This window comes from Ursus arctos, unplaced genomic scaffold (genome assembly GCF_023065955.2).
Source record: "Ursus arctos isolate Adak ecotype North America unplaced genomic scaffold, UrsArc2.0 scaffold_24, whole genome shotgun sequence".
Classification (NCBI taxonomy): domain Eukaryota; kingdom Metazoa; phylum Chordata; class Mammalia; order Carnivora; family Ursidae; genus Ursus; species Ursus arctos.
The window spans coordinates 33,442,080-34,568,159 of record NW_026622919.1 but is presented as its reverse complement, the minus strand read 5'-3'; the positions used below and the strand labels follow the sequence as shown (position 1 = coordinate 34,568,159).

The window sequence follows — 1,126,080 nt, the reverse complement described above, 5'->3', positions numbered from 1 at the left end:
CAGCCCAGAAAAGGCTGAGTGTCTCAGCTATCACCGCCCAGTTACCTTGAGAGACTCTCAACCCTACCTGATCCCTCGGCGTTACCAGAATGAGAACTCAGTTAAAAATGGAAATATCCCCAAATACACGTTTATTGACCTGTCTCCAACCGTCCTAGACCCTCCCACCCCCGATGAAACAAATCACTATGTATACCAAAGATTAAAGCAAGAAGCTAGTATTTATTGAGCGCTGTATAATGGGCACTTTTAAGCCCTTTAAGTATATTAACAAATATGCACGGCAGCCCTATAAGATACTACTTATTAGTCTTCATTTTATAAATGACTATACGGAGACAGAAAGGGGTGAAACATGGTCTGGACTTCAAACTGTCCAGTCTTAGGTCAGGGGATATGCTCCTAAACTGCCTTCACTTCATTCTTCCCTTTGTCTCTTCTTCGGTTTTGCTCAGAATTCACTTTGCTCTCTGACCACCCAGGATGTTCCATCAAAGCTCTGGAAACTGCCTTCCTTACCTCTGCATTTTTAATATAGTCATCCTTCCAAAGAAAAAACACCTCTAAGGAATCCCTTCACTGCAAGCAATGGTATAAGCAGTAAATGCAGCTTCATTCACCAAGTACTCATGTGTTTGGCCCAAGGATAAAGATTAAAATAAAATAAAACCAGCCCTTGCTTTTAGGGATCTCAAGAGAAAACTTAACTGCAAAGGCAGTGAAGAGAGGTTTGGGCTCAGAGCCCATGGCTGTGGGGGTTCGTGATCATTTTTTTCTGGATTCCAGGATGAAAGTGAACAAAGGTCAGACTCATTTTACTTCTGCCCCATCCCTATATAACACTTAGATTTGAAAAGACAACTGAAGGGGCGCCTGGGTGGCACAGTCGTTAAGCGTCTGCCTTTGGCTCAGGGCGTGATCCCGGTGTTCTGGGATTGAGTTCCACATCAGGCTCCTCTGCTAGGAGCCTGCTTCTTCCTCTCCCACTCCCCTTGCTTGTGTTCCCTCTCTCGCTGGCTGTCTCCCTCTCTGTCAAATAAATAAATAAAATCTTAAAAAAAAAAAAAAAAGACAACTGAGGGGTGTATCAAAGAAATGCCACCATCTATAAAAATTAAATCTAAGCTTCTGCTGTTGCCCACCCGAAATCTGATTAAATAGCCCATAAAATTCATTCCATCCCCACTGCACAGAGGTACTGTCCCACTCTTTGCCGCCTGCTGCCCACCGAGTATTATCAACATGCAGACACAAAGCTCTAAGCACATGTGTTTACTGAACTACTACTGGCTCAACCTTTTAAATGGCAGCCAAATGCTAGTCTTGGGAGACTCTCTCTCCTTCAGTATTCACACACAGCTTATGGAAGCAGTAAACAGTAATGCCACAGTGACTTTATTGTTGGAAACCAGATAAGGAGCATGCACTTACGGACTGCAATGTAGTTAGTCCTGGGTGCAGCCTTCTAGTTCCAGGTCTACATGCTAGAGTAATTCCTTCTCAGGCAACCCCTGGTGGAAATTCTGCCAAGTTCTGTTTTCATTCTTCTAGTTCAATACGAATCTCTGAATTTAAGATGCTTTATGTTATCAGGGAATTTTTAATAATAGCAATTAACAATGTCATGAGAAAGATGCTAGCTAGCCAGTATTTAAAGGTATTGCAGCAAATTTATTCTTTCAGAACAGAAGACTGGAAACTGCTTTTCTTGGCTGTCAACTCTGGTCAAGGGTAGAACTTTGTTCTCAACAATCTGAATCTCTAACCTTATTTGCACTTCATCTGACATCAATACTGGCCAACTACCAAGTTCAAAAGTGGCAAATATTAAAATACTGCCACACATTAAGTAGAAACATGTACACCAATTTTTACTATGCGTATTAATAAATATTCTTTATTTTAAATTTTGCACATTGCGCTTTAACATTACATCCAAACATTTCGCAAGTGGATGTCTACTTTGTAAAACCATATATTCAGCTCATTGTCATTTCTGTACAGAAGTATAAGTACAACATTACTTTTTGCCACTAAGTTGCTTTAGTAAGTCTCACAGGAAGAGAAACATTTAATGAAGAGAGATGGCTTAAATCATATGGCAGGCCTGCGCAGCCACGCAACTAAAGACACAAGCCTGAAGAAAGAACAAACTAATGAGGTTACCTCCACCGTCTCCCAAAACAAGAAAGAATCACATTGATTTAAGATAAAATTTTGCCATAAGTCACTAAATTAAGAGTTTTTTGAAAGAGAAGGCGCAGTAGTCATCTTGAGTGTTTCATTGAAAGACAGAGCTATTTTATTTATTTAATTTGCTCCAGCCGTTGTCAACCAGCCACTACAAATGGGCCTCTTGTGATCATTTAAGCGGCAGTATTTATTAAATTTCTCCTTCAGATGCTGTCGGTATTGTTCTCTATTGCTGTAGAAAGACTGGTTATTAGCCATAAATGACTGTATTTCATCTTGTGAGATAAAGATTTCCTCATCTGAAGTACATTCAGATTCATCCTGCAAATTAAAGCAGTAGTTAAGATTACGACTTATATTAAGAATGCAAAATACTATGCTGATGGAGGACAGCTAAAAATTAAGGCAGTCTAGCCTTTTAATTTCAATTTAGTCACATCAAGTCTTTGATTGATTGAACTGTTTACAGAACAAACATCATGTCATTTTGTCTTAGAAAGTAGTAAGAATAAAATCCAACTCAACTTGGTTTGAAACTGAATCTGTAATTTGTCCTAGAAGAACCATGAGCCTGACAGACTACCAACATGTCTCTGCCTTAAAAAATGACTAGAGATGGTTACAACTAGTTACCAAATTTTAAATAACCAGACTGATCTGGTTTTTAACCGGCTGGTCCTATGTTGAAACTTTTATCTCTACAAATGAAGTAAAATACAACCTTCTTAAAACTTTTGAAACTTAACGACCACGTAAAAAAGAAAACACTATTCTAAAGGATTTGGTTCCATTAGGAGCTGAACTACTATAGAGAAGATATACCACCCTTCTTTTTTCTCCCCCTCCTCCAAGCTCCACACAAACTAGGTACTGGGGTGCTTGGAATCAGGCATAATTCATCTGAAGTATCAAGACTTAGAGTCAATATAAAAGATTTTCCAAGTTCAGTGATGCTTTTATCCTACATGAACTGAAAGGCAGTAACTCAGAAGAGTGGGTGGGCTCTAGTTCAGCTTCTACGCATTCTCCTGGTCTGGAAGACTGGCCACCATAAATGGCCACTCAGGCAGTTTGCTTACAAATAACCCTCTTCAAGGAGGCAGACTTCCTGGACAATAACGCTAACTCTATCCCCTCTCCTAACTATTCTCTCCTACCTTTGAGACAAAGGAGGACAAGGAAATGTGCTCTAAAGCAGTTGCATAAACCAGGAGGGGAAGAACAGAAATGAAGTCACCAAAAATAATGAAAGACTGCACGTAATTTCTTAAAAGCCTCCCAGTCCCAACTTAAAATTCTCAAATAATCCCTTCCCTCCTCTACCCCGTGAGCAATCAGTTATTCACAATAAGATATCCTTACTTACAAGGAGTTCAACTAAGCTCTTGGCACCTTTTCCGGAATCAGGACCAAATGACGGTTCTGTAGATTCTGCAAACTGTGGTATGTTTTTCCTATGCTCAAACCAAGGCAGTGGCTGCCCACCCTTTTCAGAACTGCAACAGCTTTCAGGATGTGCATCTTTGGTCTTGTCACGGTGAAACACTGTGTGCACGGTATTTCCTGAGGTCTCACGATTACCTGGATCTGTAATACAGCTTCCAAGCTTTTGGATCTGAAACCACAGCAAAGGATGTCTCAGGTAAAAAGGCAGGAAATAATAGCAATTACTCTTTAAAGAAATGGAAAAAAAAGGTGGGTTAACTAACAGTGTGTTAATTTTTTTGAAGGAATGCTGAGTAACAGCAGCAGCTGGCATTTAGTAGGCACTTACGTACATACCAGATGCTATGCTAACCCATCAGTGTAATCTCATTTCATCTTCGCAGAACTTAACCTGATAGGGACTATTCTCTCCTTACAGATGGGACAACTAACATCAAGCAACCTGCTCAAAATTACATTGCTAATTCATTTTAAAGTATTACAAAAAATGGGGCACCTGGGTGGCTCTTTCGGTTAAGAGTCTGCCTTCGGCTCAGGTCATTGTCCCAGGGTCCTGGGATCAGGCCCTACATCAAGCTCCCTGCTTGGCGGGGAGCCTGCTTCTCCCTCTGCCCCTCACTTGTCGTGCTCTTGCTCTCTCTCAAATCAATAAATAAAATCTTAAAAAAAAAAGTATTATGAAAAGAATGAATTGGACTTATGACTCACACGGACTGCTGGTCATCAGACACACACGCATACAAAACTCACAAGATGAGCAACCAAAGGGAACTGCATTCTAAAGGTACTCATTCTCCAATAATAAATACTAGCAACTAAGCTGCAGACTTGCCACTCCAAGGAAAATCAGTTGCTCTCCCCTCAACAGCAAAGGTTTAAGAATTATAACACTTACATGTTCATCACATTTCAACATCTTGCTTTTCTTTTTCTTCTTTTTATTTTTTCCTTTGGTGTTGTTCTCTTCAGAATTCGCCCAACATTCAACACAACTATCACCATCATCCTCTTTGTCTTCACAGTGATGAACACAGGAGTCGTCACCTGCAAAAATCAATAATCTCTTATTTATGTGCTTAAATCAGCCATGCAGTAGAAATATTTGGGAAGCTTAATCTGAACCTACCGTGTTCATCATGATTACAGATGCCTTCAGTGCAGGCAACATCCGAACCCTCCCGAGAACCTGTTTCACTCCCTTCCATGCTAGATGAATATCCACAATCACTACCATTACAGTGTGGTGATAAGCCTGAGAATAAATCAGTTGAGAGTTACAATTAAGATACCAATAAATACATTACACAAAGACTGAACCAACTGAAGAGTATAGAAAGATTTCAAAATTGATGGCTTACTGAAAATAGTAAATTAAATAATGAAAACATGATTAGGGGCTTACAGTTTTTTGTCTTCATCAAATAATAACTGACTGAGCTACCCAGGCGCCCCAAGAAAAAGCAAATATTAAGTGTCTAAGTTACAAGATCTCTAAAACCTCTTTTATCTATTTTATTTTTTAATTTTTTCATGTTTTAAGTAATATCTATCCCCAACGTGGGGCTGGAACTCACGACCCTGAGACCAAGAGTTGCACGCTCTACCAACTAGGCCAGCCAGGTGCCCCAAAAAACCTCTTACACCTTAAAAAAAAAAAAAAAAGAAAAGGGAATATGGGCGGTGGGGTGCCTGGGTGGCTCAATTGGTTAAGCATCTGCCTTCGGCTCAGGTCATGATCCCAGGTCCCTGGGATCGAGCCTCACATCAGGACAGTCTGCTTCTCCTCTCTCTCTCTGTCTCTCTCTGTCAAATAGATCTTTAAAAAAAAAAAAAGAAAGAAACTGTAGAGGTGACTGAGTGGCTCAGTTGGTTGAGCATCTGACTCTTGATCTCAGCTCAGGTCTCAATCTCAGGGTCGTGAGTTCGAGCTCCACACTGGGCATGGAGCCTACATAAAAAAGAAAAAAGAGGGGCGCCAGGGTGGCACAGTCAGTTAAGCATCAGACTCTTGGTTTTAGCTGGGGTCATGATCTCAGAGTCGTGGGATCCGTCTGCTGGATATTCTCTCTTTCTCTCTCTGCCCCTCACTCATGCTCTCCCTAAAATAAATAAATTAATTAAAAAAAAAAACAAAACAAAACTGTATTTGGTTACCTTTCTTTATTTTAGGGGACCCCAAGAGATTGCCGCTGCTAGGACAGGTACAGGATGTATTTTCGTTGGTAACAATGACTTCTACACAACCATTACCATCTTCAGTGCTGCCACAGGCTTTGCAGCTGTTTTCTATGAAGTCTGTTTCCTTTAAGGATCAATATTAAGAGATAGTAAAAAGTCTTACCTTCATAATGGGTACATTTTAATTTCCTTAACATCAACCAGTTAGATAGGAGCTAAGTGATTAACAACTGAAAAACTATTCTCACAGGGGCGCCTGGGTGGCACAGCGCTTAAGCGTCTGCCTTCAGCTCAGGGCATGATCCCGGCGTTATGGGATCGAGCCCCACATCAGGCTCCTCCGCTATGAGCCTGCTTCTTCCTCTCCCACTCCCCCTGCTTGTGTTCCCTCTCTCGCTGGCTGTCTCAAGAAAGGAAGGAAGGAAGGAAGGAAGGAAGGAAGGAAGGAAGGAAGGAAGGAAGAAAGAAAAACTATTCTCACAAAAAAATCACTAACCCACTGATCAAGACTATGAAGCAACTAAAAGCAAGTTAAGACTTAATGTTATCAGGAAAGTGTAGGAGAGTAGTTCTCAAAGTGTAGTCTGCTGACTCCCTAGGTCAAAACTATTTTCATCAGAATACTAAGATGTGACTCTCCTTTTTCACTGTATTTACACGTACACTGATGATACAAAAGCAATGGTGGGGAAAAGCTACTGGTACTTAGCACAAATCAAAGCAGTGGCAATGAAAGTGTACTAACAGTCACTATATTCTTTACTTGTCAAGCACTCTTAGAAAATCAGTAAGTAGACACTTCACTTATGAATGTCTTTGATGAAGACAGTAAAAATATTTTTATTAAGTATCAACTCACAGGTAGATGCCTTTTAATAGTCTATGTGACAAACGGGAAGTACGCTTAAAGCACTTTTGCTGCATACCAAAGTACAATGGTCGTCTCAAGGAAGAGCACTTAAGCAACTGTTTGAGTTATAAACTGAACTAGGTGTTTTTTTATCCTGGAACATCAATTTTGCTTGAAAGAATGAGAGACAAACCGTGGTTATTCGGACTAAGACACTTAAGAGACATTTTCCCAAATTTGAAGTCAGCCCATCACCTCAAGAAAAACAATGGACAGTATTTTTTGTTAGTGATACAATTCAAACTTTCAAATCACAATTAGAATTTTGAAAACTTGTATACACAAGCACAATGAGCTTGAAGCTTCCCAATACCTTTCTCATGAGATCAGTAGTGGTTTTAACGTGATTATGTGATATTACGGAATGGAATGTCAGTATCTGGCAAGATTTGCATAACTCAGTAAACCAGTATCTTTCAAATGACCAATGCATGATGTTACAAAATCATGCATGAGGAAAAGATCTATTCAAAGTGCAAGACTGACTAATGGATTTAACTGAGTTATGAGAAGGTCATTAGATGCCAGGTTCCACATCATAAGTAATCTTTAAGAAACTACCACTTGTGGAGTTGTAATGTTAAAGAATAACAGCCACAACTATCTGAAAAAGTTTATATTAAAATATTCCTCCCTTTTCTGTGTGAGGCCAGACCTCCTTCATATGCTTCAACCACGCAACAAATGGAAACAGACCAAATGCAGCAGCAGATATGAGAATCCATCTAATTCCTTTTAAACCAAATATTAAAAAGATCTGCAAAAATATAAAATAATGCCACTCTTCTCACTTCCTTTTTTTTTTTCAAATAACATTTTTCAGAAAATGCTATTCACGTTAACATATAATAGGGCTTACTGTATAAAAAGAATTAGTAATTTTAAATTTCTCCATTTTAATTTCTAATACAGTAAATTTTGATAAGTATAATCTATATAAACAAAAAGCACACTGGGCACTGTAATTTTTAAGAATGCGAAAGGGTCCTGAGACAAAAAAGAACTGCTCTGGGTCATGCATGGAGTTAACTTTCCACATTTGATGTAACAACATACTAAGATCAAGTAAAAAGATAACTATTGAACATTATAAAATGAATACATGACATTAAAAATGTTGGCTTTTACTAATTACAGTAGGAAGAAAGCCAATATACAAGCTGCAGCTCTTCACGTTCTGGAAAAGCATAGTAAAAATGCCAAAATCTAGCAAAAAGCAATACTACATAATTATGAGTCAAAATTAAGGAATATTACCTTCTCTTGGCTTACTTCCTTTTCATCTGCTGCTTGTAAGGGAGTAGAAATATCACATACACATTTATTTTTTCGTCTGTTCTTCCGTTTTTGGCGTTTCTTTTCTTGCTTGAGTTCTCTTACTCGTTCCTCCTCTGAAAATTCTTCACAAAGTTGTTCTAATCGGCTAATACCCTGTACTTTTTCCACAGTCATCTATTATAAAAACAAAGTTGAGAATGAATATTGGTCAACACTTCCTTTTTTCCATGGAAATTCTCCTTTGCTAATTTTACTTTTTTTTTTTTTTAAGTGGGCTCCAATGCACAGCCTGGAGCCCAACTCAGGGCTTGAACTCAAAACCCTGACTGAGAGCAAGACCTGAGCTGAAATCAAGGGTCAGACCTTTAACCAACTGAGCCACCCACGTGTCCCTCACTTGCTAATTTTAAATGACACCACACACGGACAGGTAATTCATGTTGCAATTTTACCGGGCATCCCCGCAAAGAATCTTCAATTTTAATACTTTAAAAGATGACATCTTAAAATCCACAGCAAGTGAATATACCACTAATCCCTACAGCAAAGGTAGACTTATACACACCCCTAATCCAAACCAGCAATATTCTAGTTTCAAATTTCAAAAATTTTTCATGCAGCAGAGTAAACATTTCTTCACACAATGAGAAGACTATTTAACCTGATTAGATGATCTAGTTTCTGAAGTCACAAACATAAGAGAAAGAAAAGGAAACAAAAATGTGTTCAGCAAGAACTAGTACAAATCTCCTCAGACTCCCCAGAACAATGTTTAAAGCTCATGGATGGGTTTCTGAAAAAAAAAAAAAAAGGTTTATAGCTTTCATACTATTCTCAAAAGGGATCTGCGACCCAGTTAAAGGGTTACAACCATGCCCTAGAATGTAATAAAATGTTCACTAGCCAAAATTTTATGTGTTGAGAGAACCCCCCCCTCAAAAAAAGTTACCAAATCACAAGCACTAAACCCAATACCAGCAATATAAAAAGGCTACGGGCCATCAGCAGGCAAGCTGAGACTCATTAAAAGTTTCTAATTTTGTTGCTATTTTGGGGTTGTTTTAACTTTTCATTAGATATATTTGATAGCAACATCTTGCTAAATAATCACCGACTTCAGTTTTCTACTCTGAAAAAGTCTAAAAACCAAAGCCGGCAGAAGAAGAGGATTTAAAAAAAGAAAGAAAAATCCACAAACTTCTTCTAAATTCCAATTCCCCTCCTCGAACCCCTCCAAATCAATGACACTATCAGTGGACCACAGGCCTCTGAAGCAAAATCAGACTGGTGGCTAATATATTAACATTCAGTCTAATAATGTGACTAAGCAATCCTAGGTACTGAAGCAGCCCACTGTTCTTACCTCAAAACTCTTGCGTAAAGCATCAACACCAAGATAGAAAAGCATCTGCCATGTTTGCTCCTCTGCTCGTAGTTTTTGCCAGATTCGATGCAGTCTTTCATAAAGATGAATTCCCAAGCAGGTCAGAACTTCCTCTTGAGCTATATCTATTGTCTTAGCATGCCTTTCTCTTCGCCTGTAAAGGAGAATAAATCACATAGAATTCCTAATACCCTTTACTGAAACAGTAAAAGACAGGAAAGACTTCTGCAAGTTCAGGTTTTAAACACAATTTGCATATCTAATAACAAGCCAGTTATACATTCAAGTTCAATATACATATAAACATACAAGCACACACGTATAAAAAACCAGTAAGAAATACACATGCAGGCAGAACTCAGTCCTAATACTGCTAAAAATAAGATAATTCAGGAACTGGCCCTGAAGAAATGGTTTTCTGGGCACAGAGAAGTCATGTATGTGTCCAGCTCATAGGTAGGCATGACAGCTCCTTTCACCTTCCAATTATAACAAATGCCTACTTGCTGCTTTTTTTTTTTTTTGAGGGGGAATGGAGAAATGCCAATGTGATTCAATCGTGGACAAAAGCCCTCCAGGCTAGTCTTCTGTATAAGTGTTCAGAATTTCAGTGGTCAGTCTTCGTGTTCTAAATGCCTAGCAGAAAGTAGGCACTCAAATGAGAGCTGATACACAAAACACAAAGGAAAATGGGTTCAATTTATTCTAGAACAACTTTCTCTGATTTTATTTTCACAACAAAGCCAGAGATAAAATTTTAGGTTCTTATACAATTCAATAATAATATACACAGTTCATGAATTACATTCAATAAAGTATTTAACCCCCTGCTGCAAAGACCTTTCTTCCTATGCAAAAATCATCATTATGAACAAAATTAAACATGGAAATGCATGGATGGAGGGGGGGGGAAATCCATTCTAATCATTTTCAAATGAAAATGATAATCTATAATAATGAAAACAAAACAACAAAAAACAAAAAGCCCGTCTACTTCAAGCAACAAGGAGCAGACGACTGAAATGAACACCACACAACACTTTCTCCCTATTTTTACTCAAGCAATTAAGAAATGCATACTTTAAAGAAAGCAAAATCTTTACAGGCACATTTTAATTTATACATATATCATATGTACTGAGGCAAAAAGGTGATGGAAATAAACTTTCAGTAATAAAATGAAGCAAAGCGCTAGATAGCCCATTCTAGCAAATTACATACTCATACCCTCCTGCGAACTCTGGCTCAGCACGACCCAAGAGATGTGCAATGAAGTCTGTTTCGCAGCAAACGTGTATGTGCCGTTCGTGTGGACAGCACCGCAAACCTTCATAAAGTGCAGCACAGTAGCCCTTCTCTTTGCTGCAATCAAGTTCGCCAATAAGGATATTGTATGCTCGGAGGACTTTATTTTTGCAATCAGTGCAAAACCTATTGAAAAGAAAAACCTCAAAATTAAGAACTAGCTGCGTAATTATTTCATGAAACATAGAACAGTGTACTAGACAATGACACTCCCCTACCATATGGAACATTAAAAAAAAATCCTCCAAACACACATTTAAAACATACACATGTAAGAGAAATACAAAGTTAGGGATTAGAGTATAGGTAGATCTCCAATTGCAAATGATTCTTAAACGAGAGAGACACAGGGACCTAAAAGAATGAGATGGATATATACCAGTTCATTCATAAAATACATGTCCAGAAAATAGTTGCCAAGGACTAGCATATCTTCACCTCAAGAGCTATCTGTAAAGGTCAGAAATAAAACAAGAGGCCACAAACCAGTGACTCAAAGAATCCCTCTCCTTTCAGCCTCTGAAAATAGTTGCTATCTTCAATCAGTAAACCTTGAGTCCAAATTTTGCTACATTTTAACACCTCACTAGTTAAACATTGGGAGATGGTGGGGGCAAGAACAGGAAAGTGGCACATTTAATTTTATTTTACTAGTAATTTCCAAAAGTCAAATTTCTTCTAAGAAAATGCGTGTTTCTCAATATACAATCATAATATTGACAACATATACATAGAAATGTAGTCTATAAATTTCAGTGGAAAAAGTGTAGAAGAGAAAAAAAAAGTGTAGAAGAGAGTGTGAATGTAGAGGATGATGACATTTTCTTTTAGAAACCAAACATTATTCAAACAGAAAGAAAAAATAGAGCCTTGTTTCTTTAGCTCTGATTTCCTGAAACAAGAAAGAACTTGGTCTGATAAAAAAGCCAGGCTCATAAAATTAGTAACTGCATTTCTGAGATCAGCTGTGGTGGATGGATGAGGAAATTTCGATCTCTTTAATTTAAATTCATCTCCCTAGGTGACCTCTTCTATTCCAATGGCTTCAGCCAACACGTGTACCTCTTATCTCTACAGCTCTTGTTCAAGTCTTCTGCCCTTGCCTGAGGGCTAAACCCATACTGAATAATGGGGGACATCACAGATGTACAATAGGGAACATGTTGAAATTCCTCTCTAAAACCAAGGGCAACATGAATGTTCCCATACAAACCTGTTAAGAACATCACCATTCGTACAGTCACCTGGGAAGAAAACATCAGTGGAGCCAACTGGGATCAATTATTTATTACATCTCTTACAGGTCTTCTTTCCAATCCCCCCTGCCCTGTTTTAAACTGCCTAGACAATTTACCCTGCTCCTGTACACACACCATACAGATAACGGACTACTGTGAACATAGCAAATGTGTCCCTACTTCAAAGTCTTGTTTCTTCTGCTTTCTCCCCACCCCTTTCCACATCCTTCTCCACTTGCCTAACTCAGGTCCATCTTTAAAGACGCCTCCTGCAGTTCCCATAACTAGAATTCAACCTTACTCTGTGTTCCTATATTTGCAATTTACACTTCTTAATGTATTTAACCTTATATTCCACACATCAGTCTGATGCACACATCTAAAGTATGTTTCTTGAAATGAATATATGTTAAAATAGAGTCCCTAAGCCCAATTAGTAAACACAGGCAATAGTGTTGACAAGTAAAGTTAAATCACTGTTTCACTAATGCTTCAAAAAACACAGAAATATACAAAAATTAACACAAAATGGACTAAAGACCTAAACATTAAGACCTGAAACTACAAAACTCCTAGAAGAAAACACAGGAAGAAAAATTTCATGACACTGAACAGGCGATGATTTTTTGGATAGGATGTCAAAAGCACAGGGAACAAAAGCAAACAGACAAATGAGTTACAACAAACTCAAAAACTTCTGTGTAGCAAAGGAAACAAGAGAGTGAAAGACAACCACAGAGAGAAAATATCTGCAAACCACATACTGGATAAGCAGTTAATATCCAGAATTTATAAAGAATTCCTACAACTCAATAATAACAAAAAAAATTAAAAATTGGGCAAAAGACACTTCTCCAAAGAAGATACACAAATGGCTAACAAGCATATGAAAAGTTGCTGAACATCACTAATCATCAGGGAAATGCAAATCAAAACCACATGATACTACCTCATACCCGTTAGCACAGCCACTAATAAAAAAATAGAAAACATGTGTTGGCAAAGATGTGGAAAAACTGGAACCCTTGACACTACTGTTGCTGAAATTGTAAAATAGTGCTGCCAATAATGGCAAAGAGTATGGCATGTCCTAAAAAAATTAAAAACAGAACTATCATATGATCCAGCAATCCCATTTTTGACTATATATCCAAAAGAACTGAAAACAGGCTCTCAAAGAGGTATCTGCACACTCACGTTCATTGTAGCATTATTAGAAATAGCTAAGATATAGGGGCAACAACCTAAATGTCCAGGTGAATGATAGGTGAATTGGTACATACATAAATGGACTATTATGCAGCTTTAAAAAAAGAAAACTCTGCATCATATGCTACAGCATAGATGAACCCTTGAGGATGTTATGCTAAGTGAAATAAGCCAATCACAGAAAGACCAATACCAAATGATTCCATATATGTGAGTTACCTAAAATAATCAAATTCATAACAACAGAAAACAGAACCCTGGTTGCCAGAGCTTGGGTTAATGGGAAATTGTTGTGCAATGGGTGTAGTACCAATCATGCAAGACGAAAAATTCTAGAGATCTACTGCACAACGATGTGCATATAGTTAACAATACTGTAATGTTCACTTAAAAACTGTTTAAGAAGTAAACTTACGTTGTTTTTATTTTATACCACAATAAAAAAAAAAGTCTTCCCCTTCAGGGGGAAAATAGAGACTTGGATGCAAAAATAACAAATACTTCTGTGTTTTCAGTTATAAAAGTTTACATTTTCAGGTAAATGGTTAGATGTCTGTCATACAGTGGCAATAATAAAACTTGAAATATTTTCCCCTTATTTTACGACTTTAAATCGTCATAGTAATTTAATGTATCTTCATACATAATCATAAGTAACATAAGCATAAGTAAACAGCAAGTTAAAAATACTATATGGAGGGGCCCCTGGGTGGCTCAGCTGTGAAGTGTCTGCCTTCGGCGCAGGTCATGATCCCAGTGTCCTGGGATCGAGCCCCGCAGAGGGCTTCCTGCTCGGCAGGAAGCCTGCTTCTCCCTCTCACACTCCCTTTGCTTGTGTTCCCTGTCTTTGTCAAATAAATAAATAAAATCTTTAAAAAAAAAAAAAAAACTACATGGAAGCTGCAAGAATGAAAGTGATTTTTTTCTGTCTTCAAAAGTAACCTTGCACATAAATGTAAAAATTTTTTAAGGCAAAGGTTTCACAGTTTCTTAACACTTTATTTCTAATAATGTACTACCATAATACTTAACTGGCTAGTGTTATCAAATCTTTATTATAAGTAGGATCCAGGGGCGCCTAGGTGCCTCAGTCGTTAAGCATCTGCCTTCAGCCAGGGCGTGACCCCAGGACCCCGGGATTGAGCCCCGCGGGGAGCCTGCTTCTTTCTCTCCCACTCCCCTTGCTTGTGTTCCCTCTCTTGCTGGCTGTCTGTCACATAAATAAATTAAAAAAAAAAAAAATCTTAAAAAAATAAATAAATAAGTAGGCTCCACACCCAGCATGGAGCCCAACACAAGGCCTGGACTCACACAACTGAGATCAAGACCTGGGCTGAGATCAAGAGTCGGACATTTAACAGACTGAGCCACCCCAGTTCCCCATCAAATCTTTATTATAGGGGCGCCTGGGTGGCACAGCGGTTAAGCGTCTGCCTTCGGCTCAGGGCGTGATCCCGGCGTTCTGGGATCGAGCCCCACGTCAGGCTCCTCCGCTATGAGCCTGCTTCTTCCTCTCCCACTCCCCCTGCTTGTGTTCCCTCTCTCGTTGGCTGTCTCTATCTCTAATAAATAAATAAAATCTTTAAAAAAAAAATCTTTATTATAAAGTACTCAAAAAAGTCCAAATAAAACAGAACTGCTAAAAAGGTACACTATTCAGCCATTCAGGAATTATTTTCAATTGATTATACATACATCAAAAATTCAAACTGGACCTAAAACAAGAACTAGATACATAGGAATAACAAGAACTTGCAAATCTGGCATGCAAACATTCACTAATGTGCTTACTATGCCAGATACTGTTGTGTTTTTTAATTTTATATCATATATATAATATATATTTTATATTGTAAATATTTATATATATTTTTTAAATTAACATATAACGTATTATTTGTTTCAGTGGTAAAGGTCATTCATCACTCTCACACAACACCCAGTGCTCACAACACATACCCTCCCAATCTCCATCACCCAGCCACCTCATCTCCCCCACTCCCCTTCCCTTCCAGCAACCCTCAGTTTGTTTCTTAAGAATCTCTTACGGTTTGTCTCCCTCTCTGGTTTCACTCTGTTTCATTTTTTCTTCTCTTCCCCTATGATCCTCTGCCTTGTTTCTTAAATTCCACGTATCAGTGAGATTATATGATAATTGTCTTTCTGAGTGACTTATTTCGCTTAGCATAATACCCTCTAGGTCCATCTATGTTGTTGCAAATGGCAAGATTTCATTTTTTGATGGCTGCATAATATTCCATTTTGTGTATATGTGTGTGTGTGTATGTATGTATATATATATATATATACATATATAAAAAATACATATATATATATTTGTATAGACACCCCCCCCATCTTCTTTATCCATTCATCTGTCAATGGACACCTGGGTTCTTTCCATAGTTGGCTATGGCGGACACTGCTGCCATAAACATGGGTGTGCAGGTGCCCCTTCAGATCAGTACATTTGTATCTTTGGGTAGATACCCAGTAGTGCAAATGCTGGGTCGTAGGGTAGCTCTATTTTCAACTTTTTGAGGAACCTCCATACTGTTTTCCAGGGCGGCTGCACCAGCTTGCATTGCCAGCCAGATACTGTTCTAAGTAAGCCTGACTGCGTATCGTCTATCCCCATGACAAATTTAATCCTACAATTAATCAGTACTATCATTATTTTTGCCTCCAGAAAAAAATGGAGGCACAGAAAAGTAACTTGTACAAAGTTATAATCAGTAGAACCCAGATTCAAAGCAATCTCTCTCAATCGTTTCTCCCCACCCTTCAGATATCTAACAAATAGATTCCACCTTCTTACAGGCATAAAATATTGCCATCCAAATACAGGATATCTACAACCATTACAGGAAAATCCGAAACATTAGCTCTTGTACCTACTAATTTATCACCCCAAAAAGCTATCTTTCGGATGGATCAATTAATATTGAGTATAGGGATCAATTCATATTGAAAGAGGGAGGAATCTATAATGGACCTACATATTTAAATGTTTTGTGTCTGTATAATCCCTCTCCAACAAAACTGCAAATATTTGACATATTCTTCTCTACTCTCTCGGGTATAATCAACCAAAAAGGCAAATAAACAAGAAAGTTTGTAACCAAAAAAAGAATAACAGTGAATAAACTTTGTATGCAGATTAAGTCATTAGTTCACTGCCATATCAACACCAATCTTGATAATGCTAGTTTTTATCATTCATGTATGTTTCTAGAAGTATCCCCAAAGTATTTATGTTCCAGGTCAAAGAACACACAACCACACACTAAACACATGACGAATTTTATATTAAAAGAGTACAGCTCCCCCCAAGAATACCATCTCTAGATGGCTCCCTTACCAGTTTCCTTTCCTACTGCATGCACTCTCGCTCCCTACAAATTTCCAAATGTTAATGACACTTAGAAAATTCCTTTTTAGGGCCCCTGGGTGGCTCGTCTGCCTCCAGCTTAGGTTATGTTCCCAGGGTCCTGGGATCCAGCCCGGCGATGGGCTCCTTGCTCAGCAGGGAGCCTGCTTCTCCCTCTCCCGCTGTCCCTCTCCCTGCTTGTGCACTTTCTCTCTCTTTCAAATAAATGAATGAAAGAAAGAAAGAAAGAAAGAAAGAAAGAAAGAAAGAGAGAAAGAAAGAAAGAAAGGAAGAAAGAGTTCCTTTGTAAAGTAGTATTCTAAAAAGAAAAACCTGAAGTTACTTTTTTAGTACATGAACCACATAACACAAATTACAACTCTATTTTTAGGTCTTGACAAATAATTATAGAAGAAATCACTCAAAATATTGCTAAATGAAAACTAATTTAAACTTTAATTCTGAAAATGACAACATGAAATGCTTCTATCACAAAAACAAGGAATACTAGAGTTTCCAAAGTGATCAAGTACACTTTACTCAATTAAGTACACTTTATTGGCCAGAACCAACAGGTAGAAATTACAGAAAGAGGAGATGCTGGCCCAACACAAGAAGGCTGACACTGAGAGTCGTCCAATAAAGGAACTGCTTGCCCTAACATTAAGCTCTGCCTAGCACCAGGTATTAATGGAAGACTGGAGTACTATTATATGAAGGAGGTGACAGGTCACTCTAGATGACTAAGGCACCTTCCAACTATACTATGATGACCTTTAGACTTACCTGTGTTTTCGCAGATATGTTTCTAGTGTTTCTAAAAGACAACTAGAGTCAATTAAAACTACTTCATCCCTGCATTCTTGGGACATTAGTTCCCATACGTCCATCCAACAACCTCTGCAGAAAGAAACAAATATTAGTGAAAGGAGGAACAGATAAGGGTAAAACATTAAAAAAGGCAGAGTAAAGGATTGCTTGATTTTACCTGGCTGTTCCCTGGAAAGGTCCATAATGGAAAATGATCCTACACTTGCTGTCCTTCCTGTGGTCTTCACTACTTCTCTTATCTGTACTTAACTTCTCTGAACTGACACTGCTACTGCTCCCTTCACTGTAGTACAGTATAGCACAAAGCTTAGTGACACTGAGATAATCTGAAGGAATAATTTCTATAGTCTAAATTAAAATCATGAACTCTTTAATACATTTATATTAGAATAAGTTTACAAATTTGTATATAATTACATATTCATTTTAACCATATTAAAATATTATTTAAACATATGCTCATACCTTTACATAAAAATTTCTGTTCAACTATTAAGTTTATCTGACACAGTTTAACAACATTTACATTTATCAAGATACCAATTTATTAAGATACTAAGCATTTTATGAGCAAATCTACTAGGAATGCTTTAAAGTCAACAGGACTAAAAAAAAAATTTATTTTCACCTATAAACATAGATCAATCTTCCACAAATTGAAAATTCTAATAAGTTTTGATCTACTTAATGTGGTTTTATATCTACCCATGGCAACAAAACTCTTATCTACCTTCACATTTATAAGTAGCTGAGGAAAAAAAATTCAGATTAATCTAATTATAGTGAACAGATTTTTACATTTACTAAAATAAAGAGAGCACACTAAGACGAACACTTTACACAGCCTGTATCAATTACAAGTACTATATAAATAATTTATTAAAAACTTACTAAACACTTCCCAGACTCTCCCTCCCCCACAGGTTTCAATGTGGCGCTGGTCATGCATTTTCCTTTGTTGTCTGCAGATGTGCATTCCAAGAGAAATGTGTGTCTATATTCCACTCATTGATAGTCTTCTTGATATTTCATGATTCTGAACAACTGGTTCCTGCCTGTTCTTCTCCAGGTCTCACTACAGTCCTAGAAATTCGTTACCTTGGACGCTTGAGATGAAAAAACCTCTGAACCTTTACTTAAGCTACTCTATACAGCTGAACAGGTATTTCTCAACTCCCTGCCCACCATTTAAGTTCATCCGTACAAGTCACCTATTTCCTGTCACAAGGGCTCAAGCAAGGTTTAGCACTCCAATTTGAAACAAAGACCTCAACTACCGCTCTGTCTTCCATGTTCTATCCTTCTACTCAATGCCCATATTTCCCCCTTTTCTGATTATGTGTGAGTGATCCATAATTTCCTAAAACTGTTTAATTCTCAAACTCAAGTTCTCACAATTGAGGAAAAGGTTCATGAAATTAGAGCTGGACAATGATTACTATATCATCAGAACATGACAGCGTTAATCTAAAAAATACTTTAAAAAAATGCTACAGTTCAAATCAAGATTTTATCCATAACCTCTCTAGACTGACTGTCTTTGTATCTTCCTTTCAAGACCAAGCTTTCTGAAAAAGAAATCTTTCCACTCCTGTACTTTCCTCTCATAGCTTAATCCACTACAACCTTAGACTGTAATCACTTTTCTACCCATTCTGATCTGGATTGTTTCCACTCAACCACAGATTTAGTCCTCAAGATCACCAATTATCACAGTGTTGCTATATCCAATGGACACTTCTGGGTTCTTGACTCAGCAGCATTCCACACAGCTGACCAGACCCCCCTGAAACACTCTTTTCCCTTGGCTTCCTCCTACCTCTCTGGCCACTCTTTCTCAAGTTTCTTTATTAGCTTCTTTTCTACCAATATACTTAATTCCTCAGAATTCTTCTCTCTTACTCTCTCTCTGGGTAGACCTTATATACTATTCTCTTTGATAATCATCAGTCATCAGCTAGAGGCCAACAACTGTAGCCTATACTTTTCTTCTGGATCTCAACCTTACTCCCAGGAAGCCAATAACTTGGGTTTACTTGCATCATATAAGAACAGTCTCAGGAAGGCTGAGCTGGATTATTGCCACTGATTAGGTTGAAACCTTAATCAATTGTTAACACTTCCCTGGAGAAGTCTGAACAGAAAGAAAGGGGAGTAAATAACAGTGGAAATACGTAAAATGGAGAGTCACAGTATCATACAATGGCAGTGGCCATCCAAAGTGGAGGAGAGGGAGTCTTGGCTAAGCACACTGTACTCCCTGGCCTGCTATTCATATGGCGTGTGGGAATAACTGAGGCTACCTTAGGAGACAGTGCTCAAGATCAACTCATACTGATTTCACAATTCAGTAAACAACCTTCTAAAATGTTTGGCTTCCCATGTGGTGGGGCTGTAGCTGAAGGGGAATGTGAAGTCTGTGGAAGTCTGTTTTTGTCTTTAAATTGAAAGATAGGAAAACGTAACTGTATGCCAATTTAACAAAAGTAGGTAACTGATAAAGCAAAGTCACTGAGAATAAGAAGAAATGGAACCCAGAGCAAAAGTAGAAGAACTGGTCTTTGAAGGAAGGTACCAATGAGCAGATGTGTAAGATGTTGAGATATCTGTTGCTTTTTGGTTCCGCAATGAAGAATATTCTTAACAAAAAAACCAGAAGGCAGGTTTTTAATAATACAATACTACTCTGTGGCTTTAGCCAACAGGTCATTCAGGTAAAGGTTTTGTCTAATGAGGAAACCAGACTGAATTTTACATTTAGAAAGACAAGAATTCTCTACAGATATTGGTAAATCAGGTATGTAAAATAACAATTTTCTTTCGATAACCACTTTAGGTTGTGTAGAGCTTTACTGAAGGTTCAGAGTACTCTCACATTTAGATATCATATACTTTGTGGTTCAGTCTGGATCCTGATTCTAACAAACCCATTTTGTAAAAAGACACTTTTAGAGAAAGCTGTGGAAATCTAAACTGGGTATTAGCTTATTATAGTTAATTGTGATGAGTGTTAATAATGGACTGTCGTTATGAAAGAAAATGTCCATGTATTTAGAGATGGATGGTGGAAATACGTAGGAGTAAAAAAGCGTGTTTTCTGGGACTTGTTTTAAAATACTTCAGCAAAGAAAATGACGGATAAATAAAAAAAATGTGACAAATCTTGATAAGACTACTGAATCTGGGTTAAGATATTTGGTAGGAAGGAAGGTTCCTGAATAGTCTCTGTACTTTCCTATGTGTTTGGCAGTTTTCCTAATAAAGTTTTTTAAAAAATTTTGTTCGTGAGTATAGGAAAACAAACAAACAAACTTGTTAATAGATAATTAACATACCATCACCTAATCATCCATGTCTTTCATCAGGAAAGAAAAGGTCTATACAACAATGGTGTCAACACTACTAATGAGATATTCAAAAACTAATTTTTTAAAGCAATCCAGTATTGTTTTAAATCATCCCATTCTCCTCAAAACACAAGTTACTTCTTAGAACCCTCCCTTCAAATTCCATGGCTTTTCCTTACCACCCCCAACCTCAAGCAATTTTGTAGGGGGCAATGTAACAATGTGCTGGGAGATGGGGACAAAAGCAGCCTTGGGCATTGTATCACCTAACCAGAACAAAACTGCAAATTAAGTTACATGAATACACATTGCTACAACTGATCCAAGACTTTTTTTTAATCCTTGACAAATTATTAGGGAGACCTAGAGATAAGAAAAGACAAGAAAAATAATTTATACATTGTGACTATTATATAGATCAACGAATGTTATCACTACTACTTTGAAAAACTTATTATTGGCTAAATAAATTTCCATAAAGATCTCAACTTCCTTCCTCTGAAACATATTTAATAAAAGAAAAAGAAAAAAACTCCAAAAGAAAAATCAAATCTATATTGAGCCCCTACACTATATTTTGTCTATAAGGCAAAAAGGCCTTATAGAATCAGGAGACAGATTTATTTTTACCTTTATTGATTAGTTACAGTGTAACTAATTAATAAAACTAGCAGTGTTTTTTTTTCTTTTTACTAAATACAATCAACATTTATAATCTTAACAATTACAAAGCTTCTTGATAATCGATTCTACTTACCCCAAAGGTTTTGGTTTGTGCGTATCTAAGGAGTGCAACTGACATCTCTTGTTCTTTTTACTTTTTGGAATAGCATCTATCATGTCATTTAGTTTGGACCTAATCAAAAATAAATCATTAAAAGTTTGATTAATATTCATTTTTCTTTAGAATTTTCAAAATCTCTATTTACTACCCTTTAGTGTGATGTTTAAAGTATTACAGACACATCACTTACCTTGAAAATTCCTCATCAAATTCTAACCGAGAAGAAGGTGTATACTTATCTTCTCCATTCCATTCCCAGTCAGTCAGTATGTTGAAAGAGATCTGTTCTATTCAATGTACTCATTCCCCTAGCTGCATCTGTCTCATTCATCCCTGTTATCTGCACTGTATCTAGCAGTGTGCCTGACACTCAAATATTTTGACTGATTGCTACCTCTCAGCCATCTTCCCCTGTTCAAACAATATCTAAATAAACACTATCCTTGATGAGGAACTACCAACAGAAATTTTATGCAAATATATGAATGCATACAGCTAATATCCACACCCTACATCCAACCAATCAGCAAAGGCTGTCATCTCTAACTTTTGAATATATCCAGAATTATGTCATTTATCACCTCCACCATTACTATCCATATTCAACTTGCCTCTCTAGCTTAGCCAAGTAAAATAGCTGACCTCCCAAATGGTCTCCCTGCTTCCCACCCTTTGCCTTTACATTCTAGGTTTCACTCAACAGCTGAAGTGATCTTTTCAGAACAAAAATCACATTATGTTCTCTGTTCAAAAACCCTCCAAGCCTTTTCTCAGGCAGAGTGAAAATCCTAACTCTCTACCACCACCTCTAAACAGAAAAGCCCAGGGCTTTGGTCTTCAGACCCCTTCACATTTCCTACTTATATTCAATCTTTGGTGACTACCTCATCTCACAGATTTAAATTATGTCCGTGTGTGTGTGTGTGTGTGTGTGTGTGTGTGTGTAGTTTATATACAGTTCAAATACTATACATATGCTGATGACACCAATTTTTATCTCTAGAGCAGACCTCTCTGAACTCTAGCCAGATGTCCAATCGGTATCTCAAACTTAACACGTCCAAAAGCTAGCTCTGCAAAATTGCTCCTCCCATTCTTACCCATCTCAGTAAATGGAAAACCATTGGTCCTGTTCTTTAGATCCCAAATCTGAGAATCACCCTTGATGTCCTCCTCCATATCCAATCTATCCAAAAATCCTACCGGCTCATTCCTCAAAATATACCCAGGATGCAACCATTTCTTACTACCATACTGGTCTGTGTGACTACCATACTGGTCACCATTACTCTTGCATGGATTATTAAATAGCCTTTGTTTCTCTCCCCTTCCACCACCCTTCCACTTATTGTCAACACAGAGGTCAAAGTAAGCAAACTTCAAGTCAGACCATGTCACTCCTCTGCTCAAAACACCCCAAATATGAGCCTGGATGGCTCAGTCGTTAAGCGTCTGCCTTCGGCTCAGGTCATGATCCCAGTGTTCTGGGATGGAGCCCCACATCAGGCTCCCTGCTCGACGGGAAGCCTGCTTCTCCCTCTCGCACTCCCCCTGCTTGTGTTCCCTCTCTCGCTGCCTCTCTAATAAATAAATAAAAATCTTTAAAAAAACAAAAAACAAAAAACACACCCCAAATCTTCCGGTCTTACTCCGGGTAAAAAAAAAAAACCAACAATAACAAAAAACTCAGGATGGTACTACATAAGTAGGCCTTTTATTACTCCTCTGATCTCATCTTTTATTACTGTTCCCTTCAATCACCTGGCTCCAGCCACAATGGCTTTCTTACTGTTCTTCGGACATGTCAGGAAAACTCCAACCTTTGAACCTTTACATTTGCTCCACCTACTGTGCCTTCCCCCAGATATCTACATGGTTTACTTACTCACTTCATTCAAGTCTACACACTCAATGTCATTTTATCACAGAAGCCTTCCCGACCATCCTCCTTATTAATTCCACCCTACCATTCTCATCTCCCTTATGTATAACTTAGCTGACAAATCATGTTGTTTGCCTACTGCCTGCCTCTCTCCATATGAGAATATGTATAGTCACTGGTACCCAGAAGATATTCAATAAAATTACTGATTTTGAACTCAAGCTTTGCCCCTACCAAATTCAGTAAAAGAGCTACCACTGTCCTGAAGTTTAAAAATGTTTAACAAGGTCATCTACCTCCATTGATTATACTTACCCATGTACATAAAATAAGGTATAAAGCTTCTTTGCATCAGTCATGCAGCTTCGAGTTACAGATAGGACTCCCTTGGGCCCTACTGTCAGGGGTTCAAGTGCGGGGTTTCCAGACTCCACAAGCTGGGAAAAGAGGCGCTCCACACTGCGACGACAACCAACACATGGGACAAGCTGAGAAAGTGCACTCAATACTTCACGTGATGTCACCACCATGGCAATACTTAGATCTTGCTGCTTAAGCATGCTATGTCGCTGAAAAAGAGGAAAAGAAAAATGAAGAACAGTCCTTAAGAAAGACATAAAATTTCTCTTCATTACTACTTCTTGTTCCTGTCTTTGTATATTACGTACAATACGGGCAGGGCTTGCCATCTCTACCTGCAACTGAGTCAGAAAAACAAGTCGGCCTTGCCCATGCTGTACTGAGTTTACTCCACAAAGCCCTCTGTTCTAGAATCTAAGGTCTAAAACTCTGCTTAGGATGTCAAGGCTAAGCAGTATGTGCCTCAGCATAGCAAAAAGAAGCCCTGCCTCTGGAAGTTTAGTTTGTTCAGTGACTATTAAGCTTACTACACTCACTTGAAATAAAAAAATTTTTAGGGCTCCTAGGCGGCTCAGTTGGTTAAGCACCTGCCTTCAGCTCAGGTCATGATCCCAGGGTCCTGGGATAAAGTCCCTCATCGGGCTTCCTGCTCAGCGGGGAGCCTGCTTCTCCCTCTCCTCCCCACTCAGGCTCTCTCTCGCTATCTCTGTTGCTATCTCTGCTCTCTCTCTCAAATAAATAAAATTTTTTTAAAACAAAGAAAAAAATAAAGATGGAATGCAGCTTTGCCATGTCTTCCTCTTAATTTTTAACAACACAGTATGTTTAGCTACTGGAATCAAGTTAGGATGGTGATCATGTAAAGCTGCAATTCTCAGCCTGGAGGTATGGACAGGATTAGTAGGCGAGAACAAGGCCTATCTTACCTATGTAGAAACCTGCAGTGATTAACTAATATGGTGGTGCATATGAATGTTATCTGTTGGTTATGACAAGGTAGAAAAATAAGAACCACAGCTCTAGAGAAGTGGGCAAAACTCTAGTAAATAACTTCTATCTGAATGAGTTACAGTTACACTACAAATAATGTTTCTAGCTTTACCAAAAAAGATGGGTAAGATACTCCCAAGAATTTTCTCACATTTACTGTTAACCTTTCATTCAAAGTTTTCTCCAAAAGTAGAAATAGAATTTTGAAGTAAAGTAACAATTTACCTTCCATTATTTTCATTACACACAGGGTTTTATAAGGTATCATATTGCTTAAAAATTAAATGAAAATCATTAAGTTCACATATAGGATTTTTTTTTCCACTTGAACAAAACTATCACTACAGAAGAAAACCAAGTTCTCAATGAAAAGCTGTATACCCTATCTTTCAAAAACAGGGAAAGATGGCTTGGTGAAATTAAAGCCATAGGGACATGTACAATGATAACATAACACCACCAAATCTCTTTCACACAACAGGTACATAAATATATTCACTGTAGCCATAGTGAAAGAAAGCAATTTCAGAGCAATCTTAAGACCTAGAGAGGCCCAGGTAAAATGAAATTAATATTTAAAGCTAGTATTTTAAATGACTCTTCAAAACACACACACACACACACACACACACACACACCCCATTTAAAACATTAATTTTAAAATATTTTTTTAAAAATATTACCTGAATAAACTGCTTTAATTGTGCACCATTATTTTGATGCCCATCGAGATTTAACACATTGTCAGGGAATTCCATCACCATCTTAATATGCAAAAGAATGAAAATCAATTATTTTATCTTCTTTGAACATGTGCTGCAAACTATTTTATAAACTTCTAGGACAGAAATAGATCCCTAAAGCAGGATTTGCCTGCTTTTGCCCTGTCAAAAGAAGACAACAACAACCACCACCCAAGTTATACAAGTTTCTAAAGCCAGGAATGGTATAGTCATTAGAAGCAAAGACACCGAAGTCAGGCAAACAAGAGTTCAAATCCAAGCTCCACCACTTACGAGTATGTCTTAACTCTGGGGAAGTTACTTAACCTGTTTGATTTATAGCTTCCTCATTTGTTAAATGAGATTAAGTAATAATTTTTAATATCTTTCATTGTAAAGATTAAATTATGTTTAAAAATGTTTGCTGCGGTGGCCAATAGTAAGTAAAACAATCTGATATTTTACATTAAATATACATGCTTCCAGTTATTCCTCTTAATTATGGAATATAGTAAATTTTATAATGCAAATGGCCATATACATATGGACCATATATAATGAAATACTCCGAACAATACTAAATGTTTGCTCCAATTAGGACAAAAAGGATACAGAGATATTTACTCAATTATCAAAATTCCCTACCAAAGGAAGAGGAATATAAAGCTTACAAAGATGTTTCTGCGTATCAGATAATGGGGAATTACTAATTAGCACATGTCACTGAGCTGTGACACCACTCATTTTAGAAAGTAACAGGGTTACATACCACTAGGAAAGAGCCTTTATAACTGTTAGATATCACCAAATAAAAGAAACGTCCCAATTTAAAAGATGGTAAAATGTGGGGGCAAAAAGAGTATGCCTTTGAACAATGAACAAAACAATGAAATAAAGTAACACATTTATATCTTAACTAAAACATTGTTAAGGTATTAAACATACTGTGCTAGGACAAACTTCTATTTCCAGATGACAAGGACCAAAGACTCCTACATACCCAAAGAGTGAAGTCATGATAAAGACCCATTTGAGGCAAAAACAAAACACTAAAAATACCCCCAACCAGTTGAACATGATCTTAAAAAGATTCCTTCTTCACCAACCAGCACCACGAAGACCTGCTTTTTTAATAGACTTGATCATTCTTTTTCCTCCACATTAGAAATAACAGCCCTAAAACCTGCTTGTTCTAACCATAAACTAAGGACTGAACAATAAAGACAAGTACAAGCAATAGATAGATCTTTTCTTGATTTGATAAGAGGGGAATATAGGATATGTGAAGTAGTGACAAGGGGATACCAAGAATGGACAACTCAACAACCTGGGACACCACTGTATTTCACAGAACCAAAAACTGCACATATAAAATGATTCAAATGTTTGTATGTGGGTACTTTCCTACAGAAAAAGAAAATACATGATATGTTACATGTGGCCTATTTCTAGGCAGTGAAAAGGTAAGAGGACTTTTTCCTTTGTGTTCCTACCTTTCCCAAATTTATTATAATGCACATATACTGTTTATTACCAAGGGGAAAAGTTAGTGTTCCTTGCTTCCAATTTTACGTTCATTATATCATATTCAGAGACATGATCCCATCTCAAGAGCTTTTATTGTTCTGGAAGTTTCTTCTTCCACACACATAGACTATTATGTCCAAATCTCATAGGATCAAGGATCAATTATCCAATTTTCAGGTTTACTGACTTCTCTCTAGTCTACCCTCTTATAGTCTTATTAATATCTCCAAAGACTGGTATAGTAATAATAAAGACATTTAGGGTACCTTCATATATACTGAGTGTTGTTCTAACCACTTTCACATGTTAACTTTACCAATAGCACCAAGTAAAACCAGTCACTGGTCTGCTTTAACAAGGTGGTTCTAAATGGTGGCTTTAACTGGTGAGGATAACAGAAATAAATGGGCAAAAAATCTAATGATCCGGGGTGCCTGGGTGGCACAGCGGTTAAGCGTCTGCCTTCGGCTCAGGGCGTGATCCCGGCGTTATGGGATCGAGCCCCGCATCAGTCTCCTCCGCTATAAGCCTGCTTCTTCCTCTCCCACTCCCCCTGCTTGTGTTCCCTCTCTCGCTAGCTGTCTCTATCTCTGTCAAATAAATAAATAAAATCTTTTAAAAAAAAAATCTAATGATCCATACCGTCCACTGTACTTATATTTAACAGAGTCTACTCAAATTTTTTTTTAAAAATTAATAATCCCAATATTACAAATCCTGGTCCACGAAAACTGATAAAAGATAAAAACAGTTAATAGTACTGTACAGTTAACTCACATGTTTTTTGTCATCACTACATGGTTTAAACACAAAGAAACTGAACTGTCAAGTCAGAAAAAAGGTTTAGGATAAACTTTTAAAGCCATGTAACTCAATAGAACACTGCAGGTCACTCCAAATCTACCATTTAAGCAACTAACACTCTGATTTGCATTTTCACTTGTTTGATACAAATGTACACCATTTCAGTACATATCAATTACCACTATTAAAAAAAAAATAATTACCTATACTATTTTAAAATCAAAGCTACTAATTTAAGGAACAATCAAAGAATGCTTCTTATTTAACCAAATCAAGGTCTCTCCAGTCTGGTTCATAGGTGAAATCCTAAATTCTGACTCTGTATAAATGAATTTTTATTCTTATCAACTATGTTTTATTGTTTTAATAATTAAAGCAGAGGTCAAAGAACAAATCTAACATTTTGAGATCTAACAGGTGATGTTCAAATATATATAATTTAATGGATAATACCTGCTTTAGGAATCATTTCTAAAAGGTACAACAAAGGACAGGGTTAAAAAAAAGTTTTTTTAAATCCTCATTTCAGATCATTTGATTTCCGCCTAACTAGTAGAGATAAATGTCAAGATTAGGTCTATTACTGTGTCTTTCCTGGGTTTCACTGGCTTGGATAATACTAAATTTTCTCTTGTACTTACTCTATACCACCCTGGTTACAAATTGCACTCACACTGAATCATTCTGTCCTTGCCTTTCAAACACTCAGGACTTTCTACCTTGTTGTTTTCTGGTCAATCACTATATGCTCTTTAATGTTGAAAGAGGACAATAAGAAAAAAGGAAAAAGGGAAGGCAAAGAGCAAAGTAGGTCTATTTTTTTCCCCATTCTTTAAAATCATTTCCTTGACTTAATCTTCAGATTCTAGGTTACCTAAAGTAAGACGGTCATGTAAAGTATTTCAGGTGTGGTTTCACAGAGGAATCATTAGTGTTCTGCTTCATGATGAGGTTGCCTTTCCCTAGCTGACCAAAAATAGAACCAGTCATTGTCCTGCAATTACTGCTTTATAAAGTTTATTGAATCCATTACCCACTTTCACTCTTAAATATCTGTCCTGGTTTCTCCTGACCACAAATAATCTGTTTTTAGCACATTCTCACAAGCTCTAACCAACGATATTAAATTTGTATTTATTGAAAGTCATTGTCACTTTAGCTTTACTTTTTTACTTCATCCTCACAGCTATTTGTAACATCTATCACCTTTGGTAAAATCAGTTAAATACTTAAGAGTTAAAAGAAAACATTAAATACTAAATTTAAAAATGCTAAACACCTAATCCCCAAGTGGATATGCTACCATTTGCTATCTTTTAATGTCTCTGTTAAAATCCATTATCAGAGTCTCTAGTCCATTTAGATTATTTGAATTATTTGGAGGGTAAACTGCTTCCCAGCAATATTATAGCAATGTGACACTATGTACCAAGAACTTTACAAACGGCTCTTCTCCTTTGATCCAGTAACTGTACTTCCAAAGCCTGAGAAAAAAATTTTAATGCATAGATTTATGCATTATTTGTATTCACACAGTATTATTCATAGTCAAAAGCAGAATCACCCCTATATCCACAAAGGTAGAGTAATTAAATTACGGAATGTCACACAACAAATTATTACATGGCTAACAAAGCTGCTTAAGAATGACAAGAACAAATGTTCTCAGTATTACATTTAGTGGAAAAAAAACAGATATAAAATATTACAGAAGACAATACATCTCAACTCTGCATCTAAGTGTGCGTCTATGACTAGAATTATAGCAAATGCTGCTATCTCCTTAGTTATCTCTGGGAAGTAGGATTAAGGATAATTTTTTTCTTTGTTATACTGTTATTTTTCAAGATTATTTTATAAAGGGTATAAATTTTGACTCTATCAACTTTTTTAAAAAAACTACTCACTTAAAAACTGTACTACTCCAAAAATATCTCTAAAATAAAATCCGTATTCTAACCATTTGCTATTTTACAACTCCTTAACACCAAAAAGCATTTTGGCCACCTAGCATACCACTTTCCTAAATATTCCGCCAACTTACTTCTTTGGGATTTTCTCAAATACACCTATACGGGCTGTACTCAAGTTTTCAAACCCACTAAATTACCAAATGAGTCTTAAACGGATTTAACATACCACATAAAAGAGGAGACTACTTCCTCACAAAACAAGCTTCTCAATTTCATTTTACAAATCCAACCTAAAATCACCAACAGAATTAACGCTAGAGGTTTCAACTTCTGTTACTAAAACGATACAACAATTGTAACTGAACTGTGAAAGATGTAACCAGACTTAACATGTAGGCCCTAAAAAGATTCTAAGACTACTTGAAAAAAAGATCACACAATGTTTTTTCAATGCATTACCTATGGACCCTAAGAACAAAGACCAGATCAAATGTTAACTTCAGGGATACACTGCCATCAAACTATCAGTGGACCAGTGCAGAACATAAACTTCTGCTACAGGCATCATCCCTCCCTCTTCCCCAACAGGTGTTTGCTCTGCATTCTTCTTTTGAGTAGTATATGACAGAAAGTTCTGAGAGAAAGTTGTTTCCCTAAATATAATGGATTCTTAACAAGAATTTTCACTAACCAGCATTCAATGATTATACACAATTTCCAAGACAAAGCAATAAACAGTCCCACTCATTCTTAGCGATAAAAACCCTTCTAAAGATTAAAAATAAATAAATTTTTAAAAACCACGCACCTTTTCCTAAATAAAATGTTATTTTAAGATATTTAAATTAAATAACCCTAAATTTTATTTGCCTTGGTCACAAGTCCACAGTACAATAAAAGCAAAACTCAACTACCAGGTTCAGTCAAATCCCAACTTCTCTAGAGAAATAAGTCCAAATAATGTATCACAGTGCAAGGTTACACCTTTTTCTATGGAAAATTTTAGAATATTAGTATTATTAAAGTGCTATATGACAGATATATCAATGGTGCACTCAAACGAAAGGTGGTTATGTGACCATAAGGAAGTGTCAGGAAGTGTCTTTAAAACACTGTAAATATTCAAATTTATGTTGATTTCCCCTATGTTTTGATATTATACACTCAAACATAATCTTATGTCTAAACCCATTGATTTTTTTAAACTTCAAAGGCATTCTGGGACAATAATCACAGAAAGCTTATACCAAATTATATGCTCTAGAAAAGTGTTTGTGTGAGAAGAGAAAGTAACAAATGAACTCATATTAGGAGTTTTTGAATAGAGAAATGCATCATTTAATTTGATCAAAGTGCTAGATTTTTTTAAACTTAAAATACAATTCCATTATACTTTTAATACAGAAATCATAACCAAGGCATACAAGCACTTTCTAATGCATCAACACAAACTCTATTCACCTTATGTCAGGCCAAATCATTCTTTTTCCATGAAAAAAAAATGCACTTTCTTTCCATGAAAAAAAAGATGCTTTCACATAAAAAGTTCTAATTAAGTCACCAAATAGCTCCTCTAATCCTTTTAAAAGTACTGCAGCTAAATCAAGTCTTAATTGAGACTGGCAAACAGAAAGGCATAGAGTGGCAGCTCTACAATGACTTGCATTTTACATAAAATTTGAAAAAACTTCAATAGGTATTTGCAAAAAAAAATTCAAGAACAAAATAGAACTGTCTCTGAAAAGCAAAAAGGCAAAGGTAATCCGATTAAGAGACTGAGTTACACCTATCAAAATAAGCAAATGTATAATCCATCCAAAGCTTCAGCATCATCAAAATGCAGATTTCAAGAGATATTCAGAAAAGGTTCATTTCATTTCTTAAGAAATAGTGGCAAGCAACTGCACTCATTTCCTGTTCAGATTCAATTCAAATTTCTGCCATTTCCTTTCAAAGGAAATAGTACAGCAACACAGGGCAGAGGGTCAGCAATGCTGTACTACCATCAACTCTAAAAAAGAAAACTACCCAGAACTGGGTTTTGACACTCGAGATGAGCAATTTATAATTTTATAACGCTCTTACACATTCAATAATTTTGCTTTATTTAAAAAAAAAAAGAAAGAAAAGGTTACCTGTACACTAAAAAATAACTATTGCCAAGAAAACCCATTTTGAAGAGTCATGGCCTAGCAATACAATCATTTCAAAGAGTTTTAGTGTACTAGGCAATATGACACTATTTGCAAAGAAACCAAATCATTTTAGTGGAATTTTACCGTGCGAGAGCATGTCACTCTGCCCTAAGTAATTAAGCTTCTGTAGTGAGCTATAGTATTGAGAGAAAAAATACACAGGTAGCAGTGCAGCTGCGACATTTCCAGATAATTAAGCTTCCCCGAGGGTAGGTGGATTCTGTAAAGGATAGGCCCTAAACGCCCGAGATCCTTCAACCCCTCTCCGAGGCGCATGCTTTGGCAAAAAGCAGCGTCTCGTTGAGAGACAGGGGTAAAGGAAGAGGGTTCAAAAAGGAATGAAAATCTGGCAAGAGAGGCTCGAAATGCTTACGGAGCGCTGGGCTAGGGGCCCGCAGAGGTTACCGTGCGACACACTGCAAAGGCGAGTTTGTGGGGCCTGCCGGAGAGAAGGCCTCGCCTAGGAGTTGCAACACACTCTTTCTCCAGTGCGCAGCGCTCGGCCTGGGGGAGGGGGAGGAGGGAAACAGCTGCCAGGGGAGCGGCGAGCCCGGCCCGGCCCGCTCACCGTGAGGGTGTCGTCTATGTAGAGGGGAATCTGCCTCCTCTCGAAGGGGAACTCCTCCTCCCCGTCCCTGCACACTGCCACCAGTCGCGCCATCGTCCCCGACGCTGCCGTTGCCACCGTCACCACCTCCTCCCAGCTGCCGCCGCCGCCGCTGCTGCTCCTGCCGCTGCCGCCTCCTCCCAGCTCCTGCCTGCAACAGCCAAACCCCGCGAGCGTAAGCACCCGCCGCCGCGCAGCACATTCGCCACGGGGGGGAGGGAGAGGAGCAGGAGGGCACGGGAGAGCCGGGCTGCGTTTCCCATCACCCGATTCCACACGCGCTCAGCCAATCAGCGCCGAGCAGGACCGGGACCCGCCCCCTCGCGCCGCTCGCCCTCCCCAGCCCCCACCCCCGCCGGCCTCCAGTCAGGGTCCAAAGGAGAGGCGGAAAGGGACCCGGTGGCCCCGGGGCTTCCCCAGCCCGTCACCGGAGTCCCAGCTCCAGGACCCCACCCACGGCCGCAGCTCCACTGCCCACCTCCTGCTTCCCGCCGCCGGGGAGCCCTCAACCCCCAGCTGACCCCTTCCTCCCCTTTCTTGGCGCGCCCCGCCCATTCAGTCCCCAGGGCTGCAGTTGCCCAGCGCGACCCCGCCCCTGGGAGGGGTCGACCCCGCCTCAGCTCTGCGGAGTCTGTAAAGGGAGGCTCAGACCCTGTCCTCACCCTTCTCGGAGGAGGCCTGTCGGTTCTGACCTTCACCGTTTTCGTGGTCGCCTCCCTGACCCCCACCTCTGCTCCCCGTTACCGGCTGACGAGGCCCGCGTCAGGGCCGGCCTGGGCGGGAGCGCGGCTCCGAATGCCGTTTCCTCTCCAGGCTCAGTCAGCCGCTCGCGCCACGGGGAGTGGGGGAGGGAGGGCGGGGGACGTGGGGAGGGTGGGGCAGGGAGGGGCCGAGAACTCCGGGCGGGGCCCCGCCTCCTCTCGCGAGACTGTAGACCGCCGTTCCCGGGTCTCCTCTTTCGAAACCCTGTTGGCGGGGGTGGGGGGGGTGCTCCCTCGGGTATCTCGAACGCGTTATCGACCCCCTCCCCCGAATCTAGCTACCCAAATAAATCCGAAGTGGGGCTGCCAGGAGGAGTGAATAGGCCCGAACCTCTGTCCCCTGCCGCGTGGGCCTGGGAACCGCTCTCCCGATGGCCGAAGGGTGCCGAGCCAAGCTGACTCAGGGCCCACCCGAGGGTCGAGGCCCTGGGAGGACTTCGGTAAGTGGGGAGGAGCTGAGGCTTCCCAAGTCAGTGGGAGCGGAAAGCAGGAGTGAGGGAAGGGGAGACGAGCGTCTGGAGGGCGAGCGAGAAACTCCGGGCTTGGTTTCCAGGTACTGGACGCCGCTTTCCCTGAACACCCTGATTCACCAGGAGCCTGCCGCATCACTGCTTCCTTGACTGCGATTGCGTCAAGATCCCGCCGAGGGAAACTATTGAAGTGCTGACGGTTTTGCGTTGTAGTTGCTACACTAGAGGCATATGGAAGACTATGGGAAGAGGAGGCTCGTAAACCCCCTAGCCAGAGAAACTTCTTGGGCCGGGTTAATATTAACTTAGGGACTTGGGACACGGATTCCCCTGGGCAAAGTACTGGGACGGGCCAAAGGCCCTTCCCTCTGACCCTCTCCTGAGAAGCAGAGCCGATGTAAAGGCAGTTCATCTACGCTCTGCGTGCTGCCATGTACCCATTTCTTACCTTGAAGGCTTTGGAGGCCTGTTGTAAACTCAAAACAGTTGTTGGGAAGTACTTGGCCTATGAAAGTCTTGATGATTTTAAGGATAAGTCCATTTGCTGCTCTTAGAATTAACTAATCCTGATGACAGATCGGTATTTCCTGGTAGAATGGGCTAGAGCAATGATATTGGTCTTTAAAAAATATTTTCGTCATCACCTAAATCTTAGACTCGCAACACCTGAAATCTTAGAGACTCGCAACAACAAAAAACCCCGCAGCGCATCTTTAGCCATGTTGACTTATGACATTGTGTTGTCACTGTTAGGTTAGCTGACATAATAAACTGGAAGAACCATTGTTCAGTCCCAAAGGTGTGATCATCCAGTAAGTATTATTTGTGTCTTTTGGTCATGTTTGGAGAGCCGAACAACGTGATCGTTATCTTAGATCCAATAGGCATATAGGACGAGCATTGCAGCTTCTGGCAAGTTAGACTACATAGCCAGACTTTGGATTTTTGAGAGAATCTTGTGTTTTATGTAAAAATATTCCTCTAAGGAAAAAAAGAGTAGTGTGGCTTTTAATACCTAAAGGTGCTCTTATAAAGACTATATTAATTAACGTACCTACCTTATACCTTCTAAATGTCTTCTGGGTTGTGGTTGGTAAAGGACATTGAAAATGACAAGCTCAATATATAGGTGCTAATTTAAATAACCTTGATTATTGAGTACGCACTGGGTACTAGCAAAGAATAGAGTTTTCACCGTGGGGGATTTAAATCTTAAGTTAGAAAAAGCATTAAAGCCCAGATTTAAACATAATGATACCACAACGGTCTCTTTCCATCTGAGGTTACTCTCCCTGATCCGAATTTGTCTTTTATCTGTAGGTAATCTCTACACCCTGTGTGGGGCTCAAACTCACAACCCTGAGATCAAGAGCTGTATATGCTTTACCAGCTGAGCCAAGCAGGCACTTCTGGATTTGTCTTTTATTTTATTTTATTTTTTTTTTTTTAAGATTTTATTTATTTATTCATTCGACAGAGATAGAGACAGCCAGCGAGAGAGGGAACACAAGCAGGGAGAGTGGGAGAGGAAGAAGCAGGCTCATAGCAGAGGAGCCTGATGTGGGGCTCGATCCCACAACGCCGGGATCACGCCCTGAGCCGAAGGCAGACGTTTAACCGCTGTGCCACCCAGGTGCCCCTGGATTTGTCTTTTAAATCCACTGAGTACGCTGCTTCGTATCTTTGGACTTCGTATCATAGGTATTCAACGAATATTCACTGTAAGGTTAAAAAGGTGGATAATTTTCTATGTAAGTTCTTGAGGAGGTAAGGCAATAGCCTGAGTGCTCCAAATATGATAAAAAATATTCGAGGAGAAATGCTTGGAAAATTATTTCACTGGAAAACAGCTTTTAGAAGTTTTAACTGCGTATTTTCTTAGTTTTAGAGTAGGCACTCATTTTCACTATTGGTCTAGCTTCTGCTAAAACAAATACTGCTGAAGCAAATATTTCATGACTAAGTATCTGCCTTTAGAGAGGTTAACTAATTGACAAAATAAGTTATTACTACATAAAAAAGCCAGCTGTTGCCGATTTTTACATTTCAATATAGGCATTGTGAAAGGCAAGGTTGAAGGATTTGAAAGGCCAGGAGAACCCAATCAACAGGAGAGGACATTTTGCTGGTACATAGTAACAGTTGGAGTGATGGAGAGATAATAAATTATCGACGAAATACCTTTCTTTTTCTTATTAGATTCCCAGCGTGCAAGAGCCAGCCACAAAACTCAAGCATAAATGAGATAGGACTATTTTCCAAGCAACCTAGGTTTAAAAGAAATGAAGAGTACTGATTTATTCCTTATGTTATTTCCTATATTCATAGACTGTACATAAACTCCTAGGGAGCAAAATAAGATTTTGTATGATTTATACATCATATTGAACACCAATGCTCAATAAAAATAAAACGTCATCTTCTAAACACAAGTTATTGATACGTGTTGGTAGATAACTCCAGTTTAAATTGTGTAAAATTAAAGTGATATGAATGAGTCACTTCCTGGAGGTCATCAATAGGATAAAGTCATAGACCAGATTATATTCTTCCCTTCTCTATCCCCCTCCCTTCTCTGTCCTCAAAAATTGATAGTTGAGGGGTACCTGGCTGGCTTAGTCAGTGGAGCATGTGACTCTTGATCTCAAGATTGTGAGTTCGAGCCCCACTTTGGGTGTAGAGATTGCTTAAAATCTTTTTTAAAAAATTGATAGTTGAGGGGCGCTTGGGTGGCTCAGTTGGTTGAACGTCTGCCTTCGGCTCCAGTTATGATCCCAGGGTCCCGGGATCCAGCCCCCCATCGAGCTCCGCAAGCTCCCTGCTGCGGGGAGCCTGCTTCTACCTCTCCCTCTGCCTGCCGCTCTGCCTGCTTGTACTCCCTCTCTCTCTCTCAAATAAGTAAAATCTTTTTAAAAAAATTGGTAGTTGAAAAGGGAATTAGCCAATTAGAATACCTTTTGTTGGTTTCACTATAATAACCACGTTGTTTTATGTGGTAGTACAGTCAATTGCAGAATGTTATTTAAATTACCATGGTTGTCCAAATCTGAGAATCTGTGAATTTGGTTTTCTTTTTCATGAGCTGACAGTGGGAAGTTTTGTTGTGTCTGTTAAAAATGGAGACATAGTTTCCCCACTGAAAAAAAATTTCTTTCAAGGGAAAATAATGTTCGCAAGTTAAAATACAAGCCCCTTGAAGGCAGGGACTTTGTCTTATTTTCTGTTGTTTCTCTGGCACCTATACCTAGTACATTGGAGCTCAATAAATCTGGGCTGAATGATCTTTTCTGTAAACCAGAGCCTAGTCAGAATGGTGGTTTTTTTTTTTTAACTAATTCTTCTTTTTTTATGAATGCTATTTCATTAGCTTTCTTTTACATGACTTTCATAATTGGAGGTAGAAAAAAACAGTACACTTTGTTCTTTTAAGTTATGATTCAGTATCCATAATTGAGAGACATAAACTTGAGAGAATGTAAATCTCGAAAAGATGGAGCAGTTACCGACAAGCAGCAGACCAGTTAGACAACATGTTCATTCAGTCATCAAATAATTTAAATTACTTTTTTTTTTTTTTTTAAAGTAGAGAGAGGGAACACAAGCAGGGGGAGTGGGAGAGGAAGAAGCAGGCTCCTAGTGGAGGAGCCTGATGTGGGGCTCGATCCCATAATGCCGGGATTACGCCCTGAGCCGAAGGCAGACGCTTAACGACTGCGCTACCCAGGCGCCCCTTAAATTACTTTTTTTTAAATGAGGGAACAGTATGTTTAGCCTCCTCGTCCTTCCTCTGAATGCTTTGAACAGGTAAGTCGTGGGGTATTAGCACTGTGACATTGCAAGAGAACCAATCACCTTTCCTAGTCATGCTTAATTTGTATGCTGTAATCTTAATGGTTAAATTTCAAAAATCTTTTTAATTGAAAATAGAATCTTATTTTTGTTTTTATAGCTGCATAACTGCTCAACATACTGATTTCTTTAGGGAGAAAATTCCTTTCAATAATAGATAAACTCCAAATATCATTGATTATAGTTGGCACAAATGCCACATAAATACTAAATTAGCCATCCTCTATGTAACAAATTGAAGTAAACTAATTAGTGTAATAACATGACTATATTTAACAAGTTCGGGAATAAAATAAGTTTTTAACCAATTTAGAGGCAACTGATTAAAACAGCAAATCCAAAATTTAATGTTAGAGGAGGCTCTACCTACACCACACAAATAACCCAGATTCCTTACCAAGTATAAAATTAACTTGAGCGTTCTGACCCTTGACTGCTTCTGCAAAGATCAGATTTTTCCTTGAAAATAGAACACAACAGAAAGGCAGATTTTAGTTGATTCTTTTTTTTGCCCACTTTTTAATTTATTTTAATTTATTTTTTATTTTTTAAGTAGGCACCATACCCAGCGTGGAGCCCAACACCAGCACAAACTGACAACCCTGATACCAAGATCTGAGCTGAAATCAAGAGTTGAACCCTTAGGGGCGCCTGGGTGGCTCAGTCATTAAACGTCTACCTTCAGCTCAGGGCGTGATCCCAGAGTTCTGGGATCAAGCCCCACATCGGGCTCCTCTGCTGGGAGACTGCTTCTTCCTCTCCTACTCCCCCTTCTTGTGTTCCCTCTCTCGCTGGCTGTCTGTCAAATAAATAAATAAAATCTTCAAAAAAAAAAAAAAAAAGAGTTGGACCCTTAACCAACTGAGCCACCCAGGCACCCCCTTTTTTTGTCCACTTTAAACAATATACAAAGAACATTATAATTGGAAACTAAAGATTTTGTGTTTTTTAAATCTTAGATTTTGAACAGCTGGTTCAAAGGTCTGCTTAGAACTTTTAAATGACTCAAATTCCCAGTAGGATATTAAACAATATAGCCTTCATTGCATTAAATTAGCCTAGTACTTGACTTTCTCACTGGTTTTTCTTTCCCTTTTACATGGTAGATTAAATGAGGTATGCCTGATATGGTCCCTGCCTGCCTCTCTAGCTTATAACCCACGCTCTCCCTTTTTCTGAGCTCCAACCTTGAGTTCCAAGATGTGCAATTTTCCCTCCTAACCCAGGAGCTTTGCTGAAGGATTCATTCTACCTAGAATGCTGTTTACCCCTTCCTTTACCACATTTTAACTCATCCCATCCATCAGCTCTAGCTCAAAAAAATACCATCCAGGGGTGTGTGTACCTGGGTGGCTACGTCGGTTGAGCCTCAGACTTGATCTCAGCTCAGGTCTTGATCTCAAAGTCAGTGAGTTTGAGCCCCACGTTGTGCCCTGTGCTGGGTGTGGAGCCTACCTTAAAAAAAAAAAATCTGGGGGCACGTGGCTGGCTCAGTCTGCAGAGCATGACTCTTGATCTTAGGTTGTGAGTTCAAGCCCCCATGTTGCCAGTAGAGATTACTTTAAAATCTTAAAAATACCATCTGTGGGGAAAACATTGATAATGCTAGATCAGCTCTTAATTTGACACTCTTGGTAACCTATACTTAATGACTTAACAGAGTTTATAATGGTTGTTCAATGTCTTGTTTACCCACAGGTTTACAAGCTCCAAGATACCAGGAAAGTTATCATCCCTAGCAGAGTTGGCTAAAAAAAATTAGTAGTCCCAATTATTGTCTCATAATTACTACTCGTGTAAACTACATTGTACAATTCAGTCCATTCTTTGGCACATTTGTTTTCTGACTTTATAGTATATAAGAATTTGTCAACGCCTGCTTTCTTATTTTTAGGCTTTTTTTAAAAGGTTAAAATTGAGGAGTGCCTGGGTGGCTCAGTAGTTAAGCGTCTGCCTTCAGCTCAGGTCGTGATCCCAGTGTTCTGGGATCGAGCCCCGCATCAGGCTCCCTGCTCAATGGGAACCCTGCTTCCCCCTCTCCCACTCCCCGTGCTTGTGTTCCCTCTCTCGCTGCCTGTCTCTGTCAGATAAACAAATAAAATCTTTAGGAAAAAAAAATAAATACAAGAAAAGGTTAAAATTGAGCAGTAAGGAAGTGTTGACAAGGGTGCCTTGGCTCCTGTCTTGATCCTGGGGTTCTGGGATTGAGCCCTACATGGGGCTCCCTGCTCAGCGAGGGGCCTGCTTCTCCCTCTCCTTCTGCTTGCCATCCCCCGTGCTTATGCTGTCAAATAAATAAAATCTTTAAAAAAAATAAGTGTTGACAATTTCACGATCATGCTGAGATGTTTTAATGTAAATTTTATTATAAAAGTCATAAAATAAAAAAATACAGAATGGTTTGTGATAGAAGATGGAAAGTAAATATCCTCCTTCCCACCATCTAGTCTCAGTGTCACGACTGCAGTTTCTTTAAAATTATATGGTGTTGGGATACATTAAAACAGTAAGCATCACTACTATTTTAGAGGATTGAAACTCAACTCTATAATATAGTTAACACTGGGTTGCCAAAAGCCCATTTTCTTCACATTTAATATTCTTCCTCATTAAAATATTTTTGTTAACACAGGTACTTTGTACCTATACTGATTACCAAAATTTTATAGTCTTATCTCGCAAGTGTAACACGTATATAATTAAACAGTTGGTAAACATATAGAGATTGAGCACAATTAAGGCCCACAAGGTACTGCTATGTAATGTATCTACCAACAGGTTGATCAGACCAGTAGTTATATTTGACAGCAAGAAAAAAGTTAACTGGTTTCTGTTCATAGCTGTGATTAAACAAAGACTGGGTTCCTTTCTTTCAGCTTCAGAGACTAGAGATTCTGAATGCTTTTTATTTGTGGCAGACAACTGGACTGGTTTCCAAGAACATGGTACTACGGCCCCTTTAATTAGAAATTTGGCAAAACTCAAAATTATATCACCCAGTAATAAACTACTAAGAACGATCAGGCTAGAAGCAACTATCCAAATACAAAAGGCTAAATTGGCCATTCTCCGAGATACCACTTCTACATTTACCTGAACTATGTAGAGAGATATGAAGAGGCTAATAGCTGTCAGCAGAATATAGTATGTTCCTTTTATCCAGTCTTTGACATGTGATCTTTTTTTAAGCATATATGACCCTGTTTGCACACCAGCCATATGAATTGCCACATACCCCAGGGTAGAGATTATTCCTTCTCGGTTGGCATTTAATAAGCCAATCCTTGTACCACTACCATCAGTGCCATACAAAATTAACCTTTTCAGTGGGGTAAAGTCAAGGGCTAGCTGGTACAACACAATAATAATGATGGCCACAGTCCAGGATTTATTTAGAGGAAGAATAATCAAAAGCAGCGATGCTAACACTTTCACAACTATTAAAGTAAAGAAAAAGTTCCAGTGAACTCCATACTCAGTTAAATGTTCCTGATAGCCTATGGATTTTATAATGACTAATCGTCCTACTCCTAGGAAGACTAATGGCCAAACAGAGTACAGTGACTTTGTAAAATAATAAAATCTGGACCCTTCCGTGTATTTTCTCCTAACCTCTGGACAAACCATTGCAGTCCCAAAAATAAAACCTCCTACTCCAAAATCCATTGCTCCTGTCCCATAGAGCTCAGTTTTGGCAAATCTTCTGGGAAATAGTGGGAAGTCCACAGCCAAAATGGCAACAGCAGTAAATGCACTGTTAATTACACGGAAACAAGAGATGGCTGGAACGTATTCCGATTCTAGACTGATTTTCAAGAATTTGTCAAGTATTTTCTGGACAGGCATTCTGGCACAGCAAGTTCTCCTGCAGTATATTTGATAAAATAGCCCTGCCCCAAGGATAATTACAGCAAGGTGCTCAAGGAGGACAAATGAAGACAAAATGGTCAAAGTGGCCACCAGGGGAACTATTAGGAAAACAAAGTCAATGAAGAATCTAGTTCTCCAGGTATGTGAAGACCACAAGAGCTGTGAGAGAATGATCAGGAGCCCTCTGCACAGAATACAGAATGCAGGTAAGCACAGGCCCTGGGTGACTTCCAGCACGCTGGTTCCATTGTGGTTGCTGACAAAAGCTTCCTTCATCTGCTTTTGAGACATTTTTTCTTCTTCCTGTGAAAACAAGAGCAAAGGGATGCATTGGGAAAGCAATGTTCTTGTGGAATAGGCATATATATGTACTCGACTTAATTTTACTCTTTTTAAAGATTTATTTATTAGAGAGCAGGGAGGGGCGGAGGGAGGGAGAAACTTTAGCATACTCCTCACTGAGCTCAGAGCCCCATGGGAGACTTGATTTCAAGACCTTGAGATTATGACCTGAGCTGAAACCAAGAGTCTGGCACTCAACCAACTGCTCCACTCAGGGGCCCCAATATTATTCCTAGATTTCAGAGCAGAACTTTAGGTCTAATGATTTCAAATCAGGGCAGGAACTAAAATTTGTGATTTTCCCTCCCAAGGATTGTGGGAAGAAGCCTAACATACATCAGGATAAGAATGTTGGGGCACCTGGGTGGCATACTTGGTTAAGCATCCCACTCTTGGTTTCAGTTCGGATCCTGAGAGATTGTGCCCCACCACCAGCTCTGCGCTCAGCACAGAGTCTGCTTGAAATTCTCCCTCTCTCCCGCTAGTGCTCTCACTGTCTCAAATAAATAAATCTTAAAAAAAAAGGGGGGGGGTGCCTTGGGCTCAGGTCATGATCCCAGTGTCCTGGGATCAAGCCCTGCCTCCCCCTCTCCCTCTGTGCTCTCTCAGGTAAATAAATAAAATCTTAAAAAAGGGTAAAAATGTCATGCTAATTAATAGTATGCAATTATTGGTTAAAAAGCTGTAGCTATTGTCTATAAGGGAGACTCACAAAGTTAATTTGGGATAAGAACCCTGAAAATGGAATCACAGTCGGATAGGAATTCCTATTATAAAGCATAGGATATGCTATTAAAATTTTCTAAGGCAAAATGAATACATTTAACTAATGACTTAAAGTCGAATCAGAGAGGGACAGGGAGAGAGGAGGTAAGTACACCTTGGAGTTGGGAGACCTTGGTTTGTGTGAAGAGCCTCTCTGAACTCGCTGCCTCCAGTATAAAATACTAGTCCTTCGGCGACACCCTGAGCCCTAGGCTGCTCCCTACCTCATTGACAGCCAGGCTTTCATGTTAAGGTGTAAACGGATAGAACCGACGCTAATCCTGGGGAAGGGGAGGGGGGAGGCTTGGGCGTATAGCACACGCTAGTGTTCGTGGTTTCTAAGGTATGTAAAACACCTCTCTCATATTTCAATGTCTATAAAGTGACATACAGAAAGAACACGTTTGTTGGCCAAATCAGAACCATGTAAAACAAATGAATGCATGCATGCCTGACGGCCTGTCTGAGCCAGCAGCAATTCCTCACGATAACAAACCGATCTGAATCGACTGGCTTTTAGGAATAAAGGAGTCCTTTTCCTGACTGACACGCATCACGGCCGCGCCGGCCCTTACACCTCACGTGCCTTCGGTGTCCCGGCGCCCTGGCAGCCGGCCGTCTACGCAGGTTCGGCTGCACCGCTCCCACCGCAGCCGCAGAGCCATGAAGGAGCGACGCGCTTCCGCCTACCGAGCCGCGCTTCCGGCCGACGTGGGGCGGCCTGCGCTTCCGGGCCGGCTGATTCCGCGCGCCCGCGCGCGCCCCACCCAGGACCCGAGCCCGTTTCCCAGCCGCGAGAGTTCCCCACGTCTGTTCTTGCCTGTGGTGGGCTTGCTGCGCCCAGGTCCGTCCGAGGAACCGGAGCAGACGCGTCACGCGCTTCACCGCCGCCCCTCGAACCCCACGACTTGTCTCTCAGAGTGGTGGGGTCAGAGGACCCGGCTCAGTGTTCGACCACGGCGTCCTCTACTGAAGGACCCCAGGCCCTGTGAGGCCCCTGTCCCCCGCGCCTCTGCCGCCGGAATACGGGAGGCCGGCGTCTCAACCCCATCTTACCCCAGGTTCTCCAAATACTTTGTCCCAGCTGGAGAACCTAACTCCGACCCCGGCGTCCAGAGCGGCCCACGTGCGCCCCGCGCCCAGTGCGCGCCCCACCCCGGGGGAGGAGCCGCCTGGCTCCCGGCCACTGGGCCAGAGCGGCAGCCGGGCGGTGCGCTCCGGCGGTCCCGGCTTCCTCTCCTCCCCGGCTCGCTCCCGCCCCCTCCTCTTCCCTCCCCTCCCCGGCCTCTTCCCGCCGTCTCACCCAGCCCGCCCGTCTGCCTTTCCAGTCGGGCCTGGCGGGGGCCGCGCACTCGGCGGCTGAGGCCGTGGGACCGGTGAGTGTCACCCCCAGCCCAGGTCCGAAGCGCTTCGCGACCCCGAAAGGGCAAGGAGGCCGGTTTGCCCCCGTAGAGCGGAGGAACGGGGGGCGTCTTCCTCTCCTTTTTCCAAAGCGCCGTTTGCCTACCCTTTCCCATTTCCTTTTCGACTATCTCGTTTCTCAGCAGGAGGTCGCCCAGCTCTTGGCCCTTGCCTAGACCGAGAACCTTTCATGGTCCCCCCCCCCCCCCACCTCTCCACCTTGCTGGCAGGAGGCGGCTCGGGGTCGGGGAATGGTCTCCCCTGGGAGGCTGAGTCCCGTCTCCTGCCCTTCTTTTCTCACTCCTAGGGACCAGGGAAGGGGCAGCTGGCCCGGGTAAGCGTCAGGGCAGCCGCGCCCTTGGCTGGGGTCACATCCACCTTTCTGGGAAGGGCATGCTCTCTCCGTGCCAGGTGCTTCCGGAGCGGCATCCCAGCCCTAGTCCCACCGGGCACCTCGTCCAGAGAGGGAGTCCTGGTTCCCGCACGAAACCTGGGGGCGGGCCCAGGTGGTTTCCCAGGACCCTGACCCAGCTCTTCCCGCCTCGCGCTGTCCTCCGAGGGGAGGACGAACCCTCGGTTGGAGAGGAGGAGGAGCTAGTGATCAGGTTGCCTCTTGCCTGGACTTGGTGTTTCATCTGTTCATTACCATCTCCCTTCTGCCCACAGTGGTCACACCCTTTCCAGAAATTCTCGGCTGGTAACCGCGAAGCTGGAGGAGAGCAAGAGCTGGGAGAACTGGAGAAAACCGCTCTCATCTGACTTGACTCTGGCTGGGAACCGACGGACGCTGCATCATAATAACCAACATTTGCAAAGCGTTCTCTGAGGTATTAGCCCATTTGATCCTTAACTCAGTATTTTGAGGTGTAGGTATTAGTATTAGTATTCTTTTTTGCAAACAGTATTCCTTTTTGCAAACGAGTAAATGGAATAAAGTTTAGAGAGCTCTTGTGATCTGTCTTGGAGGAATTGTGGGCTTTGATTTCTAATTCCACACAACCTGATCCTCTCTTCAAATGAGCTTCCGGTTGAGGGAGCTTTGTTCTCCTTGACTCTCAGGGTGCGCTCTCCATGGCTGTCCCTTCGACAGCGTATGGTCAGTGTCCAAGGTGAATGTGCCCAACACATTCCTGATGCTCTTCTCTGTCCTTTTTCCAGTCTGCATGAAGTCCCTATCCCTGAATTCTTTCACATGCTAGATGTATTCAGAGCCTCAAACGTGTCCGCCAGGGTCAGTCCATTACAGATACCCCTCATCCTCATCCGTCCTTGCTAGGGAGGTGGTGAGGCCTTGGAAATTGTGAGTCTTAGGGTCACTTACAGGTTTTCAGAGATTGGCCTAGGTATAGCCTCACAACACACCCCTCTCAGATTTTCCTCCTCTGAAATCCTTGCCTTTTTAAAGTTGACACTGGACTGTTCTACCTGATTAGTGTCCCCAAATGGATTATCCGTCCTCAGTAGTCCTTACTAATAATAACAATATTCCCCCTCTGACTAAATATTCAGATTTGTACTCCGTGACATCATTGACCTCCATAGCCACTCCTTGTGAGGTAGATTTTACTACCCCCGTTTTCAAGATGAAGGATAAGGTGGGCCAGGAAGGTGACACGGCTTTCCTGTGAATGAGCTGTGATTTTGCGCCCACACAACAACTCTCCTAGAGCGTCAAGAATTGACTCCAGTCTTCCTGGTCTATCAATTACTGGCAATACAAAAATAGGATATTTCTGTCTCCTGGAGAGGGTAGGGCATGAGACTTCTCTGTCTCCCAGTCTCCATCCTCCACAGCACTCAGAATATATGCAGCCCCACCCCAAACCTCTGTAGTAAAACTGGCCCTGAAGAGCCCAGGCAGCCTCTGGAGGCTCTCATAAAAGTTTCCCCTGTTCCCTAATTGGCAGGGGTAGGACAGACTTTCCCTCTCTGCCCAGGCTCGCCCTGATTCTTATTTTGATTCCTCTTGCTTGGCGGGAGGAACAGGAGTGAGTCACCCTGAGGAAGCCCTTACCCGTGTTCGGCCCTTGTCTTCTCTCTCATGTCATAGGCTCTGAGGTGACTCATCGCAGATTCTTCCAGAACTGAGCCTTTGCTGGATCCATGTTCCAACCTGTGCCCCCATGACCAGGTGGATAGCACTCCTTGTGCCTGTGACCCAGAACCCTGGCTGACCACATTGAAGCAGGATGCTCCAGCAGGTAAAACCTCACCCTTAGGTAACCTAGGCCCTGAAGCATCTAAGGCACTTTCCCATCTGTCACTTCGCTGAAGGAAGATTCCACTTACCCTGACCTGGAAGGAAGGGAAAAATCCCTTAAAGGTCGTCTTTTCTCTCTTCACATTTTCACTCCAGTGCCTTTCACCTGTCACTGAGAAGCTTTTCCTGATACCTAATTTGAATCTCTCCTATTGTGGTCTTAGCTGTTTTTCCTGGAATGAGTAAGATGGGATTGGTAAAATGGGATGGGGAGGGGAATCCTTAAGGCACTTTGGTGACTTCACAAGCCTAAACCAGTGAGGGAGTCCTGAGAGATGTCCCTGCCAGTCTGAACTGTTGAGGTACAGTGGAAGCCTGAGGCTTCCAAGGGAAGATACTCTTTGAAGCTGAACCTTAAAGAATATGTAAGAATTAGCCAGGTGGAGAAGGGAAGTAAGCAGTCCAAGCAGAGAGGTCACTGCAAAATGTGGGTGAAGATGCCTATGTGGAAATAGCGAAGGAGTCTGACGAATGGATCATGAAGTGCTTGGTGGGGGTTTGCTATTGCAACATGAAACCTGCCCTTACCCCAGGCCTCTGCCTCTCTAAAAAGGCTACTATGGCCCCAGGCCTTCAGGATTCCAAATCACCCATCTCCTATCCATGTCATCCTTCTCATTCAGCTCTCAGTCCAAAGAGAATGCCAGTAGATAGATATTTGCTGAATTTTTATTTATAAAATGTGGCCAGGCACTGGGCTGAGGCAGATGTTTAAGGTGATACCTGCTCTCCAAGAGCTCACAGTCTAGTGGAGTCCTAGGCAGGTAAGTGCCTGAGACTTATCAGGATGAGCAAGTGGAAAGCCAGCCAGCCTCAAGGGAGCCCGGGTAGACACTACTGTTTGATCATCTTCCAGACTTTTGTCTTATGAAATGAGCTTGAGACTAGAGAGATGCTGGCGGGACAATTGTCTGCTCTGGGCTTTTGTTTGTTTGGTTTTTTAACTTTTTTTTTTTTCTTATTAGAAAAGCAGTAATGTTCATCATAACCATACTAGCAGCTGCTCTGTATTGAGCCCTACCTAAGTAGTAGGTACTAGTCTAAGCATTTTACATGAATAATTTTGTTTAGTCCGTAAGCAAGCTACAGTGTTGTATGTACAGTGCTACTGTATCCCCATTTTGGAGATAAAGCTCAGAGAGGTTATGTGACTAATTCAGGGTCACATTCACTATAAGCAATGTGGAAAATATAAGCAAAAAGAACATTAAAATTACCCATAATTATACTACCCAGAGATAACATTTTAGAAAATATCTTTTATCTTTTCCCTAAATATATATTTTAAAAATATTTGAAGCTTTCATACTTTTTTGTAACCTGCTTTATTCCATTGTAAGGATATACTATAAATTGTCCACCATTAGGACATGTGGGTTGTGTTCAATTTTCTTACATTTATAAATAGCTCAATATATACTGAATATTCTTATGGCCTTTACATGGGATCGTTTTCTAAAAGAATTGCAGGCTAAAGAGGCTTGTGTGCTTTTTAGGCCTTGATATATCATTGCCTAATTAAAGAAGACCTGTTTTTAATAATAGCTAACTTTGGGTGCATATTCCAGGTGCCTTCTCTAAATACTTGATATACTTTTTAGTGTCTGATGTAGGTGCTACCAGCATTCCCATTTTATAGATGAGGAATATTGAAGGACAGGGAGATTAAGAAATTTACATAACATTGTACAACTAGTAAGTGGTAGAATCAGGATTCAGATCCAGGGAATCTAGCTTTAAGATCTAGGCTCTTGACCATTATACTCAGCTACTTCTCTGCTTGGATCAGAGTTGATCATAAATTATGGCTCAGCTTGTGATTCCCCACCCCATCCCACCCCCAGAGCAGAGGAATTTGCATGGATCCAGCCATGCTCTGACCTCAGCATTTATCCTGGAGGCCAAGAGCCTGCCTTGTGGATTATGGTGAGCCCAAATTCAGAGAACGAGCAACATCTTTGGAAAGAAACTTGTTGCTGGGCCTCTCAGATGACACTTGCCACCTTGGCTTGAGGAGTTTGAACTTTTAGGGTTCATTAATCTCATTGGAAGCCTACATAGTCATATTACAGACTCCTTTCTCCAAAAGCAGATTTCAGCCAGGTACTGCTGTCTTCTACTCCCCACCCCATCTTTCCTGCAATCTCCAGAGAGGTAAGAGGAAAAATGAGACCATGGGAGGAATATGGAAAGAGGAAACACGTGAAAAGTGTTGGCATCAAGGATCGGCAAGGGCGAAGGAGGAATGACCTTTCCCCCTTGGTGCCTATTCTTAACCTCATCCAACTTCCAAGCCAGGCTCCCTCTCAAGCAGACCCAGGCAGAGGAAACTAACGAGCCAGGCTAAATTTAAGCCCCAAGAGCCAGGTGATGAAGGCCTGGGGCTACCTCACAGCTGGTTTTTCATCACAAGCTAAATGGTCTCTTTCAAAAAAAGGCTTGTTTGTTTGTTTGGGGATGGTTGTGATTCCACTATATCAGCCCCCCACCTTGGGTCCCAACCCTGCTAGGCCCAGTAAGGCTGGAAGCTGGAGCTCATTCAGAGGAGAGGGGATAGCATTTTTCCCTTATTGAGTACACACTGTGTGCCAGGCACTAAGTGTTTGTGTAGCTCTTATTTTTCTGTCCAATAGCCCTGCGAGCTGGTTTTATTTTCCTTTATTTACAAATAAAGAAGCTGTGGCTCAGAGAGGTTAAGCAACTTACCCAGGCTCACGGGCTTAGTAAGTGGCAGAACTGAAATTTGAACCCAATCAGACAATGATACTAGAGGACTGTTCTCTTTCTGCTCTTCAGGCCCCCACCCCTACATTGCTGCCAGCTGGTCTCAGTCCCAGCTTTCATGGCCCTCTTCTCATGGCCTCTCAGGTTAATGGCCACAGTTCAGACTCCAGTTCCCAAGGTGGGGAACCCCTCAGAGAAGACCTGCAGGAGTTCCTGAGCGGGGAAGCCCCGCTACACCAGCTGGATGACCTCACCAAGGTGAATCCCGTGACACTGGAGACAGGTATGGGCCTCCCTCTCCTCAAGAATGCTGTCTCCGAAGCACCCGTTGGTGCCTGGCTGGCTCAGTTGGTGGAGCGTGCAACTCTTGATTTCAGGGCTGTGGGTTTGAGCCTCACATTGGGTGTAGAGATTACTTAAAAATAAAATCGGGGGGGGCGCCTGGGTGGCGCAGTCGTTAAGGCGTCTGCCTTCGGCTCAGGGCGTGATCCTGGCGATCCGGGATCAAGTCCCACATCAGGCTCTTCCGCTGTGAGCCTGCTTCTTCCTCTCCCACTCCCCCTGCTGTGTTCCCTCTCTCGCTGGCTGTCTCTCTGTCACATAAATAAATAAAATCTTAAAAAAAAAAAAAATAAATAAAAATAAAATAAAATCGGGGGGGGGGGGAAGGTGCTGGCTCCAAGAGGGTGGGGGTGTGATGTGGTTACAGCTTCCCCTGGCCAGACCAAGGCAGGCAGGACTCCTGACCTCGAGCCAAATAGGCTGCTCTAGACCGCTGCCTGGCAGCTGTACCCAGGCTCCCCAGGGCAGACTTTGCTCCAGATTTGGGGCTCATCTTAATTAGATCTTGTACCTATTCATCAGGGAGCTGCTGGGATCTAAAGGCACTTGGCTAATTGCAGAGGTAGCAGAGTTAAGCCAGCGTTTGTCTGTGTGGGCAATTGTGTCTATATTTGAGCCAGAGTTTGCTAAAGGTGCTTCTGCCTCAGTCCTGAGGTGTTTGCAGGCTCGGTACGCAGTAGACACGTTCTACACCAATGCTGGCTGCACCCTGGTCGCTCTGAACCCCTTCAAGCCCGTCCCTCAGCTCTACTCACCAGCACTGATGAGAGAGTACCACAGTGCTCCTCAGCCCCAGGTAAGGCTCAGCCACTTTCTGGGCCTCACGGCTCCGCCATATCCCTCCAGGCCTCCTTCCAGCTTCCCCGTCATTATCCATCTCTTCACCTGCCATGCAGTCATTCATATCTGCTGGTGCCATGGCCCTGCCCACCATGCGATTGAAGAATTTTGGACACATGACAGTAGGTGCAAAGTGAGAGATAAATAAATGTTTGTTTAACTGAGTTTGGAACCTAAAATAAGGACATGGGATAATGGATTTTTTCCTTGTTTGTGACTTTATTAATAAGGAAGGATTTACAAAGGTGTATTTGTGTATTTAATGAACCATTTTTGGGGGGAGAGAATAACATGACATATAATGAGTGCCCTAGAAAATTCAGCATGTGTTTCTCTCTACTGAGAGGAATAAATTTTGATGGGGTTGGAGGTGGTGCAGGCAGGGAATAGGCCAGCTGGTGTTTAAGTGCATGTCTTCAGAGAGAAGTAAGAGCAAACTTGCTGGCAGGAAGGGTGCTGTCAAGGAGAGAGACCGTAGATGAGATGAGAAGGTGAGATAAGCCAGGGCTGCTGGCGAAGGGTCTGAAGCACGACAGCGGCAGAATGTATCCATAGTGCTGCTCCCCAGGGGTGGAGGAACTGACTAGAGCCCACCATGGGGATAATTACTCTGGAAGTTAGGGGAGTCAAGTTCAGGAAGGTGAAACAAGATATAGGGAGAACAGTTGGAAGCTTTTAACAGTTCAGGGAAGAGGCGGCTGGGGCAGAGGCAGGTGCAGAGAGGGATGGCTCTGATTCCATCCACAACAGTACCTTCTCTCTGGGAACCTGTGGGTAGGTGATGATTGCTGGGTGGGCAGTGCTGGGCTCGCTAGGCATTGTGCAGATGGCCTGGCCCTCCAGAAGCTCATGCATGGTTAAGTGTCCAAGTCTTCCCTGAGAGCCCATATCTCACTGACAGCCTCTTCAAAGGCAAAAACCATGTCATGGTTTCCTGTTCCCCCAGTGCCCAGTTTAATGCCCAGCACATTGAGGATAACTAATATTTGTTGATGGAAAGAAGAACAGTGGCCTTGGAATTCAAATCACATGGTTGCATTTACTTACTGAGTGACCTTGGGAAGGTTATTTAACTCCACCAAACCTCAGATTTCTCCTCTATAAAATAGGATTAGCTATCCAACTAACGGGCAGATTTTTTAGGCAGTAACTTGTAGGGAAGCTCTTTGCATGCTGCAAAGTAAAGTAACATAAAATAATCGGTAGAATAAGACTATTAAGGCAAGATAAAATCATAGACTGGTCAAGGCCAGCGCTGCTTCCACACTAAGAGAAGATGGGTGGATATAGCCATCATAGGGATCCCACAGTTGGGTCTAACACTTACATCCGGGAGATTTTCTAGAGGAACCCTCCTGGCACCACTGTTGGCACTCTCCCCATCTCAGCCATCATTGGATCAACCACTCCTTGGAGACAGGCATTCCCTCATGTGACCTTTCACCCCTTGATGTTTCAGAAACTGAAGCCCCACATCTTCACTGTGGGTGAACAGACCTACAGGAATGTCAAGAGCCTGATGGAACCAGTCAACCAGTCTATCATTGTCAGCGGAGAGAGTGGTGCTGGAAAGGTAGGAGGGCCTCTTTCCCACCCTGTCAACTTTGTGACTGGTGGGGTGGTCAGAGAGGAAGGAGGTCATTCCTTTTGGAGTCGTTTGCTGCCTAGTCATTGCCAGATAGGCTGGCTCAAGCAGGACGTCAGTGTGCAGTGGTGAGCAAGCACTGGGCAGGAAGTCAAGAGATGGGGTTCTAGTCCAGGCTCTTCCATGTAACCCTGGGTGAGATACTTTTTCTCTCCGCCTTCATTTTCTTCTCAGAGGTCTCAGCTCTGACACCACTGGAAACAAAAGTCAGCTATTGGGGATTCCAGAATATAGTTAGGAGCACATCAGAAAGGTGTTTAGGTTCTGCAAACCTCAGTTCTTTCATTTGTAACATGACGGGGACAGGAGGACCAACATGTGAGTCATGGGACTCCTATGAGAGTTAAATGGACCAGTGCACATAGGCACTTGATGGCATGCTTGGCACATGGCAGCACTCCTCTAAAACTAGCTGAGGTTACTTGTGGGAAAGGGTTTATTGGAGTAGCCCACCCGTACCCTCTGGGTCGCCCATGAGGGCAAGGACAGTGCATTGGGCCAGCTGTGGGGAAGGACAGAAGCATTTGATGCAGTCATGTGGCCCCCTGGGTGCCAGAACCACAACAGGAGAGACAGAATGTTGCACAAGGATGGTTAAGGAGTGGCACAGTTGGTCAGAGGAGGCCACCAGGCCAGGCCTCACCACCTTCTTGCCAAGGCTCACCGAGCCACCCCATCCTTTCCACAATGCTTTTACCTTCACAAGGGATTTTTTTTAGACCATACACTGCCTCTGCCTATACTTACATATGGGAGAATTGCCAAGCACTGAGTACCTGACAGCTTCTAGGCTGCGGGCTAGCCACTGAACAGTGGCAGGGGAAGAATAGAGATGTAAAATGCAACATACAGCTTTTAGGGAGCTCTTAGTCCACCGGGAAAGACAGACAAGGAAACAGGTAAAGACGGTAAGCTGCTGCAGGGATGACAGCTTGGACTTGGGTGTGGAGAGGATCTTCAAGAGCTCTTTGAAAGTGGCCAGTGCAGTGGCTCATACCCAGCTCCTAGAGGAGACCCAGTGTCCTCCAGAATTGCTCTGGGTTGCTGAGGCGGGACCTGGCCTGAAACCTACGCCAGTGGAGCTCAGTAACCCTTTATTGAGCAGCCGCTATGGTCTTTTGCTTGGTCTGTATGTTTTTTGTTTTTTGTTTTTAATTAGTAGTAACATAATTACATAGTTCAAAAACCAAGTAATACTGCAAGGCTTACAAAGAAAAACAGCAGCCCTACCCCATATCTATCAAGACTATTCCTTCTCTCCAGAGGCAACTACTTTCACATCTTCTAGCAGTTTATTTGGGTGTTTGCATCCGTATTTCTAAACAACATCCTTATATTGCTATTAATTTTTTAGTTTTTTACCTTACCCGTTCATTTCATACTATGATAAGGATTTAGCCCTATTTCTCTGCCCCCAAATACATATATAATTACATCACGATTTCTAATTAATATGCAGTATTACAGACATGTATGTATTGTTCACAGAAGAGCAGTGTAATATACTATCTTTTCTTGTATAATTTTTACTTTCCCTCTACGTAATAATTGCCCCGTTTTTTCACTTGTTTAGTTTCTGTATACCTATTCAGTCATTACTAAACCTGTCAGCAAAGCTGGATAACACCTGTCCACTGACAAGTACATTGGGTCCTTTTTTTTTCTTGGTGATGTTGTTCCCAGAGCTCCCAGACCTCTGCCCCCCACCCCCCTGACTGGTGGCTGCCAAGGGCTGTTGCCACACAGTTAGTACCTGGGAGCTTCTCTGCCTCACTCTGGGGATCCCCCAGTTGCCCTCTGTCCCATGACAACACCCCCCCCACACACACCCATTGCTGGAGTCCATGGCTTCAACTTCTTAATGGCCCCGTTTTTATGGAGCACTTTCTTTAGTAGCTTCCTGGAAAAGGTACTTGCAGGGCAGATTTCTGAGTTGTTGCACCTCTGAAAATGTTTATTTTGCCTCAAATTTTATATGTTGGCTGGATTTTATAATTCCAGTTTAGAGACTGTTTCTTTTCAAATTTGTAAGTTTTTTTTCTTCTGTATTTTTGGAGTGTTGTGATAGAGTCCCCTCTATAATGGCGATTTGTTCTTTCTTTCCAAAAGCTTTTACAGTCTTCGTTTTTATCCATAGGTATTAAAACTCACAGTGCTGTGTCTTGGTATGGTTGTTTGGTTTTGCTTTGTTTTGTTTTGTTTCATTTGCTGTGCTGGCTATTTTGCGTGGGTCTTTTTAACCTGAAAACTCACGTTCTTTTGTTTGGGGAAATTAGTATTATAGCTAGTAATTTAATAATGGCCTCCCTTCTGTTTCCTCTTTTTGAAACTCCTATTAGAAGGAAGTTTGATTAATTGTCTAATATTCTTATTTTTCCTCACTTATTCTTCCGTCTCAATATTTTGTTTTACCTTCTGGGAGATAATTCTCTACCTTCCAATTTTTTGAATTTTGAATTTTTGTTAAAAAAGGTTAATTCTAAGAGTTCTCTTTGTTCTCTGAATATTATTCCCTGCTTTCCCACCATACTGGTCTTATTTCATAGATTCAGCATTTTATTTTTGAGGATACTTCATTATTTTTACTTGTCTTCTGCTCCTTGCATTGACTCTGTTTCCTTCTAGTTCCTTTTTCTTCATTTGTTGTGATATTTGTCGTTTGTGTAAAAGAGGTTTATCAAATGATCATTAAGTTTCTGTTCATATTTAAGAATAAGGCATTATTCTTAAATGCCTCATTAAGCAACTGACTAGAATCTTTGTGTTTTGGATAGGTTTGTCAACCAGAGCCTCACTGTAGGTAGCTTTTTAAACCTGTGGGACCCTGAATGTCCATAACTTTTCTCATGAGCTTGTCAGTGTCTCCAGAAAACATTCTTTAGCAGAGATATGGAAACTATAAAGAGTTAAATGAAAATGATAAAAATTAAAAATAAAATGAATAATTCCTTCATGCTTATCAGCAGACCAGACGTGCAGACAAATACATCAGTGAATTTGACAGTAAATCAATAGAAATAATTCAGATTGAGAAACAAAGAGAGAAGCACATCTGAGAGCTATGGTACAATATCCCACGGACTACCATAGTTGTTCCTGGTGTGCCAGGAGAAAGAACATGTGTGTCAGTGGCAATATCTTACACAATGAACAAAAGATGGCAAGCACAGGTCCAAGAAGTTCAGAAGACAATAAGCAGATGAATACAAAGAAACATACCTCACATTATAGTCAAATTGCTGAAAACCAAACAGAAAACTTTCATGGGAACCAGAAAAAACAAAGAAATATTACAAAAAGAGGAACAAAGATAAGAGTGACAACGGGCATCTTTCAAAAACTGCAAGCCCAGGGATGCCTGGGTGGCACAGTCAGTTGAGTGTCCGACTCTTGGTTTCAGTATAGGTCATGATGTCAGGGTCATGGGATTGAGCCCTGTGTCGGTCTCCGTGCTTAGCACAGAATCTGCTTCAGAATCTCTCTCCCTCTCCCTCCCCCCCTCTCTCTCAAAAAATAAATAAATCCTTAAAACAAAAACAAAAACAAAACAAAAACTGCAAGCCCAAAGGTAACAGCAACATCTTTAAAGTGCTAAAAGAAAAAAAAAGTGCTGAGAGAAAGTATCTGTTGAGGCGCCTGGCTGGCTCAGTTGGAAGAGCATGCAACTCTTGATCTCAGGGTTGTGAGTTTGAGCCCCACATTGGGCATAGAGATTACTTAATAAAAAAGAAAGTTGGTTTTGTTTTGGGTTTTGGTTTTTTTCTTTTTCTTAAGAAAAAAATATCTGTCAACCTAGAATTCTATTACCAGCAAAAACAGCAAAATATCTAAAAAAATTAAAACAAGGGATGCCTGACTGGCTAGTCAGTGGATCGTACAGCTCTGGATTCCAGGGCTGTGCGTTCAAGCCCCACATTGGGCATGGAGATTATTTTTTTTAATTTTTTAAAACCATCTAAGTGAAAAAAAGATTTTCAAATGAAAGTTGAAGGAATTCATTGCCAATGGACCTGTACTACAAGAAACACTGAAGGACGTTCTTTAGGTCAAAGGAATATGAAACCAGGTGACTATTTGGATTGATACAAGGGAGTAAAGAACACTGGGGATGTGATATCTTATTTTTTATCTCTAAAAGATAATTCACTCTAGGAGAGCCTGGGTGGCTCAGTTGGTTAGGCATCTGACTCTTGGTTTCAGCTCAGGTCATGAGTTCAGGATTGTGAGGTTGAGCCCCGCATCAGGCTCCACACTGTGCATGGAGCCTGCTTAAGATTCTCGCTGCACCTCCCCCCCAATTCTCTCTCCCTATCTTTAAAAAAAAAAAATCTTAAAAGATAATTCATTCTAAGGCAAAAGATAGTAACAACTTACTGTGGAGATACAATGGAATCCCTAAAGTACTAAATTAACCATAAAAGAAGAAAAAAGTAAAGATCCCATGAAACAAATCACAGAGAAATAACAAGATGGTAGATCTAAACCCAGCCATAGTGATTGTTACATTAAATGAATATAGACTAAATACTCCAATTAAAAGACGTCAGATTGGGGTGTTTTGTTTTGTTTTGTTTTGTTTTTAAAGGCAAGACTCAAATTATAGGTCTTCAGGAAGCCCACTATAATTATACAGGTAGGTTCATAGTAAAAGAACAGGAAAAGGTACGTCATTCCAACATTAATCAAAGGAAAGCTGAAGCAGTTATATTAATACAGAACAACATTTTAGGGGCAGCTGTGTGGTTCAGTTGGAAAGAACATGTGACTCTTGATCTTGGGATTGTGAGTTCAAGCCCTGCATTGGGTGTAGAGAATTACTAAAAAAATAAACTTTAAAAAAGAGAAGATAATACTAAATATGTACAGTTTCAAAATACATGAAGCAAAAGTTGATTGGAATTGAAAGAATATGATAAAATCAAAATTATAATTTGAGATTTGAGCATTCTTTTCAAGTACACGATACACTCACCAACAGACCACATTCTGAGGCATTAAAACAAATCTCAATTTGAAAAGATTAAAATCATGCAAACTGTTCTCTGTCCTGAGTAGAAATGAGCTAAAAATAAGTAACAAAGATACTTGAAAAATATCCAAAGCATTTGGAAATTAACAACCTTCTAAATATCTTCTGGGCAAAGATAAAACCACAGAGAATGTTAGAAAAGTACTGTGAACTGAATGAAAAGGAAAACAGGACATATCAAAATCTGCTTTAAAAAAATAGCAGTGCTTGGAGGGAAATTTGTAGCATTAAGTGCTTAATAAGGAAAGAATAGAGAACTCAAATTAGTGATCTAAACTTCCACCTTAAGCAACTAGGAGAAAAAAGAATAAACCCAAAATAAGGAAGAAGGAAATAAAAGAAACCAATATTTCATTGTATGTTAACTACCTAAAGATATAATGGAATATTCAGCTATCAAAAAGAATGAAATCTTACCATTTGCAGTGACATGGATGGAGCTAGAGTGTATTATGCTAAGCAAAATAAGTCAATCAGAGAAAGACAAATACCATGTGATTTCACTCATACGTGGAATTTAAGAAACAATGTATGGGAGGGGGGATAAAAAGAAGGAAACAAACCATAAGAGATTCCTGAAGGTAGAGAACAAACTGAAGTTTGATGGAGGGAGGTGTGGTCGAGGGGATTAAGGAGGGCACTTGTTTTGATGAGCCCTGAATATTGTATTTAAGTAATGAACTACTGAATTCTACCCCTGAAACCAATAGCTGTCACCTAAGTAGAATTTAAATTAAAAATAATAAAAGAAGGAAAGTGAAAAGTCAATATATTAGGAAACAAAAATAAGTCAAAGGCCATTTCTTCAAAAAGATTAATAAAATTGATATCATTGCAGTCAGACTTTAAAAAGTTCACAAGTTACCAGTATCAGAAATAAAATAGACATCACTATAGATCCTACAGATTGATAAGAGATTATTATGAACAACTTTATTCCAATAAATTCTACAATTTAGATGAAATGGAGAAATCTTTTGGAAGACCCAAACTGCTGGAGCTCACACGAGAAGAAATGTAAATGGGCCTTTATCTATGAAAGGTGCTGAAGTCGTAGCAATAAGCCTGGCCGCAAAGACAGCTCCAGGCCCAGGTGGCTTTACTTGTGAATTCTACCAAGTATCGAAGGAGATAATGTTACCAGTTCTACACAAAGTCTTTCGTAAAATAGAAGGGAACATCTCCCACCTCATAGAAAGGCCTAAAAGAATTTAAAGAATTGTACTACAACTAAAAAGTTGTAGTGAGGTGTGTAGAGAGTTGAGCAAAGTAACAGGTTGCAGAGTCAATATATAAAAATCTGTTGTATTTCCGTGCCCTCGCAGCAAACAGTTGGAAGTGAAAATGTGCATTTCAGCTGATTAACAAGTGAGAATTTTTTAATTAGATTGCCTGGGTGTAAATCAGAACTCTGTCATGTACTAGATGTGTGGTCTTCCAATAAAATTAAAAATCTTTCTTTGCCTCAGTTTCATTTTAAAAACAGGTAAATCCTGGTACCTGCATCACAGGTTTAGTAAGAAAGTGCACAGAAAGCGTCCTTACTAGCTCAGTGCCTGCCCCAGAGTAGTCAGTATTAGCTGTGAGCCCTCAGAGACACTGAGTAGCCCGCCCAGCTCAAGGTGAGTTGTCCCTTCTCCATTCCGGCTTCCTTTCTCAAGGGTGTCCTCTGGAACTAGGAGCAGCCGAAGGGAGCAGCCCCCCATTTCATGATGGGGCAAGTGCCTTGCCCAAGGACACAGTTGAATTCAGCGTTCCCCCATTGGGTCAGCCATGTGCCTGGTGGAGAAGAGGGCTCTGGTGGGCACCATATCGCGAGGTGTGGTCGGAGGGAACGTGCACACGGCTCACGGGGCTGTTTCTGCCACAGACGTGGACGTCGCGCTGCCTGATGAAGTTCTACGCTGTGGTGGCCACCTCTCCCACATCCTGGGAGAGCCACAAGATTGCCGAGAGGATTGAGCAGCGAATCTTGAATTCCAACCCTGTCATGGAAGCTTTTGGTGAGCTCAGTGTCCTCTGCACAGTACCTCAATTCTGTTTCCTCTGGGATTTGCCGCCTCCCAGGGAGAGGGGTAGTGCTTTCGGTCCGTCTCTGGGAGTTGGAGGATGAGAGTATCACTCGCTGCCTTGGACCCTCAAACTGCTAGGTACCCTTGGGTTCTTTCCATTAGAGTCATCCCCTCCTCTGGCCTAGGCTGGAGAGGACCTTGTGGCTCACCTAGTTCAAATCCTGTTCTTACATACGGTTTCCCGAGGGTTCAGAGAAGAAGGGGGCTTGTCTAAGAATGTTCATCAGATAGTGTCCATGTCGGGACTGGAGCTTAGATGCGTCCGCGTGGGCCCACAGCTGCCCAGATGCAGGGTGGAGATAGGTCTGTTGTACTTCGATGTTGTCTAACTTAATAGTGACAGCTCGTTGGTTTTGGCCCTTTCCCTTCAAAGAAGACAGTCCCTGACCACCTAGACTTGCTCATTCCAGTTCATTGCCAAGAAGTTCTAACCCTCCTGAAACACGTTTGCTGAAGTCCCGAGTGCGCATTCCCCAGTCCCGTCCCCTGTGACGTGAAAACCCACAAGGGGGCTATTTGGTGACTTGAGGATAGAGACATGCCCCCACGTTGGCCCGCGAGAACCCTGTCAATGTGGTGGAGTGGCGTAAACATAGGTGTGATCTGTAGGGAATGCGTGCACCCTGAGGAATGACAACAGCAGTCGCTTTGGGAAGTTCATCCAGCTCCAGCTGAACAGGTAATGGCTGATGGGAGGATGGGGATGGGGAGTCTGAAAATGCCTGGGGCGGTTTCCAGCCTGGGCTACTCCTGTGGGCAGAACCCTACTCCTCCTGGCATGTAATGTTTGTGGAATAAATGAACCTGGGGATGATCTTTGAACCTGGAGAATTCTAGCTACTCCAGTCTTAGAGACCCTGAGGCAGTGTGCTTGTCATGGCCTGTGAGTTCCTCCTGGCTTCTACCCTGGTTCAAGGGCTTCTAGTTAAACTACCACCTCTCTGGCCTGCACCCCTGAGCTTGAAGCTGAGACTTCTGTTTGCCTTGAGATGGGACAAAATGGTATAAAGCGGGCTTGGCCCTGTCTACCTGAGCTGGTCATGGGAATGTCCAGACCACCCAAGGACCTGCTGAGTGGTCCCTACTCCTGAAGACCTACTTGGAAGAGCTTTGGGGGGAGTGGCTAGGTTGCATTCAGGCATTAAGTTAAGTACTTAATAAATGGCTACCTGCTTGTGCCCAGGGCCCAGCAGATGACTGGAGCCACAGTCCAGACGTACCTCCTGGAGAAAACTCGAGTGGCCTGCCAAGCCTCCAGTGAGAGGAACTTCCACATCTTCTACCAGGTTTGTGTCAAGCTGGGCCCACAGCTGCCTAGATGTAGGATGGAGATGGGTCTGAGCCTCCAAACCCTCCTCTCCGCAGTGCTCCCTCCGTGCTCCAGGCCTGCCCTGCCACTTTCGGTGATGCCACCACTTATTCCTGCAGACTTTATGCAACTCTTCTGCCTCATGCTAGACCTTGGCTCCCAGGATGGTTTTGACATGGAGATGCATTTCCTTTCTCTATCAGACCAAAGGTCCTTGAGACTGGGGCTGGGTCCCCCTCATCAGACCGAGGACTCTTAGAATGGCAGCTGTCTCAAACAGAGTGAAGGCTTCCCTAGAGCTGTCTCATGTGTCTCTCATCAGACTTGGGGTCCCCCAGAGCCTGGATAGTATGTCTCCCTGCTCAGATGGGACCTGGGGCTCCCCAGACAGGAGTCGTGCTTTCCTCATCAGACCACAGGTCTCCTCAGCAGGCTTTTTTTGCAACAGGTTGGAGACATTCAGAACTGTTGCTGTGGCTTTTGCCCCTGGGTCTGCCCTGGGCTCTGTGCAGGGACCTCTCAGCCTTGTGATATCAAAGCATTTCTCCTCTCATAGCAACCCCAGGCTTATGCAGCCCTGGGCTTCCTCACACCCTCACCTTGGCCACCCGCCCACCCCTCCCCACAGATCTGTAAAGGAGCCAGCACGGACGAGAGGCTCCAGTGGCACCTTCCCGAGGGAGCGGCCTTCTCTTGGCTGCCCAACCCAGAGAGGACTTTGGAAGGTATGGGGAGCCTTGTCCAGCACCCTGGGCTGGCCCATCAGTACCCACTTACCCTCTGCACAGGGCCTGCCTTCTTCACCCCTCGATGCCCCTGCTGACCTCTGTTCCTGACCCTGGGCTGTGACTTGGATTCCTTTTCAGAGGATTGTTTCGAGGTGACCAGAGAGGCCATGCTTCATTTGGGCATCGACACCCCCACTCAGAACAACATCTTTCAGGTTAGAAGAAAAGGCACACCTCTTATCTTCAGCAGAAGTGATGGATGGGCAGCCCCTTTCATGGGTCCCTTCTCTGAACTCTGAAGAACTAGGCCTTTAGGCACATGAGCAATCTCTAAGGAGTCAGTTACCCTCTGTGCCTGGACAGGGCATCAGGGCGGACAGGGCACAGAGGACAGTGATAGTGTGCAGTGTGTGGTTAAAACCTATCACGGTGGTTGTGGGCTGGAGGTGGGGGGAAGGGTGAGGTGCCCGGGTCAGTTACTACTGCAGTGATCAGAATAGATAAGTAGTGCTGTCACAGGTTCATCTGGTGTATTCAGACTTAAAAATCATGTTCATACCTTTTAGTCCACTTCGTTTTTTTCAACAGTCCTGCATGTATGGAGGTTTTTCCCATTTTTATGCTTGAGAAAACTAGAGAGGTAAAGTGACCTCCCTAAGTCAGACATCACCAAGTGACAGTTCGTACCAGACGTAGTAATTCCAATTTCCAACTTTTCCCTCCTCTCAGATGGAGTGTTGACCCAAGTGAGCTGGGCCCCTCATCCCACTAGTGGCCTCCCTTCTCCCTTCTGTCCTGCTGACAGGGCTGACTACCTCCCTCCCCTATCACCTCCTGACCCACCAGAGCACTGGGAGAGAGATATCTAGGACAGGCTGGCAGCAGCCACAGGGAAGCCTCTGCCGGGAGATGGCAGTGCAGTGGAAAGTGACCTCTCCCTCGAGATGGGGGCTGCTCAGGCAGGGAGGGGATCGTGGCCAGTATAGGCACCATTAGGCCACAGCTTGGCCAGAGGGACAGCACATGGGGACGAGCCCCGGGCGAGTGGACAACACTGGGGTTCTGGATAGCAGTGTTGGCTTGTCAGTGTCATGACCCTCTGCCCGCTGGGCACGGCAGTCTTCTGCCAAGGTAGGTTGTGGCCTGAACGCGGTAGCATGTGGAGACCCCCTGCCTGGGACCAGACAGGGATGGTAGGAGAGGCCCTGCTCTCCCAATAAGGGTCTCAGGGTTTCCAAGTTGCTGGACCTATAAGTCTCTTCTCTGTAGCCCCTGGGGCCTCAGCCGTGTAGCTCAGTGAGTGCACAGTCCCCTGTGCAGTGTGGACTGGGACAGGAACCCACTGTGCAGAGACCAAACTCCCAGATTCCACTGCAGGGTGAGCTGCCAGAAGCCCCACACTGGGGAAAGGCCAGAGGGAGCCGGGGCCAAACCCCCACTGGCTACACACAAGTGAGCCTGACCCACAGGGACAGATAGTGGGTGACTTAGCAGCCCCACTGGCTGCCCCGGGAGGCCCCTGAAGTCAGACTGCCCGGGTTCTCATCCTGCCTTTGTCTTTTACCAAGTCTGTGGTCTATAGGCTTGTGATTTAAAGATTTTATTTTATTTTTTTAAGTAATCTCTACACCCAATGTGGGACTCGAACTCAAAACCCCAAGGTTGAGAGTTGTATGCTCCACTGAGCCAGCCAGGACCCCTGTAGACTTATGATTGAACTTTTCCCTTTGTCACCTCTGTCATGGGTATCATCACAGCACATTTCTCATTGATTTTTGAAAAGATTAAATGAGGTAATGCATGTAACTCATATAGAATTGTGCCTGGCAGGGTCTCATAGTCCGGGGGCCTCAGTTAGGAGCTTGTCTTACTATTCTGTTACCGGGACTCTGCTCAGGGAGAGGGGCCCTTCCCGGGTGAGGCTCCAGCCCTTGAGAAAGCGCTCACCCCGCGTCCTCTCCTGCCCGCTCAGGTCCTGGCCGGACTGCTGCACCTCGGCAACGTCCGCTTTGCCGACTCTGAGGACGAAGCCCAGCCCTGCCAACTGAGGGGCGACGCCACATGTGAGGACGGGGTAGGGGCCTGGGCTCAGGTTTGGTCACACCACCAGGGAGCAGGGCCCGTCCTGTCTGCAAAAGGGCCAGCATTGCTGGGGCTGGAGGGGGAGGCCCGAGGGTGAAATCTGGAATGCGATGCCCTTGATGAAACCACGGACGTTACTCCTCACCCCATCTCTGGGGAGGCAAACAGCAGCATCCCTGTTTTACAGATGAGAGAAAAGTCAGAGGGTTTATACAGTGATCCGTCCCACGTGGGGCTGTGTGAACTGAGACAGAGAAGGCCTGGGTTCAGGTCCTGCCTCTGCCTTGGGCAAGTCTTACCCACCAGAACCTAGGTTTATTCTGCCAGTTGGTGGGGTAGTGGTTCCACTGTGATGACTTCACATTGTCTTGTGAAGAGGGCTGTTTGGATGGAAGGTGATTTGTCCCTCTCAGGCTCTATCAGGACATCCGCCTTGCTGCTGCAACTTCCAGAAGACCCACTGCTGGAGACACTGCGAATCAGAACCATCAGGGCAGGCAGGCAGCAGCAGGTGTTCCGGAAGCCCTGCTCCCGAGCCGAGTGTGACACCCGCAGAGACTGTCTGGCCAAACTAGTCTACGCACGGTGAGCACTCAAGGCCCTGCCCTCCTTCCAGGTTCTCCCCCTGTCTGAAGCTGGGCCAGACACCATCAGGCAATAGGCCCAGGCCCGTGGTGAAAGCTTCCAAAGAAGCAGACGCATTCTCCTCCCTGCCCAGACCGGACAGCAGGGAGTGGCTCCTGCGTTTTCCCCGAGCGAGGCCTTGGACCTTAATTCCAGAGTCCTCTGCGTGGGGAAGTTGCCACAGTCTGGGCTAGACTCAGCTCATTATTAAAGCATGGGAGGCTGCCTTGCCCTTGGCAGTGGGTGAGGAAAGCCTGCCTGGCTCTCCACCGGCGGAGCAGGCCCCAAAGGCAATCTGGGGCCTCTCGGTTCCAGCTTGAGACCTGTGGGTGGATCGGCTCCCCTGTGTCCATGTGCCCTTGCACTTCGTCTCTTCATGTTAGTCACCTGGGGAGACCGATAGACCGTAGAGCCAGGAGCTTGGCCCGTGGTCTCGCACAGCAGCGTGCAGCAAGTGCAGGCCGCGAACCGGAAGGTGGGCGTCCTGGCCTTTTCCCGGCCGGTTATTTGGGCATCTCCACACTCTGGCCACGTGGTTAAGGGTGACTTCTCACCCTGGGTTCTGAGAATCTTCAGGGTACCAAGTGAGGGTATCAAGGGCCGGGAATCCTCCAAAACTATGGGACAGAACACATGTATGTGTGCGTATGCAGGTGCTTTGGGAACTTGGGTGCTAGGGAGAGAGGCCCCCCTGCTTTCATGAACTTCCTGAAGAGTCAAGAGCCTGGGAGGCACTACTGAGGGAATAAGATCCACTGAGATGAAGATGGCCCAGGGCAGGTGGGCTCAGACTAATCCCAGTTCAGCAAGAGACTTTGTTCCCACTGCCCTGAAGCTGATTGCAGGCCGAAGACTTAAAGCCTTTGTGTCAGGTCACTGCAAGAGGAGCAGATAAGATAAATATGACGGCTACGGACAGTGAGCCTGTCTGTGTGAAATAGAACATTTCACACAGGATACATCTTGGGTCACTGTATCACCAGGTCACTTGTGTTCAGTACCTCAGACGGGTACTTGAAGCTCTGGTGGCAAAAACAGAACCCAGCGACTGGACTGCAGAAAGTTGCAGAGCAGCCGCTCTAAGAAAAACTAAGAAAGAGACTCCTTAATAGCACCATACATAGTGCTGAACGTGTCCCCAGGACAGTGACCGCCTCTTCGTCTCGGGGGGGGATGGTCCAGAGTGCAGGATGCCACTTGGCCTCAGGGGACTCGGGGCCCACTTGTGGGGGACCGAGTGGGGAGATGTGACAGGGCTTAAGCTCTAGGCCCCACAGGTCTAGTTTTGCAGGGGAGTCTAATGAACTTGGTTCTTTGCAAGCCTCACGCAGGCCTGCCCATCAGCACCTTCCCTTCTAAAGTCAAGACACCAGCTAGGTGTCTGGCTAGGTGACTGATGAAGACCCACTCCCTATCCAGCCCCAGGGTGTTCAGCTTACTGGCAGGACAGGCCAGGTGTATGTGTACCTAGGAATAGGCACAACCATAGTCTGCATTCGTGGTAGGGCAAGACAGGATGGGCAGGGACCCGGAGGAGAGGGTTTGACCTTTTGGCCTGTCAGGCTTGGGATACAGGCCCTTCAGAGTGTGGCGCCCTGGCTGGAGGAGCAGTCTTGCCACCCCTCAGGCTCACCTAACCTCTCACCAGAGTCCTCTCTCCCTCCACCCCCACCCCAACAGGCTGTTTGACTGGCTGGTATCCGTGATCAATAGCAGCATCTGTGCAGACCCTGACTCCTGGACCACTTTCATAGGTAGCAGGGGCTCACCCTTCCGGGAGCACTCCTTCAGAAAAAGAACAGTAGAGTCCACTGCGTGACTCCAGACAGCTCTTTTCCCTTCTCTGCACCCCCATCTCATCCCCCAACGTCTGGGCCAGACAGCTCTGTGCTCTCGATGCCCACGTTCGACCCGTCTGTAGCTCTCTCCAGGCAGACTCGGATGGTGCCTTGTCTGTGAGGGCCCCTCCTCTCCCCTGAGACCCAGGTCCAGCCTCAGGAGAGCAGTGTGGGGAGAGCCAAAAGAGCTAGATTAGAGGGGTTTGGGGGGACACACTAACATGGTTGGAACTGGGGTGGGATAGGTAGGGGAGGAAGTCAAGCTCAAAGATACAAAGTTTGCTCAAGGGACAGTGGAATCCTAGATATCAGCTGGGCTGGTGAAATCAAGGCCTTCCAAACTGGATTGGACACAGAAAATGTTCCCTAGGCTGCCGCTCAAACCTTATTCAGCCTTTCTCCGTGCTCTGAATTCTGAGGTGCCATGAAGTGGCGATGGGCCCCACCCCAGGGTGGGGTGTATGCTGTGCCCACTGCTGGTGTCCTGCTCATTCAACTTCATCTCCAGGCTGCCAAGCGTGAGGCGTCGCCCCAGGCTCCTATAGTCCCCCCAAGTCCCCCCCTGCCCCTGCAGTGGCCCCATGGGCTTTCCCCCATCCTCTCAGGCCTGCTGGATGTGTACGGATTTGAGTCCTTTCCCAACAACAGCCTGGAACAGTTGTGCATCAACTACGCCAATGAGAAGCTGCAGCAGCACTTTGTGGCTCACTACCTGAGGGCGCAGCAGGTGAGGGCGGGGTGCTCCTTCCAGCATCTTACCGGGAGCCTTTGGTTCCCTCTTTGATGCCATTCCGGAACATACTGTGGTATCGAGGCCAGCCGTGGATGAGCCATCTGGGCCTCAGATCACAGTTGCCTTCTTCTGCCACCCAACCCCCACCTTTGTCCCCTAGGAGGAATATGCAGTCGAGGGCCTGGAGTGGTCATTTGTCACTTACCAGGACAACCAGACCTGCTTGGATCTCATCGAGGGAAGCCCCATCAGCATCTGCTCCCTCATAAATGAGGTGGGGTCAGCTAGTATGCTCAGCACCAGACTTGGGCCTTTCTGGGGCCTTGAGACTATACTGTATCTCCCCTGTGCCTCTGTCTTCCCATCTGCCAAATAGGCTTGCTCATCCCTGTGTTCCTTGCCTCTCAGGGTCACTGTGATGCCTGTGTGACAATTCTGTCAGGGGGCGGCCACAGGGCATGGGGACCGTCTCGTGTTTGTGGCCGACTGCCCATCCCATCCCACACAGGAATGCCGCCTTAATCGGCCAAGCAGTGCAGCCCAGCTCCAGACACGCATCGAGAGTGCGCTGGCGGGCAGCCCCTGCCTGGGCCACAACAAGCTCAGCCGGGAGCCCAGCTTCATCGTGGTGCATTACGCGGGGCCCGTGCAGTACCACACCGCAGGCCTGGTGGAGAAGAACAAGGTGGGGGCTGGGCCATGGCTTGTGAGGGCCTGCGTGAAATGAGGTGTTGAGTCATTGCTGCACTTAACATGGAAGTTTCCCGTCACGCACTCTCTCCTAAACATCCTCCCAGAATGCAAAGTCGCCTCTTGGGCCTACCTGCCTGAGGTCCCTGATGGTCAAGCATTAGCTGCCCAGAAATGATTCCTGTCACAGAGGTCTCCCGCAGAAGTCTGGGGCTCCCAAAGAAACCATCTTCTGGGGCCCTGGTGAGGAGGGCTGGCACACCTGTGGACAGCCCTGGGTAGCACTCCACCTGCCCTTACCTGCCGTCCTTGTCCTTTTCCAATAGGACCCTGTCCCCCCTGAGCTGACCAGTCTCCTACAGCAATCCCAGGACCCCCTACTCAAGGTGATGTTTCCTGCTGACCCCGAAGAGAAGGCCCAAGAGGAGCCCTCTGGCCAGAGCAGAGCCCCTGTGTTGACTGTGGTGTCCAAGTTCAAGGTGGGTCTGGGGGGTGCCGATATGATGTGCTTGGCTCACTTACCAATCTCAAATATTTACTGAGCACATCCCAGGATTGGTACTGTGTGCCAGGGAAGGTTGACGAATCAAGTAGACGTGGTTCCAGTCCAGCGGAGTTGGTAGTCTCACGGGGAAGACCAAGACAGGAAACTGACAGAGACATACAACTGACATGATTGGAAGCCTGGGGGCTTGTGGGTGGCACAGTGAGGGCCTCTCACCCACTGCTGATAGGGCCGTCGTGGAAGAGCAGTACTTATGTGAACCTCTGTGCCCTAGTCCGTTCCCAGTTCTCCAGCTTCCTGCTCCAGCTCTGTCCTTGCCTAGCAGATTTGTCACCTCCTCCAGCACTTTTGCTTTCTGCCAGCTTTAAGCCCTTGCACATTCTGTTCTACCTCCGATGCCCCTGCCCTTCCCCCCCACTCCCACCCTCCACACCCTTTGGCCTAGTTGATTCCTTCTCCTCCTCCAGACTTCAGCCTCATCATCACCTCCTAGAGCAAGCACCTTGTGGAGCCCAGATTTTGTTGGCACATTCCTGCCTAGCCTCAGACAGACCCCTGAGGGGGCCCACCCCATGTCTGTGTGGCCCGTCAGACCCTGGGCTCTGAGCCGCAGACTGACCTTGTCCTTGCCCCAGCACAGCTCCCCTGGCACACAGGATGGGCTTAATGAGAACAACTGTTGCCTGAATGAGTGGCAGTGGCTCCTGAGATTGTTCTCTTCTAGGAAGGTTGCACCAGTGAGGGTGGGGGAAGGGAGCAGAGACCAACCAGGTGCAGGACTGCAGGTCAGGAAGTTCCCTGGAGACGGGGGGGGGGGGGGGGTGAGGAGCAGTGGGAGGTCAGGCCAAGAGGGTGCTTGGACTCCATGAGCACCTCCCATAATCATCCCAGGGCTCGAGAGGATCCCCGTCTCGGCTGTAAGGACCGTCTGGGCTGTGTGAGGCAGTCACTCACCAGGGCCCGGCTGACGGCCGCAGGCAGCCCCGGTCTGCCTGACCGCACCGTCTCCCTGCAGGCCTCCCTGGAGCAGCTTCTGCAGGTTCTGCACGGCACCACGCCCCACTACATTCGCTGCATCAAGCCCAACAGCCAGGGCCAGGCGCACACCTTTCTCCAGGAGGAGGTGAGTCACGGGGCCGAAGCTGCTTTGCAGCGAGCTCTATCTGGCCAAGGCCCTGAAGGGATGAAAGGCAGAACTTATCCTCCAAGTGGAGTGACCAGAGCGCGTCTCCCGGGCTGAGTCTCACATTAGGGCGTCTTGTGTCCCTGCTTTGGCAGCACGGTCATGTATGGTGTTGCGGTCTGCACACGGCACAGTGAGCTAGCCAGGAAGGCCCCACTGCAGCCTACACTCTGTTAGCCAGTCATGTGCCCTGATGAGACAGAGCTGCCTCGAGGAATGGGTGGGTTTTGTGATTTGCTGAAAGCCTGCGTTGCCTTACAGTCCTGCACAGTGCAGCCATTTCTGACCAGAGGTTGAGTTTTTTCTGATTTGCACAAAAGCAGTCGGTGGCCAACAGCTGCCCTTTGTTCAGGGTACAGGGCTCCGAGATGTGGATGAGGTCTGAGTGCTGCACCATGCTAGAGAGTGTCCCACAGTCAACTGGCCTAGGGTTTTAGGCCAGGATCTCTCCACTCAGGTCCCAAAGAATCTTTACAATATAACCTCTCCCCCCTCTCAGCCATGATTTACTCTGTTGCCCACAAAATACAAAACAGATGGAAAGCAAATTGGGTCGGGCTGCATGGTGAGGCAGAGACTCTGCACCGCCTGGAGGGGTGAGACAAAAGCAGGACCAGCACTTGCCTGAGCTGCATCAGAAGCCAGGCATCGGATGAGGGGACCTGGGGCCACCAGGACCCTTTCTAGCAGGGAGATTTTCTTGAGGTCCCAAGAAGTAGACCCCCATCAGCCACACCTCTGGACAGCCTGCAGGTTCATAACCAAGGCCACGGTGAGGCCTGAGAGGGCAGAAGGACTGTTATTTTTGGCCTGCTGGCCCTGTGCCGCAGGTGCCCACCCTGTCTCCCACCCTTGCAGGTCCTGAGCCAGCTGGAGGCCTGTGGCCTCGTGGAGACCATCCACATCAGTGCTGCTGGCTTCCCCATCCGGTGAGTGCGCCGAGCTCTGCATGGGGCAGGGCCAGTGCTGGGGTGGAGCTTGGCACTCAGGCGCGACAAGAGCTGTCCAGCCTGGAGAAGGAGGTGGAGGTGAAGAGAAAGAAGCAGGTCTGCAGAGGTCAACCTGGAACTTGAGAGGCTTCACTTGTTCATTTATCCGTTTACTTTCTGTGTACTGTTTTGTACCAGGCACTGTTTCTAGCATCAGTGAATAAGGAAGGTTAGCCTCTGCCTCTTGGGACCCATGTTCCTATGGGAACACGTACAAGAAGTATAAAGTAATCAGTGCTAAGAAAGAAACAAAAAATGCTGCTCGGTAGACTAATGGGGGAAGAGGATCTTTGGGCTGGTCAGGGAGGGGATCCTCTAAGCAGCTCAGGCCTCTGGGAAGGGAGGGTTTGGGGAAGGAAACAGCAAGCACAAAACTCCCAGCTTAGGAACTAAGATGCTAAAGTGATGGGGAGCATAGAGACCTGGGGGGAGAGGGACTGCACAGGCCCCACAAGGACCTGGCAGTTTGTCCAGAGGGCTGGGAAGCCGCTGGACGTTGTGAGGAGAGAGTGCTGTGCTCCGATCCATGTTCTGTGGCTGCTGTGTGGCGCCTGAACACAGGCAGGAGAGAAGGGAGATGCATGGGAAGGCTGTTGCCGGTGTACAGGCAAGATGGTGACCCAGATGAGGGGGGCAGCCCTGAAAAATGGAGAGAAATGGGTGAAATTGGAGTATGGCTTGCGACAGAAACAGGACTGTGGGTTGGTTGACCATGGGGTGTGGGCAGTCAGCTTCCAGGTCACACAGGAAACTTCCAGGCTTCCATCTGAGGCTAATGGATGTGTCGGGGGACAGTTCCCTGAGACAGGATGTCTGGGGAAGGCACAGGCTGGAAGTGGGATGGGAGGGGAGTCAGGAACGTGACCTCGTCAGGTTTGCGGCAGCTGGAAGACAGGTTGGGGCCCAGAGCTTTGGGAACTGGAGAGCGTGAGGATCTGTCCTCGGTGGGTTGTAGCGTCATGAGCAAGGCGGAAATCACGGTGGGGAGAGAGGAGTGCTCTCAGGCCGTTCCTTGGGGAACATTCACATTTAGAGAGAGGGTAGGTGATGAGAGTCGTGGGTGAAGGAGGAAGCCAGGCTCATGGGGGTCAAAGGAGCTAGAGAACCTCAGGGGGATGGGGGTCAGCCGGGCACCTCCCAGAGGCCAGTCAGAGCACCAGCCACTGGATTTGGTGGCATGGCATTTGCTGATGGCTGCAACAAGAGCCTCATGGGAAGTGTTGGGGACGGAAGGCAGACTCGGGAGGAGGAGGTGGAGAGATATGAAGTGGCACTAGCTGGCTCAGTGTCTCGGTGAAGGGGAGCAGAGAAATCGGGAGGAAGCAAGGGAGGCTGTGGGGTCAGAAGCCACACATGGGGCTGACCGTGTACGCAGCAAGAGCCATCCAACTGGGGAGAAGCCTGCAAGCCCCTCTGGAAGGAGGCAGGCTGCAAATCCCTACAAAAAGAGCAAGCACTTTGTTTGGGTAGACCAAGGCAGCAGGAAGCAGCAGACCCAGTTTAAAATGGGTTAAACTGGTTTCTGTGAGTGACCGTAGTAACCCCTCCAGAATCACCACCTCATCCGTTCAGTGGGCACCGCCAGGCAGCGCCTGTCTTCGCTGCTGCGTAAATAGAGGAACTCCCGTTGGCCCCAAGCACTGTGCCAGGCTCACAGATGAAGTCACTTCTATTTCTTCCACCTCCCTCGGCTTCCAGGATCCCTCACCGGAACTTCATGGAACGATATGAATTACTGAGAAGGCTCCGTGCTCCCACGTCCTCTGGCCCCCGCAGCCTACCTCCTGCTGAAGGGCGCTCAGGTGAGTGGGGCGCATTTGCTAGTCCTGTGTTCAACCACCGTTGACTGAGCACCTATCCTGGGCCATCTCAGGGCTGGGGCTGGGCATTCAGAGCGGAGTAGAACATAGCCCTGCCCTCATGGTTCTTGGTTCACTAGGGGAAACAGACTAAAGGGAGACAAACAGTGGGGAAAGTGGAAAGGCAGAGCTGGGAACAGAATGCTGTGGGTAATGCTGGAGAGGTGTGAATCAGGGAGAGCTTCCTGGAGGAAGTAGTGTCTGAAGATAGATGGTATTGGCCAGGGGAAGGGCATTCCACCTGACAGGTAATTGAACAGAGAGCTACAGGCAGGAGACAACACTGTGTGTGTGAGGAACTCCAGGCCAGTGTTGCCTGCCATAAGGGTAGAGAACAGTTGGAGGTGAGACTGGGGTGATGGGCAGGCCATGTCACAGAAGCCGAGCATTATTCTCTGGACAGCTGGAGGTACCTCAGAGGAGGAAGGGAGTGATGTCAGCCTTGTGCTTTCTGGAGACCACGGTGGGGCTCCCATGGCAGGCCATGGGAGTGAGGCTATTACGTTGGTCAGAGTCAAGCTAGAGATGTGGGCACAGTGGGCAATGTTGGGAGGAAACTGGTCAGACTGTGCCTGGCCAGTGTGGAAAGGAGGTTTGGGGGAGCTGCTAAGCCCCACAGGGCTGACTTGAGCTCCAGGTGCCTGGAGTCATCCAGTGGAGACGTCTGCAAAGCCCTTGGCAAGCTCTAACAAGGGAAAGGTCTGGCATGTGGCCCTGGTGTGGGTGCTGTCAGCATGTAGGGTAAGCCCCCCGCACGGGTAGAAGAAGAAGAGGCCAAGGACTGAGTGTGAGGCCCCTGCCCAGCAGGATCCCAGCCCAGCAGCAGCGGCTCCCACACAGCCCTACCCTGGGGCCTGGCAGACCTGGGACAGTTCTGCTTTCCCTCCTCTCTCAGGCACTATTTTGTCACTTGCCTTTCATTCTTTTCCCTCACCTCTTTCCTTCCCCTCTTCATGATCTGCTCTCCTGCTCTGTCTCGTGCCCAAAGCCCCCTTCGCCCCCGGTTGATTTTGCGGTTTCTCGTCTGCGGCATCTTCTTTGGCAGCCTCTGTCTCCAGAGAGGCACTGGGCAGCAAAAGGTGGTCAGAGCCCTCAGGTAAATGGTCTACAGGAGCCAGCCGTGCACGCTGAGGGAGGGCAGGCAGGGGCACCTGCTGGGCCTCCCTGGGACCGGGATTTGTTCTCCCTTTTCTCATACATGGCAGGGAGTTAAGGGGTCAGGGGCCATGGGAGCAGCCCAGCTGCCCTGCTTGGCCCTCCGCATGTTTGGGGCCTTGGAACAAATGCTAAGTAGCCTGGGTTTCCAGGTTGGGGTCCAGGTACCAAGTGCCCTTTGCCAGCTTGCCCACGGGACCCATGGGGATGGAGGCTGCAGGCCAGCCCAGGGGACAGCCACAAGTGGGGATTCCCGTATTCCTCAGAACAGTGAGGGCCTGAGGAAGTCTAGAGGGGTCACCTCTGGCCTCCCCCATAAAAGGACGGAGAAGTGGTTAGAGGCAAGAACAGCAGCAAAAAAGCCTGTGGAGTATTGAGGATTTGAGAACCGGTTTCTCAAGTCCACAGAAGTGTGTAGATGACCAAGAGCTGATAGGACCTCCTTCGTCCATCCCACAGAATGGTCTCCATGCACCGAGGCGGCCGCACTGCAACCTCTCCTCCAGGACATCCTCCACACTCTTCCAGCTCTGACTCAGGCAGCAGCCATACTTGGTGACCCAGCAGAGGCCACACCAGCCCCAGTTCACTGTGGCAGGACCAAGGTGTTCATGACGGACTCCATGGTAAGCTGGTTTGGGGATGAGGAGGGGAGTTCACCGAAGTCAGCCGCGTGCTCTCAGCAGGACAGGGTCTGGGACCACTTCAGGGCAGTGGGAGGAGAGGCTGAGGACCTCAGTGGATACGCCTTCTCCCAGCTGGAGCTTCTGGAACACGGACGTGCCCAGGTGCTGGAGCAGTGTGCCCGCCGCATCCAGGGCAGCTGGAGGCGACACTGGCATCGCAAGCAGGAGAGGCAGAGGCGGGCGGCCGTGCTCATCCAGGCAGGTAGGAAGCGCACGGGCTCGGTGCCAGGCCAGCGCACAGGCCTGCATGCAGACCCTGCGTGATCTGGGTTTCCTGCAGACCCCATATGCCAAGGCCGTGTCCCAGCCTCAAGACGTTGATGGCACGACCCTGTGGTGCACTGAGATTCGAATTCCGATCCACCTCACCCAGACTGTCTCCCCAGTTCAGTGGAAATCAGGTCACACCACAAATAAGGGTGCTCTGTAGGCAGCAGAGGCTAAAAATTTGCCTTTAATCCCCCTTTCCCAGACCTAGAGAGTGGTTTATGCAACCTTCCTTTGCCTCTATGACAGATCATTCCCTGTCGGGTCCAGGGCTTGCAATGAGTTTGAGAAGGTAAAACTGACAAGATTTGATTCATCAAAGGAAGAGATATAGGAACCATGTTCACAGCAATGTTATTTTGAAAATACTAGAAACCAGCCACACAGCTGATGGTGGTAGAGTCGTGGCTGTATTATGGACCATCTCTATGATGCAGCCAGGAAGTGTTTTTGAAGAATATTTTTAATTTAATGGAAAACCACTTTCCAATGTTATGTTCAAACCAGGATGCCAAACTGCACGTCGAGGGTGATGCCACCTTCCTCAGGTGTGTTTCTGTGTAGACAGGCCTAAAAAATTGTGTAAGGAAACTATAGAACTGTCTGCGATGGTGAGATAACAGGATTTGGATCTGTCTTTAAACTTTTTAGTTTTCTAGAATCCAAACATTAATATTGAATGGAATAGCCCCTTTTCTGAATATGATTGTACCAAAAAGAACCAGAAAATGCTGAAATTGCAAGAGAAGGAAACGAAAATTGCCACACGATCAGTCCACCATCCAGCAGGGATCCCCTTTCCAACACGTGGGTGCACGGTGGGGTCACCGTTTATGAATCCGTAAAGCCAGTAAGCAAATCCAACGGAGGATTTCCCAGAAGAGACCCGTCTTGTTCCCTGGGCACTGCGCGACGAGGCCGAGCCTGCACCCCGCCGCACCGCCACGCGAGCTCTGTCCCAGGCTGACGGTGTGAGGGGCGTCTTTGAGAGCCAGGTTCGCTTCCGTACGGACTTCGCTCCGTCCCTCACGGCGGCACAGGCCGGCCGTTCACTGGAGAGGCGCCGGGTCCAAATGTCTTCAGCAGCTCGGGCGTGGCTGCAGGGCCAGGCTACACATAGTTCTAACGAACGTTTCATTTACTTTCTCGTTTCTGGACAAACCACGCAGCCACCCGGTCCTGGTTCGCTCGGAGACACGTGCGGAGGCTGCACGCAGCTGCCACGGTCATCAAGCGTGCCTGGCGGAAGTGGAGAGTGAGTATCTGACTCCCGCGGGCCGGACGGCCTCCTGCCCCTCCTGCGCCAGACACCACCTATCCCTCGGGGCGTCTGGGACGCAGAAAGGGTGGCATCAGCAGCTCTGGGCATATACTAAAAACCATGGAATTACACGTGGTGAATTTTATGGTGTCTCAAATCTCAAGGCTATTTTTAAAGTAGCATACACGAGGCCTAAGCACAGGCGCCTTGGGTATAAAGAAGTTCAGCCACATGGCGCCCAGCTCCTTGAAGGCATCCAGCTGTTCAACAGCCTGGTGCCCTTCAGGTCACCTTGTTAAGCTGTTCTATTATAAAAGATAGTTTTGGTTTCCATTAAGAGCTAATGAACTGAAAGCTGTAAAGTGGGGTTTTTTTGTTTGTTTTGTTTTTTTTTTAAGATTGGAATGGCCTTCCTTGCTTCGAAAGAACTGGATGGTGTGGAAGAAAAACACTTGTCTCAAGTTCCCCTTCCCACGGGCTCTTTCCTGCTGCCGCAGACACAGACCAGCCTGCTGGCGGCAATAATCCGCCTCTGGCCCCTGGGACTGGTCCTGGCCAACGCGGCTGCGGGTGTCCGCGGCTTTCAGAGGAAGCTGGTGGTCTGGGCCTGCCTCCAGCTCCGCATGGGGAGCCCCAGTAGCTACACGGTCCAGACGGCACAAGAACACGCTGGTGTCACATCCATCCGAGCGCTGCCTCAGGTAAGCTGTGTGGCGGGACAGCAGTCCTGCCCGCGACGGCTCTGGGCCCCTCACATGTCGCAGAAGACAGGAGCCAAAGCCCATGAGTCCGCAGCGGGAACAGGACTGAGGCTGGGACAAGAGCTGTCCCGACCCTGCTCCCAGAGCTGGAAGCCTGAGCTTCCCACCTGGCTGCAGGTTTGGGTGGTTTCTGTCATTATGACTCAGAATTTTCCAGAGCCCTTTCACTTTATAAAAACTGCCTTTGAGTGTTGTTCTGCCTTCTCCTCTGAATCTCCATTTAATTAGTCCCACTTTTTAAAACTTTGGGTTGTGATGACAGCTTATTCTGTCAAATGGCACTGAAGTTAGCATCCTGTTTTCCTCAAATTGCTCCGGCTGCGCAGATGACAAGCAGGTCAGTCAGTGGTCCAAGAGCTCTGTTTATATCCCAGGCAGCGGGAGGAAAGGGAGTCAGCCAGCACATATAACAGGCTGATGCTCAGCCTGCCACACGGGTCCCAGCTAGGGTTGTGTGGCAGATCCAAAGGAAGGAAACAGTTCCCACACCAGAGGAATCACGATAGGCTGTGATCTGGAGAAGATCTCCCACGACAACACACAGGCCAGCCAGAGTATAAACAGAGGTGGGATTGTTTGCTATTCCAGTTTTAAGAGCCTTAAGACTGTGACAGGTAATATCTTATTAGGGGGGAGCTTCTTCATCCATCACACCGAATGGACGTGAAATGTATTTTAATTTGCCACTGGTTTAGAATGAGCAAAAAGCATGAACCAGTTCCGCTCCCGCTCTGACTCTACCAGTGCTTGTCCACACCTCTGTGCGCTTCTAGCCTTGGCTCTAGGGGGCACCTGGAGGGCTCCCAGGACCTGGGGTTCAACGTCTCTCTCTTTCCCCGTCTAGGGCTCAGTCAAGTTCCACTGCAGAAAGTCTCCACTGCCATACGCGGACATCTGCCCTGAACCCTCACCCTACAGTGTTACTGGCTTTAATCAGATTCTACTGGAAAGAGACAGCCTGGGCCACAGGTGATGTCTTCTCACCTTCTAGCCTCACCTGGCTGGGCAATCCTTTGGTGCCTTTGTGTCTACAAGGCCTGTTGCTGCCAGCTGCCTTGCCAAAGACATTCAATCCACACAACGCTGCCAAACTACTCCCACAGCAACGCCAAGCCCCTGTGACTAAGTGCTGGCTGCCACAGCCCCTGCACTAGCGGCCCCGGGGCTCTCATCGACACCTCAGGCCCTGACACGTGTCAGGGGTTGGTTAGCAAACCAGGGCTAAGAAACCTCAGGGCCACAGAGGACTCCCCCCATCTTACTACCTTCAGAGAGCCGACTCAGCAGTGCAGTCCCTCACTACAGTGGGGCACCCCCGGTGCGCTGCAAACAGAACAGGCCAAGTCAGCTTGAAATTAGCCCCCAAATTTCGACTGGGATATTTGTATTCAGTTCCTTAAAAAGGAACAAAACCTTACTATTTAACATGTTGATTTATTTAATGTAATTTCAAGCAATTATGAACGAAGGGTAAACAATGCAATTTACCATAGAATACCACATCGATTTTATTTAGCAACGGTGAGCAAGTTCTAACTCAAATGGGTATGAGACTTGACAAATCATGTGTGATGTCTACACTGTACCAAAATTAAAGTATTTAAACACCACCATCTGAATGTCAAGTTCTCCCTCCATAAAGGGTTTGTCACCTCGAATATCCTCTTGCCTGAAACCCACGCCTACCGTGCTGTAGAGAAAGCCTTTGTGTGGCCCACCCTACGTCGGCCGGCCTGGAAGTCAGCACCCTTGCTGAGGGCCCCGCGCTAGCCGTTCTCCTGCGGGGAGCGGGCAGGTTCCAGGAGTCACGCACACGGTCCAGCAGCAGCCCAAGAATTCGTCTTAGGAATCCTCGTCCTGGGACGGCTCCACGATCCGCAAACAGCAGTCCGCAAACTCCACAAACAAGGGCTCCTGCATGCAGGCTCTCATGAGCTGCGCCTTGTCGGCGCCCTGGTCGAGGCTGAGCATCAGCTGTCGAAGGTGTGGGTTGAGCAGCAGGCTTCTTAGTGCTGCAGACTCCCCTTACACACGAACAAGAAAGCCAGTGTGAGTCCAAGCGGGACCGGATGGAGGCAGCTGATAGCTACGAGCGCCCAGTGTCGTCAGTACACATCGAGGGCGCTGCATTCCCTTCACCTGCAAACCCAAGAATGGAACCAGTGCTCCACATAAACGAGGTGAGGTCGGTTAAACGCCATGAGTCCTGTTGTTGGCAGCTCTATAAATTAACTTTACACCATTTCAACTAGGAAGCAATAGCACAAATACAGAGAACAGTTCTCTGAAATTGTTGGCATGTTGTTCTCCATGGGCCTGAAGGTTCTCCCTGGTGAAGACGGTGACACCAAATACTCTGAACGCTGCGGAAGCCAGTGCGTGGCCCTCGCACCGCAGCCTCGGCAGCAATGATCGGACACTGCCATCTGTGTGGTGCCTTACAGCTGACCAAGCCCTTCACACCTGCCCTCGGTCTCACTGCCGTGGGCGCAGGCACGCAGCAGGGTGGGCCTGACTATGAGATAGAAACAAAACCTCCCGTGTTTAGGAACTACACTGGCCCGTTCACTATGCACGTCACAGAACTGCCCCAAGGCCCAACCACGCGGGCCTACAGAAACACCGGGTGTTAGAACACCTGTGTCCTTCTAAAACTCCAACTCTTGAGATCACTGTCTGCTTGAATGGCTAGACCATAAACAGAGCGCTGGGGAGGTGGGATAAATGCAGGCCCCTGCCCTACAGACTAGGATGGGAGAGAGAAGGTACCATAAAATATGAGTGGTATATTTCAAGGCCCCATGGGAGGGTGAAAAGTGCTTGCTTCTGAGAAAGACAAAAGGTCAAGAAAAGTTGAGCTGAGGGAGAGTAACCTGAACCAAGCCTTGAGGGAGGAGAATTTTGCCAACCCACAAAACCAGTAGGATTCCAGGCCAGGGAAGTTGTAGGAAGGAGGGGAGGTGTGGAAGCCCTGAATGTTTACAGAGTCACGTGGCTGAAGGCCTCTGCGTGCCACACTCAAGTACAGGGGACCCCTGAACAACACAGGTTTGAACTGCACAGGTCCGCTTATACATGGAGTTTTTCCCCATAAATACAGTGCTATAAGTGTATTTTCTCCTCGTAATTTTCTTAACGCTCTCTTTCATTTATTGTAAAAATACAGCATATGCTATATGTAACATACAGAATGTGTTAATCGACTATGTTATCCGTAAGGTTTCCAGTCAATAGTAGGCTATTAGTTCTCAGGGAGTCGGAAGTTATACACAAATTTTCAACTGCAGGGTGGCCGGAGGGGAGCCCTACCCCTGCGTAGTTCAAGGGTCACCTGTATTTAGTAACTTAAAAAAAAAAATCACATTCTATACATTGGATTAAATGTATCAGTGGTTGATAAAGAAGCAAGTACAGCACACTTACCTAAATTCTTTAAATTCTGCAAAGAAACTCTGTCCTCTTCCTCATCACTATTGAGAAAGTCAGCTACAGAGTCGTCGTCCTCATCATCTGAGGAATACAGAACACAACTAATTAAGACTAGAAACAAAACCTAGGTGCCAGACTTGAACAACTACTCCAACAGATAAAAAATGTGCACACCAGTGACAGTAGCAGGGGTAAGCAGGTATTGACAAAAGAAAAATGACCTTTTCTGGAATTTGCGGCTATACCAACATTCCTCTTTTTGGGGGAGGAGGGTGAAGCCAAGAATTGGGGAGTTTAACAAATGCATCTTAGTGTGTTCACATGATTGTTCTATGTGTTTCTCTTTGGGCCAGGAGCCTGATTTTCCAATTCCTATCACCCCAGCTCCCCTCACTATGGCTCCAGCCCTGTTGGGGGCCAAAATATTAGGTGCTCTGTAAATACCTGCTAACATGAATACCTTGTGCTTTCAACATGGCCAGAAATTTCTGACACTGCCTGAACCCAACAAGGAAGTTTCTCAAAGGGCAGAAATAGGCTATCCCATGCTGGGAATGTTTAGTACCTCTTTGCTGGCACCAGGAGGGTGTCGGACCCAGAAGATACTAGAGTCTGTAGAGATGGACGGGATGCCCGCCCACTCCCACAATAAGCTGTGAGGAGCCCCCGGCAACAGGAAGGTGAGCTAGGCCAAAGGCAGCCTCCCACCCGAGCCTAGCTCAGGTAAGGGACCGTTCGAGCCAGGCCCAGGGATGGAGACCTGAAGCCAAGACTGGAGAAGGCTCCTGCCAGCAGGTCCACCCCTTACTCCCCCACACCACAGCCAGCTGCCTGTTGCCCCCTTATTTCTCGTCCTTAACAACGCCCTCGGGCTGCTCTAAAATACACAACAGGTGCCCCACTCCTGGGGCTCTGGGCTAAGGAAGCCGTCGCTCCTTAATGAAGCCATCGTTCCTGACTCTCTGTCCCAACCCACGTCTCCTCTTTCAGTTTCTTCTGTTTGAAACCCTTTCCGGGGTTGGTTTTTTTGAAGTCAACCAACTCACCTTTGTTTCCTGCAGGCTTTATAGTTTTTGCCGCAACAGCCGACCTTATTTTTTTCTCAGTAGGACGAGTTTCAGGGTTGCACTGCTCTGAAAGAGACACAAATCAGATGCATATCACTCCACTTCAGCGAGGAGGCCGCGCCTCCCCACCGAGCCAGCATCTAGGTGGGAAACATGGACGTGGTAAGGGATACGGGTGGGGACGGAGATGAATGCAGCGAAAGTGAGGGATCCCATCAAAGGGCAGCACCCAGAAAACAAGAAACCCTGAGCCTGGCAGAGGCTGGAGGAAGCAGGCCTCATGCACCCTGAGGACTGTCCCCATCCTCCTTACCCCGCCTAACCTCACAGGGCTCTCCCCAAGATTAAGTGGCACACACAATTAGCGAACTGTTTTCTCAGCAGTTTCAGATACCGAGTTTGCATGTACCACGTGCCACTGGGATGACACAGATGAAAGTCATCAGGCCCACCTCAAGGGGTTGAGCCTTAGGATGGCAGCTAGAGCTCTGGATAAGAAGAGTCTGATAAATGTCACCTGAGAGGACTGGGAGACAAAGGGGAGGCGCTGCCAGGTGGAAAGAGCATCACCGGCAGAGGGAAAGGTCTACAGCTGGACTAGGCCCCTGGAAGAATAGGGTCATATGCAAGGACACAGGGATGCGCAACCAGCAGCTGATAGGGCAGGCCTGGCAGGTGGCTGGGGCACAAGTGGAGGAAGCAGGAGAAGAATGCCACACGGGAGGTTGGCCTTTCTTCCCAAGACCCTGTCTCTCATCAAAGGCACTGTGATGTTCAGGGTGGAAAGGTCTTTAATGGTGTGAGATGGCCTCACACTCCACAGGATGTTTATCTGCATCAATACCAATTGCCAGAAGTGCCCCCGACCCTCCTCAGCTGTCACAAGAGAAACATTGTCACAATGTGTCTGCCTAGGGAGAGCAATACCTAGGCTAAGAACCACCACCTCCCTTTGCTAGAGAGGCTGGAGTTTTCAACAAGGGAGTGAATTCCTCAAATACGCATTTCAGGAGAAACCCTGGCAGCAGCAGGGCCACACACTGAAGAGCTCCAGATTGCCCTGGATTGCCCTAGGGGTTCCCAGAGGGCCACCCAGGGCTGCACAGCAGGAGCAAAGCTAAGAAACCCGGTTCCCCAAACCTATTCCCAGCAAAGCAGTTCTACTTCTTTCCAGTCTATCTTGAACTCAAAAGTTTCCTTTGAAAATGCCCCAGAGGTAGGGTAAAGAACAAAAACAGCAGGGGGAGCGATGCAGCTTGAAACATACCTCTAAGTCAGAGATGGAGGGGATCACACTAGGCGCAAAAAACCCCAACAAGGAACTTGAACCAAAGAGTGAACTCAACATGAGATCGTCGGAAAGGGTCCCTAAGGACGAAGAGGCTCCGGGTTGGAGTTAAAATGTAGACTTAACAGCACTAATCGCTCCTTAAGGTAAACAGATGTACCTTGTTGTTTCTAACCAGGGATTGAAAAGAAAGAAAATGTTGTTGTTAACAACAGCCGGCGCCGCTTCTGAGTCAGAATACTAAGATGAAGAAACTAAGGTTGACTTTGATGACCAAAGCATTCGCCTGTTTTTAAAGAGAAAAAAAAGGGGGGGGGGTATGGTCTGTAGAAGTAAAGGCAGAGCCAAGTTTTGACTGTTCAAAATCTGGGGAGGAATTCACAGGCTGGGGCTCCGACAGGATCTGGCGAGGCAAGGCCGGGAGGGAGCGCGGCGGAACGTGGGGAAGGCTCGCACGAGGGGAGGGGCGGGTCAGGGGGAGACGCCGGGGCCTTACCTTTGTGCTTCCGGAAGCAGGCCACGGAGCAGCTGTAACAACAGAGGCCAGAGCCCGCGTCAGCCCGGAAGGTCCGGCCGAACCTCCCGCGGCCCCCGCCCGGCCCCCCGCCACCCCCGCCCGGTCCCCTTCTCCACGACCCCCGCGCTCACTAAGGCACGCGGCAGGCGGGGCAGCGGTATTTGGGTTTCTCCAAGCAAATCACGCAGACGACGGCACTGCAACTGAGCGACGCCATAGCCCCTCCACTGCCTCGTTCCCTCCGGACGCGCCAGTGTCTGACCCAGGGTCCCACGTGCACGCCCTTTATTCCCGTTTCCTTAACCGGGACCAATCGGCGCGCAGCACTCACTGGCAGTCAAAAGCAATGGATCGATTCTGCTCATTGCTCCAGTCCTGATAAGTAGAAAGTCGATACACTCGATGCGCATCCAGAAGCTGCTTTGGATTAATTCTCGCTGTCGTCCCTAGGGCGAGTGGCAGGCAGAAAGGGGAGGGAGAGGGAGAAGCAGGCTCCCCAGTGAGCAAGGGACCCGATGCGGGCTCCATCCCGGGACCCTGGGATCATGACCTGAGCCGAAGGCAGCCGCTTAACTGAGCCACCCAGGCGCCCCTGACTTGGACTTTCTGAATCTTGCAAGGGCACTGGGTTCTCCCCCTCGACATTCCACTTGTTTATATCTAGCAGATGAGAAGTCCAGACCCTGGCCAAACCAAAATCGGTTAGATTGAGTGACACACACGTGCTCTTCCCTGTGTAAGCCCTTTTTCTCTCAGGAAAGAAAGCTGAGGCTTGACCACAGAGAAATGTTTACTGAGCTCCAAGTGACAGCACTGCACTGCCCAGATGCTGGGCCGGGGACACCCAAGCAGTAGGGGGCACAGTCTCTGCCCTCTAGGAGCTCAAAGCTTAGAGTGAAAGCAGGACAGAGAGAGGGGAGAGAAGACTCTGTCTCAGGGTCCCGCCGGTGCTAGCCTGCACTTACACGGCCCTGAGAGTGAGTGCCTCTTCAAATCTTGCACCCGAGGCTCCTCACTTGACTCACCCTAGTCCCAGCCCTGGGTGGGATAGCTTGGTCAGGGAGCAGATGAGTGAGCTCTGGCCCAAAGGAAGGGATCCTGGCCTAATGAGTCTGGATAGATGAACCATGGTGGGACTTGAGTGGCACCTCAGGCTTTAGGAACAGTCATGTTTCATTAGCAGCCTGTGCCTCCTTGAAGCCCTAAGCACTGCCTAGCCAAACCAGGGCTCCCACCCCACATGCGCAGTGCCCACCTAGGGCCATAAGTCATTCTCACTCCCAAGTCCCTCCTCTCTTGTGTTGAGCCCATCAGCCCTCAGGATCCCACTTTTATAGGGGCTCCACACGATTGTCCTTGTTTTTGTGGATAAATCTGCTAGGAACAAGGCAATTGTTCGAGTCTTGGCTCAAACCCCTCCCTGGGTGACTTCTACCCTCTCTGAGGTCTCTCACCTATTAGTGTGGATGTGCAGGCCTGCTTTCCTGAGCTATTGAGAAGCAGAGAAAAGACCATGTGCAAAAATGTATGTAATTTGAGAGGAGCCAGAGTCTTGATGCTTGTGGGCCAGGGGCCCGCTGGATGGCATGGAGGGGCCGCAGGCTGCCGCGGGCAGGGACGTCTTTCTACACAACTTCCTGGGAGGCTGGGGGAGCAGCTTGTCCACTTCCATGTCATGCAGCTGATGGACTTGCTCTTCCTGTGGGTGGGGGCCACGCCGCACCTGCACAACCTCGCGGTGGCCATGTGCAACTGCTACGATTCCATCCCCGTGTCTATGTCCCTCCTCGAAGACACTTCTGACACAGTCTCCACTGGCCTTGCCTAGCGCTTAGCCAGGAAGACCTACAAACAGGTATTTGTCAGCTATAACCTTCAAAACACAGACAGTAACTTCCCACTACTGGTAGAAAACAGGATCAAGGAAGAAATGGAGGCTTTTCTGGAAAAGTTCTAGCAGAATGGCAGAAGGGAGGACTTGTAACTTATGTAGAATATACATAAATCAATGGATTGAATTTTTTTTAAAAAGTTTGTAATTTGAAGCACTACAGGGGGTTATTTGATACCCAAAGTCTGTAACTCCTGGAGCTCAGGTCCCAGCCCTATGAGTGCAGGTGTCAGGCCCCAAGTCCCTCAAGGCTGGGGTCCCAAATCTCAGGCCCCTCGAAAAGGGTTCTGCCGTCAGCCTCTATGGGCCACACTTGGTGGGTGTAAGCCACCATCCATCCCTGCTTTGGCTTTGCCAAACTGTCCCGAGGAAGCTGTCCAGTCCTTAGTGCTGAAGTGGCATATATCCCGACCTCCCCTGGGTAAACAAGGACCGGCCTGAAATCTAAGACGTGTTCACACTGACCCAATAATCAGCAGCATTCCCTGTATTCTCCGACAGTTGTGACCACCCCAGAACCGTCCCAGAAGGTCCACGCTTACCTGGGAAGGCCAGAGAAGGTCAGTGATTTGTCCAGGCCACACTTGAATCCTGCGCCCTGTCTGGCACCCAGTAGAAATTTTCTGACTGTGAACATCACCACTGCCCACTCCAGAGCAGTTGTGTTTGGAGGCTGAGGTCATGGAGAGTCTCCACAATTTTCAGGGCTCAACCCCACCTCATCCACATCCAAACCATGCTGATTACTCTACCTTTGGGTCCAGAGATGGTGACATCAGTGAAAAGAAGAAGTTTCTGGAATTCCTCCCACGCACATTCCACACAGTAAAAACAGCCTTTCCTCTACTCTGGGAGACACCCAGTGGCCCGAAACAGCTGCACCCCTCCTGCTCCAATGTCCAAGAAAGGAGGTGGCTCAGCGGTGGTGATGAGGTTGGGAAACATCAAAAGGCTAAGTAAGCCAGTAGGGATCTTCTTGGCAGTGGCGAGCTCAGAGAAAAACGACAGGTATGACTCCAGACCCAGCAATGGCATGTCCACACTGATGTAGCCACCCTTAGCAGCACCCTGGTTCTCCTTGGAGAGCCCCCCCCCCCGCCAAAGCCATCCTAGCAGCTGTCTAAGGCTGTGTCGTGCCTCCCTGAGCCGGACCTGGAGAGACGAGAGGCAATAATCAAGGCAGAATGATTTTCAGGAATGATTTTCAGAGCTCCGCCACCGGGCAGGCGCTGTCCAGCGCCTTCCGGGGACCAAGCCCAAAGCCTGGCGCAGCTTGTGGGCGTCCAGGCCCACCGCCCAGCACCGCCAGAGGGCGCTCCAGGTCCAGATTGGCCTGGTGCAGCCGAGCTCAAGCTGGACACGAGTAAACCCCACCCCACTCCGTGTCAGAGCCAAGGCTGTCTCACTGAGCAGGGGAGGATAAACCCAGGCGTTGGCCCGTACCTCGGACATCCGGACATCGCTAAGTGGCAGGAAAGAGCTCGTGGAGGGCGCGGTGCTGAAGCCGGCGACAGGATGGGCAGGAGTGTCTCCTCCACGAAAGCAAGACCCGTATCAGCAGAGGGCTCCAACTGCAACTGGCAGTCCAGGGCCAACTCCCTGATGCTTATCGCCCAACGCTTCCTGGCATTCCCAAGGGGTGGGGATCCAGCAGCAAGCTGGACACCCACATTAGCTGATAAAAAGTTTAACAGTACTTGGGGAGTATGGGGTTACTAACTAGGGCCTGAGCCACTTCCCTGCATCTTCCTCGGTGCCATGATGGGGTAGGCCAAGGGATCTGATCACTCAACTTGAGCCACATGTTCCGGTTATCAGAGGCGGGAGGTTCATAAGGTTGGGCTCTCTACTGCCTTCAAATCTCAGCTTGCTTTTTTTTTTTTTTAAGATTTTATTTATTTAATTGACAAAAAAAGAGCACAAGCAGCAGGAGCAGCAGGCAGAGGGAGAGGGAGAAGTAGGCTCCCTGCTGAGCAAGGAGCCTGATGCGGGGCTTGATCCCAGGACCCTGGGATCATAACCCTACTAACTAGAAGGCAGATGCCTAACCGACTGAGCCACCCAGGTGCCCCTCAAATCTCAGCTTCTTGCTACAGCCCTAACACTTCTATCTCTCCTCTGGTATCTAGGTAGTTCAGATGTTAAAGTGAGTGGGGTTGCTGGCGGGTATCAAATTAAGGAGGCCTGAGGTTCGGGTGGAGTGGAGTAATCGGTTTCTGACTCTGCATGTTATTTTATAGCAGTGAAGTGATATTCTTTCCCAATTTCTAGACAATAACAGTCTCACTTACAATTAGACTTCAAGGAGAACTTCCAAACCGCAAAAGGGATAAAGAATAATTGCACTGTTCCCAGTCCCAGAGCTGTGGGGAAGGCACAGACAAAAGAAGTCACCGTAGTTTCATGAACACACTCACCCTACCACCCAAACCCAACGCTTTTCTTTTTTCACACCCTCTCCCACTTGCAAATCCACAGAGATCCCACCTTTTATTCCCTAGGACAAACAGAGGTCAAAGGAATCAGGACTTCCCAGTCAGATTCTCCAAGAAGGCTCCCAGGGTCCCCTGTGGGACGGGGAGTCTGTCTGGGGCTCTGCACAAACGTCTTAGCCATGTGGCGGAGATGCACAGGAACTCTGCTCAGTGAGGAGCAGGTAGGAGGAACGGAGACCCCAAATTGCCTTCCCCCCTCTCTTAAAACTAAAGACAAAATAAAGACTCCAGACAAACAAAAACCATGAGAATTCTTCACTAGCCGATATGCACCAGAAAGTTACTCAGGCCAAAGGTGAATAATACCAGATAGAAATGATACCACCACACACCACGTAGAATGGCTAAAATTAAAAAGACTGCCAATACCAAGTGCTAGCGAGCAAAGAAACAAAGAGGTTTGTGCCCCCCCCCCCAACCAAATTCATATGCTGAAATCCTACCACTCAATGTGATGGTATCGGGAGGTAGGGCTTTGGGAGGTGATAAGGTCATGAGGATGCAGCCCTCATGAATAGGACTGGGCTTTGTAAAAGAGACCCCAGACAGAGAGCTCTCTTGCCCACCTTCCACCATGTGAGGACACAGTGGCAAGATGGCGGCCTGTGACACAGGAAGCAGGTTCTCACCAGACGCTATATCCTTTTGCGCCTTGATGGCGGACTTCCCAGCCTCCAGAACGGTGAGAGATAAATAAACATTGGTTGTTTAAGCCACCCAGTCTCTGGTATTTTTGTGACAGCAGCCGAAGTGGACTAAGACAGAATTGGTTCAAAGAAGCTGACTGGCTCAGTCAGTTAAGCATCTGCCTTCGGCCCAGTTCATGATCCCAGGGTCCTAGGATCGAGCCGTGCATCAGGCTCCCTGCTCGGTGGGGAGCCTGCTTCTCCCTTTCCCTCTGCCCCTCCGCCCGCTTGTGCTTCCTCTCTCTCTCTCTCAAATAAATACAATCTTTAAAAAAAACAGAATGGAGTAGGGACGCTGGCAGGGAAAGCTCTCAGGCCCTATCACTCACCATCAATTGCAGACCTAACAGGAAGAGATGGACCTTGCGTATGGACGCTATCTCAGCTTTCTGCGGTATCAGCTGAACTGACTTTTTTCTCAATAGGCGAAGGAGATTTAGGGTTGCACTGCTCTGAAAGAAACACAAATCTCAGGCACATATTACCTCCACGTTAGTGACAAGGCCGCGCTTCTCCACCACGCCAGCATCTAGGCGAGAAGCGCATGTATGGGGTAAGATTTGGAAGAATATCGAAGATTAAAATCAGGACCACTGTAAGGGAAAGAGACTGGCAAAGGCCAAAGAAGGCAGAGCTGATGCACTCCCAAAAGGGAAAAATAGGAAAGAAGGAGTAACAGGTCCCAAGAAAGTCCAAAATCTAACAGGGCAAACATTAAACTTTCAGACTGAAGAATATCCCCTTTGGCTGATGCTCTGCCCGAGGCTCTCTGTGGGGTAGGAGGACACCCTGAGGCACTGGCTGGGAGCATCCCGGCCCCCCTGAACTAGGGAGGCAGTCCCACCCTTTGAAAACTGCTCCGTCTACGGGCGTGTACTCTGGGCCCGTGGTGGGCATGGCAGCCTGCTGACCTCTGAATCGCATTTGGGCCCATCCTCCCACTGTCCCATCGTATTTTGAAGAAGAGTGCCTGGCTTCTGTTAATCTCCTGCTCTGATGGTTACTTGGTCAACCCACTACTGTGTCATTTTTTGCAGTATGTGTAGGCTGAGAATCTTTAAGTTCAGCTCTTTTTTGCTTGGCAATTCTACCTTTAAGTCATTTCTTTCTTTTTTATTACTTTTTTATTTTTTTAAAGTTTATTTATTTATTTGGGAAAGAGAGCACAAGCAAGGGAAGCAGCAGAGGGAGAGGGAGAAGCAGGCTCCCCACTGAGCAGGGAGCCTGATGTGGGACTCGATCCCAGGACCTGGAGATCATGACCCGAGCCGAAGGCAGACGCTGAACCAACTGAGCCACCCAGGTGCCCCTCGCCACTGCATTCTAAACAAGGTTTCCTTTTATTAATTTTCACGTTTTCCCCTTTTGATCAAGATCTTTCTTTGAAAGCATCACTGATCGAGAGTAAGGTTCTCCATACTTAGTGGTTTGTCCCTCAGCACCAGGAAGGACCTCTCCTGGTCGTCATGTCCTACATCAGAGGGAAAGTGTCCAGCCACTTAAGGCCACATTTGAGTAACAGGGAAGATCAGGAGGGAGAACTCCCAGGTACTTCCCATCTAAACTCCGTATCTTCTCAAGGTTGGCGGTGTCAGAGGTCATCTTGAAGCACTGAGCCAGCATCCCCTTATTGGGTACATTGTTGGTTTTTTTTACAGTGTGACAGGCAACAAAATACAAAACTTAAAACAATTATGCATAATGGAAGAAGTCACATAACAGTTCCAAATTGTATCAGGGTTCTGTACCAGGACTCTCGGGCTGGAAGCAACGCATGGACACATTCACTGGCACTTATTCAGACTGAGGGGGACAGGTCCGTCCCGGGAGAGCAGACCTGGCGCCCCATATGCCTCCTGCGGTCTCTGCCTAAAGCAGCCCCGACGGCAGTGACCAGTGAATGTGCTGAACTGAAAGAACTAACCAGGTGCGCCTGGGAAGATTCGGGGCAGGTATAAACATGGAGCGACATTTAAGGAACTTCTTGCAAAACAGCAAAACTTCAAGGACGTTTTAAAACACTATTGTTATCTCAAAATAACTGTTTAGAACCAAACATATTTTCAATAAAACAGTCTGTAAAGATGTAAATTCAGAAACCATGAATTTGAATAAGAATCCAGAGTGAGATAATAGTTCAGATGAAAGAAGACGTTCGTGAATTCGGAACTTTCTAACCCTTCAAAAAAAGCAAGTGAAAAATTCCTTTGTCACAGGATCATGATGAGACTGTGTCCAAAAGGCCATAGTCACAGAAGAGGGTGCCCTGTTTCGTGAAAGTTTGGGAAACATGGATGAGGGCATTTTCTTGCCACAGAAGAGGCAGGAGAAGCAACAGTGAGAAAAAGGTATACAGGCCTAGTCTGGACATCTTGGCAAAGCTGTGTCGTCGGCTTCAATTCCTGGAAATCTTTACTGTCAGGTCCTCAGATGGCGTGCGGGTCCAGTCCAAGTTTGGTGCTTTTTTTAGGCGTGTCATGTGAATCCATGAGTCTGTTCCCTGGACTTTGGTGGCACAAAAGTTGGTAAGCAGTTCCTGAAAAGGGCCCTTCCAGCAAGGTGGAAGAGTCTTTCTGGAGGTGGCTTTTCTTTTCTTTTAATTTTTTTAAACAGAATTTTTTTTTTAAGTAATTCCTACACGCAACATGGGGCTCAAACTCACAACCCCGAGATCAAGAGTTGCATGCTCTCCCGACTGTGCCAACCAGGCGGCCCAAAGCATGGTTATTTTTAACAGACGCAATTAAGACTTTACAATGTTGAAATATATCTCCTTGATCAACAGTGGGTCAAAGGAGGCAGGGGTCAAGTGTATGGGACATCCTGTTCCAAGCAGTAGATCTGAGATTTAGAAGGACCAATGGCAAGGCTTTTGGCCAGGGTATTTGGAGGGGCTTTACAAATTTTGCCAATTGAGTCTTAGTAGTGCCTTTAGCGTGTTCAAATAACTGTGAGGATTGAGGATGGTATGCACGATGGAAATGCAGGGGCACCCGGCTGGCTCAGTCAGGAGAGCATGTGACTCTTGAACTCAGGGTCGTGAGTTCAAGCCCCATCCTGGACAAGGAGCCTACTTAAAACAAAACTAAACAAAAATATGTTGTAAAAGTGGCCAAGTAGCACCGACTTGTCAAGGCACCTGACCGATAAAATAGGTTCCCTAATCACCATAAAGTCTGAGAGGGGTTCCCCAGACAGGGATAATCTTTTCCAACGGAAGAAGCGTTGGCCTGTCTACAAGAGGAAGCTTTGGCCCAGTGAGAACACATACAAACCATGACTAAAACATATTTATTCAACATATCATGAAACATAATGGGAAGAGAAGTTGTATGAAATCCATTTGTGCAAACAGGTTTTGCCGGGTTCGACTCTGGACAGGTGGGACAAGTGAAGTGGGAACTTTCTGTGGCCTAACTTTTCCTCATAAATACTGGTTTATGAATTCTATCATTTTGTCAGGAGACCAATGGTTCAATGCACGTACAGTGGCAAGTAGTGGGAATTTTAGAATTTCTGGTAGGCCCAGATTGCTATTTGGTCCAAAGCAGAGTTCTCTTTTAGTGAGCCAATAATTATTGAATTTCCAATTAAATTTTTCCCTCTCTGGGACAATTGTCAGGTATTTCTTGTCAACTTTCCAAATTATCATTTGGGAGAACATCCCTCTGAACCATGACCGAGGTTTGGCTATTGACTTCCTTGACAGCAGCATTTTTGGTGGAAGGTAGATTACCTTGGCCCCCACGGAGTCACATCTGGAATGCCCAGGAACCTTCATAATAGCTGGAGCAGCCAGAAAAAGATGGCATCTAATAAATTCTTTGGACATAGGAGCCATTTTTTAATTCTATTCCCATTGGAGAAAATGATATCTTGTTGTTTCCATAATATTCCAAAGTCATGAGCTACCCCAAAGGCATACCAGTGATCAGTATAAATGGTGGCGGTTTTACCCTTGGCTATGGTACAGGCTTGAGTAAGGGCAGATAATTCGGCCTGTTGGGCGGAAGTAGCGAAAGGTACTCAGTGACTTCAAAAGGAGATGCAACAGCAGACTCAGTACAAAATGCACCATTTTCATCCTTTAAATAAGAACCATCGGTAAACTATGAATACTCTGCATCTGTTAGAGTTTTCTGTAAATTTCTATGGGGAGTCAAAGGTAATGTGCCATTGTTAAGAAGTTGTGAGGGTTTCATCTGGGTCCAAATGTCGTCCTCATTCCCAGATCAGATGCCCTAAGTACTGAACCCGAATTTGAGCAAACTTTGTAGTTTTCTTTGGAGGCTTTATGTCCCTTTAAGGTCAAAAATTTTAACAGGTGGACGCTGTCTTCCTTTTAAAGAGGATCGAGAAGGGGAACAGCGAAGCAAATCATCTACTCACGGTGACCAAGGAGAGGCTGCAGAAATCCTTCTATCAGCCAAATCAGCTTCTAAGATTTGTGAAAAGTAAAAAGGACCCTGTGAAACCCTGGGGCCTTACTCTCCGGGTGTATTTCCGTTCTTCCCAAGTGAAAGCAGAAAGATATTGACTCTCCTTATCAACTGGCATGCTGAAAACGCACTGCATACATCAGTCACCGTGAAAAGTCTGCTTTCCGTGGGAATGGATGTGAGCAGCACGTGGGGTTTGGGAACAACAGGGGGCAAGAGACAGCAACACTATTTATTGCTCGGAGGTTCTGAACAAACCTCCATCCTCAGGCACGGGGTTTTCTCACAGGTGAAATAAGGGTGTTCCAGGGACTAGTGCAGGGGATAATGAGGCCTTGAGGCTTGTCATCTTCTGTTATGGGCTTGATCCCTTAAAGGTGTTTGCTATTTATAGGGTATTGATTAATTCTGGAGAAAGGTTTGGAGGAATCTATTTGAATCTTGATGGGAGGTGCACTGGGAATTCTGTCAATATCAGTTGAGGTTTTTGCCTGTAAAGAGGACGGTAGCTGATCCAACAGGAATAAATGATCGTGTCCCAGACTCAGGTATAGTGCCATCAGAGATGGAGCAAATAAAAGATGGCGAAGGGCCATTTAATTCCCCTGGTTGGCTCTTTTGATCACTACCATCAAATTCTCCCTTTTGGGAGAAATTCTGGTGTGATACTTTCCTAAGAGATATCAGCCCAAGAAATGAATAGGGGTCAGAGGAACTAAGGAGAAAAGCGTGTGTATCTCTCAAAGGGCCTAGAAAAAAAGGGAATCGGTTCTGAGGCAAGAACCTGTTGAAGTTTGCTAGAGACCTGCACTCCTTGAAATGCTTTAGTCACTCAAGCCTTCACCTTCATCTCCACAGACACATGGAGGTGCTCAAATTCCTCGTGGAAAGAAAACTTGACATGACATTCACTAACTGCCAAATAGTTGTATTTAAACATTTGGCTCTTGGCATAATTCAGGTAGACCCCATAAGAGATTATATCGTTTGGCAAAGTTTTCTTTATTAAAGACTAAGGTTTGGTTCCCTTTCCAAAGTAACTATGTGCCAAATCCCTACTTCCTCCCCAGCCAAAATTTCCAGTCACATTTCACTCTGGCCTTCCCTGGGTGATCGCACCGTTCTCTTCCAAAAAGCTCAGGGGGAATCTGTAAAAATACTATCAGAAAATGTCATGGAGGAAATTACCCAACAATTAGAAAAACTTCAAAGAGTACCTAAGTAATGGAATGCTAATCCCCTGTACTAAAAATGCCAATTATCCCCTAACTCATCTAAACATTTGAAGAAATTCTAATTAAAATGACCCCATGAAAAGTCTCTGGCTAGAGTGGATCTCCATTGAACGGACCTGTATTTTCCAAGCAGGATTTGATTTGATAAATCCACTCACACTTTCGGCTTTGAGCTCAGGGATGGTGCGGCTGACGCTCAGGGGACACAGCCTGTAATGGGCGTGGACAGAGGCCAGGAAGAGACGCAGCCTGAGCACAGGTCCTGGGAGCCCTGCGGCCCAAGACAACTCCCAGAGGGAAGGCTGCAAGGCGGGTGTATCCCACATACAGGAGAAACGTGAAGCCCGAGAGCTTCAATGCCTCCCCTGAAGTCACCCAGCTTTTAGTGGCAGAGCCAGCCTTCCAACTCAGGGCCGTCTGGGGCCAAGTCCGCCTCCCTGCCTGGGCTGGGCAGTCAGGTACTCACTGTGCTGTGCGTTGTTGGAGAAAGCAGCAGCCACCTGCAGCCTCCAGATGTGTTTCTGGGTTAGCCAGGAACTAGCTGCTAATAATTTCAGCTTCAAACAGAAAAAGGAAAAAAATTAAAATGTCATTAGAACTGTTAGGTATCTGGGGCACCTGGATGGCTCAGTTGGTTAAGTGTCTGTCTTCAGCTTGGGTCATGGTCCCAGGGTCCTGGGATCGAGCCCCATGTCGGGCTCCCTGCTCAGTGGGGAGTCTTCTTCTCCCTCTCTCTCTGTGCCCCTCGCCCCCACTTGTTCTCTCTCACTCACTCTTTCTCAAATAAATAAAACCCTTAAAAAAAAAAGAATAGTAGAAACTTGGCAAAATATTAACTGAATATGAGTGATGAATATGAGTGATGGGTTTACTGAAGTTCTGTGTACCACCTTCTCCAGTAAGTTTCAAAGTATTTCAAAATAAGAAGCTTAAAAGTTAGCATAGCTTTTAAAAAGTGCCCTCTCCCGCATCAGGGTCTCCTCCGGACCTTTCCTCTCATACAAACAGGCTGGAACCACGCTGCCCATAGGCCTCTACTGATGGCTCAGTACCATCCACCCCCACCTGATTCCTCTGCTACCCCGGGAAGGAACACTTGCAGACAGCTGATATCTGCACTTCTTCCTCCCCATCAGATCCAAACAGCTCCAGTTCTCCTGGTAGCTGGCAAATGACCACTCTCTCAAGTCACATTCTCCACTTATGGGGACTGGAGAGGACAGCTGTGGCCTGAGAACCAGTCTCGCTGCCTCATGGCTGGCTTTCTGGGAACAGGAGACCCCAGAACACTGTCCAAGAAGGTACACAAGGCTTCCAGGACCTTGAGAGCATGTTTGGAGGTTCTGGCTCAGCTGCATGATGCTGTGACAAAGGCAGTTAGTGGAGAGATGACACAGACCAACGGTCCACACTCCCATAGAAGGAGGGCAAATTCGGGGCTGCTTATTTGGTGATTTTTCTCACAGGTTTGAGCTGGAATGAGGTTTTCCCCATGTTTCAGGTCCTACCTAGCGCTGGCCTTCCCCTGCCGCACTGTGTGGCTTGGGGCGATTCTCATGCCCTCTCTGGGCCAGTCGCTGGTCTCAGGGTTTGCTAGAAAGGGTGGCTTCCTAGGCAGGGATCCAGCATCCCCGCGGAGCCGCTTCTTGCATTTGCATAATGCCGTAAATTCAGGCACTGGCTAATGCGCATTGGTGGCGCTGGGTCATGTGACACCTGCCTCGCAGTGCTGGGACAAGGACACCCTGCCCCTCACCCCAACCCCGTGGGCTCAGGGACCACCCCAGAAACTCCGTCCAGTTCCTTCCGTGAGAAGGTCTGGTTAAAGAGGTGAGGACAGTTGTCCCTGCCGGGCGCCAGCCGCTCGCCCTGAAAGGCGCTGTCCATCCCACGGTGCTGAAGTGTGCTGGGCCCTGCCGCCAGAGAACAGAGAATAGTCCCTGACTACAGCCACCGTTCCCAACCCAGCAGAGTCCAGGCCTTATTCACACTGGCCCAATAATCCACAAGGACGCTAGTCTGCCTCGGCAGGTTTAAAGGGAATCCCCTTGGAGGTATGAGCATTCCAGAGGGGCCAAGGGAGGGCCAGTTTTCCAAGGGCCACTCAGCACGGGAAAGTGGACAGTACTCAATTCCCATGCTCCATTCTGGAATGAATAGGCATTCACACATCACGGGCATCTCCACTGCCCTCTCCCCACTTGTCCTATGAGTTGTGCAGGGAGACTGGGCCCAGGGGACGGGAACTCAATTCTTCCCACCTGCATCCAAACCCAGTAGGCCCTGCTACCTGAAGAGGATGAGGCGAGACAGTCCCTGGAATTCCTCCTGTACACATTCCCTGCAGTGAAGATGCTGCTCCCTCCACTCTGGATGACCCCCACCTTTTGTGGATGCCCACAACCCCTCCCCCGACCCACCCAATGTCCAGGCAGGCAGGGGAGACCAGGTGTTCCCACTGAAGGGCTCTGCAACTTAGAGTCTAGAATCTTGTCCTCAGAGGAGTAAATGGCACAGTTGCCCAGCATAATCATGATGGCAGTAAGGTTGGGCAGCATGAAGAAGCTGTGTATAGCTCCTAGGGTAGAAACTAGTCCAGAGAAGAGGCCTGATAGGACACTAGAAGGAGCAGTCAGATGACTGCACCGGTGCTCATGACCAACCCCATATATGCCCTGGCTTGCCCCAGGATCCCATGGGCAACCCTCATGGCAGTCCAGGGCCCAGCCATACCTCCTTAGCATCAGCTGGCTTCAGTTCAGGCTGGAAGAGAGATGAAGTACCAGTTGAGGCAAAAGGGTTTTGAGAGAGCACTCCAGAGGAGCTGAGCATGTGGTCAGCACTCATTTGGCAGAAGTAAATGTCATGTCCTGCTCTTCAGAGATTCATGAAAGGACCCAGGTCCCATGCCTATAAATACCAGGACTCCAGTTTAAGGCTCTCCAGGGTACAGAGAGCATTCTGGCTGGACATAGCTTGCACAGGGAACCATGTACTAGTGCAGGGATGAATTCACACCAGTGGGAAGGAAAGGCAGTGGCCTCACTATTGTTGAACCGACCAAGAATGAGGATTCCTAAAATTAATTACTGTGCTGCATAGTGAATCATGTTGCTTGATTCTTGAAACCTGCCCCTCTCTTATCCAGGGTGCTTGCTAGTACACCCTGGCTGCTCAGCCCACTGAAGACACACACTTGTGTGGGATGAAGTGGAGTCAATCAGGAGATAAGAAGGTCAATCCCCCCCACCAACACATGGGCTCCATATTGTGGCCTTTGGCAACGGATAGTAACTAATGTCAGCCTGGGCATCATAAGGACCCCAAGAGGTAGACAAAGTGGATATTAGCAAGCCCATTAGGCAGATGGGAAGACAGGGGTCAAGAGAAGGCATGGAACAGTCACCATGCCCCAAAGAAAGCCTAAAGACCAACTTCTCGTGTTCAGCTCACCATAACACTCTCCTTCCTGTCCTCTGCTCTTCACTTCATCCATCAAGAAGTTGATGGTAATGGAGGTTCCCCTCCATCAGATCCTAACTGCTCTGGTTACATGGAAATTAACAAACAGCCACTCTAGGCTCTCAACAACATAATCCTAGAGGGACAGGAGGAGGGCCATGTCGCCTGAGGGCCAACATGCCACCCGCTGGCTGGCCCCACAGGCAAGGCAAGGACTCAAATAGCACCCAAAGAAGATGATGCTGGGCAGACCTTGGGGAAGGGTGGGGGGCCTGGAGGAAGCGCAGATGTCTTCCAGATTTGACCGCCTCCCACACATGCTAGTGAACCAGAGCTAGAATTTGAAGCCCCCTCCCAGTACTCCTTCTGTGCCATCCCCCTGCCTTCTTCTCACTGGGACCCCCAACCTCTACCGGACCCTCTCCTCTGCATCCTCTGATAGGCAGTGATACAGGAAGGGTCTGCAAGGACTCTCAGTGCCCCTAGGTATCTGTTGAGATTAAACCCAACACAAAATAAGGCTTAATCAATAGCAATGGAGAGCAAAGACAGGAAAAGCTCTCTTCTTGTCAGGCCTGAAAAAGCTGTTGCTCCCCTCCCTTCCCCTTCACCCCAACCCTACAAGTGCTCCCTGGGCTATTGAAGGAATCCTAGGAGAGGGAACAAAGCAGGGAGATGGCTAGAGGTAGTCACTGGTGTATGACGGGGCCTCCTTGGCAGAGCGAGTGAAGGAACATTTTGCCTTTAAATACTTTGAAATAGCAGCAGACGTAAGAAGTACAAAAAGTCCTTACAACACAGATGGTACACGTTCTCTTCCAGCCTTGTGGCCCCCCTCCCAAGGTCCCACGCACACAAGCCCAAGGTCACACCAGCAGGAGGCTGGGACCAGAGCTTCTGTGGCCCTCCCAAGTGTGTTAACTTGCATTCCCGTGGGTCCCTGAGGCTCCCACCGAGGTTCCCAGTGTCCGCTGACATTCACAACTGATTTGACATTCATGGTTAGACCTCAGCGTTGCCACCAACTGAAAATGACAGCCAAGTCATTTTCTTCTCTTTTTGGACATAAGCCATCAACAACACCCACCTCAGGTAAGGTAACTCTGAGACCATGATAAAATGAGACAAAATAAAGCCACTTCATAATTTTTAAGCATGGACAAAAATAAGGTCACTGAGCTGATACCCACTGAATACCAAACATACCACTCCATTGGCTACAATGAGTGACTGATATATTTTTAGCAGCTTTATTTTTTTTTAAGGTTTTATTTATTTATTTGTCAGAGAGAGAGGGAGAGAGAGAACAGAAGCAGGGGGAGCGGCAGGCAGAGGGAGAAGCAAGCTCCGCACTGAGCAAGGAGCCTGATGCAGGACTTGATCCCAGGACGCTGGGAACATGGCCTGAGCTGAAGGCAGATGCTTAACTGACTTAGCCACCCAGCATCCCTTTTAGCAGCTTTATTGAGATATAATTCACATACTATATAATTCATCCACTTAAAGTGTACAATTCGGGGGTGCCTGGGTGGCACAGCGGTTAAGCATCTGCCTTTGGCTCAGGGCGTGATCCTGGCATTATGGGATCGAGCCCCACATCAGGCTCCTCCGCTATGAGCCTGCTTCTTCCTCTCCCACTCCCCCTGCTTGTGTTCCCTCTTTCGCTGGCTGTCTCTATCTCTGTCAAATAAATAAATAAAATCTTTAAAAATAAATAAATAAATAAAGTGTACAATTCAGAGCACCTGGCTGGCTCAGTTGGTAAAGTATGTAACTCTTGATCTCGGGGTCATGAGTTTAAGCTCCATGCTGGGCAGAGAGCTTACATTAAAAATTAAAAAAAATAAAGTGTACAATTCAGTGGCTTTAATTATATTCACAGAGTTGTGTAACCACCACTGTGGCAAATTTAGAACATTTCTATTACCCCAAAAAGAAACCCTGCACCCCTTAGTCATCACTTTTAAATCCTCCCATCCCCTAGGCAACCACTAATCTTTCTATCTCTATAGATTTGCCTAATCTGGACATCTCATATAAATGGAATCATACAATATGTGGTCCTTTGTGACTGCCCTCTTTCATTTAGCATCATATTTTCAAGTTTTATGCCTGTTGTAACAGTGCATCAGTAATTCACTCCTGCGATGGCTAATTTCATATGTCAGCCTGACCGGGACACACACACACATATGCGTATATGCATGTGTGCATATATACCATCCTGGCTCCACGGCCGTGTGCACCAAGAAGCTTAACCTTCATGCCTTTGCCCCCAATAATTCTACTCCTAAGAATGAACTGATTCCACTCTTAATGAAATAACTAAATCGAAAGGCTTTATTTAGCATCATGCTCATAGCAATATTATTTTAAAAACTAAAAAAGGGGCGCCTGGGTGGCGCAGTCGTTAAGCATCTGCCTTCGGCTCAGGGCGTGATCCCGGCGTTATGGGATCGAGTCCCACATCAGGCTCCTCCACTGGGAGCCTGCTTCTTCCTCTCCCACTCCCCCTGCTTGTGTTCCCTCTCTCACTGGCTGTCTCTCTGTCAAATAAATAAAATCTTTAAAAAAAAAAAAAAACTTTTAAAAAAGCCAGGAACAATCCAAATACCTAAAAGCAGAGGAATGACTCAATCATGATATACCCTTCATTAGGCTTGTGGGTGTTCAGAAAAAATCCTGCAGAAAAATACAGCAAAAGCATGGGGGGGGGGGGCGGTGAGGTTATAGGTGGTTTTTAAGGTCATCTATAAATGCCAACCTACTGAGTCTTCTGTAATCACCAGTAGTATTTTCTCATCTTGACTTAAAAACAAAATGCAGAAAATACAAAAGTACAAGTTATAAATCCTCACACAAGGAGATGGAACCTTCCTATGCTGTTGGTGGGAATGTAAAATGGTACAACCACTCTGGAAAAGAGTCCCACGGTTTCTTAAAATGGAAAACATACACGTACCAGATGATCCAGACACTGAAGTAATACAATATTCTTTTCTATGAAGGCTGTGCTATGCTTCCTCACAAAGTTATATTCTATACTCAGCACAAACAGCAAAAGGTTTTTATTTTTTTATTTTTTTGTCAAGTAGGCTCCGCACCCAGGGTGGAGCCCAACGTGGGGCTTGAACTCATGAACCTGAGATCAAGCCGAATGCTTAACCAACTAAGCCACCCAGGTGCCCCTCGAAAGGTATTTAAAAACAAACAAACACACACCTCCAACTGCCCTTAAGCCTAGAGAAATGCCTTCACTTCAGGAAGTAGCAGGAGGGGAGTCTGGCTGGGGGCCCAACCCCTTCTCCTCCCGCCTCAGGCTCAGCTCTGGAATGGAAGAGAATGAATTGCCTGAACTTTGAAATGACTTCTCTCTGTATGTGTGTGTGCGTCTCTCTCTCTGTCTCTCTCTCTCTCTCTTTTTTTTTTTTTTTTTTTTTTGCTTGCCAATCCTCCGTTGAACTTATCCATGATACGACTCTACCGCGGGAGAGAACGCCCCACCAGAGCTTCCGGCCCCACTCAGCCCCTGTACGGGCCAGGCAGCCCGCAGCGGAAGTGAGACGAAAGCTGGGACGAGCGCCCCCGAACTCCGGCAGAAGCCTGCACTTCGGGGTTGTAGCTTTGGATGATTTGTATCCACACAGCTAGGAATTTTCCAGAGTCCCATTACTTCTTAAAACCTCCCAGAGAAGTGTTCTGGCATCGCCTGTGAATTTTTAATTAATTTCGCTTCCAGAGAATTAACTAGTCCTATTTTTGTTGACAGCTTGTTCTGTCAAATGGCACTGCGTTACGTAACATGGTTTTGGGGTGTTGCGATTTGTTTTTTCAAATCTTATCCCTCTGATCTATCTCCCTTCCCAGCTGAAGAAATGGTGACGGGGGCGGGGGAGTTCGGGGGGAGGGCAGTGAATGTTCCAAGACCGCCATGCGTGCAGACAGGTGCTCAGGAACCTAGACGCCCCCCCCCCCAACCCTGCTTTGGGCACAGAGGGCCGCTTGCTGTGATTTGTTTTGAAAACCAGTGCTTCAAAACGGGGGCCGCAGGAGCGGGTAAGACTAATGAGTTTTCCCTACGGAAACCATTGAGCAGGAGACCACAGGGCCTCTGGGCACGGCCAGGGGCGACGTAAAGTGCGGACTTGACCAGACTTCGAACCAAGGGCAGTGGGGAGGGAGGGGACCCCCGGCCCTCGCGACAAGACCCCGCGTTTGGGTTTCGAGTACCTCCCGCAGACGTCGGTGCTGGGGCTGCGCGAAGCCCGGCATCCTCGTGACCCGCCTCCACCTGCTCTCCCCTCTCCGGGTCTTTTCCGTGTTTCCAAAGCAGAGCCAATCCGCGCTCGGCAACGCCTGGAGGGGAAAACCAATCGATTGTCCTGCTTAGTCTTCGAGACCTAGAAGCAGAGCGTCGCGCATTCGATGGGTGGGAGGTCCTGGGCCCCAAGGAGGGATCCCTGCTAAGTTGGAGGACCTTGCCCTCTGGTTGCCTCCTGGGTCGTTGGGAGGTCGAGATTCCGTGCTGTGGAAGGAAGTTGTTCTCGAACAGTTCAGTTCCTAGAACACCATCCCTGGCCGTGCCCAGAGGCCATTCCCCCCACCTTCCCACCTCACAGTGTGGCTTGGGGCAAGTCATCTACTCTGTCTGGATCTTTTGCTCCACCTGTACAACAAGAATAGTTCAGAGCAGTATGGTCCCTCGTTCATCCTGGCAGTGCAAACTCAAGATCAGAGCAGTCCTCCTCTCGGCTGATGTCAGTAGTCTCACCTTGGCCACGGCCAGCTGAAGCTCTTCGAGCAGTAACACATGCAGCCAGGTTTTCTCCAGCTCAGGACAACATCTCTGGGGAAACTGAGGCATAGAGGGAAAAAATGGGGCTTGCTCATTGGCAAATATTGTGCTCCTGTATCTGGCCCTGGCATGGTGCTGGGTGCCCAGGGAGAAACCGGGGTGGTCCTTGCACTACCAGTGAAGGGCCATACCTCCCCCATCAGACCGTGACCTCCCCAGGGTGGGAGTTGTGCTCTTAATCCAGGCTGCTGTCACCAGGAAGGAGGTTGGAAACCCCAAAGCTCTATATGCTTCTTTCTCTACCGTGTCCACCCTGATTACTCTACAGACACTTCCAGAACGCTCCCCATACATTATCTATACAATTTTAGGCCTTGTGGGCCTGGTCTCCCCTCGGTCTGCCACTGGCTCTCTCCCATCCACAGACCTACAAGGAACCATTGTTGACCAGAGGCTCCCGTGGCACCTTCCCACAGGAACTACCTTCTCCTGGCTGATCAACCCTGAGAGGGAAGTTTGGGGGGAGCCCCACTCAGCCAGAGTCAGCCAGAATGCACCTGACCACCTTCGGTACCTGACCTGCCCACCCAGGCTTGCCACCCTGCTGGGGTTCTTGGTGGAAGTGTGTCTTGAGGTGACCAGGCAGGCCATGTCTTACTGAGCACCAAAGCCCCACCAGGAAGACTAGCTGGAAGGCCAGGAGAGCATCTGAAGTCAGGCTGTCCTAGGTTCAAATCCTAGCTCTTCCTCCTGTGGGGTCTGCGCCGCTGAATGAACTGCCCCCAACCCCTCTGTGCAGCAGGCACTGTCACAGCCCCCGCACCCCCAGCTTGCGAGAGGCTGCTCGCCAGTGATGCATACAAGTTGCTTGCATTGTGCCTGGCAGGGTCTCGTAGTCCAGGGGCCTCAGTTAGGAGCTTGTCTTACTATTCTGTTACCAGGACTCTGCTCAGGGAGAGGGGCCCTTCCCGGGCGAGGCTCCAGCCCTTGAGAAAGCGCTCACCCCGCGTCCTCTCCTGCCCGCTCAGGTCCTGGCCGGACTGCTGCACCTCGGCAACGTCCGCTTTGCCGACTCTGAGGACGAAGCCCAGCCCTGCCAACTGAGGGGCGACGCCACATGTGAGGACGGGGTAGGGGCCTGGGCTCAGGTTTGGTCACACCGCCAGGGAGCAGGGCCCGTCCTGTCTGCAAAAGGGCCAGCATTGCTGGGGCTGGAGGGGGAAGCCCGAGGGTGAAATCTGGAATGCGATGCCCTTGATGAAACCACGGACGTTACTCCTCACCCCATCTCTGGGGAGGCAAACAGCAGTATCCCTGTTTTACAGATGAGAGAAAAGTCAGAGGGTTTATACAGTGATCTGTCCCACGTGGGGCTGTGTGGACTGAGACAGAGAAGGCCTGGGTTCAGGTCCTGCCTCTGCCTTGGGCAAGTCTCACCCACCAGGACCTGAGTTTCCTCTGTCCGTTTGGCACAGCACAGGGGAACGAGTGTCCTGCTGGGTGACATAGTGAGTGACTCCAAAAGGCAAAGTGGGGATTAACAAACCCATGAGGCAGATGGGAAGACAGAGGGGCAAGAGATGGCATGGGGCTGTCACCAAAGCCCCAGAGAAAGCCCAAGGACCAACCTGTGGTGTTCGGCTCCCTGCGACACCCTCCCCGCTGTAGCTCGCTCTCCATCTACTTCATGGAGGAGCAGATCTTATCCCCTCTGTCAGATCCGAACAGCTCTGCTTGTCGGGGTCATTAACAACCACTCCAGGTCGTCAACAACAGAATCCTCCTGGCGGGGGCAGGAGGACTTTTATGCTCCCCCTCTTTGGCTGGCCTGCCAGCCACCGCAAGCACACGCACGACACCCCGTGAGGAAGGGAGACTGCCAGTCAGCCCCCGCAGCGGCTTGAGGGGCCTGGAGGAAGCGCACGTGCCTCGCACACCTGCTGGGCCCTCCGGCTGGGAGCCAAGAACACGTCTTCGGCTTCTCATTGCGGGAGTTGAGCCACAGCTGTGCCAAGTCCTTCTTGGGACAAACGTGAATCCAAACACCTCCAGCAGGCCTGGCAGAATGAGGGCAACTGAGGGACCCCCAGGAAAGGGTTTTCCTGAAGGCCGGGGTCAGAGCTCTCCCGCCAAATCGAATGACTGGCAGCCTAAGCGTCTACATACGACCATCGTGAACCAGAAGAAACCCACGACCTGAGGCCAAGGTTGGGGAACGCGATGCTGGCGGTGGGTGAACAGAGCAATAACCTCGTCTCTGAACACACACCCAGGTGGTACCATGGGCTCCTCTGCCCCCTCTGTGAGCCCAGAGCAGGCAGAAACGCCCAACGGGGTGTAGGGGCAGCCCAGGGCACCAAGGCCCATCCAGACATCCAGACACAGGAAACATGCAAATAGATCATTAGGTGTAAGTGACGTCAGGGGCTGCGGGCGACACACGGTGAGGGCCCCTCGCCTACTGCAGGTGGCGTGGTCATGGTGAGGTACTCATCACAAGAGCCCCTGTGATCTGGCCTGTTCCTACTTCCCAGGTACCTCCCTAATCTCTACCTTGAGCCAGAACTGGTCTGTGGCTTCTTCCAATATCCCACCCTCTCTCCTTTGCCCCGAGCCTTCCCAGGTACATGCTGTTCACCTTCTGGAATGCCTTGTGTGTGTGTGTGTGTGTGTGTGTGTGTGTGTGTGTGGCATGCTTTTCAACCACGCAACTCGATCCTCAGTCCCACCATCCACATCACTTTCTCTGTTTATTCGTTCTCCTTATAACCTCAGCTTTATCATCAGCTGCTACAGAAGGACCTCTCAAGACACCTTGGTTCAGTTAGTGCCCTGTGCATGCCCTGGTGCCAGTCCCAGGCATGGCCACCATGACCCACTAGACTCTGAGCTTTGCGAGGGCAGAGAGAGCTCTGTGGTAGCCCCAACAGAGTGGCTGGCACTTGGGCTCACCCTCTCAAACCATTCACAGGCTCTGTGTCTGACTGGAGTGGGTGAGCCCTCCCACAGAGACCATGACAAAAACAAACAAAAAAACCCTCCAAAAAACCCCATACCCATTAGCAGTCACTTCCATTTCCCCCTAACACGGCCAGCCATAGGCTGTCACTAATCCACTTTCTGTCTCTCCGGATTTGCCAGTTCTGGACATTTTCTATTAATGGAATGATGCAGTGTGTGATCTTTTGTGACCTCTCTTTAGCTAAACATTTTCAAGTTTTATCCATGTTGTAGCAAATATTAGAATTGTCTTTCTATGGCTGAATAATATTCCACTAAATGGATATACCACCTTTTACTTATCCATTCGTCAGTTGATGAACATTGGGTTATTTCCACTTTGTGGCTACTATGAATCATTCTGGTATGAACAGTCATGTACGTACAAGTTTTCGCTTGAACATGTGTTTTACTTCTCTTGGGTAAAGACTTAGGAGTGGAATTGCTGGGTCCCATGGTAACTCCATGATTAAGCTTTTGAGGCCATGCCAGCCATATATGTGTTTCCCCCAGCGCATGCTGATGGTGTGCTTGCTACCCATGCCTGGTCCTCTCCAGCACCCTTTCCGCTGGTGTAAGACTTTCACGTATGGGGCGGAGGGCACAGAACCAGTCTGTGCTCAGCACCCCCCATCCCATGGCCAGCATAGCAATAGAGCAATCCTGATGTTCCTCAAGTCCTTGGGAGTAAAGCATGGTTGCACTTGATCAACACCAGGACCTGCAGACTAGAGCTAAGTTTGGGAACTGTGTTTTCTGGCTGTCTCCTGGGTTGCTAAAGGATCAAATTTTCGGGGGGGGGGGTGTGAAAAGTGATTTTCCCCAATCCATTGGTGTCTTAGAAAAACTCTGACATTGTTTAAAAAAAGAAAAGAAAAGAAAGAGAAGAGAAAAGAAAGAGACAAGAAAAAGAAAAGAAAAAAGAAGAGAAGAGGGGAAGGGAAGGGAAGAGGAGGGGAGGGGAGGGGAGGGGAGGAGAGGAGAGGAGAGGAGAGGAGAGGAGAGGAGAGGAGAGGAAAGGAAAGGAAAGGAAAGGAAAGGAAAGGAAAGGAAAGGAAAGGAAAGGAAAGGAAAGGAAAGGAAAACTCTGACATTGTTAAATTGAAGCTTCTGGAGCTTCCCCAGTGTAATCTGAAATCAGCCCCCCTACGCAGGGGGCAGAGAGAGAGGGAGAAAGAGGCAAAGCATTCCGTGGGTAGGTGGCAGGTTTGATAAGCAAGGGAACTTACATATGAGGCTTGTCTTGGCCGGCAGCAAGGTGAGTCTATCTCCGCACCCATTGACAGAATCTTAAGGGTTTATATAAAGGCCTTAACTGGGTTCAGTCACATACACTATCAAGATGGTCTCAACAACACCTTACTTTCTCAAGGCTGTGTCCTGGGCACCTTCTAGTGTGGGAAAGGCAAGCAGCTGAATGCACATTCCAAGAACAGGGGAGGGGGTGAGGAGCCTCCCTCTGATTGCCTGGGTCTACCTACCTCGCTGTGGGACAGGGCAAATTATAGCCCCCTCTCTGGGCCTGTAGCCCTAGCTGTAAAATACATTCGGAATGCCCTGAGATCTATTTTCATAACATTGCCAATACATCTTGCAACTGGATGAACCTGGATTGGTCCCAGCAGCTGCGTCCTGGCACAGGCATTTCCCAGAAACGCTCCTGGGGCGATCCTGAGCAACTGGCCTATAGGGACCCACTTTTCCTTAGTCAGACCACCCACTACGAGTAAAGCAAGACAAGGCTGGTTCACTGACACATGTTTGCGGAGCTCCTACTATGTAGCTCTGCTGTGGGAGAAGCCATTCTGGTCCCTTACCCGGCTGAGCTCAGGGCCTCGGGTTTGGGAGAGACTGATCAGGGAAAAGACAAGAGGACCACACCCAGTGACATCTGCCACGAGAGTAGGAAGCCTGGGCCAAGGGCCCCAAGCTAGGGAGACACCACCCAACTGGAGGTGTTGGGACACTTCAGGCCTGAGGGGATGTACGAGCTTGATCGGGAAGTGTGTTGTGGGTAGACGGAAATCAGAAATTCCAGGAGACTGAGATGGCTAGGAGGTGGCCCCCGGACTGGCGCTGGCGGACTGCCTGGGGGAGTGGCCATGCGCAGAGATGAGCAGGACAGGTTGGGTGCATGGGAGCTCAGGAGGGGAGGCCTTGGGTATAGATGGGGTTGCGTTTAATGGAAGTCCAGGACCTCATCCTGATCCTGGGGTGGGGATGGGTGACCTGTCCAGGGCACACCAACTGTGCTTGTCCTCCCATGACCATAAATTGCTGCCCTCAAGTGTCTCCCCTCAGCCTTTGTCTGCTCATTTCCCCCTTCTGACCGGGGGTGCCCCATGACCAGCCATGGAGGCTCTGGGGACAGTGTGGCTGCTGGAAGGAGGCCCTGGCTGGGGTGCTGCTCTGCTCCCCTTCCATGAGACACAGAATCTGAACCCTACAAAGGGTCATTTGCCTGTTTCCTCAAAACAGTCCACAACGTCCCTCACTGTCACCGAGTCAGCGCAGCTGGACCTCTCTGCCTCCCTCCCCCGAAACAGCCCTTCTCCACCTCCATTTCTCCTCAGAGGTCTCCTTATCTTTCCTTTTCACTCGGGGTGTGAGGTAGAGGCTGCACACCTGGGCCCGCGGGTTTGTCACAACAAGCCCTGGAACCAGAGTCTATACTAGGATTCCAAGCGAACAGACAAGAGGCCCCAAGGGTGTGACCAGGTCTCTGCCTCCAGCTCAGCCCCCCTAGAACACCAGCCTCGCCAGACTAGCTCAGTTCAAGCTTCTTCCGCTCCCTCCTTCCCCTTCATCCCTGACCTCAAACTCTGGCTGATGCCCTGAGCACAGGCTCTGAGTGCCATCCAGCCTCTGGGGCTTGTGGCTTGGCCCAGTGGGCCCACTCCTCTGCCTCGCTTCCCAGGGTAAAACTCACGGTGGGTGGAGTGGGGCTGTCACCTACTCTATAGGACTTCAGTTAGCATCTCAAGGGTGCTGTCCATCTCACAGTGCTGAAGCTGCTATTCCCATCCCTCCTGGGAGCCACATCCCCCACTGTAGCCTCCATTCAGAATCCGACCCGAACTCTAGGACACATTCACACTGTCCAATAACCTGCATGGATCATCCTCTGCTTCAACAGTTCAAACCATCGCTGGTTTGAATCAGGAGCACGTGGAGTCCAAGCTTCAAGAAAGCAGAATGTGACCCAGCTGAGGGCTCCACAAGGGGCTGCTGGTGCATGGGTTCTCTGAGGCACCACTGCCTGCTTCCTGGCCAGCCCTAGGAGGGTGCAGATCCAGCCAGAAGACTGCATACCACCCTCTATCTACCCCACCCCCACCCCATAACTGCTACAAAATGGAAATGCAGAGCACCCCATTCAAAAACTGTCAAGAATGTCAAGGAGGGGGCGCCTGGGTGGCTCAGTCGGTTAAGTGTCTGCCTTCAGCTCAGGTCATAATCCCAGGGTCCTGGGATCAAGTCCTGCGTCGGGGTTCCCTGCTCGGCGGGGAGTCTGCTTCTCCCTCTACCTTCCGCACCCCCTGCTTGTGCTTGCTTTCTGCCCCCCACTCTCTGTGTCAAATAAATAAATAAATAAAATCTTTTAAAAAGAGAGAGAGAATGTCAAGAGGGCAACGGCGGAATATTCAAACAAGTGCGGCCCCTCCGTGTCTACCCAAGTCCCGCACCCATGAAGCCAGCCCTGCCCATTCCCATCTCACATAGGTCTCATTGAACTTTAACTACATTTCAGAGTTAACTTTGAGGTTACTGACTACAGCAGCCACTTGCCCCCCACCTCCCTTGGCTGCCAGAATAAGGGAGGAGGCAGGGCAGGTTATTCTAACCATTCCATATGTACCCACACGTAGCTCTCACCAGAAGCAGGAGGTGAGCAATCTAAGCAGCCTTGCTAAATCTCAGCTTCTATGTGTGGCTCTGACACCTTCATCATGTCCCTGGGGCACGGGGGAGCCAGGGCCACACCTGAAGGAAGGAGCTAGGGCGGGGCACTTGCTGACACATTCTCAATTACTTGTCTCAGTTTCCCTTCTGATATGTGAGAGTAGTTGAGGTGTGAAATGAGGTTGCTCCTGGTGGTCGTGGTGGGAAGACTCTTGAAGGGAGCTAAAGTTCTGGGAATCAGGTATGGGGTGGCTCTAAAGAGTTGGTTTCCAACTCTCTGCATGCTCTTTCACGGTCAGTAAATGATGCCCCCCGCTGAACTGAAAAAGAAACACCAGGGCGGGACAGACTGATGTAGTTAGACGGTGGGTGGGAAGAACTTCGAACTGTAAAAGGCCCAGATGGGTTGGAAGCAAAGGGACAGCAGAGGGCGCCGTTGCTGTGCAAACACACCCAGGGGCACACTTTTCCTCACAGCCTCTCTTCCCTGCAGATCTACACAGAACACCCCCACCCCATCTTCACACCCTCCTCCCATGTTCCCTATCCTACAGCCACACCAGAAGGCAAAGAGTTAGACTCCAGGCTCAGATTCTCCAGTTGGCCTTTGAGGGTCCCTTGGTGGGGTGGGGGGGGCCTCACAAATCTTTTGCCTTCTCCCTTCTCCCACCTCCAAATTGCTCTCCTGAACAGATGGCAGTTCTGTTCAATGAGGAGCTGGGGGAAGGCACTGGGGCGCCTGGTCTCTTTCCCCAGCCTACGGTTCTGCCCCTCCAGTGGGAAGATGTCCCTGCAAGTGTTATTTACCATGGGAAGTCAGCTGAGGACACGGCCTGGGTACACCGTGGAACCACAAAATGACAGTTGCAAAGGCCTGAGGTAAGGTGGGCTCCTGTTCACACCGAAATGGGAAGGCGAAGAAGCGTGACACTGAGCTGTTCACTATGTCAACAGGGTTCTGCATAGAGATAAAGACCAAAAAAGAAGACAGAAAAATTAAACAGATTAAGGTGGGGAGGTGATTGTTTTACTTTTTTTTTTTTCTTAAAAATATGTCCAATTGTAGAATAGTTGCCTCTGAGAGATAAGGTTTTTGGTGATTTTTTCCCCCTGCTTCTTTCCAAATATTCTATAATGAGTAAGTGTTATCTGGATAATCAGAGAAAAAGAAGTTCTCACACACACACACACACACACACATGCACACCCCTTAAAGAGCCCCTTCTCTTCATGTGGCTGCGTCATGACTTGAGGAGGGAATGTTCCCCCTCCCCCCAAGGCTGCCTTTTTCTCCCTGGTTCCACCCTCGACATCCTCTTCAGAGGATCTTCTGCCACAAAACCAGAAGGTACGTGAGTAACTCCGAAAATCCAAAGCAGCTCTGCTCCCAGCCTCCTGCTGGTGTGAGCCTGGATTCCTGTGGCTGAGACACTGAGAGGAGAGGGGACAGCCTGGGGGAGTTTTCCTGAACTCTCCGCAGGGCAGGAACAGAACATGTGTCATCCCTACTGCTGCATCATTTCCCATGCTTCTTACAGCTCTTATTATTTCAAAATGTTCAGGGGCAGAACTTTCCACGAACCCCTCTACTCAGGAGGCCCCTATCTTGCCCTCATGAGAGCCTCCAACTCTTTCTACCCCCTCTCTCTTCTCCCCCAGGACTCTCCCCATAGACCAGAGAAACAGGGGAGGCGTGAAGACAAGGGAAGAGGGCCCGCAGCTCTCACAGACGCTGGCAGGAAAGGAGCTTTCTTGCCTTTGCTAGAACATGGCAGAGAGCCAGGTCGGGAAGTGGTGGAGAGGAGAATATTGATTAAACCTTGTTCTGCATGTGGGTTTCATCTTAAGGACCAGCAACACAAACCTGGAGTCTCTGCAAACATTTCCTTGAATTATCTGCTAATCTGAGGAGTCCCTGAGGGGGCAGAAAGCAATGGGAGATGGAGGCTCTGGGTCCGGATGGGAGGGAGGTGTGTGTGTTTGGGGGAGGGGGATGAGACGGCATGGAAAGAGTATGGGAAGGGGAGGAGGAGACCAGGGTTCAAATCTCAGCTCTGCTCTCTGCTGGGCAACTTGGATGAATCACTGCTCTCTCTGAGCCTCAGCTTCCTCTTTTGTCACTCAAAGAAGTAATTAAGGATCCCTGTCCCTTTCTAGGGCCAAGCGACCCTCTCTGAAGAGGTTTCCTGACCTAGAAAGTCAGGCTCCTGAGATTTACCCCTCATCAAAGGAAATACCAGTCCAACCTTCTAACCCCAACAAACAGGTCCCATCCATCTGATGCCAAATACCTCCCCACCTCTCAGCACCCTTACCTCTCACTTGGTGAATAGCCACCGCACTCTATGGCTCTTCTCATTCTGTTCCCTCTGGCTGGATTTCCCTTCCCTTTTCAGGTTAACATCTACTTGTCTTCTAATATTCGGCTTGGATCTCATCTCCTCCGGGAAACCTTCTCCAAGGCTGGGTTAGGCACCACTCCTCTGGGCTCCTATACAATCAAGGCCATGTGCCATTTTTGCCCTTAATGGCTAGTAATTACAGCTGAGGCTAAACGAGCACTTACAGAGCGCCTAGACCTCTGTCAGGCCCTTTACCAGCGTCACATAGTTGGAGCCTAACCATGGGAGGGAGGTGCTGTCTTTATCCCCATTTTCCTGATCAGGACATTGAGCCTGAGGGAGGTAAAGGGTGAGTGGTGGGGTTGGGCTGCCAACCCTGAGCAGTGTTGCTCCAAAGCCATTTCTAAGCTTCTGCCTTATACCCTGTCTGCCCACTTGCCGTCTGAACACAGGTGCGATGGTTTTCTGTTTAGGGATACGCGCTCAGCCTTCCTCTGACCTGTGAACACCGGGAACCACCGCACACCAGAGTCCCAGCAAGGGCTGAATCAGAATCTCACATTCTTGTGTCCATGCAGTTGGGGCCCCTCGCCTCGCTCCTCAGCCTTCGTCACTCCTCCCTAGGCCTTGGGAGTCCAGGAAGAGCCTTTCTGGGGCCTAGCCCAGTGTCCCTCCCACCTGAGGCCACATCCACACCTGCCCAGGGTCAGGTTTAATCCAGGTAAAGGGACCTCCATTTGGAGGTCATGGTGACAATGTGCTAATGTGCCAGCCTGGGCCAGCCCACCTCAAGCGTGGGTCACGGAATTCTCACAATAGCCTACGAGGAAGATAGGGGTATGATTTTCATTTTGCAGATGAGGGAAACCGAGGCTCGGCTGCCCTCACAGAGCACGAGGATGGAACCAGAAGTGATCCCAGGGTGGTCTGTCCTCAAAGCCCTTCAGCTTTGCCGCTGCCTCCGTCCCGCTCCAGACAGGGCCATGTGGGTGACTAGCCCCAGAGGATGAGAAGTGTGATTCATCTTTGCGACTGCTGTGGGTCAGTGGCTGCACCCAGGAACCATGAGGCACATTGTGAAAGTCAGGGCTGGGCAGGTGCTGGCTCACAGCTGGTTCCCAGTAACTGTTTATTGGCAGAGGGCAGGGATGGCCGTCGCCACTTTATAGATGAGGAAGTTGCAATCACAGAGGAGTAGGCAAGTTGCCCAAGGGCATCCCTGAGTTAGAGGAAGAGCAGAGACTTGAATGCAGGACATTTGGGGAGCCCGCGCCAGGGCTGGGGCCAGTGGGCCTGGGCTGGCAGCTTTATGGGCCCTGTAAGTCACTGAGACACGACAGGGCCCATCCCTGCTCTAATGATCCCTGTTTGAATGAGGGCTTTGTCCCCTCCAGGGGAGTGGGGCCCCGGGCCTAGACAGTGACAGGGACTAGTTTATGGCAAGCCAGGACAGGTGGGCTAGGCTGGGAGATAAGGCTGGGAATGTTAAGACTAGAAGTGGGGAGCCTCTTGGCCCGTGTAACCTTGGGGAGATGATATACAGAGCAGGAGCCATGCCCTGACCTCCCGCATAGCCCACGTACAGTCTCTGTGGAGCCCCCGAAGAAGGCACATTTGTGAAGACGCGCCCATCCTTAACCTCCTCCCATGCATGCCCCGTGCCTCAGGGGGACACCACACAGAGCTTGGTTCTCCCCCATCTCGCTGGCCCCAGCGTACTAGGGGGCATGCTCACAGGTGTGGAGTGGGATTACCTAGGGGGCAGCTCCATCTCCCACATTCTTCTGCCCTGGGAGGCCCCAAGGGGATGGACTTTGAAGTGGATCCTAAGGTCACCCATCGGTAGCCCCTTAACCCCACCAAAGGTTTTCATTCTCTCCTGCCAGTCAGGGGGCTGGCCTGGGGTCACACGGACCCCTGGAAGTACATTTCATTCCCAGGAATAGGGCTCCTCCCCACTCCACTCCTCAGTCCTGAAAGATATATTTTTATAGCCCTGTGGACATAAATCCACTCCCCAGAAAAACCTGTAGGGTGTGGAATCCCTTCCCTGACTGCCAGTAGTCTCAGTTGCTGATTAAATTCAAAAGCAGTGTAGACAATAGAGCCCTAAGCCCAATGTGGACGCCCCCTCCCCTCTCTGTAGGATCAAAGCTGCTCCTTGAGGCTGTGATCCTGGGCCAGGAGGTGTGTGTGTGGAGGGGGTGATTAGAGCCAGGACTCTCACCAAGGAGGAAGCCCCTTTGCCTGGAGAGTTCTAGGGAAGGCAATCCTTCTTCAGAGGTCCCTAGCCTAGGTTCAAAGGCCAGTGGGAGCAAAGAGGTTGGCAACGGATGGGGAAGCGACTAGACCAGAAAACAGGGGCTTCCTGTTGATGAAGGGGGCCCAGGCCCACTGCCTGGTTCCCTGTCCCTCTTCCCTACCCAAGTCTAAGCTTTCCAACCCCCCACGGAAGCCCCCACCTGATGTGGGACGCAGGTACCTAGAGCCATCATGAAAGAGTCTGGAGGCACGGCAGCAGGGGGGCGGAGTACCCCCATGAGACCAAAGGCAGATTCCTCAGTCCCGTTTTCCCAAATGCTAGGGCTTCCTTCAAGGAAATTTTCCTTTCCCTGGACCCCTCTGAAGATCCCGGCAGATGAGAGAACTAGGGGTCCATTCAGACCCCTGTCTCTTCTCTTCCCATCTCATCTCAGGGGTCTGGGGGACTCAACAGGTGCCAGCCCCCTCCCTCTGACCCCATAAGCTTCTCCTCTCTCACTGAGCCCCTTGGGATCTATTTCTCAGTTCTGCCCCTCACCGCCGCCAGCCCCCCGCCCCCTCCCTGCTCCGGCCATCACAGAAACGCTCGCACAGCAATTTAGAGGAGTCTTCACTCTGTGTTGGAAGAGGGGTCTTCGTTCTGCTTAGAAGTTAAGTTTGGAGCAGCCTGGGAGGAAACAGAAGAGAGACCCAGAGAATCAGCGACCACAACCTGAGCGAGAAAAGCAAGCCCTCGTTCTGGGGATACCGGATTCAAGAAACACCAGCGCACATCCCTGAACTGCACCATCCTCGGGAGGCTCTCTCTCCCGGTCCACCTCCAACCTAAGCCTATTCCAAGGCCCCGGCGGACTGGAGGGAGCGAGAGGGCTGCGCCGGGGGTCCAGGGCAAAATGATCGAAGGCAGGAATCCAGGCACCCACCCTTGTATCGATCAAGTACCTCGCGAGGTCACCACCCCGTTCCCAAACCAGCGACCAGGTGTGAGATGGGGCGGGCGGATCTCGGAGGCAGGGCGCTGCCACCGAGCGGAGAGGAGCGGAGCTGGCGGCGGGGGCGGGGTGGTGGTGGTGCGGGCACGAGGCACAAGGTGGCCCGGCAAGGGGTGGGAGCGCAAGGAGGGGAGCGGAGGATTTCAGCGCAGGGACAGGACGCGGGGAGGGGAGGCTCCGCCAGGGGGAGGAGCCGCTACCCGCGTCCCGCTGTCGGGGCTCCCTCCCGTCGCAGCTCCGCTATAAAACCGGGACCGGCATGATCGCGGCACCCCCGGAGGCCTCCTCGGCACGCGACCCCCGGCCCGGCGGCGTCTTTGCTCTTGTGCGGGATGCGGCTGCTACCTGCGCTCCTGGCCCTCGCCGCCGCCCGGCCCTCGGCCAGCGCAGGTGACAGCGCGGGCTCCCGTCCGGCGCCTCGGCGGGCGGCCCCTCGGCGCCCCCAGCCCCAGTGCGCGCGGGGCTCGGGCTGCTTGGGCACCGCGGCGGCGATGGGGCGGGCGGGCGGACGCGACGGGCGCGAGCCCGTGGGAGCACCCGAACGGCCACGTGCGGCGGCGGAGCGCTGTGTGCGCGGCTGCAGGGCTTGCGGGGCCCCGCGGCGCTCTGCCGGGTGGATGCTTCTCCGACACGCCTCGACGCACGCAGCGGTTCTCGCCCCTTCTTGGCGTTGCGCGCGCCTTTGGTCCTCAGCCTGTCCTGGGGTCGCTGTCCGTCCCGCCGGGGCTCGGTGCTGAGTGGCTGCCCCCTGCCCAGAGCACGGGCAACAGACTGGGGGTGGTGGGGCCCTGGCTTTTCTGCTTCTCACCCTGGGTTCCTTGTCGTCCGAGGCTGCGGGTCCCCTTCCCCTCCCCAGCCCCCAGCGTCCAGTTAGGAGCCTGCGGCCGGGGGGGGGGGGGGGGGAACACTAGGAGACCCAAGGCCCTGGCGGAGCCGGTCTTTCTGGCCAGGTTGATTTTCGTTTAAAGATTAATGATGTGGCCGAGCTCTTAATTATTCGCCTAGGTGGGAAGTGGCAGGAGTTGTGTGTTAATATTTGATAAGGAGTTGAAAGCGCTTCCAACCCCACGGCTTGGCACAGGGATCCGGGGAGACATCTCTTCTGCGACCCCACAGGGGACCATCTACTCTGCAGGAAGCCCCCATCTGCCAGTCCCAGCTCAGCTACCCCTCGGATGGTCCCCCGTTGGGGTCCAGCTGGCCTCACTTCCTCTCCAAAGCTAGATGTTCCATTCTTGGAGTCATGGAGTGAGGGGTGAGGGTGCCCTCAGCAGCAGAGGAGAGAGTATGTGCCCTATGCAGGAAAGATTTAGCTGGGGGTTGTGTGTGGGGGGGGGGTGGTGGTGGAGGGGATGAGGGGAATCTTGCAGAAACTACTGGCTTCTTCCTAGGAGAGGAGGAAAGACGGATATGAAAAAATGTGTATGTAAAGTTGGAATTTGAAACCTACCTAAGGGGATGGGCTCAGTAGGCAGAGGAAAGAGATTACACTTTGCAATTAATTCGGTTGCTTTGTAATGGTGTGGCCCTGGGTAAGGCACTTCACCTGTTTTCTCACAACATAGAGATAGTTATCCTGACTTCAGGTGTTTTGAGGATTCAGGTGAGCTAGTGGGTGTGAGTGCTTAGTGCGGAACCTGAGAGGCGCATGGCAGACACCCCATGTGTGATCCCTGTCACGGCTCTACCAGCCAGCCAGGACTCTATCTCAGCTGCCCCCTCCTAAAAGCTCTGCTCCCGAAAGCACTGGGGCTTTCGGACTAGAAACTGTCTCAGGATCTGTCTTCCTCCACCCGTTTCATCCCTGGGACGCTTGCGGCTGGTGAGTGACCAGCATACACATCAGACGACCCACAGCACCTGCTGCCGTGGAGGGAGGAGGAGGGGAGAGGACCACAGGCCTCTTCGGGGCCCCAGAACCCTGGCCAGGAGTGGTTGAGACTTTGCCAGGGCATACTTGGGTTTTGCTGAGCTGGTTTCCAGGATTCCTTCTTCCCTACAGAGTGGGAGGGTAGAGTGAGCAAGGTCCATCAGAGAACTTCCTGGGTCACTTCCAAAGAAAGGGGGTGGGTGGGGGGCAAGTTGAGGGTGGGGGACAGAGGCTGGGTGATTGGTGATGGTTGTGCGGTCTGTGACTGCATCCCTGGTCAGGGCAGGTCACCTTGGTAGAACCTGGAGCTTGGAGCCCAGATCTGTCTGTGGGGAGCCCCTCTCCTTCCCAGGCTCTCTGGAGATGGCCCAAGGCTGCAGGCTTGTCATTACTTGCAAGGGCAGCCCTCTCACAAATGAATACAGGAACCTGATCTGGTTTGTGACTCTGCCACCTCAGCCCATGGACATAGACCTGACCCCTGGCCTCACCATCATTGTTTTCCTGGTTCTTGCCTCCCGAAGAGGGTAGTTACAAGAGCATTCAGCCACACAGGTCAGAAGTCTCCATGATTAAGACAGTGGATCAGAGGTCACCATTACAAAACCAGGAGCTGTAGCCAGAGTCAGGGAAGAGCACATTCCTGAGAATGGCTCAGCCTGAACCAGATGGGCCCTGGGAGGGTGAGAGGAGGGTCCGCCCTTCAGGACTCTGGATTCAGCAAGGCTTCCCCGGTCAACCTTGGAGGCCCCTTCTGCCTTCAGGACCTTTGAGAGGGAAAGACAGAGGTGAAATATAACAAGAAGGCTTTCACGGTTGCAAATGAGCTCCATCCATCCATTGTCTCCTCAGACACTTACCAAAGTCCCGTTTGGTGGCAGTTCATTCTGCCTGAGGTAGAATGGAGGGCTCAGGAAAGTTAATGAATTCTCCTGTAGAGATTAAGCAAGAGCCAGAGCCGGGACTGGATCAGGTGAGCAGGCTCCAACTTCAGCGCTCTGGCCACCTGCAAAGAGGGGCCTGGGTGGGAAGTGGCCACTGCCCCTTGCAGAGCTGATCCCCATGGGGGGTTCCTTGGATGCAATTCCCCGGGGGAGGGGGGCAGCAAAGCCCTGTCCAGGGCAGGGGATGGACTGCCATGGGGAAGACACTGCAGGAACCAGCAGACTCTGAGAGAGGCCGGACCAGCAGGGCAGGCGGCAGGCTAAGCCTCCGACCCACAGTCAGGAAACGCAAAGCCTTAGCTGGCTCTGAGGGGCCTGAAGTGAGGTGCCCCGTTTTCTGGGGATGCTCACTCTCCTGGCTTGGAGCCCCTCATCCCCTCCCCTACTGAGAACCTGACCTCCTCCTGGCTCCCTTCCCACCCTGGCCTCATTCCAGAGACCCCAGAGAAGGTGGGGTGGATGGAGGCAGCCCCTTGAGAAGGGGGCGGATGTGCTCAGAGGCCTCAGCTCAGGCTGAGTGGGAAGCCGTGCTTTTCTTAGGAATTTTCTCATCCCTGAGTTCTTTCCAGCTCACTTCATTTCTCTCCTTTCTGCCCAGACTGGGCTTTGGCCATCTGCACATTGATCTGAGGCCAGCGGGAGGGAGGCCAGGGAGAGGAAGACCCACTGGGGACTTTACTATGCTCTTGGCTGCCTGGACTACTCTACTGTCTCTCATTTAATCCTCCCACAGCCCAGTGAGGTGGATGCTATTAGCTCCATTTGACAGATGAGAAAACTGAGGTTCAGAGAGATGAAGGTGACTTGCCCCTAAGTGGCCCAGCCAGAATTCCAGCTCTGGATCAAATGTTTTGTCCACCTTACTGCTGCAGCCTTTTTTTTTTTTTTTTTTTAAATCAATAGACTGTAGAGCAGTTTTAGGTTTACAGAAAAACTGAGCAGAAAACACAGAAAGTTCCAAGGTGCCCTGCCCTCCCAGTCTCCCCCATTGGGTAATATCCTGCATTTAGTGTAGTATGTTTGCAGGGCAGCCTCTTTTCAGAGATGCTGGTTCTACTGCCCGGAACCAGAGCTGGGATTAGAACCTGAATCTGGCCCACATACCAGGATTGCGGGGTGGTGGGACAGGGGAAAAGGCCTGACTGCCTTCCCTGGTGGGCTGTAAGAGTTTAGTCCAGAATGGGTCTTACTCACGCAAGAGCGTGTGTTCCAGGGAAGGGTTAGTCTAATCTCCTCCATCATCCCGGATCAAGTCTGGGAAGGCAGCCAAGCTGAACTTGGCTCTCTTGTCCCAGGAGGGGAGACTGGGCCTAATCCTCCTCCTGTCCTCTTGCCAGAACCTCCCTTCCAGGTTTGGGGTGGGAGATACAAGGGAGGAGGAGGAGGAGGCTGATAGCAGCTGGAGGACAGTGTCAAGGCCAGCCCCTGGGGTGGAGGTGAGGGCCTCAGAAGGCCTCCCCAGGCCTCTCAGGAGTGGCTGCTTTGCCTGACGACCAGTGCCCTGGGCACGATGACCAGGTGGTCAGCCATGGGTCAGGACACCTGGCGCCTGGCTGCTTCTACCACTTCTGGCCCCATCCCTATATCATCCTTATATTTTCTCAAGTCTCCTTTTGGGCCTCTGTCCCAGACTCCAGGAATGCTCCATCCCAACCCAAGGGGGTCTCTGACTCCAGGGATATTCCTAGTCTCTGGCCCACTGTATACACACACACACACACACACACACACACACACACACACGAGTGTTGCTTATGTGCACACAGCTCAAGTCTATTCCTAGACACATGTGTGCACAAATACACCAACACAGGTCTCATATCCTTCCTCTCTCTACTCCAGAGTCACACTGGTGCTACGACATTCAAGCCAGGGCCTCCAACTATACCTGCTTGGGTGAGTACAGAAAGTCTTGGGGACAGGCTTTTCTGCATGGTGGGGACTGCCCAAGTCAAAATGAAAACCCAGGGAGGGTGGGAAGGATAAGGGTAATGATGGCCCCCCAGCCAGATAGCAGTTCCTCAAACACACACACACACACACACACACACACACACACACACACACACACACAGTCCTGGTGCTCTGAGGACAGGGAAGGTAGAGTGACCCGAGTCTTCCCTGGCATCTGCTGTCACTGTCACTAAGAGGGGAAGTGTTCTATCAAACAAATCAACGTACCATCAGATATAGAGACACATTTTACTTTTTTTTTTTTTTAAGTAGGCTCCCTGCCCAACATGAGGCTTGAACTCACAACCCTGAGATCGAGAGGCACATGCTCCACCAACTGAGCCAGCCAGGCGCTCCACATTTTGCTCTTATAACAAAATGGAGAGTTGGTTCTATTCCAGTGACACCTCTTCGGGTGGACCTGGGAGCTTGTCCTTTGCATTTATTTTTTTCCACTGTTGATCAGTTTCCCTGCAGTCTGCTGTCCTGCTGCCTGTGCCATGTTTCAGTGACTGAACCGTGCTGTCCCCTCCCCATGCCCCAGCCACCCATGTTCAGGGAATCAGCATCTTCCAAGGGCTCCTTCTCCGCCTCCAAGCCCTCAGATAATGCTGTTAGTCAGGGTGTCTTTTCCTATGTCCCCTTCCAGGGGATGCCACTCACAGCTTCCAAGCACTGTCCCCTTCCCCTCCTTGAACTTGAGGAGGTGCCCTGTGCCCCTGACTCTCAGCTGACCCTTCCTCCCTGCTCAGGACCTAGCCAGTGGGGTGGAGACTGCCAGAAGAACAGCCAATCCCCCATCAACATTGTCACTACAAAGGCACAGGTAGATCCAGACCTGGGACCCTTCTCCTTCTCTGGCTATGACAAGAAGCAAAAGTGGAAAGTCCAAAACAGTGGGCATTCAGGTGGGTGTCGGGCGGGTGGGAGGTGGGGACCTGGGCGGTGGGGGGGGGGGGTCCTCCAGGTTCACCTTTGCTGTGGAGGGGCTGCAAAGCCCAGGGGTGGGAGGGTCGGGGAAACAGGACGGGCTTCGGAAGGGAGGGAACACTTCACAGTATCTTCAGTACTTTCATCGGAGCAGTCTGGGTAACGGAGGGCAGCATGCTAGGAAAAAGGAACAATGTGGCAAAGGCGCAGAGTTATGAAGTGGCTTGGCGTGTTCAGAAAATTGTGTGTGGCACCGTGTGCGGCACCGTGTGCATGGAGGTAGAGGGCAGAACTAGGATGGGCCAGAGTCAAGCCAGGAGCAGCTGAACTGGGCCCGGGGTAAGTCACTGACCCCAGGGCTGAGGAGTTTGGATATTCCCTTGAGAAGGCCTGGGAATGAGGGGAGGGCTTGAAGCAGGGGCGGGACTGGGCTGAGGTACATGTATGGGCTAGCGGGGGTGTGCAGAGGGAGAGGCAGGCTGTGGGGGGCAGCGTGTGGGCAGGGACAGGTCTGGGCTGTACCACCTGTCCGATCCCATCCTGTCCCTGAAGGCCCAGGGCTGTTGCCTGTGAAGGATGGGAGGCAGGAGAGAAGCTTCTGTGTGGGTGGGGCTGGGAGGAGGGGGTGCTGGGAGAGGCTAGGGGAGCAGGTGCGAGGACTCGGCCCCCTCTTGTGCCCTCCAGTGATGGTGCTGCTGGAGGACGAGGCCTCCATTGCTGGAGGAGGACTGGCTGCCCAGTACCGGGCTGTACAGCTGCACCTGCACTGGTCCGAGAAGCTGAATGAGGGCTCAGAGCACGCCCTCGATGGGGGTCGCTTTGCCATGGAGGTGAGGGCCCTTTTCCAGGCTGGTGCGTGGTTGGGCTCTGGGTGGACCTGCCTTGGGCAAGAAGGGTGCTCCAGCCCCCTCACAGGTCCTCTCTCCATTCCTCTTCCCACCACCAGATGCACATAGTACACGAGAAAGAGAAAGGGACATCGAGGAATGCGAAAGAGGCCCAGGATTCCAAAGATGAATTTGCAGTGCTGGCCTTCCTGGTGGAGGTGGGACCCTCATCCCCTAGGGTCTAAGAGCCTGCTTCTTAGGATCCAGAGATCTGGGATTCCAGCAAGGCAGGAGGGGATGGGGGACCCCAACTTCCCCTCGGTTTCTCAGCGACTTGTATACCCCTAGGTGGGGAGCCCAGAGCCTCTTGGGGCCTCAGTCCCAGAAGCTGCCTGCCCTCACTACCCCAGACGAGGAGAATGGACTGGTGGTCACTCCTGGCTCTCCACAAGTCCCTCTCAAGCCCCCTTCCCTTCTGTTCCAGGCTGGATCTGAGGAGAATGATGGCTTCCAGCCCCTGGTGGAGGCACTGTCTTATGTCCCCAGACCTGGTGAGTGGCTGGGAGGAAGGAGAGGGGAGGAGACCTCTTCCTACAGAGGAAGGGCTGGGATGATGTAGTGGCCTGGGCTCTCGGGGATCCCCTGCTTCCCCCACCAACTGACAGTATCCTCTGTACATATCCCCGCCCCAGAGATGACCACAGAGATGAAAGAGAGCATCAGCCTGTTCGACCTGCTGCCCAAGAAGGAGAAACTGAGGCATTACTACCGCTACCTGGGCTCACTTACCACTCCAGACTGCCAGGAGGAGGTCGTCTGGACGGTGTTCCAGGAGCGCATTCAGCTCCACAAGGATCAGGTACATCCGGCCCAGCCAAGGGTGTGGCCTCCAACTGCCCAATGACCTAGAAACCATTCCTCTGGATCCTCATGGAGGCCCCCCAGGCTGGGGTGGGGATGGGGCACCCCAGGGAGCTGAGGTCCTGTTGGTTGAATCCATAGACATTCCGTGGGGCAGATAAACAAGAAAGGTCTTGCTTATTCCCTCCCTGGTTTGAGGGATGGAGGGGTGGCTGTGGCAAGAGCTGTAAGAAAAGGCTTCCACACTGCCCCCTGCAAGCAGGTGGGACTTTTCCAGCTGAGGGCAGGGAGCTGGTGTCCTGGGGGAGGAGGGGTCAGCAAGGGGGAGGGGCTGGAGCTGGCCAATGGCAGCTGAGAGAGGGGCAGTGTAGCCACAGTAGGAAAACAGTCCATTCATTCAACAATGGTACTCAAGGCCTTATAACGCACTAGGCTCCAGGGATATAGCCGTGAACCCAAGGGCCAATATCCCTGCCCCAGTGATACCTGCATTGCAGAACAGTGGCTCTCAAAGTGTGGTCCCTGGTCCAGTGGCATCAACATCATCTGGGAACTTGCTAGACATTTGAATTCTGGGATCTCACCCCAGTCCTACTGAATCAGAAACTGCTCTGGGGGTGGGGCCAGGAAAGTGGGGCCCAACAAGCCTCCCCACCCCCACCCCGCCATGATGCTAATGCACTCAAGTCTGAGAACCACTCTTCTGTAGTAACAGCGGTAATACAGCAGTGATCAGTGATTATGGGCCCTCAAAACTGTGAGCTGTGTGTCCACCTGGCTAAGGGAAGCTAATGGGAACTAAGCCCCCACCAGTGCCAAGCACTCTACATCCCTTATTCTTTTCGTCTGCACAAAAACCTGAGAGCTGGGGGCGGGGGTGACCCAAAAACAAACAGACAAACAAACAAAAATCCAAGAGCTAGGGATTCTGAGCCCCTTTACTAAAGAGGGCTCAGAGAGGCAAGGTGAATGGCCTGGGGTCACACAGCAGGGAGCACAGCTCTGCTTGCTCCTCACTTCCTGCTGAGTCCCATCCCTTCCACAGATCCTCACCTTCTCCCAGAAGCTGTACTATGATAAGGAGCAGAAACTGAGAATGACAGAAAATGTCAGGCCCTTGCAGCAACAGGGGCAGCGCCTCGTGTTCAAGTCTCAGGCCCCAGGACAGCTGCTGCCCTTGCCTCTGCCCGCCCTGCTGGTCCCCACATTCACCTGCTTGACGGCTGGCTTCCTCCGATGATTGCTCCCTTCTGGACACTTGACCTCTGCTCTCGGTGTGTAGAGGCCTGGGGCCTTCATTCCTCAGGCTTCCTAGCATGGATTTGGATGATGATTAAACGGATATATTTTTGGAGAAACCCTTCTCAGGTCTAATTTTAGTTTCCAGGACCATCCTGCCGTTTCCCTCAAACTGCCACCGTTCCGGGGGGGCCTGGAGTTCTGGAGATTTCTTCTTAGCAGGGACCACCAGGCACCCCCTTCCCGCTTTGTGAACTCCCTGTCTACACCCCACTTGGACAGATGCAAAGACAGCTCAAGTTCCAACACAGAGAAAACCAGAGAAGTTCCAATCCAGCCTCTTCACGGTATAACGGGGGAAGCCAAAGTTCAGAAAGGAGAGCAGGCTGGGTGGAGGCCACACAGTGGGGCTCTGGCCGAGGTGGCTCAGACACCAGCCCAGCGCTGTCTCCTCTGTACTCGGGCTGGAGAGTGTGGGTCATGTGTGGGGGCAGCCTAGGCAAGGTAGGCACCAGGGGGTTCATTTATTTGCCCAGTACTTCTTTTTTTTTTTTTTTTTTTTTAAGATTTTATTTATTTATGTGACAGAGAGACAGCCAGCGAGAGAGGGAACACAGCAGGGGGAGTGGGAGAGGAAGAAGCAGGCTCAGAGCGGAGGAGCCTGATGTGGGACTCGATCCCGGAACGCCAGGATCACGCCCTGAGCCGAAGGCAGACGCTTTAACGACTGCGCTACCCAGGCGCCCCTTGCCCAGTACTTCTTGAGCGTCTAGTTCTAGGCACTGGGGATGTGGCAGGGAAGGCAGATGAAAAATGCCAGCCCTCCTGGAGTCCCCAGTCTAGCTGGAGTCACTAAAAATAAAATATACATCGTACACTGTCTCCGAAGGCAGTAAGAGCTATGGAGAAGGAGAAATCGGGAAAGGAAGGTGGTTAGGGAAGGTTAGGGAAGACCTGAAGGAGGCCAGGGAGGGGGACCATCTGGAAGCCATCAGGTGCTCCTGTGTGGAGAGAAGGGCGCCAGTCAGAGGAACAGCAGGGAGGCCAGCAGGACTGGAGTGAGGGAAGGAGAAAGTCCTAGAGAGAGCTGGAGGGCAGGAGAGGGGAGGGGTAACAGGGAAAAGGGAGAGGTCAAGTGGGGGGGGGCAGGGAGGGCTTGTAGTAGGACATTGAAAGGATGCTGGTTTTCAATGTGAGATAGCTGGGACCCCCCAGAGGCTAGAGCAGAGGGGCCTAATGTGCTGCATTGGGGGAAGCGGGGCTGCAGGGGTGAAGTGGGAGGGGAGGTGGCCGCAGTGATCCTGGAGCTAGCTGATGGGTCACAGGTGAATCCAAGGGTCTCTGGACACTTCATGAGACCAGGAGGAGGCAGGTGTGGAGAGGAGGGTCCAGAAAACTGAAGGAGGAGATAAGGGCCCCAAAGACAGGTCCCAAGCCTGGCAAGAAGGGTTGGAGGGGTCCCAGGCTCTGGGATCTCATCATCCAGGGCAGGGCTGGATTGTGGAGCATGAACTGGGGAAGGGGAGGAGAATGGGCCTTGCTGGGTGAAGAGGAGTCCCTGGGGGTCTCTAGCAGGCTTTACCATCTGGAGGTGGTGAACTTCCCCAAAGGAAGATGTGTAAGCTAGTCGGGCACTCAAGGGATCCCATTAAGCCCCTCCATGCCCACCCCCTGCAAGCCATTAGTCTCTGGAAGGGACCTGGTTGGTGGAGGTGACCTCTAGGCCTTCTGCTGCCTTGACACTCTCAGAGCCTCTGACCACCCCTGGGTCTGGGAAGAGGGAGAAGCCTCCCCTCCCCTTTTCCCCTTCGTGACCAAGAATAAGCACCCCCCTCCCTTCGCGGGTGACCTTGTAGCCGTGGGGGGGGGGGGGTGGTATTACCATCACCATGGCAACAGCAGGCAGCCTGTGTCAGCAGGGGGTGTGTGGACACCAAACCTGTTCTTTGGTTCCTGGTGCAGCCTGTGGGGGATCTGAGATTTCAGCAGTACCCTGCCCCTCCCACCCAAGGCTCAGGGCTCTCAGAAATCCCAACTGTGCCCCCCACAACAACCCCACCCCACTCCGTCCCTGCCCTCAAGGCGGCATTCAGTGAATAACAGGGCAGCAGGAGCTGGAACCCCCAGCTCTCCCCAAGGGACTAGAGGAGCCCAGGGGAAGGCACATGACCCTCCCTCGTCCCCCTGACCCCATAATAGTAAACCTGGCCAGTGGGTGCCAGAATGGGTACAGCTTGTTCACGTCCCACAGCTGAAACCTCTTCCCTGAGCTGTGTCCGCCCTCCCTCATGCGTAAGGCCGACAAAGTGCTGTGATTCACAGCAAGGTCATTCCTGGCCAGTCACTGCAGGAGCCATTCCTGGAATTGGCCCCACACCCTGGAGGTCGAGCCTGACAGGCAATCCCTCTTGTGGGGTGTGTGTGCTCTTGAGAGCCTCCTCTTCTGACTCAATCCGGTCGTTCCTTGCTGCCCCACCACCCTGGGCTGACTCCGTTCTAGAGAAGGCGCTTCCTCCCTGGAGACCCCGCCTGGCTCCTGACGCAAGTCTGCCAGAGATGACAGGGGGCTGAGCCTGCCTGATGATGCAGAGAGAGGGCTAGCCTACCCTCCCCACAGCCCTGCTTTCATTTATTTCTAATGCCCCTTGGTCCCTGCACTGGGCATACAGTGTGTACACACACACAGCACTGTGGCTGCCCAGGCCTGGGGAGGGTGCAGTGCCTGACAGTTTTGGTCACCACCTGACTTCTCTGAGATTACTGACTCCCAGCACAGACCATGATACACATTCACCCCCTGAGTACCAGACACGGGCCTCACTACAATCCCGTAGTATTATTTCTCTATTGCACAGACGAGATGCTGAGGCACAGAGAGAGGTTAGGGTGATGTGGGAAACAAAGGCGGAAGAAAAATTCTTCCGTTTCCTTACTATTTACAGCCCACTGACAAATCCTTCAAAGAGGCAGAGTGATATTCCTCTAGGGACTCAATTGTGTCGATGTTGACACTCTGATAAGGGCCAAAGGCCAAAGGCCCTCCAGGATCCTGGGGTCTACTTTAAACATACAGAAATTCCCTTGGAAGCTCCCTTTATCTCTACCCCCAGCCCCAACCAAGATACATGTTAGGAATCCTCTTCTAAGCATATGGCCCGCTGATAGACATTTGAAGGGTCTCCTGAGTTTCAGTAAACAGTAATAAATGACCTTTTTCTAACAATAGTTAGCCCCCTCAAGGTCCTGGAAATCTGTCTCCTAACAACCTTCCAACTTGCAAGTATATAATGGGCCCCTCCTCATGACCCCAGTGCAGCTCTTTCTGCAATGGATCCTGTCCCCTTGCTTTAACAAAACCACCTTTTTGCACCAAAGACATCTCAAGAATTCTTGGCCGTCGGTTTTGAACCCTAACATCTTTCCTACATCAAGGGACCTGTCAGAATTTGGGGTCACTTCTCTGTACCTCCTCAGCTCCCATTTTTGGCTGGTGGCAGTTCCCAGGGAGACGAATCTTCGGACCAGGGGTAGGGTGGGGTCTGTAGCACGCTGCCCCACCCTGTCTCCGCTGGCTGCTCTGTATCCCCAATGGCCTGTCTCTTGGGCCTCCCTCTGGCCCCCTGTTTAGCTTTGGCATCTGGGTGGGAGCCAGGGGCTAAAAATACTCCCCATGTGTTTAGATGAATCTTGGAAAATAAACTTCCCCATCTTGGCTCTCAGTTTGCACACTTGCTGGCCCTGCTTCCTGTGGCTCTGATCTGACAGTGCCGGGGGGTGGGGGGGGGGTTTGGTGGTTGGGAGGGGTGGGATGGAAGGGTGGGGAGAGTAGAAGGGTCTACATGGGCCCAGAGTCATGGGTGGTGGTGAAGTGCGCATGTGCACACAGGTCTGCAGAAAGGCTGCTCAGATACCAAACTCTAGGGGGTCCCTATACAGAGTCCACATTACGAATAGTGCCCCCGTGTGGTATGACCCTGAGGCTCTGTGCTTCTGTGTGGGAAGAGGCAGGGAAGCTGGTGGCATGGGGCAAGGCCTCCCTGCTCTGGGCCTGTTTATCCATCTACAAAATGGGCTAATAAGTTTGACCTTTCCATCTCACTGGCCCTAGCTGTCTTCAGGCTCCTGCCGGTGACCTTGGGAGGAAGGCCTGGCCCATCTCTGTGGGTGGGGCGCTGCTCCTGCACCTCCAATTACACATCTAGCAGCTCTGTTTGTTTATCTGAGTAGGGACAAAGGCATTATCTCCTCTAGGGACTAAGGACACGTCCCTGCGCCCAGGCGGGCCTGGGGAGGGGCTTCCTTTGGAGGACAGCTACAGGACAGACTAAGTCACAAGCCAGTTCCTTCCTCTGAGCCCTAGCCCCAGCTGAGAATGGACACGTGGAAGGCTCTTTACATTCCAAGTGTCGGCTGCTACAAGGCCTGGGAGGGTAGGCAGAGGGCCAGGGGAAAGGGGAGGGATATAAAGGTACATTTTGATCTTTCAACAAGACTTAGTCTTTCAACAAACACTATTATTTCCTCCGTGCCAGGGACTGAGGATTCAGGTAGAAAAAACCCAGTCTGTGCTCGTCCCCCAGGACTCTGGGCCAAAGGGCAGACACAGAGGGCATAATACTCCTAGCTCTACAAAATACAGGGAGCATGGGCCCCAGAGCCACCCAGACCGAGATTTGAGTAGTTTTCTACTGCTGTGAAATGCAAGCAAGGAGCTTTTGATAACTTAATTCACCTTCCTGAGCCTCCGTTTTCCTCATCTGTAAAATGCGGGTGATGATGTTATTTACTTCATAAGGACACTGTCAAGATGAAACAAGATGCCTGGCCGAGAGGATAGATTCCATAATGTGTAATTATCATTATGATATTAAAGAGAGCACTGAAGTTTGGGAAGGACTACAGATGGAGAGAAACTGGCCGCTTCCAGGGATGGGGATAAGAAAGAGTGGGTGCGGGTCTGATTTCTGAGGAGTGATGCCCAGATTTGCCTCTGTGATGGGGAGCAGAGGTGAGGTGGGGTGGCATTCCTGCTCCTATGCAAGGGAGAAGCTGCAACACCCCTTAGGGGCCTGCTTCTCCACTCAGACAACCCCCTAGCACTCCGCCCCACCCATAGGCAGAGCAGGCCCAGCCTGCCTTTGGCCAGAGTTGACCAAGGTCACCCAGAACAACAGGGGGAGTCAAGGGGACCAACTGAGGCCCTGCCTGCACCAGGACAGAGTCGGGCTGAGCCTCCCCAGGGCCCCTGCTGCGTTCCTGCTGTGAGATCCATTTCACTTTCCTCCAGACCTTCCTTGGGGAGCTGCAGGATTACTGGGTGTGTCCTTCGATGAGTCCCTTTCTCTAACACTGGCTCTGTCCTTGGCCATCTGTCCTGTCTGGATTTGCCGCAGGCTCTCCCCAGCTTATGATCTGCACCCACCTAGGATTGCCTGATAAATTTGAATTTTAGAGAAAGAACACTTTTTAAAGTGTATCTCCAAAACTGCATGAGGCAGACTTACACTAAAACATTATCTATTGTTTATCTGCAGCTGAACTTGACCTGGATGTCTTGAATTTGTATTTGCCAGGTCTTGAATTTGTATTTACCCCCATCCCACCTAGGTCGGGGACACTGAGGCCAAGAGGGAAGGGTGGACAAAGGAAGGGGTCAGAGGTTGAGCCACCATCACTTCCTCCTTGACCATCCCCCTCTCCCTCCCACTGGCCCCACCTTCCAGGAACTGATAGCACAGTGGTTGAAGGTTTTCCTCCTGCCTGGTATCAGGTTCCTTGCTGGGAAGGCAACTGGGTACACTTGGGCACTTGGCAGCGGGCCCTTCTGCCAGTGGACTTCCTCCCCAGTTTTCCAAAGACTTGGGAGAGGTCCATGCCAAGGAAACTGATGTGGGAAACAAAGGCAGAAAAAAATTCTTCAGCTTCCTTACTACTTAAAGCCCACTGACAAGTTCTAGAAATAGGCAGAGTGACATTCCTCTAGAGACTCAACTGCCTCCATGTTGACACTTCGATAAGGGCAAAAGGCAATCTTAGGCCACCCTCCAGGATCCTGGGGTCTACTTTAAACACCAGAAATTCCTTTGGAAGCTCCCTTTACCTCTACCCCCACCCCCAACCAAGACACGTTAGGAATTCTCCTCCAAGCTCACATGGCTCACTGATAACACACCTGAGGGGTCTCCTGACTAAGGGTTTACTAAACAATACTAAATGACCTTTCCCAACAATAGCTAGCCCCCTCAGGGTCCTAGAAACCTTGTTTCCAAAATACCTTGGAGGTCTGTCCTGTCCCTAGCCCCCTCCCAACTTGAAAGCATATAATCACCACCCCTTACAACCCCAATGCAGCTCTTTCTGCCCACAGGTCCTGTCCCCGGGCTTCAATAAAACCAACTTTTTGTACCAAAGGTATCTCAAGAATCCTTTCTTGGCCATTGGCTTGGAACCCTAACATTTTTTCTACATCAGAAATCTCATTCCTTCTCCTGGGGTCTTTGCTTGGCGCCCGCCTCCCTGAACTGGAGTGCCAGCAGCTCAGCTCCCCCCAGCAGACCAGCCACCTCTCACGGAAGGGAGTCCTTGGGCAGGATCTGGCCATCTCCAGGTGAGGTCAGAAGGGGCCTGGTGCCAGGGTTTTATTTACAAAGTGAGGAGAGACTCAAGAGGTGCAGAACCCTGTGGGAGTTGGAGTGCTTGTTCGCGTCAGAGCCTGGAGGACAGGAAGAGCAGGACCCAGACACCAGCAGGTGGCCGAGTTCCCTCTGTCCAACTGCCGCCCTTCCTCCTGTTCCTTTCACCTTGTAATCGCCCTGATCTGCTTCACTATCTTCAGCTGTCATTCTTCGCCTGCAGTATTTCACTGAATCCTGACAGTAATCTTTAGAACAAAAGCCTGCACTGGCACAGCCTCTTGGGGACAGCAGGGATTTTCATCTGTTCCCTTGACTACTTGTGGGGGATGCTGTCCTGTGCAGCTTGGAGCACTAGGGATGCCTGCCCCCGTCCCCCGCCCCGGCCAGATGAGTGCTGGCATAGTGTACATGCCCTCAGTCGTTGGCCTCTCTGGGGAAAGGAAGCCCTTCACTCAACTTCACACTCTTTTCTGCAGCAGCCTCCAGCCAATGACTGATCAGGTTGGGGGTAGAGTTAGCGCAGTTTGGGGTGACTTCCGAGCTCTGGGTGGGGCCAGTCAGGGTGACCACTGGGCCTGTGTGGCAGCTCCATCTCTTCCTCTTCCCAGCCCAACCTTGCTTTGGTCTCTTCCACATGTGTGGGTCCTAAAGGCACTTTAGTTTTGTTTGTAAGATTTTTATATATTTATTTGCGAGGGGGTTGTGGAGCACCAGCAGGCAGAGTGGCAGAAGGAGAGGGAGAGGGAGAGGCCAACTCTCCGCTGAGCAGGGAGCCCGATGCGGGGCTCCATCCCAGGAGCCGATCATGACCAGAGCCACAGGCAGATGCTTAACCAACTGAGCCACCTCGGCGCCCCGAGGCACTTCTTAGTAAACATCTTGTGCACTGAACTCTGTCAGTTTCCCGGGGGAGGCAACCTGCAGGACTGTGGCACACCGGTGCCCAGACAGCCTAGAGCTCGCAGTAGGCTTTCGATCAGTATTGGCTTGGAAGAACCCTGGGACAGGCATTGCTAGTCCTGACTCCACACAAATAACACTACACTAACAGCAGCTAATATTTATTCAGGTAAAAGTATGTAGCGTGCTTCAGATCACACTTAGTCCTTAAAACAAGCTTCTGGGATGTGCGTTTCTATTTTCTCCGTTTTCAGAGGAGGGAATGGAATGCAAGCGACCCATGACTGGCCAGCCCGTCAGCGGTAGTGGGACTTGGACCCATACAGGGCGGTACTCAAGCCCACCCTTGGATCATCACTGTGCTCTGCCATTTTTCTGAAGGAAACTGAGGCTGAGAGAAAGGGACTTGCTCCTGCCAGTGAGTGGCTGCCAGATCTACAAACCCTGCAGTCCATGCTGCTCCCCTTGCACTGAGTGCTGCCGGCCTGGAAGTGCTTCCACAGAAGCTTGCATTTAGAAGTCACCTAGCCAGCCAGAGACATGCTGTTCCCTAGATCTGGAACACTCTCCCCTGCCCCTCCCTACCTGTGTTCATCTCATGAGGTTTACACACCAGCCAAAACCCCAGTTTAAAAGTGACTCCTCTTTGAAGCCCTTCTCAATGCGGGCTCCCGTCCATCTCCCCAACCAAGACCCCCTGACCCAACCTGACAGAAGACGAGGAAGACGAGGATCGCCTCTCAGCCATCCGAGTATGGAAGTGCCACGCCTTGGCTGGCCACACAGAGGGGGGGAGCAGATGTTTGCAAGATGAATGAATTTAAAAAAAAGATAGCAAAACACTGAATTAGCAGGCACCATTCCAGGGCTGGAACTAAATATTTACCTTGCCCACGGGGCAATCCTGAGAGATAAGCCAGGTTTTCTAAGCTCCATTTATGCTGACTTTCCTTCTGTGACTGACACAATCAACCTGGTTTTGTTACAGTTTGAACAGCTGTTTCCACATGTAGGGCCTGGGCGTAGGAGATACTTGATCCTGGGCTTTCACTGCTCCCCCACTTCATGTGTCCTCCTCAGGGAATCTGTTTCCCAATCTTGGCTCAAGGTGACTGGGCTCCTCCGTTCCGTGGTCCTGGAGTGGTCACAGTCTCCACAAGGCTGCAGGTCAAACCGGGGCTTCACTCCAGTGTGATCTGTGGGTTCACGTGCAGCCACGGGGTTAACAGCTGTATCAGGAGCTGCTTGGACTATGTAGCACAGACTTGCCTGGGTTTACTGCCTGAGTGGTCTCCTGAGAGATACCTCTTAAGGGAAAGGGATTGGGTGAGACACGCTGGGTCCAAGTAAAGAGTCATGGGGGGAGGATGGACTTGGAGTTCAGTGTGGCATTTATTAGTCAGCCTCTGGGATTCACACTGGGGACTGTTAGAAAGAAAACCTCAGGCCCAAAATGGAGTCACTTATGTTAAAAGCCCAATGTCTGCAAACCAAGACTTAATACCTAACCTAACTGCAGTTTCAGCTCCCCCTGGATTGTAACCTTTAACCAGTCAGCCTGGAATTTCCTGGTCAGCACTAGGAAATGTACTGAGAGACCCTTTCCCTTCCCTTTGGAAGAAGGGTGACCTTGCCTAAAACAATGCATTCTTTGCTAATAATTTCCTTTTTTTTTCTGTTCTCTTTCTGCCTTTGAAAACCTTTTCTTTCCTGCAGCTCAATGGAGCTCTCCTCTACTTGCTAGACAGGATGCTGCCTGATTCACAAATCAGTTAATAAAGCCAATTAGATCCTGAACACTTACTTGGTTGAATTCTTGTTATTCAACAGGTCATAAAAGTAATGGAAGTGGCCCATGAAGATGGAAAGAGCAAACTCAGCTAAACACTAACACCTGCTGGTGGGGGGGGGGCAGGCAGCTCTGATGTGGTGACACTGGTATAAAGGCCCAGTGAACAACGCCCACCCTGGTGTCCTCTCTGTGAGGGGACATTTTGGGGGAGGTGGTGGTGGTGGTGTTGCATGAGGGCATCAGAGACGGGAGGTTCCTGCTCAGTGGACACCACATGACGGCTGAAAGGCTTAGTTTAAGACATATTTGAGATACCCTCGGGAGGCTGCCTTCGATATGTGCAGGGAGAGAGGGACTTCGTGGGGGTAAAAGGAAGAGGCAGTGAAACCTGTGTCATCACAGGGAATGACCGCTCATTCACGGAGCGTGAAGCTGCTGAGGTGAGGCCAGCACAGCAGGCCCACGAGCCAATTCAGGAGATGCTGCTGTGTGGAATCTGCTGAGAGATCAAGTTCAGGGAGTGGGCCTGTGCGAAGGTTTCCGCAACGGACATCAGTGCAAACAGGGTAACAGATGAAATGTTCCATCCAAGCCTCTGCCCGGCCCCGAGCCCATGCCACCCCAAGAAAGGTAGTGCCTGGGCAGCGTGGCAGCCCCCTGACCTCGACATCACTTGTCACATCAGTTTGCACTGATGGTGGTGATTTCCTTGGAGTCCACATTAGGCATGCTTTTCTCTTTCCCTTCCTTTGCTCCTTCTCCATATCTCTCTTCCTCGCTTTCTTTTTTGACATATACAGGTTTCCCTCACTATCCAAAAGTAGAGCCTTCCTGGGGCGCCTGGGTGGCTCAGTGGGTTAAGTGTCGGACTCTTGGTTTTGACTCAGGTCATGATCTCAGGGCCAGGAGATTGAGCCCCACATTGGGGGCTCTCACCCCCCTGAGCCCTCCCCCTGCTGTAAAAAAAAAAAAAAAAAAAAACCCCACCAAAACAAAAGTAGAGCATTCCTATGAAACCTTTCATAAACTTAAGTGGTGTAAAGTGAAGAGTATCCCCCAGCTTCTGAAAGTTCATGTTACACCACTTAGCTTTCATGAAGGACCTACATTAGTATGGTAGTGGCTTTTTTCAGAGAAGTGAAAATCCTCTGGATTTCTTTTGGTTAGCGCAAACAGGTACTAATGCAGGTCTCCTGTAAAAGTGAAGTGACATAACTCCAACTTTTGGAAAGTGGGGGATACCTGTATCAGTTTTGTACTGAGGTCTAGCACTTCTATTATCATTGAAGAGGAGACAAAAATCAAAGTTGGGCTCATAAACCCCAGGGTGGAAGTTTCCCCTGAGGGGAAGACAATGGGCTGCCTCTCTGGGGCTCAGCACAGCCAGGACTGGATGGAAGGCAGCTGAGGAGTCTGCCTGCTGTGTGATGGGCCTGCCACGGTGGCCGCATAGACATGTGGTATTTGCTTTAGAGCCCAGGCTTACAGGCGCAAACACCTGGGTAGAAACGGTTTGGGTCAATTGTTCTCCCTCCCTTCCCGGGAAACGGCCAGGAAGGAAAAGGCCCCAGCTTAGAGGAGGAGGCATTGTCCTCAGTGGGTTAAGTATCGTCAGGTAGCCCGGTCTGGCAGGGGGCCAGTGGGGAGCACAAGAATCTCATGGCTGCTATGGCTGGTGGCTGCCTTCCCAAGAACAGCTCATTCAATCCTTGTCTTTCTTATCCTGCCTCTGGAACCATCGCATCCCTGTTAAATCCTTGATGAGATATTTTCAGACACTTCAAAGTCCAGTTTGGAGCTACAGGCCTTGACCTGACCCAGAGTCCTTTCTCTCCCCCTCTCCGGTCCCTCCTCCCCTCCTACGCCCAGCTCCTAAGATCCCTGGGCCACCAAAAGTGGAGAGAACAAACCTAGGATGTCAGTCTCAGAGGAGAGTCACTTTATGGCTGTTTGCTCCCAAGTGTTTTTATCTTCCAGGAACAAGGGGAGGAGGCTGTTTTCAGGACACCTACTTCCTCTCCTTATGTAACAATAATACTTTCACATTTGCATAAGTGTTATCAGTTGTAAAAGGGTTTCACATCCACGTTTTTAAGTTTACTTAAGTAATCTCTACACCCAACGTGGGGCTCGAACTCACGACCCCAAGATCAAGAGTCAGGTGCTCCTCTGACTGAGCCAGCCAGGTGCCCTATCACTTTCGATTTCTCCTTCAGTGCTTACTACAACACTATAATGGAGTCAGGGTCATGGTAACCCTCATCTCTTGTCAAAGAGGCCCATGGGGGTTGTTCGGAGAGCTGGGTTAGTGGGCATGGGGAGATGTGAGGAGAATGGGGGGCCTGGAGAGGGCACCAATACTCCACACCCTTTCCTGCATACCTTGCCCGAGGCATCTAGCTGTTCCTGAGCTGTGTATTTCCGTAGGAAGTCAGTAATCCAGTGGGGGGAAAAAAAGAAGGCTACAGGGGCTCAGAGTGCTCGACCATCTTGCCAGAGTTGCTAAGTGGTAGATTACAGACTACAGTTGAGGCAGAAGCGAGGTGGTATAGAAGCAGCCAAATTAACCTGGGTAACCAGCTAGAAAATATTCCATCTGTGTGTCACTCTGACAAGAGACTTACTTTTATTGAGTCTCAGTTTCCTCATCCATAAAAGGGGGTGATAATGCATCCTTCATAGAGCTGTGGTGAGCACTTAATAGTGAATGAGATGTACATAGCACGGGATCTGGTAAATGGTAGACGTCCACTCAACGTACCCCTTCCAACTGTTCTTCCAGTTCCAAGTGCAGGCCTAGCCTTTATGCCACATAGTAGGTGCTCAATAAACATTTGATGGATGAGCAATTAACTCCCCTTCCCCAACTCTCCCAAGGTGAGAGGATGTTTATTTACACCTCTAAGCCACAGGGAGCTCTGCAAACAAGGAGTGGCAGCAGTAACTTTCTCCAGCTGGCACAGGGGAAGGTCACATGCCCTGGGGCTGGCTTGCTGTAGATGTCCAGCCACAGGTGCTCCAGCTGCTACCTGCGGCTCCTGCAGGGAGGGAGGTGGGCCTTCACTCTAGTTGTTGGCTGTCTTTTCCTCCCTGCCCAGATGTCCTGAGAGTAACAAAACAGCTTCAGAAAGGTCCACCCCAAGGCCACAGTGATTTCCAGCAGACCCAATGAGAATCTCTCTTGTGGCTTGGGACAGTTCTCTGGGAGTTCCTCAGGCCCTGCATGACAACTTTCTGTATGCTTAGAGCTCAAAAGTGCTTTAATAATGCGCATCTGATCCCTCACAGGTTGTTCAAGCAGCATCCACCCTCACTTCAATCCGAGCAACTCCAACCTCATCTGCTTTAGCCACCAGTCCTTCAGATAAAATGGAGTTGAAGGGTCCAGTCCCAATGCTGTTTGAAACTGAAAGCTGAAGACCACTGACTTAATGCAACCCCTTTATTATTCACAAAGGGGACTGAGGTGCAGAGGAGACAAGTGACCTGCTCAAAGTCATATAATTCTTCAAAGAGTAGAAAAAAACACTACAGACTAGATCTCTAGTCCACTGCTTTCTGTGGTGGCAGCTAAGATGACTGCCTTGAACTTGAGGCTGTAACAGCCTCTGGTGACCACAGGCATCTCCTGATGCATTCCGGGAGGCTCTCTGCTGATCACCAATATGGAAGTCCCCTTCCCTCTACTACTCAACCTACAGTTCCAGTGAGCACCAGGGTTTAGCCATCAGTAGCAGAGGATCCTGCTGTAGAGAATTAAAGAAGCCTGCCCCCATGGCCCCCCAAAGCTCTGGATGCCCCACTAGCTCACTCTGCTTTCTGGGCCTCCTTTCTCCATCTTCCTTTCCAAAGCCCTTCTAGTTTTTCTTCCCCCTCCTGCCTGATTCTTTTTTCTATTTCCTCCACTTACTTTGATTATAATGGAGCCCTTTAAGCCCAGCACCCTTCTGGGTTCCTCTTTGGCTTGTGGTAAGGTTCAAAGGTCATTACCAACAGAAATTTCAGCAAAAGGGGACTGTGTGCATGAAAAAGAGAAAGTGAAATGACAGCAAGCAAAAACTTGTTTACAATAAAATGGTCTAAATGTAGTGTGCACTTACATAAACCATATGAAGGGGCACCTGGGTGGCTTAGTTGGTTAAGCATCTGCCTTCAGTTCAGGTCATGATGTCCTGGGATCGAGCCTTGCATCAGGCTCCCTGCTCAGCGGGGAGCCTGCTTCACCCTCTCCCTCTTGCTCTGCCTGCTTATGCTCTAAAGAAGTTTTTAAAAAAATCTTAAAAAAAAAAAAAAAAAGTATGAAAATGTGTTGCAACCATACCAAAATACTTGGCAATGTGAAACACTTCTTAGAACGGGCCTGACCTTCAAAGACCTTCACAACACAGTTCCTGCCTGCTTGTTATCTTCTACCATATTTCTCATGCACTTTCAGCTCAGTCCAAACAGATCTATACATCTCTGCTGCCTTGCTGTTTAGACGGCCAGACTGTTCTGCACGCTTCTGATAAAGTCCTGATCTTGCTTCATGGCACAGCTCACTTCCCTTTCCCATCTGGTTTTCCCTAAGTACTTTGTCAACAGCCTACTATCTAGTGCCCTCAGTCAGCACCTCATCAAAGACAATTGTATCTAAGGAGCTTTGGTTAATTACTACCACTGCTCCTTGCATGTGTGCATATACATATCATCATTCCCTAATTAGACTGAATAATGACTCATTCCCCAGAGCAGTGGTTTCCATAAATGACCAACCTGAAGACCAGTGCGAACTGGCTGTAAAACATTCTCCCTTGAGGAACTTATTAAAATACAGATTCTTGGACTGCATGGGAGAAGATCTCATAAATCTGAGTGTAGACGTACAGAACACAGGTTTAATATGACAATGATGGGTGGGGAACCCTGGAATCAGCACTTTCAACAAGCTCCTAATTGATTTTGATGGTACTAATGAATTGCTGGGTTGGAAACTGCTGCCCCAGAGAACCTGGCACAGACCTCTGTACCCAGAATGTGCTTACATGTCGTTAGCTATATGCCTCTGGACTGGTAATGAACTGATCATAACATTATGGTTGTATTATACCATGTTCTGTTTCCCTAAATGAGGAAAGAATACTGTTATTTGAGTACTTAGAAGGTATCAGATTCTGTGCCTATTTATATACATTATCTACTCCTTATAATTACCTTTTGAAGTAAAATGGTATTCACCGGGCATGAGAAATCTGAGCATCTAAGGGACTTTCCGGTGCACAGCTATTGGAATAGCTGAGCTACAACCTGACTTTTGATTTAATAGGCTCTAAGTCCATAACCTTTCTACTTGCCAGAGGGCACAGACTGGTGGCTTGTATCTAGCTTGCAGACAGGCTTTATTTGAACAGTACAATGTTTAAAATTTTTAAAAAATAAATCGTCAGCATTTCTAAATTGGGTATTTTGTATTAATATCTGGATTACTGGTTTCTCTTTAGGGGTAAAAAAAAAAAAAAAAAAAAATATGGTAACAAGGGGCCCACCTTCCTGCATGGCAACAATCAAATGGAGCCTTTGGATGGATGTGTGCCCTACAACCCACCATAGTTCCCAGTACTCTTCATTCTCATCCATGGTTGAACCTGTTTCTTTTATACTCTGTTCTGAAAGCGGAGCCCTATAGGCCTCTGAGTTTGCAATTATTGCACTCTTATTTACTGTCTTGCTTTCATTGTTCAGGAAGTTTGGCAAACCTAAAGACATCCTCTTTTTATTCGCAGTGTCTTGTACAAGTCTCTGATCATAGCGGTGGGTGTGTGTACTTCTGACTTTGTGATGTCAATACTAAGGAACCTGCTGGTACATCATCAGGGAAACTAGGATCCTCTGTTCCCTAAGCTACACATTCTGGTTCTGGACCAGTAAAATCAATCCTATACGCAACCCTTAAAATAGTTGGAGGAAATGTGGCAATTCATCAATTTGCTTCAATTCAATTGTGTCTGCATTACGAAAGGAGCCCACAGTAAGCAATGCCACCAAGTGGTAGAGAGATTCATGTAGAAATGCTACCCTCAGCCAGACAGGCTGGGAGGCCAAAAACCTCTCTCAATTTAAAGGGCCACTCAGAAACTAGAAACAAAATGCTTACCCATTTCCATAGGCTGGTTCTTTTCAAGGTTGTCCTCTAGGGCGCCTGGGTGGCTCAGTTGGTTAAGCATCTGCCTTTAGCTCAGGTCCAGATCCCAGGTCCTGGGATTGAGTCCCACATCAGGCTCTCTGCTCAGCCGGGAGTCTGCTTCTCCCTCTCCCTCCGCTTCTCTGTCAAATAAATATATAAAATCTTAAAAAAAAAATGTTGTCCTTTCAAAAGCCAGAGACACAGACTGGCACTTTAGGAGCCGTGCTTTATTTTTTATCTTCTTTTAAAAACACATTTATTTGTTTGAGAGAGAGAGAGAGAGAAAGAGAGAGGGAGAGCACAGAGGGAGAGTGAAAGGGAGAAGCAGACTCCCTGCTGAGCAGAGAGTCTGATGTGGGGCTTGATCCCAGGACCCTGAAATCATGCCCTGAGCCAAAGAAAGTAGACGCTTAACTGCTGAGCCACCCAGGCGCCCTATTTGTTTTATTTTTTAAAAGATTTTATTTATTTATTTGAGAGAGAGAGACAGCGACAGAGGGAACACAAGCAAGGGGAGTGGGAGAGGGAGAAGCGGGCTTCCCGCCAAGCAGGGAGCCTGATGCGGGGCTCGATCCCAGGACCCTGGGATCATGACCTGAGCCGAAGGCAGACGCTTAACGGCTGAGCCACCCAGGCGAAGGCACCCTATTTTTGATGACTTTCTGGGTTCTTTTTTTGCTTGTTTCCTTAAATAAGCTACCACTGCTGCTGATTCAACATGCTTCATTCTATACATTTTTAATGTGCATTCCCGTTGTTGAGAATTTGAGCAAAAAGCTATTAAATTCTTTCAGCATTAGAACAGCAAGAGTAAAAAAAACCTCTTGGCAAAACATGACTGAATCTCATGGGGGTAGGATTCCACATTCATTGAGCATTTACCAAGGAACTGCCAGGCTTTTGTATGCTTCATTTACTTAAGATAAGACTGAGGGGCAGGCATTCTATTTTTAAAGATAAACAGGTACTGAGGGTGAAGGACCTACTGCTAACTGCTTCCTTGGCGATCTCCCAGAGAGACAACCCAGGGATATCTTTGGTTTCTCAGCGCCCCCTAGAAACCCAGATCATTTTGAGGCATTATTCAATAAGTCTTCCTCTTCACCTTATCTCTTAATCTGCAAGAAAACTATCGTTAAGACCTCCTTCATCAAGTCTCCATTCACCACCAGCTCTCAAACACACGCCCTCCCCCTACGCCCCACGCCAATGCCTTCCAAACAATTTCCTAACAGGGATGTGAGCAAAGTTTAAATCAATTTACCTGGCCACTGCAGGGATCCTGCTCTGCCTTCAACAGTTTCCATTCTTTCGGAGATGGAGCACCCACTCCACGTCAGGTAGGTGTTATTCAAGTAGGAGAATTAAACAGGGTCACAGAGAGAAAGGCTGAAAAATTTGACTTTTTGGTGTTTACTTGTATAGAGGAAAAACAGCACATAGATGCATCCACAGTATTTAATTTGTTTGGATAATAGTTACAGATAAACAGGTACACTCCATATACAATTACCAATACTTTTTTATACAGTTCATATTTCAGTACATCAACACTATTTTATTTACACTCTATTTATGTACATTAACATCTTTCTAAAGTCAGTGCATTGTCAACAAGTTTTATACAGTAATTTACAAGGTGAATGTAGTTAATAGTTAATTTAATAAATTTTCTGCTAGTCATGAATTAAAAAATTAATTACAACCAATATAACAAACACAGATCAAACAACATTAGTAGATTGTGCTACCTGCTTAAATAAAATATCTGTAAGGAAATTATTTTAAACCTTCCACTTTTTCACGGGACCTGTCCAGGTAGAAATGGACAGATTTTCATATACTGAAATCATGGAACTATAAAGCCTGCATTTTGTCTGACTTTATCATATTTTACCATTTAGGCCACTCCTTCCTACTTGTGATTACAGTCTTATTCTGAATAGGGTTTCAACTTAGGTATCCATTTAAAACAACCTTTCCAAATGCTCTGAGAAGAACTGGATAATAACTGGCCTCAGATATCAGAACACAAATGCTTAATTACACTGGTACCTACTATCTGTAAGGAAGGAAGGTTAATGAAATCTGACAATTAATGAGAATCATTTCCAGGGTCCAGATGACTAAAAAAAGACTGGGAAAAAAAAAAAGGAAAATATTTACTTCACATAAATTTAAAAACAACACAGGGGGAAAAAATGCTGCCTGAAATAAATAACATTTATACTTTTGTTCCAGTTTTGAATTATCAGAGGAAAAAAATGAAGTGAGCAAAGAAACATAACTTTTGATGACCACTACTGTGAAATTATTTAAAAAAGAAAAGAGACAAACACCAAGATAAAAAAAATGGACATGCAAACAAAATAAAAGCTTACTTCCTAAACCCACCAATTAAATTAAAAATACACACCGTCAGTGTCTGGGATGTGTTTTGTTTTTAAATTTAATATGATGGGGCAAAATACCCCATATTCAAGTTAATTTATAGCCCTTACAGCCATCAAATATGAACATGTTTTAAAAAGTTCATTTGCATGTATTCTCTTTTTTTAAAGTGCAAAACAAAGAAACGAAGAACAACCAACCCGTAGCTGTAAACCACCATCTAGCTTTGATGGCACCTTCCCTCTCAGAAGCTCTTGTGCAACGTGGGCATGCGATGATGGTGCAAATATGGGCAACTGTCCTACTGCACTTCAGCAGAGGTGGGGGATCCATTTCTGAGGACACTTGTATCCTCAAGTAAGATGCCTCTACGGGCAGGGCTACTTGAGCTGGATTTCCCAGGATGCTGTTTTTCCCCCTACAGGGTCTCCGACCGACCAAGGCCCTGGGCAGAAGGCACACAGCTCTTAAGAGATTCTCCCTTTCGAACTGACCACTTCTATACGCCTCTGCCACGAATGACTGGTTGTGTCTCAAACACAAACACAACAACAGAAACGAAAAGCAAGAAAGGCATAGAAAGAGTGGGGGAAATGGTTTAAAAAATAAATAGAAAAATGTGTGTCCATGCCAGAAGAATCCTTTGCACACCTTCTGATCTTGCTTTGTCCATCTTGTCAATATAATGGAATAAAACTTCAGGAAAAAGGAGGTAGCATATCATGTCGTCCCCAGACAACACTACAATTTTTTGTTTGACTTTGACTCCAAGGAAATTCTTAGCATTTTGTTATGGTTATTGGTAAACTCTACACTCACTACATGTTTGTTTATATCTGGACAAGCACAATTTAGCTCCTATTTGGTCCCAGGTGGCTGGTGCCAAACCCTTTTGTTTACAGGCTAATGGTGGGCTCTGCCTGAAAGTTCTCTACCAGAGGGCTTGTGTGAGACACTTCCAAACCAAAGTATTACTACTGTTATGTTAACTGCTATTTTAATTAGGATTTTTATTTTGTGCTTCAGGGTCACAGGATAAAATAACTACATTTAGCTTGCCTTTCAGCGATGCTTCTGCCAAATGTTAGCTACAGGGAGCCATCTCCCTCACCACCAGCCTGTCTAGCAGCCAGAGTGGCAGCTTTACTGTAACACACAGTACTTTTTGTAATCGGATTCAAAGTCTTCATCCATGCTGCTCGTGTCTGCCATCTTTTTGCCATCGATCCTTGGCAGGAATTGTGCATAGTCTATCCCCTGCTGCTCATAGAAAAGAATGTAGGCAGAGTCGGTGTCAATTTCATCAGGGTGAAGTTCCTGCAGGGGCGAGAAAAACTTTTAATAAAAAAGCCGTCCCTATGCTGGCTCTTAATCCTTGCTAGGGAAGAGAGGACCAACCCTCTTTAATTACTAAACCAGACTGCTTCCAATCAATGTAATATTTTGGCTGCCTGATACCTGCCCTAAAATACGCCCTATTATTCTCAATGTTTGTTTTGGGGAAAATATTCTGACGATTGACAAATCAAAAGAATGACAAAAAACAAAGAAAAAAACCCATCAAATCTAACAGCTCAAAAGATAAGAACTTTTTCTCTTTAACCAATACCTTCTTTTTCCTCACTGTTCATGTTTCCATTCTCTAACCTGCTCATCACTTTTGTTCCTTTAATACTAAAGGCACCTATATACCGACTCTAACAGAAATACCTATTTCCTATTCGGGACAAAGTCCATTATTTCAACAAATGTCCCCTAGATCTGCTGACATTTCTGTTTCTTTTATTCAAAGACTGGGGATATTTACCTTACAGCTGCTGTCATTATAACAGTACCACTTGCTGTTTGGGTTTTTGGCATAAGTGACATAATGGCCCCCGCCCAGAATTCCTGAATGGCACTGCAAGAGAAAAGAAGTAGAGGTATGTTAGTGGTTAACCGCAGTCTGGCCAGGACTCGGTACTAGAACCCAATCAGGAAAATACCAATCACTTAAGTGATTAAGAAAAATGTTTTACAACCACCCACCCTTTTCTAAAAACAAAACAAAAAGAAAAGTCAAAATTTAAAAGCTCCAAATCCTGTCATTTTATAGTTGTAACGATTTTTTAAAAAGCAACAATTCCTTAGGTGTACATAATTGTGAATGCCTTGAACCCGTGACTCCAAATTATAATGATTACATGATTATCCCCTGCATTACACTGGGAGCACCTTGGATTCTATCCAGAAGGCCAAGATCCACTGCTAACTTTTGTCTGTCACTAAGTTCGAAGCCCAGCAAATAAGCGGGCCCTGAAAAGATGACTGACGAATGAATGAAGATGAATGAACCACACAGAAGTGCAGATCATTCTGAAAACCATGTAACAAACCACTTACCGAAATTGCATATAGATTATAAATAGGCTTAACATGAATATCTTCTCTTTGGTCATCGGCACTGTCTTCTTCACTGTGGTTTTCAAGCTGACCATTGCTGTAGCCATTGCCACATGCCTCGTGCTCATACAGAAATCCATTGGCCAGAGCTACTTCGTGGTCCTGAGGGGTGACCAGCTCAGTCTGGCTGCCCCCCAGCATGTGCCCTCGGCTCAAGGCATCAGCCAGCTCACAAACTTGTCCAGCCCCATTCTCTTTGCTGGCATCCAAGTTCTCCTTACTACTTGACAGTTTATTTTTGCTGCCGATCTGGGGTAGCCGGAGCCTCCCTTTGCTCCTCCCTAAAGTCCTAGGGCTACTGTTAGGGCTGCTATTTTTGCTGGAGGGACAGCTGGTTCCGCTTTTTCTTGTTGAAGAAGGTGAACCTGTGAAAGGAAGAGAAGGAAAAGATTCACAAATCCAAACACCACAAGTTTAACCAGCCACCAAATGCTAACTCTGAAGCCAACTTCTCAAGTGTACACATAAAGGTAAACAGAGGCGTGTTCTGACCAGCTACTTTTCATTCCTATTATGTAGCCAATAAGTAACATTCTTGTCTTCCTCAGGCCAAGCTCCCACAGGCAGCAATGTCCTGAAAACATAAAGTACTATGTAGGGACTTAAAAACAGCAGAAAGATGAAAATAAGATAAAATAAAAACAGCAGAAAGATGTATATCTGAGACTAATATAACACAGTATATTAACTACACTGGATTTAAAATAAAACAAAAAAAATTTTAAAAAGACAAAAGAAAGGTAGTAACTTAGGTCAGACTCAGTTCAAAACAAACAACTGGACTAAGACGTATTACAAATACATATTCTCCTTTGTTAAATTAAATTAAAAAATACGGGATCGCCAATTATTAAGCACGTACCATTGCTAGGCACAGTACTGGGAACTCTCTCTACTATCTCTCTCTCTCACAACAATCTGGTAAGGTAGTGGGCTCAAACTTTTTGGTTGCAGCCTCCCTCACCTCCTTATATACTCTCAAAAATTGCTGAAGACCCCTAGAACTTTTGTTTATGTGGGTTATATCTATAGTACTCATATTAGAAATTAAAACTGAGGAATTAAAATATTTCACTGACAGTATCATCACTTATCATGGTGGCTCTGACTCCACTGCACATCTGTGAGGATGAAAGTTGAAAAGGTGAATACTGTCTTAGTATTTTTTATGAAAATAGTTCTACTCCTCCAGGCCCCCTGAAATGGTCTCTCAGAGACCCTCTAGGGGTTTCCAGACTATACTCTGGGAACCTCTACTGTAGGAACCAGGATGACAACTATCATTCATGATCACCATTTATGTAGGCAGATATGGTGCTTTGCTCTTGAGGAAGCAAATCCTCAGACTCTGGGAACTTTAATGAATGAGAAAACAGATTTAGGGAGGCTGCATCTCTTGCTAAAAGTCACACAAGTGACTCAAATCTAGATAGGTCTGATTCCAGATAGGTCTCTGCTACCTCACCAAGCTGTTGTTCCAGAGTGGAAGGTAGAGGGAAACATGAAGCCTACAGGGGTTCCAGGAAAGACCCTCTCAGGGTGACATCCAGGCTCCATGAGGCCCTCCAGCCTCCTCACCTTTAGGGCTACTGATGATGTTTGCACTGAGTGAAGATGGGCTCTTGCTCAGGAGCACATCCTCTTCCCCAGCTGAATTCTGAGCATCCACTTTCTTCACGTCTCCTCCCGGAACCCTGGGCTCAGAGAGGTCATCCCCCTGGGGTGTGAGTGGTTTACGCTGACAGAGAGCCGGGTCTCTTGGTACCAAAAAAGCACTAGGGTCAAAACTTTCACGAGGAAATTTAACAATTTTCTGCGATTTTATCCATCGACCATTTACAAATTGAAATCGTTTAAGGTGAATGATCTGGAGAAGAAAAGGCAGAAAACAATTACACGAAAGGGTTCAGAAGATACAAAATTACATTTAAAAACCCCATGTCTAATACATGTGAATGTTCAGGAATATATATTTTTCTCTCAAAAAGAATATATCTTATGTAACAGAGTTATTAGTGGGGCCACTGGCCTTTAGATATATAGCTAACATGGTAATCTCCTTAATTTCATAGCCTGTGCATATCCTAAATTCTTCCCAAATTTCTGCAACATTCTAGGAGCCCATATTTGCGTGCTTTCTCTGCTTCCTGGTCTTGTGACACACACTGACCTTTCCCTTCTTGCAACATCATAAAAGATCCACTCACAAGTATACTTCTGTCATGAAGACAGAAGACTATACTGAATATTTTGAAGAAAAATGGATGAAACTTACCCAATCTCCAATAGGAGGCCTCTCATTTCTTAACTTATCTTTTGGTTGTTACCAGGGAGTTTCACTGTCCTAAAGAGCGTAAGAATCTCCTTTTTCCTTTGTGGCTTCTCTTTTCATTTTTAAGGGCAACAAATTCCTCTAATCTTATACAGTGTTACTATGTAATCTAGTGTGGGCACAGATCTTTGGGTGGCTACCTCTACCCTAAATGCTCACAATTTACTGTGTATATAAAGAGAAACCCTTCCTAAGGGGCATATTGGTATATGGATCTACAGGACCCCATCAAGCTCTCAACATAACATTGATTCTTCATTATTCTTTAAAGACATCAAAAACGTAGCTTTTAAATAAATGCCTTTACTGCATATGTTCTACATGATTATTACACAAGTATATATAATTATAAAAACTCATCAACTAGACATTTAAAATCTATGCATTTAATTTCATGTTAACTATACCTCAATTAAAAATAAACTTTCTCCCTTCCCATCTACCTGTCCCAAGCCTGCCCCTGCCCTTTTCCTCTCTTTCCAGAGTTCCCATCCCTGGAGCTGGCTAATTAATGTTATTAATTTCCTGTGCATCCTTTCCTGGGAAGTTGTTCTGGTCCAAGGAAAGAAAACCTACATTTACAGTGTCATAGAGTAGTAGGAAGAAGACATGAAGAAAAAAATACACACAGGTCTGGTTAAAATACACCAGTGCCTTACAGTTACATTTGATATGATACATCCACCCTTAAGGAAAAATACTTTCTTAAATGAACAGGAAGATCTGGCACTTCAAACTCTCCTGACAAGCAACAGAAGCATCTTCTACTCTATGAAGGAAGAAGGCAGAAGTAGTAAATCACATGTAAAAGAATACACAGGCCCCAGTGCACTTGTGTGATTGTGCTGTGGCCACGTGACCAAGCACAGTGGGACTGGAGACTCAGGTTCAGCTGCTCTTCTACAGAAGAGCCTGAGCTTCTTTCTCTAGAGCCAGAAGTGCTTTCACCTTCTCTGGAAGTTCAAATCCATCAGGATGCACTACTTGTGGCGCTTCTCACACACTGTACTGAACTACAGTTAATGGTCTATCTGACTTCCCTCTCCTTCTAGCCTGTATGCTCCTTCAGAGGAGGAACTGGCAGTAATATGTGTAGAGAAATTAATCTGTGTGCAACACAAAAACCTTGCACAGCACAAGTGTTGTAAACACTGCCACAGGAAGGGTCTTATTCTCAGAAGTAATAAAACTCTTATTTGTTCACGACTTCCTTCCTTTATGCCAGGCTCCTGCTCTCTCAGAGATAGGCTGTAACATACCAGGATGGGGGGAAGCCTCCAGAGATCCAGCTTCTTGGTTGCCAAGCAGTGGGTCTTACACTTGGAACAGTAGTACATCTCATTTTCCCCTAGCTCCTCCTCACTGGTGAAAGCACGGAGACAGCTGTCCAGGTTGATGGGCTCAGCTTGTGCTCGCCGACTCTGTTCCACACTCTCATGCTCATCGACAACCTGCAGATGGAGGGAACAAGAGGAATGGCAGAAGGAGTGGAAGGGAGGGAGGGAGTTTAAAATGGTCGCATGGCTAGGCATCATCCGCTAGGTGACTCACTCTCATTTTATTCTACATGAGGAAAAGAACACACAACTCAAACGAGTCTGAGCAAATGCAGTATTTGTACATTTACTTCCAAAATCACATCAATAACACCCTGGATCAAATTTCTATTTATATGACAGTAATAGCTTTTCTTGAAAATTTTCTGAACTCTTCAAAATGATAAAAACAAGGAATTGCCTGTTTGTTTTACAATTTTTGAATTATAATCATATATTTTATTTAATCCAATATATCCAAAACAGTATTATTTCAACATGTGATCAATATAAGAATTACTGATGACATATTTTAGATTCTTTTTTTACTAAGTCTTTGGAATCTACAATACTCCTTAATTTGAATCAGGCACATTTAAGTGTTCAACATCCACATGTGACTAGTGGCTACGGCACCTCTATTTTATAATTCTGAAATCCTAAAACAGCTTACATGTGAGCTCACCCTCAAGCCAAAGGTGTTGAGGTTAAGCCATTTATTTTCAACCAGAAAGACAACATTATATTATGCTGCAGGCTTTATAAAGGCTAGGAGAAATAATATCACTGGAACACAGATGCCAGATCTGGATGAAATCAGGGTACAGAAAAGCTCGCCATGAGAAGGCAACATATGAGAGCATGAAACCCCACAGGATAAAACTCATTTGCATACTGATGCCATGTAACAGAATTATCAGAATACCATGTGTATCATCTGTCTCCTGCCTCATGGGGCCTTTTTACCTGAGGCGGCAATAAAGAGATGGCAATAAAAGCAACAGCAGGCTCAAAAAATGCCTAACTTTGTTGAGAAGGCCCCTAATATCTGCCAAACCTCTCTGGTTCTGTTAACCAGCATGCTAGCTCTGGAGCCAGAGGACGTATGTATAAGAGAGAGGGCAAGTACAAGGGGTAGATGTGCAAGTATGTGTGTTGGAGGTAGTGTGGGATCAGGAAGGAGAGGGGGAGGTACCTAGAATGCAAAAGAAAAGGAAGAATTTTTCCTCTCCCATTCTTTTGCCACTTAACAGCAATGGAGAACCACAGCGGGTAAGGCATAGCATCAGGCCTATGAACGCTACCGTGAGACTTCACACAGGGATCTTTTCATCCCAGGGTGGGGTCTGGACACCAAGTCCAACAATAACTGTCTCTCTTTCTGGCAAAGGGCACACACATGTCCATTACTGAACTTATTACTCACCCAGTCCAGAGGTGAATTTGTTCTCTTTGCCTGAGGCAACTTCCCTTCTGTTTTCCTTCCTGAACTTATGATGGGAACACTGAGCTGCCTAGCTTACAAACTGGCACGGCTCAGGACATTCGGTTTACGAGAGGATTTTGTGTGTGACTTTTTCCCCACACGAGAGGATAGCTGAGTCACAGGCTGTCAAATGCTGGGGTTGACCATGCAGTTAACCATTTTAGCATTGCATCACCAGCCATTTCTAAAGATCTATAAAAAGAGGAACTTAGAGAAAAGTCTTTTTTTTTTCCCAGAATGAGAAATCTGGCTTGACCGTAGGTCGCTGACTCCTTTTCTGATACTAACTTTCATCATCTTTAGAGCTGGTCATCCAAGGGAAAAACTGACATGCTTCAAAAGAAAATATATTGCATCATGGTTGCTGGAATCAGAGTAGAACAGTAATATTCTTTTCTCATAGCCGGTTAAACATTATCTCTGTCAGGGATGCTTTATGGACAATCACAAATTACAGTAAGCTAGTGAAGAACGTTGGTCTTTATTCACTAGATTTCTTGTGGAAAACACAGGCTACTGGAGACAGGGAGGAAGGTTGATTTAAAAAAAAAAACCTATTTGTGGACTGACAATAATTATTTATCAATAAAATTTCCCTAAATGACAAAGATTTCCTTTTTACCTCTTGGGACCCATTCCCAGATCCTCTACCACTATTCAAATAGTTTAAATCACTCATTGGCACCCTCTTTCTTCTTCTGTTTGAAAGCCCATCCTTAACACAAAACATAAGGAATGAAGTCATGGCTTTCTCAAATGATAAGACTATTAGAAAAAGAGGGAGATGTAAGAAGCTATCTAGTTCAATTATCTATTGAGGAATGTGAAGTCTAAACAGGTGAAAAATAAAAAGACTAAGAGCAATTGTCTTTTTTTCTGTTTACCAAATAAAACATTTACATAGACATTTTGGAAGGCACAGAAAAATATAAAAAGGCAGGGAACCTTTTATATTCTTTTCTTTCTTTCTTTCTTTCTTTCTTTCTTTCTTTCTTTCTTTCTTTCTTTCTTTCTTTCTTTTTTTTTTTTTTAACATGAGCGTGGAGCTCAATGCAGGGCTTGAACTCACAACCCTGAGATCATGATCTAAGCTGAAACCAAGAGTTGGGATGCTTAACCAATTGAACCACTCAAGTGTTTTCTCCCCTTTTATATTCTCTCTCTTTTAAAAAGGTTTATTTATTTATTTGGGGGGGAGGGGCAGAGGGAGAGGGAGAGAAAGAATCAAGTCTCAAGGCACCCTGTCCCCTTTTATATTCTTAATACAAAGACAAACATGGTCAAAATATTGGTAGATTTTCTTCTGTCCTTTTCCTAAATAGTATTCTTTTATATTGAAAAGATTTTTCGGTATATGCAGTTTTATACCTTGCTTTAAAAACAACCCATGACATCATTAAGTATTTTCCCATATATCAGTAAAAAAAACCCTGGTAATGGGGCACCTGGGTGGTGCAATCGGTTAAGCACCCAATTCTTGGTTTTGGCTCCGGTTTGTGATCTCAGGGTCATGAGATCGAGTCCCACGCAGGGCTCTGAGCTTGGTGTGGAGTCTGCTTGAGACTCTCTCTCAAATAAATAAATCTTTAAAAAAAAACCAAAAACAAAAAACCCCCAAAACTCCCTGGTAATCATTATTTTCAACGACTGCATAATATTTTACCCAGCTAATATATTAATGCTTTATTTAACCATTCCTCTAATGTGGGACAAATGTAAGTTGCTTCAAATTTTTCTACTATTCTAAAAAATACTATGATGAAGATTTGTCAGCAAATTACAGAGTATCTCCTTAGAATAAATTCCTAGAAGGTAAATCACTGGGATAAGAAACATAAAATATATGGATAAAAATGTCAATTTTGAACCAAGGGATCTCCTTTGTCTACGTGACTCCCCAAGCACATGCAGAAACCACAGGTAGGAAGAGAAATTATGTAGAACGAAATTAGTCATGTGGCACCAGTCCCTAGCAAGGCAGGACATCTCAATAGCAAGTTGGTTTCCATGGTATCCTAAGAGCATCACTGAAAGTGGAAATGGGGTGAGACTGAACAGGTCACGTAGGCCCTTTCTATAAGCAGGATGTCCTCTAGAGTTTTCCAGATTGTACACTGGAAATTTCCATCAAGAGCCACATAAATACAAAAGCCACTACAATTCTTCAGGTGACTGAAAAAAAATCCTTTGATTCTGTTGCTTTTACTTCTCCATCAGATTCGTCATATCTCTATCCACAAGCTAACCAGCCAAACTACCCTTCAAATAATATTTGGCAGACATTTTTAGGTATGGAGTTAGTATTCTTTCTGAAGTTACGTTTTCAAAATTTAAAAACTGCTCTGGCAGTAGAGGAATGCTAAGTGTAAGAATAGCCTCTGAGATGTACTCTTAGGCACCAGGCTTTTCTCTATTTTTTCTGATCACTATGCCCATTAAGAACCTACAACCCTGGGATGCCTTTGAGCTAAGTAACAGTGGTTACCAAATGCTGCAGCTTCAATAATAATTAATAAACAGGCAGAGAGATATTTATTGCTTGGTATGTGATGGCCAAACAATATAACATCTTAATTATACCCAGAGCTTCAAGATTTACTTAGTATTTCTGAAATATAACGTCTCAATACAATTAACTCTAGAAGTGGGAAAACTGAAATATCCATGTAATCATGCCAATATATTAAGTGCCATAGAGAATACCAATGAATGTTTTTCTGATTGATGATTTAGATCATCCAAAACAGAAATGGCACGATACGGTTAAACTGGGAAATGTTTACAAATAAAAATCACCATCTTATGGTGGCCTCGAGTAACTTACCCTCTCCTGTGATGTCTGATAGCGGAGGTGAAGAGCTGTGGGATCCCAATCCACAGCAATATAGGCATTTCCGATGAAAGCTCTGTCTTCCCCACAATCAATTTTACAGCCTCTGCAAAATCTAAAAGGGGGAAAATGATCTACTGAAGGATGGAATAATTATGAAAGAATCCAAATCTTCTTTATCAGAAATACTCTCCCTTTCTACTTCTCTACTTTCTTTCTTGGGTTCAACAGTCTGTCATGGGCCTCTAAACTTAAGACAGATCAATGCATGAATATATATTAGTAATTATTATTATTTCAGGAAAGCATGCTTATCACTTCTCAAGTCTCTGTTTTTTCAAAGCACTTGACAGCCATTTTTAATCCACATGAGTATGTGGACTTTATGGCAAATAAATGACATGGGAATCGGACATCTGAGATAAAACACCTGTAAGAAAATTCTAAATTTAGTTATTTAATGCTCTGAGGGAGGATAACTCATCTGATACAACAATGTCTATTTCCTTGTTTGTAAAGTGGCACATTAAATAAATGCATATAAAATTTTATGGGAGGGGAGGGACCATGACAAAGCCATGGTTTCAGTGCCTATTTAGATTGTTTGCTAAATCTATTACAGTTCTCTGAAGGCTGACTTCAGTACTCAGGTATTTTCCAAGCTTCAACAGTAACGACCAATCAATCTCCATAATTATTCTAAAAATCAAAAATAGACTTCCAGGAAAGTCTAGTGAGTAGACTCTGTTCTCCTGGGCTCAAAACTGCTAAACTGATTTATATTTAAGGAGCAGAAAGTATAAAATAATTAATGTTGATCATAAACCATACATTTGATGAGGATCATAGAGTTTACAGAACCAGCTAAGGCTCAAGAGCAAAACTAAGCTACAGACCTTGTAATAAGGAAAAGATGAATCAGTAATTCCTAAGTTTATTTTAAGTTTCTCATTATTCCATATTACTTCTAAAAACTGGAAACCTTATGAAAAAGGTATAATATCTGCTATTCTACTAAAATTTTTCTTTTGCAGAAGATCACTTTACCTATACCATGGGCACCAGGCACAGGAGTTCCCATCTTTCTGCACAACTCGTAGAGTGAAGGGATATTGATAGCCCATACTGTCATCACTGAAACAAAACATAAACCAAAGAGTATAAAAAAAAAACAGTTCTGATTTGAGGTCTCAACTCCGTTTCATTTTCTCTTGAAGTAACCCAAGGCAGGGACATCTGTCATAGCAGTATGTTCACGGTGATGGTTCAATGCTGGTGATCTTAACCCATTAGCAGCAGCCCTGCACCAACTACGCTTAGGGCTCCCATGCTGCATCCCTGCATACAGAAGGGTAGACAGACCAGACTGCCAGATGTCTCTGAGAGAGTCCATGTGGTCCACACAAATTTTATAAGATAAGCAAATCATGAAATCAAATACCAATTACCCTTCAGTCCTAATTCTATCATAAGATTTAATTCACATTAAACTAAAATAATTAGACCTTTCCATGACAAGAACGTTGACACAGCACAGAGGCTGAAAGGTCATAATGGTTTTTTAGAAGAGTTGACTAACTTCATGTTTAGCAGCTTTCTTTAATCAGAATCCTGATGCGGTATATGAGAGGCATCCTTTTCCCCTGCTTTAACTACTCAAAGCTAGAAGGCACATAACATTTTTAGAGTAACGTCTTTTTTAACTGCAAGACAGCCTTGAATTCTCCAACTTAAAAAAATATTTATTCATCCTTGCCCCAATAAGAAGCAATGCAGGACAGCACATCTGGCAACTGGTAATGGCTATGTACATGGTTGCCAAAGATAATGAAACCATGATAAGGACTTTACAACCTCCAAAAATCTCAGTTCCAAATATCCTACTTGGCAACAACCATCTCCTATCCTTTAAAATCACTTTTTCACGTATCACTACTTTAATGTTTCTTTAACCAAAGAGAAATTTTATTTATTTATTTATTTTTAAAAAGATTTTATTTATTAGAGCGTGTGTGAGAGCGAAAGAAGTGAGAGCAGGGGCAGAGGAAGAGGGAGAAGCAGATTCCCTGCTGAGCAGAGAGCCTGATGCGGGGCTCTATCCCAGGACCCTGGGATCATGACCTGAGCCGAAGGCAAATGTTTAACCGACTAAGCCACCCAGGATCCCCAAGACCAAAAAGAAATTTCTTTTTTTTTTTTAATGATTTTTTTATTATATTATGCTAGTCACCATACAGTACATCCCCGGTTTCCGATGTAAAGTTCGATGATTCATTAGTTGCGTGTTAACACCCAGTGCTCCATGCTATACGTGCCCTCCTTACTACCCATCACTGGTCTATCCCATTCCCTCACCCCCCGCCCCTCTGAGGCCCTCAGTTTGTTTCTCAGAGTCCATAGTCTCTCATGTTTCATTCCCCCTTCTGATTACCCCCCCTTTCTTTTTTTTTTTAAAGATTTTATTTATTTATGTGACAGAGAGACAGCCAGCGAGAGAGGGAACACAGCAAGCGAGTGAGAGAGGAAGAAGCAGGCTCCCAGCAGAGGAGCCCGATGTGGGACTTGATCCCGGAACGCCGGGATCACGCCCTGAGCCGAAGGCAGATGCTTTAACGACTGCGCTACCCAGGCGCCCCTACCCCCCCTTTCTTTATCCCTTTCTTCCCCTACCGATCATCCTAGTTCTTATGTTTCATAGATGAGAGAAATCGTATAATTGTCTTTCTCTGCTTGACTTATTTCACTTAGCATTATCTCCTCCAGTGCCGTCCACGTTGCAGCAAATGTTGAGAATTTGTTTTTTCTGATAGCTGAGTAATATTCCATTGTATATATGGACCACAACTTCTTAATCCAGTCATCTGTTGAAGGGCATCTTGGCTCCTTCCACGATTTCAAAAAGAAATTTCTAATCACTGTCCTCAAATCCTCACTTTCCTCCTTGTCTGCTGTTCCTCAAAATAATCTTTTATATAGATCCTCAATTCCAGGAATCTGTCCATCTAATGTAAACATTCAAATTTACTGACATTAACACTCACAAAAATGGAAAACTGTATAATGAACCCCCATGTATCTGTCACCCAGCTATAGTAATTATCAACCCTTGGCCACTTTTATTTCATCTATACTCTTACCTAGCTCCGTCAGATTCTTTTATTCCATTAAAAAAAAACTACGCTAAAATATATACAAAATTTACCATTTAACCATTTTTAAGTATACAATTCAGTGGCATTAAGTATATTCACAATGTTGTGCAACCATTACCACCATCCATCTCCAGAAATTTTTAATCGTCCCAAACAGAAACTGTGTACCCATAAAGCAATAGTAATTCCCCTACACCTCTCCTCCCAAACCCTGGTAACCTCTAATCTACTTTCCATCTATGAACTGCCTACTTGAGGTACCTTATAAAAGTGAAATCACACACTATTTGTCCTTTTGTGCCTGGCTTATTTCACTTAGTATAATGTTTTCAAGGTACATCTATGCTGTAGTGTGTATTGGAACTTTATTCCTTTTTATGGTTGACGAATCCTCCATTGTATGGATATACCACATTTTGTTTATCCATTTGTCTGCTGAAGAACATTTGGGTTGTTTCCACCTTTTGGCTATTGTGCCCCACTAATTATTTTGAAGGGAACTGCAGGCATTTTATCGTTTTCATTCATAAGTACTTCAGTGTGTTACCTCTAAAAGATCATTTATTATCTTTTTTCTTGCCTGCAGAAGCACTTTCTCTTTTACCTATTCTAACCTCCATGCCTTCATCTACACCACTCCACTAAAACAGCTTTTGCAAAGGTCACCAAAGACTGCCATTTTATCAAGTCCAGTGGTCAGTTCCCAGTCCTGTTCTTAATTTCTCTGTAGCACTTGAAACTGATCAGTTCTTCCTTTAAACACTTCTTCACTTAACTTCTGGGACACTACTCACTCTTGATTTTCTTCTTACATCACTGGCTGCTCCTTCTCAATCTCTTTTGTTGTCATTTTTCAACCTCTAAATGCTGGAATGGATCAGGAATTAGATTGTGGGTGTCTTCTCTAATTCTTACTCTCTAAATGATATCATCTGGTCTCGGGGCTTTAAATACCAACTATTTGGGGCGCCTCAGTGGCTCAGTTGTTAAGCGTCTGCCTTCGGCTCAGGGCGTGATCCCGGTGTTCTGGGATCGAGCCCCACATCGGGCTCCTCCGCTGGGAGCCTGCTTCTTCCTCTCCCACTCCCCCTGCTTGTGTTCCCTCTCTCACTGGCTGTCTCTCTCTCTCTCTGTCAAATAAATAAATGAAATTTTAATAAACAAACAAACAAATAAATAAATACCAACTATTTGCTAATGACACCTATGTTTCTATCTCCAGCAAAGGACATTTAAGTCTATTTCCCACTTGAAAATACAACCTACATCTTGAATTTAACTTGATTCCTGTCATCTCTTGCCCAAATGTACTCCTTTCTCAGTTTTAGTCATTTTATTAAATGTTAAAACCATTCACAAACAATTGCTCAGGCTGAAAACCAAGCTTGGATTCCTCTTTCCCTCATATTCTATATCCAATTCATTAGCAAGCCCTGGGAAAAGTCCTCATTTGGAAGTCCTTCAGTTCAGTCTTTCGCTTCAAATTTAATCTTGCCCTATTGTCATTGTTACTAAACACAGCATTCCTCAACTAAATTGATTATCTATTATTTGCAGTTTTCCTTTAAGATTTATCCTTAAGCCTTATCCTAGTCATCAAAAAACCCCATACCATAACCCATCAGCAAAGAGAACTTCTGTTCAGTTAACACAGAAGCTGAACTCTCACTTGCACCACGACAATGAGATAATAAACTACAATTCAGTTCAGATATAAATAAGGCATCACAATTCCAACTACTATTAGAAATAAACACATTTACTAATCTGATAGAACACTGATAGGAGGAATGGAAAGAAAACAGAAGATGTTTATTTTCTTTACCTAGACTTACAAAATTATTCTGTGTTAAACTGACATGGTATGGAAATAATTCAACGGAATCATCTGTTACAGCATGGGAATTTTTTAGAGTTCGTGTATAGAAATGCACACTATTGTTTCCATTCTGAATTTCAGAGGGTTGAGAGGATACAAATTTCTTGGTGAATTCATACTCTCTAGTTCTGCAATAATAGAAGTCAAGGATATTACCTGCAGGATTTAAAGCATTAGCAGGAGGAATTTTAGGTAAGAGATTAGAGAATGAAAGGATTATTAGACACTAGAATGTCTAGGCATGAAAGGAAGCTGTATAGTCTCTCCTACTCAAAAGATCAAACCAAATGGTTATATGATCTCTGGATGGTTCCTCAACAAGTGATTAACCTAACATGGAATGTGTCCTAGGTATCACGCAGACTTCATAGAAATTCATCTTCTTCTGGAAATGACAGGTCTAAGCTGATCCCCTAAACTCACCAATCCTGAGCATGGTTACTGGCTTCCTGAGGTGGGAGTGGGCTGGCTAATCGAGACACCTGAATCCAAACCGCATCATACAAGTCCTTCTTCCGGGTATGCACAGTACATGGGACAATCAGTGGCATTCCAAAGAGGCTGGGGCGATTCTTCTGAGATGAAAGGAAATACAGTTCTGTCCTCATCTGTATGTACAAACAAGAGAAGAAAGGGCTGAGAAGACAGGTCTTTGATTCCTCCCTTTTCATTCTTCTAAGACTGCCAATAACAGACATTGTTATCATCTTCAAATTAATCACTACCCACCTCCCTTTATTGATAGAGCCATCTTTTATTAACATGAAGAGAATGGTTATTTAAAGTGGAGTCACTGAAAGGTTGAGGTATTGACAGTTTCAAAGCTGCTATCAAACATAGGTTTTCAGCATTTAATATTTTCAAAGCAGTTTTCTCTGATAAATATTTCTCACACACACCGAATCATACGTAAAAACTAGTAAGTTTCATAGCTCAAGGCTTTTAAAAGCAATTAAAATCCTCTCCCTAGAAAGTATGTCAGTAAACCAAAACTCCCTCAAAATGCAATTTTTTTTTTCTTCCTTCCTTTCCTTCCTTCCTTCCTTCCTTCCTTCCTTCCTTCCTTCCTTCCTCCCTTTCTCTCTCTCTCTTCCTTTATTTTAAAGATTTTATTTATTTATTTGACAGAGAGAGGGAGGCAGCGAGAGAGGGAACACAAGCAGGGGGAGTGGGAGAGGGAGAAGCAGGAGTCCTGCTGAGCGGGAAGCCCGATGTGGGGCTTGATCCCAGGACCCCAGGATCATGACCTGAACCTAAGGCAGATGCTTAACGACTGAGCCACCCAGGCACCCCCAAAATGCAATTTTCTAATCAGGTGTTGATAGCTGCTGTTAGAGCGTAATTCTCAAACTTTTCGAAAAAGGTACAAAATCCAGTCATTTAATGTTGTAAAAACTTACACATCTTCCTAAAAGTAGCTGAGTAACCTTATAGTCTTTTTTTGTTTTTTAATTACATGATAGAATAAAAGTAAGGTGCACTTTAAAAATATTTGGCTTAGTACGTTAAGGAGATTTTTATGATATTCCTTAATAAAGAGATACTGCACAGTAGCTTGGAAATGGCTGCGTAATAAAACAAAAGTTTAATGTAATAGAAACGTTGGATGGAGTTCAGGATTACTCAAAAAAGCTGCCAAGCACTTGGGACATTTAACTCTTTAAGTCTGGTCTCTGTGTAGTAGTTAGAGAAGCTAAATCAACAACTTATAAACTCACTAAGGATTATCTAGTTTCTAAGTGAAAAGACTTTTACTTCAGATTCTCAAGCATTTTATCTTGCCATTATTCATTTTTTCAATTAAAAATTTTTTAAAGATTTTTATTTATTTTTTTAATATTTACTTGTTTATTTGTCAGAGAGAGAGCGAGAGTGTGTGCACAACAAGGGGAACAGCAGGCAGAGGGAGAAGCAGTCTCCCCACTGAGCAAGGAACCCAATGCTGACCTGAGCTGAAGGCAGATGCTTAACCCACTGAGCCACCCAGGCGCCCTAAAAGATTTCAAGTAATCTCTACACCCAACGTGGGGCTCGAACTTACAACCCCGAGATCAAGAGTCGCATGCTCCACCAACTGAGCGAGCCAGGCACCCCTTGCCATTATTTATTTAAGCTTAGTTAAATACATGATTCTAAGACCCCATTTCATGTGTTGATGTTCTTACAAGACTCATAGAAATGTGGGTAGAATTCAGAACAACTTTTTAAAAAAATCTAAAAACGTAGATTAGTTCTTCTCTACTTAAATTTCTACTGTTCTTCCACTCCAACTCTCAGCAGATGACTTATTTTACTAAATTAATGAGATCATCTAAGCAATGATCTCTTTCCTCTACTCTTCTCAGTGTATCTCTTTTCTAAACCCACACAAAATTTTCATCCTCTTGAAGGTAACTTCTCCCAGTACCGTAAGGAGATTCTGCTCAGTTCCACAGGGATAACGCTCCCACTTTCCTACACCAGAAATTCTCCTTTTGCTCTCTCCTAACAACTTTTCCTCTCAGCTGAAAAAACTCATTTGATCTGACTATGCAAAGAACTTGCTCCGTTTCTTTACTAGGTTACACTGTAAAACTGTAGTTTTCACTCTTTGACCTCTCTAGCCCCATGTAAACCACTTCCTTTTTTTTAAGTTTACTTGCCCTTTAGTTGCCGTGTCAATGCCATTTTTTTCTATTTCTCCCTTTATTTTCTGAGTATTGCCTATGTTGCCTTGCCTTATTCTACCTTGTAGAAGGGAAATAGAAAAAAACAAACAAACCTACTTTCAAAGAAATTCAACCATGATACCAAGAAGGTCTGAAAGAAGGTGGCAGAGAAAATGAAGAAATGGTAAATTCAAGTACTTCAAGTACTTTGAAAGAAGAAATTAAAGGGCATATATACGGAATATAGGGTTTTAGGAAAAAAGGGGGAAAAATTCTAAGAACGCTCCCAGCCCTTAGCTTTAGCACGGAAGAACAGTGCTGCCTTTCACAGAAATTATGGGAAAAGGCACCTGACTTGAGACAGACAGATGGTAAAATCAGTTTTAGGCATTCTCAAAGCAGCTGTCTAGATCATGAAGGAAAATGGAAACAGAGAACTAGTTAAAAGGGGTGCCTGGGTGTCTCAGTCGTTAAGCGTCTGCCTTCGGCTCAGGTCATGATCCCAGCGTTCTGGGATCGAGCCTCGCATCGGACTCCCTGCTCAGCAGGAAGCCTGCTTCTCCCTCTCCCACTCCCCCTGCTTGTGTTCCCTCTCTTGCTGCCTCTCTGTCAAATAAATAATTAAAATCTTAAAAAAAAAAAAAGACCTGACAATGTGGCTTTATGGTCCAATAATTATGAAAACCTGTACATAATGCTTTAGCACTTACCAAGTAATTATATAACATATACCTGATAATTGAAGAGAGTTGTTTTCCAAGAAAGACTAAAAAAAGGTACATCAGAGTTCTTAATTTACGATCTGATTAACACTTGGTAAAAAAAGACAGGGAAATGCATGGATCAATTATTTTAGCTGATGGGACCAGCTGGAGCTATGCTTAAAGACAATTCCAAGTCACAAATGGATCCCTTAATTCTCTGTGTACTCATACAATCCTGTCTAGAACACGTCCACAGAATGTTATCCATATGGTCAGAAACTCACTTTAGTCAAGAGTTATTAACACAAAGGGGGAGAAAAGTACATTTTAAAGAATTATCAGAAAGCATATAGCTGTATAATTACCACTCAGGTCAAGGTAGCATTAAAATTAACAGTTTTGGGGCACTTGGGTGGCTCAGTCAGTTAAGTGTCTGACTCTTGATTTTGGCTCAGGTCATGATCTCTGGGTTGTGAGATGGAGCCCACGGTGGGCTCTGCGATGGGTGTGGAGCCTGCTTGGGATTCTCTATCTCCCCTGCCCTGCTTGTGCACTTTAAATAAATAAATAAATATTGGGGGAAAAAGTTAAGTTTTTCTGAATTTTATGGTCACTTCCTTGCTTTTTTAGTTTCATAGCCTATGCATAAAGTCAGTTTCATTTTCCCTGTTTTTAATTTAAAAAAATCATATAATTTATATATTTTTTGTGTCTGGCTTCTTTCCCACAACATTATGTTTATGAGATTCATTTATGCTGAATATAACTCTAAGTCCATTCATTTTCATTGCTGTATAATATTCTGTTATATGAATATGTTTCAACTTGTTATTCCTTCTACTACTAACGGACATTTTTTTTTAACGATTTATTTATTTTAGAGAGAGAGAGAGACAGCAAGAACAAGTGGGGTGAGGGGCAGAGGGAGAGGGAGAGAATCTCAAGCAGACTCTCCGCTGAGCATGGAGCCCGATGTGGGGCTCAATCTCACGACTTGAGCTTAAATCAAGAGTCTGACGCTTAACCGAGATACCCAGGTGCCCAACTAACTGACGTTTAATGTCTTCATTTTTTGTCTTCAGCTTTGGGCTATTACAGATAATGGTGTTATCTGAACAAATATTCTTGTACACATCTCCTGGTACACATATGTGTTTTTTGATGTTTAAAAAGGAGAACTGTTTATCTTTAACTAGAAAACTATTTTCTAAAAGAGCTATATCAATTCATACTTTTTTTTTTTTTTTTTTAAGATTTCATTTATTTATGTGACAGACAGCCAGCGAGAGAGGGAACACAAGCAGGGGGAGTGGGAGAGGAAGAAGCAGGCTCCCAGCGGAGGAGCCTGATGTGGGACTCGATCCCGGAACGCCGGGATCACGCCCTGAGCCGAAGGCAGAGGCTTAACGACTGCGCCACCCAGGCGCCCCTCAATTCATACTCTGTTTAACAGTGTATGAGAGTCCCTGTTGCTCAAATATCCTTACCAACACTGTCAATCTGTTTAATCTTAGCTCTTCCGGTGGGTGTGCAGTGATATGGCAACGTGACTTTAATTTGCCATTTCCTTGGTTAGTAGTGTGGCTGATCACTTTTTCATCTGGTTACTGGCTATTTGGATATCCTTTCTGTGAAGCGCCTGTTTAAGAATGAACCATTTTTTTATGGAACTGTTTTTTTTTCTTAATGATTTATACAAGTTCTTTGTATTTTCTGAGCCCTTTGGCGGTTAGAGGCGTTGCAAACATCTTCTACTCCAAGGCTTGTCTTTTTACTCTCTTAATGGTGTCTTTTGATGGAACTAAAGTTCTTAATTTTAATGATATCCATTTACTAATCTTTTCCTTTATGGTTAAGTGCTTTTTGTGCCCTATTTAAGCAGTCTTCCCCTATGTCAAGGTCATGAATGTATGCACCTTTATTATTTTCTAGGTGTTGTTTTATTGTTTTGCCTTCACATTTAGTTCTATAGTCCACCTGGAACTGAACATTGTGTGATGAAAGAGATAGGTGCCAAGTTTCAAATGGCTATCCAATTATCTCAGCATCATTTACTAAGAAAATGGTCTCTCTCTCACTGATCTGCAATGCCATCTTTGTTATAAATCAAGTGTTCATACATTTGTGAACCTGTTTCTGGGCTCTCTATTCTAATCCACTGCTCTACTTGTCTTTTCTCATGCCAATATCACAATGTCTTAAGTACTATAGTGTTACAAAATTGTAGTATCTGGTAGCTCAATTCCTCATGCTTTGTTCTTCTTCAAGAATGTCTTGATTATTTTGGTGCTTTGTACTTCTTCTTTTTTTTTTTTTTTTTACTTTTTAAGTAAGCTCTATGCCGAACATGCAGCTTGAACTCAAGACCCCGAGATCAAGAGTTGCATGCTCTACCGACTGAGCCAGCCAGACACCCCTGTACTTCCATTTTAGAATCAGCTTATGAAGTTATACACACACAATCATCCATACACAGAGTTAGCATTTTTATTGGGATTGTGCATTGAATCTGTAGATCAGTTTGTGAACTGTTATCTTTGAAATAGTGGGTCTTCTAGTCCATGAACATGGTCTAGTCCTTCAAATATTTGAGTCTTCTTTAATTTTTGTCAATAATATTTTATTGTTTTCCATATAGATGCCTTATGTATCTGTTGTAGTTTATTTCTAAGTAATTAATTTTTTCATACTATGACAAACGGTATCTGTAGTGGACTGAATGGTGGCTCCCCAAAATACAGGTTCACATTCTAACACCCAGAACTTGTGAATATGACCTTATTTGGCAAAATAGTTTTGCAGATGTGATTAAGCTGAGGATCTTGAGGTTGACATATCCTATCCTGGATTATCTGGATGGCCCCTCTGTCCAATGACAAGTGTTCTTATCAGTAAATCTTATTAGTGAAAAGCAAAGGGAGGAGGAGAAGACCATGCAAAGGAGGCAGAGATTGGAGTTATGAGCTAAGAAATGCCTATGGAAGCTGGAAGAAGCAAGGAAGGATTCTCCCCTAAAGCCTCTGGAGGGAGCACGGCCCTGTTGATTTCAGATGTCTTGATTTTAGACTTCTAGCCTTTAGAACTATGTATGAAAGAATAAATTTCTGTTGTTTTAATCCACCAAATTTGTGCTAATTTGTTATAGCAGTCCTAGGAAACAACGTTTTACCCAAGAACATTCTTGTTTTTCTCCAACCAACCAACCAATTCCAAAAGTATCCACACTGACAAGGCAGAGAAGGTGTACATGCTACATGAACATGGGAGACAAACTTTTAAAAGAAAGCAGTATTCAGATGTACTAGCTAATCCTGATGCTGTTTAATACGAGTGAGGAATGTCATTTCATACATAGGCCAGTATGTGTGATACTAAATCCTGCCTCTGCTCACTTAAAATAGCACACATAACACACTGAAAGTGAACACAATGAAGATGCTTCAAAGACAGAAGTGGCTATGTTTCACAAATGACACTGGCAAGACCAGCAGTAACTTGCCTAACATTAAACTAACCATTTTTCGGTGGACTGCAATGATGTAGCCTGTAAAGGAATTGTCAGGAAGAGATGGCATATGACCATTCACCATTCCATTTGTGAAGTTCTTCTCAGTTCCACATGGCACAACAGTGTTTGGCATTCCATTCGGTATGAGTATTGGTCGGGGCAAGTCCCCATTGGTGGTTAGAGTGAACATTCCGTTTGTAGATGGGGAAGAGGAGAAATCTACAAATTCAAAGGTAAGTACAGCATCATAAACTTGTGGTGCCTTCATCTTTGCTCTTTTCTCAAATAATGTGGGGACCCAGACCACTGTAGTAGTCTCTTTTAGCAAAGGAGGAGATATCATAGTTCAAACAATAATTCTAGACTGACTGGAAGATTTTAATTGCAGATTTTACTTCTATAACTCACATTTAAGACTAAATGACAAAGCTAGAGTAACTGCTGGAAAGTTTTCTGAAAAGTAAAAGTAAAATTTTTGCAAGAACCTTTATCAGCACCATATTGTTGCACACAGTTTCTTTTGTTTTCTTTTTCCTTTCTACAAATTCATTTCTCCATTCTCTTAAAAATGTTCAAATACAGGAGTCTTTAGCTAGATGTTGTCTTTTTTTAACTTTTTAAAAAATACTTTATTTTTTAGAGCCATTTTAGGTACACAGCAACTAAAGAGGAAAGGTACACAGATATCCCATTTACCCTTTGTCTCCACAAATGCAAAGCTTTCCCCATTAGCAACAACCCCCCAAACCAAAGTGATACATTTGTTACAAATGATGATGAAAGATACTTCTTAAATTTAAATTAAATTAAAAATGCATTTCCTTCAGTCTCAACACTCCATGTGACTAGTGGATATTCCATTGGATGGAAAAGATTATAGGACAGACAAACAATACTATATGGTCAAAAAGATTCAATGGATAACCATATCAAATCACATGCAGTATTAAACAGATTCTTTTTTTGTTTTTATTTCCCACCCCAACCCTAAACAGATTTTTTTAGTAGTGTTTATTGTTTTGTTTTCTGATAGCATATATCTCTTATACCACCTGTTGCCATATTAGTGTCAGATAAAAAGAATTAAGAGATCTGAACTCCAGTGGCACATTTAGTTAAGCATCTACCCGTCACATTGCCTGAATTTTAGGCTCCTCATCTAAAAAATGAGGCATTTGAGCCAAATGATCACCCAGGTTTCCATCAGCCTACAAAATTCTCTTGCCCAAATATCCTTAGTTCAAACAAATATAAACCCTTAGGCCAATATTTAAAGCTAAAATCATAAGAAAGAGCTCTAGTTCATCTTACCTGTCTGTATTGGACTAGAAGCTGAAATTGGAGATCCAGGAATGGGGATTTCAAATGCACACAAAAATCCACTTACTGAGAGTCGTACTTTTTGGTTGTCTTGAGGGAAATTCTACAGAAAAAGAGGTAACATGAGAAGGGAGAAATATTTCAGATAAAATGGAAAATCATCTCTCTGATACATACAAGCTCATGTCTTAGATGCTCTCACCAATAAAACAAATAAGGTGACTGAATAATTTTTTTCAAACAACTAAAAGATGAAAGCTTGATAAACTGACTGAAAACTAACCTTACTGACAAAACTGTTATCCTTTTCCATAGGAAAGTACGTTGTGTATAACAGGCTCCTTAAGTTTTGTCCTTCATTTTAAGCATCTATATCCCAACCTCAAAGTGTTTTTTCTTTTTTTTTCTTTTTTAAAGATTTTATTTATTTATTCTACAGAGATAGAGACAGCCAGCGAGAGAGGGAACACAAGCAGGGGAGTGGGAGAGGAAGAAGCAGGATCATAGCGGAGGAGCCTGATGTGGGGCTCGATCCCATAACGCCGGGATCACGCCCTGAGCCAAAGGCAGACGCTTAACCACTGTGCCACCCAGGCGCCCTCTTTTTTTTTTTAAAGATTTTATCTATTTATTTGACAGAGAGAGAGAGACAGCCAACGAGAGAGGGAACACAGGCAGGGGGAGTGGGAGAGGAAGAAGCAGGCTCCCAGCAGAGAAGCCTGATGTGGGGCTCGATCCCAGGACTCCGGGATCACGCCCTGAGCTGAAGGCAGACACTGAACGACTGAGCCACCCAGGCGCCCCACCAACCTCAGAGTGTTCTTACCTTTACTTTACATATGAGAAAAACATCAATGAGGTGAGTTTGTTTAGAAACTCCAAAGATAAAATATTAATAATACCAATGGTTGGAGCTCAGTTCAGGGTAGGCAGAATATTTATTATTTTATTAAAAAAATTTTTTTAAACTTATTTTATTTAAATTCAATTAGTTAACATATAGTGTATCATTAGTTTCAGATGCAGAGTTCCGTTATTCATCCGGTGCTCATTACATCACATGCCCTCCTTAATGTCCAACACCCAGTTACTCCATTCCCCCCAACCACCTAAATTTATTTACTTTTTTGTTTCAAGTTTTTAATTAAATTCTAGTTAGTTAACATATGGTGTAATATTAGTTTCAGGCAATATATTTATTAAATTGCTTATTTTTCCAGCTCATATGCTGGAGGAAGTGACTTACATCTTTGTCTTTGCTCTCAAACTTCTTAGTGTATTGAAAGGCCAGGTTTATATATTCATAAAGAAACTGTAAAAGCATACATTTCTAAATATGTATAAAATATACATTTATACATATAAATACGTATAAAATTTTAAACTAGGAAGAATTCTAGTGAGTGTGGTAATACAAAAGAGCTGTAAAGTGTAGAGCAGCAGTCACTGGGGGAATTCTATACTGTAGTGACATAGCTAGATTACTCCATTTGGATAGTACTAGACTTACGTATTTCCCTTCTTTAAAAATGCCACTATTATTATTACTTCTTTATTCTGGTAAACAACCCTTTTTAAGGTTTCTGGGATGGGAAACGTGAGAAATTTTTTTGTTCAGTCTTTGTTGTGTTTTAACATCTCCCTCATTCATTAATTGAGAAAACTGTGATTTTTTTTTTAATGTAAAAGATTTATTTTATTTATCTGAGAGAGAGAGAGAGAGAGAGACAGCAGGGGGAAGGGCAGAGAAAGAGGGGGCAGACTGCCTGCTGACCATGGAGGCAGACGCAGGGCTTGATCCCACAACCCTGAGATCATGACCTGAGCCAAATCAAGAGTTAGCCGCTCAACTGACTGAGCCATCCAGGTGCCCCAAGAAAACTGTGATCTTTGAAGGATGGAATCAAGGGTTTCTCAGAAAGAATAGTTAATATTACCTTTATATTGGAACCATGTACTTCCGCAAGAAGGATTTGTTCTGATTTAAGCCCACAGAGATCGCTCAGCTGTTTTTTTAATCCTGTGTACTTTTCATCCATATTCAGTCGTAGTCCGTATCGTACAGGGGTAGTACCATCCAGCTTAATAACTAGTAAAGAAAAAGCATCTTTTATCAGTAAAATGGAGGTTTCATTGAAAGCTTTCCTGTTGTGTGTGTATGTGAGACTTGGAAATAGCAAACATTTCAGTCTACAATTTTTTTTTAAAGATTTTATTATTTATTTGAGAGAGAGACAGCACGAGCAAGGGGAGGAGCAGAGGGAGAAGGAGAAGCAAACTTACTGCTGAGCAGGGAGCCCAATGTGGGGCTCGATTCCAGGACCCCAGGATCATGACCTGAGCTGAAGGCAGACGCTTAACTGACTAAGCCAGTTGAGGGACCCAGGCGCCCCTTAGTCTAGTTTTTATTTTATATATAAACTATAATAGACGGTACTCGGTGATGATACTGAGTGAAATCATTATTTTTTGATGTTCATCTACTACAGAAGTGTGAATGGCTCTGCAAGATTTTAAAGAGGTTTTGGCATGTTTGCAATTAACAGAGGAATCAATGAGCACAAGACTTGGAGCTATATTCTAGGTCTTTCAAACCTTAAATTACGCCTGAAATTAGATTGCTAGATTATAAAATGCTGGCCAATTTTTATAAGAATGCATTATAAAGAAATGACTATACTTACAAATTCAGGTTACCTGAATAAGGGTAAAAGATATTGAAGTTAAGTAGTTTTTCAGAACTTTCTGACCTACCTGTTATTTCTAAGTGCATGTAACTGTCCATTGGTAGTGGCAAAGACAAAAAATTGAAAGGGTCAAATCGGACACTTATATGCCCACATGTCTTGCATCTGACTTGGGACCTCAGCTGCCCATGGAACAAATCTACAACAATTGATCTATTCCTTCTCAGATGGTTGTCCCAGGCCTAGCAAGGAAAAAGATTAGAGAACTTTTTTTCCAAAATTCAAAGGATAATTATTTCTACACAAATTCAAATAAATTGGCTATATCTATTAGGTTTAAACGTCAAGAATATAATCCTCTGAAACTAATATAACATTGTATGTCAACAACACTCCAGTAAAAAAAAGAACATAATCCTTAATCCTCATCTAAAATATGGAAGCTTTCTGCCTGTAAATTTACAGTGCAGATATGTAACTTAAACTGTACCACGCCTACTGAGATAGTACAGAAAACCAGTTCTTGAATGGAACGTGATTTTTTTCTGTTCAACCTATATGACATTAAAAACAGATGGCAAATCCAATTTTTTTGTTCTTACCATGGTGACAATGATGAGTATTACAGTTCTTTGTCCATTAAAAGGCAGATAAAACATGCCTATTGGTCACACTGTACACATTACTTTAGCAATTATGGGGACTCCAAGTTCTACTGAATTATTATTCCTACATCCCTTTCCAAAAGTTTACAATATAAAAAGGCAATATTTTAAAATTTGCATTAAGGATGGCTTTTTTTGGTATTTACTGAACAGGAATTAAACAGAGAAATATAAACTCCTTCACTTCCACAGTAAAATTCTGATCACAGAACAGTTTAGTTAGTATTTAAGTTGTGCGACACACATTTGTGATCAGAACATTTGATCTATTGCTTACATCAGAAATTCAAAACCGACAAACCTCTGCAGCTACTTCCCAGTCTGGTCGGCCATCGCTGTCCTTCAATTCCACATATGGCTTCTCATGGACTCGGTTGAGATCTTCATGAAGACCATCCAAGAGAAAAGCCAGAAGTTCTTGGGAGTCTTGTTGCTGAAACCCATTAAACCTGGGAGCATATTTTGCTATGGTCCACTATAAATATAACAGGAATCAAACTCATTATTTGCTACCCCATAAAATTTGGAATGAACATGCCCCATTATTCATTCAGAGGCATTATGAGAAGGTATGTTGCCTCGATTTCAGCAAATATATTTTGAATAATCACAAACTCTTTCTAGCCTTAACCTCAAATGACAAGGAAAAAAAGGTATTTTGGCCAATACTGTATCGCAATTCAGTAACATATAAGCAAACAGTTTTTTTAGGTACACAGATATTACTTAAGACAGGTAGGACAGAAATATTAAAGTATTTACTCTCATTGAAAAAGTTCCTGTTACAGTTTTCTTTTACAGTTAACTTCTCTAGTCTTGTATCCTAACTTTTATTATTAGAGGCAGAATAGCCTTGTGCTTAACTATGAGGACTTACTAACTAGTTTATAATCTTGGGCAAGCTATTTAACTGCCTTGAGCCTTACTTTTCTAAGCCATAAAATGAGGACAATAATAATATTGCTTTACAGTCTAGGACTATTTAGAAGATTAAATGAGTTCATACATAAAGTAATTAGAATAGTGCCTGGAAGTGGTTAGGTAGTCAAATTTTTAGCTATTATGAGTATTAATTTTAATCTAAAAAGTTTTATATTATTTTAAAATAAAGATAAAAAATAATCCTAAAAATAATAATCCTAACTTCACTACATATAATATAAAATTTGTATCCATGAATTTCAGTAATTACATTCTTTCTGCCTTTTATTTTTAATTAATTAATTAATTTTTTAATTAGGCTCCATGCCCAGCATGGAGCCCAATGTGAGGCTTAAACTCCACCACCCTGAGATTAAGACCTGAGCTGAGATCAGGAGTTGGATGCTTAACTGACTGAGCCACCCAGGCACCCCTCTGCTGCTTTTTAAAATTCTATAGATATAGGTGCCTGGGTGGCTCAGTCGGTTAAGTGTCTGCCTTTGGCTCAGGTCATGATCTCAGAGTCCTGGGACTGAGCCCCACATTGGGCTCCCCACTCAGCAGGGAGCCTGCTTCTCCTTCCCCTTCTGCTGTTCCCCCTGCCTGTGCTCTCTGGCTCGCTCTCTCTCTGTGTCAAATAAATAAATAAAATCTTAAAAAAAAAAATCTATAGATAGAACTAATTATCTTAGTAACGTTAAAAATGTACTGAGTATTATTTACTAGGCTCAGAGGTACACCTTGCAGTTAGAATACTGCTAACAGTAAAGGACTAATAAAGGAAGATTTACTACATACACAAGGAAGATATTTGATAAATTAGTAAACTGAATGACATCCCACATTTAGAATATGACTTTGACCATTTCCTAACACTACATCTACAGCAGTATCTTGCATACATCTGAACAAGTAAAAGTATTTGACACTTAGTTTATGCCTCATGAAAGATCTAAAACACGTTAGTTAAACTAAAACTAAAAAGCTAAACATAAAAAGCATGCAGAAAAAATCAGTTACTTAAACAACTGCTTAGGACTTTCGTATTATTTTAATCTGCTTACCCGAAGCTTTAATGGGGCAACATTCTTCTGAGTTCCGCTCCAAAGTTCCTGTACTAAATCCCCATAGCATTTAGCCATATGCCCCTTCATACCAATGGGATTTGTCCTAGAAGTTTGAGAGGAAAATTTGTTGCCAAAGGTTCTCATAAATCACAATCACGTGGGCACAGAAATGTCTAGTATCTATTTTCTCACATCAAAATATCTTTTTAAAACAAGAGAAGTATCCCTTGCCCCTTATTTCATACTAAATAGGGCAAATAAGATAAGATTTTTTCCCCCAGGGTGAAAAAAGAGGAGAGTGATAGTGGGTTCATATCAAAGTCATAAAGAGAGGGCAATGAACCAAGAAATATTACCTGTTAAGTTCATAAAGATGTCTCCCTGAGATAAAATATTGTGTCAGTGGCTGTGTGTTACTAACACACTGGATGCTTGAGTTCATGAAGCAAGTGTTTCCCAGGTTACTCAGACCAGTGGCTCCTTTTTCTGTAGGAACTGTAACAAACAATATGAGAATGAAGCCTAACCATAGTAAGATGTAGCAGGCAGGGGGCGCCCGGGTGGCACAGCGGTTAAGCATCTGCCTTCCGCTCGGGGTGTGATCGCGGCGTTATGGGATCGAGCCCCACATCAGGCTCCTTCGCTAGGAGCCTGCTTCTTCCTCTCCCACTCCCCCTGCTTGTGTTCCCTCTCTTGCTGGCTGTCTCTATCTCTGTCGAATAAATACATTAAAAAAAAAATCTTTAAAAAGAAAAAAAAGACGTAGCAGGCAGACCAAACGGTTACTTGTATTCGATGCAATGATTTCTATAATTTTTTTAATCAGCTAAATGGAACTAATACTTCTTTATGTGGTCTTGGAATGCTAAAGTAGAGAAGGTATTTCAGGCAGTGTCACTGGCAATCATGATAATCCATGCTCATTTGTGATCTAAAACTAGCAATGATTCTCTTTAACTGCTACAAAAGTTTTTTAGAATTCAAACAATTCTCCCCTAGTATTATGTCTTTAAAAATATATAAATGATTTAATTTCAAGGTCAGAAAAAAATTTGATGCTCCAGGAAAAAGAAAAGTAATCACTTTTGAACTAGAAAGCCAAAAGTTAAGATTTCAATAGTTGAGAAAAGAAAAAAAGAATAATTTTAAAATAATCTCTTTAAAGATTATTAACCAGAAACTTACCCTTGTGTCTATCTATTTTACTACTGTTTGCTATAAAGGACATTTCCTCAGGCCAACTCATATCTTTATTGCGAACTGGAAAGACAGAGAGAGGAATGTGTTAATTTATAATCCATTCAAATCACACCCACTCACAAGTGCTTCTGTTTAAAAAAAAAAAAAAGAGTTCTTATTTCTAAATCAGAAACAGAAAAAAACTGAGTTAATTTTAGTAATTGATTCTGAAACCATTCCAACTCTTTATATGGGGACTTTATAGTCACTTGATTAGAATTCGTTAGTAAGTTATTCCCTCAATTACCTACCTGAATTAAAATTATACTCAAACATCTATAGAAGTAATTAAAGCTCTTAAACTTAATGCATTAGAATTATCACAATTCCTTCTTAAATTGTGACAACTGTCAGAATAATCCATTTTAATACAAAGGCAGCCTGCAATGTTTCCAAAAATCTTCAAAGGACAAGATACATTTTAAGTTTTCGGTGACATGCCCATGCCTGTGTGTAAATCTATGTGTGAATATACAAGTAAACTCTGTTGGTGAGTGACCAGTGTTGATGACTAATGAAAGCCTCTGCCACTGACTATGCCAGAAAGTTAGTTTTCTTACTCAAACTCAAAAAGGCAGGTTGAAATTTTGTAAACTTATAACCAAATTCACTTGTTTCTACCCAATGTTTCCATTCCTTGCCAACCAATGAATGCAGACTTGTTTTTCTTTTAAAGCAATCTAGAGAGTATGTAGGACTACATAAGAGCTTGATGGTTTTTCTTTACCATAAAGAATATAATGATCAAATAATAGCCAGAAAAATTATAAAACAGATTATTAACTAAATCTTTAAATTCTTTCCCTAAAATCTAATACAGATGCAGCTTCCATCTTGTACCTTCAATTACCAGATGCTGCTCATCTTGGATTTTCAAATATTCCAATCTATGGTCCTCATCATCCAGAAGAGTAAGGTAATTCTGTGTATGGAGGAGGAATGTTTTTGTTAATTTGATTACTAAACTTGAAACAGAAAAGGAAGTAAAAATGATAATTAAAACAATTAAACATGTCCTTGTAGTTCCATAACTCATCTGACAGATATCTGGCATATTACAGTTGTTCAGAAATATTTCTTATTTAGGTGGCAAAATGAAAGAAAAACAATGTCTACTTCATAAACAAATACTTTATGACTCTAAAACAAAATTATAACAGAATTTTGGGGAGATCAGAGGACTCATCACACACCAAACCAAAATTCATTGAGATTTAGATTTTCTGAAGCACTTACACAAAAGGAATTTTCTTTAGTACCTAGTATGAAATTCAGTAAACATGCTTATGATCAAGATAAAACTTACCAGGAACCAAAAATATAAAATCAAAGTCCTACAGTAGAATTACATGTTTTTGTTTGTGCTCACAAAATTCAGTTATTTAATTCTAAGGTAGATACTATTATGTCGGCCGCTTACTCATGAGAAAATTGAGACAGTTAAGTGACTTGCGCTGGGTTATACAACTAAACAAGTGGCAGGGCCAGGATTTAATCCCTGGCAGTGTGGCTCCAGGAACTGTGCTCTTAACTATTATACTATACTGCCTCTCAATGGTGATCACTGGACAATATGAAGAGGGAACAACGGAATAGAGAACTGGTTAAAACGACTTATGATCCAATTTCAGAGTATAATCTGAAAGCATACTGCATATGTTAGGAAGAACAGATACACAATTAATAGCACTACCTCTGAGAAGGATGGAAGATAGGGGTCAGAAGATGAGAATGAAGAATTTTCACTGTATACTTTTGTAATGTTTGGATTTTTTCAACATGTGTACAAGTCACCTTACAACAGTTAATGACTTACCTCACTGTTGTAGAGCCAGAGGCGCATATCTTCCTCTTTGATGCGTAACCTTTGAGACAGATATTCATGAATTTCCTTGATGGTCTGCATTCGACTAAAACAGCCTGTATAGGCTAGGACCCGCTTTAGTGGCGCATTCGGAGAAGGTACATTTCCTATGGTCACAGTAATCATAATAAGGAAAAAGGTAGATGTAAAAAAAAGCACCCCACTCAGCAATGACTGCTTTAGGAAATAATGATGAGAAATGAGAGTTATAGGTTTAATAATTTTATAAATTAAGAAGCTTTAAAATGAAGATAGGAGACCAACTGTGTTAAAGTAAGTTCAAAGCCTTAACTTTGAAAGGAAGAGCAATGAAACCAGAGGCCCAAGTAACAGGCAGTGTGTGGATCCCAAGAAAGAGTGGCAAGTATCAACGACTGACACTGGTATCTTGGCTGCCCTCAGCAGGGTCACACTCAATAGCAAAATCAATATTCAATGTAAGAATGGGGAAGACCATATGGCATTGGATTTGAATTCTACAGAGAACTGGATTTGTTAAAAAGAAAACCACTGGCCCAAAATGGGATCGCTTAGGTTAAAGCCCTAAGTCAGTAAACCAAGACTTAATACCTAACCTAACTGCAGTTTTAAACCCCTAGAAATGAAACCTTTATTTAACCAGTCAACATGGGAATTTCCCGGTCAGTACGAGGAAATTTATTTAAAGACCCCTACATTCCCTTTAAGAGGGTCTGAGACCTTGCCTAAAACAATGGAAACTTTGTGAATAGTTTCCTTTTTTCCACTCCCTCTCTACCTTTAAAAACCTTTTTTTTCCCCCCTGTAGCTCTTGGGAGCACCCCTCTACTTGCTAGAAGGGATGCTGCCAGGTTCATAAATCTATTAATAAAGCCAATTAGATCTTTAAAATTTATTTGGTTGAATTTTTATTATTTAACAACCTGACCCACTTTCTTAAAATAAACTGTCTTTGAATTACTAATCCCATCACTCTCAGTAATTAAGTGCCCCAATCACCTGGCACAGTAGTACAATTACACAAAAAACTTTTACTTAAAATTCTAAATAGGCATAGACTCTACAATGGCCAAACAGAGTTTAAGATGAAACTAAGAACCTTCCCATGACAAAAAAAAATTACCCTGCTGAAAAAGTAGGAGGCGGGAAAACCATATGGCCTGCCTGCAAAGTAAGATGACAGCAGACATGATCTTGAATTCCAAGAAGGCTCAAGAAACAAAAAGAATGGCAATAAGGGGAAAGAGAGAGAAGCAAAGAAAGAATATATCAAGTTTAACTACATGCTTCAAAAGAGAAGGGGGATAAAGTCATAAGAGATTATGGAAGTCAAAAATAGGTTGCTAAAACAATCAACTAAACCCTGGTTAACTATTCAGCCAAAAACCCAGGCTAGAGCTGTAGCTTACAACAGTCCTCTCTAGCTATAGGAGATTATAGTTTACTGACCAACCCAAAACAAAAATAAACTTAGCATATCAGTATAATCCATCCAGGGTACAATTATACATGCCAGGTAATTTTCCACCCATCCGATGGAGACTTAGTTTTTTTTCCTCTTATTAAATGCCTTTGAGTCTTCACCTACTAAACAAAGCAGAGAAAAGTATTGGTATCATCCGCTTTTTTAAGAGCTTCCAAAAAGAATTCACTCACCTAAAATAGGCTGAAAAACCGTATAAGAAACAAAGACCCTGTAGCCTTATCTATCAACAAGGCTACGTTTAAGTCATTGTGAACTGTGTCACAGTTTGTACACGCATCACTTCAAAAGTAACAGAAGAGTCAGTAAACAGTCCTAATACACTGAGTAATGAGAAAGATGAAAAATATGTTATGGCAGAACAAAACCCAACCATGTTCAATTTTTAAACACATAGCCTAGCAAATCTTTTATTATCAGCAAGCAAAGATAATTCCTAAGAGAAAATAAAAGAGCAAATTTTTCCAATTATACATCAGAGGATTAGTTATAAGATTACAGCAAGAAAGCATATTTTCATAAACTTCAAAACGATTAATGATTGATTTCAGAACTAATTAGTAAGGAATAAAATTTCAAATTAAGAATAAATTTGGAGCATAACTACCCAGTTCTAGGATTCAGAAGCATTTGCAAGTGTAGTGTCCAAGTCAATTTCTATTATCTTAAGCCACATAAGAAATTTATTTGAACTCTAGACAGTTTTTATAGCATAGCTCATTAAGCAGGCAGCCACTTATTACACATAATTTTGTGTTTCTGAATAAGCATCAACAAATCTAGTGGAATTTACAGAAGCAGCAAAAATCTAGGATCAGCACAAGAGTTACAAAGAATACTTACTAAAAGCGCAACAACACATCTTGCCTCTCATGTTATCTTTCAAAGAGAATTGAGAAAGATATATGCTATGGGTGCCACGGAAGCAAGGCGAATACTTTTATTAAATGGAAAATTAAATCAAGAATGTTTCATAGTGATTCTATTTCACTGCTCCTCGATTTTGACATTTTCCCCAAAGACAAAGTTTGGTGAGGCAGAAGCCAATGCTTTGCTATAATTCTTACCAAACAATATGTGTAAGAATCTCCATATATTATATGAATATAACCTTTAAGGAAGACATAAAAATCTATTTGATTTCAAAGGACGAATGGCACTTATAGGGTTGGTTTGGGTTCATAGGTAGTTCTTGCATCCTAAGTTATATTAATAACATTCTGGCATTGTTACACAAAGTCTCAGACTTTGTGTAAATGGATAACTCATTATTTCTGCTGAAGAACAATGTCAAATATTTGCACAGCAAAAGCACAGAGCAAGTCTTGCCCATTAATAAAATCTAACCTCACAGAGAAATCAAAATGGGAACTTATATGTCATTTTGATAGGCTTGAAGTTTTTCAAAGCAAATGTGCCATTTTAATTTTCAAAAATATATTTTTCACTTTATATTATCTGCCTCTTAAAAGGCTCCTAGGACCAAGCATGAGAAAAGTATCATGTTTTGCCAAAAGAGTCCCAAAAAACACCAACAAATAAACAAAAATATGATAGTGTGAAAGAAACTACTTTTCAGAAATTTCAGTGGAGCCGAAAAGACCAGTCAAGCATTAACTGGCAGATTCTAACTTCAGGCAAACAAATAATTTATAATGGCTTTTTTTCAAAGAAAAAAACTATGTGAAATGTATTCTATTTATTTTCTTTGTCTGTTTACAAACCAGAAAAGGAAATAATTCTCAGTTTGATGCTGAGACTTTGCCACTACCCCATCTAGTCTTGCGCATGACCATAGATCTAAGCCCCACAGATTTACTGATTCTGTATGAAAGTAGATGGGAATATGTGTTAGTACAGTGGCACCAGACTTTGAGCAACTTGGTTGTTTTTGTTTTTAAAGAAATGCATGGTATTCTTGCTGCATTCTTAAGTTACCTCTCGGTAAATGCTGAGGAAACATTCTCAGGCTCATCATACCCATATTCACCCAGATGTTAGACTGCTGTGTCCGAGTGGCAGGCTGCTGTCTTAGGAAGAGAAGATGTCGAGGAAATAACTCCAGCTCTGGGATTTCTGTTTTGCTATTCTTGATCACCTGTTGTTATAAAAGATATAATGTGATTACTCTAAAAGAAGAAACAAAACATTTTTTATCGAATTTCTGAGATTTATTTTTAAACTAAAATGTTCAATAGGTTCACTACCTATACTTGTTAGATTACAGAGATTCATAGATTTAAATTACATGGGTTTAAATACTCTCAGCCTTCTGGTCCTAAATCCATCTTCCAAGATTAGAACTGGTGAGTATTTTCTCCTCTTTTATTTAAACGCAAGTAACACTGAAATTAAGGGGAAAAATCCGAAATATTACCTATAATTCTATTAACTTCACACTATAATTCTTTTCACTTTTATATACTTCATGTATATAAACGATTGTCTTTTAAGGGACAAATTCTTAGGACTGGAGTTATAAGTCAAAAAGTATGGAAGGCCATATCACTAACTATCTAAGTCACTTTGCCACCCAAAGTGTAGCAATTTACAATATTCTCAGAAATTTATGAACGTACTTTTTTCATAAAACCTTATCAGTGACATCATCTGAAAATACCTTGTTTCCTTAACACATATAAAGAGTATTATATATTTGCTTAAAATCTTATTTCTTATATTAGCAGTAAGGATAAAAGTGTTTTCCTATAAAAATCTGCTATGTTCTACTGTAATTGGTTTATTCAATGTATTTTTGTCTATGATTAAAACAATTACACTGGATGCACAAAACTGAGATTCATGTTGAAACAGGATTTTTCAGTAACCCTCTCCAATAATGTGCTTGCTAACCCAAAGACACAGGAAAATATTTCATTATAAAAATATTGCTCTAAGAGTTTTAAGAGTAGAACATTATCAATTTAGTAATCTAAAAGGATAGCAGGATTAACATACTTTAAAACATAAAACCCTACATAATCTTTAACAGTCTCAAGCGATCAAGTTTTATTTTATTTCCCTCTGCCCCAGGTAACCAATGTCTTCTGCAATAGAGTATTTTTCAATAACAAGAGGGGGCAGTAAGAACCAAATGAAAACAAGGCTACAAACCAAACCTTTAGGACTTTTTCTTAAAAGTAGTTCGCATATTCTGATACGCTATGGTATGGCATTGGAAAGCTCCACTGGGGAGCTTTTTCAAATCTTACTTAAACGATAAGCAGTAAAAGGGCTCTCCCTGGTATTCTCCTCTAAGACTGCTAGAAGAAGTCTGTCCACTTCTAGATGCACTAACCACTACAAAGCCAACCATAGTTTCTTATAATTTTAGTTTAATATGATTTGAGGAAAGATTAATAATACAGTACTGGTAGTTGTCAGGCTACATGAAAACATACCTATGGCAGAATCTGAACTGATAATGAAGTAGTTTTTATAGTATGTATCTTGTTTGCCAAGATAACAAGTGATTTTGTGAAAAATTCAAATTAAATTCTTATGCACAAACATACAAAAACACGTATTTATTTACATATTAGTTATTCTTGTCTTTGAACTTGTTAACCTCAGTGACAACTGGCAAACAATAGATGCAATTCCATGTGCAAGAATTTACCTTAAAGAGATCATCACACATGTTTGTAAAAAACCCTGAGATCAAGACCTGAGCTGAGATCAAGAGTCAGATGCTTAATCAACTGAGCTACCCAGGTGCCCCAAAGATATTTTTAAATAAATAGTATGACTTATGTAAGTATGAAGGTGAAAGATTTATTTTTTACCTTGCCATGGCAATACATTTCGTATTCTCTACCTGAAAACACCATGTTTTAAGTGTTTTTTTGCAGCGTTTTTTCCTGCAATCAGGCAAATGTCTCATATTTAGAGATGAAAAAATTCTATTAAGCCAGCAAATGCAGCTCTGGTCTAGTAAGATTTTATTTTATTTTTTAAAAAGATTTTATTTATTTGACAGAGTGAGACACAGCAAGAGAAGGACACAAGCAGAGGCAGAGGGAGAAGCAGGCTTCCCGCTAAGCAGGGAGCCCAACACGGAGCTTGATCCCAGGACCCTGGGATCATGACCTGAGCCGAAGGCAGACGCCTGATGACTGAGCCACCCAGGCATCCCTGATCTAGTAAAATTATTTTAATATTTGTCTGACGTCAATGTAAAAAACATGACCTTGTGTGAGGCTCTGAAAAAACTCATTTAATAATAATGATGGTATTAGCAACTGTCAACATTTATTGACCACTTACTATAAATCAGATGCTATGCTAATCCTATGTATTATTTATATTATCAAAACAACTCTAATGAAGTAGATACTATTATCACCACTTTACAGAGGAGGGAGATAAGATTTAGAGACTGGAACACTGGTAATCTAAATCCAGCAGGCTCTAATACATCAAACTATATATATGTCAAACACAATTATCACAACATTTTCCCAGATATATTCCCAGATATAGAATATTAACACAGAGCTGGAAAGTCCCAGAAATTAAGTGACTAACTGAAGGACTACCCCACCTCCCAATAAATAAAGTACATACATATATGTATCTATTTATATTCGTATCTATATGTATCTTCTAGGAGTTCAGATGCCAAATACAGTAGGAACCTTTTGGAGCCAACAAATACAAAGCCCAAATTCCTGATTCCAACTTAAACACAATTTTTAATAAACGTAATTATTAATAAGTCAAAATCAACATCAAAATTACAGACTAAGGCTTTAGAACAGACTTTTATTCTATTTGGAAGTGATTTAAGTTACTGTTATATCATTTATGTAAACTTTTCTGGCATAAGAAAGTTCTATCTCGGACATTATGTGAGGGAGAGTGTTTCTTGATCTACAAAAAGAACCTTCTTACAAAGTATTTTACTGCATTGACAATGCAAAGAGTATTCAGGGAATGAGTCCTGTTGTTTACTGTATAAGCTCAACAGTATAAGGTATAGTTAACTTACTAATATTTTGATATTATATACTTCAAGTCTTTTAAATTTTTTTACAGTATTTTGTTTATGCTCTGAATGACTCATCCTAGTAATGGCAACAATCAGAATTCACTTCCCTTGGATTCCTTTTATCATCCTGTTATCATCATTTTTGTGTCCCTCCCTCAAAAACACAAAACACAAAAATCCACCAATAACTATGGGATGAATGAATCCCTAACTGGATGCCTGTGTGGTTAATAAAAATAACAGTCTCAGAAGTAATGACTGCCCTACTTCCCCTATATTCACTGACATTTTTGGCACCGGCTCTCAGACTTCTGCTCCACCTAAGCCCTACCATTCTCCTAAAGTCTGCGTTTATATGGATGACTTATTTAATAGCCTAGCCTCACAATCCCTTCACTTTATTTAGTCCAGTGACTATTCATTCCATGTAAGCCACCCACTCCCACAGGCACATCATTGTAGAGCTGGTACTAATACAGTGCTTGGTAAATGTATGAATAAATGAATGAATAAAGTAAAGGGACCTAAATTTTGTTCAACTAATTTACAGGTACTGAGTACTCTGCTGCCATAAGTAAGAACTAATTTGTGGATCGAGAGATTCATACAGAAAAGTAATGGAAGACGCAAACTAGGACTGTTCCTTATACAAAGCACCACTGGTTATACTTACAGGTCTAGGTAGAGCCAAGTTTGCTCCATACCAGTGATAAAGTGCTCTCCACACAGGTTCTGGGACCATTTCATAATCTCTTCCATGGATCAGCTGTGGGGTTCGTTTTAATCGTCCTCCTTCTAGTGTTAGTGATGTAGCCTTAGAAAAAATGTAATACAAATGTTGATTTTTAATATTTTTAGTATTACAGTCTCTTGTGTTTTAACAAAATCTAGACAAAGGAGAACACACACATATGTCACTACTCAGTTTCATGTTACTGGAAAATAATTTTCTAAAAGAGATTTTTATTTCTAACTTTCAAAATAAATTATTTAAGCAAGAGAACTCAAGGCAAATCATTTGAAAAATCACTGGAACATTTGGAAATATGGCTGGTTTTCACAGATTTCTTTCCAACAACAGAAAATATTATTTTGGAAAAAAAATTTCACATACACATAAAACTACATCTTCACAGTAGCTGTCCTAAGTAAGAATATTTCTAAAGATTATTACACTGCTTCTATTCAATTACTTAATCATAAAATACCCTCACAGAAATATACTATGCAGAGATTTCCATCTACAACAGGTTAATTTAATGAACCATGAATGTACGAATGTCATGCTATAAGTTAAAACCTCTAGAATGAAATTTATTTGCCACTGAAAGAGAAGTATTTTAAGTAGATATCATATCACCTACCTTTACAGGTTCTTGAGTTACTAGTGGCTGGTTATCAATAGCCCCTGGTTTCTGAGGATTGAGATGCAACAAAATATTCCCATTGGCTCCTAGCAAACACTGGTTGTTATTGTCAGAAGTGTTATGTTGTCGAGCAAAGCACATATCTGCCCCTGGTGTGGCAGAATACAGAAAGCCTGTAAGGGAAAAGAGGATGGAATCTCCTTATTTTTAGTTATTATACATAAATAGGTGTGAAGATATGAACTCAATGTCCATGTATTAGATTAATGCTATTTTTTCCGTTGGCATGTCAGTACAGTGTAAGATTCTGATAACTCGGCAGAAGATAGGAAATATACATGTAATCCTTCTGGACAACACCTAGCCTAACACTTTAAAAACCGTTACCAAATGAGGCACCTGACTGGCACAGTCGGTTAAGTGTCCGATTCTTAAGCTCAGGTCATGATCTCAGGGTGGTGAGATCCAGCCCCATGTCTGGCTCCAGGCTCAGTTCAGCATGGAGTCTGCTTGAGATTCTTTCTTTCCCTCTCCCTCTGGCCCCCAGCCCCCTCACCCCCATTCACATGCTCTCTCTCTAAAATAAATAAATACAGGGGCGCCTGGGTGGCACAGCGGTTAAGCGTCTGCCTTCGGCTCAGGGCGTGATCCCGGCGATCTGGGATCGAGCTCCACGTCAGGCTCTTCCGCTATGAGCCTGTTTCTTCCTCTCCCACTCCCCTGCTTGTGTTCCCTCTCTCGCTGGCTGTCTCTATCTCTGTCAAATAAATAAATAAAATCTTAAATAAATAAATAAATAAATAAATACAAATCTTAAAACAAAACAAAACAAAAACCCACCAAACTGTTACCAAATGAACATTTGGCCAGCCTCCTAAAATATCTAATAATTCATAAGAATTATACATCCTCTGACAGAAAAGGAAGAAGTATGGCCAAATAGCTGGGCTCTCATACAGTCGCCCTTAATTCTTCTTTTCCACTTCTAAACACATTCCAAGTGTTCTTATTAAATTGGTCATAAGAAGTCTCTAAACCAAAGGGAAGGAGCTAAAACAAGAACTCAAACAGAAGAGTGCCAGAAAAGAGGGAATTGTTTCTTAATAAATTTATTTCAAAGGAAGGCATGCCAGGTAACAATAGAAAAATACACAGAGAAAAATAATAAGAGTTGTGAATCTCCATAGTATTTTAAGGCATTTCAACTCTGAACTATAGACTAACTGTTCTAGCCATCAATCGGGTAAACATCCTAGTCATCAGTCACTTTAAACCTTTCGTCTGCAGCACTGCTCAGCCTATGGATAGCACAGGTCAGAGTAAGCACATATCAAAAAGGACCTTAAAGAATGTTAAAAATAATCTTGGTGTTAAAGCTCATCAGAGACAGAACTTCTAGGGCTGCTGAATGACTGCTGTAATGTCAGATGGGGAACAAGAAGGAGTAGATTCTACATAGAACTTTGTAGAGAAGATGCTAGCTCTGTCCAATTTGCCGGATCTCAAAGATGAAATAACAGAGTAAGGTAGAGAGTACTGTCACTGTTATCAGCAGAGGGATCAGCTCAACTCAGCTACACCATAAAAACAAAGCATTTTTCCCAAATGTGTAGAAACACTGAGTTTTAGGTAGGTACCAAGGACTGTAGGGGATTATGGGAAGCATTATGACTTTTTCTCAATAATTTCACAAAATAATCCCCCAATTCCAGCCTGAAATGTCTGTAGAATCTGATATTTAACCCAAAGAAGGCAGAGAGAGTCCTGGAGATGGAATTCTAAATTTTCTCAAAAACTGTTTTTCCAAATCTAAATTTATTGACAAAATAATTTAACGGCAATATGGAGAAAAGTAGCTTTAATCAACGAAAAGAGTGAAAATATTTTCTTCCTTCCTTCTTTCCTTTTTTTTTTTTTTTTTAAACAAATGAACTTATTTAAGTAGGTCCACGCCCAGTGTGGGCCTTGAACCACAACTATAAGATCAAAAGTTGCGTGCTCTACTGACTGAGCCAGCCTAATGCCCCAACAGTGAACATATTTTCAAATTGAGAGATTAATGAAGTAAATATAGAAGAGCTTCTCTTTTTAAAGCTACTGATATCTTCAAGAATTTTATAATTGACGATTTCATTCAAAACTTATTTCTGTGAATGGAAGCCTGATTATATCCTACAAAGCACATTCTCTGACAAAGTATACTCCCTTAAGAAGTGACCCTGAATAAACTTTATGGGAAACAAGCCATACTTACCACTGCCAGCAGTTTCTGAGGCTTCAGATGCAGAAGAAATATTGTCTGAAAATTTCTCTTCTGTGGTGTTCACAGAACTGAGGCTGCCTCCTCCGATTCTATCTTCACTCTGCTCTATACAATGTACTGCTGTTCCAAATGAGTATTTTCCTCCATTCAGAACAGATGATGGCTCAATTACAACAGGGCTAGCATCCTAAAAATCATGAAGTCAGAGATTAAAAGGTACAATTTAATAATCCAAGAACTAAGCAGCCTTCAAAAATTAATCCCAAATTATCTATTGCTTCTAATCCTGTAGTTAGCTACCGCCAATTAAGAACATTTTAATGTTTAACTAAATTTTAGTTTTTTCAAGGGGAAGAGTGTGTATAAATACAATTGATAAGGCAGACTAGAAACACATTCTGCAAAGGACTCTGTGACACAAAGTGAGTGAGTGATGTATGTACGTTATGTGTTTATTTATTTAAAATCTTTTTTTTTTAAAAGATTTTATTTATTTATTTGACAGAGAGAGAGAGAGAGAGCACAAGTAGGCAAAGCGGCAGGCAGAGGGGCTGGATCCCAGGACCCTGGGATCATGACCTGAGATGAAGGCAGAGGCTTAACCCACTGAGCTACCCAGGAGCTCCTGTTTATTTTTTTAAAGATTTATTTATTTGTTATTTCAGAGGGGAGCAGGGTGGGGGCGTTGGGGGGAGCAGCAGGAGAGGGAGAGAGAGAATCCCCAGCAGACTACCTGCCAAGTGTGGAGCCTGAGACAGGGCTCAATCTCATAACCCTGAGATCTTGAGCTGAGCCGAAATCAAGAGTTGGATGCTCAACTGACTGAGTCACCCAGGCGCCCCTGTTTATTTATTATTTTTTAACGTAAGCTCTACGTCCAGTGTGGACCCTAAAACCATGACCCTGAGATCAAGAGTTGCATGCTCTACCGACTGAGCCAGCAAGGCGCCCCCATCAGTTTTAAATTAGACTATGTACCAAAAAAGTCAAAATTGTATGGACAACAGAACCAAAAGGACCTATGGCCAAAGAAGTAGAAAGGTATATTAGGCTTGAGTAGTTTATATTACTAATTCTATGTTTGGCCTTCAGTGTGTGGATTTCATGGCAATTTCTTAAAGATAATATTGATCTTATCACAGCTTTTCTGACATTGAGTCCATACCAACAAAAATGGATTCAATTTAAATTAAGTTTAAAAAGAAATTTTCAGTAAACAAGAGGACTTATTTATATTAATTCAATCTTTTTTCAATTATGCTTTTTGATTTATTTGGTCTGGAGTGAAACAGAGGTATTTCTTTTCTTTCTTTTTCGTAAAGGCCTTTATGTGATCCTACTATGTAGTCAAAATTGATAACCACTGCCCTAGTGAGGATTATAGTCTCATACCTTTGTTTTCATAATGTGCTCCAAATGCTGAGAGTATTGTAGTAACTGATTTCTTACTGAATGTACTACTTGCTCTGAACTTGCTTTTTAGAAAGATTCAGATTTTAATGAACTTTTGGGTCATGTGCTTCTTTCTTACAAAGATGGAGTAAAACTAATAAGACAGCCATTTTGAAAGAATAACTTGAGAGATATGGTCTTCTGTCAGGTCACCTCCATTTCCTCCAGAAAAATCACTTTATTTTTGCTACAAGTGTTCTTGAACTTAAATGATGTCCACATAACAATCATGTGGACTTGACAGGCAACTCTTTTTAAAATTTATATTCATTTCTCCATTCATTTTAAGTTTGTTTATGCACTATAAGTTACTTTTAAAAAAGATGTAGTAATATATTTTGCGGAAGATTGGGTCTCCTTTAATTCCACTTGAGTAAAAAAAAATTCCTTCAAGCTGTCCTCTGAGTTTGACATTTAACAGAATTTCAAAGAGAAATATCTGGAATTGTATTTTAAATGTTTTTTAAAAAAGATTTAATTAATTAATTAATTTGAGAAAGTGTGAGAGAGTGAGAGAGAGAGAGAGAGAGTGCTGCACAAGCTGGGGAGGGGGAAAGGGGCAGAGGGAGAGGGAGGAGCAGACTCCCAGCTGAGCAGGGAGCCCAACTCAGGGCTCAATCCCAGGACCCCAGATTACGACCTGAGCTGAGGGCAGACACTTAACCTACTCAGCCACCCAGGCCCCCAGGGTTTGGAAATCTCATATATAGCCTATATTTCTAAAGAAAATTTACATGAAACCATTCTTATTTCTTATTCTGGACAGCTTAGTCCTTAGGATGAAATCTACAGATCTTTGGTAAGGAAACGGGGTGATAATAATATTACCTTGCATTAAATCTGTTAAAGTTTTACAGTAATTCAACAACAGAATAATTGTAATAGCTTATCAGAGACTGCAATCTTTGTCACCAGTGACTGCACACTATACTGTATGCTTTTAACATAGCGCAATGAATGATACCCTTTTTAGAGAATAAAGGCTTTTCTTCACTTATTTTCCAATGTTCCAACTAGAGTGGTCTATCTTCCGTCTGGCTTGTTTTTCTATTCTAGGAATCTACTGCTCTCAGTGTCCGGCACTGTCTGAAACTGTCACCACTACTTAGGTTCTTTCTTCTTTCCCCTTCTCTGCCCTGTTTTTCAGGTCATTGCTTCCACCCTTGGCTTTCAGTGAAATTGTCAACATTTTCGGTAGACTTATCTTATGACTACTTTCCTTCTACATGTTAAACAAACCATGAATGGTCATATGCATAGTCACTGGCTCTGAGTGTTATTTCCAGTTGCTCCTGGAAACTTTTTCCCCTTAAATGTCAAAGGGTCCTGTTTTGTTTTACTGACTTCTGGCTCTGGAACTATTAGCAACTATCCTGTGTTTTCAGAAGATAGGTCTCCAGGTAGGTAAAGTTTCACTGATGGTGAAAAATTTCCTCCTCTGAGTCAATGATTCTTAAAAGGGCTACATGGCACTTTAATATATTTCTATTTTGAGCATGTCATGATTTTTTCTGAGTTGTATCAGTGGCTAATGATGTTCCAAAATAAGTGCCAGGATTCACCTTCTTCTCTATCAGTAATGATGCTACTTTTTTCTATGCATATGTATACTACAAATATTAATGAACTTAAACAACTACTAGTTATGCCAATTTTATATTTCATTAGTCTACAATGTTGGTTTTTGAAAAATGGAAGGTAGTATGGAGCAACGGAGAAAGTTCTAAGGTAGGAATCAAGAGACCTGAACTCTAGAAATCTAGATCAGGTAATAAAGTAATAGCCCAATACAACTCTGTGCAGTTACAAAACCTAAAGGGTCCTCCAGAGGCTTTGTCTGTAAACTTTGAAAAGAGAAGTGCTTAAAGGACTTTCTAATTCCAAAGTCACATAACAACCAATAATACATAATAAACAGCAAAATCTGTACATGAGTACTAAGAGCTGCTCCCTCAGTTCTCAAATAGGGGGAAGACAAGAATATATACTACAATGATGACAAACGGAAAAGATTTCACCATTTCTCCCCATTTACATTTGTGCAAAAGGAGATTTCACATACTTTGGCTCATTAAAGAAGGAACAGATCCCATGAGCAGATCAAATATTCAAACTCAAGTCAATCATTCATATCTGAGGCAAACCACTTCTAAGAAAGGACTGCTTATTTTTCCTGCTCCCTTAGTCTCTACCTAGGCATGCTACTGCCTGAAAGATACAGTCTACCCTCATAGACAATTAGTAATTCACATAAGCAAATACGCCATTTTATGAAGAGACATTAACTAAAGCTAACTGATATCTTACTAGGTGGGCAGACTAAGCCCAGAGGAAATTATCCAACACATTAAAAACATCCATTTATTTTTCTTAAACAAAGCATTTGCCAAAATTGCCATATATACTGGAAAGGCAAATATAAATCACTAATTACTACTGCTACTGCTGCTAAAAACACGGCTAGTATTACTACCATTACTCCCTTTAACTTTACATAGGGTCCTACTTGCCAGGCATGGGGCTACATGCTTCATATATGTTAATTCATTTAATTCTTTGTAACAACCCTATTGAAACAGGTATCATTATTAAACCGGTTGTTTGTATGAGGAAACTGAGGATAAGTAACTTGTCCAAGGTCATACCACAAGTAGCAGGACCAGGACTCTAACACAGGGAGTACAAGCTCACTACTATTATCCTATACTGTTTTCTCAGACTATTAACTAATACTTATTGAGTACTATGTGCCAGACACTGTTCTAAAATGCTTAACATGTATCAACTCCTTTATAACAACCTGTGATGGAGGTAACTGTTCTTAATCTCATTTTACAGACAAAAGGCCAAGGATGTCACTTCTTTAAAAAGTGATTTGCATTTATTTATTTTTTTTAAAAAGATTTTATTTATTTATTTATTTATTTATTTATTTATTTGAGAGCGAGAGAGCATGAGCAGGGCAGAGGGAGGGAAAAGCAGACTCCTTGCTGATCTGGGAGCTCGACACGGTGCTTGATCCGTGGGATCATGACCTGAACTGAAATCAAGAATCAGATGCTTAACTGACTAGCCACCCAGATGCCCCTAACCAGTTTCATTTTAAAGTAAACTTTAAAGTCTGCATTTGACAGACACATACTAGACAATAATACAGAATGCCCAGTGGAAAGAATATGACACTTAAGTGTAGATTTCCCCCTCCACATCTCTCCCTTACCACCCTCCACTAATTCTTTTAATACACAAAAGGGTCAAATCAGGTTTGTGTCCTCAGCAGTGCACTTCTGTCTGTTTATAAGGGATGTGCAGCTAAGAAAAAGACCTCTACTGTGTTCCTACAGGAAACAAATACTTCAAAACACAAAATGAGGTTAACTTTGAGTCTGCAGACAGTAGAACATTAATAACCATTCATTCTAAGGCCAATCTAAGAACATAAAGAACAAAAAGCATTTCAAAATAGACTGTGATGCTTTACCTCAATGTTTTCATTTTCTGCTTACAATCACCATCATTATCTACCTACAAAGTCTGAAGTCATTTGCCTACTTTTCTACTCCTTTAACAACATTGATTAATGTATTTTATATGTGAAAACACAATATTAACTCTGCAAAATAGAAAAAGAACCAGGCAGAATAATGAAGTAGATAATGTAAACAGTCTATATTCTGATAAACAATGACAGAAAAGGACATACAGAAAAAATATATAAATCAAATAATCAGGTTAGTGATCATTTGGTAACTGACAATGAGTCTATATATCAACTGGCTCTCCAAATATGAAGAAATTTGATTCCTGGCATTACTCTGAGTCTTTTCATGCTGAAAAAAAATCCATTCTGTTTTAAGTAAGATGAGAATATTCACTAATGAGAGTTTCTCTTTGAACTCTTTATTTGGAACAATGGCAGATTATCATTTAGAAACTGAGTTCTAATGTTAGTCCTGAAATCAACTTTTTTAAAAAGAAAATCAATACTTCTCACCAAGGGTCTTCAACATTTTGATGAAAAAGGTGAATAAATGAAGGATACTGTAAATGATGTGGTTGAGATACCATTGGCTTAAAAGTCAGTCCTTAGATTTGATCCCGGAACTTCTACCCTGTATTCAGGTTACCTTTAATCTCAGCCTCAGGTTCATTACAGATAAAATGAGCTCATACCACCTTCCTCCCAGGGATACTGTGAGGATTAATTGAGATACGTAAGGCGCATATGCATGCACCCCCATGTCCATTATTACCTTCCTCACAGAGTTGCTGCAAGGGAGGAAATGTATGTGGAAGTGTAAGCACAGAGTTTGGTCCATGGAAGTATCACATAGGTATTCATTTCCTTTCCCTTCGAATCCTTATCTACGTTGAAGCATTTTATTACTGGCCAGAAGTCACACAAAGTCTGATGGGAGTTGAAAATCCTATGAAATATACAGATAAAGGGGAATCATACTCACATATTTGACATATTCTTTCCACTGCTGCCACCACTGCATGGAGATGATAAACCAATTGTGTCCTGGTTGCAGACCATACCTGCTCTCTCGTTCTAACCATCCTCTGTACATACAAAAGAAATTCAGTACATCAAATGGTATATGAAACAGATGACCACACGCACATCCAGCAGTTAACAGTAGAAATTTTTACAAAGGAAAAACCTGACACAGATATACTCAGGAGACTACCATAGTTTCAATTAGTGAAACAATGATAAGTCAATTTCAGGAGTCATAATACCACTATCAAGATTCGTACCCAGTGTTTTAAAAAATAGCTTTATTGAGGAATAATTTACATAACATAAATTTACCTGAATTAAGAATATAACTTAATGACTATGGTAAATTTATTTATTAATTTTTTTAAAGATTTTATTTATTTGACAGAGAGAGAGAGACAGCAAGAGAGGGAACACAAGCAGGGGGAGTGGGAGAGGAAGAAGCAGGCTCCCAGAGGAGCAGGGAACCTGATGCGGGGCTCGGGTTCATGCCCTGGGCCGAAGGCAGACGCTTAACGACTGAGCCACCCAGGCGCCCCTTCTGGTAAATTTATAGATATGTGCAACTATCACCACAATCCAACAATCCAATTCTAGAACATTTCCATTACCTCCAAAGTCAATTCATGTTACCAACCTCAGCCCAGAAACCACTAGTCTATTTTTTGTCTCTTACAAATTTCCCCTTTCTGAACATTTCATATAAATGCAATAATATAACACATGATCTTTTACACCTGGCCTCTTTGACTTACCATGTTTTTGAGGCTCATCTACATGGTAGCAGATATCATTACTTTGTGCTTTGTTATTCCATTCCAAATACTATTTTTTAAAAAGATTTACTTGAGAAAGAGAGAGAGGGAGCACGAGTGGGGGGAGGGGTAGAGGAAGAGGGAGAGAATCTCAAGCAGACTCCCCACTGAGAGCAGAGCCTGATGCAGGGCTCGATCCGATGCAGGGCTCGATCCGATGCAGGGCTCGATCCGATGCAGGGCTCAATCCCAGGACCTTGAGATCATGACCTCAGCCAAAATCAAGAGTCGGCTGCTTAACTGACTGAGCCCCCCAAATACTATTTATCATGTATCCCACAGGTATGTATACACCACATTTTGTTTATCCATCTAACACCTGATAATTTGAAACTGGCAAGCTGTTTTCCAAATTGGCCGCACCATTTAACATTTCCATCAGTAATGTATAATGGTTCTAGTTTTTTCACATTCTTGGCAATGCTTATTATCTATCTTTTCTATCATAAATGTTCAAGTGGGTGTGAAGTGGCATCACATTGTGATTTTAAAAAAATCTGTTTTTACGGAGGAGAAATTCATAACATAAGGCATTGGTTGCATATTTTGAACGTACTAATGCCACTGAATTGTATGCTTTAAAATAGTCACTTCTATGCTATGTGTATTTCTCCAAAACATTCTCATACATCCCAACTGAGCAATTATACATTAGGCAGTTATTTCCTATTACTACCTTCCCCCAGCCTTTGAAAATCACCATTTTGCTTTCTGTATCTATTCATTTACTTATTCTGGATATTTCGTATAAATGGAATCATTCGATATGTAACCTTTTGTATTTGGCTTCATGTTGAGGAACTACCAATTTTTTTGCACAGCAGTTACACCATTTTACATTGCCACCAACGACGTATCAGTGCCCCAATTTCTCCATATCCTTACAAAATTTATTTTCCATTTTTAAAATTATAAACATCCTAGTAAGTGCAAAGTAGAATCACTGTGGTTTTGAGTTGCATTTCCTTAATGACTAATGATTCTGAGCATCTTTTTATGTACTTGATGACCATCTGTATGTAATCTCTGGAGAAATGTGTATTCAAGTCGCTTGCCCAGTTTTTAGTTCAGTTTTCTTTTTGTTGGTAAGCTGCAGGAGTTCTGTACATATTCTGGGTACTTGAGCTCTTGCAGATCTATGATTCACAAATATTATCTCCCATTTTGAAGGTTATTTTTTCACTTTCTTGGCAACCTCCTTTGATAAAAAGAAGTTTTAAATTTTAATGAAGTCAAATTTATCTATTTTTTCTTTGGTTACTTATGCTTTTAGTGTCACATACAAGAATTCAATTTAAAATCCAAATCATTCTTGAAAAAATATTTTTCCCGGATATAGAATAAAAGTGCCATTCTGCTCACTTCTGGATTCCAAGATTTCTGATGAGAAACCTGTTAAATCTTACTGAGGATCCACTGCATGTTTAGCTTTTCTCTTGCTGCTTTTAAAATTTTCTCTGTCCCTAGGCTTCTGACCATCTGATTATAATGTGTCCTGGTGTGAATCACTTAGAATTTTATCCTTCTTGGAGTTCAGTGAGCTTTTTGAACATTTAGGTTCATATCTTTGTCAAATTTGAGGGATTTGGGGCCATTATTTCTTCAAATATTCGTCACTTTCCCTCCTCTCCTTCTGGGACTCCTATCATGTGTATGCCAGTATGGCTGCTGCTATTTCACAGGTCTAGTAAGCTCTGTTCATTTCCCTTCATTCTTTTTTCTTTCTATTCCTCAGTCTCAATAGCTTCAACTGACCTATCTTAAGATTTTAACTTCTCTCAGCTGGGCTTTGTGGTTCTCAGTGTACAAAAACAGTGTACAAAAATATTTTTAGCTTGCAAGCTGTATAAAATCAGGCAATGGACCAAAGTTAGCCAGTGGGCCATAGTATAATAATCCATGGCTTACCATATAGTTGGTCCTACACAATATTCCATGTGTACTTGAATATGCACTCCGCTGTTGCTGGGTGGTGTTCTGCTGTTAGGTGCACATGTAATTACAATTTTTATATCTTCCTGACGAACTGAAACTTTTACCATAAAATGTCTGCCTGTAATAACAATTCTTTGTCTAAAAGCCATTTTCTCCTAATGTTGGTATATCCACTCCAGCTCTCTTATGGTTACTATGTGCCTGGTTATACCTATTTCATCATTTTACTTTCAATCTATTTGTGTCTTTGAATCTCAAGTATTTGGATTAAAAATATCAGCCTATCTTTAGCTTTTGATAATTGTTTAATCCACTTATATTTAAGGTAATTATTGATATCGATTTGTGCCTACATTTTACTTGTTTTTTATTCATCTCAAGTATTTTTGTTTTTCTATTTCTCCTTTACTTCCTTCTTTTGTGTTAAGTAAATTGTTTTTTACCATATCATTTAAATTATTTTTTTGAAGAAACTATATCTGGGATTATTTTCTTACTGGTTGCTCTAGAGGTACAAAATAAAGCTTAAAACATTCTACTTCAGATTGATACTAATTTATTCCGGTAAATTACAGAACCTGCTCAAATATAGCTCCACTTCTTATTCTCTCGGTTGTATTATTATCGTCATGCATATGACATCTTTTTATGCTGTAAGAACAACTTGGCTTTCAAATTGTCATCCTAGGATTTTGTATTTTATTTATTTATTTATTTATTAAAGATTTTATTTATTTATTTGACAGAGAGAGAGACAGCCAGCGAGAGAGGGAACACAGCAAGAGAGGGAACACAGATGAAAGAAGCAGGCTCATAGTGGAGGAGCCTGATGTGGGGCTTGATCCCAGAACGCCGGGATCATGCCCTGAGCCGAAGGCAGACGCTTAACCGCTGTGCCACCCAGGTGCCCCAGGATTTTGTATTTTAAATCATTAAAAGGATGAAATAGAAAAACGTATTTATACTGTCTTATTATTAAGTATGTAATTATGTTTATTGGTGCTCTATATTTCTTTGTGTAGTTCAAGTTATTGTCTGGGGTCACTTTGTTTTAGCATGAAGCTCCTTCAGTATCTTAAATATTTTAATCCTTCAGTATTTAAGTGTTTACTAGCAACCGTGTTTATATGGGAATGTTTTCAAATTACCTTAATTTCTGAAGGATAGTTCTGCCGAATAAAGAATTCTGGGTTGACAGTTTTTCCCCCTTCAGCACTTTGAATGTCATCCCACTGCCTACTGACCTTCATTTCTATAAAAAAAAAAAAAAGGTCAGCCATTAATCTTATTGGGGTTGCCTTCTACAGAAGGAGTCGTATTTCTCTTCCTACTTTTAGGACCTTCTCTCTGTAGCTTTGAACACTTTGTGATATGTTTAGATGTGGATCTGTTTTTAACCTCCTTGCAGTTTGTTGAGCTTCTTGGATTAACAACTTAGAGCAATTTTAGGAGGTGTGGCCATTATTTCATCAAATATTTTTTTTCTGCTCCTTTCTCTCCTCCTTTTGGGACTTCCATTATGTGTGTGTTGATAATAGTTGTCTCTGGTGTTCCACATATCTCAGGTTCTGTTCATTTTTATCTATTTTCTCTGTTCTTCATATTGGAAAAATCTATTTAACTATATTCTATTTTGCTGGTTATTTCTCTGCAGCTCCAATCTGTTGCTGAGTCACTGTGGTGAATTTTTATTATAACTTTTAACTCCAGAATTTCCATTTAGTTCACTTTCAAAAATTCTCTATTGATATTTTATATTTGATTATATTTCCTTTAATTCTTTAAACAAAGTTTCCTTAAGCAGTGAAAACATTTATAATACTGCTTTGAAGTCTTTGTGTCCTAAGTCAAACATCTGGGGCTACCTCAAACATCTGGGGCTACCTCTATTAGCTAGTGTCCTCACCACCACCACGGGTCATGTTTTCCTATTTTGTTGCATGTTTCATCCTCTTCTGTTACTGAGAACTGGACATATTTGATAATATATTTCACCAACTCTGGATTCTGATACTACCTGTGTGTTTTGCCTTGTGACTTCCTGGACTAATTCTATAGAGTTTGTTTCCCCTGTAGTGTGAGGCTGTTTAGTCTTCTTCATTATTATTTCTTACATTTAAGTTTGGCTTCCTTGAGGAGAGCATAACTTACTGGTCAGCCAATGATTGGTGAGGGGCTATGTTGAAATGAAACATCTTGAGCCAGTGACACTTGTACCTTTTTCTTGATGCATCAGTTCAGTTTGGGAAATGATGCAAAGTTCAGGCAGGTTACACTAACCTTCCCTGGTTTTTATTTTCTGCATGCGCAAGGCCTTACGTTCAATCAGGAATTAATAGATTAGCTAAGACCTTCTCTGGTTTCTGCTGAGCTTGTGCATAGCCTTGTATATATGAGCAGCCTTCCAAATCATTTGGGATATGGGGAAGTTTATCAAGATACATGATGGTTGTCTTGTTCCCTGGATCTCTTTGTTAAAATTTTGACTGGTCTCTCAGTTTGCTGCCTTCCTTAACCAGTATCTCAACCCCAAGCTAATGATGTTCCTTGAATATTTGCCATCATGATCACTATTTTTTGTGTGTTACAATTCTCTTAGGCAGGCATTCATCCCTGCTCTATTCCAAATCAGGTCACCCTGTCACCCCTGCCTTGGTAAAACTATCATGTTGGGTAGGAGGGAATGGGACCAGCCCTAGGTAAAATTACTATGGATTCCCATTATTCTTACCAAGGTTTAGTAGTTTTTCTTGAATAAATGCTTCCCAACTTGTTGAATACCTTTGGTCAGTTTCCAGAGTCCTGAAATAGTTGGCTGACAATTTTGTACATGTTATATTTTGTCCAGTTGCTTTTCAGGGAGAGGATTTGCTGAGATCTTCACTCAGCCACTGCAGAAATCATGATACTAATTTTGAAACAAATTACTGACTCTTAAGTTAGAGACAAATATTTCTTTCACCTCATTGCTTATACATCAACCTGATTCATCTTTTAAAAATCATCCTAAAAATTCAAACGAATTTTTAGAAGTGAAAATGGAGGTAAAATAAAACAAAACTCAAAAATGAAATTAACCAACCTGGAATCTAGAATTTAAAATTCAGATTTACTGAAAAATAAGGAATACAGAAAGCAGATCATTTGTGTTTTCAATGAAAAAGGTTCTAGACTTGATTCTGCCACTTCCATGCAATTTTTGGTAAGTTCCTCAACTTTTGTAAATCTCAGTTTCCTCTTTTATGAAATGGGATGGCGACCATAATTTAATGCAGTTATTCTAAGGAACAGATGAAATAATGCAAGTAGAACAAAGTTCTATAAAAACAGGAGATTATACCAACATTATATTTTTAAATAGGGATGCTATAAGCATTTGCAAAATAATTAAGCCAAGAAATATATATACTGTGCTATATAGCATTCCTTTAAAATCTTTTTTCTTTTAAAGATTTTATTTATTTGTCAGAGAGAGAGAGACAGACAGACAGAAAGAGCACAAGAAGGGGAGTGGCAGGCAGAGGGAGAAGCAGGCCCCCCGCCGAGCAAGGAGCCCGATGCGGGACTCGATCCCAGGACCCTGGGATCATGACCTGAGCTGAAGGCAGATGCTTAACCGACTGAGCCACCCAGGCATCTGTCCTTTTTTTTTTCTTTTTCCCTTAACATTTCTTTTGCTTTTTTTTTTAAGTTTTTATTTTAATTCCAGTTAGTTAACATACAGTATAGTATTAGTTTCAGGTGTACAATAGTGATTCAACAATTCCATACATCGCCCAGCTCTTATCTCAATAACATTCTTAGTATCACTGGTAAGTCATGCTGACTTAAGAAGACATTAGTATGTGATAAAATTAGACTGCAATATTATAAGAAAAAAAAAGCTACTGCAGCTACATAAAAGTCTTTCAGTATTTCTTTACAATATCTAATTTGTACACTTAAATGTATTTTAAAATTTTATTTTATGATAGCTAAAAATCAGAAAAAAATCAAGACAACATGTCAACATATGAATACTATAAACAAGAATGAGTCTTCTGAGCATGAAAATTAAAAAGACTATATGAGACTAGCGTTTTTATGAAAACAACATCGTAAAAAATGGATTCTGCTTACCATTCTTTAAAAAATAACCATTTTTAAAAAGAAGCAGTTTTTAAAAGTCAGAAAACATACTTTGCTACTTCAATTAATCTCAACTGGTATTCTTCTTTAAATATTGACTTCATAATTCTGTTCTCAGGTATTCCAAACAACTCTATTTCAGTAAACTCTCTTTTATCAAACAGTCCTACACCAGAAAAAAACTACTGAAAAATCTGTATATGCACTACTTTTAGGAATAAGTGACAAACTCTGTATTGAATTTATTCTAAAAGTGAAGTTTAGTAGAGTCGGTCCTGTCTCTGAAGCTTTCTACACAAATGTATAGTATAATGGTAATACTCAACCAATGAAGGATACTTGATGTATTAAAAATTGAATCACAGCCATAAAAACGTGCAGGCCTATTAACCAAGATATTTCACCTCAAGTAATTTTGCCTAAATACATACCTAACCAAAGGTATACAGACTTTATTAGTAAATTATTGTAAAGAAAAACAGAGATTAAAAATAGGGGCTGAATAGGGCCTACCAGCCAGTTATTTTAATTATAAGAGGGTTTATTGATATGTAAAAGTATCATTTGATATGATCTACAGTGAAAATGGACCCAAAAATAATATTTTGAAGTATTCTCATTTAAAAAAATTACAAATTCCATCAAAGGCATACACATGTGGGTATATGAATATAAAAGTGTCAATAGTGCAACCATCAACAAAATGAAAAGTCAATCTATGGAAGGAAATATTGGCAAACCACAGATCTGATATGGGATTATATCCAAAAAACATATATAAGAAATTCATATCACTTAATAGTAAAATAATAATAATAATCAATTAAAAATAACAAGGAACTTGAACAGACATTTTTCTAAAAAAGACTTACAATTGGCCAACAGCTATATGAAAAGATATTTAACATCACTCATCATCAGGGAAATAGAAATCAAAACCACAATGAGGTACCACCTCACACCTGTCAGGATGGCTACTATCAAAAAGACAAGAGATAATATAAACTGGCAAAGATGTAGAGAAAAAGGAACTCTTGTATACTGTTGATGGGACTGTAAGCTGGAATAGCCACTATAAAAAACAGGTTTCACATGAGACTAAGAAAAGAACTACCAAATAATCCAGCAATCCCACTTCTGGGTATATAACCAAAGGAAACAAAATCATTATCTTGAAGATGATAGCTTTACTTCCATGTTCTTTGCAGCATTATCCACAAAAGTCAAGGTATGGAAACAACCTAAGTGTCCAACAATAAATGAATGGATAAACAAAATGTGGTACATATGGACTATTATCTAGTCATAAGAAGGAAATCCTGTCATTTACAGCAACATGGATGAGGATGGAAGGCATTATACTAAGTGAAATAAGCCAAAGACAGACAAGTATTGCAAGGTATAGCACTTATATGCAGAATCTTAAAAAAAAAAAAAAAAGTCAAATTCAGAACCCGAGAGTAGAAAAGCAGTTGCTGGGGGTTGGGAGAAATAAAGAAAGGGTGATAAAAGGGTACAAACTTTTATGATAAGATGAATGAAGTCTGCAGATGTAATGTATAACATGGTGACTACAGCTGATAACTCTATAGTGTATAACTGAGAGTAGAACTTAAATGTTCTCACACACACAAAAAAGTATGTGAGGGGCTAGTGATGGATGTGTTAACTCAATGGAGGGAATCCTTTCACAATACATACATATATCAAATTACGTTGTACACTTTAAATATCTTACAATTTAAGATGTCAATTATACCTCAGTAAAGCTGAAAAAAATGTCAACAGCAATTACCTGTAAATACAGAAATGACGGGCTTTTTTTCGCTTCTTTTTGTTTAGCTCTACTTTATAATCTTTCTACAATAAACATGAATTGTTTTGTAGTAAGGAAAAATTGCTACCTTTTAGCTTATAAAATGTCTTATTTCAAAAAAATTAAATTCAGTACTCAATGTCATTTTAATGCTAAAGAGAATCTGATTTCTAAATTAATCTAATACCTTGGTTAGGAAATTAACAAAAATATTTCAATATGAAATTAATTTGGAAAAACAAGGTGTCACTAAGACTGTATTAAAATGAGACATGCTGTTACTTATTAACAATATATTTCAGGTGTCAGAAATTTCAACTATATAATGAAAATTACAAAGATTGAAACTACAAGCTTACCTAATAATTTGTCCTTCCTCTTCTGGAGTAGCTGGTCTTAACCCCAGAACTATGTGACACACCTAGAGAAAAAAGTGGTAAATCAAACTTCATTGACTGTTGCCAATGACTGGACTGTATAATATTTCACATTCTCTGCATGAGTTCCACTTTGTAGATGGGAATGTGAATTAGCAACAGCTTTCAACTGATGAATTATCAATGAGTCACTTGAGCAACTTTGAACTTTAAACTTCAGCTGTTTTTGTTGTTTGTTTGTTTTTTTAAACAAACCATTTCAATAGAGGCCAAATTCCAAATCTCTGTGTGAGATAGGAAAGGGAGGGAGGGAGACAGAGACAGACAAAGAAGAAAGAAAATAAACATGCAGAGAATATTATTTTCATTCCTGAAATCTGAAGAGGATATCATGGCACTTTGGGAGGAAGGTGAGGGGAGATGAAGAGGATACAGGACACAAAAGATATGGGTGGCATTTTAGTTTAAACAGTTCAAAGAAAAAAATTATTGCCACTAATGCTAAATATGCTTTTTGAGGTTCATTTCCTGCTCAATTTATTTGCCTTCTCTAAATATCACAAAAGATGTATTTTTTTTCAACATTTTCTCATGAAAAATTTCAAAAATACAGAAAAGTTGAAAGAATTTTACACTGAACACATCGTACCCATTACCTAGACTCTAACATTAACATTTTATTATACTTGCATCTATCTATCCCTTATTCATCCATCAATCCATCCTAACTTTTGGATGCATTTCAAAGTAAATTATAGACATTAGAACAGCTTTTTATAAATACATCAGCATGGCTAACATTAACCAGAGAGTTCAAATATCTGTTTACAGTTTTGTTTACCTTTTGAGGTAACATTTACATAACAACAAAATCCATAAATTGGGTTTTTGAGACTCATCTATGTAGAAGCAGTTCATTTTTACTGCTGAGTAGTATTCCTCTGTTTGAACATAGCACTGTTCGTTTCATCCATTCTCATATTGACAAATACTTGAGGTTTTGACATACTGACAAATATTTGAGCTTCTGAAACCTATTCTTCTTTTTTTAAAGATTTATTTATTTGTTTGAGAGACAGAATGGGGGCAGGGGGAGGCAGAGGAAGAGATTCCTCTAGCAGACTCCCCACTTAGCCTGATGCAGGGCTTTATCTAACTACCCTGAGATCATGACCTAAGCCAAAATCAAGAGTCAGACGCTTAACCGACTGAGCCACGCAGGTGGCTATTTTTCTAAGCGAACTTATAGAGAATAGAAATATAGTATTCATGCTTACAAGCGAACAAATCTTAAGTGTACAGTTCAATGACTTTCCACAAGGTAACATCTATGAAACCTTTACCCAGTCAAGAAATAGAACACTGCTATCTCACGCAAAGTCCTACTTTGGGTTCCTTCCCACACACCCCTTTGATGTATCCATGATCCTGAATTCTGTCACCATAGAATGGTTTTACCTGCTTTTGAATTTTTTGGTCTAGTATTTTCAACTCAAGATTATATGAGATTCATCCATGTTTTTGTGTGTGGCACTATTATACTTATTTTCATGGTGTTTACAATATACAACTCTATGTACATGTCACAACTCACTTATTGTTTATGTATTTATCGTTGATAAGTATTTGGGTCATTTTCTATTTTGGGCTGTAACAAGTTATAAGACCTTACTTGTATGTCTTTTGGTGCTCAGATATACACGTTTCTGTAGGGTTCACATATGGGGTGGACTTTATAAGTTATGGGGTAAGCATATGTCCAACTTTTGTAAATACTGCCAAGCAATTTCCAAAGTGTTTGTGTGTTTGATTTTTTAAAGACTTTATTTATTTATTTGTCAGAGAGGGAGTGAGACAACACAAGCAGGGGGAGTGGCAGGCAAAGGGAGAAGCAGGATCCCCACTGAGCAGGGAGCCCGACATAGGGCTCGATCCCAGGACCCCGGGATCATGATATGAGCTGAAGGCAGACACTTAACTGACTGAGCCACCCAGGTACCTCAATTTCCAAAATATTTGTAATAATTTATATTCCTACTGGCAATATATGAGAGTTTTGGGTTTTTGTTATCCTCACCAATACTTCGTATCACTTAAAAACTAACTACTCTGGGGCATGTCTACTAGTATTTCATGTGTGGTTTTACCAGTATTTCTATAATGACTAAGGAGCCCATTTTCATAACATTAATTAACTATTTGGATATTCTCTTTGGTGAAGCACCTCCAAGTTTTCTTTACACATTTTTATATTGAAGTTTTACTTTTTCTCATTGATTTTTGTTCTCTGTATGCCCTAGACACATGTCTTATTGGATATAAGTATCACAAACAACTTCTTCCACTGAGTAGCTTATCTTTTCATTTTCTTAATGGTATCTCCCAATTAAAATAAAAACCTCTTAATTTTACTGAAGCCCAACTTAAAAACTTTTCCTTGGTGGTTAAGTTTTCTGTGTCCTTTTAATGAAATTTTTGCCACTTCAAAGCCATTACAATATTCTTGCACATTATTTTCTAAATGCTTTATTTTTACCTTCCAAACGTATTAGACTTATAATCCCACTTGGAATTAATTTTCAGCTATGGCATGAGGTAGGAATAATGATGTATTTTCCCCCCAGAGATAAGAACTGACCCAGTACACCACTTATCGACAAGATTACCCCCCTTCCCATTTGCAACGCAATGTCTTCTTGGTTATAAATCAAGTGATCACATATATGCAGGTCTGTTTAAAAACTCAATATTGTTTCACTGGTCTATGTCTATCTTCACATAGATATCTGTTAATACTGTTGTTTTATAAAAAGTCCTAATATTCAGTAACCTCAGTCCTCTAACACTGTTCTTTACATTATGTTGGCTATTTCTAACCCTTTCCACTTCTGTATATACTTAGAATCAGCTTGTCAAGTTGCACAAAAACAATGACAACATTAAACTTTTTGGAATTCTGATTGCTAGCATACTAAATCTACAAACCAATTTAAAGGCATTTGACATCTTTTAAGATGTTGAGCCTTACAATCCATAAATACGGACTATCTTCATCTGCATTGGTTTTGCGTCTGTAATAAATTATCACAAATTCAGCATCTTAAAACAACACAAATTTATTATCTTACAGTTCTGTAAATCAAAAGTCAGACATGGGTCTCACTAGGCTAAAAATCAAGGTGTTGGGGCACCTGGGTGGCTCAGTCGGTTAAGCATCTGCCTTCAGCTCAGGTCATGATCCCAGCCTCCTGGGATCCGCAGGGAGCCTGCTTCTCCCTCTGCCTCTGCCTCTCTCTCTTTCTGTCTCTCATGAATAAATAAATAAAATCTTAAAAAAAAAAAATCAAGGTGTCAGCAGAGCTGCATTCCTTTCTGGAGGTTAAAAAAAAAATACATTTCCTTGCCTTTTCCAGCTTCCAGAGTTCACAGCCCCTTCCTCTGTCTCAAAGTCAGCATCTCTAACTCTTCTTCCAACATCATCTCTCTCCCTCTCCTCCTTCCTCTCCCTCCTTCTCTCTGACCACAGCTAGAAAAGGTGCTCTACTTTTAAGGACTCATGCGATTAGATAGGCCCATCTGCTAGGCTAATCTTCCAATCTCAGAGTCCTTAACCTGATACATCTGCAAAGTCTCTTTTGCCATGTAAGATTATGAATACCCCGGTTCCAGGGATGAGGGCATGGATAACTGGTGATGGAGGTGGTGTGCATTTTTCTGCCTACCACGCTTTTTTTAAAAACTGGACACTTTTTGACAAATGCACAAGAAACAAGACCCTGGTTATGTTTAGCATGCTTCCTCTGCAAAATACTGGGCACTGAGATTACAAAACAGATTGAAAATAAAGGTATTACTACAGGGATGGTTTTCTAATTCTATTGACACTTACGTATGTTACACTTAAATACCCAAAACACTCAGCCAAGAGGAATCTTGGCAAATAAGAGGCGTAATTCAAGCTTTTATCGCTCGACTTACCAACTAACTCTACCAATTTTAACACACGTAGAAAATAAAACGACCTATCCTAACAGTCTCTTACTTGTATGCTAAGTGAACATACAGTTTTAAAAGCATATTGTACATGAAATAAAGTGAGTACAGTAAAATGTAATATTAAAATGTAGGTGGCAGGTATTCAATGGAAACTATCTTTCAGCTCTTCATAATATAATATTAGAAACACACACACACAAGAAAATCTCAAGCATATGCTTATTTACAGTCATAGAAAAAGAGTGCCCCTGCAAGTCCTTGATAAGAATGAGAAAAAAAAGAATGAGAAAATAAAAAAGGCAATACAAAAAAATCAAAACGCTATGCTATGTGAGAACTATAAGATGACACGGACATAAGCCTAAGTGATCTAAATGTTTATGAGATAAAGTAATGAGGATATTATTTTAAATGAGATAAAAATAGTTGATCAATTTTGATATTACCACGGAAGCCATTTGTTTAGAATAGTGATTTATATAATTTTGTACATGTTTATATTTTATAAAGCCATCAACTTAAATACTGTTGAAAATTATAAGTGATAGTGGAGCAACTGATTGATATAAATGGATCTTACAGGCTTAGTAGATTGTATATGTTTTATATCCATAGTAATTAATCATTAGCTATCAGGAAGAGACCAATTTCCATTTATTCCAACATAGCCATGCACAAATGAGTTATTCTTTATTTAAAATGGAAGAGCATATAGATAATAAAAATACCAAACTCTTCTGACCTTCACAGGGGTGTTTTTACAAGGAAAGGAAAATAAAACAAGAAGAATCTAAAATACCACTACTAAATCAACTTAAATATATATGAAGAATTATTTTAAAAAATTGGAAATCATAAATTATTTTTTTAAATTGGACCAAAAGAACTACTCTAACCAGGAAAATAGCTGAAATCTGGAAAACCTTATGACTTAATGTTCATTCCTGGCACTTTGCACTTTTTCTCTCCTCCTCCTTCAATCTTTCTTGGTTCTTCTAAAGAATTTTTTTAAAAATTTAGAAACAGCCTTGCAGCCAAGATAATCTCCTAACTGGAGAAACTGTGTACATTGAAAATTTTACAGCTGCCTACTTATGATCCATCTTTCTGTTCACACTGCCTAACTTGTTAGGAAGGGCCTTAAAAAAAGACAACAGTGAAGAAAAATAAGAAATTATGGTGGCTGTTGCAATCTAAATTATTCCCTATGTATTTAACGTGCTGGTCTACCATGAGTGATAAGATAAATAAACATAATCAGCTCTATTCTACTTCCTTATCTCTTGTCATGATTTTGAGATGGCTCAGGGCTCTCATACTCTATCTTACTATCTCTTCAGGTGTACACAAGATAATGTAGTTCTTTTTATAATATGTAGTTTTGTAGCTGTAATAACTACTACACGATGAAAAAGATGTAGAACTACTACTCTCTGTACCTGCCATTTACCTTAAACATACCTGGAAAAGCAGATTCAAAAATTCATTGGCAAGAACATTTTTCACACTCCAGATCTGATAGTCTTCTAGAGTAAGATGGCCCATCTGAAAGAGAAACAAAATTTTAGAAGATCTCATGTTAAGGATGTCCTCATTTTTAAAGATTTTTTAAAAAAATTTATTTGAGAGAGAGTGCGTGCATGCACATGAGTAGGGAGGAGGGGCAGAGGGAGATGGAGAAGGAGACTCCCTGCTGAGCAGGGAGCCCAACACAGGGCTCCTACTCAGGGTTCCTACATGGGACTCAATCCCAGGGCCCTGGGATCATGACCTGAGCCAAAGACAGACACCCAACCGACTAAGCCACCCAAGTGCCCCAAGAATTTCCTCACTTTTATAGTTTTTGGATAAAATCTGGTTTATTAAACTTGTATCAGTAATTTTTCTGAAAGTAAACCAAAAATTTAAAGTAGATGCTGTGTGTTCATCTGAAAACCAAACCAGCGAGGATAGGTTTAAAAGTAACAAAACTCTGTCTAAGCAGTCAATGGTAATAAGGATAATTTATTGTCAACAATCTTCATTCCTCCAATAAGACCTGGGAAATAACTCACATTATCTTCTGCTTCAAGGTTTATCTATGGAAAACCGCAAAAGGCTCTGAATAGGGAAAATGGAATATTTACCAATTTTGAAAGCAAAAAGCAGACTCTCTGGATTATGCATTCTCATTCTAACAATTTTCTTTTTTTTCTTTTTTAAGATTTTATTTATTCGAGAGAGAGAGAGAGAGAGAGAGAGTGCGAGCCTGAGAGAGCGTGAGCTAGGGGTAAGGGCGGCGGGAAAGGGAGAAGCAGACTCCCTGCTGAGCAGGGAGCCCAATGCCGGGGCCTGATCCCAGGACCCCAGGATCAGGACCTGAGAAAAAGGCAGACGTTCAACTGACTGAGCCACCCAGGCACACCAATTCTTCTAACAATTTTCTAGACCCTCTTAGAAATATCTGACAATATTATCAGACTAATTAGACATTTAAAGGAACTGGATAACAAATTTCTGATATGTCAAAAATGAGTAACTATATTAATTTTTCCCAAAAAACTGAACAAATTACAAGTTGAGTAAAGCAACATTTTTGTGGTGTCAACAGGTACAAAAAATTACATATGCATATAGAGACAATATATATTTTTTCTCATTCAGCAAACTATAACCAAATGTTTTTTATTGCATGTGTTCAATTCTAGATGAATAGCAATGTTTTTTGCTTTTATTACGTAATGATATTGGTATGTCCTCTTTTTACTATATGATAGCCATATATGATATGAAAAGACTTTAAAGTACTGTGATTATAACTATTAGTTTTCATAATACAGCTTCTACTTAGCAGATTAGTACTAAATTAATATTAAAAAAAGTGTAATGTTGACATAATCTGTCTCCAATGACTATAGTTAACAGGTTTGGCTGAAACGTCCAAGTTTCATTCTAAACTGTTACTATTTCATTATCACTGCTACATGAAGATGAAGCAACTAAATTAAATTATCTTGTTTTTTTCTTTTTTTAAAGATTTTATTTATTTGAGAGAGAGAGAGTGAATGAGAGAGAGAGAGGGTATGAGTCGGGGAAGGAAGAGAGAGAAGCAGACGTCCCTGCTGAGTAGGAGCCCAACATGAGGCTCAATGCCAGGACCCCAGAATCGTGACCTGAGAGGAAGGCAGATGCTCAACCAACTTAGCCAGTCAGGTGTCCCTAAATTACCTTCTCATTAATTTTCACAGTAGAGCCAGAAGAAGAAAACTACATCTTACATAAAAATAGACAGTAATAATACCTACATATTTACCACTCAGAAAAAGGGTGTTAGAAATTGAACCTCTACATGAGGCATTTTCTAACAGAAAATTTTCCAGGTTTCTACGCATATCAAATAGAAGTGGATACCTTAGTTTTTTTGGCAGAGAGAAGTAAATGAGGGAGAAGACTGTATTGCCAAACAAAGCTCAAGCTCTGTAAGACTCACTTCTATTATTTGTTTCTATTGAGGATCAGTTAATAAGACTACAATGATTCCTTCTGGAATTGTGACTGAAGAAAGGGAAAAAAAAAAACTGATGTCATTTATTTTTTCTAAACGTCTGTAATACCACTATGCACTATATCCAACCAATCTGGTACTTGGTACATGTCAATGTTTGAATGGAAAGGCTCAAAATAACTAAAATGTGCCTCACATATGTGCGTTATTTTCAATTTCACACAGGGTCACAAAGACATTACAGTAATATAAGCTATAGGAATAAACCTATAATAATATCCTTACTAATAAATGTTGTCGGACTTAAAAACAAAAAAGCAAAACAAAAACAAAAACAAAAAAACCAAGAAACAAGAATTTACTTTGTGAAGTGTATGTTTATTCCTGGTATTACATGATTAATTTGGCTACCACTAAATAACTCAGGAGAGATCTTTACCAATACCATTGAAAAAAATAATTCAGGAATGTATGAATCACCCAGATTGAGATAAAAAATAATTTCCACTGGGGTGCCTGGGTGGCTCAGTTGGTTAAGCGTCTGACTTCGGCTCAAGTCATGATCTCGGGGTCCTGGGATCAAGCCCCACATGGGGCTCCCCATGTTGGGCTCCCTGCTCAGCAGGGAGTTTGCTTGTCCCCCCTGCTGCTCCCCCTGCTTGTGCACTCTCTCTCTCAAATAAACAAACAAAATCTTAAAAAAAAAACAAACATTTCCATCATCCCAGATACGCTATGGTTCTTCCCAATTAACCCGCCCATCCCCCAAATCACTATTCTAATACCTATCACCATTTGTTAGTTTTGCCTCTGTTTTTGAGTTTCATATTGATGGAATCACACAGTAAGTATTCTTTTTTTGTGTGACTTCTTTTGCTCAATGTAAGGTTAGCCCTACCATAAGTTATTAAACTGGGAAAAATAGATATTATAAACCACAGATGACAAGGGCTATGTCTACTTAATTTTTACAAAATACCTAGTTTATAAAATATGAATGTATATATAAACACTTAATGGAATTGTTTAAAGATGGAATGGGCTGGGCACCTGGGTGGCTCAGTCAGTGAAGCATCTGCCTTCGGCCCAGGTCAAGATCTTGGGGTCCTGGGATCAAGCCCCACTGCCCTTCCCCCCATCCCTGCCTGGACTCTTTCTCTTGCACACTCTCTCTTTCAAATAAATAAATAAAATCTTAAAAAAAAAAAAAAGATGGAATGGGCTATCTTTAAAGACAACTTAGAGGTACTATAACTGTAGGTCCAAATAAGCACTTGGTAAAGATGATGCAGAAGAGATTCAAATATGTATATAAGCTATATATCCTAATTCATAGTACACGGTATTTTTAGAAAAGAATATAATTCATTCTAATCCTAGCTAGACTCACCTTTGTGGTGTCATGTGCATTCAATATGCCTTCTACAATGTCAGATAGATCCGTATGTAACTCCTGTAAAAACAGAAATCCAAAGGAATAATTAGAAAAGAGCAGTTATCATTTTTATTATTTAATGGCTAAAGTATACTGTATTTTGGTCAAGTATTTAAAGAATTACAATATAGTGGTTCAATAATTCCATACATCACCCACAAGTGCCCTCCTTAATTCCCATCACCTGTTTAAACCCATCCCCCCACATCGCTCCTCTCTAGTAATTATCAGTCAAGTACTTTTTTGTAATTACCTTAATAAATAGGTTCTTAGATTTGCTTTGAAAAAATTAGGAGAATTCTCCTGCAGTTTCATTCTTACTTTACACAGTAAGTTCAGTTTATTAAATTTTCTAAGGCACATTCTCTTTCCAATTTTGTACCTTCAGCTATGAATATTTTGAGTAGTGGCAAAACATAGCAACTCAAAAGTAATAACAAACCTTTTTCTCTTTCTCTCTCTTTTTAAATTCTCCACTCTATTTTTCTACTGGAAGTTTACATGCAACGATACGTATAAAATCAGAACTTACCGGGATATCATCTGTGCGGTTGTCCTTCCACACCTCTAAAAGTGCAACCACCATGTCCCTCAGTTCAACCCTGGAGAGAACTCCATCACGGTCAACATCAAACACCTTGAAGCAAACTAAAGAAAAGAAACTCTTACGAAGGGAAATTACTTTTCTATTCTGAAGTACAATGCCTTTCACTAGAAGCTGCCCTAGTAAAATCACTTATTTTCTCAAGCAAGTATATTCTAGATTAAGTTCTCATCTGGAGCAGACTATAGTATGGCATTAAAGTCCTCTGCACTCGTAGGACTTCCTGCATACTTCCTGTCTCTCTCTCTGAATCACTACCTGGGTGGCAGAGTCCTATCCTTCACTAGAGCTAAATCTAGAGCTAAATTCCTTGCAAACTAATAAAAAAGGTTTAAGTTACTATACAATAAATATTACAATAGTTCACAGGTTTTGAGGAGGTAATCCAAGCCTTTAAATCAATTTCTAATATTTAAAACTGATCATTGCAGAGTTGATTTTTATAATGCTGAAAATATTCCATTTATATTAAGAATCAATAGTAAGGTGGGGACACCTGGGTGGCTCAGTTGGTTTAGGTGTCTGACTTTGGCTCAGGTTGTGATCTCAGGGTCCTGGTATTCAGCCCTGCTCAGCAAGAAGTTTGCTTCTCCCTCCCCCTTTCCTCCTCTCCCAACTCCTGCACATACACTCTCTCTTCCAAATAAATAAAATCTTAAAAAAGGAAAGAAAAGAAATATCAGCACTTTCCCAATTAACTCCAAACAAATCACAATAGTTTGCTAACTTTTGTTAGTCCATCAGCAAAAAAGAAATTAAAAATAAATATAAGGTGATAATTAACCTTACTTGAGAAGCAAAGATTTCAACCTCCTATTTAATATTAGAACTTTAATGGGAACAAAAAATCTACTATAAAGCCAGACTGTAGTAATGGTATATCATCAAAGAAGAATCCTGAATTTTAAGATTAAATAATTATCTATTTCAACATACCTCCATAATAATTATGCTATTAAATCAACTGAGTGCATTACAGTAAATATTACTAAAGAAGATGAAAATATCAAATAGCACACCAAAATAGGTGACACTTGCGAAGCTCTATTTTAGAAAGACACAGAAATGATGGCCCTAGTAAATACAATAGGATTAGTTTCCAATTAAATGTAAACTGCTGCATTTTCTCAAATATGGTTAAGGTTTAATAATGTAATGTACTTATGCTTATAAATTATGCTATAACAACATTTTAGGTAGGTTAAAAAGACCATTTTAGTATTTAATTAAACTGTTTTGTTCACAGATTTCATCTTACTAATAAAATATTAATGTATACAAGTGACAGAAAATGAGTTGTACTTTAAATTACTCAAGACACAAAATTCTCTATGGATTACCAGAAAATATTTTCTAAACGCTTAACATCATCAAATATATTGTGACTGATGTAGTTCACTTATCATGAACTGCAAATTCATCAACAAAATCAATTCCATTATTAATCACAAAGATCCCAAACTACTCAATAGTAAAAAAGAAGAGAAGATTGAATCCTTAGACTGACCTCAGTAAAACCTCAACATGAGACTGCTATTTGCCAACCTGACAACGTGATAAAAATTCAACCTTAATACACAGATGATTTTACATGGATGAATGCTAATTTTTTCTCTGTATATACAGTTTGCAAATTTTTAATTGTTTAAATTAAATGTTTAACGCACTTACATTTTTGTCTTTCAGCCAGGGGTCCCCTGCAACAGGCTGATAACCCACAAGATATCTCCTTAAAATCTATGTGATTGTCACGATTTTCATCAAAAGCATTAAACAAACCTGTGAAATAGGAAAAGACACCATAAATCACAGCCAACAAGCCTAATGTTAATAATATCATGTTTATGAAAGGAGGCATGACTCCCATAAACTGGCCAAATTAAAAAAAAAAAAGTTTATCAGTAGTTCCCACTGTCTCAGGAAGTATTTTCCTCCTGGTATAACTAAAACGTAAGATCCTCTCAGAAAATACATTATAGTCATTTAATGTTCAGTTATATTTGCCTGTTTGTCTCTATCTTCTATCAGTTGTAACAGCTAAAAATGACAATGGTATGTAAAAAATTAGAATCAATTTAAAAAATTAAATATTATAATTATCCTTACTTAGAAAGATTAAGAAAAAGGAAAAGTGAAGGAGAAAATCTGATGTATACTCAAAGATATAACATGATGTTATGTAAGCTCCCATAAAGCTTTCATTAAGCAAAGAAAAATAACACACCATATTACAAACAAAAGATATTCTGTACTGCAGTCTTCTTTGTCATAATGTTTTATAAATAAATATTTAAAATCAGAAAGAGAATTTATAATCCTGTGGTTTTTAAACTTTTTATAAAATACAAATGGAATTAATTTTGTTTTCAAATAAGATGAGTTCTCAATACCCAATTCTAAAAAGGTAAAATCCCAATTGCACTGCTGAAGTAGGTGGAAAAGCCCAGAGCCCTCCCTGCTCTGACTCCCCTAATAAGTACTTCTGAAGTACCCTAGGAATCTGATGTACACAGACTGTACATCTTAAGAATGTAATTCCTTAAAGCATAGAAAACTAAAGCTCAGGGGGGGTTAAATGATTGGCCAAAAGTAAGAAAAGTTAAAAAAGGTCAGAATCAAAAACAGAACCTAAATATTCAGATTCCAAATATAATTTTTATGATATCACCCACAATTACTCTCTGTATTCCTAATTTAAAAAAAAGTTATTGTAATGAAAAGTTTAGAGCTAGCAAGGGCCTCAGAGATGGTCCAGTCCAATAGTTTCTTAATCTTTTTTTTTTTTTTTTTTTTTTTTTTTTTGGTGAGGGGGTGGGGTGCGGTGGATACAGCAGTGGAACCTTCTTATGTAGAAGAAAAAAAGTGGAGGCGCTCGAGGTGAGGAAGAGTTGGGGTTATGCGTGGAAACCTGGAGCTCTACCCAGGCGGTGGCCACCACCCTAATCCCGGCACCAGTGGCTGAGATACTTCATTGGAATACAGTGACTAGCTTGGTCAAACTCATTTTGTATTTGAGGATATTCAGGTTCAGGGAGTTAACTTGATTTATGCAAGGTTACATAGGTAGAAAAGGAAGCTCAAGACTACAATCTTATTCCCCTTTTAGTTTTTTCCACTATGAAACTTGCAAACTTGTAACATTATGGTCTTTTAGAGTTAAGATACATTGATTAGAAATAAGAGATAGCTTCAGGTATGTTTACCAAAGTACATTTATAGAAAATAGAATGATTCCTACCTTCACTTAGAGATGGACGAATGGGTGGTGAAACCAATGGGCCAAATGTCTCTAAATCAAATCGTCCAGTCCGGGATTGAGCCTTTAGCAACCAATAGCGTTTCTCCAGATCAATGATGTCTGATTCCTCCACTGAGAGTCAAATCAAATAAGATTTAAAACCTCAGATTTCTCTTCCAGGCAGTTAGTTCATCCTGATCATATAACTTCCAAGGATATATTTTAATTTTCCAATCCAATTGCTAAAAATAATAATTACCTAAACAAAACTCTGAAAGACAAATACATTATACCTAAAATGGCATGGAAACTGGGGTGCCTGAGTGGCTTAATTCGTTAAGCATCTGACTTGATTTCAGCTCACGTCATGATCTCAGGGCCATGAGATCTAGCCCAGAGCTGGGTGCCCAACTGGGCGTGCGGCCTGCTTAAGATTCTCTCTTTCTCTCTCTCTATCTCTCTCTCTCTCCATATGCCCCTCCCTTACCCCCACTAGTGCTCTAAAATAAATTTAAAAATTAAAAAATAAAATAAAACGGCATGAAAATTAAATTCAAATTAATATAAAAGTGCTTCAAAATCAGAAAAAATGTTTGCAATTTCCCATTAAGTAAGTTGTTCAAATCCAACATGTAAAAGAACAAACAACTGAGACATTTCTTTTTGGCTTCCTACACAACATTCATGTATACTAATTTTTCACAATTTTCAATCTCTATCTTGGATTTAAAGATTTTTTTTTTTTTTTAATTCATGTTAGTTAACATATAGTGTACTATTAGTTTCAGGGGGAGAATTTAGTGATTCATCAGTTGCATATAACACTCAGTGATCATTACATCAAGTGCTCTCCTTAATGCCCATCACCCAACTACCCCATTCCCCTCACCCACCTCCCCTCTAGCAACCCTCAGTTTGTTCCCTAGAGTTAAGTCTCTTATAGTCTGCCTCTCTCTGATTTTATCTTATTTCATTCCTGGCTGCACTGTAATCATCCTAATAGCAGGATCCATGTCTGATTCACCCTGCTGATAGGATGACTACCTACACAGTCAATACTTATTAAATTAATGAAAAAGAATATGAAAAGGATCTTATAAATAACAAAGGTCAATAAATGACAGATGAGGTAGAATAGGATTTACAATGTGATAAGTAATAGGGGCATAATGAGAACATGAGTATCTTTTTCTCATTCAACAGAAGGTACAATAAAAAATTACAGATAAGCTCCAACCATCGTTACATTTTATATCTGCTTTTCTCCCAAGGAACTAAAGTAATATTTAGAAAGCAAGCAGGTGAGTCCTTCCATTGCCATGGTTTTTGCCTGCAGTCACTTTCCAGACATTGGTAAGGTATGAAGAACCTAAGCAGTGAGATTTCACTAAGTTAAACAGAGAAGCTGTAGTTCTGGGAGACTAAGACAGCTGAAATTTGCAGGGCAGAGTACTGGAGAGGAAAGTTATACAAAGAAAGAGCTCCAAAAATCTGCACAGGACTCTTGTTGAGTTTTGGCAGAATAGCAGAATAGTAAGCTGTGTATGCACACAGAGAAATTCATTGAGGCTGGGCTTGGATATGCCTAAGTTTTGACCAGGCAGAGTGGAGACACCTTACTGAACACTGGGAGTATTCACAGACTCAGAGGGTCACACTTAATTAAAAGGGGAAGAACTAATTCCAGAATAAAGGCTACGCCAGACCTGCCCCAACAAAGCTTTAAAAAAATCCTTCAAAATGCCAAGCTGATCCACAAGTAATTTAGTTGCCTATCAAAAGAAAACAAACTCCTTTTAAAGGGAGAATCCACTTAGCCTTAACAGTCACAATGTCTAGCATCCACAAAAATATGAAACAAGCAAGAAAAAGTGATCCAAAACCAAGATAAAAATTAGTCAATACAGAAAGCTATAGAAGTAACAGATGATGGAATTAGCAAACAAGGCCTTAAAACATTTATTAGAAATATCTCAAGAATTTAAGGGAAACCATGACTACATTGAGGAAAGAAATGGAATCTATTAAAAAGTACCAACTCGAGCTACTAGAGATAAAGAATACAATATTTGAAATAAAAAAATTCACTGGAAAATTTAATAGCAGATTAAAACCTCCTGAGGAAAGATAAGTGAATCTGAACACCAAGCAACAGAAATGCTATCCAAATGGAAGCATAAGGAGAGAAAAGGTGAAAAGTTACTAGAATCTTAGTGAACTATAAGATAATATCAAACAACACAACACACATGGGATCCCACAGAGGGACAGCAGAAAATATTTGAAATAAAAATCCCCTGTTTTTTTTTTTTTTTAAGATTCTACTTATTTATTTGAAAAAGAGAGTGAGAAATAGAGAACAAGATGGGGGAGGGTCAGAGGGAGAAGCAGACTCCCTGATGACCAGGGAGCCCGATGTGGGGACTCAATCCTGGGACTCCAGGATCATGACCTGAGCCAAAGGCAGACGCTTAATCAACGGAGCCACCCAGGTGCCTGAAATATCCCCAAATTTGATGAAAACTGTAATTCCACAAATTCCAAAGATTTCAATAAACTCTGTGCAAGAAAAAGTCAAAGAAAACCAACCGAGGCAAGTCACAAATTGCTAATAGAAAAATTTTAAAGCAGTAACAGAGGGGAGCAAAACACATTACAAACAAGGGAACTAATAAGATAAGCAATGATTTCCCTTCAGAAACAAGGGAGCCAGAAGACAATGGGGGGAAAAAAGTGCTGAAAGAAAAAAAGTACTGTTAATCTCATATTCTATATATCCTTCCAAAAAAAGGCAAAATGAAGGATTTTTTGGATAAACCAATGCTGAGAGAATTCACCAATAGCAGAACTGTACCAAAAGGAATATTAAAGGATGTTCTTCAGACTGCATGAGCAATCAGCACAAAGGAATGATGAAAACAGGAAATGCCCAGTCCCTAACTTCCATGGGACTGATATCACTGATCAGACCAGATGTTGGATAGGAGCTTGTCTGCAGCTTTGGTTAGACAAAGTTTACCTCTGTTTCAAATGCTCTGAAAACTGAGTTCAGATTTCTATTCAGGAAAACCCAGAAACTGCTAGTTTTTGAAATTAGGGGTCCATACACTCCAGCTTCAAGGCTGCATGCATGTTTATATAAATAACACTTTATTAAAACACAGCCATGCCATTTACTTACACATAGTTTGTGGCTGCTCATGTGTTACAATGGCAGAACTGAGTAATTGTGATAAACAGATGTATGGTCCACAAAGTCTGAAATATTTACTATCTGCCTTTTTAAAAAAACGTTTTGCCAACCTGTGTTAGACCTTAAAATTGCATGACTGCAAGACTTCAAAACTATGAGACTTCATGAAATGACAGCACCTAGGGACCACACAGCCTCGAGACTGCAAGCTTTCAACAGTCTAAGATTTCAAAATTGTTAGGCCATGAAACTGCAAATCAAGAGATCTCTTTTCACTTTTCAGCTTGCCCCCAGTCTCAGCAAGGTTTCCACATGAGAGAACCAGGTAGAAACAACTATCTTTGTATTTAGGGTCCCTTCAGATTCAAATCTGAAAACAGGTTTCTCAAAAGTTTGGCTGGTTTCTCCTCATTCCAGTAAAGCTTGTCCTCAGGCAGGCTCACTCCTCTGCCAGACTTGCTCTCAATCTCAACCTCTGGCCTGAGATATGAAAGCATCCTACATCCCTCAATCACCTAGGAAGGGCGTTGTCCCTCTGGAGTTCAGCCTCCCTCCTCTCCCCGACTCCCCTTCTCCCTCCCTCCCTCCCTCCCTCTCTTATTTCCTTCCCTCCCTCCCTCTTAAGATTTCTTTGCATGCGATGGCTTTAAAGAAGAGTATGATTATTTAGTTTATGTGGTGATTTCATATTATTACAGTGGGAGTGAAGGTCTTTCATATCTTTCTACTTCCCAACCTAAAACAGAACCCTTCGATTATTATTTAACATGAATCTGAAAATTCTCACCAATACAGTAAGATATAAATGTGAAGTATAAAATTAGGAAAGAAGCAAGATTATTCTTTGCATATGAGCAGAATGCATATCAAAAAACTCGTTTGTTTTTTTTTTTTTACAAATTATAACTGAGTTTAAAAATCTGTAGATACACAAAATACATATACAAAAATCAATGCTTTTCTATATAACATTAATAACATGTAAGAAAACATTAAGGAGAAAAAACACAAAAAACAGCAAATCCCCATAAGAAACAAATATCTAAAAGTAAACTTTCAGATGTGAGATTTTTATGAAGAAAACTTTATAAAATAATATTAAAGATCTGAATAAATGAAGCATACTATGGCCCTAAATAGGGACTTAATAGAAGCATATCATGGGCTTGAATATGGTGATTACATAAGATCACACTGTGAGGGTGACAGGAGTACAGATCTGAAGGAGGCAAGGGGGCAAATGGTGGAGAAAAAACTTTCTACACAGAGAGAACAAGGAGATAGGCCTCAAGACAAAAGCATGCTTAGCAAGCTCAAGGAAAAGAAAGAAGATCAGAGTGACTGAAGTGGAGTTAGTGAGGGAGACAGTAGTAGGAGATAAAGACTAAGGAAAAATGGGGGTCAGGTTACGTAGGTCACTGTGAGGACTCTGGTTTTAAACTGTGAACCACCCGAGGGCGTGAGGCAGAGGAGTGACATGATCTGACTTAGAGGATTACTCTTCACTAAGTTGAGAATAGCCTGGTGGGGGCAGCAAGAACAGAAGTGAGATGACCAGTCAGATGTTTAATAAAAGATTTAAAATCATCAATACATGGAATTAAAAAACATTAGGACAACAGATCAACAAGCACAGACAGACAATTCATAACAACGGGGGGGGGATTTAATTTCACTAATAATAAAAAAAATCACTGTAGAAGAAAAATTTATACAGAATCATACTACTTCTCTGTTTCAAAACTTTTCAACATTCTTCCCGAAGATATCTGCACGGCTGCTCCAACAACTCCTTCAGCTCTTTACTCAAATGTCACATTCCCAGACCATGTGAACTACGCCCCATCTGATGATACTCCTTCATCCCTTTGCCCTGCTTTACTCTGCATCCTAATATTTGTCAATATCTGGCATAGTTTACTTGTTTTGTTTATTGGATGCCTCCTCCAACTAGAACATATCCTCCTTGAGGTAAGTACGGTCTTATGGTCTATTTTGTTCATTGCCATATTCTAACACTCAGAATAATACCTGGCACATTTTGAACAGTCATTTAATATTTTTTAAATGAACAAATAAGAATTATTCGTTGAACCAAGGATATATATATTCAGAGTAATGTTAACTATATAGGATGTTAACTATATAACTATAATGTTAACTATATAACTATAACTATAAAGGATGAAGCTTGGTATCAGTAGGGAACCTTGGCCTCCAATAACTTACAAGTTACCTAGGAACACAAGAACAATGTTCTCTAAATTTCCACCACTTTCAAAGATTCTTACTCTATTCTTTAGTAGTTTTAGCACAAATTTAGGGGGAAAACTTTTTTACTCATCAACAAGATGATTCAGAGAGAGTCAAATCAATATGCATAACTGTACTGTGTCTGTATAAATGCTATAGTCATAAGAAGGAGAATAAATAAAAACATATATTCTACCAACTTCCACAAAATTTTAAGAAAAATTATATTCCTTTTGCTTGATTTTCAAGGGACTCCCAGGACTTAAACCTAATGTCTCTCTATTTTCCCTTTATACTACCTATTCTGCCCTGATGTTCTCTATACCTGAAACCTAAAAGAGAGGTTTTTACTTAAAAGATCAAAGAATGAAATTCTTTTGAAAGTAAAATATGAAAATAAAAATAGGAATACAGAATTTTGTGCACAGTATTACACATCAGCAGATGGAAGAACTGAGATTTTGAGACAGACAGTGTTCTAATTTACTCTGAAGCAGAAAAGTACATGGAAATCACCATACCTGCCATAGGTGAAAACAAAAAAGGCCTTGACAGTATGTACCTGGGGTCAAGTACACTGATTCCAACTTGTCCCCATTTCAGAAAGAATAATGCTCTCTTGGAAAGTTCTTAACTTGGCTATCCCTAGAATAGTCCTCTTAATGATCCACAAAATCTAGGAACAAGGATTCTAAGTGACAATGAAGTTACCCTACACTTTGGCATTTAAAAAGAACTAATTACATATTAATTATTAAAAGTAACTATAAACAACTGAGTGACAAAGTTATAACATGTTTTAAAAAGTTAAAAACTGAAAATACTAATTAATTTTTAAATTTTTTAAAAAAGATTTTATTTATTTGAGAGAGAAGGAGAGCACAAGTGGGGGAATAGTCAGAGGCAGAGGGAAAAGGAGACTCCCCACCGAGAGGGAGCTGCATGCCTGATCCTAGGACTGAGAGATCATGACCTGAGCTGAAGTCAGACACTTAACCGACTGAGACACCCAAGTGTCCCAATTTTTAAATTTATATTACTTGTTTTTACTAGATTAGTAATACATTTTGTTGCATGAAAAATTATTTAAAATATAGGTAATCAAAAAAAGGAAAAAGAAAAAAACATAATTGCATGTTTTCATATAACTATATTAATTTGAACATATTTATTTAAAGATTTATTTATTTGTTTTAGAGAGAGAGATCGCATGCACGCACAAGACAGAGCTAGAGCATGGGGTAGGGGAGGGACAGAGGAAGAGGAAGAGAGAGAATCCCAAGCAGACACCCTGCTGAGCTCAGAGTCCAAAGAGGAGCTCTGATCCCAGGACCCTGAGATCATGACCCGAGCCAAAATCAAGAGTCGAACGCTTAATCGACTGAACCACCCAGGTACCCCTGAATGTACATGTATTTAAACTGAATGTCACTTAGATGGTTTGGGAAGATTATTTCCAATACTTTCATTGTATCATCTATACCAGTGTGATTTCTCAAATTACAGAAAATCATTGCTCATAGTTTCAAATAATCGACGGGCTGAATTAATTTTTAAAATTTTACATCAAAATCATCAAGAAAGACTGAGATACCAAAAGGATAAAATTTTCATACAAGAGTACACATTTCTCTCTCTTTTTTTTTTTTAAAGATTTTATTTATTTATTTGACGGAGAGAGAGACAGCCAGTGAGAGAGGGAACACAGGCAGGAGGAGCGGGAGAGGAAGAAGCAGGCTCCCAGTGGAGGAGCCTGATGTGGGGCTCGATCCCAGGACCCCGGGATCACGCCCTGAGCCAAAGGCAGACACCCAACGACTGAGCCACCCAGGCGCCCCCACATTTCTCTTTTTTAACCAAATACCAAATACACTACACTATAACCTTCTGATGAATCAACCTTTGCAAAGGTCCAATGATTTTGGAACTGGAACTAATTTTTTAAATATGCAAAACTTCGAATGAGCAGGTAGCTTTCAGTTTTTTAAAACAGAGGTATCTACTTCAAATATCCAGATAACTGAATTTACTAAAAAGGAGTATTTAAAAATTTAACCGTGCTTCCTGCTCAGCAGAGAGTCTGCTTCTCCCTCTGACCCTCCCCTCTCTCTCTCAAAACAAAACAAAAAAAAAACACACAAAAAAAAACACCCCAACACCTAAAAAAAGGGGGGGGACACCTGGGTGGCTCATCTGTTTAAGCGACCGCCTTCGGCTCAGGTCATGATACTGGCATTTCAGGATGGAGTCCTGTGTCGGGCTCCCTGCTCAGTGGGAAGTCTGCTTCTCCCTCTGACCCTCCCCTCTCTCTCTCTCAAAAAAACAAAACAAAACAAAACAAAACCCAACACCTAAAAAAAGGGGGGGGACACCTGGGTGGCTCATCTGTTTAAGCGACTGCCTTCAGCTCAGGTCATGATACTGGCATTTCAGGATGGAGTCCTGTGTCCAGCTCCCTGCTCAGTGGGAAGTCTGCTTCTCCATCTGACCCTCCCCCCTCCAGTACTCTCCCTCCCTCTCTTTCATTCTCTCACTCAAATTTTTAAAAATCTTTAAAAAAAAAATAAAAATTTTACAGTAAGAAATCACAGGAGTCTGATATATAAATTAATATAGCACTACTGTTTTCTCTTCCAAAATAAGGTCATCTGTTCACTCCACTTATAATATATGAGAGAAAGAGAAACCTCTTCTGTTCCTGCAGAGAAACAGCTCAAATTCTAAACTTTCTTCCAAGTAATAGATCTGCACATAAAAAATCTGATCCTGAAATAAAACAAGGAAGACAGCAGCCTTGATAGAAACTGTGTTCTTATTTCTATAATTTTTGGTACTGAGTTCAGTAAGTACTTCTTATTAACTGGTGTTTACAACACACTAAATTAGAAACACATACACATGGTGACTAACATGGCATAATAATAATAAAAAAAGAAACATACACACACACACAAATCACACTGCCTCTCAATTTTTTTTTACTTTTGAGAACTGTTTATTAATCTCCTTAAAAAACACAATTTCGTTGCTTAAGGAGAAATGTGGAAAGACATGTAGAAGATATTTAAAAGAAAAAAATGATCAGACTGTCATGGTCACCAATTAAAACCATGCTTTACAGTTCCCTTTTAAGCTTATGTGATCTGTTCATATTTTGGTTATAGACTGCATGCAATTCGTTACCGAATATTTGCCAAAAGCAAGCTAAAGTAAATTATGTATATCAGTATTATCCAAACATTTTACATGAATTGGCAGCTGAATTCCTGGGAAGAGGGAAGGGAACTTACTTTATTTTCACTTAAAGAAGTTAGAGGTAATGACTGCAGTAATTACTCTACTTGCAATTCATAGGTCAATACCAAAACTTACACTTTACTAGTTAAATATGACTGAATTTATCACCCACCTATAGGTATAATTTTTTCTGGTTCACAACAGCAGCACACCATACTCTCAACATTCTAAATAACGCCTACATTTGGGGACATCCTAATCAAGTCTCACCTTACCAGAGGCTGCAGCTACAGAAACAGGTCTTTAATGCCAGAACTGGATTCTCATTTAAAAAAAAAAAAAAAAAGCAGCAAAATCCAAGTATTTTCAAACAGTAACATAGTTCTTTAACACTGCTGAGGAAGCAACCTGTTCATAAACACAATGACCTTCTGAGACCTACTTAAAATGGCTGTAATCCTTATATCACGTACAGCCAGATAAGAGGATAATGAAGAAGGGGTATGCAGATTTATTAGGGGTTTATGGTCAAAGAATCACTGAAGTACTTTTTTCTTGTTGAAAAAAGGTGCTAGCAATACCAACTAAAATGTGGCAAGGGAATATAATAACACATGACGTTTCAGTTGAGATAATAAATGCTAAAATAGAGATAATATAAATTTAAGTTAGATAGGAAAAGAAAAATTATCAAAATGAAGTCTATGGCCCTAAAATTAGCCCCAAATGCTACATTAATTACCTCAAAATCTGGATTCTTTTTTTTTTTTTAAGATTTTATTTGTTTGACAGAGAGAGACACAGCGAGAGAGGGAACACAAGCAGGGGGAGAGGGAGAGGAAGCAGCAGGCTTCCCGCTGAGCAGGGAGCCCGATGTGGGCTCGATCCCAGGACCCTGGGATCATGACCTGAGCCGAAGGCAGATGCTTAACGACTGAGCCACCCAGGTGCCCCCAAAATCCGATTCTACTATTAAAAAGAAATCACTGAGTTAATAAGCTTATTCATTCTTATGATACATTTTAAGGAAATCCCGAAAACTCTTTCTTAGTTTATTTAGAGACATATTTACAAGAAAGAATAGGCACAGGGCACCTGGTGGCTCAGTAAGTTGTCTCTGACTCCTGATCTCAGCTCAAGTCTTTTTTTTTTTTTTTTTTAAGATTTTCTTTATTTATTCGACAGAGATAGAGACAGCCAGCGAGAGAGGGAACACAAGCAGGGGGAGTGGGAGAGAAAGAAGCAGGCTCATAGCGGAAGAGCCTGATGTGGGGCTCGATCCCAGAATGCCGGGATCACGCCCTGAGCCAAAGGCAGACGCTTTTAACCGCTGTGCCACCCAGGCGCCCCTCAGCTCAAGTCTTGATCTCAAGAATGTGAAGTCAAGCCCCACACTGGGCTCCACGCTGGGCATGGAGCCTACTTAAAAAAACAAAAAAACAAGAAAAAGAAAGAAAGAAAGAAAACAAGAAAGAAAGAAAGAAAGAAAGAAAGAAAGAAAGAAAGAAAGAAAGAAAGAATAGGTACACATATTTTCTGCCAAAAATATAGCTAAATTATGTGAAGATATGATCAACACTAAAGAAAATAACTCAACTTACTTTTAAAACATAGTTCATAAAATCATTGTTCTTCTATTGCCTATTTCACTGTTGGTAAATATACAATCATTCAAGGATCTTGCTTGGATCAAATGAAATTAATTATTGAAGAGATATAATCATTTGTAAGTACCCCAAGGGGGGGGGAAGAAATTGGAAAACTGAATCTGCAAGATTGTCTGAAGTGAGTCTGAAGGAGATGGTGCACCACAACCACAATAACCACATGACCAACTCCTTTTATCTCTAATTACAAGCTACTCAGAAAAGACTGAAGAATAACAAGAGTGTGTGTCAATAAACTGTCTTCATCCCAGTTTTGGTACCGATTAATCATCTGATTTGAGAAAGTTTCTTTAACTTCTCACAGCCTTAGTTTCCTCCTCTTTAGAATATGGATAAAATGAACCTCAGGGAGAGCGTAAGGATTAAACAAGATGATATACCCGGAGTGCGTATAGTACCTCCTCTAGTAAGTGCTCGGTCTGCACTAACAATGAGCTATCAGGAAGAGAAACTAAGAAAACAGTCCCATTTATACACAACTACTAAACAGAATGAAATATCTAGGAATAAATTTAATCAAGCAGAGAGGAGACCTATACTCTGAAAACTGAAGGACCTTCTTTAGTATTATGTTTGGATTCCCTTCTCTTTATTGTGTATCTATTACAGGTTTTTGGTTTGCGGTTACCATGAGATTCATATATAACACCTGAATGTGTATATAGCAGTCTATTTTAAGTTTGTGGTCATGTAAACTCAGATACGTTCTAAAAACACTACATTTTTACCATCTGCCCCCGCATTTTATGTTTTTGATGTCGTATTTCACTTTTTATTCTGAGTATCCCTTAACTAATTATTTAGAAATAGTAGACTTTACTACCTTGTCTTTTAACCTTCATACTAGCACTGTAAGTGGTTGCACTACCTTTACTATATGTTTGCTTTTACCAGTCAGATATTTTTCTTTCATAATTTTCTTACTTCTAGTCATGGCCTTTTCTTTTCCACTTAAAGAAGTCCCTTTGATCTTTCTTATAAGACTGGTTTAATGGTGATAAACTCCTTTAACTTTTGTTTGGAAGTCTGGGAAACTCTTTATTTCTCGTTTTATTCTGAGTGATAACCTTCCCAGGTATTCTTGGCTGTAGGTTTATTTCCTTACAGCACTTTGAATATATCATGCTACTCCTTTTGGCCTGCGAAGTTTCTGCTGAAATATCAGCTCACGGTCTCATGGGACTTCTCTTGTATTTGCTCTTACAGCTTTTAAGTTTCTGATCTTTAATTTTTAACATTTTATTTAGGGGGAGGGGCAGAAGGAGAGAAGCAGGCCCCCCCCCACTGAGCACAGAACTGACTGCAGGACTCGATCTCACGACCTTGAGATCATGACCCGAGCCAACAAGAGTCAGATGCCGGGGTGCCTGGGTGGCTCAGTTGTTGAGCCTCTGCCTTCGGCCCAGGGCCTGATCCCAGGGTCCTGGGATCGGGCCCCACATCAGGCTCCCTGCTCTGCTGGGACCCTGCTTCTTCCTCTCCCACTCCCCCTGCTTGTGTTCCCTCTCTCACTGGCTGTCTCTCTGTCAAATAAATAAATAAAATCTTAAAAGAAAAAAAAAAAAGAGGGAGTCAGACGCTTAATTGACTGAGCCACCCAGGTACCCCTAATTTTTGACATTTTAATTACTATGTTTCTTCCTGTGGATCTCTTTGGGTTTACCTTGTTTGGAACTCTGATTCCTGGACCTGAATGTCCTGTTTCCTTCCCCAGATTTAGGGAAGTTTTCAGCTGTTACTTCTTCAAAAATGCTTTCTGCCCCTTTCTCTCTCTCTCTCTCTTCTCCTTTTGGGACCCCTATAATGCAGCTATTACTCTGCCTGATGTTGTCCCAGAAGTCCCTTAAACCACCCTCATTTTTCCTTTTTGCTGTTCAGCTTAGGTGATGTCCACCACTCTGTCTTCCAGACTGCTGATCCATTTTTCCGCATCATTAATCTGCTATTGATTCCCTCTAGCGTATTTTTCATTTCAGTTACTATATTCTTTACCTCTGATTGGTTCTTTTTTATATTTTCTAGCTTTGTTCATGTTTTCAGTGTGCTTATCCATGTTTCTCCTGAGTTCAGTGAGCATCTTTAGGACTATTACTTTAAAGTCTTTATCAGGTAGATTGCTTATCTCTGTTTCATTAGTTCTTTTTCTGAGGTTCTGCCTTGTTTTTTCATTTGGAACATATTCCTGTGTCTCCTCATTCTACCTGTGTCTGTTTCTATGTATTAGGTAGATCAACCATATCTCCTAGTCTTGAAGGAGTGGCCTTATGTAGAACATGTCCTGTGGGGCCCAGAAGCACAGTCCGCCTGGTCACCAAAACCAGGAGCTCCCATGGTATCCCCTCTGTGGGTTGTGTGTGCCTTCCTATTGTGACTGGGCTGTGATGGCTGCAAGTGCACCAATAAGCAGGACTGTCCCTAGCACGACTGGCCGAAATGACCAAATGCAGCTGCTACAAGCACACTAGGTTAGTTGGGCTGACTCCCTGGGGCTAAAGTCAGTTTGGGGGTTGCTGGTCCAGGCCATACCAACATGCTGGGTGCAGAATGGTGGGAGCTACTTTGGGGGTCCCCAATCTTGGTGCAGGCCACCCAATGGGTGCTATGGGGTGGGAGCCATTTGAGCAGGGGGTACTAGACCGAGCTGAGAAGCTGTTTTGGAGAGTCACTTGCTTGGGAGGGGGGCACAATTTAGGGGTGCAGAAATGTTGGGGCAGGGTGAGTGGTGCTAGCAAAGTAGATGGAGAATGTAAAAAATGGCACCTACTAGCACCAGGACAGCTAGGTAGGAGGGTAAGAAAAATGGCACCTACTTGCATTTCTGTTCCAGGGGCAAGTTCCTACAAATCCCTGCCCCTTCAGTACATGCACTAAAATTGGCAAATAAACCTCCTTCACATATGACCCAGGGACTTTTCAAACTCCTGCCTCTGTGCTCTTGGAATGAGTGCATTTGTGCACAGAGTGCATTTGTGCTCTGCTTTTAAGAGTAGTGTTTCAGGTTTCTTATAGCTCATCGGCTCTCCTGGAGTTAAGCTCTGCTGAGTTTCAAAGCCAGGCCTTTTGGGAGCTCAACTTCCTAGTGCAGGTCCCCAGGGTGTGGATGTCCAATGCGGGGCTTGAAACCCCTTGCTCTTCAGGGAGGACTTCCACATTTGTGATATCCCTTCTGCGTAAGGTTTACCACACTGGCGGTGTTGTTCCTGACTACATCACACCTCTGTGCCCCCTCCTACCTAGATCAATGTGGCTTTTTCTTTGTATCTTTAGTTGTGGATTAGCTGTTCCGCTAGTCTTTAGGTTATTCTGAGAAAGAGTAGTTCCACATGTAGTTGTAATTTTGGTGTGTCTGTCAGAGGAGGTAAGCCCAGAATCTTTCTACTCTACCATCTTGATCCTCTTCAGATCTAATCTTAGGTATTTAAATAGCAAATTATGATAGAAAAATATAACAGCCCTGATAAAAATTTTATTAAGATCTACTCAAACATTAAAAACTTAACTCTGGGATAAAGTTCCAATTCAATTTCTTAAATTAAAAAAAAAAGGTAAGGTAACAATAATTTGGAATTTGCAGTTCTGAAAAATACACTTGCCATGACAAAATCTAAAATATTGTATAAATCAAATCAGTTAATTATTCTAACTCTGTATTGAATACAAATAGCTCCCCAGTTTCCTTTGTGATTTACATAAGAGAGAACAACATTCGATTAAATATGGCAGTGTGTTCAATTTACTGTGACTTCAAATTTTACTTTATAATTGTACATGAAAAAGTAATCAGAGGCATCTACGCTATAACATAAATGTTATTTACAAGTGAAAAATTATAATTCCTTTTTATTTCCTAGATACCTTGGCTCATTACACAAATTTAAATGGAGTCATTGATGCTTTAAAAATAAATATTTTCTGTCTACTTATAAATCATAGACTCTTTATTTTTTATCACAAGTTTCCATATTCAGGACACATTATTTGAAAAGTTTAATGTACCAAATATGCTTTGAGTGGAAGAGCCTGCAAAGAATTCAATTGTGCACTGCTTACCCAGAAACTGAGAATTTAAAGATAATATGACAAATCATAGCCATCAGAATGTAAACCTACCCATGTCAGAATTAATAAATGAAATTTAGCAGTAATTCTGACTTTGTGATAATGCCTTCATGGTAAGCCCCATGAAGAAAGCAGCTATTTGCTGAAGCTTGTAGCCACTGAGTTGTCTGTTTCACTGGTTTATGCTGGTTCTTTGTTTCTACAAATTATGAAATAAAACAAACTAAGAAGAAAAAGATTTTCTTTGCACAGATGTGGACGAGTTAATTTTTGTACTGATCTACAACCCTCCGTTACAAAATTACTTGTTTCTAAAATAATTACTCCCTGAAGATAATGGGGTGAACCTCACTGACATTTGCAAGCCAAGTGTTCAGTGATACAAGGGGATGCATATTCACCATAAAGCACTAATTCCACAAAAGGAACCGAGCTGAGTCCTTTAAAACAGGTATTATCTCATGTACCCCTAAAGGGTAGAACAATATGCTACCCCAAATATGTCACTTTGGCATAAGGATTATATTGAGTTGAAGGTAATTGAGAAGAAGCAAATAAGAGAAAAGCTCTCTGCCCGCCCCCCCCAGTTTCTTAATTTGTAAGTGTCTTCCCTGACCCTCTACCTCTACCAGGAAGGACAGAAGTAATCACCAGAGACTACTCTAGATCCTTATCAACATGGAGATTGCACTAGATTAATGAATCTACGTAACAAACCTTATTAACCAGCCCTATCTACTATTAGTTTCTCCGTACATTTGCCTTCCCCTAATTGCCACCTCTAGAAGCTCAAAGTCCTTTTCCTTTGTCTTGTCCCTTTTCTACAAACTTACTGTTCTTTGCTAAGATGCTATATAAACTCAAGTTCTAACCACCTGTTTCAATTACTCATCAGTGAATACTCCCATGCATAAGCAATGTTAATAAACTTATGTTTTTTGCTTGTTACCTGCCTTTTGATAGTCTAGGGCCCTAGCCAATGAACCCAAGATGGGTAGAGGAAAAAAGTTTTCCTCCCCTACATGCCTTACAACACACCTGTGAGGTAAATTGTATCATTTTCCCTGTTTTCCAGAGGAGGAAAAAGAAGTTCAGAGAGATTAAATAAATTTTCCATGCTTACATGAGTAATAAGTGATAGGTCCACTGACTCAGAGTCTGAAGAACTCCTAAACATCCTAGCAGTATTTCTCAAAATGTAGTTCACGGTCCACCTACGTCAGAATTACGTTAGGTGTCTGTTCAGGTACACCGTCCGAAGGCCCACTGAATAACAATCATGACCACAAAACCAGTAACCTGTACTTTTAATACCCTCTCCAAATAATTCTAATGATCAATAAAGACTGATAACTACCAATATACCATAGTAGCCTTATATTTGATTAATTTTTTATTTTGGTGTATTCCTCTTACAAGAAACAAGGACATGACAAAATTCAACTAAGATGCCAGCAATTTAAAATGTTATAAATAACTGAGAAAATTTAAAGCATAGCATTTCTTCAGGCTTTTACCATACACTACTGACTTATTTCTATGGCCACCAGGGATATCAATGGGGGCCCGATAGGGGTAGATAAAATAATTAGTTCAGATAAATAATTCCCTCCTATTTATAGTAAGCTGATCCTCTATGTGCCTTAATGCTGATCAATTTTCTGTATTTCACATCATTTATCTAACCAAGAGTTTTAGAAGGAAGATCTTTGCAACTTTCAGCAGTTACTTACATTTATAAATATCATAATTCGATTTTCCCCTAAAAATATGGTATGTCTTTATATGAATGTTCACATACTATGAGACTGTTGAAACTTTTTTTTAAAGATTTTTATCCATTTATTTGAGAGAGAGAGCGAGAAGAGAACACGAGCAAAGAAGGGCAGTGTGTGGGGGCAGGAAACAGCAGGCCTCCCTGCTGAACAGGGAGCCTGACACAGGGTTCCATCCCAGAACCCCAGGATCATGACGTGAGCCTTGAAGGCAGCTACTTAACCGACTGAGCCACCCAGGCACCCCGAGACTGTTGAACCTTATTCAAACATGATGTTGGCCTTTCTCCTTGGCATAGGTTTAGTGCTATAATCCTAAAACAACATGTATCTCCTGCTCACTCCTGGGGAAATCAAATGTTTATTTATTTACTTTTTAAAGATTCTACTTATTTAGGGGCGCCTGGGTGGCACAGCGGTTAAGCGTCTGCCTTCGGCTCAGGGCGTGATCCCGGTGTTCTGGGATCGAGCCCCACATCAGGCTCCTCTGCTATGAGCCTGCTTCTTCCTCTCCCACTCCCCCTGCTTGTGTTCCCTCTCTTGCTGGCTGTCTCTATCTCTGTTGAATAAATAAATAAAATCTTTAAAAAAATAAAAAATAAAAAAATAAAGATTCTACTTATTTATTTGACAGGGAGAGAGAGAGACAGTGAGAGAGGGAACACAAGCAGGGGGAGTGGGAGAGGGAGAAGCAGGCTTCCTGCTGAGCAAGGAGCCTGGGATCATGACCTGAGCCGAAGGCAGACACTTAATGACTGAGCTACTCAGTCAAAATCAAATGTTTAAATCAGTACTTAGAAAGTAGACTGCTAGCGGCCGGAAATTTTTTAATACTGCCGCAGTCCAATAACATTGTACTAAGAAGAACTCAAAGATGAAGTGGAGAAGACCTCATCCTCCAGAGACTTGTAACTTCTGAGGGGAATCAAAGCCATTTCCAAATGCCTCTAAGGTAAAGCAAAAAGCATCTTAAATGCTTTAATTGAAACGTAAAATGTGCAAGGATGCAAATGGAAAGTAATTAATTCAAACTGAAGAAAAATGGAGAAAGCAGGACAAAAAAGGGAGCACATGAATTGGGCTGTGATGACAAAGGAGTATTTCAATTGTCAACGGCTGAAAGATGAAATGCAATCTTAAATGAAGGAATATTAGGAGGATGTACACGGTAGCTATAAAAGTTCATTGGGGTGTAGTCATGGAATACTGAGCAATGCTTTGTAGTTGAAGCAGAGAACATATGAAAGGAGAAATGAATATGGAAAGTAAAGAATAGGAAATTCAGACTTCAGAGCCATGCTAACGAGTTTAAACTTTGTTCTACAGAAAATGAAGACTCCTCAAAGATTTTGGAGGAGGGAAAAGAAGAGTTTATATTTTTTTAATGTAAACTAAACAACAACAAACACAACAAATTTGTCCTTCATTCTTTTCTAGCATTAACATATAGTCAGATAAATAAGGATAAATATTGCAATGACAGCAGCAGTAAAGAAAGATGCAAGAAATATGGCTGAGTTAAGGTAGGATCTAACATGAAGCCTGACAAGGAAAAGTCAAAATTAATCTCAAAATGGATGATTGGAATTACAAATACTATTAACCACGATACAACAGATACAAACAAAATATTGTTTGCTTTTTGAACCTTTAGATGGATTGAAAGCAAGGAAACATGAATTTGATTTCACATATGAGATGTTAGAATATACATAGTTTTAAAAAGGAACAGTAAGGGCACCTGGGTGGTTCAGTCGGTTAAGTGTCTGTCTCAATCTGCGCTCTGGTCTTGATCTCAGGGTCTAGAGTTTGAGCTCAGTGTTGTGAAAGAAAGAAGGAAAGGAAGGGAGGAAGAAAAAGAAAAAGAAAAAGAACAACAGGCCCCAAATGGAGTCACGTGTGCTGAACCCCATGCCAGCCAACGAAGACTTACTATCTCATCTAACTGCAATTTCAACCCCTCCCAGAAATTCCTTGGGGAGGATAATAAAACTTTAACCAGTCAATCTGGAATTACCTGGTCAGCACTAATAAAGTAATCTGCCTGACAGACCCCTGCCATTCTCCCAAAGGAAGATGACCATGCCTGAAACAATCTAACAATCTACTCTTTGTTAGAAACTCCATCCCATATCCCTACTCCCGCTCCCTTCTGCCTATAAAAGCCTTCCATTCTGTAAAATTCCTCAGAGCTCCTTTCTATTTGCTAAATGGGATACTGCCGAGTTCATGATTTGAATAAAGCCAATCTGATCTTCAAATTTACTCAGCTGAATTTTGCTTTTCACCAATATCCAGGAGGCGTTTATTAAATGAATATACAGTTTGAGATACCCCAAGACCAGAAAACTTCATCAAGGTATTACCTGCAGAGTTATGATGGATAGGCAAAGCAATGGAAATGACTTATGTAATGAAACAAAAGCCTGCACATCATCTAAGAATAAAATAGGGCCAAAGGCGAACCCATGAGAAATAATTTACATTTAAAAGGTAGACAGAAAAAGGAGAGCAGTAAAGAAACCTCAGATAATAAAAAACTAGGAAACTACAATGTTTCAAAAACCAAGAGAATTTTATGAAAACTGAATGGTCAATAGTGCTAAAATGCTGCAGAGAGATATGAGTTAATACAATGACCCTAAGAAGAAACCACTCAGTTTAGAAATTAGAAGGTCATTATTACAGATGAAACAATGCATCTACATTAATATTTGCTTTAAATAATTCAAGATAAACATTTTTTAACAAGGCAAAGGCATTATAACTTTCAAATACTATTAAAAATTCAAAAAAATCTTCCCAAGTGACAAAAAGCTAAATAGAAAAGATCATTTTCAAATAAAAACGGAACCACATAACGGGATAACATTTTTAACATTTTGAAAACTATTTTGACTGATTGTAAATCTGTAATCTGTAATAATACAGTGCTTTCCAAAACAAGCAAGCAGTAGCATTCGCATTTGCAAAGTATGTCAGACCTAATTTAACTTTAAAAAACTGACAAAAGACTTTCTCCTTGACCACACTTTAGTCCTGCTTCTTAGAGCCCTCTTCTCGACTAGGTCTCCAACTTGGCCCCCATCCAGTCTTTGGTCTGCTCAAATCCAGTCTTAGCAAAGAATCCTGCCAAGTTGTCTGCCTACCCTTGATTTCTGATCAAGTTCCTCATACGCCACCTTTGATGAATAAGTCCTTGGCTTGCTTTTAGCAAGAATTCCCCCTACCCTTGATACCTCCTCTTAGTAATTTTCCCTCCACTGACTACCTCACCTCACTCCCTGGCTACAACTCCTCATTTGTCCTTGTTATACAGTTTTGACCAATCTTTCTCTCCTATTGTAATACACTACTGCAGAAGTCTTGGATTTAAGTCTTCCTTACCATTTAACAAGTGTCAGGATAATTTTTTCTTTAATGTAAGTCATTAAAGGAGATTAGCCAATATTAACAGAAAAATAATTTACAATCAATCACAAATGAAAACAAAAGTTCTGCAAAATACCTGTAAGACTGACAATTAATATAAGTTAGAGCTTACAGTGAGTATAAAAAGATTACCTAATTTTTTATGCAAAACAAATTTTTTTAAAGATTTTATTTATTTGACAGAGAGAGAGAGAGCCAGCAAGAGAAGGAACACAAGCAGGGGGAGTGCGAGAGGAAGAAGCAGGCTCCCAGCGGAGCAGGGTGCCCAATATGGGGCTCAATCCCAGGACCCTGGGATCAGGCCCTGAGCCGAAGCAGACGCTTAACGACTGAGCCACCCAGGCGCCCCAATGCAAAACAATTTTTTTTTAAAGAGGCTTCCTATCAAAAATAAAGACAAGGGCACTGAAAAGTAGTAGAATCAAGTTCATTGCCTATTCATGCAAGAATTTATTGGAACTTCTGGTAAGAATGGAATGAAAATGGGCAGAAAAGTAGCTGCTGTATAATTAGTAGCCAGTAATAAGATCCATAAAGCAACAGATACAAACAGTACTTGACACCCAAGGTACTCTATTCAGTCAACAAATACTTATTTTTAAGGCTTGGCGCAGAGGGAGAAAAAGGAAAGACTCATATAGACTCTATGATTTAGGAGATGACATGTACATAGGCTCCACACTGGGCATGGAGCCTGCTTGGCATTCTCTCTCTCCTTCTCCCTCTGTCCCTCCCCTACCCCTGCTGGCACATTCTCTTTCTCTAAAAGAGAGAGAGAGAGAGAGATGACATGTACATATAAATAGACTGCTATAAATAATTATAATAAAAGGTGGAAAGTGGTAAGCTCATCCAAGAAGTGTACAAAAAAGGTGTTATGAGAGTTCAGAGGAATGAGAGATGATTTCTCACAGGAAAGCAAGAAAAGGTTTCATGGAAACAAAAGGGCATGTGATTTAAGTCTTCAAAGATGACTAGGATCTATAGGGAGAAGGAAAGGGAAAGGCATTCCAGTGTTAAGAAGAAGAATCAGCAAAAGCCCAGTGCAGGTACTTCTCTGTACCCACAGGAAAGAACAGTAGAAATTAACACTTAAGGCCTATATAGTGGTGGGTTCAATGCTATTCCTCAAAAATTTATGATCACCTGGAACCTCAGAATGTGACCTTATTTGGAAACAGGGTCTTTGTAGATGTAATGAATTCAGCATCCTGAATTTAGGCTGGGCCCTAAATCGAATAACTAGTGTCTTTATAAGAAAAGGAAAGGACACAGAGAGATACAGAAGAGGCCACAGGAAGATGGAGGCAGAGAGTGGAGTTAAACTGCCACAAGCAAAGCCTGGGATCGCCAGAAGCTGGGAGAGGCAAAGAAGGATTCTTCCCTAGGGCCTTCAGAGGAATGTGTTGACACCTTGATTTCAGTTTCCAGAACTGTGCTAATTTGTTACAGTAACTTTAGGAAACTAATACCGCTTGGTTAAAAGGACAATTGTGAAAGGCTATTGTGAAATAGTATGAAATTGGTTTCTGCCCCCAGTTCCTCCTAATATTTGGTCTTTGACCAAACTCTTTTAACTTCCTGAGTGATAAGGGTTTCTGACAAAGAAGTCCTAAATCCCTTGTAATTTCCTGGGTGATAGAGGTCTTTTGTTCTAATGCTTGAGGTGACTCTTGGTGGCCTTCTGGATGGAGGCTGGTCACCAGAAAGACCAAGCCATAATTAGAAACTTGGAACTTTCAGCCCTACTAGAGACTGGAAATTGAGTTTATAATTGATCATACCTATATGTGATGAGGTCTCTATAAAAATCCCAAAAGTATGGGGTCTGGAGAGTTTCTGGATTGATGAACACATCCACATGCCAGAAAGACTGGCACATCCTAGCTCCTGTGCTTGGGACCCGTCCAGACTTGCCCTGTGTATCTCTTCATCTGGCTGTTCATCTGTGTTCTTTTAACACATCCTTTATTATACATTAAGTCAGTAAATATAAACTGTTTCCCTGAGTTTTATGACCTCTTCTACCAAATTAACAAACCCAAGGAGGAGGATCATCTAATTTAGAGCTGGTTGATCAGAAGCACTGGCAACAACTGGGATTTGTGATTGGCCTCTGATGTGGGCAGTAGATGGATACTTATGGGACTGAGCCTTAAACCTGTGGGGTCTGTGCTAACCCCCAGATAGACAGTGTGTGAGAACTGAACTGCACTGTAGAATACCCATCTGGTATCTACAGAACATTGGGGAATTGCTTTGTGTGGGGAAAAACTCCACACATGTGAAGTACAAAAGAGGAAAAACGGTTTTCCCATCCAGCTATGTACCAAATGCTACAGTATTTTATTTTATTACACTTTGGAAGAAAAAAACCCACTGACAATAAATTTCTCCTTAATAGGCATATTCGCATATTACCAGGCAATTGTATTAAAAAGTGAATAGAAAACAATGAAATGCCATTACTTACAATGTGTGACTCCAGCGAGAGTTTGGTAGAAAGTGGGAGTATCACTATCATCAGTGAGGGTCACATAAACACCTCCAGATAGTAGCCAACGAGAGAAGGTAAAAGCATCTTTGTTTAGAAGAAGCCAATTTCTAAACTTTTCATAGTTTACCTTTTCACCCTAAAATTAAAAGGGAAAAAAACCATAGGTTTAGTGAAATTTTAAGGTATCTTACTTAGAACTTGCACAACCTGAAATTTGCAATTCGCTGACATTTACCTTTCTACTATCTACAAAGGAAGGACTGTTGTCTAAACAACACTACACAGGCTGTATATTTCAAAATCAAACTGTTTCCAAAAACAACTGTACTTAAGAACTTCCATTTCCATAAAATCTATTGGCTAATTGTAAATTATTTCATCAATTTGTTAAAGCAGTGCATTGTTACTAATAAGCCACATTTTATTTACTAAGGTATATCTGAAATCAGTAAACTACATTTTTTTCTATATTTAAGGCCAATTTTTTACTTGCCTTATCCCTCTTCTTCAGTACCTTAATCTGTTATAATTAGCATATTTTAATTAAATATGTGTGGTATTAAAATGCTCTTTTAAATTTCATTGGCAAATTAAAAACAACTATCCTGGGGCCCTCTTCCAGAAGGCATCACTGAAAACATGTATTCACAAGTCAACCAGAATACAAAAAGAAACAAGTAGATTTCTATTTCTTTGCTTTCCTGTCAAATATTTTGTTTTCTAAATCTCTGGATAAAAAAGTATCCGGGCTCAGAAAGAACATCACATAGCTTGGTACAACTCAATTTCTTTGTCTGGAAGACAAGAGGACCTAGGGTGAATGAGGGCCAGATGTTTCTATGAAAAAAAGAGAGAAGCAACCCACATGGAAATACAATGAAGAATGACATTCAGGAGCCTATCAGGTCTAATCCTGATGGAAATATTAGGGGATACAAACAACTCATAACCTAAAAGAGATATATGGTAGAAATAATTCCTACACTGTTTGGCAGCATCCTATTAAGTACAGCAATATACTTAGCCTAGCAGTTTCAGAAGATTTAACAGTACTATCCAAAACATCAAAATAACATGGTTGTTTTGTCTTGTTTTTCTGAATGGAAGAATATGGCATTCAGAGTTGCTGCAGGGACATGTGAGGACATTGCCAGCATGTGTAGAGATTAGGGATCATACTCATATTCTTTCTGTTTCCCACATTTAGTCTATAAAGAGGATTAGCAGTATATATCTCACAAGCTCACACACATTAACATCTCTGACATTGGGATGAGTTTTAAAATCAATAGAGTCCTTCAATTATAACTGGCAGGTTTTTTTCTTTCTTTGTAATACATACAGGTATATCCTACAATTGATGGGATCTTAGGTACATTGAAACATGTAGCGTCAATGGTTTCAGTGAAGCTAAGATGTTATAAAATGCACCCTCATGTACTAAGAAAGAAGCTGCCAATTAAAATAGGCACTTCTACCACCTTCCCATATAATTAATATTATTTACAATTCCCTAAGCACTGTTCTAAATTTTTTTTTTAAAGATTTTATTTTTAAGTAATCTCTATACCCAACATGGAGCTCAAACTCACAATCCTGGGATCAAGAGTCACAAACTCCCCCAACTGAGCCAGCCAGGCACCCCTAAACATTTTTATATTCATTTAATCTTCAAAGTAACCCTCTATAGGAGATACTATTATCATTTCTATTTCACACAAGAAAAAACTGAGGCATTAAAAAGTTAAATAATCTAAGATTACACAGTGACAGGGTTATGACTAAACCCAGGTAGTCCAAAGTTTCTAAGCCTAAGCTATACACCACACTTGCTGGCTGACTTGGTGAAATATAAAGTAATCTCTGAAATCTGTCTGTCCACTCAGATCACTGCAATACTGGTAACACCAAAATTCCATCTGTTAAACCTGACTTTTTATGTTTTTGAGTCATGGATGTCTTCTAAAAAAGGCAGCAAACAGAAAGCTTCCTTTTATAAACTGTCACAATGGCAGTGTAGGAAAAAAATTCCAATAACATAGGGCAATTAAAAATAAACAGACTCCTGAAACTCATACATCTTTAAAGAACAATATAAAATATGAATTTGCACCTTAAAAATTGACAACTAGGGCGCCTGGGTGGCTCAGCTGGTTAAGCGACTGCCTTTGGCTCAGGTCATGATCCTGGAGTCTCAGGATCAAGCTGCACTGGGCTGCCTACTCAGCAGGGAGTCTGCTTCTCCCTCTGATCCCCCCCACTTGTGTTCTCTCACAAATAAATAAATAAAAATCTTAAAAAAAAAAAACTGACAACCAAAGAAAATATTCAGTAAGAACAGAATAATACAATGCCTAAAAAGGGGATTCCTTTATAACTTCATCAAGGCTAATAAAAGCACAAAATAGAAAAAGCTGAAACCCATATCATGTCACTTAAATCTAGGTGCTAGGTCCACATCTTTTAGTTAAAGTGCTTCTCTTTATCGTTTTGGGTTTTTTTTTCTGGATTGCCCAAAACCACAAAGCTTTGTTACAGGAGGTCCAAATAAGCCTATTCTAATATAAATAGACTCATACCGAAACATGGCTAACTTGAAAAGCAAGGGTTTGGACAAAATCAGACACATTACTCAGAAATTACAATAGGTAAATACATCAAATAGTTGAATCAGATAAAAAATTAGCCCATTTACAGTGTTGGTTTTTTAACAAACACAAGCATCTAGTGATTTAAATAGCTTCTTTGTGAGTATTCCAAAACCAGGGCCTCTCATTTCTTTGATCTTTCCTCTTCCAAAGATCTTGTCCTTCATACAACACTTAACCGCAGCCTTACTAACAGTCTTATGATCTTTTTATTATACTAACTGTTCCCTTTCCATTAAATGCAATTTTAAACATTCCACTTTCCCCCTTACAATTTCCTCTTATGAGCAAACTTCTTTTAGTATCCTAACTCCAGTTATTTATTTGTTTTAAACTCCACAGGACCTACACCAATGACCTTCCTCTACATTGCCAAATCTAATAATCACTTCTCAATGATCACAGGTCAACTCACTTGACCTTTAGTTTATTTGATATAAGTACTCCTTTCTTTTAAAATACTTTCATCACTTGGCTTCCAGGACACCATTCTTTTTTGGTTCTCCTCACAGATTATTCCTTAGACTCCTGTTTTTATTCTTCTTTATCTCATCAATCTCTAAACAGTGGAATACAGGACTCAGTCTTCCAACCTGTTTTCTATCTAAATTCACTCCAAGATGATCTCACCCTCAACTATAATGCAACAAATCCTATCCCATGAACTCTAACTTATATATCAAAAAGGAGAGTTGACATCTCCACTTTAATGTCTAAAATGATTCTCAAATTTAATTATGTCCTAAATCTCCCTTGATATCAAAACCCCAAACTTTCACCTCTAATAGTCTTAGCCATCGTAATTAAAGGAAACTCCATTCACTTACTACACCAAGCCAAACACCTTAGCCATCCTCTTCTCTCTCTGCCACAGCTCATAATCAATACAAGAAAAGTTCCTGTCAATTCTTCTTCAAAATAAATGCAGAATCTGAAAACTTTGCATCACCTCACTGCTATACCATGATCTACATGACTATCACCTCTTACCTGGATTAGTCACAGATATCTCAGTTGGACTCTGTTTAGCCTACACTCTACAAAGAGCCAAACTGATCATGTTTTAAAAAACCTCATGTTGGCGAACCTGGGTGGCTTGGCTGGTTAAGTGTCCGACTCTTGGTTTTGGCTCAGATCATGATCTCTGGGTCATGAGATTGAGCCTGGCAGGCTCTGCACTCAGCGGAGCTTGAGATTCTCTTTCCCCTCTTCCACTGCCCCTCCCCTCTGTGCTCTCTCTCTCTTTTGAATAAATAATCTTAAAAACAAACAAAACAAAAAACCCCTTATGTATTCATTCCTCTGCCCAAAACCCTCCAATGTTTACCTTGCTCAGGGTAAAAGTCAAAGAACTCACACTGTCCTACAGAGCCATATATAATCTCCCTACTTCCCCAACCTCCAACCTCTTCCCCAACCTCTGTAACTTCATATCCTACTACTCTCTTACTCTATTCCAGCCTACTTGTTGCTTGGACATGTCAAGCACACTCCCAACTCAGGGCCTTTGCTATATTCTCTTCCTGAAAAATGCTTTCCCCCGGATATCTGCATGGTTATATCTCTCTTCCTTTAAATTCTTGGTTCAAGTGCCATTTATCTGACAAGCCTTTCCCAACTCTCCTACACGAAATACCTACACTCAGCCACCTCCTCCCTATCACCACCTATCCCCCTTATTTTACTTAAATTTTCCCCATAGCACTAATTATCATCTAATACATGTACCTGCTATTGTGCATAAACTTTAGGGAACTGGGTGACTAACCACATTTAATTCCCATCTATAAAATGGGAATGTGTGCATAAAACTTATTAAAATAAGAAAAATATACATTCTCCCCCAAAATGTACAGAGTATTAATGCATTTGACATCTCTGTGAAAAATCTAATTAATCAGGCCTGCCAAGATTAGATGACTTTTTTTGACCAGAAAATGTTTGTTAGTGGAGAGAAAAACCATAGCTTATTTGTCTTGAAGTACTGAAATACTATCAGAGCCATCTTTCAGTCAGTATGTCAGAAGCAAAAATGCAGGAAGCCAAGCCTTTTGTACCAAACACACAGAAATGCTGAGTAAAATGTAACACCATAACCACTACCAAAAACCATACAGGCAAAAAGCAAGAAAGGGAAATCTCCAGGTGTTATCGACACAGAAGAAACTCTAAGAATAGTGAAAAGCTACAGCTAGAGGGTCCAATGAGACAGATGTTAGAACCAGATATATGCACATGGCTGGAGTATTGACAATCAATGCCTATACAGTTAGGAAGGTGACTAAACTAAACTGAATAAAACTATGAGCATAAGGGACTGTAACATCTGTGAAATGCAAGTGGGTCAAACAGCCACCCGTAAGAAATCATGCAGCACTGAGTGTGCTGCAGGAAAGGATCAGAAAATTCTAAAAGGGTTTTTACTCTACCATCTCTAGGGACTTTTCCCATATTAGCAGACCTATGAAAAGGGAAAAAAAAGAATTTTCTCTGTTAAAGATACGCATTTTTTTTTAAAGATTTTATTTATTTATTTGACAGAGATAGAGACAGCCAGCGAGAGAGGGTACACAAGCAGGGCGAGTGGGAGAGGAAGAAGCAGGCTCATAGCGGAGGAGCCTGATGTGGGGCTCGATCCCATAACGCCGGGATCACGCCCTGAGCCGAACGCAGACGCTTAACGACTGTGCCACCCAGGCGCCCCAAGATATGCATTTTTAACTGTTTAAGTTTTCTACAATGAAAATATATTATTTATGAAAACAGAAAAAAAAATGACAGATTTTTCAGACCCAAATATTTTACTTTGCAAATCAGCTAAGTCAAATAAATCATAAGCCTTGACGGGTCCCAGAGTCACAGAATGGTTAAAGGCCATTTATACAAAGAAAAGCAATGACGAGGCGCCTGGGTGGGGCAGTCGTTAAGCGTCTGCCTTTGGCTCAGGGCGTGATCCCAGTGTACTGGGATCGAGGCCCACATCAGGCTCCTCCGCTGGGAGCCTGCTTCTTCCTCTCCTGCTCCCCCTGCTTGTGTTCCTTCTCTCGCAGGCTGTCTCTGTCAAATAAATAAATAAATAAATAAAATCTTAAAAAAAAGAAAAAAGAAAAGAAAAGAAAAGAAAAAGAAAAGCAATGACATTACAATGCGAGCAATGCTCAGGTTCCTGCAGGATCACCAACGTGTGTTGGTGTAAAAACGTGTGTTTCATAATACCATTAAGTATAGACACTTGCCTTTAAAGTAGAATTGGGAACTTTCAGATTCACAAACACAGCAGTAATAAGTAGTCACGGACCTCTGAGCACAGCACATAAATAGTTGAAACATCAACCATCAAAAACAAAAATGTCAGGAATATGCTGCACATAAACATCTAAGAGTTAATACTTTGTAATAGGTATGGATGAAAGGTAAATCTTTAAATATACCTCTGAGAAACACTTCCTGAGTGTATCTGGGACTTTACCATCCACCACATGGAGCATTCTTTCCATTTCTTCCCGTACAACATAGCTCCCAGATTCACTTGCAAAAAGACTAAAAATGTCTAGGAGAAAGAAAGAATAAATTAAACTTACCATAGATTAAATATACCTTGGTAGAAGTAGGGAAGGAAGAGAGAGGTAAATATTACTGAGTGATTACTAGTGCCAAGCACTTTATAAATATATAATTTAATTTATTCCTAAAAAAAAAAAAGAAAATGAAAACCAGCAATACAAATTAAAACAGCAATGTGATATCTTTTCAAACACATCAAACTTGCAAAAATGTTTAGGTATGACAATACAAACTGTTAGCAATAAATTGGGAGAAACAGGAACTATTATACACTATTAATAAGAGTATGAATCATTGCAACCACTTTGGACAGTAACTTGGCCAAATCTAGCAAAGGTGATATATGCTAGAAATTCAGATTCTAAGCAACTCAACTTACACCCTCGAGAGACTTTCATCCATGTGCATGAGATACAACAATGTTCACTGGAGTATTAGAGTAATGCAAAACTTAGGGGAAAAAAGATAAATGTCTATCAATAAGAAAACAGGTAAACTGAGATGCACACACACAATGAAATACCACATAGCAGTTAGAATAAAGGAACTAAGAGTTTCACGATGGATAAATATAAAAAATATTCAGGGAAAAGCAAACTGCAAAATAATCTGTGTGTCATATACCATTTACTTAAAAAGTTTAAAATCTGCAAAACAGGTGAAGATATGTTTAAGGGTTTATAAAACATCATAAATGTATAAAGACCTACATGAGGAATGAAAAATCATATTCATGAGAGTGGCTACCTCTGTGTAGGGAAGAACAGGGATAGAACCATGGAGAGATACAGACAGGGAGCGCCACACCTTGGCTGTAATATTTTATTTCCTAAAAAATAAGATCTGGAATAAATATGATATAATATTAAGAAATAATAAAGCTAGGTGGATGTACCTATTATATGTATGTTTGAAATACTGCCGTTATGGACTGAAGTGCGTGAATGGGACCTTAATTGGAAAGACAGAAGACAGAAAGATAGAAGAGACATTCATCCCCCTGAAGACCCAGCGGGTTCCCCGGCCTGCCTTAGCATCCCATAGCAGATTCCTCAGAGGGAGTGCTCTGACCACCTGTTATGGGTTGAACTGTGTTCCCCACTAAAGATGGTAAAGTCCTAACCCTGGTACCCACAAACGTGACCTTATTTGGAACAGGGTCTTTGCAGATGTAATCGAATTAAGATGACCTCATCAGGGTGGGCTCTAATGCAATATGACTAATTACAAGAAGAGAAGACAAAACAGAGTCAGAAGGAAGCCATGTGAACAGACAGGCAGAAATTGGAGTGACGCGGCTACAAGCCAAGGAACATCAAGCACACCACCACCAGAAGTTAGGAAGGAGGCATTCTTCTCTATAGGTTTCAGAGGGAGTAGGGCCCTGCCAACATCTTCAATTTGGATTTCTAGTTCCCAGAACTGTAAGATAATAAGTTTCTGTTGTTTTAAGCCACTTACGAAAGTCTGCAGTACTTTGTTAGGGCAGCCCTAGAAAACGAATACAACAGTATAATAAAAATAAAGAGGGGTGCCTGGGTGGGTGGCTCAGTCAGTTAAGTGTCTTCCTTTAGCTCAGGGGATGATCCCAGAGTCCTGGGGGTCAAGCCTGGCACTGGGCTCCCTGCTCAAAGGGGAGTCTACTTCTCCTTCTCCCTCTCCCCCCTGCTTCTGCGCGTGCCCTCTCTTTTTCTCTCTCTCAAATAAATAAAATCTTTAAAAAAGAAAGAAAGAAAAAATTTAAATGTATGTTTATGTTTGTGACCCTCCCAAAATGTTATTTTTAATTACTGACTGCCTGGAGTCACAGTTTTTGTTTGCTGGTAGAGGGACACTAATTTGAAAAACCAGGATCACAGTTAAATTCCAATTGGGTTTAAGGATACGTTCAGTATCTTAACTGTGATAATATGGGTACATATATGTGTTGAAACATATCAAAATCTACACTTTATATATGTGCATTTTAAGTCAATTACACTTCAATAAAACTATAAAAAAGGAAAAAGATTAAAAAGAGCAGTCTAAATTCAGGGGTAAGAAAGAAGACTCTGAGAGATTTAGGGGAAGCAGTCAGAAGGCAGGTTAGAAAAGGAAGAAAGAAGAGAGAAAGACCCAACATCCAGTGGCCAATGATAAAAACCTGGGAATTTTTGGAGCAAATGTTATATATATCTCATGTAACAGAAATACTTGCCTTTACTTCCCCTGGGAATTTTTTTTTCTTTTTTAAAGATTTTACTTATTTATTTGAGAGAGAGAGTGAGCCAGAGAGGAGAGAGCACAAGCCCGGGAAAGGGCAGAGGGAGAAACATGCTCCCTGCTTAGCAGGAAGCCAGATGCGGGACTCCCTCCCAGGACCCCGGGATCATGACCTGCACCGAAGGCAGAAGGTGAACCCACTGAGCCACCCAGGTGCCCCTCCCTTGGGACATTTTCAATAAAACTTTCATCCCGAAAAGAAACCCACCTTCATTAGCAGTTGTTCTCCATTCTTCCTCTCCCCTACCAGCCTCTGGCAATCACTAATCTACTGTGAGTATGGATTTGCTTAATCCAGACATTTCATATAAATGGAATTACATACTATGTGGCCTACTCTGACTGGTATTTATGACTTTAACATAATATTTTCAGGTTCACCCACGTTGCAGCATTTATTTGTACCTTACTCCTTTTTATTGTCGAGCAGTATTTTATTGTATGGACATATGTATTTTGTTTAGATTGAATGCATCAGCTGATGGACACTAGGGTTGTTTCTATCTTGTGACTATTAAGCACAGGGCTTCTATGAATACTCATGCGTATTTTTTAATGCATACATGTTTTCAATTTTCTTGGATATATACATAGCAGTAGAACTGTCAGGTCATATGATAACTCAATGTTTAATAGTTTGAAGTACTCCCTAACAGTTTTCCAAAAGTGAGAGTACTATTTTACACTCCCAGTAGCAATGTGCGAGGGTTGCAACTTTTCCATCCTCACCAATCCTAATCTGTCTTTTATTTCAGCCATTCTGGTAGATACACAGTGGTATCTCACTCTAATTTTAATGTATATTTCCGTAATACCTAATTATGCTGAGCATTTTTTCAAGTGCTCATTGGCCACTTGTTTATTCGGAGAAATATCAACTCAAATGCTTTGACATCAGAATTTTCAGGTAAATTATGCTGCACACAAATGTAGTATCATTTTGAGATAATAAAAGTACTTACATTTTGCTTTCTCTTCATCTCTGCCTCTTGTAAGAAGGACAAGCCCAACTATTAAGTTATTGAAGTGCAGTCCTTTGGATGTTCCACCAAAGGAACAGTAAATCACCTAGGAGAAAATGATAAAGCCAACGTTAGATGTTTCAGTTGTTGAGGAATCTGAGGCTGGTATCACCTTTAACAAATCTTGTCTCCATCTCCAAATAAGGCTTTGGTAAACTTTAGTGAAATTATGTTAAATTTCTCCCTCTTCTTCCTCTTATACATCTTGTTATTACACTCAGCCAAAAACGCACTGTACCTATTCTAAGGTACAGATATCACTACTCACACACTGAATTCTTTCTCTTTGGAGTCCTTATCAAGGCCAAAGAAGATAAAGGTCCTCCCCTTCAAAAGCTCCAATAATGTGATAAGAATTTTGTGTAATTACAGAATTTCCTTCAACCTCTGTAAAACTTAAACACATGTTGATTCGAAAGATGGACATTCTCTAAGTGAAAGTTCAGAAATGGAATGGCAATCATATTACAACATATAAATGTATCAAATTAACATGTTGTACACCTCAAATTTACATAATGTTATATGTCAAATATATTCAATTTTTTAAAAAGTAAAATATATAGAGACCACAAGAGACATTTTTTATACTCTTAGAAATGAGTATTATAGTAATCAAAAATAAAGAACAAAAGCTATGCATAAGAAAGGGAGGGACAGCGACAACAATCACATAAATTCATTCATTCGACAATTCTTTATTTAGTGCCTCGGGTGATATTGTGATATAATAAGAAATACATATTTGGTCTTTCAGGTTCCTGACACAAAAGCTTCTAAAAATCCTTCCAGAGTGATGTAGGTAAAAGGAGCATCTTTTGTTATTCATCCAATAAGCCCCTTTCATTCATATGCTAGTGAGGCATTCAGAACATAAGCTTGCCGGTCACAAGAAAAGTTGTGATTAGAGGGTTGGAATATTCAGCATCACTCCCCAATCTCCAGGAAGGGGAGAGGGTCCAGAAACTGTGTTAATCACCAATAGCCAATCAAGAGCCAATTATTTAACCAACCATGCCTACGCAACTGAACTTCCATTAAAAACCCTTAAACACGGGGTCTGGAGAGATTCTAGGTTGGTGAATACATCAAGGTGCGAGAAGGGTGTTGCACCAGAGACCCCATGGAAGTTCTGCACACCATCTCCCTCCCTGCCCATCCACATCCCTCGCCATTAGCACCTCTTTCCATTTCGCTGTTACTGAGTTGTAGTCTTTAAAATAAACTGGTAATAGTACTTAAAATGTCTTCCTGAGTTCTGTGAGCCATTCTAACAAATTATCGAACCCACAGAGGGGGTCAGAGGAACCCTGGATTTACAGCCAATTGGTCAGAAGTACCAGAAGTCCAGGACCTGTGATTGGCATCTGAAGTAGGAAGCAGATCAGACCTGTGAGGTCTGCACTAATTCCAGGTACTTAGTATCAGAATTGAACTGAATTGTAGGACATCCAATTTGTGTCCAGAGAGTTGAAAAACTGACTGATAAAGGGGAAAAACCCACACAATTGGTGTCAGAAGTGCCATGTCATTTAAAACAAACTGACCTAGTATTTGCCATGCAGAATTTTTGTCAATAAAATGCATGATTAAAGAATAGTTCAAACCCAAAGGAATCTACAGATTCAATGCAACCCCTATTAAAATACCAACATCATTTTTCATAGAACTACAACAAACTATATTAAAATTTGTATGGAACCACAAAGACTTCCCCATCCCCAAATAGTCAAAGCAACCTTGAGAAAGAACAACAAAGCCGAACTCCCAGATTTCAAGATATACTACACAAAGCTACAGTAATCAAAACAGTATAATATTGGCATAAAAACAGACATACAGATCAATAGAACAGAACAAACAGGCCAGAAATAAACACATACTTATATGGTCAATTAATCTATGACAAAAGAGACAAGAATATACAATAAGAAAATGAAAGTCTCTTCAATAAATGGTGCTGGGAAAACTGGACAGGGCTGGGAAACTAGACCACCTTCTTACACAAACCACAAAAATAAAATCAAAATGGATTAAAGATTTATATGTGAGACATCAAACCATAAAACTCCTAGAAGAAAATATCGGCAGTAATTTCTTTGACATCAGCTGTTGTTAACATTTTTCTAGATATGTTTCCTCAAGCAAGGGAAAGAAAAGCAAAAATAAAATTATTGGGACTACACTAAAATAGAAAATCTTTTGCATAGCGATGGAAACTATCAACAAAATGAAAAGGCAATCTACTGAATGTGAAAAGATATTTGAAAAATAATATATCTGATAAGGGATTAACATCTAAAATATATAAAGAACGTATACAATTCAACACCAAAAAAAAAAAATTATCTGATTTAAAAATGGACATGGGACACCTGGGTGGCTCAGTCGGTTAAGCACCCAATTCTTGATCTCAGCTCAGGTCTTTATCTCAGGGTTGTGAGTTCAAGCCCCACAGGCTGGGCTCGGCACTGGGTATGGAGCTACTTTAAAAAAAAAAAAAAATGGGCAAAGGATCTGAGTAGGGATTTTTTCCAAAACAGACATACAGACAGCCAACAGACACATAAAAAGATGATCAATATCAGTAATCATCAGGGAAGTGGAAATCAAAACCACAATGAGGTATCACCTTACAACCTGCCAGACTGGCTAGAATCAAAAACACAAGAAATAACAAGTGTTGGTGAGGACTGGAGAAAAAGGGAACCCTTGTACACTGTTGGTAGGATTATACATTGTGCAGCCCCTGTAGAAAAGTGTATGGAGGTTCCTCAAAATATCAAAAATAGAAATGCCATATGATCCAGTAATTCCACTACTGGCTATTTACCCAAAGAAAATGAAAACACTAATTTGAAAAGATATATGCACCCCTACGCTTACTGCAGCATTATTTATAATGGCCAAGATATGGAAGTAACCCAAGTGTCCACTGATAGATGAATGGATAAAGAAGATGTGGTGTGTGTACATGTGTACACACACACACACACACACACACACACACACACACTCACAGAGAAATATTACTCAGCCATACAAAAGGGATGAGATCTTGACATTTGTGACAACACGGATGGACCTAAAAGGTATTATGCTGAGTGAGATAAGTCAGACAGAGAAAGACAATGATTTCACTTATATGTGGAATCTAAAAAACAAAACAAATGAATAAACAAACAAAAAGAGAAACAAACCCACAGATACAGAAAACAAACTGATGGCTGCCAGAGGGGCAGGGGTGGGAGGACAGGCAAAGTGGGTGAAGGGGAATGAGAGATACATGCTTCCAGTTACAGAATGAATAAGTCATGGGGATAAAAGGTGTAGCATTGGGAATATAGTCAATGGTATTGTAATACTATTGTATGGTGACTGATGGTAGCTACACTTGTGGTGAGCATAGCATTATGTTGTACACCTGAAACTAATTTCACACTGTATATCAGCTATAGTTCAATAAAAAAAGAATTAAAGAAATAAAACTTAGAGTCAATATGAAAAATGAAAATATATTATTAAGTGATGTTTATAAATATATTTAATAACACTCTTGATGCTAAAAACTTTACATCTCTGGTGCCATTGATAGAAAAGCCTAGCAAAAACTAGCCTAGGGAGATGATGGCTTCAGATCAGAACATAAAAAACATTTGTTAAAAATCTTAATAGATATACTTTATGGAATAACTATTTTTAGTTGGCCCCTGCATAAACTGAAGGAAGATAACAGAAAAAACCCTCTATGCCTGAGGCAGGTGTAGAAAACATCATAGCCCTAGACCTTTAGAGATCTTCTACCCCTGGGAGAGAGGTGGAACCACTGAGAAGGTCTCTGGGGATACACTGTCTGCCTAAAACTGAAACAGAAAAACGGAAAACAGACTGTCCCCTGCCCTAGCATCCACACCCATCCCCACCATTGTGTTAGCAAACACTGAGGAATAAATAGTATCAGTCTACTGCCGGGGAGGGAAGAGTAGGGAGAGAGACCCTCTCCTCTCTAATGTACTGTAACAACTAAGAAAATGAGATCCAAAGTTGAAGGTAGAGAAGACATTAGAAAAATCCTCTGGTGGGGCGCTTGGGTGGCTCAGTCAGTTAAGTGTCCAACTCCTGATTTCAGCTTGGGTCATGATCTCAGGGTCCTCGGATGGGTCATAATGTCAGGGTCCTGGAATCGAGCCCTGGGTCAGGCTCAGCTCTCAGCAGGGAGTCCGCTTGGGATTCTCTCTCTCCCTCTGCTTGTGCACATGCGCTCTCTCAAAAAAATAAAAAATAAAAAAAAGGGGAAGAAAGGAAAATCCTCAGGCAAATAAGATTCCACCCTAAAAAAGGTAACCCTAGGCTGGAATTTGAAGTCTATAGTGCACTGTGCGTAAGCATAACAATACGAAATACAGCTCAGCTACAGACAAGACTGACTCAACTACTCATGCTAAAGGTCTAGCCAGGCATAAATACTACTTCCCTCAGTCTCTCCTGTCCAGGATAAAACATCCATCTCTCAACCACAAATTATTAGTTACACAAGGAAGGAAAGGAAAAAAACCACCCTGACAAAGGAAAAACAGGGGAACAGAGAATTCAATAAAGCTGGAATGGCTCAACAGTAAACTCAAAAGAGTCAAGTAAGAGACTGTACAAAATCAAAGAGAGGGGGAAAAATGTGCGGGTAGGAAGAAACGAGACAGAAAATCCAAGAGCTGTAGGACAATCAAGTGATTTAACACACATACAGTTGAAATCTTAGAAGCAAAAGAGAATGGAGCAGAAGAAATATCTTAAGAGATAAATGCTGAGAATTCTCCAAAACTAATAAAAACATAAAACCACAGACAGAAGTTGTTCAGAGAACAGGCAGGATAAATTACACCTCTAACCCCCCAAAACCAGTTAGACAAATCATATTCAAGCTACTCAAAACCAAAGATAAAAAGAAAATCTTTAAGGCAACCAGAGGAAAAAAGACATACTACATTGAGAGAAACATTTCTTATCAAAAACTACGTAAGCCAAAAGATGGTGAAGTGGCATGGTTACAACACTAAGAAGAAAAAACTGAGAATCCTATACTCAGAGGAAATATCTTTCAAAAAGAAAGGTCAAATAGACTTTTTCAGGAAAATGAAAACAAAGAAGTCATTACCAGCAAATCTGCACCACATAAAAGGGGGAGAAAAGTACTTTAGGCTGAAGGAAATACAATACCAAACCAGGTACATGTACCTATACAAAAACAAAAGAAAAGGAAATGGCATAAACGAAGGTACATATAAAATGTACTTTTTTCTTATTTTTAATTGCTTTAAAAGATAACTGGCCGTCTAAAGGAATAAGAGTAAAAATGTAATGTGTTTACACCATGCGTAAAATTAAAACACATGACAGTAGCACAGAAGACGGGAGAAAGGAACTGGACACATACTGTTGCGTACTACACATACAATGGTATATCATGTATCTCCATTTTTATATTGCTAGTCAGCAAGGAACTACTTACTAAATCACAGCATTACAGTGTTTAACCCAACGCTAACTCCATTAATAAATTATTATTTTTATAATAATAAAAACAATAGCCAAATTTAAATCCCTATTATGTGCCACACAACTGTTGTGGTAAGTGCTTTAAGTATTAAGCCTCAAGATGATTCTATAGGGAAGGTATTACTGGTGTCCCCATTTTGTGGTTGAGGAAAACTAGAGCCCAAGGAAATTAAGTAACTTGTCCAAAGTCATATATTAATGAAATGGCAGAGTTAAGATTCAAACCCTAGGCAAGACAGGATCCTGAAACTGAACTCTTAACAACTTCACAGTTCTATATAATACGATTATATACATTCTTTAGTATTACATGAAATGAAAGCCATCACCAGCAAGATGATACCATTTTGGTGAAATCCATTAAAAACTAAACTATAAAATTCCAAATGATCACAAACTCAATGTATAAGCACTATGGTGCTTTGGCATCCCCTTTCCCCCTGCTTTAACTTAATGATGTATCTCCATTTCTAAATACTCTCCATTTCTGACCACTTACCTGACTTTAACACAGAGAGAATAAAGTAGTGAGGGTAAAGTTAATCAAGGAATTCTGGGTAAGATATGATCTTTAGTTTTGCATGCAAGTATTTCTAAAATGTAGAAAATTTGTTCTGAATACGTTTGGTTGGAATGCTGGAACATATTGGTAACCTCACTCCCAAAATATAAGAACAGTAATAACCTTCCAAAGCTACCAAGTTCAAAAGTTCATCTAACAGATGAGGAAAAGAGGCCCAGGAAAATCAACCTATTTTCTGAATTCTAAGGCATGTGTATTTTCCATGTTTTATTAATGTTCCAGAAATCATCATGCATCGAACACATCTAATGTGGAGTATCTTTTTTTATCCCCAAAAAGTTATTTTTAAAGCAATGGTTACGTTACAACTCATAATGCCTCAACATTTATGAAATACTAAGTGCCATGCTCATTACTACTCAGCTTTGTTTTTAGGATTGGTGAGAGTGTGTGTGCACAGGATAGAAAGGATATGACTATTTGTGACCAGAGGGTTAAGGATAGAATGACATATACATATCACTTCTGGGCTAACTACGTTATTGCAGGCAAGAGACCCTCCCTGGAATGACCACCTCTACCTTGGTGATTTATAGACGCTCTTTCTGATATGCAATAAAAACGCCATAAGAACTGACACTCCCTGGAAAGTGGAACCAACACACAAAGGAGTTGTCACAAAGAATCACCTAACTCCATCAACAGAATTTTTATGAGTGAAAAATAACTTTGTGTTATCGCAAGCTACTATTTTGGGAGAAACATCTGTTACAAAAGTGTAACATCATCTATACTGACTCACACAGCATTAATAAAAAAAAAAGTACAAAAGTTAAAAAAGTAAAAAAAAGTAAAAAACAAAACAAAACACCACACACATACTTTCCCAAAGACCCTGATACCCTGATTATACCAACCTATATGCCTAAAAATTGTCTTTACATAATTAATGACAAAAACATAACATGAATACACAAAATGAATCATACTGTACGTTGGTGAGGCTCAAAGAGTAATTCAAGCACATAATAAGACCCACAGTACGTAATCTATGAAAACATGAAGTATTCATTTACATAAAACATACTTGATATCCGTAAAATTTCAAATATTGCTATTCAAATGCAAACTCTGACTCTCTATATATGCGTTGAAAAGTTTTTTCCTTTTGAAGATAAAAAGTATTTCTGTTTACCTTACTGCCTTTGCACAAAAAGTCTATTCCAACTAAACGTTTCTTTACTTCAAATGCATTTCATAATACTAACCAAATTTTCCTTTTCTGTAAATTCTAAACAGAAATATCATAAGACAGAGTCAGACACAGCTTTAGAAAATAACAAAGAACCCCTTGAAATTCCAAATAACAAACAGGTATATAATGTAAATTCCACAAAAAAAAGAACAAATACTAAGGAAAAACTACCAGATATCGGGAAGATGAACAGTACTCAAAGCTCGTATGGAGCTGACCAGTCAGAAGAGAGACCTCCATTAATATCCAGTGCATTTAGAAGAGGCTCCAGAAGAATCAATCCTCACTATTTGAGCTAAACAAGATTTAGAGTAAAGGCTACTTAAAATCCAACATAACAAAAATTTAAAACAAGCCTCAGAAAGATTAGACTAATCTGCAACTAATTTCACTGTGCGCTAGAATAAAAGAGAGCTAGCACTCTTTAAATGAAGACAACAAAATTTAAGTACTCAAGACATAAAGTTTATAATATCCAGTAGAAGGGTGCCTAGGTAGCTCAGTCAGTTAAGCATCTGACTCTTGCTTTCCACTCAGGTCATGATCTCATGGATCATGAGATTGAGCCAGTGTAGGGCTCTGCACTCAGCAGGGAATCTGCTTGAAGATTTTCTCTCCCCTTTGCCCCTCCCCCTGCTTGCACCAACTTGCTCTCTTTTTCTCACTCTCTCAAATAAATAAATCTTTAAAAAAAATTTTAGGGGCACCTGGGTGGCACAGTTGGTTAAGCCTCTGCCTCTTGGTTTCAGCTCAAGTTGTGATTGCAGGGTGGTGGGATCAAACCCAGCTGCAGGCTCCGTGCTCAGCTCGGAGTTGGCTTGGGTTTCTCGCTCCCTCTCCCTGTACCCCCCACCCTATGCTCTCTCTCTCTCTCTCCCTAAAATATATAAGCAAATCCTTTTTTTTTTTTTTTTTTTTAATTTAAAGTATCTGGGGCACCTGTGTGGCTCAGTCGGTTAAGCGTCTCCCTTCAGCTCAGGTCATGATCCTGGGGCCCTGGGATCAAGCCCCGCCTTGCTTCCTGCTCAGCTGAGAGTCTGCTTCACCCTCTCCCTCTGCCTCTCCCCTCTGCTCATGCTCTCTCTCAACTGAATAAATAAAATCTTTTAAAAAAATTTATAATATCCAGCAGATATAAACAATAATAGATGTAAGAAGAAGGAAAATGTAAACAATCACCAGAAATAAAATCAGGCAAAAGAATGACAGAGATGATGAAAAACTGGTATATAAGAAGTTAAAAATAACTATTAAGCAAACTTAAGGATTTAAATGAAGATACGAACATGAAAACTGAAACTATATATATATTTTTAATTTTTAAATGATTTTATTCATTTATTTGAGAGGGGAAGAGAGAGCGAGAGTGCTCACATGCACACACACGACCAGTGGGGAAGGGGTAGAGGGAGAAGCAGGCTCCTCACTGAGCAGGGAGCCTGATGCAGGACTCGATCCCAGGACCCTGGAATCACGACCTGAGCCTAAGGCAGACACTTAACAGATTGAACCACCGAGGTGCCCCTGAAACTATATTATTTTTATTTTTATTTTTTAAGATTTTATTTATTTATTTGACAGAGAGAGACAGCCAGCGAGAGAGGGAACACAAGCAGGGGGAGTGGGAGAGGAAGAAGCAGGCTCCCAGCGGAGGAGCCTGATGTGGGGCTCGATCCCAGAATGCTGGGATCACGCTCTGAGCCGAAGGCAGACGCTTAACGACTGCGCCACCTAGGCGCCCCTGAAACTATATTTTAAAAGAAAAAATGTAATTTTTAGAGTGAAGAAAATAACAATATCTGAAAAAGTTTACTGTAGGGCTTTAACAACATATGTAACACTGGCAAATAAAAGATCAGTGAACCTGAAGACAGAAGAATTGTAACTATCTGAACTGAAGTACAATGAGAAAAAAAGGCTACAAATGGGGGGTGGGGAGGAGATGGAAAGTAAATAAAAAAGAGAAAATCAGAGTCCCAGTCATGTGAAAAATCACCATTTTTGCATGCATGTAATTGGAGGCCAAGAAAAAGGAAGGGGAGACAGAAAACATATTTGAAAGATAGTGGCAAAGTATCTCTCAAGTTCAATCACAGATCCAAGATTCTCAAAGAAACTCATACAAGATAAATACAGAAAACCAAACTAAGGCATATCATAAATTCATGAAAAAACAATGACAAATTTGAAAGCACGGAGGGAAAAAAAACGGACACATTACACAGCAAAACGAAAATAAAAGTTATCACTGACTTCTGATCAGAAAAAATGCAAGCCAGAGACAATAAAAGGAACACATTTAAAGTGCTGAAAGGAAGAAAAAACTTCCCCACACAGCCTAGGATTCTATATTCAGAACAAAAAGACGAACAACCCAATTATGAGCAAATGAAAAAACAAACAAAAACTAGGAGACTTTATAAATCAGAAAACAAATAATGGGCAAATGACTTAAGAGATTTCTCCAATGAAGACATACAAATGACCAATAAGCACATGGGAAGATGCTCAATATGTTAGTCATTATGGAAATGTAAATCAAATGAATAAAGCAATCTTTTAATCATTAAACATGCCAGTTTTTACATTTTTCTACTACTTTGAAAAAGGGCTCAATTCAAACCATTATAAAAGTGAATTTTTAAATAATGTACCTTTCTAAGAGACACATAAGAAATAGACCAACTCCCTCATATACCTAACCCAAAGTTATCCTAGAAGTTACAATAAAAATTAATTAGATTTCAAGTTATAACAAAGATCATATTCCAGAAATTTTAAATGGTAATCAAATTAACCAATAAGAATTAAAGTTAAATGTATGCTTACCTTCTTTAGACAAGTATGTGACAAGATCTCATAATATTATATTTTAGATATTATGGTAAACTGTAGACTTAATATTATGGAAATATAACTAATTATAAACACAAAAAATACTGATTAAAAATTCTATATCTTCCTTGGAAAAAAGGCTCTAAAGAAGTTCTAACTAGACTTTATTTTTACTATAACTATTAAACATTTTTTTGGAAGATTTTATTTATTTATTTGACACAGAGAGAGAGAGCACAAGCAGGGGGAGCCGGAGGAGAAGTAGGCTCACCACTGAGCAGGGAACCCTATGTGGGGCTTGATCCCAGGACCCTGGTATCATGACCTGAGCTGAAGGCAGATGCTTAACTGACTCAGCCACCCAGGAGCCCCGATTAAACATCTTTTTATCAGTGATTTGGATTCGACATAAAAGGCATGTGTATTAATTTTAAAATGACAAAAGTGGGAGGAATAGTTAATAAAATAGGTAACAATATAGAATCAAATTCATCTTAGGCTAAATGTATTTAGAGTTTCTTAAAAACTCAGTGTATATATAAGGACAGAAAAACAAGATTAAGCTTGAAAATTTTAGCTAAGAAAGCTATGACCTTTTTGCTTAAGTTAATACAGTTTTATGCTGCATGGTAGTGATTAAAGAATTAAATATTCTCCTACTGTTCACTAATCTAATTCACCTAGAGAACAGCATGAGATTAACTAGTATGCATATTAACTATGGCTAAGAAGCAGCAGGGGAAAAGGACTTACTCACATGCCTAGAAGGGAAGATTCCACTTTCCCAATTCAAATAGCTGAATTCCATCTCTAAGAGGTAAGAGATTTCCAATGGGGGTTCTAGTAGCACAAACTTTGGGATCATGATACTGTGCCAAAATCCCCAGTGGCTTCTAGCTCCACTGCCAACTCTAAAACTAGAAAATGAGACTGGGACTAGGTCAGGGGCATATACCAAACTATTTCAATGTCCCCAAATTTAAATGGGATGGAACCATCAAAATTTCATTGAATTCAAGACATCCTACATCTTCAAGTTGATTTGTCACATCAATTTAAAACATACAACAATTAGCAAGATAAAAAACTTTAACAATGTGAGAGAAATGGTGAACAGAAGGATATTCTGAGTAAAAAAACTTATCACTTTTAAGTTATTAGTTACAATGAGATATTACTGAGCCATAAAAAGAAACGAAGTTCTAACACATGCTACAACATGGATGGATCTTGAAAACATTACGTAAAGTGAAATGAGCTACACAAAAAGATAAATATTGTATGATTCCATTTATGTGAAATATTTAGAATAAGCAAATTCAGAGGCAGAAAGTGGACTGTGGGGCAAGGGGCTGGGGGGAGGCCTTATTACTGCTTAATGGGTACACAGTTTCTCTTTAGGGTGATAAAAATATTTTAGACAAAGATAGTAGTGATGTGTCCATAACACTGTGATTTCAATTAATGCCACTGAGATGTACTTAAAAATGGTTAAAATGGCAAATGTTATTCTATATATTTTATTCCAAATGCTTCTCTGCCCTCTCTCAGCTCAGTAGGATCCAGCAAAGAAAGCGACTTACTGGAGACCTGACCTATCTCACTCATCCAGTCCAAGTCGTAGTGTCACGGAATTACTTAGAAAATTTAAAGACTGACTAGCAAAATCAAACGAAACCTGACCCAAATGTAGGCCTTAAATAACTCACAAGTAATTCTAGTTATTAAGAAGGAATCATTCCCAACTTACAAATACACTATACACCTACAGTTTGTGAAAATGACTATTTAGAATACAGAATGCATCTTCCCTCATAATTAATGATCAAATTTCCCCAGCTAACCTCCAGAATTCTACCTAAAATTTAATGTGGCTAAAATAACTGAGTAATTAACCACAGTAATTATAAGGACTTTAAAAGCATACTACTGTGAATGTATGTATTTCATCTGTGTTATTATGAACTAAATAAGCTTGGGAGCTAGTACAGGAATGAAGTCATCATTTACAAATATTGTTTCCAGAGAGATATGCCTGCACTATGTGGTAAAAAAGATAATAAAAAGACAACATGAATATGTCTCTGCTCATCTCTCTTCCCTCACCTGATCCTTCCTAGTCTCCACTGCTGAGATTATTAGGCAGACAAAAATAAGCTAAAGAAACAGAGTGAGCAACTGGAGTAGGGACAGGAGACATTATCAGGTCCCTATATCCCCAAAATTATACATCTAGCCAAAATCACATTCACAGAACCTGGACTACCATTCCTCTAAGGATGGGATCAATCAAGATAGGAACATGTTTGACTACCCTTTTTGTTCATTCCTTCCTCTCATTTCTAGGAATCCAGTTCAAGTCAAGAAATAATGAGGCAACTGATCATAGAACACAACTTTCTGCACTATACACATTGGCTACTGGCAATAATAAACCTGCAGGGAAGTCAACAGTACTACGGAATGCTAGTGAGGTGCTGTCACATGCCACTGCTGCCCTAGGTCTTTAAAAAGATAGGGACTCTAAATACTCTTTTGAAGAATAGTGACAATAACTTTGTGCCAAGACATTCTCCTCTTACTCGTTCCTTCAGTAACCAAAGAGACACATATTCATTCTAGGCAACAACAACAAAAACAAGTGGGACTACATCAAACCAAAAAGCTTCTGCACAGCACAAGAAACCAACAACAGAATAAAAAGGCAATCTATGGAATGGGAGAAAATATTTGCAAATCATATATACGGAACATACATATGTTGTATGCTATCATACAGTGCAATAGCACAAATAAAAACCCCGATTCTTAAAATGGCAGAGGAATCAAACAGACATTTTTCCAAAGACATACAAATGACCAATAGGTATATGAAAAGGTGCTCAACAGCACTAATCATCGGAAAAATGAAAATTAAAACCACAATGAGAAATCACCCCATACCTGTTAGAACAGCTATCATTTGGGGGCGCCTGGGTGGTGCAGTTAGTTTAGAGGTTAATATCCAAAATATATAAAGAACTTACACAACTCAATATCAAAACAAACAATCCAATTAAAAAGTGGGAAGAGAAAAAAAAAAAAGTGGGAAAAGGACCTGAATGGACACTATATAACAGAGAACACATACAGATGGCCAACAGGCACATGAAAAAATGCTCAACATCACTAATCATCAGGGAAATGCAAATCAAAACCACAATGAGATACCACCTCACACCTGCCAGAATGGCTATTATCAAAAAGAATTAACAAGTATTGGTGAGGATGTGGAGAAAAGGGAGCACTCATGCAATGTTGGTGGGAATGCAAAATGCTGCAGCCACTATTAAAAGCAGTACGGGATTCCTCAAAAAATTAAAAACAGAAATAACATACAGGCACCTGGGTGGCTCAGTTGGTTGAGCATCCGACTCTCAATTTTGGCTCAGGTCAAGATCTCGGGGTTGTGAGATCAAGCCCCATGTCAGCTACATGCTCCGTGGGGAGTCTGCTTCCCCTCTCCCTCTGCCCCTTCTCCCACACATTCAATCAATCAATAAAATCTTGAAAGAAAGAAAGAAAGAAAGAAAGAAAGAAAGAAAGAAAGAAAGAAAGAAAGAAAGAAACACAAGATCCAGCAATTCCATTTCTGAGTATTTACCCAAAGAAAATGAAAACACTAATTCGAAAATATATAACAATATAACATATATAATTATATAACTATATAATTATATATATTATATATATTATAATAATACATATTATATATTGTAATATATAACCTCTTATGGTTATATCATTTTCAAATATCTTCTATTCAGTAGGTTGCCTTTTCATTTTGCTCATGGTTTCCTTCACTGCAAGAGTTTTTTTAGTTTGATGTAGTTCCATTTCTTTATTTTTGCCTTTGTCACCCTATGTTCATTGCAGTAGTTTACAACAGTCAAGCTATAGAAGCAATGTAAGCATCCATCAATAGGTCAGTGGATAAAGATGCGCTATATATACACAGTGGAATATTACTCAGCCATAAAAAAGAATGAAATCTTGCCATTTAGGACAACATGGATGGATACACACACACACACACACACACAGACACTCTGAAGTACTATTCAGGAGAAAGAAGGAAATCCTGTCATTTGTGACCACATGGATAAGCCCTGAGGGCATTATACCATGTGGAATAAGCCAGAAAGAGAAAGACAAATACTTCCCAATATCACTTATACGTGGAATATTTAAGTAAGAAAAGAGGGGAGGGGTAGGGGGAAGAGAAAAAAGAAAAGAAATTCACACTCTTAGAGAGTAGGAAAGTGGTTGTCAGGGCTAGGGAGTGGGGGAAATAGGGACAGGCTGGTAAAAGTGTACACATTTGCAGCTGTAAGATGAATAAGGTCTCAGGTTTTTTTTTTTGTTTGTTTGTTTGTTTTTAAGATTTTATTTATTTATTTATTTGACAGAGACAGCCAGCGAGAGAGGGAACACAAGCAGGCGGAGTGGGAGAGGAAGAAGCAGGCTCCCAGCAGAGGAGCCCGATGTGGGACTTGATCCCATAACGCCGGGATCACGCCCTGAGCCGAAGGCAGACGCTTAACGACTGAGCCACCCAGGCGCCCCGACAAGATAGTTTTCTAAATAAGACAATGCTATACATTTTATATAAAAGAGTCAACATGACAAATCAATGTATAAGCCCGCAATTTTCAGTGAAACATAGTAGTTAAGAACTCTGGAACCAAACTGACATGGGGTCAAATTGGTCAAATCCTAGCTCTTCTATTCAGGGATTGTGTGTTCTTGGACAAATTATATAACTTCTGCTTATTTGTCTAGAAAACTAGATTAATAATAATAGCACCTACACCTCACAAGATGTGGTGATAAACTGAGATAATTTACATAACATGTTTAGCATAGTGACAAGTACATGGTAAGTAAGTCCATAAATGTTAGTTGTTATCATCATCAGTGGGAGGCAACATAGAAGAGTAGCTAATATGAATTTGGATACTTGGACTTGAATCTTGTATTCACATATTAGCTTTAATCCTTAGGCAAGTACATTAACCTCAAGTCTCGTATCTTTTCCTCATTCATAAAATGGTAATAATATCAATACCTGTACCATGACAAATATCATATAACTTAAACAAGATATCAGATAAAAATTTGTGAATTCACTAGGCAAACACAATCTTAAGAGTTCAAAGTTAACATCCCCAATAAGATAAACCAGTTATATATGGTTGTTCAAAGTACTAAAAGACATATTTACAAAACAGGTAATAACTAGCATGTAATATTAATAAACAACAACCAAAATTCTTCACAGTTAAAGAGTTTCTCTAAGGGAAAGATCTGATTTCAAATAAACAAGTTCCTTTGATTTGTACCTTGTGTAACACCTATGTCACTACATATGAGTATGTTATTGCCAGTTTGGGGTTCAGCTGAAATTATCCACAAGAGGATAAAACAAATACATACATAACCTTGGCATGTATGATACTCTCCAATGATCTAATTATAGCATGATACTCTCCAATGATCTAATAAGAAATAGACTCATGATAATTAAATAGTTCAGGTAGTATCTCTTTGGAGTATTAAATAAATATCCTACAATCTTTCAAAACAAATAGGCTGGTGAGGGCTTACTGTAGTTCCCAGGAATTACTGAAAAAACAATCCTGACCCTAGGAGGAAGGAAAAAAGAGAGAGAGAGACAATGAAAAATCGATAATATGGGCTATTTTTCAGTCCCAAAACTTTTCAATACACATCTCTGATAATATTAGTATAATTAAGCTTCTGATCTTTTTTCAGGGTTGTCTAGACAAATGACAGGGTCTTCAAACAGACCTGAAAAGGGACTCCAATTCTCAGGAAACAAGAGTACCACAAACCAAACCCAATCATTACTAGAAACCAAAGGAACTTTGCTGGGAAAAGGCTAATAAATGGACAGCAGCAAACAATACTGTGCATGGGTTCCATGCTGTGACAACAAAAAGCCTCTAACACCAGAAAATCCAAAGGTCATCGAACTACCAAGCTTTGATGACTTCACCAACTGCTCAGTATCTTGACCATGGTGGTGGTTACACAAGCCCCCACAGTTACAGAATTACACAAAACTGAGGACGTACACACACATACACACACACACACACACACAACTGGGGAAAGCAGTGGCTTGATAACATCGGTGTCAATATCCCAGTTGTGATATGCATTTGCAAAATGCTACCTTCAATGGAAACTAGCAGAGTATAAAAAAGGATCCCCCTGTATTCTTATTAACCGCATGTGAATCTGTATTTATCTTAATAAAAATTTTAATTTAAAAATTTAGGAAGAACATTTTCAGAATATTTGAGTAAATGTACCACAGGAAAAAATCCTTTTTAAATTTTTATATTAAATGTATTCTAAATAATATTTCCTCCCCACTACTAGCTTTAATAGCTAGCTTTTCTCCTATGGGCACAATGACCAAGGGAAAAAATTCCACAAAGATCCACGCATATAAAACTTGAACTTATTTCAAGACAATAAACAACATAACACTTTTCCAGTTCAAGAGAGGAAACACAAACTATTCATAGAGCCAGATAAGCAATTAAAAATTATACCCACATGGTATTTATTGTGCATCTTACCTGCCAGACATCAAATGGAATATGGGAGACAAAGTGGAAGAGAAATAAATGACTTAATTGATCTTTCTTGGCACTAACGTTTTCTATAATGTTAGTTGAAAATAGATGTATACATCTTCCTTTACATGTGCTTAATCTGCTTCCTTCTTCTACATCTTCCTCATCTCATTAATTGTCTGGTTTTGAAGGAAGACTTATTTTCTGAGATTTTTACAAATCCTCTGAAATACACAAAGATTTGATTTAGTAGTATATCATTCCTATTCCTTAAGTGTAAAAGTTGTAGTAAGCAAGGTTCTTCTGAGAACTACCTTCATAGTCAGAAACTGTCTTGCCTGAACAAGGAATGAGCAAACTAGAGTAAAATAGAATTGTTAGCTCGACCTGCTCTTTCAAACTAAAAGCGGAATGCTCAGGGCAAGCTCTTCCCAAACTCATGCCAGTTCATGCCCTTACCTACATCCTTTGGTAGCTTATATTGACCTAAACACTGTACCACTCAACCGTTACATAAATACTATATAACTCTATGAGAAATGGGAAAAACAAAACCTAACCCAATAACTTGTACAAGAATGTGCCCAATACTGTATCAACAACTAGATTTTATTCTATTAATTAATAGGGCAACTGGATTACTCATTACAAAACAAAGGAGGACAGGTTATATTTTCAGAATCATCATTAGAACAATGTCACCCACACAATAAAATTTTAGTCATCTCTGTTGAAAATCTTGAATTGAGACTTAAACAACCAAAAATACGTAATTATATAAGCCTATCTCCAGTAATCAAGAAAGATGTTCTTAATTAAATAAAAATCTTTTCAGAGAGTAATAAGTAATAAACGTGGCATTTTAGAACATGGGCATTTATTACCACAATTCCACAGACACATGCCACATGCAGGTTCCAGGAATTAGGACCTGGAGATTTTGGGGGGCTATTATTCAGCTTATCACACTCTCCAATCAGAACACCTATAATCCCAAGAGGATGGGACAAACTCCCATTTTTTCTCCCTCTCTCTGTTGTCCCAAAGCTTGGCTCCGGACACAAGCAGAGTAGCGGAAAGTGTGTGGCCACAGGAGGGTAACTAAAGTACCAGTCTTCTGAAAGGAGAACTGAAAATGGCAGCTCCAGGGAAAGGGAAAGTACTATGGATACAGAGGAGGAAGGAGCTCAGAAAAGTTGTTTTTGACTCCTGGGTTCACCTCCTAACAGCACATGCATGGATTGAATTTAAACGTCACAACAAAGTCCGAGAATTAAATTCAGGATAGATCACTGTCCAAGTTCCAGACTGGCCACTGGGTGGTGCACACATGAAACAGATCAAATAACAGTGCACAGACTTTGAAAACTCAACTGACGTTGGAACCACAACCAAAAGAAGAGGGATTGGAGCTTGCAGTCTAAAGGATCAATATCAACGATCTAATACAACAATCTAACACAACAAATATATCAACCTCTCCATAGGACTTAAAGAGACTCAGAATCTCATAACATATATTAAAAATGTCTGGAATATAATCCAGAAGTACTTGGCATATAAAGAACTAGGAAAAGTCTCAATTCAATTAGGAAAAGACAATCAACAACTACATGAGACAGATATTAGACCTATCAAAGACACTGGGGAAGCCATTATAAAAATGACCAAACAAATGAGGTCAAACACTCTCTGCTGAATGGAAAGATAGAAAGTCTTAGTACAGAAACAGAAGATACAAAGAAAAACTAAATGCAAATTCTAGAACTGAAAAAATCCAGTAACAACAACAAAATATCCGTATCTACATTCGAAATGTGGGAAAACAAGCTCTTTAAAGAGTGATAACTCCTTATGAAGGCCAACTCTATCAATCATTAACACCACAGTATTAATTATTTTAATCAGATGGCTTTCTTCATAACCCTAGTGGTACTAAGTGAGAAAGATATATTTCAACTTTGTCACAACTTTAGTCATTGCTTTTTGATAAAGTGCCCATCAAGTCTGTCCTCAGTAACTACTGAATAAAGTTAATGAACAGAAATAAATATTATCAAAGTGTAAGTTCTTATCAGATGGAGGAAAAAAATTAAAATGTGACTAACAGGGACGAAACAGGCCTACTGTTTCACAAGATGTGTTCAATAGATCTTGAGAATCAAGATGCTGTTTCTTTAAAGTGAGAAGGGTAGGTCCCTCTGCAGATCTAAATCATATTTATGTGTTAAAAACAATGTTCTTAGAGAGATGAATTTTTAATAAGTATTACAATATACAAACCAAGAAAATGTATGTTGTGACTTAAATCAATGGCATTTCATTTGGTTCTCTGTATTAGTAAATCCTCACAAAATTTATACAAAATTAATAATGAAACAGATATTGTAAAAATTAGATTTTAAAAAGTAGATAAAATTTCAGAAAAGGATTAAGATTGGAAAACATCAGAATTAAATGACTTGGGGTTCAAAGAAGAGGAGATGGTCCCTGGGATTTAGACTTGGAGTTAGAGAACCCTAATATGAAATACAGATTAGATCCTTTACATCAAGTTTAATTAATGCTTATTACTTTAAATTTTAAGAAAATATTGCTAAAATACAGAAAGCCTCAAATTCTTCAGAGCCCTCAAAAAGCTTGAGGCATTTAAGCCAAACACAAACTACCATATACACTCACAACACAGAATGTATAAACCTTTAGTGCACATTTCAGATCCACTAATATATTTAACTAGGATCCCTGAACAGTTAGGAGATTATTTTCACATGCTCTTTTTTATAAATTAAAAACTTAAGGTGCACCTGGGTGGCTCAGTGTGCTAAGTGTCTGCCTTCAGCTCAGGTCATGACCCTGGGATCCTGGGATTGAACTCCAAGTCTGGATTGGAGCAGCTCAGGGAGGGATCTGCTTCTCCCTCTGTCTCTGCCCCTCCCCCCACTTGTGTGTGTGTCTGTGTGTGTGCACGCACGCGCTCTCCCTCTCGAATGAATAAAATCTTTAAAAAAATAAAAAATTAAAATTAAAAACTTTATTTCAGGATACCACTCTTTAGGGAAATGCAAATCAAAAAGACAATGAGATACCACTTCATACCCACAAGGAGGTCTCCGACCAAAACACAGGTAATAACAAGGTTGGCAAGAATGTAGAAAAGTTGCAACCCTCATACACTATTGGTGGTAATGTAAAATGGTACAGCCATTTTGGAAAACAGTCTGGCAGTTCCTTAAAAGGTTAAGCACAGAGTTACCATATGACCCAGAAATTCCATCCAAGGTATATATCCAAGAGAAATGAAAATGTATGTCCACACAAATGCACATGAATGTTCATAGCATCACTATTTATAATAGCCAAAAAGTAGAAATAATCCAAATATCCATCAGTTGATGAACAAATAAACAAAATGTGATATATCCACACAAGGGACTATCATTCACCAATAAGAAGGAATGAAGGACTGATACATGTGGCAACACAGCATAATGTTTTCAAGATTCATCTAAGTCAAAGAAGCCAGTCACAGAAGACTATATATTGTAGATTCCATTTTTACAAAATGCCCAGAAGAGGTAAATCTATAAAGATGGAGTAAATTAGTATATTAGCCTAGGGCTGATGGAGGAGGGAATGGAGAAAATAGGGGTGACAAAGGTATAGGGTTTCTTTTGGGGGTGATGAAACTAACTGTGGTAATGGTTGCAAAACTCTGTGAACAAACGAAAAGTCATTAACCATGTACTTTAAATGAGTGAATTGAGGGGCGCCTGGCTGGCTCAGTTGGTGGAGCATGCGACTCTTGATCTCGGGTTGTGAGTTTGAGCCCCATGCTGGGTACAGAGATTATGAAAAGAAAAGAAAAGAAAAGAAAAGAAAAGAAAAGAAAAGAAAAGAGAAAAGAGAAGAGAGAAGAGAGAAGAGAAAAAAGAAAAGAAAAGAAAAGAAAAGAAAAGAAAAGAAAAGAAAAGAAAAGAAAAAAGAAAAGGGGTGAGTTGAATAGCATGTATTGTATCTCAATAATTAGAAAACTGTTAGGGAAAAAAAGGCTGTTAGGAAACAATACCAGTATTTCATTTAAAGCAAAGATATGGTATACATAGCAAAGTTGGCTTAACACATTTTCATGAAGACTGTTCCTATAAGCCTTTTTACTCCTCATCTAAAATTTTCAAAGTCAAATGTAAAAATAAAAAAGAATAAAGATAGGAAAAATAGTTCAAATGAATCCTCACGTGTGGTATTATATGTCAATATTGTTTTTATATAAATGTCAAAACACCCCTACTGCTTCTATCATTTGGAAATTAATATGAAAATTATTCTTCAGAGCTGGAAAACTAGTAAAGTTGCCATCCACATATAAAATAACTTAAGCGCATCTGGGTGGCTCAGTCAGTTAAGTGTCTGCCTTTGGCTCAGGTCATGATCCCAAGGCCCTGAGATGGAGTCTCAGGCTCCCTGCTCAGCGAGGAGGGGCTTCTCCCTCTGCCCTCCACCCCTCCCCTATCCTTCTTCCCTGCCCGGGCTTGCTTGCATGCTCGCTCGCTCTCTCTCATAAAAATAAATAAAATATTTAAAAAATAAAAAATAAAATAACTTAAGCAAACTATTTTGCCTATTACTAATTCCTATGAGCAGTGCCAACAAAAAACTGGTTTAGGGGCGCCTGGGTGGCGCAGTTGTTAAGCGTCTGCCTTCGGCTCAGGGCGTGATCCTGGCGTTCTGGGATCGAGCCCCACATCAGGCTTCTCTGCTAGGAGCCTGCTTCTTCCTCTCCCACTCCTCCCCCTGCTTGTGTTCCCTCTCTCGCTGGCTGTCTCTCTCTGTTAAATAAATAAAATCCTTAAAAAAAAAACTGGTTTAAAAAATTACAAACTATTTAAAAAGCTAAATTCTAGCCAGAATCCATAAAAAATAAAACATTTTTAGAAATGCTAAATTGATTTTTAAAGAGTAGCTCAGCTTCTTTCATATTAGACAAGGAAAAAAAACTAATTCTTAAGCCTGATTTCTCTTTCCTCTAAGGTCAAGTGCTTCACACAGATGGAATTTTATATCTAGTATTTTCCTATTGTTGTTATTAATGGTAATTTAACAACATGCAAATGATGTGATTAAAATTCACCCTCATTTCACCACCTAAATTTTATCTTGATATCCCACATTACTTCAAAAGCGAATAAAGAAAACTCACTAAGTAAATCTTGCATCAGTTTTTTTCCCCCCACAGTTGGGACACAAAAGGCCAAAAAACATGAAAGTTCATGGAATATAAGAGGACAGAAAGACAGCCTGGTATGTATAGATAGGATGGATGGATAGATAGATAGATAGATAGATAGATAGATAGATAGATAGATAGATAGACAGATAGATAGATGTGACATATTTATGTATGTATCACAACTAAAATACTTAAACTAAAAGTACATTTAGAAGATCGGTATAAAAAATAAGCCTTTGACTCACGAAAAATTACACTAAAAAGCTGCTGGAATGTTTGAGATGATTTAGCCACAGGTATGAAAGCTAAGCAAATGAAAAAATAAAGTAATTCTTAAACCCAGGGAAAAATAAATACATAAAAAAATAAAGAAAACTAAATCGCAGCATACCATGTTGCAAAAAAAAATTTACATAATCATAACACTCAAGACTGAATAGGTGGGGGACTCTTGGTTTTTCACTAGCTCTTTTTTTTTTTTTTTTAAGATTTTATTTATTTATTTGACAGAGCTAGAGACAGCCAGCGAGAGAGGGAACACAAGCAAGTGGAGTGGGAGAGGAAGAAGCAGGCTTCCGGCCTAAGAGCCTGATGTGGGGCTCGATCCCAGAACACCGGGATCACGCCCTGCGCCCAAGACAGATGCCCAACGACTGAGCCACCCAGGCGCCCCTCACTAGCTCTTTCTGATTCTACTCTGACCATGTCCATATATCACTATGATAAAAAAGATAATTTTAAAACTTTACTTGCAAAGCAGGATAACTGGTTGCTGGTGGGGAAGGACTTTAGGTAATGGGGATAAGATGGAGGCTTATTTTATTTGACATTAAAAATACTTCTATGGGGCGCCTGGGTGGCTCAGTTGGTTAAGCAACTGCCATCAGCTCAGGCCATGATCCCGGGGTCCTGGGATCGAGCCCCACATCGGGCTCCCTGCTCAGTGGGGAGCCTGCTTCTCCTTCTTCCTCTGCCACTCCCCCTGCTTTTGTTTGCCTGCTATCAAATAAATGAATTAAAAAAAAAAACAAAACACTTCAGTAAGTTTTTAAATAGTGTGCCATGATCATATGCTGCCTATTTCTTTCAAATCAATTAATAAATAATAGTTCACAAGACTATAAAACATGAAATACAGAGCAACTGAAAACAAGAGCATTATAATTCAATTTAAAGAATGTAACTAAAACATTCATTGCATATATTTTTCAAAAGGCAATTTTTTAAATGTTTTTTAATTTAAAATATTTTATTTGTTTGTCAGAGAGAGCAAGCACAAGCAGGGGGAGCAGCAGGGAGAGGGAGAAGCAGGTTCCCTGCCGTGCAAGGAGCCCAACGTGGGGCTCGATCCCAGGACACTGAGATGATGACCTGAGCTGAAGGCAGACACTTAACCAACGGAGCCACCCAGGTGCTCCAAAAGGCAATTTTATTAAATAAAATTTTCATTTCTATAGGAATGACTAGCCTCCATGATACTGTCTAACCTATTTAAATAAATTCCTGTTGCTACTCACCCTGGATCATAATGTAGCTTGTGTGATATAGCTTGTGGCAGAAACCGTTAGCAGTCTATACAACATCCATTTTTCCTTCCTTCCTTAGAAATAGAACCTCAATTTTTCCAAGATATTACTGATCAATCATAAATCAAAACTTGCATTTCAGATCACCTGCTCTTGTAATTTGATTTGGGGGTCCCTATTGGACACCACGGTTTATCTTCTCATTCTACTGAGACTTAATGCTTGTGGTCACATGGAATTCTTAGACTCTGTATGAGAAACTCTGTCTCTCAGAAACATCGGCCTATCTCTTTGAGGTTCCTCCAGAGAATCAACAAAGGAAAATTCATGCACAATGGATCAAATAATCTATAAATTAAGTCTTATTCCCCCCAAAAACTTACCAAGTGTCATAAAAGTAAGTCTGGTTATTTTCACAGGACATTCTAAGAGACAGAAATTAATTTACTTATGTAGATTACTATCCTCTCAAATTACTTTATTATAAAAGAATCAGTTGTTAAATATGATAAATGGAAAAAATTAAATACTATTTACAGAAGAAATTAAAACATGCCATTTGCTCTAATTTTTTTATAAGATTTTTTTTATTATTTATTTGACAGAGAGAGAGAGAACACAAGCACAGGGAGTGAGAGAGCTCCCTGCTGAGCAGGGAGCCCAACGCAGGACTCGATCCCAGGACCCTGGGATTGCGACCTGAGCCAAAGGCAGATGCTTAACGGACCGAGCCACCCAGCTGCCCTCATTTGCTCTATATTCTTGAGTATATTTTATTATATTTACCCTATAACCCCTATTTTTTTCACATAAGAACTGTCCTAGAGTTTCATAAGCCTTTGTCAGGTATCTACCCCACAGAACCATTGACTATTAGATGCCAAGCATAAGCCATTTCATAAAATGTTTATGTAACACCAGAGTCCAAAAGTAAGTTACTAATACTCTTCTTAAATTTAGAGAATAGAATTCTCCATATTACTTCTCTCCCTTCCTCAAGCCCAAAAGCAAAGGAGCCTTGCCTAAACAAAACAACCCAGGATACCTTTGTATATTACCTATTTATATCTGACAGATTGTCCGACCAATAACTAATCCTAGGATTAACTGGACGAACCAGATTACTAGCTCTGCTTTTCTTAGGTAACTTCCTGCTGCCACTAAACCAAAGAGCAAATTCTGGGATTCGGTTTCTACCTCTTTTCTCATCTCTAAAGATACCTTGTCTATTTAAGTCTATTCAAATACACAACTACATGTCATACTCAGAGCATAAACAACAGTGTCACTAGACATCAGTGAGGTAAATTATTAGTATACCCTCTCAATTAGCGTGGCAGTGGTTTAAAATAATTAAATAAGTTCTCCGAAGTTCTGGGTTGTAACTCCCCTTCCACTTACTAGCTTCCTTTAAAGCAAATATTCGTCCCTGATCTATTCCTATCCCAATAAAGAAGCTGAAGTCTCCTTAGATCCACAGGGGCTTTGAAGAAGATTCAGGTTCAACCACAAAGGTTTTAAAGTCAAAACTGCTCTCCTTGGAGTCAGTGTCTCTGAACTCTACCTATGGAGATTTCCTGGCTTTTTTCTCGATGTTTTCACACCTTAATGCATGATACTAAGATCAGATCCTTGTCCTCACAAGTGGCTCCCCCGTCCTACTTTATTATCCACACTTTTCTTGGAAACTGATTATCCTGGATCTTCTATTTCTAATGATCTCTTTCTGGAATCTCCTTGCTTTAACTTCAATTCTCTACAAATTTAATTTAATCTGTAACTTCAAATCAAGAGGGAAAAGGCAGAGTTCCAAATTTATCACTGAGAATTCCTCCCTTTCACTGCCCCAACTTTCCCAGCCTAACCTAGCCCACACATCCTTTCCCGCTCCATCCCAGGCCAATTTCAAAGACCAGTAAAACACCATAAATTTAACCACATTTCAAATTTAACTGCATTTAAAAATATATTTTATTTATTCATTTGAGACAGAGAGAGAGAGAATGAGCAGGGGGAGTGTCAGAAGGAGAGGGAGAAGCAGGCTCCCGGCTGAGCCAGGAGCCTGATGGGGGGCTCGATCCCAGGACCCTGGGATCATGACCTCAGCCGAAGGCAGACGCTTAACCATCTGATCCACCCAGGTGCCCCATTAACTGGATTTCTAACTTTTCTAATTACAATCAAGTTGATCATACACCTAATTCCTACAATAATTCTGATCAAAGGTTTGGAGGTTCTTTTGCCTCAGAACTTAAATGACTAGGAAGACACCTTACAGTAAATTAATAAAGTTAGAACTAAAACCCAAATATCCTAACAAAGACTGAAAACGAAATGATACATCTTGTCAATAGTCAGTTTTTATATTTCAGGCTCACTTTTCCAAGTACTATAAGTATTCCTCCTGAAAAACACAAAAAGTACATCTAAATTAAATGTTTTACAAAGTTCTTGAGGGATAATTGAAGTAAAATAAACTGCAAATATTTTTATTAGTCCCATTTTTTAAACTGCACATATTTAAAGTATACAAATCACCAGTTCTGTGATGCCCTGCCATACCACTAAAACTATCACCAAAATAAAAAAATTAATGACATTTTTATCACCTCAAACGTGTCCTCTTGTCTCTCTGTAATCTCTCTCTCCCTCTTCTTCCCCATGCACCATCAACACCCAATAAGCTTCCTTTCAGGATAGATAACTTTGCAACTTCTAGAATTTTATATGAATGGAATCATAAGCATATATTCTATTTTTACTTGGATTCTTTCACTTAACACAGTGATTTTGAGATCTGTTCATGTTTTTGCATTTATCAATAGATATTCCTGCTTTTTTTAGATCTTCCTTTTTATTGCTGAGTTATCAAGTGCAATTTTTCAAAGTAGTTAAAAGAAAATCTTCATTATGAATACATCTTACTATATTTATAATGAATAGAACAGATATTTTTAATATACTTCTATTTAAAAAGGAAGAATGTCATAGAAAGACTGCCCAATGAAGAAATATATTTTAGTAGTATATCACCTCTGGAAAAAAGAAAAGAATTAAAAGTTTCAATTATCTAACTTTAGTAGCTATAAATACAGGACAAGATTTCTTTAAAATTTATTTCCATGGATGGGGCACCTGGGTGGCACAGTCGTTAAGGGTCTGCCTTCGGCTCAGGGCGTGATCCCAGCGTTCTGGGATCAAGCCCCGCATCAGGCTCCCTGCTCCGCTGGGAGCCTGTTTCTCCCTCTCCCACTCCCCCTGCTTGTGTTCCCTCTCTCGCTGGCTGTCTCTCTCTCTGTTGGGTAAATAAATGGAATATTAAAAAAAAATTTATTTCCATGGAAATGGAAATTTTAAAAATTAAAAAAAAAAAAAGTGCCTGGCTGGCTCAGCGGGTAGAGCATGTGACTCTTGATCTCGGTTATGAGTTCAAGCTGTTATTTTGAGTTTGTTTCAAAGAACTTTTATGCATTCACAAAAAAAAAAAATCAAGATAGATTTTCCCCAAAAAATCTAGTTTAGATAATGTATATATATGAAAGACTCTTACTAAAGAAAAAAATGTTAAAAAAAAAAAAAGGATGGGGGGCGCCTGGGTGGCACAGCGGTTAAGCGGCTGCCTTCGGCTCAGGGTGTGATCCTGGCGTTCCGGGATCGAGCCCCACATCAGGCTCCCCCGCTATGAGTCTGCTTCTTCCTCTCCCGCTCCCCCTGCTTGTGTTCCCTCTCTACTGGCTGTCTCTATCTCTGTCAAATAAATAAATAAAATCTTTAAAAAAAAAAAAAAAAGGATGGACTTCCATTTTAGCTATAATATAGAAACATTTTCAATAATTTGCTATCCTATACTAGTTTGCACATACATAGGATGATGTATTATTTCTTCACGCCATTTATTTCCTGAGAATACATCCCTGAAAATCCCAAAATTGCCTAAAATGTTAATTACAAAAGTAATCCTAAAATCATAATTTATAATTTTACATACTTAATATTTGAAGCTACAATATATGTAGTTACATTGCTTATACATTGTATATATTTATATTTAAAATTACAATATATATAATTGGAAAGTTAACCATTACAAAGCTAACAGTATTTTAAATTCCATCATTTTTTCATAATAGCATATTATTTGTGAGAACATCTCAGATTCTCAGAAAGATGCTACAGGAATTTTTTTTTAAGATTTATTTATTTATTTTAGAGAGAGACCACGCGTGTGCCCACATACATGGGGGAGGGGAGGGGGCAGAGAGAGAGGGAGAGAAAAACTCTAAGCAGAACCCATGCTGAGTGTGGAGCACAATATAAGGCTAGATCTCACCACCGTGAGATCATGACCTGAACTGAAACCAATAGGCCGACACTTAACCAACAGCTCCACCCAGGTGCCCCAAGTGCTGTGGGATATTCTTATAACTTAAAGGAGAAAAGGGCAGGAAAAAGTGTATCCTAAAGCCCTAAGTATAAATGACCCAAAACAAAATTTTTCCTCTTCATATTTTCAGTCAGCTACTCAAAAAAATTAACCATCGAGGTTATTACATTTAAAAGTACATTAAGGGGGTGCCTGGGTGACTCAGTCAGTTAAACATCTGCCTCTGGCTCAGGTCATGATCTCAGTGTCCAGGGATCCAGCCCTGCATCGGGCTCCCTGCCTAGTGGGGAGCTTGCTTCTCCCTCTCCCTACCTTTGTCTCTCTCTCAAAGAAATAAATAAATAAAAATCTTTTTAAAATGTACATTAAGAAAGGATTCTCACATTTATCACTTACTGACAAAAATAAATACAGAAGTCCAACTGTATTTTACAACTCTTTCCCCTAAATACTGAATGTAATAACTCACACTAAGCAAAGATGATAGTCTTAGAAGATAATAACTACCATATGCAAGGGAAACAAAATGGTTCCATTTCTGCGACAATTTTATTAGGTAGCTCCTCAATAAAATAAAGCTATATTTATTCCATCTATGGGCATGGGGGAAAGGGGAAAAAGATAAGAATTCAGATGTGCCCCTCTACATTCACCCAAGTTTAGCAAATATTAGTTGCTTTTCCCACCATTTAGAGTTCTTTTTTATATGAATTTTATGATTTCTGTAGTCAAACTTAGCTAAATCTTATCAGCTAAATTTTGGCAGAGTTTTTAACATGGTTATAAATTAAATCAAACCTTATTTTACCTATAATACCAAATAAGGAACAGGCTATTGGATAGATGTGTTTATCAAGACTGACCTGAATATTGATTATTTTTACCATCTACTACACCAGTAGTGTCAGTAGCTCAGTTAATAACACCAAAGATTCCTGTAAGTGATTATGCGTAAGTTATTTTCTGTAAGAGTATTTTTTAGTTCCAATATAAACGAATAACTTCTTTGACATCTGCAATACCATTTACAACATTCATAATTTATATAATGTACTTGATGTAATGTTTTATATAAGAAGTTCACTAGTTCTTCTAGTGTCTATGTCTAATGACATGTCAGCTCTTCTACTATAATCTGCTTTTCTTTTTTTTTTATTTATTTATTTATCTGAGAGAGAGAGAGAGAGAGAGAGCATACACGCACACAAGCTGAGGGGTAGAGGGAGAGGAAGAGAATCCTTAAGCAGACTCCCCACTGAGGCCTCAATCCCAAGACCCTGAGATCATAACCTGAGCCAAAATCAAGAGTTGGACACTCAACTGACTAAGCCACCTAGGCGCCCCATAAACTCTGTTTCTCAATAGCTTATAAAGCTGTTTAAAAATCACTCTAGGATAAAACCTGGCAGTTAAGAACCATAAAGACAATAATGCATGTTTTTTTTTAAAGTCCATATGTAGGGGCGCCTGGGTGGCACAGCGGTTAAGCATCTGCCTTCGGCTCAGGGCGTGATCCCGGCAATCTGGGATCGAGTCCCACATCAGGCTCTTCTGCTATGAGTCTGCTTCTTCCTCTCCCACTCCCCCTGCTTGTGTTCCCTCTATCGCTGGCTGTCTCTATCTCTGTCGAATAAATAAATAAAATCTAAAAAAAAAAATAAAAAAAAAAAAATAAAGTCCATATGTAATTTTACAAGTGGGTGAAATATTGTTAATATTTTCATCTAACAGAATCCTTGGAATCTTTTCTGACCAGTCTTACAAAGACAAATACTGAAAAACCATGAAATTTAAGAACTAGCATAAATATTACACTGTGAACAAAAAGAGATGCAGTTAAAATCAAGTCTACAGATTCTACTTACAGAGAAAGATTTTAAACCAGTATCCTGCCTAGTATTCTCCTGTCAGCTTATAATGTCAAGATCAGGATTTACTGTAACAAAGTTAGCTACTCTTCTCTGGTTGATATAAACACATTAGTTATTTTGGATATTACAACAACTGCTAACAATGATCAGTAGCATCAACCGCTAACAATCAATGACTAGAGTTGTCAAGAAAGTTGTTAGCCATCATTCTACTAAATTCAACACAAAGGAATGTACTAAATAATACAGATCAACTAACATCAAAACAAATACTACTCATAATTCTGTGGTCAGTCCCCCTAAACCTAGACTGTCTAGTAAATACATGTCCCTCGTCCCAAGAGGTATCTCAATGCAATATGAATACCTCAGCATAAATTTACCACCACTAATGGAAAAATACCCTACTAATCAACTGTTTTTACAAGTTGATCACTATTTCTGAAAACACTTTAGGCTCTAAGATCGCTTTCACTTAACGTGCATTTTCCTCTAATTTGGAAAAGCTTAAATGTTCAAAGATTGCAAAGCTAATTGACTTCACTAATATTGATTTTCTGGTCATTCTTGTAATAGGATTTTGCAGAATAATAAAATTACTTTTTAAAAAAGCATTAATAAATCAAATGCTCATTAAGTCTATAGTACATACACAGCACTCTGGGGCATATGTTTTAAAAGTCATGAAGTCTGCCCATCGAGAATCATAACTTAGTTGAGAGACAAGATTTAAATGAACAATTAGAGAACAAGCTATCACTTCATAAAATGTTGTGCTACACAGTAGAGGCAGGCTTTAATACCTGTAAGGAATGGGAGAAAACCAACGTAGGCTAAAACTGTCAGAGGCAGCTGTAAGGAGAAAGGTGGAATGGTATTATATTATATTAGCCAGTCATCCAGGATTGAAATCAATCTTGAGATAGAGATTTACGAGTTTTCAGTTAAAAGAAATACTTAATAGTAGCTACTACAAATTCACTTGCCTAACAGATTTTGTAAATGGTAAAAACTACTTTTAAGTGAATGTGAAAAAAAGGAAGTGATTACAAATTAATACTACATGGAAATGTTTTGTTATAAGAATTTCTTTGGGAGGATAGGAGTTGGGGGATGGGTGACACCCAAAAGAAAATATAAGCACTGGATTATTAAGAGTTAGTGGCCCTGGTTCAGAAAAGGCCAATTTCAAGTATTACACATTTTTCATTTACTTACCATGTTTCATCTGACTTTGTTTTCTCAATCCCCTCAAATTCTATTTAATACTCTACTCAAATAATACATGGTTACTATTACAAGCAAGATCATAATTGCATCAAATTGTTAATTACATTAATCTATCCTAGGAACAATGAGACAAATGAAATCAACGCTTTAATTTCAAAAATTGTAAACTGTCATGAGTTTTTTATTCTTCATCCAAAATGTCCTGGAATTTATCACTGTAAGTCTTCAGAAAAGGGAAAAAAAAGAAAAAGAAAAAAAAGATATTTCAGTTCAATCCTAACTAAATCTCTCTTTTGCTCTAGAAATACACAGCTACTCTCTTCTAGAAAATAATTTAGAAACTCACATTGTTTCTTTAACATCTTATGGACTAAAGTTACTTTCTACGTTCATCATCCTTTTCCACTAAGATTTCAAAAATACCTCCCCTTACTTTTCAAAGATATGTTATTACTTTTACTTTAGAGGAAAACACTGATTAACTAGGGAATAAAGTTCTCTCTCCATCCACAACTGGCAGCTTAAATGGTTCCTGTGGCTTTTCTTACAGAGATACTGGCATTAAAATAATGCTGTTGTGTTTCAAAAAATTAACTTCAGAATCTCACCAAGAGTCGGTAACACTCTTCACTCAAATTCAAGGCTGAAGCTCTCCACAGGATTTTAAGAAAGGTCTTACAAGGGCCATCACTTTACTTATAAATCCAATCATTTAACTTATTTCCTTGCAGCTGTAGAATACAGACCTCCGTTCTGAGTCTACCTACTCACTAAAACTAAATTCAAGCTTCAAAACTACCTGCGTAGAATTACACTTCCATTTTATTTAAAATGTACCATTTCTCCTTCAGCAAATAACTTTCTACTCTGCAAATATGAATTATACTAATAAATTCTCTCCCTATCCCAAATACACGCAAAAGCTGATCAAGTCTATCTACTGACCTGCGTATCTCAGAGATGGCTAAAATAAACCACAAGCTGAATGTTGAAACTGCTCCAAAACTGAGCTTAAATGAGGTTCACTCCTTTTGAGATTACAGTATAAGAAACTATAAAGACTTCCTCTCCTGAGAAAATACCAGCGATTAATTAGATAAAAGAACTTATTTATTAGCTCCCTTTCATACTTCACAATTTACACAATATATTATACTTACTAATCAGTATCCACATGCTAATAGTACCCATCCTCACTTAAAACAAGCCTACGTCAGTAAATAATAGGGCAAAAAAAGCTAATATCACTAAAAGCATTTATAGAATTTATGTGTTCTAATACAGTGCTAGGTTTTACACACAAAAAAGTGTCAACTACAATGAAACTGAAACTTGAAACTATCATTGTGGACTTTACAATTTAACATTAAGATCGTTCTTATAAAATAATTACTTTAATTATTCTAGCCAGTGAAGATTTTTTTTTTTTTTTTTTTTTAAGATTTTAGGCAGCCAGCAAGAGAGGGAACACAAGCAGGGGGAGTGGGAGAGGAAGAAGCAGGCTCCCAGCAGAGGAGCCTGATGTGGGGCTCGATCCCATAACACCAGGATCATGCCCTGAGCCGAAGGCAGACGCTTAACCGCTGTGCCACCCAGGCGCCCCTAGCCAGTGAAGACTCTTAACAGAGAGTCCAAAGGACAGAGCAAGATTCTTAAAGCAGTTCTGGGTGGAATGAAATTTATGAGATATTCACATAAAAATGATGTTGCAAGGAATTCCACTTCCACCTTACATGTAAAACCTCTGAAAGAGTGTTACTTCTAGGGGCGCCTGGGTGGCTCAGTAGTTGGGCGTCTGCTTTTGGCTTATTGGCTCAGGTCATGATCCCAGGGTCCTGGGATCGAGCTCTGCATTGGGCTCCCTGCTCAGCGAGGAGCCTGCGTCTCCCTCTCCCTCTGCCCCATCCCCTGCTCATGTTCTTTCTCTCAACCTCTCCCTCTCCCTCTCTCTCTCAAATAAATAAATATAATATTTTTTAAAAAAGTGTTACTTCTAACCTAAATACCAGAAAAAGCCAAATAAATTATCATATTACAACATTTCTTGAGCCTGTCAGAGGCAACCAAGTAGCCTGACATCCCAGGAAGGACAGATTCCTCCAAAACACAGGAAACATGAATTGCCTCTCCAAGAGCAGAACATGGGAAGAAGATGCATCTGTTATGCACACGAGTAAGAAAAAAAATCAACTAAAATTTTAACAAGTCTATTTTCTGTTTCTATAGAGTTGGCTATTCTGACCACTTCATACAAATGGGATAAAAAAAAATGGATCTTTTGTGTTTGACTTATTTGACTTAGCATGTTTTGTAGGCTCGTCCATGCACATGTCAGAAAACTTCATTTCTTTTTATTAACAAATAATATTCCATTGTATGGATTTACTCTATTTCGTTCAGCCAATGGACATTTGACTTGCACAATGAAAACTAAAAAACGTTAAAAAAAATTAAAAATCTGAATGTGAAAAGTTCCTAATTTCATAAGTCAGAAGACTTAAAATATTGTTAAAATGGTAATACTTCCCAAACCAATCTACAGATTCAATGCAACACCTATCGAAATCCCAGGTGCCTTTTTTGCATAAATTGACAAGATGATCTTAAAATCCGTATTCGAATACAAGGGACCTGGAATAGACACAATGACTTGAAAAGAAGATCAAAGTTAGAAGAATAACATGTTTTGGGGATGCCTGGGTGGCTCAATCGGTTAAGCATCTAACTTTGGCTCAGGTTATGATCTCGGGGTCCTGGGATGGAGCCCCACATCAGGCTCCTTGCTCAGCAGGGAGTCTGCTTATCCCTCTGCTCCTCCCCCTATTTGTGTGCTCTCTCTCTTAAATAAAAAAGTAAAATCTTAAAAAAAAAAAGAAAAAATGTTTTGACTTCAAATCTTCAACAAAAGTAGAGTAATCAACACAATGTGATACTGATGCAAGGAGAGACACAGATATCAATGGAACAGAACTGAGAATCCAGAAATAAAACTTTATGTTTATGGTCAATTGACTTTCAATAATTTTAACAACAGTGACAAGACAATTCAATGGGGAAAGAAAAGTCTTTTTAACAAATGGTTCTACAACAGCTGGAGAACTACTTGCAAAAGAACAAAGTTGGAATCTTTATCCCATACACGAAATTAATACAGAATGGATGAGACCTAAATTTAAGAGCTAAAACTCTTAGAGGAAAACAGAAGAGTAAATCTTTATGATTAGGGTTAGGGTTAGGCAATAATTTCTTTTTCTTTCTTTCTTTCTTTCTTTTTTTGACAATGATTTCTTAGATACAATACCTAAAACACAACGATAAAAGGAAAAACAGGTAAACTGGACTTCACCAAAATTTAAAAGTTTTGTATTTCAAAGGCTACCATCAAGAAAGTGAAAAGACAACCTTAAGAATGGGACAGTACATTTGCAAATCATGTATCTTATAAGGGACTTGTATCTAGAATATATAAACTCTTACAACATCTTTATTTTTGGTCCAAAGAGACAACTGAGATATTCTGACTTAATTTTTTCCCAGTACCATGAATTACATTGAGACTGACAGTTTTGACTTTAAGAAAGGAGGTGAAGGGAGACACGGGCTGAAGGCAGTATATATTTGAATTTGGAATATTTTAATTATTATGGACTCAGAGGACCCTCCCTCAACTGCTAACTTATATCATGTCATAAATTGCTAGTTATATCCTAAAATAAAATAAATTCTAAAATGTTATATACAAGCACTTAAGACAAAAAGATTGAAAGAAATAGGAAGATGAACTCACACTGAAACAGAAAACCCAATAAATAGTATTAAGAAGAAACTGTCATAAATCTGAAACAATGGCAGAGGTATATAATTTTACAAAAAAATACATTTAAGAGAATTAATGCAACACATATCTCCACCAAAAAAAAGATAAAGATTAAAAATGTAAACTCTATATTATGTAAACCACAGGTTCAAAAGCACACAACCCGTGTTAGAAACAGAAACTGTCACTAATTAAGAGTGGTGAATTACGATTCTTTGTAATATACTAAGCTTAAAATTCCTGTAATTTTCAGTGTTTTATTAACATTTTCAGTGTTTTATTCTCATTTCACATTTGGAATGACATAAAGCATATCTGCGTATATAGCTATAAAATCGTTAACTTACTATTTTTAGAAAGGGTACATTTATATCAACTTAGGACATTTTCTCTCTCCCTAAAATTTTTAGTAGAAATTAAATAAGTCTTTACAGGTTCCAATAAGCTAGTGTTTCATTTACAATATTTAATTTTATAGAATTAATTTAATTAGGTTTTGCTATATGGAAAGGTTTTCTTTAAAACAAAATTTGTAAAACATACTCCAAACATAAAATGTATATGTGAGTGATGAAGTTTATAAGAATAAGAAGTCAGTCATACAAATGGTCCCATGGTTACAGTCAGTGATTATTAAAGCTCAGAAGTATAAAAGCAGCAGAACTGCAGATCTGTGTTACTCCCACTTGGCCTCTAAAAACACAGCCATAATGACATCTAAAACAAGACCTATTTACCTACTCAGCAAGAAAAAGAACTGTGGGGAAGATTACACCCATTAAGACCAGAAAGCTCCTCAAGAATTCAGATTGGTGGATAACCATCTCAAAGGAAAACCTAGAATATAAAGATTACCTCAGCAACTTTTGGAGGCACTCCATCCCCAAGCACTTCCCTGATGAAGCAGTGCTGGCCCATATAGTAGGAGAGTCCACAGGTCCTCTTAAAGGCATCTTTCAGTCGTTTCAGCTCTACATCTGTAACTGCAATTCAGAAATTGAAGAGGTAAGAAACCAGAAAAGAAGTCTTTCAAAATCTTCATTTTTTAAAAATAAGTGTTAGCAAGGATGTGGAGAAAGGGAACCCTTGTGCATTGTTGGTGAGAATGTAAATTGGTGAAGCCACAGTGGAACATTCTGGAGGTTCCTCAAAAAATTAAAAACAGAGGGGCGCCTGGGTGGCACAGTCGTTAAGCGTCTGCCTTCGGCTCAGGGCGTGATCCCGGAGTTCTGGGATCAAGCCCCACATCAGGCTTCTCTGCTAGGAGCCTGCTTCTTCCTCTCCCACTCCCCCTGCTTGTGTTTCCTCTCTCGCTGGCTGTCTCTGTCAAATAAATAAATAAAATCTTAAAAAAAAAAATTAAAAACAGAAATGCCGTGTGATTCAGCAGTCTACTTCTGAGTATTTCTCCCCCCCACACACACACTTCTGAGCATTTATCCAAAGAAAACAAAAACACTAATTTCAAAAGACAGATGTTCACTGCAGCATTATGTACAATAGCCAAATTACGGAAACAACCTAAGTGTCCATTAATAGATAAATGGGTAGGGGGCGCCTGCATGGCTCAGTTAAGCAGCCAACTCTTGTCGGGCTCTGTGCTCAGTGTGGAGTCTGCTTGAGATTCTCTCTCTTCATCTGCCTCTGCCTCTCCCTCCACTGACACTTGCGTGCTCACACTCTCTCTCAAAATGAATAAATAAAATCTTAAAAAAATAGATGAACGGATAAAGATATATATATGTACATGTACATATATATATATGTATATACACAAACACACACATACATATATATGTAATACAGAATATTACTCAGAGATGAAAAAGAACAAAATCCTGCTATTTGTAACAACTTGGATGGACCTAGAGGGTATTATTCTAAGTGAAATAAGTCTGACAGGGAAAGAAAATACTGTACGATTTCACTTATATGTGGAATCTAAAAAACAAAACAAAACAAAACGGAAACAGACTCATAAATACAAGTCTGGTGAATGCCAGAGGAGAGACAGGTAAGGGAATGGATAAAATAGGTGAAGGGGATAAAGAGGTACAAACTTCCAGTTATAAAGTAAATAAGTCATGGGGATGTAAAGAGCAGCACTGGGAATATAGTCAATAATATTGTATTAACCTTGTATGGTGGCAGATGACAACCATTTCATAATGTCTATAAATGTTGAATCACTATGTTATATATCTGAAACTAATATTATATTGTATGCCAACTATACTTCAACTTCCTTTGGGATAAAAATTATATTATTTGTACTCCTTGAGCACTTATCTATCCATGTGGAGGACAGTCCCCAAGTCAGGCTTAGATTTTGTCATCATTTACAAAGAAAGTAATCTATAAATTAGTTATTCTAACACCCTAATATTTTTAGACACCCACTATTAAAAAAATTATCAAGTCATTACTTTAGGCATTTGGAAGACTTTTTTTTCACCAATGAGAACAATGTCTGTCTACAAAGGACAAGAAAAATACTTTTTAATATTATGCAGTCAGTTCAAGGATCATAACAGACGCACAGAAAACGTACCTTTACCCCAAGGAAAGAGAAGATTCTGAACAGAGAGGATGATTACATAAAAATCTAAAGGCTAACCAAAGCAAAAGAGACAAGGGCATGCCAGGCAGAGATGACAATTACAAAGTACAATGATGAATACAGAGTATGGAACTGTATGTTACTAGAAGAAAATAAACAAGGCAGGGAGTGGTAAATGATAAACCCAGGGTGGCAGTCATTTATTTGACCAAGTCACAGAAATTCTGTTCTGCCATAATAAGGAAGGGATAAAGTCAGACACAATTCAGATACAAATTCCAAGCAGAGAGGAAAGAAGACACAGTCAGAAACAATTCAGACAGTCCATTCTACTAGTACTGTAGAGAAGCAAAAAGTAGACTAATACAAGAAGAAAAGGAGAAGCTAAATCTGGGAAATGTCTACAAAGAAAAGTCAGAACTTAGAGCCTGACTAAGAAGCAATCTAGCATAATATTCAGGATTCTAGTCAGGGAAACTTGAAGGATGGTATTATCATGTAGAAAGGGAATGTAAGAAAAAGATAAGTGAGGAAGAAAAGATGATAAACGCCAGTAAGGATATCCCGTATACGAAAAACCTTGGGGAAATTCAGTGGGTTTTTACAATTATGAGTGTAAAGCTTAGGAGAGGTTTGAGGAGAGTCATCAGCACCTAGGTGGCAATTAAAACCATAAATAAGAAGAACAATGAGTCAGAGAGGAACTGTAAGAAACCAATGCTAACAGCATCTGCAGACAAAGAATAAATACTCTAAGAATACTGATAAGGAACAGTTAGATCAGGGAAAACAAGAAAGCACAGTCTCCAAAGGACAGGAAAAAGGGACTGGCCTACAATCTCGCATAAGGCAGAAAGGACCAACAAGACTGAAGAGTCCTTGGTACATATCATTCAAAAAATGTTTGTAGTAGGGAGAGAAACATGGGTTTGACAATTTGTAGGGCAATGATAAAACAATAAGAACCAATACTTGAATAAGTAGCTAGAGAAAACTGTGACTACTACATGCTTAATTCATTAAAAATTGGAGTCATACTATTAACATCCTCAATATGCTCATTTTTTTCCTTATAAGAATGCAAAAGTGAGGGGTGCCTGGGTGGCTCAGTCGGTTAGGTATTGGACTCTTGAATTCAGCTTGGGTCATGATCTTGGGGTCATGACATCAGGCCCCGTGTCAGGTGGAGGCTGCTTGAGATTCTCTTCCTCTCCCTCTGCCCCACCCCTGACAAGTGTGCTCTCTCTTAAAAAAAAAAAAAAAGGGGGGAATGCAAAAGTGAAAAACAGAACAAAGCTCATCTCATAAACTATAGTAATGGAAAAGAAATTACTTCAGCTACTGGAATACATAGTTCTTCAAGATGTCTAATTTTCATTAACAGCTTTACTAACAAATTAGAACGTTCATAGTCTAGTGGAAGAGACAAGAAAATCAATCATTGGGGTATAAAATGATAATCTCTTACACTGTTGGTTACAGATCATTTGAAGGACTGTTTGGTAGTATGTTTAAAAAACAGCAGTCTGATGACTAATGAACTTACTCGTTTATAACATGAGAAAATGTATGTAATAAGCTTTTTAAATCATTAATAAGAAGTAAATGATGTCCATCAACACAGGACAGATTGAATAAGTTACTGTATAGGCTTGAAATAGAGTATCAGACACTAAAATACTGTCACAGATCCATACTAACTGAAAATAAACAGCATTTTTATTTATTCAAAATAAACAGACTAACAATGGGTTCATCTGTAGACAAGGAGTACCTACATAAAAGTGTTCTCTTTTATACAACTGAAACTTTGAAAACTTTAAAAATAAAAATTTAGGAGGACTGCAATCCCAGCTGGGCCATTCCTTTATCCTTGGAGGCTTCTATAAGATGGCAGTTTGAAGAGTACATACCTTATAGGGTGGTTAGGAGGATTCTGTTTACTAATGCAAAGTGCTCAGAACAGTGCCCGAGTTATAGAAAGCTATCTAAATGTTATTGTGGCTGTCATCATCATATCTGTGAGATGAGAATAGTCTCCTATAACTGTTGTGAGAATAACAGGAAATAAAATGAAATTACACCTTAATACTTCCCATATATGTCTTCACATAGTTTTGTTTAAACTAAGGTGCCTAATGAATATAAAGCATATAAAGCTCAGGTCTAGTACATCCAAACATTCAATAAATGGTAAATATTTTAAAAATTAAATAACAAAAATAAAAATTTAGGCAGATGGAAAATGGACTAGAATCAAGCCTGGTAAATTTTAAAGTAGGAAAACATAACATTAATGTATTTACTTTAGCTTTAGAAAGAAAAAATTTCAGGTAAAAAACGGAAAACTGAACACATTAAAAAAAATTTTTTTTAATTTATTTATTTGTCAGAGAGCGGGAGAACACAAGCAGGGGGAGCAGCAGGCAGAGAAAGCAGCAGGCTCCCTGCTGAGCAGGGGCCCTGACACATAACTCGATCCCAGGACCCTGGGATCATGACCTGAGCCAGAGACAAACACTTAACTGACCAAGCCACACAGGCATCCCTGAACACATTTTTTAAAAAACCTCTTCTCTCAGTGCAGCTGGGTGGTTCAATTAACTGCCTGTGACTCTTGATTTCAGCTCAGGTCATGATCTAAGGGTCGTAAGAGTGAGCCCCACATGGGGCTCCATGTTCAGAGTAGATCCTGCTTGGGATTCTCTCCCTCTCCCTCTGCCCTTCCCCCTGCTCACACTAGTGCTCTCACTGTCTCTCAAATAAATAACTCTCCAAAAAAAATATATCTTCTCTCTCTCTAGACTTCACTAAAATTATAGCAAGAATAAAAAAGGATATAAACTCACAAGGTCAAAGAGAAGAGAAAACTGAAAACCTGAGAGTCAAATTCTTCTGGTGACCATTAAGTGTCTGGAGGAGTGGTGACTGACCTAAACAGACCAAAGAACTGAAACCTAAGCACCAGCAGTTGAGAAATACGAACAAGAAGCAAACCAACTTACCTAATTTACCCTATCCAGAGCACCCAAAAAAGGCTCAGGAACTGATGGTACCAATTACCACCAAAGGTGGGCGGGGGCAGGGGTTGGTGGTAAAAGGTGGGCATAGAGAGAGACTGACTGGTTGAAAGTCTATATGAAAAGTGGTTAGACCCTCAGGTCTAACCTTGAAGCATGATGCAGTCAGGCACCAGCCGCCACTTACTCTCACATAAACCTTTTAGATGTACATATATATTAAAAGAACAGAGATACATTCTCTGGAGAATCTGAGGTAGAAAGGCTCCATACATGGAAACACCAGGTTTAGCTGAGAGCTGTAAGAATAATGAGGTATGAAAAAAGGTAAAGATTAAGTGAGCATTTGTATCCACTGTCCTACTGAGACATACGTATCACCTAGACAGAATAAACAGGATTCTTCCTCAAAGAAAAGTAAATGATAGCAGAATAAATGCCTACTGCTACTGACATGGAGTGAGAGGAGACTCTCTATTCCCCACTTAAAATGGCTGGGTTCCCAACTAACTACCCAACAAGAAAATCCACAAGTCAACAAGTGATATATTCAAACACATAAGTCTTTCAATCAATCTTTTTAATGCACACTTTTAAAAATAAATGGGCAGTTTGGCAGTTCTTATAAAGTTGGGCATATACTTATTTACCCTATGACCCAGCAATTCTATTCCTTGTTATTTACCCAAGAGAAATGAAAATACTGTACAGAAATATACATAGGAGTTGTATTAATAATAGTCGAAACACTAGAAACAACTCTTTTGTCCATGCAAAGACGAATAAAAAAAATATGGTATATCCATACAATGGAATAGTATTCTGCAATAAAAATTAAGAAACTGATTCATGCAACAACATAAATGAATCTCAAAAATGATACTGAGCAAAAGAAACCAGACACAGAAGAACATATACTGTATGACCGCATTACATGAAAGTCTTAAAGAGTCAAAACTAGCTATGGTGACAAAGACAGCGGTTGACCAGTGGTGGAGTGAAGGGTGTATGGGTAGAAATTACGGAACAGACCTCAAAGAGGGAGGAGGGAACTCTTCTGAGGTGACAGAAATGTTTTATATAGTTGCCTGGGGTGGCAATTACACAAGAGAATACATTTGTCAAAACTAATTAAACTGAATACTTAAAATCTGTGCATTTTATTGTATGTAAATTATATTTCAATAAAGTGGACCTTTAAAAAATGAATGAACAGTCAAAGAACACCAAATATTGAGGAAGATTCCAACAAGGAAGGTACCAAAACAAATAGGGGTTAGCACGGTGAATAGAAATAATGAAGAAAGAAGGAAAAAAATACTTAAACCTCCAAATACTCCTAGAGAAGGATAAAAAGAAAATTATATCCAAATAAGTACTATAAAACACACTAATGAGAAACTAACAATAACCTCTTGGACCCTTTCCCAGCCAGCCATAAGAGAATGTTCTACATCAAAATAAGGGGATAAACAAAAGAAAGAAAAGCGATCTAGGAAACACTGACTCTAGCATGAGAGAGGTAAAGGACCCAGGCTGATTATGATATGACATCCCAGGATGACAGATACCCAGTAGCACCAGAGGACAGGACCAGATTAGAAAGAAGAAGGGCTCCAAGAAAAAAAAGAAGAGCAGGACGGTAAACCAAGTGATGCATCAACCACAGTGGGGGAACAGCTTTAAGAGGTATTTCACCTTCAAAAAATAAATCTCAAGGACTAGTTTTACTTCAGGTTTTTCTTAACAACCTAAAAAAGAGAAGAGAAGCATTTCAAAGTACAGTCGACCCTTGAACAATACAGGCTTGAACTGCATGGGTCCACTTATACTAAGTGGACTTTTTTCAATAAAGACATTGAAAAATTTTTTGAAGATTTGCAATTTGAAAAAACAGATGAACTGTATAGCCTATAAATATCAAAAAAAATTGAAAGGTATGTCATGAATGCATGAAATATATGTAGATACTTGTCTATTTTATCATTTACTACCATAAAATATACAAAATTTATTAGAAAAAGTTAAAATTTATCAAAACCTATACACTTACAGACCGTACATGGTGCCATTCCAATCAAGAGAAATGCAAACAAATATAAAGATGCAGTATTAAATCATAACTGCATAAAATTCTGTAGTACGTACTTTTGATTGTTAATAATTTCGTAGCCACCTCCTGTTGCTATTACAGTGAGCTCAAGTGTCAGAATGTCTGCTTAAAATGCTGTATGATGTTAATCATTTCTGCATGAACAGTTCATCTCTCCAGTAAATTGCACATCACGGTAAAAAGTGATCTCTCGTGGTTCTCACGTATTTTTTATCACGTTTAGTGCAAAGCCATAGCCTTAAATAACACCAGGGGACCCATAGGAAGTGTCACTAGTGATGCTGGAAGTGCTCCCAAGAAGCAGAGAAAAGTCATAACGTTATAAGAAAAAGCTCAATTGCTTGATATGTACCACAGACTGAGGTGTGCAGCTGCGGCTGCCCACTATTTCAAGATAAATGAATCCACTGTAAGGACCATTATTTAACAAAAAAAAAAAACAAAAAAAAAAAGGAAATTCATGAAGCCACCACCACATCTGTGCCAGCAGGAGTGAAAACCTTGTACTTTTTGTGAAATACCTTTTTATCTTGTACTGAAAAGGCAGCTTTTATGTGGGTGCAGGTTGTTAATAAGAAAAAGGCGTACCTGTAGATTCTAATATGATTCAAGAAAAATCAAAGTCATCAGATGACAACCTGCAGCAAAAGGAAGATGAAGGATCTAAAGCAAGCTGAAGAATTTAATGTCCACAAAGGATGGTTTGAGAATTTTAAAAAGAGGTTTGCCTTAAAAAACGTCAACAAGAAAAGCAGCTTCTGCTGACCAAGAGGCAGCAGATGAATTCCCAGACACCATTTAGAAAATCACTGAGGAGAAGGATATCTGCCTGAGCAAATTTTTAATGCAGATATAAGTGTCCTATCCTGCAAAAAAAAAAAATGCCACAAAGAACATTTATTAGTAAGGAAGAGAAGCAAGCACCAGGATTTAAGGTAGGAAGAGAGAGACTAACTACACTGTTTTGTACAAATGCAGTTGGGTTCATGATCAGGACTGCCCTTATCTCTAAAGTTGCTAACACCTGATCCTTGAAGGGGAAGGTAACATCAGCTGCCAGTCATTGGGTTGTACAACAAGAAGTCTGTAGACAACGAGAACCCACTTTCTAAATTGGTTCCATCAATGCTCTGTCCCTAATAGTCGGAAGTACCTTGCCAGTAAGGGTCTACTTTTTAAAGTTCTTTTGATTCTCATCCTTATTAAATTTTGAACACTGGACCCTGTAGCCAGGACTGCTATTGCTGCTGCTCCTGACAACTGGACAACACTACTGCCACTCATACCACCTGTGCCAAATGCGTTCTGCACAGTTCCAGCCTCTGTATCACTGTGTCCTGAATCAAAGTCTGGCACTGAGTGGTGGAGCCATAAGCAGCCATGTCCAACTGCAAGAATGTCTGGGAAATTGGGTCTTCCCCACTAATGGATGGAGGTGGTCTCCACCCCTATCAAGACTCTTAAAAAAAAAAAAAAAAGACTCTTTAAGTGTGAAATCCCTTTACGTAGGAAAAGGGGTACAAATTCTGGGGGTGGACATTGTGGTTGAGGAATGGAAAAACAATGACAAATTTTAATTTTTGGAGCAGTGACCTCAGACTAGAACTTTACCTGGTACACTGTAGACACTCAAATTTGCTTAGATGAACGAGTGACTACTAAATCACATTTTTCAAATGAAAAAATACTTTTGATATTGAACAATGCGCTTGGCCACCCAGAACCCCATAAGTGCGACAACAATGGTATCAAAGTGATCTACTTGCCCCAAACACAATGTCTCTAATTCAACCTCTATCAGGGGGTCAGGTCATAAGGAGCCTTAAAGCTCACATGTGGTACCCTATGGAAAGGACTGTCAATATTATGCAAGAGAACCCCAATAAGAGAGAACATTATGAGAGTCTGGAAAGGTTAAACCACTGAAGATGCCATCATCTTTACAGAAAAAGCAATAAAAGCCATCAAAGCCTGAAACAGTAAATTCCTGCTGGGGAAAAATGTGTCCAAATGTTATGCATGCCTTCACAAGATTTACAACAGAGCCAATCGAGGAAAACACGAAAGAGATTGTAGATATGGGTGGGGGAGGGGGAAGGTGGGGGAGAGTTTCAAGATAGGGATCTTGGAGAAATTCAAGAGCTAATAGACGCCACACCAGAATGCAGAACTTGATGGAGACAACACGATGGAGATAACTGTTTCCAAACCAGTGCCAGATGATGAGAAAGAAGATATAAAAGCAGCACCAGAAAACAAATTGACATTAGACAATTTAACAGAAGGATTTAAATCAGTCAAGACTGTTCTGAATTCTTTTATGACCTGGACCCTTCTATGATACGGGCACTGAAACTAAAGCAAATGGTGGAAGAAGGATTGGTACCATATCATGCTGACATCTCTATATTACGTTTTTAGAAAAATGAAAGAGCAAAAAAGTCAGGCAGAAATTACAATGTATTTCCATAAAGTTATACCGAGTGTGCCTGCCTTTTCTGCCTCCTCTTCCACTTCCTCCACCTCCTCTGCCTCTACCACCCCTGAGACAACAAGACAACCCCTCCTCTTCCTCCTCCTTAGCCAACTCAATATGAAGACAATGAGGAAGACCTTTATGACAATCCACTTCTACTTAATGAATAGTAAATAATTATATGTCAAAGTTAAAAAGCTTATCTCTTGCGTATGTGTGTCTTTGTGTGAAAATCTAGTAACTGTATGGCAAGAACTGAAGATGTTTTTGTGTCATATCTATTCCTCGTGTAGAACATCGTGTGCAAAACTCATATGGAAGTGGATAGCCTATCTTTATGTATGCATAAAGTGAATGATATTTCATATAAAAACAATAATGTGTAAGTTTTCTTACTGTTTTATAATTTTTCTTTCAAAGAACTATGTTGCTGGTACAGTATGCCTCTCTCTCATAATTGGAGACACTGCATTATCAGACTATAATCACAGGTATTTTTTTTAAATATGACAATGTATTATGAAAATGACTAATGTATGCCATGAAAACTGTATAATGATTCATTCGTTAGAATGAATTCATTAGCCTAGGCTACTGTGAAACAATTGGATCAATAACACCAGGCTACCACGAAGCAATCATAGTGCTGCTGCTTCATTATCAATGCATGAATTGTTAAGCCTATAAATAAATATGAATTTTTTTCACATTATCTTTTCATTTTCGATGCCTAATGTTAGTAATACATGTAACATCAACAACGTTTTGTATTATATATGAAAATATTGATGTAGGTACTCACAGATGATTCATCTTGTAAACATACGACACAAACTTGGGATATCAATAAAAATAGTACACTGCTGTAAATGTATTTCCTCTTCCTTGTGATTCTTAATAACATTTCTCTAGCTTACTTTAAGAATACAGTATATAATACACATAACATACAAGATATGTCTTCATTGACTGTTTATGTAATCAGTAAAGCTTCCAGTCAACAGCACGCTATTAATTGTTAAGATCTGGGGGACTCAAGGGCACCTGGCTGGCTCAGTCGGCAGAGGATGCAACTCTTGATCTCAGGGTCGTGAGTTCAAGTCTCACGTTGGGCCAAGAGATTACTTAAAAAAAATTTTTTTTTCCAGGAATCAAAAGTTTTATGTGAATTTCTGACTGCCCAGGGGGTCGGTGCCCCTAACCCCTAAGGGTCAAGGGTCAACTGTACACCTGTAACATTCTGTCATGAGAGTTAAGAAACCACCCAGAATCTTATTGAAAGCTATATGGACAGAACTATAATCCCTCCTCAAACCGGAAGTGTGAACAGAAGACGACAACAAGGAAACACCAAAGGTAAAGAAAGTAGGGCTAAATTTTTTTTCTCATATCAAAACAGATTCTCAGGGAAATTTAACACAAATCTCATCCAACAAAAAGCCCTGGTGACCTCAAGATATCTCAGTTTTTAAAATATTCAACTGGGGGCGCCTGGGTGGCACAGTCGTTAAGCGTCTGCCTTCGGCTCAGGGCGTGATCCCGGCATTCTGGGATCGAGCCCCACATCAGGATCCTCTGCTAGGAGCCTGCTTCTTCCTCTCCCACTCCCCTTGCTTGTGTTCCCTCTCTCGCTGTCTCTCTCTCTGTCAAATAAATAAATAAAATCTTAAAGAAATAAAATAAAATATTCAACTGGTAAGAACTAGCAATTCACAATCAAATATCAAGATCTGGTAAGAAAAAGAAAGTACTTGATAATCACTTTCTGATTGTAGCACAGAAGTAAAAGCAATTACACAGAAAGGGCCAATACTGGACCAGAGATAAACAAAGATTATGGTATTCACTACTGAAACAGAATCCTTCCAGTAAGACCATCCTGAAATGCAAAACATAAAAATTAAAATATTACAAGCTACTGAGCCCTTACTTATCATATGCCCAAATACTGTGCTATGCAATGCGGAACACAAGCCTAATAATAATCAACTCTACCCTCAAGGAATTCACGGCTAAGAGACAGACTCATGAATAAATAATAACAATATAGTAAATGTAAAAGACATAGCTGGACTCAGAGGAAGAACATCTAAAAAGAGAAGAAGAGTGCTCTAAAACTACATTACCAAATACAACTTACAGCAAAACAGACAACTAGCTATATCTAGTGATTACTTCCATATACTTTCTATAAATGTCTCCGTATTGTGAATTCTTCCTACATTTGATCATGTATAGCATGACATTCTAAAAACCTATCTGACCTATAATAAACCTAATACAGCAACTTATCAACCTAAACAACCTAATCACCAGTTATAATCATGTTTTTAAGAGAAAATTGTAGTATTCTGTGATAAGATTTACAGGTTACACCAACTGACTGGGACTAATGTGGCTGGACTTGAGTTAGCTGTGATGAGAAGGAGAACACATGACTAACTTCTGGAATTCCACATGTGCTCTCCGGCCATCAACCTCCTCATCTAGATGGGAAAATGAAAAGCCCTCAGACATAAATAGGGCTAGCCACAGATTTGTGCTTCCTGGATACCCTCCCACCCCAGATTTTCCCATCCTTTCTCATCATTTGGTATTCTGACTAGGCAAAGGCAACAGTGTACTTTGGTGAGCTAAGGGCAGGATGCTGAATTCACTCCAGGCAGCAGTCTAGGTCCTGCTGAAGGACTACGTATCCAGGGCAGTGGGTGCTAAGGAGAAACCTGTGCTTCTTCAATACTCTCCACTATTTCTGAACCACATTTCATCTGATCCTTTACCAACACTACCAATACAAAGTATCTAAAATAAATGAAAATACATGCATAATTCCAACTGAAAAGGCCAGAAACATTAGACATCTCCCTCACACCTGACTATTCTCAGATCTGACACTGGAAAGAAATGCTTTATGAATAAAAATATTCTGTGGCTCCTTTGCTAAGGAATAAAAAGTTCAAGCATACAGGAATTACTGGAGATAGTAAAGAATGATAGTGCAAAGCTCAAAAATCAAATACCTACAGGGAGGAGGAGGGCAACCTAAGTGACAAAGTGGTCCAGGTGGGGTATGTGGAACCCTAGAGAGCACATATCCTTCTATAGGGGTAGCTGCTACTAAGTTCCAGGCATTTGCTACAATGTAGCAACAAGGAAACCAAGAATACAGTGTGTGTGTGTGTGTGTGTGTGTGTGTGTGTGTGTGTGAGAGAGAGAGAGAGAGAGAGAGAGACAGAGAGACAGAGGAGACAGAGAGACAGGGAGAGAGAGAGACATGGAAAGCTCTCTACTTTAAAAGCACTGGCAACTAATTTTTTTAAAAATTTAAACAACATGCGGTCTCAATATGTCCAGCCAGCTGCCAGGTTAACAACCTCTAGCCATTGGTTAAGGGCACAAACAAAATATATATGTGTTTAAATTGAACAAAGTCACTTACTAGCTTTGAGAACACGGGCAAGTTACTAAAGATCTGTGCTTACCCTTCTGTAAAATGGACATATATGTGGACTTGAAAAAGATGGGAAAATAAAAGATGCTCAGTAAATGACAGTCCGGGAGGAGGGGATTTCTAGTAGTAATGAGGGCGTACCCTGTTCATTTTCTATTCCTAACTCAGGAGAAAACTGTGAAAATGAGGACTGGAAAAAGGAGGTAAAAAGCCAAACAAACAATAATACATATTTCTGCTCTACCCTCTTTCCTCCTTACCTACAGACCAGTACTGCCAATCCCAGCCAACTCACCTACCACCTAACACTGGAACAAAGGGGAAGGAAGAAAAAGAAAGAGAGCAGAAGAGGAAGGAGGGAAATACCAAGAAGGAGGCAACTTCTGTAGCTCTTGACAGACAACTTAGGGGAAGAGCATTGTCATTCACTGTAAAGTACATATTCAAACCACTGTACTAGATTTAAGCATGAGTGCTGCTTTACCCAAAGCCAAGTAAATCATATTACCATGAGTATTCATCAACACTAGAATATATAAAAAGGTCATTAACATTCTATAAAATTATAAACAAAATCATCCTCCGTAAAGCAAATTTTGCTATCAACATTACATAAAAGAAGCAAGTCAGGAGTCACTTGGTATTAACAGATCAAAGGTTCAATCTGGTAAATCAGCTGTATTAACTGGCTACAGGTTGTGCTAAATATGATATTTACTCAAAGCACGGATACATTCACTTGCTATACTTTATCTACAAAAGCTCCTAATCACACAAAAGCTCCTTGAACTAAAGTCACCAAGAATTCAACATGTACTCATTTTAAAAATAAGACTATTTCGTAACAGATTAAAGAATGGGGCTTCTTTGATATAACGCATACATACAACACAAGACTAATACAGAGTTCACTAAATCTAAGACTTCTCTAGAGGATATTTTTTAATTTGTTTTTAAAATACAAACAAGAGCAGAAAAAACATTTCACAGTTTTGTTTAGCGTTTCTAGTTACCTAGTGATCCAAACATATTCTGAGTAGCCTATATGAAATATCATAAAAACTAAATAGATGTGTATTTCACCTAACATATATAATTGGCAACAGTGTGTTGGGTTCCATGGGGGATACAAAGATAAAGTATTGTCCTTGGTAGGGTTTTTTGTTTTTGTTTATTATCTTGGTTTTAAAAGCTTAAAATCGGGGCACCTGTGTGGCTCAGTCATTAAGCATCTGCCTTCGGCTCAGGGCGTGATCCCAGAGTCCTGGGATCGAGCCCTGCATCGGGCTCCCTACTCCGCTGGGGGCCTGCTTCTTCCCCTCCCACTACCCCTTCTTGTGCCCTCTCTCTCTGGCTGTCTCTCGCTCTGTCAAATAAATAAAATCTAGGAAAAACAAAAATAAAAAAAATAAAAGCCTAAAATCTGTCAAAAAATACTTCAGTCTTATTCTGGTCAGAGTGAAAGAAGAAAGAAGGTATAAACTTTTTAAAATGGGAATTCAAGGAGCGCCTGGGTGACTCGTCAGTCAAGCCTCTGCCTTTGGCTCAGCTCATGATCCCAGGGTACTGGGATCAAGTCCCGCATTGGGCAGGGAGCCCATTTCTCCCTCTGCCTCTATAGTTCCCCCTGCCTGTGCTCCCTCACTCGTTCTCTTGCTCGTTCTCGCGAGTAAATAAAATCTTAAAAAAAATAAAATAAGGGGCAGCTGGGTGGCTCAGTTGATTAAGCCTCTGCCTTCAGCTCGGGTTATGATCCCAGAGTCCTGGGATTGAGTCCCACATCAGGCTCCCTGATCGGCAAGGAGTCTGCTTCTCCCTCTGCTCTTCACCCCACTGTGCGCTCTCTCTCTTAAATAAAATCTTTAAAAATAAAATAAAATAAAATAAAATGGGGATTCAAATCTGGAAGCTACTGAAAGACTAAATTTGATATAAGAGTTCTATTAAGTGCTCAGTGTTCATATTGACACGACATATTCCACACTGAACAAGTTTACATTTTGAAAAAGAAAGCCTGGAGAGACATACATCGGCCCTCATACAAACCCACCCCTCCTCATTTTATTTCATTTTCTACTAACAGAGGAGAAGGAAGAAGGGTCACTGGACCTCAGTTTGAGATTTCCAACATTATGGAAAAATATTTACCAAAATGCCTACCATCTATCTGCTCCCTGGACAAAGAAATGACGCAGGCAAGAAAAAGAAGACAAGACTGAGCTAAGGGAGGAAAACAGAATAAGGAAGTTAACAAAGTTAAAGAGAAAGATTACACAGAACATATTAGACAAGGAGGCAAAGGAAATCAAATACAGTTCACTGGTATATGGAATTAAAAGTTGAAATAAGACTGTCACTTCTGCTGTAGTCACAAGCCTGCCCAGATTCAAGAGGAGCAACCACATATCCCACTTTTCGTGGGAGAAGTGTCAAAGGCATATTGTAAGCAGCAAGTGGGATAGGAGATACTGTCATAACCATCTTTTAAAAATATAATCTGCCATATAATGAACACTAAATATTTGTATCAGTTTTTCTTTTTTACATAGCCACTTGAAGAATTCAACATCATATATTCCCCTTTTAAATATTTACAAACCTTTTCAAGACAAGTTACATACATAGGTACTAAAGAAAATAGTACTTGGCAAAAAAGAAGTGCTACTGAAGAAGTCAACCATACCACTCTCCTTCAGGAATACTCAACCATTATAGTAAATTACCTCTAGCCAAAAATGGAGCTAAACTAAAGATTTAAACTTAGAAGCTAACATCTTAGAAAAGGTACAAAATTGAAAGGGAGAAGACAGAAGAAAAAAGCATGTCATCTGCTACCCAACTGGGAGAGATCAAAATCCCATCTGTACTACACCTAAGGGCACTATTTCTGAATTTGGAAGTAACCTAGTCTTTAAGAAAAAAAGGGAGGGAAAGGAGACTGTGAATTACTTCTTCACAAAGAAGTTCAGCATCTAAGATCTACGGAAGGAAGGAAGGAAGGAAGGAAGGAAGGAAGGAAGGAAGGAAGGAAGGAAGGAAGGAAGGAATGGAGGGAGGAAAAGTAGTCCCAGGCAAGAAGATAAGAAAAAGTAGGCTAGAGGCTAGCTTTGAGTGACTCCCTGATCTGAGGCTCTAGGGTCTGACTATCTAGAGCCTTTCTTCCTCAGTTTAAATGAAAATTTTCTCTTTTCCCTTACTCAGCATGACTTCTATAATGAAGTATGACTTAGCAAGGCAATGGATACACTGTCCCTGGAAATGAAAATCAAAGATGAAACAGAGCTAAAGTTATAATTATTTTGTCATAGATTTTTTAAAAGGGTAAGGGGAAGCATAATCTGGAAAAAAAAAAACCCATTTACAAAAAATCATTTACAAAGCAGAGCTATCAAGACTAATTCTAATTTTGTTTTAAGCAATAAGTACCTTCAAATCATTCAACTAGGGATATCAGAAATCTCCCTAATTACCATTTTAAAGTTGTAGTCTGTATATCCTAAATACTCACTATCTGCACTTCCTAGAGGCAGCTTTTAACTGCACGTGGCCTAGAAGCATAACATTCTTTTTTAAAACTGTGCTTTTTTAAACTGTGAGAAAACTGACTTTTCTCAAGTCATTTATTAAATGCTACTATGTGTCAGTCACTGTAAAGATGAATAAGACATAGTTCATACATTCTAATACTTCAAATTTCAGCAGGGAAGATTGGCACACAACCAAATAACCATTATACCAGATGGGAAATGTTACGGTGGAGGTATTAAAATGGAGTCCCAAAATAGGGAGTGATTCATTCTGAGTTGGTGATTAAGAAAGGCTTCTTGAAGTGAAGGGGTTCACCTGGCCAAAAAAAAAAAGTCCAAAGGGTATTCCATGCAAGGAAAACACATATAAAAGAATAAAGTTGCACAGATAATCAGGGAACTACAAGTAGTTTGATATAAATGGAGTCTAGGGTGCAAGAAGCAGAGCTGCAGGAAATGAGATTGGAATGATAACTGGCAAATACACAGAACCCTACTTTATTCAAGGTGATAATGTTCCCAGCTAAAAAAAAAAAAAAAAAAAGCTATACTTTCCAGCTTCCCTTGCACCTAGAAATGGCCAATGAAATGTAACGAAATTGCTAGAGAGTAAGACTCCTTAAAAAGCTCCAGATAGTTAGCAATGAATGTCCTTTTGCTTTCGTCTCTTCGTCCCACCTGGAACTCAGAAAGCAATGGCTGCCTCTCCTGCAGCTTACACTACAAATGAACCTGAAGTTATAAACCATACACTAAAGATGGTAAAATCAAAAAGTCAGAAAAAGCTTAGAAGACTATGAAATTACCATACGACCTCTGGATAGCCTATCTCTAGATTTGTATGTGAGAAAAATAAACTCTGAAATCTTATTTAAGAAATTTTCTATTTAGGGGTGCCTGGGTGGCAGAGTCGTTAAGCATCTGCCTTTGGCTCAGGGCGTGATCCCGGCGTTCTGGAGTCGAGCCCCACATCAGGCTTCTCAGCTAAGAGCCTGCTTCTTCCTCTCCCACTCCCCCTGCTTGTGTTCCCTCTCTCGCTGGCTGTCTCTCTCTGTCAAAATAAATAAATCTTTAAAAAAAAAATTCTATTTAGGGGACACCTGGGTGGCTCAGTCAGTTATCCATCTGCTTTTGGCTCAACTCAGATCCCAGGGTCCTCACTGGGCTCCCTGGATTGGGCTCCCTGCTGGGCAGGGAGCCTGCTTCTCCCTTTGCCTACCACTCCCCCATTTGTGCTTGTGCAATCTCTGACAAATAAATAAACAAAACCTTAAAAAATTTTTTTTTTCTGTTTAGGGGTGCCTGGGTGGCTCAGCTGGTTAAACGTCTCAGGTCATGGTCTCGGGGCCTCTCCCTCCCTCCTGTGCATGCCCTCTCTCTCTCTCTCTCTCTCAAATAAATAAATAAAATCTTAAAAAAAAAAAAGGAAGAAATTTTCTGTTTAATATTCATTCAACCTTAATCCTAACTAATAGAGGTATCAGGTCCAAGTGTATGGAAGAACACTCTAAGCTATTTCTGAGTTTTAAACAAATACGTAATGAACAGATTTATGTTCACACTCGTATTCAGATGTTGAAAAGATTAAAAAGAGGCCACATAGGCAGCACAAAGACCAGCTGAGAAGCAATTCCATTAGTTCAGACAAGAGATGAGGGCTAAATGGCAGATTCAAGAGACATTAAAATTGACTAAACAGGGTTCAACGGGTTCAATGGATAATTAATTAGCTGTGAAAGGACAAGAAAGAAAAAAGATCTAAATGTCTGCTTGGTCTTAAAATGTATTCAGTGTCATCAATGAAGATAAAGTCTATATAAGAATTTGAATATTTTACATGGTATTTACATTTCTGTTGGGGACTAAATGTATGTGTCACTCCCAAAACTCATACGTTGAAGCCCTAACCCCTAGTATGGCTGCATTTGGAGTTAAGAATTATCGTTAACTGAGGTTACAAGGGTAGGGCTGATAAGATTAGTATCCATATAAGAAGGAAAGCCAGAGAGTTTGTGTTTCTCTCCCCACTCCCTCCTCCCTGCACGCAAACCGAAGAAAAGCCATGTGAAGGCTGAGAGAAGGGAGCCATCTGTAACTCAAGAAGAGAGTTTTCACCAGAAACCAAACCCTGCCAGAACCTCAATGTTGGACTTTCCAGCCTCCAGACCTGTGAGAAAATAGATTTCTGTTGCTTAAGCCATATAGTCTATGGTATTTTGTTATGGCAGCCTAACGTAATACAGAATTTGGCATTGAGAAGTTGGGTGCTGCTATAACAAACACCTAAAAATACACAAGTGACTGTGGAACTGGGTAACGGGTAGAGGCTGGAGGAGTTCTGAGGTGCATGCTAAAAAAGGCCTAGAGGCACCTGGGTGGCTCCGTTGGAAGAGCATGCAACTCTTGAACATGGGATTGTGAGTTGGACCCCCAGTGGGTGCAGAGATTACTGAAAGAATAAATGAGCTTTATATATGAACGGCCTAGATTGCTGTGAAGGGATTATTGGAAGAAGTATGGCCCTCAGAGGTGAGAAGTGAGAAGAGGTGAAAAAGGTGAGAGCTCAGAGAGAAGAAAGCCACAGAAGGTCCCTATTATCCTAAGGAATATTTAAATCAGGAACAGAAATGTTGGTTAGGAATATGAACATTAAAGACCATTCTGGTAAGATATCAGACGGAAATGAGGAACATGTTATTGGAAACTGAAGGAGAGGTGATCCTCGCTTAAAAAAAAAAAAAAAATGCAAAGAGGGGCACCTGGGTGGCTCAGTTGGTTAAGCATCTGATTCTTGATTTTAGCTCAGGTCATGATCTCAGGGTTGTGAGATGAAGCCCCATGTCAGGCTCCACGCTCAGCAGGGAGTCTGCTTGAGATTCTCTCTCCCCCTTTCCCTTGGCCCCTCAAATTGCAAAGAACTTGGCTAAACTGTGTTCAGATTCTAGTGGTTTTGTAGAAGATAAAACTTTGAGTGACAAAATTGGGTGTTTAAATAAAAAGATTTCTAAGCAAAGTGTTGAAGACTTGTTTTGTCCTTACAGCTTTTAGTAAAATATGAGAGAAAGAAATAAAATGAAGGAACTGTTAAGCAAAAAAGACCTAGAACTTGAAGATTTGGAAAATTCTCAGCCTAGCCATACTGCCAAAAATGATAAAGCTTATTCTGAAAAGAACACTAAGGGTGTGGCTAAACTACTATTTGATAAGGAGATTAATATGGGTGTGAGCCACAAATTTAATCAACCACCTCAGCTGAAGCCAGGAATAAAGACGGGATAATAGCAGCAGAAATCCAGCCAGCAGAGACACTAAGGAGAACAGAAAAAAAATGGTATGGAATGAAAGACAGCTGCCAGAATTCTGGGATCCTATAGGATGAGATAACAGAATTATCCAGCTTCGAACTCCCGTCATCCTTCAAGAAAAGGGGAGACTGACCCCAAAGGTGATTCAGAGATGGCAGGGCTGCCACTCCCACCACAGGTCCAGAGGGCAGGTCTGGTTCCTCCTCAGTTTCAAAGGTGAAGCCTCCTTGGTTTGGGATAGGGAACCAAGACGCCACCACCCAGTGCCTTAAGAGCAAGGCCATGGCCCGGTACCTGGGAGCAGGGCTGCTCCACAGAACTATGAGAATGGCACTGACTCCCCATTGGGCCTGGAGGGCAGTGCGCTAAACCAAAGAGGATTGTTCTCAAAACATAACAACTAATGGAATTTGCCTTGCTAAGTTTTGGACTTGCTTGGAACCTTTGCCTCTTTCCAAATTCTCCCTTTTGAAATGAGAATGTCTACCCTATTCTGTCCAACTATTGTATTTTGGAAGCACATAACTTTGTCTAGATTCAGGTTCAAAGCTGGAGAGAAATTTTTCCTCAGGATAATCATATCTCCAGTCTCACCTATGCCTGGATTTAGAGGGTCTTTAGATGAGATATGGGCTTCAGACTTTAGAGTTGATACTGGAATGAGTTAAGACTGTGGGGGCTGTTGGAATGGAATGAATGTATTTTAGATGCAAGGAGAATATTAATTTGGAGAACCAGGGGTAGAATGTTATTGACTGAATTTATATGTCCCCAAAAACTCATGTTGAAGCCCTAAACCCCTAACAAGGATGTATTTGGATCTGGGAAGAAATTAAAGTTAACTGAAGTCTTAAAGCTGGGGTTTATTTAAAAAATAAAAATTAAAAAAAAAAAAACTTTTCTAAAAGGACACCTAGCTAGCTCAGTCAGAAGAGTGATCACGGGGTCATGAGTTCAAGCACCATGATGGGTGTAGAGATTACTTAAATTTAAAAAAAAAATTTTTAAAGTTTTTTTAATAAATAAATAAAGGTGGGGTCCTGATCAGATAAGACAAGACTAGCATCCTTATAACAAAAGACACCAGAGAGTTTGAGAGTTCAGGCACATGGAGGAAAGGCCAAGTAGAGACTCAGAGATAAGGCAGCCATCCACAAGCCAAGAAGAAAGCCTTCACCAGAAACCAAACCCTGCCAGAACCTTGATCTTGGACTTTTCAGCTTCCAGAACTATAAGATAATTAATTTGATTTTTAAGCCATCCAGTCTATGGGATATTATGGCAGCCAAGCAGATGAATACAATTTGTATAGTATCACTAATAAAGAGGTAAATTATTCCACCTTTCTGATTTAGATAGGAGATGCTACTTAAATGGCTTTTGGGGGGTCATATGAAGAGATTAAAACTTGCTGTCCCTAAAAGGAAAATAAAATATGTACTTTAATGATGGCACCAAAAAACAAACAAAAAAATCATAGTGTAAAAGAAAGAACGGTATAATGCTCATCTCTCCTACAATTGGGGGGGGGGGGGGCTTTCTATAACAGTAGTTATTGACCTCTTTCTGTGGTGACAGGATGGATGTTTTCATTTCATGGGCATTCCCTGAACCCTAGCTATAACTATACTCTTTATTTCCAGTAAAGAAATCATATGCATATGTGAAATACACGAACTTTAATCCACTTTTGTAAAGGTAGGCTTCCCCCCCACCAAAGTTCAGTACTTCATATTACTCATTAAATGGCTATAAAATATTTCACAACAGGCATGGTACTGGTGTTCTATAGTCCTATTATATGCTGCTTTATACTGTAACTTTTTTTCCAAAGGTAAAGGTTAAGTCTTATCTCTCCAAGTAGATTTTAAGTCTCTCAAAAGCAGGGATGAGGTAATCTATTTCTCTCTCAGAGAGCCAAGGCAGTGTCTTGCATTCAGATTTATGCTAAAATACAGGAGTTGCTGTTTTGACAGTTTGGTTCCAAAGGCATGGATAAAAATTTAACGACATCTGAATCAGAGGATAACCACAGAGGTAAACAAACACTGGGAAATATGCTTTTCGCTGCTAAAGTAGGGTGAGAATTTCCAATCACAGAAGCAGCAAAAAGTGGAATGTAGCAAAGAAATCACAACCAACATTAATTTATAAATGTGCTTGGTGAATTTACCTACCAAAAGACTCTCTAGCAGGCTACCTATAGTAAAAGCTACTGCAAAGTCACTTCAGGTAGATAATAAAGGGTATCCTAGATGGAACATCTGGGAAAAGAGGCAGCCTACTAACAGCAAGTTTTTTGCCACTAGTGACTTTCTCAAGAACACAACTTCACCAGAATTTCAGAATGAATCTCTGGCTAAATGATTTAAGTTTTTTTCCTCATGAAAGGGGGCAAAGTTGAAAGGTTGAACTCACACATACTCATAACCTTTAATCAAGTGGCACAAAACTGAAAATTCTGAAACTGGTATTTGTTCTATAAACCAGAATCTCTAACAATATAAACAGATTGATTCCTTCATAGTAGACTTTCATTTTTATCCTACATTGGTTAGTATATATTTAAGGATTAACAAGAAGTATACAAGGAAATTACCTCTAAATAATTAGACAACGTAAAAAAAATTTAGTAATTGTATATTTATTCTAAAAAGATTAAAGGACTAATGAGAGCCACAGTTTTCCACAGTACCTCCAGAAGGTGGGGAAGAAGTTCCCAATTTTTATAAGTGAGGCCAAAAGACTAATTTGGCTAATCAAGGACAGTGCTAACACTGTAACTACTGACTGTGATCCCTAAGGAACATTACCTCAGAAAAAGTAATGGCTCACAGGACTTATAACAATGTTTATACAAATTGTTTCTGTGGTCGATAATGGTAGATTTGGTTCTGGTTGTACCTGTGAGCCCCAAATACAAACTCTTATTGTAGTTTAAATTCAGTGAGCTTTATACCTATTCTGAATTCTGTTCATCAAAATATAAAAAGCAAATGAGATCATTAAAATTCCAAGGCTAAGACCCCTGGTCAAACCAAGAAGCAATCATAACAGATTCAAGAGTATTAACTACATTGCTTCTGAACATCTATACCTTCATGTCTTGGAGAGTGATCCCTAAGTATCAGGCTCTTCATCTTCCTTGAAAGCATGCATTAGAAAGAGCCCAACTGAGAGACACAAAAAAAGACTTAAATGAGCATTTCATAAAAGAGGATAACCAAATCAATAAACATTCAATGAACATTAGAAGAACATCTAATGTTGGCAAGGATATAGAGGAAATGGAATTCTTATTCATTGCTATACATTGTGGGAATGTAAAATGGTATATCTGCTTTGGAAAAAGGTTTAACAATTTCTTATTAAGTTAAATATATACCTGTCCTCTGACCTAGCAATTTCACACCTAGGTATTTACTTAAGAGAAATGATAACATATGATCCCAAAAGATTTATACAAAGCGTTCAAGTAACTTGATTGATGATAGCCGAGAACTGCAAATGACCCAAACATTCCTGAACAAGACAACAAAAAAATTATGATACATTAATATTATAGTATACTACTCTGCAATAAAGAAGAAAAAGCTAATACATTTAACAACATGGATGAAGCTCACAGACAGTAAAACGGGACAAAAGAAGGCTGATTTTGAAAAGTGTAGAATCTGCTTATATGAAAAATTCCCAGCTTTTCACAAATGAACAAAAATTCCCTAAAAATAACTCTTATCCATTTGTGACTAATCTTACTGTTATTGTGCTTCATCTAGTATTCCACAGTATTGTTTCTACTACTTTTTTATTGCAAATGTATGGTATTTCAGCTAAACAATGACTTAAAATTTCTGTAAACCACAACCCTAAAAACCTAATCAACATTTATAACATTGTTTCCATGGAGAAATAAATGTTAAATTCAGTGAAAATTAATAAACGGAAATGACATTTAGAATGGAGTGGGGAGGCGAAGAGGGGGAGTGCTCATGCCCACTATACTTGCCAATTACAAACCCAATAGGAGGAGAGGAAACTTCCTTGAAGGTGGATACTACTGGACGATCCCAGCAGCAGAAGGAAGTTTTCTTCAAGCACAGCAACAGCGCAGCCAATAAGACACAACTCAGCCAATGAACAGCCACTATTACGTTGAACTCCCAGTTTACTCTCATGGACTTTTTGTTTATACAGCTCTCCCAACTTCCCCCCTTTTGTCTATAAAACGGCATGCTTATCCTTTGTTCCACTGACTTGCCTATGGTTTTGCCATAGCTTGCTTGTCCTGGATTGCAATTTTCTGCTATTCCTGAATAAAACCCTCCTTTTGCTGGTAAAATAACTAGTAGTTTTATTTTTAAGGTTAACAACTCTGAGTAAACTTTTGGAACTCAATCTATAGAGTACTCTAAACTAGGCTTACTCTTAAACAACCAAAAGCCCCACATGTTCTAATAGTTCAATTAATCCAATAGGTTTCTCTAACCTCATTAAATCACTAGTACAAATCTAATCTTTGATAGTGAACAAGTCTACCAAAATGACATTTTGCACAGATCCCTTTAAGCATTCACAGTATTCTGTTTTGACTCTAAACTCAAACATAGAAATACAGCATTCTGAAGGCAAAGTAAAAAATAACCATCCCTCCAAAGTTTCCAAAATATATATTAGAAAAATAATGGTAAAATATAAACAACTAAACATAAAAGCAGAAATAATACACAGAAATCCCACAACAGAAACAAATTTCTATAAATATGACTCAGGAAAAGCACAAAAAGCAAACTAGTGATGATTAAATTATGACTGACATGGAGTAGATTGCAAAAGTAAGTACTAGATACATTATAGAAAAGAACAAGTTCCAAACTAGATCTGTATACCTAGTACAATAAGGAGAATAGGGGCACCTGGGTAGCTCAGTTGGTTGGGTATCTTGACTCTTGGTTTCTGCTCAGGTCATGATCTCGTGAGATCAAGCCAGTGTTGGGCTTTCCACTCAGCAGGGGGTCTGCTTGGGATTCTCTCCCTCTGCCCCAACACTCACTCATGCTCGCACTCTAAAATAAATGGATGAATCTTAAAAAAATAAAATAATGGCAGTATATAAAAGACAATGGCTACTTGAAATATGGAAAAAAGTACAGAAAGCAATCAGAAAAAATCAGTTACAGATCAGAACCTCACAAGTGAGAAATAGTACTAAAAAATGTGGATAATTCAAAATTCAAAGGAGCAGAATACCAGTAAAGGCAAGGTTTGGGGCACCTGGGTGGTTCAGTTGGTTAAGTGTCTGCCTTTGATCTCAGGGTCCTGGGATTGAGCCCTACTCAGCAGGGAGTCTGCTTCTCCCTCTGTTTCTTCCCCTCCCCACCCAACTCGAGCTCTCTCTCTCAAATGAATGAAAATCTTTAATAAAATAAAAAATAAAGGCAAAAGCTTAATAAGGCAATGTTACTCTGTACATCAAGAATATCAAAGGCCACTAGAAACGAGTGAGAACAGGATATTGAGGAGGATGCTTCCTAAGGCTTTGACCCTACCTTATGGGGCATCTCAGAAACTAAGAAAATATAGCTTATGCCATGGTTATAAGGCCAGGAAGAATGTCACTTGCCAAGAGTTGAAAATCCTAGGCTTAGACCAAAGAATCTAAAATGTTTTGATAGCAATAAATTGATGAAAATTGTAAATGTAAACCTTAAAACCAGAAGAAGAGATACATACAAAGGCTCCAGCTATTCCAAACTACTTACCATTCCCTAACCACATTATGTTCACTGTCATCATCCTCCCAGCGTTCTCTGCCTCTTATCCCCAATTAATCTAATTGGCCCAACATCCTTCAAGACTTGGTTTAATGTCTGTCTCTTTATTTTTTAGAAGCCTATTCTGAATGCTTCCATACCCTACTACCTGCAGTTAGGTGTCCCTTCTACAGAATAACCTTCCTTATAATCACCTACTCAGTATCAAACTTTCTGTATCGAATTTAACACAACTTAATACTATACTTTCTGATTTAATTGTATATCTCCCTCTGCTCTTTGAGAACAAAGAAATGGTCTTACGTGTATCCAACACTTATCAGAGAACCTTAAATACTATTGATGTATAATAAATTTTTGGATAAAGTTTAGATTTTTTTAAATGATCAAATAAATGTCCTATCTATTCTCTCATTCACCAACTCCCACTTATTACTGAATCTCAGCATCTAGAACAATACTGACCCACAGTGAACGTTCAATAAAATATTTTTTCATTATCCTACACCTGATGTTTGTCATCAATAAATGTGACCATAAGGCAAATGTGACCATAATACAAGTATTATCTCCTCACAGCTTTCCTTAGCTTAAATCCAATTTGGAATCACGTTTAGTAGCCCTACTAAATGGAACTCAGATGAGAAACACGAAGTTTGGAATATGTTAATTCTAAAAGTGCTGGAATAGGTATAATTTAGACATAACCAAAGGCAGAAAATCAAACAATGGCTTCCTCAAAATCTTATATTAGGTAAATCCATTTTTTTATCATTAAAAACATATACCCTGTACTCAAAAATTACATATTTATACATTTATGTAGTATGCTTTTGCTGCAAATGACAAAAAGTGACAAATTTTAGAAAAATAATCACAGTATCAAACAACGCAGACAAGATACAACCTGTACACAACAATCTTGTTCCAAAGATCCTCCAAGTTATGATTTTTTAAAATTTTTATCAAACACTTCTCTATGCCAGACACCATTCCAGTTGCTTTACAAATATTTCACTTAATCCTTGTGAAAATCCTACAAAGTAGATACTGTTACTATTCCCATTTTTACAATGAGGAAGTTGAAGCACCAAAGTTAAGTCACTTTCCTGAGGTCACACAGTTAATGAGTGGCAGAGGCAGGATTTGCAACCAGAGAGTCAGATTCCAGGGTCCATACTCTTAATTTCTCTGTTATGCTTTTAAAAAGAAATTTGAATGGTAAGGTGCGGTAAACTTGTACCTCACCATTTTGGTAGCATTATACAATGGTAAAATCCTTTTGTAAAATAATATGGCAATACGTAAGAAGAGCCAGAAATGTTCACATCCTTTGATCATGTGGTTAATTCCCGGAAATTTCAGTTAAAGAAATAATTCAAAAGTATTATTACAGATGGTAATAAAGACTTCACAGAAACATGAAAACATGTTTGTAATAATAATAAATTAACTGCAGATTAAAAGTAGACAAATATATACACAAATAAAGACAATGTGCAAATAAAGTGGTTGTTGTATTGGGTAGTACTGGGGATATATATTTTTTTAAGACTTATTTATTTGAGAGACAGAGACAGAGTGCGTGCCTGAGCAGAGGAAGGGGCAGAGGGAGAGGAAGAGACAAAAACTCCAGCAGACTCCATGGCCATCGTAGTGCCCAATGCAGGGCTCAATCCCATGACCCTGAGATCACCATTTAAGCCAAAACCAAGAGCTGGACGCTTAACCAACTGAGCCTCCCAGGCACCCCTGGGGGATAACTGTTTAGTTTTTTTATTATGCAAGTAAAAAGTAAATGAATTCTTCTTTCAAATTCAAACAACACATACAGACAAGGCTAAAGACAGTACCACTACCAAATCTTCGTCACTTCTTCCCTCTAGTCCTAATCCCTACCTCTCCCTCACCATTCCCAAGAGATAATCAATGTTTGATCTGTCTCCTTTCAGATCTTTTTCCATGCTTTTATAAATACCCAGTGAAACTTATAGTGATATCCTACTATTGACATCACAATGCAACTTACTCTGTTACAAATAGATCTAACTCATTCCTTTATGTGCTGCATAGTATTCCATTCCATAATAATACTACAGACTATCTAGCTAGTCACATATTGTTGGACACTTAGGCTGTTTCTCATTTTTTCCTTCATATAACCCTTGCCATGAAAAATCACGGGCATGCCTCCTTGGAGAAATATATACACATATCCATATGCTTCTCCAGTAAGCGGTAGGCATTCACATTTTTTGGTTTAATAACTATTGCCAAACTCCCTTCCAAATGACTCTACCAATTTACATTCCCACAATTATGCTTTCCCTAGCCTTTTATCCACTATTGTTTACATGGTCTCAGAAATTCAAACAAAAATTTCTAAAAGAATCCCATATAGCCCATCTTTGAGTAGCTGTTTAAACAATGGAGAAAATAAATCTCCGATTCTCTTGTTATTGAGAAGACATAAATCTAGCTCTCTGTATTATATCCTAGTTTATATCCCTGAGCATATCAGCTGTAATTCAAAGCAGAAAACAGTGTGGCAATTCATATACTGCTTGGCCTTAGTGCTCAAAGATATAATGCTGACAGTATTGCTCTGTGTGGGTGTGTGGAAACTAAAAGTGGATCCAGCCATCTCTTCTACTACGTCCATACAAAGTTGTTCTTGGCTTTACCACAACACACATGGTTAGTGCAGGTTGTAGAATATATTGTGGCTCCATATCTTCGCTTCACAGACTGCCAGTGTCTGTAATCAAAACGAACCACACTATCTTTGCAGAGCATCAGTTTGGACCATCTGCCACTACTTCTGTTCCCCAGCATCCCTAAGCTTTGAGCTTTGCTGTACTGCATAAAAAAATTGAAGTAGTCTAAGAGAAAATTCTGTTTCCTCCCTCCTATTGGTTTTTATTAACAAGCATGAAAATGTGAAGGAAAAAAAAATATAGAACAGAGTCTGTGCTAGACAACAAAGCTATTTTGTCAATGAATGAAACAGTAGTAACTTACAAACTTAGAATACAAATGAAGAAACATGCAAGTTGTACAAGTTTTCTTCTACTAAGAATGACACCTCATATTCTGAAGCATACCAAATATGCCACTTTATAGTTAACAACAAATAATTCAAGAATGTGTCTTTGAAAACTGACCATAAGAAAAAAACATAAATCACAAAAGACACCACTTAGTTTATTGTCATAGAAAATCTGTTGTAGACTTAAACGCTGCAGGAGAGTCTTAAAAATGTCATGGAAAGAATGCCTTTAAGTATTCATTAGCTTTTTTTATTTTCCATAACATAACAAAATGACTATTTAACATATGTTGATGACAAGTTTTCTAGTTCATTCACTTGCTTCCAGCAGTTTCTCAAATCAAACACACAATTTATCATTCTTCTGGTTCATAAACTTCTGAGCTATCAGCAACATGGCACTCATCAGTTCAACTACATTGAAATATATGCTTCCAAGTACCCTCGGTTCTGCCAGACATCTAGTAGCCCAAATTCCTTTGTGAATTTAACCAAAACGTAATGACAGGTCATCAGTGCTTTAACCTTAAACATATTAAGATTAATAATAACTGTTGTATCTAACCTAGCATTTTACTCCTTTTTAAAATTTTAATTCCAGTATAGGTAACAATTTCAGGTGTACAATATAGAGATTCAACAATTCTATACATAACTCAGTGCTCATCATGATAAGTATAGTCTTTGGGGAAGGGGGTATGGATCTTAAGCAGACTCCGTGCTAAGCCCAATGCGGGGCTCGATCCCAGGACCTCAAGATCATGACCTGAGCCAAAGGCAGACACTTAACCAACCGAGTCACCCAGGCGCCCCCCTAAGGTTCTTACAATGGTTTAATAAGGATAACATATATATCTGTGTTGGTGGTTTTGTTTTGGGGAGAGGAGGGAGGGAGGAAGGGATGGAAGGTGAGGAGGGAAACAGGCAGGGAGGCAGGAAGATAGGAAGGAAGGAAAGCCAGCCCACACAGAGGTAGGCCCATGTACAAGTATATATGTTTTCAGGTTCCCTAAAGGGACCAATGATGTTTCCTTTCACCATCATCCCCCAAAACTTGCTAAGCCAATCACACTAAATATCCATGAATTTAAAATCATTTATAACCTCCATTCTATTTCACTCTAAGAGTAGTCTTTTATAGGGGCGCCTGGGTGGCTCAGTCAGTTAAGCGTCTGCCTTCGGCTCAGGTCATGATCTTGGGGTCCTGGGATCAAGCCCCACATCAGGCTCCCGGCTTAGCAGGAAGTTGGCTTTTCCTTCTCTCTCTGCCCCTACCAGCCCCCCCCCCAAGCTCTGTCTTCTCAAATAAATAAATAAAATCTTAAAAAAAAAAAGAGTAGTCTTATAACATATCCTAAGCACCTCCCCTTTCCAAAAACTTTACTATTCACTAATATGTTCACAGAGAAAGTCCAATCCTCCAACGAGTTTCACAAATGAGAAAGCCACAAATAACAACATATATTTATATCATCAAGTGACTAAAGAATTAAAAGTTAGACCTTTTACATACTACATTAGTACTAGCTAAACTCATAATATTCAATTTGGAAGCTATTTCCTTATGCCTTTTTTTTTTTTAAAGATTTTATTTATTTATTTATTTATTTGACAGAAAGAGACAGCCAGCGAGAGACGGAACACAAGCAGGGGGAGTGGGAGAGGAAGAAGCAGGCTCCCAGCGGAGGAGCCTGATGTGGGGCTCAATCCCAGAACGCCAGGATCACACCCTGAGCTGAAGGCAGACGCTTAACGACTGAGCCACCCAGGTGCCCCTCCTTATGCCTTTTGATTAAGAAATCATGAAATTTTTCCTACAATTCTATGAGAAGTCATCCATTCTTATATATCACTAAGATCCTTGCTGAAAGGCATTACAAAAAAACTACCTTGGAAAAGAACAAATTAATGAAATTTGGAAACAAAAAAACAAGTGGTCAGGGGGCACCTGGGGTGGCTCAGTCAGTTAAGCATCCAACTCTTGATTTTGGCTCAGGTCCTGACCTCAGGGTCCTGAGAACGGGCTCCGTGGGGGAATCTGCTTCCTCCTTCTCCCTCTCCCTTTGCCCCTCCCTCTGTTCCCAAGCATGGGCAAGCCTGAGCACTCTCTCTCTAAAATAAATAAGTAAATCTTAAAAAAAAAAAAAATTGGTCAGAAGAAAACATATTAATGAAATTTGGACTTATTCTAGTCCTTTCCATACACAGTGGAAATAGCTAGAATTTTTTATCATGCTTCTTGGCAAACTGGTGAAAAAGAACACATACAGTATTCTATTCTCAATGCTGCTGTCACCTGGGAAGAAATACTGTTGAAAACAAACCGATATCTTGGAAACTACACCTAACAAGTGACAAAAATGTCATTTTCAGTACTATTAATGGTAACAACATATAACATCTGACAAAATTTCTTACATTATTCCTTCTAATATCAAAAGCAGTTCTGAAAAAATTACATAAATGGCTAAAAGTCAGGTGTGGCAATTCTGAATTCTTTAAAGAAATTCACACATTTACAACTGAAAAACTGAGTTCCTGATTTTTCAAGAGTGTTTACCAATATTTTATGATTAGAAAATTCATATCAATCTGGTAATAACATTTTAATCTGAAAATTTAAAATTAAAATGATAATAAAATATAACAGCTTCAAATTCTTGTAGAAAGGGCTCAAGTACCACAGATGCTTAATTTTCATAAATATTTTAGATTTCGTTCCTTACTAGTTCCCTGATCTCAGACTTTCTAATAGCAGTGACACATTCTTTCTATCCTAAATGCTCATTCACAACTTTCAGACAGGTGTCTGACATGGCAACACACTAAAAGTTCAACCATAAGCATGGAGGAAAAAGTCATTACTAGTCTACTAAACATTCAGGTAGCGGAACAGACAACAGCATTTCCAGTTTATGATGTGAAGAAAATTTAAAAGAAAGTTATTTCAACAAGTGAACGTTAATTTGTTTAAATAAAGAAAATGTTCATTGTTTTCCAATTTTCTTTATCAACCAAGCTCTAATTATTCAGTTAATCTAGCTTCATAAATGAGTTTATTTCTTCAAAAATGACTGCATTTTAAAGTTGAATTTAACTTTCAAGGCAATTAATCTGTAACTAAAGAATTACCTTCCCTGTGATCATTCACTCAATATTTCCCCCAAGGAATTCTTGTCCTAGTTATGTACAAAAATCTTATTACTTTCTTCATTACTCTATACCATGACTTCATTGTAATGGTTATAAAGTCATTAGGAAATAAAGTAATTACTAAAAGAATCTATTCAGCGAAGGCATTTTTACAAATAAAATTTTATAAGTAATTTTATTAAAATACCAAAAATAATGCCACAGAGCAAATATATATGAGAAAAACTAGAATGAAGCTACCAAAAGAGTTTGGTCTTGAACCCAAACTCCTGAAAAGGGTAGGTTACAAAATGACATAAGAAATTAATTTATACTTTTAATAGTAAGAATTCTAGTATTCTGACACTTTAAAATAAAGTGAATATTTTACTACACTTTTAAGAAAAATAAATATAATTTAGATATATTTGGTAGATTTCCAAAATTTCTAGAATTCTAAAAATATTCTAATTTAAGTCTACTGTCAAAAACTGTGGTACTTCTTTCTCCCAGAGACAGAAACACATTGCTATTATGAAAGCAGGTAAGAATCTTAAGCCCACTTCTTAAAAGTAACCCATATACCTACCTCAAAAAACCACTAAAGTCAACAGGCAATAAACAAATTTTTAAAAAGAAAATGCAAGGGTTGACATTAAGTAAAAATTCCACCTAACCAAGTTTACTCTCTTTCATAAAACATAGTTCTATCCTTCTTTCTTCAAGAGAAATGCAGTATAGTTGATCCTTGAACAACACTGGTTAGAAGCACCAACGCCCGCCACTTTGCCTGCACAACTGAAAATGTGCATAAACTTGATTTCCCGAAAACTTAACTACCAATAGCCTACCGTTCACCAGAAGCTTTAACAATAACATAAACAGTTGATTAACATTTATTTAGTATGTTATATGTATTATATACTGTATTCTTACAATAAAGTACGCTAGAGAAAAGAAAGTGTTAAGAAAATTGTAAGAGAAAATATATCTATAGTACTATACTGTTGTATTGAAAAAAAATCTGTGTATAAGTGGGCCCATGTAGTTCAAACCCACATTGTTTGCTATATTTAGAGATAATGAAGTACTTCATGCTATACTGCAATAGCAGCTAGTGTACTACTTGCTTACTTATTTTAATGTAAATTTTTTAAAGATTTATTTATCTGAGAAACAGAGAGCATGTGCGAACCCACAAACACAGAAAAGGGCAGAGGGAGAGGGAGAGAATCAGTTTCAAGCAGACTCCCAGCTAAGTGTGGAGCCCAACTCAGGGCTTGATCTTACAACATGACCTGAGCTGAAATCAAGAGTTGGACACTTAACCAACTGAGCCACCCAGGAGCCCCTTAATGTAAATTTTTTTAAGCTTGGCAGAGTTATATAAACATTAGATTGCTTTTCATTCCAATATGTAATTTACTAGTTTTATTTGATTAGCTGGTTTTTTTTTAATTAATTTATTTATTAGAAATCAAGGGGGAGTGGAGTTATATTGCTTATAGTTGATTAAACATCTTGATACAAAAATCTAAAGGAGTTTCTCAACCAGAGGAAAATCTTTTCACCCAAAGGCCTTAGTTCAGAAACGAGGCTACTTAGTTTTAGGGCCATTATAAGAAATAAATAAATAAAAAGCTGAAGAAAACATACATTTTAAACTGAGATCCTAGTTAAAAAACAAAAACAAAACACTTGAAACTAAGAATTGAATCTGGCCATCAACCAATAAACACAAAATAAGCTTAGGAATTTATTTTCCGCATTCCGCACAGTAAACACTTCACAGGTGTGAGCAATTTCCTGATAACCATACATGGTTTTATAAGCAACCTCAAGATGGCAACATTCTGAAGTTTTATTACATAAAAGCAAAAGTGTACCAACACTTCCCAAACAGCCAAAGAACAAAATAATTTTAAAAAAGGAAGTCTAGACTTCATATGATGCAATGAAAGTTTCTCTGAGAAAATACACAAGTTTCTGATGCAAGACTACAAGAAGGAATAATTAGAATTTATGAGGCAAAACAGAAGTTACTATACATATTCAAATTATTTTTTAAAGGATTGTTTTTAAATGAAAATGAAAATGATTCCTTGGTTCATACCAGATTAGCTGCTTAGCAGCTAGACAGAACACAAAAAAAACCCTCAAATTTAGATCATTTTCCCATACTCCAAAATAAATCTCAGGTGAATAAAAACAAAGTTGAATACTAAAAATATGAAGTCATAAATTAGAATCAATTATTTTTCAGGCATATGTTAGAGTAAAAATGTGATACTTCAGAATGATATAAAATATACAGATGGCAGATCTGACTATACAAATTTTGAGCTCATGAATATTACTCAGCCATGAAAAAAAATGAAAATCTTTCCATCTGTGACAACATGGATGAACCCAGACAGTATTATGCTAAGTGAAATAAGTCAGAGAAAGACAAATACTATATGAAATTTCACTTCTATGTGGAATTTTAAAAACAAAACAAAACAGAAACAGACTCATAAATACAGAAAACAAACCGGTAGCTGCCAGAGGAAAGATGAGCCAGGAAAAAGACTAAATAGGTGAAGGGGATTAAGAGGTACAAACTTCAGTTATAAAATAAGTAAGTCACTGGGATGTAATGTACAAAACTGGGAATATAGTCAATAATTCTGTAGTAATTTTGTATGGTGACAAATGGTCACGACGCTTACAGTGGTGAGCACTTCGTAATGTATATAAATGTTGAATCACTGTTATAGACCTGAAACTAATACAAGGTTGTATGTCAACTATACTTCATTTTAAAACAAATAAATAACAAAAAATAGCAAAAAAAAAAAAAAAAAGGCAATAAAATGGCAAACCCACTGCAGAAAATATTTGCAGCATACCTGTGTGATGGTTAACATTCAAGGCAAATTCTGATAAATGTCTAGTAAAATCAACACTCATATACCACTTTCAGATAATGATCTGAGTCAAGAAAGATGGTTATTTTCGGAAATCTAAGGAAATAATCCTAAAAATGGGAAATTTAAATGATGCTCATTTCAGCATAATTTAATAACTGAAAAATTGGAAGAAACTTAAGTATCAAGTGACAAGGCAACAGTAAATTATGGCAAAGGAACATCAAGCAACCAAGAAAAATTGTAATTATGAAAATAATTTGAAAAAAATAAAATGATAGGCTATATGACAAAAAATATACAGAGTTCTGATAAAAGAACGCTGGACTGAAACACATTTAATTTAATTCTCTTCTTAAAGCCCACTTTTTTTTTTTTTTTTAAAGATTTTATTTATTTATTCGACAGGATAGAGACAGCCAGCGAGAGAGGGAACACAAGCAGGGGGAGTGGGAGAGGAAGAAGCAGGCTCACAGCAGAGGAGCCTGATGTGGGGCTCGATCCCACAACGCGGGGATCACGCCCTGAGCCGAAGGCAGACGCTCAACCGCTGTGCCACCCAGGCGCCCCAAAAGCCCACTTTTCAATAAAGGGGTTCTTTTCTTCTTTAAAGGCATAAACCCAAAGACAAAAACATCAGGATAGGAGATAAAACTAAGAAAATTTTGGAAGCTGAAAAGAAAATGGACAAATATTAAATGACTTAGTAGATGTAAGGAAGTTCAGTCCTAAGCTGCCAATAGGAAAGGTGAGCTTTTTAAACGGAGGAATCCAATAAAGATTCAGAATTAGTGGGACACGGGTGCCTCCAGAAGATGTAGAAGGGTGGGGGTAAAGAAGGCAGTGGTGCTACTGGCTCAATTCTATGTAAGTAGTGACATTCCAAAGATCCCCAACCCTATTCCACACAGCCTGGCTACCAAGCCTCCCCAGCCATGGCAAAAGTCTAGAGGTATACTGTCTGGAAGACATGAAACACCAGAAAATCTCTGGACACCAGACATAAATGAGGTTAACACTAAACCACTCTAAAAATGGAGGTATTAAGTAATGAATGGGAATATAAAGACATCTCCCCTCTTCCTCCTTTGAGCTTCCAGAGTCTGGCAACCAGACCTTTACCCTCCAGATAGAAGAGCTGAGGAGACCTTCCTGAGTAAAGACCTAAAGATACTGATGAGGAGGGGGGAGGGGGTTCCACATTGAAAATGCTCAAAACAAGCATCACTAACACAGAAATTGTGTTCAGCTTTATGAGCAGAGAAACAAGATTATTAGGCATCTGCAGAAAGCCTGTATTATGAAAGAAGCAAAAAACAGGAAAAAAATATTTGAAGAAACAGTCTATAGAAGGAGGAAGAGAAACTTTTAAAAATGTGTTAATAATATCCTCAAAGAGGGGCTCCTGGGTGGCTCAGTCGTTAAGCATCTGCCTTCAGCTCAGGGCGTGATCCCAGCGTTCTGGGATCGAGCCCCACATCAGGCTCCTCTGCTGGGATCTTGCTTCCTCTCCCACTCCCCCTGCTTGTGTTCCCTCTCTCGCTGGCTGTCTCTGTCAAATAAATAAATAAAATCTTTAAAAAAAAAATTAATATCCTCAAAGAGGTAAGATTACAACAAAAGTAAAAAAAGAAAAAGATGCTATTAAACAAAATTCATAGAACAGAAAAGGGCTCAGAGGGACGTATGAATGGTCAATGTGCACAAGGTGTTCAACATGAATAGTCATCAAGGAAATACAAATGAAAACCACACTGAGATATTACTTCCCACCAAACTAAATATCTAGAATTAAAAGAACACACAATACCAAGCACTGGTTAGGATGCAGAGCAACTGAACTAGCAGAAATGAAAAAATATAACCACTTTGAAAAACTATTTGGTGGTTTCCAAGAAAGCTAAACATACACTACTCTATGACCTACCATTCCACTCCACTCCTAGGTATATAAGATGCATGAAAATATTATGTCCAGAAAGTCTTGTACAAAAATGTGTAAGGCAGTTTTATTCATAATAGCCCAAACCAGGAAATGTCCAATTGAAGAATAAATAATGTCATATTCATATAGCAGAACACTACTCAGCAACAACATGGATGAATATCGCATCTCTTAGATATTATGTTGACCCAAAAAAGGCAAACACAAAGGATATATACTGTATGATTCCATTTGTAGTAAGTACAAGAACAAAGAAAACTAATATATGGTGACAAAAATCAGATCAGTAGTTGCCTCGGGGGGGGGGGAGGATTACTGGAAAAAGGCATGAAAGATTTTTCTAGGGTGATGCAAATATTCTTTATCTTGATTTTGGTGATAAATATAAAGCACCTGTCAAAACTGATTGAACTAAATACCTGAGATGTATATCTTGATAGGAGTGTAGGTTACATGGGTGGAATTTTCTTGTTTTGGGGTGTTCTTTTTGCATAGGCATGGGCTTTATTAGCATACTTCCTTGGGAGCATCAGGCCCTAGCCTTATCCCAGGGGGAAAGATTCTGGTGAAGTTGGGTGTACGTATTTTTAAATTCACTGAAATGTACACTTGAGATTTATGCATTGCACATGTAAAATTTTACTACATGTAACTTTAGCATATGAAAATTTTCAATAAAGAAAAAAATTAAGAGCTCTTAAAAATTAAAAAATGAAAGCAAAAGGAGATCAATTAAGATTGGAAGGCAAGGTTAAAGAAATCTCCCAAAAAGTAGTAAAAAGACAAAGATAGAAAAAGGTAAGAAAATTAGAGGATCAGTCCAGGAGCTCCAACATTCAAATACAAGAGTTTCAGGGGGGAAAAAAAAATCTGAGAGAGGAAATCACCTATAAGATAATTAAAATGAATTTCTCAGAACGAATTCAGGACATCAACTTCAGGTTAGAGCCCATTTTTAGTAGCCAATAGGTGAAAACAGAGCCATACTAAATGACAACACTGTGAAATTTCAGAACACTGTGAATAAAGATCCTATAAGCTTTCATAAACAGAAACAAATACATTGGTCCAAGAATTAGAATGGTACTGGATATCTTAACAAGACAGGAAACCAGGCTAAAAAATGAGCAATACTTTTTCAAAATTTTAAAGAAAAATGATTTCTAACTTAGAATTCTAACTCAGACACAACAGTCACATGTAAGGACAGACTTAAGGTATTTTTATAAGGTATTTTTAGACTTACAAATCTCAAATAATTTACTTCATATAAATTCTTTTTCAAAAAGTTCCTGGAGGAAGTCATCCACCAAAACAAGAGAAAATCCAGAAAGCAGAAGACATGGGATAGAGGTTAACCAAAGATCTAGTACAGAAGAATCCCCAGGATAAGGGTGAAGAGAGTTCCCAGGATCATCACTATGGACCACTATGGTTACAAAGAGTAACCAATCCAGTCTGAAACCAGTCCACAGGCTACATGCAAACATCGGAAGAAACTGACAACATGTGATAATATTGAGAGGAGATGTGGACAAGTGACAAGAGTGTATGCAGGACTGAATTAGTGATAAATACTTAGAATACTAAACAAATATAAATAAAACCACAATTATTAGCTCTAGGGAAAACCAAAAATTGCACTACAAAAATAATCACAGCTTACTACATAACTTGAGCTGTGAATCATACGTGTACACAGTCATAAGGTAAACATTAAATATTTATCTAACCAAAATTACCATACAACTCTAGTGGCAGGATGAAGTAATAAGGACTCGGGAAGAGGAAGTGGCTAAGGGAGAAGGAGGGGGAAGAAAGCTAAATTCTCATGCTCAGAAGTGGAAAGTCAACAGATAATGCCTAAAACTGAAAAATCAGTACCAAATACCAAAGATCAACTAAAAGAATATACAGTAGTACCTTCTGGGAAAGAGAGAATGCCAAGAATAGGCAACTGCATCTTATTCAACAATTTTTTTAATTCAACAAAACTTATGCAAACTATTTAACACTTCAAACTATATGAATGTATAACACTGATAAAAATAGACAACTCAGAAAAAGCAAGATACAAAATCCCAGGTATGTTATGATTAAAACAACATGAAAATATAAAGCATTTATGAGAAAAAGGAATAAAAGCAAATAGTTAGCTGTGTTAGGTGACAGGATCATTAGTGGAATTTTCTCCGTTTCCCAACCAATCTCTCAGTAATGTTATATTGCTTTATAATTTTTAAACAAATTTTACAAAGATGCTGTTTGGTTGTTAGCTGACATTCCTATCTGCCTTTGCTTACAATGCTCCCTCCTCTACGAATATCAACCTCCTTCTTGCAATGGCACCTGAACAACCAATCCTCTTTTAAAATTTGAGTTAAAACATCATCTCTTTTGGGGCGCCTGGGTGGCTCAGTCCGTTAAGCAGAGGACTCTTGGTTTTGGCTCAGGTCGTGATTTCCCAGGAGATCAAGCTTGAAACTACTCTTGATAGGATTTTCTACAAAGAAATAAAACACTAGTTCTGATATTTTAAATTATACCATATTACGTAAATATTATCATTGGGCATTTAAAGGAACATCTATAATGAACTGTAAATTACATAACACAATGCCAGAATTTGCATTCTAGGACCATAAACATATACACAAATCCATGAAGTGTATGAATAACACAGACTAAGTTATTTCTTTGGTTAACACTGTTTCTCCTTTTCCTATTTTTAAATGTAGCAGAAATAAGTAAATAAATAAATGTAGTAGAGCTGAGTATATTTCATGGATAAAGCCAGAGTTAGGATTACCTTTAGAGCATCGATTTGGTAGAGGCAATCTGACAGAAAGCTACAGAAGTTAAGTCTAAAATGCCAGTCAGAGTTGAGATGTAAATTCTTTTTTTTTAAAGACTTTATTTATTTGACAGAGAGAACATAAGTAGTCAGAGGGAGAAGCAGGTTCCCCGCTGAGCAGAGAGCCCAACGCAGGGCTCAATCCCAAGACCCTGAGATCATGACCTGGGCCGAAGGCACACGCTTAACCGACTGAGCCACCCAGGTGCCCTGAGACGTAGCACAAAATGACAGAATGACAAAAATTTCAACAGCAAAGTGAAAAAAGTAAATATGAACTTGACATGTCATTTTTAATTTTTCTAAACTAATATGGTAAGACAGGATAATTCATATCTTTCAATGTGTGTAATTGGAAAACAATAAATCAGAATATGCACTGCATTTTTACTATCATTTAATTTTTTGCCAACTATACTTTTTTTATTTTATGAAAAGTAACAACTTCTAAAAGATGAAGAAATTTAATTTCTTCCTTGGAGTACCCTAACTATAACTGCACTAAGTTACAATATATCGATAATGGTATTAATGTTTAACACAACATTAAAGTATTAATAATCAATTAGAGCCAGTTAAACAATGTTCAAAAATGGAAAAAAATTTTTCAGACTAACATAGCATATCACAGCCTCCAGTCTAGAGTAAGTTTTTCCAATATATGAAGTTACAAAAAGCCACTGCCAACAGATAAAAACTTCTGGAAGAATTATTAGATAAATGACTGACAACCTCTATTAAAAATGCACAGAACACTGCTGTAATAAAATTTTGATATGCAAAGGACTACATCTAAGGGATTACATAGCTAAAAAGAAACCTCTCACAGACAGTATTTATCACCCCCTTAAACTCACCTATTAATCTATATATGTCCATTAAGATATATTAACTTTTAAGAACCTGCCCCCAGACAGTAAGTTGAAAAAACACAGGCAGACCTTTCTTTAAAAGAGTGCCTACTAAAACAAAAGACTTTAAAACATATAAATGTCATTTGCATCACTAAGTAGCAATCATAAAATGTCTCTACTCCCATAGCATATATAACACATAAGCCTTAGGCCTCTACGGTACTTGGGTTAACAAAGGTTCAATGTTTAGAATTCATGAAGACACAGGCAATTCTCGTTCTTAAGGAAGAGACTACCTGCTACCATTTGTTATGTGTTTGCAGTAATAGAGGTCGACCTTTTCAATGGTCCTCAAAGAATAGCCTGACTTTCCACCCTGGCTAAGATTCGATAATAAAGCTGGCTCCCCTCTGCTTTCATTATACACAGCACTGCTTTTACGAACTGTTTGCCTTTTATTTATCCATGAGCTGTGTGGATTATTTGGAAAATTATTTCTAAAGGAGTCTCTTTATTTGGGGAGGAGAGGGTCTGTTGGATACAGGAAGTAGGGTTCTTTCTATTGTGGTTTTCTGCAACTATGAGGTCAATCTTTCAGAGCTTTGTGGTTTTATCTCTGCACAATCAAAAACATTAAATTCAAAACTACCTGATATCATGAAAATTAAAAACTTCTGAGCATTAAAAGACCCTATCAAGAACATGAAAAACACCCCACAGAATGGGAGAAAATAACTGCAAATCACCTGATAAGGAATTACTATCCAGAATACAAGCATGACCTCATTTTATTGTGCCTCACTTTTCTGCACTTTGCAGATACTGTGGGTTTTTTTTTACAAATTGAAGGTTTTTGGCAACTCTACTGGTACCATTTTTTCAACAGCATTTGCTCATTTCATGTCTCTGTGTCACACTTGGTAATTCTCAGAATATTTCAAACTCTTTCATTATTATATATTTGTTACGGTGCTCAATGATCAGTGATCCTTGATGTTACTATTGTAATTATTTTGGGGCACCACGAACCCTGCCCATATAAGACAGCAAACTTAACTGGTAAATGTTGTGTACATTCTGACTACTCCATCAGCTGGCCACTCCCTGGTCCTTCTCCCTCTCCTTGGGTCTCCCTATTCCCTGAGAAACAGTACTGAAATTAGGCCAATGAATAACCCTACAGTAGCCTCAAGTGTTCAGGTGAAAGGAAGAGCCCCACATGTCTCACTTTAAGTCAAAAACTAGAAGTGATTAAGTTTAGTGATTAATCTTGAAAGGCATGTCAAAAGCTAAAACAGGCCAAAAGACAGGCCTCTTGCGCCAGTTAGCCAAATGGTGAATGCAAATGAAAAGTTAAAAGCACTATTCTAGTGAACACACAAATGACAAGAACGTGAAACAGTCTTATTGCTGATACAGAGAAAGTTTTAATGGTCTGGAAAGATCAAACCAGTCAAAACATTCCCTTAAACCAAAGTCTAATCCAGAGTAAGGCTCTAATTCTCTTCAATTCTATAAAGGCTGAGAGAGGTAAAGAAGCTGTAGAAGAAGAAAGACTGAAGCTAGCAGATGTTGGTTCATGAGGTTTAAGGAAAGAAGCGGTCTCCCTACCATAAAAGTGCAAGGTGACACAGCAAGTGCTGATGTAGAAGCTGCCACAAGTTATCCAGAAGATCTAGCCAAGATAATTAATGAAGGTGGCTACACCAAACAAGATTTTCAATGTAGATGAAACATACTGAAAAAAGAGGTCACCTAAGACTTTCATAGCTGAAGAGGAGAAGTCAATGCCTGGCTTCAAAGCTTCAAAAGACAGACTGCCTCTCTTGTTAGGGTCTAATGCAGGTGGGGACTTTAAGCTGAAGTCAATGCTATTTTACCATTCTGAAATACCCAGGGTCCTTAAGAATTAATGCTAAATCCACTGCCTGTGCTGTAAAATGGAACAAAGCCTGGATGACAACACATCTGTTTACAACATGATTTACTGAATATTTTAAGCCCACTGCTGAGATCTTTTGCTCAGAAAAAAAGATTCTTCTCAAAATATGGATGTTCACTGATAATGCACCTGGTCACCTAAGAGCGCTGATGGAGATGGAGGAGATTAATGTTGCTTCCATGCCTGGTAACACAACATTCATTCTGCAGCCCACATATCAAGAAGTAATTTCAACTTTCAAATCTTTTTCTTTAAGAAACACATTTCATGGGGCGCCTGATCTTGGCATCATGAGTTGAAGCCCCATGCTGGAGGGAGAGTTTACTTTAAAAAATAAAAAACAGGGGCGCCTAAGTGGCTCAGTTGGTTAAGCATCCAACTCCTGACTTTGACTCAGGTCATCATCTCAGGATCCTAAGATCAAGCCCCACGTCGGGGGCTCTGCATGCTGGGCATGGAGCCTGCTTAAGATTCTCTCTCTCGGGGCGCCTGGGTGGCGCAGTCGTTAAGCGTCTGCCTTCAGCTCAGGGCGTGATCCCAGTGTTATGGGATCGAGCCCCACATCAGGCTCCTCAGCTATAAGCCTGCTTCTTCCTCTCCCACTCCCCCTGCTTGTGTTCCCTCTCTCGCTGGCTGTCTCTATCTCTGTCAAATAAATAAATAAAATCTTAAAAAAAAAAAAAAGATTCTCTCTCTCCCTCTGCCCCTCCCCGCTCATGCTCTCGCTCTCTCTAAAAAAAGAAATAAATTAAAGAAAAAAAAATAAATTTTGTAAGACTATAGCTGCCACAGAAAATGATTCCTCTGATGGATCTGGGCAAAGAAAATTGAAAACCTTCTGGAAAGGATTCACCATTCTAGATGCCATTAAGAACATCTGTGATTCACGGGAATGGGTCAAATATCAATATTAACAGGAGTTTGGGAAAAGCTGATTCCAACCTTCATGGATGACTCTGAGGGGTTCAAGAGTTCAGTGGAGAAACTGCAGATGTGGTGGAAATAGCAAGAGAACTAGAATCAGAAGTGGAGCCTGAAGATGTAACTGAATTACTGCAATCTCATGATAAAAGTTTAACAGTTGAGGAGTTAATTTTTATTAATGAGCAAAGAAAGTGGTTTCTTGAGATGGAATACACTCCTCATAAAGATGCTGTGAAGACTGTTGAGGGGTGCTTGGCTGGCTCAGTCAGAAGAGCATGCAATTCTTGATTTCGGGGTCATGAGTTCGAGCCCCACACTGGCTGGAGAGATTATTTTAAAAAATAATAATAAACTATAAAAAAGATTGTTGAAATGACAACAAAGGATTTAGAATATAAACTTAGTTGATAAAGCAGCAGCAGGGTTTGAGAAGACTGACTTCCAATTTTGAAAGTTCTACTGGAAGTAAAATGCTATCAAACAGCATCACATGCTACAGAGAAATTGTTTGCGAAAGGAAGAATCAATCAATGCAGCAAACTTCACTGCAGTCTTATTTTAAGAAATTGCCATACCCACCCCAACTTTTAGCAACCACAACCTTGAACAGCCAGTAGCAATCAACACCAAGGCAAGACCCTCCACCAGCAAAAAGATTCCAACTCACTGAAAGCTCGGAGATGGTTAGCATTTTTTTTAAATAAAGTGTTTTGGGGGCAACAGGATGGCTTAGTTGGTTAAGCATCTGACTCTTGGTTTTAGCTCAGGTCATGATTTCAGGGGTCATGGGATCGAGCCCCATGCCAGGCTCCATACTCAGCAGGGAGTCTGCAAGAAGAGTCTCTCCCTCTGCCCCTCCCCCACTCACTTGAACACATATGCACACACACACACTCTCTCTAAAATAAATAAATCTTTAAAAAACAAATAAATAGGGGCGCCTGGGTGGTGCAGTCGTTGGGCGTCTGCCTTCGGCTCAGGGCGTGATCCCGGCATTATGGGATCGAGCCCCACATCAGGCTCCTCCACTGGGAGCCTGCTTCTTCCTCTCCCACTCCCCCTGCTTGTGTTCCCTCTCTCGCTGGCTGTCTCTCTCTGTCAAATAAATAAATAAAATCTTTAAAAAATAAATAAATAAAAATAAAATAAAATAAAATAAAAAAACATAAATAATAAAGTATTTTTTAAACTAAGGTACATATATTGCTTTTTTAGACATAATGCTATTTCACACTTAACAGACTACAGTATAGTGTAAACATAACTTCTATATAATAGAGCATAGGAAAACATGCTCAACATCACTAGCCATTAAAGAAACAAAAATCAAAACTACAATGAGATACTATTTCACAACCACTAGGATGGCTTAAATAACAAAGATAACAAGTGTAGTCAAGGATGTGGAAAAATCGAAACCCTCATACATGACAGGGAGTAGTGTAAAATAGTGCAGCCACTTTGGAAAACAGCTTGGTAGTTCCTCAAACTGTTAAACATCAAGTTACCATATGACCCAGCAGTTCTACTCCTAGGTATAGATTTAAAAGAACTGAAAGCAGGGACTCGGATCTTTGTACGTCAATATTCATAGCAGCATTATTCACAATAGCAAAAAGGTGAAAACAATCTAAATGTCCATTAACAGATGAATGAATAAACAAAATGTAGCATATACACAGTATTCAGCCAGAAGAAGGAATGAAATTCTGCTACATGCTACAACATGGATGAACCTTGAAAACATTACGCTAAATGAAAAAAGACACGAAAGGATAAATATTGCATGATTCTACTTATATGAGGTACCTAAAATAGGCAAATTCAAAGAAAAAAGTAGAATGGAGGTTACCGGGGACTGGGGGGAAGGGAAAATGGGGAGTTGTTTAGGGACTACACAATTTCTGTTTGGGATGACGAGTTCTGGAAACGAATATTGGTGATGACTGCATAATATTATGAATGTACTTAATGACACTGCATTATACAATTTAAAATGGTTCAGGGACGCCTGGCTGGCTCAGTCAGTGGAGCATGCAACTCATGATCTCAGGGTTGTGAGTTCAAGCCCCATGCTGGGTATGGAGATTACTTAAAAGTAAAATCTTAAGGAAAATAAAATAAAATAGTTCGAACAATAAATTTCACCTTATATATAATTTAACCACAATAATAAACTGCTAAAGCCAGAAAATAAAACTATGTATGTACCTAAGCTTGTGAAGATCAGACAAAAATTCACATGAAATATTTCGTAAGTCCCTTACAACAATCCTAACACATATGGTTGAAAATAAAATACTGATCATAAGGTGATACTCCTATCACAATCAGAAATCACAACTTAGTGCAATTTTTGCTTTCTCTCTCATACATATGATAAAAAGCATATTTACTTATTTGTCAATACTAAAATCACAAGAGATACTGGTAAGTAGTCATCATCTTGGGTGCATTGTCAAACCCTCAAACTGACGCAAATATGTAAGATAAGCAAAAGTCTCCTAAACTCCTTTCCAACCTACAACTGTCTAACTTCTAATAAATTCTTCTAGCATATATAGAACTGCCATGTCATGCAGTTCTCTTGGACCTATAATTTTAACTTTCAGTCACATTCCTATAAACTTGCAAATTGGGAGTTTGAGATATGAGCCACATGTTAAACACTCAGAAAAAAACATGAAAATGAAAGTTAAAAGAATACTTAATAAGATAACTTGATTTTAAAAAGCAACACACCACAATTATATAAAGGCACCAACTGACTAACCATCTGGTTCTCTCCATCATCAAGCATATGCTGAACACCTATTTGTACTTAAAACAATGCAAAGTGGTTTAAAAAAAAAAAGATTTCTCCTCAAGAAACTTAAAATCGAGTGGGGAAATTAAATTAATACACATAAAACAATACCATATGTATGTAAAAAATATTCAAATACCAAGGATACAAATTAAGAGTCATAGGAATTCAAAGGAGATAGGTGCTCTATAGTCCAGGAATGTCCCAGAGAAGATGTAGGCAAAATCTAGAAGTCCAGAAAGATGAGTAAAATCAAATGAAAATGAACCCTTCATCATCTAGCTTCATTTTGCCTGCTCAACACTTTGTACGATATAAAATTAGAATAGATGAAGGTAGAGAAAAAGTCACTCCACATAAGAGAAATCACAGAAATACAAAATGAAAAGAACAAACCAATTGGCCCACATTTTAGATATTAAAAAATTTAAAGTAGAAGGGCACCTGGATGGCTCAGTCAGTTAAGCATCTGACTCTTGATTTTGGCTCAGGTCTGTGGGTTGTGATCAAGCCCCACATCGGGTTCCATACTGGGCATGGGCCTGCTTGGGATTCTCTCTCTCTCCCTCTGCCCCTTCCCCATTCCCCACCCCGCCTCACGTGCCCATGGGCACTCTCTGAAAAAGAAAAAGCAAGTAGAAGTACATACTAAATTACGTTATTTGAAAAAATTGCATGGAATTTTGCCAGGATTTTACCATGTTTTCCTATTCACACCAATAAGTATTTGCTATTTATGAAAAATTTGTCTCAAAACCAATCAAATCAAGGCTCACCTGCAAAATGTCAGTACTAAATTTAATCAAAGCTGCTAATTATAACAAATTACAAATCTACAAGTCATTGCATATGAGATTGTGTTTCCTTTTTCCTTCATATTTTCTACCAAGTGCTTCATGGATTCAGGTAACTTCAGCTTAGGGTCAGCAGGTATTCTTTTTAACCTAAATTTTAAATGTTTCTATTCCTGGAACATTTGGAATATTTGTATAAACGTCATGAAACAACTATAATTTACCCTGTAAAAATACAATTTACCAGATTATCACTATTAGTTTTATTCTGTCAGCTTTCTATCTATTCAAAGGGCACTAAGTTGTCCTATTCATTCAATCAACATTTTAATAAGCCCTGCCAATTACCTTCTAGGTCCCAGATTCTCTAGGATTTCAGAACTCACATAAAACACACAGCCAATTAAACTATCAGCTATAATGCAGTGGGATAACCAGTACGATGAAAGTGTGTTACAGCAGAAAGGGGGAGGAAAAGTAGGAGTGATATCAGGGAAGAGTACTGAGAGGACTTGATGCCTGGGCTTAGTTTTGATGGATGAGGATCCAGTGAAGCAGACAGTTCAGGGATCAGGATGCACGTCAATTCATCAATAAGCATGTACTCCATGCCAGCCACTACACCAGCTTCTGGAAATAAAAATAATACAATTGCCCTAATTTCAAGATCCTAGTAATCTTTTCAGGAATTTACTTCATGAAGAAAAGCCTTAAAATATGGTCTTAGGGGCGCCTACGTGGCTCAGTCGTTAAGCGTCTGCCTTCGGCTCAGGGCGTGATCCCAGGGTCCTGAGATCAAGCCCCATATCGGGCTCCCTGCTTCTTCCTCTCCCACTCCCCGAGCTTGTGTTCCCTCTCTCGTTAGCTGTCTCTCTGTCAAATAAATAAATAAAATCTTTAAAAATAAAAAATAAATAAAATTTGGTCTTAAAAATGAGTTCACATCTCATTAAAAAAAATGAGTTCACCAAGCACACACATAAAAAGTAAATATTCTACGATTTTATTTATAGAAGACTCAAAAATAGGTGAAACTAATCTACAGGAACAGAAGTCAGAACAATGGTTACCTCTGAGGGACAGTATCAACCTGGAGAGGGCAAGAGAGAGCCTATAGGAGTGCTGGAAATGTTCTCTATCTTGGTTTTGCATGGTGGCTGCTTGGGTACATAGCTAAAATTTCATCAAGCTATACAGCATCATTGTGCACTTCAGTGAGTGTTAAGTAATAAAGGAAGGCATTCCAAGATCTGGAAGCAGCATTTAAAAGGCACAGAGTGTTCGGGCAGGGGCCAAAACACAGAAACTACCAGGGCTTCCCACACTAAAGACCAACTTCAAATCACAGGGTGTTGGGTACCTTCTTCCACTGATGAGCATCTGAATAAAATGAACAGACGTATATTTCAGAAAGGTTATTCTGGTGGAAATATGAAGAATGGATTGAAAAGGTAGCAGACTAATAATAGTCCAGAGGACAGATGAAGGCCTTATCTAGGCAATGACTTTAAAGATGGAGAAGAAACAAAAGATAATAAAGGTAGCACCAAAGGGACACTTTGATCAATTAAATGTGAACAGAGAAAACAAAGAGCCTCAACTGATAACCACGTTTCTGGCTTGGGCCCATGGGTAAACCAAACACATGCAATATGTAAGCAGATCTGTGGAAAAATAAGTTACATTTAGTTTGGAACTCTGCTGAAATAATATAAAAAAGTACGCTCCACTCAAAATGAAGCATTTTTCTATAAGATGTTATTTACTGCCAAGTGTTCATTCAACTGATATCCTATTTCTTTCATTATTTAAATATATTTGCTTGACGGGCACCTGGGTGGCTCAGTCAATTAAATATATTCACCTGGCAATCTTCTGTCAAGCTCAATTTATATCTATATGGTACCAGTGATGTAACAATAAAAAAATGCTTCCACCATTCAATAATTACTCCTTACTATACCTCTAAACCTATAAAGAATGAACAATTTCTTGTCCTTCCATAATTAGATGTAAAGAGGTATTCTTACCTCAGCATCTGACAAAGAATAACTTCTGATCTATAAAACTCCACACAGTGAAAGATTTCATTTATGGATGCTTGCTTAAACTAAAGAATCTCTAAACCAAATTTATTAATCAAACAACTGTTCTAATCCCACCACAGCTTCCTACCTCAGCTGCTCACCAACAGATTCCAGAACCAACTTTAAAGCAGAGCCAAAAATGACACAATAACATTGTAATACAACTAACAACTTTTAAAGGCAAAAGATACATTTAAATCTATGTACACAGATATAAAAATACGAGTTTTAAGCCTCAGGGCATATACCCATGAGCACACAAACATTTATCCTGAACCAACTTTTCTCTAAAAGTATAATCTGTATAATCTGGTTTTTAGAAAAGACTGCTTTGATATGCAATTCAGTCATTCTATAAACATGTACTGAGTAGCTAACATAGCACAAAAAACATGCAGTTGCTAGAAATATAGCAATGAACAAAACAGACATGCCCCCACTGTCAGGGAGTTTTAGAATCTAGTGGTACATGATCAGGAAAACTACATTCTAGGACAATGTCTTCCTCCTACTCCAGTTTCTAACTGACCATGCAATGAATCTGCCCTAAGGCTTAAATTAAGACCCACATGACCAGAGATCAAGTATAAGAATTACTAAAAAGGAACTTCAGAATAATTACTTGGTAAAAAAAAAAAAACAAAAAAAACCAAAAAACAAAAAAAACCATAGAGAGCCTCCTGGAAACTGAAGAGAAGAAGAGAGATACAAGAATTAATTTAAGGTAAGAAGGCACCAGCTCAAAAATAAAGGTCTCAAAGCTTTACCTCCCATGCACCCTTCTTCAGGAAGCTACTAAAGGATGAGTTCCACTAAAATAACACAGTAAGTCAAGAAAGAGGAAACAAGGGATACAGAAACATGGGCTTCAACACAGAACAGTGAAGGAAATCTCCATGATAATGGTGAAAGAAAATCCGAGGATGGCAACTATGGTTCAAGTACAAGGGCAATAGGTATAGATTGAAGCAGGCCAAAAGACTCCAAGAAAACTTTCCCATATAATGAACTGAGTTAACATCTGATGTGTATTAACATATGGATAGAGTTGGGGCACCTGGGTGGCTCAGTCGGTTAAGCATCTGCCTTCAGCTCAGGTCATGATCCCAGGGTACTGGGATCGAGTCCCAGAATGGGCTCCTTGCTCAGCGGGGAGCATACTTCTCCCTCTGCCTCTGCCTGCTGCTCCCCCTGTTTGTCTCTCTCTCTCCGACAAATAAATAAAATCTTAAAACAAAACAAAACATATAACAAGATGAGGAAATGGGAGTATCGAAGGAGCAAATGCGTGTATCTGGAGGACAGACAGCAGTGAAATAAAGAGCTAAAGCGTGTCTGCCTTCACATCCCGGGATCAAGCCCCATGCTTCTCCCTCCTCCCGGCTCATGCTCTCTCTCTCAAATAAGATCTCTCTTAAAAACTAAACTAAACTAAAAACACACATATGGATAGATTTAACAACTGGTAGGAACTTTGGGGGTTGACTTACAGTAAACAGAAACCTAAGCAAATAAAATAGAAAGCAATTATTACAGGAAATATTTAGGAGGAAATCAAGTACACAGGAAAGAAAAAGTAATCCTACTGTATTAAACCACTTAGCTGTGAAAAAGCATTTATAAAGACCTAATTATGTAATTACTGAACAATGATCTAACCAAAATTTTAAAATATATATAGCAGGGTGCCTGGATGGCTCAGTCGGTTAAGTGTGTCTGCCTTCGGCTCAGGTCATGATCCCGGGCTCCTTGCTCAGTGTGGAGCCTGCTTCTCCCTCTGCCTCTGCCTGCTGCTCCCCCTGCTTGTGTTCGCGCTCGCTCTCTCTCTGACAGACAAATAAATAAAATCTTAAAAAAAATATATATATATATATATATACACACACACACACACACACACCAAAATGAGGAAATGGGACTATAGAAGGAGCACATGTGTGTATTTGGAGGACAGGTAGTAGTGAAATAAAGAGCTAAACCCCAATCTTTAATAGCGGAATGCCAATAAATATTCCTTCAATGGAAAAAAACGTATCGCTATGCATGTATTATTTGGAGACATAATGTAAAGACCAAATTAATAAATTTAAAATATTAAAAGTATTGGCAAGTAGAGGAAAACTGGCAAGGGAGAGAGGAAAACAGTACTATTTTCCTAACAAACCCTGTAGAACTATTTGATTCTAAATTATGCACATATATCACTGTGATAAAAATTAAAACTAAAAGACTAAGAAATGAAGGTGGGAGGGAGGAGCATTAGCCATGGAATATAAGACAAAAAGAACCCTGGGCCAAAAAAAACCCAATACGTAAAATTTTATTTATTTATTTTTAATTTTTTTAGTGCGTTCTATGCCCAATGTGGGGCTCAAGCTCACAACCCGGAGTTCAAGAGTCACCTGTTCTACCACCTGAGCCAGCCAGGTGCCCCTAAAATTTATTTGTAAATCACATGGACTATTTAGAAACAATGAGAGCACTCTATGTTGACATGGATTTCATTCTCGGCTTCCAAAGTAACACTATACAACATTTTAAGCAAAAAAGTTTGCAACTCTAACCTTACATTTGGCAGTAGGATGCTACTTGTCATCAGAGATGAAAAGTACATGAAAATCATTGTGTAAAAATAAATCATTTCATGAGCAAAATTATTAAATATTGTATTTTACCAAAAGACATTCTCAAGTGTTCATGAACATAATACTTAATGCCATACTAGTCTCTTAATGTCTACTCAGGAATTTAATTAGGTATCTAAACTTAAATATCTGAGCAGACAAAATTATATACCGTACTTAATGTTCTTAACATTTTTAACTATCATTCAAAACGTTTAGCACGTTTTTCTAAGTTGATTAAAGGAAAAGAAATCTTGAGATCAATACATCACTGAGTTTACTCAATCCCTATCAGTACTCAATCCTTTACCCTCCAACCTTACAAACATTATGCAAGTTCTCCAAATCTTCTATCATTTATTACATTTATACATTCACCGAACCATCCACTATTTACTTAGCACTTAAAATATACCTGTCGTGGCACTGGAGATTCATCATCACGTCTGACAAAAAAACATGTTAATTATATATTATGATAAAGGCTATGAATGAACCACACAGAACAGTGCAATACTGACAGACTACTTCATAGAAGATAGTAAGAGAAGGCCTCACTGGGGCCATCAGAGCTCATACTTCAGGTATGAACAATGAGCCAGACCTGTGAAAATTTGTAGGCATCCTTTCCAGACTGAGAGGAAAGGAGTAACAGGATTTGATTTGAATTTTAGGATTACACTGGCTGTGTGTGAAACCAGAAAACCACTGCATAGTATCTTAGCGAGAGATGATGGCAGCTGGAACTAGAGTAGTAGCAGTGAGACGAAGAGAAGTTAACAGACTGGAATGGACACCAAACTAACAGGACTAAATGACAAACTCAAACTGGGGATAAGAAGATAGGTCAGATGGCCAAAGGAAAAGGATGAAATGAGAAAGTCTATCGACTCTTGGTTTTAGCAACTATGTTACAATAGTGGTACCATTTACTATGGTGAAAAAAAAAGACTAGGGGAGGACTACTTTGATAAAAGGGTCCTTTTCATAATAGAATATCTTCAGTCTTTCATGAGTCATTAGAAAAAGGCAAGAAACCACAGCAAACCTTAAAAGGCTCTTCCCTCAAGGGCTACAATGCTGAAACAATCTAACTTCTTTAAGGAAATGAAAGAGAAGCTGGAGAACTTCTCTGTAAAACTTCATTTTATTATTTTTTAAAGATTTTATTTATTATTTGACGGGGGGGGGGGGAAGAAAGAGTACAAGCAGGGGGAGCAGCAGGCAGAGAAAGAGGGAGAAGCAGGCTCCCCACTGAGCAGAGGGCCAGATGCAGGGCTCAATCCCCAAACCCCAGGATCAGGACCTGAGCCAAAGGCAGACCTGTAACTGACTAAGCCACCCAGGTGCCCCTGGAAAACTTCATTTTAGCAGTTTTCCTTTAATGCAGTCCAGTATCAAGGACTCCAAGAACCATGTTATAGCAAGGTCTTGATATATCAATTTTTCTGAACCTTGTTTACAAGATAGTGATAAACTTGAGATTTCCCTGAAATAAAAAGAGCCTTATGTTAATGAACACTAAATCCCTAAATCAGAAGGGTGTTAAAGGAAGGCCTTCAGTTTTGAATAGCTAGAGGTCTTCTAATGGATAGGTCTCTGACTTTAACAGTAAATCTAGAACTACTAGTTTTATCAGGCTTTTGTCAGTAATTAACTATGCACCTTTGACTTCCAAGAGATCTTTACTATTATATAAGAGGAACAAGAGAATTTATTAACATAAAGAAAGTGGTGGAGTGGCTCAATTTATTAATTTTTTAAAAAGCAGATTTTGTTTATTTATTTACTTAAGCAATCTACACTCAGCATGGGCTTGGAACTCACAACCCCAACATCAAGAGTCAATGGTCCTAAGACTGAGCCAGCCAGGTACCCTTAGACTGGCTTAATTTAAACACATTTATCATGAAGCCCAAAGGGTAAAAGCAGAAGCATAAACAGCCCTGAACAGAGAAGCCATGCTTTCTGGATATGGTACGAAAAGAACTCTGAGTTTGAAGTCTTCTCGATACCATTCTCAGACCATCAATCATTTTTTTAATTGCAGTATAGGTGACATACAATATTAAGTTTTAGTTGATTTGACAGTTATATACGTTACAAAATGCTCACCATGACTAGTATAGTTAGCATCTGCCACCATACAAAGTTATTACAATATTATTGACTATATTCTCTGTGCTGTACCTTCCATCCCCGTGACTTAATTATTTTATAACTGGAGTTTGTACCTCTTAATCTCCTTTACCTATTTCACCCATTCCCCCACCCTCCTCCTCTCTGGCAACCACTAATTTGTTCTCTATATTTATGAGCTTGTTGCTCTTTGTTGCTGTTGGTTTATTCATTTGTTTTGTTTTTTAGGTTCCATATAAATGAAATCATATGGTATTTGCCTTTGTCTGACTTGTTTCGTTTAGCATAATACCCTCTAGGTCTAACCATGTTGTCCCAAATCAAACCACCAACTTTTAATTCATAAATAAAATCCCTACACCTGTGCAGCTGTTTAACATCAAAGCTTCTAATCCAGCTCTCAGCATTAATCTCTAGTACTTCAAATCCAAAAACAGATTTCCTACAGTCACAGCAAGAGTAATAATCACTTCTCTAACTTTTCCTGTGATCTACCATATAATCAAGTGCCAAAAATCTTCTTTCTCCTGAGAAAACACCTCACGATTAGCAGGTCACCAGATTCTCAGTTCTAGGTACTTACACATCTTTCTGGAAGGCAACCCTGAATGCTGTCACTGTGAAGTCTCTCTACCCAAGCACAAAGACAAACAATGAACAAGAAAAAACAAACAACAGCTGTCCAGTTTGGTAAATGGGGAGGCCATTAACCATCAAGTGATGTCACCTCATTCTGCTCATCCTCCCCAAATCCAGGGTTCATTGGTGTATTTATCTCCTCTTTGTCATGGACACTCCAAATGGAGTGTCGAACTGAAGATTATGAAGAACAGCACCTGTGTAATTACTTAGGTGACTACATATAAGCAGACTAACTTAAAACTGCCCCATTTTTCTCCTTTACATATAACAGCTGGTTAGGTATACTTGCAAATGGCTTAACCAAAACCTGTAATCCCACCCTAATGCCAGAGAGCTCACTGGTAAATTTAATAAATTCAGATAAAGGCAAATAAGTGCTTTAGTAAGAGAGAATAGCGCATCCCAGAAGGTAACGAGTGTGAAATTAAATTTTCATTTATACAATGATATATTATGCTAAACCAGCTAACGTTACATCATAGACAGTATAATATCAGTGAAATTTTAATATTAATACTCTGAAACTTGGTGAATAAAATCTTGGTTGGGGAGTCAATGTTTTAGAGCGTATGAGGGCTGGTGGATAATAAGCAAAATGCAAAGTACTGGAATCTTCAACTATTATACACTTAATTATTCCACTAGCAAAGACAACAACCTTTAAGAGATAAGGAAATTAAATTCTTTTCTAACACACAACTATTGAGCACATACTATGAAATGAGCAGTGTTAGGTACTTTCAGGCCAATATACCAACACACACTCTACATCCCCATAGCACTTCCTTTTATAGCACTGCAGCATTTAACATACTATATGTTAATCATTCATAAATAATATACATATATACTACTTTTTGAAAATATTGTCCATTATCAAACATACACAAAATAGAACTTTAAAAAGTTTTAGTATTTTATTTCCACCTCCCCTGCACTGTCCTTCATACACCTTGAGAGTATATACACTTCAGTGAACTGACCAGCCTACATATTCCTAGAGAGGGTCTTAGTTATCTCTGTTTCTTCAGTGCTTAAGTCACAGGCAGCGCTCGGTAAAAATTTGCTGAATGAATGAGCAAAGGAGCACTCAAAAACGTGAAACCACAGCATAATTTCTGACATGAAATATTTCATCACCCAACTACTTAGTCTACCATAAGTGCCAAATTCTCCTTAAAGGGATTAGAAGAAATTCACCCACTTTATTTTATTAACACAGTTTAAAAGCTAAGGACAATTTTAATTCAGCCAATTCTTGGGGGGGAGGGGAGAAGCCTTATAATTCTGTTTCCAGAAAGATGAAAAGGAGAGAGGAGAGGGAAGAGAGAATAAAGAACTGGAGATTTTTAAGGTTTCTTGGAGTTCTGAAATACTCTAAACTGCAATTCATCTTTCATTCAATGTTTTTTCTAATGCTATGTTCCAAGCATTTAGAATATATTTTTAGGAATACACAAGCCACAAACTTGGATGCAAGAGGAAGTGAAGAAAGATGAACATAGCTGCTAAATTTTCAGTATCCATGAAATACAGGAGACACACTTCAGAAAATACATGCAATCTAAACAAGGGTCAAGCCTTCAAGGAACAGCCTATTTGTGTTCTATTCAAGACTAGATAGATATAAAGAGGCCAAAAATAAAAGCTACCATTAATACATCTACCTTAAAATTTTTTAAGGTATGCTTTCAGAAAACTATTAATGTTTACATAACTGACATACAGTCTAGCTAAAACAGCATGCAAAATCAATCTTCCTAATTCCTAGAGCTTCTGCAATGTAAATAAGAAGTCACTAGACTGGCCTTCACTTAGGTCCGTGAGCCTTATCAGTCATTAACATAACACTCCATTTCCAAGACCCCATTTTAGAAGATAAACTGCCTGCAATGCCATGTTTGTTTGCAGCAATATATAGTTGGCTATTTTTTTTTAATATTACCTAATTACAGTTAGGCATTATTTACTGCTCAATAATTTTAACTAAAGCCAAGCGGGTAGGTACTTCAGTAGTTTATCAAGCTTGCTTTTTACTTATATAGTGATTCATGTAACCTACAGCTCGTTTTTCCAATCCTCTCCCTACCCTCCACCCCCAATCACCTTACAAGGAAGACTTTACGGAGAGAGGTTTCAGTACCTATTCAGATTCTTCACATACCCCTCAAAAGCTACCAAACCAGGGGTGCCTGGGTGGCACAGCAGTTGGGCGTCTGCCTTTGGCTCAGGGCCTGATCCCGGCGTTACGGGATCGAGCCCCACATCAGGCTCCTCCGCTATGAGCCTGCTTTTTCCTCTCCCACTCCCCCTGCTTGTGTTCCCTCTCTCGCTGGCTGTCTCTATCTCTGTCGAATAAATAAATAAAATCTTTAAAAAAAAAAAAAGTTCCCAAACCATTTTTTAGCTTTTTGACGTGCCCCTCGAAAGTTCCCAAAACATTTTTTAGCTCTATCAAAAGCTTTATAAATTCCTTCTATCATCTTAGTAAAAGAAATTCTGTAGTAAAAGCACTTGGGTGGGTCAGTCGGTTAAGCCTCTGCCTTTGGCTCAGGTCGTGATCCCAGGGTCCAGTGATGGAGCCCTGACTCAGACTCCCCGCTCAGCGGGAAGTCTGCTTCTCCCCCTCCCTCTGCTCCGTCCCCCTCTCATGCTCTCTCACGCTCTAATAAATAAATAAAATCTTAAAAAATAAAGAAGTTTTATAGTAATATCTAACACTTGGGGCACCTGGGCGGCTTAGTTGGTTAAGCATCTGTCTTCAGCTTGGGTCATGATCTCAGGGTCCTGCTCAGTGGGGAGTCTGCTTCTCCCTCTCCCTCTGCCCCTACCCCCACCCCCGCTCGTGGGCATGCTCTCTCAAATAAATGAATAAAAATCTTTAAAAATAAAGTCTAACATTTACTACAGTAAACGGAATGTTCAAAAGAATTACCCACTTTTTTAAAAAAGCTCCTGGTTTACATTTAGAAATACTATTTATCAACATGTTTCTCTCTTTTGCTTTTACTTTCCTCTGAAGCAAAACTAATAAAACATGAATTTATTCAAGGAATAGTTTAAAAAGGTTTTAACAAATATTTTTGCTACCTCTTCAAATATTCATTTTAAAATTCAACAGGCAAACACTTCATAATAAACTGAACAAAGACCTCCAATCAAATCAGTTTAAAATGCATCAACTATTAATTTCATTTATATTCACAAAGGTACTAAAATCTTAGTTCGATATGAGCATAAGCAAGGTAGAGTTTAATAAAAGTTAAATTTTAGAATTCCTTTAATGCAAGCTACATCACCCTCAAACTTAAAGAAACTGAACACTTCTGAACCATGAAGCTGTAAACCAATCTGACTGATGTCCTCTTTCATGCCATGTAAGCCACTGCCTAATTGAGGCCAGACCTGTCAGGCTCAACAGCATCCCGGAAATGACTAGCCTACTAGAGCTGGAAACACATCAAGAATTTGGAATATTTCTCATATTGAGAAAAAAGTTCAAGCGAGACTGTCCATAAGAACAATCATTACACTGTTCGGTAGAAAAAAGACAGAAAAAGCATATTTTTGTTATTCTGGCCAGGCCACAATGAATACACCTAAATTCTGTATCTATTTTCCCGTGATGTCCCTCTGAATTTATTTTTTGTTCCTACATACGAACAGAGTTCACTACTAAATCCTCATTTTGAATACCTGTCTTTTAATCCAATTTTTATTTTGTATCCTTAACCACTGACACCATCAACTGGAGCATGGCTGGTTTCTTGACTTAGAAACCTGTTAATAATGCCAAGCATCCAACCTGCTTTAAATGTTTCACTTCTTACCAAGAAAATCCATTAAATGTTGAAAAGAAATACAAGCATACATACATACACACACACATATACTCAAATCCCAGTCATGAAAAATTAAGTCACATTCCGGCCATAAACTGTGCCACAGACACTTCCAGTTAGCGTGTGCTTTAGTGATCACGGGCAGCGGTATCAGAGTAAGTGGTAGGGGGTTGGGGCTGTTAACAACACACTGTGCATCAGAGCCAATAAGCAGCAGGCTAGGACTGGCAGCAAGGCCGGTCTCTAAAGGGAGCTATAACACAATATCAGAATGCTGGATTTCCGAATGCCATTTTACGGGGAGGAGGGGGTAAGAACTGGGGATCAAGTGCAATGTAAGGCTCTGGCCAACGTCTAAGGAGATGAAACCTAAGACAAGGTCTTGTGGCAACACCAGCTGTCCAGTCTCATCTCACCTCAAATACAACTTAATTTCAGGTCGTTCTTATCAATGTCAGTCGCTCAGAGGGTGAGGGGGTGGCCGAAGTGCATGATGAAAGCCCCCTAGAGACTAGCAAAGGCCCTCGGAAAAGGCGGAGACTCTACAATTGGAAGGGGCTTCCAGCAGCAAAAGGAGAAGAGGGCTTTGCATCCGCCTCCCCTCTCCCTTCCAACCAAGGCTGTTGGGTACGAGCTCAGGATGTTGTCGGGTTTTATAAAGGAGTGATATGAGAAAATGGCAGTAAAGGATGAGGGGGTCTGGAAGGGCTGGTGCCACCCAAGAAAAGGGGGAGAGGACTTCCCTGGACACATCCAGGATAACAACGCCACCAAAGAGCACGGGCATTTCCCTACCAGCACCAGATACCCCTCTCTCTGGGAAAGCTGCTCCCCCTTCCATACGGTCCCAATTCCCAAACACTGCTCCCACCCGACCCTTCTCCCCAATAATATTCCCCATCGCTGGCCTCCTTTCCCTTCCGCCTCTGGCGCCCCACGCCCTCAACCTCTCCTCCCCTTCCCCGGTCACCCACCCTCGGGGCAGCCCGTCGCTGGCCTCCCCCGCAGCTCGCCCAGACCCCTCCCCCCTCACCTCTCCTCAGCGCCTCCTCGTAGCTGAGGAATCCGATCCGTGACTCCTTGGCGCCCATGCTCCCCTCATCCCCTCGGCCGGGGGTCGGAGCCTGATCTCGCCCCCACCCCCCCCTCCCGCCCACGACTCGGCGTCCCTGGGTGACGGTGTCGGCGTCCCCCAGCCCCCTCCTCCCCCCACACTAACAAGTGCGGCTTCTGCCCCGGCAGCTCCTCCCGGCCGCCGCCACCGCCTCCATGCCGAATCACGTGACCCGATCCCACCCCGCCCCCTTCCCCTCCCTCCTACTCCGCCCTTCTCCTCTCTCCTCCCTTCCCTTTCCTCCTCACGCCCTCTTCCCTCCCCCTCCCCCCTCCCGCCGGCCCCGCCGAGGGTCACCTGACCCGAGGCCGGGGATTGTTCCGGGTAATGGCCGCCAGGGGCCACACACTCCGCCCCGCCCCACGCTCTCCGCGCGCAGGAGCGTAGGGGAGGGGCCGGATCCCGCGCGTAGCGCGTCATCCCGCAGCTTCCCGCCAATCCGAAGCCGCAAGGCCCGCGAGCCTCCGCCCACCTGAGGAGGCGACTTCCGGGGCGCTCGGGGCCGTGGCTCCCGCCCACCCGTTCTAGCGTCTAAAGGGCGGGGCCGGAGCAACTGGCGGTTGGTCTGTCCTTGGACAGGCCCTATCTTAGGTCGAACCTTAGGGAACCGGAGTCTGAGGGGAGCAGTGAGAGGAAGGGGCCGGAAGGGTAAAAACTCCAACGTTATGGAAATTTTTGGCTGGGAGGGAGTTGTGAAAGTAAAGAGACTCTCAAGGATTTCCTGTGACGAAACGATTCTTAATCCTGGTGGGAGATCCCTAAGGAAAATGAACCTTGTGAAAAGTTTAGAATGTCTTCCTTTTCACGTTATCCCGTTTCCCCCCTACACCCCACTTGACTCTAGATTTCCTTTCACGTCCGCAAGCCCACCTCCCGCTCTGAGCCTGCCTCTTGTATAGAATCTCTGGAAGCTACTGTGCAAAGGCTTCACTCGCTTCTCTCCAAGAATTGCTCCCCACCAGAGATGTGAGGCTTTCAAGATTGACAACGGAGGCCCTTGCTTTCAAAAAAAAATTTTTTTTTATTGTAAAATACTAACAGAATTTACCATTTTTATGTACCTCATGAGTGGAATCATATGGTATTTCTCCTTTCCTGTCTAGTTTATTTGACTTAGCATAATGTCCTCAAGGTTTGTCTCTGTTGTAGCATGTGTCAGAATTCCCCAGATTTGTTATATGACCCAGGACTCCACTTGTAAGTATATACCCAAAAGAATTGAATGCAGGGACACACACACACATATCTGTATCTATATACCCATATTTATGGAACATTATTCCCAATAGCCGAAATGCAGAAATAACCCCAGTGTCCATCAATGGACAGATGAATAGATGTGGTGTAATTGATGGTTGAACACAGATTTGAACTGCCGGGGGGTCCTCTTGTATGTGAATTTTTTCCATAAATACAGTGTAATACTGTAAATGTATTTTCCCTATGGTTTTCTTAACATTTTCTTTCCTCTAGCTTATTATAAGAATACAGTATATAAAACATATAGCATCCAATGTATGTGTTAACTGTTTACGTTATTGGCAAATCTCTGGTTAATCAACAGTAGTAAAGTTTTGGGGGAGTTATACAAGGATTTTTGCCTATACAGGAGGATTGGTGCCCCTGACCCTCTTGTTCAAAAGTCAACCGTGTGTGTGTGTGTGTGTGTGTGTGTGTGTCTTGTATATACACACAATGTATGTATTTTGCACATATATATACAATATACAGTTGTATTCTATATACAGTCATATATTATTCAATTCCTCGCTTTTTAAGTCTATTCAATTTGTTTCTGTTAGTCTTCACCCTCAAAGTCACCGTGTAAAGCTTTTGGATAAGGAAATAACTTTGAAAAATAACCATTTGGATTAGATTAGACAGGAGGTGCCAGTTAGGTAATTCAGAGCCAGCAAAAGGATTTTAGTTCCTAAAGCCAACAGATTATAATATGCCCTGCTAGAGAAAGAAGGCAATACTCTTGTTTCTCTACTCACCCTTCCTGGCAGACCAGATCAGCAGCGTGGCATTAGTCACTGTGCTGCCCTTTCCAGTTCACCGTGAGGCAGTTAATGTTAAGACATCAGATTACTTGCATTACTAAAAGGCCATGAATAAGGGGGTTGGGAACATACTTCAAAGCCTTTAATTTCCAGATCATTAGTTTGGTATAGACAGAAGTCTCCAGACAAAACAACTCTGTCGTCTTCAGCCTGCAGTTAGATAATTAATGGGAAGGGAATCTTAAGGGCTCAGCTGTAGGGGAAAAGACCCTCAAGAGGTCAACTGCAACATACCTGAGCATTATTACTGTCCCAAATAATCAATACCTAAAGGCAACCTTGATGTACAAAAGATAGACCTCAGTGATAATCTACCCATTTGATTTGCAGTGGAGTTGGAAGCAAATTGTTTTAGCTCTTTGTACTACTTGCCCCACTTGAAAGGTGGGACTAGAGTTGAACTTAATCTATCACATGAAGTAGTAAATTATTATGAAATACTGAGGAAAGAATAGATTATAAACTTTGTAATGAAAGAGAGCAGTACTAACATACAGGAACTTTTAAAATTTCCTCCTTGGTTTCAGGCCTGCATTCCCATAGGGCCATAAAAATTTTCATCCCATCACAGAGTTTACCATGGATTAAACACTTCTTGATGGGACTCCTGGGTGCTTCAGTCATTAAGCGTCTGCCTTAGGCTCAGGTCATGATCCCAGGGTCCTGGGATGGAGCCCCGCATCGGGCTCCCTGCTCCACTGCGAGCCTGCTTCTTCCTCTCCCACTCCCCCTGCTTGTGTTCCCTCTCTCACTGGCTCTCTCTCTCTGTCAAATAAATAAAATCTTAAAAAAAAAATAAAAACACTTCTCAAAATTGTGACTTGAAATACCAAACTAAGAAATAGTATTTCTCCTTTGTCTGAATTAAGTTAAGCATACTATTGAAGGCAGTGAAGCAGATAGTTATGTCTGATGGGAATTCTAAATGTTAAACTGGGATTAAAACCTGCCTTTTGGTTTGTATTACACAGTATCAGGCAGTCAAATGGTAAACATCCTTCTATAACTTAAAATTGACACAGTACTTAAGTTTGATGATGTAGAAAATCTGAAGTCTACTTGTCATGCTGAAAGGAATTCTATTAATCATTTAGTTTGTTCACTTTCATTATATTTCACTTAATCCAGTGAAGAGTTGGCCAGCCACCTGACTTTAAGCATTAGGTTGCACTTGGGGAACCATTGTTTTAACTATAATTACATGCCTGTGAAAGAGTTGTCCATATGAAGATTTAAAGCATGGGAGATTGGCATGTAATTTCTGCTTCCAGTTGAGCAATCTAAATGACAGTGTTGCTCAGCTTGTACTCCCAGAGAAATAATGTAGGAATAGGGCAGAGTCACTTTAGAACTTACCAAAGAGGCTTATGTCATAGGGAGGTCAATACAATAAAGAAGGTATGCAACAGCACCTAATTCATGTATAACTTGATTGCCACAAAATGAGGCCCACACTGTATGAAACGTGACTCTACAATAAGAGAATTGGGTGTTTTTCTGAATATTATGTACTTGTTTTGCCTTCTAAGGACAAAATATGAGGATGTGGTCACTGTTATATTTTAAAAATATATGTATTTTAGAGTAAATGAAAATGTAACTTTAAACACTTTATTTTTAATGAAAATAATATATATTCTATGTAAAAAATGTTTTCCACCGGTAAAAAAAACGTGTATATAAAGTAAAAGTCATACAGTCTCATTCCCTAGGGGTGTGTATCCTTTCAGTTTTCTTTAACTATACCCCCTATACACCTTTTTCATAGTCTACATACTGATCTGCAATTTCTTTTTCACTCAGTAGTATAGCTCAAACTTCTTTTCATGTCAGCTTATAGATCTACCTTATTCTTTTTAACATACATAATATGCCAGTTTTGTGTATTTAATGTATAATCAATCACCTGTTGATGAACATTAGTTTCAAGGGTTTCAATGTCACAAACATTGTTGCAATTAACATCCTAGTACATATATCCTCTTTACAAATGTGAGTATATCCGTAGACAGAATTTCCAGAAGTTGAATTGCAGAATCTAAGACTATGCGGCTTTTAAGTTTTAATAGTAGATGTTGCCAAATTGCTAGAAAGATTTGGATCGATTTACATTCTAATCAAGAGTACCTGAGAAAGCCAATTTCCTCTCACCTTGCTAACATTAATATCAATTTAAACTGATTCTTGTCATTACCCTCTACCAATCACAAATCCTACCAACACACAACTGAATCCCTGCTTTTCTAGACATGAAATTCATTTTCATTTTAAACCTGGACAAAATATTTTAAGAATGACTGAAGAGATGTTATTCTCTCCTCTGCATTTAAAGGTGTTTCTCCTTTCTTCCAAAAAGGATAAAGGTGTTTATCCTTCTTAAAAAGGTGCCTAAAATTAGCAAAATTTCAACAGGGCCCATTCCCTAAGAGCTTCTGACTCACAATATACATAAGCTAAAACAAAGAATGGGAAAGAAGTAAAACATTCAAAGTGAGGGCCTTTAACTTAGACCTTCTTTAGAAGGCGTCTTTTTCGGTCTTACCACAATCCATGCTTGGCAAGCAATTTGCACTAGCCACTGAACCTATGAGTAAATGTTTACTCTTTTATAATACTCCAAATTGCCCTCCTCCACCCCAACTGCAATGAGGTTGTATTTATGTCTCTTTCAAATTAATAGTTTAAAAGGTTAGGGAATGGGTATTATGGACAGTTTCACCAGTAGCTGCTGCTGCTGCTGCTGCTGCTGCTGCTGCTGCTGCTGTTGTTGTTGTTGTTGGCAGCTCCTGAAAAATCAAGCAGCTTCATTTTAGTCCTCGTCTGACCTTATTCCTTCTAACATGGCAACTGCTTTTTACCCTTAGGCCAGTCTTTTCCAGCAAAATAGGAACTACAAGTTTAAGAATAAGTGCATTAATTGAATTCTAATCAGCGGTTAAAACATAGAATAATACAGAATCAGTTCTGAACAGATAAGATATGCCTTATTTCAGTTTCTAGATTCTAAATAGCTTTGTCAGGTCATCTGAAGTCCAGCTTATCATACTAATATGCTTTGTTAGGTATTTGAGAAATGCCAACTCTAGCTGTATACCTTAGACTTTGATTTTTTTGTCTAGTAGACGAAGGCTTTAAGTTCCATCAGGCTTTATCCAGTTCTTCAATTCTATGATCTTATTATCTCTTGAAACGTACATTCTCTTGCCAGCTCAAATCTTTTTTATTTTTAGGTCCGACTGAGTTTTTTTCTCACCTGGCTATTAATACAATGCTTCTATTCTGTTTTCCACCTTTTACTGAACTACCAATTTGCTATTTGTCTAATTGTCCTCCCTTTCTTCACTCCAGGCTTCCTTTCAATTGATAACTATTATTTTGATGGGAAAGGCTATGCATGCGTGGAGACAGGGATTATATGGGAAATCTCTGTACTTTCTGCTCAATTTTGCTGTGCACCTAAAACTGCTCTGAAAAATCAAGTGTGTTAATCAAAACTTCTGATGCAGAGACGTACCTGCCTGCACATAGGTATTTAATAGCTAGTAATTGTGGTGTAATTCAAAACCTCTGACATTCACAGTGGGAGTGAGGTTGGGGTAAATCATTAGTCTTCAAAAAAAGTCGGTAGGTGAAGCTAGCTATGCAGTCTTTGAGTTGTGATCTAGATTTAGGTAAGACTTTTTGCTTGGTGGTCCTGATCCAACAAGTAAGATTTTTTAAAATCCCAATATTTTCTTCCAAAAGGATTTGAAAGCTATAAAATAGCATTTGGCCAAAAGTTTTTTGGCAATTATATTCACTTACTGGCATTCTGGGGGTGGGGTGGAATCAAATCTGGGTTTCTTTGAAAAAGGAAGGAAATTCATATAAAAACAGAGGAAGTTGAGCAGTTTCTCACTCATGTCTATCTAACATCTCACTGCCCCAACATTTGGTATGAATGTTGCAAATAGTTCATTTTTAAAATTTATTAAGCATTTTCTGTGTGCAAGGGACTGTACTAAACCCTAGGGAATACAAAGATGAATTATTTTTAAAGGCTCTAGGAAATACTATGATCAAGACAAATATAGTATGTTATGGGAACTGAGAATAGGGAGAGTCCAAAATAAAGGAGTGGGGGTGGGAGGGAAGCCTTGGGGGATGGCAGTCTTGAAGGACCAAGTAAGAAATCTGTCATTCATTCACTCCTTCAACAAGTTCAAAGTGCCTGGAATGTAGCAGGCATCATCCTAGGTCCTGAAGATATGGAAGTGGACAAAGAAAAATTCCTGGTCTTATGAAATTTATGTTTTAGTGGAAAAAGAAAGACAATGAAGTAAGTAAAATAATGGTAAATCCATTGGTAACAAGTTCTGTGGAGAAAAACTGTGGAGAAAGGAGACAGAAAGTGCTGAGATGAAGGTTGTCATTTAAAATAGAATACTCAGGGGCGCCTGGGTGGCACAGCGGTTAAGCGTCTGCCTTCAGCTCAGGGCGTGATCCCGGCATTATGGGATCGAGCCCCACATCAGGCTCCTCCGCTATGAGCCTGCTTCTTCCTCTCCCGCTCCCCCTGCTTGTGTTCCCTCTCTCGCTGGCTGTCTCTATCTCTGTCAAATAAATAAATAAAATCTTAAAAAAAAAAAAAAAAGAAAGAAAGGAGCAAGTGTGACTGAACACTGAGGGAAGTGATTAGAGGTACATCCTCCCTGAAGACTTTGGCTGTAACTATTTAGAAAATTGCATGCCATCACAGGATTTTGCATAGAGACGAGATCTGTCATACACTTTAAATGGATCTCTTTGATGTGTTGAAATGAACTGGAGTGAGAGAAGAAGAGATGAAAGGGTAAAGACAGAGGGGCACTTGGCTGGCTCAGCTGGGAGAGCATATGACTCTTATCTCCGGGTTGTGAATTTGAGCCCACGTTGGGCGTGGAGTTTACTTGAAAAAGAAAGAAAGAAAAAGGCAGAAAGGAAGGAAGGAAGCAAGAAAGAAAGGGTAAAGACAGGGAGACCAGTTGGAAGGCTACGGCAGATATCCAGGCAGGGAGGGTTAAGGGGTGAGAGGCTGGGTCCAAGATAATATTTTAAAGGAAGAGCCGACAGGATTTATCGATAGACTGAATTGGGATGTGTCAGAGAATAACCACTTCAAAGTTGGTGGCCGAAGGAATAAGTAGGCTAGAATTAATATGCACTGAGATGTAGAGTAGAAGACAATAGGAGGGGCAGGTTTGAGGGACAAGTTCAGGAGCTCAGCTTTGAATCTGTTACTTTTGAAATGCCTATTAGACATCCAAGCAGAGATGTTGAATAGAGAGTTAAATATTTGTCTCTGAAGTGAGAAATGGTTTTGGCTGGAGGTATAAATTGAGGAGTCATTAGAGATTCACGATACTTAAAGTCATGAAACTGGATGAGATCTCCAAGGACATGATCCACTCCCAAGGTAACTGGGGCTTCCAACATTGAAAGTTCAGAGATGGGGAACTAGCAAGAAGACTGAGAAAGGGAAGTCAGTGAGGTAGGAAAGCAAAGAAGGGGGGAAAGAGAGGGGCGCCAGGATGGCTGAGTCCATTGAGTGGCCAACTCTTGATTTTGCCTGGGGTCATGATCTCAGGGTCCTGGGATCAATCCCCAGTAGCCTCAGGGTCCTGGGGTGGGGCCTTGGCACTCAGCAGGGAATCTGCTTGAGGATTCTTTCTCCCTTTGCCCCTCCATGATCTCTCTTAATTAAATAAATAAATCTTTAAAAAGGAGCTGGGCGGGGTGGGGAGCATTCCAGGAAAAGGGGAAAATATGAATAAAGACACAAATGTATAAAGTAGAACTCAAAAGACAAGAAGCTCTGCCTCATCAGAAATGCCCTTTATATGAACAAAAAATCTGGCTACTAACACAACGGAAAAATCAAAATGCAATATTAACTAGCTACATAATAATTCTCACCTCTAACACTTGGTAAGAATTATAAGCATTTGAGGAATGCTTTCAGGTAGATTTTAAGAGCTTAGTTGCTTTTCATCAGATTTCGATTTTGCTGTGATCTCTTTTTATCAATGGTCAATACTTGTCTGAAGGTTCTGGGGACAATAGGCGCCCTGAAAATTTGTTCTACAAGAATGAATTGAATTAGTCTAAAGTGTGATAATTAATGGTTGAAGACAGATTTCTACCTATGCATGAACTTCAGCCTGGATGTCACTCAAGAGAGATTGTTTAGGCCCACATATTTTTGTGTACATTAGTAAATAATACTGACATTCCTATTAACTCATGCCAAAGTTTGAGGGAGTAACTGATAGATACTAAGATTGTCCCCAGAAATTCCATAGGGAAAGGGTTCAATTTCCCCCACTCAGAAAAACTCTCTTCATTAGTAGCTCAGACCATGTACTAGACTCATGGGCAACCTTTCACAAAAACAGTGCTAAATCAACCCAAATCTTCCAGTTTCTATGGATATGCAACAAAAACAAAGGTGGGCGGACTTAAATTCTGGTTATAGGTCACTGTGTGCATTTATTAACTACACCCAATCTGGCAGTATGCAAACATTAATATGAGGATTTTCTCCATCCGCAATACTCCATCCCCCATTGATCTCAAACTTTTTCATTCTTCTGAAGTACTAGAGCACGAAGTGGAATTACATGCCAGTACATACATATTTGTTTCTACCTGTGAGCGTGCCCGTGCCATTGTATGGGACTGTGATTCTATTATTGCTGCACAAAAAATTACCCCCAAAACTTAGTGGTGTAAAAACAATGACAATATTTATTTTGTTTATGAATCTGCGATTTGGGCAAGGTTCAGCAGAGATAGCTAACCTCTGCTGCATTTAGTCAGCAGCAAGAGCTTGAAAGCTAGGGAGTGGAATCCTCCAAAGGCTCGCTCACTCACATGCCTGACAGTTGGTGTCTGTTTGTTGGCTGAGACCTTAGCTGGAACTGTGGGCTGAAACAATGTGCTTCCTCTTCCCTCACAACGCTGTGGCTAGTTTCCAAAGGTGAGCGGTGTGTAGGTATGTGTGTGGAGTGGAGGGAGTAATCCGCTTAAGGTGTATCACCTTTTATGACCTAGCCTTAGATGTAACACAATGTCACTTCTGCTGCATTCTAGTCATTGAAGGAGTCACAAAGTTCTGCCTGGGCTCAAGGGGAGGGGAAATAGGCTCCCTGCCCTCTGGTCACAACAATTACATTTCTCCTGTGTGCAATACACGTCCACCCCTTTCTCCAAAATGCGCATTATGATACCAGGTTCAAGCCTGGACTGTCGGATCTCATCATTGAGATCAGGTCCAGGTGTGAATGAGGCTCCTTGGGTGTGTTTCCTCAAATATAGTCTCTCTTGCCTCTTTTTTTCTTAAGATTTTTTTTTTTAAGATTTTATTTTTAAATAATCTCTACACCCAATGATGTGGGGCTCAAACTCACAGCCCCGAGGTCAAGAGTTGCACATTCCACCAGCTGAGTCAGCCAGGCCGCTCAAATAGAATATCTCTTGACTTGAATTTCTGTTCTTAGTAAATATACACTGGAGCTATTTAGGGGAAATGGACCATGATGTATGAAACTTACTTTTAAATGGTTCAGGAAAAAAGTTTTTATGCACACAAAACACACTTTTCTGGAATACATAAATTATATGTACGTGTGTGTGTGTGTGTGTACACGTGTGAAGAGACAGAGAATGGGAAAGAGGGAGAATGCTATAATAAAGCAAATTAATTAAAACGTTAACTAATGAATCTGGGTAAAGGGTATACAAGTATTCTCTGTTCTTTTTTTTTTTTTTTTACAACTTTTCTGTAAGCTTGAAACTATTTCCAAGTAAAAAGGTTTTTTTTTTAATGTGATGCACACGGCATAGGTGCTGAGCTTTAATCTTTTAATATTTTTAATTCCAGGGAAAGGTCCTAACTTGATGTTTGTATTAACTTTTGGGGGTTGAGAGAAGACCCTTTAGACCCTTTAGTTCTCCCTTCGCCCAGATTTCTATGAGAAGACACCACCACTTCCCATTTTAGCCTATATTCCCCCACGTCTCATTTCCTTAAAGAGCTAGTCTGAGAAAGATCCTTTTTTGAGAGGGGGTTTGGGCCGTGCTGAAACACGGCTTTTCAATGGTCTTTGTGCTACATACTTACCACACCGAAGGCATCTGTTAAGTGTGGCTCGGCTTATTTAGAGAAATTGTAGAAGGATGCAGGGCAGTTTCCCTGTAACAAAAGAGACTGGGATTAGCTCCCTTGAAGCACCATCATTGTGCTCCCAGAGCACATACTCTAAAAATAGTGGCTGCCGAGAAACAATCTTCTCATGTTTCCAGTTTGAAAAGGACACTTAAATAGAAAGCTGGTCTTTTTAGCCACTGTCACAATCCCCAAACAAACAGAGAATAATCACTAGTAGGAGTCCCAGGTTAGAAAGCACAAGCTGGTCATTTAACAAATTTATTCACGGCCGTCACAGGCTTGTTGGCTGCCCAGGAGAAGTTCCCAGGTTGGCCATAGTCTTAGTGCGGTCCCCTCAGTTGTATCAGTCTGCCTCTCCGATGCAAGTACTCGGGACAGAGCCCTGCACAGAGGTGCACCGAATCTCGATATATTACTGTTGCACAAATAAAGCATCCGTGGGTAATTATCCCAGAGTGCAGGCCTGGAAAGGAAGTCAGGTTTGATCCTACTGAAACAACTTAACGAAGAACGTCTTTCCTGGGACCAGGTTCTTAGACTGTGAATGTATCTCTTTTTTGTGGGCTAGTAGAACCTAGAAAAAAGGTGTTATTGTATCTTCGCCGATGGGAATAAATGAAGATTGCTTGAAACGTACTCTGTAAGCTGACACAAATAAACCATATAATTATATTCTCTGAAACAGAAAAGCTCAAAACATAAGATATGTGGGTTTCCTGGGTCAGACGAAAGGCCATGTAATTCCGTGTTTTTTTTTTTAAATAAACTTTTTATTTGAAAATACTTTCAGAATTACAGAAAAGACTGTATAGAAAGTTCCTTTGTACTCCTTACTCAATTTCCACCATTGTTAACATATTACCACGCTGCTCTCTAAGAAGTTGACATCGGTATGTTAGTATCTAAATTCTAGGCTTGCTTTGGATGTTACCAGTTTTTCCATTAAAGTACTTTTTTTTTTTTTTTTAGATTTTTATTTATTTATGTGACAGAGAGACAGCCAGCGAGAGAGGGAACACAAGCAGGGGGAGTGGGAGAGGAAGAAGCAGGCTCATAGCGGAGGAGCCCGATGTGAGACTCCATCACAGAATGCCGGGATCACGCCCTGAGCCGAAGGCAGACGCTCAACGACTGCACCACCCAGGTGCCCCTAAAGTATTTTTTTAAAAAGATTTTATTTATTTATTTGACAGAGAGAGAGGAAACACAAGCTGGGGGAGTAGGAGAGGAAGAAGCAGGCTCCCAGCAGGGAGCCCTGATGCGGGGCTCAATCCCAGGACTCTGGGATCATGCCCTGAGCCGAAGGCAGACACTTAACGACTGAGCCACCCAGGCGCCCCTTAAAATAAAAATCTTAAAAAAAAAAAATACTGCAGAGATGAAGTCCTCTTCTCATTAACACATCATATCTGGGAGTACATGTTACCCACATGACATCACTGGTAACGTTAACCTTCATCAGTAGGTTAATGCAGTGTCTAGCAGGCTTCTCCACTGTAAAGCCACTACCATTCTATTTTCCTACTCTGTTCTTTAGATAGCTTAGATTTTGTTGGACATCAAAAAACATTTTGTAAGAGAGTAGGTAGGGTAACTTGACATTATAATGGCCTTAGGTTTTATGGATTTACCCAGAACATTCCTAATTCTAGCAGGAGTCCAAAAAAAAGACAAAGAATATAGTCTTTGAGCTATAGGAATAAGCCAGTGTATTTTATTACTGCTCACTGATTGAGCAATGGAACATTACATAGCTATACAAATGCCAAATAATTGAATGCAATCCATTGGCAGCTAAGATCTCCCAGCTCTTTAAAATCTAGAGAAAATTGATTCAGCTCTGAAACCTATAAACCATGGAAGTCTAAAGTGCTTCTCCAGGTTTCTCCACAAATTCCCAGGAATTTATGTCATCATGGTGGTCCCTTCTGATCGCCCTTCTTGCCTCTGGCACATTTTTTTTTGCTCTGTACCATAGCTTGTTGCTGCTTCTTATCTCTCGCTGGCAGCCTGGGCCCAATATAGGATAATAGCCGAGCTTCTTTTTTCTTCATCTCATTCTAAAACAGACACAAATCCAAAGCTGTTGAGTAGGGTAGACACAGAGGGTTTTGTTTTGTTTTTTAAGACTTTATTTATTTGTCAGAGAAAGAGAGAGAGAGCACAAGCAAGGGGAGTTGCAGGCAGAGGGAGAAGCAGGCTCCCCGCTGAGCAAGGAACCCAATGTGGGGCTTGATCCCAGGATCCTGGGATCATGACCTGAGTCGAAGGCAGATGCTTAACCAACTGAGCCATCCAGGCTTCCTGACATGGAGGGTTCTAATGAAATGTTTCATCTCATACCTTACAGCAAACGAATACAACCCATATTCATCCATGGGTCACCCCTCCCCAGGCATGCCTTACTGGAAGTGTCGCACTCAGCCTACCCAGCCTCCACCTCATCCCACGGTGACCCAGCCTCACGTCATCTGCTTTGAGGGCTTCTATCTCTGTAATTCCCCTCTCTCTTCCTCTCCCTTCTGACATCCTTTTCTAGATCAAAAAAAAAAAAAAAAAAAAAAAAAAAAAACCCAAAGGCCAAATTCTCATTTTCTCTCTTTTTTTAAAAAGATTTTATTTATTTATTTGACAGAGAGAGAGAGAGAGACAGTCAGTGAGAGAGAGAACACAAGCAGGGGGAGTGGGAGAGGAAGAAACAGGCTCCCAGCAGAGCAGGGAACCCGATGTGGGGCTCAATCCCAGGACCCTGTGATCAGGCCCTGAGCCGAAGGCAGGTGCTTAAGGACTGAGCCACCCAGGTGCCCCTCTCATTTTCTCTTTTAAAGCAGCTTAACTCTCTCTTTTTCGTGATAGGGCTCCTGCCTTGACCTCAGATCTCACCTTGTGCCCCCAGCTGGTAAAGTTGTTTCCTTTCCTAAAAGTAATTCTGGTGCTCGCTGTTAAGATAATAACATTTGTCTCGGGAACAGCCATCCATTCGTTCATATATTCAATTCAACAAACATTTCTTGAGCCCCTACAGTAGAGATTTGGAGGATAGAAAGCTAATTTGAGCGGGATTCTGCCCTCGAGGAGCGCATGGTCTCCAGTGAGAGGCGAAAGCTAGCCAACCATGTCCTATGTGGCAGGTGCACTGATGGGCCCTTTCACCTGAAAAATCTTTTAAAAATTTTTTAATGCTTAATTGACATATAACATTGTATTAATTTAAGGTGTACAACATAATGATTTGACACACATACATATATATTGAAATGATCACCACAGTCAGTTTAGTCAACCTCTATCAACTCACACAACGAACTATCTTCATCCTCAGAGAAACTGTGTGATAAGCTTTGTTATTTCCTTTTTGCCGTTGAGGAAATTATGGTTTGGAAAGAGCAGTGTGCTGGCAAATGCTTCACGAACAGTTTGGTGGGGAGACGAGGACCCTGATTTGTAGTGGTTTTGACTTCTGTCGTGTAAATACTCCCTCTACGGCCAACATCCAGCGGCCGAGGTAGCATCACTGCACGTGCAGTTGGCAAGAAACTCTCGGCCGCGCACGTAGATAGCGTGTTTCTACGTCACCAACACGGCAGACATAAATAACGGCGAGGGCGCAGGTACCTGGTAAGTGTAGAAAAATAACCAACCAGGGAGGGCTGACCGCGGACTCTTGCTTTGTCTTCAATATAATTTCTTTAATTGTAAGTTGATATTTAATTTTATTTTTACAGAATTACTTTCTTATTGTGGCAAGATAGACATAACAGTACATTTACCATTTTAACCTTTTTTAAATGTACAGGTGAGTGGCATTACGTATACTCACAATATTGTACCGCCATCACCGCTGTCTATTTCTAGAGCTTTTGTATCATCCCAAACAGAAACTCTGTAATTATCCTTCCTTCCTCCCAGATGCTGGTAACTTCTATTCTACTTCTACCTCTATGAATTTTCCTGTTCCAGATATTTACTAGAAGTGGAATCCTATGATATTTGTTCTTTGCTGTCTGGCTGATTTCATTCAGCGTGATGTTTGCAAGGATTGTCCCCATGTTGCAGCACATATAAAAATTTCATTCCTTTCTATGGCTGAATAAAATTCTATTGTATGGATAGACCACATTTTGTTTATCCGCTCGTCTGTTGATGGACATTTGCGTTGTTTCCACCTTTTGGCTGCTATGAATAATGCTGCTGTGAATATTTGGGTCCCTCCTTTAATATCATTTAGTAATGTCTGTGTTTAACAAACAGCTGGCAAAATTCCTAAAAATTTAATAATCTGCTCTCATGAGCCTGTTAGAGCCAGCTCTGGCACAACACTGGAGAGTCCATAATTTACCCAATTCGATCTAAACAAGGGCCAATTTGGGATTCACCTCGCCACACAGCATCTTCCAAATGTGCCTGATGATAAGTGCCTGAGACCTATCAAACTATTGATTCCCAGGCCCTCCTGGGAAATTCTGGTTCTGAAAGTCTGAGGTGAGGTGATTTTTCTCATTGGAATTTTTCTCCATCTGGAAAACCTGATTTTAGCCCCCCAGTTCCACCAAATCTTGGCCAAAGGCAGGGGGTGCCCTCAAGGAGAGACGGTGAGAGTAAGTCCTTCGGGGACAACTTGCAGGGCTTGTAGCAGATGTAGGGGTGGCATTTTTTTCTCTCCAAAATCCTTCCCAGCTCCAATATTTGTTGACCATACAATTATCTCCTGCACATCTCCCTGCCTCCCATCTTAGGAAAGAACACTTTCCAGAGAGAGGCAAGTGGAAATCATTAGGCCCAGCAATTTAACACCATCTCAGAAGCTTGCATATCATTACATTGTTTAGAAACATGCTCTGAAGTTATAAGTTTGCAATTCTGTGGTGTTATTTTGATATCCTGACAAGATATTTTTAGAGCACATAAAGCCCAAATTAAAACATTGCTACAAAAAAAAAAAAAAAAAAACCAAAGTGAAATTAAACCAGGGCTCCAGAAATGGAAAACTACAGTAAATAGCAGATAGGAGTGAAGAAAAAAGTACCAAATATTTTGGAGAGGAGAGGAGCTGAACAGACGCTCGTGATCAGCATGCAGAGACGTGCCTGTGTCCTGCCAGGGTGAGAGGGAAAGGTGTCATGCCTGTGGGCTCCGTCCGGACAGGCTCTCACCCTCGGATTTGTGCAGGGGGAGCTGCCTTCCTGCTGGCGAGGGATGGGCGCAGGCGGCTGGCAGGGGGTGCGGTACGTCAGCCTTACTGGACATGGTCAAGGATCTCACTGGCCTTCTCCTTAGTCACTGGTTTTTTGGGTCAGGTCTGGAATACGGTTAGACTGGAGACCCCCTTGCCTTCTTCCTTTATCCTGTTTCTCTCCAGGTTAACTGCGTTTTTGGCATTTCTCACGCGACCTCCATTTGCGGGCTTCCATGAGCTCAGATTTAAAGACCCATCTGAAAAACCACCGCTGAGAAGAAGGTCTACACCCTTAGGTTAGACCTTTTAGATCGTTGGTTCTTAACTTCTTTAGGGCTACAGACCTGACTACCTGATGAAGGCAACGAGCCCTTAACTTGCTAGTTAAGAGTTTCAAAGGGTTTGTTGACTCCCTCAGGCCTATCAGAGGACCCCATGTCAAGAGACTCTGCCTTAGGTAGTGATAAAGTCCCTCATGGCCTTGGATTAGGGATGCCTCGGCCCTGAACTGGAATCTGTCACATTTCCTCCAGACCCAGCACTCCAGCTATGGTGGGAATTTTAATGGCCCTCCTTTTCTTGGAGACTTGATACAATTCTAATTGGATAATTGGATAATTCAGAACAAGATCAGGGGGTTTCTTTTGGGAATGCTAAGATACCCTTGGGTTTCTTATTAAAGAAAAGGATAGAGAGAGAATTCTTTAGGGGAATAAGTCGTCTCTGAGTCACTGTTTCACCCAGGGAGAAAGATGGAAAGATCTTCAAGTCTATGAGAGGAAGTGTAGACAGTAGATGCCAAGAGTCATTTTCCCTGTCCCCTGAATTTAGGGCATACAACAAGATTTTTGTCACGAGAGGGTAGGGGTGAGACATGATGATTATGAAACCAGCCCATACCATCAAGGCTATGCCAGCCTGCAGGGAGTGGAGGGTGAACAAATTAACAACCTCACCTTCACCTTCCCCACCCCACCTGCCTGAAGTATGTGGCACATAGAGATTTTAAAATTAAATATTGGAGGGGCGCCTGGGTGGCACAGCGGTTAAGCGTCTGCCTTCGGCTCAGGGCGTGATCCCGGCGTTCTGGGATCGAGCCCCACATCAGGCTCCTCTGCTATGAGCCTGCTTCTTCCTCTCCCATTCCCCCTGCTTGTGTTCCCTCTCTCGCTGGCTATCTCTATCTCTGTCAAATAAATAAATAAAATCTTAAAAAAAAATTAAATATTGGAGGAATGACTCAGTTCAATGAGCTGACCTGCCCTATAGTGTCATTTTGTGCTAACCAATTGGATTTTGAAGAATGTCTCCCAAAGGCAATGGGTTTTTGTTTTAATGTTGAGTGTTGAGTCATATTCCTAGCTGCCGGTAGGCTCGATAGTCTCTTCAGGCTACTCCCTATGGTTGATAATGAAAACCATTATGGGAACAGGGCAGGCATCCAGAGTCTAGGACTTGTTGGGAGGCTCTGAGAGGGAAAAAGAGAAGTGGAGTGGGATGAAGGAGCAGGCAGGGAAAGATAAACTTTAAGGTTCTGACTTACTTCCCCCTTCTGAATTGTAAATTTTTGGGGCAGAGGGAGGAATAGATATTATATCTATATCTATATTCAATCCCTTGTTTCTTTTTCCTGCTGTTTTCTTCCAGTCTTGGTCCATATTCATGTCAACTTATCTGAGTTATAATGTAATACTCTTTTGTGCTGTGTTTTTAAACTTAGCATTATATAAAATTTTTAAGAAAGATTTTTATTTATTTATTTGACAGAGAGAGAGACGGCCAGCGAGAGAGGGAACACAAGCAGGGGGAGTGGGAGAGGAAGAAGCAGGCTTCCCAGTGGAGGAGCCTGATGTGGGGCTCCATCCCAGAACGCTGGGATCACGCCCTGAGCTGAAGGCAGACACTTAACGACTGAGCCACCCAGGTGCCCCAGCATTATATAACATTTTTAATGATGTTATTTATTCCTTATCAGTAACTTTTAAAAAACAGACTCAGCTCTCCTTTTTTCTAACTGTAAATGTAAAGCATATTCATTATTTTTAGAAACGCAGACAATATGCTAAAAAAAGTGAAAAATCACCCTTTATATTTTGAAGTGTATCCTTCAAGACTTAAATACATACTTTCGAAAATGGAATCATACCAAATATGCTGTTTTAGTTCTTGTTTTCCATGTTATTAAATATAAAGTAATAATTTTTGAAATTTTTAATTGGTATTATGTAGGTATAATGCTTTAATAATTAGTATTTCAGTATTTTTAAAATTAATTTTATTTACTATTTAATAGAGTAATATTTTAAAGTACTGGTGTTCCACAGTTTATTTACCCTTTCCTACTGATGACACTTCAATTGTTTCCAAATTGTCACCACTGTTGACAGTCCTTACCTTTCCTTAGGACCAGCTCCTAGTAGTAGAATTTGTGGGCCAAAGGGAATGTACATTTAGCATTCTGCATTGTTCCCAGAAGTGTATAAGACAGCCCCTTTTCCCTTGTTCTTGCCAATACAATTTCCTTCTTAATAGCCGCAAAATAGTCCTGGATTAATGCTCAGACACAACAGGCTTTTCAGTTTGGAGAAGAGCCACATTCCCCTAGGCATGTCCCGAGCCACAGGGTCCCTGTCATGTGCAGGTACCGCCGCCAGATGGCGAGAGGGAGGCCTGGGAGGACTTCGCGGGGCGGGGTGGGGATCCCAGCCCGGCTCCTGGCCACTGCGGTCGGAGGGACCTGGTGCTGGCGAAGGCAGGGGAGGAAGTGGGAAGTACGGACTGGGGGGTTGGGGGGGCCGGGATCCCGGGCTTGGAGGACACGAGGGCAAGGGCCAGGACGTCGAGCCCAGCGTCCCCGGGAAGAAGATACGGGGTGTGTAAGCGGAGGCCGCAACGGTCCCATAAGCGCCGAACCCCGCCGTGCGCGGATGGAGGTGGCCAGCGGGCGCGGGGGCCGCGTTAGCGGCGAGGTCGCGGCTGGGACTCCGCGCCTCCGAGCGCCTTCGGGCTGAGCGGGCCAGGGAAACGCCGGCGGCGGCAGCAATGCCTCTCGCGGCCTCGGATCCCCGGAGGGCGGCGTCGGTGGGAAAGGCTAGAGCGGTCCGGATCCGACCGAGAGCCCCGCGCCCCCTAGTGGCCGCAGACCTAAGGCAAGTCACCGGACCTCTAGGCCTCTCGGCTCCTCTTCTGTGAAATGGGGTCACTGCGGGTGCCCGCCTCGGAGGACTCTTGTGAGGCTCAGTTGAAATAATACATGGTAGCTTGTATTTTTTGCACCCTCCCTGGAAACACCACCACCACTCAACCAACGCCCAACCAACGCCCAACCAAACGCAGTTAGCTTACGAACTTCCCGGAGGCTACAGAGGAATAAAGATCGTCTCAGTAGAGGCTTACTGTATTCCATTCTCTCCGGAACCCTCTAGATCTTTGTCCCCAAACCAGAAAGAAACGTTATAAACCATGGCCCTCATCTCGGGGAGCCCACCGTGTAACGGAGGAGTCATCAATGATACACACGCAGGAAAATCACTTCAAAGGCCTTACCAGGGGTCACAATCACCGGCATCTGACCATTCTCCTGGGAGAAGGGGTGCCAGTCCCCCTGGCCAGCGCGGAGCTCTGACAAAGCCCTGGGTCTACCTGGCACATCTTGCTCGCTTCCCGAGTGCGGTTCCCAGGTGAAGGAGGCGGCTGGTGGCCACCCCCAAGAACGAGGGCATGGGAGGGGGAGGGGAGCTAGGCTCTGTGTTGGCGGTTGCCATGGTTTTGCTCCGAGTTCTGGAGCCAACCTGCCCACTCCCTGAGACACTCAGGTCACAGAAGCAGTAGGTCGTAGCAGAGGGGACATAAGGAGGGCCACTCTGGAGGCCGCCAGTGCACCTGTTGAGATGGAGGCCTCAGATGGGCAAGGGGCTGAAGGGGACAAGCCACTAAAGAAGGTGAAATGGGGCTAGGGAGCTGAGGGAGGGAAGAAGGGGGTCCTGAGGGGCTAAGCAGAGAACATGAAATTCAGGGAAGAACAGAAGAAGGAAAAATGGTGATGTACATGAGCTAGCAGGGGACCGGAAGAACAAGAGAAGGTGAATTCATTCAAACGGCTGGATAAGGACATACATCCCTGGCAAGATGATTGCTGGTTATGGAGACACAGTGCCCGTGTGTGGGAGTGCGTGCGGGCTTGTGTGGTGGGAGTGCTGTGTTTATGGAGATGGTCCGCCGAAGTCCCCCCGCTCTGGGGCCTGGAGGGGCCTAAGTTCCATGCTGTCTCCCTTTACCTTCCTCCCTTTCCCTGGTCTCCGCCTTCAGAGCGGTCTGGGCCTGGAGCTCCCTCCTCCCCCTTGACCCAGGCAGGGTTAATGCTCACCTGCCTGAGAGGCTTTGCAAAGTCAGGTGCAGGTCCCACCGTGTCACTCTGATCCTGTGCTCGGACTTCAGGTATTCTTTCACAGTCACTTTGTCATCATTAATTTTCAGTTTTGGCCCCGTGTTTGCTGTCAGAAAGCTCCTGCTCATTACCATCACTGTCACATGCTTTTCTAAGTGCCCACTATCGGGGCTTGATGCTGCCGGTGAGCGGCGGGCCTGGGACTTAGGCGCTCCATACATGTTTGCTGAATGAATGAGTAAATGACTCCCCGCTCGTTCCAGGAGCAGGAGTTCCTTAAAGCTCTTGGTGCCTCCAAGTGTTCTCGTCTGTAACCAGGGGTAGTGATAGCTCACCTCACAGAATTTGTGGGAGAATAAAATGAGTTGATGTTTATAAGTGCTTTGCAAAATTAGCCACAATACTGTGCTGTAATGATTATAAAAGAAATGGGTAGGGCATTCTAGGCTTTCTAAGCAGGGATCTTCGGGGATGGGTTTCTTTGCTAAGAGCTTACTTGCCTCAGGGCTGGGCCAAGGGAGAGGTCCCCGGGAAAATGGAGAAGGGCTTTGGCTGGAATTTGGAACTGGTTGCCTCGCACTGCCCCCCTCAGGAGCACTCGCCTAAGCCCCCCAGCTGACCGCTGCCCTCTGACTCCTCCCAGGCGACAGACGTACCCTGCTTAGAGAAGAGCTCTGGCACCACCCCCCCTGCAGACTCACTCGTACGCCACGCCAAGGGCCTGGGCCAGGACACCTTCAAAATTGTGAGTAAGGGACCCTGTCCTCCTACAGGCCAGGAGACCTGGGTCAGAAATTGGCAGGCCTCAGACCCAGAGCTTACTGTTCCATTTGTCATGCTCTTGGGAAGGAAGTGGGATAAGACCTTGATGAGAACCTCCTTAACGCTCCTTAACGCCCACTTAACGCTTCCTGGCCCATAAAGGGCTGCTGGTTACTTGGGGCTACCCATTTCTACCTCTTTTCTCCTCTGGTCCCTCACTTCACCTGTTACCTCCTCAGTGTAAAGAATATCTAAGGCCACTGAAGAAGTTCCTGCGAAGGTTGCACCTGCCCGGGGACCTTCCCCAGAAGAAGAAGCTCAAGTACATGAAGCAGAGCCTGGTGGTCCTAGGGGACCACATCAACACCTTTCTGCAGCACTACTGCCGAACCTGGGAAATCAAGCACTGGAGGAAGTAGGGCAGCCTCCTTGCCCTTCCCACTATACCCACTCCTGGGCCCCCCTCATTCAAGGACACACCTCAGTCAGGATCCCGGAGTCCTTCATCTTTATGTGAAAGAGTGAGGCTCCTGGAGGGAGCATGGTGAAGAAGGGGTGGAGAGAACAGGGTCCTCTAGGTATTCAGGGCAGCACTGGTTCAGGGCAGCTTGCACACGGGACAAAGGACCCTCCCGACTCTGTGGAGAACGACCTCTGAATGAACAACTGCTGTGTGGTGTGGGTGTCCATCACCGGGGTGGGGTGGGGGGAATGCAAGGTTTAGCAGCTCTCCACCTCTCCACATCCCCGGCCAGATCCAAGGAGGCCGCCTGCGGTCCACTTCGCCCTGGGTGGGTGCTGGACACACGACGGATGCCGAAGGGAGAGGGGCTGCGCTCGGCCTCCCTCAGCCTTGCTCTCCCCCCCCCCTCCCGCAGGATGCTCTGGCGGTTCGTTTCTCTCTTCTCAGAGTTGGAGGCGAGACAGCTCCGCGGGCTCTACGAGTGCACCAAGAGCAACCAGACAGCCCAGTTCCTGGTGAGGCGCTCAGGGAAGCTCCTCCCGGGCCCAGCTACGGGTTGGCTGGTGTGTTCTCGGATTGTGGGGGGTGGCCTGGGGCCGCGGGGCCCTCCGATACCGCCAGCATCCCTCCACTTGTTCGCATGCTCACTGCCTCAGCAAGGCCCCGCTACCCCCTCCCTTTACCCCGACCGGGGGCAAAGTGGGGCTGAAGAGGGCAGAGGCTCAGCTTCAAGTGCTCGGTACTTCCTCACACTCCACACCCACACCCCAGTGTTGACAGTGCAGGGACATTCTTGGGGAGCTGTGGGGGGGGGGTGTGGAGGCCGGGCAGAGAGGCACAGGCAGCCTGGGGAGGGCCCCAAGGACTGTCCACAGAGCCTGGCCTGGCTGTGTTCAAAAACAGTGACTGTCCAACCTTGTGGACTCAAGTCATGTTCCCCCTCTTAGAAAGCTATGGAGAAGCCCCCGGAGCATTCGTTTATGTAGGTTATGGCTATTGAGATTTGCCCTATTAGAAATTAAAACTACAGAAACAATTCAAAATATGTACTCACTAATCCATTTAAAAATAAAAACAAGGAGCCCATTACATTTTAACATAAACAATTTTTACAAGAAAAATCTATATTTTCCAAAACAAAAAATGAGAAGAGTAGCATTGTTTGACATTTTCGCAAATCTCTGTAGTGTCTGGCTTTAATAGAAAACAGCCGCTTCTGCAGCCTCTTCTGCTGTGTGATTTGGTTGAAGTACACGAAGAAAACCCAGCCCGGGTGCCTCAGTCGGGTAGGCGCCTGCCTTGGGCTCAAGTCACGATGCCACAGTCCTGGGATCAAGTCCTGCATCAGGCTCCTTGCTCAGCAGGAAGCCTGCTTCTCCCTCTGCTTGTGTGCGCTCTCTCTCTGACAAATAAATAAAATCCTTAAAGAAAAGAAAAAGAAAACCTAGCCTGTGCAGATTATGGTTAGAGAAAAGAGGAGTATTTTACTAGCATTTTCAGATAGTCGTGGATATTCTTCTTGGATACCGCACCGAAGTCCAGCAAGTGGCAGCTGGTTAGTAACAATGTGCAATCTGAAACCATATCAATGAATGTTTTAAAATATAGGTATATTTTTAGTTTTCGGTTTACAGAAAATTTGGGTAGAAAGCACAGAGATTTCCCATATACTGACCCCTCCTGTTTCCCTTGTTATTAGCATCTTGCATGAGAGAGTCACATTTATTACCATCAGTGAGCCAGGACTGACACATCGTTTATGACACATTATTAACTAAATAATGTCCATATTTTACATCAGGGCCCACTCTTTGTGTTGTACATTCTATAGGTTTTGGTTTTTTTTTTTTTTTAAGATTTTATTTATTTGAGAGAGAGAGACAGTGAGAGAGCACGAGTGGGGAGGAGAGGGAGAAGCTCTCCACCAAGCAGAGAGCCCGATGTGAAGCTGGATCCCAAGACCCCCTGGGATCATGACCTGAGCAGACCGACTGAGCCGCCCAGGCGCCCCCTTTAGGTTTTGACAAATGCATACTGACATGTATGGACCGTTACAGTATCCTATTCCTACAGAATAGTTTCGCTGTCATAAAACCCCTGTGCTCCACGAGTTCATCCCTCTATCCTTTCTCTCCAAACTCCTGGGAACCACTGATGTTTTTACTGTCTCCATGGTTTTGCCTTTTCCAGAATGTCATACGGCTAGAATCATATTGTATGTAGCTTTCTCAAATTTGCATCCATGACCTTTTCACACTGGGTTACATTAGAATCCATTGGTTCCTCGTGCACTTTGAGTAGACCCCACTTTTCAGGGGGTCAGCGAGGTCAAAATATTTCAGGGGCCCCCAGGGGTTCACAGAGCACACTTTGAGAATCACTAGTTGAAAACAAGAATCATAGGTAACAGTTTCTATGTGCCAGGCCCTTTACGTTCCCTCCTATAATCTTCAAAAGTAACCCTACATGGTGATTACAATCAGTGTCCGCAGTGTATAAATGGAGATGCCAAATGCAGAGAGGTGAAGTAACGTGACCAGAGCACGTAGCAGGTGGGGGGAAGGGCGGGTTCCAACGTAATCTGGCTCCGAGGAAAGCCCTGCTCTAACTACGGCACCCCACTCTGGCTATGCAGCTTTAACCAAAACACTTCCCCCTTGGGGTCTCTTTCTTCCTCGGAACATGAATGGGTAGATCGTTTCAGTGAATCCTCCTCTTGTCATTTTAGTGATTCCTGGATTTCACTGGCCAGGAAAATTTCAAAAGATATTTTTAGACTCTCAATTTTAATTTTGCCAAGGACTTTAAAACAAACACCATTGTTTTATTACAAACAAATGCGTAAGACACTATAACTCGAGGCCGACAGACACACGAAAAGATGCACAACATCACTCATCACCAGGGAAATAAGAATCAAAACCGCAAGGAGATCCCACCTCACACCTGTCAGAATGGCTAAAATTAACACAAGTGTTGGTGAGGATGCAGAGAAAAGGGAACCGTCATGTACAGTTGGTGGGAATGCAAACTGGTGCAGCTGCTGTGGAAAACAGTATGGAGGTTCCTCAAAAAGTTAAACCTAGAACTACCTTATGACCCAGCAATTGCATGACTAGGTATTTACCCAAAGGAAACAAAAATACTGATTTGAAGGGGCATGTGCCCCCGGATGTTTATAGCAGCACCATCAACAACAGCCAAATTATGGAAACAGCCCGAATGTCCACTGACTGATGAATGGATAAAGAAGATGTGAGGTATATATCTGTCGTCAGAAAGAATGAAATCTCGCCATTTTCAATGACGTGGATGGAGCTAGAGTGTATTATGCTAAATGAAAAAGAGCAAGACAAATACCATATGATTTCACTCATGTGGAATTTAAGAAACAAAACAGATGAACCTAGGGGAAAGGGGAAAAAAAGAGAGGGAAGCAAACCCAAGAGACTCTTAACTATGGAGAACTCTTAATATAGAGCTGCAGAGAACTCTAGCAACTGAGGCCGGCTGGAGGGGAGGGGGGAGGGGAGGAGCTAGTTGGGTGATGGGCGTTAAGGAGAGCACTTGCGAGGAGCACTGCGTGTTGTATGCAAGTGATGAATCACTGTATCCTCCTGAAACCAATATTACACTATGTTAAGTAGAATTTAAATAAAATATATATAACTCTAAAAGGAGCTGGAGGACATGTATCAAAGTAAAGAACCACCAAGAGGAGACCGTTCACGGCCTGGCCCCAGTGTCCCCACGGTCCTTTCTCTCCCCGTCTGTGACCCGTGCCTCCTGCTGGGTGAGGGGGTGAGGTGCCCAGACCGCAGTAATTTCCTCGCAAGGGCAGGGCCGGGGCTCTATGGGCACGTGGGGCCCTCTCTTCTCCACACTCTCCTCAACTTTACGGCCCATTGCAGGTGGCCTTCCGCCCCTTGGACGCCGCGGAGGGCTCCTTGCTGGCCGGCCGGGAGGACAGTCTGCCCAGGCTCTGCAGCGCCTGGGGGCTGCACGGCAGCCTCAGCGGCGTGAAGGAGAGGCTGTCCAAGATGCAGGCCCCGGGCGGAGAGGCCTCCCTGCTGGGGGAGCCGACAGCCCGGGTCCAGGTCGGGAAAGGTAATGCCCTCAGGTGTGGGGGCGTGCCCGGGGGCGGGGCCACGGCAGCGGGGCAGCGCCCCCCCCCCCCCCCAGCAGCCCCCAGACGGGTTCCCCTCCCCATCTTCCCTTTAACCCGGCACGTCTCTTTCTGTCCCTGTTTCTTTCCCCTTCTGCACTTCCTTTTCTCTTCCCCCCCCTCCCTGCGGGTATGCTTATCGTAGAAAGTTTGAAATGTATAATAAGTGTAAAACAGGAGAGAGGAAAACCACCCATCCCCCAAGGCCATGCCTGTTAAGAGTTTGGCGTGTCTCCTTCAGCGTTCTGCATGATTTCCCTCCGGAGGTCTCACGATACGCAGAGTTTTGGATCCTGCACTTTTCTGTGAACGGTTTAAACGAAGCCACTTTCCCATAGGACTAGAAGCAGAGACCGTTGCCAGCAGTCAGGAGTGGGGACTCCCCGGAAGTGTCCAAGCAGTGGCAGGATGCCTGCTCCGGGTGCTGGGTGGGGTACGGTCTCAGGGAGTGGCTCGTTCCCACAGTGAGGGCCAAGTCGAGTCAGATGGCCTGGGAATGACCTTCCCAGCAGCCTTGGTCTCTGCAGTGACTGCACTGCTTGGCCCTCTGGACAGAGGCTGTGCGGTGAGGGGACAGAGACTCTTCAGTGAGGGGTCCCAGCCAAGGTTGGAACCTATGAAGGCCCCTCCCAGGCACGGAGGTACAAAGAGATGTCGGAGCCACTTACCCCTCACCCTTCTGGATCCGGCTCCTGGGACCACAGTTAGCTCTTCTTGCTTCGCTACTGGGAGAGAAAGTGAAGGCGAACAAGGTGGCCTTGGATTTCAAAGTGTGGTCCTAAATTGGCCCCAGGTGTTCCTCGGAGGGTCAGGCTGGCTGGGACTGAGGCAGGCCCGCAGCACTCAGGGCCTCGTCCACCAGTCACAGCTGTCCCGAGTTCCAGAGCAGGAGTGAAAACGGGGCAGGGGCAGTGGGCATGAGTCAGGCAGTTCCTGAGGCCCAGGGCTTTCTGTGGGCCCATGGCCCTGATGACTCTAGTTTAAACTGAGGAAGCAGATATACAATGGGATGAAGGCCAGTCCCTCGTAAAGATGACGTAGGCCTCGCAGTTCACGGATCAGATAAGGAAAGTGGAGCTCTGGGCTTTGGGGCCAGCCTCTCCCCAGACCAGGTGCTTGGTCTCTCTCCGTTTCACCTAACCCTACCCCGTGCAGCGGCCTCAGGAGATGCCTATTATCATCCCCCTTTTACGAATGAGCCATCCGAGGCCATAGGGCAAAGGGTAGGACAGGCTGCCTGGAGGAGGTAACTCTGGGACAGACTTTAAAGAAAGGGAAAAGGAGAAGGAGGGGAAGAGGGGCAAGGGAGGGAAAGAGAGGGAGGAGAGGTGTGTGCAGAGGTGAGGGGCGATGAGCAGACAGTCTGGGCCTGGAGGTGAATGGAAGGGCAGGTTGGGGAAGTGCAGGATAGGGGGGTAATAGGAAAAAACCTTGGATGGTGGGTTAAGAACGTTGGCCTTCATGTAATTCTTAAAATAACGTTTTATTCCTACAAACATAAGCATAGCATAGAAAATAAGGTAATGCCGATAAGCAAAAATAAGAAAATGTAAACATACATTGTCCTCACTATTGCTGGCGCTTTCCAAATGTTTTTTTATAGATATAAACACATGTATTTTAGCCAAATGAGACCTCGCTGCATGTAGGATTTTGATTGGAACCTGCTTTTTTCAATTAACTAGATCAGCATTCCATGTCAGCGTTTTCATTCCATCTACTTGTTGGATTAAATGCTCTTTATTCAAATTTTCCCAGTAGACAAAGACCTTTTTTTGCACCGATTTCCCACTCATGCATTGCACCTGGTTATGTCTCTTCCGTCTCTTTGAACCTGACAAAGTCCCCTTTTGCACACCCTGACGTGTTGAAGACATCAGGCCATTGTTCTGCAGAATGTTCCACTTTTGAAGCTTGTTGCTTCCTTTGGCATTTTTTAAGGTTGTTCCTCTGTGCATAAACAGGACTTTCGATTCAAAGTCCTGAAGAAGTCCTGTTAAACATTTGTTTGCCTGTTCCTCACATTGGCTTACATGACAAAACACATGCTGTCTGGTGGACCCACAATGAACGGGCTTTGGTCAATCACTGAGTCCATCTGTGATACTAAATGTAACGTGCGTGGTTTCTTTGGCACCATGTTCATAAGTCCGTTTCCAAGTAGAAAGAAGGCAGCGGGGGTTTGCAAATGGTCCGGCAGCCAAGTCCTGGGAACCGGGGCATGGAATCTGAGACGGGTGTGGGGAGGACTCAGAGTCAAGAAATGTGGTCTAGTCCTGACTCTGCCCCTCACTTGCCTGGGGCTTTGGGCAGGGTGGGCTTTGCGCTTGGGTGAGCTCCCTCATCTGTAAATCGGGGTGATACTGTCTTCCTCCGCCACCGGGTTTCTGTGAGAAAAGAGGAAGGGACAGAGGTTGCAAGACAAGATTTTGTCGTTCTTCCTTTCTGTCCCCACCACCCTCCCCTACATGTCACAGGCTGAGATTCTCTTACTGTTTGTGATGTTATCAGGACTGTGTCACCTTCCCTTTTCAGGTTCTCTAAGGAAACTTCCTCACAAAACAAAACTCAAGAGAAAGAGGATTAAGGAAGCCCCAGAGACTCCAGAGACCTGCCCCTAAGAACAGCCAGCTGAGATGGGGGGCCAGCTTGTCCTGGCTCCTAGAGCACTTGTCTCCAACAGCTCTGCACCCTGGGGGCTGGGGGCCAATGAGGGGAAAGAAGAAAACTGTCTTTGTCAAAAGGATGCTCAGGTCTTAGTTACGTATCAATGGGGTGGGGAAATAAACATCCTTAAGACAGTTCTACCTTACTTGGCTAACAGTCATCATTCATTCATTTTTTTTTTTTAATTTATTTATTTGACAGAGATAGAGACAGCCAGCGAGAGAGGGAACACAAGCAGGGGGAGTGGGAGAGGAAGAAGCAGGCTCATAGCAGAGGAGCCTGATGTGGGGCTCGATCCCATAACGCTGGGATCACGCCCTGAGCCGAAGGCAGACGCTTAACCGCTGTGCCACCCAGGCGCCCCCATTCATTCATTTTTTAATTTATTAAAAAAAATATTTGCCAGCTACCTTCTGAGCGGCAGGTGCCCCCCATGAGCACAGATGAATAAGGGGTGGTCACGATCACGTGCGTTAATGACCGTGCTTTGCCATCTAGTGCAGGAGACACACGTGGATAGACATTACGATGGGTTGAACAGAGGTACGCCGGGAGGCCTTGGCCCGTAAGAAAGGAGTGATGTGTGCCTGGGAGGGCGTAGTGGGGAAGGGAGCGGGCCTGGAGTCAGAGAGGGAGAAGTCCGGCAGCCTGTCTCAATCATCTGCACTTGGTCTCCTGGGTAATCTGGGGGGACCGTGGCAAGGGAGTCGTCAAGCAGTGGGACGAGCTGGTGTTACCTGGTGACTGGGGAGAAGCTCTGCGGGCCACGAGCAAAGTGTGTGGAAGTGGGAAACGGGAGAGGCCGGAGACCAAAGAAGAAACCACATCAGGGGCGCCTGGGTGGCACAGCGGTTAAGCGTCTGTCTTCGGCTCAGGGCGTGATCCCGGCGTTATGGGATCGAGCCCCACATCAGGCTCTTCCGCTATGAGCCTGCTTCTTCCTCTCCCACTCCCCCTGCTTGTGTTCCCTCTCTCGCTGGCTGTCTCTATCTCTGTCAAATAAATAAATAAAATCTTTAAAAAAAAAAAAAAAAAAAAAGAAACCACATCAATAGTCATAGCTGGAATGATGGTTCAGACCGGTGGTCAAAAGTCTGCTTGCCTCGCACTGAATTCGGACCACCAGTGTGTTGTTTGCCCCTTTGTGTTCTTATCATTTAAAACATTTTTTTAAAAAAATCAGTTGCCAATATCAACCTGGTACATTTCACATTAAAAACAACAAACAGCAACAGATTTCTGGCTTTTCACAACTTGCCCCCCGTGGCTGGGGCCTCCCCACAGGCTGGGGCTCCCCACAGACTGGGGCTGAGCAGCAGGGGCTCACGGTTCACTGATACTCCTTCCAGTTCACCACAGTCCCCACCACTCCCTCTTGCTTCACACACTGGCCTTCTTCCCTCATTTATATCACCCATTTGACTTGCTTCACTTTTCGCATTTGCTGCCCTGGGGATATACAAAGGCAGTGCGGATGGGTGTGCAGAAAAGGGAGAGGGGTGAATTTGTGACATTACCTAGGACACAATGGACAGTTTTTAGGGACAGGTGTGAAAGATAAAAGAGGGAGGAGATGGAAGTGAAGATGGTACCTGTTTCTAGCTAGTAAGACCGTGTGGACGGTGGTCAACTCCAGGAAGGAAAGCAGATGCAATCATTTTCCAAAAGCACAGGAGAGTCTGAAGGCTGCCTGAGGCAGCAGCATACGGTGACCATACGAGTGTGACCCTTTCTCCTCCCCCCTCCCTCCATTCATATTCCAGAGTGAGAATCATCAAAACGGTTAAGTGTTAAAATGAATATCGATCTAGACTTGAAGAACAAGTACACGGAAGCATAAGGAGGGAAAGAAGACGGCAGGGCTCTCTTTGTTCTTCATACTCATTGCTTCCCAGAAATGGCGAGATGGAGTAGGGGTCTGGGGGTCGGCCTCGCTCCAGTGGCCCCGACAGTCCTGACAAAGCAGGGAGGATTTGCCAGAGAAGGGTGAGCGGGCTGGACGGTGTCCCTGACGATGGAGGGCCTCTCCAATTTTCTCCTGAGCGATTTCACTGACAAGGTGCCAGGGAAAGGGCTGGTCGTCTGGGAGCAGCACGGGGAAGTGTCCCTGTGTGTGAGGCGGCATCACCACCTAGAGGAACAATGGGATTCTACAGCCTCATTCTTCCAACCAAGGCAGGGCCGTGTGGAGGTGGAGACCAGTGGCAAGTGGGCCAGCGGGCGGCCTGAAGGCAAAATAGGCAACAGTCTTGGTTTTGTAGCCCTCTTAACTCCTTCCTCAAATGTAGTAGGATCTCAGAATTCCAAAAAAGAAGATCACAGGACATTGCTTCACTCAAAACCCTCCAACAGCACAAAGGATTTTGGGGGCAGTGAAAATCCTCAGCGTGATACTAGAATGGTGGATATATATCTTTATACGTGTGTCCAGATCCATAAAATGTGCAACGTCAAGCCTGAGCCCTAGTAAACTATGGACTCTGGGTGGCGATGTGTCCTTGCAACACTCTGGCGGGGGGTGTGGGTAATGAGGAGGCTGTGCGTGTGCGGGGATGCTGGTGTACGGGAAATCTCTGAATCTTTAGTTCAAATTTGCTGTGAACCTAAAACTGCCCTAAAAATATTAAGGGGCGCCTGGGTCGCTCAGTTGGCTGAGCACCGACTCTTGGTTTTGGCTCAGGCCATGATCTCAGGGCTGTGGGATTGAGCCCTACGTGGGGCTTCGCACTCCGCACAGAGTCTGCTCAAGATTCTTTCCCTCTTCCTACCCCTTACCCTCTGCCCCTCCCCCCTCAAATAAATAAATAGATAAATAATAAAAATAAAATATTAAAACAAAGAAATAAAACCCTCCGGCAGTTCTTCATCTCATGCAAATTAAAAGCCAAAGATTTTGCAAGGGCCTACAAGGCCTACTATGGTCTACTCCCATTGTCCATTCTGTTACCTGTCTGACCTCATTCTTGCTTTTCTACTACTTGTCAAGCACACTCCTGCCTCAGGGCCTTTTCACTGGCTGTTTCCTCTGTCTGGCTGGAATGTTCTTTCCCAATATATCCAGTTGGCTATTGCCTTCAAATCTCTGTTCAAATGTCACCTCCTGGGGCACCTGGGTGGCTCAGTTGGTTAATGTGTCTACCTTTGGCTCAGGTCATGATTTCCAGGTCCTGGGATCGAGCCCCATAGCCGGCTTCCTGCTCAACAGGGAGCCTGCTTCTCCTTCCCCTCTCTACCCTTCTCCCTCCCCCTTAATCATGCACATGAGCATGCCCTCTCTCTCTCTCAAATAAATAAATAAATAAATAAATAAATAAATAAAATCTTTTAAAGAAAATGTCACCTTCTTGGTGTAGCCTAGCATATATCCTCATTTTTTTTTTGAAGATTTTATTTATTTGAGAGAGAGAGATAACGAGAGATAGAGCATGGGGGGTGGGGAGGAGCCGGCTCCCGGCTGAGCGCGAAGCCCGATGTGGGGCTCGATGCCCGGATCGTGAGATCATGACCTGAGACGAGAGCAGATGCTCAACCAATTGAGCCACCCAGGTACCCCTGTACCCTCATTTTAAATACCCACACACGGGCGCCTGGGTAGCGCAGTCGTTAAGCGTCTGCCTTCAGCTCAGGGCGTGATCCCGGCGTTCTGGGATCGAGTCCCACATCGGGCTCCTCGGCTGGGAGCCTGCTTCTTCCTCTCCCACTCCCCCTGCTGTGTTCCCTCTCTCGCTGGCTGTCTCTCGGTCACATAAATAAAATAAAATCTTAAAAAAAAATAAATAAATACCCACACACATCCTGAATATCCCTTACTCTGTTTTTGTTTTCCTAAGGCACTTAGGCCTCTCAAATACTATATAATTTAGTTAATGATTATATTTCTTGTTGATTAATGGTATCCTCCCACCTAACATGTAAATTCCACAAGGGCAGAGCTTTTCATCTGTTTTGTTCACTGCTGTACCCCAAGCAATTGCAGCCGTCCCCCAGCATGTAGTAGGTACATAACAAACATCTGTAGAATGAATGAATGAACTAACGCACCTAACTAGAGCATTTTGTCCAACCACTTCCTGGTTCAGAGGGAAAAAAAGAGGCCCAAGAGGAAAGGTTGACTTCTCCAAGGTTGGCAGGAAGTCAGTGCCAGAACTGGGACTAGAACTCAGACTCGATGCCCCCGGCGGGCACTCTTATACACCCGAGACACATGCTCCACCTGCCGTGGCCCAAACGCTGGTGTCCCACAAGTAACCCACAAGCCTCAATGTGTTAGTTCTAGAATAGTTTGTATTTTCTTAGCTAAGATACCTCTACCCAACGTATGACTCTCTAAGCTGGACGCGGGGACACCAGAAGCAGGTGGTTGGGGAAGGCTATTTGGAGGTGGAGTGCCCAGGTGGGAACCCCCAATCACACCTTGGCCTTAGGCGGTAGTCTCACGGCAGGGAAAATGCCTCACCCAGAGCCAGACCAGGCAGCCCCCAAGGAGGGCCCCTGCCCTAGGGAACAATGGATATTTTCCCTAAAACCTTAAATGGAAGCAACTTAGAGCTGATACAGCTAAATTGAAATACTGACTTTCCAGGTCTCCTGACCCCACACCCAATGCTTCTGTGTTTTGGCTTTATGGTTTTTCCTTTGTGCATGCAGACATTTTCTATTTTTATGTAGTTATCAGTCCTTCCTTTAACAGCTTCTTCATGACTTTGAAAAGTTTCCCCCACTCAGAGAATATTTAAAATTGTGTCTTTCCTTCTAGCACTAGGGTTTCAATTTTTACATTTAAATCTTTGGTCTATCTGAAATTTATTTTGGTATAAGTTGTATAACAGGAATCCAACATATTTTTTTTCAGATGGCTAAACAGTTGTCCTTGCACATGTGGGAGTGTATTTATAGGAGCTACCATATAGGGGGAAAAATCCATCTTTCCTACACTGATTTGAAATGTCACTCTTATGATACATTAAATTCCCAATTTATTTGTGTCTATTTCTGAACGTTCTGTTCTGGTCCATTCATCTGTGTCCATGTAGAATTTTAATGAAAAAGGAGAAAAATATACTACCGTAACAAAACAATACAGGATCAGGGGCACCTGGCTGGCTCAGTTGGTAAAGCATGTGACTCCTGAGTTTTTAAAAATATTTATTTATTTATTTATTTATTTATTTATTTATTTATTTATTTATTATTTATCTAATCTCTACACCCAACGTGTGGCTCGAACTCACAACCCCAAGATCAAGAGTCGCGCACTCTATCGACTGAGCCAGGCAGGTGCTCCTAGTCCATTTTGAATTTATTTTTGTGCATGGTGAAAGAAAGTGGTCCAGTTTCACTCTTTTTGCATGTGGCTGTCCAGTTTTCCCAACACCCTTTGTTGAAGAGACGTCTTTTTCCCATTGGATATTCATTTCTCCTTTGTCGAAGATTAACTGACCATGTAATTGTGTTTATGTCTGGGTTTTCTATTCTATTCCGTTGACGTACGTGTCTATTTTTATGCCAGCACCATACTGTTTGCTACCACTTCGTAATTTAACTTGAAATCTGGAACGGTGATACGTCCAGTTTTGACTGACTGCTTCAACTATTTGAGGACTCTTGTGGTTCCATGCAAATTTTAGGATTGTTTGTTCTAGCTCTGTGAAAAATGCTATTGTATTTTGATAGAGATTGCATTAAATCTGTAGATTGCCTTGGGTACTATAGACTTTTAATGATATTTGTTCTTCCTACCCATGAGTATGGAGTATTTCTCCATTTTTTAATTAATTAATTTTTGTGTTTCTCCATTTCTTTGTGTCATCTTCAGTTTCTCTCATTAGTGTTTTACGGTTTTCATAATACAGGTCTTTCACCTCTTTGGTTAAGTTTATTCCTAGATATTTTATTGGCTTTGGTGCAATTGTAAATGGGATTGTTTTCTTAATTTCTCTTTCTGCTGCTTCATTATTAGTGGATAGAAATGCAACAGATTTTTGTACATTGATTTTGTATCCTATGACTACTGAATTCATCGATCAATTCTAGTAGCTTTTTGGTGAAGTCTTTAGGGTTTTCTATATATAATATGTCATCTGCAGATAGAGTTTTACTTCTTCCTTACCAATTTGGATGCCTTTTCTTTCTTTTTGCTGTCTGATTGCTGTGGCTAGGACTTCTAGTACTATGTTGAATAACAGTGGTGAGAGTGGACATCCTTGTCTTATTCCTGACCTTAAGGGAAAAGCTCTCAGCTTTTCACCATTGAGTATGATGTCGGCTATGGGTTTTTCATTAAGTGGCCTTTGTTATATTGAGATATGTTCCCTCTAGACCTACTTTGCAGAGGGTTTTTTTAATCACGAATGGATGCTGTACTTTGTCAAATGCTTTCTCTGCATCTATTGAAATAATCATATGGTTTTTATCCTTTCTCTTATTGAGGTGATGTATCATATTGATTGTTTTGCAAATATTAAGCCACCCTTGCATCCCGGGAATAAATCCCACTTGATCGTGGTGATGGATTTTTTAAATATATTGTTGGATTTCGTTTGTTAGTATTTTGTTGAGGATTTTTGCACCTACATACGTGAGAGATATTGGCCTGTAGTTTTCTTTTTTAGTGGTGTCTTTATCTGGTTAGTATCAGGGTGATACTGGCCTCATAGAATGAATTTGGAAGTTTTCCTTCCTCTTGTATTTTTTGGAATAGATTGAGAAGAAGGGGTATTACCTCTTCTTTAAATGTTTGGTAGGATTCGCCTGTGAAGCCATCTGGTCCCGGACTTCTATTTTTTGATTATTGATTCAATTTCATTGCTGGTGATTGGTCTGTTTAAGTTTTCTATCTCTTCCTGCTTTAGTTATGGTAAGTTACATGTTTTCAGGAATTTATCCATTTCTTCTAAGTTGTCCAATCTGTTGGCATATAGGTTTTCATAATATTGTTACAATTGTTTGTATTTCTGTGGTGTTGGTTGTTATCTCTTCTCTTCCCTTAGTAACTTTATTTGGGTCCCCTCTCTTCTTTTTTAATGAGTCTGGCTAGAGGTTTATCCATTTTGTTGATCTTTCCAAAGAATCAGCTTCCAGTTTCACTGTTCTATTGTGTTTTTGTTTTGTCTTGTTTTAGTTTCTATATCATTTATTTCTGCTCTAATCTTTATTATTTCCTTCCTTTTGCAGGGCTTGAGTTTTGTTTGGTGTTCTTTTCCTAGGTATAAGGCTAGGTTGTTTGAGATTTTTCTTCCTTCTTGAGGTAGCCCTGTATTGCTATAAACCTCCCTTTTAGAACCACTTCTGTTGCATCCCAAATTTTGGACTGTTGTGTTTTCATTTTCATTTATTGTCATGTAATTTTTGATTTCTTAAGGTTGCAAGTATTTTTTTAAAAAGACTTTTTTAGCATTTTTCAATATAGTTAATATATATCACCTGTCTGAGAAAGAAAAACAAAACAAAACATTGGTTTCTCGGTGTTAGTTTATCAATCCCATTCCACCTCATGGGGCTCCCTCCCCTCCCTTCACTCTTGCTCAGTGCGAGGGTAAGTATGGCTAGAAGAAGGATCTCATCGTCTCCTCTTGGGATTTTCCCTAAAGTTTGTGTGAACTCATTTAACACCCCCCCCCCAACCTCCACCCTGGTGCAGGAGAGTAGTTTCCTAAATTCCCAAGTTGCCCCTGGGAGTCTGCAGCCAGAGAGCCTGGTGGTATCTATGGCTTTGAGATGACCAGAGGCAAGGACACACTCTACTGGTCAGGTTGCACTTTTTTTGCTAGTTGATGGCAGATGTAGGATTCTGGTCCAGCTCCAGAGTCTGTATCCTAAACCATACTAGAGATGTCTCTAGGATATGATAAGCCCTCCATCAGGGAGACATTAAGAAACAGATATGGGAGGGGCTCTTGGGTGGCACAGTCGTTGGGCATCGGCCTTCAGCTCAGGGTGTGATCCCAGAGTCCTGGGATCGAGCCCTACATCGGGCTCCCTGCCCCGCTGGGAGGCTGCTTCTTCCTCTCCCACTCCCCATTTGTGTTGCCTCTCTCGCTGGCTCTCTCTCACTGTTAAAGAAATAAAATCTTAAAAAAAAAAAAAAAGAAACAGATATGGGATGTCCTCAGGGGCAGAGAGATCTTTGCGGACCCAGGGCAATCTTAGGTTTGAGTCAACCTGTCCACACTACCATTCTGTCCAGGGTTGTGCTAGTGAACCGTGAGCTTCCTGGAAATGTTCATTGGCTTTGATAGACTCCCTTCCCCAACCTCTCTCCTCTGAGACTCCTCCCTCCTTACCTGTAGTGACTTTTCTCTCACTGGAACCAACCTTCAAAAGGACACAATCTACCTAACACGCTTCCTCCACAAACCTGACCTGAAGCCAAAGAGCTTAGCGCAACCCTACTTGCTATCAAAACCTTGAGTAACTGCTAGGTGCTGGGTCCCACCTGAGTCTTATAGGTGCCATCCTGGCAAATGGACTCAGCCGGCCAGGCGTGCTGCATCATCATGTATTTAGTAAAAGGGGAGTTTTCAGGCTCCTCTTCCTTCTCCTCCCTAATCCTCTAGCCGGGGAGAAAGGAGCTAACATCTCTACAATGTCTACAGCGGGCCTAGTACTGACTCGGGCGTTGCATTCGTTGTATTTAATCTTCATAATAATCCAAGAGACGGGTAGTGTCCTTTTCACTTGAAAGATGAGGAGCCAAGGTCAGAAATTTGCTTTGGTCCTCCCAGCTAGTAAAAGGCAGCGCCTCTGGACTCTCAAGTCCTTGTTCTCATTGTAAGCACCCTGCCTCCCTGGAATTCTCACCTTCAGATAAAACTGGAGTTTATTTTTAAAAGATTTTATTTATTTGAGAGAGAGAGAGCTCGCGCACAAGTGGGGTGGGGGGCAGAGGGAGGGGCAGACTCCCTGCTGAGCAGGAAGCCTGACATGGGGCTCAATCTCAGGACTCTGAGATCCGAAGGCAGATACTCAACGGACTGAACCACCCAGGCGTCCCTGTTTGTTTTTCATCTCCTACCCAACGTGGAGCTCAAACTCATGGCTCCGAGATTAGGGGTCACAAGCTCCACCATATGAGTCAACCAGGCACCCCTAAGGGTGGTTTTTAAAGGACTCTTGTTTGGTCTTGTGTAACTTAGTTACTCTGATACCAGCATACCAGATCCAGAATGTGTGCTGTTGATGACACAGCAGGTACAGGAAAGAAAAAACTACTTAAGGAGCAGCAAGAGTCAAGGACAAAGCCTGACTCTGTGCTGAGCAGGAATTTAAATGCAAGTCGAGTATGACATGTTCTATCAACGGTCCAATTCAGAAAATAAATTGCACTTAAGCTTTATCAAGGCACTGAATGGAAGTGATCGCTCAGATTTTTTCAAACTTCATCATACTCTATCATGGCTTATTTAACTGCTTATGCAATTGGAAAGTTAGTCTTAAAAATTTTAATTGTGGTAACTCATAAAATGTATCATCTTAAGCGTACAATGTAGTAGCATTACGTCCACTATTGTGTAACCAATCTCCAGAACCCTTTCATCTTGCAAAACTGAAACTGTACCCATGAAGCAACCACTCCTCACTTTCAGCTCCTTGCAGCTCTGACAACTACCATTCTACTGAGTTTGACCACATACGTCATGTAAGTAGAATCATACTTACAGTATATAGAGTACACTCTCCCCTCCATTTCATGTCTGGCTTGTATCACTTCAGCATGCCCTCAAGGTTCGATGTTGTAGCATGTGTTAGAAATGCCTTCCTTTTAAAGAAATAATAATTCCTGATTTATTATTTTGAATATTATTATTCAGGATGAATAATATTGCATCGTATGGATGTATCACATTTTCTTTATCCATTTATCCACTGATGGACATTTGGGATGCTTCCACATTTTAGTTATTATGAATAATGCTATGAACATGGTGAAAGATCCTTTTCAATTCTTTTGAACATATACCCCTAAGAGGGATTGCTGGATCACACGGTAATTCTATTTTTAATTTTTTGAGGAACACCTTACTGCTGACCATGGCAGATGCGCCTTTTTACATCCCCACGAGTGACGCACTCGGTCTCCAACTTCTCTACATCTTGCCAACACTTCGTTTTTTTGATAATAATCATCCTGATGAGTTTGGAGTTTGCCTTGAATTTTCAAACTGTAGAAATAAATGGGTATAAAGTAAGTGGGTGTGGTTTGCTAACATATTTAGAATAGTATCTGCTACAGAGAAAATTCTGTGTAAAATTTGTCCGATGCACAAATCAGCAACGTTTATAAGCTGGGAAGTTTTAATTCTGTAAGTTACAGGATCATAGGGTAATGGCTTTAACTAAGGTTTAAATAAAATGCTGCTTAAGTACCAAGAAGAGGCAACTCAAACTTTCAGGGAAGGCTTCCTTGTCCTTTGAGCTTGACAGATGAATAGAAGTTTAGGCAGAAAATAGCATTCCATACAAAAGAGAGAACAGCATGTTCAGTCATGGGAATGTAAAAAGAAAAATTTTAAAAAGTCGGTATCACTGCAGGTGCAGGCGAGATCAAACCAGTCTTGATTCTTGCAAGTAAGGTGGGGTTTTGTCGAAATGTTAATTTTCTTTATAGTAATTTAAAATTCAGTTTAATTTCCTGCACTAGCTGTGTGCTTACGATTCATGCTATTTCAATGGCAGATTTTCTTAAAGACCTCATTTGACCCCACCATTCATATGAGGAAATGAAACACGAAGAGACTCATAATGACATTTCTCAAATTCCTACTGCTCAGAGGCAGAGCTGGAACGGAAACCCAGATGCAGGGCTCTCCACCATGGCCAGCACAACGTCCTCAGGTCTCCACACCAGCCTCCCGCCCTTCAGACATGGAAGACTAGGGAAAAGAACAGGTAGTTACTTTCGTAAAGACTAAAACCCCCTGCATTAATTAACGCACTGCTCTGTGTTTTCCAAAGTAGTTTCAGGAGCACCATCTGCAGATGCTGGTACCACGTGTCTCCTCCGCCACATATCCTATTTGTCTTGAACAAGAGCACTTTTGTTCTAGTTCCAACAGTTTCTCTCGCACTGTTCTCTGATAAAAACAGGTCGGAATAATAATCCCAAGTCCCGACCCAAAGTGATCACAACTGAACTGGAAACAAACACTACGAATGCAGGAACACTATATTTATTAGGTCAATAATTCCGTTTGAGCAATACAAGTACAGAATATATCACAATGCTGGTTACAAACATACTTAGTATGATTCAATGGTTACAAATAACGGTGGGCACTACAAGTTTGTGTAAAGGATGATATGAAAGGTCATTCTGACACAATGAAGAATTGTCTTAAAAAAATCTATCAATGACCCTAGATATTTCTATAGAAATTACTGTGGCACTATTAGTGGGGATTTTCATGTAAAGAATTGTTAGTAATTTGTTTCATTAAGAGCTCTTGAGCCTATTAAACTAAAATCCCCTGTTGCTTAATAAAGTATAAAAATAGTACTGACTTGGTAATATTTAATAAAATGTAGCATTCGTTCACATCATAAAAGTAGAACTAAATTGAAAAGTTTTAGTTACCATGGCAACATCTTTCCATAAAAGGAATATACAGAAATGAGTAATGTTACACAAATGGTACCTGCAACAATTATTTAGTGATCCAACACTTAACTTGTGCACCACAAACCAGGTTTTCTAGATATCTATATATAGCATATATTTTTAATCTTAAATTTTACTTTTGAAAAAAAATGTGCACTTCAACAAACTCACTAAGGCCACTCATGCTATAGATACCTAGGATTGCAATTAAAGAATAGTATTAGTTAATAAATCCTAAAGCACACTCCTTCAGATCACCGACAGGGTAAAACCAGTTTTCTGCCTAACACATTCCTGAGATTTGTGGACAACACAACTACTAGTGTTCAAGCTGGAGATTAATCCAAATGTCAGATTAAAAAAAAATTGTTTTCCTAGCAAGAACTGAGGTCCTCCAAAGCCAAGAGGTGAAATATATACATTAATTTTTAAAGCAAAAATAAAACTCTTAAAAAAGTTCGTACTAATATAAATAAGTATTTTTCCAGTAGTAACTTTGTCATCCAGAAAAGGAACAGTTTGAAAGCAGCAAGGCTACAAATTCTGGGGAAAAAATAAAGACCAAGTGGCAGTTAAGAATACCTGCTACTAAGCAAACCATTGTTTCAATTTGTAAAGTATGGCCAAAAGCTTTAGTCGTGTTTCAGGTGTTTACTGTTCAGCACTGTTTGCATGTAAGGAGCCGCCAGATGGCGCTCTCATTTATTTATAAGGTAGCAGCCTCTGTACTGAATTTTCGCAACATTATGAACTCTTCCCAAACAGACTAGGAACAAAGGCCTTTGTCAAATCTTTTATTTTCACAAATAAGCGCGTACCTGCACAAGGATTATTACAGAGCAACAGCGAGTTTGTTTTTAACCAAGCAGAAACAGAGCTCCAATGACAATAAGGGTCCTAAAGCTTTAGGCAAAGTCGGCTTTGGGGACCCATAAAAACTGTGATCTAAAAAACCCAATTGGTTCTATTACACTGGATGCAGGAGTGACTGACCATCTGCGTGGTACACGAGTATTACAGAGCCCCCTGATGCACCCAATCCGAGTAGCACCAACTTTAGGAAAAAGACTGGGTAAGAGAGAAGAAATGAAAGTTAGGGAAGGATGAGACCTCAGGCCCCTTATTTAACATTACTTTGCTGAACTTCCAGAAAAATCTTTAAGTTGGTCTAGGCTTCTTACACACAACCCCACCATATGTGAGAAGTTTGTGCAAGCTATTGGTTATTGTGAGGTAAATTTTATTCTTTTCTTTGAGATTCATTTTAGCCCCATAAAGCATGGTAACGTTCACCTCTTTCACCTACCCTCAACATCCCTAGGAAAAGGATAAATCTCACGCTCGGAATCATTACGGTATTATTCTTCATCACACCCAGAATTGATAGCATAATGTTTGTTACATCATTAACAAGCTGTCAATCTCTTTTCTCAGCCTACAGTGTTTGCATTAAATCAGAGTGTACGGATTTATAGAAAACTACATTAAAGCAGTGGAAACAAAGGGAAACTACCAATGTTTTTTAGAAAAACTGGCTGCCACATAACATTATCACCCTGTGATCTTAGGCTTCTAAATATCATGTCGCTTTATCACTGTGTGAGCTAAGTTGAGCTCAAACTGAGTTAAGAGAGGATGAGGCCTTAAGTCATTTGCTTGATTTTATCCTAGGAAATGCTATTATGTGCACAAAACCAAAAGATACAGGTTGATTAAAAAAAAAAAAACTTCATATGGAAACGTTAAGTTTCAAAATATTTATTGAAAAACAATTTACCATGACATTCCTATGCCACAAACATACCACAGGACTCTCAAAAACCAACAAAAGTATACAAAGCCTATCCTGGAAATATCTTTGGAGGTATTAAATATATAGGCCCGTGAGGATAGAGCTGAGTAACTTAGCAAATGTTAGTCCTTGGTCACACAGACTATTTGGTAATTAATAAAGAGGTGCCTCTTGGCATTAGACTGCAATTAACTGGGAGGGGAGGTGCAGGTGTGCCAATGTACTCTTCTTAAAATGAAAAAGAAGATAATTCAATTTGAGGAATAAACCCAGGTTTTGAAATCAGAGTTACAATCTTAGGGTCTGGGCTTGCTTCATCTCCTTATGTACCTCCCCCAGCCGATCCCCTCCTGGGGACTTAAAAACACTGGCTCCCAACTAACGAGACTGCAAATAACAGTTTTAAACAAGATTAGGTTTGGGAAGTTCAAAAAAGTATTTAAAATCAAATTTACCTGAAATCTCCAATTAATTTTTCTGTACTCAATGTGGCAGTTTAGATTTCTTCCCCCCTCCAACCCCAACGTGCATGTTAAAAGAAAACCAAAATTCAACACACATCCACTCACCCATAGACTACTCCAAGCGTTAGCCAAGAGCAACATATCTGACAGCCAAGTCATGAACCCCTGAAAATAGGGGGGAAAACCCTGATTCTTAACTATAGAGGCAACATATAGGCCACTATAGTAAGAATTGAGGTAACAGCAAAAGACCTTTTTGTTTCTTAATTGCTACATGTCATAACTTTTCAAATCTGAATGTTAATTACCTCAACATTAAATAACCTGACTGGCTTAAGATTAAAAAAAAAAAACCCAATAAACAGGAAGACAAGTTAGTGAAACAGATATATAGTTAGGAGATCTCTGCATTTGACGCTTGAATTTCAAATGAAATGACATAGGCGTACTATTATTTACCATAAAAATGAAGGATCTCTAAGAATTGCTTCTTTTGGGCATTCATTTTTCCATTAATCCGCACAAACCATATAGCAACCTAAAATTCCCACCCATGAGCTATTTCATGACTCTTAGTCAAAATACTTGTTAATTGCATTGATTATTAGGGTAACATTTAAAATGAGGGGGATGGTTGCAGCAGATATTTATAGACTTGCTTATGGCATTGCCATCTGTGCACACTGACTAAAGCTATGCCACTGAAACTGCCAAATTTCCCTAGTTTGGTGTCTAATTACATGAATATAATTTTTGCATTATCACTTTTCATTATACCTCTAAATGAAACATCCTACTGATAAAAGTATATGCAGGGGCTAAAATAATAACCTAAAGCCTCTGGTCCAAATAACCCCTTTCTACATTAGGCTGGTCCTTTTTAGGTCCTCCTGGTCCTGTTAGCAAACACTATCAGAGCATCTTGCATTGTTGTACCCAAAACCCTGAAACAACCAAAGGGTTAATAAAAATTGCTGGTCTGTCAGCTTTTCTATTACTTACAGATCAACACTGGTCCAGTTCAGATGAATCGGACAATCCTTCCCTTGTAATAGAGCTCTCGAGTGGTTGTATCCACTTCTCTGGGTAGGGCAGCCAAACCTAAGTCAGGGTGTCCCTCTTCTACTGGTACTGTGGTAACTTTTCTATACTGCATATAAAGATTTTCCCCATAAAATTTCTTTACGTTACAGTATTGAATACCTCCACAAGGAAGAATATGTTAAAAAGTTGTTAAAATCATCCTTACATAATAAGAATGCAACTCTTTTAAACTCTTAAATAGTTTTATTTAGGGGTTCTTTTCAGGCTTTCTGCAAAATGAATTATTTTTTAAAATGAAAAAAAAAAAAAGATTTCCTGTTGTTTGTTCTACTAGGTTGAAAATATGGGCCAGACTACTTATACATGCGGTACATGCTGAATATAACTGGATATACGCTTATTCCTATGGACACTCTGCAAGATAGGGGTCACCCAAATAGGGTCAATGGACTGGACCAGTGTTTCAATGCAAATTCCAGCCCCAAAAAACAACATGGTTTTGATTTCACAGTATGAATTCCCTGGAATCTGGGAAAAGGTAAATTAGTTAACTGAGGTCCTCCCTCAGCAGCTCGGTCCCTCAACATTCTGAGAAATCAAGAAGGACTGCACCACTTCTTCAGTGGACTGGGGGCTGGTGTTGACATCTTCAAGAGCGTCGGTCACCGAATACTGACGATCTCGCAATCGGTTCCAGTTAGACAGAACATTGTGATATTCAAACACTTTCTCATAATTTCCAATGGAGTTGTAAAGTTTAATGAGACCTCGGTAATCATATTCTAGTCCACTGTAGCCTTCACCAAACAGTTTCTTCCCTGAAAGTAAAACACACATACACATATGCACACACACAAAAAAAAAGAAAGAAAGAAAGCTCAAGTAACGGAACAAGAGGTTCTTAAAAGACAACACAAGCTCAATTCTTTAAATAAGGTGGCTTCATTTTATTCCCTAGGCTAAATGAGAAACCAATGAGACTGGGTACCCACAGAGAAGATTAATATTAGAATTAAGAACTTCTGTCCTTTGAAAGGCACCATTTAGAAACAAGCAGCAGAGGGAGTTATCTATCTGCACCATCTATAACCAACAAAGGGCTTGCTGCATCCACAGTACATAAAGACCTTCTATAAATCAGTAAGGAATGACAGACAATTCAATATAAAAGCAGGGAAGAATTTTTTTTTAAGTAAACTCTACCCCTAACATGGGGCTCAAACCCATGACCCTGAGATCAAGAGTCACATGCTCTACCGAATGAGCCAGTCAGGTACCCCCAAAACAGGGAGAAATTGTAGAATGGTTACATAATGATATACTAATCCAATAAAATATTATATGGTACTGGAAATTAATAAGTGATAGTGTTATGGAACAACACAGATGTATTTCACAATTCACGTTCACCAAAAGAAACCAGACCTATAAAAATATACATTGCATGATTCCATTGGTATCACATTCAGAAACGGGTAAACCTCATCTATGATGCTAAAGCCAGAAGAAGGGAGGTAGAGGGAGTAGTAATTACACAACTAATTTAGAATAACTGCTTTTGCCTGTACTTGACACTATGCCTCAACTGTCATACTTCGTACTACTGGATTCAACATCAATAAATCATCTTTAGCAAAATGTTTCAGATGATTTTTGGGTGGCTTTTGGATATGCTTAGCAGCTCTACACTCAAGTTTTCGTAATTACACTTCCCTTACACAACACGTAAGACATGTTGACACGCTGATTTCTAATCAATTGACTAAAAATTTTAAAGTAACATACCAATTGCTATAGATCGCAAATAAAGTTTCTCAGCATTTTCATACTGATTCATGTCATAATTATATAAAGAAGCCAGATGTCCCACTGAAAGCGCTACTTCATAATCTTCTTGACCAAGAAGTTGCTCTTTTATCTGAATTGCTTTGATATGCATTTCTTCAGCTTCCTGAAAAATAATTAAGCAGCTTTAGGCATTAGATTATACTCTTATATTAACAATTCTCACCCAACGAATAAGACTCTTCCAAATGCAGAAGACATGGATGACGTAAAACAAGCAGATCAGAGAACATACTATGTTAACCCAAAAGTTGCCTATGGGAAGCATTACTGGTTTGGAAAGCTAGGTACATAAGCTGGTGACGGTAAGTGTCCTATGCCAAAAATGATGAGAAAATTTGTCCTGGTAATAAAAAACTGCTAGAAGAAATTAACATCAAAACTTTCTGAAATGAAAATTATTTGTTAACATGCTCCAAAATTTAATTGAACCTTGTTAAGAAACTCCATTATATACTATGTTCAGTTACATAGGTATACACTTTGTTTTGGAATTCTGACAATTTTTATTCCAACAAAGAGAACTCAGTTAATTGACGGATATGTAATGGATTTTCAGGTAAAAAAGAAGGTCTTAGGCAGTGACTCTCATGCTTTCCTTACTGTGACCCCATGAACAATATTAAGAATTTATAACCCAAAAATTTAAAAGAGAATTCAGTAAATTTTTATCACCACAATTAGTAATACTTGCAATATCTGACATTTCTTGCATACCTACCATGTGCCAGACATTATGCTAAGGGCTACACTTTTTTTTTTTTTTAAAGATTTTATTTATTTATTCAACAGCGATAGTGACAGCCAGTGAGAAAGGGAACACAAGCAGGGGGAGTGGGAGAGGAAGAAGCAGGCTCCTAGCAGAGGAGCCTGATGTGGGGCTTGATCCCGTAACACTGGGATCACGCCTTGAGCCGAAGGCAGACGCTTAACCACGGTGCCACCCAGGCGCCCCTACACTTTTTTTTAAGATTTTATTTCTTTATTTGAGAGAGCGAGAGAGAGAGTGAGCATGAGCTGAGGGAGGAGAGAGGTTTTCTTTTCCTTTGTTTTTTTTTTTTTTTTTTAAAGACTTTATTTATTAGAGAGAGAGAGACAGCACAAGCAGAGGGAGAAGCAGGCAGAGGGAGAAGGAGGCTTCCTGCTGAGCAAGGAGCCTGATGCAGAACTCAATCCCAGAACGATACTTAACATAGCTAACACTATGTTGTTGTTGTTTAAAGATTTATTCATTTATTTTTAGAGAGAGCGAGTGAGAGAGAGAAAGAGAGACTGTGAGTGTGTGCACACAAGTTGGGGGAGGGACAGAACGAGATAATCTTCGAGCAGACTCCCCGTTGAGCGGGGAGCTCAACCAGGGCTCGATCTCACAACCCATGATATCATGACCTGGGTTAGATGCTCAACCGAATGAGCCACCCAGGCATTCCTGTTTTTTTAATTTTTCTTAGGTTTTTATTTAAGTTATCTCTACACCCAGCATGGGGCTCAAACTCACAACCCTGAGATCAAGAGTCACATGCTCTTTTGACTGAGCCAGACAGGGGCCCCGCTAATAGCTATGTTTTAGGTCTAACTTATACTAACCATATTAGCCTTTATGGTTTGATATTATGTCTTATTTTTCCATGGTTTGGATTTTGAATTTTATTTGTATTTTGACTCTGTTGTTTTATACCACCTATTTTCTCAATTCTTTCGTGGAATAAGGTAGGAGTGTAATAAATATACACTTTACTAGTGAAGATTACTGAAGATGTATTATTTAAGATTATACTTTATTACCTAAAATTATTTAATGAGAGAAAAAAAATAGCAAAATATGCTTCTACCTTAAATTTTCTCATTGACTGGTAAAGTCTTCCAAGGTTTCCATAGTGTTTTGCAGTCTGTACATTAAATTCCCCAAAAGCTTTTTTAGCTAGTTGGAGTGAAGACAGGTGCAAATCATGAGCTTCTTGAAGCAGCCTCTGTTCAGTTTCTTTATTATGACAGTCAATTGCAATCTCCTCTAAAATAAGAGCTGATTAAGAAAGCAATAACATTAGCATACTTCCAAACCATCTATCAAAGCTAATCAGAGCATATAATTTAAAATTAAATTCTATAAATGTTTGTGGTTATGGTTTAGAACTGGTAAAGATGAATTCCACGTTAATGAAAAAATATACTTTTGGGGGTCATTCTAGTTTGCATAGTATAATGAACTACAAATTTTAAGAAAAACAATGGTATACATCAAATATTTTGCAGAATTTCTCCTTTACTAGACCATTAGATTTTGCTGATGTCAATTTCTTATTTAAAGCAATGTAAGACAACAAGGCAAAGGCAAAATTTTAAAGTTATGAAACTGTGTCAAGGACTACCTAAGCACTGTTGAACATTTTGAAACCACACTCTATAAAATGTAACCTTTAACCAAATACAACTAAAAGAACTTGTTTCCTCCTACTCACTTGACCAACCAAATCAGGAAAGAAGACAGCACAATTTCAAAGTCACATACAAGACTTTCAAATTCCACTTAAAGTCTTAAAAATACATTTTCTTTTACAAGGTAATTTTATTTCTAGGAAAATTGTCCATATGCACAAAAGTAAGAGGTTTAGTTCACTGGAGCATTTTTAAAGAACAAAAGGATATATATCCACATGTACTGCAATGAAAAAGTGTTCATAAGGTATTAAGTGAAAAAAAGCAGAATATAAAACTAAAAAAATCATTCATTATTTGGAGAAAAAAAGTCTAAAAAATATTCACCAAAATGCTGAATCTGGATTGGTGGGATTTCAGGTGACTTAATTCATTATTTTCTTTTTTCTAACTTTTAATATTTACAACAATTATTACTTGCGTAATTTAAAAATGCAAACCTAGAGGGGGGGAAAAAGAACCAGTTCCGTTAAAAAAAAAAAAAAAAAAAAAAAAAAAAAAAAAAAAAAAAAGAACCAGTTCCAGAATTAAGGTAAAATTTCCCTAGTACGCATGGAATTACCACATGGGTGACCCAATCATGTTGGCAAAATAAATGCTTTTTAAATGAAAGGGCTTTGGAAGTGATTTAGAAGAAAAGTTAAAATAAGAAAAGAAGAAAGCAGTCTTTGGTAAGAGCCTTGCTCAGGTTAAGGGTAACCTGATATAAAGTTGAATTTCAAAATCCTGCACTCTAAAGCTGACGGTACGTGAAAAACCCATGTTACTGTGCAATAATCATGTTATTCTTTCTTTCATCCTCCCCTCAAAAGAAATGAACGAATGAAGGCATGACAGAGAGGAAAAGGAGGGGGAGGGAGGAAGGAAGGAAGAAAAAAAAAACAAAAAAAAACAAAAATATTCTGGCTTATTAACAATGCTATACGAGAGAAGCAAACCTTTTATCATGAACCACTGGGAATTATTAAGTAGAGTTACAGGCAGATACTTTAAATCAGTGACTTGGCTATCTTAGTAATATGCAGATATAGTCTAATCCTATGCTACTACCCAAAGAAACAAATCGCCCTTCTTAAAAATATATATTAAAGTATATATTCTTCTGTTACAACGAAGGCAAAAGAAATCTAAAAAAAAAAAAAAATATATATATATATACACATATACTGGAGACTAATTGCAAAGGGTACCTTTCACCCTCTTTGAAGAAGCCAAAAGAAGATGATCTTCAGGTAGGATGTGGGTAATTATACCAATAGCTCTTTCTGCATGAAATCTGTAATACAGACAAATATATTCTCGCATTTCTTTTTAGTTACAAATGATTACAGCATTTAAAAAAATCACAACTTATAATACTGATGGAATTTCTAAAACTATCTGTGGTAAAGGTACTGTTTTTTGTTTTTTAAATTTCTAATCTGTTGTGGACTGAACTTTTTAAATATCCACTGGATTTCCATCTCCCACAGAATAAAGTGTGAAGCTGTCATCATAGCCTACAAGGCTCACCATGTTCTTTCCCTGGGCTACCTGTCTGACCTCATCTACCTTTTTCAGAAACAGCCCTCTCCTCCTCCTCCAGCCACACAGCCTCGCAGTTTTCTGAACATGCAAAGATACTTTCACCTAGGACTCTTGCATCTGCTTTACCGTCTCTATGGAATCCTATCCCCCTGCATGGCCCACTCTTCAATGAAAAGCCTTTCCAGACCAGCTTTTACCAAACTCCCTAAAAAATTTACCAGAGCTCTCTACTCTTAGTTTCCTTATTCTTCTTCACATAGTAGGTATTCTCAGCTGGTATGTCTAGTTATTTGTTTATGGCCCGTCTCACCAAACAGAAGGTAAACTACCTGCCTATTTCATCTACCAGTTTCTTTCAAATAACTCCAAATCTTCTATCCCCATCTGCCAGGTAATCATTAATTTTCTCAGATCTGTTTTCCAGTTCACTACTTGTCTTCTTAGTTGTTTTCAATGTGCTGTTGACCTTGTCTTCGGAGTTTTAATGTCAATGACTACTTTCTAATTCTAACTACTACATTTTATTTTTTATAACAACTCTTACTGAGATATAATTCATACCACACAATTCACCCACTAAAATGTACAATTCAGTGGTTTTTAGTATATTCAGAGAGTTGTGCACCCATCACCACAAGCAATTTCAGAGTATTTTCATGACCCTAAAAAAGAAACACTGGCCCATTAGTAGTCTCTCCATTTTCCTCCAACCCTATCAGCCCATGGCAACCACAAATTTATTTTCTGTCTCTTACAGATTTGCCTATTCTGGACATCTCATATAAATGGCATCATACAATACGTGGTCCTTTGTGACTAGCTTCTTTCAATCAGCAGAATGTTTTCAAGGTTCACATCCAGGTTGCAGCATGTATCAGCTGTGTTTTATTTTTAAATCTGCCCTTTCCCCCCTTTATTTTCCCTCCAAAATAGTACTGATTCCTTCTTTTACATCAGGGTCAGCAAATTTTTTCTGTAAAGGGCCAGACAGCACATATTTTAGGCTGTGCGGGTCACACACTCTGTCTTAACTACTCAGCTCTCCTGACAGGGCACGAAAGCAGCCATAGACAATATGCGAGTGACTGAGTATTGCTATGTTCCAATAAAATTTTATTTTCCCTGCAGGCCACAGTTCGCTAACCCATTTTATAAACTTAATCATTTAAGGATACTTACTTTATAGTATCAACCAAGAAGTTCTGTTACCCAATATTCTTTGGGTTCTAATCCTATTTGTTACGTCTGCTGATTCTCACTCATAGAAGAAATGTTTCCTTACTTCATTTCAAAAAGTTTTAATGGTGAGTTCATCTTAGGTAGAGCTAGATCTATGGGAAGTCTGTTTGGTTTGGGTTGAGAATTTCCAAGAGTTTTGCATCTTCTCCCAAAAGGTATCTCAGGAGAACTAGCAGTCCCAAAGTGCTTCTTAATGTTTTTCTCAGTTTAGGGGTTCCTGAATACATGATGAAGTTATAAATTCCACTATGAGGCTCCAGTTTTGTTTAACTGAGAGCCCAACCTGAGGTGAGTTTTTTTGTCCTCTTTCTTGCCAGTGGGAATTTTTTTCCCCTCCTAGTCTCCCCTTTCCCTGATGGTACAGGCTTGATCTTGGCTTCAGCTGAGGGTTTCAGTTCTAACTCACAGTTTCCTGTGGACTAAATGCCTTATCTCATAAACCCAGGATTATTGTCCAACCAAGGCTACAGAAACTTCTAAGCTTTCCCATCACCCCAAGCAGTTATACCATAGCTCATGCCTACCCTATTGGATTTTAGTCCATGAGTGGCCCTTGGGAATTTCTTTCTTTCCCGAAAGCTCAGTTTTGCATTTACAAAGACAACTGTTGTATTTTACTCAGTATTTCTGCATATTTGGAGCAAAATGTTCTTAGGTTAAGTCGTCACTTAGCCAGAGGCTACTGTATTACTCAAAGAAAAATTACTGAAGTATTCAGAAGATAAGCCATATTCCTTATGAAGATATATAACTCTCAGTATTAAACCACATAGCATTTAAATAAATGGCTTATAAATTGGTACAATTTTAAATGACTTCAAGAACATTTTAGGCATCTTGTTAAAGCTCTAGAACACAAATCTAATTCATAAATACATTAAGTACTATTGCATTAGGAAAAACAAAACAACAGCAACAGCATTTAATCACTCACTGAAAAGGAACATGGAACTTACAGTGCGTTGTCAAATTTCCCAGAGCTATACTGGTGAACATAAGAAGAATAAGCCAAGTCTTCATGAGCTGTTGCTACATGGATATTTTTGCCACCAAACACTGACTGCCGAATGTCAAGTGCTGCCTGAAAGAGTCATGAAAATAATTCTTACTATAAATCCTTAGAAAACACTGCCCAGTAATATTAAGCATCCTAGAACTTTAAATGTATGTTCTACATATCAGTACCATCAGTTCTGAAGCAAAAGTCCTGCTATATTTAAATCACAAGAGAACATAAAAGTCACCAAAGGCCTGATTTTCTGAAGACTGACTCTAACTTAAAAGACAATGGTTTCATAATAAAAATTATTCATATGTCTGAGAATCACAGCAGTGTTTTTCTATGTCCTTCTTCATAAGTGAACCATAAAATCAAGGATACCTTGTCCAGAGTGATGGTGTAAGACATTTACCTAAGAATGACTAATATAAGGCCTAATATAATTGTTATCAACCCTCCTTGCTATTACAAAGACAGCTATAATGACTCATGCTAAAACAACAATGAAGACAAGTCATCATCTGGGCAAATGAAAAATGGAAAAGTACTCTTATATATGAGTCCACAAGCCAAAAATTCTTTTCCTCGATGGTTCTCTGTAATTCCTAAAACATCCACTTCTAATCCTTCCACATATTACTTAGTATAAGAATGTTGTCCCATATATGAGAATGGGCTCAGAAAGAGTTGTTTTTAGAGTGGGTTATATACCGCAAACAAATACAGGTCAGCATGTCAATTGAGGTTGAAAGAAAAAAAGCATTAACTATTAACATACCTGATAAATTGCAACAGACTGACAGATATTATCTACATTGAGTAAGTAGAACCCATAATCTAGCAGTGTATCAGAATATTTTGGGTGTTTGGATCCAAAATGATCCCTATAAAAAGATATAAAACTATTAGGATATAAAGCAGAGAGAGACAATTTGAAATGGTATTTTTAGTAATAATCACCTACCGTGCCAAATACACTGCATGTTTAATTAACTGTTCTGCTTTCTTAAATTCACGTTTTACAACACAAGCCTAAGGATAAAGTGAAAAATTATTAAATAACTCTCAAACAGTTAATTAGTGTGCTAAAATAAGTACAGATTATATAGTCAGACTATGATGGTTTAAAAAAAAAAAAGGCATCCTCAAACATAAATAGAAGGGTGCTATATGTAATTTCTTCCAAGTACTTGAAAATTCTATTATAAACAAATCTGTACATATCCTGGAAAATTATAAAGTTTAAAATTTTGACATTCATGCCCAATACAAACCTGTTACAACAAAGTTACCTTACAAAGCTGGTATGCTCCCATCCTTCCAGATTACATAATAAATAAGTGGGGGAAGGGTTCAACATAGTATTTTCTAAGCTACTTATTTATATCCCAGTTCTAGAGTGGCTTAAATATCTTGTTTTCATCTCTTAGTTTTAAAATGCAGAGAATTTCAAGTTTTCCTATTTTTAAAATATTTTTTTTAAAGATTTTTTATTTATTTATTCGACAGAGACAGCCAGCGAGAGAGGGAACACAAGCAGGGGGAGTGGGAGAGGAAGAAGCAGGCTCACAGTGGAGGAGCCTGATGTGGGGCTCGATCCCATAACGCCGGGATCACGCCCTGAGCCGAAGGCAGACGCCCAACCGCTGTGCCACCCAGGCGTCCCTATTTTTAAAATATTTTGATTCATGAAAATAGCCAGCAGTTTTTAATCTCTAATTTTATCTGCATACAGAAATAAAAATCTTGTACATAATTAAACTGTCTTTACATTAATGAGTATATCTAATGTTTTAAATTAATTAAAAATGTATTAATATCTCTCTTCTAGCTCTGATGATAATCTGAATAGTTATGCTATGTACTTGTCTAAAATAACTTATCTAATAAGTTTCACAGAAATCTTAGACTCCTATAAATCTATAATTTTAGAATCTTTCTTCTAATTGAAATTTCCATAATTAAAACCAACCAAAATGAAATATTCAAAATCAAAAAAACTCTGGGTAGAAAGAATAAATTTGAAAAGCACATCAATGCTTTAAGACCTCAGTACACCAAACCAGCAATTTAAAAATAAATGGCTTCAAAGAGTGAATGCATTTATCTATAGAATAAGAACAAACTAAAGGGAAAATCAAGTAAGTGTCACCCAGCAGCTCAAGTACAGGAAGCTGTGACATTGTGAGGCTGCAATACTATCACTCAAAGATTTAATACTAGGCCAGCCTTTAGGAGAAAAATGACCGAAGTCCATACAATTGGGGCATGAGGAATTCAGGTTGCTGGAAAGGTTAAGAAAAACAAAAGCAAACTCAAGCTAGAATAGCACCAAAATACTGCCTCAATCTGTAGTTCAGTAAGCTGAATTATCAAAATGATTTTTTTTATGGGTTTTCTGGGTATAGGAAAATTAGCTCAATTCTATATGTAGATAAATCTGATTTCTAAGACTGAGCACAGAAACTCAGAAAATAGATCTTGTCAGTCCATGGAATATGCAATATCTTAACTTGTTAAATAACAGGTTAATTAAAACAAATTTAAAGCTTGCTAAATTCTATAATTCATTAATAATTTTAACATTACATTCACCTTAGAAGCTTGTCTTAAAACATCCACCACAACTTTGACTGGTAAACCCACTGTGATTTCTTTCATTGCCTCGATGCACCATTTGTAAGCCTAAAAAAAAATACACAGAAGAGCAAAAACCGATAAATCAAATTGACAATATTTAATGAAATGACTGTGGATCCTTCTCCCAAACTTTCAAGCACCTGAATAAGAATACACACAAAGTATTTACATTTACAATTTTCTGAGACGAAGTTTTCTTGAAAGTGTAAGTTTGTTATACTTTTCTTTGAATAAGTGACACACAGGAAATCAGGGGCATGTTGTCTCTTGCCCACAAGCCTTTGCATATACTGTTCCCTCTGCCTTATGTACATTCCTCTTTCCTGAACTAAATCCACAGAACTTACTTCCCAGGTTTCAGCCCTAGATTAGGCTTCCTGTACTTACTTTACCTACTGTAATGCTTATTATTTTCTATCTTAATTGCCTGTTTAGTTGAGTGCTTACTTTGCAAGAGTTATTGTTCTAAGCACTTTATGTGCATTAACATACTTGACACACCAGTCCTATGAGATTCATACTATTATGGAAAACAGGTGCAGAGAGGTTAAGCACCAGTCCATGTGCTAGCACCTAGGTATCTACTGGGAAATAAAATCTAAGCTGTCCTTCTTCTCCTAGTGCTTAGGGGAAGAAAAAAAAAAAAAGCGAAACAAATTACTCTGGATAGTAAGAACTGTTTCAAAGAAACAAAACATTATAGGGGTGCCTGGGTGGCTCAATTGGTTTAAGTGTCTTGCCTTCAGCTCAGGTCTTGATCCCAGGGTTCTGGGATTGAGCCCCACTTCGGGCTCCTTGCTCAGTGGGGAGCTTGCTTCTCCCTCTCCCTCTTCTCTTCTTCCCTGCTTGTGCTCTCTCGTTCTCTCTGTCAAATAAATAAATCTTAAAAAAATAATATAAAAGAATCATAAGGAATGGGGGGAGGAAAAATTAGAAAATATTAAAAAATAAACGTTTTCCTTTGCAAGCTTCCTTCTCTTCCATTCCACCTAAAAGATTCAGAAGCTAATTTGATGTAAAAATGAAATGTATGTGATTTAGGCCAAAAAACCGGGTTTGTATTTAAGATGTTAAATAAGCAGATTTTGTTTCAGAGTAGTAAGTTAAAATCTTTAGAACTGTAGTAGACTGTAATACTTCTTTAAAATAAATACTTCTTCAGGGAAGGATATACTTCCCTTCCACATTAAAGATGACAGTGGTCACGTGACTTCCTTTGGTCAATTAAAAAATTAATCAAAATATCGGGGTGCCAGTCGTTAAGTGTCTGCCTTCGGCTCAGGGCGTGATCCCGGCGTTCTGGGATCGAGCCCCACATCAGGCTCCTCTGCTAGGAGCCTGCTTCTTCCTCTCCCACTCCCCCTGCTTGTGTTCCCTCTCTCGCTGGCTGTCTGTCTCTGTCAAATAAATAAATAAAATCTTAAAAAAAATTAATTAAAATATGAAAGTGAAATGAAGAATTTCTGGGAAAAAGCTCTAAGAGCAAGTAGTACTTCCTCATGATGTTTTTGCCTCTGCTCTAAGGCTGGTAATGTTTTAGAGAGAGGATGCTCCATCACATGGGGTGTTGATCCAAGTGTAAACAGAATGTTAAGCAGAGCCACAAGCATCCCAAGACAGGATGTAGCAGGAGCAAGAAATAAACTGATTTTTCCATGTCACCGTTATTTTGTCAGCATAGCCTAGGCCATGCTAATATCAAAACATGGTGATAATTCATAAAACTATATCCTCAATATTTGTGTACTTTTCTGTAGCTATCAATGACAAACTTATCTACATTTTTTAAAAAAGATTTTGTTTTATTTGTCAGAGAGAGAGAGAGCACAAGCAGGGGGAGCGGCAGGCAGAGGGAGAAGAAGGCTCCCCACTGAGCAAGAAGCCTGGTGTGAGCCTCGATCCCAGGACCCTGGAATCGTGACCTGCGCCGAAGGCAGATGCTTAACCAACTGAGCCACCCAGGCGTTTCGAAACTTACCTATATTTAAAATAAACTATCTGGGGCACCTGGCTGGTTCAGTTGGTAGAGCATGTGACTCAATTTTGGGGTCATGAATGCAAACCCCACACTGGGTGTAGAGCTTAAAAAAAAAGGTGAGTTCCTATGCATGGATATATAAAGATGGTGGGGCACCTGAATAACTTTTAAGGTAGACATTTCTAATACTCAAACTGTTGTATATTGCACTCTCATTTCCAGTTAAGTCAGCTATCCACACAAAGGCCTTCTGCGAATGGGGTTCTTTGTTCTTGGTGTGTGAAAATAAAAGAAAGAGGCCGAGTTCTATATTTGCGTTGATAAGCTATGGAACAACTATTGCACACAAGGAGCCGCAAAATAATCAATCAACAGAACTAATTCAGCAGACACAGGAATTCATCATCAAAAATAACCAGAACAACATACCTAATATCGCCCTAAGAAACTGTAGGCATGCTGATAAGGATTTTAGGTTTTTACATGCAGACTTGATGCCTTCTTATATGGATATTAAGAATGATCCAACATCACTTTATAATCATTCTAGAATTTTCTAGCTTTACCTCTAATATAATTTTCCTTTATTATTATTTTTAAAGATTTTATTTATTTATTTGACAGAGATAGAGACAGCCAGTGAGACAGGGAACACAAGCAGGGGGAGTGGGAGAGGAAGAAGCAGGCTCACAGCGGAGGAGCCTGATGTGGGGCTCGATCCCATAACGCCAGGATCACGCCCTGAGCCGAAGGCAGACGCTTAACTGCTGTGCCACCCAGGCGCTCCCTTTTATTATTTTTTTAAATAATTTTCCTTTAAATATGGAAATATTAATGGGGCAAAAATCAAGATAGGGATAATTATAAAATATGAAAGCTAAATGACAGCTATGTGGCAACATAAAATAATTATGATATTCTTCCATAAAGAAAACAACCAGGTAAAGGAATTAAACAGACATAGTTCACTTCTCAACTATATATTCATTAGCACTGAAGCATGAAATTAACAGCATAAAGACAGGAGTGAAACTATCTTTCTTACAAGGGAGAGGAAAGAGCAAAGCAATGCAAAAAAGTATAAATAAAATCTAGCTTCACATTAAAATAAATGCTTTCAAGTTCTGAGAGTTCACCCAGAGCCACACATCCAATAAAAAAGCATCTATTAAGGGTTCAAACTGACAGAACATGAAAATAATTTAGATAGAGCTATATCTGGTCAAATTAAAAACAAAAATAGACCATAAAACCAGACGTATGTATGTTTAAAATACATCTCACAGTATACTCTTTTTGCCTCATTTTAAATATTCCATTACAAATGTGTACTGCTTTAAGTAAACCTGATATGTGAAAATAAGATCTATTAAGACAAATACAAGATTATATGATTTCTCCTTCTTTTAAAAATGAGCTACAGCTCAATGAAATAATGTTACAGTAGTTTCAGGGGTACAGCATAGTGATTGGACAATTTTATACATTATGCTATGCTCACCACAATAAATGTAGTTACCATCTGTCACCATACAACATTATTACAATATTATTGACTATATTCCCTATGTTGTACTTTTCATCCCTGTGACTTTATTTTCTAACTGGACGTTTTGTACCACTTAATACCCTTTACCTATTTCGTCCATCACCCCCTGCTCAGGTTGCTCTGGTTTTTTTTTGTTGTTGTTTATCTGTTTCTTTTGATTTTACCCTCTAAACATAGCTACTTGCTGATCACAATGAAATGCACTTCAAAACACTCACCTCATCATAGTGACTTTTTGCAAAGAGTAGTGCACACAGTTCTCCATATAGTGCAGCTTTGTTTGCTTGCTGGCCATGTTTTGAGAGTTTATCCATGTAAGTCTGGGCTAACTTAAATGTTTCTTCACCCAAGTGATATTTGCAGTTTCCATTTCGCACATGAAGCAACCTGCAAAAGCAGAAATAACATTCCTCTATTGTTGATATTTCCAGCATGGTCCTCTTACTGATCACCACTTAGTACCCAAATGAGTTAAGGAAACTAGATGCAAAAAGTGAGGCAGCACTGGAAAACAACGGTCTGGCCCAAACCAAGATTGACTAAAACACACAGAGTATATGCTCTTTCCGGAAAACTACCCATGATTAATCTCACCCAACTCTTGATTCTTTTTCTTCTTTAAATATTTTGTATACTTTGTACACTCAGTGTGATACAACTAATGCTTAACTCTTTTTGTTCCAAATTCAAAAGTAATGCAGTCTCATTACAAAAAATCTAGAAAACAATGAAAAAAAAATAAAATCAACACGAAATACTATTACCTACCGTTACTTTCCATTCTTTTTTCTAGTATATTTGTGCAACACTTGATCAGTAATCTCATCTCATGTTGCTTCATAAATGCTCATTTTTTGTTATCTTTCCAGTAAGGTAAGTTCAATGAAAATAGTGGTAATTGTCTATTTCTTTTAAAACCTTTGTCTTCTATGGTGGAAAAATACAGAGTTCTTCACGCAGAGTAACTGTAAAACCATGTTAGACCATCTAATGATATGCAAGAGTAGTAGGTCAGACTGTGATACCAACAGACTACATATCTGTATAGACTATGTAAAACAGAGCAGTGAGGACCGGACATGTATTTGTGTTACCTATTACAATGCTGGCTAGGACATTACGTGCCTGTATCATGACAATACAATTTTCTGAAAATGCTCAGGCTTGAGAGGGAAAAGAGTATAAAAATCATTTAAAAGAATCCAAGTAAGCAGAATCTGGGGGAAAAAAACCCAGATACTTAAAACGTATTTTTTTTCCTATCTACACCAAAAACATTAACAGATCAATGACCCAGGATGAGAAACATCTAACAATCTTCTAATTGCTATCATTTCTTTGTACAGTCAGGGAAAACAGATGGAATAACTCCAAATGAACTAAGACTATTCAATAAGTGGCAGATACTATACAATGCCAGTGTGCATCCTTCCAACACTCACCATATAGTTATCTGCTTTTAGAAAAGACTAAAACACCCTCAAGCAAAATAATATACTAAGGTTAACCAAAAATTCTGAATGGAGTACCTTTTACAATACCAAGTTCCAACTTAAAACAGAAATACATGTAGTAATTTTCAGGCTACTCTAGAATGGTGAGTTGATTGGATGTATATTTTTATACAGACATACAAAAGTAGAAAAAATAAAAATGTTTTGGTATACAGAAAATATTTCCTGCTAAAGTAAGCTGTACTGATAAAGAATAAAGAGACAATGTCACCTGACTGCCAAACGGCTGATCTAATAACCAAGAAGTTTGCAATGATCTGTCACAATAGAAACCACATGTAGGAAAATAGAACTGAAATCTGTAAAAGATTACCGGAAAAAAAAATACGTAGTTCATATGATGAAGTTTTGGAAGACTCTTACAGTCAATTATTGACTGAACACCTATTATGTACCAGTCATTTTTCTAGGTGAAAGGAATATTGTGCTAAACAAGACCACAAGCAGCTTCAGTCTAGGGGGAAGAAGTATTAGGATAGGCAGACAAACACACCAATAAGTAGGACTTTCATTTAAAAGTAAATGCTATGGGGACGCCTGGGTGGCTCAGGTGGTTAAGCGTCTGCCTTTGGCTCAGGTCATGATCCCAGGGTCCTGGGACTGAGCCCCGCATTGGGCTCCCTGCTCAGCAGGGGACTCTGCTTCTCCCTCTCCCTCTGCCCCTACTCATGTTCTCTCACTCACTCTCTCAAATAAATAAATAAAATCTTTAAAAATAAATAAATAAATAAAAATGCTATGTATATCATAAAAATAGGGTTAGTATGATTAGGAGCTTCTTCCTTTTTTAAAAGATTTTATTTCTTAAATAAACTCAAACACACAACCCTGAGATCGAGAGTTACATGTTCTGACTGAGCCAACCAGGCACCCCACGATTAGGAATTTCTTCTTTTTCAAGATTTATCCATTTACTTGAGAGAGAGAGAGAGACTGTGTGCATGCGTGCTCGCAAGCAGCAAGAAGGAGCAGAGAGGGAGAGAAACTCAGACAGACTCCATGTTGAGCATGGAGCCTGGCATAGGGCTTGATCCCACCACCCAAGATCGCAAGCTGAGCTGAAATCAAGAGTTGGATGCCCAACCAACTAAGCCACCCAGGCACCCCAATGATCAGGACTTCTTAAAAAAAAAAAAAGGATATTTGAGAGAGAGACAGTGTGAGCTACCCAAGTGCCCCCATCAGGAACTTCTTAAAGGAGGTTCTCAGGGTAGACAGGGAAGAATTCTAAGAAGTTAACATTTGAGTTGACATCTCAATGATGAAGAAGCAATCATGTAAAGGTCTGGGAGGAAGCATGTTTCAAACAGAAGGAATAACTGGAGAGCCTGGGTGGCTCAGTTAGTTGAGCATCGGACTCCTGATTTCAGCTCAGGTCACGATCTCATGGTCTTAAGACCAAGCCCCATGTCGGGCTCCGAGCTAAGAGGGGAGTCTGCTTGGGGTTCTCTCTCTCTCCGTCTGCCCTGTCTAAAATAAATAAATAAATCTTAAAAAAAATTCTTTCAAACAGAAGGAATAAGTGCAAAGCCCTGAGAAAAGGAAAAAAATTCTGGCATAATCAAAGAACAGACAGAAGACCAACCTGTCTGAGGTATTATGAATAAAGGATTATATAAAAAGAGATGAAAAAGCAGAGATCAGAAAGATTTTATAGGGCCTTGCCAGTCAGGGTACGAAATTTTGACTGTAACAGTGAGATAGGATTTGATTTATCCTCTAGACCACCACTAACAGAACTTCCTGAAATGTCGATCTGCTCTGCTCAATCTGGTCACCACCAGCCAGAAGCGGCTACTGAGTATCTCAAATGTGCCTAGCGTGACTGAGGACTGATTTTTAATTTTTAAATTGTCATATACGGTTGATGGCTACCTTACTGGACAGTACAACTCTAGAAGGATTCCTCTGGCTACATTGTGGAAAATGGATTATAGGGGCACCTGGGTGGCTTAGCTGGTTAAGCGGCTGCCTTCAGCTCAGGTCATGATCCCAGGATCCTGGAATCGAGTCCTGCATTGGGCTCCCTGCTCAGCGGGGAGCCTGCTTCTCCCTCTGCCCCTCCCCCTACTTGTGCTCGCTCTCGCGCTGGCTCTCTCTCAAATAAATACATAAAAATTAAAAAAAAAAAAAAAAAAGAAAGCAATAAAGCCAAGAGTGGAAGCAAGGCAATCAGGACAGAGGTATTACAACAATCCAGAAGAAAAAAAGACCTTGACGAAAAAGGACACGTATTAGAGATACAGAGTTGATAGTTATCCAAATAGTTCAATAGGAAAAGGTTAAACTCAAGCACAGGCTGTAAATTCACAGAATGAAAAGAAGAGTATTCACCTCTCATTTCTACAATACTACGAACTGCATTTCCAACAACATTCACTGTCTAAAAATCTAAAAATAAATTGCTAGAAATTATTTAATAATTGGCATATGATGGGGTAGCAAACTAAGTATTTTAAGCCAGAAAAGCACAGCTTGCTATTTTCTCCAGTCCCTGCTGGTTGTCTATTGAAACAAAAGGGCAAATGAAACATATGGAGACTCTTCAGGGTCTGCACATCCATCTGGGCTGACACGGAGCAGGATGAAGGATTCAAGACACTTTCGGTCCAACTGAGGATCTAATTTTGCCGTAATACTCAGCCTAATGAAAAGGCACGTTCTCCAGGTGCTCCAAATGTCGTTCTACAACGTAAGCTTAGTATTTTATTATTTTAAAAAAAGATTTTATTTTTAAGGGCAGTTTTAGGGGCGCCTGGGTGGCTCAGTCGACTAGTTAAGTATCTGACTTCGGCTCAGGTCATCATCTCAGGGTCCTGGGATTGAGCCCTGCGTGGGTGGGGCTCCCCCCTGCTCAGCGGGGGGTCTGCTTGTCCCTCTGCCCCCATAACCCCTGCTCGTGCTTTCTCTCTCAAGTAAATAAATAAAATCTTTAAAAAAAAAAAAAAAGAGCAATTTTAGGCTAACAGTAAAACTGAGAAGGTACAGAGATTTCTGATATACCCTTTTTCCTATAGTATGTTATTTTTATGAGAAAATACAATCACACTTACCTGATCAAGAGTTATTGTCAAAAACAATTACATTTAATTGGTTAAACTATTCACTGTTTGGCAAATATACAAGTTTTTTTTTTTTAAAGATTTTATTTTTAAGTTATCTCTTACACCCAACATGGGGCTCAAACTTACAACCCTGAGATCAAGAGACGCATGTTCTACTGACTGAGCCAGCCAGGCACCCCTCCAAGTTTAGAAGTCATTAGTTTATGAATATATTCACTGTAAGACTAAGCAAGATGACTAGTTTGATCCTCCTCAGATACAACAAAAATACAGTAAAAGTAAATGTGAAGGAAAATAATCTCTCTCCCGCTTGTAAGAGTATGTCTCCAAGAACTATTTAAGAATTTTGGAAATACATGATAGACTGAAAGGGGAGGGTTAAATAATAGACTGTTATATATTCGTTTTTATTGTGGTGGAATATGTAACACAAATTTTGTCATATTAACCACTTTGAGCATACAATTCAGTGCCGTTGTATTCACCATGTTGTGCGACAATCACCACCACCTATTTCCAAAACTTTTTCATCACTCCAAAAAGAAACTCTGTAACAAGCAATCGCTTCCCATTCTCCCTTTACCCCAGCTGTACCATTTTACACTCTCATTAGCAAGGATCCCAATTTCTCTGCATTCTTGTTAACACTTCACTTTTTTTTTCTTTAATTATAGCCATCCTGGGTATGTGTAAAGTGGTATCTCATGTTTGAGTTTCATTTCCCTAAAAATGGTGCTGAACATCTTTTCATGTGCTTACTGGCTGTTTTATCCTCTGTTTGGACAATTGTGTACTCAAGTCCTTTACCCATTTGTTAATCAGGTTGTTTGTTGTTGTTGAGTTGTAGGTCTTGATACGTTCTGGATACTAGACCCTTATCTGATATATGATCTGCAAATATTTTCTCCAATTCCACTTTCTTGAAAACATCCTTTGATGCATGTAGTTTTTTACTCTGATGAAATCCAACTGACCTGTGAACAGAGATGGTTTTACTTCTTTGTTTCCAATATGGATGCCTCTTTTTCCTTTTCTTGTCTAATTCCTTTAGTTAGAACTTTCAGGACAATGCTGAGTAACAGAAGTAGTGAAAACAGGCATCCTTGGTCTTGTTCTTAATCTTAGGGGCAAAGCTTTCAGTCTTTCACCATTAAGTACGATGTCAGCTGTAGGTTCTTCATAAATGCTATCATGTTGAGGAACTCTTCTGTTCCCAGTTTTCTGAATGTTCAACTATGAAAAGATGTTGGATTTTGTCAAATGTCTCTTGTGTCTATTGAGAGGATTGTTTTTTTCTTTCTTTCACTTTCCTTCTTTCTTATTAAGATTTTATTTATCTGCGAGAGAGAGGGGGCATGTGCGCGTGCAAGCAGGGGAAGTAGCAGGCAGAAGGAAAAGCAGGTTTCTGGCAGAGCAACAAGCCTGATGTGGGACTCGATCCCAGGACCCTGGGATCATGACCTGAGCCGAAGGCAGATGCTTAATGGACAGAGTCACCCAGGCATCCCTCTTTCTTTCTTTAATGTGGCATATTGGCTTCATTGACTTTCTTATGTTAATCATCATTGCATTCCTGGAGTAAATCCCAATTAGTCATAGTGTATAATCCTTTTATATACTATTAGTTTGATTTGCTAGTATTTTGTTGAGGATTTTTACATCTGGGGATACCTGGGTGGTTCAGTTGGTTAAGCGTCTGCCTTCAGCTCAGGTCATGATCCCAGGGTCCTGGGATCGAGGTCCACATTGGGCTTTTTTTTTTTTTTTTTTTTTTTTTTTTTTAAGATTTTATTTATTCATTTGAGAGAGAGATCACAGAGGGAGAGGAAGAAGCAGATTCCCCGCTGCACCAGGAGCCTGATATGGGACTCCATATAGGGGTCTTATGATTCTACCTCTGGAAGGTTGGTAGTGATGCCTTGACTTGTATTTCTGATTTTAGTCATTTGCATCTTTTTTTTTTTGGGGGGGGGTGTCAGTCTCGTGTAGTTTTAAGTGTGGGAGCAAAGCATTGTGTGATGTTGCAAACACTGCTGCTTCCTACCTAACAGCCATTTTCCCCACCTCATGCTTGTTGGCAGAACCCTGATTTTGTTTAGGCATTGACCCCTTTCTCACAGGACTCAAGAATAAACCATGAGTAGTTTAAGCCAATCACAATGTAGTGGTCCTATTCTGCTTGCCAGTGATTGATTCAGAGGTCGCCAAATGACCTAGCTCTGGCCAATGAGACTCCAAGATAGGCTGGCTGAGTGGTTCCTGAGAAAGGTTTTCTGTCATTAAAGATAAAATATGATGCTTGGAAAAGAAGTCTTTCTTCTGCTGGACAATATGAAATCTGCATGTGATATTTCAAACCATGGCAGCATTCTTACAACCACGTGGGAGCTGGTCAAAGTCAAAACCAGCACCGAGGACAGAGAAGCAGACATACAAAAAAAATTTAGCTCCTTGGTAACCTATATGAATTCTGAATTAACCTAACCTGGGGCACCCAACATTGTACTAATTATTTTTTTATCAAATTCTCTATATTTTAGGGTATACTGCTTGTAGAGATGGCTGCTATCTTATTTGCTACACATGGGATTTATAACCTTTTCAGTGGGACTGTATTTTATTAGCAATATCCCTTTTGTATCAACTAATGATTTTTTTTTTAAAGATTTTATTTATTCATTTGACAGAGAGACAGCCAGCGAGAGAGGGAACACAAGCAGGGGGAGTGGGAAAGGAAGAAGCAGGCTCCCAGCAGAGGAGCCTGATGTGGGGCTCGATCCCAGAACGCCGGTATCACGCCCTGAGCCGAAGGCAGACGCTTAACGACTGTGCTACCCAGGCGCCCCTCAACTAATGATTTTTATCCTGAATGTGGCTTTCTTGTTAATAATACTGTTTAGGGGTGTTTTAACAATAGATAGCTAGATTTCATTTTTTAACCCTCTTGGTAGATACCACGTTTACACAGAGGAATTGAGCCCATTTACATGTATTGTAATGATAGTTTATATTTGGTTTTAAGCTTTTCATATTATTTTTCATTTGTCATTTATCATTAGTTAGCTTTTTTTCATTTATCATACTTAGTTATTTTTCTCTCTTCTCTTTGTTTTTATCTAGTTTGGACAATTTTCCAATCATTCTTACCCCTATTCCCACTGCCCTAATTTAAAATGTCTATCATATTTTTCCATAAGTCATTACTCGAACATTAAATAATGATAGCCATTCCTACTCCACTCACCAAGATGAGACCTTTATAACACCTTCTTGTACCACTACATTTTCTCAAATGTGTATTTTTAAAATAGGCTATCATATATGCCCAATATAAAGCAACCTGAATATGGTAACAAGAGCCTCCATTTTCAATCCAAAAAGGTTTTTTTGGGCTAACTTGAAAACAAGTTTCACAGATATAGAGGATAACATTTTTAAACTTATAATATTTAAATCATCTTTATGTTATGTTATATATACCTATCTAAAGTCTAAATTAAATTTTTTTAAATTGCTTTTTCTCCTTGTAATTTATGAAATAATTTTATGCAAGCTATCCACATACATCTTAAAATATTTACCTTCATCATCATCACACCTAGTTTTTGAGTCATCTCACAGTTTTTCAGAGTAAAATGTTTTTACTTGTTTGAAAATCAGCACTTGTGAGTCTGGTATGATGTTGCCAGAAATTTTATCCAGAGGTACCATAACCATTTGCAAAGCATTAAAATTGCTAAGCTTTTCTGACCCACCTAAGGCAAGTAGATATCCACAATCTCCACAACCAAACCACTTATTGCATCACATTTTAAAGTAGTATTTAAAAAGGCAGTCAAGGGGTGCCTGGCTGGCTCAGCTGGAAGAACATGCGATTTGATCTCAGCTGATCTTGGGGTCGTGAGTTAGAACCCCGTGTTAGGAACAGATTATGCAAAGTAAATAAACTTTAAAAAGGCGGTTAATAGAAATATCTAACATAACTATAAGATTATGACCTCAAGAATAATTCTCATGTGTTAAATTCCATTACTCCCTCAAAATGAAAATTCTGCCAGGTGGTCTCTCTGAGCTTCCGGACACTGGCACTGGCTGAGTTTTCAGGCTAACATTTCTTTTCCAAATAGTACTGTGTTGTTCAAAATGATACACTTGAAAGAACATCACATTACATGAGGGGCTTTGTAAGGCAACTCTCTTTACTAAAGGTTCATTTTCAGGGGAAAAAAAAAAATCTTACCTGACATTTAATAGTATGTGGTAACTGAGAATTTGTTTAGTATTTTTTTTTTTTAAAGATTTTATTTATTTATTCAACAGAAATAGAGACAGCCAGCGAGAGAGGGAACACAAGCAGGGGGACTGGGAGAGGAAGAAGCAGGCTCATAGTGGAAGAGCCTGATGTGGGGCTCGATCCCATAACGCCAGGATCACGCCCTGAGCCAAAGGCAGACGCTTAACCGCTGTGCCACCCAGGCACCCCTGTTTAGTATTATTTCTAAAATTTCCCTTTCATTTCCAGTTTGAAAAAAAATCCTTACTTAAGACATATTATAAATTCCCAATTTGTTCTTCACTCTCTTTCTACTTCATTTACATGTAACTACATATTACAATATTCAATGCTTACCACCATTTCTGTACCTTCTCCTATCCTGAGAATTGTTATTACTGAGCTTTTATTTGGTTAGAGAAATTCCTTGAGTATTTTCCTCAGCTCAAGTACATGGAAGTATACTGCATCCCTATATATTTGAAAATTCTTTATTTTACCCTAAAAGTTGGTGAAGTATAGCATTTTCTCTCAATAACAGAGATACTTCTGTCTTCTAGCTTCCAATTTCTATGTATTCTTTGATTTTAGGAAATCCAATTGTGTAGGCCTCAGAGTTCTTTTTAAATCTAGATTCAAGTCTTTCCCCCCAGCAGTTCAGGAAGTTCCTTTTCACACTTAAAATTCCAAAAATACACCAATACAGTAACTGTGATTATTTCTGGGCAATAGGATTATAGATAATATTTATTCTCTTCATAATTTTGTTACATGCATGGAAAAAATAAAGACAGTAAAAACAAACAGTTACTCTTCTAGACTTGTTTGCCTTTCCTTTAAGTACATGTTAAAAAATGCATTTTTAAAGAAAACAGTTCTTTATAAGTTAAATACTAATCTTCTTACACACAATTCTAGAAATGTAAACAGCAAGAGTAAAAAAATAACACCCAAGAATAACATAAACTTATTTTACCAGCATCCAGTGTCTAGCACAGTTCTGAGTACACTGAGGCACTTAATCAATATTTGTTGAGTGAACAGAACACACAAGCTCTATGACAAAGCAAAAAATATTAAGCTGACTACAGCAAGTTGACTATATTCTGGAGATGAGAGACAGGAGGCCAGACTAACAAAACTGTGACATGTAACTATCACCTCAGAGGTTTATTCAAACGTCGGAGTACGCTTGTAGGAGCCAGAACTACAAAAGTCACCAAGCGCCCTTACAGTGGGATCTGCTCCAGCTCACCTCACACAACACTCTACCGCACGGAACCAGTGAAGCATCTCATCATGTAGAGTGCACAGCTGAAGGCAGGACAGAAACACTTTCTCGGCATCGCTGTACCAGCCTGCATCCGAAAGAAAGCCACCTGAAGGACGAGAAAACCAGTACCTTTAAATAATTAATAAAGCACTTAAACACTAAAGTGACATGCTTAAAATGAGTTTCATCTAAAATGAAAATACCCAAAATATTGAAGTCCTGTGTTTGGCCCAAAACAAAGATACCATGAAATAAAAAATAAAACAAAACAAAAAAACTTTTATTTATTTATTTATTTTTTGCCTAACATTATGGGAGTATTTATTTATTTATTTATTTATTTTTATTTTAATAATGATTTTTTATTATATTATGTTAGTCACCATACAGTACATCCCCGGTTTTCGATGTAAGGCTCGATGATTCATTAGTTGTGTATAACACCCACTGCACCATGCAATACGTGCCCTCCTTACTACCCATCACCGGTCTATCCCATTCCCCCACCCCCCTCCCCTCTGTAGCTCTCAGTTTGTTTCTCATAGTCCATAGTCTCTCATGTTTCATTCCCCCTTCTGATTACCCCCCCTTTCTTTATCCCTTTCTTCCCCTACTGATCATTCTAGCTCTTATGTTCCATAGATGAGAGAAATCATATGATAGTTGTCTTTCTCTGCTTGACTTATTTCACTAAGCATTATCTCCTCCAGTGCCGTCCATGTTGTAGCAAATGTTGAGAACTCATTCTTTCTGATTGCTGAGTAATATTCCATTGTATATATGGACCACAACTTCTTAATCCAGTCATCTGCTGCAGGGCATCTCGGCTCCTTCCACGATTTAGCTATTGTGGACAATGCTGCTATGAACATTGGGGTGCATATGGCCCTTCTCTTCACTACGTCTGTATCTTTGGGGTAAACACCCAGTAGTGCAATGGCTGGATCATAGGGTAGCTCAATTTTTAACTTTTTAAGGGACCTCCACACGGTTTTCCAGAGTGGCTGTACCAACTTGCATTCCCACCAACAATGTAGGAGGGATCCCCTTTCTCCACATCCTCTCCAACAATTGTTGTTTCTTGCCTTGTCTATTTTTGCCATTCTAACTGGCGTAAGGTGGTATCTCAGTGTGGTTTTGATTTGAATTTCCTTGATGGCTAATGATTTTGAACATTTTTTCATGTGTCTGTTAGCCATTTGTATGTCTTCATTGGAAAAGTGTCTGTTCATATCTTCTGCCCATTTTTTGATTTGTTTATTTGTTTCTCATGTATTGAGTTTGAGAAGTTCTTTGTAGATCTTGGATACCAGTCCTTTATCTGTAGTGTCATTTGCAAATATATTCTCCCATTCCGTGGGCTGCCTCTTAGTTTTTCTGACTGTTTCCTTGGCTGTGCAGAAACTTTTAATCTTGATGAAGTCCCATAAATTCATTTTATCTTTTGTTTCTCTTGCCTTTGGGGATGTGTCATGAAAAAGGTTGCTTTGGCCGATGTCGTAGAGGTTGCTGCCTATGTTCTCCTCTAGAATCAAAAAAACTTTTAAACTAGGGGAATTAAAGTTGAGGTCTTGAATAAAGACTTGAGAGTTTTAATCCTCTAAAAATACTCCATAGCCTAAGAACTGACATTTTCCAGTTAATTAGCCATATATTCTAATGATCCTAACATTTTCAACTTGCAGGGCAAACATGACTTTTCAATCTCTCCATACCCAATTTCAAAGAACATCTCAATAAAGCAATCATTAAAAAAATTAGCTCCATCACTGTATACATTTTTGGTATGAATTTTTTTTCACTGTTTGGTAATTTTAGGATCCAGACCGATAATTTAACTATGAGTTTGTTAGAATGTGGTTCTATCTCCAAGATATTTCTTCAATCTGGCTCATTACACTGGCCAGATACTGGTCTAAATGTTTGCGGAGATGACAGAGGACCTCAATGAACGCTAACTTTCCTGCCTTTCACTTTTGTTGATTCTAAAGTTGTTCTCCCAAAGATTTTTACACAACCATCCAGGACTAAAGGGATGTCGGGGCGCCTGGGTGGCTCAGTCGTTAAGCGTCTGCCTTTGGCTCAGGGAGTGATCCCAGCGTTCTGGGATCGAGCCCCACATCAGGCTCCTCCGCTAGGAGCCTGCTTCTTCCTCTCCCACTCCCCCTGCTTGTGTTCCCTCTCTCGCTGGCTGTCTCTCTCTCTAATAAATAAATAAAATCTTTAAAAAAAAAAAAAAAGGACTAAAGGGATGTCAACCTTAACATTCATCGAGATCACACTCTCTTGTTAGAGATGTTCTTTGGTCACAATTCTGGGTTGCAGTTTATATTCCATGGGACTACCAAAGGATAAATGCTGAGTGGTTTTTTTAGAAAAGAAAGTTCTGAAGTTCCTCCAGCAAACTGTCTCTATGACCAATACAAAGAATTATTCTAAGACTAAAGGAAATGATCATGAAAATGTGTTGGCAAAGAAAGTATATGTGCATGTGTAAGACAGCTAAAACACACATGTGCAAGTGAGAAGTTAAACAAGAGTCTGTACTGATGGAACAGTCCTATATCCTGATAGTAATGACAGTTGTAGGAATCTTTACATGCAATCAACTGCACAGAAACACACAGACACACATACACAGGAGTATATGTAAAAACTTGAAAATTAAATAAGGTATATAGTTAACAGTATTAAACCAGTGTCAATTTCTAGTTTTGATATTGTCTGTGAATCTACAATCATTTAAAAAAAAATTTTTTTTAAAGATTGCATTTATTTATTTGACAGAGACAGAGCGCGCACAAAAAAGGGGAGAGCAGCAGAGGGAGAAGCAGGCTCCCCACTGAGCAGGGAGCCCGATGTGGGGCTCAATCCCAGGGTCCTGGGATCGTGACCTGAACCGAAGGCAGATGCCCAACCGAGCCACCCAGGCACCCCATCGAAAAATTTTTAAATAGAAAGTGAGAAGGGTAGCAATAACTTTAATAAGTAGTTGCCTGAAACGTACTTATCTATGTAGATTTGTAAACAACATATAACATATTATATAAACCTTAAACATTTTTCTCTATGTAACATATAAAAGCTTCGCAGATTCCTTTCCCATGTATGTTTTCAGTATTTTCCTAACATTCACATGAGGAAACACAAGATTACCCTTATTTTAGAGCCTCAAAACAGACCCCAAAAGGATTAAGTCCCATGTCACAGCATATGGTATGCTGGTGAAAGAGGCTGCTGGCACATGACACGTAGCAAGGTATACAGTGTGGATCCACAGACACAGGATTCTAAACTTTTAGTACACTACCAGCTATGGGACTAGAGCAAGTTAAGTTTTCTGAATCCTTCCTCATTCGTAAAGTGCTGTTAGTACCATCACAATACTGAAATGTTGTGAGGATTTAGAAAGGTAACATTTAGGGGCACCTGGGTGCTCAGTCGGTTAAGTGTCCCACTCTTAATTTCAGCTCAGGTTATGATCTCAAGGTTGTGAGATTGAGCCCTTTGTCAGGGGCAGAGAGATTCTCTCTCCCTCTGCCCCTCCTCCTCCCGCCAAAGACGACATTTAAATGCCTACTGTAGGGGCACCTGGGTGGCTCAGTCAGTTAAGCATCTGCCTTCGGCTCAGGTCGTGATCCCTGGTCCTCAGCAAGGAGCCTGCTTCTCTCCCTCCCTCTGCCACTCCCTCTGCTTGTACTCTCTCTCTCTCTCTCTCTCTCAAATAAATAAATAAATAAATAAAATCTTAAAAAAAAAAAAAAATTTATGCCTACTTTAGTGTTTGGCCCAAAGTTAACATTCAATAAATCACACCTAATTTTTCCGATGTTTTTCTCATAATCTCCTTATGTAGACTTTGGGAATGCCCTGCTCAAATCTTTTGTTAGTAGGTTTAATACAAGTCATATTATAGGACAAAACACTCCTCTATTTTACTATTACTTACCTAAAACAAAGCCAACCTGAATGGCTTTTTCTTTTACTGCAGCATCTGACTCTGCTATGTAAGAGCACCGCCTACTGAATGAGTAGGCCAAGACTGAAGCAACTTTCACACCATGATCCATCAAAGCCTGGAAACAATGATGAAGCAAATGTCTGCAAGAGAAGAGGTTATTTTATAAAGGTAACATATCTTATAGTTTTAGAAAGTGCTAGCTTGTTTTTTTAAAAAATAACAGTACCATTATTTCCTAGATGGAACAAGATAAAAAACCTTTTGCCTTATGAATCATGAGGCTACAATAATCCATAATTTAGCCTAATATCTTTTTTAGTAGATCACTGAGTGATCCTGTATGTGTAAACCAACGGTAGTAAAGAGTAAAACTAACTTTTAAAAACCAAATCATCTTATAATTCAACAATAACCCAATTCAGAAATGGGCAATGGTTTTGAATAGAGATTTCGCCAAAGAAAATATACAAATGACCAATAAGCACAGGAAAGATGATCAACATCATTAATCATTAGGGACATGCAAACCAAAATCACACCCAGTAGGATGTGATTACTATTCTAAAAAAATGATGGCAAAAATATGTAAACATTGGAACTCTCCTACATTGAGAGTAGGAATGTAAAATGGCACAGCTACTATGGAAAATAGTTTTGAGGTTACTAAAAAAGTTAAACATAGGGTGATCATATGTATACACCCTAGTTATATATACAAAAAAACTGAAAACATAATGTCCACACAAAATCTTGTCCATAAATGTTCACAAGCAGCATTATCAGAATAGCCAAACAGCCAAAACGTTCATCAACAGATGACTAGATAAACAAAACATAGTATATTCATACAATAGAAAATTATTCAGCCATAAAAGAAAGAAGTACTGATATAAGCAACAACATGAATAAACCTTCAAAACATTATAAGTAAAAGAAGCCAGTCAGAAAAGACCATATACTGTATGATTCCTTTTATATGAAGTGTCTAGAAAAGGTAAAATCAGAGACAGAAAGTTGATTAATGGTAGGCCAGGGTAAGAGGAAATAGGAAGTGATTGTTAATGGGTACAGGGTTTCTTTTTGGGGTGATGAAAATGTTCTAGAATTAGACAGTGGTGATGGCTGCAAAACCTTGTGAATATGCTAAAAGCCACTGAATTGTACAATTTAAAATGGTGAATGTGGTGGTATGTGAATTATATCTCAATAAAAAATTTTTAAATAACAAAATTGTAAATAATGGAATCACTGCTTTGGATAAAGGGGAAAAGAGTCAAACTACATGCTTTTAGTTTCACAAATATATTAAACACTTACCAAGGGATTTGGACTTGGTGAAAGATAACCTGAGAGATGAAAGAGAGGTATTCCACTAAATCTTTACAACGGCCAAGTTTAGAATTGGATAGAGAAATTCAAATCCCAGAAAGCTAATCTTTTCTTAGAGAATGTTTTTAAAAAGTTTTTCTGTAGCCTTCTTTTACCAAAATGAAGTTCTCATTTATGTTTTTTTTTACAGATTAATTTTAATTATTCAACTGAAAGTTTCTCTATAGTACAAAGGCCACATTTCCAAGTTACCCCTGAACAGTGAAATTATGTTAATTATTTACTTGACTATTTTATCATTCTTCTCTAAAATACAAAATTCACGAAGAAGAGGCGTTGTAGATCTTATTCACTGCCATAACCCCAGCATTTTGAGCAGTACCTAACACATACTAGGCATTCAACAAGTATATACTTAATTTGTTGAACAAATGAAACAACTTGGCAATATTCATATTAGAGATTAGCAGTATTTTGTAAAAACTACGTTCTTATTTTCTTAGGGTTAGGAAAAAGAAATGGCTTTTAAAGCAAATTTCAGGAAGAATGCTAAAGAGAATAGCAAGTATAATCAAAGGCTGTGTCACCTATACCTGTATGTGGCTCTTACTACATGGTAACAGCTACAATGGGGAAGATGAATTCAATCTCCTTTTCTTGAACACAAAAAGCAAGGTGGTTGATGGTTTCACAACAATGGGAGCGCACTTAATGCCACTGAAGTACACTTAACAAGTTACAATGGTAAAATTCAGGTACGTATAGTTTACCATAATCTTTAAAAAGTGATTTTACCTTTTATCCAAAGCTCTCAATACTTTAGCAAAAACTTCCAATTCACAAAACTCACTGCCCAGTTGACATAAGCGTCCCTGTTGGTAAAGCTGAAATGAAAATGAAAAAGGTAATTTAAAAATGTTAATTTTAATTTCTACTTTAGTTATACTTATGGATATAATTTGATGGACTTCATATTTGATGATTTAATGGCTACTACCCAAAGTCAGTATGATCACATAGCAGTATCAGGAAATATATTTCTGCTAGGAGAAATATAACACTAAATTAACAAAATTAACAATATTTTTTAGGGGGGGGGAAGGGGCAGAGGGAAAGACACAATCCTAATCAGGCTCCATGCCCAGTGTGAAGCATGAACATAGGGCTCAATCTCACAATCCTGGGATCATGACCCAAGCTGAAACCAAGAGTCAAATGCTTAACTGACCCAAGCACACCTAAATTAACAAATTTCTACAATTCATATAAAACATTTTAATACTTGTATATAAAGTTAAAAATTAATATTTATAAAATAATATCTGGTGCATGTTAAATACTACAAAGTGCTACATAATTTATTAAACTTAAAAAGTTATGGGGCTCAGTCAGTTAAGCATGGGCCTTCAGCTCAGGTCATGATCTCAGGGTCCTGGGATGGAGCCTCATGTCAGGCTCCCTGGTCAGCAGGGAGTCTGCTTCTCCCTTTCCCTCTGCTCCTCTCCTGCTCATGCTCTCTCTCTCTTTCTCAAATAAATAAGTAAAATCTTTAAATAAACATAAAAAGCTATATTCAAGAAACTTTTAAAATTAACTTTTTTCCTTAAACAAAACTGGCTAGTTAATGTAAAATTATCAAAATAACCCATGTTCTTTTTTTAAAAATTTCTTTACTATGTTATGTTAGTCACCATACAGCACATCCTTAGTTTTTGATGTAGTGTTCCATGATTCATTGTTTGCGTATAACACCCAGTGCTCCATGCAATACGTGCCCTCCTTAATACCCATTGCCAGGCTAGCCCCTCCCCCCCCTAAAACCCTCAGTTTGTTTCCCAGAGTCCATAGCCTCTCGTAGTTCATTCCCCCTTCTGTTTACTCCCCCTTCATTCTTCCTTTCCTTCTCCTACCGATCTCCCTGCTATTTCTTATGTTCCACAAATGAGTGAAACCATATGATAACTGTCTTTCTCTGCTTGACTTATTTCACTTAGCATAATCTCCTCCAGTCCCATCCATGTTGCGGCGAATGTGGGGTAATCGTTCTTTCTGATAGCTGAGTAATATTTCATTGTATGTATGGACCACATCTTCTTTATCCATTCGTCTGTTGAAGGGCATCTCAGCTCCTTCCACAGTTTAGTGATTGTGGACAATGCTGCTATGAATATTGGGGTGCATATGGCCCTTTATCTTCACTACGTCTGTATCTTTGGGGTAAATACCCAGTAGTGCAATTGCTGGGTCATAGGGTAGCTCTATTTTTAACTTTTTTGAGGGACGTCCGCACTGTTTTCCAAAGTGGCTGTACCAACTTGTATTCCCACCAACAGTGTAAAAGGGTTCCCCTTTCTCCACATCCTCTCCAACATTTGTTATTTCTTGCCTTGTCGATTTTTGCCATTCTAACTGGCGTAAGGTGGTAACTCAGTGTGGTTTTGATTTGAATTTCCCTGATGGCTAATGATTTTGAACATTTTTTCATGTGTCAGTTAGCCATTTGTATGTCTTCATTAAAATAACCCAGGTTCTATCAACAGACACCCAACCATCTGAGCCACCCAGGCACCCCTAGGCACTTAACTCTTAGCTCAGTTGATAGAACAAGGGTTTCAGAAAGAGGACAAGATCTAGAATTCGTTTGCCAAATGGGCCAGTTAACTTTGTGCTGGGAAAATATACCACAAACTCAGTCAGCTAGTTCTTGGGTATAAATCACTAGTCACAATGGAAGCCAGGTCAAATTAGGTAGATATTTTAATGCAAATCATTAATGACAGCTGTGAAAAATCCCTAACAACTGCTGAAGAGTAGAAGAGACAAGGGACCACACATGCCCAGGAAGGCAAGGCAGAAATGTTGTTTTCACACAAAATGGTTAGATACTCATATTAACAGTAAACCTTTGTAAGGAATGATTATTTTGGAGATGATTATGTTTTCTGCTATAGAAAGAGCTTCCAAGAATGTACACAGTAAAAGTCACTATTATTAATCACTATCACACTGACTTTGACTATTAACCAAAAGAGAATAACTCGGGGAAAATAAAGCTGAGTATTTATAACCTAATCCCTATTTGGGGGCTTAGCAATGTGATAAATTTTTGATCTGGGGCAGAAAAACAAATTCAGTTAACAAAATAAATATCTACACATAGTCCAAAAACAGTACAGAACAAAAAAATTTTTGCTTCTTACCGAAATAACTCATCATTAGCAAAATTAAGGCTTAGAGTTTAAGACAGGAGAAATGAAAACAAGTTGTACAACTTTTTTTGCCTATACTCACTAGTCAAGTAAAGACAGTTAACCTTGTATGTTCTACGACTCACAGTATCCCTTTACTGGCTAAAAATTGGTATACCCTACTAAATGGGATTTGAAACTAAAATTTAGAGAAGTTGCTTCCTTAGTTATAATCATAAATATATTGTAAATATGCCCTTATTAACACAACCCCCCCTTCACTCAGCTGTTCAATTTTTCTAGCTAAAAATGGGTTCACATTTAAATCTGGGAAGAGGGTAATGATTTAATTGTTTCAAATTATCCTTACCAGGTTTATGCAAAAAATACAAATTTACACATTCTATGAACAGGATTTGTGGACACTGATTCAGAATAAAAGTAGCATTTAATGCTTACAAAGATCTAACGTGCCAGGTAGTGTTCTAAGTGCTTTTCATAAGTAACTCATTCTTTCCTTTCATAGATAAGGAAATTGAGGCATATAAAGTTAAATAACTTGCTCAAAACCACACAATCAAGAAGTGGTAAAGAACAGATCTGGCCCAGGCAGTCTGTCTTTACATCCATGTTCTTAATAACTTACAATAGACTGCTTCTTGAAGATAATCTATTAGGAAGTAAGAGTACATATAAAAGGGTAATATTTAACATTTTATAGAATAGAAGATTTAAAGAATAATTCCTTCATAGATTCATACAACTTATGGAGTAGAGCTTGGAGAAAAGGAAACTGAGGCTCCAGATTCCTTGGTAATGATTCTGATTAGATTTTTAAAAATCTGACTTATTTCAGTTCATTATTACAGTGTTTCATATTCTTTTCTTCTTCTTCTTCTTTTTTTTTTTTAAAGATATTATTTATTTGCCAGAGAGAGCAAAAGCGCACAAGCAGGGGGTAGTAGCAAGCAGAGGGAGAAGCAGGCTCCCCGATGAACAAGGAGCCCCATGCGGGACTCTATCCCAAGACCCTGGGATCATGACCTGAGCCAAAGGCAGCCGCTTAACCGACTGAGCCACCCAGGCATCCCAACAGTGTTTCATATTCTGCACCCAAAGAATAATGAGGCTATTAATAGGACTTTATGAACTACTTTTAGCTATTGGTTCTTTAAGGAAAATAGCTTATTTTTAGAAGTAGGTAAACTACCTCCCAACAGGTGTGAAAACAGACAATAAAATAAAACAAGAACAGGGACGCCTGGATGGCTCAGTTAAGGGTCCGACTCTTGATTTCCACTCAGGTCATGATCTCAGGGTTGTGAGATCAAGCCCCACATTGGGCTCGTGCTGGGAGTGGAGTCTGTTTAAGATTCTTTCTCTGCCCCTCACCCTACCTAAAGAGAAAAAACCCACCTAGAACAATATTGTACAGGTATGAAGACAAACCAGTCAATGCAACAAAATGCAAAGTTCAAAAGCAGACCTCGGTATGTGTAAAAAATCAGCATATGACAAAAGAAAAAAATTTTAAATCACTGAAGAAGCAGCTAATAAAGAGTACATAAAAATGGGGAAACAAAGTAAGATGCCTCCTGATAAAATATAGCAGAAATAAATTTCAGACTTAAATCACAGTAGTGTTAAAGGTCACCTGGTAAACGCTGCCTTTTGAAACATTGTTATCACAGGCAAAAATCATAAAGTAAGAGATAAGTGATTACATAGAACCCTAAAATGCCCATAAATATAAAATATTATAAACTATTATAAACAATTTAAAATACAACAAAACTGAGTAAAATATTAGTAACATACACGTATGAGAGTTAGTATCTTTAAGACACAAAGGGATGAAACTCCTGCGGATGTTTTAGAAGAAAAGGCTTCCAGAGATCAGAGTAAAAATTTTATATTGAAGGAAAAACTATTGCAAGGCCAAAGCAAACAGCCCCAAACCCAGAAAACTCTTTGGGAGATAAACATGGGGATAAAGGCTTCCTTAACCCAAGGGATTTTTAATTGGCATGGGTGCTTTCCCAGCCAATTCAAGATCACCACAGGCTAAGAGTGAACTGCTTAGTTTTGACAACAGATTAGCATACAAAATAATCTAAGCTAATTCCCAACAACAAAAACTTGGAAAGGTCTAGAAAAAAATATAAAAGAAACTGAGTTCAAACTATGGTCTAAGATTAACTATGAAAAGTCACACACAGACACAATCTATGAAACTCATGTACCTCACTCAAGTTTGAACTTACCCCCTCTTTAAGAGTCATTAAAGGGCAAAAATCTTCAGAAATGAAAAGGAATTATCAAGGAAAAATTACCATGACACATAAAATGAACAAGCTTCAGAAAATTGAATACTATAACTCCACTTTTGTTTTTAAATTACATATCTACAATTATATATATATGTACATTTAAAAAAAAATCTGGACGAAATTCAATAAACTGTACATCCATGAAATAGGGTTTCCATTTCAAATCTTCCACCTGGATTACTGCAAAGGTTTGGTAAAAACTGGCTTCTCCATAAGCACTCTTGTCCACTTCCAATGAACTGTCCAAACAGTAGCCAGAATGATCTTTTTAAAATGTAAATTATTGCATGCCATTCCTTGTTTAAAACTTTTCAAGGGCAGTGTCACTGTGAACGTAATTCAAAATCTTTAATGTGGATTATGAGTCCCTAAAAGTCCTCTGACTCCTGCCTATTTTTCAAACCTCATCTTTTTACCATTCTTTCTCCCTATCCCTACATTCCTGCCACATTAGCTTTCTTTTAGCTCTACCTTACCTCGGGACTTTGGCACACAGACGCTACTGCCCCCACGTGAAGCATGAGTACCATGATTCTTTGCCTGGTTTATCTGTATCTCTTCCTAATGGTCTCAACTAATATGTCGCTTCCTCATAGAGACCTTCCCTTGACTCCCCAATCTAAATTCTGTTCCCTGTTATACTTTCTCATGACATGTTGTATTTTTCCTCCATAGTAGCATCAAAACATGCATACAGTTACCACTATATCCCCAATACCTAGCACAAGCTCCTAGTATTAGATACACATTCAGTGCTTTCTGAATCCATAACCAAAACTGGTAGTGATCTACTCTGGATGGAACTCAACCTCAGAAGAAACAAAGTGCCCAAATTCATCTAAAGAAGTTGACACTTAGGGAAAAGCCCCAACTTCATACATAGTTACTTACTGTCTCTTACCCACACTGTAATCACCTTATTAGGCATAATCTTAGGTCCTGTCTCTACAGCACTCTGTATAGAATAGTGCTCATGCAATAAACTCTGAGAACAAATGTAAATGCAAACTTAATATGCTAGTGATGAAGAACATAAACTGCCAGAAACTACATGGAAAAATCTAGAACAAAATCTAAATAACAGCTACTTAAATTTATAGATAAAAATACGTGTTTCCTATTTTAACATTTAGCTTACTGAACCTGTTTTATCTTTGATTTTTCACATCAAAGGCAAGAAAACTGCAGCTAGGAATATTCTACCTATTATTTGTTTTTATCAAGATAATAAATATTAGGAACATTTGTGCAAGACACTGTGCTAGGTATTAGAGATATAGTGGTGACTACCACTACAGGAATACAAACTCAGTAATAATTGTCTTCTGATCTCAAAAAAAAAAAAAAAAAAAAAAACCACCATAGGATCTGTTACAGCAGAAAAATAATGTTCACGGATTATACAATGGAGATAAGCAGAGTGTTTTAGTAGCACAAATAAAATATCTATATCCACTCTAAGAAAAATTTCAGCTGAGTTTTTAAGAGGAACAGAAGTAAAGCTTCTGGCAGTAGGGCAGACAGCAGTGACACGTCATGAAAACTTTCCAGCTCCTTTTCAAACAAAGGGAACTGCTGAATAAAGTATCAGAAAATAACTTTTGGATAAATAGCTGAGTTTGAAACCAAGACCAAAAACTTCACAGCTGTCAAAAATTAAGAAGACACATACTTTTCAAAAACAGCTTTGGGAAAGGAAGAAAAACAGAATACGTTATACCTCTGAATGATTGTGGGTAGAGTGCAAACACCAGATAGGAAGGAGTCCAGGCAGCAGATCCTGTTAAGCAAAGGGACCTGGAGCTGAACTACCTACCTAAGCCAGGAATAAAAGAGTCAAGAACATTCACAGCCTTAAAAGTCTGTTATAAAAAACTGAAACCTCCAACCTAAGACTGAAAAATCAGTCCAAATTCATACTACCTAAATGATTTACAGACCCCAAACCCAGAACCTGGTATTAAAAACTGGTCTGAAACTGGTGAAACCCATGAAGTCCCCACAGATACAAAAGCTAGAACACCTTGAAGGGATGATGAAAATGTTTTATAATCGTTATCACTGAAATCTAGACTGCAGGAAACTCTGTAGTGTCTATAGGACAAAGGATCCTGTTTCTTCAACAAATAAATTGCAAAGATATGAAAACAGATGGAAAGGGAACCTACAGATCAAGAGAGACTTAAGAGAGAGATCAACCAACACAAGGTACAGAACTTATCTGGACCCTGATCCAAACAAGCAAACTGTAAAAATGCATATTTATTTGACATCTGAAAGTGAAAACTGGAACAATGACTAGATAATAACAAAAAGTTGAATTACTATTAAATTTTTTTAGGTGTTATAGTACTACAGTAACTACTAAAACATTTACAGATAAAATTATATGATGGCTAGATTTGCTTCCAAATAGTATAGGAAAGGGGGGTATGGGTAGGAGAACAGATTTACCAACAGGACTGGCCAAAAATTGTTAACTGTTAAAGCTGGGTGATGGACACACGGAGGTCCATTATTTTACCTTTTTTAAAAAAGATTTTATTTATTTATCTGAGAGAGCGAGAGCGAGAGAGCCTGAAAGCACGAACAAGGGGAGGGGCAGAAGGAGAGGGAGAAGCAGACTCCATGCGGAGCAGGGAACCCCACATGGGGCTTGATACCAGGACCCTGGGATCATGACCTGAGCTGAAGGTAGATGCTTAACTGACTGAGTCACCCACGCGCCCCTATTCTACTTTTTGTGTTTCATTTTTTCACTCAGGTGTGTGTGTGTGTGTTTAAAGATTTTATTTATTTATTTGAGAGAAAGGGAGGGAGAGAGAGTTAGAGCACAGAGGGAGAGTGAGAGAGAGAAGCAGACTCTGCAGAGCAGAGAGCCCAATGTGACACTCGATTCCAGGACCCTGAGATCATGACCTGAGCTGAAAGCAGATACTTGACCGACTGAGCCACCCAGGTGCCCCTGTGTTTAATTTTTTCAATAAAAGGTTTTTAAAAAGAGTGTATCCTTTATCTCCAAACAAATGTATCCTTTACCTCTAAAATAAGTGAAATTAGCAATATTTTGTTTTATCAAATACACATGTACTATCTTCACTTGTAAGATACATTTATTCTTGTTCTCTAATCTCAAAATTCATCTAAAATGTAGCTCTGAATAAATTCACACTGGAATACAACTTAATATTCATTTCCTTTGGTCCTTTTTAAAAAAACTATTTGGTTTTTTTTTTTTAAGATTTTATTTATTTGATGGGGGGGAGAGAGAGAGCAAGCACAAGGCAGGGGAGTGGGAGAGGGAGAAGCAGGCTCCCCTCTGAGTAGGGAGCTGGATATGGGTCTTGATCCCAGGACCCTGGGATCATGACCTGAGTCGAAGGCAGCCGTTTAAAAGACAGAGCCACCCAGGCACCCCAGTCCTTTTTTTTTTTTTTTTTAAAAGATTTTATTTAAATTCAAGTTAGTTAACATATGGTGTAGAATTAGTTTCAGGGGTAAAATTTAGTGATTCATCAGTTGCATATAACACCCAGTGCTCATTACATCAAGCGCCCTCCTCAGCGTCCATCACCCCAATTACCCCATGCCCCCTACCCACCTCCCCTCCAGCAACCCTTAGTTTGTTTCCTATAGTTAAGGGTTTCTTATGGTTTGCCTCTCTCTGTCTCTCTCTCTTTTTTTTAATCTTATTTTAGTTTCCTTTCCTTCCTCTATGTTCCTCTGTTTTGTTTCTTAAATCCCATGTATAAGTGAAACCATATGGTATTTGTCTTTCTCTGATTTACTTCACTTAGCATAATATACTCTAGTTCCTCCTTCGGTCTTATGTTGTATATTATATGTAAAGTTCTGTAACTGATTACATTGTAATCTCAGATTATAAATTCCTGGATTAAATCAAGTACCACAGAAGTATTTCAACATAACACACATGTAATTAAAAGGTAAATGCTTTCTTCTGAAGGTAAGCCAATACTTAAATGTCTTGCTTCTTATTAACATTTTAATTTCTTAGTTGCTCTACACTCATTGGTTCTACGACATACTTTTTAAAAAAAATACAACTGACCAACATATGATTATTCGTATCTTGCAGGGCAAATTGCTTTGCTTATTGCTAAGTAAGCCAAAAGGTTAAGTGAACATGCTCATATTCTTTTTTTTTTAATCTTTTTTAAAATATTTATTTATTTATTTATTTATTTATTTATTTATTTATTTATTCGACAGAGAGACACAGCCAGTGAGAGAGGGAACACAAGCAGGGGGACTGGGAGAGGAAGAAGCGGGCTTCCAGCAGAGGAGCCTGATGTGGGGCTCGATCCCATAACGCCGGGATCACGCCCTGAGCCGAAGGCAGACTCTTAACGACTGAGCCACCCAGGCGCCCCGAACATGTTCATATTCTTAAAAAGCACAAGGAGCAGTTAACACTCAAATAAGAGGGCAAACCTTTACTAAAGTTTAAAAATGCTGTCCACATATGAAGGTGTTATTAGATCCACAACCATTAAACAAGAAATTAAGAGCTTTTCCCCCAATCACTATGAGAATGAACTTAAGTCTAGTTAGTATCCAGAATCTGTAACTCTATCCCTTATTTGATGGGTCAATCACATAATTTGCATGATTATGTTAATGGTGGAAGAGGCTACCACGATACAAATGGAAGACCAAAAAATCTAGTTAGTACTAATATCTAACAATGGTAACAACAACAACCACCAGCCATATATAGCTCAATATGTGTCCGTGATCTCTACATTTTGGCTAAGAAGTTTCTTAGCTTCTCTTCTTAAAGTTTCATTACCGATCCGAGGTGAAAATTAGGTGTATCCATGAAGCAGTAGAAAAACAGTAGTATAGGGGCACCTGGGTGGCACAGCGGTTAAGCGTCTGCCTTCGGCTCAGGGCGTGATCCCAGCGTTATGGGATTGAGCCCCACATCAGGCTCCTCCTCTATGAGCCTGCTTCTTCCTCTCCCACTCCCCCTACTTGTGTTCCCTCTCTCGCTGGCTGTCTCTATCTCTGTCGAATAAATAAATAAAATCTTAAAAAAAAAAAAAAAAAAAGAAAAACAGTAGTATAGTTCTAAGAAATACATTCTGTCTCTTAAGAAGACTCATTCTGTATTCTAGATAACCAACTTTAAACAATGTTTCCTCTGATTTCAGAATTACATGTTTTTAGAAAAATTAGAAAATATGGAAAAGAATTTATAAAAAAGAAAATTCACACAATTTTACCATCTAGAAAAAAATCACTGTCAACATAATGGCACATTTCTTTTTAGTCCTCTTTCTCTTATTGATTTGTAGGAGTTCTGAGTGTGTTTCATAAACTTCAGTACTCCATCATGTAAGTTAAAAACTTTAACTTCCATTTCACATTTTTAAGTTCTTAAACTTGGTTCCAAAATACATTCTGGGGATTTTAAGTCTACACTGAATATACACCCTTAGAGAAATCTTATCTTTAAAATCGTGAATTTTTCAAACTAGAAACAAAATATGTCTCTTCAACATTTACTGAAAACTTCTGGATTTCTGTACACTTCCTTTTAGATTTACTCCACAGCATTTTTCCTGTTATTATTTTGAGTATATGCTTTCCTATACTGCATACAGAAAAATTTAAGAATTTTAAGGGGTGTCTGGGTGGCTCAACTGGTTAAGCGTCTGCCTTCAGCTCAGGTCATGATCCCAGGGTCCTGGGATCGAGCCCCACAACAGGCTCCCTACTCAGCAGGGAGTTTACTTCTCTCTCTACCCCCTGCTGTGCTCTCTCATGCTCTCTGTCAAATAAATAAATAAATAAATAAATAAATAAATAAAATCTTTTAAAAATAAATAAATAAAATAAAATATAATCTTAAAAACAAAAAGAAAAATCAGTCTGGCTTCAGTGGCCAAAAGAAACAACAACAACAAAAAATAATGATACTGATAATAGAAGATACCTTATTGTGGTTCTGATTTTAATTAGAATGCTTTAAATGTTTCACCACTAAGTATTCTTGTTTATATATGTGTATTACCTCTTGATTAGGTATATGTTTATAACGTCAATCTATATTTCTTATTAAAAGTCTAAAGGGGGGTGCCTGGGTGGCTCAGTCGTTAAGCGTCTGCCTTCAGCTCAGGGCGTGATCCCGGCGTTCTGGGATCGAGCCCCATGTCAGGCTCTTCTGCTGGGAGCCTGCTTCTTCCTCTCCCACTCCCCCTGCTTGTGTTCCCTCTCTCGCTGGCTGTCTCTCTTTCTTTTGAATGAATAAATAAAATCTTAAAAAAAAAAAAAGTCTAAAGGAAGTTAGGTTTTTATATTATGATGATAGTTTTCCTGTCCTATTAATATGGTAAATTATATTAAGATATGCAGATTTGCATTTGTTATTATTTTATCTAGAATTTTTGCCTCACGATTCACAAGTGAGGTTTTCTAGAGATGTTCTTTTTGTTCCTTTTTAGGTTTATATCAGTGTTATACTGACCTCTACTTTTTTTAATTGGAAAGAATTAGGTTCGTTTAGAACAAATTAAGTATCAGTAGCATCAACTCTTCTCTGAATATACTCAAGAAAGTGCCTCAAGTCAGTGGGAGTTCTTGTTTGCTGAGGGAGGAGGCAGATGGACAAAAGAAGTTTAATTTCTTAGTTTCTTTCATGGTTTTTAGCCTATTAACTTTTAGTTTGGTCATTTGTATTTTCCTAGAAACATAATTTCAGTAAGGTTTTCAGACAGATTAGCTTTGAATTATATAAGCTCTTCTAAAGAAGCCATTCTACAATTTAAAAAAGCTACTTTCTGGGACGCCTGGGTGGCTTAGTCGGTTAAGCATCCGCTGTCGGCTCAGGTCACGATCTCTGGGCCCTGGGATCAAGCCCTGCATTGGGCTTCCTGCTCAGCAGGGAGTCTCCTTCTCTCTCTCTCCCTCTGCCCCACCCCACTGCTCCTTCTTTCTCAAATAAATAAAATCTTAAAAAAAAAAAAAAAGCTACTTTCCAGAGCTCCTGGGTGGCTCAGTGGGCTGATTTCGGCTCAGACTGTGATCTCAGGGTTGTGAGGTCGAGCCCCACATGAAGCCCAGCACTGGGCCATGCTCAGTGGAGAATCTGCTTGAGATTCTCTACCTCCCCCCCTTGTGTGCTCACACACTCTCTAAAACAATCTTTTTTAAAAAGCTACTTTCCCCCTTTCCATTGTATCTGTTTGCTTTTTCTTTTTTCTTAATTTTGAGAATGAGAGCTTTCTCTCATGTTTCTTGATTTGGCTAGCTACTGAATCAACTATTTAATTAGTTGAATTATTTATTTTTTTAATTAAACTACAACTTATTTCTCATTCACACTGACAAATATTTGAGAGTATCAGTTTTTAGGCTATTCTCTTGGCATAATTTTCTGTCCAGGTATCTTAAAAATTCTATTTTACTTCTTTTATATATTAAAATAATACATGGTTATAAAAATCCAAGTATTAAAATAAAACAGAAAGGATATATGTACAAAGTATAAAGCAACTGCAATCCTACCCCTTGAATAAATACCACTAAAATTTTGTGTTCCTCTAGATTCTTTTTTTAATGCACATAGAAACACACACTTATAGGGGCGCCTGGGTGGCTCTGAGTCTGTGGAGCATCTGACTCTTGATCTCAGGTCCTGATCTCAAGGTCATGAGTTCAAGCTCTGCACTGGGCATAGAGCCTACTTAAAAAAACAAACAACATACACATATATTCCCCTACATAAAAAACAAAAACAAAGAGGACTATGTTATACATACTACTTTGTAGCAAGCTTTTTATTCTCCCAACTAGATGTGCCCTGGCATCTCTACCCCAGTATATACAGCACCCTCGTTCTTTATAACCGCAGTACAATATTCCATTCCTGTTTGATTAGCATATGGTTTGTATCCAATTTTTGCCATCATAAACGATATTGTAGTGAACATCCCTGAACAGAACTTTCTCCACACTCCACAAGCATTCCTGTAGGAAAAAAAAGTCTCTAAATAGTACTGTGGTTAAAGGGTATGAGTGATTTCAATCTTTAAACCTCAACAGTAAGTGAAGATGGATGTTGTATTTTTAAAATCTTTTTACTGAAATAAACAGAGAACACACAACTCATATTTAAAATATAACACTCAATAAATTTTCACAAAGTAAAAACACATATAACCAACATCCAGATCAGGAAACAGAATATTATCAGAATTTCAGACACCTCCCTTTGTGCCGTGTAATCACTATCCTCTAAGGGTAACCTCTTCTGACTTCCAACACTTTTGATTAATTTTGCACATTTCTTTTTAAATTTTTTTTTTGAGATTTTATTTATTTATTTGACAGAGAGACAGAGAGAGAACACAAGTAGGCAGAGTGACAGGCAGAGGGAGAGGGAGAAGCAGGCTCTCAGCCGAGCAGGGAGACCAAGGCAGGGCTCAATCCCAGGACCCTGGGATCATGACCCAAGCCAAAGGAAGACACCCAACCGAGCCACCCAGGCACTGCGTTTTTGTACATTTTTTAAAAAAAGATTTATTTATTTGAGAGAGAGAAAGAGCGTGTATGCATGGGGGGGAGGTAGAGGGAGATGGAGAGCCTGATGCGGGCCTGATCCCAAGACCCTGAGATCATGACCTGAGCTGGAATCAAGAGTCAGACGCTTAACCAACCAAGCCATCCAGGGATCCCGTGTTTCCGTACACTGTATAAACGGAATCATACACAATATACCCACAGTTTCCAAATTGCACCAAGGGTGCCTGGGGAACAGCAAGGAACTTTAATTTTGAGAGAAATGATACCCAACATCTGTATTAAACCATACCAACTACTAGATTGCTATATTCTTTTCAGTGATGTCTAATCTTTGTTAATAAGCTGCGTTTTCAGTGGTTGGTATAATAATAAGTAACGTATAAAAGTCAACATGGAACAGGGGCGCCTGGGCGGCTCAACTGGTTAACTGTCTGACTTCAGCTAAGGTCATCATCTCAGGTCCTGGGATCAAGTCCCATGTTGGGTTCCGTACCCAGTGGGGAGTCTGCTTGTCCCTCTGCCCTTCCCCCCTAGCCCCATACTCTCTCTCTAAAATAAATAAATAAAACCTTTAAAAAAATTCATTGTGGAACAGAAAATGACAGTGGTGGGTGTCCAATGGATTCCAAGATTTGAGAAATTGTACAGTGCTGAACATACATATCCCAATAATAAGTAATTGTGTTATGGGGTGCCTGGGTGGCTCAGTTGGTTAAGCGTCTGCCTTGGGCTAGGCAGGGTCATGATCCACGAGTCCTGGGATCCAGCTCCATGTCCGGCTTCCCGCTCAGCAGAGAGTCTGCTGCTCCCTCTCCCTCTGCCCCTCCCTACCACCCGTGCTCTCAATCTCTAATAATTAAAATCTTAAAAAAAAGTAAGTAATTGTGTTTAACAATAAAATAAAAATACTATTTTTTCTTTCAATTTCTGTGCATTATTTTTTTAATGGCTCTTAAGTTGTTAGGACACATTATTAGGTTGTTTGTATCTACTACTTAATAAATAGAACTGTTAGGTATTTCTTTTGGCCTAGGAGTGCCATGAACCAACTGCTGGGAAGGGAGAAAGTCTGGGAGCCTTTGGTGTATACTCCTGTCACTGGATTCTTATTCTCAATATCACTTGTGAGATTCATTCATGTTGTGTCAAGCAGTTGCAGTTCATTCATTTTCTTTCTTTTTTTTTTTTTTTAAAGTAGGCTCTAAACCCAACCTGGGGCTTGATCTCATAACCCTGAGATCATGATCTGAGTCAAAATCAATAGTCGGGACGTTTAACTGACTGAGCCACCCAGGCGCCCCCAGTTTGCTTTCTATATTTAAGAGTCTTTTTTGTTTTGAAATTTTTAAAACATTTTATGTATGTATGTATGTATGTATGTATGTATTTGAGAGATGGTGGGAAGAGAGGGACAAGCAGACTTTGCAGTGAGCCCAACATAGGGCTGATCCCAGAACCCTGAGAGCATGACCTGAGCCAAAATCAAGAGTTGGAGACTTAAGCGACTGAGCTACCCAGGTGCCCCCATTTTGAACGTTCTTAAGTGCACATTTCTTGAAGTGGAATTACTGTGTTACAGGGTATGTACATGCTTGGTTTTAGTAGACAATGCTAATTTTCCAAAACAGTTCATCGATTTACTCTCCCACTAACAATGTTTGAGTTCTGTTTCCTCCATGTCCTTACTAACATTTTTTTTCATTTAGTTATTCTGAGGAATGCAATGTAAGACAGCAATTTCCCTGAAGACAAAATGAGGTTGAGTCCCTTTTCAAAAGTTTGATTGGTCCTTTAAATATACTCTTTTCAGATGCCTACTCAAGTTCTTTTCCCATTAAAAAAAAAAAAGAGGGTTATTTTTCATTTCCTTAGTATTAGTTCTTTAGATGCAGGATGAGTCCTTCATTAGACATATGTCCTGCAAGTATCTTTTCCCACTTCTACCACTCTGTGCTTGGCTTTTCACTTTCTCAATGGTATCTTTTCATGAATAGATGTTCTCGATCTTAATATAGTCCAATTTATCAAACTATCTTTATAATTAGGCCATTTTCTATACTATTAAATAAATCTTTGCTGACATAGTGAAAACTGTTTTCCTAAAAAACTGTTTTTCACATGTAGGTCAGCAAACCATCCAAAAATGATTACCATGTATGGTATAAGGTAAGGTCATACTATTTTTCCTCCAAATGGATACCTATTTGACCAATACCATTAACTTGACTTTCCTTTCCCTACTATACCACTGTGTTACTTGTATCATAAGTCAGGTGACAGTATATGTATCAGTCTGTTTCTGGAATGTTTTACTCCACTGGTCTATTTGTCTTATCCATGTGCCAATACCATATTATTTTAATTGCACTGGCTTGATATTTGGTAATGTGAGTTGTTCAGATTTTCTTCCTTCTTCCTCATGACTGCCTTGGCTTGATTCTCCATTTCAGTTGAGCATTTTTTTATGTTTACTGGCCTTTCATATCTTCCCCTTCTATGAGCTATCTGTCAGGTCTTCTGGAAATGAGTTGGTTACTCTTTACATACTGATTAGTATTAGATCTTTCTGTATTAGAAAATACACCCCTTATCTGTCAAATATTGTCATTTCCATCGTCTTTTAAAAAATGCTTATAATTTTTCCCCTATTTTTTAAATGTACTTAAAAGTATCAATTTCTTTTTTTTGTTCTAGGTTTTGGTTTCATGCTTAGAAAAGCCTTCCCCATGCCAAGATGACATTACAATGTTGGCCATTGTAACAGAGGACTTCGACTGTTACATTACTTATTTTTATAATGTTTGACATTTTTTAAATTTGTAAAGTACTTTAGTAATTTTTAAAAGATTTTATTTATTTATTTGACAGAGCGCGTGTGCACGCGTGAGCAGGGGAAGGGGCAAAGGGAGAAGCAGACTCCCCACTGAGCAGGGAGCCCAATGCTGGACTCAATCCCAGGACTCCTAGATCATGACCTGAGCCAAAGGCAACCTCTTAACTGCCTGAGCCACCCAGGCGCCCTTAATAATTTTTTTAAAGAAGAAATTTCAGTCATTTCCCACTGCAAGATACTGATCCAATAATTTATTGATACTTTTCTAAAAGATTTTATTTATTTGAGAGGGGGTGGGGAGGAGTAGAGGGAGAGGGAGAAGGACAAGCAGACTCTCTGAGCTGTGCTTACAACTCCACACCGGGCTTGATCTCATGACCCTGAGATCATGACCTGAGCCAAAATCAAGAGCTGGATGCTTAACCCACTTAAGCCACCCAGGCACCCCTATTCTGAAACTTTTATGATTTCATTTGCCATATTAAATCTTTTTTTGTTGTTGTTTTTAAACACTTTATCCATTTATTTTATACAGAGAGTGAGTGAGTGAGAAAGTGGGGAGAAAGGCAGAGGGAAAGGGAGAGAGAGAGAATCTTAATCAGACTCCATACCAAGCATAGAGCCCAGTACAGGGCTTGATCCCACAATCCTGAGATCATAACCTGAGCTGAAAGGAAGAGTCGAATGCTTAACAGACAGCCACCCAGGTGTCCCAGTCATATTTAAATCTTTAATTCACCTGGAAGTCATTTGAATACATAGTGAGTTGGAGGCCTTTTTTCCCCCCCAAATAGCCAGTTGCCCAAGGTATTTTTAGATATTTCCCCCATTTAATTTACAGCATTGTCTCATAGCTTTATCATTTAACAAATTCTTTAATATGCTTTGTTTTCTATCTAGACTGCTTACTATGTTCTATAATTTATCTCTCTGTTGTTCTTGTGCCAAATCTACACTGTTTTAAAATATGTAGCTTTCTAATACACTTTATTATCTTATAACACACATCTCTCCTAAGTATTGTGCAAATTCAAAATTTCTTTGACTCATTTATTCTCATACAGTCAAGTCCCCCAGACGAACTTCATACTTAATCACTTTCTTATACCAATAAAGTTCTGAGTACCTGATTCATATATCAGATAAATTCACAGCTTAAACTGAGATGAGCTAACATTATTTATAACATATTACCTTACCATCCAGAGATACATGGTACGGTGGGCTATTTATGGTCTTTTATACCCCTCCCCCATAGTTTTAGTTCTCAATTTATTAATCCCAAGAGCTCTTTATATGAAAAGATTATTAACTCTTTGGCTGTCAAATATGTTGCAAGAATTTGTTTTCAATTTGTTAACAATTAAAAGATTATCAGAATATTAGTTCAGGCACTATATAGCTATACAACAGAAATACACGTAGAAAAAGTCAGGCATTAATGGTTTTCAGCATAAGACTTACAATTATAATAAAAGCCAAAATCGCTAAGGTTAAGACTGAAAATAATAAATAGAACACATTATGGAAACACTTCACCTACCGAAAACTTAACTCTATGACCAATTTTGTAATTGGAATAGGACACAAAATAGACCATTCAGCAGTTTAAAAGATCATAAACCTCATTCTTTAAAAAACCCAGCCCTTCACTATATTGTTTTCACTTGGTATACAATTCTATGATTCTATTTATCTTTCCATTTCTATGCCTAAATGATTGAGCACCCTTGGTTAAAAGCTATTCAGATTCAAAGACATTATTTTGTAACATATGGATTTTTACTGAACCATCTATACCACCTGTCATTTTTTAAAATTTTATTTTTTCCACCTGTCATTTTTTTAAAAAACGATTTATTTATTTGAGAGAGAGACAGCGCATGGGGTGGGGGCACAGGGGCAGAGGGAGAGGGAAAGAATAGACTCCCTGGTGACCACAGAGCCTGATGCCAGGCTGGATCTCACCACCCTGAGATCATGACCTGAGTTGAAATCAAGATTCAGACACTTAACTGACTGAGCCACCCAGGCACTCCCCACCCATCATTTTTTAAAACACATTTTTAGTGAACTTCCCTTCCCATATACATCAGCAGCCATCTCCAACTTCAGTTTAGCCTTCCTACATAGAAGCCACCACTCTTATCTCTTACTCTCAGCAGATGATCTTACCATTCACAACAACCATTCTTTGCAAACTTAACTATTCTGATACTGTATGCCCCCAGCTCCTTCCATCTGATCTCAGAGAAACAAGTATTCTTTCCCCAACTTCAATTTAAGACCAATACCTTAATTTACGCACTGTGAGGGAAGAGGCAAGACTAATTCTCCTGTTCAGGGACTCTGCTTTGTAATTCATTTCCCACCACACTTGTACAATTAAACTCTCATTCCATTTTGGTTTCTGCCATTCGGCCAATAAATATATTCTAATGTCTTCCATTCTTTTAAAAAAAAAATCCCTTTACATTTTACCCTCTCTATATATCAACACCTCTCTCCTTTCCCTTCCTTAAGGAGAAGTCAGCATGCCTACTCCACCTCCCATTCATTCCATAACCCCATCTCCTAACGCTTTATGACTGTGCCTTTGCTTAACACAGTGACACTGGACTGTAACAATCAAGAGGAATGGGGTATTTTTTGGTTCCACAAATATTATAATTTTGTCTGTGACTATGCCTATTGATGGAAGTTGGGACTGCTGAAGGAATCTGATTATGACTTTCTCCTTGGTTCTAAATTGGATAAAATTCGGAACTTGTAAACAGCCTCTTAGAATTTGTTCACAAATTGGGCAGGGGATGAGTACCTTATACTCATATGCATTAAAAGGCTTAAAAAGTATTTATATTTATGTACTGATACCGTTTTTTAAGGAAAAGTTCCTTCTTCTATTTCCATCAAAGATTCAAGACCAGGAATTAGTTCTATAAATGTCTTTCATCAATTACCTCAAAATGCAAAATCTTCTCAAGCAAGAAAGCAAAGAACACACGAACTAAATACTAAGTATTAGACCTTGACTAAATTACTTTATCACCTTTAACACAAGGTAATGCCTTACTCTCTAGTTTAATTGTGAGAATTAAACAAGACAACACGTGTAAAAGCACTTAACACAGTTCCAGGCACATGTTAAATATCTTTCTTCACTTTATAGCACAATGCCACACTCTGAACATAGAACTATTTAGAAGTGTACCAAAAAGAAGCAATATTAAAACTCTGTGAGCTACGTGAAACAGAAAATGCGGCAAAATCACCATCTCTTGGTACTAATAACAATCTTCAAATGAAAGGTTCAATTAGGAGCAAAAGTTACTAGAAGATGGTCAAGTATGCACTGAGGGAATTCAAGCAGTAACCGTACTGTGCTTGAATCTCCAATTATTTCCTCTTAGGAGTGTAAAAGATTACATAAGATTTAATATAATGGACAGAGTAAGCATACAGACAAAGCCGTAGTTTCCCAGGCTAAGAAAGACAAATTTAAACTCACACTACCTTGGGAGGGATGAATCTTAAATATACAAATTTTCCTTAGATACATACAAAAGTAATCAATTTATCAAAGGGATTTGGGATGAAGGGAGGTTTTCTCTACCCTGGGGCTAAGTAATAAAATGAATAACCAAAATAAATCTTCTCCAAATATTTATGGGGGAAAAAAACCATTTGAATTGTTAGAATTGGTGTAATGCAGCTGGATTTAGCAGAACGTAGCAACTCAGCTGCTTTCTGAAAAAATATTCTGGGGTGGAGAAAGTGGGCAATCCTCCCACTAAAACAACTGCCATAAAACACCATACATATGTAAGAACATACACATCTGTTAAATATCAGTTTACGCTGTGTTCTAGCCAAGTTACTAATCAAGAGGAAGTATTTAAGATCTAAAAAATAAATCATACTCCACTTCTGGTCACATTTTGCCCAGGTGGCTACTGGAGAGTACTGGAGAGTTATCCACCCCGATTCAAGGCAATGAGGACTGAATAATGAGTCCACTGTTCACATTCAAATGTAGGGGGGAGAGGAAAAGGGAGGCTCCGAGTCCATAAAGTTCTCCTCCCTCTCCAAACACTGCAAAAACTGTCCACGTCTAAGACACTTACCCTTGAAACTCCTTGGAAGACTTTTTGTTCAGATTTCTGAGGGGGAGCTATTTAGGAATGCTGCAAGATTGCAACTTTCAAATATATGAAAATAATTTAAATTCTAAAGTATTTTTTCTTTCAGCAAAGAGCTCCCCCTTTTCTTTCAAATAGTTTATCACCACTCACATCTTAACAAAATCCCCAATTCAACCCCAAGTATAAACAAAAACCAAAGCTTTAAAGAATATGCGAATAAAGCACACAACTACTTCCAGTAAATCCTCAACTCCCTCTCGATTAGGACGAGAAAAGAGAAACGAAGAACACGAAGCAGAAAAAAAATATACTTGGGAAGAGGGGCGGCAAGAGAATAAAGTAGGAAGGGGGGATAAGAGCAGAGCAAAAAGTTCAGCTGATGCTGACACTTAATCTGGGTAAGAAAGGGCAGAAAATATCCTGAAGGCACAGGCTAGAAGCGAAGGACTGAGTGGGACAGGGGTGCAAGAGAGGAAGTCCACGCAAAAGGCCTACCCAAGGTGGGGGGGGGGGCGCACAGTGCAGGAGGGAACACCAAAATACGGGGAGAGACTCATTAGGAAGAGATACCAATCAAGGCCCAAGAGCTTTAGAGTCAGAGGATACGGAGACAGTATTCCTATACTGGCAACCCCGAGACCGCACCAGATGTCTCGGGAAGCGATCCTGCTACGAGGGGTGAGGGGTTAACTGCGGGGGTTCGCAGACGTGGAAGGGGGTGCGGCCCCAGGGGTTGCGGCAGGGGAGCGAAGAGCAGGCCCACTGCCCATACCTTGTAGTAAACATCGAACTGGATGTTCTCGGGCAAGGAGCGGATGTCTCGGCGGGAGCGGATGTAGTTGTCCACGACAGCGGAGATGGCGGTGTTATACAGAGTCTCTGGGATCCACTCTAGTTCCACGGCCGCCATCTTCCTTCCCTCCTCCTCCGCCTCCTCCGCCTCCTCCTCCCGAAGGCCCCCGCCTCCCTCCGTAGCGAACTCCTCTGCGGCCCCGGAGGATTCGGACGGGCGGCAGCAGCCGCGCGGGCACAGGGCAGAAGCGCACGGACGCCCTGGCTCCTCCGGTGCGAGCTGTAGGGTAGCAGCGGCGCACGCAGGCCCGGGTAAACAGCGGGGCACGGAGCCAGATAGAGCCAAGCCCAGGCCTCACATTCCGGGTTTGAGAGAAACCCGGGTTCCGTCCCAGCGCGGAGCTCTGCAGGGGCGGGGCTGCGTGTGCGGCGTCATGACGTCAGCGCACGCCGGCGCGCCGGAGGGAAGGAATGCGGCAGGCGGAAAACTTGGGAAGAAAAGGGCTGTGATCCTTTCCGCGGAGAATGTACTTTCTGAGGGGGCCCGAGTTGGTGGATGGGGTGGCCTTTTTAAACTGAGACGAATAACCCTCTCCTGTGCCGAATTACGCGGGCGCATCAGTCCCTTCAGCAAATCCTGCCTCGAGAGTTCTTAGGCATGGACCTTTTTGAGGCTCGGGTAAAAGTTTCGATTCTTGCCTTACGGAAATGCGCATTATCAGCACATTGAAAATTATGCATTCAGGGAATTCACATGGGTCTAGACACCATTCTTTAGACTCTGGTCCCTAAAGCAAGTTAGGAACCTTCCACCCGGGAACTAAGGGTCATCATGGGTCATTGTATAACCATTTGCATTGCTTGAACTTTTTACCATATTTCTTTTTTCCAAAGAAAATTTATAAACAGAGAGAGAAAGAAAAAACTTTTGTAGAAGAATTTGGTTGGAAGGTTAGCCTCATTATGGAATTACAAATAGTGGTGGAGAAGAAAAGGGTTAATTGCTGACTGTGTCAGGACTTAATGTCAAGAAAGAAATGAAGATTTCAATTTTCTCTCGTAGTTCTAGTCCCCGTCTCAAGGGATTATTGAATAATTGAGAGTACTTGTTTCAGCTCCCTTCCTTTCAGCCTGAACATCTGCTTTTTATGTAACTTAACTTTCCAAGTCGGCCATCTCAAGAACTTTGTGCAATATCTTTCTGCTCTAGGAATTTAACAAGGAAGTTACTGGGCATAATTGATGACACTGTCTCATAGTCACTCTAACAAAGAAAATAATGATATGTCCTGACATTTAGATCTAAAGGGATTGTAAGTGGTTCTTCCAGTTCACGCTGGTATTCCTATGTTAAATGGCTAAACAATTTGGTAAAAAAAGAAATACACTTAGGGGCACTTGGGTGGCTCAGTTGGTTAAGCATCTGTCTGCCTTTGGCTCAGGTCATGATTCCGGGGTTCTGGGATGGAGCCCCGAGTTGGGCTTCTTGCTCAGTGAGGAGCCTGCTTCTCCCTTTGCCTGCTGCTCCCTTTGCTTCTGCTCTTTCTCTCGTTCTCTCTGACAAATAAATAAATAAAATCTTAAACATTCATTGCTTATCTGGAATTCACATTTAACTGGGCCTTGTGTTTTATCCAGCAACCCTACCTCAAGGGATCCATGAGTCCCCTGAAATCGAATGCAGATGTTCTAGGACATTTTGGCTGAATCAGGACCTGGGCTCAGTTCCTATAAACAGGTTAAGCTGTGTCAGACACTCTTACTGATTGCTATATGGACCTTACATGCTGTTGGGCAGAGTTAGATATCCAAAAATGTATATAGACGGGTCTCTATGGACAAAAGGGCCTTTTGATCCCTTCTTCATTGTTTTGAGATTGAAAGTTATTAAAATGTGTGTGATGGTCTGGGAGGCCCTGACCAAGGGCAGACAGATTACCTGAAAGGACAGGACCCCTGAGAATTAAATGTTGGAGGAGTCAGGACCAACAGCTGGCATCAGTACAAAGGACTAAGCATCGAAGGGGAGCCTTGACTCCAGAACTAGAACCCACCTGCACATTTGGGCCATCAAGAACTGGCTTACCAAAGAAACCAGTGGCAACTAGGACATTTTTGTTGTACACTACCATTAACTGAGGGAAGACAGTTTCTTCCTTGAGCTCTAGGAAATTAATGAGTCCCAAAGAACTGGGATTTGAACTCAATAATTACATAAACATTGTCTTTCCATATTTTGTACAATAGCATAGCATCTGAGTTTTCAGTGGTCCGGGTCAGATCATAAAGGGGCTTATAGATGATACTAATGGCCTTGGACTATCATCTTGGAGATGATAGGGAATCCTGAAGGATTAGAAACAGGGAAGTAAAAGGATCAGATTTGTGTGTCAGAAAAAAGACAGCAATCATAATGATGGAAGAGCCAGAAGAAGGTCCAGAATCATGCACTCTTAGCTATGGGAATGAAGAATACAGAAGAGACCTGCTAAACTGTCATGATCACCTATACATTTTGATGGACAGAGGTTCTTTGTATCACAAAGTTAACCCTACAGTGCACCAAATCCCCTTTAAGCCTTGGTAGCCTCAAATTTGGTAGGAGGCCTTCTAGCATACGGAGCTATATGAGGCCTAAACCTGGTCCAAAAAAATCCTAAAGAGGCGATATACATTGTGATCATTTTTAAATTGCAACTACTTCCTTAATAGAGATGTGGGGTCCAAGTACCTTCCTTTCATTTTTATTTTTTTTAAGATATTTATTTATTTGAGAGAGAGAGAGAGTGAGAGAGAAAGAGCACAAGTGGGGTGAGAGGCAGAGGGAAAAGCAGACTCCCTGCCAAGCAGGGAGCCTGATGTGGAGCTCGATCCTAGGACTCTGGGATCATGCCCTGAGCCAAAGGCAGATGCTTAACCAACTGAGCCATCCTTGCGCTCCTGTTTTGTTTTGTTTTAAAAGATTTATTTATTTGAGAGAGAGAGAGGGCACATGCAAGTGCATGAGTGGGGGAGCAGCAAAGGGAGTGGGACAGAATCCTCAGGTAGACTCCCTGCTAAGCATGGAGCCTGACACTGGGGCTCTATCCCAGGACCCTGAGATCATGACCTGAGCTGAAATCGAGAGTCGAGTGCTTAACTGACTGAGCCACCCAGGTACCCCATAAGTACCTTCCTTTTGAATCTGGTTAGAGTGTGTCTGCTTCCACAAGTAGAGTCCAGCAGAAGTGATGCTAGGTCAGAAAAGGCCATACAGAGTCCATTTTGTTCTCTGGAATTCTCATTCTTGGATTCCTGAGCCACCATGTTAAAAAGAGGAACCACCCTGAGGCAACCATGCTTTCAGAAATCTCAAGCCACAGGCAAAGACTATGTGTAAGCACTCCAGTCAAGAGTTCCAGCTGAGTACAGCCTTTGAGTCATACCAGCTCAGATGCCAGTTATTTCAGTGAAGAAACTTCTGGATGATTCCAACTCCAAGACATTTGAGTCACCCTCAGCCACTCCAGTGTTCTCAGATGAGGGCTCAAACGTCACAGAGCTGAGACAAACATCCCTGTTCTCTGTCTGAATTCCTGACCCACAGGAGCAAAATAAAATGATTGTTAATGTATCACTAAAGTTGAGTGGTTTATTATACCACAGTAGATTACTAAAGTTCCCAGGAACCCATCACCTTAGACTGCATATTGAACCTATTCCCTTTCAGGGCTATATATTGCTAAGAATAAAATGCATTCATGAAAATGATACATTTCATAACCTGTACTGGACAATCTTCCTAACTTTCTGATGATGGCTCTGCTACACTACATATAACAGCGAATTGCCCAACCATAGAGTATCAGCATAAACACAATGATTTTTGTCCTACATTTGAAGAATCTTTTTCAGAGCCCTCCAAGTCTAAATCCACATAGTCAACACCCATTAGCCACAGACCAAAAAAATCACACGGACCTCATAAATAAGATTGTCGAGGGACCTATGGCACCACACGTCATAGAGGCAAAATAACTGTGTCCTGTACTGTAATCACCAAAGAACAGAGCAAGGGTTTGTCATCAAGTTCTTGTTGCTTGGGGAATGCAGATAGGAGATTCGGCCCAATTCTCATTCCTCTGTACTATTACCCATATCCGTAGAAAACTTGGGCTGATTCCATTGTATATAATAAAGGCTTAAGGGTTATTCTTGGAAAGGCAGACACATAATAATAATAATACAGTGTGAGAAATACCGGGATAGTTTGCACAGGACATTGTGGGAGTGCTAAAGAGGAGATAATGAGTTGGTCTGGGATGTAGTAATGCTATAACGATTACAATGTAGGTCAGTTCTCAAAGTATTTTTAGTTGCAATGAAATGCATAGGAAAAGAACACTTGAACAGATTTACTTGAATAACTATAAATAGGTTCATTTTGCCATGACACTACACGTCTAATTTCTGGGAAATTTTCTAATTATCAATGTAAAAAATACAGGGAAAAATGTGAAACAAACTTGTAGTTCTTTAATTATGACAGCGAAAAATTTTGACTTTTTCAATGAACTAGAAATAGGAACAAGGTAAACTATATGCAGGGGCACCTGGGTGGTACAGCAGTTAAGCGTCTGCCTTCGGCTCAGGGCGTGATCCTGGCGTTATGAGATCGAGCCCCACATCAGGCTCCTCCGCTATGAGCCTGCCTCTTCCTCTCCCACTCCCCCTGCCTGTGTTCCCTCTCTTGCTGGCTGTCTCTATCTCTGTCGAATAAATAAATAAATAAAATCTTTAAAAAAAAAAAAAGGTAAACTATATGCAAAGTGATATAGTCATATAATAATAACTCTTGAGCCAATCTGAGAGAAATACTATCATCCTGCCTTTGTGGGATCCAACTCCCTACCAAACATTTTAGTTAAAATATACAAATGAGGGGCACCTGGGTGGCTCAGTTGGTTAAGTGTCTGCCCTTGGCTCAGGTCATGATCCCAGGGTCCCCACACTGGGCTCCCTGCTCAGCAGGGAGTCTGCTTGTCCTTCTCCCTGTGCCCCTCCCTCCACTCATGCTCTCTCTCTCTCTCAAATAAATAAATAAAATCTTTTTTTAAAGTTGTAATAAAATAAATAAATAAACAAATGACGCAGATATTTAACTTAGACGACGAAATCTATAACGAACCCATGTACTGAGGTTAACAGCATACTGAAGAGTTGGGGTCTAATTTTGGAATTGGTTTGTTTAAGAGACAGCATGGGGGAAGGAGCAGAGAGACAGGGAAAGAGAGAATCCTGAGATCACCACCTGAGCTAAAATCGAGTCGGATACTTAACCAACTAAGGTACCTAGGCACCCCCTAGTTTTGGATTTTTTAAGTATGGTGTATCTATAATATACACAGACCGACGTGGGAAAGGTTTCAAGTGTGGAAAAAAAACCCTTGATAATTGTTTATGATAGTTGAATACAAGAGAGTATATTAAAAGAGAGAAAGAATGTGTATTCCAGAAGAAAAAAACTAAGAGATCACATTATAATCTACCCTGTAACATCTCTTATAATGATGTCATATGTCAATTATATCACGTGTGGATGGCTTATCTCCCCAACTGGCCCATAAACATCTTGAAGACTGGACAATAAATATTATGTATTTCAGATACCAAGCCTAGTGCAGACATAAGGTGAGCACTTAGTAATTATATTAATAAATGAATAGGCCTTCCTACTTCTCTTCAGGGGGACAAACCACACAGTTGGCTGCATTGCAAAGTATCTACTTCCTTTATTCTCGAATTTTCAAAAACATACACTTCAGTTTGTTCCTTTTTTTTTTTTTTTAAGATTTATTTATTTATTTGAGAGAGAGAGAGACAAAGAGCACAAGCAGGGGGAAGGGGCAGAGGGAGAGGGAGAAGCAGGGAGCCTGACATGGGGCTCAATCCCAGGACACTGGGCCTGAGCCGTAGGCAGATGTTTAACTGACTGAGCCACCCCGGCATCCCTACTTTGTTCCTTTATAAAAAAATTGTGGCAAAATACACATAACATTAAATTTACTATCTTAACCATTTTTAAATGTACAACGCATTGACATTAAGTACGTTAACAATGTTGCGCAACCATACCCATTTCCAGAACTTTTTCATCATCTGCAACAAAAATTCTATATCCATTAAACAATAATTCCCCATTTTGCCCATCTTTCCAGCCCCTGGTAACCTCTAATCTGTTTTCCATCTCTATGAGTTTGCCCGTTCTAAGTACCTCATGTAAGTGGAATCACGCATATGTCCCGTTGTGCCGGGTTTATTTCGTTTAGCATATTTTCAAGGCTCATCCATGTTGTAACGTGTATCAGAATTTCATTTTTAAAAAAGATTTAATTTTTAATTTTTATTTTTTAATTTACTTTTTTAAAAAAGATTTTTAAAATGTATTTATTTTAGAGAGAGAGTGCGAGTGAGCCAGTGAGCAGGGGGAGGGGCAGGCAGGGAGGGAGAGGGACAGACTCTGCTGAGTGTGAAGCCCTACACAGGGCTCCGTGCCATGACCCTGAGATCACAACCTGATCCAAAATCAAAAGTTGGACACTCAACAGACTGAGCCACCCAGGCACCCCTAAAGATTTTAATTGCAAGTAAAAATGTGGGGCTCAAACTTAAAACCCTGAGATCAAGAGTTGCATGTTCAACTGACAGATCCAGCCAGGTGCCCCTTCCAGTTGTTTTATTGTTTTTGTTTTTTACCCCTTTCATTAGTTTTTAAGGCTACATAATATTCCATTGTATGTATATAACATGTTTGTTTATCCATTCCTTTGTCCATGGCCACTTGGGTTGTTTCCGACTTGAGGCAATTGTGCATGACATTGCTATTGACATAAGTATATAAACTTTTGTTTGAGTCCCTGTTTCCAATTATTTTAGATATATACCTAGGAGTAGAATTGCTGGATAATTTGGTAATTTTACCTTTAACTTATGGAGGAACTGCCAAACTGTTTCCACAGCAGCTATACCATTTTCTATTCCCACAAGCCATTCACAAGGGTTTCAGTTTCTGCACTAACACTTGTTTTTTTCCATTTTTTTCATTTTTTGAATAATAGCCATCCTAATGACTGCGAAGTGTATTAAAATATTTTTGTGTTGCACCAAAATGCACATTAGAATGATGAGCTAGCCCAATAAGAAGAGAAAGTATAGGGGCACCTGGGTGGCTCACTTGATTAAGCATCTGCCTTTGGCTCAGGTCATGATCCTGAGGTCCTGGGATTGAGCCCTGCATCTGGCTCCCTGCTTGGTGGGGAGCCTGTTTCTTCCTCTCCCTTTGCCCACCCCCCACTTGTGCGCTCATGCGTTCTCTCTTTCTCTCTCTCTCTCAAATAAATAAATAAAATCTTTTTTAAAAAAAGAAGAGAAAGTATGTTAAATACATAGTTGAAGAGGCTAAAGTTATGTTGGAGAAAACATTTAGGCGATACACATCAAGAGCCTTAAAAATGTGCAAATTCCAACTTAATTTATAGATGGTTCCTCGCATGTTCAAATAGACATATGTATAAGGATGTTCAAAAAGCTTGTTTATGTGCTTATCAGTTTTAAAATACGAAGAGCAGCCCTTCCCCCCACCGACACAGCAGATAGAATGGTTCTATGCCTTTTGTTTTTAGTGAGAGGACACAGAAGAGGGAAACAAGGAGCCTTTTCTTTTCTGTTGCAGTTTAAAAGTCTAGGCCGTGCAGGGAAACAGAAAGAACTTATATGCATAGACAACACAGTAGATTTGGTGAATAGAGCTTCTCCCTTCCTTCCAGTTTCCCTGGAAAAGACGAAAGAAAGAAAAGGGAAAACCCAAAGTAAAAAGTATAGGAACCTAGTAATGGAGGAAGTGCCCTACACCCTGTCCCCTGACCACAACTACCACTCACCTCCATACCTCCATATGGATCCTAGAGTAGATATAAAAAAGGGTTATGGTGGTCGGAGTGCAGAGGGCTTACTTTCATAAGCAGAGTCCAGAAAGGCAGTAAGAATGCATAGTGGGAATGGTTGGCTGATAAGCCCAGGCAGGTGAGCCTAAGACAACGTCACAGGGCCCCCCCAGCATGATATGGGAGTAGTAGAATGACTCTCTTTAATTACCTGGGGGTGACCAGCATCTATGAAGGGCTTTGAACAGCCCAAGAATCGCTCAGAATGATTTCTATGCCCAAGAGCCTTACATGGCCTCCCAGAGCAGGTCACTGGCAACCTGTCACATGGGCTGACAATTCCAAAATACCAGAGAGTGCCCATGAAGGAGGAGAGAGAAATTTGTCTCTTAAGAACCTCTGAGATCCAGGGGTGCCTGGGTGGCTCAGTTGGTTAAGCAGCTGACTTGATTTTGGCTCAGGTCATGGTCTCAGGGTCATGATCTCAGGGTTGTGAGATCGAACCCCGGGTCAGGCTCCGTGTGGGGTATGGAGTCTGCTTAAGAGTCTCTCTCTCCCTCTGCCCCTTCCCCTAGCCCCCACCTTGGCTCACGTGTGCTCTTTCTCTGGAAAAAAAAATGCACCTCCAAAAGGAGAAAAGTACAGCAGTGATGGGCATGGACCATGGCAAAGATCTAAATAGGACACTGATCATCTTGAAGATGCTGATCATTAGCCAGATAAAACAGCTCCAACCCTTTTTAGTTCTAGGATCACATGACTCAAGATCCAAATTCCAGGGACAGAGAATCTGATTGGCTAGCTTGGGTTACATGTCCGCCTTTGGCCAAGGGAGTACAAGGCAATGTAATTGACTATTCACCAAGACTATATCAAGTAGAAAAGGGGTGGTTACCTAAAAAAGATAAATCAGGTGATGTTACCAAAAGATGAGGTCAGGGAAGTCTGGCAAGCAAAAACTACAGATTTGTACCATAGCTGAATTTACCAAATATATTTCCTGGGTCAAAGATACAATACTTTTCTTTTTTTTAATCAACCTTTTAAAGGCATAATTTACATACAATAAAAGCTGCACATTTTAAGTGAACAAGTTGATGACTTTTGACAAATGTACAAATGTATATAACCACTACCCCAATTAAGGTGTACATTTCCAACTCCCCAGAAGTTCCCTGTGCCCCTTTGCAGTCAGTCTCCCCAACTGCCCCATCCCAGGCAACCACTGATGTGATTTCTAGGATTATTGATTAGGTTTGTCTGTTTGGGAATTTCATATAAATGGAATAATAATCTATTATTTTTAAATATTTCATTTTATTTCCTATTAACTTCTCTTTTTTTAAAGATTTTATTTATTTATTTGACAGATAGAGACAGCCAGCAGGAGAGGGAACACAAGCAGGGGGAGTGGGAGAGGAAGAAGCAGGCTCCTAGCAGGGGAGCCTGATGTGGGGCTCAATCCCAGAACGCCGGGATCACGCCCTGAGCCGAAGGCAGACGCTTAACCGCTGTGCCACCCAGGCGCCCCTATTTCCTATTAACTTCTTAGCTATACATCTCTTTTATTTTTTCAGTGTTTTCTATAAGGCTAATAATAAGTATTCTTATTAGAGTCTATTTTGAGTCATAACTGTATCTTTTCCCATTTCCCACTTTCTACTTAACCCTTACCCCTACTTATGTGATACTTCCTGCTTCACAATGAAATAACTTGACAACAAATAAAAATTTACAAATAAATTTACCAGCCCTCCTGTATTTTGCATGATTGTTCTCATATATTTTCCTTCTATATTTATTATAAACCCATCTTTCCTTTTTTTTGTTGTTTTAAGCATTGTCTTTTAAATAAATTATAAGAAGAAAGAAACAGTCTTTTCCATTTTCCTGCTTATTTACAACTCCTCATGCTCTTACCTTCCTTCCCAGAGATCCAGCTGTTTGGAAAGATATATCATTTTTGAAGACCAAACTTCTAAGTACTTTATACTTCACTAATTTACATTCCTGCCAGTAGTGGTGGTGATTTTCCTACATAACAATCATAGTAAGTTAGAAAATATGATGGAGGGTTGCCTGGGTGGCTCAGTCGGTTGAGTGTCTGACTCTTGATTTTGGCTCAGGTCATGATCTCAGGGTTGTGAGACTGAGCCCCGTGTCAGGCTCTGAACAGGGTGTGGGGCCTGCTTAGGATTCTCTCTCTCCCTCTCCCCCTATCCCCTGCTAAAAAGAAAAAAATCTATATTTGCATATATATATATAATAGGTATTATATACATAATAGAAGGAAAGATATATTTTATATATATATATATAATAGAAGCAAAAACTGTAAGAGCAATAAAAACATGAACACCTGAAGAATAGAGTCAATAAGAAATGTGAAAGATAATGTCAGAAAAGCCACAAAACAATCAAGGGATGCAAAAAAGATTATTTTTACATTTTAAAGATTCTTTTAAAGAAAGGAGGGATGTGCTTTGTTCCCACAGAGAGACAATATTGTAAAGATGTGATTTCTACTTTATTCTCAACAATTCCATGTCACAATTCCATGTCATTTTAAAAAAAGATTTATTTTGAGAGAGAGAGAGCATAAGTGGGTGGCACGGGGGGCAGAGGGAGAAACAGACTCCCTGCTGATCTCAGAGCTGGATGTGGGAACTCAATGTGCGGGCTTGATCCCAGGACCCTGAAACCATGACCCAAGCTGAAGTCAGATGCTTAACTGACTGAATCACCCACACGCCCCAACAATCCCAGAGTCCCATGTTTGTTAGTTTTATGGTCAATACAGCATACAGTTGGACTTTACCTAAAAAAAAAAAAAAATATATATATATATATATATGTATATATAACTGATATACATGATTGTGACCAGCCATCATGCTTTACATTTTCTACCATTGTATGTTCTTGTTTCCTTTCTTTTCCCTGTCCCTGACTTTGGCTAAATACATTTTTAAAAAATCTGTTGTTTTTGAAGTACTGCACCCTATTTCCATTCTTAGAGTGGTGAATTTTACCTTTTATGAAATAATAGTTATTTGTTATTATCCGATTATAAAAGTAATACATACGTATGAAAGGAAGTTAAGAATACATAGAAAACTAGGAAAAGTTTTACTGTAATCCCACCGTGCAGATAACCGCTATTAATATCTTAAACTTTTTTAAGGAAGTAGTTCACACTCCCCGTAAAAATTTCAATTAATACATGGGCACCATAGTGGACATCTTTTAGTTTTACATGTCCTTATCTAGTTCTTCTTTTTCTGGTAACAATACCCTGATTTCCCTTTGGATAATTCTCTCTCCCGCACTTTAAATCCATGTGTTTCAGATGGGACTGAACTCACCACCCCTCAGCTCCAAGGACTAGCACAAGACTCAGGTTTGGTCGGGAGGATGACCCAGGCAAGGCTCATGGAAAACAATTCGGGAGCTTTGGTCGAAACTAACGGGAGAGAGAAATTCTCTTGCTCTGCTGTGATTCAAATCTAACAAATGCAATATGGTGAAAATGATGCTATGTGAATTCCAAAGACAGAGCTTCTGCTTGGCATTCTCCTTGAATTACTCATTCTGGAGTAAGCCAGTCACCATATTGTCAGGGTACTCATTTAACCTCGTGAAAAGGAGTGAGTGAGCCACCTTGAAAAGGGATCCCTCCAGTCTCAGTTGAGTTCCAGAAGACTGCAGCTCCACCTGACATCTTGACCGAATCTTCATGAGAAATCCCGAGCCAGCAACTGCTGCTCCTGACCCATAGAAACCTTGAGAGATAATAAATGTTTGCTGTGGTTTTAAGCCATGAAGTTTAAGGTATTTTGTTATGTGGCAATAGATAACTAATACAAGATTGGTTTAGGAATCCAGGCTTACGCCAATGAGAACATGGCATTCCCAGGGAAACTCTATTAGTTTAGAAACAGGCACGCTTCTGAACTGTCCCAAATCAACCAAAAGGATAGGCTTCCCTTTTTTTTTTTTAAACTGTCTTCCACTTACCCATAAGCATGAAAACCTGCATTCATATTGTAACTGGCAACCATCCTGTTATCATAAAGGAAGTCAATTTTAGGATGAATATAATATCACAGGGGGCAAATAAAGTGGGTCTTTGATAAAATTATTGAGCTATAGAAATAGCCATAAATCCCACCTTAACTTCAGCCTTCTGGTTATATGAGTCAATCATTTTAGCCACAAAAGCTTTCTTTTGTTAGCATATGTTTTGATATAAAACGTCTCTATTTTCAAACTTTTTTAGCTATATTATTTTAGGTGTCGCTTTGGCTCGGTTTTTTTTCTCCTCTCACCATGACTGCCTGTGAATGGGAGAATTCACTATATTTAGTTTTATTTTGCTTAATCCTACATTTATTCTTATTCTTGTTATTTTGGCTCATGCATTCTATGTACTTTACTTTCCTGGTCTTTAGTAATTTTGAAGTCCTACATCAGTGGTTGTTGCAAATTGATGGCTTATATTCAGCCCACAGATCCAGGTGGGTTTTTGGTTTTGTTTTTGTTTCTGTTTTGGCCTCATAGAGTATTTAAAAATTTTTGAGCTAATATTTAAAATTATGGTTATTTCACACAGGAATTCGGATATCTATCTAGCCACACTTGAAAAACCAGATCCATGCTAAGGGGCTTCTGGTCTCACGTGGCAACAATCATCTAGAACTCAATAGCAGCTGGTCCCCTAGAGGAGAGGTGTGCCCTCGGGTTCACCAGAGTCCCCACCGTTTTGTTGTTGTTTTGTTTTTCCGAAGTGGAAAGTAAATCTCAGTTTATATTTATAATCTTTGCTTGCACTATTGTTTTCTTACGATAGATTATGCCTCTGTTCCCATGGTGAGATCATTTTTACTGAAGACCTAAGATATTGAATTGTGTCTCCTGCCCCCCATACGTATGTTGAAGTCCTAACCCCCCCCAATGTAATGGTACTTGGAGATGGGGCCTTTGCGCAATAATTAGGTTCAGAGGAAGTCATGAGAGAATTAGTGCCTTTATTAGAAAAGATACCAGAGGGCTTGTTCTCTCTCTGTTCTATGTGAGGACACAGCAAGAAGGTGGCCATCTGTAAGTGAGGAAGAGAGTTCTCACCAGAAGATTATGCTAGCACCCTGTTTTCAGACTTCTAGCCTCTGGAACTCTGAGAAAATACATTTCTGTTGTTTGAGCCAACCTGTCTATGGTATTGTTATGGTGGCCTGGGCTGAATAATATCGCCATGTTTCAAGAAAAAAAAAAGTAAGTCTGCCCACTTCTTTGTTACCTCTCCAACCTCTGTAGCCATGCGGCTTTTCAATTTTTTTTTTTAATATTTTATTTATTTATTTGACAGAGAGAGAGACAGCCAGAGAGAGAGGGAACACAAGGAGGGGGAGTGGGAGAGGAACAAGCAGGCCCCCAGCGGAAGAGCCTGATGTGGGGCTCGATCCCATAACGCCGGGATCACGCCCTGAGCCGAAGGCAGACGCTTAACCGCTGTGCCACCCAGGCGCCCCCGGCTTTTCAATTTCTGTTTAAATTATTTTTCTCCTTTACTTGTGGTTACCCATAAATTGTTAATAATTATAATATGAACCAATATTTTTCATGACCATCAAGGTACATTATCTATAATTTTGTTCCCCTATAGATGATTATTTTATTTTATTTTATTATTTTATTTTATTTTATTGGCTTAACAACAGGAATTTATTTTTCTCACAGTTCTGGAGGCTAGAAGTCTGAGATCAAGATGTCAACAGAGTTGATTTCTTCCAAGGCCTCCCATGTTGGCGTGCAGATGGCCACCTTCTCTCTGTGTCTTCACATAGACTTCCCTCCGTACATAGCTATGTCCTAATCTCCTCTTTAAATTATTTATTTATTTATTTTAAATTTTTAATTAAAAAAATTTTCCAGTACAATTTATGTACATTGTTCTATTAGTTTCAGGTGTACAATGTAGTGATTCAACAGTTCTATACATTACTCAGGGCTCATCATGGTAACTGTGCTCTTAAGCCCCTTCACCTATTTCACCCATCCCACCAACCACCTCTCCTCTGGTAACCACCAGTTTGTTCTCTATATTTAAGAGTCTGGGTTTCTTTGTTTGTCTCTTTTTTCTTTGTTTACTCTGTGTCTTAAATTTTGCATATGAGTGAAATCACATGGTATTTGTCTTTCTTTGACTTATTTCACTTTACATTCTACACTCTAGATCCATCCATGTTGTTGCAAATGATAAGATTTCATTCTTTTTTTTTTTTAAGATTTTACTTATTTATTTGACAGAGAGAGAGACAGCCAGTAAGACAGGGAACACAAGCAGGGGGAGTGGGAGAGGCAGAAGCAGGCTCCCAGTAAAGCAGGGAGCCCGATGCAGGGCTCGATCCCAGGACTCTGGGATCACACCCTGAGCCAAAGGCAGACGCTTAACGACTGAGCCACCCAGGCACCCCAGATTTTATTCTTTTTTATGGCTGAGTAATATTCCATTATATTTACCACCTCTTCTTTATCCATCCATCCATCACAGGACACTTGGGCTGCTTTTATAATTTGGCTGTTGTAAATAATGCTGCAATAAACGTAGGGGTGCACATAACTTTTCAAATTATTTTTTTGTGTTCTTTGCATACCCAGCAGTGGAATTGCTGGGTCATATGAGATTTCTAATTTTAATTTTTTGAGGAACCTCCATACTGTTTTCCACAGTGGCTGCACCAATTTACATTCCCACCAACTGTGCTTGATGGTTTCTTTTTCTCCACATCCTCACCAACACTTGTTGTTTCTTGTGGTTTTGATTTTATCCATTTTGACAGGTGTGAGATGATATCTCATCATGGTTTTGCTTTGCATTTCCCTGATGATCAGGGATGTTGAGCATCTTTTTATGTGTCTGCTGGCCAGCTGGATATCTTTTTTGGACATGTCTTCTGCCCATTTTTTAATTGGAGTATACAGGGTTTTTCGGTGTTGAGTTGTAGAAGTTCTTTCTATATTTTGGATACTAACCCTTTACCAGATGTGTCATTTGCAAATATCTTCTCCCATTCCATAGGTTGTCTTTTAGTTTTGTCAATTGTTTTCTTTACTATGCAGAAGCTTTTATTTTGATGACTTCCCAGTAGTTTATTTTTACTTTCATTTCCCTTGCCTCAGGAGACATGTCTAGAAAAAAGTTGCGATAGCTGATGTCAAAGAGGTTACTGCCTGTGCTTTCTTCTAGGATTTTTATGGTCTCAGGTCTCACATTTAGGTCTTTAATCTATTTTGATGTATGGTGTCAGAAAGTGGTCCGGGTTCCTTCTTCTGCATGTAGCGGTCCAGTTGTCCCGGCACCCTTTGTTGAAGACACTGTCTTTTGCCTATTGCATACTATAAAGGATACTTTTAGCACGATTTTTTTCTCCCCTGTCTTATACCCTACTTCCATTTTATTGTGATTCAGTTCAAGATTGCCATTAATTTTTCTTATTTTGTCTCTTCTATTTTAAGACTCTCTTCTGAGGAATTGCATTAAACTCCAAAACCACTTTATCAACAGCTATTTATACCTAACTGTAAGCGTGCCAATGTCTTTGCTTATCACTGTTTCTTATACATCATGCTTTATTTTTTTTTTTTGAGCTTTTTATTGTGACTCTTTTTTATTAAGGAAAAAAAATCTGTGTTGATAGATGGTTTGCATTCCCCCAGAACTTGTGCCAGTCACTGAGCTGTTTGGTTCCCCCTGAGCCAGGCCTCGCACTCCGAGCCCGTAGCATTCTGCTGGCAGGCTTTACCCTCCGTGTGATTCATGGGCACGGAACAGAGCTGCAAGAGAAGACCTTCCCAGGCAAGAAAGCAAAGGAGGTGGTGGAGGCTTAGGGTATTTCATTGATGTCATTTGACTATTATTCTGAGCGTTTTTTTTTAAACTAATTTTCTCTTTCTTTGTTGTGGTTGCTGAAATTAGTTGGATCTCAGCCAGCGAATCTCTCGGGCTGCCAAAGTAATTTGCCACTTGAGGGAGAGCTAGGTATAGCCATCTAGAATCGTGATTTATTTCCCTTAAAATGGTTAACACTGCTCCATTGTCATTTTGTTATCTACTGCTGCGTATGAGAATTCATGGAAACTTACGAGTTTCTTATTATCTTTGGAATATAGAAAAGTCACCAGGGTTCACTTGGAATCATCTTTGATTCCCTTCTTTCTCACACTCCGTATCCTACCCACCAGGAAAATCTGGTTGGTTCGACCTTCAAAATATATGTAGATTCTGATGATTTCTCACCATATCTATTGCTACCAGCCTGGCCTAAGCCACCATCTTCTCTCCTCTGGACGCTGAGATAGTTTCTTAAAATGATCTCACTGCATTCACTCTTGTCATTTCTCTACTCAAAACCCCACAATGGCTCCCCATTCCACTCAAAGTAAAAACAAAAGTCTTTACAATAGCCAACAAGATTCCACAGGATTTGAAGCTTCCCCCCCCACCCTACCTCACCTCTCTGACCTGCTCTCCTACTGCTGTCTTCCTCTTTCTAGTCCAACCACCGTAGTCATACTGCTCCTCTCTTTTCTCTGCCTGGAACATTCTTCCTACAGATTACTATCACCTTTCTTACCTTCCTCAAGTCTTTACTCAAATGATACCTTTCAAGTGAGGCTCTGATTTCACTGACCACCCTAAATAATGTTGTAACTAGCCCTCCAACCCAGTTACTCCTGATCCTGGGCTTTCTCTGCTTTGTTTTTTCCCATAGCACTTGCAGTGTTTACCTATACTAGTAATTATTATGCGTGTTGTTTACTGTCTCTTCTCCCACTGGAATGAAGTTCCATAAGGGTAGGGATTTTTGTCTTTTTTGTTCATTGTTCTATTTCCAGTGACTAGAACAGTACCCATCACATAGCAGGTGCTTTGTAAATATTCATTGAATTGAACGAATAGGATATATCTAGATGTGGCTTATTTTTTAGTAACCTAAAGTAAAGACAATACCGGCTTATATTTTTTTCCCAAATAGAGGTAACCTTTGGGGGAATTATCAATGTACAAGCCTTCTTGTTCATCTCCAAATGAGATATTTCCAAACTTTAAAAAATTGGATAGTTGCTTCTCAGCTCCAAGCCTTTCATCTGACTCAGCTCCATGGAAATTACTTCTGGACTAAGGTGGGAAAGGGGTTCCTCTTTAGTTTCCAGAAGCAAAACAATTCTTTTTACAATTTTTGAATCATTTCATCAGGAAGTTGGAGAGATAGGAAACAAAATGTGTGTGACTGGTTTACCAGCTTGGCCAATTCATCATCCGTTTTTAATTTTTTTACTAAATGATATTTAAAATATTCCTGACTTCTAGTTTAAAAGGTGCTTTGAACAGCTGTGTTTTTTAAAACTTTATTTATTTATTTTAAGTAATCTCTACACCCAATGTGGGGCTCGACCTCACAACCCTGAGATCATGAGTCACATGCTCTTCCAACTGAGCCAGCCAGGTACCGTTGGACAACTATGTTTTTTTTCTTGCCAAAAATTCCCTCTTTCCAAAACTCTGTTATAGAAACAATGAAGGTATTTTAAAAATAAAATAAAAAGGGGCACAAACCAGCAAAAATAAAGAAAACAAAAAGACAATAGCGATAATATTTTGGCAACTGGAATGTAAATGTATGGGTATTAACTGACTTCGTAGATCTTAAGCCAGCAATGGAAAAAACACAGAGTCAATCTGATTTATATCACAGAACTCAGAAAAGACTCAGAAGTTGGTGGTGGTGGGTACTTCTGAATTGGGGGGAAATGAGAGGTTAAAACCAGAAAGACTGAAAATCTGATTAGGAAATGTGAGGCTCTCAGGGGTCCACCCACACATATGCTGACAAACAACTTTTGCTTCTCCCACCTGGCAGAAGAATAGAAGCTTATTCTTTAGAGAGAGTAAAATGTAGAGTCTGGACTGGGTGACACCAGCTTCATTTGCAGGTTGGCGTTTCACACTAAAAACAAGTATACTAAGTGAAAATTTTTATAATAAATGTTAAGATACTTCCCCTACTCCCTGTCCTTCTTCCTGCCTCAGGTCCCAGAAGGCTGACATCCAGGTCCCTACCTGTTGTTCAGGAGAAGGGGCTTCTCTAAGTCTGATCAGCCCAAACCAGCTAAAGAAGAGTCATCAGTGGTTCCTTGACTGAACAACTAAGTGAGGTTACCATACGGTAAAGGGCCCGGTAAACAAGCCCCACCCACATACAGAGCCTAGAGGAAGCTCAATATTAAATATGAGCACGTAGCCACACCCCATGAGGCATTAGATGAAAGCATCTAACATAAAAATAGTAACTAGGAGCGCCTGGGTAGCGCAGTTGGTTAAGCGTCCCACTCTTGGGTTTGGCCCCAGTTGAGATCCAGCCTCAAGTTGGGCACTGCATTCAGTGTGGAGTCTGCTTGGGTTTCTCTCTTCCTCTGCCTCTCCCTCACCCCTCCACCCTTCTAACACTCTCTCGCGCTCTCTCTCTTAAAAAAATTTTTTTTCAATAGTAGTTTTAGAATTCAGAGTTGAGGCAATCTCCCAGAAAGTTGAAGAAAAACTAAACAACAGACTAGAAGAGAAAAACAATGTAGGAACAGACGGAGAGGAATAACATTTTCGAATAATAAGAGTTTTTGTTTGTTTTTTGTTTTTAAAAGAGAGAATCGAGAAATATAGAGGGGAGAATAAAATAATCCAGAAATAATTAAGGATTTTTTTTCCTGAACCACAGGACATGAGTTTCCAGACAGGAAAGGCCTATCAAGTGCCTAGCAAACATGGATGAAAATGGACTACCACCAAGGTTTATCATTGTGAAATTTTAAAACACCAAGGATTAAAGATAAACCCTTCAACAGGACTTTAAAACACTACCAAAATGACATCAAACCTCTTGGTAGGAACACTATAATGAAAATATTTATAGGGGCACCTGGGTGGCTCAGTTGGTTGAGGGACTGACTCTGGATTTCGTCTCAGGTCATGATCTCAGGATCATGGGATCAGGCTCCGTGCTCCGCACAGAGTCTGTTTGAGATTCTCTCTCTCCCTCTCCGTCTTCCCCTTCTTCTGTTTGCACGAACACTTGCTCTCTTTCTCTAAAATAAATAAAGTCTTAAAAAAAGAGTGAGAAAATATTTATAAGTGTACAGTCACAGGAAACTTCTTTAAGAGAAAATTATTTCCAACCTAAAATTCCCTACTCAGCCAAATTATCAATTAAGTGTGAAAGTAAAGTAAAAATATTTTCAGACATAGAACATCTAAAAAAAAAGAAAATTGGGGCGCCTGGGTGGCACAGCGGTTAAGCATCTGCCTTCGGCTCAGGGCGTGATCCCAGCGTTACGGGATCGAGCCCCACATCAGGCTCTTCCACTATGAGCCTGCTTCTTCCTCTCCCACTCCCCCTGCTTGTGTTCCCTCTCTCGCTGGCTGTCTCTATCTCTGTCAAATAAATAAATAAAATCTTAAAAAAAAAAAAAAAAGAAAGAAAATTGTTCTCCATTTACCCTTTCTCAAAAACAACTAGGAAATGCCCTCCACCAAAATCAAGGAGTAAACCAAGAAGGGGGAAAAATATGATACAAAATTGAGGGTCCAACCAAAACAGAGAAACAGAGCTAAAGAAAACCCCTAGGATGATGGTAAAGGCAGAGACAAGTAAAACAGTGGTACAGGTCTGGAGAGAAACCTGCAGCCAGACAGAAAGCTCTGGAAAAGGTGTCTGAAAGAAAATTAAATTGATAAAATATTATTGCTAGACTACCAATGTTTTTGAATGTATCAAGAACAGATTTATATATAACTAGGGGAAATTTGGGGTTAAATTAATCAATGAAAAACCAAGATAATCCCACAATAGATAAAATGTGAAAGAAAGGGAAAGTAATCATAGTATAATACTAACTTTGATAAGAACAGCATTTATTTATTTAGTTTTTTAATTTTTTTTTAAAGATTTTATTTATTTATTCGACAGAGATAGAGACAGCCAGCGAGAGAGGGAACACAAGCAGGGGGAGTGGGAGAGGAAGAAGCAGGCTCATAGCGGAGGAGCCTGATGTGGGGCTCGATCCCATAACGCCAGGATCACTCCCTGAGCCGAAGGCAGACGCTTAACCGCTGTGCCACCCAGGCGCCCCTAGTTTTTTAATTTTTTCATTTTAATTCCAGTATAGGGCACGTAAGTGCTGTATTAGATTCAGATGCACAATATCGTGATTCAATAACTCTACACACACTCAGTGTTCATCACGATGAGTGCACAGCATTTACTCAGTCATAATAAAGCAAATGCCGTGCGGGGCTATATTGAAATAGAATAAGGATAAGGAAATGGGAAGGGCACATATGTGACATGGTAGGGGACAGCAAAAGAATTAAATCGTCATCTTCCATGAAAGGAAAACAATAGATAATGCCTGATTTGCGAAATCAGGAGTAGCAATGCATATTATTTTAGAGACAGGGAGGAACATTCCAGAAGAACCACCTAAGAAGTCGAAACTGATTGTCTCTTGGGAAAATATTTCATAAAAGGGTAAACAAGTAACAAAGGCATTAAGCTTTTCAAAAGAGACATTGTTGTTGGGAAACTGTTAGTTAGTATATAGGCTCAGTGAATACCTTTGAAGGAAAAATTATTTTCAATCTGAAACAATCTGAGAACAGAAAATGGAAAGGACCGCTGTTTTAAATAATAAAACTTGTAGAATCATTTAACTCTTTCAATTATGTGAATGTATAACTTTGAAAAAACTAATTATAAAATATCTTATGTAATTCTCTTTGGGGTACTATGTTAAAAATAAAATGACTCATGATGACTGAATTAGCTGGTTAATTATTCTTACAGGGAAATTAAAAGCAAATTTTTCTACTTGATAATGTAACTAGCAAGTGATTCAGTTAAAATGTTGTGAAAAGGTTTACTAGTGTATGGATTCAATAAATTCCTTTGAGGGGCACCTGGCTGGCTCAGTCGGAAGAACCTGTGACACTTGACCTCAGGATTGTGAGTTCAAGCCCCATGTTGCGTATAGAGATTAAAAATATATATATTAATTAATTAATTAAAATAAAAATATTTAAAAATTCCTTTGGCCCATTAAAAAAACACAACGTGACATTCCTGAAGTGGTGACTTAAAGACCTTTAAAATGGGTATCCTGCATTTCAACACTAATTGTGTTTTTCTTTTTTAACATGCCTACATTTTGAGGAAAAACTTCTGTTAAGCCTGAGAAAAGGGAATGAATTTTTTTTTTAAAAGATTTTATTTATTTTTTGGGGTGCCTGGGTGGCTCAGTCGTTAAGCGTCTGCCTTCGGCTCAGGTCATGATCCCAGCGTTCTGGGATCGAGCCCCGAGTCTGGCTCCCTGCTCAGTGGGAAGCCTGCTTCACCCTCTCCCACTCCCCTTGCTTGTGTTCCCTCTCTCGCTGCCTCTCTCTTCTCTCTGTCTCTCGCAAATAAATAAATAAAATCTTAAAAAAAATGTATTTTATTTATTTATTTGAGAGAGTGAGAGGGCATGCAAGCCAGGAGAGGGGTGGAGGGAGAGGGTCTGCCCAACCAAAGGTGTCCCCTCCACCGGGCTGTCAAGATGTCAGAAAATTCCTCCTATTAGTTACTCTTTTATAAGTGGACAGCAGATTGAAACAGGTTTTAACTGGAGCAAATTTACTAAGTCACTTATTAACAATTTAACAATTAACGATATAAACAATTCAGTTTATCAGATCTAGTCTCTTAGAAAAATCCTAGTGTTAAAGGACTAGAAATAGTAAGCATTGAAGAGAACAAAGAATTGTCTGAATCAGCACTCTCCAGTAGAAATGTAATACAAACCATATTAACTGAAATTGTCCAGTAACCAACAAGTAAAAAGAAACATGTGGAATTATTTGTGATTTTTTTTTTAAAGATTTTATTTATTTAGTTGACAGAGATAGAGACAGCCAGCGAGAGAGGGAACACAAGCAGGGGGAGTGGGAGAGGAAGAAGCAGGCTCATAGCGGAAGAGCCTGATGTGGGGCTCGATCCCGTAACGCCGGGATCACGCCCTGAGCCGAAGGCAGACGCTTAACCGCTGTGCCACCCAGGTGCCCCTATTTGTGATTTTTTAACCCAATATATCTAAAATATTATCATTTCAACATAGGATTAATGAAGAAAATTACTAAGGAGATATTTTACATTCTTTCCTACTAAGTCAAATCCCGTGTGTACTTAACAACACAAATCAATTTGGGCTAGACACGTTTGAAGTGCTTAATAGCCACATGCGGTTAGTGGCGATCGTATTGGGCAGAGTGGGTCTAAATCAGAGCTTCTCAAAGTATGCTCCCTGGACCAGCAATATTGATGAGGGACAGAAGCAGAAAAACATTCACTTAGGGGCGCCTGGGTGGCTCAGTCTGTTGAGCTCTGCCTTCCGCTCAGGTGATGATCTCAGGGTCCTGGATCGAGCCCCACATCAGGCTATTCTGTGGGGAGTCTGCTTCTCCCTCTCCCTTTGTGCATTCTCTGTCTCTCTCTCAAATAAATAAGTGAAATCCTTTAAAAAAAGGAAAAAAAGAAAAACATTCACCTTTAGCTCCGAAGGCTGACCTATAGCCTGCATAGTTTCGATAAGGATCAAATACGTGCTGTTTGCTACATTCTTAAAACGTCTCATGACTACCTATAAATCTCACTGATAGTTAATATTGAACTGAGTGATAAACACCAGAGAAATCTTGTGAAAGTAGTTTTTTGAGTAGAAATTTGAAGAAACATTTACGATCTAACACTCCCTGTGATGTGGTTTTAGAAGATAGGTGAGGTTCGGTGGGGTGAGGTCCAGAACTGACGACCAAGAAAGAATTCTTAAGTCTATGGTGCAAAATGGTGGTTTTATTAAAACACAGGGACAGGAACCATGGGCAGAAAAAGCTGCTGCACCAGGGGTGAGAGGTGGCTGACGACACACTTAGGAGTTGGGGGAAGGAAAAGGAAGGTTCAAAAGAACTTTCATATGCTAAAGAGGACCTACAAGATACTGGAGGCCTTGCCATTGTCAAGTTAAGGTTGTTTTCTACTCTAGCAAAGTATTGACATTAAGATAGTTGGGAGATTCCTGGAAGAAAGTCACACATGTCCCAACCAGGAGTGGGGGATGGAGGGAGGTTGCAGAGCGTCAGCTTATCTTTGACTTCAGCTAGCCTTCTGCTCGCTCATCACCTGCACATCCCCTCCCCCTTGAGCACTAAAGCATTCAACCCCCAGCTTCTAAACAGCAAAGTGCGGCTCTTTTCTGCCGATGGGTCCTGTCCCCATGCTATTTACCTAAATTTACCAAGTTGCACTGTAAGATGTCTCAGGAATTCTTTCTTGACCTTCATACACAATCCTGCAACAGCAACAGTATCAGCATCACCCTAAAAGCTGTTAGAAATACAAATTCTCAATCCCTACCCTTGACCTACTGATTTGGAAACTCTGACAGGGGGGCCCAGGAATCTGCATTTTATCAAGTATTTTGGTGATTCTGTCACACGTTAAATTTGAGAACCATTAGTCTAAACCATGGGGAGCTGATAATGAGAATCTTTTTTCTTTTGCTTTTAAATCATGGGGAACTGGTGGGAGAAATTTTGTTCTTTCTTTCTTTCTTTCTTTCTTTCTTTCTTTCTTTCTTTCTTTTTTTAAGATTTATTTATTGGGGTGCCTGGGTGGCTCAGTTGGTTAAATGTCTGTCTTCAGCTCAGGTCATGATCCCAGGGTCCTAGGATCAAGCCCTGAGTTGGGCTCCCTGCTCAGTGTGGAGCCTGCTTTTCCTTCTCCCTCTGCCCCTGCCCCTGCTCGTGCACACGCATGTGTACCCTCTCTCTCAAATAAATAAATAAGAGAAAGAGAGCCCACGTGGTGGGAGGAGGGGCAGAGAGAATCTTAAGCCAACCCCCGCTGAGTGAGGAGCCTGCTGTGGGGCTCAGTCTTATGATCCTGAGATCACGACCTGAGCTGAAACCAAGAGTGGGACACTTAACCGACTGAGTCACCCAGGCACCCCAAAATTTTGTTCTTAATACATTCAACATGGTTCAAAATTTTTTAAAGCACAAAAGTATATGCAGTGAAAAGCTTCCTTTCCTGCCCTGCCCCAAACCATCCATTTCCCCTCTCCAGAAGCAATCAAAATGGTATGTTGGTAGGCAGCCTCCAACATGGCCTCCACTGATCCATGCCTCCTGGCATTTGCTCCTCTGATATTCTCATGTAATAACAAGCATATATTTTGGTCTTTATCCCCAATCCCTGGCCAGAGGTCTTACAACCTTTGTAATTTTCTAAATGATAAAGGTGCTAGGAGTATCTTTTGTTTGAATATTTGGTCTTTGACCCTGATTCTTGACAGAGCTCCTAAATCTCTTGGAATTTCCTGGGTTAAGAGTAGCTTTTGTTCTAATGAGTTGATTTGCTGTGCTCCTGGACAGTTTCAGGATGGGGGCTGGTCACCATAAAGACCAAGCCATGAGGAGAAGCTTTTTAGTCACCCCCACCCCCAACCCAGGAAGAGGAGTTAATAATCAATCATACCTACATTAGGAAGCTTCCATTAAAATCCCTGAACTACAGGTTTCAGGGAGTTTCCAGGTTGGTGAACACATCCACATACTGGGAGTGTGGCACACCCAAACCCCAGAGGGACAGAAGTTCCCACACTTGGGACCCTTTCAGACCTTGCCTTATGTATCTCTTTGTCTGGCTGTCATCTGTATCTTTTATCATATCCTTCATTACATAGTAAGATGGGAGGAACAAGGAAGTATTTCCGTGAGTTCTGGGAGCTGTTCTACCAAATGATTAAACCTAAGCATGGGGCCGTGGGAACCCCAATATAGAGCTTCAGTCATCAGAATTTTACGTGACAACATGGGACTTGCAACTGACATCTGAAGTCTTGAAGATGGTGTTGTAGGACTGAGCCCCTAACTTACGGGATCTGTTGCTAACTGCAAGTAGATAGTGTCAGAACTGAATTGAATTGTAGGACACCTAGCTGACGTTGGAATATTTGTCAGCGTGTGGAAAACCACCCCTCTCCCACATATTTGGTGACCAGAAGTAGAGTAGGAAAACAGCGTATCTTCCCTTAACAACTCCCATGTGTCACTGTACCAGGGCTAGTCTATATGACCAGCAGTATACTGCAGAGATTCTTTTTTTTTTTTTAAGATTTATTTTATTTTAGAGCAAGAGAGAGTGAGTGGGGGGAGAGACAGAGGGAGAGGCTCTTCAAGCGGACTTCCCACTGAATGTGGAGCCCTACACGGGGCAGCCAAAACCAAGAGTCAGATGCTTAACCAGCTGAGCCACCCAGTCGTCCTGGTATGTCCACTTTGAGGCTAGGGTATAATAAGACATTATGGCTTTTACCCAGCACTCTCTTGGATCACTCTCTGGGAGTGGGGTGAAGGGCTGCTGCTATATTGTGAAGATACTCAAGCAGCCCTACACAGAGGTCCATGGAGCGAGGATGTGAGGCCCCAGCCAACAGTGAGAAAGAAGCTGAGAGTTCCTGCTAAAAGCCGTGTGAGTGAACCATCTTGGCACTGGGTCCCCATGCCCAGTAAGTCTGAAATGACTGCAGCCCCAATGACATCTGAACTGCAGTCTGATAACACACCCTAAGTCAGAACCACCCAACTAAGCCCTTTCTGAATTCTTGACCCACTGAAACTATACATAAGAAATGTTTGTTACAGGGGTGCCTGGGTGGCTCAGTCAGTTAAGCATGTGACTCTTGGTTTAGGCTTGGGTCATGCTCTTGGGGTTGTGAGATTGAGACCCACATGGGGCTCTCTGCTCAGCGGAGAATCGGCTTCCCCACTCTCTCTCCCTCTGCCCCTCCCCCCATTCATGCACAATTTCTCTCTCTCTCAAATAAATAAATATTAAAAAAAGAAATGTTTGTTACTTTAAGCCACCAAATTTGAGGATAATATCCTATGCAGTAATAGGTAACTAATATTCTATGGCCAGAATTTTTTTATTATTATTATGTGATGTTAGTCACCATACAGTACATCCTTAGTTTTTGATGTAGTGTTCCATGATTCACTGTTTGTGTATAACACCCAGTGCTCCATGCAATATGTGCCCTCCTTAATACCCACCACCGGACTACCCCATCTGCCCACCCCCCTCCCCTCTAAAACCCTCAGTTTGTTTCCCAGAGCCCATAGTCTCTAATGGTTCATCTTCCCCTCTGTTTCCCCCCCTTCGTTCTTCCCTTCCTTCTCCTAATGATCTCCCTGCTGTTCCTTATGTTCCACAAATAAGTGAAACCATATGATAATTGTCTTTCTCTGCTTGACTTATTTCACTTAACATAATCTCCTCCAGTCCCGTCCATGTTGCTGCAAATGTTGGGTAATCAACTTTTCTGATGGCTGAGTAATATTCCATTGTATGTATGGACCACATCTTCTTAATCCATTCATCTGTTGAAGGGCATCTCGGCTCCTTCCACAGTTTGGCTATCATGGGCATTGCTGCTATGAACATCGGGGTGCATGTGTCCCTTCTTTTCACTACATCTGTATCTTTGGGGTAAATACCCAGTAGTGTAATTGCTGGGTCATAGGGTAGCTCTATTTTTAACTTTTTGAGGGACGTCCGCACTGTTTTCCAAAGTGGCTGTACCAACTTGCAGTCCCACCAACAGTGTAAGAGGGTTCCCCTTTCCCTAAATCCTCTCGAGCATTTGTTGTTTCTTGCCTTGTCAATTTTTGCCATTCTAACTGGTGTAAGGTGGTATCTCGATGTGGTTTTGATTTGAATTTTCCTGATTGGCCAGGAGAATTTTGAAAGAGTTGACTCAAGGTTTATACATTTGGAAAACTAGGCCAAATGAATCTAAACTGCTGCCCTAGGAATATGTTACTCGTGCTAGGTTTTGCAAAGACAAAAACAAAAAAATGTTTTTTCTTAAAGTGTTAAAAATTATAAACATAATGTGTCCTTCTTGTTACACACACACACACACACACACTACAGAATTATGTGAAGTAAATAGGACAACGCCCTCATTCTCTGAAACTGCCCTGATTCCATACATTCCTGAGTACTGATTCTTCAACTTTTCCTTCCTTTTCATGAAACACAAGATATTTTTAGTATATTCTTATTTCCCCCACCCCCAAACCACCCATATTTCAGCTGTCTTGTCCTTGGACATTTAAATTATTTCAAAATTTTAATATTATTAATAAACAATAAACATTCCTTACATCTTTATATCCTGTACATTAGCTTTAAAATAAGTTCTTAGAAATGAAATTGCTGAGTGAAAGGGTATGTATATTTAAACATTTGATAAATATTGCCAGATTGTCTTCAAAAAAATTCCACTGTACACTTTCAGGAACTGTATCTCTGGAGATTTTCCCCATCTCTACCCTAATTCTGATTAATGAAGAATATGCAGCAAAAAAAAAAAAAAAAAAAGGTCAAATGGTAATTGAAATGAAATTCCATTAATCTGGACAAGATCCTACTATTCCAATGCTAAGCTAGAATTTAGCTTAGGTCTGAGGCCAAAACACAGACTTTTATTGCAGGCCTGAATTCAGGTCTTATGGCCCACGCACTCAGGCATTCTTGCAGAGAAATCAGTCAAAAATGAAATTCCCTTCCTTTTAGAAATTAAAGCCCCAAATTCTATTCTCCCCAGTTTCTATTAGGCTTGATGAATCCGGTCTCCAAAAGCAGTAGCTAAATCTCAAATCCTCCCCCACCCCCAATAGTGAAGCCCCATTTGAACTACCTCCAAAGTGGAATCAGTCCTCCCTGTTGAGTAGCTCCCAGATGAAGGAGCTATTCTATTGATTCAAGATGAAGAAGGGCATGTAGAGAGGTGGTCCCAAAGGATTCTTTTTTTTTTTTTAAGATTTTAAAATTTATTTGATAGACAGCAAGTGATAGAGCACAAGGAGGGGGAGCAGCAGAGGGAGAGGGAGAAGCAGGCTCCCCACCGAGCAGGGAGCCCCATGTGGGGCTCGATCCCATGATGCTGGGATCATGACTTGAGCTGAAGGCAGACGCTCAATGGACTGAGCCACCCAGTCCCCCCAGGATTCTTTTTGTTCAGGAAGAGAACAAGGTCTGTGTCTCAGAGTTGGTTTGAAAAATAATTGACTGGAGACTGGGAGGGCTCATTTCTCCTTCACCATTGTTCTGTTGTTCCACTGGATAGATGGAGAAGTAGAGACTTGATTCCCGGTGCCAGTGGTTATAGTAAGCTATACTACTCAGGGCAATAGTTGGAAGGGTGGGCTGTTGGCTTACTGTTACATAGTTAATGATAGCAGGGTATATTTCTAAAGTATAAATATATTGTTTCACTTCCATGATTAAAGACCTCTGGTGATTCATCAGTGCCCAAATCACAAAGTCTACATTTTCCTAATTTGGCTTTTAAAGACCTTCACAATCTAATCCATTTCCACTACATTTCCACTTCTTCCATTATTCCTACCCTACCTCCGACACCACTCTCCTATTTTTTGAAATCTAGTTTTCAACTATGCCAAAAAACTGGCCATTGTCTCATTAGGCAACACAGATGAATCATGTTTTTGACATACCTTATCAATATTGAGCACATCTATTTACCCTGAATTATTCAGAATATATCCTTCCTGAGGTGTGGGGCAGCTCAAAGTTAAATTTGATGTCTACTCACTGAACTGTTATTACTAATTTTTATTAATTAGCCTGATTATCTTTTCCATTTCTTTGGACCAGATCTCTGCCTTTATATTTAAGATTTGGTTTTTTAAACTTATAAAATCAATTGAATATAGAAAAGAAGAAAAATATTACATATTAGTTTTTTAAAAAAGAAATAATGCTGGGGGCACCTGGGTAGCTCAGTCAGTTAAGCGTCCGACTCTTGGTTTTGGCTCAGGTCATGATCCGAGCCCCGCATCGGACTCCTCACATAACAGGGAGTCTGCTTGGGATTCTCTCCCTCTCCCTCTGCCTCTCGCTCACTCAGGCTCGCTCGCTCTCTCTCAAAAATAAATAAATAAATCTTAAAAAAAAAAGAAAGAATTCTGTTATTTTTTTTAAAGGACTTAAATGTATACAGTTTTACTCCTAGGTATATACCTGACAGAAATGTAGATATATGTGAACTAAAAAATACATAAGAGAAACAATCATAGATTATTCATAATAAGTAAAATATTAGAGACAACCAGTTGTAGACTGCACAAATAAATTTTGGTATATTCCATAAAAATACCATGTAAAAACAGAAGTTAACAAGCTATAGCAAGATTCAATGTGACTACATCTTACGATGATGACCAAGGAAGCCAGACGCAAAAGAAAATATTCTGTAGGGTTACACTTGTAAGTTCAAAACAGGCCAAAGACATCTGTAGTGATAGAAATAGGGGAGTGCTTACCCCTGGAGAGGATGCCTGTGACTAGGAAGGTATATGAAGGGGCATCTGGGCTGTTTGTGGGTACTTTGCAATAATTTATTGAGCTGGACATCGATGCGGTAAAAAGATATCGATCTCATTATTTTTAATGGCTCCAGAGTCTTCCATTAGAATGGACACTTACTAATTTATTTAACTGTTTCCCTTTTATTGGATATTTACATTGAACTTAGGGGTTTTCCAAGGTTTTTAAAAATTCGTATTATAATGCTTCTATGGACAACCTTGGACATACATCTTTTTCCACTTGTATGACTATGCCTGTAAGATACATTTCTAGTAAAGGAACTGATGCTTTAAAAGGAATACATGGGGTGAAGGTTGATGCGCATTGCCATATGACCTTGCAAAAAAGCTGTACCACTTTGCATTTTCACTAACAGGACATGATTGCTTGATTTCCATAATCTGGAAATTCACTGGATAGTATTAGTTTTTACGTTGCTGCCTCTACTCCTGCATTCGTTTTGTTTTGTTTTGTTTTTATCTGTATTTTTAAATTATTGGTGACACTGAAAAACTTTTCATGTTATTAGCCATCTGTTTATTATTTTTATGAGATGCCTATTTATGTTTTCCTCCCTCTAGAGAGTGGTTTTCCTCTTATATATTAAGAACATGAGCACTTTATCAAGAGGTGCAAAGTATTTCTCTTGTTTTGTCCTTTGGAGTCTGTCTTCGTTAATGGTAATTTTTGGCCTTGGAAGAAATTTAAATTTCTGTGTGTTCTGTTTTGTGTTTTTAATGGTTTCTAGTATCTTGTCAGACTTGAAGTCCAGTAGGCAAGTTTTTCAGAGTTTGCTGTGTGCTGACCATTTTGTGTCAGTTGTTCCTGGAACACAGTGTACCCTGTGGATGTTCTAGGGGAGGAGATCAAGGTAATATCAGACAGGTCCTGCCCACACCTCCTGGGCTGGCCTCCCAGACACTGGTCTGGAGCAAATGAGACAAGCAGTCCAGCTCCTCAAGGCCTTTATGAATGCCTCTTTGATATTGGCCTCTGAAGCCTTTGAAATGGGTCAAGGCAGAGCATTCACTTTTTATCCAACAGCCACATTATATACTCTCCAAGAAGGCACACATTATTTTCTGCTCAGTTACATTTTAAGTCTGGTTTATTTGATGACACCACCCAAATAATACTATGCCAGTTATTTCTTTTTTAAATCGTAGCATTCAGAATGTAATGTCCCTTTTCCTTAGTTTTAAGAGGAATTAATATCCCCCAAATGAACGTCTCTTACTCCTAGTGAAAAATCAAAATCACCCAGTTTTCCCTTTCCCAGTTCTGGGCTTTAGCTGGAAAGGGCTCATTCAGGTGCCTTATCATCAGGGTTCTTTCCTGACAACGGCAGCTCTATCCATCTTTCATTAGACCCACTGTGGTTCTTCCAGCTCCTCCCAGAACATTCCAATCCAATTCTGTACTTTTCCTGAGTTTTAGAAGGACACATGGAAAACGTTTCAGCATAATCCCCTTGTCCACAAGACTTTGTTTCCTAAGCAATGGCGTTTTTGATGATCTAGCAGCAATCTAAATCCACAGGCTACATACCAATCTAGCAGAATTTGCATTGCTGGGGCCAAAGGGTAGAGACAACAAGAAAGGGCTTCCTCATTTTAGACTTGCCATGAATCTTATCAGTCCCTTCCAGATATTCAAAACACACTACCTATGAAATTATAACTCGAGTGGGAGGAGGTCCACCATAAGAAGTTGTGACACTAAGCTTCCCATGGCCTGAGAAGAAAAATTCACCTCGCATATAAACTTTCCCTTCCTAGACATAACATGTGAATTACTTTTGTCTCTTTGCAAAAAGCAAAAGGAAAAAGAAACTTATAATAGTTACTCCTAAGACCCAGACTAATGGGCTTTTTTTTTTCCTGCCCATCTTCTAACCTCTTTCATGGTGAGAAGTAGCAGTTCACCTCCCACGACAGAAATCAAAGAGGCATATCTTCCCTGGCTCCTTCTCCTTCCCAGCAACACACAGAACCAAACACAGAGCCTGGATCAAGGGATGAAAAGATGAAGCAATGGTCAATTTCTTCATAAGGGGAGCTGCTGTTTAAAGACACCAGTTTGTGGAATTGGCCACAGTTGCCCTAGGAAATGAATATGGGCACTTAGAGTTCTTTTCATAACAGACTCTTCTAACTCCTGTCTTGTGGTGAGCTTCTAGACCGAGATATGAAGTCAATGAGCTTAAGGTCTGAAAACTTCCTCTTAACCCTGCACCTCCTTGGTGGAGTTCTCGGGGAACTAGCCTTCTGCTGTTAGCTCAGGATCCAACCCAGTCTCACACATGACCTTTTGTGGTGGTGTCACTTGTGGTGCTGTCTGGCTCCCATTTCATGCCTCTCAACACCTGTGGTTTCCTTGGCTGCGTTAACATTCTAAGCCCAGTCTCATATATACCCTAAGCATGCTGCTTTTAGCGTATGTCTTTGTGCGTAAGATGGGCTATAATATTTCAAATGTTAATGTGTATTTCCTTACCTTTCAGATCACACACCAAAAATTACTAAAAAAAAATTTTTTTTTGCTTTTTCCAGGAGGGATTTTTCTACAACCTGCAATTAGCTCTCACTCCCCTGTTGCTTTGGGAAAACAGGGGAAGAGGTGGGGACATCACTGTGCACTATAAGGAACAAAAAGTCAGTAAATTTAGGGGCGCCTGGGTGGCTCAGTTGGTTAAGTGACTGCCTTCAGCTCAGGTCATGAGTCCTGGGATCGAGTTCCGCATCGGGCTCCCTGCTCAGCGGGAAGCCGGCTTCTCCCTCTCCCTCTGTCTGCCACTGCCACTGCCCCTGCTTGCGCTCACTGTCAAATAAATAAAAAAAAAATCTTTTTTAAAAAGTCAGTAAATTTGGATTTGTAGGTTCAAAGGCCATTTCTGTATTGTAAAGCAAAAAATATTAAGAAACTTGATAAAAATATCTAGCAGAGAAGACCAGACAGGTAGAGACTGAGAAAGTAACTTCTCACTCCCACAATCACCTATCCAACCCCACTCCAGAGGAGGATAAATTCCAAAGGGAAGAAGGACCAAGTAGAAACAAACCAAACACACTATATTTTAAACATGAATTAAGATATGACAGAATTTGAGTGTTTGCCTTAGCTGGGCAAGATTGTTTTCTGCCTCAGGCGAGCCGGGGACTCAAGGTCAGAAAGTACAGCGGAATTGTGGAGAAGAGCTGTGTGTTAGACACAGCCTGCACTTGCAGGAGCCTCCTTAATCCCAGACACTGGTGCCTCACTTACTTCACCCTACCACCAGCCCGGCTCTCCTTCAGCGGCAGCTATCGGAGGGTAAATTTCTTTTTCTTTTTTTTAAGATTTTATTTTAGTTTATTTTATTTCGTTTCATTTCATTTTAACGACTTATTTATTTATTAGAGGCGGAGAGAGCGTGACAGAGTGCAGGAGCCAGGGGAGGGGCAGATGGAGCAGAAGAGGGAGAGAATCTCCGCCAGACTCGCCGCCCAGCGAGGAGCCTGACCCAAGGCTCGATTTCACGACCCTGAGATCATGACCTGAGCCGAAACCAAGAGTGGCTCAACAGACTGAGCCACCGAGGCGCCCCTAAAGATTTTATTTTTAGGTAATCTCTACACCCAGCGTGGGGCTCAAACTTACCACCCTGAGATCAAGAGTTGCACGCTCTACCCACTGAGCCAGCCAGGCGTCCCTCAGAGGGTAAATTTCAACAGTTTCCTGAACTTTGGCTTTTTCTGCAAGGAGATCCAGCTACTTCTGAAAGTACTACTTGACTCCTCCTCTGTTAAATCTTTGGTGTCCCAAATCCTCCGTGAAATAATAACAGTGATGACTGCCTATTTTCCAAGACCATTATAGCTGGGAAAAGGTTTTTTCATATGTCTCTTCACTTATAAGAGCACAGCCTTTCTTCTGAGAGGGTCCTCTCCTCCTTCACATCCTGAGAACCCCTAGTCTACCCTCTGCCAATTTTGTTTAAAAAACTGCTGTTTGGGGGCACCTGGGTGGCTCATTCGCATAAGTGTCCAACTCCTGATCTCAGCTCGGTCTTGATCTCAGGGTCATGAGTTCAAGCCCCACGTTAGGCTCCACACCCAGTATGGAGCCCACTTAAAAAACAAAACAAAACAAAAAACTGCTGTCTGTTTCTTCGTTTAAAATTTCCTACAGTCATTCTTCTTTCTGCCAGAGGCCCTTCCTCTATCCCTCTCAACCTAACCCATAAAACTGAGGATTCCAAATCCAGATTCTCTTTAAACGAAATTTCATAAAGCCAAAGGCCAAAAACGTCACTCATTTTTCTCCTATCTTTTTTTCAAGAAGCCACACATGGTTCCCATGGATTCTTCCTTTCACTGTTGTTGAACAGACCCCGTGGATGTCTGAAACCGGAAAGTATAAGGGCTTATCTAACAACTACTCAGAATTCCTAAGCAGCAAGGAATGGGAAAGTGGTGGTGGTGTATCAGCTAAACTCCTTTGGATGTAAACAGAAAGTGCCTGCGACATGCTAAGGGAAAGAAAAGAAATTTAATGTTGAAGCAGATCACAGGTCTTGGAAAAAATAGTAGTCTTTTTTCCCCCCATTTTCCCCATTTCAAAGTGTACAGTTCAGCGGCACTAATTACAATCCCAATATTGTGCAACATCACTACTATTTATTTCCAAAACTTTTTCATCACCCCAAATAGAAACTCTGTACTCATTAAGCAACGCTCCCCATTCTCCCATCCTCCCAGCCCCTGGTAACCTCTATGCTACTTCCTGTTTCTATGAACTTGGCTGCTCTAGGTGCCTCATATAAGTGGACGCATACAATATTTTTCCTTTTGTGTTTGGCTTATTTCACTTAGCGTAATGTTTTCAGCAAAAAACCCAAAATATCTATTTGAGTCCCCGTGTTCAATTCTTGTGGTCATAGACCCAGAAATGGACTGGCTGGATAATTGGGTAATTCTGTGTTTAATTTTTTGAGGAACCACCATACTGTTTTCCATAATTTAATCTTTCAGTAACATTTATTTTTTACTGATTCCTTATGTGATTTAGAAAGTATGTCTTAAATGTGATCATATCAGAAATCTTAGAATGGATAAAATAATCTTGTCTTTTTTCATTTCTGCAAAAAATTGGGATTTTGCTAAGGCTTACATTGAATCTGTAGATTTCTGAGTAGTATTGACATCTTATCTATATTAAATCTCCTGATCCATTGCATGGAATGTCTTTCAATTTACTGAGGTCTCTAATTTCATCCAGCAATGATGTTTCACGATTTTCAGTATACAAGTCTTACACCTCCCTGGTTGAATTTATTCCCAAATATTTTATTCTTTTTGAGGCTATTGTAAACCGAATTTTTTGTCTGTTTGTTTTCAAGGAGCTGACTTAGGAGTGTATATATACAAGCAATCTTTTTTTTTAAATTGAGGTATAATTGACATACAACATCATATTGGTTTCAGGTGTACAACATAACAATTTGATAATTGTATACATTGTGACAGGTGGGGATACTGACCACTATACTAATGAGGAAGGAGCTGATAATTGTATACATTGTGAAATGATCCGCACAGTAAGTCCAGTTACCATATGTCATCATCCCTAATTACCAACATTTTTTTTCTTGTGATGAGGACTTCCAGGATTCACTCTCTTAGCAACTTTCAAATATGCAATACAGTATTATTATCTATAGTCACTATGGTGTACATGACATTCCCATGAGCTATTTGGAATTGTTTTCTTAACTTCCTTTTTATATTGTTTGTAGCTGGTGTATAGAAATAGAACTGAATTTTGTGTGTTTATTTTGTATCTTGCAATATTACTAATATCTTTTATTAGCTCTAACAGTTTTTTTGTGGATTCTTTTTTTTTTTTTTTAGGATTTTATTTATTTACTTGAGAGAGAGAGAGCATGAGACAGAGAAATCACGAGCAGGGGGGAGGGGTAGAAGGAGAAGCAGACTCCCCGACGAGCAAGGAGCCCGATGCTATGGGACTTGATCCCAGGACTCCGAGATCATGACCTGAGCTGAAGGCAGCTGCTTAACTGACTGAGCCACCCAGGCGCTCATTTTTTATGGATTCTTTAGGATGTTCTGCATATAAGATCATACCATCTGCAAATAGAAATAGTTTTACTTCTTCCGTTCTCAAATGGATAACTTTTATTTCTTTTTCTTTCTTAAAAGCTCTGCTTAGATTGGAAAGAATAGACCCTAGAGCAGCCCAGGCACCTCAGAGAACTTCTCATTGGTATGCTGCCACAGGGCATCTCTATTCTAAACTGTTTCTCTGTGCCTCCATTCAAAATCGCAATTCCTGGGAGATAGAATCTGCACATGTTCATGACCGCGGTGGCCTAATCCCTGCAGATGAGGTAGGATTAGCCTGGTTTGGTCATATGCTGTCCGCCTAGAAGGTGAGTCCGCTACCAGAAGAAAGTGATAGCAGAGATGTCAAGCAGATAAAAGCCGTAAGTACTTCAGTACTTGAGGATCCCCACAAAGTACCCACCCACCTGGTCTGTATAAATTTGATCGAGGTGTCTGTTTTCTTGTTGATTTGCCAGAGATAAGTAAAAAGTTCATTCCTGGTACTTTCCTGTCCACTGGGTGGGTTAGGATTTCTGTGAGGCCACAAGAAAATTCCCTGTTTGGGGGGCACCTGGGTGGCTCCGTCGGTTAAGCATCTGCCTTCGGCTCAGGTCATGATCCCAGGGTCCTGGGATAGAACCCCACATGGGGCTTCCTGCTCAGAGGGGAGCCTGCTTCTCCCTCTCCCCACCCCTTTCCCCCCTGCTCATGTTCTCTCCCGCTCGCTATCAAATAAATAAATAAAATCTTAAAAAAGAGAAGAAGAAAATTCCCTGTTTTGGATCAAAGCATTAGACCTAATGTCTGATGTCCCCCCAAGAGAAAAGGGGCGAGTTCCGGTACTCCTAACTAAACAGAACCTGCCTATTGATCCTATGAAAGATCAGGATCATTAAGTCAGATGTACTAAGATCTGGAACCCAGGTGACACCGGAGTCACCATCGCTTACCGTGGACGAGCAGCAGAAATCTCTCTTACACCCTGATGATATGTAAATCTTTCTTTTCTGCTAACAAGTGTCCTCAAAGGACCTGGTTTCTTCAGAAGAGGCACACCCTCTCTGAAACTGGATGTCAACTTTAGAACTTTGGATCACTCCCCAATTAGGCAAGAGCAAATCTTGCAACACAATTTTATCCCTTCTCTTTTGAAAACGCCCCCTGGTGGACAGAGATAGTATAGTTGCCATTATAAAAACCCATTACAACAAAGTCACTAGGGATAATAGAGTGGGCACGGGGGTGAACAAACCCACCCCTTGGGTCCACTCACGGTGTAATCCAGCCAATATGACCTTTGTTGACCACTACCTTTTGTCTCATCTTCTCTGCTTCCCTCTAAATTAATCACAATACAATATTGAGAGGAAAATACTTGTTGTTCCAACGCATGTTATCATGCTGTCCGAGTTGTTAGCCCTTGTGGTAACAAGATATTTTAGGAAAGTATATGCAGTAAAGGTTCAGGTGTTAGGCAAGTACAGGAAGTTAGTAGTGTATCCACTCCTCAGCAGCATAGAACACCCATACCCAACAGGAAAACCACTAAACCAAAGATCCTATATAAGAATTCAATAGATGCCTTATTGTTTGCTAACAGTATTAAATTATGACTGTTTCTCCCCACCCATAAAAGTAGCAACTAAAAGCTCTGGAAGTCTTTTAAATAAAGGTAAGAAGCATTCCTTGACCTCAGACAGATTATATCCTTGAAATCTTCTCTTGAGAAATGTCAGAGTAAAACTGAAATCCAATCTGGGTCTAAACAGAAAAACTATCTGAAACTTACGCAAGTACTTGAAATGTCAAATTATCAGTGGCTGTACTTTTCCTGAGGCATATGGAATCCCTTTTGTGTTTCTTCCCTTTTGTTGATCTATCCTAGGTTGAGCGGAATAGTAAATTTCTCCCTCTCTCCCAATCAGGAATTTCATATTTGAATGTAGTCAGAGAAAATGACAGAAATAAACACCCATTGCAAGTTATGTCATCAATAATAGTTTCTGATGAGAAAGTTTTAAAAATCAGGGGAAGGGTCTATGGCAGACCTCCTGGTTTCTGCATTATATCCCCTTGACTCATCTCTGCTTTCTGTCACAGCTGTGGTGGACGGTTCTGTCTGAGCTCAGACGTGCTTAACACTGACTGTGCTCATGACGTTATACTGTGCATCTTGCATATTCTTATTTATTTATTTATTTGAGAAAGAGGGAGAGAGAGAGAGTGTGTGTGTGTGTGTGTGTGGGAGAGAGAGAGTGCGCACGAGCGGGGGGGGGGGGCAGAGGGAGAAGCAGACTCCCTGCTGAGCAGGGAGCCCAATGCAGGACTCGATCCCAGGACCCTGGGATCATGACCTGAGCCAAAGGCAGATGCTTAACCGACTGAGCCACCCAGGCACCCTGCATCTTGCATATTCTGCCTCAGGACATTCTCCAATGCCACAGGAATCTGCTGGACCCATAGACAAGTGCAGTCCAGGGCAAACTCATCCAAAGGGAAATGGGAGGGATGATGATCCACCCTCCTGTCCTTCAGACGGACCATTCTGGGAGGCATCCTGTGGTTTTTCAGGAGGCCCCGACTAACTGGAGCCCCTATCATTCACAGAAACAACCTAGATAATGGCCCTTACATGATCTTTTCCTTCTCTATTTTATTCTCCTCAGTCCCTCCTGTGATTATCTTCCAAATAAACTACCTTCAATCAATTCCTTGTTGCAGGCTCTGCTTTCAGGTGAAGCCAAGAGTCATCATCGGTATTTGAGTTCTCTCTACAGGAACCTGGATATCTTGGCATTTGGTGCCTCTAGGGAATGATGTTTGGGGACATGTGGGAACAAACTGATGGTTTTGAGTATGGGATAATACTGCAGCAAACAGACAGGTGAGGGAGGAGAGAAAAGAATTCAGACCCGGACAAGGCAGGAGACGAAGGGTTTTGATGGAATGGGGAAGAGGTGAGTGGGGATCCTGGACAATCTGAAAAAGAGCACACACCTTCACTCTAGAAAGGAAACTAGCTCAAGACTATATTGAGGCTATGTTGACATATTACTCCCCCTTTCTATTCTTCCCCTAATTCTTATTCTGATAGCTCCGGGGATTCTGTGAGCCCCAGACACATGCAGGAGCATGCAGTAATGGCTATTATCTCCATTCTAGGGATGATATATGGCAAGTATGAAAATTCTAAGGACAGAAGGGAGTGCATGGTTCAGGCCTTATGCCCAAGGATCCCTAGCTCATTTCTACCATTCCTTAGCCCCTTACCTCCCTGCTTTTCTTGATACGTCCAGCTGGTCATCAGGTAGACTTTCATGATAGGTTAGAGGAAGGCAAAAGCCATTGAGCGCTTCACTCTCACCCTGTATATTTGATTTGCAGGTTCACGAGTTGTGGCCCAGCCTCAGTGCCAGGTCACTTTTGTACCCTTACAGGATCACACAGTTATATCAGTTTCCCCATTTCCCCCTCTAATTTGTCCAGATCAGTAATTCCCCTCTTCCCGCACTCCTCGGGAATGGGGTCCTTGATCTTATAATTCATTTTCTAAACTTACGAAGAAAAATTAAAATCCATTAGGAACAGGAGGTATTCTTTACTCGGACGTCTTTGCCAAGGGAATCTGTGTGAGAAAGCATGTCTTCAAACCTCAGGCAGTCTATAAGACAGCCTCAGCTTTCACTTGCTGCTTGTAAAGAGCCTAAAGTCAGCCTGAAATTAGTGACTAGGACCTTCTCCATTCCCATGTCTCTCCTGGGCATGTGCACAGCCTTGTGCATTTACACAGCCTTTTATTTTTATTTATTTATCTTTAAAGATTTTATTTTTAAGTAATTTCTACACCCAACGTGGGGCTCAAACTCACGACCCCAAGATCAAGAGCTGTATGCTCCACTGACTGAGCCAGCCAGGTGCTCCTACACGGCTTTTTTTTTTTTTTTTTTTTAAATTTGAGAGAGAGCGAGAGAGAAAGAACACTCAGGCGCACACATGAGCAGAAAGGAGGCGCAGAGGGAGAGGGACAAGCAGACTCCCCACTGAGCAGGGAGCCTAATGTGGGGCTCGATCCCAGGATCCTGAGATCATGACCTAAGCCAAAGGCAGATGCTTAACTGACTGAGCCACCCAGGAGCCCTTACATAGCCTTTTAATCCCCTGGAATACGAGATAGGTTTTCAGAGTTCCCTACGGTTATCTAGCTCTGCAAGATGTACTCCTAAATGCCCATGCTGTCTCTTGCTAACCCCAAATACCAGCATAGCCTTATGCAGCAGCAATGTTGCCAGTAGATGGCTATTGTTTTGAAAATGCCCTGTGAGTAGGGCATTTTTTTTCTTTTTCCTTTCTGCTGGGCTGAATTTTGAGTCCAATCAAATAGCCAGAACTACCTAAAGATAGAGATTTTCCAGGGAGCCGCAAATTCGGACAAAATATTGACTGTGTTCTGGGGATGTTGCTTTTAAGTGAGCTCCACAAGAGGTCAGTCCTCTCCATTGGCTGCGAGACTGCTGGGTTTTTGTGGCTCCCACAGACTGAGCTGGGGAGGGAGCACGGATGGGAATAGCATCCCATCCACAAGTTAAAATACCACAGATCCCACTTCCTAACCAAAGCTCAGTGGTTTCTCTTGGATAGATGACTTCCAGTTTGTTTTGGGGCTCTGGTTAATTTCCAAAGTTCTAAAATGGTTCATCTCAGTTGTTTTGGCAATATTTTTATTGTTTTTGTAGAAAAACAGGTTCGCTGAGGTCCTCCTTCTGACAATTCCAGGAGTTGATCTCCAGGCAAGCTCATTCCTCAACGTGGTTCTTCGCACATATCCCGCATCTCCGCAGCCGAGCTTTTGTTTAAAATTTGTGCTGCTTCCAGAGGACTCAAGGTCAGACTGTGGAGTCCTCATCACAGTGTGATTTCAACTTATTCTGATGTGAAATACCCCAGTTAGCTTTAAAGTGTACAGTTCTCTTAAATGGAACTTCCAGAGGTCGCTGGAACATATTTCATTGAGAGTATCCCACTAGCCTGCTGGGCAATAAAAGATTGCTTACTGGTAGACCCTAGACACAAGGTGGTGACTCGAGTATTGTCAAGATCTCTGTACAACTGTCCTGGCTGAAACAAATCCCAGTAGATTCTTCTGGTTCTGTTTTTTATCCATCCTATCATTCAGGATGTGTTCTTGATCCATCATTGCTACCTTTGGGGAAGGGAAAAGCAGCATGAGCTATTCAGAATGAGTGCTAATCTTTCCTGGTTAGTTCTGGACCTTTCACCTGGCATTTGTGGAGCCGACTTCTCAGTCCCTCCCCTAAGGATCAGTTCATATCATCTCCATGTCATTCATGACTTTACTGCTGGGACATGAACTGTGCTTTTTGGGGTCCTAGGTGCTAGTCTGACCAAAGCTTTTTGTCTTTACTGAGTTTTTGTAATCCTCCAATGTTGAGACATACACATCTACTCCCCTATCTCTGTGGAACTGATTGAAATTATCAAAGGTGGGGCGCCTGGGTGGCACAGCGGTTAAGCGTCTGCCTTCGGCTCATGGCGTGATCCCAGAGTCCCGGGATCGAGCCCCACGTTGGGCTCCTCTGCTGGGAGCCTGCTTCTTCCTCTCCCACTCCCCCTGCTTGTGTTCCTCTCTCAATGGCTGTCTTTCTCTATGTCAAACAAATAAATAAAATCTTAAAAAAGAAAGAAATAATCAAAGGAAAATAACACCAATGATGAAATGATGGAAGGGACTCATAGATATATACCACAATCACAGAAGAATTTCTGCTAGATAATGGTCCCCGAGGACTCAATGAGAGGCAAAAACCCATAGATATCATTTAAAAAAATATTTTATTTATTTATTGTAGAGAGAGAGATAGCAAGAGAGAGAAGAAGCAGGAAGGAGAGCTAGACACAGGCTCCCCGCTGAGCCAGGAGCCTGATGTGGGGGTCGATCCCAGGACCCCAGGATCGTGACCTGAGCCAAAGGCAGATGCTTAATCAACTGAGCCACCCAGGAGCCCCCCATACATCTCATTTCCAAGAGAAGAGTTCAGTGTCATGAAAACTAAGCAGAGGAAATCCTGGCAGAGCCCCACGAGTTCCTACTAATCAAAGAAATAAAATCGCCTAGAAAAAGCTGGTTTTTTGGAGGCATGGAGGCCATTATTACTTGGAAACTCTTTTGATACCAGAGATCAATAGCAGCTGAAGGCAGGTGCAGAGTTTAGAAAAGGAGGCCATGAAATCAGGAAAACCTGTGGAGAGGTCTTTCCCTGACTGTACCTCTCATTAGAGCAGGTAGCTCATCTCAACACTGGGAGAAGTTTACTTATTTTTACGGGCAGCTGACCCCGTGAGGCAGCTACTCTCAACTCAGCTTACAGAACAGCTAGGAAGGACGCCATACACCTGAACCCAAAGCAGAAGCCAGGCCAAACAGAAAACTGATACCAAGAGCTGTTACCTGGGGCAGCAATTTGAACAAACAATGGGAAAAGTTTCACCAAGACAAACTTCTGGGTGAGATGACCCATGAGTCTGACTTCCTCTCAGTCCTGTGCAGGATGCTGAAATGCTGAACCGATGATTTAAACCCACATAATGAAGGATTCCCACAGAGGCCAGGTAAATAGTGAGGGACCCAAGAAAAATAAATGCACAATATTTTTAGTCAATTATCATGTCTATCTAAGTCAGGGGTCGGCAAGGTTTTTCTTAAAGGGCCAGATAGGTAAACATTTTAGGCTTTGTGAGCCAAGAGACACAACCAAGGCTATTATGCAGATAGTTATAAAATCATTTAAAACGTAATCATTGAAAAATATAAAAACCGTTCTTAGCTTGTGGGTTGTGAAAACAAATTAGGTGGCTGGCCAGATATGGCCCATGGGCTATCGTTTGCTGATCTAGACTTAACCTCACTCAAATATGAATAATGAAGGAGAACACTGGGTCTGTGACTCTCATGAAACATGGAAGAAAAAGATAAACAGCATACACAAGACACAGATATTTTAGTTAAGATACTTTTGGTCATGACGGAAATCCAACTCAAACTGGCTTAAGTAGGAAGAGATTATTAGCTCCGATTACTGAGGACGGGCCAATCAAAAGGAGGAGCAACATGCGCTTTTTATCCAATCTCTTTCTTCCGCTTTTCTCTATGATTCAGTCACTTTCCTTCTGCTGATGTAAGTTAAAAAAAATAGGTATTGTGTCAGAAATCTGGATTAAGTGAAAGATTTGAGACAGATAAAAATGACCAAAACTGACCAAAAAGATCTGTACAAAGACATAACATGAAAGTGAAATAAAAACATCAAGAATGAGCCGCAGAGGGGCGCCTGGGTGACTCAGTCAGGTAAGTGTCTGCGTTCGGCTCAGCTCAAGATCCGAGAGTCCTGGGATTGAGCCTCACATTGGGCTCCCTGCTCAGCGGGGAGGCTGCTTCTCCCTCTGCTACCGCTCCCCCTGCTTGTGCTCTCTGACAAATAAATAAATAAATAAACAAACAAACAAATAAATAAATAAAATCTTTAAAAAAAGAGAGAGAGAGTGAGCTGCTGAGTGAGTAGCTCTGCATTTAAGGGGGCTGAAAGTGAGTGGGGAAAGCTTGGAAAGATGGGAGAAAATAGGAGGGGACTCGACCAAGCTGGGCTCTTTCCATAGTTTGGCTATTGTGGACATTGCTGCTATACACATTGGGGTGCAGGTGCCTCTTTGGATCACTACGTTTGCATCTTTTGGGTAAATACCTAGTAGTGCAATTGTTAGGTCATAGGGTAGCTCTATTTTCAACTTTTTGAGGAACCTCCATCCTGTTTCCTAGGGTGGCTGCACCAGCTTGAATTCCCACCAACAGTGCAAGAGTGTTCTCCTTTCCTTACACCCTCACCAACATCTGTTGTTTCCTGTCTTGTTAATTTTAGCTGTTATTCTGACTGGTGTGAGGTGGCATCTCATTGTAGTTCAGATTTGTATTTCCCTGATGCCGAGTGATGTTGAGCATTTTTTCATGTGTCTGTTGGCCATTTGGATGTCTTCTTTGGACAAATGTCTGTTCATGTCTTCTGTAGGGCATAGGATTTATTTCAGAGATGGTGTTTTGATGTGCAAGTTGATTGAAGAAGGAAGGGATGTGAGGGAGGTGAGAGCACTTCTGAAAGAGTATTCGAGGTGACAAGCCATGGAGGTCAGACTAAAGAGTGAAAGAAACGAGACAGTGATGGGGCTGATAGGTCAGGAAGAGAAGAAAGCTCAAAAACCTGTAAGTACTTGTCAGTCAAATGTCAATAAAGCTGGAAAAAGAAAAGAAACAATAGGTCTCTGTATGACCTAAGAACAGTAGTGATGAAAGTTAGAGCATGTCAGAGGTGGAAGATAGAGAATGGTAACTCTAACAGAGTCAAAGATTTCTAATGTGGAGCAGTTTCTAGAATGGTCCTGTGTTGAGTCTGGTTGACTTGGAGTGAAGGATGTATGTCACTTGAGTAAGTCATGAAAGCATGAGGTTTGGGGTTTTAATTTTCCCAAAGGAAAGTGAAGTTATCAGAGTGCCGACACAATATAGGGTTTAGAGGTAGATAAGAGCCCAGTACTACAGGCTCTTCTTATAAATGTAGAATAGTAACCATAAACTGGAAGATAAGAAAGAAAAGTGGTAGAAGGATTTGTACCCATCTGAGAGGAATACTGGTTTAATAATAATGGAAAGGAGAAAAATTCAAAATTCCCTTCAGCCCCTATAATGTGTGGATTAGGAAAGACCATAAGCCCCGTAACTTCAAAAGAATAGTACCAGGAGTAGGATTTTCAGGATAAGACTAGAAGGAAAGGAGGAAGGGAAGATTGTAGGAGAGAAGAGAGTGTGGGGGAATTTGTTTATAATGGAAATAAATATCCAGAAGGCACAGTGAAAAAATATTTTAGGGAAGGGAGCAGTGGGACGATGAGTCAGGAACGAGAGAATAAAGTGATATTGGTTTGGAAGTGTAGAAAAGAAAAAAAAAAGAGTGGCTAGATGATGAGTTGCCTGTATTTTGGGTAAAATCCAAGAATAATAGGTGAGTTCAGCTGGTCTCTAGATGAAATCCTGGTGTCTGGGTTCAGGTGATCTCCTGAGATGGCTGTATTCAGATAAGGTCTCAGTGGATTCTGTATCATGATATCCAAGCTGGGGAGCTAGTGGGTCATGTGGGAATTGGTCTAGTTTGGTTCTATCATTCAATAACTTCCAAGTCATTTTATTTAATGTATATTAATTATTTGTCCTACCAACAGTCCTAGGACTGGGGAACAAGGTGGGATAGGAAAGGGCTACCTCAGAGAACTGGAATAGAAGAGAGACTATCTTGCGCAAAGGCAAGGGTATGGACCAGATGAACTTTATCTTGGGTAGGGAGGTACATTTGTTGAGGAAGAGGTGGAGGGAAGAATTCATTGTACTCCATATCATGAAACATGTCCAAGAGTCACTCACCGAAAAGTCTATGAGACTCAAGCTTCCAAAAGGAACATAAGGAAATCATTCCATGACCAGATGAAGTGGAGGAAATGTGTTTTAAACAATCTCTCTGCCCCCTCTCACTCCCTACCTTCACCTCCATCTGATCAACCTACAACTGGGGCATGTACTCACTTCACTTCATCTTCGGGATCTTTTTCCATGGATCTAATCTCAACGATATTGTCACTTGTCCTTTGGGGATTTTATTGTTTTGTACTATATGTTTGTTTATTGATTTGTTTCCTCCTCCTTACTATGCTGCAGTACAGGAGGTGCTGAATAGGATTATCAGTTACCCAGAACCAGATATAAATAGCACCTTACAAATTGAAAGTAAAGCCCTGTTAGAGAGATTGGCAGACCCTGAAGTTGTGAGAGTTCAATGTACACTACTTTTTTGGAATTAACTATTTTCATTCTACCGTATGGGAGATAGGGAAACTTTCCTGACTGCCAGCAATTTTTTTTTAAAAGATTTTATTTATTTATTTCAGAGAGAGAGAGAGAGAGAGGGAGAGAGAGTGCACGTGTGGGCAAGCAGGGGAGGAGCAGAGGAGGAGGGCTGGCAGGCAGAGAATCTCCAACAGACTCCCCATTGAGTGCAGAGACTGATGAGAAGCAGGACTCAATCTCACAACCCTGAGATCATGACCTGAGCTGAAACCAAGAGGCGATTGCTTAACTGACTGAGCCACCCAGACGCCCCTCCCAGAAAATTTTTATCTTCAGATTCTTATCTGTTAAATGGTGGTAGGAGTATTTACCTTTGCAGAGCTGTTTTATTAAGGCTAGAGCGTATAAGGAACCCAGCATGAAACAGGCATTCCATTCAACAAATAGTGACCAGTATTATAATTTTTCATTCCACATAAACTATACTTTTTAAGTATCATAGTAGTCCAGTTGAATAAAAATAATTAGCTGGGGGGCGCCTGGGTGGCACAGCGGTTAAGCGTCTGCCTTCGGCTCAGGGCGTGATCCCGGCGTTATGGGATCGAGCCCCACATCGGGCTCCTCCACTATGAGCCTGCTTCTTCCTCTCCCACTCCCCCTGCTTGTGTTCCCTCTCTCGCTGGCTGTCTCTGTCTCTGTCGAATAAATAAAATCTTTAAAAAAAAAAATAATAATAATTAGTTGGCAGCCTAAAGAGGAAACTTGAGAGTCTGTGTGAAGTAATATGCTTAAAGCTAACCTCTGGTGAATTGGTACTACATACACCCTAGTGATCACCACTTGGGATCTGAACAAAACTGAAAGCAGTTGTTCCTAGACTCTGGAAACCCAAAATTTATTAATACCAAATGAAAGGTGCCTCATTTGATCAACTTATTTGACACTTCATCTGACCTGAATTCACACTGTGAAGCCCTGAAGAGGCTATACCACGAGGTGGTTGAGAATATAGCCCTGGAGTTAGACTGTGTGAGATCAAACTCTACCACTTATTTTCTGTGTGACTTTGAGTAAAGTATTTTCTTCAGGTGTCAGTTTCCTCACCTACAAAATGAGGATAATAGAATGCCTCTCATGGAGCTATTGTGAGGGTCACTTGAATTCGTACATGTAAAGGGCTTAAAACAATGCCTAGCACACACACAAAAATGGCTCAATAAATGTTAGGTATTACAGTAACAATGATGTATACATTTTTCACAACTTCATATGAATTGTCATCTGGAATTGTAGATGAAGATGGGTGTGGCTCTAGATTCGGAGACCTTCGTGAAATAGATTCAAATGATAAACTGTGACAGACATGGTGCCAAGTACTTACTACATTATCTTGTTTCATTCTCCCCAAAACTCTGTGAGATAGGTACTGTTCCCATTCTTATCCCCATTTTACAAGTGAGAAATTAAAGCTAAGAGAAGTTAACATGCTTGCTTAAGGTTTCACACTGGTGTGTGGTAAAGGCAGGATTAGAAACCAGAGCCTCAGGGCGCCTGGGTGGCTCAGTTGGTTTAGCGTCCGTCTCTTGGTTTCTGCTCAGGTCATGATCTCAAAGTCCTGAGATCGAGCCCCATGTCGGGCCCCACACTGAGTGCAGAGTCTGGTTGTCCCTCTATCTCTGCTCCTCTCATATGCGTGTGTGTGCTCTAAGAAAGAAAGAGAGAGAGGTAGAGAAAGAAAGAAAGAAACCAGGGCCTCAGGGCACCTGGGTGGCTCAGTCAGTTGAGTATCTGACTCTTGATCTTAGGGTCCTGAGTTCAAGCCTGCACTGGGATCCACACTGAGCATGGAGCCTACTTTAAAAATTAATAATAATTAAAAAAAGAGAAAAGAAACCAGAGCCTCTCATTCTAGAGTCTACCCCTTCATAAATTCTATGTCATTCTGCCTTTTAAAACCAATTGAATTCCTTCATTTCTACATCAAAGCACATTGTCAACAAGATTCAAGCTTGGAAATTTCCAAAGCGGGAGTTTCTAGTTACCAGCCAAAGGAAAATCTTGCTAATTCTTCCACTGCACCACATAACTTCCTGGTCAACTTGTCTGGGTGAATTAATTGCAAAACATTGCTTTAATAAGTAACAAAACAAACAGACTTTTCGTATGGTGTTATGAGGAGAGCTAATTGTAGGGCAATAGGCTTTACCTAATATTTATAGTTCCTATCCCTTCATCCTCTCTCTTTGCTCTCAGATGATCATTTTACTGCTACTTCACAGAGAAGATACAGGCCAATAAGCAGTAAATTCTTCAGCATCCTCCCTCCCTCCAAATCTACCAGCTTATCTGTAGCCCTGTCAATTTTTGCCTCTTCCTTATTTTCTCAGTGGTGAAGCGGTCTTTCTTCGAAGGTGATTTTCTCCACATATACACTGAATCAATGATTCTCAGAGGGTGATCCCTGTACTAGCAGCATCAGCAGCACCTTGGAGCTTGTTAGAAATGCAAATTCTTGGGGCGCCTGGGTGGCACAGTGGTTAAGCGTCTGCCTTCGGCTCAGGGCGTGATCCCGGCGTTCTGGGATCGAGCCCCACATCAGGCTCTTCCGCTATGAGCCTGCTTCTTCCTCTCCCACTCCCCCTGCTTGTGTTCCCTCTCTCGCTGGCTGTCTCTATCTCTGTCGAATAAATAAATAAAATCTTTAAAAAAAATGCAAATTCTTGTGCCCAATCCCAGATGTACTGCATCAGAAACTCTGGGAGTGGGGCCCGGCAACCCCTGTTTTAACAAGCCCACAAGGTGATTCTAATGCACACATCAGTTTGAGAACCACTGCTGTAAATCCTTACTATTCAAAGTGGGGCCCATGGACTGGCAGCGCTGATATCACCTGGGAGCTTGTTAGAACTCTAGACTCGTAGGCTCCACCCCAGACGTACTGAATTAGAATATGCATTTAATAGACTCCCACAGGTGATTCCAAGATCCCCAGGTGACTCACATGCATATTGAAGTTTGAGAAGGAGGCACCAGCGTGGCTCAGTTGGTTAAGCGTCTGCCTTCAGCACAGGCCATAATCTCGGGGTCCTGGGATCCAGTCCCATGTCGGGCTGCCTGCTCAGCAGGAAGCCTGTTTCTCCCTCTGCCTGCCACTCCCCCTGTTCGTGCTCTCTCTCTCTTTCTTTGACAAATAAATAAAAAAATCTTAAAAAAAAAAAAAGTTTGAGAAGCGCTACTGTAGATGGCAGTTTCCTTTTTCCCTCTCTTTTTCCTTTCACTCTCTTGGATTTTCCTGTCAGCATTTTAAAAACGATCCTGTCTCTTCACGATTTAAAAACAAATTAATAATAATAATAATAATAATAATAATAATAATAATAAAACAAATGATTCTCTGACCCTTCAGCTACTTCTCTCTCTCCTTCCATTCACAAACTTCTTGAATGATTTGCCTATACCATAATTAAGATGTCTTGGTTACCACCTCTCATTTGCTCCTTATCAGCCTAACTTTGGTCCCTATTACCCTCCTGGAACTTCTTGGGCAAAGGTAACAAGTAACCCCTTACGGATAAATCCACTGGATGGTTTTCAGTCATAAACCTACTTGACCTCTCTACAGCATTTGCTATTACTGGCCATATCTGCCTTAAAATATTCCTTTGGCTTTTGAACAGGACATTTTTTCCATCTTCTCCTACTTCTCTGGCCACTTGTTATCAGTTTTTCTCTGGTATGTACCCCTCCCACACCCCGTCTGGGGGCTTCAGAGGACTGTGCCTACTTGGTCTAAAACAGGTTTTCCCAGTCTCAACACTCTGGACATTTTGGGACAGTTTAATTTATGGTGGGTGTTGTCCTGTGCATTGCAGAACATTTAGTAGCATCCTTGACCTCTACCCCACCAGATGCCAGTAGCACTCCCCTCCCCCAGTTGTGACAACCAAAAATGTCTCCAGAGATGGCTAAATGTCTTCTCAGGAGAAATATTGCCTGTGGTTGAGACCCACTGGTCTAAAGGTAATCCCATGTAACCTAGTTCTAATAAGCCCTAAGAAAGGCTTCCTGAAGATTTCTAGGAAGATTCTGTACTTGAGAAAGAGCTCTGGAAAGCCATTCTTTTTCTCCCATTATATGGGGGCAGCTTGTAAGTTGGTCGCTACAGGCAACCATCCTATAACTCTGGGTGAAGAATGAGCTGAGTCGCATGAATCCCTGAATCACTGGATCAACCGGTCCTAATGTCTGTTCTTCCTCTGGATTTAATCTTGAATAATACACCTCCCAAACTTACTTACTCATCTTGTTGCCTCCTGTTGTCTCATTTCCTTGTACCTGTTTTTCCTCTCTCAGCTCGTTCCCTTTAGACTGACATTTTATTTGCACTGTTTGGTTTTCTACTTTAGTTTCCCAGCAGACACTAATTTTTCTCTCTTTCTCCATGTTTTGCATGGAGGCCAGCCATTTCAGCACTGTCATGGTGACTCCCAGCTCTTAGCCCTCAACTGAAATCTCAGAAACAACTCTCTCTGAACAGCTGAAGGGTCACCTGGAACAGAGAAGTCAGAAAAGAGGTCTGGCTAGGCTCCAGAACCCTCTTTCACTATACCTGAGGCTCAGTGGTATCCTTTGCTGATACTAGGTCTGGAGGCTGAACTATTCTAACCTGAAACCAATTTTCTTTGGCGTTCTAAGACCTCCCACATAATTATGTGGGAGAACTGCGATTGAGAAATAGGAACAGGAGGTCCAAAAATTACATGTCCTTGCATTTAAAAGGACACACAGACTAGAGGAGCATGGATGAATATTTTCGAAGTACATTTTTTTTGGTAAAGATTTTATTTATTTATTTGACAGAGATAGAGACAGCCAGCGAGAGAGGGAACACAAGCAGAGGGAGTGGGAGAGGGAGAAGCAGGCTCCCAGCGGAGGAGCCCGATGTGGGGCTTGATCCCAGGACTCCGGGATCACGCCCTGAGCTGAAGGCAGACGCTTAACGACTGAGCCACCCAGGTGCCCCTGGAAGTACATATTTTCTGTCTGTTTGATTCCTTTCTCTATCCCCAGTGCCTGGAACAGTCCTAGTCCATGGTAAGTGCTTAGTCAGTATTTGCTGAGTGAATGTGCTGATAAGCAGTTAAGGCTGGTCTGCTGAGAAAGGCGTAGTTGCGGCCCTTTATGCCCCTGGAAAGATAAAGAGGACAAGTGCCTCGGTTTGGTTTCTGACAAGTCCCTATTCAAGGTCCTAATTAGGCCTGGTAGGCTCCCTGCCCTTTGGTTCCACAAAACAGCGTCACATTTATATAACAAATTCTTTTTTTTTAAGCTTTATTTGGGAGAGAGAATAATTGGGAGGGGCAGAGGGAGAGAATCCTTAAGTGGACTCCACTCTACAGTAAGTGTGGAGCCCAATTTGGGGCTCGATCTCGCCACCCTGAGATTAGGACCCAAGCCAAAACCAGGAGTCGGACACTTGACCGGACTGAGCCACCCAGGCATCCCTATTTTATTTTAAACAAATTATTTTTTAATTATGCTGTTGTGTGGGGTTTGGCATAGATTGCTGTAGAATTTTAATCTGGGCACATGGCCCATTCAGAAAGAGGAATTCATTCCCCGGCCTTTCATAAATCCGTGTGACCATGTGAATAAAATCTGGCCAATAGGGTATAAGCAGAGTGTTCTGGGGAAGTTCCACATGATACACATGCCTTAGACCACACTGAGGCTATCTGTGCTTAGCTCAAGGACTGACCTGGGAGGCCGTGGTTCCCAGAGATTGAAGAGACTGAAAACCAAACATTTCTAGGATACCCTAGATTTTATCTCAGAGATTATACTTTTTATAGATCTGACATGTTCTCATAATGGCACCTTTTATTTCCTGACTAATCCCCACTAGACTACTCATTGCCAAGCAATTTTCAGTGGTATCTGCCTGCATGAATGGTTCATTCCCTTCTAAGCATTGCCTTTCATTTAAACCCCAGATTTCAGAGTAAGAGGAGACAAACCCTTTATCTGCTGGATTGCAAAGGCAGTCCTCTCTACCCTTGAGTAGCCTGGCAAAGAACTGGCTTAGCTGAAATGATGTGGCTCAGTAGGAAGGGCTACAATACTACGAGCAGATACCAGCACTGGTATTTGAACTCCTTTAGACAATTGTCCCACAGAATGTCCCTATTGTATTCATGGCTATTCCTCCAACCAAAAAGCTCTGGTTGATTAGCGTTCTCTACTCCTCCCATTTCTCTGTGAATACATAGAGCAGCTTGGGGCAGGGTTTGTGTGTGTGTGTGTGTGTTTTCCTGGAGCACTATTTATAGAATGTTCAGCTGTGCCTGACCCAAGCTTACCTCTCCATGGGATAATGAGACCGTAGGGGACTGTGTGCACTCTACTGACTTTCCATACTCTTCGTCCACAGTAGACTTTGTGTTGTACCTGCATCACGTGTCTCTAGTAGGTTTCTCACACCTATGCCTGAGAGAATCTTAGAGATTCTTGAAGAATCTCTGAGTTCCCTGCTCACCAATCACAGAGATGGATGACCACATCTATAATTTCAAATAGATTTTCAAGGAATACCCACATTTCTATATTTCTTGCTGACAGTATGACAGATCCATCAATATTGCCACTACAGAATTTATGTTTAGCAAATTACTACACTCCTCTAGGCAGAATATCTTGTTTCATCATAACTGTGGTTTCAGTCCTGTTACTTCTCTACACCCTCAGGATCACTTAAATCTTCTCTAGAAGCCCTACTTAGAACCTGGATAAACTATAGACCACCTGTGACAACCACCTTCAAGACTCTCCAGCAAGACAAGCTACAAGGAAAGGATATCTGAATAGGAAATTGTGCTTAGCTGCTCTCTTTCTCCCTCTCCTTTTTCCTTCGTATGTGTGTGCTATTCCCACTATGAGTTTATAAATGTGTTAGACTATTTCTTAGCCTTCTGTTTTCAGATAGTGATTCCCAAAAAAGTGTTTTAAAAGTTCCTTCCTAGGGGCGCCTGGGTGGCACAGCGGTTAAGCATCTGCCTTCGGCTCAGGGCGTGATCCTGGCGTTATGGGATCGAGCCCCACATCAGGCTCTTCCGCTATGAGCCTGCTTCTTCCTCTCCCACTCCCCCTGCTTGTGTTCCCTCTCTCGCTGGCTGTCTCTATCTCTGTCGAATAAATAAATAAAATCTTTAAAAAAAATAATAAAAAAAATAAAAATTCCTTCCTAGTTGCATCAGAAGAAAGGCACTTATTTATTAAAGGAAATGCAAAAATCAAGCAAAGGATGCTTAAGATGGCAAAAAATAAAAAATAAAAAAAGGAAAAGAAAAAGAAAACAAGAATCTATAGAGTGCATCACACAGCCTTACCTAATATTTTCCAAAATGTCTTGGAGAAAATCAAAGACATCTGGATATAGTGATTATACATACTCAGGTCAGGGAGGAATGGAAACTTATTTTCTATAATTATGTTTATATTTAATACCCCCACTTCCCCAAGTTAATGAAAAATTAATTTTAATAAATTGAGTGTTCTTTTTTTTAAAAAGTTTTTATTTAAATTCCAGTTAGTTAACATACAATGTTGTATTAGTTTCAGGTGTACGATTCAACAATTCCATATATCATCTGGTGCTCACCATAAGTGCACTCCTTAATCCCCATCATCTATTTTACCCATCCCCCCCCACCCACCTCCCCCTGGTGACCATCAGTTTGTTCTCTATAGTTAAGAGTCTGTTTCTTGGTTTGCCCCCCTTTCTCTCTTTTTTTTTCTTCTTCCTTTTGCTCATTTGTTTTGTTTCTTAAATTTCACATGAGTGAAATCATATGGTATTTGTTTTTCTCTGACCGACTTACTTCACTTAGCATAATACTCTCTAGCTCTATACATGTGGTTGCAAATGGTAAGATTTCATTCTTTTTTTATGGCTGAGTAATAGTCCATTACACATACATCTCTGTATATATACCAGATCTTCCTCACCCATTTATCAGTAGATGGACACTTGGCTATTGGGCTATTTTCATATTTGGGCATTGTAGATAATGTTATAAGCGTTGAGGTGCATGTATCCCTTTGAATTAGTAGTTCTGTATTCTTTGGGTAAATACCTAGTAGTGCAATTCCTGGATCATAGGGTAGTTCTATTTTTAACTTTTTGAGGAAACTTCATCCTGTTTTCCAGAGGGCTGCACCAGTTTGCATTCCCACCAGCAGTGCAAGAGGATTCCCCTTTCCTCACATCCTCACCAACAGCTGTTGTTTCTCATGTTGTTGATTTTAGGAAATTTGGGCGTTCTTTCAAATAATTCATATGGCCTGATTCCATTCAGAGTCTCCCATATCTGAGGCTTTACTTAACTTGAATGGTGAAAGGGGCCTTGGATACATTTTCCTAAATCCCAAGGCAGCCATTTCTACTCTCCTGATGCCTTACCATGGCGGACAGAGTGGAGAGGTAAGGCTTAGAGGTTGCTGACTGCCTTCCCAAGAAAATGAGGCAAACACTTTGGAACATCTGATCCTCAAACCACGTGGAGGGATTCAATTGACTTCCCCCAGGCTTAGTTCGCAGAGAGGACCAGGCACAGGATAACCTTCTCTGGGACATGCCAGTATCTAAGATCTTTAGTTTCTCCATTAGTTTTCCTCCTCATACAGTCCTATAGAATCATAGCTTTTTCTCTTTGAGAACTTGTTTTTAATACAGAAAATATAGAGAACACTAAAATGAACACCTGTATCCTCACTACCAAGGATTGAAGATTGTTAATATTTTCCTCACACTTTTTTGACCTATTTAAATAAAATAAAATATCGCAGATATTCTGACATCCTTTTGGGGGTAGACTTTAATTCTCTGTTACATCCATGCACCACTGCTCCCACATGGTGAGTCAATGCTGGTTCACAAACCTGTTTATTCCAGTTGTTCTTGTTTAATTGAATGTTGTGCAACATGATGAAATATGAATGGGAGGAAAAATAATTTATCTCCATGAAAATTAAATTCAATGCTTTAGAAAAATTTAATAAAGGCAAATCAATAAAAGAAACTGCTGTGAATTAGGTATCTGTGTGACAACTGTAAAAGATTGATGGTGTTTGGGTAAATTATAAAACCCAGAAGGATTCTGCATTGCAAGCACTTTGCATATGTTAAGTTCTTGTTCCACTTTAAAGGAGTCAAAACTGAAAGTCTTAGGTGATACACTATCGATGTGGTTTATGAAAAAAGAAGGGATGCTGAATTCCAAATGGTGGGCTCATATGCAAAGTAGAGGTCTTGGCCCTCCTTTGAAAGATTGGCAAATGAATATATGTTCATGCAAATTAAAATAAATATTTAAGGTATGCATGTATGTGTGTGGCAAAAGCTATAAATTAAACAGAGAAGTCCATGAGCAAGAGAATTGAGATTGAAATTGGTAAGTAGGAGGTAAGAAGAGGTTCAGGAAGGTAAAGAGGATGGAGGCCAGATTACGGGAGAGTAAGGTGAAAAATAAAACTTACCGTATTGAGGGGCACCTGGGTGGCACAGCGGTTAAGCGTCTGCCTTCGGCTCAGGGCGTGATCCCGGCGTTCTGGGATCGAGCCCCACATCAGGCTCCTCCGCTATGAGCCTGCTTCTTCCTCTCCCACTCCCCCTGCTTGTGTTCCCTCTCTCGCTGGCTGTCTCTATCGCTGTCAAATAAATAAATAAAATCTTTAAAAAAAACAAAACTTACCGTATTGAGAAAAATTAATCAAGAAGTTTAATAGAAATAATTAATAACATTTATAACATTAATAACATTAATAACAAATGGTAAGAGGGATGCCTGGGTGGCTCAGTCGGTTAGGCATCTGACTCTTGATTTCAGCTCAGATCATGCTCTTAGGGTCATGGAATTGAGCCCCACCTCGGGCTCCAAGCACGGTGGGGCATCTGCTGGAGATTCTCTCCTCTCCCTCTGCTCCTCTACTCGAGTGCGCACGCTTGTGCTCCCTTCTTCTCTCTCTAAAATAATATATAAGTAAGTCTTTAAAAAAACAAATCTTAAAAAAATAGCAAATGGTGGGCTTAACCGACACTCCGTCGGTTAAGTGTCTCCCTTCAGTTCAGTCATGATCTCAGGGTCCTGGGATTGAGCCCTACATCGGGCTCCCTGCTCAGTGGGAAACCTGTTTTCCCCTCTCCCTCTGCCTGCTGCCTTTCCTGCTTGTGCTCACGTTCTCTCTCTCTTTCTGTCAAATAAATAAATAAATAGATAAATAAAATCTTTAAAAACAAACAAAACAAATGGAAAGAGATAACATTAACTGAATGCTTATTGTATGCGGGCCCTCTCCTAGACAATTTCCCGTGTACTATTTTCCCACAAACAACTTAGGAGGTAAGTACAACATAGTTGGTACCAAATTAAACAGCTAGAAAGTGAAATCGATTTTTCTGTTAAAGCACATGCTAAGGGGAAAAAAACTCAAGATTTTTCTGATGAGAGAATATCCTAGGAAAAAAAGTTATAAAAGGTTTAAATCTAAAGCAAACTAGGGAAGCATGGGTGGCTCAGTCTGTTAAGCCACTGACTCTTGGTTTCAGCTCAGGTCACGATCTCATGGGTCTTGGAATCAAGCCCCGAGTTGGGCTCCACACTCTGAGGTAGTCTGCTTGAAAGATTCTCTCCCTCTGCCCCTCCTCCTGCTCTCTCTCTCTCAAATAAATAAACAAATCTTAAAAGAAGGAAACTATAAGTTATTAAGTGTTCTTGCCAATAGTCACTTAAATGTATGAGCTTCCCTTCTTTACATAGGTGATTTACTTAAAGTTTTTTTTTTTTTTTTTTTTTGACAGAGAGGGAGAGTGAGAGAGAGAACACAAGCAGGGGGAGCAGCGGGCAGAGGGAGAGGGAGAAGCAGGCTGCCTGCTGAGGAGGGAGCCAGACTCGGGGCTGGATCCCAGGACCCAAGCCAAAGGCAGACACTCAACTGACTGAGCCACCCAGGTGCCCCAATATAGATGATTTAATAGTCAGTTTTGAAGTCCCTTCTAAGTTCACTAAAGTCCCACAGACTGGATGGAAGAAGAAAACATGAAAAAAAATAATGTTATGCCTCACAGCTCAGCATAGGGGATGCAGTGAGTGTTCTAAGTAATCTGCTCCTACTCTGCCTCAGAAACCAAATGATCTTGTTAGCATCTAAAACCAAATGGGGGCACCTGGTGGCTCAGTTGGTTAAGCATCTGACTTTTTTTTTTTTAATTTATTTTGACAGAGAGAGACTGTGAGAGAGGGAGTATGAGAGGGAGAAGCAGGCTTCCTGCTGAGCAGGGAGCCTGATGCAGGGCTTGATGCGGGGCTTGATGTGGGGCTTGATTCCAGGACCCTGGGATCAGGACCTGAGCCGAAGGCAGATGCTTAACGGCTGAGCCACCCATGCACCCAAATCTGACTCTTGATTTCAGCTTGAGGCAGGATCTCAGGGTCGTGATCTCAGGATTGTGAGATTGAGCCCCGTGTTGGGCTCCACGCTGAGTCTGGAGCCTGCTTCAGATTCTCTCTCTCCCTCTACCCCTCCCACTCAAAAAATAAAAATTTTAAAAAATGTAATGTTTAAATTTTACTGATTTCTATCTTAAAGGTGGTCTCTGATTTTGTCTCTAATTCTGAAGGGCACACTATTGGGAACTTAAAATTTTCTCCAACAGAAACACAGTAAACAGTACTGCTGAGTAAAACTAAAGCACACAGTAATTACTTCAAGAAAGAAAAAAGATTTTTCCAAATTATTTAAGTAACTTTTGTGTGACTTATCAGAAAAGGAAAAAAATGGAACTTTCATCAAGGAAAAGCAATAAATTCAAGAGTAGTTCTCTTAAGAAGAAAAGGCTAAGCTAAGTGTGTAAGTAGAGCTATCCAAGGAGAAATAGTACGAATATTCTTTCCACATTAATGACTCTGAAACTAGTTATCTGCAGAAAACATGACAGATTGAATTTCCATGGCTAACTAAGAACAGATACAGGTTTGACACCTTTGGGACTCCGACAGGAATGATTCTAGTTTTGTGTCTCCTACTAGTTTACGTTTGCACACAATGAATGTGACGGTGGTAGCCAGCTTAGACGGATTATTTTGTCAAATACTGAGTTGCAAAACAACAGAGTCAGAGTAAAGGCAGATTCACAGAATTTAACCTGTTGAGACACATTATCTCACAGTTCTAAACACACAGGCTGGCTCTAATAGATGAACAACAGCCTAATACTTAGTAGATGTCACTGATTTTTCTAGCTATAGGAAGAAAAAATAGCAAATTAATTAGATTCTTATTTTGCTTCTAAGATTAATTCTGTCTACATTTGAAGACTTTGAACCCAGTAAAAGCAAGATATGACTCCCGAATCAACAAATCAGAGCATAGGAGTAGTTAACCCTGAAATAGATCCAAGGGTGTATAAAAACCTACTATCTAATAATGGGAGTATCACTAACCAATAGATACAGAATGGATCATTTCACAAGAGACATTGGGAAACACAGGTATTTGAAAGAAATTCACTTCATGCCAGAATAATTCCAGAGAAATTTGAATGTCAAAACACATTTCAGCCATTAAAAATACTAGAAGAAAATATGAAATTTTAGTCCTATTTAATTGATCTCAAAAGTCAAAAGGACATTTTAAGCATAACATCACTGGAAATGTAAGAAAGGAAATCTCAACAGGTTTTTTAGTATATTCTATCCCGTATTTTCTTCTAGTACTTAAAAAAAATTCCCTTATTATTATAAACACTGCTGCTGTGAAAGTCCTTACATATGTACCTTTTGCAAAGATGCCTGTATGATAAATTTCTAGCAGGGGAACTTCTAGGTAAAAAGAAAAAAAAGTATATATATATATATACACACACACACACACACACACACATAGACACATATATATGTAACGATTTTATTTATTTGTCAGAGAAAGAGAGAGAGCACAAGAGAGCACAAGCAGAAAGAGCAGCAGGCAGAGAGAGAAGAGCTGAGCAAGGAGCCTGACTCAGGGCTTGATCCCAGAACTCTGGGATCATGACCTGAGCCAAAGGCATCTGGTAACCGACTGAGCCACCCAGGCACCCTCATGTAGGTCTTCATAAGGAGTTTGTATATTATATTATTTTATTATTTTTATTAAAGAATAATTGACATGCAATATTGTATTAGTTTCACGTATACAACATAGTTGATTTGATATTTATATGCATTATGAAATGGTCACCAGTAAAATTCTAGCTACCACCTGTCAGCATACAAAGTTGTTATACTATTATTGACTATATTCCCTATGCTGTACATTGCATCCTCGTGTCTTACTCATTTTAGAACTGGAATATTGTACCTCTTAATCCTCTTCACTTATTTTATCTATTTCCCCACCCCCCCATACAAATTATTTTAAATGTGATGGGAAGTCATGGAGTGTAGTGAGTAGCAGAATGACTTGACCTGATTTATGATTTTGAAAGATCATTGTAGTAGCTGGTGGAAAAAGGACTGCAGGGGGTCAAGAGTGAAAGAAAAGAGACTTGTGGGGAGACTAATGTAGTGGTCCAAGCAGGGGGTAATAGTGGCTTGGACTGGGATGATAGTGGTGGGGTTAGTGAGAAGTGGTAGGTTCAATATTGATTTTGGAGATTTAGTCGAAAGGATTTGCTGATGAATTAGAAGGACTGGAAATTGGTGGGAGGATGGAGTAGGGAGGAGAATAGAAAAAAGAGAAGAATAAAAAAACTCTGTTTTTCCCCCTAAGATTTTATTTATTTATTTATTTATTTGAGAGAGAGAGAGAGAGAGAGAGAGAGAGAGCAAGTGAGGGGAGGAGCAGAGGGAGACGGAGAAGCAGACTCCCCGCTGAGCACAAAGCCTGACACAGGCCTCCATCTCAGGACCCTGGGATCATGACCTGAGCCAAAGTCAGATGCTTAACTGACTGAGCCACCCAGGCGCCCCAATTCCTAGGCTTTTTTGGCTTGAACAGCATTGTGTATGGTGATGCTTACTGATGTGGGTAAGACCGTGCAAGGAGAGCTATAGTCCTGGATGGTGTTACCCAGGGAGAGCATATAGACAAGAAAAGAGCCGGGTACCAAGCCCTGGCCTCTCCCAACAATTTAAGGTCCAGCTAGGGAGAAATCAGCAATTGAAAATGAGAAGGTGTGGTTTGTCAATGAGGTAGGAAGAAAATCAGGATAGTGCGGTTTCTTTTAAGCCAAGAGAATAAGTTTTAAAAAAAGAAGTGATGGTTTTACTTGCCACCAAGTTTCAAGAAGGAAACAGTGGTTCTATTTTCTTCTTCATTTGGAGCAGAGTCAGTAACAGAAAAGTCATCATTAGCTTTGGAAATAGAGAAGTCTGGTTATGTCACAAAAATGGTCTTAAAAGAATGATGAGGATGGTTGCTTGTTTGGAATAGGTTTAGGAGAAATTATGAGGTAGGAATTAGAAGTAGAATTTAGATAGAGACAACTCTTTCAGAGAAGCTTCCTGCGAAGAGGAGCAGAGAGACGGGGTAGTGCAAGGGGTCAAGGTAGTTTTTGTTGTTGTTGTTATTAAAAGAGAAACCAGAACATGCCTATGCGCAGATGGAAATGACTCCGTAGAAAAGGAAAAACTGATGGGGTAGGAGCAAGAAAGGATAGATGGTGGAGCAAAGCTCTGAAGGAGAGAAGAGAAAGGATCTTGAACACAAATGGAGGATTTACCTTTAACAGTAGCAAGGCCACTTCATGAAGAAGAAAATGAGGAAATGAGAAGCTGGGGTGTTGGATGGGAAATGTGGACAACATTTTGAAAAAGTGGCTGAGAAGTGACTAAAATAGTGGAAGAAAGGAAGACAGTGAACCATGAACAAATGAAAGATTTCCTAGGGATCAGTAGGTGATGACATCTTGGCGTAGTAGCAGTTGGCAATAACTTTAAAAGAGCTTGAGTTTTTGAAGGAGAAAGAAAAAAATGATTTGGAGGCAAAATGATGAGCAGGTTTGAAGATAAGAATAATTGTAAGAAGTCAAACATCTCCTCTACTTGGAAAGTTGCAAGAGAGGTAGTCTTGCCAGGTGATAAACCAGTTTTCAGTTGGAACAGGAAGTTGATGGGAACATTTAGAGAAGAGGTGAAGAATAAAGGGGAAATGGCTGTTAACAGATGTTGAAATCTCAAGTGTGGAGTGAAATGGTTAGAATGGTTGGTGAAAAGTAGACACTGAATCAGATTAATAGAAGTAGAGGGTAGTATGGAGATGCTAATCAGGGTAATGGTGTATGACCCGGAGGCTACTGGTTGTGATTGAATGAAAAGGATTATAAAGCATGGTGGAATTATCTTTTTTGTACTCTCTAGGGAGGGGGCAAAGGTGGGTAAACTGTTGAAGATGAAGAATATGGAACTACACAAACTGTTCTCTCTTGCAGGTCTTGTGGTTTGGAGGCTACTGGATTAGAATTGCTAATTTTTCATTTGGGATTTTTGCATTTACAGTTATAAAACACAGTCTATAGATTTCCTTCTAGTGTTAATGATTGTTAGGTTTTGATAACTGGATTGTGATCATCTTTCAAAACAAGCTGGGACTTTTCCAAGTACTTTCACTTTGAAACTATCTGGTCTAGTGTATTTTGATGTAGGGGCTTATCTCTGACTACATTTATTTTCTACCTAACTGTAATTTTATGTAATTCAGATTTTCTACATTTTGATCTGATTTGGTTATTCATATTTTTATTGGTTCAAAGAGTTTTTCTATTTGTACCTCTTGTGCCAATTTTTTTTTTTTTGGTTCCAATTGTTGAACATTTTCCGCACTCCTATCTCTGTATAATTCCATTTGAGACTCGAAAACTGGACAGGAAAGGGCACACCGGAGAATTGACGGTGAAGTGGCTAAAACTGGAAAAACTAAACTTCTCTTTTTCTTTCTTTCTTTCTTTCTTTCTTTCTTTCTTTCTTTCCTCTTTCTTTCTTTCCTTTCTCTTTCTTTCTTTCTTTCCTTCTTTCCTTCTTTCTTTCTTTCTTTCTTTCGAGGTTTAAACTGATGCACTGCAAGAAAGTTGGCTGCCGAGAAAAAACTAACCTGCCTACTCTGAGGCTTCATTTGTGGAAATCGGGGCAAAGTTTTCAGTGCTTAGAATACAGCGTACTGGGAGAAAGGGTGGGAACATAACTAAATTGTTAGAGGACTGGAGCGCCTGGCAGTTTCCGTAAGCTATTTTCAAGTGATAACCACCAAAGGAGTAAAATGCGTACCCAGGGCTTGTAGGGAAAAGTACTAGGCTTAACAAAAGCTGAAAAGATCTATTTAAAATTAGTTAAAATATAACCCTTTTAAGTCTCCGACATACCTAGTTATGTGAAACAAGACTGTTCAGCGGGTGGTGGAAATTTCCCCAAGTTTCTTTAACAACACAAACTGGATTGCTTGCTTCAACTCCTAGTTGGATACATCCCACCCAAATCCACAACAAAGAATGCCACACTTTTTTCCAGCCTGCTCACAAACGACCTTCCGAGGTGAGGTTTCCCGCCATTTCACTTGAAGGAATAGAAGGTCTCCCCCACCGCCCAGCTTCTCTACACTCGTGGGAGGCCCGAGCCTACGCGACTATCCCAGCAACGCGAGCGGCGTAACGTCAAGGCCAATAGGCTGCATTACGATTCTGGCGACTGAGCCAAAAAGGTGACAACCTAAGTTGCTCGGTAAGTGCTCTGCCTGGGACGAAAACCCGGAGGGCGAAAACACCCAAAGCAAAAGAGAAAGCCAGGCCGCCGCGCGCGCGGGCCCAGCGCCCGCGCAAGGGGACAGAGCCCGGCCGTTGCTGGGAGGAGCTAGGGTTGGGGGCGGAGGGCGGGCTTGCTCCAACTCGACTCCGGATTGGTCGGGTCCAGAGAGCCGAGTGACGACAGCCGGGGAGAATGTCTGATTTGTGTGGTGGGCGCGGGCAGGCGGGGAAGCACACTGCGCAGGCGCAGCTGCTCGCCTCCCCTAGCCCTAGAGCTCCGGCCCAGCTCTCGCGGACAAGTCCCGACATCGCTCGCCCCCCCCCCTCCGGGACCGCCCCCTCCCCCCTCTCGGCGTCGTCGAAGATAAACAATAGTTGGCCGGCGGGCGCGGAGTGTGTCTCCCGCCGCCGGATTCGGCGGGCTGCGTGGGACCGGCGGGATCCCAGCCAGCCGGCCATGGCGGGGCTGTACTCGCTGGGAGTGAGCGTCTTCTCCGACCAGGGCGGGAGGAAGTACATGGAGGACGTTACTCAAATCGTGGTGGAGCCCGAGCCGACGGCTGAAGAAAAGCCCTGGCCGCGGCGGTCGCTCTCTCAGCCGTCGCTTCCGCAGCCGTCACCGCCGACTCTTGCTGGCAGCGAAGTCTCTGGGAAAGGCCCAGCGGTGGCAGCCCGAGAGGCTCGCGACCCTCCCCCGGACGCCGCGGCCTCTCCAGCTCCGGGTCGCTGCTGCCGCCGCCGTTCCTCAGTGGCATTTTTCGCCGTGTGCGACGGGCACGGCGGGCGGGAGGCGGCACAGTTTGCCCGGGAGCATTTGTGGGGTTTCATCAAGAAGCAGAAGGGATTCACCTCGTCCGAGCCGGCGAAGGTTTGTGCTGCCATCCGCAAAGGCTTCCTCGCTTGTCACCTCGCCATGTGGAAGAAACTGGGTAAGTTCGCTGCTTGTTTGCCGCCCGCCTCTTTCTCGGGCCGTTGAGGGCTCTTCTAAGAGCGCCAGCACCGCGTGGGCCCCCGGCTCCGAGAGCGCTACAAAGTGCACTTTGGTGGAAGTGAAGCCTTTCCTCGGTCCGGTAGCGCTTCCCGGGGTGGAGGGCCGGCCACACTGGCTTTGGGGAGAGATCGGATCTCTGTATCCCGCAGCCGCCCCGCTCCTGATTCGCACCCTCCCAGGGTCCAGCGTAGCGGTCCTCTCCCGGCTTCACTTTGGTGGCAGGCTGCGAATACGCGTTTGAAACCTGGCGCCAGATTTTAGCCAAAAGACGAATTGAGAACACTTGCTACCTGGGCCCCACGCAAAGGAAGCCAGAGACGGCAGAATTGAGAGCGCTTCCTTAGAATCTGTCATCATTTTGCTTTTTGAAGGACTTGTCCCTGTCGGGTTGCCTCCTACCGGTGGTGTGTCAGTTCGCCCAATTGACCCCAGGTGGCTGGTAGTCGAAGTATACTGTAGACTGATTGAAGAAGGTCAGATGTCATCCAGCGACTTCAAGTCTTGGGAAGAATTCGGTTGTGTGGATCATAAAATGTTTTTAGCATCTTTATGCTTGTACTGCTTATGGAAAACAAAAGCGAGGAATGCATTGTTACGTCTTAAACTGGCCCCACGTTAGGGGTGTGTGTCGAATTCTACTAGGGCTTTTTCAAAGTACACTTTTTGTTTTAGTTGCCTTAGCTAATTGCTGTCAGATTCTTCTCACCGGTTCCTAGTTAAAAGTTGTAATTGCCGGTCAAAGTAACAAGAGAAAAGAAATTGCTGATAGGCTAAAAGGAAACAGCTTACTTTCTAAAAATTCGGTGGAGTTGTAGTTTCATCTAAACTTTAAATGTTTTCTAAATCTTTCAGCGTTTCTGTACCCAACATGTGTTATTATACAGACTTACAGCTGCTTACGCATTGCTCTGTGTGAATGGCGTGAATCTTTTTTAGAGAAAAGATAGTAACTTCTGTCATTTAAAAAATCCTCTTGTTTAATGGTAGCATAATGTTGCTTTATTTTCGGCAGAGGGACAGAAAGAGAAGAGTGTAAAGATTGGTCAAATAGAGAACATTTTTAAAAAAGGTATTGTCATAGAGTTGTAGACTAGCTTCTTTCAAAGTCTGTTTTCTGTTTGCCTGGCTTTCTGCCAAAAATTGTTTGATTGACTCATAGAACAACCAGTCTTCCTGTCAGAGGCGTTTCCCATCCAATCCCAGAGGCCCCTATTTTTTGTTTTGTTTTTGTGTAGGCAGAGCAGAGCTGAAAGCACTGCAGTATATTCCAGAATATGTCATTTCATTGCCTGCAGGGCAGCCAGGAGTGAACACCAAGATAACAAGATAGGGGAAGATTAGACACAAAGAACTATTAAGAGTCCTGTTTATTTTGCAGTACACTTGGAGCAGCATGAATTTGCCATATATTTGAGCTAAAAGGATAAAGCATAAACCCTGTTACTTGAGCATTTTTTAATAAGGCAGGGACCGTGCCATCAAATGTGAATGTGTATTTTTTTTTGACATGTGCTTTTTGAGTCAAACTTTCACTCCTGTGAGGCATGGTTTAGAGCCTTATATACCGAACAAACATTCAAGTTTGCTTTGTTCCACAGCTAAGCCTTGTACTCCATCCTCAAAACTTGAATTAAAAAAAAGAAAATGCTGAGTATATGAAAGTCTTGACACAGGAGATGCAGGTTTTTAAAAAAAATTGTACTTCAGTCCCAAATTCATGGGTGGCTCCTCATTTTCTATAATATAAACAAACTCTGCAGTTTGTAGTCAGTGGGCCAAGCTCTTCCCACTCCAACTTTAGACTCCCTATTCAATTTTATCTGTTACAATTCCAACACATTAGTCTACTCACCTTTTCCCCAGGGCACATTGAAATACTGCCATTTTCTTGAATTCTCCCCCAAAAAAGAAAACTGAAAAATAAACTCCTCAATCTCTAAGTCAGTGTGTTTTCTTCTGTGACCACTTCTGTTTCTTTGGGAATTAAGTGTCCTTTGTTTCTACTTTTGTAGTCATTAGGTTATAGCAGTGCTTCTCAAAACTTTTTATTCTTAGAACCCTTTTTACTCTTAAATGATTGAGGACCCCAAAGAGCTTTTGTTTATGTGAGCTACATCTGTCATATTTACTCTGTGAGAAATTTAAACTGAGAAAGTTTAAAAATATTTATCAATCTATTAAAAATAAACTAAATATGTTAATATATTTAAGTGAATATACTATTCATAATTTATATTTATTCAGTAAATATTCATTATTAATATATAAATTTAAATAAAAAGTCACTTTTCTTAAATAAATACTGAAATAACTATTCTCATATCTGCTTCTGCATTCCGTCTGTTGTGCTATGTTGTCTGGTTGAAGTATATAAACAGGGTAGCCTCACATGTATAATAGGAAAAGGGAGGAGTAGTTAGTAGTAGTATTTTCAGATAATTCTGGATATTCTACACCAAAGTGATCATTTCTTAAGGTTAGTAAAAATGGAATCTGAAACCTTATCAAAGGACTTTTTGTAGTTTTACATTAAAATCCATTGGTCTGGCTTGCACTTTTTAAAAAGATCTATTTATTTATTTGAGAGAGAGAGAGCGAGCACGCACAAGCGGGGGTAGGGGGAGGAGGTGGGCAGAGGGAGAAGCAGAATCCCCACTTGAGCCCAATGTGGGGCTGGATCCCTGCACCCTGGGATCATGACCTGAGCTGAAGGCAGGCGCTTAACTGACTGAGCCACCCAGGTGCCCCCGTCTTGCACTTTGAATGAATCTTTTACCCATGTGTAATCTATGACATGGTACATAAGTCGTTTAGAAAATAATATTTCACTGAATTGTGCAGATCTTTTAAATATTGATACATTTTATTATGCAATATGAAAACATCACATTTGTTAATATTTCTGATCTCATCAGAAAAATCTTAAGATGGGAAGCAATCAAGTTCACTGTAGTGGATACACATTTTCCAAAATGTAAGTTTTTAAAGCACCAATTAGAAATTTATTACTGGCAACAAATACTGTCAGTTGTTTTTCTTTTTTTCTTTTCTTTTCTTTTCTTTTTTTTTTTGAGATTTTATTTTTTTGACAGCACAAGCAGGGGGAGCAGCAGGCAGAGGGAGAGGGAGAAGCAGGCTCTCCACTGAGCAGGGAGCCCAATGCGGGGGCTCGATCCCAGAACCCTGGGATCATAACTTGAGCAGAAGGCAGATGCTTAACTGACTGAGCCACCCAGGCACCCCTGTCAGTTGTTTTTTTTGAAGGGAGAGGCTCACTTTGTTTGTTTTGAAGAAAATGTGTGCCAAATGTCCAAGTCTTACTAAAATAGTTTATCAGTCTTCCAGGTAAAAATGATGGTCCATGAAAAATGGGGTTAATTCATTCCATAATTCACAGTCAGAAGTACTTTTCCTCTAGATAGCCATACTGTTCAACAGAAGCCTGTTGTACATACTTCCCTTTTTGTCATACAGAATATAACAAGATGTGTATTCATGGGTGGAGGCTTAATAAAATTAATTTTTATTGCGACATCAAGAACATTCTTAAGTAAAACTGGTTTGCCTTTTTTTTTTTTTTCTAACTGGAAGTGGGTGGCTATGGAAAATACAGTGACTGCTAGCTCAGCTTGGTGTCACTGCCTCGATTCCTGCTAAAACCAGCAGTTTTACCACTCTTTTTGAACCGTCAGTGCAAATGTCAACACAGTGAAAGGGCTCTTAGAATTATTATGAAAATAATTTTGGCTTTGTGAAATCCCTGTAAAAATCACACAGACCACTGTGAGATAACCATTATGTTTTATCTGCCTCTCAGATAAATCTTGAGGTCTTTGGTGGGAGGGGGTGCCTTATATACTTTATAATTAATCTATTAGAGCTGATTCCTTGCTCAAAGTAGGTGCTAGGTTAGTTGAGTTTCTGTGGGTGAAACTATTAAATTGGCCTTTTTACTTTTATTTTTTAATTAAAAAAATTTCCCCCTTTAGAAGTTGTGGTGAAATACGCATAAGATTTACCATTTTAGGGATGCCTGTGTGGCTCAGTTGGTTCAGCATCTGCCTTAGGCCCAGGTCATGATCCCAGGGTCCTGGGATCAAGTCCCACATCAGGCTCCTTGCTCAGCGGGGAGCCTACTTCTCCATCTGCCTGCTTGTGTGCTCTCCTCTCCCCCCACTGACAAATAAATAAAATCCTAAAAGATTTACCATTTTAGCCAATTTTATATGTACAATTCAGTGGTATTAAGTACACTCACCACTTTCCATTTTCAGAATTTATCATCCCATACAGAAACTGTAATCATTAAACAGTAATTCCCCATTACCTTCTTCCCCAGCCCCTGGTCTAATAAGTAGAATCATACAATATTTGTCCTTTTGTGTCTTGTTTCACTTAGAATACTTTCTTTAAGGTTCATCTAAATTATAGCATGTATCAGAATTTTTTCCTTTTTAATGGTGAATAATATTCTATCCTATGTGTATATGACATTTTGTTTATCCATTCATCTGTTGATGGACATTTGGGTTGTTTCCACTTTTTGGCTAGTGTGAATAATGCTGCTGTGAACAAAGGTATGTGTTTGATTACGTTTTCAGTTCTTTTGGGTAGAAACCCTGGAAGTGAAATTAAAGTCCCTTTTTTTATATTATTTTCTTACTTTCATTATTTCTTGATCTCAAGTTATAGTCTGTGCCTAATTTATGTATATTCATATGTATGGATTTACTGTTCTTGCATTATGTTTGCCTTCTAAGAAATAATGTTTTAAAGTTTTTCCTTTTTTAGGTTTGTTCATTTGAAATAATGTTCTTGCCTCTTTCTTTTGATAGTTCAAAAAAAGTAGTGAACAAATTGCAGTTTTAATTCCTGTGTATCCAATTATGATTTACTTATGTTATCAAGAGAGCCCCTGGAAAGATAACAGTACGTTGTTGAAATAAATGTGGTCTCTGATGTGATTGCGGGAAATTTACCACAGTACTTGTAGAGGAAGATGAAATATGGAAATTTTTTTAAGTTATTTACTTCCCCTTAGTTTTGATTTTCATTATTATTAAGCAGTATCAATATTTCAGAAATTGTTAGAGAGAGGGTGTGCATGTGTGGCATGCTGGTATGAAGTGATTCCAAAATAATAAAATGTAGGTGATGAATATGTTTAAAAAGATCTTTAAAGTTTCTTTTTCTTTTTGAAATTATGTTTTTAATTTTAATTCCAGTATAGCTAAAATAAAGTGGAAGTTTTGTTAACTTAGTTTGAGGATCAGAGCATTTACTTTAAAGAATGTGACTAAAGGAATTATGAAGGAGCTGTTCTTAACCTACATTGTTGGTTATAGGTTTGGCCAGTAGTTTTTGTTACCTTAAATTTAGGGAGACTGAAACAGAAAGAAAATGGGAGGGATAGAGGGAAAGACAAGGGAAAGTAAGATAGAACTAAATTTGAAGAAGGGTTCTCTTAAATCAGAGAGTTTTAAACTTTATATTTTAGTTTAGTATTTCTCATTTTTTATTTTAAAGGACCTTCACCCTCTCACATATCACATGTTTGAAAGAGTTTGCCATATTTTTCAAGTACCAATTTTTTCTATTTTTGTTAATCATTTTTTACTTTTGATCAGTATTAGATAATCTGTTATCACATGTTGTATATATCATTAGTTCATTCCTTTTTATTACTGAGTAGTATGCCATTGTATAGATACACCACAATTTGTTTATCCATTCACTTGTTGATGGGCATTTGGGTTGTCTGCAGTTTTGGCTGTTACAAATAAAGCTGATGTAAAGCTTTTCTTTACAGTAGAAGGTCACTAATAAAAGTAAAAGGAATGATAGAATTTTAGAAAATCATATTTAGTAACCATCATAATAATGATTCAGTCAAGAAACATCAGCGAATGCTAAAACTAGTGGGTGAAAATTTGAGAAGAAACTAAAAATATTAGCTTCTTATTGGGTAGTTTCTCATTGGGTAGTTAGTTTCTTATTGGGTAGATCAAAGCAACAGAAATTTATTCTCTCATGGTTCTGGAGGCCAGAAGTCTGACATCAGGGTGTTAGCCTCTGTTTTGGAGGCTCTGAGGGAGAATCTCTTCCATGCTCTCCTAGCCTCTGGTGGCTGCCAGCAATCCTTGGCATTTCTTGGCTTGTAGATGTATTACCTAGTCTCTACCATCTTTATATCACCTCCGCTGTGTCTTCTCTCCTTCTCTTTTAAGGACGCCTGTTTTTGGATTTAGGGCCTGCTCTAATCCAGGATGATCTCTTCTTAAGATCTTTAACCTAATTACATCCGCAAAGACCCTTTTCCCAAATAAGGTCACATTCACAGGTTCTGGGTGGGGCTATCTTTCATGGGAGAGGGGGGACCATTCAACCCACTACAAAGATTTTTATATTATCTCAGATTATCTTCCCACAAATACTTACTAACTACAAGGGGAAAAAGATTATAGTGGAGAAACCTGGTAGATACCACCTTAAGCAAGTGACCAAAGGTAGCATCATTTTTAATGGATAAATTGAAATTTTATACTGCCTGCAGTAAAAAGATCATATTTAACACTTCTGTGATATTCCTGCCAAAAATGCATAATCTGAATACAAGCATGAGGAAACATGAAACAAATCCAAATGGAGAGACATTCTTGAAATGATTGGTCTAGTACTCTTAAAAAGCTTCAAGGAAACAGGAATTGTTCCAGATTGAAAGACTAAGGAGACATGATGAGTAAATATAATAAAGTGGTCCTGAATTTTATCCTTTCATTATAAAGCATATTATTAGGATAATTGATAAAAATTTGAATGAGATGGTTGATTGTGGACATGTAGAATGCCCTTGTTTGTAGAAATTAGATATTGTATTTGGGAGTGTAGCATATCTTGTTGGCCATTTAGTCTCTATCAGTTCAAGAAAAAGAAATTCTTTGAATTAGTCGTGTAAAAAAGAAAAGGCAAACCTGAATTAACAGGTCGCAGAAAGATCAGAAATCTGGATATCTCCGGGAGTTTGGGTAACAGTTTCATCAGGGTCCTGCTGCTACACGCATACCAAATAGCCAAGGCTGTATTTATTTGTTTCACTGAAGAGGATAAATCAGAAACAGCAGCTGCATTTAGGGTCACCATTTGAATATAATCCATTGTCATTTTCCAAGAGAAATCAGACTTTCCACCCCTGCTTTTTTGTTAAGGGTGGCAACCAATCTTTGTGATTCTTTGAGAGATGAAGTAATGCTTTTAGTTTACTGTTTTGGAAGATAGTATCATTGGTGTGGAGCTCCAAAATCTTACACTTGTCCTTTTCTACTATGATAGACTTCCTGACCTGTCGGTTAAGAGCTATGAGGGGATAGGAGAAGGAAGGGAAAAATGAAGAGGGGGTAAATGGGGAGGGGGAATGAACCACGAGAGACTATGGACTCTGGGAAACAAACTGAGGGCTTTAGAGGGGAGGGGAATGGGGGGATGGGCTAGCCCGGTGACGGCTATTAAGGAGGGCACGTATTGCATGGAGCACTGGGTGTTATACACAAACAATGAATCATGGAACACTACATCACATTAAAAAAAAAAAAAAAAAGAGCTATGAGGGGAAACTATTCATTGCTGCAGTTATTTGGGGACTAAACTACCTGTGGGATAGGTTGCGGGTTCCACTGAGTCTGAGGTGGACTGGATTCAAAGTCTTATTTATTACTTGACTCCATGAGCCTTAGCTCCTGACCAGTGGACTGTGGTTTTGTTCTGGAGTTCCAGAATTATCTTAGAGCCATCCTTCAGTACTCAGTGATATATTTCTCTCTTCTCAGTGTATAGCTACATGTGAAAATGGCCACATACCATTTTGAAGAAGATTAAGAGTACTCCTTTAACTAAACATGGAAGGTTTTTTGTTGTTGTTGTTGTTGTTTTGTTTTGTTTTGTTTCTTGTTTTGTTTTGTTTTTTGTTCTTTGAGTCAAATAAGGCCTTGTGAGTGACCATTCTGGAGATCCATTTTTTTCTTTTGCCTGTTGTCAGTTAGGTAAGATAATCCTACCAACTTTGCTTTGGGTTATTAACTACTCCTTTCTGATCTGTCATCTCAGCGTTCTCCCATCCCCACAAAGATCAGGGAACCAATTTTAGTTTCAGCCTCTTTCATTAGTATTCCTTGCCTAGAGAGGAGTCAATAAAATGTGTTTAAAAGATTTTGGTGTTTACCCAATTACTTCCATAAGCATTTAAGTTGAAAGTCATCTGAATCTTTCTTGTGAGTGGATATATGGGATTCATATGCCTGTAATAGATTATTTCCTCTATTTCACTGTGTTTGTTTTCTAGAGCTGCTGTAACGAAGTACCAAAAATTGGTTGGCTTAAAACAAAAGAAATTTATTGTCTCAGTTTTGGAGGCCTAAAGTTCAAAATCTAGGTATTGGCAGGGCCATGCAGCCTCTATACTCAACTCTGAAAGCTCTAAGGGAGACTCTTATCTTGCCTCTTCTAGCTTCTGGTGTTCACGGGCAATCCCTGGCATTCCCTGACTTGTAGCTGTGTCATCACTCTAGTATTCTAGTCCTATGGTCATCTTTCTCCCTGTGTGTCTTTACATCATCTTCCTTCTCTGTGTTTGTCTTTGTGTTAAAATTTTCCCTTTTTGTAAGAACACCAGTCATACTGGGTCAGGGCCCACCCTAATGACCTTATTTTAACTTGATTACCTCCGTTAAGACCCTATTTCCAAAGAAGGTCACATTCTGAGGTACTGGGTATTAGGATTTCAAATATCTTTTTTGGAGGGACAAAATTTAATCCGTAATCCATCATCTCAAATCATATCAATCAGTCATAACAAATTTGTTGTTTTTCAGAGTCCTTTGGCCTCGTAGGCCAGGTTTGAGTCTAGGTTTGCATTAGCTGATCCAGAAAAGTTTTATAACCACAGTTCTAAGCTAGTATGCTAACTACAGACGATCTGCTTATCTGCCTACTATTTCTTTACTGATAAGGCTGGCCTTATCTTACCACTGTTGTTTGTTACCATCTGGAATATGAACGAGAGTCCTGATGCCTTCTGCCCCTTACTGGTTCCATAACTAATTGACATTTTTCTGAGGGTTAGTGGCCTGCAAGCTATTTGTAATACAAATTATGTATTACAGTTCTTTGAAAGTAACACTAACTTGCTCTACATTAAGGAAGGAAAAGAACACGGAAATTTATTGGAAGGACATTGGGTAGGTAACAGAATTAATTGGAAGACTAAACCGGGTCTCAGAGTGGACAGAACCAGGGTACTTCTGGGGCTCTAGGTGATAGGAACTAGTGGACACTCATTGAAAGGTTTTAGTCTCTGGGGTGGATCAATTCCAGAGTTTTCAGGCATTATGCCTTTCTAAGATGCAAATACCTGAAGGAGTCTGATCTAGTTGAAGTCATTTGCCCTCTAGGCATGGAGCAAGCAGATTTTTCAGTTGCATTAGAAAGACTGCATGCAGTGGAGGCTGTGTACTCCAGAACAAAATTGGGATGCTAGTACTAGGGGGAGGGATGGTGGGGCTGGACAGGTGCACACTATATTTAGTACAATAAATAAGGGCTCAAGTGAAAGCCACATAGCTTTATGCTTCATTTGGATTATTCCCTCAGGAACAAAATTTCTCAAAGCTGAATTATTTGTTTAAAGAATGTACATCTTTTGATGGTTGTGGGTACTTGTTTTCAGATTGCTTTCCTGAAAGCTTTTACATCTCCATACTACTTTGGCATGAGAGTTCTGTAACAACTCTTAGCATAGTGATTTAGGAGAATGTTATATTACCTGGGTTTGAATCCCAGCTTTTCCACTTACTACCTATATGACGTTGGGAAAACTTCTTTGATCTGGAGCATCCTTATCTCTGAAATAGAGATGATGATAGTACTTCCCTCCTGAGAGTTAAATAACTTGGTAAATATTATTTGGTACATGGTAAGTACATAAGTACGTCAAGTTTTAAATTTATCACAAAAAATGTGTACATTCTGTACTTATTTATTATAGTGTTATTTGGTTATAGTACTTATTTATTATTATAGCAAGGAGCCTGAGGCAGAACTCGATCCCAGGACCCCGGGATCATGACCCCGAGCCAAAGGCAGATGCTTAACCAACTGAGCCACCCAGGCGCCCCTAGAAGTTTCATACTTTTTTTTTTTTTAAGGTTTTTAAAATTTATTTGACAGAGAGCGAGCAAGAGAGGGAACATAAGCAAGGGGAGTGGGAGAGGGAGAAGCAGGCTTCCCGCTTAGCAGGGAGCCCGATGTGGGGCTCGATCCCAGGACCCTGGGATCATGACCTGAGCTGAAGGCAGACGCTTAACGACTGAACCACCCAGGTGCCCCATAAAAGTTTCATACTTCTGTTATAAAGTTTTTTAGTCTTTGTTTTAATGGCTCATACATATTTTCTTGCTTAAAAATACTTACCGTAAGTTAGAATTCATGTATTGATACTGTCTTTCTTTTTTTTTTTTTTTTAAAGATTTTATTTATTTATTTGACAGAGAGAGACAGCCAGCGAGAGAGGGAACACAAGCAGGGGGAGTGGGAGAGGAAGAAGCAGGCTCCTAGCGGAGAAGCCTGATGTGGGGCTCGATCCCAGAACGCTGGGATCACGCCCTGAGCCGAAGGCAGATGCTTAACAACTGCGCCACCCAGGCACCCCTGATACTGTCTTTCTAATATGCTCCTAGGTTTTTGTTTTAAGATTTTATTTATTTATTTGACAGAGCGAGCACAAGCAGGGGGAGTAGGAGGGAGAGAAGCAGGCTCACTGCTGAGCAAGGAGCCCTACAGGGGACTTGATCTCAGGACCCCAAGATCATGACCTGAGAGGAAGGCAGAGGTTTAACCAACTGAGCCACTCAGGCACCCAATATGCTCCTAGTTTTAAGTCCTTTTTTTATAAGTAATTTTTTAAAAATTAAAAGATTAAAATGTAAAGTAGAAAACAAGACAAATTATAAAGATGTTGATTCCTTAATATATAAATTTATTGCAGTTTTAATCAGAACCTTAACAGGATTTTTTTTTTTTTTTTTAAGATTTATTTATTTGAGAGAGAGAGAGAGAACACGGGTGGGAGGGGCAGAGGGAGATGGAAGGGAGAGAGAATCTCAAGCCGACTCTGCAATGAGCACAGAGTCCGACCCGGGGCTTGATTTTGCTCATGACTCTGAGATCACAACCTGAGCTGAAACCAAGAGTCAGGCACTTAAACGACTGCCCAGGTGCCCCAGGTTTTTTGTTTTTGTTTTTAGTTTCCAAGTTGCTTCTAGAGTTTATTTGGAAAAATTCTTGAGTATTGAGAAAGAATAATAATTGGGGGATAGTTAAACTCCCAATTATTGAAAAGAACCATAAATAGATGAGTAGGATGAGTCTAGAAATAGATCTGAGGCAAAATGTAGCATATGATTAAAGGTGACTTTTCAAATGAAGAAAGCATGGATTGTTGCATATTTTTAGATCATTGCAGAATAGCTCTTTGTACGTTAGGCCTTTTGACCAAAAAATGTGATTTAAATATTAATATTATATCTTTGAATATCCCCCCCCTTTTTTTAAAGCTCTTTTTCTTCTTTTCCTTCTTTTTTCTTTTTTAGGTGCTTTTTGCAAACAGCTGGTAAATTTTAGGTAAATTTTGTTTTCTGAATGTGCCTAAGAACCTTTCTTTCTGGAAGTTCACCTTGTTAATACTTAATGTGGTAATAGATTTTTATTTTTTTCGGTTTCTTTGCTGCAAAAAACAATCTTTTAGCTTATTTGAAAAGAAAAGGTCTTATATATTATTTTTTTTTAAGATTTTATTTTATTTATTTGACAGAGAGCAGTCAGTGAGAGAGGGAACACAAGCAGGGGGAATGGGAGAGGAAGAAGCAGGCTCCCAGCGGAGCAGGGAGCCCGATGTGGGGCTCAGTCCCAGGACTCTGGGATCATGACCTGAGCTGAAGGCAGACGCTTAACAACTGAGCCACCCAGGGACCCCGAAAAGAAAAGGTTTTAGCAAGATCTATAGTTAACCCTCAAAATAACTGAAAGGGGTAAAGAAACATTCAACATACTCTAGGCTAAGTTTCTAGGAATAATATCTGTAACCAAAGTGGGAAACTAAATGGGCTGGGGAGCTCTGTGCTGTGATCTATGCCTGCAAAATTGATGCCTTCTTCCTGCTTTTTTTTTTTTTTTTAACTTTAAACAAATTGTGAAATATAACATACATATAGAAAAGGCCATAAAACATAAATGTACACTTCAATGAAGAGTTGTAAAATGAACACCATCTGGTTAAGAAAGAGAACATTGCCTGTACTACAGAAGCTCCCATATGTCTTTTCTCATCTCATATTTTTATCTTTTTTCAAGGGGTAACTGTCATCCTGACTTTTGTGGTGATAGTTCTGTAGGAGTTTGCTTGTTTTCTTTTCTTTCTTTCTTTCTTTTTTTTTTTTTAAGATATTTATTTATTTTTTGAGAGCCTGTGGGGTGGGACAGAGGGAGGGGGGAGAGAGAATCTTAAGAGATTGAAGAAGGAGATAGAGAATCTTAAGAGAGAGAATCTTGAGCAGTGTGGAGCCCGACATGGGGCTGGATCTCAGGACCCTGAGATCATGACCTGAGCCCGTATGAGTGATCCAACTCTGAACGTTCATATATATTGTGTGTACATGTACATTAATTCATGGTATATATCTAGGTATAGTAGTCAAAGTGTATACATATCTTCATTTTTGATAATGCCTAGATGTTTTCTGAAGTGGTTTTATCAGTTTATACTCCCACGAGTAGTTGATAGAACATGTTCCACATTCTTAACCACAGTTTCTATTGTCAGACTTTAATTTATGCAGTCTGATAATTATATAGTGGTATCTCATTGTGGTTTTTAATTTGTATTTCCCTGTTGATTAAAGAAGCTGAACACCTTTGCATATTTTTTGTCTGTTTGGATTTCCACTTTTGCAAAAGGCATTTTTTTGTTGCATTTTTCTGTTGCATAGTTTGTCTTGATTTGTAGGAGCGTTTTTATATTCTGAATACCATGTCTGTGGCGTGTTATTACAAACTACATTCTGTGAGTTGTCTTTTCACTCTAGTAATGGTATCTTCTGATGAACAGAAATTCTTAATTTTAGCAGTAGTATAGCTTCTTAATCATTTTCTTTATATGGCTAGTCCATCCTTTGTCTTTAGGAAATCCCTTCCTATCCTGAGGTCATGAATATACCTTCCTATATATTATCTAAGCATTTTAGCTCTGTTTTTCATATTAGGTCATTTAGTGTGTCTGGAATTGATTTTTTGTGTTTGGCATCATGGACCCAAAGTGTTGTGGTTTTTTTTGTTGTTTTTTTAATCTTGTCCCGATTCCATGTACTGAAAGTCAATCTTTTTTTTAGATTTTATTTATTGATTTGGTGGTGGTGGAGGATGAGGTGGGGGAGGAGGGGCAGAAGGAGAGGGAGAAGCAGACTCCCAATTGAGCAGGGAGCCTGACCTGGGAACTCAGTCCCAGATTCCTGGTTTCATGACCTGAGCTGAAGGCAGATGCTTAACTGACTCAGCCACCCAGGCACCCTTGAAAGTCAGTGTTTTCTCCACTATTTGTATATCAAGTGTTTAAAAATGCATGGGTCTGTTTCTGTGCTCACTATTCTGTTCTTTTGGTCCATTAGTTTACAGCTTTTCCATAAAGGTCTTGTTAGAGATTTGTTAGCATTGTTCCCAGATATATAGTATACTTTTTGCTGCTATTGTGAATGATATCTTTTTTTAAAAGTTACATTTTGTAATTTTTTGTTGCTGGCTTACAGAAATGGTATTGATTTTTTATTTTTTTTTAATAGTGTTTCTATTCAGTAATCTTACTGAAGCTTGTCAATGCCAAAAAATCTATAGATGCTTTTGATTCTTCCACAGATGTTTTCTTGGGGCCCATTTTCTCTTTGTATATTCTTGATGCCTCTTAGGCTGTTTGATTTTCTTAAATAATAATTATAACAATAAAAACTAACATTTATTGAGCACTTACTATGCGTCTGGTACTGTTGCAGGTGGTTTTACATGTGTATGTTTATGAATTATTGGCTTCATCAATATTGGTAGCCATTCTGTTTCCCTCAGCAATTGTGAGGGTCATTATTTCATATACTGCAAGCGGCCCTCTGCTGGGAGTGACAGGGCATTCTGTAGGGTGGATTCCATCTGCAGGATGAGATGAGGAGATGTGCTAACAAGAAATGTCTTTTCAGTGTATGTAATATTGTAAAGAAAAGAACTCTAATTAGTCTGAATATACTAGAGATGCCTTGTGGCTATGAAAGTTGTGTGGCACCCCATCCAGTTTTTTTAGGCCCTATATTTCTTCCACCTCATCCCTGTTGAGACCCTGTTGTCCCTATCAACAGATGCATCAGTCACTTTCCTTAAAAGAGAGGTTTAAAGGACTGGTAGCTTAGGAACTAAAATGTTTTACTTTTTACTGTGTGGAGAGTTTAGGCACTGACCTAGCTCCTGCGGTTTTAAATAAATCTGCCAAACTTTTACTATCCATTCCTATTTCAGCCTTTGCCATTGTCTCTGAGCTTGAGCTTTTCAGAGACTCTGTTAACAGGGACAACTGTTATGTGCTTTTCACTGCTTTTCACTTACTTTGGACTACAAGTTTTGTATTCTTATTTTTCCCTTAATATAATTCCATTTCTTTAAGATTCCAAGGATTTCTCAGATTTGTGTATGACCTACCTCTGTGTTTCAGGACTCCCGTGGACTTTTTCTAATATTTATATTCTGTCCTTTCAGTGGGATTTTGGTGAGGAGACTATGTCAGTGTTTGAATTCAGTTGGCTATCTTGAACTGTAAATTGTAGTTTGTTTAATATTACAGAATATTTCAGAATTTTTAAATGACAAATGTAATTAGTCAATATAAGGTTTTGGAATTAAATATATTGGGTCTCTGTCACTTAATATTTGAGTTATCTTAAACAACTTTAACTTAAACTATTGATTCCTCATCTGTAAAATGAAAATAATGGGAATAATTTAACCTATCTTATATGTTTGTTGCAAGTATTTTTTGAGATAATACATGTAAAGCTCTTAGCACGGAACTTGGTACACAATAGCTATTTCAAAAACAAATCAAATAGCTTTTGCTGAAAATCTTTTAAAAGAGAGATTAATAAATAGATGCTAAGCTACAGGCTATAGAAAAAACTGAACACATACCTGCCACTAAATGTAGTTAGGACTAAGACATGTGGAACTAGTCAATCTTTCCTGTAATATTTTTTTCCTGGGATTGGTTTGATGGTTGTAATAAAATTGTATTATTTACAAAATTAATTTATTAAAATATTGATGAAGAAATTAACACAAGTTCTTTTTGAATAGCTTTCAAAATGTTCTTAAATTTTATCCTATGCTAACTCAAGTTTTAACATGCTAATTCAGCGCACGTTGCCTTTTTTTTTTTTTTTTTTTTTTGTTCTGATACCATATTAATGTTTATACCTGGAGGAGTAAAATATTTTATTTCTTATTACAGCAGAATGGCCAAAGACTATGACAGGTCTTCCCAGCACGTCAGGGACAACTGCCAGTGTGGTCATCATACGGGGCATGAAGATGTATGTAGCTCACGTGGGTGACTCAGGGGTGGTTCTTGGAATTCAGGATGACCCGAAGGATGATTTTGTCAGAGCTGTGGAGGTGACACAGGACCATAAGCCAGAACTTCCCAAGGAAAGAGAACGAATCGAAGGACTTGGTGGGAGGTAATCATTGTGCTGTTTTGTCTTTCCTCTCTTGATTCTATTTAGTTCTTTTCTGCTTTACTAACCAGATTGACCTATTATTACTCCCTTTCAGTGAAGTTACTTTCTCAGTATTATAGGTTTTTAGTTTGCCTGATAAAGTACCCATCTGCATTCATATTTATCTCATTATTTTGAGTTGACTGTTTTATTTCTGATAATGGTTCCGGAGGGAAATAATATTTTAATGGGAGTCAAATAATACATACAAGGATTTATTGATTACTTTTTGCCTAAATACTGCAGCATGACTTTCAGAATCTGGACAGAGCAACCCTTAGAGTTTCAGAGTAGAACAATTTGAATCTGGCTTTGGGAACAGAATTTTGTTATACTTAACCTTCAGCTTTTTTTCTTTGGTTTCTATGTCAGATGTACTGCAGACCTTTCTTCTTACTATTTTCTTTTGTCTCTTTCAAGTTATCATCTCAATCTATAATTTGTAAACTATGAACTGAAAGTGGCTTCAGCATATTTTATGAGGCAAACTAAAATGTAAGATTATCCTAAAAATCAGAGGAATGAATAACATGAAAAAATTTAAAACTTATCCCTGTACTAAGTTTTAAAAATTGAAGGTATGAGGCAAGTTAAATAGAATCCAATATTTTCTAAATAATTATTCTAACTAAAGCCTTACTATGATATTATTACTTGCCTCCTTTTTCTTCCTTCTATTAAATCAAAATAGACTTTTTCAGAGTATTAATAAACTAACTGGGGGAAAGAATTTACATGTTAACTTAAACTATAAGCAGTTCAAAAAACCAGTAAGAAACACAAAGAAACTACCCCCAGATAGGTGAATAGAGAACTTTGAACAACAACAAAAATGCAAGAATAGCAAACATTTGAAAAAAATTATTAAAGTGAAACTATTTCCTGCTGTTGGGTTAGCAAAGTTAAAAAAAGAGAGATACTTCTCAATATTTTTGTTGAAATGGGAATCCTGTTGGCAGAATTATAAATTGGTATGACTTATATAGACTATAATTCATACCCACTAGCTCTAAGACTCAGTAATTTCAGGAATGTACTCTAAAGAAATCTGAAATGTGGACCAGAATATCTGAACAGGGTTATTGATGGCAGCAATGTTTAAAGACTATTAAAGGCTGGAAATAACTTGAAGGCCCAATAACTGAAGAATGGTTAAGTATATTATGATACATAATTTATAATATTGAATATGATATAGCTGTTAAAAATAATGTTTATAGATAGATTTTTAAAAATCATGGTGTTACCCAAATTTTCAAACATAGGTAAAGGTAGAAAGAGTAGTATAATGAACTCCCACATCTATAGGGAATTTTTAATATTATGGGTAAATGCTTATTGGTCACAAAGTAAGCAGGATATAAAATTATATTTGTAGTGTGATTTCAGTTATGCAGAGAAATAAGAGTAGTATAGAAATACACCAGATGTTTATAATTTATGTATGTTGATTTATACACACACACACATTTTTTTTTTTAATGGTAGCAGCATTCATTGGTTAAAATTTAGGTAGCATAAAATGGTATACTTTAGAAGGTCTCTCAACTGCTACTGTCCCACAGGCCACCCATTTGCCCTCCCCCTCAAGAAACCAGTTTTAAAGTGTGTCCTTTGGTAGATATTCATACACAATCAGATATGAAGCTGTACCATGTGTGGATGTACCATCATTTATTTAACTGTTTTCCTGTTGAAGAGTATTTCTGATTTTTTTTGTTATTACAAACATTACTGTAAATGAAAAATCCTGTACACGTATCTTTTTGTACATACATATTTGTGGGGTTATTTCCTAGAAGGAATTGCTGGGCCAAAGAGGAGTATGTTTTGAATATTGATAACTATTAGTCTCCATGGAGGTTGTACCAGTTTATATTAATGTCAGCAGTGTATGTGGATGCCCTTGACAACATACTTCTAGAACTTTTTGATCATTTTTGACTTTTAGGTTAAAAAAGGGGGGAAACTTGGTGATATTTTAATTTTAATTTGTCTTACAAGAAAGGTCGAGTATCTTTTTATTTGTTTAACAGCTATTTATATTTCCTTTTCTGTGTATTTCTGTTTATAATATGTTCATTTTAGGGGAAAGATTGTTAGCCTTTTTTTTGTATTAGTGTGTAAGAGCTGCTTATATAATTAGAGAAATTAGTCTAATGTATGTGATGTGTTTCAGGTGTTGTTTTCACAATTTGACTTTTAGTTATGTTATGGTTCTGGAATTTTTTTTCTACATGGAAGTTTGTTTTAATGTAGTTCAGTGTCTTCTGTTACGACTTTTGTTTTTTGTGCTGTACGTATAGTTCTCTCGTTCTGAGGTTATTAAAAAGTCTTCTATATTCTAGTACAGTGGTTATGAATATTTTTGGGTTTAGGAACCCTTTATACTCTTTTTTTTAAAGATTTTATTTAGTTATTTTGAGAGAGACACAAAGTGAGAGAGAGAGCACAAGCAGGGGGAGCTGCAGGCGGAGGGAGAGGGAGAAGTGGGCTCCCCACTGAGCAGGGAGCCCGATGGGGGGGACTCAATCCCAGGACCCTGGGATAATGAATGACCTGAGCAGAAGGCAGACTGACTGAGCCATCCAGGTGCCCAGGAACCCTTTATACTCTTAAAAGTTGAGGACCTTGAAGAGCTTTTTGTTTATGTGGGTTTATATAATTATTTTAGAAACTAAAAATAAAGACATTTTCAAATATTTGTTCATTGAAAAATAACTATATTTTTTAAAGATTTATTTATCTGAGAGAGAGCGCGCAAGCGTGCATGCCTGAGTGGGGGGAGGGGCAGAGGGCGAGGGAGACAAGCAGACTCTCTGCTGAGTTGAGAGCCTGCTGCTGGGCTGGATCCCAGGACCCTAATATGACCTGAGCTGAAATCAAGAGTCGGATGCTCGGGGCGCCTGGGTGGCACAGCGGTTAAGCGTCTGCCTTCGGCTCAGGGCGTGATCCTGGCGTTACGGAATCGAGCCCCACATCAGGCTCCTCCGCTATGAGCCTGCTTCTTCCTCTCCCACTCCCCCTGCTTGTGTTCCCTCTCTCGCTGGCTGTCTCTATCTCTGTGAAATAAATAAATAAAATCTTAAAAAAAAAAAAAAAAAAAAAAGAGTTGGATGCTCAACTTACTGAGCCATCCAGGCGCCCCTGAAAAATAACTGTGTTAAACCCATTGTATTGGGCGCCTGGGTGGCTCAGGCGATTAAGCATCTGCCTTGGCTCAGGTCATGATCCCGGGGTCCTGAGATTGAGCCTGTTTCTCCCTCTGTCTCTCTCTCTATGTCTCTCATGAATAAATAAATAAAAATTAAAAAAAATAAACCCATTGTGTTAACATAAAGAACATTTTTTTAATGAAAAAATAGCTATTTCCCAAAACATGTTTAGAGAGAGACTTGGCATTGTTTTACATTTACTAAGTCTCCTTAATGTCTGGCTTAGTAGGTGACATCTAGATTCTCATATCTGCTTCTGTCTTCAATCTGTTATAATGTTTTTTTGGTTGCAGTATCAGAAGTAAAGCTGACCTTTCATAGATATATATTTGGAAAAGGGAGGAGTATTTTAATAGCTTTTCCATGTATGGGGATATTCTTTGATACTATTTTAAAACTCAAAAAGAGGTAGTTTCTTAAAGGTTAATAATGTAGTTCTGAAATTATATCAATGACCTTTTTATATGCTTATATTAAGAACCATATGTGTATCAATTAAGAGCCATTGATTAAATGATTTTTTTATTAATAGACTATTTTTTTTATTTTATTTTAAAATTTCTTTTTTTTTTTTTTTTTAAGATTTTATTTCTTTATTTGACAGACAGAGAGACAGCCAGCGAGAGAGGAAACACAAGCAGGGGGAGTGGGAGAGGAAGAAGCAGGCTCATAGCGGAGGAGCCTGATGTGGGACTCGATCCCAGAACGCCAGGATCATGCCCTGGGCTGAAGGCAGACGCTTAACGACTGAGCCACCCAGGCGCCCCATTAATAGACTATTTTTTAGAGCAGTTTTAGGTTCATGGCAAAAGTAAATAGAAAGTACTGAGAGTTCCTGTATACTCCCTGCCTCCTCTTATACATACAGCTTCTCCCACTATCACATCCTATACCAGAGTGGTATATTTATTACAATTGATGACCCTACATTGACATATCATTATCACCCAAAGCCCATAGTTTACAGTAGGGATGTTCTAGGGTTTTGAGATACATAATTACATGTATCTACCATTATATTATCATAAGAATACTTTCACTGTCCTAAAAATCCTGTGTTCTCTGTGTTTATCCCTTCCTCCTTCCTTACTCATGGGAACCACTGGTCTCTTTATGTCTCCATAGTTTTGCATAGTTGGAAACGTGTAGTATATAGCCCCCGTGTGTGATTTTGTAACATAGGCATTGGTTATTTGTGAAATATTGGTTTGATGAAGTTACACAGATGCAACATATTTTATTATATGATATTGTATCAAATCTTTTAGCCTCTCAAAAACTCCACTGTATACACATAGTCTTATGAAAATAATTTTGCCATAGCAGACCCCCTGAAAAGGTCTGGGGGACCCCTCCCAGGGGCCTCTGAATCATATTTTGAAAAACACTTTTCTAGTACTTGTATGGTTTCATCTTGTACATTTTAACCTTCAATTCTCTGGAATTTTTAAATCTGAACTGTGTAGTAGGGATACAAATTAATATTTTTTTCTCAATGGCCAGTAGTAGCTACTAAAACAATTATATATCTTTTTCTTACTCATTAGAAGGCTAGCCAGGCATAAAACCCCTCTTTAGTAGGAAGATGACCTTGAGTTTACCCACTCCTAGCACCGTTTCTCTGGTTAAGATGGAATGTCCGTTCTGTTATAAGGTAACATTGCTTATGGTAGAATGATCCTTGAATTGGAACTGTAGCTGGATAGAGAAGATTTTGAGTGGACTATAAATTTCTGTCGGGAAGCAAAGACCTTATTAGCTGCCCTATATATATGCAGTTTGACTTGTGCAGGGACCGGTAAGTCACGGGCTATTATAAGACACTGATTTCTGAGGCATATGAAGTTTACCTGTGGCATATGAAGCTTGTTTATGGGGGCTAGAAAATGGCTCTTGGATTTCTCTTAAGGACATTGCTGAAGACAGCATAACTGAAGCTGCCATGCTGACATACTGTTTCCTATTCTTTATTCTACAAAGTTATGAGCCTGGTTTCATGCTGTCATCTATTTGATCCTATGAGTGTGAAGGTCATAGTCATGCAAAGTGGGCTTTGCAATTACAAACTGAATTCCTGTATATATTTGGATTTTTTTCTGGGCATTCTATTTCTTATACTGTATGTTCATGTACCAGTAGTATACTTTTTAAAAAGAAATGTGGCTTCATTAGAATTTTTAATATTGGTAGTCCTGATCCCTTTTAATTAATCTTTTAAAATATATTTTCTTGACTATTCTTTATTTTTCTATATTAATTATTAAATTATGTATTTTTTATTTTTAATAACTTTTTTTTTTAGAGTTTACGTTTTTTGTCTTATCACTTAAAATACCATCTGGATGGTTGGACAGATGCTCTTTGCCATTTGGGAGCAGGTGTCTTTTTGCACAAATTGAGCTGTTTTATTATAAGTTATTTCCTCCTTTCCCTCCGTCTCACCCTAGGCAACTGGCCAGTGCTCTGTTTTTCCAGCCTTCTGTTGCTGCTCAGTCAGCTCTCTGCGTATCACGCTGTTCTTTGTGTATGCCTTTTAATCATACAGGACGACAGCAGGGAGTGCAATAAAAAAGCAGCATTTTTATAACATTGCTTTGGTTTTTTGATACTGGATTTAAAACTTTGTTTTAACTGGTACCATTATTTTGATTTTTGTTCCTCAGAAGCACAGAGACAATAATATCTTTGACTGTTAAATATCAAGAGAGCTCCTACTTAAGAGTAATAATGGAAACAATTTGGGTAGCTACTGTAATTACTTAAGTATTAAGTCTTAACATTTTAGGGAGCAGGTTTAGGAAAGAACAATAAGACTTAAGGTGGTATGAAGGCAGAATGATTGTGTCTGTTCTTGTGAATGGTAGATTTAATCTTTACTCTCCTGTTTGTTTTTTGAGGATCAGTGTTGACGAAAGCATAAAATAACAAAATGACCACCTTTGGTATTCTAACTTGCTATGACCTAGAACAATGTTGCTTTGAGGACTGTGAATTGAAGTAAATGGGTTCTCAAAAGGGATAGTAAATAAACAACTCTATTGAATTTCTCTTCTGTGTTATCACTGACAACATTAGTGGTCATTTTGTACTTGCTTCATTCCTCCTCTCTGCTATCTAATGTAGTTGCCACTAGCCACATATGGCTGTTTAAATTTAAATATAATTTAATTACAATGAAAATAAAAAATTCAGTTCCTCATTAGCACTAGCCACAGAGTGCTCAGTAGCCACACAGGGCAGAGTGAACACTTCCATCATTGCAGAGTTTCATGAGACAAAGTTGCTCAGATCTTCTCTCCTGCCCTTGTCTGATAAGTTTGTTTTCTACTTCAGAAAGAAGGTTGAGGCTGTTCTGCCATATTCATGTTTTTCTTGGCTCAGAGTAAGCATGGCTATTTCTCATTTATAAGACTTATACCTTTGTTTTCTTCTCTTAGGATTTTTATTCCATTTGTTATTTCTTTTTTCTCTAGTATTTTCATTCTTTTGAAGTTGGAGTAGAGATAGAAAAGCCATAGTTGGGGGTTAACTGGCTGGCAGCTGCTGAGGTCTGTGGCATTTTATAGTGACATTCCTTTGAGAGTGGTCACCATTATTTGTCCTATCTTCAGCTTTCCACATCTTGAAGCTAGTTTCATTTCAGTGTTCATCCAGTTTAGGAAGATAGAGTCATGCTACTCAAGGTCATTTCAGTGTTCATCCAGTTTAGGAAGATAGAGTCATGCTACTCAAGGTCAATAATAAACTAATGAAGGACTCACTCATGTATACGTCAGGATGTCTTAGTACTTATTAATCATGAGAAAAATAACCGACGAGGAAACCACATATTATTGTCAGCTGGCTTGCTGTAGATGAATGAAATTTCAGATTATAATCAAAGAATTTCTGGATGCAGAGGGGCTCTAAATGAGAAGACTTAGATTATTTTAGTGTCATCTATCTTTGAAAGTCTTGGGAATCAGCCTCATCTTATGCATGTATCTTGTCAGATGGATTTAATATCAGTTAGGCTAATATTGTTTCTTGAAAATTCTCTTTGCTGCTGTTTCCGCCAACTTTTCTAGCCTTCCAGAGGAACATTTTTCTTTCATTGATTTTTTTTTTAATTCAGGCAGATTATGATTAAATTAAGGGTCAGTTTACCATTTCAGTCATGCCAGGCACGTGCTGAGAGACCATCTCTATTGTGTATTTTTTTTTTTTTTAATTTATGAGAGAGAGTGTGTGTGCACACACACGAGCAGCGGGGAGAGGGGCAAAGGGAGAGGGAGAAACAGACTCTGTTGAGCAGTGAGCCCGGTGTGGGACTTGATCCCAGGACCCCGGGTTTGTGACCCGAGCTGAAGGCAGATGCTTAACCGAATGAGCCACCCAGGTGCCCCTCTGTTGTGTTTTGATTATTACTTTTTTTGCCTAAAGATTAGACCATATTTCCATGTTTTAGGCACCCTAGCATGTACTAACTTTTCTGTGTACTAATTATAGATTTCTGTTGCTCCGATGCCAAATTCCTTTCTAAGATTTTTCTTATTCTGTAACTCCCACATCTATATCTCTACAACTGATCTGTTTCCAAAGTCTACTCTCATGCTTCTAATTACAGAAATATCTAAATACATAGATATTTCTTTTGAGGTATATCTTCAAATTAAAAATATGAAAACTGAAGTTGTACTGTTTTTAGCACCCTCAAATACATCAAAAACTGTATAACTTCTCCTTTTCAATTTTTTTATCACTATTTATTTATAACCTCTTCTTCCTCCCTTCAGTTTTCTTAGTTATCACGTTATCTTGCTTTTTTCTCTGACATGCTGTCTGCTCATTTTTCTTCTCATTACTTCTACTCCGTTCTGTCTAAACTACCTCAGCAATCTCAATTCTCCTCGTGTTAATCTACCCTATTTTGTCTTCCCTCTCTGAACAGGAATTTTGGTTTATGCATCTTTGTGTCTGAAACAGATAAGTCATTATTTTGTGATCATGTAATCTGATTGTTTAGTTATTTAACACATTGAGCTACGTTAGTTGTTATATTTTATTCATTTAGAGTATTTTTGTGAACTCTTTTTCAGTGTGATGAACAAGTCTGGGGTGAATCGTGTAGTTTGGAAACGACCTCGGCTCACTCACAATGGACCTGTTAGAAGGAGCACAGTTATTGACCAGATTCCTTTTCTGGCAGTAGCAAGAGCACTTGGTAAGTAGGACTTACATCTGGTGAAATCATACTGGATTTTCTACAATGTATGGTGGTAACATTAAAGAGGAGACTAAGAACTAAGTCCTCATTTGACAGAAAATGGGGGTACACTGTTACAATAAATCCTTTAAAATTTAATGGAGGGGATGGTTAAAATATGGATTTCAGTGCCTGTTGCTGTTTAATCATGAGTCATTTTCAACATTTTGCTGATTCCCACCTATACTTAGGGAAGTTATATGTATGTCTAAGCTTGGTGTTATCCTTAAAATTATTTTTAAATGTGCTTCCCTACTTCAGCCTTTCATATTTCTCTTAAGAGCCTTCAAAGCTCTATTTCTCATTAGCTAGCAAAATAAATTGTTCGTGACAAAATAAACATACTTATTTTCTAGGCTACCTGGTTTTGGATGGAAGGCTTGAGGATTATAGCTATAGAAATACCTTATCTTGGATGTGCTGGTTAAATTTTTTGTACAGAGAATTTCGTTTAGAAAACACCAATTTTTTCCTTCTTTCCTCTAACAAATACTTGAGTACTGACTTAGTGCCAGTCACTGAATCAGGCTTTGGAGAGATAATACTGATTATATATTTTCTGTATGCTTTCATGGAGCAAGACTATGTAGTTTGGGAGACAGGCAATAAAGAAGTAAGCTTGTAAATGAAATAATTACGGTTTAGGAAATACATGAAGGAAAGAAATGGTGTTCTATGATAAAGAATAATTTAGAAGGGAAAAACTATTTTATATAGTGTGATGAAAATGCTCTTTTTAGGCAGTGTTATTTTAGCTGAGATTTGATGGCTGAGAAGGAGCTATTCTTGTGAAGAACCTGTTAAAGAGTATTCTAGGCATGGATCCTGAATTGGGAAAGATCTTGGCATGTTCTAGGAATTATCAAAAGTCTAGAGTTATTGAGGCAGACGTGGGTCACATCATAGCAGATATCTGCATTCCAGTGTAAGTATAATGGGAAACATTAAAGGATAGCAGGGTAAGGAGTAACACCATCTGATTTGCATTTTCAAAAGGTTATTCTCCCTACCATATTACTGTCTCTAATTCATCTTTGGTGATCAAATGCAGATATACCCACTATTCATGGAACCTATAATCTGGTGGGGAAATAGATAATAAATGAACAGATGAGAAAATTGTTCTAAAACGTGTTGTAAAGAAATTAAACAAGATGATGTACCTGTAATTGGTGGGAGGGATAGTAGGTGGCAGGGGAAGGCTACATTAAAGAGGATTATCAAGAAACATTTTTTAAACAGGTAATATTTGAGCTAAGACCTGAAGGAGGAGAAAGGACCAAGGAAAATAACAGTCAAAGCAGAATTGTAGTATTCCCAAAAGGCCGTTAGGCAGTTAGTAGACATTTGATTTGGGATGGGGGATATAGGAGTTGTCTAGCATATATTCTCTTTTCCTACCTAAATAACATAATGAAATTTTGGAAATTACATCTTCCCTAATATGTGCAGTCTTAATTTAGACATTCCTATTAAGGTTCTTTTGTAAAACATGGGCAAGCTTAGCCAGATCAGTCAGAGTCTCTGTTCTAGGATTTTTGAATTGTGAATCTAGTAAGGACAAAAATTAAAAACAAACTGGTTGGAATGAATTCATCCTAGTGATACGGACTTCCTTAAGCAGTGTCCATTGATGAGGTTGGGTTTTCCTGCCTAAGGCTTAGAACTGCCCTGTATCCATGCCTGGTTCTCCAGCTTCTTGTCTGTTGTGTGAACTACTTGATTTTCTTCCTAGCTGCCTTTTGGCCTAAGTTAACCTGAGCTGGAAATTGTTGTTTATGAGCAAAGAATCCTAATGCAGGAAGAAAAGGGCTTGATGTCTATAAAGAACATGAATGAAACCAGTGTGAGAGAGAGGAGGTAGAGATGTGAAATGAAGGTGGAGATGGGGACACTGACCCAATTAAGAAGGGCCATGCAGGGACACCTGGGTGGCTCAGTCTGTTGAGCGTCTGCCTTCGGCTCAGGTCATGATAGCAGGCTCCTGGGATTTTGTCCTGCATATTGGACTCCTTGGTCAGCAAGGAACCTGCTTCTCCCTCTGCCTGCCGCTCCCCCTGCTCTCGCTCTCTCTCTCTCACAAATAAATAAAGAAAATCTTTTTAAAAAGCCATGCAGGTTAAGTAAGGTAGGGAGTTTGGTGAAGACATTATGGGTGGTAGGCAAGAACTAAAGGCTTTATAGCTAGACCATGATAAGAAATTTTATTTTAAATACTTTTGGGAAGGAATTGAGTGGGGGAAGTATATCACAGTGGTGAAGAGATAGACTTTGGAGCCAAAATTTCTAGGGGCCAATGCCAATGCTGTTACTTACTGTACAAACTGGGGCAAATCACTTACTATATGTAAATTACTTAATATATGTGACACAGTTTTTTCAGCTGTAAATGGGGCTCATAGTGATACCTGCCTCATTCTGTTGTGAGTATTGGATGACTTAATATATGTAAAGTACTTAAAATAGTACCTGGCACATAATAAGTGCTCTATAAATGTTACCGTTGCTGTTTATTGAAGTAGGGCAGTGACATGATCCAATTTTTTTTTTTAATTAATTAATTTGTCAAAGAGAGCACAAGCAGAGGGAACTGCAGGCAGAAGGAGAAGCAGGCTTCCTGCTCTGCAAGGAGCCCGATGTGGGACTCGATCCCAGGACCCCAGGATCATGACCTGAGCTGAAGGCAGATGCTTAACTGACTGAGCCACCCAGGCGTCCCCAGTTTGTGGTTTTTGGTTTTTTTTGTTTTTTTTTAAGGGTCATTTTGGCTGCTGTAGTGGTTAGAATAATAGGGTAATGAAATTGAAGGCAGGGGTACTATTGGGGGCCTGTAGCAGTGTTCTAGGCACTTCACATATATTGTAGATTTTTGCAGAATCACAGGCTGAGTTTCCCAGGTTATTCGTTCATAGTACAAGCATGTGATATAATAGATCATTCAGTTGCTGGGAAGGAAAAAGAGGGAAGAATGTGATAATTGGCAAGGAATTAATATTACTAAAGAACGTGTGTGTGTGTGTGTGTGTGTGTGTGTGTGTGTGTGTTTAAGATTATTTATTTTAGGGAACAGGAGCAAGAGGAGCAGAGGGAGAGGGAGTGAGAATCTCAAGCCAACTCCATGCTCAATGTGGAGCCCACGACACGGGGTTTGATCCCAGGACCCTGTGATCACGATCTGAGCTGAAACCAAGAGTTGGACACTTAACTGACTGGGCCACCCAGGCACCCCAAAAACAGAGTTTTTGTTTTTTGTTTTTTTTAATGGGGAACTCAACTGATTGGACTGAGGGCAAGGTCTTCGAGTTCAAAAAGTAAGGTGAACCTTCAATTTAGAAAAGTAGATGCCAAGTTATTTTGTATATATGAAGTGTGTGTGCCAAGGATCTTAAGCCTTGAAACCCATACGTGATTGTGTAGTGGAAAAGAAGGAACAGGTGAAAGACTGGTGGAAAGCAAGAGAACCAACTGGTTATTCTGTTATAGACATTTCTACTCTGTTCTGAGATATCTTTAGAGTAATTCAGACAAGAAGTAATTCAGCCCCTGCTTGAATATCTTCAGTAAATCTTAATATTTCAAAGTACAAACTCTTGCAGAATTGTCAGTTAAAATCTGCCACCATGAATCTTTCAGATGTTAGTTCTAGTTTTGTGTGCTGAAACAAAAACAGAGGAGTGTACTTATTTTGCCTTTTACAAAATGACCGTCATTTACCTATTCAAAATTATCTAGCATGTTTCTCTAGTCTTTCCTCTAGGCTAATTTCAGACCCTTCATTGTTCTTGTCATATTCCTTTATTCCTTTAATAAATGTTCCAGAATTGAGGATATTCTGCAAGATGTGGTCTGATCAGTGTGAAGTATAATGGAAATATTTAGTTTGTGCTCCCTGAGCACTGTACTTCTGCTAGTGGAGTCCTGGAATCCTGTCATTAGCTTTTAGTAATCATACCACATTTGTTGGTTTATTAGAATAGTGCCAGTCTTTAGATACTTTTCTTACGAACTGCTACTAGTCAAATTTCTCTATTAAATACACTTTGGTTTTTATTAGGATAGTGTGAAGGTGGGGAGACGGAGACTGAATAATAGCAGCATTGAATGAGCTTCCTATAGAATATGTAGTTAGTACAAAGGGTATTAACTAATGTATTTGGAGAGAGATCTTGATTGATGTGATTCTATTTTTTTTTTTAAAGATTTTATTTATTTATTACAGCACAAGCGGGGAGAGGGGTAGAAGGGTGAGGGACAGGGAGATAATCCCAAGCTGACTCTGCGCTAACGTGGAGCCCCACATGGGGCTCAATCTCATAACCTCGAGATCATGACCTGACCAGAAACCAAGAGTCAGACGCTTAACTAACTGAGCCACCCAGGAGCCCTATCTATGTTTTTTCCTTAGCTTGGTTCAACATTTGTTAACTACCTAGAGAAAGAAATAGAGTATATAGTCCTCAATTTTTTATATTACACAGATACTCAAAAGTACTTAGGCAGTGGTATATCAGCATTATTTTAAAATATCTCCCCATAGACTGCTTTTAGTTGCAAGAGAGAAAACATAGTAATTACAGGTTCCTGGCTGGCTCAGTTGGAAGAGCGTGCAACTCTTGAACTCAGGGTTGTGAGTTCCAGCCCCATATTGGGTGTAGAGATTACTAAAACTAAATAAATAAACTTAAAAAAAGAAAAAGAAAAAATAGTAATTAGAAAATAGAGAAATCAGGCAGCACCTTGCCTAATGACCAAATTACCATCACTAATGAGGAATAGTGCTGAGACTGACACTATTCCCTATGTAGTATTCTGGCCAAGAATGTATAACCTAAAGAAATGTCACAAGTAAATGCTATTCCTGATTTTAGGCTAGAGCCTATAAAAGACAGTATTAAACCATCTGATAATAAAATATTCTTGTTTTTAGAAAATACACATTGAAGTATTTAGGGGTTAAGAGCTATGATTTAAAATATTTTTTACAGAAACACCTGGGTGACTTAGTCGGTTAAGTTGTCTGACTCTTGATTGCAGCTTGGGTCATGATCTCAGGGTTCTGGGATTGAGCCCCATATCGGGCTCTGAGCTTAGCACAGAATCTGCTTGGGATTCTTTTTCTCCCTCTACCTCTGCACCTCCCCCACTTGTGTACTTTCTTTCTCCCCCACTAAAATAAATAAATAAAATGTTAAAAAAAGTTTTGTTTTACATATACACACAAACACAATGTTTATGTATAAAGCAAATGAGATAAAATGTCAGCAATAGGTGAATCTGAGTAGAGTGGAAGAGTATGTTGGTGTTTTTTGTCCTATTTTTTATTTTTGTAACTTTGTACATTTGATGTGACCTCCAAATAAAATGTTTTTAAAAATAGGCTGGCAGGGGCGCCTGGGTGGCGCAGTCATTAGGCGTCTGCCTTCGGCTCAGGGCGTGATCCCGGCATTCTGGGATCGAGCCCCACATGAGGCTCCTCCGCTGGGATCCTGCTTCTTCCCCTCCCACTCCCCCTGCTTGTGTTCCCTCTCTCGCTGGCTGTCTCTGTCAAATAAATAAATAAAATCTAAAATATTAATAAATAAAAAAAATAAAAATAGGCTGGCAGTAATAATGTGAAACTTAATAGGAATAAATATAAAGTACTAGGCTTAAATTCAGAGCATTATTTGGGAGACATCTGCTTTCATAGCATTTCATTTGAAGAAGAATTTTTAAATGGGGTGGGTAGAGGAGGTCTGAAAAGAAGACATTTGAATAAAGAGTTGAGGCATTGAGACCTATGGGTTTCTGGGGCAAGAGAGTTTAGGCAGAAGGAACAACAAATGCAGATGTCCTTACTATTTAATGATTTTTTTTTTTTTAACTGAGCAGCTTAGAAGGTTTGAGTTGCTGTTAACTGATATAGCAAATATTGGAACATCAGTTGTAAAAGGAGGTCAGGAGTTCAGTTTTTAGCAGGTTACCTTCAAGGTGCTTATCAGATGTAAAAGTGGTGATGTCCAATTGGCTACTGGTTTTTAAAATTGACAGTAGGTGAGGTCTAGGTTGGAGATAGCAATTTGAGAGCCAGTAGCATTGATAGGCGTATTTAAAATACTGTTGATGGATTAGGTAAGGGGAAGACTGAGAAGTGACCACTGGGTTTAGCAACATGGAGGTCATTGATGACCTTGACAAAGTAGCTTTGGTGGGATAGTGAGACCACAGTCATGACTGGAGTTGGTTCAAGAAAGAGCAAGAGGAGGACAATTTGATATAGCAAGTTTAGACACTCTTCCTAGGAGTTTTATTGTAAAGGGAAGGAGAGAAATGAAACTTCAGTTGGGGTCAAGAGAGGGTTTGCTGCTGTTACTTCATGTTTTTAACAAAATTTTTAAAAATATTTTATTTATTTGACAGAGCACAAGTAGGCAGAGAGGCAGGCAGTGGGAGAAGGAGAAGCAGGCTCCCCACTGAGCAGAGATCCCAACTCGGGGCCCGATCCCAGGACCCTGAGATCATGACCTGAGCCGAAGGCAGATGCTTAACTGACTGAGCCACCCAGGAGTCCCTGCTGCTGTTATTTTAAAAAGGGAAGAAACAATAGAAGGGAAAGATCCACTAGAGCAGTGAAAACTCTGTGTAGAACATAAAATATAATTACTATAGTAATGTCCTACAAATGTTACTTTTATTTTAATATAATTTTGTAAGCATATATAAGGAAATGAATGAATCTTTTCATCTAAAAAGACCAATGTAGGAGAGATTAAATTGTTTCAGTAATGAAAAAATTGCTGTTTTTTTCTCTTGATTTTACTTTTCTATCACATATTTTCTCCTCAGAAATATTAATAGCTTTTAGATTTGAACACTTAAGCTAAAAACACGCTTTGTCACATTACTCTTCCAGTCCTTATTTTGACAATTGGAAAAAATTTTATTAAGAATTGCGGTTTTAGTTTTTATGGTTTAACTTGTTGGACGCCTGGGTGGCTCAGACTTTACACGTCTGTCTTCGGCTCAGGTCATGGTCCTGGAGTTCTGGGATCGAGTCTCATATCGGCTCCCTGCTCAGCAGGGAGTCTGCTTCTTCCTCGGATGCTCACCCCACTTGTGCTCTCTCTCTTTCTCAAATAAATAAATAAAATATTAAAAAAAAATAAAGTTTAACTTGTTGCATGGTAATACTTATTGGCTCATAGTAAATTATAGTATTTCGCACCATTCTTCTGGTTTATGGCCATTTTTCATCTAGCTTTTTGGGAAAGAGAAGTTTGCTTGACAGAAAATTGGTACCATTTTTAGGCACTCACGAGGATTAGAATTACTTGAGTACAGATGTAGCAAAGGTGCCTTCTAGTGGCTGCCTAATAGAATTGTATGTGAATCTTGCAAATCATTTATTCCTCCTGAGCATGTGGTCTTTGTCTTCATGGAAGCTTATAGTTTAGAGAAGGGGAGAGGCCTTCATCCGATCACAAAAAAAGCTGAAAAACTACATCTCTAAATACTTGTATATGTGCTAATGAGAACTTAAAATAAGGGTATTATACCTAGCTAGAGAGGCAAGAGATATTTGATATTGAGCTGAAGTTTGAAGAATTACTAGTTGTTAAGAGAGGAGGAACATGTGTTGTAAGCATAGGAGCTGCGTTTGTGAGCAGCTCTGTGATATGAGGAAGGATGGTGAATATAATAAGGGACTCTGACGAAGGCCAGTGTAACTGGAACACAGATACGGGAATAAGAGGCATAGATAGATAAAATGAGAAAATACTGCATTTTTTTAAGGTTATGGTTAAGAGTTATGTCTTAAGAACAAGACTAAACTATTACAAAGTAGGAGTGGAAACAACTAAATTTGTGTATGTTTTAATTATGGCAAATATATTTAATTTTGCTATCTTAACCATTTTAAGTATACAGGTCTGTGGTGGTATTAAGTTCATTTACACAGTGTTGTGCAACCATCATCACCATCCATCTTAAATTGGTGTTGTATTTTTAATTTTTCTTTTTAAGATTATATGTATGTATTAGAGAGAGAGATGGCAAGAGAGAACACGAGCAGGGAGAGGGAGAAGCAGGTTCCCTGTGAGCAGGGAGCCCAATGTGGGGCTCAGTCCCAGGATCCTGAGGTCATGACCTGAGCCAAAGGCAGACATTTAACTGACTGAGCCACTCAGGTGCCCCAAACCTTTTGCTTTTAATTTAGGTCTTTACCCAGAGTATTTCACAATAAAAGAGGCAGAGGTTAATGTTTTCTCCCTTTTGTCTACTCTTTCCCCAGTTTTGGGGAGTAAAAGAAAAGTTATATTGTTCCACTTACTTTGTCTTATGTATCACAGAAAAGTAAATGGTTTCTTTCTTCCTTTTTTTTTTTAAGCTTTCTTTATTTGAGAGAGAGAGCACAAGCTGGGGGGTGGGTAGGAGATGGAAAGGGAGAGACACTCCCCAGCAGACTCCCCGTGAAGTGGGAAGCCTGTTGCAGGTCTCAATCCCATGACCCTGAGATCACAACCTGAACTGAAAGCAAGAGTCAGACACTCAACTGAGTATGCCACCCAGGTGCACCAAGAAGTTTTTTTTTTTTTTCTAATCATGTATGGATTTTGAATGTTATCAGTTGCTTTTCTGCATCTATTTAGATGAACATGTAGGTTTTCTCCTTTAATCTGTTGACAAGATATTACTAGCTTGGAAGTAACACTTCTTGCTTCTTATTTCTGCCCCCTCCCAAGGTGATCTGTGGAGCTATGATTTCTTCAGTGGTGAGTTTGTGGTGTCACCTGAACCAGACACAAGTGTCCACACTCTTGATCCCCAGAAGCACAAGTATATTATCTTGGGGAGTGATGGACTTTGGAATATGATTCCACCACAGGATGCCATCTCAATGTGCCAGGACCAAGAGGAGAAAAAATATTTAATGGTGAGAAATGACTCAATAATTTGATATTGTTGTCTATACATTGTTCTGCTTTGTCAGAGGTCTAAGGATGTTCACTTTGAGTAGATACTTGCGTTTGCCTGGCTCTAGAATTACGTAAAGCAAACTTTGCAGCTCGTCAGGGAAATGAGACAGATATAAATAAATGAAACTAGATAACAAAACACGCAACCACAGACTTTGTTATTAACAGCCCTTGGCTTAATGGCCTATGAAACCTCATTAATCCTTTTTAAAAAATTGAGCTATAATTTATATACCATAAAATTTACCTTTTTAAAATGTGTAACTCAGTGGTTCGTAGTATATTCTCTAAGTTGTGCAACCGTCACCACTATCTCATTCCAGAACATTTTTATCACTGCCTCCAAAACCCATAATCACTAGCAGTCATTCACTATTTCCTGTTATCCCCACCCACTGGCAACCACTGATCTTTCTGTCTCTGTATTTTTGCCTGTTTTGGATATTTCATATAAATGATATCATACAATATGTGACCTTTTGTATTTGACTTCTTTCACTTAAGCATATTTTCAAGGTTCATCCCTGTTGCTTGTAAATAAAAGTACTTTATTCCTTTTTAGGGCTGAGTAATTTTCCATCAACGGATATACATTTAATTTATCCATCCGTTCACCAGTTGATGGATATTTGGGTTGTTTCCACTTTGGGGCTCTTATGAATGACTGTTGTAAACATTCACATACAAGTTTTTGTGTGGACATGTTTTCACTTCTCTTAAGTGTATACCTAGCACTGGGATTGCTGAGTTACATGGTAATAATGTCATCCATCTTTTTATCAGTCAATTGCAAACCAAGAAACAACCATCAATGAGAAAATCCTTTTCTTTCCTTCCTGACCTGCTTGCAAATTTATTTCCTCTTCATTCTGAGCAGTGACAAAGTAAGGAAAATTAGAAGAGTGTGATGGTGTTGAAGGCAAGAAAAGAGTGTTTTGGGGGTAGTAGGCAGCAGTGTCAAATTCTGCAAAGAAGTAGAGGCAGCTGGATGAGAACAGGATATTGGGTTTTACAGTTAGGATCTTTCATTAGTGACCTTCAATAAAAAGGGTGAAGAGGATGAAGAGTTTAACTGGAATCAAGGGGATGGGCTATTCTTGGAAAAGATGATCTTTCTCTCGGATGGCAGGAATGGTAAAGCTATATTTTGGCAGGAAAAAAGTCAAAAATGAAAGGATTTGTATTAAATTGCTGCCATTCACCCAGCTAACATTAGGTACTAGGTAAATAGAATATGGTCCTTGTTCAGCATTTACCATATTGTTATAAGTAGGATATGTAAATAGCTGTCAGGACCCCTGCTTGATTTGTGAGTTGTTTAAAGGTAAGAGTTGTGTCTCAATTCATTTTTATAGCCTTGGGGCTAACATGTTGCATTTGGTTAGTGACATCAGGTGTAAAAGAAAGAGTAAATAAAATAAAGATTCTTTTGTCTATAAAATTCTTTAATGATGAGAGAGAGAAACATTTCAGTGGCATGATAAGGTCATAAGCCAGATTGAGAGAACCTATTCATAAACACTAGAGTGGCTTTAGAATTAGTACTGAAGGAAGCATTCATATAACAATATTTAGAACAAGTGTTACGAGAACTGAGAGGGAGAAGACTGGAAACCTGGGAAGATTGCATAAGAAAGTTTCTTAGACAAGAGTGATACTTGAGCAGTTCTTAAAGGTGGGATTGAATTTACCAGGTAAATAGATAAGTGAGGAGAGAGAAGCTTTCCAGGAAAAGGAATAAAATGTGTGAAGTCGAAGAGAGACAAATTTGACATATTCAGGTTTCACAAGTATAGCTTGATGTGACTGGAGGAGAGGAGACAAAATGGTTTTAAATGCTGTTAGGAAGTTAGGTCTTTATATTCAGTTAGTGGAGAGTTACTGAAAAGCTGTATTTTCAATATGTATTTTAAAATAGAGGATAGTTGATAATGAATGTAAGGATTCTATTGTTAGTAGGTGTAGGAAAACCTTCTAGGCCCTTAACAAAATTACCAGTGCAAAGTTGGCAATGACAGACAATGGGTGGCAGCAAAGATTATAAGGCAGCTGAGAGGAGTTATTTGCAGTTTGCCATCAATAATGGGTTGGAATACTGTAATATACCCAAGATCAGATAACCCCAAATAAAGATGATTCCCCATTTTCCCAAGGAAAGAATGAAAAACCACAGTTCTTTATCCATTTCGAATATATTAACTTCAGGTATAGAGATGACAAAAAGTACTTATATTTTTTTATATAGTGCTTTTAATATATATTATATAGTATGTATTATAGTAAGTTATATTAATATTTTATATTTATAGTACATTAATGTTTACATTATTTCTATAGAGATACTTTTTAAGATATATGGCCCTATATTCTGGAGCATATCATTTTCATTTCCATTTTTTGAAACTTAGTAGTTACTGAATCCATGTATTGAATATGTGTATGATGCTAAAAGTTTTATTCCGCTACATTTATTTTGGGTAACATGAAATCATTTTTTAAAAGATTTTATTTATTTATCTGAGAAAGAGAGCCAGCATAAGCAGGGGGGAAAAGCAGAGGGAAAGGGAGACTCCCCTCTGAGCAGGGACCCTACATGGGGCTCAGTCCCAGGATTCCAGAATCCTGACCTGAGCCGAAGGCAGACACTTACCTGACTGAGCCACCCACGCGCCCCTAACGTGAGATGATTTAAGGTTCCCCCCCGCCACTCTTTCTGTTGGTATGCATTTGGTCTCCATACTATAGCCACTTATTATATTGCTTTTTTTCCTCATATGAGTGACATCATTTTTATACATAGTTGACCTTTAAACAGCATGAGTTTGAACTATGTGGGTCCACTTAACATGGATTTTTATAGTATAGCACTGTACATGTATTTTCCTTATAATTGTCTTTTTTTTCTATCTTTATTGTAAGAATACAGTATATAATACAGATAACATACAAAATATGTGCTAATCAACTTAATTTTATTCGTAAGGCTTCTGTCAGCAGTAGGCTACTAGTAGTTAAGTTTGAGGGGAATTAAAAGCTATACATGGATTTTCAGTTGTGTGGGAGAGTTGGCACCTCTAACACCCCACATTGTTCAAGGATCAACTGTATATGTTTAACAATTGTTTATATTTTCTTGTCTCTGGATTTTGTTCATATTTGACAATTTTTATGTTGGATCATTGTCTTTGATTTGCAGAAAATATTATTTTAGGAAGAAATTGGCCCTTTGCAGTGAGGGTTTTTGTTTTTTGTTTTTGCCATGCCTGATTATCTTATTTGTGAATTGTTTATCTGTAATAACTTGATGTTAACTTCCCATTTTAGATAACTTCTGTATAACTTTTCCTAATTAAGGTTACAGTGAAGACTGAGTTTCTTGCTACCAAAAAGATAAAAGTACAGGTGAAATTTAACCATGGGTTAAGGCCTTGTCTTATTTTTTAAAAAAATTAGAGCAGTATTATTTTAACATAGTTACGGGGACTGTGGATAATGTTTGAAATTTTGGAAATTTAATTTATGTAAGCTATATCGAATACCTCTTTTTTAATTTGATACAGATGTAGTGAGAACTAAATCTGAGTTGTTAACCTTCTTTCTCCTTGTTCTTTTAAATACAGGGTGAGCATGGACAATCTTGTGCCAAAATGCTTGTTAATCGAGCACTAGGCCGCTGGAGGCAGCGTATGCTTCGAGCAGATAATACTAGTGCTATAGTGATCTGCATTTCTCCAGGAGTGGACAGTCAGGGAAATTTCACCAGTGAAGATGAGCTCTATCTGAACCTGACTGATAGTCCTTCCTATAATAGTCAAGAAACCTACGTGATGACTCCTTCCCCATGTTCTACACCACCAGTCAAGGTATATAGTTCTCTATAGTATTTGAGTTTTTTTAATAGACAGAATTTCTTTGGTTAGTGTTGCCTGAAAAGTTTTTCAAATTCTTCATATCATAGGATTTTGGATTTGAACTAGGTTCAGGGAAGTGATGGGTCTTTGTCATGTAACTTATTATCATTGATTCATCATCACCATCAGTACTGTTCTGAATGCCAGGTGTGCATACAGCACCTAATGGAAAGGAGATGTACATTAACAATATTTTAATGATCCCCTTCTAATACTATGAACATTTGTAAACATTTAAGTTTGTGAAGTACTTTCATATATATTTCATTTGAACTTCATAAACCGAATAAGTAACTAGTACAGATGTTATTCCATCTTATAGGTAATAAGACTGAGAAATTAAGCAATTTGGATAAGATCATATAGACTCAAGATTGAAGTGGACCTGGGATATCAGATCTTAGAACTGGTTGTTGAATAACATGGACAAGAAACATTATTCCTTTCTTACTCATAATTTTGAATGAGTTTAAGATATGCTATGAAATAAACAAATTTAAATAGTACTATATTTCCCTTCTTCTGATTTCATCCCAGTATTTCCTACTTAAAATTAGTAGTATCGATAACTGTTTTGTTATACTTGGGACTTCTGAGGACTTCCTTTTATGTATGTATGTATGTATGTATGTATTTAATTTTTGAGAGAGCAAGAGCATGCATGGGATTGAGGGGCAAAGGGGGAGATGGAGTGAGAGACTCTTAAGCAGGCTCCACACCCAGGGCGGAGCCCAACACCAGGCTCCATCTCATGACCCTGAGATCATGACCTGAGCTGAAACCGAGAGTTAATTGCCCATCCGACTGAGCCACCCAGGCGCTCCACATAAAATGTTTTTAAAAAATTATTTCTAAAAATCTGGAAACATAATGATCTAATAATAATAAAGGTAAGGAGATTTATGTATGCACTAACTTATATTTAGGCATTGGTTGGTTGTTAATCAGTTGGCCCCACCAAAATATAAGAAAATATTTGGAGCCATTCAGAATAGTTAGTGTTGTTAGCTCTGACGTAACAAGTAAATAAAGACAAATCTCTGCCTAAGAAATTGTGTTTTATCTTAATTGACAACCATAATCTGATTTATTTTCTTGTTAAAATAATCCCATATTTAGTAACATCTAGATAAATAGAATGACATTTTGGTCAGTTTGGTTTTTAAGACTTTCCCACATTTAGAGTAGGCATTTGAAACTAGGTTTATCTATTTATAGACATGTCAACTTCTGTATGGATCCTAAGATATACCAGTATTCAGATCCTTGTTTTGGGATGGATGTGGTAGAAATACCTCTGTTTAAGTGATATATTACTCTGGCACACATTTTCTTTTGTCCTTTCTTTAGGACAAAACTAAATTTAGCTGTTTTTTTGTTTGTTTGTTTGTTTGGTTGGTTGTTTTTAAAGATTTTATTTATTTATGTGACAGCAAGAGAGAGAACACAAGCAGAGGGAGCAGCAGGCAAGGGGAGAGGGAGAAGCAGGTTCCCTGCTGAGCAGGGAGCCCGATGAGGGGCTGGGTCCTGGGATCATGATCTGAGCCAAAGGTAGACGCTTAACCAAATGAGACACCCAGATATCCCAGTTTAGCTGTTTTGTAATAAGCCAAAAGCTATTGGAAGGAGGAATGAGGAAGGGGGTTCTTTCAGAAAATTAACGTTTAGTTTCAATTGTGTTCTAGGCACAATTTTCAATTAGTTGTTTAATGTTGGATTGTAAGATTGGTGGAGCAAGGAAGTTGATCTCTGAAGTAGTGAAACTTTTAAAGTTTTTGTTTTTAGGAGGTAATATCTCAATATCACATGTTTTATGAACATGTAAGAAGATCTAGCAATTCAAGTAATTAAACTGGGATGAGTCTGAGAAGTCTAAGCAGTTGCTTGGGCTAACAGATGCAATGTATTCCCACAGAATGCCAATAAAAAGAGCAGGAAAAGGAAAAGTTCAAGGAGAAAGTGGGGGGAAGAAAAGCCAGCACACATGTAGTGTCAGAATAATAATCTTGTGAATTTAAAAAGACACAATGCAACAGAAATTATAATAAATTGTGTTAACTCTGAAATTGTTCCATTGGTTTTCTCTTATAAAGGAATTCCATCTAATATCTAACCTTGTTTTACAAACTAGAGCTGTATGTTCTATTCCTGTCAATGGCTTGGTTATTACTTTCTTTCTTATGCCTAAATTAGTGATGTGATTGGTAGTAGGAAGCCTTCTCTGTCTGCCTCGTCTTGTTGTAAATCCGTGTTCTGTATTAAAGCAGGACAGACTGTAGCTCAACAATTTCTTATGAGTAGATATAGTTTTCTGTGATTATCCAGAGCCTGCTTGTGACCAGGGTAGGCACTGGAACCAACCTAATGCAGAAGGATAAACTCACATACATGTCTTGCTGATATTATTGAAAGCCATGTGTAAATGTCCTGGAATGAAGACTATCTTGTTATCCTTTCTCAACACTGGTACTTTGAAATAAGGTTGCTACTCAACATCTATTCAGTGTTAAAACAGATAAGAAGAGGGGTGCCTGGGTGGCTCAGTTGGGTTAAGCGGCTGCCTTCGGCTCAGGTCATGATCCCAGGGTCCTGGGATCGAGTTCTGCGTTGGGAGGAGCCTGCTTCTCCTCCCTCTGCCATTCCCCCCGCTTGTGCTCTCTGGCTCTCTCTGGCTCTCTGTCAAATAAATAAAATATTTAAACAATAAAATAAAACAGATAAAGAGAATTGTGCTTTCAATAAACTATGCAATGTAAGATAAATGAATCAATGACTGCAGAAAGAAGGAGTATTTTCTTAGTTTAAAAAAAACAAAACAAAACCAAAAGACCCCACAAAAAAACAGCAGCAGCAACAACAGTCTATTTGAGGCCTTACCAAATTAGGAACTAGGGTTTCTCATCTCCAGTTTCCATTTGACCTAAAGTCAATATATTTTTTTCCATTAAAGCATGTTCATGTTTATGGTGAGATTGAAATGCAAGTATACTTTTATGTAGCACTTTTTTGAAAGGCATTTCTTTCTAAGGGATTTTTATATCAGAGGAAGACCAGATAATATGTTTTCATTTACCCTTCCACAAAAGGGTTTACTTCAGAATATACTAATATTTTAATAAACTACTTGATTAAAAGAGAAAAAGATTTGAGGGAAATGTTATATACTTGAGAGACATAGTATTTATGCATAAAGTCTGTTCTTGAGAAACTATTAAGACAATGATTTTATAAAATATTAGTACTATGGGAGATTTGGGTTTGATAGGAAAAATATCTATCTGGCAATGGGAAAAATATTCTGAGTATATGTAGATCTAGAGTACTATATCTAAAGGGGTAGTGCATATGTGAATGACTTGTCAAGCTTTCAAAAAAACAATACCTGAGGGGCACCTGGGTGGCTCAGTCGGTTAAGTGTCTGCCTTTGGCTCAGGTCAAGATCCCAGGGTTCTGGGATCAAGCCCCACATGGGGCTCCCTGCACAGCGGAGAGTCTGCTTCTCCCTTTCCCTCTGCTGCTCCCCCTGCTTGTTCTCTCTCTCTCTGTGTCAAATAAATAAAATGAAATATTAAAAAAAAAACCAATACCTGAAAGTTTCCATATGATTTTCATTTATTTCTTTGAGATTTCCCCAGCCCTGCTCTCTAGGTTCCCAGACATCCTGCTTTTCTCAAGTCCTAGAATAGCCTCTGGTGTTTGGGAGATAGGTACAAAGCAGCAATATGAGTTTGCAGTATGACATTATTGCTTTAATGTTGCACTTTATATTTTCTGTACTACTGAATATTCAGAGATGAGAATATAGGAAAAAAAAAATAGGAAAGTAGGAAATCAACCAACCAACCAACCAGATTTGTCACTTATTCTAATGGAGTTTCTTCATCTCCCTAATGGTTAAGCTGAATTCTAGGATAGATTATTTATTTGGCTTACTTTCTTGTTTTTCAGTCACTGGAGGAGGACCCGTGGCCACGGCTGAGCTCTCAGGACCATGTACCTGCCCTTGTTCGTAGTAATGCCTTCTCAGAGAATTATTTAGAAGTCCCAGCTGAGGTAGCTCGAGGAAGTGTCCAGGCAGCAGTCATACCCTCAAAAGATCCAGAGCCACTTGAAGAAAATTGCACTAAAGCCCTGACGTTAAGGATACATGATTCTTTGAATAATAGCCTGTCAGTTGGCCTTGTGCCTACCAATTCAACAAATACCATCATGGACCAAAAAAATTTAAAGATGTCAACTCCAGGTCAGATGAAAGCCCAAGAAGTTGAAAGAACCCCTCCAGCAAACTTTAAAAGGACATTAGAAGAGTCCAACTCTGGCCCTCTTGTGAAGAAGCATAGACGAAATGGGTTAAGTCGAAGTAGTGGTGCTCAGCCTGCAAGCCTCCCCACGAGCTCCCAGCGAAAGAACTCTGTTAAACTTACCATGCGGCGCAGACTTCGGGGCCAGAAGAAAATTGGAAATCCTTTACTTCATCAGCACAGAAAAACTGTTTGTGTCTGCTGAAATGTATCTGAAAAGTGGTTTTTTTCCCAAACTTAGGATTTAAGAGGGCTTTTCGAAGTTGGTGCCGAACTTGAACTTTTTTTAAGGGGACAAAATAAAAATAGTATACAGTTTGACTTTCTGGAATTCAACAGTTTTATCCTGGCCTTGTACTTGCTTGTATTATAAATGTGAATTTTGTAGATGGTAGGATATAAGTTGCTGTAAAATGTGTGTAAATTTGTATACTTCGCACAAACTCAGTCTCTTACTCTGATACACAGTAAATGTAACAACAGGGCTAAAGGTTAAAAAAAAATCAAAAGAATCTATTAGATTTTAGAAATACATTTAAACTTTTAAAAATGCTTATTAAGAAATTTGTATAAGTCACTTGTGATGAAAACTACACAACTTTTTAAAGTAAATTATTAAGCAAACTGGAAAAGTGATGTATTTTCATAGTGACCTGTGTTCCACTTAATGTTTCTTAGAGACAGCTAGTGTCTTTTAAAAATTATTTTTTATTTCTAATTTCATAATTCAGAACTAAATTTTTCATAGCAGAAGTCTTGAGCCATGCTGAAAGTAGCTTGGTGTTAGTCTCCCTATTCTAATTTAAATACTATGCAGTATCTCTTAATTCAGTAGCATTTTTCTGAAACATTAATCATCAGATATACTCGCCAAATCTTTGGAGTAGAAGGAGGTGTATTTGCCTAAAAAGGTGCCCTTCTCAATCATCCCAGACACTCAATGGCATTATTAGGTCTTAAAGTAGTTTCTTCTCGTGTTTGCATAAAATATGTGAAGTTTTTCTTGCTATTTCAATAACGGATGGTGCTGCTAATTCCCGACATTTCTTAAATTATTTTATATATCGTACAGTTTTCATTGATTATATGGATATATGTTTGTTCATCTAATAAATCAGTGAACTGTTCCTGATGTTGCTGGATTTTTGTCATTGGTTTGTTTTAATGATACAAACTTTCTATTTTGCCTTGATCATGCTTTAACAACTTAAAAACACATGTAATGTTTATTTTTGTACTCTTGACTTTTAAATTTTAATTTAGAATACATTGAAACAGGCTAAATATCTAAGAATATGGTTAAGAATATGGCGAAGTCAGTTATGGCTTATAAACATTTGATGAAATATTATGTTGCACTTAAAAATGAATAAAACTATACTTTGGTAATATAGGAAAAAACTAAGACACCAAAGAGTATGTCATTTTGGTGTGATGAATTGTTATACAATAAGAAAATAATTAATTTAAAACAAGACATCTTAAGAGATTGAAGAGTTAATTTGTACATTCAATATCTACAATATGCTAGGAACTGCACAATTGGAAGCATAACAGTCTTCAGTAATGAGATTGAGAACCAGGGGTCCAGGTAAAGCATTACCTGTGGCTAGCTCTTAAGAAGGATTTTTAATTACCGAAGAGTTTGTTTTTTGTTTGTTTGTTTTTAGGATTCTATTTATTTGAGAGTGAGAGCAAGCATACGAATGGTGGGACGGGGAGAGGGAGAAGCAGACTCCCCACTGAGCAGGGAGCCTGAAGTGGGTCTCAATCCTAGGACCCCAAGATCATGACCTGAGCCGAAGGCAGATGCTTAAGCAACTGAACCACCCAAGCGCCCTGAAGAGTTTGTTTTTCAGATCTTTCCAAGACAGAGACATAGCAACTAGTAGACACTTTTGAAGTCAATTTATTGTGAAGGGTTTTTTCCATCTTTTAAAAAAAATTATTTTTTGTTTTTTCCCCATCTTTTAGACCCGTGATACCATCTTAGCTGCACAAACTAGAAATGCAACAAATCTGTATGTATATTAAAAGAAAATTCATTTAGCTACTTTGACTTTTTCTGCCAGTGATTGATTGTAAATCCTTTATCTACATGAAATTAAAATTTCCATTTGATTATAGAGTAATGGATTATGTAATCTTTATTTTTCAAATCAGTTTCTAATGTAAAAATGTTACAGTATTACTTCTTTCCTAGATCACATTTTTAGTACAATGGAGTTCCAATTCCATATAGTAGTTAGTAGCTATTAATACTAGAAACATTTTTGGTTTAAGACACAACTGCAAATGCTAAGATTAGCCCTTTTCTGTGTCTGTTCCTAGGATTGTGTTTAGGCCTATTCTTTAAGGAGCTGAAGATGTTATGCAATCACAAATAATGTTTTAATGTTTGTCTTTTGTTTTCTAATTTTATTTGCCAATGTAATGTAGATCAGTAGTATAATATATTATGGGAAATTTACGATGTATAAGATGGTACATAATGAAAAACTCCCACCTCAGTTCCCAAGGCAGCCAACATTTCCCCCTTTTTGTGTTCTTTCAGTGATAATCTATGTATAGACAGATGCTTAACCGACTGAGCCACCCAGGTGCCCTGAATTTTAATCTTTGAGGCAAAATATTTTGGCTATATGAATGGTTGCATTAGGGATGACAATACCCAAACTTTGATAGTCTACTTAAGTCTGTTTTACCACTTAAAGTGCAATGTAGAAAACACCACTGTATTATCCTCTCCTCTTTATGTTATAGCTGTCATGTCTGTATATATTGAAAACCCCATCAGGCAATGTTATAATTTTTGCTATCAAAAATCAAATATTTTAAAGAACTCAAGAGAAGAACAGTCTGTGATATTCATCCAGATATTTACCATCGCTATTGTTCTTTTTTCATTCCTGATATTCTAGGTTTTCTTCTAGTATTGTTTTCTGGTTTCTGATGAAAAATCTGTAGTCATTCAAATTGTTCCCTTGTAGGTAATGCATTGTTTTTCTCTGGCTGCTTTCAAGACCCTGTACGTGGATTCCTTTAAGGTTTTCTGCTTGGGGTTTGCTGAGCATCTTGAATCTGTAGGTTTATATCTTTCACCAAACTTAGGAGGCTTTCAGCCACCACCCCTTTTTTTCAGCATCACATTCTTTTTCTTCTTCTTTAAAGATTTTATTTATTTGAGAGAAAGAGTACAGAGGGAGAGTGAGAGGGAGAAGCAGACTCCCCGATGAGCAGAGAGCCTGACATGGGGCTTGATCCGAGAACCCTGGGATCATCACCTGAGCTGAAGGCAGACGCTTAATGACTGAGCCACCCAGGCACCTCCTTTTTCTTCCTTCTTTGTAACTCTGTTTTTCCTTTTGTTAGAACATTTGATGTTATATTTCTGAGTTCCAAAATTTCCTTTTGTTTCTTTATTTTAATTTTTTCCCCCATTTGGTTCTACTTTCTCTTTGTTGAGATGTTCTGTGTTTTCATGCATGTCAAGGGAGTTCACAATTGCTTGCAGGACATTTTTACAGTACTGCTTTAAAGTGTCAGATAATCTGTGTCATTAAGGTATTCCCTTCACTTGACTGAAAACTAAAATATTAATGTTTATCATAGTTGTATGTGAAATCAGATTATTTCACCACTGCTTAAATCATGTGAGCATCTGTTGATTGTTTTTTCTACGTGAGTTCTTCTATGTGAGCCTCTGTTGATTGCTTTCTCCATGTGAGTTAGATTTTCCTGGTTCTTTCAAAGTTCTCAAAGTCTTTGATATGCTAATAAGGATCTGATCCCCGCTTTTGTACTCTGTGAGGTCACTCTCCTGAGCTCCTCCCTCCCCACAGTCTCCAGGGTACCTTCCCCTTCTCTGGGGCTCCCCTTTTCAACTCTCTGGGGAGAAAGCTGGGGCTTTAGGAACCACGCACTTCCACCGCTGTGCCTACACTTGGAGCTAAATGGCTTAACATCTTTGTGTCTTGGTCCTCATCTATAAAATATAGATAGTAATACCACAGTGACTGGCATACAGAGCTAAATAAATGTTATCTAATATTATTTTTATTAAATGGTTAGCTTCTCAAAACTGTTAATACAGATTCAGTTTTCTCAGATTTTAAAGCAGTTTTTATCTAGGGTTAGGCATATATGGGGAAGGTAAACTATGACCTGGGCATCATTAAAACAGCTGATGAAGCTCATTTTTGGTCTTTGTCAATAGTTTTACTTTTTGGTACTTTTAATTATACATACAAGCTCCAGACTGTAGGATAAATTGTTGGGGTTCTGACATGTAATTTTTCCTATTAATGAATAGAGCTTTATGGAGAACAGAAATGAAACAAATAATCCCTTCTGCTAAAGAGCTTACATGTTAGCTAAATAGACAATAGAGTCATACATTAATGGACTAGAAAAGTTACAAAGTAGTACTAATGTGTCAGAGATAAAGGGAAGTCATACTTCATGATTTGCCTGGGACAGTCCTACTTTACTTTTTTGGTTGGAGCATGTATATAATTGTTAATAGAGCCTCTGGTTAGGATGATAAATTACATGGCTACTTTATAGATACTAGTTAGTTTCAAGAGAATGAAAGGCAAGCAATTACCCTATCTTCAGAAAGTTTGCTGGGCCTGAGAATGAGCTGGGTGAAGGTTGAAGGGGCCCAACATAATAAACAAACACTTAGAACTTTGAATAGAAATGTGGGAAAATGCTGTTTTAGAAGCTACAGTAATGTAACATTCAGGACAGACAAATGGCAGGTACTACTGTAATTAGATAGGTATGAGGTAACATGACCCTTGTTGGTTTTGCTAAAGTTTGGAAGTTTACTTTCTAGGAGAATACTACAAAAGGTAGGGTTCAAAAGTTTCAACCTAAAAATGCACCAAAGAAAGTCTATATAGAGAGTAATTAGCATAGTTTTACCTCCCAATTGGAGGATTTTAGAGAAATGTGATTTTTAAAAATAGACTATTTTTTAGAGCAGTTTTAGGTTCGTGGCAAAATTGAACAGAAGATACAGATATTCCACATATGCCCTTTCCTTCCTAGTTTCCTATCACTTCTACTTATATAACATGTTTATAGTCTCCCTTGTTATCAAAATCCCCAACCAGAGTGATGCAATTGATGAACCTATGTTTGATGATGGTTATTTTTTTTAAACCTCTTTGGGTTTTTTTCCTTTCACTTGACTAAAAACTAAAATATTAATGTTTATCATAGCTCTATGTGAAATCAGATTATTTCACTGCTTAAATCATGTGATTATTGTTCAGGTGTTTTTGGTGGCGAGGGTGAGGCAATGGCTTGCTTGAAGTGAAAAGGAATCTTAATCCTATGGAAATGAAAACTCACAATAAAGTATAAACTGATCTTGAAACTGGTTTTCATACGGATAATTCCTTGATGATTTTCTGGAGATTTTGGTTTTGATTCACAGGGCCATGAGAGAGGCAATTTTAGTCATTAATGATTTATTATAATGGGCCATTGTAGCAACTGGAAGAAGACAGAATTCTGGCTCGAAGTCACTCTTTTACACTGAAAATCAGTTTCCTAGCTGGTATTGCTCAGCCACAAGAACAGATTGTTGAAAAGTTTCCCCACATCCCAATGCTTTGAAATGACTATAAGCTGGCAATATGTACTAAGTACCCTTAAGTTACTTCCACTCAAAAAATGATCTCCACAAATTTTGTTTTCCCTCTGTTTGAAGTCTCATGAGAGAATCTCACACCATTTTTGTGGTGAAAAAAAAAAAAGAGTAGACGTAGTTGGTTAATTTATAATTAGAACTAGTTAATTTGGAGAAATTTCTAACTGGTTCTAAGAATTTAAAATTTATTTACTCCTCATAAAAATCCTATGAAGCTCATACTAGTCTTTTTCACAATTTATAAAGGATGAAACCAAAGCACAGAAGTTCAGTCCCCCAAATGTATAACCTCACCAGTGTTCATCTTACCCATAGATGTCATCACTTAGTTGTTCCAGCCCAAAACACGGACATCATCCTTGATTCTCTTTTTTTCATCTATCCCACAACCAACCCAATATCTAGATCTTTCCATTTTCTCTTCCAAAATATTTTGAAGTTGGCTACTTTTCACCTTTACTGCTTCACTTCTACGCCCAGTTCTAGACCAGCATCTCCCAGCTGGTCTACTGAAATAGCTTCCCTACTTGCCCCACTGCTTCCACTCTTGTTCCCTCCCTGACCAACAGTTTATTCTCTGTACAGTAGCTAGAATGATCTTTTAGAAATGTAAATATGGTCATGATACTTTTTTTTTTAAAGACTCCATTTCTTTATTTGTCAGAGAGAGAGCACGAGAGAGCGAGCACAAGCAGGGGGAGCAGCAGGCAGAGGGAAAAGCAGGCTCCTCACTGAGCAAGAAGTGAGGCTCAAACCCAGGACCCTGGGACCAGGACCTGAGCCAAAGCAGACACTTAGCCAACTGAGCCACCAGGCATCCCTGGTCATGATACTTTCTGGTTGAAAGTCCTCCAAAAGATTCCCACCCTAGATTAAAATTGAAACTCCTTATAGTTCTATATAAGACCATAGTCCATCTGGCCACTGCTTACCTCTCCTATCTAGTTTGCTATCACTTTCTACTTACTTCACTTTGCTTAAACCATACTGTTTTTCTCATTCCTAATCAAGATTCATTCCCTCTTTAGGGCCTTCGTACTTGTTCCTTTTGTCTGGACTACTTTTCTCTCAGAGTAGTTTCTCACATACTTTGTTCAAATGTCATATCCTGAGAGGCCTTCCCTGATGACACTACCTAAATTAAGCCATCTATTTATCTGGCTTATTATATATTTTTTTCCATAGCATTTTTCACTACTTGAATTTCTCTGTTTATTTCTGTCTTCCCATCAGAATGTAAATTCTCTGGCTGAGGAAAGCACATTGATTTTTTTATTGCCGTACCTCTGGAGCTTAGAACATGTCTGGCACTTAACAGGTATTCAAATATTTGCTGAATGAATGAATGAATGAACTTGTGTACAAGGGTATTCTTTATGATTTTTTGTTTTTTTCCATAACTTTATAGAGGAATAGTCAAAGAGCTATGAAGTTTAACAATGCATATGAAACAGCTATGTAAACTGAATAACCTTATACAAATGCTGGTGATCCCATTTGTGATTATTACTTATTGGTTTCCTCTGGATTTCCTCTTTATTCCTGCTCTGGGTCTGGACAACATGAAAACAGTAATTACTTAATTAAAATAAGTCTGAATTTTGAAACACCTGTTGTGTTCAGGGCTAAGTGTTAAAAGGTATTCAACAATGTGAAAACTTTATTCTTCTAACGCCTAGGAAGAAGTTAACTTTCTAGTTGGGGAAAATGAGATACGCACAAGAGAAACTCCAAAAGATTCCAAATACAACAAAGAAGTAAGAGTGATAGCAAGCAATAAGAGCAGAAGGAATTTAGAATGTTGGAAAGATTCTTCAGTTAGTGGGTTTAATGTAGGAAGCAAATCTTAGAAGGTTGACGGTTCTCGGAATTTGTGTGTAGTGGAAGATAAATGTTCAGAATCTTTTATTAGCCAATGTTCAAACATTAGCCTGATAAAGAGCAGTCTGGGTGTGCTATTTGTTGGCACCGATAGAGCGTCAAGAGCAAATCCATGGTTTCTTGGCTATATCTACAGCTATATTTATATCTGTGTCTGTATCTATCATCTATCTCTCTAGCACCCGATTAACTGCATATATCCGTTGAGATAGTTTCTCTACTAATCTTTTCCATCCTCCATTGTGCGTAAAACCTCCTTAAAATTTTTACTGCTGTCAGCCAGTTTGTTACAACCTCATGCCTATTAAAAAGCTATATCTTCATGGGACTGCCATATTACTTTTAATAGTACTTATGAAGTGCTTAAGACTGTGCTGAGCGTTTGTTCAATAAATCAATAAATGATACCATGTTTATAAAAGAAATGTAACTGACTCCAAAACAAGAGCGAAATCGCCATCTCTTCCACAGGGGAGATGGAAACAGGTAAGGAAGGAGTCAGGCGGGCTCCACAAACCTCGCTCAAATTGACACGATCACCGGCCGCGCCCCTCATTTACATCAATACCTCCCGGGCTCTAGGGCAGCCCACCACACAAGCCAGCCTAGGCTCCCGGAAGATAAACACATCGAAAAGGGCGGGGCAGAAGGCGGGATCGGGATGGGTGAGTGGCCAGCAGAAAGTGATTGGCAGCTGCCATGTCCACGTGCTTTGAGCTTCGAACTAGCTGTCGCGAGAATTCGATGTAAACAGACCGGTCTCCCGACCTCCGACTCCCAGCCCGCGACGCTCAGCTGAAGTGCAAAGTAGTCTGCGGCATGATTCTTTTTGACAAAGCCACGTAGGTGTACTGTCTGCAAAGAAAAACAGATGTGTTCGTAACTCTCTCTACCTGCCTGCGTTCGCAACCGAACCTGACCCCTCGGCTTCACCCGAACTTACATACTGTTTTGTTTCCCCTGGAGCCCCAGCGGATTGGATAAATTCAGGAGGCGGGTCCGCCTCTTTCCTACTTGCTGGTTGGCGAAGCTGACCTCCAAGGGCGGTGCCCGGCCTTATCCAGTTTCCTTCTGGGATTGGCTAGAAAAGTAGTTCCGCTGAGGCGTGGTAGGAAGTGGTAGCCGTCAATCACAAAGGGAGACTCCAAACAGTGAGCCTTGAGCTGGAGAACAGCGTTTACCGGCGGGGCGGCCGGTGAGAGGGCTGGTGGGGCTCTGGCTTTGGGGAGGCTGGGAGAGGACGAGGGGCAAGCAGCGTGAGGGGAGAGGGCTTGGCTGGCAGGGATTCGACGAGGGAGAGGTAGCGAGTTTGGAGGGGGAGGGGAGAAAGGGCAAGGGGCCAGAGGGCGGCCGGGGGCAGCGGTGGCTCCGCGTTGGAGGTTAAGTGGGTAGAGCTGTGTTAGTGTCTTTCAGGAGAGTGGGGCCTGAGGGGCTGGCGAGGGTCGTCCTCGGGAGACAGGGCCCTTAAAGGATATTTCTTGGGAGGCTGTGTTTCGGGAAATAAAGGGTGGAATGGAAATGAGAGGGCTGAGGGGCTGGTGGTGAAGATACCTACTGAGGAAGGGGTACCTGGGCTAGGTGGGGCAATGGGTGTTTTTGTAGTAGCAGATGAGACTCATCAGTATGGGAATTTTCAAATAAGGTGATAGAATACTCCCTACTTAGAAGTGATGGTTTTAGGGGCTTTCAAGATTAGTTCCAGGCTGTGGACTTTCCTGAGCCCTGAAAGAGATCGTTAATATTGCTGTCAGTCCTCTTTTAGCCTTAACCAAGTACACTCCACGCTCTTAAAACCTCCCAAGTGATTCAGATGCTAATTGGACATTCAAGGATCAGGATTCAGTGATGTGACAGAAAAGGATAAGGCTTCTAATGTCATATACGTTTTTATTACTTATTTAGGCTGTGGTGTTTAGGTTACAATAGCAGGGGGTTGACAAATACGATTTAAAAACTCTTGTTAGATTATGACCATGCAGTCCTTTTTTTTTGGTAGCTATAATCGACATAGAACATTATATTAGTTTAGGTGTACAACATAATGTTTTGATATTTGTACATATTGTGAAATGGTCACTATACATGGTTACAGTATGCAGTCTTGCTCATAGTTTCCCAACAGTCTTAGTTGGAAGGTATTAATTATTTCACTGTTCCATTAGGTCTCGAAATACTGTGCCACGTGTTTTTTCACTATTTCAGGATTTTAGTACATTCTTTAATTTTGGCTCACAGAGATAGCACATTTGTTTTTATTAAGAGATCTTGTGCTGGACTCTCCATCCCTTACCTTTCTAGCTTATGTTAACAGTAGGTCAGAGGGTCCAGAAAGAGTTTTAACTAGTTCTGTGGTTCTGAGGCCTAGTCCAAATAAAAAAATTTCATGATAATTAGAAAACTTCTTTATCTACTTCCTCCCCTAACCTCCCTCGTTTCTCATGTAATGGGAATTGCTGGGAAGGTTTCCTACATTTTAGGCATTTTCCATAGGGATCTCTAGTGAGCAAACATAAACCCTTACCCTGATTCACAACAATAATGATCCATTTTTTTCTATCTCTTTGTGCTGGAAACAGGCTTAACGAATGAAGCTATGGCTACAGATTCTCCCAGAAGACCCAGTCGTTGTACTGGTGGAGTTGTGGTTCGCCCCCAGGCTGTTACGTAAGCGAATTTCAGATAATCCTAAAAGTTAAAGGAAATTTGCTCAGAATAGTGACTAACATTCAGGTTTCCTTTCTGAACATTGACTACTTTTGTAATATCTGTTTAATTTTGGCTTCACAGGATGATAAATATTGCCAACACCAAATAAAAGGAATAATTGGAGGATCAAGTTAATGTATTCATATTTATAGGGTACATCAAAAGCACTGTGCTAAATCCTGAGGCGTAATGTTTTTTCAAACTCCAGGTTCAAAAATTGGTGGCTCATTAGATCAATTCAGTGGATCAGGACCATTATTTAAAAAATGAAATAACATATTATAGAAAATATAGTTGGGAATATTCTTTTGTGACACACACTGTTCATACGTATGTATATGTTGACCAGATCCTGATGTAAAATATATCTCTTATCTAGGTTTCAGTCAGAAGGTTTCTAAGTCAGTGTCATAAAAAGTACATTCTGTATTTTAATTTGCCAAAGCCTATTTATACTTAATAGGAGTATATGATCTAATGTGGTTTTAAGTTATGTGTACTTGAAATAACTGTAATCAATAAAAAAGGTGCCAGCAAACCATGAGAATTGGGAGGGAATATTTTAGTGGGAGTATTTAGTGGGGATATTCTAGTATTTTAGATCCTAAAGGGTTTTATTAAGAAGCTAACATAATGTACTTTAAAGGCTGAGTAGTTTGGACAATTAGAATCAAAAGTACATTTTCGACAAAGGAAATAGGGTGAGCCGATGTGGATAAGGCAAGCTATGTTCATAAATGAAATATAGGGAAGTTGACCTATATAAAGTAGGTTAGGGTGAACAGTGAAGATTCTTCAGTATCTGGATAAGGAGGTGAAACTTGTTTTCTACCTTCTAAAATGTTCATAAGGGAATTGTAGCATTTTATATTATTCCCTTGGGCAGTTTAGCATGTTACATAAAGATTGCCCTCTCAGACTAAGAAAAATATATGTATAATATAGTATTTTGCTATATAATACTTCCTTTTTTTTTTCCTCCTGCATTTCCTTGGGCCATATTTCTTTGCTAACTATGGACCATGGCAACAAATTAAGCATGTTATTAGCTATGAATTAGGTACTCTTTCAGTCTTCATTTTACAGGTGAGAAAACCAAAGCAGGGAGAAATTAGGTAAATTGTCCTTGGGAATAGCCTAGAAGGGGAACCTGGATCAACCAGGCTGTTTGTCCCCAGAGTCTGTGCACTTAGGCAGTATTCTGTGTTGCCTCACCATGTAGTATTCATCTTATATTGCTTTTTGTTATTCAATACATAATTTTAGTGTTTTTAAAAAATCTTTTATTTATTTGTATTCTTTTAACAAATAATGCTTGAGCATCTGCTCCATGCCTGAAGTACTGGCTTGTAGATTCTGGAGATAGAAGGTAAATATGAGAGTTGGAGTCCTTTGTGTAGTAGAGTTTACATTCTAGGGGGGGAAACAGTGAATAAGTAAAGTGATTACAGGCTTTGATTAGTACGCAGTGTGCTATGATAGAGAATGACAGTGGGGAGTCTGACTTCAGGCTGTCAGGGAAGGCCTCTCTGATGAGGTGACACTTAAGCTGGAGAAATGAAAGGGACGGAAGAGTATGGGTAGGAATCCAGGCAGAAAAAAAGCTGGTGTAAAGTCTTGACTCAAAGAGCTTGGTGTATTCTAGGAATGGAAGTTGCAGATGATGGAAGCAGAGTAAGGAGAGTGGGTGAAAAATGAGGTGGGAGAGGCAGGCCTAATCAAATTGTTGTGTGTGTGTGTTTTGTTTTTTTCAGCCTAATCAGTTTTTGTAGCTATCTAAGGCATATTGCTTTTTTATAGGATTTAGGATAACTCATATGAGTTTCTTCAAATGTAATTTTTCACATGAAATGAAATGAATTTGATTTGGTATTTTGAAGAATTTTTTTCCCACTTGCTGATATCTATATACTTCCCATTTAAAATATCTTAGTGACCTTAACAGTATCATTTTTCTTCACTTTCATGCATTTTAATATTTTCCCATGTCTTGTCTGTGACAAACATTCTGTGAGGACTTCTTAATATCGCCTAATGCCTGCGCCTGCAGCAAAATGCAGATTGATTTTGCTATATACAGGTGAGGGACTAGGTACATTACCAATTTAAAGAGAAGGTCACTAAGTACTGAGTCATCAGCCTTAGTTTTTGTTGCTCCGACTGGGGAATTCTTTTGCTTTGACTCAAGAGGAAGGTCCTGCCTTAGCCTTGTGTCATCACTCCTTCAAATACAAGTTAGGATATCTATGTCAAATTCAGAGAGCATGACTTTTAAGAAGAGATGATATGTAAAAAGATTAATATCTCATTTGCATTTCATTTAATAACATATACAAAGAAACTAGAAAGCAGGATAGCAGAATTATCAGTTGATGAGTGTTAGTCTTTTTTCTTTTTTTTAATATTAGGAGTAACTTTCTTAAGGCTTGTAGAAAGAGCTTTAACATGTTTTGTTTTAAGCTGCCAGGATAAATTTTATGCATTTCACCCTTTTTCAGGGAGCAGTCCTACATGGAAAGTGTTGTGACTTTTCTACAGGATGTTGTTCCGCAGGTAAGTGTGTTGTTTCAGAAATAGTAGGTTTTACCATTGGCCAGGAAAGTTCGGAAATGTTCTTTCTCCTAAACTTGCCACTAGTATCATCAACTTCAGAAAAACTTCTGATGTTTTAGCATCCTGAGCATTGGTAGGGTCGAACTATACTTGTTAGTATTACATGTGCCTTAGTTTTGGGCTGATAGTGGCACAATTCTTATTCCTCAAGACTTGCTCTCCTAAGAGGAATCAAAGTGAGATGTTAGTTGAGAGATGGGACTTGGGACTCTCTAGTTGGGTCCTATTTCCAGAATCTTTCTCTTGTCCTAGTTAAATGTTGCCTCTCTGAAGTGATCAAAGCAAAGTATATACTTTGCATGTCCTTAAATAGATATTTTATTACCTAAATACTACACTGAGCACAAGTCTACATGTCTTTCATGGTGAGCAGTATTTTTATGCCAAGTAGGGTATGCCTTGTTACTCTAACTTCTAACAGAGTTCTCTCTATGTAAATATAAGAATAAAGAATGAGAGCAACCCTCCTGGGATCGTATCTAGTGCACTGTTGCCCAGATTTAACCTAAGCATCACTTGGCACATGTGTTAAAAATAATAATTTCCAAGCCCCGTCCCAGAGAGTTTGACTCGTGGAATTGAGGTGGCATCCAGTAACTTGTGTCTGTAGTGAGAACCTCCAGTGATTCTTGTGAAACAGTGGCCGTGGGAAGCTCTCTGTCCAGTGGAACGACTGAAGGGAAAGGTATTTTCTCCTTGTGGTGATGTCAGTGTTTCCTGACTGCCAGGCTATCTGTAACCACGCTGTTCAAAAAGGGAATTCATAGGTCCAGTGTCCCAGCTTTATGACAGCATCCTAGAAAAGTCTAAAATCCAGATTTCAGTTCTATTATGTAAGTTGTATTTATCAAGTAAGGGAAAGTATCAGGGAATGCTGGTACTCCGTTATCACGTTCAGATAACTTTAATGGAAATAGGTCACAGTGAAAAGGTCTGTGGGGCATGTAAGGAATAATAAATGCTTTCCTTTTTTGAGGAACTTGGTTACTAAGGGAAGTCAAATTGCTGAAACAAGCAGAGCTTATAGCAGCATTTCAGTAACTGTTATACATGATAGTACAGACTGAAAATGTAATTGCTAAGGGAATGCATAGCAAAGGAAGAGTGAAAGAGTCAAGTTCCAAAGGACATTGGAAATAGCAGTTGAAATGAAGGGAAAGGTTGGGTATGGGGTGTTGGAGGGAACTGGCTAGCTGGGTATGGCAGGCAGCAGAGCTGCTGTGGCTGTCGAGCATCTTGGACTCTGCACGGAGTGGCGATTCTCGAGAGCAGCCCGCGGCTGAAATCCAACCTGGTCTCTCCACACTGCCCTTTCTCTCAAGTCCTGAGCCCTGGCATGAGGCTGGTTCCAAGGAAGGGGCATTTAAAAATTTTTGTAATCTGCCTGCCCCTAGAGCGCCTCTTTATCACATTTTTACAAAGGCACCTTTTGTGTTAGTGCAAACCGTGCGTAGCAAGCAGTTTTTATTGGCTGGAGGAGAGAGGCTGTGGTCAGAGGCTTTGAGGGAATAGTTAGGGAGTTTGCTAGAGAAACAAGAATACCAGATTGACTAATATTTTTTTTTTAAAGATTTTATTTATTTATTCGACAGAGATAGAGACAGCCAGCGAGAGAGGGAACACAAGCAGGGGGAGTGGGAGAGGAAGAAGCAGGCTCATAGTGGAAGAGTCTGATGTGGGGCTCTATCCCACAATGCCAGGATCACGCCCTGAGCCGAAGGCAGACGCTTAACTGCTGTGCCACCCAGGCGCCCCCAGATTGACTAATAAATTGAAAATAGGGGGCTGTTAAAATTGATGGGGTAAAAATGCTGGAAGGTAGAAGATTAATTTAGTCGTTAAAGCATTATACATTAGGGAGGGGATAATGTATGCGATTGATTATGAAGATTGGATCAGAGGAACAGCTATGGAAATAAAGTTGTAGTCATGGATCTAAGAATTAGAATATTCACTCAAGAAATTTGTGCTCTGCTGGTCATTATTCTGTTTACTCTGGAAAGAAAGCAAAAATTCAGGCAGACATTTACTTGAGCACCCACTCTGGGTCGGGCACCGTGTGAAGTTGAAGGGATATTTGGTGCCTTTGCTTAAGGCTTCATGGTCTTGTGCAGCAGTTAGCAAACTTTCTGTGAAGATAAGCATTGCAGTTCTTATAAGATCTGTTGCAACTGTTTGGCACTGCTTTTTATGTAAAGGAAAAGGCATGGCTGTATTAAAATAAAATAAAACTTTATTTATAAACACAGTTGGTGGGCCAGATTTGGTGACCTATGGCCCCTTTCTTTCCACCTTTAATCCAGAGTCCTCCAGTGGTACTTTGCAGTCAGCCATTTGGAAAATTCTATTTTTTGCTGATGTGATGTTCTATTGCCTATTCTGGAAACCGTCAAATTCCTGGAGCCTAGAAATTATCCTCTGGCTTTCCAAATACGCACAAAAGGGAGAGAATGTGTTGTTAGACTGGTGTCTGCTTCTTTAGCTCTTCCAGATAGAGTGAATTCCCATTGTGTTTAACAGATGATACTGATGGCTATAGATGCCTTTAGCTGTGCTTTTTGATCTAATAATTTTACTTAGGAAAATCTATTAAAAAATAATTCAGCAAAGAAGAAAGGTAAAGCTCAGAACTTTTCAGTGTATGTGTGTGAAAATTCTGCATTTTCAGTGTAAAAAATTGTAACCAGCCCAAATGTCAATAGCAGTCAAGCAAATTATGGTATGTGACCCTTACAGAATTAATTGCTGTAACTAGAAATTATACTTTTTGACACAAGGGAGGTTATTTTCTCGACATTATATATATACATATATATATACATATATGTATATATACACACACACACACAACATATAAATACAGCATATCGACAGTGATTATAACTGCGTCTTTTAAAGTTCAACAGTAAGAAAATAAAGCTCAACACTAACTCTGTGCTTATGAATGTGTGTATGTGTTAGAAACCGGGTAAGGAATAAAAGGAGAAATAAATAAATCCTGTCAATAATGGGGTGAAAGTTTTGATTCTGAGTGAGAGGGCTAAAGTTGTTGGATCTTGGTAGGAGAAGGAGGGCTAATAATCGGTGCTGGAAGGTGGGGGAAACCTTTGGTGTAGTAGTACACTGACCTCTATTAAGATACCAAGTGGCGGCTGGATGGGCGCTGGGTGAGTATGTGCCTCACTGAGAATAAAATACCCACACGTGCCTTCTCTGTGCAAACCTTCAGGAAGGCACACAAGCAGCACTCAGATGCCTCAGGCAGCCTCACAGAATTTTCTCAAGAAGGCTTAGTAGAGAACACCATGTCCGCTAAGGAGAGAGAAAAACTTGAAGACATAGCAAAAGCATTCGAGGCTTGTTTTGAAAGTCTTATTTTCCCCCGAAGGGGAAAGAAAAGAAGTTCAAGAATCCCAGTATAGTGAAAGCCCTTGTTCAACTTTGTTTTGCTCAGCATACCACTCAGAAATCAAAGGAGAGCATCCTGCAGATGTTGCAGAGGAATTGGGAGAATGTTGAATGATGCTGCAGGTGATTAGCAGCCTTATAATCTGCTATACTGAAGGAAATTTTGAAAAATGTTACTGCTTTACCAGATTAAAGGAGAGCGTGATGTGGGGGAAAAAAAGAAGTTGTCTTAAATGCACTGTGCTATTCTAGATTGGATGCTGGAACAGAAGAAGGACATTAGTGGAAAAACTGATGAAATCCAAATAAAGTCTGAGGCTTAATTAATAGTAATGCATCAGTGTCAGTGTCATAGTTTTGACAAGTGTACCATGGCAAGGTCGGATTTGGTTAGATAGTTAACATTAGGGGAAACTGGCTGAGGGGTATATCAGAACTCTGTACTACATTTAATAATCTAAAATTATTCCAAACTATAAAGTTTATTTTTTATTTATTTTTAAAAAGATTTTATTTATTTGAGAGAGAGAGAAATCTCGAGTGAGAGCCCGCACACAAGTGGGGCGATGGAGGGAATGGAGGGGGAAGGGGCAGAGGGAGAAGCATACTTCCCGTTGAGCAGGGAGCCTGAGGCAGGGCTCCATCCCAGGACCCTGAGATTATGACATGAGCTGAAGGCAGAGGCTTAACTGACTGAGCCATCCAGGTATCCCTAAAGTCTATTTATTTATTTATTTATTTTTAAAAAAGATTTTATTTATTTATTTGAGAGAGAGGGAGGGTAAGAGCACGAGCAGGGGCGTGGGGCAGAGGGAGAGGGAGAAGCAGACTCCCCAATGAGCAGGAAGCGGGGACCCTGAGATCATGACCTGAGCCGAAGGCAGACACTTAACTGACTGAGCCACCCAGGTGCCCTCCTAAAGTTTATTTTTAAAAAAAGTTTTCAAGGATGAAAAGAGCGAGCCCAAAGAAGAGGAAGGAAGTGAGGATGAGGTGGTCGAAGATAAAGTTGACGAATTAGTTGGCTCTAGGGTAGGCTTTCCTCTTCTCCAAAGGAATTGACTGCTCTATACACAGCTCACTTATTTTTTTTTAAAAAGACAATGAAATTGTAAGGATTTATAAGATAATTTCTGTTATGTGGTAAATCTGTTGAAGTAATTCTTTTAGTAGTATTTTCATGTTGAGCTTTATTTTCTTATTGTTGAACTTTAAAAGACGCAGTTACAATCATTGTTAATCAGTGTTAATCACAAGTTAATACTTTGTATGATACAGTACAGGGGCTGTAAATTGGCATGGAAATTTAAAACAGGTTACGTATAACACAAATTGTGTGCAGGATGATAGTTTTTGTGCGCTTTTGGTATACTGAAAAAGTAATACTGTACTTTTTTTTTTTCACCCCCAACTCTGGCCCTTGCCTTCCACCTGGAACTGAAGGCAAGCCGGAAGTAATACTTCTGAAAATTCTAGGTAGTGTGTAATTACCTGATCGTAAACACCTGGGACTAAATAGCTACATGTAGTAGTTTTGTTTATTTCTGAAGCCTTCTTGTTTGTTGGCTAATATAGGGGATGATTTAGTTTTTTGAGTGCCTTTGCATTATACTGATGCTTCCTATTAGACTTTGATCATTGTATTTTAGGTTTCTGCAATTCTTTAATAGGTTAAATTCCTTTAACCAAGATTATCAGACTCCTGGAGAATTTTCTTTAGGAGTAAAAATTTTACACAATGTGTTGGTTCCCGAGATGTAGGATTGGTGGAATTGGAGAGGGATAGGGTTGGCTTTATTTAAGTTCCTTTTCGTCTTGAACATCAGTAATACTAGAGCTATAAAACATTTTTTATTGAAACATTTCTGTTTACTTTGTAGGCTTACAGTGGAACACCTCTAACAGAAGAAAAGGAGAAAATAGTCTGGGTCAGATTTGAAAATGCAGATTTAAATGGTATGGTTTTAACTTTTTTGGGACATATAAATTAAATGTTTGTTTGACATTGACCTGATTCCAAAACGAGAACTCTTACTTTAGTCAGATTACTTTCTCTTACAGTAACTTTTTTGTTTTCAAAATAAATTCATTTTTAATTTAAGAAGTAATGTAATCACACTGTAGAAACTTCATTAGAACTGATATTGTATTGTACAAGTCTGAAAGTAACTGTAACATATAGTGCCTAGCCTTAAACTTTAGGACATGATTTCTTAGAAATTATTAAATCAAGTTTGATCAGATGTATAGGATTTATAACTGCACGGTTATCGTTACTGTTGAACATTTTAGACTTTAGAATTAATTTTTCCTGAACAGAATTTATGTCTGATTGGCCCTTTTGTTCTCAGATACATTCCTACATTCCATTTCATTGCTCCTTCCTGCTCCATTTTGTAAGGTGGCTGTCCTTCGTGTGTTTCCCACGATACCATGTCTGTTGTCTTCTGCTGAGTTTGGGAGGCGCTGATGAGAAATTGAACAAGAGGATGGAAAAAAGGGAAGAGTACTCTTCCCTCTGCTCTCTCTGTTAGTGGCTGCATTTCCTCTGTGATTCAGGCTTCTTCTAGGTAGCTCCACTGGTGGTCCAGCTTCTGCCAGGTGACCCAGCACCCTGCACTCCTGTGTTTCTCTAGCCTGGGGTAGTCGTAGCTTCCTGCGGCTGCTAATGCAATAGGTAGCTTCACAGTTCCTTTTTTGGTCTCTCAGCTAGTCCATCATCCGTGTAACCATTTGTCTTCATTAAATTCCCAGTTATGAGCACATGGAGATGGTTTCGTTTCCTACCTGGATTTTGACTGATCGCATACTCTTGAGTCTTCATCTCCTCTAAGAGTTTAAAAATGTGATGCTATATATTTAAATATATATATATGTATTTATTTATTTTAAAGTTACTGTCCAGGAGGGAGAGGCTAAGTTGCACTTCTGCAAATTGGCCTCTTTTGAATTCTGGATTCTTTATTAGCAGTTCATTCGAACAATGACCACTTGTGAGGCCCTTTTTGTGGGAGATAAAATATTCATTTGTATGGGTGATTATTTATGACGTAAACTTTTCCTACTGTGTTTCTCTTTGAAAGCTTATAGTTTGAATTTTTTTTCTTTTTATGACTGTTAAATTGTCCTGTTTACTAGTGTATTTTTCTTCCTTTTTTCCTTTTCCTTCTTAAGTTTTTATTTAAGTTCTAGTTAGTTGACATATAGGGTAATATTGGTTTCACGAGTAGAATTTAGTGATTCATCACTTACATATAACACCCAGTGCTCGTCACAAGTGCCCTTCTTAATAGCCATCACCCAGTTAGCCCTTTCCCGCCCACTTCCCTCCATCAACGCTTGGTTTGTTCTTTGTAGTTAAGAGTCTCGGGGCGCCTGGGTGGCGCAGTCATTAAGCGTCTGCCTTCCGCTCAGGGCGTGATCCTGGCGTTATGGGATCGAGCCCCACATCAGGCTCCTCTGCTATGAGCCTGGTTCTTCCTCTCCCACTCCCCCTGTTTGTGTTCCCTCTCACGCTGGCTGTCTCTATCTCTGTCAAATAAATAAAATAAAATCTTAAAAAAAAAAAAAGAAGGTCATTATCCCTTTAAAAAAAAGAGAGTCTCGTATGCTTTGCCTCCCTTTTTCCCCCTCCGCCTTTGTTCATGTTTTGTTTCTCAAATTCCACATATGAGTGAAATCATATGGTATTTGTCTTTCCCTGACTGCTTTATTTCACTTAGTATAATACACTCTAGCTCTATCCACATTGTTGCAAATGGCAAGATTTCATTCCTTTTGATGGCTGGATAATACTCCAGTGTCCCTGTGAGAGTGTGTGTGTGTGTGTGTGTGCGCGTGTGCATGTGTGTACACACCACATCATTTTACCCATTCATCAGTTGATGGATGTTTGGGCTCTTTCCATAATTTGGCTGTTGATAGTGCTGCTTTACACAACATGGTGCAAGTGCCCTTTCAGATCAGTATTTTTGTATCCTTTGGGTAAATACCTAGTAGTGCAATTGTTCGGTTGTAGGGTGGTTCTATTTTTAACTTTTTGAGGAACCTTCATACTATTTTGCAGAGTGGCTGCACCAGTTTGCATTCCTACCAACAGTGTAAGAGGTTCCCCTTTCTCCACATCCTCACCAACATCTGTTGTTTCCTGTGTTGTTAATTTTAGCTATTCTGACAGGTGTGAGGTAGTATCTCATTGTGGTTTTGATCTGTATTTCCCTAATGGTGAGTGTTGCTGAACATCTTTTCATGTATCTGTTGGCCATCTGTATGTCTTCTTTGGAAAAAATGTCTGTTCATGTCTTCTGCCCATTTCTTCACTGGATTATTTGTTTTTTTGGGTGTTGAGTTTGATAAATTCTTTACAGATTTTGGATATTAGCCCTTTATCAGATATGTCATTTGCAAATATCTTCTCCCATTCAGTAGGTTGCCTTTTAGTTTGTTGATTGTTTCCTTTGCTGTGTGGAAGCTTTTTATCTTGAAGTCCCAATAGTTCATTTTTGCTTTTGTTTCCCTTGCCTCCGGAGACAAGTCTAGTAAGAAGTTGCTATAGCTGAGATCAGAGAGGTTACTGACTGTTTTTTCCTCTAGTATTTTGATGATTTCCTGTTTCACATTTAGGTCTTTCAACCATTTTGAATTTATTTTTGTGTATGGTGTAAAAAAATGGTCCAGTTTCATTCTTCTGCATGTGGCTCTCCAGTTTTCCCAACACCATTTGTTGAAGAGACTCTTTTTTCCATTGGGTATTTCTTTCTTGCTTTGTTAAAGATTAGTTGACCATATAGTGTGGGTCCATTTCTCGGTTTTCTATTCTGTTCCATTGATCTATGTCTGTTTTTGTGCCAGTACTATGTTGCCTTGATGACTGCAGCTTTAGTAGTAGTCCTTGAAGTCCGGGACTGTGATGCCTCCAGCTTTTCTTTTCAAGATTGCTTTGGCTATTTGGGGTCTTTTCTGGTTCCATACAAATTTTAGGATTATGATAGCTCTCTGAAAAATGCTGTTGGTATTTTGATAGGGATTGCCTTTAATGTGTAGATTGCTTTGGATAGTATAGACTTTTAAACAGTATTTGTTCTTCCAATCCATGAGCATGAAATGTCTTTCCATTTCCTTGTGTCATCTTCAATGTCTTTCTTAAGTGTTTTATGGTTTTCAGAGTACAGATCTTTTACCTCTTTGGTTAGGTTTATTCCTAGGTATCTTATGGGTTTTGGTGCCATTGTAAATAGGATTGATTCCTTGATTTCTCTTTCTGCTGCTTTGTTATTGGTGTATAGAAATGCACCTGGGTGGCTCAGTCGTTTAAGCGTTTGCCTTCAGCTCAGGTCATGATGCCAGGGTCCTGGGATTGAGTCCTGTGTTGGGCTTCCTGCTCAGAAGGGAGTCTGCTTCTTCCTTTCTCTCTCTCTCTGCCCCTCTGCTCATTCTCTCTCTCTCAATAAATAAATAAATAAATAAATAAAATCTTTAAAAAAAAAAGAAATGCAACAAATTTCTGTATGTCGATTTTGTATCCTGCGACTTTGCTGAATTTGTGTATCAGTTCTAGCAATTTTTTAGTGGAGTCTTTCGGGTTTTCTATGTAGGGTATCATGTCATCTGTCCCATCAGAAATTTGACTTCTTCCTTGCCAATTTAGATGTCTTTTATTTCTTTTTGTTGTCTGATTGCTGAGGCTAGGACTTCCAGTATTATGATAAGTAACAGTGGTGAGAGTGCACATCCCTGTCTTGTTCCTGACTATAGAGGAAAAGTCTCAGTTTTTCCCTATTGAGGATGATATTAGCTCTGGGTCTTTTGTATATGACCTTTGTGATGTTGAGTTATGTTCTATCTATCCCTACTTTGTTGAGAATGGATTTCATCAAGAATGGATGCAGTATTTTGTCAAATGCTTTTTCTGCATCTATTGAGAGGATCATATAGTTCTTATCCTTTCTTTCATTAATGTGGTGTATCACATTTGTTGATTTGCAAATATTGAACCACCGATGCAGCCCAGGAGTAAATCCCACTTGATTGTGGTGAATAATTCTTTTAATGTACTGTTGGATCCTATTGGCTAGTATCTTGGTGAGAGTTGGCATCCATGTCCATCAGAGATATTGGTCTGTAATTCTCCTTTTTTGTGGGGTCTTGGAATGGTTTGGGATCAAGGTAATGCTGACCTTGTAGAAAGAGTTTGGAAGTTTTCCTTCTATTTCTATTTTTTTGAACAGTTTGAAAAGAATAGGTATTAACACTTCTTTAAATGTTCGGTAGAATTCCCCTGGGAAGCCATCTGGCCCTGGACTTTTGTTTGTTGGGAGATTTTTGATTGCTGTTTCAGTTTCTTTGCTGGTTATGGGTCTATTCAAATTTTCTATTTCTTCCTGTTTCAGTTTTGGTAGTTTATATGTTTCTAGGAATTTATCCATTTCTTTCAGATTGCCCGATTTGTTGGCATATAATTTTTCATAATATTCTGTTACAATTATTTGTATTTCTGTGGTGTTGGTTGTGATCGCTCCTCTTTCATTCATGATTTTATTGATCTGGGTCCTTTCTCTTTTCTTTTTGATAAGTCTGGCTAGGGGTTTATCAGTTTTATTATCTTTGAAAGAACTAGCTCCTTGTTTCATTGATCTGTTGTACTGTTTTTTGTTTGTTTGTTTGTATATCATTTATTTCTTTTCCAGTCTGTATTATTTCCCTTCTTTTGATGGCTTTAGGCTTTATTTGCTGTTCCTTTTCTAGGTCCTTTAGGTGTAAGTTTAGGTTCTGTATTTGAGACTTTTCTTGCTTCTTGAATTAGGCCTGTATTGCTATGTACTTCCCTCTTATGACTGCTTTTGCTGCATCCCAAAGCTTTTGGACTCTCATGTTTTCACTTTCATTTGCTCCCGTGTATTTTTTTTTTTTTTAAATTTCTTCTTTAACTTCCTGGTTAACCCGTTCATTCTGTAGTAGGATGTTCTTTAACCTCCATGTATTTGTGGTCTTTCCACATTTTTACTTGTGGTTGACTTCAAGTTTCATAGTGTTGTGGTCTGAAAATATGCATGGTATGACCTCAGCTTTTTTGTACTTATTGAGGCGTGGTTTGTGACCCATTATGTGTTCTATTCTGGAGAATGTTTCATATGCACTTGAAGAGAATGTGTATTTTGTTGTTTTAGGATGAAATGTTCTAAATATATTTGTTAAGTCCATCTCGCCCAGTGTGTCATTCAAAGCCATTGTTGCCTTGTTGATTTTCTGCTTAGATGATCTCTCTGTCCATTGTTGTAATTTGGGTGTTAAATTCCCCTCCTATTATTGTATTATTATCAAGGAGTTTCTTTATGTTTGTTATTAATTGATTTATGTATTTGGTTGCTTCCAAGTTGGGGGGGCATAAGTATTTACAACTGTTAGGTCTTCTTGTTGGATAGACCCCTTCATTATGGTATAGTGTCCTTCTTCATCTCTCGTTACAATCTTTGGTTTAAAATCTAGTTTGTTTGATATAAATCTGGCTAATCTGGCTTTCTTTTGATGTCCATTAGCGTGGTAAACGGTTCTCCAGCCCCTCATTTTGTTTTTCTAAGTAGGCTCCTCACTCAGCATGGGGTTCGAAATCACAACCCCCAGATCAGGAGCTGCATGTTTCACCAACTAAGCCAGGCAGGCGCCCCACAACTCCCTCCCCACCCCACCTCTGCCTTGCTTTCAATCTGCAGGTGTCTTTAGGTCTAAAATGAGTCTCTTGGAGGCAGCATATAGTTAAGTCTTATTTTTTTATCCATTCTGATAGCCTGTGTCTTTTGATTGGAGCATTTAGTCCATTTACATTCAGAGTGATTATTGATAGATATGAATTTTGGTGCCATTGTATTGCCTGTAAAGTCAGTATTTCTGGAGATTTTCTTTGTTCCTTTCTAGTCTTTGTTGCTTTTGTTCTTTCTTTCCCACTCAAAGAGGCCCCTTTAATATTTCCTGAAGGGCTAGTTTAGTAGTCATGAGCTCCTTTAGCTTTTGTTTGTGCGGAAAACTCTTTATCTCTCCCTCTATTCTGAATGACAGCCATGCCGGATCAAGTATTCTTGGCCGCATATTTTTCCCATTCAGCATGTTGAACATATCATGCCACTCTCTTCTGGCCTGCTAAGTTTCTGTGGACAGATCTGCTACTAACCTTACGTGTCTGCCCTTGTAGGTTAAGGATTTCTTTTCCCTTGCTGCTTTCAGAATTCTTTCCTTATCTCTTTACTTTGCATATTTTACTGTGCTATGTCTTGGTGTTGGCCTGCTTGTAGATTTTGATGGGAGTTCTCTGTGCCTCCTGGATTTGGAAATCTGTTTCCTTCTCCAGATTAGGGAAGTTTTTGTCTACAATTTGCACAAATAAACCTTCTACCCCTTTTCCGCTCTCTTCTTCTGGGACTCCTATGATATGAATGTTACTATGCTTTAGGGAGTTGCTGAGTTCCCTAAGTCTGCATTCATGATCCAATATTTTTCTTTCCCTCTTCTTTTCAGTTTATTTTTTTTCCATACTTATATCATCTGTATCACTTATTAGTTCATTTGCTTTTTCTATCCTTGTGGTCATTACATTCAGTCAGTTTTGTATCTTGGTTATAGCATTTTTTATTTTGGCCTGTCTAGTTTTTAGGTCTTTTATCTCTATGGTAAAGGACTCCCTGGTGTCTTCTGTGCTTTTCTCAAGCCTGGCTAGTATCCTTATGATTGCTGTTTTAAATTCTGATTCAGGCATATTACTTGCATCTGTTTTGATTAAATCCCTGGCTGTGATCTCTTCTTGTTCTTTCTTTTGGAATGAATTCCTCTGTCTTGGCATTTTGTCTAGGTCTCTCTCTTCTCTGTGTTAGGAAGGCGTGTTATGTTTCCTGCTCCTGAGAATAATGGCTATATTAAGAGGTCCAATACTCTCCTGGGCCTGGTGCTTCAGGAAGTGTTTCTGGTGTGCTCTGCTGTTGTATTTGGCTGCTCTTCCTCTCATGTCAGTTCTCTGCAGAGTTTCTCCTTGCTTGCAGTTCGGAATGTTTGGACCTTGTCCACTATATGGCGAGTTTTAACTAAGTGTGTCTTGGTCTGCTTGTTAAAAGAGGCTAGATCCTATTTTCCCTAGAGTCGAAGCTTTGCAGTACTCTATTGTCAGTAGACTTGGTGTGTTTGGGGCATTTGTGCTGGTCTTCTGGTGGAGGGGCCTGCTGCTGCTCTGACTCTCAGGCACACTTGTCCTAGTAAAGAAGCACCTGCACAGTGCAGGGGTCAGGGCTTGGTGTAAGTGGTTCAGGCCTCCACTGTGGGCACTGTGCTGCTCACTGAAGTCCATCCCTGCTGAGGGACAGGGGTAAAAATGGCATCAGTTGACTCTCTCGTCCTTGGGGAGGGGAGTTTACACTTGCTTCTATTCAGGAATTCCTCACAGAAGTGTGAACAATATCTCTTCTTGTGTCCCCAGCTTCCGTCAGATCCCTGCCTTCATCCTATGTGTGTCTGAGCCATCTGCTCACCTGGTGGTGCAGTGCTTCTGTGTTTTATCTCAGGCCCACTGGCTGGGTTTCAGAACGCCAGATTTTAGGGACCTGGTATGGCACAGACCCATGCTGATCCTCTGGGTGTGGGTCTCGCCCGCTGTGTCTAGTGCTGGTTTGTCCCAGAAGGGCAGTTGCGTGAATGTGCAGAGGCTTGGAGTTTATGGTAAAGTGTAGCCAAAAGCTGGCATCCAGGTTACCTGCCCTCAGCAGCTGCTTCTGCTCCTCCTATGCTAGTGAACGGGGCAGGTCTGTGGCACCCACTGGCTCTTTTGTCCCCACGAGGCAGTGCCACCTCTCCCAGATGCACTCCAAGAAGGGGAACTGCTTCTCCCAGTGTGACCCAGGGAATCCTCAGACCATGCTGTCTGCTCCCGAGCCTCTGCCTTCTCCATAGGAGCACCTCTGTGCCCTCCAGGCTCCACCTGGTGATGGTGCAGACTTCTAAAACTTAAGACTTTGAGCTCCACTGCTTGTAAAAACTCAAAATAATCAGCCCCTCTTATTTCCCTGTCAGTGGTTTCGGGGAGGTGTTTTTCTTGTGCAATGCCCTGAGCTCTGTTCTCTTTCTCTCTCTCTGTTTCTCTCTCTTTGTTTCTCTCTCACCTTTCTCCCTGATCAGGGCTCCCTCCTCTCTGCAGTACTGGTGATTCTTTTCTCCCCCAAATCATGTCTCTGCACCTTCTACTTTCCATGACGTGGCCTTTTTTCTCCCTCTAGTTGTGCAGTTTGTTCTCTCAGTCCTCAGATCTATTTCCTGGGTATTCAGAATGATTTGATATTTATCTAGCTGTGTTCAAGGGATGAGGCAAGTATAGGGTCCTCCTACTTTCCTTTTCCCTCTTTATTAATAACTAGGTTACTATTCATCTTTTGTTTTCGATCATCTTTTCCTCTTGAATTCAGACTCTTCTTTCTCTTCTGGAAGTGTATTTTTGCTTTGTGCATGTCAGAAAGTATTAGAGAACTTTTTTTTTTTTAAGATTTTATTTTTAAGTAATCTCTACAACCAATGTGGGGCTGGAACCCACAACCCTGAGATCAAGAGTTGTATGCTCCAATGACTGAGTCAGCCGGGTGCCCCATTAGAGAACTTTCTTGATTTTTTTTTTTTTAAAAGATTTTATTTATTTATTTGACAGAGAGAGAGACAGCCAGAGAGAGAGGGAACACAAGCAGGGGGAGTGGGAGAGGAAGAAGCAGGCTCCCAGTGGAGGTGCCTGATGTGGGGCTCGATCCCATAACGCCAGGATCACGCCCTGAGCCAAAGGCAGACACTCAAGGACTGAGCCACCCAGGCGCCCCGAGAACTTTCTTGATTTAATAACAAAGTAAATGTGGTCGTGGTTTTGGAAATACTAGTGCAGATAGTAACAAAAGCTTGTTGTACAACATATGCAAAATGTTAAAAATAATATTTAAGGGCCTAGGTTTATGTCAGCAGCAAAAAAAAAAAAAGATTTTAATATTACAAAACTGACATTTAGAAAATTTAAGCAAAATAATCTTTACTTAGGCATGATTTTGTGTGTGTGTGTGTGTGTGTATTTTAACAACAAATAAAAATTGTTGGTGTAATATTCCATAAAGCCTTTGCTTTATTGAAGTAAAAGGCATCTGGAAATGTAGATGGATCCTGCTTGAAAATTATTTTATCTATGTGTGCTATTGAACTTACAGTGGTTGTTTTAAACATAGTATTCCATATCCCAATTGATTTATTAAACTTTTAAATATATACATTTTCCTCTTTAATACTCACATGTTTTTTGGCCTCTCCTTTTTATATCATATTGATACTGTATGAAATTTTGTCCCAGCTTTTTAATGGATGTACTTTTTATTGTCTCTGGCCCTAGGAGTTTGTGTGTCTACTTGTTAGGTTTTAAGGCAGTAGTAAAGATTACCAAGATATTTGACCCCCCTTACTTACTCAGTCTCTTGCAGCATTTCTTGAATTTGTCTATTTGTGTTTTCTTTCTTTCTCTCTCTCTCTTTCTTTCTTTCTTTCTTTCGAGAGAGATTGATCATGAGCGGGGATGGGGAAAGGGGGAGGGGAAGGGAGAAAGAGAATCTCAAGCCGACTCTACACTGAGCTCAGAGCCTGACACAGGGCTTGATCTCATGACCCTGAGATCATGATCTGAGCCAAAACCAAGAGTTAGATGCTTAACCAGTGGCGCCACCCAGATGCCCCTATTTGTGTTCGTTCTTCAAGAATTTTTTTTTTTTTTTTTTAGGTCTTTGTGCAGCAAACCTGAGATGTTTACAATTGAAAGGAAATTTGGCTGTGGAAAAGAAAAAAAGTAGGGTTTATTGGCTGCAATTCCAGCATCTCACTGAAAAAGGCTAACAAGGGCTAACTTTTCCCTCGCATTGGAGTTTCTCGATCAGCCAGTCTGCCCTTTCTTGGTACCTGGTGCACCTGGGGTGCAATTCCTTGTTTATGGCCTTTTGTTTTTCATGATACCCTAGGGGAGATAGTGGAGGGGATTCTTCTGGTCTTAGCCATGCTAAGCAGCTTGCAGAATTCTTTGTAGAACAGTTATGGGTACCTGGAGATGGTATTAGGTATTTATTTAGGCTTCTCTTTGCCAGACCTGGAGTTTTTCTGGCAGAACAATTTAGAAGTTTATTAGCTGGCTACAGTCTTAAGTTATTTTATATTATTAATGAAACTATTGGCTATTAATTAATTTAAAAGTTGCAGTAATTGAATTGAAAACTCCGCTTTGGCGATTGCTTTCTCTTCCTTCCAACAGGCCTGGGGGCTCTTGTTTTTTTTGCTTGGAATGGTAGAGTGATACCAGTTGACTCCTTGCCTCCAGGCTGCAACCCATTTGATTATGGCTTATTGTAGTTGGGGGTTGACTAGGCAACGCCTAACAGGAGATAATGCTAAGGGACCTGGCTTATTGGGATTCTTCAGTCCTGAGTTCTCTTAGGTATCTCCATTCCTAATCATTGTACTGACTTTGGCTTCTTGTTAGGTGGAGACTCCTGCTTTTGAAACTCATTTGTGAGTGGTATGAAGTCCCTTTGTGTCACTGACACTGTTGTCTTTCTGCTTCCAGGCAGTCTGACTTATACCTAAACTTGTTTCTCTTGAGGCTACATACTGAAATAGGTTTAAGAAGTAGGCACAGCAGTTTAATATCCTGATGTTTCTGTCAGATTCCTTAAAGGTGAGTGTATAATTTGAGTCCCAGAACACATCATGTTAACCAGCTGGTTTGCCACAGTATAACAAGAACTGCCAACCTTCTAGTCTGTGAGGGGAAATTCTTACCACGCCCTGGCCCTTCCTGACTCGGTCAATTCTAATATAAAAGTACTAGTATAGTACCCTGTTACATATGTTATATTGTGTATTATATATATTATGCTGTAGTATAGTACTCACTATACTTAGGTATCCATTTTTATATTCAGCAGGCTTTTTTTTTTCAGTTGCAAGTGATTGGTTTAAGAGAATCAAGAAAAGTTTTTATTGTGATAAAATACACATAACATAGAATTTACCTTTTTAGCCATTTTTAAGTGTATAGTTTAGTAGTGTTAAGTACATTCACATTGTTAGGCGAACAATGTTTAGAACTCTTTTCATCTTGTAAAACTGAAACTCCATACCCATTGTACAATAGCTCCATATTCTCTCCTTCCCACTAGCCCTTGGTATCCACCATTGTACTTTCTGGCTCCATGAATTTGATTATTCAAGGTACTTTGTAAGTGGTGTCATACAGCATTTGTCTTTATGTGACTGGCTTATTTCACTTAGCATGTCAAGGTTCATCAGTGCTGTAGCATGTGTTGGAATTTCCTTTCAAGGCTGTGTAATATTCCATTGTATGTATATATCATATTTTATTTGTTCATCGATGGTCATTTGGGTTGCTTCCACCTTTTGGCTTTGTGAATACTATTAATATTCATATAAAAATATCTCTTTGAGTTTCTATTTTCAGTGCTTTCTGAGTATATATCCATAAGTGGAATCGTTAGCTCATATGTTTATTCTATTTTTAATTTTTTTGAGGAACCTCCATACTATTTTCCATGTGGGAATTATTTTTTTTAACCTTCTCATATCATATACCTGGAAAGGGTAGTGGCTTGAAACTTCTTGTCATTAACTTCTTGTCACTACTTCTTTCTGCATGTTTGCTTCTCTCCTTTGACTTCTCTAATGAGGTTGGAGCAGTGATTGCTCAAAGCTCTCTGATCATACCTATATGATTATGCTATATGATCAAGGAGGAAAAAGTATTCATTGGGTGTCCAGAAAGATTACCTTCCAGTTACTGAAATAGTTGCAGTGGCCAAGGATGTAGTACTAGAATTGGCTCAGCTCGTTATGTGCCTGTTCCTGTGCTCGATGAGGAGTAGGATCGGTTACTGGGAAAGGGGGCGGCACAGAGTAAGAAGTGTGTGAGGCATACAATTGTAAGGGCTGCTGCAAGCCTCTATTGCTGTAGCATGCTTGGGTCCACATGTCAGCCACACCCTGGACATTTCATGTAGATGTCTCACAAGTGCTTTAAACTCTTATTCCTTTTCCCATCTAACTATGTCCCCTCAAAAGCTATGCTTCAGCCCTACTTGGCTTTCAGGTCATGAATGGCACGGAACTTTTCATGCGTCAGGATCTTTGTACAGGGGGCCTTCTGGTTGAAATCTTCTTTCCTGCCTCAGTCCTCGTTCACCTATTAGCATCTACTAAAAATGAATTCCCAGTTTTTAGACTGAGTATTGGCAGTACATTGCTGCTATTAATACGCACATGGAATACAGAAGCATCTGGTTTGGGAGAAAAATCTAATTTCACCTTATACCTCGATTTTTTAGGTGAGCAGAAAACCCAGTGGGCCTCTGTCCCCCAATCGCAAAGATTTTTCTAAGGAGGGAGAGTATACTGAGTGGACAAGGTTTCAGAGGATGGGTGAATGAAAGGAGAACATTGTAGTTGACTAAAACCACAGAGAAATGCTACATGTCTCTGTAGGAAAGACTGTAAAGTCTATGTAAAGAAGATAAACAACAGTTATGGATAGAATAACCTGTGATGGTAGAATAGGGGATATGAAGAAAAGTCAAGAATAAGGATTACTTAAAGCTGTAACGGTTTTGAAGAATAACCTACAAGTTTTACAAAATTAGGAGTTTCATTCCAGAGTGATAAAGTCTGCTGTACCACCATCTAGAGAATGAAAAAGAATACAAGTGACTAAGCAGAATCTAAAATAAGAGAAAGGAGATTTTGTTCGTATTATGACCTCAGGGTTTTATACGTGGCATTTGAGCCCTTCTAAAAGTTACAACCTGTGGTCAAGATGGTAGCTGTAGTAGAAAGATGACTGGATTGAGTGTCAAGAATCCTGAGATTTCTTTTCAGCTTTGAGTACATTATGACTAACTTGTTCTTGTCAATGATAAAATGAAATTGGCCCCTGCTCTGCACATAAAACAGGATTGTTGTTTGTCAGATGAGCTGATCTGTACATCACAGCACATTGAAAACTATAAAAGACCGTGTAAATGTTAGGTATAAAGAGAATTATGCCCTTGGAAAATAAGTTTATAATTCTGAATTTTCCTGGCAATAGAATCATGTGCTATTAAGTTTATGCCAGTGAATTCCTGTCAAAAGAAATTCAGTATTAAATACTACTGATTATAAGCTGTGTTGAGCATTTTGATCTTTATATCTGAGCAACAAGAAGTCACTAATATAGAGGATGTAGGTGAAGAGATACATCATTATTTATATTTTTAAAAACACCCTTTTGTATGGAGTTTGTGGGTAACAATGTTGCGGGAAGCCATTTTATGGTTTTGGAATCGATGTTATAATGGGCAGGGTAGTGGTGGTGTAAGAAGAGAGCTGTTTAGGAAGACACAGGTGATAGATTGCTGATAGATTTATTGTTAGAGGAAAGGAAGAAGGTGATTCCTGACTTTGCCAACTGGCTAGATAATCATGCTATTCACCAAAATAGAGAGCCCTGGAGGAAGATAGGTTTGTGGAGGAAATCATGATCTTTGAGTGGAATTTGATCTTCTACTAGACATCCAAAAACCTATGTTGAGGAAGTCACTAGCAGATACTACAAGAAGCAGTGGATGGAATGAGACCACTTGGGAGGCTATACTGTGAGAACAGTGTTTAGGAGTTAGTTAGCTTTGAACAACTCCAGTATTTAAAGAGTAGATGGAAAGGAATTCGTCAGTGGAGGAAATGGTCATGGAATGGTTAGAGTGATAGGAGGAAAACCAGGAGAAGATCATACCTGAAAACCAAAGGAAAGTATTTTAAGGAGAAAATGGTGAGTGTTGGTTATAGCCACTAAATAGTCTAACAAGATGGGCTTAAAAAATGTACATTGTATTCAACAACTTGGAGATTATTGGTGACCACAGCAGAAGTCACTTGGGAGGAGTGTCGGGGCAGAAACCATTTTGAAATGGATTTGGGGTGAATGAGAGATGAACTATAGATGACAGTTACAAACAACTTAATCAAAGAGTTTAAACTTCTAGAAGGAGAGGAGAGTAATGAAGTCAAATAAAGGGAGAGGGATATTGTTGTTTCAGTTTATGATTTTTAAAGCCTTATTTATTGTGCAAATATATCATGATAAGTAATACAAAAGGTTAGATCAATGAATGAATTTTTACGATTCCAGCACCTGTGTAACCATCACCTAGGGTAAGAAGTAGAATATTGTTACCTAATTGCTTAGTGGTTTTGGATTTCATATCAATAGAATTATTTGCTCTCTAGTTTTTTTTGTGCCTGGCTTCTTTGGCTCATTATGTCTGTGAGGTTCATCCATGTTATGATGTACGACAGTGGTTCATTATTTTTCTGTGGTGAGTAGTATTCCATTGTTGCAGTATACTGCTATGCTTGTCCGCCTTCCTTTTGATGGGCATTTGGATTGATTTCAGCTTTTGGCTCTTTACAAATAGTGCTGCTATGAGGGTGCCTCGCTGGCTCAGTTGGAAGAGCATGCAACTCTCAGTCTTTGGGTTGTGAGTTTGAGCCCCATGTTGGGTGTAGAGATTACTTAAAAAAAAAAACTCTTAAAAACACAAATAATGCTGCTGTGAATATTCTTGTGCTTGTCTCTTGGCCTATTCATGTTCTTTTTTCTAATGAGTGTATCTAGAGTAGAGCTACTTGGTCAAAGGGCATTGTATCTTCAACTTGGGCATTTATTGTCAAACTGTTTTCCAAAGTGGTTGTACTGATTTACATTCCCTAGCAGTAAATAAGCAATACTTTATTTCACATCCTGCCAACACTTGGTTTTGTCATTGTGGTTTTAATCAACACTTCCTTAATTACAAATGAGATTGAGCCACTTTTCATATTTACTGATGATGGATTTATTTGAATGTCTTCTTTTTGAAGTGTTTTTTCATGTCTCTAGCCTGTTTTTCCAGTGATTTATCTGTTTCATATTGATTTTTAACTGTTATATGTACAAGATGAGTCCTTGTGGGGTTATAATTGTTATAAGTCTCTTCTCTGGTGCTGCGGCTTGCCTTTTCACTTTTCTGCTAAGGGTGGCTCCTGATGAACAGAAGTTCTCCATTTTAATGTAATAGATAATGTGGTAGAATTTACCGATCTTTTATGCAAAGAATTTTTTGTGTCCTACTAAGAAGCCTTTCCCTGTACCATGATGATGAAAATGAGCTTCTACGTAATCCACTCGTGTTTTCCTAATTTTACCTTTATTATTTACATCTAAAATTCCCTGGCACTGATTTATTTGAAATTTTTTAAAAGGTAGGAGACACTTCAGCATGTTTAAATGCTCACTGAAAATATCTGGTAGCATGGAAGGTATGGAAGATAAAGGAAAGAAATGATTAGAAAAAAGCTCCTGAGAAGGTGGAGGAGGATGGGATCCAAAGCGTAGATGGAGAAATTTAGACAGAAGGAAAGACAACTGTTTGTAATGGGATGAAATGAGAATAGAGTGGTACTAATGCACTCAGGTCTTTGGCAACAGGAAATTTCCAGTTTCCCTGTGCAGTCTGAGACAGATTATCTGCTGAGTAAGGAGGGGTTGGGTAGAGTCAGAGCTTGGAGAAGGCTTAAAAAGTCATTGGAGAAATTATAGGTGAAGTTCCAGAAAATAGAGTAAATTTGTTATGCTGTTTTGAGGGTCCAGTTGAGGTTTGTAGAGATAAATAATTTTATAGTGGTACCAATTCTGTCTAATTGTGTGATATTCCTATAGCAGTACTTGATCGCCATATGAAGATAGCGGGTAGTTGGGTTCATCTAGGATTGAGATTTTGCGAGATGGGTGCTATGCAGAGATCCCGTAAGAAGAGATCAGAGACTGTAGATTATTGGCAGAAGTTACTGAGATGATTGATCAAAGACCATAAGATGGAAGGAGAGTCAATATAAGGTGGTCTGAAGAACAGGGAGAAGGCAGGGAGTGTAATGAAGTAAAAAAATGGATCATAATGGAAATGGTTGAGCAAACCTGCCGGAGGATAAGGTCATGGATTTGAGAATAGAATGCTTGAATTCGTGTTTTGTGAGGTGCAATTGTTTTTTTCAGGAAGGATGTCTTTCATAATACTGATTATATAACAGATGCTTAATATTCACTGATGCGAACTGGAAGTCGATGAGACAAGTACCTATAATTCTCTTGTAGTGGACCACATGCCCGGTGTTCAGGTGTATCGGAATTCAGTTCCTAAACATGAAGGAAAGTAACTTGTCTTCCACTGTTAAATTTACAAATATTAGAAATTCTGGTATGTTATACTTCATATTTATATTTAATTAATTTTGGTAAAAAATTTTTTTCATGTATCATTTACAGATGGTTTTGTTCCTGGTGTTAATATTCCCAAGTTTTCTAGTGAAAGTTTTTTAAATAGTCTTACTGGTGCAGGTAATTATAGGTACTGTTAAAAAAAAAAACTACTAGTTTTATAATTTCAGCTTCGTGTTCAGTTTCTTATAGATGATGTCTTCCAAATACTTACTTTTACTGAAAAACAATTTAAACAATTGTTAGACTAATAACACTGAAGAAGTGTAGTTGTTTTCTTTTTAATTTGCTTCTTTGTGGCTTAATTCTAACGCAGATACATCGAGAAATCTGGAATTTCATGAAATACACAGCACTGGGAATGAGCCGCCTCTGCTGATTATGATCGGCTACAGTGATGGAATGCAGGTCTGGAGCATTCCGGTAAGTCTGGAGAAGGTTGAATCCGGATCTAAGATACAGTACTGGCCAGCATGCTAGCTGATGTGAAATCTGGCCACACTTTCTGTAAGGTCTCATCCATTTATTTCACAAGCAGCTGCTGAGAGGCTGCTGTGTGTTTAGCACCATGCAAGGCACAAAGAACAAGGGGCAAGTGAGGGAGCAGAGGGGCTGTAAATGATTTGTGATGTCAGGCCAGGAATTGTGGGAATCAGTTTACGTGCAAGATCTCATTTTTTCGTCGTAGTAACTCTTTTGAGTAGGTATTATTATTATTTCCCTCCCATTTTCCAGGAGAGTAAACAAGCTTACAGAAGGCTTTTTCCTTTCTTTTTAAAAATTAGCAGTCATTAAAAATCAGTGTTTTGAATCAGTTAAAACAGTCATGTGGTACAAAATTCTCGAGGTTATGAAAGCTTAAAAAACTCCCTCCCACCCTTGTCCTCCATTTCCCCTTGAGGCAACCCAGATTTCTAGTTTCCTATGTATCCTTATATCTGTGTTTTATGCAAATAAAACATAAATGAATTTGTTTCTGCCACTCTGCCCTCCCTAGCAGATGGGAGCATGTTGTACAACTTAGTCTGTACTTTGCTGTGTTTTACTCATAATGTCAGTATTCAGAGAGCTCCTTCATTGCATTTTAAAAGCTGCATATAATTCCATTATTTGGATTTTCCCTAATTTACGTAATTTGTTCCCTATATTGAAAAAACTTGAATATCTTTTTTTCTGCTGTTAGACATAATGATGTAATACATGAATTTTTTTTTTTTTAAAGATTTTATTTATTTATTTGACAGAGATAGAGACAGCCAGCGAGAGAGGGAACACAAGCAGGGGGAGTGGGAGAGGAAGAAGCAGGCTCACAGAGGAGGAGCCTGATGTGGGGCTCGATCCCAGAACTCCGGGATCACACCCTGAGCCGAAGGCAGACGCTTAACCGCTGTGCCACCCAGGCGCCCCTATGTAATACATGAATTTGAACAGAGGTTATTTAATGTCTGTGTATCTAGATAAGATAAATTTCAATTTTGGTAAGTGTTTAAAATTGCCTAATATTGGTCCCAGTTTGCCTCTTAAATCCTACATGTTCCTCTTTGGGATGACCAGAAATAAAATGTCCTAAAAGAGAAAGAGGCTTGGTAGAATCACAGCTGAGTGACTTACAGAACAGATTGCATACTGTGGCTTGTACTTATATTCTGGCCTGGCCGAAATATCAGATCTCTTCCGTGGATGGTCGGGGGAAGGGGAACTTCTGTGGTGTGTGTGTGTGTGTGTGTGTGTGTGTGTGTGTGTGTGTGTGTTTTGCAGTTGGAGGCTCAGGGCTATTTGTATCTTTAATAAATTCACTCACCATATTGAAGCTCCTTGTGTATGTGCCTGTTTCAGCTAGAATTTCCCCCCCTCTTTTTGGTTCTGTCGGGTAATATCATTACTTCTTAAAAGATTTATAGGAGAACATAGTATATTATGTCAAATTTAAAGGAATTCAGGATGTTCTTGAGTACAGAATTTGGCTTCAGTGGCATAAAGATTATTAAGTAATGATTACATTGGACTTCATAATTCTTTAATATTTTAAGTAAAAATTTACTTATTTTTTGATAAGTCACTGATGAACTTTGGTCTTTCATCTAATCACATAATTATGATATAATTAGTTATTTAGGGTTAGAGGTTTTATATTTCTTATTTTTAAAGATTGGCTTTATTTTGCAGAGATAGAAGAATCCTGCTGTATGTCATGAAATGAGTGTCCTCTTTCTTTTGCCTTTTGGGATGGGTAGTTGACATTTTTCATGGTCCTGCGATGCTGTTTGTAATTTAAGTATCATACCGAAGGCATGGACTGGACTTAAAATTAGGCAGTGTTGTTGTTTTTTTTTCTCCCCTACCGAGAGAAATATTTCTAGGCTGTGATCAGAGGAAAAGATTTTGTAAATGTAACTTTTTCTTATTAATAGATATAATATTTTGATCCATTACACTCTTTGTTGACAGACTTGAAGGCAGAGGGGAAGCTAGAGCTTTAACAAGAAGGTTGAGCCTGTGTGATGAGGGGTGTTGACCGGACTGAGCACATTCCTTTGGTGGTACTCAGGCTACCCACTTGTTCTGGTTATAATTAGAGGTATCACTTTTAATAGTTTTAAAGTTAACTTGTGTTTAGCTCTGAGTGACTTAAAGGTCTTCTGCATAATTTAAATTACTTCTGTAAGGTAATTCTTACGCCCAGAGTGCATTTTGAGGGACTGGAATAATCTTGTCTTCATGCAGTATTCATTAGCTGGTTGTTTACTATGGTAGTATTATAGCCCTGTGAGGACTGTTTCAAGAATTAGGAGGCAGTTTGGGAAAATAAGCTCCTTCTATTGCATTGATTGTGCTCTTACTGTGTTCAAAGCATTTTTTGGACACAGAATCTCATCTGTCATATACTGTGAGGTAGAAGTTACCCTGTTTTACAGGTGGTAGCGTCATACCACTTGTAAGAGGTGGTATTGGAATTCAAACCCACTTCTATGTGACTTCAAATTCAAAGCCTATGATCTCAGAGCTGTACGTCATTACTCCCTAAATGTGATAGCAAAAGGTATACTAGTACTTTGGCAGTTCAATTTTAGTTTTCGTTACACAGGTTATGATGTGCCTTCAACTCTTCATCTTTTATAGAGTACTGTGACTGTTACCCATTACTAACTAAACCCTTCCAAAACTTATCACTGGTCAGTTATTCAGTAATCATTGAAGTGTTACTATGTGCTAGACAGTGGGGAGCTTATGTTGGTCAACCCAGAAATAATCCTGGCTCTTAGGGATCTTTTCAGGCCATAAATCATATTTGCTTTTGAGTACGTGTGAGTGGGCAGAAAGTCAATCCCTGTCCAAGCCATAGCTCATTTTTTGCTTCAAGTTTGTGAATGGGGTTCCCTCCTCTTGATTTTATATAACCTGTGAGTCTCAGATTAAGAAAGTAAACAGATCCTGGTTACACATTTAACAAATTGTCTGTTTATGAATTGCATGAATTTGGACAAGGCCTAGATGGTGTCTCGACATACAGTTAGTTTGTGGAGTTCGCTCACAAGCAGAACTGCCCAGATAACATAGTTGCTCTACTGTGCAGTTCCCACCACTTTGTATATGGGGTGGCTGGAGGAAAACACCAGCCTTCCCAGCTTTCCCAAGCTGTCAGGCCCCTTCTCTCAACACATCTGATGTCATGTAAGAAAGCATGATTATTTGTTGATGTTCTGGATAAACAGGCCCTTTTCCCACTCATGCCTAACCATCTCATTGCCTCTTTTTGGTAATATAAATATAGGTTCTCTTGCTTAAAATTCTTAACTTAAAGAAAAATATCAAGATTGTACGTGGATTAAAAATCAAATAGTTTTGTGTGATTCATATGAAAAAATAAGCAGTTCTGTACTCTTCCTTTCACAATTCCTTGAGTTCTATTAGCTGTTATCTCAGTATTTATTTCCATCATTTTAATATGTCCTATTTATAGTCTTGATTTTTCTCTTCTCCCAGTCTTATACTAGAAGACTTGGTGCCACAAACTATGAGGACTTAAAAGGTGTTCATTATTGAGGCTCTTGGGTGGCCAGTTGGTTAGGTGTCTGACTCTTGATCTCAGGTCTTGATCTCAGGGTCGTGAGTTCAAGCCCTGTGTTGGGCTCCATGCTGGGCATGGAGCCTACTTAAAAAAAGAGAAAAAAAGGTATTCATTTATTCAGCACAGATCTGGGATAAAATATGTATTTTGAGCAAAACAGACATGGTGTTTGCTCTAATGGAGCTAGTAGGAAAGATGAATTTAAATAAAAATGATATACAACTTAAATTGTAATATGATGAAAAGAATAAGAGATCATAATAATAAGGAAGTGGCATAGAAGTTAAGATTTAGCCAGGGTAAGCTTAGAACAGCAAACAGTAAAGTCAGTGGCTTTGAGGTAGAAATGTTCTTTCCTCTATGGTTGGACACTGATTTAGATTTCTTAAGTTTTTTTTTCTTCTTAAAGAATATTGAGATAAATATCTTTATGATCATGTAATTTGGAGGGATCAATAAAAGCAGATACACCAAGGCTCTTGATAGATTTGCCAGATTGCATTCTTGTAAAGCCATGCCACTTACATTTACCCCATTTATTTATTAATTCATTCACTCAGTGAAGATTTATTGATTGTCTTTCACAAGCCAGACCCTGTTCAAGGTGCTGGGAAAACAACGATGAGCAAAACAAAATCATTCTTCTTGTGTACTTTCCATTCTCGGGAGGTGGGGAAGATGATAGTAAACAAACATGTAGCATGTTAGCTGGTGATGAGAGCTAGGGTGGGGTGGTTGATGTTGTGGTGGGTTCCTGTATTAGGCAGGGTCGTCTGGGAAAGCCTCTCTTGAAGATCTTTTGTGCAGAAGTGTGGACGAGTGATCCTTCCGCGTATTTGAGGGAGGAGCATTCAAAGCCAGTACTCTGTGCGAGGATCATGTTTCCTCTATATTCAAGAACAGCAAGGAGGCAGTTCAGCTGGAGGAGGGCGCGCAAGGTGAAGCATGCTGGGGGATGATGCCTGAGAGGTGGTGGTGGGCTAGAGCTTGGTCAGCCACGGACCTCAAAAATTGTAAATACAGAGCAAAGTTGAAACAGTTTTGCAGTGAAAACAGGAAATCCACCACCTAGATCGAACCATTAACATTTTACAACGCTTCCTTCATTTCATATCCATCTCATTCAACACATTTTAAAGTAAATTGCAAACACCAGTAGACTTTCCCCCAACCACTTTGGTGTGCATATCATTAGCTAGAATTCAATATTTGATTAATTTTTGTTAAAATATACGCACAATAAGATACACAAATCTTAATATGTCAATTTCCTAAGCTTTGACAAGTGCATACACCTAGGTAACCCAAATCTCTGTCAACACGTAGAACATGCTTATCACTGAAGAAATTTCCCTCATGCCTATTCCCAATTAAATTTTCTTCTATCCCATGCAGAGGCAGCCGCTGTTCTCATGTCTTCCCCCCACTACAGAGTGGTTTTGCCTGTTTTAGAACTTCCTGTCCTATTATACACATTTTTGTGTGTGTAAGGCTCCCTTCACTCAGCATGTTTGTGAGGCTCACCTCTGTTGTTCAATCCTTTTTATTGCTGAATAATACTCCTGTGTATGAACATACCATAGTTTATTCCTTCTCTTAATGATGGATAGCTGGGCTATTCACAGCTTTTGCCTTTTCTGACTAAAGCTGCTGTGAACATCTTCTGTAAGTCTTTTTGTAAAGTGGTGTGTTCATTTCTCTTAGGTAAGGACCTACAAGTGGAATTGCAGCTTCGTAGGGTAGGAATGTGGTCAGGTTTATAACAAACATCCAAACCTTTTTCCCAAGTAGCTGTACCATCTTACATTTCCCCCAGCTTTGTATGCGTTGTTCCATAACCTCATCAACATTTGGTGTTGCCCATCTTTTTAATTTTAGCCACTCTGATGGGTGGTACCTTGTGATGACTAATAATGTTGGAACACTTTTTCATGTATTGTTGGCCATTTGAATATCTTTTAGGAATTATCGGCATACTTTTTTTTCCCCCACTAAAAACATTGAGTTGGAGAAGCCATTTGAGGACTTTGCACAGATGAGACAGTGATGTGTCTTACAAAAATAGTAAAGGTATGATAAAGAGCAAATATGAGTGGAAGGATAGTGAGTTTGGTTTTAAGTTTGTGGACCGTGGACTGGTGGTGCTGGTTGTAGTGGTGAAATGTTTGTTACTGTATGCAACAAAGTAAGTACAGAAAATGAGGGTAAGCTTTTAGGCATTGATAGCTATTTGCCAGTTGCACATCATCCAAATATGTGTTTGTTGCTTACAGAAGTATCTGTTTGTGCCAGAATGGAAATTAAAAAGTAAATAATCAGACATTCATAACGAGGTTTGACAAACACTATCAACATGACATCCAGGTGGAGGAGGAGTTGTTTATGGCAATGGGCATGTTTTAGACATTGTGTAGTCATGTGTTATTTCATTTAACACAGATGACAATCATTTCTATGATTATTAACATTCATTTCAGTGGTTATATGCTCTCTGGACTTAGAATGAGATAAAGAAGTTTCAGGAAGGAAATTTGAATTGCAGGATGAAGGCTTGGATTTATTAATCTTTCAGCCAGTATGAACTCATTAAAAATCTTTGAGTAACAAGAGATACATTCCAAAATCCATATTTAATAAACATTTATCTTGCAATGACAGTGGGACAGAGAATAAGGAGAAAAGAAAAGGTTACCAGGTCAGTTGGGAGTCAGTTTCAACATTGTCCAAATGTGGGATGTTGTGAGCCTGAACTAAGTTTGTTGTGGTATGTGATAAGACATTAAGAGGAGAGAAGAAAGAGTCAAAGATGTTCCCAGGGTTTTGACCTGGGGCTGGTGTTACCTGGCATGTATGATGCCATAGTTTTAGAAGAATCGTAATTTTATTATTAGACTTAGACTTGCATTGCGTTAGAAATTATATAAGGCAAAAATTTCATTGCATAGTATAAGTAATAAAGAATGCTCATGTAAAATTTTCAGCAGATAAGAAACCCAGGATATACCTTTGTAAAAGTCCTGGGAGTTTTCCCTACTTTTTTGCTATGTGTTTAAATGGCAACTTAGTTTTATCATCCTCTTTTGAAATTCTTAATATCTTAAAATCTTTAAAATGTGTTCTTTACAACACCTAGAAGATGACTGCATGAAACAGTGTATTTATTTATTTAGTTTCAAGAGCTTTTTTTTTAATGTTTCAAGTTTTTATTTAAATCCTCGTTAGTTAACATACAATATTAGTTTCAAGAGTAGAATTTAGTGATTCATCACTTACACATAACACCCAGTGCTTATCACAAGTGCCCTCCTTAATACCAATCACCCATTTAGTCCATCCCCCCCCACGCACCTTCCCCTCCAGCTCCAGGAAAGCACCAAACGTTAACTCATGTATATTTTAGGTTCAGTAAGTTAACATTTGGAGTGCTTTCTTGGAGTTTGGATGTACTTCAAAGATAATGACACTAGGTGTCGCTAACACATTGCATTACGAAAAGTGCAGCTGTTCCTTGAAAGGAAGTATTTGCCCTAAAGCTTTTAGTGTGTGTAGCTTTACACCACAGCTTTAGAGAAACGTGCAAGGGTATAGTTGAGGTAAATACCAATTAGTCTATTATTTATTAGAAGTTGGGTGCCAATAGACCTTGCCATCAAGACTGCTAGCCAGGAAACGATTTTTATGAATTTCATTTGGGAGCAATATAAAGTCCGTGTTTTGGGGTAACAGGCAAGCAGAGAAAGTTTGAATATGGACCTGAATCAAAAAATTGTGTTCGTTGAGAACGGGGCCTTATTTTGTTTGGTCCAGTCTCTTATTACTGGGAAGAGAAATAAAGGAAGGCTCTTTAGTCATCTACAGTGGAAGAGCTTCGGGAGTCATGACGTGAATAAAAGCAAAAATGAAGAATAATGTTGAAATAACTTCTAGAATCCACCTATACTAATGGAGAAAAATACTTTTGCTTAGAGTGTGTTTCTTAACGTGTCACTTTAGAGAAATCTTGCATCTGAAGTTTAATCTTTCCTTATGGTTAGTAGTGGCTTTATGTGACTTCTGTTGATTGAATATACACAATCTGGGTTTGAAATTTATTATTGTAAATCAGAATCTTTCTTGTTTTAAATATTTTTGATGTTTTTCTACTCTAAAGCAGAAGATATTCCTCGGACACAAGTAGACTTACGATTTTGTGGAAGGCAGTTTTTTCTCTTGTTATAAATTTTATTGAATGTATTAAATGCCGTAAAGTGCACAGATCTTAAGTGTACAGATTGAATTAATTTATATATATATATATATATATATATAACCTTTTATACATCACTGATATAGAACGTTTCTAGCAACTCTGAGGAGTCCCTCTTCCCTGTTAATATTGTCCTCCTTGTAACTCCAAGTAACCAGTATTCTGACTTCTGTCACCAGAGATTAGTTTTTCTGTTCTTGAACTTCATAAAAAAAATATGATCGTAGATAATACAGTCTGTATTCTTTTATGTCTGGCTTCTTTCTCCTAGCAGTATAGCTCTGAGATTCTTTCATGTTCTTGTGCGTAGCAGTAATTTATTCTTATTTTTTTCTGTGTAGTATTTTGTCACAAATACCACACATTTTAAAAAGTCCATTATATAGCCAATAGTCATTTTTTTTTAAAGATTTTATTTATTTATTCGACAGAGATAGAGACAGCCAGCGAGAGAGGGAACACAAGCAGGGGGAGTGGGAGAGGAAGAAGCAGGCTCATAGCAGAGGAGCCTGATGTGGGGCTCGATCCCATAATGCCGGGATCACGCCCTGAGCCGAAGGCAGACGTTTAACCGCTGTGCCACCCAGGCGCCCCAGCCAATAGTCATTTTTGTTGTTTCCAGTTTTTAAGTATTATAAATAAAGATGCTCTGAACGTTCTTGTATATGTTTCTTGGATATATTGCAGCCATTTCTCTGGATACATAGACCTAGAGTAGATTTGCTGTGTCCTAGTGTAGATGTTTGTTTAACTTTAGTACATATAGCCAGTTTTCCAAAGCAGTTTTACCAGTATGTATGCCCGCTAGCAATGTATGAAAGTTGCATTTGTTCTCTATTTCTCATTGGCTCTTGGTATTTTCAGCTTTTAAAATTTTAACCATTCTGATAGGTATGTACCAATATCTCATTGTGGAGTTTTAAAGATGCTTTTCATTTTGCAGTAATTTTAAACTTCTATAAAATTTTACAAGGTAGTCCTTGATTTACCCAGATTTACCAGTTATGGACATTTTGCCCCATTTGCTGTATTATTTTTATTTGTGCAGATTTTTTCCTGAACCCTTTATCAGTAGGAGAAATCATGTACCCCTTTTCCATAAATAATTCATTATATATTTCCTAAGAATAAGCACATTATCTTATACAACCATAGCACTGTCAAAACCAGGACATTTATATTTGATAAAATACTATTATGTGATCTACAATCCATTTTCTGATTTCATCATTTGTCTTAATAGTCTCCTTTGTAGGTATTCTTACATTTTCACTTTCTTAATGTTGTCTTTTGATGACAGAAATCTGGGTCAAATTTTAAGTGGTTTACTCTGTTAATATTTTTTGTATCTTGTTTACTCTAAGTTCATGAAGATATTCTCCTATATTTTCCTTTTTTCTTTTTGAAGATTTATTTATTTGAGAGAGAGAGAGAATCTGCGTGAGCTGGGGGAGGGGCAGAGGGAAAGGGAGAGAAAGAATCTCAAGCAGACTCCACCCTGAGCACAGAGCCCAACATGGGGCTCAATCCCATGACCCTGAGATCATGACCTGAGCCAAAACCAAGAGTCCAACGCTTAACCAACTGAGCCACCCAGGTGCCCCCTCCTATATTTTCTGTTAGAGGTTGTTTTAGCTTTGGTTTTATGATCCATTTGAAATTTTTTGTGTATAGTATGAGACAGAGGTCAAGGCTTCCTGTACTTAAAATTAAAAAAAAAAATCCTAATTGGTTCAGCACCATTTCCTGAAAAGACATTTTTTCCCCTCTTAAGTGCAGTAATACCACATACGTGTGGGTAATTTTTGCCCTGTTGTTTATTTTTACCTATTTTTGAATTGATTTGTAAAATCTTTTTATTTTGAAATAATTATAGACTCATGGGACGTTGAAGGATATTATTTAGAATCCTGTGTACCCTTCACCCAGCTTCATCCAAAGATGACGTCTTATATAAACTATAGTATAGTGTCAAAACTAGGAAATAGACAGTTACATTGATTTTTAAAAAATATTGTGGTTCGTCTTTTCTAGTTTTCTGTAGATATAATTGACCTACTACATAGATTTTTTAACACCATAAATTATGATAGTTTTGCCTATTTTGAACTATATCTAAGTGGACTTACAGGATATGAACCCAATCATATTTTCATCTGCAGACACGATGAGTAATCTTGAAACTGAGTCCCAATTTTTTTTAATTGGCCATATATTAATATTCTTTAAATGTTTTCTGGGGATTATTTACAGCTAGAGAGATAGTGTGCATTGATCACATAGTTTTCATATTCTATGCCTTTGCTTTCTGTCCTTTTTCTTTATGTATACTTTTCTGATTTAAAAAGTATTGGTCATCTTGATGGGAACTAATCAGAAGTGATAACAAAAGTTAAAAAAATGATTGTTTTAGAGGGTTAACACTATTTTAAATAGGAAATTATCTAAAATTATAAGGCATGAAAATATGCAAATATAAATTATATATGTTTGTGACTCACTCTTGCCATTATTGATATTTTAGACCAGATGATTCTTTGTTACGGGGGGCTGTCCTTGTATATTGCAGGATATGTAGCTACATCTGTTGCCTCTGTCTGCTAGATGCCCGAAGCAACTCCCTTAACTGTAACAATTAAAAATGTCCTGCCCTGGTTTAGAACCTCTTCCGGTTGAGAACAACTACTCTAGAGAAAATTCTGGTTGAAACTACTGGCTTAGATGTATATAATTTAAGGGGGAAAGTTGTGTGTAGTTAAGAATATCAGGGATTTACTGTATATATATATGTGTGTGTGCATGTGTGTGTATGTATATATATATTTAGCCTATGAATTCTAGTATTTTCTGGGAATCTTGATTTTGCATTAGCACGTGGGAGAACTATCTTTTTAATTTTTATTTATTTTTAAAAATTATTTATTTATTTATTTGTCAGAGAGAGAGAGAGAGATAGCGCATGCACAAGCAGGGGGAGCAGCAAGCAGAGGGAGAAGCAAGGACCCCAATGCAGGACTCGATCCCAGGACCCTGGGATCATGACCTGAACTGAAGGAAGACGCTTAACTGACTGAGCCACCCAGGCGTCCCGCAGTTGGGAGAGTTCTTTGTAAGCCTCTTTAGAACTGTGATCATACTTTTTTTTTTTTTTAAGATTTATTTATTTTTAGAGAGAGTGTGTGCACAAGAGGGGGGAGGGGCAGGGGGGAGAGAGAGAGGATCTCAAGCAGACTCCCCAGTGAGTACAGAGCCCAATGTGGGGCTCGATCTCACGACCCTGAGATCATGATCTGAGCTGAGACCAAGAGTTGGTCGCTTAACCGACTGAGCCACCCAGGCTCCCTGAGCTGTGGTCATGTCTTAATGGTTTTTATATATTTGGTGCCAAGTACATTGTCTGGCAGTTAGTTGGTTATATGTATGTGTTCTTTTATATATGTATGTGTACATGTACACACATATATGTATATATATGTTTAGTAAATGTGTTTCAAGATTTCAGTCTTTGGCTGACTATTTTCATCTAAGAGAGTCAATTCAGAAGGACCCAAATTAAATTTCATAATCATTTGCCGTTTGCTCACATCCCATTCCATTCCTAATCTGTCCCTTCTCCCTAAATCTCTATTTTTATTAATTAATAGCACCATAATTTTTCCATTCAGCCACACTGAAACTTTAGGGACTATGCCAAGTATTAGGGGATACAAATATAGCTAAGACCTAATCCTTGAGGAGATCATAGTCTACTTGTGTGAGATGTCAGTACTTCATTGCCATCTGAGTCGGTGCTCCCCAAGTGGGAGTGCTTATGCCCTTAAGGAAGCATTTGTCCATGTTTGCAGACATTTTTTTATTGTCACGATGGGGAGTTGCTACTGGCATCTGGCGGATAAAAGCCAGAGATGCTGCTAAGCATCCTACAGTGTCCAGGAAAACTTCCCACAACAGAGAATTGTCCCTTCCAAAATGTCAGTAGGGCTGAGGTTGAGAAACCCTGGCCTATGAGATCAGTGTCACAACGGAGGAATGAATAGAGTGCTATAGAGCACTGAGTAGTGATGAGATGCCTGGGGGAGTTTTGACACTTGTGCTGCTAGTGAAGTTTCATAATGTTAGTATAAATAATGGCATCTATAATTGAAATAATCAGAATATACCACACACAGTATTTTAGGCACATTACCTATTATTCTCTATTATCCTGTCAATTTTACTATTTTTTTTAGAGTTTTTTTTTTACTTTTAAGTAATTTTTACACCCAACATGGGCTTGAACTCACAACCTTGAGATCAGGAGTTGCACGCTCCACCGACTGAGCCAGCCAGGTGCCCCTCAATTTACTATTCGGTGTTATTCTCATTTTATAGATAATTAAAGCTCATATTTAACCCCTATGAACTCATAACCTCTCCTCTATCAATATTCCACATCTGTAATCCCCCTTCATCTGTGGTTTAACTTTTCATGATTTCAGGTACCCACAGTCAACTGTGGTCCCAAACCAGATGATCATCCTTCTGACATATTGTCAGAAGGTCAGTAGTAGGGTGCCTGGGTGTCTGCCTTCAGCTCAGGTCAGATCCCAGGGTCCTGGGATGGAGCTCCACGTTGGACTCCCTGCTCAGCGGGGAGCCTGCTTCTCCTCCCTCTCCCTCTCTCTCGCTCCCACTCCCCCTGCTTGTGCTTTCTCTCTTTCTCTAATAAATACATAAAATCTTTAAAAAAAAAAAAAGGTCAGTAGTAGCCTAACCCTCCATCACAGTGCCTGCATCATTCACCACACTTCGTCTCATCACGTAGGCATTTTATCATCTCATGTCATCTCAAGTAGAGTAAGTACAGTACAATAGGATATTTTGAGAGTGAGAGAGAGATTCCCATAAGTTCTATTACAGTATATTGTAATATTGTTGTATTTGTTATTGTTGTTAATCTCTTACTATGCCTAATTTAAAAATTCAACTTCATCATGGTATATGTATAGGAAAAAACATAGTATAAATAGGATTTTTTACTATCCACAGTTTCAGACATCCACTGGTGGTCTTGGGATGTATTGCCCACAGATAAGGGGGGGGCTACTGTATAGTTTCGGCTTTCCAGCATGTCATATAGTTGGAATCATATAGCGTGTAGTTACTTCAGATTGGCTTCTTTCACTTAGTAATATGCATTTAAGTTACACCCAAGTCTTTTTATGGCTTGATAGTTAATTTCTTTTTAGCGCTGAATAATATTCCATTGTCTGGATGGACCATAATTTGTTTATGACTGGTAACTTTTAAAAACTTAAGATATACTATAAAGTATACAAATCTGAAGTCTGTGTTTTGACAACTGTGTGTATATGTATGTTTATGCACATATATATGTTTGTGTGTACCCATACATAAATAAATGAAAGTACCATTAAGAACAAAAAACAGAACCTTTTTCTTACTCAGAAAATGCCCCAGTCAGTATTTCCTTTCCCCCCGGATAGGATAAAAACTGTTTTGACCACAGATTAGTTTTTCTTTCATTGAACTTCATATAAATAGAGGCACACGTAGGTGATGCTTGGTGCTTGTGTTTTCTCGCTCAGTGTATTTTTTAGATCCATCCATGTTGTTGCATGTTGCAGGAATTTGTATTTTTTATTTTATTATTGTGTTATATTCCACTGATTAACTATACTGATTTGTTTAGCTATTCTCCCTTTGGTGGGCATTTGTGTTTCTATAATGAATACAGCTCCTATGAATATAACTGTAGATACATGTGCTCTATTTTTCTTTTTGTGTGTGTGTGTGGGGGGAGGGACAGAAGAAGAGGGAGAGAGAGAGAATCTTAAGTAGGCTCCATGCCCTTTGTAGAGCCTGACGCGGGGCTCTATCTCACAACCCTGAGTTTATGACCTGAGCGGAAATCAAGAGTCAGACGCTTAACCAACTGAGCCACCCAGGCACCCCATATGGGCTCCATTTTTGAGTATGTACCAAAGAGCAGAATTGCTGGGTCACAGGTTAGGCACATATTTAACTTGATTAGAAATTGCTTACAGTTTATCAGAGACATTGTATCATGATACGCTTCCATCTGCAGTATCTGAAGAGTTCTAGTTGCTCCACTTCCTGCTGCTGGTGGTGGTGTCATTTTTTATCATCTTGTCAATCTTACAGGTTCGTATGGTATCTGTTTTGCAGAAAAAAACCTTAGGCTTCTATTTAATGTTTTTCTTTGGTTAGATATCCATTGCAAAACTATCTTCAACCAACAGATTATATCAGGATAGGTTTACAATACCAATAAAATATGACAAACGCAGTCTTTTAGAAGTGGAAAAAGGCTGTAAGCCGAAGTCGGCTTATCTGTAGCACTGTTTTCTCTCTCTTTTCAATTGGACATGTATTCCGCACAAAATAAAATAACAAGTTAAAGGGAATCCAGTTTGTGTGTGTGAGTGATGATGAAGTGTTTATGACAGCCGCTAGGCTGACACTCTCTGTAATGGTGTTACATTGACTTCTGAACACCTTCCAGTCTGCCTCCAGGCGTGTGTGTCTGTGTAGTCTGAGTGGTTTTACATTAACATCTACCCCGAGTAAGATCTTTTGACTACAGAAGTGTTACTTGCAAATGGAAGATACCATTAGGGCTGCTTCAAAGCTCGGAATGGTATTTGGATTGGTGGTGCCGAAGTAGTGGCTGGGGTTTTGAAGTGTAATGTCTAAATCTGTGTTGCATAACCTTAGGAACGTGTGAGTTTCAACTGCCTTTCTTTGATCTTCCTTTCAAAAATCAGGCTGAAGGGGAAAGGTGAAAGTCTCCTTAAAATACTCCTCTCTGTGTGTGCGAAAATTTAGAAGTATGAAAATATGATTACAAGTTCCATTCATTATTTGTGTTTTGTGGTTTTCATATTGTTCTTGAAACTCACTTCCTTCTTGCCTCCAGTTTTGTATTTTGAATTTAGTGTCAAGACCAAAATACAGGCTCGGTTGCTGTCTGCTTTATGTGGTTAGCAAATATCTGCTCTATAAGTTGTTAGTCCTCAAAAATATGTGTTTTAGGTGGTTTTTGTGGTTTGCCTTTTTTTCTTGGTGGCATACAGAGTAGGTTACAGAGATACTGACACTCTGACATTAACTGAATCATTTGTGGTTAGTTAGGCAAAAATAAAACAAAAACGTTGTCCCTGTCTTCCTCTTAATGTTAGGAGCTTTCAAAAGAATGACTTTTTTACTGTTAGGAATACTTTCTTTAAACTGTGCTATCTAAAGTTTTTGAAATTGATGGAACAGAGCTGTGACACATAAAATAATGCCCTGGCAATGACTTGTTAGTGAAAAAAAGGCCTGAGTTTAAAAATGGTTTTGAATACAGTATATTAATAGGAGGTTCTCATGCCTCTCTGGTCTGGTCATTTTGGGGGAATATCGTTCTTTGTGTCTTTAGATCTAAAATGAAAATATATCATCAAATTGGCTCACAGGGTGATTCTGGAGAGATTATCAGCTCTTACTAGAGATTGCTTTGAAGTTACAATAGTCACTCATGTAGCTAGTGCAGTCCTTTTGTTGCTTATTAGTTGAATGCCTCAGTATAAGATGATACTTCTCACTTCTTTCCCTATCTCCCTTTATATTTTTACCTTTTCTCCCTAATTTAAAAAAATTGTTGTGACTTTTTAAGTTAAAAAAACGGTCATGAGGCAATCTTTTTAAAGAATTTCATCATCAGTTCAGTTGTGTGGTCTGTATAATTAGCACACATGTAACAATTAGCAAAGTGATAACTGTACACTTGTACGTTTAAATTGGCTAAGTGAGTTCCTTTTGTTGCTTTAAGAACTGAATTCTTTGGTAAAAGACCTCATCACCTCTTCATTCTCACTCTGCATTTTTACCTTTTATCCTTATTTTTTGGGGGGTTATCAGGGAAGATTAAACTTTATTTGTGAAACTTCCACATTTTCCATATCTATATCCGTATCTATATAAATAAAAATTAATATACTTAATTTTTTATACATCTACATAAAAATTAAGTAGAAAGTACAGAGAATTCCTATACCCCCTTACTACCCCATTTACCCCTGTTAACATCTTGCATTAGTAAAGTACATTTGTTAAAACTAATGAAACAATATTGATAAATCATTAATAACTTAAGTCTGTAGTTTGCATTTTCTCCTTAATTAAAAATGTTTTACTTGGTGTTACCTTTTAAGTGTAAAACTAGGGAAATAATGCTCTTTTTCAAGGAACTTCATTTCAGTTGTGTCTCTATGGTTAGTGCATGTGGAACGAATAGATTGCTAGCTCTACATTAGCATATTTAATTGGGCTGTTGTTACATCACGGAAGGAAAACCTGTTGCAGGTAAAAATATCATATAAACACATAAAGGTTGGAATGAGTGTGGGATATTTGGCAGAGAGGGTGGAGACTGCCTTGATCTTGAGTGGAAGCGTGAAGACTAGTGTGATGAAAAGTGCTGCGCAGATGATGTGCTCCTTTCCACCTTGGTAAGAGTCCTTTTATTGAGAGCTGTAAGACAGAGGAAGTAATATACCGGTGGGTTCAAGAATGAGTTGTAGCAAATGTGTTTTATGATATGGTATTATAACAAATTTCCAGACATGATGTGTTACTAACACACTTTGAGAACAGTGGGGGCAAGTCCAATTTATGCCGAGTACCATCAAGATTGAATAATGAGGCTGATACAGACCCAGTCATTTATTCACCCATTCATTCAGCAGGCATCTTCTTGATTTAACTGTGTTTTGTTACATCTTTTAAATACACAACTTAATTATCACAGTTGCCTTGTTAGGTAGATGTATCGTTGCCCCTTATTTTAAAGCCAAACTCAGATTTAGCAAATTTGTATAGTTAATAAATTATTTTCTACTAAATTTTCTACTAAAATAAACTGTTGGAATATTTGATGTTGTTGATGTGTGATATTTGTCACTGATGATCCTGGTGTGTCGTATGTACTTGGCATTGTTGCCATAGGCCATGATTTCGGGAAAAGAATAACACTTCCAGGGTACCTCGTTGGCTGCTTTTATTCCCTCAGACTTCCCAGGTGAAGTCAGAGCCGTTACTAGTCTGGAGCACTCTGACATGAAAGATATTTTTGATTGAAAGTCAGGATGTGCATGAGATAAACACAGGCAATACTTGTTCTTCTGTTGTCTTTCATGTCCGGTGTCTTGGTTTTCAATTTGTATTTCTAGCCTGGAAATCATCTGCTATATATGCTGTAGCCATTTTGAAAAAAATAGGCAAAGTAATACCTCTTTTTAATTTTTTTATTTTAAAGGTGAAAACTTGTGAAAGTATTTATCAAGAAAAAAAAACTACTAATCATTATCTTTTGTTTGAACTGCTTGAGTTATAGGGTAAGATATAATTTTTATATGTTTCCTGTCTTAAACAGGGGCTGAATTTGCTTTGAATGTATGAATTTTTACAAATCAATATTTTCCACTTCAAGAGATGGATATCATGTTGCTATAACTAAACCATCATATCTTAGTTTGGGGGAAGGTTTGCTCATTACTGGATTTGGAATTAGGATATGAATTCGATTAGGTACAAAAAGTTCTACCTTTTTCTTGAAATGAGTTCTTGAGTCTCATTCATATTCTGAACTGTTTATTATACATACATCTGGAAATCGAGGGTCGTTCAGGACAAAAGTCTTACATCATTTGCCCTGATGGAGGGCCACTATAATAAAGACTGTTTATATGGTTAGTTTGAGGCAGCATTGCTTTTCAGAGGAGACTGAACTGCATTTCATTCACTGTGCATAATAGATTTAAATCCATAATCCCTTAGAATCAGGCAACTGTAGGGGGCAGGAGACTTTTAACAGTCATTCATGGAATAGTATAACTACTGAATTCCAGTAAATAAATGAAAAGGCTTTCGATCATCTTCAGTCTTGAAGAAAATGCAAATTAAAACCATGGTGATGGTCCCGTTGAACACCCACCAGAATGGCTGGTACAAACTGTTGGTGAGGATGTGGAGCTGGTAGAACTCTTTTACGTTGCTGGTGGAAGTATAAATTTGCACAATCACTGTAGAAAACTGTTTTGTTGAAATCTACAAAGTATGCACATATGCCTAATAAAAGAACAATTCTACTAGTAGGCATATACCCAGAAGATATACATATGTGTGTTCGCTAAGCAAAATGTGCAAGAATATTCGTGGGAGTGTTCTTTACAACGTTATTTTAAAAATGGTAAAATCATAGCTCTCGTACAACTGTAAAATGGACACATGTCATAGATTTTATTTAACTCATTAATAAGTGAAGTATTATTTGGCAAGTCGATGCAGCTGCATCAAAGGAGAATCTTAAGAACCAATTCAGGCAATTAGGGGAATACTGAAATGAACTTGTTATGAGATGCAAACTTGGTTAATATACTATTGAAACTAAAATGTACTGTCTGGAATCATCTTTTTTATAGAGTGCAATTCAGTTGTATCTCTTCCAGACAAAATTCATTTGCATTTCTGTGGACAAGAGTCAGTAGCGTTGCTATTGGTTTTCCATAACTTACAGTATTGCAAAATAACCCTGTCAAAACAAAGGTGCAGATGTCTATAGAATCAAATAACCCCAAAGGGTCCACTAGACACTCTTGGTAATCCATTGAAAGGACATACAGTAATTCTTTGCTCACTTGAAAGTTTTTTCAATTTTTAAGAGCCAAAAACTGGAAACAGCCCAGAAGTCCACCAACAGTAAAATGGATAAATTGCAGTATTTTTCATGTAATGAAATAAAAAAAGTACAGTAAAAAAAGAAGAAAAGTACAATCATATGCAACAATACAAATGAATTTCATATACATGTAATGTGCACAAGAGGCCATTCATGAAAGAGTGCATACCATGTGATTCTGTTTGCATAAAATTGAACGAGTAGAACTTATGTGTAGTGTATTAGTGGTTATGGTTATTCTTGAGTTGGGTTTGTGACTGGGACAGGGTGTGGAGGGACCCTCTGAGTATCTATCATGTTCTGTTTCTTGATGATGTTGCTGGTAACAGAGGCATATTAACATGGAAAATTCATTAAGCTATGCATACATGTATGATTTATGTGTTATTTCTGTGTCTGTTATTTTTCAACAAAGTTTGCTAAAAAGAGTCAACTGCAGACACAGTTCTCCAATTTGGCCAGTATCTAAAAGTGGAGTTGGGGGTGTAAATATGTACTCTTGTTCTGAGTCATTATAGAGCGTTATTACTATTATTGTTGTTGATATTTGATTGACTTTTCTATTTTGTAGTCGGATACCTTTGAAAAGCCATCAGGATTTCAGAAACAAGTTTGGTTCTGAGGGCTAGACGACCTTCATTTGCTTTTAGAGTTCTCTAACAGTGGTTACAAAGCTCTCCCACAACTTTTATAGCCCTTTCTCTGTGTGTATTATTGTCTCGGCTGTTATAATTTCCTTTTGCCGTAGATTGAGTTGTGAGATTCTAAACTTGTACTCCCCCCCACACTTTTTTGGTTTGGTATGTAATTTGCATATTTTCACCATGCGAAAGCTATTTTCTATGGTTGGAAAAGATTTTTTTCCTACAGTGTGAACAAATCATTCTTTGTTCTCCTTATTGTGCCTCCAAACTGGTACGTCCGGTTTATGCTCCAAACAACAAAAGTCTGTCATCAGAAATTAAAATGCCAGTAAGAACAAAGGCAGAGACCCATGAGGAACTCTTGGAGAGGTTTCCTCCCTGTTTGCTCCTCTCCCCAAGTTACCACCGTTGCCAGGAAGTTGGAACATTGCTTGGTACACTCCTTCCTTGTAGTTCTGCCCTTGTATTTATTATTATTGTTGCTTTAAACATGAACTTGCAGCTCCTGGTGATTCTTGTCAGGATATATAAAATCCTCATCTCTGAGATTTTTTGCCATTTTCAATGAGCTCTTTTTTAAGAGACGTAAAAATCACTGTGGAAGCCTTTAAAAAAGTTAATCAGTTTTGACACTCATTTATTTGAGAGCAGAATTACCAGTGAACATACTGTATAAAATTATTAGAGGCAATTGAAAACGGCAGCTGAAGCCAAGCCTGTAAGGACTTATCCATCTTGTGTTCCTTCTAAAATGTGCACACGTCACGTCTTTATCTGTATATATTTTGTTGGCACTTCTGTTCTGAAATAGTATCCCAGTGTCGCAGTTGCACACGCAGTTTGAAGAGTTCTCTCCTCTCGGAAGTTTAACATTTACAACTCACTTAGGATACGTTAGAATTAGGCTTCTAACAATCTTGATTTTAACGTAGTCACAAAAATCTGTAAATAGCGACAGGATGTTTCTTCATCCCTCCCTTCCCATATGTAGTAATTAAAGATTCTAGGATTTAACTTAGAGGTAATAAAGGATGGATAATAAACACAGGATGCATTTTGTAATCATTCCTAATGTTCTTTCTTACCTGTTGCTGTACATTTAAAGAGGGATTTAGAGTAGAAGCTAGGAATAGAATAGAGCATTTACGTCTGTTTTGAAAGCTGTTACACTGAGGAGCATGGTATGATCTGATTTCAAAATGGTTTTCGATGTCAGAGTAAGCTCTTGTGTATTAAATCAGTGTTAACAAATGTTTATCATATTGTGAGAATGCCAAGACAGGTTTGCCTTATTCTTTATTATTTAGTGTAGTTTAGTACATAGCTCAGTTAAATATGATTAGATTTTTTTTTTTAACTTTAAGGTTTATTTTATAGAACCAAAAGCTAAATGCTAGACCTGTGGCATATGGCAGTAATAGCACAGAGCAAATTTTGTGTCAGAATACTATGATTTGTTATAGTTATGAACTTGTATTTGTTATTAGTGAGAAGTGTTTTTCGTTGCTCTGAATTATAATTTCAATGCAAGTTCTATAGTATTTTATAACTTATTTTTTTATTTCCTAGTTAATAGAAATAGTATGTATATTGAAGAAGAATATTATTTATCCATTCTTCTATCTCCATTTTCATTGAGATAGCCAATAATAACTCCATAATATAATTGGATTACATTAGCGATATACTTTTCAGTGCAAGTGTGCCTAAGATCAAAGAGATCATAATTTTTAGATTTCAGAGAATGTATGATTACTGCACTGGGTGGGAGGTTGAACAAAGTGACCTTTTAAGACTTTTTCTAGATTTTAAATTCCGTTCTCTAATAGTAAACTGTAGACTTAAGAGCTACAGTATGTAATGGCCATGTTTTTCATGTAGAAAATTAATGTTCGCAAAGGACTTTGTAGAGAGCTCAGTTCTTATCTTTGGCTGTCCTGAGTTTATGGCTTCGGTATGTTTAATTGGTGATAGGTGGTGCTGTTGTTGCACAGTTAGTGTGAAGAGCCTAGCATTCCTCAGATCTGTTGCATCCCATGTTACAGAGGGATTTGCCATTGTGGCCTGTGAATGAGTTGTAATATTTTTTATTAAGCAGAATGAATATGATGTATCTTTTGGTATCATCAGAGTTTAACACTTAATAAGAAACAAAATATTTATAGTTTGCAGCTTTTACATTCAGATGGAAAGCAAGCTGAAGATCTGAACAAGTAGTTAATCTTAAAGACAGCTCTGCAAATATACAGTTTAATATTGAAAGCTTTAGAAGCCATTTATCTCGTATACGTTGTTGATATTCTAAACTGCTTTTTTAGCAGGCCTATTAAAAAACTACCATCAGCGTGTTTCCTCTATTGAACGGTTGATCATTATTACATCTGTTGTCACTTCTTGGGTATTTAGAACTAGTTCTATCTTTTTTGCCATTTTCCCTGTCTGATATCACATATTCCATCGAGCACTTGAGAATTATGAAAATGTATTGGGAACTACATTACCATTTAAAGCAGTCTGGGAAGCCTTTCTTAACGAATCCTAGTTTAATCTGCTCAGTACTTTGGTTAGCAGCAGAGTGTTTCCTTGAGCGACTAATTTTGAAAATTGTTTTCACACTCAACACATATATTGTCATATCCCTTTTACCTTTGGGCTAATAGACTACTGTACTCTTTATATCTGAGGAATAAATCTGATATGACTCAAAACGGACAGATACTTATATGGTGTTTGATCTAGGTGTATAATAAAAATGATGACACTTAAAAATGCTTACATATTACTTTTGTAAGTCATAGAATATTGCAATTACAAGTATCTTTGAAGTCCTTTAGCCCCTTAGTCTTTTCAGTTTATAAATGCAAAAGAATACAGGCTTAGGGGAGGTGGGGGCAGTGGGGAGATGTTGGTCACAGGGTACAGACTTGCAGTTATGTAGGATAAGGAAGTCTGGGGATCTAATGTTCGTGCATGATGACTGTAGTTAAGAGCACTGCACTGAATACTGGAAAACTGGTGCTCTCATCATACAAACAAGGTAACTGGGGAGATGGCTGCAGGGATCATTTTATCATCTCTGTATATTAAATCATCATGTCGTGCACCTTAAATATATACAGTTTTCATCCAAAACATATTTTAAAAAGAAAAAAGTATATAGATGTTAAGTGATTTATTCAAGGTGGTTAACAGGTGGGTAGTTGCAGGACCATAACCGGGTACACAGGTCATTCACATTTACTACAGTGTTCTTTGCAATATGTTTTGCTTTTTCTCATTTACAACATATTTATGGAAGTTACTACAACATTTAAGTTCTGCTTTTCAGAATACTAAGAATATTTACCTTTCTCTTACATGGAAAACTTCGTACTAATTTAAAATAGCATAGTTTGCTTTGCTCTAAAATGAAAGGTGACCGTGCAGAAACTGAGCAGACTTATAGTAGTTTTTTTTTTTTTTTTTAAAGATTTATTTATTTATTTATTTGACAGAGACAGCCAGCGAGAGAGGGAACACAAGCAGGGGGAGTGGGAGAGGAAGAAGCAGGCTCCTAGTGGAGGAGCCCGATGTAGGGCTCGATCCCAGAACGTCAGGATCACGCCCTGGGCCGAAGGCAGACGCTTAACGACTGCACCACCCAGGTGCCCCTATAGTAGTTTGTTAAAGATAAGAATTATAGACTTTAAGAACAGATCGTTCATTTTCCTATTTGTACCAGTGTGTGCACTTATCATTTTTATATATATATTTTTATATTTGTGGCAATTTAAACATGAATATACTTAATGTGTATGAACAGCCATAAATGCGTGTGTCTATGTGCGTGTGTGCATGTATTACGTTTCAGACAAAAAATTGTGATAAAATTTAGGAGATCTTGTTTTCTTATAGTCCTGTTCTAACCTGCATTTTCATTTACTGAAATTTTTTGTCTTCCCATGCAGATCAGTGGGGAAGCACAGGAGCTCTTTTCTGTTCGACATGGCCCCATTCGAGCAGCGAGAATCTTGCCTGCTCCACAGTTTGGTGAGTGTAGCCCTTAAGAAGAAACAAATCATTCAGGAGTTTCTCTTTTATTGGTCTTGGACTACAGACAGCAAGAATGATAACTTAAGTCTATTTTCCTCTAAGCGTCCATACCCTTCCCTTCCTCCCCACAAGATAAACTCTTGTTCTGTCAGTTGAGATGGAAATAGGTAATCTTAACCAATTCAATATGGCCATTCACATTCTACTGTGGTTTTGATTTATCTACGTCCTCTTTGATCTCGATTTAGCCTCTGACTTTGCTGGCTCTTTCTCGAAGCCCTCTTCTCTCTTGGTTTGCATGGCATTACTCTTCCCAGATCCCTTCCTTGCTGACTGTGGTGCTTTTGTTATGTTTCTGGTTTAGCTTTCTTCTGTGGGTATTCCCCAGGTCTCTGTTGTTCTCACGTCTTTGCTCTTCTCAGTGATTCTTACAGCCTTGGAGGGCTTGGTTTTCACCATTATCTCGCTTGTAGAGGAGTGTGCTGTCTGCATTTCCAACTATGTCAGAAGTACGGTTTCGGGCTTTTGACCTTTGATCTCTGCTTTAAAAATGAATACTTCTTAATACCTCTTAATGCTGTATTTAAATATTATGTATGTTTTGCTTTTATTAAAAAAAAAATCAAATACCTGTTTAAATTAAACCTGCTGTTTGGGTTCTTGAATAACTCCTGGCTCTTTAATGATCTGAGCTTTCTGTTGTATTTTCTCATTAACTTGCCTGTGTTCATTCAGTAGTGTTTTTGCACAAGCAATAAAAACACAGTCAATTAAATCTTGTTTGCATACTTTAAAATCTTTTAAAAAGGAGGATATTAAAATATTTGAATTCTATTATGTTTTAAAGTTTTCCAGAAGTTGGGTAATCTTCCTTATAAGACTTCATTGAGCAGGTAATTCTCTAAACTGGTAAGAATGCTGTTTGTGAAAACTTACTACCCTGTGCATTATGCACTAATTCTATGCATAAGTAATGTCAGGGATTATTTTAGCGATTAAGTCTGCTTAATTGAAATGGAAGGGTGAAGGTAACAAGGCAATAACATCCTGCAGTCACGTAGAGATTTTTCTCCTTGTTATTGGACTATATAGTATATTCAAAGTTCAGCTGTCTCTGCTTTGCTCTTTCCCACTTGCTCTTGCTCTGTTTTTTGTTGCATTTGAGTTTTGGTGAAATCCTGTGATGAGGAAGATTGTGGAACATCTTTTTCCAGAAGGTTTATGGAATAGCCAGCTTTCTCTTTGGATGGTTGGACTCAAGAACAGCTTTATTATGAAAAGACTTTGCTATGTCTTTGTTTCTTTTGTATGTAATTCACAGAGGCGGATTATTCTCCCTTCAGTTCATTTATGGAGCTCTTTTGTTTATGCAGTTATTAATGTTCAACTTTTCTCAGCTTTTACTTTGGGCAGAAATACTTTGTGAGAGCGTATAAAGCTATAAAAGTTAATATTGCTACTAGAATTTGAGTATATGTAATTTCTTTTGTCTAATTAAAAAAATTAATCTCTATTATAATATACTTCTAAAAATATAACATTAGATTTGAAATATAATTTCACATAGGTAAATGTTCCATTATGTAAGAGTTACATATGTGTCACTTTTGTTGTATTTGATTAATTTTTTAGATTTGTTTGCACTGAAGTCCTGCATGTGACTGATCACATACAATTTGTAATGGAAAATCAAACCCCCCATCCCTCTCTTTTGCCCATTTTGCTTTGTGTGATCATTTTGATGGAGTAAGTCTTTCAGTAGCTTCCTGAAAAAGGATGTGTGGTAAATTTTGTTTGTCTGAAGATGTCTTTCTTTCTTAATTCTTGTTTGGTAATTTGGCTGGGTAACAAATACTTGTTTGTAAATGATGTTATTGAGAATTTTGAAGGCATTGATCTAGTGTTGTGATTGAAGAGTCTGAAGCCATTTTGATACCTTTTTCTTTGTCTATGACTTGCTTTTCCTCTCTGGGAGTTAATAGAATGTTGGTCTTTTTTTCCTAGTGTTCTGAAACTTTACAATGTTGTTTCTTAGTTCATACATTGTCCTGGGCCCCTTGAATGTGGGATGCAAGTAGTATAGTTTTGAAAATTTCTTAAATTAATTTTTTGATGATTTCTTCTAAGTTTTCTTTGTTCTCTCTTTCTGGTACTTATATTATTTGGCTCTTGGACCCCCTAGAATGATTAATGATTAATTGAGAAAAATAATTTCTTTCATGTTCTTTTGGGGAGATTGTCTCAGTGTGGATTACTACTCTTCTATTGACTAATTCTTTCTACTATCATGTTTTTCTTAATCTTACCTTCTCATACCCAACACCTCACTCTCAGCCTGCTGCCCTCTCTTCCTCTCCCTCTGCCTTTTCCCTCTCTCTTTTCTTTCTTTCTTGGTGTAATTTACATATAAATATTACCAAATAGAATCCAGTGATACATAAAAAGAATTATATATCATGACCAAGTAAGGGATATTTCAGAAATAGAAGTCTGGTTAACATTTGAAAATCAATCAGTGTAATTCATATTAATAGAATGAAGAAAATCCATTTGATCATCTTACTATAAGTGGAAAAAACCTTTGATAAAATTCAGTAGTCATTTTTGATTTTAAAAAAACTTTCAACAGGGTGCCTGGGTGGCTCAGTCAGTTAAGTGTCTGATTCTTGATTTCAGCTTGGGTCATGATCTCAGGGTCATGAGATCGAGCCCCACATTGGACTCCTTGCTCAGCACAGAATCTGCTTGACATTCTCTCTCTTCCTCTACCCCTCCCCCTGTTCACTGGCTCTCTCTCTCAAAATAAATAAAATCTTAAAAAAAAACTTTCAGCAAATTAGGATAGAAACATTCTTAGTATAATAAAGATTATAAAAAAAACTATAGCTAACATCATACTCAGAAGTGATATATTAAATACTTTCCTGTTGAGTTTGGGATGGCTTCTACCATAACTTCTATTTGTCTTTGAATGTAAGTCCTAGCCATTACAATAAGGCAAGAAAAATAAATAAAAGGTGTAAATGTTAGAATGAAAGATGTAAAATTTATTTGTTGATAATTTGATTGTGTATATGGAAAAGAATCTATAAACTATTAAAATTAATAAGTAAATTTAGTATAACTTTTGCATAGCATGTTCATTAGATCTTATGTGAACTGATCCCCTCACTGTGTATTTTTCCAGCATCATTTTCAGTCATCCTTAACAAGCGTCCTGCATCTTCCCCTTCCTTGCCCTAATAGTAATCTGTGATAGTTTAACTGTACTTCTTTCATTTCCTCAAATGATCCATCCTCTTCAAGGTCACTTCATTGCTATTTCCTTTTCTAGAGTTCTCATGTCCTTCTAACCCATTTTGCCCCATATTCCATGTTAATAGAATGTGCTCTCATAGGACTTACTGGCTTTAAAAAAAAAAAAAGATTTATTTTAGAGGGAGGGAGAGAGAGAGCACGCGCATATGTGCAGGGAGAAGGGGCAGAGGGAGAGGGAGAGAGAATCCCAAGCAAACTCTACACACAGAGTGGAGCTGACTTGGGGCTCAGTGTGGAGCCTGATATCATGACACTGAGATCATGACCCAAGCAAGCTGAAACCAAGACTCAGATGCTCAATCAACTCTATGACCCAGGTGCCCCAGGACTTACCATTTTTTGTTTTGTTTTTTGTTTTGTTTTTTTGTTTTGTTTTGATTTTAGTTGCTCATTTACCTCTTGCTAGATTTTTTAAAAAAGATTTTATTATTTTTAAGTAATCGCTATACCCGGTGTGGGGCTTAGACTCACAGCCCTGAGATCAAGAGTCACATGCTCTACTGACTGAGCCAGCTGAGGGCCCCATACCTCTTGCTAGGTTTGTAGTCTGTCTTCATATCTTTAGTGCCTCACCAAGTACTTGATACAAGGTGTTAATAAATATTTGTTGAAAGTTGCTACATGGTGTAATCTTTTGAAAAGTATGACCTGGAAGAAAAACAAGTTGCCTTTCTGTAGGTACTTTTGTGGAAAGTCTGTCTGTCCTTTAATTAAAAGTGAAAATCTGAAGGATTTGGATGGCATCTTATTCCACAGAAGATCATCATTAAATATAGTATAAATGGGCATTTACTTGTATCAGCATAGTTTAGCTTTCCTACTTCTTTATGGTCACTATCAATAATTGATTACTTTCTTAATGAATCTATACCTTTTTAGAACTTTTTAGGACAGTGCTTCAGAAAACTATGACCAATCAATTGGTATTCTTATATCAGATAAAAACTTTATTATCCTTCAGATCTTTGTAGAACTTATTTCAAGTAAAGCAGATTCTTCATATTCATTACTTTTAGTAGCCATTGTGGTTTTTAGTATCTCTATACCTCACGTGTGAAATAAAACATATTAATATATATATGTTAATGTATAAGTTAAGAATTTTATATGATTATAAACTTTGTGCTAATAATGGTTATTTCCAAGGAGTGGGATCAGAAAACACTTTCACTTTAATATGTCTTTAATTTCTTAAAATAAAGATCATATAAAATAAAGATCATATAATTCTAACCAGTTAAAATATTTATTATAAAAATTTAAGGAATACTGAAAGTAAAAAGTGAAAATTCACTTGATTCTATGTTATCAGAGGTAAACCTAGGTTACCTCTTTCCTACCCTTTCTTCCCTTCCTCCAGATACTGAGCATGTATTCACAGCTTAGAGTATACATTTCCTGTCTTTTCCCCTTAACATGCATCAAATTAACTTGTAGTATTATGTCCAGAGCCCGATTCAAGTTCTTTACATGTGTTGCATGTATGGGCTCTTGGTTGTGTGTGTCATTCCTTTGTATAAACATTTATATTAACTTGAACTTTTCCCTGTAACAGGTTATGTTGTTACATACTTCTGTATGTATATATTTAAAAAAATAATAAGTAATTATTTTCTTAGGATAATTCTTAGAAGGGAATTACTGGGTCAAAGAATATATACATGTAAAATTTTGATACATGTTGTAAAGTTGCTTCTCAGAGAGAGTGTACTGATACCTATACATGAAAATTGCTTTTTTCTCCATGTCTGTCCTCTACTGGCTATTATGAATCTTTTTAGTCTTTGCATATCTGATGGAGGAACATCCTTTTCATTTGTAATTTTTTGGTGTTTGAGTGCTAGGGAGAATGGAAAATCTTCGTGTTTTTTTCTGTTTATTCTAATTAATACCATGCTTGTTTGTACTCTTTGCTCTTAATGATTGAACTCTTTATTATTGTTAATGATATATTATTATGGATATGTATCCTATATACTTCATGTATAGTGTGCTATTTGTTGTGTTATTTGGTGAAATCTATCAGATTTTATATGTCTTTAGTTTCATGCAAAGAAAATCTTTGCATATTTTATAACCATGTCTAACTTTAAATCATGACTGTCCTTGAAAGTTGAATTTAATTTTTTTTTTAAAGATTTTATTTATTTATTCAACAGAGATAGAGACAGCCAGCGAGAGAGGGAACACAAGCAGGGGGAGTGGGAGAGGAAGAAGCAGGCTCCCAGCAGAGGAGCCTGATGTGGGACTCGATCCCAGAACGCCGGGATCACACCCTGAGCCGGAGGCAGACGCTTAACCGCTGTGCCACCCAGGCGCCCCTGAATTTAATTTTTTTGTTGTTTTTTTTAAAATATTTTCTTGATTTTTCCTTGCCAACTTCTGACTTTCATAGTTTTTTTTTTTGTTGTTGTTGAAATTTCTCCTTTATTATGGTCTTTCCCGTTCTATAATGTGTTTCTTTGGAATCACAGGAACAGTAATTTACTTATCACCTCATCCTATGCAGTGCCTTGCTTGATTATATGGAATATGAGTAGTGACCCAAAATGAATTTATTCTGTGTTTGACAAAAGAGAAACCAGAACTCTGCTTTTATATAAAGTATTTTTATCATTTATCAGTGACCAAATGAATAATGCTGTTTTTAACTCAGAGCTTGTAACTCAGTTAGGAGTTATATTAGCCTTGTACTCATGCTGTTTCCTTATTGGTTATGGAGAAAGATGATCATTTTGGTCTCAGACTTGAATCAGATTTCTTAGAAATGCAGATTCAATCTTATTTATTATCCTTAGGAGTCCAGTGTGCTGAGTACCTGAATTTTCTTCATATGAGAATGTCTTAGAACTAATTCTTATAAGCTAGGATCTTTTTCTAAGAATAAGACTCTGGAGATAAAGTTTCCTAAATGTCTCTGGGCCTAATTTCTGGTACTCATCCACAATACCAGGTAGCCAACTTGGCTTATTTCTTCTAGATTATTTCATTACTACTTATTGCTGGAAAGGTACTATTATTTATCATCCTGCTAAATAAGGAATTTACAATTTCACGTATCAAAATATTAAAAGGTTTAAGAAAAACTCCTAAGATCCAACCCATTTTTTCCTACTGGAGTGTAAATGCCAAGTATTTTCTGAAACTTACAATATTATAGACAGCCCACCCATGCAGTAAAAAATACCAGTTGTTGCTGTTTTTTTTATATGAATAGCTAATGTTATTTTTCTAGAAACAAACATGAGCACAGTAATTTTGGAGTTGTTAAATTTTTTTCCATTTGCTTATTTTTGTAAATTTTCACACACTTCTAGGTGTTGAGTTTTCATTATTTTTCATAAGGTACAACTGCCAGTTTCATCCTTTTCAAATGAGTAAGTGTGGTTTTTTGTGTTTTTTTTTTTTAAGATTTTATTTACTTATTTGACAGAGAGAGAGACAGCAAGAGAGGGAACACAAGCAGGGAGAGTGGGAGAGGGAGAAGCAGTCTTTCCACTGAGCAGGGAGCCCAGTGTGGGGCTCGATCCCACAACCCTGGGATCATGACCTGAGCCAAAGGCAGACGCTTAAAGACTGAGCCACCCAGGCGCCCCTAAGTGTGGTTTTTATCACAAAGAAGAGCTGTTTGATTTTTCAGCTGTGTGAATTCAGAGATTCTGATGAACTTCTCTATAAGGGTTTGCTGTAATTTTTCTTTTTTTTTGCTGTAAAGTCCTAATGTTAAGTAAATTCTGTAAACACACACACACACACACACACACACACACACACACAGAGTCTGTTTAACCAAGACACCAGCAACCTTCCAAAAGTAGGCCAACTGACATTTGCTTACAGTCATCACCAATATTTTGCAAAGAAGAAACAGGCTTATTGACATTTTAAATGGTCAAACGATGAGATTTAGGGCCTTCCTAATGTTTTCTGCTCTAATTACTTCTCAGTTTGCCTTGCGTATTTTTTTTTTTTTTAATTACACCTCATCTTTATCATTGGGGCTTTTACTACTTGGAATCATTTAGTTTTTACAAAATTTTGCTAAGCCTGTGATTTAGGTAAATTATGACTGGAAACGTATGTTCTGTTCCTCTTAAATGTCTTTAATGTTTTTGGTTGGAGAAATAGTGTCTCCAGGAGAGAATACCTGTTTTAGAAGTGTTACTTTTTTAGTTTTGTGTTGAATTTGAGACATTGATCTAAGAGTATTCTCAGTTTATACCCATTTTCCTATGAGGGCTGTAGTGAGAGGGAAGTGTACTGAACAGAAAAGAAGTAAATTTATAAACGAAGCGAATAATAATGCTTGATATTTTTCAGATGAAATTCTAGGTTGATTATATATATTATCATCACTTTACTGCTAGTCTGCAAAGGTGAGTACCATTGCCTGGTTTGGTAGGTAAGGAGACTTAAAGCTCAAAGAGGGTAATTGGCTGGCATAAAGATATATAGCTGATGGGTGGTAGAACTGGAATTTGAACTTTAAAGCTTGACCTCTTAATCATTAGGCCTCACTGTCTCCATGATTACAGAGAAACACCAAATCCAGGTGTTTCTAGGCTATGTCTCTGGAGAAATCTGTTGTGTATTCACTGAAAATATGTAAAAAGTAGCTCTGTTTCTCTGTAATTTCTTCCATTTTAAAAGTCTAAAGTATCTTCAGTTGTCTTAGTGTCTTCATTGTATTTGCAGTCCTTGGTTGTTTAGTCTAAGGGTGAAGAGCAATTAAAATAGCCAATATGGGCACCAATATATAGAACAGCCATTATCCAACATAATTACATTTAAAATTTTAAGCTGTCAGGATAGAGTATGTCACAAAAACAGCTGTAGTCTATTCAAGTTACATTCACCTTAAATTAAATCAACTGTTGAAAAGAAATATTCGTTCCCTTTTACAGGACTTGGTATAAACTACTAAAAGTACATCAAAAGGGTTAGTGACGGATATCTTGCATCAGATAAAAACAAAGGTGTAACACGAAGCAACTAAATTACATGTGAGCTTAATGATTCTGACCCAAATAAACAGACTTGTAATGGAGATGCTGATGATTATCAATTCAGCTTAAATGCTTTTTACTGTAGAACTGTAAAGAAGAAGTGGGTGTCTTAGTGAATTGGACAAGCTGTGGTCTTAGAAATCTGTGTTCATTTATCATAACACATTCCTAGGTGTGAAAGTGAAAACTTATAATTTTCTTAGTTATTATAAAGTAAGCCTTTAAAAATTTTTTTCTTTTAAAGTTTTTATTTTTTTAAAGATTTTATTTGGGAGAGAGTGAGCGGGTGAGAGAGAGCATGAGCAGGGGGAGGGGCAGAGGGAGAGGTAGCAGATTCCCTGCTGAGTAGGGAGCCTAATGTGGGGCTGCATCCCAGGACCCTGGGGATTATGACTTGATCTGAAGGCAGACACTTAACCAATTGAGCCACCCAGACACCTCTATTTATTTATTTATTTTTTTAGAGAACATGAACTGGGGCAGAGGGAAAGGGGGGGAGAGAGAGAATCTCAAGCAGACTAGAATCTGATGGGGAATCGGATATTAGGACCCTGAGATCATGACCTGAGCCGAAACCAAGAGTCAGATGCTTAACTGACTGAGCCACCCAGTCACCTCAGAAGATTCATCTTTTTTGAGAAATACTTTACATATAATGAAATTCTTGAATTTCAGATATATAATTTGACTTTTCTCAGATGGATGCAGTTATATAACTGCCATCACAACGAAAATACAGAGTGTTTCTATCCCTGGAAAAGTCCCCTTTTCTGATTCATACCCACTAAAATGGCTGTGTGCAAAGAGAGATAATAACAAATGTTGGTGAGGATGTGGACTAACTGGAACTCTCATATGTTATTTATGAGAATGTGAAGATAGTACAACCACTGGAAAACAGTCTGGCAATTCCTTAAAATATTAAGTATGGAGTTACCATTGACTCAGCAATTCTACTCCTAGGCATGTAACCAATAAAAATGAAAACATATGTCTACACAGAAACTTGTATGTGAATATTTATAGCAGTGCTATTCATAATAGCCAAAAAGTGGAAACAACCCAAATGTGTATTAACTGATAAAGAAAATGTGGTATAACCACACAATGGAATATTATTTGGCCATGAATAAATGAAGTTGTGATAAATGCTACAACAGGAACCTTGGAAAACATCTCGCTAAGTAAAAGAAAGCAGCTGCAAAAGGCCATAAGTTGTTGATTCCATTCATATGAGATATCCAGAATAGGCAAATCCACAGAGACAGAGAGCACATTAGTGGTTGCTTAGGGTTGAGAGATTATGAAAGTTTGGGGAATGACTGCTAATGTACACAGGATTTCTTTTTTGAGGTGATGAAAACGTTCTACAGTTAATTGTGATGATGGTTGCAAAACTCTGTGAATATACTAGAAACCATTAAATTGTATACATTAAATTGGTGAAACGTATTTATGTGAATTATAATAAAGTTTTAATAAAGTTGCTTAAAACAAAAGTCCCCCTGTGTCCCTTACCTCCCCACACCTGGAGCACCAGCAATGACTAATATAATTTATGTCACTATTGTTTCCACCTTTCTAGAATTTGAAAAAATGGAATATGTAACATTTATATGTGCTTGGCTTCTTTCACTTCACATAATGCTTTTGAGAAGCGTCTGTGTTGTTGTGTGTTTCAGTTGTTCATGCCCTTTTAAAAAAAAAATCTGAGTAGTATTCCGTTGTCCAGATATACTGTAGTTTTTCCTTTCACCAGTAAATGGACATTTGGATTGTTTTCAGTTTTCCTTCATGCATAAAGCTTCTCTGAATAGTTGCTTGGAGATATATGTTTTAATTTCTTTTGTGTGAGTATTTAGGAGTGAGATTACTAGGTCATATAATAAGTGTAGGTTTACCTTTGCAAGAAATTGCCCAACTGTTTTCCGAAGTGGGTATACTGTTTTCCGAAGTGGGTATACTGTTTTGCATTCCCACAACAATGTTCCAGTACCCTAATGATTAATGATATTGATCTTTCTTGGGCATATTTGCCATTTTCTTGTTTTTGTATAACTATTGAAATTTATTGCCATGTCTTAATAGTGTTGTTTTATTATTTAGTTGTAAGAGTACTGTATAGAGTCTAGATTACAAGTCCTTTTTTAGATATGTGTTAAATATGTACAAAAATTTTGTCCCTTTATGTGACTTGCCTTAGTGGGATTTTTTAAAATAGGCTACTTTTTGGAGCATAGTTAGGTTCACAGCAAAATTGAGCAGAAGGTACAGAGATTTCTCTTATACCCCACACATGAATATCCTCCCCCATTAGCAATATCCTCCCACAGAAGGTACATTAGGCTTTTCAAGAGCAAACATTTTTAATATTCAGAAGTTTTTACATTTTAATTTTAAAATTCATTTTTAATTTCCAGTTTACTGAGTTTTTAAAAAAAATAGTTTGTGTTTTCTGTGTTTCCTCTTTTTTTCAGTTCAACACATTTTCTGGGTTACCCTGTGATTTTTGTCCTTGATCTATGGATTATTTTAAAAGGATGTTGTTTCATTTTAAATTTGAGAGATTTTCCTGATGTCTTTCTGTTACTAAATTCTAGTTTAATCCCATTGTCATGAGAAGACATAGTTTGTATGATTCTGAATCTGTTGTTTTGAGAGTTGTGTTATGGCCCACAATATGGCCTTTTTTTTTTTTTTTAAAGATTTTATTTATTTATTTGACAGAGATAGAGACAGCCAGCGAGAGAGGGAACACAGGCAGGGGGAGTGGGAGAGGAAGAAGCAGGCTCATAGCGGAGGAGCCTGATGTGGGGCTCGATCCCATAATGCCGGGATCACGCCCTGAGCTGAAGGCACACGCTTAACCGCTGTGCCACCCAGGCGCCCCAGAATATGGCCTATCTTGTTTCATTTATCTCTATTCTTATGAGTTGTCTTTCTGCTTATTCTGTCAGTTATGGAGGAAGGGTTGTTGAAGTCTTCCATAATAATTGGGTATTCTTCTTCTAATTTTATCAGTTTTTGCTTTGTGTGTTTTTCATTATGTTACTGAGAGCAAAAACATTTAGGATGGTAAAGTCCTCTTCGTGAATTGATCTGTTTTTTTGTTACTGAAATCCCTGGTAATGTTCCTTGCCCTGAAACCTACTTTTTCTGTTATTATATTAGACGTTTTGCTTTCTTTTGACTTGTGTTGGCATGATTTTTTTTTTGTGATCTTTTTACTTTTAATGTTAGGTTTTCTTTATATGTAAAATGCATTTATGTAGGAAGCATGTAATTGGGTCTTACTTTTTACGCAGTATTTCATTGTCTTTTAATTATATCTTTAGACCATTTACATTTAATGAGTGTGTTAATGGGAATTGATTTGTCTGTCATTTCACTCTTTTCTCTTTTTCCTATATGCTCATTGTTACCTTTTCCTACTTCTCTGTCTTCTTTTGGACTATTTTTATAACTCCACTTTATCTCCTTCCTTTATCGTGTCTAGTAGTTATGTCTCTTTGTCTTTATTGGTTCTTTAGGATTTATAGTATGTATCTTTAACTTATCTCAGCCTGCCTTCAAGTAATACACCATTTCACATATTGTATAAAATTTTTCAAAAAACAACAAAAAACTTTTATTTAAAAATGGTCACATGACTTGAATAGATACTCCTGCAAAGAGGGTATAAAAGTGTCCCATAAGCACATGAAAAGATGCTTAACATCATCGTTAGAGAAATGCCAGTCAAAACCATGATGAGAGATGCCTGGGTGGCTCAGTCAGTTAAGCGTCTGCCTTTGGCTCAGGTCATGATCTCAGGGTCCTGTGATTGAGTCCCACGTTGGACTCCCCGCTCAGCAGGGAGTCTGCTCCTTCTCCCTCTGCCACCTCCCCCCTGCTCATGCTCATGTTCTGTCTCTCTCAAATGAATGAATAAAATCTTAAAAAAAAAGAAACACACGGTGAGATACCACTTCATACCCATTAGGATAGCTATTATTAAAAAACAAAATAAAACATACCAAGTGTTGGTGAGGATATGGAAAAATTGGAACCTGTGTGTTTAAGTGTAGTCACTAAATAGTGTAACCACTGTGGAAAGTGGTATGGTGGTTTCTCAATAACAGTGGATTTATGAAAAATTGTGGTTATTTATTTAAATATTAAAAGAATAGAATATATGTATATATTTAAGATTTATTATTTTAGAGAGAGACAGTGTGTGTGTGAGTAGGGGGAGGGACAGTGGGAGACAATCTTCAAGCAGACTCCCTGCTGAGAGCATGGTGCCTGACACAGGGCTCAGTCCCACAACCTACGAGATCACGACCTGAGCCAAAACCAAGAGTTGGATACTCAACTGACTGAGCCACCCAGGTGCCCCAAATATATGTGTGTGTGTGTGTGTGTGTGTGTGTGTGTGTATTTTAATAGACTTTATTTTTAAATTAAATTTATTTTATTTTATTTTATTTTTTCTTAAGTAGGCTCCACACCCAACATGGGGCTTGAACTCATGACCCCAAGTTCAAGAGTTGCAAGCTTTACTGACTGAGCCAGTCTTTCTTTCTTTCTTTCTTTCTTTCTTTCTTTCTTTCTTTCTTTCTTTCTTTCTTTCTTTCTTTCTTTCTTTCTTTCTTGATTTCATTTTTTAAGAGCAGTTTTAGATTTACAGAAAGATTGATAGAAAGTATGGAGGGTTCCTATATATTTCCTGAATATATATGGATTACTCTACATCCTTGTCAGCATTTGATGTTGTCAGTGTTTTGGATTTTGGCCATTCTAGAATCTAGCTGTGTAATGGTATCCCATTTTAATTTGTTTTTCCCTAATAACATATGATGTGGAGCAGCATCTTTTCATATGCTTATTTGCCATCTGTATTCTTCTTTGGTAAGGTATCTGTCAGGTCTTTAGCCCAAGTTGTTTATTTTCTTATTGTTGAGTTCTAAGAGTTCTTAGTATATTTTAGATAACAACCCATATGATATATATATGATATGTGATATATGATATGATATATATATGATATGTGATATATGATATGATATATATTTTCTCAAATAGTTTTCCCTAGCCAATGACTTGTCTTATTCTCTCGACAGCGTCTTTCCCAGAGCATATTCAAATGTGTTTTCTCTCTTCTCTGTATATCCCACTTCATGCTGTTTCACAACTCACTGAGGCTCTGTTCATTTTTTTCAGTCTTTTCTCTCCTTTTTTGTTTCTAGTAGTTTCTACTAGCTGTCTCTTCATGTTTCCTCATCTTTTGCCCTAAAGTATCTAATATATTGTTAACTTACCCAGTGTATTTTTCAACTCAGATGCTGCATTTTTCATTTTTAGAAGTGTTTACCTGTATGGAGAGATCTCCCATGTGTTTTTAACATGCTCACATGTTACTTTCTTGAATAGAATATGTTTCTCATAGCAGTTTAAATGTCAGTTCATTCTGTTAATTGTTTTATCTCCTTATTACGGGTCATATTTTTTTGCTTATTTGCATGTCTTGAAATATTTGTTTGGATGCCACACATTATGAATTTTATGTTGCTCAGGGCTGGTATTTTGTATTCCTTCAAGTATTTTGGGGCTTTGTTCTGGGGTACTTGACTTAAATTACTTGACTTTTTGTTTGGTATGTTTGAAACAGCCTTTACTGTAAGGCAGGGGTGTGTAAACCTTTTCTTAAAGGGCTAGATAGAAATATTTTATTTTTATTTTTATTATTTTTTAAATATTTTATTTATTTGACAGAGACAAAGAGAGAGCACAAGCAGAGGGAGCAGCAGGCAGAGGGAGAGGGAGAAGCAGGCTTCCTGCCAAGCAGGGAGCACAATGCGGGGCACGATCCCAGGACACTGGGATCGTGACCTGAGCAGAAGGCAGTGCTTAACCAACTGAGCCACCCAAGCGTCCCACGATAGGAAATAATTTAGACTTATGGGCCATATAGTATCTGTCATGACTATTCATCTCTGCCATCATAGTGCAAAAGCGACTATTGGGAGTACTAAATAAATGAGTAGTATGTTGGGGCATTCATAGGGCTCCCTCATCTCAAGGATTACTGTCCTATGCTGTCTATTGTTCAATGTCTGGAAAATGTCTTTTCATACATTTTGTTTCTTAAGTTTTCCAGCAAGAGGGTAAATTTACTCCCTGTTACTTTGTTATGGCCAAATGTGGAAGGTCAGCATTTTTCTTCTTTAATTCTTTCCTTCTTTCCTTCCTTCCTTCCTTTCTTAATTTTTTTTAGAGAGGGAGGAGTGAGGGGCACAGGGAGAGAGAGAGAATCTTAAGCAGGCTTCATGCCCTGACACGTGGCTTAATCTCAAGAACTGAGATCACGACCTGAGCCAACCTCAAGAGTCTGATACTTAACTGACTGAGCCACCAGGTGCCTCTTTTTAAAATTTTTTAAAAATTTATTTACTTATTTATTTTTATTTATAAGTTTTTTTTTTTTTTAGAGGGAGCGAGAGGGAGGGGCAGAGGAAGAGGGAGAAATTCTAAGTTTTGGATTTTTCTTAAGATTGTTTAGAACAGCACCTGATACGTAGTAAAAGCTCCATGTGAATTTTTGTGAATGAAGCAAAGAAATAAACTGGATTTGGATTTTATTTGTAGGATAGCTTAAAATTTAATGTATCTTTAGAGACCTTGAATTTCAGATCCTTTAAAAGTTGCAGGTATTATACAGGAATTTTTAGAGGTATTGTAGTCTTAATTGTGCTTTCTTCTCTCTGGTGCTAGATGTAGTAGCAAAAGAAAATGATAAAAACGCCAAGGGATTCCTTTATTTCTTTTGATCTCATGAATAGTAAAGGAGGCTTAAACTTTCCCTTCCCTTTTACTGTCACCAGGGGACTGCTGTGATTCTTGACTTTCAGAGAATGGCATCTTTTTTTTTTCCTCTTTGCTTGTGATGCTTTTAGTCTTAAAAACAAGAGGATTGAGCCTCAGTTGTTATCATTTGAATTATCTTCTTGGCACCTGCTGTTTAACCTAGGTTTCACTGAAAATTTCCCTCTTGTTGCTGTAACTGTGCCTTGCAGTTTTTGTGTATATATGGGTTTACTTTGGGACTATTTTAGAATTTCCATTATTTTCACTTGTGTAACATGGAAAGAATCCAATTTGAGGTCAAGTGAACTTTTATAGCTTTGTATTTATCAGCAACAACCTGTCAGTGGACTAATCAAAACTCTAGTTTTAAAATGTGAAAAACAAAAATACGACTTTGGGTGTATATGAGTGAGGAACAAAAAATTTAGGAGAATGGCTATCTGGTAGTGGGTGAGTGACAGGGTTTTGGATGTAAGAATCTATGTAAGTAAATGGAAATTATTGGTAATGTTTTACTTCTCATCTTGGGTGGTGGGTTCATAGGTGCTTAGTATGTTATTAAAACATAAAGGGAGAGGTTCAACCATTTACGAAGAGAAATAAACCAGGGATTATTAATGGTTTAATTCTTTGTACTCAGTCCCCTGGGTACAGTGGAGAAAGATGCAAGCAAGAGAAACTGAATATAGCAGTCTTTACTGAGGCAGAAATGGAAATCAGAAATGGGAATTACAAGTTTAGAGTAAAGAAATAAAAGGGAGGGATATTTCTCTCTGTATGTATTTTGCCTTGAGAGATTTATTATTTTTTTGCATAAGGATATGTTCCTTAATTTGCTAGTTTTAAATTTAGTAGTATTAAGTCAGTTCTTTGTTTCAAAAGTGTGTGTTTATGTATGTATATACGTGTGTGTGTATATATATGTGTGTGTATGTTTATATATGTGTGTGTGTGTGTGTGTATTTTTTTTTTTCTTCCCCTCTAACCAGAACAATGACTGCATGTATTGAGCTAACATCTGTTCTTGGTATTTTTATTCATATTATTGCAAGAGCCACTGAAGTATCATCCCAAATTGATCTTCTGTATACCAAAGTTTTAAATATAAATACTACCCTTTTTTAACCTACCTCACAGAACTCTCACGAGGATAAACAAAGTAAAATATAATTGTTTTTAAAGATTTTATTTTTTTTAAAGTAATCTCTACACCTAGCATAGGACTTGAACTCACAACCCCGAGATTAAGAGTTGTATGTTCTTCTGACTGAGCCAGCCAGTTGCTCCAGAAGTAAAGTATAATTAAAAAAAATTTTTTTTCACTGGTAAAGTGGCTAAACTGAGCAGGTATCAAAAGGGAGCCCCATGACCCCTACTCCACTACTGACAAGAGAAAAGAAGTGACTCCAGAATTCTTAGTGTCTCCCCCATCACCATTTCCCCCTTCCCCTCTCATACTATACTCAAAGTGTTGCCATCACCATCTTGAGACCGCGGGAACTAAGTTCCTTATGTCCTTTATCTTTGTGTAACTCAATCACCATGGGAAGCCTAAAAGTCCTCTCTCATGCTTATACTCTCGGCATATAGCATTCAGTTGTCAGACTTTACAGATTTCTCTATTAATTCCCCTTCTCCTTCCACTACTCACCCCAACTCCTGAAACTTTTTGGTTGGGTCCTCTAGAAGTCACTGTCTGTCATCTGCAAAATCCCCTATATCCTTAACCAACTTCTTTTAGAATGTTCTTTTCCTTTTTCCATGTTGTAGTCTTTCTTAGTTATTACCTTCAGGTTTTCGAAGATTAAATTTTTTTTTTTTTTGGTTTTATGTAGTACCACTCTTCACATTCTTAATAGAATAGATGTTGAACATCTTTCATATGCTTCCTTGAAATCCCTGTAACTCTATGGCAACATGTCTATTCATGTCTTTTGCCAATTACTGTTGAATTTAGGGAGTTCTTTACATATTCTGGATGCACATCCATTGTTGGATGTGTGATATACAAATATTTTTTCTATCTGTGTCTTATCTTTTCATCATCTCAGTTTAAATAAAGTCTAGTTAATCATTTGTTTTCAAATGAAAGGATTATTTTTTCAGGAATATTTTGGTACAAAGTAGTAGAGATCCCTCTACACGTTATTAACTTTGATACCCTGTATTTTTGTTCTTGTTTCTCTGATATTGTTATGCTTGGGGAAATTGGTCTTACTCTGCAAGAACTCTGTGTTGTTCAGCAAGATTTATTTCCCTGCAGTTCGCAAATCCTTAAAGGAGCTGGATAAATCTCAAAGCTTCCTAGTTGATATAGTTGATCGCTGGGTGTTATAAGAGGTTTTATGTCTTTTCATGAGCATATAATTTACCTATCGTGTAAAAAGACCAACCCTAGCATTTGACCAGGCAGTATCATTCTTTTGGCTAGAATTGAGTGGTTCATGCATGCGTGTTGGGTATGTGCTGTAAGTAGCATATGGTTGGGTGGGCAGATAAACTCTGGGCTATGTACATGTTAACACATATTTATTATAAAGTTTCTTTGTGTCCAAAGAAATGTGTCCTATTTCTTTGTGTCCTGTTTTTCTAGGCAGATATTGAATAAACACCTAAATATATTTTTTTACAGTATACTTTTTTGTTAATACAGTATTAGTGTTTTTAATTTGTCTTAATGGTACCTTGATTCTAACTACATTATTTGATCACTACTAATAGAGTTTTTCTAAATCATGCAGGGATGGTTCAATGCCCTTTAAAAAGTATTCTTGGTAATATAATTTGAAGTCTGGAATTGTGATGCCTCTATTTTTCTTTTCTCTTCTTTTCTTTTCTTTCTTTTCTTTTTTTGATTTCAAGATTGCTTTGTCCATTTGGGGTCTTTTGTGGTTCATACAAATTTTAGAATTGTTTGTTTTAGTTCTATGAAAAGTGCTGTTGGTATTTTGATAGGGATTGCCTTAAATCTGTAGATTGTTTTGGGTAATATAAACATTTTAACAATATTTGTTTTTCCAGTCCATGAGCATGGAATGTCTTTCTATTTCTTTCTTTCTTTTTTCATTTTAAAGATTATTTATTTATTTATTTATTCGAGAGAGAGAGAGAGAGAGAGAGAGTGAGTCTGCAAACCCAAGCAAGGGGAATGGCAGGCAGAGGCAGAGGGAGAAGAAGACTACCTGCTGAGCAGGCAGCCCAGTGTGGGGCTCAAAGCGGGACTCAGTCCCAGGACCCAGGGATCATGACCTGAGCTGAAGGTAGACGCTTAATCCACTGAGTCACTCAGGCACCCCATGTCTTTCTATTTCTTTATGTTCTCTTCAGTTTCTTTCATCAGTGTTTTATAAGTTTTCAGAGTACAGGTCTTTCACCTGTTTGGTTATTTATCCCTAGGTATCTTATGGTTTTTGGTGCAATTGTAAATGGGATTGATGGCTTAATTTCTCTTTCTGCTGCTTCATTATTGGTATATAGAAATGCAACAGATTTCTGTATGTTGGTTGTGTATCCGGGTTAGAGTCCTTTGTGCCTTTCTTAGAATTTTGGCTCAGTATGGCGTTTTTTGAAACACAGTCCTAAGCTAATTATATGATATTTATAGATATTTTGTTAGGCATACATGGAAATAGTTTAAATATTGGCCCTTTAAGATAATTTTACCATGTTTAAATTTTTTTTTAAAAATTTTGGAATTTTAAGTCATCTCTCCCAAAGAGTTTTCCTTCTTGAATTTATTCTATCTTTTGCTTATTTGGAACATATTTCCTCATATTGTCTCTTATTCTCACCTTTTTTCTTAGTCTTTAAAAATGAAAAAAATGTTGTTATAAAAACAAATTATATATAGTTATACATGTATTTTTTTTTGCACATGTATTCCTTAATTCCATTTCTTTCTTCATTAGAGAATATATTAACAGTTGGTATAGGTGTTTCCAGGCTTTTTTCTAGGTGTGAATTTCTTTCTGTTTTACTACAGATTCAGCAAGCTTACTGGATCACAGGATAGTTGCCTTTATATAATTCTGGAAAATTGTCTGCTTATCTCTTTGAATATCATATCTTTAATTCTTTCTGTCCTCCTTCTGTCATTTCCTTTAACATGTTCCATATAGAAATTTCTGTCAAGAATTCAACACCAGGTGAATAACCTAGCTAGAAAACAGGCTAACCTTCACAAAAGGAAAAGAAACCCGCACCAGCTACTTTTGTTTTTGTTTTTGCCTTAAATAAGAACTAAGAATTACGGATGAGGAGCATATGAGGACAACCGGTGTTTAAAAAACAAATAGACTGTTAGGAGAGTCTCGCATTATATGTGAAATAATATATTATTTGAAGATAGATTTGTATATCCCTGATGATGAATGAAATAACTTAGACACATACTGTAAACTCTAGAGTAACCAAAGGAGAAAAAGAAGGGGAACAAACAACAACAAAAACCAAACAAGTAGAGTTCATGAGCAATAGAAGGGATAAAATAGAATATTAAATAAAACTTAGTTAATCCAAAAGAAGGCAAGACCTAATTATATGCTGTCTATAACAAATAAATGTTAAATATAAAGATACCAATATATTTAAAGTAATCAGGTGGTAAATTTATACCATGTAGAAACTAATCATAAGAAAGTTTCAATTCTGTATTAATATTGGGTAAAGACTTTAAGGGATGAAGAGGGACATTTCATAATGAAAAAAAATCAGTTCTTTGGAGGACAGGACAATCCTAAATGGGTATTCATTTAACAACAGAGGTTCCTATTTACTGAAATTTAAGTTTGTTTTTTTTTTAATAAATCACCCATATACCTAGTTTTAAATGTCAGATAACCAGGGCTTGACAAAAATTAGTCATCCGCTACTTCATAAGCAGAGTGTGAAGACCCAAAGGAGGGAAGATAGTTTGCATATCTGGGTAACTTCAAGGAGGCTGCTGGTGAGGCTGAGGCAAAATGGGCGAGGGGTATTAAGAGATAGATGAGAGTGTAATAAATGAGATACCAAAGGTTGTAGGGCTTATAAACCATTATAAGTATTTTTGGCTTTTACTTTCCATCTCTGAGTGAGATAGGAAGCCACTAGAGGATTTTGAGAATTAGATCAGTCAGACTTGTATTTTTATAGAATCATGCTATCTGCTGTGTGAATAGAAGGTAGAATATAGGGCTTTATGTTCATCAGTTTTGGAAAATTCTTACATCATTATTTATAATTTCCTTCTGTTTTGCCTATTCTCTTTTTTTGGAACTCTTACAAGTTAGATATTGGGCATCTGTAACTTTCCCGTTTAATTAAAAAAAATTTCCATTTGTTCTGTATTTTGGGAAGGATTTGTTAAATTTATCTTCCCATTCTGTTGAATTTAACTTAAATAATCTTGAAATTGTAAACATTTTTTGACTTTGATATGGGACTGTACACGATCATGTTCGTATTTGTAGTTCAGCAATTCAAATGAAGAGAGAGTAGTTACCCCTTGTGCTTATTCTGAGGTTATTTTGCTTTTTAGGAACCTTTCTCTAAAAAGGTCATGACAGGTAAAATTTGTGAAGTCCTTATTTGTAATATTGGCAACCGCTTCTAAAGTGGAAGTAATTAACATTTTGAATGAAGTGGATTACTTTTTATTCTCATGCATCTATATTCCAACTTCTTATTTTGTAAAACATCAAGCCCCCAGAAAGGTAGAAAGAGTAGGATGATAAACTCTTAATTATTAATATTTTGGTCACATTTTAGATAAAGAGGAGGAAAAAGCCCACTTCTAGTCTTACCACTCTAATCAGCCACTATTGATGTTATGCACACAGCTTTTTTCCTTTGCCACTGAACACATTTCTCATTTGCTTCAGTTTTTAAATGCAGGTATCATTGACAATAGAGAAATGCAGAGATTTTTGTGTTTCACTTTGTTCTGACAGATGCATACACTCCTGTAACCCTTACTTCTATAAAGATGGAGATCATATCCATCACCTCAGGCAGTTCTCACACACCCTTCCCAGTCACCGTCATCTCCTCCAGAGGCATCTATTCTGATTTCTTTCACTTTGGAGGGTGTAGCTTTCCGTTCTTGATGATGTCGCATGTATCAGTATATCTTTCCTTTTTATTATTGTAATGTTCCATTGTATGAATATACTAGAGTATCCATTTTTCTGTTGATGGAATTTGGGTTGAATATAGTTTTGAGCTGTTATGAATAAAGCTGTTGTGAACATTCTTATATAAGTCTTTTTGTGTCATGGAGTTTGAGCCCCCTTTTGAGTGTGCGGAAACAAATAATAAGACATGTATAATATGAGGCTCTGCTGAGTGTTTTGAAGAAAAATAAATCAGGGTAAGTAAGGAGCTAGAACCTGATTGGTAATGATCTTTCTGATTGGAAAATGTTTTAGCAAGACCTAAAAAAAAAAAAGCATGCAAGTAAACTATGCACATAACTAGGGCATAACTGGGTATTTCCAAGTAGAGAGTAGAAAATGCAGCATTCCTGAGGCAGAAGTGTGCTTGGCATATTCCAACATGGCTGAACAAGACAGAGTTAGGTCAAAGAGATGTTGGCCCCATGGTAGAAGAGTAAAAGGGGAAGTCAAGGATGTGAACAGGTTTGTTTTTGGTTTTGGTTTTTTGACCAGAAAGGTAGACGAATGGGTATGCCATCCTAGAGTTGCCAGCAATGGTCATAATTGGTCAAGTTTACTGAGTTGTTAACATCTTGCAGCACCTTGCTTATTAGTCCATTGCATTTATTATCTTTTTAAGTCATCACAACAGTCCTATGTGAGGTATTGGTATTTATCCTCAGTTTACAGATGAGAGAATTAAAGCACTAAGGGATTAAGTACATTAGCCTTTGTCAATAATTTTGTTTATTTTTCAGCAGTGAAGTTGATCCTAATTTTCTGACAGGTTTTTTTCAGCGGCCAAGGGTGGCAAAGGAAAGAATTTGGACTGTTTTTCAGATTCACACGTGGCATTTAGTACCACAACAGCTTTTTTTTTTTTTTTTAAAGATTTTATTTATTTATTTGACAGAGAGACAGCCAGCGAGAGAGGGAACACAGGCAGGGGGAGTGGGAGAGGAAGAAGCAGGCTCCCAGCCGAGGAGCCCAATGTGGGCCTCTATCCCAGGACTCTGGGATCACGCCCTGAGCCGAAGGCAGACGCTTAATTACTGAGCCACCCAGGCGCCCCTAGTACCACAACAACTTGAACAACTTCTTTAACCTCTCTTAATATCAGTTTACTGTGCTGTCAAATGGATGGTTTGTACTTTGTGCTTATTAAAGTCTGATGAATATAAACTGTGAAAGAGCCGCAAGGGCCAGATCATCAAGTGAAATGATCTGATGCCACTAATTGTTAAGGGATACTTCACATATTGAACATTATAACTTACGGGGGAAGGTAATAAGGCTAGCAGTAATGAAAAAGTGTCTTTAATATATTAAACTTTTTGAAACTGTGGAGGCTAACATGTACACACATATTTTAGATATTTGAGGCAAATGTTAAAGATGTCTTTGGTGGTCCAAGGCAATACGATTTCTGTCCTGTTTCTCCTTCTTGTGGTTGGGTTGATGGCCCTGCAACCTCCATACAGTTTCCTGTATCTGTCTCCCTCCTCATCTCCTCTTCTATTTCATCTCTGTGTTATCTGTCTTAAAATTATTTCTTGCATTTTTCTCTGGTTAGGTAAGAGATAAATATGAGGATTACCCAGTTTATATTGGGGATTATTTTGTACCATAAAGGAGAAAATTTTGTAAGAAAATAGAACTTTTTAGTGGGAAAAGATACCAACAGAATCTAAAATTACATACAATAAAATTTGACTAGAAGTGACAATGGGATCATACTTTCTTGCTAAAATTTAGATTTGCAAGATGTGACTACAACTTGAAGCTCACATTGAGAGAATTTATCAGGAAAACTGGACATGGACAAACCGGTTGAATTAAATCTTTTCTAAAAGAAAATTCTTTCAGCAAAATAAAAAATGGAGTGGAAGGCTTGTAAATGGTTTAATTAACGGATAAAATGAATTGTTCAGTGGGATCTTTCTGCAAAATACTTTCTCAGTTAAATTTTATTAATATTAGCATACTTTGGTGTAAAATCTATATATTTAAGACCTCCTTCTCCATATCAAAAGAGTAGAGTTGGAATATTTCATTATCAGTTGGATTTGTATTTGCCTCTGGATCTGCTTTTGGATCCTCACAGAAGTGGTTTCTATTTGATGTCTTGAAATCTTTAAGGCTGATTTATGAGCTTAAACTCTTTGGTTCAAATGAGTTTATAATGGTATGTATGGTGGGGATATTATTTAACATTTTCTGAGAAGCAAACTGTCTTGAATTTTGTTGAGGGAAAGAGGAGTTGTGACTTGGTGGGCAAGCCCATTTTCATTACTTTAATTGTGCGATTTATTAGGATTTTAAGCTTTTTATAAATGTTTTAGTGTTATAGGACAGAATTAAAAGGATTTAGAATAAAAGGAGTTTAACAAAAGGACTTTGCAACAGGATTGCAATAGTTTTTATATTTGATGGATTTGGCTAGCCGCTTTTCATTTCAATCATCATGCTACATTCTGTTAAATGCGGTAGAACAGGTGTGTGTAACGTCATTCTCTCTATTGTACATGCAAATAAACACAATTTTATATATAAAAAGTTAATCCTCTACAATTTGGAGGATTACATTATGGGAGGGTGATGACTCCATTAGGCATCATGGAGAGTACATGCTCCTATTTATACTGCATGAAAAATCAGGTTAATAGCTACAGTGTTCATGAGATTGTAGAATTTTTATACTAACACTTTAGAAATTGTATTTATTCAAACCATCCACAATGACATTATTTAAAGCAGAGTTAAGGTTTTGTTACCTAGTTTTCCAACTCTGAAATTAGAATTTCTTTTTCTTTTCTTTTTCTTTTTTTAGCTGAAGAGCATGCCTCCAGTAAATTTGGAGGTTCCGTTATTATTTGTTTGCTTATTGTTGACTCTGGTCTTTTCTGCTTGCCTGATTTTGGTAGTTGTTGTGTTGGAGGTTATGCTGTTTGCAAGTTAAGGTTTTATTTTGTGTTTAAAGTTTTGCTTGGCTCTCTTTGAATATCCGTGAAGAATCTAAGTCTTCAGTAAGTGTCAAATGGTTGACCTTCTAGTGCAAAGTCAGGAGTACTGGTGTAGCCCGTTAGGTAGCTGCAACTGATGGGAGTTCTTCTGTTCAGGTTTGAGAAACGCAAAACAATCAAACCATTCTCACCAGTAGTATTTGCATTTTAAAGATGTGATGTTTCATTCATCAAAATACCAAATTTTTATGTATAATACAGGTACAAATTGTAAAGACCTTCTAGACACCAGGAAGCAGAAGTAAAATGGTTATTGTTGAAGGTGAAGGTGAAACATGTAGGAGTGAAGAATTGGGCTTGCCTAGATGAAGTTTAGCTATAATTAATTTGGAACATAAACATTGTGGACTTTGGACCAGTTAATTGTTAACTTGTGCTTCGTTCAAGTTGTATTGTTAATTGTGAAATTTGATTTATTTGTTGAGCAGGGGTAATAGCACAAATCTCTAGTAAATTAATAATTTGTAAAGACTTACACATTGATTGTTATAAGCTCCTAAAAAATTAAATAGTGAGAACTTTATTCATAAACATTACTCTTGTTTTTAGTTTTGATCTTTATCATAGTCACATGTTAATATAGTCTGTCAAGGGATGATAGCATTTGTCTTAACCTATTTTGTATGATTAACAATATAAAAGTGTCATATTAGGTACATCATGTCACAATCTAAATGTGTAACCATTAACCTGTCTCCTCTGGGTCAGTTCCCATTATTTTTGGAACATTCTGTTAACATGGATTCTTAACATTACAGCTGCTTTTTATCACCCAATGAAAAATGAGACATTGTTAATAGAGTGCCGAAGTCCCCTGTCTGCCTCTTCCAAATATTATCTTCATCCTAATCCCCTAAGAGGTATATCCCTATTTCGAAATTGGTGTTTATGTGGTTAGTATAGTATGTAACGTAACTAAATATCTGTGTGCGTATGTATGTAACTACGAATCCACGTGCATGCGTGCTCTGGTGTACCCACACACGTGCACAACTTATTTCTACCTTTTTCAAAATTTTTAATTGTGGTGAAAAATCACATGAAATTGACCATCTTTAGATCACAGTTCAGTAGTGTTAAGTATGTACACAGATCTCTAGAACTTTTTCAACTTGTGAAACTGAATCTGTATCCATTGTGTAATGGCTCTCCATCTCTCCCTCCGCCCCTAACCCCCACCTTCTGGTAACTGCATTAGACTGTTTCTTTGAGTTTGACTTGACTACTTTAGATGCCTTGTGTAAGTAAAGTAATGGAGTTGTCTTTTTGTGACTGGCATATTTCACTTAGCATAATGTCCTCAAGATTTATCCATATGTAGCATGTAACAGGATTTCCTTCTTTTTAAAAGCTGGCTAATATTCCATTGTGTGTATATAGCACATTTTCATTATTCATTCAATCCATTGATGGAACTTTGGGTTGCTTTCACCTTTTGGTTATTGTGAATAATGCTGCAGTGAACATGAGTATTTAAGAGCTTGGTACATCTTTTTTTAAATTAATATTTTAAGAGCAGTTTTAGTTGTATAACGAAATTGAATGGAAAGCACAGAGGGTTCCTCTATACCCCCCTGCCTACACCCCATCTTTCCCACTGTCCACATCCTTCCATGTTGACACCTAAATTGATACATCATTACCACCCAGAGTCTGTAGATTACATTACAATTCCCAATTGATGTTGTATATACTATGGGTTTTGATAAATGAGTACTGCTATATACCCATCATTGTAATATCATACAGAATAGTGTCACTGCCTTAAACATCATTTGTGCTCTATGAATTAATGTCTCCTTCCTCTAAACCCCTGATAACAACTATCTTTTTATTGTTTCCATAGTTTTGGCTTTTCCAGAATGTCATATGATGGTCACACAATAGGTAGCTTTTTCAGATTGACTTCTTTCACTGAGCGGCGCATTTAAGTTTTCCCCATGTTTTTTCATGGATTAATAGCTCATTTCATTTTAGTCCTGAATAATAGTCCATCGTCTGGATATATCACAGTTTATTTATCCATTCATCTACTGAAGGATATCCTAATTGCCTCCGAATTTTGGCAACTAGAACAAAGCTGCTATAAACATCTTTGTGCAAGTTTTTGTGTGGACAAAAGCTTTCAACCCCTTTGGGTAAATACCAAGGAGTGTGATTGCTGGATTCCATGGTAAGAGTATCTTTAGTTTTGTAAGAAACTGCGAAACTGTCTTCCAATGTGGCTGTACCATTTTGCATTCCTACTAGCAATGAGTAAGAGTTCCTGTTCTCCAAATCATTACCAACATTTGTTATTATCAATGTTATCTTGACCATTCTAATAGGTGTGTAGTGATATCTCGTTGTTTTAACTTAAATTTCCCTGGTGACATATGATGTAGAGCATCTTTTCATATGCCTGTTTGCCGTCTGTATATTATCTTTGGTTAGGTATCTGCTCAGATCTTTTTTCCATTTTTTAATTCGGGTTCTTCGCTTTCTTATTGTTCAGTCTGAGTTCTTTGTATGTTTTAGATAACATATCTTTGTCAGATGTGTCTTTTGCAAATACTTCTCCTAGACTGTGGCTTGGTTCTCATTCTTTTGACATACGTACCTTTTTAAAGAGCAAAACCCAAATTATTTAATATTTATAGAAAAACATTTATAAACCAATCCTAGCAAGGAGTTTTCTGAAATACTACATATTTACAGGAAGTTACAAAAATACCAGAGGGGGGTACTGTGTACGCTTTACCTAGTTTTTCCTGATGGTTACCTCATATGTAAGTATAGAATAATATATAAATCAAGAAATCGACATTGGTGGAATGTGTGCACATAGTTCCATGACATTTTATCACATGCGTAGGTCACCTTCACCACCACCACAAGCAAGATTCAAATCTAGACCGTCACAACAATGATTTCTTTCATGCTGTCTTCTTCTACCCTCCCTAACTTTTGAGAACTATCAATCGGCTCTCCATCTCTATAATAATTTTGTCATTTCAAGATTGTTACGTAACTGGAATTACATAATACGTGAAGTTTTGAGATTGGCTTTTTCACTTAGCACAATGTTCTTGAGTTATATCCAAATTGTTCAGTGTATGAACAGTTCCATTTTTGTACTGATTAGTATTGCATGGTATAGAGATATTCATCTGTTGTATGACATCTGGGATGATTTCCCTTTTTGGCTATTTCAAATAAAACTACTATAAAAATTTGTATACGGGTTTGTGTGGATATACGTTTTTACTTCTCTGGGATAAATGCCCAGTACTGTGATTGCTGGGATGTATGGTAAGTATATGTTTAGTTGTTGTTGCTGGTTTTTTTTTTTTAAGATTATTTATTTACTTGAGTGAGGGAGAGAAAGAATGAGTGGGGAGGAGAAGCAAGGGGAGAGGGAGAAGCCGACTCCCTGCTGAGCAGGGAGCCCACTGCAGGGCTCCATCCCAGGATCCTGGGATCATGATTGAGTCAAAGTCAGATGCTTAACCAACTGAGCCACCCAGGTACCCCTGTTGCTGTTTTTAAAGAAACATCAAAGTTTTCTAGAGGGGTTGTAATTTCTTTGCATCTTTGTCAACACTTGTTATTATCATGATTTTCTCTTTTAGTTATTCCAATCGGTGTGTAACTATATCTAATTTTGGTCTTAATTTCCATTTTCTTGATGGCTGGTAATGTTGACAATCTTTTAATCTGTCTTATTTGCCATCTGTATCTTCTTTTCAGTGTAATACCTCTTTATGTCTTTTGCCCAGTTTCTAATTGGATTGTATGTTTTTTCAGTGTTGAGTTTGAGTTTATATTTTGTGGGTGTGAGTTTTTTGTCAGACATCGGTTTTTATTTTTTTCCCAATGTGTAGCTTGTTTTTTATTTTATTATTAATTTTTTGCTTGTTTTTAAAAATTTTAATTAAATCCAGTTTATTGATTTTTTTTGGTGGGGGTGCCCTATGCATCATACTTTTGATGTTGTGTGTGTCTGAGACCTCTTCAACCAAACCCTAAGTCCTACAGGTTTTCTTCTAAAAGTTACATAGTTTTACATAGAAATCTATGATCTATTTTGAGTTAATTTTGGATAAGGTGTAGGATTTAGGTCCAGTTTTATCTTTCTCTTATGGATGTCCGGTTGTTCCAGGACTGCATGTTGAAAAGACTGTTCTTCCTCCATTTAATTGCTGTTACACCTTTGTAAAAATTAGTTGGCCATATTTGTGTGGGTCTGTTTGTGGGTATTCTTCTGTTTCCTTAATCTGTGTATCATATCAATTATATATCTCCATTTATTTGGATTGTCTTTCATTTATCAGCATTTTGTAGTTTTCAGTATGGAAGTCCTACACATGTTTTGTTAGATTTATTTATTTAATTTCCTTTTGAGCAGTTATAAATGTTATTTTACTTTAAAAAATTTTTTAAATTTAAATTCCAGTTAGTGTAATAACAGTGTAATATTAATTTTAGGTATACAGATTGTTATTGTACCTTTAATCTCATTTTTCATACATTCGTTGGTAGTTAGAAATACATTTGATTTTTGGGGTGCCTGGTGGCTCAGTTGATTAAGCATCTACCTTCGGCTCTGGTCATGATCTCAGGGTCCTGGAATTGAGCCCCACGTTGGGCTCCCTGCTCAGTGGGAGTTTGCTTCTCCCTCTCCCTCTGCCTCTCCCCACCCCCTGCTTGTGCTCTCTCTCTCAAATAAATAAATAAATAAAATCTAAAAAAAAAAAAAAAAGAAACACAGTTGATTTTTGTATATTGATCTTGTCTCCTGTGACCTTGTTGAATTAACTCACTAACTTTAGGGTTTGTTTTGTTTTGTTTTTGTGGTTGTTGATTCTGTATATCAGTCAAATTGTCAGCACATAGGGATTTTATTCTTCTTTTCTTATCTGTATACCTCTTTCCTTTCTTTCTTATTGCCTTGGCTAGAACTCTAGTCCAGCAGTATGCTAAATATCAGTGGTGAGAGTGGATATTTTTGCCTTGTTCCTGACCTCAGGGGGAAAGCATTCAGTCTATGTGATGTTAGCTGTAGATTTTTGTGATTTTTTTTTTAAAGATTTTATTTATTTATTTGACAGAGAGAGAAAGACAGCCAGCGAGAGAGGGAATACAAGCAGGGGGAGTGGGAGAGGAAGAAGCAGGCTCTCAGGGAGCAGGGAGCCTGATGCGGGGCTCGATCCCAGGACTCTGGGATCACACCCTGGGCTGAAGGCAGACACTTAATGACTAAGCCACCCAGGCGCCCCTATTGTATAGTTTTTATTTTATTTTATTTTATTTTTTTATTTTAATGTTTTTTTATTATGTTAGTCACCATACTGTACATCCCAGGTTTCTGATGTAAAGTTTGATGATTCATTAGTTGCGTATAACACCCAGTGCACCATGCAATACGTGCCCTTCTTACTACCTATCACCAGTCTATCCCATTCCCCCACCCCCCTCCTCTCTGAAGCCCTCAGTTTGTTTCTCAGAGTCCATAGTCTCTCATGCTTCATTCCCCCTTCTGATTACCCCCCTTTCTTTATCCCTTTCTTCTCCTACTGATCTTCCTAGTTCTTATGTTCCATAGTTGAGAGAAACCATATGATACTTGTCTTTCTCTGCTTGACTTATTTCACTTAGCATTATCTCCTCCAGTGCCATCCATGTTGCAGCAAATGTTGAGAACTCGTTCTTTCCGATAGCTGAGTAATATTCCATTGTATATATGGACCACAACTTCTTTTTTTTTTTTTTTTTATTAATAATGATTTTTTATTATATTATGTTAGTCACCATACAGTACATCCCCGGTTTTCGATGTAAGGCTCGATGATTCATTAGTTGTGTATAACACCCAGTGCACCATGCAATATGTGCCCTCCTTACTACCCATCACCGGTCTATCCCATTCCCCCACCCCCCTCCCCTCTGTAGCCCTCAGTTTGTTTCTCATAGTCCATAGTCTTTCATGTTTCATTCCCCCTTCTGATTACCCCCCCTTTCTTTATCCCTTTCTTCCCCTACTTATCATTCTAGTTCTTATGTTCCATAGATGAGAGAAATCATATGATAGTTGTCTTTCTCTGCTTGACTTATTTCACTAAGCATTATCTCCTCCAGTGCCTGGACCACAACTTCTTAATCCAGTCATCTGTTGAAGGGCATCTCGGCTCCTGCCACGATTTAGCTATTGTGGACAACGCTGCTATGAACATTGGGGTGCATATGGCCCTTTTCTTCACTACGTCTGTATCTTTGGGGTAAATACCCAGTAGTGCAATGGCTGGATCATAGGGTAGCTCAATTTTTAACTTTTTAAGGGACCTCCACACTGTTTTCCAGAGTGGCTGTACCAACTTGCATTCCCACCAACAATGTAGGAGGGATCCCCTTTCTCCAAATCCTCTCCAGCAATTGTTGTTTCTTGCCTTGTCAATTTTTGCCATTCTAACTGGCGTAAGGTGGTATCTCAGTGTGGTTTTGATTTGAATTTCCCTGATGGCTAATGATTTTGAACATTTTTTCATGTGTCTGTTAGCCATTTGTATGTCTTCATTGGAAAAGTGTCTGTTCATATCTTCTGCCCATTTTATGATTTGTTTATCTGTTTCTCGCGTATTGAGTTTGAGAAGTTCTTTGTAGATCTTGGATACCAGTCTTTTATCTGTAGCATCATTTGCAAATATCTTCTCCCATTCCGTGGGCTGCCTCTTAGTTTTTTTGACTGTTTCCTTGGCTGTGCAGAAGCTTTTTATCTTGATGAAGTCCCACAAGTTCATTTTATCTTTTGTTTCTCTTGCCTTTGGAGATGTGTCATGAAAAAGGTTGCTGTGGCCGATGTCGTAGAGGTTGCTGCCTATGCTCTCCTCTAGGATTTTGATGGGTTCCTGTCTCACATCGAGGTCTTTCATCCATTTGGAGTTTATTTTTGTGTATGGTGTGAGAGAGTAGTCAAGTTTCATTCTTTTGCATGTAGCTGTCCAATTTTCCCAGCACCATTTATTGAAGAGACTGTCTTTTTTCCACTGGATGTTTTGTCCTGCTTTATCAAAGATTAGTTGCCCAAAGAGCCAAGGATCCATTTCTGGGTTCTCTATTCTGTTCCATTGGCCTACGTGTCTGTTTTTGTGCCAGTACCATGCTGTCTTTGTGATCACAGCTTTGTAGTACAGCTCGAAATCCGGCATTGTGATGCCCCCAGCTTTGTTTTTCCTTTTCAACAATTCCTTGGTGATTCGGGGCCTTTTCTGGTTCCACACAAATTTAAGGGCTGTTTGTTCCAGTTCTTTGAAAAATGTCATCGGTATTTTGATCGGGATAGCATTGAAAGTGTAGATTGCCCTGGGTAGCATGGACATTTTAACTATGTTAATTCTTCCAGTCCATGAGCATGGAATATTTTTCGATCTTTTTATGTCTTCCTCAATGTCTTTCAAGAGTGATTTATAGTTTCTAGAATATAGATCCTTTACATCTCTGGTTAAGTTAATTCTAAGGTAATGTATGGTTTTTGGTGCTATTGTAAATATGATGGATTCTCTGATTTCTCTTTCTTCAGTCTCATTATTCGTGTATAGAAATGCAACTGATTTCTGAGCATTGATTTTGTATCCTGCCACATTACTGAATTGCTCTATAACTTCTGTTAGTTTGGGAGTAGATTCTTTTGGGTTTTCCATATAGAGTATCATGTCATCTGCGAAGAGAGACATTTTGACTTCTTCTTTGCCGATTTGGATACCTTTGATCCCTTTTTGTTGTCTGATTGCTGTTGCAAGGACTTCTAGTACTATGTTGAATAATAGTGGCGAGAGTGGGCATCCTTGTCGTGTTCCTGATCTTAAGGCAAAGGCTTTGAGCTTTTTCCCATTGAGAATGATATTTGCTGTAGGCTTTTCATAGATGGTTTTTATGAGATTGAGGAATGTACCCTCTATCCCTACACTCTGAAGGGTTTTAATCAGGAAAGGATGCTGTATTTTGTCAAATGCTTTTTCTGCATCTATTGAGAGAATCATATGATTTTTGAATTTTTCTTTCTGGATAAAATCTAAGACACTGATAGATTTGCGAATTGACCCACCCTTGCATCCCAGGGATGAATCCCACTTGGTCATGATGGATAATCCTTTTAATGTAGTGTTGGATTCTATTAGCCAGGATCTTGTTGAGGAATTTGGCGTCCATATTCATTAGGGAAATTGGTCTGTAATTCTCCTTTTTGATGGGGTCTTTGCCTGGTTTGGGGATCAAGGTAATATTGGCCTCATAGAATGAGTTTGGTAGCTTTCCTTCTGTTTCTATTTTTTGAAATATCTTTAGGAGAATAGGTATTATTTCTTCTTTGAATGTTTGAAAGAATTTCCCCGGGAATCCATCAGGCCCTGGCGTTTTGTTTTTTGGAAGGTTTTTAATCACGGTTTCAATCTCTTCATAATTAATTGGCCTGTTTAAAAAATCAATTTCTTCCTGTTTCAGTCTTGGTAGTTTATAGGTTTCCAGGAAGGCCTCCATCTCTTCCAGATTGCTTAATTTATTGGCATAAAGCTGTTGATAAAAGTTTCTAATAATCCTTCCTATTTCATTGGGTTGGTTGTGACCTCTCCCTTTTTATTCATAATTTTATTAATTTGGGTCCCTTCTGTATTCTTTTGGATAAGTCTTGCCAGTGGTTTGTCAATTTTATTTATTCTTTCAAAGAACCAGCTTCTAGTTCTGTTGATCTGCTCTACCGTGCTCCTGGTTTCTAATTCATTGATTTCTGCTCTAATCTTGATCAACTGCTTCCTTGTGCGTGGATTAGGCCTGTTCCTCTGTTGCTGTTCCAGCTTCTTGAGGTGAGAATATAAAAACTGCATTTTAGATTTTTCTATTCTTTTGAGTGAGGCTTGGATGGCTATGTAATTTCCCCTTAGGACTGCCTTTGCAGTGTCCCATAGGTTGGACCGTTGTGTTTTCATGCTCGTTGGTCTCCATAAATTGTTTAAATTGATTTTTGATTTCCTGGTTTATCGAATCATTCCTGAGCAGGATGGTTCTTAGTCTCCAAGTGTTTGAGTTTCTTCCAAATTTTTCCTTGTGGTTGAGTTCCAGTTTCAGAGCATTGTGGTCTGAGAATATGCAGGGAATAATTTCAGCCTTTTGGTATCAGTTGAGACCTGTTTTGTGACCCAGAACATGGTCTATTCTTGAGAATGTTCCATGGGATTTAGAATAGAATGAGTATTCTTTGGTTCTGGGGTGTAGTGTTCTATATATATCTATGAGGTCCAACTCATCGAGTATGGCATTCAGAGCTCTTGTTTCTTTGCTGATTTCTTGCTTTGGTGATCTGTCTATTTCTGATAGTGGAGTGTTGAGGTCCCCTACTATTACTGTATTTTTATCTCTATGTCTCTTTATTGTGGTTGAGTTGGCTTGTGTATCTTGCTGCTCCCCTGTTGGGGGCATATATATTTATAATTGTCATATCCACTTGTTGGATACATCCTTTAAGAATAATATAGTGCCCTTCTGTGTCTCTAACTATAGTCTTTAGTGTAAAATCCATCTGTCTGCTATGAGAATTGCTACCCCAGCTTTCTTTTGAGGTCCATTGGTGTGAAAGATGGTATTCCATCCCTTTACTTTCAGTCTGAATGTATCTTTAGGTCAAAATGAGTCTCTTGTAGACGGCAAATGGATGGGTCATGTCTCTTTATCCAATCTGCAACCCTGTGGCGTTTATGGGAGCATTTAGGCCATTTACATTGAGAATGATTATTGAGAGATATGATTTTAATGATGCCATGTTGCCTGTAAAGTCTTTGTTTCTATAGATTGTGACTTTCTGTTCTGTATCACTCTTGGGGCCTTTTTACTTTTATAGAACCCCCTTTAATATCTCCCGTAGGGCTGGTTTCGTGGTTATGAAATTGGTCAATGACTGGCGATTCTGGAAGGTCTTTATTTCTCCATCCATTCTGAATGACAGCCTTGCTGGATAAAGGATCCTTGGCTGCATATTTTTCTCTGAAAGAGCTTTAAAAATGCCCCCCCTAACCCTTTCTCTCATTCCAGGTCTGTGTAGACAGGTCTGATGTAATTCTGATACCTTTGCCTTGGTACGTGAGAAATTTCTTTGCCCTGGCCGCTTTCAATACTGTATCCTTGGATCTAATATTTGCGAAATGCACTATGACGTGATGTGGCGTAGGTTTGTTGTGGTTGAGCTTGGGAGGGGTCCTCTCTGCCTCTTGGACACGAATGTTTGTTTCCCTTGCTAGATTAGGGACGTTTTCAGCTACAATTTGTTCAAATATCTCTTCTAGACCTCTCTTTTTCTCCACCCCCTCAGGGATGCTGATGATTCTGACATTGGAACGTTTCATTGAGTCAGTAATCTCCCGTAACCTGCATGCTTGAGATTGGATTTTTTTGAGCCAAGTTTGTATTTTAGCTTTCTCTTCTACTAACCCATCCTCCAATTCGCTGATACGTTCCTCTGCCTCATTCACCCTGGCCGTCAGAGCCTCTAGTTTTGACTGCATTTGGCTCATAGAATTTTTAATTTCTGCCAGATTCGCTCTCATTTCCGCCCTTAGAGATTCTATATTCTCATTAACATTATCTTTAATACTTTTTTCAAGTCTACACTTCATCTTGAACATTGTTACTCTGAATTCCATTTCTGATAATTTGGTTATATCCATATCCCTAGTTCTGTGGCAGAGGCCACAGACTCATTGTCTTTTCTTTGCTGTGGGGATTTCTCCTTCTCATCATTCTGATAAGGAAAGATTGCGGGGTTGTCCAGAGCCCTAATTATTGACCGGGACCCAGGCCGTGCGTCCTTGTTTTATAGGGACCTTAGGGATGTGGGCTTCCTGATTTTTCAGCCTGCCTTCTTGGGGAGGGGCCTGCCGCACCGATACTCAGGCAACCCTGTTTGGGTAGAGTCTCCGTGTCCCCTGCGAGGAGGATGGGGATGGGCACACTGTGAGCTGGTCTTTCCAGGCTTTTGTTCTCTGGCAGCTTTCCCTGGCGGTTTGCTGTGCCTCTTCTGAGAGTCAGAGCAGCAGTGGCCTAATCTCAGCCTCTGTCTCAGAACAGAGGGATCGTGGACCGTTCTCCACTGATGTTCTGGCCACTTTAACTCTGTTTCTGTTGGTGCTGCTCAACCCTGCAGCGGGGATGTGTGCCCCACACCTGGCGTCCCAGCCCTTACTTCCAGGGCCGGCGCATCTCTGTCCTTTGTGTTTCTAATACCGCCAGCTGCCAGCTGCCCCCGCGCACCCGGAGCTCCGGGTCTCAGTCTGGTTCCAGTGAGCGCACCGGAGCTCCGTTTCAGTCTGGTGGCGTGCGTTCCCAGCTCACGGTCTCAGTCTGCTCTCTTGCGGGTGCCGGTCCGCGAGTCCGCCCGCTCCCCTGTGCAGGTGGCTACCGCTTCCCGGCATCCGAATGCGGCGGCTCCCTCCCCCTTCGGTTTATCTTCCAATATCTGTGCGCGGTTTCACGGCTCCCCGCTTTGTACCTCAATACTCAGCACTGGAGATGTTCATTTGTAGAGATCCAGATATATCTTCCTGCCTATTGTATAGTTTTTAACTCTGCTTGATGTAATGTACTTTAACTGGAATTCTCAGAAGGGATAAAATGTCTTCAGTCTACCAGCTTGTCTCAGAAGAAGAAACCACTTACTCGTCTCTTCTGGCATTTGTCTCCTTATTTGAAAACAAAGCAAAATTTGAGGGGTAAATAATATATTCATATGGTTTGAAAACTAAAAAGTATAAAGTATATTGACAATGAAAACTTTTTTTCCCATTTTTGTTCCCTATCTTTTGCTTATTCCATTCTCCTCCTCAATACTCAGCACTGGAGATGTTCATTTGTAGAGATCCAGATATATCTTCCTGCCTATTGTATAGTTTTTAACTCTGCTTGATGTAATGTACTTTAACTGGAATTCTCAGAAGGGATAAAATGTCTTCAGTCTACCAGCTTGTCTCAGAAGAAGAAACCACTTACTCGTCTCTTCTGGCATTTGTCTCCTTATTTGAAAACAAAGCAAAATTTGAGGGGTAAATAATATATTCATATGGTTTGAAAACTAAGAAGTATAAAGTATATTGACAATGAAAACTTTTTTTCCCATTTTTGTTCCCTATCTTTTGCTTATTCCATTCTCCTTCCCATAGGATTTTTTTTGTATCTTTAGAGAGTGTGTGTGGGTGTGTATATATGCAAATAAGTCTTTCCCCATGTTATACAAAAGATGGGACAGTATTCTATATTTTTCTATTTTTGTATATGTATGTTTTTCCATTTTATATTTTGGATTTCATTTCATATTTTCATAGAGTATACATTTATTTTTTATGGCTGTGGGAAATACTTCATTATGTATTTAGAACTTATTAGTCTTCTCCTGTTACAGACAATGCTATAGTGAATAATTTTGTGTTCAGGTTATTTTCCTCATGGCTGAGTATATGTGCAGGGTGAAATCTTAGCACTGATATTTCTCTGTTAAAGGCTATTTGCACTTAGAATTTTGATTGATATGGCCAGGGAATTTTACAGGACTTTTGGATTTTTTTTGAGATGGTGTTATGTAAAGGTCAGTGTATATCAATATAATTAAAAGTTTCTTGATGGAAAATTCCTAACTTATTCAGAAGTAGTAAAAATAATATAACACTCTCTAAGAACTTATTACCCATCGTTTTATGGCTAATCTTTTAGCATCTATTCTCCTTCATCCAGAATATTATGAACTATCCCCTCCCGATATCATACCAGGCTATTGGTTAATATTTTATTATTTATTTCCAGAAGATAAAGAATCTTACATTATAACCATAGTACCATTTCACTTCTAAAAAATTAGCAAATTTCAATACAGTTTTTCAATATAGTTTTAAGGGGAATTTCTAGTTTTAAGTGGAATTTCTTTCATGTGTGAGGTTGAGCATCTTTGTATGTGGTTCTGAGCCTTTTTGTATTTCCTGACTTTATTCTTCTGCTTGTTGCTGCTATTTTACATTGGTTTTATATCCAGTAATATTGTTGAGTTCGTTTATTGCCATTGTCCTGTCTAGGACTTCCAGTATAGGGTTGAATAAGAACAGTTAATTGGGTATCCTTGTGTTATTACTGATTTTCATGGGAATGCTCTAAAGCATTACCTACAATTTTGTTATAGAATATTTTGTAAATAATCATTGGGAAAAGAAAACTTATTTTTGTTGTTTTCTTTTGTTCTTATCATGACTAGGTATAGAATCAAATGCTTTTTTGGCATTTGCTGAAATGCTAATATAATGAAATGCATTAGTAAAGGTTTTGTGATGTGAAATTATTTCTTGGGTAAATCCAACTTTGTTATGAGATTTTATTTTTTTTCCTAATATATTGCTATTTGGTTCACTATTTTTAAAAGGACTTTTGCATTTATATATATTGATAATGGCCTATAATTCTATAATTTTTCTGTCCTTACCTCTTTTTATTTACTTTTGATGTGAAAATTCTACTAGTCTTAGGTAATTAATTGGTGGAATTGGGGGTGGTTTCTGATATCATGGAGAATGTGTAAGATTGAAGTTGGTGCCAGTTTTTTAAAAAAGAAATTTTAAATGCTGGTTCAATTTTAAAAATAGTTATAGATTTATTTATAGCTGTTCTATTTTTGTTCAGTCAAGTATATTAATTATGTCAATTTGTAATGAATGTTTTGCTATCTCTTCAGCTGCAAATATTTTGAGAGCACGAAAATAATGGAAAATATACAAGAATACTTTTCAAAGTCTTATTTTACGTTTTATTTTATGTTCCTTCTCAGGTACTCAAAAGTGTGACAACTTTGCTGAAAAAAGGCCCCTCCTTGGTGTTTGTAAGAGCGCTGGATCTTCTGGGTAAGGAAATTAAAGAATTCTTTGAATCACTATTAAAATTTTGTATTGTTATTTCAGAGGGTGAATTTTGGTATCTTAAAATCTTTGTTACCATAAGATAATGCTCCTACAAGAGAGAAGAGAAAGGAATTAAAAACATATTTAGGGTTTCCTGTGGCTCCAGCCTTGTTACTTCTCTGTTTACTGTTTTCTCATCTGTCGGGAGATAGCAGGAGACAAAAACAAACAAACAAACAAAAAAAAAAAAAAACAAGCAATAGATCAGAATTCAGTCTTGAAATAAAAGATTAGCATCATTAAGAAAAATGTTTTGTAGTGTATGTGTTTTTTATCATACTAACTTCTGTGGAGACCAAACTGAAATCTGGGGAGCCTTGAAACTGTTCTGAATGTTGAATGTGCTACCCTGCCCACCCACAGATCCTTTTGGAAAGGATGACAGCCTTTATTGAGTATTTGAGTAAATTCTTTTTTGAATCATTGACTAACCACTGAACTACATAGACATAGGGCAACCCTAGGAAACCAGGCTTCAAAATAACAAGAATTAAAGAAAAGTAAAACTGAGCAGAGACATTAGTAACTGCACGTTGTAGAGGAAGACAGATTTCCAGAGTTATTATACCATATTATATTTATATAATTTTAATGTCGAGTTTTCAACATAAAGTTAGGACACATTCCAAGAAACAGGAAAGTGTGGCACATTGAGAAAAAAAGGAGGCAGTAGAAACTGTTCTGATAGTCTCCGGATGTTAAATTTTATAGATAAGGATTTAAAATATGATCTAAGAAGTAAATGAGTTCGTGTTTCCAAAATTAAAGAGGGTGTGGTAACAATGACTCAACAAATAGAGCACCTCAATAAGGAGTTAGAAATTTTAGAAAACCTAATGGAAATTCTGGAGTTGAAAAGATGCAGAAAGTGAAATGATAATCTCACTAGAGGGACTCAATACCATAGTCAAGCCAGCATGAGAATTTGGGAACTGATGTGTTGACAGAGGTGGTGGACAGAGTGGGAGCGACAAAGAGGGTAAACTGCTAGGTAAAGGGAAACTCTGTTGACTTCAGTTTTCCTCATGTTTAGCCCTCTGTAGTTGAGGTGCGTGCAGACCTGTGGAAACCCCACGGAAAGATGTGTTCGTGGAGGGCATTCACCTACCTGCTGAGTTGGGTTTGCAGTTTTTGAAAGGATTTCTACTCTATCAACCCTGCTAACGTTAGTATGATTAAGGACAGTGTTTTTGTTTTTACAAGATTCACTTATTGAGGTATCACTGTATTAAAAAAATAAGGCAAAAAGGAAGGGTAAGGTGATTTGGTGAGGAGATCATTTATTGAGGGATGAATTTAATGGTATGGAGGTCATATTAGTTAGGGTTCTCCAGAGAAACAAAACCAGTATGATGTGGGGTATATATGTGTGTAGTTGTATGGAGAGAGAGAGAGGGAGAATAAGAGAGAGAGAGGTTGAGATTGAGATTTTAAGAAATTGGCTCACATGACTGTGAAGACTGGCAAGTCCAAAATTTAGACACTGAGGGTAGAGTTGCAATTCCAGTCCAAAGATGGAATTTTCTCTTCCTCCAAGGAGGTCAGCTTTTTTTTCCTATAAGGCTTTCAACTGATTGGATGAGACACACTCACATTAAGGAGCATAATCTGCTTAACTCAAACTTTACTGATTTAAATATTAATCTTATGTAAAAACTAGCTTCTCGGAAACATCTAGAATAATATTTGACCAAATCTGGTTATTGTGGCCTAGCCTTACTGACATATAAAATTAATCACCACAGGGGCAGTGAATTTAGTCCTAATTAAAATAGCATTTGCCTATTTAAAAAAAGTCAATTGTGGATATTTATTTTCCCCCCTCTCATTTCTGCTCCTTAAATTATTTCATAGTAGAGGAGTCATTCTAGTAAGAGAGTTTTATATGTTTGTATCATTTGCTATATTGCTTTAAGAGTGATTATTGATGAATAAATGCAAAGATACTTTTGAATTAAGTTCATAAGTCATTTCATGGACTGTAACTTCTAGCATGATGTATCCTGTTGTTATTGGATATAAGCTCTCTCTTGCCTGCATGCTGTCTTTTTTTCTCTCTTTTTTTATACCTTTCTTTCTAACGGAAGACGATGGCAGGAAATACTCATTTTGTTTTCACTTACTTGTGGATCTGATTACAATAAACAACTCTTGTGTGTAGCATCTTTGTCAGAAGTTTATAGTCTCCAGGACATTTTCATGTAGGATTGTGTTGCATTTCTTGCAAGTGTTACGATTGTTGGTGGATAGAATTTTCTCTAATATGAGCTAGTGCTTTGTGAGTATGTATATATTTTTAAAGTTATTCTAAGTGGGCCGTACATTAGCAGATGGTGATGTTGAATAGACTAGACACTTTTTAATAACTCTGAAGTTGAATATAATAACAGAGAAATCTAGTTATAGGTCAGTTCTTTTAGAATCTGTTTCCCAGATTCTGGGATTTAAAGAAAAGTTCTAACCCAAAAGTTTTATAAGGCATATGCTTGTCGATGGTGCTAATATAACGGTGGGGAATGGAAAGCAGATGTTGAATGCCTACTGTGTATCAGGTCTTTTAAATATTTTCCATTGTGTAACATCATTTAATCTTAAAAGAAGCCTGTGAAGGAGATTGTATTATCCTCATTTTATACATGAGGAAACTGAAATTAAGTGAGGCTCAATCAGTTAGCTGTGGACCCAGGCCTTTGCCCGTTTGCCAGGTGTGTGGATAGAACACACCTTTGCATTTAGGATGCTCTAACGTCCTGTTCACGTATTAAACTTACTTTTCTGTTTTCTGTCCAGTTACTTTTTAGAGTCGATAAAGAATTATTTTAAAATGTAGCAAATATGTTGTACTCACAGACTTATTTAGACAGCGGCTTCTGAGGAGACTTTTTGTTATGTGCGTATTTTGTCTCAGTGTTTCTGTAGAAGTGGAATATACTTTTGTTGTTGATTTTACTTTTATTGTTTTAAACAGTGTGATGCATACTGTTAACGCAGCTACTTAGTTGGAATTTTTCAGAGTGTAAAGGGACCTCCCTGATTTGTTTTTTTTCTTCATTTTAATACATTGTTTAGTAAACGCAAATTGGATCTCCTTTGCGTGATAGCAGTAGTATAGAAAGGACGTGGGCATTGGAAAATAGAGCTAGCTAATTTAAGAAACACTTCACAAATGGTTTTTGTTTTTATTATGTACTACATTATTGCATATTCATTTAATACAATACCGTTAGTTCTCAGTATTAATTTTTTTGCAGTTTTGTTGCAGACTGCTAAAGAGTCATTTTGGGTTGGCAGCATTCCATGGGGCTGGTATTTGGTAGCCACTGCCTGAAAGCAGTAGTCATTTAGGTAGAGATTAAGCACTGTTTCAGGGTCCCGAAGTGTTACTGAAGAGACTTCATTTCAAATTGTGTATAAAGCAAATAAAAGTTTTGTTAATTAAAACTAGAAAGTCGATTGCTTGGGATAATAGGTATGCAGTACCTGTTTCTTTTTGTCATGAAATGTCACAGATGATGTTACATATGATAGCACGTATTTTGAGTTTTGACTGATTTTCTCCCTGTTCTGTTCATAAAGTCTGATGAAATCACGTTTTGGGCTGGTATGACTTCCGCAGACACAAACAGGAGATTTATGCCGTTCTTCCAGTTTTTGGTGCTTTAATACATGGGCTTTCCTAATAGTTCCTTGGCTTTCTTTCAAGGACCAAGTCTTCCACTTGCCCGTCTCTGGAATTTTTCACTCCTGTGGGTGTTCTGCATTTTTTTCTGGCTCTCTGCATGGCTCTGTGGCTCTCTTTATTGCTTTTAAGGAATGGGCTTTTACATCTTTGGCATACCATTTATCAGAGCTGCCACATTGGCATAGAGGTTTTTAATGCAGTGGATCTGCACAGTAGGGTATCCGATATCATGGATTGCTCATGGGGCTCTGGACTTTAGTATTATATAGAGTATGCCCTGTTCATCTGATTGTGGATGTAATGAAATCTTAAGGAAATAAGACGACATAACTATTACTACTTAAGTACTTTCTCTCATGTGGCTTAGAGATATACTTTATATATCTTGAAATGTTGCACTGCCTTTAGTAAACAAAAGTCACTAGCATGAATGTTAATTATACAACATTTACCATATTCACTTACTCGCTGAAAGCAAATTTTTAATTTTCCTATAGAGGGAAGGCAGAGAGCCAGAATATTACACACTTGACTCACACTTAACAAAGTTTTAAGAAGCATGCTGGACAAATCTGTAAACTGAGACACGTATTATTATGTAATATTTCAACCACAGAAAGTTTTAAAAATGTGTTTATTTAAAAAAATTGTATCTGAACTGTGGACACTCCTAAGTGGTGTGTTGAAAGGTCATATTTACAGACATTGCTATATATTTCCTTGTGATCCTGAAATTGGTACAAATCTCAAACAGCCCACCAAAATGGTTGCATGTAAACATATGACCAAACCAAAGGAATGTTGGCTTCATTTTTTAAAGAACTTCCTTACTTGCTATTATATGCTATATGGATCCCTGAAAACCTGTTTTGTTAGGGTCCTGCCTGGAAACAGATGAATACTCAAATGGAGTAATTTGAGGAAAGTTAAAGTGAAACATGTGGGAGCTGAGACCTTTTGCCATTTCCAGGCAAGGGGAGAGAGCCATTAGCAGAACCTGCAAAGGGAGCCCTATCAAAAGGGTCACATACAGAAACTCTGGTGGAAGGATTTGGTTAACTATAATAACCTGACAGTGGAGCTTTCGGGGTATTCCAACCGTACTTTCATTTCTCTAGATGTCTCCCTCAGGCTGAACCCAACCAGAAGCCAGAGGCTGAGTTCGGAAAGTTCAGAGAGCCCATTGAAGCAATCCATTTGGTATGGGTCAGTTTCCCGAGGCAGGGAGCGGGGTGCAGACAGTGCAGAGTGTATTTGGAGCAGCACCCTTATATTCAGTAAAATTTCACACTAAAACAGACTTTATGGGGAAAACAAGTGTGGAGGAAATTGATGCCGTGTTGTAATCAGAGCAATAATCCTGATTAAAAGTTGGGACCTTTAAAGAGAAATGTTAATACTAATAAAAAAATCACTAGTAAGTAAAGAATTTTACCGAAAAAGGAAGATGAAGATACTTTGTTGAAACGGGGGTATAAGGAGGAGTGGAGACAGTTCAGTTAGGGAGAAAAGAGCAAAATGGACAAAGACCATATAGAAATAAGTTCTAAGTCCATCGTAGCCTGAGCGCATGGTCGTACTGAGCCATAGAGAACCTGGTTCCTCCTGGTTTTCTGCGTTCAATTGAGCCTTGTGTACTTTGTATTCAATTGCTGTAATGTTGTAGCACAAAAAATTAAAATGCTGTCAATTTTATTTATTAACACAGCTTCCTTGATATACTGACATTACTCCCCGTTTAGAATCATAAATTGTACCAAAAAACCTGTGTGTACACACTTCTACGGCTTTATTTAAGTATAATTGACATAAAATAAGCTATATACAAAGCGTGCAATTTTATGTTTGACGTATGTGTACACCTATGAAACCATCACCACAAACAAGGTAACATATTTATCACTCCCCAAATATTCCTTGCATCCGTTTACAACTCTTCCCTCTCAGCTCCTTTTCCTCAGATGACTACTGATGTACTTCCTATCACAATAGCTTAGTTTGCATTTTCTGGAATGTTCGTGTAAATGGAATCATACAGCATCTTTGGTCAGGCTTCTGTTATGTAGCATATTTATTCTGAGATTCATCCATGTTGCATTTATCAACAGTTCATTCATTTTTATTGCTGACTAGAGTATCATGAATATTGATTATCCATTCACCTGTTGATGGATGTTTCATTTGTTTTGTAGGCTTTGGCCTTTATAAATAGTGCTTCTATGAACATAATTTTCAAGTATTTGTATAAACATATGCTTTCTTTTCTTTTGGACCAATACCTGTGAGTAGAGTGGCTGAATCACATGTTAGGAGTATGTTTTTCAAAGTGGTTGTCTTATTTTTACAGTTCTACCAGCAGTGTATGAGATTTTTAGTTTTACTTCCTCACAGACCTTTGGCTTTATCAGTCTTTTTAATTTTAGCCATTCTAAGAAATACGTAGTGGTTTCTCATCATGGCTTCACTTTGTACATTACCGATTTTTAAAAAGATTTATTTATTTTAAAGAGAGAGGGAGAGTGAGCAGGGAAAGAGGGAGAGAGAGAGAATCTCAAGCAGACTCCCCACTGAGCATGGAGCCTGATGTAGGGCTCAATCTCAGGACCCCGAGATCATGACCTAAGCTGAAATCGAGAGTCGGCTGCTTAACCCACTGAGCCACCCAGGTGTACATTGTACATTACTAATTTTTTAAAAAATTCTCAATCTTCAATTCAGTTAATTCTTCTTTCATATCTTCTTATTATTTGACCATTCTGAGTTTGTGACTTTCTGATTCATAATGTTTTTTCAAATCTGTAATTGCTTATTGTATTGTATAAATACAAATTTGTATTGCAAATCTGTAATTGCTAAATAAACATTATTGTATTGTAAGCAATAAGCAGTATTGACTTACTGTATGTAATGGTTCTTGAAAAGCCATACAACTTTATACCTTTCTTTTTCTTGTTATAATGGAGCTTTTGCACAACACACAGTAACTGAATATGAATTAAGAGTACTATTTCTACATATGGTTTCAGGTGAAGCTACCACTGCAGCTTAGTCAAAACAATAGTTTCTAGTCAGAATATTATATCAAATAACTTTGAAACATACACTACTTCCAGTTATTACAGTATGTCTTTCAGTGAATCGAACTTCCCGATCACATCTCTCAATGTTCTTGTGTAGGGCCTTCCCACCTGAATCTTTTTTTTTTTTTCATTCAAGATTTTATTTAAACTCAAGTTAGTTCACATATAGTGTCATATTAGTTTCAGGGGTAGAATATAGTGATTCATGAGTTGCACATTACATCACCCAGTGCTCATTACATCAAGTGCTCTCCTTAATACCCATCACCCAATTACCTCACCCCCCACCCACCTCCCCTCCAGCAACCCTCGTTTGTTCCCTATTTTTAAGAGTCTCTTATGGTTTTCCTCCCTCTCTGCCTTTATCTTATTTCATTTTTCTTTCCCTTCCCCATGTTCATCTGTTTTGTTTCTTAAATTCCACATATGAGTGAAATCCTATGGTATTTGCCTTTCTCTGACTGACTTCACTTAGCATAATACACTCTAGTTCCATCCACCTCATTGCAAATGGCAAGATTTCATTCTTTTCACTTGAATCTAAGCTTGTTTGTGGGACTTGCTTTAACTCATCTATCAGGAAACATACCACAGTCACATGCTTGATAGATATTTGCCTGCTGGGTCCCCTTTGTTTAGTCACCATCACCAATACTATATGAGGGCAGAAGTCCACATGGGAAGAGACACTTAATCATTCTCACTTTCCCAACTGAGTCCAACACTCAGCCAACTGAGACGATGGAATATGAACGCAGGAGAGAATGGCAGAACCACCACCTATCCAATCCACAGAATCATGAGAAATCAAGTTGTTATTGGTCTAAAGCATTATGATTTCTAGTGGCTTGTCATACAGCAATAGATACATGAATCATTATTAACCATTTATGTATATACCTAGTGAGAAGGATGACTTTTGTCTGTTTATAGTCACTGCTTCTATATGTTTGGGAATAGTCTTTATTATTATTATTATTATTATTTTTGTGTGAAATAGAATTTATTGTGGCTCCCATTGTGTACATGTGAGATACACCTGCCTGGGCCAGCCAGGCTTGCATGGTTCACATGATAGACACGGCCAAAATACATCAGCAAGGCCTGTTCTCCGTGGCCAGAAGTGCCCACACTGGCGGTTCAGTCCAGCTTCTGGGTTCCCAGCTTCATGGCGCCCATGGCCGCCGCCTTTTAGCGCTTTTGGCCTCCATTTCCCGCCAGTGCTTCTCACGTTTCATCCAGGCCAGCTCAGCCCTCTCTTGCCAGCTCTCTGGCTACAGACCCTCCCAGTTGTGATTGCCCCACACATCCAGTCTTGGTCTTGGCTGGGCACCAGCCTCCTGTGGTGCCAGCACTGGTGTCACTAGGCTCCTGGCCACCCCAGTTACACTTGCTGTCCAGCCGTGTGCTCTTGGGAGGGCTCTGGGGGACTTGGCTCCCGCCCCCCATGCGGGTCTGGAAACACTCTTGATTTTAGCTTATATTTTGTCCTAATCAATTTTTCTCTGCTGTAATTTTATTTTAATGTGTGATTTGAGAGCAAGGGATTCATGAATCCCTCAAAAGACTGAAAAATTGGTGAGGAGAATGGTGTAGGTAAAAGAGAAGCAAAGGAAAAAAACTTAAATCATTAAGCAAAAGATGGTCTGTCTTATAGAGGATTGAAAATGGCAATAGAATTTTAAAAAGGGTATTTTCTTTAGAGTTAGCTAACGATTGACCTGGCTATGTATTCTAAGAAATTACATCATGTTATGAGAGGTAGTCATGATACTTGAGGAACTTAAAATGTATGTGATATATTAAATGGAGACAAACTGTGGGAAGTCAGTCAAGCTTCCACCTTGTATTTTTTTTTCCCACACAAATTCCTCTTTCACGGCTATGTCAGGTTTTTAAAAATTTTTTAGTATCATAGTATGAAGGAAAAGATAATTCACATCAAACATGCCTGATTTTGGTACTGAATGTCCACCTGAAAGTAGATCACCAGAGAGGCGATTCACCTTCAAAGAAATGACTCCTCGATACCCTTCTTTATCAACAACCACTTATACACAAGTCTTTCTACTTTGACTAGTATGATAACCTTTAGTTATTTTATAATTAAAATACAATCTGTTTATTTTCAGAGTAATGTTTATCATGTAAGCTCATTTTTAGTATTTAATATCTTTTTCTCTTTCTGTAAATGTATGGACTGGAATGGAACACATTACAGTTTTTCCCATTAAAAGTAATGGAAATGATTTTCCATTTAATGCCTTTTCCTTTAGTGGTAGAGTTTTCAGGAACAAATTAAAGTCACTAAGTGAGGCATGCATGTTTGGGTAGTTATCTTGTGCTTGTAGTTTTCTATTTTGTGGGATTTTGGGGGGATATATTCATGAAGATAAAATTCTGTTTTTTCTTTTAGTAGTTTAGTGTGAATGTTATTATTCCTATTCTTGTTCAGTATGTTTTTGGGGCAGCTTTAACAATCAGTTTTATAAAAGTGAGGGGTTTTGGTTTGTAGGGGTTCAGGTGCTTTATCTGGTTTCCTAGTAGGAGTGTGTCTTTTTCTGTAGATATGGTTTAGTATAGAGACTCTTTAATAAATGGCACCTTGGGGCAATGGCTTCATTCCTTCCTCTGGTTTTCTGATAAGACCTTTTATCTTTAGCTGCTTTCTTCCGTCTTTCCTTTCCCATTAAGTTCCTGAGGACACATACCATGATTGTGGCCATTCCGCTCTGATGCTTTCCCTCTGACTGGCATCTCTGGTCCTGCACTTGTTCTCAGCCCCTTTCTTTTGATTCTTTAGTTGCCAACACTTTGATCCAACTGATCTGAGACCTGTTTTTAGTAATTCCCTGCTTAGGTGAGACTCCTTGCTTCTGGGAGTAAATCCAAGGTGATTTTATCTACGTTCTGCCACTAGTAGGACCATTGCACTCTCTACTTGTTTTCTAAGTAATCCCTGCTCAGCTCTGGGCCAGTTCAAGAGAAGGCTCTGCCAATTTCGAATATTTCTGATCCCCCTGTGTAAATGTTATTTAAATTTGTTGATTTTTCTTTTTCTTAGTTATGCTATAGTGCAGTTCAGGAGCTATTTCATTTGCTTTCCTTGTTGATATATATTATTTTTTAAAGGTATTTGGAGATTGAGAGTTAGATGGCCATATTTTATATATACACAAGCACATTTGTAAAAATATTTGAGTTGTATCATTCTTATCTGCACCTTGGTTATTTTTTCCTTTTGTTAATATTTTATGGTGTGTTTACATTTAACAGTGATTAGTAGTGCTACCTCATGCACATTATCTCATTGTATATCTATTCCATTAATATACATATTTTAAGTTATTGATCATAAATAGAAAGCTTGAAGCTTAAAATAGACCTTCATGGGCTGTCAGCAGATCTAAGGATTTCATGTTTAGCTTTGTAAAATTTTGTGTCAGAGAATGATGGTAGGGCAAAGAAGAAAGCATTTATGAAAGGTTTGTTTCCTATTACTTCTCGAAAACAAAAATTAGCCACAAATTTTATTAAAATGGGACCCTCTTTCCTGCCATTTTACTACAGTGTATGTTTCATGTAGCAGTGTTGCAGAGATGTGTATTTTCCAAGAGCTACATTTAATTTTTGTCATGTGGTTCTGCCTGATTTTAATAGAAGTCCTTGGGGAACAAACCCATACCAAGTTTTGAGCCTTTATTCAGAAAGCGAGTACTGAAATCCCATCATTACAAGGAGTTGAGAAAATGTTACCTCTTTTCTCGAATGTATTTCATGTGTTACCACTTTTCTTTAGGATCTATATACTTAAGTATTGACTGACTAGAAATTCTCTTCTTGTGCTGTTCAAGGAGATTTGGCTCTGAGCAATTTAAACATGATTGGTGCTGATTGAAATGCTAATATTGTAGATGTATTATGTTAAAACATATTAAAATTAATTTCACCTGTTTATTTCTACTTTTGTTTAAGGTAGCTGCTAGAATATTTAACGTTACATGTGTAGCTTTATCTTTTATTGAACTGTGTTGCTCTAACCTTATTTTGGGCTACAGGTATACATTTGGATTCTTTCTGATGACCTCTTTGTGGAAAATCATCACAGTTTCTTGTTACATGTACAGATCTATAGATTCATTTCTCCTGAGCTGTTAGCCAGGAATATTTACAGAGTTCCTGGAGATGTAGTGTCAGGAAAGACTGCCAGAGGATAGTAGTCTGTAATGTATAGTTGAACAAAGAAGCCTTCAAAGCAAACCTTAACTTTATGATATTCTGGATGACATTGAGCCTCCAGTGGCAGCATTTTTAGTGTTAATCTAACAAGAACTCCACCTATTGTGATATTTGTGTTTAATGGATCTGGTTTTCATTTTTGGTTCTACAATTTTCTTTCTGTAAGCATTTATGCTGTAATGAATATTATGCTATAATAGTCACTGGTCCAAAGAAAGAATCCATAGAAAGAAGTGTGGAATATTGGAAACAACAAAGGTTTTGGAGCCAGACAGACCTAGATTTGAATTATTAGCTGCATAAACTAGTAAATTATTCAGCAGTTCTCAGGCTGAATTTCTTATTTGCAAAGTGGTGCTGATATACAACTACTGTGCTTGGTTCTTGTGAGGATCAAATAAAGTAACGTTTTCAAGTATTTAGTATAGCGTCAGGTCAATATTCAGTGCACCTCATATTATTTGGTTCAGAAAGAAATGAAGGGCAGCCAGGGAATACTCTACCAGGAATTTCTCCTCGTATATACATCTGTATGAAGGACAAATCTATGTATGCATGCATGTATATGGCAACGTTTTGGGGAAGCTTTGCCTGTATGACTGTTGGAGAAACGTGGCTCTGCCCAGTCAATCCAGTACTCGTACAACAGGTCTGTCAGGCTTCATGTCAGCCCAGTATTGTGTATCTCTGATGAACAGGAGCCCTTTACTTTCATTGGAAAATGGTTATTTGTTTATATTCCCCAAAGAAGCTGATGCTGTCTTTATATCTTTACTGAGGTGAAACTGAAATACAGCAAACCACATATTTGACATGTATCGTATGCTGAATTTTGACATATGTAGACACCCATGAAACCAGCACTCCAGTCAAAGTAATGAGCATGTCCATCACCCACAATAATTTTCTCATGCCCCTTTAAAATGCATCCTTGCTGTACCTCCCAGTAGGAAGGGAGTAGAAGAAGCACATTTTTTATGTAATAAGTCTCTGAGTATCATTGGGGTCTTTTTTTGGGAGATACTTTGCTGCTATGTAGTTTAGGATGACTTTAGTATATAGTTAAAAACATAAAGGTAGAAGTTTTTACTTTGGAGTTGTTTTTTCTTCTGTTCTACATTCGAAACTAAAGGCCTCTTAAAAGCTTTCCATCTAGGACAAGTTCATAAAACTACTAAAGGGCTTGCAGTTTCTCTGTGTAATCATTTCAAAACAAAATTTTTTCAGCCACCAAAAGGATGCAGTCTTGACATATAAATAGAAAACAGATTGAGTTTTTGGCTGATATTACTATACTGGTTTCAATGTTGGTTCGGTCAACTTCAGGCTTAGATTACAAGATTTGCAAATTAAAGGAAAACCAAAAGGGAAAGAACATCTGCATAGATTCTGACTTTGTGGAATTCCATACAGGCACACTTACTCTACTTCTGGTGGAATAGGGCATGCGCACAGTGAATAAGCACTATAAAGAGATCACTGTTCTGTTGTGCTTGTCCTAAAGACAGAATTGATGATGAAAATTAAATAATTCATTATGAAGAACCATGACAGTTTCCCAATCAAGTATTATTCCATAATTTTGGGAAATAGTATTTTGTTGATATAGCCATATGGTATTTAGCCAGAATAAAATCCTGTTAAATGTCACTAGTTGTGTTACTTGATGATTTTCTTGAATCAAGTATTGGGATTTGAGAAAGGTAATTTGCTTTAACCAGACTTAAATATGTTTTAATCAAGGGCTATCTTGATATAATTGACAGGAAATTACTACACACTTCAGTGAGATGTAGGGAATCCTTACTTGCTTCTGGGTAAATCATACCTTGTATGTGTATGATTTAAAAATGTTTGCCATAAAAAAATGTTTGTTAAGTTTACCTATGCTGCTATTTTAAAGAAAGCTTTATTTTAATGTTTTCTCTCTCTTATTCTAATAAGGAATATTCTTTATTTTTTTAAGATTTATTTATTTTAGAGAGAGAGAGCATGGCAGGGGAGGGGCAGAGGGAGAGGGAGAGGGAGAGGGAGAGAATCCTCAGCAGACTCCCCGCCGAGTGTGGAGCCTGATGAGAGGAGCTCGATCTCAAAACCCATGAGATCATGACCTGAGCCAAAGCCGAGTCAGACGCTTAACCAACTGAGCCACCCAGGCACTCCTATCATTTCAGCTACTCTTACAGTATCTGGGAATTCAGTAGTAATCCAAAGCAATGGTTTTGAACTGAGGGGAGAAAGGTGTGGTGATTTTGATCCCCAGGGACACATGGCAGTGCCTGGGGGCATTTTTGGTTGTTACACCTTGAGGTGGGGAAGAGCTAGTCGTATCTAGTGGATAGAGTCAAAGATGCTGCTAAACATTCTCTTATGTAGAGATTAGCCCCTGACCATAAAGATTATCCAGCCTATGTCAGTAAATAGGGCCTACGTCGGGAAACTCGTATCTGAGACAAAAATCTACACACCAATTGAGCTGGCATTCTAGCATAGAAAAAATTAGTGAAGTAGTATAGTGATAAGAGATATGTAAAAAATACTAGATCATGTAGTTAGATAATGTTGGACAGGGCAGTGTTATGTGTTCTTGATGGACATTTAGATAATTTGATATTTGGGCTACAGTGAATCGAGCTAATGTGAACATTCGTGTCCACATGTATACATTTTTTGGTGTACATTTCTGTCTGGCATATATACCTAGGAGTGGGATTGCTAGATCCTGAGTTATGCTCTGTTAGGTAATACCATGCAGTTTTCTAAGTGTTTACCTTCCTACCAGTAGTCCATAAGGGTTCCAGTTGCAGTACTTCTTGTGAAAACTTGGCATTGATAGTCTTCATTTTAGCCATTCTGATGGGTATACATTGGTATCACATGTGGTTTTGTTTGCATTTCACTGATAGCTAGTGAATTTGAATACTTTAACACGTATTTGTAAGCTATTTCAGTGTCCTCTGAAGTGCCTGTCCAAGTCTTGCTCATTTTCCTTTGCATTATATGTCTTTTTCTTATTCATTTGTTGGAATCCTTGTAACGTGTGCCCCCGTTAATGCTTTTATGATTGAATCCTGTTTACCCCAAGGTAATGAAGCTGATTCCACAATGTACATGGCATCAATACAGAGGTCCAAGAATAGCCAAGACAGTTCTGAAGAACAAAGTGAGTGGCGTTACACTACTTGGTATCAGCTTATGAAGTGGCAGTAATAAGTTACATTGGCACAAAGAGAAGATTTAGATTAGTTTAATACATAGAGAGTCCAGAAACAGAGTAACAGATTTTTATGATAAAGTTGGCAGCGCAGTACAGAGAGGATTCAGGTATGGTTCATTTGGATATTAATATGGAAAATGAAGAATCATATCATATTCTCTACCTTATACCATGCAAAAATCAACTTAAGATGTATTGTGGACCTTAATGTAAGAGAAAAAAATAATATTTGAAAATAAAGGAATTATCTTCATGACTTTAAGGTAGGCAGATATTCCCTAAACAGAACATAATAAGTACGAACTAAAAAGGAAAAGATTTGTATTCTTTTGGTTTCAATATTGTACAGAAAATTGCTTCATTTGGTGGTACATCAAGTATATATGATAGCCTGTTGTGTAAATGTGATGAAAAGCTAAGATTTTATTATCCCACAGACTTTTATTTAATGTCAGTATATGGAATTATCATCTAATGAGGACAGTATAGTAGGATGTGCATCTTTTCCTATGTTGATGATACTGTGGATCTTATAAGATTGTCTTAAAAAATTGGGATTTGAAATCTTGGATTTGCTTTTTCTCCATTTGTAGTCCTTTAAAAGATTTCCTTTGTTTCTTAATTTCTCTTCCTAGTATTCCAATTATTGAACACCTTTTAAATAACATTTCTTGATGTTTGAGAAATGTAGATCCAGTTGTACTGGTACAAAACAGGATACTGTCGTACAAGTGTGGTTCGAAAACTTACCTGAAACATGGCAGAAATCCTTCCAGCCATCCGGAGCACGAGGGGGAAAAGGACAAATAGGAAGCCCTGGCTAGTTACTTTGAAAGGGCATGTTAAGTGAAATGGCAGAGGAAATTTTTTTTTTATGCTTTAAAATCCTGGGTTTTTTGTTCTGTGCAGGATTGTACAGAGGGCCACAGTTTTCTTGTTTATTTACAAGTGTAAAGCTGCCTAACTTAGGATACTTTGAAGAGGATTTAAAATGATAGGGGAAAACTCCTTTTGGACTAATACTCTGCTGAAAAACTTGAAAAAAAATTACAAACAACTTGAAATATTGTTTTATGTTTATAGACAGATTATTGTTATTTAAATATAAACTTTCTGGTCTCAGTAAGGTAGCTGTCATAATCAATATAATATCCCAGAGGCCAGATTTATTTTTGTTGTTGTTTTCTTTTAAAGACTTCTGAGTGTGTTATATCTTAATGTTAACTGATTTTATCCTTTGTTAGGCACAGTTGTTATAGCAAGTGGTTTTTCCTGACATTCAAATAATTTTATTAACATCTTGTTTTTCAAACACGGTGTCTAAAGAAGGCCCAAACAGTTACTGTGAGATAACGGGCCTATTAATTAGCGCCTCGTGCTTGGGTGTGGGTGAATGCGCTTGTGGAGGGGAGTGCAGATAGAAACGTTCGACGAGAGCCAGTACTTTGAGTGCCCCTTTGGAGTGATTATTAATGTTTTTTAAACCTGTAAATGCTTCAAGTGGTTTAAACATGTGGTGTACTTAAGTTCTACCACTTATTCAAATGTAACAGTTAATGTTTCTCTCTCTGTGGAAACGATGAGATAAAATGAATTTGTGTGTTGTAAAGTAACATTTTCCTATTTCGTTTTAAACCCTGTGTTCTTGGAAGCTTCTCATTTCGTTGAAAAGTTTCAAGAACACATTCTGAATGCATCTGTTTGTCAGTTTTGTCCATGCACCTTTCTCAAACAAGGAAATAGAAGTTACGTTTATGATGACCAGATAGCTTGATGAAAACAGCTGCAGTGCATACTTCTGTGAGTCCCTTGTCACATGAAGCAGCCATAGAGGAGAAATGCTAATGCCCCCCTCCACTCTTACAGACAAAACTGCTGCGTTTGGGGCCGCTTAAAATTCTTAAACACTAAACGCCATAATGTTAATTAGAAGAGGAACAAACTCTACAAAGATAAATATGTTTTCAATATGATTCTTAGGGAGGGTACAGTAGAAACCAGTGAATAGAGAGGAAATTTATTTCTGGCAGGACTCTAGACATGGAACTGTGGCTGAACTTTTTACCCTAATTACCTCCTGCTAATGCCTGCAGCGGTCTGGAATCAAAGTGGTGCTTCGGGCCCTGGAAATTCTCTGATGTGGCAAACGTTTGTTGTGTGAGGAGGGTTTCTTAAGAAAAAGCAGAATATTGTGACAGGATTTTAAAAAAATTTCTCAGTTACCACCCACCTCACTTGTTGCCTACAAAAATAGAGTAATTGTTTGCATCTGTGTGTGCTTTTTTTCCCTCTAAGAAATAACTGTTATAAATCAATGTGACATAGATCCAGTGAACTGAGGCTTGCCTGAGGTAGGCTTTTTTTTTTTAAAGTTTCTCCTTTATTTTAAAATCTAGGTTCAAATGTAAAGAAGTTATTTTTTTAGAAGTTATTTTTGAAAAGTGAGAAAAACATTCTGCCCATTTCTTAAGAGAATTGTATCTTAAAGTATGTTTTTCCAAATGAAGTCTAACCACTTTCATAGCATCGAACTGATAACTATTAAATTGCTTAATCCTGGAAGTTGAAATGGGAATTTCCAGTTTCCCTTTTTAACTCTCCATCTGACTGGGACTAGAACCTTTGAGACTTTTTATTTTTTCAAACTTTACATCATTCCGTTTATCTATCATACAATTTCTGGCTCCTTGTACATATTTTTGAGGTGAAAGAGTAAGTTTTGTGAAAACCACCTGCTTTTCATCCTTTGCTTTTAAAATCAGTGTTTCTATACTATATATGGGATAAATACATTGACCTTGCATTTTATGTGTTCTGAGACCATCCAAATTTCAATTATGAACATCTGTGCTAACTTGTATCTTCAGCTCCAGCCCTTTACTAATCTAAAATACCTTATAGATAATTCTTGAAAAACACTAATTGCACGGTTATTTTGTAATGTGAATAAATTCATGGTTTCACATGGGTAGAGATGTATTTTGGCAGTCTTTTAGTTAGGTATTGTATAGAAATAGCTTTACTTTATAAAGGTGATATATTATTAGTTTTCTTGATCCTGGGCAGTAAAGGTAATTTTTTTTCCTCATAATGAAATCTAAAATTTCTTATAAGACTGTGTCACAAATTCACATCTTGCTGTGGTTAAGCTGTGGTTACAGTTGCTCCAATACAACCTTAGTATGTTGTATATTGTATAGTTTTGCACTGCATCTGTGACCATTCAAATAGTTTATTTGTGAATGTGAATGAGGGTTAGGTTTTTGAATTACCAGTTTCAAAATTATGTTGCAAATAATTTATTTTTATTTTTAATACATATGTTTGTAAAAACTTTTTAATTAGTGAAAGGCAGTTACACATTTTCACTTTAATATATTGTTTGGAAATTATGATTATCCACAATATGTGTATTTCACAACTTTTGTTGTTTGATTACCTTTGATTCCCCCCTCCCGTTCCACCTATCTTTATAACGACAGCCAAATAAGAAAAACATTTTTTTTCTGTAATAATACTATTAAAACTGGAAGACCATTTATGTTTTAACCATGTCTATATTTTTAGGAATTTAGTGCTATTGCAATTTAATTTATACTTCATTATAAAGTAACTTTGCATATTACTATGAGAAATTTTTAAAATCTCATCTGCTTTTTGCCTAAATCTGATACCCCAGGAAAAAAAATGACAACAATGTGGCTTTATTACATATTATGGAATAAAAAAAAACATTTAGCAAAAATGAGTGTAAATATTCCTTCCAACTTTCAAACAGACACACTTTGTGGTGTACAAGTAATGATTTTCTTCAACTTCAGTAAGTCAAATTAGAAGGTTTGATTTAGAACAGTTTATTTAGTTTTCCTCTAAAAAATAAAAAAAATGCTCAGATTTTTGTTATTTTAAGTATTGAGAAGGGAAAACATAGATGTATTAGATTTTACACATATCTTTTTCTAAAACATCTCAGCACATTTTCGTGTTCTTTGATTTTGAGAAATAGATTTCATATAATCTATTAATTTTAGTTTTCTTACATTTTTCAATGTGTCTCAAATAATGTGATGATTTGTTGGCTTCCTTGACATGTTTAATACATTGGTTTGTATTGATTCCACGCACATTGGTAAAGTCTTAGGGTAACCCTAGCATAATAAAAGCAGATATGCTTTTACACAGTATAGTGTATTTGGCTTCTGTGCTGGCTTGGCAGAAGTTGGTGTAATTAACATCTTTTTGTGAATTGAGCCAGACTTTAGTGTTCTCATTTCAAGTATCCCATATTTCTCAGCTAAGCTATAGTTATACACATCTGTTGATATGTAACATGATTCTGTATATACTTTGTTTATCATAACAGATAAGCAGTTATAATTTAGCTTGCCTATTATTAGGGAGATAAATTCAAGCAGGATTTTGCTTTGTTTTGTGGAAGTGTTATTGCTTCTACCATAAACAATACATACACTTTCCTTGATACAGTCTTTAGTTACCAAAGTTTCATTGTAATATGACTCATAATTAACTGTATGTTTTTTAGCGAACTTATTTATGGTGTATTTCTTACTCATTAAATAAAATTTCAATTTTTAACTTCTTTTTTTTTTTTTTTTTGCCTCTGCTCTGTATCCCTCTGTCAGTGGTTTCCCTATTTTAGAGGAAAATGTCCATGGGAAGGAAAAAAGTAGGAAGTTACAATTAAAGTTTCTGATATTCTCATTAAATTAGTATATCTTCCAAATTTATAAAATAGGGAACAATTTATTGGTTTTTCTGCTATTATTAATAAAAATTCATTTTTTACATAAGTAATTACAAAGTGAGATTTTAATATCCTGAACTATTAGTTTCAAGGATACTATGTAACAGTTATACTATAATTGTGGCCAGTTATAATATTTACTATGTGAATACCAGAGGCAGATTTATTTGTTTTTGGTTTTTGGAAGCATACTGATAAAAGCAAGGTTGCAGATTTCAATTTTTGTTATCTTTGTTCTCTTCTGTGTCTATAAGTCACTTTTCTAATCAACCAGTAAATGAATATCAGCACCTTAAAATGTTAACTATTTAATATTTGAAATCTTTGCTGTTGATAGAAGCATTTCCCATGGTATTTTTATTGGTGAATATTAAAAATTGTTTTTGAAGAATGAAATAAATGCTTAAAGAAAAGCTTTCCTCTGTAAAATTTTACCTACATCACAGGATCATTGTAATGGTTAAAATTAAATAATACATGTAATGTCTTTATAACAATAGCTGGTATTTATCAAATGCACAATAATCAGAATTACAGAGCTGCCATAGACATGGGACTTATTATTAGAAAAGTAAGATTCACAAAAGGTAGAATGTCAGACATTTTCATATCTTCATTTTAGAAATGGAATTTTGCCAAGTATCTCTCTCTTGAATTTATTTAATTTTTTTAAAAATAGACTTTATTTTTTAGAGGAGGTTTGGGTTCACAGCAAATTTTAGCTGAGGGTAGGTACAGAGATTTCCCATATGCACCCTTCCCACACATGCATAACTTCCCTAATTATCAACACCCTCCACCAGAGTGGAACATTTGTTACACTTAATGAACCTACATTGACACATCATAATTACCTGAAGTGCATAGTTTACACTAGGTTTTAGTTTAGGTGTTGTACGTTCTGTGGGTTTGGACAAATGTATAATGATATGTACCACCATTATAGTATCATATAGAATAATTAGTTGATAATAAGTAGTCAACATTGATTAATTAGTTTTCTTAATTCTTTCTTTTTAAAGTAAGCTGGTTTCTTTTTTTTTTAATAAGATTTTATTTATCAATTTGGCAGAGAGTGAGAGCGCACAAGCAGAGGGAGCGGCAGGCAGAGGGAAAGGGAGAAGCCGTCTCCTCGCTGAGCAGGAGCCTGATGTGGGGCTCGATTCCAGGACCCTGGGATCATGACCTGAGCTGAAGGCAGCCCTTAACTGACTGAGCCACCTAGGCATCCCAGTTTTCTTAATTCTTAATTGATTCTTTTAACAAATAGTACTGTGTTCAACATATAACAATAAGCAAGATGTAGTCTCTGCAAAACTTATAGTTCTTTTGCATGAAAGGGCTGATATGTCTGTGAAATATACAGATGACATTAACTAACTTTGTTTAGTCCCTTTGTTTGCATTCCTTCATTAAGAACATAAGCAATAGCATGGAGGACCATAGGGGAAGGGAGGGAAATCTGAAGGGGGAGAAATCAGAGAGGGAGATGAACCATGAGAGACTGTGGACCCTGAGAAACAATCCGAGGTTTTCAGAGGGGAGGGGGGTGGGGGGGTTGGGGGGATGGGTAACAGGGTGATGGGTTTTAAGGAGGGCACGTGTTGTGATGAGCACTGGGTGTTATATGCAGCTAATGGATCATTGAACACTACATCAGAAACTAATGATGTATTATATAGTGGCTAATTGAACATAATAAAAAATAATGTCGATATCTCTAAATGATTAAAAAACATGAAAAATATTCTGGGAGAATTAGTGGACAGTTATTTTCCTCATTTGCTAGAATAAACTAATTGTTTGAATTTCTATTATTGGGGTGCCTGGGTGGCTCAGTCGGTTAAGCGTCTGCCTCTGGCTCAGGTCATGATCAATTCCAGGGTCCTGGGATCGAGCCCTGCATCGAACTCTCTGCTTAGTAAGGAGCCTGCTTCTCTCTCTCCCTCTGCCTTCGGCTCTGCCTACTTGTGCTCTCTCTCTCTTTGTCAGATAGATAAATAAATAAAATCTTTAAAAAAATAAAATTCTATTGTCCTTGGTAATGTTGCACATATTAATATGAATCAATGTTATTTATAAATGTCTGACATGTATATTATGAATCATATATCATTTTTTAGAGTTATATAATGGTATACGGTAGCTTTGAAGTAAAATGTTTCCTATGTGTTAGGCTTTTAGTTATAATCTGTACATAGTTATATACTGCTTCATATTAGGTCAGGTTATGTAGGAAAGTAAAATATGTTTCACTTGAAAAAATAGTTTCACTTGTACCTAGTCTAATTAAAACCTCAACAGATTTAAAAGTTTAAAAATGTCCTAATTTGTATTGATATTGTTGAGTTATGTATGGGGAGCAGATCCCTAGATTTTAAATTTTGGAGAGATATTTGACTGGCTTACAAACTTGTACTTTGTGTTTTTGGGAAATGAGACTTGATAACTTCTTGGAAACTTGGAGGATTTTGTTCTATTCTCAAGTGATTGCGCTTAACCTTGTTTTCCTTTTATCTAGTGGAAATTTTACCTTTTTTTAGCAGATGCCAGAAAAGTTGAACTATATAGATTTGAATGGTAAAACTCGTATTAGTAGGTATATATATTTAATAAATGGGTGTAACAAAAGATGGTGAACTAGCTGTTCTAAACATTCATAACTTAAGCCCCTTTCATATTTAGCAGATCGCCATACCTGTTCTCTTTAAATTCCAGATAGGTAACATACAGTGTAATATTAGTTTCAGGTGTACAATGTAGTAATTCAACATTTCCATACAGCACCCGGTGCTCATCACAAGTGCACTCTTTAGTCCCCATCACCTATTTACTTCACTAGAACTTTAATCCAGTCTATTTGGAATTGCCTTAGATTCGTTCTCCTCTGCCTCTAAACTTACCTATGCCTATATTACAAAGGAATACCTGCTTATTGCATATCTGTAAGGTATCTGATCACCTAACATTTATTTCTCTAGGGGAGATGACTCATAAATATATGTTCTTTCTTGAATATGTAAATACTAAAAAAAGTGACTATTCAAATATGTGTTTCAAAATACACAAATTTTCAAAGTACATGAAGCGGTAATACAGCTGAAAGGGAAATAGAGAAATCAACAATTAAAATTAGAGAGTAACACTCCTCTTTTTGTAACTGATGTAACAAATAGGAAATCAGTAGGCATGTGGAAGACATGAACTACAGTATCAATATGACTGAACTGATATTATAGAATACTATATCTACACGTTTTAAGTGCACATAGAACATTTACCAAGACTGATCATATGCTGGATGATAAAGCAAGACTGTGTTTTATAACCACAATGAAATTAAATTAGAAATGAACAACAAACATCTCTTTGGAAAATCTGTACAGTGTTTGGAAATTAAACTGGGTCAAGCATAATCATGAAAAAATAGAACCGATTTTGAACTGAGTGATTAAAAGAACATAGCATGTCAAAAATTTAGGATGTAACTAAAGCAGGGCCAGACAGATATTTATAGCACTAAATGCTCACATTTGGAAAGAAGAAAGGTCTAAAACTTTTCACCTTAAGAATCTAAAAAAGAGGAGCAAGTTTACCTAAAATAAGTTAAAAGGAGGAAGCTAATAAATGGAAATCAGTGAAAGAAAGTGGACAAACAACAGAGAAAATCAATTAAGCCAAAAACTAGTTCTTTGAAAACATCTATGTAATTGATAGCACTTTAGTGAGACTGATCAAGAAAAAGAGAACACACAGATTACCAATATCAAGAATGTATGAAGGGGCATTACTACAGATCTTATGGTCATTACAGGATAATAAACAATACTATGAACAACTTTGTCTTTGAAAACTTACGTGAAGCGGATGAATGGAGAACTTAACTCAGTTAAAAGTTATTGGTGAGTGAAGAACTAGCAGTAGAATAATGTTGCTATGGAGCAGTTGATAACTGTGAACAGATATTTTACAATTATTTTTTATAATTTAATAAACTAACTTTCTCTCTGAAGGATGAGCACAAACCAGAAATACAAGAACTCAGGAAAGACAGAGTGAGATAATAGAAGGGGAAGAAATAGGAGGAAAAAAACCCACAAATTTATCACAGGATTGATGGAGAAATTGGAAAGTATAGAAGGGAGAATAAATAGAAACCTGAATAAAATGGAAGCTTGAGCAAAATGGAAAGAAAATTAGAACATTTGCATAGTTCCCAAATAAGAGAAGCAAAGTAATACAATGAAGGAAACGTCAAATATTAGAGTGGTGAGTCCCAAAATATATTTCAGGAACTCAGGCTTATCTCATATTCCCCCAAAACAACTGAAGCAAATAATATAAGACCCTTGAGAAAGACTGTGTAAAGCAGGTCAATTACATTAGAATAAAAAACTACAGATCAGGTGTCAGTAAAGTTTTTCTTTTTTTGCCATATACAAAATATTTTCAGCTTAGTAGATTATAGGGTCACTGTGGTAACTACCAAACTCAGCCTTAGAAGATAAATAAATGAATAAATGGGTGTAGCTGTGTTCCAGTGAAACTAGCAGTAGGGGTTGGATTTGGGGCATGGTTTGTTGACCTTTACTATACACTAAAATTTTGAAAATTTTTTCTAAATAAAATTTTAAGTGCTGTATTTATGGATGGTTTTTATTTTATTTTTAAAAAAGATTTTAATTATTTCTTTGTCAGAGACAGAGAGAGAATGAGCAGGGGGGAGGAGTAGAGGGAGAGGGAGAAGCAGACTCCCCACTGAGCAGGGAGCCTGATGCAGTACTCCATCCCCGGACCCTGGGATCATGACCTGAGCTGAAGGCAAATACTTAACTGACTGAGCCACCCAGGTGTCCCTTTATGAATGGTTTTTAGTGGGCAAAGATTGTGTAGGCATAGTGGAAAATAGTATCGTAAGTATACAAATTATGTATATAAATAAGTATATAGAATATGTTTATGAATATATGAAATAAACTTCAGACTTTCCTTGGTCCCTGTAATATCTTTTCCATAATTTGAATTTCCCTTGCATTTATTTTTCATATATTTCCTTGTATTCTAACTTTATTATCTGTCCTTTTTTAAAAAACAGCTGGTTATTTAAAAACCTCCTTGAAGGTAGAGTATTTTTAACTCATCTTTGTATTTAAGTGCAAATAATAGAAACTTATTTTAATATTCTTTTTAAAAAAGATTTTATTTACAAAAAAAAAGATTTTATTTACGAGAGAGAGAGAGAGCGCGAGAGAGAGGGAGAGGGAGGGCACAAGCAGGGGGAGGGGCAGAGGGAGAAGCAGGCTCCCCGCTGAGCAGGGAGTCTGATGTGGGGCTCTATCCCAGGACCCTGGGATCATGAACTGAGCTGAAGGCAGAGACTTAACTGACTGAGCCACCCAGGCGCCCCAGTAGAAACTTATTTTAAAAAATACAGTGTATTATGCCTTTGGCTGCCTCCTAATGGTATGTGAGATGAGGATCCCTATTGAAGAACATCTGATTCCAACCCTAATTTTAGCATTACCTCCTATTTTTACGTGGAGATATTACTCCTTCCTGCATGATTACCTCCCCATGTAAAAGCATCATTAATATCACTCTCTTAACTTATGGGAGTGTTGGAAGGTTTAATTACCCAGTGTTTACTCAGCACTTTACAGAACAAAAATGTTATTATTAACTAGGCTAATCACAAATTTAGCTTTTAATATGGTTAAGTTTCCATTTCTTTGCTTTTCTTTTTAATTACTTAATAAAAAACGTAACCAACTGGCTTTTGTTCTTTAGGAGCTGAATAAGAATACAAATAATGTAATACTATCAAAAATTTTCCTCTTATATTTAAAGGATTAGATTCAGTAACACATGTTGAAGGTTATGCAGCTTTTTCCCATTTAAAAATAAGTGTTTCCATGCTTCTTGCAATTTGTGGTAGATTTAAAATGTCTTTGCTATTTTGTGTTTCACTTTATACATGCACATTCTTGGAAAATGTCACTTTCTCAAATACTTTGTTCCGCTTTCCCTAATTTTGGTTCAGTCTGTTAAATATCATGAATAAAAATAATAAAAGTCTTTGTAAAGGAAAATGGTATTAATGTTTAGAATTTTCAAATCATAAAAGCCATATTTCACATTGCTTGAATATGATACTCATTGTATTGCATTACAAAAAAACTATTTTGAAAACATTGTCCATGGTAAGAAATGGCTATGATTCTAATAAAATACATGAAAATAAACAAAAAAATGTATTGTTATAAAGACTGAAAGTAGATTCTGAGACTCAAAATTTAAGAGACTCTTAACTATAGGAAGCAAACTGAAGGTTGTTGGAGGGGAGGTGGGTGGGGGGATGGGGTATCTAGGTGATGGGCATTAAGGAGGGCACTTGATAATGGGCACTGGGTGTTCTGTGCAACTGATGAATCACTAAATTCTACACCTGAAACTAATAATACACTGTATGTTAACTAAATTGAATTTAAATTTAAAACTAAAAATAAATATTTTTGATAGAGATTTATAAATTTGAGCTTAGGAGTTTAATTTAATACTGTATTATTTGTGATTATTGATTTCCATCAGGCATAATAGATACTTTTGCATCTAATACACCACTTTTAGGCAGTCTTTAAGTTTCAAAGATAAAGTGTAAGGTTGTGACATCATCATTTGTTGCTGCGTTATTACAAAAATGCTAAAGTAGTCAGTATCCTACTAAATCTTCACAAAAAACCTGAGATACCTAGGTCATTCCTCATTTTCTAGATGCTAATAAACCTAGTTTTTGACATGGGAAGGTATTATTGATTCTTCCATGGAAAGATGTACTTCAACAGGAGGACTTAACTGTACAGGACTTAAAAATCTTACTTAATTTCTGTTCTTTGACCAATTGATGCTCCTTTTAGTGGTTCATTTGGCGAGGCTCCACTGTGTTGTTGGCTTTTTCCTTACGTAGTAATTTTTGAATCTGAAACAGACTGTCAGAATGTTTTCCTGTGTTTATAACATGTATAGTATTATTTTTATATAAAACAATTCTGAAGTAATGGGTTGAGAGTTCTGATGATCACTCAACCAAAGGATATGGTTATGTACACTTGGCCAAATTGTCTAACTGTACAACCTCGATTTATTAGAACAATTTGTTGATATAACTTAAGAAAATTAAAGTAACTTTTTGATTAAAAGTGCTTAATGCTCCAGTTTTTATGTGTCTATTGTCTTAATAAGTTAGGATACCAACGATGTTAATGTGTTAACAGAAGAACCTGAGAAATAGAAGTCCAGTTAGATTTGTTTCAGAATAGTTTATATTGGTAAAATTTAAAAAAAATTATTTAAGTATGTATTGGTTTAGCATAATTATTCATATTCTACTTTAAGAAATTAATAAACTAGTAAGTAAATCATAATTCTGGTTACATTGCTGAAATTTAATCTTCAAATACAGTAAGTGAAAAGACAACCTGGTGTTATTTTGAAATAGTACAATGAATGGCAGAAGGATTTGTACTTTTATATTTCCATTAAAAATCCTACTGGTGGTTTTTGTTTTTTTAAGTTTTTATTTAAATTCCAGTTAGAAAAAAAATCCTGGTCTTTGACTGGGATTGTACTATAACTAAAGATCATTGTGTACAAAAGAGGGAGAAGGTCTATATTGGTTATCTATTTCTGTGTTAAGAAATTGTGACAGACTTAATGTCTTAAAGCAACAGACATTTATTATCACATAGTTTCTATGAGTTGGCAGTCCAGGCACAATTAAATTCTTTTAATTTCGGGGTCTTAAAAGGCTGCTGGCAAGGTGTCAGCAGAATTGGGTTTTTATCTGCAGGCTTGACTGGGAGAGAACCCACTCTTGAATTTACCCAGGTTCATTTCTTTGTGGATTCAGGATTGAGGGCCTGATGTACCATTGGCCATGTGCTGGAGGCCATCTGCAGTTCTTGGGCTTGGGGCCTTCTCCCACATGGTATCTTAATTACTTAATCAGGCCACCAAGGAAAGACTATAGTGATGACCTTTGAGAGGATGGGACCAGTAATGGTTGGGGGCATGAGGAACATTTCTGAGATACTGGAAACGTGTTTTTCTACTTGTGTAGAGTTACCTGTGTGTATCTACCTTATGAAAATTCACTAAGATGTTCACCTCAGAATTCACCAAACTGTACACTCTTCTTCATGTATGTTTACTTCAGTTATCTTTATTTTAAAATAATTGTAAAAAATAAAACAACTTCCAGTGACTTCTAGATTTTTCAGTATATATATATATATATATATATATATATATATATAACATTTTCAACATTTTTCTCATATTTCTCAAGTTTTCTACTTTGGAACTCATTCTTTGATCAATATGACTTATTAATAGAAGCAGGTGATAGGTAAATCCTACTACGGTTTAACCACAGATCATTGGATAATAACCTTTAAAAACAGGAGATCTTTCTGAGTTTTTTTGTAAATTCCAGTTAGTTAGCAAACAGTGTAATATTAGTTTCAGGTATACAATTTAGTGATTCAGCACTGAAATACAACACCCAGTGCTCATCTCCAGTGCACTCCTTAATCCCCATCACCTATTTAACCCATCCCCCCACCTCCCTTTTTGATTGCAATGGAATTCCAGTTTGTTGGTAGTGGACAGCCATACATTATTTCATAAATTTATTAGGAATCTTGTAATCTTGATAATGTAAGAATGCTACTTTATAACATATCGTATGTAGTGATATTGGCCCTTATTACTCTGGTGCTAACTTTGGAGGCCAAAATGCCTTCTGCCTATATGATGACAGAAAATAGAAAGTGTGCTAAAGCAGTTTTTTCAACTTTTTATTCAGGACCCTGACCATAGCTAGTTTTAAGCTCTTTTCCCTCTACTTTCTAATATTCCACATACTCTGTGGAATAGGGCTTCTCTGTGACTTCTCATGGTGGGACATTCTTCCACTTTTCTGTTTTTTTTATTACTATATAGTGTCCTCTCCCTCTTTTTTATTCCTACTCTGGTGCCCAGTTTCTAGGCTCTTGCTTTTATATCCTCGCATTCTGCCATTGTATTGAAAATAATTCCTCCATATCTACAGCCTGACTTTCTTTCAGAAGACAAAATTTCCTAATAATGCTCCCTTAATTTGATTTTTGTATTCTCTTAGTTTTGTTAATTTTTATGTGCTTTTTTTGATTGCTTTGTCTTATGTACTATTCTTTTTTTTTAATTGGCTTAAAACATATAATTCCTCTTTCCCTAGTGTCTACATCATTGTTCAATGAAGTTAAGAGGAGATCCCATCTCCATACTCAAGATGAGATGCTCTTTTGCTCTTCTCTCTATGCTCTTAGTCACACTGCCGTTATATACCTTGTGACCATCATGACAGATTGTGCCTTTTGGACAGGTTCATATAAGCCATCAGAAGAAATCAGTACTCCCAGGTCATTTCTAATTCTTCCTCTCTAGTCATCATAAGATTTTTTGGGCGGTGATGCATATCCTTTCCTTCCCTGCACTCGTTCTTTTTAACCTACTGTGTTTTTCTTTATTCACACTATTCATCAGTACTTACCATTTGGTTTATTTCACTTATTTATATGTTTGTGTTTGTCTTCATCCACTAGAATATGCTCAATGAGGGAAAGAACTTTGGCCCATTTTGTTCAGATTGCCTAGCACAGAGATAATTAATTAAATTTATCAAATGAATAAATTAATAAAAGGCAATGGTTATCTTCCATCATTCTGAGAATAAAACCTAATTCTGACACTTCATTTTTCGTTCATTGTTACTTCCATATTGCTCTATAATTTTGTTGGTCTTTATTTAACCATTTTAAATGTGTGATATATGCGGTGTTAGGATATACTACCATCACCTATAATCCTCTATTCTCTGAATATAGTTAGTTTTTTTTCTTTTTTTGTTTTCCTTTTTAAGGTGCTGTGGTATATCTCTGTATGGATACAGTTTTATACTTTATATCTATCCATAAGTTGCTTGTCCTTATGTCAGATACCTTCCCTGGTCATGTAAGGGGAGGGCCTTTGTAGTAAAGAGCATGACCTTTTAAGACTGCTGACTACTCATGTAATGGTTAGTAGGACATTTCTTATTAAGTTGATTATGGCTGGCAGATCCTTTAATTGACCTGAGGGGTAAAAGTATCATGAGATTTCAAGCTTTGAAGCAAATACTTCAAGCTGGGAGGATGCCATTCTAATCAGTTTGAAGAATTTTTGAAATTTAGGTGAGCAGAGATGGGAATAGAAGAGAGCCAGGTAGATAGACACCATGAGTAAAAAAGGCACTGATGGTACATGGGCTAGAGTACAAGTTGAAAGAAGAGAGTGTCAACTAAGTATTTAAAAAAATTGAGTCTGTATCTTGGAGGACATTATTTCCTCAGATGAAAGGTTGAGCTTCATGACAGTGGGGTGTCTTTGATAGTTTCTGAAACAGGAATAAATGCTTAGAGATATTGTTTAGGAAGATTACTATGGCAAAGTGGATAGATTTTTAAGTTGGTAGCCTTTGTGTGTGAAACAATGAAATAGGTCACAAATCCCCACGCTTATAGTTCCTAATTGTGGGCACTGCTCATTACACTCTATTTCAGAATATCTTGTTTTTCCTTCATCCACTTTGATTACTCCTTCAAAAATATTTATTGATGGTATACTATGTTCTAGGCACATGACGAGGGCATGAGAAATGAATGATATGTAATGAGTGGCTTGAACAAGGTCACAGTATATTGGAGACTTGAAAATAAATAATTTTAATAAGCATAAAAATATTGTAATATTTTTGAAATGTCATTGTTTCCCAAAATTCCATCTTCTGTTCTATTCTCTAGGTTGAGTTTTCCCTTTCTACTTATTTATCAGCTTTTTCTTTCAATATGGTTGAATAGATACACACAGATGCCCCCACCGACTGTCTTGTTCAATAATATTACTGTGTTTCTCAGACTGGATTATGGCATGTATCTATCATTATTTTATCAAGCAGAGGATTTTCACTGCCCTAAAAATCCTCTATGCTCTGCCTATTCACCCCTTCTTCCCCTAACTTCTGGCAAGCACTGATCTTTTTACTGTCTCCATAAATTTGCCTTTTCCAGAATGCCATTTAATTGGAACCTCATTACATTTTAAGGCCAAATAATGTTATATGTGTATACCACAATTTGTTTATGCTTTCATCAGTTAAGGGATGTATGGGTTGTTTCGACTTTGTGGTTGTATGAATAATGCTGATATGAATGTTCATGTATATGTTTTTCTGTGGACATATGCTTTCATTTCTCATGGATATACACCAAGGAGTGGAATTACTGGGTCATATGGTAGTTCTGTGTCTAGCTTTTTTAAGAGCCATCAAACTGTTTTCCGCAGAGGATGCACCATTTGGTGTTCCTACCAGCAATGGACCAAGGTTCCACTTTCTCTGCATCCTTGCCAATGCTTGCTCTTTTTCAGTTGTTTTATTATGACCAACTGAGTGGGTGGGAAGCGGTATCTCATTGTGGTTTTGATTTGCATTTCCCTAGTAACTAATGGTGTTAAGCATCTTTTCATATGTTTGCTGGCCATATCTCTGTCTTCTTTGGAGAAATGTCTACTCGTATCCTTTGCCCTTTTGTAAATATGGGTTGTTTGTCTTCTTCTTATTAAGTAGTAAGAGTTCAATATATTCTGGATACTAGACTCTTACCTGATCTCTGATTTGCAAATATCGTCTCATATTTTTTGGGTTGTCTTTTCACTTTCTTTTTTTTAAATTTAAATTCAAGTTAGTTATTATATAGTGTATTATTAGTTTCAGGGTAGAGTTTAGTGATTCATCAGTTGCATATAGCACCCAGCGCTCATTACATCATGTGCCCTCCTTAATGCCCATCACTCAATTATCCCAACCCCCCACTCACCTCACCTCCAGCAATACTGTATTCCCTAGAGTTAAGAGTCCTTTTGGTTTGCCTCTCTTTCTGTTTTTATCTTATTTTTCCTTCCCTGCTCCTTAAATTCCACAGATGAGTGAAATCATATGGTATTTGTCTTTGGCTGACTTATTTCACTTACCACAATACACTCTAATTCCATCTACATCATTGCAAATGGCTAGAGTTCATTCTTTTTGATGGCTGAGTACTAGTCCATTATCTATATCTATATCTATATCCATATCTAGCACACCTTCTTTTTTTTTTTTTTAAAGATTTTATTTATTTATTCAACAGAGATAGAGACAGCCAGCGAGAGAGGGAACACAAGCAGGGGGAGTGGGAGAGGAAGAAGCAGGGTCCTAGCAGAGGAGCCTGATGTGGGGCTCGATCCCAGAACGCCGGGATCATGCCCTGAGCCGAAGGCAGATGCTTAACTGCTGTGCCACCCAGGCGCCCCTCTAGCACACCTTCTTAATCCATTCATCCATCGATGGACATCTGGGCTCTTTCCGTATTTTGGCAATTGTGGACATTGCTGTTATAAACATTGGGGTGCATGTGCCCCTTCAAATCACTCTTTTTGTGTCCTCTGGATAAATACCTAGTAGTGAAGTTGCTGGTTTGTAGGGTAGTTGTATTTTTAACTTTTTGAGGAATCTCAAATACTGTTTCCCAGAGTGGCTATACCAGTTTGCATTCCCACCAACAGTATAAGAGGGTTGACCTTTCTCCGCATCCTTGCCAACATCTGTTGTTTCCTGAATTGTTAATTTTAGGCATTCTGACAGGTGTGAGGTGGTATCTCATTGTGGTTTTGATTTGTATTTCCCTAATGCCGAGGGATGTTGAGCATTTTTTTGTGTGTCTGTTAGCCATTTGTATGTTTTCTTTGGAGAAATGTCTCTTCATGTCTTCTGCCATTTCTTGACTATTTTTTTTTTGTTTTTTGGGTGTTGAGTTTAATAAGTTCTTTATAGATTTTAGATACTAGCCCTTTATTCGATATGTCATTTGCAAATATCTTCTCCTGGTCTTTTCACTTTCTTGATAATGTCCTTTGTTTTTGTTTTTAAAGATTTTATTTATTTGAGAAAGAGAGAGAAAGAGAGGGAGAGAGAATGAGTGGGGGAGAGGCAAAGGGAGAGGGAGAAGCAGACACCTCCCCTGCTGAGCAGGGAGCCTGATGCTGGGCTTGATCCCAGGACCCTGAGATCATGACCTGAGCTGAAGACAAATGCTTAACCAACTGGGTCACCCAGGTGTCCCTGATAATGTCCTTTGATGCACAAAAGTTTTCAATATTGATGTAATCCAGTTTATGTATTTTTTCTTTTGTTGTTTATGCTTTTGGTATTGTATCTAAGAATATTGCCAAATCCAAAGTCATGAAGATTTATCTCTGTATTTCCTTCTAAGAGTTTTTACAGTTTTAGATCTTATATTTAGGTCTTTAATCCATTTTGAGTTAATTTTTATTTTTGATGTAAGATAGGAGTCCAACTTCATTCTTTTGCGTGTGGACTTCCAGTTTACCCAGCACCATTTCTTGAAGATACTCTTTTTCCCCCCAATGAATAGATTTGGCCCCCTTTTTTTGAAAACTAATTGATTATAGAGGTATGTGTTTATTTTTGGAATCTGAATTCTGTTCCATTAGTTTATATATCTGATGTTATGTCAATATTACAGTTGATTAAAATCTCTTTGTTGTAAGTTTTGTAATTGGGAAATCTGAGTCTGCCAGGTTTGATCTTTTTCAGTACTGTGTGGCTATTTGGGGCCTCTTGCAATTCCATTTGCTTTTAGGTTTGCTTTTCAGTTCTGCAAAAAAGGGCAGAAATTGGAATTTTGATAGAGATTGCATTGCTCTTGTTAATGGAACTGTTTTCTTAATTTCTCTTTTGGATTGATAATTGCTGTTTTATATGTGTTGATCTTGGACCCTGCAACTTTCTGGAATTCATCAGTTCTAGTATTATTTTGTGGATTCTTTTGGATTTTTTATATATTGGATCATGTTGTCTGTGAATAGAGTGAGTTAGTAAAACTTCTTTTCCAATTTAGAAGCTTTTAATTTTTTTTTCTTGCCTAATTGCTTTTGCTAGATTTTTCAATACAACGTTGAATAGCAGTATTAAAAGTGGGCATCCTTTTCTTCTTCTTGATCTTAGGGGGAAAGCATTCAGTCTCTTACCATTGAGTATAATATTAGCTGTGGGTGTTTCATAAAGGTGCTTTACATATTTGGAAATTTTCTTTTATTCCTAATTTCTTAATATGTTTTTATCATGAAAGGATGTTGAATTTTGGGAAATGCTTTTTTCTCTATCAGTTGAGATAATCATGTGTTTTTCTCCCCCTGCATTCCATTAATGTAGTGTTGATTGTTAAGGAGTTTATTATTTAATTCCACATATTTGTGGCCCAGTGATTATTTAAGAGGCTATTGTTTAATTCAACATATTTGTGAATTTCCAGTTTTCCTTCTGGTTTTGATTAGCAGTTTCATTCCATTTTGGTTAGAAAGCTTGTTTTCATTGTTTTTAAATTTATTGAGACTTGTTATGTGGCTAACATATGGTGTATCCTGTAGAATGTTCCATGTGCACTTCAGAAGAATGTATATTCTGTTGTTGGGTGGAGTCTTCTTTGAGTTGGTTACGTTTAGTTGATCTATAATGTTGCTCATAAACTGTGTTAATTTTTCTTCATTCTTTTTAAATTTTCCTTTGTTATGTAATTTCAGTTGTCTTATTTTCAAGTTTGCACATTCTATCTTCTTGCCTATTCTGATATTCAGATACACTTCTGAAACCTTTAGTATGCTTTCCATTTTAATTATTATACTTTTAGTTCCATTATTTCTATGTAGTTCCTGTTTCATAATTCCTAGATCTTCATTGATCTTTATCTGTGTATTTTCCTAGATCTTTATTTGTGTATTTTCTTTTAGCTCTTTGAGCATGAACTTTAAGTCAACTGATATAAATTCTTTGTATACTAAGTACACTACCTGGGTTTCCTCAGTGTTTCTCTCCATTTATTTCTATGAATAGGCCACACTTTTCTGATTCTTTGTGTGCCTTGCAATTTTTTTTGAACAGTGGGCATTTGAATATTGTAATGTGCAACTCCGAACATCAGATTGTTATCCTCCCCAGAGCATGCTGTTTTTGCCTGCATCCACCCATTGTTTAGTGGATTTTTTAAACTCTTTTTGTAAAGATTATGTTTATTGTCTTATGTGATTACTGAAATCTCTATTATCTTGGCAGTCAGGCAGTGATCTGACAGAGATTTTCTTAAATGGCAGGTACCAAAAGGAAAAATAAAAACTCTAACATTTGCAAACTGGTACTGAGCTGGGATGGTCCTTGAGTGCGTAGTGATGGCATCTATTACACTACCTTAGCCTTCATCTCCAGCTTGTTGCAGACTCAAAGGCCCAGCCAGAGATGCAAGTCATGACCTTGCAGTTGTTTTTTGAGCAAACATTTGGCTCTGGGCATGTGTATTATATTCTTGATTACCCAGTATATCATTCAGTGTATACACCCACACACATGATTTTTCTTTCTTTTTCATTTTATTTTTTTCTTCTCTTTATTTTCATTTGTTATTTTTAGTTTAAATTTTGTTAGTTAACGTACAGTGCAGTATTGGTTTCTGGAGTTTTCTTTTTTTTTTTTTTTTAATTATTTTAATTCCAGTATAGTTAACATACAGTGTTATATTATTTTCAGGTGTAAAATACAGTGATTCAACATGATTTTCATTTAAAGGAATTGGGTTACATGATTGTGGGGCCTCACAGGTAAGAAATAGCTTAGGCTGGCAAGCTGGAGATTATCAGGCAGGGATTGATGCTATAGTCTTAAGGCAGAATTTCTTCAATAATATGTATTTCCATAAATTGAATCTCTATGTTCAGTTCTTTTTATCTGCTGTTTTCCAATTAATCCCTCTTATTCATTTCCTCTTCATTCTGGAAATGTTTCTGAGGTTTATCCTATACTTCACAGATTCAATTTTCTGAACAAAAGTTGGATATCATTAAAATTAAATACTTACACTCTTCAAAAACTGTCAATAGAATGTGAATATGGAACGCAGACTGGGAGCAAACACTTGGAAAATACATATCTGACAGAGGACAGTTGTCCAAAATATATAGAGACCTCTTAAAACCCAAATAAGAAAATGAAAAACTGATTAAAAATTGGGCAAAAGACCTCACCTCAAACAGAATAGATAGATGTCAAATGAGCATATGAAAATATGGTCCATATCTTATACCATCAGGGAAAATCAAATTAAAACAACGAGATGCCACTACACACCTATTAGAATGACCAAAATCCAGAAAACTGACAACATCAAATGTTGGTAAGGTTGTGGAGCAGCAGGAACTCTCATTCATTTCTGGTAGTAAATGCAAAATAGTAAAACCACTTTGATAGACAGTTTGGCAATTTCATACAAAGCTAAAATCTTACCATATGATTCATGAAATTACCTTGCTTGGTATTTATCCAGAGGACTTGAAAATTTATACTAGTGCAAAAAGGTGCACACAGGTGTTTATATTAGCTTTATTTATAATTGCTAGAACATGGAACAATCAAGATATCCTTCAGTAGATGAATGGATAAAGAAACTATGGTACATCCAGGTAACGGAATGTTAATCAGGGCCAAAGTGAACTATCAAGCCATAAAAAGAAGTGGAGGAAAGTTAAATGCATATTGCTAAGTGAAAGAAGTCAGTCTGAAAAGACTACCTCCTCTGTGATTTCAACTCTACTCTGTGAAAGGCAAAACTATGGAGATAGTAAAAAGATCAGTATTGGCCAGGGCGGTTGAAGGAAGGAAGCATACAGGAATTTTAGGATAATGAGTTTATTCTTTATGATACTATAATGTTGGATATATGTCATTATAACTTTGTCCAAATCCATAGAATGTACAACACCAAGAGTGAACCCTTATGTAAGCTGTGGACTTTGGGTGATCATATGTCATTGTAGGTCCATCAATTATAGCAAACATTCCATTCTGATAGGGGATATTGCTAAAGAGTGGTCTATGCATGAATGGTGGGAGGAGTATATGGAAAATCTCTGTATCCTGTACTCAGTTTTGCTGTGAAGCAGAAACTGCTCTAAAAATAAAAAAATTATTAAATATATTTATATTAACAATATTTTTAATGTGATGAAAAGTATTACAGAGAAAGTAAGAAACACTGAAGTAGGCAAGATATTTAGATGGAAATGTTTAGCATTTTCTTGTTTATCTTCTGTATTTACAATCTTTTTAATATTTTTTCTTTTAAGAAATCTATTTTGTTTCATAATTCTTTACTGCTTAATTTAACCATCACATTTTCAATATTGGAAGCTTTTTAAAAAATTTGCCCTTCAAATAGTTCTCATCAGCACTCTTCACTGAGATCAATGAACTATTTCAATACCATACCATTGGCTGTGGGAGGAGTTTTCCCTCCCTAAGCAAAGCTTAATAATTTCCCTCTTGGGTATAGGTCATGGGCACAATAGGTAACAGATTATTCTGATACAAAATTTTTCAGATTATATTCTTGGTTACTCACCATAAAACAAGCTACTTAGGTAAAGAGAAGGTCAGTTAAGGACCGTTTGTGTTCATTTCTATTTTATACTTATCATGAAAACTACAACATAACTTTATACTATGCATGTTGATACCCATGTATTGGAGAGAGAGAGAGGTGTTGGGGCCACAAGTTCGACTTCCTGAACCAACCATTTAATAATAAAAATTGCATCATTCCTGCTTTCTTTCCAACCTCTGGTGTTTGCTTGCAATATATTCAGTTACAGTTTAAATTTGACTCTCAACATTTCTATGTGGAACTTTTTTTCTTAAAGAATTAATTAGGTTTATTGTAAAGTTAAGTCATAGCTTTATGTTTAAATGTCAGACACAAACCTGTAAAAATGTTAACCCATTTGAGTTCTGGAGATCTAATGAAGACTTATTCTCTATACAATTTCCTTGTGGCACTGTCTGGTATACATTGGAGTGCAAAGTAAAAGTTTATTTCATGTCTGTATATTTTAGTTTCAGTTTAACATGCATCCTTTCTGTTAGGGGCATGCATACTGCTGATGTTATGGAAAGCTTTCTCATCAGCCTATCCATGAGGATAATTAAGATTGTCTTGCTGTGTCCCAGGGAAATAGTCAAAGCTTTTAAAAAGAGAGAAAATAGAGAACAAAAGGGTATGTCAGGCGTGTACACAACCGTGTTATTGGCAGATAGCATGACTCCTTTATGAATGTGTGACTTTCTGAAAACTCTTGTTTTAAAATAATTATCTTTTTCTGTTAGGCATTGAGTAAGAGTTTTTTTTCCATATATAAATAGATTTTCCAATTCCACCAAGTCTTGTTCAGTGAACTTTAAACTGAGCCTTCATAGCATTTGTTTTGTCCACTTCTATTGAAGGTTTTCTGCAAGAAGAATCTCAGTTGTGACATTGTATGGATGCCAGTGAAATGATCAGAATTCAAGTTTCTAGTGTACTGTAGCTATAATGAGCTGCTAATTGAAGGTGACAAGCTGTTTTTTCTTCCCAGTTGGTCTGGCAAAATGTTAGATTTCATTCATTATTAACTCATTGCTTCTCAGCAGAGGACTGGATTAATTACTTGGGAACATTAAGAAAAGAATTTTTGCCTTGTGTCAGTTTTAGAGATTGAAGTTCAGGTTTTATTAGGTTTTCCCCCACCTCCAGTTTGGCCATTTGCATCCAGTTGTGTAAGGACCCTCCATAGTCAAGACACAGCGATGTTTCCATCATCCACCACATTTTTTCATGGCGCTTCCCTCTTTCCCTGCCCTGTGGCAACCACTGATCTACTTCCTATAATTTTAGCTTTCTGCCTTTTCACGGAAAGGGACTCATGCAGTGTGTAGACTTCGGTATCTGGTCTCTTTCCACTTCATAATGGTTCTGAGATTCACTTATGTTGTTGTATGGATAACTTGTTCTTTAAAATTGCTGAATAATATTCCATTGCCTCAGTATATCACAGTATATTTATCCACTCACCTGTTGATCTTTATTAAGTGTTTTGTTATTATGAATAGCAAATTACCTAGTTGTGACATATGGTAAGGGTATTTTTAATGTATAAAAACCTACTAAATTATTTTTCAAAATGATTGTACCATTTTGCATTCCCAACAGCAATGTATAACATTTTAATTACTTTGCATTCTTGTATTACCAGTCTTTTAAATTTTAGCCGTTCTAGTGAGTGTAGGTATCCCTTAGTGGTTTAGTGGTTTTAATTTGCATTTCACTTCATCTTTTCAAGTGCTTAGTTGCTATCTCTATATCTTTTCTTTTTATTATCATATGTATCTCTATATCTTCCTGGGTAAAGTGTCTTTTAAAATATTACGGCCATTTGGGGCGCCTGGGTGGCACAGCGGTTAAGCGTCTGCCTTCGGCTCAGGGCGTGATCCCGGCGTTATGGGATCGAGCCCCACATCAGGCTCTTCCGCTATGAGCCTGCTTCTTCCTCTCCCACTCCCCCTGCTTGTGTTCCCTCTCTCACTGGCTGTCTCTATCTCTGTCAAATAAATAAATAAAATCTTAAAAAAATATATTATGGCCATTAAAACATGTTGTATATATCATTATTATTGAATGATAAGAGTTCTTTTTATGTTCTGGATACAAACCCTTTGCCAGATACATCTTTTGAAAATATTTTCTTACAATATGGGACTTGCTTGTTCATTTTTTAAATATCTTTATTAAAAAATAAAAGTCGTTAATTTTGGTAATTTTGTGTTGTCAATTATGTCTGTGTTCGTGCTTTCTTTTTCTTGTTTAAGAAATAAATTTTACAATTAAAAATAGAGCTACCCTATGACCCAGCAATTGCACTACTGGGTATTTATCCCAAAGATTCAGACGTAGTGAAGAGAAGGGCCATATGCACCCCAATGTTCATAGCAGCATTGTCCACAATAGCTAAATTGTGGAAAGAGCTGAGATGCCCTTCAACAGACGAATGGGTTAAGAAGATGTGGTCCATATATACAATGGAGTATTAGCCATCAGAAAGAACGATTACCCCACATTTGCAGCAACATGGAGGGGACTGGAGGAGATTATGCTAAGTGAAATAAGTCAAGCAGAGAAAGACAATTATCATATGGTTTCACTCATTTATGGAACATAAGAAATAGCAGGGAGATCGGTAGGAGAAGGAAAGGAAGAATGAAGGGGGAGTAAACAGAAGGGGGAATGAACCACAAGAGGCTATGGACTCTGGGAAACAAACTGAGGGCTTCAGAGGGGAGGGGGTGGGGGATTGGGATAGGCCAGTGATGGGTATTAAGGAGAGCATGTGTTGCATGGAGCACTGGTGTTATACGCAAACAATGAATCATGGAACACTACATCAAAAACTAATGATGTACTGTATGGTGACTAACATAACATAATAAAAAATTAAAAAAAAAATTTTTACCTAAATTTTGTTCTAGAAGCAATTATTTGGTTCTTATGTTTGGTTCTTATGTTCTTGGAATGTAACCCATTATAAGTTAATTTTTGTATATAAGCTAGAAATTTTAATTCCTTCCATGCAAAGATTTAATTTTTAAAAGGAGCATTTGTTCAAAAACCGTTCTTTCATTGCTTAATTATATAGTACGTTTGATGAAAATCATTTGGCCATATGTGTGAGTTTATTCATGGACTCTCTATTCTGTTCCCTTGACCTATATTTCTGTGCTCAGACCAGTATTATAACCTTTTCCCCCCTTAAATTGAGATATAATTGCCCTATAACATTATATTAGTTTCAGGTATATGACATAATGATTTGATATTTGTATGTATTGCGAAATGATCACCACAGTAAGTCTAGTTAATGTTCGTCACCACACAGTTCCATTTTTTTTCTTTTGGTGAGAACTTTTAAGATTACTGTCTTAGCAACTTCTAAGTATATAATACAGGATTGTTACCTCTAGTCACCATGCTGTACATCACATCTGCAGGACTTGTTAATCTTATAATGGGATATTTGTTCCTTTTGACCATCTTCTGTTTTGCATACCCTTACCTCTGGCAACTCCTAGTCTGTTCCCTGTATTGAAGAATTCAGGTTTTTTGTTTTTTAAAATTCCACATATAAGTGAGTTCATATAGTATTTGTCTTTGTCTGACTTATTTCATTCAGCAAATGCCCCCAATTCTATCCATGTGACAAATGGCAAGACTTCCTTTTTTTTTAAATGCCTGAATAATATTCCATTGTGTATGTATGTCTGTATCTATCACATTTTCTCTATCCATTTATCCATTGAGGGACGCAGGTTGCTTCCATGTCTTGGCTCTTGTAAATAGCGCTGCAGTGAACATGGCGCTGCATAGTGTATCTTTTTGAATTAGTCTTTTTTTTTTTTTTTTGATAAGTACCCAGAGGTGGAATTGCTGGATCATATGATAGTTATGATAGTTCTATTTTTACTTTTTTTTTTAAGTTTTTATTTAGTAGGATATCTAAATATTTTCATTTAAATGATTGATAGAATTTAGAAATGAAGTCATTTTTGAGGATTTCACTGTGAGAAGTTTTAAATTATGAGTGCAGTTTCTTTTATAGATACTGGCATATTCAGATTATTTCTTTATAGATTGGTTTAGATTGGTTTTAGAAAACGAGGTGTTAGTTCCACAGATTTTTTCTTTTGCTTATTCCAGTTTCATTTCATTTCATATTGTATTACTAGTTCCCACATTGTACTTTTATTGGATTTAACTTGCTCTTCTTTTCCTACTTTGTTAAGATGGAAACATCAGTCTCTTTATCTGTTCTAGTACCAAGAACCCACTGTCTTAATTACTATACCTTTCCAGTATAAGTCTGATCATGTGGAATGCATATTTATATACATTTTAGAATGAGGTCTCATTCTGGTTGATTTTTCATTAGGGTGGAACTGTATCAGTTTAGAAAGTCCGTCAGCCTCTGGTATATACTTCAGTTTATTTTGCTTTGTTTTGTTTTCTTTCTTTTTGTATAAATATGTCAAAATCTTAGATTCATTCCAAGGTATTCAGTATATTCATATATTCAACATATATATTTTAAAATTTCACTTTATAATGGTTTGTGCTTAATTCATAAAAATACAGGTGCTGTTGTTATTAGTGACCTGGCTAAATTGATGTATCAATTAACTAACAATCCATATTAACAACCCATGTTTCATCTTTATTGTGAGGTTCATCTTTATTGTGAGGTTGTCTTTTTTTTTTTTTTTTTGAAGATTTTATTTATTTATTTCAGAGGTAGGGAGAAAGTGCAAGCATGAGTGGGGGGGAGGGGCAGAGGGAGAAGCAGACTCCCTGCTGAGCAGGGAGCTGGATTTGGGGCTCAGTCCCAGGACCGTGGGATCATGACCTGAACTGAAGACAGACGCTTAACAAACTGAGCCACCCAGGCACCGCTATTGTAGAGTTGTCTTTATGTATGTTTTGATATACAGATTTGTATTATTGAGTTTTATACTTAATACAGTCAAGTTCTCGGCAAATAATGACAGCCGTATTTCTTCCGTATGGTAATTTATTTTCTTGCCTTATGCACAGGACCTTCCATACTATGTTGAGTAGATGTGGTTTGATAATGAATATTCTTGTCTAGTTCCTGATTTTAGGGTAAAGATTTTCAGTGGTTTACCATTATATATGATTGATAGTTTTTATTAGTTTTAAGGTTGCTATACTCTATCAGATTAATGAAATGTTTCTTATCTTGAACAACTTTTTAAGTTTATCAAATACTTCTCTGCATTTATTAAGATAATTTTATGATTTTTTCTTTTCTATAGTAATAATTTGGTGAGTGAGTTTCATTTTATTTTTCCCAAATTTTGCATTTCTGAAATGAGTTAATTGGGATATATTATGAATTTTTAATAGTTCAAATAAATTTCCTTACATTATGTTAATTAAGGGTTTTACAATCATGTTAATAAGAAAATGTAGAAGTTTTTTATTGATCATCCGTGTATTTTACTTAAGATTTATCCATTCATGTTATTTTTTAAAAATTTATTTCTAATTTATTTTTTTAATTATGTTCAGCTAGCCACTGTATAGAATATAACGAATCATTGAAAATGTAGAGTTTACTGGCCCTCCCACATTTTAAAAAATAATGGCTTTTGTCTTTTTTTTTTTTTTTTTTTTTTAGCACAAGTCCACCTTACTGTTGTGTAGATCTATATTCGCTTCGTACCGGGGAGATGGTCAAGTCTATTCAGTTTAAAACACCTATCTATGATCTCCATTGCAACAAACGGTAAGCATTTCTTCATGTGTTTCTTGTTCCAGGTAAGGTACCTCCTGGGCAGGTAAAGCTCTACTAGTGTCATTCACCATCTTTGACTTACTTTGTAACGAAGTCACAAAATACCTTCTGAATTCTGCCAAATGGTGTAGCCGTTAAGATTTCTGAATGAATGTTTTCAAACTTCCAGTCTTGACCCATTAGTGAATTAAGTTTAGTGAGTCCTAACTAGCATTTAAACACTGAAATGGAAAAGAGTAAAAAGTATCTGAGCAAATGTACAAAGATTAAGTGTTGCTTTGAGGAACTTTTTTACATGTTTAACATAACTTTTTAATAGAATGTATGTGCTTCTGTGCTGCTTTATGATATGCAGTATAACTTTCCTATTAACATTCATCAAAACAAAACATTCTGAACAATTAAAAATGGCTTTAAATATTGTTATTTCTTTGTATTTCACAGTAGAGCTGAAACATGGACTAGGTAGTTTTTCCTTCTTTAAAATCTGTTTTGTTGAAATCTCCAGGAAAATACTCAGATCTGGGTTGAACCTGACCTGATGATAATGAAGAATTAATTTATAGCCATTGAACATTAGGGGAGATAGGGACTTTAAGAATCTTCTATTACTCAATACTTCCTTTTACATTTGAGAAAACTGCAGCCCTGCAATGGTAAATGTCTTGATCGAGGTCATGGATGGAAACTGTAAATCTTACATCTCATCAAAAAGCAAACACATGGAACATGGAAAACACAATAATTTATGCTGTGTCAATATAAAATAAATTTTGTAATAAAAGACTCTCAGGTTGGATTTTAAAGGGATTCAAAGAATGACTCAGAAAGGTTGACTGTAAAAAGAAGATAAAGACATACCCGACAAATATAAACTAGAAGAACATGTGGACTTTGACACTAATGATAAAAGTATTTGAATTCAAGTACAAAAACATGAAATCAGACAAAGAAAAGCTGTTCAGTGATAGTTTGTAGTTCATAGTGGAGATCTAATTATTATGCATATTTATACTTCAAATAGTATCAAACTCAAAATTATAGGAAACAAATATTATTGCTGGGATAATGTAATTATCCAGTGAAACATCAAATTATTCAAAATCAACATTATTGAATGGGTGGGTCTAGTGGGTAATATATTTAACTTGGAAAAATACAATGAGAGCTCTTCTTCAGGTGTCCTTTGTGCTCTCACAAAATAGATTACATACATAGTTAGCCAAACGGAAACTTAAACACACTTGAAAAGGGAGATTAAGTACAAATAAGATTTTTAGGTCACAATTTACTCGTATTACAAATACACAAATATACCAGAAAACAGAAAAACGCAGTGCAGTTAAATTTTTTAAAAAGTACTTCTTGCATTATTTTTTTAAACTGTTACAGTAAATCTGTACTTGTTCCAAGTACTGTGTTTCTGGATGATGCAGTTAGGTCAGCTTTTCTTACAACAAATATTTTTGTGTTTTTTACTTTTAATTTTAGCTGTGAAATAACGAGACAGTTACTATTTTAACATATATAAATTACCTTGAAAATTAATACAGTTAATCTTTTCATAGTCATCTGTGTGCTCATCATGTGTGATTAATGATTGTGAAACTTCTGAGTAGGAGTAAAAGCAGATAAAAGTGATTTATGAATATGAGATATCATCAATGAAAAGTGATTATGAAATTCTCTGGAAATTTGGTTGATATAGCAAAGGTTCATATTCTCCTTTTTCTTTTTTCTTTTTTTTTTAAGACAAACCATTGACGATATATTCCAACAGCAAAAAAATCTGTTGATTTGGATACATTATGTAATTTTTAAAAAATTGATTTTCCACTTAGAAGTTGCCTGAGTTTAAATGTGGTAAAGGTTAGAGGAAAAGCTATCATGTAGATGTCACGATACTGCTTAGCTTTTGCTCTATAAAATGTCAAATCTGATTCACCACATCTTTCCCTGGTTAATTCTGCATTTGGTTTTGCAAATCAGCTGTAGGCACAGTCTTTTGGACTTAGCAATATTCATAATAAATTAAACCGTCCTTGTGGAAATGGAAATGATTTTGTATGTTACTATATTACGGGGAGGGGCTTCTTGATTGTAAAAAAACCTTTTCATCTCTGTTTGTCTTTCTGCATTTTCTCTCATTTGAGTTTGTTACCTTCTTATTATGGATTCCCTAAGCCTTTTAACCTGGTTCTGATGATTGGTTGGTTTCTTATGTTAAGTGCCATGACAGAATCATTTATTATGTGTTGTCAGCTGTGTTAAGGATTTTGTTCTGCATTAGCAAATGAACAAGATTAATACAGCATGCATGTTAAAGACAACATTTTCTTTTTTCCTACTCATCATTAACATCTGTTACTCAGATTTACCTCCCCCAAATTTGGAAAAATACCCTGAGTATGTTAAATATTTAATAATTGTAACCTTTTATTTGATTATTAAGATAACTTTGAAATTTGGATCTTTATGTTACTGTAATGTGAAGAGAAGTACTCAAAAACACAATTTATAAAATAACTTCATTTTGGATATATTTTAGGAGTTTTGGTTATAAAATATTTTATAACTAACTTATTTTCCTAATTTTTTACAAATCTTGGGCTCTGGGAGAAATATAGTTCATACAGATTCTGATTAAATTTTAATATATTGAGTCAATCAGAAATGAGTCATTTATACTGAATAACAGTTGTCTGAGTTTGCTTTCTTTCTTTCTTCCTTTTGCTCTTGTGTTGGGAAATTCAGCAATCATTTTAAGTGACAGGTTACATAAATCCATTTTATGTTTAATTCCATGACTTTGAGCCAGCACTGGAAAAACACTTTTAGTAAATAGCCAGCAGTTTATTGATTTCATACATTCCTAATGAAGATAGATTTATTTGATTTATAATGAATGAAAATAAAATTTTATTTAGAAGAAAATAATGTTTTAAGCTGTAGTTCGTTCTGTCACTTTTCTTCTTCTAATCCTGTCTCTCTTGATTATAGTAAGGAATTTGTGGTTCTATTTTTACATTTTAAGAGGCTGATGTTTCTTGCCTAAATTGCGTTGATAGATACTTCTTTAAATCTAATGATTTAACTTATTTATGATTTAATATACAGAATTTCACATTCACATTTTTTGTTGTTTTTTCTCCCTCTAATTTTAGGATCCTCGTTGTAGTCTTGCAGGAGAAAATTGCTGCCTTTGATAGCTGTACTTTCACAAAAAAGTTTTTTGTCACAAGTATGTATCAACTTGGTTTATTTCTTATAATATGCTTTTGACAGAATCAGCAAACTTATTGTAATCATCACATCAGTGTTTCGTGGTTATTCAGTTACTATGATATGCCTGTGTTTCTGTGGATCTCTTACTACTCTCATTTTATGGTATGTATTTACAACCCACAACACATTTTTTTTCCTGTTATTGAGCAAGCCTTGTATTATGTTGCCTCAGTTTCTCCTTACATGTTCTCCTTGAGTAGCTATGAGTAATTTAGGTTCATGTAGCTATGCCATACTTTCCAGAGCTGTTGTTAAGTTACTTCATTCACATAACATACTTGAAGAGATAACTGGACTATATCGTACATGAGGGATTTGAAACTTAGAGACATGTCCCAGTCTCTTTCTTTCCCTCCCTCCTTCTTACTCCATCTCCCACGACTTCCAGTACTGTTTGAAAGTGCCGGAATAAGCATAGAATCTGGAGCCACATACATACTCACTGACTGGCTGAGTGATTCTTTTTTTGAAAAGAATTGGTTCTTGCAGTTGTAGGGGCTGGCATGTCCCAAACTTGTAGGGTGGGCCAGGAGGGTGGAGATTCCAGCAGGAACAGAGTCCAAAGAAAGTCTGGAGTTAGAATTTTTTTTTCATGCTCCCTTCGGCAGCACATATACTAGAATTTTTTTTTTCACTACACACTAGTAAAACAGTAGTTTTCATTCTTATATTTTAACTTCTATAACTCTCCGTCAAAGCTCTAGCTGTTTTTTTCCCAGAGTCTGATTATGCGTGTGCTGTAGAGATAGTTTTGTTGGAACAGATTTCAGTTTTGTTATGACTAGGGAATCCAACTTGTATTGCTGCTGTTCTTGAACTATCACAACTGTATACATACTTATTCATTAGATGTTTACCTAATATCTACTATGTATTAAGCCCTGGGTAGTAGATATTATCCTTTCTGATAAGAGGTCATGTTCTGAGGTAACTAATACATTATCATTTCTATGGAATTGCATCCATTGTATATGATATATAACACATAATATAATTCATTATAACACATAGTATTTATAATTTGGCAGACTAGGAAGAAGAATTATGACAGCTTGTCTTCTTGAGCTTGCAGCCATCTCTCAGACATCTACAAAGATAACGATCGAGATCATGTACCCTGAAATATTTTTCATTTTCTCACAAGACCTCATGTATACAATTCATATCTCTAACGCCTGGGACATTGAACTAGCACGGTGTAGGCTCTCACTATATATTTCTTGAACAAATGAGTACATTAATCCAGCTCTCATTGATTTTATGGTAATCAGAAATTTATTTATGATTAATAATTATGAAATGTAGATCACTAGGCAGGATCTTACGTTGTCAATCCAGACATAAAAAAATTAAAAAGTTTTTGAGAAGCATATATTCATTAATAATATCTTCATTCACAAATGTATTTTATGCATAATATGGACAGCTTTGGATAGTACATGGCCTGTTTTAGCATATTCTTCTTGTACAGGTCTTATGAATTAATATATTACACTATATTTGTATTACTCATTATTATAATTAAAACAATTAGAGAACTAGACTGTATCTAAGGAACCATGTGTGAATCTATCCGTTACCTCCATGTATGTGGGCTGCAGAGCAGTGAATCAGGGCGGAGTATGAACCCTTCAGCCAGATTCAGATACCAGGTTTTCCTGAGCATTTTTTTTTTAAGATTTTTAAAAATGTATTATTTATTTGACAGAGAGACAACCAGCGAGAGAGGGAACACAAGCAGGGGGAGTGGGAGAGGAAGAAGCAGGCTCCCAGCGGAGCAGGGAGCCTGATGCGGGGCTCGATCCCAGGACCCTGGCATCATGCACTGAGCCGAAGGCAGACATTTAACGACTGAGCCACCCAGGCGCCCCTCCTTAGCGTTTATCTTACATTCTATCCGTCGTCTTCTGCTCTTCATCATTAATCAAAGATATGTGTGTCGTGGCTTCTGCAAAGTCAGATATCTCTGTTGTGACTTCTTATTAATTTTACACTTTGAGTCTGTTTTCCTTGGTAGCTGCTTTTCCCTTTTAAAATAAGGTCAGGAGCCTAGAGGTACTTTCTTGCTTCTTTTTAAAATACAGCGATAGCTTTTGCTGCCTCAGCTCTGTGTAAAATTGGAGGAAAAACATCCCAAATCATTATTTGTTAAGATCGTTTATTTAAATGGCAATGTATGTTTTGAAATTTAAACATTAGGCTGGAAGTAATATTGTACTTGCCAATAGATCTGTTTCTTTCTTTGTAGTAAGAGTTGGGTATAAAGTCAGTTGTCATAGTGATTAAAGAGAAGTTAATAAATATGAATAAGTTAATAATAGAAAATTTTATTTTACAGAACATATTTATAGTGAAGTTTTTAAAGTAAATAAGTAAGAAATGTAGATTTTCAGTAATTAAATACCCAAGATAGAATTTTAAAAGAAAAAATAAGCTTTATTATAAAGGAACAATTTTAAATCACCAGATTTAAAAAATTTTTAGAATTCAAGTATAATTAACATACAGTGTTATATTAGTTTCAGGTGTACAATATAATGATACAACAATCCTATACATTACTCAGTGCTCATCACAATAAGTGCATCCTTAATCCTCTTCACCCATCACCCCCCTGTTTGTTCTCTGTATTTAAGTCTTTTTTGTTTGTCTCTTTTCTTTGATCACTTGTTTTGTTTCTTAAATTCCACATATGAGTGAAATCATATGATATTTGTTTTTCTCTGACTGACTTGTTTTACTTAGCATAAAAATCACTAGATTTATGTATTGAATTTATAATTAGATTTGAAGGACACAGGCTTTGTAATATTTTTGATACACTGGAATGAGAATAGACCTTTCAGAGTACTCTGTTTTATTGGAGAAATTGGGCAAAATTATGTATGATAATAGGAACTTTTAAGCTTAGATGGTCTAATAAAATTTTGCATAAAATGATGTAGATATGCCTTATATCCTTAATTGTATGCCTCTTACAAATGAGTGAAATTAGTTGCTACTAACATGAGTTTCTGTTATTTAATAGGCGATGGAAATGTATTTGTTTCATTTTTTCTTCAAGTTTTTATTTATTTATTTATTAAACCTCTCTGTATTTTATTTTATTTTATTTTTTATATTTTTTTCATAATAATATTTTTTATTATATTATGTTATTCGCCACCCAGGCAACCCTATTGTATAGTTTTTATTTTATTTTATTTTTTTATTTTAATGTTTTTTTATTATGTTAGTCACCATACAGTACATCCCTGGTTTTTGATGTAAAGTTCGATGATTCATTAGTTGCGTATAACACCCAGTGCACCATGCAATACGTGCCCTCCTTACTACCCATCACCAGCCTATCCCATTCCCTCACCCCCCTCCCCTCTGAAGCCCTCAGTTTGTTTCTCAGAGTCCATAGTCTCTCATGCTTCATTCCCCGTTCTGATTACCCCCCCTTTCTTTATCCCGTTCTTCTCCTACCGATCTTCCTAGTTCTTATGTTCCATAGATGAGAGAAACCATATGATAATTGTCTTTCTCAACATTTGCTGCAACATGGACAGCACTGGAGGAGATAATGCTAAGTGAAATAAGTCAAGCAGAGAAAGACAATTATCAGGTTTTTATTTAAATTCCAGTTAGTTAACGTATAGTGTAGTGTTAGTTTCAGGTGTAGAATCTAGTGATTCATCAACTTACATACAACACTGAGTGCTCATCACAAGTGCCCTCCTTAATACCCATCACCCATTTAACCCATCCCCCTGCTCACCTCCCCTCCAGTAACCATCAGTTTGTTTCCTATAGTTAAGAGTCTGTTTTCTGGTTTGCCTCTCTTTCCCCCCTCCCTATGTTCATATGTTTTGTTTTTTAAATTCCACATATGAGTGGAATCATATGACAATTGTCTTTCTCTGACTCACTTATTTCGCTTAGTATAATGCTTTCTAGCTCCATCCATGTCATTGCAAATGGCAAGATTTCATTCTTTTTGATGGCTGAGTAATATTCTTGTGTGTGTGTGTGTGTGTGTGTGTGTCCTCTTTAGCCATTCACCACTCAATGGATATTTGGGCTCTTTCCGTAATTTGGCTGTTGTTGATAATGCTGCTATAAACATTGGGGTGCATGTGTCTGTTTGAATAAGGACCTCCATATAAGAATCTATAAAAAAATCTATGATACTGTAGGCTCTAAATACAATTTATCTTTTAAAAAGCTTTGTTTTTTGTACATTGACAATATTTGCCAATTTTCTGGAGAAGTATTTTGCAATTTGAGATTTTGCAATAGAAGAATTTGTGGAATGTTCTGACGTGGGTCAACTTACAGATTTTCTATCTGACAGAAAAAAAAGCAAATACATAAAGCTCTTGAATCAATTGACAGAATCAGTTTAGAAACTGGCACATTGTCAAAGAAAGCAATTAAAGAAATTTCATATCTTGGGATTTTACTATAATTTCTCAATTAAAACATTTATAGTGGAAATAAGAATGAAAGTATGTTTAAGCAAAAGAAGAATGAATAGAGTATGTATTCTTCTTAGTTTTCATTCTTACTTGAAACTATGAGGTTCTTATAGAAAGAATATGAGTTTTTAGTTACCTTAAAATGGTTAAATGTATTTTGATTATTAAATTATTAAAATTTTTATAAAAATTTTTTATAAAAAATTTTATAAAAAAATTATTAAGTTATTAAAATTTTTCTTATTGGATAAACATTTAGTGAGATGGTGAAAATATTGTGTTTTATTATATTAATAATACTATACAATACTGTTTCATCTCTTGTGAATGTTGTTTAAGAATTTATTTTGGGTAGTACGTACTGTTACTTAAAGAAAGTAGAATAATGAACCACCATGTACTTATCTAGTTTCAACAGTTATCAATTCATGGACAGTCTTTTTCATTTATACCTTTCCAAAGGTCATTACCAAATGACCATATATAATTTATCATCTAAACTGAGGTCTTTCGATTTGAACAAATGCCATACTTAATTTAATTCTGATCAAATCTGGTCAACATATATACTAGAAATGTCCTGGGCCAACAGGGACATGTATCTTGTAAATTTCCTACCACCTGAAATCCCAAGGTTTTTCACATACAAAAACCTTCTTTATCAATATCCAGTATCCTTTTTAACTCTTTATATCTACAATTCCCTTTCATGCTGCTTATGCTACATTTACTTTGAACTCCATTCATTATTCTCATTTCTTTGCAGGTGCACTGTCACTTTATTTTCCTGTCTGAATTGGCCTTTACACGAGCACCCTCCTTTCCCAGAATGTCTTAATCCTGCTGTCTTAATTCTCGGCTGTCTGTATTAGTTCTTATGTGAACCATTTCCTGACACCTTTAGCTTACAGCAACCTTGCCTTCGTCTAAGTCCCCAAAGATAGCAGTTCCCAAAGTCTGTTGGCAGAACACAAACCTTCAACATGCTGTGGGCATCAAGGTGCCCTGGTCACATATAGTCAGGAAACACTGCCTTCTATTGGAGAATGGCAGTGGTGACTAACATTTTAATCTGCTTAAATTTATTTACTACATTTGTATATTTCCCATATTTGTTTGATTACAGACCTTTTTTATTACTCAACACCCTTTGGGAATGCTTTTATAACATGTAATCTTTGCCTCTGTTAAGACACTTAACTTTCCATGTTATCGTATGCATTTTCTGTTTACTTGTTCTGTCTCTGCTACTAGACAGTGATCTCCTTTAGAGCAAAGTTATCTAGCTTGATTTGGATGAAGGAAGTAAGGTCTGCATGGAAAGTATAATATATCCGTGATGTTCTAGCTAACTTAAAAATATTACTGATGTTTATTTTTGCTTCTTGTGAGACTAAAACTCAATTTGCTGAAGATGAAAAACATTTATCTCAACTGTTTCCTGGTTTCAAAACATCAGCGGTCCTTTTCCAAGATGTTTAGTTAGCCAAAATGGTTTAGAATGTAGTGCAACTCTGTTACAAGTCATCAGATGGGGAAGAAAATTGCTAATATAGGATCAGTAGTAATCTCCAGGAAAAATGATATATAGGTCTGACCTGGAAATTAATGGTGTTCGGTGGATATTTAAAGAAGTGAATATATGTACGCATATATGAGTGAAGTTTCTCCCACATATTGGAGTAAATCCAGAAAATCTGAAATTTGAAAATTATATGTTTGTAGTCATCAGCTCTTGAGTATCTCTCCAGTATCTGGAGTGTTTTCCCTTTTGGGACTAGGAGCTTCTATTTTATGAGCCTTTAGCAAGTACAGACTATTAGTGAAATCTAATAAAAATGAATGGGAGAGTGAATCATTGTTACTCTTTCTTGATGCCTTTGTTCTTTTTTAGTTGATAGCCTTAGGGACATCTTTATTTATTTATTTGAGAGAGAGAGAGAGAGAGAGAGAGAGAGAGCGAGCACATGAGCAGGGGGAGGGGCAGAGGGAGAAGCAGACTGTCTGCTGAGCAGGGAGCTCAATGTTGGGCTCAATCCCAGGACCCTGACATCATGATCTGAGCCGAAGGCGCATGCCCAACTGACTGATCCACCCATGCGCCCCCTTTGGGATATCTTTGTCATATAGTCCTAAATGCTTCCCTCTGCATTACTGGACTCACTCAGTAGTTGAAATAAGTATTATTAAAGTATTAGGCTCTCTTGTATTCTGTGAATTGTTCATGATGAGAAGAGATCTGGAAGGATGCTTTATGAGTGTCACTCAGGTGCTTTATGAGTGACATTCAGTTTTATTAGTAAGTCCTGGTCAGGTGGCTTGAGGCCCCCGGAAGTGAATTTTTAGTAATTCCTGTTCCATTAGAATTATCACCTCTTCTTTCAGTATAGTATTTGTAAAATGGCTCTCATGATTTGGGGATGCCATAACATCTGTTTAGTGTGTATTTCATTAAATCTGAAATGTATGTAACTTAAAATGTTGAAAAATGGGGTAGTATAAAAATACAACTATCATTTCTGGGGATAAAAGATGAAAATAAGTATAATAAACTATGTATTAGAACCCAGCAATGTCTTTTGAGGACAGATGTTTAGTATAGTTGTCAGAAGGCAGGATGGTGCATGGCCTTGGGAGAAGAGAGCTGGAAAGGTATATGAGAGAGGGCTTTTGTGATTCTGTAATGTCCTGGGGTTTTGTTTGTTTTGTTTTGGGTACTGCTTATGTATGTATATGTTCACTTTGTTGATTTGGGTGCCTCTGGATGTATATTATATTTGAATATATAGTTTACATTGAAACAGAGTTGAGAAAGCTTCAACAGCAATGCCAACAACACAGGTTGTGATTTCTCTCCGCATGCTCTGAGTACTGTGTGTCGTAGCATTCTACAACAGCTCTTCCCCACCCCTTCATCTGTGAATACCCCAACCCATAGTGGGAACTTACCTCATTTCATACTTCTCTTACGAAGTATCTCATTGTTAGTTACATATTATTTTACTTGACTGGAAGACCCTAGAGATTGGATTTATGTGAGTGATGTAGGGTTGGTAAGATTGATGGTATTTGGTGAATATTTGTATGAAGGAATTTAACTTCCTGTTTCTGAGATACAGCTTCACCTAAAGTGATTTGTATCAACACGTTGAACAAAATTTAGCATAGCCTGATATTTAAGATCAAGGAACAAGTATACCATATCCTAACTTGAAAGAATCTTCTTTTTCTTTAATTACAACATTCCCACCCCTTTCCTTTATACAGATTGAAGCGTTTAGCGGGTGGAACGAGTCGTGTTTCTGTGTGTCTCTCCGAATTTGGGCTAGCCCATGTGTATAAACCAGTTTGCCCGAGGCACTAGAAAGATGTCGCTGAGGCAGTGGGCATACTGAGAATAGCACTTGTTGTAGCCCATTTGCCTGTGCCGCATAGGTTTTCCCCAGTGATCGGTTTCTAGTTCTTGAACAATTAGGACCAGAGCCCACATAGAATGACAAATTCTCCACTTAATGAGGATGTTGTTTTGATGGTGTAGGCATTTGATTTCTAATGCAGTTTAAAAAGCTCTTGTATAATACAATCGTGAGTGCCTTAGTTATGTATGAATACAATGATGGGACTGTAAAATAAGTAGAGACAGCTGTGTCCATCAGGGGAAGCATCATGGGAATTTGTGCCAAAGGGTGGAAGGATCAGGTAAAGAGAGCCGATAGAGAACTAGAAAGGGAATGCAGCCGATATGATGAGAAAGGAGACACCTTTGTATTTGCCTGTATAGAGACGGTGGCCTTGAGCAGCTGTCTGATGTGGAAATTCAAAACCCATGTATGATGAAGAAAACAAAAGACAAGGACTGATAGATGTCATTAGCAGTCATTTCCAGTGTGCTTAAATTGAAAGTTAGATATGAAGTCTCTGGAGAGACCAAAGGATTGTACAGTAAGTAACTCTTTCCAGTGGCCTCTGTTTTTAACTTCGAGGAAGAAAATTTATTCCTTACCATCCTAATGCTATTTCTTTGTGGTGTTATGTGTGTTCTTCATTTACGTTAATGATAAATAACAAGTATAAGAAATTAATTTAAAGGATCTGAAAAATGCAAAATTATTTTTAGTTTTGGAAAGAGGAGGTTTCCTTTTTAAAATGTTTAGAAGCAAATTTGTAACATTTATGAGGAGAGATTGGCAGGTTAATGTGAGATCTAAGCCCAGTTCAAGTTAAAGTCAAATCTATCCCTGTTCTTTCGGGTTCCCATCTATATATTGCCGCAGTGTTTTCACGGGCTGGGCAGGTGCCCAGTACATAGTGGGCAATCAATGAATATGTGTGCAATGAAACAACTTGTAATTTTCCTATCCTCTCCACATAATGGCCTACTCATTGAACATCACACTGGCTGTACTCTTAAATTCATGATATATTTGGGGCACCTGTGTCGCTCAGTTGGGTAAGTGCCTGACTCTTGATTTCGGCTTAGTTCATGATCTCAAGGTCATGAGATCGAGCCCCGCATTGGCCTCTGTGTTCAGCAGTGAGTCTGCTTGAGAGTCTCTCTCTCCCTCTCCCTTTGCCCCTCCCCCATGTATGCTCGTGCACACTCTCTCTCAAATAAATAAATCTTTAAAAAATTCATATGTTTATGTACATGAAAAAGCAAAAACCAGAAAGCTTACGGAACTTTAAGAGGATCATTAATCAGTTGTAAGGTAGTCAAATAAATCCCTGAAGTGATGTTTAATGTTATGTGCTTATATGTCTTTCTGGAGAGAGTGTTCCTGGTTTCTTTTCTGGACTTAATAGAATATGTGGTCTTTTGTGACTGATATCTTTTACTGAGCATAGATAATCATAGTTCATCTATGTTGTAGAATCTATCAGTTCATCTTTAAAAAATTTTTTTTAGGGCTCCTGGGTGGCTCAGTTGGTTGAGCATCGGACTCTTGGTTTCAGCTCATGTCATGACCTCAGGGTGGTGAGATTGAGTCTTGCATTGGGCTCTATACTTAGTAGAGAGTCTGCTTCTCTCCCTCTCCCACTGCCCCCCTCCCCCGCCAACTCTCTCTCTCAAAAGACAAATCTTTTTTTTTTTTTTTAAGATTTTATTTATTTATTTGATAGAGAGAGAGACAGCCAGCAAGAGAGGGAACACAAGCAGGGGGGAGTGAGAAAGGAAGAAGCAGGCTTCCCAGTGGAGCAGGGAGCCTGATGTGGGGCTCGATCCCAGGACTCCGGGATCACGCCCTGAGCCAAAGGCAGACGCTTAACGACTGAGCCACCCAGGTGCCCCTCAAATAAACAAGTGTTAAAAAAATTTTTTTGAAGACTTTTTTAGAGCAGTTTTAAGTGCACAGCAAAATTGAACAGAAGATACAGAGATTTCACCATTGTCACACATGTATAGCCTCCCCCATTATCAGTGTTACTCACCAGAGTGGTCCAGTTGCTACATTGAAACATCATTATCAACCAGAGTTCATAGTTTACCTTAGGGTTCAGTCTTGGTTTTATACATTCTGTGGGTTTGGATAAATGTATAATGGCATATATCCATCACTGTAATATCATACAGAATATTTTCACTGTCCTAAAAATCCTCTGCTCTTCCTGTTCATCTCTGCCCTCCCCATTTCCCTGGGAACCACTCATTTTTTTGTTATCTCCATGGTTTTGCATTTCCTAGAATGTCATACAGTTGGAATCATATAGTATGTAGCTTTCTCAGATTGACTTCTGTTTAGTAATGTGATTCAAGTTTCTGCCATGTTGCTACCTGACTTCAAGATTTACTACTATCAAACTACAGTAATCCAGACAGTGTGGCACTGGCTAAAGAATATACAATTAGATCAATGGAACAGAATAGAGAGCCCAGAAATAGATCTTTGACAAAGCAGCAGAGGTGTAGTACAAGGGAGCAAAGATAGTCTCTTCAACAAATGGTACTGGAACAACTACATTCCCATGTGAAAAACTGTAGCTAGACAGAAACCATACGTCCTTTGCAAAAATTAACTCAAAGTGGATCACAGACCTAAATGTAATACACAAAAGTATAAAATTTGTAAAAGATAACATAGGGAAAACCTTCATGACCTTGTGTATGGTGATGACTTTTTAGATACGACACCAAAGGCACAATTCATGAAAGAAATAATTGATAGGGTGGAATTCATTAAAATTAAAAACTTATGCTTTCCAAAAGACAGTATCAAAAGAATGAGAGGACAAGCCACAGACTAGGAGAAAGTTTTTGTAAAAGACACATCCAGTTAAAGGACTGTTACTCAGAATATACAAAGAGTGCTTAAAACTCAACAAGAAGAACAGAAACTGCCCAATTAAAAAATGTGCCAAAAACCTTAACAGCTTACCAAAGAAGATATACAGATGGCAAATAAGCATATGAAAAGATGTTCCACACCATATGTTATCAGAGAAATTCAGATTAAAACAATGAGATACCACGTGCCCATGAGACTGGCCAAAATGAAGAGCACTGACAACAGCAAATGCTGACAAAGCTTTGGAGCAACAGGAACTCTCATACATTGCTGGTGGGAATGCAAAGTGATAATAGCCATTTTGGAGGACAGTTCAGCAGTTTCTTACAAAACTAGACATACTGTTGCCATACAATCTAGCAATCACACTTCTTGGTATTTACCCAAAGGAGTTTTAATTGTTGTCCACTTAAAAAACTTGTACACAGTTGTTTATTGCAACTTTATTCACATTGCAACCAAGATGTCCATCAGTAGGAGAATGGATAAGTAAACTATGGTATATCCAGACAATGGAATGTTATTCTTCATTTCTTTTTGTTGCTGAATAATATTTAATTGTGTGGGTAATACCACAGGTATCTATTCATCAGGTGATGGACGTTTCGTTTGTTTCCACTTTTGGGCTATTATGAATAATGCTTTCATGAATGAAAGTTTTTTGTGGGGACATACACAGTTGACCCTTGAACAGCATGGGGGTTAGGGGTGCCAAATGCATGCATGGTTGAAAATTTGCGTATAACTTTTAACTCTCCAAAAACTTAGCCTAGTGTTAACCAGAAGCCTTATCAATAACATAAACAGTCAATTAATGTATATTTTGTACGTCATATGTATTATATACTATGTTCTTATAATTAGAGAAAATAAAATGTTAGTATAAAATCATAAGGAAAAGAAAATATATCTACAGTACTGTTTTATAAAAAACCCATGTATAAGTGGACCTGTGTAGTTCAAACTCATGTTATTCAAGGGTCAACTGTGTTTTCAATTCTCTTGGGTATAAGTATTTGTGTGGACATATGTTTTCATTTCTCTTGAGTATGCGCCTAGGAGTTTATTTGCTGAGTCATATGGTAATTCTATCCTTAACTATTTGAAGAGCTGCCAGGCAGAGTGACTGCATTTTACATTCCCACCTGCAGTGTATGAAAGTTCCAGTTTCTCCACATTCCCACTATTGATTGTTACTACCTTTCTTTGACTATAGCCATCCTATTGATGTCTCATGAAACGGTATCTGATTATACCTTTGATTTGCATTTCCCTGATGGGGAATGATGTTGAGCATCTTTTCATGTGTTCATTCACTAGCATATATCTTCTTTGTTAAAATTTATGACTTATTTGTGTTTTCTTTTTTGAGTTGTAATAGTTCTGTTTATATTTTGGATACAAGTCAGTTATCAGATATATGTTTTATAAAACTCCATTCTGTTTTTTCTTTTTCTTAGTGATGTTCTTTAAAGCACAAATGTCCAATTTATCTATTTTCTTTTTTTAAAAGATTTTACTTACTTGAGAGAGAGGGAGAGTGAGCGAGAGAGAGAGCAGGAACGGGGGGGAGGGGCAGAAGGAGAGGAAGAAGCAGACTCCCCTCTGAGCAGGGAGCCCCATGCAGGGCTCGATCCCAGGACCATGCGAAGGGATCATGCGAAGGCAGCCACTTAACCCACAGAGCCACCCAGGTGCCCTATCTATTTTTTCTTTTATCATTTGTACTTTTGGTGTCATATCTAAGAAAGCATTGCTTAATCTTAGGGTATGAAGTTTTACCACTATGTTTTATTCTTAGAGGTTAATACTTTTAACATTTTTTTTTGGCAGTTTTGTGTGTGTGTGTGTTTAATACAAATACAATATGCACGTAAGCTGTCTGTTCATTTTCTTGGCTACACAGCCTGGCATTGGGATTGGTGCCTCTGATGGCCAGCGGGGCTGCTCTTTCCACGGTGGCTTTGTGGTCCTAGGAGGAGACATTGTGAGCAATCTCTGCACATAAGATTTGTTGCACTTGACATTGTGGACTGAGAACTTCAGAAGCCACTGGGCAGCATGGGCTTTGTTTTCCTGTTGCTCCTATAACCATTGTTGGGCATCACGATGTGGCCCTTGAATCTTCTGTGCACCTTATCGACAATGCCTCTGGGTTTCTACCAGTTGTGCTTAATTTTGACGTATTGGTCTGACTGCTGTCAGATGAACTGCTTGGTCCTCTTTTTAACAATCTTGGGCTTCCCCAGAGGTCTGAGAGCGGCCATGTTGCCAAGTAGAAGATGGCTGCCACCAATGCAGGCAGTGCTGAGGAAGAGAGCAGTACTTTTAACTTTTTCATTTAAGTCTTTGATTTAATTTCGAGTTAATTTTTGTATGCGGTGTGAGATCAGGGTTATATTCTTTGGCATATGGATGTGTAGTTGACCCATCATCATTTGTTGACAAGATTATTCTTTTCCCATTGACTTGCCTTGCTAACCTTATTGGGAGTCAGATGACCATAAATGCAGACATCTGTTTTTTCAAAAAGGTCTAAAATCTTTTGAGTCCTCTTTACCAAGAAAAATTAGGCAGAATGTTACAGAGAGTAGTTGAATCCTTTGTTTTTCAAAATAAGTTCAGGTCACCTCCCCAGTAGGGACCAATATTAAGGGAGGATGCCATCTAAAATTGCATGTCTCCTGTGCCTTTTAAAATATTTCTATAGCAATGGAGGAATCTTCATTTAGTGTGCTTTTCTTGGATCTTACCTTTATTTAAATTTGGAAATCTCAGTTTTTTAAATATCCAGTTCTCTTGCTTTGTTCACAAACATTGTAAACATGTTAGAATTAGCCTTAGTATTATAGAGATTTGGATTTTTTCCCCCTTGTTTTCAAAGTTTAGCTGGAGGCAATGGTTAATTTTTAAAGGAGTCATGCTTATAAAGTTGGGATAGTGCTGAGTGGCTGATGGTCTGCTGATTCCAGCTGTAAAATGTTTTTTGGAGAGCAGAAAAACAATTTGCTTTCATTCCAATACACTATAATTCTTGAGGTCCACTGGGTTTCTAAAAACATTGACTCCAAAAGTGAAATGAAGAACATTTGTCCTTGATATCTTCTAGTATTTGGAAAGGAGAATATACTTATTAGGATCTATTGAGATGAGATGAATACCAGAATTGATGGAGAGTTAGATAATATTGACTTTAAGGTTCAGGAGATTAGCTACCTCTAATGCAATGCTGCAGTTCACAAGTATTTATTTCTGTTTTTCATTTGGTTCTTTTTCTCATGACATTTTAAAAGGGGAAATTTTCAAAAAAATATTTAAAAGGGGGACGTTTTCTTATAGGCCATATTTATATTCATTTCTTCAGCTCTGAAAATATCTATGGAATATATGTATGAATTAGGCTACTCAGTGGGAATATAATAATGAAATCTATGTAAATACTGTACAACACATATTAGAGTGTATTGTCTTTGCACTGTTTTAGTGTGCCATTGTCCTTTGTATGTGTCCATAATATGTGTCCATAATGTGCCTTCAGTGGATATAGTAATATCGCAGTTCCCTAGAGGTCAGTTTTCCCAAAATCCAAAACATCCCAAACAGAACCCTTTAAACCCTGAAATAAACAAAACAATTTTTTTAAAAAGATGAGTAAAAAATTAGAAAGCTCATACCTTGTATTTCATGTAATATATGGATTTCCTCTTTGGGCCATTATCTTCTTTATAAGTTCTTTATCTTCTTTAAAAAGGAAAACTCAAAATAAATGGTGATCGAAGGAGCTCAAATGAACACTACTGTGTGAGGGATGCAGCGGCAGGCGTGTGCTTCCTCAGTGCTTGTGAACACCAACACACTAGCATTTAGTTACACACATACGTGTGTGTGTGTGTTTAAGATTTTATTTATTTGAGAGAGAGAGAGAGAGAAGGAGCAGAGGGAGAGAGAGAGGAAGCAGACTTCCCACTGAGCAGGGAATCCAACGTGGGGCTCTATCCCAGGACCCTGAGATCATGACCTGAGCTGAAGGCAGTTGCTTAACTGACTGACTGAGCCACCCAGGTGCCCCAACACGTAATACATGTTTAAGACAGGTACCTATTTTTTTTTTTGAAGATTCCTATTTTTTAAAAAATAGTTTAAAATGAAACATCTGGCTTTTAGGTGAGCCCACTATTTGAGTATTTGAAGTTTTTTTTATGTAGATGAGTTTTTTGCCAGTGTCATATAAACATGCTTTGATTAATTTAGGTGCATTTCTTAATTTGTTCAAACATATTTATTAAGCTGTGTTCAGGTATTATTCTAGGCAGTGGAGATTCAGCAGTGAACACAACAAATTCTTACATACCCCTCTAATCAAGTGGGAGGAAGATAAAATAAATTTAAAAATAATATATCACAGAATGTATAAATTATTGTTGAAAGTAAATCTTAAAGTAGTTCATTATTTTCTTTTTCTCATTGTTAAGTATGCTTTTGCATAAAACATGATCATATATTGGTAACGCTATTCCTCTTAGGATCAGTAACATAGACTGGGACTTTATGCTGGGTAGGGAAGTGTTAGGTGTGCAGTTTATAATTCACATCCTGCTATTTTTTGCTATTATGCTCAGATGATTTGTGTCATTTGACTATTATTTTGCCATAAGAGGAAAACATTATTGTTATGGAATCTTGTTTGTCTCATGATTGTATAAATTTAGATTCCAAATTCGGACCTAAACTGTGAAATAGAATACTTCAGTTTGATCCTCTAGTGTACCTTTTAGAGGAAAACATTTGTAAGAATATTAACCAGATACTTATGGAATGATAACCCAGAAGTTCTTTAGGTTAGGCTTTTTGTGTTGTCTGACTCTGCAGTTGCCTTTGAGTAGTCCCTCTAAAGCTTTGTGAAACACTGGAATATTACTTTGTGTAGTTGACAGATGAGTGTGTTAGACTCGAAGACCTTACTGGCACGGCCAGGAGGGCAGAGGAGAGCCTCTAGGATGACAGACATCACTTACTTGACTGAATCATGTTGTGCCTTGGCTAGTAGAGTTCAGAAAGATGGTATTGGAGTTTCCATGCAGCGATGGTATTCACTGTCACGACTATGTGATTTATTCTTCTTGAAAGGACAGACCCACAAAACAATCCTTCCTACTAGTTTGTTATTGGCTGGACTCAAAGCAAGAAGAATGAAATTGTGAGTGCTTAATGTAAATACATAGGAGTGTGTAGGTGAGTTTTCTATCGTCTTTCTGTGGAGGCACTCTTTGTGAATTACTTGGCTTCATTGGTGCCTTACTTCAGTACTTGTTCTGTTTTTTTCTTCCCATCAGTGTATCGTCATTTCCTTTTAGATGTATGTCTTCTTTATCTTTTGCCTTTAAATTTCTGAACCAATTGTATCCTTTCTCTTTCCTCTCTAAATACTGTTGCTTGACTTAAAAACTTTGTTTCCTTTTAGCTTCTCTTTCTTGTTCTAGGAATAACTAGATAAAATACCCAGTTTTTGCTAAAATTATTACCAGTTCTTCCCAGATTTGTTTCTTATTGGAACAGCATCAAACCAAAAGGAAACTGTAGAGGAGAAAAAAATGAACTTCACTTAGCTATTAAAATAATGGCTGGTTTTATGGGAATTTTATGTGAGACTTGAAAAAATAAAACCATTTGGCTGTTTTGTTTTGATGGCATCAAAATATGTGCCAACAGAAAATTTATTAAGAAATATCTCACTATTGCCATTTCCAATTTTTCAGGCTGCTATCCTTGTCCAGGGCCCAACATGAATCCTATTGCTCTTGGGAGCCGCTGGCTTGCTTATGCAGAAAACAAGGTAAGGCATGGCTTATGCTTGGATTATTTGTAATGGAGCAAGTGTTGAAGAATTTTCCAAAGGTGATTACCAACAAATAATATTTAACTTACTAGTTTGTTTTCTTTGGTTTGGTTTTGATTTTAATTGGGCACCCAGCATTTATCCTATCTCCCTTATTGCTTAGGCTCAGTATTTGGGCTCAACCTTAATTTTATAAGCTTAGTTTTATAGAGAGAGCTTTATTCCATTAATTTTAGGCACAACATTGATATTACCTTAGTAGTTTCTGTGGAGCTAGAAATCAGGAGGCAGCAATGACTTTTATTTTATTGGTAGATTGGGAACTGAGCCATAGAATAATTTAATTGACTTTATGTGTCTACAACTAAATCTAAACAAGGGTTCAGCCATTTGTCTTAATAATTAGATCACAGGTGATCACATTTTATTGAATTTTCCAGTTATTTATCAATTTCATTTATCTATTAAGGTCATAATAGTGAATGAAGATATTATATTTATACATTGAAGGGTTTGTTTATGTCCAATTCAAAGCCAAAGACAAATTTGAATTTTTAGAAAGAAAAAGTGAAATCTTTTGTATGCCATGTTGTGTCCTGCATGTGAATATAGAATGAAATCTAAAAAATATTACAGACTTCAGAGATTGTTGTTTCATTTTAGCTTGCTTATATAGTTACTATATATTAAGAATAAGAAATAATATTAATTGAAGAGTTCTTGACACAAGTCTGAATATGAAAAGTACAATAATTAAATGGAGAAACCACAGAGCATGTAAATCTCTAGCCTCTGGAATTCACAAAATCAAGAAACTACTGAAGACAGTTCTTTTTGTAGATGAATTCCTTGATACTTTTTCTGAAATTCTGTTTGCTCCAGGTAGGTATTTTGCATCTTACTGAATGACCTATATATGCTCCATTCTGTTCTTTCTCTTGATTTTCTAGGATATCTCGTAAAAATAGCTCTTTTCAAATTATTCTTTTCAAACAAGACAAGAGGCATACAATTCAGTGTGGTGGCATAATGGTGTCTTCTAATGTTTATATCTATAATATGTTTCCTTGAGTGCTGGAGACATCCGAGAAGAAGATGCACAAATTGTCCTTTGGCTCTTGAAGATGTAGTCTCACATGTGGGAAACTACCCATTTAGAATTGTAGGTGTTATGTAAATAGTTACATATTGTTTTCTAGCAGAAGGAGCTCCCTTCATAGATCCATACCTGGGTGTATGTCAGTTGTCTTGCTTGTCTTGCCTTTGTAGCGGTAAGTGTCAGTAATATCTAGCATTACATACAGAGACCAGAAAGTGTAGTGGCATTCACAAGGAGTTTGCCAATCAGATAACTGTACCATTCCTTTGAAAGAAGTATTTTTAGATCAATGTCTTTCCATAGTATTTACATAAATGCTAGTATTTATTAACAGTTTCTAATTGCTTTGGTAATAGTTTCTGACTGTTTTGGTTTTTGGGCTGAGTGTGGAATTGCAAAATTTAATTGAATTTTGGAGTAACAATCTCTTTCAATGAAAATGCTCTTTGACTAAAATTTTAAGCAAGAGGCCATATATACTGATAGGGTTTGTTTTTCGTTTTTTTAAAATTAATTTTTAAAATTTAAATTCAATTAATTAACATAAAATGTATTATTAGTTTTAGAGGTAGAGTTCAGTGATTCATTGGTCTTATATGATACCCAGTGCTTATTACATCATGTCCCCTTCTTAATGTCAGTCACCCAGTTACCCCATCCCCCCACGTCCCTCCCCTCCAGCAACCCTCAGTTTGTTTCCTATGATTAAGAGTCTCCCTTTCTGATTTTGTCTTGTTTTATTTTTTCTTCTCTTCCCCTCTGATCTTCTGTTTTATTTCTTAAGTTCCACATATGAGTGAGATCATGTGATAATTGTCTTTCTCTGACTGACTTATTTTGCTTAGCATAATACCCTCTAGCTCCATCCATGTCATTGCAAATGGTAAGATTTCATTTTTTTGATGGTTGAGTAATATTCCGTTGTATGTATGTGAGTGTGTGTGTGTGTGTGTGTGTGTATGTATATATATATATATATATGTATATATATATATATATATATATGTATATATATATGCACACGACAGCTTTATCCATTCATCCGTTGATGGACATCTGGGTTCTTTCCATAGTTTGGCTGTTGTGGACATTTCTGCTATAAACATTGGGGTGCATGTGCCCCTTCGGATCACTACATTTGTATCTTTGGGGTAAATACTCTGTAGAGCGATTGCTGGGTCATAGGGTAGCTCTATTTTCAAGGGGTTTGTTTTTCAGCTCCTCTCTTTAAATGTACTTTTAACTAGGAAAGCGTACAGAAAAGCTGTAAGAATAAATATAGTACAAATAACACAAAACACACTCATGTACCTTTTACTCAAATTGACCTCTTATTAATTATTTCAGAGTGAGTTGCATATATGACATTACCCATAAATACTTAAGTTATCAGCCAATTTAATCTTGAGAAAATACTTTCATCTAATTTGTCATCCATATTCCAGTTTTATCAATTAACCCTATCATATCATTTGTAGAAATTTTTTTTTGTAGTGCAGGATCCAGGCTAGGATCAGGTATTATATTTTGTTGGGATGTCCCCTTAGATTCTTTTAATATGGAAGATTTGACAGTCTTTCTTTGTCTTTTACAGCATTGATGATTTTGGAGAATATAGCCCCCTACCACTACCCCTTACCTCCCCCCCCCCTTTTTTAATAGAATGGTTTTTAGTTTGATTTTTTTGATGTGTTCTCTTAATTATATTCAGGTTATATATTTCTGGCTAGAATATTACATGAATATTGTTCTGTATTTTTCATAATATCACAGATGGAGACACATGATATAGGTCTGTCCTTTATTGGTGATACTAATTTTGTCCAGTTTCTAAAGTGAATAATCCCTATTTTTTCCCTCATAACTAACAGGTAATTTGGAAAGACCTTGAATATACCCCGCCTTTCATCAAAATTTTAGCTTTATTTTAGCATCTATTGATGATTTTTGCCTGAGCCAATCTTTACTAAAAGGAATGTAAAAAAATGGTTTTCCACCCTCACTTTCCACATAACCAGTAGGCCCTTGACTTCCTATTGTAATCAAGAACTTTCTTTTCTCTATCTTTCTGTATCTGTATTTTTCATGGACTCATGGATTCCTATTTCTTAATGGTTTATAATTTTTTTGTCCTTAATTATTGTGGCTTTCAAATTGTTCCACAGTTGACCAGGGAGAGCCCTTTAGGCTGGTTCTTGTGACATGGTGACATGCCTTCATCAGTTTTTTACTTAAATTTTTTTTTTCTATTTCCTTACTTGCTATCATAAGTTCAGGTTCATCTAGTATCTGCCCTGTCTCAGCCCTGGAATCTTCTTTTTTTTTTTTTTTTTTAAAGATTTTATTTACTTATGTGACAGAGAGACAGCCAGCGAGAGAGGGAACACAGCAGGGGAGAGGGAGAGGAAGAAGCAGGCTCCCAGCCGAGGAGCCCGATGTGGGACTCGATCCCGGAACGCCGGGATCACGCCCTGAGCCGAAGGCAGACGCTTAACGACTGCGCTACCCAGGCGCCCCTCAGCCCTGGAATCTTCTACTTCTGATTCCCCTGTTCCTTTTTTTTTTTTTAATTTAACAATATTTTTTTATTATATTATGTTAGTCACCATACAGTACATCCCTAGTTTTTGATGTAAAGTTCCATGATTCATTACTTGCATATAACACCCAGTGCACCATGCAATACGTGCCCTCCTTATTACCCATCACCAGCCTATCCCATTCCCCCACCCCCCTCCCCTCTGAAGCCCTCAGTTTGTTTCTCAGAGTCCATAGTCTCTCATGGTTCATTCCCCCTTCTGTTTACCCTCTCTTTCTTCTTCCTTTTATTCTCCTACCGATCTTCCTACTTTCTATGTTCCATAAATGAGTGAAACCATATGATAATTGTCCTTTTAATGGGCCATGGCTTTAGATACTAAGCTTTGTCCAGTAGATCTGCTCATTGTTATGGAACTGTTTTTGCTTCTAGACACTTTCAGTGGACAAAGTTTGGAAACACTGAATATTACATACATACATATACTTTTATATGTACATAAATCGGCAAATATACATATACACACATACTTGTGCACCTACACACATATTTTGGAAATGAAGAGTACACATTGGTATTTCCATAGGATTCTTTCCTTTCATCCTCTGTCTCCTATTTATATGTCCCTTGTTTTGCATGGGAGACTCTGATATCAGCACATTTACTTCATTCGTTGAATCCTATAATGGAAAAAGTAATCGCAGAATTGCTTGCTCACACCACTATAAATGTCAAACCAAATAAAAAGAGTTCAGGATTTTCTTTATGTCCATTCCTATCACTGCCCAAAACTGAAGATATGCAGTCAAATACTGTGTTCATATATTATTTTGATTAGTTTGTCCTTTATCTCTCCCTTTCTGCTTTCCTTCATTGTTTTTACAGTTTTCATTTGGTACATAATTTCTTAAGATTTTATTTATTTATGAGAGAGAGAGAGGTAGAGAGAGAAGGGGGAGGAGCGGAAGGAGAGGGACAAGCAAACTCCATGCTGAGAACAGAGCCTGATGTGGGGCTTGATCTCAGGAGCCTGAGATCATGAGCTGAGCTGAAACCAAGAGTCTGATGCTTAACTGACTGAGCCACCCAGGTGCCCCTTAAATAATTTTTTAATTATTTTTTATATGTATGTTCTATTTACATACTTATATATTTCATTATGTTATATATATTTATATTTCCCTTTCTTTCCAAAAGATAACATAACACATGTGCTCTTTTGTATATTGCCTTTTTAACTTATATTTTCTGGAAATTAGTCCATTGTATAGAGGTTTGCACTACAGAAATTTCTGATTTATCTTTAACTTTGATGAATTGAGATGCAAATGTAATTTCCAATGAGCCTAAAGTTTTAAACAAAAATTTTGGACATAGTTATGTTTGTGTAGAAATGCTGACCCAGTTTTAGTTGAATTGAAAAAGTGATAGTATTGCTTGCTTTCATGTATTTATTCCTGATTATTCCTGAAGCAGAGAAAAAATGGTAGTATTTCTAAGGTAATGTTTTTCCTTGCACATGCGGCAGGAGGCAGCAGAGGGATAACTTTCATAATTCTTCGAATATGTGTTTATGAACAAACGAATGAGTGAGTGAGTGAGTGAGAGGAATACTTTTTATTAGTTAAAACGATCATTTTCAAACTCTCTTGTTTTCCCTTATGTGAAACCACATTTGCAATCACCTGTCATTTGGAAAATTCCTCACTACTGGCCTTGAAATCTGCTTCATGTGCCAGCTTGACATCTGGTATCAGACTTTTAAAGACATTCCATTTTAACATTATTATTGCTTTGAGGGATTTTTAATACAGTGTCAGTGATGAAGAAAATTTTTATTTTCTTTTTTCTTTTTTTTTTTAAGATTATTTATTTATTTATTTATTTGAGAGAGAGAAAGTGAGGAGAACATGAGAGGAGGAAGGGTGAGAGGGAGAAGCAGACTCCCCACTGAACGGGGAGCCTGATGTGGGGCTTGATCCCAGGACCCTGAGATCATGACCTGAGCTGAAGGCAGACACTTAACTGACTGAGCCACCCAGGCGCCCCGAAAATTTTGATTTTAGAATAAAAGAACAAAAAGTTTATGTATTAATGTTTATCAAATGATCATGTTTTAAATTATATAAGCATTTTTTGTTTTTATGTTTTGGAAGAGGCAGATTCTATCTGAATTCTGTAGGTCTTTAAAATAATTCATAACACAATGTGGAGCTGTACTAATACTCTACTATTGTCATTTTATTTTTTAAAAATTTTAAATATAAAAATCTGGGTAATGAGTTTTTTTTTATTTTTTTTTAAAGAAAACCTAAATTTAGGACGTATAAGAGCAGTGGAGAATTTAATCCTGGTCTGTTGCTTAGCACATGAGACAGTTGTGCATGTCAGACTAGTGATTCACTTTGAAAATTGACAGGTTGATTTATTTATGTCAGTCATGAGTAAGGGCAATGTCTTTTTCATTCTAATGGTAATACTAGTAAGCCCTCTGACGTGGACAGCTACTATGTGTGTCTTGGTTGATTTATGCATAATTTGTGCCACTTTTCCACTGACTTAATTGAAAATGGAAATATGACAAATTCTTTTGTCTTTTTTTTCTTTTACAGTCTTTATGTAGGAACTAGGAGGACACAGCCTCCAATTTGCTAGCATGTTAAATGTTTAATGTTAGGAAGTCAAGTCTAAGTCCTTTGATTATGTTATAAAATTTATTTGTGGAAAGGCTGCCAGATCCCAAATACTACCATTTCAGAGTTTATGAATTCTTAAAGACTATTCATCTTGTAATTAAAAATTGTATTTGAGCATGAAACTGCCTGAGTGGCACCAGTAGATTATAAAAGGGGGGAAAGTGTCTCAGCAGAGCTTTTAGCTGTTTGTCTGAAACACTTGTACAAACATTCCCACCCACCGCCATCATTCTGCATGGTAAATAAGCTCTGTCCTAATAGCCTGGAGAGTTAAACAGTTTAATAGAAATGACTCTCTGGCTTCCCTCTCTCTCTCTTTTTCCAGCTGATTCGATGTCATCAGTCCCGTGGTGGAGCCTGTGGAGACAACATTCAGTCTTACACTGCCACAGTCATTAGTGCTGCTAAAGTGAGTATCGAGTAGTCCCTGGGAGCTGTGATTTTGTGGAGTAACTATCAGGTTTCTCTCCTGAGTTGTATTGAAATGATCCCTTCCCTTTTCATTCACAAATGCGGAATAAACTTAAGTAAGTCAGAATTATTTTGCCGCTCATGAGGATTGCTGACTAAAGGATTAGGTATTTAATCTCTTAAGGTTCATAAATAATATATCATTCTCTGTTGCAATGATTATAGGGTTTGTATTCATCCAGTTTTAAATATTTAAGTCTGTTAGTTCGATTAGAGTCTTTTATCTAATTAATAATGCTTTTGAAAGAAGCTTTGTATGTTGTCAGCACAGACTTCTGGGTTCTTTTTCTGTGATTTGCATCATTCTACCTATACTGACATCCTTTTGTATCTTTGAACACTTATGAATCTTCTTGACATAAAAAGAATATTGTTCCTTAAGAAAACTTGAGTCAAACCCCTGGCACATTCAAAGACTCTTTCATGTCACAGGGCTGCCCCCCTGCATGTTTGTCAAGTGAGTTCTTTCTGTGTGTGTGTGAGGGTTGATTTTGATGATGGCTCGTAAACTTTATGCTGATTATAAGGTATTCTTATAATCACTATCCTTTTGAATTGTGATGTATACAGCAAAACAGTTCTAATAATAGGGATGACATAGTGAATCTAAATGACAGCATGTAATAAAAAGCACAACTGTTCAGAAAAGAACAACAGTTTAAAGCAAACCACAGGGAGGGAATGAAAGGTCACACTGTTTTATGTAAAACAAATACAAAAATACTTCAAGATTGATCACAAGTGCTTACATGATGGGCTTTAGAATGTGTTCCTAGGTTTGATGAGAGAAGCGTTACATATTTTTTACTCAGAAAGGAAGTGCTGAATGTCTTTATGCTTACAGCACTGTGTATTTTAGATTTAAAATCTTCATAAAAATTGCATACTTTTATCCATTGTGTAAGCAAGAATTATGATGGTCATTTCAAAGAAGAGAAATCTGAGACAGTAATTAGCCAACATCAGCGTTATTCAGTTAGTTTATAATAGATCCACAAAATATACCAATGAGATTTAGTTCTCAAGTATTGGATTCCTTTTAGATTTATCTGGGCCGTATACTTTCATCGGGATAGCTCATTGTATTATCACTTGAATAATTTCTGGTTTACGTGATAGAGGACAACTTTCCATCTCTGCTTTGCTATCGCGTGTTTGTGTGCCTACATAAAGGGAAAGTGACCTGCTTCATGCAGTAACCGTTTTGCTGTTTAACTATTAGCTGAATGTGGACATGCTGGGACGAGGCTAGACTTAATATGCTTTGAAAAGAACAAGTGTGAACTCCCCAGTTTTCTACACCACATATTGAGAACTGTGAGGGATGAGTTCACGTCTGCCATATTTAAACTCTCAAAAATGATGGCGATGACAACACTTTAATCCCATCAATTTCCAATAGGCAGTTGGTCCCTAATAAAATTGGTGTTGAAAATCGTTGTTAGCTTCAGCAGTTGATAAAATTCTGCCATTAACTCTTGAATAAAGTAGTTAATATTTAATTTTTGTTTACTTGCTTTTGCCTGATTTTAATGCTCATTCATGTAAATGTAATAAATATACAAAATGTAATAAATTTACAAAATGAAGGAAAAATAAAACCACGGACATAAAAAAGTCTGTCTTTCTTTCTTTCTTTCTTTCTTTCTTTCTTTCTTTCTTTCTTTCTTTCTTTCTTTCTTTCTGCCGTGTTTTTATTTAAATTCCAGTTAGTTAACATACGGTGCAACATGAGTTTCAACTGTAGAATTTAGTGATTCATCATCCATACACAACACCCAATGCTCATCATAAGTGCCCTCCTTAATACCCATCACCTGTTTAGCCCATCTCCTCCCACATCCTCTCCAGTAACCCTCAGTTTGTTCTCTGTAGTTAAGAGTGTGTTTCTTGGTTTGCTTCTCTTTCTTTTCTTCCCCTGTGTTCATTTGTTTTGTTTCTTAAATTCAACAAATGAGTGAAGTCATATGGTATTTGTCTTTCTCTGACTGACTTATTTCACTTAACATAACGCTGTCGAGTTCCATCCACCTCACTGCAAATGGCAAGATTTAGTCTTTTTTATGGCTGAGTAATATTCCGTTGTGCATATATTCCACATCTTCTTTATCCATTCATTAGTTGATGGACATTTGGGGTCTTTCCATAATTTGGCTGTTGTTGATGCTGCTGCTGTAAACATCTGGGTGCATATGCCCCTTCAAATCAGTATTTTTGTATCTTTGGGTAAATACCTAGTAGTGCAATTGCTGGGTCCAAGGGTAGTTCTATTTTTAACTTTTTGAGGAATGGCCATACTGTTTTTCAGAGTGGCTGCACCGGTTTGCATTCCCACCAACAGTGTTAAGAGGGTTCCCTTTTCTCTGCATCCTCACCAACACATGTTGTTTCCTGTGTTGTTAATTTTAGCCATTCTGACAGGTGTGAGGTGGTATCTCATCATAGTTTTGATTTTTATTTGCCTGATGATGGGTGATGTTGAGCATCTTTCCATGTGTTTGTTAGCCATCTGTAAAGTCACCTATTTCTTGATATATTTTTGGACTTACTGGATAGTTAAATCCAATCATATATTATACATTGCCTTTTTTTTTTTTAAAAAGATTTATTTATTTGAGGGGGGAAGGACAGAGGAGAGGGAGAGAGTCTCAAGCAGACTCCATGCTGAGTGTAGAGCCCGAGGTGGGGCTCGATCCTATGACCCTAAGATCATGACCTGACCCGAAACCAAGAGTCAGATGCTTAACTGACTGTACCACCCAGGCACCCCTACATTCTGCTTTTTTTTTAACCTTATGTGTAACTTATATGAAATATTTTTTTAAAGATTTTATTTATTTGAGAGAGAGAAAGCAGAAGCAGGGGGAGGGGCAGAGGGAGAGGGAGAAACAGGCTCCCCAGTGAGCAGAGAGCCTGATGTGGGGCTCGATCCCAGGACTTTGAGATCTAGACCTGAGCGGAAGGTAGATGCTTAAATGACTGAGCCACCCAGGTGCCCCATGCCATGAAATATTTTTGAAAACATTTTTCTTATGTAATGTTTATGTACTTATGGAGTTCTGTGTTAGGATGAATATTTTGAGATTTCTTTTAAAATATTAAATTATTTTGGTATTTAGTATTAGTGTTTAATATTTAGTTACTTTTCCAAAATTTTGCCAGAAATGGAATGATCCTTCATTTCACTTCCAAGATGTGGATATTTTATATAGGAAAGATTGGAAAGTTGCGATGATTTTACCTCCCAAATGATAATTTCTCCTACAAAGTTATTAGATAAAAGAAACTGTGTGGGTAAATTAGCGTTCTGAAAAAGCAGTTTCAGTTTTCCATGGCAAGTACATCAGAATCACTTCTGTAATTAAGTAGTGTAATTATAAATATATTTTTGTCTTTGTTACTATTACATTATGTATTATACTTATATTAGTGTATTCACTTGTGAAAATTCATCATGATGTACACTTATAATTCCTGTACTTTTCTGTATAAGGGAATGTAAAAGTTTACTATGAAAAGAACAATCTCATCTATAGATCTTCAGACCTAGAAACGTTCTTCAGAGAATGCTAATGTTTAAGAGTGAACAATGACAATATTACAAAGACTCTTCCATAGAATAAAAGAGTCAGATAGTGCTTAATCTTGTATTATCATTCAGGACCACTTTGATACTGAAACTCAACAAGAGCATAATGAAAAAGGAAAACTATAGTCCTGTCTTACTCATGAATATGAAAAATCCTGAAAAATCCTAAACAAAATACTAGCAGAAAAAAATTAAACAGCATATTGTAAGGATAATGTCACAATCCAGTGGGATAATTCCAATACAGGCTGGCTTCTTACTCAAAATCAGTGAATGTAATTTGCTACATGAACAGAATAAAGGAGAACAATTATATGGTTATCTTAATATGTATACAAAAAGGGTTTGATATAATCAAACATATATGCATTGATAAAATCTTTTAGTAAATAGTGATAGTTTCTGATTCTCTGGAATTCCGTTTTTTTTCTCAAAATACCAAATTGTTTAAATGTAGTAAACGTGGTTATTTTAAAGTCTGTTTCCAATAACACCAGTATCTGGCTTCTTTTGGGGGTATTTTTATTGTTTGTTATTTTTGCCGATTCTCACTAATGATGCCTTGACTCCTTCTTTGCCTGAATTTATTTAAAAAATCTTTAGAAACAATTTTGAGTTTGAGATACCAGAATTCTGTGTCGCTATCAATATTGGATCCTCTAATTCCAATTTCAAGGATTGAGTTACATAAATTATTTAAATAAAGCTCACCTGAAATAGCTGTGAGATCCTGATTACTACAGGTTTACTCTTATTTCTATTGTATATTTCTTTGTGGCTTAGCCAAAAACATAGAAGGTCACCAGGTAGACCCTCTTGGACATGACCACCTAGCACCACAAGTCCATCAAAAGCACCACTCAGTCTCTTAGAAGCCTCTAGAACCATCAGATGCATCTAGGCCTAACTACCCACTCACATGTCTGGATTTTCTTGTTCTCTTGGATTCAGATCTAGTAACTCTTTACTTGTTACATATTTAGTACCTTTATGCAGAGTTGAAAAAAAAAATTCTCCCCAGTTACCCTACTTGTTTTCATTGGTAGGATTGACCTGATTTACCTAGCCTGCCATTATTGAAAATAGAAAATAAAATTTCTTAATATTTCTTACCATTTTTATCATTTCTAGGTAATGTATTTTTTGAGATATAACATGGAAAATATTTAAAAAGCCATGTAGTATGTGCTTTTTAGAAAATACTAATGTTAAAATATTCACTTTGCTTGTTAAATCACTTTTTCTGAAAGGGTAATCATTAATATTTTTCTCTCACTGATGACAGCTGCTTATATGACTTCATAGAGGTTAACCACTTTGTTATATAGAAGGATTAATTGAGTTTTTATTCTTATTTTTTGTCTCACCATATAGTTTTAAGTACAAATATATTAATTGTATATGTACTTGAATCTCCTTAGAGGAAATAATCTTTTTTACAGTTTCTGGATTTTCAAATAGCACTTAAAATTAATCTTTATACTTTTCGATTCTTCCCTTTGCTTTTCCAAATAGTTTATGTGGCTTTCCTTAAAATATAATGGTGATGAATTCTCTGTGGCAGTGCTAAGGGGAAAAGTTTACTACTGAAATAATTCAAATTGGATTATTTTGATACATTTATAAAATCTTGGTCTGTATTTCCTAATTACCATATATATCTGTCCTATTTGATTTTTCCTTTTAATGTGTTTTAACCCCAGTGTGGTAAATTGATTTAATAAAAATGCCTCCTTTTTTCTCTGGTTATCTGATAACTTCTTAATGACAACTAACAGCTTCTGTGAGAGCAGCACCATTAGCACTAATGGACAGGGAAGACAACTGATATGGCCTGAGAAAGGTTAAAGATGACTAGCGACCCTTTGGCAAATCTTTCTGCACGGAACAGAATAAGTACCACGCTCATTTGAATTTTGGGTCAGAGTGGACTGTCTGACGTATTTGTTATATTCAGCTCTCCTACAAGATAAAATTTAGTTCTGTGAATAACTCTTAAGATTTGTCCGAAATATAATAAACTTTTTAGCTACCTCAGACTGTGAAGACACTCAGTCTAATATAATATTCTCCATTTGGCCAAATTAGATTTTTTTATTTCTAATTTTTACTGAGTCTTCATCCTTTTTGGTATGTCGAGAGAATCATCAAGTATGTACAGGCTCTTTTGGCTAAACTCTAATCCAAAGACTAACTACTCTGAGGTGATTTAGGTATCTAAACATGGCAGGTGAACACTGTTGAATAACATTATATATTTCTTCTGGACACTTATTCTCATCAATGTGTTTGAGTGTAACATGGAAACAAATTTCTTCTAGAATTGAAGGTCTTTACTGATGCAGAAAACTTCCAGTACCCCTTTCACCCCCTGCATTCTACCTTATTCTGAAAGTTAATGAGCTGTAATAGCGCTGTCTTGTCACTTACTAGACAAAGTGCAGATTTGATGGCTGCTAAGTTTTGGGTCTAGATTTTATTTTTGTCCACTAATAAAATGGTAGTTGTAAGTTTTCTTGGTGTGTGTGAGAATTATCAATAACTCTTCATGTGATATGAGCCTTTGACTGTGAAATATACTACTCTGTTTTCCCCCTTTCTGGAGTTTTTTTTTCCTAGTTCTCTTATGTTGACTTTTCCTTTTATCTTGTGGTCTCTTTGGGACACTTCTTCCCACTTTGTGTGCTCCAGTTCTTTTAGTTTTATTCCTATTCATTGGTATAAAGGATGAAATAATAGGCTCAAGGGCAAATGGGGAGGATATACAACCGGACTGTAAACCTGAAAGGCGGATTCCTTTGATAAAGGGAGAGCTCTGTTTAAGTGGGAGCATCTCCATTAGCATTGATGACGGACGTCCCGCCGCTGAGGCATCGCAGAGGTTAATCAGGCTTCCTAGCCAGCTTCGAGGTCAATACACAGTGGCGCCTGATTTTGTTGGTCCTTCAGAGCCTTTCTTGACAACGCTCTAACAGACTGTGTGTAAGTCATTGCTTGTGAATTATTGAAACAAATGTTTGGCTGCTAATTGAGGAACGCTAATGTGTTTTATAATCACTGCAGTTTGAGTTTTTAGCGCTAAACGAAAGAGTTACAATTGATTTGTGGCTTTTTCATGGTTTCAGTCAGCAGTAAGTTATATCTTTTTGCTTGAGTTCAGCAAATGGCTTTGATGGTCATTTTATTTAAGTATTTATTAGGACACACTATTATAGTCTTCATTCCCCCCCACCCCACCCCCGGGATACGTCTGTGTTGGGAATTCATGAAGTGTGAGGTCACAAGTAGTAACAGGAATAGAATAGAAGGCAGTACTGGATGGTGGTTGAAATCAGGCTTTGGAGATAGACAGTTCTAGTTTTGAATTCTGGCTTTGTCATTGGTTAGCTGTTTGAGCTGCCGTTATGCTTAACTTCTGTAACCTTAGTTTTCTTTTCTATAAACCTGAGGTGTTCTAGGAAATCTGTAGAGATCATTTATGTTAAGAGCCTTGACAAGTGCACAGTAAAGATTCCACGGGACATAGCTACAGTAAAATACATATATAACTAGTGTTAGTTATATGGTATTTTAATGGAAACTTTCCTTGGAAAATATATTTCTTTATTTTAATTCCAATCTAATTGTTGCTTAAATCACATTTAGGCCTTTATAAAGTACCTTCTTTGCTTACCTTTTATGAAACAATATTTGAAATACCATGTATATAATAATTTTCATTTTAAAATTTAGCTATAGCATATGCCAGAATATAGTGAGCATATTCTCCATGATTATTCTGAAAAGAGAGAGTCATTTCATTAAAGATTAATTAGCAGCATTTTAATAAAAACTTTTTCTCACAATTTGAAAATCGGAGAAAATTGTTTCTGAATGTATTCCTCATAATTTTTGATATGTCCATGTTGTCTAGACTACTTATTTTCACTCTACTGGTTAAATATTTTTTCAGTATTTATGAATCACGTGCTTTTCTCTTTCTTTTAGTTTTTTTTCTCTGTGGAACAAAAAAAAAAAATCCCACAAAAACCCATTACTTTAACATTATTGTTTGTTAATGCAAATAGCAGTAATCAGATAATAAGATTCACGTAAAAGAAAAAACTCACATGAGTTAGTTTTATCTATTTGCTTCGAATGAAATGGAACTAAAATGTAATTATAAAACATCTTAAGTTGTCTTTAATTGAAGCAGTATATTAGAAGCATTTCATTGAATTGTTTTCTGTTACCAGAGAAAAAAGAACCTTCTTAGCTAATCTTTTGTGATGTTTTATTCATCTAGTAATTGTTATCTTGGATGGAGACTGTATTTCCACATGCCAAATCTTTTTTTTTTTAATTGAGGTAAAATTGGTATGTAACATATAAATTTTATGTGTACATTATAATTTGACATCTGTATGTACTACAAAATGATTACCACCAAAAGTCTAGTCACCATTCATCACCATCAAATTGACTGCCTTCGCCCATTTTGCCCACCTCCCAATCACCTTCCCCTCTGGTAACCATCAATCCATTCTCTGTGACTTTGTTTTTATATTGTTTGTTTTTTTAGATTCCACATATAAATGAAATCAAATGGTATTTATCTTTTTCCATCTGACTTATCTCACTTAGCCTGATACCCTCAAGGTCCATCCATGTTGTCACAAACAGCAGTATTTCATTCTTCTATGTAGCTAAGGTAGTATTCTGTTATGTGTGTGTGTGTGTGTGTGTGTGTGTGTGTGTGTGTGTGTATTACACATCCTCTTTATCTGTTCATCTATCAGTGGACACTTATGTTGTTTCCTATCTTGGCTACTCTAAGTAATGCTGCAGTGAACATAGGGGTGTACATATCTTTCTGAATTCTTGTTTTCCTATTCTTTGAATAAATACCAGAGAAAAAAAACCAAAGTAGAATAGCTGGATCATGTGGTAGATCTATTCTTAATTTTTTGAGGAATCTCCACACTGTTTTCTGTAGTGGCAGTTTACATTCCTACCAACAGCTAACAAGGGTTCCCTTTTCCCCACATCCTCTCCAGCACTTGTTCGTTCTTTCTTTCTTTCTTTCTTTCTTTCTTTCTTTGATAATAGTCATTCTAATAGGTGTGAAGTGATAACTCATCGTGGTTTTGATTTGCATTTCCCTGCCGATTAGTGATGTTGAACATCTTTTCATGTCTTTTGGCCATCTGTATATCTGCTTTGGAAAAATGTCTATTCAGATCCTCTGATCATTTTTTGTTGTTTTTGGCAGAGGAGAGGGAGAGAGTCTCAAGCAGACTCTGTGCAGACTCTGTGCAGAGTGCAGAGCCTGAGGGAGGACTCGATCCCATGACCCTAAGATCATGACCTGACCTGAAACCCAAGAGTCGGATGCTTAACTGACTGGACCAGTGCCAGGCGCTCAAGGGGTGTCTCCTGTGTGAGCTGCATGTGTCTGCCCACCTACTGTGGTAGGGGCACAGGTGGGGCTCTTGTTTGGCCCACCTGTGATGTGTGGCTGTGGCATAGGAATAGGTATCTTGTTGCACAGTATTACGTATCAGCATATTATAGATTTACTTTGCAGGCATAGTCTTTTTCATTCTACTATTGGTAGAATGGCATTCTACCATTGGTCAGTCTTTTTCATGCTAAAAAATAGATTTAAAATTAGATCTATAATATTGCAAAAAATAACATGTTGAAGATGTGGAGAAAGGGGAACCCTCTTAGGTTGTTGGTGGGAATGTGAACTGGTACAACCACTGTAGAAAACAGTATGGAGGTTCCTCAACAAGTTAAAAATAGAACTACCCCATCATCCAGCAATTGCACTACTAGGTTTTTACCCAGAGAATACAGAAATGCTGATTTGAAGGGGCACACGCACTCCAGTGTTTATAGCAGCACTATCAACAATAGCCAAATTATGGAAAGAGTCCATATGTCCATTGACTGATAAATGGATAAAGAAGATGTATATATACACAATGTGATATTACTCAGCCATCAGAAAGAATGAAATCTTGCCATTGTTATATGCATTAAGAAGAGGGGAGAGAAGAAATACTTTTTATAAAAATATAATTGTTCCCTCATGTGAAACAAACCTCTTTAATGATTTACTTATGGCTTTATTCTCACTATGCTGACTTTCGGGATTCTACTGATAGCATTCACTCAAATTAATACTGATTTTCTAACTAAAATTTAAGATCAAATGAAAAGTCAGACTGAATTTCTGTGACAGTTCACTGCTACATGTAGGCTTGTAAGAGAATAAGGAATTTAAAAGGTAAGAGAATTAACAAAATGCATATTTCTGTTTAGAATCCAAATACTGATGTGAAGTCATATATTTTGCATTTCATTGTATAGACATTGAAAACTGGTCTGACAATGGTCGGGAAAGTGGTGACTCAGCTGACAGGCACACTGCCTTCAGGTGTGACAGAAGACGATGTTGCCCTCCATAGTAATTCAAGGCGGAGTCCTTTGGTTCCAGGCATCATCACAGTAATTGACACTGAAACAGTTGGAGAGGGCCAGGTAAGAACTTCTAATGCAGGTAATGTCCTTTTTCTGCAAAGCATGGGGTGACTAAGAATATCTTTGTGATCAAGAACAGCCAAGTGCACTTGGCCTTGGAGATTATTAATTTGGAATTCTAGAAATTGAGGTTATTTCAGGTTAGAATTTTTTTTTTCAAGAAATGATGAGTAACATGTTAAAACCTGTTACTTTAAGCATTATTAATGTTTCGAACCTAAAGGTAAAATAGAGGTTCTAAGGAGTTCTTGTTATCTCTTCATCAGGACATTTGTTTCGCAAATAAATAATTACATATCTCTTTATACTGTTCTGTTCATAATACTATTTTTTTAAAAAATGGTGCTTGTTATAACCTATATCAGAAGATTAATAACTGATTTTTAAAAAAGATTTTATTTATTCATTTGAGAGAGAGAGAGCGCCTGAGTTGGGGGGAGGCTCCAAGTGAGAGGAAAAGCAGGCAGGGAGCCTGATGCAGGGCTCAATCCCAGGATCCCAAGGTCATGACTTGAACTGAAGACTGATGCCTAACTGAACCACCCAGGCGCCCTTTAATAATTGATTTTTATGGTAGAGACTTGCTCATAGAAGCAATCAATAGGACCTTCCACATTTTGGAGTGAATTTAAAAAATTATTGACTAAATATGATGGTTACAAGTGACAATAATGTAAATAATATCAAATTTTATTACACAAACATTTATTTATAAATAGGAAAAAATTCACAAAGTTGCAACGTGTATATTAGAATACATACGTGGTAATGCATATTATCAAATCCTATATCTTCAGATAATGCAGAAACATTTAGAAGGAGTGATTATAAACATGAAAATATATGTGACATAATGTAAATCTTGCTGGTGAGAACCCCTTTGGGTTTTGTTTTCTCCCCCCATGCACCCATAAAAATTATTTTCTTTTGTATCAATAGTCTTGAATTTTAAAATACATTTCTAAAAGGAAGATAATTGTAAAATTCTAATAGTTTATGATCGTTGCTACAAAAATCCAATCTAAAGCTGATTATTAGAATAGGATAGGAGTAGAGCAACTTTTGTGAAATAGAAATTATTTTAATTTTGTCTATAATATATATTTAATACTGTTTTCAGAACATAATGTCTAGAAGCTATTGAGTCTTTAAAGTATTAACCCTAAATATTGCATGTTCTTTTTAGAAAATCTCCTCCCAATATATATGGTTCTATATCTTATAAAAGATTCTTTGACCACTACTCATGTACTAGTTCCTATAGTAAGATCAAATGGCATTTCAAATACACATGGACTCTACTGCAATTAAAAGACAAAAAAATCTTTTGAATTCTGGGTTATTGAATTTAGCTGTTGTATTTTATTTGAAATCTGAATAATCATCATTTTCCACCTCTCCCATGTTAACTTTGTGGCTCACCAAATATAGTGCAGGCTTGTATTCTTGTTTAAAACTCATTTTAATGAAGTGCTAGCAAACTTTTCAGTTGACAGTAATGAATTTTCTTAAGTTGTGTTAATTAGCTCAAGTCGATAGACACAGACAGATGTTAATTTTCTTTCTTAACTGGAATTAAATATTTAAACCCTTAGTTTTTATGAGTGTTAAAGTAAAAAATATTTTCTTTTGTCCTTTGATTCTTAATTAATTTACCTCCAAGGCCACCCACATTTACTGCGTGGTAACAATCCTCCTCAACATTGTCTAGTTTGGTGAGTATAAGTAAGTCTGTTAAGCATCTAGCATTTGTTGACAGACAGATTTGCGGTTGTTTAGAAGTAGAAAATGTTATCTCATTATTTTTCATGAAATAAAGGTATAACTCAATTTGTTTATTATATTTAAGTGTAGGAACATGTAAAAAGAAAAATCTTTAAGTAATTGTATTAAAAAGCATAGCATTAGGCCTTATGTTATCAAGCCCCCCCCTTCTTTATTAACTTCTTATAAGTTTAAAATGGAATTCTCAGATTTGGAATATGGAAATAAACTGGAGGTTGTGGAGTTGCAAAAGTTCATTTTTCCTTGATAAAGGAATTGTTAATACTTGAAACAAGTTGTTTGTTAGGACATAAGAATTACAGAATTGTCAGCTTTTAAAAAGTTAAAAGAAGTTAAAAATTGTTGGCCAACCTGAAAAATGTAATCTTTTTTCTTATTTGTTGAGATCATAATCTTTTCATTCCCACTTATAACATTCTGAAATTTTAATTGATTTTAAAATTCTATTATAAAGCAGGATATAAATTGATGTTCAATAAATGGTAAGTTGCTATGTGTATTTTGAAAGAATTATAAATAGTTTTTTTTTTTTTTAAATAATGATTTTTTATTATATTATGTTAGTCACCATACAGTACATCCCCGGTTTTCGATGTAAGGCTCGATGATTCTATAAATAGTTTTTAAAGCAACAAGATTTCCTGAGTATAATACTGTCCTCCTTTCTTTTATTAATGTGAATCTGTTTTTTGTCAAGAAGACATTTTTGTCTCTGATACATAGTTCAGTTGGAGTACAGGGCTGTTTTTAGGTTATGCTGGATTGTATTAAAAAGACTTCAGGGGTTATTGTCATAGATTTATCACTTCTAGCCCCTTCCAACTGATGTTTGACCTTAGCTGTAATGTTTTTACTTTTCCATATATATCTCAGGAGCTGAAGCTGACATTATGTTCACTTTTGCTGTTTAAATCCATTGAGCCTTTAATAAAGATAGTTTCATGTTTACAGTGGCAGCGTATAAAATTTGATTCACCATCTTTCTAATGCTAAATTGATTAGTTTGATTTTATGTTGATGGGATCATTGTGTGGTAACTGCATTAAGGAGGAGTGGATTTGATTGACTTCGTGTCCATTTTTAAATCTGCGTTACTTGTTTTATTTAAAAGCATTTTGTGGCTAAGATAAGCTAAGTGGTATAATATACCTTTACACATTTATATAATTGAAGTTACCAGTGTGGCAAAGTCTCTAATCAAAGGAAAACGCTCCAGAATGATGACATAAACTTGAGCTATTTCTTTCCCTGGGTACAAGTGTTATTCATAATAATTTAATGGCTCCTGAAGTGTTTTGTCTATCTTTTTGTTCACATGGTAAAGGCTTATCCACCTTGTATCAATTAAAGTGCTTTGATTAATTTTAATATAGTCAAATTGGTTTTGCATATACTTAAGTTCAGCCTGCTTAGTTAACTGATGAGTAAAATGTGCATGTCTTGGGACAATTGTATTGGGATATCTTTTCTATTATTAATTTGGTGTTTTAGGCAAGGTGATAAGGCAATGGAGAGAATCCTTCCAAAAGTATCTGGCTGTTACATTTGTGAAGCTCATAAAGAGACGATACGAAGAATCTTACATAGTGGTATGAGGCTTTGCTGTTCCCCAAGATTAATGTGCCTTTTTACTAGATGGCTTCTGTATTGGTACCATTAAATAGAGTACTCCCTACTAATTGTGTTGGAGAGGGAGATATAGGGTTATAATATATGAAAGGAAAGGGAATCTTGTAAAGTTAAATTAAAATAGTGAAATGGGCAAAAGTCAAATATTTCACAGAAAAAAAAAATAAAACATACAGATTTTCCCTGACTTAAAATGTCTTGACTTAATGGTTTTTCAACTTTACGATGATATGAAAATGACATGAATCCAGTAGAAACCGTACTTCGAATTTTGAATTTTGAACTTTCTGTAGTTCAGTGATATATGGTATAGTATTCTCTTATGATGCTGGGTAGCGACAGCCAGCCACAGCTCCTAAGCCGTGTGATCACGAGAGTAAACAACGGATACACTTAAAACTGTTCTGCACCCCCACAATCATTATGTTTCTCACTTTCAGTAGAGTATTCAGTAAGTTACATGAGATACCCAGCACTTTATTATAAAATAGGCTTTGTGTTAGATAATTTTGCTCAACTGTAGGCTAATGTAAGTGTTCTAAGTAGGTTTGAGGTGGGTTAGGCTAAGTATGATGTCCGATAGGTTAGGTGTATTAAATGCATTTTTGACTTCAGATATTTTCAATTTACAATGGGTTTATTGGGACGTAACCCCTTCATAAGTTGAGAATGATCTGTGTACAAATACTATACAATCTAAACCCGTGACTTCACTTGTTATAAGAGAAAGACAAATTGAAACTACACTGAGATACCATTTGTCGCCCAAGAGGATGAGGGAAATTCAAAAGCAGTGTACTATACATTTTTTTAAAATAATTTTTATTTTGTTATATTAGTCACCATACAGTGCATCCCCAGTTTTTGATGTAAAGTTCCGTGATTCATTATTTGTGTATAACACCCAGTGCACCATGCAATATGTGCCCTTCTTAATACCCATCACCAGCCTATCCCAGTCCCCCACCCCCCTCCCCTCTGAAGCCCTCAGTTTGTTTCCCAGAGTCCACGGTCTCTCATGGTTCATTCCCCCTTCTGTTTACCCCCCCTTCATTTGTCTCTTCCTTCTCCTACTGATTTTCCTACTTCTTATGTTCCATAAATGAATGAAACCATATAATTGTCTTTCTCTGCTATACATTTTAACTTCTAATTTTGCAATAGTCGTAGAGTCACAGTAAGTTGCAGAAATCTATCCATGTGCCCTTTACCCAAGTACTTCCAACTTCCCCCCCAAATGGTGACATCTTATATAGCTGTAGTACAATATCAAAACCAGGCAATTGACAATGGCACGTTACCGTTAATATACTAAAGACCTGGGGCACCTGGCTGGCTAAGTCAGTGGAGTCGCAGCTATGATCTCAGGGTTGTGTGTTTGAGCCCCACATTGGGTGCAGAGATTACTTAAAAATAAAATCTTGGGGAGCCTGTGTGGCTCAGTTGGTTCAGTGTCTGACCTTGATTTTGGCTCAGGTCATGATCTCAAGGTTGTGAGATCAAACCCTGTGTCGGGATCCATGCTGGGTGTGGAGCCTGCTTAAGATTCTCTCTTGGGATGCCTGGGTGACTCAGTCGGTTAAGCGTCTGCCTTCGGTTCAGGTCATGATCCCGGGGTCCTGGGATGGAGTCCCGCATCAGGCTCCTTGCTCAGTGGGGAGCCTGCTTCTCCCTCTGCCTGCCACTCCCCATTTGTGTGCGTGCTCTCTCTTTCTGGCAAATAAGATCTTAAAAAAAAAAAAAAAAAAAGATTCTCCCCCTCTCCCTCTGCCCCTCCCCCCTGCGCTCGCTCTCTCTCTCTCAAAAAAAAAAAAAATCTTAAAAAAAAATATGCTACAGACCTTAGTCAACTCTCAGTATTTGTTTTAACTGCATTTATTTGTGTGTGTTTATTGGTGTGCATAGTTCTATAACTTTTTCATGTGTAGATTACCATAATCAATACCACCATTAAGATAGAGGACTGTTCAACACACCTTTTTGTATTTATATTCATCCCTCAACCTACCCCCATCCTTTTCTCCTGACAACTGCTGATATGTTCTCTACCTCTATAATTTTGTGATTTCTAGAATGGATATAAGTGAAATCATATAGTATGTAGCATTTTAAAGTTGACTTTTGGACTAAATATGATATCCTTGAAGTTCTTTTAGTTTGTTGCATGTAATTAATTATTATCCCTCTGTTGTATTCCTGTGAATGGCTGTATCTGTTTGTTCAACCATTCACTCACTGAAAGATATTTGAGTTGTTTCTAGCATTTTGCTATATTGAATAAACCTGCTATGAATATTTATGTAAAGGTTTTTGTATGATTTCTATAGAGTTTTCATTTCTCTATATTAAATGCCCAAGAGTGTAACTGATAATTTTATAAGTGCATATTTAATTTTGTAAGAAACTGCTCAACTGTTTTGCAGTGGGGCAGAACAGATTTACGTTCCCTCCAGTAACATATGATAGGCAGCAGTTTTCTCATCAGAATCCATGGAAGATGAACAAAGTGGTAGAACATCTTTAAGATAGTGAAATAAATGAACTGTTAAACCTGAATTCCAAATCTGATGAAAATATCCTTCAAGAATGAAGGGAATGTAAAGACATTCTTATAAAATGGAGAACTAAGGGAAATTTGTCACTAGCAGATCTACTCTTAAAGAATGGCTAAAGGAAGTTTTCTAAAGAAATTAGGCTTTGTAACTTCAGAAATGGAGAAGAACAATGGAAGGGGTAAAAGTAGAAGCATGTATGATATATTGAGTTTCATAAGTTAAATTTGGTTGAAGCAAAAATTATAGTATCTCGTGTCATGAACAACATATGTATAAGAAATACTTAAGTACTTAATCCTTATATTTTAAAAAGTGGGGGAGTAAATTGAACTTCATAAAAATTTTAAAATTTGGTGCTACATATCACATCATCAGAAAAGTTTAGAGACAACCCACTGAAGGGAAGAAAATATTTGGAAATCATATTGTTTTATAAGGAATCGATATCCAGAATATAGAAGAAACTCCTACAACTAAATAATAAAAAGGTAGATGACCTAATTTTAAAATGAACAAAGATTAAAATAAATATTTTTCTGAAAAAGATATACAAAGGGCCAATAAGTAGAAATGAGAGCCCTTATACATTGCTGGTGGGAATGTAAATTTGTGTCATTGCTTTGGAAAAGAGTTACCATATGACTTAGCAATTTGTCTTCCAGATAGACCCAAAAGAAATGAAAATACATGTCCATGTACATGAATGTTCATAGCAGCATTATTTTTAATGGCTCAAAAGTAGGAGTAATCCTAGTGTACATCAACTGATTAGTAGATGGATAAATAAAATGTGGTGTATACATCCAATGTGTTATTCTTCAGCAATAAAAAGAATGAAGTACTAATTCATGTTACCATATGGATGGGTCTGAAAATAATATGCTTTGTGAAAGAAGCCAGTCACAAAAGAGTATATGTGGTACGATTCCAATTATATGAAATGTCCAGAGAAAGCAAATCAATAGAAAGAGAAAATAGATTATAGTTGCCTAGGGCTGGGTGTTTGGAAGCAATGGGGAAATGTGGGGCAACTGTTAATGATCATGAGGTTTCTTTTGGTGATGAAAATGTTCTAAATTTGATTGTGGTGATGATTTTACAATTACACGAATATACCATATATCCCGGAGCAAACCCTTAGTATATTTAACAAACTTGGTTTAACACAATTTCCCGGAGACTACTCTATAAGACTACTTTTCCTTTTCTTATTTTTCTCACTGAACACTTTGAAAGTCAATCGAACAACTAAAAAGAAGATTAGAAAAATAACTTACAATGCATGTTTTCCTACCAATTGTGGTAAAATATGCATAACATAAAATTTAACATTTAGCCATTTTTAAGTTTACAATTCAATGGCATAAGTATATTCACAGTGTTATACAACCATCACTATTCTCCATTTCTAGAACTTTTTCATCATCTGGATTCAGTATACTGTAACTCCCCAACCCCCTGTCTTCACAGTCCCTGGTGACCATCATTCTGATTTCTGCCTCTAGTAGATTGTCCATAATTAAAAAGATGTACAATACAAAGTGTTGGAAAGGATGTGGAGAAATTGGAAACCCCATACTTTACTGGTGGAAATATAAAATGATGTAGCTATTTTGGAAAGCAGTTTGTTAGTTTCTTTAAAAGTTCAGCATATGTTTATCATATCACTGAGCAAATTCACTTCTAGGTATCTCCCCAAGAGAAATAAAAGCATGTTCACAAAAACATGTATACATAGATATTCATAACAGACTATGCATAATAGTAATCAACTAGAAATAATCCAAATTGCCAACAATTGGTGGCTGAACCCACACGCTGTGATAGCTCCAAATAGTGGAATACAACTCAGCACTATAAAGAAATGAATGATACCTGAAACAACATGGTTGAACTATAAAACTTATATAAGTGAAAGAAAATAGAATGCAAATTGCATGATTCTTTTTTTTTTTCTAAAAAAAGATTTTATTTATTTATTTGTCAGAGAGAGAGCACAAGCAGGGGGAGCGGTAGGCAGAGGGAAAAGCAGGCTCCCTGCTTAGCAAGGAGCCTGATGCAGGACTCGAACCCAGGACCCCAGGATCATGACCTGATTCGAAGACAGACGCTTAACTGACTGAGCTACCCAGGTGTCCCAGCATTATTCTTTTTTTTTTTTTTAAAGATTTTATTTATTTATTTGACAGAGATAGAGACAGCCAGCGAGAGAGGGAACACAAGCAGGGGGAGTGGGAGAGGAAGAAGCAGGCTCATAGCAGAGGAGCCTGATGTGGGGCTCGATCCCACAACGCCGGGATCACTCCCTGAGCCGAAGGCAGACGCCTAACTGCTGTGCCACCCAGGCGCCCCCCAGCATTATTCTATTTATTTGAAAAATTTTCAAAATTTTTAGAAAAAGGCAAAAGAGATAAAATATACATAGGGATTGCCTGGGGCTTAGGGTTAGAGGTCTACCTTAGAGTTAATATGAAGACACTTTTGGGGTGAGGGAAGAATTCTAAATCTAGAATGTGGTAATGGTTATGCAGTTGTATGAATTTACTAAGCATTAAATTTATACGTTATTAAAATGTATTAAATGGGTGATTTGAATGTATAAATTTACTGATTATTGGGGAATGACTATCAGTTATGGTGAAGAGGTAAACAAATCTTCTTCCTAGAAAATAAGTACATTACTTGAAAGAATATTCAAAAATTACTATTTGGGGACTCTGGATATGGACCAAAAACTAAGGATGAAATGATAAACATGTAAAGATTCTAGAGTTTGGGTAACAGTAATAGGAGAAAATGACCTTTTTGCCTGCGGCTTCTCTTATTCACATCTACCAGGAGCTTGGTGAGTGTGATAGTTCTACCAGAGCGAAGTGGGCCTGTGAACAAGCCATTTCCCTTCTAGGCAGGGGATTTACTTGGTTTGGAGTAGTATGTTAAAACCCAAGCCCAGCAATGTTTCCATTAAAGGTAGTAAACTTGGTAGGTGATGAGTAAGGGATAACGTGTAGCTCTGCTAGCCTAAGATTGCAGTTCAGTTTGGAGCCAATTTGTAGAACAGAGAGGAAAAATGTTAGTGAAATGTAAGTAGAGCCTCAAGACCTTTGGGATGACATCAAGGGTACCAACATATGTGTAATTGGAATCTCAGAAAGAGAAGTGAGAAAGGGGCAGAAAAACATTTGAAGAAATGAAATATATAAATATTTATCTTTCTCTTCCCTTAATTTCTTTAAAAAGTAGAAATTGTTTTAGGGAATAATTATAACATGTTTCTCAGTTGATAATACATATGACAACAGTAGCACAAAGGAATGGGGAGGAAATACAGCTATATTGGAGAAGGAGCTAAAGTTTATTGCAATTAAGTTCGTAATTAATGGACAATCTTGTAATCTAGGTAGCACCTTGTAACCTATATAGCAACCACTAAAAAATTACTCCAAAAAATTAACAGAGGAATTAAAATGTTGACAGTAAAAATAATTAACACAAAAGAAGAGGATCAGAGGTACAATAAACACCTGATACAAAATAAATAGCAAAATGGCAGACCTAAATCCAATTATGTGCATCATTATATTAACTATAAATGGACTCAAGTTAAAAGACAGTGATTATTGGACCAGAATCATTCAGATTCGAAGACATAATTGGTTGAAGTAAAAGGATTGAAGAAATGTACCATGCAAACAATAACCATAATGGGACCGGGGTGGCTATATTAATATCAGACAAAATAGTCAAGAAATATTGCCAGAGAGAAAGATATTTCATAACAAGAGGGTCAATGTAATGGGTAGATAAAACAAATATGTGTAAACACCTACAGCATAGCCCAGCAAACATTGAGCAAAATCCAACAGATTGAAAGGAGAAATTATAGCTAACATTTACAGCTTGAGATTTAAATACTTGGCTCTTAATAATTGATAGGAAAAACTAGGCAAAATTTATGCAGATTTATAAGACTCAATTAACACTGTCAACCAGCACAATATAACATTCCCTCCCTGAAGCCTGTAGAATTTGCATTCTTTTCAAGAACATCTGGAATGTTTTCAAGATAGACCTTATAGTTGGCCATAAAACAAACCTAAATAGCTTTAAAAGGATTAAAATCATGCAAAGTATGTTTCCTACAAACTATGGAAATCGATAACAGAATGAAATTATGGAAATCTCCCAATATTTGGAAATAAAACAACACACCTACCTATAAATAACTCATGGGTCAGAGAAGGAATCTCAAGGAAATTAGAAAATATTTTGAATGGAATGAAAATAAAAAGTGAACATATCAGATATTATGAAGTGCAGCTATTCCCTTGCATAGAGGGAAATTTTTAGCTTTAAATGCTTATAGTAGGGAAGAAAAGTGGTCTGAAACTAATAGTCTTTGCTTTTCCCTTCTTCTAATCCGAAAAAGAAGAGCAAATTATAACCAAGCAAAACAAATGAAGTAAATACTAAAGATACAAACAGAAGTCAACAAAATAGCACACAGTGCAGTATTGGGGAAAATCCAAAGTTGGTTCTTTGAAAAGATCGACAAAATTGATCCTCAGAAAGTTAAAAATATAATTATCATATGATCCAGCAATCTGGGTTCTGGGTTTATACGCAAAAGAATTCAGAGCAGAATCTTGAAGAGATATTTACACATCCACGTTCATTGCATCATATTCATGGTAGCATATTCTGTTGCTGGGTGAATGGATAAAGAAAAATGTGATATATGCATACTATATGATAATATTACACAGCCTTAAAATAGAGGGTAATCTTGTGACATGTTACAACATGGACAAACCTTGAGGACATTTTGCTAAGGGAAATTAGCCAGTCATAAAGGTGCAAATACTCTTTTCTTTCCATTATTTTGACCCTCTAAAATACACAAAATCATAGAAACAGAAAATATAAAGGTGGTTACCTAGGGCTAGGGAGGGAGGAGGAAGAATAAGTGTTTAGTTGGTATAGAGTTTCAGTGTTTCAAGATGAAAAAGTTCTAGAAATCTGTTACACAACAGTCTGACTAAATATACGGAACTGAACACTCAAATATTGTTAAGATGGCAATAATGATCTGTGCACCAAAAAGTCGATAAATCTGTGGCTTTACTGAATTGCAGGTTTGAGTCAGAGCAATAAGGCAAAAAAATTAAAAGCATTAAGATAGGAAAGGGTGACAAATCGGACATTTCTGTATAATGGATTGTTGTAATGGTTACTGTATTGTGTAAAAATCATTGAATTATAAACATAAAATAGGCAACTTTTATGGTATGTGAATTATACTTTTGTAAAACTTTTCACACTGAAAGAAAAATTAACATTGCCCGTGTAGTATTAGTCCCTGGTGTACTTTAGGCTAAATTATTTAGGGGCGCCTGCATGGCTCAGTCAGTTAAGCATCTGCCTTCAGCTCAGGTTAGGATCCCAGGACCCTGGGATCGAGACCCACATCAGGCTCCTTGCACAGCAGGGGTCCTCCTTCTCCCTCTGCCTTCTGCTCCCCTTGCTTGTGCCTCCACTCTCTCTCTCTCTCACAAATAAATAAAATCTTTAAAAAATATTTATAGTTCAAATTATTTATATCTGAATATCATGACCTGATAATGATCTAGTCATGAGCAAGCATTTTCCAGCAGGCCATAACACAGTAAGAACTGTATGTTCTTTGGATGAAGCTCTCCATGGCTGATTTTATGCCTTTTTTTTTTTTTTTACCTCCACTTCAGGAAATTATTGTCTCTGTCATTTACAGTAAAGCCAGTCAACTGTTTCTAGAGTTTATATGATTGATGTGCTGGGGCACATTGTATCTTTTCCTCATTCCTAAAGTGGCATTCTCACCTTCCAGTGACAAGAATAATCTTCTAGTATAGTGGAAGCATGTTATTTGGTCAGGGGTGTTGTAGTGTAGCTGTGTATATCTTTAGGCTCAGTGATTGGTGAGTAAAGCTTAACTAGAATTTGCCTTCTTTCTTTCTGTAAAGGTGCTTGTGAGCGAGGATTCTGACAGTGATGGTATTGTGGCCCACTTTCCTGCTCATGAAAAACCAGTGTGCTGTATGGCGTTTAATACAAGTGGTATGTCCTTCTTTTTGCCATTTATATCATGGGTTTTTCAACCAATTTTTTTTTAGAAATGGAAAATATGAAATATGGAATCTGACTTTTCGTAAATGGGTCAGTGTATATCAGAAAAGTAAGTAGTGTTCAGTAAGTGATTCTTGAATGAACTAATTTAAAATAAAAATTTAGAAATCCTCTAAGCATTAGTTTTGCTCTCAAGAAGGTGGTAAACGGTGCTGTTGAGTTGCGTTGATTTCTGTATTATAATTAAGCGGAAAAGTTCAATATTCCAGACTATATATTAATGTCTGTAAGTGATACTTTCTTTGTAACTTCAAGTTTCTTTTTCATTTTGTAGTATATTATAAACTACTTGTATCTTCCCCTGTTTTTTGGTGGTAGTTTCTGTTTTTCTGCTTGTTCTTAAGGCATTTGATAAGGAGAGATGTTATAGTATATGGAATGCCCTACTACTTTTCATTTTCTTCCTCCAAACTTTTTGTTATATAAAGTTTCAAACATAAAAATAGATTTAAAAGATAATATAATAATGATCCATGTATCACCACCTTACGTAGGTGTTCACATTTCATATGTATAATAAATACGTATGTATACATATGTGTATGCATATATATGTGTATATATATATATACTTTTACACCCATGTATGTGTAATATCTATACATAGACATGTTGTATTTTGTTGAATTATTTGAATTTAAGTTACATATTTTATGACATTTCACCAGACTACAAATTAATCATACATTTCCTAAGAATAAGGACCTTTTCCCATGTAACTAGATATTGTATTGTAGTTCAGAAAGTTAACACAATATCTTATCTAATATCCAAGCCATAATTTAAAATTTCTCAATTGTCTCAAAAATGTGTCCTGCAACATATATAATGCGATACTGTGTTTGATCACATGGACATGTTAGTAGCCCATCAAAGCTACATATTGGAGATAGGTTTTTCTTGTGGAGATTAGCAAGTAATCTGTAGAGTGTTATTTTGGCTTCATTTCTGAAACGACTTTTTACTTAATAGTGTTGTTACATGGAAGGCTGTAGAATGGTGGTTTTTCTAATTCTATCATGTTTTCTGCGTGATTAACTGCCGTTCTTCTATTAAAAAAAAGTTTTTTCTCATCAACGAGGAATGAACCATAGTTCTCTTGTATGTAAAGGGCAAGCTACACACTTAATTCTTTCTCTTTACCAATTTTCATGGTTAGGAATGTAATACTTAGAGTGGTATAATTCCACTCTAGTGGAACTATTTTTAAAATACTTTGTTTTTAAGTAAAAGATAAAATTGCTCTTTTGCTTTCAGAGCTGAAATAATCTTCATAAACTTACAATCTTTTCTGATCTTATCCTTTTGGTTGATGGATCTGAAGAGATTGTCATTTTTATCTTATTCTGCAGAAATGGTCCTATTAGTTAAAATTGATGGAAAGACCCATCTTTTTTTCCCTTTTCATCTTTCCAAATAAAGAATGATGGTAGGAGGATAATATAGAGTATTTTGAATAATCTCCTTTCTAATATATTAATTAGTCATTTTTGATAGAGAGGAAGATTTTGCAGTGATTGTTGATCAGTAGGATTGATTTAATTAATGAAGACAAAGATTTATGGAAATGCTCTGAATGTTATGGGAATTAAGTTAAATTTGAAGAAACAGTCTGGAAGTTGTGTCACTTACAGCACTCCACTTGGAGTAACCAGTATGACTCATTTTGATAGTCCATCTGTTATGTCAAATCTCCTTTGTATTAATGTATATTTCATATTACCATAGTCAGAGTGCTTCAGACATTGGAAGCTGTATTTTTTCCTGCCTGTGGCTTTCCGTTAAAATAAGAACATCCTATATAACCTAAAGAATGTTTTAGTTATCTTTGTCGTTGTCTAACAGTGAGTTCTAGAATTTTGATGTACATTTTTTATTTGATTTCTATTTGAACCCCCAAATTTGTCTTTTTATGATAAGATTAAGAATTTTTACATTTATACCCACTTTTTTGTGTTCCTTATGCACTAGTTGTGTAACTCTGTGATATAACTTATCTTGGAGTAATCATTTCTTTAAATACTTGTTTCCCTGCCTAACCTCTGGGTTCCACTTTCTGTTAGGATTCAGATTCACTCTTGGTGGTGTACATTCTGTCAATTTGGACAGTATATAATGGCATGTATCCACCCTTATGGTACTATACAGAATAGTTTCACTGCCCTAAAAATCCGCTTTGCTATTGTTCATCATTCCCTCCCTCAACCCTTCACAACCAGTGATCCTTTTACTGTTTCCATTGTTTCAGTTTTTCCAGAATGTCATGCAGTTGGAATCTTACTGTATATAGTCATTTCAGAGTGGCTTCCTTGATTTACTAATATACATTTAAATCTCCTCCATGTCTTTTCATGCCTTGATTGCTCATTTCTTTTTAGTGCTGAATGACATCCCATTGTGTGGACATACCATAGTTTATTTGCCATTTGTGTATCTTTGATGAGGTATTTGTTCGGATCTTTTGTCCATTTTTAATTGGGTTGTTCATTTTTAAATTGTTGACTTTTAAGAGTTCTTTGTATATTTTGGATAACAATCTTGTATTGGATATGTGTTTTGTAAATATTTTCTTGCAGTCTTTGTTTTGTCTTATTCTCTCGAAAGTGTTATTTAATTTTAATGAAGTCCTGCTTATCAATTATTTCTTTTATAGATCATTCCTTTGGTGTGTAGATAATCTCTTTAAAACGTATAAATTGACATTCTTCTGCTGTTGTATTCTTAAGTCAATCTTACATCGACTGGTGTTATTTCTTGGAGGGAAGATCATTTTATGAGAACTATTTTATGAGTTTTAAGATCTCTTGTTTTTTTCTTGAATCTCAAATGAGGCTTCTTAACTTCTATCTAGGATCTGGGAGGTCCATGGATAGAATTCAGAGAGTATGTGAACTTGGGAAAAACTACATCTTTATTTTTTCTAATCTTTGATGAAAATTTCCTTTACTTATGAATATGTAAAATCAATGAAATATTAGCTGTACCAATGAGTTTATGAGCAGTGGAAATAACAGATGCTTTCACATCCTTTCTATCTTATTTGTATAGTTCTCTCAATATTGCTTATGGTTCAAAATTATGGTAGACCCTATATTTTAATATATAACAAAAAGCACATATTCTGTATGTCAATTTTTAAAATCACAAGTATTTTACTTTGTCTTAAAATATATTATTCTGAGAAAGTTGTTTCTAGGCTTCACCATATTGCTAAAAAGATTCATGGCACTAGAATGTTTAAGAGCCTGTTATCCAAAGGTTTCTGCATGGTGTGATTTAGCCTGTCTAAACACATTGGAAGCTAGCGCTTTCACTGGAGACTCCATTCACATTGCCCGGCTCAGGCTCGGTGATTGAGTTAACAAGTGACATTGCCTACTCACAGAATCTGCTAGTATGATAGAGACTTAAAACAAGGAAGGAAAATCCTTTGTGGAATAAGGACAGAATGCCAGGAGTTGCATATTAACTTGGTTTTGATTACTGGAGAAAGTTCTTCAAAGGAAGTCAGTTCTAAACTGTAACCTAAAAGACGGTTAGCTAGGAAATAATGATTCTGTGTCTGGTATATAAATAAATATTAGTTGAATGAATGAGGCAAGAAAAATATGGCACATTTGACAAAGGTTGTGAAGCAGAGTCTATGCAGTGGACTCATCCGTTTATTATATGGCAGATGTATTTTTCAATGTGTCATCATTTCTGCAACATTTTATAAATGCTTTGTACCTGTTTAAATATTTGAATTAAATGGAGGGTTCATAACTCAGCAACCACTCACAAAATTGGTTTGCAAAACCTTTCACAGAAGATGGTGGAGATTTCATGCAACTGTTTGCAATTCATCTTAGTTATTTACTGTTCGGCTCTGAGTATTTTTGCTACTCAGAATATGACTGTTACGGCTTGAGTATAAGCAAGTGTGTCTATAAAAGACTCAATTCTCAATGATTTGAAAGCCTTGACCTTTTTTTTTTTAAGCTGGTCACTATCTGAATTGTTTCTTATTTAATGACAGTGGACTCAGCTGTGGCTGCTAACTCTTATCTAGCTCCTATGATTATGTGACATTTTGTCTAATTTCTGTATCGTATTTCTTGTTTTACCTTAACCCTCTCAGATTGAGACATATATACCTACATACATATGAAATGTTTGAAGCAAGAGGCTACATTGCCATTTGTAAATGCACGGATACCTTAGTGGTTGTTATTTCCCCTTTAGTTATCTATGTTACGGTTTTATTTTATTTTTTTTATTTATTTTTATTTATTTATTTATTTTTTTAAATAATGATTTTTTATTATATTATGTTAGTCACCATACAGTACATCCCCGGTTTTCGATGTAAGGCTCGATGATTCATTATGTTACGGTTTTAAAAAATATTTTTGGGAGATCAAATGTTGTATTTTCTGTTCATCTTTAACCACCCCAATAAATTTACTTATGTTATAAAATGAGACAGTTTTCTGTTCTCTGGTTGAATTAGTTTTACTAGCTTCTGAACTTTTATCAGTTGGTATTTTGTAGAAAGGTATGTAATTTAAGTGGGCCTTAACACAGTACTCATGATTTTTTTACTTAAATTGGTCTTTTCAAAATATGACTTGTAGATCCTGTAGTAACACCTTCAGTTTTTCTTTACATGTATCCATACGTGCCTCTAAATTTATTTATATCAGTAAGTTTTAACAGTTTTGCTCCTCCAATAATTCTTTTATTTGGTTAAAGGCTTTTTCATGGGGTATGTAGTGTGGCCAATAATAACAATAGTGCTTGTTAGGATACTTTTTACAAGTTTAGGGAAGTTCGTGAAAAAAAAAACAAAAAAAAACAAAAAAAAACAAAACATAACAAAAATGTTGATGGTGTGTTTTTGTTTTTAAACCTTATCTTTCTCTAACCGCTTTACCTGAACATATCCTTATTATACTTAAGAATATACATAAATTTCTGGGGCGCCTGGGTGGCACAGCGGTTAAGCGTCTGCCTTCGGCTCAGGGCGTGATCCCGGCGTTATGGGATCGAGCCCCACATCAGGTTCCTCTGCTGTGAGCCTGCTTCTTCCTCTCCCACTCCCCCTGCTTGTGTTCCCTCTCTTGCTGGCTGTCTCTGTCTCTGTCAAATAAATAAATAAATAAATAAATAAATAAATAAATAAATAAATAAAATATAAAAAAAAAGATTGATTTAAAAAAAAAAGAATATACATAAATTTCTTAGTCTTTTTTTTTTTTTTTTTAGAAAGGCATATTTTTGGATGACAGAATTATTAAAATGTCCTGGACATACATCAGAATTCAAGAAGAAACCAGACCTGTTGTCCACCTTCTGAGAAATTTTGAAAGCAATGTAAAATGTACATGACGAAATAACACTCCAAAGTGAATTACGGAGCAAATGTAGGTTGTTTGACCGGGTGGTGTGCCATTCGGTCTCGTATGGGGCCTATTCAGCAAAGAAAATAAGGGCTGCCATTAAATAGCGTTGTGAAACTTCTAGTTCAGCAGCTGCACGCAGTTTGTTTTTCAGTTTCTCCTTCCCATTCTTGTTTATTAGCTGTGACTCTGAGTCCTGAATTAAAACAAATATTTTAATGGCAACATTTATTATTTGGTTGGAAGTGCCAGAGAGGCCTCCAGTGCTTAGATCTGGGCAGATTTCACTATGGGTGGTGTAAATTTGTTCCTTTCAGTAATTTAGATACACAATGAGTAATGTTTTCTAGGGAGCTTTTTTTTTTTTTTTAAATTAATGAACTTTATTTTTTTGAGGAGTTTCAGGTTCACAGCAAAATTGGAAAGTACAGAGAACTCTCATATAATCCTGCCCTCACCCCAAACTGCCCATAGTATTGACATTCCACACCGTAGTGGTAGTTTAGAGTTGATGAACCTACATCATAATGACACATCATTATGAACCAAAATCTGTCGTTTAACTTAGGGTTCCCTCTTGGTGTTCACACATTCTCTGTGTTTTGACAAATTAATATTGACATATATCTACCTTTGTAGTATCTTACTGAATAGTTTCATTGCCTAAATGTTTTTCATCATATTTAGGACTTCTCAGTTATTATTTCTTTAAACATTTTTTTGCCTCTTTTTTCTTCTTTGTTACTCATCGATAATCTTTTTGGTGGTATCTTACAGGTCTCGGGGGCTCTATTCATTTTTCTTCATTGTTTTTGTCTCAAACTAGATAATCTCAGTTGATTTCTTCTGCCAAGTTCAAATCCGCTATTTGAGTCCCTCTGTTGAAGTTATTGTACTTTTGAACTCTAGAATTTCTATTTGTTTCTTTTTTATAATATTATCTCTTTATTGATATCCTCTACTTGGTGAGACATAGTTCTCTTACTTTCCTTTAATCCCCTAGACGTGCTTTCTCCACATCCTTGCTGGTATTTGCTGTTCTCACCATTTTTTTATTTTATGAATACTAGATATGGGTAAGAGAGGTGATTTGGAAATTTTTTTTCCCAGTGAGGAGCTTGTATTTTTATCTTTTTAGCAGGAACTTTTGCAGAACAAAATTTTTACTTTTTGTCAATTCCAATTAAAAAAAACATCAGTTGGGTTTTCGTGTTCATGCCAGAAAATGTGCACCAATCTGGGGCCTGAAGATTTTTCTCCTATGTGATTTTCTTTATTTTTTTAATGATTTTATTTATTTATTTGACAGAGAGAGACAGCCAGTGAGAGAGGGAACACAAGCAGGGGGAGTGGGAGAGGAAGAAGCAGGCTCATAGCGGAGGAGCCCGATGTGGGGCTAGATCCCAGAACGCTGGGATCATGCCCTGAGCCGAAGGCAGACGCTTAACGACTGCGCCACCCAGGCGCCCCTCCTATGTGATTTTCTAATAGTTTTCTGGTTTTACATTTTATATTTAAATGTATCCATTTTCTGTTAGTTTTTTTGGGGGGAGGGGCAGAGGGAGAGAGAATCTTAAGCAGGCTCCATGCTTAGCACAGAGCCCGATTCAGGGCTTGATCTCATGACCCTTAGATTATGACCTGAGCCAATTCAAGAGCTGAACACTTAACTAACTGCACCACCCAGGTTCCCCATTTTGTGTTAGTTTTTGTATAATGTTTTGGATTAGGTCATGGTTCATTTGGGTTTTTTTGGTTTTTGTTTTTTGGCTGTGTAAAAAACAATACTTCATTTTTTCAAGATCCTTTCAAGATTCTTTTCTCCATTGAATTTCTTTTGCATTTTTCTCATTACAGTAACGTAGTTCTGTGGGCTCTTTCTGGATTCTCTGATGAAAATGAGTTTTTAGTTTTTTTCTGTATGGGAATATCTATATTTTGCCCATAATTTTCAGGAATGTTTCAACTAGATAGGATAGGTTGCTTGACAGTTGTCTGTTTATTTATTTGCTAGCAGCTGTCAGCTCTCTTCCTTTGTTCACAGCTTTTAGCATTATTAATCTTTTTTAAAAGATTTATTTTTTTGAAAGAGAGAGAGAGCATGTATACGGAGGAAGGGAGAGAGAAGGAGAGGCAGACCCCACCACTGAGCATGGTGGGGCTCGATCCCAGGACCCCAAGATCATGACCTGAGCCAAAGGCAGATGCTTAACTGAGCCACCCAAGTGCTCCATTTAGCGTTATTAATCTTTATCCCTCAATTAGTTGGGTACAGAGTTGCACTTTTTGGGGGCAGCATTCTAATTTGTGGTGTCAGCTCAAATGGAGCCATTGGAAGTTTTTGAAAAGGTTGCTCAGTTCTTCTTATCTCACATATTGTGGATTTTTCTTCCTTCTGCTGTTCTGCGTGATGTAATAGAAACTACTTTTATTTATGTTTTTTGTATTGAACTTACAAGTAGATTAAAAAAAAACTATAGTTTTGATTTTTTTTATCGGTTTTGTTTTCGTTATAGGGTAAGAACAGCAGTCTCTTGATTTTAGAAATTCAACCCTAAATCCTCTTTGCTGGTCATTGGAGAAGGTAAAATGTTCTCAAGGACACTAGATGTGGACAGTAGCCTGTGTACATGTATTAGCTTGGGCTGCCGTGACAAAATACTGTAGATTGGGTGCCTTAAACAACAGATTGTTTTTTTTCTCACAGTTCTGGAGGTTGGAGGTCCAAGAACAAGGTTCCAGCTGATTTGGTTTCTAGTGAGGTGTTTCTTCCTGGCTAACAAATAGTCACCTTCTCAATGTGTCTCCACATGGCCTTTCTTTGGTGCAAGGGATCAGGGAGCGAGAGAAAGAAAGCTAGTTCTGGGGTCTCTTTCTGTCTTTTAAAATTTTTATTTATTTTTATTTTTGTCCTCTTTTATTTTTTTTAAGTGAAGTGTAATTGACATACAATGTTATGTTAGTTGCAGGCGTGTAACATCTTGGTTTGACAATTCTATACCTTCGTGATCACCATGATAAGTATAGTCACCATCTGTCACCATACAACGTTATTACAATATTATTGACTGTATTGCTTATGCTGTATTTTTTATCTCCCTGACTTATTTATTTTATAACTGGAAGTTTATACCCCTTAACCTTTATCTCTTCTGCTCATCCCCCTCCCCTCCCCTCTGGCAACTATCAGTTTGTCCTCTGTATTTAAGAGTCTGTTTTTTGTTTATTAGTTCATTTGTTTCATTTTTTTAGATCCCACATTTAAGTGGGATATATGGTATTTCTCTTTCTGACTTCACTTAGCATAATAACCCTCTGGCTCCATCCATGTTGCAAATGGCAAAAATCGCATTCTTTTTTATAGCTGAGTAGTATTCCTCATTATATATATAAATATATATAACATCTTTACCCATTCATGTATCGATGGACACTTAGGTTGCTTCCACATCTTGGCTGTTGTAATATGTTGTAACTAATGCTGCATTACACATAGGGGTCCATGTATCATATGGGTGTTCTATTATTAATTTTTTTCAGGAACTTCCATACTGTTTTTCACTGTGGTTGCACCAATTTGCATTTCCACCAGTTGTGTACAAGGGTTTGTGATGGCCCTTCTTATAAGTACGCTAATCAGATCAGATCAGGGTCTCACCCTATCATAATACTTCACATGCTCTCTCTCTCTCTCAAAAAAATAAATCTTTTAAAAAAAGATTAATAATGCTAAAAGCTGTGAACAAAGGAAGAGAGCTGACAGACCCCATCACCAAATATAGGCTGGGTTTTTAAGAGTTTCAATATAGGAATTTGGGGGCTGCACAAATACTGAGTTCATAACAGTCCATGTAAGAATCATTCAGTTACTCTTAGTTTTTAAAAAATCTTCTTTAGTCACAGCCCAATTCTAGGTTCTTCTGTGTATGATTGTTGCATCATACTTTTTCCATGTGTTTACTTCCATTTTAAGATACCCAAATATTTTGTAAGAAATGTTAAATGTTAATGATACTTTCATCTTGTGTTGTGCTGTCTACAAGTATTATAGCCCAGCACAACTTTAGGGCTTCAACCTGTGCTGCTACCTTTTCCCTCCCAACATTTAGCCACACTGTTTTTCAGCTCCTTAAACATGTTACATCATTTTTCCTCTGCCTGAAATCCTCTTTTACTGGGGTAACTCCTATTTAGGTAACTCTTGAGTCCCACTTTAAATATCATTTTGTGAAGACCTGCCTGACTCTAAACAAAATGTCATGTTCCCCCCACCCCACCTTGTCACTAAATTGGGCAAGTTACCTAATCTGCTTGGATCACCTTCAGAACTTCAGTTTTCTCATCAATGAAATGAGGGATAATAATGGGGCCTAAAATAATACCCAAAACATAGTGAGGCCTCACAAAATTTAGCTGGCATTGTTTTTATTATTATTAACCTACGTTATCCTAGTTTAAATTTGTGTACACCCATAGAGAGTATCCTTTCAACATGTTTTCTGTTAGAGGTATTTTGTCTCCAGGTATTATTTATTATTAGCCTGGTAATTTTCACATAGTTGATGGTAAGTAACTATACACTGAATAATTACATTAATTATTTTTCTCTCATTATAATCATGGGAAAACTATGGCAGGGCAGAGAGAAGGCATTAATTCAATGTAATTACTCATTTGTTGAATGAAACCAAGTTATTTCTCATTTGTGGTTTGAGCAAGAATTGTCTTTTCCCCTAAATTGTGGGAGTGATCCCTGATGGCAAATTGTATTAAATGAAGAAACATATCACATAAACTTAAGACTGAGATATATAGCATATATATTAAAAATATCTTGTGGAAACTGCATCATATTTATGTAATAAAGCACACTAGATTGGCATATTACTAAGTATATTGTCTTTGACATGAAAGAAGACACATATTTTTCATTAATTAAAAATTGGAAATTAGAAACAGAATATTCAGCTGTCTGCAGTAAGCCTGGCATTTCTAAAACAGACCTGTTGTCTTTAATTTGGTAAATAATTGATCTGTTTTCCAGAGGCGTTATTTCTGCCAGCTGAGGAGCTGAGAGCTGTGAAGTACAGCACATCTACATTTTAAATAATTGCCCTTCCTTGGCAGGGAAATTGCTTTTCCATCCATTAATAAGAGGAAAATGAATGTTGGGTCTATAGTAAAGTAGATTAAACATGTACCTCTTTGGATGCTTGACTGCATCTTTAACAGACTTGAAATTTTTCTGGTTAATTAAATGCTATATATTGAAAGGTGATGGTGGTCTTGGGTTAATCATTAAAAAAGTTTAGGTTGGATTTTTTTTTTCTTTTGCACAGAGTTTTCCCCATTGATCACAGTGAATGGTCAGAAAAAATACCTTGTCCTGATTTTTGTTAACATCTGCAACGCCTCACAGATTTACAGAATCATGTGGCTTCAGATTTTTCCTCTCATCTGACAGCTTCTGGTTTATTACTGCTTGTCACTCATGCTATATCACTAACAGTGCAAAGGCAGCTTGAAGAGTTTATTGCTTTTTTTTTCCCCGAAGAAGGAGATGTTTCCATTCTAGATTTGTAGTTGCTCTCCTCTGTCGTCATCTCATAAAATGACGTGTTTTACTCATGTAATGGATTACTCCCTGAAGAATGTGGTCTCTGCTCTGTGTTCCTTGTGGCACAGGACTTGTATGGGAGTGGTGACTTTGCAGGTTTGACTTACCGTAAAGTGCAGTAGGCATGATACCCAGGGCCCATGCTAGTATTGTGGTTCCACCAAAGTGTTTCATTCCTTTTAAAAGCAAAAACAAAACAAAACAAACAAGCAAAAAAATCCAAAACCAACCAACCAAACAAAAAACAAATTAAACTTTTAAGCTAATGGGATACTTTAATATATGTTTAAAACGAACAACTGTAACCATAAAATATAATTATAAATATTTTTTCATTGAAGAGGGGGACCATAAAGGCAAAAATGCCCAAAGCCCATGAAAGTCCTAATGTGGTCCCAGGTCCTGGGTGTCCATTAGTAAGGAGGAGCCCTTCTCCTTCCCCACCATGACTGCCATAGTATTTCTAGTTAATTAAGCAAAGGTGCTCAATTAGCACTAAACCAACTAATGAAAGATGTGAATACATACATGTATGCCATGCAATATGTGAAGAAAACATATATACACACACATACCTGTAACACTATAGCTACCTGTAACATACCTGCAACACTATAGCTACCTGTAACAGATGTAACTATAGCAGTAGAAACCCAGTATTAAATTTTGAAGAAGGTAAAAAAATCTATAGCCAAGTGCATACATGCAGAGTTGCCAAGGGTGAATTAAGCTTTTGCTTATCAGGACAACTTTACTGATTGTTCAGCAGTGAGGTACTTGAGTATTTGTGGTCCCTTCCTGTTTCCTCTCCTCTAGAATGCTCTGGCCGTCCCCTGGATTCAGGCTTGTTTCAGTGTTCTCATTCAGATTTGTCTATACTCTTGCCTATGTTCATTATTTTGAACATTGCTCTGAAAACAGTACAAATATTTCTCAAGGATACATATATTTCAAAGGACATACATTACATCCAATAGGGTGGGTACTTATGGTGGGAAGGGATGAGAATGCGAACTGGATGCGGGAATGGACGATGTAAAGAAACATGTAAAAACAGTACTCCATATCAGTGTTCAGAGTTAATGAGTTTTACCAAAAAACCAGTTTAGAGTCCCAACAGTATAGAAGAGAATACGATTATTATTTAAGATGAACTGATCTTGTGGTTTTCCTTTTGTTGCTTTGATTGTTTTGTGGGAAGTTTTTGATGGTGGTGGTGGTTTTTGGTCTCTTTATTCAAGTCATTTCTTTTTTTTTTTAAAGATATTTATTTGAGAGAGAGAAAAAGAGAGTGGGGGGAGGAACAGAAGAGAGGGAGAGGGAAAGGACCTCAAGCAGAGCCTGACACAGGGCTCGATCTCACAATCCTGAGATCATGGCATGAGCTGAAATGAAGAGACGCTTAACAGACTGAGCCACCCAGGCACCCCACAAGCCATATCCTTCTGATGGGCTAAGAAGCCATTACACTGATGTATATAGATACAGATATGTAGAGTGAGGTTGTGCAAAGAATGCCTGCCCGCCCAGTAATCATTGTTGTATGTCAGCGGTTGTTCTTAAAATACTCTTTCTGAAACATAATTAAGAAGTCATGTTTTGAAATAGTGCAGATAGGTAATGAAGTCTAATTTCCAGAGACACTTGGTTATTTTGTAATATTTGACATATTTGCAAATATACCCAAAATAAAAATGCTAAACGATGAACACTTTTATTTTTCATCTAATAATTATTTGTTACATAGTTTTTGATCTCCCCTGCTAGAACCTTGACTGAAGTCTGTAGAGTGTCATATATATGCTCTGGAATACATGCTTTGTGGTGCTTTGACCACCCATTTGGCCAAGCTGCACATCTGAGACTCATTGACCTCTTTCTTGACCCCTCACCATGTATCTGTATTTCTTATGCATCCCCTTCTGGCTGCTGTGTTTTAGGTTTTATTGTGTCTCCCACCTCCCCTGCCCCATAGGGATAGGATTTTAACTTTCTAACTGCTCTGTTTAGTATCTGTCTTTTCTTTCTCTCTCCATTCATTCACTCTCCAAAAAACCACCGATTTTATCTTGTTCTCTTACCCTTATTTTTGTTTTGGTTTGTCTTCAATTTTTATTGAACTGTAGCTTATATAATGTAGATTGCATGAATGTTAAGTATATAGCTTGGTGAGTGCACACACACACACCCCTGTATGAGCTCTACCCAAAAAGTTAAAAAGTTCTGTTTTACACATCTCTGAAGTACATTGAATGGCATTCCTTTGGAAATACCTAATTTCCAAATTTACCTTTCAAATTATATATTATAGTCCTAAATACATAAAATATCCGTTCCAAGCAGACTGATCTGCATCATATCCTCTTTACTTCTTCCTCTTTCTTCTGCTTTTCATGATATTTCACTTTCTTCTCCCTCTCTTCTACCAAATTTCTATTAACCTCAATTTGAAATGTATTTTATTATGAACTTTTAGCAACGATTGTCTGTGATAGTTGTATGTGTGTGTGTGTATCTGTGTTTATAATTTTTCTCTCGGGACAGTAATGTTGTATTGATACTAATAATAGACAACACAAGCTAACCCTTTTTAGACTTTTAAATTTGGTTTTATCACTGTCTTTGGGTTTCAATAATCATATCTATTAATTGAAGTCAGGCATGCTATTTCTAAGGCCCTTCGAGTTATAATGCAATTGTATGATATGTTGTCCTGAATAAAGTTAAGAGTCAAATTAATCTTCCCAAACAATACTTCCTTATCTTCCCAGTTCTTCTACTTTATCTAAAAATTTTACATTTTTGTCATTGTAAGGACCCTCCATGTTGTGATAGTACAATATGATCGGGTAAGAAAAATCATTCAGTTATGAAAGAAAATTATATTTTATAAAAATATTTAATCACTTTATGCCTTGATATCCTATTAGTGTTTTGTGTTAATATTGTCCACTAATGTTTCACTTTTTAAATAATGAATGGTTAAACCAAAAGTAATCAACACAAGCTTATTCTAAAATTATATAGAAATTCAAAGGATCTACAATAGTCAGATCAATCTGGAAAAAGGTGAGTGACCTACTCTAAACGTATAGTAATCTAGAAAGGATGGTTTGAGGCAAATATAGTTATAGATGGATGGAATAGAATCCAAAAATTGATCACATGCACATGGTCACTTGATAGCTGACCAAAATAAAGTAATTCAATGTGGATAGTATAGTTGTCTCAACAATGGTGCTGGAACAACTGGGATATCCACTTGGGAAAAAAATAAACTTTTACTTAACATACACAAAAATGAACTCTAAATTGATCATAGACTTAATTTAAAAGCTTAAACTATAAACCTTCAAAGAGAAAACAAAAGGATTATATCATTGTGACCCAAGAGGGATAGAGAAACATGTTTTAGGTAGGATAACAAAAACACAAACCATAAAACTGGCCTTCATTGTATTAAGGACCTTGGGAAGGATATGGTTAAGAAAATGAAGTGGGGTGCCATAAATTGGGAGAAAGTATCATATCTGTTTATAGTCATATATCGTATATATAAATGTATAGACAAAACAATTAAAAATAGGCAAATGTTTTGAGCAATCATGTCACAAAAGAAAATATGCAAATAGCCATTTAACACATGAAAAGTTGATCAACATCACTGATCATCAAGGAATATGGCATACTAAAACCATAAGAAATCACCAAATACTCACCATAATGATGAGAATTTTAAAAGACTGACAGTACCAAATGCTAATGAGTTATGGAGCTCATGGGAAAGTTAAAATGATAGAGCCACTTTGGGTAAACATTTTCAAAGTTTTTTTTTTTTTTTAATCAAGTTAAACATACATATGAGCCAGCAGTTCTATTCCTACATATTCACCTAAGAAAAATAAAAACATGCGTTCATACAGAGACTTGTTCTTGAATCTTACTAGAAGTTTGTTTCACAATAGCCAAAAACTAGAAACAACTACTGAATGGATATATAAATGATCATATATCTATATAAGGGAATATGGCCCAGTAATATAAATAAACAAATGTAGTACTGTTAGCCACAGCAGTAGGGTTAACAAGATATTGTGTGTATCCATTTACATGGAATTCTAAAGTAGGCGATATTAATTCACAATGACAGAAAGCCAATCAGTGGTCACCTGGGGCCACGCAATGGGGAGGGGATGGACTGCAAGTGGACACAAGGGAATTTTTTCGCATGTGCTCCATCTTGATGCTGCCAGTAGCATAGGTGTATATACTTGTCAGACTCATCAAACTGTATTAAAATGAGTACATTTATTGTAAATAAGTTATATATTAATAAAGATTAATAAACCTTAAAAACTATTTTAGCCTCCGACCAAAAAATGTATTCACCCACTTGGAAAAATAAAAACACATAGATGTGAACCACTTTGCTATATGTCTCTTGGATGAAAAGACTATTGAAAATAATGGATATTAGAGTATTTAATATGAAAACCCATTGGTTATGGCCAAAGATGTCTTCAGAACCCTAAATATTGCATGATGCAAAGTGAAAGGAAGAAAACAAACTAATTATTCCAATGAAGATGTTAGGACACTTAACCTGAAACTCCTAAAAACGCAAGAAGATAGAAATAGTAAGTTATGAAATAAGTGAGCTAGAAAACCAATGATTGAGTTTAGATTTTCCTACATGGAGCAGATGAGTAAGAACCATATCAGAGATTTTGGTCTAATTTTTGGGTTGTGGATATATGCAACTTTAGGAAGGGATAAAATGAATCATGTCTTTTGTGTGTTTGACAGTGTGTACTGCAGTGCTTTTTAAAAATTTTAAAAAATTTTAATTAACATATAATGTATTATTTGTTTCAGGGGTACAGGTCTATGATTCATCAGTCTTAAAATTAGCAGCACTCCTCACAACACATACCCTCTCCAATGTCCATCACTCAACCACCCCAGCCCTCTCACCCCCCCTCCCCTCCAGTAACCCTCAGTTTGTTTCCGGAGATTAAGAGTCTCTTATGGTTTGTCTCCCTCTCTGGTTCATTTTGTTACATTTTTTACTCTCTTCCCTTATGATCCTCTGCCTTGTTTCTTAAATTCCACATGCCAGTGAGATCATATGATAATTGTCTTTCTCTGATTGACATATTGTGCTTAGCATAATGCCCTCTAGCTCCATCCACGTTGTTGCAAATGGCAGGATTTCATTTTTGATGGCTGCATAATATTCCATTGTGTATATATACCACATATTCTTTATCCATTCATCTGTCGATGGACATCTAGGCTCTTTGCATAGTTTGGCTATTGTGGACATTGCTGCTATAAAATAAACATCGGGGTACATGTGCCCCTTCGGATCACTACATTTGTAACTTTGGAGTAAATACCCAGTAGCGCAATTGCTGGGTCATAGCATAGCTTTAATTTTTCAACTTTTTGAGGAACCTCCATACTGTTTTCCAGCGTGGCTGCACCAGCTTGCATTCCCACCAACAGTGTAGGAGGGTTCCCCTTTTCCCGCATCCTCGCCAACATCTGTCGTTTCCTGACTTGTTAATTTTAGCCATTCTGACTGGTGTGAGGTGGTATCTCATTGTGGTTTTGATTTGTATTTCCCTGATGCCAAGTGATGTTGAGCACTTTTTCATGTGTCTGTTGGCCATTTGGATGTCTTCTTGTGCTGCAGTGCTTTTAACAGTGATTTTGAGCTTCAATTTAAGAAAGACTTAATATATCCTGGGCCACAAATGTAGAAAAATACAGCGAGGGGTTTGATTATCAGCATCTTCAAGCAGCTTATGAAATGTGCTAACGTTGATGCTGCCCACAGGGAAGTTTTGAGACCATTGTTTTCAAGTATTCACAGTCAGTTTAAAAGTTTTATTAATCAGATCTTCATAGGTTATTATTGTGGTTTTATGTAATTTGAAGACCTAAAAGAATTTGATCAGAACCGGGGTTTTGTTTTTCTGCTTTTATGTTTACAAATTTGACTAGTAACTTAAAAGATAATTAAATAATTTGTAAGTTTTAATCTGTACACGTATTGATGGGGAAGTATTAAATTCACAAGAATTCATACCAAAATGTCAAATTACTTTATGAGTGATATATTTTGAATTCTTGTAATGATTTCTGTCTGCCCCCAGCATATCAGTGTTTTTATTTCTTTTTGGAAGAGAGTGTGAATAGCTGGTAATTTGTTTTCCAATTCATATGTGTGCACATGATAAAGAACCATACAATTAGGGAGGTGTTATAAATAGGATATGGTAAAAAAGACATACCTACTCATGTTTCCAAGATTTTATAGCATATGCCCAGTGGAGGTTTGCTACTCTTTAATTTTGCCTTTTAGGCTAACCAGCTGACGCCCAGTTGAAAAGATTTATGTTCTTATGAGGCCGCAAAAGCCTTAATGTTCAGTCTCCAGCTCCCTCAGATTTTGGAGAACGCCATGTACCATCAGCAGCTTCAGTCCCCACCCTCCGATGCTAACGCTCATCTATCAAACTTGAGGCTGAGAGTGAGGGAGAGGAAGCTTCCAGATAAACACACAGCAGCGCCTAAACAGCTAATCACTCTAAGCTTCCGCTTCCAGGCCCTATAATTAGAAGTCCTTCTTTTCCTTGTATTCCCAGATGACGCAAATGCTTTTTGTGGCTTGGCACCTCATTTGGGGCGTGGGTTTAGTTTATGGCCAGGCTAGAGTCTGGTTTAGTCTTCTGATGCTGCATAAATAGTTCTCAAGCCACAGTCTACTCTGTACGAGTTTTTCCTTTTATGTATATCGGCTTTTTAAGTTGTTTTGTAGAAGAAAAAAAAAAAAGCTTGTCATTTCTTCCAGCAGAATATGTGCAAAAGAGGAAATTATAAATTAAAAGAAAGCACATGATTGTATGATACTGTACTAGTTATTTATTTCTTCCTTTCCTCTCTGCTCCTTCGATTTTTTTTTTGTTTTTTTAATTTTAAAGTTTTGTCAAAAAAAGTGAGCTCATTAGTGGATTATAGAAGCCACATTTACATGGGAAGTGGAAAAAGGAAACTTTTAAAAAAATTTATTTAAGAGAGAGAGAGCTTGAGCGAGCACGAGCAGGGGGAGGGGCAAAAGTAGAGAGAGAAACAGACTGCCCGCTGAGGGGGGAGCCCTATGCAGGGCTGGTTGTCAGAACCCCAAGATCATGACCTGAGCCGAAGGCAGCCGCTTAACTGACTGAGCCACACAGGTGCTCCAAAAGAAAACTTTTGAAATAGGATACACAGAAGATAATAAGATAAATTTTCAGTGGCCGATTTCTCTAAAAATCTGAATTCGTTTTACATATTAGAAACTAGACAAATGGGGGCGCCTGGGTGGCACAGCGGTTGGGTGTCTGCCTTCGGCTCAGGGCGTGATCCCGGCATTATGGGATCGAGCCCACATCAGGCTCCTCTGCTATGAGCCTGCTTCTTCGTCTCCCACTCCCCCTGCTTGTGTTCCCTCTCTCGCTGGCTGTCTCTCTCTGTCAAATAAATAAATAAAATCTTAAAAAAAAAAAAAAGGTACTAGACAAATGTTCATGTCAGTTTGAAAGCCTGGGAGCCTATTGAAAAGTGTTCATTTGTGATTATCATTTATATGTGGAACAGTAATTGTCTTGATTTGGCTGATGGGGACTTTGACTGGATGGAGTGCTTATTTTGAATAAAATATTGATATGATTCTAAAAGAAATAACGTTTATCTTCAGTAGGTGAGTCATATATTTGTATTGTAACTATAAGTTCATCATTTTCCTGTCAGAATGTTTCCATTGAATTGTTTCTCACATGCAGAAAGTCATTTTGTCATGGAAAAGTGAAATCAAAACATAGTAGCAGAATTGTGATAATTCAGACTTAGTGTAGCTCAGCAAAAAGTAGGAGGAGTGAAGACGTATTGTCCACAAAAGGACAACTAAGTGTTCATGCCCAACCTTAGAAATTTATTGTTTGGATAACAACAATAATATGGAAAGAATATAAAATATGTCAGTGACCTCATGACCATAGCTGGTTGCAGAGTGGGAGGCAATGTTATATAAACTGTTACACGTTTGAAGTAGATCTCAATAAATGACACTTTTCATCATCTAAAATGTATTCTCTTGGAAATAGGACACTGGCATCTAGTATGGTATTTTTTCATTTAACGTAGTGACTAGAGCTGTACCTTATATTAGCCAAGTAGATAGGAAACTCACATATACTTCATCTTTCTATTTAAATGTCTACCTTATCTTCCCACTAGTGCTTACTATTCTTTCATATCTTTTTTTCAACCAAGAGAAGTTTTAAGAGTTAAAAAAAGTGTCATTGTGCTTTTGGCATAGGAGAGTAAGCTGATAAACCATTCTCCCACAGAAAACAAATATAAATTCTGGACAAAATAGAAACAAACACGCACAAATTTAGATATGTGTATTATAGTTCCTGGAACAACCAAGAGAAACTTAAAGAGAGATATTTAAAAAGCTAATAGAAAAATTAAAATTGGATATTTAAAGTATTGAAGTTATCTAGAAAAACGGAAACAACAGAGAAACAACAAAAACAATGACCATCAGAAAAAAAAAAAAAATGGTAACTATAAACTCAACCCTACCAGTAAGTTAGGCTAAATGTGAATGAACTACAAACACAAATTTAAAAAGTCCAGAATTGGATTTAAAAAAATCCCAAATTAGACCTCCATTATTGTCTAAAACAAAGTCATTTTAAATACTATTATATTGATTGTAAAAGTGAAAGAATGGAAAAGTATATACCATGTGTGCACCAATCAGAATGAAGCAAGAGTGATGGTATCAGTATCAGAAAAAGTAGGCTTCAGAACAAGGAAAATACCAGGGTTAAAATGGGACATCAAAATAAAAGAGGTTCACCAAGAAGTCCTAGTAATCCTAAATGTGTATGGAATTAAAAAAAAAAAGGTCTAAAATTTAGGGAGCTTATATAACTGAAAAAAAAAAAACATATCCACGATTATACTTGGAGATGTTAAGTTCTGTTCAGTGGTAGAACAAGAAAGCAGGCAATCAATCAGTAAGAATATTGAAGATCCTAACAACACTATCAATAAACTTGAATTAACTGACCTTTGTAACACTGCAGGTGTTCAAGTGTGTGTGGAACAGTCACTGCAGTCTAGTCTCAGATATAAAACAAGGTTTAACAAATTCCTTGTCATGGAATTAAACTAAAAATCAGTATGTGAAAAACACCTGAAAAATACCCACATACTTGGAAAAACTCAACAACATATTAAATATCCCATGAGTAAAGAGGAAATATCTAGAAAACGTTTAGAATGGAATCCAAAAAAAGACAGTATAAAAATTTTGGAATTCATTCCTTTTTTAAAACACTTTTTTTTAGAGTTTATTTTATTTATTTGGCAGAGAGAGAGAGAGAGCGAGCGCACAAGCAGGGGGAGCAGCAGGCAGAGGGAGAGGGAGAACCAGGCTTCCCGCTGGGCAGGGAGCCCAGCGTGGGGCTCGATCCCAGGACCCTGGGATCATGACCTGAACTGAAGGTAGACAGATGCTTAACTGACTGAGCCACCCAGGTGCCCTGGAATTCATTCCCTTTTAAAGCAGGTTTATAGGGAAATTTATACCAATATATGCTTACTCTGAAAAAGAAGAAATTTCCTGAAACAGTGATCTAAGCTTCCACCTTAAGAAAGTTGAAAAAAGAGACGCCGGGGTGGCTCAGTCAGTTAAGTGTCTGCCTTCGGCTCAGGTCATGATCTCAGGGTCCTGGGATTGAGCCCTGCATTGGGCTCCTTGCTCAGTGGGGAGTCTGCTTCTCCCTCTACCTACCGCTCCCCCTGCTTGTGCATGTGCCCGCGCTCTCTCTCTGACAAATACATAAATAAAATTTTTTTTAAAAAAAGTTAAAAAACGGGGCGCCTGGGTGGCGCAGTCGTTAAGCATCTGCCTTTGGCTCAGGGCGTGATCCCAGCGTTCTGGGATCGAGCCCCACATCAGGCTTCTCCACTGGGAGGCTGCTTCTTCCTCTCCCGCTCCCCCTGCTTGTGTTTCCTCTCTTGCTGGCTGTCTCTCTCTGTCAAATAAATAAATAAAAATCTTAAAAAAAAAAAAGTTGAAAAAAGGGATGCCTCAGTGGCTCAGTTGGTTAAGCATCTGACTCTTGATCTCAGCTCAGGTCTTGATCTCGGGGTCGTGAGTTCATGTGAGTTAAAAAAAAAAAGTTGAAAAAGGAAAGAGCAAATAAAACTAAAGCAAGGAGAATGAAGGAAATAATAGCAGAAGGAGAAATGTAGGAGAAACAATGAAATTGAAAAAAGAAAATCAGTGACAGTTGGGGCGCCTGGGTGGCGCAGTCATTAAGCGTCTGCCTTTGGCTCAGGTCATGATCTCAGGGTCCTGGAATTGAGTCCCTGGTCGGGCTCCCTGGTCTGTGGGAAGTCTCTGTCTCCCTCTGCTCCTCCCCCATCTCATTCTCTCTCTGTCTCTCAAATAAATAAATTCTTTAAAAAAAATTTTTTTTAAAGAATTTATTTATTTGACAGAGAGAGTGAGAGAGGGAACACCAGCAGGGGGAGTGGGAGAGGGAGAAACAGGCTTCCTGCTGAGCAGGGAGCCTGATGTGGGACTCCATCCCAGGACCCTGAGATCATGACCTGAGACAAAGGCAGACACTTAACGACTGAGCCACTCAGGCACCCCTAAATAAATAAAATCTTTAAAAAAAAGAAAAGAAAAGAAAAAAGAAAGTTAGTGACACCCAAAATAGATTTCCTTGAAAACTTATAGCCAGAATGACCAAGAAAAAAAAGAGAGAAGACAAATTGTTGATAATCTCAATGAAAAAGTAGATATCACCAAAGACCCTACAGATATTAATAAAGGCTATTTCCTTGAGTTACAGAGAGTAATTCACCCAAGAAGAATATTTAAATGCAACACCCAAATTTTCCATTTTAAAATAATAAAATTTAAATTACAAAGAAATTAAAAAGATTTCGGAGTGTTCAACAATAAAAAGGTCCGCATAGTTTCATCGGCAAATTCTACTGAACGTCTAAGTAAGAAATAATAGCAGTTTCCCCCAATCTCTTCTAGAAAATAAGAATATAAGGGACATTTCACAACAGGACCAGCTTCACCCTGATTCCCCAAACAGTCAAACACATGATTAGAAACCTACAAACAAATCTCCCTCAGGAACACATCATGAAAATCTTAAATTAGCTAATTGAATAGGCAAGCATATAATAAAGGATTTTGACCAGGTGGAGCTTATCATAGGAATGCAAGGCTTGTTTGACATTTGATAACCATTCATTAGTAAAATTCACCATATTAATTGAGTAAAGAAGAAAACCTCATAATCATTTCACAGGTGTAAAACCCTGGACAAAATTCAACATTAGTTCGTTATAAAAGCTCTCAACAGACTAGGAGTAGAAAGGAACATCCTTAAGTTGTTAGAGGGCATTTATAAAAAATCCTACAGCTAATATCCTACTTAAAGATTGAATGCTTTCTCCTAAAATTTGGAAGGCAAGACTATTGCTTCTCACCAGTCCTGTTTTCCTCAGCAAATGTGGTAAGTGAAGAAAAAAAAGGCATGTAGTTTGGAAAGGAAGAAATAAAATTATGTCTGTTCCCATACTACCTGATAGTTTGTAAGGAAAATTCTATGTAATCTACAAAAAATCCCTCCCTAGAACTGGCAGAATATAAAAAAGGTCAGTTATATGTCGGGAAATATACCAGCACGGAAAAGTCGATAATTGAGATAAAATAAAGAGTACCATTTATAATGGATCCAAGAAAATATATTTACAATTTGTGTGCTGAACAAGGGAAAAAAAAGACATGTATCAAGAAATGTGAAGTGTTCATAGATCAGAAGACTCAATATTGTTAAGATGTCCATCACCCTCAGATGGATTTATAGACTTAATATAATCCTCCCCAAAAAGTCCTAGGAATTTTTTTTTTATATCAAAAATCTGATTCTGTGTTTGGAAAGGAATTGGAGTAGCCAGAATAATATTGAAAAGGTTCTTACCTGATTTCAAGATTTACTATAAAGTTACAATAGTCAAGAAAGTGTATTGTTAATGAAAATATAGATGCAGAAATTGGTGGATTAGAATGATACTTCCAGAAAAAGACCTATGAAGATACAGCTGGTACATCTTTGACAAGTTGACGATGCATAAAGAATAAAGGATAAAGAATTCAGTGGATAAAAAATAGTCTCCTGAAGAAATCTTGCTAGAACAATTGGACATCATTTGCAAAAGAAATTAATTTGTGTGATACCACATACTTTTTACAAAAATTAGCTCAAAATGAATGATAGACCTGTATGTAAAATCTAAAATTGTGACATTTTGGCAAGAAAACAAAATATTTGTGACAATGGATTAGGCAAAGAATTCTTCGCTATGACATTCGTCAAAATTAAAAGCTTGCTCTGTGAGATACTGTAGGCAGTTTGGATAAATGTTATGCCGGGGTAGAGACACATTTTAAACTGGTGAATTAAGGTGGGGGATTAGTAGATAAATTGAAACTTAAAATTCAGGTTTTGAGAAATGGTAAAAAGTGGGAGCAGGTTTTAGTTCCATGGAGAGAACTCATTTTCACATTCTTGGTTATCGGATTTGCTGTTTTAAAATACTTGTGAACTCTCGGTTAAACTTTCTCTGCTAGTCGTATGGGAACGTCAGAAAACTTTTACAATTAGTGTTCATACAGAGGAAGGATGCTGTGTTTTCATTTTTTTATCGGGGGAGGTTTTTTACATCTTTGGTAATTTTTTTCCTTCGGTAATACTTTAAGGCATAATGAGTGCTTTGTGAAAATATTTCATCCACGTACATAATTGTTTTTATTTTTACTCTGTTTTTGGTATGTCTTTCAGGAATGCTTCTAGTCACAACAGACACCCTTGGTCATGACTTTCATGTCTTCCAAATTCTGACTCATCCTTGGTCTTCATCACAAAGTGCTGTCCATCATCTATATACTCTTCACAGGGGAGAAACTGAAGCCAAAGTAAGTTGTATAATTTTTAGGAGGTGTGTGTGTGTAAGATGACATCTAATTTAGCTGGTTATTTATGTCATATTGGAGCTGAGTGTTAATATTAGTGAAATATATCCTATTTGATCCAATAAGTACATAAGCAGTAGGTGAACAAGTCAATGAAGCTGATAAAACAAAAGTTCTATTTATCCTTCTCCTCTTCCTACTCTACCATTTCCTACCCTGGCGAAAATCCTGTCATCCATTGGATATCTCTCTAGGTCTTTTTATGTGTGTTTTGGTTTTATATACATGTACACTGTATACATGGGCATGTAAAGACATATTCACATATACACAAAAATAATTGAATTTTGTAATGGATGACCATATGGATAATATTCAGTGGTATGCAGAAGTCAGCTCACAGTGGTCGGTGAGAATGAGTTGTGTACATTTGTCCCCAGCTCTGGATATAGTGACATTACACTGGTGGCGTGAAATCATCCATGCTAGGAGTGTTTATATAATAGAAATTGACAAACACTACAAGTCAGAACTATTTTTTTTCTTATGGAGCCAGGTTTTCACATTTAACAACACCTCACTGTGCATGCATGTATGGGCATGCACGTATACACACACCCACACAACATCCACAAACAAATCCACACCCACACCCACATATATAACTTACTAAACGTTTGTATTGGGCACCATGGTAAGTGCTTTTACATGTACTCTTTTTTTTTCCATAGTAATATTTTCATTATATTATGTTATTCACCATACAGTACATCCCTGGTTTTTGATGTAAAGTTTGATGATTCGTTAGTTGCGTATAACACCCAGTGCACCATGCAATACGTGCCCTCCTTACTACTCATCACCAGCCTATCCCATTCCCGCACCCTCCTCCCCTCTGAAGCCCTCAGTTTGTTTCTCAGAGTCCACAATCTCTCATGCTTCATTACCCCTTCTGATTACCCCCCTTTCTTTATCCCTTTCTTCTCCTACTGATCTTCCTAGTTCTTATGTTCCATAGATGAGAGAAACCATATGATAATTGTCTTTCTCTGCTTGACTTATTTCACTTAGCATTATCTCCTCCAGTGCCGTCCATGTTGCAGCAAATGTTGAGAAATCGTTCTTTTTGACAGCTGAGTAATATTCCATTATATATATGGACCACATCTTCTTAATCCAGTCATCTGTTGAAGGGCATCTCGGCTCTTTCCACAGTTTAGCTATTGTGGACAATGCTGCTATGAACATTGGGGAGCATATGGCCCTTCTCTTCACTACGTCTGTATCTTTGGGGTAAATACCCAGTAGTGCAATGGCTAGGTCATAGGGTAGCTCAATTTTTAACTTTTTAAGGGACCTCCACACTGTTTTCCAGAGTGGCTGTACCAACTTCCATTCCCACCAACAATGTAGGAAGGATCCCCTTTCTCCACATCCTCTCCAACAATTGTTGTTTCTTGCCTTGTCAATTTTTGCCATTCTAACTGGCGTAAGGTGGTATCTCAGTGTGGTTTTGATTTGAATTTCCCTGATGGCTAATGATTTTGAACATTTTTTCATGTGTCTGTTGGCCATTTGTATGTCTTCATTGGAAAAGTGTCTGTTCATATCTTCTGCCCATTTTATGATTTGTTTGTTTGTTTCTCGTGTATTGAGTTGGAGAAGTTCTTTGTAGATCTTGGATACCAGTCTTTTATCTGTAGCATCATTTGCAAATATATTCTCCCATTCCGTGGGCTGCCTCTTAGTTTTTTTGACTGTTTCCTTGGCTGTGCAGAAGCTTTTTATCTTGATGAAGTCCCACAAGTTCATTTTATCTTTTGTTTCTCTTGCCTTTGGAGATGGGTCATGAAAAAGGTTGCTGTGGCTGATGTCGTAGAGATTGCTGCCTATGCTCTCCTCTAGGATTTTGATGGGTTCCTGTCTCACATCAAGGTCTTTCATCCATTTGGAGTTTATCTTTGTGTATGGTGTGAGAGAGTGGTCAAGTTTCATTCTTTTGCATGTAGCTGTCCAATTTTCCCAGCACCATTTATTGAAGAGACTGTCTTTTTTCCACTGGATGTTTTGTCCTGCTTTATCAAAGATTAGTTGCCCAAAGAGCCAAGGATCCATTTCTGGGTTCTCTATTCTGTTCCATTGGCCTACGTGTCTGTTTTTGTGCCAGTACCATGCTGTCTTTGTGATCACAGCTTTGTAGTAGAGCTCGAAATCCGGCATTGTGATGCCCCCAGCTTTGTTTTTCCTTTTCAACAATTCCTTGGTGATGCACGGCCTTTTCTGGTTCCATACAAATTTAAGGACTATTTGTTCCAGTTCTTTGAAAAATGTCATTGGTATTTTGATCGGGATAGCATTGAAAGTGTAGCTTGCTCTGGGTAACATGGACATTTTAACTATGTTAATTCTTCCAATCCATGAGCATGGAATATTTTTCGATCTTTTTGTGTCTTCCTCAATGTCTTTCAAGAGTGATTTATAGTTTCTAGAATATAGATCCTTTATGTCTCTGGTTAAGTAAATTCCAAGGTAACGTATGGTTTTTGGTGCTATTGTAAATGGGATAGATTCCCTAATTTCTCTTTCTTCAGTCTCGTTATTCGTGTGTAGAAATGCAACTGATTTCTGAGCATTGATTTTGTATCCTGCCACATTACTCAATTGCTCTATAACTTCTATTAGTTTGGGAGTGGATTCTTTTGGGTTTTCCATATAGAGTATCGTGTCATCTGCGAAGAGAGACATTTTGACTTCTTCTTTGCCGATTTGGATACCTTTTATCCCTTTTTGTTGTCTGATTGCTGTTGCAAGGACTTCTAGTACTATGTTGAATAATAGTGGCGAGAGTGGGCATCCTTGTGTTCCTGATCTTAAGGGAAAGGCTTCCAGCTTTTCCCCGTTGAGAATGATATTTGCTGTAGGCTTTTCATAGATGGTTTTTATGAGATTGAGGAATGTACCCTCTATCCCTACACTCTGAAGGGTTTTAATCAGGAAAGGATGCTGTATTTTGTCAAATGCTTTTTCTGCATCTATTGAGAGAATCATATGATTTTTGAATTTTTCTTTCTGGATAAAATCTAAGACACTGATAGATTTGCAAATTGGACCACCCTTGCATCCCAGGGATGAATCCCACTTGGTCATGATGGATAATCCTTTTAATGTACTGTTGGATTCTATTAGCCAGGATCTTGTTGAGGATTTTGGTGTCCATATTCATTAGGGAAATAGGTCTGTAAGTCTCCTTTTTGATGGGGTCTTTGCCTGGTTTGGGGATCAAGGTAATATTGGCCTCATAGAATGAGTTTGGTAGCTTTCCTTCTGTTTCTATTTTTTGAAATATCTTTAGGAGAATAGGTATTATTTCTTCTTTGAATGTTTGAAAGAATTTCCCCGGGAATCCATCAGGCCCTGGCGTTTTGTTTTTTGGAAGGTTTTTAATCACTGTTTCAATCTCTTCATAATTAATTGGCCTGTTTAAAAAATCAATTTCTTCCTGTTTCAGTCTTGGTAGTTTATAGGTTTCCAGGAAGGCCTCCATCTCTTCCAGATTGCTTAATTTATTGGCATAAAGCTGTTGATAAAAGTTTCTAATAATCCTTCCTATTTCATTGGGTTGGTTGTGACCTCTCCCTTTTTATTCATAATTTTATTAATTTGGGTCCCTTCTGTATTCTTTTGGATAAGTCTTGCCAGTGGTTTGTCAATTTTATTTATTCTTTCAAAGAACCAGCTTCTAGTTCTGTTGATCTGCTCTACCGTGCTCCTGGTTTCTAATTCATTGATTTCTGCTCTAATCTTGATCAGCTGCTTCCTTGTGCGTGGATTAGGCCTGTTCCTCTGTTGCTGTTCCAGCTTCTGGAGGTGAGAATATAAAAACTGCATTTTAGATTTTTCTATTCTTTTGAGTGAGGCTTGGATGGCTATGTAATTTCCCCTTAGGACTGCCTTTGCAGTGTCCCATAGGTTGGACCATTGTGTTTTCATGCTCGTTGGTCTCCATAAATTGTTTAAATTGATTTTTGATTTCCTGGTTTATCGAATCATTCCCTAACAGGATGGTTCTTAGTCTCCAAGTGTTTGAGTTTCTTTCAAATTTTTCCTTGTGGTTGAGTTCCATTTTCAAAGCACTGTGGTCTGAGAATATGCAGGGAATAATTTCACTCTTTTGGTAGCAGTTGAAACCTGTTTTGTAACCCAGAACATGGTCCATTCTGGAGAATGTTCCATGGGCATCATTAGAATAGAATGAGTATTCTTTGGTTCTGGGGTGTAGTGTTTTCTCTATATATATGAGGTCCAACTCGTTGAGTATGGCATTCAAAGCTCTTGTTTCTTTGTTGATTTTCTGCTTAGGTGATCTATCTATTGCTGATAGTGGAGTGTTGAGGTCCCCTACTATTAGTGTATTTTTATCTCTATGTCTCTTTATTGTGGTTAAGAGTCGGCTTGTGTATCTTGCTGCTCCCCTGGTGGGGGCATATACATTTATAATTGTCATATCCACTTGTTGGATACATCCTTTAAGAATAATATAGTGCCTTTCTGTATCTCTAACTGTAGTCTTTAGTTTAAAATCCAATCTGTCTGATATGAGAATTGCTACCCCAGCTTTCTTTTGAGGTCCATTGGCATGAAAGATGGTATTCTATCCCTTTAATTTCAGTCTGGATGTATCTTTAGGTTCAAAATGAGTCTCTTGTAGATAGCAAATGGATGGGTCATGTCTTTTTATCCAATCTGCAACCCTGTGGCGTTTATGGGAGCATTTAGGCCATTTACATTGAGACTGATTATTGAGAGATATGATTTTAATGATGCCATGTTGCCAGTACAGTCTTTGTTTCTATAGATTGTGACTTTCTGTTCTGTGTCACTCTTGGGGCCTTTTTACTTTTGTAGAACCCCTCCTCAATATCTCCTGTAGGGCTGGTTTCGTGGTTACGAAATTGGTCAGTGACTGGCGATTCTGGAAGGTCTTTATTTCTCCATCAATTCTGAATGACAGCCTTGCTGGATAAAGGATCCTTGGCTGCATGTTTTTCTCTGAAAGAACTTTAAAAATGCCCCCCCCCAACCCTTTCTCTCATTCCAGGTCTGTGTAGACAGGTCTGACATAATTCTGATACCTTTGCCTTGGTACGTGAGAAATTTCTTTGCCCTGGCCGCTTTAAATATTGTATCCTTGGATTTAATATTTGCAAATATGCACTATGACGTGACATGGCGTAGGTTTGTCGTGGTTGAGCTTGGGAGGGGTCCTTTCTGTCTCTTGGACACGAATGTTTTTTTCCCTTGCTAGATTAGGGAAGTTTTCAGCTACAATTTGTTCAAATATCTCTTCTAGACCTCTGTTTTTCTCCACCCCCTGGGGATGCCGATGATTCTGACATTGGAACGTTTCATTGAGTCAGTAATCTCCCGTAACCTACATTCTTGAGATTGGATTTTTTTGAGCCAAGTTTGTATTTTAGCTTTCTCTTCTACTAACCCATCCTCCAATTCGCTGATACGTTCTTCTGCCTCATTCACCCTGGCCGTCAGAGCCTCTAGTTTTGACTGCATTTGGCTCATAGAATTTTTAATTTCTGCCAGATTCGCTCTCATTTCTGCCCTTAGAGATTCTATATTCTCATTAATATTTTCGTTAATATTTTTTTGAAGTCTCCACATCATCTTGACCGTTGTTACTGTGAACTCCATTTCTGATAATTTGGTTATATCCATATCCCTTAGCTCTGTGGCAGAGGCCACAGACTCATTGTCTTTTCTTTGCTGGGGGGGATTTCTCCTTCTTGTCATTCTGATAAGGAGAGGTTGTGGGGTTGTCCAGAGCCCAAATTATTGACCAGGACCCAGGCAGTGTGCACTTGTTTTATAGGGACCTTAGGGATGTGGGCTTCTTGATTTTTCAGCCTGCCTTCTGGGGGAGGGGCCTGCCGCGCCAGTACTCAGGCAACCCTGTTTGGGTAGAGTCTCCGTGTCCCCTGCGAGGGGGATTGTGAGCCGGTATTTCCAGGCTTTTGTTCTCTGGCGGCTTTCCCTGGCGGTTTGCTGTGTCTCTTCTGAGAGTCAGAGCAGCAGTGGCTGAATCTCAGCCTCTGTCTCAGAACAGAGGGATCGCAGACCGCTCTCCACTGGGCCCCTCTGGCCACTTTAACTCTGTTTCTGTTGGTGCTGCTCAACCCTGCAGCGTCCAGGGATGTGCGCCCCACACCCGGCGTCCCAGCCCTCACTTCCAGGGTCTGCGCGTCTCTTTCCTTTGTGTTTCTAACACCACCAGCCGCCATCCGCCACCACGCCTTCCGGAGCTCCTGGTCTCAGTCTGGTTCCAGTGAGCGCACCGGAGCTCCGGTTTTCAATCTGGTGGCGCGTTCCCCGGCTCACGGTTTCAGTCTGCTCTCTCGCGGGTGCCGATCCGATCCGAGAGTCCATCTGCTCCCCCGTGCAGGTGGCTACCACTTCCCGGTCCCCGAACGCAGCGGCTCCCTCCCCCTTCCGTTTATCTTCCGATATCTGTGCGTGGCTTCACGGCTCCCCGCTTCTACCTCAGTACTCTGGCTGAAGATGTTCATTTGTAGAGATCCAGATGTATCTTCCTGCATCTCGGGCTGATTTCGTGGGTGTTCAGGATGGTCTGATACCTATCCAGCTCGACTCAGGGGACCAGCTAAAAAAGGGGACCCCTACGGCTCCACCATCTTAACTCCTCCCTCTACATGTACTCTTAATATCACTTGGTAGATACTAAGCTAGCTTAATAGGCTAAAATTCCAACTACTCTTCTTTTGTTTCCCAGAGCCTGTAGTTCTGCATTTACCAGTGTGCTGCTGTATATCCTTTATCCTGAGAGACAGTTCATTGACCCACCACCATTTATCGACTAGTCCATCCTTTCCCGATAGTCTAAAATGCTGTTTATCATAAGTTTCCATTAAAACTTTCTACCATAGAACGAAACATCTTAAATACGTGGAAATCCATGAGTTTGTAATGATACTTAAAAAGGAAGTATTGGACATAACTGTAGGTTGCTTGTTTACTAACTCATTATTTTGAAAATTGATAACTAAAGCATTTACCTTCTCTTTCTTGTATCAATTTAATGATAGCTGAATAGTTGATGAGGGAAAGTTTTTCTTCACTGAAGAATACCAGTATTAAAAATGTTCAAATTTAGATTTAGTGTGTTGATCATTACATACACATATTGAATCATTATGTCATACATCTGAAACTAATATTATGTTGTATGTCAATTATACCTCAATTAAAAAAAAAGTCAGAATTTTAAGAATCACCATTGTTGCGACCGTAATGAAACAATGGATTTAGGCAATAATCATCTGTATTTAGTTTTAGCTGATGAGTCTTAACATTACCAAAGTGGAACAGATATCATGTACTTCCTGATTTGATGTAATAGGATGTATACAATATCATCTATGAAATATTTCTGCCCAGTCCTCTAAATTAAACCTGAATCTAATTCAACCCCCAAATATAATTAGTACTTTACGTAAAAGACAGAGATAGACAATACCATGAGAATGCAGCCAGCCAAATCTAAAATGAGAGAAGTTCTTCATTAAAAATGTGACCTGATTTTTTTTTAAGTTTTTATTTAAATTCCAGTTAGTTAGCATACAGTATAATATTAGTTTCAGGTGTAGAATTTAGTGACTCATCACTTACATATAACACCTGGTGCTCATCAGGAGCACCCTCTTTAATCCCCATCACACATTTAACCCATCCCCCCACCTCTCCTCTGGTAACCATCCGTTTGTTCTCTGTAGTTAAGAGTCTGTATCTTGGTTTGCCTCTCTGTTCTCCCCCCCTACGTTCAATTGTTTTGTTTCTTAAATTCCACAATTGAGTGAAATCATATGGTATTTGTCTTTCTCTGACTGACTTATTTCACTTAGCATAATACACTCTAGCTCCATTCACTTCATTGCAAATTGCAAGATTTCATTCTTTTTATGGCTGAGTAATATTCCATTGTGTATATAAACCATATCTTCTTTATCCATTCATCAGTCAATGGACATTTGAGCTCTTTCCATAATTTGGCTATCGTTGAGAATGCTGCCGTAAACATCAGGGTGCATGTATCCCTTGGAATCAGTATTTTTGTATCTTTGAGTAAATACCCAGTAATTGCTGGATTGTAGGGTTAGTTCTGTTTTTAACTTTCTGAGTAACCTCCATACTGTTTTTCAGAGTGGCTGCACCAGTTTGCATTCCTACCAGCAGTGCAAGAAGGTTTCCCTTTCTCTGCATCCTCACTAACACCTGTTGTTTCCTGTGTTGTTAATTTTAGCCATTCTGACAGGTGTGAGGTGGTATCTCATCATAGTTTTGATTTGTATTTCCCTGATGATGAGGGATGTTGAGCATCTTTTCATGTGTATGTCTTCTTTGGAAAAATGTCTGTTCATGCCTTCTGCCCATTTTTCAACCGGATTATTTGTTTTTTGGGTGTTGAGTTTTGTAAGTCCTTTATAGATTTTGGATACTAATCCTTTATCAGATATGTCATTTGCAAATATATTCTCCCCTTCCAAAGGTTGCCTTTTAGTTTTCTTGATTGTTTCCTTTGTTGTGCAGAAGATTTTTATCTTTTTTTTTTTACTTTACCAAATTATAGTTTTTTTCAAATTTTTGTTTAAATTCTAGTTACCATATAGGGTAATATTGGTTTCAGGAGTAGAATTTAGTGATTGATCACTTACATGTAACACCCAGTGCTCAACACAAGTTCCCCCCTTAATACCCATTACCCAGAAGCATTTTATCTTGATGAAATCTCAATAGTTTATTTTTGCTTTTGTTTCCCTTGCCTGAGGAGACATATCTAGTAAGAAATTGCTATAGCCCATGTTAGAGTGGTTACTGCCTTTGTTCTCCTGTAGGAATTTGACATTAATTGCATTATTTGGGGCTTTTTTTGGGATGTTGAGTTGTATAAATTCTTTGTATATTCTGGATACTAACCTTTTATCAGATATGTCATTTGTAAATATCTTCTCTTATTCAGTAGGTTGCCTTTCAGTTTTGTTGTTTCCTTTTCTGTGCAGAAGTTTCTTATTTTGATATAGTTCCAAAAGCTTATTTTTCCTTTTATGTCCCTTGCCTCAGGAGACATAACTAGAAAAATATTGCTTATACTCTCACTCAGATTTTTATGGTTTCAGGTCTCACATTTAGGTCTTTAATCCATTTTGAGTTTATTTTTGTATATGGTGTAAGAAAGTGGTTCAGTTTCATTCTTTTGCATGTTGCTGTCCATTTTCCCAATACCATTTGTTGAAGAGACTATCTTTTCCCATTGTATATTCTTTCCTGCTTTGCCAAAGACTAATTAACCATATAGTTGTGGGTTCATATCTGGGTTTTCTATTCTGTTTCATTGACCTATATGTCCATTTTTGTGCCAGTATCATACTGTTTTGATTACTGTACGTTTGTAGTATAACTTAAAATCTGGAATTGTGAATACCATCAGCTTTGTTTTCTTTTTTTAAGATTATTTTGGCTATTTGGGATCTTTTGTGGCTCCATACAAATTTTAGGATTATTTGTTTTAGTTCTGTGAAAAATGCTGTTGGTATTTTGATAGGGATTGCATTAAATGTGTAGATTACTTTGGGTAGTATGCACATTTTAACAATGTTTGTTCTTCCAATCCATGAGCTTAGAATGTCTTTCCATTTGTTTTTGTCGTCTTCAGTTTCTTTAATTGGTGTTTTATAGTTTTCAGAGTACAGGTCTTTCGCTTCCTTGGTTAGGTTTATTCTTAGGCATCTTATTATTTTTGTTGCAATTGTAAACAGTATTGCTTTCTTAATTTTTCTTTCTCTTGCTTCATTATTAGTGAATAGAAATGCGATGGATTTCTGTACATTGATTTTTGTATCCTGCGACCTCACTGAATCCATTTATTAATTCTAGTAGTTTTTTTGGTGGTGTCTTTTGGGTTCTCTCTATATAGTATCATGTCATCTTCAAATTTGGAAAGTTTTATTTCTTCCTTACCAATATGGATGCCTTTTATTCTTTTTTATCATCTGATTGCTGTGGCTAGGACATCCAGTACCATGTTGAATAAAAGTGGTGAGAGTGGGCATCCCTAACTTGTTCCTGATCGTAGGGGGAAAGCTTTTAGTTTTTCCCCATTGAGTATGATGTTAGCTGTGGGTTTTCCATATACGTCCTTTATTATACTGAGGTATATTCCCTCCGAACCTACTTTGCAAAGGGTTTTTATCATGAATGGATGTTTTACTTTATCAAATGCTTTTTCTCTATTGAAATGATCATATGGTTTTTTAAAAATTTTTTATTATGTTATGTTAGTCACCATACAGTATATCATTAGTTTTTGATGTAGTGTTCCATGCGATCATAGGGTTTTTATTCTTTCTCTTGTTGATGTGTTATATCATATTGACTGATTTCTTTATTTATTTTTCTCACCTAATTTCTCTGACTAGGACTTCCAGTAGCATTTTTGAAAAATTGGTGGGAATGGGCATCCTTGTTTTGTTCTTGATCTTAAAGGAAAAGCTTTCAGCTCGTCACTGTTGAGTGTAATGTTAAGTGTGGGCTTACCATAGATGGCCTTTATTATGTTGAGGTACATTTCCTTTATATTTCATTTTGTTGAGAGTTTTAATCATGAATGGATGTTGAATATTTTAAAATGCTTTTTTAAAGCATAGCTTTTGGGATGGTCGTGTGATTTTTATCCTTCATTTTGTTAATGTGTGGATCTCAGCATCTAGATGGATGCTGATTGGAAGCTGAACTCTCAGGCAGCAGCTTTTAAAGTATGAAAATTTATCTCTTTTAAGGATAGTTTAGGAGAGGGGCATTTTTGCTCTACTGCTTTCGTTCTGTGCCCTGGGTAGAAGTCATTTTAAATTATGCAAATATCCTTTTTTTCTACCCAAATTTGTAACACTTCTTTTATTTATATATATCATTTGGTTAATAGATTCCTATTTTATTCAGTGGGTTGTATTCATTCAATAACTATTTATTTTAATGCTCAGAATATCCCAGATTTGGCCAGTGGCACCTGTCAACTTGACATCTGTGTCCTTTGACATATCTCCATTTTTCTCTACAACGTCCTTACCTTGTGGCACAACTATACCTGCTTATTCTTATTTTAGTTACAGTTTGTTTTTGTTTCTTTTGTATGGAAGTTTCCAATTAGATGACCATTTTAGGTGAAGATTCAATATTTCACTGTGCTGCTGGCACATTTTCTTTTTTTTTTTTAAGATATATTTATTTGAGAGTTGGGGGAGGTTGGGGAGGAGCAGAGAGAGAGGGAGGGGGAAACTCAAAGCAGTCTCTGTGCTGAGAGCAGAGCCTGACATGAGGCTGGATCTCATGACCCTGAGATCATGACCTGAGCCAAAACTAAGAGTCAAACGTTTAACCGACTGTGCCACCCTGGCACCCCCACATTTTATTTCTTAACTCTGTTTTTATAATACCTGTTCTGTCCTCACCAGTCCCTGGTATGCCCTACTTCAGCTATAACCTCCTAGAGTTTTAGTATTTTAAATATTTATACTTTTTTTTTTTTTTTTGCTTACACCTATTTTTGGTAACTCATTTGCATTAGCATTATTTATCATTTAATTTCCTATACATCCGACCTGGAAGTAGAGATGACACACTCTGTAATTTAGGATATTGGGAGTTTCTAAACACCAAATATTAAGATCTAAGGAAACTCAAGTAATGACCATAAAATTAATTTCTGTAAGCTTCTACTGAAAATTACTTTGAAATAATATAAAAAATGTATCACTGATTATGAAATCTATATGGCATATGCTCTATCTAACTGTCTTTGAGTACTTTAAAATCATGTCATTCTGGATTCTTCCAAAAACTCTGAGGGTACTTTAATCAGGCAAGGAGAAAAACTCAAGTATGTGGATCTAATTATGTTGAATTAAATTGTTTTGTGATCTATGACTTGGGATATCCTCTGCATCTGACAGTAATTTTCCTCATAAGGCACATATGTAGTTAGAAAGATAGTCCTAGCTTTCAACAGGAATATATATTTCACCATATATATATATGGTGAAAACTTACAATTTTGTTGATATACTTCTGTAATGTTCCATAATGTCTTACTCAAGCAGATACAATTTATTTTAGTACTTAACATGCTAATTTTAGTAAATGGTCAACTTGCTTTGGAAATATTTGCACATCAGATAAGTGTTACTTTTATTGGAATAGTCCTATAAAATGGTAAGATTATAGGTTTAATCTCAATGGCAAAAGAATCTAGCCATTTAGTACTGTTAATTGATAGTATTTAATGGTCAGTTCAAGTAAAAACAGGTAATTTTTGTATAAATATGTCCAGATATTGCCTACTTAGGTTTATACTGAAATTCAAATTTGACAGGACTCTATTTTTATTTGCTAAACCTAGCAATCCTATGTATAACCCTATGCTCTTGATTTTTGTCAATTCCCTCCCCCCAAATGTTAGTTTTATTGAGATATAATGCTTAGAATACAAAATTCATTTTTTAAAAATGTGCATTTCAGTGGTTTTTTTTTAGTATATTCACAGAGCTATGCAACCATCACCAATATCTACTTCTAGAAAATTTTTATAATGAACTTTTTGCTGATTAGCAATTGCTCCCCATTCCCCATCCCCAACTTCCATATATACTTGGATGCTGCTTAGTAATTCTATTACCAAGGATAAATTTTCTACTTTCCTTAAGCTTCAATTTACTCATCTGTAAAATGGGGCCAAAGACTATTTCGTAGTGTTTATTTCAGGAATTGTAGAAATAATGTATGTAAAATGTGTCTTACTGTACTTAGTAAAACACCTGGCACACTAAATGACAAAGAGTTAATATGAGAATCTTTACTTTGGGTCACTGTAGAGTAAGAGGAAGAGGTTGGGGGGAAAAGGGTAGAGTAGGAGGTTGCTAAGCTCTCCTCGTCTTATGGATACAACTAGTAACACTCAAATCAGCATCAATAACCTAGAGTAAGAGGGACTGGCTTTACCTTCCTACCTGAAACAATGAACAAACAAACAGTATTTTTCTAGACATAGTACATAAGGCCATGAAGGATGGTGATCCTTGAGAGATAGGAAGCAAATGAGAAAAACCCTATGACTGCCCCAGCTTACTGCCTTGACAGAGTTTCTACCTTGTGATGCAGGAAGGGGAAGCCCAAGTGGAGCCAGATAGAGTCCCTCTGTTGATGAGGTATTGCTAAGAGTACTGAGAGGTGAAGATCATAGAGTTCTCAGGACAAGAGTGCTAGGGAGATAAAAGCTGCAAAGAGAGAACCTCCTGAGATCTGCAGAGGAAATCTGAGACCACGGAAAGAACGATCATCGTATCAGAAAGGAAGAAAGTAAAACTATATTTATTTAAAGATGATATGATTGTGTAGAAAATCTAATGGATTCTACAAAAATAGTTAGAATAAGTGATTTTAATTAGATTTCAGGGTATTATTAGATCAGTATATGGAAGTTAATTGCACCTCTATATACTAGGAACAAATAATAAGTAATCGATAATTTAAAAAAGAGTTAAAGGTAACAAATAGTGTGTAATGTGTACTTATCGTATGTTAGACATGTACCCTTAAAACTATAAAATATTGCTGAGAGTAAGGATGTAAATAAACGGAGAGTTAAACCATGTTTTGGGGTTGAAATGCTTAATATTGCTAGGATGTCACTTCTCTCCAAATTGATCTGTATATTCAATGCAATCCCCATCAAAAGCTCAGCAGGATAAAAAACAAACAAATAAACAAAGCCAGCAGGATTGGGGAGGGGTAGAAATTTACAAGCTACTTCTAAAATTCATATGTAAATACATAGGGCTTATAATGGCAAAATAACGCAGAAAAGGAAAAGCAAATTTGGAGGGATATTACTACCTGATATCAAGACTTACTAAAGCTACAGTGATCGATAGGGAACCCAGGAGCATTCCCATAGATATGGACAATTGATTTTGGCAAAGGTGCAAAATGAGAAAGGCTAGTCTTTTCAACAAATTGTGATGGACCACGTGGGTATTTATGTAAAAAAAAAAAAAGAGAGAGAGAGAGAGCATCAATTCATACCTCATCCCATATACAAAAATGAACTCAAATTGGATCACAGATTTAAATGTAAAACCTACTATTATAAAGCGTTTAGAAGAAAACATAGGAGAAACCTTTTGTGACTTGGGTTAGACACAGATTTCTCATAGATGACTCGAATAGCAAAATCCATGAAAGTAAGACTGATAAATTAGAGTTCATTGAAACAAAACTTATCTGCCCTTTGAGAAACATTGGTAATAGAATGAAAAGGCACAAAATGTCTTGTATCTACCACACCTTTTAAGGAACTCTCAAAAGTCAGTGAGTTGGAGGACCTGGATACTCATACATTGCTGTTGGGAATATGAAATAGTATAGCCACTCCAGAAAATAGTTTAGAAGTTTCTTAAAATCTTAACATACACTTACCATGCCACCCAGCAACCCTAGTCCTGGGCAGTCCACAACATGGAATTCACAGTGTTCTGGATATCCTCATTTACTGTATATTTCTTTCCTATGGTTGTCATAACAAATTACCATGAAACCGGGGGCTTAAGATAACAGAAATTGATTCTCCCACAGTCCTGGAGGCCAAAAGTCCAAAATCAAAGTGTTGGCAAGGCCACACTCCTTATAGAACCTCTAAGCAGAATCTATTCTTTGCCTTCTTCAGCTTCCAGTGACTGTTAGCATTCCTTGCCCTACAGTCATCTATATCACTCCAGCCTTTGCCTCTGTGGTCCTATTTCCTCCTTCTCTTCTCCTCTTCTGCGTATCTTGTAGGATATATGTGAATACATTTAGTACCTACACCTATAATCCAAGATGAACTCTCAAGATCTATACATCAATCACATTTTGGCATATAAGATTATGGTCACTCTTTGGGTCTATAACATACTATATACAGGTTCCAGGGATTAGGATTGGAATATGTCTTTTTTTGAACCACTGTTTACCTCACTATGGTCTGCCTTCTGATCCCTCAAATTCAGGATCATCCCATGTGCAAAATACATTTACCCCATACCAACATCCCTAAAAGTCTCAGTGCATGGCAGCATCTACTCTAAGTCTAAAATCTCTTATAATATCATCAGCCCAAAAGCTCCAGTCTCATCATCTAAATCATCCAAGTCAGGTATGATTGAGACTCTGCGTATGATCCATCCTGGGGCAAAATTCACCTTGATCTGTGTGGAAAGGGAGGATGTAAAGAAAATGAGGCAGAAAAAAATACAGAAAGAAATAAGATGGAAAGCCCCCCAAATTTGTTGAAAGATGCAATTTAAATCTTCAAAGAGACTAGCAAACACCAAATCGGATTGAATATGACAAAACCCCAGTTTAAGAGCATCATAGTCAACTTTCTGAAAACCAAAGTAAAGAGCAAATCTTGAACATAGCCAGAGGAAAATAACATATTGTATTCAGGGAAATAACATCTCAACAAACTAGTGACTTCTCATCAGGAACCATGGAATTCCAGAGGCAATGGAATTGAAGACTGGAAGGAAAAAAATACAGGTGATCAAAAATTCTCCATCCAGCAATAGTATCATTCAAGAATGAGGCCAATGCATTCACAGTAAAAATTATGCTAAAGGGAGATGATACCAGAACAAACTTGGATCTTGTAGAAATAATGAAATATCTGAGAAATGGTCAATTTCTAATTGGAAAGGATGGTTTTTCCCTTTTAAAACTTTTTTTTTCTTTTTTAAAACTTAAATTCAATTAGCCAACATATAATACATCATTAGTTTCAGATGTAGAGTTCAGTAATTCATCAGTTACATTTAACACCCAGTGCTCCTCACATCATGTGCCCTCCTTAATGCCCATCACCCAGTTACCCGCCCCCCGCTTTATTTTTATTTAAAAATATATAGGAATGTTAAAATTGTAATATTTATGTATAAGAAATGTTAATGTTATTTTCTGGGGACTGTATTGTGTGTACATGTAATACCTATGATAAATATAGCATAATGGACCTATAGTGCTGAGGTGGGAGCAGTTATATGGAGCTCAACATGCTGTACCTAAAAAGACAATAATTCAGTTAACATGGATTTCTAAAAAATGTTCACTTAATTTAAAAGTAGGCAGACGGGTGCCTGGATGGCTCAGTTGGTTAAGCGTCTGCCTTTGGCTCAGGTTATGATCCCAGGGTCCTGGGATCCAGCTCTGTGTGGGCTCCCTGCTCAGCGGGGAGCCTGTATCTCCCTCTCTCCCCTGCTTGTGCTCTATCTCTATCTCTCTCTCAAATAAATAAATAAATAAAATCTAAAAACAAACAAATAAATAAAAGTAGACAGACCAGGAGGAACAGAGGCACAAGAAACAGGATAAACAAAAACCAAATATTAAATAGTACATCAAAATTCAACCATAGTATAATAATTATATTAAATATTAATGTATTCCAATCTAAAGGAGTTACCTATTTAGAGATTCACTTTGCATGTAGAGACATTAATATAATGATAGTAAAAGCATGCTAAAAGATATATCATGCAAACAATAAATACAATAATGTTGAAATTTGGCCATATTAATATTAAGTAGAATAGTTAAGACAAAGCCTATTTCTAGAGGTATCCATAATGTTCAAGAGTCAAATTATCAGGAAGCTTTAAATATGTATTCACCCAAAACTGAGTTTAACAATACTTTCTCAATATTTGATAGAATAAATAGGGTGAAAGAGGTCAAATATCTGAGAACCATATCAACCATATTGTCTTAATAGGTAAGCAACTAATCTACAGTATATTTATGTATATACTGTATATTATATATATAGTATATTATATAATAGTATGTTATACTACACTATAACACACCTTCAGTATATTTATGCTTTTCAACTATGACATCACATATATTTTGAGTAGTTATGAAACAGTGGATAATAGATGGGATGTAAACCCCGGACAACCATTTATTATTGATGTAAAATTTAGTTGGGAATCACTGTGCAGAGCAGGGCAGTACAGGCTTGATGAGCAGCTTGATTCTAGTCCTTCCCATCGCGGATGGAATCTTACCTTGGGTGGGAGTGACCCACATTGTTCAGTTACTAGCCGTGATTTGTTTGTGCAGCTCCTAGCCCTAAAAGAAGGGACATCTGCTATCTGCCAGTATGTAGTCTTCCTCACGGCAAACCACACTAGGTTTGGCCAGGCCATCGGCAGCTACCTAAGTGTCAGCAGTATTGTTTGAAGCAGGGTCAGCAAACTTTTTCTGTGAAGGGCCAGTAGTAAAAATTTAAACTCTGCATTGTATATATTCTCTGTACTCACCTTTGCCATCATAGTACAGAAACATCATAGACAATACATCAACAGGTGGATGTGATGGGCCCATAGCTATAGTGACCCGTCAATTAAAACAGAAGTGACAGCTTTCCATTATCCTACTATGCCGATCAGCTTTACTTCACTTCATTTGTCCCAGCAGAGTTTTTGTGGGGGTTGTACAGCTGCCACAGGCTAGTGGACACCAGCAGGCTTCATCTTAGTTGAGCCGTCAGGGGATCAGGCGCAGGCGTTTAGAGGAAGTTCTGTGAACCAAGGGTCTATTGAACCAGTGGCATTGCTTTAGGCAGTGGAGTACCTGTTAAAGGAGCTGTAAAAACAAGACGCTTCTAGGGCCAGGCTGGAACATAATCTGGAACATACCATTTCCATTTGGCTAGCAAGCTCTGTTAGGCCCTTACCACCATGTCCATCATCAAAGTTGAGTTGACCCAACCCAGTGTTTCTCTGGAAAATCGCAAGGCCTCATAGGTCAGTTGTTCATTTATAAGAACTTAATAGCGTGTTAGTAGCCACCATCTGAAAAAGGGAGTGTATTTGGTTGCTGGATCAGGCAGGTGGCGATGTTGTACTGGGATAACACCTGAATACTTCAGCAGCTTTTAAGTCCTTACCTAACTTTTTCCTACTGGGATTCTGTTGTTTCTGTTGAATAACATGGGAAGGAACTGGAAGCCTAGTGGGTGGAAGCCTAGTAGGTGGCCTCTTGTGCGCTTCCCCATTATCATTTCAGTCTGTACGGCAGAGGATATACTCTCTGACACTTACGAGCATGTAAGTGCAGTCAATTAAGCTCTTAATACCAGTTACACATTCATCAACAGAAGCACAGCAGTAGTCCTCCTATCCGGTCACGTTAGCTTCTCCTCCCTACTGCAGACTTTGCTTACACGTCCTTCCAGGGTATTCTGTGCCCCCCGCCCCCAACAAGGACATGGACTACTTTTGCCTACAGGAGAATATGGACTAATGTATTTAATGTGCACATGTCTGTTGTTCCAGGGACGGCTGCCAGGAGGTCACATTATCCTCCATCTTGTTGGCAGGGGCGGCTGGCCTGCAGATACTCTGGGGGCAGCCAGGAGTGTTGGCCTTTCTCTCACTTGGCCAAATGATTGTTCCCCAGGGTGGGTGCCACTTATTTCCCCGTGGGCAGTAGTGCTACTTGCCAGCATCCAGGGAGTGTCCAGTCATCACCACCCCTTTGTTTTCTGCCTACACTCTCAACACTGCTGAGTTTGACCCCTGCAGTCTCTGGCATTTTGGATACCCCTCATCCTTGTTACCCCTCAAGTCCAGTTGGCAGCAGGAGCCAGCCATATTAGCATGGTTGGCTCTGTGGTGTGTGTGAGGCATCATATTCACTTTTTAGTTCAGATTTTTATTGAAATAATTGTAGATTCCTATGGACTTGTAAGAAGTAGTACTAAGAGATCTTGTGTACGCTTGACCCAGTTTATCTCAATGGGTAACATTTTGCAAAACTAGAGTATATCACAACCAGAATATTGACATTGGTATAATCCCTGATCTTTTTCAGATTTCACTAGATTTACTTATACTCATTTGTGCATTTGTGCATTTGTGTGGAAATATGTATGTGTGTGTTTAGGTCTATACAATTTAATCACCTGTGTAGGTTTGTGTGCCCATTAGGATATACTGAACAACGAGTTCCCTCACATTGCCCTTTTACAAGTAGACCTAACTCACACAGGTCATTCACACATTCACCTGGACCGTTTACAGTTTGGGGCTATTATGAATATGTTATGTGAACATAGTTTTCATTTCTTTGACGTAGATGCCCAAGAGTGTAGTTGCTGGTTCAGATGATAATTGCATGCTGCTTATTAGCATTAGTGCATTTTTCAATTTTTGGCACTTAGAAGCATGTAAAATGTGTAATAGGCTTTCCATAAATATTTACTGACTGAATGATTATGAAGCATTCATAGGGGGAGGGAGTGGGCAGATAGGCTAGAGGGTATGTGTGGATTATCCGTCTTTAACGTATTTCCATTCTGAGCAACTTATTCCCAGGCAAACTTTTATTGCCATTAACCTTGTCATGATAGTCAGAATTACAGCATTTTAAATGAAAGTATCGCTATCAATTTTGAAGAATAAAAATTATTGAAATGTTGTGTTGGGAATGTCTCTAGAACTGTATATTCTTAAGCAAATAGCTTCTTTTATATATTTTCCTGTGAGTTTTTATTAAATATAACATCATCTGAGGGCTTGGACCTCAACTAGTTTTTGCTATATGGGACTTGTCTTTATGGCTTTGGTTGCCATTCTTATAGACTTCTGAAACTGTAATACTCTTGGATTGTAGACTTTCTGTCCAAGTACTGTCTGCTTTTGGGTTTTCTTTCCTTTTTTTTTTTATTTTTTAAAGAGAATTGGAAAGCAAATTGGTATCTGAATCATTAGGCGTATGTTTGGCTATAGAAAGAAAATAACGTTTAATGATGGTTTTAAAAAATCAGGGTTTATTTTTGTCACATTGTAAGAAGGCTGTTGCTGGTTTGGTACAGTTGTTCGACAATGTCTTTGTGACTTTTTTGTTCTTTCCCTTGTGATGACTTTATATAATTGCCATTCTTGAGGGCATCATTTCTGAATTCAAGGCACTGAGATGGGGAGTATGGACAGCCTCAGTGATGTTAATTTCTTATATCAGGAAGCGAATACTTTCCCAGAATCCTGCACTAGCATCCTGCGTCTGCCTGCCTGATCATAGCTGTGTCAGCACTTCCTGTTGGAGAGGCTGGGCTGGTACATATGAAGCACCTGTAGTGTCAAGTGAGGGAGGGAAGGTTGGAGATGGTATTTGATTTGCTGTCTACTAGTCACGTCCATATGACCATCACTACAATCAAGCTACACAATGTTTTCATCATCCCAGAAAACTTCCTACAGCTTTTCTCAATCTTCTGCCTCACTCTTGCCCTAGGCAATCATTGCTATTACTTTATTTTTTAAAAAATATCTTTTTATGCTTTCTAACATTTGGCACAAAATTAGGGGGACTGCTGTTTTTGGTCACTTTATTTTCTGGCTCTGTATTACAGACTCTAGGTCAGTGTCAGAGTCGTTATCTGAGGGTTCCGAAACTGCAAATTTCTTGGTCATGTCTCTCCCACCTCCCAATACCTACAGAATTATAATCCTGAAGATGGGACCAACTTATTTGCACTTCCTACAAGTAACTTAGGTGCTTATCACACTAAAGTTTGAGGAACTTCGCTTTAGATTTTAGATTGTTAAAATAGCCCTATACTTTGGGGCTCCTCGGTGGCTCAGTTGGTTAAGTGTCTGACTCTTGATTTTGGCTCAGGTCATGATCTCGGGGGTTGTGAGATTGAGCCCTGCATTGGGCTCTGTGCTGGGCATGGAGCCTGCTTGGGATTCTCCCTCTTCCTCTACCTCTGCCTCCGCCTTTCCCTCTCAAAAGAAAAAAATAATAACCCTATACTTTTATTGCTGTTATTAGTTAACTGGGTTTTGATGATGAATTTGTGGCATAAATTAGAGCCCTGTGAAATACCGATTTCTATATCTTACATGCTTAAATGGGGTACCACTTAATTCTAGTGCTCCAATACTCTTGTGTCATATGTAATTTGAATTCAACCTGTTTTGTGAATTAAATATATGTTTGGGGTGGGGTTTTTTTAGGTTTTGATAAAATGGGCATAATTGTTCTGTGTGAGTGTATGCCTGCTGTATTAGATTTGGTTGCTCCAAATATTGTTGTTTTGAATTATAAAATCAACAAAATACTTAAAAAAGGATAATTCAGTTTGTCAAAAAATATTTTTATAAGAATTATTGGACTATAGCTACATTATATTTTAAGGAACAAATAAATTAGCTTTCTAGAGGCCTAATGGTTTCTGATAGCCAAATTTTATATTATCACAATAAAAAACAAGCGTGAGATGTTATTAGTATTCCAAATAATACAGGAACCATTTAATGAACAATAAATTATATAACCTAATATAAATTTGCAAAACATTTAATTAAGCAGTCTGTATTTCTGAAATTCATATTCCATTAGTTAAGAGTCCTGACATTTGTATACTTAAAAGCTCTAAATTGATTACAGTGAATGTCTAATGGGGAGCCCCCTACTACTTTAGGTACTCTGCTGGATTTTTTTTCTATCATTTTATGCCACACTTCTTTGCTGAATGGAGGGAAACTTAATCATAAGAACATCTGGTTATAGTGTTTCCATATTATACTGTAGTCTCTCATTTACCCTAACCTTAGATGTGAAGTGAGCCAAGATGGGCATAGATAAAATGCTAGCTTAGGCTTCTTAGCAGTTGCTTATCTTCTTTCGAGCCTAGAACAATAGCGCAATGTCAAAGAACTAAAGGACAGTTAAATGAAACCACAGACTATAAAAAGAGGCTATAGAACTTAACTTTCAGCGAACTAGTTCTTTCATTTTTTTAAATAACAGCTTTTTAAAATAACAGCTTTATTGAGACATAATTCACATACACAAAGTTCACCCTTTTAAAGTGTAAAATTTTGTGGTTTTTAGTATACAGACTTGTATACTTGTATACCAATCACCATTTTATTTTATTCCAGAACATTTTCATCCCCCCAGAAAGAAACCTGGTACCCATGAGCAGCTACTCCCCTTCCCCTTCTCCCTGGCCCTTGGCAATTGTTAACCTATTTTCTGTCTCTGTGGACCTGCTTATTTTGTCCATTTCATATAAATGGAATCAGATAACAGGTAGCCTTTTCTGTCTGTCTTCTTTCATTTTACACAGTGTTTTCAAAGTTCATTCATGTTGTAGCATGTATCAGAACTTTTGTAGCTGAATAATATTTCCTTGTATGTATAGATCACATTCTTTCCATTTATTAGTTGATAGATATTTGGGTTGTTTCCACTTTTGAACTCTAAGGAATACTGCTATGAACATTAGTATGTAGATTTCTGTTTGAACATGTTTTCAGTTCTCTTGGATATCTAAGGATGAAAGTATGTGTTTAGCTTTTAGAGAAATTCCGAGTGGCTACACCATTTTCCTTTTTCCCAGCAAGGTATGAGGGTTCACGTTTCTCCACATCCTTATCAACACTTACTTTATCTGTCTTTTTTTTTCCAATAATCATTCTTTTCAGTATGAAGTCGTATCTCATTGTGTTTTTTATTTACATTTCCCTAGTGACTAAAGATGTTGAACATCTTTTCATGTGCTTTTTGGCCATTTCTGTATCTTCTTTGGAAAAAAAATCAGTTTGTTTTTGCTTATTTTTAATTGAATTATTTGTCTTTATGTTGTTGAGTTGAAAGACTTATTTAAGTATTATACATGCTGGACCCTTATCAAACGTATTATTTGGAAATATTTTCTCATAGTCTGTGGTTGTCTTTTTATTTTTTTGATAGTATTCTTTGATGCAGGAAAGTTTTTAATTTTGAATAAGTACAATTTATCTACTTTGTCTTTTGTTGCTTGTAGGTGGTCTTAAGTAAGAGCCAGTTAGGAGTCTAATGTAGAAACCTGTTGGAATGATCATAGTGGTTTAGTCTGTATTGTTAGCGGTGAAAACAGAGATCTTTGAACAGAGTAGGAATGTATTTTTATGGTAATTATGATAATTACAGCAAACATCTTCGTCCAGTGCTTATTAAGTGATAAGCAGTGTTCTAAGTGCTTTACATGTTAATTCATTAAATCTAAAATCCCATAAGACTTGCATTATTGTTCCCATTTTGCAAATGAAGAACCGTAAGGAAGAGAATTGTTAACTAACTTTTCCATGGCTGTGTAGCTAATAAGTGATATATTTATCATTACATGCTACCTGTAGGGAAAGCCTGTAATCACATGTAAAGGCTTTATACTTATAGTGCTGTTTCCATGTGTTTTCACTATCTTCTATAATATTGAAGTTCAATGATTATTTTATATTTCAAATTGGTTACTCTTATCTGGTGAAAAATTATATATGTGTATGTGCATGCACATGTCTTTATGTGTCTATATTTGTGTTTATGTGATATATATATATATATATATATATATATATATGAATGTATATATATAAGTAGCTACTCATGGGTACCATGGGTATATATGTGATATAGATATACACATACACACACACACATACACATATATATATACACACTTAAATATACACATAAATATCTATACATACCTGTCTATGCATTGAGATGTCCAGGATAATTTGAAATATTTATCTCTGGGTTGTGGGATTAATGTGTGTATGTGTGATTTTTTTTTCAATTCAGATGACTTTCTCCAATAGTTATATATTAATGTTGAATTGAATGTTGCTATATTCCCCTTGAAGACAAAACAGAATGTCTGCTTGCTGTTGAATTTAGAAAAGAACTATAATCTCATTGGTCTCATGTCCCTTACTAATATCTTGCATGGATTCTTCTTATGGGGAAGGCTTTCTTTGTAGTTTTCCCTCTCTTCACTGTGGAGTATCTTATAAACCATAGGAATAATATTGACCTGAGAGTCTTACTGTGTTTTTGACTTTGACTTTAGATTTCCGAGGTCCTTTCTGCTTTGAAGTTTATGATGATTTGACAAGTTTACATTTACTACCATGGTGGTGGTATAAAATGGGTCAGCAAACTGCGGTCCATTGGCCATATGTGGCCCTCTGTTTTTGTACATCTCATGAGCCAAGAATGATTTTTGTAAACATGTAAAGCCTTGGGATCTATTTGATGGTAATAATGCCAGCTTCGAACCCCAAATAAACAAAATATCATCTCCTATAAAAAAGATTCCATTCTTATTAGTAGACTTACATGACAAAACATTTTATTCAGTAAAAATTTTGTCGAAATTTGTGTTCTTTCTTGTTATTCTAAGTACCTACATCGTATCCTCGGTTTTGCTTTCTTGCCTGCAAAGCCTAAAATTTTACTCTCTGGCCCCTTACTGAAAAAGTTTGCTGACCCTTGTTCTGAAAGAAACCTGTACTTGTCCCATGTTCACATTCATTTTCTGCTCCAGCTTCATACCAATTCGAAATGCTAAGTCGGAGCCATATGATCTATCTTTGCTGTCCAGATCTGCTTGGATTGGGTCAGTTCCTGGGTTCAGGATACTAAATAGTTCTTAAAAATCACAATTATCTAAATATGCTTGCTTCCTAAATTTGAGGGTAGGTGTTTGGATAGTACTTTTTTTGGTACCTGTACTTGTTTAGTTTAAATTTCTGTTTCTAACAATTGCCTGGTCCGTACTTGGTAAATGTTATTTGCCATGATATTTAGTACTGTAACAATAAAACAGAGATACACCTCCCATGTAACTTTCCTATTTTGTGATGAGGAAATCTTTACTAGAAATATCATTCCAAAATTGAGGTACAAAAATCATGCAGATGATGTCATCATTCTATTTCTAGTTTGCCATTATATATAGTCTTTCTTGTCTGTAATAATGTAGGAAAAACCACCCAACTTGTTTGATAACACGAACAGTTATATCATTTTGCATTTTGTGAGTAGGTGACTTGTTACCCTCTATGTTATTTAAAGGATTAAACTCTGTCTGTCTCTTGACAGCTAATATCTTCTCTGTTCATTTAAGTATCCTGATGTGTCCTCAGGGTCATAGAGCAGAAATCACTTCTCTAAGAGCAGTGTTCTAAGTAAGCACTGAGGTGGAATTCTGTCTTCTGGCCTTGTTAGCACCACTTCATATCAGAAGTATTTTTAAAATGAAAGAAGGAAACTTCTTTTCACTGACAGACCAGGAAGCAGTCTTGATTATAAGTGTTTTGGAAGAAGGTTTTAGATAACGTGATTTGGTTGCACTGTGGATGGATATAAATTACTCAGTAAGTCTGCAGGTGTTTTTTCTTTATATCTTTGATTCTGGCTTATGTTAATGCATTTGATAGTGTGATATTAAACTTATCTGGAACTGTTTTTCTTTTCTCTTGCTTCTGCTATTTACACTTTTTTTTTTCCGCCCTGCTGTTTACCCTTTCTCTTGCTTTTCCGTAAGTCAGTTTAGCTGGAAGTTACTGTAGGCAAACTACAGAGGTAAGACACTTGTGGACTGGCTTTTTATTCATAATTCTAGAATCCCTGGGAGTTAAATTTGTCAGCTTTCAGGAGATTCTTTCGTTATAACATTAACGTGTCATTAGGGCATATATCACAGTGATTGAAATGGGCAGGCATACGGTTGAATTTTGGGTTTACCCATGTAGTGATAGTTTTTGTCTAGCAATAAAGTATCTTGTCTTGATCTATACGACTATAATTTCTTTTTTATTTCAAAGGTTCTGGGTTCTTTTAGAGACTTATACTTTGATGTGTGCTTATAGCTTTTGTTGGTGGAATATTTCTGGATATTAGTCATGATTTTCATCTGAATGTAGGCTTATTTGAAGATCTAATATATTGGAAAGTGTGGGCTTCTCTGACTGCTAAAGGAGTTTTACTTATCTCATGTTATAACGATAGCTAATATGCCACAGATTCATATGTATGGGTATATACATACATACATTTTCTTTTTTTTTAAAGATATATTGATGAGAGAGAGCGAGCGAGTGAGCGCACGTGCGCACAGGAGGGAGGGGCAGAGGGAGAGGCAGTGAAAATCCCAAGCCAGCACGGAGCCCCACATGGGGCTTGGTCCCACGACCCCAAGAGTGGAACAGACACTCAACCGACTGCGCCACCCAGGTGCCCCTACCTGACTTTCTTTTTTAAGGATAAAAGTAAACGGGGACATTTTTGCTCAAGTTGTTATCTTAGACTGATATCAAGATGGAAGTAATAAATTAAGTTGGCTAATTTGAAAATAATGGAACTTCTTTGTTCAGCGCCTGGTAAGTGTCATACAAATTAGTAACTAACTTCCCCTAAATCAAGTCTGTGGCCAGCCACTTATAAAGTTTTCTTTTGAACATAGTTGTACTCATTCATTTACATATTTTCACATTAGAAGGAAAGAGTTGAGTAGTTACAGCAGAAAATAGAGACTGGATAGCCTGCAAAGTTTGCCAACCACTATAGCTATGTGAGTTGTGTGTGTGTGTGTGTGTGTGTGTGTGTGAGAGAGAGAGAGAGAGAGAGAGATTAGGGTGTTTTGATACCTTTTCTCTTCTGCATCCCACTTTTCTTAAGAGTCCTATGTCCCTGACTATTGAAGGAACTTATTCATAATTTTCCTTCAGCTGCCCTTATCCCTACTGCAGATCCACTCCCCTGCATTTCACTCCCAGAATCATCCTTCCAAAATTGAAATCTTGACCCCACTTTTTCAGAAATAAAAGCCAAATACCACTTGCTCTGGCTTTTGCCAAGTCTGATGGTTTTTTGGGTATGCTGAGCTCCTTGCTCATCATTTCCATCTTCTATCTATGCATTTATATCTAATGTAGAATATCTGAATATATCTAAATTGGAGTGCCTTTCTCTGCTTCTCTGTAAGTATATCCTACGTCAAAACTTGCTTCAGAATCCAGGCCCTTCCTACACCTCCACCTTCACCGTCTCCTTTTTACCTCTCACAGAAACTTCATATATTGCTTCCTTTTTCTTACTGCTGTGTCTGGTACATAAGACAGTTACTTCACTTTTTATATATTATTTCTCACAAATTTCTTACATGTCTTTTTCTCCTGTTAGACTATGAGCCCAAAGATTCTTTTCTTTTCTTTTCTTTTCTTTTCTTTTCTTTTCTTTTCTTTTCTTTCCTTTCCTTTTCTTTTCCTTTTCTTCTTTCTTTCTTTCTCTCTCTCTCTCTCTCTCTCTTTCTTTATAAAAATCTTATGCACAGAAAAGAACAGGCAGATGTGTACAAAGTGAGACTATGCCTGGCTCCTTCCTCTAATTTTTTCCAAAGATTATTTCTTATTCACCTCTTTATTTCTAGCGCCTATCGTGGAACCTAATGAATGTATGTTCAATGAAGGATTGGAATAGTAACTTCACCTGCACTGTATAATGTTTGTTTTTATTTTTATATTTTATGCTTACTAGGAGGCCAATTAATTTAGAGAAATAAAGCTGACTCATATATATTTTTTTGTAGCTCTGTAGGGTGAAACTGCCTAGATCCTGATTATGACTTGGCACTCTCTGCTGCAAGGGACAGAATTCTCTCCTTTTTTTTTTTTTTTTTAAGATTTTATTTATTTGACAGAGAGAGACATAGCGACACAGGGAACAAACAGGGGGAGTAGGAGAGGGAGAAGCAGGCTTCCCGCCGAGTAGGGAGCCCAGTGTGGGGCTTGATCCCAGGACTCTGGGATCATGACCTGAGCCGAAGGCAGACGCTTAACAATTGAGCCACCAGGTGCCCCAGAATTCTCTACTTCTAAAATGTATCAAATCCCTGATAGGAAGTATTTTTTTTAAAAGATTTTATTTATTTATTTGACAGAGAGAGACAGCCAGCGAGAGAGGGAACACAAGCAGGGGGAGTGGGAGAGGAAGAAGCAGGCTCATAGCGGAGGAGCCTAATGTGGGGCTCAATCCCAGAATGCCGGGATCACGCCCTGAGCCGAAGGCAGACGCTTAACGACTGAGCCACCCAGGCGCCCCTGATAGGAAGTTTTGATCAATATTTGCCATGAAACTCATCTGTAGAATAAACTTTTAATTTATAACGATATTAGGTGAATTTGGTAACAAGGCAAGTGTTTCTGTTTACATCTGGTGATATGTTTGTGATATTTGATAAATCCAAATAGTTTTTTTCCCCTTTTTAAAAAAACTTAAATTCAATTAATTAACTTATTAATCCAAATAGTTTCAATCCTGTTTGTGTTTTTCTCTATCCATTTCTAGGTACAAGACATCTGCTTTAGCCACGACTGTCGCTGGGTTGTGGTCAGTACTCTCCGGGGGACTTCCCATGTTTTTCCCATCAACCCTTATGGTGGCCAGCCTTGTGTTCGAACACATATGTCCCCACGAGTTGTGAATCGTATGAGCCGTTTCCAGAAAAGTGCTGGGCTGGAAGAAATTGAACAAGAACTGACGTCTAAGCAAGGAGGTCGCTGTAGCCCTGTTCCGGGTCTGTCAAGTAGCCCTTCTGGATCACCTCTGCACGGTAAACCTGATTTTTCCTCTCCCCACTGAACCCTACCATCCTTCTCTTACTATCCTTACTTTTTGAGATCTGGGGTAAAATAATTAAAACATTTTCCCCCCTTATCTGTTCATGCAAAGAAAAGATCTTAGGCTCATTTGGGGACATTCTTAATTTATTAAGTCATTTAATAAATTGAAGCCAAGATAGGAATGGTGATCTTTGCCATGCTAGCTAACTTTTCTAATATATAAGGCATACTTTGTGTCATATGTATGGGAAATGAAATTCAAGACTATTTTTATAAGTTTATAGATTAAATCACATACCTACAGATTTTTCCCAGATAACTCTGTTTTTAACCAGAGTCGGTACTATAGTTCATTAAGAAATATTCATTGTTGGAGTGGAATACTTGTGAATCATGTGTTTTAGAGCAGCATTTGCATTTTATTTTAAAATACATCTCCATGGGATTACGTTTGTGAGATTAATTCACGTTGTTCTGTGTAGGTTTACTTTATGTATTTCCAATGCTCTTACATAGTCTATTGTACAAATATACTTCTACTTATTTATTTATTTATCCTTTTTACTATGTATCTGGTAGGTTTGTGGTTTGGGTTATTATATATAGTGATGCAATGACAATTTTTGTAGTTGTTTCCTGGTGCAAATGTGTACTCATTTTTTCATGGAAATGCTGGGTGTGTGTATGTGAATCTTGACCTTGGTAGATAATACCAGAATGGTCGTACCCTTTTATTTCCACCGGAATGACAAAAAATTATTTGTTTACATTAAATAACATTTTTTAAAGCATTGCAGGTTCTCCTCGACAGATGACCAATTTAGGTTTTTAAGAATAGGGAATTTTATATAGAGAGATTATGGTTACTACAGAAATTAATTTTTATTTATTCAGTTGATCTTAAACTTACATAATGTAAGATTAACTATTTAGATGTTAACAATTCAATGGCATTTGGTGCATTCACAATGAACCACCACTTCTAACTACTTGCAAAATGTTTTCCTCACCCAAGAAGAAAACCACGTGTTCTTTTTTTTTTTTTTTTAGATGTATTTACTTACTTAGAGCAAGCATGTGCATGGTGAGGAGGGAGAGAGAGAATCTTAAACAGATTCTGCATTGAGTGCAGAGCCCGACGTGGGGCTTGATCTCACGACCCTGAGATCATGACCTGAGCAGAGACCAAGAGTTGGAGGCTTAACTGACTGGGCCACCCAAGCACCCCAAAACCACATATTCTTCTACCTCAGCCCCTAGCAACCACCAATCTGCTTTCCATCTCTTTGGATTTACCTGTTCTGGATATTTCATATAACTGCAGTCATACAATATGTGATCTTTTGTTTCTGGCTTATATGATGTAGTATGTTTTTGAGGTACAGCCACACTGTAGTATTTATCAGAACTTCATTCCTTTTTATGCCCAAGTAATATTCTACTGTGTGTATATACCACAATTTTATCTATTCTTCCAGTGGTGGACATTTGGATTGTTTCCAGCTTTTTGCTGTTTTGAATGGTGCTGTTATGAACATGGGTATGCAAGTATTTGTTTGAGTACTTCTGTAGTACTTTTGGCTACATACCCATCCTTATTTGTTTTAGTTTCTGCTTAAACATATATCCTTTTGTAAGACCTAATCAATCCTAGATATGTATTTTTTGTAGGAAGTTTTAAGATGGACTGAAAACATACATAGGTAAATGGATCCTGGGGAGACATTATGTAACTCAAAAAAATTCACGACTTCTGTTTTCTCCTTAGATGATGCCTTATGCTTTGTCCCCATTATTTTTATAAGAACAGTTGTTATTTATGTTTACTTAATTTAACTATTGACCCATGATCTTCAAGGTTGAAAATCTTTTAGAATCAGTCCTAGGTGAAAACAGTCATTTTAAAAAGCATTTGGAATTAAAAAAAAAATAAAAAAGCTTAGTAAGCTATGGGATATTTGTATTTTCAGCCATTTGCAAGAAATTTTACTTCAGAAATAATTACTTGAACTTTCAGGTGTAACTATTTTGTCGTATAATTAGCTCATAGTACAGGTTCTTTGAGAACCTTCCCTTTGTGTTGAGTATTTTTCTCCAATTAAAGTTCACTAAACACTTTATGGAGAAAGATTCAGAATGCCTGTGGGGCAGCTACATTGACCAGACAACAGATATAATAGTAAAAAATCAGGAAGGATTTTTAGTCCTTACATTTATATATATTCAGAAAGTCTTCTTTTGAGCTTCTTTTTTTTTCCCGTTCTTCCTTCCCTATTAAGCTTACCACATACCAGATTTTGTGCTAGGCTTTGGTTATGATGTACACAAAAATTGGAGGTAATCTCTGCTCTCGTGTATCTTCTAGTCCAAGGGAAAAGGCAGTTATTAAATGACCGCGAACAAGTAACTTTCAGTGTATTTTTGTAGAAGGGTGCGAGGTGCCAATCAATTAAGGATCTGTCATTTGTGAGAGAACACATACTTGAAGAGCAATACTCGATTTCTGAGTAAAAATATACGGTTTTCTCTCAGCTTGATTGCTTTCATAGCTCTCTTCCTCTTTTTGCGTGAGGCTAACAAAAGGCATCTCAGAAAAGAGAAGATCTTGGGGCGCCTGGGTGGCACAGCGGTTAAGCGTCTGCCTTCGGCTCAGGGCATGATCCTGGCGTTACGGGATCGAGCCCCACATCAGGCTCCTCCGCTATGAGCCTGCTTCTTCCTCTCCCACTCCCCCTGCTTGTGTTGCCTCTCTCGCTGACTGTCTCTCTCTGTCAAATAAATAAATAAAATCTTTAAAAAAAAAAAAAAAAGAAAAGAGATGATCTTGTTTGACAGTCCTGCTGTATTTAACATTCCCTCCGAAAGCAAGGGATTTCAGGAGGCATTTTCCTCCTGATAACGTGTTAAAATTTTATTATGTTGGAATGCCACTCCATTATTCTGTATAGTATTTCTCATTTTTAAAGCATAGACATTCAAGTGATGGTCATTTTTTCCATGTTCTTTTTGTGTCTTACGTGTCAAAACAAAATGGGCATTGTTGTTGGTTAGTTCTAAAAATGATGTATTTACAGTTTGTGTGGATAAACAGTCTGATGCTGGTCAAAAACAATGTAAACCTTTGAACAGGGAGGGATTCATCTTGAAAATGAATCATGCTTTGGCGGTATTACCGTTGTTTGTGCTCTTTTTAGCAAAGTAAAGGAAACTGTTAAATAACAGTTGATATAGGGATATTTCCTTTTTACTCTCTGGAGTCAATCCAGTTTAGGTTAGGATTATTTTATCTATTTGCCTTTTTTTTTTTTTTAACTTAACACAGGATGTTTATTTATTTGAAATATATTCTCTCTAAATATCTCTATCATTTCCTATATTGTTGCCTGGACTTTAGTCTCTCTGAGGGTTTTGACTTAATATGTGAACATGCATAGGGAGAAATTTCATCTTTGTGTTTACTATCCTCTAACCAAAATTAAGCATTTCTTTTTATTTTGAATATAGACAACACATGACAGTAATATTAGTTGTAGTTGTGACATTGTTACCAATAAAAACGCATGTTTTCATATCACATATTTGAAAAATATATATCTTGAAATGTTTTGAATTACTGAACATATTTTGAAGTATTATGCTCATCATTGCTTTGCAATTATGTAATAATATTACTGATTTAAATATTTACTATATATAATACCATAGCAGAACTTAATTTTTAGACTATATTGATGATTATGCTTCTATATATATATATAATTTTTTTTGTAATTCTGTTTATTTTATTCCATGCATTTGTAAATATTATTCTGAAGAAGAATCCAGAGGCTTTCCCAAACTGTCCAGGTAGTCCTCGACACAAAAATGATTAAGGGTACCCGATCATCATTTCTTACCTCATCTTTCTATAGCCTTACTGTCTTTCAATAGCCTTCAACCTTCTCACAAGCATTTCCTTTGTTAACCATAAATATGATCTTCCACTTTTCTGCTTAAAATCTTTCAGTGTCGAGGGCTTCAGGAGGAGGGGAGCGGGGGATTGGGATAGGCTGGTGATGGGTATTAAGGAGGGCACATATTGCATGGTGCCCTGGGTGTTATACGCAAATAATGAATCATGGAACATTACATCAAAAACTAAGGATATACTGTATGGCGACTAACATAACATAATAAAAAATTATTATTTAAAAAAAAAGAAGATGGTAAAAAAAAAGAATTTGCCCTCTATTAGAGTTTATTAAAAGGAATTTTAAAAATTTGTTTTGTTTATAATAATCATAAAAGGGAGATGTATGTTGTCAAAGCTATTTTTGCATCTACTAATATGATCATATATTTTTTGCCTTTTTTAATAAAAGTTACATTATTATACTGTAAAAAATAAAATAAAATCTTTCAGTGTCTAATCATTCTTTTAGAATGTTAGAGAAGGTCCCACCTTATTTCTAACTTCTTGTGCCACCATACCTAGTTTTTTGTACCCTTCCCTGAATACTCCACATGTGTTCATTTCTTGGCGCCTTTCCTATTTATATACTTTTCTCTATTTGAAGTAATTGTTACTCCCCACCTTGAGTGTCTACTAAAATCCCATTTCATTTTGATCTGGCTAAAAATATTATTTCATCTCTTAAGTCTCTCTTAAAAATCTCTTGATGTTGTGTCATCTGTATCAGCCTTGATATTGGCATTCTGAACATACTTTTAACATATTATAATATGTTCCCTGTTCATTGACATGCCCGTGTCTCCCATTAGATTGATCTTCATGAAGATAGGGTCTTTTCCTTGTTTGTATTTTGTATCTTGACACTTCGCGTCGTATTGGTAAAATGTAGACTCTAAGCCTTTGAGCTTAGAACATCTTTAGATGTTCTAATAAAAACAGTTTAGATTTAAATCATTACCTGTCAGAGTGAAGAGCTTTTCATTCATGGTAACACTGCTTTTCATTTTAACATCTGTGAGACACATTAGCTTATTCAACAACTACTAATTAATGTTTACTATGTCCAGGCACTGTTCCTGAGCCTGAGGAATATAGCAGTGAACAAAAGAGGAAAACAGCCCTGTTCCCACGAACCTGACTTTCTAGTGGAGTGATATGAACAATGACCAGGATGAATGGGGGGATGGATGGTAGTTTTACATGCTGTGGAGAAAAATAAAGAATTGAAGGGGGGAATAGAGAATGCCTGGAGAGGATTGCCAGTTGAAGTTAGAAAGCTTCCTATAGTTTTTACTGAGATGATGACATTTGAACAACGATCTGATGGAAGTATGGGAGAAAGTCATGCAGATATCTGGGGAACAGGTTTGAGGTAAAAGAAACAGCCAGTATAAAATCCCTGGACTGGGAATGTGCCTGGAGCGTTCAAGGGAAGACAAAGAGGACAGTGTGGCTGAAGCACAGTGTGCAAAGGTGCATACTAGAAGATGGGGTCACAGAGGAAATGTGGTCAGATCATGTCAGCCTCTGACTTTTACTCAGAGTGAGACGAAGAAGCCATGGAGAGCTTTGAGAATAAGAGTGATATGGTAAGACTGTGTTCTAGCAGGATTGGAATGGAGATCTGTATTGAGAATTCAGTCTTAGGTTGACAAGGTAGAAGCCTAGTGAGACTAAGGTTAGGAGAGTATTGCAAAAATCCAGGTGAGAGAAGACAAGGTTTAGACTGAGTTGTTTATAATGGAGACTGTAAGAGTAATTTTATTCTTGATACATTTTGATGGTCGGGTCAACAGGACTTCTGGCATATGTTATGTCAAGTATGATAGGAGAGGAGTCAGGATGACTAGTAAGTGTTCTGGCCTGAGCAGCTGGAGGGATAGAGTTACCTTCAGGTGAAATGAGGAACACAATGTTAAAGCAGGTTTGGGGATAGGGACAGGATCAGAAGTTCTAGACATTTTTACTCAAAGATGTGTCTTTGTCATCCTAGTGATATTAAGTGGATACTTGGTCCTACAAGCCTGGAGTTTGGTGGAAAGGACGAGGCTAAGGATAAATGTTTAGAAGGCATAAGTAAAGCCAAAATCTGGATGATATCATTTAGTAGTTGAGTGTGTATGAAAAAAAAAGAAGATGAAGCTGTCCCAGGACTGAGCCCTGGGCCTTCCACCAGTAAGTAGCTAGTGACACAGAAGGAAAACTACATGAGAAATCCTGGAGTCCAAATGAAAAAAAATTTTTTCTGAGAAAAGGGAGGGAACCACATGTCAAAAATTCTGCTGATAGGCCAATTAAGATAAAGGCTGAGAAAAAGATAGAATACCCTCAAATTTAGTAACGTAGAGGACATGTGACTATGATAAGAGCAGTTCGGTAGAGTGGTAGGGGCCCGATAGGAATGGATTTTGGTAGGACAGGAAGAGAGAAACTGGGAAACCAGTATTGATAAGTGTTTCAAGAAGTACTGATATAAAAGGGAGCAAGAAAATGGGGAAAAGTTGGAAGTGAAAGAGAAGACTGCTTTTGTTTCTTATGGAATCAGGAAGTGAGGATGGTGGTAGGTATTGGGAGCTTTAAAGAAAAGGGTCAGAAGATTATCCTCTAGGAGAGCAGCATTTCTTCGACCAGTTAGTAAATTTTTGATGAATGAAGAAACCATTTCTTCCACTATTATTTATGCCCCATGCAAATTTAATGACTTGCCTTTGCTTTCCGGTTCCAACACCTTGTTCCTACCCCTGAACTGCTTTCTGCTTGTTTCTTCGGGTAAATGATGAATGCGTCTGTCAACCTCAGCTCAGCTTATGATACACTTTTCCCCTCTTCACATAAAGTGTGTAACTTTATGTATTTACTCCTTCTGTATGTTCCTTATGTGTACTTGTTGCTTACGGCATTCTACCTTTTTTTCTCTTTTTTGATGGTCTCCATTACTAAGTTATAACTGGTTGGGGAGGCAATTAGAGGACCTGGAGTCAGACTACCTGTGGTAGACTCTATCCCCCATGATTTCCTAACTCTGTAATCTCAGACAACTTGCTTAATATACCCATGCCTTAATTTTCTATCTGTAAAATGAGGGTGATAATATTACCTCCCTTTACAGAGTTACTGTCAGGATCACAGCAACTTTAAGTAGTATTTGGTACATAGCAAATCCTCAGTAAAAGATTAGCTGCTGCGATTGTTGTCATTGATACTGCTTATTATTGAGGGGGTATACAGGACTGATTCATTTTTCATACTTCTGTGTAGTGCCTCTTATCCAGTAAACAATAAAAGAACAATGCACTGAATAATGAGTAAATTAAATATTGTGATTTTTTATGTAGAGGCTTTTATAGCATTATTGGACTCAGTATTGATAAGTGGACTTCTGATGTTGTTTCTGAAATGAGGGGAGATACCAACACAAACCTGAAATTACGAGCAGTGGCATTCCTTCTCTTGCGTCTGTTTTTGCTCATTTCAATATCCTACATCAGGAAATACAATTTGGCTATTGTGGACATTGCTGTTATGAACATTGGGGTGCATGTGGCCCTTCTTTTCACTGCATCTGTATCTTTGGGGAAAATACCCAGTAGAGCAATTGCTGGGTCATAGGGTAGCTCTATTTTTAACTTTTTGAGAACCTCCACACCGTTTTCCAAAGTGGCTGCACCAACGGGTGATGGGTATTAAGGAGGGCACGTATTGCATGGAACACTGCGTGTTATACACAAACAGTGTATCATGGAACACTACATCAAAAACTAATGATGAACTGTATCGTGACTAACATAATAAAATTTAAAAAGATACAATTTGATTGATTTATTCACCTATTCTTGAGTCTTTGCATTTCTTTACTTTACAAAGTAGTTTTCCAATATAGGTTCAGGAATATGGCATTCATTTTTTGATAGGGCTAGCTTTTTAAAATTAATGATTTTTATTTATTTATTTATTTAATTTATTTATTTATATCCTGCTGTTTCCCTCGAGTTAACAGAGGGGTTTTGGATTCACTTCTGCAGTTCTCCAGAGTTCCTGGAAGTGTCTCCTTTCCCATCAGCTCATTGTTCCTCAGGGGAGGAGTCCTCTCTGAGTCACAGCGTTTGGCATCTGAATTCCAGATTCAGCTTCTTCCAAGTAGAGCTGGTTGATGAGACCGAGACCTCTAGAGGGGCCTCCGAGTTCTTGGACTTGAAGCCTCCAGGTTTTAGTGAAGTACTTTTAAATAACTGGTAGCATCACTTTTCTTTTTAGCATCAGTAGGGTGCATTCTTTTTACCACTCAGAAATTGTATATAGCCTTTATTTGATAGTTCTGTAATCACTTGCTTTTGTTGATCAGTAGTTTTCTCGATACAGACCACATCACAATTGTAAATACAAAACAACCACACATTTCAGCCTTATATAGTTTCACCTACTTAAGACAATCAATAGTAATGTGATGTTTCTTGACTTCTCTTTCCACATCACTGTTTACTTGTGGATGGAAGTTTCCATTTGTGTGCTTTAATTTTTGCCAAGAAAAATCAATCATGTGCACCGTAGTTCTGCTTTAAATTTTATGCCTCATCTCACACAGAGTATATATACAGTGTGTACATGTTAACTGGATAAAATCTTCTTTTCGGCTATCTTAGTTTACTACCTGGGTTTTTACTGCATATGTGTACTTTATTGTTTTAGTTCACATTGAAGTTTTGTTTCTAATTTGTTCTTGTTAGATCTAATAGTGTTCCTGGTGAATTTGTTTTCTTATAAGTTCTTTTATCGTCCTTTTTACGATGTTGCAAAATTACAATATTATGCCAGTCTTTACCTTTAGTATACACCAAAATTGTACGTATTTTAAACATTTTCATATCACTTCCTATTGTTTCTCAGAGAGAACAGATAACTTCTTTAGGGGGAAAATGGATGGAAAAGAGAGACCTCATAATAAGTACCCTACTGAAAATAAGATGCTTTCATTTCAGAAGTACTAACTGAAGAAACCATCTATTAAATAAAGATAGCAAAGTTTTTTAATAGACTATTTTATAGAGCAGTCTTAGGTTCATAGCAAAATTGAGAGGGAGGTTCAGATAGCATAGTTTTTGAGGAAAATAAAATGACCTGTGGAGTATCTTTAAAAACTCTTATATTGCCTTTAAAATAAACGTTAAAAGGTAGTGTTATAAAAACTCATTGAACTCTGCTAGAATATTTTCTCTTTTTGTCTATTTCGTTTGGAATATGCCACATTGTTTCCCTCTGAAAGTTTTCTCTTAAATGCCACATAAGGTAGTTAGCAATTGAAACTAACCTGGAATTTGTTCTTTTGTATTTTACTGCCCGTGAAATACATTCTGTTTTTTACGTTGGTAAATCAAACTCCAGGTTTTTACAGTTTTGCTTTTAAATGGTTAATGAGATATGCCTGTAGAGGGCGATCTTTTCTAAACTTTCCTATGATTGTAATCATGGCAACCCTGGCGTGAACCTGGTGTATGTATCATGGATGTGATGTCTTACAACATTTTATAATAACCCAGCTTCCTTTTTATTATGTTTTCTATGATTTATTCCTCAAAGTCTTCTTAGAGAATCAGACTTGTGAAATATATTACTATTAATTAAAATCCGTTTTTAGTACTCTGTCCAGATGTGAATGAATTTAGGTAGAGTGGAGGCGAACTTTTTAATTGTTTGAATAAGTGGTGTCTGTATGTTCTAAAAATTCCTTTCTTTGATTCTCTATATATTGCTATTGAAGGACTTGTTATCTCCATACTTTATGGGACCAGAGTGATTAAACTCTACCATTGAGGCATTATTAGAGCTTATAGTTAATTTCTGCATCTCTTTTCTGTTAACATTGATTGACGTTTTGTTGTTTTTCTTTACCTATTTAATGTAATTTTTTATCAAAGTAATACATTTATTGTAAAAGTCAAATAAGAGCACAATTTTACAATGAAAAAATGGCACTCCCCTGCCCCACCCCTCTCCACTCTTAGGTGTCATTCCCCAGAGGCTTCTTCTTTCCATTCTTCATAGTTTCTTCCTTGCTGTTTTCTTTTTTTGTCCCTTTCTGGAAATCATGTTAGTTGGATGATGGATCTCCTACATTGAACCTGTAACTTCCTTTTCTATTTTCCTGTTTGTCTTTTTGTTTTACTTTATGCGAATATCCCCACCTTTGTCTTCTAACCTTGTTGTATTTTTATTTCTGCAACATATTTTAAAATATCCTTTTCTCCGAATGATTTTTTTTTTCTTATCACAGCCTTGTCTTTTTTTATAGATGGAAAATTCTTTATCTCTTTGGGATATAGATACAGTTTTGGAGGCTTTTTTTTTTTTTCTTGCATTATCTCTATTTCATATGAGTTCCTTTTTCAGTTTTTTTGTTGTGATCATTATCTTTCCTATTAGGACAGTGGTCCTCAACCCTGATTGTATATTATAATTTACCCCTGGTAGATTTAAGAAGTACTGATGCCTATGCCCAGTCTCAGACTGATTAAACCAAAAGATTGACCTGAACATCTAGGAATCCTTGATGATCATTCTTATTTTTATTTTCTTATTAAAATGTTATTTATTAATTTATTTCATTTTATTTTTATTCAGCTAATCACCACATTCATACCAAGTTGCTGATTGGAAGTTCTTTGAGCATGAGTAGGTCATACCAGCTTCTAGTTCCCACTGATTCCTCAGGTGGGACTGGCAGTTGTATTAGGGAACCCCCAGTCACTATTTGTAGATCTTTTCTCTTAGACCAGTCAGTTTTCCCAGAAGGGAATTCTCTGTTTGGGGTGGGCTTGGGGTGGTAGAGACTTTCTGACAATTAACTTAGAAGTCAGTTTTCAGGGAGTTGAAGGAGTTCTATTACTTCAGTCTAGTGATTAGAATAACAAGAAGGTTTGAGATACCTATTTGCATGTTACCGTTGCCCTTTCCAGTGAGGAAGACAATTAAGTAAGAAATTCTGGGTTAGAGTTCATTGAAACATTTTTTTTCAAGATTTGGTTTAAAAAAAAAATGGAGGGGTGCCTGGGTGGCACAGCGGTTAAGCGTCTGCCTTCGGCTCAGGGCGTGATCCCGGCGTTGTGGGATCGAGTCCCACATCGGGCTCCTCCGCTATGAGCCTGCTTCTTCCTCTCCCACTCCCCCTGCTGTGTTCCCTCTCTCGCTGGCTGTCTCTATCTCTGTTAAATAAATAAATAAAATCTTTAAAATAAATAAATAAATAATAAAAAAAAATGGAGAGGGAGAAGAGAGTAGAAATTAGGCTTCTTAGGATACATAATGACCGGTGTCTGAATGACTGATCCAAATAAACAGATTTAGAAATTATCAGAGTTGGGAGTAGCAGCCATGAGTACTCTTGAACTTAAAATCTGAACAGGAAGTAAAAATCTGACTGCTGGCTCATAGTTTATAAGCTACGAAAGGGTAGGGAGAGTGAGGTCAGGGCTGTGCCAGGGTTACACATACTGAAAAATAGAAACTATTATGGTTCTTAGCATAATAGTTCTTAGCATAAAATGAAGCTTAGAATTTGGAGGATGAGAAAAGGAAAGGGATTTAAGGTTCATTGAAAGAGTTATTACCATTGGTTGATGTGTTTTTGCAGGTGAGAATATTGAAGCTAGAATGAGGCACAGGAGTGAAACTATTTCAGAATGGATAGACTGGAATTAATGTGGGCATTGTTGTTGTTGGCAGCTTCAGAAGAGACAGGCTATTCCATTTTCATCCTTAGTGGGAATGCTTAATAAATGTTCAATACTATTTCACTCTTGTCTAATTTTGGAGTGGATTGAAGTGTGTCCGCATTTGATAAAATCATGGATAAGAGAAAATATAAAATGACAGTACTGATAAATGAATATGGTTTTTGGCAATGATCCAGCTGATTAAGAAAAAGTGTTTCTGCTAAGGCAGGAGAATTACAGGGAAGGATATGGTGCCTGGATATGGTCATAGTATCACTCCTCTCTATGGTTCTCACTCTCAAGGACTTTCTATCAAGGGAATTTTTAATGTACACAGGTAAATTCCTGGTTTTGCTTTTGGAAGAATAAGTTTTGAAGACAAGGATTTGAATAGTTTATTAACACTTATATGGTATACTTTGGTTTTTTGGGGGGGGAGTTTGGGTGAACAATTCTTTCACAAATTGTTGATAATTTAGGCAGCTAAATTGGGTATGGGTTTCCTGTTTTCTTCTTGAGCAGGACATGTAAGCATATTTTGATAGAAAGATATTTAAATGTTTTTAAGCTGAAAATAAAATATATGTGAATATAAAAGGTTTTATCTTCCCTGCTGTCAAAAATGCTGACTTGGCCCTTTTGCACTATACTCCCAACTTTGTATGGTTGTTAAAATCTGTTGCTCTTTCCCATCTGAAGGAAATGCATCTTTGACACTTCTCATGACCTGAGTCATGATGCTGAAATACAGCCAGAAAATATCCTTAACAGTCATGGGTAAAAAGAAGGAAAGCTTCTGTGTGGTGGGGGTGGAGGAGCGGGAAGGACATTGCAGGGAGAAGGGCATCTTTGCTCTTGATATTCCAGTTTATATCTTTTTGATTATCAGGAAAGTTGCTTACATTTTACTACTATGGTGTCAGCAGAAAATACTTTGGTTTTGTATTTAATTTTTCCTGAAGTATACAATGTTTATTTGAAAAAGACGAGTTTTGCAAATGTTGAATTAAGTCATTTTGAATCCTCCAAGTCTGAAACAAATGCGCCTTAAATCTTGCTACGTATTTAATATTTTGTCTTGTTACAGTGTTTCTTTTTATTTCACAGCCAACTCCCAATTCTTCCACATCCTATATATTCAACAGTTTCAGTAATAAAGTTATATTTGTTGAATGATGCAAATAAGTTTATGTATTTTTTTTCCCTTTGGATACCAAAGTTCATCCTTCTGTTTGCTCGGCTGACATGATACAGAATTCATTGTGAGCTAAGCATGGGGGATATGGGTGTAGTATATTTTCAAAAGAATTTCAGTGAGGATTTATTTACACTTTGGGGAGTTCACAGAACCCCAAATTTGGTCTCAGTGATGCTAGATTATGGAGATTTTTCACGAGGGTTAAAAGTCTTCACTTTTGAGCACTTAGTCTTAAAATGCTATTTGAGTTCGATTCAGAAGAGTGGGAAATTTTGAGGCTGCATAACTATATTAGATTTAGGACTAATTTGAATCTTAAAGCGAAAGACCCAGGATCCTTTTCTTTTATTCTTCTTATTTATAAAAGAGTTTGCTTTATCATCTCTAGCGTTAAATATAGTCTGTTTACTGTTTTGTTTGGTTTTTCATTGTTAGAAGAGTAGCAAACAATCCTAATGTTTAAAATGAACTAAAACTTGCTCAAACTTATTAAATACTAAGAGTACTAGCTCTTATAAGTTTTCTTCTCAAATCTTGAAGTGCTCTAAGAACAATAAACTAATGAATTTCCGACTTGGGGGGGATTTTTTTCATTTATTTTATAAATTTGGGTTGGCTGTGTGATTCAGACTAAATTGCAGAGAGGAAATGTAGGCAAAAAATTTTCCTACAATATATTTCATTGCCTGTCCCATACACCTTATTTTATCTCTGAAACTTTTCGGACATATTTCTAAATTTTCCCATTGTATTCTTGCATCTTATAAACGATGTTTCTACCTCTTGATCTCATCTCCCTTTCCAGGCTTATTTTTGAGTTTATTTTAGATTTAAGGAAAGAAAAATAATCAGATTTATATATGATAGTTGTGATCACATTAAGATAATAATTAACTGGTGAAAATGTATTCAGAGTACAGAAGGAAAACAACCTCACAAATTTTTAATTATTTATAAACATATATTTGTGTAAATATACAAGAAATAAATTTATAAAGAGTTATTGAGTAAGGAGTAGCATTTCAGTTCCCCACAACATGAAGTTTTGATTCTCCTGACATGTTATAAGCACTAGTGCAGATCTCCATGCAGGCTACCTTGTATGTGGTGGGAAGAAGTGATGACCATGTCATTAAAAAATCTCAATCCCCATCTCGCAAAAAAAAAAAAAAAAAAAAAAAAAGATTGCACTCTTGTTTTCAAGTCGGTTTGTGGGAGATTTATCTTCTTACCTTCCTACCCTTCCCCAAAATACCTGTCTGTGTCGCCATGAACTGTTTAGTTGAAGAGGGATAAGTGTTTTTGCTTGAAATGCATAAAGGTTTGCAGCATTTTTATTTCATCATCTGTTGCTCCCCCCAGAAAAGTTACACGGAGACCCAAGTGAATGAGAATTGTCCTTGAACTCTTTTCTGTCTTGAACTTTGTCACTGTAAACTGTTTGGTTGTTGTTAACAGTCTCTTAAAAAAATATGTGTATATTATTCATTTTCTTTTAATTGTGTGTTCTACTCTCCTTGGCTCCTGTGAACAAGCATTGCTTCCGCCCAGTTTGGTATGTGGGTCAGAAGGCACTGTTTCTCACCAGGGCGCTGCTGTTTCCTTTTCCTACTTGAGTAGATTACAGATTATACTGGAATACGCCTGAGAAAAGGTCAAAAAGGAGGGTGAAAGTCCTGGAACTGCAGCTGGGAAGCTTGTCATTCTCATCTAGGAAAGGGGAAAAAAAAAAGAGAAGAGAAAGAAAGAACAAAATAGAGAAATAGAGACTTCCATCCCAACCAAAACAACCCACATTCAGGAAATTCCCATTTGCACAGGATACTTTTTATATACCCTGAAAGGATTTTATTTGGTTCTGATTAAATAATTATCGAGTGTTTGGCTGAGAAAGCTTTAATGTTAATGGCAAGCGAGAGCTAAGCAGTGTTTTTAACTTTTCAGAGCCCAGATTTCCAGTGATTGTTTCAAAACAAGCTACCATTGTACTCTTTTTGACAGTCAAGAAGTCGGGAGCTTTTCAACTACAGAGTTAACTTAGTTAAACTCACGGGTAGATTTTGGATTTTTATCCCTGTCAATTCCACAGCAGGATATTAAAAGCAGACCAAAAGTTTTGGTCGTCTGTGGAAAGCAAAAACACACACACACACAAACACACACGCATGCATATGCCCCCTACGAACTCATTACCCGGTTTTTATTTTGGAAAGATATGTAGGGGATAAAACATCTATATGAGGTCTGAGAATGGGGAAATTGTTGGAACGAGAACAATAATAATGGATGTTTGGGAATGGAGGTCTTCCTATGGAATTGCCATAGGAGGGGTGCCAGGTTGTTACTGGACATTGGCTTTCAGTGGGCCTCATTAATCCAATTACAAAATGTAATAGTTCAAAATATTAGCAGACCAAGGACACTGACAGGGAGGCTTATATCCCAGAACAAGCATGGATCTTATAGATGAGTGTGAAGAGGTGATGAGAAGAGATTTTGATACTATGGTAGAGTCTAACATATAGGAAGGTTTCTTCCTTCTGGTAAACTTTCAGAGAAATGGAGTACCTGGCGTGAATAAGGTCTGTGTCCATGATAAGGATCAACAAGTGAGAAGAAAATGCAGGCGTCCTAATCACAGTGCTCTCCCATAGGGTACCGTCAACACCACTTCATCTCCTTTTTGCTTTTTCACAACTGTATCTTTGCCATTTTGTATTTATCCCTGCATCCCTAATGACAACAAAAGACAATGCTCCTTTATCCTCCAAATGTTCCACTTGGTTCACTTTATCCCATTTTAGTTCTTAGTCTCTTACCCTTCTGTTCCTGGAAGACTTCTTTGACCACCACTGGCAACAGACTGTAGTTTGTGCTTCTAGAACGCTGTACTAAAAAGTTTTCTCTTTCTCCCTGATGTGATACTGTTTTAAGGTACTTTCTGATCTACAGCTCTGAACCTTGATTGCCTAATGTCATTTTAACTGCCTTTATTCACCTTGGTTCACAGTATAGTGGATATAGTAGGATAGGGAAATTTTAAAAGTGGGGGAGGAGGCGTATAATTACATTTATGTCTTGTTTTTTCTTGATTGCATTTAAGAAGAAACGCATGCACACACAGATACACTGATGCTAACTTTAATATTTAGCGTAATCTGAAATGGTCAACACTTTCGGGATCTTGCTGGCTTCAGAAACTTCTTGAAGCTGGCACTTTGCCACATTCACATGTTCTCACATCACTGCATCCAGAAGCTAAGAATACCAACCTGGCAGCTTCTGCAGAGAGGGTAAAGATAAAACAGAAAGGAGTCTAGCTTTGCAGCCACATTACCTGGGAGTTGTTGCTGATGTCTTTTCCACAAATGCTCACGTTTGTCAAAGCCCAGTAAATCTTGCAAAGTTTATTTTCCTTGTAGCATCTGTGTTTTATAATGGGTCTTTTAATTTGTTTTTACTTTGTCTGCAGGGATTTCTTTTGTCCGGAGTTTTCAGACTCTGTCTTTTTTTTTTTTTCCTGTGGAAGCGAGTCCATTAATGATGACTGGTTTGGGAATATGCCTCTCTGCAAAGCTGACCCGACAAGCTGTTCCTCCCAGTGCAGCAACAAAGCCCATTGTTATTTTGTCTCTTTACTTTTATCCTCAACTTAATCCATTTTTCCTCTGTGTTTTTATAGTGTAGAATGTCTGGGAAAACCTACTTGGGGACAATGCCTAAATGATAAGATGGCATTTTGAAGTTAGCAAAACTTCTAGTAAACAGGTTATACCAAGTCAGCTTCACACACAGACAGTGGTAGAATCTATGCGTTAGCGTGGGGATGGAGAGTTCCTCAATATAAGGGACCTGCAAGTATTCTTCTAACAAAATGTAGAAGGAGAAAAAAGAGCACATGAGATTGTTTTCATGATTCCTTTTTCAATATGCAAGCTTGTTCAAGTAAACACAGAAAGTCAGTGGTTAAACCCCAATGTGAACTGTTCTGGTTTAGTGCTTTGTATTCTAACGATAAAAACAATAATAATTAAACAAATAAACAACTGAAAACAAGAACAAACTGTCATAGCTTTAAGCATCAAGGAATGTTTTATAAATTCTGATTTTTAAATGATTTTCTATTCCTAAATAGAATTTCTGCTTTAATTTATTGAGAAACCATTTTGTTGGAACTTGGGATTTTTTTCTCCCAAGAGAACTCTGTCTATCTTGGGGACTGGTAAACCTCTAAAGGATCAAAGCTCTTGTGGATTTGGATAAAGACCCAAAAGCCTAAGGCTTATAGAAGTTTATCTATATAGAGTAAGCCCAAAAAACTGGGATGAGAGTCTTAGAAGGGCTTATTTTCTCATGAGATTTTTGGGACTTCCTCTGTTTGGATGTGCCAGAAATACTGTGAGAATATCCATTCTCATGGCATTTGTCACTTACAGGTCTTGTCCCAGCTGGAATTCAAAAGTATAATGGTGTGTGGAAATATTATATGTATTTTAAGTTTTTATGAAGTTCACTACTAAAACTCCAATTAAACAACCTCTGCTATTTTCATTGTACTTATACAATGAAAAGTATAGTAAAGAACGGTTAGTGAGGATGACATTCAGCATTTATGTAGTGACTCTTCATTGATCTTGCACATTTTTAATTTTGCTGTTACTATCTTATATACACCTGGGAGGTGGAGCAAAGAAAAAGTGCTACTATCTCTCTATCTCTCTCTGTCCAAAGGGAAATTGAAGGATAAAATAGAGGGACAGACTTGACCCTCATCCAAGACTTGGGACACTACAAGTTTCTTCCTGCTGAACTTCATTATATTAAGAGGCTTCAGGCCTAATGGAAAAATCCTGGCTTGGAAATTTAGGCTTGATATAACCACAAGGAAGTGTCTGAAGATCTGTTCAAAAAGTTATCAAGTCTAGGCTCCTGCTTAGTCAACATGAGACTAAGCAGAATAGTTAGAGCCGTGGACTCCAGCATCTAGCTATCTTCTGGAGTACTTTTTGTCCCCTCCAAAATTAACTTTTTCTATAGATCGTGGGGCTCTATTTTCCTTTGCTTCCTGGACATGGGAAAATATTTATTTATTTCATTCATTCAGTAAATTATTGAACTGTCAACAATTAGTAAGACACTGCCCCTAGTCTGGAAGAGTCTCCAGTTTTCCTGGAGGATAAATCTGGAGGTTTGTTAGTTCTAGCTGCATTTTCAAAGAAAATCCATGATGCAAGGGATAGTGAAAAATTATTTTTAACCAAAGACTTTGAACACTTGGAAGGAAAGGATCATTATAATTTTTTTATTAAAGATTTTATTTATTTACTAGAGAGAAAGAGCTCGCACACAAGCGGGGGAACAGGAAAGGGAGAAGCAGGCTCCCTGCTGAGCAGGCAGGACTTGATCCCAGAACCCTGGGATCACGACAGACGCTTAATCAATTGAACCACCCAGGCACCCCAGGGTCATTATAATTTTTGTGTGTTTAACTTATTGAGTGTGAACTTTCATTTTTAAATTTGGTGTCTTTCATTCAGTGTGTACTTTTTACGCGTAGATCATCATGTGTCAGCTAATGACATTTCTTGTTTAAGCCAGTTCCCTCATTTTACTAACTGCTGATGTAATTGTTCACACATTTTTCATCCTATCCTTTATTTTCTACTTGAAAAGTAACGGTATAAAGATACAGGTTTCTTCCTCTGTGCTTAAAATTTATATACCTATCTTCTAAGTTGTCCCTTTAAAACAACAATGAAAATGTCTCTTTTTTTTTTGGTCCTGAGACAGTTTGCAAATACCTTTGTTAGCATGTTTTTTCCCATTGTAAAGTTTTGCTTATATACTTTCTGTCTCATTATTTTATGAACTCTTTGGGGAGGCCCTTGGACTTAATCATCCAGGACTGGAACGGGGCCTCATATTGATAAGGCTCAAAAAATGTCAAGTAAAAGAATGAATGTTGATGAAACCTGTGTTTGTTACAGTATCTCATCTTGATGTCTACAGACTTCAAAAGGATGTCTTCATTTCAGCCCCCAAAGTTCTTAAATCTATGTTCTATATCCATTCCCTTGATCATTTCCTATCAACGTTTCCTCTACTTATCCCTTTCCACCTGCCTTTCCCACCTCTTGGCTGAAATGACCCTACTGAAGATTACCAGTAGGTAATCTCCCTGAGTTCACCTTGCTGAACCTTGTCACCCTTGAGAGTTTTATTAATCTATTTATTCTTTCATCCATTTATTAATCCATTTACTCTTTCATCAAATTGCTTGCCATGTCCAATAAAATATAAAACAGATGATACCCCTACATGAACATAAATCTACCCAACTTACTTTACTCTTTCAGATGGGCTGGGTGTTGGAGACACCGAGAGTAAATCCCCGCAAACTTGGGTGTTGCTTGACAATATAGTAGGGGGCTGAGAGGAATAGGTCTGAAGCACCTTGTATGTTCTTTGGAGGTTGCCCTTCATCCTGGTGGGCCATTTAAAGGTTTAAGTTATGGCTAACTAAATCATAAGATTTGGAGCTTCTCAGTGAATCACTTCATTTTTCTAGACCACTCATCCTATCCATAAAGTTCAGTGATCTCAAAACCTGTACTGTTCCCTTGCTGAAGAATTTACCTTAAGCTCCTGTTCCTTTGGCTCAATTAAAAAATTCTTTTAAAACTGAAATCATTTTATCTTCCTACTGCTTTCCATCATAATCTTCTCTTCTAGTTAGAGATTCCTCACTATTGCTCACAAATGTGGCATCCCTTTATACTCTATTTATGTTATCCTGCGTGCTCAGAATATTTCTTCTCTTCTACTCGTATCCATATTTTGTGTGTCTTTCGAAGCCTAGGTTATGTCCCATCTGCTCCATGATCCCTTCTCCAAATAGTTGATCCCATTTGTACTTATCTTTTAGTACTAGGCAGTTAGCATTTCAATTATTCCTGTTTCATGAGCTTCGTGATAACAAGGAATGCAGTCTTCACAGCATGTAATCTTGGGCTAAGTTACTCAACAAATATCTGACTATTAGTTGTGAAATGTGTGTGTTATAAACAGTCCTTGACTTGTGACATTTTAATGCTGCAGTCTGATTTCAGATTCAAAGTAGTATTACTATGGTTGTCTAATGGTGAATCTTGCATCTGTTCACATCTACACTGGTTTAAAGAGTGGCATAATAAATCATTTTGAATGATTTAACTATAAAAATACTTTCCTGTTATTCCTCTACAAATATCAAATAGTGTAATGGGATTCCACTTTTCATATTACCTGTAATGTTCTGTGTTGTGTGAGTGTAGATATTATTGTGTAATTTATTCAATGGCTTAAAGCATCTTATGTACATTCTGAATGTTGTCTTTTATTATCCCTATAGTAGGTGTGGGTCACTTCAGTTAACTTCAGTGTGAATTCTGATTTGGAAATTGGGGAGGCAGAGAGATAAGTATTTGTGTGCATTTATTTTTTTTTTTAAAGATTTTATTTATCTATTTGACAGAGAGAGAGACAGCCAGCGAGAGAGGGAACACAAGCAGGGGGAGTGGGAGAGGAAGAAGCAGGCTCCCAGTGGAGGAGCCTGACGTGGGGCTCGATCCCAGAACGCCGGGATCACGCCCTCAGCCAAAGGCAGATGCTTAACGACTGAGCCACCCAGGCACCCCTTGTGTGCATTTCTTATCTTATTTTGCTGAAGAGACATCAAGTGTTTAACTTGATTATTCCATAGATTTGTGTTCCCCAAAAACGTCACACTTGGTTAAGCCATTATGCTAACTCTGAAGATACCTTCATCTTGTAATGATTTTTTAAAAAGAGCTTCTTACCTTTCTGTTACCTCTGAAGCTACCATTAGCTACAGTGTGGTAGTTTTCCCTCTATACTAAATCTATGCTGTTTTAAAATGAGTGTCTTTCAGAGAACGCAGGCAGTAACTTCTTTGACATCAGCCATAGCAACTTCTTTCTAGGTGTGTCTCCTGAGGTGAGGGAAACAAAAGCAAAAAATGAACTATTAGAACTACACCAAAATAAACAGCTTCTGCACAGCAAAGGAAACAATCAGCAAAACTAAAAGGCAACCTACAGAATGGGAGAAGATATTTGTAAATGACATATATGATAAAGGGTTAGTATCCAAAATCTATGAAGAACTTATGAAATGTAGCACCCAAAACCCAAATAATCCAATTTAAAAATGGCCAGAAGACATGAATAGACATTTTTCCAAACAAGAAATACAGATGGACAACAGACACATGAAAAGATGCTCAACATCAGTCATCATCAGGGAAATACAAACCAGAACTACAATGAGATATCACTTCACACTTGTTAGAATGGCTAAAATCAATACCCCAAGAGACAACAGGTATTGATGAGGATGTGGAGAAAGGGGAATCCGCTTGCACTGTTGGTGGGAATGTAAACTGATGCAGCCATTCTGGAAAACAGTATGGAGGTTTCTCAGAAGTTAAAAATAGAACCACCCTACAATCCAGTAATCACATTACTAGGTATTTACCCAAAGAATACAAAAATAACTAGTTCAAAGGGATACATGCACCCTGATGTCTATAGCAGCATTATCTACAATAGCCAAATTATGGGGACAGCCCAAGTGTCCATCAATTGATGAATGCATAAAGAAGATCAATCATTGAACACTACATCAAAAACTAATGACGTACTATATGCTGGCTAACTGAACATAATAAAAAAATAATAAAAAAGATGTGATATATATACAATGGACTATTACCCAGCCATAAAAAATAATGCAATCTTGTCTTTGCAGCCACATGCATGGTGCTAAAGAGTATTATGCTAAACAAAATCTCTCTCTCAGTAAGAGAAATCATATCCTATGATTTCATTCATATATGGAATTTAAGAAACAATACAAATGAGCAAAGGGAAGAGAAAAGAGAAAGAGGCAAACTAAGAAACAGACTTTTAACTGTAGAGAATAAACTGATGGTTACCAGAGGGAGGGTGGGGGGGGATGGTTAAATAGGTGATAGGAGGGCGCTTGTGATGAGCACTGGGTGCTGTGCGGAAGTACTGAATCACTACATTGTACACCTGAAACTAATATTACGCTATATGCTAACTAACAGGCATTTAAATAAAAACTTAGAAAAAAAGTAAATGTCTTTTAGGATGTCATTTAGAAATAAGATATTCATTAGGCTCTTTTGAGGAGTATTGTTTTATTTTTTTATATAAATTTGTTTCTTCAATTCAAATTAGTAAAAAAAAAAAAGGTGTGTGTTTACTGTTACTGTTATTTATAAAATACCATATTATTGTTAACCACAGAACCAAGACAGGTAACTTTTATAAGAAGTCAAGAACAATGATTTGAAAATAACATTGGGTCAATCAGGTGTTTTCTGTATGGAAGAGATGTTGAATTATAAACAGTGGAGTCATTTTTATAACATGGAAAGTGTGGAAATTTTAAAGTTTCTGTGTAAGTGCATGAATTACTAAGAATCACTATAGAGCTACAGTAATAAAGAAAGTGTGGAATTGGTGAAAGGATAGACACATGGATCAATGGAACAAAATCTAGAAATAGATCCACACAGACGTGGTCAGTTGATTTTTGACAAAGATGAAAAGGCAATTCAATGGAGAAAGGACCATCTTTTTAATGGTGATGAAACAAGTAGACATCCAATTTCAAAGCAGTGAGCCTCAACTCATACCTCAGTCCATATACAAAAATTAACTCAAAATGAATCATAGTCTACTGTTGCCACTTCTATTCAATATTTTACTGGCAGTTGTAACCAGGGCTTTTAGGCAACAAAAGAAATAGAAGTCATCTGGACTGGAAAGGAAGAAGCAAAACTTTCTTTGGGGATGACATGATCATGTAGTAGAAAATCCTAAGGAATCCACAAAAAAACTGAGATAAGCAAGTTCAGCAAGGTTATAGGATACGAGATCGGTGTACAAAAATTAATCGTAGTTCTCTACATTGACAACGAACAATCTGAAAAGTGCAATTAAGAAAATTATTTTTACAAGTCGCATCAAACAAATAGGAATAAATTTAACCAAAGACGTATAAAACTTGTACACTGAAATCTGCAAAATAATGTGCAAAGAAGTGAAAGAATACCTACATAAATGAAAAAACATCTCATGTTCTTGGCTTGGAAGACTTAATACTGTTAAGATGGGCATAGTTCTGCGGCTGATCTGCAGACTCGTTGCAGTCCCAATCAAAATCCTACTGGCATTTTTGCAGATAATGACAAGCTATAGGTGCAAGCAGCAAGTTTTGTTGGACATAGTGACCCATTGAAGAAGGGCATCAAACCAGCTATCTTGAAAAAGAAAAGAAATTCAATGTGATTTTTCTCTATTTAGCCCGTCTGAAAAACCATTATTTACTGTTAAAAAGATGCTTCACAATTATTATTCTTCCTTGAAAAAAGGTGACTGAACAGGGGTTCTCAGAGTTTTGAAAATTAAAATATCATCTGTTGTGAGTTCTGTGTGTATTTGAGCAGATGTTTGTGTAATGTCTATTTTAGAAGTTATGAATTATTTAGGAATCTAATTCCCAAGATAACAGCATTTCGAAACAGGGAAATTCAGAAAAACTAGGAAAATGACCTAAAATTTCTAATTCCATGTGGCTTGTACCTGAAGTGGAGTTGGATAATGTAATTATAATTTCTGCCTTTATATTTCATACCCTACTCCCTGTGAGATTTGTAACTTGCTTGAATTTTGTAGCTGTAGGCCACAAGGTGGTGACACCAAATAATACAGAAATAACGAATGTCCAAGTGGGTGTTCTGCTCCAAAATAGAGTATGTTCCCTTTTGATATGCTGGTCTCTCATTTTTACATTAACTATATGTAATTTCTGTTTGTGTTAAGAAAGCACTACAGATTGGCATAACACTTCAGCTCAACAAAATGTAGGTCAAAATTTGTCATTTGGCCAACATATCAGTTAAATAGAAAAAATTACAGGGATCATAGATCCTGCCTTGCCTCAGGCTTCAGTTATCATGATATTGGAATAATAGACATTACCAGTAATATTGTGAGGGCATTGATTAAAAAATAAACAGAAAAAAAAATCCTAAACCTTTACTTGTAAAGTTGTGATAAACTTCACTTAAATTTGGAGATTTTGTTTTCTTCGCTTTCATTTGTTTCATTTCATTATTATGTAAAGAACACATTTCATACCTCACAGAAAGTTAACGGTATCATATAATATAAATGATACAAATCATATATATGACTATAAAATATAAAACTTAAAAATTTTTAGATTGAATTTTTTGACCTTGGGTTAGGCAAATAGTTCATCAGTTCAACACATGTACAAAACAAATTCATGAAGTGGACTTTATGGAGAAAAAATCTTTCGCTTGTTGAAAGATCTGTGAGAGAATGAGAAGACAAGTTACAGGGTGATAGAAAATATTTGAAAATTGTATATCTTCCAAAACGCTTATATCCAGAATATATAAAGAACTTCTAAAATGTGAGAGTAAGATCTATAAATAATTCCATACATTTGTAGCCACTTGATTTTTGACAAGGGTGCTGGGACAACCCCCTGAGGTAGGAGAGGATAGTCTTTTCAACAAATGGTGCTGGAACAAGTGGATATCCAACATTGAAGAAAATGGTATTGAACTTCTGCTGAACCTCTACCTCACACCATTTATAATAATTAATTCAAAATGGATCAGAGACCTAAATGTCAGAGCTGAAAATATAAAACTCTTAGAAGAAAACATAGGCATAAATCTTTGTGTCCTTGCATTCGGCAATGATTTCTTAGATCTGAGAACAAAGCAAAAATAACTAAAGAAAAAAATAGGTACAGTAGACTCTATGAAAATTAAAAACTTTTATGCTTCAAAGCACACCATGAAGAAAGTGAGAAGACAGCATATGGAATGGGAGAAAAATATTTATAAATCATATATTTGACAAGGAACTAGTATCCAGAGAATATGATTAACGCTTATGACTGAACAATAAAAAGACGATCCAGATTTTAAATGGGCAAATGTTTTGGATTAGACGTTTCTCCAGGGAAGATCTACAAATTACCGAAACGCATGTGAGAAAGATGCTTAACATCCTTAGTAATTAGGGAAACGCAAATCAAAACCACAACAAGACACCACTTCGTACCCACTAGGATGGCTGAAATAAAAGAGACAATAGCAAGGACTGTTGGAGATGTGGAGAAGTTGGAGCCCTCATACATTGGTGCAACCACAGGTTGGCAGTTCCTCACAATGTTAAATATAGACCTAACAATTCCATTCCTAGGTGTGTATACCCAAGAAAACTGAAAACACATGTCTCCATAAAAACCTGTATACTTTGTTACGTTCATAGACACGTTAGTCATAATAGCCTAAAAGTGGAAACAACTCAAATATTCATAAACTAAAAAAAGGACAAATAAAATGTGGTATATCCATGCAGTGGAATGCTATTTGGTTATTAAAAAACAATGAACTCCTGATGTATGGCACAACATAGAGGAACCTTGAAAAGATACTACGTGAAAGAATCAGTCACAAAAGGCCACATTGTATGATTCCATTTATGAAGTAGCCAGAATAGGCAAATCCATAGAAACAGAAAGGAGGTTCTGGTTGTCAAAGGCTGAGGGGTGGGCCAAAGGAGGAGTGATTGCTAATGGGTCTGGGCTTTCTTTGTGGGTGATGAAAATGTTCTGAAATGAGATAGTGGTCATGGTTGTGCTACTCTGTCGAATATACTAAACACAGAATTGTACGCTTTACAACAGCGACTTTCACAATGTATGAATTATATCTCAGCAAAAAATATTGACCCAGTTTTTAAAATAGGCAAAAGATTTGAGCACGTTATCAAAAAAGAAATACGGATGACAAATGAGTGCATGCACAAAGAAAGTGCTAAACATTACTGTGCATTAGAGAAATCTGAAGAAAAGCCAGAAGAGCTAAAATAAAAAAGAGTGATGATACCAAATGCTGGTGAGGCTATGGAAGATCTGGAATTATCATACTTCACTGATGAGAATGCGAAATGGTTCAGCCACTTTGTCAAACTGGCATTTCCTTAATAACCTTAAAACGTACAATTATGATGTCTATGCAAGCATTCATTTACTATGACCAGCAGTTCCATTCCTAGATTATTTTTCCAAAAAGGAAATTTATATTCATACAAAACCTGTACATAAATGTTTATAGCACCTTTATTCATCATAGCCAAAAGCTGGAAACAAATGTCCTTTTACCAGTAACTAGATAAACAGACTGGAGTAGTTCCATGTAATAGGATCATACTCAAGAATAAAAGGGAAAGATCTGTTGATACTTTTGGGAGAATATAGAGTGGATGAATCTCAGATGCTTATTGGCAAGTGAAAGGACCTGGACCCCATAAGCTCCATACTCTGTGATTTCATTTATAGGACGGTCTGGAAAATACGAAACCATGGAGAGGGAGAAAAGATAAGTACATAGGAGGAGTTTGGCTTCCTAGTGAGCGAGAGTAACTATTCCCTCTGTGGATCAGATTTTATTTCACAGATGAGTTTGTTTTTCCTGGTTATTAGTGAGCCATTATGACTCTTTTTATTTTTTATATTAATGCCCAACATTAAAGGGAAATGTTGATTTGGTGTTTTTAAATTATATGGTGGAGAGTGGTAGATATTGGGAAGAAGGTGATGTTTTTGCCAATGACTTTGTTAGTCTCATCTGGTGTCTCTCACGCCACTGCCTTTGGAGACTCATGACTCACGTTTCTTTCACCCTCCTAGACTTCACAGGCTGCTGTGGCTGGAATCTTCTACCCACTTACTCTCAAGCTTGTTCAGAGAAATGCTCCATGCCTCCTCTAGACTACTTTACGTCTTCCTGTTTTATTTTCTTTTGCTATCCTATATTTTTTCATAACATCATAAAATTATAATTAAATTTTATACTAATTATTTGTATGACCATTTAACATCTATCCAATTCTGTATCCTCCATTCCTCTATCCCCAAAGACTACAGTCTCTGTTTATAATCAAGTCACTCTTGGTTTTAACAGTATCCTGTGTTTTTTTTTTTCCCCATCCATATAACCAGGATTCTTTTCAAATCAATTCTGCCTTTGATAACTTTCTTAAATGACTAGTGGGGTGAGTGCAAACTCCATCCGTGAAGGAGATGTCCTGTGGTGATGCTTTTCTTTGTTTTTCTCTTTGTAGGGAAACTAAACAGCCAAGACTCCTACAATAATTTTGCCAACAACAACCCTGGCAACCCCCGGCTCTCTCCTCTCCCCAGCTTGATGGTACTGATGCCTCTTGCACAAATCAAGCAGCCAATGACGTTGGGGACCATCACCAAACGAACAGGGTAAGGCCTTAGCCTTGATACTTTTTTAGATAACTGTTTCAGAGGATTGGATACATAAAAATAAAACATACATTTCCTTTGGGTGGTTTAATTATGCTCTTCATTTCCAGCCCACATGAAACTTAATGGCAGCAGATTAAGTACAAAGTATAGAACATGTGCCAACATCCTTACATTCAAACATGTACACGTACATCCATAGCAAAACAAAGCAGTGACAAGTTGTGAAAACTAGTATTGGCTAATAAAAACCAGACCCATCTTCTCAGTCTTACACTTGCTGCCTTGTGGCTTTGTCTGAAAGTACAGTTTCAGTTTCTTGCTTTTGTGGACATAATCTGGATTTGTAACGACTCCCAAATTTTAACTGGCCCAACTACTAAGGAAAGAACTTCAGATGACGACTGTGTTTCTAATACTTAAAAAAACCCAAACACCTATATTGTGGTATAATTTACATATAACGGTCTGTCATTAGTGTCAGGACAATGTGATGTGATGGGTAGTTTTCAAAAGCCGGAGTCCTAAGATTTGGGCTTCACTCATGATCGGTCGTTAACATCCTCAAAGACATTTGATGACTCACTTGATGTGTCTGTGCTTATTTTAGCTATTTTAAAAAAAATTTTAATTACTACTGGTTAGGAATATAAAATTATCACTTCTTTGGGTTCCTGAAAATAAAGTGCTGTATCTAAGATATCATTAGATGATCAATCGTGTGATGACTCTGAAATTCCATTTCGTACCAGAAAATATATATGTCTATAGGCACATTACGGATTTCATCAATCAGCAGTCCTGAGGTTTAACCTGATTTGAAATGAAACAACTGTCTTAAATTCTGTATTCGGGTAGTCCAGAGAAAACCCAACCCTGGTTTCAAACAGTCTTCAGGGTCTTTCCAACAAAAGAAATAGAGTAAATTATTTGGCTGCTATATCAAAAGGTCTTAATATTTTTGTGCTGGGTGGTAAAGTGTTTGTAGAAGTCACTTTTGTGAGAAGAAATACTCATTCTCAGGGATAAGGCTTTTGAGCACCAGATTCCACCGTAGCACAGAAATGGACCCTCTACCTAGTGGAGTGGAATTTGTTATACAAAATGATCTTACTGCTGAATGCGGAAATAAAATTGAGTTTGTGGCATGTTAAGGGTGGGGGGAAGGAAAAATAGCGCAAACCTAGCCCCCAAATCAGACATGTTATGATATAGATCATTTGGCCTGTATTCCTTTTATTTTAAGTTGATTTCAGCTTTTTAACTCTTTATGTTCAGTAATTTAAGTAGAATTTTGACTTCCCTTTCCTCTTAGTTTCTTTATTTTAAAATAAGTAAGGTAGCTATGAATAGGAAAGAGGTTATGAACTTACATTTACAGTTAGCTCATTTTTTCTTTGTATGCTGTTACTTTTTAGGTTGTAGAATCAAATAAAAATTGGATAAATCTTGAATCATATTTTTTTAGTCATAGACGTCAGTATCTAATTGTACCTTCTTGATTCAACTGAGCATTGTACAATTCTGCAAAGTACTTATGAGTTTTTATGTGTGTTTCCTGAATCTAGGTGAAAAAATACTCAAAATTGTCCTTGAATTTTATTTATTTATTTATCTATCTATCTATCTATTTATTTATATTTATTTTTTTGTTCTTCTTGAATTTAATTCTAGCTTTGTTTCTGGTGTTGATCGTTTTTAAAACTTAGAGCTATGCTGTTTTTATAATGCAAAGAATTGGCTCTCTTTTTCAAATAAACTTTTCCATATATATGTATCTATATAGATATATATACATCTAAGGTAGTGACTGAAGTTCTATGAATGAATTCCTATGATGTTAACGTTTAATTCACTATATTTGTGGGGAGGAGAGGAAACTAAGTCTACTTTTGTATATACTTGAAATTTGCCACAATAAAAAGATAAAGTCTCTCACTCTTTCACACTCTCTCTTTGCTACTCTCTCTGCCCTTAAATGGGCAGAAACTATTAATCATCTGGTGTCTCTTTTTGCTCCATACTTCATGAACTTAGATAAATTGTTTCCTTTTTTTTTTTAAAGTCACAATTCCTTGATTTCTAGAGTACGTATGTTATGCCTCGTTATAGACAATTTGGTAATTATTTATTAATTAAATGAATTATGTGAATTTGAGTTACGTACTTTGAAATTAATATTAGTTCAAGATATACATATCCCATTGTTGACTTGGCTTCTTATCTCAGTTCTCAGACCATTTTGTTTTTGCTGAGTTTTTGAATTCTTTTTAGCATGTCCTGTACTGAAGTGTTTAAAGAGAATAATATTTGTCCCACAATGAATACTTGGTTTGTCATTTTTAAAATTTTCACATAGATTCAGATTTACAAAAAAAGTTATAAGACCAGTAAAGGGAATTCCTGTATACCCAGATTTCCTTAATGTTAGCAGTCTAACTTATTTGCCTTATTATTCACGTTTTCTCACTCTGCCCACACGTGCATGCAGTTACAGAACACACACACACACACACACACACACCATATTTTTCTTAAATTGTTTCAAAGTAATTTGTCGACTTAGTAACTTCTTATTCCTACAGATTTCAGTATATAAATTCTAAAGGCAAGGATAGTCTCTTCTATAACCATAGTATAGTTATGAAAGGAAGAGATTTTAACATTCACTATTTTTTTTTTTTGATGTAATTGTTGTCTGTAATGAGTTCTCTACTTGTGGCAGAGCCCTTAGTGCACCACAGATTACCCCACCTGCTGTTTTTCCCCTCCCCACCTACAGTTCTTTTTTTCCCATTCCTCCCTCTATTCTTTCTCTTGCTCCCTATCAACAGATCACCGTGACCTATAAACACTTTGATAATAGGATTAAGAACTTTGTGGTTGGCTGTTGCTAGATTACAAGACTTCGTACTCCTAAGCCACTTTCTGACGGGTTTGTTGATTATATCCAGAAATTGAGATAGTGGACTTTCCTTACAATTCTTTTACTTTAAGTCACCCCAACATTTGGTCATAGAATTTTCAGAATACAATTTGTGGTTTTATTATCTTAAAATTGAGCATTTTCATGGAAATACATGTATTTTGCCTTACCAAAAGTAATATTTGTTTTATGAGAACAAGATATGTTCCTTTAATTTCTGTTTTTGATATATGCTGAGATTTGAACCAAATCCCATACATTTCATGTCATTAGATTTCATCCCATTAGATTTTAAAGGCTATATTTATTTCATTTTTATTAAATTTTTTTACTGTGACCAGTTCTCAATCTGCAGTTAGCTAATTTGCATTAATTCCATTAAATGTTATTTACTGAGAATTTTGATTGCCATATTAAGGTCACCCAAGTGATGAGCAAATGGGCTTCTCATTTTCCAGGCTCTCTTCATTCTGGAAATTGCAGTTTACTCTAACTTTGCTTCTATGACCTGCCTTTGCTAGCATTTAGAAAATAAAATTAATAGGAAGTATTTAAAATGGATTATGTAGAAATAGAACACAGAGCTGACTCATTTATAGACTTGTAAGCTCTGTGACTACTTCCAATATACCTGATAATGTATCTAATAAAATTATATACCTACCTCAGTTAGATCAGCATTTATTTATTCCATGTCCTAGATATTTCGCATAAAGTCAAAATAAGCATAAAAAGTTGTATTTCTAGCACAGAGATTTCTAAGGGTTGCCTAAGATCCTGTATTTAAATATTTAAATTGAGACAGAAGCCTCAGTTCAAACCTCAAGGGGATAAAACGTGTGCTTACCATATTTTACATCTGCCTTCTTATTTTTGGAAATATACATCCCTGGAAGCCTGTGCAGTGTCAGGGACCATCTGCCTTACTCCAAGATACGCACAAGGCCAGTAGAACTGCAAATGGCAGAAGACAGATGTATTTACACCTTCATGTTCTGTACCTTGAAGCAGCACTTGGAGGAAATAAGGCCTATTTTGGCAACAGCTGTTGCTTAACCTGACTACAGTATACACCGAGGAAGGCAAAAGAAGTGCTGGAAATCATTTGGTTCAACAATCACTCATTCAAACAGAGTCCAAATTCTTCCAGTCTAAGACTGGAGGATTGGAAAGACCTCCATCATGTTTTTATTTTCTGTACATAAGAATAGGTCTCATCTAGTAAAGTGAAACTGGGTGCTAAGGAATTGCTCATTATTTTGGAGTGTTAAGTATTTATAGTAGGGATTTGTTAAGCAGCATTTCATGGATGTTTGGTTGAATTAATGAATCAAGGAAGTGATAAAAAATTTTTTGAATGCTTCCTATGTAAAATTTTACTAAGTAGATGATTCTTCATCAGTATGCTTAATTTTATGTACATTAAATCTAAAGTTATTAATATAGACACCTCATTTTTTAGGCAGAGAGAGCAGTAAATTTCAAAAACAAATCAGAGTAATTTCATGGGAGTGAAAAATGCATACATTGGTAATGAAGTCACTTCCTTGCTCTTAACTAACTGACCATTTTTAGTGAAGTAAACACAAGATGATTTTTTGTCTTTCATAAGTTTCCTTTTTCTTAAGTAGAACAGCTTCTGTTCCTTTTCCCTCTTCCCATCTTTAGATTTATTAATTTCTTTGGGAGCAATTTGAAGTGGGTGTCAGGAACCTTGGGCCCAACTCTGTAGAAATAGGTTAGGTCACGTAGGGGAAGGTTATCGACTTAGAAATCTGATGCCCTGACTTCTCATTTGGTTCTGCTATCTATTACCAGTGTGTCCTAGGTAAGCTGCCTTACCTGAAGAATACAAGTTTATATGTATGGATTAAGATCTTTCAGCTGTACATTGTATGAGTTCCTACCAGGCCTAATTACCTAATTTCTAAGCCTCATGCACTGTTGAGTCCTAGGCCAGTGCTGAACAAGAGCTTCATTAGGAAAACAGAGATGATTGTTTTTACTTAGAAATGGAAATATTTGATAGCATTTATTTGATTGTCTCTACTTGAAATTTGTAGACCAAATTTGCTGTAGAGCTTGCTAAATCAGTAAATGACATCGGCATATAGTAGGTCTTAAAGAGAAGTCTACTCCTTCTTCTTCTAATTCAGCTAGGTCTACCTTGGCTTATCTACACAGTTTGGCCTGAGCCCCAAACCTTGTAGGGGAAGTTCTGAGAATTAAATGGCAAAGATTTGGAGAAAGACTCGCCAGATACAGTAGTAGATCATAATTCTCCACTTCCCAGCCCTGGCTTGTATAGGTGTTAGTTTTGGATAGCTAAGCTATAAATCTTTGGTCCCAGATATAAAATAATGGACAGAGCACTTTCATTAGAATGGATATGGATAAATCTGCATGTACAATATACTTAACACAGTTTGAGTTTACAATTTTTGGGCTCCATCGGTAGAGTACTTAAAGTCCACCTATGGTTTGCATATGTTTACTTGCATATGTTTGTTCCACTTTCCATAAACCTGTGGACTTTGTGGTTTTTGAATGAAGGCCACTATTTAAAATCAGCAGGTTTAACTTTATACAGAAATTTGACAGTCTGTGCTACTCTAGTCTCTTTTCTGCAACGTCTGGCAGAATTTGAACATTATCTAATGTTTTTCTTTCTTTTTTTTTTTAAGATTTTTTTTTTTTAATTTATTTATTCGACAGAGATAGAGACAGCCAGTGAGAGAGGGAACACAAGCAGGGGGAGTGGGAGAGGAAGAAGCAGGCTCCTAGGGGAGGAGCCTGATGTGGGGCTCGATCCCATAACGCCAGGATCAGGCCATGAGCCGAAGGCAGACGCTCAACCGCTGTGCCACCCAGGCACCCCTATCTAATGTTTTTCTAATGAAAATCTTGAGTTTGTAATTTAAATTTGCATGTTGAGTATTTCTCAAATTAGGCAGTGTAGCTCTCTGTTTCAGCTTCTGTTTTCCCTACAGATCACTAATTTGAAAGCCAGCAGTGCTATAGATCTCTTTAGTAGGGAGTGATTAAAATTAAATGAATGGAAACTTTAACATAACACTTGAAAAAATGACACAAGGACTAATTTGCTCGCATGCATGTGGGAATTGTGTGTCCATTTCAGTAGCTACTTATGAGGAGGGGGGTCCATAGAATGTGGCAGTCATTAAAGTTCCTGGAATATATTGGTAGAGAATATGGTTTTACTTTACAATTTTACACATAGTGTTGTATAGCATTTTCTCTATTTTTTTGGTGTTTAGTACATTTGATATTTATATGGGCTTATTCCTTTTTCAGTATTATTGAGAAATAATTGACATATTACTATAAAAGTTTAAGGTGTGTAACGTGATGGTTTGGTTTGCATATGTTGTGGAATGATTACCAAAATAGTTCAGCTAACATCCGTCTTCTATTGATACAGTAAAAAGAAAAGAAAGAAGAAAAGAAAAAAGGAAAAACACTTTTTCCTTGTGATGAGAACTCCTAGGGTTTACTCTCTTTACAGCACAGCAGGGTTAGCTGTAGTCATCATGTGGTACATCACATCTCTAGTACTAATTTATCCTATAACTGGAAGTGTGTCCCTTTGACAGCTTCCTCCAGTTCCCCCTTCTCCCACCCTGTGCATCTGGTGACCACAAGTGTGATCTCTTTTTTTATGAGTTTGTTTAAGATTCCACATAAAAATAAGATCATATAGTATTTGTCTTTCTTTGATATATTTCACTTAGCATATTGCCTTCAGGGTCTTTCCATGTTGTTTCAAATGGTCGATTTCTTCAATTTTTTATGGCTGGATAATATTCCACTGCATGTATGTATGTGTGTGTGTGGGGGGGTGGGTATATATGTGTGTGTGTGTGTATGTGTGTATGTGTGTGTGTATGTGTGTGTGTGTGTGTGTGTGTGTGTGTGTGTGTGATATATATATCACGACATTTTTATCCATAGTCCATCAGTGGACACTCAGGTTGTTTCCATGTCCTGGCTGTGGTAAATAATGCTATGAACATGGGGGTGCATATCTTCTTGTGTTTGTGTTTTTATTTCCTTTGGCTATATTCCCAAAAGTGGAATTGCTGGATCATAGGGTAGTTCTGTTTTTAATTTTTTGAAGATCCTCCCTACTGTTTTCCATAGCGGCTGCACCAAATTGTAGCCTGACCAACAATACGGAAGGGTTCCCTTTTCTTCACATCTACGACAGCATTGTTATGTCTTGTCTTTTTGATGATGGCCATGCTAACAGATATGAGGCAGTAACCCATTGTGCTTTTCATTTGCATTTCCCTAATCACTACTGATGTTGAGACCTTTTCATGAACCTATTGGCCTTTTATATCTCTTATATGGGAAAATGTTTATTCAAGTCATTTGCCCATTTTGAAATTGGGTGGTTTTTTGTCATTGAGTGCATGTGTTCTTTATATTTTTGGATATTAACCCCTTATCAGATAGATGGTTTGCAAATATTTTTTCCCATTCTGTAGGTTGTTTTTTCACTTTGTTGATGGTTTCTTTTGCAGTGCAGAAGCTTTTTACTTTATTTTTAATTTAGTTGCTTGTACTTTAGGTGTCATATTTTAAAAATTATTACTAAGACCTATGTCAAGGAGCTTTTGTTCCTGTTGTTTTCTTCTAGAAGCTTCATGGTTTCAGGTCTTACATTTAAGTCTTTGATCCATCTTGAGTTAATTTTTGTGAGTGGTGTAAGATATGGGCCCAGTTTCATTTGTTACATGTGAATATCCAATTATCCCAGCACCATTTCTTGAAGAGACTGTCTTTTTTCCATTGAGTATTCTTGGTTCCCTTGTCAAATATTAGCGGACCATGTTCACCTGCGATTCTGTTCCATTAGTCTATTTGTTTTCATGCCAATTCCATACTGTTTTGATGACTATAGCTTTATAGTATAACTTGAAGTCAGGAAATACAATGCCTCTTGCTTTTGTTCTCCTTTCTTAGAATTTCTTTGACTATTTAGGGTCTTTTGTGATTCCATATAAACTTTAGGGAAGTTTTTTTCTACTTCTGTAAAAAATGCCATTGGAATCTTGATAGGGATTGCATGGAATCTATAGATAGCTTTTGGTGGTATTGACATTTTAACATTAATTCTTACAATCCACGACCACAGGATCCCTTTCCATTTATTTGTGTACTTTCTTGATTTCATTCATCAGTGTCTTATAGCTTTCAGAGTAGAGATCTTTCATCTTGTTAGTTATATTTATTCCTAAGTGTTTTATTGTTTTTGATGCTATTATAAGTGGGATTGATCCCCTTGTTTCTTTTTCAGAAAATTTGTTGTTAGTATATAGAAACACTACTGATTTTTGTATGTTAATTTTATATCCCATAACTTTACTGAATTCATTGATTAGATCTAACAGTTTTTTGGTTGAATCTTTAGGATTTTCTATAAATAAAATTATGTCATCTGCAAACAGAGACAGTTTTACTTCTTTTCTTTCCAACTCTGATACCTTTTATTTTTTTTTTCTTCCCTGATTGCTCTAGCTAGGACTTCCAGTACTATATTGAAAAAGAGTGGTAAGATAGGAACATTGTCTTGTTCCTGATCTTAGAGGAAAGGCTTTCAACTTTTCACCATTGAGTGTGATGTTAGCTGTGCTTGCATTTAGTGTGTTAAGATATGTTCCTTCTGTGCCTAACTTGTTAAGAGTTTTTAATCATGAATTGATGTTGAATTTTGTCAAATGGTTCTCCTGTGTCAGTTAGACGATCAGGTGACTTTTTTCATTCTACTAAGTGATGTATCAAATTGATTGATTTGTGTTACGTTGAGCCATCCTTACATCCCCAGGATGAATCTCACTTGATCGTTGTGAATGATCCTTTCTCATGTGCTGCTGAATTGGGTTTGCTAGTGTTTTCTTGAGAATTTTTCCATCTTATATTCATTAGGGATATTGGCCTGTAGTTTTCTTTTCTAGTGGTGTCATTTTCTGGTTTTGGTATCAGGATTATGCTGGCCTCACAAAATGAGTTTGGGAGTGTTCCATCCTCTGCTTTTTTGGAAGAGTTTAAGGATTGGTGTTAATTCCTTAAAAGTTTGGTAAAATTTGCTAGTGAATCCAGTAAAGCCATCTGGTCCTTAGCTTTTCTTCATTGGGGGATTTTTGATTTCTGATTCAATCTTCTTACTATTAATTGGTCTGTTTAGATTTTCTATTTCTTTGTTATTCAGTCTTGGTAATTTGTGTTTCTAAGAATTTTTTCCTTTTCATCTAGATTGTCCAGTTTGTTGGTATATAGGTGTTCCTAGTAAATATGGGCTCATTCTGATGTCTGTTATGTGATAGAGTCTGAATTCTCATGAGACATGATCAATTGAAAAACAGGACTTTCGGAGTATGTTCATAGAATTTTTCTCTTAGAGTTCAGCTAGTTCTTTAACACTGAAGATGATTAAGCCTAATCATTTATACCTTTTAGCACTAGGGTCGGGTTAGAGAAAACTTTAGCACATTCAAAATCAAATCTAGTTTTACTTTTTCCTTGCATTTAAAAAATCTTCACGTTTGCCTTCCATTCAGCTAGTAAGAACAAAGCTTTTGTGGTATTATGTGGCATTCAACAAAATGAATCAGTGTTTAAAAACTTACATGGCATTACTGTTATGATATAAAACACAATTCCTTCTTGTCTTCTGAGAATCTCCAGAAGAAACCCGTTGAGAACTAATGGTCAAGTCGTTTCACGTTGCACTATAAATAAGTCTATAAAAAATATTTCTGGATTTTTAATCTCTTGGCCAGTCCTGATGTTTTTCAGTCAGGATTCAGCTCAAAAAGAATATAATTGTGGCAGAGCGAATAGGTTTTGTATGGAAGGATTGTTAAACCTGCTGAAACTTAATAGTGTTTAGAAAACACAGAAATTCTTAATATCTGAACATCATAATTTGAGTTGCATATGTTAACACAGACTATTTTAATTCAACATACACTCCCACTCACATACTGTCTTCCTCCTTCTAACTACCCTCATATAAAACTATAACTGGGATTTTAAAGGGGGAGGGAAATCATAGGTGAAGACAGCTGGATCATAGGCCTGTCCTTTGTGACTTTATATTTTCATTCTTTTGCTACTGAGGAAAGATGAAGCAGGCACATTTCAAAAGAACAGCTGACACTACCCATACAAAGTCAGTAATTACGTCAGTCACTCTAATTCTTTGGAGTTTGTGGCTCTTCTTTTACATGTATGTGGCAGAGGTCCAGTTTGTAGGGGTGGGTAAGAAGTGGGTAAGTGGAGATTGGGAACATGCCAAGTGTATACTAAAGCGGGTCCTCATTCAGTTTCTCCCCGCCCTCTGTTTTCTCCTTGAGCTATGTTAGCCAGTTGATCCTTATTTGATCGAAGAAGGGCTACTTTTAACTCACGCAATTGGGTTACGTTATGAACAGTGAGAACTGTATTGTCTTTAAATCTGACAAGGCTGCTGCTTAGTGTAGGTCTGTCTACTACAGTGTCTGGAGAGTTCACTGTGCATTTTAGGATTGTGGGGAAGGAGATGGCTGTTGAAATCTTTCGTTGCTATTGCCTAGAAAGGAAAATCTAGGACTTTTTTTTATAAGCTTGTGTGTAATTTGTTTGGCAAATACATGTTTCCTTTTGATACATAAGGAAACCTTAACCTAGAAAAGGGTATTTACTGGCGCTATAGGTAAGGAACATCAGCTGGTCTTTTGAAACGTAGAAACGTGAAGGTTTTGTTTCATTTTTGTTTGGTTGGTTTTGGGGATCAGTAGAGAAGCCTTTTAAGGCATAAAGGATGAAGATAAAACTTTCAAATGTTTTACAACAAATAAGCTGCAGTCTGATATTTGGAATGAGATGGGAGACTGTTCAGTGTTGACATAATATACACTGAAGAGCCACTCATGTCTAGATGTTCCAGATGGTCAGCGCCTGTGTCAGAATCATTTGAACTGTTTGACTATTTCGTGTGCCCTGCCTAATGAAGAAACTTAAAGGAAGTTGGGTACTGTATGGCAACAATAGCCTCTTCATTTCGGAAGCATTTGTGGGCATATGGAAACATATGGAAGCTTCCATTTTCTGATCCTTTCTGCATGGCATTATCGTGTTATTGAGATTAGAGTCTTCGAGTGCTCTCAGTTATTTAAATCAGCGTTCGTCAGAGTGCAGCGTGAGCTCCGGTAACACTTTGTTCCTGATATAATTTGTGAATCGTGAAATCAGATAAGGGGATTGTGACTAACTTTTTTGTCATTAATGAAATAGAATGAAATAAAATGCAGTTTTGCTACTCGTTCTGCAAACAAGCAGCTTTGGCATGAGCTAGAAGCTTGTTAGAAATACAGAATCTCAGGCCCCGCTCAGACCTACCCCGCCAGAATATGTGTGATCTTCATTGTAATGAAATCCCAGCTTTAATGTTTATAATACATTGAAATAGAAAATAGTAAAGTTGATGACAGACAAAAACCATGTTCATTAAATCATCGTTTCAATTTATGTGTATTCATGTATACGCCAGCTTGCACCTTAAAATGTATTTCTACGGGTCACGATTAAAAAAAGTCTGAACATCCACCGTTTTAACGTGGATAACAACATCCTATCTTTGATTGTGGTCGTATGAACTATGAGAGAGATTTCCTTGCTTTGCGCTGACACCATTTCTGATGTTTCTTTTCTTTTTTTTTCAATATCTCAATTCTTCCAACTCCTTCTTCCCTCTCTGTTCCCTCCTTTGTTTCTTCTGTGCACCCAGCCCTCAGAATTGTGCTCTGTGTTGTGAAAATATTTTACCCACATTTCCGTTTGTGAAACTCAATCCACTGGCAGATGAATGCTAATCAAATAGCAGGAATTTTTATTGTTATAATGTTTTTAGCCCCAAAGTTGAAGAGGAAAATACCCAGGTTTTGCCAATGTGCTTTCCTTCTCAATCTGTGTCTCACTTCCACATGTGAGATACTCTAGCAACATTTGGTTGGGGATATAATTAAATCAGCCCATCTTCTTTGTGTGCGAATATGCATAGCGTGTCTGAAACGACAGTGAACAGAATATTAATAAGAAATACGTGTAACCACGAAGTCTGACTTTGTATCTCCAGTTGTATTTAAAATAAGCAATGGTGGCTGTCATTTCCGGTATCCAACCTAGCCCAAAGCAGGCCAGGTGGAAGAAGCCAACCTCTATCACTATTAAGAGAAATGCTGACTTTCTGGAATGTGACCCTACGTGGAAATAAATCATACTACTTTTATTTGGTGTTTGATCCTTTGGCCAGCAATACACAGTTCAACGTACTTTAAGTAGCTTGGAAAAGATGTGCTTCCTTTCTGTGGCTCTGAGGCTGCAACCAATGAAGAGCGAATAATGCTTATCAAATTTTTTATTGTGTTCTCGCTAGCTGATTTTAAACATGTTGTGTCCTACACCCACACATCTGTTGCTACTGATCCCACTCTTTTCTCCATCTGATTATTCCATATAACCTGTACTTTGTTTTAAGGGCCTCCGAAGTGAAATTTATTTTATTTTACTTTAGAAACCCTACAGGGGTACTCCAGAAAAGGGGGAGAAAGAGAGCATTTTGAAATCGCTAATCCAGTGGAAATTAAGGGACTTGTTATTTCACGTCATTCTGTTTATTGGGTATATCAGACTCGTTAGTATCTACAGCAGAATTGCAAATGATTTCTAATTTTTTCAGTTATTTTATCCATACTCTATAACAGTATGATATACATGTATTTGTTAATGTGAAATGAGTTTTCCTCTAATTTTTTGTGCATTTTCCCCCCTTTTCCATGAAGGCCTTATCTGTTTGGAGCGGGGTGTTTTTCCATAAAAGCTCCATGGTGAGTCCCAGTTCAGTCCCGCATGCCTAATTCATTTACTGTATTCTGAGAAAGTAACTGTTTTATACTTTTGTTTTCAGTTGCATGGCCTGATCACAGATAGATGCACCAAATTACTGAACAATTTGTAGAATGGGACATGAGTGTTGATATTTAACCTTTAAAAGAGCAGGTTTTTTGGTTTCACTTCATTTCTTGAAGAGTCAAATAAAAAAAAAATCACAGATTAATATTTAAAAATAAGAAATTAGAAGGATTCTCTCATAATGCTAGGGTGTAAGACAAGGCTAATACCCAAGTTTAAAGCTTCGAGTATGATAGTCAAAAAAGCTCCCTACACATTGTGCTGAACACTCAAAGATACGATTTATTTTGAAATATAAATATATTTAAGATCTACTAAAAATACCCTATAAATTTTTATTGCATTTTCTTTGGTACCAAAGAAATAGAGTTAGTTCTGTTTTGAAGAGGTTAGGTATTTAAGGATCTACATGAAGAGGACATTTGTGTTTCACATAAGAACTCCTAAATAATTTATTATTTTGAGTTATTGGCACCTATTCACCATAACTTATTTATGTAAGAATTCGTAAATTCTTATATTACAAAGCATAAAATACAATTTTGTCAGTCTTAGATGTGATGGTCACGGAAAAGAAACAGAGCATATTTGATACTTTTATGCAAAGATGTGAAGTAGAATGTATTTAGGAGCTGTTATGTTTAACATACGGCTCAGAGTCAGGGCTCCAGAATCAGACAATCAAGGTCCTAAACACCAGTTCACACACTCCTCCCTATATGATCTTGCGTAATTTTCTAAACACCTACTGTTTCTTGGTTTCCTTATCTATTAAATGGAGTTATCAGTAGCACTTACAGCATAGGTTCATTGTGAGGATGAAATGAACTGACTATATAAAATGCTTAGAACGGTGCCTGGCACATAGTAAGAGCTCAGTAAATGTTAGATGCTTCTGTTGCTATTTCTTGTTTTAGGGGAAAATACTATTTTTGAAAAGAAGCTTTTTAAAATTAGATCATGTGTTTTGTTTTGTTTTGTTTTGTTTTCATTTTTAAGAGTTAAGTGAGCCAAAAGGAAATTTGGGCAGTGTAAAGTATATCAATTTTATAAGTGTCGTCAGAATACTTAAAAGAGTTCTGCACATGTGTGTGTAGTTCTCGTAACTGCTACTGGGAATTGTTCATACTCTCCCATTATCCTAGGAAAAAACCTTCCAGCCGTTTTCCTCCTGGACAAAAAACAAAAACAAAAAACCTGAACTAGTTCTTGAAGGTACACAATAATGTGATGCAAACTAATTTCAGTGGTCATCTGCCACAGGAACATCTGAAAATTTCATTATCATGTAAGAATAGGGCGGCAAATCATAAAAACCTCCTTCCTCCTTGAAAAGCAGCCTCAATTAGGACATAGATTGTGAAACTATTCTAAAGAAATTCAGGGTATAAATGAGTAAAAATTCCGTGCAAGTCAATCTTTATTCTTTTTGTTAACCAGACTTCTTCCCCAAACAAACAAGATACATGGATCTTACTTTGAAGCTTAGACGAACAGTCAGTTTTTAAATGCCAGATTCAACATACGACAAAATTTCTTTGCAGACTAAACTTAGAATTAGATCCCATCTAATTCTAAGAGAGGATAAATTTCTCATTCTCTAAGTACAAAGAAAAAAGTTTTAGTACGTTAATAGAGATTGAAGGTTTAGCATAGAAGTAAAGATGGAGTAACAAATGTTGTATGTTAAATAAGAAAACTCCATTCCTTCAACAGCTTATGTGCTCCTCAAATTTAAGCAAAAGCACTTGTCAACCAGAAATGATTTGAGGTTGAAACAAGATTAAAAGAGCCAGATTAAAGAAAGGGATATATGAAATATAGTCGACTTTTAAATCATTGCCTGTCTTTTAGAAGACTGCTTTGTGGTCTGTTTGATGCCATCGTTAGCTCACAAGAAACTCGTTTTTAGTCACTTATACTAGCCTAAAAGATCCTCCTTTAAAATACGTTCCTTTACTAGTGGTGCATGTTTTTCCCATTAAGATCTTAATGAAACCTCAAATTAAGGCAGCAAAATGAATATAAATTTGACAACTTCTCCTCTCTTGTTTATAAGAGCGTCTTTGTTTTAACAGTTTTTGCTATTTTTCCATGATATTTAGCATTCAACCTGAGAACGCTTTTATTTACCGTTATGAAATAAAACACTATGCCAAATAAATATGTTTATAGTATTTCCAGTTGCAGGGTTATATTTGTATTTTGGAAGAATATGAAATTTTTATAGTTCCTCTTAAAATGTAGTGGACATTTCATACAACTTTTTTTATTATTATTATTACTTTCAAGCTGTAACCTTTGTATTTAGCTAAGATTTTGCTTCTGGTAGATCACAATTTCTACTAATTCTTCATTCTTTGATAAACCGGTTTGTTTAAATTCATGCAGTTGCAGTGAGTCAGTTTAAAATAATGTCTTTCCTTTTGATAACAAAATGAGCTTGTTGGAAAGTTATACAGACCGTCTTCAACATTTTAGCCATTTTATACACTCTGGGGATTATGCATCCTGCAGGATAGTTGAGTTTGAATGACTTTGTAAAATACTGCAAAAGAATCACGCATATAATACTTTTTTAATATAGTAATTTTAAGAGAAATAGCCATTGTGAATTTTTTAAAATGGATTTTGCTTTCAATACTACAAATAAGTAATAAGTATTGAGCTCCCCACATACATGTAGTATTATGTTTAAACTGCTATTTTTGAATTGCTTATCAAAAGAAAAAATATATACATAATAGTGTAGACAAAAGTAGCCCATTTGAATATATCCCATACTCATAACCTGTGTTTGTATTATATAAGCTTAATCTTAAAGAAGAATTAAAACTTACGTATCAAATTATATTTAAAGTTTTAATTAGTGCCAAGACCATTCAGTTTATATGTAAATAGTTCATTTAAACTAATCTTGTTCTTTTGAGAATATTTAAAATATTATGAATTCATTTTTGAAAGAAAAGATTTATATAAAGAGGAGAATCTTACTTGTTAAGCTTACATAAATCTGTTAGATCTTTAAGAATAATTTGTGATAGAATAATTTTAGGTATATTGTTAATATCTATTTAAAATAAAATACTTTCAGTTTCCCTCTTGTTCTTCTCTTAGAAAAATAAAGTTGAGAGTGAGAGACAACTTCTAAATTCCTTTTAAAAGCTCAATCACAGTGAGGAATATAAAGAAAAGTTTTTTTTCTTATACACAAAGATATTATACCACTTGTAATTCTTACAGCAATATTGTGTCTAACATTTAACGTGGAATATTGAGTGTACCCTTAGGTTCTAGAGAAGGAAAGAAGCGGTGCTTCTGTCTCAGTTTAGCTGTTTCCACGCTTGCGTTCTTCTAAACAAGGCAGTGGACCTCATTGCTGCTTTTCATGCCATGTGCAGATACCCCTCTTATGTCCTATTCTGTGAGACATAGTAGATTTACCCAGATGGACATAATTTTTTCTGTAATTTTAAAACAGATATTATTAGAGTTTTGCTTTTTTTCTCTTTGCAGTAGGGTGTGGAGAGAAAAAAAGGCAAGAGAAATTCAATATGTTAATCTGACTGGATTACATAATACAGTTAAAGCCAATGGGTAACTTCAATAGTCTTTGTAAGTATTTTGAAAGATGTCATAATGTTAACGTCCCCAGAACTTCTGATGGCAGTGAAAATGATTCTCAGGCTATGGTTAGATGGTTAGGTCTCCCAAAAGGAGTGAAAAAAAGTGAAACTCCTGAGTTTTAATTTAGTACCTTATTTGTTTTGGGTTTTTTGTTTGTTTCTTTGTATTACTTTTTATTTTACTTTTTGTTATGTTGTTCTCTTGTATCAAGTTTAGAAAATATGATATTTTATGGTCATTATTTTGCCTGATAGGGTGGAGGTTGAATTTGTTCCATTTTTCTTTTACACACTGCTCACAAGTTAAGCCAAATTCTGCTTTTCGTTGTTGAATGCAAGGCTATTTGTGATGGGCTCAGGGGAGTAAAGCAGGAGTTTCCAGTAGAAGGGAGTCCGTCAGCTCCATCAGTTTGTTTTGTTCTTCTTTAAAACCATGATCAACACAACTGAATTTCCGGGCGCCGCATACATTGAAATTTTATTTTTTATATCAGACTATTTAATAAATTAATTAATAAATGGGGGAGGGCCTCCAAACACCCACAGGTATTCTTTTTAAAATGTTTTGTAATGGGATTGATTAAGCCCCTTTTGGAGGATAAAGGGAGTTGTTGAGAGGAAGAAAGAAAAAAAGGGTAGTATTGGAATGCTTTCCTAGAACGATTGGGTCACCAGTACAGAAGTGAACATAATTTACAGGGCTCGTACTTTTATCTTTTGTTCCTTCCACATATGGATCATTTTTCAGTGTTTTATCTTTCTGCCAACAAAGGGTTATTTTGCAATAGAAATATTCTGGGTCATTTTGGAAAAGTTCAATTCTTCCTCCATTCCAAATTCCTTGTTAGTCTTTTTAAAATTTAGGATAAAGGGCTAAGTGAGTCAAAGTGAAATTTTTCTCCCCTTGGGTACAAATACTTAATTAGTAGTAATCTTTTCTTTAGATTATTTCTCCTTTTAATTTTTCTGAAAGTCTTCTAGACACATGCACATATCCTTCTGTTCTGTTCTGTTAAATACCACAGTCATTCCAAATGTAGGTTGATGATAGAAATGACTTGCTATGAGTACGTTCACCAAATATGCTCCCTCCCCAGTACACAGCACGACACCACGTAGAACAGCAAGGTATTCTCAGGGATGAAACCTGTTTGGGGGGGGGCAGAAAGAGAGGGAGAGAGAGAATCCCAAGCAGGCTCCACACCCAGCGCAGAGCCGACGTGGGGCTCAATCTCATAACCCTGAGATCATGACCTGAGCCACAATCAAGAGTAGGACGCTTAACAGATTGAGCCACCCATGTGCTCCGGGGATGAAAACTCTTAATCACTTACTTAAAACAAACTTTTACTAATGTGATTTATTAAGGCCCCATCAGAGGAAAAAGAAGAAATAATATATAAAAATGAAAATGATCATTCTTTACATAATTTTAAGCATACTTTTATCATAAGATACTTATTCTCTGCAGGAGATGGTGAGTTTGTGTAAAGTAATACTGTGTTGATGCTTTTTAGTTGTGTGTTCAGAAGCTGAGTTATGTGTCGCATTATGGAAGTGTAAGAGGTTTTAGCTTTTGATATTGATTGATTAGACTAGAAGCTAATAAACACATACAGAATAGATTTTTGCATGACCAAAGACTAAATTGATATCTTACCATATTTCTACTCTATTACTGTGTTATCAAGGTAACTATCTTGCCTGATAGCAACTGTTTTTCAAGTCTGTTTAAGAGGCATACTTTATATGTGCCATAGTCTCTCTGTAGAAGTGTCCTACCCACCTGTTTTCTCTCTCGTTGCTTACCACGTGCCTTAAAAAAACAAAAACAAAAATAGCATTCAGTAATTTGCAAAGAGCTTTGAATTTGTCCCTGTGAAGCTTATTTGTACATTGTAGTATTATTGTTCCCTGATGGTAATTCTAGTAAAAACACATAGTTACGTAATTGGAAACACCTTTCAGCAAATTCTGGAATGGCTTTTTCTCTCCTTCTCTCTCCAACCTCCCCAGACTCCTAAGGGTTACAAATGACCGAAGGAACTAAAAGATGCTAGTTATAGGAACTTGTTAGCTCAGTGATAGCAGTGCAGTGGTGGGAATAAAGGCTTTGAAGGAGAATTTACACTCTAAGGTATTGTAACAGAGAGCATCATAACCGGGAAGGATAATCTGATGGCGGTTACCCTGATACCGAGGAAAGGTGCGTGTTTGTTCTGGTGTAGGTGGGGTGGGGGTGGGGAAAGTCTTCTTTTCTGGTGGTAGGTTATTGTAGTTGTGGCAGATGCAACCAGGAAGACGTGAAACTATTCGTAGAACCAGATTCATTTCCTCACAGAAACTTTTTTTTTTTTAAACTATGTCTTTATTCCCTGTCAGTGGAAGTCTGTGACCGTTGTTGGTATGTTAGGCATGGGTGTGGTTTTTATAGGTAATGATGTGAAGTGATTAAGAAATGTTAATGATGGAAAGAAGAGGCCTTTTCGTATATGGCAATGTGCATTACCATAGATTTGGCACAAAGGGAGAGGCAAAATGACCAATCACAGTGGCCTCTGACCAGACTTTTTGCTTTCGCTAGCAGGAAGGTGTCAGAGCCGAAGCCTAGGGAAATAAAATATGTGGAAGACTATTTCAAGTGTCATAAGGACCTGGAAACTGAGATTACCAAAGCATAGTCTGTTGTTTTTGAAAATTAGGTGAAGGCTGTGTGCCATAGAGGAGACAGCTAACGCTATCGAGTACCATGATACAGGAAGGCACTGACTTGATTGCTTTACACACTTTCCCTAATACAGTGGTTCTTAAATCTGAGCATGCACCAGAATCTTCTGGAGAGCTTGTCACAAAAAAAAAAAAAAAAAAAAAAAAGAATTACTTAAACTAAAACAAAGCACAGAGTATTAGGCCCTGGGGTATGGCTTGATGAATATTTATTATATTTATATTAAATATTTATATATCTAAATATTTATATTTATATATCTAAGAAGTTCTCAGGTGGTACTTCGAGCCAGGGAGCACACTTAGAGAACAAATAACAAATAATAACAAATATAACAAAAATAAATAACAAATAATGCTTAAAATAACCCTATGAAGTAGGCATTACTATTTATATTTTACGTATTAGCAGTCTGAGCTCTGAGAAGTTAAATAACTCAACCAAACTCACACAGCTAAAAAGTGGCAGCATTCAGGTTTCTTCCTGGCTCCCAAATCCAGTCTTTCTCCACCTAATCATATGTTATTAAAAGATAAAGAGGTAAAGGATAGTGAACAAAAGAAGGTAGAAATAATGTCATTTGACTTTGGAGACAGTACATCAGAGCTCTGGTGTCCAGACTGGGCTGTGATCTCGACCAGTGTGTAGTGAGGCTGTTTTCTGGTGTGTGAATTAGAGAAAGTCTTACCACCATTTATCTGACGTGCTCAGCAGAATTGCCAATGAGCTTTGGGGAAGGCTTTGCCAAATCAAAAGAGAAGAGAAATAATAGAATTTCACAGAAGATGAAAGGTTGATATTAGAAGTTGATGGTATAGAAGTTAATTTGGAGAAAACGGAGAGGAAAGCAAGTACTTTTTTATGGTAGTTACATCAGTGACTTAAGGCATCCCCGAACTTGAAGAACAGAACAGAAATAGACACATCATTTTCACAAACCCATGAAAAAAAATAAACAAATAGTTAGATCGATGAATATAATTGTATTAGAGCATTTGATCTTGTCCCCGTACATCGTCTAACTGTACGTAGCATTGTGGCTGAACCATTTGCAGGGTTTCATCGTGTATCATCTTGTTACTTTCATACATGCCATCTCCATTCAACCGTCCTGTCAATCCCACATCTTATATATCAAAATGAAATGATCAACGATTTTATTATTGTGAGATACTTATCCTGGTTCTGTTGTTCCACTTTAAAATCTTCAGAGAAAAGTTATCCATCTGAAAAGAAGTGACTTGGATTTCACCAACACATACTTCAAAAAGCGGTTAATTTTTGTTGTTTTTTTATGTTACTGTTGTGATAATACTCTGGAATTCTGCACTAATTTTACTTTTTGCTGCAGAACACAATCTCACAGCACCAGTTATTATTTAAGGCAAAATGCATGTCCACATTGGAGGGTTTGAATACTTCGGGGTGGAATTTTAAAGAAAATAATGTCGCTATCTTGAGGTCTGTGATTCCATCATGCTAATTTTTTTACTATCATTTTATTTTTTAAGCAAAGTTAAACCACCTCCTCAAATTTCACCCAGCAAATCGATGGGCGGAGAATTTTGTGTGGCTGCAATGTTCGGGACATCCAGATCGTGGTTTGCAAATAATGCAGGTCTGAAAAGAGAAAAAGGTATGGAGCTTACTGAAGCTTAAACTTGCCACTTGTAATTTTTGTTTCCTGAGGGAAATTCATAGTGGTTCTCCTTGAATAGTCTTGAACCAGTAGTCTCTGAACCCATTTTTCCATTCAGTTAGCGTGTTTCTCCTCAACTACTCAAGCCTCATTATGGGGAAAGGCTATTCTCTCACTGTAAATGTGAAATAGATTGCCTATCTGAATGTGTATTTTGTTTTGTTGGCGGTAATTACCAGTGTCCTCAACATTGTTAATTCCATACCATTCTACATTTTTACATTATATTATGTTTACATTTTTGACAAGCTAATTCCATGCCATTGCCTCTGAGGTGTGGAGGGAAAACCCTTGTCATCCCTATTTTAGAGACAAGGAGCTTGAGATCAGCAAGTTTGAATAGCTTCGCTAAAAGCACCAGTTAGGAAGTGCTGGTATCTGAGTTTGAATCCCCGTTTTCTAAAGCTCCATGTTGACTTTAAAAAACAAACAAATAAAAACCACCACCAACAACTTTGCCGTGTTATAAGGTGAAAGATAAAAACAGGCTTCTGCTTAGAAATAAGAGTCTGTTTTTTTTTTTTAAGATTTATTTATTTATTTATTTGAGAGAGGGAGAGAGAGAGAGAGAGCGAGAGCACGTGTGCACACACAAGTGAGGGGAGAGGCAGAGGGAGAGGGAAAGAGAGAATCTCAAGCAGACTCCACACTGAGCGTGGAGCCTCACACAGGGATTGATCCCATGACCCTGAAGTCATGAACTAAGCTGAACTCAAGGGTCAGACGCTCAACCCACCGAGCCACCCAGGCGCCCCTAAGAGTCATCTTGGGTAACCATTACTCCTTTGAGTTTATAGAGTTGTGTTTTTTAATCTCTGCTTCGATCGCCAAGATCAATACCCAAAATTTTTTATAATTACTGCTTTAGTATGTTACTCCCTATCGTTTGTGTGTAGAGGAGTGCCTGCATTCATGGACCAGGTATTTAATTTTGAACGTTAAGATTGTGCCCTTATTATTTCAGCACTATTAAAGTAGGTCACAAACTGAGTTGTTAGCGAGGCACTTCTCTGCCCAGCTCCACAGGCTGTATTGTTCTTGGCTTTATGCTCAGTACTGGTAGTCAGACATCAGCCCTCTCCCTTGTTATCGCCTTTCTGTGACCCTTTGCTTGGAAATAGGATCTCAGGCACAGCAGGTTCCTTGCCTGAGTGGGAGAGGATGCAGTAAGGTATGCAAGCCTTCCATTTTCTTATCCCATCTTTATTTTTTTGTTACCTCCTTAGTTTTAATGATGCTATCAAAATGACTTTTTGTTACTAGTTAAAACCCTCTGTGAAGCTCGATTTCAAATGCTTCTCCCTTCTGTTCTAATTACCCTTTTAACTTACTACTCCTTTGTGTCCCACTGACTGGTCGTTAGCCATTTTCTCAAATCAGCTGTAATTGATTCCTCTGGCATGAAGATAAGGTGACCCACCCAGCATTCATGAGTGATTTTATATGCTCCTAGGTTTACTGTAAAATCCAAGATAGGGGACTAAACCTGTTTTCGTAGTGAGGACATGTGTACTCTTTATAAAGTCATTTGATTAGATCCATATTCAGCACCTGACCTTGAAGTATGAGTGGTCTTCATTTACCATAGAGACCCATGATCCCATGGAGAGGGAAGAAGAAAGGATTTGGGAGGAGGATATGCGTATTTTTCCATTTATTTGTTTTAATCCAGATTTTAAAAACAAAATTTGGGATGCCTGGGTAGCTCATTTGGTTGTGTCCAGCTCCTGATTTTGGCTCGGGTCATGATCTCAGAGTCATGAGATCGAGCCCAGCGTCAGGATACTTGCTCAGCCGAGAGTCTGTCGGAGATTCCCTCCTTCCCTCTCCCACCACCTCTCCCCACTCAGATACATAAATCAGCCTTTAAAAAAAAATAAAGTTTTCTGAGAGAAAGTAGAGGAGAAGTTAGGCTGATTTAGGCATAGAGAGCCTCTCCTGCAGTTGAATCAGTACATCCCGTGTAACTACATCTTGGTCCATGTGATGTTCCTTTCCAGTCAGGCCTTCCCATCCCACTTGCTATCATTCATTTTTATAATGGGGAACAAATTACATGGCAGAAAAATGCAAAAGGCTGTGAAATATTGTTTCACTGTATTCTAATACAGTGAGAATTTTGAGGATATTTTCATCGTTTTTGAAGTAAATTGCTTAAGACTTGATATTTTGATAGCACAGAGATTCTCATACTCATGAGCATCCACTTCTAAGAAGCAACCTTTAGGCAGGGAGCAGGCACCATGTGAAACATTTCCTGCCATATTTTCTCTCAACAGCATCAGGAACGGACGGAAAGGTCAGTAACTTGTAAAAATTGCACTGTGTTCCTTTTGTGGCTTTATCACACAACCAGGATCTGTTTTTCTGCTTGTAGATCAGTCCAAACAAGTTGTAGTTGAGTCTCTCTACATTATTAGCTGCTATGGGACCTTAGTGGAGCACATGATGGAACCGCGGCCGCTCAGCACCGCCCCCAAGATTAGTGATGACACCCCACTGGAAGTAATGACCTCACCTCGAGCCAGCTGGACTCTGGTTAGGTAGGACCTCCTTCCGTTGTTTTTAGCAGCTTTATTGAGGTGTAAAATATTACAAATGTACAATTTGGTCAAGTTTGACATCTGTATACAGCTGTGAAACCATCACTGTGATTAACATTATAAATATATCCATCACCCCCAAATGTTTTCTTGTGCCTCTTTGTATCCCCACCCTCCTGCCCCCCTATCCCTACCTCACCCACTGAGCCCCAGGCAACCACTGCTCTCTGTCATTAGAGATTAGTTTATAGTTTTTAGAATTTTACATAAATGGAATCATAGTGTGTGTGCTCTTTTTTTTTTTTTTGTCTTGCTTCTTTCCACCCAGCAAAATTATTTGGATCCATCCTTGTTGCATGTATCAGTAATTCCTTTTTTGAGATATAATTTACAGGTAATACAGTTCACCCATCTAAAGTGAATTTCAGTAGGTTGCATACCCATCACCACAGTCAGTTCTCATCACCCTCAAAAGAAACTCTATACCCATTAGCAGTCTCTCTCCATTTTCACTATACCCTTCAGCCCTAGGCAACCACAATTTACTTTCTGTCTCTGTGGATCTGTCTATTGTGGACATTCTGGATGAATGGAATCATATAAAATGTGACCTTCTGCATCTGATTTTCTTCATTTAGCATAATGTTTTCAAGGTCCATCCATGTTGTAACACGTGTCAGAACTTCATTCCTTCTTATGGCCAAATAGTAGTCCACTGCATGGATATACCATGTTTTATGTCCATTTGCTTATTCATTTTGTTTCTCCATCAGTTGATGACATTTTCCACTTTTTAGCTGTCATGAATTGTACTGCTAAGAACATGCATGTACAGTTTTTGTGTGATGATGTTTTCAGTTGTCTTTACCTTATGCCTCCTTTTGAATTACCTTGTTCTTGCATCTTTGTATTACATTTTCTAGAACTTGGGTTTTTTTTCCATCCCACATATAGAGCTTTAGTGCTTCCTCTATTTCCAGTCTCATGTTCACTGAAAATAGAGAGTACATTGGAATAGCCATTAAGGGGACTGGAGATGAATATAAATAGATCAGAAGGTTTCCCCAAGATATAATGGCTAAACATGGTAGAAATGTTTATTAAGAATCAGAGTCCTTCTCAAAAGGACATGATCATTAGAATCTTTATAAGCAAGTATCAAGAGGGAGAAATAAAATCTAGAATAAAACCTGTTCAACACAGTGTACAGTGGTACAGAAGAGGCAGAAAAAAATTTGTCCTGACAAGTACGGAAGGAAACAGACAAAAATGGATATGAAAATGATCCCTCTCCTTTTGACATTTTAAAATATTCTTATATTGATTTTTGGAGGCTCCAGCATTCTTTACTACTACTTTACTGGACTAGATTGATCTGATCAATATCTTATTTATCAAGCTATTTAGGAGCAGGCAGATCTAATTAAAATTACTGCACCATCATCGTTGAAATAAATGGCTTATTTTGGAACTCAGATACTAATTAGGTCTATAATAAGTCAGCCATTAATTTAACTGTGTGGGGTTTTTTTTTTTAAGCACTTTTACCTGCTTTATTTTATTCTAAAATATACACATATTCTGAGAGTAGTGTGCTCCAAGAGTTGTCCAAAGTTAGGTAAAATTCGAGCTACTTAGTTGTGATATTGAACTCCACACTTCCTCTCTGTCCAGCGCTTCGAATGTCTTGTCTACCCTATTGGAAGGTCTTCTGCTATTAAACTAGTATCAGCTCTATGTAATTGTATGACTCACTGCCCCCTTTTTTATTCTTTTTAAGCAGATGGCCTTGTATTTCAGGTTTCAGCACTCCCACCAAGTTCACTTTAATGATTCAAAATATAGTGTGAGTTTATATTAGTGTCTGTAAGTGGTGACAGTGTTGGTGATTTACATCCCATCTATTAAGCTTAAATATTAATATTCTTCTGCCGTCTCCTTAGAACTCCTCAATGGAATGAATTGCAGCCACCATTTAATGCAAACCACCCTCTGCTCCTCGCTGCGGATGCCGTCCAGTATTATCAGTTCCTGCTTGCTGGCCGTAAGTAGTTCTCATTGTTTGTTTACCTTCTGTACAGCGTTTTGAGATTTCATCGTAAAATGCCGACTTTTAATGCAGCCATGCATATTAGCACGGGTCCGTAGACCATAGGCCATAAAAATCAGATTGAGGCAAGTAAGATATTTAATACAAATGTAAACCATAAGCCTTAGTACACATCAAGTATGCCTCTGGCTGTTCATATTCCTTGGCCATGAGATATACTCCTGCAGTTATATAAGTTCATGGGGTTGTATCTGGTGGTCTCAAAAGTTGTTTTTTTTTTAATGAGGATACTAGGATATAATAAACTTCATAAAACTTGGTATCTGTTTCTGACATGAAAAAAAATAAGCATGTTTCACTGTGAAAAGTATCAGCAGGTTTTTCTTTTTGTAGATTTTACTGGGAACAATGAAGTAATGATTGCAACTCCATTGGGTATTTATTAATTCGTTTACTTTCATATCTAAGCCCTAACATTTATAAAAATTGATTCACTTTTTTTTTTTTTTCCACTTGAGGAGAACATGTACATTGAGCTAGAAACAGCTTATTTTGTAGGGGAGGCATGGAAAGACAATTTAATATTTATTATCCAGTTTATGGTCATAGAATTAAAAATTCTTTGCAATTATAATTTAATTTTGTAGGATTGACTGGATCCTTAATTTAACTTGATGGCTGTGAGTGCTGTATGTTTTTAAGAAACTTCCTAAAAATCAGCATTGACATGCTTTTAATGGAGTTTTGTTGTATTGAACTTACTCTCTTGCCTGGTTGTTTTATGCAGCATGAAGTGAAATAGTCCTAAAACTATTTTATTTTACGTTTATAATGTGTTATATGTTATACTGGAAACAGAGAAAATTTACTGACTTTGCTCGAAATTTCTGAAAGTCCAGAATTGTACCTCACAGTTGGCAGTCTTGCTCTCTTATAAAATTGAACTCCCTGATTCTTGCAGCAAGCTTTACTGAGTGACGTCTGTGTGTCAGGCACGTGCGATTTTAAATGAATAGCCTGTTGCTTCTGTTCTCAGTGAATTCACTAATTCGGGAGACAGACGTTTAATAAAAAAGTAAAATAGAGTCAGTGAACTATGAGGCTCAGAACTTCAGTTGCCAAAGCCCTCACAGAGGGGTGTAGGTAAGTGGTTTGGGGTTCAAGAAGCAGAGTCTATAGAAGTTGTTAGGTTCCAGGTCATTGAAGCATATATTTAGTTATCATTTGAATTAGAAAAAAATGGCACTTACATAATATCAAATTTAAATCACAAGAACGTTTTCCCCCTACCTCTCAACAGGGGTGAAAATAAGTAGTTGTCAAATGAAGTAGCATTGACTGGTTTGCTTTGTTTCATTATTTTGGTATTTTGTTATTTATCGTGTCCAGTAGGCAAATAGTAGCAAGTCCCAGATACATAAGTCAAAGATAGGGGCAAACCAAATACAGCTCTGTCCCTTAATTTTTGTGTTCCGGCAAACTAGGCTGATTGACATTACTTGATTTTAGCAGCTCTAAACACCTTTGTCCAATTCTCAGAATTACAGAACTCCCTAGACGCACAATTTGAGAACCACCACTGTAGGCAGTAGCAAGCCGCCGAATGTTCTCAGACATTGGAGTGACACCGTCAGAACTACATTTTAGAAAGATCACTCTGGCAGTGTTGTAATGGGAGGCTCAGAGGAGGGGAGGGGTGCGGAGACTTGGTGATCCTGGAAAAAGATGAGAGGGCTTCAGTTAAGTCTGTATTATGGAGAAGACAGGACAAACCTGTGGGGTGTTGCAGAGTTGGAATAGAAAAAAATTAGAGAAGATTTGAAAGAAAGGAGCCACTGATGATTTTGCAGTTTCTAATTAAAATATGTCACATAAATGCATTTCATATTAGACCATTCCAGATGGACTAACACTGGGACCAGGATAAAAAGGCCTGAGTTCAGTTCCAAATCACCTCTCAATAATTTGATAAATATAAAATATTAACAATACTTGCTCTTGTAAAGGTGTTGTTATGGTCAATGAAGGGATGCTAAAGTTCTGTAAAAACTGTAATGCACCCAAACTTATAATACACTATATTGTAACTAACTTGAATTTAAATTAAAAAAAAAAAAGGAAAAAAAAACACCCCTGTAAAACAATTTAAGCATCATTCTGTATCTTTGTTTCTTTTTTTTTTTGAAGATTTTATTTATTTATTTATTTATTTATTTATTTATTTATTTATTTTTAAAGATTTTATTTATTCGACAGAGAAAGACAGCCAACAAGAGAGGGAACACAAGCAGGGGGAGTGGGAGAGGAAGAAGCAGGCTCATAGCGGAAGAGCCTGATGCGGGACTTGATCCCATAATGCCGGGATCACGCCCTGAGCCGAAGGCAGACGATCAACCGCTGTGCCACCCAGGCGCCCCTAAGATTTTATTTATTTATTTGACAGAGACAGCCAGCGAGAGAGGGAACACAAGCAGGGGGAGTGGGAGAGGAAGAAGCAGGCTCATAGCGGAGGAGCCTGATGTGGGGCTCGATCCCATAACGCCAGGATCACGCCCTGAGCCAAAGGCAGACGCTGTGCCACCCAGGCGCCCCTGTATCTTTGTTTCTTATCTCAAAAGTACTGATTTTCAAATAATAGACTTCAGGGACTTAATAATGGAATACCTATTCTGACTGTGTGATTCTGGTCACGTTGTAATATCTGCTGTACAAGTAATGGATGTAATTAATTTGTTTTCTCTTACTTTGTGAAGTGTCACTGATATAATTTAATAGGTTGTTTTTTTTTTTTTTAAAGCACACCTAAGAGGTAGGTAATTCTGTAATAATTATTATATTACTTATTTACCTTGATGGCAGAGACAGAGAATTAGCCTGATTTTAAAGTCCCCGTTTCCTTAGATAAAGACGATTTGATTGGGAGTCCTGGACAGGCTGTATATTACAGGACTGAAGCAATTAAATATGCAAAAGATGGACATCTGCGTCAGAGGAGTAAAAGCCTGAAATACAATTGGTAAAAGCAATGCTGGAGCCAGTTTAGAGAGAATGTCTTTACCTGCCCATCTGTTGAGTCCTTTATGCAAGTTAGAGCCTCATTAAGAAGACATTCTTATTGCCCTCTTGCTTTCTCTCCAATTCCTCTTACTGAAACCATTTGAAAAGATGTTGTGACCTCTTAAAACACAAGTATACCATACCTGATGCCGGGAAGTTTTTTGTTTTACTTAACCATATTGAAAATCACCTCTTATTTCTCAACTTGAAGAATTGATATATTACTGGAAGTATTTTCAGATATAACCATTTGGAGTAAAACTCGAATGCAAACTTCTCAGATGTTGCAAGCGTTTTCTTTCTTCGGTGTTGTATTTTGGATCTGTGGATCAAATGAAGCAGACTTGTACAAACTCCGGAAATTATAATAATAGTAGACAAAGCATGATGTAAATGGAAATGGGAAAGAGATTTTGTCTCAGGGAGAAGAGAGTAGGAGAGCAGGATGTTTAGCAAGGAATCCCCACTCCCCTTCCAGCCCTGTAATCATAATAAATACACTGCTAGTTGATAAACAAAGTTCTGTATATGTGGCAAAAGGGTAACTGGTGGGGGAGGGGAAGAGCAACCTGCCTGAAACACTAAAGACTTCTCACCTAATTTTAAAGTGAAGGAAGTAAAAACTCCAAAATTTTGTGTTCCTTTTTTTTTTAATTTTAATTTTTAGTTTTTTTTAGAGCTCGGGGGGGTTCGGGAAGGGGCAGAGGAAGAAGGAGAGAGAAAATCTTAAGCAGGCTCCACACCTAGCAGGAAGCCCCATGTGGGGCTATGATCTCATGACCCTGAGATCACAACCTTAGCCAAAATCAAGAGTAGGACACTTAACCAACTGAGCCACGCAGGCAGCCCAAATTTTGTGCCCTAAACTGTCATCACATTTCCCACCTACAGTAATTGAATGGGAATGATACAAAATTAAGGCATTTTGGTCTTTCAGAAATTGACTCAGACTGGAATGCTCCTTACACTATGGAGGCGGTGATGTCTTCTTTGTTATTAAGTTGAACTATAGAAATTGCCATTTTGAGTAAGTAGAACAGGAGTCAAATATCAGCAAATTCATATGGTTTAATTGAGTAGATTGATTAAATGTGCAAAGTGAATGTACAGATGTACATTGCTGTATAGCTCAGTAAAGGTAAAAGTCAAGAGTCTAATATCAAAAAAGTGTTTTGCTTTGGTCATAAGAAATCTCAGGAATAGTTTACAAAAAGATTATAGCAGAGGAGATTCGTAATTTTTGTGCTAACACTTTTTTCTCCTTTGAAAAAAATTACATACTGTAATTACCGTTTCTAAAATAGGAACTTTATTTCAGTGTATTACTTTGCCAAAAACAAAGATAAACATTAGGAGAGACTAACAAATATCATCTAGGTTTGAATATGATCCCAAAATAGACAGTAACTTTTTCTTTTGTCTGCTTCAGAGCTTCCCAAATTGTAAATTAAAGATAGGGCTTACTGAGTGGACTTGGGAAAGTTTTATTTAGGGGAAAAATAATGTTTCCTCCTTTTCTTCCAGGTAATTTGGCAGCAGCAGTATTTTTAAGTTGCTGACATTAACTAGCTTTGTTGGGGGGAGGTCAGACTTTGAACTTTTGAGGTAATCCCTGGGTATGTGAGAAGTTCCTCCCTAAACTCATTGAGTTTTCTTTGTGAAATGTTAACAAGAGACTACTCAACAGAAAGATAGCTTGATGTATGATAAAAAGGTGATCACGATCCATAGAACCTTCCTGTTTTTCTGTTTTACTGGGGATATAATTGTTTTCCTCTACCTTTAAAAGCATTATAGGAAAGGTGGGGAGAACATTTGACACCCTATGGAAAGGAATGAAAAACACAGAAGATGGTTAAAACATATAATACATGTTTCAGACACGTACGTTTCAATTGGATTTAAAAGTTTTGTGTGTGTGAAACTAATGTTCTTTGTTGGGTATTTCTTGAGGCTCCATTTGAGACTGACCATTCCGCCTGAAACAACAACAAAACCCAGAATACATAAACAACCATTTTCAAGTCACTGGATGCCAGGGAATGGAGGACAGTGATTCCTGGGAGATGGGAAACAAACGAGGCAAGCCTTACAACTGTCTCCATGCATTGCCTTGAAATAGTTTCTGGGCTGTGCTGCAGTGAGGAGGGGGTGCAAGTGGAATACAGAGGAGACGGAGCAGAGAGTCCAGTAAGACCAAGGAAGAGCACCTATCAGCAAACTATTATGAGCGATTATTGTAAATAAAGTTTTACTCCAGCAGCCATACCATTTCATTTCTGTGTTGTCTATGGCTACTTTAAAATTATAACCACAGATTTGAGTCATCATGACCCACAAAGCCCTATTTACTATTTGTTAACTCCTAACCTAGAATTTGCTGGATACTCCATCAGAGAGAAAGGATCTGCACAGAATGTGAACTCTGAAGCTCTGCAGAGGGTCCTCCTCTAGTATTCAACACAGTACTGGTGGTTGTAGGAAACCACCCGAAGCCAAGGAAACAACCATCAGAGAATCCTAGAGCTCACACAGGGTCAGGAATCGTGACTCTACAACAGTTATTGTAACTATATTTTGTATGTTTGAAAAGTTAAGCGGAGACATAGGAAATTTTAAAGATTCAAATCAAAATTCTAGATAAGAAAGCCTAAATATGAAAGCTGCACTGGATAAGATGGAGGATAAATTAGAAATTGCAGAAGAAAATATTAGTGAACTCGAAGATAGACCAAGAGAAATTATCCAAAGTGAAACATAGAAAAAAACCCAGTATTTTAAATAGCTTCAGTGAGCTGTGGGATAACCTATACTTGAAATCAGAGTCCCTGAAGGAGGGATGGTGTGACAAGAGAAATGGCCAGAAAATGTCCAAGTCTGATACAAGCTATAAACTCAGATCCACGAAGGTCAATAAATCTCAAGCACAGGAAACTTGAAGAAAACCGTACCAAAGTACATTATAAACAAATTGCTCAAAATCATTTAAAAAGAGAAAAATCTTAAAAGCAGCCAGAGGAGAAAAAAGACATTATATACCAAGGCAAAAATGGTAAGAATGACAGATTTAAGTACTGAAAGGAAGCACCTGTTAACCTAGAATTCTATGCGCCCCCCTCCCCAAAAATCTTTCAGAATGAGAGAATGTTTTTTTTCAGATACACAAAAGATTGAAAAAATGATCAGCAATAGACATGCTCTGTATGGTGTGTTAAAGGAAGTCCTTCAAGCAAAAGGAAAATGATACTAGATGGATAGGAATGAAGAACACTGAAAATGGTTAAAATATACAATATGTGGGGGAGTTGATAATGATTTATGTCTCTTTAAAATAAAATTTACCGGGGCGCCTAGGTGGCTCAGTTGGTTAAGTGTCTGCCTTCGGCTCAGGTCATGATCCCAGGTCCTGGGATCGAGACCCGCATTGGGCCCTCTGCTCAGCAGGGAGCCTGCTTCTCCCTCTCCCTTTGCCTGCTGCTCTGCCTACTTGTGATCTCTCTCTCTCTGTCAAATAAATAAATAAAATCTTTAAAAAAATAAATAAAATTTACTGTTTGGGCACATGGGTGGCTCAGTCGGTTGAGCATTTGACTTTTGGTTTTGGCTCAGGTCAGGATCTCAGGGTCATGGGATCGAGCCCCGCATTGGGTGCCATGCTCCCATGAAGTCTGTTTAAGATTCTTTCCTTCTTCTGCTGCTGCTCCCCAACATGCTCTCTCTCTTAAAATAAATAAATAAATAAATAAATAAATTAATTTACTGTTAACACAAAAATAGTATCCATGTATTGAAGTCTTTAAAATACACATATAGATTACACACACGAATGTGTGTATATATGTATATATTTTGTGTGTGTGTGTGTGTATAATGTATGTCAACAGTAGCATTAAGGCTGGGAGTATGGGAAATGGAACTAGTGTAAGGTTTTGTTTTTGTTTTTGTTTTTTAATTTATTTATTGGAGACAGAGAGAGAGAACACAAGCAGGGAGAGAAGCAGACTCCCTGCTGAGGGAGAAGCAGACTCCCCGCTGAGCAGGGAGCCTGTTGTGGGACTCCATCCCAGGACTCCAAGATCATGACCTGAGCTGAAGGCAGAGGCTTAACCAACTGAGCCACCCAGCTGCCCTATTGTAGATGTGAGTGGTATAACATCACTTGAAGGTAAACTGTGATGTGTATAATGCAATGCATGTGATGTATGTAATGAAACCAAAAGCAACCTACAGCAAGAAAGGAAATAAAAGGGAAACAAATAAGCAAGATGATGTAACGCTGAGCATATCAGTACTCATATTAGTTATAAATGGTCTAAACATCCTAATAAAAAATCAAAGATTGTCAAATTGTATAAAAAAAATAAGCCCCAAGTATATTGCTGCTTAGGAGAAACATACTTTAAACCCCGAGTTACTACATTAATATCAGACTACATGGAATCCTCTACCCAACAACAGTAGGATACACATTCTTTTCAAGTGCACAGCAAACAGTGACAAGGGTAGGCCATCTTCTGGGCCATCACACATGGCTCAATAAATTGAAAAGCTTTCAAGTCATACAAAGTCTATATTCTCTGACCACAATGGAATTAAATAAGAAATGAATAACAGATCTCTGGAAAATCCACAAATATTTGGAAACTAAACAACATACTTCTAAATAATACATGGTTCACAGAGGAAATCAAAAGGGAAATTAGAAATTATTTTGAACTGAATGAAAATGACAACAGAACAGATCCATATCTTAGAATACTATTCAGGGCAAAAAAAGTGAATTGAAGTAAAATGCGTGCAACAAACTGAATGAATCTTGAGGACATTATGCCAAGTGAAAAGGCCAATCTCAAAAGTTTGCTTACTACAGATCTTAAAAGCACCAAGAGAAGAAAGGGTTCTATTTATATAACATTCTCAAAATGACAACATTATAGAGATGAATAACAGATTAGTGTTGACCAGGGCTCAGAGACAGAATGGAAGGGAAGGTGCTGGATGTGACTATAAAGGGTTAGGTAGATCTTTGTGGTGATGACATAGAGGTTCCACAGATAAACGCGACAAAATTGGATAGAACTCTATATAAACACACAAACAACACACACACACACACACACACACACACACACACACACAAAATGAGTGTATGTAAAACTGTATATATAAAATTGGTGACTAAAGTCTGTGGATTGTACCAATGGTGATTTCCTGGTTTTGACACTAGGTGAAAGCTGTACAAGACTACGCTGTACTATTTTGCAATTTCTTATGAATCTGTAATCATTTCAAAATAAAAACTTAGAAGAAAACTAGAAAAATATGTGGAATGGCACTGCCTCAGTATTCAAGAGCAATTTTATAGGACTAAATAATGACTGATGTTATGAAAGATAAAGTTTTCCACATTCAGAAACTAGAAAAGGTAGAGCAAATGAAAGCAAAAGAAAGGACACAATAGAGATCAGAGTAGAAGTCAGCGAAATAAAAAACATATAAACAATAGAAAAAAATAGAAATAATATAGAAAAACGGGAAAAAATCAATTAAACCATAGTGTCATGGGGTAGTTTTCTTCTGCTGTGGTCTGTGGGAAGCTTGGATTTGTGGATTTATAGTTTCCTGAAATTTGAACATTTTTATGCAGTTGTATGTTCAAATATTTTTTCTCCCACTCCCCTTCTCTCCTTTTGTGACTCCAATTATATGTATGTTGACCACAGGATAGTTTCCCAGTTTACTAAATTTTTGTTTGATTTTTAAAATCCTTCTTTTCTCTCTGATTTTATATAACTTGTATTTCTACATATTTAAATACATCAAGTCTTCTACTCTGCCTAATCTGTTAATTTTATTCAACATGTTTTTTCATTTCAGATATCATATTTTTCATCTTTAGAATGGATCTTTTTTATGTCTTTCATTTCTTTCCTTATCAAGTATGTGTTTGAATATAGGGAACATTTATTTTATAATAGCTGTTTTAGAATCCCTATGTTCTAATTACTTTTACCACTATGATGTTTCTTGGAGGTTTTTCTATTGATTGATTTTTCTCCTAGGTCTGGGTTGTGTTTTCCTGCTTCTTTATATCCCTAATGATTTTTGATAGGATGCTGGGCATTTTCAGTTTCATGTTGTTAAGTGGTGGATTGTTCTTTATTCCTAGGATGCATTCATATTACTTGGAATAAATTTGATTCTTTCCATGCTTATTCTTAAGCCTTATTATGGAGGGTTCAAAATAGCCTTTTGCTTAGGCCTAATTTAGTTATTTTAGGAGATAATGTAAATCTAGTCTCTCTTATGTGGCCAGTAGTGGAAATGTAGGATCATAATTATTTTTTAAACCTCAGATGCTTAAATCCTATATATTATCTTAATCTTGCCTTATACCAGTTCTGCAGTTTTACTTTTAGCTCTTTTTACTTTTGTCTCTAACATAAATACAAATTAAAAAAACATACATGTGAGTATCTATAACACATTGTGATATGTGCTACATTATAGCTTGAATTAATTGGTCTAGAAATTCAAAGAAGGAAGAAGTTAATTATTAGTGAGTATGGAGAGAAGTGGCTGAGGAGGTTGCATCTATAGGATTTGGGGCTGGGCGAAGTGACTGAAGAGAAGTGAGGAGGAAAGGGCGACTGGCTTGGGCAATAGGTTCTGCCATTCATTGCAACATTAAGGGAACCAAGTTGCCTAGAGTAGGACAGAAAATTGGTGATTGCCCTGTGGGTTCTGTTTTGGTACATGTTATATATTCTGGTAGTAAGGTTCAGTAGGCTTTTATCTAGCTATCTAGCTATCTAGCTATCTATTTAAAGAATTGTATTTATTTGACAGAGAGAGACACAGCGAGAGAGGGAACACAAGCAGGGGGAGTGGGAGAGGGAGAAGCAGGCTTCCCGCTGAGCAGGGAGCCAGATGCGGGGCTCGATCCCAGGACCCTGGGATCATGACCTGAGCCGAAGGCAGACGCTTAAGGACTGAGCCACCCACATGCCCCGGTTCAGTAGGCTTTTAGAAATAACCCCCAAACTTCCGTGTGTGTTTACGGATTTCAGCTCCCTTCTGAGTTTTTTTTTTTTTTCTTTTGTTTTTAGTTTTTTGTCTTTTGTTTTTTGTTTTTTGTTTTTTGGTTTTTTTTTGGTATGTAATTGGTAATTCAAGTACACTTTCTATGGAATAATCTTATCCCAGAGAGAGCATAGAAAGAAGTGATGAGGTTCCATTATGATACCCTAGACAGCATGACATGTAAGGAGGCAGTATTAATCATTCTAAAAGCTCCAGCCAGAGCCTTACTTTAAAGTATTAGTGTTATTTTGACAAAAATCTTGGTTTTTTATTATCCTAAAGAGAATTAAGTTCTGAGTTTCTTTTGAATAGTTGGGCTCTCTATTGGTATATCTGCTTTTAAAAAATGTTATTGCTTTACAAATCTCTTAGACTTCACTAGCACTTTTATTTTAGTCTTTATATATAATGTAGTAGATAGTAACTAAAGCTGGTATTGAGATTTATCTTATATATTGAAGTACGAAAATCACAAGTCAGCAGTGCACTTAAGGTTAGATTCTAGAGATCTTGATTCCTAACTAAATTTTGTACTGCTGTCCTACCAGCTATAACCATGAGAATAGAAATGGCAAATATTTTCCTTGTAATATAAAGTCACACTTCTGAGTTTAGAATGAAGTATTTGAGGGTATTTTACTATTCTGTTGTTTTATTGGTTTTACAATACAACGATGATACATTCTGAACGTATGGTACAAAAACGAAAAAAAAAATTATTGGTCTTATCTACCATGGTCATTGTCCATGCCCCGGAAAAGCAATTAAATATGCAGCACTTTTCTGAGCTACTGTCTTTCGGATGTCACATTAGATTTAACTTAACATCCTGGATTGCATCGCTTTTGTGGTATGTACCAAGTATGATGGAGGTACTCAACAATATTTCCTTGCATTGTCCATAATAAATATTTGCCCAAGAGTGGGTAGGGTGGAAGGGGAAGAAAGAAATGTTTTTCTCTTGTAGAGGAAACTTGTAATGTAGAACTTATTTAAAGAGTATTTATAGTCCATTGTTGGCCCTTGGGTGTGTCATACTGCTCTATCCAGGTCTGAATATCTGAGGTAGTTAAGAAACCACTTCAGACTGAAATGTATTTGATGATTTCTCTTATTTATACTTAATTTTATCAACTGACATGTCCATCCATAGCGAGACAATTTTAGTGAAATGAATGGTGTTTTTCTTCAGGAGATTAAACGTTTAAGACGTTAACCCTGAATTTAGCCGTATATGTGTTGTATAACTTGGGGAACATTATGAAATTAAATACCTTTTCTTCAATGAGAAGATGTTGAATACTTAAATGAAAGTACCATCAGCAATATGCAGACTTTATAAATGATGGATTGAAAAGTTTGGATTAGAGTACCCTTTTCCCTTCTTCCTTTTTGTGTCTATGGGAGACATACTTCTTATTGATACCCAAATCTGTACATGGATCTTCACATCTATAGAATAGTTCATTGGGCTTTTCTGTCATTGCTGATTTATTGTCGAGATGTTTCAACATCAGAAGTCCTTTCTGTTACACTCTAATGACCTGTGTGCTCCATTCTGAAGTAAATCTTGGCATTTCTGTCATTTGCTTTAGCATTTACCATTTGCGGGAAAAAACAGTTTGCATGTCAGTCCACCTTCTGTCTTAATTGTCTTTAAAATTGAGAAGAAACAAAAGGAAAGTTTTGTACTTTTAATTGTCTTTATTTTATAAAATTGTAAGTGATACTAATATCTTAATATTCTTTAGGTTGTTTTATGACTTGCTTTTTTTCAGGTACAGGTGAGAGTATACATTCTTTTCCACGGATACTATTTCTTACCATTGGATTGGCAGATTTGGCAAGGATAGGACATTGATTCTGAGAGATTAAAGAAAAATAATCTGTAGGTCATAAGGCTACTAGTGTATGCATACCTCTGCTTCTGGTATCATTTATTCTATCCCACCTGAGTTTAAGGATCATGTATTCAGATACTGATATCCCTGAATGTGCATTTTGTCACTTGGGTAGCAGGAATATAGGATGGAGGGAATGGGGATATCTGTTTGCCCTTTTCTTTAAAAGTAAGGAGCTGGAACAGAATGATCTGTGTCTGCTTACCTGCGATAGTGTAATGGGTTGATATTGGCAGGAGCTTGTGGTTTGATGTGCCATCACTTCCATCAGTAAGGTTAATTGCTAACAAATGACTAAATGGGAATTTAGGGGGAATGCTACAGCTGTCTGCTATGTTAGTGGTAACAGGAGTTCTGGCGCCATTTCAGGGTCGCTATTTGTATCTGTCTATCAGAGTTAGAATACAGTTGTTTCTCTCAGTTTCAGCCTTCTCTATAGAATTTCTGTCAATTGTTTGACTCCATTAAGTGTGGAGAGGAAATAAAAGCCTGAATGACCAATCCACCAGGGGCTATGGATAGACCCTTTCTTTGTCCATACTCAGAGCACTGCATTAGGTCTCATTATCCATTTATAATAAGTGACCTTTGCCCCCTGGGTCATTGAAAAATATTCAGTGCACTTTTCTGACACATAGGGCACCTTTCTCAGCAGACACATGAAACAATGGGACGTCTGGTAGTCTGGAGGCCTCGTACACATTGCAGGTTTTAAAATACACAGGCTTGTGCCAAATCACTTTGGCATTTTGTTTTTCCTTTGCTCTTGCATGGTTCATAAATGGGCTAAGGGGAGTCTAATGTCTGGAAGATGAATGTAGTGTTCCTTTTCTTTCTTGTAATTCAAAAAAAATTTTTGCCATATTTTCCAGTTTTGTTTTCTAGAAAGGGTTTGCCTTCATCTCTGCTTTCGTCTTTCCTGTTAGAGAAAAACAGAGATTTGGATATAGAGCATGGGGAGAGCCATCATCTTTGGAAGGTGTTTGCCAAATATGCCCAGGTGCTGTGGAGTTTATCTGTGACTTGTTAAAAACCTGTTTTCTAGTCCTCTGCTCTGCCCAAACTGGTAGTGGTGAAATCTCCCTGTGAAAAAGTTGGGTGGGGCACCTGGATGTCTCAGTTGGTTAAGCATCCAACATTTGATTTTGGCTTAGGTCATGATTTCAGGGTCATGGGATCGAGCCCCACGTTGGGCTCTGCACTGGGTGTGGATCCTGTTTAAGATTCTCTCTCTCCTCCATCTGCCCCTCCACACCCCATCCCATGCTGGCTTGCTGTCTCTCTCTTAAAAAAAAAAAAAAAGGGCAAGAAAGAAAAAAGTTTGGGAAAGGATTTGACCCTTTCTTGGTTATTATAGTCCAGATTTCTTCTACCAGGAAGCCTGGCACATCTGATTGTTCCAGCTCTAGCTCCTGGAGCGTAGAGAGACCTGGAAAAAGATGGAGATAGCATAGTGATAAGTGAATGAAATATATTTACAAAGTAAGAAAACTGTCATGTTGTCCAGAGCTTCACGCTGCGTAAAGTGAAGGTCAGCCTTCCAAGAAGCTTGACTACCAGTAACTAACTGTGTGGCCTTTAAGTACAGTGTCCGTGTAAAGTACTGGTAGGAGTGTTTGCCTAAAGAATGTCGGGATAGGAAAAATTAAGGATTGAGACTACTTCCTTAGCAATTCATATGAAGAAGTTTTTAGAGTCATGGAAAGTATTTATAGAAGTATTTTTTAAGTTTAAAATCCATACATTTCATTAGTAAAGCCTTATACCTCTCTTAGAAGTGCACTTACTTTGCATTTAGTATCACATGTATGGGTTTGCTGACTTTATTAAAAAACATATGAGATGCACAGGGATTCAGAGAAACCCAGCTCATTACAAGGAATCAGCAGCCACACTATCCAGTGATGTGCTATAGCATGCTCTCAGATATTGGGACATAGAGGTGTTATCTCCAGAGAATGACCTTTGAGTCCCAGGACAGATTTTTCTCTCCAAACCAGTTATGGAAAACCACATACGGTTGACCCTTCAACAGCGTGCGTTTGAACTGCATGGGTCTACTTATATGCGAATTTTTTTAATAGTATAGTACTGTAAATGTATTTTTTCTTCCTTATGATTTTGTTAATAATATTTTAATTTTTTCTAGCTGATTTTATTGTAAGAATACAGTATATAGTACATACAACATACAAAATACGTGTTGACTGTTTATTGGTAAGCCTTCCAGTCACAATAGGCAATTAGTAGTAAGTTTGGGGGGAATCAAAAGTTATACATGGATTTTTGATTGGGGGGCTTTGGCACCCCTAACTCCCATTTTGCTCAAGGGTCAACTGTAGTTGTCAGAACTCTCTCCACGACAAGAATTAATATATTAACTGGATTATAGCACCATTTGACAAATTGCTTACTAAATACATCAAAATTGATTGGACATTCTGTATTTGAATTGACAAATGGCTGCATTAAGAGAAGGAGGGAAATCCATTAATTATAGGTGCTCTCAACCATAGGAAATATAATCACATAAATATGGATTTTGTTAAAACAAAAATCTCTACCTTATGGTAGTGTTACTTATGTGCGTATCTACACTTCTTTGCCATTAATAGAAGGACTGCTCTTACCTACTATCCTTTAACTGATACAAAAATGACAATTTCTGCTGTGTTGTAGAGGTTTCAGGCTCTACTGACTGCAAAACAGTTTTTAGTTATTATTCCAGAAAAGTGGAAAATACCAGGCAAACTCTGTAGTTGATCCTTTTTGCTCAATTCTTCATTTTATCTCTATTTGTCCATCTTACATGTGCATTCTCATTTTAAGTCAAAGCTTTACTTTTGCTTTGATGCTGTATAAGCTTTTTATCATCACTGAATTTCTCCTTTTCAGAAAAAAAATTTTCTCATGATCCGTCTTACTAAATAAAGGTAACCACCCAGTGACCGAGGCATAAAGGAGGTGGGTGAATGCCATAGATTGTCTCTCTACAGTTAGAATCTGTTCTCCTTATTGTTGTCATATGACAGGAGGCTTTTTGCCATGTGATTTTGTGGAACTTGGTAGAGAGACGAGAAACACTGAGTTGCCTTCAGCCTTTATACCATCAGTTCCTTGCCTTTTCTACTATGCTTTCTTTGTATTTTATGACCACATGAAGAACACCAGAATCACTCTTATATGATGTCAAGTCTGGGTCAGAGCTGAGATTTATAAGGAGTATTTTGAGGCTAGTAGGGTTTTTTTGGTGGTGTTTTTTTTTTTTTCCTCTTGGGCACTTTGCTGCCTTCCAAGGCTATATTCCAGGTGCCAGTGGTCCTTCATGGTTATGTTAATATACTTCTAAATATAAAACCAATTCAATATTTTCTAAAATGAAGTCTTCTGATTCCTCAGGAATATTACAGAGAATGTAGAGCTGTGGCCCAAAGTATATGTTTCTTTGTTTCTGTCATTATATGTAAAGTTTCCTTGAATGTCTGTAACTTCCTTGTGTTGTGAACTCTTTTGGTCAAGGTAATTTTTCTGCATTGTTTGATAGCTTTGGATGGTATCTCAGATCAGGATCCATAGATGTTTATTAAGATGATAAAAATGATTAAATTAAGGAGACATGGAACACAAATTATGGAGACTCTGAGTTAATGATATAGTAGGTATTTGGGGATAAGATCTTTCACATGTTTATATGAAAATTTTAATTTAAAGTAATGAACTCACTAGGTAAAGTCATGATGAATTGAAACAGTTTATACTTCAAATTAAAACATGGTCTTTGGAGTTTGCAGTTCTAGATTCCTTTTCTATTAACTGCTAGCTGAGTGATTTGGGGCAAATAACTTAACCTCCCTGGGCTTTTTAGTTTACCTGTCTTTGAAATGGGAAATTGACAATACCTGCTTTGCAGGATCGTTGCTAGACTAAATAAGATTATTTATCCAAAAAGCTTCACACATTATCTTGGATGGAATAAAAACTCACTAGAGATAGCTGTCGGTTGTAGTTGGTGTTAATTGAAGTGATATCCTTGTTCTCTTGGATGTCTTTCTTGTCTCTCTCAATTCCAAGTGCTTTATGACTGGAATCCTACCAGATGGCACTGCTAAAGATACTTTGTTGTTAACAGACAACAGTGAAGATAAAACATTTGTGCTAGATCATATCTCTTCCGTTCTTAAGTGGTCACCTGGGTAAGCGTGGCTCTATCCTAATATGTGTGCATTTTCAAAGCTATAGAAAGACATTTTACTCAGCAATTCTAATTTATTGATGCAAATTGAAAATTTCTTTTAGACTTGTTTTGAGTATCTTCCTTTCCTTAGTAATTTTATAGGGAGTGAAATTCTTCTTGGTTTACAGTGCATTCTAAAAGGCTTTACCCTGGGAATCCTTTGTGATAGTTGCCTTAACGCTCTGAAAGTTCTACTTAAAAATGTAAGACTCTCAAACTTAAGACTTCTAAAGTGCCAGAAGAACATTTGATTTTCTGAAAGATTATCATTGGAATCACTGTTCACTATTCCAGTAAACCTTTCATTTTTTTACTTCATGTTCTTGAGGTTTATAATAAGCATGTATTCATATAATATTAATTAGGTGATTTTCAAAAAAATTTTTTTTGGAAAGCAATGAGAGAGAAAGGTGAAGGAGAAGGGAAGGAGGGGGGAAAGGAAGGCAGAAAAAGAAAGAAGGAAGGGAAAGGAGAGATGAAGGAGGGACAGACTATTTGAATTTGTTATAGAGAATAGAAATTAAATGTTATCCAGTAATCCAGAGCTAAAGGAATTACCATGAATGATTCTCACACATACAGTGCTGTATGAAAACAACATAGTTCTGGATACTTCACACATCTCATACCCTAGCCAAGAAAAGAATCAAGATGACTCTGAGTCAGTCTGCAGATCAAGACATATCTGCTCAGTTTTTTTTTCAAACCTTCACACAGCAGTCTTTTTATTTTATTTCATTTTATTTTAATATTTTTTATTATATTATGTTAGTCACCATACAGTACATCCCTGGTTTTTGATGTAAAATTCAATGACTCATTAGTTGCATATAACACCCAGTGCACCATGCAATACGTGCCCTCCCCACCACCCATCTCCAGCCTATCCCATTCCTCCACCCCCTTCCCCTCTGGAGGAGATAATGCTAAGTGAAATAAGTCAAGCAGAGAAAGACAATTATCATATGGTTTCTCTCATCTATGGAACATAAGAACTAGGAAGATCGGTAGGAGAAGAAAGTGATAAAGAAAGGGGGGGTAATCAGAAGGGGGAATGAAGCATGAGAGACTGTGGACTCCGAGAATCACACAACAGTCTAAAAAAAAATTTAAGTATGGAAATGTTCAAGCATCCACAGAAAGACAGTGACCCGTGTAACAAAGCTACCTACTACCCAGCTTCAGCAGTTAACAACGTTGTCCCTCTCTTGTTTTTTTTCTGTTCCTTTAAAATCTTTTAAGATTTTATTTTATTAAAAAAATATTTTATTTATTTATTTGAGAGAGAGAGCAAAAAAGAGAGAGCGTGCACAAGCAGGGGTGGGGAGGGGCAAAAGGAGAGGGAGAAACAGACTCTCCATGGAGCAGGGAGCCTGAGGCAGAGCTCGATCCCAGGACCCTGGGATCATGACCTGAGCCGAAGGCAAATACTTAACCAACTGAGCCACTAGGCACCCCTAAAGATTTTATTTTGAAGTAATCTCTACACCAATGTGGGGCTCGAACTGACAACCCCGAGATCAAGAGTCACAGGATCTACTGATTGAGCCAACTTTGTACCCAAAAAATCTTTTTTTTTTTAAATGTATGGCAGATAAAGTATTATGAGACCCACTATTGTATCTTTTCACCTACAAATATTTTAGTATGTATCTAATGATAAGGACTTAAAAAAAACTTAACTACTCGGCCATTACATAATATGTAGTTTACGCCATGGCAATGATTTGTGGAGGCAACTCTTTCTAGTAGTTTTACACTGCGGAGAAATAGAGGGGAGAGCAAACCTTTGAAACTGTTGTCTTGCATTTGGAAAGAGAGAAAACCCTGTGGTGGCTGTGGGCTAGTATTCTCTGTCTCATTCTTTCCCCTATCTTCCTGGTTCTGTGGATTTTCTGATTTATTTAGAGGTAAAAATTTGAACTTGTAGTTTCTCTATTGTGTGGAACACATTGTTGGATCCTTAGTGATTGTTTGGAAAGATTTCTATTATATTCTTACGTATAGGTTGCAAACGTTGATGTCTTCCACGCCTAAAAGCTTTTAACTCTCCATGCCAAGAGAACTTTACCTCTTTTGCTTAGGCAGGAGAAAATCTGTACTTAATTCTTCCTGCTGCATAATGATCAGGACTTATCTAATATGTAACTAGATACTAAGTACATGAAGCAGGGAAGAACCTGCATTAATTCTTTGCAAAAAATGATTTTGTCATTTTTACATTTACAAACAACTGCTTCCCCTTTATTTTTGTTTTTTGTACTTTATTGTGGAGGCTGGACTAACTACATTAGAGTGTTTGCTCTTCAACTATGCCATTATAGATGGGACCAAGAACAGTGAGTTTTCAATAACTGGCCTATTGCCTACTTACACAAATTGGTACATTGATAACTGAATGCAGTCTAATGACCAAAAACAGTGATTTTTTTTTTTACCTTCAAGACATCAATTCACAAAAGTTTCTGCATATCCTCTACTCATCTTAGTCTCTTTGTAAAGGGTATTATATTTTATAGTGTTCCTTGAATTTAGAGTGGAGAATTGATTATTCTTGAAAGAAATGCATCTAACATAGAGGGTTATCTGTAAGAATTCATTTGCCATTATTGAAGGATTACAGCTCATGATTCTACATAGAATTAGCACTAGGAGACCTGGCTTCCAGCAAATAGTCATTTCCATCAACAGAAACACATACTACCACGTGTCCTTGAGCAGTTGCTAAAAGCTGGTCCTATGTTTGCTATCTGTGTGTGTGAATAGAGATGATGATAAATGGCTCTATGTGGAATGAGTAGGAGAATGAGTGTATATGAGCACGTCCACAACTCCCCCTGAAAGAAAACATCATCGAACCTAAGAAAATGGGGGGGGGGGGGCGGGAATGTATGACTCATTATGCAATAAGCTCAACCTTTATTTCATACATTGGTTTCCATCTTTCATTGATATTCATCCGATTTCTCTGTTTTCCTTTCTTGACTTCCTGGATTGACTGCACTAACCGTAACAATTGGAGTGTGCTTATTCCATGACTTTTTATAAATACAAATGTTAAGTAGGTACACAGGAAATACAGTTTAAAAGGTATCCAGGAATATTTACTGAAAAATAAGCCGTCTCTGTCCCCAGCCTCCTCATCCCCTCCTGGGAGGCCACTCCTCTAAGTGATGCCTTGTATCCTACACTTCCGTAAAGGTGAGCTTTCGTAAGACTGCTTTTGTTGTTTAGACTTACATGTCTGGCTAGATTCTGCAGCCCATAGTAAGACAAAGTTGTTGTCCATAAACTACAGGCAAGGTATTATGTAGCCATAATATGATCTTTTTAAAATAGTAAGGGTGGACTTTCTAAGCTGTCCTGCTATTGTTTTAATGTATATATAATATAGTTGTACTAAGAAATGAGTTGCCATAATACACATTAAATAGGCACTGTATACATCATTCCAGGTAAATAAACTCCACCTCGACCTAATTGCAAATGTTTTGAAGGGATTGTTGCAGTCTCTTTAGTGTGAAATGTTTAGTGGAATAACCAATCTTGCTATTAGCATAAAGCCAGCATGTTTTATTCTTTCTCTTCATTCTGCACTATTTATGGTGATGTTGAGCAAAACTAAATTGTGAACCCTTCCAGACGACCTCCAGGTATAACTTGTCCAGATGCTGTATGTCACATGACCGTTATGGCAGCCGGAATAACAAATGAAAGCTCCTTAGTTTATGTCTTCTGTGGGAATATTAGATGATGCCGTGGGGGTCGGGAAAGGAGACAGAGCAGGGCGGGCAAGAGACGCACCCAGTGTTGTCAGGTATTCAGCGAAATCTATTATCTCATAGGCAATGAGGATATGTCGTTTTTCTCATTATATATTGCCTGTGACTGTTCTTCTGGGAATGTGGAATAAAAGGAAAGTGAAACCAGAGATGTACAATGACTGACTGTTAGAAAACTTTAATAATTAATTAGAGAACATCTATGGTACCACAGGGTCAGGGTGCAAGGGAAATCATCGATCCGTTTAGTATATAACATGGGTAAGGCTTGTTCCCTTTCATATATTGTATCAGTTCAGCTGTTGTTGCTTTGGTATGAGAGTTGGCACCTAATAAACAGAATAGCCAGTAATAAATAGTGCCGTGCCTTAACTCCGCTGTGTGTGAAATGCAGTGAGTCCCTTTACGTTTAATAGAAACAGTTATAAATCACAGAAAAACTTCCTTCTAGACTTAGTAGAAATAGAGTTGCTTCCTTAATAAGAATAAGGATGCTTCCCATTTCCCAGTGTATTTAGGTGTGTTATTTTTGACCCGAGAGCCTTCTCCCTTTTTAAAAAATTATTGTTTAAAAGGCCGGGGTTTAATTTTTGCCAGTTTGATAGTATGAAAGCCTGACTTGCTGGAATTTGCAAGTCTGTGACGACTACAATTTACCGTGCTTGTTGGCTGTTGTATTTCCTCTTTTGTGAATTGCTTGTTCATAGGGAAACGCCTATAGACCACGTTGCCTTTAGATGATTTGTCTTTTGAGCCTCACTTTTTAAACCAGATTTTGGGTTCTGTGCTAGGAAACTGCATTCCCAAGCAGTGTTTCTTCCTTAGGTCCCGAGTGCTTTCTGATCAGAAACAGTTTGGTAAAGAGCCCTCTCTTATTGTCTGGCTGCTGTATAAATGCTGTTTTTAATAAGTACTAAAAAATGTATTGAAATTTGTCTTTGGAAGAGAGTTTATCATTGTTGGCCTTTGGGTGAACTTTGAGCCTGAGCTGTTTCATTCAAGGCAATATGATGTCATTTAACTCACAAATTTCTCTTTTGGTAGAAAAAGGAATGTTGTTCCCCTAAGTAACTGAAAGGACCGAATAATGCCAGCACAACATTATTCACCTCTCAGGTCTCCACTAGAGATTTCAGTGTGGCGAAGGGTTTATTGTTTGGGAGGGTTGGTGGGGTTACGATAGGGAGTAGGAAACAAGCTGCATTTGGTCTTGAATCTTTCGAAGAAGACTTTGTTCCACTGCCCACACGGCTGCCAGTATGACCCAGCTCACACTCACTTCTCCAAATAAAAACCTTTGGATCCAACCATCATTTCTTCATATTAAGACTCCCTAAGTCTCTTTCTAGATTTATATGTTCAGCTTATAGGCATATTGTAGGTTTTTCAACAGGAGCTAAAGCAGAGAGTTGTATCTCACATAAAAAACTAGATACCAGTTGGACTAGCGTTTTGCCCCTTACTTGAGAAGAAGATTTGCCTGATTCCAATTGCACTGAGGTTCATTTCAAGGAGAATAGCTTTTTACCATCCCCTGAAGTTGGGAGTGTGGAGTTCACTGGCAGCAGAACCTATAGGAGGTTAGCTATGTCCTCTGAAGCTTCCGGAGTTCCATGTAAGAGAATTTATTACTGGGAGTTCAAGAAATGCACAGAAGAGTAGAACAAGAACAGAACAGAACCAAATAGATTTTTCCTTCGTTGGCTTCACAAATAAGTTCTGTGTTAGTTTATGTTAAAAGGATGCTTATAACCTGTAAGTGGTTGGTCTGTTTATTTCGATATGCATTGTCAAATCTTTTTTTCTTTCATTGCTTTAAGAGCAAGTGGTGCTGGGAGCAAATAAGTATTCTGTTTATTCTTTCATCTTAACAGAATACCTAGACTCTGTGCGTTCTGTTGTAATCTCCACAGTTAGGAGATCTGGCTTTTTTCTGAATATCTAAACCATGCTCAATACACTAAGAAAAAGAATTACCTGCCCTAATATATTCAATATATTAATGGTAAAAACTTAGTCTTCTCACTGGAAGACTAGATATTTTGCAGGTGAACCTAGGTTACTGAGATCTAGTTATTACTTTTCAGATATTTTAGAAAGAATTTGGTTCTTTGGAATTGAGGATATACTGTTACCGTTTTGGGAAAAACATCCTGAAATGTCAAGAGATTTAAATTTCTCTACAACTAGTAATAACTCATTCTTTTTTTTAAAGATTTTATTTATTTATTTGGCAGAGAGAGAGAGGGAGAGACAGCCAGTGAAAGAGGGAACACAGGCAGGGGGAGTGGGAGAGGAAGAAACAGGCTCCCAGTTGAGGAGCCTGATGTGGGGCTCGATCCCAGGACTCCGGGATCACGCCCTGAGCCGAAGGCAGACGTTTAACGACTGAGCCACCCAGGCACCCCGAGTAATAACTCATTTTTGGAACCTTGATTTAATCTTACATATCCTAACCTACAAGTAATAGTCTATATTCATTCTATTAACCAGTGTTAAAAAGAAGACTTTAGAGTGTCTTTTTTTGTTTGTTTTATTTTGACAGAGAGAGACAGCGAGAGAGGAAACACAAGCAGGGTGAGCAGGGAGGGAGAAGCAGGCTTCCCACTGAGCAGGGCACCCGATGCAGAGCTCCATCCCAGCACCCTGGGATCATGACCTGAGCCGAAGGCAGATGCTTAATGACTGAGCCACCCAGGCGCCCCTTGAGTGTCTTTAGATGTCTGTTAATACAATGTTTATAACTCTTGGGGTGCTTGGGCGGTTCAGTGGGTTAAGTGTCTGATTTTGGCTCAGGTCATGACCTCAGGGTCCTGGGATCCAGCCCCACATCAGGCCTCTTCTTGGCAGGGAGTTGCCCCCCCCCCCCACTCGTGCTCTCTCTCTCTCTCTCTGTCTCTCAAATAATCTTTTTAAAAAAGATTTTATTTATTTATTTGAGAGAGAGAGAGCATGAGCAGGGGGAGTGGCAGGCAGAGGGAGCTGATGCGGGGCTCAATCCCAGGACCCTGGGATCATGATCCAAGCCGAAGCAGACGCTTAACTGACTGAGCCACCCAGGTGCCCCAAATAAATAAAATAAAATCTTAAAAAAAATACAACGTTTATAACTGTTTAATTTAGCAGTTATTATTTGAGTAGCTAATACTTCGTAGCTGTAGTTTAACAGCATCTAAATTAATACTTTTAACTTTCTCTAACTCGGAAATACTTTTATATGGGTAATTTGTAAAAATTCTATACTGATTGATTCTTACGTTATGGAACAGAAGACATCTAAAAATTCAAAACCAGAGAACTTGTGCAAACTATTTACATATTTGAGAAGTTATATTATGAATTGACATTTCCACTTTATAATATTGAGAATTTTGTTATGTGGGATTCAGACATGGGGTCGTTAACAAAGGAGCATTTCATCCTTCTGTTCATAATTTTACTTATGTTGTTCTACCGACTTGGAAGTTTTTTGGGTTTTGATAACAGGACTAATTTGCAAAGCTCGGCACTGAAGCGGATTTGTTTTTGTTTGCTTTGCACATAAACACATATGAAAATATATAAATATATACATAGAAACACACATATGAACACGTAGACACACCCATATATCACTGTAAGACAGCAAAATACACTTCGTGATTTTTTTAGCATTTATTTACCCACCAGAAGCCTGAGCTGCTTTCCTGAGAACACAATCTAAACAAAGTCTGGCTCACAGTTACCTCACGATGATGTGCTCATCCTGCCCTTCTTGTCGCTCTGTAGTTACCACATGCCTGTGTGCAGAGGCAGTGCTTTTGAAGTTGTATTCTCTCAAGTAAATTGGCAGGGTAGCCTTTCTAGTCAGATGGATAGGTTTGTTTTAAATTACTGTTCCTAAGGCAGGGAAGGAACATGGCAGAGATTTTTATTACAAAATTCCATATTCTTTTCCTGTCTCAAGTTTATTAATGATCTAAGAATAGTTGATAAATGTAAAAGATACTGAACATTTTTCTGTATATAGAAGATGTCTGTGTTGGTCCATTAAACTCAGGCTTGTGAGACGTGGAACTTAATTTTTTTCGATAAACAAACTCTCTTATGTAATTCTCTTTTGTGCCTTCTTTCTAACGAGTGTGGAAAAATTAATCTAAGTCAGTTATACCTCCTCCAAAATTGCTTCTAAATTCTATAGGACCTGCAGAGTGCAAAGATAAGAGATGGGAGAGTTGGAGATGTTTTATCCTTATTGTTGTTACCCCTGGGATGTCCCAGTTCCCAACTGGTCATTGGTTACTGGTTCAGTAGGTCTCTGTGGTATCCATCCTTGTTTCCACTTCAGAGCCTTTTCAAAGCCTGTCAGTTCTCTGGATCTCATCCATATTCCTCTTGTACACATACACAGTATTATTCTCAGCTGATCCACAGGGAACTTGGAGAGGTTATCACAGATTTGACTGTGTAGACACACAGTGTGCACACCTCTTCTTCTCTTGAACCATGTGGGATCTCTTGCTACTTCCTTGAACTTTACCCAAGAACGAAGATAGGATTTTTCACAGATGTTTTATCCCTGAAACTCCTGGGATTCTGTCATTTTTTTTACCCTTCTTTAAGGACCCTCTTTTACCCCTTTCTGCTGATGGCACTCTTGCTCTAATCTCAATCTCTCCTAATAATTGACTAGTTAGAGAGTATGGAAGCCTTGCTTTTAATTATCATACTTTCAGGGTTTTTTTTTTCTTATGCCAGGGTCAAGGTTTTGAATTCTTTTTTCATCGTGACTTGGTATGTCATTGCTTCCTTAACGAGTGAACATGGAATGTTCTTCCCACCTGGATTGGGGAAAATTTTTAAACACAAAGAAATATGAGGGAGAGGGAAGGATATTTATTTGATATTGAAAATGTTATCCCATTGCACTTGTATTTTATATTGTGAATCTTCTGGATGCTTCAAAGCTATTGGAAAACTATTTTTTAGTGAACATAAGGTATGGAACTCTTAAAATCTCTAGGAATTCACGATTCAGATTTAATGTTTCATAGATATGTATTTGGTATTTTTATCACTTTCTTTGGAAAGTAGGGGGACGGTTGGCAGTAGGAGGATTCTTTTTCATATTATTCTTTTTTGAACTTTTTACTATGGAAAATGCCAAGCATACACAAAATTAGAAAATAATAATATAATGACTCTCCTTGTGCCTGTCATCCAGCTTCAGCAATGATCAACTCATGACTAATCTTGTTTCATCTACAATCCTACTCCTTACCCCTTCCCTGACACTGTATTCTGTTTAAGTTCATCCCATTTTGATAATGGATAGATAAATGTCCATCCATTCTGGTGTCCTTACTTAGTCCGGACTCCAAAATTCCATTCACTTAATACTTACAGAGTGCTTATTCTGTGACAGGTACTAGCCTGGGCTCAGCATATATAGAATGCAACGTGAACTCTTGAAAACATTCTCATTAAATACTAGTTAGTTATACAAGGATGTAATTTCTCACTTCTCTTTACACACTTTCTAATGTCTTTCAATTACCCGAGCTTTATTGGGGGAAAAAAGCCCGAAGCCACCTGCTGGTCCTCCCTCCCCACCCCCTTTGTTTTACTGACTCATCTTCCATTCTCAACCTGCCTCACCACACCCAACCATGTCAGCCTCCTAATAATTACCAAAACATTTTCCTTATGCTCCCACTTCAAAATCTTTGTACTTGATAGTCTCTTTGTGACACTTCCCCCTCAGATATCTGCATGGCCTATTCTCTCACCTCTTTAAAATCTTCTCCGCCCTCAGCTCCTTTCCAAAGTATGTCCTGACCTTTAGATATTTGTCCTTAGTCACCTTCTTGACTACTATTTATAGAGGGTTTGGAGGACCCACTTGTTCTGTTCTCTATTAAGAACTTAATATGGGGGCGCCTGGGTGGCTCAGTTGGTTTAAGTGTTCGATTCTTGATTTCAGCTCAGGTCATGATCTCAGGGTTGTGAGATTGAGCCCCACGTTGGGCTCTGTGCTCAGTGGGAGTCCGCTTGAGATTCTCTCCTCCCTCTCCCTCTGCTCCTTCCCCCCGCTCGCTCTCTCTCTAAAATAAATAAATAAATCTTTTTTAAAAAGGAATTTTATTTATTTATTTATTTATTTATTTATTTATGTATTTATTTATTAAGCATTTTATTTATTTGACAGAGAGAGAGACAGCCAGCGAGAGAGGGAACACAAGCAGGGGGAGTTGGAGAGGAAGAAGCAGGCTCATAGCGGAGGAGCCTAATGTGGGGCTCGATCCCATAACGCCAGGATCACGCCCTGAGCCGAAGGCAGACGCTTAACGACTGAGCCACCCAGGCGCCCCCCAAAAAAGAATTTTATATAAAATTTATTTATTGAAAAGATAACAAATGGTTTAGGAACAAAGCCTTTTGCAAACATAAATTTACTTAATAGTTTTGCAGTATACACCAAAATTATTCCCAAGAGGATGCTTAAATATTAATTAGATAATTATTATGATGCTCTTTTCTTCATGATAATTGTTGAGAAGCGTAAGGAATTAAATGTTATGCTTTGGTGATCACTGATGTTTTGTGCCAAATGCCAGCATACCTCTTAGAAGTAGAACTATGATTTTGAAAAAACAGTAGCTAATCGTTTTCACCTCTGCAAATCTTACACTTTAATACTATTTATCCCTCTCTGAATGGTAGTTGATGGCTTAGGTACCACTTCTCCACCAGCCAGTTAAGTAAGTTAGGTTTTTTTTGAGCGCGCATCCTTTAAAACCTTGCCCTAGGTTCTTCTCCTCTATTTCACTAAGATTTAGTTCTTCAGAATGCCTTGTCTGGCAAGAGTGCAGTGAGATTAGTATTCTCGGTCACTGCTTGTGAAGGAGTATAACTCCTAATAAGCATTAAGAGATTTAAATATGTTTATATCCTTTTATTTCGTTTTTAAGAATGTAGCCTAACGAATGTAGCATTTGTAGATGCATACACACCAATTTCCGGGTGATGGAAATTATGAGATAATTTTCTGCATCTCGTTCTTTTCTATTTCGTCTTTTTTAAATACTCATATACTTTTCTTCCTCCTTTTTTCCTTTCTTTCCTACTTCCCCCAGTACTTCACTGCTTTATTTCTCTGAGTATTAAAATCATAGATAGGGGCAGAGAGTATGAGAAATCACTGTGTCTTCTGCTCAATTTTTCTGTGAACTTAAAAGTATTCCAAAAAAATAGTCAATTTTATAATAAAAATAAATAAATACTATGGGACTTTAAAAAGAAGAGGCTACGTTTTGGGGGGGGTAATATTTGGTTTATAGCAGCAACTCAATGTTTGTTGAATAATTTTATTGCTTTGACTAAGCAAAGGTTCTTCTTCATATGAGAAAATAGGCGCTTTGTATTTTAAGCCTATATTCTACTACTTAAGAATTGGGGAAACTACTGAAGTACCCAAGAAAATGAAATATTTCTTTGGATAAACGAAATGTTTCAGGAACTAGAAGTATTTTTAAGTTAAAAATGCATATTTATGGCTTTTAATTTATATGAAACTACTAAATAGACTCTTCAGGAATCTTGATGTTTGTTGTAAAAATTCCTTCCCAAATTATAGGAACTGCATCAGATTAATTTCTTTGTTAGTTGGAGATGATTGAAATGTCCTGAATCCCAGAGCATGTGTCATGGGATTGTCACTCCTCCTTCATGTCCTCGTGCTGCTGAGGTGCAGTTGGCTGTTCATTTCTTTTACACTGATATCTGTCCTGACGAAATTCCTGGAGATAACTTTCCAAAGTGTACTCTTACTTGGAGATCTTTCTTACTCCTAAGAAATTGAGTCTTTCTTGTTCACTAATTATTTGAATTGCCTTATGCATTAAATGTCATATTTTATCTTAAAAATTAACACAGTATCCAGGATGGTTGCAGCCACATGAATTTTTTCACTGCATGGGTTAAACTTGTTTAAATATGCTTTCTTTCTCCTACAGTGGTTCCCCCTGGAAGTCCGGGGCCCATTACTCGGCACGGGTCCTATGACAGTTTAGCTTCTGACCATAGTGGACAGGAAGATGAAGAATGGCTTTCTCAGGTAAAGCTCTAAAATGTTTGGCCTGTTAAAGTGACAGAAAACAGAAATCCATTGTCCGTGTTTGTTCTTGAATTCTAAGAACTTAAAAGTTATTTTCCTTCGAGGAAAATGGGCGGAATTGGGAACTCTTTGTAGGATCTCCAAGAATTCATCAGTTGTCTTTCCATATTAAGAATTTCTTATAAATACTGCTGCAAGGATACATATACATATATTTTATATGTATTATATATATGTGTGTGTGTGTGTGTTGTGTGTGTGTACATTAACTTTCATACAGAGGGCATAAAATATACATAGCTTTTAAACAATCCATTTATATCCCTTAGAACCTTGGGTTAATTTAGATGGACTGTTTGGATTAAAATGAGAATTGGCCTTGTTGAAACCATGAAGCCATTCAACAATGTGTGGGCTCTGTTTTGTGGAGCCAACATTTTCTGAAGATTGGGCCCGTACTCCGACTAGGAAAGGTCAGCCTTCTAATCTGCACACGTCCTGATCGTGCCCAGCTGGGCTCCTTTCCTCGGCTCCCGTGCTGCTGCCTCCAGTGGTCTCTGAGCCAGCCAGTCCTGTGACAGCTCCAGCTGACCCTTCCTCCCCTTGCCAGGTGAAGCTGTCTTCATCTCACGGGCTTTGAAATAAAAGATACTTGGGCAGATTTCAAAATGATGAGATTACGAATGACTTCATTACAAATGCTGTTATGTCTGCCTCCAGTCTGACATCATTTGGTGAAGTTAATGACCTGTCTCAGATTACCAATCCAAGTGGCTTTTCACCAGACAGGTGCCTCTGTGGAGGCCCGTGCAGTTTCACTGCTTTCTCGGGGAGGGGAGCCTCAAAAACTAAAGGGAATCTGGAAGCCGGGGCATTAGATTGTTTCTAGGTGACATAGGTTTCATGACACTTCAAGTACTCACGGGAAGCCCCTTGAAGGAGGGTCGATGCTTCGGTTCCTGGTATACGGAGGTGCCTCCTTCCTTGAGGATACCACGGGGGAAAAATGCTGGCAAAGAAACCACTGTCCTTCACTTCAACTTTTCAATTAGAAAAAGGGGTAATGTGTGCTGTCAGTGTGAAAGTATATACAATATGTTTGTACTGCACACAACAGGAGAGTGAATAGGAACATCTGGCCGTCGCCTCAGTGAAATTGCATAGGCATCTGTTTACCTCTCGGCTCTGTGACACGGATGGTTTTGAGCTTAAAATACACAGAATGCTTTATCTGTGGCCTAATTTACATTGCAGAATACGACTACTTGAATCAGAAATCGCTGTCCTAAATCTGAATATTTTTCGCCCTGTGATTAGTGGGAATGTGAATATTGTTCCAAGACCATGATGCTTTTGCCCTTTAGGACTTACCAAACACAGAGCTGCACTCTGTGAACCTTTTCAGTTATGTTTTGTTAAGAATTCATCACTGCAATCAGAGAAATGTGATTAAATATAAAAGAACTCAGGACAAAACTAAGGCGCATGGGAAGTCAGTTCCATAAAGTGTGTATCCAGACGTGGATGTAGCAGTTAAGGACCTGGAGAGGTAGTCTTTCACCAAACGTTTGCATATTTCGTCTCTTCATCAAGTTACTCATGTATAAAATCATATGATATGTTTATCTTCAGATCATACTCTGTATCTTCTACTCTCTACTTTGTCTTTAAAGTCTTTCATGTTGGCACCATTCCCTATCCCCTCCATAGAGCATGAAATTCCTAAACATTTTAGCATTACTGTTTTGCAGCTCTTTAAATACCTGTGTCGATGTTCGTGGTAGTGGAGGAAACAGTCTAATTAAATAATGGTATTTTGAAGACCAATCTAGTCTGAGAGAAAGTATATAAGACTCTCTTCATTTAAAAGTTGATTTGGGGGATTTTGAGGGTAGCATAGTGAAAATTATAATATTTAATTATGGAAAGAAACTGGCTTTGGGTGTTGAAAATGTTTTCAGACCTCTTCTTTTCCTTGGATAGTTCAAGAACAACTTCAAGTTTGTCATGAGCTTGGTCCTCAGTGAAGGAATTACTTTTAATCTGTGGATTGATAGGTGTAGTATTCAGTGCATGCCCACAAAGTGGTAAGTACTGTCTGGAATGAATAAAGAAGGTAGTCCCTAGGGAGTTGATGATAGTTATATGAGGCAGGCAACTGGTCCTTTTACTCTTTGACTTTTGTGTTGTATATGTGTGTGTGTGTGTGTGTGTGTGTGTGCGCACGCACACGTGTGAGTGTTCACACCCGTATAAATACATATACACATATGCACACAAAATGAATGTTTTTGTTTATTTTGGTAAAAATCGATAGAATGATGTAGAGAACGTGCATATAGGCTGTGATTACCTTTGCCTTTTGATTGTGGATGCCCCGTACCTCTCCCACTTGGTTAAGATGGGCTTGGAGGGCGTTCGGAGACAGGATGGGGGAATCGCGAAAGGCTCTTCAAAGGAGGTCGTAAAACATTTGAATCATGATTCATAATCTGTTCCAGGTAGAAATTGTAACACACACTGGACCCCACAGACGTCTGTGGATGGGTCCACAGTTCCAGTTCAAAACCATCCATCCCTCAGGCCAAACCACAGTCATATCATCCAGTTCATCCGTGTTGCAGTCTCACGGTCCAAGCGATACTCCACAGCCCCTTTTGGATTTTGATACAGATGATCTCGATCTCAACAGTCTCAGGTAAGAAATAAAACTAGGGCATGATTTGACTGGATTAATATATTCATTTTTAATGAGCATCTTAGGTAATATTGACATTTTCCCTTTTGGCACAGTTTTATGGTGCAAAATATATCCACTGTAGCTTGTGATTCATTATTATTGCTGGGAATCTTATGTGGGATCTCCTTACAGTCAATAAATATTTGTGCTTCAGATGGTATGTCCCTAAATCTGATATTCAGTGGTTTTTTTTTTTAATCTCATTTTATGCTGCCTTCCTCATATTTCTAACTGCTTAAAGTCTGAGGGTGCCCTCCTTTCCCGATACTGACACTTCATCTTTCAACTAACCTTCATCTGAATCCTGCTTATTCCTTCTTTTAGGCTTTAAAAAGTTTTTGAATGAGAAAGAACTGATATAAATTCACTTATAGTTTATCATATATATCATATATAAATATTCATATATATATATATATTCATCATATATATTTTCTGACCCTCACTTGTAAGAATCATAGTACAAGGCGTACGATATATGCTTTTTATTATTAAATATTTTTTCTAATGCAACTGAGAACTTTTTGACTTTTGTAGTCTCAGGTTTGCTTACCAGTTTAATTTGTTATATCCAGACCTGACACATTCTGGTACAACAGTGAAGGGCTCAGTCTAATGCAATGTAATCTCCCTTTCCTTGTCTTCTCTTATAAAAAGTTCTGTGATGTGTCTTACTTGAATCTAAAATAGACCTTTTTCTTACATCTCTTTAAAAATTATGGAAAAATGTGTCCCAATTATATATTGGAAATATGTTTTTATATACCTCTGTCGATATCTGTTTGTCTAACAATACAAAAGCTATTGCAGAGGTGGATTAGGCCTAGATGTTTCTTCCTTAAGAATTATTCACGGCGGGGCGCCTGGGTGGCTCAGTCGTTAAGCGTCTGCCTTCGGCTCAGGGAGTGATCCCGGAGTTCTGGGATTGAGCCTCACGTCAGGCTCTTCCGCTGGGAGCCTGCTTCTTCCTCCCCCACTCCCCCTGCCTGTGTTCCCTCTCTTGCTGGCTGTCTCTCTCTCTCTCAAATAAAATAAATTTTAAAAAAATCTAAAAAAAAATAAAATAATAAGAATTATTCACGGGGTGCCTATCTGGCTCAGTCTGTAGAGCATGGGACTCCTGATCTCAGGGTTGTGAGTTCAAGCCCCACATTGGGTGTAGAGCTTGCTTTAAAAATAAAAGAGGGGCGCCTGGGTGGCGCAGTCGTTAAGCATCTGCCTTTGGCTCAGGGCGTGATCCCGCAGTTCTGGGATCAAGCCCCACATCAGGCTCCTCTGCTGGGAGCCTGCTTCTTCCTCTCCCACTCCCCCTGCTTGTGTTCCTTCTCTTGCTGGCTGTCTCTCTCTGTCAAATAAATAAAATCTTTAAAAAAAAATAAAAAATAGGGGCGCCTGGGTGGCACAGCGGTTAAGCATCTGCCTTCGGCTCAGGGCATGATCCCGCTGTTGTGGGATCGAGCCCCACATCAGGCTCCTCTGCTGTGAGCCTGCTTCTTCCTCTCCCACTCCCCCTGCTTGTGTTCCCTCTCTCGCTGGCTGTCTCTATCTCTGTCAAATAAATAAATAAAATATTAAAAAAAATAAAAAATAAAAATAAATAAAAATAAATAAAAAATAAATAAAAATTAAAAAAATAAAAATAAAAGAGTAATTCATATAATGGAACATGTCTCCTATAATTCCTTTTTCAGAGGCTTAACTTTTTATTTGTTTGCTTTGTACTTAATTTCTTTCTTTCATACATTTTTGCTTTTTTTTTTTTAAACCTAGCATGTCTTCCAGCTTTTCAGAAGTAGAACTTTTCCCCCCAAGATGTCAGGCAATAGTAACAATACTGAGTGCTAGACCAGTTTTCACTGATACCAACTGTAAAATGTAATCCAGTGTAGATAGTCCATTTTTAGGAAGTTATCAGTCCTCAACTTAATGATTCAGTGTGTAGTCATTCATGTTTATAAGTCATGTGGGTACTCAAATGTTAATACTAAGGCATTTAAAATAGACAATCCATTAAACTATGTTTATTCTCTTTATTGAACTATTCACAAGATCCTTTTTTTTTCCCTGATGACTGTCACCTGGTACTATAATAAGCCCTTGTCTCTTTTCTCTGGAAGATATCTCTAGGTCTCCTATATACACAGCTCTGTTCCTTTGGTTTGTGACCTCCAGCTTGCTTAATGACTCTTTACTTCAGACATAGCCCTTCATCTAAGAACTCTCTAACTTGCTTCTTCAGACAGCTACTGTCCTCAGTCCTTTCTAGAATTTTCCTCAGGGGCTTCCCTTTTTCTTTACACTAAAGCATTCCTAGTATTCGTCATTTAAATGATTTTAAACTGTACATATTTGATTAGAATATTGTCCTTTTGTTTTTGTTTTTTAAATAGGCTCCATACCCTGCGTGGGGCCTGAACTCACGACCCCAAGATCAAGACCTGAGCTGAGACCAAGAGTCAAATGCTTAACTGACTGAGCCACCCAGGCATCCCAAATATTGTCCTGTTTATTGGATACATTTAAACTTTAGATACCTTTATACTGGGTCACAGGCTTATACTTTTTTTTTATTGCTCTTGTAATTTATATTTAAAAATGTGAGCATAGGGGCCCTTGGTTAAAACCTTAACTTCCATTAGAACACAGTTTTGATGGGAAATTCAGATTTGACTTACATCATTTGAATTTTAAGTGGCCTCTTTAGTACCATTTCCTGCCCAGCATCCAATTAGAAATCCAGCTATTTATATTCCCCTCATTCCTGTTTCTGATTGCTCTGAGTGCTTCACCTCTATTTCTTCTACATTTCTTTAGGCTTATGTACAATGGCACTATGGCTGCTAGCCTTATTTTCTCCTTTAAATTGTAAAAACTTTATTTAGATGTTTTTTATTCAACTGACCCTTTACACCTGGTACCCTGTCCTGTACACCATAAGATATCATTAAGAATTATGTGGTGCTCTTTGGAAAACAGTGTGGAGGTCCCTCAAAAAGTTAAAAATAGAGCTACCCTATGACCCAGCAATTGCACTACTGGGTATACCCCAAAGATACAGACATAGTGAAGAGAAGGGCAGTATGCACCCCAATGTTCATAGCAGCATTGTCCACAATAGCTAAACTGTGGAAGGAGCTGAGATGCCCTTCAACAGAGAATGGATAAAGAAGATGTGGTCCATATATACAATGGAATATTACTCAGCCATCAGAAAGAACGATTACCCAACATTTGCAGCAACATGGACGGGACTGGAGGAGATTATGCTAAGTGAAATAAGTCAAGCAGAGAAAGACAATTATCATATGGTTTCACTCATTCGTGGAACATAAGGAATAGCAGGGAGATCGGTAGGAGAAGGAAGGGAAGAATGAAGGGGGGGTAAACAGAAGGGGGAATGAACCACAAGAGACTGTGGACTCTGGGAAACAAACTGAGGGTTTCAGAGGGAAGGGGGGTGGGGGGATGGGCTAGCCTGGTGATGGGTATTAAGGAGGGCACGTATTGCATGGAGCACTATACGCAAACAATGAATCATGGAACACTACATCAAAAACTAAGGATGTGCTGTATGGTGACTAACATAACATAGTAGAAAATAAAAAAAAAAAAAAAGAATTATGTGGTGCTGTGATAGTCTGCCTCCCTATATCCTAACCTAAGTGGGGAACAGGCAGGTACAGAGTTGACTGTCATGTCCATAAGGGAGTCAGGGGTGGCTTAAACTCAAGGCAGCTCCTTACTTGGAGCAGGGATTTAAACTGTAAAAAAGGTCAATGAAATATTTATTTTTAGATCTGAGAAATAGACCATGTAAAAGAAGCTGAGGTACAAAGTCTAGTTTTCTAATCAAGATTAGCTCCTTTTACTTCATTATTTTATTTTTTCACCTAGTTAACATATCCATCAGCTCACATATTTAGCATATGTATGTTGTGATTATTTTAGTGAGGACATCTAAGTTTTACTCTTTCATCAAATTTTAGTTACATAATACAGTGTTATCAACTATAGTCATCATGTTATCCATTTGATCCTCAGACCTTATTCCTGTTATTTTAAGTTATACATAATTCACACAACATAAAATTCACTGTATAATTCAGCGGTTTTTAGTATATTCACTATGTTGGGCAGTATCCCTGCTGTCCAATTCCAGAACATTTCCATCACCTCTGCCAGTTTGTTTTTATTTTTGTCATTTTTATTATGGAAAAATTTCAAACATATATAAACATATTTAAAGTTAAAGAAAATAATAGGATAAGCGCCTGTGTATCTCTTGCCAGCTTCAACACATTAATTCGTGGCCAGCCTTGGCTCACCCCACCCACAACTCTGGATTATTCAGAAACCCTGATACAAATTGAATTAATGATAGGAAATTTATTAGCACACTTAAGTTGTTTAGACCAGGAGGGGGCTTTATTTTGGATGAACTGACCATGTCTAACTGTCTGGCTTCTTATTTCTGTTAAGAACCAGAAAACATCTTTTCCAGACATTTCAAATAAGCGGCTCCTCTTTTCTCACTGGCCCAAATTCGCTTAGGCCTGCCCATTGTGGACCTGATTAATCTCTGCTGTGAGGTGATGGGATTACTATGACTGGGGTAGCAAAACCAGCTGGGGTAGAACAAAGGTTGGGTGGTACATGCTGTCCTCACTAGCAGCGAGGGGTCTTTGTTTTCAGTACTTCCAGCTTCCAGCGTTGGGTCAGATGGTTCTTTTTTTCACACATTAAATACACAAACATTTAAACCGTGCTTTCAGTAACTACTCTTTTTCTGCAATCTTTCTGCAATCTATTCTTGGCATTTCAGTCTTCTGTAATCTGTCTCATGGTGTTTATCAACCTCTTTTCTTCCATCAGGATCCACTGGGAACTCTATGCTTCAGCCAAATCATGCTTCTCAAGCTGCCCTGCATTTGTGAGGCTTAGTTACTGATCCAAGGGTCTGCTTGTTCTAGCTCTATGCTTAAGGAGCACCTCTTTCTCCTCTGCATATATATATCCTATTACCGTATACACATCCGATTCCTGTTCCACCTCCACAAAATCTTTCAGTCTGCTGTGGACCATGTAGTCATTACCCCGTTTTCTCATTCTGAGCTTTTATTGCCTATTTCACTCATTTTCACACTTCCCTTTTGCATCAGTCGTGAATGTCCATATGCTAGACCACATACGTACACATAGACCTTCTAATTCATGTCTTGTTTCTGCCTGTTCCTAGAATAATACTGACACACGTTTAATATTCAGCAAATACTCATTGAATGAATGAATTACCAAAAATGCATGCTTATATTGCTGTAACAGGTTTTTATTCCTCTAAGTTGCCTGGGCTCTCAGATCTTCTAGTCACACAGATTTTTTTATGTTAATAGTATTTATCTAATACAGCTGGAAAGAGACTCTTTGCATTTATAGATTTATCATTCCTAAGCAACTTGAAATTATATGTAGTAAATTGCAGTTTTGCTGAGACTCTAATTGATTCTTACATGCTAATTGGTAATTTTATGGAGGTAACTCAGTTAGCTAATAGCGATCCTAGCTAAACCTGTGGCCGCCACATTAACACAGCTTTGTTTTCCTATGCTTCTTGTCATAATTAAAGTAACTTTCATTCAGGATTGTAAGGGAGTTGCTCAAAATTTTGTATCTAGTATATATGCTGCCTTTTATGGCAGGTGTTACTAGCTATGGTGCTATTCATGAATTTGAAGAGTGTTGAAACTCTTCATATCTGTCCCTTGGAAATGTCAAAGGTTTTGGTATAAAGTATTTTGTTTCCTTTCCCATGCTACTAAGTTTATCCCTTTCAATTAATGTCAAGTTTTCAACCCCTTACTTAAAATCTATTGAGTAACTTACAAAGAGGAGAAGAGGTCCGGAGTGTAGGGAATGTTTGCAGTGCGTTAGCTTTGTGCAAGAATTAGGGACTGCAGTTCCCTTCTTTGTCTCGTTTTAGAATGAATGGTTCTTTAATGGATTGGCCTATTCCAGCATTCCTGATTTAAGGTCTGTTGTAGCACGCGACAGTTTTGATGCCGGTAACATATGTGAATTAAATTAAATTGCCTTGCAGGATCCAGCCGGTCCGCTCTGACCCAGTCAGCATGCCAGGGTCATCCCGTCCAGTCTCTGATCGAAGGGGAATTTCCACCGTGATTGATGCTGCCTCAGGTAGAAAATCACCTCCAAAATCTGTGCTGGATAGTTCTGTGCATTTTAAATTTCTTTTCCTGCACAATGGAGAGAATGATATTTTTTGCCTTCCTCTTTTTGTTTGTTCGTTTGTTTGGGGACATGCGTGCATGTTGTGCATGTATGTATACGTGTGTGTGTGTTTGTTAAAACAATACTGTGCCTCCATTTGTTGCTAAACAATGCCATGCATTTAAGTATTGTTAAGGTTGGTGAATGATGCAGTGGGGTTGGCACTTGATTAAATGTAATGAACACAGTATTGAAGGCTACAGGGTTGATGACTGTTTTGCCTTTGATCTCTCAAATGTGGAGAAGCGACCTTGACAGAGAACGTAAATACAATATATGGATTCAATTTACTCAACCTGTTGAGTATCAAAGTGCCTGATCTGTGGAATTGGAGAGTCCAAGTGCCGTAGCTTAAATGGCTTTATTATTGAAAGCATAAAGTTTAGAAATTCATTAACTTAACTTTAGTCTATCTATCACAGTTATTAACCTCCTCTCCTTGGAACCAATCCAGGAATATGTATCATTAGTACCTGGGAGTAGATCTTTGCCTCTGGAGGTGATAGTGGCTGCATTAGTATCGTCAGACTGTTTTCTGCCGCGTCTGCCAAGTATAGACCTGTTTATAATGAGACATTCTTCATCTCTAAATGTATTGATAAAATAAGGACAGTGATGCTTTCTGTTATGGTGCAGCTGCAGAGCATCTGAAGAGAGCAAACAGCAGGGTTTCATCAAGAAAAAGTCTCTTATGAGTAGAATTATTAAATACTCGGCATTAGTCAAACAGTTGAGTCAGAGAGGATTTTAATCTATAGCAATTTCAAAATCCCCAGAGACTGCTGATTTGATTGAGGCTTAAACTGTGAAAGAAAATGGAAACAAACACAAAACTGATTTGCGAAGGTCACTTTTAAAAGACCAAAGCTTCTGTTTCTGATTCTGTGTCTGGATGTATTTTCAATTTTTGAAAGCTAACTGGTTTTGTACATTTCCTTAGCTTTCTGATCTTTTTGTCAGTGGATTGTACCCTGTGTCTGATTTAGCTGTCCACATCCAGGGCTGTGTCTTCATTTTTAATGTAGACTCTTACTTTAGAGAGCTCATACTTGTCCCTCTGCTTTCTCTTGGCAACCATGGTTCGTCCCCTGGAAACAAGCACAGAAATGTGTGAAGTCTCTATCCTTGCTTCCCTGCATTGAATGAAATATTGAGATGGGCGACTTGAACAATAAATCTTTTTGATAGTTTCAATCTGAGAATGCTAACAGATCCTGCTCATCTGGAATTATCATTTAACCATCGTGAATCCTGGAAGCAATATATTGTAACCTAAAGTATTTGATTCAAGATTACAGTAGTAGCCTTTGTTGGGGGGTTTTAACATTCTTAAACTGTCCTATGATGAATGTTTTAGAGTCAAGTGACTCCCAGTCAAGTGAAACACACGTCGCTAAAGCAGTTAAAGGTATTATTAAAAGTTGACATATTCAGCGCTCTACTCTGAGGTAATACGCCGTATTTATCATGTAGTACTATCTCAGTTTTAGCTCTTTGTCAGGTTACATCTCATGCCACAGATAGGAATTTCCGTGAACTATTGGCAACCATCATTTGACTTCAGTCTGCTGCGAGAAGAGTTTTTAAATTGATGTTTGAAAAAGAAACTAGATCTTTGCTCCTTGATTTACTTCCATTTGCATCAGAGACGCATTGTAGGAGATTCTAGGGTATCGTTCTACAGCTGTGAGCCTCTGCCCGAAAGTACTAATCTTTTGAGTAGAGAAAGGACTTCTTGGTGACTAAGCTCTGTTGTTATTTTTCTAAGCCTATTTTCATTCCAGAAAGCCATAGTTCCTTTCTGAGACAGAGCAATGAAATGTGTGTGCCGCTTTCTCTAACTTTGAGCTAAAGAAACCCCGTAGATGAGGAATTGGACTGTTACGAATAATTCTCTACTTCTCAAATGGTTTGGATCCCTTTTGTTCAACGCATTTTTTAAGTGAGTGAATAATGTTTTGTTGGGGAAGCTTAATCTACTCTATGTAATAGGAGCGCTGTTGTAACAGACTTATTTTTCTTTTGATATTTAGGAAGACTAGAGACTAACTAGTTTGGGTTCCTTATAAAAAAAGGAGTGAATGGGAAAATTCTGCTTTAGGTTCTTGTATTAAAGAGAGTCTAATAAATGTGTACAAGTGCTCGTGAACCAGGAAGTGCTTCTCTGATTGTGACCCATGCATTGGAGTCAGCTGCGTGTGACGAAAATGGTTTTCTGGAGTTCGGATTGCTTTTGCTTGGAGATGGGACTGCTGTGGCACCTCCTCTGACTGGGCTCCCCTGCTTTGTCTTACCTTCATTCAGCTTCTACAACTAAATGTATTGCCTTTTTAATTGTTCCTATGGCACATTTTATGACTGTCCTTCTATTCTAGTGGCAGCTCTTACTCTTGTCTAAACTCGTGGTGGTTTAATTATTTTTCATATGATTACCTTTCAGAGGCATAGAATTTAGAAATTTAATGTGATATGATTAAATCTTTTGACAGTTGTAACAGTCTTCCAAATGAAAATATTTTATTTATACCTGGGGCCAGCCTGTTATGTTGTAGATATCTGTATATTTATCTGGCAGTGTTATTCTGTTGAAACTAAAAGAGATCAGCAGAGCCTTGTACCACTTTTGCTAAGAAATTTTGTCTTTATAATTTCTTGATCATCTAGTGTATCTGTTCTTCACTCCTTCACATGGAAGAACATTTCCTAAAATACGTGTGTTTTTCTTAACTTCAGTGACTTAGGCATGGCATAAATTCTATGCCTTTAGATACCTATGAACCAGCTTCTATCTCTATATAAATATGTGTATTTGGACTGGCAGATCTATAACTGCTTTCTGAGTAGAGGTCATTCCCATAACATCTGATCTTGGTGATTCAAAAGGGTACTATCTTACCTAAAATTTTGAGCTTAGATAATTATGAGATGTTGCCTTCTTGACTAAGGAGAAGACCATTCTGGAAGGGTACTTTATAGAATTTTACCCTTATACAAAGGCTACCCAGATAAAAGGAAATTTGAAGGAATCATTCCATTTTTCATTAATATCAGTGTCTCCGAATCATAGATAACACTTCTAGACAAAGTACTTTTTTTTTTCTCTGTACATTCCTTTTGGTTAGGTATCTAAGAATTTTTTCTCATTGTTTGTTCTTTATAACATGTGTCCTTTTGATAAAGGTGTAGGACCTCTGAAGAGAAAGTAGAAAGATAGCTGTCCATGCCCCATTCAAAGTTTGTTTCCCACCGTGGTGACTGATCCTCTTGTTCCCAGACTTGTGGGCTGTATCTGTTGGGTAACTTAATAACAACTCTAAAGTCGCTTTGGAGTCATCCAGACAGAAAGCCTAGAAAGATCTAGTTCATCCTAAGTTTGTTTCTCCTGGTTTGTGGTTTTACTATGGAAATTGATGTTTACCAAGAAAGAACTCAAAGCAACTGAGATTTGAAAGACAGACTTCTGCCTGGCTCATGTGAAGAGCAGACATCTTAGCCAAACTCTACAGAAGTAAACATTGTATAGAGAAAACGTTATTGGAGGTGGTGGGGGCAGCATTTATGTACATTCCTATGGAAGATGACAGTACGAGAAAGAAAATTGTGACAGTTAAGTAAAATGGGTTCTTATCCTTTAGAGCAGGCTTTGGTATATTAGGAATTAGTGTTACAATAAAGGTTTCTATAAATAGGGACCGAGTTCTAGACCTGGTGTTTGTTGTCATTCTTGACTCAAGAGAAATATTATTTTTGTTGTATAATTGAAGTAATCTAAATAATTTCTAAGAAATTCGTTAATCCAGGAGATACTTTTGCGGCACCCAGTTTTTCCCATTATCAAAATAATTTGTTTACTGAAGAAGGTGAGACACTTAAAAACCCAAACTGGTTTGATTTGATTGATTTTTATAATGATCATTTATGCCTGCTTTGACTGATTTTATAATGATCATTTATGCCTGCTTTGACTGATTTTATAATGATCATTTATGCCTGCTTTATGTATTTGACATTTGGTGCATCGGACATTTACAAAAACAAAATAACACTTAGTAGAGAAGTATGGTTGGGTAGGCGACGAGGAGATGATTTAAGTCAAATCTCTGCTAGGAGGGATGTTCATATAGAGACATGCTTTTATTTTACAGAGATTTTTCTGAAGTACTGGGGGAAGAATATTCCTAAGGATTATATTTCACTGTATCTACAGTTGTCATTCCAATCTGAGGCAGAAAGACTTAGTCACTGTGTCCTAAAGCCATCAGAGACACAAGAGATGCTGGTGGTAAGAAGCAAAGAGATTTGTAAGAAACACCGTTTAGTCATTCAATGGTGAGGCTACTTAGCACCATGATTTTAAAAACTAGAGTCGAATGACTGAACCATGACATTGTAATCATGGCCTTGAACATTGCCTGAAACCTTGAACAAGCGATGTTTCCTACCTATCCGGTCTTCTCTGCATCTGTACAAAGAATTTAAGGTCCCCTACGCAAAAAAATTGTTTCACTTTTTCGGGCAGGGATGTGTTCGTTATTTCTTAAAATAATTCTCAGATATAAAGGATATCAAGTTCTTTAGAAATTTTGAGATACTTCTTTGAATACGTGATGTGGTTTTCATTTAGTAGACTTCCAGATATTCTTTGTGATTATAAGGTGACGAAAAGCCCAGGCATACTTGTACCTTGAGTATTCAAAGCCTATGTGGGATCAGTAAGAGGATTATGGATGAGGGCGAAATTAAAAGAAGGCTTAGTCGTGACCTGTGAACAGTCCCTCAGAGGGGAAAAAGGAGGTCAGTAATTTTACTTTGACACTATTTATACTTGAAACAGTTAGCAAATATTCAAACTCAGATGTTAAGATTGGCTTTTTTATTAGAAAAGAGGAAGTTTATGCATTATTTCAACTCTAACCTAATGCGCACCTACTTGTCTGTACAGATTCAAAAATAAGTGTTAGAGATAAGAGCATAGGGAAAAGACCTTATTTTGCCCATGAGGAAGGTGATCGGCCACATCCCTCTCCTTCTGATTTAAATATTCCTTTCATTCTTCTTTCTAATATTTATAGGATGTTAGAAGATGAAATTCAAGTTAACAATGTGGAAAATTTTAGCTCAGCACAATTAAGAAAAAAAAAAGATTGCCCCACTTGAAGATGAAGAAACTGTAAACAGAAGTAGAAGAAGCTGTTGGGAAAGCTTTTTTCTGGTGACACATTGCTTCTTTGAATAAATCTTTGTGTCAACTAAAACCTCGCCTTTGCTTTCTCTATTGCAAGCACCGAGTCCTTGACATGACTTTAAGTCTTTCCTAAGCATTTTGAGAAGGAATTGATGGAATTCTCCCTACTGTTGATATACTGGGGTACCACATATTTACAAGGGGCTTTTTGGCCAAAAGACCCAACTTCTCTTTTTTGTACCTTTATTACTACATCTTTAATACAAGGCTGGACTGTTTATGTAGTCTGTTGCCTGAGACCGTGGTGGCAGAGGGACAATATTGGGGGCAGTATTAGAATTTGTTTAAGTCTGAACCGGGAATTCCATTTGTCTTAGTGACATTAGTGTCAAACTGTTAGTGCCACACTATTTTAAATTGTGTCCAAGAGCCTGAGAGGCTTATGCTTATAGGTGCCATCTATAAACTTAGAAACAAAAGAGTCTCTCTCCATTGAATATGTAAGCCCAGAGAGCAATTAAAAAGCAGCCTGGGACCTCACCCAGGCAACTGGTCGGAACCAGAGCTCATGATAGTCCCCTGGATATTGTTGAAAACTGTCAGAGAAAAGCTAAAGCAAATAATCGAAGTGAAAATAATTGTTCCCGGGAAAAGTCTTGTTTTGGAAAGTTGCTGTAATGGAAAGAATAGAGACTAGTAATTTAGGAATCTTTGGTTCTAGTCTCCACTCTGCCTAGAATTACCTGTTTGGTAAATTGCTTTGAAACCCAAGGCTTTCTTCCATAAGAAATGAAGGAATTGAAGTAGATTATTTCCAAAGCCCCTTCCAGGTACTTTGGGTCACCTTCGAAGAATTTTTTTAAGTTAGGGAAGGTATAATTTACATATAGCAGGAATATAATCATACAACTTGATGTATTTTTATACCTGTATATATCACTACTCAGAACAAATTAGAATATTTCCATCACGCCAGAAAATTCCTTCATGCCCCTTCCAGTCAATATACTACCTTTGACCTAGAGATTATCACTGTGACTTTTATCATCATAGATTAATTTTGTCTATATTGAACTTCATGTAAATGAAATTATCCTATAGATACTCTTTCATGTCTGGCTCCTTTTATTTAATGTTTTTGAGATTCATCCACGTGTTACCTGTGACACTAGTTCATGTTTTTACATTGCAATGTAGTATAACTATAATACAGCCTATTGTCCTATTGTTTTCAGCATTTAGCCTTTTATGAATAAAACTGCTATAAACTTCCCTGTACAAGTCTTTTTTTTTTTTTGACGTATGCATTTTTTTTTTTTTGCATACGAATTCATATATTTTGAGCATACATCTAGGACTGGAATTGTTGGCTCACAAAGCAGGCATCTGTTTAGCTTTATTAGGAACCTCCAAGAAAGTATTCCAAGAGAACTATACCATTTTTCATTCTTAGCGGTGTATGAGCTGTTCTTGTAAATGTAAACTGAGTTTTAATTTGCTTTTCTCTGATGAATACTGATATTGGGCACCTTGAATATACTTACTGGCCAGTTGGATAGCTTCTTTTGTAATGTACTTATGAAATCTTTCACCAACTTCTATTTGGCCTGTTGTCTTATTGAATTTAAATTCTTTAAATATTTTGGATATAAATCTTTTGTCAGATGTTTTACAAACAATTCCTTTCAGTTTATTGCCTTTTCACTTTCTTGTTGGTATTTTTTGACAGGCAGAATTCCAGTTTTTTCGCTTTTCGGTCTATGTTTTGTGTTTTGCATAAATTTTTTTGCCGTGTCACCCAGACTTGAAGTGATGCTTTCTTTTCTCTTGTCATTGTGTAGTTTTGGCCTTTGCAGTTAGGTATGTGATCCTTTCCAAATTATTTTTTATTATGCTATGAGGCAAGGATCAAGGTTCAGTTTCTTCCATGCAGTTTCTTCCAGCACTGTTGATCAAAAAGATACACTTTTCTTCCAGTGACTTTCATTAATGCCTTTTTAAAAAACCATATTTTTCCTGGATTCTCTATTTTGTTCCATTGATAAATGTGTGTGTGTATCTGTCTTTATACCACTATCATACTGTCTTAATTACTGTAACTTTTTAGTCAGTTTTGAGATCTAGCAGTCTAATGCCTTCCCTTTTGTTTTTCATGTATATCTTGGCTGTTCTAGGTTCTTTGCATTTCCAAACACATGTGTGTCTGTATAGATACCGGTAATTTGTGGTGTGGTCCACTGACCTCTGGAAGTCCCCAAGACACTTTCAATGGGTCTGTGTACGAAAACTATTTTTATAGTAATGCGAAGTCATTATTTGCCTTTCTTTTTTATACTGTGTTGACATGAAGTACAGATGGTGCAGAAGCAATGGTAGATAAAACGGATGGCGTCTTAGCATAGAAAAAGCATAGTACAAACTATGCTTGTAGCTGAAGGTCTTCACTCATAGATTAAAAACAACAACTACTACAATTACTTATAAATGTTGGGGCGCCTGGGTGGCACAGTCAGTTAAGCATCCAACTCTTGGTTTCGGCTCAGGTCATGATCTCAGGGTCCTGAGATCAAGCCCCATGTAGGGCTCTGCACTCAGCCAGAGTCTACTTGAGATTGGCTCTCCCTCTTCCTCTGCCTGTCCCCCTGCATTCTCTCTCTCTCTCTCAAGTAAATAAATGAATCTTTAAAAAGAAAAGAATGTCTATGACATGGGGCACCTGGCTGGCCCAGTCCACAGAGCCTGCAACTCTTGATCTCAGGGTCGTGAGTTCAAGCCCCAAGCTGGGAGTGGAGCCTACTTAAAAACAAAAAAAAAGGAACGTCTATGATACAGTCAAAATCATTGACTTATGACAGTTTTATTAAATTTTGCTGCTTGTGTCCTTCTTTTTAGTATTCTTTATGTCACAGTGGAATTAATGCATGGTAGTTGTCTGGACAAAATGCACTTATGTGATGATTGTAAACTGAACTAGCAACTGTCATAGAATACTATTTTCCTGGAAAGAACGACTGACGAACTTTGTTTATTGAGACTTGGGTATTTGGCAGAAATTTTCTCAAAAATAAAATAAGCCTGATACATCAAAGAAAACAATTGACAATATTTGTTACCAATGATAAAACTCATTTTCAATTACAAATTGGAAATTTGGAAACCATGTATCCATGTATCTACCACTGCTTAACAGGTTCCCAGTACTTAAAGACATTTCTGGTGAGATAGGTGGTGATATGAACTAGTGTCATATTTTCATATCATATAATAATATAAATCCACATTTGGAAGATCTTAAGTATTTTCCCAAAGACCAATTTTATGATATTACAAAAGTATATATGAGTAACAGACTCATTCCAAGTGCAAGAAAGGACAAAGGATTTCCACGTAATAGAGTACAGAAGTTAATTGATATAGTTTCAGGTATAATTACATCTAACTTGTTAAGTGTCCTATCAAAGAAGAATATCCTCAGAATCTGAAAAGGCTCAGGATCTTCATATGCTCCATTCTTTTCCAGTTATATTTTGAACGAGGTCGACTTGTCTTCACCTACTTAACCAAAACAACATATCACAACAGATTGAATGCATAAGTTGATATGAGAATCAATCTGTTGTTTATTATAAAAGTTTCTGTCCAAATAAAGTTAAAAATGTCATCCTTCTCAATATTATTTTTTAGTTTGGAAATTTTTAATAAAAAATTTCATTTATGTTAATGCATAAAGAGTTTCTTATCTTTTAATGGGTTAGTATGTAAACATTTGCAATGTTGACAGATATTAAACACATAAAACAAAGCTCTTTGGAGATCTCGATTTTTAAGAGAACAAACGGTCCTGACCTCAAAAGATGTTTGAAAACCACTGAGATATAAATATATCCTCATACACATACACATTAAATATATATTCATCTGTACAGAAATTTAGATAAGATTTGATTGAAATCTCGTTGAATCTGTGGATCAAATTTGGGAAGATTGCCATCTAAAAATATTGAATCTTCCAACACACAAACCTTTTATATCTATCCATTTAGTTAGGCCTTCTTTCATTTCTCCTAATATTTGTTACATTTCAGTGTAGAAGTCTTAAACATATTTTGTAAAATTTATTTCAATTATTTGATGTTTTGATGCTAGTATAAATAGCATATTGTGTTTCATTTTTCAGACTTTTTTTCATAGTATATAGAATACAGTAATTTTATTTGTATGTTGATCTTGTATCCAGAAACCTTTCTTTTTTTTTTCTTCCAAGTTTTTTTTTAATCTTCAAGTTTTTATTTAAATCCCAGTTAGTTAACATACAGTGTAATATTAGTTTCAGGTGTAGGATTGAGTGATTCATCAGTTACATACAACACCCAATGCTCATCATGACAAGTGCTCTCCTTTCTAAATTCGTGTGTTCCAGTAGATTCCTTTGGATTTTCTACTATGCAGTCATGTGATCTGCAGATAAAGATGGTTTTATTTCTTTCTAATTTTTATACCTTTCATTTCTTTTTCTTCTTTATTATATTTGCTTAGACATTCCAGTACAATGTTGAATAGAAGTGAAGATATTGAACATTCTTATCTTTTTCTTAATCTTAGAAAGAAGTGTTTAATATTTCTCTATTAGGGGCGCCTGGGTGGCTCCTCCACTGTGAGCCTGCTTCTTCCTCTCCCACTCCCCCTGCTTGTGTTCCCTCTCTCGCTGGCTGTCTCTGTCTCTGTCAAGTAAATAAATAGAATCTTTTAAAAAAATATATTTCTCTATTAAATATGATGTTGGATGTAGTTTTTTAAATGAAAACTTACATTCTAATATTATATCATTCCTTTATCAGAATGAGAAAGAGATGGATAAAATCCATAAAAGAATGAAACTGACCTTCTAAAACTGAAAAATATATCTTAAATAATTTGTTGAATGGGCTCAATAGGTGACTGGATGCAGATGAAGAAAGGAGCAGAGACTCAGAAACAAGTCAAAAATGATCAAACTGAAATGGAGAAAGAGGAAAATAATGAAATAAAAAAGAACTCAGTGTGAGAAGTGTGTGGGGTAGTATTAAATAGTATGTGTGATTGTTACACATGGGTGACAAGGAGGGAAAGGGCAAAGAAATAAATGAAGGGCTGAGAATTTTCCAAAATTAGTTAAAGACATCAACTCTCCAAGTTTCAAGAAGCTCAGTGTACCCCAAGAAGGATAAGAATGAAGAGAACCATACCTAGATACATCAGAGTCAGACTGTTGAAATCCTGAAATTCTGAAGCAGTTTTAATAACCCTACTATGTTTCTTTATTTCTTAGGTTTATATTTGGGTGAGGGTTTAGCATTTTGACAGAATTAGGGTGATTGTTAAATTTCTTTGGCATTCTGAGATCCCCATCTCCCAGTGATCTAGGGGGAATCTTCAGGGTATTCACCATAAGGTAGAAGTAAAAGATACGGAAAACCAATGTTTATTGCTAAACAGCTTTGTGCCCAACACTGTGCCAGGTGTTTTTACATGGCTTCTCTCATTTAATCACTTTTAATTAGGATCACGGGTTCATTTCAGAAATACGCAAAGCGTGGGACCTAAAGACACCTAGCTCCTGATACTTAGAATTACTTAAAGTGCATTATGGTGACACCTCAGATAAGTCCAAACCTCTTTTTATCCTGCCTGATCAAATATTCATTTCAAAACACTGTATGCTGAAATGAGCCACGTGGGAGTTGAAGAGAATCAACTATTCAGGTGGTGAAAATGTGTGAATGCAGCTGGCAGATGAAGTTCCAGTATGATGAATTCCCGGCTTTCCTTACTGCTTCAGGCAACAACTGACAGGCCTGACTGGTCATTGGCTTTCCATTTCTGGCATTGATAGGACTAAAAATTCTTAGTGTCACAGATACTTAAAAGCTGTCCCTGTTATCATGGATACAAACAGTGCTGGAGGGTCCTGATTGCATAGAGATGTAATCAATATGGTCTAGAGTTCTTGACCTGAACCTATAATTATCTGGATGTTATAAAAGGTAGTTTGTTGTTAGAGAAAATGCTTATATTCAGAACTTTGGGGCTAAGTTGTGAATGGAGAGAAGAAAAATAGGAGCTTTGTCCCTCTTCCTATACTTCACAGTATTTAAGAGGCTATCATAGTAATCACAGAACAGGGTAGTCTTATAGGATTAGAACATTGTATCATCAGGATTTGGGGTGCCGAAGTTTAAATCTTACCTCTGATGTGATCCTAATACCCTGCAAAAGTTGTGACTTTAATGTTTTGCAGCTTGTGACTGTGAGTTTTTGAATACCAAGAGATTTTTTTTCCCCATTGATCCAAGGACCTGGGATTTGAAGTGCAGCTTTAAATAATAACACATTTGAGTTTGATATTTCCCTGAAGCTAAGTGTATGGTGAAAAACAGAAGTTGAGTAAGCAGATATTACAGCGTCCGTGATCATCCCTGGGCAGGAGTGAGTCGGAGATGACACTGGTAGCAGTTCGTTAGTCACTGTCTATACTGATGCTTTTAAGGATATTGTGATCAAGATTAATTTGCTTGTGAAAACAGCGAAAAAGAGGCATGAAATGACTTAGCAGGAGATGTGGATCCTGATTGCTCTGTCCCTGCTTGGCTTAAGATAACTCTGGTTGGCATTATTATTGGATTACCCTATGGATAGGATGCCTTGAAAAAGAGGGGGAAAGATAATGCCTTGTAACAGAGGGCCCTTTAAGAACAAGGGCTGTCTTTGTGTTTCTCATGCTTGGTATCGGTGCTTGCCACAGAGCAGATAATCAATATTTGTTGCATTGTTGACAGACGGATGAACAGAAAAAAGAGAGAGGGGGAAACAAATCATGAGAGACTCTTTACTGTAGAGAACAAACAGGGTTGATGGAGGGCGGTGGGTGGGGGATGGAATAGATGGGTGATGGGGATTAAGGAGGGCACTTGTTATGATGAGCGCTGGGTGTTATATGTAAATGATGAAGGACCGAACTCTACTCTTGAAACCAATGTTGAACTGTATGTCAACTAACTAGAATTTTTTAAAAAGAGCATAAGGCTTTAAATATACCATAAACTGATTAAAATTTCATAATGCCACATCTTTATATCTCCATTGCCTCACTTAAACTTAGAAAACGTGATCTTGGCCTAGAGTCCTTTATTAGACTTAGCCCTTATGTTTATGGTCATTATTTCTTTGTTTGGGCCTTTGGTAAACTCTGTGTGGTCAGTTGGAATCTTTGGCAGAGTATTTCAAATCATCTTTTATGTCATTTTTTAAAAGCAGCATTATGTTTAAGTAGTATGTTTCTCATCTTTGATAGTTTTTACATCACTAGATAATAAAAATAAAGGAATTATGGCCCTCAAATCAGTTGTGTCTTGGTGTTATTAGGCTTACATGTGAATTCGTGTTTTAAGGTCATCTTTATAAAGCATCCACTGTAACAAATGTAGAATCTGTCGTCAAGCTTGGCAAACGTCCACTGAAGGGAATGGACTTGCTTTCATTTTCGGGTCATACTAGGCTAACTTTTAGACATATCATCGTATGGTTATTTGGGGCTGTCTTTTAAGCTCGCCCATTTTATACATGAACCCAGGATATTAGCATATAGGGATCTGACCTCAATTCCATTAAACCAAAATACTTTGTTGAAGAATTGCCACCATTTTGGTAATGTCATTGCAGCTCAGTGTCTTGTACTTATGTTCCAGGAAGCCCTGCGAGACACGGTATCTTGAGTCTTAAACTGGTTTTACTTTGGTGTGCTAAGAATATTGGAAAGACCACAATTATTCGATAAATGCTCCATGTTGAGATCAGAGAGAATACCAGAGTTACACTTGAAACTTTAACTGAATTCCCCAGTTAGTGATCCCTTTTGTAGATGAGTTTATATGCTTTTCAAATGAAGAATGTTTGCATGATTGAAAAGAGAAAAGAACTTGATGGTTTCACCCTTCTGTTTCTCTCTACCTAAAGAGGACACTTACAGCATCCATACTAGTCCCTTTGACATTCTCCTATTGGGCTGATTTTTCCTATGTCAGAAATTTTTAGCCATGAGTGAGTATCTTTAAATAGAGTTTTTATAGCCGTGATAGGATCCCAGTTCCTGAAGCAGGGGGCCTAAGCTAGAGAAACCTTAGTAAAATTTTGGTATGGTGCCTGCAAGTTTTCATTTGCCTTGAAACCTGTTCTTAATTTTACTCTTTATTCCAATTCACCCCATTGATTAAATTAATTACTTTCTCCGCTGTTCTTAAACTTTTACTGTTGTGTTTATCGCCTCATATTAAAGTTAGTTGGGAACCATTTCCCATTCTAGACCATGAGCTCATCTTTGTACTCCCCACAGCACCCTGAACGGCTCTGACACGTAATAGGCACTCAATAAATGTTAATGAATTCAACATTTCAGCATGGAATATTGAAACCAAATTTTTGCATTTGACTAGACACAGTAGTTGCCTTCTAGGAGAGGAACTGAGTGGCTAGGGAACAGAAATGAGGAGACTTTTTTTTCCCCCGCTGTAGTCTTTTAGAACATGTGCATGCATTATCCACAAAACATAAGTGAAACTTTTTAACACCAAACATATTTTTCACTATTTGACAGGTTATCATTGCAAGTTCTTTGTTTGTTTATACAAACGAAGAAACTGAGGTTAAGGGATGTTAAATAACTTGTCTATTGTCATATAGCTGATGGGCTGTGGAGCAAGGATATGAATCTGTGAAACCTTCATTTTTTCCAGAATATTAAATAGCATCTTGGCCACAGAGCCTACCTTGATTTCATTCATATGATCAGCAAGTAGCAGTGTTATATCTGACCTAGAAACTATCCTTATTTATTCTTTATATCGTATCCTGTGTACATCATAGAAGTCATTAAATGCAGCGCCTGCACTCCTGAGTGGCACCTCTATTTTAAGGGGCCATTGGCCAGACCTCTTTGATCAGGTTTTGTTGACTGAAGACTGTTTTACCCATGAGTCACCTAGGTATCCCTGCTGCTTGCAGAGAGACTCTTAGCCTTTGAGCAGTAGACATTTATTTTCAGCTAGGAAAGCCACTATCAATCAGGTAATGTTTTCTCAAGCTGAAAAAGGCTTTCAGTAAAGAATAGTGATTGCCCAAGGTCACATTTCTTTTCCATCTACTTGTGGGCAAATGCAAACTAACGGAATATTAGTGTTTGAAATTCATAATTTATTCTATATTTGAGGGTAGAGGAAAGGGAGGCAAAGTGTATATTGCTCTTAGAAATATTTTTAATTGCTTTTTCAAAATATGAATTAAAGCATAAAGAAGCCAAAAATGCCTGATCCTAAGTAGACCTGACACCTTGATCTTCTGTCATGGCAAAACATATGAGTGGGGATTCCCAAAGAACCTTTGTACACTACGATATTTATCACTATAAAGATCTCAGAGTTCTTAGCCACTTTGAAACTTATAAGGGTGTTCAGATCCCATCCCCTGGACTTGTGTTTTCACATATTTAAATTATTCTGGTTTGTTTTGTATAACTCCCACTTCAAATTCTGAAAAATAATATTTGGTCTTCCAGTAAATGCAGAAAGAAGAACTCAGCTCAAATGTGAACATGTGCTTGAGAGATGAATGTACTTGCTTGTTTTTATTGTCGATTAATGCTTGGGAACTATAGGCTTTTTAACCAGCCCATTTTATGCCTCTGTTTTTTCATCTGCAAAATGGTAACTAAATACCGCCTTTTATTCGGTTGATATGAACAAAATACTAGTAAACTGAAAGGCTCTGGAGTGATACCCCTGCCAGCGTCTGCTATTGATGGTGGAATTTTCACTGTAGTTTGTTCACTGTGGTTTCAAGAATAAACATTACGGTTTGTTTTTTGTTTATTATGGTTTATTTTTTAACAATATAGTCTTGGGGCGCCTGGGTGGCACAGCGGTTAAGCGTCTGCCTTCAGCTCAGGGCGTGATCCCGGCGTTATGGGATCGAGCCCCACATCAGGCTCCTCTGCTATGAGCCTGCTTCTTCCTCTCCCACTCCCCCCGCTTATGTTCCCTCTCTCGCTGTCTGTCTCTCTGTGAAATAAATAAATAAAATCTTTAAAAAAAAAACAAAAACAATATAGTCTTAATAAAAAAATTGCTAAGGAACATTAATAAATACAGAATGATTAACACTCACAAAAATAGCTATATGCAAATTAGTAGATGTGCTTGACTGAGACAAAAGTATTTTGAGGTTGTGATCGTGAAAATTATCATAATTTTGAATTACGCGCATCCTTACTTCCGAAGAAAACCTAACTGGATGATGTATTTTGGGAAAGTTGTAACATTAAAAGACAATAAACAGGATATTTAACATCTTTATTTAAATCTTGAGTTATACGCAGCCCATACAGTTCCTGTGCTGCATATTAAATTTTATATATAATGAATAATACTGGTTTTTTAAAAAATAATATTTGATTGCTCCCTATACTGTGCTAAGTACTTCACAGACATTAGCTTCTTTATTCTTCGTAAAATTCTCCTGAGGTAAAGGTATTGTTATACAGTTGACCCTTGAACAACGTGAGGGTTAGGGGTGCTGAATCCCCCATGTGCAGTTGAAAATCTACATATAATTTTTGACTCTCCTGAAAGTTAATTACTAATAGCCTACTGTTGGCCAGAAGCCTTCCTGAGAACATAAATAGCCAATTAACCCATATTTTGCATGATATATATATATATATATATATATATATATATATATATATATAACATACTGTATTCTTACAATTTAGTAAGCTAAAGAGAAGGAAATGTTACTAAGCAAATCATAAGGAAGAGAATATATACACTTACAGTACTATATTTATTTAAAATGACCCATGCAGTTCAAACCCATGTTGTTCAATGGTCAACTATAATTCCTTTTTTTCAGAGTAAGGAGCTATGGCTCAGAAAAATTACATACACTACACTACCTTCCACTTTGGCAGTGCCATCTGAATTTCTTTGTCATGAACATGTTTTATACAGCTCTTTATTAAAATATATATATATATATTTTAAAGATTTTATTTATTTATTTGTCAGAGAGAGAGAGTGCACACAAGCAGGGGAAGCAGCAGAGGCAGAGGGAGAAGCAGACTCCCCGCTGAGCAGGGAACCCAATGCGGGGCTCAATCCCAGGACCCTGGGATCATGACCTGAGCCGAAGGCAGATGCTTAACTGACTGAGCCACCCAGGCATCCCCAATATAATTTTGATAGATGCATTTTTAGAATAGGCAGGTGTATAGTGGAAGCACATGAACTCTGTGGTCAAATGTAAGTTCTGTCTTTATAGCCAAGCAGGTATATGACCTTGAGTCTCTTTGTCCTCAGAAGGATATAAGAACACCTGTCTCCTATATTGTGAAAATTAATAGATGACATTTGTAAAGCTTCTGGCCGTAGTTCAGGTATGTAACAGGGACTCATTAAATGTTTTCTCCTTGTTACTTTATTTTAATAATAATAATAATAATAATAATAATAATAATAATAATATAATGGCAATAGCTCTTACTATATCCCAAAGTTTTTGTTTTGCTCTTTATGTAAATTATGTTTATATACCTATGGGGACTGGTTATAGTATTGTCCTCATTTTATGATTGGGGACACAGACTTAGAGAAGTGGTGGATCCCCTGGTGGAGGCCAGGCGATCTCATTCCAGAGCTTGTATTCTGAACTAACATGTGATTTTCTTTGAGGATATGTTCCCATAACAATAGGTTACATTCTGATATTTCAGGCAATAGTTTAAGTCTCAGAAATTATTATTCCACAACCCCCCCATGTAGTTCTTCCAGTTTTCGATTGTGACTGACCATTTCTTTCCTGATCCTCACTTGATTCCTACAGTAAGTTCATTAGATTAGATATTCAGAGACCCTTCGGATTCTAAAATCTATGATTTGATATTGTTCGGTTATATTTGCAGTATTCTGAGGCAGCTCTGATAGTCCTTTAAGGGAAAGGGATTCATCACCCTGGCTTAAAAAGGAATATGTTGACTTCTTTATGAACTGAAATTAGCCATTTCATGGGGCTTTTGGTGGGGACTACAGAATAGGAATTAACTCCATAAGCTTCTTTACTTCTTAAAACGAAGAACCTCAGGGGCACGTGGGTGGCTTAGTCAGTTAAGCATCTAACTCTTGGTTTTGGCTCAGGTCATGATCTCATGGGTCATGGGATCGAGCCCTGCCTCGGGCTCCACACTCAGCAGGGAGTCTGCTTGAGGATTCTCTCCCTCGGCCCCGCCCCTCACTCGTGCACGCTCTCTCTAAAATAAATAAATAAATCTTTGGAGGGGTGGGAAAAAAGAACCTTGAAACAGTTCTGCCCAAATGGATTTGACTTTAGTGATACTTGTTTCAGTGTGCAAGTACATTTTGCTCAGTCTTAAAAAATGGAGCTGTTTGCCAGGGGAGTGGATGACTCCTGAGTGTGTTTGACTGGCTATTTACATTTGCTTTTGACTCAGGTTTGATCTGTTGCTGCCTCTCCTTCACTCTTTTTTTCCCCGTCTCTGTTTCAGTTTGTCTTCTGTTTCTCTTTCTCCCTCCTCGCTTCTGTCTTCCTATTTGGATAATTCTGCTTTATTTCTGTAAGTGAAAGACTCTCCCAGGATGCCGAATATGTCATTATTTTTATAGCACTCCTTAAATGCACAGGAGATTTTAGCTTGGCTGTAAAGCTCGCTCTTGGCATAAATTTGGCAGATAGTTTTTAGCCTGGGTAAGACTTTTTATTGGGATCATGAAAGTGTTGGGGCGTCACTGCCCTCCACTTTTCTTTCTTGAAGTATGACATTAGTGGTTTTAGCTCTTGTTGACCCTTCTTTTTAAACCAAAGCTTTATAGCTTATTAGTGCACAGTGTGGATTTTTCTTATGATATGTTGGAGGGAAAGAAAAAAAAAACTCCTCTAAGGTTACAAATGGTTTCACTTACCAAAATGATTATTTCTCTTGGAAAGTTTTGTCTTTTCTTTAAAATTTCCGGGAGTTGGGTGGGCTTGATGTCCTCTCTCCCACTCTCTTTCCCTACCCACACTCTCACGTTGGCAGAAATGCTGAGAGCTTTAAGCATAATTCCAGACTTCTGGGAGGCAAATCATTGACCAAGGAATAACCAAGACACACTTTTCTGCTGTTATTTTAAAGAAACGTTTTCAGTCGAAAGGGAAGTAAGGACAGAATACTGCAGGCTTGTCTTTGACTATTTGTTTCGACTATAGAACATAGGACAAATGCTTTGGAACATCAGTAATTACTGTTTCAGGCCACCTTTGGGAATTGAGATCTGTGCTTTTCAAATCTGTACTTAATCTCACACCTCATTATTTATTGGATCAAATACCAGTCTCATTTGCTCAGCATCCAGGTCAGCGCCTTGAGCTCCAAATCAGGCATGACATGTCACCTTGTGAGTTTCTCTGCATTGCCCCCATCTTTCTGCTTTATGAAAGGACTTGATGGAAGCATCTTCATTTTTCCAAGGTATCTGAAGGCTTTACTGAAGTGAAAGTTTGTTGCCCTCTCCCTGAAAATAGTACTTTAAAAACCTTTATCTTTACATTTTGCTTATCAGAGTTACTTTGTCCAGCCTTGGAGCAGAGCATTCTGAATATGAGCCCTGTAGGTCTAAGCTTCTGATGGGACGTCCGCAGGAAACCACTGAAGAAATTTAAGGATTTCCTGGCCAAAGCAAGTAGTGGTTTCAGATTATAACAGAAACCTAGACAGATCCGAGAAGAAGAAGAGTTGTCAATTTTTTATTATCACAAACTGTATAATACATACTTCTGGTGACCTCCCTGGGTTGCCTGTCTGCTGTTGGCTCAACTGTGGACTTTAATGGAGCCATTTCTGCCCTTCCATTCTTTCATCCCTCCCTTTTTATGGGAATAAAAAGTAAATTGGGTGCTCTTTAAATATTCTCAACTGAACGTTTATTGAAAACTACCCTGCCGCAGGGCATAGCATTTTGAACAACTGCCTTGCACCAGCCCAGTTTTCCAGCCAGCTGGTTTACCCCCAAACCTGAAGTTCGCTTTGCTCAGACTTTTAATTTCTTCAAACCAAATGATCACAGAAAAACTTAGGAGGAACCCAGTTTCATTTGTGAGGTTTTTCAATAAAAGTGAAGTGGAGTGTGGCTAGAAAACCAGACCTGTGAAAAGCCATGACTCTGCTGACACTAGAGGAAAAATGACAGAATTCTGATACTACTTGCTTCCAGTGTTCAGGAGAAAAGAAAAAAACGAGGAAGGTGGAAGAGCTTTCGGGCTGGTACACTTTGGGAGAGCAAGGGAAGTGTGGTTGACTTCTTTTGTCCCTTATTGGTACTTTATTTAAAAGTTTCTCCTGGGGTACCTGGGTGGCTCAGATGGTTAAGTGTCTGCCTTCAGCTCAGGTCATGATCCCAGGGTCCTGGGATCGAGCCCCACATCAGGCTCCCTGCTCAGTGGGGAGTCTGCTTCTTCCTCTGCCCTCCCCCACTCCCACCTTTGCTCATGCTCACTCTCTTTCTCTCTCAAATGGATAAATAAAATCTTTTTTTAAAAAAGTTTCCCCTAGTTGTATGCATATATTCTTTCTAGAAAATTTGAAAAGTATAGAAAATTATAAATATAGAATAAAATTTAAAAACTCAGGTGTAATTATTCTTAACATTTTGGCATATAACTTCTTAGTGCCTTTTTATTTAAAAGGTTTTTAAAATCAGCAATATATTAAACAGTATTTTGTAACTTGCCACATTTATTATCAGATTTCCTTCAAGTAATTAAATATTTTTCAAAGCATAGATAATTTAATAGTTATATTCTTTGAATCATTTGTCTAGTCTTCTATCATTAAACTTCTTGGTTTCTGATTTTTTTAACATACTAATTAAGAATAAATAAAATTCTTATATATAAATCTTTGGCTTAAATGTTTCCAAGCATTTAAAGAAGAATTAACATCAATCCTTCTCAAATGCTTCCAAAAATAGAAGAGGAAGGAACACTTCCAAACTCATTTTACAAGGTTGGCAAAACCAGATAGAGACACTATGAGAAAGGAAAATTACAGGCCATTATCCCTGATGAACATAGATACAGAAATCCTTAATAAGCTATTAGCAAACCAAATTCAACAGTACATTGAAAGGATCATATACCATGGTCAAGTAGGATTTATTCCAGGATGCTTGGATGGTTTAATATCCACAAATAAATCAATGTGGTACAGCACATCAACAAAATAAAGGATAAAAATCATACCACCTAAGTAGATTCAGAGAAAGCACCTGCAAAATTCACCTTCCATTTTTGATAAAAACTCTCAACAAAGTGGGCCTAGAGGGAATGTACGTCAGTATAATAAAGGCCATATGTGACAAACCCACAGCTAACATTATACCTAGTGGTGAAAAGCTTAAAGATTTTCCTCCAAGATCGGAAACAAGACAAGGATGCCACCCTCTCCACTTTGATTCAACATAGTATGCAAGACTTAGCTAAAGCAATTAGGCAAGAAAAAGAAATAAAAGTTATCCAAATTGGAAAGGAAGAAGTAAAACTGTCAAAATTTGCATATAACAGGTATTTTATGTAGAAACCCTAAAGACTCCACCAAAATGCTGTTAGAACTAATAAACGAATTCAGTAAATTTTGCAGGATACAAAATCAATATATAAAAATCAGTTGTGTTTCTATACACTAATAACAAACTAACAGAAAGAGAAATAAAACAATCTCATTTACAGTTGCTTCAGAAAGAAAAATACCTAGGGATGAATTTAACTAGCAAGGTAAAAGACCTGTAAACAAAAACTATAGGACATGGATGAAAGAAATCGAAGACACAAATAAATGGAATGATATTACATGCTCATGGATTGGAAGCTTTAAGATTGTTAAAATGTTCATACTACCCAAACAATCTACAGATTCAATACAATAGCTATCAAAATTCCAATGGCTTTTTTTCCACAGAAATTGAACAAGCAATCTTAAAATTTGTATGGAACCACAAAAGACCCTGAGTAGCCAAAGCAAACTTAAGAAAGAAGAACAAGGTGGAGGCATCATGTTTCCTGATTTCTAACGATATTACAAAGCTATAGTAATTAAAACAATATAGTATTGCCATTAAAATAGACACATAGGTAAATAAAACAGAATGGAGAGCCCAGAAATAAACCCACAGATATATGATCAATTAATTAATGACAAAGGAGCCCAGAATATACAATGGAGAAAGACTAGTCTCTTTAATAAACGGTGTTGGGAAAACTGGACCAGTATCTTACACCATACACAAATTTCAACTGAAAATGGATTAAAGACTTGAATATAAAACTGTTTAAAACCATAAAACTTCCAGAAGAAAACATAGTAAACTCCTTGACATTGGTCATGGTGATGATATTTTGGATTTGACACCAAAGCAAAGGCAACGAAAGCAAGAATAAACCAGAAAGCTTCTGTACAGCAAAAGAAACCATCAACAGAATGAAAAATTAACCTGTGGAATCAGATAAAGTATTCGCAAATCATATATCTGATAGGAGGTTAGTATCCCAAATATATATAAGGAATTCATACAACTCCATAGGAAAAAAATTCAATTAAAAAATGGAGAGGATCTGACTAGACATTTTTCCACAGAAGACATACAAATGGCCAAGTATATGAAAAGGTGCTCAGCATCACTAATCAGTGGGGAAATGCAAATCAAACCCACAATGAGAGAGCCCCTCACACCGATCAGAATGGCTATTGTCAAAAAGACAAGAAATTACAAGTGTTGGCAAGGATGTGGATAAAAGGGAACACTTGTGCACCATAAATTAGAATCTGGGGCAGTAAATTGGTGCAGCCACTGTGAAAAACAGTATGGAGGTTCCTCAAAAAATTAGAAATAGAACTACCAAAGATTCAGCAGTTTTTACTTGAAGGAAACAAAACACAAATCAAAAAGATATCTGCATCCCTGTGTTTGTTACAGTGTTATTTACAATAGCTAAGCAATGCAAACCACCTAAGTGTCCATGGGTAGATGAAGGGATAAAGCAAGTGTAGTATATATACAATGGAATATTTTTCAGCCATAAAAAAAAGAAGGAAATCCTGCCACTATTTGAGGGCATTATGCTAAATGAAATAAGTCAGATGGAGAAAGGCAAATACTGTATGATCTTCCTTATATGTGGAATCTAAGCAAAACAAACTGATCTCAAAGATACAGAGAACAGATTGGTGGTTGCCAGAGGTGGGGGGGAGGTGGGAGGTGGTCGCAATAGTGATGGTGGTCAAAAGGTACAGACTTCCAGTTATAAAGTAAATAAGTCCTAGGAATGTAATATATAGCATGGTGACAATAGTTCATAATACCATACGGTATATTTGGAAGTTGCTAAGGGAGTAGATCTCAAAATTCTTCATCAAAAGGAAAAAAAATTGTAACTGTGTGTGTTGATGGATGTTAAATAGATTTACAGTGATGATCATTTTGAAATATATACACATATACTCATGTTGTACACCTGAAATTAATATAATGTTACATGTCAATTTTTTACATTTTTTTAATGTAAAAAAATGGTTAAAATGTCAAATTTTGTTATATGTATGTTACCACAAAAAAAAAAGAGAAGAAAAGTTTTATTTTTGGAAAAAAGTAATTTTAATTTATATTTATATATTATTGAAGTTGAAAATTAAAAAATTGTTAATTGGTCATTGACTATTACCTTTGGAGTTTTCCTATTCTCATTAATTTTAAGATCTCCTAAATATATATAAATACAGATATATATCTATATATCTCCAACTTTAACTTTTAATCTGTCTATATCATTATGGTTGAAATGAGTTTCTTATAGCCAGCATATTGTTGAGTCATGTTTTAAATTATCTACCAATCTCTTGTCTTTTATTTGGTGTTTATATACCATTTAGGTTGAATGTAGCTAAATGTTAGGGCTTAAGTGTACCATTTTATTTATTGTTTTCTATTTGTTCTCTATGTGTTTTTTTTTGTTTGTTTCTTTGTTTTCTTTTCCCTGATTTCCTGTGGTTGGTTGAACATTTTATAAAATTCCATTTTGATATATTTATTTTTTTATTATACCTCTTTGTATAGCTCTATACATATACGTATACATATTTAGTGGTTGCTGCAGGTGTACCACATTAACTATACATAACTTATCACGCTATATTGTGTCATTTTACCAACTTAAGTAAAGCTTTTCCTCCAGTTATATTCCTTTACCTTCCCCATTTATAATATAATTATCTTAAATATTTCCTCAGTATACATTTAAAACTACATGAATGATTGTTACAATTTTTGCTTCAACTCTTAACTATAATTGAGAAAACTTAAGAGAAGGAAAGCTTATTATATTTACTCATGTTTTTGTTTACTATGTTCTTTCTTCCCTCTAATGTTACAAAATTCCTTCTTATATTGTTTTCTTTTTGTTGGTAGAACTTCCTTTAGCCATTCTTTTAGAGTAAGTCTTCTGGAAACCAGTTCTTTTCATTTTTATTCATCTGAGAATGTCTTAATTTTCCCTTCATTCCTAAAAGATATTTTCTCCGGGTATAGGATTCAGGGTTGACGATTCTTTTCTTTAAATGCTCAAAATAATATTGTGTCACTTTTTTCTAGCCTTCATGCTTTTTTCTGATGAGGAATCTGTTGTCATTTGAAGTGTTTTCCCCTCCAGGTGAAGGGTAACTTTTCTCTGGCTGCCTTCAAGAGTTTTTTTTGTCTTTAGTTTTTAGAAGCTTAATTATGATGTATTTTTCCGTAGGTGTATTTGGGAGTGTCCTGTCCAGGGTTCACTTCCTTCTTTAACATGTAGATTTATGTCTCCTGCAAAATTTGTGTAGTTTTCATTCATTATTTTTTCAAATACCATTTTAGCACCCCTCCCATCTCCTCTCCTTTCAAGCCCATTATGATCCAAAAGTTAGGCTTTTTTTTTTTTTTTTTTGAATAATCCCACTGATCCCTAAGATTCTATTAATTTTTCAGTGTATTTTCTCTATATTGTTCAAACTGGGTAATTTCTATTGTTCTTTACAGTTTATTGATTCTTTCCACTGTCTCTCCATTCTGTTATTGAACCTATCCACTGAACTTTAATTTTGCTTATTGTGTTTTTAAGCTCTAAAATTTCCATTTGGTATTTTTCTTTACATCTTCTATGTCTTTGCTAAGAATTTTATTTACCTTGCTGAGGCTTTCCATTTTTTCATTTTTTTCCTTGTTCTTTAAAACATTTTTATCATAGCACTTAAAAAAACTTTGTCAGCTCATTTTAACATCTTTGTCATCTCGGTGTTGGCATCTATTCATTGTCTGTTTTTCATTCAGTTTGAGATCTTCCTGGTTCTTGGTATGTTGAGTGATTTTCAATTAAAATTTCCTAAGATTTGGATCATATTTAAACCTTTTGTTTTAATTGGCTTTCTCAGACATCACTCTGGCAGGGAGAGGTAGAAGTCCTGCTTGGCCAGCATTGCCATATAAGGTCGGGATACTATGGGCAGAGATGGGAGTTCAGTTTCCCATTGGGTCTCCACTGACAATGCCGTGGGGTGGCCTCGTTACTGATGGATGATAACATAAATCCTGACTTCCTAGGCCTCCTCTGATAGCACCCAAGTGAGGAGGAACAGGGGTGTTTCTTTACTGCCAGATGAGGATGGAAGTCCAAACTCTCTGTTTGTTCTGCTCTGACACTCCGTGTATGTTAGGCAGTGTTACTTATTAACAGCTGGCAGGACTAAAAATCCTCACTCCTACTTAGCTTGCTCTGACCCATCCCAGTGGAGGTGTTGGACATCTTGGTATAGCCTCATGAGGGTTAACATCTAGGTTCCCCACTTGGCCTTTGCTGGCATGGGCGGTGGTAGAGCCAGTATTTTTCTGTGGTGTTTGCTAGAGTGATGCAGTTATTTTCTGAAAGTTTCCATCTTGTGAGGCTGTGCCTTTCAAATTCCTTTGGTTAGAGAGTTTTGGTTTAGACTCTTTTTTTTTTTTTTAAGATTTTATTTATTCATTTGAGAGAGAGAGAGAGACAGAGACGGAGAGAACACAAGCAGGGGGAGATCAGAGGGAGAGGGAGAAGCAGACTCCCTGCTGAGCTGGGAGTCTGATGTGGGGCTTGATCCCAGGACCTGGAGATCATGACCTGAACTGAAGGCAGACACTTAACCATCTGAGCCACCCAGGCACTCTGGTTCAGACTTTTTTTGTCCTTATGCATTGGCATTTTCAGGTTTCTGGCTTCTTAAGCTCCAAGGCTGGGATATTTGAGGCACAAAGAAAACTCAAGGATTGCATGTTCCTAGTATCATTACTTGTGTCCCGAAGAGCCTGTCTTGACTACCTTCTTTTCTCCACCTTTCAGAATCATCTGATGTTTGTTTTATATATAATGTTCAGAATTTTTGTTTGTACCTAGCAGAAATGTGCATCTACTGTCTTCCCTTAAGTATAATGAGCTTTTGCAATTTACTCAGAACTTCAGCAAAAATACACTATATATGTCAGTCTGTATATATATATGAAAAAGATCATATATCTTATAAGTGAACCTTTTGTTCCTGATTTGGTCAGTATCAGGAGTCAACAAATTTTATTTCTAAAGAGCCATGCAGTAAATATTTTAGACTTCGAAGGCCATACTATAATGGTAGGTACATTAGAATTGTTCATTTCTTCCTTGATTCCTTCTACTTTACCAGTATTTAAAAGCATCATTTTCAATATTACACAAGCTAAAAACCAAGCTAGAAATTTCATCTACAATGAAGTAAGCTAAAGTTTGCCAACACCGTTTCTCTCTCTTCTCAATATGTTACAAAAGACTGGGAAAGAAAAACACTGAAACCATGATGGCCCTAGAATGTGCCTTGACTAAGTATGAGATTGGGTTTGTATATGAAATCTTGAGACTTGCTAAGTCTGGGAGAAGCTTTGCTTTCTTTCCATTTCTTTTATCTGGTTTTATTTTTTTACAAATAGAGTTTGTAGACTGATCTCTTCTCTGCTAGACACCTTACTAGTAAACCTGCAGAGATCTCAAACTCCAGCTGCCCTGGAAATGAGATGGTATTCTCTCATATGGTAGGTGATTTGAGTTACTGCCTCTATTTCTTCCTTTGTGTTCTGAATATCTTGCAATTGCAATGTCATTACTCAAGGACATAGTACACCTTATAAAATGAAGAACGTATCCCAAAGATCAAGGTATTTTCTTTCCCCAGGTCACTGTGTCGATTCCATGACAAACTGCTAGAATCTGTTGCAAACTAGTTCTACATCCAAGGATTCCAGTGAGCTCTAGAAACGTTCAACAACATTTCCCGAAGTAGGGACTAACTTCTTGGGATTCTGGTCCTACTATTTGAAGTATATATTATTTGCTTGTTTTCTAACCTGACTTTACTGTTTCTTATTCCATACTGACACTGAAAAAAATGCATTATGGTTTTTAGATTACCTTCCCAAAAGTTGACAGTTCTTATGTTTGTCAATTACTTTAATATTCTATATATTTTTAAATGGTTGCCTGGTTGGGAGTCTCTCGACACGACACTTCACGCTAAGTAAGGCTGACAGTTAAGTGATGTGGAAGCCATTATCTCACCTTGTGCTTGCAGGCTGGGGCCTCTTGCCTTTTCCTATTCCATAACAAATAGCATTAGCATTCAGGAACTTTTTAACACCTATTGAGGGCAGGATTTTTATAATCCCCTATAAGGGAGGATTTTAAAAATGAATGACTAAAGCCTAACAAACATAACATACAAAAAAAGAGAACCATGCGTCAGACTTACTTTGGAATCTTAAGTCATAAATCTCAAATTAAATACCAACAAACCAAATTGTACATTACAACAAGAGAATCACTTACCATGACCAAATATGATTTATTCCATGTTAGAAAAATCTGTTGTTATAATATATAATATTAATTGGTCTAGTAAGAAAACATGATAATCTCACTAGATGCGGAAAAGGTGTTTCATAAAATTCAACATTTGTTCATGAGATTTATTCTGTGATAACTAGGAATAGAAAGATAAATCCCTTAAATAATAAAGAATAGCTAGCTTAAATGCCCAGTATTGTTCTTAATGTGGAATATTATTGGCATTTCTTCTAAAATCAGGAATAAAGCAATCATGCCATGCCCATCGTTACACAGTTACTCTGAAAATTCCATACACTGCAGTAATATTAAACCATAAAGAAGATACAATTACTAAGTCATGATTCATAGACAATATAACTTTTGATCTAAAAAATTCAAGAGTATCAACTTTTAAAGAACTAATTCTATTGACCAGATACTTGGTTAATATGCAGAACATCCATACGATTTCTATGAACCAATAAAAACTAATTAAATGAGCTAATACATTAAAAAGTTTCTCTCATGATAGCACCAGAAAACATAAAACATTTGTAAAAACCCTAAGAAGAAATAATGGAAAGTCTACAATAAGGAAAACTGTAATTCTTCAGAGAAATATAGATTACGTACATTAACTATACATCATGTTTCTGAATAAGGAGACTGGCTATTGTAAAAATTGCAGGTATTCCAAATTAATTCAGAATTTTCATGCAGGGATATCTGGGTGGCTCAGTCAGTTAAGTGTCTGCCTTTGGCTTAGGTCATGATCCCAGAGTCCTGGAATCCCAGGATCAAGTCCCGCATCAGGCTCGTTGCTCAGTGGGGAACCTGTTTCTCCCTCTGCCTGCTGCTCCCCCTGCTTGTGTTTGCTCTCTCTCTCTGACAAATAGATAAATGAAATCTTAAAAAAAAAAACAAAAACAAAAAACAAAGAACTTTTATGCAATCTCAGTCAGAATACCAGTGGATTTTATTTCTGTCTCAATAAAATTATTTGTTAGTGCATTTGAAAGTAGAAACAGGCAAGAATTGTTGAGCTAATTTTTCAACTTGGCACTGAGTAGGTGCTTTACTACACAACATTTTATTATGAAAGGTTTCTAACCTACAGAAAAAATTAAAAATATACGACAACAAATATATAAACGTTCTCATTAAACGATTGCCAACATTTTATGATATCTCTCTAGCCAGAATAAAGTTTAAATAAAAATGAATGAACTGTGAGGTCTGTTTTAAGAGTGATCTCAGCTACAGATCCATTTCTTTCCTTTTCTTTAAAGCATAACTCCTCAAGAGAATTATCTGTTCCTGCTATTATCAGTTTCTGTGTGTGTGTGTATGTGTGTATGTGTCTATAGACACTCTCTCTTCTCTTTAACTCCTTATTATAAAAAATTTTGAGGGGCGCCTGGGTGGCACAGCGGTTAAGCATCTGCCTTCGGCTCAGGGCGTGATCCCGGCGTTCTGGGATCGAGCCCCACATCAGGCTCCTCCGCTATGAGCCTGCTTCTTCCTCTCCCACTCCCTCCCCTTGTGTTCCCTCTCTCGCTGGCTGTCTCTATCTCTGTCAAATAAATAAATAAATAAAATCTTAAAAAAAAATCGTTAAAAAAAATTTTTTTTGAATATATGCAGACATAGAAAGAATAGCATAATGAACCCCTGACCATCAGGTAGCTTCAACTCTTGGCCAAACTAGTTTTATATCTTACCCCACCACCCCCCCCCCCAGATTATTTTGAAGCAAATTTCATTTGCTTATTTCATTTATACATATTTCAGTGTGTATTTCCACAATATAAGGAGTCCTTTTTTAAAACATAATATTATCAGGCCCGAAAAACTTAATAATTCTTTAAGATCAAATTTCTGACCCATGTCAAATTCCATGTCAAGTGATTATCTCATTTTTAAAAATCATGTTCCAAGTAAGACCTATTTACATTGCAATTGGTTAATACATCTCATAAGACTCTCTGCATATATAGGTTTCTCTTCCATCTCCTTTTGTCACCTCCCTATATTTTTTGAAGAAACAGGACCATTTATCCTACAGTGTTTCCTTTCCCACAGATGGAATTTTGCTGCTTGCATCCCCATGGTGTTCTTTGGTTTCTGAAATGTCCTGTAAATTGTTAATTACACCTAGAAGATTGGTTACATCGGATTTTATTTTTTAGCAAAAAATACTTACATTTTATGAATTTATGTCATGGGCACCTGAAAAAGGTATATTCTCTGTCTTCTGGACATGAAGTTACATTTATGTTAGATTTACCTCCTTCATTGTGTATCTTCTGATGCCATGTGTATGTATTAAGTTTACACACACACACACACACACACACCTCTTTATCATGGACTTAGAAAAGTGAATTACAATCTCATGCTGCTAATTTTCTCTTGATTTCTCCTTACATTCTGTAGCTTTGCTGTACAGTGTTAATGTTATGTGATAATGTAGATACGCATAACTGTTAGGGATTCATTATAGAATAAACGTAGTATACCTCGGTATCCTTTTTAACATTTCTAAGTGTCCTGTGTGTGTGTGTGTGTGTGTAGTGCTTTTTGTTTAATTAAGATTTTGACCGCTGCTTTTCATTTTGTCATTATGAACATAGAAGGATACCTGTGTAAAGTGTTATGCTAAAAAAACCCAGTATGTTTATACACAATGTTATAGATATAGATATTGGTATTTGAGAAACTAGAAGGAGACAGACCAAAATGTAAATAACTTTTAACCTCTGAGTGATGGGATTATGGGCAATTTAAATTTTCTTCTCTAAAGTCTTTCCAAAGTTTTTTACAGTGAGCTTGTGTTACTTTTATGAGGCTCAAAAACCTATTATTTTTACAGAAGAAAATTGTAAAGAAAGTATGCAAAGTAGTTTAGTTTCTGTAATGTTTTCGGCATATTTTCTTGCCACCGCCTAAATAATGAGCTTGGGGCACTGTTGCACACCAGCCCCCCACCCCCTGTTTGAATCACCACTAGAATCATACCCATGGCTCTTCCAGTGATAGGTTTGAAATGGGAAAATGTGATTGCTAGAAATTGTTACACGAGTGAGGAAAAATTTACCCGAGTCTTTGATATGATTGGAGGTCTGGAAGTAGAACATGGGAGGCCTCCTGAAAATCTGTCCAACATTCACTCAGGCTCTTCTTGGTTCTGAGCCAAATCACAAACCCTTCAGTTGAATTTTTCTGTCCAGACACCGGCTTAAATGAAGGTACACTTCACTTGGAAAGAGCATTTCAGCTTTTGGCTGGAATAGCTGTTGTGGAGGAGCTTCCTTAGATGTGGAGCCGTGAGGGAGTTCTCGGAGTACACGCATTTTCACACATCTGCTAATGCAAAAGCCCCAGTGTGAGCATTAGTACTCAGGAATGTGATGTGGATTTGAGATGATCTCCCCAGGATTTTGGCAGGTCAGGACAAACATTATCTTGCTCCCATATGTTTTTGTAGGATCTTGAAAGGGAAATCATATACATTTCCTTGGACTGACATGCTGAATTTTCCCACATACACCCAAAAACCCTCTCAGCAAAAATAGAGTCAGCACTGCGTGGATATGACATTCGTATATTCAGCATCTGTTGTCAATACAACAATATAACCTGATGGCTAGTGGGAGTCACATAGAGTCTGCATTTACTTTGATTTATGTTTCACTGGCTTATCTCAGAAAACCTGGCGCACAGATAAAAAAAACTGTGAAAGATCCCACATTTTCAATAAGGCCTTTTTCTTTGTTCTATTCTGCATTTCCTTCGGTGCAACCTGCATGGGGCTAGGGTTCCTCATTTTTGCTGCTTCTCCATTGAGAACACTGTTCCCCCACGTGGTCACCTCCTCCCCCAGTTTTGTAGTATCTGATACTCATGTGACACATTCAGTTAAAAACAGCCAGGGAGCCCTTGTGAAGCTAAGAAATTCAACAACAACACACACTGTGTACAGAGACTGGATCTGTTTTTTAATCACCCTTAAACAAACCCAGTCCTGTTTCATATGGGGTTTGATAAACAGTAGGCACTCATTTAATGTTGACTAACCCTTTTTCTCGGTCTTTTCATTCTCCAGTCTCTAGTCCCTCTAGAGAATGATATATCATCTGCCCAGGAGTTTGGCTCCTTTTCTGTGCAAGTAGATTCTTAAAAGCTGAATAAAGATAGCTCTAGCCTCAGCCACTTCATGGTCTGTGTGCCAAGGAGAGCACGTTGGTTGGTTCTCATTGGCATACAAGCTGATAGATTTAGTCTTACTCATTCCGTGTCACAACTCAGCCCTCCTGTAGGACTGAACCTCACTCTGAGAAGGTCATAATCCCTAATCACTATTTGTTTTCATGTTTTGCAAATGAGTTTTCTTGCTACAGTGTCACGTGCCGAATCAGATCTATCCTCCTCCAGTTGGTTCTTTTATCTGCTTATACCACAGTTTTCAGGCTATCAAATGTTATTTAAAACTAGTATCTTGGATCTCTTTCTCTCCTTCCCTCCCTCCCTCCCTCTCTTTCTCTCTCTCCCTCCTTCCACAGATGGAGGGAGGTCAGATGTCTTTGACCTCCTTTCTTTTATTTTATGCTTATTTATTTACCACCAGTGGTTTACTGTTGGATGGTTTCACTGGAAAAAAGATGATTTCCACAGGGAAGCAAGAGCTGGGATTTTGCTCCATAAAGGAAAGCATGCAGAGGGAATATTATCAATTTAATTTATTAACCAAAAATTGGTCTTAGGTTCTTTTCCCGGAGTCTTGAACCACTGAGCTTTGCTTGGTCTGAATTTCTCAGCCTATCAAGGTAGGGATCAGAACAGTATACTTTATTTAGTTTGTTGACTGCATTCTCTTCTGGAACTGTTAGATTACTTTTAACATCTTGTGATCCACAGAAATACTGGTACTGTTGTACCAGTTCTTATTTCATTGCCCCTTGGTACGTTGATATTAGTTCTTATATCCACTGTTGTTTTTTAGGGGGAAAAACATGGGAAAAAAATCTCTAGTTGGGTTTCCCCCCCACTCGTTTTCTTGGGTGAGTTAGACAGTTATTAATTAGATTAAAATGTTCTTCTGTTTTAAAATATGTGAGATTTTCAGTCCTTTGAGAAAATGGTTATAGCCCATTTTCCATATATTACTCAACATTCGTGATCTGCCTGCCAAATGATCCCAGGTGTGGGGTTGCAGCAGGTAATTTCCTGAGCTGTATGGTACAGATGATTTTCTGTGTTAGAAGATGCTATCGGCTCACCTGGCCTCTTAGTGACAGAGAAATCCTTTGTTTATTCATTTAGTAGGCAGATTAACCCTAATGAATATTGGCTTCCTGGAAATAGATACAGGTGACAATGGCAAAGTGAGGAGTGGGGAGAAGTAAGACAAATTCCCTTTTCTTTCTTCACTTAGAAATAATGGTGGCTTTCATTAGAGAGTGTTTTAAGTCAGAAAGGAATGCAAAATATTTTAATTCAAAGGCGAGATTTAAATAATCAACCTGTAGTTTTTAGTTTTGAACGTCTTTAGATGTATATTCAGAAGAACTAAAGATTTTCTAATTTTGGCAAACAAGTTAAAAGTTTTATGTCTTTCAAATTAGACTTACAGGAAAATATTTAATTGAACACTTCGTGCTGGTTTGGGCACCAACAGTCATTTGAAGAGGCAAATGCAATCCTAATATGTCCTTGCCCTCAGTTAAAATTTTATGAATTAAAAATTGTATCATTCCTCAGCCTCTCCTAGCATGGGAAGGACAATGTGTGCTGTGCCGTGTTCATTTCTATGGTCTTTTCATACCACCTCAGTGACATCTTTATATGTTTTCTGGGGAACAAAGATGAAGGACTAATCTAGCCATTAGAAAATTATTCAGGGTCATACTATAAATTGTAAGGAACTTTTAAGGTTAAGCTATTCTAAATTCTTTGCTTTGCAGTAACATATTGGCAAAAATTATTTATATGAATATAATTATGGATATTTGATGTAATTGTCAACAACATATGATGAAATGTTTCTGATTGCAGCTCTTAAGTTTTGCTTACTGAAGGAAGGAATACTTTACAACATTTTTCTGTGAATGGTTTTGGAGATACATTATTCCCAAGACATGAGTGTAGAGACACAGATGTGAAAATCTCTTAACGTTCAACCAAACTTTTCCAGATCTTACCGCTATAATTTATTCTGCATTCTCCAAAGACTCCCCAAATGTCTTCTTTTACATAACTTTATCCATTGGAGGAAAAGTTAAAATTATTCTCTTCTACATGCTAAATGATGGAGATAGACTTTTCATGATGCATTTTGTAGTTGACTATAAAAGCTCTAGGATTTCAAGGGAGAAGTGAAAAAACAGAGTTTACTTCTCTATGAAGATTTAAAATTTATGATTTCTCTTAGCTATAGGGTTGAGACTCTGCTTCAACTGTGTTATGGAGAGTTCTGAATAATGTAAGAAATATATGAATCGGAGGCTGTAATAAATTCTGAATGAATCTTTGGGTTTTTACTTTAGATTACTTTATCCTTAAAACTAATGTTTCTATAACCTCTGACCGAATACAGAAGATCCATAGCACTTCCAAGGGTGAGAATTGTTCCTGGCCTCGTGTGAGTAGTTGAATTCGTTCTGATTGTGTGGTGCAGGATAGCATGTGATATGAGTATATCAGAGGCGTATTTACAAATTCTTAATTTATGTATCACCCTGCCAAAATATGAAGCCATCCTTTACTGAATTGTCAGGAATATTTTCAAAGATACTGGAAAAAAGAGGAAGCAATGTATATGTGTCCTGTTATCTTCAGCTGAACCACTGCCTATGTTAACTGGCTTTTTCTTTCCTTTTAGTGAAAAACCAAAGGACAACAGTCATTATACGATTTTGTATTTTAAGTATTTTCATAATCCAACATAAATTGGCCCACCCAAGGATTATGTCTGTCTTATAAAGATGTGTTTACATAGTCATTGGGTGAAAGATTGCAGAAGTTGAACCACTAGTTTTGAAAGTTGAGCCAGACCAGGAAAAATCAGGATACAATTTGGCACTTATGGAGACGAAATGATTTCCTTTTTAGCTGCTGATTTCTACTGGGAAATGTATCCTTGGACTGAAAATTGCATCCGGAAAAATGTTTATGTAGTGTTTTTCAAATGACTGATTATTCTTCTAACCTTTAACATGAACTGTGTCTAATTTTGGTCTCTTTTAACTCTTTCACTACTGGGGAACTTTTCTCTTTGTGGGAAAAAATACTGCTAACAAAAATATCTTTACTACTTTGGATACAAGAATGGCTTGTATGGCAATAACAACATAAAAGGTGTTAAGATTTCTTCTTGAGTTATTTTTCCAGCTGATACCACGATGCCCGACGTTATCCACCCCTTATCACAGGTGCTTATGTTTTATGTTATGATGCATCTCTATATTTTGATGCAATAGTTTTAGTCTGCTAGAACAGCTACATCTCCCCCTCTTGTTCCACCACCACCTGTGCATGAGAAGTAGGAGCTTCTTGGATTATTTCCATGGGTTATCTTTGACCCATGCGTTCTTCACGAAGATCAGATTATACTGTATTTTCTTTCTTGTTTATTTTTGTGGCTTTTCTGGCTAAGTGATTGCCCATCACAGGTTGCAGGGGTCTTGACTTCATGCTCTCTCTATTCAGGAACCTAGGTTAACTGAGGCTTCAGCAATGAATTATTGCAGGTGATGATGGTGGGGTGGGGAAGAGGGGAGGGGACACTGGAGGTCTCACGCTGGTCACATCTCATAATTCACGGGTTAGAACTGTGTTGTCCGGTATGATAGCCACCAGCTCCATTTGGTTATCTAAATTTAAATGAGGGATAATTAAATAAAATGCATAATTGAGTTCCTTGTCGCCCTAGCCACATCACAAATCTACCATATTGGACAACAGAAATATAGAACATTTCCATTACCACAGGAAGTTCTGTTGGAGATGACTGGACTAGAATGTTAAAGGGACCAGAATGTTAAATGGTCCTCTCGTCCTCCTGCCAGAGCTGGGGAAGAAGCAGATATTACCGAACTGCAGTAATGTCTACCACCATTGGTAAACTATATGCTTGCAAATACACCCTGAGATACTCTAAATCCTTTTTTTCCCCCACGTGTGTGTGTGTGTTTAAAAAGTGAAGAGGGTGAGATAGATGGATACACATGCACACACATATGCTGCCTCTGACTGCATGAAAAAGAAAACATAAGAAACATGCACTTGAAATTAACATTTTGCCAAGGGGAGTCCTCTTCTTAGATATCCTTTTGAGGGAAGAAAATGTACTGCGTTCGTGTGGCTCTGGAAAGAAACACCACAATTCCCATTGAGCTCAGAAAATATGATTAAGGAATTTGAATGTAATTACCCAAAGTTTGGCTTTTCTTTTAAAGAACCCATTCATTTTAGAGATTCCTTGATACTGTAAATCTGACAACTAAATCTGGTTTTTTTTGGAAGACTTCCACCAGGAATAGTGAGAATCAAGGATGAGTACATAAAAAAAGAAGCCTATACATCAAGGACAGCCTGAGCAATATTATGTTTTGACTTAAATCAGATTTTATCTATGGCTGATATACAGAGGGGATATTTAGTGGAACGTGCGGGGCTTTGTTCAAGATTCGTATCGTACTTGATTGGTGTACGAGCTTATTTAAGTGAATGTTGGGGCAACAATAAATATATGTTCAAGCAAAAGCACACTACAGTTATTTCTGAACACAGTAATAATCGTAGACTTGGAACATTTTCTCTGTTTTCAAAGACAAAGTTCTTTTTAACCCACAATCGATGGATTAAAATTTGGTATGCAATAGACAGACCTTCAGGGTTTCTCTATCCTAAGTGGTTTGACAGCTGCGTAAAATCCCCAGAATGCAAGTAACCCAGCAGAGTTTGTGACAAACTGTGAACCAGCCTTCTTGGTGCTCCTGCATGGTCTTGTCAAACATCTGGAAATCAGCGTGTTTGCAGTCACCTCACAACATGACTTGGCATTTACATCGCTGTGCTAGCTGGGAAAAGTTGGGTTTTTTTGCTTTTTTTAAGGAAAAGAAATTCAGCAACTTTTGGTCTGTCACAAGGTCAAGTGATGATTAGTGATGCAGCCTCCCCTAAACATATGTTTAGCTCAGAAAAGTTAAATCCGTTCCCCCCAAATTTGGTAACCATTAGAGTACTTCCTAAGTCACTTCCGGATGTCAAGCCTTAAGGTGGAGGGGGGACAGGACTCTAGTGAGTTCTCTGCAGTCCTCTACCAAAGGGAGTTAATTTGGCAGCTGATCCAAGCCAAGGAAACACTCACGCAATGGGCAGCGCTAGACAGGAAACTGTTTTGAAAGTGCTGTTTTGATAGAAGATCATGAGATCAGGCAAAGGGCTGTGAACTTCACGTGTAGCCTAGGCCGTCTAGCACCAGGCTGGCCACCTGAGCGGAGAGGGTAAGAAAGGAAATGAAAGGAGGAGGGCCATGTAACTCATGGGCGGTTTTCTTTTCTTGAGAGGAATGCTAAAAATTATGAAATTCTTTGAAGTAGGGGAATATAATTGATGATTTTGTTGTTGCTGTTGCTTTTGTTTTTGGCAAAACATTCTACCATCATTATTCACCTTTATGGTTTTAACAGGATTGTTAGCATAGACTTCAGGAGCTAACCTCATCAATTCTGACCCCCTTTTTATAGCTCTCAAAAGAGCTGTCTTCCAAGGCAAACATTGTATTGAGCAAAGTTTGTACTTTTGGAAGATGGACGTTTTATAATGATAAGTTTTGACAACTCGCTCTGGTCGCCATGTGTCTCCCAGGCCTGCCGGTGGGTGGGTATTTGTCAGGAATGAGAATATGTCTGAGAGGGGCTGCTTTATAGCAGCCAGACTTGATTTTCCACGTCCAGGGCTTTGGGCCTCCTTAAAGCTCTCTGGAAGCAGAGAAGAGGAGCTTTGCTGCCTTCGTGTGTGACGTTGGCAGCACCTTGAGTGTCCAGTTTAGGGAGGTGTGTGTAGAGCCTCGGTGCCAGAGCCTCGGCGCGACACCTCTCGTTCTCCATGCACGTCTCCACGTTCTTCTGTGCCTGTGTGTCTTTGGTTGAGCCACTCTGCAGGGTCACAGAAGCCATTTTTGTGCATAAGGCAGACCTGTTTCTCACAGCAGATCATTAAATGATATCTTCCTTCATTGTGACATTTACAAGAAAAATAAAATCCATATCTGTACTTAACAAATGCTGCCGACCCTTTTCTCGAGGCCGGGAGTGGTTCTCGGTCGGTTCGTGAAGCACGGCTGTACTCCGTGGCATCGTGGCCCTCGCCCTTCTTCTGTGGCTCAGGCAGCTGGCAGGGCGCGGAGGGAAGCGTGTGGATGGTGCCCGAAAGCATCTGCCCAGTTGTTCTACTCACATACTTGGGAGACAGCTGAAGAACCCACGCTCGGCTTTACGAAGTCGATATGAAGAATTCTAAATTTACTGCAAGGACTTCTTTTAAATCTAAAACTCTTCCGAATGCTTATTAATACTTAATAATAATTGCATAAGTATTTCTCTCAGTGCTCATTTCCAGAGCGCCTTAAAAACCAACAAATAAAATGTGTTTCCAGTTAATTGAGAGAAAGTAACCTGTGCGGTTTACTTCTCGTCATTAGTCTCTAATATCTGAAAGAACGAGCAGGGCGACCTGAGGAAGCCCGTTCGTCAGCGGAGCACAGAACTGCGTCTCAGTTACCGCGGGCCTGGAACCCCAACGCGGGGCCCCGCTTGGTGCCACAAACGTGGCTCGCTGACCCTGCCCCTTCCCACAGTTTATCCTGCCTAATGCTGATAGAGTCTTCTTCCTCAAATACTGCTTTTCTGTCACTCTGTTTTCAAGAACCTTTGATTACATCCCATGTTACAACACGAGGTCTAAATATTGTGAGTGAAGATTCAAAATTCCAGCCATGCTTCTTCTGTATCCCTTCTGGAAGCACCTGCCCTCTAGCCAAATTGACCTCTTTGGTTCAGTCAGTCTCCAAGCAGTTCGGATCCTAGTTCTTGAAGTCGGTATCAAAAACGTGCCTCCTGAGGTCTTAGGAGAGTTTTTCTTCATAAAGTCGGTGACAGACAAGGGCTCTGGTTGAAACAGGAAAAGCAGGAGGCCGTTTTATGCGGTTAGATCCAGGAAGTGTTCGTCGCTTTGATGGATGCTAATGCCTTAGTTATATTCTAATACTATTGGAGTGTTGGAAAACTAGCATTTGGGGATAGATGTGACTCTGCCTCAGAGGGGCTCCTCTGTGTAAGGACAGGGTCCGTGTCTGTCAGGCCATGGTGGGTGATATTACTATGCCATCAACTTTCACACACAACAAGCAATAGAATGCCAGCAGTCGGAACAACAGTAGCTCTCGGCTCCTAGGCACGTGTGTTGCCTTTATTGCCAGACGGCATCTTGTATTTGGCCACGTGTCACCCATGATTTCTTTCTGGAGTCCGTGCCATACACACTCTGTCATAGGCAGAAAGATAAAAAGTAGGTTTTAGGTTTGCCAGTAGAATAGTTAGCATCGATTTTGGAAACCACGGATTCGACTTTTGCTTGCTGATTTGCATGCCAGGCTATGGTCTGATTTGGTATTTAAGGGGTGGTTGTATATTTCTACTTGTATCCAAGAGTCCTAGAAATATGTGCCATCCTCTGGGTCTATCTTCCTATGAAAAGTGCATTTTTCTCTGTTTTACATAATTGTGTTAGCTCTTCAGCCCATTAATGCTCTCGGAAAAATTGTTTGTAATAATTTAATAATACCTTGAGTTTATGGGGAATAGCAGCAACCCTGTAATATATTCAGGAGAGATGTAAATCCCATTTCACAGATGAAGAAATTGAGACTCAGACTATTAGGTTATTTTTGCCAACATAAACCAGTAAGTGGTGGACATAGAACGAGAGCCCACATTTCCTGACTTATATTCGACTCTTCTCTTCACTTTGCTGTCTCTCTGTGAGTGGCGGTATTTCAGTATTTGCCTCATGCATGAGGTCTGTAGCTATATAAGATATTTGGAATCCTAGGTTCTAGAGGCAACTCTGCTACAGCCAGCTATGCTGACTTTTTACAAGTCCATTTAATCTTTCTCTTAGAGTATTTCTAAGATCCTTTCCAGTGAAAAACTATAGTGTGTTTATAATTTTATGATCCTAATTCCATTGAAGCAAAGTAGCAGTCATATCGTAGACATTAGAGAGTTCTCACCTGGAATTTTTTGTTTCATTTCTTAATGACATCCCTGAAACCAGAAGTGAGAGCGACTTTGTTTTAATTTTTAAAATTGATCTCCTGTCCCTCTGCCTTGGTTTTACTCACCTTTAAGTAGGTATTAAAATCATCAAGCTAGGGTGCAAATTACAGTTCATTAAGGAAACTCATCATCTCTTTTCCATTGTGAAAACAGAATTACATTCCAAACTCTTCCCATTAAGTGTGAACAATTTATTTTTGAGATTTTAAAATAAAGCCTAAACATACGAGTGCTGTTCCACCTTCGCTAACTTAGTATTTCTCCACAAAGGCCTTTCTTCCTTGAGGCCTGTGAGCCCCTAGGTTTTCAAAGCGTCGTGGTCTGCACGTCTCTGTTTTTCTTTCCCTGGGAGTGCTGATTAGTGACTTGCGGTGTGGATTCTGATTTATCGCAGACCAGAGCTGCCCCTAAGGGGCTGAGCAGAAACACTCATGAAGGAGCCCTGATTAAAAAGAGTGGTAATGAAGACAAATGTTTCAGAGGGAGTTGAGAGAAAACCAGTCCTTGGCATTCCCCGTAGCTCCTCTGAGCTTTTGAAAAGGAGGCAGTGGTAGCCAAAGGAAATATTTCTCCTTTGTTGTTTATTTCTCATGGCACTGGAAACATTTTTCTTTTCCTCCTGGGTGTTCTAATTCTCACTTGTTAACTGCTTTTCATGCAGGGTTGCAATTAACCCCTGGCAGATTCCTCACCAGGTTCCCCTTATAGCCACTCGATCCCCGAAGAAGTTTTTAATGCTTTGACCTATAACCATTTTTAAATTCTTCAGACTTGACACTTTTGCCTAATTTCTCAGATCATTAAATCACACTTCCGGTTTTTTCCCAGTGATTTTTACTAAATTTGATGTTAGGTAGGTGCCTATAATCACCTTCCCGTCTTCTTGTTTTTACAAGACAGAATGCCAGCGGAAAAAACAAATTCTCATCCACTTGGTAATTTTAATCAAAACTAGGTCAAAAGTTTCGAATCTAGCGTTATGTCCATAACCTAAGACACCATTCCAGAATTACTGGAGTGTAGGTGGGAACATGGCAAGTAAGTATCATTACTTGATCTGGGTCTTTGGGTGTGACCGAATCCGTAGTCCCACCATCTGTGGCCCTGTGAGCTACGTAATTCACTGCCCTGGTCAGACCTAACTGAGATCCTGTTTCTTTCAGAAGAATCCCTAACATTGGAGTTAATGCTAAGGATGTAGATTGTTTGTGACAGGCTTACGCAATGAGCCCCTGAACTACACTGAATGGTCACACTATCCTATTTGGAACACACAAAGATAAGTACCTTGGAAGCTCCGAGGTATTGCGGTGAGCAGGCGCAAAGCACTTTGCATGCACCCGGTTAGTGCGCTGTGCACTTCGTTCAGTGCTGAGGAGGATGCCGCGTTCAAGGTGGAGAGAGGGAAGAGTGAGAAATAGAAGACAGAGTCTGCCTCCTGCCCCTGTGATTAAGAAGCTCCTTAGAAGATCTCCATGCATTAACAGGAAAATATCAAAGAACCCAAGCAAAGTTCAGAAAATGACACCCACCCCTGATGGCCTTGACCTACGGAAAGGGTTGATTTCCAGAGGCAAGTAGTGGTTTCTCATTGAATCAAGTGGATTCCTTTTGGCGGAGAGAGTCTCAGTGTCCTTAGAGAACCTTGTCAAATATCCAAGGCTAAACGAAAATTTAAATCTAATCCTATCAGATGACCAAAGCTGATTAAAACTATCATTAGTGTAAGAAAAGAGTCTTTAAAGTTACCCGTGTGGCCTCTCTGGCATTTTTTACTTCTGTCCTAAGGCAAAACAAAAACAAGAAAACAAACAACAATGGCAAATAATTATGAGCTTAACGTTTCTCAGATATAAGGGAGTATTCGAGGTTATTCCATTCTGATGAACATATGAGATTAAAGATCAACATTGAAGATTAAAGAGCACTCGCTGCGAGAAGACTTGGGTAAAACCTTTCACACTTAGGTTGTTTCTATTGAGGTTCGGTCCCTCTGAACTCTTCCCCCACTATCAAGGCGAGGTCAAGGTCTGAGTCTAGGCTAAATGATGTCAAGTACAAGGGCTGTAGGAAAGGCCAAAAACTGCGGCAGCTCATCTGGCAACAGATGAAGATTTAGGCTGCTGGACTAATGGCCAAGATCGCGGATTACTTCAGGAGCATGCTCCAGGGTAGTAGAATTCCATGCAAATTAGAGCCATTTGACGTTACTTCCCTGTTGACTGGGGAAGAAAGGTTCTTTTAGTAATTTCCAAGCACCAAATTCCCCCCAAGTACTGATGGACTCTTCCTGATCTTAAATACTGGCATACTGTTCTTTATTTTTCCTGGCTTCAAACAGGCATATTAAGATTTCATGGATATCTGAATCTTTCTTTGAGTATCTGGGAACACATCAGAGAAATCAGATAGAAAAGAGGGAAAAGGAAATAGGTTATTTCCTTAGCCTTTTGAAGCAAGAGAATTGGAAGGATGCTTTCTCTGACGTTCATTGGCCCACAACTGCCCAGAATCTCCAAAACACCATCTTTTGTTCCTTGTTGTATGATCTTTAACAAAGTATTTCACAGACATATTTAGCACATAATTTTCACATATGTATTCCCAGGATCCATGGAGCAGAGTTGGGAGAGACCGAAGCATTAGAAGACTAGAAAGTAATTTGAAATTGAGAGACATCCTAAGGAAGGAATCACATACAGAAAAGGGAAAGGAGGTAGAGTTTGCCTGATTTAGAAAATACATATTTTAAATAGTCTGCTTCAGTTCAGTACGGTCAGCCGGTAGGGTTAGATGGCAGTCAAGTTCAGTATCACAGCAGTTGACACACATTTCTTCAAAAGATGAACAGAGGAAATATAATTACACAATAGGAAGATCAATAATAATAGCGAACATTTATTGATTTTTAAAAAGAGATGTAAGGCACTGTGCTCAGTACTTTGTGAGCATTATCTTATTTAATCCCTATTTTATAAATAAGGAAGTTGAGGTTTTGCCAGAATTAACTCAGCTGATGGACTGGTTGAGTCAAGGACTCAAAACCAGCCTGTCTGACTCCAGAGCCCTCACCTTTTATACCAAGCTCCCCTACCTCGCTGTGTGACTTTGGTCAGTCAGTGCATTTAGATAACATGAGAGTTGAACTGTACAATGTCTAGATTCTTTTGGTTCTACAATTCTAGGAAAGTATTATAAAGTTGGGAGAACTCTGTCATGGTAAAGCATTTGAGGGGAACCGAAGTAGTGTTTGTAATACCATTTCAAATTAATGACACCTAGCATCGATTCAGCAAATACTGTGTACCAGGCCCCATGTAATTAAATTTACAAACAGCTCAATTAATCCTCAAAACAATCTTTTTGACATAGGTTTAGTGTCCCTAAGAAAGATCATAAATATTCATAAAGAGTCAGCCATATCAAAAATGTAAAAGACAGTTGCTTAGATTCCAAATGGCTTTAGTTATCATAGTAGACCACTGTGGCTCCTAAAAGTAATACAAAATCGGAATCATGAAGCAAAAGGTTTTTTAAGGAAATGTTTCTCCAGGTTAGTGGTCTATAGTTTTCTCTGACACAGTTTTTTTAATAAAATATTTTTAATTAATTAATAATTCTATACATTCCAGTATGGTTAACATACAGTGTTCTGTTAGTTTCAGGTCTACAATATAGTGATTCAGAAATTCTATACATTACTCAGTGCTCATCATAATACGAGTACTCTGAATCCCCTTCATCTGTTTCACCCATCCCTCCCACCTCCCCTCCAGCAGCCACCAGGTATCTATATTTAAGAGTCTGTTTCTTGGTTTGTCTCTTTTTTCCTTTGTTTGTCTTGTTTCATAAATTCCACATATGAGTGAAATCATATGGTATTTATCTTTCTCTGACTTATTTCACTTAGCCTTATACCCTCTACCCTCTAGATCCATCCATGTTTTGCAAATGGCAAGATGTCATTCTTTTTTATGGGTGAGTAATATTCTTTAGTATATATATTCACCACATCTTCTTTATCCATTCATCTTTTGATGGATGCTTGGGTGGCTTCCATATCTTGGCTGTTGTAAATAATGTTGCAGTGAACATAGGCGTGCATATATCTTTTCAAATTAGCGCTTTTGGTTTTGGGCGTTAAATACCCAGTAGTGCAATTCCTGGATTATACGGTAATTCTTTTAATAAAATATTTTTAAAATTTATTAAATGTGATAGATTTTCTTCACAACTTGAATTCATTTATTAGACTTCTCTCTTGAAAACAGGTCCAAGTTAAAGGTACGAAGTTTCTGGTAGGTTCAAGTCTCCAGACTCTGACTTGGGATAACATCAGGACCATATGAGATAGTGAGAACACCTAAGCTACATGTCATGCACCCTATTTCATATTTCTCATAGTGACACTGTCAGGTATTTGGTATTATCTTCATTGTAACAAATGATTATAAATACAGAGCTGTTTCTTAATAGTTGGTGCTTTTTGTCACTTAGCCCTAATTGTCTTAATTCAAGGACATACTCTGTTAGTGCTAGGGAGCTAGTTTAAGGATGACTTTTCTGCAGTAATCAGATTACATCAGTGTCAAGTGCCCACTAATTATGAAAAAAATTGTATCTGCATTAGGTAAATGTCATTTCACCACAGTAGCCTGAAATGAGCTATTTATTCCTTTAGGTAGCATACCATCTCATTGTAACTATTATAAACAAGCTATTGACAAAATTGAGGCCCACGTCCATTTGTTCCTGAGCAGGAAATGTCTAGAGGATGGTCAGTACTTCTAGAGAGCTGAAGAGAAATGCCCTGCTTCTTTTTTATCTGATCAGCTAACTTGTCACCTTGGAGTCCTATGTATTCGCCGTGGCCGGGCTTGGCAAACAACTGCTACCACCTGTTTATGACAGCCCATGAGCTAAGAATTGTTTTCACATTCCTAAATGGTAGAAAAAAATCAAAAGAAGAAGAATGTTTTATTAAACCTGAAAATTATATGAAATTCAAATTTTAGTGGCTATAAATAATCTTTTAATGGAACACAGCCATATTCAATCATTTGTGTATTGTCTAGGGCTGCTTTTCCACCGTGATAGCAGAGTTGAGTAGTTGTAACAGAGACCATATGGCCGAAAGATACTTCCTGTCTGGCTCATTACAGAATGTTTGCCAACCACTGATTATAAGATCAAATCCAAACTCTTTCCAAGCATGGTGTACAAAACCTTTATGATCTGGCTTCTGCATACCTCTCCTGCTTCAGCTTCTAGTACTCTTTCTCTCTGATAAGCAGCCTAAGGTCTAACCGTTCTGTACTAACCATTCTGAATTACCAGAACCTCTTAGAACCTGACCTGCTTTCTGCATATCTAAGTATTTCTCCGTGCTATTCCCTCTGCATGACATCATTCCTTTCCATCATGAGTACCGCTAGCACATTCTTCCATTCCTTTGGTTTAAGCTCCTCTTCTCTGCAACCCTACCTAGCATCTCCCATCCCCTGCCCCATCGTGGTGATCAAAAATGTCTCCAAACATTGCCAGATGTCTCCCAGTGGTCATAATTGTCCCCATTGAAGAACCACTGTCCTAGAAATTTGCACAGTCACCAGCCCATAATGGATACTGAATAAATGTTCAATTACGTACCGTACACTTCAAATGGATGATTTGTATGGTGTGTTAATTATCTCTCAGTAAAGGTGTTTTTTAATACAAAGATTTGGTTTACTATTAGTTATGACTAATGGCATTATTATGCTGATTTTTATTTGTCTTCTAGAAGAGTTGCTAGTGCAACTGATAATGTCATATACAGTACTAGTTGATGCCAAATCTACATTATCTTATTTAGTACTGACTTCAAGACTGGGAAGTTGACCTGAGTTTTGCTTGTTAACTTTTTTGGGAAATGCAGGCACAAAAAGATTCTGTAACTTACTCAAAAGTCATGTAACTAATGAATATGTATGAAGGAATAGAGGACTCAGCTCTTGTATGGTTTTAAAACCTGTATTCACGGACACCTGGGTGGCTCAGTTGGTTAAGCATCTGCCTTCAGCTCGGGTCATGATCCTGGGGTCCTAGGATCGTGTCCTGCATCAAGCTCCTTGCTCAGCGGGGAGCCTGCTTCTCCCTCTGCCTGCTGTTCCCCCTGCTTGTGCTCTCTGTCTCTCTGACAAATAAATAAATAAAATCTTAAAAAAGAAAAACAAACAAACAAAAAAAACCCCACAACCTGTGTTCATATCTGGGTTCTACAAGCCAGTTAGCCACGAGAAGCTAACTTCTTGGGTCAAGTGAAAATGCGTGCACCTACCAAAGACGTGTGTGTAGATAGTAGATATGAACGGTGTCTAAATAATGGGAGCGTTATTTTTGTTCAAGATAGTGAATTTCTTATCGGTAAGACAGCACACATGCTCTGTGGTGGGGTGTTTTGTTTTTTGGTTTTTTTTTTTTTTGTACTTGTTTTGGTTTGTTTTCTTTGAGTACACCAAGAGGACGTGGATTTTTCTTCCATGTCTTTAAATCCTGAGATGGTGGGGAATCTGTTCTAAAACATCATAAAGACCTAATTTCCATCCCCAGAAAAAAAAAAAAGAAAAGAAAAGAAAATAGGTGGCATTATGGATTCCATCCTTCACTTTGCCTTGGAGCAATGGCATTAAAGCAAATATAACCTGTCAGACTGGTAATCTTTAGAAGGGTACTGTACAGTAGAACTTTCTGCAGTGATAGATATTGCCATTTAGATCTCTGTGCTCTCCAGTATGATAGCCACATGTAGCTGCTGAGCACTGGAAATGTGACTGATACAACTGAAGAACTGAATTTTTAATTTAATGTTAATTAATTGAAATTTAAATAGCCGTATGTGTCTAGTGGCTATCATATTGGACAGGATAGCTTTGGAAGTCTTAGCTTTGATAAAACCACAAACCTAAGCTTAACCCCAGCAAATATCTTTGGGGTCAGAGACCCCAGTTTCAGACTGAATAAATTACCAGTGTTGAATACATATGGAAGAGTATAGGATATGTATTTTCACAGCACAATTTAAAAGGTTACTGTTGTATGTCAGGTATGTGACTCGTAGAGGACAAAATTACTCTGTAGGGGGTAAACTCCCATTGTAGTGCTAATTCAACATTTATGAACATCCTCTAGTAAGAAGTTTTGTATTTTTCTGTTGACTTGATTGTTGTGGTGATAAATTATCCATTAAGGAGCAATGTTGAGATATTGAGGAATAAGACGAATAGCGCGATGTGTTTCATTGTTTTAGGTGCTTAAGAATTATTGTTGCGGGGCGCCTGGGTGGCTCAGTCATTAGGCGGCTGTCTTCGGCCCAGGGCATGATCCCAGGGTCCTGGGATCAAGCCCCGCATCGGACTCCCTGCTCTGCTGGGAGCCTGCTTCTTCCTCTCCCACTCCCCCTGCTTGTGTTCCCTCTCTTGCTGGCTGTCTCTGTCAAATAAATAAATAAAATCTTTAAAAAAAAAAATTATTGTTTCAGTAAGAGACTTTTGCTTTGTTGAAATTCTAGAATTTTTTACTAGAGTATTTGTTTTTTGGCTCTTGGTCCAAGTGATAGCTACATTTAGAAATTCAGTAGGAAACTAACAGATTTTTTCTTCTTTGAGTATATTGCTGAGTATTTCAGAAGATGCAATGTTCTAGAATATTCTTTTCATGTCCAGAATACTTTACTTACGGTGATGAGAATAAAAATGATATTACGTTGACATATTTTCATGAGCAATATATTCTTAAAAAGGAGAAAAATAGTGATTTCAAAGGCCATCTTAATTAATCTGTAATTTTTGGCAAGTTATATTTAAACCCATTTTATACCTTTGCCTGTGTTTGTTTATTAAATCTATTGGATCTAGGAAAAAAACAACTTAATTATAATGGAGACAGAGATGAGTTTTATTATGCTTGCATTTTCAAGATTATTGTTAATTTTTTATTTATATTTATTTTATTTCAGCACTTAGCTTGTATGAATTGCTAGTGATTGAAGTTTTGAAGTATAGACGCATTTTTCACTTGATCTTAGCCAAAAGGCAGAGAAGCAATAGGTGCTTTCTTAAAGATTATTAATTATTCTCCTTAGAATTACAGATGGTCTAATCTAAAAAGTTGGAAGACTTAAAAATAAGCTTAAAGATATTTTTTCCCTTTCCCTTTTCCTGACTTGCTCCTTTTAAGGAAGTGTGATACGGTTAAAGATGTCTGTGATCTGGCCAAAAGACTTTCACAAATACTGTTTCCATATTTGTGGTTTTGGTGTTTCCTCTTACACATGTGTCTTCCTTCTTCAGTTTCTTACTCTGTCAAGAGAGAATTGGCTGCTCTGTTTGGATTCTGTGCATATAACAGATGGGCTCAGTGGGGGCTTTGTCTGTAGCAGAAACCATAATGTCCAGGAGTTGGTGAGCCAATTAAGAAGTTTCCTCAAAGAATTCCTTGTGTGGACTGCTTATCAGAAAAGATGTAAATGGTATTATTGATGGTTTCCTAGATCTCAAATATGCAGCACAGTTCAGTGCGATTAAAAGTTGCCACGCCCCATGGTCTAGGGGGGTACAAAAAAATAAAAGAAGCATGCTTCCTGACTCCCAGGAACTCAGCATTCGGGTGGTAAGGATAACATTCTAGTGACTGTGGAAGGCAGGCCAAGTCCTCTTAGAGTGCATAGGAGGCAAAGACTAGTTCTAACTGGGGTCAGTCAGAGAAAGTTTAGAGGGAAAAATGCCATTGAGCTAGAATTTGAGGAATCGGTAGAATTTTGATAGGTAAAGAATGAGAAAGGGGGCTCCTATTGGCAAGAGACAAAGGCGCCGAGGCATACATGTACTGCACTCACGTGAGGACAAACCGGAAGCTGCTTGCATTTATAGGAAAGGCTATGAAGGGAATTGTGGGAGACCCAGCTATCTAGGGAGGTGAGGACCAGACCGTGGAGGAACGTGCTGCTGGAAGAGTTGGAAGAGGGGACTAGGAAGTGAGTTAAATGATGAGTTTAGAAAGCTTATTCGAAAAGCAGGATTGAATAGATATGGGAAGGACTAAAGAAAACCATTAAGTGGTTATCACAATCAAACATTTATCGGGTAATCACACCAACTGAGGCTTAATTTGTAAAACCACTTAAAAGTTGCCAATCTTTCCCCTCCCCGCTGGAGAAATAGTGCTCTGGCATGTGGCCATCTTAGCGTACCTTTATTAAACTTTGGAATGCAAAAGAGAGAGAGAAGAACACTTTCATTACAAAGTCAGTGAAACGCTAGTTTGTGACTTCTAATTAATAAATACATCTTACATACAACTTTTGTGCCAGTTCTTTTCCTTATGAAATGACTGCATGACATTGGGCACATTACAGATGGTAATGCCGTGGTTTGATAGTGTGAGATTTAAGATACATTTTGTCCTAATCTGCAAGGTGTCCTGACAAATGTTAAGTAAGCAAAAAGCATGTCTCCATGTGCCCTTTGTTCATTTGAGTGATTTTTTTCAAAAGTGTGATACTGAAGTGGTGCAGGCGTGAAGCCACGTGAGAGCCACATGGCTGGGCTGCCGCTGCTACTTCTCCTTATCAGCACTGCCACTTCTCTGTGTTACTCTGCTCACCTGCACAGATGGTCGGGGCTGGTTCATTTAGGTAAGGTAGTGAGTATTCACCCCCCTCGACCCTGAGCCTTCATATCAGTATATCAGTATTACTTCTTTAACCAAAGCCCTTCACGTTGGTATATGGGACATTTGATTTTTTAAGAATCAATATTTATGGACAGGTTGAGTCACCTATGTTTTGCATTGTGAGCTTAATCTAATCCCATTAAACAATTATAATCTTTAATCCCATTAAACAATTATACTGAGATACTCAAGTTCTTAAAAGAAGTTAGTTGAGAGTGTAGTTTATAAAAATGGAGTCTTTTTACTCTCATTTTCTCCTTTCCTTCCTCCTTTTCACCATATACATGCCCCTTAGTATTTTATGTATCACATGTTAAGAATCTGTTGCTTAATTTTTAAAAATGAGCTCTCATTTATTATTAAGGTTCTTGGCTAATAAGCACTCTGTATGTATTATTTCATTTACTCTTCATGACAATTCTGTGAGGTAGTAATTATTCCAGTTTTAGCCGTTAGGAGACAGAGACTCAGAGAGGTTAGGTAACTTGGCCAAGGACACAAAGTTAGTAATTGGCAGAGCCAGCTTTAAAACCAGATCTGAATGACCAAAGCCACTGTCTTAACCACTGTACTTCCTTAACCACTGTGCCTTCCTCGGTGCCAGATGATGTGACCCCAGTTTTGGTAATAGAGGAACGCTGGTCCAAAATGATGCTTCCGGAGAGGAGTCATAGAATTTCAAGAATGGAAGGGTACACGGAAGTCATCAGACCTCATGTAAAACAAAAGCCCTGTGTATCTGAGAAGTGCTCTCTATTTAATTAGATTCAAACAGTACTAATAGTACTAGTAACAACATCCTGTATGGGTGTGTGTTGTGGGAGAGGTAGTCATCTTCAGAAAAAATTGATTTGTGGGTGGAGGTGAAGGCAGAAAGAGGCGGTCTGTGGAATCACGTATTTGGAGGACCTCTGCTTTTTCATGTATTGTGTTTGATTTGATGACGTCTGTGATTTGCTTCAAAATAATACAGGAGGTGGGAAGTGGATGTGGATGGGGATGGGGCAGGATTGGCCATGGTTAGATGGTTGTTGGCTTGTGCCATGGATGCTTGGGTTTTATTATATTTTTTTGTCTATTTTGGTGTATGTTCAAAATTCTCCATAATAAAATGTTTTTAAAATTTTATTTGAAAGCACTGTTTTCATGAGTTTGTAGTGGTTAGATTATGTATATGTTTTCTTATCCAAAACTCTCTTGGATGTTTTAGTCAAAAGAAGCATTTTTTTCCCCTAGCGTTTGTTCCCTCTTAGAATGTCCTTCAGCTCTTTTTCTGATTATTTGTCAAAGAAAGAGCTCAACGTGGCCAGTGCTGAAGGTGAAGTGAACTGTCAGCCGCCTACATGGCTGCAGTCTTGGGATAATTTCTCTAATTTCTCTTATGAGTACCTTCTCTTTGACATTATTTTTGAACTCAAAGACTTGCTTGCATTGTTCTTGTTAGTAAAAAAATCGCTAGGATGTACTTACTAATTGGAGTCAGCTGCACTTAAGACTGTTCCGCCAGACTGTTATTTTAGCCTTCACTAGTAGGGTTTTTAACACCAGTTTGACCTTACTTTGAAACATTCTCAAAATACCATAGTTTAATATCGATTTATATACTTTCATATTAAAGCGGGGCAGGGTCCCTGGGGAAAAAAAATAATGAAACTCTTACTTCCCACAACTATAGGAATAAAGGTAGATTTTCTGATTTTGCTTTTTAAAGAAAAGTCGGCAAAGAGCTTGGGTTAAGTTTTCCTTTGGTCAGGTATAATGATTGCAAACGTATTCTGAAGTATGCAAGTCACAGAAAGATAGGATGCCTGCCAATTAGGGGGCTGATTCCCACGGCCTGCGTGCCTTACTACCACTTGAGGATAAAGACCCGTTGAGTTTGTTTCTGACTGGTAAATACCAAATGCCCGTAACATCATGTCAATTATATTTTAGACAAGCAAAGCTCAAATTTTCTAAAAATTTTCTAAAAATAAGTTCTAAGTTCTGTTCATTCCAGAAGGGGGCTGTTTCCTGCTTCCTTTCTTCTCTTTGCTCATTTGCCCTTGTCCTTATTTTTTGGCCACCGGTAAACTCCCATTTAGTAGAATGTCAGAGGCAGTCAAATAGGAGGGAAGTTATTCTTTTTTTAAGCAGATTGAGGGGCTTCTAGTATTCTTAGGACTTCAGTTATTTTCTCAGAAGACACAACCATCAGCAACTCCATATAAGGCAACTGACTCCCTCCTCTTCCGAGCCTTCTTACGTGTGTGTCTAGATACCATAATAGATCCGATGCCTGTGAAGACCTGGAACATTTCAGACAATAACTCAGACTTGTTTTCTTGTGCTATATTTAGGAATCGAGCGAGTGTTTTACAGTGAGATCTCTCTCCATGCACTCTACATCTTAGTGATGTGAAACCCTCAGGAGGCATCCAGAAAGCCGTCCTTTTTAAGGTTAAAATGTTGGCTACTTTATCTGTTACCTTTCTGAAATGTTTGGCCCAATATTTTTCACAAAAATCACAGGATCCGGGAAAGAAGAATTTTCTAACGTTGACCCTCCATAGCTAAAAAACAAAAAACAAAACAAAAAAAACCCCCAACAAACCCGAACTCTTTAACAACACAGCATTTCTCTGCCCTTTCTGGAGCTTTAAGTTCTTGAGCGTTGAAGTTTGCCTTAATTAACCCTTTATTTTCTTGACTTCTCCACATCAATGGTTGGAATTGTTTTTGAGTCGCTGAGGAAGCTAGAGGTTTAAGATAATTTCTTAGTAAGTTGATTTACATCAAAGAATTACTTCATGCAGATTAACTGAAATTATGATACCAGTAAGATTTCCAGACCCAGTATCATTACAGGATTTTGAGTAGGCCCTGAGTGGCAAATTGCTCTAAACCTGTTTGGCTCACCACCACAGGGTTTAAAACATAAAAATATAAAAGTGTTTAAATTTTTCTTTCTGTCTCCTTATCAGAAATATTCATTTAGACCATAACAACTGTTAGAACAAGATAACAACTCCAGGCCAGCTGTCAAATGTTTACCATTATCAAAACTCTCCCTGGAGGGAGATGCAACTTTGGCTCGCCTCACCGGCAGTAATTTAATTTTTCCTTCATTCTGACTCGGAAATGGCAGCATTTTTCAAAGCTTCCTCCCACTGATGGCTGAAATTTTCCTTGTGAAATGATTTCCACCAGTCTTGAATCTTTCTTGTTTCTGCCGTCTTCACCTTTGCTGATGGTTCTGCAACTCATCACCAGCTATGCAAACTGACAGTTCACATCCTGGGGCAGCAGCAGGGGCTGGCCTGCAGAAAGGAGCAGCCTGACCAAATTTACGCTCACAAGATCTCTTAATTCACAAAAGCATTTGCTCTAGTTCCTGTTCTCTGCTGCAGGGGCTGTGGAGAGGGAGTGGGGGATGGGGCAGGGCCATTGGGAGAATGTTCTGAAGAGAAGAGAGGCTCTCTTCACACTCTACTGAGTACACAGACTTTGGAGATGAAAAACAGACGGAGAAGAGGCATTTCCAACCATCTTGCTGATCTGTGCGGGAGTTCGTTGAACTGTACAGCATAGCACCAGACCCTTGTGTCATTTAATGTTTCTTTTTAAAATGGTGCTTAAATGTTCAGCACAAATATCCCTCCCCCTTTTACTTAAGTTGACAAAGAATATATTAAAAAAAAAAAGAAGAAGAAATTAAAAAAAAAAAAAAAAAAAGCCAAATACTGCAATGAGAATGACCAGAAATCGCTTTCCTCTCTGGAGAGTTCTGTTTAATATGAAAGTCCTCTTAACAAGAGTGGACAGAGGAAGTTTTAGGTTTGATTTGAACCTCATGTACATGACATATTTCATTTTTCCCTTCTCTCACAAATTTCAGTCCAGGCCACTTGTTTGCAAAAAAACACCAAACTGTCCCTGGCTGCTTGGAAGATACTCCAGGACTTTGAGCCTTGCCTTTTATCTTCCTCTTGGTAGAGACGTATTTTTGTCCCTTCCCTTGCAGCCGCTTACTCCTAGAGGACTCATCCCTCCGTGTCCAGTCTACCCCAGGCAGGCAGCTGGCACATTACTGTTCCGTAGGACAAGGTCACTTAAGTGCTTGTGTACCAGTTTGGGTCCGTCTCAAAATTGCTTTCGAACACAGATTCTTTAAAATGACTGACCTCTAGGGAGTATTTCTACCCACTCCCTCCTCAGATGTCTAAAGGGACCTTATCAAATTGGTAGGTTGTTTTCATGGCTTTGAAAATAAAACTATAATTAAGGTAAAAATGACAGAATCCTGAGGGCACCTCGGTGGCTCAGTCGGTTGGGTGTCTGACTCTTGATTTCGGCTCAGGTCATGATCTCAGGGTTTTGAGATGGAGCCCCACATAGGGCTCTGTGCTGGGCGTAGAGCCTGCTTTGGATTCTCTCTCTCTCTCCCTTTGCCCCCCCACCATAAGAAACAAACAAACAAACAAACAAAACCACGACAGAATCCTGAGCTAGAAACGCAGGTTTGAATTCTAGGCTTTGCTCTTCCACTGACGTTGTTCTTCAAGGTTTCTTTCCTTGTGACCCTCACAATTACAGCAAAAGGATGGGATTATGGCTGATAACAAAATCAAGTGCCTAATTTGGATCCCACTGATTCAGAATGTGTGACTGTGCTCAGTTGTAGCCGATATTTGCACTACCTGTGAGTAAAATTTGTTATGCAAATGGTATTTTAAACCATATTTCAGAGGAGACCATTGACTTACTGAAGAAAATGAAAGCATTTCAAACGCTTCTATTTATGCAGCTAATTGGATACAGCATTCCTAATTGCAGGTGTTTCTTCTATCAAAGTAGCTCTAACAGACTTCTGCCGCTCGACAAGTATTCTTCTTACGTATAACTCCCCCGTTGCCTTGTTTGAGACTGGCCGTTTCTCTAATTGTCTGAATTAGAGGTGTTTTTACGTTCTCAACAATGCTTTGGGAGTACACACGGAAGGAGCTTACAAGTTGGTCGGGGACGCAAATACCAATACAAGGTAGTACTCTGCTAAATTTCAGAAGAAGAATTAGAAAAAGGAAGCGCTATAGGAATTTTTGACCAGTAGAGATGTTATTTGGAAGGTTTGGAAAACAACACATATACGTATATGTAAACACATGGGAGGTTTTTTTGTCTTTTATTTCCAGAGCTTGATATATTATTTGCCGCGTAAAATGTTTGCTTGGTATCTGTGAAACCTCCTTTAGTCTTAGTGTGGTAGTTCTTCTTATAATACCTACCTTTCATTGAATATTTATTAAATACCAGACATTTTGTGTCTGACATTGTTCCAAACTCTGCTTCAGACAGAGGGTTTAAGACATGGAGAGTTCAAAACCTCAGATTCTACAATGGCTGAGTTTAAGTGGTAGGGGCGATGGCAAATAACTTGTGTTTCAGGCTGTTCCTGCTCTTGCAGCCCATGTCGCCACTGCAGAAATGTGGGCTTGGTGTTGCCAGACCTTCCATTTAGTCAAGAGAGACAGGAAATTCACATTTTTATGGATATTTCCTGATTTTAAAAACAGTAAGGGCCAAGGAAAAGTTTGTGACTTTTACATGGTATATACTCAACCCCATTTTATTCTCACAACATCCCTGCAAATTAGGGAGAATGATTTGTACTCACCCACCTTCAACATAGCTGGTAAGTAGCAAAAGTGGAATTCTACCTGGGGTCTGTGTCCAAAAGTACTCTGCTCCTTCCTGTCTTCCATAGATTCACCGGAGTGGTGCTGGTGATAGTTTTTTGGCGGAAACGTGCGCTTTGGTTAAAGCCAGGCCCTTATCAAAATTGTCACATCAGGTAGTGCTGTACCAGAGCGTCCTCTTACAGAGAACAGTTACTTATGTCTTTGGGAGGAATTAATGATAACATGAAGGTGTTGACGATTGTAAATATCAAACAAAAGCTCTGTTGCTCTGTGGATTTATTAGTTATTATTTCAAGCTTATGGTACTTCTAGAAAAGCTACACAAATACGCTAAGTCGTCTGTAGAATCCGTCAAGTTTCACAAAGAGTGGCAAAAGTATTAGTGGCAATTTTACAAGGTCTGACCTTGCCAGAGAGAGAGAGGAGAAATCGTTAGTTCTCAGGATCTACTAAATATTTAAGCACTTTTGTTAAAATTTTAAATGAACTTCGTGGCCTGAAGGAGTTAACACACCTCCACAAACCTGCTTTCAGCTGGTAAGATCAGGCCCATTATTATTATTATATACAGCTGTAAAAAGCTGGTTACATAGCATAAATTGCACTGAAACACTTAGGCCACAAGATTACTCAAGAAGAATTGTATTGCTTGTTCAGTCATATATTTTGATCTTTATTGCTAGTAGTTTATTCTCATGAGAGTTGGGGATTAGCCTTGCTTTTAATGTAAAAAGTGTATCTACGAGGGTAAAAATATAAAATGAAAATAGATTTTTAATGGCAACTTTGGTTCTTAGCATTAATTTTACATGCATTTTTCATTCTGAACTTTTAAACAGTTTTGAGAAACATATGAGAGATTTGTGAACAGGGGCAAGAGAGGGTCAAATGTATCAAATCCTTGGATTCCAGCAAATGTAGGATTTGTGGAAGAGCAGAGAAGCACACATGTGTTGGGAATGTAAATTGAAATGAAACCTCACTTGCTGGAGACTTGGAGAAGCGAGTGCGCCACGTTACGGCCAACGTCTGAGGCGTTTATCTTCTTAATAAATTAACCAAATATTAAAATAAACATTAATTTTATCAGTCTGCATTTTTTCCTCCCTGGATGAAAGTGTTTCAGGAAAAATCATAAAAGAATCTATGGTAGCTCAGAGAGGTTAAACTCAACAGTTGTTTTCTTTGAAGTCCCTGGCCATGGGGTTAATTGCCAAAACTGCTTGTGGAAAAGGTGGTAACAATTTAACAAGACTGTACAACTGCAGAGAAGTAGATGAGTATCAGGTGTTTGCAGATGTTTTTTCCTAACAGGAAAGGGGGTGGGGAGCAGAGGAGGAAAAGAATGAGAAACAGGGGAAGAGAGAGGCCTGAATAAAGTCCCAACTAAACAGCCAATAATTCTTTGTTTGCTTAGCCAATCATCCTGTAATTGGCCAGGAGGTTAATAGGAGTCTATTGATTGGTCAGGAGGAGTGCTTACTGTGGCTATTTTTACAGTATGCTCCCAGACAGAAGGCTGCAATTACTGGAGCTCTCATTCCCACTCTTTAGGGCCATTGCTGCTCTGATTTATGAAACCTGATCCGGTTGCTGTTGGCAGTTTATGTTTTAAGTGTTGCCTTCTGGGTCTTTGCTGCTTTTGGGTCACTGTGCTATTTCTCATCATTTATTGTGGTCATTTGAATAGGTAAGCTTATTTATGACTTATTGAAGTAGGAATACATTAAAAATAATAACCACCACCCACATGGACTGGAAAGTGGCAACAGTCAGATCCGATGTGTGATAGAGCCCTACCTGCCCTAGAAGGAGACATTCTGCTACTGGCCGAGCGTTTACAGTCGTTCCAGAAATCGGCAGCCTTCTCTTTTATCTGCCTTCAACAGATTTGTTTCTCATCTCATAATTTACACTAGTTGATTACATTTGGATTTAGCTTTTGCAGGACTTCTAATAGTTAGATTGGGTCGCTGGTATTTTAGAGTTAAGGAAACTGAGGCCTTGCTTAAAATGTCTTAAACCACGGAGACGCCTTCTGGAGCTTGCGAGAGGGCTCTTCTGTCTTTAACCCACCCTGACCTGGTCCTGACCTGAGCATTACTAATAAGGTACTTACTTCATCATTTCATTTCTCACTCGCTAAACTTGACTATAAATCCTTCAGTTACTCAAGATCTTGGTTTCCCACCCTTGTTCAAGCCTTCTTTCGTAGTTCGGAGTTCCCTGGGAGCCCAGGTGAAGGGGAGTAAATCTCTACTGATGATAAGGCCCTCGAGCCATAGAATTCTGTGTAGCCACATCCAGACCACTGGGTTTCACCTCCACTTCCAGCTTGTCACTGAAGGCTGTGGTGACCACAAGGACCACTGCCTACAACTTACTTCCTCCTGTTTCTTCTGCTTCTTTAATTTCACTGCTGCTACTTAAAAAAAAAAAAAAAAAAAAAAGGACTTCTGCAGCTCCTCTCATTGCTCTGAAAGCTCCCCATCGTTCAGCATCCACATTTTGAATGACTGCTCAATTCTAGACACCCGTGCACGTGCAACAGATGCGGCAGTGGTGGTGACAACAGCCCGTAGCTGGTGCACTGCTCGCACCCCCGGAACATGGTGAATGGTCCTAAGCCTGCCTGCCTTTCCGTAAGAAGTGTGGCCGGCACCCACCCCACAAAGTGGACACAACACAGCACAGGAAGGGCAAGGATCCTCTGCCCACGGAAAGCGGTGTCATGACAAAGCAGAGTGGTGATGGTGGGTAGACCAGGTCGATTGGCCCAAAAAAAGGCAAACTCAACCAAGAAGATGATGCTGAGGTTTGAATGTGTTGAGCCTTACAGCAGATCTCAGAGAATGGTGGCTAGCAAGAGATGCAAGCATTTTGAACTGGGAGGAGATTACAGGAAGGACCAGACTTCCAGTTCTTTTTTTTTTTTTTTTAAGATTTATTTTTATTTATTTATTTATTTTAGAGAGAGAGTGAATGTGAGCAGGGGGGAGGAGCAGAGGGAGAGGATCCCAAGCATACTCCGTGCTGAGCCCAGAAACCTGAGATCACGACCTGAGCCAAAGCCAAGAGTGATGCTTACCCGACTGAACCAACCCAGGTGCCCCCAGACATCCAGTTCCAAGCTTCACGTTTCATTTTGTTATGAAGCGTATGAGATCTTGAGGGTATGTTTAAAATCATAAAGGACCACAACTGTACCAATACTGCAGGTTCCTGGTCATTTTCGTTTTGGAAAGAAAGGTGCCCTCTTGTTTGAGTACACCTCCCTCTACAAAGCAGTGAAAGGTATGATTGCCCTGCCCCAGGTGAAGCAAGGGGTCTACGGACAGCCTCCCAGGGTTTTTTTTTTTTCCTCTGCAAGGGAACCCCTTATTACCAAACTGTTGTTATTTGTGCTGTATGGATATTGCAGGAGAGATTTCCTTTCCTTTTTTTTTTTTTTTTTTTAATGTTCTTCTATCATCCTATTCTAACTCGTAGATTTCCTCATCCATCCGGGCTCACTAGAGCTCAAAAGAACCTGGATGGTTTTCTCTCCTGTCAATTGTACATGGAACCCTCTTTCTCTTCCTGTTGCTTCTGCAAATATGAGTGGCCTTTGCCTTCCCTCCCCCCCTGGTTACCTCGCTTTAGAAGTCTATACTGATTGTGATTACATCTTTTATGAGAGTCTCTTCAAGTATTCTGACTAACCTATTGTTACCATAATGTGATGATGTAGGAGAGTGTTAATCTGACCTGTCTCTCAGTGTGGTAATTACGGTTCAAGTAAAGCAAAATGTTAGTTCCTATGGCTCTTGTAGGGTAGTCTGCCCCTGGTCACTAGACTTTGAGAACATCACTCCTGCCTTTCTTTACTCATAATGTAGGCATGATTACCTTTTCCCTCTGTCTGCTTGCTTTGTTTTCACTATGAATATCAGAGGGAAAGCGATGACTCTGCTTAAAAGATCTGACTTCACCAAACCCTTAAAGTAATGTGACCTCTCCTATTTACTTAATTTGGAATTCATGAGAGAAAATAGCTTGGTACTTTTAGACAGACTGCACGGTTTTTATCCTTTGCTTTTACCTTAATCCAAAAATTTCAGAGCCCCAGAGAAAGGTCCCTGAAATGCATTCTCTCCACCACTGTATGCCTTTAGAATCCTCCTATTGGTTTTCTGCGTTCTTGTTTTTTGCTAAACTTCACTGTTTACCTCATTATCAACTTTTACATCAGAACTCGACAGCATTTATGAGATTCTTTAGTAAACAGCTATGTTCGAACTTCTGTCTTCCCATTTAGGAGTAGAATTTGCTACTCTTTTCCAAAGGACTTAACAACCACCCACCCCCACCACCAACAAATTCAAACAATCCATGTTCTGAAACTGGCCAGTTTAAAGGGCTCATCCTTTTAGTGTCCTTTTCTCATCAATGATGGAATTATGAGAAAAGAGAATAAACAGACAACACTTCATTCTTTTAGAGATGGGAAGCAAGGACTGAGTAGGGAAGCGTGGTGTTTGTTCATTTCCCTAGGACCACTTGGTTCTCTTTAAGAACCTTTCCTTTAGATATTTGTCACACTGCTCTGCTTCAATTTTGTTTTGAGCCAGCCATGCCCTTTGCAGGGTGAGCATGTGTAAAAAGGGGAGAGGAAGGAAGAAAAGAGGGAAGGAAGGAAGGATGGGTGAGAGGGAGGAAGGGAGGAAGGACTCGTAATGCACCGAGCAGAGACTGTGAACTAAGAGTTGGAACAGATACAATATTTGGAGATACAACTATTTTTAAAACTTTGGGCTCTGACTCAGTCATGACACATTCACCTTTTGGGGAAAACTCAGGGAAATTTTTTGGCGAAATTCTGCAATTTTGTTTTCATAGTTCCGGGACAGAACTGCCCACCACAGACTTTTCACATTCTTGAGAACTAAAACATGACTTTGGTTAATCACAGGAATATTTATTACTTAATGTGTTCAGTGTAGCAAAAAGGAATAAAATTTATTGTGAATGAAGGTGTACTGGCACTAAATATAATCTCATTTTTAAAGGTAAATTTGAAGTATTCCTTTGATTGAATGCAACTTTTTTTTTTTTTCGGTGTGAGTTGCAAAAGATGAAAGAAGTCATTTCAGAAATGTGTTCCTGCCTGCACTTTTACTTGAAATGGTCTTTTAGTATGGAAATGTGACCAATAAACTAAACAGAATTTTTAATGGCACATTTCAGGCTTCATGGAAGGTTTGCATGTGGTTCTTATGTGAGATGACCTCAACAAGCTCATCTTACCATACAATGAAAAAAAAAGTGTAAGAAACTTCTACATGATAAAAATGTTTCAACATCCTCGAGCATGGATTCAAGTAACTTTGACAGAGTAAAAAGTTAGTCAACATAGTTTGATATGAATTTTGGTGGAAGTTATCGGAGACAAATAGTAGTGGGACAACCAAATTGACTTCTTTACAGGAAGACATAAATATGTCCTGAGCCTTTGGTGGCATCAGAAAATATTTGTGCTTTATTCTTTGTGATTTCTTGCTTTATCAGCAGAAAGGAGCATTTGTGCTCAAAAATGGATAATTCACACTCAAATCTTGTCTTTCTCTGTGTAATCAAGCTTAAGTTACAGTTTAAGCACGGTGGCAAAAAAAAAAAAATACAGAAAAAGTATAGTACCTAACTTGAATCTTAATTTAAATTTGCCACCCAATGCTGAGTTTTTACATGTGTCTAGGGGCAAACTCCTCTGGTACTTGTCAATAAGCAAAAGAAAAATATTGGCTTTCAAATACCAGGCATTTGGTGAACCGGCGACAGTCATATAAGCGAGAATGTTCAAATGACTTCACCTCTTTCCAGCTTCATTATGTCAGGCTGGCAGATCGCATATGGCATTATGGAAATCAGCAAATGAAAACCATATTGATCAGCATTGAGAACAAATGTAAAAAAGGTGGTCTCGAGGAGGAGCCGAGGAGAAGAATGCTTTCCTGGTCAACCTGATAGGCCCTTGTTAAGGCCTTTTAATCATTTATTAACGTAACCCTCCTTCTTCCCTTTCCACTCAGATTACCTCAGCCACAGACCATCCTGCTCCATTTATCTTTTAATGTTTCCTTTATTTAATTTATTTTTAAGCTCTAAGTTATACTCTTATTTCAGAATTGAGTTTTACTTTTCATGGGATTGTTTTAAGTGACTTAAATGACTTTTCCCAACAAGCGCACCAGGCATTCAAAGGAAGAAACGCATTTGCTGAGATTCACCTATCAGCAAATAATTTACTTGGTATGCACCACAACCAAAAGCAGGGAGACGGAGAGACAGTCAGCCGGACACATTAAAAAAAAAGAGAGAGAGAGAGTAAACTCTCAGTCGTTCCTAAACCTAATTCTCTAGTTAAGGTTTGGGTCAGTGTTTCCATTTTAAAGCCCTTTTTCCAGGGTTTGGAGGTTAGCCTGGTAAAATGACTTTAGGTCTAAAACCAGGATCTGTCACCTTTCCTTTCCTTCTTCACCCCGTGATTTCAGTAGAAAGCTGCAGCTTGCTTTTATCCTGTTGCTCTGGAAGGAAACTCAGAGCAGTATCCAGTCTGCCTCAATGAGACAGAGAAACGGAAGGCTGTGTTTGTGCAGGTTTGGGTTCTCTGGGAGTCTCCTCACCTGAAACGCACCTTGGGGTTTTGGAGGTTTGCTTCTCTCCCAAATCCCATTCAGACCCAGGTTTGGATGGGCTTCTCTCCCTGCCTCCCCCTCCTCCTTTCACCCCTCCAGCTCCTGCCTCCCCTTCCATTTTTATGTCCAGGCTCATCATTTGGTAAGAAATTTCCAAGATCTTTTCTTCATATGGAACCATGTCCTTTTACAGTTGATGAGCAACCCGTGAACGCCATTCCTCAGAATGCTGATTGGCATATGACAAGAATCATTTCTTCCCTGCTTTGCAGCATAAATCTCTCCTAAAGAAGATTCACACACACCAAAGAAACCCGACTATGGATAGAATTCCCTGAAGCTGCTGCATACAGCACAGCCTGGTGATGGGCTCTTCCCCGAGTTATTTAGCTAATTGACCAAACTGAATATTTGCCATATTTTTCCCTTTTGAAACCACTTTAAAAAACAAAACAAAACACCTCTTCAACATGAAACAACTGAGGTTCACTTTCCTGTGAATTTAGCATTGAATTCTGAAATAGGTATTCATTAAAAAAAAAAAAAAAACAGAAGTATCGTTAATCTCTGGGTGCTGTGGGTGATCAAATCATTGAACTTTCTTTTTGCTTCGGACTCCTTGTCTGTGGCTGTGAAGGCATGAGTATTTTTATCTTCGCTTTCCTCTGTTTCCTTTGCTCCCCACCCCCCTGCATTTTGAGGGACTATCACTGATTGATTTGGATATCAAAAGATGCACAACGAGTAGATCTAATTTATCTAAGTAGAATCGGGAATTTTATTTTGGGTCTCCCTTGGGACCCCAGAGATACATTCAATAATATATTTGAAAAATCCATGTCTAAAATCTATTTTTCTCCTTCTTGCATACTCATTGATTTCTAAGTGCTTTTCCACGTAGCCTCCCATTACTATCCCCCTTGCCTTTCTGGGCTCCACATCAAACAGTGTAGGAATTACAGCAGGAGTGCTATCTGTGGAAGACTTGCTCTCCTTGTTTTTGCAGAAGAGCAGAACATTAAACAGTGAGTGGACGATGCAGAAATGCTCTCCCTCTACAGCTCTTTTTTTTTCTCCTTCCCTCCCTCTCTCCCTCCCTCGTTTTTCCACTCTTCCCTCTCCTTCTCTTCCTCTCTTTCTCTCGCTCTCCCCATTCCCAATGGGAGTGTTGTTTATAGAGCATTATAATTTATAACTGAAGAGAGTGGATTTAATTTCAGTGGAGAGGCTCGCCAGCAGGGCGCCAGCCTGCAATCATATGAATCAGCAAGCTGCAAACTCTATTGAATGGAAAGTATTATCGCTGGCCACAAACGGACACTGTTTCTCCTAAACAACTCCCTTGGTGCAGGAAGACCTTGTCTTCATTCATCTATTTTACATATCTACTTCTGTTTTAATTTTGCCATTTCCTAAAAGTGTTTTCTCTTTAGATTGCAACTTTTCTCTAACTACCTTATTTCCTGACCCCACATTGGAAACTGCTATTGTCTAATTCTGGCTGATGTGATATTTCTTCTATCTCCATCCTTAACCATGTATGGCTTTAGTTTTCCCTTTGCTTCTCCTTCCCGCAAGTCTTTTTTTTTTTTTTTTAATTTTATGGGAGCTGTTAAATATACAAACAAGGCTATGATGAACGATTAGCATTAATATTGTAAAATGCTAGCCAGTTTTAATCACCTAAAGTTTTATTTAATCATGGATATTTTGTTTATACTTGGATATTTTTTCTACATCCATGGAAAGATTTATTTTCCTGTCCTTCAAATCTAGGAGATGATTTCTTACTCTTTACATGACCCATCAAATCTCTTGTAATGTTAGTACTGTAGCGTATGCCAAGTTTTCAAGTGTTTCGGGCATTTTTTAGGAAGAGTGCTAGAATATGTGGTTGGTGTTTGTTTTAGTCCAACATCGGCTGCTTTCGTGTAGTTAGGCTAAATCTCTGAGTCATTTTAAAAACCAAGTTAGACATACAAGGCTGATACCTTTTTCAAAAGTATTTTACTGAGTTCATGTAGCTATCATAATTGGTAATGTCGAGTAGTGAATCTTTAACTGAGATTAGACAGATTGCATTAATATTGCATCAAATATCGGGCTGTCTTTATCTAGACTTTTGAATAATTTCCACACTCCTCTCCTAACAATGAAATTCAAGTTGCACAAATAGCCGGTTGACTGATAACTGTTATTTGCTTAAAGGGAGAGAGGGGGTAGTACGTGAGTCAGTAAGGACACTCCAGTAAAGGAATTCTATTTAGACATCAGTGGAATAGCCAGGCTAGTCTGACTACATTTGTTTAAAATAAGGGTCTTATATATTTGAAAGATACAAACAAATACAAAAGTTAGCAAATACCCAAAATGCTAAAAGCTCAGAAATTTGATATGAAGCTCACATGTTGTATTGTCAGAAATGTATTTATTTCCTTATGTATATTTAGGGAGAAATTATTTATATATCAGCTTGCATATTTTCTTGACACAATTTAATATCAACAAATCAAAATATATGTAACCATAATTTTTCTCATTTAAAGCACAAACTTTTGAATCCGTAAGTATTCATAAATCTTCTCCTTTAAAGCCTGAGGATAGAGTTACAGTCTTCACTGTCTCAGCTAGGAATTTTTTTTGTCTCTGATTACTCAATAAGAATTACACATAGGAACAGAAAATCAATATGTTTACTTCTGCTTATTTTCAAAATTGAATGTTGCTATGGTTTAATATCAGAGAAGGTATACCCAGGGTCAGCTTAAAGAGGTTTCATTTTGTTTACTTTTAAATTCCTTGTGGCGGGAGTTGTTTCTTCTAGCCACAATTAATTATCAACAAAAGTAAAATTTCCTATCACACCGTTTTTATTCCAAGAAGTAGTATGTGAAATGAGGAAGAAAATTGTGAGGTGGTTGCAGGTGAATGCATTTCTAAATCCTTTTATTCCTGACTTAACACCAGTTGGTAAGCCTGACTCATGGTATGTGGATTTTTATTGAATTAAGATTAGGAAAAGTACTTGCTGCTTGTAATGAATATCTTTACATAGAAATCTTGTGTATTTTTAACATCCTTGAGGACGCGGGAGGGCTATAGAGAAGCACATGCATTTCAGTAAGGTCGCAGTGACTGAACAACAGTGAAAAGGCCCTTGGCTTCACTGTTTCTTTTCAGAGGCAGGGAGAGGGAGGGCCTTTGTCTTTTCATTTGAGTGCTGTGGGCTTAGTTATTGTGTTTTGGGCGGGGGGGGGGATTTTTACCTAAAAGATGTCCCCCTCTTTACCTATAATGTAATGTAAGCTTAAAGACAGTCACAGGGTTTTTGTGCCTTGTTTTGATGAATTCCTGTTTTTAAAAAACTCTACCATGAGAACTCTCAAAACCAAGTCCTAGAACAGGTAAATTCTGTTTGCCTATTATATGGAAAGGATCCGTTTCTTTAAATTAGTCCCATAGTTAAATTAATTCCTTTGAGAATTTTCTGAAATTGAAGGAAAAGAGAAAATTCATAGTTATCTTTGAATTAAATAAAAATATATATTGAAATTAGTATCACCTATAAATACAATTGTCCAAAATCATTATAGCTACTAGATTAAAAAATATAAAGTAAGTGCAGGGAAGTATAGTTCACTAAAAAGTTGCTTTCTTGGTCAAAAGCAGGAGGGTTGGGTTGGGTTTTTGGTGTGTTGTTTATTTTCACAATTGTTGCGCTGTATTACAGTGACCCGACTTCTTAACATATCTGATTCCTTGATCAGAAAACCTTCATAAAATAGTCTGAGTGGATTTTTAAAATGTTTCTGGGTGACCTTGACGAAGTCCTACCCCGGTCCTATAGAAGATATGTTGCATTTACATAACAGCTATTGGCTTTCTTGACTGTTCGTATCCAGAGTTCCCAAGTGTTCTTTAATAAAATGCGTTTGGGCATGGAGGCCGACATGTATGTTTCCCTCCCTGTAACTCTGCTTCTGGGCCCTGTGCTTGGCCGACGAAGCAAAGCTTAGAAGTCAGCTGCATCTGTGTGAGCCAACTCTGCTTTGAGAGCAATTGAGTACACCATTTGTTTTCTTTTCTAAATATCACAAAAGTTTTACTTCCTATTCACGAGGGCTTTTTTTTTTTTTTTTTAATTGCCTTGGGCCAAGGTTTTACCAATTTTTCTAACATCTCTGCTTCCAAAATGTAAAAAAAAAAGGCCATGGCCTTATTACCAATTGTAGTGGCTAACGCTGTGGTCGTGCTAGTTGAAACTGTGACCTTGGCAGGGTGATGGGGAAAGGCCCTACTTGGTGGCTGCTTTCCTCACTTTTTGGAACTTTGGTGTGTTCCTGCAACTGATATAAATGCAGGGGTGCTCGGGGAGAGGCAGCCGGCTGGCAGCGACAGGCTAAAATAGTTCTGACCCACAGAAGTAACCAAATGCCCATATTTCTTCATTTAACATAATTAATACCTTGTATTTCCATTGACTTTGATAAAGTGGCCTTCCTCCTCCCACCCCATCCCCCTTCCCTCTGTCAACTTTAGGAAGACTGCAAGAGATCTATAGTTAAAATACTCTGCAGATGATGAAGGATAGCATGCCTTAAAAAAGCTAACATCAAAAGTCTCAATTAGGTTGCTGCCTAGCAGGAAGCTTATAACCACATTAAAATGGAAAAGTTATTTCATTTTTAGTATACTGTATTTCAGCAGCAAGGGTTGCAATCGAAGAGCAATATGAAACATTTTGGTTTGGCTGCCAAGTAAATCCACACTTGGTTATAAATGTGTAATTACAGGAAATATATGAAAAGTGTTAAACATCTCTTATCAAATATTGTTAAGGAGGAATTTGGTGCATTTGGAGTTTAGAAAAAGCCTGGGATGGATTTCGGTCATGTTACAAGGTCTACTTGTTATATTTAATTTAAAGCAGTTGTCCTGATTTCATTAGCACAGAGCGCACTGTTTTTCCATTTATTCGTTAAAGGCAGAGACAGTGGCACAGAATATGCCTATAGGTCTAGGCAGTATTTGATCGATCATGTGATTTTATCGGTGTCTTTTTTTTTTTTTACATTCTGTACCTCACGGTACACATTTCTGTATGAAAAGACAGACAATGCCTTTATTTTGAAGCACCTGAGCAATGGTTGAGCAAGCCGTCTGGAAAGGCGATGTCAGCTGAGGGCAAGGGTGGTTTGCTGGTTAAGGGTAGTCATCCACCCCTTCCCCCCAACACACACACCAGCCTCCGCAAATCCAGTTTCATGGTGCCTGAGTTGCTGTCTGGTTGGTTGAACTCATTCTCCTCAGCTGATATTTAACTAGTAGCTTGTGCTGGAGAAGTATCAGTACTGCCTTCCCTGGCCTTTATACACATGTTGCTAGACAAAGATGAACAGCACCGATCTGCTGTGATGGACAGAATTCAATTATATTACTCTCTCGGAGGGGAAGAAAAGCACATATTTGATGCCGTAACTAAATTGGATTCCTTCTAAGAAATCCTAAATCTGTGTATAAGAGATAAATGCAGAGCTGATTTATATTTACCTGCCGAATGTAGTTCTCGTTGCTGGAATATGTGGTTTAGTCTCTACGTGGATGGTTTTACTACCCCAAATAGTATGTGTGTATGTGTGTACATGTGTATGTGTGTATGTGTGTGTGTGTGTGTGTGTATGCTGGTCCCGTACGTCTTTTAAAAGTAAGAACTACACATCTGTTCTTGGAAATCTCCTTGCTCTGTAGACAGTGTCTGCAATGTGTGTGTGGAGCGCCATTCTTACAGGTGTGCGTGTGGTTCACGTCAGCAGGGGAGGCCCCAGGAAGATCGAGATTCTTAGTGGGATGGGGGTAGGTTAGGGAGAGAATCATTTCGTGAGAGAGGACTCACAGTGGAATTGCAGAGGTGCTTCTGACCCCTGGGTTTCTTTTTATTTCCAACAAATAGAGGTTTCATCTGCATTGGCCTCCCCAGAAAGGCTGTTAATACGGCTACGGAGGAAGGGCAGATACACACCCCATATTTCATGTGGAGAGGTCCCGACAGAATTCCTCACTATCTTTTTCTGTGCTACAGTCAGTTGTACAGCAGCTAAGACCAAGATGATCCCAGTAATAACCCTTATTGGTATGGTTCACTGATTTTTTTGGACTCTGCATTTATTTTAGCAGACTTCTCTAATAGCTTTTTGCAGTTTTCAGCTTTTTGTTGTTGAAAACAAAAATAATAAGTAAACCAGCTCAGGGATATATTTCTCTTTCTGAAACTGATTCCATGTCATAGTGCCCTCCTTGGGGAGGAGCTGATTCTCTGGCCAAGGCTGGAACCTGAGGAACCACTCCTGGTGGAATATGAGAAAGAACAGGGTATTGTTTACATTCTTAATGTTCCTGCCTTTTCTTATTATAGGAGACATTCAAGAGGACCATCATAGTGTTAGAATTTTTTCCTTAAAAAAACTACATACGTATCTTGTTCGAGTTTTGTACATAGTTCTGTAAGTTTAGTCTTACTTGGTGAAAGACCAGGGCAATGTTAATATTCATTTAATAAACGAGCCTCTATTTGTGTGATGTAATTGTGAATACCTAGAATGGATTTGCCAGAGTAGATGTTGTTCCCATCATAGGAGTAAAGCACTACAGCACACATGGTAGATATTCCTGAATAACACATTTCTTCTACACTTAACGTTAGGGGGTCAACTCTTAAGTATCAGGAAATAGAATAGTTTCTTTTTTCTTAATATTTGACCAAGATATTTTAGTTTTGAAAGAATAGCTATGGGACGTTATTCCGATGCAGAGCTGTCTAGATTGTTTATTGAGTTTAAAGGTTTTATTCCAGAGTCCCTTCTGGAATATAGTTTAAGAAATGCTAATATGTATCTAGGAGTCAAAGAAACAAAACAACAAAACTGAAGTTTTAATTAAAGTGACCATATTGTTAGGCACTGAAATCAATGATAAGGGCTTGACTTCTTCTATATTTGGAGACCTCAATAATAGGAAATTTATAAAACCCTTAAAGAAGACAATAAAAGCACCATGATATCACGTGTATAGTGTTTCTGAAATAGTGACATGATACTGAACGGTCTTCTAAATCATCAAAAAAAATATGTTCAGTGTAGTTTTTGTATTAAGCATGGTTCATAATTTTCCAGTTCCTTTTAACTTTGTATCTACATAGACATGATACCTCTTCATTACTAAGAATGTTCTGTTAACCCCAACGTGTTTTCTCTTGTTTGGTCTATTCTATAATCTGTTTTGAGAATGCTGAACTAAATAAACCCTACCATGGGCATTCAGGTTGAAAGGCGACAATCCCTAGGTGGTTCTCCATAGCGAGGTCTGTCCAGAAACCACGGTGCCCAGCAGGCCTGCCTGGAAGAAAGCATGCCGTGACAGTTTCTACCCACTAGATTCTTACTCCTTCCGATGGCCTTTTCTCCCCCTGTGGTTTCGTCAGTTACTTGATATGTTTCAAAAGCCTCCCTGTTAGGGCTCAGAGGAATTAAATGAGAGACTTTTCCCCAAAGGAAGCCCTGGGATCCAAAGAAATCAGTGCTCAGATGCCCTGCGGAGAAGAACTTACCCTTACCACCACCATATTGAGCTTAGCCACACTTACTTCAATGGTGTCCTGTGCTCAGTGCAATATGTGATTTTTTTAAAAAATTATTCTAATTTATAGAGAACTCTTCATTTACATTGCCTCAATTAATCCTTGAAAGAACCCTGGTAGGAATTGTTACTTTATATCTATCCATGATTTTAAACAGGGGCATAGGGAGGTTAAGGAATTTCAGCCTGATAACCCGAGTGTTAGAGCTGGGAGTCAAATGGAAGTTTTGTAAAGCCAAATGCTGTCTTTCCACCCTGTGACACTGCCCGATTCTTTGTGATGGTAATGATCACGGCGAAAGCAGGTAATTGCTCCCTGGGCTTCTCAGTGAACAAAGGGAACTAAGTCTCTGATAAGTCATCCCCTATTGTTGCTGGTTTAGGAGATGCCGGTGCTCAGTTCCTTTTCATCCTTGCAAAGCAAAACACCCTTCCTGGGAGCTCCTTCTGGCAGGTTATCAACAGACTGAAGCCTTGAAATCTTCTGTGTCATATTTTTGTCCTGTAAACTCGCCTATATAACTGATAGCTTCATCAGTCTTCCCTTCCAACTATGTACTTCTAGTTAAAAGGCAATTTGCAGTGGGGCCTCAGAATGGGAATTTCCAGCCCAATGAGCGTTTTCTTGTTTTGTGAACTAGGTATCTTTACTGTGTTCTTAGCAGTGTGGGAGATGAGAAAATTTTGTTCCTTTCTCCATTCAAGGCGCTTTAGTTGGGAAAGATGAGGCATAAATGAATTTGAATTACTTAAAAGATGAAGAAATACCGCAAGGCATTATATGATCAATTGCGAAATTAATGGTACAGATAATAAATGCTTTGCATTCAGGGAAGGGAGAATCATCGTCTTAGAAGTGTAGCACTGAGAGGATGCTTATCAAATCCCACCGCCTTAAGAGAAGGTAAAATTCAGCGAAATTGATACACCGACTTAAATTTATATAACAAGATACTGCCATATCTAGTATTCAACTCTCCCTGACCTGTAAATACTTAGATTTTTGAGAGAGAAACAAAAGCTCACCATCGGTATTTTCAAGCTTCTGACAGGTAGCTTTTAAGCAGCGATCCATTGAGCACCCCGGTGTGTCCTGGGCATGAAGTACTAGGTACCATACTAAAGAAAAGGTCCCTGACGTAAGTAGTTTACAATCCAATGGGGTAGAAGTATTTACAGCTAATGGGCTCTAAGGTAAACTTACGCAAACGCCACACAGGAGCCTTACATATATGTAGTGCTACAGGCGCCCAGAGGTAAGGGAAGAAATCCTGTTTATGGGACTATGGCTTCTTGTAAGGGCTGTGTCTGAACGGTGGTAATTTTTGGAACGGCATTCTGTGCAAAGAGAAATGCTATGATTTACTCTCTGTTTTTTAGTGCTTTCACAATTAATTCCTGTTTTCCTTTACTCTTTCTAATCTCATGTGTTCCCCATGCCTATTTTTTCACCGTCTTAGCTGCTTGTAATGGGGTTTTGCCTTGCTAAAATCTATTTTGTTAAAAAATTGAAGTATGGTTGACATACAATGTTATATTAGTTTCAGGTGTACAACATAGTGGTTTGACAATTCTGTACATTACTCAGTGCTCCCCATGATAAGTGTAGTTACCATCTGTCACCATACAATGTTATTACAGTATCGTTGACTATATTCCCTATGCTGTACTTCCTGTGAGTTGTTTATTTTATAACTGGAAGTTTGTACCTCTTAATCCCCTTCACCTATTTCACCCATCCCCCCACCCACCTCCCTCTGGCAACCACCAGTATGTCCTCTGTATTTAAGAGTCTGTTTGTAAAACCTACTTTTTTATATTTGTTGTAACTAGAGGTTTACTCTCTCTCCTCTTTGGTATAATATGGCACTGCCTGTCTCCTCATTCTAGAAATAATTTGATTTCTCCATTGGCTTTTATCATTCATAGGAAACAACTGAATTTATGCCATGGACAAAATTCAGCATTAGCTTATTTCATTGGCTGCATCAAGCTTGACTTTTCTTTTCTCTGATCTGTCTTTTTCTGTCTTTCCTTTCTCTAACTCTAGGCTTTCTTTTTTTTTTCTTTTTTTCTTTTTTCTATTCCTCCACAGTTTTCCCATGTAATGTCTACAGTCCGGAAGATCCTTTTGATGATTCTTAGACACCAACTTCATATCTATTTACACCTGTTACGTGGAGCTGTCTTGTCCCTGGAGCGTTTTCTGTTTCTCTCTTCTTACATACTGTATTTAGGATGTAATTACCATGCTGCAAAATGGTTTGACATCAATTTGTATTTAAAAAAAAAAAAGCAATCAAGTAAAAGTTAATTTATTTTGAACAGCAATTTTGAGTCATTAATGACTGCATGGAGATTAGGTCATAATTTTCTCCCTTATTCAAATATTTATCTCTAATTTTTCTCCTGCCAAAGTCTAGAATTCCAAAGTGTCTTTCTTCAATAATTTAATTAGGCCACAAGTTTGAGGCTTAATGATGGATCCAAAAATGTATGATATGCTTGAGAGATCAAGACAGCAAATTGATTACTGTTGTAGCAAAGGTTGGCAAATGTGGGAGAGGGAGCAGGTACTGCCCTGTGCTGCAGGATCTGAGTCAGCGATCAAGGTCAGCCTCAGTTCATTAACTTCCTCTGAGGGCTTATAGTCATTGTAAATACGACTTCTCATACCTTATATTCTAATTACAATACAGTACAGTTTTGAAATGACTTATGTTCACTTCAGTAATGCCCTAGAGAGATATAGGATGTTGAAAGATCTACATATGTAAGCTAATTTCTGGTCATTTTGCCTAGTTTTCTAGTGCCTGCAAATAGAAAATCTCACCCCTCAAGATGTGTGTTAATAAATGTGTCCTCATCCATGGGCACATCAAGCAGGGGCCTGCTCTTAACCTAATTATCTAAAATGGTCATCTGTTTTAAGGGGCAGAACACAGGGATTCTCATTGGGCTCTCAGCTAATACATTATTTAAGTTGGAATGTATTTCATGCTAATTTTTAAAACCTCACTATCAAGAAACATATTTTCACAGTAATTCTAATAACCATTTCATTCCCGTGTTTAGACAATACCAGAAGTTGTTTCGACCATAAATTGCTAGTAAGCCTACTTTTAACTGACTTTTCAAGTATTTCACGTGAAGCAAGATGGTAAATCGCTTTCAACTTAACAGTTCTTATGAAATCTAGAATGAAGATAACATTTTATGTGTCCAGTCCTTTGTATAATGACTTGGTTTGGGGTTCTGCATGTGGCTAACCTAACTGTACTATGAGACAGGATTCTTTAGTTTAAGGATTTCTTAGTGTACTTTAGAAATTCTCAACACCAACCTTCATAAAGAAACACAAAATCAGAAAAACCAATATGCTTTTTCATTTGTTAATACGGATGCTAAAGACCATTTGAAAGGCAGAGTGGTATTAGTGGTAAGATCATGAATTGGTGTTTTTTAAAGCTAAGGATATTTGTGGATATCGTACAATTTTTTACTAATCTCATTTAAAATAGATTATGTTCCTTTCAATTTCTGTAAGTTGATTTTAATAAAGGTGAAATAATTAACATTCATTTTTCTAAGTATTAATTGGATATTCCATACATCGAATTTTACAAGGCCTTCAATGAATGGAGGTACCAGACTTACCCTTCCACCTGAAACAAACTGGGTATTTACATGATACAGTGGCTTTCAAGGTATTAAGTATCAGGTCGTTAATGACAGTGATCCCCAAGAGATGGGGAACAAATGAAATGAGTCCCACCATTGTACTGGCTCATTGCCAATACATATTCTGGGGAGAGGGAGATCAGGTGGAGCACAGCAGTCTCTCTGAGTGGAAAAAATGAAGCTGAGAGTTTGGGGAGGCCAAGGTGTATGGTATGCACAGGGCAGAGTACCAGAGAGGAGAGCTGCATGGATAGAGAACTCTAGAGATCTCAGAGATCTCTAGCCTTTAGCTGAATACTGCTCCGCACGTGAGAAGCTACCCAAGGCCCAGGAAAGAACCACCTAAAAAGAGGGAATAATTCACTGGAACTCACGTAGGGCTGCAAAGAAGTTTCTTTTTTTTTTTTTTTTTTTTTAAGATTTTATTTATTTATTCGACAGAGATAGAGACAGCCAGCGAGAGAGGGAACACAAGCAGGGGGAGTGGGAGAGGAAGAAGCAGGCTCCCAGCAGAGGAGCCTGATGTGGGGCTCGATCCCACAACGCCGGGATCACGCCCTGAGCCGAAGGCAGACGCTTAACCGCTGTGCCACCCAGGCGCCCCTGCAAAGAAGTTTCTATTTCCATCAGCCACAGTGGAAAATCTTATCATTTACAGGCAAATGGGGAGAATACTCAGAAAGGTTTGTCTCCACAGTGGGGCGAAATTTTTCCTAGACTCTTTTCCTAGACTGTTCCAGGCCTGCCTAACAAAGCTTAAAAGCACATCATAGGGTGTTATACGCAACTAATGAATCATTGAACTTTACATCGGAAACCGGGGATGTGCTGTATGGTGACTAACATAATATAATAAAAAAACATTAAAATAAATAAATAAAATAAAAGCACATCATAATCAGATTGCTTAGAGCCAGTGATAAAGAGAAAAACATTGTAAGCTTTTTACACTATATATGTTGTGTTATAATATTCCTTAAGGGCAAACTTTGATAAGTGCAAATATATGATAGAAACCCTAAAGTAACCACTAAAATACCAAAGATTTATATAGCTGATAAGCCAACAAATGAGATAAAAGAAATCATGAAAATAGTCAATCCAAAAGAAGTCAGAGAGGAAGAAAAAAGGAACAAAAACCGTATGGACACATAGAAAACATAGAGCAATATGGTTGACTTAAAACAAAATCATGTTAAATGTAAGTGGGCTAATACCCAATTAAAAGACATAAATTATCAGCTTGGATAAAAAAAGGAAGATTCCGGGCGCCTGGGTAGCGCAGTCGTTAAAGCGTCTGCCTTCGGCTCAGGGCGTGATCCCGGCGTTCCGGGATCGAGTCCCACATCAGGCTCCTCCGCTAGGAGCCTGCTTCTTCCTCTCCCACTCCCCCTGCTGTGTTCCCTCTCTCGCTGGCTGTCTCTCTGTCGAATAAATAAATAAAATCTTTAAAAAAAAAAAAAAAAAAAAAAGGAAGATTCCACTATATGCTACCTATCAGAAACCCACTTAAACATAAAGACGCAAATAGAATAAAAGTAAAGGTGTGGAAGTAACAATATACTATGTTAACACTAGTCAAAAGAAAACAGCAAAGTTTGTATTAATAAACAAAGTAGACTCCAGAAGAAAGAATATTAGTACAGAATAAGGGAACATGCAGAGTGTAAGGGTGTTGATTCATGAAGAGGACCTATCCGTTCTAAAGGTTTATGTGCCTGATTACAGAGCTTCAGAACCTATAAAACAAAAATGAACTGCAAACAAAATTAGGCAAATTCAGAATTATAGTTGGAGATTTCAACATCGCTCTCTCAATAATTGATGGAAGAATAGACAGAGAATCAGCAAGGACATGGAAGACTTGAGTAACACTAATAGCCAACTTAGTCTAATTGATATCTATCTGTCTATAGGTATATGTCTCTTTCACCACCACCAGCTGAACCACCTTCTTTTCAAGGCATATAGAGTATTTACTATGATAATCTGTATTCTGTACCATAAAGCAAGCCTCAATAAATTTAAAGAATTTAAATCATACAAAGTATGTTCTCTGACCATAGTGCAATTAGAAATCAATAACCACACAATATTTGGAAGAATCCTCAAATATTTGGGAACTAACACTTCTAAATAACTAATGGATCTAAGAAGAAATTTAAAAATTAGAAATTATTTTGAACTGGGTGAAAATTAAGACACAACATATCAGAATTTGTGGGATGTACTAAAGCAGTACTTAGAGGAAAATTTATAGCACTAAATGCCTATGTTAGAAAACAAAAAAGACCTCTAATCAATCATCTCAGCTCCCATCTTGATAAACTAGAATAAGGATCGAAGTGTAAATCAAATAAATAAAAACAGAAAATAGAGAAAATCAATAGAAGTTTAGTTTCTTAGTTTTGACACTAAAAGTATGGTCCCCAAAAGAAAAAAAATTGATAAAGTGAACGTCATCAAAATTAAGAACATCTGTTTTGGATTAATGGAATTAATTCCATCAGTTAATTAATGGAATGCCACACACTAGGAGAAAATGAAAGCCATACATTGGGAGAAAATATTTTCAAGTCACATATCTGATAAAAGAATATGTAAATATATAAAAATTCAAAACTCAGTAGTAAGAAAACCGCCAAAGAAAAATTGGGCAAATGATTTGAACAGATTTCACTGACGAAGAAATACAGATGGCAGATAAGTACTTGCAAAGATGATCAACATTAGTAGTCATCAGGGAATTGCGAATTAAAGCCATGAGATGCCACTACATACTTAGCAGATTGTCTAATATTGAAAACTACTGCCCATACCAAGTTTTGGCAAGCACACAGATCAGCCGGAGCTCACATACGCTATGACTGGAAAGCTAGTATCATAGAAACACTTTGGAAAACAATTTGACAGTTTCTTAAAAGATTAAACATATACCTACCATATGTCCTAGCCATTCCACTCCTAAGTATTTGACCAAGAGAAATGAAAGCATGTGTCCACCCAAAGAGTCATATATCAAAATTCAACAGTGGCTATATTTGTTGTGGCCAAGAACTGCAGACAACTCTATTGTCCTTCAAGTCAGTGGGTAAACAAATCACTTTGTCCATAAAATGGAATACTACACAGCAATAACAAGGAATGGATTTTTGATAAATGCAGTAACATGGTTGGATCTCAAATAAATAAAAGGAACCAGACCAAACGAATGCATACTGTTTCATTTATATAAAATTCTAGAAAATGCTAACAAATGTATGGTACTATAAAAACCAATGAATGGTTTCCTGGATATGTAGATGGGGTGAGGGGAGAGATGGATCACAAAGGGGCATAAGTATGAAAATCTTTGGCAATGATGGATATGTTCAGTGTCTAGATTGTAGTGATGGTTTCATAGGTTATACATATGTCAAAACATCAAATTGTCTACTTTAAATATGCACAGTTTATTGTATATTAGTTAAACTGTTAAATTTTCAAGGATGGCAATGTATACCCTCATTCTAAATTCTGTTCAACAATGCTATTTTGAGGGGGGGTTGTTTTGCTATTTTTAGATTTTTGGTTTAGTGTTCCAATTAATCTAGTAGGTCTTTCACCTGGAAGTTAAACATTATCTAGCCATTGTAGTTGCCTTCTTCCCAAACCCATCACTATTTTATTTTTTTCAAAGATTTTATTTATTTATTAGAGAGAGAGTGAAAGAGATAGCGAGCAAGAGAGTGAGAGAGAGTATGAGCAGTGGGGAGGGGCAGAGGGAGAAGCAGACTGCTGGCCGAGCAGGGAACCCGATGCAGGGCTCAGGACTTGGGTCTTGGGGCTGTATGCAGGGCTCCATCCCAGGACCCTGGATCATGACCTGAGCCACAGGCAGGCAGATGCTTAAGCAACTGAGCCACCCAGGCGCCCCAACCTATCATCACTATTTTTAATGAGAAAACCAAATCCAGGGCATTTTGATTCTGTACTTAAACCAATAAAATGGGTATATTATGAACACGTGTAATAGCTGCAAAATGGGTAATCTCTTGTCTTACATTTCTACATCCCATAATAAAATGAATATTAGACACTGTATCTCTGAATGTTTAGGTTAGTGTTTTGCTTTTGGACTCAAAAATACAGACTCAAATCCTAAACATTCAAAAAAAATTTTTTTTTCTCCCAAATTCACAGGTTCTGGCTCTCCTGTGTTTGGTTAGCTATACACACCCAGCCTGCCATCTTATTCCTTGGAAGTCCTGCTTGGACACTGTATTTTGAAATCTGTATTACAAAGTCTTTTATCCTTTTATTAGTTTAGTACTTTAAGCCTTAGACATAAGAAAGAAGACTATCAGTGAAAATCAATTGAAATGCAGTTAGATCAAGATCTGTTGCTCTAGGCAGAAGGCTTAGTTGCAGCACAATATAATCAATTAGGACCCTCCAGCTGCATACAGAGTTTTACCCAGCCAATCTCTTTTCACACGTTTCCTCCATTAGCTTGACTAGAGTCCTTTTTTTTTTTTTAATGTGAATTATGATGAATGAGATTGTTGTTATGAATAGAGAGATGGGTCATTACCCTACAGAAACCAGACTGTGCCGGCGTTTAGTGATTAGGGCTTTCTGCTCCTGCTATCAATAAAGTATAAATTTATCTGTCTCAAACTGCGATTGGGAAGCTGTAGTCATTGCTATCTAATTCATTTAACAATGTTATAATCGCAAATTGTTTTTGTTCATCTGGATCATTTACATAACTTTTAACGTAGTTGCGAGGGTGAAGCAATATAATTTTTCAAATAGCAGTGGGAAATTTGTCATGGCTTAAAATCAAATAAATATCCCTCAGGAATTAGTACTCCCAAATTTAGCAACCTGGGTATAGCCCCAAGACGTGAAAAAGTGGAAATAATGAATGAAGTTTACATATCCTACATGAAAATGCTGGAGGTTTGCAAAGCATAGAAGTGCTGTAGTTGTTAAATTCTCAAAACTAAGTGACTGCTGTTCATGGGTTTGGGTTGAGGAATTCAAGAGGTAGGAAAGACTTGTGGGATAATGTGCTAAGTGATGAGATGGGTTACAGGTAAATTGAGCCAATCAGCCTAACATCAGCATGTTTTATGGGGGGGAAAAAATCAATCCTTAGAGCCTAGGAAAGGTCCTGCTATACACTATTGAATTATAAGCAAAGATAGTTGTCTTTTTTTTTTTGCTCTTAAAATAGTATTTTATTTTGTTTTGATTTTTGTTGTTATTTTAACTTTTTCCTATTCCTGTCTTCTGTTGTCACAGAAAATGACTTTGTGTGTCTAGAATATTGTGCATACTCAGCCCTCCCAGATGTCAGTGCATGGATAGCAAAATTTCATTGTCTGCAGCCATGAGTAATTTTAACATCGTATGGAAGGGCAGGAACGGTTGCCTGATTGTGGTGGATACCAAAGAAAACCCCAGTAGAGATGCTGTTCTTGGAAGTTTAATGCTAAAGCATACCAGCCTTCGAGGTCCATTGATGAAAAGACTTTCGTGTTTTGTGCCATGAGGGTGGGGGAGGGGTGCTCAATACTAGAAGAGTCTATAAACACCAGGAGCTGTGCTCATCTTGTAGCTTTAGTAAGCTTTAATCTGTAAGCTTGATTACCTCCTAACCCTCTGTCTCTTGCCTCCCCCTTCAAGCACTGTGGGGGCTTTATGGTGGTATTAGTGGCATTTTGCCCAACATTGGCTTTAGGGAAATCATTCTACGGAGAAAGAGAAGCAGAAAGGCTGGATCTGTCTGTTGTGTGAGGTCATTAACACAAGAGTAACCTTATGAGCTCCAGAGGGTAGGCAGGATGTCTGTCCTTACTAGAAATTTGCAGGTGAAATGTCACTATCCTTCTCTTGAAGCCCAACTTGGTCCAGGCCTGGGGGCATATATCATCTGGAAGAGCTCACTTCAGATACTTTCAGCAAGATACTCAGTCATGGAGAGCCCTTCGTATTTGCTGTGATAGTTCATAAAAATATGTTTGCAAGCTCTAACTATCTAGGAATTTTTTTTTTTTTTTTTTTTAGAGACACAACTTGCATGGAGTTGCTATGGAATTAATTCTCTGTATTGAAAATATTCTAGTGTCTGAGACCAGATTCGGTGCTCCCTGGTTTGCCAAACGTCATTAAGTCATTAGTGTAGGAGACTTGTAGTGAAGGACCGATTAAAAGCTCAGAGAGGCCTTTGTACATTTTTATATTAATCCCAAGAGCTTTACAATATTCTCTCTTTTTTTTCCTAATGAGTAGTCTGAGAAGATCTATTATTTCATTTAAAAAATCTTGAAAGATAAATGAAGACAGAAAATGATTATGGCCACAGATAAGAGATCAAGCTATTCAGCCAAGCTGTAATAAATAAATACTGAGCGGATATACTGCTAGCCTGGGAGCCACTGGGTAGAAATAATGTGGTGTAAATCTGGACCCTGTTTTGTCAGAGGATGTGAGAGAAACAGTAAAAAATTGTCACGTGCCCCCAGGTATCACCAAAGAACAGGTGTGCCTTACAGGTATGAGGACACAACTCAGAAGGACTCTTAGAGCAAGTGATGGGCCTTGGTGGCAAGTCTCGACTGATGCTTGCTACCTTTATCAGGAGCACTGGTCCCATGCCGTGTGTCTGTGCAGTGGACCAAAAAGCAGCAGCCCAACCTCACAGATGGCTTTGCCCACGGTTGGCTTTGTACTTTAGGCACAGAATAAAATTATCCTAGCCAGACAGCACTTGAATTGAGGGGGACGTAAAATGACCATGGCTAGACCAAGGATAGAATATAAGCTGCATGGTGCCTCATCTTCTGTCGTTGAATTCCCAGCAGTTGGAACAGTCCCTGGCAGAAACAAATTTATAAAATTTGTTATAAAATTTTAATTAATTCATTGGCATGACTGGTGAAGGGCAAGAGATGATTAGATCTGGGCCTGAATCCATGCTTCTGTGATAAAGCCTAGAACACTGCAGGCCCACTGGTGGTGGTCAAAGGAAGGATGCTAAGCAGCTCAGAACAAAGTATGGAATTGCCAGGAGACCATGCGGACCGCAGCTCAGAACTAAGAAGCTACTCATTGTTGCTGGTTACGTTCGCTTTGAACCTTTGCTCAACCATTTATGGATCAGTACACCCAGAAACAGTCTTTTGTGTACTGATGCAACCCGAAAAGTTAACTATTCTAATCATTTCCTTATGATCTAAAGTAATTTTTTCTTTCTCTTTGGGAAAAAAATCTGCATATTGGTGTTTCTTTTTGAGTAGCTTTGCGATAACAAAGCAGGGAGTTACAGTATGAAGTCAGCGAAGATCACCTTCCTACTGCTGGTCTGAGACACTGCTTCCTCAAGTCGTGCTGTTTGCTCAGAGAGAGGGGATCCGTTGTGGGAATAGACTACACATCCATTGGCTTGCAACGATGCCTCGAGAGATGAATGAAATTTTGGAAAGAGTTGCAGGGCATAATTGAGAGGATGAAGGAAAGAAAAAAAAAGGATATGAAGAGTGAAATATGAAGTAGAAGGAAAGGACAAGTGCTCAGTTAATTTGCTTCCTTATAACCCTTAAGAATGAATCCTTGCTCGCACCCCCAGTTGTAGGTAGTTATTGATCTGTATTGGTCTTTTCCGGATATTTCCTATGAATGGAATCATACAACGCGTAGGCTTATGAGTTCGGATTATTCGCGTGTCTTTGAGGTCCATCCATGTTGTTCAATATAGAAGTTCTTTGTTTCCTTAACATTAAAAAATTTTTTTTAAATGTTATTAAGTTTTTAATTTTAATTCCCGTATAGCTAACATACAGTGTTATATTAGTCTCAGGTGTATAATATAGTGATTCAGTAATTCGGTACTCCATGCTCATCATGGTCCCTTAACTTTTTGAGATGTTCTTCTTGTGGCTGTGGACCCCATTCATGTCAGCTTTCTTGGCCTTTATCTTGGCTTGACTCTTTGGGCTGTGTGCTGAACACCAACATATGCTGGTACTTTCAGTGTCATTTTAGAGGGAAAGGAGACTGGGGTTTTTGGTTTTGTTTTTGTTTTAATGAACTCACCCTTCCCATGTGTTCATTCTAATTGTGACTTGTTGAAGGAAATGTTTCCTTAATAGAAGAACCTTTTGAGGTCCTCCTACTCTTCAAGTATTAAATGTCATGTAAAATTTTTTGCTATTATACTATTCCATTAAGACATTTCCTTTATTTAAAAAGTTATAGTTTCTTGCTTTTGGAAAACGTTACTTATTTGCACATTTACGTATTTCATGTGTCAGTGGCCAAGATGTTCATGATAGAAAAACTCATTGTCAAGAGCCTCATAAGAACAAAGGCTTAAACCTGGTCTTAACTGTGGTTTTTAGACAAATGTGTTTTCTTTTTTTCCCCCCAAGTTTATTTTATTTTTTTAGTAATCTCTACACCCAACATGGGGCTTGAACCCACGACTCTGAGATCAAGAGTCACATGCTCTACGCACTGAGCCTACCAGGCGCGCCTAGACAAACGTGTTTTCAGTGTGTTGTTTCATATTAGTAACAGCTTTCTCCTTGGAGCGACTGGGTGGCTCAGTCGGTTAAGCATCTGCCTTCAGCTCTAGTCATGATCTCAGGGTCTTGCGATAGAGCCCTGGGTCCAGCTCCCTGTTCAGTGGGGAGTCTGCTTTTCCGTCTCCCTCTTCCTTTGCCCTTCCCCTCTGCCCTTAACCCCCTCACCACTTGTCTCCCTTGCTCTCTTGCTCTCTCTTGTTCTCTTTCTCTCTCGTGTGCTCTCTCTCTCAAATAAATACAATCTTTAAAAAAAAAGATCTTTCTCCTTATTGTTGTAGTTAAAATAAATATATTATTTTAATTTAAATCTTTAAAATATATTATTTTAATTTATATGATGCTTCAAGCTGAGTATTATACAGCAGAGGACTTACAAAAATACCATAAACACATGTTTGTTTTTTTTCAACATGAGGTTTGCTAAGATTAATAATAATTAAAAAGTAATTTACCCCTGGGAAGTCACAGGTAAGGTTGTATATAAAAATTAATTCTAAATGGGATCATAAATCTAAAGTAAGAGCTAAACCTGTAAACCTTTGAGAAGAAAAGAAATAGCATTTATTTTTATTCTTGATTAAGCAGAGATTTTTAGATGCGATTCAAAACCCGAACCAGAAAAACTAATTGATACTAAGTCAAAATTGTAAATACTTGCCCTTGGAAGACCATTGTTAAGAAAATGATAAGGCGGGGGGCGCCTGGGTGGCGCAGTCGTTAAAGCGTCTGCCTTCGGCTCAGGGCGTGATCCTGGCGTTCCGGGATCGAGTCCCACATCGGGCTCCTCCGCTGGGAGCCTGCTTCTTCCTCTCTCACTCGCCTGCTGTGTTCCCTCTCTCGCTGGCTGTCTCTCTGTCACATAAATAAATAAAATCTTTAAAAAAAAAAAAAAAAAAAAAGAAAATGATAAGGCGGGACACCTGGGTGGTTCAGTTGGTTAAGCTTCATTTCAGTTCAGGTCATGATCTCTGGGTGCTGGGTTTGAGCCCCTTGTCAGGCTCCAGGCTCAGCGGGGGTCTGCTTGGGGATTCCCACTCTCCCCCCCCCCCCGCATGCTCTCTCTCCCCAAAATAATCAATCAATCTTCAAAAAAAATGAAAAGGCAAGCTACAGGCTGGAAGAAAATCTTTGCAGAACATAAACATTTGGTCCTCTTATTCACGGATTCTGTATTTGCGAGTTCACCTACTTACTAAAATTTATTTGTAACCCCGAATCAATACTCATTTGCTGTGCTTTCATGGGCAGATAGGGGTAAAGCTGCAAAACATTTCAGTTGTCTGACATGCACTTTCCCAGCTGACTTCAAATAATGCAACACTTGCTCTGCCTTCTTGTTCCAACTCTTCGTGCTATGGGTAAGTGTCCTTTTTCTGATCTGCTTAGTGGCACACTCTTTGCATTTTTGTGCTTTTTGCTGGTGATGTTGTGGTTTAAAACAACACCCAAACACAGTGCTGAAGTGTTGTCTAGTGTTCCTAAGTGCAAGAAGGCTGCAGTGTGCCTTCTGGAAAAAATGGTATGTTACCTAAACTTAGTTCAGGTATGAGTTATAGTTCTGTTGGCCATGAGTACAATGTTAATGAATTAACAATACAATACATATTGAAAAAGAAGAGGAATTCATTGATCAGTACATGAGACATGAGACTGCCCTGGGAAATGCTAGAGTAACATCGATAGTGCCTGGTAAAGCTACCGAAAAGATGGAAAAACAGCTAAACTTGTGGATTTAGGAGATGACAACTGATAAAAATTGAGGTGGACAATATTGTTAAAAAGTCGTTTGCCCCCAGGGAGTCAGAGATAACGTTATATAAAAATTAATTCTAAATGGTATCTAAATCTCAAGTAAGAGCTAAAACTGAAAAGAACTTTATGGTCATGTTACCCAGGGGCAGGAAAACCTTTTAGTCATTTTGACTAGTGCTGGCTGGCTTGCATATTTCAGAGGACAGTAGAGCACAAAAATGCTAAATTTGTAATCAAGGCAGGTTCTGCAGATTAGAAGGTTACAGAAGAATTTAGGAAAGTACTAGGAAAAAGGTTAAGTAGATGAGCAGGTTTTCAATGCTTTTTTTTTAATTAAAGTGTAATTGACATGCAATATCGTATAAGCTCCAGGTGTATATCATAGTAGTTCAGTATTTTAATATATGATGAAATGATCCCCTCAATAAGTCTAGTTACCACCTGTCACCATACAAAGTTACTACAGTATTATTCTCCCTGTACTTTACATCTCCATAATTCTTTATTTTATAACTGGAAGTTTGTACCTCTTAACCCCTTTCACCTATTTCACCTGCCCCCCTTCATCCCGTCTGGTAACCAGCAGTTTGTTTACTGTACCTGTGAGTCTGTTTCTGTTTTGTTTCGTTTTTTGTTTTGTTTTTAGATTCCATATATAAGTGAAACCCTACACTGTTTTTCTCTGTCTGACTTATTTCAAATAACATAGTACCTTCTAAGTTCATCTGTGTTGTCACAAATGGCATTCTTTTTTATGGCTGAGTCATATTCAGATAGATAGATAGATAGATAGATAGATAGATAGATAGATGAATATATAATATTATAATTATTAACATATTTATATATATGTATATATATCCCCTTTATCCATTCATCTATCTGTGGACACTTAGATTGCTTCTATATCTTGGCTATTATAAATAATGCTGTAATGAACATAAGTGTGCATATATGTCTTCAGATTGGTGTTTTCATTTTCTTTGGATAAATACCCAGAAGTAGAATTGGTAGATTATATAGTAGTTTTATTTTTAACTTCTCGAGGACCCTCCATACTGTTTTCCATAGTGGCTGCACCAGTTTGCGTTCCCACCAATCATGTACGAGGGTTCCCTCTTCTCTATATCCTCACCAACACTTGTTATTTTTTGTCTTTTTAATAATTGCTTATCTGACAGGTATGAAGTGATATCTTGTGATTTTGATTTGCACTTCTCTGATATTTAGTGATGTTGAGTACCTTTTTATTTGCCTGTTGGCCATGGCCATTCAGTGCTTTTGAGACCCGTTTTCAATGCTGATGAAACATTGGCAAATGAACCATATAATGTGAATGGCATTTTATTTAATGAGAATATTGTGACCAGAAGCTCACGGGAACCTTGCTGTGTTTTTCCCTTAGGAAATTTCAGTATTCACTTATTCAGTGTTCAGGTGACTTTTTGGAATGTGTTAAGTCCCACAAACAACAAGAATTTACTCTATTTGATAAAGGAATCATGTACAAAATATGTAAAGAACTCTTATAACTCAATAATGAGAAACACAATTCAAAGTGTGAGCAAACAGACTTCACCAAAGAAGATAAAAACGTGGCAAATATATGAAAAGATGCTCTGACATTAGACATGAGGGAAATGATACTATATACTATGAGAACGGCTAAAAGTTAAAAGACTAATAATCCCAAGTGTTAATGAGGATGTAGAGAAACTGCAGAACCCTTATATATTAGTGTTGGAAATGCAGAATTGTAGAGCCACTTGATAAAAGAGTTTGGTAGGTTCTTATAAACATACATGCACCATATGATTCCATTAGTCCACTCATAGGTATTTACCCAAGAGAAATGAAAACATATGTTTATTCAAAGACTTGTACTCAAATGTTCATTGCAGCTTCTTTCATAATAGCCAAAACCTTGAAACAAACCAAATGTTCATCAGTTTGTGAAGAGACAAAAAAACCCAAAAAACTGTGCTCCGTCCCTGCTTAGCAGTAAAAGGGACTACTGATTGATACATGCGGCAGCATGGATGAATTGCAAAAGCGTTAGGTTAAGTTAAAAAAGACAGACATAAAACACACAGTGCATGATTCCATTTATATGAAATTCTAGAAAAGGCAAAACTATAGGGATAGAATGCAAATCAGTGATTGGCAGGGGCCAGGAGTTGGGGGGCAAGGATTGACTTCGAAGGGGGCGTGTGCAGACTTTCTGGAGTGTTGGAAATACTCCATATCTTGACTGTGGTGATGGATTACATATTGTATACCCTTAAAAAAAAAAAAAAAAAAAAACCTCATCAAACTCAACACTTAAAATTGGTAAGTTTAATTGAAGGTAAATTAATGCCCCTCGCAAGCTAATTAAAACAACAGCAACAACAAAACTTACCGGAAACTATAAGGCCCAGCATAATAAAACTGTGCCAACTTTTTTCAATGAAAATAAAAGTTTTATTGTATTTGCATTTATAGGTCTTTAGCACAACAAAAGCTACTACTGGGGGGGGGGAGTTATCTCCATATAAGCCAGTAAAAATTAAAATTTTTCTTTCTTTGAATAGCTAATGGGCTAATGGTTTAAATACTTACCCATATTCTACTATGTGCTTCTCTTCCATGACCATGCTGTGACCTCTGAAAACAAAAGTTAGAGATCGGAAGTAACTAACTGACAATTACAGTGGTTGATACACTCCAGTTTAAATAGAAGTGTCCTCGGTTAAAATATGGTTCATTCATCGGTCAAACTGTCCTTATTTCCTTTAATTGAATTAAGATGGACAAATGAGAGATGTGTGCAAGACAGAAAAAAAATCCTTTCACAAATCACTGTTATCCTCCCTTTGAGTGTAAAACGAATCAATTAAAAGCATGTCAAAGCATCTTTCACTCATGAACAACTTTAAAGCAGAAAACATTTTACAAAAATAAAAATTTGAGTGAGAAGTGGAGAGAAAGTGGTTGCTTTTTACAGTTAAACATAATTTTATCTCTGAGAACTGTAGATTACATTACTTTATATGCTCGTGTTTGGTTACAATTATAACTGTGCTCAAAAGCCTTCATTTTTTCATTTTATCTTCAAGTTGGAAATACTGTATAAGAAGAAAAGAGAAAATAGAAGAAAATAGTCAATTCACAATTGTATATACAGTTTGGTTCCATCCGTACATTTACTACATAGCATTCCTGGCGGAGAGGTGTGGGGGTAGGATGGAGGGTGAAATGTGATTCCTATTTTCCACCTAAGAGGCAGCTACTTTGAAAAATGTAGTGTCCTTACTCTTTCTATTCCATTAAATTATTATTTATTTGTGCTACATCTTACATGTGGCTCCATATACATTCTATAAAGTCATTTTTAACCTGTGTATTAAGGTTAATTTTATTAAAATTAGTTATCTGCCCCTATATTTTACCTCTCTTTTTCACTAGCCTACCCATGCAAATCTATACTGCTTAACTCCGAGCCTGCTTCCTGTTTGGAATTCATATCTTTTCATACTTAAATATGTTTTTTCCTGCTCTCTGAATTTGGTTATAGATAGGCTCATAATTTGTGTTATTTATTCATTGGAATTTTTAAAAAATTTTTCATGTTTTTAATTTTAATGGGTCAAAAGTCAAAACATGCAAAACAGCACAAAGCAAAAAACCTTTCTTCTATCCCTGTCCCCCAGGTACCCAACTCCTCTCTTTGGAGGCCAGCAATACTCTCAGTTTCTTTATCTTTCCAGGAATGTTTTCTGCGGTATATATTTAGGTGAGAGGAAAAACAAACAAACAAACAAACCCCTGAAGCAAGCTTTATTTATAAATTGGGGGGAGGGTGTTCAAAATTTCAAAAATGTTGTAGTGCTGTCAGTTTCTACATGTTGATTTTTATAGAATCACCTTGACAACATCAACCAGATCTAAGCTTTTTAGCGTTATCAGTGACATCAACATAGACCCTTCAGTAGGAGATTTCAAGAACTTAAAATACTCGGAATATCAGGCCTTTGGCGTTTCCTCTCTCCGGACTTCGTGTCCGTGACGTGTGTTCTAGGCTAGAATTCTGGTACGACTGTGAAACTACTTCCTTATCATTTATCTTTTAGTATGGACCATGCCCTTGAACGGAGCATGGGTGTGAATTACTGAGTAGACTGATCAGCAACACATCTAGCCATGGGGATTTCCCCATATGTTTATAGTCTGTACTTTGAAAAAACTTCCTACTGAAATACCCAGGGCTAGGAATACTAATGTCCCCCCTTCCATAATAAATAAATAAATAAAAACTTACAAACACATGAGAGGAAACTAAAATCCAGAAGAATATTGGCAAACACGTTCAAGGTTATTTATTGACGGTTTTGCTCATTGGCAGGATAAAGTGTGTGTCACTTGTCATTAGCAGTAACAATTTCAGCACGTTATGTTCTCTTTTTATTTACTCTGGTGGCAACATGTTTCTGAACAGGGCCACTGGCTGTGGGTCAAGAGGTCAGTCTTTGAGGTTAAGAGTGGATGGGGTCATTTGCTATTAACCTAAGATTAGCAGCTAAGTTTTTTTCTTTTTTTTTCTTTTTAGTAGATTTCCTCCTATTTGTGTAACATGCCCAATTAATCTCGCCCAATTTTAAAAGAATCTCTCCTTTCTGATCGAGTTTTATTTATTTAAGTTTTCATAAAGGTCTTTTTTCCTATCCAGATGTCTTTCTAGCCCCTTTTCCAGTCCTTGAAGCAATGTGAACTTTTCCTAAGATTTAAAAATTTCATATTCTTTAACATCCATTTGCCAACATACAAATGCTGCTATTTTTTGTTTTTATAGTTTTCAACTTTTAAGGTTTTTTTCCCCACATATTTACATACCAAACTAACCAACACACGGCAGAATTTTAGGATTCCCGGGATGTGTTCTCTCCTGAGACGGCCTTTGTCCTTGCTCTTCTTGCTGTTAAACAATGTCCAGCTTTTAGACTGGCAAGTTTCGTCGTTGTTATTGTTTTCAGTTTTAGGGATCTATTTAATTGGTGCCCTGATACCTGAAACCTTGTTCTCTCTACTCTTCAGCAAAAAGAATCACCTGTTATAATGTAGTTTCGTCAATTGTCGCGTAACAAGTGTTTTCTGTGGAGTTTCCTCATGAGAATTTGCACACAGTTCCTGGTTCATATTCTGGTATAAACCACAAGCCTACTCTGGTTGCTCAGTCACTGTTAGGTCCCTTATACCAAAGTTGTTTCTCTGATGTCTTGGCTCATTTGATTACTAGAAGGAGATTTTACTTGCCTTTAAAAAACTTTATTGCCACTGGTGATTTGCTTTCTTTCTCTCTATAACCTTAGTCGTAGGTCTTAGCAGGGAAACAACAACAAGCAGGGAAAGTTCCTTACTGCAGACTTCTCAGAGAGCAGTGTTGAGCTTAACGGGTAAAAAGAAGGAGAGAAAGTAACATATATGCATAAAGATTTCAAATATGTCAAACCTGTGGTAAGAGAGAGATTAAAGTCCACTGGATTTCTAATAATATGACACAACAAAGACCAGCAGACGTCATAGTGTACGGCATTTGTTGTTAGGTTCCGTTCCGTGCTTGGTGTTGAGGAAGGTAGAGAATATTTAAGGAAAGCTTTCTGGAGATAAGATGCCCAGGATGAGGAGCAATCCAGGTAGAGAACGTAGCGGAAGTAAAGGTTATAGAGACAAGAAAAGCCACCGTGTATTCCAAGGGCTCCTAAGGAGGTTGAGGCTGCCATAGTATAAATTCCTAGACAGAGAGTTATAGGAGACGAATCCAGAACAGTGTGTATGTTAGTTAATACGTTTGGATTCTATCTTGTAAGGAATGGAGAAGGGTTTCAGGTGGAGGAAGAATGATATAATCAGGCCTGCATTTTATTTTATTTTTTCTCTTTACCTGACTTTTTTGATTTTGTTATTTATTTGTTTTCATTTAAAAATCTTTAATTGAAGTACGGCAGACATGGAATATATTCGTTTCAGGTGTACAACATGGTGATTTAACGCTTATATACGTTACAAAACACTCCAGTTGGTAGCTGTAGAGAAGGCAGATTTAAAGAAAGGTTAAGACCAGAGTCAGAGAGACCACCTATAGTACTGACCTGACCTAGGGCAGCGGTAAACGGAAATGAAAGGAGAGTAAAGAAGTGATAGAAAGTTGAGACTTGTTTAGGAGTAAAAACCGTCAGACAGGGTGATTGGATATCAGGCATGAGGAAGGGGGAGGAGTTTCATACGAATCTCAGGTTTCTGTCTACACTAATTGAATGGGAGAGAAGATATAAGGGGAGAAGCAGATTAATGGGGAACTCAATATTTTTAATTTTAGAAATATTGAAAGTGATGGTGCCTATAAGAACCAATGTAGACTACCTGGCCCTGAGTAAAAATTTGGGAGTTATCAGTGTAGATGAAAGAGAAAAGTGTATGGAATGAGAAAAATAGTGGGTCAGGAGCAGACCCTGAGAATCAGCAAGGTATTAGAAGCCTGCAAAGGATGATTTGTTCAGAAGGGGCTGTCAGAGAAGCAAGACTAAAACCCAAATTACGTAACCACCAGAAGTCATGGCGGAGGGTGGATTTCAATAGTGTCATTAAATATAGGATAGTAGTGCAATGGTCCTAGATGATAACGATAGAAATATACATTGGATTTAGCAATTAGCAAGTCATGAGAGGCATTAGCCAAGAGTAGTTCGAGTATAGCTGTCAAGAATGAGAGCCACATTACTACTAATTATGGAGTGAATTGGAATGAGTCGTGAGTGAGAATGACATGGGATGTTATTTTCAAGAGAGGGTTTTTTTTTTTCCTTTTAAAACATTTGAGTTTATTTATAGTCTGAGGGAAAGATGCGGAATTGAGGGGCGAATTAGAAATGAAAGAGAGATCAGATGCCCGACAGAGCAAGATCCTGAGCAATCAGGAGGAGGTTGGGTTAGAGATCTTGAAAAGAAGGAAGCTCAGATTTATGTAATAGGAAGAAATAATTCTAGGTGGATGGGGATATATTTACATGTAAAGACAGTCGAGGGGTTCAGTTGGTTGGCCTCAAGCTCATATTACCTCCCTTCGCTTGCCTTCTGCACATTTAAGAGTAATTACTCCTCTCACCTCTGCTTAATTTTTACTCTTTATAAAGATATACATACATGGTCCAGTAACAATAAAAATTTTAATATTGTAGCCATAGGGAAAAAATATATAGATTACCGGTAAATATACTTCCAGAGTTAACGTTTTGGCATAACCTTTCACCTCTCTTCTGTGTATATGAGTGTATTTTTAAAGTGACCATGTAGTCTTCTGTAATTTATTTAACCAGTCTCTTGTTAATAAATACTTTATTTGTTCCTTTGCTTTTGTTTGTTTTGCTATTGTTAGCTTTGTTTTTTGCTTTTATAAACAATGAATTCCTTGTACATTTCGGTACATTTATGTTATTATTTTCTCAGGGTAAATTTTCCAGCAGTAGAATGGCTGATCCATTGAGTATGTGTTCTGTTAGGCTTTTGATGGATGTTAGCCAAATCACTTTCCGATCGTCAGGTTTGCACTGCCATATCAATGTAAGAGAATGGTTTCTCTTTACTCTCTCTCTTAACTTGCTAACCCATTATGCAAAAGTGGTGTCTTTTGCTTTAAGTCTTTGAATACCTTTTGTTTTGATCACTTCAGAGGATATATTTTAATTTGAGTGGTTTCCTTCCTTCTTTCCTTCCTTCCCTCCATCCCTCCCTCTTTTTTCCTTCTTTCTTTCTTTCTTTCTTTCTTTCTTTCTTTCTTTCTTTCTTTCTTTCTTTCTTTCTTTCAGAGAAGGGTGGGAGGGTCAGAGGATGAGGGAGACAGAATCTAAACTCCTGGGGCTTGATCTCACAACTCTGAGATCATGACCTTAGCTGAAATCAAGAGTCAATCCCTTAACTGACTGAGCCACCCAGGCACCCCAAATTGGAGTGTTTTTCACTCATTACTTGGATAATTAAGGGTATGAGAAATTAATTATAATTATAAATTATAAGAAGTTTTCAGCATGGCTTGCATATCTAAGTATCTATTATATAGCAGTAATAGGGCCCTTTTGGTTTAGAAGAAAATCAAAAGGTTAATGACTTGGAGACTACTAAAAAGTTGGTTGGGGTAACTCTTTCAGTAAAGATGATGTTATAAGTCTATACCTTGATGATAAACTGTTAGAAAAAGAAAAGAGGAAAAAAAACCAGACAAGAAAATGTATAAGACATGACAAAGCTCAAAAATCAGACAAACATCTCCATGGACCAAACTGGAACAGAAATGTTAAGGGCCAAGAGGTGGAGAGTATGGGTATTAATGTCTGAAAGATGGTTCAAGTGGCTGGAAGTTAGGCTTCTGCAGAGTGCTCCATTTAGGACCAAGTAATGTCTAATGAAAGCTGCGGACTGCTGCCAAGAGCTGTGGCTTGTTTGAAACCGAATGCCCCGGGAGGTGAGAAGACAAAGACAGCCTTAGGAACTGACTCATTTTCTGAGTTCAGTTTTATCCAGTATTAGCAAGGGATCTGATCCCTAGTTGCTCAATACAAGACTAAATTCTGGACTGGAGTTTTAGGGATTCCATAGAGGCAACCATTAACCTGGAATATAGGGAGTGGTTTATTCATAGAGAAAGTGAAAAGAATTCACTGTAACTCAGACCTAAGATGAGCCTACAGATCAAATGTCAAAATCCATAAAGTAATACATTAATACCAAAAAAGATAGACAATAAAGTCAGAAAATAGGAGATGAATTCACTCAGATGAAAGGGAAATAATATAATAATCTGAAAAAACCCTTTATATTTCATATTCTCAAAAAGATAAAGGAATAGCTTTATAAAACAAGAAATTATAAAACATAGCCAATAGAAATAAGAACAAGTGAATATTAAAAAATCACAATAAAATAATAAAGACGTTGACATTTTAAAACTCTAACAATTTCAGATTGTATTTTTGGACAGTAGTTCTCAGAAAGCAGCACAGAGATATGAAAATGTGAAAGAGTTGGGGCGCCTGGGTGGCTCAGTCGGTTAAGCATCTGCCTTCGGCTCAGGTCATGATCCCAGGGTCCTGGGATTAAGTCCCACATCAGGCTCCTTGCTCAGTGGGGAGCCTGCTTCTCCCTCTGCCTGCTGCTCCCCTTGCTTGTACTCTCTGTCCTTCTGACAAATATATAAATTGTCTTTTTAAAAAATGTGAATGAGTAGTTAAGAAACAAGGAGTTTAGAAACTTCAATATATATCTAATAAGAGTTCCAAAATATCAAGATAGAATGACCAAGAATCGATGTTCACATGATAACTAAGAATTTACAGAATTGGAGAGATTTTGTCCTCAGATTGAAAGTATAACTTGAGGGTACCTGGGTGGCTCAGTCAGTTAAACATCTGTCTTCAGCTCAGGTCATGATCCCAGGGTCCTGGGGTCAAGCCCTGTGTTGGGCTCCCTGCCGAGGGGGGCCTGCTTCTCCTTCTCCCTCTGCCTCTCTCCCCTCCTTGTGCTTTCTCTCTCTCCTCTCAAATAAATAAATAAATAAATAAATAAATAAATAAATAAAATCTTTAAGAAAAAAGAAAGTATAACTTGAGTGTTGAGCAGAATATATGTAAATAAATTCGTATCTATATACTTTATAGTAAAATCAAAGACCACTGATGTTTAAAAAGGTAATAGAGAGAAAAGACATATTACCTACATAGGTATGAAAATTACATAGATCATAGACTTTCATTGGATGGCATTAGATACCAGAAAATAATGGAATAATATACCAAAGTGCTGAGCAAAAATAATTTTTAAATTACAATTCTATACCCAGCTAAAATTATCATTCAGTACTTTCACACTGTCTTGCTAAAAAGAAAATCCTTTAAAGAAATACTTCACCACAACAATGTGAATGTAGAGGGAAGGAGTTGCATGCACTATAGAGAATTATGTTGGTAATTAACTTTGAATGTTATAATAGTAATATAATAATAGTACCTTTCATGTGATCATATATCGGTATGAAACTAAAACCCCAGACAATAATGACAAGGAAGGTGTGGGGCTGTTCAGTGGCAATTAAAGCATATTTAGGACAAATACTGTGTTATTGAATAACTTGGGGACATTAATAGTTGTGTGCAATATGATAAAAATTAAGGGTAAACCATTAACAAAAATATAGTCTGTAGCTTTCAAACATAGAGAGAAAAAATGGTTATAGAAAACTGCAATAGAAATAAATAAATAAATAAAGTGCAAGAGTAGGCACAGAAGAACAGAGCATACAAAAGAAGATGGTAGAAATAAGCCCAAATATATCAATAATTAATATATAAAAGACAGGAGATATAATACTGAATTTTTAAAAATCTAATTATATTTTGCTTACACAAAAAGTATATCTGGGGACGGTGCCATTAGCTTGTACCAGTGGTGTGAAATTTTCAGTCAAGAGCTGTAAGCAGCAAATGGCTTCATTTTCTTTTCCTCCTTATTCCAAATACATTTACGTCAGAGAAAGAAAGTATTGCCTTGTAATTTCACAGATTTTGTCATTAGTTAATCAGAGCTCATAGAAGCTTCAAAGATCCCATCAGTTAATTCCCCCAGCACTTGAAATTTTCATTGTGCTAAAGCTGATTGAAATTCTGAGCTGCCTTTAAAGCAATTCCAGACCTGAAGCTTCTGAGGATTTTAAAAAGATATACTAAGTATGTGACGCTTAAATTCATAGGCTAAATTTCCTTTTGGATTGTTTTTCAAAGACTGAAAATGCCTATGTCAGGAAATATTTTCTCTTTCCATCTCCCAGCTTCCCTATTTGTCAACTATTCTGTTCTGACCTCTAAGATGGGGTTCACATTTTAATTACAGTTACGTACGGCAGTCTCCATCTGCCATAGCCAGCCAGCCTGCAGGCTTGACGGCGGAGAAGGAGAAAACCTAATACAGGGCGTCTTTTTGACAAGCTATCTTGCTACTTTCCCTTTACAGTTAGACTCTATAAATAATAATCTGTTGTGATGACTAAAGGACCCAATGAATTATCAAATATTAGAAATCTTCAGTTTCTGTAGGTATATCACTTGAAGCATCAACAATCAAGTTCTTTTTAATTAAATGTCTTCATTCTCCCCATATGCCATTGGTCATTATGGCCAGAAGGACTTAATACAGTTTATGAAAGTTGTAAAAATACACTGCTCATTCTCTTATTCCCATTTAACTGCAGAAGAAATACTAGTTGTTCAGGGCAAATTGTCCTTAATGGAATACTCTCTTTCCTCCCATCCCTGTGGGTCCCCCTCTCCCAATTGTTCTCTCCCTAAGAATATTTCTAATCTTTCTAGTTCACTGCATCTGTAGTTATCCACAGATTAGACATAGATTTATTCTGGTTGATAATGAGCGTAAGAAGTGATCTGGTTGGACCTTTAGGAACGATTATTGGTAGGCATAGTAATGATCAAGAGCCCAGACTGATTTTTCTTTTTGTCCTATTAAAGTACAAGAATTTAATTTTTAAAATGTATGGACCTTAACGCTGGAAGCATATAGACATAGTCTTCAAACCGAAAATATAACTCCTTTTTACCTCTCACATAACTATGCAGGCAGTTGCCTCTGTGGATCCATCTAGAGAACTTTTTGGGCTCATACACGTACAAGGGAAAACTCATTTGTTGCTGCTGATAAATTCTTGCTCTGACCCTAGCTGAGATCACTGCAGTCTGAATTACTGAAGAGAAGCTATTCCATAACACAGTGCATCTCAGAATTTATTTTTTCAACTGATACTTCCAGCTCTGGATTCTGTGACATTTGCCCAAAGGGAAACACCGGTCCCTCGGATTACACTGTGCATCCATTGTCTGAACTGTCACAGCGATAGCGCGGAAAGCTGTTTGCATAGCGTGCTAACTCTATCAGGGTCAGTTCCAGTCTGTGGCCGCTAAAAATGAAAACCATGCCCCAACCGGGACAAGAGCAGGGTCAACAGCTGGCAAAGGATATGGCAATCATTTATATAAATATGCTTTCTCAAGCCCACAAAAACAAAAAACCCCAACCCAACAGCTGGGAAGGGTTGGAAGTAGCCCCAAGGCTGGTTAGTCCCCTTCCAGATGGGGAGGTTAGACTGGGGCTAGCCAGACTGCTCCACATAGACTTCCGATTCGCATTAGAAATGAAAAGAGGAGAGGAAAGGGAAAAGGAAGAAAGGCTACAAGCATGACTGCTCTGTTTTTCACCTAACTTAATCAAATAAGGGAAGACTTTCCGAGACGGAAGGCTTGCATTTATCGGTATTCTTTTTTTTCTGTTTATCATAGTGTCTAATACACTTCTTAACTGCTCAAACAGAAAGCATATATGCTCTAAAGTCGAGTTTATATATAATGTCATGGTTATTTGTAGACAGATTGAAGAACCGATCTCAGATTTATATCCTGTTTACATCTTCCAAACACTTATGTAGAACATTCAATGCTAGAGAAGATAATAATTGTGGTGTTGGCTCCCTCCCAGAACTTTATCCAAGGGATAGGGTTCATTTTTGTAATTTGATTTACTTTATAATACATCGTTATTGCACGTCTAATATATCCAACAGGATAACGAATACCATTTTCCCGAGTTCATCTTAAGGTTGCATACCAGGAGACAAAGTATTATTTTTATAACCTGTTGTTGCTACAAGAGGCAAAGGTGGAGAGTATATGACTTTCAGACTCTTCCAGAGTGACATAGTGAAATAAAAGACACCACCATGATGATGAAAAATTTGTTCTCATTATCTAGAAATGGGCAGCCTCCTCCCTAATAATGGAAAGTTCTGCTGAAGCCAAATGGAATGGCAAACAGCACTTTCCTCCTCTCCGGCCTTCTGTTCGCTTAAGGGAAAGCTTACATAATGAAGACATTTTTTAGGTGTAGGATGAGCTCATGCTATTGGAATCCATAAAGAGACATAAATTAGGGTCTTTTGCCAAAATGGAGACGTTGTCTTAGAGAGTGCTCGTCTGACGCAGAAGTTAAATAATGCATTTTCTTTCTTGGACTGATCTGCCTCGAAACAAACATTTTAGCTCTACTCATAGAATGTCCCAACTAGAAGGAGCCTTTAGTGATCATCTAGGATACTTCCTCTCATCTTACCGTCAGGGTAGTGGAGATCACCAAGGTAGAGTGTGCCGCTGGAGGATGCTGCGGACCCCTAGTCAGGTGTGCGTGCACACAGACCCTGTACTGAGGAAGGATAACACTAGGCCAAGCTGGACAAAGACCCGCAGAAGCCCCAAACCATCAGTGCCGTCTGCTGATCCCAGAGGTACCCTGACTGACTCTGCGACTGCACTCGCTTCTCACTTTGTTCTGGGGCCCTAGAATATCAAAGCAGATGTTGCTAAAGCATCAACATTTCATTAACTGTTCCGATGGCTTCTAGATTATGTTTTAGTCACGTATATCCATGGATAAGTAATAAGGTAAGTGTGTTAGGAGTCTGTCCTTGCTATGTGTGTAGTACTAGGTTTTAAGCATTTGGAGGGCAAGCGAACTAGATCTCACTCATGTTTTTATCCACTGAGTCTTGCTCATAGGACTGTCTAGTCAATGTTTGCTGGTGTGAAATTTAAATAAGGTACAGGAAATGCTGATTTTGAAATCATTCTCTCATTTAAATGTTTTCTTCTATAATCCCTACAGCTGCTTTATGCTAAACTTTGTGGGGGGGGAGGTGCTTTTTAATACCTTAATTTACATACCAGTTGGGTTATGTTTTGTAGAGAGTAAGAGTACGGTGGAAGTGTTTCTGGCAAGTTGTCACTGCTGTTCCTGCTCTCTGCTATGCTGGTACCTGGCCCTTTTTTTAAAGTTTCCGTGCACTTACTTCTGGTTAATCTATTTAATTTGAATACGTTGTTCAGTTATCTCAAACATTTTCTTAGCATTTATCTACAAACACAAAGTATAAAAGCAAGACGGAGGCTTAGAGGTGTGTTCAGAATTTAAGACCTACTGGTTTGATTTCCTGACTCTGAGAATCTAAACGTTTCCTTAGACTGATGCAGATTAGTTTAACATAATTGGAAGCTTGAAAGGTGCATGTTTCTAAAGCTTTTAAGATAATGATACTTAGAAATCACTGACTCTTCCCTGATGGCTGATGTCTTTAATATATGTTTACAAGCCCCAAAGACTTTGAATATATTTTACCATACTTTGATTACTAGTACTATATAACCGAAACACACATTTTCTCTGTTTTGTAATTCTTAGTGAAAAAAACTTACTTGGCAGAGGCTTCCTGAATTTCGTTAAAGCAGCTCTGTATCTTATTTTTATGTTTCTTTAAACTTTCCCAGTCCATAATACATTGTGGTCTTGCTGGGATATCCCAGGAAGGTGTTTTTCCTTCCGTTTCCTCCTCCTCTTTTAGCTACTTGGGTACCATGTACAACCACAGAAGACCTGTGTTTCTATCTGTTCTGTTGGACAGAATGTATATGACACCAGCCAGCCTCACTCTTTCCTCTCCATTCTGCCGCAGCTACAGCTAGTTCCCTACCAACTATTAGAAAAACAGAGGGAGGAGACCAGTATGTGGTGTTACATTAATGACATCCTGACATTATACCGACGGCAACTTTCCTCTCTTAGTGTAAAGACAAATATTACGTATCAAAACCAAATTTAGGATGTGACTGACACTATTGTTTAGGCGTGCGTATGATGCAATGTGGTTATCTCATCATATTTATTCTTTTAATTTGTGGCCTGACTCTGCTTTGCCAAAGGTTTGGGACTAGGATAAAATCTATGATGAGTAAGTCAAAAGAAATACTTTGAGGTTGGACAGATGTTGATTTTAAACAGTGAACGCAAAGGGTAATGAATTACTAATACTATACGTCCTTCCTCAGACAACAGTGACAGGTTAATTTTAATGGGATCTCTATGATCTTTCTAAGTGTATTCATGCCAGTAATATTGTCGTAAGCATGAGATCCTATCTCTATCCATTTTCAAAAAGCCCTGTAAAAGTTAGTTGTTTAAAAGTACCTGAAAACATCTTTCTAGACTTCCACCTTACTTCAGGGCCCTAGGGTCATAACCTCTTAACCTTACAGGTTATAGGTCTCTTGCTTTTTGATCTTTCCTGGTTCCTTAGTTTTTGCCTACTTCCTCCACAACATTCAAGCCTTGTTATATAAGGAAATTGGAAACACCAATTTTGGATGAGATAAGAGTTACCCTCTCTTCCAGAATAATGCGAAAGGATGATTTTAAATAGAAACATGCTTGGGAAAATTTTAACAGAACTAACTATAGCATCCTGTCTAAGGCAGTTTGAAGTAGAGGCTCTTCGTTTCGTATACTCCCTTTCAAAAACAAGAAACAGAAAACCTTAGAATTTACTGTTGACTTCGTAACGAAGTTTCTATTTAGGTCACCACAGCTTGCTTGAGGTATCGGAGGGGTCCAAGTGGTTTCAGTGAGTGAGCATTGGATTAGTAAACTTCGTTGGTTCACTTATTCTTGCCCTTCTGATCAGCAGACCATTGGACAAGAGTAAGAGCTGACACTCCTACGGCACTTACTGTTGCAAAGCATCGTCATCTTCATCATTTTATAGCCGTATCAACTTGGAGAAGATTATCTTCGTTTCACTGAGGTTCAGAAAAGGTCCTCAGCTTGTCCAAGGCCAGGTAGAAGATCAATGGTGGCAGAGCTGGTGTGGACTCTTAGCCTCCTGTACCCTGATCCTTTGCAACCAGCCATTCCTATTAGAGGGGCTTTAGAAGTAGAGCAAATTTCTTTCGATTCTCAACTAGGGTGGTGGTATGATATCTTCAGTTGCTTGGCTGACCGACTGGCTCTCATTATGTTAGTATCTTTTTAGCATTATCTTGCTTCTGTTTCAGCCAATATTTGGGTTTTGTTCCTTTGCCACCATGAGGCCAGGTACAGGTAGACCGAATTTATGGTTCTCCATATGAAGCAACTTCTCTGAGCTAATACTCAAGTGCTGAAATTCCAGATTGAATTAGAACATGCTCTGTTTTGATGGGACACCTCTCTCCACCCCCACCACAGTACGTGACTATCCCCATTAGGAAACAAAACAAAACCACAAAAACCCTTCACATAGGATTTTAAAGCCAAGGTAGAAGGTGTGAATCATTTTTAGCAGGACAGGTATTTATCCTTGATCCTTACTCAGGAAGTACTATTTCTTCATCTACCAGACAGAGCAAAAAAAGATGGTAAAAAATTATAAGTCATTATTCAGTTGTCTTTTAGTCCCATTAAAGTTATGAGATCTTGGTTTTAAAAAATTTAAGATGAAGTTTAACCTAAACCTAAAATCAAACGTGACAACAATATTTCTTCTTGGATGCAGACTGACATTTGCAAGTATCTACTAGTATCAAAATCAGGGGGAGGAGACTTACGAGCGATAATCATACTTCCATCCTGTATTAATCACATACTTGTCTGACTCACAATAGCACTGAAGTATGTATATGTGTGTGTATTTGTTCTGAATTTATTTTTATTTTATCTGACTTGCCAGCTGAATAAGGGGGCAAAGAATGTAATATGGAAACCTTCCATTGCCACTGAAGAAATGATCCAAGAGGAATTCCTCAAGCTGAGAACATGAGCTGTGAGCAACATGTTTAAATAGCTACATAGCCAAAGTTTGAGTCAAGCCCATTTATTATTGGGGGGACACTCTCTTCTGTGAGGCTTAACGGAGTCCTTTTGACTTAGACTATAACAGATGTGGTGCTAGAGGAGGTGAGAGACTCGAGGTCCCAGAGAGTTTGCCCAGGTTGTGGTTAATGGTGAGAGGAAACGGTGTGGCCCCCTTCATGAAGCACGTTCCACATTCTGTCTGAAACAGCCTTGGACTTTTAAAGAAAGCTTTTCTGTATTCTCCAATGAAATGAGGGGAGAGTTGGGAAAAGGAAGCTAACATTTTTTGGTATTTTTAATGTATCAGACACCATTCCAGGTACTTTCAGAAGTATTACACTTCATTCTACCGGCCCTCCTAGTAGGTAGTGATTTTTTTTTATTCCATTTTGCAGATGAGGAAACTGATGATAGATAGTTTGCCCAGTGTAACACAGCTTATAAGATGGAAGTCAGGATCTGATCCCAGATCTGGCTCCAAAGCCCATGCTTTTCTCACATGCCTTGAAGTATTACTCAAAGCATTAACTAGAGCTCTCAACAGAGTTTACTGTCCTTCTCGATTTTCCTAGTTTTTCTGCTCTAGGCTGTCTGGGCTAATTACTCCATTAGTTAGAATAAGAATGCATTGGGCCCAAAATTTTGTTTGATCTCTGGATGGGCCAAGTGAATTTTTTACAAAGCAAAACTGAGAATTATATGGCATCATCATTGGCCTGCCATTATGACAAAAGTGTGAGAGATGAGCTAAGAGTGTGTCTGACTCAGTGCCAGCCAGCCCAGAAAAACAACTCAACGGCGCATGCCAGGTTGCTCTTACATGGTCTGAGGACCCAAAAGGGACAGAAGTAATGTGCCCGTGGTAGAAATAAACCGCCTGAATAACTTACATTAAGTCAGTAGCTTTTCAGCAAAGCTGGCCCTTATGTATCTGTCCTGTTTCAATTTAGGTAATCAAGGTACTGAATTTTCTCTAAGCAGGTTTCTGTTTATACTATCAGCATTGAGACTAAGGTGGTCTTCATCCTCTGTTGTGAATCAGGGCTCATATTAAATTGTGTGTGATTGCTGGAGAGGTTTGCTGTAATGCCTGTGTTTATCACCTCTCTCTTCAAAAAAAAATTTTTTTGTACCTCCTAGGTCTAAAAGGGAAGAGTTTCTTGTATAATTTCAAGACCTTTTCCTTCCTTCCTCCCTCCCTTCTCTTCTCTTCTCTTCTCTTCTCTTCTCTTCTCTTTCTCTCTTTCTTTCTTCCTTTTTCTTTCTTTTCAGTGTAAGCACCTTACTGTGCCTATCTTTGGTCTCTGTTGGTTGTAATCAGAAGATGCATGCTTTTGCCTGTTCCAGCTTTTTATTAATTTTTATTACTTATTTATTATTTTATTTATTATTAATTAATTATTTAATTAATTAGCCAACAGAATAGTTAGCCAACAGAATAGTTAGCCAACAGAATAGTAAATACTTTTATTTATCACCATACTTCTCATTTTTAAGAAAAATTTTAAGCCATTAATAATTATCCTTCATTCATACCATAGTTTAAGTGCATAGAAAAATTTTCTATGTGAGCAGATTGAGTTTGCTGTAGAGAAAGAATCTGAGTTTTTTTTTTTTATGTTTTTTTATTATATTATGTTAGTCACCATACAGTACATCCCTGCTTTCTGATGCAAAGTTCGATGATTCATTAGTTGCGTGTAACACCCAGTGCACCATGCAATACGTGCCCTCCTTACTACCCATCACCGGTCTCTCCCATTCCCTCACCCCCCGCCCCTCTGAAGCCGTTTGTTTCCCAGAGTCCATAGTCTCTCATGCTTCATTCCCCCTTCTGAATACCCCCCCTTTCTTTATCCCTTTCTTCCCCTACCGATCTTCCTAGTTCTTATGTTCCATAGATGAGAGAAATCATATGATAATTGTCTTTCTCTGCTAAGAATCTGAGCTTTTTAAAAAATTATCTTTGGAGAATAAAGATTAATGAAGAGAACTAAATGTAGATGCAGTCAGCAAGAACCTTCTGTGCAGACTAGTTCAGAAGAGGCTTCCAAAGTGCGTCCTCCTTTCCCTCTCCCATAGCAGTTCTTCATTCCTATTTTTATTTTATTTTTGTCTTCCTGACTTCTGGGGGGACAGTGGGGGCACAAAAGAGACAGTTTATGAAGAACTTAACAGTTTCCACATTGCCATCTGTGTAAAATCAGGAAAAGAATAATTAACAGATGTATCATAGAATATTTAGGGAGAACAGTGATCAAAAGGGGCTTAAAAAGATAGTTCAAAATTCGTGGAAACTTCCAGCTACATATTTTGCCTTCTGTTTATCTTTGTCAACTTTTTTTTTTTTTTCAGGTTGAGTGTGATTCTTTCTTCCCAGCTGGAACTTTCAGCTTTGTCCCTAGGACCAAAGGCTCAATCAGTATCACTCTGCAGAGAACATTTTCAGTGTTCTGGTGTCCTCACCTTGTCAATCAGGAGAGGGATAGATAGTCAGCACTGCCCTGTGGCCCAGAGCTAATTAAATGCGGACAGAGCTCTGAGTGAGGCAGGGGAAAGGGCAGAGAATGGAACCAAGAGATCATTCAAAATGGGGTTCAAGCTGTGAACAGTGCCCGGGCCCCCTTCTTTCACAGCTGGGGTTTTGGCTGCGTGTCCTTTGGGTTGTTCAGCATGGTGACCCTGGCTGCTCGTGATTTACTAACTGTTTTACAAACATTTCCTCACTCTGGGAGGTTTGATATACTCTTCATCCTCCTCAGCTCACCAGAGTCACTCAGTGTCTGAGCCAAACCTGCCTTTGTTTACAACTTTTCCGGAAATTTTCACAGAGGGGGAAAAAAACCCTTCCCTCCTCTTCCAGTGTTTTATTTTTAAGTCAACACTTTCCCCGAGTTTATTTGTGCTAAACCAAATTCTCCTACAAGGTATTACTCTATATTCAAATGGGAGTTGCTGCATTTCTATAAATAGAACGAAGGTCATGTGAACGAGTTCAGAAAAATCTAGATATCACATTTTACTGGACCTTTACATTTAGTTCACTATTTTTTGAAAATAATATTCCATGTTTGGATTTGTCTTTTTTTCCCACATTCATATTAAGACTGACCATTATGTGAAACACTGAATTTGGGAAACATTGAGTGGAATCTTTCTAAACTAAAATACCCATGTTAAAAATAACAAAATTTCTTGTTGCTTCATCATTGTAACTTTCTTTAAAACAGAGTTTGTAGCCCTTACATTAAATATATCTAGAATATAATTACCTTTGAAAACACCGCGCCAGGATTTTTTTTTTTTAATCTAAGTCCCATTGTATTGTTCAGTCTTTACATTGGCTAAGAAGGGAAAAAAGTGCCTTGGAACTTAATAAACATCAAGAATAATGTGAAGAAAAATTAAAGAACGATAGGATAAAGATTAGGAAGTCCCATTCCATCAGAAATCAAAGGCAAACTTCTGGTTCACACTAAGAAGAGATTAAGTAGCAAGTTTTGACAAATTCACAACGGATTTCCCCTATCCGTTCATTTTCCCAGCCCACCGTTACAAAGTGGAGGCAAAGTTATAAGACTTTCTTATTCAAAAGTGACTTTCTTTGGAACTTACCTGTCTGGGAAATGCAAGAAATATTATTTTTCTTTTTTTCTACCTGTCAAAAAAAGGTTGAAACTGGAAGAAAAAAACCAAATAGGTATTATTTTCTTTCCTCCTTTCCTGTCTTTTAAAGCCAGAACAGATAGAGTATATCCTCAGCTGGATACAGCCAGAGACCAGTTTCCTGATAGCATGTATTTTAGGAAGGAAAAATTGTTTTATTTCAACAAATCCATCTGGACTTCCTGGTGGGCCTCCCACGTTGTCAACATCAATAACATTTATTTGTTGACCAACAGAAGACCACCAGAATGAGGTCTTTGCATTTCTGCATATTTCTAAGTCTACAGGAAAGATAGCTGTTAAGAGAACTAGTATGAAGGAAATGGCAAACAAACACCATAGGTGATCCTGTGTGACTTTCAGGAACTATTGCAGACTTCCAGTGCTCAAGACCGTCTCCTCAGCCATAATGTCGTTGACCTTGACATGCTCAGAACAAATTGGTCTTTGTGATTGCTACCACATGCTGTCGTGCCTTCTAACCCTGCCATTGGTCTAGGGCGAAGGGGGCAGGAGAAAGGGCTACTCATCAGAGAATATGCTTCTTGTATGTTCTGTAGACCCTTGCCCAGCATGCTTTTCCCAGTCTGGTTAGTCTTAAAATGGCTAATTTAAAGTTGCCTAAAAGCTTTGTAGGACCTGTGGAGCGTACCTAGTCTAACCCAAGTACTTCATAGCTGAATAGTCTTTGTATTCTTAGGGTATGAACTGTTTTAGGAGCGGAGTTTAAGGCTGACACAATCAGAAAGACAGCTTTGATGCTCCGTTAGAAAGATCATTTTTGCCCCAAAGCGCTTTACACTTTCTGTACCCATCAGACCAGTAGAATCTGCTTTTAAAGGAAAAGCAGTATCTCTTTCCCGCCTGAAGAGTCAACTGAAATGAGCCTATTTCTGAATTCTACTTCTCTTTTACTTTTGTAGGTTTTTCATGTATCTGGGGAACATAGGTTTTAGCCAGTAAAAGTTTATATAAGCTCTTGACTGTTTCTAGCACTGTAGTTACAGGTATTTAATAAATGCTGAGTGAATGAATGAATGAGTGAATGCTGCACAATTCGAGATGTATACAGTGAGTGATAATCTTGACAAAAGCCTTACTTAACACCATCAAATCGTCAGCTTTGAAATAGGACCTTCAATCTATACCGTGCCTTTGATTTTTAGCCTAAAATTGACACATTAACTTTTGTGCTGTTGTACACCTTGACATACCCTGGCGTGTGACTACGTGTCGGAATGGCTGACGTGCTCAGGGCACTCGTGACATTCTCTGTCCCTCGTGTCCACAGTGCCCCCCCCCCATTCTGATTCGGGGCTGTGGAGATGATTCTTGAGTGCTGGGAATCACTTTGTGTTTTACAGTAAGAAAGACCATATTTTATCTTGGTTTACACACATGCACACATGTATCCGTAAATTATTCTAGTTCTTTTATGGCACTGTGAATGACTGTAATGTTACCTGAAACTACTTTTTTATATTAGAGAATTGTGGGGAGGATCCCCCCCCGTGGATGTACCAGTTTTTACTTTGATTCTGTCTAGTTCTTTTTTTTTTTTTAATCTATTTCTTTTTTTAACTCGAACTCTATATAGATACAAAATAATTTTGTTTTGAAAGGACAGGCATATTAGGGGAACAACTGACATGTAGGCTCCCAAAGGAGTATGTTTTTTGAGGATCTCTTCATTTGGAGATACAGTATTAATATCTGTTTTTACCACCTTTGCCAAGTTTTCTGCACATAAACTCTTGCGGTGTGCCAGAAATGGCAGAGGTGTTCTTAAACCTTTCCTCTGCCACGTGCATAAGAGAACAGGAATTCGGATCTTCCTTCCCCGCTCTCACACTACCGTATCTACCGCTCTCAGCCCGTGTTTTCCTCTCACGCATTTGTGTGATAGACATCGTCTCCTGGTCAGTACAGATTATACATCCATATCTACCTCTTTCTTTTTACTGGCTGCTGAGTAATCAAAATGGGAATATTTCGGGTGTGTATTATTACATTTAGTGTGCACCATAACTTTAGGATTTAGGGTCGATAGATGAGGAGGTTGAGTTAAAGAAAGGTTACAACCACGTCCAAAGTGACAAAGACCGTAAAAACCAAGGCTGGATTCAAACCAGGATACTCGGGTTCCTTAGCCTGTGCTCCTGCTCACTGAGTCCTTTTCAACAATACTCTGCTGTGTGGAGGTATTACAATTTATTTGATTGCTTCTCCAGCACAGCTGTTTCAAAAAGTTTGCTTTTACAAGCAAAGCTGCAGCTTTGTACATATTTCCTGATGCACTGAGTAGAATCTGAAAAGTATGGCTATAACTGCCCTCTCCTCCCACTCCTACCCCAAGCAGTCCCTGCATGGCTGCAGAACCCAGAAAAGGGGAAAATCTGTCCTCTCCCTCTGCTCAAGGAAATTCAGCTAGCAGAGAATCCAGTTTTCACAAGTGTTCTTGGAGCTGTAAGATTTAAACTAAGACCAACTAATGCATTTGCGTCTTGTTTGGTGGGAAGGGGGAGGGAGGGGTGATGTTTCTGGTTTTGCTGAAATGTTAGTAACATGGCTGAAAACATGAGTTTTATAAAATTCACTGTAAGATCTTTGCATGTAAGTAGAATCAGAAAAAGAGAAGTATTACTGGTATTATTTATCTTCTTTACCTAGCAACCTGATAGAAAACAAAAACAAACAGGAGGTAATCTTGATCACCTCTTGAAGTTATCTTTAAAATACATAGTCACGATAATAAATAAGTGAGGCTATTGTTAAAATCCTCCTCTAAAAGTATATCCAGCCACAGGTGCGTGAACTTACAGACCGGCACACTCGGGGTCTCAAAAGCAAGGTCAGAGAAATGCCTTTGTGAACCTAGGGTAGAAATAACCTGTTCTCACCTATAGTTCTACCTCTTACATACTAGATCTGAATAAATCACTCTCATTTAATATTTTAGAAAATGATCTGTAAAAACATTGATTGACTTCAACATACTACCTCAAGTCTAAATTCAACATGGGGAGGTTTTGTGGACTCCCAGACTTTCCAGAGGCTGGTGGCTTCCTTTCCCACTTACCTGTGCTTGGTATATCACTGACCAGGTTGCCTACTTAAATATATTTGACTTTTCACCGTTTCTTTCATTCTTTTTCTTTTTCTTTTTTTTTTTTCCCAAAAGCTGAGCTCTCTCCTTCTTCCAGGAACACGAGAATTTTCTTCTTGATGCTCTCTGCTAATGCCTTGCTAATGCTCTGACTCAGCCTGACTTTAAATCCATGGTTTTGTTTTTTAACACGATTAATGATTAATATTGAAGCACCAAAGAGAGGAAATGCGAGAGTTTCATTAGAGAGCCGAGATAGTAAGTTTCAGGAGTTTTTGTTTGGGACGTTTCTTATCTCCAGCTTGAGTTCAACCTGAATCTCATTAGCCCAGCTTAACTTGAGGATGTTCTAAAAAAGCAGAGGGAGAATCAAAGCGCACGGTCAGCCTAACTGCTAATACCAGAGGCCCCTCTTTTATGAATCTGTTGAGTTCATGCTTCTGGGAGGAAAGCAGGTATCCATGTTGTTGACGCTCCCCAGAGAGGGCCTCAGACACATTTTGTTCCCAAACAGAATTAGAAGGAAAAAGTCTGCTTAGCCGTCTTTTCCTGTTTAAAATACAGCTGCTGCTGAAGCAGAGCCCTTGTCAGCTCACCAGTGCTCCCTGCAAACTTGGGACGGGTCTGTGATAGAAGTAATGCGCACGTTTTGTTTTTTGTTTTTTGTTTTTTTTGCTAAGGGAAAAGTGCTTAAGGGCGGCGGTCAGGGGAAGATGTATCTCTTGTATAGCTCAGATCCTTTGGGTATTTAATGTACAGTTTCAACAAAGGATACTCAGAATTATACCTCTGGTTCAAAATTGCTTAAATGTTGAAACATATGGTCTCATGTTCCATTCGTTAGGAAACAACCAGCTGTTCTCAGCCTGCCAAATCCAAGTAAACATCCACTGTGTGGAAGAGTGGATCTGAAGTGGTTCAGTAAAAACATAAAAGCTGTTTTTGCTGAAGAAGAAGAAGGGGGGGGAAAAAGGCCACCCCGAAACAACAGCTAGTAAAGTAAAAAAAGAAATCCCTGTTCTGATAACGTATTTTCCCTGGCTTGCTCATAGTGGACTGGGGAGCAGGGATGGCTCTGGAGATGTTTCAGTGAAAAAAGATTTGTAGGCATCCTTGTTGTCTTCTGTTGGCGAAAATCATGAGATTGTCTCAGTTACAGTGATTACTTTAATAAAATGCAGTTATCTGAATAATTAATTTATTTGGCTACTCTACTGTGTCCTCCATTCACAGAGGCCAAAATGTCAAAGATCAAGTAGATTAGGAGAATAGGAAAATTCTCATTATAAAGGCGAAGGGAGGAGGGAAAGGACGAAATATTTGGAATTTCAGTGCAGTGGTTTCTATTTATCTGAAATGTCAAGGGCAGTGTAAAATGTATTTTTAAAATGTGTTTCTGTATGGTTTGTGCCCATTCTTGGCGTGGCTGTGGCTGTACAGAGGCCATTGTTCTTTGAAGAGTATGAGGGGGTGTCTTTGTCCAAAGTGACAAAAAGAAGACTTGGAAGACTGGGCTTCCTTTGTTCCTGTGCGGTGCTGTAAAATTTGGTTTGAAATTAGGACCTCAGGGAAGGACCTTCAATAGAGAGCTTTCATTTCCTGCCAGCATTTTAATCACTCTGGGGTTTAAAGTGGATGGCCGGCCAGCATAATGGCCCTATGTTTAATAGAACAGCTCGTATCTTGAAGGCCTGTTAAGGGGTCTGTCATCCGCCCAATATTCGTCTTTTCTGCTTCCTGTCCATTTATGAAGATCACCCACCCTTTTAGGTGGCTTCTCTAGACCATTTTGTAGAAGAGTTGCTGCACTGCTTCTTAAAGAGGCTGAACAGAAACCCAGTTGAATGTGGTCCAGTCTTCAGCCTAGGCAGGAAGGTCTGGGGAGTGCTTTAATTAGACGCGAAATTCACCAGGTTTGGGCGTTGATTCCCTCAGATGCGGAGAAGTGTCACATCTCACAAAAGCATAGAATATGAGGAAGGTTCAAATTGATCAAGTGGATCATCAGAAATATTGGCACCTACTGACCTGGTATGCGATTACAACGTCGTTGCTGTGGGAGTTAATGTCATCCCACCAGGTAGGGGAGTAATTTATACCCTGGAAGGTGCAGTGGATTTGATCTCGTTGTATAATAAGGAAATTTGTAGTTTTTGTGAAAAGTGGCTTTTTAATTCTGAAGACTCCTTTTGGAACCATTTAGAAATTGACCTTTACGGTTTATTGAACGATATCCAGAACTCCTAACCGAGTGAGTATTGGAATAAAGTCTTGAAAGACAGGGCCAGCATTAAGAAGTAGGGGTTCTGAATTTCTTCCAGGTCATACCTGGTGGCCAGGAGTAATATAATATCAGCCAAAGCCTTGGATTCAGTAAATTCTAGTCTAGGACCTGTCCCTGAAGTTGCACCCAGGTGCTAAGCAGGGAATTCTCCTCGTGGTGGTGGTAGTCAAGGGCCACCTGGCAGAAGCAGTTTCAGAGGCAGCTATTAAATCAGATCATAAAGTGTTTCCCTAACTCTGAGCTGTAACGTACACGACTGAGAAGTGAAAGAGAAGGGGCTTTTTCAGCCACTAACACATGATCTTTCTGCAGCCAGGAGTGCCACAAAAGAAACAGGGAATCCGCTTTTCTGGGCATTTTCCTCTTTGCAGGTAGGTGTAGGTTGTCGTGGGGGATTAAGGAATGTGTAAAACTCGTTCAGCAGAACTGAATGGGTTTTTCTCTCCAGTTCAGCTGAGCCTGACCCACAGCCACAGAGGTGATGGAAGTGAGAGAAAGTCTTCGCTGCCCCGCGGCCTTCTGAGAGCCAGGGTCCGGCTCCCGGGTGGAGAAAAAGAGAGAAGGCCTTTGGGTGGGGGTGGGGTGACTGAAGGATTCTCACTTCTTCAGAAGAAACAGAATGACGTGAAAGTTCTTTACAAAAAATGCTGGAACCAGCTCCCCTTCACCTTTTCCCCTTCTGGAATCAGGAATCGTTGCCTGGTTAGTTCACGTGAGAGCCCAGTTGGCCACCAAGGGGTTGTGCCTCCATCCTGACTGTACTTGTGCCCTGGAAGACTTCTCAGACAGGGATTTAAACATCCAGACACTTCCTGGCCTCTTTGAGAGCCACCCTCCCACTGGGTCCCTTCTGACCTCTTTCATCACGTCTCTAGCCGCAAATTTCTTAGCTGCCCAATTTGAGCCCTTTTGAGTTGGCCTCCCTTGGATGAATAGCTGTTTGAAAGCTGATTTAAAGTGAGTGTTGCTCCCCGTCAGAGCTCTTGGCTGGAAAGAGCACTGTCCCGAGCAGCGGAGGTGGCCGCAGAAGGCAGGCAGGCTCTCCCGGGGCTGGGTATGCAGATGTGCGCTGGGGTAGCAGGAGTTACACGCGTCATTAGACTCGGGATCTTTCCCTCGCATCCAGGTCGTTTCTCCATCGGGAATGCCTCTGACATTTCAGCCGGGGAGCCATCCTTGTACTTCCACCAGGCCGTTCCCACACATGAAATGTCGTGACTCAGGTCACCACTCAGCAGCTCCTCTGAAGGTCTAGGACGTGGTTACTGGGTAAAATTTTTCAGGCATAGATTTGGAGGGAAAGCTGCCCACCAGAGCAGGGCCTTAGCATAAAGTTAATATTGTCAAAGATCTGACTATAATCCGTTTCATTCACTGTTGCAGTTCGCTGTGTGGGTGTATCCACAATGTGGGAACCTCATTTCATTGAAGAATCTGAATATTTTGTAAGGATGTGAAGAATTGCAAATAATCCTTTCTATAAGGCTATGAGGAGGAACAAAGCAGCTAATGTTAGAAAGAACTGGTACACTATTGTTTTCTGTCATTTGTAAAACTCAATAGGAATATTCTAGACTTGTCAGATTTATATCCTCAACTTGTTGTTCCTTAAAGACTATCCATATCCTGCCTACAAAAAGCATACCTGTGAACAGATCAGTTCCATTGTGAGGATATCCCCTTTTGAAGAGCAGGTAGTTTTAAAATAAGATGATATGTGTAATAGGCCCCTAAATTCTTTGTCTTCAGCAAAGAATTAGTACCTTTAAAGAGCTATCGAAGGCCTGCTACGTTAGCAAAGACAAGGCATAGAATAAAGTGTTAATATATATGTATATACACATGCACATTTTATTTTTTAATTTATTTTTATTTTTACTTTTTTACTGAAGTATCATTGACATACAACGTTATCTTAGTTTTAGGTGTATGACATAGTGAATTTCAACATTTATATACATTACAAAGTGGTCACCATAAGTCTCGTTACCATCTGTCACCACACAGAGTTAATACAACGTTATTGTATGCATTTCCTGTGCTGTACGTTACATCCCCGTGATTGATTTATTTTACAACTGGAAGATTGTACCTTTGATCCCCTTCACCCATTTCACCTAACTCCCAACCCTCTTCTCCTCTGGCCATTGTGAGTGAGTCTGGTTCTCTTTTGTTTTGTTTGATTGTTTCATTTGTTTTTCAGATTCCACATATAAGTAAAATCATATGGTATTGTCTTTCTCTTGTCAAACTTATTTCACTTTGCATAATACCCCCAAGGTCTCTTCATGTTGTTGCAAATGGCAAGATTTGATTCTTTTTTATGGCTGAGTAATATTCTGTTGTGTATATATACACACATCTTCTTTATCCATTCAGCTATCGATAGACAGACTGCTTCCATATCTTGGCTATTGTAAGTAATGCTGCAGTGAACCTAGGGGTGCATATAATTCAGTGCCTGTAATTCATGTAACTTTCAAGTTAGTGTTTTCATTTTCTTTGGATAAATACCCAGAAGTAGAATTGCTGGATCGTATGGTAGTTCTATTTTTAATTTTTCGAGGAACCTCCATACTGTTTCCACAGTGGCTGCACCAGTTTATATTCTCACCAACAGTGCACGACAACAGTCCTTGCCAACACTTGTTATTTCTTGGTTTTTTGATAATAGCCATTCTGACAGGTATGATAATAATCTCATTGTGGTTTTGCCTTGCACTTCCCTGATAATCAGTGATGTCGAGCATCTTTTCATGTCTTCTTTGGGGGAAATGTCTATTCTGATCTTCTGCCCATTTTTTAATTGGATAGTTTTTTTTGCTGTATGAGTTCCTTATATATTTTGGATATCAACCCCTTTTCAGGTGTATGATTTGCAAATATTTTCTCCTATTCAGTAGGTTACCTTTTCCATTTTGCTTATAGTTTCTTTCGCTGTGCAAAAACTTTTTAGTTTGATCCAGTCTTACTTGTTTATTTTTGCTTTTCTTGCCCTTGCCTATAGAATCAGGTGAAAAAAGACAAAGACAAATGTCAAGGAGCTTACTGCCTGTGTTTTCTTCTAGGAGTTTTACAGTTTTAGGTCTTACATTTGAGTCTTTAATCCATCTTGAGTTAATTTTTTTATATGGTGTAAAATAGTGGTCTAGTGTCATTTTTCGCATATAGCTGTCTGGGCTTCCCAGCACCTTTACTGAAGAGACTGTCTTTTCTCCATTGTACATTCTTGCCTCCTTTGTTGTAGATGAATTGATCATGTATGTGTGGGTTTATTTCTTCTCTGTTCTGTTCCATTGATCCATGTGTCTGCTGTGCCTGTACCATACCGATTTGATTACTATAACTTTGTAGTATAGCTTGAAATCAGGGAGTATGATACCTCCAGGTTTGTTCTTCTTTCTCAAGATTGCTTTGGCTATTCAGGATCTTCCTTGGTTCCATACAAATTTTAGGATTATTTGTTCTAGTTCTGTGAAAAATGCCATTGGTATTTTGGTAGGGATCCCACTGTGTCTGTAGATTGCTTTGAGTAGTATGGACATTTCAACAATATTAATTTTTTCAGCCCATATACTTTATTTTTATATATGCGTTTGAACATATAAAATTATATATAATAACATAGTAAAATAATATATGTATAAATATATGAGCATAATTAATACAAAAATATAAAATAAAAGGGTGTATGTGTATTCGACTCAGTGGGGGAGCAAAGATGCCTTCCCTTTTGCCTTGTTTTAAGCAGTGAGATTACACCAGCCTTAACTGTCACCAAGACAATTCTGAGACTCATTGGTGCTAGTTTCCAACTTCCATTTCTCAGCATATCTTTGAAATTACACTGGAAAATGAAGTTATGGATGTCCCATTGTTAGCCAGTAGCATTTGGTTATAGCGTAGTTTTTATGAGCTTCCTTGGGAAACTTTGCCTGTATCTCTAGGTACTTCTGGTCCTTCCTTCCAAAAGCCTTTCCTGAGAGTTCATCCCTTATTTAGTTAACCTGTTTTATTATATTGTGCGCAAATGTGTTTATGTTTTAGAATTGAATCCCAACCAGATAGTTAACATCTTTGAGGCAGGACCCACGTCATGCTTTTTCTGGGTTCCTTAAAACATACTGTTCAGTGCATAAATAAGTGTTAATTTCCTTTACGTGTTTAATTGTTACCCATAAATTTCCCATATAAGAAAAGTAAGGCAGGAAGAGAACTTTATTACCTGTTTAGTTGACAGGAAGTTTGAAGCAGCAGCAGTACAGTTACCACCTGATGTCGAGAAGAATGATCTCTGCCACGCCCCAAAGTATGATTCGTCTCTCTTCCAGACCTTTAGCTGTCTTACATTTGAATGATTTTTTTTTAAATCACAATTGCTTTTGAAAGTGGTAGAAGAAACATGGAGGGTGACTGGACAGAGAGACATTTGCAGCAGCAACTGGATTAGAACTCACAAAGTTTGAATTTTTTGGATGTGACTTTTTTTCCTTTTTTTAAATACCAAACCCTGGCAGTTCCCAGTGTGCAATTGTAAAGGAAGCAAGCAGGGAAGAATTGAATGAGCAATTAAACTCTCCCTTCTGCCTTTTTATAATTGTCGCCAAGCAGCATAGAAAGGTTAGAGTAATGTAGTACAAAGGGATGAGGAAGGAATTCTGGCCGCCAAATGCCTCCTAGAGGGCAAGGCAAAAGAATGATGGCTGTGAGTGATCGCTTGATGTAACTGCGAGCAAGAGACCCTAACTAGCCACGCAGGATGGCTCGTTTCAGAGCTCATTCCAGATATAGGACTCTTTTGATGGAAGTGCTCCTTTTCTGGAAAATACTGAAAGCTCACTATTCAAAAGGATATGCTCTGGCTGTGAGTGCGTCCTACAGATGCTAAGCAGTATCTAGCATTACAAGTTTTTGTTGGTTTCGTCTCGGAAAGTTTACCACTTGTGTATATTTAATGCACATGCTTGTTCTCTAAGGAAAAAAAAATACAACCTGCATGTCATTTTCTCACTAGATAAAATTTAAGGTACTAATTTGGATCTCTGAGAGCTCGAGAAGATAAGCAGGACATGTAACTAACCAGGATTCATTTCACATATTGTCTGTTTAGTTACAGTTTTTCTTTAATCCACTCCTTGGCCTGATCTAATTTTTTTCAATTCAGAGCTTCTTGAGAGTAGGGGACAAGGGGAAAGGTGTCTTCCGCTTGCCAAGTATATTTTGTGAAGCATCTGAACTATACGATTCCTGACCTCTCCTGTAGATCTGTAGTAATTTTATTGATATATCACTTGAGAAATGCAGACAATATTCGAATGTCCGTCTCCAAACACTTGCGTGCAGTGCTCCCTCTGCATAGAGTGGGAAGCAGTATCTCTTGTGGTACTCTCAAATACAAAGGGACGTAGTTTTACAAATTTTAAAAGTTACTTGAGCTCGAGTTAAAATTGTTAGAATTAAAAGAAACGTGTTGCATTAACATTAACGTCTCCCAATTTCCATCTCTTTCACATTCATCTCCTTAATTTGCCAACTCCTCCGTTCAGTATCCAGGCTTCATTAGATAGGAACATCAACTCCTGGTGCAATGGCTCTCAACCTTGGCTGCACAGTAGAAATTCCTTGGGGACCTTCAAAAAATCCCTACACCCAGGCCACACTCAGAGCAGCTGAGGTTGGAGTATAGGCATCGGTATTTTTCAGATACCCTGGATGATTCTAATGTGCAACCAAATTTGAAAACCTCTGGTCTTAGGTGGATCTCTTCGTTTTTCAGACTATAATATGTAAGTCCATTCTTCTAATATATTAAAATATGTATTCATGTTGGTTTTCCCAGTAGCGGATCTCTTATATTTCAGAACATTTTGGTAAATATTTTACTGAATATATATTTTATTCATACTAGTCTCCCTTGATAGCCATTTCCCTTCCTTTGGAGGAACAGCATGGTTTCAGGTGAGGCAACATGACATGAATTTTCTACTCCCATTTCCTATGATTAAGCTGGGAGAGAGATTCCTTAGTACTCCATGGGATGTCTGGAAATTGTGTGGCCTGACACACGAGTGGATTAAGGTGGTGTGGATATGTGTTTATTTACAACAAAAGATGCTACTATTAGGACTAACGTTACTGTTTTGTCAGATTTGCCTCAACTCAAGTATACAAGGTTTTGAAGCTTTTTTCTGCCAGAATTGGCTTTACCCAAAATGAAGTTTAAAGTGAAAAAACAGGAGCCCCTGGCTGGCTCCGTTGGTGGAGCACGCAACTCTTGATCTCGGGGTTGTGAGTTCAAGCCCCATGCGGGGTATAGAGATAACTTTAAAAAAATAAAATCTTTCAAAAAATTTTTCAAAGAGTAAAGTAAAAAAAAAAAGAGAGAGAAAGGAGATACCAAATTAAAACTCCTGTAGGATTATAGCATATGTCATTATATCTGTGGACGTGGCAATTCACTAAATATTTGTTGATTTTATATGAAGTGAGACAATTTTCATATACACTGCTCCACCAGATACAGAATTTATTTATTTATTTATTTATTTATTTATTTAAGATTATTTATTTGTTTATTTGACAGAGAGAGACAACCAGTGAGAGAGGGAACACAAGCAGGGGGAGTGGGAGAGGAAGAAGCAGGCTCATAGCGGAGGAGCCTGATGTGGGGCTCGATCCCAGAACGCCGGGATCACGCCCTGAGCTGAAGGCAGACGCTTAACCGCTGTGCCACCCCGGCGCCCCCCCCCCCCAGATACAGAATTTAAATGTGCATTTGTTAATGATGAATCTGGGCAGGTTTTCCTTTATCTAAATTTCAGGTCCTTAATCTGCAGAGTTGTTTGCCTACCATGTGTAGTTGAAAGTTGACACTAATTTTAAAGTGTCCTCTGCTTTTTGTGATAGTGAAAAATCTGAATTCCTGAAAAGAATAAATTCTTTTCCCACCTGGATGATCTCCAGTTCTTACAATGGTTTGGAAGCATTTGGTAAGCATGTTGTGGCCCAGGAATCATTGTGGTTCAGTTTGGTTTGCTCTAGAACTGTAAATTACAGGAAACCTTTCTTGAAAAAGATAAACGGGAACGAAGGGCAGAAATGCTTTTTACCCTGTCATGGTTATTTGGAGCTAGTGAATGGACGAATAAAGAAGGGCATATTCCCAGGACTTGGGCTCACTCCAGAGTTAGGTTATGTGACCTGAGTTAGGTTTCGTAGACCTGATATCATTGGGCAGATTATTAATCACTTGTTCATTTGCTTGAGAAATGTTTTTGATCAGGTAGCATCTCATACCGTTCTGCTTCTGCTCCTCTAAGCCTTTTTTCCTCACCTTTTTCAAAATGACTTAAAAAAAAATTCCTAATGACAGGCACAGAATAAACTGTATGAGAAAAGTATCACACTTCCTCTCGAATCGTCTTGGTGATTGAGTTTCTTGCTCCTCGGAGAGGCCTTCATGCTTTTGAATGAACATGCTGTCATTGACCCTGACATTTCAGGTGAGCTACATGCCCCCCCAATGGCACCGGAGCAGGTGGAACTTAGTGACCTCGGAGGCAAGGATGGAGCAGATGCGCTCTTGCCTTGCAAAGACCCTCCACCAGCCTCCCAGACGTCTGGGGCGGATGCCCATCCAGACGAGCTGAGCCTGCCAGTGCCCACGCGCCTCCTCCTTGTCTTCTGATGACGCCACCACCTGTGCAGCCCACATCCCAGTGATGGCAGAGGAGACACGCCCTCATCAGAGCAGTCTGTTGAGGAAGAGGATGGGGCTGTTGAGGAGCAGAGCCTGGAGCTTGCAGCTAGCAGTGGGCCTCTGTCTGCAGACTGATCAAGCTGGCTCTTCTCCACAGGAGACCGTAGGCCCAGCCAGAGCCCTTCAAAGAAGACCCAGACTCCTTACTTGCAGCAGGCACCAGGGGAAGGCAGGGACGGTGGCACGGTATACCTCTCCGGGAGTTAACCCTCCTGCTTGACTGCTAACCTTGCCTGCTACGGCCCTCCCACCAGTTTTTGGCTTACTCCTGAGATAGGGCTTACAGGTGAGGAGATGGAAGATGAGGTAGGACAAGATGCCACAGCTTTTCTTAGGGCCCCTCTCTCCCCCAAACTATCCTGCAGTCTTCTGATGGACTCCTAAACCAGCATCTCTCAGCAGATGTGAACTCTCTGGGCTCCCTGTGTGGTGCTATTCCAAGCTATCCTGCTCCCTGACATCCTGTTTAGGACCAGGGCGTGGTATAAATAATAAACAAAAAATAATATTAAAGAAAAGTTTTAACAGGGTTTTTAATGGGCAGCGTCTGTAGCCAGAATCCTTGAGATTATCCCATCTTCTCCAGGTGGCTCTTCATTTAATATTGTTATACTTGCAATCTAGTTATGCTATCACAATCTTGATCTGGCCGGAACAAGAACTGAGACATTTAAAGGAAGAAATACAAAATGTGGGATCATGAGAAATTAGATTGAGCACATCATTTCTTGTTTCTCATGGAGCTGGCTTCTCTGACTTTCTCAGTCTGAAGTCCGTTCCCTACTACCCTATCCCTAGGCTGCTATGAGCCTTTTATCACAGTAATTAGAAGCATGCAAAAGGTTAGATAATACTCTTTTCCCTAGCTAAAGACTGTAGCTGAATTTGGGGGATTGACTGATGGGATTATCTTAAATTCTTCTCTTCTATCAAAGTGACAAATGCCCAAAGCGCATTCTGTGTGTCCTCTAGAGTCTGTCTTTAGAGCCAGAGAGAAGGACCCTAAGACCAGCATACTCTTGGCTTCAGGTAAATTTCACAGAACCGTGTTGCTCGTGGCCCTGGGAGCCTGCACGTAAAGTTGCAGTGGGTCATTACAGCTGCATTGGGATCACTTCAGTCATGCCTCCTTTCTCTCACTAGGGAGTCAGGGCCCTGTTGGCAAAATTGTGTGCGAGAACACCATGGATCAAATAGCCCGATGTTTGTTGTTAAGCAAGCAAGACATCCAGCTGGTGGGCTGAGCATCTCCATTCCATGCTGCCTGCTAGTTCTCTGAGGAAATAGCCACTTACTCATTTCCTGTTTCATCACAAAACTCTGCGGGCCTCAGTTTGCTGTGAGGACAGGGACTTAGCTAGGGTGACCATAGGTCCTGATTTGCCCAGGTCCTGTTTTCCCTTGGGCCAGTCTAATTATCACTGAAACTCATTTCACCATACGAGTGTACCGGTTTGGGTGATGGTCACCCTGGTTATCACCCTGTGTTAGACTTAGGAGCCAAAAGAAGGAGCCACTAACTGGAATGATACCAGGATGTGTGCTTCTCAAGCATTAGAATTAGCCCGTTGTTTCCTATTCAAACCCCAAAAAGTTGTAAGATGGCTTCTTCTTTATGTTTACTGACAAAGGAAGGAGCTCTAGAATTAGGATTCTGGTCTCTAATATTTTCCTAGGAAATCAGAAAGCAGTGAAGGACAAACGCAGGCAGGTTCTATAGCATTTTTGATAACATTTGACTCTTGGGGGACAAAGGTGGATAGATGATGGTGGGGCGGTTTGTCTTCTGAACATAGAACCTCTGGGAAGGGAACCTTATCCAGAATTCCCATGCCTCACGTGGTGCCCAATGGTGCCCCGGAGAGGAACATTCCAGTAATTCCTTTCTGGGCAGATTTCCTTGGGAATATTGAGACTCGCGCAGCGTGTGGGTTCAGGACTTTTGGGCCAGATCTCAACCTAAAGGTCCTCTCCCCAAGGTGGTCCATCGGTTTGGTCTCTGTGTGCCCACATCACTGGTGCTGCCAGCTTAGGGAGTTTATGAAATTTTGATGTAGAAATTAGGGTGTTACTTATCTTGTACCTTCTTGCTCATAGTATTGACAGTACCACTGAATTGCTTGAGGCAGATAGCATCTCAGTGATCACTGTGCTATTTCAGCTCTCTGCTGCTGACAACATCAGAAGTGTTTTAACAGGGTTTTAATGGGCAGCCTCTGTAGCTCCTTGGAGGGTTGCAAATAGCTGCCGTGAGAAACCCTCTCTGCTGCTCTGGGCTGACATGCCCTCTTTTCTCATCCAGCTGCTGCTTGTTTAGATGGCCGCCTTCCTGGTGACAAGCACTTCTTATTTGGGCTGAGCAGAACTAGGACTTGAATTCCAGAGATGAGATTGTGTAATATAAAAAAGGAAAGGTCTCCTAAGGACATTTTCTTCCCATCCTGTTGGGGGCAGGAAAAATAAGGCGGGTTGTAGGGGGTAGGGCAAGAAAGAGGGTCTAACCAGGAATAAGTCTGCCATTCCCAGAACCTTTTAGAGAAAAGTCCTGGTGTGTCGTTAAAACTAAAGTGTTCTCATCCGATGGAGTCACAAGAATCTATTTGGAGAATGCCGTGCCCAGAGCCCCTGTTTTGTAGCTTTCCCACATCTTAGAGTTTAATGGTTGACAGGCACACAAATGAGGAAGGCCCCTTCCCACACAACAAGACAGTTTCTGACTATTTTGTGATACCCTGGGATTTTCCCTACTATTATGAAATCCACCTCAAGGGTTAAAGCACAGTGAATTAATGCTGCTTCATTTGCTTTGGTTCCATTACTTGATCTTCGGATGCAACAGAGTGACTGAATTCCCAGCTAGTAACTTAAAACCTCAAATCCTAGGATGAAAAGGGATGGATAGCCCTCCTTCGTAGACTTCTCTTTACTTAAGATGAGGCCACAAAACAAAAAAAGACATTACACTGCCCTCCCAGCTGTGGTGCCAAAGACAGTTCTTGATCTCTGTTCCCCGGGTCAACGGGGGTACCCAAAAGGCGACTGGTGTTGAGAATGGAAGGAAAAAAAATGGTGGCCAAAATAAAGTTTTTAGTGTGATATAACAACTCAGTCTAACCAAGAGGGGCCCTCTGAGGAGAATATGTCTCTGTTCCTTTTAGAAAGTTTAGTTTGTTTTTTTTTTTAAGTTATTTTTTAAAGATTTATTTATTTATTTGTTTGAGAACGAGAGCACGTGCGCGTGCACTCATGCGGTGGGGGAGGGAGAGGGACAAGCAGACTCCCCACTAAATGTGGAGCCCCATGCAGGACTCAATCCCACAACCTTAACATCACAACCTGAGCCAAAACCAAGAGTCAGACACTCAACCAACTGGGGTACCCAAGTGCCCCAAAAGTTTAGTTCTTAGTAGAATCCCATTGTCTGGAGCCGCTGTAACTGTCTCTCGCCATCACCTTCCCTTCTCAGGGACAGAGAAACAGTAGTTTGCCCGGCCCTGTTTGCAGGAGATCTGAGAATACTTCCTTCTAATGGGAGAAAGAGGCTGCTTTCACCTTGAGCTCTACCTGCTTAGAATTGGCTTTTGTCATTGTCACCCTCCACCGTCTTTTCAGGCTGCCTGAGCAAAATCTCCTATCAGATGCTTAAAGCCATTTCACAGCCTTCTCTTCCCAAACCAAACTGATAGTACTGGGTTATCAACCGTCCTTCCGAGATTTAAGATTCTTAACTTCTCGTCACCAGCGGAGGCATGACTTTAGCTATTAAGGCATAAATCTGATTATCAAGGTCGGGAGGGAGAAAAAGCCAGTACACCTCTGGGACACATTCAGAAATGGATTCTTGGCAAGGCCCAAGCCTGTTTACCCTTTGCTTTCTCACTGCCGGGCACCTTTCCTAAAGCTGCTGCCACTCTCCTGCTGTCTGGACTATTACCCGAACCAGCATCATCAAAAAGGCCTCTTAGACGTGCCTGTGTTTGGGATCTTCTGTAAGGCACTGAGTGAAGAAAACTGCAGGAGGCTACATCGTATAAAGGAAAACCCATAAGAATATGGCCTGTGGGAGAATGCAATGGTGAAATATAAACTCTAGTGTTAGGTAGCCAACCACAGCGCTAACTAGCACGTACACTTACACCCCTCTGCCTCAGTCCCCTCATTTCTAGAATGGAAAGTATTGTGAGAGTTCTAAACTGCTCGTAAGATTGTCACGAATTAAAGAAGACACCGCATTATATACCAGTGCAGTATCTCCCTTTCTTTAATCCTAACTGGGGGTGGTGACTGTGGAATATAACCCTTACAAATACTAATTTTGCTTTCAGTGTGTGACACAGGCTTCAGAGCTGGTTTTTATAAATATTCAAAACAATTTAAAAGTTGGTAGAAGGACCTGTAACCAGGTTCCGGGGGGCTAACAAGCCGCCCGACCCAGGCATTCTCCCATTTCCCTGGGTCCTGTCTTTCTTCATGCACGTGCGTTTCTTTATTTTATCTACCACCTGCCAGTGTCTAGCTACGAGAGGTCTTTGACCATGAGTTATTATAAAGGGCTGCATAAGTACCTTTTCAGGATGTAAAGTTTTTTAAAAATTTAAAAGAAGCAATTAGGATACCCTTAAAAGGAGGAATATCTTGGTTTCTCAGAACACTGCATGAAGCAATTGGTATTCGCATCCCCGAGCACCGCTGGTGAGGTGGCTGTGTAATGAAAGACTCAGGTCAAGTATTTTCCAAACAGCTCATTTCCTAAACCTGGGATCCTTGCGGTGTGTAAAGTTGTTGCTACAGACGTCAACCAGGCAATATAGCTAGAACTCACTTATAGCCTGCGCATGCCTGAAGGGTGTCTGCTAAGTATCATCCTATGCTGGGATTCGAACAGAGGGAGGTGGGGACAGTGAAGTTGCCGTCCTTCAGTTCCCTTCAGCCACCTCTAGTTGAGGGCAAAGAAACGTTTGCTTTCTTTCCGTCTGATGGTCCATCTTTCCTCCTGTCCTTGATTCCTACTGAGGCTAGAAAGCAGTTTTTATTTTTAATCCTATATCTTTATTATATACTCCTTCATTCATAAAAGGAATTTTTGAGCACTTATTCTGTGCCTCTCTCCGTTAGGAACTATAGGTGGTCTAAAGACACATAAACCAAAGTTCTCGTTAGCAGGAAGAGGCCGAGGACACCCGTGACTCTAAAGTGACACCAGAAGTACAGGTGAAGCGGTGGGGGCATTCAGAGGGAAGGGAAATCTGTTTCCACTTGAAGTTCAGGAAGGCTTTGTAGAAGGTATCATTTGTGCTGAGTTTTATTATATGGAAATAGGAAAGGGAGGTCGGTCCAGGCCGGGAGGAGAATGCTCAGAAAACACAGTGTCCAGACGGGGAAAGCAGATGATTTGGCATGCCTGGAGGAGAGGGTGTGACCAAGAGAGAAAAAGGAGAGAACATGTGAAAGTAAGACTAGAGAGTGTAGGGCTTGAAATACTTGGCAGTGTTTCATACACATCTAGAGTCCATGGTCATTCAGGATTTGAATCTTGCTTCTGCCCCTTCTTTACCACTGTGACCTTGGGCATATTCCTTCGCATCTCTGCACTTCAGTTTCCTGGTCTGTAAAATCTAACAGGCAAAGTAATGCCTGTATTTGACTTAACCTAGTATATGTAAAATACCGTTTCAAGATTGACTCCATATAAAAATTATTTTTTTTAAGGTTTTATTTATTTATTTGACAGAGATAGAGACAGCCAGCGAGAGAGGGAACACAAGCAGGGGGAGTGGGAGAGGAAGAAGCAGGCTCTTAGCAGAGGAGCCTGATGTGGGGCTCGATCCCATAACGCTGGGATCACGCCCTGAGCCGAAGGCAGACGCTTAACCGCTGTGCCACCCAGGCGCCCCCATATAAAAATTATTAATGGAATATTTGGCATTCTTTTTTATATCCGTGCTGAGTCTTTGAAATCTGCGTATAGTATATACTTACCAGCACATCTCAGTTCAGACTTGCCATAGTTCAGATGCTCAGCAGCCACACAGGGGCTGCACAGATCACAGCCTTTAGAACCTTTTCTTCAGCCCTCTACTGCCTTTGGTTTTAGGAACACAAAGAGAGAGACATTCAAGTTGAACGCAGAAGTCGTTCCAAGCTGATATCCATAGCTACCACTTACATTTTGACATGACAGAGGAAGTTAATCCAAATAAATTTTATTCTCAGTTGGCCAGTCACAAGAGATTTGTCAGCAATTCTCTGGAATGAAAGCGATCGCTGGTGTAAGTCCATCCTGGGGGACATGTGAGTTTTGCTCTCGCGTGAAGAATAAGACTCCTCTCTCCCTTTATTCTTTCCCGACCAAGGCTGCCTTTGTGTAGGTCTAACAGCCTTAGAGGAACACGGATTATGTGCTCAATATAGCAGTTACCCTTTTTCACTTAATGCATGACCATCTGAGTCCCCCGTACTGATGATCTCATTCCATTTGCTTCTGAAGTTTACCTTTTACGCTTGTGTTGGTTTTAGCCAGTGACCACGGTGTCAAAGGTCGTGAACTTGTACACTTCCTCCCCATAGATTCACTGTATCAGTGCTCAGTTTGCTAGGATCCCTCTAGATTAGTTTATTTAATTTTGCCGCCATTGGTTAATTCATAAAATCATAAGGCCCTTTTTTCTTCTTTCAATTGGATGGCAAATGGGTGATAAAGAAGGAGAAGGAGAAAGAATGGAATTCACCAGTTTCCTCCACATCTTAATTATCTTTGTTTTAAGTTCTTCTATATGTGTCTTTATGGATGTAGTTTTACCAGCTTAAAGCATCTAATTGAAACCAGATCTTTAAATCTCTTCGGATCAAGGAGCAGTAATAAGACCACAGCACCTTATCCCTACAATCCAGAAACACGTCTACGTGCTTGTACTTGATGCATGTGTAATCAGTTTACTCTCCCAGCTTCTTTTTCTACCTAAGACCTTAGCAGGACCTAGTATGGTGATGAAGGGGATATTTATTCCCATTTTAAATGGGTATAACCAAGGAAGGGAAGGTGGGAGCTTAATTATTAGTGATTGAACAAAGAATCTATTTCCTTTACATATGGTATTATGGAGGCTACTAGCCATCTGTATTCAGTAGAATACATGATTCTACTTTTGCCAATTAAGGTTCACTTTTTTTCTCTATCACATGCTAATTCTGTTTTGATACTTGTTATACATTCAAAAATACAGCATGGTTTCTAAAATGCCTACTGATCACAAATAGTGTCTATTGTATACATTTTAACATTCTTGCTGTTATGTTCAAATCCTCTCTGTAGAGAATTCAGGAAATATCTGTCCTATGATACCTACTTTCCAGATAACTCCAGCTTGACAGAAAAAAGACTGACAATATTTAAAGCATTTAAATTATATTAATACTTTATCTTTTGTGCATAGTTGGAGAAGAACATGTTCAGATAATTTTTTAAAATGCTGTAACCCTTTGTATGGAGATCTTTCTCAAGTGGATTTTATGCTTGCTTACTTCTTGAATACACTTTGACCTAGGACAGGGCCTCTCCATAACAGACATGCGCGCAGGTCTCAGTTGTGGAATCATGTTGAATGACTCATTATTATGAGCTTACGGTATTGTACTGGCACTTAGATCTTAAATGTTGAGGGTTGTTTTTATTTTAATGTTGTATTCTTTGCTCAGATGCAAAATAGCTTCAGTGCCCGTGTGTATTTCCTGTAACTTTTCTTTGTCTTTCTGCCATCAAGACTGATAACCTTATCTCTCAGAGAAAGAGAAAAAGAGCCAGACAAAATCTTTTATGACTATGTAATATGTGCCAGATGCACATAGCTTTACGTTGGACGTTCAGTCCTCACAGTGACCCCGGGAGATAGCTGTCCCCATATTCACTTCACCTGGGAGGGAATCAAGGCTCAGAGAGGTGAAGTTGTTTCCTTACTGCTGTCTGTGCACCTGTCTCCATCATTCCTTTCCTTTTTAATTTGTTGTTTCCAGTTTTTGTGGCTAGAAGTCTGGATTACTAAATCATGCCTATGATGAAGTATCCTCTGGTGAGTCCTTCTGATGTGCGCCTCCGGGTGAAGAATGGTGAAGACTGAGAGAGGGGTTCTAGGTCGGGCATTCATGAGGTGTTTTACCAGGGTAAGCTCCTGCCCCTTTATATAGGTTACAGTTAGTTACTCTACAGTTAAGCTAATGTTATACTGTGAGCCAGGATGGATAACAGTTTTTCACCTAGGGATAGAGGAATTACCTGAATGAGTCCTCACAGACTGTTCTAGAACGGTACATTTCCATAACCTAAACGTGGAAAGGCGAAGCTGGCAGTTATTAGTATTTTGGTGTCATCGGCTCTGTGAGATTTACAAGTCCTTTCCAGGAAAAAATGTACAGACACTCATACAAATGTTACATATGCTGTCTGGGATTCCAGGACCCCCCCCCCCCCCGAAATCCATCCCTGGACCCCAGATTAAGATAATTCATTTGGCCTCTGTGGAGAGGTGTTAGTTACCAATGCTGTTATAACTGAAACCTGTCTTCAGACCAGAAATGATCATTGAGGACAGAGGAGCTGTGGGGACTGTGGGAGATTTGAAACAGACAAGCGCTTTAGCTTTAAGGTGGGCAGTAGGGGTGGGTGTAGGATTCATATTTGCCCCTGAATAAGGTGCGATGAACAAGGAGACAGTAGAGGCAGTCCCAGATGCCGGGGAGGCCTTATGTGCCTGGAGGTGACATGCCTGAGAGAAGGGCCGAAGCCAAGAAAAAAGAGATCAGGCAGAGGTCCTGTAGAGTTAACGCCAGCCCGTCAGGTTCGAGCACACTGGCCTGAACTCAGGACCGAAGTTCTTGCCACTCTGAGGAGAGATTTTCAGAATCAGAAACCTGTACTTGGGACACATGACTCACTTTGCTGTTCATATTTTCTATAATGATTTGCTTCTGCTTTCTCCTCAGTTTCATGTAAAATGTGCATAAGGTCAACCTTGAAAGGGGGTGTGGTGACTCAGTCCTTGAGCCTTTATTTTTTTATTTTTATTTTTTAAAGATTTTATTTATTTATTTATTTGACAGAGAGAGAGAGAGAGAGAGAGAGAGAGACAGCCAGCAAGAGAGGGAACACAAGCAGGGGGAGTGGGAGAGGAAGAAGCAGGCTCCCAGTGGAGCAGGGAGCCCGATGCGGGGCTCGATCACAGGACTCTGGGATTACGCCCCGAGCTGAAGGCAGACGATTAACGACTGAGTCACCCAAGCGCCCCAATCCTTGAGCCTTTATAAAGGGAAGAACAGCTCCTACAGTGGTGTTGGCAGCACTTTTCCTCTTCCTTGTGAGTGAACAACCCCCTTACCCCAGGACATAAAGTGCAAAGGCTTAGCCATTGGTGTAGCATAGACACCCTTCTCACCTGGAGACTCTCCTTTCCCGGATTTTCAACCCTGAAAGGTCTTGCATCTTGTTTCAAAGAATGACTCATTCCCGAATGTTCTCGCTTCACGCCCTGGCCCAGCAGACACTGGCAGTAGGACCTGCCTCGTTTTGGCAAGTGTGACTCCTGTGTGGAGGTCCAGTCACCTGGCTCTTAACTGAAGCCTTGAACAGTTTCAGGAGGCCTTTCTTATTTGGCTTTGAGATTTTTAAGCCCGTGTAGTGTTGAGAAATTACCAAGGAGACTATAGACACATTGAAGTCTTTAACCAACGGAGCTGCCTTAACAGGAAACCATAATTTATAGCATGTTTTTAAAGGATTTGAAAGCACTAAAGTAAAAGGTCCAATAAGTACAGTGTTCTCCAAAATCATTGACTGTCACCCTAAAGAATGAAAGATGTCACCTTTGAAGTCACAGATCTATTTTCTGTATCTAAATACACTAACTTTTCTAGGCAGCCCCAGTCTAAGTTGGTGAACCACACTCTTGTGCTTCTAAAGCTTCTCCGTTAAAGCTCGTCGCATAGCAGAGGAGGGAGGCGTACGTGTCCTCCTTACCCCAATCCCCAATTCTAGAGCCACAGCCTTGTCTGTTACCAGATGGAAAGTTTTCTTGAAGCTAGGGTTTTATCTGCTAATTAGTGTCGAATTATTTCACTTTTTTCCCTAAAATTTCTAAGCAGATCAGCTCTCCCTGGCCCACCACTGTGTACCCTCAGAAATAGTGCCACAACACAAATGTTGGTAGGGTTGTTTTTTTGTTTGTTTGTTTTTTGAATTATTGCTTTTTTTTGTTCCCATTTTACAGCTAAGAACGAGGTTTTGTAAAGTTTGGGCACTTGCTCAAGTTTGCAAACTATGAAGCGGCAGAGCTATTTTTAGCTTTCTTGAGTTCCGTGTCTTTCTTGAGTTCCGAATCTATAATACAAAACCATGCTGGGTATTAAGGAATCCCATCTTCAAAAGAAATAAGAATGCTGGTTTAAAAATATTCCACAAAGTGAGTGATTATGAGTTATTCATGTGCAGGGCGCTTAGTTTCCCAGATAGCTTGGAAACAATTAACTTTGGATAAGCATGTATGTTTTATGTAACTGCAGATACTGGTGGGAATGTTTCATAACCAGATACATTTTGGCAAACAAGAGTGGGGGGCTAATTTCTCTCAAAATCGGTATCTAGCAAGGGTAGGGAGGGAGTGATTTTCTTTTATGGACAGAAAAACAGAGGCTCAAGTTGAAATCTTCGTCACATTTATGGCAGTTTGGCAGGCCCTTGACTATAACCAATCCATGGCCTGTGTGTTAGTTCTGCCCTGAAAATCTTACTACTTACGAAGAAGATCTTTAAAAACCTTAAGTTCCAGAGTTTCATCCTGAGGATCCAGGACCAATTCTCTTTCTTAAAAGGAAAAAGAACTAAAGTGGTGGGAAATTCTTTGCAAGTCCTATTTTATTCTCAGTTGTTCTCTCTCTTCTCCATTGCTGCTTTATTGGCACCTTCAGCCCTTGTGATTGGAAATAATAATAACCATGATAATTATTATTAAAATAATGATTTTCCTTATTAGTATTTCATGGGCATATATCCATTGAGCAGACCACAGCAGCTAGCCTGAACTGCTATTGTAAGATACAAAATTATGTTGCCTGCATCAGTTGGGAATTTCATGGAATTTGCTTCTATTTGACTAAATTTCCAGATGGAACCATGTGCCTAAGTGTTTGTTTAAGGCCTCCAAGAAGTCATTCCTTTGCAATGATCTGTAGCCAGACTGCTCTCCCCTGGGACTAACCTGTGTGACTAATTTGAGTAGGAGTGTGATAAACTTTGTCACCACTTAAGAAGAGGCTAAAAATACTTCTTTTTGGTGTGTTTTTTTTTTTTCCCCTCCATATTATCTAAGGACACTCTTTGAGGGATAACGGAAAGGAGGTGGTGAAGATTAGAACTGGGTGGGAAAGTTCTGAATGCCCAAGCTTCGTTTTGGAAGCTTCACACCTTTGAGCCCCAGGGAAGAGTTTTGACCCCAGGATTTTACAGGTTTTGTTGTAAAAACCGAGCTGCCCAGAACACTCTGTGGCTAATAGCTTTAGCAGAAGTGATTTTACAACTAAAGATGGCCATCAACCAGGCTCGTCTTAGTTCATTGTCCAGATCTAAAAATGATTGTTAATGTGACTTATGGCACCAGTAAAATATTTCTAAGAAGTGTTTCTTTTGAGGTTGCAGTCTTGTAATCAAAACGTAGTAAATGGAGGGCTTCCCTACAAGGTGAAGTAGACAGACAGGATTTGAAGATGCAGCATATGGTAGTCCCCCCTTACCTGGAGAGATATGTTCCAAGATCTCCAGGGAATGCCTGAAGCCGTGGATGCAGGAACCCTTTGTCTCTACCACGTTTTGTTCTGTACATACATACGTGTGATAAAGTGTAATTTATAAATGAGGCACAGTGTAAGAGATTAACAAGAACTAATAATAAAATAGAATAACTGTAACAATACGCTGTAAACAAAGTTAGGTGAATGTGGTCTCTCCCTCTCTCACACACAAAATATCGTTTTGTGTTGTATTCACTCTTCTTTTTCTCATGATGATGTGAGATGATAAAATGCCTGTGTGATGAGATGAAGGGAAATGAATGATGTAGGCATGTGGCATCGAGTTAGGCTGGGGTCAGAACGTGGGTCAACTGCTTTCCCGCCGTGGTTGACCGTGGGTAGCAGAAACTGAAGACTGAAGAGGGATTCTTGTCTTACCCTGTCCTTGACTCAAGAGAGACCTTCCACAAGTCATAACCCCCCTGTCCCATGTTTCTTTAACTTTAAAGTAAAAGGCTTGGACCAGCTCATTGATTTTCAGACCTCCCTCTTAAACCTTCCTCCCCAACGACAGAGCCTTTTTTTCTAGTGAAATTGTAGGCAGGACCCCAGTATATAAAACAGATACAAATGGAGATGTTTCGTTAATGGAGGGTTCAGGGAAAATCCTTGTCTGGCCTCAGTTCTGGCCCCTGAGGCTTTTCTACTTTATTTGATCTTTCTTTAAGAGCTCTTCCAGCTGTGGCATTCTATAATTCTAATTAATGTGAATTGAGCATTATTAATATCAGCGGATCTGGGGTTTTTTTTTCCCCTTAGTACCCACAGCAGGGAGGGAAAAAAAAATGGTCTTAAATTTCAGCATGATTTAAGTTAGTAGAAGATATAATTCATTGATATTAAAGATGAATACAGGTCTAAACATATGACTATTACAAGTTGTGGAAATTCACAATAGAAACCCTCTTCCTTTGCCCCAGAATGCTTGGAGCAAGAACGCAGAGGAGCAGATAAATGATAAACCTTCAACCAGTAGACCTCACGTGTATCTATTTCCCCTGGAGTACCAGTGTACCGGCTCCTTCTTTTTCCTTCCTCTCCTCTCTCGAGTCCCAGATGACTGCATGGTTCGGGATTTGGGCCCCAGGAGGGCTCTCCCTGGTTCCCCACGTCTCTCTCTCTAACCGGAGCCACATCTGAAGCACTCTGATTTCTACCTGTCATCTCCACCAAGACTTTGCAGACTCGATACCAAACTGCTGTAGAGGATTAAACTTTGAGCCTTCCAGGAAAAACTTCAGAAAGGGTTCCTTTGCTGTTGTTAATTGCAAAATAAACACATCTCCCTCCCAGGGAGCGGAGTCTCCTTCTCCTTTGGTGGGCTTCCCTCTAGGAAGGCGGGAGCTGCTGGGACCAGATTTACTCGGACAATTCTAGACGGGCATAGAGCTCCCACCTTACCTTCCCTGTCGGCAGTGTTTCGCCAACCTGTGTACCAGCTGCTAATCACGCCGGCCCCTTCTGAGCCTTGGCCTTCCCCAGACAGCACTTTTTCCACCGATTGTTAGATCTGTAGCTCTGAGTCAGGATTTCTCCCCTAAAATAATAATAGCAAATACTGTTGAGCATTTTCAGTCAGCCAAGCACTGTCCTGAGCACTTTAAATGTGTTAACTCACGGGGGCTCTTTTGAGAATGGCCAGAACAAGGCCTAAGCGACAGGAGAGGGGCAGAGTTTCCAGAATCCTTCTTGGCTAGTTAGAGCCAAACGACTTGTAGACGGGCGGGCTGGGCAGATCCCAAATGAGTGCCCTTCAGTGAAAGTGTACAATTTTGAGAATCTGGATTTTTTTTTTTTAACAAATGAGCCACTTGAGTTGCTTATGTATGAAATGATTGCTTGGCAGGTGGAGTCATTATTATTCTATTATGTTAAAAATTATTAACAAGGGCTTAATTTCATTCCAAACAGATTGTGTCAAGGCGACTGGGCGCTGCAGAAATACAGTGAAATATGAGCTTCTTGAGCCTTTAGTAGAGGCTGAGCGAGAGACCCCAGTTAGTCCTACCCTTTCTAAACAGCCGCGGCCATGAAACTTTCTTGACCTTTTCACCTTTAAACTTTGTTTGAACTTGGAAAGAAGACTTTTGAATGATAAAAAGAAAGAAAGAAAGAAAGGAGAAGAAGAAGGAAAGAGAGGAGAAAAAAGGTCGGGGGAGGCTGTGGAAGAGCTGTGGAGACTGGGGGAGAGGGAGGGACTGATTATATGTTAGCGTAACAGTAATACTAGGAAAATAACCCTCCTCTTGTGTATGAGTTTCTGCTACTGGGAGCCACGGGGTAATCAGCTCACATGACATACCCAGAGGCTAATGCTAGCCTGTGCTGTTTTTGAACATACTCAAACAAAGGCTGATTATCCAAACAAGAATTTGGACTGCACCAGTCGGACCAGTTAAATTATAGTTAGTAAAACTTGGCGCCTTATGAGCTCGGAATGTTACAATTGCAGCTGGATCTTCGTTTGTCAGGCAGCCTCACTAAACAGTAAAACCAGAGATTTTTATCTCCCCGGGACTCAGTTTAACTCCTTGGATGCAAAGAGAAAAGTGCCAACTCTCACGGCTTGGACTCCTGGCCACCTCTGTCTCCCGTCCCTCCTGTCCCTCCAGAGTTAATAGGCAATGGCATTTTCATGGTGTTCTGTAGGCAAGTGGTGAAGGCAAGTTGCTCATTTTCTTAGATTTTATATCGGAGAGATCATAATTGTGATCCGTTTATGCCTTTAACCAGCATCTATTAAGCGCTCCTATGGACAAGGCCCCTGCTAGATACTCTGTTTATACAGGCATATCTCATTCCGTTGTGCTTCGCTTCATTGCACTTTGCAGGTAGTGTGTTTTTTACAAATTGCAGGTTTGTGGCAACTCTGCAAGAAACAAGTCGATTGGTGCCATTTTTCCAACAGCATTTGCTCACTTTGTGTCTCTGTGTCACGTTTTGGTAATTCTCGCAATATTTCAAACTTTCGTTATTCTTATGTTAGTTATGGTGATCTGAGATCGGTGATTTTGACTCGTTGAAAGCTCCGACGATGCTTAGCAATTTTAAGCAATAAAGTATTTTTAAATTAAGGTATGTACAGTGGTGGTTTTTTTTTAGACAAAATGCTATTGCACACTTAATAGACTACAGTACAGTGTAAACATATCTTTTACATGCCCTGGGAAATCAGAAGAAGTCACTTGACTCACTTTATCATGGTGGTCTGGACCTGAACCCGCAGTATCTCCGAGGTGTGCTTGTGTATAGAAGGCTGTCATAGGTGGCAGAAAACAATCAGTTGTGGAAAGGTCACGAAGTATTATGAGTAATTTAGCTAGAGGGCGATGTGAAAGATAAAGGCTTTTTGAAGAAGGTATCATTTGAACTAGCTTTGAGGGAAGGTAGGCTTGAATCTTAAGGTGATCCTAAGGGTGATTTTATGCAGAGGAACAGCACAAATAAAGGATTCCAGGTAGGAGAGTTGGAGAGTGGATGTGATGGCAAGTAGGCAGAGAAGGCTGAGGGGGAGATCGGGACTAAAAGTAGACTGAGAACGCCAGGGCTAAGAGGGGGGCCTTTATCTGGTACATCAAGAAGCCAGTAAAAGTTATCTTTCATTCTTACATAGCTGTCTTTAATGATAAATTAACATATATTTAAAGTCTACCATTTGTGGACCGTGAGTCCTCAGAATTACTCTCCTCAAGCCTGAGATTCAGAGAAGCTACGGAACTTGCCCAAGATCACACAGCCCATAAGTAGCAGAGTCAAGATTCAAACCTAGGCTGAGTATAGACAGCCGCCGCCACCCCCTGCTGACCAGCTCTGAACCACTTTTCTGTTCTACTCCCTACACCTTTTTAATTTGCCGGCTTTACGATCGTAATGCTGAATGGATTAGGCATATTTTTATATGGAAGCAAGAAGCTTGAATCTAATGGATTATCACTATTCTTGACTTAGATGGTGAGAGTCAAGAGAATTACTTTACATGGGATGATTTTTATATCGGAGATCAGTTATACAGTGACAGTGATCACTTTGGGTTGGTTTAAGCATATGAGTTGTAATAAATTCATGTGAACAAGAGTATTTCTTCCAGACCATTTCCATCAAACAAGACAGTGCTCTCCTAGTGACTTCCGACAGCGATTTTACAGTAGGACAGAGCTGACTTGGGCAGTTAAGGTCTGCATTTATGACATTGCCTTTTCTGAGAAACGCATTTGATACCATTAGAATATGGTTCCCCACTTCCCGGTTTCCACAGGGCATCTTCACCGTATTCTTATCCTCTGCTGACCCTGCCACTGTCTTGTTTTCTTTCCTGTCCTCTTTGATATACTCTGTTATTGTAAGCCAGGCTTGTGGCTTCTGGGAGGGGTGATTGGCAGGGTCAGTTAGACATAAGCACTGAAACGTGTGTCCCAGAGGTGGAAGCCAGATTTCCTCTCAGGGCCCCGAGGCCAACTCCTGCGATGGCTTCATGGCTAGAAATAGCAAAAATCAAAATGGATATTGCAGACCATCCAGGCAAACAAATAAGAAATCCAAATGCTGGGATACTTCAGATTTTTAAATTTATTAGTGGATATTTTTAACAATAAAAGCAATATAGCATATTTCTGTGTCATTTTTTCCTATGTATGGCAGATAGGTCGGCTTTACAGTTCCTATGGGAAGATCAGGTACTGCTTTAGTGAGCCTGGTTTTGAAAAGCGAAAGCAAGAGTGGCTAAAATAGCAGGTTAGCATATTATAGATAGTGGAAGTTAATTGACACCAACATCCTTATTTAGCGTGGCTTAAAACAAATTCTCTGCGTAGGACATGCTAGCTTGAACAGCGTCGCCATGAAGGATAGGTACAAGAAGAAAGCCATACACACGGGGGCAGGGAAGGGGGAAGAGGGTCATTTGTTTGCTTTGTTTTGTTTTTTAATTCAGTGCGCCAGGCCTCTGGCAGAGAGCTCTGAAACCTTTGAGAAAACTGTTGAAATTCTAGAGACAGGCTTTCTATGACTTCGGATGCTTTGGGACGTGCGGGTAGCCTAATGATGGGTCATTCTTCCTTTCTAATGTTAATTCTTTACATTTTATCAGTGGCTCTAAAATTCATGTAAAAAGGGAACTTCATTTACTTTGGGTGATCATGTTTCAATGTGTTAATGTTTCAGGAGTAGCAGAGGGATAACTTGCTACTGTTAAGATCTAGATCATGCTAAAAGTATTAAACTTGGCTTTTGGAGATTAGGTTTTCCCTACTTAAAATTAAGGACTTAAAGATTTTAATCAAGATAATCTTAAAATGTCTTAAGGTGCAACTTATTCTGGAGGTGGGACCACTTGGCATAGTAAAGACCAAAGGAGAAATTGTGAGTTAATGTTTACTCTTTCATTACTATTTTAATCAAATGGCTTTACAACTTGACCTTTTAAATGTGAATATATTTTTTTAAAAGAACACTCAGGTATGTGAAGCCATAACTGTGGTGTTGGAAGTTTACAGGACTCAAAGTCTTATTTATACTTGAGTTTTAAATATGTATAAGATAAAAATATGTTGATTGGAGTTTTCTGTGAGGGTGGTTACATTGTCTTGCTGACCGGTATTTTAGTGTAAGTAGTATGCCAACACCTTTATAATGCTTGGGAACTGTAACCATGCCATCTCAAATAATGATAATAATAATAATAATAATTTAAAAATAATAATAGCAGGAGCTACCATTTATTGAATACCTACTCCATGGTCACTACTTTATATACATAGTTTCTTTTTTTTTTTAAGATTATTTATTTATTTATTTATTTGACAGAGAGAGACAGCCAACGAGAGAGGGAATACAAGCAGGGGGAGTGGGAGAGGAAGAAGCAGGCTCCTAGCGGAGGAGCCTGATGTGGGGCTCGATTCCAGAACGCTGGGATCACGCCCTGAGCCGAAGGCAGACGCTTAACGACTGCGCCACCCAGGCGCCCCTATATACATAATTTCTTATCCTCACAACTGTCCTGCCAGGTAAAATAATATTTTTATTTTGCAAGTAAGATAACTGACCCAAGAGAAGATAACGGATATGGACAGGCTTTGAACTCAGGTTTCTCTGACTCCAAAGTCCATATTCTTCCCACTCTACTGTAATATTAAAAAGGAATGAGTTGTAGTGAGGTTCATTAAAACTTAGCACACCTACCCTGAGAAGTTCAAAACCAGCTGTGTCTTATTCAGCAGACCAAATTCATTTACCTGTGGCAGGGAACCCTAAGACTAAAGGGCTCATTTCTTATAAACTAGCCTTAAACACACAGAAGTATATCTTTACTAAAACCTTCTCCCCAAAAGAAGCAGTTTAAAGAGGTACCAAGGGTGGTTGTTTTTTATTTTGATGGATTCAAGGGCAAAAATAGGTTAGACATTTGATTAGATTTCAATATGCCACTCTTACTTGGGAATTTTCCTTCGGGCATGAGAGAATTCTTGCTCTGAGAAACCATCTGCTCCCTCCCTTCCACTCTCACTCCCCGTCTCTCACCCTTTAAAAGAACCCATCCCCAAATTACAATACAATTAGGCTTTCTTTGGGGGACCCTCAATACTGTAGACACACAGAAGCAGTAGATTTGACACATTAGAGGTTTGACTGTTTGAAAAAGTGATTCCAAAAGTCACTGAGGAATTTGCTATTGCCAGTGATTTGTAGGAGCAAGTGGCAAGGCCATGGAGTCAGCCTGTTGGAAGACACAGCCCCTGCCTCTCGTTTGGCTCTGCTGTTCCCTACTTATCATCTTGAGCTAGGATTTAAAACATACACAACAACTTCACCATCTCCTTACGCTAATAATGAAAGAGGAGAGAGGGTGAATAAGCCTAATGAAACAATAATTCTCGGGCAAAATCAGTTTTAAAATCATACTCCCCCCCACCACCACCAATAGCATTTAGCACATAGGTATTTTAAAAAGTTTGTTGAATAAATGTTTAAATTTTCTAAGAAAACTAAGAGCTGTCATGATAATGGAATAAGTTTACTCTGCGTGTGTGTGTGTGTGTGTGTGTGTGTGTGTGTGTGTGTGTATTTTAATTAACAGGCAATGGCTTCCCAGGGATAAGTATATCTAGCACCAGAGTGACTCCTGTTATCCAAGAGGAAGAAGCCAAAAACATGAGCAAGATAATAGAAAGAATCTGACCCAAAGGTAACCCTTTAATATGTCCTAGTTGGCCCTTTGACAGATCCCTATACCTTAACACACATAAAGATGTTCATAGTGGTGTTTGAGTAACTTTCCAGTCTATTTTAGTCCCAATCCATATTTGGTTCAATGTCGCTAGACCTAGACTCCAGCCCTTCTCTCTTTATATTTGATGCTTTAGACAGGACAAGAACTTCCTCACTGACTAGCTTGTGATGCCTAGACTCTTCCTCCAATTAGAATGACCTCATTGAATGCAAATTGTTGCAAAGAGCTGTGGCGGAACCTATAGTTACAATATCATGAGATGCAAAGAGTGTGGAATCAGGAAGAGCTTAAAGGAAAATTCACGTTCAGAGCCTCTCTTCTACCAGTCTACCTGCTTTTTTGCAAAGAGGTTTATCCCGCTTTTTCTGAGCCAATGTTGAGTACAAGGAATAGAGTTGATTGCAGTTCTCTAAGGATTATTGCGTCCCTCACTGCCTTTACAAACGAATCCCAATTTCTTCTAACAGATTCGTGAGAAATTCGTTTATACTCTCATATAATGGGTGCATACTAGTCCATCATTTGTTATGTCAGGATTTATTTTGCCAGTTCTTTAGAAGGTTGTGTCTTTAGAAGACACAGAAGTAAGTTTTCAACAGGTTAAAAAAAAATAAGGGAAGTCCATTCAGTCTATGGAAATAACACGGGCAAAGACATGAGTTTGGAAGCAGGGTGACTAGAAGTTGGCAAAAATATGTGTCATAAAAAAATAACAATAGGTAAAATTCAGATGATTATCTTCCTTTAGTGTTAAAAGTGCCTAATGTTCAGAGACTTTATTCTATGTTTTACGAAATGGGATCTACAGGGGAGAAGCCATATTTTTTAAGACTTAACTGTAGTTTCATAGTAGTTTGTGATTTCACTGTTCACCTTCCCAAATACAGTGTAATGGACTATATTTTAGGCAGTATTTAAGCAAATTATTGATCTGTAGAAAAGTGTTTATTTTTAAAGGTGGAAAACGTGTTTCCAAACAATCTAATGTTAATCAGTTTCTCTCTCTGGTAGGAAATCTTGTATGCTCAAATCAAAGAAAGTACTCGGCCTGCTGTTGAGTGGTTTCAGACGGTGGGCTTTAACGTAACAACATGAGATGTTGGACTATTGCAAAAAGCAGTTCCTAAGGGAACTCCTGAACTTAATACTTCTTTTTAATGGTAGCGAAGGTCTCATTGAACGAAAAAACAATAGGAGATTGTTAGGTACCTCTTACTGCTGGGGACAAGGTCATGAATGTGATGAAGCTGACGGGACAGCTCTTCAGGGTCTAGAGACTCAGTGTAGTGTTAAAGCTGGAAGTCCGCCGCATCTGACATGTGAAAAAAACGTGAAGTTCTGAGGGTTCAGGTGAGCTACCCACGGTTCCAAAGTGACTGAGAGAGCTGGTACCTAGAATGTCGGCCTTCCCACACCCATATTTGCCCTGCCTCACCTACTGACCAGGGATTCTTATCTGTTCTGGGAGAGCCTGATACCTAACATGACCCCAGACTTGACTCTAAGATAGCAATCTGGAGATGGTTGAGTCAGAATAGGTTAAAAAGAGGTTGAAATTAGTCACTGGGTCTCTCCCTCCACTTCCAAAACTATCCAAGAGATGTTCTCGGAGCCCCAGTGGTCAAGGGATAGACTAGGGATAGCCTATCCAGTAACGTTTGGGCATGGCTCACCTCGTTGGAGCTTGTGTACCTGAATTATACCAGTTGGTGCGGGTCAGCTCTCTTGGTTGGCAAGAGAATTTCCTTTTCCTCTTTGAAATGCAAGTCATGCTTTCATTTTAATATAATATCAACCATTCAGCCTTGACATGATTTAAGATGAATGCGGCTAGTTTTGCTTTTGAGCACGTGTGTGTAGAATAACCTAATTGACAAGCAATCATGAAGTTTTCTTTGAGCCTGATGTTATCCCATCATTCGGAGACCCATTTTGGTTAATTTGTTTTTTCATATAGTTTCTGGTGGGAAAAATGCATTACTTTGGTACTGAAATTAACTTGATTGAAATATCTTAGACTTTGTCATTTTCCAGTGGCTCAAAAGGTTATTTCCCAAGTGTTTAATTTTTTAAGTACAGTGTATATTAATTTAACTGCTACTTTCTGACATTCATCATTCCATGAAAAATTATCACAACTGCATGCATTGAACAGAGTTTTATTTACACTCCAAATTCTCATTCAGTGTAGAGTTATTTAACTTTGAAGATATCACGCAGATTTGACAAAGATGAGGTTTTTAAAAACTTGCACCGTTTATTGATTTGCTAAATATAATTTTCACATTTTCTTTACAGTAGTCTATAATATATCTTTCAGAAGGAAACACTTAAAGACTAATGCAATCTACAGGAACTGTTCAATCAGAAATAATGAGTGGAGAGGTCACTTGTCAAGAACATATTGTTTGAAATACTTACATTTAAGGGTTTCCAGTCTTTGAGGTAAAAAGTCTGCCATGAAAAATATGGATTGCATTGGGCTTCTGAATCCTGTACAACATGTCACGATTTTTGCTCCTGGGCTAAAGATAGAAAGTAAAATAAAATGTTCTTTGTCCATTGAGTTATCCTTGACTCCATGAAATTCTCCAAAGTAATTACTGGTGACCACAATACCACCTACTAGCAAGAGCAGCATTGACCCTGTGCCAGATGCCTTATTGCTGACCACAGCTGCTCTTGACTGGAGCAGATGTTTCTCCTTTTGCCTTGCCAGTAAAATTTTATTGAACAGCTCTGCAAATATAGAGCAGTATACTCTGCCTGATGAGCAGCCAGAGGTCTCAGCCACCTTGGGCAATAAGGTTAGATGTCTTGTCTCTACCACGAGGCCCCCATTTCTAGGTTCCATGTATCTTACCTCCCAGGCCTTGGGACTTGTAAACTGCAGTCTTCTTGGGTTTGCTTCCCTACCCACCCATGTAATTTTTCAAAAAATAATAATAATAATGTTGGAAGAGCAGCCACACTTGCGGTTGCAACTTGCTGCTTTAAAAGGCTGTCACACTGGAACTTTGCTCCTACCAGTTGTGGGTTTGCAAAAAGGAGTTAGGGTACTTGGTTGGGATATTTTGTTAGGATGCTTTTCTGAAATTTTCCACATCTCTTTGGTTTGGATGTTGACTTGGAAAACTCTTTTGAATTAGCTTCTTTTGGAGAGCTTTCTGCCTCTCTGAGCACTTCTTGATCCTTCCCCATGAATATAGCCAAGGGAACTTCTTCTGATCCCATCTCTTTGTACCTATCGTGGATGGTACGTACCTATTTGATCCTGAAAATTGAAGCACTCTAAAGGCCTGGTTTTGCTTTGGAGTTGGATTGGTGATTTAATACCATTTTTCTCTGTGTTCCTTGTACAGAGGTAAAGGGATAGATTTTCCAGTTGTGGCTGATACTACTTTTTTTTTTTTTTTAATGGAAATTTAAAGAACCACTCCATTCAGTGATGGCAGCCTATTCCCCAGGTCCTTACAAAGAAATCAACACATAAATTAATGGCACTTAAGGGTCTAAGCCCCAGTCTGGCATGAGTTCCCACAGAGCCTTGGGCCTAGAGAGGACAGGTGGGGTAAAAGATCAGAGGACAAAAGCCATATGGTGAGAATTTGCCCACTTTCTGCTTCCTCAGCAGCGAAGAAGTAGCAGTGACCTGAGTCTCTCAACTGTCACACCAGGGGTGTGTCACTGTGGAAAGGTATCTAGCCAGTTTTGTGGCAGATGATCAGTTCTGATAGCCTGATTTTAAGGCCTCTAATGCGTATGATACGAGGACTTCATTGAATATTGTATTTAGTCCATATTAGGATACATAGAACATGGGGCGCCTGGGTGGCTCAGTTGGTTAAGCCTCTGCCTGCAGCTCAGGTCTTGATCCCAGGGTGCTGGGATCGAGCCCCACATCAGGCTCCCTGCTCAGCGGGGAGCCTGCTGCAGGGAGCCTGCTTCTCTCTCTCCCACTCCTGCTTGTGCTCTCCCTCTCTCTCTCAAATAAATAAATACAATCTTAAAAAAAAAAAGGATACATAGGACAAGGTGAGTGAATACTTTAGATCTATAGGTCAAGAAGTTTGAAGCAGTATATTCACTTTTAATATTTCAGACCACTTGGAATAGTTTAAAGTAGTGGCATACTCTCAAGTACCCGTGGCATAAAACTTCATTCTTTTTTGATCTTAAAGAGAAGAACTTGCTTAAATTAATGCATATTCTTTCCCTATTTCCCAGAGTACTCCTGCAAAAACTTATTTTTGTTTTCAGATTTTATTTAACTTCTAGTTAGTGAACATACGGTGCAATATTGGTTTCAGGAGTCGAATTTAGTGATTCGTCACTCGCATGCAACACCCAGTGCTCCTCACAAGTGCGCTCCTTAATGCCCATCATCCATCTAGCCCCTCCCCCGCCCAGCTCCCTCAGTTTGTTCTCTGTCCTAAAGAGTCTCCTATGGTTTATCTCCCTCTCTCTCAAAATTTTATTTTTAAAGTAAGAACCTTGAAAGCATTATCAGTACCGCTAGACTGGGTATTTGGCTCAGGACTGGGGCTTTACTTTTTTTTTTTTTTTTCTTTTTTTTTTCTTTAATGTTCCCAGGGCAGAGCACTCCTTAAAGTAGGATGAGAAAAGCTAATTTTAATCCTCCAAAGGCTTATTTGCTAGCACAAAAGGTCATGAAACACACCCAAAAGCTGTACTGCTAAAATCTTAAGGACATCTGAGCCGCAGAGAAGAACTCTCATATCCCAACGTAGAATTGTGTCCCTGGCCGAGGAAACGGTTTGTTTTAGGAGCACCAATTAATACAAAAGCTACCGAATGAAAAGGCTCTCCCTTAACCTCAGGGAAAACTCTTTTTTTTTTCAGACTGTTTCAGGTGTCTCCGAAGAGAATTCTTTAAGAGGTGGCTGTAAAATGGTGGTAGAGGGAGTTATTTTCCAGGATATTTCACTGTTCTCTGCCCGATATTTTTATAATTGCTCCTCCTTAATCTGTGATCTGTCGAAAGGAAGACAGACTTGATATATTGAGCTGATAGACCCATGGAAGACAAAAATGTCATGACCAATTTTTTAAAGCTTTCTTTTCAGCTGATTTCTTAGGGTGTTCAAGTGTCACCTGTCCCAAATACTAAGAATTAGAAATTGAACTGAATCAGTGATTTGAAGAGGATTGCAAAACGAGGTACTGAATCACAGCAGCCATGGTAGAGCTAGAGAAGACTGGAAGGCCTTGCTTTTCTAAAGGAAAGGTCTTTTCCATGGGTTTGTGGAGTTTTAGAAAAGTTCGTACCCCGGCCCTGACAGAGAGCTTTGCCTCGTGGTTGTGTGAATATAATAAGACCTTGGTGTCCCAGTTCATTTCTCCTCCTCGGCACGTATTTGACATAAAAGGTTACCAAAGGGAGGAGAGGGTGGACAACCTAACTTAAAATACAAGGTTTGATAACTCTAAAGTTAAGGAGGAGATATCTAAATAGCTGCTCCTTCACACAGTGTGAATTCTTTTTTTTAATTTTTTAAAAAGGTTTTATTTATTTAAGAAAGGGAATGAGTGAGAGAGAGAGAGAGCACGAGCAGGGGATGGGGCAGAGGCAGAAGTAGAATCAGACTCCCTGCTGAGCAGGGAGCCCGATGCGGGGCTTGATCCCAGGACACCCAGATCCTGACCTGAGCCGAAGGCAGACACTTAGCCGACTGAGGCACCCGGAGGCCCCACACACAGTGTAAATTCTGACACACCGTGGATATAGGGCCTCCTGAGCCATTAGGAGAATTCTCAACATATCGTGTGAGTTTTGATGGGAAGGGAGCTGAGAGGAAGGCTTGTTTTTCATAAATATTGCTTCAGAAACCAACGTTGTAACTGAGCACCGCTCTGTGCTGTGTCAGGCCGTAATAGCCAGTGAGTCATGAAGGCATTAGGGAAGCGCTGGAGACACCATACAAAACACTGGAGTTAATGTTTGAGATAAGGAAGATAACTATCTCTGAAAAGAAACTGGAATTAAAGGGCACAAGCTCTCATTTTCGGACAACGAAAGGGGATCGCTTTTAGTGACGCTTCCTTTACTTCCTGATGGTGGGCATCCTGTAGATGGTGGAGCGCCAGGACAGAGGGCAAGAGACCAGGCGCCTAAGCTCACCTCAGCCGTGAGACCTTGGGCAAGTTACTGTCCACCTCAACTTCCGTTTCCTCCCCTGAAAACGAGTGATGGACCACATCATCTCTCTGGGCCCTTCTGGTCCAAGGAGCCTATGATATTCTGGTTTTTTGAACATTCTCCTACGTTGGATGATTTACCTGAGAAGGTTTTCATTTGTGGCTGCTTCCTATCCTTGGGAGCACTTACTGCTTGCCCTACTCAGGGAGACCAGGGCCCAGTGCTCCTGTTTTCTCCTAGCCAGGAATTCAGATTGCCAGATACCCTCATCCTCTGCCCCTGGCCCAACAGACTCTTAGCTTGAAAGGTCACTTCATTTCCTGTCCGTCTGTGATTCAGTCTTATATCACCGAAGCCGGGTGCAGTTGGCCCAACTGGAAGGTGAGCAATGGAGGAGAGTCTGTCAGTGACCTGGCCTTCCAGGGGGGTTGTCCTCCTGGTGACAAGCTGCAGGAGAGGCCAGTCCCTCAGTTAACTTTGGCCTGATTCTAATGGATTTGGGATTCCTTGCTGAAAAGAAGACTGGATCCTGGTGTATCCAAGAGTCTGCCCTTGAAACCTCTGGGTTGATGACTGATATGTTAGTCTCTTGGGACAAAGCTGTACAGTTGAGAAAAGTAGCAAGAGCATCAGATCTCTGTAGGTCATCTGGCCCCTATAAAAAAGCCATAGCAAGTGGGAAAAGGCTAGACTGCTAGGTTCCCAGCTATACGGGATTATTAGACAAAGCCACCCACTCCATCTTTGTTTATAGAACTCATTTTCAGGAACAAGTGTTTTATAGTGAGGTGGAGGTTGTTAAGAAGCTATTTATAATGAAGACCTCAAATATGTGAGCCCTGTATCAAGCTTGATCTAAAGGAACTTTGCATGGGTGGCAGTTTAGGAGAAAAAGGGAGGAAAGGATGAGGAAAAAAACTCATAAAAATAGCTGAGATCACTCAACAGTTATCAAGAAACAGATACTATAGTTTTATAACACTAAGTACTAAAAGTATATGCACTCTTAAAAGGCAATTAAAACGTATGCTCTGAAACTATAAAACATTTTCTTTTCATCTGCAACATAGAGGGCAGATTACAACGCATTAATAACGTTTTGTTTAGAGTTCAGTTTCTGATGGTTTCCAAATGTAGTCTGTGTAGATTAACCAGAAGGAGTCCAGTTCCCTTTTTTAAGAGCGCTTGTAAAGGAAAGCAATGTGGTAAGATTGTTATGAAAAGAGAGTGTATTTAGGAAATAGCACTTAGCGGGGTCTCTCTGAATGGCTGCCAGGTCAGGAAGCTGAAGTGCAAGGCTTGGCCCTTGTTCAGCCCCCCCAGTTCCAGCTCCTTGACCACACAGTACGTCAGGAACATGTCACAAGCCAGCCAGGAAGACTCAGCCCCGCCCATGGGCCAGCTTGGCACGGCTGCTTTCACATAACCCAGGGCTCCAGAGGGGCCGGAGGCAGGCATTCCAGGGCCACGGGAACATGCAATTTTTTAAAATAGAAATGAAGAACTTAAAAAAAAAAAAAAAAAAGCCTGGGAATCAAGCAGTTGCTCAGTCCTTATGGAACATGCTCCCTCATGGAGAATGTCAGAGCTGCAAAGGGCCTTAGAGGTTATCTCCTCCTCTGCCCTCGTCTGATGGACGAGGAAGCGGACCTGCCTCAGTGGTCGTGGCAGAGCCGGTGCTGGAGACGGTAGCTCTGGGCTCTCGGTCTGCTGAACCCACTGGTTCCCACTTCAGCGGGCTAAGCCTCTGTCTTCGGAGCTCTGTCCTGTCCTTAGCAGACAGGGGCCCTGTGGACACCCTCCTCTGTGGACTCGGGCTGTCCAGTGATGATCTGTGGCTCGACCATTTGCTCTTACTACTCGCCTGACCACTCTGTGTCTCAGTTTCTTTATCTGCAACATGGGGGTACTATCAGGGTGAAATCCCAGCAGAATTGTTAGAAGGACTGACTGAGTAAATGCAGGTACCACAGTGCCTGGCCCTGGACAAGGGCTCAGTAATGTTCGCTAGTGTTACCAGAGCACGCATGGCACCGGGACTATCGTGTGTATCTCACTATGACTACTGTTGCTTCGCAAGTTGCTAGATCAGTACTCACCCTCCGGAATTGGGGTTTGGGGAAAGGGGCATCAGCTCTGTCACTCATGGACTGTCACCCCCAGGATGGAAGGGCAAAGTAAAGGGGACGATGAGTCACGAATACCTCTGGGCCAATGCTTCATAAAGTCCTATTGTCACATTCCAGCGGAAGAGCAGAGGTTTAGATGTGTTTTTGTTGTTGTTTGTTTTTGTTTCGGGGGGCGGGGGGGTGTTGCTTTTCTAACTTTGTTATGTAATTTTAGTTGAAAGGGACTTTAGAGCTGACTGAGTAATTATATATTATAGTTCAGTCTCCTGAGTTTACATGTGGGAAAACTGAGACTCAGAAAGATAAAGTGATTTGCCTTCTGTCTTGTTACCCTAACTTCACAATTGACTAGAGCTCTCATCTTATTTATATATGAAAGGAAAACCGGAGAAGAGCCTTAGGGTAGTGCCCACAAGACCTAAATCCTTCGGCCTTTATTCCACAGCAGGCCCAAGTGGATGTTTGTTTTCCATTTAAAACCTTGAGATGTAGCCCTGTTGGGCCGTTACTGCCCGCCTCACAGCCCTGTCCTTTGTGAGCAGTGGAGACCTCACACAGTACGACTCCAAAGACTGACTCTCAGATTGCTCTAAAAGCCATGACAAGCACGTTTCCTTGCTTAATGTAAGGCTCCTTGGTTTAGACAGTAAAATCGCTTTCTTAGTTTATGCCTCAGTTGCCTTTTCCTTGAGCTTTTATCTCTCCTTTGCCCTCGTGTCACATTGGTTTTCCTGTTTTTCTAAAATGTTTCATCAAGTACCTGGTAAGATTAGAAAATAAGTCTGGTATTAGGTTGCTGGAAAGGCCTTGCGTACTTACCCACAACAGTGCTGTAACACCACCAATGATTATTTACCTAGAAAAGTCGACCATAAAGTCATCCCAGTCTTCAATTAGAACATTTTACCTTTTCCTTTTTAAGATTTTAAGCTCTGGTATTGCCTGCTTACATTGAAACAGCCTCGTGTGTGTCATCCCACTTTCTCCTTCCTGGGACCTTCCTCTTTGGGACTCTGTTTGGCCCCACAATTCTAAATTTGTTCTGAAGGCACTAAAGCAGATTTTCAAAGAGCTGTAATTGTCACAGAAAGAGCACAATGACTTATTGAAGTTTCAGATTTCGCTGTGTTTGAAGCCACCGGAGATGGCAGCAGTTTCACCACCCTCATCTCTACCCCAGAGTTGGACGAAAATACCAAAGTTTTCCTTTCCCTGGTGCTTGTCAGAAATACCCTTCCCAGCTAATCACATTTCTAATTTTCCAAAGAATAAAAACAAAGCCCGCAAGGTAACATTCATCTCGAGGTCACCTAACTGGGTAGGAAGAGAGCTTGGATGAATGCACACAAGTTTCTTTCCCTTACAGCCTCTAAAACACCTCCAGAATGTACTTTGTTTAGTTTCCATATGTCACTTTGTTAAATTTCCTGTTAGTTTGACAACGTCTAGAAAGCATCATGGGAAACTGGTGGTGACAGCCAGTGGGCAGAGCCTGGTGAATGTCATCAGTACCCATAAGTCTTCCCACCCTTCTCGGGAACCACAGCGGACACATCCTTGCACCCTGTGGTGTTGGTGTGAGTCCTGAAATCAGAGTAGACTTGGCTTTGTGTGTCTATCTCAGTGGTTGGCTTAAGCATAGTGTATGTATTGAGTCAAGGTTTTTCGTCAGAGTACTCATTCTTTGGAATACTTTTATAAACATTTTTTGCTCAGCTAGGATGTGTGTAGGGTTTGGGGACTAATGGTTTCCTGATAGAGGTGCTCATGTGGAGAACCTTACCACAGCTTTGTTTTCCCGGAACTTTTTTTTTTTTTTTTTTTTTTTTTTTTTTTTTTTTGTAGTAAGGTCCTGGCAACTGTTTAGATGTTCAGTAAGTAACACCTAATAAATTACTAAGTGAATGGGGATTGACTCTAAGGGAGTTTGAGGCATTGATGGTTTTCTTGCCAACTCTGTGCAACTTTGCCTCTAGACTCTGGGGGTAGGAGATGCCACCCCACCCTTTCCCCCCTCTAAAGTGAGTCATCAAACTGAGATTATTTTCTGAAACTCCAAGTCACAAGTTATCATATTTGTTTTCTTACTTTGATCTTTACTTTTCACAGTTAGTAAATGTGTCCTACCCCCTGCCAAGCTCTACTAGTAGTCATAGGATAAGGGGACCAATGGATCATTGTATAGTTGAGGCTTCCTTTGTAACATGGAAGTACTATATTTCAGAGTGCCTTCAAAGTGACCCTGAGCTGGACCAGACTACATGGCGTCATCAGCCCTATATCTTCAAGTCAAGAGGTAGTTTCTTTTTTGTTGATTTTTAAAAATGTAATGTCTTGGGCTATGAAGTGCTGTGCACCCGACATTGATGCCCACTTCTTGCCTTTAAGACCATTGAGTCTTGGGGCCGACCAGGGATGAGTAGGCTATACAGGTGAACAAGAGAAAGAGCTACCCAAAATAACCATTTCAGAAGGGACCTTACGGTTTTAAGATGGTTTGTATCCCGTGGCACAAGAACCCAAAGTAATTGACTCAGCCTGAGTCAAGCCCAAACCCTGCGGAGGGACTTTGAGAACCTACAAGTAAGGGGTGGGCCGTATTATTGCACATAAGTATGTCTCTGAGCAGTTCCTGCGGGTGAACTCCAGTTCTGTTTAAGATTTTTTCTCTACCAAATGAAGAATTTTGGATTTTTTTAAAATTTAAATTATGCTTTATACTTGTAGAGCATTTCCACCCACATTATATTCTTTTAAATCCAAATCTGTGAGATAGGTGTTGTTATCCCCATCTTACAGATGAGGGTCAGCGAAAGAAACTCCTCTAAGATCCCATTGCTGACAAAGGGCAGAATTCTGGCATTCAACCCATGGCCTCAGTCATTCCTTCAAGAATACTTTTTACCAAGTTACCTTCCTTTGAATGAAATACTTCAGGGGCCCCAGGACAGTCTTTATCCCAAAATAACAAATATTTGATCATGTTGAAATATTTTCCTCCCCAAAAACTAACAAAGTATTGCCACCTTCAAATAATAGAAATCCAAATTCATTCAATTCTAGTTCAAGGTGACATGGTGCTGTGGGAGAAACATGGAATTTAGGAGCCATCAAGTAATTCAAAACACGTTCCGTTCTGTAGCAAACGCCGGGCCTTTACTTAGACTCTTTCTTCTCATCAGTCTAAATGAACTAACCCGGCACAGTGCCTGGCATACAGAATAATAAACTGAAGGCTCCTTTCCCATTTTCACTTTGGTTCAAACCGACCCTTTCTACCTTACCTCCCAATCCCTCCCTAGCTGAACCCTCTGCTCATGCCGGATTTCATTACTTATCGTCTCTTGAGCATGCCTCTGTCTTCCCTCCTTCATATTTTTGGATACACTATCCCCTTCCTCTGAGTAACCCTTGGTCATCAGTGTCCCTTCATACACTCTTCTTTAGCCACCTAGAATTTCGGCTTATTCTTCATGATTCAGATCAAATACCACTCCTCCTGGTAGCCTTTCCTGATCGGTCCAGTCAGAAATTGTCTTTCTCTGAATATCCGCGTCTTTAATAATCACTGCCCTCAGGTGGTACTTACCATGTTTTGTCTTAGGTTGTCTTTATTTATATACCTTGATTATCTTTTGCTCAGACTTTCAACTCATTGTGGAAAGGGACTATAACTTCTTGCCTCCAGATATCCCACATAATACATAGCATGATTCCCGAGAGGTTGTATGGCATGGTCAAAAGAACACAAAGTTTAGGGGCGCCTGGGTGGCGCAGTCGGTTAGGCGTCTGACTCTTGGTTTTGGCTGAGGTCATGATCTCAGGCTCATGAGATCAGCCCACGTTGGGCTCCACGCTCAGCATGGCGTCTGCTTCGATTCTCTTTCCCTCTCCCTATGCCCCTCCCCCTGCCTCTCTCTTAAATAAATAAATCAATCTCTAAAAAACAAAACAAAACACGAATTTTAGAGGAAGGCTTATCTGGGTTTGAATCCTGGGTCTGCCATTTCCTGACTAGCTGTTGACCTTAGACAAGTTACTTCACCAACTGAACCTCTAAAATGCAAGTAATCCTACTTTGTTCGCGGCAACATTGTACAGATTTAAATGAAGTAACATTTGGAGCGCCTGCTACCAAAAAGACACTTAACAAATGTTAGATTCTTTCCCTTAATCACAATTTAAAAAATGGATTAAATAAGTAGGATGGTGCTTACTCATGCCATGATTTTCTAAACAAGGAATTTATTGGTAATAATTTTAGTAGATGCATCTGATATAATGGAGACTGGTATGCACTCTCTGTGGTTTATTTGGGAAGCCAGGTACTGCTCTGTAAAAGAATTATAGAACACCAGCTAAATATTGACAACTGACTGTTCCATCCCATCCCAGCATATGGATTTGTATTTGTAATTCCCCCTAGATACGATTTTACCATACCTCTTAATTTTATTAATCCATTCTAAACTGACAGATGTTGTGGTGAGCCTTGAGCTCTTGGGGATTCTTATTTCATTTCTGATTAAAAGATGAGTTTCCTTCTTAAACCCAAGGGTCTAAATATACACTGCCCTTCTCTCCTAAACAGCTTATTTAAATGTCAGAAGTAAACTCGTTATTTTCTATTAGATACTAAAGGAGCTTTCTAGTGTCTGAGCCCCTTCTAAAGTGTTTCCTCCTAGTAGACAGAAGAATGGTATTAGTAGGAGTACCTGCTACTTTGTAGTTGCTTAGTAAATAGTAGTATGATCTTTGCTTTTTATTTCCTCTTGTATTTGGGAGAAGTGAGCATAACTAATCTGTGTTGACCTCTCTTCCCAAGGGTGCATAGAATTTGAGAACGCTGAAATTCAGCCAGTTAATGACCCAGAGTTATGGTCAATGTTCTGGTATGGTTTGTGCTTTGTTCTTATTAGAGTCCAGCTCTGACTTTAATAGCACAGCAATTGTCAGCTCCTATCCATAGGGGTCAGGAACAACAGATCACCTGCTTAACACGGATGAAGCTGAGGGCGCCTAAGTCTGGTCCATTCTTAGGTGACGGGCTCTTGTGTGAACTGCTACGCCAGAAAGCAGGTTGGTCAGCGTAAGAATTTTAATGAAGCCATTCATGTTTTCCACCCATGGGAGCTGGTTCTTTTGTCTTGCATTTTGTTTTCTTCCCCCCTTTCATCAGCCTACCTCCAAGAAGAGGCTTATATTCTTTCTGAGGGAACCAGCCTTAGAATGGGCAGTTGTCCATCATTATTGGCCTAGGACAATCATATTGGAGATCTCTCTAGACACCAGACACTTGCTATCACTTCTGCTCTCCTGTTGGCTGATCCTCCTTGTGCTTTTAAGGGCACCTGAGGTCATCTTTTTCCCTAGGGGGTGTCCTCTGTGGCATCTTTACAGCTTCAAGCTGTGGGTTTGCTTTCTTTCGCTTTGGTCTGCCAAAAGCTACTGTTGATTGAACTGCTGTGTGAGTTGGCCCCGTGCAAGGCGCTTAACGTAGGTTGTCACTAATCCTCCCAACACCCCTTTAAAGTAGGTATCATTACACCCATTTTACAGATAAATATGGGAGAAATTAAGCAACTTGCCCAAGTTACTCTATGTCAAAGCCAAGACTTAACTTCAAAGCCCTATTTTCCCCTTCTGTTTACAGTAAGCTCAAAATGCCCCTGAAACTCTGAAATCCCTGTGGTATTTCACACTAACATTACCAGAAATTCCCAGGACATTAATGAAGTGATCAGAGTTGAATGGGTAGAGGCATTCGCCAATTTGAAAACAGTAGATTTCCACAGTTTTACAAGTAAACCCAGAGAAGCCCAAGTCTGTTGGACAAATAGGAATTGAAAAGCTTAAGTGAAAAAAAAAATATTCATTTTAAGGTCATCTGTTTATACTGACACGAAGTCTATGGAAAATGAGGGAGCCAGCATCATGTTTCTGAAATATGCAATTTTACAATGGGAACGTGTTAGAAAACGCCCTGCCACTGTTGTTTGCCTTGGAATTTAGGGTGAGAGACATGAAGGCTGACAACTGTCTTCCTGTTGTAGGTCAGAGCTTCAAGGAACTCTGTAATCTTCCCACCAGCTTTCCTCTCTCCTGGAACTCACGGGTAAAATTAAATGCTGGCCGGACTTCAGTAGTTGAGTTTGAAAGCTTTCAGAGGCCGAGTCAGACAAGTGCAGCAGACTGCTTTCTCCCAGTGCCACTTCGAGACACTTTGTACAGACTAACATAGTTTGGTACACTGACAAGTGTCTGACAATTCTGCCATAAAACACCAGTAAGGCCAGTGCCCGTAGGAACGCGAGACAATTATCTTTGTGTGGTTAATCTCCTTGGACACGGGCTAAGGCTTTATCTTCCTTTTACCAAGATGCTGCGTTTGCCTCTTGCTGTTGCTCTACTGTGTGCGTACTGGTGAAGTTAAAAAACAAAACAAAAAACAACAAACCTCTCTTTGAGGATTTAGACTCTCAAGTTAGGATTCTTTTGTGATATACATTCTGACTCCAGGAAGCAAACATGGTGCAAAGGGTGTGGGAAGAAATCATTTAGAGAATGAGAGCTCTCCCAAACCAGCATCGAACACATTTATCTAATTTGACACATTTTGCCTGGAAGTCATAGAAAGAGGCTGTGGTGCCCCCCCGTCAGAATATAAAGAGCCAGAGACTAAAACCAGACTAAAAAGAGCCAACCCATTAGGGCAGTACCTCCCTGGGGAGCGGGTGGGCAGGGAAAGGAGGTTACATAGCAGTTATTAAACACTGAATTAAGAATATGTTCAGAGAGGCTGCTACCCAGGAAAATCCTCCTTCCCGTACTTAGCTGGGCAGGGGACAGTTAAGGAAAGGGAGTTCTGCTTATTCTCTGCTGCAGGATGCTCCCCCCTGACCCTTTATAAGTCAGCCTTGCTTGATTACTTCTTTTAATTCAAGACTCAGAACAGCTTGTAAAGTTGTTTTTTTTTTTTTATCATTCCTTTCCAGATTGTGTGGGCCACACTGTAGCATGTGCTTCCCCTTTGTCCACATCTGTTTTCCAACCTCATTACTCTTCTGTTATTACATTCATTAAAAAAGAGAGCGAGAGAGCTGTTTATTTCTTTTCGGCATGTTTTCCTCCTAGTTTCACAAAGCTAAAATGGTAAATCACGTGATGTTTGATAGGACCATCTCCACAAATTCTAGCGCATGAATGGATGGTTGCGTATATAGGAATTGGTTGAACCTTACTGTTTAAATTAGCTCCACCGCAGCCAGAGCCCGCAGCGCACACGGTGCTCTTCCTTATAGAGCATGACTGTCAGGACTTGCCATCTCTACGTTAGAGTGTTATAGTGTGCTCTCCGGGGCGCAGAGTAGGGATGTGACTTTTTTGGCTAATGTGACTCCTGAGCACTTTAATTTGAATGTAATTATTAAGGGGCGAATGGAAGCTTGGAAGTCATAGCTTTAGGATTTACAGTGGTTTTACTTAGTGAAGAGTAAGCTAAGAGAAATGAGACAAGGATGCCCGTTAACACCACTTCTAGTCAACATCGTGTGGGAGTATGAGCCAATGGAATGAAGTAAGAGCAGAGATAGGAGATAAAGAATTGGAAAGAAAGAGACATAGTTGACCTTATTTGCAGATGATATGATTTGCTACATAGAAAATCCAGGAGAGGGGCGCCTGGGTGGCTCAGTCAGTTATACATCCGACTCTTGGTTTCGGCTCAGGTCATGATCTCAGGCTCCTGAGATCAAGCCCCACGTCCATCTCCATGTGGAGTCTGCTTGTTGCTCTCCCTCTCCTCCTCCCCCTGCTCTCTCTCTCTCTCAGAAATAAATGAAATCTTGAAAGAAAGAAAGAAAGAAAGAAAGAAAGAAAGAAAGAAAGAAAGAAAGAAAGAAAATAAATAAATCCAGGACAGTCAATGAATAGAATTAATAAAAGAGTCCAACAAGGTTGCTGAATACATAAATTGATGGTATTCCTACATGCCAGCAATAACCAGTTAAAGAAAAGGCCTATTTGCAGTAACAGTCAAAAGCACAAAGAAGTCAGGAATAATCCTTAGAAAAAATATGCAAAACATTTATAGAAAATTTCAAAAGTAAATTAAAGGGGGTGGGTGCCTGGGTGGCTCAGTCGGTTAAGCATCTGCCTTCGAGCCCCGAGTGGGGCTCACTGCTCGGTGGAGATCCTGCTTCTCCCTCTCCCTCTGCCCCTCCACCCACTCATGCTCTCTCTCTCGCTCATGCTCTCTCTCGCTCACTCTTGCTCTATCTCAAATAAATAAATAAACTCTTTTTTTTAAAGTAAATTGAAGGGATGAAAGAAAACATAAATACATGGATATAACATACTCATGGATGAGAAAACTCAACATATTGAAGTTGTCAATTATCCTCAAATTAATTGAGAAATGAAATTCTTATCAAAACCATTGTGGGTTTTGAATCAGTAGAAGTCATGGCAGGAAACCAGTGGTGCATCCAGAAGAGAGTTAATGAAGGACCTATTTGCAAATGTTTAGACAAAGCTTAGGAAAACCAAGAAACCAACCGGGGGGCGGGGGGGGGGGTGAAGGACCCTAAGCTATCAAAAGATAGGAGCTTCAAGCACCCGTGCATCTGAAACAGCAAGGGGTAGACAGCAGCCGTGCTCAGAACCCAGAGAGTGCTGGAGCTGGAGCTTTTGGAGAAGCTTCCATAGAGAAAGAGGCACTGCTAACCTGGGCCTGGCCACAAGAAAGCCCAGGGGGGAAGTACCTGTTTCTCTTCTTGCTCTTCATTCTCCTGCCACTGACTCTCATTGGCTGCACTAGGATGAAGGGACCCAGTGGATGCTGTCCATCTGGAGGACAGCCTCATGGGGATAGAGCACGATGGAGAAGAGTGGCAAGTGAATCAGAAGGAGCCATCAAAGAATGTCCAGTACAGGTTTCTTCATAAAAGTTTTCAAGGTGATTGTGAACTTCATATGGACCAAAGGGTCAAAAATAGCAAAGAACAGTTTTGGAGGACAGACCGATTTTGATTTTCATTAGAATCTCATTTAATTTGTCTATTAGATATCAAAATGTGTTATAAACTGTGATAATTAAGATAGAATGGTACTGTTAGAGGTAGACAAACAGTAGAATGAAATCAACATATATGTGAAAACTTGAAATATGATAGAGATCGCATTACCAGTCAGTGCTGTAAAGTGGACTAGTCAATAAATTGTGCTAGGACAAATGGTTATGCATACAGGAAAAAATTAGGAAAAAATCATATTAGGATAGCAAAAATGAAAAACTTTCTGCTGGCAAAGATGTGGAATCTTATATGCTGACAGTGGAATATAAATTGATGTGATCATTTCGGAAGGTAATTTGCAATATCTAGTACAGTTGCAAAGATTCTAGAGCCAGACTACTTTCCGTCTATAATGGAATTCTCATAACGTTATTGTGAAAATTAAATGAGTTAATATAAAAAGCACTTAGAACAATGACACAAAATAAGCACTATTTAAGTGTCTGTTATTATCAGTATTATTATCTCTAGGATCTTGCAGTTCCACCCCTAGGTTTGATAATCCAGAGAAAGTTCTGGCTTGTATAAACGAAGACTCCTATAGGGGCATCTGGGTGGCTCCGTCAGTTAAGCATCTGCCTTCAGCTCAGGTTATGATCCTAGGGTCCTGGGATTGAGCCCCATGTCAGGCTCTTACTCATCGGGGAGTCTGCTTTTCCCTCTCCTTCTGCACCCCCCGCCTGTCTTGCTCTCTCTCTCCCCCTCTCAAATACGTAAATAAAATCTTAAAAAAAAAAAGAAAGGAAGACTCATATAATAATGTTCATTGCAGATAAACAAAAGCATAGATTTTTTTAAAAATCATAATACATTTATTATATAGAGTAGAAGTGAGTAAACTAAATAAAGCTATCTGTAGCAACATAGATAAATCTTATAAATGTTGAGGAACAAAACAGATGGCAGAGGAATGAGAATAGAGGGACACTGGGAGGGAGAACTGGGGTGGGGGAGTAAGGTACACAGAGGTTTCAGCTATATCTGTAATATATATCTGTTATCTTTAACAGCCTTTTAAAAAATCTGAACCAAAAAGAAAGAGAGCTAAGCAGTAAGTCATGGTCAGGTTTTAACAGTAGGAAAGAGATACTGGAAGTATGATAGAAAGAAACTACCTTGTAGAGGGAATAATATATAGTTTTTGTAGGCAGACAGCCCTGGGTTCCATTCCACTTTTTTTAAGAATTAGATTTGTAACTTTATATAAGTTATTTAACATCAGCTCCCTCACTGGGAGATTTTGAGGATTAAATGAGATCTGCATATAGCATATATACTGTATAATAGCATAGTATATTATATATTTTTTTATATTGAATACAGCATAGCATATTGTACATGGTTCCTGATACATAAGAGACATTCAATGATTGTTTCATTTTTTTCCCTCTTGTACAAGGAAGAAAAAGTCTAATCAACATTTTCCTTGGAAAATATTCTAGACCAAATTTCTGCTTCTGTGGGCCTGGTTTCCACAATCTTGTCTTGGCTTCAGTTCATGTTGACTCTAAGTAAGCATTGCCAATTCATGCCCAAACTTAGTGAAACAAGCTCATTTGATAAAGAAATGAACTTCAGGATCTCACTGCATAAAATCCTCATTCTTTTTTGTTTTGTTTTGTTTTGTTCTTCAAGTACGGTATTTCCCGGTGTCTGGGTGTGTAGTGCTGTCTTGGACTTTGTGTAAGGAAGAGCTAATGACCACAGTCCTTACCTTTATCCTAAAAAATCTTTGACTCTGCTGTTTTTGTAATAAGTGCTTGTGAACTTACACCTTCTCTTGCTAGCTGAGTTGGAGAATAGTTATTCCCCTCCGCCTCATAAAAGATATATGTCTTTATCTTGTGAAAACCCAGTGTTACTTTTCATGGGTACTAAACTATGTCCCTTCCTCATCTCTAATGAGTTGCTGTTTGATTATTGTTTTTGTAAAGATATGAAATCCATATGAAAGCCCGTGTGGTCAGGGTCAGTTTCTACATGGGGGAAGCTTGTCCTCACTGTCATTAAAATTTTATCTATTCTAGGCAGACCCCCTTTGATCATTAACAAGCCATTTGATGTTTTTCATATGAACACTTATGTGACAATGAAGATAGCAAATTAAGGATTGTAGCTTAGGATTTGACCTCTTTTTTTACTTTACTACTTGGGACGTTAGATAGGACATTCAGTGTTAAGAAGAAAAGCTTTGCAATGGTAAAGGAGACAGATGGCTTTAAAAACAGAGATCGTGGACAAAGAAAATGACCTGGTGTGGATTTTTAAAGGAGATCTTCTTTCTCGCGTGCTTCTCACAAGGAAACTCGCTGTGAGCAATGCCATTTAAGGAAAGGTTTGGGAAAGAAGAATTAGTTTCCAAAGGAAAGTGTGAGAAGCACCTTGAGCTTGAATGATTTAACACTAAACTACGACCTGGTATCTGAGAAGCCGTATCTAAGGGCGGAGAGCTGAAACAGGAGGCCTAGGAAAATTTTCCCGTCTAGTGTCCCCAGGGTTTACCAAGACGACCTCGCATGTAGTGTTTTCTGAAACTGACATATATAGGAAATCTCTGAAAAGATCTAATTGCTACAATAAGTGTGACTCAGAGCCTTTTGCACCTTCCGTTGTTGTGGAGTCCATGCCATGCCGTGTTTGAGATTTTCTGTAGTCTAAGCCTATTTAGTCTGTTTTCTCCCACTTTGTAAACACCCTTTTTCCATAGTTGCAAATGTCTCCACCATTATTTGTTTCAATTTGTAAATTGCAGAAAGGCTAGAATAAACAGTGTCCTCACGCACATCGTTTGTTGCTAGAGATTAACCATCTCCGGCCAGAGAGACATTTAAGTGGGGACAGTCAATATTTTCTTTATAAAGCCAGAATTCCAAAAGCAAGGTTCTTTTCTTCTTATCCTTTCTCTCCCAAGATAGGAAAGTTAATGTTTGAATTGCCTCAGTGGTTGGTAACTTAGAAAGTAGTTAATAGTGATGTCAAGGCTTTTATTTCTTTGGAAACTTCACCAGGAGATTGACTGCTCTCTTGGTGGTGTTCAGGGCCCTTACCAAAAGCTACAATGGTGGGTAGGGACCATGTCTGAACTGTAAATTCCCAACACTTAGCTGTGGTTGGTGGGCGAGTGAGTGAATAAATGAATGACTGCTGTGTTGCCCAAAAGTGTTATCCTTGGCAAGAAGCATGGGATAGAAAAGAAGAAGCAGCAGCAGCAGCAACAGCATGGGATGACCACTGATTGTGAACTCAAGGAGAGAGATGGCAAGGAGGTAAAACATGGAATTTTCCAGAGCATAGCCAGGAAGGGCTATGTAAGAAAGGACTGTTTGACCTGAAACATGACCATAGGGTAAAAGACTCTGGTCTCCTTTTTCTGTTCTCCTTTGTGTCCACAAACCCGTCCTATATAGGTCTGTGTATGCTCAGAGCTCACTGAAAACCCCACCCCAAAACTAGGTCATGTATCTCTTGAATATTTAATATCATGTCCTACATTTTGTGCCTAGAGAGAAACCGTTACTCACTTGTAGATGTCACTCAAGCCTCAGATCTTCTGTCATTCACTGAAGATTCAGATCCCTAGTCATATTTGATCTGGGGGACTGTTTGCACTTCTTCTTGTTTCACACCTGCCTGTTCTGCATTCATTCATTCATTCATTCATTCAGTACTTTTATTAACTAAAGATTCTCTTGACTCCTCAGACATGAAAGTGAATAAGACATAGCCTCTGTCTTCAAGGGACATATCCTTATTCCAGTTGGGAAGACAGAATTACATAGCCTGTCTGTCCTTCCCTCTCCTGTTGTATCACCACCACCAGCCACCCTCCTCATCATGACATTTTTTTAGTCTTCTTATGCTTTCACTTGACCAGATTCACATTATTGGGTTTTTTTTTTTTTTTAAGATTTTATTTATTTATTTGACAGAGAGAGAGAGAGTGAGCACAAGCAGGGGGAGCAGGGCAGGGAGAAGCAGGCTCTCCGCTGGGCAGGAAGCCCAACGTGGGGCTTGATCCCAGGACCCTGGGATCATGACCTGAGCCTAAAGCAGACGTTTAACTGACTGAGCCACCCAGGCATCCCACACATTATTGTTTTTGTAGTAAAAAAACACAGAACATAAAATTTGCCGTCTTAATCATTTTTAAGTGTACAGCACAGTCGTATTGACCTTATACATATTGTTACACAACAGATCTCTAGAAATTCTCCATCATAGAAGCAGACCCAATGGTGAAGAATAAGGGATTCCGTACAGGGACTGGAACCCAGGTCTGTTTCGCAGGGCTCTTAGCCATGGTGAAGTGGGCAATCTGCCGCAGGTGCTGACATGCTTCCTTACAGAGCTGCACGTGCACTTGGCCCAGGACACAGAGAATCTGAAGGAGGATGTCTGGTGAGAACTGGGGGGACATGCAACCCAGTGGGTTGGCCAGCACCTGAGCAACAGGACGCACAAAATGCCACAGTGCCATGTGCCCAACATTTAACCTTCAGGATGTAATAATGGCTACCACACACCCATCTTTTGACTGTCACATAAATCTTTCTTACAGATAAGCCTAACTCATAGTCATATAGGAAAGGAGATTTTGGGAAATGTCATTCCAGCTTATCTAAGTTGATTCAGTACAAAGCTACGCAATACTTAATTATTTTTTAAGAGCCTTAGGAACAAATTCTTATTCGGCAAGGATACAGGATATAAGAACCATACATGGGGCACCTGGGTGGCTCAGTCCGTTAAGCGTCCGACTCTTGATTTCAGCTCAGGTCATGACCTCAGAGTCACGAGACTGAGTCCCGCATCGGGCTCCACACTCAACTCGGAGTCTGCTCGAGATTCTCTCCTTCTCTCTCTGCTCCTCCCCACCCCACACTCATGCACGCTCTCTCTCTCTCAAATAAATAAATAAAATCTTTAAAAAAATACACAAAAAGCGCTTGTATATCTATAGTAGTAATGAGTAAACCAAAAAGAAAACTAAGAAAACAGTTTCATTTACTGTAGCATCAAAAAGATTAAAACATTTAGGAATAAATTTTTAAAAAGAAATGTAAACTTTATGCCAGGAAAATGCAAAATGTTAAAAGAAAAATACAGAAGACTTAAATGTAAAGGCATGTTATGGGTTGAAAGACAATTTTGTTAAGATGCAGTACTCCCCAAATTGATTTACATATTCAAGGAAATCCCTATAAGAATACCAGCTGACTTCTTTGCAGAAATTGACAAGCAGATCCTAAAATTCATGTATAAATACAATGGATATAGAACAGCCAAAACAATCTTGAAAAAGAACAAACATAGGCTTCAGCTTCTCAATTTCAAAATTTACTAAGTTATAGTAATCAAGATGGTGTCTTACTAACATAAGGCTAGACATATAGATCAATGGAATAGAATTAAGACTCCAGAAATAAACCCTTACATTTAGGGTCAACTGATTTTCAACAAGGATGCCAAAGCAATTCTTGGGGAAAGAATAATCTTTTCAAGAAGTGTGATGGGACTGTTATATAGCCATATGTAAAAGAATGAAATTGGGCCTGTACCTCACACCGTATATAAGACTTAACTCAAAATGGATCAGACACTTAAATATAGGAGCTAAAGCTGTAAAACTCTTAGAAGAAAACGTAGGTATAAATCTTTGTGAGTGTGGATTAGGCAAGGGTTTCTTAGATATGACACCAAAAGCACAAACACAATAAAAAATAGACAAACTGGACGTTGTTGAAGTGAAAAACTGTTGTGCTTCCACAGACAATGTCACAAAAGTGAAAAGACAACCCATAGAATGGGAGAAAGTTTTTACAAGTCACACATCTGATAAAGGATTTGTATAGACTATATAAATAGCTATCACAACTCAATAATAAAATGACAAAGGATCTGAATAGACAGTTCTCCAAAGATATTCAAATGACCAATAATCAGGTGAAAAGGAATCAGGAAGATATAAATCAAAAATACAAGGAGATGCCACTTTGTACCCACAAGGATGACTATAATAAAAAAAATAGTAAGTGTTGATAAGGATGTAGAGAAATCAGAACCTTTAATATACTGACTTTAGGAATGTAAAATGGTACAGCTCCTTTGGCAAAATGTCTGACGGTTTCTCAAATGGGTAAACATAGAGTTACCATATGACCCAGCAATTCCACACCTGGATATATACCCAAGAGAAATGAAAACATGGCCACACAAACCTTGTACACCAGTGTTCATTGCAGCAGTAGACACAATAGCCTAAAGATGGAAACAACCCAAATGTCCAACAGACGGATGGACAAAATGTAGTATGTCCATACAAAGGGATATTATTCAGCCATAAGAAGGAATGAAGTTCTGATAGATGCTACAACGTAGATGAACCTTGAAAACATTTGTGATGAAAGAAGCCAGTCACAAAGGACCATAGATTGGGTGGTTCCGTTAAATGAAATGTCCAGAACAGGCAAATGTAGAGAGACAGAAAGTAGATTAGTCGTTGTCTAGTGCTGGGGGGGCTGGGAAGTTTGAGAGAGGAGGTGATGGCTAAGAGGTACAGGGTTTTTCTTGTTGGAATAATTTAAATGTTCCAGAACAGATTGTGGTGATGGTTGCACATTCTACGAATATACTAAGAGCCATTGAATTGTACTATGTAAATGGGTGAAATGTGCAGTAGATGAATTATATCTCAGTAAAGCTGTTGTTGTTTCAAGGGGTGGGGGGTAACCTAGGACTGATCCACTAAATAGATTAGAAGCTCTTGCTTATTTCTCCTTTTTTCTTCAGTCCGCAGTTCCCTTTGTGGGCAGGCGTGCGAGCAGCTGGGGGGTTATACTGCATTCCTCATCATTTGGGTTCTTCTTAAATGGCAGCTTCTACCTAGCTTGTGTGGTGAGGAGACTCACTAGGCATTGTTTGTATTTTACAGACTTTGCCCTGGCGCCTTGCAGAGGGTATTTTTGGATCTAATGTTGTTGTGGCCCAATGTCTGTTCACTTGTCCCTGTCACTGTTATTGGGATAAGCGTATGTTACATTTGCTCTTAATCCCTTGGAGGACACAGAGTTGTTCAGTCCATCCTAGTATAGACCACAAACCATGTTTAAAATAGTGGGCCAAGCCATTGGGCCTCTCTGGTGAGGTGGCACTGATCCCTCTGCTTGAGTGAAAAAAAAAAAAAACCAGGCAGGTAACCACAAGCCACGTTGGGCTTGGCTGTTCCAGGCTGGCTGGATGACCGTGATGGTGTGAGTTTTGCTAAGCCTTCTTTGGCTCACTCTTTCTCCCTCTCCCAGTCTCTCTCTGCATTAACTCTAGTTGGGCTCCAGAGCTTAGAAGTACTCTTTTTTTAAGTTAAATGCTCATCCCTGGGGTAATTTTCTCCCCACTGTCAGCAGAACTCAGGAAATCTATTTCGTTGAAGAATGGAGTTGTAAGGGATCTCAGAATTCTCATGGTTGAAGCTCCCTGCTTCACACTTGAGCAGCCTGGATGCCCAGAGAAAGGTGGTTATGCTTGGTTAAATCCAGGAAGCCACTGGATGCCCCTGAAACCAGGGCATTGTAGAGGCAGAATAAATACTTCATAGCTTGTCGTCAGCACAGCTTGGGGACTGAGGGATCACAGTTTATCTTTGGAAGGGAACGGGAGGTAGTTGGTATGGCCGAAAGAATATATCCAGTTTGGAATTAGGGGACGCAGGTTTGAATCACAGCCCTGCCACTTACTGATTTTACATCTGGGGTGAGAACTTAAGTTTTCTGAACGTCAGTGTACAGATTTATGAAACAGGAAGGAATAGAAGTACCTGCCTTGGAACATGTAAAGATTTGTTGAAACGATGGAGATAAAAGTTTCTTGTAACTCAGAACAAAGTTGCATTCCCATGAAAAGATCGGTACTGTTTGGATACGTGTGTGTTTGTGCAGGTGCCCAGCAAGAAGTGGCCCCTCCAAGTACATTCTTAGGGTAGATGAGTGTTCGCATGGGCAGGACCCGAGCCAAGGCTTCTGCCAGCTCCCCTCACACATGCCTGCTCATTTGGGCAGCAAAGATGGAGCCGTATGGGAATATCTGGACCTTTAACAGATCAAAGGCTTTTTTCCAGCAAGTCTCAGCTCATTGGTCTACTTCATTCCTCTGATATCTCAGCTTTTGGAATAGGTGTTACACGCCATGCAATTTAATTAGGAAATTTCATGGCAGTTCTAATTAGGAAATAATTAGAAAATTAGGCACAAACTGATGGAGAGTGAAAAGTCTCCCACCCCATCTCCTGGTCCGTCCCTAGAGGTAATCACTATTACCAGTTTCCTGTGCGTCATTCCAAGGGTATTCTGCACACACACAAACATCCTTTTTCTTTCCATCAAAAGGACACCCTACTCTGCACACTCTTTTGTATTTTAGTGTAATCACATATCTCGGCTATTTTTCCTTTTTTAGTATTTATGGATTTCCTTGTTCTTTTCAGAGACAACATCATTTTTCATTGCAATGATTTACCATAATTTACTTAGAACCCCTATTTTTGGACGTTTGGATGGTTTTTAATCTTTTGTTGTCATAAACAATGCTAAGGTGAATATCCTTTTATATCTTTGAACATTCGTGTAATGTTCAATTCAAAACCATACAATTAATTCCTACAGGTAAAATTCCCAAGTTAAGAGTATGCCCATTTGTAATTATATTAGCAAATGCGAAATTTCCCATCATAGTTGCTCTAACTTACACTCCCACCAATAATATATGAGAGTGCTTATTTCTCTATATCTTTCCGATACATGTTATTAGATTCTTTTCGTTTTGTCTACCAGATTCAATGTGATATTTCATTGTGATTTTAATTTGCATTTCTCTTAGACTGGCCATGAGCATCTTTTCTCATTTAAATTCCTTATTTTGTAGCCCCTGTTCACAGTCTCTGCTCATGTTTCCATGGTTATTGGGTTATTAGTCTCATTCATATTGATTTGCAGGAGCTTTTCTCCATACTAAGCAAACTGCGTTTTATTTTTCATATGTATTATAAATATTTCCCCCAGTTTGTCAGTATCTTTTAACATGTTTGTGATACTTTTTTTCACCATGAAGTATTTTAAATGTTTATGTGTTTAAATTTATGAGCAATTTTTAATGGTTTCTGGGTCTTGCATCATACTTAGAATAACTTTCCCTTTCTCTGCTGATTAGAAAGTTCTCCTGTGTTTTCATGGCAAATCTTTTATCTTCCAAGATTTTATTTAAATTCCAGTTCGTTCGCACACAGTGTAGTATCAGCTCATGTGTAGAATACCTTTACCTTCTTTTCCATGTTACCTCTTTCAGAGGTTGCACACAGAAAAGATGCTCGGGAACTTTTTTCCTGTCAACTGTTTCCATTTAAACTGTTTCATGGAGAGGAAGAAACACTGAATTTGGAGTTGGAAGACCTCGTTGACTAACTGTACCACGTATATACCAGCTATTTACTGTGCACCTGCCTTTTGGATTTTTGTGAATATCTAGTAAGATCGAATGAAATATATATGAGAAAGCTTTTTCAACTGTAAAAGAATTGTTCGGGATGGTGTCTCAGTAAACACATTCATACACGCTTTTGTTGGGGGCATAACTCAGGGGTAGATCATTTGACTGCATACGTGCTTTTGTTATTTTTGCTCCCTAATTGGTCTCAGGTTTGAAATAAAATTTGTCTCTAGGAAAAAGCAAACCTCATAAATGTGAAATTTCCTTTATTGCTTCTTTGGGGATATCTTACCAATATGAAATCTTTACTGAGCCTCTGAGTTGGCAGCTGAAAGAGGGGGATAATGGGCCGTTAGTGAGAGGTTCTCCCCAAGTGTCCAGACTAGTAATTTCTAAGAATTGAATGGTTGGGAAAAGTGGGCAGGGCATTTTGGTTAATATGCAAGGACAGAGAACCCAGTTCATTCGGGTTGTGATGAAAGAGTTCAAAGGCAAAATATTTCAGGAACTAAAGTTGGTTTACTCTTGGACAGATGTGACTTCCTATGTCAGCCAGGGAAAATTCCCTAGCTTGACCTGCAGAGGCTATAGGACATGTTAAGTGCCCAAGTTATAGAAAGTTATGTTTGGATTGGTCCTTGTTAATGAAATGGAAGAGCTGGGTTGAAAGAAAAAGAAGGAAGCCTTTCGACAGAGAGTCCTGTAGATCAAATTGTTCTAGAAGTTTCTGTACCTCAGTCTGAGAAGAATTGAACACTGTAATTTTTTTTTGAACACTATTATTTTTGTTTCCATCCTGGTTTAATGAGTTACTCAAATTACATCATCCCTTTATCTACCTAAGCATTTCTTTTCTTTAAAGATTTATTTATTTATTTATTTATTTATTTATTTATTTATTTATTTAAGAGAGAGAGCGCATGTGCACATGGTGGGAGGAGGGGCAGAAGGAGAGGTAGAGAAGCAGACTCCCTGCTGAACCCGGAGCCTGATGTGGGGCACGACCCCAGGACCCTGAGATCATGACCTGAGCCGAAATCAAGAGTTGGACACCCGACTGACTGAGCCACCCAGGTGCCCCAACCTAAGCATTTTTTATTGAGGTAAATTTTTCATACAGTGAAATGCACAGGTCTTAAATGTGTAATTAAATGAATTCTAATAATTGGAAATATATATATAAGGGCATATATTTGTGATTTTCCCCCATTAATATTAAAAATGAAGCAGCCCATGGCATTTTATATCTAAATAATACTATGATGTTGTGATGTTGTGATACTAGAAGTTGTGATGGTTACTTCACTCCATTTTGCTCCTTTATGTGTCGAAAACAGTTGGACCACCAGGACGTTCTGTGGTGCTGCCTCGTCCTTTCAGCAATTATACCATCTAGTTTATTTTTTAATACAAATGGGACTATTGGTGAAAAGTACCAACGAATCTAATTTGTCTTGGTTTCATACAACCGATCCACAGGCCCACGCTAGGCACCCAGTCCACGCCAGGTGTATTGTACGTGTTGCCTTCTCGCTCTCTATCCCTACCCGGGGGGACACAAGTGGCAGAGGGGTGGGCAAGTGCACTGAGAGGGGAATCGTACTGAAATGAAATTTACACATAAACTGATTTTTTGAGCCGTTAGAACTTGAGAACCATAGTTCAAGTTAGAACTTGACCTCACTCACCTGGGCAGCTCGAATCGTCCCTTTTGGTACTTTGATCTGAAGCCTGTTGAGCTCCGCTGCTTTTGGGCTCCTCGGAAGGAGCAGTGTGGGCCACAGCTGCCGGTCCTTTCTCTGCTCCTTTTTTCTTTCTCTGGCTGAGCTCTGGCGGTTGTTGTTTCGGCTTCACTCTGCTGGCTCTTCCACCTGCCCGGGCATCTGTTTGTCCCTGGGAGGCCGTGCCGACTGTTGCCAACATGGAGAGGAGGTCCCCTCAGCTGAGCCATCGGGGTCTGTGCCAGGAAAGCCCCTCAGGCCTCTGCTCACCGGTAAAGTGGGCATTTGCCCAGGCGCTGCAGGACACAGCATGGTGACCTGAGGCCTCCTCAGCACCTAGCTCAGTGCACCTGTTCGCCGCATGGAGGGGTGAGTGATGTTCTCAAGCAGTTGTCACCAAGGCCTTCTCCTGGCTATCTGGTCTGTAGGCTCTGGAAGCCTTGTTGCCCTCAATTCCTGTTCTCAATCTCTACTCGGACGAAGCCGCTCCCTCTTGGCTTCCTGCCTGGACCTCAGGGCCTCTTCTGCCCCCTCCTGCCTCAGACCAGCTACCTTGAGACTGCCTCCACCTCAGCACACCAGGGACCACATGAACCAGAGAAATGGAAAATATCGCCTAAGAGTTGACCCGAGTCCTTTGCTTCCCCATCCTCCTAGATTGTGGTTTATCTGCTAAAATACAGGGAAGGAGGAGAAACAAATATGCTATTTGGTGCCTGGCAGAGCAGGTGCTAAGAAATGTGTCACCCAGAGAGCCCAGTGCCACTTGCTCAGTGCAGAGCAGCCCCGGGTCTGAGTACTGATCTTTGTTTTCTGCTGATTTCCAACAGGTGTCAGTTACACTTTCTTCGCCTTCCAGTGGGGAGCCCTGCGTGTTTGGTTCTGGTTAACCATCGGCTCTAGACTAGACTGGAGGATCGACTCAGTGAAAATGTTTACTTCTCTAATTAAGCAGAATTAAGGTCTGGACTCAAAACTGTCTTGGGCTGTGCTAGGCGTAATTGAGATGCATGGGCTTTGTGTAAATAATGTACCTCTAATTGGCTTTGATTAAGTGCAAATTAGGATCACACTTCACTCCAGTGTGATTTACATTCCTAAGCCGTTTTACTAACTGAAGTAGTGTGGGTGGCCGATAAGGCTTGTTTATCCAGGGTGCCGAGAGCCGGAGCAAGGAGCTGGGGGTCTGCAGTTTTCCAGGGGCAGAGCGCCTGCGGCCTAGATGCCTCATTCTGACGTCTTCTCAGTTCTGGTCCCTACTTTGGGCAGATTGGCTTAATCCATTCAATTCTCGAGTTCCACCACTCTTTGATTTTCAAGACTTGGGAAGCTTGTCTTAAAAAAAAAAAATAGTCAAGTGAACAGTGGTGTTTGCCTAATGGAAGCTTGGACCTAAAGCCAGCACCAGGCTTTGGCCGTCGGAATATTGTGACACCTTTGTTACTTGTTGACCAGAGATGTTTCATGGAAGGGAACAACCTGTGGCAAGTTTTCTCCAAAGAGTTTCCCATGTGTGAGTGTGAGGCGACAGCCTGCTCCAGAGCAGCTCAGCTCCTTACACGTCTTCCTCCAGGATTGCTCCCTAGGAGTCAGAGGGAAGGTCTTTGCAGGTGGCCCTTGGTGAGCCTGGATGGGAAATGTGACACGTTGCTTGCTCACAGATTCTTTCCCTCTGCGCTGGAAGGTCACCGTGAGGAGACGCAGCGCAGCAGATGAATTTGTACGCGTGTCCGCTCCTCGTCCTGAGCTGGTGAAGTCTGGCATGTGGCAAAGCCCCTCGTTAGTGCGAGCCTGGTAAATGGGCCACCAGCGGAGGACTGGGACACGGTGTTTATGACCCTATAGGCAAATTGGCCATTCGACCTAGAAGGAGTGTCTCCAGATTTTCTCACATTAGCGTGCTGTGGCTTGGTGCAGGACCAAAAAATAACATGACGAAATAGGGATTTTCACACTAACAGAGAGCGCTAACCGTGTGCCAGGGTCTGGGGGAATGCTGTTAAGAGGTGTGATGTGTTAAGTACTCACTTCACAGCCCGGGAAAGAGGTGCCCAGAGCATCACGGAGGGACTCCTTGAGCGTGTCACCTTCAGAGAACGTTAGACCGTAAATACGTTTGGTGTCTGAACTCTGCCCTGGGCCTAATACAGTGAGAAGGCGGCCTATGTAGACAAGTTATACTCTAGAAATCCTGGCAGAGTGAGTCAAGACAGAGAAGGCTCTCTAGGCCCTGTGAACGACCTCCATTTGCTCACCCATCCAGCAAATGTTTGGGGGCCACCGCCTGGGCCAGACATTGGAGATGCGACTAGGAATAAGCCATGGACTCTACCCCAAAAGAGCTCTATCTAGTTGGGGAACGGATCTGTATGGAGCTAAATTACAACCGAATGTGGTATGTGCTGTGTCAGAGTAAGGAAGCATATGGTGGTGGGCTGTCATGGGGGATTGTCTGCCATACCGCCCTGGTTCAGAGCAGCTTGCAGTTGGCTTGAGGGCCACGTGCTGTTCCAAAAACAAAGTGCACTTGTTACCCCTTTCACTTGAGTGGGAGTTTCTGAAAATAAAAAACAGTAAGATCAACAACAACAATACAATAATTAAGAACATTTGTTCAGTATGCTCTGTGTACCAGTTACCATTCTAAGGGCTTTTGTTCGTTTTCTCAATCGAATCTTGACATCATCCTATAGGTGCAGTTTTATGATTCCTATTTTAAGAGGTGTAAACTGAAGCTTGGAAGTAAGGAACTTACCAGAGACCGGAACCAGAACTCAAATTTCCGAAGCTCTGGGTCTGGTGCTGACTTTCCCACCAATAGGGGTGAGATCTTGAGCAAGTTGCTTCCTGTCCCTGCCTCAGTTCCCTCCCTAGCCCCACCATCAAATGAAGCACTCAACCAGCTTCCTGAATCACAGAAAACACTTGGGGTGTGGCTAGGGGAAGCGTAAGGTATATTCTGTTTGCTGTTGCCACTATCAGTTGGGAATTTTGTGACCTTGACTTGTCATCTGCCAGCTGGAAAGTGATACTGATCTTTGTCAGTCTTCATGACCTATGTACTTGATTCCAGAAGGCCTCTTAAATTAAGGCTCTCTACCTTTGTTTGTCGTTAAGAGGCCCAGGCAGCAGGGGCCTGAGGGTATCAAGTTCAAGGGCTTTGCCCTGGGGCCATCTCTGATATACATTGTCCTAGCTTTAGATCAGCGTGTACTTTCTACTTTAGATCCCCTGTTAGGCCTTGTTGACAAATGCAGTTTGTCTGATCTTTTAACAGATGCAGTTCAGCCCAAGACCTTGATGCCAGTAGGTTCTCCTTCACTCCTGATGAGTTAGGAGGAGTGCTTCCTTGTCTCAGTGATAGGGACAAGGAACCAAGCGTGAGGCAACCACAAAATATGGCATTCCAGAGGGCCAGGAAGTTTCCCTGATGGGTTTTAATGCAGAGATGCCTAGAAAGGAGCTATTCCCTCACCTGCCAGTCCTTTCAAGAGGCATTGCACCCAAGTCTGGGCGAAAGTGCTGTACTGAAAACCATCAAAGCCTGCTTAGGCCCAGGTGGTAGCTGGTGTTTTGCACGTACCTTGGTGTTCAAGAGAGCCTTGGACTGAAGATTTTGGTTTTAGAGGATAGGGATAGAGGCGAGGAAATACGCTCATAGTATTTATCAGCCAATAAAACGTTTAAAATTACTAGTGTCAGCTTCATGGCATCATTCCTTCAGTCCCTCCCATTCCAGAAGGACCACACAGGCCCAGCTGCCCTGTCTATGCACATTTCCTCTTGGGCAGGGCCCAGTACAAGTATACCTTCCTGTCACCCCGTAGTCTACTGGTTAGATCAACTCGTTTCAGACCCTTAATGTTGTCTGATCCTTCTAATCATATTCTGGAACTTTGGCTTTGACCTTGAGTTATATTTCCAAGTACTGAGCATTACTTAGAAGAGAATGCAGCCACCATGACTCAGCTGGCTCACTCCAAGTCGTGGGGGTGGGGTAAGGGTGCCGACCCAGTAAATTCTCATTCACTCATGACAAGGGGCTTCTCTTGTGACCATTTCCAAACATCTTCGAATGAGCCCAATTTGGTTTTTAGCTTTTTTCCCCCTCTTTGCTTATAATTTCCCCGTATCAGATGTAGATGTTTACCTCCCTGTGCATTACTGCAATATGAAACCACTCCGTCCTCTGAAAGCAAATAAGCTGGCTTTAATGGATGTGCTCTCAGCTAGCAGCTAAAGAGTTAAAAGTTTTAGCAGGCAGACTGGCCAGCAGGAGTTAGTGGTGTGGAGTAAGAGGGACGCCAGGCTGTCTCTAAACTTTTTGGCCCTCCCCAAGTACAGAGATGAAGGAAGAGCCTCTATAAATCACTGGAGATTAGAGACCCTGTTCTTGCCGACTCCGCAGGGTTGCGCTGCTTAATGTCAAAGCCTCACGTATTACTTTAACAGCGCTCCTTTTCTTTATTAAATCCACTTTGAAATAAAAAAAAAAAATGATGATCTTTCCAGTAAGGGGGAGAAGGCTAAAAGGATTTAGAAAGTATCTGCTATGTTACATTACAGAGACTAATAACTGTTTAGGGAGTAAGTAACATTTTTGCACCATCTTAAGCCATAAAAATGAAAAGATGTATAAAGGTCTGTTTCTTAAAATCAATTTGTTTGAGCATTTATTTTGCCCCATGTCCTTGCCTTCAGGTCCTTCAGAGCGTGGTGCAGAAACTGGGGACAGGAGGTGTGGGTGCTAATGACCAGAAAGTCTAGGAACGCACTCTTAAGGAAATTGTTCAGAACTAGGGTATTTACTGTGTGTGCGTGTGTGTGTGTGTGTGTGTGTGTGTGTGTGTGTGTGTGAGGGAGGGAGGGAGTCTGGGAGGGAGTATGGTAGTGGAAAGAGTTCTACTTTTATACTTAAAAGAAAAAATGCGAACGTTGACTGTGTTCCATTGGAGGCCGAGACCGGGCTTATCTCCTTCATCTGACTTTAATGAAGACGTATTTTAAGCAGCTGCACCCATGTCAAATGTCATATTTTGGCTCAAAACTTCCACCTTCTGAGTGGGAGGTTTCTCAAAACTAAAAAGTTGGTAGTAATTATAAACTAATTGGGGAGCTCGAGGCAAAAGTTGGATTGTCACAAAACCCAAGTTAAAAACTAATTTATATAAATGAAGTAAGAGGGGCCATGAATCGATAATCATTAAAGCCGGTACATGTAGATGGGGTTCATTATATCATCTTCCCTGCTTATATATTTAAAAATGTTTTCATAACAGAAAATAAATAAATCTGTTTCAGTAAAATACTTAGCACACGATAGAAAAACGCACACACACAAACCACCGTAAGCCAGAATGTTAAATCACCAGTTACAGCGTTTTTATTTATACTTTCAGAGAGATCTGTAGGATAAAAGCTGCACAGAAAATTTGGGAACCCTAATTTGTACTACCCATTAGAGATTGAAGCTTCTTTGTTTTTGTTTTTTTTTTCATTGATAGTCAGATGGCCATTGCTTAAATAGAATTATTTCAAAAAGGTAGGATTCCCTCATTTAAAGCCGAGCAAAAACAAACAAACAAAAAAACACAAAAAAAAGTTCCAAATCTTGGGAACAAATGGGATCAAGGGACTTTTACAGTTTGCCTGTTCTTGCCAAGCATCCACGAGCCAAGTTCATTTTGTTTTCAGGATTTCACTGCTGTGTTCAGCGAACAGTTCCTGAACAACTATGACCTCTCAGGCACGTTGCTAGCTGCCAGGGAGAAAAAGCCAGGTAACCTGGGCTCCCGCTCTTGGGAAGCTTTACGATCTCAAATGGAAATATAAAAATACAGATTACATATAAACTAGGCATGCAACCTGAGAGGCAGAGGCCACTTTTAAATGCTGCCATACTTGAGGTGGGAAAGGGAGTCACGCTTGCTTGCGGTAGCTCCCAGGTCGTGGCCAGCAGACCGACTGAGATTTGGGATGAGCAAGGAAGCCTCTTCCAGCCGATTCCTAGAGGGGCACGGTGCTCTTTTCCATGTTGACGTTTGGCAGAGGTTCACACCTTTAAAATATGGTTCATATTTGCCAGGAAAAAAAAAAAAACCCCGCTTGTTTTGCAGGGCTTCCCATCCAAAAGCTGACAAGTCACAGCTTTTGGTTCTGACAAACAGCTTGAAGGTGTCCTGTCTGCAGGCTCCTGACACGATGAATTGCCGTTCATCGTTTATGGCAGTTTGTGCGGCGTGTACGCTCTCATGTGTGTAGGACAGCTGCCCGGTTTTAAAGTAGCAGCTCTTAAAATAGCCGAAAATGGCTGTGGAGTTCAGGTTTGGTTGAAATGGGATTGGTGGGGCTCGTGTGTGTGTGTGTGTGTGTGTGTGCGCGCGCACACACTTCCAAGCCTGCGTGCGTGCCTGTGCTGCTGGAACCATTTACACAGGGGTCCATTGTGACCAGGAAAGAAAAGGCATGTAGGGTGAGGGGGAAGAGGGAGGGAGGATTGCATCTAGTGATCCTGGAACAGTTGCTCAGACCAGCATTTAGTGTTTTATTAGGAGAGAACAACTCTATAAAAGGAACAAGAGGTTCAATCATTACAGAGTGGGGCGACAGGAGGCAGCTGCCAGCATGACTTTGAAAACCCTTTCAGATCCTCAAAAAGTTGCCACATATAACGTGCTGCAGCTGCTGGGATCATTTAAGAGAAATGCAGAACTTGGCACCCACTCACCTCTCGGGGATAGGATTCTAGGATCACCCCAATGTTTTCTTTAGATGAGTTCCAACCCCCTCACTACCGCCCCCCACTTTCCTTCTTTGTCACTGAAGCTTCTCACAGCAGTTCTTAGACTTCTTGCTTTTTCAGGTAGGTTTTCAGAGAATTAAGAGAAAAGGACAGTACGCTAGTTTGATTGAAAACAAAGTGGGGTGCGGGGGCGGTCCTGCATGCTTGGGAATTGGGTCAGTGAGGCCAGGCTGGGAGAATACAGAGGATCCCCTAATTGTGCCCCTAGTATTTGTACTTGACGAACGAGTTACCATAGCCTTGCAAACTATCACTTACATGATGTCATGTAAGTAACAAAGTATGTGGATTTCATTCTTTTTTTTTTCAATCTGCCCGGCGATGTCTGTTTTTCATCAGTACATACAGAATATTTGCAAAGTTGAACCCTCGGTGATTAAACATCTCCAATTAAATCATATAAACTTAAGCATTAACCTGTGATCATATATTCCAGGAAAAAAAATCATTTATGGGGAATTATTTTTGACATATCTATTATTTGATATATGTGTAAGATTTTTGATGAAGATTTCTCAAAGTATAAATGCCAATTACTGCTAAAATTTGGCAACAAGTAGGGCTTTCTCTGCACTCATATTCTGTGAGCAAGCTCAGAGACCACTAACAAAAAAATATTAACTGATGTAATCTTAGAGAAGAGGCCCCAACCTCACTGGGGAACAAATGGAGAGAAAAGGGGTGGTGGGGTGTGGAGGTGGTCAGAGTTTCATATTTGGAAGCGATATGAGAAACCCTTTGGCTGGAAATCTCGGAGTTTGAGAAAAATCCCCCTGTCCCTCCTATCCAAGGGATTCTGATCACTTTCTCTTTGATTTCTCACTTTGCCCACCCCAATTTAAACTCTTACTGGGGGAGATGCCGATCTCTCAGATACGTTGAGGTGGAAGGGGAAAAAAAAGACACACCTCATTTTTAAGATGAGAAAAGTAGGACCCAGGGAACCCCTAGAGAAGAAAACAGAATGAGGTCTTCTTGTTCTGTCACAACCTAAATCAGGCACTGCTGAGCCATCCCGGGGTCAACAGTGGTCAAGCAGGAAAGAGAAACGACCATGTCGCTGGGGAGATGCTGTGAAGAACTGTGGTCGTAAGCTTCAGTTCCACGATGTGCAGCAGGGTTCCAGAGATCTACTGCAAGTAGCAACTCCTGCCACAGAGTAGGGTGTTGTGTCTGTGGTCAAAGTCGTTAAGTCCTAGACTAGAGCATTTCATTCTTGTATGTTCCAGTCACTGCAAGAAGTTGTTATTCAAAAAAGAAAAGTATACAAGAGATGCCCAGCTACTGTTCAGTCACTTGTCCTGTTTAAAAAGGGACCTGAAATGTAATATTAATTTTTTTTCCTGGGCCCGCAGGTAGTTAGAAGTTCTTTCATGTCCCCACACTCGCAATTTACCTCTCCATTTGAGACACATGGAACTTCTCACCAGTCTGGGAAGAATCACCCGTCCTAAGTATCTTTAAACGTTTGATTAAGCCATCCAAGGGGCAAACAGAGTTATGCTACCCACAGCATGGTATTTGGAATTCCTTTTGTTATTAAAAAATTCCACACTGGTAGTATGAGTTCAGGAAGCCTGAGGAGGGATAAGAAATAGAGGGCTTTTGTCTAGTGCTGTTTGAATACCCAGCTTCAGGTGTTGGTGGGCAAACTTGCTTCGAAAGGCCTTGCTTGAGTCATTAACACAGTTGAATTTCAGATGAGGCTGGCTGGCAGCGAGGCCTGATCCCATTGGCTCCCCTTCTGCTCCACCTCTCCCATCCCTGTGTGGGTCCAAATTCTCAGGACAGTGTTGTTACTTCAACCCAGTGAGGCAGAGCCATTTCTTTGTGCCAGGCTCTGGCCAGTCCCCTTCGCCTTGAGGCAGCCTGCATTTCATGCAGCTGGGCTTGGGGATCAAATCTTTTCCAAACAGTATAAGACAGTTTCTCTTGAGACTTCTGGTCCACCTCTTACTCTTGAGGTCTTTGTCCCGAAGACAGTTCTCTCTTCTCCTGTGGTGCTTTCAATATGGCAGGTCAATTAAGCATTTAACCAACTTAGTAATTCAGAAAATATAGACTGCCTCCCCACCCACATACCAAAACCTTTGATGACATCACTGCTCAAGATTGTGGCTGACAGGAAGGTCTTGCTGTCACTCTACAGAGGAGACAAGCTGAGAAGCCCAGCTTCTAAATAGCCCCTGCTGGGTGATGAAGTCTTGATTGGGGAATGTGCTCCCCACTGAGACTTATCTCTAAGCCTTTGGAGGGCACACTCCCTAATAAGCTGCCTGAGATGGGCAGTCCAGACAAGGAGCTCCCTTTAAGTGAGTCACAACATCTGGAATGATCATGCTGGATTACTAGGCAGCCCCACTAGCAACCCCTTTCTTCCTTTCTAAAACTCAATTCTCAAGTGAAGAGGTTTATAAGGAGCAGGTGATGGCGGCAAGGAGGTGTCGGTGACGGGGACTTCTGTGAGAGCAGTCTGGCTCCAGGGGGGAGCATGGGGTAGAGAACTATTGTCTCTGAGACTGACAATGCCCAGCATTATTCCCAAGGCAAAGGACAGACTGAGAGAGTCTTTTCAGAAGAGTAGCTGTCTCTTTGTCTCTGAGGTGTAGTGCCTTTTCTGTGACATTGCTGCCACCAAGAGCCAGCGCAGTGGCTTCAAGGTGAAGGTTCTTTTGTCTGTTTCTCTATGTGCTTATGGTGGAACCTGTCTCTGATACCACTCAGTTCAAGACTCATCTTATTGAGATGCCTGTGGTTGCCATTTGAAATTTCCGAAGATCGTCACAATTTTGAACATAACCGTTGCTGAGACCGCACCTGCACTGGCCCAAGAGGTTCATGAAAAGTGTCTCTTTCTTCTGAAAATGAGTTTTATTTTGCCAATGATAGTTAGTAAAATATTCCCCCAGTTTTTCCCCCAGGGACAGAGAATCTAAATGTGTAGCGTCACCATATGAAGCAGAATATATTTGCCTCCACCACTCCTTCATCCACCCCTCTCTGCCCCCCAGGGCTTCAGGCTTCAGGGCTTCTCTAGAAAGACTGGCCTTTAGGATTCGATCTCACTTTTGAAAAGGCATTTCTGACAAAGGTGAAACAGGGTGCTTCTGCCCGCGCCACGACGTTGATGCCAACTTCAGTCCAAAGTCTCATTCCCAGCCTACGTTCTTTCCTTTCCCTTCACAATTATTACCATACTTTTGTAGGAAAGAGACGTATTTACAAAACATGTTTCTACCATTTTGTTTGGTTTACTCCTTTATTCAAAAAAAATGTATTAAGCACCAACCATGTGCCGGGAGAAGCTTCCTGGAGAAATGATGGCTTGAACCAAGTCTTGAAGAATAAGTTGGAGTTAGCCAGGCAGCAGTGAAGAGGGAAGAGCATGGACAAAGTCCACAGATAAGAGAGGTCGGAACACCAGTAGAGCTTCATGGAGTTTGGGAAGGCCAGGATATAGGTCACAAATAGGAGATGAGGAGGGAGAAAGAGAAGGTTGGTCATGAGGAGTTTAGATGTCATGGTAGGAGCCTGGTGACTTTGGGGAGCTCTTGTGGAATTTTAAGCAAGACAGTACGCTCAGATGTGTGCTCCAGAAAAACCACTTTGGCTACAGTGTGGAAAATGGATTGAAGTGGGGGTGAGGCTGCATCCAGGAAAACCATCAGGTACCCACTGTGAGGTAGTATGCAAAATGTGAGAGAAAGTTCAGGGGGCTCTATGAGGGCTAATGGCATATTGGGCCCAGAATGTAATAAAGAGGGAGGAGTCCGGGATGATACTGAAGGTCTGGCAAACTCAGTAGAAGGCAGTACCATTCAGACAGAAAGAGGGTGGAGATGGAAGAGAGAAGATATGTTTACTTCATAACCTATTGAATTTAAAGAGCCCAAGGAACAACCAAGAGACATCATGGCCAAAGTCATATTCCTTGACTTTCTCTTTCTTGCCTTAGACTGTCTCACTGTCCTTGGTGATTTGTGTGTGTGTGTGTGAATGCGGGGGGGGGGGGGGAAGAGGAGAGAAGAGGCATGTGGAAACTCTCAACGTCCAAGAGAAGTTAGCATAAACCCTTCTGTTAGATTATTTCCAAAATTTGACCAGATGTTTAAGCAAATTAACAAATGATTAAAGCAGCAGTCGGCAAAGACCTAGCCCGCTGTAGGGACAAAGGAGCAAGCCTACAGACAAAGCCAAGCCCAGGTGTTCTTGCTAGAAAGGTCACTGCGATGTGGGTGCGCAGTGGCTGATGGCCAGAGATAAAACAAGGCAAGCCGGGTGTGATGGAGAGGGTGAAATAGGGGAGTCTAGAACCAGTGCAGAAGTTTGTGTTCATTTGGAGAGTAATTTCTGCCCAATGGCTAGGCTTCCAAGGATGCTTTAGTCTATCCATTATTAGTATCACATTCCCCTTTGCTCTATAGTCACGTGTTTCATCCCTTAAGACTTTCTAAGCAGTCCGGACAGAATAGTATCAAAGAAGGACCATTGATTAGCATTTTGCCACAGCATGCATGCTGGACTAGCAGTCTGGAGACTGAAGTGGGGACCCCCTCCGGCTTCATTAGTAGCTCACTGTGGAGTCTTGAGAAAGTTAAGTAACACGTCCTAGCAGGCTTCTAGGGTCGCTCCTAGCACTATCGTTCTATATCTGTATCCATTTCTGGACTAAACAAGCCGAAGGCAGACTCTTCTCGCTCACCAAAGGCACAGGCCTGGATATCAGCAAAATACTTCAGTAAATTGTGCTTCCCAGCACACTTTATGCCTGGTGTGTAGCAGGGCTGGAAATTTGCCATAGAGACACTCACTGCAGCCCTTAACCCATCAGGGGTCATTTAAAATGTCAGGTTTAAAAATCAGCTATCTGTACTGCCCCCCCCCAAAGTCAGCTCCCCAGCTAGCCTCGTCTAGAGGCTTCATTCCTTATTGATCTTCAAATAAAAACAAAATAAAATGAAAAGGATGGTGAGCTCTAATACATGGAAACTCTCCCAAACGTCCTGATCTTTCTGCCCATGCTAACGCGGGCTCTCTTAGCCATCTTCCTTCTCCGTGCAAGTTGATTCTCTAGCTCAAATGAGAATAATGATGGAAAAGAGCATTGATGACTATGCCACTGCCTTTCCAAACTGCTTCCCAATGGGAGTGAGATCCGGGCCCCCAGCGGGGACGTCCCCACAACCTCTGAGGTGGCACTCACACTTCTTTAGTCTCTGTGTTTCAGGCTGCGTCCTGTCATCTTTCCAGCCATCCCTCCACTCGCCTTCTCCGGGAATAGATTCCAGTGCCCTCACGTGTGGGCTACCTTCCAGTTGAAAAGTGGTCATGTGTCATAATCTAACACTTGCATTGTAAAAGATGGGATTCGGATTAAACTTGGGATACGTATTTGAACTAATTCATTAATTCGTGACAAATTCATGGCAATCTTTCGTAGCATTCTTCAGAGGGCTTGGGGTTCTTCCCCAAAAGAATCTCATTAATGTTTGTGCCACTTACGTGGGGCAGTTAACATGTATCCAAGTGTTTATTTCGCACACAGATCTCAGCCAGAGAAGTTTAGTTACTTGCCTGTGGTCACACAGCAAGTGAGTGATCAGCAAACGTTGGTAACAATGCAGGTGGTAATGAAACTGAAATGTTTTGGCTCTGACCGAAGAGTTCAGCAAGAGGATACTGTTCCTAGGATGGGGAGTGCGGCTTAGCCTTCAGGCCCCATTGCTATCCCAGGAGAACTGTATTTTCTACTCTAGTGAATTCTATTATGACAGGTTTTTTTAAATGATCTAAAATTTATGTGTACGTATGTGCATGAAAATATGTAGCCGCTCACAGATACATATATAGAAGATGAAAGAGAAAAATGGACAACTTATAATTACAGATATTTTTGTTCATCTGGTATCCAGATGATCTCCCTTGATTCTGACAGTTTTGACAAATCAGTTTATTAAAATTGTAAATGTAACCCAGAGCTGTTTAGTACAGGACGAAGCAGAAGGCGCTTTCTCCTCACATTATATTTTGTGGCTGCACTATTAGAAGTAAATATGGCTTCTACTTTAAAGACAACACATCCTGTCCTCCATGAGGAAAATGTGTCTTGTCACATATATCCCAGTTGGTTTCAGTGTTCTGAGACACTAAGGATATTTTTGGAGAGCGTTGACCTTGATGAGGCACAGGGAAGCCTGGTCCCCATGTCCCCTCCTCTCCTTCAAATCCCCCATCCTTCAACTTCAAGTTTCTAAGTAGAAAATTCCAAAGAGAAAAACTTGCTCCCTAATATCCCGGAAGGCATCATGGAGGTGACCGTTGGGGAAGGACATCGTCAGGAAGGCAAGTTGCAGTTTGGGGTATATAAACGCTTTGTGCTTAAGTAACAGATTGGCACTGTCACCGCTTCAGAGAAGTGTGTGGCAGCAGGAAGTAATGTCAGGGAAGGCAGGATGGGAGTCGTGAGTGCCGTTAGAATGGAGAGAAGAAATGTACAAAAAGCGAAACTGTATGCAGTAGCTGAAAACAGGGAAAAGAATCCCATGTTTCCATCAATTGCCCTAAGAAGTCGGGGTGTGGGGGTTTATTTCCTGCCTGATTAGCTTCAGTTGACAGTGCTGTCCACCACTCTGATTTTGTTTCTCCAGCTTTCGTCTTCCCCATCACTTCTAGTCTCTATCCGGGGGTAACTTGTAAATAAGCACTGTATCTATGACAGGGCATCTTAATCTTTATGCCATGGACTGTTGGTAATCCGATAAAGCCTATGGAACCCTTCTCAGAATGTTTTTCAATGCATAAAATAAAATGCATAAGAAAATTAGTACTAAAATATTTTATATGCCCGCACATTTATGATATAGTAATCCATATTTATTTTTTTAACAAATAACAAGAACTCATTGCGACTATCATTTTAAAGTCATAATGTGTGTACACCAGGGTCAGCAAACTATAGCCTGCAGACCATTTTTGTAAATAAAGTTTTATTGGAACACAGCCACGCTCATTCATTTACATATCACTCTGCTGGCTTTCCTGCTACAACAGCAGAGTTGAATAGTTGGACTGAGATCATATGGCTTTCAAAGTCCTATGATCTGGCCCTTTATAGAAAAAGTTTCCCAATCCCTGGTATAAATTGCAACAATAGTAATGTGTAATGTGTAATAAAAAAGCGGATTTCTATCGGTGACAGTCACAGGCACTTCGAACCTCTGTTTAATGTTGCCAATTTTCATAACTGCTAGAAGTGCTAAAGTTCAGTTAGAGGTTAGCAAAATGTAGGTGGATTTTTTTCCAACCAAATCCATGGACCACCTGAATTCTGCTCATGGATCCCCTGTGGACCAGTGGACCCCAGGTCAGAAACCTCTGAACGGGATTACAGTTTAAAGGAACTTTCAGCAGAAAGAAGGAATTCTTTGCAGCGTGGAAAATCTGTTCCCTCTCCACTCCTCTTAAAAATTTATATACTGCAACTTCACATTTTCATATAAGGGATTTTTAGGTACTAAATGAAAAAGAAGTCAGATCATCCCTATAATTAGGGATGTCTTTTTGGGGAAAGGCTAGTTGTGTCATCTGATGCTAAGAAAAATCAGAGATTCTCTACACATACAATCACTCATTACCACTGCCCCATCCCACTCTTGCCCCACCAGGAGAAAGACCAGAATTTCCCCTCCTCCTCCGAGGCTTCTCCTGCCCTCTGTAGTATATAACTTGACTTTTCTTATCTTGTCTCTTAATGTCACATCAAGACATACCATGGGATCTGACTTTATCATTTATGTGGCTATGATGTCTTATTCTCCAGAGACAGCTTCAAGTATTCAGCAATAACTCATGTCCACTTAATGTGAAAATTGGTACCATCTAATAGAATCTTCGACATGCTAACCACACCATTCCAATAATGAAATGCAAATTTTTCTTTTTTTTAAAACTATGGTCATTTTACGACTCTTAAGGAATGAAATGTCCTCTTTATTATGAATTGAGAACTGGAAATAAAAATGCGGTGTTTTCTTACACTAATTTTAAATAGTCTCTTTACCAGGAGCCCTAAGATATCATATTTAATCCTCACAACAGACTCAGAAGGTCCATGTCACTATTCCCATTTTACTGCTAAGAAAACTAAGATATACAGGGTTTAGGTCACATTGATAAGTGAGGGGATTCCAGAATTCATTTATCTTTTTTCTAGCTTTGAAAGAAAAGACAACCTGATTTTATGACCCTTCCTTTACAGGATTAGCTGTGGCCCTTGGGCATTTTTTTATCTAAGAGAAAGACAGTGAAATGGAGTGGTTCTGACTATAAACTCAGGGGGTCTAGTACTCGGATCATCTCCCACGTTTCTCATCTATGCAATAAGGGCTTTGGGCGAGAAGACCCTCTGTAAAGCCCCTTCCAGTGCCATGTAACCATCAGAAGTTCTAGTATATTCAAAGCAACGGATGGCTGAAAAAGCCCAACCTGGGATGAGCTCCCGGCCTGCCTTTCTGGCTGGCCGTTAAAGGCAAGGACCTGGCAAGCAGTGGGACCTCCGAGATGGGTCCACGGGCACGGCCGTCGGCCTGTGTGCTGAGCGCCGATGCTGACCCAGCAAAGCCAGGGAGATTATTGATTTTTCAAATAATATTGGAATGTCATCTGCTGGAAACAAGATGAAGAGGATTTATGGGGCACTAGAGCTGCACACGGCTGCAGGAGACCCCGTCTGTGGGCATCTTCCGAGCTGCCTAAAAAAAAGAGAGAGAGAGAGAGAGAGAAAATAGTCCCTCATCTGTGAGCCTAGGGAAAGAATGTAAACAAGGGCCTGTGTGTGGGGACACAGCAAGAGCCTGGAACTGCTGACCTGCCAGAGAAATATCCACTGGGTGAGAAGGAACACGTGGGCTTCCGCGAGCAATTCGTGCTGTGGGTATCATAGAGCGGGAGCACTGCTCCAGATTCAGCCTCAAGTCGGCTGGACTTCCGGGACGGCGATTTGAACTGACAGCCTTGCCACCTGTTGTTAATTGGACTTTGGTGCTCTCTCCTCCTGCTGTCATTTCTCATTTCTGTCCTTGACCTCTTTCTAGGGGAGTAGGTGCAGTGGGGAGTGACAGGCCCTGGGGGAGGGGGCCCAGGTATGTGTCAGTGCTCACCCTCTTCCACCGCCTGCCTCCAGCTTGAGGCACCATCGGCGTTTCCCCATCCTCTTCCGTTCCCTCTGGATTGAGCCCTTGGCACACCATGCTTTAGTTTTCTGATTAGCATTTCTTTTTCCTTCCTTCTTCTTTTTTTTTTTAAAGATGTATTTATTTATTTGAGAGAGAGAGAGAGGGAGCACGCATGGGGAGAAGAGGCAGAGGGAGAGATTCCCCAGCAGACTCCCCACTGAGGGCCCTGCCCTATGCAGGGCTCGATCCCATGACCCCAAGGTCATGACTTGAGCTGAAGAGTCGGACGCTCAACCAGCTGAGCCACCCAGGTTGCCCCTCTTTTTTATTTTTTTTTAAGTAATCTCTACACCCCATGTGGGGCTCAAACTCACCACCCAGGAGATCAAGAATCGCACACTGTTCCGACTGAGCTAGCCTGGCGCCCCTGCTTAACTTTTCTGATTCCCTTCTAGATTGTAAGCCCCTTGGACAGCAGAGGCTGAAAGGTCGTCCCTGTGACCCCAGCATCAAGTTCTGTGCCTGGCACTTAGTAGGTGCTCTTAATATTTGTTGAATGGCTGGCTAACGAGTAGATCTCATTTTCCTAGCCTGATCCACCCTAACCATGCTCCACTTCCAGCAGCACCATTTGTCCCTATTTCCTGGTCCGACCTTGTAACACCCCCAGCAGTAAGACGGGAAATATGGGGGACATTCTCACCATTACCTCCTTCTCCTTTACTTCTCCACACAAAGAAACCACCCGCTCCTGCTGACTTTTTTCTCTAAATAGTTCTCAGATTTGTCCTTTTTCCTCTTCATTCATATTACCACTAATTCATTGCCTGATTATTGGAATTATCTAGACTTCCTGTCTTCACTTTGGCATCCACTTATCTGTCCTGTGACATGGCTGCTCTGACTGTGTCACGACTCTGTCCACAGCCTTTCAGAGGCTCCCCGTTGGCCCACAACAAAAAGCCCAAGCTTTTTAGGCTACTCTACAAAGTCTTTCCTTGGTCTGGCTTCTGCCTGCCTCTCGACCACTTCCTGCCTCGAATTTTATGTTTCAGCATCACCAGACTTTTTGTAGTTCTCCGTGTTAGTTACACTATTCGATGCCCAGAATGCCCCTCTTGCTTTTGCTTTTTCTATTCTCAGTCCTACTGTGAGATGCAGCACATATGTCACCTCCTCTAGGGAGCCTCCTTGGAAGGGAGGGAAGGAGGAAGGAAGGAGGGAGGTTGAATATGCAATATCTCCTCTGGGCTTTCATAGAACCCCGTGCGCACCTCCCTGTACCTGACCCTAGTAGACGCTTCCTTAGTGTCTGAACCTCCAGCGTATCTCTTTCAGTTGCCTAATACCCTTACATTCTCCCTGTTTCCCCTCTCAATCCATTCATAAAGTTTTATTCATATTAGGGTGGAAGTAACACGTAGGCATGACGTTTCTTAAGAGCATTGTCATTTTTATAGGACCTCACTCTTCTAATGATGGCATACTGGCCTCATTCAGTTGAATGAGGAAACATCTAGGGGTTGCCAGATGACCCAGTGGAAAACAAAGAATCAGGTGAACTCTGGCTTAGCTGCTCAGCTGGGCGAACAGTCTCTCCCAGGTGTAGGGCGAGGAACGGAGAAAGCAGAGCTCCGGCCCACGCTGCCCAGCGGGTGGGGAGCTGAGCGCAGCCAGGAGAAAAGCCTGCCTTACTAGAAAATGCATGGGCTTTGAGAGGTTGACAAACCTGGATCCAGACCCATCGTTTCCCTCTTTACTGTGTAAACTTGAGCAAATTCCTTAAACTCCTTCCTCCTCTGGTAAACATGCATATAACACCGTACACACCGGGTTAAGTGATTAAATACGCGTTCTATGCTTTGAAGAGTCACTGGTACATAGTAGACAGTTTGTTGTGGTTTTTTTCCTTGTCTTGATTCCACCAAAAAGACATTGTTGAGCCATGGAAACAAGGTAATCCCTGAGGTCTGTGTGTGTCCCTCTCCTTTCACTGAATTTGGCCCTGAGGCCCATCCCCCAAATCCATCTCAGTGCCCTAATCCAGAGCACTGGGCAGCTTCTGATTTAGGAGGCCTCCAACATCCTAGTACGTGTTTCCAGCTTTCAAACAGTTAATGAGGACAGGCTGCAGCCCCCAATTCTGTATGTGGAAAAGCAGCATAGTATAAAAACTGTGGTATACCTGAGTCCTGGTGCTGGTTTCTCTTTTTGGCAACTGAATGGCGACAGGTGCATCCCTTAGACTCTCTGCACCTGAGTTGTAAAGATCCCATGAGATTAACGTGTAGATGAAACTTTCTATTGTTGGATGCTTTTTATCTCCTTGTGGACGCTTTGCTTACAGCGAGAGTACTCTGACGCTATGATACTGGTGTGGTTATAACTGTTTATTTGTGAGACTTCAGCCTTAAATGTAGCTATTAGAGATGAGCAGGTTTCGTTGCATTTTTAAATAAAATCAAAACCCACCACATAATCAGTATCACCAGATATTAATTTTCAAAGATAGTTCAAGAAGCCCTTTTCTTCAAACAACTTCTTTGAATATAAGCCTGAAGATCTTGACCGTTAGTCATCCTTAATGGAATTTTGGGTTTTCCCCCAGGCTTAAGTAGGATGGTTATTTCTAACTCTGTTATTTCCTGGCATCAGATCTTTCTCGGAACAGCTCTGGATCCTGGGCCAGTTTGGCATCAGAACCTCTGGGCCCATTTCCCCCAGACTCTGTGATTCTCTCCCACGTCTGACAGGGTTTGTCAGAGAATCATTTGTGCTGAGTCCCCGTGGCTTTCTTTTACTTCTCTCCCCATAAGCCACAGAATTAGAAGAGGAAGGATGAAGCTGAGGGCCTAGCATTGTGTTGGGCTTGGGTTGGCACTTACCGAATATTGGTTGCCGTCCCCCATGGTCCCAAAAAATACACTGCTGTCTACTTCAGCCGCGTCCTTCCTCTGGGACTGTTCGAAGAAGGAAAATTTGCTGTCGGTTTTTCATTTGCTCTTTGGGGAACAAAGGATACTACCTAAAATTTTTCCCATTCCCCCCCACTTTCACTAGCATTTCTATAGTTTTATTTAAGTTCCTTGAGAGTACCTCGGACACGTCTAACTCATGCTTTCTTTCACCCATTGCATTTCCCACAACTGCTAGTATGACCCATGTGGAATTAACTTTCTTTAGCCTCTAGCCAATGTGTAAACGCCCCTTTTATTTTTTTCAGTTTTTTAAATAATTTTTTTAAAGATTTTATTTATTTGTCAGAGAGCGTGTGCACAAGCAGGGGGAACAGCAGGCAGAGAGGGAAGCAGGCTCCCTGGAGCCCGATGTGGGACTTGATCCCAGGACCCCAGGACCCCAGGATCATGACCTGAGCTGAAGGTTAATCAACTTAGCTTAATCAACCGAGCCACCCAGGCGTCCCTTATTTCGGTTTTATTGAGATGTAATTGACGTATAGCACCGTATAAGTTTAAGGTATACAACCTAATGTTTCCATCTGTGTATATATCGTGAAATGATCAGCACAATAAGATTAGTTAATGACGGTCACCTCACATAGTTGCTTTTTTTCCTTGTGATGAGAACTTTTGAAATCTACTCTCTTAGCAACTTACAAATATACAATATTGTTCACTGTAGTTATCGTGTTGTACGTTACTAAGAGGGCTTTCACACGTCATCTTCTGTGTTTGGCGTCAACCTGTGTCAAATAGGAATAATCCCAATCTTCCTCAGTGGGATATTGTCCCCCCCTATTAATATTCAGAAATGAAAGAAATAATACGAATCCCAGAAACTACAGAAAAGCCTCTAATTTCATGTCCTAAGTGCTCTACATTGAATTACTTTTTCCCATGTAAACAATGTTCTAGGAGTCCTGTTCCTGACTAAGGAATTAATGGCTAACTTGTAGGGAAATAACCAAATCAGAAGTATTTAATTCCAACTTTTAACTCATTTTCTGGCACACCTTCTGTAGGCATTTCCATATGGCCTGTATAAAATGCGTAGCAAAGCGTCTTATATATAGTTATAAATGTAACCAACACAGTTACACAAACAACTCCGATGTACCTTGATACCACTGAGACTTAAATTTTCCAAACACTAATTAAATTGGGCAGATAAATACCTATTTCATCCAATTACCTCTGTTTTATCTATTTAGCTGTGTGTGGGCCTCCTAAAAAGGGGCTTGGGAACTGGGGTCAGAAAGTAGACTGGCCAGGCGGTGGAGTTTACGCATCTCAGTGCTGTAAACAGCAGCCCGGGTACAATGGCCAAGCCCTGTGAGTGAGCCTGAGTACGTGGGGACTCCTGGTGTTGTTGTTTATGCCATTTGGCAAATATTTCCCCTTAAGCCCTCAGCTAGTTTATAGCATTTCATTTTACAGCCCATCATGATGATAGTAACCAACCCCAGAAAAACATCAACAAGCCGTTAGAAACCATAGTGTTGGAAGATGAATGTGACCCCAGAGACCTCCATTCCAGCCGCTCCGCCATCTCCTCACACCACCGCCCCCCCCCCCCGCCACCCCCTTTAATGTTCAGTGAATTTCTTTAGCCAAAGTGGTTGCTATGGTTCTTGGGTCAAAAGGAGGATATTTGGAGGGATTTTTCTAAACATACACATATAAATGTTGAGAAATAGGACTCTAAAAAGTAGGAGTCATACACAGACCCCAGCCCCTCTCAGTGAGTAAGACAAAAGGCAGCGTGATCTATAAATACAGTAAAGTGCCTTCAAATGAAGAGGAAGGGGGGGCGGAGAGGAGGCAGAAGGGAGGGAGTCATCTGTGACACCGAGCATGCCTTCTATTCCCGCGAAACACAGCCTCGAAAGACATTTCCACTTTGAACAAGGAAACAACAATTGCGTTTTAAGTTGCATTGGTTAGGAACAGAAAACTCTAACTTGGCATGAGTTCCCATACTGGCCTTTTAGAACGGGTTGGTCTGTAACACCATACTAAGTCTGTTTTCTATCAGTGATTCCTAGCCAGCTTATTAAACAGATTTATACAATGAAAGAATCTAATAACAGAAACATTCACCTCTTTTATTACTTGGCATTATTTATGGTTCAGGTTTTTTCAGCCAGTTTTTATGCACCGGAATCTGGCAACATTGTACTTATAATAAAGTTTATGCACCCAAGTATAAGTAGGCCAGGAGAGTATTCTATGTGTCATGTCCCCCTCTATCCGGCTCTGTGGACTCCTCCAGCAGAGAGGCTGAGGACCTGTCTGTCCCATCCTCTGAGTGCTTTTAACATGGAATCCTGTTTCCTTTTGGAGTCCTTGGTTCTTGACCCAAATGAGGGTTCATTGCCCCCCTTCCCCATCCCCCACCCCAACGAAGAGTAATGCTCCTTTCAGCCCTGGGTTTAGTGACAGGCAAGAAAAGAACCTTGGCCTGTGTGAGAATGTTTATAGGGGAATTAGATAATTCTCTACTGATTTGAAAACATCTCTCAGAATTTTCAAGATGGAAAAGATATCCAGAGTCTCCTTTTCTCCCCCTTCATAATGAGGGATGATGGCAAGGAAATGTAAACTTGTGGAGGAAACTGGTGTGTGGAGACGAGGCTGTTTGAGTACTAAGCTCCAGAACATCACTCCCCAGGTTGCTCTTTGGTAGGTGAGGCAGCAGGGAGCCATTGCGAGGGGCAGACATGGACCTGAAGTGGGTGTCAGATGGACTGTGGTATGGCCGGTGTGGACCTGACCCTTTCCTGCCTCACTTACCCTCTGCTTCCCAGCTTCATCATAGCATGGAAGCGTATTTTGATTTGATTGTTCTCCCTGAGAGAACACAGTTCTCATCTCAGATGGATGCCACTTCCTCTTTCGAAAGTGTGTCCTACCTCCATGTATGTAAGGCCCTTAGAGAAAAGTCTAGAGCTCCAGAGGTGACCCTAGGTGCTTTGGGGTTGGGAGGCAGCCGCTGTGGGAAAGTGGGGGCCTGTTAATGGGTTAAGGAGGAAGGAGCCTCCCATGAATCTAGATACCCTCGTATGTCAAATGTGAAGTCAAACGGCAATTTGTAAAAGGAAGCCATGAGCACTGGCAAATGAGAGCATCAGTTGTTAAAGATGGAGGTATAAAACTAAAGGAAAAGCTTATATGCTCAAAGCAGGTTTCTTTGTCAAAACTACAGCATTTAGACTACCTCCTCGTGTTTCCTGAGTAAGGAAGCCATGTTCTAGCCATGCGTCAGGAACTAGTCATTGCTGTCCATGTGGTTAATAATCATAAATACAAGAATTCAGAGGTTTCATGAACCTGGTCTGGTTCTCAGTGATCAGGGGAGTTGCCACAGGTTTGCCAGGTACATGGATCAGAAGAGATCACATTTCTTCCTCCTCCCAGCTTCCAGATTTCCAGGCCTTCCTCCCTGTTATGTGTATATGCATATGAGTGTCCCTCTCTGTGACCCACGAATCCCTCTTTCGAAGGATCATTTGAGTAATCAGGAATGAAGTCATCTAAAGAACTCTCGATCTCTCTCTCTAGCCTGCATGCGAGCCATCTCTCAGAAAACAGTGTTTCCCGTGAACCCTGTTAATTAAGCCAAGCTATGAACCACATATTGGAGGTGTAGGGGCATGATAAAAGGGAGGCCTCCACGCCCTGTCCTCTGAGAGCTCCCAGTTCATTCTGTATAAACAAATGGTTCAAGTGGCAAATACTGTGAGAGGAAAAGCCCCCCCCGCCCAACCCACCCAGTTCTGTCGAGCAGCTGGGAGCAAGATAGAAGGCGGAAGAGGGAAGGTTATGTTCTAAATGGCTTCTGAGGATCTTCCAGGACGCCAGGAGCAGTTCAGCCCGGCAGATTAGAACATGAACTCTGGAATAGTCCACACTGACTTCAGTTCCCAGCTCTGCCTCTCACAAGCTGTGTCACCATGGACAAGTTGCTTAACCTCTCTGTGCCTCATTTCTTCATCCATAAAATAGTATAAACTATATTCTAGAGTTTTTGTGAGGATTCAATATGTTAGTATGTGCAAAACACTTAAATTCTGCCTGCCCACCACACAGAAAATACTACCTGACAGTAAATGCTATATAAATATTGGCTATTATTATTATTTTCACATATTTTGTGTGAATGTATATAAATGCCTATGTGTAGCTGTCCTTTTTTTCTTACTGAGCTCATACCATATGGAGAGCCTAACTTGCTTTCCGTATCAGCACATGTAGGTTTATCTTAAGACAGTAACTTAAAATCAGCTTTTTTTGAGAACTTTTATGACTAACGCCATCAGAGACTGGAGATTCTTTGTGGTGGCACCTCTTCAAGATGGGATCTTGCTGTGGTTGACGGTCATCATTCTCTGTTTGGAGAAATCAGTGTATACTAATTTCTAGGCTGCTCGAAGAACTTATAGGTGAATTATTGCTCTTCAGTCCCCCTGAAAGGTAGGGTGGAAGGGAACTTAGCTCTCTGTGTTGAAAGATACATTTTAAGTCAAATGTTAGGATAAATAGGTCACTTCCCATCTCAGCCTAATAAAACTTGTTCTTCTCCAGATTGGGGTCGTGTCTGTTAGAAACAAAGCAAGAAGATCTTTTTGATTTCTTCCTCCTTGGATGTGGGCCCTAGGTCATCATGAAGAGGTGCCGGCCCTTCCTTGCAAGTGTTGTCCCCGATTCACCCCCTAGGAACAACAACTCTGGAGCCAAGCCCAGCATTCTGTATCTTACAATTATTTGGTATTTATGGTAGTGCCCATTAGACAGGTCTGTCCAAGGAGATGGAAGGGAGCAGGGAGAAAGGTGGTGTCATCCAGACGGGCTCGCAAGTCTGGTGGATGCCTGTTCTCCCACAAAGCAGATATCCCATGTAACTCACCCCTGGTACTGAGAGGCTGGAGTGTTGGCACACCCCAAAATGACACTGATCTTGGCCATGCTGTTGGCGTAGCTAGACTTTCAAGATGAACTCCCTGAACAATCTCACCACAGTGGCTGCACAAACGGGCTTTTCTTTAGCAGCAGACGTCCATGTCTTCTTGCTCCAACTTTTTTTTCTTGAACAAACATGTGTATTGTGGCCAATGCAAGGAAAATCCCACTCATCATTTCATTCTGAGTTGTTTCTGTCCTGAAACAATAGTCTAGTGTACCAGGGGCCCTCGAAAATCTAGTTTCCACGCCCAGGTCTAGTTTTGTGAATATCCTTGGAAGACCCTAAGGCCAGGAAGCCATTGGTGTTCCTGAAGGACCTCCTACCACCATCCGTGACATCAGTGGCTTTTATCTGATTGGCTGCTTTTCCTATTGCTAGAAGGTAAGCTTCGGCAGTGGCTTCAGGGCCTGTCTTTTCTCCCAGGAGGTGGCCTCTTCGTTGCTTCACCGGGCGTAACCAAGGGCTGGTATTCTTTCTTGACATCCACTTCATTCAGGTAGAAGTGTGTCTCCAGGCAAGACCGACAAGGAAATAAGCACTTCCCAAGTGCCAAGTACGAGGTCAGGCATTTCCCATCTTTAATCTCGTTCATCTCCTCGAAATCCTGTGAGGTGTTTAATCACTGACTCACTGCGTATTAATTGAGAAATGTCTGTGTTAGGCTTAGACTACATAATGAGAAACAAATCAGACAGTCTTTGTACTCATGGAGGTTACCGCTGAGTAGAAGTGCATGCTGTTATATCCATAAAAGAGGAAACTGAGCTTCCAAAAAATCAGTACTTTCCCAAGGCCATACCGCTGTAGAGGGTGGAGCCACCCTGCAGACGCCTGTCTGAGTCCGAAGACTGTCCTCCTTCCACGGTGCCATACTGCCTTCCTACAGGAAGCTTAATCTGTGGTTCCACTTAAAATATGAGGAAACATCTGGAATATTAGTTTTCAACCACATTTCAGACGCGGAAAGTGGAGCCTAAGGAATAGCCCAGTTGGCTCCTCACTGAGAGTGGGTAAGAGTAGAAAAGAACTGCTGATCTCAAGCATTTTGTTACCAGAATAACCCCACAGGAGAGACCAGGCTGAACTGGGATTTGTGTGGGCCAGACAGTGTAGGGGATTTATTTCCCGAGTTGGAGGACAGGACTCGAATCCTGGTCCAGCTCCGCATCCTCCCTTGAGTCCTGCTTGCTGGAGGGGTGCGGCATCTGGACGAGGACTTTTCCGGCTGGCCCAGAGCTCTACAGTGCCGAGGCAGTTAACGATTAAACAAGAAGCAGCCTTTGGCTACAAACCTAATGGTTTGGGTTCCAGGGCGCAGGATAAAAATATACAACTGGAAAGGCAAGCTCCCAATTAAGTGGAAGAGCTCGAGCAAGAGATGTTTCAATACAGTGTCGCCAGTGACCACACGCGGGCCTGCTGTCTCCTCAGACGGCCCCACTCTCCCCGCCCCATACTTAGTGTTGGCTCCAGGATCTTGTGGGGGATGTCAGCTGGCAGCACACAGGCCTTTTCTCTTTTCCATTCAAAGAAAAACTTGCTTGCCTTCAGCCCAGCGCTTTATCTTCTTTAGCATCTCAGAACAGGAGAGTGTCGGAACTAGAAGGGTCTTTAGAGACCCTCTCGTCTAGGCCACCTCCCTGGTTTAAATGCTGTGGAAACTGAGGCCCGCAACAGGGGAAGTGACTTGACCAAAGTCACTCTGTCAGCTAGGTTATTTATTGGCAGGGAGATGAAAGTCGAGGTCCTCTGATGGCCTTAGCAGCATGCCCCTCCCCCTGTGTTCACTAAGCCGCCATTTGACATCATGCCAGTCACACGTCTTTTCCCTTTATTCCCCAAACACAGGAGTCCTCAGCCCTCCTCCTCTTTTACAGGAAAGGACACTAAGGCAGGGAGTGTAAGCAATGCCCGCAGAACTGACAAGAACAGATGCCAGAAAGGGAACCACAGAATCCCAACCAGGAGGCTTGGGCCTTCACCATCTGACCACATTCCCTCTCTAAGAACATGTTGTGGGAGGACCAGATTTGGCCTCCTCTGAGCTCCTAGCCTGCAACAGCCCTCTAATGGTTCTAGGGTTCCTGGCTTCCTCTTGCCACTGACTTTCCCCTCTACCACTGCCTGGGACAGCCTTACAGCTACAGTGACTGAGTCTTGCCAAGACAAGCCCAATAGTTACTTTCAGACTCAAGTTCTTGCCAAGCCTGAAATAGTAATTGCCTGAAGGATTCCAAAAAGCTGGGCTTTATCTGCCGCCGAGACTCAGTAAATCAAAACACAGGTCTTATCTCCGTATTCTCTCCTCTCTGTTGTGTGGTCTCCTAGATGAAAAATGTTACCTAATTGCCTAAAACAGCTGGCCTGATGTTTAATTATTTCAGCTTGCTAACCTGATATTTTGGGCCAAGAAGTTGTACACAGGGAGTGGATAATGCTCTTTACAGATCATACTTGTCCAGGTTCCCTTTGTGGGAAATGTTGATTTCAGCCACCAGAGAGAACTCCAAATTTGAAAGCTATTAGCAGTAACTGCATTTGTCTGATGTTGGAACTCCTCTTCACCCATCTGAGGAGCAGTTTGCTTAGAAAATGCCTTTAATCCTCTCCCAAACATTCCAGTGGCATGCCCTTCTGCACTCCTGCACATCTCAGCCTGCACTCCCTGTTCTGAGGCACAGGAGGGCCTACACAACAGCCTCAAATCTGACTCTCAGCCCTGGCGCCTGTGCTCTCACCTCAGAGGGCAAATAAGCCCGTGGAAGAGGCACATAGTGTCACTGGTTAATGACAGAGTCAAGATGACGGGCCAGTAAACCAACGAGTCTACCTAATCCCGAGTACCCTCGAGCCTCTCCACTCCACGCTCCCCCTCGTGGGTCCCGGATTCTGACCGGGCCAAATTTGGCCTGTAGTTCCCTGACCCCTGTCTCATGCCCCTTTGCCTTTGCTCATACCATTCCCTGCGATATCAGCCTACTCACCCCTTCCCCTCACCGCCTCTTCCCTTCCATCTGCCTGATGCCACTTTCTTGTCCTTCAAGAGTCACCTCCATGGCAACACCTTTTTTTAAAAAAAGATTTTATTTGTCAGAGAGAGGGAGAGTGAGAGCACAAGCACGGGAAGTGGCAGGCAGAGGGAGAAGCAGGCTGTCCACTGAGCAAGCAGCCTGACGTGGGGCTCGATCCCAGGACCCTGGGATCATGACTTGAGCTGAAGGCAGATGCTTACTCGACTGAGCCACCCAGCCATCCCCATGGCAACACCTTGGCCCAACCTCCTCCTTCATGCCTTGGAAGGCTCAGGGGTTCCCATGGCTAATATCATGACTCCACCTCCCTTGTCCACCGATTTCTCTGTTTCACTGAACTTGTTCAGGAACAGGACTTTCCATCTTTTCATCTGTGATTCTCTGGTGCTTAGAATAGTGTCTGGTATGTAGCCAGTGCGTAGCCAATGTGTGCTGAATGAGAGATGTATTTCAGGGGAAAGCCTAAGATGTCATTCTTAGAGCAGCAAAGATAAAATTGTAGAGCCATAGATACTTAATGTCTGATAAAAGAAAAAAGGAAGGGAGGGAGAGAAGGAGGGAGGGAAGGAAAAGGAGAAAAGAAACAGAAAAAAGGAGGTGACTTCCTCAGGAAAGAAATCCAGGCCCTCTGAATGGTGTGGCGCACTTTTCGTCGTCACACACCTGCTTGGGCTTACACGCCGGCCTGTGTCTGCTGTGCTAGATTCCTCGGGGTAAAGATGCAGCAATTCCTGCCATTTAGGCTTATTAGATTAACAGTTTCGACTTAAATTATGTTTAGTTGTTTTCCCCTAAGGAATTCCTCATGTATGTGATCAGTCCGTTCAAGAAGCCAACTCTCCAGCCACTGCCGGTCCTTTTGTGCGACTGCTAGGACGTGGTCCAAAGCCCCTTTCTCACGCAGACACTCGTGACACCGTCAGCGTGCGGGAGACGCGTGTGCAATTCTGAGATGGGTGTAGCATGTATAAAAACTGCTTTCCCTTTGTTATTTTCTTACAAATTTCAGGTTTCCGAAGAGTATGCCTCTTCTCTCTAGATTTAATATATTTATATATGAAATCCATTGTATGACATTTAGCCGTTTTCCCCCAGGTATTTGATCAATGTGTGTGTTTATTGCCAAGCTTTTAAGAAGCTTCTGCTCCACATCTTCCTGCCGCCCTCCCTAGCTCAGGACAAAGCCAGTGGACCAGAGCCCACCCAGAGGTGACGTATAGAACAGGATGTCATGAAACAAAATAAAGGCAACACTGACTAAATAATAGGTCATATGCTTTTACTCTTTCATGCATTCATCTGCCGACAGTGTCATTTTCACTAGCAACCGGAAGCCTTTCTGAAACACCTGCTGGCCCATGGGCCTGTGCTGAATCAGGAAACCTCCCTTGTCAGGCTCCAGGATAAGCAGCATCCAGTCTCTGCTCCTTGGTGACATCTGAGCAGTGGCCACCTCCTCTCTGCCTCTCCTGTTGTCGTAGCAAAATATGGTCTTTCTTAAAGCCCACCAGGGCAACTCCGGCCCCCTTCCCGTTGTCCTCAGCAGCCACACCCTCCTCCCCTCCCCGAATGGCAAAACGTGGCCTTTTCTGAGTGTCCTGTAGCACTGACAAGGGCCGGGCGACTTACTACCACGGTGAACCACAAACACACAGAAGGTTATCCCCCAGACGTCTCCCCACCCTGGCGGGAGGCAGCAGCCTTGTGTGGGGTTTCGGAGGAGCCCTCCCGTTCTGAGGACGTGTGCTGTTTCCAGCCAGTTGTCCACCTGCAACTTTCTGCTGCTGTTAGCAGTTTCGTCTCCCATTATTGGAGTCCAGCTGGGGTGCCTTTGAAGTTGGTCCCATAACGTTAAATGTTAACTATAATTTCTGTTGGCCCTTGCAGGAGAGTGCATTCTTTCTGTCGGTATGATAATAGGCACAGCTCTATGGACCGTGTTCTAGCTGACCACCTCAGCAATTGCTTTCTCTCCTGTGGTGACACGGAAAGAGCTTTGTACCGGAACTTGGGTTTGGACCTGGGTCTGCCAGGTTCTGCCAGGCCCGTGTGACCTTGAGCCAGTCCCTTATCTTCGGGGATCCTCATTTTCCTGCTCTGTGTGGTGATGGAGAAGGGCTAGCAGGTCTCTGAAGCCCTACCCCCTCTAAGTCTGAGATTCCAAGAATTCTAACTCCTGCTTCTGCTTTGGCCCTACTTCCCTCGCCACACGGTTCTTCTCCACGTGCACATCTTGGGGGTTACCCATGACCTGTGGGTACTAGGAATACAGAGGGAACCTCAGGTCATTTTGATCATTTGAACCTGAACTCCTCAGAGAGCTTTTTGTTCTAATAAAAAGACATGATATTGGCGATATGACGCCCCCTACATCAAATTGAATCTTATTAAGGAAACCTTAGAACTCAGACCTACAGTCTGGCCTTATAATTTACAATTCTGCCGGGATTGGTATGAGGAATAATTATATCTATTTATTTATTCCACTGTCAGAACGCTGATGCTAGGTTTTCATATTGCCTCTGTCACTAAAGATTATAATTAAATAATCTGTCAAATGTATTGATCATTTTCTTATAAATTTGCTTGATATGCTGTAGAGGCCTTTTGTTGTTACAGTATATCACAGAATTAAATTCAAAAGTTTGCCAGGCCATCTAGGTCTGTTTAAGAGATCTTTTCTTTTCTTAATAAACCACAAATTTTTGATGGCTTGTCATTTTGACATTGACTAAAGTAATTTCTTCTTCCTCTCTAGTGCAATACTGTCTCTCTTTTAGCCTTTTGTCAGACGAAATAGTTATAATTCCACTGAAATGAAAAGTAGTATGTATCTTTGACGGTGGATTTTTTAAACATCTTTTTCTGCGTGAACTCATGGTTTTCAGAGAACAGTCTATTTTTATACGCATTCATTATGAAATATTTTCCAAAGGAAAAAATATATCTTTATAATTGCTCTAGCTTTCAGTTCCGTTCTTCAGTTCAGTGCAGAAGTGGTAGAGAAGATGCATTTATTAGCCAACTACTGTATTTCTAAGAGTACTAGAAATGAGACTCAGTGTGACTTATGAGATGAGCTCTAATAAGATGATAAGTAGGCAAGATAGGCATTGAGAGAAGAAAGGTGTTTCTGGACTAGGTTATGAGAAGAGTTGCGGCAGTAAAGGTGTGTACAGAACTGTCCCAGGGTCCCAGAGGCCAAGGATGGCCGCAGTAGGAATAGAAAATGAGAGATGGGAAAACCTCTGGGATACATAAGACACCCCTCTACCTCTGATGCTTACCTATCTAGAATCATTCTGAAATACTTATTACACTCTTGCTACACTAAAGTTGTCCATTATTTTTTGAATCCAAGGCCCTAGATGTTTGCCAAAAGAAAGGAAAAAAAAAAACAAGACTTTTCTATTTTGGCGGGCCAGGGAAAACGACTGGCCACTTTTGTACATCTATACTTTGCTTCATGGGCCTTGAGAAACAATGAGCAAACGAAATTTAAAAGTCTATGTAATACATTTATGATATCTGCACAGGGAAATTTTGGACATAGTGAATTGGGTAAAAAAAGAGGTAAAATGAGAAAATAAGACGTACCTATACCTGATGTTTATTGATCTCTGATTACGTGCTTGGCATCTTAGAGTTTTTCGTAGTTTGTCTCCTGTAGTCTTTACATTGACAGTACGGTATTTTTCCTGTGTTCCAGAGGAGGAAATTTGAGCCGTTAACTGCCTGTGGTCTCACAGCTAGTGGTTACCAGCCGGCCTTCAAAAACCTGAGTCTCCCCCGCTGCCTTAGGTCGTGTTTAGATCGCCTCTCTGACATCTTCTTCAGCAAGCCACTAGAGCTGTATGATATTTTAGGAGGTATACCTGAGATGCAAGATCACTTTATGATGAACATCTGCTATGTGCCGGTCACTTCCTAGGTGTAATTCCAAATTCTTATGGCAACTCTGCACAAGTAGATACGTTCATCTTCGTTGTTCAGGCACAGAAGGCGAAGCCCACAGTGGTGAGGCGGATTGTTCTGGGTACAGGACTAGCACTTGGCAGAGCTGGAACTCTTTGGCTCTAAACCCTAGTTTTCTTTTTCTGCACCAGCGCATCTCTTCCTGGACAGCTACACTTCAACCCAAAAAGTCTTGGGTTCCTCATTTGTCCTTGGGACTCAGAGCCAGGGGACACTGGTGAAGGAAAATATTGGACTATAAGTTCTTTCTTCATCCCCGTTCTCTGCTTTTCTTAAGTCACAAAACCTTACCTGCTTTAGTAATGGGACCCAGAGAGTATAATTAGACTTCTTCTAATATTTGCTTTGGGTGTTTCATATGTTTTCTTAATAGGCAGAGAGGATTTCTTTAATCTGCCTGAAACATGTGTAATAAACTCCTCAGTCATAATGATAATAGATCACATGTGTGTAAGGCTTGAACATTCACAGGAGGCTGTCACATACATTATCTCTGATGATCCTTAAAGCATGCTGTGGTACAGGCAGGAATTATTACTATTAGTTCATTTTACAGATTTTTAAAAAGAGGCCCAGATATTAATACTTTCCTGTATCGATGGAGACTAGAACTCCTGTCTTCTGAATCCTTAATCTAGTGTCTTTTGGCCTCCTGTTGTTTTCCCCAAAGTATAGCTAAAATTGTGGCATCTCCAGTTTCCCTTTTCCTGCTCACTTGTTTAAAGTGGGCTGCCAGTTTCCTTCTAGAATCCAGTACTCTGGATAGACATGGTATGAAATTAAATGGCCACATTTCACTCACCCAGAGGAGGACGGAGCAGTAACAAAAGAGGAAAGATGTTGATTATATTTGACTGAGAGATACTCACAACCGTCCTCTCTCACCCTCCTCTCCCTGTATCCATCCATCCTCTGTCTTTTGGGGGAGCCCATGACTCCCATTTTCAAAAAGCTTGGTTGTGGTCCTGAGCCAGGAGGAAGGACATGAGCAAAAGCAGTGGTCCTAAGTGGCTGATGACCCCCAACAAAAGGCCCTTTGGCCTGGGATGTGGGAGGCTTGGGCCAGGCAGCCCTTTCCTCCTGGGGCCATCTGGATAGCCCTGCAGACCGGTAGGCTCCCTGTGTTTTCAGGAAACCTTGCTCTGCTGAGTGTCACTAGGTTGGTGTTTGGGCCTTGTTATCAGACATTCTTCATACTGGGTCAAGCTCTCGAAAGAACAACCAGCAAATTGTCCCTGTGGCTACTCTACGCTGCGAGAATCAGCCTGGCCTTGTGTTCTTCATTCTGGCCCAGGCTTTGGCTGGAAGAGAAGAATAGTAGCAAAAGCCCCTAGAGGGCTGGGTTTTTGGTCTCACAGTCTTCAGCTGAGTCTCCTCATCAGTAAAATGTGGCTAATCGCACCGATTCCCACTTACTTCCTCAGGTTATTATTAGCACGAATGAGCTAGTGTGTAAAGGCACTGTGCTCGTTCTGAAGCCCCTCAAATGCAAGGCACTTACTCTGAGGGAAGGTGCTGGTCTCTGAAAGGTGGTGTTTTAGGGGAGCTGCCAAACCGAGCAGTCTTTAAAACAGAAAGAATTCTTTCCTCTCATCGCTCTTGGTGAGGATCAGTACTGCCTGCTGGGGTTACGCCATCCCTCCAAGCCTTCCGCCGTCCTCTAAGCAATGAGGTAGTAACTCAGCCATGGTTTGGCTGGGACATTTCTCCAGGCCTGAGGCTTGGCCAAGAGCATGGCCTCGCTGTGCCTCCCACTCTGCTTTCCTTTCTTCTCCCTCTCTCCAGCCTCCACTTCATTTCAAACAAGTGAGTTGTGCTGGTTAGTTTTCTAAGAAGGTTTTTCCAGCCTCTTTTTTTTTTTTTGTCCTTGACCATAAAGAACTCCCAGTTACTCAAAGCTGAAAATAAAATTTGGCCAGAAGTAAGCTGAGAGTATAGTCTCATTATTGGTGTTGATATTTTTAAGTCTCTCTTTAAAAAAAAAAAAAAAAAAGGCTCTGGGAGAAAGGGGGGATTTGTCATGGCATGAGTATCTGTTTGAGTCCCCTAGAGTGAGGACTTCACATCTTTTCCTGAAAACAAGGCGCCTTCCTTCTTTTCAGGGAGAGTTGTGGCTATTTTGATGCCTTTTGAAAGCACCACAATTAATTTGATTGAGCTGCTAAGCAGTTGATTTTAAAAAAAGAAAAAGGAGGAGAAAACGGATAATAGTCACATGGACTTAGCATCACATGGGGAAATTCGCTGTAAGCCAGCGGTCTTTTAGACAGCTGATGACCATGGGCCAGATTGTTCATTTCACAAAAGGGAGTCTTTTAAAGATGAGAAGACTTTTGTCTAGAGCCCAAACTTCCCCAGGGGAAAGGACTCATTTATAACCCGTTCTGATGATTTTTTTCCTCCTAAGCCTCACTGGTTAATATGAATATATGTGGAACACTCAGCTAGACCATGGAAATAAGTAATGCGGTAGGAGAGCGGCTAGCGGGAGTCCTAGCTCTGGGTTCCGGTCTCCACTCGGATGCTCCCAGGGAAGCTGTGGAGTCACTGGAGTGGCCCTGAGCTGCCTCAGGTTTTCTGCTCTGTCAAATGAAGCAATAAAAGGAATCCTTCCTACCTTGGAGGATTGGTTTGGAAGAGAAAAATAGTTGCTAATGTGAAAAAGGGCTTCAAGAAATATCTGAGATGTTCGCAAAGTTATAAGCTTGAAAGATGTGCAGGGGAGGTGAATTTGGGGAGAGTCTTGGTGACCAAGGTCCCCCGTTCCTTCCTCCATATGGCATCTCAGTCAAAAGGTGGGTCTGGTTTCCTTAGTAGACCCCACTTCCCTCCAGGCATTCAGGGACTATTCATCACCACGGTGCGCAATGGCCAGGAAGCAGGCAGCCCGTCTGCTGTGCTCCGCTGCTTGTAAGCTATCCAGCAGAAGCAGGCGGCCCTCGCTTATCCTTTGGCCCCTTGGTCCCTGTGTGGGTTTGTTGGCCCGTTGCTTCTCCTCTTTCCCAGACTACCTTTTCCCTTCTCGTTTGCACATTCCTCCCAGAGAAAAATGATAACAACCATCAAGGCTTGGTTGGGAGACAAGACTAGAACTGCTAGTTCTGCAAGGTGTTTGGGGTCTTTTCATCACGTACGCCCTACTTTTCCACGGGAATCCTTGTTCTTCGGCAAGGGCCTCCCTCCTCTGTGTTCCCAGGGAGGTCTGCACCCACCTCTGCCGGGGACGCTCAGCACGCAGGGCATCCTGCGGCTCTCTCTTCCTGCGGGCTGACCACCCCTCCTTTCCGCAGCTGCATCTCCGCAGGACCCGGCGCATGCGAAGCACTCCATACATGTTTCAATGAATGAATGAACGAATGAATGAATGAAAAATGAAAAAGACCTAGAGTACTTCCAGCCCAATCTCCTTCATTGCACACATGATGTAAACCAAAGCCCATAGCTGCTGTGTATTGGTCAGGCAAAAGAAACTAGAACTGGGATTAAGTGTATTTTTATTTAAATATATATTTATGGACGCCTGGGTGGCTCCGTCAATTAGGCGTCCGACTCTTGGTTTCAGCTCAGGTCATGATCTCGGGGTTGTGGGATCAAGCCCCGTGTTGGGCTCCGTGCTGGGTGTGGAGCCTGCTTAGGATTCTCTCTCTCTCCCCCTTTCTCTCTGAAATAAATAAATAAAATCTTTAAAATATATATATATGTGTGTGTGTGTGTTTAAATGTATTATATATATATGCTTTTATATATATATTTAAATAGTCTCCATTCTAGAATACCTGACTGTAGTATATCTGTAGATATAGTAGAAGTATAAGTAGCCTGGAAGGGAAAGCAGTGTCAGATAGGAAGGAAAGAGCCAGGCTTAGAGTCAGCAGCCTGGCTGCCAACCCTGCCAGTGACAGTTACATGACCTTGGCTAAGTCATTTCTTCTCCCTCATCTCATTTGCCTGGTTTATAAAATAAGGGTGTAAATTAGATGATCTCTGTAGTCTCTCCATAGTTCAAAAGCCGAATGTTCTAAGAATGGCATGAGTTTTTAGAAGTTTGGGCTTGTCACGGAGAAATAACAAAACACATTTAAAAATAAATTTTATAGCAAAGGAGGTCTTTTGTTAAAAATTCTTATCTTAGGGGCACCTGGATGGCTCAGCCAGTTGAGCATCCAACTGTTGGTTTCAGCTTTTGTTGTGATCTCTGGGTCGTAGGATTGAGCCCCGCATGGGGCTCCGTGCTCAGCACAGAGTCTGCTTAGGGCTCTCTCCCTCACCCTCTGCCCCTCCCCTCCATTCACTCTCTCTCTCTCTCTCTCTCTCAAATAAATAAATAAATAAATAAATATATTTTTTTTAATTCTTATTTTAAAACCACTAGGGTCCCATGTGAGCACTTTGCCTGTGCCTTTGAAGTACCCATCGCAGCTGAGTTACTGGTTGGAGGCTCTTGAATGTTTGACTCTGTCTCCGTGGACCACAGCACAAGCCACAGGCTCTAGGACAGTCACGTTCAGGGAGTGGCAGAATCCTGGTTTCTGGGCCAAATAGAGACCATGGTAAGGCACTGTCAGCCGTACAAACAGCGCCCTGCCCTTTTCATGTCTGTGGGGGCTGACTCCTAGCCTCCACCCTGCCCCCCACTCACTCGGGCAGCCTCACCCTGCCCTGCCCTGCCTGGTTCTCTGGCCTCACAGGGGCGGGAAGGGTGACCCTCTGCCCTGGGTGCTGAGCGTTACCCAGAGGGTGGCGAGCCATTCCTGGGAAGACCTACGTTGGCTCCCCCCGAGGGCTGTGCAGAGCAGCAGGGCTACACACCAGTTCGTTCTTGGTCAGCGGCAGGCACGTTTCACACTAAATCCCACCCTGTGGGGCTGTGTCTAATTGGACAAATTTGAACAGCAGGCGGCATCGCCATGGCAGCAAGAAACATTGATATATGGCCCAGTCAGGAGACTAAAATCTTAAAGTGACAGGGGTTCTTTTTCAAAAAATGACTGGCTGGATTCCAGGAGTAACAGGCCTGACCAGCAAGAAAGAGATGGGCCAACTCTACAGAGCGGAGGCTCTTTTAGGAGGTGTTTTTGAAAAGGGCGTCTCCATTTCTCCTGATGTCTTCGGCAGGATAAACAGTATAGGGTGGTCCCGAGGGACTGTCATGTGGGAACCAGTCATGCTGAATGCTTCTCACAGCATCTGATTAAATCTGATTAAAATATAGAGCAAAGAAACCTTGACAGAAAAAAATGGAAAAATCATGTTGTCGTACATTACCAAAACCTCACCATTCATGAGTTCGGCATCCATCAGATATCTCTGAAATGCTGCTGTGTGTACTATTCGAAGTGCTAGGCATGGACACCATGGAGCTTGTGAAGCCTGGGGTCCAGGGAGGAAAAAAGACTACAAATCAAATAACCTCACAAATAAACGTAATTATAAATTGTGTGAAGTGTAATAAAGGAGAAATTGCACGTGGTATAAGAGCAGATAAAAGTGGTATTCGAGGAGAGTTTCCCTGTGGAAGTCACATTTCATCTAAGCCCTAAAGGGTGAGTTTAGTCAGCAAAGGAGGCAGGGGTGAGGGAGGTGAGGAGAGCGGTCCGGGTAAAAGACGGCCTGTGTGGCTGGAGCTCCGCGTCTAGAAGGGAGAACAGCATGGGGCCGGGCTGTGGGGCCTTACTGTTCACGTGAAAGATCTCAGTCTTATCCTAAAAGTAGTGAGAAATATGTTCACAACAGGGAGTCGTAGGATCGTATTTGAGTTCTAGAAAGATCATTGTGGAAGCAGACTGCTATAGAAGTCCAGTAGGAGGTGATGGCGTGGATTAGGCTGGGATCAATAATAGGGGACAGATGCGGGTGATATTTAGGAGGGACGGTCATCAGGACTTTGTGGTGGCATCAGTATGGGAGGGTGGGAGAGGAGGAGATGGTAGGGATGGTCCCCAGTTTTCTGACTTATTTTATTCTTTTTATTTCATTCACTGATGGTTGCCGGTCAATGTGAAGAAGGAGGTTCGGGCCCCTTGAGTTTCCAGGGAGCTGTCAAGAGGTCGACTCCACACCCGTAGAGTTGGATCTGTGGGTCTTCATAGAAGAGATGTTTGGGCGAGGCGTGTGCCTGGAGAAGGACTGGGAGAATGATGATAAACTGAGGGAATAGATACCTTCTCTCCCTGTAGGCATCCCAAAACATATTTGGAGAGGCAGTGGGACTACAGAGTCAAGGAGATATTTATAAAATGAATAGAGTCAATGTTGGAGAAGTGAGACGAGCGGATGAGCGTGTTAGGGGTTGGATGACAGCCAGGGGGCAGTGCGTAGAGGGAAGAGCGTGGAGCAGACAGAAAGGGAGGCAGACCTCTCACAGAAGTGATGGTCAGTTCAGAGCAGGTGAACCGTGGCCACTGACCTTAAAGTTTGTAGGACTTGTTCAGACGCTGTTGATGGGAACGTGGCAAGCCCCCATTGGCTTGTTTCGCTCCATCCTGTTCCCTGAATGAGTTTCTGACTGGGTATGAACACCAGAGCTTTGGCAGTTTCCTCGGGAGCAAGGGAAGGTTGGAAAGCAGCCAGATGCCCCCCTCCCTTTCTTCTAGAGTACCCTTACGGCCGACCTTGGCAGAAAGGAAAGGTCCAAATGATATAAGCCTTCTTACCTCCAATGCCTAGGAATTAGGGAAGGTGAAAAGGGAACTCTTGTCAAGAAATCCATGAACAGAGGGCACATTTCTGTCCTTTCCATCTGCTGTGGCTTATTGGTATGTACTCAGCACACAGCAGGTATACTTATTGGCCCAAAGGGAGTCCCCTTCTGAACCCTCGGCTTGTCCCTGGTGCTGACAAGAGCTTAGTCTGCCCATAATCAAACCCGTGATGGGTTGGGTGGGGTACTTTTTTGGTCTGTACCAAACTGGCCTTTTCCATGTATCATCCTGTGCCGGCCTGTTTCTTTTGCATGTTGGACTAATCTTCTCCATATGTGTGTCTGGTTTGGCGTGTGCATCCCGACCTCCCATGAGTAGGGTGAGGCCGCCTCAGACAAGTTCGGAGAGTTGCTGCCCAGCCCGCCGGGCTCTGGAGCTAGGCCATGGGTCGGCTCTCTGAAGAGCGTAGCCCGCGCTAGGCCCTGGGGAGAGGCATCCAGATGGGCTTCTCTTAGGAGTTTCGTGGGGCATGAGGTCTGTGAACAACTCCTGCCTGGTGACCTGCCTAGAACAGAGTCTCACTAGACAGTGGGCCTCAGGTGTGCCCAGCTTTGTAGCGCGTGGCTCTCAGGTAAAGAGTACGCTAGACCTTGACTTCTTGCTCTACCGACGTCCTCTCCTCCCGTCTCTTCACCATGCTGGAGACGAGCTTCCTTCCCCGGCAGGATGGAGCCCTTGCTCACCGTGTCTGTGAGAGCAAATAGATTGGTTGATAGGGCTTATGGCTACAGAGTGAAAGGAGGGGGAACGACCTGACAGCAGAAAAAGAAACTTCATGTGAAGAGTATGTTATAATTTGACAGAGTTTTTTTCAAATTCATGACTTTCATTATCCCCATAACTACCCTGGGAAGTAGGAATTATTTTCCCCAAGGTGCAGAGAAGGCGCGTGGCAAGTAAGAGGCAGCGAGAGAGCCAGGACTCTATCCTGGCTTTCTGACTCCAAGTTCAGTGCTCTTTCTAAAGCACGGCACTCCCCAGACTTCCATCCCTGCAGCCCTTCGAGACAGCATCCCGTCAGGGTGCTTTTTCAGGCTTTTCCTGTCTCCCTGGTGCCGCCCCACACCTGTCTCTGGACCTTGGTGGGCATGCCCGGGGGAGGCGGCCTGCAGGAGCCTAAGAATGGAATCCGGGTGAGGGCGAGGAGCGCAGTGACTGCACAGGGAGCCGCCAGCCCCTCGGGCTCTGCCAGCCCCCGCTGCTGGGGCCGCTGCTCTTGGAAAAGCTCCACCTTCGGAGGGGTTTGTGCCCGGCCGCTTACCTCTACCTGTAATCCTGAGAAGGCAGCAGTCCCCATCAGGCAGTCGTTGCCCCCGAGCTCCAGCCAGGCCCAGGACAAGCTGGAGGCATTTTGTGAGACAGGTGGGCGTCTGCCTCGTCACCCGCAGCAGCATGCCTTCCTCTCGGCCCGCGCCCTGCAGCCCCCAGCCCTGGCCAGGCCCACGCCTACCACGCCATTGTGCCAGCCCTTCCTTCCTCCTGAGCCCAGGAGCCCCCTCTTTCGTCCACTAGACTAGCTATACAACTTTATTAAGTTCCTGAACCTTTCTGGTCCTTTATCTCCCCGATTGAGAAATGAGGTCAGAGTGCATAGATGCATTCATCGGTTCATTCATTTATATTAATCCAACATATGAGTTGATGGGCCCCTGTGATGCAGGTTATAGGACCCCAGGCCCTAGAGATTCAGAATGGAAATCAGATACAATCTCTCTGCCCCCCAGATGTTCAGAATCTAGCAGGGCAGACAGATATACACACAGATGATCATGGTACAGTAAGAGCATCAACAAAGAGCTTCCCAGCTCCTGTCCAAGCTAGCTGCGCTGAAGGCTGTGGAGCGAAAGAGATTGTGGGGATCGCTTCTTTCTGGAAGTCACAGAAAAGCATGTGGGAGACCGGGGTGAGCTGGATGACTTTCGACAAGTGATGTAACTTCCCTGGGCCTCAATTTCCTTGTCTATAAAATGGGGTGATAAAGCCTATGTTACAGGGTTTTATTGTAAGGATAACATAGAATGTATTCAAGCATCGAGCCAATGCCTTATACATAGCAGGTCATAGAGAGCAAAGGTGCCACAAAGAACATTGAATTGTAATTTTTGAAAAGTAAATGTCCCAGGAACAACTCAGAACAGCAAGTAGTATTTATTAGTGCCCAGTGAACGCCTGGCCTATTTGTGGGACTCAGCCCCAGTTCCTGAGGCTGAAGTCTCTGCTGCACTCTGGGCTTCCCAAGCAGAAGTCGGTGTCTGGTGGAAAGAACCAGAGTCTGCATCCAGTGCCAGAGTTCCCTCAAGAATAAAGCTCTAGGGGCGCCTGGCAGGCTCAGTTGGTGGGACGTGCAACTCTTGATCTCGGGGTCGTGAGTTCGAGCCCCATGTTGGATGTAGAGGTTACTAAAAATAAACAAACAAGTAAACAAACTTAAAAAAGAAAAAAAAAAAGACAGTTCAAGAATAAAGCTGTAATGGCCCCGGCGCTGTCACAGCACGGGCCACTGAGTTCCTCCTCAGACACATCGCTGCCCTCTCGTACGTCATTTTCAGCCGGTTCTTTCTCTCACCAGGTCATAGCAAACCTCCCCTCGGGAGGCCTCCTTTTTAGTCATGAAAACCCTCGGGCCTGTGTGTGCTCTGTGAATTCAGAGCAGCAAATTCCTCCAGGGGTGGAGAGGGCACATGCCCGTCTGGCCCAGCGTGCCGAGTCCGGCTGCCTAGGGCTCAGGCCCAGTAGGCCCTCAGTCAAGGCACCTGGTTTTTTTGGAAATCCCTCCTCTTCCCGTGTCTCCCCAAAGGGCTCTTCTTGCCCTGCATCCTTAACATAGTAAGAAAGCAGCAGAGCAGACTCTGGTCTCCTTTGCCAGGCATTTGTCGGGTGTGTCTTTAGTCGCCTCTCTGACTCCCGCGCGGTGAGAAGCGCAGGGAGGCAAGGCCGAGGGACCGCCTGCGCAGCCCTGTCCCCGCCGGCAGGAATCTGTGCTAACTACCTAATAGCGACACGACGCACGAGGCCTAGTCAAAGGACTCTTCGTCCTTCCGGGCCTCCGTGTCCTCACCTGGCAAATGGGGAGCAGTAGTAATACCTCATGAAACTCCTGTGAAGGATGAAACCGTGTAGCTAGACGAGCAGCCCTGCTCAGTTGAGGGGCTCCGTACTTGGGGCTTCTCGTTCATCTGCCCCTCAGCTCCCAGATAGTCCCTGGGGCTTCCTGGGACCAAGACTCTGCAGTGGGCCCCGGGAACCCCAGTGAGAAGCCCAAGCAGTCGGGAAGCTATTCGCCCGGTCTGGGAGGGAAAACAGACATTAAAGAAATCTTTGCGTTGGGAACTCAGGGCCCTTCACAGTGACTGGAAAAAAGGGAGAAAAAGCAGCTTCGGGCCGTGTTTTCTGCTCGGACTCCAGTCTGGCCGGAGTCCGGAGGCTCCGGGAGACTCTGGCTGGACCTGGCAGCCGTGGCGGCCGCCGGGGTTGACAGTTGTCTTCAGACCCCGTTCGGGGGCGGGGGCTGCGCCGACACCCACCGCCTCTCCGTGCGGCCCCGAAGCGGGGCTGGGCTCGGGGCGTCCGATGCGCGCGCAGCTCCAGAGGCCCTGGCCCAGCGGTGCTGCTCTGGATCAAGGCCTTGCTCAACTCCCAGCTCCCTGGTTTGCAAAGCAAACTGCAGCCTTGTACTATTTACCTTGGCAAGTCCAGGACCAGATTGATGATCTGTAAAGTGGATTTGTTATTTGGCTGTTTGCTTTGGCAGCTCTTGAAAGCGCTTTGCTGATTACAGTCCCAGATGTCATTGCATACATTACCCTGCTCTCTAACGGGGCTTTGAACACTTTAATTTGAACTACAAATACTATTAAGCTTTTTGCACCTCTTCTGCCGTTAGTTCTTGGATATTAAATATCAGAACAGACAGCCTGCATTTCCTTAGCCTTCTTTCCCATTGTCTTTGTCAGCCTCCTCCCATAGAGAGCTTCCGGTTTTCCTCCCATTCTCCGTAGGTCTTTCTAGAAACCTTACCTACCTTATGCCCTCCCCCCGTCACTACCACCGCACCCAGCTTCCCTGGCAGCAGCCTTGCCAGTTTTTCCCTAACGGATAATCTGGCCTTTGAGTTTGGAGGTACACCGTGTGTGTTCCAAGTCTGGCTTCCCCACGCTCCCGGGCCTGAGTACTTTGTGCTAATGCTGTTTCACTCACCCACAAGGAGTTTTCTCTATCCACTCTTTGTTTGTTTTAATGTTACCCACAGCATTCTTTGGTGGAAGGCAGTTTGGGGCACGAACACGTCATGTCGTTTTGCCCACAGTGGACGGGGGTCTCACAGAAAAGGCCCAACGTCACACAGAAAAGGCAGCAGCAGAACCCAAAATAACTTTCTACTTTCCTAATTCAGAGCTCAACTCGGGCTCCCTTTGTCACACTTTGTTTAAAATCACCTCACCGGGGTGAGAAGGGAGGAGAGGGGTAGTGGGCTCGTGAAGTGGGGGCAGTCACTGGTTCATATATCTTTGGAGGTTATTGGTAGAGAGTGCGGTGTTCCTGGCTAATGGTGGGGCATATGACTCCGAGTTCTCCAAGGTAATTGCTTCTTCCTGTTGTAAATAAACCATTAGCCAGGTCCTCGCCTCAGGAAGCAATTTAAGGCCCAAGGGAGGTAGCCAAAGAAGTCAGCTTGCAGCCTCCTGGATGGGAGGCTCAGCCTTGCCCAGCGCCCTCAGCCCCAGGCCTTCCCCTTGGAGCAAGAAAAAGCTCCCGTCATCGTCCTGCCAAGCTCCTGACAGGCTGCCCTTGGCCCTTGATTTGCCAAACTCCATGTGAACTGCCTCTGTTTTTGTTACTCTCCAGAGAAAATCACTATTTCTAATCCACCTAAACTGAATACCAGGGGGACTTTTTTGTTGGTGTTTTGTTTTTTTTTCCTTTTTCTTATTTGCTCTCCCTTGTTAGAGGTCATTTTCTGTCCATTCCTTCTCCTCTGGCCTTAAATATCTACAGGGTTCTTAGCTGAAGCCTTTCAGCATTTCACAGGGCTTTAGAGATGGAAAAAGTCTCCCTAGTATCAACAATTGGTGGAATACCTATGTGTATTTCTGTACAGTCTTTTTTTTTTTTTAAGATTTTATTTATTTATTTGACAGAGAGAGAGCACAAGCATGGGGAGCAGCAGGCAGAGGGAGAGGGAGAAGCAGCCCCCTGCTGAGCAGGGAGCCCACTGTGGGGCTGGATCCCAGGACCCCGGGATCATGACCTGAGCCGAAGGCAGATGCTTAACCAACTGAGCCACCCAGGCGCCCCATTTCTGTTCATTCTTATGCAACCCTGCAAGGAAGCTCCTTCCGTCCCCATTTTATAGCTGAAGAAACCATTGGCTCAGTGAGGGCCTTGTTCCACGTCACACTTCTGTGGCACAATTAAGAAGCAGCAGCCAGATTTGTGTGACTCCAAAGCTTGCACTCTTGGCCGGGTGACCTCTCCCTGCTGCTTCTACTCTATCCCCCCTTCTCTGGAAGGCCCGAGTTCTGACTTAGGAACTACAGTATCCCTTCTGTCGTAAGCACCATGAAGGTGGGTTAAATGTTACGCTTAATTTTGTTTCCTGGTGACTACTACCGGGCCTGGCTTGTCTTCGGCGCCCAATAAGTACTTGTAGGAGGACTAACCTAAGTCCACTGAAGTGGTTCTGCCTTTAAGCAACCGTGGCTTCCCTGTGGCCAGTCTCTACGTCAAGGAGGGAGGGACTTCAGCTTCAAAATATTTCAGCTAAAGGAGTTAATTCACTCTGTGAGTTTACTTTAGGAATAGAGATTATTGCAGTATTTTTGGCCACCACTCTCAAATTCTCCTAAACCTTTACTATAATAAGCAAATTGAGCGGATTAAGGACATACTTAACTGCCAAATGGTGTTCTGAACTGTGTAAAGTTACCCAGCATGGCTTTTTTCCCCCCTATATAAAAGATTGTGTGGGTTCTGTGAACTTCTCGGCTTTTTTTAGCTCTTCCTGTTTTATTGTGTTTGAAGTATCTTTGTGGTGACCTGTTGGGATAGGGTTCTTCCATATGGAAGTGTTTCTTGAACTTTTTAATCATTTCTTTTGGGAAGCGGAGGGTTAGGGGTAGCAGATGTTTTCTGGCGTTGTTTGCTGAGGGGAGGTAGGGGCTTTGGGAGCTGTGAGTCAGTCTAAACCCAGCCTGAAAGGAGAAGGGCATTCCCGGCCGGGAGGCGGCCCGGCACCACTGGATCTGGCAAACCAGCCTACGTGGGAGTAGATCCTTTGGCCCTCACCCTGACTAATGCCTTTCCCATTTCCCAGGAAGAATACATTTTCCCTTGTGACACTGAGAAAAGTGATTTATTTTTTTCAGTGTCCCAAGGCAAATCCTTATCAGTCCTCAAATGGGAAGGCTGTCTGGTGCCCTTACCAAAAAAGAAAGGAAAAACAACAAATTTAAATGAAACCTTGCTTCTGTCCTTCGTGGCAGTCACGTCCCTCTTCATACTCTTTCTCAGTGAGCCAGAGTTTAACATCTTGGTTCAAAAAAAAAAAAAAGTTACAAAAAGCCATCGGGTTCTCCCATTTTCTCATGTTCCTTTGGACTTTATTCCGGTCTATTCAAGAGGCAACATGTGACCTCCTGGGAAGGTCGTTCTGTGGAGCCTGCAGAAGCTGATAGCTGGAAGCCATGTTCCACAGCTGGCAGTTGCCTCTTGCCCTTGGTCTGTTTTAGGGCCTCACTGCCAGCATCCGCCTCTCCTGCATCCCTGGGTTACACCTTAAAAGCCAGTGAAGAAAAGGTTTGGGTTCAGTGAGTAGATCCCCCAGGCACCAGCTCACTTGAGACCCAGGCAGTAAGGCTACAGCAGGAAGATGGGGAAGGGGGCCTGAAGGAAAACAAACGAGAATTCCCTGGGCACTCTCTCCAATCCGTTCTCGGCCTGACCAAGCCTTTGCTTGTAAACTTGGGAGTCCCAACATTTAGAGCCAAGTGACTCGATTCACTGATAGGTCAGGCCGGATGACTAGAAATGGCCATGGGATTTAGTAATACGGAGGTCATTAACTTTGGAAGAGTGGTTTCAGTGGAGAGGTGGGGGCAACACCATGATTGGGTTCAAAGAGAGGAAGGAAATTGTAGACAGCAAGTCCAGACATCACTTTCAAGGAATTTTGGGACGGTAGCAAGAGAAGGAAGTGGGGTCAACACATTCTTTCTTTTAATAGAGGAAATGTGGGCATAATGCTGACAAGAGGAGATAGGGGTCTAGTGCACGGGTGGGCATTGGCCTTGGTGGCGGGGAGGGAGAGCATATGTACTCAGATGCGGCGGTGCATCTCATGTACTCAGATGTGGTAGGTGCAGCGCGAGGACTTTCAATCCCCCTCTGATCGCTTCAGTTTTCTCGATGAAGTGTAATCGATGTCCTCAGCTGAACACGGGAGTGGTGGAGAAGGTATGGGAAGTCACCGGCCTGGAGAGCGGGAGAGCAAATGGACTGAGGAAATGTGATCAGAGGGCAGCATTAAAAGCCCATTTGCAGTAGTGATCATAAATTTGAAGTAAGACCGGTTAGCACGCTGTACTTTTTTCCCAGCTACAAGTAACTGCATGGAGACAGGGAGTGGGCAGATTAACAAGGTTTTGATTTCACCAGGGGAGTATAGCAAAGGGAAAGGAGGGGTACAGTGTATGTGAGGGATTGAGTATAACAATCACAGGGGCACCTGGGTGGCTCAGTCGGTTAAACGTCTGACTCTCGGTTTGGCTCAGGTTGTGATCTCAGGGTCATGAGATCGAGCCCCATGTGGGGCTCTGTGCTCAGCGCAGAGTCTGCTTGTGACTCTCTCTCCCTCTGCCTCTCCCCACCCTCTCCCCTCTAAAATAAATAAATCTTTTTAAATGAACTAAAATAAAACAATTGCATATGGTGGGAGGAGAAGGACCCACAGCAGGCAGGATCAGTGGGTTAGAGACCTTGGTGGGGTCAAAGGATTGTTGGAGTCTTCGTACTAGAAAGACAGGCGGTGGTGGGGTACTTTGGTAACTGAGATTGTGACGGTGTTTGCAGCCATTAATTATATCAAAGGAATGGCCAGTGCGGTGAGTGGCAGAGAAAAAGGAGGTGAGCCCCAGAAGTCAGGAGGTTCAGGAATTGAGGTTCAGGTTGTTGGAAGGATCATCTGTGTGACTTATGACAGAAATCAGGAGCTCAACTCTCAGAGGAATAAGGGGTGTGGTAAGGTGGGGAGTGGGTATGCTGGACAAGGAGGGGCAGGGGCCAGTATAGTTTTAGGCCACCAGAGTCAAAGCTGCAGGTTTTATGAAGCAAAGAAGATAAGTCTGCATTGGTGAGGAGCGAGAAGGGGTTTAGGAGAGAAATCAGCTGCAGGGGAGGACCGCTGGCCGGGCAGTGTCCCCAAAGGAAACCCTGGTGTTTTATCAAAATACATTCACTTCAGAATTTACAGAGAGAGGAAGGATATATACACTTCCTATTTTATTTGGTTCTTTCAGCAACCTTCAAGTAGGGGAACAGATATCTTACCCTCATTTGATGCATGAGAACACTGAAGCTTACGGAGGTGAGGCATTTGTGCAGAGACATTCAGCTAGTTGGCAGTGGATTCTGGCCTGCAGACTCCAAGTTCAGTGCTCTTTGCACTGCATCATACTGCCTTCCGGTAGGAGGCCAGCAGGCCTTCCACAGAACCCATGAAACCATACTTGATCCGAAGCCACAGCTGCTGCTGTCACGCTGCCTCCACAGTGTGAGACTCAGCACCCCAAGACAGGTTGGCCTCCTCTCTGCCCTCTCAGACCCACCCAGATATTCTTGACTGTTCTCTGTGAGATCCAGAATATCTTAAACTTAGCAGCCAGTGAGGGAACACAAGTGGACATTTCCTTTTAGGGATAATTTGGATAACAATTCCTAAGTGGAAATAATATAGTATTTTAGTTTTAAGGAATTTAGGTGTCTAAGAACATGCCTAAGCCATGGTGGATCAGGGCTTGGTTCTTAAGAATGTTTCCTTCTTGACTCTCAGGCACGGAGAGTGGGCAGTGTGGCAGTCTAGGAATCTCCCAAATGCTGAGTTTCCCCATCCCTCCATCTTCATGGGACCAGCCACCCCCAAAGGCAGAGAGCCCACCCCCAAACGAAGGTGGTCTCGGTGGCTCATTGACTTAGCAAGTGCGTGTCGATCACCCGTTACAGTACTGAGCAGACAGATGAGCGCTACCCAGAGGAGTGAGCGCAGTGAATGGTTGGGGGTTTCTATCCATGCACGGTATGAAGAGGTTTCCTTTTAAAGGAAGTTGAGAATATTCCTGCATGCTCCAAGGAAGTAAGCTCTTCTTCGCCACCTCATCCTAGTTGACCAGCTTGCCAGGCCATTGAGGTAGGTCGATTCATGGAGGGCAGGTGCCGCATGCCTCCGTCAGCCCTCTCTGCCATGTTCCTTTCTGGCACACTGGCCAAGGCAGACACGCTGACGCTGGCGTAGACAGGAGCAGAGATCTGCTCATGGCTTACAGCCACGAGGAGTGCCTCAGTGTTACCTGGCAATACACGTGCCTGGGCCCCAGTCTGATGCCCCAGAAATTCTGATTATGATCTGGGATAAGAGCTGTACCTCCATGTATTTGGAAAGCTCCGTAGCCCCCGTTGAGGAGCACTGGTTGAGGAAGCGTATGCTGAGGGTTGTGCCAAACAACTTGATGGCGAGGTAACCAACATCCCACTGCCACTCCCCTACCAGACCTGAGTGTGATCAAATGTCTCTCCTGACAGGGCCCTTCTCAGCAGTGTCCTCCAGGAACTTGTGATTATCCTCGGTCTAAGTCAAAAGCAGCTTAATTCTTCCGACAGTGCCAGTTGGGCATTTTGCCTGGAAGGAGCAAAGTAAATCTGTGGCCGTGTTTTTTGCTCAGTTCAGCTCTGCAGCCTCCGTGGGGCACCCTCTCTGTTAGCCCTGCCCCCCTCCATCCAACTTTCTCTTCCTGCCACAAAGTCCTTGGGGAAGTCAGCTCATTCCAGCAGGACCGAGGGCCTGGCTGGATGCAGGCTTGGGTATAGTGGGCCAGATGAATCTGGTTGGCAAGAAGGTCCTGGCTGAGCTAAGACAAGTGAATGTCCATAAGAAGATCAGAGAGCAGGAGACTAGCACCAGGATCCTAGACAGCAGGCCGAGGGTGCAGGCCAGAGCAGCACAGAACTCCGCTCTGAGAGGTTACTGCGACTGAGTCGGAGAGTCTCATTGGAACCCATAAGCAGCTGGAACGCATAAGCTCTTATTACCTAGAGGAACCTGAGTTCACCTGCCCACATCGTCCTTTGACGTTGTGTCCCCTTGGTCTTCAAGGGCCAACTCTTACCAGTTGCTTCTACTGTATCGGAGACGTGGGCCTCTTCATCCAGGACCTTGTACTGAGAGTTGGGGCCACTGCATCGTGAAACCTGTAGCCATTGACTCTGGGTCTTCTTGTCAGGACTGGTTCCCTCTCAGGCCCAGCTTCAACTTCACTGGGACTTTCTTCCCTCTGTGCACTGACATTGGTGTTCTGTCCACATCTAAACCCCTTGATTTTCTGGGATCAGTATAGGGCTATTAGAGAAGGGGACCCTAAGTTTTGAGGATACTATAGAGAGCAAGACAGATGATATCTCTGCCTTTGTGGGGCTTCTGTCCTAGAAGAGGAAACAGACACACTAGCAGTATTCATGGAGTGTACTGTGATGAGGTAGCTTCAGGGGGCTCTGCTGTGGGAGCACAGAGCAGGGGCACCTGGCCTCATCTAGGGAAGCTCAGGGAGGGCACCCCAGAAGTTCTGTTTAAGCTGCCATCAAGGGATGAGCAAGACGAAGATGTACAGGCCGAGAGGTGAAAGGGAGCACAGTCCACTGGAGGAACAGAACGAATGTCCTTATGTTTCCTGAAAGGCACAGAGCGGGAAGGGGAGAGGTGGGCCTGGATGAGTGAGCAGGGCCAGGTCATCATGAGGCCTGGCAGCCATGGCAAGGCGTGGAGGCGTCACTCTCACACCGTTCTGCCACTTTGGACAGGTATTTTCTGACTCCTGGAATGACTCTGAAATAGATACCCATCCCCACGCGCACGCACGCGGGAGCATGCGATCTCACGGGAATGCTGACTGCCCTGTCCCTTCTCACTGGAGGCAGCGCAGGGTCATTTCTGGATTATAAGCCATCCGCCTGGGCACTGGCTCACTCGCCTGCTGTAATCATCTTTTTCTCCCACCTTAGGACGCCACTCAGCCTCACACAACAGCAGCTCTCTGATGAAGAATAGAAGTGACAAGGGCAAAATCAGAAACCCTCCAGAATGTATTCAGTGGGGAACGAAAGGCGGAAAGGGCGGTTCTCTGGTTCCCAGCCGACACCCCTTGCCTGCTTTCTCTTATCAGAGGAGACTCCGTGTGCAGTATGCCTGACTGGCTGACGGGGCGATTCTTCAGGGGCTGTGCTCTGTGCTTGTCACTCCTACACTGGTCACTTTTAAGATGCATGGACTTCTGAATCTTTAAAAGAAAGAACTAAAAAGGAGATCCCAAAGGAAGTTAGTTGGCAGGTCATCTGCCGAGAATGAGGGAGAGAGTTGTGACAGGTTTGGGGAGTTTGAGAAGAAGAGGAAATACAGGAGGGAACTGACCAGGAATGAATGGGCGGGGGGAGGCTGAAGAGCAGGGTGGGCCTGGCTGGTAAATTTGTCATGGTGCCAGCGGATGCACGTGTGAGGTTTTCTCCAGCACAGCCCGGCAGCCCAGGAGCGGGAGCAGAGGAATCAGGTGGCTGGATGGTGGATGGATCATCCTGGATGCGTCTGGGAAAGCAGGGGGCGCAGCTTGACCGGGGGAGCAGTGATGGCGGTGGTGGTGGGAGGGTGGGGGTGGAGGGTGTTATTGGACTTACGAGCCCGAATACCGGGATGGACAGTGAAGAAGCGTCACCGGGGGGAACCAGTAGATTGGAATGATAGGGGAGGGCTCCAGGGGCTGGCGGGCTCGGTGAGGTGGAAAAGCACCATTAGGAAGAATAAGGAAGTGAGGGAGATAGATAGGAAGTCCATGATCAAGATGTGGGACTCCTTGCCTCAAATACTAGAAGAGGCAGTTGCAAGGTGCAGCTGAGTGAGTTGCAGGAATGAAGGTGAAGTCGTTGGCGTGTGGAGGTCAGTGAATTGTGAGGCCGGGAGTGTTGGTTTCGTCATGCACCTGAGTATCGCACTTTCTCAGCATTTAGCTGGAGTTATCGTTCCTTAGAAGGTGACGGTGGTGTCATGCCGTAATCTTCTTTGCAGTCAGGGGATGGACTTAGAGGGTCTATAGAGTCCTGTGAAAAGGAGGAGGAGCACTGTTCTTGACAGACCCTCTGAGCTCTGAGCTTCTCTCCTGATTGATAAGATAATCCCTTTGGAAGAGGTGATGGAATTCACAAAGAACATTTGTATTCCCTTGTAGAAGAAAGTTCTTCCTTTTTTTGTCAGCTCATTTCAGCATGATTGAAAAATCAGGGAGAAAACTCTTGTAAAAAGTTTAAGCCTGGAAGAAATACACTATCTGAGATGTCTAAAATCCTGGCCCCAGGGTCCAGCTCTTTGGCCCGACGCCAGGTCTCTTTACACCGCCGCTTCTTGGTGAAACAGAGGGACTTCACGGCGTCATGATGAGGACCAACAGGAGAGTAAAGCGTGTGAGCATTTACTGTGTGTCAGACACTGTGCTGAGCACATTCGTTTAAGTCTGAATATTTTTTATTCGTCCCCTTTTAAAGAGGTATTCGTCGAACCGGAAGAGGTCACCCATTTGCCCGACGTAATCCAACTATTAAGTGACAGAATAAGAGCCCTAAAGCCTGAGCCTTTAACCATCTCCTGTACTGCATCTTAAGGTGATATGAATACAAAAATAAGGCAGAACACTCACAGCACAAAGCTGAGGGGAAGATGGGGGAATGGGGCCCTGCAGTCACATATGCGTCATGTTAGAGGCTGTGTAGGCGCTGTGGGGGTTTAGCAGAGGGACCACTCCCTGCCTGGAGGACTCCCGGAAGGCTTCATGGAGGAGCTCGCCCATGGATTGAGTCTTGAGTGGGGGGTACGAGGCAGCTTGTCCTGTCAGTTGGTGCTTCTTCTCATGTTGGGCTGAAATACATCAGCCCGTTGTCTTTTCTCTATGTGTCCTGTTTGGCTCCTGAGGCCACAAAAAAATAAATAAATCTGTTCTATTTTCCATAAAATTGCACTTCAGATATTTGAGTACTAGAATCTCAGCTCTCTGAATCTCTTCTCCAGGTTAGACAACCTCAGTTTCTTCCTTCCCTTCTTTCCTTCCTGCTAAGTGCCGAGAACTGAGGCAACATGCTGTGCACTCGGAATACAGGAAGTTAAAAAAAAAAAAGAAAAAAAGCAGCAGCAGATGCTGCCCTCCAGGAACTTACAGTCTACTGAGAAAGGTAGACCAGAAAATATTGTTCCTTTTTGCATTCCGTCCCCTTTACCAAAATTCCCAGCACCCAGCACAGTGGCTGGACCATGACAGACACCCGGGGAGTGTTTGTTGTGCAGTTGACACACGAGGGCGCTATGTGGAAGGTAAGGCGGGGTGTTGTGGGGGGCCTGTTGGAAGACCTCAGTCAGACCGGGAAGGAGGGTGGTAGATCCCCCCAGCTGATCTAAGTGTTCAAGGATGAATAGGACTTAGCTAGGGAGGAAGAACGTTCCAGGCAGAGGGAGCACCCGATTCAGAGGCACAGGGGCAAAGCACAAGGTGGGGCGTGGTGTGCAGAGAGTCTGGAGAGTTGGCCAGGGCCAGATGATAGACGGTGGTGCTAAGAAGATTGGGCTCGATCCTGAGGATAGACGAGTAAAATGTTCAGATTTGCACTGTAGGAAAGGTCACTCTGGTGCACTAAGAAGAATTAACTCAAGGGAAGCTATATTAAAGGACCGAAAGGCCAGTATAAAGATTGTTGGAATAATCGCAATGGGAACTGATGAGGGCCTAAGCTCGTGGCTGTGGAGTAGGGGACAGGTTGGACCGGGCTTAGGAAGTAAAATCCACAGGACTTCCTGGTCAGTGGGGGTGAGGAAAGGGGGGAGTCTGAGTGGGCCACGGAGAAGACAGTGCCACCATTCACTCGGGTAGGGAATCGAGAAGGAAGAAGTTTCAGAGAGGTAAGGCGACGAATTTGTTTTGAACATACTGAGTTGGAGCGTGTTCGGTCTGACACGAATGGATTCGGAGGCCAGGAGAGCACTGGGTCAGAAGTGCAGTTAGGGAAGTCAGTAGCACGTCAGTGGTAGTTGTAACTCTGCGAGCGGATGAGCTCACCCAGGCGAAAGGTACAGAGAAGGAAGAGAAGAGGGTGAAGGGTGGAACCCTTAGAAGCACGACAGTTTGAGGAGCAGAGGGAACAAAGTTAGGCCTCGGGAGAGGCTTGGGGGTGGTCGGGGAGGGAGGAGGAAACCCAAAGGAAGCTAGGGAAGGATGGGGAGCGGTCAGCACTCTGCCAGGGCAGTTGGCTTTCCTTTGTGGTATCTGGATTGCCACAGGGGACCGCGTGGTTATGGCTGAGCTTCCATGATCGAGGGAGGACGGTCACACGCTTTTTCCATAAGGTTGGCTTTGAGGACCTGCTGCTCCAGGGCAGTGGTTCCCCAGATTCCCACGTAAGAATCAGACTCTATCCCAGAACCGCTGCATTGGATCACCTTGGAGAAGGGAAGAATGCCCAGGTGATGCTTCCCATTAGAAAAATCTGGGGATGAGGCTCCAGACCAGAGGTTGCTGATTAATAACCTGGAAGCTCTTTCCAACTACACAAACCACACCCCACCCTCCCACCCTACACACTGACGGGTTCCGCCTAAGGTTCTGGAGACTCCCCATCCTCTGAGCCACTGTTTCTGTGGCTCTCCTCAGATGTGGAGCTGGAAGTGCTCACCCACTCATCGGTAGGAGGGTTTCCGCGCAGCTGTCCGAGTATTCAGGAGTCCAGTGGAAATGCGGCATTGAGACAGATAATCGGTCTAGCGCTGCTTCTCTGAAAGCTCTCGGACTAGAGCACCCTCACTGCCCTCTGGTGTAAACAGTCCGATTGGCCACTCCATTTTGTGGAATAATGGGCCTGAATGGGATCCAGCATTTAAAAAAAAAAAACAAAAACCACCATATGTTAAAAAGCTATTAAAGAAGTTTGGAAGAGACACCATCTGTAGACAAGGAAGACGTTTTTAGGTGCTTGCCAAGGCCAGAGATGGCTCTCCTTGTTTATGTGTTTGAGACCTAACACTGCTCACTGTCCCTCATCGTGAGGTATATTTAATACAGCTATTCTCAGGATCAGCTTTGTAAATAAAGGCTTTGTCTCTACTAAAGGTATTTTATTAGGCGTAGAAGTGGTTCACAGGGTCTGTGCCCCTTGTGTGAAATTGCAAATCTATGAAATTCAAACATTGTCATGAATGAATAGTCAGGATAAATAATATTTCCTAAACACTTGATCTTGGGACATTATCTTTCCAGGATAAATAGAGATATGAATTATACTTATTTTAGTATTGTAGGGAGAAGGTACCTGCTGAGTAGAATACTAAGGAGCGTGGCTCCAAGGAGCATAGGGACCCCTTCTGTTTGGAGTTATTTTAGAATGAGAGATTTAAGGGCAGTGCCGCCTGGAGGTAAGATGGCTGGGAGATGCCTTCGTGCGCTCCTTGTCAGACCCATGATACTTCAGATCAAAATATAGCAAAGGTTTGTTCTTCACTCATGCAATACACATTTATTAGGCACCTTTTTTTTTTAAGATTTTATTTACTTTAGAGAGAGTGTGCGAGCAGGGCGAGGGGCAGAGGATGAGGGAGTGGGACAAACAGACCCTGCGCTGAGCGTGGGACCTGATGTGGGGCTCGATCCCACGACCCCGAGTCCATGACCCCCAGTCCATGACCCCAGCCGAAATCAAGAGTCAGACTCTCAACCGACTGAGCCACACAGGCACCCCTGTCAGGCCCCTATTATGGGCAAGAGCTGTGCTGCAGGCTCTTGGTTCTTCGGTATCTCCGGGACATCAGAATAACTTCAGGCTCAGCTCCGTTTGACCCTGGAGGGCGGCAGTTACGCGCCATGGGCAGCATGAAAGCTCCAGTGAAGACATGATTGGTAACTTCACGTTCCCACTTTAGGATGGAGCCGTGTGCTGAACTGTGTGGACCTTCCCATACCTCCAGAAGCCAAACAGCTTAGATATTATCCTTAAGTCTGAAAGGATCTGGAGGGAAGTGGTGAGAGCACCAGTATAAAGCCATCTGGCTTCTGAGGGTAAAATCAATACTTCGCATACCCGTTACATGTTATAGCCTGGAAGGCTCTAGCATGTGCACTGTCATTTGAATTTTAGCCTGATTTTGAGGATTATAAATAACTAGCAGTAATAATAACTAGCGTTATTATTGTTTTAAAGATTTATTTATTTATTTATTTTAAGAGAGAAAAAGAGAGCACGAGCGGGAGGGGCAGAGGGAGAGAGAATCTCAAGCAGATGCCACACTGGGCTCAGAGCCTGACGCTGGGCTCAATCCCACAACCCTGAGATCATGACCTGAGCCGAAACCTAGAGTCAGATGCTTAACCGACTGCGCCAGCCAGGCGCGCCTAATAACTAGTGTTATTATTCCTCTTTTACAGTGCAGAAAACGGAGGTGCCAGGAAGTGACCTGCTAGCACATACCAGCACCAGAACTGGCACTCGGTTTCCCATTCTGTTTTTTTTTTTTTAAGATTTTTTTTTATCCATTTGACAGAGAGACAGCCAGTGAGAGAGGGAACACAAGCAGGGGGAGTGGGAGAGGAAGAAGCAGGCTCCCAGCGGAGGAGCCCGATGCGGGGCTCGATCCCAGGACCCTGAGATCACACCCTGAGCCAAAGGCAGACGCTTAATGACTGAGCCACCCAGGCGCCCCTCAGTTTCCCATTCTTAATCAATGCTCTTTCTACCAACAGAGAGCTCAGGGACCTTATAACCACCTCATCTGTGCAAGAGACCTGCCCCTCCACCCCCTTCTCACAGTGGTCTTTAAAATAAGATATGAGTTGGTACTAAATGGAGGGAAGGGATTGCAGCTAGATTTGGAGCACAGGCCACAGCTGCTGGGCCTTGAAGGTGGACCCCACGGGCAGGGCGGGGAGGAGGGGGGGTGGTTCACCAGTAAACGGGGCGCCACCACCCACTTTGGATCTTGACAGCAGGAGAGTCACTTCCTCCATTCGAGGGTTGTAGAGCTCTTATCCAGTCCTCTTTATTTTAAAGGGCGGTCCAGTCCAGAAAGGGTTAATGGCTTACCTAGGAGAGATTTGGTGAATTCGCAAGTTCATTCCGAGCTATTTGATAGGTGTTTCTACAACAAATACACTCGGTTTTTATTTACTTTTTTTTTAAACAGTCTGAGGGATGTGAGAAAGCTCTTCTAAGTAGCTTTTCAACCCTAAAGGCATTTCTAAAACTCAAATGAAGCACAATGAGAAATTCTTTGGTTCAGCTGTTAGCCCTAACTCAAGGTTGGAGGACAGGTCCGCGGCTGTCTGAGGTAGTGACAGGAGGGTTCCAGGCCCTCCTAGGGGCCTCTTGGCGCCTTGGCTTTTTTTTGCCTCTCTCCTTATGGATGACTCTGATCTTCCTCTGAATCCATTATGTACCGTAGGTCCAAAGATAAAAAGCTGGGATTCTGCGCGCGCGCACGCGCACACGCACACACACACACACACACACACACACACACACACATTCATTCTGGGCTGCTCCTTGCATGAGTATACCAGAAACAAAATATGTTGCGTCCTCCTCATGGGAAAGATTGGCATTTCTCACACAGGGACCTGGCGGAGGAGCTCTCCTGGCCCTTTGGAACTTGCGTCTCAGCTAGGGAAATGAATAACACCCCGATTGGCCTCAGTGGAGTAGAAGTCGGGGCTGCGGGGAGGAGGGGAATCCTGGCCCCAAGCTCCAGCCACGGCCTAGGAATCGCTTTTACGCACAGGCGCCAAACTTGGCACCCAGGGAGACCAGTGAGTGGAGGGAAAATCATAACCAGCTTAACACAGTTATTTGGGCATTTTCCACACTTAACTAATGAAGTGGGCATTTTACAAGGCGTGTGCAGCGGCCCCTCCACAGGTAAGCAGGGAATCCCCAGCCCCCTCCTCAAGGCAGTAGGGCCTCCGAGGGGGGGCAGGGCAGAGACAGCTGAGGGCCAGCCTGCCCCTCCGCAGCTGTGCCAGGGAGCCCCTAGGTGCTCCACACCCCCACTTGGCTCCTCCATGGTAGCAGCAGGTCTCAGCTCCGCTGTTTGCTTTAATGGAGTGTTAACCCTAGGCCCTAGAACTTGTGTTAACACTTAACACGAGGCTGGAATTGAGGGGAGAGGCCTAGGGCCTGGTGGCTGAGAGCGGTTTGAGGGTTGAACTTGCGCGGCGGGGAGGGAGGAGGAAAGGCAAGGCGCACAGCAGTTGGACGTCAGCTGGGTTAAGCGGCCGACTGCTTTGCAAGACCAGGGTTCTGTCTGCTCCTGTTCTGTCAGGCCATGTCCCATCCTCTCCCTGGGCCTCAATTTCCTGGTCTTTAAATGAGTAGGTAGAACCAGATATACTCCAAGGGACCGGGACAGGGCGAGGGGAGCGCCGTGTAAGCCGCTCTCTCCAACTCTAGTGTGCACTCGACCCCCTGGGGATGTGATTTAAGTGCACGCTCTGCTTTATTAAGCCGGGGGCAGGGCCTGCAAGGGGCTGCGTTTCTCCCAGGCTTCTAGGCGATGCTGCTGTGCTGGCCGGCGGCCCACACTTGGACTAGCAAAGGTGTAGCACGCAGGACTGCGTTCTCCAAACTCATCTCTGCCCCTCACGTCACTCCCTGCACTCACTTCCTCAGCCGTGAGATGGGGACTAGTAAGAGTTGCCTTGCCTTCCTCTCTAGGGGTGTTGTGAGGATTAAGGGAGTGAAAGCACCTTGTAAAGGGTAAAGCAGGGTGCAGTGTATCATTGTTAAGATTTCTACACCTCATTGCTCCCACTGAGTGTTCCTGCAGCTTCTCCACTTTTCCCTACATCCTCACTGCTTTCCGTGCCCAGGCTGACGATGAGTCAGTGCGACCAGCCAAGGCTGAACAAACACTTGGACATGTCAAGGCAGGAAATGACAATTCCCAGGCACCCCCACTGTTTCAGGTGCGGAACAAGCGATGGACACACCTTGTGTGATAAAGTCAAGTGATACTGGGTTGAACGCCACCCCCACACCCACCCCCACAGGCTGCAAGACCAGGAAATGAGGCCAAAAGCCAAGGAAGTCCTTGTCCGGACAAGGGGCCGCACCAAGCACTAGTTAGGATTTCAGCAAATAAGTCACCAGTCTACCCTGTGATCCCATTTCGGCGCCTGCCTCTGGCCACCATGATTATATTTCTGTAGTGCCAGTTTGTTTGCTGAGGACCCTCACAGATGGTTCCACAGCTACCTTGGGAGGCGAGAAACTAAGGTGACAGTTAACTATACTTCAAATAAAAAGGAAAAAAGTAAAGAAACTAAGGTGACTGAAGCAAGTCATCTCCCCATCGAGAGCCTCAGGATCCTCATCTATAGAATGGAATCAACAGTGTCTGTGCTGCCCATGGTCCAAATTCTTCTGGTCCCACAGTCAAAAGGAAATAACTATGTGAAAATAGGCACCGATTCTGAGAAACCACGTGAGGTATTATTCTTCACGAGGGACCCTCCGCTCCAGTGGACGCTACTGACGGCCTTACGTGAGGAACATCCCTGCCTTGAGTTTGTACTCAGACATCCCCCCTGCTGTGGAATGTCCTCCACCCACGTCAAACCGCCACGACTGATGGAAACCGTCCCCAACCACCCCAGCTTCAGTGGGTGTCCCCCATTGTCCAAACAGTGCTGTTTCTCATCTTGCTCCTCTCGGGCCCTGAGGCCAAGTCTTTGCTGAACAGCTTTGCTGTAAGGGCCTGGAAAGTAGGGATCCTGTTATATAATATACCCCGTGTCAGAATGGCAGGCCAGGCACAAATCTTCGTCCCGAGACCCCTGCGGCTGAAAATCTGGTTCAGGTTTGCCCCTTGGAGTGAGAGCTGATGGGTTTTGATGGCAGAGAGAAGCAGAAGGCTGACCACACACTACAAATGAAAACGCCTCTTGCCCAAGCTGGGAGCACCATTTTAAAGCCCACGTGGTTAGGTGACTACCAAAATAACAAAACCAAACCTTGGCAGGGCATCAAACCAGTCAACTCCGAGACCTGCAGGCACATCCAGGACCCTCCTTCAGCTCAGAGTGGGTTCCTCCCTTCTTTCCCACAGCTACTGCCTTGGGGGCTTAGAGGAGCAAATGGCGGTAGGAGCCACTTTGCCCACCCTTCCCTCCCTGGCCTTTGAAATTCCTGAGGCCAGCAGGGGCCCAGGCCTGCAAAGTTGGGCCTCCAGACATGTCAGCCAGCCCAGGAAGCAGAGAGGTCTCATCTGAGGAAACACAGATCCTCAGGGAAGATCAAAAATAACCCAAAAGGACAAGCCATGCATGTCTGTGTATATTGAGTTTCACATCTGAAGTCCAGTCGTCGTGATAAATCTGATGATTTTGAAACATCTTCTTTAATTAATAAAAACAGAAGACTTCTTAGCCGCAGGTTTCAGACTTCAAAGTTCTCCTCAGTTGAGAGCCTCAAATTTGGCTTATTTGTGGAGTACTGAAATCTCTTTTAAGACAAACACAGGATTTGGGTTGGGTTGTTTGTCCTGCCTCCCAACTGCCCAACTGCAAGAACTACTTAAACATTCTGCAATAGGAAGGCTAAACTGGAACCCCCCTTACTGGTCCTGCAGTCGTATTTTCAAAATGAAAATTCGGCATGAATTTTAGTGGGGAAAGTACAGGCTTTGGACCTAGAATCAGAATCTTGACCGTACGCTTGATATTGTCATCTAGAGCAAAATTTTACTTTTTTGGCCTCAGTTGCTTGATCCGTAAAATGGGAATGTTAGCACCAACTTCATAGACTTATTGGGGTAATTTCAGTGAGGTCATGTATTGTAAAGTGGCCATGCCTGGCACAAAATAAACAATAAATGTTAGTTCTCTTGCTTTCCCCAATATCTGATCTGATCACAGGACTAATTGTTTGGGAATGGGACTATTCTAGAAGACCCAGTTTGTGTGCTTACTTGTGTTTAGAGATATAATTCCGTGAAGTTTTTCCACTCAAGGAGATGTTGTAATTAAAAGGAGATGTTAGGTTTCCGGGGATATAATTTGTTTTACGGTGTATTCTGAGTCTTGCCGTAGGAATCCCATAAGAGAGCGCCGTGTGTAGATTTTCTCTCCACCCTGAGAAGCAGGGCAGAGCATCGTGCAGGGAATATTTTCATTGCAGTCTAGCTGCAAAACGATTCTTCTCTTCCCACTTGGAGGGGTAGAAATCTTGACGGTGTCTGTTTTAAAGCAGAGGAGGAAAAGGTCTCTGGGATCCTGTCTGGGAAATGCTAGTGTCAGCCTGACTTGGAAAGCTCTTCTGTCTGAGGCACCTCCAGGTCTGCTCTGAGTGGGGAGCCTGTCGAAATTCTCCTTATTGAGCCCTGCAGTGATGACTGATCTCCCGGGCTCCCAGGCAAAAGGCAGGGGCCCGGCTCAATGACCTCCTAATGATGTGTGAGGGGCTCAGACATTCCTTGGCAATCAGGAAAGGGTGTCTCCTAGCAAGCTGTGTCCTGTTTATCGAAAGGTTGAGGGCTGGGGTGGCCGGACAGGACAAAGATGACAGGTAAAGGGACTTGATTTAAAAATGGACTCCTTCCAGCGTTGCTCTTCTGGTCCTTTCTGATCTGATGTATGAAATTTGTACAGAGGTCGAATTGTTTCTGCCGTTTTCACACACAGGTTGGTGCACATTCCTGACACAAATTAAAAGGAAATATGTCAGATGTACACAGGGATGAGTCAACATCGCGTGCGGCCGGCCGTGGATACTAGGAGAGGAGTCAGATGCGGGCCTTGGAGCTGCAGGCTCCCCGTGGCCCCAGCCGTGTCAAGACCGGACTCAGGGGAGGCCCCCCCCTCAGATGTTCCTCAGGGGGCTACTGTCTGCATCCCAGAGCACGTGTTTCCGGCACGGGGTGTTTTTTTCTCTCTCGGCTTTTTCTTCCTGTTTGTTGACTTGTTTTATAGTGATTGCCAAAGTTACAGGAAACATATAGACAGGTATAAAGTAACAGAAGAGTCCCCAGTCACCCAGCTACCCAGACACAGCCATGATTAACACTTGGTCGTAAATTTTTTTAAAAAATGTTTTTCTATACTTCCTTTACATTGCTCGGTAATACGAACTGTGCAGTTTTGTTTTGCTTCTTTTATTTAACATTATATCTTAAAGAACTCCCCCCATTATAAACATTATTTTTCATGACTACCTAATATTCTAGTGCAGGAAGGAGGTTTGATTTACCTCACAAACACCCGATTTTAAGCAGTGTTCAAGTGGCGAGGAGCATCTCTATGCCTGAAGATTTGTTGGCATCTTATTTACTTGGGCTAGATTTCTGCAGGGAGAATCCCTAGATCAGTGGTCGGGCATGTTTTTAAAAGTCTCTTACTACGTATTGCCAAATTGCCTTTCCGGTAGTTTATAACAATAATATTCCCCACCAGCAACAGTCCATCTCGTTTTCTCCTTACCCATGTTGAGTATGATCCTGTTTATTTATTAAAGAATGTAGGAGCCGAAACATCCCCCGCAGGTGTAGGGAGAGGTAGGGAGATTGTGAGGATGGAAGGGAGCTAACCTGGGAGCTAAGAGCCACCTGCCCTGCCCTCCTGTGCCCCCTGCAGGCATCCTCAGAGAAGTGGGGGCCACACAGCCACTCCAATGCTGTGAGTCCCCGTCAAAGGCCCTTGCTGTGGAACCACACAGAAGCACTCAGCCTTAATAACGGAGTTCCCACACCAGCGTCTCTCATGTAGCGCTTGTCTTCTGGCCTAGAGATGTCCCCAGATCACGGTCTTCCCTTTCTAAGCCTTTCACGGAATCGCGGCGCCCCTCTGAAGAGCTGCCCACGTACTCCCGTGGTAGTCCTCCGTGTTCAGGTGGCCCTGCGCGGCCTTACCGGCACTCCTCCATGCACGGTCTGATCAGATGCCCCCACGGCCTGGAAGGCAGACACTCAGTCCCCTGTCCTGTAAGTGAGTTCCTTTCCTCGGGCTGCCGTGTACCAAACCACCACCGCCCTGGGGACGGAGAACAATGGAACTTTATTCTCTCAAATTTCTGGAGGCCAGAAGTTCAAAGTTACGGTATCAGCAAGGTCACGCTCCCTGCAAGGGTTCCAGGGGAGAATCCTTCCTGGCTTCTTCCAGCTTCTGGTGGCTGCTGGCATTCCTCCTCTTGTGACAGCATGAGTCCAGTCCCTGCCTCTGTCTTCACATGGCCTTTTTCCCACCCTGTGATTTTCCTCTCCTTTCTGTCATAAGGATACCAGTCACTGGATTTAGGACTCACCCTAACTCTAGGACACTCTTATCTTGGATCCTTAATTATTATGTCTGCAAAGACCCTATTTCCAAATAAGGTCCCATTCTGAGGTGGGCATATTTTAGGGGGAAATGCAGTTTAGCCCACTCACTACAGCAGGTAAAGAAACCAAGGTCCAGAGAGGCTAAATGACTTTCCCAAGGTCATACAGTGAGAAAAATAGCAGGAGATGGTATGTGAACCCATCTTCTGCTTACCATATACTTTTTTTTTTAAGATTTTATTTATTTATTTGACAGAGCACAAGTAGGGAGAGCAGCAGAGGGAGAGGGAGAAGCAGACTCCCCACTGAGCAGGGAACCCAATGTGGGGCTCAATCCCAGGACCCCAGGATCATGACCTGAGCCAAAGGCAGATGCTTAACCATCTGAGCCACCCAGGCGCCCCCATATACGTTTAAGTAAGAAAAAACAAACAAACAAAAAACCAACTTATGGTATGAATGCTTAATTATGTTTTCTGGTTCATGGAAAATGAAATATGGTACCTTTTACCCTCAGATACATCAAACATCATCTGACCATTACTCTGTTACTGTATTATTATTAATTACACTTGAAACTATTCATGCCAGTGTGACGAACCCCTTGTGTGGGAGTCACTCATGTATTGTCCATATGGTAAGTGGGGAAATAAAGACCTAGAGTGGCCAGAAAAGTTAGTGGGAGAAGTCCAATTATAACCTTGGTATCTTGAGTTGTGATCTGTCTCCTCCTCTTTAAAGTTGGAGTTGTGATCATACATTGCTCTTGTGAAAGCAGTTGCCAAAACAACCACTCTGTTAAATTGTAAAGAAATCTTGGTGTCTCAGTTACTGCTGAACTCCTGTCCTCTGGCTTAGGACCCCTTGATAATGTTAGCCACACAGGGCGGCCTGTTCATGGACCTATGATGAATGATGAATAATCCCTTCCCAGCAGTGGCCCCGGGGGCCTGTGAGAACAGATGTGCACAACGTCATCACATCGAGCACGTCAGCATCTCTGCCTTGCCAGCATTAGCGAGGGCATTTCGCTGCTGCTGGTACCTTTCCTTTCTCTTGCTCAATTTATTTCTGACCTGGAGTAGCCAATCCTTTAATTTTTTTTAATGTTTTATATATTTAAGTCATCTCTAAACCCAACACAGGGCTCAAATCCTCGACCCTGAGATCAAGAGTTGCGTGCTCTTCCAACTAAGCCAGCCAGGCGCCCCAATGGAGTAGCAAATCCTTTAAAAATGGCCTAACCCCAGGGCACCTGGGTGGCTCAGTCGGTTGAGCATCCAACTCTTGATCGTGGCTCAGGTCTTGATCTCTGGGTCATGAGTTCAGGCCCTGCATTGGGTTCCATGCTGGGCATGGAGCCTACTTAAAAAAATTAATAATTTAATTTAATTTAATTTGAAAAATAAAAATGACCTAACCCCAAAACCCAAACCCCACAGCCAAATGGATAAATATGGGATAAATGTGGCACACCGTCACGAGTTTGGTGATCATTAGATAATCTGAGTCATAAAAGACTGCCGGGATCTAGGCCCCTTGCTGTATACCATGTCTGTGGGTGTGGGGTCATGGTTACCTGGGGAACCACCCTAAAGGATTGAGAGAGACAGACAGGGTCCTCATATTCTCTCACCTTCCGACAGTGAACCAATCTCTGTTAGTCACAACATAGTGCATAGTGACATAGTAAAATAGGCCTGCAGCCATATCCGGGTACCAAGTAGAGCTGCTGGCCTCGGTCTGTGCTTATATGAACCAGCGTGTAACACAGAGAGGAGCTCTCCCCCACAGTACCAGTCTCCAGCTCTGTTGCGTGAGCTAGCTTGGAGAACAGGCAAGGAGGCTCTCCGATCGTTGCTTCCATCCTGCCTAGAATCCTTTCTCAGTTCTCATGGACATCATTATTGTTGTGAGCTCTCACCCAGAATGGCTTGTGTTTAGTGACAAGTTTTGCTCCTGCTCCCTGGCCTCGCTGGTGGCTGGAAATCTGATCAGCAGGCTCTCATCAAAGTCCAGATCCTGACTACACCTAACTGACGCACAGGGAAGGCTGTGTCGCGGTCTCCTAAATAGCTAGGGTGTGATTAGACACTGTCAGCTCCGAGGAACACCCCACCTCCCCCAGGCCCCCTCTTTCCCTCGGGCTCCATTGCCCCTCAACAATGGGATACAAAAGACAGAGCACGTGTTCCCCTAGGCTCCCCAGGAGCTGCAGGCTTACCAGCTGTCACAGCATGTCTTTAATGGGTTTGTGAAACCCAAGAACCTGACCCATTTCTCCTCTGGGGAAAGACTGTAACACAGGAGGCCAAGCTGGGAAGCAGGATTCGGGAAGCCCACCTGTATGAGCCCGGCTCTCTGTGCCACCCAAGGCCGATTGTTCAGTTCTTCCAATTCCCGGGGTGTCCAGTCTAAAATACATGCACAGAAGGCAGTAGAGTGATACCGTGACATTGTTTTCTGCTCACCTATAACCTCCTTCCTTCCTGTTATTTAATTTTAGCTCCCTTTTCTGCCTACGTCCAGCTCATTCCTCCCAATCCTGGCCCTAGATATTTAGGCGCTGGGCTCCTACCCAAAAGGTATTGACTCCAAAGTGACTGTCAGATTTCTTAGATGGTCCTAATCAGTTGATAAGCAAACATATTTTGAGTAAGTGATGCGCGAAGTCCTGTACTTATTACAGACTGGTGGATTATGGAGGAATCCGTGCCCTCGAGCAGCTTCTAAACTAGGTTGGAGAGCAGATCATGAGAATAACATAAGGCAGGGTGGGAATGACGCCATGGAACTGGTCTAATTAACCTGGGATCCGAAGATGGGCTTCAGAGAACCATACAAAACTGTAATCACTTTACAACGTTGTATGAAATTGCTTACATAATTTCATATATGCAGACGTACATTATCTGGGCAAGTTCATTGTTTTCATCAGCTTCACCAGAAAGGTAAAGAACCTACCATGCAAACAGACTTCCTGGAACAGCTCTCATTATAACTCGGGTGGTCCCTCAGGGTTTCACTGAGCAGGTGAGACTTGAACCCAATCTTAGAAAATGCCGTGCAGGGGCGCCTGGGTGGCACAGCGGTTAAGCGTCTGCCTTTGGCTCAGGGCGTGATCCCGGCGTTATGGGATCGAGCCCCATATCGGGCTCTTCTGCTATGAGCCTGCTTCTTCCTCTCCCACTCCCCCTGCTTGTGTTCCCTCTCTCGCTGGCTGTCTCTATCTCTGTCAAATAGATAAATAAAATCTTTAAAAAAAAAAAAAGAAAAGAAAATGCCCTGCAGAGAATAGCAGGGTGGGAGGCAGCCCTAAAGGAAGGGGTTCCCAGGAGGCATCAGAGCAAGACTGTCACACCTAAACCCGTGCCCTTAAGTTGCCTCACCTCTCTCCCTCAGCCTCAGTAAAATACACATCTGTAAAATGGTGACCATTGCTGCTTCCCAGAGTTTTGTCAGACCATGAACTTTTTTTTTTTTTTTGGCTCACTTTGTACCCCATACCTCAGTGCCGTGCTTGATTCATATCGTAGTGGACACTAATCAATGTTTGAGGAATGTGTGAGTTAACTGAAATAATAAACGTGAGGGGGCTTTGCAAACCGCAGAGCATTGCTTCAGCAAAAGACCTTTGTTGCTCAGTACGTATATTTTGTGCTTTGCAAACAGCCTGCACTAAGTGTCTTCACCCCCCTTGAAACTGACCCTTTCTCCCGTAATGGGACTCAGAGGGCCAGCTCATCTGATGGAGTGTCTCTGGGCTGACCCGATGAATGATAGCTGTGCCGACAACGCTGATACGATGTGCAGTTGCCTAAGAGCGCAGAGGTGACCTCACTCTCCAAGGGCTTGGCCTCTTAACCCCAGCCCTTGCTGACACACACACACCTGCAGCTCTCTCTCACTCAGGGTCCGGGAGAGTCCATGAGCTCCTTTGCTGTCCTCATCTGCACCGGCAAGGGTGGAAGGGAAGGACAAGGAAGGGGGCACTGCAGAGCCGCTGCAGGGATTCTTTCCAGCACAATAAGCAAGACCACTAATCGTATCCTCTCTGTGACCTCTCAGGGCAGTAGGGACGATCCAGGGCTCCCCTGCCAGCTGCTGTTTGTATCCCCAGCCTCCTACCCGCACCATCCTAGCAATGCCCATGTTAAGAGAGAGCAGATTAGATCTTCTATCAATGTTTTTTCCCTCCCGTGTGCCGTCCAACAGATAGGATGACTCATCAGCATTACCATGATACCCCAAGGAAGCTGGGCTGGTTGGGAGTGGGAAAGATTTTTTAAAGGTCTTGACTGAAGGTGACAGGAGTTCTCAGAACAAGAGGTGATTTCTCCATGTAACAGTTCTCCACTGGAAGGGAGGGGAAAACAAAGTAAGAAGAAATCAGAGAAGGAGACAAACCATAAGAGACTCGTAACTCTAGGAAACAAACTGAGGGTTGCTGGAGGGGCACGGGGTGGGGGGAATGGGGTAACCAGGTGATGGGAATTAAGGAGGGCACGTGGTGTAATGAGCACTGGGTGTTCTTTCTATGCAGCTGATGAATCACTAAACTCTACCTCTGAAACTCATAATACACTGTATGTTAATGAATTGAATTTAAATTTAAAAAAAGTAACAGTTCTCCACTGCAGATGCAGCTAAGAGAAGCAGTGTGTAAACCGATAGAAGGAACTGCAAGCTAAGAATTAGGGGCCTGTGTTCGGGATCCGTCACTTAGAGACTTCGAGCGTGCGTTAATCTCTGAGCTTCCAGCCTCTCCCATAATAATTGGAGTAGGACCTGCACTACCTCTCAGGATGGTTGTGATCGTCAGCGTTGACGATGATGCTTCCAGTGGCATAAAGTTGGATGTATTTGCTGTTATTAACAATAAGAGCGTATACGTGTGAATGGTAGTGTATACACGAGCACACCGGTTATGTGCCAGGGGATGGATTGTGCATTCATCTCGAGCAATCCTCACAACAACGCTGTAAGGTTGTATTGTTCTTCCATTTTTATGGATGTGGAATCAGAGGCTCAGAAAGGTAAAGAACTTGCCCAGACCCACACGATTAATATATGTTGAGAGCCTACATTTCAGTCCAGCTCTGTTTCCATTCTCCACCAGCTCATGATTTCTTTTTCTCCTGTCTGCTGTTGTTTTGTCCCTAAAATACCACATGCTCCTCTGGCCTTTACCATCCATCGTAGACCGGCCCACCGTCTTACCCGAACCCTTCTTGTGCTAACGTCTTGCTGGCTTATTTTGTTTTCTTCTTCCTCTTGGCCCCGCTATCTGCTTAGCTGCCCTGACCACTAAGAGCGGCGTGTACTAACGCTGGCTGAACACCTTGTAGGGGCAGGCACGCTGCTCTTGTGAAGTGACAGAAGGTAAGGGCGTCCCCGTTCTTGAGACAGACTCTGAGACATGTCTGTCCATAAGAGAGCTGCCACGACAGCCCTGAGGGTCCAAGGGGGAGGCGTGTCCGTGCTTTAGTGCTAATTCCCTCATCTGGCAATCACTAGGCAAACCCGTCCCAGGCCGACTCTTCAGAGGCGCACTGAAGCGATAGCTCTTGATCTTGTCAGTTCGGAGTGGGGCAGCACCGGGGGAGAACACAGGCCCCTGGCAGGAACCTGGCTTAATCTTTCATTCCTTCGAGGCAGGGTTATTAGTTCTACTTCAGAGATGGAAAAAGGAGACAGAGGGACTTGCCTAACATCACTTAGTGAGTGGGTAGTGGAATCAAAAGCTTAGCTTATGTCATCAGTCCCTGTGTGTCCTTAGGGCCTGGGCACCTTTGAGTTGTTGCTAACACTGGTCTGGGGGTGACTGTGGGCTTGGCACTGCCGAGGCACAGCTGCACAGTTGAGGCCCTCGGAGGGCTGACGCTCAGAGCCCCCCCCCCCACGAGCAGCACCTGGCTCCCCAGGTCCATCCTGACCCTACCTGATGAAGAGAGAAGGTGGTATTGGGCAGCTCCCCATTCCTGGGTCCCACCTGACTAGCCGATGCCTGGCAACCCAGTCCCAAGGTGGGCGTCTTCTTGGGGAGACACATTTATAGATGTTGCCCACCCTCCCAGCACCGGGACTCTACCCTACAATTAGGCAAGAGATAAATCAAAGCCAAACTTGGCTGATGACATTCAGGAGCCAGTGGTGACCCTTGCCACACATATAAATCCCAGCGGGCTGGCCAAGGGCCTTTGTCTGGTCAGAAGAGCTCAGGATTATCTGGCCCTCTTTGCTGATGTATGGAGTCACCGGCTGTCGGAGTGTTTACTAACGGTTATCACCTCGGTGCTTTGGCCATTATCAGAGGCAGGGCCGCCTGCCGGGGCTGGGGCTCGCACCCTCTCTATTACCACCTGTCATTGGCAGAACGTGTGCGCTGACGCTGCCCAGTCCCGACCGCCTAGGGAAGATAGTTTCTGACGGCTGATCAAAGAGGAGAAGCAAGGCCTGATAAAAAAGTGTGTGTTGTGCGTACTTTTAACTTTAGGAAACATTGGCATTTGCATTTTTTCCCCATCTTCCTGGTCCTGGCAGGAACCAAGCCCAATAAATGCAGTGGATTCAGTTACCTAATCACTGGGGAAAATGGTATGTGCTTAAAGCAACAGAGCATGACGATAATCTCCTTCCAAGAGAGAGTAGACGAAATAAGCTTTCACAGAAGACTTGCTGTATAATAGAGTAGAATAATTTAAATGTAGACTTTGAAGTGATCTTGCACGTAAAATCTCATCCTGGCACCGAGCAGAGCGCCTTGGTTTTGGAACTAGAGAGCCGCTTTGGGTTAAGGAACAATTTTTGCTGAAGATTCCATCACCCAGCTCCGTTGCTGGCATCCCCCAAATGGTGTCCCTGTTGTCCGTCTGTCCTTGGGCAGTTGGGAGACTGCGTGCGGCAGAGCGGGACGAGCCCCAGACTGAGGCATCAGGTGGTGGGAGTTCTGGAACCAGGTCTGTCACAAACCCGCTGTTGGATCTTGGGCCGTCACTGCGGAGCCTCCGATGTAGCATGAGGAGGTTGGGTACAGGTTAGAGGCTAGAGTGGTACGGAAACCTTTTGGAAGCTTTAAGCTACGTAGCCCCTTTTTAAAAATGAACTGTCAGGGGAAGCCCTATTGCCCCAAAGAAAGCAGAGGAGAGGTGTTTGGGTTGAACCTGGCGAGGAGGCTCTCTGCCCTTGACCTACTTCTGAAGCAGTCCCTGAAGCCCTCGGGGGCACCCTGTAGCCCCGAACATGTGAGAAACCACTAGCCCAGCGACGTGGAGGTCCTTTTTCGGAGTCTCCGGTCTGATCCAGCGGCACGAGGCTGCCCTCCGCGCGGCTTCATGGCGGCGTCTCCTCCAGGAGCTAAAGCGGACCCTGGCGGGGGTTGGGGGGCAGGGGGCGGGTAGACGGAAGAGCGGCCGCTCTCCGAAAGCGCGGACTCAAGGTCGGCTGTCTGTGTGCCGCAGGTACCTTCGACCGGAGCGTGACCCTGCTCGAGGTGTGCGGGAGCTGGCCCGAGGGCTTCGGGCTGCGGCACATGTCCTCCATGGAGCACACAGAGGAGGGCCTGAGGGAGCGGCTCGCCGATGCCATGGCCGAGTCACCGAGCCGGGACGTGGTGGGATCCGCAACAGGTAAAGGTGGCCTCGGACTTGTGGCCCGGCGCGGCCCGGCCCGTGTTGGCGTAGACCTGCTCTGGCGGGAGAGGGTGTCCGCTTGTTTTAACCGTGTGTTTCTTTGGTTAGCGCTGTGACGGCCATCAGTTTGGAAGTCTCTGGGATTGGGGGAGCCCTGTGTGAAGGACTGCACTGGGGCCCCGGGGACTGCACTGGGGCCCCGGGGCCCCCTCCTCCGTGGAATAACGCACCGGAGAAATGCGGTGATAAACACACCTGTGTCGTATATGTGGCTCCCAGAAGGACTCCTTCTCCACGGGAGGGGACAGCCTTGGAGTCCCTAGGTCCTCAGCAGCCCTAAGGCACGGGGTGTGAAGGCAGCACACCTGCGTCATGCTCGAGGCTCTGTGGATTAGCAAGCGTCAGGGGGGCCTGCCGACCCGGAGGGCGCAAGCGTGAAGCAGGCAGGGCTGGTGGGAGCCCCCAGGCTGCTTTTTCTGCTGCTGCCTTTGCCCTTGCACTCCTGCCTGTGAGAGGGCCCAGCAGCCGGAGCCCGGGGCAGCTTCTGGAAACCCGTAGAGCAGTCAGAAGACATCCTTAGAAGATGGGTGAGCCCTGTGCCAGCAAGCGGGCATACACGTGCACGCGTGCACACACACGTCTGCTCACATACGCGTTCACGTGCGCACATGCATGTGTCCACACACATACACAGCATGCAGTTAGGAAAAGACCGCGATTCTCCCATCTGCACATGGTCACAGTACAGCCTGCCTCTCCTTGTTTCCGAAGCACCTCCTCATTCTCGATCTCCGTGCTGCTAATGCGTGCGCTAGCCCAGCTTTAGGCCCAAGAAAGACTTGCCCAGCAGGCCTCATCCCCACATCCTGAGGTCAACAGGAACGTCCTACCGGGCCGAGCAGATCCTGGCTGTGGGCCTGCCCGCCCTTGCTTGCCCCAGACCTCTCAAGACTGTTACTCTTTACTGTGAACATTACCGCCCCTGCTGCACCGGCCTACCTGGAAGGAGGATCCCAGCGAGGAGAAGCTTACAACCTGGGGTGGGAATCAGGACCAGCAAGATTTAGAGAGGCAAGCGTTTTTGGAAGGGCTTGAAATGCCTGACGTCATCACACATCCGTCTCACTTCCGTGTGGGTCCTCCTTAGATAGGGGGCAGTTAAGCCTTTCCCTGTCTGCTTCCCCTCCCATTCAGTCCTCCTGTTCCTGCGCTAAGGGGAGAGAGACAGATGGTTCTCATCTCCACCTCCACAGCACCCGCTCTGTGCCCGCGCGCAGTGCTTGTGCGGTACTGGGCAAATGGACAGAGCGGATTCAAGAAGGGGAGAGAAGGAGTGTACCTGGAGATAGAGAGGTGCCTCGCCAGGCCGCAGGAGACAGCCATCTCTCAGGGCCAGCCCCCTTCCACACCCCCTTCTTCCCTAGAGAGAGAGGAGATGTGGATCTTGGAAGCGGCAACAAGCCATGCCCGCTTCCCTCGTGCACACACGTGCACAGACCACTCTCCCCATCATCCAGCCCTCCAGCTCGTGGACGGTAGCCCACCGTGCCGTTGTTCTTCTCCCTGCGTCTGCAGATGACGCAGGCTCTGCCATTTACAGGGGCTCTGACCCCATTTTCTTTGGAAGCTGGTGGAAGGGGGGGAAGCTTTTCCCTTTCCGAAACTCCCGCCTAGCACTGCCTTCCCCCTGCAGCCCTGGGGCCCCTGCCAGCCCCTGCTACATAAACCAGGGCCTGGTGTCACCAGACTGACTCTCAGGAGCCACCCTTGAAAGGGCTCGAGCAGCTCTGTCGAGCACCCTCAGACACCACTTGGAGCCCCTCAGTGTCTTCCAGCAAGCAGATTTAAAGGTACGCTGGGTCAGAGTCGGAGAACTTCAGCCTGGCACAAACAGTAACCTGAACAAACCTGGCAGCAGTTCATCTGCCAGACAGCTGAGGGATTCAGGAGTGTCTTTGTGGCCTTAAGCAGCTTTGTGAAATTAAAACAAAAAAGAAGAAGAAGAAGAAGAAATGAGAGAGGAAATTAAAACGGCATGACCCACAAGTCAGAAAATAAGAGATGTCCTTCTTGAGCAGAGGAATTTCATTTTCTCCCCAAACTGTCAGCAAGAGGGATTCATTTGGGGTTTTTTTGACCATATTAAATGTATCAATTTTTAAAAATCTGCCTCTATTTTAAAGGTCAATAAGTAAAGCAGATATTATGCAAATTAACTCGTTTCCCTCTGCCGTTGCTGAGAATCACTTGTCCCATCGTGCAACTCCCGACGAAGTGCCAGGCTAGTGGGGCGGCCCAGGGCCTCGGGAGGGCAGCCCAGCACACCCAGAAACAGCCTGGGGGAGACGATGTGACTTGGATGCAAATTTCCAGCAAGCCACCCTTTGCCATAGCAGCCCTTCCCTCTCTGTCTTCCCACAACCCTGCTTCTCTCGGGGGCTCACAGGACCTACAGATAAGGTGACATTAAGTGCTTGCCTTACTCCGAGGCACCCGAGATGATCAGTCCTGAAGTGCCCTCAAGCAGGCACTTCGTGTAGTCTCGCAACCATGACCGGTGGCCTCTCTATCGAGGTATGAATGGAGCATGCTCTCGTGACCCCCAGCACTGAAGCCTATTCTAGAGCATGCCTCACTGTTGCACAGGCTTCACTAGTGATGTGCTGGGAATTATTTACCAACCAGCTCTCCAGAGGGAGCGGAAGGCCCTGCTTGGTAGCATTTGGACATTTCTGTAGTATAGAAACTCGCGTTATGGCCAATTTCAAGCCATCAACATGGTGTCAGTTGGCTAGCTGAATTCCTGAAAATGGAGCAGTCAGCTGGCTCCAGCACCCTACCCGGAAGCTGAACCGTGGGCAAGTTATCTGTCCCCCAGAAGTAAAGCAAAACCTTTGAAAGCCGGTCTATTCCAGGAGTGGTCTGCAAACCCACAGCACCCTCTCTACCTGGGACCTGGTTAGAAATGCATAGTCTCAGACCCCACCGAGCCCCGCTGAGTCCGCACCCACATCCTAACAAGGTCTCTGTGCACATTTGATAACGTCCGTCTTGAAGCACGGTTCACCTAGGAGGCAGGTGTTGGTTCTGTCCTCCGTGAGGGCTGCTGACCAATTAGTCCGGTCTCTGTGATTTGCAAATGTGCTCTAACATCGCTGGCTGAGTTGCTGTCTTGCTGTATCATTCCACCCCTTGGCCCTGTTACCCTCCCATTGCCCCTGTTCAGCAAAACTCCGAATCAAGGTCAACCCAGTTCTGCCCTTACACTTCGGTTGCTGAAGGAGAACCACAAAGAGTTCAGATTGGCGCCTCTGCAGATTTCTGGCGTCTACTCTGCAGTGAGCCAGGCGTGGCCTTCTCTGTTTTTCTCGTAGCCCCTCCTCCTAGTCTGTTTCTGCTCTTTTGCAGCAGAAACAAGCAAGCAGCACCTAGAACAGTGTCTGGTGCAGAGCAGGCCCGTGGTCACTGTTTGCTGAGTGAATGAATTCTCCATTCAACGTACATGTGAGCAGTTCTGCTCCAGCCCCTGCCTCCTGCTGTGGCTTCTGGCCTGGTTTCCTTCTCTTAAAGATTCCACTGATCTCTGGTCCCCTAAGAGTTTATGTTTTCTTTTCTAATATTTTTCCTCCGTTTTTGCTATTTTTTAAAATATGGTGCATGGGCTCAGTCCATCGTTTTGAAATCAGTCTCTTTTCCTTCTGTATGGATAGTGTTTGAGACTCCCCCATTCTCCTCAGATCTCTTACCCCACCATCTCGTCTCTCACTCTCAGAAAATGGTGGTCATTGTTAAAGAAATCTCTTGACTCCACACACCTAGATCCTACCCGTCCCCACAACAGCCTCCCCCCTCCTCCTGTCACAGAGGAGGGAGCAGTCCCAGCCTCCGGAGCCCGCCCAACCACGGTAGCTGCTCCCCCAGAGCCACCACTGGACGGTTGGCTTTAGTGCCGTGAGCCTCGTCCCATGATCTGGAAGTGCTCCCCTGTGGCTCCTGTCCCACCTCGCTGTCCTGGTTTTACGTCTGCCTCTGGCTACTTCTCCTCCCTCCCTTTTCTGGGTTTTCCTTCTCTGTTGGCCTTAAGTGTATTTCTCAAAGCCCTGTCTTGGCCCTCTTCCCTCTCCCTCAGTCAGGACAGGGCAATCTCCTTGGCTTCTGGGGCCTCAGTTACTGGCTCTAAACTGACTATCTCCAAATAATCTCCGAGCTGGCTTTCTTTCCTGAACTCCAGAACCACTTATGCGGGCACCTCCTGACATTTCCACAGGTCCAAAAGCTGAACTCCTCTCCCCCACCCCTGGCCTTCTCTGGGTCCACCCCATCTCACTGTGTACAAAGCCCTTCGTGACCAGCCAGTGCCCTGTCTCCAGACTCCTCTCCTGCTGCTCTGTGCAAGCTCCAGCCAAGCTGAACTCCCCAGAGGGTCGCTAAGCACGGTGCTCTCTCTGCCCGCCAGGCCCCCTGCACATACTTCTGCTCGGAATGCTGTCTCCCACAGCCCCTCCTCTCTCTATCGCCCCCCTCAAAACAACCTAATTCCTGCCTCGCAGACATTCCTTTCAATATTGCCTTTTCTAGAAAAATAGCATTTTTTAAATAAGCAAAACATGTACTTACTCCAGTTGTTTTGTGTCTAGGTAGATATAACCTAATACCAACAAATCTTCATAAACACCTGGATACATATTAAGTGCATTTTCTCTTTAGACTTTAACTCTTTCCATCTTTAGCTAAACCTCGTTCTTTCATCTTTGCTCTCTCCCACGTCCAACGGCAAAAGCCCCGGGACTCATTCCCAAGCCCCGATCAGCTTGACGCGTCTCTGTTGCAGGCAGCCTCCTTTTGCCATTGTTGACTCAGCTCTCAAGGTCAAGAGGGACTGTCTCTTCCCCCTGACGGTGGCTTCCTACAGTCCCAGGAACACCGTTTCTCCTTTATAATCACAGCACTAAAGGTAGGAAAGAGGCTTCATCCTTTTCTGTCTACCGTCTCTACAACGGACCGTTCTAGTCCAGAAGCAGTTACTCTAACTGTGAGCAGTTACACGATGGGCTCAATCTCTGCCTCTTGCCTTCTGTCAGACAGACATTTACTTCCTTACCCAAACATACAAAGCTTTCACAAAACAGTATTATAAGCGATGCATTCTAGCACTTTCTATTTTCTTCCATTTTTTTGAGAACGTGGTCGTGACCCACTAAATTGATTTCACAATATGTCAGTGAATTTCAGTCTAGTGTGGAAACCAATGCTCTAATTCATTCAGCCAAATCCCCTCAGTTTTCCTGTATGTATATTAATTACAAGGATTATTTTTAACTAAAGCTCTTCCAAAGATTTGTCAGAAACTACTTTTACTTCTTGAAAGGGCTGTGTCTTTTTTCCTTCTAAACATGAAAAACATATTTTGAACATTGCACGAAGTTTTTAAATGGTCACAGGAGGGTTTCAATAAGTTAATTAGCAAATACCTGATGATCACCTATGTTCTGCAAAAGAGGAACGAAGAGCGCTGCGTGTGCGAGTGTGTGTGCGTGCGCACAGCCTCATGCTAACACCATCTTGCATTTCAGGACTGTAGAAATTAATGTTAACAGTACATGTTAGCTGTTGTTACTGGAGTTGACCAGGTGTGTACCCCAAAGCAAATAACCCCGTGCGTTGTCCCTCTACCCTGCCTCTAGGATTAGCTCTTCCGGTGAGCCTTGGGACTCCTGCTCGCGCCACTGCTGAGGGCTGGGAACATTTTCACTGCATTTCCAGTAGGGGCCATACTAGCCCTGTCCCATCTCAAGTTGCCACACACTCAGGTGACAATTGTGGGCATGGGGCAGTGAATTAATTCTCTTAACTTCTAGACACCTCTACTCTCGGGCAAATACTTTCATCCAAGTACCTTAGCCTGTGGCTTGGGTCCTTCCCTTTGCTTTACCTCATTGGGCCCTGGAATTTTGCTCCTTCTACAGTATGCCTACAGAATGCTTTTCATGTCTTCTCTCACCGACCTCCTCCACTGCCCGTGCCTTCTTCCATGGTTGCAGTGGGCAGGCAGGCTCTCTGTAGACACCTGCTGCTTTCTCCCCCCTGGGCTGGGCACTGTGGGGAAGAAGGAAGGCCTGGTTCCTACCCTGAAAGAGATGAAAACTCCAGAGAGAGCAACAGTGCTGAACTGTGGGTGTGCTCCGCTTGGGCTCCTCTCTTCAGCTGCCCACGGGGCCCACCTAGCAGAGCTAGACCAGAAACCTGGATGGGTCTTGCCAGAATGTGAAGACAAAACTGCAAACTCCCCAGTCACAGCCGCGTGGTTGCTGAGGGTGGGGAGAAAGGAGTAAGTCCCGAGAGACATGGGAGCACCCAGACGTAGAGCCCAGCACCATGGGCGGCCCCAGCACTGCCGCTGAGGGTGGCGGGGAAGCAGCTGCTGCCCGCAAACCGGGGGCGGCCTTGTTAGCATTGCCGTCTGTGTCTCGGTTCAATGTCAGACAGCCCGTTCCTCGCTACTTTCCACTGGTAGGAAAGGCCGAATCCGAGAGTCCTCTCCGTCCCTAGCACCCAGCTACTTACACTGGGAAGAATGTTGGTGTTTTCTTCTCAGCGGCATTTGGAAGTCCTCATCAAGGAATGGGGGAAGCCTGGGTGACCTTGGGCAGGTTCCTTTCCCATTCATGGTTCAGTGTCTTCTCCAATAGCACGGGCGAGGGAAACCAGGCAAGGTGGAAACGTCTGCTCCCCCCGTGTTAGGTGCTGGGTGCCGTGCTGCTGTAGGGAGCACTACGGCTGTCTTCTCATTCACTCCTCTAGACAAGAATGGCCACGCTTCCCTGGTGGCTTCTATGTTTCAGACTCTAGGCTAGCCACAGAAACGACCTTTCATCATCACAACACCAGGGAGATGTTACTCTCTCTGGCTCACAGTGGAGGAAAGATGGAAGATTCGAAGTCAGATCATAACTTAAAAATATAGGATCAAAATGAGATATTGAGAAAGTGCTGGCACCCCAGCATCTATAAAACAGTGGAATTAGCTGAGTTTCTTCACTCTGGTATCAGAATAGTTCTTTCCTTAAGGGTCTGCCCCATGGACAGTAGTAATGGCATCTTCAGGGGCAACCCTACTTACGTTGTCCTTGGTATTCAGACCAAACCTCCTTGCAGGGGTTTACTGGACAGAGGCTATTGCTCTGGGAAGGAGGGGCGGTACTCTGAACCTGAGTGGTGGCTTCCAGTCCTGGCCGGATGTGCCCACACCCATGCCTGTGGGTCTTCGGGCTCCTTGGGTTGGATCTCCCACACCTGTGGGTCCCGGCTGTGACCCTCCATCTGGGATTTAACATACACCTAGTGGTTCCAAACCAACCCTGCCCCCAACTGCAGAAGTTTATTTCTACCCCAGGTCAAGATAATGGGGCCCTTTAATGACCCATCAGCCAACGGAGTGCTCGCAAGCTTCTATTCTCCATGGATAAGCATATTGTGCAAGGGCCTCCAATACTAGTTATTTTAGTCATTGTTGGAAAAATGAAAATAAGGTTGTGCATGTGTATATAAATGATAAAAGTTGTTCATGAGAAAGATTTGTGAAATTGGGATCCACACAGAATGAAAGGAAAGTAACTTTTATAAACTTGCCTCATGAAATGTAGAAAAAACAGGTGTAAGAGGCGCAATATCTGTAAAGGAGTTTACGTTGTGTGCCACGGATTCACATCATCCCCAAATGGGTGCTGAGGTTAAGAAGCCTGAGCGGCAGCCTCACAAGAAGTGCAGTGAGGCCCGGGAGCATGAAGTAATGGGACTCTGCTCACACAGCCCAAGAACGCTGACAGCAGGCTGAGAGAGAGAGAGAGATCTAGGGGGAGTTTCTCAAGATCCCATCAGTCTGACCTGGTCAGACGGTATTTCATTGACTCCTACCTGCTATACAGAATGAGAGGGGGATCCCCAGAAGAGGAAGGGGGCTCTCATGATCAGGGCCTGTTCTGTCTTCCTATTTCCCTACTCACAATGTGCCCAGGGCCCACATGTTTCCACCTCGGCTTCTACCATGAGATTTCAAGGCTCTTCCAGGCCCTCCCCACCCTCCTTTCCAACCTGCTGTCCCACTCACTTGTCCACAGTAACCCCTTATTCATATTCCTTCACCACCACCACCACCTTCACGCACACACGCTCCCCTGTCAAAACCATCCCATCGTCCACAGCATGTGCCCTGCTCACCTGGCTCTGTTAGAGTGCCATCCACCCTCCCTCTCTGCCCAGTCACTTTTTCAGACCAAGCTCTGATCTCACCTGCTCTGTGAAGCCCTCCCTGACCATGCAGCCAAATGCCCTTTCTCTCTCTGAACTTCCGAACCACCTGCTCACTGGACACTTGGCCCCGGACAAGTCGTGTCTGTTGCCTTTTCCTTTACCCATCAGTGTCTGATTCCCTTCTACGTGCCATGGCGGGGAGGCTCGGCCCTCGTGGTCCCTTCAGCCCCTCCCTCAGCCACACTGCCCATACTGCATGTCTTAACCTGATTCTGGTGCCTTGGACAGAGTCTGATTCCTCTTTGTTACCTCCAACCACCATACTTCGGCCCTGGGACAAGAGCCAAGCTGAGCCCCAGTTAATGTTTGTTGAATGACTTGCATGGGTTTTTGTGACTCCTGAGAGGTAAATGAAAGCCAGCCAGAGCAATGGGAAAAATTACCGTGTTTAGGACACACTTGTTAGTTTCTGGCCAGTGGTCAAATCCGATTCTAGGTAGACCATTTCTCTCTGTCTCTCTCTCTCTCTCTTTCTCTCTCCCTCTCCCTTCCCCCCACGTCTCCCTCTCCCTTCCCCCACTTCTCCCTCTCTCTGTCTCCCCCTCTCTCTGTCTCTCTCATCCCCACTCTTTCTCTTCTCCGTGTCTCCCACTCCCTCTCCTCTCTCTCCCTCTCTCCCTCTCCCTCTCCCAAGGCTGCTAGAAGGCCCCAGCAGAGGCAGAGCTATAATGGGAGCTTGGGGCTGAGAAGCTCCTCTGCACGTTTTTCAGTTGCCCAGTCTACTTTGAAATTTTTAACCAAAGCACACGGATCCCTGTCAACAAGGAGGAAGTGCCAGTGTGACTTCATTGGTGAACCTTTAGAATCCTCTTTCCGGGTATTGCCCCAAGATGGAGGCAGGAGTTCCTGTGGAAAAGGAACAAGCTTGATCAAGAGGGTGGGGAAGGGCGGTTGGACCCCCAGGCGAGGGCCCTCCTCCAGAGACATTAACATAGGTAAATGGTTAACAGGAGGGAGTACTTCTCTCTGTTCTTCCTCCTCTGCCAAAGAATTCAGCTTTAACCGTTGACCTTTCTGTGAGGTGTGAGATCTGAACAAAGTTGAACACAGTCATGGATGGTTAAATACCCATCTTCCCCTCTGCGCCTGCCTCTGCTTCCTCAGAAATGGTCTGCAGAGGACGGACCAGCCCCTAGATTGGATGGCTGGTAATAGAGGAGAGACACACACACAGGAAATGCAAGTTAGAGATGACCCTATGACCCTTCAGGAATCCAGATCCTCACTATACCAAAAAGGCCAAGCCGTGCCAGTGTGACTGAACGTAACAGGAGGAGGCATTTCCAAGTACCTGTACCAGAATCAGGCGCCTAACCGCTGATGTCTGGTGATTTCTTTCTGCCCGCTTCTCTTTGAACCCCACCCCTGCCCCCAGGCACCTGCAGGCCCACGGCATAAGCATAAATTTTTTAATTTGCTGGCAGAATCCCCCAGCACCAGGCTTCACAGACCTCCCCCAACTCCCCCCACGTATTATTCAGTGCAGCTTGAGAGCTGGCTATCCCACCCCTCCGTGTGCTTAATTAAGTTTGGGGAAGATCAACATCAGTCGCTTCATTTGTGTCGGGTGACTTTTTCCACTCTGTGCCCTTTCTGTGCTCATTCTGCTGGCATGTTCCCATCACCTCTGGGCTCCAGTTGGCCAGGACCAGCACGCCGTCTCGGCTTTGATGGGTGCAATAGTGCTGGCCTTAGAGGCGGGTGGGGGGAGTGTGGACTAAGCCCAGCAGGGTCCTGTTTCCATCTGGGCCCGGCTGGGTCCTCGGAAGGCTTGGAGATGCTTTGGTTTCACGCTGTGTTCCTCCCCAAGCCACGGAGAGCTGAATATGAGCGTAGGGTTCCTGCCTCTGAGCACGTCTCCATGATCCATGGACTAGGCACTCAGTAGGCAGCACGGGGCGGGAGGAACGGAGGGAAGAAGGACAGCAGTCGAGGCTAGTGGGCGTCACGTGAAAGCCGGGAGGTGTTGCACTGTGGAACAGACCGGGAACACCCCCCCCCCCCCCCCGCCGAGCTCTCCGTGGCCCAGCCGCATCTTGGTACCTACTTGCTTTGGTTTCAGCGCTTGCTGCTCTGTTAAAGGTCCATGTTGTGATCCTCTTTAAAGAAATATTCTATTTTCAATACAGACACAGCCCTTGACGTAGCAGTAAAAAACACCACCCCTGAGAGACACGTGGCTGTGAAGTATGTTGGTATGTAACCTCCCGTCTTTGCCTACATGCAAGGCTTCGTCCCGCTGCTCTGTTTGTCCCTCAAGAAGTTGCTCCCTTACCCTCCCGGTGCTCAGGCTCTCGGGAGGCACTGAAATGAGGGCAAGAGGTCAGCACAGAGAGGAGGTACCTTCTGGCAACGGGCTGGTTTGGGGTGGGTCATAGTTGCTGTTCTTCACCCAACAAGAGTTTCTTTGAGAACCTCGCTCCCTGCCCCCCACTTTTAAGATGGAAGTCAAATTTTCGGATTCTGCTGTGCAGAGCAGAGAGGTCACTAGGCTCTAATGCATTTACCATTGACTGCCCCTCTTGTAGTGCGTCTATTAGTGAGTAATCTGATTTGTACCTATTCATTTGCAGTCCCTGCAGGAGCCTGGAGCTGGCCCCTAGTATAATTGGTGCTGTCTCTATTTTTACATCATTAGATTAGCCCCGACTCCTGGCCACTTGTTGTCTGCGCTTGTCTGTCCATTTATACAACCTAATGTAACACAAAATTCATTACTGATCACATTACTTTCAACTCTGAAGCCAGCCTTGTGATAAACATTTGGTTAACCCCTTCCTGCCCACGGGAGGGCTGGCAGAACAAACGCACTTCCCCTCGCCAGGCGAATCAATATCTTAATACACCAAAGTGGAATTGCATTTCTAGATTTGTTATTCCTCCTGGACGAGCAAATGGAAAGGCTCATCTGAGCTGGCTGAATTGAATAATGACTAGAACCCCGGCTCCAGCAGCCAGTCTGTGACCAGAGCACAAAGCAGAGGCGGCATCCGCTCCGCGTTTCCCCAGACAGGCGGCACCATAGCCGCTAATCGAGACTTGTGCTGCTCTCCCCGCCGGGGAGCATGGGCTCCGGAGCACAGGCTGCGACCCCAGCGGGGGCAACGGGAACCTCGGCCCCACCACCATTCTCTTTGCTAGGCTTGGCCTTGGGCACATGGGCTAAGAACCGGCTTAGGTTTCCTTAAAGCCTTCTTCACGGATAGGAAGGCACCAGACACGTGGCCTTGGCACCGAGGCCACCAAGAAGCTAATTAAATTCGCTACTAAACAAAAGTTTACCATTTGAAAAAGATACACAGAATGATTCCTATTTAGAGCCAGGTCAGCAATGTTGGGATTGTTTGGTTCACACCAACTTGTGTGTGTGTGTGTGTGTGTGTGTGTGTGTGCGCGCGCGCACGCGCGTACACATGTACCTGCATGCACGTACCTGTCCCCAGGGTGAGCGTCGAGCATTCTTTGGCGTGGATACACCACGTGTACCTGAAAGTGGTCCTAGTTCTCTGATAGGGATGTTGGTGAACATCATCAGGAGGGCGCTAGCACAAGAGTTGGCCAAGGGTCTTAAAGGGACTTCCCCATAGCTCTATTTGATCTGGAAGATTCTCCCCCACTGCACCAGGCTATCCCCTTCCCAGCCCCTGTTTGTCTCTGGGAAGCATCCACACTCACTGTAAGTCATTAACTTGCAGGACAGCTTGTTTCAAAAGGAAAAATACCCTGACTTATTAAGAAACTCTTGTAAAGCCTGTACCACAAAGATTAGAAAAATAGGCACAGAGGAAGTAGAATGGAACCCATTACCATGAAAGTCATAAATCCCTAAGATTTTTTTTAAAAAAGGCCATAAACAGAAGATACTCGGTCGGGAAGGGATGCTAGAAAAAGCTGCCCATCTGGGGGATATTCTGCTTGAATTCAGGGCAGTCCTGGACAGGCAGCTGAGGAGAGGCAGGAAGCCTCCGGTTAGGGGGTGTCCTTTCTGTTGAGGAGGCCGCCCTCCATCTCCGAGGGCGTTAGCCTGTTAGCCTGTTCAGAGCCTTGACAGGCCAGAAACGACCAGCAATCCTGTGAGACGTGGAGGTCCCAGGGATTCTTCGAGAGGGCTCAGTGCTGCTCTTGGCCTTCTCCAACACTCCCTCTGCCTCCCTCCTTTGTGTGTGGAGGCGGGCCGGGGCCACGGTGCCACCTTGCAGGAGTCCCTAGGCTGCAGGGTGAGAGGTGCAGGCGGGATTGCCTTACCCGGCCCTGACCGTGGGAAGCTCCCTTTCCCACAGAGGGACCAGAGGGCCAGGCCAGAGACTCTGGAGACTCTCGAGGGCTTCCCATTGTGACACGGACCTACGGAGAGAGGATCCTTGCATCTAGTCAGTGAGAGGACACTGGTGTGTCACGGCACAGCCTGGGTACGACAGCTGCCTTCTCATGGCGGCTGGCCTCCCTGCCCCCCCCCCAACCCACAGTACACTGACTTGCTCAGTTGCCAGCCTGCTGCTTTGGCCTCAGCTGTTAATCCTCTCAGGTGGGTAAGTGGGACAGTGGGGGAAAGGGGCTCCGTGTAGCCCACACTGGCCTCAGCCCCATCAGCTTGAGAAATCAGATCAGAGCACAGGCCTCTGCTTTCTAGAATGGGACAGACCAGGGCAGGGAGAAGAAGGAGTCAGCCGGCCGGTGGAGTGAGAGACTGATTTCTTAACCTTGATGGAAAGGGGGGAAAGCCACATCTTACCAAACTCTTCCGCTGCATCATAGAGAATTTAATTATGTTTGGACATTTGAATGAGAACCAGATGTGGCTCTGGCCCGTCAGGCCAGCAAGGTTCAAGGAGCTGCATCTCTCCTGTGGTCTGCGGACCCCTGTGCTGTCTCTCAGCCCTGGAGGGCAGCTCGGGAGGACCCTGCCTGGGAGCTTGGTGGGGTCTCCTGAGCCTCAAGGCTGGGCTGGAGGAGCTAGGCGGGTCCAGGCTAGCTGCCAAGCACCATTTCCACGGGAGACTTTCAAAGACCCATGTCCTCCTCGTAGCCACGCTGATGTTTGCGGGGCCTTCATTAGCAGCCACGTCCTCCCCACGCGCAGACGCACACGCACAGAGCTCATGCCACAGCACCTGGCTGGCCATCCTCTACCAAAGACACATCCCCCAACCGCGCAGCCCCCGCATCTGTCTCGGATGGCGTCTGCCGAGACTCGGCCCCCAGCGTCGTGCTGTGACCTGGAGCTAGAAAGGCCCTGTCAGGCCCTCCTGCCTGAGGAGTGCTGCCCTGGGGGCCTCAGCCTGCTGCAACACCAGAGGGGGCAACGCCGATCTCCTCACCGGGACATTCCGCGTGTTTGGCACGTGTTCTGCTTCTGAAAGCCCCATCACATCCTTTTCTCTTTCGAGGCTCACGCAGCCAGGAGGTTGCCAGAGCCCCCCGCCCCCCGCCTGACAGACGCCGAAGCGGAGGAGAGGCAGAGTGACCTGTGCAGGTCATTCAGCACGTCTGTCTGTGGCAGACCCCTCAGCGTCCCGCGACAGGACCCTTCCTTGCTGCCATCCGCTGGGAGTTTCAGCGCAGGGCTGTTCCCGAAGCGTGGCTTCAGCCAGATTTGTCAAATACCTCAAAACCAGGGAAACAGGAGCCAGGTCCGCTCAGCCTTTGCTGTCCCCATGTCTAATAGTTTGTGACAGGTGAAGATGTAAAGTGAGAGCAGTACAGTGGTACTGAGGGTCACTGCACACGGGGTACTGGTCGAGGCGGTCTGGTGGGGGGTCCTGCTCTCTTCTGTTTTGAAGCCAACACTTGGCTTAGGTAATATGGATTTCCTGGGAGTGGAGTGTGGCAGCATTTCTGGTTCAAGTCTTTCCCTACCTGGGATTGGTGCCTTAATATGGTTGTTATATGGGGCGACCTGGGGAAAAGCTCTCGCCACCAACCAGGCCAGCATACCCTCCAGCTAATACCCCCACCTCCACCATTGCTCATCAGCTGTTCAAAGGCTGTGAAGGAATCTGGGGCTGGGCCATGAGCTGCTTGCTCTGTTCAAACTCAGATGCTCCGCCCCCCACTCCCCCAACACACACACCCAGGCAGCTCCAGTGGAGAGGGCGTGCAGGATGTAGTGAGAGTCTGGTCTTCTGAACATGGACCCTCCCTCCTGAGTCGTCCTCATCCCTCAGGCCTTCTTCCCCGTCTCTTTCTACGTTTATTCTCCCTTCCCCAACATTCCAGCATGCTCAGCTCTGGCCACACCCCTGTCCCTACTGGCCCCACCAGGAATTTGGGGATCTAGCTACCTCTGTGCCTCTGCCTCATGACATTAATGCCACACTGCCCTGCTGTTGTGAATAGGGTTCCTCTTCGGCTACTGGAGGGAAGGGGTGGTGGGGAAGAGAGATAATGTGCCTTTTCCCTGGTTTTCCTGGGTGGAATCTGTCTGCTTGCCAGTCTCCTCAACCGTCATCCTTTCTACAACTTTCCACAACTGGTCACAACTTTCATCTTCCAGGAGCCAGTGGATGCCTGAGAGGACTTGAGGTCTTCTCTAGGCCTCGGGTTTCCCCCTAAACCTTCAGGTTATTAGGCCTGTGCATGGCCCCAGTGGCCAAGGGAAGCAATTCCTGGTCTCCTGAGCCAAGAGCACTGGGTATTTCCCCGCATTGTTTGGAGATGAGGGAAGGGTGGGGGGCAGGGCAGACCATGTGGTCCTGGCCTCATTCTGTGACATTCTGGGCCTTGGTACCTGCGGGGGTCAGGAATGAGAGCTGGTCAAGGGGGAGAGAACGCACAGTTGTGGGAGTCCTGTGGGTGAAGAGGGACTCCGGGCAGGAAGGAGGGTGCGTGCCTGTCCACAGGCTGTGTGTGGTCAGGTCACCAGTGGGCCAGGGCTCTGCACTCAGCCGTGGGTGCGAGGTCTGGAGATAAGCAGGCCAGAATTAGTACTGTTTCTCCTCTATGCCCAGATTCCATCAGCCCAAACCAGAATTCCTATTATGTGGATGTGAAGGAGCCATTTCATCCTTGGCCCCTCAGCTCCAAGAAGCTGCCCTCCTTCCTTCCACAAGCATGCCTGGGAAAGGAACAAAAGCCTTGCTGGAAGGGGAGGGCGATCCTTCTGCCTCCCCCTGTCCATCCTCCCAAGACCTCCATGCTGGTCTGTTAGCATCTCTGCCAGCCCTGCAGCCTGTGGGGTCTCCTGAGCAGGAGAGAGCCCGACAGTGCAGGGAGGGGTGGGAGCGGGCCAGGAGGAAGAAAGGTGTCAGGGAGGCAGGCGGCCTCCAAGGTGGGCATTTCTGAGTGTGAAGAAAAGCAAGGCCTCCCCCTAGGCCACCTCCTTTACCTGCTGCCCTTGTGCCCTCCTAAAAATTGCCAGTGTTGAGGCTGGCTCCAACCCAGAGTGTGGTCTCTGACCGGGCTGTCGGGTTTCTGGGAACACTTTTAGTCACCTCCATCTGTGTCTCTGCCTCACTCTAGAGTGAGCAGTAGTTTCCAGGCCTAGGACTGGTGTAAGGCAAGCAGCCTCCTGGTGGGCATCTGGGCCGTCTCTCGGGATCCCAGCATTAGGAGGTTGACGGTCCTGCTCAGCCCCACAGGATGCGTTCAAGCCCCCACCTGCTTCACCCTTCTCTCTCAGCCCCAGTTTGCTTGGTTGGTCCCAGGCAGCAGGACCCATTAGGGCCCTGGCTGACCAAGTGGACTGCTTGGGGCAGACCCGAGTTGGATCCATCTGCTGAACTTGGCAGCAGTCCCATGATCCCCTGGTCTCCTCTCCGTGTATCCCACCCAGAGAAGTTCGGAAAATCTCTCACCTCCTAGTCAGAGGCCACCCCCACCCCCGCCCACCCACCCCAACCTCCCTCCCCAGCCGAAAAGGGGATGGGAACTATTTCTGTTTGCAAACGTCCGCTGAGCCAGGCAGTGGGCAGGATGGGGCAGTTTGGCTGGCTGCTCTGTGTTCTGGGGCCACCCACTCCCCTGGGGTACCGCTGAGCGCAACACAGGCAAGGGGCTTCACCACAGGCCCTGCTGATGGGGAAGGCAGATGCAGGAGGGAAAAATCAATGCATGTCAACAGGGTTGGAAATTTATTTTCCATCTTGGAAAAGGGTATTTACAAAGAGGCAAGGAGGGAAATGAAAAGCTGTAAACACGTATCTGCCATCTTCCTCAGCGGGCCATTTCTTGATTAAAAAGAGAGAACCCTTCCCAAGCTCCCGTGGCAGGCGAGCTGATAGGGGCCTGTTTGGCAAAGGCACCTGCTGGAGAGGGAAGCCGGAGAGGGACCCGGAGGACCCTGTGGGTGGTCACAATCACTAACACAACTGCAATAACAGTAGCAGCTCCCGTTTGCTGGCTGGAAGTTCTGAGCACTTTGTGATGCGCTCCACATGCATTACATTATTTAATTTAATTCCTACAACCACACTAGGAAGCAAACATTGTTATCCTCGTGCCCAGGAACCTGAGGCACAGGAGATGTTGACTAACTTGCCCGGAGTCTTCCACGTGGCAGCAGGCTGGAGCCTGTGCTCTCACTCTGGGCAGACACTGCTCCTCTCCTCTTCTCAGGCCCTTGAGGCGTTGGGATGGGGGGGGGGGGGTGGCGATGGGGGCGGGGAGCATTCTTCCTTCCCACTGCCAGAAGAGGGCTGTGGGTGCAGGGTTCAGACTCTGCCCTGGGGTCTAATCCTGCTCCCCCCAGCCGCTTGGGTGGCTAGTTTAGGGCTGGGGTGTGTGGCTGCAGCCAGGGCCCCATAAAGGTGCTCTGCTAATTCCTTTAACGAGCAGCACCGTGAGGCTCTAAGTGCACAGAACAGGGCTGACCGCTGAGCACGCAGAGGGGCCGCCGGTAGATGCCGCTGCTTTGGCGGTGGAGGAAGTGCCAGGGCTGCCTGGAGGCTGAACCACCGTCCCAGGCACCCTCTTCCCAATCACACTCACAGCACTGCCTTCACTGATGCCGCTGGATCCCAGAAACAGGCCTCCCTCTGAGTCCTGAGCCTTGGGCTCTCCACAATGGCCTCCCCACCCCCCAGAAGCCAAAGGGGCTTCCCTCAGGGTCTCTGATTAGCCGGCTGCCCCACTGCCATCTGGCCTGGAAGAGGGCTGGAGACGCTCAAGCCCAAAGTAGGACTTCACTCGACCTCCTACTGGGGTCCCCTGCCCACCTGGGCTTCCCCCGCTCTCTCCAAGGCTCACCTAGTACCTGTGTCCCCAGCGTTTCCTAGGGAATGGGGGGAGCCAAGACCATGGCACTTAGTAAAGTGACTCATGAGTGAAAAGAGGCTTCCATCCAGTCTGTCCCTAGAAGTCTCTGTCTTGCCAGTGTGGGGCAGCCTCAAGGGAGGGAAGGGGCTGTATCCAGGGGAGAGGACAACCCCAGGGAAAACCTCAAGGATGAAGCAGGCTTGGGGACCAGCACTCCAGGGGCAAAGGCCACAGAGGGGGTGTCCTCATGCCCGGCGCCCAGATGCCATCTCTGTCTCGTCCTCTCCCCCCCTACCTCCGGTGCATCCCTGCCCATAGCTCCCAGGAGCCAGTCTCCGCTGCCCCTGCCTTTGCAGAGGGGCTGCAGTATCCAGCTGTGGGGTGAGGGAGTGAACTCCCGCAGGGAGACCCCCTCATTCTGCACAGCCCAGCCCGGGTGGGGCCGCATTGCAGCCAGCCATGCTCCCGCCTCCTGGCATAGACTTAACCGTGACTTCTCCCTTCGCCTACAAGCCGGAGCTGCTTCTCCCTAACAAGGGCAGCCACCTCCCTGCCCCCTCTGACACCTTTAAATATTGCCAGACTCCATGGGGAGTGGGGCCAACCTGAGGATTGAGCATTCTCTTTCCTTCACTCATGAGAGCCTCGGCGCCTTCCTTGTAGTTGTCCCCCCACCCGTGGCTTGGCCACCCCGGCCACGGCATCGCGGGGCATCTGTGGGGAGCAGGCCCCTTTCCCAATGAGAAGCAGTCGGGAATGGGTGGACACAGCCAGCAGGGAGCACTGGGGGCCAGTCAGCGATGACTGGAGTGGCCAACGTCTCCATCCCGGGGCCTGCACCCGCCCCAGTTCCCTCTCCGAGGGACTGCATACCCAGTGCTGGTGGCCTCCTACTCTTCCTCGGTTTTGCTATCTGCAAGAGGGAGAGACGAGCACCCGACTCCCAGGTGCAGAATCACTGGAGGATGTGAGGCACAATAAGTTATCTTCTCTCTGAGCCCAGCCGTTGGCCGGGAACTACGCCTCATCCGCTACCGTGCTTTGAGGCCTAGGGAGCAACCTCTTTTAGCAGAATCTGCATTCTTCCAAGTAGAGAGGCTGCGGGGTGTGTTTTCCCAGCCACCCCTGCACAGAGCCCCCAGCTCTCTCCCATGGCCCTGGCAGGTAGCTGCTGGACTCTCCCCACAAGCCCACCTCGGCTGTAGGAGAGCTGCCCAGACCTGGGGGCTCGGGAATGGGGGAGGAGGGCAGCAGCCCAGAAGCTGGGCCCCTGAGTCCAAAGGTCTGGAGGTGTCCCCCAAAACTTTGCAGCCTGCCACTGTCTCCTCTCCCTCTCCTAGCAGTCTGCCCGCATGGGGTGCCTGCCAGCACCCTTCTCTCCCCTTCCCGCAGCTGCCCTCCTGCTCCGAGTGCAGCTCCTGTCTCCCCACCCCCACGCCGGAGGGGCTCTCAGCTCCGTCGCCACAGTTCCATCTCTGGAACACTCCGGACGAGTTGGCCCCCACCCCCTACACATGCATGTCACCGTCCTTGACTGCAGGATTTCGCCGCCAGCCTGCCCTCCTCCCAGCGTGACACCCCACACCTCCTTACTACCTCTCCACCTGCTTGCAGAGATCAGTGTACTTCTCAATCGTTGTCCATATCTTTTCCAAAAAGATTCCTCAATGCTTTTCTTTTCAAAAGGGAAAAAAAAAGGAAAAAAAAAACAATGCCAACAGCCCAGCGTCCGTGAGCAACCCAACAGTAACAAAGCAGGTGTTCGGGATGGAGGAAGGTAAGGCCACCCATTTCCATTTGCCGCTTGCTCCTAGGGCTGGGCGGCCGGGGTGACTCGAAGGGGGGGAACCTGTGTGCACCCCTCCTCCACTTCCTCTTCTGCACACACTCATCGTTCTGTCTCAGTGAGAAGAGAAAAGGGGGTTGACAGAAGGCATATAGAAAAGGGCCCGGGTCCAGCCAGGCCCCTGGTTCTCTTACTGATAGTCTACACTGAAGAAGCAGCTCCCGCCTCTCCTTACCACAACATTCACTCAGGAAGTGTCTTTTGAGCACCAGCTATTTTCCAGGCCCTGTGGTCGGCACTAGGGATACGGAGATAAGGCCCAGAAGCGGCCCCCGAGGGGGGGCCGTGAACAGATGGTGCAGAGTGTTAGAGGGGCTGGGGCAGGAGTGAGTACAGTGCCCAGGGGGGCCTGGCCAGCGCTGCCAGGGCCACAGGACAGGCTCACAGAGGAGTGGACACCTGTGCTAACCTTTGGAAGACGAGTAGGTGTTCTGGGGGCCCGGGGAGCCTGGGAAGGGCTTTTCAGTCGAAGGGAATGGCATAAGCATAGGCCTGGGGGCCTGAAGCAGCCTGGAGAGACCCCAAAACTGTGTAAGTTCATTACTTTGGTTCTTCAGATCCAATAACAGGTGCCATTAGGGAGGTGGGCGTCTCAGGGGGCAGGTCATGAAAGGCCATTTTGTTGTGCTGACTTTAGACCTGATGCTGAGGACTCGAGCGATGAAGGTTTTTAAGCAGAGGAAAAGCAAGATGAGGTTTCTGTCGTAGACGGACGAGCCACTGCGGTTTGGTGTGGTGGGTTGGAGGGGGGTGCTGCTGGAGGTCGGGAGACTGGTAGGGAGTTCTTGAAATCATCGAGGTGGGAAGCACAGGCCTAAGCTGTCAGTGGCAGTGGGAGAGGAGGGAAGAGCCTGGGGGATATCGATTCTGCAGGGTGGGGCCACCTGGGCTGGGGGGCTGGGGGAGGGAAAAGCCTGCCCACTCCCATCTTACCCCAGGCCTGATTGGTGAAAGGAAAATAGGAGCCAGGCCGGTCAGGCCATACCTGGCCCCCAAGAGCAGCAAATTCCTAAGTTCCTTTGGCAACTGTCCCTGCGCTGTCACATGATGGGATGAGGTGCGTCCACTCAGACTCACGGAGTGGGGCCCCTGAGGCTGCTGAGGGGGTTGCCCTGGGCCTGTGCCGAGGGGCAGCGGGGGTGCCGCGCTTAGTCCTGGGCTCCAGTCTCCTCCACTTCCTTGGCAGCGTGGGTGTGTCGGCACTCTGCATCAAGAACTCTGGGCCTGTCCCCCAGCTCTGGAAAGGGGCCAGCCTTCCCCACTCTAGTGGCCTTTCCTGCTCCTTCATCTGGGGCTTTCTTGCTTGGGCCTGGTGTCCAGATCCTGAGGAAGCCCCTGCTTTCCTTGCTCCTGCCTGTGCGCCTCTCTCCTGCCCTCCTGGCCCTGCTGTCAGCGCCCCCTAGTGCCAGGATGGCAGTGCATGAGGGCAAGGGTCTCGGAAATCAAACGGGGCCTCCGGGATCCCCCACTTACTCCTTGGCTTGCTTGTGGGCAAAGAAGGGAACGAAGGAAGTTTTCTTGGAGTCTGACAATTCCATGTGGAAATCCCAGGGTCTGTTCTTTGCCTTCCCATCTTCTCCCTCTCTTGGGACAGGGGTCTGTACTCCCAAATCAGGGTGAGACCAGAGAACGAGCAGGGAAGACAGAGCTTATGCAGTGACCACCTGCCTTGTTTTCTGTCCGTATCTGGGTAACTCTTGACGTATCCCAGGATCTCTGGCCCAACAGGGAAGCCAGTGCCTCTTGGAGATTGGGCTCGTCATGAGGCCCACAGCCTGTGTCCACAGCCCCCGTCCACAGGCCCCTATCCGCTGGGAGGTTCCAGTGTCGAGGTTCCAGACGTGGCTGGTGCAGCCTGAGGGCCCCTCACTCCTGGGTCCAGGCGCGGGCTCTGAAGGAGGGCAGCACAGCCTCTCGCAGCCCATTCTGTGGCTGCCGCAGCTGGCCAGCTTCTGTGCTGTGGGGGTGGCCTCTAGGGAGTGGGAGTCAGTGGTTAGTTCCTGGCTGGTTGCCGATGGCCAGACCAAGAGTGAAGGCCGTGACTCTCCCTAATCAAAGCTAGCTGTGCTGCATGTGTTTGGTGGCGGGGGCCTGGCAGCGGGCGCAGGCTGGAGATAAAGGTCTCAAGCCAGACCAGACAAGTATAACATTCAAGCACACTTTGCTGTTTCAAGTGACTGCTTTGAGGTCCTGAGCTCCTGAGGGGGGACAGGCAAGACCCTCTCAGTCCCAGGAAAGCGTACTTTGGAGGAGGAGGAATCGCAGATCATCACATCTTGGCTTGGGGTAGGCTCCCAGAGTCTTCCCTGGGGATGTGTGTGCCCACATCTCAGAGCCTGCTCTGAGGGACTTGAAAGGGGATAGAAACTAACCACTCACAAAAAGCCAAGAAGTCATTCCTTCTTCCTTGTATTCAGGATGCAAGGAAGTCTATTCCCAACACACCTGCCCCAGTACCCATCTTAGGTCAAGAGATTAGGGGTTGGAGGGGGGCAGTTAAGGCGCCCACAATGGAATGAGAGCCAGTTGCTGTGTCCAAGATGGCAGCATGGCTGTGGCAGGGCCAGGGAAGGGGTGGCAGGGGGCAGGGGGAGCCTCCCCACCTGCTTCCCAGGGCAACTGCATTCTGAGGGGCCCCCAGGACATGTGGGGGCTAAAAAAGGGAAAAAGGCACTGCAGACAAGCAGGGACCTTCTCTCCGTCGGAGTAGGCCCCTCTCCAACCAGGCATTCCCTTCTGCAGGGAAACAGGACACTTTCCAGGAGGTGCCAGAGATGAGCGGCGGCCTGGCCAGCAGGCAGACTGTATGGGTCAGAATGAGTGAGCAAGTGAGTTGCTAAGCCAGGGTGGAAGCTCTGGGGAGCAAACAGGGCCAGGGAGGAGAGGTAGGGACAGATCAGGCAGGGAAGCTGCAGTCCTTGCCGTGTTCTGGCTGCTCTCCTGCCTGACCTGTGCATCCAGGACCGGAGCCATTTCCGGAATCGGGGAGCATGCTGGCTGAGCGTGAGTATGTGTGCAGGTGTGGGCACGTGTCCCAGGTATGGCAGTGTGGTCCGGACAAATCAGCGGGGTGGCCAGACTTCTGGCCTAACGGGGTTCCCACAACGAGGGAAAGACTGTGGCCTAAACTGGACTCTGCCAGCCAAGGGAGCTTCTCCCTCCTTCGGCTGAACTCCCTGTGACCGGAGCTGCTGCTTGGCCCCTCTGGGGAGCAGGTGGGGATCCCCCCCATGGAAGGTGCCTCCAGGCAGACAGCCCGGCCCAGGGTGTGCCCCCCCCCCCCAGACCCCACTCTGACCAGGCCTGGTCCTCTCCTCTGTCTTGCAGAACTACAGCGAGAGGGAAGCATCGAGACTCTGAGTAACAGCTCCGGTTCTACCAGCGGCAGCATCCCAAGAAACTTCGATGGCTACCGATCTCCGTTGCCCACCAATGAGAGTCAGCCCCTCAGCCTCTTCCCTACCGGCTTCCCGTAGTACCAGCAGCCTGCTTCTGACTGGCCAGCCCACTCGCCTGCTGGAGGGAGGGGGAGAAGCCCCCCTCTTGGCCCTACCCTTCAGTCTCTGCTCTCTTCCACCAACCACCTTCCCCAAGCTTAGTGACAACAGCCACCCACCCTCCCTGGATGGAGAAGAGCCCCTTCTCCCAAGCACCTTGGCGCACTCTGACCTCTGTCCCCCATCCGCGGGGCTGTGGCTGAAGGACACTCTGCAGAAGCTCCGTCCCCTCCTCCGTCGGCACATGATGTTCTGCATTGGATCCGCTTTTGTATTTTCTAACCATCCCCACGGGGGGGCCTGGAAGGGGAGAGAGTGGATGGCCCGGCTGGGCATTTTGACCCTGAGCGGACAGCCCCAGCCCACTCGTGGCTATGAGATGCACTGCCCAGTTTCCCTTGGCCAACCTCCCTCTGGCGTGAGGTAAACTGAGGCCCAGAGTATTAGGGAAGGAGGAAGGAAGGAGAAGCCCCCCCCTTCCTCTTTCCTTTCCCCTTGGCTCATGGGAAGGATTTGTCTTTCTTGTCTGTAAGCCCTTTTACCCTGGTCCTGTACTGTCCAGTGAAGGAAACCGTGGCCACTAAGGCCCTGTCCAAAAGTGCACGTCTTGTCCAATAAATCACGCTACAGTTGGTGTCCATCCCTGCGTTGCTGGGGTCAGGGTCCTCTCCAAGCACCGAGCAGAGTCCTGTGGACCTGACCATGTGTCCCCGTTCCCAGCACCCCCTGCCTTGATACGAGCCACTGGTTGGAGGGTCAGTGAGGGGGTAGGAAGGAGAAGGAGAATGTTTGCTCTGCAATTTGGGTAGGGCCTGATTTAAATTCATTCTCCAAACTTGTTGCCGGGTACCAGAGCCAGTGAGTTCTAGAGACCCCACAGAGGCCAGGAGCCCCCCCACGCCCACCCCGGCTGCAGTAGTCAGGCCAGTGAGGGCCTTGACATGTGCCAGGAGAGGGGTAGATTGTTGCTGGGGGAAGGAGAGCCTCATGAAGATGCTACCCTTATCTTTGGGGCAGGCCCCTTGTAATTGCTTCTCTTTTCAAACTCAGAAGGTGGAAGGATGGTGAGGTGCAGGTAGGTCCCATGAATCCTGGCTGGAACCCCGGATGACAGGCTCCTGATTTTGTTCCCCCATTCCTTCCCAATTCTGGACCTGAAGTGAAAGGAAGGAGACAGGAACAGGAGGAGCAAAAAGGGGTGCTGAGCAGGAAGGAGACTAATGCCAGCCCCAGTTCCCCCTCTTCCCTGAGAACCGGGAGAGGCCTGGGAGGATTGAAGGAAACCCACGGAGCCAGGTGTGGTTTGGGGGTAAAGTTTAATGCAACAATCTTGGAAGACTTGAGTTCACAAGCAGGGATTCCCGTGCAGCCGTCCAGCTGGAGCCGGAGTAGCTCCTGGGGCCTGTGCCCCCTTCACGTGCACCCCATGACACCTGAGAAGAGATATCGTCTTCAGTTCCCGCCACCCGGTCAGCTGCGCATATTGGGAGAAGCGGGACCTGACTCCGTGGGCTCTGCAGGCTGCGTAGACGGCCTTACGTAGATAGGGTGGCTGAAGCCAGTCCCTCCTGTCTGGGGACCGGCAACTGCAGTGAGGAATCACAGGCCGTAGAGAGGCATGCTGGGAACATGAGGTCTGGGCACGGCCACGGGGGGGGGGGGGGGGGGGCTGCCAGATTAGCGGCAGCTTTTCCCCCATTTCGGCTGAATCAGAGACCTTGATGTGCCTGGCACAGCCCCAACCCCCAGCCACAGCAGTGTTTCAGTCCAAAAAAGCCAGGGAGAGGGGTGTCGCCAGGCAGCTTGTTCAACCTGCCCGTGGCGTGGCTCCCTGGGGATGGGTCCAGAGCTCTAGGAAAGGTGAGGCCCCTGAATCCATGTGGGTGCATGGATGGGGCAAAGATGGAGAGCCGGGAGCGCTCTCCAACCATGCAGGGAACTGGCTGGCAGCTTAGAGTCAGGAGTCCTCCCTGGCTCAGCCCTTTCCCTCCAGGGGGTGCAAAACATCTGTGGCCTCCTCCAGTCAGGGAAAGTTGTGGGTGTAGGGCTGGACTTGCCGGCTGAGCTTGCAGGACAATCTGGTTATTCATCTGCTCACAGCCAGGGCAAGTCTTTGAGTATGTGGGGGAAGGGGGAGGATAAGAAAGGCCAGATAAGCTGGCCCCATGGCGGCTGCCACAGAGCTCGGGTTATCAGAGAGCCCTTGGGCCTGGCCCCTGGCTAATTGGGGAGGTTATGGACCCTGCCACAGCCTGTAATCAGCTGGAAGTGAAATCTGGGCCCCTGGGTGGGGGACCTTACTGCCCACTGGCCCCAGAGCAGCCAGCCTCCTATCCTCTAGAGATAACACCAAGGGCAATCTCCACCTCAACCCCCAGCAGCCCAGCAGACCTCCATGATGCCATCACCTACCAGGCCATCAGAACATGCATCTAATTGTGGCCTGACCCGGTGACCTTGAGGAAGCCATGTGATCTCCCTGATTCTCACAGTGCTACCTGCTCAGAGGGCAAATTACCATGGACTTTCTCTCAATTTGATGGAGGAAAAAATATCTTCATGGTCTGTGAGGAGGCTGACGGGAGCTGGGGTGGCAGCTCAAGGAGGGAGGGCACTGTCTGGGATTGATTTGAGAAAAGGCCCAGTGGTCCCAAGGCAAATCCAGCGCACAAGTAGTGTGGGCTCTGGAAGCAGGCAGAGGCCAGAGCAGGCAGCTGCCAGTCTGGGGTAGGAAATGGTTTCTCAAGGGCTGATTTTTCTGACTTGCACACAGATCAGAGAATTTCTAAACTAGAGTACTGCTGGGTCTTGATTTTGCAGACGAGAAGCCTGAGCCCCAGAGGGGGCCCAGGCCTTGCCCAAGGTTACAAAGTCACACAGCTAGTCTGACCTCTGTCTGTTCCTCGCTGCCTCCTACGCCCCGGCCCATTCCCTTGGAGGGCTGGGTTCTGTGCTGACCGCCCTGTCCCGCGCCCCCACATAATCCAAGACTCTGATCCCACTCATCTCCATCCCGTACCCCTAAGAGCTTCCAGCCCCAGCCCCTGACTGATGCTTGAAGCTGCTTCTTGTCCCTGTGTAACTTGGAAAGGCAGCCCCCTCCTGCAGACCTAGAGCCAGAAACTCTAATGGGCAAAGGGAGAGAGCATCTTGTCTGTCTTGTATTCAAAACAAAAGCCCAGCCTTGGGGCGGGGGGTGGCGGCTGAAGTCTCACTGTTGCCCTGCTGTGTAAGTCGGGGTAGCTATCAGGACAGCAGTGACATCAGCTGCTAAGGAGTGGATGCAGCCTTGCTCTCTTTTAGGGCCCCAAAGTCCCATCCCAGCTCTGCCACTGGTAGCTGCGTGGCCTTGGGTAGATTACTGCACCCCTGGGCTTCAGGGTCCTCATCTGTAAAACGGGGAGAGGTGCGCGTCCTGGCAAGAGGGGCAACCAGGCTGAAGCAAAGAGGAAGTTACCCATTAAAAAGGCAAAAGGTTGGTTTGAGGCCCGGAGGCTGACCAGACAGGCCAGGTAGCTCTACCTCGGGTAAGAGAGGGAAGGTACGACCCAGCTGGAACCCTGATTGTGGGGTGCTGCCCCCCCCCCCCCCCGCCCCACGACGCTGCGCCAAGAAATCCCGGCCTGCTCCCTGCAAAAGCGTTTGGGAAAGCGAATCCAGATCCTGAGGAGCGCTCGCAGGCCAGCCCCGCCCCTCTCTCGCAGGTGGGCTGGTCTTGGGGGTCTTTAAGCGATTTGCCCCCTCTTTCAAACCCCACAGCAGCATTGCCTGCTCGCACCGCCGTGATCCCAAGCACCCACACCCATCATTTCACAACTGTGCACGTCCACGCGCACTCGCAGATTCACAGACGTACACTTCACTTTGGCCGAGCCCTGCTCCCAAGCGGACGGCGGCCACCCGCGGACCGAGACTCCAGAACAGCTAATAGTCTGGAGCTCCCAGGGTTATAGGGTCCCCAAAACTCTGGGGAAGTCGCCCAAAGGCCGGAGGGAACGCACCCTCGCCCACGCACCTCGCCCTCGCCCTAGCCCTCGGGTGTGAAGCGACCCCCTTCAAAGGCCGGTAAGTCCGGAACCTGAGCGCCCAGGAGGGGCCTCGTCTTAGCATTAACCTAGAAGACTGGGGACTGGGCCACACAGGCCGCGTCTGCCCAGGCGCTTCCCGGGACCTAACCGGAAAAAGTGGCCCCGCCGCCTTTCCTGGAGCAAGGCCGGGGCCACGACGCGGGCCGGGAAGAGGTCGCGCCTCCCGCTCTCCCCACGCCCTCCACCCCATCCCAGCCACTTGGCCCGACCCTGCGCGGGGTAATTGGGTCGGGAGGGAGGCGTCGGGCGGGCGGCGACTCCAGAGAGACTGCGCGCCTGTCAGCCGCAATTTGTCTAAGTGGACGGGACAGGCCGGGCCGCTGCGGGCCGGGGTCATCGAGGCCGCGGCCCCCACCCCAGCCAGACCCGGG

General features: G+C 40.1%; 10 protein-coding genes, 2 long non-coding RNA genes and 1 pseudogene across 60 annotated transcripts; 7 read left to right on the top strand and 6 right to left on the bottom strand.

Moving 5' to 3' along the window:
* Nucleotides 1–1,868: 1,868 nt before the first annotated feature.
* GGNBP2 (gametogenetin binding protein 2) lies at nt 1,869–33,330 on the bottom strand. 6 transcript variants are annotated; one of them, XM_044390703.3, is made up of 14 exons: nt 33,136–33,321; nt 25,389–25,469; nt 23,671–23,924; nt 21,447–21,545; nt 17,500–17,625; nt 17,298–17,411; nt 10,611–10,820; nt 9,369–9,543; nt 7,985–8,179; nt 5,794–5,941; nt 4,766–4,891; nt 4,535–4,683; nt 3,560–3,808; nt 1,869–2,514 (listed from the first exon to the last, which is right to left on the bottom strand). In XM_044390703.3, the coding sequence occupies exons 2-14, from the start codon at nt 25,467–25,469 to the stop codon at nt 2,311–2,313; spliced, it is 2,130 nt and encodes a 709-aa protein (XP_044246638.1). In that variant the 5' UTR covers nt 33,136–33,321; the 3' UTR covers nt 1,869–2,310. The 6 variants fall into 6 exon arrangements, with proteins under 6 accessions (XP_044246638.1, XP_057173639.1, XP_044246637.1 ...); XM_057317656.1 differs by lacking the exon at nt 33,136–33,321 and adding an exon at nt 32,435–32,624; XM_044390702.3 differs by lacking the exon at nt 33,136–33,321 and adding an exon at nt 32,435–32,624 and having other exon boundaries at nt 10,617–10,820.
* Nucleotides 33,331–33,387: 57 nt separating this feature from the next.
* On the top strand, nt 33,388–39,867 carry LOC113268919 (uncharacterized). Of its 4 annotated transcripts, none has more exons than XR_003321304.4 (3): nt 33,389–33,674; nt 33,788–34,516; nt 39,252–39,867. It is a non-coding gene; the product is annotated as an uncharacterized LOC113268919 (long non-coding RNA). The 4 variants fall into 4 exon arrangements; XR_008961170.1 differs by lacking the exon at nt 39,252–39,867 and adding an exon at nt 38,107–39,245; XR_008961171.1 differs by lacking the exon at nt 39,252–39,867 and adding an exon at nt 35,025–36,136.
* A 27-nt stretch (nt 39,868–39,894) lies between these two features.
* Nucleotides 39,895–43,738, bottom strand: PIGW (phosphatidylinositol glycan anchor biosynthesis class W). 6 transcript variants are annotated; one of them, XM_026517519.4, is made up of 2 exons: nt 43,587–43,738; nt 39,895–41,726 (listed from the first exon to the last, which is right to left on the bottom strand). In XM_026517519.4, exon 2 carries the CDS (start codon nt 41,712–41,714, stop codon nt 40,206–40,208), a length of 1,509 nt encoding a protein of 502 aa, XP_026373304.2. In that variant the 5' UTR covers nt 41,715–41,726; nt 43,587–43,738; the 3' UTR covers nt 39,895–40,205. The 6 variants fall into 6 exon arrangements, with proteins under 6 accessions (XP_026373304.2, XP_026373302.2, XP_057173636.1 ...); XM_026517517.4 differs by having other exon boundaries at nt 43,351–43,737; XM_057317653.1 differs by lacking the exon at nt 43,587–43,738 and adding an exon at nt 43,221–43,336.
* MYO19 (myosin XIX) lies at nt 43,631–77,123 on the top strand. 11 transcript variants are annotated; one of them, XM_057317650.1, is made up of 26 exons: nt 43,631–43,906; nt 44,598–44,758; nt 45,982–46,132; nt 49,060–49,198; nt 50,104–50,219; nt 51,557–51,670; nt 58,642–58,774; nt 59,453–59,522; nt 60,027–60,129; nt 60,781–60,877; nt 61,019–61,095; nt 62,853–62,943; nt 63,376–63,547; nt 65,267–65,340; nt 66,030–66,151; nt 66,318–66,431; nt 66,666–66,842; nt 67,174–67,326; nt 68,368–68,475; nt 69,394–69,464; nt 71,223–71,326; nt 72,998–73,164; nt 73,297–73,426; nt 74,661–74,746; nt 75,151–75,453; nt 76,358–77,123. In XM_057317650.1, exons 3-26 carry the CDS (start codon nt 46,121–46,123, stop codon nt 76,484–76,486), a joined length of 2,862 nt encoding a protein of 953 aa, XP_057173633.1. In that variant the 5' UTR covers nt 43,631–43,906; nt 44,598–44,758; nt 45,982–46,120; the 3' UTR covers nt 76,487–77,123. The 11 variants fall into 11 exon arrangements, with proteins under 11 accessions (XP_057173633.1, XP_026373298.2, XP_048079567.1 ...); XM_026517513.4 differs by lacking the exon at nt 50,104–50,219 and adding an exon at nt 49,905–50,053; XM_048223610.2 differs by having other exon boundaries at nt 48,988–49,198.
* ZNHIT3 (zinc finger HIT-type containing 3) lies at nt 77,004–84,719 on the bottom strand. Of its 3 annotated transcripts, none has more exons than XM_048223632.2 (6): nt 84,248–84,719; nt 81,946–82,260; nt 81,794–81,825; nt 79,989–80,075; nt 78,937–79,023; nt 77,004–77,537 (listed from the first exon to the last, which is right to left on the bottom strand). In XM_048223632.2, the coding sequence occupies exons 2-6, from the start codon at nt 82,029–82,031 to the stop codon at nt 77,356–77,358; spliced, it is 474 nt and encodes a 157-aa protein (XP_048079589.1). In that variant the 5' UTR covers nt 82,032–82,260; nt 84,248–84,719; the 3' UTR covers nt 77,004–77,355. The 3 variants fall into 3 exon arrangements, with proteins under 3 accessions (XP_048079589.1, XP_026373308.1, XP_026373307.1); XM_026517523.4 differs by lacking the exon at nt 84,248–84,719 and adding an exon at nt 81,277–81,467 and having other exon boundaries at nt 79,989–80,070; nt 81,946–82,002; XM_026517522.4 differs by lacking the exon at nt 84,248–84,719 and having other exon boundaries at nt 81,946–83,647.
* On the top strand, nt 83,401–83,784 carry LOC113268917 (proteasome assembly chaperone 4-like; annotated as a pseudogene).
* Nucleotides 84,720–88,055: 3,336 nt separating the features above from the next.
* Nucleotides 88,056–102,248, bottom strand: LOC123002043 (uncharacterized). Of its 2 annotated transcripts, XR_006411528.3 has the most exons (4): nt 100,794–102,248; nt 100,253–100,378; nt 93,027–93,117; nt 88,056–91,324 (listed from the first exon to the last, which is right to left on the bottom strand). It is a non-coding gene; the product is annotated as an uncharacterized LOC123002043 (long non-coding RNA). The 2 variants fall into 2 exon arrangements; XR_008961300.1 differs by having other exon boundaries at nt 88,056–93,117.
* An 11,257-nt stretch (nt 102,249–113,505) lies between these two features.
* Nucleotides 113,506–122,059, top strand: CA4 (carbonic anhydrase 4). The gene is made up of 8 exons (XM_026517510.4): nt 113,506–113,706; nt 117,973–118,026; nt 118,836–118,991; nt 119,698–119,843; nt 119,960–120,058; nt 120,325–120,391; nt 120,533–120,699; nt 121,747–122,059. Exons 1-8 carry the CDS (start codon nt 113,649–113,651, stop codon nt 121,939–121,941), a joined length of 942 nt encoding a protein of 313 aa, XP_026373295.1. The 5' UTR covers nt 113,506–113,648; the 3' UTR covers nt 121,942–122,059.
* A 16,815-nt stretch (nt 122,060–138,874) lies between these two features.
* On the bottom strand, nt 138,875–336,133 carry USP32 (ubiquitin specific peptidase 32). 3 transcript variants are annotated; one of them, XM_026517507.4, is made up of 34 exons: nt 336,033–336,133; nt 277,086–277,213; nt 241,300–241,405; nt 237,943–238,061; nt 231,840–231,999; nt 209,751–209,882; nt 208,184–208,291; nt 206,441–206,556; nt 205,864–205,926; nt 202,451–202,534; nt 196,976–197,037; nt 187,879–187,981; nt 181,955–182,150; nt 179,698–179,873; nt 179,007–179,147; nt 175,282–175,441; nt 171,834–171,988; nt 170,858–170,939; nt 169,964–170,038; nt 169,135–169,273; nt 168,776–168,881; nt 167,092–167,265; nt 166,193–166,367; nt 165,376–165,527; nt 163,430–163,541; nt 162,126–162,337; nt 155,682–155,866; nt 151,275–151,361; nt 150,222–150,342; nt 145,855–146,046; nt 143,842–144,130; nt 142,204–142,628; nt 141,629–141,721; nt 138,875–141,138 (listed from the first exon to the last, which is right to left on the bottom strand). In XM_026517507.4, exons 1-34 carry the CDS (start codon nt 336,088–336,090, stop codon nt 140,965–140,967), a joined length of 4,860 nt encoding a protein of 1,619 aa, XP_026373292.2. In that variant the 5' UTR covers nt 336,091–336,133; the 3' UTR covers nt 138,875–140,964. The 3 variants fall into 3 exon arrangements, with proteins under 3 accessions (XP_026373292.2, XP_026373293.2, XP_057173650.1); XM_026517508.4 differs by having other exon boundaries at nt 175,324–175,441; XM_057317667.1 differs by lacking the exons at nt 205,864–205,926; nt 206,441–206,556; nt 208,184–208,291; ... (4 more) ...; nt 277,086–277,213; nt 336,033–336,133 and adding an exon at nt 203,565–203,569 and having other exon boundaries at nt 202,451–202,536.
* Nucleotides 336,134–355,118: 18,985 nt separating this feature from the next.
* CHCT1 (CHD1 helical C-terminal domain containing 1) lies at nt 355,119–364,119 on the top strand (the record flags this gene model as incomplete). Its single annotated transcript, XM_057317765.1, has 6 exons — nt 355,119–355,220; nt 356,571–356,672; nt 356,929–357,104; nt 357,568–357,667; nt 361,064–361,259; nt 363,853–364,119. Coding segments are annotated over 6 exons (762 nt in total), but the record flags the coding sequence as incomplete, so codon positions are not given.
* An 11,017-nt stretch (nt 364,120–375,136) lies between these two features.
* Nucleotides 375,137–430,781, bottom strand: APPBP2 (amyloid beta precursor protein binding protein 2). The gene is made up of 13 exons (XM_026517506.4): nt 430,325–430,781; nt 409,305–409,393; nt 407,169–407,320; nt 403,202–403,325; nt 393,313–393,481; nt 389,523–389,612; nt 387,892–387,959; nt 387,706–387,811; nt 386,884–387,008; nt 384,352–384,437; nt 382,558–382,748; nt 380,666–380,831; nt 375,137–379,698 (listed from the first exon to the last, which is right to left on the bottom strand). Exons 1-13 carry the CDS (start codon nt 430,460–430,462, stop codon nt 379,445–379,447), a joined length of 1,758 nt encoding a protein of 585 aa, XP_026373291.1. The 5' UTR covers nt 430,463–430,781; the 3' UTR covers nt 375,137–379,444.
* A 61,619-nt stretch (nt 430,782–492,400) lies between these two features.
* PPM1D (protein phosphatase, Mg2+/Mn2+ dependent 1D) lies at nt 492,401–536,182 on the top strand. The gene is made up of 6 exons (XM_026517504.4): nt 492,401–493,513; nt 509,159–509,387; nt 517,720–517,844; nt 526,610–526,800; nt 530,464–530,706; nt 534,703–536,182. The coding sequence occupies exons 1-6, from the start codon at nt 492,778–492,780 to the stop codon at nt 535,258–535,260; spliced, it is 2,082 nt and encodes a 693-aa protein (XP_026373289.3). The 5' UTR covers nt 492,401–492,777; the 3' UTR covers nt 535,261–536,182.
* Nucleotides 536,183–543,708: 7,526 nt separating this feature from the next.
* BCAS3 (BCAS3 microtubule associated cell migration factor) lies at nt 543,709–1,122,261 on the top strand. 21 transcript variants are annotated; one of them, XM_057317860.1, is made up of 28 exons: nt 543,709–543,793; nt 545,175–545,262; nt 547,803–547,857; nt 553,206–553,281; nt 569,982–570,088; nt 593,313–593,394; nt 631,547–631,619; nt 673,898–674,005; nt 677,179–677,255; nt 693,803–693,879; nt 700,542–700,625; nt 710,634–710,804; nt 722,776–722,869; nt 746,875–747,008; nt 775,305–775,569; nt 802,697–802,847; nt 815,622–815,666; nt 823,617–823,741; nt 826,182–826,347; nt 828,291–828,391; nt 856,449–856,549; nt 859,051–859,247; nt 865,384–865,481; nt 1,098,606–1,098,773; nt 1,104,461–1,104,586; nt 1,109,216–1,109,281; nt 1,117,965–1,118,055; nt 1,120,867–1,120,952. In XM_057317860.1, the coding sequence occupies exons 2-28, from the start codon at nt 545,192–545,194 to the stop codon at nt 1,120,946–1,120,948; spliced, it is 2,991 nt and encodes a 996-aa protein (XP_057173843.1). In that variant the 5' UTR covers nt 543,709–543,793; nt 545,175–545,191; the 3' UTR covers nt 1,120,949–1,120,952. The 21 variants fall into 21 exon arrangements, 20 of the variants coding, with proteins under 20 accessions (XP_057173843.1, XP_057173847.1, XP_057173850.1 ...); XM_057317864.1 differs by lacking the exons at nt 815,622–815,666; nt 1,120,867–1,120,952 and adding an exon at nt 1,121,452–1,122,261; XM_057317867.1 differs by lacking the exons at nt 1,104,461–1,104,586; nt 1,120,867–1,120,952 and adding an exon at nt 1,121,452–1,122,261.
* The last annotated feature ends 3,819 nt before the right edge of the window (nt 1,122,262–1,126,080 follow it).

Excerpts from the sequence above, each read along its gene's own strand:
- USP32 (XM_026517507.4), bottom strand. The coding sequence starts at position 336,090 with ATGGGCGCCAAGGAGTCACGGATCGGATTCCTCAGCTACGAGGAGGCG. Across the intron at positions 170,940-171,833 it reads TCTGGCTCTACAACAGTGAG|AATTACCTTACTCTTCTGGA; the intron begins GTAAGTCATTAA and ends CTCCATACACAG. Across the intron at positions 168,882-169,134 it reads CATCTTTATGAACTTAACAG|GACAAATCCCATTGGTATGA; the intron begins GTAATATTTCTT and ends TCAAACTTCTAG.
- APPBP2 (XM_026517506.4), bottom strand. The coding sequence starts at position 430,462 with ATGGCGGCCGTGGAACTAGAGTGGATCCCAGAGACTCTGTATAACACC. Across the intron at positions 409,394-430,324 it reads AGTTCGATGTTTACTACAAG|CTTTACCAACAGGGACGCTT; the intron begins GTATGGGCAGTG and ends TTTTCATTTCAG. Across the intron at positions 379,699-380,665 it reads TTTGCGATCTATAGCAATTG|GGAAGAAACTGTTTGGTGAA; the intron begins GTATGTTACTTT and ends TTTTACTTTCAG.
- CA4 (XM_026517510.4), top strand. The coding sequence starts at position 113,649 with ATGCGGCTGCTACCTGCGCTCCTGGCCCTCGCCGCCGCCCGGCCCTCG. Across the intron at positions 120,059-120,324 it reads TGCTGGCCTTCCTGGTGGAG|GCTGGATCTGAGGAGAATGA; the intron begins GTGGGACCCTCA and ends CTTCTGTTCCAG. Across the intron at positions 120,700-121,746 it reads TTCAGCTCCACAAGGATCAG|ATCCTCACCTTCTCCCAGAA; the intron begins GTACATCCGGCC and ends TCCCTTCCACAG.
- BCAS3 (XM_057317860.1), top strand. The coding sequence starts at position 545,192 with ATGGCTACAGATTCTCCCAGAAGACCCAGTCGTTGTACTGGTGGAGTT. Across the intron at positions 631,620-673,897 it reads AAGAGCGCTGGATCTTCTGG|CACAAGTCCACCTTACTGTT; the intron begins GTAAGGAAATTA and ends TTTTTTTTTTAG. Across the intron at positions 1,098,774-1,104,460 it reads CGTGGTGGGATCCGCAACAG|GATTAGCTCTTCCGGTGAGC; the intron begins GTAAAGGTGGCC and ends CCCTGCCTCTAG.
- PPM1D (XM_026517504.4), top strand. The coding sequence starts at position 492,778 with ATGTCTGATTTGTGTGGTGGGCGCGGGCAGGCGGGGAAGCACACTGCG. Across the intron at positions 493,514-509,158 it reads CGCCATGTGGAAGAAACTGG|CAGAATGGCCAAAGACTATG; the intron begins GTAAGTTCGCTG and ends TTCTTATTACAG. Across the intron at positions 526,801-530,463 it reads AGGAGAAAAAATATTTAATG|GGTGAGCATGGACAATCTTG; the intron begins GTGAGAAATGAC and ends TTTTAAATACAG.
- PIGW (XM_026517519.4), bottom strand. The coding sequence starts at position 41,714 with ATGTCTCAAAAGCAGATGAAGGAAGCTTTTGTCAGCAACCACAATGGA.
- MYO19 (XM_026517511.4), top strand. The coding sequence starts at position 48,952 with ATGATACTAGAGGACTGTTCTCTTTCTGCTCTTCAGGCCCCCACCCCT. Across the intron at positions 66,843-67,173 it reads GCCTGGTGGAGAAGAACAAG|GACCCTGTCCCCCCTGAGCT; the intron begins GTGGGGGCTGGG and ends CTTTTCCAATAG. Across the intron at positions 74,747-75,150 it reads GTGCCTGGCGGAAGTGGAGA|ATTGGAATGGCCTTCCTTGC; the intron begins GTGAGTATCTGA and ends TTTTTTTTTAAG.
- GGNBP2 (XM_057317656.1), bottom strand. The coding sequence starts at position 32,527 with ATGGCGCGACTGGTGGCAGTGTGCAGGGACGGGGAGGAGGAGTTCCCC. Across the intron at positions 8,180-9,368 it reads CTTTACGCAAGAGTTTTGAG|ATGACTGTGGAAAAAGTACA; the intron begins GTAAGAACAGTG and ends TTTTTATAATAG. Across the intron at positions 4,684-4,765 it reads CTGTAATCATGATGAACACG|GTGACGACTCCTGTGTTCAT; the intron begins GTAGGTTCAGAT and ends TGATTTTTGCAG.
- ZNHIT3 (XM_048223632.2), bottom strand. The coding sequence starts at position 82,031 with ATGGCGTCGCTCAGTTGCAGTGCCGTCGTCTGCGTGATTTGCTTGGAG. Across the intron at positions 81,826-81,945 it reads CCCGCCTGCCGCGTGCCTTA|CTGCTCCGTGGCCTGCTTCC; the intron begins GTGAGCGCGGGG and ends CTGTTGTTACAG. Across the intron at positions 80,076-81,793 it reads CTGCTTCCGGAAGCACAAAG|AGCAGTGCAACCCTGAAACT; the intron begins GTAAGGCCCCGG and ends TGTCTCTTTCAG.